Genomic DNA, 1,077,035 nt, shown 5'->3' with positions numbered 1-1,077,035 from the left:
GAAATGTTTTGCCTAACAATGAAAAGATATGTGTCAAAAGAACAAACAAACAAATGCATGGTAAGTGGTGAGTAAGAACTTTGCATAGTCAGGGAACATTAACAAATTGATGATGTCACAGCCAAAAGTTCACATAATTCCGTACAAAATGACAAAATTGAAAGAATGATGAATGGGCGGTGTGCGACAGTGGGCGAAGTGGATGTATGTGCAAGAATGGTTTACAGGAAGGACACTTGGAGATAAAACCGGTAGAGGTGCCAGAGGAAGAGCAGCAGGAGGAAAACAACCAAGAACTTGGCCAAAGGTGATTGCCAAGGCCGAAAGATGGGATGGAAAACAACAGCCCCCACACACACCGAATCGCCCATAATCAGCACCCACCCCCACAGAACCAGCTCTCACTGAACCAGCACCCACTCCCATGGAATCAAACTCTCCTGTGAACTTGCCACACCCCCTGACTCATCACCCATCAAACTTGGCCCACACTTACGTGTGCAACTGAATATAAGCTGACCAAAGAACCTTGAACGTTGGCTTTTCTGAATGGAGACTTTCTGCTCTTGAGCATGGTCGCACGAAAGGCCCAGCGCTGTATTGTACTTTCCTGAAAACAGAACTTTCTTAACAAGAATTGTGATTGAACTCCACCAACCTGTGTAAGTCTAAATTTTGTTTCGGTGTCTTAGCCTTTTCCCAAAACTGAAGAAATAAAACAAGCACGCAATGACTAAATTGGATAACAGGCTATGGCTTTTACCGTGAGGCACGGATAGCGCGCTTCCCAAATTGTGGACCAAATCCAACAATACTGTTGGGTTTATTAATATAATATAATATATGTAGTTGAGACAAATGTGCAGATTAATGTCATTTCATGATGATATATTTGTCTTATTTATCCTAGTTGCGAGCACAGATGTTTTTCTATTGTAGCTTTTTTCCAACATTAAATGGTAAATGTATTCATTCAGTGGTATTAAAATGGCCACTTTTTGGCAGTATTGTGAGATCTAAAGAGTTTTTGTCAAGTCTTTCTCTTCATAATAATCTTTCTTGTAAATGTCATAATACTTTTTCAATGTATTCATGTAGCTTCACCTATTTTCTGATAATACTGTGATTATAAATATCTTGTTCACTCAAATGCCGTTATTGTTGTCTGAATTAAAGTGCAGAGCATTTTCTGCTACCGTATGTCCTGACATAGTGTGTTGTGCTGACAGCAAAGAAGCTGGACTGTCTGATGAGCCTCCACGCCACCGCTTCCACGTCAGCTAAAGCTGAAGGTGACTGTCGTGCAGGCACGTGCACTCATAGGAGGCAGGTGAGGCAGTGCCTCACCTTGCCACCAGGGGCGGTAAAGGGCTCAACATGGTTTCGTCAGCTGTCACCATAAGTTGTTAAAAAATGAATAATATAATAAAATATAATATCTGTCCTGTGGTCTACGCTTTTAATGCAACTGTGGTGTGTTTCCTATACATTTGGATCATTTTCATAGTCAAAATGGCTGTATTTCTTGTTCAAATAACGGGAGACTAGAATCATGGAGGCTGAGGCAGTGACAGGTAGTGCCTCTCAGGGCGTGCGTGTGAGCGTGTGCACCACTCACACACTAATGAGCGCGTGCAAACGGCGCGTGCTTACAGTCAGCGGGAAAATACCGGCCTTGAGGCAGCCAGTACCTTTGCCTCAAAGATGGGGCGATAGTGAGCCTGCCTCACCAACCCCAACCCTCACCGCACGTCACTGCTTTCGTGGCTGGGGTAAGTCAAGCGAGGACTGTCTGACTCCAAAGAAAAGTGCATTTCAGCAATCTCGCGTGGATACTGTTTGTACATTTACATGATGTGAGATTCGAACATAGAACTTTGGAACTGAGGCGGATGAGCTAACCCGTCGTGTGCCTTAATTCCTTAAAATGCCACCAATACGTGCAGTAAATGTACTATGTCTCCACAAGAGGACACTGTTGAATAAGTGAAGCATCGGGTCGGTTGACCTCGGGATTTTCAAAACTGAAACTTAATTTGAAATGATGAAATGTGTCAATATATATTTAGTGGTATTTCTATTTAGTTTTTGTGTGTTAACGTTAGTAATTATATGTCATGGTAAATGGAGTAAACTTAAAGTATAGTAAAATGGTTAAAAATTCACCATGAAATTCTATCATTTTCCTTTATCTCCTATAATCACTAAAAACAGTTCTGTGCTCTTGAGTCAAGCTACCGCAGAGACTGAAAGGTCAGGCGTATGCTTTAATTCTCATATATAGGCTGTGTTCATACATGAGTAATGTATTGGAAGCAAAGGTGGGGGGGCGGAGGCGTGATCATGTTAGGACAGCAGCGGCTTATAAGAAGGGACAAAGACATGATGGGATGGCCGTGTCAAAATGACAGAATGATGTGATGTATGTGGTATATTTACAGTGCAGTCATACATGATATGGCCGCATAACAGACAGACTGGCAGGGGACATTTTACACGTGCTATCACACCCACGTCTGCGCCCTAAGTGCCCCGCGTGGAGTGCAACATATAAGCTTGAGCTTGTTGTTGTTTTGCATGTTTCGATTTGCACCGAAGTCTTACACCAAACTGCGTTCAACAAAATTCATTGTTTCAATCCGTATTTCTCCAAATTTTAGCCAAGAGGCCTTCATGTTGTGTTCCGGGACCTCCTCTCTCTACACATTGCAGAAAATCCACAGTATTGAGTATCCCAACGTCCTGCAAATAGTCCTGTCTCGCATCTTTAGCCGCCTGCGTACTGCATATAGCTTTATTATGTGGGATTATTTATTACTTTAATCGTGCTCCATTATGCACTCTCAAAGACGGGCATAATGCTTTCAACTGCTTTAGATCTGTCATCGCCGCAGCATTTTGAAACGTGTGTCTATGTCAAGGGTGTGTGTGTTTCACGCCTGCAGTAGCCAGGGATGACCTCACTAGGCGAACGGCATCGGCGCCTATCAAGTGACGCGCCTCGCTAAACCGCCCAGTACCGAACCATTTATAACGGCGATGCATCAACGCGATGATGACATCTCAAATCTTAAAGACGATATTCTGGGTGTCGCGCGCGCAGATTGGACGATGATGACAGCAAAGTATGGGAGTTCAGTTAAAAAAAAACAAATAGAGGCAGACGTCCTTTGAAGCCAAGAACTCTGCAGATGTGAGTTAAGGGGCTTCATTTAGACAAATCAATCATTTCAGACGTTATGTTCATTCACAATACATTGTCAATTAAGAAAAATAAATAGCAGATAGTTTTCATGTGTTATGGAAATAAATTCATGAGAAGCCCGATCTGTTTAGTAGCATCGGTACATAGTGTAACTGGGCCTTGGTAAGGGCCTCTGACTTGTTGGGAGCGGGCCGCTGCGCTAAGCGACACTCACCGGGGTGTCTTGGCGGCGTCATATTTTGATGCATCCCATCAATCTGTCAAACTGAGTATTTACAGACACTGGATTTAGAACAACGCGGCGCTGATATCATCTTGGTTACGATCCCTGCCGGGTTCCGCTGCCTCATGTTTGCGTTCTCCAATACATTATTCTTATTAAGCTTCAGTGTAGGTAATGTGAATATAATTAGCTACATATGTCATGGGACTGAAAGAAGCCATGTTGCATGAAGCCATGACACCATCTTGACTTGAGACAAAAACATGAAGTGTTAAACCGTCGTGTTAATGTCATGCCCGATTGCGATTGGTACGATGGTAGATATCACGCGTTTACGAAAGAGACCCGGCTGCCGTGCCAGACGCTATTCTTCGGTGTGCTCGATTCCCCCGAGCTAAATGTGTGAGGAGTCATACGTCGTCACACTCGCTACCCACAATCCAAATTCGAAACGGTCATTCGTCACATGACAAGTAGCCCGAGCTTCCTCTGCCGGGCAACACCGGCTAATCCGACAAGATCAACCCCCATCGTGCACTCGGGACGCTGTTGTTTTGAAAGACGAGATGTAGCCGCTCGTCTTTCAAAGGGGGGGAAATGTTTTCTATTTTAACAGAGAGGCCACGGAGTCTCAAGACCCCCAGTAGAATTTCACTCGTGCCACGAGGAGTGGGCTACTAGTTTTATGCTGAGGTTTTGCCTCGCTAGTAACGGTCAGGGGGCAGAGGGCACACGGAAAGCGCGAGATCGACACGAGGGACCTCGGACCGGTGAGGAAACACTATGTCAGCCGTCTGGACCTCACACTCAACAGATGTCGTGGCCGTTATCACGGTGGCGCTGAAGATATGATAGCCACTTGAATGGAGGCTGTGGAGTCTGCCTGGCACCAGCCTGGCATTCAGTTGCTCACTTTGAGCGCTCGCAGCTATATAAACTTTAGTGCAGTGTGCATTGTTTATGAGGTGGCATGCCAATACCGCGTAAGGGCACTGTCTTTCCATGCCTTTTTGGACTATAATGACAAAAATAACTACCTCAAGGTATATGTTTAAGTCACAATACTCAAAAATCATCTTTTCCTATTGAAACGAATAGAACTGGCATTGTGTACCAACATATATTTCAATGTGTTTCAACATATTCACCAGTCAAACATGTTTACTCCACATTGGCAGTTCCATGCTTCGGTAAAATTGTGCTTTTTAATGGTCCTGAGAAGGTTTAAGGGAAAAAGTAGTCCTGGGGTGTGTAGTGGACTTAAACAAGGCACAGGTGGCATCTTGATGAAGAAAACCCCAAGAATAACTTGAATTATAAAAAGAAAAAAAAATCTCTTGCGTCCACCTCCTCGAGCATCTGTAAACCGAAGCAGAAGTCAGATGTCGACGTGACAGCAGCAAATAAACTACACGCTGTCAACTTTCCAAGAAGGAAGCGAGGGTCAGATGAGGGGCGAGAAGGGCCAATGGGACCCCTCGTTAAAATACCCCCGTGCTGCCTTAGGAGGTGCCAGCCTGCAATATGGACGCTTGAGGGAGGCGGGAATTTAGAAGATTCCATCTGGCGCAGCACATGACTGAACTTTGTGATAAATTCCCTCACTTTGACATTATTGTTACCGCACGCATTCTGTATTGATTTAACGAGAGCTGAGCGACCAATGAGCGAGCAAAGTCCCCCTCACACCCTTGCGCTCTTTATTTATACCGCCCTCCCAAGCAAGTGGGCTAAGATTTCTGGCACCAAAACACGCGTCACGCTCGCTATTTCTGTCCCCGTGTTGCCACACAGCGCCAGCAGGGTGAGTGATGCAACAAAAGAGGAATGCATTAATTGGTATGTATTAATCACCATCATGGACTTTGATGTCTCATAAAATTATTATAAGATTATTTATACAATTGCAAGAAAATAAATAATATGATAGTTATTTTTACAAGCAGTCTAATCCTTATTATTACATTTTTAACTTTTTTTTTTTTTTTTACTTCATGTCTGTGAGAGATCGGACAGTACAGCCAAATGCAAGTGAAGCAGTCTTTATTGCAGAGGGAGAGGGGAACGCTGGGGAGCTGAAGCGGCGATCGGGCGAGGCTGCGCTCGTCGGAGGGTGGCTAGCCGGATGGCAAGCCATGTGAAGGAGCTGTCGGCTGGGCTTCGCACTGGTGAGGACTGGACGTGGCCGACGGGTGATCTCTAAGTAGAGCAGCTTTGGAAGGGACCGGTGTGCGCGCCGACATCACGAGACAAGCTGACATGAATTGTTGCGCTGGCCGCGCTAATATAGCGCTCCCAATCAGCCCGTGACAGGTGACAGCGATCGCGGTGACAAGGGGGCGTGGCTGGACGACACCGGTGCGTGACAATGTCAAGTTTTACAGTAAGGCCCCAATACTCAGATTTATGTAATGTTTCAATAATAAATAAAAAAAAAAATACTTGTCAAATCACTACATTTATTACCAAGACAAAAAAAAAATACATGAAGGCATATCATAGTCATCACATGAGTAGTTTGGACATAATAAATATTGTATATGTATACTTTGACAACATAAAACTGGAAGTTACACTGTTATGTTAACAGCACATTGCCGCCCATGAAATTTGGGCTGCATGCAATATCCTTAAGTACATAAATGGAAATGAATGAAATGCCATAAAAAAAACAACAACAACAAAAGGACCGAAACGTGGATTAAAGGGGGCAGCAGCTAAACAAAAATTTGACATGTTGACCAAGTGAAAAAAAACACAAGAGATGATGAAGAATGTTAGCTGGCACTCAAATATGGAAAGTCGTTTAACCGTTTGTTTGGTATCTTTGATATCCAGTTTAAGGTTCGTGTACGTGCACGTAGCCCTCAAGGTAAATATTAAGGATATGGATTGAATAAATTCTCAAAGGAATTTCCGTACTCTGAATGAACTTCTTAGCCCTCGTATCGCCGTCCATAGTATTAACACAGAATGTGGCATGGATAGAAAGTCCGGGAAATGTAACGCGATCACATGATGATGGTCTCGGCGGGGCGCGAGTAGCAAACGGCCGGTCGGAACTTGAGGGCTGGGCTGGGGGTTCTGATCTTGGGGGTAGGGGGCCGGACGAGAGGGCTCGGAGGCCGGACAAGCGGGCTCGGGGGCCGGTAGTTAGGGCCCATGGGGGCCGCGATCGAGGTGCTCGGCGTTCTGCTCGCCCATCTGGAAGGAGGACGCTGGTTGGCCGGCCGGGCGGGCCGGGAGAAACTCGTCTTGGGCTCCGAGGACCACTGGGGTGGGTTTACCTGGATGAAGAGGAAAGAAGACCGGTCAGTTTTCTTGTGAGGAAAAAATGACAAAAGACACAAGGCCACTTTTGTAAGAAGCTCAAGACACCGGAGAACATACCTGCTGTGGATTGGTCTTGTAGGCCCTGGAAGTGTATTTGTGTTGGATCGCCAGCATGTCCAGCAACTCAATGAGTCCTTCATCTCTTCTGGAACCAGGAAACTCTGACTGAACCCCCAACCTGCCCCTGTGGATCCTGTAGTCCATGTTGGGCTCCCCCTGATGGCTTCTCGATCTGTCCCTGTCTGCCGCACTGTTGGACCTGGGCCTGTTCCTCGGGCTCCCGGGAACCTGCCCTCTGGTCTGGGATCCTCCTCGCAGGTCCTTGTGGTGATGTCTTGTGGGTTCTGATCCCCAGTGTTCCACTTCAGAATTGCACTTTTGGGGGGGGATCTTGACAGGCCCTGTTGCAGCCCCCCTGCGCTGGCCTCCGGGACTGAGGCATTTTACCTCTGAAGTCACCACGCCCGCATCTGTGAGCGTTTTGCCCTCATTCTCGTGGAGCATAGCCCCAAACTTTCTAAGAATGGACGGGCTGCCCAACTTCTTGTCACCCAGCACACCGGGGCCGTAGGACTTTCTTTCTGTGGTCGGCGATTCCGCTGTCATAGGCTGAACGGTGGAGCGAGGCGGGGATGCCTCCTTCTGTCCCAGAGGGGGTTTGGTGACCGAGTTTTCTTTGTTGGGGCAACTCTTTGCATAAGGTGCTCTGTTCTTTCGGTTTTCTAGCTCCTCTAAAGTTCCCAAAAACTGCTCATGTCCCACTCTGGATTGAGAAAGACCATAGAGGAAATCAGAACGGGATACAGTCAGTGTGTACAAAAATAATATGTGGGATATCTGGAAGAAAGTAATCTTCTGTACCTTTGACTAGCTGTTCTTCTTCCACTCTCGTATTGGTACACGGGCAAATCCTGACTCACTTTGATGGTGTTGCTGAAGTGCTGAAAGAGAAGCAAGCATGCCTTTCAAAATAGTCTACCTGCATCTGTCAGTCAAGGCTTTAAATAAGTGTGCCACTTTGGGACCAGCGACCACATTCCCTTTCATCGTCGTCATCTTTGTATGACTATTACTATATTTCAGAGTCTTTTCAAATTTGTCTTAGTGCTTACCACGTGGCGAGCGCCATTGTTCTTCTGATTCACGTGCGTGCTGTGGCCGAGGTAGTCCTGCAGAAAGTCTCCGATGTCTGAAACGCCGTTCCGGTGGCCTGCAGGGTGGCCGTTGCCAAGGTGACGGTCGCATTGATGGGCATGTGTAAAAATGCCGTCACCGTGGTTTACGGGGCCAACGTCGATGTTATTGTGGTTGTCTGGGGCAGCGCCGTTTCCTCCCCGACGTGCTTGGACCTCACTGTACAGCTGAAACGTGAAAAAGGAACATAGATTATTGCCCGTTGTAATTTGCCGCTCGGCTTGTCGCAATCCCCGCATGATATTCTACATGGCAACCGACGTACTTGCGTCAGGATCGGCTTTCAAAGTATGCGCGTGCGAGTCTGACAGCGTTTAGCGAGTCTGTCAGCGCCCGTTTTAATTATCCTGTGAACATTTGTCGATATCGTTGCCGCAACACTGGTGCCGGCACGCTAATCGGACACACACACCAGCAGCGCATTATACATACGCATATTATTTTAGAAGTTCATTTATTTTATACTATTAGTTAACTATTTATTTTAACTTAGTCTTGAGCTTCTGATACTTCCCGACAGTGAAGAACCCGGCCTTTGAATATTGTGTGTTCACTATGATTGTTTGGACTGCTAAAAGTTAATTTGATATCCGGTTGACAAACACGTGATGGTCAATCAGTACACATCCTGGCCACAGAAGAGCGAGTGAAGTGCATATTCAAGTTGAGTCGTCACCTCCTCGATTTTCCTCTGAATGTCCTGCAGCTGGTCCTCCCACTCTTGCATTTCAGAGTCAAAGTTGTCCATCATGTCAGGCCTCGCTTTCCCCCAGCCTCGCCCGCCGTGTTCTAGCCTGTGCTCCAGATCAATAGCCGCCATGGCGCGGGTCACGCAACACCCTGAGGGCCCCCCTTTTTTTTTTTTATTATGGCGATTGCGTTTCACTTTCCCTGTCTGTTAGTGATGGCAGGGATGCCGCAGTGCACCACAGTGATAGATGGCTGACTCGGGGAAACACTAGAAAGACAAAAACATTGGCTTTTGAAATAAAACAGAAGTCACCAATATGTTCCAATTTTTTTTTGATGAATTAGTTTAAAACACAGCAATTGTGCACACCACCACCGGACGTGTGCACACCACCGCCGGACGTGCGCACACCACCGCCGGACGTGTGCACACCACCGCCGGACGCGTGCACACCACCGCCGGACGTGTGCACACCGCCGGAAGCACTATAGTACGTGACACCGTTTTAGCCACCCCTTCCCTCACACTTCGCCACATAGCAAGAAAACCTCGCCAGGCATGCGTCCCAGCAGCCATTTCCCATGAGCGCACACATGTGGCCTGAAGCATGACACCAGGCTTTCCTACTGCTCATGCCATTGCTATTTCGCATGTGACCACTGCTGCTTTTTTAAGGAGTCATAATTTCAGATGAGAAAATTCTCAGATTGACAGCAATTATAATGATTTTTGGGAGAATTGCATAACAATCGGATTGCAGTGGAATGTAGCTTATAAAAATAAACATGGCGGTAACAAAAAATGCATTCCATGTGTAGGCCAAAACTGTGATGAAAAAACATTGAATCTGCTCATAATATTTAGATATCTATGTACAATGTATATTATTTCTACATTTATTTACTATGGCCAAAAGTGGTCTTGAAATAACACCCATGTTCCCAAATGATGCATGATAGGGTCACTGAACTTCTCGTCGATATGCATGAACACGGGTGTGAATTGTTTAATGGTCTATATGCACTTAGTGATTGACCAACGACCAGTTCTCTCGCCCCAAATACCAATTAGAAATTTGCCAACAATCAAAATGACTACCAACCTTGTTCTAGGTGAAAACTTAAAGATTAGTTGTCCTTTCAGTCCAGTAAATCCCCCCAATCGGGTCTAGTCCCTGGTTCTGAGTCACCCCCGCTTGCCTTGAATCCTTCAAGTGTCTGTCTGCACTACCAGTCCCCTTGTTTTTCCTCTCTAGTATTACGTAAAGCAGGGTGGGTTCATTTTAAAGAGCCCCCTCCCGCCCGCTCCTACCTCACCCTAAAGTCAGATCCCCACATTGAGGTCAAGTCATTGAACAAAAGAGTAAACAACCTCCTCCTCCTTTATCTGTGAAGGCGGAGCTTGCGAGGGGCTCCAATATCATAATGTCAAATTTATTCCAGCATCTGAAGACTCCAATAGGACAACTGTCGTCACCAGCATCCTGGCTAAAATTATTCATAAGTGGGGTGGGAGCGAGAGTAAGTGTTTACTTAGCTATTTAAGCCCGCCGACGTCTCCGAGCCAATCGGCTTCTCTGTTACTACTCCGCTCGCAGGCGTCCGGGCAGATTTTGTCCTGTGACCCTAAGCGTTTTTTCCAATAGACGCCAAGTGAGTGGCTAATTATATTTAATTCAATACAGTCAGACCCCCGTTTATCACCGGGGTAACATTCCACACCCACCCACACGAGGTGGAAATCCACAATATACTGCACCCGCCTTGAGAGACTAGCTTTGTTTGTTCCACGACCATACTCGTAACTCAAAACACTTGTACTGTACCTCAAATCAGCTTTCCCCATTGAATAGCATTTGTCATTAATCCGTTGTAACCTCATCCCCAATTATTACGTTAAGTGAGCAATATTCCGGGAATGACTCCTAACGTCCAGGATGTTTAAATGCGACAAACGCCAAATGTCAGGGGCATCCTGCTGTAAGTCGAACCCGTGCCTGACAGTTGCTACTGTCTGCCTTATCCGCCCCACCGCTCATTTGCTAATTCCCGTCCTCTAATCGCCGGGGGCCCTGCTGTTGGAAAACATCGGAGGCGTCGGAATTTGCTCGTTCACAAGCTTCCACCTGTTGCCGTTGCCTAATAAATGAGAACACGGGCCCTGAAGGAGTTAAAGGCAGGGGTAAAAACAAACAGTCCCCCGCTTTGGGCGATGACAGCAGGGGTGGGGGTTGGGTATGTAACATGTTTTGAACAGCAAAGAGCTGACGGCTGTTCTAAGCTATTCTGAAGCCAAAATATATTTACAAGCAAGGTTAAATCTGGACACAAAGGTCGCTGAGGTTTACTATCCCTACCGTATAGCCAACATCAACAATCATAAATCATTTACGGCTGAACAATTTTGAAAAATAATCGAACTTTTTTTTTTCAGCTGAAATAAGCGCAACAAATCACAGGCTCACCTTTTACCGGGACTTATCCCGTGGGGCGTTAAGGGTCACGGGAATGGGGCAGGCAAGTGAAGCGTTTTCCCCTGTGCTTTTTGGTAACCTTGGCAACAAACAATGCGGTGAGGGGCAAAGGAACAAAAAATATCAAATCAACAGAGAAGAACTAAGGGGATGGATGTAGATAAAAGAAAGGAGCGGTGGGGCGAGGAAGGCGTAGTACAATCACAGAACAAAGAATAGGGTGAAGAGAAAGACCAGTTTGAAGATGGTGGCGTACGAGAGGGACGAGAACAACACAAGTATGAGGATGAGCAAAACGATGGGCTGGAACATCTGGAAAGTGGAACATGGGGTTGCAAGTGAGGAAGAAAAGAAGAATTACAATCAGAAGGAACCATTCAGTTAGTCAGTCAGTCAGTCCCTCCAGGAATTAGTGGTCGCCATGGTTACACTTAATGCAAATTCAACCAAGTTTGACCAATTGTTGCATTCCCTGGAGGGACTGCGAGGTGTCCGTTTCTCACCGACAACGGCTCCTCGGCCTCCCTGTCCTCCAGTCTAGGCACTTCAAGTCTGTCGATGAAGGCCTGTAGTTCCTTCCTGAAGGCTTTCATTTGGGCGTTGATGCGATACAGCAGCTCATGCTCCCTGATGCGGCTCCCGTCGTCCTCGTCACCGCCTTGCAGCGGCTCGCCGTTGGACACGTAGACCCTCGCCTCCGAGATGATAGCCGCCGTGTCGGCGATCAGCCGGTCGATGGTCCGCACGAGCCTCTCGGCTTCCACGCGGATGTCGATCATCTGCTGCCTGTCACGCAGGCCGCAGCGCCCGCCGGGCAGGAAGCGAGCCAGCGGGGTGGAGGCGGCCCCCTCGGGCCCGGACGGTGTGAGGAGACCCCTGGTGGGCGTGGCGCAACGACTGCCGCTGATGTTGTTTCTGACTTCGTCCGGGTCACTCTCCCCGCCGATGGGACCCTCCCGTTTGCGGTGAGGGGGGAGCAGGCGGGACGAGGTGGAATCCTCGTCGCTTTCACGACGACCGCTCATCCCGCCGCCGCTATCGCTCTCTGCGTCGCTGTCCCTCGGGCTGGGCCGCAGGGACAGGTGGGACGCCAGGTCGTAGCGCTGCATGTTGGACAACAGAACGCGGTTCTCGTATTGAAGCTGCATCACCTGAAAATACGAGAGTGTACGATTCCGTTCTTAGACAAATCAAATCTGGAAGGATGTTAAGTGAACAAACTTGTCATACCTTGCCACTTAGGTCATTGATCTGAAGCCTGGCCGCCTTCAGTTCCTCCTGCAGGGCTTCTGTCTTCGCTCCGTCCATCCCCCCTACCCCCGAGACTGCCCCGTGCCGGGCCCCGCCCTCGTGGGTGCCGGCTTTGAATCGCATTTTATTCAGCTCATTGGTCACCCTCTGGTTCTGATCCTCTGCATCGGCGAGATTCCTCCTCAAAAGCTCGGCTTCATCCTCCACCAGCTGCAGCTGCTGTCTGAGCTCCGTCAAGTCGTCCCCGAGCCCTCGACCCGAGCCTGGGCCGCCCGGTGAGCACACACCGGAGCCACCCTCCCCTTCGCCCTCACCGCGGAGGTCGTCCAGCTCGGCTCTAAGGCCTCGGTTCTCCACCTGGAGACAACAAGACATAGTTTGCCATTTTGTCACAAATCCGCGAGTAACTGATGCTGTTGGCCAGGCTCACCTCCAACTCGACGATTTTCCTCCCAAGGATGTTAGCCTCCTCCTCCACTAGGCGGAGGCGAAGCTTCAGCTCGGACTCACGGGTGGAGGGCGGGCCCCCGGCCTCGCCCTTGGGATGGGTGCTGTCCAATTCGCCGTAGAAGGAGCGATACTTCTGTAGCTCTTGCTCCAGACGGTCTTTTTCTTTGTCGATGGTCGCCGTCTTCCTCCTCATGAGGATGGCCTCTTCTTTGACCAAGGCCAACTGGCACTTAAGGTCCTCGTTGTCCTCCTGGACAGAGAGCGAAAGTCATTTTTCAGGAATTCAAGACAAAGTGTGTGTCATCAGATTTTAAGGGATTAGAGCAAAGAGAAGATTTTGTGTCTGTGTCAAAACCTTTTAAAATGTCAGCCCAAGATCAAGTGAGGAAGTTTTTCGAGACCCAAAAAAAGCAGCTCGGGATTTCAGTCAAGAAAACCAAACATTTTCCTTCCTTCTCCGAGGAAGTTTCTCCGGGTAAAAGTTGTTATAAGCTTCGGTTCACTTGCATGCCTAATTGAGGACAAGTAAATGGACGCTTTAAAATGGCCACCCTGGAATGGAACTGACGACTCACCTCAGTGGGAGTCTGCGCCACTTTCTTGTCGGTCCTTTGAATGTCTTTACCTCCTCGTTTCTTCTGAGAAGTCAACGATACAAACTTTTAGTGGGAAAGCCGATGACAGTCAACGCATTTATTGTAAGAAATGCCTCCCAGAGGCTTCAAGATAGCTAGATAGCTAACTGCACGTAGCTACTCAAGTTCTTATATAGTGGATCACTCATGCTCGAGCTGAAACTAAAAAAAAAAATACCGTATTGGCCCGAATATACGATGACCCCGATTATAAGACGACCCCCTCTTTTTCGAGACTCAAGTTTGAAAAACGACTTTTTGAACACCAAATTTAATTTGTATACAGAAAATAATTACATCTGAAACAAATGATTATAACAATATAGTCGAGAGAAAAAGCATGTTATTTTGCCTTATTCAAATCATACAAAAACTGTCTATCACATCTTAATATCTGAACATTTAAATATGTAAACTAAACTGCAATCACATTTGTAAATGAATGGCTTCTGGTTTTTGAAATGTAAATAAACCAATCTACTGTGATAAAACAACAAAATTGCAATAACTGCATTAACCATCAAAGTGAAGTCTAACTGTAGTCATGAAACAAATCTGAATGAGGAAAAACATTGCAATAAAATAATGCAAACTGCTACCGCTATTGTTGGGGAGCTTGAGGACTGTATAGGGGGTTGGCTCGGATGGTTATGCTCTTTTCGCCCCCGGGTGTCGGTCAGAACACAGGAGGGAAGACGTGGTTCAGTTTTGATTGCTTTACTGAATTATTGGCAATAAATAAATAAATAAATAAATAAATAACCATAAATGAAATACTCTCTGCAACACACCAAACATAAGTCATCGATCGAGACAACAAAATACATTTGCTGGCGACCGTTAGTCGCCGTGCCGCTGCGTAACGGCTACTCGTACGATGCGAGGCAAACTTAAAGGAGCGCGCCGGAGCTGTCAATCAAACGGCGCGCACACGAAGCAAACCGCGATCGGACAAAAGGCACAACAGTAGTAACAATGAAATGTATATGCTCACTTTGTGTCAAAGACGCACACCATCACAGCAACATACTCAGTCGATACCAGCAACCTTTAATTTACCGCTGCGCACAAGTGAAAATCGGTAGACCCCGAATATAAGACGACCCCCACTTTTTCAGTCTTATTTCAATGCAAAAAACATCGTCTTATATTCGGGCCAAAACGGTAAATGAAAATTGAAATGTTGAAAAACTCTTTACCTCTTTAGTTTTGTCTAATTCGTTTTGCAGGGCTTGTTTGGTCACCTCCACCTCGATGAGGTTTTGTCTCAGTTTCTCATTCTCATCTTCGGTCTTGGCGCGGGTCTCCTCCACCTTCTCCAGCTCGTGGTGCAGTCTCACCGACACGTCTTTGGCCACCTGGCCAAGCCCCCGACATGTTGATTTTGACTCCCGTGACCAAAGCGCACCGGCCATACCTTGAGGTCCTGTTCCAGGCTCCTAAGCAGCTCCTCGTCGATCTCCCCTGTGTGGGCGTAGCGCAGCCGCTTCCTCTCGGCCTTGCGCAGGCGGTACTGCAGGATCCGACAGTTTTTGTTTGCCCGCTCCAGGTCACGCTTAATGTCCTGCAGCTGACATGTGTCTTCTTCGTAGAATGTGTCGCGCATTTCGTCCATCTCAGCCCTCATCTCCTCAATCTCGCACTGGACAACAAATTAAGACATTGAGACCATTTTACTAATGCTGGGTCATCAAAACCTAAACACTATTTAAATAATTATACATGGTAATGAGCAGCCTCATCTGTTGTACAAAATCTCATTGATCTTAGAAATCAATATGAGTCAGATCAATAGACAATTAGTCAACCATCTGCTTGGATTCAAGTGACGTCAAAATGGTAAAGGATGGTCACTCGTACTATGCCCAGAATTTTGCATTCAAGAATATTAGTCAAGTCCGCCTCACATTTTTGATGTTCTAGACTCGAATCTCAGCTAAGGCCTTTTCTTCATGTATGTATTTTTAATATATTTATTATTGCTGTGGTAGTTTAGTTTATTAATAAATTAGTAAATTAAAGATGCACTGCGCCACGCTGAAAGCTATCTCTAATATTTTGGTGTATCCAAATGTTAGAAACAGCCCCTAACGTAATGCATGCAATAGCAAGACGCATGTTACAAATTCATGCATATATCATGTGAAATTAAGCATTGTCTTTTTAACCCAACAGCATCAGTGTAAGCTGATAAATGTGAAAGTAAATGTCAAATATAAATAAAAAGAGAACAGCATTTATCAGTCATAGAATTACCAATATATCAAATTCATTTATTATTGTCTTTTGAAGATTTGATCTCGTTTGACTATCATACGTTTCCAACCTTCAGGTAGTCGTTTTCCTCCAACAGTCTCTCCATCTCTTCTTCTAGCAGGGCCTCGTCCTGCTGTGTCATGGATTCGTCCTCGGGGGCCTGCGCAGCCGGCAGAGAAGCTCCGAGAGCAGCCTCCTCCATTTTGTTTCGCTTTTCCTAGTAGTTTTCTTCTGCGTGCTTCAAGTCATCTGCCCAGCATCCTCCACTCGCTCCAAGGCCCGGCGTCCGCGCAGGCTTGACTCCCCCACACGCTCCCTGCGCAGTTCTCCCGGTTCAGTCACCGAGGGATGCAAAAGGCTCAGTTGCAAGATTCACACCAAAAAATCCGGAAGGGTGAGCAAACTGACCGAGTGGAAAGCATAAGCATCCGCCCTTTTCAGTTTTCCCGTGAGCAGCTTCAGCACCATCCGGATGAGCCGCACCGATGCTCTTGGGCTCCCTCTCCCTGCCGTCCGCGCCCCTCAGCAGGCGTGCATCGTCTGATTCCGGTCCCCACTTTCAACAATGGGTCCAACTACCTCCCGCAAAAGAGGAGATCTGGTGCCGGTTGAATATCCGGGAGCTCGCCCCGGTACTTGGCACTACTTCCTGGCTGGCAGCAACATGGTCCTTTATTCAGATGCAGACGTTTATGGAGGGATCTGCAGCAGCGCCACCATGTGGCACCTCCAAGCTCTACAGCCACATCTGATTGAAAGTTAGTACAGTAATGTATTTCATTACGTTATTTAAAATAAATTTGCAAATATACACAAATGCAGTAAATATAACAATGTACTTCAGAGGTGTTTTATAGCCTTGGATAAACTTTCAAACATAATCATAAAAATGACCAGTAGTGTCATTTAGTACTGATTCACAGCAGGATGTTGAATTGCGCTGCATTTGCTGAATATTATTGTTCGATGTTGTTTTGCAAGTTGGACAAGTGTATTTAATAAAGTGTCCGGTGTTTTTCCCCCATAACACTTTAGGAAAACAATCAAACTGCCTCCTTCAGGTATGCATCTCGTAGTTGGTTTTTTTTGCGCGGGAGTGAAATCGCATTCATACAAACACGGTTTATTGACTTTGCTGTTGCAACTATCCTAAAACTCAAAGCAAGAAATGTCGTTTATGACACGTTATTTGTTTTTTCTTTTAGTTTGTTGCGGTATAGCGGTTCCGTGTTTTTCCAGCAGAGAGCGCAGTGTACACACAAAGCAGACTCTCACTCAACATATGGAAGAGGCGGAGGTGAGTAAAACGCTGACTGTTTCCACTGTGCCTGGAAAGAATGAGCACCTTTGCTAATGAGATGAGCTAGTGGCGGGTCAAGTGTGCCAGGCTTAACCCCATCCAGGCGACCCTTTAACCTCTACCGACGCAACTGCTGCTGTAATCATGAAAAGTTCATTTTTGCGACAAACGTCCACTTCCTGTAAATGGCGTCAATTATCTGACAATGCACCTCCCCGCCGGGTTACTGTGACTGATTTGAAAAACGTCGGCCCGGCTGCAATCTCTTTTAAATCCTCGGGTTTACGTGTCCCCTGAGGAGGACGATTGCAATCCACTTATTTTGTCCGCTCCGCCATTCAACCTTGGCATCCTTCCGCAAAGGAGGATTGGGGGAAACCACCTTATGCACCCTTGCCAAAAGTCATGGGAAGGTGCACTGGGATGGCGGAGTGTGAGGCGTTCCGTGAGAATGAATAGAGGTTTATTATGTGAATTTAAAAAAAAAAAAAAAAATACATTTAAGGTTGATGCTTAAAGTGTGTGTGTGTGTGTGTGTGTGTGTGTGCGTGCGTGTGTGCGCGTGTGTGTGTGTGTGCGTGCGAGCGAGCGAGCGAGTGAGGGGTCGCAAAAAGTACACTATGAGAAACAACCATATTTTTTGCACAAGACATCTTGGAGACCTAATGGCAGATTAGCCATGGCTTCTTCTCCAGTGACCTGCTTTCCCGGGCAGCCCATGAAGTGACGTGAAAGTAAGCTCTTTTGCATCTAAAGCCAATTTGCCCCCAAAGATTAGGGCAGATCTGTCTGGTCAATTTATGGCAGCCTGGAGTTCTGCTGCTGCCACAAAAAAAATAAGCAGACACAATCTATAGGGGTGGCCGTTACTGTCCTTTATTTTTCTTTTTTTCTTTCTATTTTGGTGGTTATGTGCAGTGACAAAGAGTTTGAAACATTTCAGACGAAAGCGGTTCCCTTGGATTCTACATTGTGGCAGTGAGAAGACAACACCTCAATCTCTTTTCTTCTCAGCTACATTGCACAGCAAAAAAAGAAGGTGAGGATCCACAAAAAGTGTTGCCCCAAAATGCATAAACACTAGAAATAATAAAAATAAACTAGTTTTCCTTGCACCTTTCCCAACAAGTGTTTTCAGTTATAAAAACAAACACTGAGGATGCTATGAATGCAGCACAGTGACAAGTTGGATGCACGTTGTAGTCATTGTTTTTGAAATTTGTTAAATTTTGTCGCTGTTCAATGAGAAGCATCATTTAAAATTAGAACCCGAAAAAAAAACAGAAAAGCAAAAATAAATAAATACATTTGAATATAACACATTCCAACAATTTGGAGACGCATGCTTTTCATTGTACAGTGACAATTTGTAAACATGTGCCTTTACACACACATACCCCTTTGGGATTTCCCGAGGAATGTTGTAGAAGTGCTCATTTGAAAAATAATTGAAACCGTTGTCTTCACAAAGACGAATAGGACTCAGTTAAGAAAATTTGGTCCTTTAAAATGATCATAACTACACGCAGAATTCAACTATTGAAGCTTTCAAAAAAACAAGACCGGGTTTCTCTGTAAGAAAAGTTGTACAATATGTGAACTTTTTGGATGGTAAGTTGGCGCATGTTTTCTAAAACATTCCAGGTGTGTCACGGTCCAAAAGTGTTTGGACAGAACATGGAAGCCTACATGTTGGGCATTTTTTGCCTTGCTCGCTTTTAAAAAGAAATGTGTGACGAAAGACGACGGGCCACAGCGCCATCGTTACGCGCGGCCGTCACCGCTTCCCCATCTCCCTCTCGCAATCTTCCATCCCTCCCCTTAAAGATGTCCTCCCGCTCATCGCCCGGCAAGCCGTCCCTTCACTCCCGCTTGGCCCGTCCCCTCTTTTGCCTTTTGCCATTATCCGGCGCCGCCTCATCTGCTTTGCTGTGGCCATTGGTGGCCTTGGAGACACCGTTGGCGATGGGCTTCGCTTGGCCCTTGTGCGGCGGGGACGGCTTCCGTCGGTACGCGTGGTAGTAGAAGTTGGCGAAAAGAATGATGAAGGTGACGGCGTAGCCGATCAGGGCCCACTGCATCCAGTTGGGGAAGGGGCATCCCGTGTAGAGGGAGTGGCCGGCGTGGCCGATGGTCACGTGAAACTGGATCTGATGGGACACGCAAACGTGGATAAATGACAAACGCAACAAGTTTGTTAGTCAGCAGGATATTTAGGTCATGCCCACCATCTGCATAATGGTGAGGTATTTTTTCCACCAGAGGTATTTCTGCATCTGTGGTCCCAATGCAGCCAGACCGTAGTAACCATACATGACCACATGGATACCTGAGTTGATTGTTGCGCCAAAGAAAGCTGTGGAGACAAAAGAAACATTGTAGAAGCTAAATTCGAAAAATAAAAATAAAGTAAGCAGGCCCTCTGCTGCTTGCTCCACAGTAATATCTCACCTTGTCCACCAGGGACCCACTTGATGCCGATCCACCACAGGATGAACATGGTGCAGTGATGGTAGACGTGGAGGAAGCTGACCTGGTTGAACTTCTTCCTGAGAATGAAGAAGACGGTGTCCAGGAACTCCACCCCTTTGGAGATGTAGTACCACCAAAGAGCAGATGCTATCTGAAGACGCGGAAAGGAAGAAGGTGAGTAAATTATAGCTGCGGTTACACGTTCTCAATTTTAAATAAGGACGTTCAATAACACTTTTGTTCAAACCGGTACGAGTATGCAAATCTTACTGTCGCCGATACAGAGCGTCAATAACACTTGTAGTTTTACATACAAAATTTTCCTACATTTTACATGTCATTTTCAATGACAGATAATTCCAAACAAATACCTGCTATATTCTCTGTAACTCTTTTCCTTAAAATTGTAAGAAATTAATGGCAATTTTCTATTCTTCTCATTTCTAATGTATAGCATTTTGCTCTTGAAAAAAAATGTCATACTTTTTTTAATGTCAGTAATAGAAAATAATAAGCCATATCACAGTATTTGATCATTTGGTGGTAGGAGATAGGACAATATTGACTCGACTCATTCGGTTATTTTGTTGTTGAGGTTGAATCTATTTTCAATTGTGAATTATATCAAAGGCCCAAAATCTGTCTGTTTGTATGCATGTGCGCGTGTTTAATAAGGCCTCACCCTGACTTCATTGACGTCGTCTGAGTAGTTGACAGGTTGACAGAGGTAGCTGTAGCCAGCCGCTCTTGAGGCAAGCAGGAGCTGTTTGAAAGTTCAATTTAGTCCACACATCACTTATTTTATTTATAGTTCCCCGACTATTCTATTTAAAAAGGCAGTGAGCACAGTTGAACTTGTCAGTATGATCCGTCCTTTGAATATAGCAAAACAATTCTAAGAAAGAAGTGAGACGACGTGGCGCTGACCTCTTTGGCGATGTAGAAGTTGAGGACCACCATGCTGAAGTTGTAGATGATCAGGGTCTTCCTGAGCGTGTAGGGCTCGCGATTCTGCATGTATCTTGGCCCCGCCCACAGAAAGAGCAGGTACAGGCAGCTGATGGCCAGCGTGGGGCAGGGCGACGACATCAGCGGCCATGTTTCCACCCGCTTGTCTGGAAAAATGGTCAAATCAGTCACCTTCGATGCTTCCCGTTAACTTGCGACTCTTTTAAAAGTGCTCACTCACCTGCTATAGTAAGGCTCCATTTGTAAAACTCTACCGTGTCGTTCACCAAATGCGTCACAGCCTCCATGGCGTTGCCCTTGCACTCGTATACTGTGATACGAAAGGTGATGAACCGTGTTGTGTGAAATTATAATCATAAAGTTCAATAAGGAACTCTCCCAGACAGGTTGTTATGGTCCGATCAAACATAGTACCGGCTAGTCCAGTGGCGTCTTGGTGCCAAGGAACTAAATTGAAGTGAGCGGAGGAGCTTCATTTAGCCACATGTACTGCAAAACTAGTGCTTCCTGTGGTGTATTGGGAATTTGAGTGACAAAGTATGTCAAGTGTTGCATAATTGTCTGTGAGATGGGAGCAGATGTCTGTTTATTAATCTATTATTAATCTCGTGCACTAGACCAGATACCGTTTTAAATAATTCAATGGCTATCCAAGAAACGTTGTCCAGAAGTTACTATAATTAGCCAGAGTGTTTATTTACATGGAGAATATTACTGAAAACTGTTTTATTTTTATTTTGGTTTGGGTGTACGTGCAAAAACTTGCGTTAAAGAGGGTTGGGGCAATCACAAAAACGGCGCATGCGTCAGCAGGTTCTTGTGTCGGGGCGCTCAAGAGGCTTAAATTCAATTGATCAACGAGCTTAGAGGCGCTTGCAGGGCCTAAGTACAAATGCCCGCTGCATGATTCACGCTCCACGCACAAAAATAGGAAGAAAAAAAAAAGTACTATACACTGCTGAAGATTTTGGCTATTCCCAGCTTCCGCACTCGCTATATTCTTACCAGTGACTCCAATTTGATACCAAAACCTTCTCGCTGACTCATACCTGTTAAATAAATTTGAATTCTAATCGGATGAATTGAACTTTTCCTCTGTTGTATCCTAACCATTACGCTTACTATATATAATAAACCCGAATAAGACTAAAAACGACTCCCTTGCAATAAAATGCGTTTGGCGAAACAACACGGCGAAAACAGCAAATAAATAATTTAGGAAACGTTATGTAGCAACGGTACTTACCTCCTTATTTAAGAGGCGTGTAATGACATCCGGTGCAATTGATATTTCAGCGTCACACCTCGTTCGTTTCCACAGGGCCCCAGCTACCCCTCGACATTAAATTAGTTGATTAATTTGTTATGTACACGGGCAAGAAACTACTCAAACAAACTAAAAAAAATGTTTCTCAGGTAGGCAGGCTAATTTACCGTCTAGGTGCGAGCCGGCCTTAGCCTCCTCATCTTCTCGCAGCCCTACTCGAAAGGAGCCGGCCGTCACTGCGCATGCGTCTTATCGCTCGCTTGACGCCCTTCTGTCCGTTTTCCACGACCCCCCACCCCCCGCGCCGCTGCTATTGAATGTACTTATTCATCATACAGTTTAAGCAAAAATATTTTTCATTGAAAATAATAATTTCATTTAAAAATATATATTATATTGTAGTCGAGTTACCGCGTACGCATAACGTAGATGTGGGCGAACGGTTTGCGGTTTGAACACTAGATAGCGACGTCGAGCTGATGCCAAGCCAAACTTAAGAGCTCACAAGTAGCGCTACTTTATGTACTGTATACATACTTTTTATTTATACTTTAAAAAGTACCTAAAAGACATAAATATTTCATATACAGAAACAGAGTTAATTTGAAATCACACATATTAAAGGAATGACAGAATAACGTCGCACATAGCTCTTTTCACCTCAAATTGCATCTAATTGCGGAGTGTCACTGTCCTTGAGCGTGCGTGCGTGTGCGCGTGTAATCCGAATCCCATGTGTTGCATAACAGTCTTTTCATATGTTTTTTATTGGAAAGGCAAATACATCAATCTGCCGTTTGACTGTTTCCATTCAGTAGCCGATTGCTCCTTCTCTGTATGTCTGCGGCGTTTCAACATATGGGGCCTTAAAGCTGTTTCTTTTACTGCCACTTATAAAAGTTTAAACTTTGTACATGCCATGCGTACGTTCCCATTGCATGTGTTTTGCTGAAAGGAAGTTGCATTTTCCGGCCAGGGGTGCTCAGGGCCTTAACACGGCCCAGATGATGGAGCTCTACTTTTTTTGTACTATTGCTCCACTCTTTTGCTTTTTTGACGTACTTGTTTATGGCATCCTGTAACCAACTAACCATTTTACAGTAAAATTACCTTAGAGATGAATTTGGGCTGAATTTCTTTACATACCCAAGTTTCTTTGTTCAGTCAAATCAGTCAATGCAGTATTGATTGTACCATTATAAACTACAGTACATATTTTTTAAATAGTTTTTGTATTCACGGCTGTGCAGTTTCCCGTCAGTCACAGAGGAGAGCAAAGAAGGTGGAATAGGTCCTGTGGTCCTTTGTATTGTGGTGGTGGTCTTGAGTGAGTGCACTCCCTTCTCCTCTGATACGATTTTTGGCTCCAGGCTGCCGATTTAATAACGAATGACATTCTTTGTCTCTACTTCAGACACAGCCTACCTATGAACCTTAGAAGAAGAAGAAAAAAATAGGTTCATGCAAAACGTCTTGCACAACCACAATTATAACTTATCGATGTGCCGTTACAACATGAACATTCCATGTTTAAAGAGTCTGCTAATATTTTTTTAGGGTAAATATTTTCCTCCCCAGACTTAAGTTTAGCTGGAGGCAATTGCGCTTAGTTCACTGACTTGGCAGGCCCACAGGAAATCTGAGCACCATGCAGGATCTGTCCTCAGTTGGCACCCGGTGTGGGCCACTCACGACTTTGGCCACAGCGACGTTGAATTAGTCAGAGGACACAACGTGGTAGATGTTCCACAAATTCACCCAAAAACAAGCGCGGCTACAAAATAATCATTGTTTTTCAGATCATTTTTAGCTTTTTTCCCGACATCAGCAGAAAGGATCCGCAAAGTGGGGCCTGGCTGGCAGATGTCAACACAAGGTCCTTCCAGCACAGTGCGGTCACTAATTACAGCTGTTTCTAGCCCAGTTCTTCCCAAAACTCCTTAGCCTCGATATTTTCGATCCAGTAAGCCGTCCAAAACGATCAGTTATCCAAATATAAACTAATCAACGCTTAGATCTTATTCTAATATCGCCTTGAAGTGAATGCAAAGTAGTGACTTTTCTCTCTGAATTTATGACACCTGTCATCACATGTATTCACATTTTACTGAATGCAAATGTGAAACTAACTTGGCCTCGATTCAACGATAAACAGAGACTTGAGATATATCTCTAAAATGCGTACAATTAAGTGTTCATTTATATTAGCATATTCAAGAACATGTTCTAAGTACTCGTTGCAGGTATTGCGGTCGGCCGCTTTAATCCACTAGCCCGGGCAGAGCTCAAAGCCTCTCAGCGCTGTCATGTTCAGTTAATGTTAATCTCGAGGGGATGCCTCCTTCCCAAAGGACTGACCCACTGCCCGCGACCCTGCCGCGGCTGAGTTCAGTGCCTGACTGTGCAGCCAACATGAACAGCGCTTGTGACCTCTGCCGGTGAGACGCAAAACCCAAATTTATATTAAAGTCGAAACGTGCCGTAGTTTATTAGTAACCCACCGGCGGAGCTAGGGTGTTTCTTTTTTTGGGGGGGGGCTGTGCCCCTGCGGTCACAACTCTACCTCCACCTCTGATGGTGATGTTTTCTTGGGCTGCATAGCTACCTAGCTCATTGCACTCCTTTGCTAAACTCCAAATTTTGTTTGAATATGGTACACTGGCACCTACAGAATCGCCTTGCAGAACAAACTCGGCAGAAAGAATTTAGCACTGTTTTCTCAGTCTTAGCGGAGGTCTGCATGCTGAAAAATGTACTGAATCATTTATGCCATGGGAATCAGTTCAAGTGCTTTTCACAAATAAAAAGAATCTGGCTAAAAAGTGAAGCCTGATTTTCATTTTCCCGTTGAGACGTTGTTGTCCGCATGACATCCAAGGAACTGGATAGCCACAGCAGAGATTGAGTCATTCAAATAAGACTCGAGTGTTTTGCAAAAAAGGCCATATGCTGGCCGCCATAGCCTGTAATTGAAAAGACGTTTCTCAAATCGGCAACCTAAAACATCGCAAAGACATTGTGTAAATTGGAAACTAGTGTGTGGAAAATGCACACGCAATTGATGTCATTCTCGCTCAGACCTTCCTTCCAAATAGTCAGTCAGGGCTGTCATAACATTTGCCAGTATCATTGCCGACGGTTATTGATCTGGTGCGACTCCTCGGGAAGACACAGATGTTGGCCATCAATGGGTAGCTTTGGCCCGATGTTGAGAAAGCAAGCTTGCGACGAGGGGTTGTCTTAAAACGTTAAAAGAATTTAGGGAAAAAATAAAAGTGACCAAGGAAAAGATAGCGTGTTCGATATTTCGAATATTTCCTCCGATAAGTGGAATTCTACAAATATGACAGAAGCAGAAGGCCATAACTTGATATTGCAAGGTCGGGAGATGTCTCGTCAAGACAAGGATCGCATGGCCGCACGTGCGAGCCTTCAAGCCAAATCTTGGAGCGTGAACGGTTAATTCCAATCAGCACTCTCGTTTGTTTGTTCTCTTCGCCCTGTTTTGGTAGGCGATGAGTCATCACGCTCGTTCCCATCATTTCCTCCGTGGTTGCTGACTCAGTAAATAAAAAAAATTAAAAAAATTCTATCCACTGTAAGTTTGACTAAATCCGTTTTTCTACATCACTGTGCAAATATGCATCCAGACGTTATCTTGCGCTAAAATAAGAGAATGCATTGCAGACATCTGTCATTACCGCCATTCCTTTTATTTTCCCCGATAATGAAACTGAACTGTGGCGGTATCTAAAGTTCTAACTTTTACGCAGACAACTGGTAAAAAAAAAAGAGGTATGAGAAAAAAAAAAAAAAGCTAAACTTTCGGACTTTTTTTATCTGCTTGCTTTATCAACTGAAATATGCCCCCACTCCCACCTCCCCCACGATGCACTTATGATTGTGACTCGAGATAGGACTGTTATTTGTATGATTAGCTGTTGGAGCACGCAGCCAGTTTGGTTATGAATGCGTGGGAAGGTTTGTAGTACCGTACTGTGACCCGCATAACTTGCAATTAGATGACAGACAAGCACTTGACCTCCAAGCTGAACCTCGTGATTCTTTGGTATATTAGTGAAGAATCGACCCGATTTTTATTAGTGACTTAGCTTAATGCTAACATACAATGAAAGCCATTGAGGGACAATATCAGACCGTTTTATTTATTTATTTATTTATTTATTTATTTATTTATTTATTTATTTATTTATTTGCGGGCGCTCGAAATGCAACCATCACTATTATTTGCCCCGCAATAGAAATGAGTTCGACATTCCTTGCTCAGTAGCAAATTTGTACTCGTCGTGTTTTTGATAAAGACTTCCAAAGCGCCACCTGCGTTACTTCTACCACCAAACTCATCAAAGCGAGGAATTAAGGCGCTTTTCTCCCCCCAGGGGGCCGTGATTAATGACGGCCGCATTTGACTGGGCGTTGAAGGATGTCGAAGGCTGTAATTTGTGAGGGGAAGGGAAGCGCTCTTACAGTTTTTATGGTGCTTTACACCAGCTATCAGCACGTGATTTACGATCGGTTGAGGCTACGCGGGAGGAGCCGGCTTGTTTTTCCTCTGTGATGTACTATGGGGAGACCAATTCTGGAAGCGGCAACGGTGGTCTACGTAGCGATCTGGAAGCAAAAGACGAACATGGCTTGAATGAGGCACCGGCAGCTCGGCTGATGATTTGATCACGGAGGCTTCAAAACAGCGTTCGGGCTAAACGACTGCGGGGGCAGTTGTCAGTAAACGTACACTAGGCGTGTAGGAACCACGCTTGTAAACAAACTAATTAGAGTGATGTATGTGGGAACGCAGTTGTTGGATCATAAACAATCCTCTAGTTCGTCTTCCAGTTTGCTGTCAAGCCGTACAGTATGGCTCCAGGTGTTACGTATGTATGTGATATATACAAATCGGGAACGTTAGCATGTAAATCCCGCTTCTTGCTAGCCGTGTCCTACCCTAAGGGTGAGAAATATGCCTTGCGTGATGTCGCAAAGCATTCCCGCCATGCGTTCCCTATTACCGTATTTGCCGAGGCTGAGTTCGTACGCCAAGAAAAATGTCCAACAATAATTTCGGCATGTTGGGATGATGATGATGAGGAGCCAAGCTTGTTATTGAACAGATCTGTTGGCCTTGGCATGCACAATGATGCAAATCCATTTGTTTTGGGGGGTTTCCTCCTGTAAATATGAAAAAAAAAAATGTCTGCTGTTCAAGGCCTGGATTTTCTTCATTTTCTCAACACGTTTTGGTTATTTGACCTCGTTGACCGCCGTCTTAAGCAACTTGCGAGCAAGCCACCAAAATATCCGATTTTGTTGCGTCACATTTTGAAAGCACCCAGTTATGTTTTCTTCGCCGTCACCCCGTCTTTGCCATTGTCCCTTTTTTCTCTCCCCAGATGTCTGCTCACCAGCTGCGCTCAAATTGCTTATTTAGCCCGCACAAACCCAATTGCGAGGAGTCCAGTATTTTTATCCCCCACTTATCTTTTTTGGTGCTGACGTCAATATGGAACAGATAGCTCGGGCTCTCGAGTGAGCACAGACAAACACCACTTGTGGTCAGCGGAGGTCAAGTATTTGACTTTGTCTTTTTCACCGCTAATCAGATTAGTTTCGCGACTAATATAAAAGTGATTAGACCGCAGCGAGGAGGTGGAATTATTTGTTCTTTTTTTTGTTTTGTTTTTAGTTCAACTTGCCAGCCAAGCATCAATTCAAATCAAATATATTTAGCAATAAAAAGTGTTTTTCCTCCACCGTTGATGTAAAGCCGTCAAACACAAAGACGAGTCAGACTTGAGTCTTGACTTTTTTTTTTTCACCTTCACAATGGCGCTCTGTGCAATGTAGTGTTTCCATGGTGACGGGGGAGGATGTTTTGATGCCAGCCTGTCTAAAGCGAGTTCAACGCAGACGTTATGCAGAGACGGTTAATTTGAGTTACGATGGTGACATCATCAAGCATTACATTGAATTGTGATGTTGACACACTCTTTTTTTTTTTTTTTTTTTGAATTTGCTGGCTAACTCTTTGCATCCTGCCCTCCTCTCGGCAGCGTCTGCCTTTGATCTGTCCTCACCTCTGACCGCCCTTTTGCTGGGGTCATTTTCAAACCTACATTGCAAGAGCATAAATATGTCATTACTAAAACAAGCGTGTCAGTGTGTTGAGCTCCAGCGAGCTTCCGTTATTTTGTGCTCGTGAAGAAACAAAAGCGGAGGTTCACCGGGATAAGAAGGTTTCTTTATAGAGTCACTGAATTAGCAAAAAAACATGACCTTACGTCAACCCTAGCGAGAGACATCCCCAAAAAAAATCTGCCTGGCCAAGTAATTAACCATGTAATTAATTCCTGCTTTAAAGTCCTGAAAACATCTGTTTCCATTAATAACAATGTCTATTCACCCACTCCTCCCCCTCCCTCTCCCTAAGAAAAATCAAAGCCAACAGAACACATTGGCAAACTTACAGTGTATTGTTATTATAAGATTTAACTTTGCATTTGAATTATGAATGTGACCTTCATCGGCGACCTAAAGGGATAACTATGTTTGCTGTGCAAACATGGCGGCGAACAGACACATGCAGTACTAGCACGCATGCAGCTGCTCGCTAGTCAATCACGCATGTTGCACGCTTTCCCTGACTGCTGCTGCTGCTTGCGTCGGTCAATATGTGCGGTGTGAAGGTAAGCTGAAGCAAAAGCTTTTCAGCTGCCACGGGTCCAGTTCTAAGATACCACAGCTGGGTCACTTTGGGTCGTGAGGAGTTACCCGATTCGGACCCCGCCCCCTCCCTCCTGTCAAGTACGCGCATGCATGTCGAGTTACATTAACATGGAGGTGGTTTACGTTTACGGCTCTCGCTTGTAAACTGCGTGTGACGTGATAATTGACGCAGACTAAACAGCGCATTTTGCATGAACTAAATCGGCGCTTTTTCTGCTTCACGTTCCGGGATCGCAAATCATGGCCGTTACCCGATATTGACCATGTAAACAGCATCCTCTAGCCCGCGTGCACGCCGTCTTTCTCGAGGCCGCTTAATGACGTCATGCCGGGTGCACTTGAGCAGATGCAGGTGTGTTTCTGGCACGAGTGGAAATCGCTCAGGTGTATTTGCTGTTAGAATGTGATAATGACTGTCGTCAAGGTTAAGAAAAGGTGTGCGGATGGGTGTGTTGCCACCATGAAAATGCACATCTGGCAGTTTTCCACCCGACAGCGGGATGGTGAGAGGCAGCAAAGATATTGATGGAATATTAATTTCTCATCAAAGTTGAAAAGTTATGTCACGTTTGTTAGGAGATTAGCAACATTATCAATACTGTCCCATCTCTGGTAAAACTCCTTAAAGGGGTGCCCATGTGTATTTGGAACTTTTCTGCTTAGTCAGCACACAAAGCTCCAAGTGCTCATAGATAACCCGGCTGTCTATATGACGGCACGCAATCGTGATAGCCCACCCTCCTTGTTTCCTGGGCCTCCTCCTCCTCCTCCTCGTTCTCCTCGTCCGGTCAACAGCTCGAAAGGATCACCCGAGACCCAGCTGCACCTGAGAGGAGGCGGAGGACAGGGCTTGCTTTCATGAGCAATGTGGAAGTGAGAAAGCTCCTGGGGTGGGACCACATGCCGGAATGTTGGGGAGAGGGCTAACGGATTGAATGCATCTTCATATACATTTAGACATATTTTGCAGTCTTAGCTACACAGGGACATGCATGAACAAATAAGTGATTTGTTACATTTATTTTTGGAACAATTACCTCCGTCACCTAATTAAAAGTGGACCAAATGTGGCTAATTAGCGTCTTGCCGCAAATAAAGCTCGTTTTGGTCATGAGAACCATCTTCGTCTGGAAACGGAAAGTTCCCAAATGGGGTTTTGCCTCCTTCCCAGCTGTCTGAATGTATAATAATAAAAGTTAGGTTTGCAGAAGACCCCCCCCCCCCTCCCCTTTTTTTCCAGTATTTGACTTAACCGTCTGGCAGCGTTGCCGCTCAATCCGCACATGCCTCAACATTACTTATGGACGCCCGAGTGAAGATTTGACAGCGATTTTTTTACGAAGGACTTTGTTGCACAATGAGCACGTGGATACCGACTGTTGGCGAGCTCAAACTTGCACATAATAGTCTTCCCGAACGCGTCTGCTTTTAAAGAAACAAAAAAGAAGAACAGCTTCTATAAAGAGCGCCAAGGTGTGTCTTTGTTTGCGACAGAAGAAACCAAAGAAGCCGTCGCATTGTGTTCTTGAGAGTTGACGCTCATTTCTTTTGTATTCAGAAGAACATGTTGCAGACAATAATCTCTATAATTGATATGTACCTAAACATCTTCTGCTGCGACGCGCTCGCTTCGCAGCTCTGATTTAAGAGGTCACATGACTAGAAGACTCCTAAATGACACTTTTGGCCCACTTTGAGTACAAGTCATTGGCGCTTTTAAAAACAAAACCTCTCACTTGCGACCTCAAAGTCGAGCAGTCATTTTCTGACACAACTTTTCCCAATCCGGGCAGGGAGACAACTATATTTGGCATACTGGCTTTTTCATCATTGTTGTTGTTTTAGACTTTCAATAACCGGCAGGGATTACATTGTAGCATGTGCATAAGACAATAAATTTTACGACTCCCGATCTTCCAGCGCAAACAAGCCAATCACTTCCAGCTCCGCGTGTCGGGTTACACATCATCGGCCGTGTTGGCGGAGGCCGGCCGCTCTCTGCCCCGAAACAAGCTAATCTCTGTTCCAGCGTTGGCCTGCGTCCAGCTGGCCGGCGTTTACACAAGCCGGCATAAACACTTAAGATTGTAGATGAGTCTGATTTATTGCCCGAGCCCAGACGGCTGTTTGGCATCCGGTGTCACGGAAAACTCTCATGGTCATTGGTGTAGCCAGCAAGTATGACTTATTAGTAGCGTTTTTAGTGTTGGGCCTTCTTATCAAACCGGTGGGGTTTTGCTTGCCGATGTTTTATGTACTCATGGCATTGAAAAGTCTTGATCTAAAAAAAAATCAAACCACTTTAGGATCATTTGGAGAGTGTCTGTGGGAAATATTGCGGGTGCATGTGTTAATTTATCTTCCTTGCATTATGGCTCTCCAGTTGGAGACAAAAGGTATCCATGACAGGTCCAAGATGAGAATAATTTAAGATTTTGGCTGAGGGCGGCCTTGACTCTAATCTCCGTTCCAGTTCCATCATCCAAGCATGACTTTATTCAACTGGCAAAAGAAAAGGGTCCCCACCAAATTGTCCCCACAAAGTTATCTCGAATGTGAATAAGAAGAATTAGTTTTTAGAGATACGAGCCGTCGTTCGGCTATAACTCAACTCGACTCATTTTGAAAAAAAATATTTCAATGCCATTCAAAGTTGACGTGCTTTTTAATGCTAGCGCATGATGGGAAACGCCATAGACGGGCTAACGAAAAGCAACCGTTTAGCAGCGCTCTATGTTTGAACCGATTAATGGCACTCCCATTCATTTTGATAGGCAAGGATGACTTGAATTAAGAAGCCGCTATATGTCGCGCTTCCTCCATCCAAAAACTGATCATTGAATACACGTACACACACAGTTGCCTCATTCTCGTCAGTCCACTCTCATACACTTGAACACACACACACTTGTTGTTTCTCACAGTCTGGCTGTTGTTTGATTTACTCACTGACCTCTGATCTGGGAGGAGATGTACTCTTTGGCCCTGCTGCCGTTCCAACTGGTCCATCTCCAACATAACTGGAGTTTGTACGTGTGAGAGTGTGTTTGTGATGATGACCGCATCAAGTTTAACATTTCCTGTCTCAAACAAACACTCAGACGCACACACAGAAATGCACAAGTAATTCAATATGTGCTGCACTTTTTATGATAATTTCCTTTTTTAACGATGCAGACAATCAACTAAAGATGCACATCACATTGCAAAGGAATCTTTTTGTATGTGTGCGTGCGTCTTTGATTCCTCATGAAGTTTCCGATGCCATGTGTGTTGCCTTTATTGGCTTTTGTGGTGCTTTCTCCGGTCGCAAAGCGGACACGTAGCAAAACTTAACCGAGCAAAAGCGGATCTGTGAGAGGGAGGGCTGCGCCGCTGTGGATGTGGTCACATATTACTTCACAATGCCCACTTTGATTCTCAATTCGTGTGAAACTGTTCCGTTTGGCAATGCCTCTTAATTGATTAGTTCTGTCCTAAGGGGATTTTTTTGTTTGAAACGTCAACAAATCATTAGTACAAAGGTTGAATTCCTTAAGAAAAATGAGCGAGAGGCAGATTTCCTCTGCCCGGCTCTCCCTTTGAAACTCTATATGTAGACTAAAATTTTTGCTGCTGCATCTCCCTGCTCTGGTGTCCTCGTTTGCTCCCTCATTGTACAAAAACACCTCAATCCCTCGTTCTCACTTCCCGTTGAACCCTTGATAAGGAAGTGGACTGCATTTTTTGGTTGCTATTCTTTCCAGTCCCAGCGAGCTTCGGCGGGCGGATTGTAAATCTTTTTGCGGTGACACAGTACGTAGCGAGGAATGATAATCAGCTTTCTGTAACTGGCCTAATGTCTTTACAGTGGCTGAGGGCAGGGCGGCGCCCCTCTATATTTAGAAGTGGATGACATTGACGCTCTCGTTAGCATATTTACTTTGATTTGTATCTACGACTCGTAATTCGTGCTAAGAATATTCAAGTAAAAGCCATTTGAAATTGGCCACTTTTTTTGTTTACTACTCAGCTCATTATTAGAAAACAAGTTGTGGAAAAATAATGAAACACTGAAGATGTGCTTTTCAGAGTGTCGTTTTACCTGTAATGCCCCACCTCGGACATCTCGGCATGTTGCGCGATTAAATCGCCCGTGCCAAGGCAAGCTAATGGAGGTTGGCAAGCGGCGCAATGACGGCCGCCGGCTTGTCGGTGACGTCTCGCCCGGGGGAAATCCCTCAGCTTCAGCTGTCACCGGCTGTCAGAGGCCCAGCGCGGGCACCTTCGAGCATTGACCCTTCGGCGACTTTTACTTTCACCTGCGAACGGATGCTGAAACGTGAAGGAAGTGACTCACTCGCAGTCTTTCTTTTTTTACTTTAATCATTAAATTCCAGCACACACACACCATCGGAATTGTCATTTCTGTGTGAAAAAAAAAATACACCAGGGACAATCTCTCAAAAGTGGTGAATGTGCTGAATGACGCAGTGATCACAATTAACACCGCCGAGTCATCGCATCAATCATTGGCCCGCTGTATATCACAAAAACAAGACAAACCTGTACATGAAAAATCTGATTGATAGAAAAACTGTAACGCCACTCCAAAATATTTCCTGATAGAAAGCTTCTTGTGCAACAGTTCATAGTAGGGAAAGGAGTTGTTCAATCTGAATTGAATCCCGTCTTGAATCAACCAAGGCAAAATGGAGTGCATTAATCAATACATCCACCTCTACTCACTACCACCATGACATGGAATGGTCACACACAAAAAAAAAGCAAAAAAGAATTTTGGGACGTGTATTTGATTGTTTTTTTTAATTAGTCTGTATAATTAAAATTAGCTTTAATTTTTTTTTGTCCACTTCAGCATTTTTATGATGCCTTAACCCAGATGATAAGAAATCAAACTGTCTGTAATGGGCTTGTTGTTTTTCCCCCTTCTATTTTATTAGCGCAAGCATTTTTATGTCAAAGCAGTCTACCGCTTCTCTTCACTTCTTTGCGTCACCGTGCAGTTAGTTAAGTGTCATTACTTCCTCTTTGGTAATCGGCTGAGTTTCAGGCGAGAGCCACAACTACTACATGAACAAATAAAAACACGCTTGGGGCCTCAGTGTAAAAAAAAAAATATATATATATATATATATATATATATATATATATATATATATATATATATATACATATATATACACACACACTGACTCTGCATATTTAGCAATACATTCATTCTTAGCTTGGAAATACGTACACCACTGAGCACACTTTGCACCCCTCACCCTCGAGGAATTGCAAAAATTCCATTTTTTCTTCTTCTTTTTTTAGGCACTTAGTTGCTGTGAAGAATTAAAATGTACGTGCATTGCATTGCTGTTTCTCCTGTTCTCTTGAGTCACTTCTGTGTTTTTGCATGATTAAAGGTGTCACATGGTAACTGACAGAAAGTCCCCGCTATATTTGATCATGACTCATCATCTTGAGAACATCACTCTCATTGACAGTTCTAGATGCATAAATTATTCTACTACCACTCCGAGTGACCCAGTAAGATTCTGTATCAGGCTCTTTTCTAAAGAGGATTAAGTATTCATGCCCGAGAATTCTTATGTCGATTCGTGTTGCTCCACCGTTGATGTTCAAATATCTATCGATTCCTAAGTTGCGACTCAATGCTAACCGTTAGCATGTCAAAGGCATCTTGCATTGCTTGTTAGCATTAAGCTAAGCCAACTATGTCACTTTAATGACACAATGGTTTGGTCCCTTACTGCTTACAACAAAGATACTGTTTGAACAATCGATCGTCCTTTGTTGTTGAACGTTACAGCATCGAGGAAACAATGCACGTTTGGGAGAAATTCATCAAGGGCGCAGCCGTAGTGCAGGGTCTAGTTACAGGGCAGCCAGGTATCATGCATGGGATGCTGCAAGGGAGGAATGTAGTGGCGGGGTGGCGAGGGCGGGCAGGTGAAGAGGGGCTGGACCTGGGCCACATAGTAGTTGCTAAAGTTGCAGTTGGAGACGTATGGGGCGGGCTGGTAAAAGCAGGTGACGTTGGCGGCATTGGGGATGGCATTGTGCTCGGCCAGCGCGCGCCATGCCAGCGAGGAGATGAGCCCTAGCGTCTGCCGCAGCTCGTAGCCCATCAGGCACACGGTGCTCTCCTTCACCACTTGGTGCAGCACAGCCAGGTAGTCGTACTTCCTATCCTCCATGTCCACAAAGTGGTTCTGGAGGAAGGACTCCAGCTTGCGCCTCTGATCGCTCACGTCGGGAAAGTCGATGAAGAAGCGTGAGCACATGTAGCGCTGTAAAAGTTTCATCTCCGTGTCGGAAGCCGCGCGGAAACCCCGCACCAGCAGGTGGCAGTACTTGAGCAGGCCGCCGCCGCGGATCTCCTCGGGGCTCCTGGTGCAAATTAGGCGCTTGCGCAGGTGGTCCAGGGCGGCGGGGAAGTTGCCGTAGACGCTCTCGCCAAAGACAGTGGGGTGGAAGGAGGCGGCCATGGGGTTCTCGGAGCACTCGTAGAAGAGCAACAGCGAGTCCAGGCGGATCTGGAAGGAGTCCACGCTGAACTCAAACTGCCGCCGCAGGGAGTCCACAAACTTGAGCTCCACGTTCTTGCCCCGGTTGTTGTACAGCGAGATGAGGCTCCAGCGGTCCGAGTCATTACACACCTTCACCATCTTTTGCACGTAGGCCTCCTGCAAGAACATCAAAGAAGACCAAATTAGGAGAATTTTAAATTTAATTACGGTTCATTTGCTTCACGCCCGTTATTTTAATGCAAATTTGGTGAACGGTGTAATTGGATACAAAGCGTTGAATTTATCACAGCACATATAAACGGTCCCCAAATTGACTTTGTATCCAAAGTTGAAGCCATCGCAATACCACAAAACAGTCTCATTAAGCCACACCTCAAAAAGTTCTATAAATCATTCTTAACTTGGACGTCGTCACGTTTCCACCCTTTTACCCTTAGGTCATGGGACTAGATGGGTAACATGCTAGCATCACAATGCTAGGGATGTCATTGGGTTCTTGCCCGGTATTTGTTCATGTAAGATACTAAAACTGTTAACCTCTTAATTTCCTATAGGGTCAAATAAATGATTACACAGGAGACTGTTAATATTGGTTGTAATCGACATGTACAAGGTGTAAAAATGTTCCATTAAAAAATAAGCAGAACCAGTCCCAGTGATAGACCACAAAGTTTTGAACAAACCGCCCAGCTTCTTGTTGCATGTGTTTCCTAACTTAGCTTCCTGTGTCACAAGTCAGGACGAAGTATGCAATAGATTTTGTTTTGCTTTTATTTATGATGTTGATGTCATCTGGCGCCAGGGAGCCATTTATTTATGTGGATCCAAATCCAGTTGGAGTAGATGGAATCCTAATTTTTCATGTTACCTGTCCCTGACATTTTGCTAGTCACATCCTTAAGCACACAATATAGTCCAAAGTTAGCTTTCCACAGCATCTCACTGTTCAACACTATAAGTGAGGAAAAGGGTCGAAAATAATTTCCAAGGTATTAAATATACCACGGAATGAAGTGTTGCGACAGAAAAACTGGCCATCAAGTGGCCTACAGCAACAATGAAGGTGCTGCAGGAATTTCTGGCAAGTGCATTAGTGCATGTGACAACAATCTTCCATCTTCTTATGTCTGAACTATGGAGTAGAGTAGCAAGACGGACTGGTCTTCAAATGGCCGGAAAAAAAACCTACCAGAACAGTTGAACTCTTTGTGAGTGTGCAGAAAACTAGTATTTTGAAACATAAGAATGCGACCCTCATCCAATGACTGACCCCAACCCCCCCCCCAACAGTTATGTGCACTGACACCATTCTTGAATTTACCTTTAGCGTCAAGGGGGTGATCCTCTCCTTATTGACTTCCTCGGGCAATAGGTCCAGCAGGCAGTCAAGCACTAAATCTTTCACGATCTGGAAGTCTTTCTCCCCCCTGAGCTCGGCGCAGAAGATGAGGTCCAGGTCATTCCATCCAAGGCCGCTGTCCTCGTGCAGCACGTAGCTGGCCGCCGAGCCGTTGAGCCGCACCTCCCGGACGCGGATGTGCGTTTGCTCCATGCGGCTGCGGACCGCCTTGACTATGTCGCGCGGCTTTACCTCCAGCGTAGGGAAGTTCCACCGACCGTGGATTGGGATGGAGCCGGCCAGGATGGCATCCAAACGCTGCACTTGCTCCCAATCGAGCACGCTCAAGCTGACGCTCTCCCCGCCGTCCTTGTCGTCACCCATCGTCCTTGTTAAAACTTTTTTCCCCCCCAAAGTCCCGCAAGAGTTGCCGGGGCAACTTTGGCGCACTGGAATCAGTCTCTCGTGTGCAAATCGAACGTGGTTGTCCTACCTAACTAAATTCAGCAGACGCCTCAACCTGAGTCTTATTGGTTACCGCGCACCGCTTCGCAAACAGGGTCCGCAGAAACAGTTTTTTTCAGGCCTCCGACTTGTCCATCACGTTCCGTTAACGCTTCAAAGTTTTGGCGGCCTTAAACGCACACGTCGTAAAGTGCCAAAAAACGTCTTATGTTTGCAGAATTGCACTTTTGCTCCCAGTCTTAATCCACTGACCCATCCATGTTGTCCCAAAGAAGCAGCCCGCTTTCCGCGCAGTTAGACACACGCTACCCAAAGTACGTGAAAACGATTTTGCAGCCTTCTCTCTTCTCCGCACCTTCGATCAAGCGCCGTATGTCGTCTTCGCACTCACATTTTGCTCCGTTTCTCCGTCGCCAACAGCGCGTGATGTCATCGAGTTTGAAGTTGCACAGCTGCAAGGGGGCGAGCCTGTGGCCAGCTTCCCGTCTGACTGTCAGGGGGGTGGGGCTCGCGTTGATTGACAAGCGGCACTTCCAGGCTGGGGAAGCGGAGGCGGGACTGGAGAAACCCAGAAGACTCGAGAAGGGTTACTTTACCTTTACTGAGTCATATTTTATATCGGCAAAAAAAAGTCTCTCCACAAGTCTCGCTACTACGCGGAAGTGCATTTAAATTAAATTAAAATTGAGATAATGGGGTTGCACAAGTTTTTACACCCTCTTTTTGTGAACGTTGTGTTCATAATTAACCAATTGCTTTCAAACTCGGGTTAAATGGGAGTGACAAACACAAATCAAATTCAGAAGTTTTCATTACATTTTTATACTCAATGTATTTTCTGCGGTGCAGAAAAAAAACCCATATACGTATTGTAAATTGAACCTCATAACCAGATGGGTCATAGTTGCAGGATGATAGTTGATAATGGGGTTGCACAAGTTTTTACACCCTCTTTTTGTGAACGTTGTGTTCATAATTAACCAATTGCTTTCAAACTCGGGTTAAATGGGAGTGACAAACACAAATCAAATTCAGAAGTTTTCATTACATTTTTATACTCAATGTATTTTCTGTGGTGCAGAAAAAAAAACCATATACGTATTGTAAATTGAACCTCATAACCAGATGGGTCATAGTTGCAGGATGATAGTTGACCACTTTGAGCGGTGTGCGGGCGGGCCTTGAGAACGTCTCGCTGCCCTCTCAGGGAATGTTCTTTACACCCTTTCAGACTTGAGATTTACATCCTTTGTATGCAACTAAATGGTCGTCACTTCTGTAACTCCAGAAATGTTTACTCTTACTTGAAAAATGTTATTGGCAAACTGTGGTCCACTGCGTCCCTATTTATCAGGAATTCGACCGTGCAGGCTCGCGGGCCGTTGTGCCTTTCATTGTCAGGGAGAATCTGTCAGCCAACATACTTGCGTCATGGCAGACAAGCCCATAAACCAGCTTACTGCAGATTACCAGGTGTGTGTGCGGTCACACACATTCAGACTCTCATGTGCAGACAAAAGCATGTGTGTGTACCTGCACCTTCTCCTTTCATAATTGCAATTACTTAATTACACTGAATAACAGCATTTTTTTTTCGTCAAAGATTTTTTTGTCTGTCCCGCACCATATTTTGTTATACTACACAAAGAAAAACCCAAATTCTGACTTTGGATGGATAATGCAAAAACCTTTCAAAATCGATTGCATCAAGAACAGTGATAAAGCGGGGGGAATACTCTAATTCAAGTTCAGCCCATTATTGTTAGTTGCATTTCAGTGTGCTTAAGCTTGAACGTTAATAAAGAAAATGTTTCAGGGTGACTTTGCAGAGGCGAGACGGCCCGGCCACACTCTCCCACTTTCCCCCATTCATCAGCAGGCTCAATGTCAGACTTACCGCAAAACGGTGACTTACCTGCCCTCTGACCCATCAAGTGGATGACACTGGCTTGCTCTACGTTGTCTGACGACATCAGCGGATTGATGTGGGGATTTCTGACAGGGCCTGTCGGCGGCCTGCCAAAAGGCCGGGAGCGGGGCCCGCCGTTCACGTTTTGTGATTGACTGACTGCTTGCGTCATTTTAGTAAGACGCTTTAGTCATCGGCGGTTTGTAAAACCGAATATTTTTGGGGGGAATTGTAAACTAAACAGTCATACAGAATTCACTTTTAATGATCACAGCATCCAAAGCCACCTTTCCCATTCTCCAGCCATATCCTTATGTATGCGCAATTCCATGTGGAAGTTAATTAAGAGATTACAGTGAGCCCGTTAGCAGAATGTGCCTTCAACCCTCTTCTGCGTTCCCTCCTATTTTTACTCTTTTGTCATTAGTCGAGAGCAAAAGTATCCCACTAAAACCTTTCAACACAAAGACAAAAATTAAAGTGACCATATATGTCCTATAAATGTTAAGCTGTGTTCTGAATCATAAACACAATTGAATGAGTGTCTACATGTGTTGCTGTGCCGTTTGTGTTCTACTGCCCAATGCTTGTGGGGTTCTAACACCATGAGTATTTATGCTATACATTAGCCTGTTAATGGCACATATATATAGCATTATGCTAGCTGGACATTCGTAAATCAAAATTGATTGGTTCCTTTAGTGGCTCAAAGTTGTTGCATTCTTAAGTCAAGATATCACTAGAGGATTGTTTCTATGCGCGTCTTTTTGTTTCCAGTCTGCACCTGCCATTCTGTAATCTTGTCATCTGTGACGTAAAGCCTCCACATACTCGTGCAGACGTGCAAAGCCCCCATCCATTCGAACCCCGAGGCTTGCATGGAGACCTCTGCCGACCAAAGTCCACCTTGAAGAGCGCGTTTATAAACCCCCACTAAACTCTTGCAAGGCCACTAATGAGATTCACTGATGCGCCCGCTCAATTCTAAAAAGACGCCGTCCTCTAAGATGGCTCCTTTTCACACCTTTGAGTTCAAAAGTGGAACAGGGAGAACATGGCAATGTCAGCAGGAAGTCAACTGGCTGCGTTTCCCCTCACTCCACACTGAAACGTTTTGACTCCAAACATTTGTGTATCTTTGTCAAACGAGAAGACGGTCCCTGAGCAAAACAGGAAATCTTAGCAAATCTTTCTGCACCGGGATCGATTACCGACTTAATAAACCGTGCACGTACGCAGGAGACTACTCTCGCGCACACAGTTTTCCCTGCATGCCAAAATAAAGGTTTTAATAATCCCCTAAAAGTGTCACAAACATACTTACCATTCAGTCCTTGCTCCAAGAATAATTGCGTCTGTCTGGGCACAAGGCCTCAATCCAACCGCCTGAAAGAGTTGCAGCGCCATCTGCCGGAAGTCCACGCGTGTCTGTTCGAATCTCTCAAGGTGACGCTGTTTCACTATCACATTTCTTGCCACTCTTGAGTCCTTTTTCCACATTAGAGTACTTTCTTGTACAGCTGAGCTGTGTCAGCAAAAGTACTTATAAAATAAAGTAAAAGAATAAAAAATAGATGTAAAATAAAAGGGTTTATTCGACTCCTGAATTTAAAATTAGAATCCCATGCTTAATGCTAATCTGTTAACAAATACAAATAAATAAGAGGACCTTGAAGAAAAATCACATTAAATCATATTGAGGGGACGAAAAATTGCCATTACATTATGTTCAAAATAATTCAGCACTGCTTTTATGATATTGTCAAGTGGCATGGTGGTACAAGATGGTGTAAAATTAGGTATTGAATTTGGCCCAGGCACATTGGCTATCCCAAAATATGTAGTAGTTCCAAAATTTCACCAGGAGATGGTGTTAAAGCTTGACATGGAGTGACCTGATGGAAATTAACAAATCTAATAAATTAAATTGTTAGCAATTGGGAGGACACGACCTGTTCAAACACGTAGCAACGCACCATTTTGGAATATGAGTTTGCTATGCCATAATTTTAAGATGTAACAGCTTGAGCAATATAATATTTTTGTTTAAGTTGGAGAAACCCATTATTATGTTAAGTACTATTATGGGTTGAGATTGATCTTTATTAGACAAGATATATGTGAATGTTGCAATGTTTTGTCCAACCTGTATTTAACATTGGTGTTCCATCCATACCTGAATATATTAAGTTGAGAGGAGACATTAAGGGCTAGTAGGGAAAGAACGAGCAAAACAGGAAACACCTGCATCCGGTAGCCGGTGGCTGCCGGGCGCAGTGGTTGCTGCTTGAAGCAGGTTTGCCAAGACAACCAGAGGTCCAGGGATTCTGACTTTTTATCTACATATTCCAATGAGGTAATGCCGGAAGCCTATAAATATGATGCCCGAATGCAAAGCGGCGCTTCTTCCTAGTCAAGGCGTTAGCCGTGACGCTGCCCGGAGTAAAAGAACGAAGATGGATTTTTCATTCTTTTTGAGATTGAACTAAATTCTACTAAGATGAATTTCCAGAGTCTTCAAATTGGACTTGGTCAAATCTTAAGCTTCGAGGAAGGGCAGAGGAGACAGCCGCTCCGGGCAGAAAGGGGAAGTCGCTAGTTTTACTTTTTAGGCTACGCTCCTCACGGCCGGAACCTTTCCTATTTTTTAAACATAATTCGCATTTTGGAACAAAGGAGAGCTGATCACTCGACTTGTTCAACCAAATAGGTTTTTAGACCTTTAGTCTCCTCTTCTGTTTTGAGTGGGTGAGTCTTGTTTTCTTTGTTTTTTCGACTTGTAATACTTTTGCTTGCTTATTCATTAAATCTCTTCTTAAGCCTTAATTCGGTTATCGATTATTTCGTAGTAACTATGTTGAGCATGGTTTTATATGCAGTAATTACAACTTTAAAATGTTTTTATTCCCCTATCGTAGTCATTCTTTAAAGCCGTTCAATTCTTTTTAAAGTGAAGACAGCTTTAATCTTTAACATCAGGAATTGTCATATCTGGTTCGAAGTAGTTATCTTGATCTCATCGAGGGCGAGGGCGCTCTAGTAAATTAACGAATCCTTGAGGTCTTAACAAAGACATCTAAAAATATCTGTAACATAACAACAGCTTCAAACAGAAAAAAGGGGAGCCATCAATACGATGCGGTCACTTCGAAGTATTGCCTCGAATTGAGTTACTCGGCTCGAGCTTCGGGTGACTTGAGAGGGATTGGCGTCGTAAAGAAATTAGATTGATTCTGGTAGAGTCAATTTAACTCGGGTGGTTAGATTACGGACGAATCCCCTAATCCCGGCTAAAACAAATCCGTTACCGGGAAGCCGGTGCCACCTTAATAAAAGAGGTGCGTTTGACAATATGAAAACGTCATCTCATAGATTTCCTAACATTGTAAACATGAGGCTAACAAAACCTTCAGTCATTTCACCCCCCAACAGCTATTTGCCTTTAACCTCCTTTCGAGTGTGTTATTTTAGTTTTGTGTTTTATAGACGCATCGATTTTTGTTTTGACGCCCGCGATGATTACTGTCCACAAACAACGCAAAGTCGGAAAACAAAGCAACGCCCGCTTCGGTTTCAGAAGTTGTTCTTGAAGATTATTGTCATTGGCTCACGCCGCAACAACTTGGACTCAAGCGAGTGCAGTCGAGCATTGTGCCATTGCGTCCTCGCGCATTATTTATCAGGCCACGTTCTTCGCTCTTGTGTCATTAATAATTGTGACGTGTTTATAATCCTGTTCTTTTCCTGTTTAGAGAAAATTCTAGTTTGGTGTTTGTGCTTTGAAATAGCCGTTGTCTGTTCTACGTTTGCATTAAGCTAGCAAGGCCTTCCATCAGGCATCTGTTAGGGAAATACCCAGAATGTAATCACAAGTTCATACAGATGGAAGCACAGTGCTTTGTTCAAAATGTTGATAACTTCTCCGTTCAATTCCCAACCATACTTCTTCCTGACTCATATCAGGCTTGGATGTCTTTCAAAAGAAATATTAAGACTTACGCCAGACAGAGGAAAATTTAGCCATAAAGTGGACAGCTTTGAATTGGCGGTTGGAGGTCAGGCCCCTGAGCTCTCCCAAAAAAACGGCTGTGACAACACAGCTGCTTTCCCTTGGACAGACTTCCATACTGGTCAGTCCACGTATCGTGTGTTGAAGTGTCACACGCGCGATGGTCTGCCCCAATGTTGTGCGCCGTAAGTCCAAAGTGAATGCACGACCGTCTGTAAGCAGAACTAATGGACCACACACGTGCGCACACTAAACAGACCTACAGCAGGCAAAGAATTACAAACATCCATCATTTGGCCTGTTTATTCTTTCAGTAGTATTTTTGTTTTCAGTTTAGTCATTTTCTATTCTTTTGTTTTGTTTTTGTTTTTTAACTAAGCTACAGAAGCTCTTATCTTTGCTTATAAAGTATGTTGGGATAATGTCCCGTACGTGTGTTTCTTATGGTGCTGCATTTGAGTAGAAGAGAAGATGAGCTATGTCCAGAGCGTGAGGGGAGCAGCTGGGAATAAATTGAAGGCTGAGTCACCAACACTAAAGTCCACATGCTCTCTCTTTCTGCTGCAGCTGTTTTGACCCCATCTTGCTGCATTTACTTTTTTTGTAGTTGTTAGTTTTTAATTAACAAAACTGCTGTCTAGACTGTGGAATGCAACATCCAATGTACAGTGGAGCCTCGGTTTTCGACCACAATCCGTTCCAGAAGGCTGTTCGAGAAGTGAATCGTTCGAATTCCGAGTCATGTTTTACTATTACAAATAATGGAAGAAAATTAAATCCGTTCCAAGCCAAAAAACGCTTTTTTAAAGCATTTTTTCATTATTTTCCACCATAAACTGCATAAATAAGGAATAAATAAATAAATGGAGGAATTAATGATTATAGTGCATTTTTGGTTCTTCCATTTTGTAGGTCATGTAAGTGTAGATGTTGGGTCGATATTTAAAGGTACTGACATAGGACCTTTTTTTTTTGTAAATGACTAATTATACAATCCACCAGTCAATCGCAGGGCACGCATACTGTAGACCAGTGGTTCTCAAACCTTTTTCAGTGATGTACCCCCTTTGAAATATTTTTTCAGCCAAGTACCCCCTGACCAGCGCAACACATTTCTGGTCGAAAAGAAAGAGATACAGGATTGTCCCATCAGTGTTTGATTTATTAAAGTTAAACAACTTGTAGCAATGTACCTGACAGACACATTTATGTTTCAAACATTGCATATAGAAACAAAAACGATAAACAGTAAACTGACCACCAAGAAGGCATAAACCCTTTCAAAACTCAAATACTGTATGCAGAACACTGCTAATTTATATTAATCTTTCTTGTAATAATCTCTTGCAAGGAAATAAAAATATACATAGTAACTAAAAATGTGTTCACAAAAATAAATTAACTTAATTATAAATAAATAATATCTTGTTTACAAAATAAATTGATGACTTAATAATAAATAAAGATTTGCTCATAAAAAATAATCCACTTTACCTCTTTTGGGATAAAAAAAAGAGAAACTTTTTTTCCTCTTAAAATTCAATTGTTGCATTGATCATTTGATTTTGATTTGACAAGCATTGAACAAGCATTGAACAGTGCTGAAGCTTGAATGAGTCTTTTGCATTCATACTACATTTTAGTGAGAAACATGGAGCTATGGTGAACGTTTTTTTGGCTTTAGCTACGAGCAAAGAAACCGCATAAGAAGCCTTCAGGGCTTTGGCTGATGTAGTGGAGGCTTTTCGCGTTGTGTCTTGGGATGACTTGAAGTCAGAAAGTTTCCTCCTGAAGAACTCCGGTGGCTTACCAACATGGCATCCGTGTGGTGGGAAGAGGTACAGGAGCCTGCGCTCCCGGACCGCCAGACTCACCAACAGCTTCATTCTCCAGGCTGTTAGGATCCTGAACTCTCTTCCCCCTTCTGCGTAGCGTCCTGTACTTTTTGGGCTATATTCTGACTGTCTGCTGTATGCACACTTGCTCCATTTTTGCTCCTCTTATTTATTGTGTTATTTGTTTATTTATTATTTATTCATTGTTTGTGCCTTCTTGTTTTATTTTTCTTGTGTTGTTTACTTGTATGTACATTGTGAACTATGTCTTGTCACCGTGGGATAGTGGGAACGTAATTTCGATCTCTTTGTGCAGAAATTGACAATAAAGCAAATTTTGACTTTGAGATGTGCCGGCTTCATGCTAGCGTTGGCTAATTTCTCCCCGTAAAAAAAGCACAGCGCTTTGGGTGTGTTACAACTTGTGGACGTAAATCCCATCAAACAATAGTCTTCCATGTACTGTCGGTACTTCGTCGGCTCTGGTTTTACCTTCATTTTTACTTGTTTCTCCGTCTTTTCAACAGCAGCATCGCTGCTACGCTTTAGCCACATCTCCATATTACAGTGCGTCATCAAGGCAACTGCAGGTGACTGCTATTGGTTTGTGGAGAGTCCGTTTATTAAGAATTAAAATTGAATACTGAATATAAAACATACATTTGTATTTCATCAAACTTTTTATAACTAATTCTCAAGACAATCAGGCTTACTGGTTTTTTTTTGTTTTTTTTTTATTACTGGTATATATTTTTGTAAAATCTCACGTACCCCCTGGAGTACCTCCACGTACCCCACTGCTGTAGACAACCGCCGGACAATGTAAACTGTTCATATGACCTAACAAGCATCTTTTTCCCCCAAACAAGCATTTCTCATTTTTTCCGCTGGACGCCCTCCAACCTAAACATTTATTCAGTGTCTTCATTAATTTGGTTTCCTGTGAGTGAAACTCTCCCAGCGAGACAACAATCAATCCCAAGATATGATAACAAAACACAAGTTAGAATGAGATATGAATCAAGCTCAAACATATTATTAAAATCCAAGTGTGCAAGAAATTATTTTAGAATTTATTTTAATTGTTTATTCATAAGTTGAACTTTTCTCCAGCCAACCTGGCTTATTATATGCAGGTGTAAGTATGAATGGGAATTTTTGAGATTGAAAAGTTATTAAAGATTCAAAGTACCTGATGAATGAATTCAAATGAATGGTTGGCCATAAAATCAAATCCACACATGCAACTAAATGCATCCAAATAAGCATAACTACGCCCCCCACCCCCTCTCAAAAAAAAAAAAAAAAAATCATCATTTGTCTGCTTGTGATGTCCTACCCCCCTCCGCCTCCGCAGTGGGATGGAGAGTAGAGTAGAAATCTGTGAGGCTCCCCATACAAAAGATTTGAAGGCTCTGGAAAAGATGGGACATCTGGACCGGGCGGCTTTGTAGTCCGAAGAAGAATTTTACTGGAAATGTTTTGGGCATTTTTGACATATTTCAGGTGAGTTTTAATTTTGTCTTCTTTGCTTTTATCATTGTTGTTTTATTTTAGAATCCTGCATGATAATTCCTGGATGAGTAATTTTAGTTATGTTATTTGCTAATGGAACCTTTTGTAATGTAATCGATGAATTGATCAGATGCTGTTACAAAATGTTCTTTTTGGCGCCATCTGCTGCTGTTGCTCATTTGACATCAACGTTAAATTAATAATCTTGATATTACTTGACAACTTCATCTTCTGTTTTGAAGAGCCATGGGCCTCCTGGAGCTTCTTTGTCTGCTGCTCTACATGGCTGACGCTAGCAGCGATGCGCACAAGTGGATCGAGCAGAAGCTCCCGGTGCTGACAGAGAGGAAAACTGAACTTCAAGAGAAACCTATCTTCAGAGGACTAAAAGGGGATGCGAAGGGAGGCAAAGCTCAGAGACTCTGCGGTATCGAGTGTCAAAGTGGCCTCCCGCCCTTAAACCCGAGCGAGCAAGAGAGGATTCTGGGATACGAGACGATGCGCGACAACGGAACGTGCACGCGCACCGACGTCACCTTACAGGGTTTGAATGCCACAGGAGCGGCCCCATGCGTTTCGTCGCCGACCCGCGGGAAACGGCAGGTTTACGGTGCCGACAGTCGCTTCGTCATCTCCGACTGGCATTACGCCACCAACTACCCTTTCGCCGCGGCCGTGCGCCTCTCCGTGGGCTGCTCCGGGGTGCTGGTTTCCCCCAGGCACGTGCTGACGGCGGCAAACTGCATCCATGATGGCAGTTACTATCTGGAGAGCGTGAAAAGTCTGAAAGTAGGAGTGCTGCAACTTAAAAACAAAATGAGGAGGTGGAGGCCGAGGGCCGCAAGAAGAAACAGACAAAAAGAAGAGATGACGCATGGAGAGATGAATAGAATTGATGCAGGAAGAGACGACAGGAGGACTTGGCTGGCGGGTATCGGTCGCATCGGAAGGCAGCCCGTATTCCGCTGGATACGAGTCAAACAAACTCACATCCCTCAAGGATGGATCCGCTCGAAGAACTCCACCAACTCCGTGGCCCCGGACTACGACTACGCCCTCCTGGAACTGAAACGAGCTGTCAAGCAGAAGAAGTTCATGGAGATCGGCGTGGCGCTCCGCACCTCCCCCCCGACCCGGATCCACTTCTCGGGCTACGACGAAGACGAAAGCCCGCTGGCCGCCCGCGGGGGAGAGAAGGTGGTCTACCGCTTTTGCTCGGTGGTGAAGGAGTCCGACGATTTGATGTACCAGCGCAGCGACTCTCGGCCAGGCGCCGACGGGGCGGGGGTTTACATCCGTCTGAGACAAGGGGGCGGGAAAGGGAAATGGCGGAGGAGAGTGATCGGCGTGTTCTCGGGTCACCGGTGGGTGGAAGTTGACGACGGTGAGCAGAGGGACTTCAACGTGGCGGTGAGGATCACCCCCGCCAAATATGCACAAATCTGCCACTGGATCCACGGAGATCCCAGCCACTGCAAGACTTTGAAATTCAAATGTTGCTAAAAAGTCCAACCATTTACGACCGCGAAATTCTGACAGATAATGTGACACGCCGTGAGGGTCGTTTGGGTGATTTGTATTTTATTGCATCTCATCGCACGACTTGCATGCAGGTTAAAGAAGAGTAGGGGGGGGGGGGGGGGAGGGTTTAAATATTAGGGCAGAACATCATCAATTCAAAGTCCCTCTCCCCAGCCTCCAAGAAAAACAATCTTCATAATACTGAACATAATCTATCCGCATTGTCTATGTGAATGTCATTCTTGATTTTATTTTTTTTTCTTTCAACATGTAATTGTCACAATGGATTAAGTTACAGTCACTTTTGCAAATAAACAACACATAACATCTAGCGTATACATGAGTGCTTTACACGCCGCTTCCCAATCAGCAAATGTACCCGATGCCAACCAATTGCATGCACAAATGCTAGTAACTTCAATATTATTTCGTCCCCAGGCACTCGACACCAGCAGAGGGCGTCACGTCAAACAGCCAGCAATTATTTTAAATGAATACTGCCTCTACAAAACTGACAGGTATGTTTTTTGTTGTTTGTTTACATCTACATGCTTCCCCCCCCCCCCCCCCCCCCCATAAATGTAACTAAAATATATGGTATTTTGTCTTCAAAATAAAGAAAATAAGTCATCTGTCATTAAAATGCATATGTTAATTTGTGCACAGATCTCAGCACGTTTCCATAGAATCCCAAAGTAATAATAAAATCATGGATGACGTTGCATGTTTTTCACGACCAATAGGGAGCGTGAGGGGCGAAGCTTGACATACCTGAAGGTACAACCATCACACTCACACGTAGCTTAGCTGGGACGACAGGGAGTTAGCTCAGTATTAGTTGGGACGATGAAGGAGGCGGGTTGGCCAGTCAAGATACACACACCAAAACACAGTCCACATTGAACAACACGCTCCTCGTCTGCCAGATGCGCAGGGAAACCACCAGACCATTGCATTCAAGTCCAGAATAATTTTCCATATGCATTCTTTTTTTGTTGTTCTTTTTCTTTGCCCCTCCCCCCTCGCTGTAATATATTAGGTAGAGTTTAACACTGACTTACACCCACACACACGTAAAACTATGTGTTCTGTATCTAGGGTTCACATTTACAGTTGTGCTACAACAGTACATCATGGGGGTGGAGGTATGGGAGGGTCTTCGAGGGGTTGCGGCCTCTAGATGGTGGGGGTGGGGGAGTGCAGACATCCGGAGCACCAAACACCTATAACGACAAGTTCAAACACAGTTCAGAAATAATATTTGACTCTTGATAGTCTCTAAAAAAATTAGCCGGATTTCACATCTGGGTGTGTGTAGACGACAGTATACCTTTACCTATGTGTCTGCCTACATGAAGTCCTTGATGTTAAGGTCATCCAGAGCATTCCTGGGCGGGGGAGGCTTTCTGGGGCTCTGGGTCATTCCAGGAGACATCTGCATACACATACGCCCCGCTCACAATCAGCAATGGCGTCAAGCGGACTTTATCTGGACGGATCTAGGAGCTGGGTTACCGGGGCGTTGGCGGCGGGGAAGCCCGGTCTAACCAAATGCATCATGGGAGCTCCGGCACCCGGTGCCCCGGGCTTTTCAACGAGACACACACACGACAGGCGACGCTAAGACACCGGCGCCGCATTTAAACTGGGGCGAAGTCATTCATGGCTAGCCTATACTCAAGAACATATTCGAACAACAATACAAAATGGCAGACAACAAATATAGTAGCTACTGATTCGAACAGAGGCTGACTGTGTGTGTGACACCTAAAAAGGGGGTTGGGGGAAATCAGCGTCCAACAGCATTACTGGACTGGACTTGTGCTCTTACCATGCTGTAGCCTGGGTGACTCCCCATAAATGGAGGACCACCCATGGGTGCTGGCTAGAGGTGTAGAGGGGAGGGAGAGGAGGCGGAGTTGGGGTCACTACATGTAAGACAAAACAATGACAGACGCACAGCAACGAAAAGTGACACACAACACAAACTTAAAACTGTAATATGTGTCAGTATTTTTAATCTTTACTAGCATTAGCTTGTTAGCATGCAAGTGCCATGCCTTTTTGCTTTATTTTTACTTTTATTTTTTTTACCAGCTGTCCATCATTTGCCATTTCATCACTCAAGCACATAAATCATCCTCAAAATGATTTGCGAAGTCATGCGGTGTTTTTTTTTCTGTTTGCTTCTCTTCAGTGGGTGACGGTGAGCCAGATGAAGGCAACGCGGCTCGGTCTCGCCATGCGGCTCCACGCCATGCTCACACGTAAGACACAGACAACATTTACCATGGGGGCACCCCAGCTGGGGGGAGCTACCTGAGGAGCCGCTGGAGATCCCATCGTCAAATCTGACTCAGCAAGAAAGAGCAAAAGACACAATGAGGTAATGCAAAAAGATTTTTTGTCGTCTTTAACGCACCACACACAACCTTGAGATACGACAATGCTATGACTCAAAAAGGACTACTTACTACTCGCCATGTTAGCCATGGAGGTGTCAACATCACCCGCCTGGGGGGTCAGGGTGGGCTTCATTACATCTCCTAAGCCACCAAAAGCTACAGGAAGGAGAGGGGGGATGATTGCAGGGGGGAGGGATGGGAGATAGAGATATTAGCCAGTCTTGCAACACACTACAGTACGATTCGGGTCGTCGCCATGACAACCCATTACTGTTGTCAGGACGACAGAGGGAGGAGAGCTTTTAAGGGGAATTGAAGTGACACACTAAGATGTGTGGATGCCTACAGCAAACAAAACAAACATTACAGACTATACAAATTGTTGTAATGTTTTCAGGATTTATACATTCACACTGGCTGCATCCGTCTGTCTGTGTACATTATGTGTCTAATTGTCTCCGTCTGCGAAGTTTGTATGCGCATGTGTGTTCCTTAATTTTATAATTGTTTCCTAATTATGTTTTTTTGTGTATGCCTGTGTGTTTACAGGGGGGAAGCTAACAAGGCTCTCCAGCACCGCAATGCAGCACTAGCACGGCCGCGCGTCAAGAGAAGCGAGGGCAAGAAACTCACCAAGTCATACGGCAGGAAGCAAGCAATGAGCCAGCCCGAGAGTCACAGGCGGGAGAGACAAGAGAAGCAGGGGAGAGAACAAAATGAGAGCCGGCGAGGGAGAGCCAAAAGTAAGAAAAACTGGAGGTGATGAAGTGAGACAAAAAAGGCCTCGAAGCTGCACACTTGTTTGTGTTCTGGTTACCATGGTGACCAGGTGCTTAATTGGCAAGGAATTCCCAATGATGCAGCTTTCCATCCCCAATGTGTCATATATCCATGAAATGAGATGCACCGGTTCTTTTACCTGAGATGAGTTCTGCTCCAGGGGTGGCAACAGCGGCTGCTGGTGCATCTCCTCCTCCTCCAGTGGACTCTGTCGGTTCAACCGAACAGAGCCACACAAAACGTCATATCCATCGCAGCATTGAGGAAGAGGAAATGTCAGCCTGCGTGACTCACACTATGTATTTCCAACAAATGAGTGTTAGACAGGGCCGATGGTGATAGACACTCAAAATTATTCTTCGAATGAGTAAGCCAGCTTCAAAATCTATTTTGCCATTAATAGGCAACACATACAATGTATCAGGGGGGAAGAAGAAACCCGTTGAGCCTCACTCTTAAGTTTGACATCTCCATCGTGTGAAGCTACCCACCACAAAACAGGCTCAGGATGTCTCTGCTGTCAATTTTGGGTGGGGGCGCAGAGGAACAGATGGGTGAGATGGATGAGGAGTCGAATAAATCCGCTAGGGGGGGTGAGGGAGGGAGTTGTGGAATGACATTCACATTATACAATCATCCCGATACACACGGTATTTATGTAGTTTGTAGAACATGCTCAAGAGCAAAGTGCTATCATTAAAAATAATTCATTCATCTTTTCAAGGCCACCATGTAACACAGCAAAGCAGGAAGTGAGAGCACACCAGAGGAGAGGGCACGTGCGTAAAGGAGGGGTACCTGCCGAAAACAAGTCAACTGCAGGCGTGGCATCTGCCTGGGTGTCTGCCGTCGGTGCAAAGAAGGCTACAAACACAGCCAAAATGCTCAAACGTAACAGCAGGCAAGCCGAGTTCTTCCTTGAGCCCTTGCATTCATTCATCATTCAGCCAGTTGCAGTGGTGGACGGTGCATTTGCTAATCGGGCCTTCCAAACCTGACTCTTAGTATTAAATACAATATAATATATAGCATCACAAGTGTAGAAACTATCAATAACTAACACCACAAATAACCATGCTGAGGCACAATGTTGAATTGATTGGAGAAGCTTCATTTTATCGAACCACCACAAGTGCATTGGCGCCATCTTTTGGCGAATTTATGAACAATTCCATGGCGCAAATCTGAATCTGAATTTAGCTTGTCAACTTAAGTGAGTGTTTGCACCGCCCGCCACCGAATTCAGGCAACAACTTGCATTACAAGAGCCGAGTAACACACACGCACGCGTCCGACATTTTACCGCTGAAAAGATCGGTGGTAGCTATTGGCGCCGAAACGGTCGCCGTGGTGATGGTGGTGCTGGAAGTGGAGGTGAAGATCGACGATGGGGAAGGGGAGGGCACCACCGAGCTAAAACACGAGTTTACCACATCGAAAAGGTCGAGACCCAAAGATGCTGCGGCCGTAGTGCTCCCGTCCGAGGGTGCAAAGGGGTCTTGTAAGAAGTGATGGGGTGGAAATGCGGATGTGATTTTAGTGATGTCAGATGTAAAAAAAAAAAAAAAAAACACACAAAATGGAGGTCATAAAATCTGAGATGAAGCAAAACCAATGGCAACACCCCACTTGACGAAACTGCAAACGTAGATCCGACTTGCCACCTGCCTGTATCCTTTTGTTACACGGACGTGTGAAGATGAGAGTGGGAAGTGCCTTGTCTTCCGTCTCCGTGGCAACAAGGGAAGCACAGACTGCAGCATTGTTAAATTAACCCTCAACGCTTTCGGGACAATTGCTTGGAAACACTTTGTGGGCTCTTGCTAGCGTGCAAGCCATAACATATTGAAGGCTTCCTACCCCAATCAGCCAATCAATTATCTATCATCCTAAACATAACATTGAGTCACCCACCGACTCCAGCTGCAGCTCCGGCGACAGGGGCGGTGGGTGTCGCTGCGGCTCCGCCCTCAGCTGCCGCGGCGGAGGCCTCGGTGGCGGCCGCGGCTGGTGTGGCGAAGGCATCTGAGGTTATCCCCCCACACGAAAAGAGAAAACAGAAGACCAAATGAGATGCAGAAGAGAGGAAGGAAAGACAAAAGCAAAGTCTGGCCTTGGACACAAAGGTGGACAGACAATTGGGAGCACAGACGAGGAGGCAATCTCACATTACGAGACAAACAGTAGTGGCTCCGCACGCGGTGATGCCACGGGGCAATTTTGATAGACGGACGGGCAGCGAAAAGCAGGTCTATCATTTTACGTGTCTATGAAAAGCGTTTGAAAAGTGATTTTTAGATTACAGCCTGTGAATTTGAGCTACTTACAAGAAAGCTTGGACAAATACGGGCTGTAATTGAAATATGTCTGCGCATGCATCTAAGCGTGGCATCACATCACTAGACGGGTTCTTGTGCGGGGGGGGGGGGGATGAGCTTCCCTGAGAGGATGTCGAGGAGGCAACCCTGCTCGGTGGAAGCCCACTAACCTCCTAACAGATCCATATTGGTGGCGCCAGGGGAGGTGGCGGCCGCCGTGCTACTGTGAGCAGCTAGAGGGACTCCAGCTTCTGGCGCGGTGGGGGCAGGCGTGGAGTCGGCGGCGGCAGGGGAGGGGGCGGCGGCCTCCGCAGCCAGAGCGGGCTCGGCTAGCAAGGAATCGCCCATTTCTGAGGAAAGGGGTGAAGGGGTTGTGCGAGGGGGGTGGGGGTTGCAGACCCCAAATAAAGTAAAGCCACCCCATGTTGAGCGGGTAGAAAATTCAAATAAAGTCCAATTAAGCAAAGCAAAATTCCAGTCAACAATTTTCCAAAGGAGTTGACCCCGTTGTTGTAAACCAAATTCAGACAATGGAGGATGTGTAGGGAGAAGGAAGAAAGAGACACAAGAACAAGACCACTGAGACTAAAAGCGATCGTTAGAGGAGACAAACAAGGAAGTCAGCGAGACACATTGAGAGTCGAACGGGACCCGGAACACACTAAAAAACATTGGCAGAACATTTGAACATCGGTGGGCCGTGCTTTTGGTACCTGGGACTTACTCGATTAAATCAATATCGCCACGATCATGAGATGAATAGAGTAAACTACTGCGAATAAATAACGTTGCTTCTGATTGTGTTTCAGCCAGGAAAGCCCCGACTTGAAAAACAGAAGCACCATGTGCAAAATAAGGATGAAAACACTCACCTGATCCGAGAAGGTCTGTGGAAAGAACAACACAAGTCGTCAGCTATTTTTTTAAACTACTTTTAACTACTACTTAATGATCTGCCATTCCTTAAATTCAGTCTTTTAGTTTTGTCAAGTGGCATGGTGGTACAAGATGGTGTAAAATTAGGTATTGAATTTGGCCCAGGCATATTGGCTATCCCAAAACATGTAGTAGTTCCAAAATTTCACCAGGAGATGGTGTTAAAGCTTGACATGGGGTGACCTGATGGAAATTAACAAATCTAATAAATTAAATTGTTAGCAATTGGGAGGACACGACCTGTTCAAACACGTAGCAACGCACAATTTTGGAATATGAGTTTGCCATGCCATAATTTTAAGATGTAACAGCTTGAGCAATATAATATTTCTGTTTAAGTTGGAGGAACCCATTATTATGTTAAGTACTATTATGGGTTGAGATTGATCTTTATTAGACAAGATATATGTGAATGTTGCAATGTTTTGTCCAACCTGTATTTAACATTGGTGTTCCATCCATACCTGAATATATTAAGTTGAGAGGAGACATTAAGGGCTAGTAGGGAAAGAACGAGCAAAACAGGAAACACCTGCATCCGGTAGCCGGTGGCTGCCGGGCGCAGTGGTTGCTGCTTGAAGCAGGTTTGCCAAGACAATCAGAGGTGCAGGGATTCTGACTTTTTATCTACATATTCCAATGAGGTAATGCCGGAAGCCTATAAATATGATACCCGAATGCAAAGCGGCGCTTCTTCCTAGTCAGGGCGTTAGCCGTGACGCTGCCCGGAGTAAAAGAACGAAGATGGATTTTTCATTCTTTTTGAGATTGAACTAAAATCTACTAAAATGAATTTCCAGAGTCTTCAAATTGGACTTGGTCAAATCTTAAGCTTCGAGGAAGGGCAGAGGAGACAGCCGCTCCGGGCAGAAAGGGGAAGTCGCCAATTTTACTTTTTAGGCTACGCTCCTCACGGCCGGAACCTTTCCTATTTTTTAAACATAATTCGGATTTTGGAACAAAGGAGAGCTGATCACTCGACTTGTTCAACCAAATAGGTTTTTAGACCTTTAGTCTCCTCTTCTGTTTTGAGTGGGTGAGTCTTGTTTTCTTTGTTTTTTCGACTTGTAATTCTTTTGCTTGCTTATTCATTAAATCTCTTCTTAAGCCTTAATTCGGTTATCGATTATTTCGTAGTAACTATGTTGAGCATGGTTTTATATGCAGTAATTACAACTTTAAAATGTTTTTATTCCCCTACCGTAGTCATTCTTTAAAGCCGTTCAATTCTTTTTAAAGTGAAGACAGGTTTAATCCTTAACATCAGGAATTGTCATATCTGGTTCGAAGTAGTTATCTTGAGCTCAGCTAGGGCGAGGGCGCTCTAGTAAATTAACGAATCCTTGAGGTCTTAACAAAGACATCTAAAAATATCCGTAACATAACAACAGCTTCAAACAGAAAAAAGGGGAGCCATCAATACGATGCGGTCACTTCGAAGTCTTGCCTCGAATTGAGTTACTCGGCTCGAGCTTCGGGTGACTTGAGAGGGATTGGCGTCGTAAAGAAATTAGATTGATTCTGGTAGAGTTAGTTTAACTCGGGTGGTTAGATTACGGACGAATCCCCTAATCCCGGGCTAAGACAAACCCGTTATCGGGAAGCCGGTGCCACCTTCATAAAAGAGGTGCGTTTTCAGAGTGGACATGTTGGGATCTTACCTCCCCAGGATGTGGGGCCTGCGGATGCTGCTGGTGGGCCAGAAGAGGACAGAGGATCCAGGTCCAACAAGGAACTGTATTAAAGGTAGAAATGTTTTTGTATGTGGCTGTGAGCGTTGTTTGTAAGTGTTGCTGCACCATGTGTGTTAAACTAGAAGTCGTAGGAAGGTGTAGAATCACTGTAACGTGTATGCTAATTTCTGCTAGCCCATGTATGGCATTTTGCCTTACATGTTAGCATTAAGCTCAAGGAATGAAGCTGCTACGTACTCTTCCGCTGGCTCAGGTGCAGCCGTAGCGGCAGCAGCCGTGCTCTCCCCAGGTGGAGGCTGCAGTGCTGGGACGGCGTTTGACGATTTGGCCGGAGTCGAAGTCGGAGACACGTTGTTTGTGGGAGAACCCTGCGACGTACGCAATCACGCTTGTGGTCAGACACAAGGATGAAGCAAAAGTAGAAATCAGTAGAAATGTGCGGCTTACCTTAGTCGGAGACCTAATAGAATCAAATGAAAAAAGGGAAAGCACTTAGTGTGAAAAACGTACTTCAGTAAGAAAATTATAAATGGAATGAATGCTACAATTCAAAACTTGATCATGTGACCATATGAAGGGTTCATCCCAATGTCAATAATTTGGTTTTGTGCTCAAATGAATAAACTTCTTCATATTTTGCAGGCTGGTCTGGAAGAATTTAGTCAGATTTTATATGCTGTATATTATTTAGAATACAAAAACATGCAAAATAATTCACATACATTTTAATTGAATTTTGAATAATTCAACCCATTGGGATCATTATTTTTTTTTTAAATATTTGTATAAATGTAGTGCAATATTTGTATAAATATAGTGCATTGAATGGAAAACAGGTTAAATCTTTTGACTAAATTCTTGCGAGACCACATTGCATTATGATTCATATGGCACTCTCTTATCGCATGTGTGTCTTGTAGACTTCACACATGCGGTCAAAACAACACCAACAGTCCTGTCAGGTGGGCTACTAATTTCATATCTATTCCCACGGGATCACCTCCTTGGTTCCCATGTGAATATAAAAACAAATAGAGTAACAATCAAAGAGGTCGAGGTTGCTGAACCCCAAAGCCAATATTTATGCTCACCCTTCACTGGTGATCCCAAATGAACGAAAAGGGGGATAAAAGATAGCAAGGATTAAAGGAAAATTAAAGACAGCCATCAAGCCTCATTGATTCTTTCATAGATGGACACTTCCTGGCTCAAAAACATTTTTGCAAGCTTTTTTGGGACATTTTCATGAACGGACATGAAAGCGCAACTTACCCCTTCTTGCCACCCTTGATGTCCTCCAGGCCATTCATGTGCGTTTCCAGAGACTCCAGGATACTGCTGGGGGCCTATCGCATGGAAACGACACATAAAAAATAAATGAAATAACTGATTGTGAAGGCTGTGGGGAGATTAGATTGCCATAGCAACACGTCTGATTGGACAAAAAAAGAATTTTACATCCACACACAGCAGTCAAAACACAAAATATTAAAAATTAGCTTTTAATGTCCCGCCACTGAAAACAACATCCAACTACCGTGACATGTTTTTTTGAAGACTACAAACACACAAAGTGTGTGTCTGGCTCGTGTGTCAAACGCGATTAGGCCCAGCATGCTGACACGCCATCCTGCGAGCAGGCACTCGGCCATCGCTACGGTTACCGGCTCCTCCTCTGGAGGTTTAAACGGACAGTCGTCGTCATCCAAGTCTGCCAGGTCCACCACCACGTTGGGGTGGAAACACTGGGAGAGGAGGGAGGGTAGGGGGGGATCAAGGTGGCGGGTGAGAAGTGGCAAGTGTCTACATACATGCGCTTCAGAGTAACTTACATAGTTAATGTCGGGGATGTCATTTTTGTCAACTCCAACGGTCTGAAGAAAGAAAAAAAGTTTTGTTATATCGTCAGTGTAGCCGTGTTGCCGTGTTTGTGTTCAAATAGTTCACCCGTGGCATGTTAGCAAATACCTCCGCCAGCTTCATGAACTCCCCGATTTTAGTCACCCGAGTAAGGAACCTCTTGTAGATCTCTAACGCTTCCTTACAGTCGCTCTTTTTCATCTTGAAATATTTCTCTGTATCAAAACAAAATAGTCACAATCGTGGAATTTGCACACACTTGAGTTGTTTTTATCTTGTTTCCAAACTGACCCAACATGTTGATGATGCCATCGTTGTAGGATGCAAAGAGCTTGACCAAGTCCTTGAAGAGCAGCAAGAAAGCGGCGTTGATGATGCCGTTGTTCAGCTCCTTAGGATGAACCTGACACCGAACGGGTAAGACAAAAATAATTACTAAAAGCCGCCAAAGACGTGAAATCATAGCAACTCACGTCAAACTCCAGAAGCGTGTCGATCTGAGTCTGCAAGACGGGCATGCCCTTCAAGAGCTTCTCCGTGGTCATGGTCCTCATCACCCCCTCGGCTCTGCTCGGCAAACACACTTGAAATCAAGTCGGCGCATTGAAAGAGGGCGCGGTCGCCGACGCCGTCGTACCCTTTCTTAACTCGAGTGAAGTCGAAAGCCATCTGGCGGTAGGCGAAGGCTTTTTCATTCAGGTAGCGGCCGTACCGTCTGATGAACGTGGACATGTCGTAGCCTTTGAAAGAGAGGCGAGAATTTCAATGACTTGTTTCTAAAGAAAACAGTTTTTCACCATTTTCCTATTCCTGACTTTTGGGTGCGTGGCTAAAACACCTTTGGCTACTTTAGCGTCAGCGCATAATGCATAGAACAAATCTGGATAAACGGTGTTTCACTGTTGCCCAAACATGTTCTTTTTACCATTCGAGCCAGTTTTGTCGATGAAGTTGCTGAGGTTAAAGAGCGAAGTCCTGGAGGCCAAGTACTGGATGAACCTCTGCAAAGGAAAGGAGAGCATTTCAAAAGCAGCACAGAGTTTTGCGTAAAGGACGCGGACAAAGGTGTACCTACCTCATTGCCGTGCACACACATGTGGTGGGTGGTGACCAGGGCCTTGAAGACCACCACCCAGCTGGCGTTGGTGGCCCGCTCGAAAAGCGTGTCGGCCATCTGCGGGATGTTCACGTTGGTGGTGTTGGTGGCCGACACCAGGTCTGCAAAGGTGAAAAGATTTTCATTTGATGCCTCGATAGTGCTCCCTACAAAGTCAGCAAAATTACAAATGATGTGACTTTTGAAGTGTACCTAATGTTGTGTCCGGCAAGTACATATGTACAGTTATGAGGATCTCGAAGGCGGTGACATTGACGTCAGCAAAAAGGCGAGCATCAAGTATTGGCTTTGTTATGGAAGTGGCCGAAGGCCGTTCGACAGAGCGGACCTTGGCCTCTCCAAAAATAGATCAGCTAGATCAGCCCACTCAAGTGCAGACCGGCAACACAGTTTGGAGACAGAGTGGCCACTAAAATTGTCATTAGTTTTTTTTTAGGGCACCCGCACGTCACTGCTCGCATATTTCCATGTCGTTGCTGTTGACATGCTGCACATGCAACATGGCTGACACCCGCCGTCCAGCGCAAGCAATGGCCGTTTATGTAATCTCATAAGTGTTCTTTCAACACTCGCTCATACGCCACCAGTCACCTTAAACGTTTTACCAAATTGTCACTTGTAGTAAACAAACACGGATAATAAACTTGCTAATGAAGATTGACTTGAGCTATAGAAAGACTCTTACGATAATCCGCCGCTTCTAAGAATGATCTGCGAGCTCCCCTGTTAGGCAGGCCGCTTCAATGGGTAGACCGGGACGCTCCATTGAAAAGCCAATCGTACAAGAGATGAGTCCCCAAAATAAGACTTGGGAGTGACTCAAGCGCGTCACCACGGCGCTGTTCTAGCCACAGCCCAAAAAAAAAAAACATAACGGTGAAAAAGAGATTAACACTACTGCTCCACAATTCCGTTCGACATTGTTCTGTCTTTGCACGTGTTCCTCCATTATCTTTAAATATAGAGACTGTATTAAGGAACACGTCTCTGTATTGGGTCTCCGGGTTCTCTTAATAATGTACATCTGAATGCGTGTGTCGTCATGGCAACAAGTGATCCTACAGAGTTCTTATTAGCAAGATAGCATCACGCCGGTCAGTGCAAGACAAACGGAAATTGTGTAGTGATGGTGATGGTGCTGAGCCTGGCGATTTTTAGGTTCAGTTTGAAGATGTGGCAAGAAAAGCAATCCTACATTGTCGCCTTTTGCAGTGTAAATAATGCAGGGCAGCATTGGCCGATGAGTGAATTATTCACAAGGGGAGCAGATCACAATGGAAGACACGAGAGCACAAGTGGCAGTAAAGATCAGAGCAAAAAACTCGACGCACACGCATCATGTCTGTCCTGCCAGGCCAAAATTCATCAATTCCATGACAATAGTGGATATAAATAGTCGACACGGCCGTGTTTTCATGCAAAGGTTTTGCCGATGTAAAGAAGAAAAAAAAAATTAGACCATGATAAATTAGGTCAAAACTTTTACCACCACTGGTGTGATCCATAACAACCTGACTAAAAAAAAAAAAAAAAATCTTAAGGGTTAGGGTAAGAAAGAACAAGTCTAAAAAAATTCAAACTGACATTAAAAGTACCCTTAACAAACTTGAGATGTTCTCGTGGGCTTTCCCTGACAAAGCAATTTTTTTGTGAAAATTACTATTATTATTATGGAAATAGTTTGCTTACTTACATACAGCACAACAGTACGCAAAGAAAATACACGTAATAAATACAGATTGGTTATTTACAGTCTTAAATTGAGCTGCAATCTTGCCCTCGCATCAAATTAAACCCGTAAATCAGTCAACTAGTGCAGATGCTACAAGCTAATTGCTAACACGCCCGCCTGCATGCAATGCTGACTTTTTATTTGTCTCCATGACGACAAGGACATGATGTGTGTTTATGTAGTTGTGTTGCTCTGAGCCTTGGCCATTGTGCCTGCTAAATCATCCTTACTGGTTCTTCGCCACATTTGCGTGCGCACGCCCGCATGCAGCAAAAGGGCCTGCCTGCCTGCCTGCCTGCCTGCCTGCCTGCCTGCCTGCCTGCCTGCCTGCCTGCCTGCCTGCCTGCCTGCCTGCCTGCCTGCCTGCCTGCCTGCCTGCCTGCCTGCCTGCCTGCCTGCCTGCCTGCCTGCCTGCCTGCCTGCCTGCCTGTCGGTCTGCCGGCCGGCCTGCCTGCCTGCCTGCCTGCCTGCCTGCCTGCCTGACTGACTGATTGACTAAACGGGGCACGCAATACTCACACTCCAGGTGCTTCTTCTTGGGCGCCATCACTTCGTGCGTTGTAGCCTTACACACGGCCCTGGCCATGTCCGAACCCGTCAGCTGGTACTGGGCCGCAGCGATGCGGTCCGTGAGCGTCTGACCCGACATTTAGACCCCCTTATCTGGAATGCTTAATAAAAAAAATAATTTAAAAAAAAATTAAAAAACTCGATCTAGCTGTACAGCAAACGAGCCTGTGACCTTCTCCCTGTATAGATGGAAAAACAGCCCCAAGATGATTGATGGGTCATCGAATAGAGCTTTTTAAGGGATAAAAAGAGCTTTTGCCGGCTTGAATATACGCGATGTACGCTTTTCAGCACGGTGGACAGCTCAGACGTCTCTTGGTTACGTAACAAGCCGCTCTTCCCTAGCCTTACAATCGTTCCAAACAACACGCGCAATTTTTCCTTTTTGGATTGAAATCAACGCTCCATAGGTGCGTTATCCGCTCCGGATTATTCCTTCCAAACGTCCAAAATGTGCGGCGCTTTTCTGCGGCATCGAATGCGCAAAAAAAAAAAAATGGACGTGGAGGAGGAGCAAAGAAGCCACGACGGAAATCCCTATGCACCTTCCCTTACGCTCATTTATTTATTCTCCATCAGTATAGCCCACCCGCCAGAGGGTACTTGGACATGGGTGGTTGACACACGAACCAGCCTGTCTCTTAAAGGGGAGGACACACGAGTCACAAGCCAACAGGCTTATCCATCCGGCCATTTATTATCTGCAGCAATTTTTCCTCACAAAGGATCAATAAATCACCATCACGTGGGTTCAGCACGACTGAATCGAACCTAACATCAGAGATTTTGTCAACATACTGGTCCGAAAATGAAGTTGCTAGCACATAGGTTTGCACGATGCACGAGAAGTATCCACAAATACGACTGGTTCATTGATTTTTTTTTTCGTTTTAAAATAGACACCATAATTAAAATACATCTCGATTATATCGTTTGTTGTCTTGAACGAGTAAGGAAAAGTCTAACAGTATGGTTATCATTTTTTATTTCTACAATTGACCAGCAGATAGCGCTATTGAGCATTGAATTTATGAAAATTTATGGCACGCCCAGCGTCCTGACGTACACGGAAGTTGAGCCACGTAGGCGAAGGATTCACATATCCGGTGTTGTGCTCGATTTGGTTCCCCCTGCCGCGGGAGCGCGCACCCCTTGTTTGGAAAGCGAAAAACCGATACCGTACGGCGTCGTACGGCGTCAGCACTATGTTGTTTTCAATAAAAACATGAAGAATTCACGTTTGCGTCAGTCAATTTTAATTTTTATAAAGGATTATTCTCATTGGATGTCTTTAAATTCATCCGCGTTCTGCCATTGAAGCGGGGTGCATTCAAAGACCAGTCGTACAGACGGAACACTCACTTACTTCACCAAAAAGCAACGATATAATTACGTGAGCTCTTTGCATAAACCTCGATGCAAAGAAACTCCTCCTTTTAGGTACCGTTACATGCTACAAGGAGTATATATTACAAAGGAGACTTTATACTTAATTGTGATCATCATTCATCCATCCATTTTATTACTCAGGTATTTTCAAAGCAAATTAATATTGTTGCATTTATTAATTTGCTTTAAAATGACAGCGCAATATAATTAAAAGGTGACACTATAGCAATGTCAAACGTGTTCATTTAAGAAAAAGCCACACACGTTTTGTGATCAAATCTTTCATAACGAGAATGATTTGAGTGAATTGATTTGAATGAATAATTGAGAAGAAATTTCAGTTCTGAAGGCTCCTTTTGTCCCAAGCAAAGTGAAAGGTGGTGGGATACAAATTGTAACAGGAACGCTGTAAAAAAATGTCAAGCCGTGAATATTTTTGCCCCCCTCCCATTTTGAGAACGGTGAGTCCTGGACATCGACTGGCTTTTTTTCTGTCTTCCTGGGGGTCTGCTCAGGTAGTGTGGCAAATTTGAACAGGTTCCCTCATTCCTAGCCCAAGTTACAGGGGGGGAACATATCCTCACGGGTGCCCCCCTGTAATTTGGCCTAGGAATGAGGGAACCTGTTCAAATTCGCCACACTACCTGAGAAGACCCTCAGAAAGACAGGAAAAAAAACAGTTGGAGTCTAGGACTCACCGTTCTCAAAATAAGGGGGGGGGGGGGAACATATCCTCACGGGGCCGCCGTGAGAATATGTTCCCCCCCTGTAATTTGGCCTAGGAATGAGGGAACCTGTTCAAATTTGCCACACTACCTGAACAGACCCCCAGGAAGACAGAAAAAAAGCCAGTCGATGTCCAGGACTCACCGTTCTCAAAATAAGGGGGGGGGGGGGGGAACCTGTCCTCACGGGGCCGCCGTGAGGATATGTTCCCCCCCTGTAATTTGGCCTAGGAATGAGGGAACCTGTTCAAATTTGCCACACTACCTGAACAGACCCCCAGGAAGACGGAAAAAAAGCCAGTCGATGTCCAGGACTCACCGTTCTCAAAATGGGAGGGGGGCACAAATATTCATGGCTTGACATTTTTTATAGCGTTCCTGTTACAATTTTTATCCAACCACCTTTCACTTTGCTTGGGACAAAAGGAGCCTTCAGAACTGAAATTTCTTCTCAATTATTCATTCAAATCAATTCACCCAAATCATTCTCGTTATGAAAGATTTGATCACAAAACGTGTGTGGCTTTTTCTTAAATGAACACGTTTGACATTGCTATAGTGTCAGCTTTTAACTATATCATTCAATACCTGAGTAATAAAATGGATGGATGAATGATGATCACAATTAAGAATAAAGTCTCCTTTGTAATATATACTCCTTGTAGCATGTAACGGTTCCCAAAAGGAGGAGTTTCTTTGCATCGAGGTTTATGCAAAGAGCTCACGTAATTATATCGTTGCTTTTTGGTGAAGTAAGTGAGTGTTCCGTCTATATGACTGGTCTTTGAATGCACCCCGCTTCAATGGCAGAACGCGGATGAATTTAAAGACATCAAATGAGAATAATCCTTTATAAAAATTAAAATTGACTGACGCAAACGTGAATTCTTCATGTTTTTATTGAAAACAGCATAGTGCTGACGCCGTACGGCATCGGTTTTTCGCTTTCCAAACAAGGCGTGCGCGCTCCCGCGGCAGGGGGAACAAAATCTCACGGGGGAACCAAATCGAGCACAACAGGGGGAACCAAATCGAGCACAACACCTGTCCTCGTTGCAAATAATATTGCAAACAACAAACAGTAAGTCTTATCCAATTCAGTGCAGCGAATTTGCATGTTTGCAGACTCTCGACAGTTTTGTTAGCATCAATTTGGTGTTGTGGTTGTCTGAATGAATTATGGTCGAGAATATCAGTTGGGCGTATTCATGGAATTTGAACTTTGCCTTTCCTGTATTGTTTTTTTTTTAGTTCTGTCAGTGTCGACATTAAAGTATATTTTAACCCTAACGCTGTTATACTTTTATTAATACAAACGGTCTTCAGAGTTTTTAAACTAATCTACAAATGACTCATTTATCATTTGCCATTCCAGAAGTACTTTAGTTATGCTTCCAATCATTGTCAAATTAATCTCACATCTGGCTGACTGATGTCTTTGTGATGTTTGTTTCAGCGATGGCCCACTTGGAGGAAGTGTCCAAACTGTCTGAGGTGCACCCCAAACCCCCAGGCTTGATCTTGCAGTATGGCACTGCTGGCTTCAGGACCAAGGCTGGCCGTCTTGATCACGTGATGTTCCGCATGGGTCTGCTGGCCACGCTGCGATCCAAACAGACCAAAGCCGCTATCGGGGTCATGGTCACTGCCTCCCACAACCCCGAGGTGCTCCTCACCGTAGTTTAAACGTGACACCTTCCTCTGTCCTAACTTCCTATTAGTCCCGCAGGAAGACAATGGAGTGAAGCTGATTGACCCCATGGGCGAGATGGTGACGACTGGTTGGGAGGACTACGCCACCCGGCTGGCCAACGCGGAGCAGCAGCAGTTGCTTGCGGTGCTTGAGGATATTGTGGAAAAGGAAGACATCGATAAGAGCCAGAAAGCCTTGGTGTTTGTGGGCAAAGACACCAGGTGCAGTGGAATGCCTGATAACACGGGTCAATTTGGTAGATTAGACATGTTTTAACAGAGGACTTAGTATATTTGCCTATGAATATTTATATTGATTTGTAGTATATTTGCCTATGAATATTTATATTGATTTGCTTCAGTGTTTGTTGATTTATATGTTGGTTAACAAAGAAACAAATTCACAGGAGCAGCAGTCATAGCCTGTCTCGAGCGGTCCTGGATGGCGTGTCCTCATTGGGAGGGTGCAGCAAAGGTTAGCATCACAAAGCCGTATAGGAGTTTATATCTTGGCTGTGAAATCTTAAACTGCTTACATCCGTCTGTCCAATAAGACTACGGCTTGGTAACCACGCCACAGCTCCACTACATGGTTTGCTGTCACAACACGCAGGGGCGCTACGGCGAAGCCACGGTGGAAGGATACTACATTAAACTCTGCCGGGCATTTATCGAGCTCACCAAAAATGTAAGTTACTTGCTTTGTAGTCTGTGAGCAGGTAGCTGTTTAAATAAAAAATAATTGGAATAGCAATTACAAATAGGCAGGTAGATAAAGTAAAAGGTCATCAGCAGTGTCTTTTGCGTAGACACCCAACCGCACGGATGACCAGAAGCACCTGACGGTGGACGGCGCCAATGGCATCGGCGCACTGAAGCTGCGCGAGATGGAGCATCACCTCAAGAGAGAGCTGCAGATTTCCCTCTTCAACGAAGGGCACGGAAAGCTCAACCATCAGTGCGGGGCCGACTTTGTCAAAGTGCAGCAAAAGCTGCCCACAGGTGGGATGCGCCGACTGTTGAATTTGGTGCAATTGTGATTGGCAAGGAATGTGTCAAAGACATTATTATCTGTGTATTCATTTGAATACGGTGTTTTTATGTAATGTTTTATAATGTTTATTAGAAGTTTTCTTCTCTGTTTCCGTGGTAGGCATCAAGGTCCAGCGTGGCGAGCGCTGCTGTTCATTTGACGGAGACGCCGACCGCATCGTTTACTACTACACCGACTCCGACGACCGCTTCCACTTGCTGGACGGAGACAAGATAGCGACGCTCATTAGCACATTCCTCAATGAACTGCTCATGCAGGTATGAAAGGCATCCTGTGTTTGATTTTCTTTTTTTTTTTTTTTTGCAGCTAGTAGACCACTGCTGATAAAAATGTATGTTTCACATAGACCGGCCTAAATTTGAAGATAGTGGTGGTGCAAACGGCGTATGCTAACAGCAGCTCTACGCTCTACTTGGAGGACACCATGAACGTGAGCACGCACATTGTTACGTTCACGCAAAGGAAACGCTAACAAATGTTTTTGCTTTGGTTCAGGTGATTGTGAAGTGCACAAAGACGGGAGTGAAGCACCTTCATCATGCAGCGCAAAAATTTGACATCAGCGTTTACTTTGAAGCTAACGGCCACGGGACGGTAAGTGTTAAATTCTAGCGTGATCTCCCCCCGCCCGCTTGCTAACCAAAACAGTAGCATTTAATGAGATATGAAAACAGTCTCCCAGATCAATGTAAAAGTGGAGTCTCACTGCCACGTTATAAACAAGTTGCCTCTGTCCAGGTGTTGTTCAGCCGTGCAGCCGAGGAGAAGATCAAGCAATTGGCTGAGGACGTCAACACAAATGACACAAGGAAGAGAGCGGCCATTCTTTTGCAGCACACCATCAACGTCACTAACCAGGTACTAAGTCCACCGTAATCATCTTGAGTCATGACTGCTGTGTGCTGTTCCTCCCACAGACAGTAGGCGACGCCATTTCTGACATGCTGCTGATCGAGGCCATATTGGCCTTGAAGGGAATGACTGTGCAGCAGTGGGACGCCATCTACACCGACCTGCCCAACAGGCAGCTTAAAGTCAAGGCAAGGCAAACATGCACGCTTGGTGCTTTTTCCTCCATCTGCTTGTCATTGCGAACCTGTGTGTGCGCGCGTGTGGCAGGTAGCGGACCGGCGGGTGATCGACACAACAGACGCCGAAAGACGTGCAGTGAGCCCAGCGGGCCTGCAGGACGCCATCGACGCCTCCGTGGCAAAGTATCGACAAGCTCGCGCTTTCGTGAGGCCGTCCGGCACCGAGGACGTGGTCAGGGTTTACGCTGAGGCGGGCACTCAGGTGAGGACAACTTAACTTCTGAGCCTTAGATGCTGCTGCTTACACCCTTTGTGTGTGTTTGCTTTTTTTAGGAGAGCGCTGACTCGTTGGTACATGAAGTGAGCCTTGCAGTGTTTCGTCTCGCTGGCGGGGTGGGAGATGAACCAAAACCTTTGCACTAGAACAACAACTCTTAGGATCTTTGCCATTGTTAGCTAACACTTGAACTTGTGTTGTCTCGATGCCAGCCTGTTTACCCTGATACTGAGACTGCTGACGAAAACTTAAAAATGCAGTTATAAAACACATTGACACCTATTCAATGATCGTATTATTTTGTAAAATCCTTTAATCGTTGACATACTTATTGTTCAAATAAATTAAAACATGATTTTTTTTAAAAATGATTCATCAACAAAATAACCAGCAGATAAATCAATTACAATAATCGTTGGCAGTGTTTGCAATGTTATCAATGAATCTGTAGCACCGAGTTGCAGTGCAATCAAGTATTGTACCAGCTTTTTCTTTTCTTGACCTATGAGCTCATGAAAATGTATGACTCTACTGTTGTTTACAATCAAATCATGAACCATGAAGTGATATTTTTTTTAATACTATGACCATACTATACTATACTATACTATCGGCTTTTTGGGTTAACAAATCGTGTTTACAGCTGGCAGTTAAAACAATTAGACTTTGTGGTTGGACTTTGCTGCACAAACAAATATGGAATTAATGTGACTGAATCTAAACAGATTAAACTTTCTGATTACTTGCTGTCTATTGTTGATAAAAAAAAAATTGCAAAATTGCAATCGAAATATGACTTCATCAGGTTGGGTGTCGTTGGTCCAGCTTTGGTCCGAGGCATTTGGTTGGTACATCATACATACATACATAATACACACACACACACAAACACACACACACACACATACATGCATACATACACGGGTGATAAATCTATCATAGATCTAGCTGATTGATCATATAGTCTATGATAGATTGATGGATGGATCGATGGATAGATGGATGGATATAGCTCTATCTCATAGCTCTATAGATTCATCTGTCAGATCTATCCATACATAGATCTATCACTATCCATACATAGATCTATCATAGATAGCTCAATCATAGATCTATCACGGATAGCTCAATCATAGCTCTATCACGAATAGCTCAATCATAAATCTATCACGCATAGCTCAATCATAAATCTATCACAGATAGCTCAATCATAGATCTATCACGGATAACAATCATGTCAATCATCATGATTGAGCTAGCCATCATGTCGATGGATGGATGGATGGATGGATGGATGGATGGATGGACGGACGGACGGACGGACGGACGGATGGATAGATGGAGAAAGATACTTTATTGATCCCGGGGGAAATTTAGGAAATCATTAAACATTAGACAAATGGTTCCTAGTGGATTCAAGGCGACACATTTCCCTTCAAAAGTTATTGACCTGATTTGTTAAGACCTTTAAGATAACCGCTCACCACTCGGGGTGAGGCTTGCAGGCGGGTGTTGGTTCTCCTGACCCGTGAAAGATGCGCTGCACACCTGGAGCTGGTAGGGCCCCATCAATTTGACGGCGGTAGGAAGACATCCTGTCAGGACTGGAGCTCACAATGCTGATTCTTCTGCAGGTCTCTCACACCTTTGACTGGCCCCAGTATCTTCAGCCCTTCCCTGGAATTCTGCAGAAATGCCCAGCCAATGCGTGACATTGCCTGCAAAGCATTTGCACAGCATTCAACAAACAACAATTAATCAAACAAAGCACCCATCTACCGTAATTTCCAGACTATAAGCCGTGACTTTTTTCCAAAATTTTGGACCCTGCGGCTTATAGTCAGGTGCGGCTTAAAGAAGATTTTTTTCGTGATTTTTGTGATGACTTGATCACTTTTACTCTTAACACTATTATATACAGTAAAAGCTACAAAACAAACTGACAAATAACTCGTTTTCAAATCAGACCAGTAAAAACTGGTCAAATATTTAAAAAAAAAGATATTAAAAGTGAAGACAATTTGCAATTCTAGTAATGACACACAATTTGATGCACAATTTGTCTTCGCGGGCCACATAGAATGATGTGGCGGGCCGTATCTGCCCCCCGGGCCTTGAGTTTGACACCTGTGCTCTAAACCCTTTCTCTTACTCTGCCATGTCACTCAGAGATTACACAAAGCAGTGGCGCTGTTTGGACCATCTGCATTGTATTAAAACCCAATCAATCAGCATTTAAATTCAATTCTTCTGACATTTTGCTATCCAAAAACAAGTTGTAATGAATGTGAACTTTTAATGCATTTTATTCAGAAGGTTACTTTGAACCTTAAACGGCGGCGCGGTGTACTTATGGATTTTTACGGCCTCCGGCCTCCAGGGGGCGCTCTAGCAGGAAGCAAGAGCGAGACAGGCGAAGAAGAGATAATGCGCCGAAGAAGACGTGCTAGTTTGTGTTTTGATCGTCTCGCGCATCACGCAGAACGCGATCAATACGGACATTACTGAAAGGAAGCCTTTATACACAAACCGTCATCATGGGGGACAAAAGAAATGCATATGATGCCGCTTTTAAGCCAAAGGCAGTCGATGTTGATGACATTATCTTGTGTCTACTCTGGAGCGTACTTATGGATTTTTACGGCCTCCGGTCTCCAGGGGGCGCTCTAGCAGGAAGCAAGAGCGAGACAGACGAAGAAGAGATAATGCGCCGAAGAAGACGTGCTAGTTTGTGTTTTGATCGTCTCGCGCATCACGCACACATCCGCACTCACACAAAGACAGGAAGCTTTTATACACAAACCGTCATTATGGGGGACAAAAGAAATGCATATGATGCCGCTTTTAAGCTATACGTGTCGCTCGCTAGTTTAATGTAATTTAGCGCTTCGTGCATGAATAAGATTAGCATGAACAGACCCTCTTCACACTCGAAGAAATGCATAAAAGCGACGACGAAAGAGAGACTGAGAAAATGTGAGGCGAAGGATATCTAACGCTATTCCAATCGGACACTAAGGAGGAAGACTTCGATGGTTTCAGTGCACAGGAGGAAGATGAAGACGGCTCTTTTTTTACTTTTACTGGTATGTTTTTTTTAACCAGCCCTGTTAGTGCTGTGCTACCGTGTTGCTGCTGTGTTGCTGCTGTGTTACCGCCGCGTCTCAGTGACTTTGCTGTGTTACTTCCGTGTTGCTGCGGTATTACTGCTGTGTCACAGGCAGTGTTTGGAAAGAAATGTTAAGGTATGTTATTAAAGCTTTAAAAAACTTTCTGTGTCCAGTCTTTCTTTGCTAATAACTCGCGTGCACACTTCTGCGTTGCTGCGGTACTACTGCTGCGTCACAGGCAATGTTTAGAAAGACATGTTCAAGTATGTTATTAAAACGTTAAAAAGGCTTTCTATGTACTGTCTTTTTTTGTAAAAAACTCGTGTGCACGTGCGGTTTATAGTCCGGTGCGGCTTATGTAAGAAAGAAACTGAAATATTCCTGAATTTTAGCTGGTGCAGTTTATAATCCGGTGTGGTTTATAGTCCGGCAATTACGGTAAACTAAAATTCCAAGCACAAAGCCTTCAAAGTGTTTGATGACGTCGCGAATTTTGCAAAGAAAAACAGTTCTGGAAATTTAATTTATGGTGTATGGTCTGGGATTGTTTATTTATTAGACCTAGTTAGATTATTATTTATGTTTTAAAAAAGTACATCGTTATTGTGACATTTTTAATCAGGCAATCTCCTACCATCCACTCAAAACGTCTAACATACAACCCACGCCGCAATCAAAAATTGACACTGCCAACTGTGGTTGCAACTTTTACATTTTTCTTTTAAAAAGTTGAAAGCATCAATAAATCAAATAATCACCGATCGTACATTGTTATTAGACGTTTTCTTCGCAAAACACGCCCGTACCCCATTTCCGCAAAACAGACCAATCACAATCTTAAACGTCAACGTACTGTCTTTCCAGCCAATCATATACCGTGACGTCATCACAATAGTAGGATGTAGTAGGACCCCGGACGGTCTGAACACCCGATTTACGCCGGCGTCCACTTCTTTGCAGTAAACAAACATAAATTTAAAGTATTGTCTTCTACCTCGTCTCGTCTGCAATGGCTGGAAACTTTTGGCAAAGTTCTCATTAGTAAGTTTGAAACAATAAGATGAGCACGATACGTTTTTATCGCCATAGCTAGCGTCTTTTTATCTGGGCCTAGCATTCGCCGCGCAAAAGCTAACCACCAGTTGTGCCCAGTATCAACTGGAGGAAAACAAGGCTCCTGGTTGATTCTGAACACAGTCATATACCTAGTTATATAAGTGTTATATATTATCTCAGGTGTTTATTTTTACGTCCCCTCTCGATTAAAAACCATGGTTTAATTTCAATTGGCTGATAAGTGAACGATATACTATCTTTGTGATGTGAAAATCCAACTCCGGTGATTATGGAGTAGGAAGGAATGAGTGAAAGAATTTTGTCTTGGCAAAGTCTGCAGTGGGTGCTGGACAAGCAGGACCTCATGAAGGAACGACAGAAGGACCTCAAGTTCCTCTCTGAAGAAGAATACTGGAAGCTGCAGATCTTCTTTGCCAACGGTGTTTACCTTCCGTCATACTTCACAAACGCAACAGTGCATAAACAATCCAATCAATTTCACATCCAAAAGCAAACTAAATTCGTAATATTTTAAAGCTTATTTGCCATTTTGGCCAAATTAGTTTCTGTTATGTTTTAAAGTTTGGAGTTAAATTATTACTACTTATTAAATTATTTTATCATTTGAAATTCAATATTTCAGAATTTTAATATTTTCTTTTTTGGGACACAGCTCTACCATTGATTTTAAGTTTTATACTACAAACAATGTTGATTACAAATTTAAAAAATATTTATGGAGTTATCCAAATTAATTTCAAATCTTGAGTAGTTGTTCTCTTGTTAGTCATTCAGGCTTTGGGAGAACACTTGAAGCTGAGGCAACAGGTTATCGCCACTGCTACTGTCTACTTCAAACGTTTCTATGCAAGGTATGCCCCGAAATAATCATGCTCGAAGAACCAAACCTGATGACCTATTGTCACCATGACTCGGAATTTGTGTAAATTTGTAGTTCTTTCCCCCTCCAACAGATATTCCCTAAAAAGTATCGACCCAGTTCTCATGGCTCCTACCTGTGTTTTCTTAGCTTCCAAGGTGGAGGTACGGACACTTTCAGCATCATAATATCAAGTCCTCACTGAAAAGAATAAAAGACATAATGAATGAATAAAATCACAGTGGTACAAAAAATGTTTGTATATTGTAAAATGTAAACCAGATCAGTTTTTTTATTAGACTTTAGTCTATTGCATTATGCTATTTTTTGTTACATAACATTTTGCTTATGATGGCTAATGGCTTTTTCTTCCATTATGACTTATTAAGGAATTCGGAGTGGTTTCCAACACGAGGCTGATCTCCGCAGCCACGTCTGTGTGTAAGTCAACACGCTCAGTTAGTCGTCTCACAGTTGTCATGTAATATATACCGTTGTTATCTTCCCTCCTCAAACTAGTGAAAACAAGATTCTCCTACGCCTTTCCAAAGGAGTTCCCTTACAGGATGAATCATGTGAGTCATGGACACGTCTGCTCAGGAGAATGAATGTTGGGCCAAAATGAATTGCTGCTGTTCAATTCGTATTTGACGTAGCCCGCTCGTGGTTGAAATTGTGTCACCTTTTGCAGATCTTGGAGTGCGAGTTCTACTTGTTGGAGTTGATGGTGAGTTGCATGATTTTGTGAATGAATATCAGAACTAATTTCAAGAGTGGTTCAAAACATAACACATTGACTCACTGATGTGTTTGCCGTTTCAGGACTGCTGCCTGATCGTTTACCACCCATACAGACCACTTCTGCAGTACGTGCAGGACATGGGCCAGGAGGACATGCTGCTGCCACTGGCCTGGTCTGTCTGCCCCCCCCCCCCCCCCTTTTTTTTTTCCTTGCCTATTGTCCCATTTTCGCTGCAATGTGTAACTTCTCTGCTGCGTTCATCACCAGGCGCATCGTGAATGACACCTACAGGACGGACCTGTGTCTGCTTTACCCTCCCTTCATGATCGCCCTGGGTGCGTGCCACATACCCCCCCCCCCTTCCGCCAGCTGTACTTACATTTCTTGTTGTTTTCCTCCATCAAAGCGTGTCTGCATGTGGCATGCGTAGTGCAGCAGAAGGATGCCAGGCAGTGGTTTGCAGAGCTGTCGGTGGACATGGACAAGGTTAGAGTCACACCAATGACTGATCACATATTAGAAATTATGCATGAACCATTCAGCAAGGCGGCAGAACTTGACGGAATGCCACGTGACTCCCACCCACTATTGTGCGTTCAGATTCTCGAGATCATCCGTGTCATCCTCAAACTGTACGACCAGTGGAAGAACTTTGATGACCGCAAGGAGATAGCCGCCGTGCTCAATAAGATGCCCAAACCCAAACCGCCTCCCAACAGGTACACTCAATCGCCACAAACTGGCTGACGGGATGCTACACAAAAGTGACCCTTTTCATTTGGTTGTTGTTTCTTCCCAGCGAGAACGATCAGAGCTCCAATGGCAACCAAAGCAACTCGTACAACCAGTCGTAGCGCAAGCACATCAAAATGAGTGAATTTGACCTTGACCCCCTTTTCCCCCTCCTCTGAGCTGCTATGGCAGTCAAAAGGGAGGAGGGATGATGACGATCAACACCATCAGCATCCTGATGTCCTTGAACGTCCCACTGGAGGACACAAAACTTGATCACAACTCTGTGTTGGAAGGGGCCTGTGAGTAACATGTGTGCGAGTAACATGTTTCATGTGTAGCGTGTGTCTGAGTGTGCGCGTTTATTGCTCAGGGTGCAGTAGTGATGTCCACTAGGAATAATGTGACTTTTTTTGTTTTCACAATACAATTTACTTTTAACCACCTTCATTTTGATAATATGCTCACATTCATTTAGTTATGATTGCAATGATTTTCACTTCCATCTTAGATTTGATGCCCGCCCTCCCCAACTGAAATAGAAGCTCTTTTGTTAACTTTTTCCTTTTAATTTTGCATTTATTTAATTATGAAATCGATGACCTGTGCACAAATGTGTGAATGTGTAGTTTTGTGGTTTCTGTGTGTACCAATGACAAGGTACTTTCAAAGCCTTACAAAATTAAAGCTGCTGACGTTGCGATCCATTTTGGGATGTAAACTATGAAAAGTATTTTTTGCTTTCCCTCGGAGGATTTTGCCACACATTCCTGAAGCATGTTTGTTTTCTCCCTGAGTGACTTTCATCACAGACACACGCACACTTGTTACTGTTGATGCACATTAAATATAAGCAACATTTTGGCTAATGTATGCGCTGATGTCAGCGAGAAATGCAGCATTGCTAGGGAGGGGTCATGGGGCACTTAACTGAATACATGACTGTTGACTTGAGTCTCAATTTTCTGTTTTTTAGATAAAGGGCTTGATTTCACCTGACTGGAATATTCCGCTACCTGAAACCGTTTTGTCTACTTGAATATAATGCTAATAAAATGTTTGGTGCAACAAGCTTGTGTCATTTTGTGTCATTTAAATGTGAACATTACAAAAGCCTCAGAGGGGACAAACACTATTTAGCAAAAACATACACATCCATGTACTTATTATCTACACATATTGAGAGATTTATAGATGCATAGAACGATATATATACACACATTTTCCTGGCATTAATTTTTTATACGGGCCAGGACTTTACTTTTACTGTGAAGGTCCCAACCGGAAACACCACGACTAACGCATCCACCCTGACTGACCCTGAGAAAAGAGGGGGAAGAATAGGAGCCAGGCGGAGAAGTCCGCATCGGGGACGAGCCACGACCGGGGTGGTCGTCGTGTCCGCCGGTCTGCCGCCGTCGACCCCGCGGCACCCATGAGGCCGAAAGTGAGGCGGAAAGGGGCCGTGGACGGCCACGAGCATGTGCCGCTGCTGGCAAGTGGCCTTGGCCTGGACGCGGTCGTGCGTGGTTGACCTCGGCCCGAGCCAGGACGTCTCGGCCAGTGGGAAGCAGTCGTTTTATGGGGCCATCGTCGCCCTTCCCCTGGGTGGCGACCGCGGCACTATCATGTCGGCTTTGGGCTCGGACTCGTGGTGGCGGAAGACGCTCTATCTGACCGGAGGAGCTCTCCTAGCCGCCGCTGCCTATTTGATGCACGAATTGTTGGCCATCAGGTAACAACATATGATGCGGGGGAAGGGGGGCGTGTTGTTATTACTTAATGTTGCCGGGTTGGGCGGTGTGAGAGCGAAGTCTGCGTTGTGACGTAACGGAACACCCCCTCCGCCATGTAGCCCCCATCACCAAAAAATGCCTTTCACATTCTGCATAACTAACGCGTGCAATACATTTAATCAGTGCGCTGCGAGAGATAAGCCGAGTTCACTTATGGTATTGTAGCTAATTGTATCGCAAATAGTAATTACATAATCAAATAGAATGTTTTCATTATGTCATTGAAGTCAAGTCAAGACAAGACGACTTTCACAACTACTGCAAATCAGTAAATATGAATCATTTTCACCGGTCCAGAAAAGAAGAAGAGTTGGACTCTACAGACGCCATCATTCTGCATCAATTCTCCCGGCCCAAAAGCGGAGCCCCATCCCTGTCCCCCTTCTGCCTTAAGACGGAGACCTACCTCCGCATGGTGGACCTGCCCTACCAGGTAGTTTATGTTCTCACCCCGATTAGGCGTTACATGTATTAGCATAAGCTAGATGAAGTAGAACCCTCCCACGTCCCACCTCCTTGCAGAACTACTTTGACGGGAAGCTGTCACCACTGGGCAAGATGCCGTGGATCGAATACAACCACGAGCACGCGTGCGGCTCCGACTTTATCATTGACTTCCTGGAGGAGCGACTAGGCGTGAGCCTCAACAAGAGCCTGACGCCGCAAGAGAAGGCCGTTTCCCGCGCCGTCTCCAAAATGGTAGAGGAGCATTTCTACTGGTGAGTGTTGCCACAATTGAGGCTGTCACGTAAATAAATGACGCACAGCAAATAGAGGTCACGTGATCTCCTTTCCACGCCCACAGGACCATCACATACTGCCAGTGGGTGGACAACCTCGAGGAGACGCAAAAGATGTTGTCCGTGAGCGGGCCCCTGAGCGAGCTGCTCAAGTGGATCCTGAGTCACGTGACCGGCGGCATCGTCAAGCGGGAGATGTACGGCCACGGGATGGGACGCTTCTCCAAGGACCAAGTCTACGCCATGATGGAGAAGGACATGCGCACACTGGCCATCCTGCTAGGTGAACGAGTTTGAAAATAATCTAATTGCGATTTTTTTCTTTTGTCAATATTGCAATTGCAATTTAACACCTAAAAAAACGATTTTTGACTTACTGTTTAGGGTGTGGGAACAATGTGACAGCACATATTGATTTATTGTTTAATATGTTAATTAGACTGCACAATACTGCCCCCCAGTGGTGAAAACGAGCACTAAAGCCAGGTGGTCCATGTTGCTGATACGTGCTTCCTGTGTCATAGGCAATAAGAAATACCTGATGGGCTCCAAGATCTCAACTGTAGATGCCACGGTGTTTGGCCACTTGGCCCCTGCCATGTGGACTCTACCTGGAACACGACCAGAGCAGCTCATCAAAGGTGACATCATCCTGTGATATCAAATTACGTATGAATAGTCGGTCAGCGTGCAGTCATGTTAGGCATTTGATGCATGTTGTACTCCAGGCGAGCTGATCAACCTGGCCATGTACTGCGAGCGAATTCGCCGCCGTTTCTGGCCCGAGTGGTTCGTGGACTTGGAGGACTTTCGCTACGACGACGTGTCCAAGAGCAGCATGTCGGCCTCCGAGTTCCCTGACCTGGGCCTCTACTCTCACACGGACACCTTCCTGGATGACACGTGCTCGCACTCCGCCCCCGGCACGCGCACGCCGCCCATGTCGCCTGGCAGCGACCCGACGGGCTTCTCGCTGTACGACTCGGACATGGACACGGAGTGCTCCGAACTGGAGCCGCTCAAGTGTTGACCAAAGTTGAAAAATAGCTCAAATATGAGGATTAACGTCACCGCCTGGTCGTGCAATGCAGCTTCTTATGTGAGTGTGAAACATTACTATTACCATGGCAACCATCACAACGTCCCTTATGAGCTAATAGCGCCACCTAGCCTTGTGCAGGCAGGACTTTAAACTACACAAGTCATATGGACAACGCTCATAAGTGTAAATACATGCAAAATAGACATAAATGTATATATTAGGGCTGCAACTCTAAATTATATTCATAATCAATTAATCTGTCAATTATTTTGTATATGAATCTGATAAAAAAAGAAATGTTAAATTCAATCCCAATATGATTATTTTTTATTTCAATTTGACAAAGCAAAAACTAATTAAAATTCCATTAGTGAATCATAATCAGATCAATTTATGTTCATATAAATTTACTGCACTGTCAATTTTAAATATTTTTTTGAATAAAGGTTAACAACATTAACAATATTTTTCATGGATTGACAAATTAATTCATATTAAAATAATGATTAGTTGCTGTCCTAATGTGAAGTATAGCTAGCCTGCAAATATTGAATATTTGACCTACTCAGAATGATGTAAATACTTTTCCCTTTAACTAATTCAGAGTCAGACATTCTAGCCACTTTCTGTCACACTTTTGTTAAAGTTCACTTTTTTTTCAGTTCAGTTTTTCTTCTCTCCCTTTCCTGTTATGGTAATATTCTTTCATCCTAGGGATATTTTGCAATTTGATTCAAATTGGGATTGTCTGGCCTTGGTGGAGGACTTTGCCACACAGGAGTGATGTCTTTTATTTTTAAGTTACACAAGTAGATAAAAAAAACAAATTACTCAAACTGTCATGTCGACGACTCGTGACTCGCAAAGCTACAAAAATCTGTCCGGCCGCGTCGTTACGTGCATTTGTCATTCAGCAGATGTACATGGAGAGAGTTGTGAGAATATGGCGATAATGTGTAAAAAAAATTTTTTTTTTCCAACCTGAATTGATTGCCACAATTGATGGCAACATAGTTCTCAGTCTTTGCACGTGCTTTCCGAGATCATCGCGTTCAATCATTAATACAAATATTTAAATTCACATTACAGGGTTTGTAAAACAAACCGTTAGTGTGGGTATATTTAAGTTGACTTAATTTTTATATTCTCGGCTTTCGTCATCTTTATTCACATTTAGCCTTGTGTGGAGATTATTTATTTATTTATATTATATTTTTGTATTTATGTATGCATTGTAAATGAAAATAAATGTTGCTGTATTTTATATTTAATATATTGTTATTCAGGGCGGCTCGGTGGCGCACTGGGTAGCACGTCCGCCTCACAGTTAGGAGGGTGCGGGTTCGATTCCACCTCCGGCCCTCCCTGTGCGGAGTTTGCATGTTCTCCCCGAGCCCGCGTGGGTTTTCTCCGGGCACTCTGGTTTCCTCCCACATCCCAAAAACATGCTTGGTAGGCCAATTGGAGACTCCAAATTGTCCCTAGGTGTGAGTGCGAGTGCCAATGGTTGTTTGTCTCTGTGTGCCCTGCGATTGGCTGGCAACCGGTTCAGGGTGTCCCCCGCCTACTGCCCGATGACGGCCGGCATAGGCTCCAGCACGCCCGCGACCCCCATGGGGACTAAGCGATTCAGAAAATGGATGGATGGATATTGTTATTCAGTTATTTTATTTGGTTAACTTGGTTACCGTGGTTTTCAAAATTTATTTATTTATGTTGGTCTTCTTTAAGCAGACACTCTTAAAACTGCTGGATTATGAATTGGACTGACCCAGGAAAGTGGGTCAATTTGCTGCAACTTTGGGTTGTTTTTGCAGAAAACAAAAAAAAAAACATGAAGTTTGGTCAATTTCGTGGGTCGTCCAATTTTTTATCCTAAATTGATTTGGTTTTGACCCAACAGTTTTAAGAGTGTAGAGTGTTCCCACCAGTTGTCAATAAGTTCAATCACAAACTTCAAGTTGGACAAAGTCAACTTTTCTGAGATGGGGGTGGGGGCAGCACATCTTACAGGGACCCATTTGTGCTTGTAGACTATAGAAGCCATATGACATTGTCTTGTTCTGTTGTGTGTGCATTGTGTCATCTCATGGATTGTAAATACACACTAAGGAAAGGCGTTTGAGAATTTATTCCATAACTTTGATATCCAGCTCAAGGTCCATTTTTGTCCTCACTAGTAAGAGCGCACTGACATTTCTTTTCACTGGTAGTGCCACTTTTGGCCAACCAGTACACTAAGCTGGACACCAAGAAAATTGAATAAATGCTCAAAGCATATGTGTGGTGTGAACATTGTATCATGATGTAACCTTTATGAATGTATGTAGAGACAATGGATTAAATATGTGCTATTTTATCCTTGTGTCTTCAAATCACCTTGTTTTAAAATGATCCCAATATATGGAAATAGCGGTGCAATAAAAAAACATGTTTTTTGGAAAAAGGTCTCATCGCCAAGAAAACGAGTGTACCGCAATCCACCGCTGAGTGTCGCTCGTCGCCCGCTCATTTTAAATCTATGACGTAATCTTCTAGCAACAAAGTGAGTCAAACCACAGCGGAAATGCGTCACAGTCACAAATTCCTTCCAAAATCCCGCATATTCGTTAAAAAAATCCTTCAATTAAGCAATTATGCAGATTATTTTGTCGTATGTGAATTGTGTTATTACCTTGATGAAAACATATCTTTGCTAGACAAATTAATTCTATTAATTTACGTCATGAAACCGGCAAACTAAACCTCGTCTCAATAGCACATTTTTGTAAGATTTTTAGATTTTTTAGACTGATCCCATTTGCTGTTACAAATGGTATTGAGCCAGCTGAAGCCTGCAAGGGCACACAATCGCGACATAAAATATATATATATATATATATATGACAACAGATTCCCACAAGTTAATAAGCACCCGCAGACTAAAAGTGTAATAGAAAACAAAAAGGATTTAATGACAAAAAAGCATGTAGAAATTGTGCAATTGTCTATTTTTTTTCCCATATCACAGATTTCAGGTCGATGTTTTGTTTTGGTTTTGTATTAATTACCCTCGCAAAACAGAAACTCAAATTCAGCACTGAGGCCACACGCGAGCAGAGCACCTACTCCCGGCCTGCATGTTGGGGGGAAAATCCCCACCTATGATTACGCTTGATATCGCAAATATTATAAAAGATTGCTGGGAAATTTCTGTTCATACATTCAGAGAGCTTCGTTGTACGTCACACAGGTTGTAAAGACAAAAGTGTGTCCTCAAGCTGCGTCTGAGTTTCCACATTTGAAGAAGGAAAATTCATACCTGCACGCCCACCCCCGTATAACCTTGTCCTCAATCAGATAAGCTTATGGAAATCACAGTAGCACGAGAACAGGTGTGGAGGTGTGTGTTTGTTGGCACAGACTGACAAATATATAAAACGAACCCTGTACAAAAACAAAGAAACAAAAACAAACAAACAAACAAACAAACAAGAATAAATAAATAAATGCATGAGCTACATCCCACAAAGAGTCTGGGTGAGTGCATGAGTCATACCGCTGGTATATGTTTTTAAATTATTACTATTGTATATATAGACACGTTTTTGAATTAATAACCTCCATCTTCATAGGAGAGGAAGGCATTAAACGGTGGGGTGAATTGCTTTTGGAGTCTCACATAATTGTTTTTCTCGCTCGTGTTTTTTTTCCCCTCGAAAAAAACAAATACAGGAAATAAACATCAAAGACACACTACGCACGCACGCGCGTGCGCACGCACGACCCCCCCCCCCCCCCACACACACACAAATAGAAAAAGCTCTTTCCAGTATTATATTATTACTATTATTATTATTATTTACCTTAAGTATGACGTTGATTACTGAATTGATACGCAACGATTATGGTAACTTATACTATGGTATGAATGTCCTTGTGATTAGAGAGCTTTAAAGTAAAAACTGTTTTGTACGTTCAAGCAAATCTTGAACTCAAATGAATATAAAACGAGAACAATAAAAATAGGACCGTCAAGTAATAATAATAATAATAATAATAATAATAATAATAATAATAATAATAATAATGATAATAATAATAGTAGTAGAATGATGCTGTTGATGGCTTCTGAATTTGATCAATACTAAATTTGCACATTTAACCATCGAACTAAAATAAGCCTTTAAATAAGAAATTCAAAATGCAATGAGGTCGTAAAATAAACATTTTTGTAGTAATAATAATAATAATAATAATAATAATAATAATAATAATAATACTCCTGTTGCTGGCTTGTAATTGTGAGCCAAAGAGCAGGCGGGTGTCTGCAGCTGTCGGAACCCCTGTTGCTTTTGTTCCACGCAAAGATGGCGTTTATTTACCCACTTTTACTCACTGCGGTTCATCCAGCCCACGCGAGAACATTCCCCCTCCTGCCCAACCCCCGTGGACAAGTCCACAAACGGAGCCTTCCTTTGTGTGTGCGTGTGTGTGCGTGTGTGTGTGTGCGTGCGTGTCCACAATTGGGCACAGTGACGCACAAAAGGCGTTTGCTGGGCTCACACGGCAGCATGAAGCACGTCCCGTAATAATGAATACGAAGAATACATCCCATAATAGTCGCTGCGAGTTCCGCAGCGCGAAGGAGCATCCGTCCACATGCCTGCTGCTTTTGGCACCTGCACTGTAAATCCTACTCGCGTCCTCGCAACATTTATCTTAGAAAAAGGGAAACGAAAGGGTCCAAGCGCGCAGGGGGTGCTGTCACTGCACAGGGGTCTGTCCTCCGTGGTGCGGAGGGCTGTCCCCGTACATATCCTCCCCACCCGGCAGAGGTCCCCCGGCGGGCGTCATCCGCTTCTCCTTTTGCCTCCTGTTACAGAACCAGACCCGGACCACCTCCTTCTCTAGCTGCAGGCTGTCCGCCAGCGAGTTGATCTCGGCCGCCCCGGGCTTGGGGCACTTGAGGAAGTGACTCTCCAGGGCTCCCTTGACGCCCACCTCGATGGAGGTCCTCTTTTTTCGCTTGCGGCCCTGCGCTGCGATCTTGTCCAGGCTGGTGGGGCTCCCCGAGGTGGAGTCGGCCTCCTCCAGCCACTTGTTCAGCAGCGGCTTTAGCTTGCACATGTTCTTGAAGCTCAGCTGCAGGGCCTCGAACCTGCAGATGGTAGTCTGCGAGAAGACATTGCCGTACAGGGTCCCCAGGGCCAGACCCACGTCGGCCTGGGTGAAGCCCAATTTAATGCGCCGCTGCTTGAACTGTTTGGCGAACTGCTCAAGCTCGTCTGAGGTCGGCGTATCCTCATCCGAATGGTCCTGGTGCTGGGGCGGCTGCGGCCCGCCTCCGTGGTCGCTCAGGTGCGGGCTGTGGCTGTGCTGTTCGTCGTCCCGACCAAGCGGCTGGTGGTGCACATGCGGGTGCGCATGGTGGTGCATGCCGCCTTGCTGCTCCCCGCCGGCCATCAAGCCGAAGCCAGATTGGGAGTAGAGCAGACCCTGGCCCTCAGATGTCGCCATAGCGGGAATATGCGCGGAGGCGGTGCTGCCGGCGCGCCATGCTCTGGCGTCGTGATGCGCGGGTTGGTGCGCGGGGTGAGGGTGTCGCTGTTGCGCGTCACCGCCACCGGAGTCGCGCATCTCCTCGCGGTCGCCGTCGTGCAACACGGGCTTCACGTCCTGCTCCCCGAGCGGGCTGGACGGCCACGGGGCGCCGGCGTCCCCGTGGTGAGACAGCGCCGCGATCCACTGGTGCGCGTGGCTGAGCGGGTGCGCACCGTAGTCGCTTTGGAGCAGGGCGTGCGCGTCCCTGTACTGCTGCTGCTGTTGCTGCTGCATGGTCGCGGACTCCGACTGCTGCTGCGGCGGCGGTGGAGGGCTGCCGGGGCTGCTTAGGACGCTGAAGTGGTTGGACGTGGCGGTCGCCATCACCGCCCGAGTGGGGTGTAGGAGGGGGAAGTCAGGAAGAGGCTACCTTCGACGGGAAAGCGGTGCGCGCCACGGGACAGCCAGGCGTCTCTCTCCAGCATCTCCGGGGCGCTGTGCCAAGGGGACGCAGGCAGAGGCGCGCACCTGTGGTCCGCCTCGCTCCTCTCTTTATTGGCCGAGAGTGGCTGACACATGTGGTTACCCCTGACAGCACCCCGCTCATTGGTCACGGGAGATTGTGCACAAACCCCCCTCATCCCATCCCCTCGGCCCCACAATACTACGAGCGGTCCTGCAGCGTGCTGGAGCTCACTACGGCGGAGGCAAAGTGTAAACACACGCGCGCGCGCGCACGCACATACAAGGCTCGCTCTCATTCATGCATCCCAGTTGGGATTGATCACCTGTCAATCAGGGACAAGCGTTCACAAACGTTTTCATTTAGTCTTCTAAAATTGCTGCAACCCTCCATTCAGTGGCTGGACTTTCAAATACTGTATATAATTCACCAAAAAGCCCACCTACAGTGATTAGGAAGTAGGAAACGAGAGGATGATTGGAAACACAGCCAGAATCCTTCCCATCATTTCCTACTCCTAAATCAGGTATTTTTATTTAATGAACAATGTCATTTAGTCAGCAGTCAAATAAAAAAAATAGTTCTGGAGCGCTGTTAATGATGTCATTACTGTCTCATAATTACCTTGTAAATGAATGGCAAACCACAATAGGCACTCCAGAAAGTGATTTTGAGGACAGCCTTTTCTGTATATGTATTTATGTAAATACAGAAGACACAACAACACTTTGAGCATCTCATTCAAACTGCCATGCAAATACGAAAACAAAACCTGAGAAGAAAAAAAGCCCCAGAAATTGCTAACCCAGTACTAAGAGCAAAATGGACAGAGCCAATGCTGGGTAATTAATACCCGATGTATTGACTCGATTGAAGTAACAAGTGCTAAGTGATCTAACAATGATGAGACAAGTTGAACATTGCAGCATTGTCTTTAGAGGAATATTTGGGATATTTAGCAAGCATTGGAGCTGGAGAGAGACTTCCAGCTGGCTACGCTGTCCAGCCAGCCAAGCTGCATGCTTCCAAAGGCCTTTTGCCCCGTTGCCATGGCGAGGGCGCTGAATGGAACAACAACGCCCACGTCACAGCTGCAATCGCTCTTCTTCTTCTTTTTGCCGCCTTCCAAAATGGGCCCATTGGGGGCTGCGCGCTCAGGACAAATAATGGCAAGGAGAAGAAGGAGGGAAGGAGGGAGTGAGGGTGTTTGGTGAGGGCAGTGAGGGGCTAAACAGAATAGAGACCCTCAGCCCACAGTACCCTCCTCCACCTGCTTGTTGGCTAAACTTTGCGATGGAGGCATGCTGTTGTCTCACTAAGCCCATCAAGGGGGGGGGGGGTGGCTACACTGCTACACTACACTACAAGAATGACGGTGAAATCCTTTTCATCAGAGGTCAGAGGTCACAGTGGGGGGAAAAAAGTGAAAATAAAATATATAATTATATGAACACATTTTTGTTATTTGGTATTGTTGAGTGATTGCTTATCAAAATAGCTGGCGATTAATTTGATGAGCAATTAGTTGATAAATAATAATTCATTTTGACACCTCTACTTCAAACTATACTCAAACACCCTGAAAAAAAATTTGTCTTAAACTTGGGCCCCAGAAGCAAAGATAACACGCAGAGGTTAAATGAACCCAAAGGACAAAATAATAAATATCAAAGTCAACCTTCAAATGTTCATATCAAGTCGGATACACGCGTCAACAGCAATAAAACTTTGCCTTGCAGATGCAAAATGAGGACTTACACAGGAAGGGGTAATTAATAAACGTGTTAAATCAAATCGAGGCGAGGACGCGCGTCCGGAACGGAATTGTGGGGGATCAAAAGAACACTGCTGTACGATTAGAGCGTAATTCCCAGAATCACCAAATGTGTCGCCGGGGGCTCTGGCGAGGGCCGTGCAGCTGAGAGGAGCAAAACATATTAGCCTAATAGTCTAATATGCAAACTACTGGCTGCCCAATTAGGGGACTTAATAACGCATAAACGATGCGAATCCCGCTTTTTACACGCCGAAGAGGTCGCCGTTAATTTGAGTCAAAAGACTGGCTGTGCTATCAAAACAACACACACACAGTCTCCGCCTGTTGTTGTGGGTCCAAGTCTTGCTTAATGATGGAGAATCTGAGCGTTAAATTAATACTAATTAAACAGCCTCAATTGCAGAGAAGATTCAATTTCTGCACAGGACTAATGGGCCTAAGTGTCCCCGAACTGTTTGTCGGACATCTATGATTAAATGCACACAGAATAGAACAAAAACAACTTTGACTAAAAAGCCACGTGGGGCTTCTTTCCCAGGAGAATTTCACAAAGGGGAGGAGGGGAGGTGAATATTCATCTGGATCTCCTACACTAAGAAAGCAACATTTTGGGGAGCATTTTTTGTGTGTGACCGGCTCGTGTCCCCCCCCACCTTTGGGAACCCAAATGCTGGACTAACTGGACAAGGGCTGTATGTGTGTTTGTGTGTTGGGCTACAGAGGAGGGTCAGGTGGGGGAGGGGGGCGGGAGTTCTTTTATGCTGCCGGACACATGGAGATAATGGCCATTCCTCCACAGCTGGCCCACACAATCAAAGCCAGAGTGCAGATTGGAGGATTCCAGCTTTAACCAGGCCTTTGTGGCTGCTAATTACATCTGAATGCAAAACCCAGAGACCTCGCTATCCCCCCCAACTCAATCTCTCCAAAAGGGAAAACCTGCACATAATAGCCCAAACAACCCTTCAGGGAAGAGGCCGAATGCACTCTCACACACACACGCCTCCGTCACTCTTAAATGTGCAGCTGCACACACACGTACATACACCAGCAGGGGTCTCATCAAAGAGTCACATCTCACACACACACACACACACACACACACACACACACACACACACACACACACACACACACACACACACTCTCTCATGTGGCACTCGGCATTAGCTCACATCTCAGTGTGCCTCACTCAGAGGAGACGAGGAGGTCTTAAAGGACTTAAGGTTGAATGGAAAACACACTGAAGAGTTTTTGGTCGTGAGCGCGCCCCTGCCCCTGTAATCCCAATCTATACACACTCGTTGCCAGCGTTTGCCTCCATCTGCCTCACACATTTGTTTTAATCACAGGTGGGTCTTCTACATCCTACGCTAAAAAATCAGGTATTTCTATTGAGGGGGGGTCATGATGGGAACAATTTGAAATGTAGTGGAATGGACAGGGGTGGGAGGACAAGGTGCTCGGTTCGCCTTGAGGTTAGTTTAGTTCTCTTTAGCATTGATTTACTCTTTCTCCTATTTATTTCCTCCTTCGCCTGGATCTGCCTCTCTGGGAGGACAAATGGAGGAGAAACATCAAAGCACACACACACTTGTCCTCCATCCTCTGTGCCGCACCAATCAAGGGTGACCAGCGTTTGGGTGCATCTATAAATCCGCTCCTGCAGACGTCCCATGTTGTCTCACCAAAGCGTCTTCAGAGGAGCCATAAAGACATAAAGGGAGGCTCCGAAGCTCACGGATGAGCGCCCGTAATTCACCGGCAGATGTTTTTAGCCTGACACTGGTGCGGCGTGTCATCGCCGGCTTTATAATGTCATACACAAGGCGAGGAAAATAAAAGTCGACGCATGCCAGTCATATTTTACAAGCGGCCTCCTCGAATGCTCCAAAGCGCCATGCGGCCTTCACTCTTGCGGGCTTGCTAACGGAAAAACTCTCGAGCAGAGGAGGGAGGAGGAGGCACAGGTAAGTCGTTAAACCTACTTGAAAGCGCAGTGCCCCCGATCGATAGTCCCGAGCTGAGCGGGGATTAAAATCAGGCTAAGTCTGTTGCAATCAATACTGATGGCTAACCCCAAGGTTAAAACGCAAGTAAATCTCCATACATGTCCACGCAGCGCGGCCTCTGCGGCAGATAAGTCTGCATGTGGCCATGCAAATGGACACGCATGGATTCGATATGTGCTTCAGCGCCGAATCGGTTCCCCCGTCAAGACGTGCAACGTACCCACGCGACTGCCGAGATGCGCGTCTTGATCAATTCATAAATCAATCAAGGGTTGGCCTGGATATTTTGGACAACTGTGATGTCCAATTTTGTAGGAACAGTTGGATAGTCAGCAAAACAAATTAATAGTTGCGTTTCCACCCGCTTGCTCCTTTGGACACCAAAAGCGATAAAAGCGACGGACGTGATCGACTGTTTCACACTCTAACGGAAGATTGACATGAGTGCTCGTAAGCATGGATTTCGCAAGAACGGGTCCGCATATCAATTCCCGATAACCGATCAATGTGGCGGTGCGGCGAGGGAAAGCGGCAAGGCAGACACGTAATTTTTATCTTATTTTTTTTAAGTCTATCAAGCGACCTCACACTGAAGACTTTGAACCAAAAGTTTCAGCACTTGGTTGACTTAGCTCAACGCTAAGTCTTGCATAAATCTCATTCAGTTATTACAACTCATTTCATGCGAAGCTAAGACAATCTAATAGCAGAAAACCAAAGGAAGACTTTTACATGACAAGTCGTAGCGCTTCCTATTTGTGCCAACACGCCTTTTTCCATGCATCTCAAATGCGTTTCAATCAATCAATCAATCAATCAATCAATCAATCAATAGATATTTTATTGGCCAAGTTTGAGCATGCCAAACAAGGAATTTGACTCCGGTAGATCTCGGCCTCTGTACAACATTTAGTTGGCTAACAACATTCAGGACGACATTTGCAAAAATTGACAATTATTTTCAAGCATTCCCTGATCTTGAACTCCCAGGAGGGCAAGGAAAAACTCAAAACTCCTACTAGGGGAAATGAGAAATCTTGAGAAGAGACCACAGATGGGAGGATCCCTCTTCCAGGATGACCAGGCTGCAATGGATGCAGAGAGGACACATAGTACACATAATAAGGACAATCATAAGATAAAGCATTGAGGGCAGGATGTTATTGCATAGCAATGTCTCTGAGACTCTGAGGGGTGTGAGTTCATCAGAGCGACATCCTGGGGGAAGAAGCTGTGTTTGCGTCTGCTGGTTTTGGTTTACAGTGCTCTGTAACGCCGTCCAGAGGGGAGTAGTTCAAACAGACTGTGACCTGGGTGAGAAGGGTCTGTAGAGATGTTACTTGCACGATTCCTGGTCCTGGACAGGTACAAGTCTTGGATAGATGGGAGTTCAGCATCATTTTGGCTAGGAGGATGGGGGAGTGGGTTTTTTTGGGGGGGTGGGGGGTGACCCACGCACGCACACACTCGTAGGCGAACCTAGCCAATTAATTTGCAGCTCAGATCTCAAAGTCTCACTGGAGAGGTGCTAGGCTACATGTACTGCCAGGCTAATTTGTGCGGCAGGTTGGCGTTAAATATATGCATGAGGCTAATTCGGCGAGCGGCATAGCCCGCTAGAACGCGGCACTAACTCCTATTAGCGCTGCTTCTGCCTCCGGTGGAAATCAACACAAGTCCTTGCGGATTCTTTTTTTTTTCCCTCTCTCTCGCTCACGCATAAAGCAAACAAAATTAAATTTGCTTGGCTAAATCAGAGAGTAGTGCCAAATGTGTGAGTCCCCTCCCTCCCCCACCTTTGCTAGCCGTGTCTGTCTCCTCGCCTCTCTTAAGGATAAATTACTCCAGCATCATAAAAGAGCAGAAAATTAGAGAAATGGGGGGGTGAGGGGGGGGGGGATTTCACTCAAGTGGGATTCCCTTTCCTAAACAATCCCAGCATGCTTTGGCTTGTGTGTCTCCAGTTCTTTGATTTTCTGCCTGTCTGTGCATGAGTCTACCCCCCCCTATCCCCCCCCCCACACACACACACCTCCATCCCTGTTTGGCGCTGCAGGACGCGTGTAGTATTTTGTTGTTTTCATCATTTTGATTTAACTTGTTTGTGGGGAAAATAAGTGTTTTGATGTGCATGCGCAAGAGCTGAAAGTGATTTGTCAATTTCCCAATTGTCTATATTGTGTGTCTATGTGTGTGTGTGTGTGTGTGTGTGTGTGTGTGCGTGTGTGTGTGTGCGTGCATGTGTGCGTGTGTGTGCGCGCGTGTCCATGTGTGTGGGGGGGATGAAAAGGGGAGGTAATATAGGGAGGAGGGGGGGGGGAAGGCTGTTCCTATTGAACTTGACCCGCAGGCCAGATCAATGCATGTGTGTGTGCTAATGTGTGTGAGAAGACAGCGGCGGCGTATGTGTGTGTGCGCGTGTGTGGAGGCATGCGCCGGCTGACGGGTGAGTGCGTGCTGCCAGATCAATGTGCGCCGTGGAATGAGGGAGCACGCTGATTACCCGAGAGGGCGGGGGGGTGGAGGGATGAGGATGATACAGCGGCGATGAGATTGAGGAGAGGACAGAGCTGCGAGCCGCAGGATCAGCAGGGAGAGAGAAAGTGAGCGAGAGGGGGAGCTCAGCTCATTTCATTTTCATTTCCCCCTTCCGCAGCGTGTCGACACATTCCGCCAACATTCATATCCACAGGCAGATGGCTGGGATCAGCTAGGATGCAATGTGGGGAAAAAAATGGGAGGGAGGGGGGCTAATGTGATTCTGTCCTTCCTTTTTGCATCTCTTTTTCCTGAAACACAGGTGTTTTGATATAAATATGGCTGTGCTGCAGAAAACTACTATTCTTCCTGAAGCGGCGAACTATTAATCAAATTCAAATCGTAGAATGCAATTTTCAAATGGTAAAGGCTGCAATTTGGGCAATGTTTTTTTTTTTTTTTTATATATTCATATCAATAGTTTCTAAATAAGTTCAATAGTTTTGCCATATGACAGTCCGATTAGCTTAATGCAAAGGTTCCTTAGACGAGCTAACAACTTTGCTGACAACTTATTGCAACTATGAGGTACATTGTGAATAGAGAGGGTCCACTGTAGGTCATTGGACAAGTATTTGTCAGAAAATACTTTTTTAGAATAATGAAATCTAAGCAGGACCGTGATGCTACCTCACATCAATCTAATCTCTACTGAATGGAAGTAACACCTCTATAGCTATCCCGCTATTTGCTATTTCACCATGTGACTGCAAGACTGCTGTGAAGAGAATCTATCCAAACAATAAAGCCACTATTGTAAATATGTCAAGGTATATCCAGGTATATATGTGTTTAAGACAATGAAGGTTCAATCCCCTGCACTGCAGGGGGTCCCCATCTCAGTCCCAGCCAGGTTCCCATCACCAGAACTTCCTCATCCACGACTGTATTTCATCTACGATGTTTTTGTGCTAAGCCTGGGAGAATTGCACGCCGCAGATCATGGGGGGAGGGGGTGTGGGCACACTTCCCTCCAACTCCCTTCACCCACCACTAAAAAGCTTCCAATGCATTACAAATGAAGATAAAACGGTAAACGCTCTGTATTTATGCGGCAATTTGCTCGTCACTCAAGGCGCTTTACGACACTTTTACCCGCTCGCGCCGACGTGCCGGAGCGCCTGCCGGCTCATCAATAACACTCGAGCGAGGCAACCGTTTGGAAGGGGCAAATCACTAATGGATTTGTGAATGGTAATACGGGCTAAAAATATTTATGTAGACAAAAAAAGCGCAGAACTGTGAACTGTCAATTATGCCAGAGCCATCACAAGCTGTCGCGGGCGGACAACAAACAAAATTGGACACCACCAAACGGAATGTCCTATATATTTTTTTTAAAGTACCTGCTCATGTTGGCCACTGAAATTTTGCCCATTCGGACAGTAAAGGTGATCCAAATGTAGCGTTCAGTGACCGTGTCATGTTTTTCATGTTTTTGTAGTCTGTGATCAGTGTTAAGATAGAGTAGGTCACGTGACTAGAATCAGGAAGTAAGCGCAGGTTTCAGCACAGTGTTTAAAGAGAACGCTACTTTTCTATTCTCTCCTGTAGTTCGGCAAAACTACTACCTACATTTTGTGTTATACAAGGCATCGTTGGTATGTATCTTTGTTTAAGTTATTATGGATCGAAATAGATCTTTTGAGTTCTGAAATGATAATTTTCTGTGATGTTAGACGATAGGATAGAAGCATGATTGAGATTTCATATTGATTTAATTCATTTAGTTCGTATGACTGATTATACAATGTGGTTTGTATTCTCCCAGTTTCACCCTTTGCCTTGTTATTAAACCTGGAGTCAACCTTTAACCTGGCCTTCAGAGTCTTGATGAGTGAAAGTGGTTGAGCTTACAGTCTTCGGATATTCAACATATTTGGAGGCCAGGGTAGTGAAACAACGTCTTCATCGCAGAAGGTAACAAAGTTAAACGCCAAAGTCAGACTATGGATGGACAAAAAGGACAGTCACTGAAGTCTAAATCTTACAAATCATGTTCTACAAAAACGTCCTCTGGCAATGCTGCTGCCATGGCCAGTGCCGAAGCCGAGGCAGCGAAAGTACTCCTTTCCTTCGCAGATAAAGAAATGATTCTGAAAATGGAAAAGGCACCATTAGAGGCACGCATGATGAAGCTATCACTAGAGAAAATTGTGGCTGCGATTGAGGCCAAAGCAGAGGCTCTAGAAGCAGCAGCTAGCGTCAACGGTAGTGAGCGAGGTAGCAGGAAGATTCAACTTGATGAGAATCCCTTTAACCCACTGGAACGGACCAGAGAATATATCGCTCAGCAGTCCAAGGACCATTAAAGTCCCAGAGACATATTTTTTTCTTCAATTACAACGGAATTTGATAGAATATATATAGAGAACACATTTGCCGCATTGGAAATTAAAAATGGACACCGATTACTAAGAATAAAGCTAAAATGAAATGCCAGTTTATCGATCGAGTTCCGCACGCAGCCACACTGGTGGCGCCATTACTGTGACGTCACAAATTGTGCATCCGGATCTCAACAAACCCAAACAACATGGCGGATGATAGGGACAGCTCCGTTTCTATTTCTAGCGGCAATATTAGCATCATTTTATCCGATTCAGAAACCTCTTTTGACGCAGAATACGATGAATTTAGCAGTTCAACTGACAGCGATGCCCCAGAAAACAACAGGGGTATTGAACCATACAGGTTTGAACCGTACGAGGAGGAAGAAATTCTGGCACAGGAGTCCTCGTCAGGCGAGGAAGATGGAAATGCCGATGGCAATGCAAACGGAGGTGCCGTAGCCAATATCCCTCAAGACATAGGCCGTCTACAAACATTAGAAATTCCATACCTGGCTTAGCGTTTGGGGAGATTCCACAGCTATGACAGGACTATCCTGGTCCTCCTGAGACACCATGTCAGCCTCCTGAGACAGCATGTCAGCCTCCATGGCAGCAATAATCTTAAACAGAATGCAACATATTTCAATTACATGTGCTTCATTGATTTTATACATTTATTCTTGTTGGAATGAGCCTTTACAAGACAGTTATTTTTTTATAATATTTTGGGCTGGAGAAGGTATTTTTCCAAGGGTAAAATTCCCCATTTGCAATAAGTGATTTATTTTACCCTTGTAGTACAAAATGTTGTACTTATGTGGGTATTATTAGGTACCTAGGTCTCATAAATGGTTTTATAGCAGCCCGGCTGGGGGTGGGATGGAGGTAGGCAGGTGGGTTGTGCAGACATGTCAAACCGCTACCGCTATCCATTAAAAATTAAAACAAACCAAAATCGCAAAAAATTCAACAAAGGCAAAGCTCTCAAATCATATCTTTAACACTGCGCCTTTGAAAGATTTCACTGATAAAGGTGCATTATAAATACTGTATTATTATTATAATTATCATTATTATAAGGGGGGGATTAGAAAATTTGAAGCAATTTCTGGGAATTTCTGTCTATTAAAATCCTGTCTCCAAGGACCATATCCAGTCTAAATTCCCAACTCTGGGAACTGAGAAGGATGTTTAAAAAATTCATAATATTCATTTATTAATTATTTACTCATCAGAGTGATGTCTGCAAAATATTTATTTATTTACTAGTATTATTCTTGGTACAGTGGCCTGACTTAAATTAAAATTAAACTTACCCTTTTCCTCTCTCGTTTGACAAAAGCACCTCTAGGCTTCCCAAATGGAGTCCGCTCTTGGTCTGTGACTGGCGTTGTAGCCCTGGTTGGGGTGGAACTATGGCCACTAGTCTGGCTAGGGCTACCAGCAGAAGCATTGTCAACATGGATAGGCAAGGTCACGGTCATTGGTCTTGAAAAAATTGCTGGGACAGAATCCTTTTTGAGCATTAGCTTGCACCGTGTACTTATGCCAAGTCTGATCCTCATAAGGGGTCCAGGTTCAAAGCAGGTTTCCTGGAAATGTGCACTGCACAGAACACTATAATCTGTAGGACCAGACCAGTCTTTCCGCGTCCTTTGTACCTGTTTGGTCCATTGTTTCCTCAAACCCTCGTCTTTTGGAAACAAAAATAGCGATACACCTGCTTCGTTGGTGTTACTGCATCCCATAGCGATACACCTTTTGCCTCCACGCTTCGACATACTTTTGTTTACATTCACTGAAGCTAAATGCAAACAACTTGAAACGTCACTTCTGGCTTCTTCCCCAGTCTAGAAGGAGGCGGCTCGGTGCAGTCAAACTCGTCTGCGCAGCAAATTTAAGTTAAATTTTTCAGAGCAACTGCTTCCTTTTCGTTGTTTCGATCGTCAATTTATATTTATAAACCCGTAAGCTAACTAAAACCGATTTATACATATACTGGTGTCTCTGGGACTTTGAACCACTGCGCTGGAAGAATACGCTCTTACAGAAACTGACCCGCTAAACGTATTATCCAACCCGCCTCCGCACCTTCTCACTAAGGATGACACTAACCAGCTATGCATAGAGCCCCCAGCGCCGCCACATGTACTCTCCCAGGATGAGCCTGTTCAGCTACGTACTCGGCTAACCTTGGCATCACAACCATTTTCTCAAGACGAGCCTGGACAGAGCCAACAATAGCACCACATCTACACTCTCATGACGAGGCAAGATGGCTACACGTAGAGTCTGCATCAGCACCTTATCTTCCTCCGCAAGGTGTTGATTCATATCTACGTGCAAATACCGTGCCAGGTAACTCTATTACAGCTCCACGGCCCATATCAGAGAATGGTCCGGCCGATGCCAACCTCACCTATACACCAGCAAACAGACTACCAGCTCATTGGCCACAACAATATTCCCCTATCACATCTCTCATTCCAAGAGATACACAAGGCCATCAGGGCACATATACAGCTACACCCAGATACCGGGGTCAATCACGTCCTACCGTGTCCGACTACACACCCCAAAGCAACCAGCACGACCAGTCAGGTATCAACGACGTTGTCAGATATTTCGCTCGTCGCGAGGTGGTCACTACAAGTATGACTCAATTCAACGACAAGCCTGCAATCTTGGCAACTGTCCTTTCAAAACGCAGTGAGAGGACTCAATCCCACTCCCAGTGAGGAGATGGATCTACTGGTCAGGTGGCTCGGGAAAGAGTCGGGAGAGCATGCAAAGCGTATCAGGGATGTCAGTGCCAATCACCCCCAACAAGGACTCCAGATGACATGGGACAGACTGGACGCATGCTACGGAGCCCCTGAAATAGTCGAAGAAGCTCTCTTCCAACGCATCAACAATTTCCCAAAAATCACCAACAAAGACTGTGCAAAGCTCCATGAGCTCAGTGACCTCTTGATGGAATTAAGAGCAGCCAAGGCAGACGGAACCCTTCCAGGCCTTCAGTACCTAGACACAGCCAGAAGAATAAGTCCCTTGGTTCAAAGGCAGCCCTTTAGCCTGCAAGAGAAGTGGCGGACTAACGGATTCACTTACAAACAACGTTATGGAGTTTCATTCCCCCCCTTCGGAATTTTCGTGGACTTCATCTTCCATCAGGCTAAAATCATGAATGACCCCAGCTTCAAGGCCATTAGCCAAACTGACATTCCTGAACCAAGCAAGAACAAGAAAATGCACAGACAAAGGGAGATCTCAGTCCACAAGACGGATGTTGGTGCTGCGGAGCGCAGCGCTGGAGCCGAGAGCTCCGATTGCCAGTGCCCTATTCACAAAAAGCCCCACCTGTTAAGGAAATGTCAGACTTTCCGGGAGAAATCCATAGAGGAGAGAAGAGCGTTCCTGAAAGAGCACAGAATCTGCTTTAAATGTTGCACATGTACTAAACACATGGCTCTGGACTGCAAGTATACAGCCACATGTATTGAATGCGGGAGTGGGAAACATAACTCTGTACTTCACCCTGGACCAGTATCGCAGACCAAGGAGCCAACCCCCACTACAGAGCATGGCGGGGAGCTACCCCCGACAGCTCCTTCGGAGGTCACAAGCAATTGCACCGATGTCTGCGGTGGCGATCAGAGCAACAGATCATGCTCTAAAATCTGCCTTGTCAGGACCTACCCTGTCAATCATCGTGAGAAAGCGACAAAGGTCTACGCAATCATCGATGAACACAGCAACAGATCCTTGGCTCGTTCCGAGTTCTTCGACACCTTCAATGTTCAAGGGCCCCCTTCTCCATACTCTCCCCGCACATGCTCTGGAGTGACAGAAACCATGGGGAGAAGAGCTCCGAGCTACCAAATCGAATCCATGGACGGCGAAGTTAGGCTTCTCCTACCAAGTCTTGTAGAATGCAACGACATCCCAAACAACAGATCTGAGATACCAACTCCGAATACTGCATCCAACCACCCTCACCTGAAAGCAATCGCTCATCTCATCCCAGAACTTGAACAGAGCGCCCCCATAATGCTTCTCCTTGGGCGTGACATCATCATGGCCCATAAAGTCCGCAATCAGGTGAATGGTCCAAGAGATGCTCCATTCCCCCAGAAACTCAACCTTGGATGGTTGATCGTCGGAAATGTGTGTTTGGGAGGGGTTCACAAGCCTGACACCATAAACGCCCTGTATACCAGGACTACAGAGCAGAAACGCCCCTCCATCTTCAAACCCTGCCCGAACGTCCTTCAGGTGACAGAGAGGTACAGTCAATTCCAAGGCACCGATCATCCTAAGCTACAGTCGACAGAGAAACTTACCTGCAATGGAGAAACCAACCAGCTGGGTTCTACAGTGTTTCAACAAACAAAGGATGATAATAAGGTGGCTCCCTCCATTGACGACCTCTCGTTCCTGAACGTCATGGAAAGCAAACCAGCGATGAAACAGCATTTCCTCACCTTCATGGAGTAGGTCTTTCGGAACAAACATGCAGAAGTGGCCCCTCCTCTGAAGGAGGACGAAGAGCAGTGGCAGCATGTGTCTGTAGAACTGAATCCTGCAGACATCGCCACGAGGTCTGTTACTGCTGCACGTCTCTCAGACTCCAGCTGGCTGTCTGGACCTGCGTTCCTGAAGCAGCCCCTTAAGGTCCAGCCTGAAGAAGACTCCTTCGAGCTGGTGAATCCTTCATCAGATCCAGACATCCGTCCCCTAGTGTCGACTATGAGCACAACCATGTCGAGCAAACAACTCAGGTCTCAGCGCTTCTCCAAGTTTTCAAGTTGGACATCGTTGACCCACACCATAGCTCGCCTAACCCATGTTGCTCGTTGTTTCCAGAAGAATTCTACAACCGAAGCCAGTGGCTGCAAAGGTTGGCATCACTGCCACGCAACAATCTCAATCGACGAACTCTCTCAGTCTAAAAGAACCATCATCCGGGCAGTTCAAGAGGAGATCTACCCGCACGAGTACGCCTGTCTGCGAAAGAAGGAGAAACTTTCTAAAGACAGCCCTCTCAAAACCTTAGATTCCTTCATCGACGCTGATGGTCTGCTGAGGGTCGGACGTCGTGTCAGAGAAGCGCAACTCCAGCAAGAGGAGAAAACCCCTCTCATCATACCTGGCAAACATCACACAGCAACGCTCTTGGTTCGACACCACCTTAAGAAGTCCAAACATCGGGACGACTGTTCACTGAGGGCGCTGTGCGGGCCGCCGGTTTCTGGATAAATGGCGGCAAAAGGCGTGTGAGCACTGTTGCGTTTTGTTCAAGATGTCCGTCGTTGAGCAAAGAAAACAAAGATGTGGAGTAATAGTTGGTTCTTTATTTGCAAGATCTTGGGTTGCTTCACGGTAGTCAGTACAAGTGCACTTCAGCAGATGAGAACAACGTCAGAGACTCCAGATCAGAAGGTTTTATACTGTCCGCAAGCAGGAATACGGAAGGGGAGGGGAAAAGAAGGAAAAACATATCCTCATAAGAATGTCTTTTTATCTACTGAATGTTTTGTATCAATGTGTCATGACGTTCATGAGCTCTGCCTTATGTGTAATGGAAAAGTTACCAAGCTGTGTGTGCCGTGTCTGTGCTCTGATGGAGCAACTATGTTTGTATAAATTAATATAAAATTAATATAAAACATTTAGACATTGCTGTTGCTCCCATTTTAGCAGCCTGATCCACGGGTGTGTCACATGTCGCAAACTGCGTGGCACCCCCCAAACACAGGAGATAGCCGACCTTCCGGCAGACCGCCTCTCTACCGAACCTCCATTCACGAACGTGGGCATCGAAGTGTTCGGACCATGGACCGTATCATCACGCCGTACAAGAGGTGGCCTCGCTCACAGTAAGCGGTGGGCAGTGTTATTTATGTGCATGAGTGTACGAGCTGTCCACATCGAAGTTATTGAGTCCTTAGACACCTCCAGCTTCATAAACGCCCTCCGGCGTTTCCTTGCCGTCAGGTGCCCTGTGAAGCTCATCCGTTCCGATCGAGGAACCAACTTTGTCGGCGCTTGTAAGGAGTTGAAGATCCCCTCGAACGTCGACAACGCTTCGGTCGAGAAGTTCCTCCTGGACCAAGGATGTGCATGGAAGTTCAACGTTCCACACGCCTCTCACATGGGCGGTTCGTGGGAGAGGATGATTGGAGTAGCACGAAAGATCCTGGACTCAATGTTCCTCCAGCTTGGAATTCCGAGACTCAGCCACGAAGCACTCTCCACACTGAGGGCGGAGGTGGCTGTGATCATCAACGCCAGACCTCTGATTCCAGTGTCTACTGACCCGGACGATCCTTTCATTCTTACTCCAGCAACCCTCCTCACCCAGAAGGTGAGTGTACCTTCAGCCCCAGTCGGTGACTAGATCAAAGACCTCCACAAGTCCCAGTGGCGCCAAGTCCAACATCTGGCCCAAACGTTCTGGGATAGATGGAAGAAGCAATCACTTCAAGCAGCGACAGAAGTGGCAGGCTCCCACCCCAGACATCCAGCCTGGGAGCATTGTCCTTCTCAAAGACAATCAGCTCGTGAGAAACGAGTGGCCTCTGGTACTGATAACTCAGGTCTACCCAGCAACGATGGCATGGTACGTAAAGTCGAGGTCAAGGTCTCCAAGACGGGCAGGGCAAAACTGTACCAGCGTCCCATCTCCGAGACGGTCTTCCTTCTTGCCCCTGATAAGAAACAGTAAGAACTGTATAATGGACCTTTAAGGTTGTGGCAAAATGCCAGACGGGGAGTGTCATGTCTTTGTAGTCTGTGATCAGTGTTAAGCGAGGGTAGGTCACATGACTAGAATCAGGAAGTAAGCGCAGGTTTCAGCACAGTGTTTAAAGAGAACGCTGCTTGTTCCATTCTCTCCTGCGGTTCGGCAAAACTACTACCTACAGTTTGTGTTATACAAGGCATCGTTGGTATGTATCTTTGTTTAAGTTATTATGGATCGAAATAGATCTTTTGAGTTCTGAAATGATAGTTTTCTGTGATGTTAGACGATAGGATAGAAGCGTGATTGAGATTTCATATTGATTTAATTCATTTAGTTCGTATGACTGATTATACAATGTGGTTTGTATTCTCCCAGTTTCACCTTTTCCCTTGTTATTAAACCTGGAGTCAACCTTCAACCTGGCCTTCAAAGTCTTGATGAGTGAAAGTGGTTGAGCTTACTGTCTTCAGATATTTAACATATTTGGAGGGCAGGATAGACTATAAATTCAAGGTTAGGCTGTAACAGATGGCCAGAGAGCAGCTGCGCCGGGACGTGACCCCAGGACATACAGCGTGACATACTGTACATCACGCGCGCACGCAAACACGCAGACCTGCCGAACCCCTGGCCGTGCGGCTCCATCCCGAGAGGAAATTGAATTGGAGCGTTGACCCCGACTGACACAAGGCAAGCACCATTGATTTTTATTAAAACACAAACCATCAATACTGAGATTGCTTTTGCGCTACGCGACGTCCGTTTGGCCGGCGAAAGGCACAAAGTCACCGTGGCCCCCCCTCGCTCTTAAAATACTTCAGACGTGACAGGGGAGAAGGTATTTCCAAAACATCGGCTGATAGTGATACGAAAACATTGAAAATAAAATTCCGTTTTGGGCTCCACCACATCATTTATACTCTGATAAAGCAGAAACTGACATTAATTGTAGAGCCGCATTCGGTGTACTTGAGGTAAATGCTTTTTCAAATCGTTAGCCAGCATTACTTGCATTAGGATTCCAATCACATGTTTTCGTGACATCATTGCCGCATTAAACTGTTTTGACCGATAGTAGGAGGAATGACACACTTTGGGTTTAATAAGGTGAGAACAAGTACAAAATAGTACATGTTATATATGTCAGGTCACTCTCACATGCGCATAAATTCCGCTGTATTGACACTATGGCGATGCAATTCATTTTGCGGCTACATCTTGAAAGTATAAAGTTTCTGGACAATATTACCAATAAAAATGAAGCACTTGGGAATATGATTAGAAGAATGTAATTATAGCACATTGTATTATTTCTTTGTGGTCTAAACATAACACTGGATGTGACGTTATCCATGCTAATTGTTAGCAAGTCTGTGTTAGCATTTTTTGCATTAAGACGTGAAAAAACGATACTTTTATGTTTCACCCCTTGAATGCGGGTCAAAACCGAATTGTACACTTGGAGTTCACCTTGGATCCAGTGTGTGAAGACTGAATCAATACATTTGGCTTTGACTTCACAACAAGGCCATCAAACTTAACACAGCCACCGTTTCTCCTCTGCTTCCACGCTCATATTTCCTGCGATAACAAGCGTGAAAATGGGCATCATAAATCCAAAGATTTTTTTTTTTTTCCAATTCATTATAACAGAATCAGGACCACATCAACGTGTGGTATGTAAATAAAACAACACGCCATCAGCAAGGCTTGGCCAATTGCCACTACTACATCGTAATGACTCCACGGGGGACTTTTTAGGGGACTGCGTTAACGCTCGGATTAGGTGTGTTGCTGAGATGTGTGTGTGTGTGTGTGTGTGTGTGTGTGTGTGTGTGCGCGCGTGTGTGTGTGTGTCTCCCCCTTCCCCCATGCTGACACGCCTTCACTTCATAATGTGATATTTCATCTGATGCAGAGCCAATGCACCACTATGACATCACGCAACTCAAGTGTTTATCAAAGGTGAGGGCGCTCGGAAAGAGGCTAAAATGGAGCCTCGTGCGCAGCGGCGCACCACATCTGCACTTTGATACACAAACACGATGCCCGTATTTGGTCGTTCACACGCGGCGAACGTCTCGACCCGTGATGGATTGGGTGCACTCCCGCCTTGACAGACGAGCGATGGATGTGCTGGAGCTGAGGAGATGAAGGAGGGTGCGAGGGGGGGATGGCTGCGGTACTCTTGATGCCAGGGAGGATTTTAAATGGGGGCCAAGCAGATCATTTTCTCGTCAGCAACATGTGTCATTTGCAAACGGGCCTTCAAAAGATGTGTGCGTCTCATGACATACCCTAAAATACCAAAATGTATGCTCAAAAATGGACAAAATTGGGAAAGAACTCACTATGACAGCTACAAGACAAGACAGCCCCAAAGACACTGCGTACAAGCGGCCCTCGCGGTACCTGTCGTTCCAGCCGCTAAACGGTCGTGTTAGCGCCGCGTCAAACATGATTTGTGTTTTCCAACTGCGAGCGTGTCGTGCGTGCAAACCGCCAATTACGTTGGCCCCCTAATTACGCACTTGAAGACGTAATTAGGCCCGCAAAGAGATATTGCTCGCCGCAGCCAGGCGGGAGAAGGTTCACACATACGCATGCATCTTAATTAGCCTTTATATTTGAATTGTGTACACATAACATAGATGGGAGAGGTGGGTGGTTGGGGGGCTAACAGCTTGTATTCTCGTCAAGATAACAGAAAGCCAATCGGCAGAAATAGACAAGAGCCTGTTATGACAATTAGGTAGCATGTTAAAAAAAAATCCCCTTTTTAGTTTTTTTTTTTTTTTTTTTTAGAAGACACCATTTTGTTTCAACTGTGGTCGTCTCTTTAAAAAAAAAAAAAAGTCAATTCTCAAGGTGTGATATTTTCGGCGATTCGTTAACGGCCGCCTTCTGCGTATGCAATCAACACAAACACGGTAGGAATGAAGACAAGCAGTCACTAGAGAAGAGGGCACGAGAGTTCCTCACGTTGTCAAAGTTATTTCCTCCATTCCTACTACAAATACGCCAATTCAATCAAACTTAAAGGACCTGCACACACTGGGCCGACTGCGCCTCAGCATCGAATTCTGGTATTAGTGCTTCCCTCTGTGTCATACACACACAGGCGTGCACGTACTCCACCTAAAAGGTCAATAAATGTGATCAAAGCAGTGATGTGACGCCCTGGGAAATCACACGCACGCGCGTACACACAGTAAGAAGGCGTGCAAACAAGCCCGACGAGCGCTACCTGGACGGGCCTCGGAGGCACGACGCTACAAGAGTGAGACACCAGCCTTCATCTGAACCTTGAGATATGAGTGTGTGTGTCAGTGAGTGTGTGTGTCAGTGTGTGTGTGTGTGTGTGTGTGTGTGTGTGTGTGTGTGTAGCGGCCCTCTCACTCTGCTTAAGAATCCAGTCACATCTCTTGCTAGCAGGCAGGCAGTAAGGCGCTTTCACGCAGGCAGGTTTGCTTTGCTTTGCTCTAAGTCGCCTTTCTGTCTCTGCGTGAGCCTGAGTGTGTGCTGTGTCCGTGTCTTCCGGTGTGTGCATGAAACCTGCCGCTTTTTGTTGTTGTTGTTTCTTTAATTTCTGTTTTTGTGCGTCATTTGTTTGTTTTCTCTCAGCAGCACTGATAAACCCACTTAGGCTCTTCCTCCTGATCTGTTGGCTCTGGGCTGGTGGCCTCCCTGCACGAGCTAGCGAGCACACGCGCACACACACACAGAGCGCCTTAGCTGCTAGCTGATGTGTGACGGCCTGCCACTCAAAGCCAGTTCCGTTGAGACGTGGCACAAAGGAGTAGGACAGATGACTGGATGAGGGAGGATGAGGTGCAGAGGAGAAGGGCTGGGGGTGTGATGGGGGGTGAAGGGTATCAGTGTCTTTCTGCTGGCTGGCTGCTAGCTGTCGCTCTTTGGCTGTCTCCTTATATCTTTACTCCTCACTCTCCCCCAAGTGGCTGCTTTTTGCAGCTGAACGCCATCCCTAACCCACCACTCAATTGCCAACCATCTTTTCCACAGAGCCCACTGCATCCACTGCGTTGCCCCCCCCCACACACACACACCCCGAGATGGGTTTTCTTGTATCTGACCAAGTGTTACTTCCTTTTAGACTTTTCATACACATGACATGCCAAATCAAGAAAAAAAATAATAGAAAAGGCAAGAGACTGATGACAGTTTTTACTCATGCTCTCTTAAAAAGCTCTGATACCATGACACCGATACTAGCTTGTATCGGTTGTACATATGTTGTACAACTTGTAATATAGTTTTCTGTCCTGCTCAGTTTCAAATTGACGACTATGGAAATACATAAAATAGTGGATGTCCTCAACTGTTGCCTTGTCTTTCTATATGTACAGTATGATGTCACTCTGTTAATGTAATTGAGGCTATCTACACACTATAAACAAAAGCAATATCAGGATTGCCCAATTTGAACAATAGAGTCGAGCGAATCGTAAATCGAACCGTATTGCCATGACGCCAACGTGATCAAAACTAGGACTGCAAGCTACAGTGCGACTATCCAAGTTCCATTCATCAAGTAATAAGACAAAATGACTTCCAGGGAAAGCTAACCTAAATCATGTCTGTGATGATTCACTGTCAAGTTATCATGAGTCTATGAATCAATCATGTCCAAAGAGCATCAGCCTAGTGGTGCTGCCATCAAGTGGCTGAAGACGGTAACGCGGGGAAGACAGAGCAACAAGGCAAGAACAAGTGAGTTTGAGATGGAGGAGGAGAAGGAGCTTGTTCAGCAATATGGATCCAAAGCTGGAGGTTATTGAAGACAAAGAATTCTCCATCAGCATCGAGGCGGCTGCCGATAGCGCTGATTCATCACTAGCCCCAGACACTATAAAGATGTCTGACTCTTTATCATCATCACCTTCTCTGACACTCATCATGGTTGTCCTTAAGACAACAGAAAAGCGATCGGTCAAGAGCAAAAGACATTGTGTCCACAACTCGCCATTGAAAATGATCGGAAAGAATCCAAAAGGTCTCGATTGATTAATTGATTAAGACGTGTGTCTAAATACTTTTGGATTGAACGCTCCTCCTTCCAAATGAATAAACTGAGGGTGAATGCTGCCTCTCAGAAGCCAATTCGGAAAAGCTCGAAGCTATCAGGCTTCTCTCCAAGGCGCTGACTGCACATCTGCCCCTTGGCACGACCGGAATTAACTCTATGCAAAAAAAAATATATATATATATATTTTTTTACTCTCCTTTCCTTGTTTCCACTGTCTCTTTTTTTTTTACTCTCCTTTCCTTGTTTCCACCGTCTCTCTTTCGGCTTTTAATTAAAGTGAAGCAGGGGGGCTGCTAAAAACCTGCCACTAATTACACAGCCACTGCCCCTCGCACTCGCTCCCCTGCTCGTGTGTGCTTGTTTGCGCTCTCTCCTCTGGCAATTTCCCTCCGCGGGGGCAGCGCGCTAGAGCTCAGCCAGCAGCCACCAGCACCGCCACAGGCATTATTAACATCTGCAGACACATGGATGGGCAAAATGGCAAGAATGTGCAACACTAACACACAAAAGTTGTGTTGGCGCTCTATGACACGCTAGTCGACAGATACCTTGCGCCACTTTTCGACTCGCCTAATAGGTGCGAACTGTAATTGGATTTCACTCTGATACAATCAAACAAACTGATACGATGCTGCCAACTTGTCATCGTGTTCCGCAAATCTCCACCAGTTGGGGCTCATCTATTGGGCTTCACATCTTATCTATTTCAGGTGGTCCCGGAACTCATCCCCATGGTAAACAAGGGTTCAGAATACAGCCTGTAGTCGACCTGAGGTGTGACCACAGAGAGGGATGCAGATAAAGTTGCTGGACAACAGGCATGGACGGACTTTGAAGCGCTACCGCCATCAAGCTTTTGTCACCATCTGGGCGCCATTTGAAAAGCATCAGCTCTGGCTCCCTCTTGTAAACAAGGGATGCGACCCCAAACAGGCCACTCTCACTATATGGGCTCTTTCTGGCAGCTGCGGACCCCCACGACCCAGCCCAAAATGGCGAGGACTGCAGCCAAAAGGGATTAAAATGCACACGGCATGCACAATGCATGTTAAGTCACCGTTTAACTGGATGACACCAGTGAATGCTTCAAGGATCTAAGGATGAAATAAACTATTGCGCTACAATTAAGTAAAAAAAGTTTTATGACGCACTGACATTCAACAGCACAGCCACAGTAGCGGGTTACAAATGAAAACAGTTGATACAAAGTGCATAGAGAGAATGGACCCACGTGCATTCGTGTACTACAACTGTATGGTGCTACTGGGATAATGACATGGAAATTATATGATAATGCTATGCTAATCTGGCAGCATTATTCTGCCCACCGGGTACCAGGAGGCAGAGCAATCTGACTCAAATACACACATTCACACACGTGCACAACGCCACCCCCCCTAAAACACACACACACACACACGCACACACACCCGCACACAGACGCGCGCACACACACACACACACACATGCACACGCACACACCACAGGAGAGTTGCCTAAGTTTGTCAAAATATTGATAAAGGAAATATATAGGACATGGTAGTTGTGCAAACTTAAAAAAAAAAAAGTAAATTAAAACATAATTTTAAGATTAATTTTTAACTGTTGATCACGTAGCCTGTATAACATATAAAGGGACTATAAAAGGGTTTTCTAGAGGTTAATTCTGAAAAAGCAGCTAAAAAAATCAAAATGATTGACTACGGAAATGACATTGAATGAAACAGCGCCTCTTCCTGGATAAACATGCAACTGCATCATTTACTGTACATGGTACACCTTTTAAATTTCAAAGCAAAAATATGTTTTGTCTAAAATACAATCTTGGTTAAAACACAGTACATACAAACTGGATTCGGTTGAAGTTGGGAAATTGTGTAAAATGTAAATAAAAACGAAATACAATGATTTGAAAATCCTTTTCAACCTATATTCAATTGAATACACTACAAAGACAACATATTTAATGGTCAAACTCTTAAAGTTTATTTAATTTTTCAAATAATAATTAACTTAGAATTTCATGGCTGCAACACGTGCAGTAGAAGTTGGGAAAGGGCATGTTAACCACTTCGTTACATCACCTTTCCTTTTAATAACACTCAATTAACGTTTTGGAAGAGAGGAGACTAATTTTCTTAGCTTCTCATGTGGAATTCTTTCCCATTCTTGCTTGATGAACCGCTTCAGTTGTTCAACAGTCCGGGGTCTTCCCTGTCGTATTTTACGCTTCATAATGCGCCACACATTTTCAATGGGAGACAGGTCTGGACTGAAAGCGGGCCAGGGGAGAACCTGGACTCTTTTACTTCGAAGCCACGCTGTTGTAACACGTGCAGAATGTGGCTTGGCATTATCTTGCTGAAATAAGCAGCGGCGTCCATGAAAAAGACGTTGCTTGGATGGCAGCAAATGTTGCTCCAAAATCTGTATGTACTTTTCAGCATTTATGTTGCCTTGACAGAAATGTAAGTCACCCATGCCATGGGAACTAATGCACCCCCATACCATCACAGATGCTGGCTTTTGAACTTTGCATTGATATCAGTCTGGATGGTCCGCTTCCTCTTTGGTCCGGAGGACACGACGTCCAGTGTTTCCAAAAACAATTTGAAAAATGGACTCATTAGACCATGAAACACTTTTCCATTGTGCATCAGTCCATTTTACATGAACTCGGGCCCAGAGAACCCAGCGGCGTTTCTGGATGTTGTTCATAAACGGCTTTTGCTTTGCATGGTAGAGTTTTAACCCGCACTTACTGATGTAGTGACAAACTGTATTTACTGACAGTGGTTTTCTGAAGTTTTCCTGAGCCCATTTGGTGATATCCTTTACACACTCATGTAGGTTTTTAAGGCAGTGCCGTCTGAGGGATCGAAGGTCACAGTCATTCAGTCTTGGTTTCCGGCCGTGGCGCTTAAGTGGAGTGATTTCACCAGATACCCTTTTGATGATATTATGGACCATAGATGTTGAAATCCCTAAATTCCTTGCAATTTTGCTTTGAGAAATGTTGTTCTTAAACTGTTCAACTATTTTCTCACGCAGTCGTGGACAAAGTGGTGAACCTTACCCCATCCTTCCTTGTAAATGACTGAGCATGTTTGAGGAGGCTCCTTTTATACCCAATCATGGTACCCACCTGTTCCCAATTAGCCTGATCACATGTGGGATGTTCCAAATAGGTGTTTGATGAGCTTTTCTCAGGTTTCTCAGTATTTTTTGCCACCTTTCCCAACTTCTACAGGACGTATTGCAGCCATGAAATTCCAAGTTAATTATTATTTGGCAAAAAACAATTAAGTTGATCAGTTTGAACATTAAATATGTTGTCTTTGTAGTGTATTCAACTGAATATGGGTTGAGAAGGATTTTTAAATCGCTATATTTTGATTTTATTTACATTTTACACAATTACCCAACTTCAACCGAATCTGGTTTGTACATTCAATTTTTTGTGACACACAGCACACCACCTGTGAGAGGCAGTGTGGTGCCACAGAGCAAACTAAGAAAAAGTCGAGTAGAAGAAGAAAGCGAAGAAGCTAGGCTAAATATTAGCTCATCTGGTAACTGCAGTTTCAGTCGCAAATTCCTCTCCTTGTTATGGAGTGAATGCTCGGGAGACATATTGTGCAAACACAAAACAACTAGTTGCTTCTCTATTTATTCCAACAGCTTCAGCGAACTTCCTAATATGCTAGCACATATCATTTCACAATCACAAGAGAGCTTGGGCTCATCTTATTTCTGTAATCACACACACACACACACACACACACACACACACACACACACACACACACACACACACACACACACACACACACACAAACTGAAGGGTTGCTATAAAAATATTGAACAGTTTTAAAGCGAAGTAATTACTGTAAAATAATATGGTATGCAAATGAAGCAGTGTATTAAGTTAATAAAGACTAGATCCATTCAGCAGGAAAACGCTCTTCCTTCCTTCCTGACTGTCACAGTTTTTCTTGCCTCCCCCTCTCCCCCTAAGTGGCCGTGATTGACAGGTGGTCTATATCCACGCAATATCGCCCAGCACACGTTCCTATTCCCTCCCGGAGGCTTCATCCGCTGGTCAAATTAACCTTCCGTGCCTAGGGGAGGGGAGCGACGCCGACGTGAGGCCCTGCGTGGGCCAATCAGCAGGTGATTAGGCCGGGGGCGGGCGGGGTGAGGGGTCACCGCAATGGGGCCATCGCAAGCCTGATTGGTTTCAATCAGCGGCCGGTCGGGAGGACAGCTGGGAGCTGAGCCGCGCCGTGCGCTAATCAACGTGTCCCACAGTGAGGCATGAACACTCTCACTTGTGAGCGCACCACACAGCCACAACATGAACATCGGTGTGAGTACACATTGACATGGGACGAGAAAGACACAAACACACAGCAGGCAAAATTGAACAGTGTGGGTGGAAGTCTATAAACATCACATAATCGGAAGCTGGAGGGGGGAAGGCTGCACAACCGACAATGTTACAGTAAATTGAATGACTAATTGCATTGGCTTCATTAATTTGACCATGTGATCTGCGCCCGTGACATTGCTTAGTGATGCTTCGTCCCACACAAATCTCTACACATCTCCCAAATGGCTCAAATGCGGAACCAGCCGCATTCTGCCCGCCGTGTCGGATATGCCATGCTAATCCTTGCTTAAATCTTGGTCAAACCTGCTTCCAAAAGACTAATCGTGAAGTCGCAAACATTTCATTTTGGCTTTTTGCGGCTTTCTTGGTACTTTCTTGGCCCAATGTTCTGGTCACATGAGATTGATCGTGTTCTTAAAGTAGAAAACATCACGTCACGCTTTGGGTTTTTCCAGCTTTTCATGGATTTTTCCTCCCCCAGCTCCCCTGATATCTATTTATTGTTTATTTGAAAACTCATTTGGGCTCGGATAAATTAAAAAAAATCCAAAACAAATTTGAAAAATTGATCAGTTGCCCATACCTGATTTATCTATTTTCATTATGTTTACATTGATTGGCTCCAAATGTCTTTAACTCGACATATGCGTACTAGTTTACTCATACCTTTAATTTTATGATAAACGATTACTTTCGATTGCGCTTCCCGATTTCACGTGACATTTGTACTCTTGGCAGCTGTCGACAGTCTGCGCATGCGCGGAACCTGAAGTGGGACGGGCTGCACACAGCCCTCTTTCTCCACGGCTTTAAGTTTACTTTGCGGCTCAGCTATACAGGCGCAAACAGTACAAGGCAGGGTGGGTTGCGGTTCTCTCGGCCACGTAAGCAAGCCAAACACGCCGTGTGTCTCCTTTTCTAACTAGCAGGTCAAGTTTGGATGGCGGATGGGGGTGACTTGTCAGTAAGGTAAGAAAAGTTCTGCGATCATCTATCTCCGGTTCCGCTTTAGTATTTCGTTGGCTTTCGAAACTTTTTTTCCCAAATACCACCACGAGTTTCTTGGTGTGTGTTTGTTTGTTTGTTTGTTTGTTTGTTTGTTTGTTTGTTTGTTTGTTTGTTTGTTTGTTTGGGGGGGAGGGGGAGTCACGAGAATACGTCACGCAAAAATGGCATAAGCGCCTGTTGTTTTGAATTCTTGAATATCACTCTTCCACTATAAGACGACCTCTCGAGCGAGCCGCGTAAATGCAGAACTCGTGACTTGCGGCGCGAGGGTTCAGTTGAGGCGTGGAGCGAAGAAGTTACACGAGCAAAACGCATCAACGTGCGTAACCAAACTCCCGTGGTCCGAGTTAGAGAGGAAAACTTTGCAAGTGTAGCAAATGTACTCACACTCCAAATGGACTTGAGCATAAACTAGAAATGATTTTGTTTTCATTTAGAGAGTAGCCGAATATTGTGCTCTCAGAACTAACTGTCAGTTCCCCGGCCTGCGGTGATGTCATCGAGGTGGTGGGAGCAGTGGACCCTAGTGGGCTCAAACAGCACCACTGGGTCTAGCGGCCCCAACGACAAGACCTGCTTCAACAGCACGCAGAATACCGTCCTGAATGGAGGCAACTTTGGGGGCGTGCCTGTGGTGCTGCTTCTCAACTTTAGCTTCTTTTTGGTACGAGCTCCCGTTTGTAGCAGTTAAGTTATGGTTCTGTAAAATGGATGGACTTTTGTCTTTTGGTCCTACAGGTGTTGCTGGTCCTGTTCTCAATTATACGGAGGAAGTTCTGGGACTACGGACGCCTGGCATTGGTTGCGGACAGTGAAGGGTTGGTTTTAAATTAGACGATCAATTTCTTGGTTTGGTCAAAGTGTGTTCAAAGAATTGCATTAACACTCAATTTTTATGTTTTAGGGTCAACGGGTCGGGACGCCATCAGTACAAACACACCTCGTCCTGTGTGTCCAATACGGATGACCTCGAGTATGAAATGGTTCGTAGATTCAAATCATTTATAACAATAGTCCAAAGTAATATGTCGCACAATCTGAACATCTATTTTGTGTGTCATTCTTAAGGGTTTCTGTTCTTGGCTGCCTTTCATCCTCAGAATGGAGTGAGTTTCCTTTGTCATCTGATTGGCGGTCAAGTCCCGATCCCTTCTAAATAACGTTTGTCTTTGTCAGTGACGAAAAAATAAAAGCCAGATGCGGCCAGGACGCCGTTCACTACCTGTCCTTCCAGCGTCATCTGGTCATCCTTTTGCTGGTCATTACGGTCACCTCCCTCTCAATCATATTGCCCGTCAACTTGACGGGTGACCTGCTAGGTGAGGTTTGGTGCCTCAGAATTTTACTTCACTTCAAGGTTACACAGTCACCAGGGATAAAAACGACACTACTAGATTGGCTTCCCCTACACTGCATTGTATTGAGTCCTTTGAAAGTGGAAGAAAAAGTCCCTTTAACGCTGCTTCTCCTTTTGAGAAGACTGATGCCAGTTAATTATGTAAACACACCTTACAACAGCGTAACAGCTCATATTCTAATGGAAAACAACTGAATAAGGTACAACAAAGTAAAAAGAAGACTCACAGCACACTTTTTCTATCCTGATTATGTCTTTCAGGCAACAATCCAAGGAGTTTTGGAAGAACGACTATTGGGAATCTCCAAAAGGGGTACGCAGCACAAAGTACAATATAATCTAAGATAGGATGTAAAAATTTGTGGGCTGCCACTTGCTTTCTTGTTTTTTCATGACGCTTATTAACAGTAAACCAGTAAAAAGTGGTGTCCCACAAGGCTCTGTACTAGGTTCGCACATATTTACATAATACAGTGTAGCCTCGGTTTTCGAACATAATCCGTTCCAGAAGGTTGTTCGAGAAGTGAATCGATCGAATTCCTAATCATATTTTCCCAAATAATGGGAAAAAAATTAATCCATTCCAAGCCCCCCCCCCAAAAAAAAAACCCTGCATTTTTTAAGCATTTTTTCATTTGCGCATTTTTGTCCAATCGCGCAACTGCAGCGCGCTGGTCGCATTATTGTGACAGAACCGTCGCTGAAATTTAGAAAATATTTTTAAAGTCCCGATGCACTTTCCAAAATTTAAGTGGACATCAGTGCGCAGGGAGCTTAATCTTGTCCGATTGCGCAACTGCAGCGCACCGCTGAACGCGCAACTGTTGCGCGCCGCCGACCGCGCAACTGCACCGCGCTGGTCGCATTATTGTGACAGAGCGGTCGCTAAAATTTAGAAAATATTTTTAAAGTCCTAATGTACTTTTCAAAATTTAAGTGGACCTCAGTGCGCAGGGAGCTTAATTTAGTCCGATCGTGCAACTGCAGCGCGCCGGGTGCTCAGTGTCGCATTGCTTTAGGATGGCTTTACTGCTCCCACTTGCTTCCTTTGGAGGCATGAGTTGATGCAATCCTCAGAGTAACGAGAACGTAATAACGAACGGAGTCAGTTGGCATGCGGGTCTCACGAGGTTCGACAACCGAATTTCGTCCGACATCCGAAGCAAAAAAATCTCGAATTTTTTGTTCGAATACCGGTTTGTTCGAGAACCGGGACGTTCGAAAACCGAGGCTCCACTGTATCTCAATTGCTTGCCATTGCAGGAGTCAACAGATCAACAAGCCTTGCTACTCAGTCCAGATATCAAAGTGTTCTTCATGCAAATATTTACTGTAATTATGACTTAACTACTGGTTAGCAATAGACTATGACACAGTCAGATTCACATACGGGTTGCCACTATAGGAACAGAAGCGCGATGTGAAACAAGAACCTCCTGTTTGGAGGTACTAAAGAAAGATACGCATGAAATGGTGCTTAAGAATTTTATAATAACTTAAGTGCACAAAACATTCGGTAGTGTATTGACTGTGGTTTCTCTCTTCAGAAACGACTGGTTGTGGCTTCACACAGTTTTTGCCGTCCTATATCTTGGCCTCACTGTTGTTTTGCTGCGACACCACACATCGCAAATGAAAGGCATGGGTCAAGACATAGTGAGTCTCAGCCGAACATAAAAACATAAAATCAGAATTTGATGCTTAAGATTAATTTAGGCTGGATAGTAATCCGCCATGTTCATATGTAGGCACGAAACACCTTGTTTGTGACCTTGGTTCCGAAAACAGCGACAGAGGACGACGTAAAGACACATTTCACGTGAGTTTGCGTGACACTCGCAAGCTAGCAAGAGTACTGCGTTGTTCCTTATTGTTTTCTGTACTTTTGTACAGAGAGGCGTACCCCACCTGCCGAGTGTGTGCGGTCAACATTGCCTATGATGTGGCCAAGCTCATGCACCTTGATAAGGAAAGGTAAGAACACAAGGGTGTCATAACAACTACATCGGCAAATTAGTTCAGGCATCTAAACAAAAACACCGACACGATTCAATGAAAGCTGTGACAAACATGCAGAGTTTTGTTTTTTTTTCACCTCAAGGGTTCGAGCTGGAAAAAACCTGCGTTATTACGAGCGTGTTCTGGAGAAGACGGGACAGCGGGAAACAATACATCCCAGACTCTGCGGTTATCTCTGTTGCTGCGTCAACTGTGACAAGGTATATGACTAGAATTAAAAATAAGCTTCAAGATGATTGCCAGCAACTGTAATCACTTGTGGTGCTCACATGCATCTTCCCTCAGGTGGATGCTATACAATACTACAGCACCAAAGAAAAAGACCTGTTGGAGGAGGTCAGGCAGCAGGTGGAAATGGTGCCACAGCGCTCCCTGGGGCTTGCCTTTGTCACCCTTCAGACTGAAGCCATGGCTAAGTAGTGAGTAATCATTTAACACACCGTCACATTGGTGTCAGCTGGGAATCCATATTAGAACCCAGTCCAACACTGTCAGCACTGCTAAGCGGCATTAGCCGTCACAGACCCAGTCTGATGTGTTTGGGCCCAGGGCCAAAATTGACTCAACTCTTTTCTGGCATAACGGGAAAGCTGGCCGCTTGCCATTGCTGAAAAGTTCATCATTCCTGTCACTAACGCCTGTCCTCCATGCTCATTAGTGTTTTGAAAGACTTCAATGCGCTGGAATGCGGTGGCACGAGTTGCTGTTGCGGCCGACAGCCTCAGCCATCCAGCAAGAGTGCGAGTATCAAAGTGAGGAGGTGGAGGGTCAGCTTCGCGCCCCATCCCAAAAACCTCTATTGGTAAGGCTGCTGCATCGTGAATAGAATGGAGCCTGGCAACTCACATCAATGTCCACTTTCTGTCCAGGGACCATCTGTCAGTGCAGGGTTTCTCCTGGTTCTTGCGCTACATGATGCTCAACTTCCTGCTTTTCTTCCTGCTCACCTTCCTCACCACCCCCACCATCATCATCAACACCATGGACAAGTTCAACGTCACCATGCCCATCTATTATCTGAACGTACGCTCTCGAGATCGCCACGGCCTGTCAGGCTTCAAATCTGACCTCTCTCCCGCTCCCCCACAGAACCCAATCATCAGTCAGTTCTTCCCGACCTTCCTACTGTGGTGCTTCTCAGCACTGCTGCCCACCATCGTCTACTACTCCACACTGGGGGAAGCCCACTGGAGCAGGTGTGATGCTTCATTGGTGGGCTAAGTGATGTGGCACTTTGGACTGAATCATCCCCGTGTGTTCTTTCAGGTCCAGCGAGCAGCTGAGTATGATGCACAAGCTTTATTTCTTCCTGCTCTTCATGGTGCTCATCCTTCCCTCGCTCGGACTCACCAGGTAATTGCAAAGGGCTTCACGCTCCACAAATAACTGTTGCGGTTGTTTGCATTGTGAATTTGTTTCAAAGACAAATTCTTTGAAAGTTTTCAAAAAAATGTACATATTTGTCAATACATTATTTGGTTCGTTTATTGGAAACGCAGTTTGTATATCAGTTTTATTTAAAACATATGTACCAAACTATGATATATTTTTTTGGGTTGAGGCATACAAGTAATTTTCTCTCTCTCGCTCTCTCCCTCGCTCCCCCCCCCCCCCCCCCCTCCCTCCATGTAGTCTTGCCTTGTTTTTCCGCTGGCTGTTTGACAAAGAATTTCTAACGGATGGGAAGCTGAGGTTTGAGTAAGTTCCTCTCACGGTTGCACAAATGTCCTTTTTACTGACACCTCTTGGTAACTGCTCTGCATAATATGATCACATTCTGCTCTATCCATAATGTTGACATGTTATTTTACTCTAAACAACTCTCTTCCCGACTAGATGCGTTTTCTTACCTGACCAAGGTGCCTTTTTCGTCAACTACGTGATCGCGGCGGCCCTGGTGGGCTCGGCCATGGATCTGATGCGATTGCCCGGTCTGCTTCTGTACATCATCCGCCTAGCATTTGCCCGCTCAGCCGCTGAAAGGAAATACGTCAAACAGGTCTGTGAGCGGCCACACCGAGACTATACACACAGTCTAAATGTTTTGCTCAAAAGGCCAAATAAACGATATTCAAGGAATATTGCAGCCGCTTTTATTTTTCTGTTTTATTACATGACATTCTTTTATTTCTATTGCCAGAACCAAGCCTATGAGTTTGAGTATGGTGCCATGTATGGCTGGATCCTGTGTGTGTTTACAGTCATCATGGCATACAGTGTCATTTGTCCCATTATTGTGCCTTTCGGTGAGTATGACAGCTGACATATGCACATAGAGAATATTCGGTATTCTTGAGGTCCGAGGCTCATTTACTTCGTAAACACAATAGCTAGATGAATTAAAAATGAGCCGTAGTCTTATCACAAACATCCACCTCAAATGCAGTAGGTTACAAGTAAGGTAATTCTTCGTATGGGAAACAAAGATGTGTACTTCGTAGCGAGCCTTGTGGAACGCCACCAGTTTTAGTCTACTGGAACAGCAGCTTGCTCGCGAATTCTTGCATCTTTACTTAAGCCCCAAATGTGGTATGCTAGGACCAATGTAAACTGAGGATGCCCTTTTAAAGGTTTTTATTGCCTGCATGTCCCAACGAGGTCTCCTATACATGACGTTGAAGCACCTGGTAGACAAGCACAACTTGTACTTCGCCTACTTGCCGACACGTCTCGACCGCCAAGTCCACCTGAAGGCTGTGAATCAAGCTCTGGCCGCGCCCATCATCTGCCTAATATGGCTTTATTTCTTTTCGGTCCTTAGAACAGGTTAGTGACATGCAGTGGCCGAAAACAATGGCATCTTCCAAACAATTATTAGCTAGTAGCAAATATTAAAAACCTCTGACATTGCAGGTTTCTGGGCACCCACTTCTCTGTTTACCTTGGTTGTGCTTGTCGTCACCATCCTCATCTGCATCAGCTACACCTGTTTTGGCCATTTCCAGTATCTCAGTCCGCACAATTACAGGGTGAGCGAGATATTGTGTCACATTTCTTCATCTGGTGACACCTTTTGTGGTCTCTCTTAACATAGGTGAAGGAGGAAGATGAGGACACACCTGAGGGAGAGGAGGAAAACACCATGGTAAATGTCATAAATACAACCTCAGTAAACATTCATCAAGTTAGATTTTTTAAGCATCTTTACGTATTGTTTTCATAGGTTTACCTACCCAGAGTGCTGAATCCCAAATCGTCAGCGGAGACTCCAAAGGCGACTCAGGCCTGGCATTCGTACGGTTCCACAGAGGGCAGCCTGCAGCATAGCCCCTCTCCTGAAGAGGACGACATCACCGAACAATCTTAGTTTGACATCTTGCATTAACCCGGCCATCAAAGGACATAGGGGTGTGATGACATTGTGTCAAATATTAACGCAGGGTAAAGGATGCCATTTGTTTGATATCAGAGGGATGTGTTTACAAGAAAGCAAACTTCTGGGCCTTTGTGATTTGTTGCCAAAAAAATAAGCACATCCTTGTTTGAGGAAAAAGAAAAGTGGAATGAATGTCTTGAGAAATGATGAATGAAAAATAACAAATAAGCGTTACTGATACCAAAGATGTAAGTGAGCGATTTATGATTCAAATGGACCTCTGCCAAGGGGGAAGCACTTTGTGTTATAATAATGCACTTTATGTCACACATCTGTTATTTATGTACACGCTGAGTTGGGATTACAAATCAAACAGACAGACTTTTTTTTACAAATTTTTCTTTTGGACCGTTTAAAACAAATAACACAAAAACTTTATTTTGAGATTTTCTTTTGTTACCCTCCCAATTTTTTTTTTTAATTTTGTAACAAATTAAACTTTTTTTTCCACAATTTAAAAAGCATTTTATGTGCTTCATTATTATTTTGGGTAAAAAAGCAAACCTTTGAAATAATGAGCATACTGTGCCATAGGAGGGCGCACCAGCGAAACCTTTAACTCTTTCAATGCACAGACAGACAGACTTGACTGAAATTTTAAAACCTTGGTATGTGGCCCATTACTGGACAATAGTGCCTGTAGCTCCGCCCCCTCACCTGATCTCTCACCACTGTCAAGCCCCTCTTGTACTTCTGCCATTTCCCCCCTTTTTTTACCCTCTCTTTCTCATCACACGCTTCCCACCAGGGCTGACTGAGGCCTCCACTAGTCTGTTGTCATGTAAAGACTTTGGGCCACGCTTGATTATCACACTTGTTATGCTTGGGCAGTGGAGTGCTGCCCTAACAACGAACATATGTAGGTTAGTAGGTGACATGAAAAGACTGACCCCCACCCCAAGGCTACTTGGCACTGATCAGTGAGCTTGAATGGGACATTGACAGATGTAAACAACATAGATTGCACAGAGTATAATCCATAAGAAATTTGGCTTGCGCTGGAAGGACTGCTGGAGTCGGTCTAATTTCAAACATTTGTTAAGCATTCTGGTTCAACTCAAAACACAACAGGTCAACTCTCTTGAGTTGTGCGTAGGTGTGCAACCCAGTGCGTCCAGTTTCTCTCTCAATGCATTCTTGCCATTGTTGTTTCTGTGCTTTTGTGCCACACAGACACCATTATTTTGTTGCCTGCTTTGCCTCTCTTTCAGCATTAACTTCATCCTGGACTCCCAGGCCATTGAGAGCCGCAATGTTTTTTCATATAAAGTGCATCAAATAGGAATTAAACAGAGTTTAGTGCACAGGTTTCGCCCACGTGTCAGCGCCGAGATCGATGGCCATGACCCCTGAGCCAACAAGTGTGTCTGGCAGCGACATGCTAAGTGACGCGGTCTCGCCTTTTGTGTGGCGGGATTAGTGTCGTGGCAACGCCGGTCGCCCGGGGCGGTGGGTTTCCTAGAACGGGCGGGACCGCCACCGCTTCCAAGTTCTCTTCCTATCCTGTACCAAGTGGGATTGGACCAAGGTCTGCTGTGAAGTGGACACTAGGAGTATATACATATACACATGCATACACATATAGTGGGAAACGTAATTTCAATCTATTTGTGTGTCTTGACATGTGAAGAAATTGACAATAAAGCAGACTTTGACTTTGACATACGTAAAGATATATACACAAAAAATATATAACCATTCAGTGGTATTTAGATAAGCACTGTGTATCTATTGAATTACATCATACCATAATATATCATTTTAATTTAGTAAGATTGAGAAGACACTAGAAATACTGCTCTTTCTCTTGGGCGGTGCCGACATATTTAAATATTTTGACGTTCCGCCACGTCATCATTGCTGCTGGGCGAGCACCAACCAATGGTTTGTGTAAGCGTTGCCATGGTGACCCGGAAGCAACGCTCCGGCTCGCAGGACGAAAAATTGACGCTAAAACCATTACTAGTCCATAGAAAACTTTCGAGAACGAAGCATTAGCTAATAATTTAGGACGAGTGAGTTTACTGACACTATAACGACTAAACTCCATGCACGGAAGCGTTGTCCGGTGGTGGCTAGCGAGGTAATAACGGCCCAGACAGCCATTATAACGCACGAACAACAATAACAATGGACGCTAATTCGTTATCTTACTCGTTGGAGCTGGTTGCGGGCAGCGGGTGCATTTTAAACACCGAGCAAAGGGCAGCTCTACAAACGTCACTGATTATTTTGAAGAAAAACTACAAGTTCAATCGAGTGTTGTTTTGGGGCAAGATACTCGGTTTAAAGGAGCACTATTTCATCGCTCAGGGGAGAAGGGCTGACGAGCTTAAGGACACGCAGCATTTCTACAGGTGACACGCATATTGAATTTAGTATTGAATTCTTTTCAAACCGCACGTTTGTCTTAATGATTCATTCTGGCCTGGGCTTCTAGCTTCAATTGTATCGACTGGTTCCTGATTCCCACGACCACGGCCGAAATGATCACGGACGTGTCCAAAACAGCAAAGGGTCGATTCGAAGGCGACCCATCATTTGTGTACGAGTCCCGACAACAAGCAGAAAGACACGATCCTTCGGTGGAGGAATCGACAGTGAGTAATTAGCACAGTTTCAGGTCGGTTTTTGCATACAAGTAAATTGAAAGTATTTGAAGACTGTGACAAAATAAACCACATTAAGGCACATTTGGCAATGAATGGAGAAAATCAGATGGACACTAAATAGAATACATGTGAACGGAATAAATCTAGTTTGGATTTGCACTCGTGTTCAGACCAAAGTGACGGAGGAGACGAGGCTGGCTGTGACAGTTCACCACATCAACGAGGAAGCCTCCGTGGTGCCGCGGGGCGCCTTCATCAACAGCACGCACGGCATCGTCCAGATTAATCGCAGCTTTGGCGGTGAACGTGGCGTCAATCACTTTCACGTGCGGACACAGAGATGCTCGGCGGGAAAAACTGAACGCAATGTCTGTCTCAGGTCTCTCCTACACCCAGGCGGGGAAACTTGAAAATTTTCTTCATTTCTCCCAGCCCAAGAACTTAAAAAAGAAATCCCTGTGGGAAATGGCCGATTTGAACCCTGCTTTGGACTTCCTGGATCCGCTGAGTGAGGACATTCCAAAAGGTGACAGTGAGATGTGAGGTTCACCGTAGGTAATATTGTAATTCATTGTTTCAATATTTCTGCCTGTCTAGGATCGTGGAGTCTTCAGTTTGAGAGTGCCAACAAGGTATGCGTGATTCGCAGCTTGTTGTGGTTGGGCCTAACCTTCTATCACGTGCCCATGACGCCACTGCACGGGTTCATCTACATCGGCTACGGGACCAAAAATTTGGACCTACCGTTCATGCTTTAAAAGAAAGGTGTAGAGTTCTGTATGACTAAATGTATTTGTCTTATTGTTTCATTCAATTTGAATCATTATAAAAACAATGAAAACAAAATCAACATTACATCCCAGATTTTATTTACCTGACGATATTACTTAACCACTTTGAGGGCTTTTTTTTAGAAGATCAATAAAGTAGATGGAAGATGTCATGCTCATAAAAATAAGAATGTAATATAAACAGTTGTTGCATCTATTTGCCTGGAGCAAACAGACAGCAATCAAAATGACTACGTTTTTTCCCCTACATTTCAGTCCTCACAAATCATGCTAACTTTAGATGCAACTCTGAGTTTGTTTTTTGTTTTGAAAATTACATGCAAGGCTGGATTAAATGGTCTAGACGAGTCCTCACCCTGATTTAAATCTGTAGTTCCAGCAGCTGCGATACAGGCATCCTTCAGTGTTTAGTGTAAATGGGCCTGGGGCCATAGCGCACGTTATCCTTGAGCAGGGGGCTTCCGACAGCCATGCGTTTCTTGCACCATTTTAGCCCGCGTTTGTAGATGGGCTTGACTGATTTGATGGACCAGCGGGTCAGGTATCTGGAAGAAGATGAGACAGACTGAGGATTTAGTTTAAAACATAATATTCTGTGTGTGACAAAATGTTGGCATCACCTGTTGAGTTGTGGTTTGGGCTTTGGAATGTGGCCCTCTGGAAGTTTGGGTCTGTGGTCGGGAAGCAAACCTTGGGCCCAAAATCAAAATAAGATCTATTGTTTACGCGCAGCTGATAGCGTCATAGGCTAATGCAGGAGTAATGTCATACTGTGATAATAGTAATTTATGAAAAATACTTGTATGGCAGTAACTGAGCGCACTGTAAACATTTGTGCATATGGTATTCTATGTGAAACACCACCAGCATCTATCCACAGGAGTTCCTGCAAAGGTATTTGGCCACGAATATAAAGTATCACGGGAGTGAAGGAGGCATCAGTACGCACCTGCCCTGTGAGCCATTTGCACACACACGGCAACTTTGCGATGCTCCTCAGGACAAAGACCTGTGACTCTTTTGGGTAGCATCCCTCCATCTGACCTGATGAACTGACTAAGTAGCAACACATCCTGTCAAGGTAGAGGAGGAAAAAATATTTTAAAGGTGACTCGGTTTATTTATATCAATCACAGAATAGATATTTACCATGTAGTTGTATTTATGCTGCAGGTTCCATCTATAAATTGGACACTTGGCACTGGGGTTTGGAGGGTCAGGTGCGGCTGCAGTTTCCAATATTTTTCCTTCAATCTGGCAGACATTTGTATAAATTAATTGGGCACATTAGAAATGAATTATACACACACACAATAATCATAATGCACTGGATATTATGATTGTTTACATGATACTTACAGTCACCGTTCTGTCCTCATGCTTTTCCACGACTGTAGAAATAAACAGAGGAAACATGTTACTTGTAGTGCTTCAATATTCCAATCGTTGAACAATTAGAGGGAAGCATCTGGATGAAATTGATGTACCAGCGCGCGCGCACACTATTCTAAAAGTGGCATTAAAACATCTCACCTTGCCGGATTCCTCTCCTTAGACAGACTGAATGCAACAGTTGCGGTGTCTTTTGCAGCGCAGCTAAATGTCCACTTATACCGCCGTTAAAGGTCGTAAACGAGCTCCAGACGGACCGCAGCAGACCGCAGGCCGCCATCTTGGATTTTTGACCTTGCCCGCTTCCGTTGACGAGATTAAAAACAGCGACATGAAAGGTCAGGATGTGTAACTGCAGCCACTGGGTGAGGTAAAAAGAGCGCGTCATCCGAAACTGACAGCCAAAACAAAACATTTTACTTTTTTTATAGTTAGGTCTCTCTCTCTAGAGTGACATTCGAGCATGGGAAATGTGAAAATACACAAATAAAATTCAATTTTGTTATGTGCCTATTTCTATAAAAGGATGGATGGATGTGTGGCTCTGTTAAGCCTTTAGGCAATGGATAATTGAACACAAATGAAACAGCAACACATGTACACACACAATAGTACTTTAGTACTGTAATGTACAGTAGTCTTTTCCTCTGGCTATATGAATAACACCGATTTTTCTGCACTATACTGAATAAATAAAATGGACTTGACATGACTTCAATTACCACCCAACTTTACAAACACAATCCACGTGATTTTCTCGAATCCTTTCTTGGCTTTCAAGCAACAGTTTACACAGCCAAGCGGAAATTCCTTTTCAATCTCAAGATTTATTGACACCTATAGGGACCTTTATCAGAAACATGTCCCGCGGTAGGCTGTGCAAGTTGGGTCAAGAAGTAAATCAGGCTGATCTACGATCACAGCTTTGAAGCAGAATAATGGCTCAAAATTAAACACATGGGAGAATAATACGATACGTAATCTGAGGGAAAGTCCTCGCCATAAACGGTTAAGTGTGAATATCAACAATGTAAGAACAACTTCAAGCACATGTCTTCAATGACTTAATAATGCGCAAGGGGAATAAATTCTAAAATTTATGGCATCCTTTTTGTGTCTGTGTTGTATACAATCTAAAAACAAAGATGAAGTCAGCCTGTTTTGCTCATGATGGACAGGGGGTGAACAATATGGTCAACAGCGATTGTGAAACAAGATGAGGCTCTGTTTTGCAAACCAAAAAATGCTGGTTCGGTCTTTAAAAAGAAAAGACTCGGGGGAAGGGGGGGTGATAGAGTTTTTCTTGCTCTTGAGAACACAGCGCTTTTAACTATGTTTTTGTTTGCCGATATCGCCTTGTCGGATCTGCTTGCATCGTGCCAGCAGGCATTTTAGCTCGACTTTTAATGTCTCAAATGTAAAATCTAAACAAAAGATAATAGCACCGCAGGACACTGGACGCATCACTGGGAACCAGAAAAGTTTGCTAACAAAAATAATGGATGAACAATGAACAGGGGTCTTGTGTATTTAACTCTCAATGTAAACATGAGAGTAAGATAATGCTATCGGGAGTCTTTGTTTTGGTTATTTCTAGCCTCGTATTCTCAAATGCTACGATGACAATTGCGATTGAGGGCAACAAGAGAACAAATGAATAGCCTTGCTCATGTAAAATGGCTAGCAAAAATTGCTACGTTAGCTAACAACAACTGGGAAAAAAAATACACTTACCGGTATGTGATTTTTTTTCCGGATTATATGCAGAATCTGGGTGTCCAATATTAGTCCAATATTATCGTCCAACCTTAAAGACAAAGAAAGAAACATTCTTATGTTTATTCAGTGCTAGATAAATTCTTGTTGACACGATGGATAAGGTGCGTGTGTCACCACTATTTCATGTACGCACCAAGTAAGCACTTTTGTTTTCATATAATTTGGTTTACACAGACGTACAGAAAACAGAGAACTAAATAAAAGCCAACTGAGAGGACAACAAGGTAAATCTGGACAGGGCACGAGTAGCTGAACAGGAGCCTCCATTGTGACTCGGCATGCTAAATACAAACACGACACCAGAAGGGACATGTTGACCACCGCGGTTCCTCGGGGTTAATGGACAAATAATGGAACAGATCCCTCATACGGCGTTTGAAGCGTGGAGAGAGGCGCACTGAGATGCAAATGGGATCATCTCATTTGCGTCGAAGAGAGGCCTGATAGATTAGCATTGGGCCGCCGTCACAGAAGCGCCACTGTGTCACATGCTCTTCACATTGAAGCCGTCGCATTCCTGGAGGGAAGTCCAAAATATTGCGTCTAAAGTGTCTGGCCACCTCCTCGCCCGCCTTTGATATTCAAATGAAACATGGCCCCGTACAAACAGGCGCCGCAGCCAAAGTAAATCAGATAGGATTCCCCCTCAGATGAAAAGAGCTCGGCTGACATTCTCACAGTGAGAGGCGAGAAACAACCCAAGCGATGTTGCTTCGATGTCATGGTGGGAAGTTATTGCTTTGTGGAAAAGGTTAGTGTTTTCACCTCACTTCCCAGGGCTCAGCGTGGAGCGAGCAGATGAACTGAGAATCTCGGCGCGCACACACAAAAATGAATCCGCCCCACCCGGTGGCCGCCTGCATTCCCCATTTATTGTCATGCTGCTCGCTTTGTTTGACCATGAACGTTTTCGGTGCGCAGAAAAGGCCCTGATGGCTCGGGCATCTGCTGAGGGGCCCCGAGACGCCAAAAGAGCGGAGCTGGCATAGGCAAGACTGCTGGGCATCGCACGGTTGGAAGAAACACCCCACTGCCATCTCCATGTAAACAATAACAAATCGGGTTGCCACATGTTCTAACCGCTAACCCACTGCGCTGCCCTAAACGTTCTTGCGTTTGGACCCCCCCCCAAAATTTGGCATAGATGGAAAGTGACATTTTTGGAAGGATGTGGGCAAGATTTGCCTCATCCCAAAAGCCGCGCCATTGACTCATTCCCATGCGGATGGAATGCAAAGATTTGCTGGCGACCAGATTGATGGTATGCAATTAAGGGCCCGACTGTCACTAAGAGGCTTTGCTGCGTGATTAACTCGCAAGGTCCGTTGCATCCAAAGAGGTCAACTGAACACAATTAGCCTATTTCAAGGGGATGACTCGGGTGGAAGGCGCCCGCTGCTCAGAGGAGGAGGGAAAAAAAAGCGGACAAGTGGAAACAGGTTCGGACCAAGATCAAGGCTTCCAGCTCATGTGTCACCGTGTCGTCCCAGTAAAGGTTCCGTGAAGGTGACAGGAATCTTTAAGCACCATCCCCGCCCCCCTTTTTTTGTCTTCTCAGCCACTAGTCTTCCCACACTAATCAGGACGCGGGCTTCTTCAGTCGATGTGTTGCTTTGAAGAGGCTCTTATCCTTATTTCCCCCCACCGGCCCCGTTGGCCCGGCTCTCTCTTCCAAGCTCCCCCTGCCTCGCTAGCTCTCGCATGAACACATTCCCTGCGTCAGGAAGGCCTCCGAATCCAATTTTCATGCAGGTTGCATTGCCAGTGATACAATGGCTCCCATAGCCCCAAAAGAGGGCCTCTTTCAATGTTTTGAAACACTTTTTCAATCTTCTCCCCCCCATGACGAGGATTTTGAGGGGCGCTCAGACCACGTCCACATGGGACGGCTGAGTAAGTGAGCGTACGGAAAATGCCGACCAGAGTGACGACGGAATATTGGCAGTGTTTTTGATATCTGAGCGATTACAAACTTCAGGACCATTGTAAGCCAATAAATTACAAATCATTTTGGTTTTCAGACATGAACATTGATGGTTTCTGTTTCTGGTTAAAAACCGTGTTGCGTAAAGCGACCAGCAGTCTGCTAGACCACCTGCGGTTAGCGTCTTCCTCTGCTTGAGTTGTGTTTGTGCGACCTTTCAAAGGGTCACCTCCCCTTGGCCCTCAACGGTGTCTCAGAAAAAGTAAATCAACAAGAAAGCAGAAGGGGTGATGCAGGGGGGGATTGACGCTCAGGTTTTAGCTCCTCTCTAGCCAGTAAACTCCCAGCAGGGGGCAGTGGTGATTCTCAGGTGGAGCTAACAAATGAAGAGCCAACCACCAGATGAGAATATGAGAGGTCATTATGACAGCTACAAAATTAGGATTGTACCTCTCAGTCTCTGGCAGTGTCAATCAAAAATGAAGCATTCAGTCTACGTATGTACCTACAGAATGTAGTGTATGATACGGTTGGTAAGCTACAGCGGTCAAGTCAAGAGCTTTGCTGCCTGGCTGCTTAATGAAGAGACGTTTGGACTCGGACAAAAAAAAGAAAAGCAAGATGTGATGGAACAAAAGCAGTGAAAGGAAACCAACCTCGTGTCCTTCCACGTCCCATTCACTGGCTTTTCTAAGGACCAAATCTTCAGTAGACTTCCACTGTGGGCAAACACAGGAAGAGGAAATGCATTGGTGGAACTGCTTTGTCATGGGGGAGTGCATAAGAAGTCTTCGAGAATCTCACCAAGAATCAAGTGAACAGATTAAAAAAAAAAAAAATTCAATTCAAATACATAAAATTTGTTATTTTGCAGATATTGTGCTTTAAAAACAATCCAGATCTTATTTGTTTCCCACCATGGCTGACGTTACGACGAGCACCAAGGGACTTTCTATCTTGTGTTGCTCACCGCAAGAATTGTGTGAGCCAGATGAACTGCAAACATCACCGGGTAACTTCAAGTGGAGAATACAATTACGGAGAGGATACTGTAAAAATCAGTGGACTGTGTATTGAGCCTTGTGGAACACTCTCAAGGAAATACTACCTATTTATTTGGCATAAGCCAACTGTTGAGGGATAAGTCTGAGGTGACTTGATGCAATTTTCTTGAAAATGATGGTCAAAATCTGAATTTGAAGGCATTCCTCGAGACTCTTTTACTGATGTCGTCTTCAGAAGTCCAGCAGATGGTTCAAATTACTTCTGTGAACGTTGTATACATTTGTTGTCAAAGTTGAATTGTTCACCGGGCTCTTCTACAGGCCATGCATGGTCCTGAAGACCAAATCGTCCTTGAGAGCTCGACAGGTTGCCTCCTTGAAGTTGTCCTCTGTGCCAGCGATATCAAATAAAAACGGCAACATCTGATCACTGAGCCTTAGATGACTTTGAGCACAAGACGTTGTAATCCGTTCAAACAATGTGATAATTGGATTTACTCCGAGGAAGAAAAAAAAAAGAAAAATGAAAACCAAACATCTGGCCCATGTAGATTGAATTCCCTACAAAGCAAAAAAAAAAATGGTGCACAAACCATACGCTCCAAGAAACAAAGTTGGCCGCGAAGCAGGAACAGTGTGATGATTTATAAATCCCCAACATCTCATATCATCACAGGAAGAACAATAAAAGGAAATCTTCACAATCTCACCAGGGCGCCCCAGGCTCGTATCAGGGATCTTAGAGGATGATGTCAACCGTGCAAAAATTAGACGTGATCACAGGATTTTTGTTTAGTTTTTTTCTTTTTTTGCCGCCCATCCGCCGCAACAGAACAAACGGCGTCCTCCCTGCTGCTCTGCGCTTGTTTAAAGAACAGCTCGGACAAATGTGGGCTGTTTTCTCTTTGCGGCGGTCGGTGCAATGATCCCAAACACAAGGGACCTTTATGGCGGCTGAGAGGGATTCAAAGCAGCAAAGTGAAGCAAAAGAATACAGAGTTCTCTCGGCTGACTTGATCCATTTTGTGGCTAGTAAACACCCTGTTGTCACCCCTCCCCCCAAAATAAAAACCACAAAAGCATCAAAGAAGGTGACTGCTCACGACTGCCACCTAGATCACCTGAAGGGAACAAATACTTGATGCGGCGTGTTTTGTGTTGATGCTCATAAGTGCTCCACCTGTTCTATGTTAAAAAATCTTTTTTAAAATAAAAGCGCCATATGTTTTGATCATTACCGCATCTCATCGAATTACTTATTTCACCGGCAATCTGATGATATTTGATCTGAGGCTTTTTTGCTTGGATGCCTGGTACATTTCCTAAAATATGCTGATGATGGCGCCGCGGATGGCCGCCACGGTGAGTCGCTCTCTGTTTCTTTGTCTTATTTTGTGTGTTTTCTGTGTCCTCTGCTGTCCATCCCGGATCACTTTTACCAGAGAAGCGCTGTTAAACATCGGACAGTCTTCATTTTTCACATGTCCTGAGTGTTGTTAGTCACCTAAATGTTGAACAAAGGCTGTGATATACCAAAGTCAAATTCCTTGTTTGGCACGTCTAAACATGGCGAATAAAAATTCTTGAATCTTGAATCTAAAACTTCTTTTTATTATAACTTACGGGAATGTCCAACGCATATTGTTTGAGTCTCATGGCTGGCCTCAGCAGCACAGAAAGACCGTCCTACTTCAGGTTACCATACAACCTGCCCGCAGCACAAATGTGGCTCTCATTACTGCAGTTGTAAGAGCAAACCTCGGGAGGCGGCGGGTAATGCGAAACAGATATTCTGTATCTTTATTACAACACTTCCAAGGAGGACGTGCCTACTGAAGGTGAGCCTTCTCCCTCAAGTGCTATCCACCAGGCCAAATGGCTGGCAAACTTAAATGATGGAGGACGCCGCAATTGCGGAACAACAAAGCAACATAAGTTCAAGAACTCACGTTTGACTGTTGATGAACGCTCAGCTCCTCAGAGTCAACAAAGTTATCATCGTTGTCTCTCCCTTCATAATGTGATGAACCTCCCGACCCACCCCACCCCAACCCACCCCCCCGCCTCATGTGTTTAATTAATTTGACTCCAGATGCAAACCATCTGCCCTCGGCCACACTTAACGATACGTGACAAGATGAAATCTGCAAAAAAGCTTTCGGTTTAAAAGGTAACAATTTGTAACCCGATCAAACTCAAAATGTTTGAAACAGGTCGTCCGCCGCGCCCTAGGATTTGTCTGGGCCCTTTGCCAGATCGCAATCACGCTGACAACCAATTAAAGTATAGACCCTGGCGTGTGTCCTCAGAGAGGGTGATAGTCTGCCATATCTAATTAAATGACACTGTCATCACGTCTGTTGCAATCATTCACGTACATTTTAAAACAGCTCACAGTTGCAACCAAGTAGTGGCAGAATACAAGATCTGGTAAGTTAACAGTTAGCCTAGCTTGTTCCAGTTCCTCTATTTTTTTTTTTTTGGGTGGGGGGGGTAATTTACACGGGTGGGGTCTCTCACCTTTTAAAAATCGCTAACAAATGTGCATTTTTATACCTTGCTTCACGCTTGGTTTTGGCCCTTTAGCGCTACATGCTAACAAAAAGTAAAATGTCTTTTCCCAGATGTTACTCCCGCTTTAAAGCGCACAGCTGCGAGCCCTCCCGCCGACGTCTTTAAATCATAACTCTTGCCCCCAAAGCGCATTCATCGTGAGCTTAAATATGTACATTCTATCTTCAATTGCACTGTCAAGACTGATTTGTTCATTATGGACGCCCGGGCCGCGTTTACATGCTAATGGCGTCTTCCTGGGGACGGAAGGGCTTGGCTTGCATTCTTTCACTGCTAACTGAAGTATGGCAGCGGACGCTTGATGGATCGTCGGGTTGCTTCAAACGGACAGTCGCCGTCTCGTGAGGATGACTCCTGCCGATCCCGTTCTTCTAAGTTCCCATCAACTCCTCTGCTATGCTGACGTCACGTTCAATCGAAATAAAATAATGCGGGAGAAAAAAAAAATCAAATCACGTTTCTGCTCTCCTGACACTCTCTCGTGAGAATTTCACAGGAAATCACACAAGAAGTATTACGTTCGTATTGGGCTATGTCGAGCCTTGGAGCTTTGCACGCCAAAAAAACGCCGTATTTCAAAAAGATTTCTTGTCTCTTCGGTTCAGTTATTAGTCACATTAATGGTGGAAAACGTTTTTAAATTATTTATTTTAGTCTCATTGTTATTGAACGGGGTCAGTCTCAAGACTACTGAACAGATAAAAATGTCAATACAGAAATAAGTGAATAATTCCCAAAAATTTTAATTGACCGACGTTAGGCTATCATTAACAGGCAGCAGGATACATTCATATCGTCTCCTCTTTTTTGGGCACTGATTTATCATTTCCTCTCTCAGTGAGGTGAAATTTAGCCTTTCGTGTTGTTCTTCAGGGGTGTCGCGGGGCGTCCCCTTCCAATGACAACCCACCGCCGCGATACAAACGAGAGATTCTTCAAAGACGACACTCGGCTTTCCCTCTTGGTGCGGCCCCATGCCATTCATTCCTTCCTTCCTTCTCAAATATCTCCCGGGCGAACAACGGGAGACGATGGAATCCGCTTGTCTTTTCCTGATCCATCAGCACGTCTCAAAACATAAGCAGACATAACAAGACGCGGTCAAACTGCGACGCTCGCAAACACGTTTTACAAATCCCTAAAATTAGTTTTGTAAAATGGCGTCACTGAACATTTCCTCGAAGGCCCTCCGGAGGTTATACGTATATGAAAGCTTTCTTAACCTAAATACTACACTTGGTTGACCTTCAACGAGCTGAGCTGCCTTTGGGCGCGCTGTCTTCATTTCCTGCCTGGTCGTCCCCTGTGGTCTCCCCACCCAGATAGCGGACCCCCAACTCACAGCTCCCCCCCACCCTAGAGGCAAGGACACTTTCCCATCTAGCTTTGCTAGCATTTTCCGACTTGCTCCACTTTCATCTTAAATATAAATGCTACCCTCAGTGACACAATGATGGCACGATAAAAAAAAAAAAGAACAACACGAAGCACAACTGAATAAGTTGGGCAAGTCCCTAGTGAGGGCCAAGTTATCAAATGCATCGGCCTACCACTGGTAATTAAGGGGAGCGTGTGGGACCAGCTTCATCTTTGGGACCCGACCGGGGGTGGCGAAACCTGCGAAAGCCATTACGGCGACGGGGAAACTTAAATCATGAGAGTGAGGCAGCTGCGAGAGTGCTAACCTGCCAGAAAAGTCCCGTTAACGCACACTGACACTCGACCGGCAACTTTACAGGGTGACAGATGGATTGCTAGCTGTAAAACACCATAGGGGAGTGTGTGCGTAAAACTATAGCATGATATCACGAGGTGTCAAAGTTGGTTTAACTCGAAAGGTGCGTTTCAATTTGAATGAACGCTTCATCTCCAAGTAACAGCCGAGATCTACTTAGACTAAGCATACGTCGTTCATCCTTTGGGATAGAAAAGTTGTGGGAGGAGGGCCTCATTAGGGGCCTCGACATTGGGATCCGCCCCTAAGGGAGGGCGGGTGGGGGTCTTTGGCATTTTAAGGATGGGGTGTTGACAGTAGCACGTTGTTTGTGTACCAAAGTGAAAAGGCCCGGAACACGTCGGCATCGACATTTGTCACCGCGCGAGAAAAAAATGACTCAATGTTTTCGTCTATGTTAGCGCTCGTGTGGGCGGTTTGTAACATATTTCGGATTTTCTCACACCTCCTTCAAAATTAAACGTTGTCCTTGAGGGGTTATAATCAGTAGAATAAATCAAATGTGTTATGTTTTGCTAAAAAGGTCATTAAACATAAAAAAACGATCAATTTAAATGGGAAAAAAAAATTCTGATTAGTTAGTTTTTGGTCTCTTAACGCTTAAAACAATAAATCCAGAATATGAAGAAGAAACAGAACATTTGATTGTTTTACAATACCTTTCCCTCGAGTTTTTGTTTAACTTAAAGAAATGTGGGAATTTTTATTTTTATACTTTGGGGGATGGGGGTTTATGTTTGAATGTCATTAACTTGTATCTTAAATGTCGATGGTGGCGCACCTCAATGCTATCCGGATGCTAAGTATAACAACGCAACAAAAGGACACAACAAAAGGTAGCAACCGTTGTGTTTACAATGTTTGACAAACCATGTGACGCATTTTGGACATGCCCCCCCCCACCTCGCCCCCAGTCCAGTAAACGCCACCCACGTGGGAAATGTGCCTGATGCGCAATTATGCTTTCTGTTGATTTGCACACACGACCACGACGATTATATTGTCAGCCTCTTAATGGAGCCTAATGGCCTGCATAGTAAACATTGTGTGCGTGTGGTTGTTTTGGCAGCTGCGGCAAACACGCTGGCAGAAGTGGAGGTGACTCATCTTAAATGATTATTGACAACAAATAGCGCATTTTTGTTCGTCTTTCAATGGCGGCGACGTTCAGTGACAAGCTGAAAAATGGAAGACTGGCAATGCGCAAGATTTGGGGCAAGGTTGTGTGTGCTGTCCGGTCAAATGTCACAATGCTTCTATTCCTGTAAGCAGCATCCAGCCGCCATTCCGCACCCTCGTGCCTCTCACGCATCCGCAGAGATCGCGCATAGTGACAGTGTGTGTTGGTGTGGGCGTTGATGGCAAAGTCACCTGTGCGGCCAGAGTGCTGCCAGGTCGGGCAAACAGCTGATGGCTTCTTATTTCAGTTTGATATTAAAACAGGGTCGTGGAAAGAGAGGATAGAAGTAGCAGACATTGCCTTGCGAGGAGACAGCAAGAGCTTCTTTACGATTAATCCCACCAAAGAGAAAAAGGGGACTTTCTTACTAACAACTAGCTTTGATCTTGAGCAAAAAAAAGAACCCTGACATAAGCTACTTAGATGGATCCGTCTTTCTTTAACTTCTTTCATCGTCTCTCGGCTCATCTCTCACCTAAACACGTCACGTCGGACGCCGAGGTCAGCGAGGTCACCCGGGGTGGCGGCCTTGCAAGTTATTAGGAGGATCGGATTTCCCATCGGTGTAAAAAAATCGGCTTCCGGGTCTTGATATAAACAGTGTTTTGCAGACTAAACAGGCAAATTATCAAGTGCCTCCGCTAACAAACAAGTTACATTTTTCTGTCATTCAATAATAAGAATGACGCACGCTCGACAAACAGCAAAAGCATGCGAGTGGGCATCACTGTTCCAATATTTTTGCAGCGGAGCATACCTGGACCTCACACGTCGGTTTCTTGCATGTTTGCGTGAGATTTGTGCGCGTCGACAGCGCAACACCAAATTGGGGAGCAAAGTGCTGTTTGTTGTGTTGAAGCGAGCATCAACAGACGCATCTGCGACTTAGGCCGATTGCGTGAAACAAGAGCCCAAACACACACATGGCTACGCCATGATGATTGTTGATGATCCCAGTTGATGATTGTGTGTGTGTTGACGTGTTTGTTGACACGGGGAACCTTTGCGGCGCAGCGACCCTTGAATTTGTAACATATACGGAAATATGCACATTCTAAACACTCCATTCAAGCTCCAGGTGTTCAACACACAAACACAGACAGACACGGAGCTCATCTCAGGCAGTATTTTTACCAGAGACAGCAAAAGTACTCTACGATAAATTGATGGTTACCGTTGTACATTTGGCAATTGTGAAATTTCAATCTTTTTACGAGTACTGTATTTCCCGTCAGATAGCGATTGCGAGGAATCTCGCACTTGGCCCAGGCGGAAAAAGAAAAAAAAATCTCTCAGTGATATCCAAACCGCTTTAAAATAAGATAAGAGCATTTGGAACACTTTAAAAGTACTCCAAAGATATTTGGAAGTTTTTTTGGACTATCTCATGGTTTTAGTCTGGCTGAAGATCTGAGCGCCGATCACATGATACTTTTCCCGCTTCAGCGGTTCACTAGGGGGCGACGAGGGGAAAAAAAGCCGTTTATAAACAGCAGTGGGAGGCGAGGAACACAAATGCAGAACACCTCCAGGATGGGATATACACACTAGTAAATATTTAGCAGATAATCTGTCTCCTTGCTCGTGCTCTCCTGCTGCTCCGTGCATCTCGGACTTCCATGCGGGAGGAGATTTTTTAAAATTTATTTGCACAAAAGTGCCCCTGCCTGGACAAAAATGATTTATATGTGTCAATTCTACAAAAAAAAAAAAAAAAAAGGGACTGGCTGATGTTGCCATCAGTGGCAGGCGTTGCTAATGACATGAATAATGGCCGCCAGTGTTCATGGAAATGGCTGCAGTGTTATGGTGACCTGGCTCGTGCTGCAACATGGATGGAATTTGACCACCGTGAACATTATTGTTTGCACCTGTGCTTCTTCGGCTTTGACATTTTTTTTTCAACGGATACCAGCCAGCTATATATTTTATCATGTCCTCTTTTTCCTGTGTCAATTTTTAGCTAGGTGTACTGATTTGTATATCATTCAATGTAACCTATTTGTTGGGGGGAAGGGGGGGGGCAGCTCAGTCAGCACCGTTTTTTGTTGTTGTTAAACCTTACATAAGTGTTGTTGTTGTTGTTTGTTGTTGTTGTTGTTGTTGTTGTTGTTGTTGTTTTTTAACCTTACATAAGTGTTTGAAGACGTTTTCTGCTAGATGTGGACATAACAGTCTGTGTAAAAGCAAGGTGGGAAGAAAAGACGATGGAATGTATGACAGCGGTTTTCCTTGTTGGTAGCACACATGGAATCGCTAGCTCGTTCTAATCGATGCGTTTTTGGAAGCCGCTCACACGTTCAGGTCGGGCGGCCGCTTTCACGTTGCTCCCATGCGCGCCTGAGACGGGACGTCCAAGACAAGCGCACGCTTTTTGCTGCCGTTCTACAAATGAGCGTAAATGGAGCGAGAGGACGCGCTAGGGGCGCTTCCTGTTTAAAGCCTATGAAGACATGAAGCGTGCTATTAGCTAAAGAACAAAGTGGACAAATATGACGGATTTATTTTCTAGCGGCAGGGTGTCCAAACTCAGCTGTTTTGTAGCATTTCTGTCTAAAACAGAAACGATTTTTCATCGGGGCAAAACACACTGGCTAAACTGTTCAAGGCCTAAAAAATTTAAATGAAAGAAGATCTAGTTTGACCTTTTCTCGCCAAGACTAAAATTATTCCAGGTGTCTCTTTGGTAACGTTGGAGGGATACATTTGTAGACACTCCCTTGTGTAATTTGTAATTGTGAAAACAGTCGACTCAAAGTTCCTTTCAGGCCATGAAAGTAAACTCAGTAGCGGAGACGTATGATGTAACCAAGCCCGAGTTCTAAACGTTTTTGGACCTATTTTGGACACATTATATTTGGTGTACTATTTGCGCTCTCTTTGTCTTCCAACTGTTTGATTCCTGATTTTCCTGCCTGTTATTTTTTCCCAGGGACTTGATGTATTTGACATTCTACACGACGAGCTCAGCATGTGCTGTATTGCTACCTACCTTTTAAACACATCACTGTTCCTAGTAGGTAATAATCTTTTTGTCTTAAATGAAAATTGATCTCAGTTGCTTAATACGCTTTGAGTTGACAAGATCGATTCCCAATTGCAAGTCATCCATCAATTTAACGGGTATTTGCAAACAACACTATCAAGCGCAAGAATGAGTCATCTTTTAGGTTTACTCGCATGTCTCTCTGTTTATCTGTTGAAACCTCATTTATTGTGGAGGATACGTTCCAGACCCACACAAAAATTTAAGATATGTCAAATTCTTTAAAAAAAAAAAAAAAAAAGACCATCACAACTTTCTATCCCTAAAGCCTGTTTAGCAGGTGGGCAAATAACACTATATTCTTTATCCTCAGCATAGAACGACAAAGATTACTGATGTACTGAGGAGCAAGACATGACAAATGTTTTTTTTTGCTTTATAAAATACTTTTAGATTATACTTTTAAAATTATTAGAATAATTGTATCCAATTTTGAGTTCACTTATACACACATCTATATATTTCAGAAGGTAGAGAAGTTACCGATATTGTATATATATATTTTTTTACAGGCGGTTCAGATGCTGTCATGTCAAACTATTTCAACACCCACATTGTTTCTGTTTTCAAAATTTACGCATGTTTATAAAAAATAAATCATGAAACATGTTCAGACGATTATTTCGTTGGATCTTGTTGGCTAACGGGAGCAACAGGTTTCATCCGGATCAGGGACTCTATCTTCACCCAAAATATACGAAATGTCAACACCAAAGTTTTTCACTCATTGATTTGACAGGTGGTAAATGTTTAAGCTCTTGGCTGAGGTCTGCGCTCTCAACGTGCTCTTGTCCTTCAAATTAGTTTTACAGACTGTTTATATATTACAAACATTTTGATTTGTTTATGTTCTGACACTACCGCAGCTTGCCGTGCTTCCTTTTATCGTTGATTATCGTCATCGGCAGTGTGGACTGGAAACAGCGAGGACAGATGGCGTTCTAAGCCGCTGTTTCCAAACTTTTCATCCCCTTGAGACGGACGACCAACCAGAACCTTGCACTTCACAACCACTCTTATCAGCGCGCTAACATCAGAGCCAAAGGGTGCCTTGTTGCCTGTCAGATTGGATCTAGCGCGAGGTGGGCGACGTGTTTTAAGCAGGTGTGGTCAATTGTATTAAAAGGACGGCGGCCGGATACGTAGCGGTAATAGGAAACCACGCATTTCTCGTTTTGTCACTACTGGGTGAGAATAATCTTTGTCCAGCACGGTGTTGCTAAAATATTATTCTGCAAAATATTAAAATTTCACATGCGATGATGCCGTGGAATAATTGCTCAATGTCACAGGGGGTGGAAATTTAATGTGTGGTGTGTTAAAGCTCATGGGAAACATAGTGGCAGCGCACCAGGAGACTTTCCTCACATTGAGGGGAGGGGGGGTGGCGCGGGAGGCACTTGGGGGCAAGGTTCACCGTTTCCCAAACTCCTGCAGAGCTTCAGTAGCCCTGACTGCCACCCCGAATCTCCCCTCCTCTCAGCTTTTTGCTTTTTGTCCCACTCAGAGTCTCACCTTCTCCCTCCCTCAACGTCATCGCAATTCAATTAATCATGTCGGCCACTCCCAAACGACAATGGATTATACAGTACGCAGTAAATCACGTTAGATCTGAGGACTCATCTCCCCCCTACCCGCCCCAACCCCCCACTGCAGGTCAATATTGACTTTTGACTGAACCCGCGAGGCAGGAGAGCAACGGCGGAGCGGGACGTTAAGCGTTGCTTTTAAAGGGGCTTTCTTGCTCGGCTTTTTGTTTGGTTGCCACTCAGCTTCACTTGTGCTGCTACAAAGTCAACAGAGTCAGGAATTTTCCGCTTGGCGTGACAGGATTTTGCCACCATTTGCCCAGTCAGCATTGCACCCCTCCAGAGATGTCATTCAATACTACAAATTCTTTGCCAATCAATCAATACGTCGACACTTCCCGGGAACAAACATTTGCTCATGCTCTTAAGATTAAAGTACACATTATTATACCTTTAAGGCAGACCCGGGCAAAATACGGCCCGCGGGCCATATCCGGCCCTTTGTGCGTCTCTGTCCGGCCCGCAATCATAAATTACATTTGATTACAACTTAATAAATTAAAAAAATCAGTATCGTACATGCAATACAACTGTGCTACTTTTATTTTGAAAGGCGTCGCACATTCGTGTAGCGTGCATGCATGTGAGCTGTGTGTGTAGGTGAACAGCGCGAAGTAATGCTGCCCTCAAAATGTGTGCTGACGCGAAGAAAAGAAAAGTTGACAAGGAGTGCCATGTTTTCAACAAGACCAAGTATTTCTTTACAGAACTGAAAGGTAAAGCCGTGTACCTGGTTTGTGGCACACAGGTTGCTGTGTTTAAAGAATATCATTTGAGTCGCCACCACACGACCAAGCATGAGGAAAATACAGAAATCTGTCTAATAAAGAGCACGCAACAGAGGCTGATGCATTGCTAGCAAAACTGCAAGCCCAACAAGGACTTTTTATCAAACTTCACACCCACAGAGATGCAGCGGTCAGGACAAGTTTTGTCATTTCCCGCAAAATTGCCAGAAAAAGTAAGCCGTTTACTGACGGAGAATTTATTAAGGAGTGCTTATTGGATTCTGTTGCACTGATATGCCTGGAGAAAAAGAGCGCATTTGAGAATGTGTCACTCTCCCGACGTACCGTAACAAGGCGGGTTGAGGACACATTGATATGTATCTATAAAAGTGTTGTAATTCACAGTTTGAGGAAAAGTTGATGTTAAGAATAAATTGTACTGATTAATGATTTTTTTATTTGACCTATACACCACAATTTCACATAGCCTAATATATATATATATATATAAACAGAATAATTGTATTCTTCTAATTACCAGTACCAGCCATTTAAAATAAATAATTTAGTGCATATTACAATGGAATAAAGTTGAGCAGGTTTAAGTTATCGTTGGTGTGGCCCTCTGACATAACTCAGGTTTTTCATGTGGCCCCTTGTAAAAATTAATTGCCCACCCCTGCTTTAAGGGGTATATTGTCACTGAGGTTTTCCAACTTGCGAGCATAGTCTACAATTTGCCTCAATTTTGCTTTGAACCAGGATGTGGACTGAAGTCCCAGTGGAAAATCCTGGAATACCAAATCAATAATTTTGTTCTTGAAGGAATGCAAATGAGACATGAGAAGGGATGGTGTTCCACAAGGCTCTTTACACAATCCACACAGTTTAACAGAACACTTTCCATGAATATCACAAATACTTGGCATTCCAATAGAAAATCTAGTGCAGATACACGCAGGAAGCAGTTTCTAGATTCTTATAGCAAGGACATAACATAAGTAAATCGGAACATACTGTTCAGAATCTGTCCATCCCTTTCCCTTTATTTATTTTGCAGTGTACTTCTTAAGTACAGAGTGTGAGTACCTTTGCCACCTCAGGACTCAACCAAACAAGGTGCAAACATAAGGGTTAACATGTATTCAATGTCGAGGTGTCAAAGTGACCTGTGTTAATTGTACATGCCAGTTGATTTGTTTTCACTAAAGCTGCAGGAGGAAGAAGAGAGCCTGAGAAAGGAAGCTAATCAAAGGGACAAATCACTCTCCGGAGGCCCACCACACCTCTTGACCGTACAAAGCTCCCACACACAATCAAGCCAGCCGCCTGCTAACCAGATCCGGTCTTCGGTTACCGTATCACTCCCTGGACTCGCATCTCTCCGCTGGCGACCAATCATCCTTTTAGTTACAGTTCAAGCTCTACACTCAGTTGCACGTCCAAACTGGACTCCTGCCTTTTGTGTGTCCCAGGCTGTAGCTACATATCAAAAGGAAGGGCTGAGCCTTCGCTGTTCTGGCCCCTGGACCTTTGGGACAGTTCATCCAGATCGATTCAATCTGCCGAATCCCCAGATTGCTTTAAAAGACACACCAATAAAAGAAAAAAAATCTACCTCCATAGTCAAGCCTTCTTCTGAAACCGTTTGCATGAGCTATTTTATAATTTCATTGTAGAAGGGGAAATTATGGATTCATAGCCCGTCAAACACCCAATGTTAAATTTACAACCCTTACCAATCAATGATAAAGCCAATAACAAAAATAATACTTTCTTCTTTCGCCAAATGATTGCACGGTTGTACAAAATTGCATGGGAATGGGCTGGAGGAGGTGAATGAGTAGCTCATCATTCAAAAGCAATTTGCTGGATACGTAAACATCACCCGGCCTATAAAGGCCCCGTATGGGCGTCCGGCGTGTTCTTAATCAGAACCATTTGTTTGCAGAGGTGCGCCCTGCAGACAGACTGCTGGGGATTATTAGACTGTAAAATTTTGTGCTGTTTTAAGCGGGGATCTAAATGTGCTGGCCACGAAAGGGCGGAATTATTTACGACTTGGCAAATACCTCCGCTTCATTGCCACTTTTATTGCTGAAACGTCAGATTACGCGTTTGTAAATTGTCAGTCCGTTAGAATGAGAATGAGTGGAATGTGTCCTACTTGCGTAGCATGCATACATATCTGTAACAATGAATATGAATAAAAAATGCATCAGTGGCAAATTTCCCTAAATCAGCAATGGCCAGACTTTAGCGAAAAGGCAAACTGCCTAAATGAAAACGGAATAACAGGCGCATGATTACATAATCCGCAAGTGGAGATCTTGCAGTTCCCAATCAAGTTTGCTGTGTTCACTCCCACAACGGCGCAAACACCCATTTCCAACTATCATCCGCATAGACTGCTCGAAAATAGGGCCCTTCATGTTCACCATGCGAATCCTTTTCCCTCAGCCGGGTCATGAGCGGGTCAGCGCCGGGCGGGGTCGCGACCTCCCGCTGCGTCCTTAGCCATGTGGGGAATGTGGGTCATCTTCAAAGACGCCCTGCGATCAAGCTACTTCCACGGATGCGAAACTACAAATTGTCCTGCTACAACAATTAGACTACTCGGAGGGCCTCGGGGTCAGTCATTCCTACAAAAGTGACATGATTATTCTTAAACCCTAATAAACATACTGAAAGATTTTCTGGATCCTGATTAAAAAAAAAAAAATCTAAGTATGTTATCTTTTTAACTATCTGCAACACAAAACAGGATAAGTGCTATGAAAAATTTATAAAGTTGCAAGTAAAGGTTCTCATCCATTTGTTGGTGTGCCTTCATAAAAATGAAATTGAAGTTTTGTGAGGATCAGAAATCAAGCGAGCCCGAAAGCTTAATGCGACCCCCTTTGGCGTTAATAACTTCCCGCATGCGACTTGGTCGTTCATTGATTTACATCCACGGTATTAAACAAACGTAATTTCTCCACGTAAATTTTACGCGGCCGGGGCGCTTTGGGTGCGTTCAGTGTCGGGTTTAGCGGACACCCTGGAGTGCGGCCCACCTTGAGCAAAACCACATCTCATAAAGATGTCCAACTTTTCCTCCTCTTCCCCAGTGTTGGGTTTCCCTAGCTGTCTGTGGACTCAATGTATCTGGGAAACTGGCAACACTAACAAAACGCAATTTAGCCACATAACACACAAGCATGCGCACACGCAAGTGTTGTGATTATTTAAATGTGCGTTGAATGACTGTATTTGAACTCCACAATGCTTGTTGTGAATCATCTCTGTGAAAAATGCGGTATAAATAAATGTTCCATATGAGGCATTATGCTTTTAAGTCATTTTCTTTAAATATGAGAAATATGGTAGATTGTTGTACTTGCCAGAAATTCCTAATTTGTCTTTTGTCAAATGTCAAAATGCATGTATTGTTTTTACTTTGATTCGCATTGAAGTAAGGAAGGTATTTTTGGATTTTTTTTTTTGCCATTTTCCATTAAACATCGCGCTATAAGTATCTAACTTTTTTTGATTTTTAAACTTCTGGTTATTGTTTGATAATTTCAATTCAAAATGAGCATCGTAGATACGTTTCAGACCATCTGATTAAAACCCAAGAGTATTACTCGCCCCGCTTGCTTTAAACCAGGGCTGTGGACTCGGACTCGGGGACTCGGACTTGGTCGGACACTGTCATTTTTGCCAGACTCGGACTCGGTGCTGATTTTGACCGAGTCCACCGAGTCCGACAATAAAAAATATACGTTCAATTTTATTTTCATCATGCTGCTGAGAATGCGCGTAGGAATACTGTCCACAGCCCTGCTTACGATCAATGCGGCCACATTGAGTTGCACTTAGGCTAATGTTTACATTATGTACCAATGTCAAGGACGATTATGTCACCCACCTTATAACATTATTTAGATTTTGATCTAAATTAGCCTTGAATAAAGACTAAGCAGTCACATGAATTAACAGAAAAAATGGACAGCCGGACTCGAACTCGGTGGTCAAGAGGCCGGACTCGGACTCGGTGCAAAAATCCGACCGAGTCCACAGCCCTGCTTTAAACACTTTCAAACTTATTCAAACACACTTTGTAAACACCTGCTCCTACTTTTTTAGCTGTTACGAAATGGGAAACTAACACACAAGAAAAATAAAAGCTGACTTACTCACACAGTTCTCTTAAAAAAAAAAAAAGTCAGTGTGTTTATTTCACACTCCCAGTTGAAGTTTACTGTAAAACTGACACATGATTTAGCATTTTTTTTTAGCAAGGTTTGTTCTATTATACTTGTTGAGGTCCAATTCCTTCCAGCAGATGCGATTAAACATGGCAGGTGTTTCTAATGTTGTGACTACTAACTGGGTTTTTTTTCTTCCTGCAACTCTGTGATCCCTGCAGTGACCCTGACAGGCAAACAAAAACAGAACAATAATTCTGCCTGTGAGAAGCGTTCGTATTTCTGTGGCAGACTCGCCTGGAGCCACGCATTCCATCTCCCACTGTACTTGCTGCGCAATATTGACTTACATGAAAGATAGTTATCTGCTCTTCACATGTTCTTCCAAATGTAGGTCACAATTTATTTGGCTTCCTAAAAAACACATTTATCCATAACCGACTCGACAATGGTGACGACTAAAATTCCGATAAGACAGATTCTTACTTTTGAAGCATTTAATTGCATTTCTGGCGTTCCAAGGAAAGATGTAATAATTTCACTTTCTCCAGCAATTAGTCAGAACATTATCTTTATTAGTCAGGCTGCTCGGGGGAAATCAGACTTGAAGTGCGCAAAATGGTCGTTTAATTGGATTTTACAGACCACAGTCCGGCTTCAGGCACTTAGGGGACACGGCTGTCTCTTTATTGTTTAACATATTGATTAGAAATGTATTTTACACCGTAGCATAATTTAAGGTTTATAGCGGGGGGTGGAAATGAACTACGGTGACGTCGAGGGAAATGCTGCCCGCTTTGCAAACAAAAATTTGCGGCCGAAGCAGTGAAGCTAACCTGCGTTAAAAAGACGAGACGATCCATTCACCCGAGTGGATCAATGCTTGCACGCACACACAATGGCGAACACAATGGCTCAATTGTCGGAAAAAGCGGTTCAAAGCTAGGTGTGAGGCGTGGCATATGACAGCCCGGTGATGCAATTGCGCCTTTGCATTGTGTTTGATGGGAAATGGAGCACGTCAATAGATTGATCAATGAGCTCAGCGGCGTCGATTCGTTGGCGAGACGGTTGCGCAAGTTTACGACTTTCATTAAATTCCGATGAGGTTGCTTTCAACGGATAATAGAATAATTGTACTATTTTTTGACAGTTCTTTAAAAGGATGATTTATGATCAACTGGTGGGCAATTAAAAAATGGAGCGGGCTGCGTGCTAGCCCACACTTGGACTAAACCAGGTTAAGGAGACAAAGAAATTCCTTTCAAGTATCAAAGCTATCTAATTAAACGGAGGATGTAAAGTCCGTTTGTTCAGGTGAAAGCGTCAACAGGACCACAATGGCCGCTCAGACAATGCATGCGTTTGGAAATTGCCTGTAGTCACTCTGCTAACACAAACACACCTGGAAGATTCACTAACACCAGATAAAAAGCTCTCAAGGGAAACCACGGCAAACAAGGAATCTGACTTATTTTAAAGAGTGGGGCTGGTTGTGTTTATTGAGACTATCTCTCAGATGCTATTTGAGAACAAGTACAACAAAGGGATTAGTCTTGCTTAACTGCGCAAACAAACCGCAGTTTGCATCTTGCCAGCGCCGTGACTCATGGCAGAAAACTTTCCCAAACCTCAAAGGCTCCTGAGGGTGAAAATCACTTTGTGTGGAGTTCAATCGAATGACGACAAATGTCTGATAAACCAGGTCTGACTTGCGCCGCCGGGCCCGAGACTGAATTTGCGTGTACGTAATGCAATGTGTAAGCCTCCATACCAGCAGGTGGCAGTAGTTGGAACAGTGCTAACTTGACTTGCAAGTGTCACAACTGTTATGTTTTTGTTGTTAGAGCAGTTCGAGCCCCGCTCGTTCGCTGTAAACACTAAACTGGCGCTAACCAGGCTAAAGCTCATCTTTGAGGCGACCTGTTTGCTTTTCTGTCGTGTGACTACCACGACAAAATGACTAAGCTGTAACATAGTCATAAAAATAAGTACGACAGTAAACACAGACACCCGAAACGTGTAACTATAGAAACTGAGTTTACCGTCTCTCACTTGGCTGACTAAATTATTTGAAAAAGTGTTTTAACTGCTCAAGAGGGAGTACACAGATCGCTTGCTGGAAGCGACCGAGGAGAGGGAGGAGAGAGACGAGGGTTCAGCGAACTGGACGAGCCACTCGGGGAAATGACGGGAAGCCATTTTTCCCCCCTGTTTGCTTTTTAACGCACTTGAACTTTAGCTTTGGCTTTATCTAAAAGCCCTGACTTATCGCCTCTTCCCAATATAAGAGCAGGACAGGTGGGGGGGCTTGAGGCCTCTGCCTCTGTGCGCCACTCCACTGACAGCTGGGCCGGGTCAACCAGTTGCAAGGCTGATAGGTTGATGATTTATTCCGAGGCTATCGGACATGAGCAAAGTCATCTGTGCAGCCGTAAATCGCCGCCAAATTCTCGCTCTCCCTCCGGCTTTGGGTGATCAAGAGAAAGAGAGAGCGAGAGTGGCGCTTTGGCGAACGTTCGCAAAAATGGAACAAGGTGCTTTGTGTTCCAAAGACTACAAACACGGCTTTTTACTCGGGCGCTGTCTTCGGCAGACAGTAAACAGACTCAACAGACCGTTTTACATCTGCACCTCATCCAGCAAGCAGACAACTTTGACTCCCGAGCCATCCCAAGACACAATCAGTAGAAAGTTGCAAACCCACCAGAATCGGACAATTCTGCAGAACCTCCGCGGTAGGATTTGGCAAAGATTGGGTGTGGGGTGGGGGATGGGTGTAGCCGTAGCGGGAAAAAAGCAGGAATGTGGATTTGGCTCAAGATGGTTTGTTGGTCGGCCATTTTGTTCGTCTGGTGGCGCCTCTGATGCAATTTACAGTAGAGACACAACAACAAACATGCTCCCACATGCGCAAAAATATCAACGTTTGCAAGCCGACCAAATCAAGACTATAAATTTGTGGGTTGTATTCATCTGGAAATAACTCAATGATTGTTTCTCCGGGCTCACTGCTGAAAGATAAGCATTTAATGCTTGTTATGTAAAGTTTTGATTTTTCATACTATTTCTCGATCTGTCTAGTGTGTACGCTACCTCCAGAAAAAAGGCCGCAAATGCTTTGCAGGAAATCTCGGAAAAGCAGAATCACAGCGTCAAAGCTCAACTTAATCTCAAGATTGTTTGATGAGTTTCGTTCGGATTCTAGTCATTTGAATACCCGAAGCCAGACAGCCGTGGTGTGTCATCATCACACACTCAAGTCTGTCACTGCTCTATTGGCCTCATGATAAGAACTGCAGTGACCAGTTTGGCCAGCAGAGGGCTGCATGGAGACACCTTGGAAGCATTCAGGCCTCTCCATTCAGTTGTATTTATTTATATTCTCTTCATTTCAAAGTAGTTTTCTTGGCAGCACTGCTTTCAGTACGTGCATGAGAACATTTAGGGGTTTTTTTTTTTTTTTTTGGTCGAGTTACATTTTAGCCTCTCCGTGCTGCTGTGTGAGGAAATCTACCTGCCATATCAGTAGTGCTGTTTGGTTTTAATAAACTATATTTGCAATGGGACATTTGATCATTAGAGTCTTGATGCTATGTAACCAGGGAATTTTGAAAAAAGTATTTATAGGATCAAATCTCAAGCGTGTCAATGCGCACGTCAGCCCTTAACTACGATTAACACTTAAATGCAGCTCATCATCTGTCATCACTTTGGAACTCCTCTTACGGTTCCTCCTACAGCTGTTGCCAGAAAAGAAAAAAAAGAAGACAGGTGGCTCATTCTGAGCGGGCCATCGTTGAGAAGCCCCATTCAACAAAAAAAGGGGAAGTCGCAGCGAGACTCATCATGTGGGTGTCGGACATTGTGCCTAGACTACGTGCCGATACGCGCACACGCACAGGCGAGCAATGAACAAAGTTACTGTCAGTGCTGCTCAAAAGGGCATTATTAGCTTAATTGTTATAACAATGTTATAATCAAGACTTATAATTAGAATGGCACTCGGGGACCTCAGTCCCCTGCCAAGATCGAGCTGTCCTGAATGTCTCCTGGCCTTTATTGATAAAACAATAAGATTATTTTCAACTTAGTGTAAAATCTAGTTGTAGTTCTACGGATGGGAAGCAACCCCTGCGTGTAAAATTGAAATGCTCAAGTAGTGAGCCTCGAGGGATGCCATCATTTTTTTAATTCTGTAAGGGCTGGAATGTAATGGATGATAAGCTTGCACGGAGCAAATCAAACAAGTCAAGGTACCAAAGGATAGCTCAATAGTATTGATCACGTCACTAAAAACACAATCACAAGGGTCGACCCTCAATGAGGGACTCAACGCAAGATTTGCACAAGCCACGCCCCACTGTGCGTGCACCAATCATGGCCGGCCCGCTTCGCACTCACACACACGCACCCACGCAGACGCACGCACAGGCACTGTGGAGTGCTGGAGCTAAAGAGCTGGACGCGTCCCGGTTTCCTGGATGATCATCTGACTCCGCTTTGGTGCGCGCAAAAGGAAACGTCAGATCGGAGCGGACACTGCCTGCCTTCCTCACGTCACTTGGGTTCGACTCGAAGGAGGCACGGGAGCGCGGTGCGAACGGCGGGCTGACTCCCACTGGCGCAACAAGCATGGGATTATTATTCAGTGCGTAATGTTGCCACTCGGTCACTGCGGGAAAGCGCACTGCCGCTGGACCATGTGAGACGTCCCTGATCGAGCCTCTCTGTGTTTGTGTGTAATGTGTGGATAGTAACCTCCACCCCCCCACCCCCCCCACCCCACTCTACCGTGGCCCCCGACCCCCCTCCTCCCGCCCCTGAGGATCGCTCGACAGAAGAGTTTGGGGCGCAAAGAGGAATTTTTAATTTATTTATTTTTATTTGTGCGCCGCCACCGACATGGACGCGGCACCCACGGACCGACCAGGGCCCCCGTTTTAACAGCCTTGCTTGTAAATGCTAACTTGATGGACGTGAAGCCTTCCTCCCTCCACCGACCGCACCACCAGCACCGCCGCGGATTCTAACACCTCGCCCGGATTTGGATTTGACAACACCATGAACTTTATTGACAGTTTGACACTATTATTTCTGACGCTGTCGGCTGTCAAGGTGAGTACACTGTGGGTCAAAAAATGGGAAAAAGAAAAAAGGAAAGGCGTCACTTGGCCTCACAGGGTCATTGTTGGCCCTTTAACAAATTGCCAACATATGAAGCTTTGCTTCTGAATCATTTAGGGACTTTTAATATATTATCATTTATGTTTAGGGATATAATTTTTATTAAATTAAACAAAAATATACAATAAATGTAATAAAAGTAGCAACCAATGCTGCCCTCTCATTTCGTTTTTGACATAGTGATATTTATTTTTATTTGTCACATGTCCCTTTTTCCCACCTAATATAATTCAGGAGTTGTCAATTAAATCGTTTTTCTATGTATGTATGTATGTATTATTATAATGTAAAATAAATCTTTTATATCAAGCCTCGTTTAATAGTCACTGAAATTTGAGATATATATTTTTTTAAATTAAATAATTAATAAGTTTTAACATTTTTGAAAATTACTTTGGGAAGAAAAAAAATGTCTGAACTCAATGAACTTTGCCAGCTGTACTGGCTGGTCATAGGTCAGAAGTGTGAGACATTCAATCAAAGACAGAAAATGGGGAAAAAAAATTCTATACGATAAGACCACTTCTTTTAAAATAAAAATGACCATGTGATATAATTAAGGCCCTTTAACCACATCCGCACCCCAAAATTGCAAAGGGGCATCCTGCCCTTGCCTAGCTTGACACTCTTCCCAATGTTTTGAGTGAGTGGGTTGGTGGGTGGTTATTTGAGGGGGGGCTCTCCCAACCAGACCCCTACTCTCTCCCTGTCTCACGCCACCCAGAAGGGGCGGGCTCTACATCCCCTCAACAGGAATGACTTTTTTTTTTCATTAAGTCCAATTGGGGTTGAATGGTGCCGTCTCACGCAACATGAGCGAGGTATTGCAAACTCATGGAAACTTGCCAGTAATCCTTTTGTGTGGTGCCACTGCACAGACACACGCGCATGCACATGCACACACATGCAGCAAAGCAGTGAAAGGGGGTGATGGTGAGGTGGCTGGTTGACATTCTTACCAGCTTTTAATGGGAACAAATGCAGCCAGAAGTCCATAAAGGTTACGAAATCAACGCAACTGTCGCGCACACTGTGTTGTAAAACATTTGCCACGTTCAGTGCCAAGATGAGGTCACATTGCCCCTATGTTGCTGTGTCAATCATTACTGTCCAAAGATTAGATTTACTACTGTAATACATCAATTTTTTTTTTTTTGCTCTTTAAGGGGTTCAACCACCAAATGTGAATAGATGTTACGCAATAAGGCCTTGCACAACTCACTTTTGCTCCCATTTATTTTATTTTTATTTTTTTTTCAGAGTGCCCAATTACCGAGGGAAACACAAAGAGGTCCACATGACGGTAGGTGTCCTATAGGACAGGCTGGGAAATGTCAATGCGTGTTTTGGGGGAATGTGTGAGACTGTGAATGAGAGATAGCGAGACTGAGAGTTTGTGAAAGTGTGTGATAGTGCACGCGAGTGATTGTGCCAGTGTATCAAGTGAGCGAATGTGAGTGTGTGCGTGTGTGAGAGTTCATGTGTTTGTATGAGAGGATGCGTGTGTTTGTGTGTGTGTGTGCGTGTGTGTGAGAGAGAGAGAGGCCTATATGTGATGTCTCACCTTGACACAGTACAGGCACACTCTCGCCCCCCGGTGGCCACCTTTTCCCCCTTGACTCAAAGGCCTATAATAGAGACATTTGAACGTTTTTTTCTCCCCCACATTTTTTCATGTCTGAGGTTAGGCGGAGGGAAATCTTACAGTCACCAGACTCACTTTTATAGAAAGGAATGTAATGTCATCCCCCCCCCCCCCTTTCACAATCCCAGCATTGCTCAATCCGATTTTGGAAGAGTCACTTGGGGGGGGGGGGGCTTCTAGTTATCCGTCAGGCATCGGCGTCGTGTTTGTATTGGCGGTCTCGAAGCTTGTTTTCCGCTCACTTGTTCTCAAATTGATAGCTTGGAAGCTGCAAGTCCAAAATGTGTTTCTCGGCACGAGCTGAGCGTTTGGTCTGCCGTTGAGAGATTTACATATGGACAAAAGTGTTGATGTGAACCTCTTACTCAAGTCATTCATTAATTGGCGTGACTGCAATGGCCACTGATTACACCCGTAAGCTGCCTATCTTTTTTTTTGTCTAGTTGGATGAGTTTCCGCACTTCAGACAAGCAGAGCCAGTAGGCCGTCTTTCAGGTTGAACATGAAATTCTGAATCGTTCCCACAACACGCAGTCCAAAATCCCCATCAAGCCTTCCCACAAGAGTGGAAGCTGTTATAACCATCCGGGAAGTCCACAGTTTTGCTTTCCGAAAGTTTACCTACCTGTCTCAATAATTTTGTCTGTATGTAAATACTGAGACGCGGCAACCTGGTAATAACCAGTCTTGTGCCAGGTGATTATCCAAAACGCAGGGGGCAATTATGTAATAATTATTCTTCATTTTTATGGCGGTCATAACCAGTTGTAACTGCGATTTGGCATTTATTAAAACGAGAAGTTCAACAGCCCTGATAAAAGCTTGATAGCGTTTGTTATTGATGCTTTTGTTTGAAGTCACTCGGTGTTTCCTAACTTCTATTAAGCTAAGGCACAAAGTTTTTGTACACAAAATCTCAGCACACCACTAAACCAAAATGTCTCAAAACAGTCTGTCCACTATATTTATATACTGAAAACATAAGAATTGATCGTAATTATATCGCATGAACGGCAACAGGTGTACATACCTAGTTAGCTAGCTAGGTTTTCAAAAGTACTGAATTTGCCAATTTCCCTTCCACAGTGATCCCCTTAATGGAGGTGTACAACAAGAGCTTGTGTAAGCCTCGGGAGCTGCTGGTGGAGATCCTGCAGGAGTACCCCGAGGAGGTGGAGCACATCTTCATCCCATCGTGCGTGGTGTTGACGCGCTGTGCTGGCTGCTGCAACGACGAGACGCTGCAGTGCATGCCCACGTCCAGCTATAACGTGACCATGGAGGTCGGACAACTCACTCACTGGTTATCCTTTGGGGAGCCATTTTGTTTTTGGGAGTGGGAGGGGGAGCGGACTCTGGTAGTTTTGTAGATCACTGTGCTTGAATCATCATTTTAGTCTTGGCACGAGGAGCCGCTTTGCGTGTGGTTTTTCAACAAGGCAATTATCGTCTCGACAATTTGTTGACAACAGTCCATAAAGTATCTCCAGCGTGTTTCTGGATCTGTTTTGGATTCTTTTGGATTAAACAACAAATGACCATAAGTAGGTTTTGCAACTTTTCTCCGCTGACTAACTAACCCTTGTGTATTTTTCTTCACAGATCAAAAGAATAAAAACCCAAAGACAACAAAATGATATCTTCATGAGTTTTACGGAACACAGCGCGTGCGAGTGTAGGTAAGAAACAATCCACACACACACAAATAATGTGAATGTCTTTGGGGGGTGAACATCCAAATGAAATGTCAAATCCTCTTTCGCCTGCTTCAGACAATTTTGACAGGTCTGCTAGATTTCTATCTTCTTATCGTCTGTTTCCTCCTCTTGGCTGGCGATAAAAAAGCTGGCTGCAGGTTGAAGCATATCCCGGTAGACATGTGCGCCGGCTTATCGTCATTCCATTGCACGCAGACGCATTAGTGCAGCTGCTGGCCAAATTCTCAGCGTTTCCTTCTGCTTCTTCACGTTTGGTGTTAAGTATGGTTTTGCTGTCTCGTTATCTTCCAAGGCGAAGAAACAATTCATTCGGAAGTCTCCTTTCCAACCATTGAAGTGTTTTCCAGAGTTTTCAAGCAGCTGTGAGATACGTTTTCACCTCCTCCAGAGAGGCTTGTCCTCTGAGTCGGTCAAATTATCCAATTTCCCTCCAATGCTTTGAAACTTATGTACTACAAATGATGGATCTCTCTATCTGTGCTAGCGATGTATCATGAAATAATTCAAAGCTTTTCCACTAGATGGCAAAAAGAACATAATTAAGCTGTGCTAGGTTTTTGCGGCATTTTTGTTTGGTGGGGTGACATGAGATTATTTTTTATTTAAAATCGATGTGCCTTAGTTCAGTAAAGGTAGCAAAACAGCGCTCTCCGCTACAATTACAAAAGTATTGGGACATGTTGCCATCGCTATTTATTTCTACTTTTACCCTTGAGCGCCACCATACTTATCGCCTGGCAATAAGGAAGTTAGCCAAACACGTAGACCTCGTAGTTGGCTTGACCAACAACTTGAACAACATTCATGAAAACCTGGTGATGAAATGCAATTTCTGCCCCCGAAAAAAGTTTCAAAATGTCTGCGCAGTACGTGACCCCGCAGAATGAAACGGCACCTTTCCTCATACTTTTGCCCAGCGAGAGATTGCACCACAAAGCATTATCAGCAAGAGGCGCTCAGAGCTGCTATTGTGTGCGTACGCATCCGTGAAACAACACTCAAGCACCCCGGTGCCCCGTCACTTGTGAAGTCGGGGTCATTTAAAAGTGAAAGCGAGTTGGGCAAAGTTTAGGGAGGTTGACCATGCGCAGATGTATCTAATAACACATTTTGTTGTGTGCCTGCTTTCAGGTTAAAGAAAGAAGTGAAAGAGCTGCGAGAAAAGTGAGTACTACAGAGCATCTTGTGAAGCTTAATGCTTGAGTTGAACAATAGCCAACAGAGATCCGATCTCGTTGCGGCAAACAAAAGTCGGCCTCTCTCTCTTGGGGGCAGCCATTTTGACTCGTTGTCCCTCCAGCCTACAAAGTGGAACACGAGCCGTACAGTAATTTTGTCAATGCTGGTTGACTTCCAGGCTTGTCAAACCTTAAAAAAACTGTACAGTAAGGGAATTTTAAACTGAAATATAACTAACTGTAATTATTAATAATTTTATTTTCAAATGGATGGGAGAAGCTCTAAATGTTCTGGACTCCTGTTTTAAATGCCATTGGGGTATTGAGCAGAATTATTGCAGTTCTCTCTCAGCAGCACCTCTGAAGGTGCTACAAGGTACTGCATTCCCTTTCGCCTCAAAAGCTTCAAGACACAATTAATCGATTCTCGGTGCGTTATCCATCTTGTTGTTACCATTAACAAAAGCCTACATTGATGAGCCGTGCAGGTGGCTTACGTCACCTCCGGTAAATAAGTGACTCTTAACGAGTTTGTTGCCCTCACCACGCCTGACCTTGATGCCTTTGCTCCGCCTGGCTGTATCTCCTATTTACATTCTTGCCCTCCTTTACATCCATTTAACTCCCGCTACTCAGATGTCTACTCGCTATGATATAGATAGCGGCGTCTTTTTGAAGAGCTGCCTCGCTTTATGACGTTTGCTCAAGTCGCTCCGCTGGCACCAGAAGCCGCTAAAACCCGTTAAAACGACTCCCTGAGCGCTTGTTAAAAATCGGTGGCGGTTGCATTTGTTTGCGCTTTAGACAAGGCCAGTTATCGTATAGTGCCGAGGGGCCTCCTCTTTAACCTCCTCTTGATTGTTTACGAGTTGTCCCGCGGTGGCCTGCGGTCGACAAAGACGACGCACTGGCGGTCATTCAACTTTTCGTTTTGTTTTTTAGTAGTGTGACTCAAATCATCAATGTGAGAGGTCGGGAGGAGCGGCTAAGCACTGGGTGCCAAAATGTACCGGATTTCGTAATTAGTCAAAACAAGACCATCGGCTTTGTTATATCATAACAAATTTTTCCGCCAAGGAAGAAAAACGTTCATGTAAACACACGGCAAAGGACAGATTTAGGAGCAGAATGATAAATCTATCACGGTATGTTGTACAATTTAATCTTTTAGACTTTAAAGGCAGCCTTCCAAGAAATGTATTGACGGATATTTATCATCGTGGAATGATGGTAGCGAGTTGTAAGCTAAATATTTTCTATTAGCATTACATTAAAATCAACATAGTTCAGTTTGTCACATTTGGTGCAGCAAAAATCAAGGATTGTTTTGTTGCTGGATTCTGTGTACAAATAGCTGTGGTCTGATATGCAAATGATGCTAGTTTGTTGCATTTTTGTCTTTTCTCCTGATTGTGGGCTATTCCCAGAGGCAGAAATCTTGCATGTTAAAATCAAATTCCTCAGAAGTTTCATTAAAGGGTCTTTACATGCTTGGGAGTAAAATGCCCAGTCAGCAAAAGGCGCACATGTAAAGCCCCAGGTGCATCCTTTGTAAGCCTCTAATCCTTTATGAGCTTGTTCCCATTGTGTTGAGCTTTGAATCAATAACAATGTTAAGACTTGAGTTGACTGATGTGGTCCGGACAAAATTTATTATTTTTCATTCATGTGGGGAGTTTTATGTATTTATTTACTGTTTTATAAAACAAAACAGTAAATGGCTCGCACGCTCATCTTTGCACGGAACATTTTAGGTCCACGGCGTTCTATTATTGATGTGGGAAACAGCCGACGGGAGCTTGCATTCTTTGCGCGCGTTTCAGAGTCTTTACCAGTGACATCGTTTATTCGAATTCCCACAAAACAAAATAGCTTTACTGGGGAAAATGACGTCTGTACTTTTTCAGTGCTTTTCAAACATTCAGTTCAACCGTAACCTATAAATAAATATCGCCGCTTTGACGCTTTTTTTTTTTTAAGTAAAGCGGCGCTCCACTCTCAGACTCTCTCTCTCTCTCTGCGTTGTTGTGCTCTCTCTTGCAGACAATCCCGGCGAGGCCCAGCTAAATGCCAAAAACGAAAACGAAAGAAAAACCGAGACATAACAATTGGCGATTCGTATGTCAGCTCCGCCTTCTCCGCCTACCTGCACCTGAGTGTCGTGCTTCTCGTAATTAAGATGGCTTGGGAAGAGCTCCTTTGCTCTTTTTAATGTACTACACCCGCACCCCGTCCATTAGCATGTCGCTAACGCGCCCGTCACGCTAGCACCCCGTCATCTCACGCCTCTCCGTGTTTTGCTAACATTGTCAGACGCTGCTAACCGCTAACTTAATCCATCTCACCCATCAAGACTAATCAATCGTCGTAAAGGCTCAAACGTACTACCAACTGCTACAATCATGAAGGAAAAGTAAAAGGTACATTTTCCTCGGAAGGTCTCAACTTCAGATGGGCGATAACGGACGAGCAGGAATAAACGCATAGACTGTTGGCTGTTGTCGTTGCCGCGCCACTATCAGCGGGATCGTAATCAGCGTGTTTAGTCTGTGTCTCTTTGCTGTCTCGTCTCTTGTCTCCGTTGCCCTTAATGTGCGTTTCATCTTTTTTTTTAGGTGCCCCCTCGCACAATGCTGGTACTTTTGTTATGTCACGAGATATGAGTGATGGCTATCTGTTGCTTTCTTTCCACTCTGCTAGGGGCAATTTGTAGTCGAAAGCGATTGTGTATCATACACTGCTTTTGAGTCGCCGAGCAAGCACTTGTCTCGCAACAATTCCGCCGCCATTTTGTGTCTCATGTGCAATTGTTGGTTTGTCGTTGCTATGTGAAGCAATGGAGTAGCTGAGTCCTTCCATCTTTTTGACAATAAAATAAAATGTCCTAACGCTGCAAAAAGCAGATTCTCGACTCTTCACATTAGGTTTTATTTATTATTTATATTTTTCATCATTAATAACATAAAACAGGCGGCTCGGTGGTGCACTGGGTAGCACGTCCGCCTCACAGTTCGGAGGGTGCAGGTTCGATTCCACCTCCGGCCCTCCCTGTGTGGAGTTTGCATGTTCTCCCCGGGCCCGCGTGGGTTTCGTCCGGGCACTCCGGTTTCCTCCCACATCCCAAAGACATGCTTGGTAGGCCGATTGAGCACTCCAAATTGTCCCCAGGAGTGAGTGCGAGTGCGGATGGTTGTTTGTCTCTGTGTGCCTTGCGATTAGCTGGCAACCAGTTCAGGGTGTCCCCCGCCTACTGCCCGTTGACAGCTGAGATAGGCTACAGCATGCCCGCGACCCCCGTGGGGACTAAGCGGTTCAGAAAATGGATGGATGGAAGGATAACATAAAACACTGGAACGGCTATCTGGCAATTTAACTAATTTCCGTGGGGGAAAACTGCTTTGCTATGCAAGTGAATTGAGTTACAAGCTCGGTCACTGAATGTCGCACTAACGTATGACATGTGAAAGATGAATGTTTCAAGGGGGCGTGAAGGCGGCCCACGTGCGTTTTTTGCCAGTGTGCAATACAAGCCAGACTGTCACATGCCACACAAACACTTGGAAGGGCAAACTGGGCCGTATGACCTGAGGGACGGTGACCGTTTTCTCGCTGCGGTAATTCAGCACTCTTGATAATCCTCATCTGTCTCTTGTTCCTTTCCCCGGATCTGTCTGTCTGTCTGTCTGTCTGTCTGTCTCTAGTATTTGCAAGCCCTGCTCTGAAAGGAGGAAGCATTTATTCGTGCAGGATCCGCAAACCTGCCGCTGCTCCTGCAAACACACGGACGAGTTTTGTAAAGAACGCCAACTAGAGCTCAACGAGAGGACCTGCAGGTGAGAGCAACTTGAAGCCAAGTTTTCGATACATTTTTTTGCTAAGCTAAAGATTTGTAAAAAAAATCTGATTCCTACCTTTTGTCCAGATGTGACAAGCCTAGAAGATGAGCGAGGAGAAGCGCCGCGCACATTAAAGATGAAGGACTACTCCGTTCTATGATTAGAACGTAATGCAACGGATATTTTGCAGCACAGCACTTTGACATTGTTTTCTGTGGAAAGCATTCTGCTCTGGACTGACAGAGAAGGACGGACAGTTGGCTCCCACGGTATATCTACAGTATGTGTATGCGTTGCGTGTGCGTGTGTGAGTATGTAGACCAGCATACTACACAACTGTTTGCTGCTACAAAAAAAAAAAAAAAAAATCATAATCAACTAAACAAACGCATCATGTGACGGAAGCGCTTTCTAACTGACTTCACTGGATGCGAGTCTACTGTGCCGGTACGCAACTCGCTCGGAGATTTAAGACGACGACAAGGATGAGGAGGAAGAGGAGCGTTCTGGCACGGATTCACACGTGGATGTCTGCTTTTACTGCTTCTTCCAGAAGATGGCTGCTTTTTCCTCCGAGGACATTTTCAGCACACGATTACGAGTGCCTTTAAAGGGATACTGCAAGCCGACGTGCTATTATGGCTGGCGTGAAAGAAAACCACTGAATGAAAACTCTACTGTAGTTTGATTCCATCGGGAAAACCAGTGCCTCGCTTCAAAAAAAACAAAAAGACTGAGAAAAGTGCTTTATAAATTATTCGTTCCTTTTTTCCAGGAAAAGGGGAATTTAACGCAGTAGTGCTTTGATTACACGTCCTCTCTGAACTTGTATATAGCTAATATTATCCCGTCATAGTCCATTCTAGATAATTTATAATGTCAGAGTATTTTTCAGTATTCATTTTATTGCCCATATTTAATGCGCTCTATTTATATATGCAGTGTTGTGTCCCACCTCTCCCTACCACTGTCCAATTTTTGGCATGGATTCTCTGTGCTTTAATTTTATTATATTTTTACATATATAACTAAAATGAAATTACACCAACCAAAAAAAAGGATCAGATATTTACTAACATTCCCTAAATGCTTCCTTTGTAGCGAGGAGGACACCTGAATTATTAGGCGGACGTACGCAAAGCGCATGTTGGTCTTTTAACATTTGTATAGATGTGTATGTACGGACATGTGTGTTTTGTTTGTCGTGCGACACACAATTACAGAAAAAAATACTGCTACCAACACCACTAGACTACCAACAACGACACAAAAATATATACAAAAAAATACAGCAACCTCTACCAACAGTCTCAGAAACCCGATTTATTAGCTCCTCCTCCTTTTTTGTTGTTGTTGCTGTTCCATCACTAATAACCTGTTTTTATGTGTCCATGTAAAACAGTAAAGCATATTTATTTTCAAATTATATTGTTTTTATATAAAATACTGAAACGGTTCTTGTGTTGTGTTCTCATTTTCTTCCAATGCCTAAGACTTAAATATGTGACAACGCCATCGACTCATTAACTGAAGTCAAGCTATCATGATTTAAAAAAAAATAATAAATAAAAAAGACGGAATGGCTAGCAGTCTTAAGAAGAGATTTGGGAGTGTCTATTGAAGACACTTTGGTACTCTTCTCCCCCTGGTGATTACCAAGTGCCAAGCCAAGGCGGGAATAAGGGATTGTCCATGCCAGGAGCGACGTTGCAGCGAGAGCAGCTGTCGCTCATGACGCGCCAATAGCATCTGGTCTCTTGTGTCGAACGTCTTGCGCAAGAACATCGGATGAGCGCGTCATGTGAAAAGTGTGAGTCATTAATGCAATTTAGAATCATTACTCTTTAACTAGCCTCCCTTGGGCGGTTCACAAGGTTCTAAGGCTTAAATATAGCATTGATAATAAGGGTGTTTTCACACTTGGTCCCTTTCAGCCCTCTAAACGAACTCAGATCGATGACTCAGCATTTTTTTGTGCATATGTGAACACACCAACCGTACTCAGACCCCTTTAAAACGAACCGTACTGAGACCACTACGGTTCGCTAAAAAGTCAACGGTACGGTTCACCTAATCTGTGCATTGTGAACACAAAGCGCACTGGGTTCACTTCGCCTTTTTGCACTGTATTGTAACCTCCTTGGCTTGCCGTAGATTGGTCACGTGACTGCAGGCGCAAAAACAAAAGAAGAACTCGGTCCTCTTTGAAATACACTCACAATGTGAACACAAAAAGAACTGAGTTTGTTTCCTCTTGGTCCACTTTTTGGTCCACTTTGGGTGTTTTCACACCTGGGCCCTATTAAAAGAAACAAAGTCAGGCCTCTTTAGGTGGACCAAAAAGTGGACCAAGAGGAAACAAACCCAGTTCTTTTTGTGTTCACATTGTGAGTGTATTTCAAAGAGGACTGAGGTCTCTTTCTGGTTTTGCGCCTGCAGTCACGTGACCAATCTACGGCAAGCCAAGACGGTTACAATACAGTGCAAAAAGGCGAAGTGAACCCAGTGGGCATTGTGTTCACAATGCACAGATTAGGTGAACCGTACCGTTGACTTTTTAGCGAACCGGACCTCAGGAGGTGGTCTCAGTACAGTTCGTTTTAAAGGGGTCTGAGTACGGTTGGCGTGTTCACATATGCACAAAAAATGCTGAGTCATTGATCTGAGTTCGTTTAGAGCAGGGGTGTCCAAGTCCAGTCCTTGAGGGCTGCATTCCTCCATGTTTTCCAAGTTTCCCTCGTTAAACACACCTGATTCAATGATCAGGCCCCTGCACAGGTGTGTTTAACGAGGGAAACTTAGAAAACATGTAGGAATGCGGCCCTCGAGGACTGGACTTGGACACCCCTGGTTTAGAGGGCTGAAAGGGACCAAGTGTGAAAACACCCGTTAAGAAGCCTGACTTTGGTTCTTTTAAAAGGGTCCAGGTGTGAAAATACCCTTAAAAGTGTCCAGGTGTGAAAACACCCTAAAATGACAAATTGACGTCGACATCAAAAACTTTTTTTTTTAAATAAATTGCTCACACAAAACCATAATGGCGGGTTAACAAATGTGCGACAAACCGGCAGGCTTTTTAGTCAACTGGCTGCTAGATGAAACGTATATCCCAAAAAGAAAAAGCAATGATCACATTAAGACTAAAAAAAAAAAAAGGAAGGTATTCAGACTGTGGTGTTGCTTGCCCTTTTTCTTTTTCTTTTTTTTTTTTTAAGTAGTAGTTATCCCTGCAGGATTAGCAACTTGCTCAGTAACACTTTAGCAGTAGCTGATCTGCGGGCCCCATGGCACCAATCTAAGCCCCCTGAAAGTGCTTTAAGTGGACCTTTAGCGATCTTTGGCCATGTTTGTTTTAAAAGCGGTTCCCTCCGAGCCCTGTTGCCTCGCTGCTTCCTGGTCGCATTAGCTGCCCTCGCTTTACGTGCATACTTCCATATATAAAGCGCGCCATATAATCCCGGTAAATTCTGGGGGCCCTCTTGGTCTCAGAGTACAACTCCCAAAAGAATGCGGTAAACATTTAATCGGTGATTTAACGGGAGCTTGGGGCGCAGTGTGCAAGCTAGCTCCTGTTTTAGCTAAATTGTGCTTGTTTCGTGTCAGTCTGGCAGATTTAAAATGTTAACCTAAGAGGGTTTGTTATTAAGGGAGCTGCCAAATGCGATTCCAATACAAAATACTAATAATTTAGCCAATACAGAAAGAGAGCTCAGATTTATTTGTTGTCTTATTGAGACCCGTCAATATTATCAAGCATGACCTTTTGACCTTTTAGCTCTTAACACTAGAAACCATAGCGACTGGTGAGACTATTAGTCAAGACTGGAGGCGGTAAACGTGCTTCATGGCAGGTAAATGAGCGCACTCTGTGGATATAAAAGGACTCTAATCACGACTTGGCACCGTGCTCGGCCCACAGGCGTGTCCGCGGCGTGGTCAGGTATAATATGTGTTGGCTCACACGTAGTGTGCCTTTAATCTATATTTACCCGCGCTTGTGACCGACAGTGACACGGGAAAAGGCCCCCGTTGGGTCATGAGGTGGAGGAGGGCGACGGGGAATGATCCAAATCAGTTTACAAAAGGATCAGTGTGAGCAGGTGGGAAAAGAGACTAGTTGAGATTAAGCAGGGAAAGGAGAAGGGAAGAAAGTTTGCTTTGTGTTTGCGACTGAGCCCCCACACACAGAATTGTTAAGCACTTTCTGTTCCACAATTTTAATATAAAAACACATCCTACTGGATATTTCCGGGTCTTCGACTGAGTAGGTGAAAGGTGGGGTACGTATTGGATTCCTTCTCCATTTCCAAACAAATGGCTCCTCCTCCTTTGCTACAAATTGGAATATTCCATGAATCACATCATGACGAATGAATTGATTTCTTGGAATACAAATGTGACAAAAATAAAAAACACACATGTGGCCGGCATTGGGTCCAGAAATGTGAAATAAAAGTTACAATTGAGCAAGAATCAGGTGTCCAAATTGTCTTTCAAGCTTTTGGAAAGCAGAGCATTAATTTATTCATCTCCCCTCTTGGTAGCCACCGTCTCCGTTTATTAGCCACAAGCTCGGCATTGTTCAAATTATATAAATAAATAACTACAAGAGCTCGGGGGGGAAACATCTTTGGCGGCGATATCAAATTCCTGATGCGCCACAAGTCGCTTTGTTCTCAAAACGGAGTTGATGAATGTGCGGCGGAAGTTTCAATACAATGATCACTGTTCGTTCCCTCGTTAAACAATGAGTTGTTTTTTTTTTTTACATCATCATCACTGTTCGTTCCTTCATTGGACACTGTGTTAAATTTGTTTTTTGTATATGGTGTAAATCATTACGCTCGCTCCTCTTCTTTCCTACATGCACATTTGGACTAAAAAAAACCTTCTCATGTTTGCCTGCTTTGCTCTTTTCTATGCATTTGACAATAAATAACACATTGCTTGACTTCCATTTGAACGCACCACCTGGTTCCATACGACAGAACCCTTCTCAGCGTAAACACAGCTAAATCTTAACTTCTTCCCAGGCTGCTTTATGGAGGCATTAAATTGATCCATGGCATCATATGTCGGTTAACCTCCACATTTCCAGGTGACACTGACCAGATTTGTTTTGTTTAATTTGATGGTGTTTTGTCTGGTGTTACGGTCACATCAGACGAGTTCTACGCTTTTTAAATCAAAGTTGATTTTGTCCTCGCTGCTATCTCCCGTGCGATTAGATTCCCACAAGCGGTTTGGTTTCCCTTACAAATGAACACAATTAACTTTGACCAACATTCCGCTGACAATAAACACAACTATGCTCACTTGACCTTTTTGCTTTCTTTCTCTAGTAACTCCAAAAATGTCACGAAGTTTCCATCTTGTGTTCTCTAGGGCATCACGCATGACCTGGTCGCATGAAATGTCATGTTGTGATCACACAGTATATTGCCTGTACATTAGGACGATAATCTCAAACTATACTAAGTAGATTAAATTTAATCTCTTTCCAGTGCTACAGTGGAGGATTTTCATTTATATGGATGGCAAACTGCAGACAAATCCCAAGAGGAAACTGAGACCCCCCGAGCCGACCCGACCCCTCCACACCCTCGAAACGACGCAAACCATGGCAAAGGTACAAGGGCAGTGTCACAAAGTCAAGTGTCGCGTCACACACTGAAGAACCATGCGCAACTGTTTGCTCACACTGTGTGCAAAGTGTGTGGCAATATCGGGAAAACGCTTACATCACGAAGTGTACTTCATGCTAACCTGGCGCGGTCAAGAGCGCGTTCCCCTTTTGTAAAAAGTCGTTATGCCGGGGGGGGGGGGCGCAGAATGCTATTCAGGGCAAAGACATTTTCCACGACTACCACTCTTACAACTGCAAAATGAGGCTCACAAATCTGATTTGGAGAAAGCCTGACTCGTCCCATTTGTCTGCCAAACTGAAGTTCAAGGACAAACAGATAAGACACACGCACACACATTAGCTACGCATACAGGTTTCCAAGACTAAATCATTCATCAAATTTATGGAAGGTGTCAGGAAGGAATTAGCTTGTGAATCATGTACTATGTCCACCTTTTGGGAAAAAATGTAATAACAAAAAATAACAATAATGATGTGTCCCCCGCCTACTGCCCGTTGACGGCTGGGATAGGCTCCAGCACACCCAAACTCCCATGGGGACTAAGCGGTTCAGAAAATGGATGGATGGATAACAATAAAAACAATAGCAACAACAACAATAATAATAATAATAGATTTAATTGGTTGTGTAATTTCACGTCTGATGTGAAGCTTAGATCTAAATGAATGTCTGGATGTGTGCTCCCTATCAACAATCATGAGGAACCTAATGGGATTTCTCTCCTTGCATGTATATAAACACTTTGGAATCAAGAGGAGATAAAAGGCCAATGAGCTGCACTTAACTCTTTCCACACCAAGGCACATAAAAGGGGCTTCAGTCGCAAGGGACTCAAACTCATTGACATGTCCGATGTCCCCCACCCACCACCACCACCGTCCGTCAAACCTCCCACGAGGCATCTCGATCTCCTTTTAGCCTCGCCTATCAGCTGGCCGAGTGCCGCTGTCACCAGATCCCCTCGAGCCCCTCGAGGTTCCACGGGAATGGCATGTGAACCCAATTGGCAGCTTAACGGACGCAGAGCACTACAAACGAGAGGCTCTCTGGGGTCATTTCGCCGACAATCTCCCCAAAGAGCGTCCTCCTGCCTCGGAATGTTTGGTGTGGGTCGGACAGCTCAGGCTCCCCGCGAGGTAGCTAAATTTCAGAGTGCTTTGATCACATTTATGATTTTATTCACAAAGTACAAGAATTGATCAATTTCATCCCATAAAAATTAAACTGATTGAAATTTTATGTCAGCTGGTATAAAAAAAATTGCCAGCTAAACACAAATGACTATATTGGGTTAATGTAGTCATGTTACACAGATTTGGATTACTGGTTGACGTTAAATATCCAGTCAATTTTATTATATTACATTACAATAGTCTTGCGACAGCATTATTAGGTGTTTGTAGCATTTTAAGACCGTTGGCAGACTTAAGGCAAGCGTCTCGATTCTCCGGTTTTCCTTCAAGACCCCGGCGTCTTCCCCCAGCAATAAACGCGTCTTGCCAGAGATAATGTCAACGGCGACGATCCGGTTTCAGAAGAAAGTGGCACAGCCCAAGTTTCTTGGAAGCGATAATGACCTCTGCTAACTCGGCAAGATACGCTAGGTGGCATATGCGCCGAGCAAGTTGTCGGTCATTGTCACATTTACGACGGTCCTCGGTTTACGACGGTCCCGACGTGACGTTTTGAGGTTGCCAAGCGCCTGCAATTTACTAGCTTGGCAGAAGACGGCACACTCAGTTACTGCCGTGTATACTGGCTTTTATATGATTGCTTTATATTTATGAGCTAGAGATGATTTTCATGTAAATATTTACTGCAATTATGACATTTCAACCGTGTTAGCAGAATTTAAATAATGAATCCATTGTCGGAAATGGCCCACTGAAGATAGTGGCGGTATTCAAGTCAATTCAAGTCAAGTTTATTTGTATAGCCCTAAATCACAAACAGTCTCAAAGGGCTTCATATAGACAAAAATTGACGATTATTCTCAAAGCACCCCCTGATCTTAAGCTCCCAAAAGGGCAAGGAAAAACTCAAAAAAACCCTGCCAGGGGAAAATGAGAAACCTTGAGAAGGGAACACAGATGGAAGGATCCCCCTTTCAGGATCACCAGGTTGTAATGGATGCAGAGAGGGCACAAGTAATACATAATATGAAAATCAATGAAAAAATGGATGTCGGAGGTGCCCTCGATTGTCCTAGCAGTGTCTTCAAGGAGGTTGAGCTGCAGTTTCCTCATCTTGAATTGGTCCCCAAGAATCCAGCTAGCCCAGGGGTGGGCAAACTTTTTGACTGGCGGGCCGAATTTGGTTCTAAATTTTGATCGGGGGGCCGAACCGGGAGCAGATGGATGTAGTGTTTGTGTGAAGTAATAGAAATGACATGTAAAGGTCATTGCATAAAAGGTTTGTACTTTTAGTAGGTAGTAAAGCATGGATATTCAAAAAAAGCTTTTTGAAAACAAATGCATTTATCAACAATAGCATTAAAAAAAACTTCACCAAAAAACTCAGTGATTCTCATTAAATACAACACTGTTATTATGAATAATAGTTTACATCACTTCAGCGCCTGCAGGTCAGATTTATGAAATATGTTTGTCTAATGAGGCGAAATCTCATCAAACGGCAAACATTCTGACCAAATACATCATCTTGAAGAATCAGTGAAAGAATACTTCTAAATAAAGTAATAAAGAAATCAATAGTATTGTTGGTCTCCCTTTTTTGCTAGTGCATCATGGTCTGGAGTAAAATTTGTTGTGGTAATTCTTAGGATAGAGCCGAGGTGTCGGTCCGTAAACCTAGATCTGTGACAGGCTTTGTTGACATCCATGTGGCTGAACGTCTGCTCACACACGTAGGTCGAGCCAAATTGTCCTCTTTTTTTTAAACACTCGGCACTCAGTGTCCACCTTTCTTTTCCTCGGGCCACTCATTTTAATGGAAGGATTCCAGGGGAAGGTTTGTGGGTGGCATTAGCGTAAAACTGTATCTGAAAGCTCAGCGCGCGAATTACGAGAATGCAGACGTCACAGCCCACACTCGAAATTCGGCACTGATGGAAATAGAGCGCGGAGTGCGCCGGGTCCGTACGACTTCGTACGTACACGCACTTGTGAGTGTGCACCGAGCTTTCTGACATGGCTTCCGGGAGTAAATGGGCGGGCGGGCGCTTCCCCATCTATTGGGGAAACATACTAATTGCAGGGAAAATGATCCCCAAAAAAGTTAAATAATACAATTTATACAGGTTTAGCGGGCCGGATTAAACGGCCCCGTGGGCCGGATGTGGCCCGCGGGCCGTAGTTTGCCCATGTCTGAGCTAGCCGCTATCAGCTTTTGCGCCACCTAACCCCCTCCCCAGCCAGGGAGGGGGTGGGCAGAGAGAACAAAACAAACTCCGGCCGAATCGGCCACTACAAGTTAGTTAAAGGCCATCTCATAGAAATGTTTCCACAAAACTCTTAAATAGAGCCACATATTTTTACATTTTAACACACTGACTTGCCGTTACAAGTAGAAAACTCGTCAACGTACGAATAGTTCACATCGATCCTGTTACATGGCGTGGGCTGACAGAATTAGCCGTCTCTGAACCGGATATCTTGGCACGTATGCAAACGCGTGTTAATGGACGTTATGATTGTTATGCTCAAGGTGAGACGATCTAAACATGCTTGATAAATCAACATCAACATCAACACGGCAGCCGCAGTATATGATCCAATTTCGATTCTTCAATTACTCCCTATGATCAAGCATGTTGCAGTACATGAGTGGGCAGACATTGACGCCCACGTTTGATGTTTATTTTCCCTAAACAATCAAATCACTACATTCACCTAAATGTTGGAGATGAATGCTCGAGAACATCTTTTTACTTGACAAGGCCAAGTTGGTTTAGCTTCTTGTTAGCGGACATGATTAACTGCAGCTGCTAGTTTTTCTTTGCCAACATAAAAACTAATGTTTTCACAGCGCTCATTGGATTGACCAATACTCTAAACAATGGAAAAGTCCAAAGAACACTGTAAAGATCTAAGAGGAGATTTAAACAAGCATAGCAGTTGTGGAAGTTTTTTGAAGAGACATTTTAACAACTCCAGATTTCCATAATTATCATTTGAAACTACTGTACATAAATTCAAGTTAGTGGGACTTGTCACCACTTGGATCAAAGGAAATTGCTGGGGACATTTCGGAACATAACAACACCATTTTTTATTAATCAATGAACATTATGTAATCAATCTAACCTGGAAAAAAAATTGTTCAAATAAAAAGTCCCAAGTTATGATAAAAATCAGGTCTATGATATGTTCCATATCCTAACCTCTCCCATAAGCTCTCACCTATCGGCATATTTCATTCATCGCGAGCGAGTTGGGGGATTCCTCGGCAACCGTCATCTTTTTCCTGCGAGCGTGGCCAAGCACATAGCGACCGCATATACGTACATTGCGGTTTGCCGGTAATTGCGACCTAGCATTGTAAAGTGATGGAGCACAGTTGCCAGGGAAGGCTCTCTGGCTTTGGAGCCGTGACTAAATGGTATGTGTTTATTTACATTCTGCTGTGTCGTCGAAAATACCCACCAGTTGGCTCGGGCAGTAAAGTTTAGTGGTAGTCGTCATCATTGCGAGGTGGTCTTTCATCGTGCGACCACTTCAGATTGGCTCCGGCTTGTGGAGGGATTTTAGTATTTAACCTGGAAAGAAACAAACGGCGCTCAGTGACGTAACAGCGGTAGGGTTGAATTCTTGCATCATCTACTGAGGGATGATGCAAGATGATAAAATGCTATGGAGAAACTCAGATTGTAGCGTCAACATTTGACTGGTCAACATTTGAGACTTGTGGTTCATTCGGCCGGCACTACTCAGTGACCTACTCCGAGATAGCAGGAGATCTTATTTTTCCATTTTGATACTTCACTCAATATTGTTCATCAAGCTATATTTCAGTGCTTGGAAATATTTTGATGACGTGGCTATGGTTGGAAGCCAAGCAACTGTCCTTTTAAGTCTCAAATTTGTGTGTATGTGTGCGTGTGCGTGAGACAGGTGGCTATAATGACCAAGTAAATATTTGACACTGGGTAACAGCAAGCCCTGCAATGTTAGTCATATTTTCCACAGGCAGGTATCGGAACAAAACCCCGGAGGCTCATTTATGCTTTGGTACACTGCTCGGAGTCGAAAGAGAAAAAAGCTTTTCAGGCTCACAAACATCTCAGCATGTCTATGAAGATTCTTGTTGCAATGCTATCCACCTTTCAGTAATTTATGTGCTTTTAATACCCCCACATTTCAGGAATGACTACATCTTTTATTAGTTTTTTTTTTTCCCCTCTACGGTAGTCACAGGAATTATTTTATGACGTTGGACAAGATTGCCAAGACATGAAAAAAAAAAAATCCCCTTTGTTAGCCACAAGTTGCATCGTCTTTTTTTCCCCACGTCCCATTCATGTCCTCATGTCATGAGACCTTGCGAAGTCTGCTGACTGACAGAGGGAAACTTGCCAGCCGGCGGTCCAGGAAACATTTTGTCTATCTTTTGAACTACCGCTGCTTTTATTCTTCACTGGAGAGAGAGAAAGAAAGAAAAAAAAAGAGAAAGAAAAAAAAGAGAGAGAGAGAGAGAGAGAGAGAGAGAGAGAGAGAGAGAGAGAGAGAGAGAGAGAGAGAGAGAGGCGTGGGGGTCTTCTAAAACTAGCATCCGCCCAAATTCTATTCCGAGATGGTTTACACATACGCATCACTGTATTGATTTTGACTATGATCACGTCCGAGGGGAAGTATCGGTGCACAGTCATGATTAAAATCTTGTCCAATGGGATTGAATTCTGGACCGCTCAAGGACATTCCCAGAATTGTCCTGCGGCCAATTATTTGATAGCCGTCTGTGCACGGGACCGAGAGTCGTTCTGTCTCAGCCCTCTGGAGCAGGATGTCTCAGTACAATGATTCCAAAACTCTTGGCTGGTTGTAGGAAGCGTCTTGGTGGTTCCAAACTTCTTCCGCTACTCCAGATCTTGCTACTTAGAACCAATCATGTCTCAGAGGTCTTCAGACATTTGCTTTGACTTCATGCTTGGTTTGTCTTGACATGCACTGTCAATCAGGGCCTCCATGGCATCTCCAAAAGGCGCTTCAGGTCAAGATTTGTGTTTGGGAGTATGTCCAGACATGCAACACCTTACTGTCCCCTGGTGGTCACTAACCAGATTAAAATGACCTTGTGGCACTGAAAGAGGATTACAGACCGTGAAACGACTTGGTGTTATTTTCATTGACAAAATCGGATGTGGTTCTAATGTGATCTTATCCAACACACACGAGTACCACAGTACAATATCCTTGATATGAAATGATCCGTTGTACTTTGACTTATCCGGCGAAAGTAAAAGCGGTCGACTTAGCAAACGTCTGACTCACTGAAGGAGTACGTGGCCACAGTCACACACACCCCAGCGTCACAGCACAGCGTCGCCTTTGCGTCAGCGCTTTCCCTTCGCCACACACAAAGCCTAAACTGTGCTCGCCCAGGAATGAAACAGCAGCTGATCACACGTCGGCTCCAAGACTCTGAGACGGATGGGGTGAATGAGCAAAAAAAAAAAAAAAGTGTGTTTGCAGGTGCCATTGGACACAAATGGACTTTATGAGCCATGTGCCATCATGCTAAGGCCTTAACGCAAGTCACACACACAAACTCACTCAGAGCTGCTCAATTAGACTAAACTGAGCCAAGTCCCCAGAGTTAATGTTTAGACTCGGCCTACCAAGATATACGCCGACTGGGCTGAAGGTCGCTCTGGATGACCTCTTTGATCTGTGTGTGTTTGCGTACTTGATTCCTGAAGTTGTATGAACCTGAAGAAAAATCAGTTTCCTCCAAATACAAATGAATAATAATTTTGGTTTTTAATCCTGATCAATAAAGGCATACAGTAAAGAAGGTTAGAAGTGCACATAGACACAAAGACGTTGAAATGTAATTGGACCAAAAAAAAAAAAAAAGAACATCTACTGACAGTAAATGGAAGCTATGTAGCCAAAAGAAATTCTACGAAATGAATTGACTGTTGGGAATAATTATTGAAACAGTTCCATGGAACAACTATTTTTTAGGTTGTAAATGTAGGTCAGTGCTTCTGCTCATGCTAAGGCCAGCAAAGAACGTCCAACACTGTGAGAATTGTATCGCAGTTGTTTCCAGGGAGTGTACACATTGTATTGACTCAAGTGAGGTCATCTGCTTGGCTGACGATTTTTGTCATTGTCTTGTATTGCATCGTGTTACACGGCTGACTTTTTAGAAATTCTAACGCCACCTAGGGGGGTCAACGTGAGTGAGGGGAGACGAGTGAGGGACAGATTGACAGGCAAATGGCCGGGCAGTCTAACGTACCAACAAAGTGACGGAGACGCAAGAAAATCCAGCTGTGTCCAAAAGAGGCTGTCCAAATGCTGACAGGGTAAAAAATAGCACAACAAATCCCGCACGCAGATATTCGCAAGACCACATGAGAGGTTGTGAGAGGCATTGTTGACCGATCAAGTCTCTCTATTTTTATTGGCCGCCACAGTCACATGACGGCTTTTTGCCAACTCGGCACAGGATCAGGCCTTCATTTCATTCCTTGGCTTAACCCAAAACATTCATGTATTGAAAGTCCAACACGATATTGTGTTGTGTGACAATACAGTATAAAAACGGTTTCTGAACAAAAAGCAGAGAAAACAGGATTTTGATGAAAAGAAAATTTAGTGGCCTGCTGTGGGATTACAACCACAACAAATGGGAGGCAGAACAAAATAATTGTAAGTTGTATTTAAATGGGCGAAAGTGATTTCATAAAACAGTAAACTGAGTCATGCGCTTGGTAATGGAACAAATGACACCAGTTAGTGAAGGTATCACACTCGATACCAAAGATGTCCACCTGCTTCCCCCGAAAGCTTCCAAGCATTCCCCATGGGGTTGATTCAGGCCAAATCCCGCTGCCGAGTTGGCCGTGTGCAAGGCTCCGGCCGGTGGAATGGTTTTTGTGCCTCTGCCCAGAAAGGCTCCTGCTACCGACATGGAAAACCTCTGCGCAACAATGACCACACACATGGGAGAACAGTTGTACAGAAAGTTGCTAATGTGTTGCTCCAGACTATGGATGCCATGGAGAAACCACCAAAGCTTGGCAAATATTAGTCACGTTTCCACTGAGCACTACGTTTTTAGTTTAGTTTTAGCTCATTACTTACTGTCGCTTAGTCATGCTGTCCGAGCTCCCACAAAGCATAGCTGATCATCCAAAAACTGAATTCCCATGATAAGACATCACAAAAATCCCATTTTAGTAGATTTTATTTTGGGTTTTGGACTATGGTTGGTGTTTCAAATGAGGGTTCCTGCACACATTTCCTCACTGGCACCAACCTATGGTGGCATTACACAAAAAAAAAAAGGCAAAGTCTCTTTGATGACACTGAGATGGTTCATGTTGCTTGTTATCGTAACAGAGTTACAAATCAGTGAGATCATGACTCTCTCTCTCTCTCTCTCTCTCTCTCTCTCTCTCTCTCTCTCTCTCTCTCTCTCTCTCTCTCTCTCTCTCTCTCTCTCTCTCTCTCTCTCTCTCTCTCTCTCTCTCTCTCTCTCTCTCTCTCTCTCTCTCTCTCTCTCTCTCTCTCTCTCTCTCTCTCTCTCTCTCTCTCTCTCTCTCTCTCTCTCTCTCTCTCTCTCTCTCTCTCTCTCTCTCTCTCTCTCTCTCTCTCTCTCTCTCTCTCTCTCTCTCTCTCTCTCAGAAGAGACAGTGTCTTGACTGTGACCCTCGCCGGCTGCCAGTTGGCAAGCAACATCCTGGCCAGGTGCCACGCGAACCCGACGCCTCAGGCAACGTGCAGCTTGCCTCGTTCGCTGCAGCAGAGCACCAGAATGGAAAGCAAACGAGGCTCCTCCTACACGCCCATGTGCTCTACAACAGCGCCCGCTAGCGGCTGAATGGAAGCATTGATTCATTCAGAAAAAAGCTAAACGGGCCCAAACACAAATACTGCCTGTTCGCCATTTTGTAGCGTTATTTAAAGTTAAAGTTTATACGTCTAAGGATTAAATAATCACTAGGTCTGGGACTTTTTACCCTAAGTACCACCTTAAAAAAATATTTCGTTTTCCAGTAAATATTAACTGTCAACAATTCTAAGTCTCATATCAAAATAATAATTCAATTTACTGAATGCTTTCATTGATCAAACTATATGAAACTAACTGAGAAAAATCTGTCCAGTCACTAATTATTTTTGCTGCCTTATAGTTAAACGAATCACTCTTTGTCATGTACCCTCTTATAAATTAGACCAAACACGGCAAAATTAGGCTTGAACTCTGGTGAGGTCATGTTAATATTGTAAGCAAAAGCCTGTCTGGGGCTTCATCAAAGTCAGATTGGCGGTGACCCGGCAAGGGGAAATCAGGGGAGGTGGGGTGCTACTTAATCGAATCAGACCACATGAGTGGCGCACAACCATTGGAGAGTGCCTTCCACCGCAGCTGTGGGCCTACGTGAGCTTCTGCAGGAGCGCCACCCAAAAAAATCCCTCCCTTGTACCCTTCCGTCAGTTTTCTCCCCTTGTGTGCACCCACGAAAAGATTCTTGACTGTGCCCGCTCTTTTCAGTGAAATCTGTCCTCGCAGCTTTCCCACGTTGCAATCCACATTCGGTCACATTCAGACGCGTCAGCAGAACACAATATGTGAGACGTCAGCTGTGACTTGACATTTTCATTTGCATACTGCCCAGTGATGGAAAGAAACTAAAGTGGGGTGTGTCTCGATTACAAAGAGTAATCTAATTAATTAAAGGCTTTGTAATCAATAAGTAGTGATTGATCATATCCTTATCACATAAGTTATGTTAGAATTAATTTTAGTTAACGACTTATTCGACACAGACACGTCAAATTTTTCACATTTCAATACAAAGAAGCAAAAATGTTCCTAGCTAGAATTGAACTGACCAAAAATTCAAGTACCCTTTAAACATTTTTTTTCTCATCACAGCTTTAAATGGCAGTTAAATGGCTATTATCACAGAACATTTGGTGATAAAAAAAAAAAAGAGACATACCATTGTAAGGCTGGAAGTTACTTGGTTTAGGCCTCCTGGCATCCACACAAATGAGGGTCACGGACACATTGTCTCTGTAGCTTTGATGATATCTTGTCTGAGTTGTTGGCAGTCAGTCATTGAATAAAGTCAAAGTCAAAGTCAAAGTCAGCTTTATTGTCAATTTCTCCACATGCCAAAGACACACAAAGAAACCGAAATTTCGTTCCCCCCTATCCCACGGTGACAAGACATGGCTCACAACAGACAAACAGTAAACAAGTATAACAAAAGCGTGCTGAATAAATAATGAATAAATAACACAACAATAAATAAATAAATAATTAATTAAGAGGAGCGTAAAAACGCGTACAGCAGACATTCCCGAAAATAGCGCAACAGTGCCGCACGCTACGCAGAAGGGGGTAGCGAGTTCAGGGCCCTAACAGCCTGGAGAAAGAAGCTGTTGGCGAGTCTGGTGGTGCGGGAGCGCAGGCTCCTGTACCTCTTCCCAGAGGGCAGAAGGTCAAACAAGGAGTGAGCCGGGTGACTCACATCTCTGGCAATCGAGGTTGCCTTGCGGGCGAGATGGGAGGTGTAAATGTCCTTCAGGGAGGGAAGCGAAGCACCAATAATCTTACCAGCCGTATTCACTATGCGCTGCAGGGCCTTCAAGTTCTGTTCAGTGCAGTTACCACCCCAGACAGCGATGCAACTGGTGAGGACGCTCTCAATGGTGCCACGGTAGAATGTAGACAGGACTGCCTGAGGAGCACATGCACGCCTGAGCTTCCGCAGGAAATACAGGCGGCGCTGAGCTTTCTTTGCCAGTGACGAGGTGTTCGCGGACCAGGAGAGGTCCTCACTGATGTGCACCCCCAGGAACTTGGTGCAGCTCACCCTCTCCACCACAGCACCGTCGATGATCAGCGGCAGGTGTGTTGTGTGACCCTTCCGGAAGTCCACAATGATTTCCTTGGTCTTACTGACGTTCAGCAGGAGGTTGTTGTCCCTGCACCACGTGGTCAGAAGGTCAACTTCCGACCTGTACCGAGTCTCGTCGCCCTTCGTGATGAGACCCACCAGAGTCGTGTCGTCAGCAAACTTCACTATGCGGTTGTCGCTGTAGGTCGCAGTGCAGTCATGCGTCAGCAGGGTGAAGAGCAATGGACTGAGCACGCAGCCCTGGGGGGCCCCCGTGCTCAGCGTGATGCTGGCGGAGATTTTGTCGCCAACACGCACCACCTGAGGCCTCTGACAGAGGAAGTCCAGTATCCAGTTGCAGAGGGAGGTACTGAGGCCCAGCTCGTCGAGTTTGGAGATGAGTCGCTGCGGCACAATGGTGTTGAAGGCAGAGCTGAAGTCCACAAACAGCAACCTCACATATGAGTCCTTTCTCTCCAGGTGGGTGAGGGCCGAGTGGAGGGCAGAGCAGATGGCATCCTCAGAGGACCGCTTGGCACGGTACGCAAACTGGAAAGGGTCAATGGTGGGGGGGAGAACGGACTTGATGTGCTCCAAGACCAGCCGCTCAAAGCACTTCATGATGATGGGCGTCAGTGCCACAGGGCGGTAGTCATTGAAGCAGGACGGTGCAGGTTTCTTCGGCACAGGAACGATGGTGGCAGCCTTGAAACACGAGGGGACGATGGCCTGCTGCAGGGAAACGTTAAAGATGTCTGTGAAGACACCCGACAGCTCCCCAGCGCAGTCCTTCAGCGCTCGACCCGGGATGTTGTCAGGGCCCGCCGCCTTACGGGTGTCAATAGCGGCAAGCGCCCTCCTCACACCGTCGGCAGAGAGGCGCAGGGGCTGCTCGTGTGGGGGGGGAGTGGTCTTCAGCGGGCAAGTGCTGTTCTGGGCGTCGAAGCGAGCAAAGAAGCGGTTCAGATCGTTCAGCAGGCGGACGTCGCCCTCACAGCTCCTCGGCGCGGGCTTGTAGTCCGTGATGGTCTGAATGCCCCGCCAAAGGCTACGTGCGTCCTTGCTGTCCTTGAAATGGGTGGAGACCTTGCACGAGAACGCCTTCTTCGCTTCTTTGATGCCTCGGGACAGGTCGGCCCTCGCTGTCCTCAAGCCAGCCTCATCCCCCGCTCTGAAAGCCTTGTCCCTGGCCCTCAACAGTCTGAGGACAGCCCCCGTCAGCCACGGCTTCCAGTTTGTGCCACAACATCCGTTAGTATGCTTCATTGGACTCCTTTCTGCACAGTTTTTACAAAGCCAAGTTTCTAAACAAGCCTTCCAGTTAAAAGGCTATTAATTACATAACATTTTACAAAGATTTTTAAAAAGAGAGACAAAATTTGCTCTTACCAAATTTGCCACTCGAAGTGACTTGGTTGTGACCGTATGTCATAATGTGCTGGCCTCCTTAATTTAGTTTTGGCATCCACATGAATGAATTGCGAACACGTCTTCGAATTCTTTCGGTTGGTGCGCTTCGTCAGTATTCACAAAACTATGCTTTCAACAAGCCTTCCATTAGAAACCGACCTCCTAAGTCGAGTCGAAGATAAGCTGTCGAATATTATATTTCTATTTCTTTCCATTTCTTCTATCAATTTGTATTCCCTGACATGTCTGTCAGTTTCATAGTTGTTCCGGAAACAGGTGCATTGATTATTCCGTATGGTTTGGAACAATGGTTCCGCATTGTTTGGTGCGCAAACTCCAATTAGGATGCTGTCAACAACGGAAAAGCGGCAATTACGCTTCCCAGCCAGAAGATGGCAGTGTCGCCCAGTTTTGCACCAGTAAAGACGACGAACAGTACATATGCGAAACAAAGTTGTCTTTGATATACATTTACTTAAGTTAAAACAACAAATAGTTCAAAATGCGTCAACCACTGATGTTCAAGTGCAACCTTATTTCCAAATTGTGACATACAACAAAATCTATTATTGCGCGGCAGTGTTTTTTTATATGCTTTATAGATTGTCACTTTGAAAGGGAACATAAGGTGTGTGGATTTCAAAGTGGTTCACATAGAAATTTCTCTTTATTAAAAAGAAAAATTATTAAAAAAGAAAATAAATAAATACTCTGGCCCTGAGTCAACTTTAGTCTTCCAAATACACCTCCAGTTCGATCTGGTCAGTAAAATCTTCGGGGAACAGGAAGCTCACAGAAAAACGGGCGGGATGGCATTGGAGAGGTCACCCCGGACGAGTCCTCCGAGTCGGTCATCTCCAAAGAACTGGCGTGAGGGGGGTTTCGGTTTGGTGGGGGCCGAGACGTACCACATGACCACACCCGTGGGGTTCACAGACACCACGAAGCTACTTGAATCTTTGAGCATCGCAGTTCTACCACAGAAGACGTCATACACCTAAAAACGGTGAGATAAAAAAAGACATGATGCGGCTCAGCTTCAATAATGTGTTTCATTTAGAACAGTGGTTAACATTGTTGGAGGTACCGAACCCCACTAGTTTCATATGTGCCTTCACCAAACCCCTCGTTAGTGAAATTTTTTTATTTTTAAATTCAAGACATAGATGTTTTTTTACTAATGCACAAAATGAGCTGTGCATGAACATCACCTTGTTCAAAGAACAAAACCAACACAATGCACGAACTCGCAACAAATTACATACTGGCAAATCAGAAGCTACACGATAAAACAGGTTTGTTCGGACCTCCTCAGTGGGGGCTCTGTCGAACCCCTGAGACCGACTCACCGAATCTCTAGGGTTCGATCGAACCCAGGTTAAGAACCACTGATTTAGAAGGATACAGACCTTGTAGATGCCCGCAGTGTAGTTCAACTTGCCGAGGGATGTTTGGTAGCGGTACGGCATGTCATTACGTCGACTGAAGAACACCAGGGCACTGGCATCGTTTGACAGCGGCCGCCAAAACACCTCAATCCCGCTCTTCTCCTGATGGGATAAACATTCTCAACGATATGCAGCAAAGGTGGATGAAAAATTAGCACCACACCTTCAGGATGCGTCGACCTTGAAGGCCCAGCGGGTCTTGGTTGATTCTGATGGCCATTTTGTTCTGCAGGATGCTGCGGGCGCCACTACTGATGGTGCGAAGATCGTTGGACATGAAGATAGGAGCGGCCATGATGGCCCAGAGAGCCATCTGTGACCGAGACTGCTCCATGCTGAGGCCAAAGTCACCAATGATCAACTGTCAGGACAGAGGAGTTTGCAAGTACTGTACATGACAAATTCATATTGCATCGATTTCCATTTGCATCAGATCCTCGGAACAAACCATATCGGGGTCATTCCACCTTCCAGGCCCGGCTGCAGCAATCAGCACATCCTGGTTGTCAAAGAACCAATCCACAATGTTCAGCACGCTATCCCACGAGTCCTGGATGTCGTCGTAGTTACGCCACACGTTGCAGATCTTGGCCAAAAGACCGTAATTCACCTAAAAATTTCAGAGTTTTAACACAAGTGCAAAGACGGTGACTGATATATAAGATGATTATGATACCTTAGGTGGCAGACCACCTTGGTAGGCAGGCCAGCTGCAGGAGTAGCCAATAGGACGGCCCGTGGCGTTTAGAGCCTTGGACATGCGAGGATAGCCTTATCCAGGGGAAGAACGGAATCAAAAGGGATCTACAAGCAAGCCACTGTTGATTTGCATCTATTGTAGGTGCGTTACCTTGCTCCTGCTCCTTGGCGTTTGAATAGCAACCGTCAAACTTCAACATATCAACCTCCCACTCAGCGAAGGTCTGAGCATCCACCTCGATCTTGTCCAGAGGCGTGCCTGGGTAGCCCCCGCAGGTGTGTGTGCCCATATCACCATAGATACCTAACTTGAGACCCCGGTCGTGCATGTAGCGGGACAGTCGGCGGATGCCTCCTGGGAACCTGAAGTGTAGCACAGGAGCTGACATTATAAACCTGCTGACTCTTGTTTTTTTATTAGGTGTCATATGACTGGCACACCATTGGTAAAACATTTATTGACCTAGAAGATTACTGTGTGGTTCAAGTTTACGTATGTGCGTACCTCTTCGGGTCCGCCTGGAGCCGCCCCCGCTCGTCTCTTTGCATGGACGACCAGCAGTCGTCGATGTTGACGTAGACATAGCCCAGCTCCCTCCAGCCATCTTCTGCCAGCCTGTCGGCCATGTCAGTGAACAGATTCTCACTGGACGGAAACACACACGTTAGGAATCCTTTAGAATTAATTGGGTGAACAATTCCAAATGGCATCAACTTGCCTGATGCAGTTCTTGGGGTCATTTTCACAGTCTATGTCACAGCGGAAGCGTTCCCAAGCCAACCAGCCCATAGGAGGGGTCTGCATAAGGCCGTTGTCCAAGGCGACAGTGGCCACAAGGAGTCTTGATGCCAACACAAGCGCTGTCCAATGCATCACTATGAAATAAAGTGTTTGGTTACCAGTTGCTCACATTTTAATTTGATTTATAGAATATGTAAATATATGCTACAAAGCATAACAGTGGTTTTAAATTTTCTAACATGTGGACAAATCGCTACTCTTGCAACCTTTAAATTATTGTTAACAATTCCAATTTTTTTACAAAGACAAACGTATTCATTTCTTGCACCATAAACTGTTTATAATATTGTATTTCAGATCAGTACCACCATTTAATGGCAACAAGTTATAAGCATATTAGTATTCTGCAGTAACTGTAGGAAGCAAAATATGAATATGACGTAAAGGAACTCACCGATTCGGAGGTATCGCGAAAATAATCGAAGAAAAAGTCGAGCGATGTCTCCAATGTCTTATATGTGCTTTCTGATCTGACCTCGCCCCGTTCAAAAGGAATACTTGCACGAGTAGTGTCCACGGTCCATGTTTTAAATACGGAAGTGGAGGTCACGTGACGCGGAACTTGTGTCAGCTGACCACCAAGATGGCCGCGTCCCATTACTATTGCCAGGCTTTCTTTTATCCTCCGAAAAATCAAGGCTGAAAACTTGATGTCGGCTCAGGATACCTTCAAATGCATCTGCGCCACAGAGATTTCATGAATTAATCTAAAAAAAACATTTTCTAGAAGCAAAAGAATAAAAAACTAAAAATAAAATCACAATTTAAATGGGCAAATATATTTCACACAAGAATGAGGTGTTCAGACATCAAGTATTTGTGAGATTAAAAAGTTTAACAAGATAAATCATTTCAAACGTTTTTTCATTTATTTAAAGTAAAAATAAACAGCTTTCATAATTGACTTTTTTTTCAACCCAGGCTGCTATTGCTGTAAACACAAACATGTACATGAGCAGTGATAAAAACAACAAGCATGTGTCGTAAGATTTGATTGGTGGACTGCTGATAGGTGCCCTAATGTAAATGTTTGAGGACGAGGACGTTGGTCCCTTTGGCGCTGAACATTAACTACGCCAATCGATCAGTGTCGGGATGAAGATGGCAGGATGGTGGCGTTCAAACTCTGCTGTCCTCCAACAAGATGAATCTTTTCTTCTAATTTTAATTCACACAAGACTTAGTGCTCCCTAGGCTGTCTTATTTGTCTGTTCTGTGATGAAGTCACTCAGGTCAAGCAAATTGATTAACTGGGTGATAAAACACACAATCAAAGACGGGAGTCAAAGTTCACAAACATTCTCTGCCCTCCTCGGAGATTCTTCTCCATAATGTCATTTTTTTACTTTAGTGATGGGATGCAAAACCCCACCCAAAATTTTAAATTATTCAAAGGAACTATTTTACAGTACAAGGCCCTTTTCGTATGAAGCACAAAAGGTCACCCAGCGACCCCAGCTATAGATCCACACAGTGCTGCTGAGAGGTTTTTGACCCAGGGCGCGTCCTTGTCAGTGGGCCAATGATTGACTAGCGTCCCATTTGACCGCTGCAGTTCTTTAAGCAGCGCTCAGTGAATGAGAAAAGAAGCTGAGAGCGCATCTTGCCGTTGGCTTGCTGGCATCAGGACCTCACTCACCACATGGAGACATCCAAAGCAGCCTTCCTGCTGGCAGTGCTTGTCTACACTGCTGGTAAGAACTCATGCAAAATAGACAAAATTAATAATCTATTTCAGTTATGTTTTTAAAGCTTCTTTGATTATTAAAATTGAATTTGTTTTTACCCCAAATCTTGAGGGTTTTTTTTTCTTTAATTTTTCTTTCCTGTTTTAAGCTTAATTTAACTGCTTTTTAAAATAAATATTTTTAACATGAAACTTTTCCTTTAAAAATGGGATTTAGTTTTACACTTTTCTTTAAATTATACCACTTCTTAAAACAATAAAACGTGTTTTTAAAATATATTATTTCCCTATCCTTTTTTGGGGGGTTGGGGGTTCTTCATTGAATGCTGCATGTTTTGTTTGCAGTAAGCGGGAGCGATGTCGTTGGGGGCTACGCCAAAACCGGGGGTGCCTGGCTAATCTCTATCAACAAGCGACTGTATACCGCCAACACGGCTGACGAGTGCGCTGCTAAATGTGATGCTGAGACCAGTTTCACTTGCAGGTGACACAAATTCACAATCACACACATCCCAAAAACAAAAAAAACAAACAAAAAAAAGGAACATTCTCAAAAAATTCTGGGATTTTTTTCATTCAAATTTGAGGAATTTTAGAGAATGTCCTCATACACATTCCAGGAATGTTGTCACGCAATGTTGGGAATGTGTTCAAATTTCTTACATCTTCACGCAGGTCCTTCATGTATGTTGACAAGGATCAAGAGTGTTGGACAGCAGGGGCAAACTCCAAAACAGAGACAGTCCTGCGCAGAACCAGTGCAGCCTTATATGAAAAACAAGGCGAGTTTGCTTTTCAATACATCCATCCACCCACACATTACTAGCTTAATGCTAATGTACACCATCGACGAGGTCAAGTCAAGTTTATTTATATAGACATACCGTATTGGCCCGAATATAAGATGAGGTTTTTTTGCATTGAAATCAGACTGAAAAGGTGGGGGTCGTCTTATATTCGGGGTCTAGACATTATATCCATTTTCACTTGTGCGCAGCTGACTGCGTATGACTGAGTATGTTGCTGTGATCGTATTGTCCGATCGCGGTTTGCTTCGTGTGCGCGCCGTTTGATTGACAGCTCCGGCTTGCTCATAATCGACTGAGTATGTTGTTGTGATCGTGTGCGTCTTTGACACAAAGTGAGTATATACATTTCATTGTTACGACTGTCCACTGTTGTGCCGTCAGTCCGATCGCGGTTTGCTTCGTGTGCGCGCCGTTTGATTGACAGCTGCTCCTTTGAGTTTGCCTCACATCGTACGAGTGGCCGTTACGCAGCGGGACGGCGACTAATGGTCGCCAGCAAATGTATTTTGTTGTCTCAATCGATGACTTATGTTTGGTGTGTTGCAGAGTATATTTCATTTATGGTTATTTATTTTTATTTTTTGCCAATAATTCAGTAAAGCAATCAAAACTGAACCACGTCTGCCCTCCTGTGTTCTGACCGACACCCGGGGGCGAAAACAGCATAACTATCCGAGCCAACCCCCTATACCAGGGGTGTCAAACTCATTTTTTTCACGGGCCGCATTGTAGTCATAGCTTCTTTCGGAGGGCCATAATGACTGTCAACCCAAATAAATGTATGAGCATCTCATATTATATACAGTAAAAGCTACAAAACAAACTGACAAATAACTCGTTTTCAAATCAGATGAGTAAAAACTGGTCAAATATTTTTAAAAAAAGATATTATTAAAAGTGAAGACAATTTGCAATTCTAGTCATGACACACAAGTTTGATGCACAATTTGTCTTCGCAGGCCACATAAAATGATGTGGCGGGCCGTATCTGGCCCCCGGGCCCTGAGTTTGACATCTGCGCCCTATACAGTCCTCAGGCTCCCCAACAATAGCAGTAGCGGTTTGCATTATTTTATTGCAATGTTTTTCCTTATTCAGATTTGTTTCAAGACTACAGTTACAGTTAGACTTCACTTTAATGGTTAATGCAGTTATTGAAATGTTGTTGTTTTATCACAGTAGATTGGTTTATTTACATTTCAAAAACCAGAAGCCATTCATTTACAAATGTGATTGCACTTTAGTTTTAATATTTAAATGTTCAGATATTAAGATGTGTTAGACAGTTTATGCATGATTTGAATGAGGCAAAATAACATGCTTTTTGTCTCGAATATATTTTTATAATCATTTGTTTCAGATGTAATTATTTTCTGTATAAAAAATTAAATTTGGTGTTCAAAAAGTCTTTTTTCAAACTTGAGTCTTGAAAAAGAGGGGGTCGTCTTATAATCGGGGCCATCTTATATTCGGGCCAATACGGTAATACAGGCATATATTCTTTATCCTCTGCAAAAAAGTGTCACCTCAGACATTTTGCAGGGTAAACTTCTAAGAACCGCTGAATGTGGTCTTGCAGATTACCTACTGGAGTGTGTGAACGGAATCGGAAAGGACTACAGAGGAACAAAGTCCAGAACAAAGTCTGGAAAGACATGTCAACGATGGGACGCTAAATTCCCGCACAGGCCCAAGTAGGTGGCGAGGTGACGTGATCACAAGACTAATCGTTTGCTCATTTGTAATCTATAGAACATTGCTTCACCAGTTTTTATATAATGAATAGTTACAATATTATCCATACATAACAATCCGTGATGCTGCAGTTTGACGCCTGAGACCAATCCCAAAGCAGATCTGGAGTCCAACTTCTGCAGAAACCCAGACGGAGACGCAGGGGGTCCCTGGTGTTACACCACTGACCCCGAAACCCGCTGGGAGCACTGCAACGTTGCAAGCTGTACAGGTAAGACCTCACCAAGTGTGAGCGTCATTGTGGGTTTTTTTCTAGAATTGGTTAATTGGAATGTAATTCATTTTATTCATAACGGGGTTAATTATGGGGTTATTTATGATGAGATATTTAATAATTGGTGAATTCATTTTAATGAATTACAAATAAAACAATTCAAAGTAAAGATTATTTAAATAAATGAATTTCAATGTGGTTAAATTTATTAAAATAAACCTATATCTACATTTGGTTTATTATGATTAACCAAGGATTTCACCAATTATAAATAATAGTTCACTCCTTTCAGACAAATCCACTATTTATCTTTTTTTTTTTTTAAATATAACTCATGACTGCTCCCTTGTGTCTCAACAGAGGACTGCATCCACTGCAATGGTGAGAACTACCGAGGTAAGGTCTCCATCACAGAGAGCGGTGTAGCCTGCCAGCGGTGGGACTCGCAGGAGCCTCACAATCACGGATACAACCCTAATGCGTGAGAAGCCCTCACCCGCAGCCTCTTCCAAAATCAACAAGTTCCTATGTCCATTTAACACCATTGCCGTGCCACCTCCAGGCTCCCGCAGAAGTATCTGGAAGAGAACTACTGCAGGAACCCAGACGGAGACCCCAAGCCATGGTGCTTCACGACCAACCCAAACAAGAGATGGGAATTCTGCTCCATCCCTCGCTGCAGTAAGTCATATGGGCGGGGGGTCACCTTCAAGAATTTGAAGACCTCTTGTATCTTCGCCAGCATCGGAAGCCCCCACCATAGCCTCAGAGACCACCTGCGCTACGGGTGAGGGCAGTGCTTACCGGGGAACCATTGCAGTGACCGAGTCCGGCAAAACATGTCAAAGCTGGTCCAGCCAGACACCTCACAAGCACAACCGCTCACCTGAAAACTACCCCTGCAAGTGAGGCCTTTATTGAACACGCCTGCTGTAGTACAGTTTCAATCCAAAAACTTCTTTTGGGATTTGGACTTTGATATTCTTTGCTTACCCCACAGAGGTCTGGACAACAATTTCTGCCGGAACCCCGATAACGAGAGGAAGCCGTGGTGCTACACCACCGACTCTGACACCCGCTGGGAGTACTGCAGGGTGCCCACTTGTGGGGATGGACCTGGACCAGGTTCTTGATGACAGATTGACTCTCGTGGGAAGGGGCTGTCTTCAATCATGCTCACATGTTAACTTCCTGTTGCAGATGAGCCAGTCATTCCCACAGAGGATGATGACTGCTACGAGGACGATGGATCTAGTTATCGTGGAGTGACCTCAGAGACTATCAGTGGGAAAAAATGTCAGTCTTGGTCCTCTATGAGTCCACACAGGCATACCAAGACTCCGCAGCAGTACCCTACAGCGTAAGATGCGCTCTCTCAAGTCTTACATCCAAAAACTTGCTATCGTGATCATTTCACAAGTCCTTGTTCCGACATTGTTGTCTAACAGGGACCTCAGGAGAAACCTGTGCAGGAACCCAGACGGAGACCAAGCTCCCTGGTGCTACACCACCGATCCCAGCGTACGCTGGGAATACTGCAACTTGCAGAAATGTTCCAGCAGTCCCGTTGAAGAAAGCACGCCCGCCATCGAACCCAGCACACCTGAAAAACCCTCCACCGAGGATACGAGCTCGAAAGGTAAAATCCTTCTTTGGGGTTGTTAACACATTCCGTTGTCATATCGACTTTTTTTTCTTCTGCAGACTGCAAGGTTGGGAATGGCGCCACCTATCGGGGCACAACTTCTATCACCATCATGGGTGTGACTTGCCAAGCTTGGAATGCTCAGACGCCACACCTACACAATAGTTTTACACCGGAAACTCACCCTGACAAGGGCCTGGATGGCAACGTGAGTTGAGCCTAATCTGGGTTCTCAAGCAAATGCGAGTCCTGTCATTGTGTTACACAATGTGGACAAAAGTATTGAGACGCTGGTGTTTTTAGAGCTGCAGAAACCCAGACAATGACGCAAACGGACCCTGGTGCTACACAACAGACCGCAACAAGAAATGGGATTACTGTCAGATTGCTGACTGCGGTACGTGAACACTCGTAGACACGAGTCGCCGGCATGCTGGGAATTTTCATTCTTTAACAGTACCACCTTCCTTTGTAGCGGGTGTAACGTGCGGCACACCCGCCACCAAACCCAAGCGCTGCTACGGTCGCATCGTGGGTGGCTGCGTGGCTAAAGCGCATTCGTGGCCCTGGCAGATTAGCCTTCGTACCAAGTAAATCCTGGCAGATACTAGACGGCCATGCTTGGTCGGAAGTTGGCCATCTTAATTGCTCATTGGAATTTTCCAACTTATTTCAGTTCAGGGATCCACTTCTGCGGGGGAACTCTGATCCACCCTCAGTGGGTGCTAACGGCCGCTCACTGCCTGGAGAGGTCTGACATACTCGCAGTAGACATGTCACAAATCGCTAACTAGCTGGCTAACTGTGGCGTCTTCCTCTTGCAGGTCCAAGCGACCGTCGGCCTACATGGTTGTTCTGGGCTCACACAGGGAGCAAAACCTGGAGGCCTCTGCCCAGCAGAGGGGCCTGGAGAAGTTGGTGCTGGGACCCAACAATGCTGACATCGCACTGCTCAAACTAGAAAGGTGACCAGTCATGAGCCAGTCTTGCTGTAGTTCCTTTTGGAAATTTGTGATGAAAGTATTTGTGATGTTTATTGACGTTTTATTTCAGGCCTGCAGTCATTAATGACAAAGTGTTACCCGCTTGTTTGCCAGACAAGGATTACATTGTTCCTAGTGGAACCGAATGCTACGTCACCGGATGGGGAGAAACTCAAGGTACGCGCTTCAGATCACACAGTTGGTCAACCAGTTTTCTTGATTTTGATTGGGGTATTTTCTTGAATACATATTTTTGTATAGCTATATTCAAGACGTTTTTTGTTTTCGTGACTACCTAGGTACGGGCGGCGAGGGCATCCTAAAAGAAACGGGCTTCCCGGTCATCGAGAACAAGATCTGCAATCGTCCATCGTACCTCAACGGCCGAGTGAAAGATCACGAGATGTGCGCCGGGAACATCGACGGCGGCACCGACAGTTGCCAGGTAACCTTGAATCGCTTCGCCGTTCAAGTTCCTTTGAAAGTCAACACTTGCATTGTATCACATCCTCTTCCAAATTTCGACACTGGCAGGGCGACAGCGGGGGTCCTCTGGTGTGTAATGCACAAAACAAGTTCATCCTGCAGGGTGTCACTTCTTGGGGTTTGGGCTGTGCCAACGCCATGAAGCCCGGCGTTTACGCACGGGTTTCCAAATTTGTGGACTGGATCGATCGAACCATCAAAGCCAACTGAAGTGGACTGGGAAATAAAAGATTAAATCGTAAAGGGACGCAAAGTATGACTGGAATAAACACTGGGGATACACCAAGAGTTGTCTTTCTGATTTATTGCATGAAGCGGCTGTGGTCAAGCTAACTAAGAGGACCCTCATGATCGCAAACATTCACTTGTTTAGATACCACACACAGTATGCAGCAAGAGTTTTGTGATCAAAAATGAACAAAAGTAGTTTGGAGTATAAATAAATAAGGGAATCGGAAAAAGATTTCAGACACTTGCGGGTTCTTGGTTGGTGGAAATGTTGCTGTTGGTGTTGTGGAGTAGCTTGCTGGACAACTGCTGCTCCGCCGCTTTGTACTTCATCCTAAAAAGAGCAAATGACACATCAAGTTCACGACACAGTTCGCATGAGCAAGCTAGCATGAACTAGAAGTTTTGCCTGGGAACAAGTAACTTTAGTCAGTTAATTGAACTAGGAATTTCAGCCAGCAAACTTTAGCCAGAAACTCCAGTCCTGCGACTCACTTTTCTGGGTGTTCGACATCGTCAATGGTGTCGGGCAGCGGGACCCCGCGGGTTTCCGGAAGCATCAAGACCAAACCGCCAGCCAGGAAAGCTAAGAAGCCTAAAATAAACATTCTGAAGGTTAGCCACTCCAACGAGCTACGACTACCCAGCTCAAATCATCGTGATAGCGTGGTGAGCCAACCAAAGATGATGAGTGGCAGCTCCAGCCAGATGACGGCCAGCCGGTAGAGCAAGAACGGGGCCACGATCCCACCCACGTCGCACAGCGTGGAACACACAGACACACCCAGATTCCTGAAGTCAGGGGATGCCGTTAGGACCTATTCAGACTTGACCTGGCGACAAGAGAGTTTATTTACCTGACAAAAGTCGGGTAGAGTTCCGTGTTGACAAAAACGACCATCTCGAACGTCATGGTGATGCCCAGTCGGCCCACGCACGTGACCGCCGTCTTCAACCAACCTGCCGGCACGGAATCAAGCGTTAAGCCAACCTCCCTGGTGTAACGGAAGATGGCGTTACTCACCGTCCTGAAGGAAGACGGCGATGAAGCAGGCGGCTCCAGCCACAGCGTTGGCGGCGGCGAAGGGGAGGCGGCGGCCCACACGCTCGATAGTGAAGAGGATGAGGAAGGCAGCAGGGAATTCCATCAGGGCGGAGATCAGGAAGCTGATGTAGACGTTTCCTCCCATGATGCCCAGACGCATGATCAGACCCTGGTAGACCACAGCACTGGTGAACCTGCGACAACATAACACAAAATTTGATGTGGGAGCCTTTTGTGAAATCCAAATGTATCTTAATCCTGGTAGGAACTGACCAGTTGTAGCTGAGAATGAAGGTGTGCTTCCTCATGTTGGGCGTTCGGACCAGGTCCATCAGGGAGGCGGTGGACGACGTGGCGGCGTTGTCGTCGGCCAGCGTCTACGGCGCCGACAAAGCAGAAGGAGATCAAAGCTGGTTTTGGACTTCGGGAGGAGGTCACTGAAGGCAGACCTCAATGTTTTTGCTCAGTGTCCTTTTGTTCTCCTTGGCCATTGCCTCAGTGACTGTCACGGCTTGGGAGTTCTTGTTTTGTGATAGAAGCCATCTTGGAGACTCCGGGATGAACCTGACAGTACACACAATGATCTGCGTTAAGATCCTACCTTCTGAGTAACATTTTTTGCACCTTACCAGTAGTAGAAGATGTAGAGGAAGTAAGGAATGGTGATGACGACCTGCAGCCAGCGCCAGTCGGAGATGTAGTAGGCCAGTAGGGGGAGCACCACCAGGCCCACACTGAAGAACATCTGGTACAAAATGCCCACTGTGCGCCGCGACTCCACGCCCACAATCTCTGTGACTGATAGGAAATAGCGCTGGATTGCGATCCTATCGATATTGACGTGCCAAACTATACATACGATCTTGGTCTACCCACTCAGCACGTAACCTGCCATCCATCCACCCTTCACGCCAAACCCAAAGAGCATCCTGAAGATCAGCATGGACACGTAGTTGGGCGCCAAGGCCACCAGAATGCCCGCCATGCCGTTAAACACGTTGGAAATCACAAAGCTCAATTTCCTACCGAACCTGCGAGGAGAAAATAAGCAATGGTGAGTCACCGGGAAGCCAAGCAGGTGGGCAGGGGTTAACATCAGACGCTGGCTCACCTGTCGGCCAGGTAACCGATGGCGATGCTTCCCAGCAAGAAGCCGATGTTGAGCATGGCCTGGAACATGTCCATCAGCCAGGCGTCGGAACACACCAGGTCAAACTGCAGACAGATATTTTTTTTCAGAATGTCAATGAGTAAAGTACCGTATTGGGCCGAATATAAGAGTGTTTTTTGCATTGAAATAAGACTGGAAAAAAATAAAAATAGCGGTAGCACGAAGAAGAAAAACAAAAAATAGCGGTAAGAAAGAAAAGTGAAGTAAATAAGAGAAAACAGAAAATGGAAAAGCCAGATGCCATTCAGTTACCAATGTGATTGCACTTTCGTATTTAAATGTTCAGATATTAAGATGTGATAGTTTTTGCATGATTTGAATGAGGGGAAAATAACGTGCTTTTTCGCTCAAATATATTGTTATAATCATTTGTTTCAGATGTACAGTAATTATTTTCTGTATAACAATTAAATTTGGTGTTCAAAAAGTATTTTTTCAAACTTGAGTTTTTAAAAAGATGGGGGTCATCTTATATAATCAGGGTCGACTTATATTCGGGCCAACACGGTATTTGCATTTTTCCTCCAGAGCGGGTCTACCTCGGTGACGAAGGACCGCCTCCCCTCGTAGTCGTATTCCCACCCGCTGGAGCAGAGCTTGGTGGGCATCCCACTCAGGTCAACTTGGGTGGTCTCGCAGGTGAGCGTGGCGTTCCAGTCCACATCGTACTGCTCACAGCTGCTGTACTGCGGCTCGCCCGACGCGTTGACTAGAGGCGCCGTCATTCGCCGACCCTCAGCCGGGCTGCGGCCGCACGACTGCCTCCACTGCTCCACTGCACCGTCCCGGCACCAGTGGTTGGGTGTGAAACCCTGGAAGACGATGCCCACGTAGACGCCAGCCCAAGGAACGGACACTAGACAAAGCAGGGCGAAGATGCGCTTCTGGCAGCGGCCAAACTTGCCGACTTCCTCCAAGATGTCGTCGAATGAAGTCATTGTGGCGCAAAGTGACGAGCGGTCCGGTCCGCTGGGTTTTTAAGTGGACAGGTCTGAGCAAAGTTCAGCCGGCTGAGCGGCGAAGCGTTAAAGCATGTTTACAGACACACGCTTTGGGGTGTCACATGAGGTCAATAGTTTATGTTACTTATGTACACAGATACCGGTTGGGAAAAAGATGGCCATTTATATGAGGTGAGGCGTTTAGTAATTTTGTAATTTCTTTTGTCAAATGAGACATGATCACCTGTTTTTTTTTTCCTGGAATAAAAGGGTCTTTAGAGTTTAGTAGAGTTCACTAAAACAAATGTACTAAAACATCATTCTACAGGTATTTATTCAAATAAAGAGACATGAGTACATGGAGGTTCTTTTAAAGAGCAAAAAACAAGCACAAAGGTAAGACAACAAAAGCAGGATGACAATGATAATCGCACCTCATTTCTTGTGCTTTTCTCCAGTGCAAGATTTTTTGCCCTCTTTTGAAAATCGCAGAAAAAGTAGCGCACGTGCAAATCCGGGGGGGGGGCTTTACCAGTACCAAACATTTACGTACCGAGCCAAACTTCCTCACAGCTTTGACGATAATGCAGAATTGTTACAGCCTGAATAAATACTGCTTGACAAAAGGGCTGTTTATGTATTTTCAAGGGACAGGTTTATTTTTCCTGCAGCAATTTTCAGAAAAGGCCGTCTGAAAGCGGCTTTCATCTTAACAATGGATGATTCAAGTCAACCCTCAAAAATTTGATTATTATGCTGGCAGTTTCAATATGTGGCAAATACATATTTGAATTGCCTACCAAACGACGACTTGGCTAGGCAATAAACAAAACAAAACCAAGCAACGAGAACAGGCATTGAAATATGGCTTGGACGAGACATTACACTCACATGGCCACTTTCAAAACTTTCGTTTACAGAATCACACTTAAATAATGATAAAATCTCAAACAAACAAAGGAACCTCTCCGTAGAGTATGAAAATGTGAGGACAATCAGTGAAAATGTGAGAAAATTCATCTTTAAAAAAAAAAAAAAAAAAAAAAAAAAGGCCTTACGCTCTCTTTTCAGGGGGCTGTTTACCGTGAGTGCAAACAATGCAACACCCGAGCATTTCTATTCCCTTTAAAACCGCACGAGAACTGACCTTCACCGCCTATGTCCACTCGGCCAGAGTTCGTTCCTCGTTTCGATGGCTGGCCGATCGATTAGCTTAGCTGCTTTTGCAGCCACGTGGACCTTCGTCTTAAACAATCTGCAAAGAAACACTCGCTTTAAGATAAAGTGCTACAGAAATGGCACGGCGACAATCACAAAGAACATTTTGGACAAAACGTGGCACCCGGTGACACGAGGGACCAACTCGCCTTGATTGCTTCCAGAGCAACGGTGAGAAACACTTTAAATAAAGGAGCGATCAATAAATAACAAAATGGCGGCAAAGGGGGCTGGAGGAAGTGTCAGTAATGCTGAGATGCGTAGCTATGGCGACATTCACTGAGAGAGAGCTTGAGTGAGAGAGAGAGCGAGCAGTTCCGGAGGGCGAGTTACACCCGCAGGAGGTCCTCATCGCTGTCGTCATCCTCCCGCTTGGCTTTCGGTGCCGCGTTGTGATTGCGGCGGCCGACCGCTGAGCGAGCCTTGTCGCTCTTCCGCTTTCGCTCGGGCTCGTCCAGGAGGCCCACCAGGTCCTCGTCACTCTCCTCCTGATCCAGTGCCGCAAAAAACAAGAACAATCGCGTGAGGGTTTATCTTGACAAAAGTGCAAGCAAAGGTGAGGAAGTCCTGCTTTGTTTTTTTCTACAAGCGAAGGCAAGACGTGTTGCCTCATCTGTTTGCTTGCTCTCTGGCCGACGTGCATATGAAAGGAGTCGAGATATGTTGCCGTCTTGCCAAAGTGAGAGCCAAGGCATGTTGACATCCCGATAAAGAGCAAACGAAGGCGAGGTGTCTTGGTTTTGTAAAAAAAAAAAATGCGAGCATCAGCAAGAAATGTTGCTAGCATGCCTCTTGCCAAAGCACAAGGAAAGATTTTTTTTTATTGTGCAAGGTTTGAGTGAAGGCAAGATGTTATGTGATGCCGCTCACCTGCAGGAAGACACTGCGATGGGCGGACGACGACTTGACCACCCGCACTCCAGGGACACTAAGGACCTCGTCTTCGCTGTCGTCCTCCTGCTCATCCAACGAGAAGGAGCGCAAGCCGTCCGTGTTGACTGGCTTGGTCTTGATGTGCCCGTTGCTGTGGTTACCGCGACCCAGCTGCGAGGAGGAGAACGACGAAGACAAGGATGTCGTGGTGGGAGTCTCCAGTTCCTCCATCAGCCACTCCATCTCGTCTTCGCCCGCATCTTCATCCATGTTCACCTGAAAAGCCATGCAGGCAATAAGATGGATGAACAAGTCAACCAAAATAAAAAAATAATAAGTCACAATATGTTGGAATCTTTTTTTTCTTGTTTTCCAAAAACATTACCGTATTTGCCGGTGTACAGGTCGACTCGGTGTATAAGTCGACCTCCTAAAATTTGACAGAAATTTACGATTTTATGATATATCCTTTGTATAAGTCGAGCTCAATTGTTGCATTATATTAAACTTCAAAATTCAATATGCGAAATTTATTGACGAAATGTGTTCAAATTCCGGGAGGCCGTGCGCATGCGGCTGTTTATAAGCACCGCGGAGGAGATCGCGGCCGGCGAGCTCGCGCACGCCGCCCGGCACCAACGGGAGGCCGGAAATAGCTCCAAGCCGAGCGGATCGGCACTTTATAAGCACCGCGGAGGAGATCGCGGCGCCTCATTGGACTTCCAGCGGCCGGCGAGCTCGCGCACCCGCCCGGCACATCCGGGAGGCCGTGCGCACGAGCCAAGTGGCCGAAAATAGCCCCCGCCGAGCGGATCGGCTGTTTATAAGCACCGCGGAGGTGCTCGCGGCGCCTCATTCGACTTCCAGCGGCCGGCGAGCTCGCGCACCCGCCCGGCACATCCGGGAGGCCGTGCGCACGAGCCAAGTGGCCGAAAATAGCCCCCGCCGAGCGGATCGGCTGTTTATAAGCACCGCGGAGGTGCTCGCGGCGCCTCATTCGACTTCCAGCGGCCGGCGAGCTCGCGCACCCGCCCGGCACATCCGGGAGGCCGTGCGCACGAGCCAAGTGGCCGAAAATAGCCCCCGCCGAGCGGATCGGCTGTTTATAAGCACCGCGGAGGTGCTCGCGGCGCCTCATTCGACTTCCAGCGGCCGGCGAGCTCGCGCACCCTCCCGGCATGTCCGGGAGGCCGTGCGCACGAGCCAAGTGGCCGAAAATAGCCCCCGCCGAGCGGATCGGCTGTTTATAAGCACCGCGGAGGTGGCCGCGGCGCCTCATTCGACTTCCAGCGGGCCGCGCACTCGCGCACGCCGCCCGGTTCAAATTTTCTAAGTGCAACGCACAATGAGATGCATGAGAAACGGCCTTGGTTACCATCACATTTGAAGCGATGAATACGAAGTTAAATTTTATGACTCGGTGTATAAGTCGAGGTCGATTTTTTTCGGTCGGTTTTGGATCGAAAAAGGTCGACCAATACACCGGCAAATACGGTAATTAACAATCAAAACAAACAACAATGACCTTTGAATATTTATAGGAGACTTGGTTGCCTCTCCTGCAGCATCCAGCTACCTTCTGAATGACCATGTCTCTGCAAGTCGACAAAAGAAAAAAATAAATTAAAAGGGACATTAGCAAAACGTTTTGACCAATTGAGAGACCACAATTCAGCTAATTTACATAACAACCACACCACACTAAATTCAGATGATAATGACTTCACAGACAAGAAAGTTTGTCTTCGTACCTTCTCTCTCGCTTACGCAGCAACAGTGCAAGTAGACAAACGCTCAAGCCCGCCATCAGGAGGCTCAGCAGAACAGCCGCCACCTGACTCCGCTTGGAAAGAGCCGGAAGGGCGTCGCTGTCATCGTCTTGCGTCCGCGTGTCCACAGTCCTGCAGAACACATTGACAAACGTCATGGGTGGTCTAAAACGCAAGTTCAATTCAAATACCAAATTTGATTTTACACTCACGTGAGACCACACACGGCGTCCGTGTGCCACACAAACATGTACTGGCACTCGTCCGTCTCCAGCATGAATTTGGGGATGCCCACGCCGGCCGTCGGGTTGCACTGGAACATGATGGTGGACGACGCCTTTTTGGTTCTTTCCCGCCCGCACGCCGACTCCGAGGTCACCGTTACATCCAGGTTGCCACCTGTAGGGTGAATCAAGTTTAACACTCTTCAGACCTCTGAATGGTCAATGAAAGTATTGCCCCTCACATTCAAGGATAATTTTGGCTTTTTGAATATAAGCGCATGTTGTATCAGTGGGTTCCTTCAGTATCCTCACAAATTACATCATAAAAGTCAATAATTCCCTGCGCCAGACTCTGTTTCAGGCCTTATGACGAAGTTGATGCATGAAAGGTTGATTTATTAACCTTCAACGAGCCAAACTGTTAAATGTCTAAATATTCAACGCAGCAGTGTATAGCAGATGTGGCCCAACCTTTTGTGCTCAAGGGGCCATACTTGACTTTTAAAACAAACAATGCCACAAAAAAATACATTCAATCAATTTTGAGTGAACATGTCAAATACCTTTGATACAATATTTGGCCGTGCTGGAGGAGCCAATCCGCCGCCAGTAGGGTTCGTTGAGTTTGACCTGGCAGATGTTGGCACCCACGCACGTTGGCAGGGAACTGTTGGTGAGCCCGGACAACTGGATGTGGTAAATGTAGTGGTCCCCGTTATCCCGGATGTCTCCGGAGGCTTGATGGGGACTGAAGACACACAAACACATGTCTAAGAGTGAGTGACATGCAGGGTAAAAGAAGGAGCAACTTTAATTTCGCTACCTGAAGTAAAGCGCTCCAAGACTGAGGCGGGTGCCCGTGTTTGGGTTCTGAATGGTGCCATTGACCATCTCCACCTCATGTTGCTTGACGGCACACGCCAAGCGGGTCTCCCAGCCAATCACAAAGAGGCAGGACGTCTTGTCGATGCTGAGAGATTTCACACAAACTATTGTAAGTTTTGATAGAAACTGCACCCAAAAATATAGCTACGTTTTGGATAATTTGGTGGAATTAAAAAATACTTTTTAGATGAGTTATACTATTGACTTTTATAATGGCGTCTTAAGAAGCTAAAGTTTAACCTGAATGACGAACACTCTTCTGTTATTAACTGGCTGCTCAACTGGAAAAGTAAATGAATGCCACTGTCCCAAGTCACAGTGCCTTTATGGTCATTTTGTCTCGCGTCAAGCTGCGTTCATACTTGATGATGGTCGGGTGACCGACAGTGCTGCCGCAGCTCAGCCGGATCTCCGTCTTTGCCGCCACGCCGTTACCGCAGGAAGAATCACTGGCCGAATAGTTGACGGAAATCTTGCCACCTATGGGAGGGGAAAGAGATGACTGCTTTTCTCCACGCCTAACTAAGAAAATGCGCAAATTCTAATCAGCCGTAATTTCTCACCCTTGTAGCTCATTTTCTGAGTGTAGACGCGACCCAGCGTCTGCGTGCTGCCGTCCGTCGAGTGCCGGCACACAGTGGCGTCCTCGTTACAACCCGGAGGTCCTTTATGAATCCCCTGACACAGGTTGAATAAATATCTGCAGATATGAAAATGGGGAACGTCACATGCGCATCAATGAGAAAACATTTCATTCGCAATTTTGACTCACGTGTCGCCGTTGTGGTTGAACTTCCAGGGCTTGGTGAGGGAAGAGAGGGCTCGCAGATCAAAAGTTTTATGCTGACTGACCAGCTTGCACTCCATCTTCCGTGAGGCGCACACGGCACTCGTTGGCCACTGGAAGGTAGCCGAGCATCCCGCCGTTTCCGACAGCAGTTGCGGGGAGCCGTGGCCCGCGGACGGGTCGCAAGTAAACAGGATGGACGACTGGCGCTTGGCAGACGCTAATAAAAAAAAAAAAAGAATAATTAAAGCGCTAAAATAATTAAAGCTGTTTTCCTGGATTCTTACACTCGAGATGACAAAAAATCTTGTTTGTGACAGACATGGGTACCCGATTCCAGGATGCTGAGAGAAATTTGCTGCCTCACCTGGTTCGCAGAAGCCCCAGTTTTTGTCCTTGTCATAATCAGCGGTCGTGGCGCACCACTTCCTGCCATCGGTCCTGCCATCTGTGGTGCATCCTGTATACGAGCGCTTCATGAACGTGAAGGGGAACACGCAGGCCTCGCCTTCATGCGTTCCTACAACACACATCATTTGCATGTAGGCGTTTGTTATGATCAGATAAAGATGTGAGGGTAAGGGCTTACTGGGCGGGCATGGATCCCCGCCACCATACTGCATGAGCACAGCCTGCTCCTCGTGTTTGAAATCCATGGTCATGGCCTTGTTGATGCCGAATGACGCCGCCGATTTGCTTGGGCCCGAAACCCGGCAAACGGTAGCGCCCTTGCAAGCAGGCTCGGCCACCGAGCTGCACACGTTGATAAGGTAATTGTCAGAGGAGCCAAGCGGGACCTATCGCACAAACGAAGACATTTCACGTATTAGGAAGATGTTTTAAATTCTGCACAAAAAAAAAAAATACACGGTGCCTAAGCATCTTCTAATTCACCAGCACTTGTCCTGTCAACGTCGACAAGTCAAAGGTGTACTGCAGCTGAGTGTCGATCAGTTTGCATCCGCTGGTGTGGGTGGCGTCCGAACACACGACAGGGGTTGCCCACTCAAAAACGTACACGCAGCCCTGCAGCCTCAGCATGCGCGGGGAACCCTGAAGAGACGTAGACCAGTTTATTTTTCAAAGTAGGACAAAAGTTTGGAGGAAAAAAAAATAGCAAATGAAGTAAATGGCGGACTGACCAAGTCTACGCCTCTCTGGCAGGTGAAGATGATGGTGGAGGTGTAGTTTTGCGCCACATCTGACGCACACTGGGTGGAGCTGGAGTAAGTGATGGAAACGTCGCCCATGGCGCTTAACTGAGGCCCGTTTGTCGTGCGCCCAATGTCCTTGCATAGAGGCAAAGGGAAATAAATGTCAACCTCTGGATTTGGACATTAACTTCTTGTAACTCACAATTGGAGGTCCATTGTCTGGGTCCATGCAGACTGAGGCGCCAGGTGGGCAAGTGACCCTGGGGATGGGGTTCAGAGGTTGACAAACGTTGATGTAAAAGTCCGGAGAGTCATCGCTTTCGTCCACCGCGTCATCTGAACACCACAAAGAAAAAAGGGACATCAATGTGGATGAAGTGATGCTGTTTGATAAAGTCATGTCCGCGCGCAAGCCAACCTGTGGCGGTGTAGTATCCGGTGAAGTGAATCAGAGGAGTCAGATCAATCGTGGTGGAGCCGTTCTGGACGGAACATGTGACCTGGAAGAAAGACAAAGACACTTGTTTTGGCTGTCATCTTATCTGGGGACTATAAACTATAAATTCCACAAATTGTTCAACTTAACTATCTACCGTACACACACTAACATACTCACAGGCTGCTCGCACACCAGGTGAGTATGGAAGGCAAACAAGTGCGTGCATGTCTCTGCACTGGAGTCAATGAGGACGGGTTCCGAAAGGGTTGAGATCATACTGGCCGGTCTATGAAACGCACAAGATAACTTTAATGTTGGCGCTCCAGCTCCGATCAGATGGCATTGAAGGGGCCGGACACCATACCGGCAGATAAAGTGGATGATGGTGCTGTGCTTGAGGGCGGGGTCGGCGGCGCATGGACTTCCTCCCTGGTACATCAGCTCCACCACACGATCCTTGTACGAGAGCTTCCCGCTGGTCTGGCCGCCGCTCAGCCCAGTGTTGACGTCTTTAATGCACACCGCTGGGACAACGCAACACTTGAATGCAACCTCCCCAGGACAGAATTTTAAGTCAAGAAATTCGTGACATACCGGTTCCTGGGCTACAGCCGGCGTTGGTCATGTCTGCGCAGATGTTGACACGGAACATCCTGCTGGGCAAGTTGTGGTCGTACACTGTGTAACCACCGTCCCGTCTGAGGCTGTTCAGGTCGAACAAATGACCTGCAGGAGGGAAAGGTTGAATAAAAAATAAATAAATCAATCAATATCGGGGGTGGGTCAAATTAAGTATTTTTTACAATGCATGGCAACACGTGGGTGTACTGTAAAAATAAATTAAAAATATTAGACCTGTAGCTGGGTTGGCGACTCTGCAGCCGTCATGCTGGCTGCTGTTTAGTGGGCACGCAGCAGCCGTGAACCACATGAAAGTGTACAAACAGTCCTCGATGGCGGAAATGAGGTTTGGACGAGAGTCCTGAGAGGGGACAAAAATGTTTAAAAACTGTGCGACGTGGGTTAAAAAAAATAAATAAATAAATAAATAAAAGATGACCGTGACATCGGTAACTTACGACTTGGTCTTTATCACACTTGAAGCGTATGATGGTGGTCCTGTTGCGGACACTGTCGGGACAGGCCTGGCCGCCACTGTACTGCAACTTCAGCACGTTGGTATCCCACGTGAGGCCGCTCGTCACTTGACCCAAACTCACGTATTCCTCACCGGCCTTCATGCAGGCTGCACTGCCGGAGGGACACTTCCAAGAACCTGCCGGAAAACCATAAGAGCGTCTTTTAATTTAAAAGTTGGGAAATACTGTGATAGACAAGCAGGACGCCATTGCTGTCAACAGACGCACCTCCCTGTGGCACCAGCGACCTGCAGATGTTGATGTAAAATCGCTTGCTGGTGTCGTCCGTCGAAGCCGCCGCCTCCCAGTTTTGAGCCTCCATGGCCAGAGGTGAGAGGTCATATGAGTGGCCCGCACCATCACTAGTCACAAGAACAGCAAATGTAATTACCCAATGCATAAAATTCACTCTCACTTTGGGGATACTCTCAGATGAGTCACAACACACAACATGCTTACTGGTATGAGCAGCCGGTTGTTTTAACAGGAAGGCATGCCAGTGACGTGCGCCAATTGAACAAATAGGTGCACTCAGGAGTCTCCTTGATGAATTCTGGCACACCCTTGTGGGACAAGAGAGAAGTGCAGTCAACAACTTGGGAGATTTTTGCCCTCTGTCAAGGTTAGTTCATAAAATGTAAAAAGTGCATAGAAAAGTGGCAATCTAAGTGTTAAGCTTACAGGGTGCATGTCGGGGTGGCAGGAGAAGTAGATCTCTGTGGATCGCTGGTAGATTTTGTGACACGTCTCTCCGCTGGTGTAGTTCAAGATCAGCTGATCCCCCACGAAGCTCAGAAGCTGGTTCGCCATTCCTGTAATGCACACAAGCACATACCAACAAAGAATCCAAGGCAGAGCACAAACTGGGGATGTTTTTTTTGCAGTTTACCACCTGCTATCCTGTGTTTGTTTCCGTCCACCTGGCACGAGGAGACGGCGTCGCTGCCTGTTTCTTTATTGGTGCAGACGCCCCTCTGCAGCCCGCCGCATACGGACAAGTGGTAGATGTACTTGTCACTCCTCACCGGGTAATCTTTGCCTTTCAGGGATCTCAGGTCGAACTCGAATCCGCTTCTCGGGTCGCTGACGCGGCACTCGTTACCTGAGGGGACCGGCGGGCAAACAGCCATGTAAAACCACTTCTAGCAGTCAGGTGCATCCCTCAGTGTGGCTAGCAGTCAGGTGCATCCCTCAGTGTGGCGACTCTACCTTGGGACTTCCTGATGGGACAAGCTTCGGATGTACGCCAGATGAAGACGTATTCGCAACCGTCCTGCCGGTCAAACATGGGGGAGCCCTGGAAATACAAACACACATACACTGAGCATCTCTCATCCAGCCGCAGAGCCCTGCCAAGTAAGAATGTTACAGATTACTCACAGGGCTGTCGTCACAGAGTAAGATGATGCGTGTGGAGTAGCGAGACGTGGCGCCGCACAGGTCCCCGTTGTGGTACAAGATGCTGATGGAGCCGTCATCCGCCACTTGCGGGCTAGCCTGGACCAGACCCAGGCTGTAACCGGCTCCATCAATGACGGCGCAAGCACCCAACGGACCCACTGGAGGGGGACATAGAGAAATGCATCTAACGCCGTACAAGTACTGATGGGGCTGAATTAAGTGAGAGGCATGGCTCACTGACCACGACAGTCATTCAGAGAGGGGAGAGGTCTGCAGACATTGATGTAAAAGCTGCGTGACTTCACCGCGTCGGTGTCTATAGCAACCCAGGGACTGTCCTCTCCGCCTCGAACCAGATGACTCAGGTCGTACTCGTTACCACGGGAATCTGTAACCCACAAAAACGCGCGTTACACCTAAGGAGGCGGCCGAATCTTGCAACGTCCTGCCAATACCAATGACGCGACAGTCCATCGGCGCCGGGATGCAGGCCAGCGCGGTGGAAAACTCAAAGAGGACGTCGTGAACCACGTGGCTGGGCAGGGTGTTCAAGTCCTCGCGGAGCAGCTTCAATGAACCAGGGTGCGCGTTTGGATCACACACAAAGTTAATGGTGAAGGTGTCCCGCGTTGCTGGAAAGAAAACAGAGTTTCAAACCAAAAACAGGTTCAAGAAAAGGAGGGGTCAGTTCATTCTCCAAACCTGTAGAATCGTCACGGGGTCCCTTGTATGTCAGTTTGAGGAGGCCATCGGTGGAGTACTGCAGGGTTTTCTCCACCCCCACCGGGCTGATGGGATGCCCATCTTCCAGCTCACAGCCCGCCATTCCCGCGCCGCACTGTGCCAGGTCTGAGCAGATGTTCACCTGCGAGGCAAGACAAACCAGATGTTGACCTTCTCATGGTGAGAATGGATTGAATTATTTTACACACAAAGCTTAGTCTGCTTATTTTGTGCTCTGAATGCAATCTTAATCCTTGCTGCTGATCCCAACATCCATCTTACTAAGAAGTCTTTTCCATTGGCGTTGGTCTTGTATCCAGTCTTGGAAGCGAGCGGCTGCAGATTGAACTCCAAGCCGGTGTCGGGATCTATCACGGCACAGCTCTGAGATGGAAGCACATTTGGAGCACAGATGAAGCTGAGCGATTTACGCATTCAAATAAAACCTCGATAAAATGACTTACGTTGTTCTTGGTCGTGGTGATGGCACATGCTGCCCTGGTCTCCCAGATGAAGTTGGCAGTGCAGTTCTGGTACATGAGGAATCGCGGACCCATTGACTGTGTGAAGATGAAGGCCAACAGCAATGATAAGAAAGTGACGTGGAGAAGGTTGAGCTAGGCCTCGCCCACCCAAAGTGTTTCCACCGACCAGCATTCCCCTGGTGCACACCAGGTGGATTCGGGTGGTGTACGTCAGTTTCAAGCCGTCTGACTCGCAGGGGTCGCCGTCCGTGAAATCCAGCAGCAGCCGGTCGCGGCTTTCGATGACGGGGCCGCGCTTGGAGATGCCCATGTTACTCACGGACACCACTTCTTGTGGGAAGCCCTGAATGATGGGTGGGAGGGATAAGACACAATTGCCTTTTTTGATACGTAGCTTATGCAAAAAGTGGTAGCGAGAATTACGAACCTGCGTGGTTGTGTACTTCATCTGGCAGACAGACGCGTGGCGGCCGCAGCCCATGACGGCGTTGATGGGCCGACAGATGTTGATGTAGTACTTGCGCAGGTTGCCGGTGTCGGACAGGTCCATGGCCTGCCAGTTGCTGCCGGATGTGGGGTAAGACAAGCTGCAGACAGGACGAAGATGTCGGACTAGGACAGTGCTTCTCAAATAGTGGGGCGCGCGGTGCGATACCAAGGGGGGGGGAACACCAGGGAACATGCTTTTCTTTTGGCTGTACTAGATTAAAGGGTAATTAGACATCCACTGCAGTAGGTGGGGGTGGCGAGTGTGCGCAAGGAGTAGACGCTCTACAGTGTAGAGCACACGGAACATACGCACACACAGCACAGAGCAGGCGATAAAAAGTGCACCATGGAAAAATATTGAACAGGGTTGAAAAGAACGGCGGAGAGAGACGGAGATAAGAGAATTGAGAGTCACACGAAAGCTAAGACAAGGAAATATGACAAAGAGTACGTAGCGCTCGGCTTCAGTGCGACTACGATGGGAGACGAGGAAAGACCGGTGTGTTTACTGTGCCTTACAATGTTGGGAGCGGACACTATGAAGCCAAATAAATTAAGGCGACACTTATAAAGTCATTGCACCCCAATCACGCTGATAAGACGCTTGAGGGTTTTCAGCGAAAACGAGCTGAATATTGCCGACAATCATCCCACTTTGTGAATGCTACTTCAGTCAATCAGCAAGCACTGTAAGCATATACAGGACTCTCTCAGAAAATTAGAATATTGTGATAAAGTTCTTTATTTTCTGTAATGCACTTAAAAAACCAAAAATGTCATACATTCTGGATTCATTACAAATCAACTGAAATATTGCAAGCCTTTTATTATTTTAATCTTGCTGATTATGGCATACAGCTTAAGAAAACTCAAATATCCTATCTCAAAATATTAGAATATCTTGAAAAAGTATACTAATAGGGTATTCAACTAATCACTTGAATCGTTTAATTAACTTGAAACACCTGCAAGGGTTTCCTGAGCCTTGAAAAACACGCAGCTTGGTTCAGTAAACTAAATCAAAATATGGGGAAGACTGCTGATCTGACTGCTGTCCAGAGGACCATCATTGACACCCTCCATCAGGAGGGTAAGACACAAAAAGAAATTTCTCAAAGAGCAAGCTGTTCACGGAGTGCAGTTTCAAAGCACATCCACATAAAGTCTGTTGGAAGGTGGATATGTGGCAGGAAACGCTGCACAACCAAGAGAGATGACTGCAGCCTTTAATAGCATTGTGAAGAAGAGTCGCTTCCAGAATTTGGGGGAGCTTCAAAGACAGTGGGCTAAAGCTGGAGTCCAGGTATCAAAAGCCACTGTTCAGACGTGTCCGGGAAATGGGCTACAATAGCCTTATTCCCATGGTCAAGCCACTTCTCAACTCAAGACAACGGACGAAGCGTCTGACTTGGGCTATGGAAAAGAAACACTGGACAGTTCCAGAGTGGTCCAAAGTCCTCTTTTCAGACAAAAGCAAGTTTTGAACGTATTTCATTTGGAAGTCAAGTCGCCAGAGTCTGGAGAAAGGCTGGAGAGGAGCAAAATCCAAGTTGCTTGAAATCCAGTGTGAAGTTCCCACAGTCAGCGATGGTTTGGGGAGCCATGTCAGCTGCTGGTGTTGGTCCACTGTGTTTCATCAAGTCCAGAGTAAATGCAGATTTTAGAGCACTACATTTCATTTTCCAGCATGATCTGGCACCTGCCCACAGTGCCAAAACCACCAGTAAAGGGCGTACTGACCATGGCATTACTGTCCTCGATTGGCCTGCCAATTCCCCTGACCTGAACCCCATAGAGAATTTGTGGGGTATTGTGAAGAAGAAGCTGAAAGACACCAGACCCAACAATGCAAATGAGCTAAAGGCCGCTATTGAAGCATCCTGGGCATCCACATCACCTCAGCAATGCCACAGGCTGATTGCCTCCATACCACGCCGCATTGGTTGCAGTAATTCATGCAAAAGGATTCCCAACCAAGTACTGAGTGCATTAATGGACATTTTCAAATGTTTGATTTTGTTTTGCTGTTATAAATCTTTTTTTCACTTGGTCTGAGGAAATATTCTAATATTTTGAGATAGGATATTTGAGTTTTCTTAAACTGTATGTCATATTCAGCAATATTAAAATAATAAAAGGCTTGCAATATTTCAATTGATTTGTAATGAATCCAGAATGTATGACATTTTTGTTTTTTTTAATTGCATTACAGAAAATAAAGAACTTTATCACAATCTTCTAATTTTCTGAGACAGTCCTGTAAAGAAAGCAGCGTACCAAATTGCTCAGTGCAAGAAAAAAAAACACCATTGCAGAAGAGCTGATACTACCTGTAGCCGTGGATATGGTCTCCGTCATGCTGTCTCATTTTGAGCACAAATTGTTTTATTCATTTTTGTTTTGTAGGTCAAAATGTTTGACACGCCTCTACAACATTGCTTGGACATCGGGGACAGTGCCTCTGGATTGGCAGACTGGGGTGGTGGTTCCCCTCTTTAAGAAGGGGGACCGGAGGGTGTGTTCCAATTACAGGGGAATCACACTCCTCAGCCTCCCCAGTAAGGTCTATTCAGGGGTGCTGGAGAAGAGGGTCCGTCGGGAGGTCGAACCTCGGATTCAGGAGGAGCAGTGTGGCTTTCGTCCTGGCCGTGGAACAGTGGACCAGCTCTACACCCTCGGCAGGATCCTCGAGGGTGCATGGGAGTTCGCCCAACCAGTCCACATGTGTTTTGTGGACTTGGAGAAGGCGTTCGACCGTGTCCCTCGGGAGGTTCTGTGGAGGGTGCTTCGGGAGTACGGGGTGCCGAGCCAACTGATAAGGGCGTTTCGGTCCCTGCATCACCGATGCCAGAGTCTGGTCCGCATTTTCGGCAGTAAGTTGGATTCGTTCCCAGTGAGGGTTGGACTCCGCCAAGGCTGCCCTTGGTCACCGATTCTGTTCATACTTTTTATGGACAGAATTTCTAGGCGCAGCCGAGGCGTTGAGGGGGTCCGGTTTGGGGACCTCAGCATCGCGTCTCTGCTTTTTGCAGATGACGTGGTGCTGTTGGCTTCTTCAGGCCGTGATCTCCAGCTCTCGCTGGAACGTTTCGCAGCCGAGTGTGAAGCGGTCGGGATGAGGGTCAGCACCTCCAAATCCGAGTCCATGGTTCTCGATCGGAAAAGGGTGGAATGCCCTCTCCGGATCGGGGATGAGATCCTGCCCCAAGTGGAGGAGTTCAAGTATCTTGGAGTCTTGTTCACGAGTGAGGGGAGGATGGAGCGCGAGATCGACAGGCGGATCGGTGCAGCGTCGGCAGTAATGCGGACCCTGTACCGGTCCGTTGTGGTGAAGAGAGAGCTGAGCCAAAAGGCAAAGCTCTCAATTTACCGGTCGATTTACGCTCCTACCCTCACCGAAAGAACGAGATCCCGGATACAAGCGGCCGAAATGAGTTTTCTCCGCAGCATGTCCGGGCTCTCCCTTAGAGATAGGGTAAGAAGCTCGGTCATCTGGGAGAGACTCGGAGTAGAGTCGCTACTCCTCCACGTTGAGAGGAGCCAGATGAGGTGGCTCGGGCATCTTATCAGGATGCCTCCTGGACGCCTCCCTGGGGAGGTGTTACGGGCATGTCCCACCGGTAGGGGACCCCGGGGACGACCCAGGACGCGCTGGAGAGACTATGTCTCTCAGTTGGCCTGGGAACGCCTTGGGATCCCCCGGGATGAGCTGGATGAAGTGGCTGGGGAGAGGGAAGTCTGGGAGACCCTCCTAAAGCTGCTGCCCCCGCGACCCGACCCCGGAGAGGCGGAAGAAGATGGATGGATGGATGGATGGAAAATGTTTTATATATTGTGCTCCTGAGTTAATGTTGCGGATTACTTTGAATTGAATATTATTTATTGCTGATATTTAATTTAATATTATGTATGTTTATTATTATTTTATTGTATTTTGTCCAGCATAAAATGGCAGTTGGTCAAGAATGTTTATAGTTTAAATAATTATAATTTATTTTTAATTTCAGGCAAAGTGATGCACGTGCCAGGGACGCTACCAGGCTGAACAAGCTGGTGAAGAAGGCCAGATCTGTGGTGGGGACCGCGTTGGACAGCCTGGAGGTGGTGGTTGAACAGAGGATGAGGAAAAAACTGGCGGCCATGTTGGCCAATCCCTGCCATCCACTGCACATCGAGCTGACAGGGATGAGGAGCAAATTAAGCGACAGATTTATCCTCCCCCGTCAGAGCACAGAGAGATTTGGACAGTCGTTTATTCCAGCTGCACTCCGACTCTACAACCAGGCCCGCAGACATGGAGAGACCTGGCGCAAGAGACTTGGGACGTTTTATCTGCACATGATGCACTTTAGGAAACTACCAGCTTGCAGTGCATATTTATTGGACCAGCAATGTGTTTGTATTTATTGCATTGTGAACTCTTTTTCTGTTTGTCTTCCTCTTTTTAAACGTCATGAGCTGTTTTGACAACAGATTTTCCCCAGAGGGAACAATAAAGGTTTCAATCAATCAATCAATCAATCAATTTAATCTGTTCTGTTACAGACTAAAAAACAATGTTATTAATAGTTATTCTTTATTGTAAGTTGATCTTTCTTTTTTATTTATATTTTGTTTTCTTTAATGTTAATAACATGGGGGGGGGCACGAAATGTTTTCTTCTCCCTAGGGGTGGCATCACAGAGAACTATTGAGAAGCACTGGACTAGGGTATGCATCAACGCCATACAGTGAGCAAAATAAAATATTTACTGAGTGTCCTACCTGGACAGGTCATACTGGTCCAAAGTTTTGGGGTCAGTCACCAGACACTCGTGAGGTCTTTCGGGACACGCGTACGATGTGTACCAGTGAAAGTTATACGTGTACTTGTCTTCCACCTGTGCCCAGTGAAGAGCATTAGAGGAGCTAAAAGTCAAAACATTTGTACAGAACCAAAAAGCACCAGGAGGTCCACCTGGAATTCTGGTTTTCCGGCACCGGCTTCAGGGTCACATAGAAAGGAGATGAGAGTTGATCGGAGCGTGTGTTGCTGGTTGTTATACTGCGAGCCGTTACTGTAGGACAACTGGATCAGGCCGTCGTAGTAGGACAGCCGCGAGTTGGCCTGGCCCAGACTCCAACTACTACAATGACAGGAAAAAAAACATCCATAGTCACATAGAGAGCCGAGGAAAACGAAAACATAACTTGATCATTTGTAAATGTTGACAAACAGTGGTTTGCTGTACCTTTTTTCTACCTGGCACGCGCCGGCCTTTTCGGGACAGGTGGCGACTGTGACCGGGCCGCACACGTTGATGTAGTAGTCGTAGTTGTCGTTGGTCAAGTTGTAATAGCCGCCATTAGCCTTGGTGAGCGGCGACAAGTCGAAGGAGAAGCCTGGGGAGTAGAACCGCTCGCTTACGTTCCTCAGACCAAAACAGAGTTCTTGACGGTATCGCAAGCGACATACCGGCCTGCAGGTCCTCCACCTTGCAGTTGTCCCCTTGGGTCTTGGAGAGGACGCACGCGGCCGCAGTGTACCACTCCAGCTCGTACATGCAGCGATCTGATGAGACGCTGCGGAGGACGGGCGCGGTCTCCAGATCTCCTGCGAGGGATCCAAAACTTGCTAACAATAATTCCGACACCATTTTGCTTTACAGATTAGATTAAAATTGCATAAAATGATCACCTGGTTTGCACTTGAGCGTCAGGATGGTTTGAATCCTCGTGGTTTTGCTGCAAAAGTCTCCATCGGTGTACACCAGTCGGATGTCGTTTCCCTTCTCAGTCTTGCGGGGGGGCGAGAGGAAGCTTCCCAGGCTGATCAAATTCTGCTCTTTGTCTGAAACGCAAAGTCGCAACCTTAAAATGAATGCCACTGGACATGTGGCAATTCAAAGTGACCTCGCCTTATCTCTTCTTACCCTCTGCACAAATGGCGGCACTCTCCGGGCAGCCGGTAGCTCCTCCCGCCTGGACCACTTTGTGGCAAACGTTGAGGTAGAAGCGCTTTAAGTCTGACTCGGAGGATTCTGGATCCACCACCTCCCAGTTCCCGTTCGACTCTGACCCTGAAACAAAAGTTAAATAGACACTGATATGTTCTACAAGGGGGGGAACATGAATTGGATCTTCCACACTCACCAGGCAAGCGAGTGAGGGGCGAAAGATCATAATGCTTGCTGCCATCATCAACCCGACACAGAAGATCCTCTTTCTCCTTGACGCAGGCGTACGCGGTCTGCCAGTTGAAGTAGTACGTGCAGTCTGTCTCTCCGACAAACACTGGGGTCCCCACACCACCATTGGCTAAGCAAAAAAGAGCAAACACTAAATCAGACTTGGCCACCTTGCTGCGGCTGACGTCGGGCTGACGCCTCTTACTTGCGTTCTTGTTGCACTCAAAGTTGATGATGGTCATCCTCTGGAAGCCGGTGGAGCACTTGGCACCGTCAGGGTAGATAAGTGTCAGATCGCCATCTGAGTAACTGAAAGATGTGGCAGGCATATTCATTAATTTAAATTTTTCTTTAACAGATTGCAATTTCTGCGCTAATGAAAGAAATTACCGCAGTGTCTGGTTCTGGTATCTGCCGGCCACTTTTTTGCCATCGCCTGTCTTCTTCACTTGGCAGGAGGAAACATATTCCCCCAGGCTGCTGCATTCGTCCGATGGCACTTTCCCGCACACGTTCAGGTAATAAATATAGCTTTCAGTCCCATCGCTGTTTGAGGAATGGGCATAGTAGGGATGGTCCGCAGCTAGACGCAAACACGGGTTAAGTCTTCTTTGCAGGGCATTTAATCGATATGATTAATTATTTTGAGTAGCTAACTTACAGGTCAAGGTGAGCGGGGTCAAGTCGACCGAGATGTCATGCTGCTGGCTGCTGAGTTTGCACGTGTCACTTTCCAAATAATCCCTGTGGCAGGCGTACTCGGTCTCCCATTCCACCTCGTAGCGGCAGTTGGCCTCCGCTGTCATTTTAGGGGTGCTGCCCTGTGAGCAGAAGGGCATTCGGAACCAGAGTCATTCGCAGCTCACGCCCAATGGGAACACAAGTGTGACCTACCGAACGTCGGCTTGATGGACAGATGAAGGTGATGGTTACGGCGGGAGAGTGTCCGTTACAGAAGACCGGAGGAGTCGTGGTAGCACTCAGGTTGTACTGCAGGCTCAGTCTTAAGAGTGTTGGAGATTTTTTTTTTTTCAGTAGTTTTTTTTTGCTTTAAATAAGATTTTGCAATCTCACGTGGACCTCGAGGCTACCTGTCGTTTGAGAGGAGCTCTAAGGGCTTGGCGGGGGAGCCCATGTTGTAGGCCACGTTCTTGGTAACCAGGCAGGCGGCAGAACCTTCCGGACAATGTGTTTCTCCGCCACCTGACAAAGCGAAGGAACATGTCACTTCAGATGAGAGAACCTCAAGGTAGATACAGTTGTGTTCGGAATAACAGCAGTGCAATGTATGCTTTTGAGACCTAAACCAATAAATAGAGATGAAGTCGGTGGACAAAGATGTGACCCAGTTACCAGAAAGTTGTTCGCACTGCTTTAGTTCTGAACGAAACTCTATTCCAACATTGCGGGCTACTAACTGAGGCTGCGGCAGATGTTGACGTAGAAGTCGACGCTGTCGTCGCCGTCGTCGACCAGGTAGCCGCCGCCGCTCACTTTGATGAGCGGGTTGAGGTCGTGCTTCTTGCTGTCGGAGTCGAAGGCAAAGCACGGCACCTGCGCACTCGTGCACATTTCGGTTACCGACAACATTTGATCATTTATAGATCTTTTGGTTCATCAAAAGTGTTTGCACCTCTTTGTGTGGTTTGAATTTGTCGCTGCTGCAGGCCACGTAGGTCCTCCACTCAAAGTAATGCATACACTGAGAAATGGCCACAAATTCCGGAGTACCCTGTGGGCCACAACAATTAACACAAGTGCAAATTGGCTAATATGCAAACATGTGGTGACTGACCAAAAATGAACCCAGCCTAATGTAAAACCTATTATTAAAAAAAAAAAAAAAAAAAAAAAAAAAAATCACATTTTTCTCAGCAGTACAAGACTTTCTTTCTATATTTTTCCTTCCTAGTCAGCTGCTTCTTGTTAGTGTTTTTAATCGCATTTGTCAGTCTTATGCTGTTGCAAAGCACCGTGACAGACCATCTACTTCTGCAAGCGTGACAAGAGAGGGTGACGTAGGTTTGTTTGGCAGGAGGTGACAGGAAGTGAGGGACTCCGTTGAGCCGCAGACTCTCACAAAAGCGAGCGTCAAAAGTGTGGTTGCCGCTGTTGCAATTGTTGACTCTCATTGCAGCCAGGCTTCAGAACAATTTAAGCCAGATGTAGCCTCTCTGTAAACGTTATATTATAATATTCGTTTTGTGTCAAGACGTTGGAGTGTCAGTGGGAATGTTTGTCTATTTGAAAGGTCATTAAAATTGGAGATCCTGTGGGCACCGCCACTACGCAGCTCCTGTCTGAGCATATCGAATTCTGTGTCAGCCGATGCTTGTCTGAGCTCACCATGGTTTTGCCACACTGGAAGCCGATGGTGGTTTGGATGAAGTTGTCATTTCCTGCACATTTAACCTTACTGTTGTAATCAAGGATGGTTCCGGACAGATTCCGCAGGGTCAGCTCACCTGCACGACGAGGGAAAAAAAAGATGCGTGTGATTCTGCGTGGGTCTAGAAAAACACTGCATGCTTTGAAAAATAAATATTCACCCCAGCTGAGCCTCTGCCCTTTGAGAAAATCATTTGTCACAGTTGCAATGTTTGACGTCGATATAAATAAACAGCAGTGGGAAAGGTTCTGCTACGGTAACACCACCACTCACTTGTGACTTGGCAGCTACCGAAAGAAAGCCGATCCTCAGTGACAACTTCGTCTTCATTTATGTTACACTGAAATTATTAATGAACTATTTCAAGGCATCGGGACGATTGAAATGTCAACAAATTAAACTTCACTGTTAGATAGACGTATATTCCCTTCAAGAGCAAGATAACTGTGCTTGCTTTTGGCTGACACGGCCACACAGGTTATTCTTTAACGTTGGTTATTGTTGCTCAACTAAAATAGCTGTAAAACATCTTGTAACCGGTCATGGCGGTCATGGAACAGCTTGCATAAAGCAATCAACACAGTAACTTTGTTCAATGAGGCAGACTTAGGAGAAACACACAGGACGGGACAGAAGTACACAAGTCACTCACCGACAGATTGGTAAATATCGCTGGTCAGGTCGCGGGCGCAGACAGCGGTGCCATCACCACAGGGGGTGGACGGGGATGAGTCGCACAGCTTGAGCGTGTAGCTTATTTTGTTGTCCAGGTCAATCGCCTCCCATTTGTAGCTATGAGACAAAGGCAGAAAAATCGGACCTCAGTACCAGCCCTTTCACCCAACAGGCCTACAGTTAGGGGTGGGGTGATGTGTTTGTCCCTTTGTAATGTCAACATATATTTGTGACTGTTATCTAGCCACAGTTATTGGCAGACAGTCATGGAATTAAGACGTGTTCCTTCCTTCTGCCACATATCAATCTTGAGAGTCAATGCTTTTCTATTTATCATAGCATGCCACAGAGATTTGTGGAACGTTAATTAAATTGGGGGAAGTAGAATGCAATTATATACTTGTCTCCAAAGTTAAACGTCATCAAAAAGTCTTCGTTTAACGATACGACGGAACGTTAGTTTGCTGCCGTGTCAATATTTGCTCACTTTGCAACACGTTGGCAGCTACTCGATGCTAGTGGGAGGAGAAATTGTACAGTACAGTGCATGTTGTTGACCGGTTAGCTGCTAGCACGCTCTTTTAGCTAACCCACAACCATCGAGCGCGATCACGTGAGCCAACTGACACGCTGGTGTGTGTGATTAGGCGATTTCAAATTGATTTTATTTTTCACGGGCTAAAATGAAAGCCTCCGTTGTGTTGTTTGTTTGGTCTCGAGGTGTGTTTACCTGCAGAGGTCCTGGTACCAAAGGCTTGCCTCCTTCTCCTTCCCATCCGCCGCGGCAGTCGTCGTCGCTCCGGAGAAGACCAGGAAACATCCCACACTCGCCACCAAGCAAAGCAAGCCCCCGTGGGGTAGGCGACGCCGGGCGTGGTTCGGTAAAAACATGCTCGAGCGGTGGGTGGGTGTTCAGCAGGACGACATGATAAGCGCGTCTGGAAAAGAATCGCTAGGTAGGAAGTGACTGCGCCACATGATTCAACGTCACATGACTGTCATGTTGCTCAGCCGTGCGGCCTTCGCGGAACGTGGGACATTCAGGAACGCGCATGACAACTTTGGAAAGTTAACGCCTCTGCGTTAGGAAAGAATTCATTTCCTTATGTCTCCTGTTCTACGAAATAAACAAAGTAACCCGACGTTACTTGAAGAAACTGTAATAAAAATAAAAAATAAATCGTGACACCGCTTGATACCAAAAAAATATGCATCGTCACAAAAATACACACGCACTCTCTACTCATGCCTACGCTAACCTTTGAAAATATAAAAATGATTGCCTCACTATTTTAGATTTTAGACATGAAGTGTTTTTGTCATTGAGGGACATTAACATGTAGTGAGCATCTATGTATGTCCATAAAAAACAAAATACTGAAGCAAGATCAGGCCATGATATACTGTACATGACCACACGAGGACAGCATTGCTCTCTTCATGTTGATTGACTCTTGTCGCCACTCAGGCGTAGGAGTTTGTTTGCACAGTTTTGTCTTTATTTGCGCTGAAGAAAAATGTGTCTGCACTTGCCGTCATACATTTATGTATATTTGTGGATGGTTATAACCAAACTAATTAGTTTGAGACGTGCCTTCACTCATGCATGGCGAGATCAGATCACGCAGGCAACGACTCGTCTGCTGCAGGGACCGGGGGGAGGGGGGGGGGGGGGGGGGGGGGTCAAATAGTTTTGTGTAGTGTTTGTATGCACGTTGAATGATGGCCTCATAAAGTCAATTTAAACATAGTACTGTATTTGTCATCTATAATATTAATGACATATCCAAACATCTTGATTGCAAAGGTGCACAAACACGTTTTAAAATTTCTTGGAAGCCTCAAAGTCAAAGTCAGTCTGCTTTATTGTCAATTTCTTCACATGTCAAGACATACAAAGAGATCGAAATTGCGTTTCCTACTATCCCACAGTGGAGACAAGACATATTACACCCAATTGGTCCACAGACAAACAAAACATTCAAGTAAACAATACAAAAAGTAAAAATAAGAAGGCACATACAATAAATAAATAAGAGCAACTTGGTTGAAATGGTGCAATTATGCATACACAATTGATGTTATGCACATGTGTATGTACAAAAGAAATCATTGTTTTGATTGTTAGATTTCTAAGTGGTTTACATTTTGGATGAAATGCTGTAAAAAAGTGATACGTAATGTCTATAAAAATGGGTGACAACAGTTGAGAACCACTGCTGTCAAAAAACATTCAACAGCTCAGTGAACCACAGAGATTAACTCTCAATTTAATGCATTCAGAAATTATTTTCACATCTGTGAATAATGGGGGTACATTGTTTCCGTGAAAGATATATGTCAATGCAGAGGAGGAAAAAATAAAGGCAAAATATAAAGAAAATGTCATTTGCTTTTTTATAGGTGAAGTGGCAGAGTAGAAAATAGACTGAAATTCTAAAACAGATTAGTGTGGGGGAAAAAAATTGAGATTTGACTGTAAAGCCAGTGGACGCCCGCAAATGTTTTGACTTTCTGCGAAATGGCCTCTATTGCATGACTTTCAAGTGCTCTGTGGTCTTTGTTATCAGCCAAATTGTATACACGCACTGATCCAGTGATAACAGGTACATTCATTTAGGCTAAAGCTAAGCTAAAGATGCAAGTGACATTGAAAGTGATGTTGCACTTCCTAACATTTATGTGAGATTATTTTATACTTTAGGTGCGAAAGTAGTTTAAACTCCAGGGCTCCCCTGACAGGTGTGGGGTGCCACTACACCAGTGATCATAAGCGGTTAAGAGAATGGATGGAGATAGTCTACTAATCTAATCTCGTTATCTTCTCTGTCCTTTTCTTTCACTTCCTGATATCAGTGTGCCATGGTGTCAGTCGTTTGCGCTTTCCTTCCGTCCCACTGCCCTAAAAGAAAATGAAATCAACATCCTGAGTTCTCTTCGGACGTTTTGCCGACCTTTTCGTACGCGGTCAAAGTTGTGGTCCACATCACCACATCAAGGTCAGAATATGAGACATTTGACGTGTGATTTGCAAGTTAAATGCCTGACAGAATTTGTGCATAATGTCTGAGATGCGTTTGAGTTGGCCTTATTCTTAGCATGTCAATCAAACTTGTCTTAAGGCAAAACAGGAGGGTGAGGCAAAGGAATGAAAGATTTAAGAGAGCACTAACAACTGTGAGACAAAACCAGTTTTGCATGGATTACAAAAGCACTAAATCTTTCCTCAGTCCCAACTTTTTACAGGCAATTAAAAAAGTAAACAATTTGATGACTTTAAACCAACAGAACCTTGTCAGCATTTGTCACCAGTTGAGCTGAATCACAATGTGTCCGAATGATGACCTTAACGCTGACTCAGTTGAGTCATAACAACGAATGACGTTTGCTATTCATATTTGGACAAGAAAAAGTTCCTAATCTTGCAATATTTTTCAACTGAAAATTTGTAATCCTTCATAACTGGTTGCATCCAGGAAATCACTTCTCGAGAAATTCACAATGTAAAAAAAAAAGTGAAATATAATCGCTTTACTTTGGCTACCACAACATCACGATGCACATCAATAAACAAGTCAGCACTATCTTTATAGTCCATAAAAGTGCCTCATAGTCGTTTGTCAGTTGAGCAAGTCGTTGAGTTTTACAGCAATCCTGGCGCGTCTTGATCCTCTAACCAAGAGACGTGGTGGACAAATAAAGTATTGTCAGAAGGAGAAGGGGTTCAAAAGTCAGCTCCAAAGTAAACAGAAAAATATGTACAGGAAAAAAAAGCATAATGGACATGATTGTGTTAATATAGTGGAGACGGGAAACAAGTCGGGCTGGACGAGTCAAGCACTTAAGGACAGGAATTTAATTTTGTTTGAAGGTCTTTTTCGTCCAAGCCTGGAATTGAGCGTCCGGCTCAAGCCTGCAGCGTCTTTTCCTTGTCTGACTGGAGAAAGTTTGCCATGCAACAAGCTGTCTGGACTTGTCGAGCGAATCGGGAGGCATGCGGGAACCCTTCCACTACCTCCTCCGCCTCTTCCCTGAGGAACACCACATTCCTCGCATCTTCTCCTTCCACATTGGCAATGACATAAATTACCAGTTCCACCGTGGATTCCCAGGCATCTGAAGGGAATCCCACTGTGGCTGCTAGAGCACAGTAAGTGACGCCAAGGGGGTACACGGGGAGGCCACACCGGAAAATAACATGCAGTAGTATGTCTGTGAAACTTGGGACGAAAACTCCAAATGGTCTTTCGTTTCGACAAAGCTGGGAAAAATATCTCAGCTACATGCTAGCTTGCGGGATTGAACAAAGCAGGGCCCTCGGAATAGCTCTGCAGATAATTCTCACACTTGATGCCAAGGGATTGCAGGATGTCTGTGAGCGCCTGTCAAGCATGTCCATGTTGACGCCAAGCTGTACGTTGGGGCCGGCTGGCTGGGCACTGGGTGACTCACCTCCTGGGGCTATAAGGAGGAGCCTTGACAAGAGCGCAGAAACCAGTTGCGCCACTCTCCCGCTGTGAATCACTGTCAGAGCTGGAGCTCTCTGGCGTGAACAGAAGCACAACAAGCAGGATAGCCAGGACCCTGCACCCAGCAAGAACCTCGCACCCATCTGGGACCCCTTGAGCTAAAACCTAACTTGGGACTTTGGCGTGCATTCCACTGAAGGAACCAGTTGGACAGGATTCTGGGGTTTGACAACACGGATTTGCTTTTTGACTTCATGCCTATGAAAATTAGCTATCGTCGGTACGGCACTACGCACTCTTGAGGACTTGCAAGTTACGAGAAAATAATAGGGGCATGCTTTATCCAGCACTTTTCCACAGGTAGGTGCCATGCAATAATTCACAGCAAGATATCATAACTGCTTGTTTCTCTGCGCTATTAAGGGAAGCTGGAATTATTTGGTCCCTGACCAGCAGGCATAGAATCTTCTGAATCATTGTATTACATTTTTCATATCATCCCACCGGGCGGTAGAGCTAAGGAGGGGCACATTAAAGATCAGGAGTGGGGGTGCCGTCTTCAAGTTCCCTCTTCAAGGCGTACAAGTCAGCTGTAACCACTCCCACAACAGCGCAGCACTTGGAGTCAATGTTTGCATTTCAACAGACTTGACCAATAAAGATTATTCTGATTCTGATTCCAGAGAAGATTCCTCCCCGGCTCCTGACATGGCAAACAGCACCATATACCAGCTGATCGAAGCTTGCGAGGTCACCCACGAGGGGCTCTACAAGTTCTACGCCGCCATCATGATTATAATCGTCATCCTGGCCTTGCCTCTCAACATGTCTGTCCTGCACCTCTTCATCTTCAAGTTGAAGTTCTGGAAGTCCAACAGCAACAACGTCTTCCTGTTCAACCTGGTGCTGGCCGACATGCTGCTCCTCTTCAGCCTCCCCATCAAGGCATACAACTTCATCCAGGGGGAGCGGCGGAACAGCAACGACGCCGTGTGCAAAGCCATGCTCTTCATGCTCTTCCTCAACCGGGGAGCCAGCATTGCCTTCCTCACTGTCACGTCCATCGACCGCTACTTCAACGTAGTCCACCCAGGCCGCAAGAATCTGCTTAAAGCTCTCAAGAAATCGCCGCACATCTCCATCTTCATCTGGCTGCTGCTTCTGCCCCTCACCATTCCGACCATGCTGAAGAACTTTGAATGCTGCAACAGCCACAAGAGTGACAGCGATGACACTCTGATCAAGGTACGGTGAGCCTTGGAGGGAATTTACGATATTGAGATTTTTTAGTTTAACATTCAGTGGGGTCACTTGTATCTTCAGAAAGCAGGTACATGAAAGATAAGGAAAGCTCGATGAAGCTGGAGAAGGCTGCGCTATGTCACTGGCCCCAGGCTCGACGTGTCATGCCAGTCTATTAATAAAACATCTTGCTTCGTGGTTAGTAATGTGGCCTCATGGGAAGAAAGTTTACATGGGATCTCGGCTGCTACTCCGGCTTCCTGCCGCTTTCCAAAAACATGCGCTGATGATCGCTCCAAATTACTTTGTGTTTACAAACTAAATGTACGTTGGCTTGAACTCAGCAGGTAAAATAATCTTTTATATTTACAGTGATGACTCTAAATTGTTCTTGATGTTTATATAAAAGTACATTAGGAAGATTGAAATTGTTTTCAGTGTTTACAAAAGACGTCTGTTAGTCCAAAAGTTATTTGAAGACTTAATAGTGGAGATCCTCACCTCTGTGAATCAGACCATGCGTGATAAAGGTCAGCTTGAGGAGAGAAACAAAAAAAACTGTCTGTGGTGCTAGCTTAGCATTCCTGCTGACACATACTCGCGCTATGCAAGGGTCACTAACAAAATACAAACGGGTGAACAATTAACATGAGATGTTCTTCTAGGAGTTATTAAACATAAAACACAACATGAGCTCTAGACTTTTTTTCTGTTGTAGTTGCTTGGCATTTAATAAAAATGACTGAAAAGTGGCAGATATCAGTCAATTAAATTGCCAGTCCGTTTGAAGTTGCATTGTTGCTATGCGGGGCTTTCACGTTCATCTTTGTGTGCCTCAGGATGTGGTGGACAGTTTAAGAGAAGCGGTCTTCTTCACGCAAATCCTCATCCCCTTCATCATCCTGGTCTACTGCACCGTGCACATCGTCAACCGCTTGCGCAAGAAGACGGTGGGCGACAAGACCAAACTGAAGAGAGCCGTTTTCCTCGTCACCTCAGTCATGGTGGTCTTCTCGCTCTGCTTCCTGCCGTGCACCATCGCGCGGATGGTGCTGCTGGTGGCCCGTGTGCATGAGTGGGGGGCGTCAGCCCAGGACAAGGCGACGGTGGCTTTCGACGGCCTCATGGTTCTGTCCTTCTTGGATTGTCTGCTGGACCCGCTGGTCTACTGCTTCTGCAGCACCAAGTTCAAGGCGCTCTACTTGTCCAATTATTTCCCCTTTTTGCTGAAGGAAGATTCTTTGCCGATGGACAGCTCCACGGGGAACACGTCAAACCCGAAACGCAGCAACGTCATCTGAGAGGCGAGCCGCCACAACGTGGACTTCATTGGTAAACTGGGACCATACCTGATTCTGTTATTTTACGGCGGAGGAGAGGTCTGACGTTCTGGATTTAAAGCGGACACATTTGTCTTGGTTTTCAAACCCAATTACTGACTGAATGAAAATATCTTCTTTGGTAACAAGTTAACAAGATTATCTTGAATATGATATTGAAAATGAGATTTTGTTTATCAAAAGGTCTTAGTACTTGCATGTAATTTGTCGAGGTCATTATTTGTAAATAAATAAAGATGACATATTTTTAATATGAAGCCTTTTTTTTCTACATGTCAATGGATGGTGTACCTAATGAAGCGTCCATCCGAAATGTGACAAGCGTGACGAAATAATCAACAATCCTATATGACTTCACACTGTGCGTTGCGCAACAACTGAAGGTCATAATGGGAGGATGACTATTATTCATGTTACTTTTCCCAATCCTGATTTCCTTTAAGGCTAAATGGAGGTCAGGTTTCATTCCAAAAGGAATGTCCAATCATAAGCTGTTAGTGTCCTACAAAAGTTCCAGTGTGAAAGTGCATTTTAAATACATTTATAAATATATATGTATATATATTTTTTTAATTGCATACCTACCTAAACAACATTAAACGACGAGACAATCAAAATTATACATTGGTATATTGCCTACCATGGAAGGTATCAGAAGAAATCATGACCTGGTCACCTCGATGATGTCGTCACGTGCCACGGCCTGTAATGTCATCCAGAGGGCAAGTGGGCACATGTGTCTGTGCGTCCAAAAATAGAGGTCAGGCAGTGGGCGCACTTCGATTAACTTTGATTCATGTGTGTCATTGCTTTTTCTAACTTTACATTATGTTGTCATAACATTATGTGTTTGTGTGGATGGACGTGTCGGGACACAACTACAGTTTTGGTCTGATGGAAAAGAAGCTGGCGATGATGCGGTGGGATGTGTCGCGGCGCGCAAACTGAAAGTTGATAACTGATGAGCAACATGATGAGCAGGAAAGATGAACAAGGTTTTTCCCCAAACGGAGTCATCAGTTTTAGACTCATCGAAACCCCGAATGCTGCTTTTTGATTGCGGTATAAAGTTGTAGCGAATCTGGCTGAGTGACAAAGTAGCAGCTAGCTCATGTCGGAGCCGATGGAATAGCTAACCGATCTTGAAGAGGGGCATTCGAGAAGGTAGAGATTGCGAAATAAGATGTGCGGTTGGTAAGAGGCACGTACGTGGGAGGAAGCTACGAGACAAACAACTTCCTCCTCCCGTGAACTTGACTATCTGCGCCATCTTCAAACTGTTTTTTGTTATCGCCATGGCAACGTCACGGATTGCCTGAGAAGCCAAGCGATTAACCAGCAAATAAATGATTGCCATGTGAGGTTTCGAGGCATCTTTGTCAGGAAAGGTAATGATTTGAAGAGCTTCACTCCAAACAAGCTTCTAATACATCCGCTTTAGCAAATAAATGCCTCGCCTCCAATAAACACTATCTTTTATCGTGGGCCTCAACCACTACAAGTACTAGTTTTCAAATATTTTTCCCCCAAGTGTGTAATCCACTCCAACTGATAGATGCGTCATCCCAAGTCAGACAGATAAACACCTACATTTTAATCAATGCATCATCAAACAAAGATCCAGACGGCCCTGGCCATGTTGGGGGGGGCTTCCGCAATGCGGGACATGAGCAGACATGAGTGACTGCCTGTCACGACCACCTGAGGAATTTCACAAGATTTTCCAGCAAAGAGCTCGGGAAACACCGTCGACTTGTGATGTAATCATTCAGTTTGGATGTGTGGAAAAAATGGGAGCCCAAGCGCGAAGATGCGGGGAGGCCTGACTTGAAACCACACCTCCAAGTATGAAGCCCCTTCGCTCACTTGGTCTGTTTGCGTGTGTGTGTGTGTGGAGGGGGCTGGCTCTTATGCCGCCACTCATCTGTCTAGCAGCAGCCAGCACCTTTGAGCCCGGCGTTCACTAACCGAGTGCTTCCTCGTAATGTGACTCAAACTCGACGCCACTCTCCTGGACGAAGAGAAGCAGAGACAGAGCAGGAGGATGGGAACCAACTCATCGGCCGTGGATAACAAGTTGGACCACTGCAACGTGACGAACGCCGCGACGTACAACGTCCTCTCCGGGATCATCGTGGGACAGTTTGCACTCGGTCTGCCTCTCAACCTCTCCGTCCTCTACATCTTCCTCTTCAGGTATATCCACCTCTCATATTTGGTCGACATACGATTCCTGTTTTCCCATGAAAAGTAGAAAATGCCTTAAACAGATTTTTGAACTGCCTTACCTCACATAAACATATTATTCTGTTGTTTCATTTATCACAATGAACAAATAACATGCCTTGAAACATCATTCCTTCTGATTCATGGAGGTTCAAGTTCTGGAAGAACAAGAGCGTGTTTCTGTTCAACATCGTGGTGGCCGACTTTCTGCTGGTGGCCTGCCTTCCCGGCGAGTCCTACAGCTTCCAGCTGGGTCAGAGGCGAAGTACCAATCACGGGCTGTGCAAGACCATGCTCTTCATGCTCTTCCTCAATCGCGGGGCCAGCATCGCCTTCTTAGTCACCCTGACCCTGGACCGTTACTTCAACGTGGTGCACCTCGGACGGAGGAACTTCGTCAAGGTAATCCTCAGACTGTGTTGGAAATCGCTCCCTGAGCAACTTTAATAATAGCAGAAAATCTTTCATTTTTCTGGGGATTTCTCAAGGTCCTGAAGAAGTCTCCGGAAATCTCGGTGGTGATCTGGCTGCTTCTGTTGCCGTTCACCATCCCGATCATGGTCCAGAGCTTCGAGTGCTGCAACAGCCACGGACGAGTCGTGGAGACCATCTACCATGACATCACAGACACCTCCAGAGAGGTACTGAGCCCATCACATTCTTTAAAAAACACAATTGTACACGCAAAAGCGGGCATATTTTCTCACGGTGGTTCTCGGCCATAGGTGGTGTTCTTCTCGCAAATTCTCATCCCTTTCATCATCTTGCTCTACTGCACGGTGCGCACTGTCCATCGGCTCAGGAGGAAGACAGTGGGAGAAAAGGCCAAATTGAGGCGGGCCATGTGTGTGGTTATGTCGGTGATGGTCATCTTCTCCGTTTGCTTCCTGCCGTGCGCCATCGCCCGAGCGGCATTGCTATTCGTGCGTCTGAAAGGATGGCAGGAGACCGAGGGTGTGATGGTTCAGGTGAACGACTCGCTCATGGTGCTGTCCTACACCGACTGCCTGCTGGACCCGCTGGTCTACTGCTTCTGCCACTCGGGCTTTAAGGACGCCTACCTGAACACCTTCTGTCCGGCTTTCCTGCACAAGAGACTGTGTAAGGCCAAAACCACAACAATGACTACTACGACGACCTCTGCAGGCAGGAGCCTCTCTTTGCCTATGGTTGAGAACTTTCAAGTATGAATGATATTTGGATGTGTTATTTTTTTGTCTGAAGTCAGAGTCCATCATTAAGGAGGCCCAGATGTTAAATGGCATTTTATGTGGTCATATTGCAAATACTGTCTTAAAAAAAAAAAAACAAGAACAAAGGTTATGAAATGAGGAACTTAACCTTGAAATACTATTGACACAAATTAGGTCATTCCTCTGTGAAAACTGTAACACTGTATTTGGTTTATACGACCTACACAAATCGTATTATTGTATTTCATTTATGCTAAACAGTGTTGACAACATTTTAAGAGGAATAAAAATTGAGGCCGCAATTTAGGTGTCAGGTGGGCACAAAATGCAAATTTGTGGCCACGATTAAAGAAGGCTGTGAAATTGTTAATACTTGTGCTTCTTTAGATTTTTTGTAATAAACTTCCTCAAATTAAAAACAATACTATTTTTTTAAGGACGTCATGTACCGTTAACATATCGTGACAAATAAACATATCCGACGCAACACACATCAATGTCACAACGCCAATGGGCTTGTTTCTTTCGGAACCGTTTTAGTGCGACACCCGATGGGAAACAGCGCGTTACCAAGGCGACGACGGCAACATAAACCCGTCTAACGCGTTCCATTTACAATTTTTTTTTTTTTTTTTTTACCGCATATAAATCTAATCATTTAATCGTTTGTATTTTACGTTACAGCTTGTAGCGGTGATTTATGTTTTCGGCGATTGTTCTTGTCGTGCACGTACATTATTGGAATGGTAATGTCCATGCAGTTTTTCAGCAGCAACACGATAACTCATGACATGCACTGATCATCGTTACCTTGATGACAGATGTTGAAATCACAATCACCGTCAAAAACGTGTTTAATCTTTTATGAGGGAAGTGAAGCAACACTGCACTGGAGATGAATTAAGACGCTTCTCTCTTGCCCTCTGCCGGCAGTAAGTGGTGATACTGAGCTTCTCCACCAATAACTTTGAGCTCGGCCATAGTTCCAAGACAGTGACTGAAGTAACTCCAGCAAAACTAACAGTACAACATATTCAAAAGTAATTTCCATAAAATGCCAAATAAAAACCTGATTTAATGTTTTGGGATTGTGATGATCCATGGCCACAATTAGCCGTTAGACTTTTGCCTTGATTCCTATTGGACAGGAGACTCCAGTCCCGCCCAACCCGCAGTAGCCGCCTGGGTTCTTGCTAAGGTATTGCTGGTGGTAATCCTCGGCATAGTAAAATGGCTTTCCTTCCGCAATCTCTGTTGTGATGCTTCCGAAACCTTCTTCCGTCAGAACCTGCATGAGCAAACCCAGTGATAATTGCAAACTGTCCAATCACCTCAGCTGTCATTATTAGCAAAAGGAATCATTCTTAATTTCGGTCCAATTAGACGACATCAAGGTAAAACCGAAAACTGTAGAATGTCACACACACACAAGCAAAATGACACTTCAAATAAATAAATGAAATTAAAGATTTTAGGAACATTGTGTGTGTGTGTGTGTGTGTGTGTGTGTGTGTGTGTGTGTGTGCTTCTGTTAGTTTTGCAACTCAAGCGACTTTAGCGGGGGACAGATTTAGGACCCAGATGGTTTGGCAAATGTGTGTGTGTGTGTACGTGTTTTTGCTTTGGGCCAACTGCTTACACACACGCACACACAGATGGGAGCGGGAGGGGGGGAGATTGAGGTGGGGTGGGGGCCATGTACAATCTGCTGAGAAAACAGAAGAAAGCAAATAGATACGCTCACCACATAATTCCTATCAAGTTGACATCAAGTCATGACCAAACGGAGTGGTGACACAATTGCATCACGTTGACAAAAACACAAAAACTCACACTGATGTGACCACTGCGCTCATCAGTAACCACGGATGATGTCGTGCCTACCTTCTGATATTGATCTCGGGACGTGAGTGCCTCCTCTAGCTGCTGCTGGGAGCAAGTATAGATTGCCGATCGGTACGGCGTACCCACATCGTTGCCCTGACGCATACCTTACCAAAAAAAAAAAAGAATTTCACTGTACTGTTTCACATGACATCCACCAATAACCGAGCAAAATTTAGACAGTTAACGTAGCACTTTTTAAAATATTCTGAGAAAAAATATGCAACATTGAGCATCCATACTGACCTTGCGTTGGGTTATGGCTTTCCCAGAAGATCTTGAGCAGATTGGAAAAGGGAATCTGGTTTGGATAAAAGACCACTCGGACCACCTCGGTGTGGCCTGTCATGCCTTAACACCAGATTATGTTACATTTATTGTTATGTAATATTGAAAAATAAATGTGTTTGTGTGTACCTGAGCACACTTCGTTGTAGGTGGGGTTAGGCGTGTATCCCCCGGCATAGCCCACCTGAGTGGAATAAACGCCTTTCTGACGCCAAAACTTCCTCTCTGCGCCCCAGAAGCAGCCCATCCCTGCGAGATACCACAGGAATGAAGGAATAAAAAACCTACAGTATAAAAATACACAATTCAGAAAAAACACATACTTCTGGTCTGAAGATCGTTGGACCACCTACTCACCAAAAACAACCATCTGCGTGTCTTCTGGGAACGGTGGCGTGGTTCTGTTGCTGTTCACATCATGTTTGGCTGAGGAAGAACATGGAACAAATATGTATTTTGGAGTCGACTAATGTCAAAGTCGATTTACCAAAGACCTCACTGATATTTTTATAAGTAAAATACCAATCACATAAAATGGTGACAAATGTTAATGTGTGCATTACTATTCTCATGATCATTATTATCAGCATCATTATTAATTTACAATGAGCGAGCGTGTGTGTTTGTATGTGCGTCCATCAGCACCATAATAACCTTATCAAAACAACAATGGTAGATGCTTTATGACACGCACGCACGCACGCACATTTTTATACACACGGTACATATTAGTGCTGCTCTATTTCTGTTTGACCCCCACCGAACCACCTCCCCTTTCCCTGGATGGCAATGATCTAATCTGATGGCAGGATGCTGTGTTGCTGTGTGAAAGCACATCCAAATGGAGCACCATCCTGCCGTGGATGGGTTCTGTGTGAAAGGCAAAGGCAGATAACTGGATGCTCTTCTGTTCCGGCAGCTATGCCAGTGAACGGCTATTCATGGGGCGCCAACACTCAGCAGCCCCACTCGTACTGAAGAGGGGGAGAGCGTGGTGCCAACAGGAACGGCTGCCAGATAAAAGCTGACAGCAGTCTTGTTTCCGACACACACACACACACACACACACACACACACACACACACACACTGCCATCTTAAATACTAAAAATAAAGAGTACATATCCTGTGTAAGCAGATGGACGAATGTTAGGACGGTCCGAAACGTGTCCTGATTGTCACGTGACGTTATCACAACAATGCAATGCATGTCTATAATTGCCTACCCCTATGAAGTAGACTCATTTTTGCAGTTTATTTTGTCTACAAATCAAGCCTACATATCAAGTATGCAACGAGTCAATCATCATGCTCATTCGGATTTTAGCCGGTTTTACTGCCGCTTCTCCTCATTCCTTTCCTACTTATTGTTTATGCGGAAGTGTATGCATGCGCACAACTGTTGAAATGGAAACAAACATTAACTCATTTTCACACAATTAAAAGTTGATTCCGACCATCATTGAGCCATTAATGTGTCCGCCAATCATATCCACATGAACAAATTATTGTAATCTAGTGTAGTCGCGATAAAATCGTGTCGTCCTCCCTAAGATAGCATGCTAAAGCTAAACCAATGGAGACTTACCCACTACTTTGATGGCTTCAGTCCGGCCGGGTAGCGCTTTATCCGGGCTTGGCATGTGACTCTTGGAGGTCATGTCTCCCATCCGACGGTTGACAAAATGTCGCCAAAAAAGACTTAGTCTGGAGGCGTTGGAGGAGGAGATCATCGAACAAGACAAGGCCGGTTTAACACGATCTCGGTTAGCTTATTCACGTAACATCCACCTGCTTACCCAAGTCATGTTTGCGTAACTGCACACGTTACTTAACTTTGTCAACCAACACTCATGACAAGCACAGGAAGTCGTACTCGTATTAGACTAATAAATATTAAATGCATTCTCAGAGACAATTATTGACCTCCGTGCTGTTTTTGCTTTTGCCGCATCAAAATTACATCATACACACATCATTGCACTGGTTACCTTAGTTTTACACATACCTATTATTTAAATAATTTATCGACCGAAATATTCACGCTGCACCATGCCACCATAAAAAAATGTGTTTATGTCAGTTTGAGGTGTCTCTTAATGATAATATTTATGGAGTGTGTAGCTGTAGTGGCGCATTCCAGTCCTCATCAGTCAGTCTGCAAGCTTGAGTGGGGGAGGAATGGACAGCAGATGCAAAACGACCATGTGGACCACTGTCTGTCCTTTTAAATTCACATTAGAATGACCAAAACGACGGTGGGGAGGAGAAATGTGCTGCGCAATGAAGCCAAATTGGAATGAAGGCCTCCATTTAACGACAAATGACAAAAACAATACACGGCATCTTTTCAATAGCCTTGAAAGCCCAGAGAACATTTACTTTGTTATATTTTGCGATGTGTGTTTCAATGTCTATTTAGCTCATATGTGATTTGTTCGTGATAGATTAAAAAGCATAAAATAGATTGGCCTTTCATTGAGCTGGTACACAGAAGAGGATGCAAGAGGGTGGGCGGGGGGTGCAGAGCTGGAGGCTGAGGATGTAACAGAGGACCACCCCTCCCCATCCTCTCTCCATCTGACTGCGCCCAGCTCCTCATCGTCATCCTTCATCCTCATCCTCATCCTGCTGCAGCCTCATGCGCTCCCAAAACATTTTCGGATCCACTATTCTCGTTGGAATGCCTCGGGAGTTGACCTGGACTCAGTTGGGGATGCAAGAACAACGACGACAACAAAAGGATGTAGGTCCGACGTCCGCATCCCTGCTCCTTATGCGGTCTCCGCAGAATACCCCCCCCCCCCTCCCGCTCCCCTCTGTGCGGACCTCCGGCGTAGGGCTCCGACCGGGTGAAGCACGCTCGGTAAGCCGCTCTAAAGCGCTCGATCGATAGGACACGTGCAGACTCGTCCGCATCGGCCTTCTTCCATCGCTTCCATGCGGTAAAAAAAAAAAAAAAAAATCGAGGGGAGGGTGAAACTGCGCCATTTGCCCTGGCAGGTATTGTTTGAACTGTACTTAATGATTTGATTTCGTTTGATCGTCCATGTATAAATTTGGCCCTTTTAAACCTAAATTTCAGTGCTGCGCCGAAGCCGCACAAAAAAAAGACGCAACGTGCAGTTGTGCTGTGCATGCGCAAGTTGTACGAGACTGCGCATACGCCCGCGTCAAAAATAAATGCTTCCAATTGAATCACATTTAACACACTGTAAATGTCATCTAACATCATTTAAATGCACACAATTTGTGATTCCGTTGCAATTTCTCTGAGCGTCAGGTTTACGCACAACCCCCACAAAAGGCAAGCGAGCCCCCACCCACCTCCCACCCTCCCTTGCTGATCGCTATCTAGGTCATTAGCATGTGATACTGCAGTTCCATTTTCACACAAAAATGCTGCAGGACGTCCGTTTTTTGTTTGATTTTTTGGGTGTGTGTGTGTGTGGGGGGGGGTTCTGATATGGGTGATGATGTCAAGTCCCGGCATCAGCATCATCGTTTCCACCAACCCTCCTCCCTCCCATCACCAACCCTGCAGCTGAGCCATTAATGCAGCACTCTATAAGAAGGTGCATTATGGCTACTAGATAATGGAGGCTTGAGGTTTTAATGGGTCCGAGTGCTGCCTAAAGGGCCATTCCGCTGCTTTTACCTGCCGCCTGTGCGCAAAAACCTGCACCATTTGAGTTCCACGGTGAATTAACTGTGAAACCCCGGTGTCTAAAATTTTTTATTTACACCCTCGGGCCTCTTGCGACTCGCTTGCCATTGGCGTCTAAAGAAAAGATTTTGAGACTGAAATGAAAATGCATAAACATGATCTTAGTGTAATTCTTCAACGACTGACTTGTGTGTTTGTGCTTTGTGCAAACACTCACTTGGTGTGGCAGCCACAAGGTCACAAGTGAAGGTGATGGAGGTGCATGCAAGGATGACACTGGAGGGATTGCGCTGGAATTGAACAGAGGGATCCATGTTGGGGGGGCATGAAAGGGGAGGGGGGCTGCAAGAAAAGTAGGCCAGCTGATGCGGTCGGCGATCATGTGAAAAGCGGGTTGTCTCTCGTCGTGTTCACAGCGGACCTTGATTTAAATGTCCATACAATTAAGGCACGCGGTGAATGCCAAGAGAGAAGCCTCATGACAACAACAGCACATTAGAAACAATTCAAACACAAGAATAAAAAAAAAAAGAAGACATGTGACATCAGTGAATATATGGAACATGTAATGAATTTTTATGGCATGGCCACAAAGAAATCAATTACAATTACTCAATGAGATAAAAGAATTCAAAATTAAGCAAAATTATGGCAAAAAATATCACGTGAATGTGCCGATTGCCTTTCAAAAATGTCCCCAAAAAGTTTAAACCTAATTTTGGGGGGTTTTAATTGTTAAAATGTCACAAGTGCTCTTCTTTGTGTTCTATTTTCATGCTTACGGTAACGCTGATGTCTGTGCGGTTTTAAAGGTTTGTAATATTCTGCATCATAAAGCTAATTGTGTGATGCAGTAGAGTTGCACAAGCAAACATCCTTAAATCCCTCTGGAACATGAGGATCTTTTTATGCTCACGATTTATTGTATCTGTTTGACCAAATAAAAGACAATTGGTGTACAAATTCCTAGTGACTATTTTTTTTCTTTGCATCACACAGAGGAAAGACATCAAATCATGTTGACTTTTCTTTACTTCGAAAAAATTTGATGATAATGCCATCCCAAGCAAGATGGGGGGATGTGTTTCCTTGGCGACCAGATGGGGTGACTCAGAAAGATGTAAAACTAAGTTTGATTTGAGTCGACATCGTACATCCAAAACACACACACAGCGCTTCAAGTTTTCTACATTTTATGCTTTATTCTAAAAATTCGCTTCACTTCAATTCTAATATTACGTATACAAAGTGGAAATGAAGCAGATAACACAAATAAACAAATCTCTTACGAGATCTGTCGAAGCAACCACGTCAAAATTGTCACGAGCGGGGACTTTTGATGACTTATTGCTGTTTAAACTACCCGTGAGGATTCAACATTCAGCGGTCGTCACTATTACAAAATCCTCAATCGTCAATATGGAAGTTTCACTGACAGACCAACCACTAAGTTCAGTTGTGAAGTGTACATTATAAAATAAGATTGTGATAGTTTACATGAGAAAATTCCACAACAAAAACAATCACGAGTAATAACAATGATAATAAATAACTTTGTTTCAGAGCTGAAGTCCTATTTTAGAATTAGCGGGATTGAAATGAGGTCGCTGCTATTTCAGGTAAACAATCCTGAAAAAAAAAAAAAGCCACTCAGACCAAAAGAAAATCACTGATAAATAATAAATAAGTAGAATTCTTATGAACCTTTTGAGCGCATCAGTGGAAGGAGTAACCAGCCGCTGGGAGGCCGCCGCACCATTGGCTGATGAACTTGAGGACGTCTTGACATTCTGGACTGTGACTGGTCTAAAAAAAAAAAAAAAAGCATAAATTAAAAGGAATGACGACGTGTTACCCCGATGTCGCCGTTTGAAAGTCTCAACATATTTCATCTGCCCTCCCTTGCTCACCTTGGTGGTCATAAGGAATTTATTCCAGTCTTCTTTGTTGGCAGCTTTTCCAGCTGATGAGAACTCCATTTTGTTTCTTAGAACGGGATAGCCTGGAGGTGGGAAAACATTTAGCCGTCAAACAAGACTCATTGATTCAAGATTGTGTGTGTGTGTTTACCGGTAAGAACACAAGGCAGCGAGCGAAGCCCGCTGTTAGCGTCCACCAGCGACGCCTCGTATGAGTTCCTCTCGTCTCGCGGCAGGACCTGCTCCAGGCGACCATACACGGCCACTGTCAGGACCCAGTTGCGGATCTCCTCCCGCTGGGTATCCTGCAAATGCATGCACATTAAGGATGGGGGGGGGGGGGGGGGGGGGGGGGGGGGGGGGGGGGGGGCGTGTAGGGTGGCGTGATCCTTACAGAAACACAAGGTTTGGTAGGAAGCGGAACTTCGAACGGGATGTCCGTGTCGGCGAAATCCGAGTGATCCAAAGAGTCCAGCGATCCATCGGCGATGGCCTGAGACAAAGAAGTTCACATAACGAGAGTTTTATATTCAACACCACAGTGTTCCGTAACATTCAGAGAACGAGCCTCACATCGCACACGTCCAAGAAGTGGTTGAGAAAGATGAAGGCCATGTTCTCCCAGCCGGCCGCCTGTGGAGGACACGAGGAAGTAAAAGTGACGTAGAAGAAACATCAGAGGAAAAATAGTCACAATTTAGGAAAAACTGACCCTGCAGGCCAGGCCCGACTCGTAGAAGGCTCGATCCGCAGGGACCAGGTCGGTGTGACGCAGCAGAGACACGGACAGCTTGGCTGAGATGTTCGTCTGCAAAAAAAAAAAAAAAAAAGACGACTTTGACTTCATGTTGTCCCAAATGTGTTCGTTCTGTTCCAGAACTGTTGCAGGTACCAGCTCTTCCAACCCAGCGACGGCGGCTCTGGTGGCGTAGTAGTGCGAGATCAGCAGCATCTGCTCAAAGTCCTCATGGGCCGGAGAGTTCTCACCTGCTGACTTGGACAAGTTCTCACACTTGAGGGAAAGATAAGACAAGTAGTTTTGTGAAAACGATGACATCATCGCCAGGCGGCGACGGGTTAGGCCGGTACCAGCTGCAGCAGAACGTTGCGAAGGTCGGCCCATGTGCGGTACGAGTCGGGAGCCTCGGGAAGGTGGAGCATGTCGAGGAACAGCCGCTTGTAGATGTTAAAGTTCTGAGAAGACAATTTTACAAGTGATGTGCTGGTCAACCAATCAAGAGATGGATGTCTTCTTCTTCGACCTGTGGGTTAGGTGGCGCCCCGTGCTGCACGTAGAGCTGCAGCGCCTTGAGAGCGAAGCCGTCCTTGATGAGATGCGTGGCGTACAAGGCCACGTATTTGTGGAGGATCTTAAAGTTCTGAAAAGACGTGAAGGTAGAAAATAGTAACCCACACGCAACTTTCTGAGTTTCTTTTCTTCACCTGCTTGGACGCCGTATCTAAACATTTGTCCCACTGTCCCCTCTCGGCGTACATGTCCAGAGCAGCCATAACGTCCACGCCCACCAGCTGAAGGAAAAAAAGTAGTTAGCAAAAGGTGGGATATGTAGCAGAGGGCACACGGTGCACTTACAGAGTCGACTTTGCCTTGGTTCTTCAGGTGTTCCTTGTATTTTTGGTCCACGTAGCTCTCATACCTGTGCGAGATGGTAAAAAAAAAATGTAAGTGTGTATGTGTGTGACTGTGTGCATGTGTGTGTGATACCTGGGCTCCAGCTCCTTGGCCACCCTCTTGGCTTTGTTCCACTCCTCGCCCTCCATCAGGACATCGATGGCGTCCTTGCTCAGGCCCACGTGTAAGTATTGCTCGGCGGCCTGCATTATGACGTGCGAAAATATAAAAAAAAAATAAAAATCAAACTGTGGGTGCGCGTGTGTGTGTGTGCGTGCGTGCGTGCGGACCCACAGTGTTGTACTTCCTGAGCTCGGCCAGGCGAGGTCCCACCACCTGAACCACCTTCACGGCTCGCTCCTCACCCAGGAACTTGATTGACAGCTCGGCGGCCTGTAAGCACACGCAAGAGAATGCTCCAATTCAAGCCCAAGTAGGCCTTCGGACACCTAAAAAAGGAGGAAAAGTAGAGGAGAGGTTCACCTTGATCCAGCACTTCTCCATCAGGGCGCCGTTGGGGTCGTCCTTCACTTTCAGGTAACACTCCACCGCCCGGGAATACTCGCCCGATTGCTCCCACTCCCGAGCCTGTTCCAGCAGACCCTGAACGCCTCTGGACAGATGCGAAAACAAAATTTGAAAGAAAAAAATTAAATGAATTTCCAAAAACCCTTTTTCATCCTTCATTCCTTTTAAGAAGGAGTTGAATAATTCAGTGTTGTCTTGCTTGAAACGGCCTTCTTCCTCCACAGTTTCCACGGGTAACGTTTGATGTTTTCGCCCACCAATCGTCAAAGGGGGTGGCGAGTTGCCAAGTTATTCCTGGTTAGGCCAAGCTGCGGCTCTGCGGCTTGATACTGATGTTGGTCCTTCAAGTCAGCCCCGGAAACTCAATTTCTTTTCAAGCCGACATCTCTCGGCACTGAGATGAATACTGAGCTAATAAGAGATGTTTTTGCTCCATGGCAACAGGGCAACTTGAGTATGACTGCCTGCGTAATGCTCCTCACCTCATTCCCTTCTTGGTGGCCTCCTTCTCATATTCCTCCTGAAGAAAAGAGAGCTTGTTGGGCAGGTATTCCTTACAGATGCGCATGGCCTCGCTCCACATGTCGGCTTCCTGAGCAAACAATCAGACAGAAACGCTGCTTAGATTTGCAATCCGGGTCACGGCACCTAAAATCCCATCACCTTGTAGAACTTGATAGCCAGGTCGGATCTCTCTGCCCGGAGCAGGAGGGCTTCAGCCTTCTGGTAGTCTTTCTGTTCAAAACAGAACTTGGCGTGTCCCACCAGAACTTCCGGGATGCTCTCCGGGTCGTGGCTCTCGGCTACTCGCTGTGCGTCGGCCCAGTCTTTGTTGTGCGCGTACCTAAAGAGGATGAGCAAGCGTGTTCCAGAAGGTGTCTCACTTTCACGTCGTATCACGCTAAACGCGCGTCCTCACATGTGCACAGCTTCTTTGGGTTTTCCCGCTTTAATGAACTCCACCTCGGCCTCTGCAAACTTGCGCTGGAAGCAAAAGACGGCAAGTTAGGAGCTGGCCGGAGATTTGCTGCGGTAGCTACGTTTGTACCTCATCTTCCAGGTACATGGCGTGCTTCAGGTGGATCTCGGGTAGCTTATCCTTGCTGGAAAGACGAGCTAATTCGAAGGCAAAGTCGAATAAACTACGAGAAAAAAAAGCAGAACGGGATTGTTATTTTCGAAAGGAGGTTCTGGTCATGCGTGTGTACACGGCGCTCACAAGCTGTTTGATGCCGACTCTATGCCGTACTCTAGCAGGCCAAATTTGGTGAGCAGCTTGACCGCAGCTTCCCCGCCCAGACTCCTGGCCCACAGGTAGCCCACTTGCTTCTGAGCATTCAGGCCACCGTGGCTCTTGGCAATCTGACACACAAAACACAGTCGTATGTGTGTGCATTCATGTGTGAGTGTGTGTGCGTGTGTGCGCATATGTACCCTATACGCATCCTCCCACATGTCATGAAGTCGGTACATGTTGACGGCAGACTTCCAGTCTTTGGCCTCCATCAGGTGATGTTCCGCCTCCGGGAACTTGGCCTCAGCTTCCAGCTCCTGCAGCCCAGAAAAAAATTTTTTTTTTTCATTTTTTTGGTCCACCAGCATTACCGATCATCTTTTATATCGAGCTGACCTTAGCCAGGTGGAGGTGTGTCTCGGTCAGCAGGTCAGGGTGATATTTGGCCACCAGGCGGACCACGTCGTCAAACATCTGCTTCTTCTTGTACATGGTGATGGCCAAGTCCGTCTGGTCGACTGTGGAAAACAACCTGAAGGAATGTGATTGGTTCACCAATATTGCAGTTCATTTTGTCTTTTTTTGACGAGTCAGCAAAAAGCCAGTCACTTCTTACCTCTCGGCCTCCTTTAACTTGCTGTCGCGCTCCATCTCCTGAGCTCTCTTCACGTAAAGCTCGGTGACCTCCTCCTTGCTCATGCACTTCAGTGCCAACTGCGTCACACCACACAAACAACATCTTTACGCCCGTCGTTGACGTTTGATGTCGAAGCCTTTCCAAAGGCAAATGAGACCTTGTGAGCTTTCTCCCAGCTCCCTGCAGCCGTGTACATGTCAATGGCGTCCTTAATGTGGCCTGCTTTGATGAACAGCTGCTCCGCCACCTACGGAACACAAACAAAGATGTTCAATGACACTAATGAGTCAAATTAAAATAAAAATAAAAACCATTTTCCTTTCACTGTCTTATTGTTCCCGCATGGCTGTGAATGTGTCATGAACGCGCATAGTTGGTGATGGAAAGATATGCGAAGTCAAAGCGGCAAACGCGCATTTTGCAGATGTGCCAATTAAAAAGTGTCACGTTATTGTTTCTCGCAGGTGTGCGTGCGCCTTTGGCCTTTATTGTCATAGTTTGCCGAGAAGCACACTTTCCTGCAGGCGGCAGCGAGCTTGTTATCTTAATGACTTTGCCAGAATGCGCCCACGGAGCAAATGGACGCAAATAGCAAACTATTTTCAGCTATGCAGAGGCGGCTCACCGAAGCTGAGCTGAGCTCATCGCAACCGGCGTCCCGCGTCGCTTTTATTCCTCTCTTTGCATTTGATGTCTCATCTCGTTGCACTCTCTCTGTCAGCAAATTATTCGCACCGTCGTGACAAACTTGCAAAGCGCACAACTCGCACCGCGTTGAGCCTGAAGGCCGTCGACATGTTTGAATTACTGCGATGTCAGCCACTTTAGTTATTAGTTACAAAGTAATGTGAAATAAATGATGAGCTATATTTGTGTCAAATTTACTTAATTTAAATTATTAGAGCGATCTCAAATCTTAAGACTTTCCATCTCTTGTGTGTTCTAACAGAGCTGAGAGATGCAGGCTAATAATGGCTCAATATCGCCCCCTAGTGGTATTGCAAGAGTTGGGGAAAGCACACTTTTGTCTAACATAAATATGGCAACACTAATCGCCTTCTCACTGTCGTTGCCAGTGTGCTCACCTCCATCTCTTGCATGGAGGCGTAATGCTGAGCTATCTTGAGGCAGTAGACGGCGGCCGCCGGGTCCTCGTTGAGCTCCAGGATGTGGACGGCTTTCTTCCACTGGCGAGCGGCGATGGCCGCTTCCACTGCCTTGATGGAGCAGCTGACAATAGGAAAAGAAAAAAAAAAAGTAACAGCTTTCTCTCCTGATCTCCTCTCTTCCCTTTACCCAGCCTCGATGAAGTGCGTGATGGCGGCGTCCATCTGTTTCTGTTGGATTAGGTAGTCGCCCCAGGCCTCTTCTAGTTTCACTACCTGGGCGGGAAAGGAGTGGCGAGCCAGCTCCACCGCTGCATCACACAAAAACATTTTGAAATATAAAATGCTCTGTGAGCCTGATCGTGTATGTGTTTTTTTATGTACCATAATTTTCGGACTATAAATTGCGTTTTTTTTCATAGTTTGGGTGGGGGGGCGACTTATACTGAGGAGCGACTTATATGTGAATTTTTTCACAAATTTTCAAAATTAAAAAAAAGTTAAAATGTGATAAACAAACCGCGATGTAGCAAAGGATTACTGTAATTTCAAGTGACGTCAGTGGCGCGGCGGTTGTTTACATAAAGGACAAAGATTCGATCACGGGATGACGAAGGGCCCCACGTACTACCGGCATCATTAGCGGCTTTGTTTGTAAGTGACACAGAGGACGAAGAGTTTGAAGGATTTAATGATTTGGAGTGACACAGAAGGTTTGAAAAACTATTATGGCTTTTACGCACGCCCGGTCCTACTCTACGGAGCTTTCTTTCACCTCCGTAGATTGAAGTCGGGGGCCGGCGCTCGGCCGGGTGGCTGTCCAGGGACGGTGGATGGGGCTCAGACATGGCTTTTACGCACGCCCGGTCCTACTCTACGGAGCTCTCTTTCACCTTCGTGGATGGAAGTCGTGGACCAGCGCTCGGCCGGATGGCTGTCCGGGGACGGTGGATGGGGCTAGGACATGGCTTTTACGCACGCCCGGTCCTATTCTATGGGGCTCTCTTCCACCTCCGTGGCTGGAACTGCCACCTCCGGGGGTGGAAGTCCACGCCGCCACACACCTGGAAGTCGACGCCGGAGCTTGGGGCCGTGTGGTGGTGAACTATTTATGTTATAGTTATTTGATATATTTTATTTTGTATAGCAACTTGTATATGTTTTTATCGTTACAGTTCAGTACTTGTTGACTCGATGAACTCTTGTTTTGTTAAATAAAGAGACGTTTACCAAACCCACGTCTTTCCTTGTACTTTGTGAACGCTATAATATAGTTATATACTAGATCTGTGGAATAACGGCGAGGCTGACGTCAGGGCGCACGTGCGGCGTTGTTGACAAAGGACGAGGAATTTGATTGATGGATTTAATGATTTGGAGTGACACAGATGGTTTGATAATATCGTTGTTTATGTGATAGTTATTTGATATATACTTTATATATCGTTATATGGGTCTGTGGAATATTTAGACGTCAGCGGCGCGGCACATACGCATCGCTTCCATAAAGGACGATCGATGGATTTAATGAATTGGAGTGACACAGATGGTTTTATAAACGTGTTATTGATGTAATAGTTATTTGAATAACTCTGAATGTTACGTCAGGCCCGTTCTCAGCTCTTCGTTTGTGTTTATGTCACGTTAGCATACCTATCGTTTAGCCTGTTGTTGCTTGTCTGATCTTGGTGTTGGATTTTGTCGAATAAATTTCCCCAAAATGCGACTTGTACTCCGGAGCAACTTATATATGTTTTTTTTCACGTTATTGTGCATTTTATGGCTAATGCGACCTATATTCCGGAGCGACTTTTAGTCCGAAAATGAAGGTATTTTTTTGCATACCTTTACTGAAAGCGGCTCCTTTGCAATAGCACTCCAAAGCTCTCTGGTGGTTGAGCGTCTTCTCATAAAGGTCACCAGCCTAAAAATAAATAGATAAATAAAATAGCCAGAGTGACAGAACACCATCGTAAAGGACGGATGCTCCACCCACTTGCTCGTAGTACTCGGCCTTGACGAGGCTGGCGGTGATGCGGCTGACGGTGTCGCTGTTGTTGGTGATGTTGGGCCGGCTCATGGCCAGGCGGGCTGCTTTCGCCGGGAGCCCCGCCTTCAGGTACAAGTTGATGGCGCCCTGGTAGTCTCCCTCACCCTCCTTCACCTCGCCAGCTTTCTCGTGCTGGGCCGTGTCGGTCAGCCACTGGAAGTAGTTCCCACGCAGAGTGTCCAGCTCCGGGTGGCCCTGGGTTTGGTCACCGAAGCACGGTCAGGTCAGTCCACGGGTCCATCGGGCCGGAGGGCGGAACCTACCTTGGCCTCGGCCACCGCGATGCATTTGTCCCACATGTGGAGCTCCTGGTACATCTCTATGGCTTCATCGATGGCGTTCTATAACAACACGGGGGCAGTCTGCATCACACGTTGGACTGAGGAATTATTCTTAAATCTCAGCCGCCTGGCAGACCTGCTCCACGTAGTGCATCTCGGCCAACTCGATGTTCTTGTCCAGCATGGCCATGCGCACCTGCACTTGATAGAACATCATTCCATCGCCGCCCTGGACATGCAAAGACATAATGAACGACAAACGGATTTTCTATGCTTATGGGGAATGTATGCCGAAACCCACCATTTCCTTTGAAACCTTCTCAGCTATCTGGTTTGTTTGGTGTAGGTAGCGAAGAGTGGAGACGTCGCCCAAGGCAGCAAAACACCTGCAGCACAAATTGAAATTAGGGCATATTTTCCAGGATTCAATTTTTACATTTTTGCCACCACCACGACACCGGTGCGGTGTGTGTGTGCTTTTCAAACCTTTCTGCAATGTGCACTTGACGGGCTTCGAGAGCCAGATTACGGAGCGTTTTCCACATGGCCTCGGTCTCTGGTGACATCTCCAGAGTTTCCAGGAAGGCGGTGACACTGTGGACGTACACAAGTAGAACGCACGCATCTTAAAGCTTGAATATAATACCCCAAATCATTTTGTGAGGAGGGTCGCGGCAAGCGTACGCTCCGTAGTCGCCGTCGTTGACCGCCGTCCCAAATTCGATGAGGCTCTCGTCTAGCGTGTACGTGACCGTGTTGACACCTTCAGTCACCAGCACGTCCGTCTTGCCGTCTGCTCTTTCCAGATCTTTGATGTCGCCCTGCAAGAGTGGAAAACAAAAAGTCCTTCCGCTACCTGGGAGTCCACATCGAGGAGGACTTCACCTGGAGCGTGAACACTTTTGAGCTGCTAAAAAAGGCCCAGCAGAGACTCTACTTCTTAAGGGTGCTCAGGAGGTACAGCATTACATAAAGACTGCTGGTGTCCTTCTATCGCTGCTCCATAGAGAGCACTCTAACATACTGTATATGTGTTTGGTACACCAGCTGCACTGCAGCTCAGAGGAAAAAGCTCCAAGGGGTCATCAACACAGCACAGAAGATCGTTGGCTGCCCTCTCCCCACACTGGAAGACCTACACAGAACCCGCTGTCTCAAAAAAAACCAGAACATTCTGAAGGACACTTCCCACCCTGGACACTCCCTTTTCGAACTGTTGCCATCAGGCAGACGCTACAGATCAATTAGATCAAGGACTAGCAGATTCGCCAACAATTTTTTACCCTAAATTAAATGCCGCTAAAAAAAATTATCATGTTTGTATGTTCTTCTGTGTGGTTTTTAGTTTGTATTTTTTATCTTTTTATTCTATTTATTTTATTTTTTTGCATTGATTGGTTGGAACTTTTTAAATTTCGTTGTACAAGTGTGACAACGACAATAAAGATCTATTCTATTCTATAAAAAAAAAAAAAAAAAAAAAAAAAAGAGTTAAAGTATTATGCTGAATGCACTGTGGCACCTTCGCCACTAGGGGACAGTATAACACAGTCATACAGAAGAAAGAAGTATTTTGCAGCAGAGAGACAAACACGTTCAAGCCTTGGATGCAGCCAACGTGTCACCTTGATGGGGAACATGGTGATGCTCTCGGGACTGTCGATGCTGTACCAGATGCAAAGATTTCCGCGGTTCTGGGCCACCACCACGTCACTGCTGGGCACCCACTGGACGTACGAGCAGAAGCTGAGCAGCGTGCTTTTGACGCCGTTGTCGATGTTGTACAGATGAAGCTGTAAAGGAAACGTCATTCGACATTTACCGCTCGGATGTTCACTGGACTTCCCATGCGAAGGCTTCATCGCCCTTACCCGCAGCTTCTTGTCGCGGAAGAGCAGCTTGCAGCCCGTCTCGTTCAGCTCCAGCCAGTCCACCTTGAAGTCGTGGTTGATGGTTCCCAGGGTGGAGCCGGACACCAGATCCACTTATGAGACAAGAGTTGGTTTGTGATGGTGATCATTTTGCATTCAAGCTGAGTGTGGGCCGCTGGACTTACTGACAGCGATCGTCTTTAGGTCGACCAAGTACGCGAGCTTTTTGTTGTCTTGGACCCCTTTGTGCTTCCTCTCGTTGATGCGCACACTGAACCCAACAAAAATCACACATGAATCTTACGCACTTGAGATGATGTCGCACTGGTGGGCAGTACCTGATGAGGTGAGGGTTCATAAATTCAGTTCTGACGGAGCCCAGCACCTGGTTGTCACTGTACTCCACCAGGCTCAGCTCCCCGGCATTGAAAATCATGCACACCTGCGACAAAATAAAAAAAATCTCAATTTACTGATGTTTGGTGCGTCCGTCTGTAAAAGTTTAAAGCGGACACTTACTGACTCATTTTCCAAAAAGAACTTCTCGTTTCCACCGCCGCCAGGCCATGGCACCTGAGAACAAAGGAAGAATAATCACAAAAGACACGAAAAAAAAAAATTGTCCCTGCCTTGTGTTGAAATTCAAGCGTGTCACCTCGCTGAGCTTGTTGGCCAGCATGTCGCCCAAGAGGAGGGTGTCGGATGTGTGGGCCACCAGGTAGCGGTCCTTACCCATAATCTTCACCTCCTCTATCTCGTAGCCATAGTATGACTTGAGGACCACCTGCGAGCTCGTCGAGAGGTTCCTCACGATCACCTGAGGAGAAATCCAAACGCAATATTTGTGGTTTTGAAATTAAATCCACTAAAATAAAGTCGTATCCGCTACCTGGCTCAGCCCCACATAGGTGACTTCAAACTTGTTCTTGTAGATGCTCCTCCTCAGGCAGCAGTCAAAGATCTCCACACCCCCACACAGTGTACCCTGTCAAAACAAAATGGAAATTCTACTGATTGCTTTCCACGTGGAGTGAGCTCACGAGGCGGGTATTTACAGCGCAAAGCCGAGATCCATCCCGCTTCCAGGCCAAGCTGGTGATGGTGTAGAGGTTGAGGATCTCTTTGGGCTTGGCCTCGTCCCACACGCCTCTCCGAGGTGCCCAGTTGAAAACCCGCAGCCTGGACAGATGGAGCCACAAGTAGGCAAGAAATGTTCCCGCAATTTATCTAAATTAGACGAGGGATGCGAAAAACGCCAACCTGTCAAAGCTGCCCAGTACCACCGACTGGCCGCTGGGGCTGCTGGCAGCGACCGTGAACTCCCTCTCGCTGCGGTCGCGGCTGTAGTCGAAGGTCTGCAGGATGTGGCCCTCGCGGTTGTAGGCCACCACCTTCTTGTCGCAGCCGCCCACCACCACACTGTTGGCGCCCCAGGCCAGAGCGTACGGCGGGCACGTGTGCATCAAAAGCTTCCCCTGAGAATTTACGGAGATATTTGCACATTTTCCATCTGAATTATTTTGTATGGTATAATTTTTGTAATGTTTGGAGAATTACAAGATTGTGCAAGTGGTACCTTGTCCTTCTCCTATTAGCAAAAACGTTTGCGCTAACCTGAGATTCACCCGAGCCTTCGTCATCGAAGAAATAGCGAACAACGTTCCCGTTCGCGTGGCCGCACAAGATGCCCTTCCCAGTAACGCTGTAGAAAATAAAAACAACAAAACATATAAGCACATATTGACTTCTTAAAGAATTTCTTGGGGTAATAAATGATAAATAGAATATTTACTTGGATGCCAATGAGACAACACAGGACTCTGTGCCGTAGATGGGCGACGACTTATTTGTCTGAACATTGGCTAGACGAACCTGTTAAGAAATAAAAATATTAAGCAATGGTGACTAACTTCAGAATGAGTTGATTCACTGCAATGTTGCTTTTACCTTTCCATCCATTAGACCATAAACGATAGCATGCTCTGCAGGCCAAAGCAGACAGGTCACAGAACTCTGAAAAACATTTATAATGATTAATGTCTCTACCCTGACCTGTTCATCATCTCATAAGAAAAAGCAACAAGTGACACAAAAACTAAATGGTCCTTACTGTCTGAATAAATTTGTTGCAAATGGTTTTCTTGTCCCCCCTGCAAAGGAGAGAAGAATTTGTCATGTGCAAGACCAGAAAGTGAGACACATAAAAGTGATTTATGTTACCAGTCCTCTCCGATCCGATACACGTAAATTATGTTGTCTGACTGGCCAATGGCGATTCTAGTGGAGTCGGGTGAGAACGCCATGTCGTTGACCACGTAGCTCTGCTTGCCATACTGACAAGACAACACCATATAACATCTGTTTAGTTAATTAGCCAGCGTGTGTAAACCACACCTCACTGGTAAAAGAGGCGCCAAGATGGTGACAACTGGTGACAAAGTATACCTTGGAGTCGATGGGCTTAGTAGAGAATTTATCCCTCCTCTCGCCCTGCTCGTCATACAGCAGCACCACTCGGTCCACGGTGCAAACAGCTAATTTGCTGTTATTAGGGGCCCAGGCCATGCAAGTCACTTTGGCCGAAGCCTCCTGGAGAGGAACACCAACAACAAAAACATTTAATAGTATGTGTGAGTCAATGTTTTAAATACAATGCAATGCAACAGTTATTAATTTTGACAGGATATCTGCCACAGTTGAAATTTACTGAAACCATAAAAGCACCAAAAGAGACGTTGAAAGATGCTAACAACCAAACCAGATCCTAATCTTAATTAAGAGCACACGTCCATGAATTTTGAGAGGAAAAAAAATGTTCGCCATTTTCGAGATCGAACAGTCAAGTCACAGTTTAGGATCGCCAAAATTAGCTTACCTGGGGTGTTAAAAGCGTCTTTAGATGCTTCAACTGCATGTTTGGACTTAACGAGGTGAGAGCGCAAACCTTAAGCAGCGTTGATATTTTTTTCTCTAATTAGTTGCTTTAGGGGACGAGCTTCGGGCTATCATTTTGCAAAGACTACAACTTGGGGAGCAAAGAGAAAGACGATGCGTCCCTTAATGGAGCGGAATAGCTGTTGCTTGACTTCATGGCTGACTGGCTTCGAGTACTGGACGTCCGCGGTATTTTGCCATGGAAACAGTCGCCATCTTTACGACGTCATGGCGACGGTATTGAAGAAGGGGCGTGATTAATACGTCATTGCGTTAGTTGAAGGACGCTAAAACCAGTGAAAAAGATAATTTATTACTTTTGGGGATACACTTACTGTCTTAAAAAATAGCTAAGGAAAACAATTTTAACAATTGTTTTCTTGCTTAGAAGCTAAAACAATAAACATCCGGGTTCTGTAAGCGTGTAGTCTGTCGCTGTATGGTGACGTTAAAAGTAGGCCATAAACAAAATAAACAAAACTCTCCTTCGTTACCGCTTGGACAGGGACTTGTGGTAAGTTTCAAAGGTATGGAAATCAATTTCGGATGACTCTATGATTAAAATATACGTTGACATGTATTCTGAAGGAACGTGTTTAACAACATGATAAAAAAAAACACGTCAATGTGCTTCAGAATGTGTGAATTCTAAATGCGGCTTGCTTCAAACATATTTCTGCTTAGAGTTGTGACAACGAATAGTATTACGATTTAGACAGGAGCGCGAACAAGATTTCATAAAAGCATAATCGCTGAGGCAAAAGCGTGGAGATGCCGGGGATCGAACCCGGGGCCTCATACATGCAAAGCATGCGCTCTACCACTGAGCTACATCCCCGTATGATATACTGTTGCAAAATTCTGCTTTAATTCTAAAGCAAGTCTATGTAGGCCCACGAGTTGATGCAGAAGCCATGACGTCCATCTGTGCTGTCACAAAGGTGCAAGAAAGATGCATGACTTCAGGAGTCAGGCAAAGCTTTGTGATGTCATGCATGTTCACAGGATGGCTTAGTGGGTGTGCATCAACGTTCCATCGTTATAGTGTGCTGTGGACGGTTGTTTCCACCCATGTGCAAGCGATCACGCTATTCATAGAGGTATAATTTCGGACAAATAAGGATGCCTCCCAAAAAAGGCAAAGGAAAAAAGGAGAAAAAGGAGAAAAAGAGGCCCAAAGCACCACAAGAGCCCGAGCCTCCGCCCGAATTGTCAGACGAGGTGAAGGCCCTCATAAGCCAAATTGAACAGCTGCAAATAGATGTGGAAACAGAAATGAAGGAGAGGAACAAGTTCCAGCTGGAAGTGGACATGCTCTGCACCTTCTGGGAGGTGACAGGCCAACAACTGGAGGAGACCAACGCTGAGTATGTCAACCTGTACAACGAAATTGAGACGGACGAGCTCAACCACCGACAAGACATCAAAGAGTACTTGGGAGGAATCAAGCTCTACAAGGAGGATCTCAAGAAGCACCAGGAAGACTTTGAAAAGCATGTGCGTAAGGTTGAGGAGTTGGAGGTAAAGCCTTACGAGAAGGAGCGTGCTGAGATGATACTGGACGAACAGCTGGACATCGAGGACACTGTCAACACGCTGAAGGCCAAGCACAACGAAGACATGGCTAGAAGAGAACAGGAGATGAATGAGCAGCTCCTGCAGACGGAGCAAAAGTACAAGAAGAAGCTGGAGCTGCTCCAACACGACCTGACCAACAAGGAGAAGACCAAACTGAGCGAGAGAGAGTACTACTGGAGTAACCTCATCCACAATCTGCAGCAAGACCACGACCAACGCTACAGCAAGTTTGACGCCTTCGTCAATGAGTGCAAGACGAAGGACCTGCACCATAAGGACAAGCTAAGGAAACAGATCCAAGTCTTTGTCGCCACGGAGGAGAATAAAAACCAGCGTGTGGATGGATCGATGGATATCAAGATGCTGAAACAAGAGCAAAAGGCTGTCCAGGAGCAAATTACCAAACTCCAAAAATTCTTGAGGAATCCCATCATAAAGACGCACCCCAATGAGAGGGTCAAACATCTGGAACTGAGCAAGTTAAATCAAGACTACGAGTCGCGGGATCAGAAGTTCAAGCAACTCGAGCGGGACATGGAAAAGATGCACCACACGTACCGTGAAAACCTCCTTGACATCCAGTGGAAGGCTGATCAGGAACATGCGGAAATGGAAGCCCAACTGGCCGCACTGAAGGAAAAAATCCAAAAGCTCCAGCCTCTGGTTTGCATGCGGCTCTTCGGCATCGAGATCCCAGTCACGGGGGCTCTTGTGAAACAAGCGGCGGACAACCAGGCGGACGAAGCGGGACGTAGCCCGGGACACTGGAGCCACAAGACCAGACTCAACCAGACGGTCACCTGGCAGCTGCATAATGTCAAGGAGCTTCTTCAAAGAGACGTGGAGACTGCCGTCAAAGAGAGGTCGGCTCTGACCAAACTCATCAACGAGAAGGTCGATGAGGTGTTCCAGGCCAAGAAAGCCCTCCAAAAAGTCATATGGCAGCTCGAAGTGGCGAAAAAGTTTAAATCAGGCAAAGTCCCACAGGAATTCTGTCCAGAACCCTTGGAGACACCGCTCCACCTCCAGGACGACAAGCAACCCATGGGCGGCCTGATGGAAGAAGTCATCAGGATCGCGTGCAAGGATCCCCCGACAGACTCTCAAAACAGGTTAAGCTCCTTGATGTGCGATCAAGTGCTGGACAGGCAGTTGAGGAACAGCAAGGAGCTCCTGCAGAGTCACGCTGAGGTGGCCACCAAGAGGAGGACGCAACTCATCCTAATATTGAATGACAAGACGCACGAGCTGCACGGCCTTCAACGCAAAATCAAAGACACCATCAAGGAGCTAGAGAAGCAGAAATTAGCCGCCGACCAGAATCTGAGCGTACGCGGAGCTTTGCTACAACTCAAGTAAATGTGGTCCATTTTACCTTATTGTGACTTGAAAAAAAACTAAAAATGTCTTCTTGAGCTTCAGCTATTTTGTTGGAAGCTAAATCTTGTGCGTTTAGTATGCTAGCACAAAAAAATGAACCAAAAACCGAGGAATATACTACAACAAATTACAAAGAACAAAAATAGGTTATGAACTGGAGAAAATGTAAAAATATCTTTTCTGTTTTATTTGGTCAAATTGCAGAGCACACACATAAATGGTCAGTTTGAATCAGCTTGGCTTATTGTGTTAAAGATTTTTTTTTAGCTAAACAGGTTGTCCAACTTTTATTACGAAGGGACTCGAGCAATAGCTGCGGGCTAACCATAGATAGGCTAACAGGTTAGCAAAGTGCCGCTTGGCAAATTGTCTTTTTCACATAACTTAGAAAAAAAAAGTATTTACACTTGAAACACGTGAATAAAAACATGTCAAAAAATCTGCGGATCTATGACTTATTTACAACAACAAAAATAAAAGTGACATCTTTGAAGTGTTTTGCTGATTGAATGACAAATTTTGGTTGTGTGAGGTAAATGGCATTTTTTTTTCTTCAATATTGTTTGAAATTAGCAACATTTATACAGCTTCAACGTCTAATCGTGTCAAGTTTTAGCAGCGGGCTTCAAAATGTGCTCTTCAACACTGTTGACACAAAATGACTAACAAAAAAAAACATTTCACCTGACTCTCACTAATATTCTCAAATATTGGAATTGTTTCTGTGCCTTCTGTTTATTCCAACATGACAATGGCTCATTTTAAAACGCTGGTTTGATGAAAAATGGATGATCATTTTTGCTGACCCCATCATTTTTAGAATTCACCACTGAAAATGGGGTGTCTCATCCCTGCTTGCAGCTTTCAGTGATTACTTTGTGTGAAATGACAGACTTGCTGCTATGGCAACAGAGGAAAACCTGCCGGCATGACTGTCAGCGTACTAAATCGAGCTCCTGGGAGGAAACGTGCCATTGACTTGTTTCCATTTGCTGGTTGATTCTTTTGTTTGTAGCGAGGGGCACAAAACAAAAAGGGAGCAGATTCTGCATAACTATGGAGCCGGAGCGCATGCAGTCCGATATAAAAAAAAAAAATTGCATGCACATTGAATTCCCATCAGTGACTCGACTCGCAAAAGAGGTGAAGAGGAAAGTGGTTCGTTGCTCCCCAAACAGTGTTGCGTCATTTCCTGCTCATTCCCGGGATAAAACACCGTGTGGAGATGACGTGGAGGAAGAAAGACGCGGGAGGTCCACAGAAGAACAAGAAGAAGCAACTTTCTTTGCAGGAGGTCCGGCACGTGGGGAATAAGGGCGGTGGTCCGGCGCTCGAGGCATGGGGACGAGGGGGGCTTCCTAGTAAGGAAAAAAGACAAGTCATTTATAGCTACCTAATTTAATAATAATAGTAATACAATTCTAATAATGACAATAATAATAGTGCACCTCTTTGCTGCTGTTGATGTTCATGATGTCCAGTTTCATCGTCCTGGGGAAGCAAAGCACTTTGAGTGCATTCTTAATCAAATGCTTCAGCGAACGTGTATTGTGAGTTGTTCACATGCAAATAAGCTTCATCACATAAAGCCGTTATTGAAGCAGTTCGTCAAACACAACAAATGTCAACAGGAACAAGCTCGGTTATGGACGACGATGACGAGCAGGCAACGTGCGAGGCAAAGTAAACGACGGCTCTTACGAGTCATTTTGACTCAGGTAAGCTCTCGCGGGGCTTCTCCTCCTCTTCCTGCAACCCGGGCTCCGACTCGGGTGCAGGCGGGGGCGGCATGGGCAGCGGGGTGGACGGACCTTTGCCGTCCGGGGTCTGGGCGCCACCCCCGCTGGCCGAGGGCTGGCCTATGATTACTGTGTTGCCTGTTTTTGAAAATCATCGTCAAGAAAAATGTCCAGCGCCCCCATGTGGCCGACTTCACATATGACTGTCGCAGCTCGGTCTCACCGCACACAACTTGACATCTACTTCTGCGATTATCAAACACACAAAATCCTCTACAAGGCTCACCGTTGTCCTGCTCCGCTTTGATCTGCGCCTCCAGATCCTCGGGGTCCACGTACTGGTAGCTGTCGTCCTCGTCCGGGGGCTTACACCTGCCGCAGCAGAAGCAGCAGCAGCAGCAACAACAGCAGCAGCTGAACAGCGTGCAGCACAGCATCAGAGCCTACGCATAAGGCATCGTAAAAAATGAGGAAATCGACATAGCGGGCTGAGGAATTTGATGAGGCATTCAAAGAGGAATGTATGCATCTATGTCGACGGTGACTCGAACCCACCTTGAACCACCACTTGGACATGAGAAAGTAATACTTGACGCTCTCCTCCCCAAACTGCTCGGACACGTACAGTCCCATGGAGCCGTACTGGTCGTAGATCTTCCTCTTAGTTTCATCGTTGAGGATGGTGTTAGCATTGTTGATCTCCTTGAACTTCTCCGCCGCCTCCGGATTGTCTGGGTTCTTGTCCGGGTGGTACTTCAGCGCCAACTTCCTGCCAGGAGACGAAGGGTAAGGTTTTGAGTTCGAGAGTTACTTTGGGAGTGTGTGTGAATTGACACGAGCGCTCGCCTGTAGGCTTTCTTGATGTCCTCGGCCGAGGCACCTTTCTCCAATCCCAACACCTTGTAGACGCTCTCCCCCACCGTGGACATCTTCCTCTGGGCCCGTGACGCATGGGGGTTGGCATGGGGGTTGGCATGGGGGTTGGCGTTAGCCATGGCTCACCGCCGCTCTACGTGACAACACAAACAAATAAAAATTCTTTATCTATGATGAACAACTACCGTAATTGCCAGACTATAAACCGCACCGGATTATAAACCGCACCAGCTAAAATTCAGGGATATTTCAGTTTCTTTCTTACATAAACCGCACCGGACTATAAACCGCACGTGCACACGAGTTTTTTACAAAGAAAGACAGTACATAGAAAGCCTTTTTAACGTTTTCATAACATACTTGAACATGTCTTTCTAAACATTGCCTGTGACGCAGCAGTAGTACCGCACTAACGCGGAAGTGTGCACACGAGTTATTAGCAAAGAAAGACTGGACACAGAAAGTTTTTTTAAAGCTTTAATAACATACCTTAACATTTCTTTCCAAACACTGCCTGTGACGCGGCAGTAATACCGCAGCAACACGGAAGTAACACAGCAAAGTCACTGAGACGCGGCGGTAACACAGCAGCAACACAGCAGCAACACGGTAGCACAGCACTAACAGGGCTGGTTAAAAAAAACATACCAGTAAAAGTAAAAAAAGAGCCGTCTTCATCTTCCTCCTGTGCACTGAAACCATCGAAGTCTTCCTCCTTAGTGTCCGATTGGAATAGCGTTAGATATCCTTCGCCTCACACTTTCTCAGTCTCTTTCGTCGTCGCTTTTATGCATTTCTTCGAGTGTGAAGAGGGTCTGTTCATGCTAATCTTATTCATGCACGAAGCGATAAATTACATTAAACTAGCGAGCGACACGTATAGCTTAAAAGCGGCATCATATGCATTTCTTTTGTACCCCATAATGACGGTTTGTGTATAAAAGCTTCCTGTCTTTGTGTGAGTGCAGATGTGTGCGTGATGTGCGAGACGATCAAAACACAAACCAGCACGTCTTCTTCGGCGCATTATCTCTTCTTCGTCTGTCTCGCTCTTGCTTCCTGCTAGAGCGCCCCCTGGAGACCGGAGGCCGTAAAAATCCATAAGTACGCTCCAGAGTAGACACAAGATAATGTCATCAACATCGACTGCCTTTGGCTTAAAAGCGGCATCATATGCATTTCTTTTGTCCCCCATGATGACGGTTTGTGTATAAAGGCTTCCTTTCAGTAATGTCCGTATTGATCGCGTTCTGCGTGATGCGCGAAATGTAAACACAAACTAGCACGTCGTCTTCGGCGCATTATCTCTTCTTCGCCTGTCTCGCTCTTGCTTCCTGCTAGAGCGCCCCCTGGAGGCCGGAGGCCGTAAAAATCCATAAGTACGCCGCCCCGCCGTTAAGGTTCAAAGTAACCTTCTGAATAAAATGCATTAAAAGTTCACGTTCATTACAACTTGTTTTTGGTGAGCAAAATGTCAGAAGAATTGAATTTAAATGCTGATTGATTGGGTTTTAATACAATGCAGATGGTCCAAACAGCGGCACTGCTTTGTGTAATCTCTGAGTGACATGGCAGAGTAAGAGAAAGGGTTTAGAGCACAGTCAAGGCCCGGGGGCCAGATACGGCCCGCCACATCATTCTATGTGGCCCGCGAAGACAAATTGTGCATCAAATTCGTGTGTCATTACTAGAATTGCAAATTGTCTTCACTTTTAATATCTTTTTTTTTAAACATTTGACCAGTTTTTACTCATCTGATTTGAAAACGAGATATTTGTCAGTTTGTTTTGTAGCTTTTACTGTATATAATAGTGTTAAGAGTAAAAGTGATCAAGTCATCACAAAAATCCCGAAAAAAATATTATATAAGCCGCACCTGACTATAAGCCGCAGGGTCCGAAATTTTGGAAAAAAGTCGCGGTTTATAGTCCGGAAATTACGGTAATACTACCGCTGTCCTGAGGAGCTGAAACTATATGCCTGTATTATACTGCCCCCAAGTGGCCAAGGCACACACTATAGAAGGAGCAGAATAAGATGCAATTAATTGAATCAAAAATCTATTTAATCATGAAAAAAAAAGCATTCAAGTAAAAATAATTACAAACAAATTTTCAAGCCCAAGGAAGTAGTAAGTGTAATACACACATACACAAACGGGTCGTTCAGCTAAGAAGATTACATTTTGCCGACCTTTCACTTAATGAGCAGGCCTGGGCAGCTTTGGGTCAACTGACTGCCCTCGGAAAGCGTATCAAAGTCATTAAAAGACAACTCAACAGAGAGGCGACAGCTCAAGAAGGCCGTTGTTTTAATCAACCCTGCCATGCACATACTCATGCACAGACGATGACGCTCACGGGCACCCACGATAAATGTACAGTTACTGACGATGAATGCACTACTACAGGCAATATAACGATGCACCAATTATTCAAACAGATGAAAGAGAGCAGTGTTTTTCTCTGTGGTTTGAGCCTTTTGAACACCCTTGCATCTAAATTTAGCTCATCTTAAAAAGCGCCAAAACAGTTATCAATAGAAACATTTTGGGAAATAAAACTCACAAACCTCCATTCTCAACAAAACAACAAGTCGTTCTTTCAGCAATGCAGACATCATGCCTCACCTGTACAACTACTCAAATCTCTACAAAATCATACGAATTACAACTTGTAATTTGAAAATCTCCTGAATCCGGGTGACTTGTATCTCAAGGCACCACTGTACCTAATATTTTAGCTCTCTTGTGCAACCAAACAATGTGATTAGTGACTACTTGAGTAGCTTTTATGATTATGTGCTGCTGATGCTGATGATTAGCGAGGGCTGTGCAACCTGCGAGGTTACGTTCAGGGCACAGCACTCAGGGGCCATTGTTAAAATTCAATATGGGATTTAAAAAAATAAATGTGCATTTCAATCTGTCTCGCCAATGTGTTTCAGAAACTGTGGCAGACAGCAGTGACGCTGCGTGTTTGTCGCCCTTGTCCTTGCCTGGCTAGACCTAATCCTCTGGCTAATGTTAATCTCCCGGCACGTTGACAATTAACTACTTTCTATTATTCTACTTGACAAACAATCACTGTCAGTTATTAATTTACTGACATGAATATACAGTATGATATTAATAATAAAACAAATATTTGCATTTTTTATAGGCCTCTCCTCACCCTGTTAGCATCTTGCTAACTAGCGTGTGTGTGCGCGCGCGCGTGTGTGTGTGTGGTACCTGATGCTAACTGAAAGCGGTGTCTCGCCGGGATGCTGACTGGATCATCTGGTTTAGCGTTCGGACCCCCAATCATGGATTCGGTAGCACGCGGGGAAGGTCAGCCGGGGTCGAGTATTCAAATGGCGGGGCCGTTAAGCGAACCGAGCCAAGCCGAACAGCGCCGGTGTAGTGTCAGCCCGCTGTCAGGATCTTTCCAGGGAATGACGTCGAGATGCGTTCAATGTCACGACGGAAAAATTAGTCATTTGGCGAGACGTCGCGACGTTCGTCGCATTTGCTGCAGTTGAAAAATGACCGAAGAAAAATTTAAAAAATAAAACCGCAAACTAAGGGATTCAAATGAACTCGAATAGCCATATACAGCAGTGTATGTCAAATCAAAATGTATCATGAAAAAAACTAATTATCTGGCGATCGGGTATTGATGCCATCTCACCCATTACACTAATGACAAGTACACTACAAAATAAACCATAATGAAACATAATAGACAATACTTGAACCAGTTACTGTGACTTTAGGGGGCGTGGCCTAAGGTGTTAAGGATTTAAATGACTGTCCATTGCAATATCCACTCATCAACATAATAATTTGCAAGGGGATTACCATCATTTTATTTTTGCATGATACAAAAAAAGTCTCCAACACTGCAGTGACATATATCCTTGATAGTAACCTTTGCCTGTGATCTGTAACAATGAAGCATATAATTGACGGTAAAACCCCTACTTTACGTAAAAATGACACTTATAGATTGTTGGGTAATGTCGCACATTTAAACAACATGAGGTATATCAGAGCAGGGGGAAAAACCCTTTTAGTTAATAAGTTGTCTGAATCCAAAGCACCATTCTTTCCTCTTTTAAAGACAAAAATTGGTCCCAAAATAATTGACAGCAAGAGAAACTGTAAAGAAGAGAGCAATGTAATGTAAAAAAACAAAACCTCATCAAATAAACAAGAATGACTCGACCACTTACCGTGTCTACAAGGTGCCTCCGGTTCATCGTCCGAGTACGGTGGCCAGCAGGGCCATTCGGATGTACATGCCATTCTCCGCCTGGCGGAAGTAGGCTGCCCTTGGGTCAGTGTCCACTTCGGCGCTAAAATGACAACAAAAGATGAACTTGTTTCTTGTTGCAAGATGACATAATGGATGAAACTGGAATTATTCAAGAGCTGACTTGACTGTCAAAATCGAACCTGATTTCATTAACTCGGGGCAGTGGATGCATGACCACCATCTTCTTCTTGGCAGCGGTCATGATGTGAGGGCTGAGGATGAACTGACCGAAACACTGCACACAAAAAAAATACAGACAATAAATTAAAATCGAGAGAGTAGAAATGGAAAAAGTGTCTTCTTACAGCTTTGTAGTCCTCTTCGGATGCAAACCTCTCCTTCTGAATCCTGGTCATGTAGAGGACGTCAGTCTCAGGCAGAGCTTCCTCGATGTTCTCGAACTCCTCCTGCCAACGACATCATTGTTCTGTTGAGTTGTCCATTCCTGCAATATTCCAGATGCAAACATACCTGTTTGATTCCCTTGGAGGCCACGTAGTCGATGATCTCGGCCGGCATGTGGAGGTTCTTGGGGGCCACGTAGCGTAGTGTGATGCGGTACTGAGTCAACAGTTTGGCCAGCGAGTGGACGGTGCGACCATGTTTCAGATCGCCGACCATGGTGACCTGGTTCCAAAATCAAACACAAACCTTTAAGAGCCACGTCCTCGCAATCCAGAAGGGCGACGGGCCTCACTGTCATGCCGTTGACCGTGCCCAGCTCCTCCCGGATGGTGAAGACGTCCAGAAGAGCCTGAGTGGGGTGCTCGCCCACCCCGTCACCTGCGTTGATCACTGGCTTGCGACAGTGGCGTGATGCGCTCTGGATGACATCACAGCAAGAACACATTAAAAGGAAACACTTTGAAGTTGAGTAAAAGGAATTTTAAAATATTGCCGTACCTCCACGGCTCCAGGAGTGGGGTGTCTAAGCACCAGAACATCAGCGTAGCAGCTCATGGTCTGCACTGAGTCCGCCAGTGACTCGCCCTTCTGCGTGGACGATGTGGACTCACTGAAGTGGACCACTGAGCCGCCCAGACGCTGCATGGCTGCCGCAAAGGAGCTGCTGGTGCGGGTGCTCACCTCGTAGAACATGGACGCCATCACTTTGCCCTGCGGCAGTCGTCGGGCAATTTTATGTAAAACAAAAACCAAAAAATAGGTGTCGGAGGGAGGGAATATTGCACCTACCTTGAGTATGTCGAGGCTACGTTCCTTCTGAACCAGCAAGCGTAACGTGTGTGCAACGTTGAACAGGTGAGACATCTGAAATAGACAACAAACGTCTAATCATGTTACTGTCATGTTGAATGCATCTGTGTGTGAGTTTTGTCCCAGGTCTGACCTGGTCTTTGCTGAACTGTCTGACGGACAGGACGTGCTGGCCAACCAGGGGGTGCAGCAGAGGAGACATGTGGGCGTGGGGCAGCTGGCCGACGGCCGTCTGCCCAGGCCCAGGCTGGGGGGACAGAAGCCTGGACAGCGGAGGCGGGTGGCCGTAGCTTTCGGCCACACCCGAGGGCGGCAGCATGACCATCTCTGCACAGTTATGCACTTTAGAACTACAAACATAACTATCAATTTATTTATTTTTTTGGTCAATTTTAAAGCAAGTGTCCATCCTACCTGGTGGCATTCCAGGGTCGGAAGAGCGGTGGATGCGGGCGGGCTGCAGGTAGCGACTGTCTCCAGCCGAACGTCGAGGGCTGGCTGCTCGAGTTCGCACCGGGCCGTCGCGGGGAGGGGTCGGGCGAGGACGCTCGGGGGTCTAAAAGCAAAGAAGCAAGACTTGAACGTTTTAGGCATGCTCTGAACAGGATTTCTACTCCTTACCATTGGGCTTTCGGGGGAAAGGACGGAAGCCACTGGCCAGCTCTTCACGTCTTCGCCGTAACCTGGTGCCACCAACACCTAACAAAAAATGAAATACATAAAAACAAAACAAGCGAGGAAATTATTTCAATACACTTATATTTTTCATGATATAAAAATGTAATCAAATATTTTATAGAGATTTTGTGGACTCTTGTGGTTCGGTAACATCTGTGTGAGAACCCAAAACAGTCCATAGAGGTTTACCTGCCCGTCGATGTAGGCCACCTCTCCTCGCAGGACCACACGACGAACTTTGCCCTTCACCTTCATGCCTTGGAACGGCGTCCACTTGGACTTGGTGAAAAGCATGGCCTGTGGAATCACCCACTCATGCTCCAAGTCCACCTGGTCCGCAGAAGAACAACACCAGTTTTTTTTTTTTTATCCCAACTCTATTTCTAGCAACCACAGAGTCATACAAAAACTTAACATTTAAACTTTACAACAATATTTTTCAACCGATTTAAAACCAATGGTTCTAATCCGATCTCAAATATTAGATATATGTACTATATTTTAAGTATTCCAAGGGTTGTCAGTAAGCGTGATTAAGTAATGACGTCGTGACTGGGTACCTCCACATAGGTGTTTTCCTGCATGGGCAGGTTAAAGATGCGGCGCGGGTTGTCGTGAAGACGACGGATGATGTCGTCCAAAGTCAGACGCCCCTCGCTGACGGCGGTGAGCAGCAGTGGCAGCATGGTCTCTAGGCCAGGGTAGCCTGGAGGAGGATGGTCACTGTTTTTCTCTTCCACCGAGTGAGGAGCTGGAAAAAAAAGAGAGAAATTGGATCTTGATGCGATGTTGCAGCTCGGGTTGGCTCATATGGTCTTACAATATCATCTCATCGCAATTTGATCAATTTTTCCTGACCGTGATCTGTGGCGAAGCAGTCGATAATGTCCAGGTTCTCCCACAGCGCCTCCATGTCCTCGCGGGAGCCCAGCATGGGTCGCACCTCCGCTCGCCCATTGCCGATCTCCACCACGTTGTCGTCGCAAAGGAACAGGTGATGAGGCGCCACCTCACATGTCACATGGATGCCCTTCTGCTTGGCGGCCCGGATGATCATGATCTGAGAGTGAACGGGAAAAAAACAGCAGCGAGTCAATTCTAGCCATTATTTTAAGTTTTTTACTCAAGATTTTTTTTAATTACTTGTATCCTCTTATACTTTAGTTCTTCTGGTTCTTTGCCTGTGAGAGGAGAGCATCTTACCTCATCCTTTTTCGCCACATGGCAGATGTGCACCGGCCGCTGGTAGAGCTGAGCCACCATCAAGATGGCGGCCACCGTCTGCTTCTCAGCGTGTGCCACGATGGGAAGATGCTTGGGCCACTTCTCAAAGTGCTTCAAAGAGAACAAAATTGTCAAATCATGACAACTGATGGTGGTGCGGTGTGGAGGGGAGCGGAGCGTACCTCCATCCACAGTGAGACATTGTCCATCTTAAGGGTGGAGTAGGTGTCGTTTAGGTACATCTTCAGGCCGACAGCCTGACTGGAAATGGACGGCAGGACAGCCGCGTTGTCTGAGGTGGCGCCCAAATAAAGTGCGTAGTCGCAGCGGCAGTTGGCTTTAGCGAGCTGTGACATCACAACAGACGCCAGAAGCAAGTCACATAAGTGTGAGTCCGAGCAAGTCTTAAATTTCAAGTTATAAGCAGATCCTGAGTGACGTCCTGTTCATCCAGTCTCTTTTTGACAACATCTATCGTACCTTCTGAGCGAGGGCCAGGGTGGTGCCGTCGGTGATGGCGGGGGAGGTATTGGGCATGGCGCACACCATGGTCACGCCGCCAGCCAGGGCAGCTGCCGTGCCCGAGGAGAAGTCCTCTTTGTGGGTGGCGCCGGGTTCCCGCAAGTGGACGTGGACGTCAATGAGGCCTGGCAGAAAAAGGAAGCTATCATAACATGCAAAAACCACTGACACAAAAATGTAATGCCCTTGTTCACAAACTGTATTATCATCATTAGACTTGGAAAGTTCTAAAATCAAATTCTATGCTTATATTTGCAGAGGAACCAGGAACTTACCAGGCAGGCGGACTAATGTCTGTGAGGTCATGCTGTCGATGTGAGTCTTCACCGGCGGACTTTGGCCAATCTGACGGAGAGCCTGCAAACGAGCATTTCGATATTTCAACAGCTGGAATTGTTTCTGTCAGCATGTCTGTTTATCCTTCGTGTATTTCTTAATTAATTAAATTATGAGGTTTTTTTTTTGACAGAACAATAGAAGTAAAACAGATGCAAAGTTGCTGTTGTCTATCAGTATCCACAATGAAGGGCCTACCTGCACAAAGAGTTTGGTGCATTTGATGTCGATAATGAGTGGCACTGAGTAGTCGATGGCCATGCGGCGGGTGCGGTAACCCTTGGTGACAAAGGAGGAGAGGCGGCGCCCCCCGCTGTTCCTCATCGAGAGGTTGACCACCAGGTCAAAGTGGTTCTCCTCCAGGTAGTTCATGATGCTTCGTTGCTTCTCCTTGGTGGGACAATCGCTTTCGTCCTCCTCGAACGGCCAGTCCACGGCTGTCACCTAGCAAACATTGGACACGGGGACAAGAAATGCCAAAAATAGCACAAAAGGATTGTTGCATTTTCTGGGGGGGGAGGGGGGTCAACTTGCCTTGATGCCGTGTTCCGTGTAGAAATCAGCAGTGCCCAGACTGGCGTAAAGGTCGTAACCCAACGTCTCCAGAGTCTGGACTGTGGGCAGTAGCTCGCTCTTGTTCTACAAACAACAAAATAACACAAAGTATTAGACGGTGCATTCAGGTTTGGTGGGAAATTGCAAATGATGTAATATAAAAGTGCTGAGGAGAAGGATAAAATAGCTTCACCTTGTAGCTGCCGATGGAGAGCAGAATGTTCTTTTTGGGAATTTTGAAGCCGGTGGAGAGCATAGCTTTGAGGTAAGCCTCGTAGCGGTTTTCACCAAAACACGCCACCTCTCCAGTGCTGGTCATCTCCACGCCCAGCACCACGTCTGCACCCGCCAGCCGTGAGAAGGAAAACTGAGGTACCTGAGAGGAACACGTGCGTATACTTGACATCAACAGAGGAAATACAAAAAGATGGAAGGAGAGCTTACCTTGACGCCCACAATGCCCTTTCCTCTCATCAGGCCCACCGGTTCCACCTCCTCGCCCATGATGATCTGCGTTGCGAGGGCGACGAGGTCCACGCCCAGCGTCTTGGATACAAAGGGGAAGGAGCGCGAGACGCGAACGTTGCATTCAATCACCTTCAGCTGGTCGTCCTGGCAACACAGAGACACAAGGGAAATTATGTCATAATAACACAACTAAAAGACTACAATAATCAAAGCACGTAAAAAAAAAAAAAAACAGTTAATAAAAAATCATCACCTTCGCAATGAGTTGCAGATTCAAGGGTCCCGTGACCTGCAATTCTTGCCCAATGGCGTGGACGATGATCTTGATCCTCTCGATGGTCTTCTGGTTGAGGTCCTGAGGGGGCGTCACCAGCGTGGCGTCGCCAGAGTGCACGCCGGCGTTCTCCACATGCTCCGACACGGCAAAGGCCAAGACCACGCCGTCGCTCGCCACCGCATCCACGTCTATTTCCTACAGGATCCGATTAGTTTACAAACAACTGGGACGTAAACCCGATGTCGTTTATGGGATTGGTCAGTGGGCCTCCCTTGGTCTCACCTTGGCCTCCTGTATGAACTTAGAAATGACGACAGGATGCTCCTTGGACACGGCCACGGCGTTACTCAGGTATTTCTCCAGGTCATTGTCGCTGTAGGCAACGTTCATGGCAGCACCGCTCAGCACGTAGGACGGCCGAACCAAGCATGGGTAGCCCACCGTCTCACAAAAACTTATAGCAGACTGCCGAGACACAAGTTGGCATCGCTTTTCTATTTCGGGCAAGGTGTCTGGGTGACAAATGTTTAAGGCTTAAGCTGCAGCTAGAAAGTCAAAGGTGGCAATGTTACCTCGGTATCGGAGAGTTCTTTCCACTGTGGCTGGCTGATGCCAATGGTGTCCAACATTCTGGAGAACTTGAACCTGTTCTCTGCCGAGTCGATGAACTCGGGCGAGGTTCCCAGGATGCGGCACTGCTGGCGGTGCAGCGACATGGCAATGTTGTTGGGCAGCTGGCCGCCCATGGAGAGGATCACGCCCTCCAGGTTTTCCAGCTCATAGATATCCATCACCACCTGAAAGCAACACACACAACATCAAATCTCAAGTGAGTGCCTTTTCAATAAAAAAAATATTTAAAAACGTTTCTGAAGGTTTTCAAGGTGAATGAGCTACAAAGGCACCTCAAAGGAGATTTCATCAAAGTAGAGGCGGTCACACATGTCGTAGTCCGTGCTGACTGTCTCAGGGTTGTAGTTCACCATTATGGTCTTGTAGCCCATCTGCAGGACGAGAGGAGATGAATGGATCAGACCGAAGGTGGCAATGGACTAAGAGCGGGGGCGGGCGTTTGAGGGCCGCACCTTCCGGAGCTCGGTGATGCAGCCAACCGCGCACCAGTCGAATTCGACGCTGCTGCCGATGCGGTAGACGCCCGATCCGATCACCATGACGTGCAGGTCGCTGAAGCTCAGGTCGTGCTGGGCGGCGTTGTAGGTCAGGTACAGGTAGTTGGTGAAGGCCGGCCACTCCGCTGCCACTGTGTCGATCTGCTTGACCACAGGAAGGATGGACCAATCGTGGCGCAGCTTCCTCACAGCCAGTTCGGTGCTGGGGTCGGGAGGGGCGGCGATGCCACAGGTTAAAACAACAATGACCAATCAAATCTACTCTTCAAGCTCTTCCCACCTCTGGACAGCCAACGCAATCTGCTTGTCCGAGAAGCCCAACTGCTTGGCCTTGCGCATCACCTCGGGCGGCATAAGACTCTCGTCCTGCGCAATTGATTCCACACAAGTAAATAACAACCTGGTCTCCGCTTCAGTGCGTTGGTGAACATCGGCCTGGTCCCACCTGGTTGTACTTCTCCAGCAGTCGCTCGTGGTCGGCGATGTTCTTCATCTTGTGCAAGAACCAGCGGTCGATCTTGGTCAGCTCATACAGTTGGTCCACCGTGTAGCCAGCACGGAGGGCGGCGGCCAGAACAAAGATCCGCTTGTCAGTGGGCATCTGGAGCTCCTGGCAGCAGTGATGGGAAGGAACAGAAAAATATTTTGTTACGGAAGTACATTTTTCAGTTTTCTGAAGACGAGCAGGCGTTCACAACACCTTCGTCACTCACCTGTTGAGACACCGGCTTGATAGTGTGATCAAACCCGACGCAGTTCTCGTCCACCATCCTCAGAGCCTTCTGGAAGGCCTCTTCAAAGCTGCGGCCGATGGCCATCACCTCACCTGGACAATAAAGTTGTGCAGTGAAACCCCCAACGTGGTGCAGCAATAACACGGTCTCTTACCGACACTCTTCATGGAGCTTCCAATCTTGGTGGAGACCCTCAAAAACTTGCTCAGATCCCAACGAGGCACCTTCACTACACAGTAGTCTAAACTGGGCTCAAAGTTAGCCGTGGTTGAGTTGGTGACAGAATTCCTGGGGGGGGGGAAACACCCATCCAGGTGAAACAGGCTTCTGTGTAAAATAAGCCTCGCTTGAGATCATCTATGTCGTCATACTTGAGTTGCGGCAACGGAATCCCCAGGCCGAGTTTTGCTGCTACGTATGCCAGAGGGTAACCCGTCGCTTTGCTGGCCAGAGCAGAGCTGCGTGACAGGCGGGCGTTGACCTCGATGATGTAGTACTGAAAGAGAAGAACTCTAAGTAAGCTAGGTCATATTTGTAAACACCTTGTGTAGTAAGTTGCATTATATCTTGTATTAGACACATTTGTTTTAGTGCACAGTACATCATCTATTTTTACCTGGTCAGATTCGGGATTAAGCGCATACTGGATGTTGCACTCTCCCACAATGCCAAGATGGCGGATGACCTTGATGGCGGTGTTCCGAAGCATATTGTACTCGTGGTCGTTGAGCGTTTGACTGGGCGCCACAACGATAGACTCTCCAGTGTGGATGCCCAGAGGGTCAATGTTCTCCATGTTACACACCTAAACGGGACATTAATGCTTCTTTTTCTATTTTTGATTAAAGCCAAAGGTGGAACAGGCAACAGACATCAAGTTTTGACTCACAGTGACGCAGTTGTCGAAGGCGTCGCGCACCACCTCGTACTCGATCTCCTTCCAGCCTTTCAGCGACTTGTCCACCAGCACCTGCGAGGTGTGTGCGAAGGCCGACGTGACCAGGGAGGTCAGCTCCTCGCGGCTGTTGGCGAAGCCCGAGCCCAGGCCGCCCAGGGCGAAGGCCGAGCGCACCAGCACGGGGTAGCCCAGGCGCTCTGCAGCGGCCACCGCCTGACAAGATTACAAAGAGTCAGGAGTCAACTGGGTCCGAAAGCGTCAGCGCCAATCCCGCTCACCTGCTCTACGGAGAGGGCAGCCTCGCTGGGCGCCACATGCTCGTTGATCTCCTCCATTTTCTCCACAAAGATCTTCCTGTCCTCGGTCATCTCGATGGAGGCCACAGGCGTGCCCAGAACCCTCACGTTGTACTTCTCCAGCACGCCCAGTTTGGTCAGCTCCACGCCACAATTCAGCGCCGTCTGCCCGCCGAACGTCAGCAGGACGCCGTCTGGGCGCTCGTTTTTTATCACCTTGGAGTGAACACATCGGTCAGCGTCGGTGATTTTGTTAATAAAGACGTGATGTCTACAGAGACACACCTGAGTGACGTATTCTGCTGTAATGGGCAGGAAGTAAACCTTGTCCGCCAGACCCTTGGAGGTCTGCACTGTGGCGATATTGGGATTAATCAGCACTGTCTGGATGTTCTCCTCCTTCAGAGCCTTAATAGCCTGAAAAGAAAAGAGGCATTAAATATGATGGCATGCTGGAGGTCAGATGGTTTGTACAAGTAACTCCAGGTACATTATGAACTTTGGAAAATCATAACACACCGACCTGAGAACCTGAGTAGTCAAACTCTCCGGCCTGGCCGATGGAAAGGCCCCCAGAGCCCAAGATGAGGACCTTCCTCGGTCGGGAAAGCTCTTCAGGCTTGGGGGAATTTGTATAGGTGAGATGCTCCATCAGACGCCGCTTCACTGCGGAAAGAAAATGGAGAATTGTGTCTCAAGGATGCTCGCTAAGACTGGGTCCTATGGCCTTAAAATATATATATATTTTTTTTACCAAGAACAGAAAAAAAATACCTGGTTTGCTAGCATTGCCCTCCTTGTGGTCTCTGACGGTGTCGAGGAACACGTCAAACAAGCCGACCAGATCCGTCGGGCCGGCCATATGCTCGGGATGGAACTGGACACTGGAAACAAATATTGAAAGTTATCATTCGGGAAGGACTGAGGAAAGTAACTTCCCTGTTGGCCGTCCGCACCTGAAAAGCGGCTGCGTGTTGTGCACGATGCCCTCGTTGGTGTGATCGTTGGCGTTTGTGAAGAGAACGTCCCAGTCGCTCGGCAGGGTGTCAGGGTCCACAGCGAAGCCGTGGTTCTGACTGGTGATGAAGCAGCGGTCGGTGCCCTTGTGGAGGCAAGGCTGGTTGTGGCCACGGTTGCCGTACCTGCCACATTGATGAGACACAGATGAGTACATAAAAAATATATCTATACATTTTAACAAATAATTGAAAAATATTTTTTGGGGAAGAAAAAAAAAAATACGCCCGATAATGTGTAATAATAATAATGGTTCATTCCTGGTCTATTGTCATAATCCCACAAGGACATGCTGCCAGTTGTCATTCCGTGAACATTTGTTGGCTGTGGTAACCTTGGACGCCACCGATAAAACAGCCAGCGCTTTCATAAGCGCTTGATTGCACTTTGTTTGTTCTGCCTTAATCTAAAACACAAACGCTCAGCTGCTGAGAGCGAGGGGAAGACACATTTCACATCAGTACTGAGGTCACTGAGGACAACCGTCTAATTCAACAACTACAAATGCCTAACTAAAGAAAGAACACTTCACTATGAAGTGAATGACTAACTTCATCTTGTAGGTCTTTGCTCCGATGACCAAGGAGAGCAGCTGGTGTCCCAGGCAGATGCCGAAAACTGGCTTGGGCTGATCCACGCACACCACCTTGCGTACATTGTCGATGGTGGCCTGGCAGAGAAGCGGATCGCCTGGACCATTGCTGATGAACAAACCATCAAATTCTGGAGAGGACAAAAAAAGGCACCGACAATCAACCCGGGTGACTTCAAGAGCCTCGAGCATGTGTGATGTTGACCTGAGCTGTCCAACGGGTGGTCCCAGGGTACAACGGTGACGCGGGCACCTCGCTCGGCCAGGCAGCGGATTTGGTTGTATTTGATACCGCAGTCCACCACGGTGATCCGCAGAATACCACTGGGGTTGAACAATTGCGGCTCCTGGACAAACAATGAGTAAAGTTGCTGGCGAAACATAATTCTAAAGCCTGGTATGATAACCTTACCCTCATGGACACCTCCTGGACCAGGTTCCTTTTGTCAGGATTGTCAAAGGGAACAGTGTCCTCGGGGGTCCCCTCCAAAACCAGCTTTCCCAACATGGTCCCCTTCTCGCGGATCTTTTTGGTCAGGCAGCGGGTATCAATACCTATGTCAGGACACAACAGGCTCAAAGTTAATATGCTTAGGATATTCTGCCTATTCAACAACTTTCTTTCTTATATCTGTGACTTTCCCACCTTGTAGTCCAGGAACCCCTTGCTCCTGGAGCCACCGGTCCAAGGACTTGACTGAACTCCAATGACTCGGACACTCCGACAACTCCCCAATGATGAGAGCGGCGGCGTGGATCTTTGATGACTCAAACCACTGCGAGAAGACATCACACTGTGACCATCATACCTTTCAAATATCTGTCAAACATATCTCACGGCACCTTGCTCAAGCCGAACGCGCCCTCAACGTTCGCTGGCACGCCATAATTGCCCACCAGCGGGTAGGTGAGCGTTAGCAGTTGGCAACGGTACGATGGGTCAGTCAGGGCCTCTGGGTAGCCCACCATGCCGGTCTGGAACACTACGGGGCAACAATAATAAAGCATTGGTGAGGATAGTTAAACCTCTTGACAATATTCATTTTCTTTCAAGACTTTTACGGATTTGCATGAACACTGGCTATACCACTACTAGCCAACGGATCGAAATAAATACATAAATCTCCTTCCACATGGACAACCAAAGTATTAGCTTAAGCTTTTCGTGGGTCTGTAAACCACTCTGACTGACTGTCAAAAGTGACACATAATTTGATCTTTGACAAATGTCTGACATTACGTTTTGAGAATATGTCGCAATGCCCTTATTGCAGTCACTTTCAAACTGTAGCGGTTGCCCTGGCACAGAAGAGTTGAAATTTGGGAACATTATGAGACGTGTTCCAGCAAGTCAACGGACAGGTTCGTCAAGACGACTTCACGGAATTTGGCTTAACAACATGGCGAAAAAAAATACTAATTTATTTGACGAACAATCAGGGCTCGGTGTTACGTACCAACTTCGCCAGAGACGGACACTTTAGCACCGAAAAGACTGCCCGTAAACCGCGTCCCGTCCTCCAGGATGAGGCTGGCAATGGTCTTCTCGGACATCTTGCTTCCACGTCCCGATCGTGTTTAGTAGCTGGTTACGCCAGGCGGCCACGACCACGATCCGGTGGTTTTCCACGTGAAACAACCAACGAGAAGAAAAGGGCTAAAAGTGGGAGAAAATCGACCGCCGGGAGTCGTCTTGGCTTAATGTTAGAAAGAAAATGGTGGATGTTCAAAGCGATCCAAGAGAGGTCAAATGATCGACGCGGCGTATGGTTTGAGTTTTCCCGGTTTGCGAAGGGGACCAGAGGATGCCAAGGATCTCCCACGTGTGCGGCGGACACCGATGAGCTTGGCCCGGGGTTCAGATGGTTCGATCGCTCAATTTCGACGTAGTATTTCCGGTTTGTCTTTTCAAACTAAAAACAATATTCTCCCTACTTTTACTCACTGAACATCTGGTTTAAGCGAGCCACAATTTATTTTTGCTTGACTCACCAAATGCTCTTTTAGTATATTATCAACTTTTACACAACAAACAATAAGGTGCGTGTTTTTTTTAAACGCGTGGCGAGAATATACTACTTCCGGTACAATTGTCACTTGATTGTGCGTTTCTTGTCTATGACGTCAAAACAATACTTCTGTGGCGGGAACAACAAGCGAATGGTAACAATTAACTGCAGGATGGATTGTCTTTTTTTCAAAACTCTTTTCTCATGTAAGTGACAATAAGAAGAAAATCAATATTCTGAATGAATTCATTATCTTAACAGAACCAGAATGTTCAATTAAGGGTCTCAAATGTTTACCCAGTAAGATTTGTTATGTGTTTGATTAATGGATACAAATATCTCCCTTAATAACAGGGCTGTCGTTGTATACACAATGTGGTGGCGTCGTTGTTGCTATTGTTGTTCGAAGAGTCATTCCGCTTTCTGCGAGTTGTCAAACGCGCTTGGTTCCATTTGAATTGAGCTTTCTCAGTTACCGTACACAAGCTAGTTCACTGTGCAGCTCTACCGGTGACTACGAGCTGTGTTTTGAGTGAAAGTACAACATGTTTCTAGCAGAGGGCGCTCATCCTCTATAGTTGGGGATTCTATTACTGTTTCAGTTCTTTGATAGTTTGTCATATTCGATTTTAAAGTGTTAAAAATAAGAGAGTGTATCATTATTGCAATTGCGAGAGATGTGAGTCACCCGGCTCACTCTTTGTTTGACCTTCTGCCCTCTGGGAAGAGGTACAGGAGCCTGCGCTCCCGCAACACCAGACTCGCCAACAGCTTCTTTCTCCAGGCTGTTAGGACCCTGAACTCGCTACCCCCTTCTGCGTAGCGTGCGGCACTGTTGCGCTATTTTCTGGAATGTCTCCTGTACGCGCACTTGCTCCTTTTTTTGCTCCTCTTATTAATTTATTTATTTATTGTGTTATTTATCCATTATTTATTCAGCACGCTGTTGTTATACTTGTTTACTTGTTTGTCTGTTGTGGGCCATGTCTTGTCACCGTGGGATAGGGGGGAACGAAATTTCGGTTTCTTTGTGTGTCTATGGCATGTGGAGAAATTGACAATAAAGCTGACTTTGACTTTGACTTTGACTTTGACTTTATAGTAGCTGTCAAGGAAATAGTTAAATTAAAAAAATAAAAAAAAACACACCAAAATGGCTCGCAGGAGCAAGATGGTTTCACTTTTTACTTTTAATTAACCTGAAACACTTCTGCATTAAAACCAGAGAAACTAACTGCACTAGAAGCATTTACTTCAAAACAAAATGTGGTATTCGGATTTGAAATGGTATTTTCACAAGGCATGGTATTAGAGGAGCAGTTTGTTGACTTTTACTGTAGTTTGACCAATTTTGAACTACTCAGTATTTTGGCACATAAATGGAGTCTTTTCAGTCTGATGACTTTGAAACCTCGGTTGAGGTGCTCATTGCATGTTGGGCATAGAGCTGATTGCTCACACAAATGCATTACGTGTGTTGGCACATTTGGGAATTTACACATTAAAAGGGCAACTATACCACTCTGTTTTCCTAAGAGAATGAATTGATATGAATGAATAAAATGAATTGAAAAACCTTTTGTGTCAATTAGTGCGACGCACGACTTTATTTTTTATTTTTTGCTTATTTGACAGGATAATGGAGATTTGGGCCTCAGAAGTGCAGCCGACAGCCTTGTGGGACATGCGCAGCGGAAGGGACGGCAACCTGCAATTGGAACGTAATGAGTACGCAGTGTTGTGCTTGAGGAGCTGATGTTGCGATGTCACGTTGCACCACAGGCCACTTCTCCTGTCACTTCTAATGGCACACAAGTGCCACCAGGCGGAACGTGAGCACATCCAATCAGCTAACATCTCTGACTGGGCCAAAAACTAAGTGCCAGGTACTGCACAACTTAATCATCAAACACCTCTAGACGTGTTTTTAATGACATTGATGCAAGCCAGGTTAGTCAGAAATGTATATTTGATTAATATTTAACCAACTTGGTTTGCATCAGTGTCATTGAAAAACACATCCAAAAGTGTGTGATGCAGATGTTATGCAATACGAGAGATGTGATGTCTGACTGGGCGAAAACCTAAGTGCCACACCTCTAGATATGTTTTTAATGACAATGATACAAACCAAGTTAGACAGAAATATATAATACATTTGATGAATATTTAACTCACTTGGTTTGCGTCAGTGTCATGGAAAAACTTGTCCAAAAGTGTGGTGATGGTACTGTGCAGTCCCTGGCACTTGGGTTTTGTCCCAGTGAGAGATGTCAGCTGTTTGCATGTGCTCACCTTCCCCCTGGTGGCGCTTGTGTCATTAAGTGACATCTCACCTGAGCTCATCAAACACTTAAGCTGCTTCCATGCAAGGCCTGTCATCAATGTTTGTGAGCAACTAAATTCGTCCCCCACAAACATTAACTGCTCAAATGTTTTAAACAGCTTTTCTGTCCAATAGATTAATCAACTGGAATGCAAGTCTTTATGTTTTTAAGAGCAAATTTGCTTCACTCATTTGAAGTTGCTCATGGTGGTTGCTGCAATGGCAGTTGTCAGTCTGGAGGTGAGCGTTGCCCTGCTGTCACTGCCATGGACACAAGTCTTTGACTGTTACCTCTATCTCACATGACTTCAAGTGACTTCAGGACTGCAATTTCATTGCAGTCACTTGAAGTCATGTGAGATGGAGGGTAACAGTCAAAGACAACGCTCACCTCAAGACTGAAAACTGCCTTCCAAAACCTAAGTGCCACTTACCCCGCCTCCTAACTCTGCCCAAATTAAGTCTGACCAATCACAGCGCAGTGTAAATTTGTATAACCACGCCCACATTTCCAACAGCCAATCAGATTGAAGCATTTGTACATCTGCCCAATCAGATTGCTGCAAATTGTCAGACGCCCCATTTTATCAATTACCAATCACAGGGCACCTTATTTGCATAGCAACGCCCCTTCAACCAATCACAGATTTCTCTTCTCATTGCCCCACCTACTTTCTGAGTTTTCAGCGAATCATGAAGCAGTATTCCAATTTTGGCCTGCCTCATTTCACAAAAATTTTCAGAAAAAAAAATCCAGGAAAAAAAAATCCCCCAAAAATTTCTGGAAAAAAAAATCTGGAGGAAAAAAATCTGAAAAAAAAAAGTTTGGATGGCAGTCTGCTCGTGGACGAGCGGTGAAACGGTCGGCCATTGGGACAAGCGGTGAGGACTCCGTGCTTGGACCCAAGACAAAAAGATTTGTAAGTCAAAAGTCAAGTCAATATTTTGTGCAGAAATTTTTTTGGCATGAAACTTACCAGTGCGAAAGAATTGTTCATGGCACCAAGTGTTGAGAGTTGGACGCTGATCTTACTCCTTGCTGCCTGTCAAAATAGAAAAAAAAAATATTGGAACAAAGTTTTAATGGGGATTGTGCAATGATTAGCATTTAAAGAGCATACCACCCAAGTGCAAATGTTGCCCACTTCTCAGGTTGCCTTGGAGACGACGAAGCAACACGAAAAAGTGTGCTGCTAGCATGCGACTGCGTGCTCTGGTCCTCTGCAGGTATCCATGGTGCACCACACTGAAGAGAAAACAAACATGATGTTAAATAAAGTGTTAAAAAAATAGGCGGGTGCATTATTATAGCTGCCAAGGAAATACATAGTGAAAAGGGAGCAACAGCAATGTCTAAATGTTCTATATTGATTCTATATTAATTTTTACAAACATAGTTGCTCCATCAGAGCACAGACACTCACACAGCTTGGTAACTTTTCCATTACACTTAAGGCAGAGCTCATTAACGTCATGACACATTGATACAAAACATTCAATAGATAAGACATTCTTATGAGGATATGTTTTTCCTTCTTTCCCCCTCCCTTTTCTTCCCCTCCGCATTCCTGCTTGCGGAGAGTATAAAACCTTCTGATCTGGAGTCTGACGTGGTTGTTCTCATCTGCTGAAGTGCAATTGTACTGACTGCTGTGAAGCAACCCAAGATTGTGCAAATAAAGAACCAATTATTACTCCACATCTTTGTTTTCTTGAACAAAACTCAACAATTGGTGACCCCGACGCTTTGTCCAGTTGAGCGATTTTAAGACTTCCGTGGGGGAGAGCTTCTTCTGCGGTCTAGATTAAATACTTTAAATTAAATTAAAGTCCCAATGATCGTCACACACACATCTGGGTGTGGTGAAATTTGTCCTCAGCATTTAACCCATCCCCGTGTGAGTTTGATCCAGCGGTGCCGCGCTCTGGAATCATTTGGTGATCTAATCCCCCAATTCCAACCCTTTATGCTGAGTGCTAAGCAGGGAAGAAATGGGTCCCATTTTTATAGTCTTTGGTATGACCCAGCCGGGGTTTGAACCCACAACCTTCCAATCTCAGGCAGACACTCTACCACTAGGCCACTGCGCTTTAGAAGATAAGAAGGCTTTTTCCTTCATAAACTGTGGCCTCCGCACCGTGGAGGAGCTGTCTTTCCCGACCCCAAATTTGATACTTTAATGATTTATGTGGAGGTGGTTGTTTCTGTATGGTTTTCTTTCTTATGTTAAAACTTCCGAGGGGGAATCCGGATGTTAGGGTTGATAGATTAGTTTGATGCTATGATTATGTTGGAATGTAACCTGTAATAATTAACCTAGCTGTCTTAACAAAAGTAGTAGAACAAAGTGCTAAGATCTTTTGAACTGATTGACCAGCTGCAGAGGAAGCAATCAAAGTTGTTCTGTTTACACAACGTCGTAAAAGACCGTGTTGGATTTTGGTCCACAATTTGGGAAGCGCGCTATCCGCGCCTCACGGCAAAAGCCATAGCCAATCACCTGTTATCCAATTTACTCACCGCATGCTCGTTTTATTTCTTCAGTTTTAGGAAAAGGCTAAGACACCGAAACAAAATTTAGACTTACACAGGTTGGTTGAGTTCAATCACAATTCTTGTTAAGAAAGCTGTTTTCAGGAAAGTACAATACAGCGCTGGGCCTTTCGTGCGACCATGCTCAAGAGCAGAAAGTCTCCATTCAGAAAAGGCAACACACAATTGAATAATGTATAAAACCTTGATGTCTATTGTATGTAAATGAGGTAGGGGTCATAACATTTTATGGCCTTTTATGGCACCATAAATCAACACCCTTTTGGATTGGCAGGGGGGGCATGTGCGCCAGTCTGGCGGGCACCAAGATTTTTTATATCTATTTCCAGTTAAGCGTCGTGACACAGGACGAGGGGTTCAAAGATGAAGGAGGAGGAGGAGGGGGTCATTCTTCTACATCACGAACCACTCAGCCACCAGGCGGCCTAAGCCGGCACGCGAGAGTCATCACCACACGAAGAGAAGACATCCTGTAAAGTGCAGTGGTAATTGTATCTACAAATGTCGGTTACAAGAACCTTTTAGGATAATACGTATCCTGACAGATTTGGCCGAATCAAGACAGGTCTGTTTTTTTTTACTACTCTGTGTTGTTTCTGTTGTGTCTTGTAAAAAAGGAAATATAATGGATCATTCAAACCTCACATCGGCAGTGTCATATTTCTTAACAAACATTGATGAAATAGATTTGCAACCATTTAGCGAAACAAACCAAAGAAGTGACACACCTGAGCTAGATTTGTCAAGCGTTAACAATGATTTGCTATCAAACAATATGTCTACGAGCCAAATAGCAGATTTGCTCAACAATGTGAACACTGCTTTGTTGGAGGGAGAAAGCCCCGTCAGTCTTGCTATTCTTACCCATTTACAAGTTGTCATAAATGAACTGAACAATCAAAGTCTGAATGAAGGTAGACAGAGTCCTACACAAATCCCGTCACAATTGCTAAACATGATAGCAGAATTGAACAACCAAGCTAATAATAGCAGCGTGTGTATCAGTCCTGATATTCCTGTTCAATTGCTAAACATGATCCAAAATCTAAATACGCAGCCTCTGGTTGACCCGTTGACCGTTAAGCCTGTTGATTCAACGCCGGCTGCTACTGATGATATTCCACCGGCATTTCAGCCTAACAACTGCTCTGTTATAATTGATCACGAAATAGATGTTACTGATGACAGCACACCAGCATTTCAACACATGCCCCACCAATCTAACGGCGGTTCTGTAATAATAACTGATCAGCGCGGCGGTTCTATTGTAGTCAATAGACCGCATTTCAATAATGTCGAGGTAAGGCGACAGTTAAATATACCATCGCAAGCGAACATCAATGATTTTGCAACCTTTTAACTCCAGATTGAAAAGAAAATAGATGATGTTTTGCAAGAGGTGGTTAGCTGAGCACAACCAGGTGATGTGATTCAAGCTGAGTTAGTGAGTGGTAATGAAAGAGCTCACATCTACCAGCAAACAAGGGACATAAATTCTATCAGAGATAGTGTATCAGACATGCTTGAGCGTTTAGCCCAATCAAATGCAGAGCTTCTGGCTGATGAGAGCTTAGAGCTTATTGTACAAATAGTCACTCCATTGCGCGGTGGAATGCGTCGTAGGTTGCTGAACAGTACCAACAGAGAAATTTTGAGGTTTAAAAAATGACACTTACACATACCTCGTAATAAAGACAACAATCTATGCTTTGCTCTCTCACTAACCTATCTGCTAAATGACACACTAACAACAAAACAGGCCACAAGACAGGCACGGCTTTTACATGAGAGTGTGGGGTTGAATTGTCAAACACCTGTGAGTCTGGGGGATGTTCATAAATTTGAGAAAGTTCTCAGACGGAAAATAACTGTAATGTACCGAAAAGAGGACTGTCGCCCCATGACTTTTTTCAACACACATTATCCCAAAACAGACAACGACACTTTATTTGTCTTACACCTCTAGGGTCATTACTACGGCGTGAAAGCGACAGAGACATTCGTTGGTCACGCGTTCTTTTGCAGACCGACATTGCTACAAGGGGCACGAGAATTAGCAACAGCACCAGTGTGAAGTACACTGTACCGTTTGTCTCGATCCGTGTTGTAAACAACGGCGGATTAAACGTGTTATCTGCCCTGATTGTAACAAAACTTGTCGTAATGAGGAATGCTTTGCCAAACATAAAGAGTTTCGAGCGACGAATCATGTGAGCAACTGCACTTCATACAAAAAATGCTTGCAGTGTGGTCTCCAGTATTATGTGAAAGCTGATGGTACCGGTGCTAAACATCGCTGCCCTGTTAAAAAATGCACAGTGTGTGATGAGATCTTAAATCAAGATGATGCATTGCTGAACCCCTACATGTGCTACATTCAGCCCATCAAGCCTCAACCACCTTGCAAAAATGTAGTCTACTACGATTTCTTAACCTATGTAGATACAGATGGTTTACACAAATGTTTTCTCATCTGTTGTAAACAAATAGACTGGTGAAACAGTGGTTTGGCACAGATTGTGTTGACGAATTTCTCAGATTTTTTCGAAGACCACGGTTTAAACAAACTACATTTATTGCACATAATGCGAGAGGTTTTGATTCATAAATCTTGATAAGGAGAATGCTTGAATTAGGTCTCAAACTTGACATTCTGATGCAGGTTCTGTCTTTTGTCTTTTGTCGATTTAGACACAAAATCTCGATTCATAGACTTGCTTTCATTCCTAACAATACCTCTAAGTGCGATGCCTAAGGCCCTGGGGTTTGAAGACAAATCAAAGGGTTATTTCCCACACAAATTCAGCTCTTTAGAGCATCTAAACTACGTGGGGTGTCACCCTGACCCTACGTACTACGATATCGAGCGAATGTCACCCCCTCAACGAGCCAAGTTTAATGAATGGTATGCCAAAGAAGCTAGCAATGTGTTTGATTTTGCTATACAGGCGATAGCCTACTGCAAGAATGACGTTGACCTGTTAATGCAGGGGTGTGAGAAATTCAGGAGTGAGTTTTTTGAGGCCACCAGAACATACCCATTCAATGCTGTGACAACAGCCTCTGCGTGCATGAAAGTTTTTCACACTAATTTTCTAACCCTCAAACACTAGCCATTACACCTTCAGACAACTATATGCGTCAGTACAAAGCTTTTTCGCATGACTCTATTCAGTACATGCAATGGATCATGCATAGCCAAAATATTCACATTAGGCATGCATTGAACAGGGGCGAGGTTAAGATAGGTAACTACACGGTAGACGGATATTCTGAAATTGGGGGCGTAAAAATTGTGTTTGAGTATTTTGGTTGTTATCACCACGGCTGCGCAGAATGCTACGACCTCTCTAAAATATGTCCAACAACAAAACGCCCTTTTCAGGAGAGGTTTGATAACACCCAAAAGAAAATTCAGGAACTACAGCTTAAACAGGATGTGCACCTTGTAATTATGTGGGAGCACGAATGGTTGCAAATGAAAAAGTTGAACATAGAGGTGAAGGAATTCCTGAAAAAAGCCAAATTTCCGACACCGCTCAAGCCGAGGCAGGCCCTTTTTGGGGGTCGGACAAACGCATTCGTTTTAAGATACACGGCAGAACCTAACGAGCGTGTGTTGTATGTTGATGTGACGTCATTATACCCTTTCATCAATAGTACAGGAACCTAACCCATCAGTCATCCAACGATTATCCACGGTGATTTTAAAGACCCCAGGTCGTATTTCGGTTTCATCAGCACCACAGCCAACCCACCCCGTGGTTTGTATTTTCCTGTTTTACCCTTCAAAACAGCTAAAGGTAAACTCGTCTTCACACTGTCGTACATGCGCTGAGCGTAACAACCAGCAGACGGCGTGTACACATAATGATGAGCAAAGATCGTTAACAGGTGTTTGGACAAACCCTGAATTTGTTAAGGCACTTGATCTCGGCTACACGGTTGCAGATATTACCGAAGTATGGCATTACACAAGGGCGAGTGACACAATTTTCCATGATTACATGCAAACATTTCTAAAAGGTAAACAGGAATCTTCAGGTTATCCGGCTCACGTGGTCAATCAGGCTGATAAAGAAAGATACATAGAAGGGTACGCAATTCATCAGGGTATCCAACTAGACCCTTCCAAAATTGCTGTAAACCAGGGAAAAAGACAGGTTTCAAAACTCTGTCTTAACAATCTATGGGGGAAACCCGCGCAGCATGAGAACATGACAAACAAAAATTGTGACAAAATCTGAGGAATTTTTTGAACTTCTGTTTTCAGGTCTGTACGATGTGAAATTCTTCCACTTTATCAGCAAAAAGCTTTCGATTGTACAGTATTGTTTCAACATAAACAATGAGATACCCGCGTCAAAAACATCAAACGTGGCTGCAGCATGTTTCACAACAGCCTATCCACGTCTAAAAATGTACAGCTATTTAGAAATTTTACAGAGGTCCTTTACACCTATACAGACAGCCTTGTGTACACGGTGAAACCGGGCGAAAGTGTTCTCCCTCTAGGGGATTATCTGGGTGATTTGACAGATGAGCTTTCGAATGACAGCATTTTAGAATTTGTCTCAGCAGGGCCAAAAACATACGCTTACAGGACGCGGGAGACAGGTCGCACAGTCATGAAGGTGAAGGGAATCACGCAGACTCACGAAAGCGGTCAGAGCATCAATCTCGATAGCATGCTCAACTTGGTTCAAGGGTACATCGACACATCAGGTGCAACCACAGATGTGCTATACGCCCCTCAACATAACATTGTTCGCGATAAGAGAGGGTTTCATCTCAGAAACACGTCATTTTCCAAGCGGCTTCTTGTGGTATATGACAAAAGAAGGCTGTTGGGATGAGGCACCACTGAACCGTTTGGCTATTGACATTTCTCTATCCCTGCGTGCGTGTGTGGAAATGGCTTTTAACCAAAATGAATTTGACCCTGGATTAGAACTTCCTTTTTCATCTTTAGTAGCAGGTTGTGGCAAGACTTTCTTTGTAAAAAAAATATTGGAAAATCCTGAACATGTTATGAGAAAAAAAACTGATAAGATTGTCTGGGTTTATACTTCATATCAACCAATGTACGATGAACTCAAAAACCTGAATAAAGACATCATTTTTATCAAGGGACTGCCTGAATCTTTTGATGACGAGAAGTTGTTCCCGCCACAGCAGCAGCATCTATTGATTCTGGATGACATCATCTTCCAAGCTTCGGAATCCGGAAGTGGTTCGAATATTCACCCAATATAGACATCATAAAAATTTAAGCATTATAATGCTAACACAGAATGTATTCCATCAGGGCATATTCAGCCGTACTATTAGTTTAAACAGTAATTATTTCATTTTGTTCAAAAACCCCCGCGATAAATTGCAAGTGAATGTTTTGACGAATCAAATTTCTCCCAACAACCGGAAGTTTTTCCTGGAGTGTTTTGAGGATGCTACAAGGGAGCCGCACGGGTATTTAGTGATAGATTTGACACCTACGTGCCCAGAACAATATAGACTACGTACAGGTGTACTGCATAACCAGTGGCCTGTAGTTTATATCCCCAAACAATAAAACGATGATGAAGCTTTTAAAAACAAATGCTCCGTTACTCAAGTCTTTGTTTACATCCAAACCGGCCAAACGTAAGTATTTACTCCTCAGAGGTCCTACTAGTTTAGTGAAAGCATTGTGTGAGATTGCTCTAAATCTTCTTAAAGGACATGTCCCTCTAAAATCAAAACTCGACAAGAAACTTAAAAAGCAAAAGAAAAATATCCGCTTTTTGGCTGATAAGAAAAATACTTTGAAGAAGAAAAGAGCTGTGTTAGTTCAGAAAGGTGGTTTTATATTGCCTTTACTAGCCGCATTCGCACCTGTTCTGGGGAGCGTCGTTAGTGATTTTATGAACAAATCATAAAATGAGTTTGAAAATGGCGCAGAAAATGTACCTGATCTCCCCTTATCAGCTCGAGAGACTAAATCGACCTGCCCTGACCATTCGCGTTACAGCCGAGTATTCTTTGGATGAGGAGATGAAGCAGATTTTGGATAATAAAAATTCAAATCAATATGAAAAGATCAAAATTTATCAAGCCCTGATGCAACGTTACATAGGGTTGGCCAAACAAAAAGACTCTGAGCAAATTCCTATTGCGATTCGCAACGAAGCCAATGAGCGGGTGAAAGAAACACGACAGATGAGGTGGCAGGTCAACAGTGGGGCGATATTTTGGACGCCATAGGTCCACGTTTCCGTCGCAACGCCACCTATGTGTTGAAAAGATTATCGGCAGAAGATGTAAGCTGGACGCCGTTAAGTGAATTTATTTTTAGAGGACAAACTGTCAAAGGCTCACATATGAGCGATTTGTTGAGACATCTACTATGTGTGAGTAGGACTAAACTAACCGGCCAACCGGTAGGTTGGACCGAATTTCTCCGTACACTAGCACAGCTCAACCTACCGGAAACAAGCATCTCCAACCCCTTTGCTCGTGCAGATTTTAAACGTTTAAAATACACTAGGGATGAAGATGCAAAAGATGTAAGCGTGATAAATAAAAGAAAAAGAAAGAAGACATCGCCGGTAGTAAAATGGGTTAGTTATTAGACATTAGATACTCTATTGTTGTTACTGGAAAAAAAACGCATGACTCTGTAACTCTCTTTAACAATGTTTATTGAATAAAAGAGATTAGTATAAAACATTAACACGGTTTCAGACAATGACATTTTTTAAATTTATGCAATGAACATGATGTTTATCCGCCGCACATCCGGTCTGGCCTTCAACATTTTTTGACAAACTCGCTAACCATGGCGTCGTTATTCAGAGGATCAAGATTGTAATGCCTCATCACTTCATGATAGGTGAGCCCCCATCTCCGTTGCCCAGAGACACCGGTATATGTATAAATCGGTTTTATTTAGCTTATGGGCTTATAAATATAAATTGACGATCGAAACAATGAAAAGGAAGCTGTTGCTCTGAAAAATATAATTTAAATTTGCCGCGCAGACGAGTTTGACTGCAGCGAGCCGCCTCCTTCAAGACTGGGGAAGAAGCCGGAAGTGACGTTTCAAGTTGTTCGCGTTTAGCTTCAGTGAATGTAAACAAAAAGAGAAGAGGGGCCAGCGCGGAGACGTCGGGCCAGGCTTGCGGCCAACCCAGCTCGCCCAGGCGTGCCTTCCATTCTCCTGGCGTACGTTCGTTCGCGGGACGACAAGATGGGTTGCGTTCGCCTGATAGGATCCACGAACCGGACAGTGCGTGCCTGCTGTGTGCTCGTGTTCACAGTGGCCTGGTTGGCTGTCATCTTTCCGGACTCTGCTGGGCATCGGGAGCGGCTAGCGTGCTATCACTCTTATTGTTCATTGATGTTGACTTCTTGTTTTATTTTTCCTGTGTTGTTTACTTGTATGTGCGTTGTGAACTCTGTCTTGTCACCCTGGGATAGTGAGAAACGTAATTTCGATCTCTTTGTGTGTCTTGACATGCGGAGGAATTGACAATAAAGGAGACTTTGACTTTGAAAAGTATGTCGAAGCGTGACGGGAGGGGCACAAGGCACAATTCAGAAAACGTGCTCAGCTCGTCGAAATATGCGATTTAAGCAATAAAATTAAAAATGCGCCTAAAACCTAAACCAAACGCTGCAGATGTTCATTTATTCATGCGCAGCGGTCAACTCGGCACTCGAAAGCCCCCTGAGAACTATGCCAACCTAACCACAGTGACGGGAGAGGCACAGTTCAGAAAACGTGCTCAGCTCGTCGAGAAAATGCAATTTAAGCAATAAAATTAAAAAAGCGCAAAAAACCTAAACCAAACGTTGCGGGTGGTCATTTCTTCATGTGTCGTGGTCAACTCGGCACTCTAAAGCCCCCAAGAGCACTTTTTTCTATGCCAACCTAACCAGCGTGACGGGAGTGGCACAAATCAGAAAACGTGCTCAGCTCGTCGAGAAAATGTGATTTAAACCTAAACCAAACGCTGCAGATGGTCATTTCTTCATGCGCCGTGGTCAACTCGGCACTCTAAAGCCCCCTAGAGAACCTTTTACTATGCCAACCTAACCACAGGCACATCTCAGAAAATGTGCTCAGCTCGTCGAGAAAATGCGACTTAAGCAATAAAATTAAAAATGCTTATAAAACCTAAACCAAACGTTGCAGGTGGTCATTTCTTCATGTGCCGAGATCACTCTAAAGCCCCCAAGAGCACTTTTTACCATGCCAACCTAACCAGAGTGACGGGAGGGGCACAATTCAGAAAACGTGCTCAGCTCAGCCCAAGTGAACTGCTAGATTCATCATATTCTGCGTCAAAATATTATTCTGACCAAATATGATTCTGGTCAAAATTTCTGACCATCTCACCGCATACAGACAATTGGTGAAGGCATCCAGGCCGGTTCGGAGGCGGGTTTGGGTGTGGCCTGAAGGTGCCTCCGATGCACTTTGTGTCTGCTTTGACACCACTGACTGAGACTTGTTTAAGCAGGCAGCCACCTACAACGATCGGACGGACATAGAGGAGTATACTGACTCTGTTACCTCTTACATCACGAAGTGCATCGATGATGTGACTTGCTCGAAATACGTCGTCACTCGAGCGAACTGGAAGCCGTGGCTGACAGGGGCTGTCCTCAGACTGCTGAGGGCCAGGGACAAGGCTTTCAGAGCGGGGGATGAGGCTGGCTTGAGGACAGCGAGGGCCGACCTGTCCCAAGGCATCAAAGAAGCGAAGAAGGCGTTCTCGTGCAAGGTCTCCACCCACTTCAAGGACAGCAAAGACGCACGTAGCCTTTGGCGGGGCATTCAGACCATCACGGACTACAAGCCCGCGCCGAGGAGCTGTGAGGGCGACGTCCGTCTGCTGAACGATCTGAACCGCTTCTTTGCTCGCTTCGATGCCCAGAACAGCACTTGCCCGCTGAAGAACACTCCCCCCCCACACGAGCAGCCCCTGCGCCTCTCTGCCGACGGTGTGAGGAGGGCGCTTGCCGCTATTGTCACCCGTAAGGCGGCGGGCCCTGACAACATCCCGGGTCGAGCGCTGAAGGACTGCACTGGGGAGCTGTCGGGTGTCTTCACGGACATCTTTAACGTTTCCCTGCAGCAGGCCATCGTCCCCTCGTGTTTCAAGGCTGCCACCATCGTTCCTGTGCCGAAGAAACCTGCACCGTCCTGCTTCAATGACTACCGCCCCGTGGCACTGACGCCCATCATCATGATGTGCTTTGAGCGGCTTGTCATGGAGCACATCAAATCCGTTCTCCCCCCCGCCATTGACCCTTTCCAGTTCGCGTACCGTGCCAAGCGGTCCTCTGAGGATGCCATCTGCTCTGCCCTCCACTCGGCCCTCACACACTTGGAGAGAAAGGACTCTTATGTGAGTTTGCTGTTTGTGGACTTCAGCTCTGCCTTCAACACCATTGTGCCGCAGCGACTCATCTGCAAACTCGACGAGCTGGGCCTCAGTACCTCCCTCTGCAACTGGCTACTGGACTTCCTCTGTCAGAGGCCTCAGGTGGTGCGTGTTGGCGACAAAATCTCCGCCAGCATCACGCTGAGCACGGGGGCCCCCCAGGGCTGCGTGCTCAGTCCATTGCTCTTCACCCTGCTGACGCATGATTGCACTGCGACCTACAGCAACAACCGCATAGTGAAGTTTGCTGACGACACGACTCTGGTGGGTCTCATCACGAAGGGCGACGAGACTCGGTACAGGTCGGAAGTTGACCTTCTGACCACGTGGTGCAGGGACAACAACCTCCTGCTGAACGTCAACAAGACCAAGGAAATCGTTGTTGACTTCCGGAAGGGTCACACAAAACACCTGCCGCTGATCATCGATGGTGCTGTGGTGGAGAGGGTGAGCTGCACCAAGTTCCTGGGGGTGCACATCAGTGAGGACCTCTCCTGGTCCGCAAACATCTCGTCACTGGCAAAGAAAGCTCAGCGCCGCCTGTACTTCCTGCGGAAGCTCGGGCGTGCATGTGCTCCTCAGGCAGTCCTGTCTACATTCTACCGTGGCACCGTTGAGAGCGTCCTCACCAGTTGCATCGCTGTCTGGGGTGGTAACTGCACTGAACAGAACTTGAAGGCCCTGCAGCGCATAGTGAATACGGCTGGTAAGATTATTGGTGCTTCGCTCCCCTCCCTGAAGGACATTTACACTTCCCATCTCGCCCGCAAGGCAACCTCGATTGCGAGAGATGTGAGTCACCCGGCTCACTCTTTGTTTGACCTTCTGCCCTCTGGGAAGAGGTACAGGAGCCTGCGGTCCCGCACCACCAGACTCGCCAACAGCTTCTTTCACCAGGCTGTTAGGACCCTGAACTCGCTACCCCCTTCTGCGTAGCGTGCGGCACTGTTGCGCTATTTTCTGGAATGTCTGCTGTACGCGCACTTGCTCCTTTTTTGCTCCTCTTATTTATTTATTTATTTATTTATTTATTTATTTATTTATTTATTTATTTATTTATTTATTTATTGTGTTATTTATTCATTATTTATTCAGCACGCTGTTGTTATACTTGTTTACTTGTTTGTCTGTTGTGGGCCATGTCTTGTCACCGTGGGATAGGGGGGAACGAAATTTCGGTTTCTTTGTGTGTCTTTGGCATGTGGAGAAATTGACAATAAAGCTGACTTTGACTTTGACTTTGAAAAGAGGTTTCTGAATCGGATAAAATGATGCTAATATTGCCGCTAGAAACGGAGCTGTCGCTATCATCTGCCATGTTGTTTGGGTTTGTTGAGATCCGGATGCACCACTTGTGACGTCACAGTAATGGCGCCACCAGTGTGGCTGCGTGCGGAACCCGATCGATAAACTGGCATTTAATTTTAGCTTTATTCTTAGTAATCGGTGTTCATTTTTAATTTCCAATGCGGCAAATGTATTCTCGTTATACATTCTATCAAATTCTGTTCTAATTGAAATAAAAAAAAGGGATGTCTCTGGGCCTTTAAATAATACACGCAGTGTTGACCGCAGGTGTCTGTCAGCTCGTGTTGCATTTGGCTGTTCTGGTATTCTACCCGATTAGAATGCTTCTTCAGAAATCTGTATATACTTGTGCCAGAGTTGTCAGGGCTGGACCAGAGTGTGATCGTACAGCGCGGTACGGTTTGCACACCTCTGGACAGCTTTTCTCCCGGCCCGTTCTCCACAGATGCAAAACTTAGTAAAAGTCGTCTGTATAAAAGTCAGACCTCATTCGATCATCGCTGTATGCACAGCAACAAATGACTCTCCACTTGCAAGTGTTTAAAAGGGTATACTGTCTCCCGTGTGGTTCTTACAAAATAAGTTAGAGTGAGCACCACTCTAACACCGGAGTTTTCTTTTTATTGTGTTAAAACTTCCTAGGTGGAATCCGGAGTTTTCTTTCTATCGTGTTAAAACTTCCGAGGTGGAATCCAGAGTTTTCTTTCGATTGTGTTAAAACTTCCCAGGGGGAATCCGGAGTTTTGTTTCTATTGTTGTCAGGTCTAAGTACGATCAGACATTAAATCACATGCTGGAACGAAGAGGAGAAGACAACCAGAACAGGTTTACTCGTGAGGAGAACGATAGAGAAAGGAACCTCAGTTACAATCTCCATCAATTCTGAGTCCTTACTCCACGTGCCCCTCTTTTTAAGGTTTTGGTTGCCCTGGTTACAGAGGTGTCGCTACACTAAAGGGAGGGGAGATTGTGGCTGTAGCAATGCTGATTAGTTAAGGAATGTAGTGTGGTGTCAATTAGCACTTCATTGTCGGCCCGTGACCCCCGCAGAGTCTGTCCTCTTTCCTCAACTAGCTGTCTTCCCCTGGCTGGCTGACTCGTCCTCGACTGTGATCAGATAACTTGAATCACGTTGATTGCCGCTTTCCTGTGGAACAATGCAACTAAACCTTTGCTAACTTTATCTACTTGGTAAATTAACACACAATAATAATAAGTAACTTGTCCTAAACACTTCAACACACATTTAGTAAATGTGTGAGGTAACTGGTATGCAGTTCCTTAAACAAACATTGAGTAAATATGGGATAACTTATATGCAACTACTTCAAACACTTAACAAAGAAAAACAGTTCTGAGCAACAACAATTTATGAACCAAACCTACAGTTAACTAAAAGGAATGAAGTTCCTTTGAACCAAACAAAGAACATTTCGCCTATGCAAATAAGCTCTGCTCATTGTTAGAGAAGGGCTCTTACAGGAACAAAACACACAGACAACATAAGGACAGAAAGGATACATATGGCTGACAGGGATCAAAAGACATCCCTGTCACTAAAGAGGAAGAACCTAGATAAAAGGAAAGTCATAAACCCGTAAAGACGAGGCCTCCAGGTCTGGCAGGCCAAGACTTCACCTGAATTATTCCAACAATTGTGTTAAAACGTCTGAGGTGGAATCCGGAGTTTTCTTTCTAATGTGTTAAAACTTCCAAGGTGGAATCGGGAGTTTTCTTTTTATTGTGTTAAAACTTCCGAGGGGGAATCCGGAGTTTTCTTTCTTTTGTGTTAAAACTTCCGAGGTGGAATCCGGAGTTTTCTTTCTATTGTGTTAAAACTTCCGAGGGGAAATCCGGAATTTTCTTTTTATTGTGTTAAAACCTCCGAGGGGGAATCCGGGGTTTTCTTTTATGTTGTGTCATTTGTGAGTGTTTTTGTGCTGTTGTGCTCATGTATTGTCTTTATTGTGGAGGGCCGGTTATAGGATGTTGGCTCTGTTGCTATAAAGCAGAGCAGACATATTTAGGGCGTTAGCCCTTGACTGTCTGGTTGTGATATTGTTGAAGTTGTCTATACATAATTGTTACAGTTGTTGTTATTACTGTTACATATTATTAATAGTGCTAATTTGGATTAATTATGAAAATGGAAGGTGAATTTGATCGCGGAAAAAGATTGGTTAGATTTGAAAGCATTCCCATTGGCAGATAAGAGTGTGCGAGTTCAACTGAGTGCTGCTGTTGCAATTCAAGTGGAAAACTTTCCGCCAAAAGCGCACGATGAAAAACAAAAATAAATGACTGATTGGATAAAGAACTTTCAAAGATCTGGACACTTCCCTACTGATGATCACAAAACTGATGTGTGGCATTGTTACAAAAAACTGAAGCTAAATTGGTTATCAGATTGGAAGAATTGACTGCTGTTATGTGTTTGTGCGTGATGTCTGTGAAATATGAATGTCAGTCTGTTGTCGTCCTACTATGTGTTTGTGCGCGCGTGTGAAGAAGTTGGGGATCCCCATGTGTGTCTTTATTTGAATGAGTGATTGGTACAGCATGGCTCCAGTGGAGGGAAGTTGGTCTATGGTTTGAGCGGGGGAGGCTGATGAGTGTGCATATGCTCCTCCCGGGACGTGTGGCCTGGTCTCTGCGCGTGGTCATATGCTGTGCGCGTGCGGGCCGGCGGCATGATCGTCTGTGACGTATCGATGTTGCAATGCCGGGCCCTCTCTAGTTCGGGCTAGTTCGTCTCAGGGTGTGCCCGCTCTGGGGGCCGTGTGTGATGGCGAGTGAGACTAAGACAGGATGATGGGAGAATGAATGATGACAGGCAAATAATTGATACATGACATTGACTTTTGAAACCGCCGCCCAGAGCGATGAACGTTTAACTGCTTGCCAACAGGTGTGAAAGAAGCATGCTTGGACTAATCATTGCAATACTATGTGTAACTGTGGGCCTAACAATGTCACAACTCGCCCCCGGTCAGTCCATTATGTGTAGGTTGTCATTAATTCTGTCAGTGTCTGTGTGATCGCCCCTCCCTTCCTGTGTCTACTCTCAATCTATGTATTAATCACAGTCACCTGCCTCTCGCTACCTGTCGCGTATATAAGTCCTGTCTGCGTGTCCCACCCCTGTCGGATTGTTCTTGTCTCTTGTCTCTCATCTCCGTGTCTTTCTGTTCCGTTATTCATGTCCCTAGTCGAGTATCTATAGTTTGCCTCTTGAGTTTACTCAATAAACCCTGGTCCAAGCTGCATTTGGTCGCCCTGCTCCATTCTGCTTCATGACAAATGAACGCCCACATTATATATTTTTATTTATAATGCGATACAATAATAATTTCCGAAAGAAGGTTGGATAGGCTTTTGAAACAATAATATAGGAGAGGAAGGGAGGAATCGGATAAGGGCTCCGGCTGGGAGTTCAAGGAATTTTCTGGAGCTAGACAATGAGCTGAGTTGGAGCAAGGGGGGTCTGCTTGTGAATTGCAGCACGAATCCAATTGATCTATTTATCATATTGATATCTGGAAATATTAGGCAGTCAAGAGTTGAAAAGAACAAATTAAGACTACATTTGGAACACAGACACAAGATGAGTTAATTGACAATATAACCGTCAGCTAAAATATAGCTTAAACAGAATGAGTTTGCAGGACTTACAGTATGCAAAAGAGATCAATGTCACTAGGAGAATTTGATAAACAAAAGTTACTTGGGAATGAATGGCAACTAAATTTGTAGACAATCTTATGAGGTTGGTGTCCCAGTCTGTCTCTCCCAGTGCCCTGGAACTCGATCCCAAGACTCCACCTGCAGCCTTGACCAACAAGATAACGGTCCCTGGCTTTGAGCATTGCAAGGACAAAGAAAGACTGTTTTTGTGCTTCGGGGGAGGCAAGCACTGTTTCCCGGAGGAAAAACTTCATCCTCAGAGATGAGCACAGCTATTGAGAGGTGGAGGAACTCAAAAGATGAAAATGGACATTTTGGGAAATTGACTCAATCAAGAGTGTTGGACAGGTTGGCTCTAAGATGACTAAAGCAGAACTTGAGACAATGAGGTGCTGCGAAAGACACGTGAAACATCAAGTGTCGAACAACCGAACTGGACTCCTTGCTGAAGCGTTACCAAACTTGGTGGGGCTTAGGTCAAAGTGGATGGAAGCTTGCTTGGCACTGAGTTTGACATAACTGAGGAGTTTTGATAATATGGGAATAATGTGTGGAATACATTTGGATAATACAGATAGTATATTAAAACGGTACGAAACAAGCAGTGGGATCAGATATTTGGGCTCGTCAAACTTAAAAGGAGTTGAAATTTAGCCAAGTAAAATTTTTAAATTGGGAATAAGACATTTGGACCCAATTGAATTCAGTCAAAAGGAAGCTAGGTTGCTCAATGTACCTAATCAATACAATAGTTATTAGTTAATTACACCTCAGTGGAAATTATGTTGTCAGAGAGTTGTGTCCATTAAAAGGAGAGTTAAAAGGGCTGTAAGAACTTTTGACCTTTAAATTAATTATGCATGAAAAGCGACAGTTAACAACATGACAAAGTAAAACATCAAAAAAAGTAAAGAGCCAGAGGAATTAGTCAGATTATTCTTTCTTAGCTTTTTGAGAATAATTGATTAGGATAATTTTTTGGGGAGCCATCTGTTGCTGCCCCTAACACAGACCCATACATAGCCTCTCGAGTAGAAATATTTATTGATAATTTTATTGAAACTTGGATTGATGTATTTACGAAAGAGCTAATTGGCGAGACTGTCCAAACAGGTAGAATTATTTTTAGGATTCAATGTTTGCTTGCTCACTTACATCTAAATTTGCTTGTTGTAGGATGAGAGTTGAGCTGTAAGGGTGAATGAATGGACGCCCGTGTGTCTGTGAGTGTGGGGGTGTGTGCGTGCGCAATATGATTGGCCAAGATAGTTTGGAGTTGGGGTGTTGTGATCACGATAGAGGATAAAATTCCTCTCACCTGAAAGTATAGTACAGATTGGAATACCTAGGATTTGATGACAAAATGGTTCAATGTGGAAGGCCCGTTTCAGTCCTATGACTGGACACGATTGGATCAGCTAGTCCAGCTACAATCAGTATGATACTGTGCCGGCACGCTTTGTTGGTCCCTTTTGATCCCTGATGGCACAATTTAACACATTGTATGAATGTGTCAAAGGGGGGAGGGTGAGTGTAAATGAGTAAGTAGAATCAATTTGTAAATTATGAGATTCAATGTTTTTTCAAATGTATTTGACATACAGTGATGTAAGGAGCAGAAGAAGGATCTCGACAGGAAGGGAGTGAATGAGAGGCAACAACATGGAATGGATACATTGCGTAGTAACAATTTAGGGATGATAAGGTTTAACTTTTTTTTTAAGACAAACTGCGAACGGTGATCAATAATACAGCTACAAGATAAGCAACAAATATTTAGAAGGTAATTTAATGTAGGAGATAAATAAACCAATTACAAGGAATAGGGAATATGTTTGAAAAAGAATAATAATAACTAGAAAAAACGATTTCTGGAGAAATTGCGTCTGAAGGCGAAGAAACTGAATAATGTCTGGGGGAATGCTGCAGAATTATGTTAGAATGAGTTGAATTACTTGAAAAATGTAGAAATTAGAGGTGAAAACCGAAATTTTGTGAAGTTTTGTGAAAACGTGAAATTTTTTAATTTGGCAATTTTGAGAATGTCGAGAATCTTTCCGAATGTGATTTGAATGTGCTGAATGATGTGACTTTCAAACTGGAATGACGTAAATGTGAAATGTTGAATGTGCAATTAAGAATGAATTGGGAAAAATTTGTTGTAAATCTGCGAATTTTGCGTAAACGGAAAATTTTCGGAACGAGAAAAACGGAAGCCCTCATCTCGTGAATATTTGGAATACGTCAAAAGTGGAATAGAGTGAATCGGTTGAATTATGTGGAAGTAGTTGAAGGACAGAAAAGTGAGGAGAATAAAATAGAAGAGGAAGAAGAAGAAGAAAGTGAATGGTGTAAAATTACATAAGTGTGAAGGCCTGTTATTAAATATAAATATTTAGAAATTTAGCAGTTGTCCCATTTTGGGAAAATGATGAATGATTTGAACATGAATTGAACATGAGACATAGATAACTGAAAGATACACTGAATTTGAATTGGGTTCAAGCACTCCCTCTTGCATTGATGTGTGTGCATATGTCTGTTAATGCCCGAACTGGGCACACCCCTTTTGAGTTGCAGAAAGGTCGCTACTTTCCTGGACCAATTTCGGCCCTTCCAGTTGCTGATCCAGATGGTGGTTTGCTGAGCACGCTGCAGCGGACCCAAATGGGGCCACCGAGATCCAAATCACCCCAACTATCTGGCTGAAAGTCCTGAAGAGAAAGTGGACAGAGTCTCGGTGGACTGGACCCTTTGCAGTGGTGGAGCACACATCGCAGGGGCAAAGGAGACACGTGGTAACATCTATCCCAGTGTGCCCCTGTGAAGGATTCTTGCAAAGATGCAGATCCGCCATCGACAGCGTCCCCACTCCCAATTGAAAAAGAGGCAGAATAATCCTCTTCCCTTTGGTGGCCAGGTAGTCTACCCTGAGCCACTGAAGACAAAGACTGTACAGCAGACGTTTTCAGGTTCCTTCCGGACGGAGCAGAGCTGCAAAGGGGGTAAGACCTGTGCTTACCCTCCACCAGTGGGCGTGCCAAGCCCCCAACGGCTGAACTACTACGAGCAAGTGTTATCTCGGACTGATGTTATTGATAACATTTTGGTCACCTAAGGCAAAGGGACCGTGTGAGCCTTTTCCTGCATTATAGTATGCCGCAGGTTTTTCACTCACACACTCAAGTTGAACAGGAGAATTGAGGCGAGACCTCCTCCTCACGGCGGTTTCTTGCTGACATTGAAGTTTTTGATCATGTATCACTTTTTGCAACCCCCACCTCGTCCTCCCTCATTTACTCTCTTAATGCTAGGTATTTATGCTCTTGCTCTCTTTATCGTTTCTCCACTGATATGGATCAAATTACGAACTCCCATCCAATTGGTACAAATTTCTGCCGCACATTCTAATGACACCTGCACGGACATTGATACTCTCATACCTACAGCCACCACTCTTCCCCCAACCCCGACATAAGCACGTGTATCATCTGTGTTCGTTTTACATGGTTTATGGATGTTGTGTTTTTTGATTCCGCTCTTTGTGTAACGGACTGATTACTCCTGTAATTGAGAGCCACAAGTTAGAGTGACCGGCCGTTTATCATGTTCCAATATTCCCGTGTTCATGCCACACTTTGTTAGTTTGTCTTTGTGTGTGTATATATATATATATATATATATATATATATATATATATATATATATATATATATATATATATATATATATATATATATATATATATATATATATATATACAAACTCTCCGTTGTGGTTGACATAGCCATCCCAAATGATGGTAACATTAGAAAGAAGGAACATGAGAAACTTGAGAAATATCAAGGGCTCAGAGAAGAGCTGGAGAAGACCTGGAGAGTTAAGACTTCAGTGGTACCTGTGGTCATTGGAGCACTAGGGGCAGTAACCCCCAAACTGGAGGAGTGGCTGAAACAGATCCCAGGAAAAACATCTGACATCTCAGTCCAGAAAAGTGCAGTACTAGGAACAGCAAAGATACTGCGTAGAACCCTCAAGCTCCCAGGCCTCTGGTAGAGGACCCGAGCTTGAAGGGAAAAAGAGACCACCCATGGGGGGTGAGGAAAAGTTTTTTTTATATATATATATATATATATATAATGTATATTAATATATTCTATATTAATTCTATATTAATTTATACAAACAGAGTTGCTCCATCAGAGCACAGACATGGCACAAACAGCTTGGTAACTTTTCCATTACACATAAGGCAGAGCTCATTAACGCATTAACATATTGATACAAAACATTCAGTAGATAGCAAGATATTATGAGGATATGTTTTTTCTTCTTTTCCCCTCCCTTTTCTTCCCTTCCATATTCCTGCTTGCGAAGAGTATAAAACCTTCTGATCTGGAGTCTGACGTGGTTGTTCTCATCTGCTGAAGTGCACTTGTACTGACTGCCGTGAAGCAACCCAAAATCTTGCAAATAAAGAACAACTATTACTCCACATCTTTATTTTCTTTGCTCAACGACGGACATCTTGAACAAAACTCAACAATAGTTTAACAAAAAAGAACAAATTTATTTTAAAAAAAACATCAAATTGACACACCAGTCTCTGGAACATTTCTGACATTGCCTTTAAGTAATTTTTGGGGGGGACATGTCCTCAGTGTATCTGTCAAGTATACATTGCATTTTCAGAGTTTTCTGGGACTTATATTGATGACAAAAAAATCTGTAGTTTCATGATGTCAGAGGAAATAGCTTTAATTATTTTAACCTGAAAAAACATTGGTTTTTAACATAAAAGACATTAAAAACAAACAAAAAAATGCTGAAACAAAATACCATATCAAAACAAAAAGTAAGCATTAAACTAAATGACACAAAGAGCAGTTAGCACCATGCTCTGGACTGGAAATTAAATTTGTCACTTTTTAAAAAGATGCTTTTTTATTTTTTTTTATTTGCTCATTCAACTATGTTTTCGCAAACGTTGCAAGTATTCTTCCTGTTTTAGAATACAAAGAACCCATCTCTAAGATCATCAAATCTAAGAACTAGCTCTCAGTAAATTGCAGCTCGGCACAACAGTGCTGCAAAAAACTCTCTTTTCAAATGACTACATTCCTTGTAAAGGCAGATTTACGTGTCGTGTTCAGTCAGACTTCCTGTGGCGTTGTCTCCTCCGTGTTGTAGGGGAAATAGTAGAGGTCTTTTTTGACAGCCATCAGCAGGCCAGGGACCCCCGTGCGGCCACCAAGGCTGGAGGAGAAGACCACGCTGGGGATGGCGTCGCTGGCGGCCGGGTGGGGCGATGGGATGGTCCTTAGAAGGTGGCCGTCCCGCAGGCTCCAGAACCTTGTGTAGCAGTCCTGACCCACTTGTGGGCAAAAAGAAGAATCTCATTGCAACGTAGTGATAGGAAGTACAAGTATCTTGACATTCTCAGTTAGCGCGTGAGTGCTTTTGTGACATACCAGTCAAAAGAAGGCCCTCGGGCTCACTAACATGGATGGGGAGGGCGGCGTGCTCGTTGTAGTGGCCCCGGTACTCCTGTACTGGCTTCCTAGCCCGTATGTCCCACAGCTTGATCTGGAACAGAGATCACACGCAGCTTGTGATGTTGCTGCGGTGAAGGTGTGACAAAAGCACCATTCCTGACCTGGCCTGACATGTCTGCAGCAAGCAGGTAGTTCTCGTCCCGCAATACGCGTAGCGACGTGATGGCCGATTCTTGTTTCAAGCTTGTCGCCTTACTGCCTCTCATATTCCGCGTGTCGAGACTGAAAATCTCCCCCGACCGGCAGCCGTTGAACAGCAAGGGGACCTGCGTGGATTACTCGTCATGTCAAAGCTGGCTCCACACAAATGGACAATCTGGACAAATTGGACTGGCTCACATTTTCACAATCAGTTGAGATGTCAGTATGCGTGTGCATCCTGTCTGACACGGCGTACAAGAATAAAGCTTAAAATAAAATAAAAAAAAAATAAAAAAAACAGGCAAACTCACTCCAACACAAAACTGCTGAGCCAAGATGTCGCTGTCGACGCTGATTGTTTGTCTTTTGCCTGAGACGGCTTGTTGCAGGACTACCTGATAGGACAAACCTGCCAACAAATGCAATCGCGCCTTTAGATTATGTGCACATATTGCTACAAAAATGACATGAATAAAAGTATGAAATATTTTGTGACCCTGACCTGCACTGAACCACTTCTCAAACTGCGGATGTAGACACCAAGCGCAGCACCAGGCCATGGGGATCTTAAAATTGCAGCACATCCCTGTCTGATCTGTGGATGAAAGGAGACACTCCATTAGGTACACCTGCACATCCAGTCTATGCAGAAAATGTTTTCTGAGCTCACTTTGGTTGAGAGCTATTTCCTAACACTTTTAACTCTTACACAAACTATTAGGTACAGCTCTTGCAACTTCTAATCTGATATAAACCACAATAAAAGGCAAGTTCGATGCCAGAATTATAAAAAATAATAATGGAAAAAAAACAAAAAAGATGTAACTTGAGTCAGAGTTGCTGAAGAGTGCCGTTGGGAGCAAAGTGATGGAGCCAAGCCTGTTTGCGACCCCCACCAAGCATAGTCTGGACAATTGAGGCTTCAGTTAAGGAGCGCTGTATATGGGCTGACGCAAAACACAAGTAAAACATACAAAATATATTTAACGATCCAGAGGATACAACACATGAGAGTCGAGATGGTTGACTGACGCCCAGCAGAGGGAATTCACCTGAAACATATGGAACCCAGATGTGTGTGACGATCATTGGGGCTTTAACTTTAAGAGGGATACTCACTGATTACATTATCAGGTACCAACTGAGGTTTTTATGTTCTAATTATCACATCCGACTGAAAAGTCATTTGACATCAACAATCCTCTTTAATATTCTCACCTTGTAATTGGTGAAGTAGGGGTTGTCACACATTTTGACAGTCAGCGGTCCACCGCTTCTGCTTCTGCTGAAGCCCAAGCAGCTGTACTTGCAGCCACCATAAGACATGTCGCTAACGGTGAACACTTGCTCGCACGTGGAGTCGGCCTACAGGAGAAAAAAAAAAGAAGCTGAAATCCACTTGGCAAATTTTGGTTCCCCCGCTGCAGGTTCATAGGAGGATCTTGCTTTGGTGCGTTCACTGACCATAATAGTCCTGAAGTTGTCTGCGCTCTGATGGTCCAGCTTGCGGCATCTCATGGTGCTGATCCTACACTCGTGGACCTGCCTGAAAGCTCATTGTTTAACCCCTTAAACTGCTCCAAAATAAAAATCTTAATTTATTAATCATTGTGGTGACACAAATGTTCTAACAAATTTCAATGTTGACAAAAGACACCAACAATACAGTACCTGTAGTAGGACATCTCAGCTAGCAGCCCGAGACGTCTATTCTGTAGAAGCAAGGAAGCGTTGAGCCCTGCCCTCGGTGCTTTCTAGAAGAAAGAAAACATTTTAACACTCATTGGATTTGCTCAATATGAATATAATGTACGTTGTCATACTTTTGTGGCCTTGCCATCCTCCTCGAGCATCCTGGCTCTTTCTTTCTCTTGTTCCTTTTTCTTCAGCTGCTCCCGGGTTAGAGGGTTGCAGTTGTTGTTACCCGGCAACAAGCGGAAGTATCTGTTCTTCTCCGAGTCAAAGTAGAAACCTGGTAGTTCTGATGGTGAAAAAGGCTCATGTTTTTTGCATGTTGTGTATATTCAAGATCAAGTCAGGGATTACTCTTTGTAAGAGTAATTTTGGGGATGTCTGGTACCAACCTGGCGCCACGCTGTTGTCTGAGGAAGAAGAGCTGATTTCGTTGTCAGATGTTCTGGAAGAAGGCCCTGCAGCGTCATAGCCGTCCCTGAGGATTCAGAATTTGCACGACATTTTGCATTTTCTGGAAAATAGATATTTCCTAGCCCCAAAACGCATCACCTGTCTTCCCATGATGATCGCCACCGTCGTCTTCCCCGGTAGCGTCCACGTCCAGGGTGACGAGTGTAACCTTGCTGTCCTCGTTGGACTCGTCTGTCCTCTTTCCAGTTCCACTTCTTCATCCCTGCACTTTTGGTCCAAACCGAATGGACGCCACGTTGTCGTTTTTGTTTATGTTTTCACTCCATTGCAGCACAACGTCGCGTGTTCCAGCGTGGAGCTAGCCTTCTTTACCCGAAGTTTAAGAGTTTGTGTGATTCTTCGGCTAACTTAGCGGCAGCAAATAAACCACAAGTGGTAAATTTTATTTACCTATTGGTAAGATACATACAGTGTCAAAGATTTGGACGATTTTGTAGTTTCAAGTTATTTCGAAGAGAGGAAAACTAGCTTTCCGGTCAGTGAGCTTCCGTCATTTGGTCCCACCTTGAAGTGATCGTCATTGGTTAATCATTAACAACTGCGTGACGTAGATGATTTTCATTGGTTGTTGTTTTTCACATTTTATTGAATCTAAGATGTGGATTTTGTTTATTCTGTTAAATATTGGGGAAAAAATTCAATGTGACAACTTATTCATGTAATAAAAAAATATTGTCCCCAAAATAATTTCAAGTGGCACGTTATTACGTATGTAATGCATTTGTTTACATTTTTACGTCCGGTGTAGTATGAGTTTTCACAATAGGTTATTCACAACGTGACTAAAATGCAATCCTAGTTATTTTGTGCTGTGCCCTGAAACGTAAAAACAAATTTAATATATATATATTTTACTGTTGTTTATTTTGACAGCAATTCTGGTTCCTGGTACATAGCATGTCAGGATTTGAGTTGACAGACTCTTGCAGGAGCATGCGAAGTTCTGCGTTCTGCTGTTCCAGGCTCTTAATTTCAGGGATAAGATCGGAGATCTTGGTGAGAACAGCGCTGGAAGACAGAGGAAGGCAACCCTTTAAGATTTGGTTGTGCAAATGGATTTGTATGTATGCCACTTATTTACTCACATGCGCTTTTTCAGAGTGATCTCCGTCACTTCCCACACTTTGAGTTTATCCTCTGTGATGATGTTGGCCAAACTCTCCCAGTAGGCTTCGTCCGCTGAGGAGTCCCACATGTCTGCGCTCCAGTAGCGGGGATGCCCAGTGGCATGGCTCTTTCTTCACACAACAAAAATAAATGTTAGCTCCAGCTGCAAATCCTACAACACCAATAATAAACATGCTGATAAATACATGAGCAATGAAGTTTACTACTTGAGGCTGTTCTTAGCTAACCTGAATCGGCCCTGATGCTTCAAGAAGTCCTTAAAAGCAGACAAGATGTGATTTGGATTACACGCCGAGCCACTGGCGCCTCCTTCTGAGTCAGCAGAACAACCCTACAAGAAGTACGTTTGTTGAAAAGGCCAATTGCTTTCATAGTTCAGAAAACTCCTCACCTCAATTTTCTCCCTCTGCTGGTACTTGAGAATGAAGTTAGCCAACCTGGGTAAATCCTCCTCTTCCATGCCAAAAATCTGGTTGGGGGCAAGAAAAAAGACTTCTGTGATGTCTGGGCAGTAAAAAGGTTGACAAGAACTTACCTCGAGAAGAGTTTCTAGCTTCACAAATTTCTGTTCCTTCTTGTCCAATGTTGCCAAGAACTGGAGTCTGTCCTTCGTCAGGAAGCCCTGAGACAGAGCACACAGAAAAAAGATACACTGAAAAAATGCTGAGTGTGACATTGGATTAGTGTAAAGTAAATTTATCCATGCCCACGAGATCTGAGCTTTTGGTAGAACTTATTGAACAAGATGTGGAAGATGCCTAAAAAAAATCAACTCTTTGTATATTACGTAAAAGTGACTTATTGTAACAGCAGGATGAAAATATTTCAGATAGACATTTTCAGCTTTGGGGAAAAAAAAATCTGTGTTGTGTGGGGCTCACCAATTCATCACACAGCAACTCCATGATTTCCTTCATGGTCTCCAAGGGCACCATGTCCTCCTCCTCCAATGACGTAGCAGCTGCGTCTGTTCCAGCAGAGCTTTCAGGCAGCAGCCCGGTCTGTTCCACACTGGCTTGTTTCCACATTTGGTCTGGACCACACAGACCCAAGGAGGAGGCCGCTCGCGGTCTCGGCCATGCCAGACCGAGGAGCTGCTTGTAAATCATGGAGTCGATGACTAAAGCCTTCTCAGCTTGTTGCCTCACTTCCTTGTCAAGCATCTTCCATGTGTCCTTAAATTGTTTGGAATCAGTGACAGCAAAGTGTCTGAAGGATGAATGAAGATAACAATTAAGAAAAGGAATGCATCTTTCAGAGGGCTAAATGATCAAATGGGCATTGTAATTTAGTAGATTGCAATTTCTCAAAAATTGTAAAAAGGATCTTGGAAAAAAAGATAATTATGTTTAATTGCCATCATAATATTGAAAGGAAATAAAACGCATTTCTTTTTTCCCCCGAAATGGTTCAATCCTAATTTCTAATCTCTCACTTGATTCTCTGCTGCATGCACTTGTATTTCTCGATGCTGCGTTTGTAGTCATCAGTCAAATGGGCGCTCTGCTTCTCTGATTGTATCTTGCTGCTCGCATAAGTGCGCCTCAGGTTTTTCAGCTCTGTCTGCAGCCTGGAACACAACGTGTACAATCTTTGTTTTGTCGTTATTATTCATTTAAAAAAAAAAAAAAAGAACAATGAAAGTTTGATTACGAGCGATGACTAGCGTTGGCTGTGTGCCTTTAAGGGGCGTGGCCTCACTGTAGAGTGACATGAGCATTTAACTTACTTGAGGATTCTCTTCTTCATGTGGCTTAAGTTGTACATCTCTCGGTCGTCCTTATCTTTGATGTAGTTAATACTGCTGAGCAGGCTGTTGGCCAGCATTTGGTCATGTTCCCTCTCGAGAGCCTTAAAAAAATAGAAGTGTTCAACTCTACTCGTTAAAATCAATCACATTGGTACATATAAATTAATTCTCACACAATTTATCTCCTTACCTGACACTTAGCGAAGTGTTCGGCCCTCCACGCATCATATTTGTATTCGGGATCCATCGACAGGTTGTAAATTTTGGCTTCGTACTCCTCCACTGTCCTCTTCCTCTCTGCTAGCCTCTTTTGCTGCAAACACACCATCGCTCATTTACACGTGCACCCCATGCGTTAGAAAATGTAAAAGTCTCTTAACCTGCTGGTCCCACAGCTCCTTGAGGCACTGCTCCCATTCGCTCTGGTCTTTTGTGAGCAAGACCTCATGTTCCCGCTGGTACACGCTCTGGAAAAAGGTAAGTGTCAATAACAAAGAGCACATATTCCAGCTAGCAAGAAGGTGAGGTGCCATCACGACTGCTCATGTAATTAAAATGTTTTCTTGACCATAGTTTTAGTTATTTCATTTTTTTACATGACCAATGATAATAACAAAAAACCGGGAGCGACTCGGAGTAGAGTCGCTGCTCCTCCATGTTGAGAGGAGCCAGATGAGGTGGCTCGAGCATCTCATCAGGATGCCTCCTGGACGCCTCCCTGGGGAGGTGTTCCGGGCATGTCCCACCGGTAGGAGACCCCGTAGACGACCCAGGACGCGCTGGAGGGACTATGTCTCTCAGCTGGCCTGGGAACATCTTGGGATCCCCCGGAATGAGATGGATGAAGTGGCTGGGGAGAGGGAAGTCTGGGAGTCCCTCCTAAAGCTGCTGCCCACGCGACCCGACCCCGGATAAGCGGAAGAAGATGGATGGATGATAATAACATTGATGCCAATTCCATAAAAGTGAACATGACATGACTGCACCTCAATCTCATCCAGCTCCTCCCTGTAGGCCTGAGTCAGAGTCGTGATGAGCTCTTCAGAGCATTGCATCATCTGATCAATCTCCTCCGCCTGCCTCCTCAAGTCCTTCACGTAGAAATCGTCTCCACTCTTCAACTCCTGCTCAATGACATCGCTGTCGTCAATGGAGCCCTGGCACCAGTGGGCTGACGTAGTTTATGTCGTTCTCTTACCTGCTGGAGGTCTTTGATGACTTTCCTTTTGTCCTCGATGAGTTCTGCACACAGGAGCTGCTGCCACTTGAGCGTTTCCTGCAGCTCATGAGGGATGTCGGTCTGCTCAGCCAACGACCACCTGCTGGTTATCTCCTCAAACTTCTCCTGGCTGGACTTGAATTCCTTTTCCAGCATCTCTGTGCTGAGTCGAGAAGGCCACAATGAGGAAGGACACACGGGTGTCAATCTTATTCTTTGGCAAAATGAAAACTGACCGTTTCCTGCGAGCTTCCTCCAACTCTTCCCGTCGCATGGATTCTTTGGCGTCAGCTGCAACTTGGATGTCGGTCACTAATGCCAGCAAATCTCTCTCCAGCTTGGACATTTTCCCGGAGATGCACGGCTGGAAAAAATAAAACATTTTATAGAGCTATCTACTACATAGGTTGATTCATAAATTATATTATGTATGTCCATTATATAAGTACGACATTACACAAATGCATATAACATATAACTCCAAATAGGTATTATGCTAGCCTTTATTATTAATTGATTTATTAATTTGTACTACTACTAAGAGTAGTTCCCAATTTACCAACCTTTGCATGTTGCTCTTCTGCTGGAGGTGGCTTCTCCTGCGTGGACACTCTCCATGTGCACAAAGTGACAGAAGGCCATTTGATTCCGCATTTACGTGTTAGCGCAGTAATATACACTTGGCTTTGCAAAATAAATTCTAAATAAAGTGCTAGAACAAAACGACCCAATTTACCTGTTTTCCGAGTCTTTAATTTCAGAAACATCCAAGTTTTCACACGTCTTCCCAGCAGCCTTTACTTTTTCCATAATTATGTTTTGACAATTAAAAAATATTCACGGTATGACGAATTAGGAAGCGTGCAGATTCCTGCAGAATATCGCGGGGCTGCGTTTTGCGACCTGTTGCTATGGCAACCGAGCGCTGCCTTCACCCTTTCCTTTTGAGCAAAATCTGCAATACCAACACTTGTCTGTAGATAGCGGTATTGTCTCAAAATAAACCACATATCAACAGTGTACCTGATCAAAAACAGAAGCCCACTTGCCCAAATGCTCACTGTCTTGACAAGATGATGGTACACAAGGGGGTCAGACGCTCGTGCCCTTCAGCCGCTGCTTTATCCTCAAGTGGTCCCCCGGGTAGCAAAGGTTTCTGACATATGATCCAACATCTGCGATGTCACCAACAGCTGACTTGACATAATACCTTTGTGCAAGCGAGGGACCACGAGGGAGCAGGACGTCTCTTTTTCTTACAAGCGTGAACACCTTTTTTTGTATGGAGCTGAGATTACAAACTCAATGACTGCCATAAGAGAGTGATTCTATAATCTAGCCTAATACCATAATCTTGGGATTGACAGACTTTGACCCCCGCTCGCAGGTGCATGACGAATGCGCGCACGCGTGTGTGTGCTAAATCCAAGCCGCGGGGGCATTTGTTTACTTCTTAGTCGACAAAGAATCATATTCATGGCTCAGGCGTTGAGAGGTGTGCGGCCTAAAGGTCACCTACAGCCAGTTAACTGACATCTTAGGGGGGGACGCTGCGGCTGATGGTAGGCTTCCAGGTCTTATGCCACAACCTAAACACCAACTAACACTTTCTTGATATTGGCATGACAAAGCAATGAGATACAGTGGATAGAAAAGTCTACACACCCTGTAAAAATAACTGAAAGAATGTGGTTGCAAAAGTATGTGCACCCTCAAGATTGGGCTATGGCTGTTGAGAATGAATACATTGAAACTCAAGTTAAACATGAATACACCTGCCACCATTTGAAGTGCATCTGATTAAGCCCAAATAAATTTGAACTGTTTTCATAATCTTACCTGAGATACAGAACTATTCATAATTTTTTCCACCTTATCTAAGGCCCCAACACCAGGTGAGAAAAAAAAAATACAGTGCCAAATCATGATGCTGCCACCACTATGCTTCACTTCAGGTATGGTGCTCTTCTGGTGATGAGCAGTATTGTTTCTAAATCAAACATGACACATTTTCTGGCGTGTTTGGGAGAATGTTAGAATAAGACTACTCATCACCAAAAGAACACAAAACCTACCTACCATTTTTCTTTAGCTGAAACTAGCGCCTTAGTCAGGTTGAAGGGAATTATGAACAGTTCCAGATACCAGTCACGCTTGTACTAGAAAGCAAGAAAAAAAAAAACAATGTCAACAAAAGCTTTCAAAAACAATAGGAGTGAATGAAGAGGCCATTTGAGATTTACAAATGATTTTCCAAGTGTTTATTGTTCACACTAAAACCTGAACATAAATCTCAGCACTTTTATAATCCAGCAACAGAAGCAGAACAAGAATGATGTGGTGGTCACATTGCAATATCAAAACTGTTAGTGGATTAGGTGGTCAATTATTATATGAAGAATTATATGAGGAATTAGGCCGATTACTCCTGGATTTTATTTTTTATTGCAAAACAGCAATAAATCTGGCAAAAGTCACTCACTGTTTCAACTAAGGCAGTCTTTGTTGCAATGACATTTCAAATATGTGTTTTTTTTGTATACACAAATTCATAAACATAAAATAAAAACAACAAAATGGCAGCATAACTATAATAGTCAAATACTATGTTATGTAGTTTATACAGAACATTTTCGAATGTGGAAGTTTTATTTGTTATCGCCGGTATAACTGTATATTATATTTAATGGACAACATTGAATTATTTCAGCTTTTACATATTAAATAATTTTTATTCAATCGATTTAAACTAAATAACACATTTACGTCACTGTTTGTTATCAACTAATACAATTGTGTTTATTTAAAGGCTTATCATCTCACTTGACGAATCAAACGGCAGAGTTTAGTGGGAATCTTAAACTGTCACCACCAAGCCGGCCAGCACACGGCATTTTCACGCAACACGCCGCCCTGAAGGGGCTCATATGACTCGGTGTGCGCGTAATGCTCTTAGCGGCGAGCTGATGGGCCCCAGTGGCTACGCTCCATCAGACCAAGAAGCCAAGAAAAGTGTTTTAACGAGGGTGTGTGTGGCGGAGGAGATTATTGGGTGAAGTATCTTTATCCTGCTGTTAGATTAGCCGCTAATGATGGAGGAAAAGCCCACCCCCATGCGAGAGTTTGGAACAAGGGCTGCCGCTGTGTGAAAGGCGAGCCGCTTTAGGAACTCTGCACCTCGGACTCACTCGGGCTGACGCAGTGCAGCGGAAGCTGCGTGTTTTTTTTGTTTTTTAATCGAGAAACCAACACTCTATAATGTATATATGAGAAAAAAAAAAAGAGTATTAATATAATTAAAAAAAAGTGGAGGGGTGGGGAAAATGTTTTTCATTACAGCTTCTTCTGGTATGCGCAACGTTTGACCACTAGACTGCAGTATAATATAGTAAGGCAAACAGTTTTACTCAATTACTGAAAGTGGCTCAATAAGTCGCATTTTGCAAGGATAAAGAATATATGCTTGTGAGTACTGCTATATTTAGTTATTTATGTTAGAACACCACCACATGGATGCTATTTGTTAAACTCGTATATATTCTGCTTTTAACGATCTGTCCAGGGACTACCGGCTTATTAATAGCGTGACTAAACAATGACATAAATGTGCTTAATGTTCATCAATCCAGCACTCCAAACATAGCCGTAAAGAAATACCAGGAAATGAACCCAACGACAAGCTCAACAAAGAAAAAAACAACTTTCAAAGGTTGATGTATCCACAATAGACTGATTTTGGCAGCATGATTCAGAGTGCTCTCATGACTTATGTCCGTGCGGTTGTATTTAGCCAAAATGTCCGCGTCACCGCTAATGGACATGGAGTACTTCTCTTATTTTTGTAGCGGGCTCTCTCTCAGGTTGCATTAAAGACATAAAACCCATTTCTCAATCCATAACTAGAGCGCTGACTCACATGTGACAATGTGCGCACACACATTTGCACAAAAACACGAGGATGTTTGTGCAGCTGTGTGTGCAACTATGTAATTAATATTAGGATTTAAAAGCATGGATCCGTTCCTATTTAATCAATTTTGAATTACAGCAGCATAAAGTATAGCAGGGTAAAAACCACTTCAGTGGTTTTGACGTTTCACATTTTACTCAAAAAGAAGGCTCAATAAAAGCCGAGCTAACTAATTTCTTTCACATTTAATCACGATTGATATATTGTAAGGATTGTGGAGATTAATAAAAATAAATAGTTGCACACCAGGATGCAAACATTCAAACTGTTGAGGCGGTACGTAAATGGCTATTCCTAAAAATGCTTCACTGACAGCGGTAAAGTCAAAACATCCTAATTTAATGACATATACAACTGCATTAAAAAGTCAAATGAAAAGTTTGGACAATGTGAACATTGCAACCTTCAGTGTGTTTAACATTCAATTTGTCCGGGTCCTCGAAATACTGAGCAGGTGAAATCATCCTAGAGTAACAGCCGCTCTTACCACAAACCTCCCAAACGTGCAAAACTTGGAACACCTCAGTGGCGTCCGCCATCAGCTCTGCTTGTCCTGAATGTTCATCAGACTGGCGGCGTACGACTTTGCTCTCTTGGCTGCAACAAAGTGGGAGGAGGGGTTGTCATTTGTTCGTGTTGGCTGAATTCATGATGATTTTGTCAGGTTCGCCCTTCACTGATAACCTCGGTCCCGTCGCAGGGCCAAAACTTTACTGTCACAGTCCAAGTACACAACCCCGCACTCATTTTAGCAGCCCACAAAGAGCCTTCAAAACCCCTGTCAAAATATGTGCGCGCAACAATGGGGGAATTAAGCGGGTTACTCACGGTGTATGAGCTTGCGTTTCTTTTGTTCCGAGTGAAGGAAGCTACTCAAGTAGAAGATGATGGGCAGAAAGAGCATGAAGCCGGACACGGCGATGACAGGCACCGTCTCCTCGCGGGGGAGGGAACATTTGAAGTTTTTACTCCACAGCCTGCGGGTCACGTTCATCTGAGAACGAGGCAGAGTGCCAAAATAAGCGGCGGAGACTATGACACATTGTTGCTAATCAGTCCGCCTATCTTGGTGGTCGTCTTTTTGGAAATGCCAGCGTATGCGAATGACGTGGTGACACTTCAAAATCACAATATTGGAATTAAAAGTGAGACAGTAATGCTGCGGTGCGGTCAGCTTGCGCACCGCCACAATGTGCAACAAACAGCAAAAAAAGAGCTAAGACTTTGGGAAATGTTAATCACATTCAAATCCCAAGGCAAAAAAAAAAATCTTTGAGCAGTTTGATTGTTTGGCCACTTTAGCCACGTACGTACCCCATCCTCAATGTCAATACACATGGTGTCATTCTTCTCCATGCGGCTGTAAAGCTCGTTGAGGACCTTATATGCACTCTTACAGTTTTTACACAGCTCTGTGTGGTTCCCCTGTGGAGACATGCCAAAAGGGGTGAGACATTGCATCTCTGTGTGTGAATCTGGGAATGTGTGAATAAGCAAGTGAGTACCTGTTGATACATATCAAAGCAGGTGAGAGTTTGGTTGAGAGTGGACATGAAGTACAGAGTGTCATTGGTGAGACTCTGGAATCCATCATTGATGCAGTCTACATCGAGGAAAAAAAAAGCAAGAGCTTTGTCATTCACCATCAAGTGTGCATGTGTGCCCAAAACAATGTGAATTCATTTCAACATAATCTTACCAAAAATAAAGCGCCAGATAGCCCAATAGACGGGAAACATGCAAACAATGAGCCATCATTGCACAGAGCAGAAGTAAGAAAAGTCACATGCTTTGTCTCTAATAGTCATGTGATCCTCACTATAGGAGAAGTGAGTCTTGCATTTACAGTCGCGTTTGTGTGCACGTACTGTCACAGGCAGATTTGGTCCACATGTCCTTTAGGTTGTTAAACAGCAGATAGACCAGCATGAGACGGTCACTGCGCAGAAGGCTGTCCCTGCAGCTCTCATTGCCAGGACCCAACTGAATACATTCAGCACCAAAAACAACAAACCAAGCAGAGTTATTAATGTTGCCCCCTTAGGGAAGAAATGTCACAAGACCACAGTAACTCATGAGACGCACAGTTCCAAGGACATTGTTGTTGCGGTACCTGTTCCGAGGAGATGTTCATGTAGGTGTTCACCAACATGCCGTAGGCGCCGAAGCAGTTCTGGCAAACTTTAACCGGCCGGGCAGACGTAACCAGGCAGTTGACATAGGTCTCATAGCGCTGGCCAAATAGGCTCAGCAGCTCGCTGCAGTAGTCGCTCACCTCCAAGTCGTCCGGGAAAGCGGACATCAAGTTGAAGGGGGCGGGAGAGTCGTCCTCCGTCGCCGGCAGAAAAACGGGCGGCTCCGCCGCAACTGAAACGGAAAGTGTGGCGTTAGCTCCTTCGCTAGGCGCAACGGAGCAAATATATAACGACCACGCGGTTAAAAAGAAATTTGGGTAATTAAGAAACATGTTCGATATCTTAAATGCGTCGAAGTACATTCGTCTGCCTCAGGGAACCCACAACTTCCGTGTTTGGGATTAGCGGGATCATGTGACTGGGAGAAGTCTCGCGAGATCTCAGGGTAAAAGCCAAAACCAGTACGCAGTTTGCATACCAAAATGTAATATCATTGTATTTATATTATTTAATCTTTATTTTCATTTTTTTACAGAGTGAGTTGAGTTCAGAATACTGTATAATGCTTGTTTTTTTAGGAACCTGAATATGATTGTCAGATGCTATTAATGTCCTGCTAATTTCTATGTAATTTCATCCATCCATCCATCCATCCATCCATCCATCCATCCATCCATCCATCCATCCATCCATCCATCCATCCATCCATCCATCCATCCATCCATCCATCCATCCATCCATCCATCCATCCATCCATCCATCCATTATCTGTATTGCTTGTCTCCACGGGGGTCGCGGGCGTGCTGGAACCTATCCCAGCAGTCATCGGGCAGTAGGCGGGGGACACCCTGAAGTGGTTGCCAGCCAATCGCAGGGACTATGTAATTTCAAGGTTAACAAAAATGTTTTCTTAAAATACAATAGCAAACTTCTATCCGTCCGTCCGTCCGTCCGTCCGTCCGTCCATCCGTCCATCTCTATCTATCTATCTATCTATCTATCTATCTATCTATCTATCTATCTATCTATCTATCTATCTATCTATCTATCTATCTATCTATCTATCTATCTATCTATCTATCTATCTATCTATCTATCTATCTATCTATCTATCTATCTATCTATCTATCTATCTATCTATCTATCTATCTATCTATCTATCTATCTATCCGTCTATCCATCTGTCTATCTATCTATTTTTCACCACCACACCATTGCATCAAATAATCAGTCATCTTAAATGCTTCAGGCCCCTGCGCTGATTGTGATAATTGTCACAAAGCCCTCGAATCAAGCCGCGGCAGTCAATGGCCGCTAATGTGAAATTAGTAGCTTTTGATAAGTCTCAGGCCGCATCAATTCTGCAGTCATCGGGGCCTAATGAAAATAAGGGGGAAGAGGACCCGCGTGGCATCGTCCGCCTATTCTAATGGCCGTGCGCCACTTGAGTGGTAAATATAAGGGTATATCCCCCGAAATGCTGCACACGACAACGAGAGCAGCTCATTAACTCTTCTATCCGCCGACTAATTGCTCAGACGTGGCCTCGTTCCTTTATCTTTGCCCAAAGTGAGGCCTACCTCTTAGTTGGAAAGAGCATGCAACCATTCTCATTATTGTAGACACTATCATTATTTAAAGGAGTAACTTGGACATTAGTATGACAGCTAAGGCAGTGGTGGACTTCGTCATGATTACAGCGTTATTTGGCTCTCTTCCTCTGCGGCTCTAATCAGGAGCACACCATGTAGGAAAAAAAAAATCCGCATATCATTACTGGAGATGACCGTTATTGTCGGATGCCGGCATTCATTAGCATGTGCTAGACAGAGGAACCAAGAGGACAAAAATCATCAATTAGACTGATCAAATACATGATGATGATGAGAGCTCTTGAGGAACTATACATAGCTGTTGAACTTTCTCTTGATTTTATAAGTAAAAGTGCAGCAAATTATACCCAAAAAAATTACCTGTACTTACAATCCGAGGTATTCTGTGTAAAATATAGGCTGTATACTTTAATGTCCGTTATTGTGCAGAAAATCACCCGCAAGAATGGACGGCTCGCGCTCATGCCCGCTAAGCTGATCAACACGTTCTTAAGGGAATTTAGTAGGAAACTGCACAAAAGTTAAGCACAGTATTACGTTCCTCTGTGTAAAACCTCATCGGGATGAACTCCGCAAACATGGCTGTCGCGACACAGTCGACAAACACAGTCGACAGGCACAGGAAAAAAGTACATTGCCGAGTCAGCTCTTTCTAAGAATTCACACCGCGCGGTACTTAGAAAACAGACTTTTTATTAAGATTTGTTTCCCTTCCCCCTCTGCTTTCACACTTTGCCACCCATTTCTCTTCATTATATCCATATTTTTTTATGATGTGAACGCAGGTTAACTCCCAGCAGCCTTCAACTTGGCTCTTTGGCGCGGTGGAGAGAAAAGTAGCTGTAAAGTTATGCAGAAGTTATTCTTCATCCCTCGGGCCGTCCCTAATCCGCCCAAAACCTCATTCTTTCATCAGAGAACTGTGCCTCCTTTCTTGCGCCCCCCTCTCTATACAACATAAAGTCAGACTGCATTTAATGGTTATGTCGCGATGGGAGAGGGGCTTTCTTCTTGGCCCTTTCTCCCCGATATCGGCCTTTTTCGTCGTGTGAGTCTCCCAACCCGCGGGGACCCCCATATTCTTCCATCGGCGTCTGACTCGAATCGCAAACTAACCCTGATTTTCACCACTTTGCTGGGAATCGCGGGGAGTGATAATAGAGATTTCGCTTTCATTTTATACGCTTGACTTGGTTATTGTTACTCTGCTCCTCTCCTGTGAGTCTCCTCTTTTCTAGGGATTAAGCCCTGACTTCGTCCCCGCTATACTGGCTGCCGAAGTGGCCCCGGGCCCCGGGATGACAATTGACGCAGATCAAGGCGGGTCCATTCCATTCTTTCAAAAGCTCACTCCAGTTGAAATGAACCGCTTGGACCGGACACGAGAGATGCTCTTCGCTTTGATTCCCACAAATGAAGGAAGACAGTGAAGGTTGCGGTATGCTTAAAAAGCCGTTTGAGAATTGGTTGGATATGGTTCATATCCATTTTAAGATCCATACACAGACAATTCAGCATGTGAATATCAATTTTCATTTGTTGACGTATGAAAATGTCTGAGGCGGCTTTGGTGGCGCACTGGGTAGCACGTCCGCCTCACAGTTATGGAGGGTGCGGTTTCGATTCCACCTCCGGCCCTCCCTGTGTGGAGTTTGCATGTTCTCCCTGAGCCCACGTGGGTTTTCTCCGGGCACTCCGGTTTCCTCCCACATCCCAAAAACATGCTTGGTAGGCCAATTGAGCACTCCAAATTGTCCCTAGGTGTGAGTGCGAGTGCGAATGGTTGTTTGTCTCTGTGTGCCCTGCGATTGGCTGGCAACCGGTTCAGGGTGTCCCCCGCCTACTGCCCGATGACGGCTGGGATAGGCTCCAAGCACACCCGCGACCCCCGTGGGGACTAAGCGGTACAGAAAATGGATGGATGGATGGATGAAAATGTCTGTGCACTGTCATCACCGCGACAGGCTTAAGCACTAACTGTATCACCTCCAATCAGGCAACTGACGACATGTTGCACCCTCTTCCATGGGTCACTTGGGTCGGCCGGTGCTCGTACAGCGAGAAGGGGAGGCGGTGGGCGGTGGGATAATTACCAAACACGAAGCCGACTCCAGACACACAAAAGCCGCTTTTACTTCCTCGCTGCCGGTCGCCCCGGAGAGGACTGTCTCCGCTCGCCCCCCCAAGACCAGAACACCTCTCGTGGCTCTCGAGAAGCCCGGACGTCTTGTTCCATAACAAGATGCGAAAGTGACTTCTTTCAGCCCCACTGAACTGAACATAAACCCCCAGCGACAACCTCCAGTGCCCAAACAGAACAAGGGAGGACGGGTGAGCCGTTCAATTAAGTTGTTATTCGCCGTGTCTAAAGTCCGGCCATATGGCTGTTTGCGGACTTTGTGGACTACTTCTCAGCCTGTATGACACCCACATAGGTGCAACTACTATGACTGTACTACTAATAATTTTATAGATATAAATAATAATAAATGGAGCATTATATAGATAGAGCTTATCTGGATATGCAAAATAAGTAACACCCCACCTCCCTTCTACTGGCGGTGACACGGCAATATGTTTACAGCAAGACGTGCTGGGCTACAAACCACGTCAGCCCTCCAAACAAATTAGTCCCCCAGGAGGGGAATGGGAAGGCGAGGAGGAGGGTGGGGGTGGGGTGGGGGGGCATTTCACATCCAAGCAGAGGCATGAATATGCTGGCATGCCTGCACATAATAGCTCAAACATGCATCATCTGGATGCCATTGTTTTGTTATTTTCGTTTTAAAATAAAAATGATTTAAAATCAAAAAGCTAATTCTGCATCGACCCTTTAGCGAAACTGTCAAAGAATAATTAAAAAAAAAAAATAATAATAATAATAGGGGTCCCAGAATTGACCCGTCCGGACCTCCACAGGTCATAGACATTTGGCCTAAGAAATAGTAACCAATTTAGTAAACCATAACAATCACATCCAGTAATAAAAAACAACAGGTGTACGTTCCCTATCTTGAAGTGGCGAGGTTGAATGTTAGCTGCTGTGTTAGCATTAGCATTAGCCATGATTTGTCAATGAGGTGGTTGGTGGGGGAGTCAGGAAAAAGCCTCTGTTTTCTAGTGGCGGATTTAGCCCAGATGCAGGCAGCATTTTTAACTTTAAGTGGTCCCCCCTCCCTCCTACTTCCCAAGCCCCCAGGTTCCCTTTGCATGACATCATCCCCAAACTATGCCCCCACCCACCCCCATGTGAATTTGAGCTGTCACAATCGACAGCCGGCCCATCATTAAACTGTACGCTAGCCCCATACGTTTCACCACCTCCTCCTCCTCCCCACTCCTCCTTCTTCTTCTTTCCGAACCCCCAGAAAGGCATTGTTTGAGTAAGGCCCTGATCAAAAAACTGTTGCCCGCCAACCACGGGGCTTTCTGTAAATTCAATGAGGCCACCTTAAAGATTTTCCTAATTAATGGATGACATCTTTGGCTGGAGGAGAGGCGAGGCATTCTGCTGCGGCTCGCTCTTTGTTCGCCTCCTAATTAACTTTCCCAGGTCACTCAGGTCCCCGCAACCTGCGAGTGAAGAGCTCCCATTGAGGAGGCAGTTGTAAACTTACTTTTTTCTTGCCTCTGCACTTAAAAGGGGAAAGCAACTATAGGGAACAGAAAATATCCTATTTAAGTCCTTTGTGCTTGAACTGCTTGCACATGTTCCAATAAAGGAAGTCTTCTAAATAAGCTGCCGTGTTGCTCTCCGCTACCCCCCTGCGTCCTTGTCCCATCTCTTTTCTCTCTCAGGTTATGAATGATAGCTGTGGGCTAAGGGGCTGGGGGGGGGGGGGGGGGGGGGGGGGCATGGTTGCACAGGGCCAAAGGACAGCATTTGGGCACTGTGGAATTGAGAGCATCTCTAAGTTGGAGGGAATTTAAGGATGGGAAAATTGGATAAGGATTGAGAAAATGGCCCTAAATTCGCTGGCCCGTTTCTATTCTGGAAATGTTTTTTGTTACAATTAAAACAGATGATGAATTTGGATAACAGATTTCAATTGCGGTATCTCCACTAGTTCTTATTGGGAGAAAGTCTAAGACGGCTCACTGAGAATTAACGCTGACTGGAAAGCGTGACCCTTGAACCTGACTTGGCAGCAGGCAAACGTCAGGTAAAGTGGGTCAGAAAGCGAGACTGACAGAGGAGAGGAACCAGTCCTGGCTCCGGTGCTGGGAGCAATTCCGAGTGATTTGGGTGAGTCCCGCTGACAGCTCGTTGCCTTTTAACAAAGACAAAATGATGGTCTGGTTAGTAAATGGTCACTTTTTTGACATTATGGCTGGCATGTGTGAATGCCAGCAGATTTTTCTTGTATTGGATTTCAATGGTCATCCTTAAAATGTGAGCTGAGCGAACGATTGCACCTGTTCCTGAGTCAAAGCTGTCTCGGCGTTCACGTGTTTGTCTTTGCAGTGTCAACACACTAAGCCCCTCTACTCAGCTGTCATAATTTGTTAATGAGTCTTTTCACAGAGAAAAGGCTAGATGGGTTGGGGAGAAGAAGCAAGAAAAAAGAAAAGACGGCTCTTCACTACCTACTGAAAGCAGAGGTCCATGCCGAGAGGGGAACCCAGGGGCGACATCAGAGCGATTTCAGAGCAGCCAGTGATGGCATCTCTGTATATTTTAATATTAATGACCCCCACCCGAGTACAGAGCAGCGCCTGCCTCTAAGCCTCCAACAGGTGCTTCCCCACTGCACTCGAGATCACCAAGCGAGCGACGATGGAGCAAGAAAGAAAGAGAGGCTGGGGCGGACGGCGAGTGGAGTTTTTGAGTCACTTTCCCCGTCCGAAACACGGGTCGATACTCGGCCCCCTCGCGCCACCACCAGCACCCCTTGAGAAAGAGATTGACTTTTGTTTGGAGTTTGTGAGAAGTGGGAATCAGAAGCCTGACAATGGGACTCCCCACGGTGAGAGGCTGAGAGGAGCCATCTCAAATCAGTCAGCCAGGGGACTGACTAATCCGTCCATTGTCCCACCCCAGCCACCGGCCGCACATCAACACATTCGCCCCCCATTGTCCCCCACCCTCGTGCAGCGGGATTTGCTCTCCCCAACAGCCAGTTTTGTCCAAGGCAGTTCGAGCGGAAGTTTCTCACTGACAATTTGCCCCAAATAGATTTGTCAGAGCGTCCAAACTGCGACGCGCCGGCTCGTTTTCTACGTTTTGGGTTCTGGACTCCTGGACTCTTGTCTAGGGAGAGCACATGTGTGCAGATTTGTCTTATGCACACAACTACACAATGTTGCACAGCGGCGGCGACCAATAGGCCTGTAAGAGGAAAAGTGTCTTGCATGGAAACTGGCCCAGGGGTTGACTTTTTAGAGTGGGCAAGTGGTCAGGGCGTCTGCCTCACTTTGGGATTCAAATATGAGCTTGTGCCTTACTCTACATTCTACAGCACTTGTATAACTGATGGGTTAAAAAAAAAAAAAAAAAAAGGTCAAAAATTGTGTCAGTAGTGATGGGGCAATTTTTTTTAGCCCCAAATCCTCAATTTTGGGGTCAACTGCCAAAAGATTTTCATTTTGTAGCAGGACAGGTAACCTGCCACACTACTTGGAACTATCCATGGTGCTGAAACATATCACTCTTTCATGTTCCAGGTGTACAGTGGATCTGTCTCACAGTCTACAGTTCTGGGTTCAAATCTGGGCCTGGGGGGGCTTGAATTCACGTGAATAAAAAAATAACTGTGATGTAAAGCAGCAGTGGTTGATTTCTTCGGGGTCACTTTTAAAGGGGGCACAGCTGCTCAATGGCTTTTACCAGCCTTGAAATCTCCCCATTATTTGCTCCCTGGTGCTTAGTGACTTCTTGCTAAACCAATTGCATTCCGCCTGATTGCTTATAGGGACCTGTGCAGTCCTTGTCTGTGGTGTTTTCAGCATCGTATTTTCAGCAACCACGCTCATGCAAGCGCGCAGTTTAAAAAATCTGGTTTTCTATTGTTCTGCAGTTACTTCCCCCATGTTTGTTTATCTTGAAGTACGCCAAATATCTCCATAGGGAAGAAGAGCTCCCCTGATACACAAAAATAAATAAAGACAGAAAAACAGACACACCATCGACTGCTTCCTTTTGTTGCTGACATTTCATTAAGTGTCTGCAGAAGATTGTCACTCGCGGAGAGCGCGCGAAAAGAAAGTGAAAGAAAGCAACCCGGGCAACCATGATGTTGGTTATATTTGTGTAAAGGCTATCCGTGAATGACGAGGATTAGGACGCGTTAAGGAGATTATGTCAAACATTCGCCATTCAACCGCCGGCAGCCACCCACGCACACGCGCGCACACGGGACACATCCGCACTCACGCGCAAACAAGTGAGATGGCGGCAGTCGAAAACTTTTGTCGAAAGTCATTCACTGGAACAACGCGGTCCACTTCACAAAAGCATATCATCATTAGTCGTCATAAAATTTCAAAATACCTTGACCCTATTTTTTTTTTTTTTTTGTATTCGATCCGAATATATGAAGACTACGAATAGTTCCAAACTTAAATATGGAGTTTTGTTATAATCATAAAGTTGTTCAGTCCTAAAATGAATATTTTTACAAATGTGACATTTCATCACATCGAGGGCTGCGCCTGATACGATTTTTTGCATTGCACTCATTAGTCAGCGCAGGTGTACCTAATATTGTGTCTACTTTGTCATCGCCAAGGCCTACAAAAAACTTCATCCCGCGCGTAAAAGCTGCAGGTTGCGAGACACCAAAGACACAATGGTTAATTGCAATTAAATACGCCTCCCCGCCTCACCCCATGTCCGCTTAAATCGACACTTTGTGCGGCCATATGGCCTCCGGCGTACCGTGGGAAGAAGGACAATTAAAACCAGAATATGGATTTCTGGAGTTACCCAGAGAGAGCGCAGCAAGCTGTCAAGGTCAGGGTGTCAGAAAGAGAAGAACCCGGCGTGGATGGGAGGGTAGCGTGCGTGGGGCAACCGGGTGGGGGCGTCATGCGGGAAGAGAAATGACTTAAAGTAGCCTACTGGTAGCCACTGGAAAAAAAATCACAAGGCCAACATGCTTTGCAATGGACAGCAATGATCACTTTTTTTGTCTTTGACTTTGTTGGAATCGTCTAACTTATTATTATCGAGAAAATCAAAGAAAAATATTTTTTAATGTGGTTAAAGCACATTATCTATTAAGTACCATTTGGATGCAGTTTACGTTGTTTTTCCATGTCTTTGCAGTTTAGCAAATGCAAATAAAACAACATTTCAAAGTTCCCAAGTAAAAATGTGTATTTTATTTGATTAAATACCATTTAATAACTAAATGAAAAGTGAGTGAATTTTTTTATTGACATGATGTCATTATAAAGTGCCTTTTTGACAGTTTACTGTATCTAAATTGTTATGCTTTTTTATTGTTAGTTATTTTATTTATGTCATTTTGGGTGTTACCTGGATTTAAAAAACTACCTACCAGGTTAGTTTTTTGTAACGTTTACTAAATTGTAATAAAAGGGGGCAGAACACTAGAGTGGCTAGTGGGCAGTGCCTTGGGATCAATGAATGAGAGCGAGCGAGAGCGCTAGAGAGCGAAACTAAGAGAGAGAGAGACCGAGAGCGAGCGAGAGAGCGTGACGTCACGGCGGAGTTTGGCGTGGAAAGCCAAGTGGATGAAGGAAGTGGAGATCTCCACCCTCCAGCCTCCCTCCTGACACTTGTGCTAAATATTAGCAGGCTTGATTTATTCGGGCCAAGTCGCAGCACAAAGTCACACCTGCGGCCACGACTCAACACACAAATCTCAGTTTGGTGCCTCGACTGCAAAAACAAAAAAGAAAAGGGAAAAAAAAGAAACGCAAAAACATTTGGGGGTTGTTTGCTTTTTGCCCTCTTTATCCGGCCTCCTTCAGCTCCAACTTGACGCCTGTTGCGCATCGACCACAGCCGCCGACAGGTCACCATCGCCGGGCTGCCAAAGGCTGCAAGTCGGTCCGGTTCGCCGGTTGACCAAAAGGGACGATGCGTCGCCGCGCGAGCTGAGCGTGGACTCGTTAGGTTTGGCGGGGCAACGGAAAGAAACGAAAGCGAGATCAATATTTATCTTTTTTTTTTAGACTATTTTTTTAAGGGACGGTTTTTCCTGCTTGAACCTTCAGCATTTTTCCATGATGAGCAAACCTGCCGGCTCAACAAGTGGCTGTTTGGATATTCTCAATGTCAAGTCAAGTAAGTGGCATTTTAACTTGAGAAAAAGATGCAAAATCAAGCGCATGGAAATTATTAGTGCATGTTTAAAAGAAAGCGACTATCAGTTTGTTATAAAACATTCGGGAAACGTGTGCGTCACATTGCTGTTTTAACTTTTATGTAGGCCTAATCGTTTCAAAACCAAATCAATTTAAATTGTTTTTAAAATTCAAAATTGTGTGTACCGATTTTCTTTGCGTTGCCGAAAAACAAGCAAACTAAATTAGAGCTATTCTAACGTGTTCTTGATTCCTCGTCTTCTCTTAATTTTAAACTTTTCGAACTGTGTGTGTCTTTTAGGCCAAAATGTTGGACTTTTTTTTTTTGTGCATAACACCCCATAAAAATCATACACGTGCACAGACTCAAATTTAAATTATTTTCTCAGTTAATTCATTGTAGCTAATTGAAAATCTCAATCATATCACTTATCTCATCGAAATATATACATTATTAATGGAACCCCCTTAACATTGGTTAAATAGACATATATCAGGTTTTGGCCCTTGTTGGACTACGCCATAAAAGTGTCGAATTCGGATAAAGTGACAATATTGTGTCCCTTACGCGCACAAAATAATTAGGAAAAAAATGTTTTCAAAATTATCAACTTGACTTGTACTGTTTTCATTTCATTATTTCCCTCCTAAAGTGTCAAATCAACCCCGCGGGTGCGTAGACATGCGCTTTTAATCCATTCAAGTCAAGTTAGTCATCAACTAGTTTTTAATTCTAATAATAAAAAAAGGCTTTCTAATTGATGACAATAACGGCCTCCCTGGAGTTATTTTTCTTTGCTGCTACTTATTCCCATGCTACCCTTTGGGACGGGTCACTGGTGAATCAGTGAGCAGGTGGCAAAACGTCAGTGTAATTACATAGACGCCCCCCAACTCACCCCACCCCTACACACTTTTTCTTGTAGATTTGAATACCAAAAAAAAAAAAAAAAAACTTCACTTTCCCCACCAAACACCGGAGTCCATTTCCATGCACTTGATTGGAGTTTGGTGAAACGGGTTTATTGTGGTGGCGCGGTGTCACTGCCTAATCCTAGGGCCAAAAGACCTGCCGGATAAAGCAGCTGTCGAGTCCCATTATGAGGCCGACTTGGCAGCTTGTCGAGATGCGGCCAGTCAGACGAGCTTCAATGGGACGAAATCATTAAGTTAACACTTTCCCTCCCTAATGTCTCCATTGTCACCCCCCCCCCAAAACCCACTGGCCATTGTTTTACAGTGACCGGTTATGACGCTCGCTCACTTTTACAGACTGGAAAATGCTCGCGCTGAATTCCCATGGTTGAAGAGCGACTGTCCAGTGTGAGAGAGGGAGAGAGAGTACGAGAGCAAGCGAGATAGAGAATCAATTAATTTAATAAAAATGTTAATGAAAATGGGGATTTCTTTCTTCTTCTAGGAGGAAAAAAAGTAAGGCAAAAAGTCCGCAGTATATTCTGTAGATGTGAGTAATCTGAGGATTAGGATTAAAATGAGAATTAAACGATCGAAATGTAAAGTGATGAATGAGCGAGATAATAGATAAAAAGGTGGTTGATGATGTAAACTTAAATTGATTTTTAAATTGACTCTCCCATCAGAAATTAATAGTATATATGACTAGTTTAGATGGATTTGGATTAAACATTTAGACAGACTGACAGATAGATATACTGAATAGAGAAAAAGAGAAAATGTACTTTTCTTACACTAAGATACTTTTTCTTGACTATATGTAACTTATTCAATGTGTGTTTGTTTCAAGTCAAACGTTTTACTTTAAACGATAAAGTATAACAAGAATGGTTACTCAAGTACTGAATAATTTTTTACGCATTACAATGCAGATACTAATGCTATACATTAAAATAGCAAGATCGAATTTTGCTAAAAATTACGAATAATGATTGATTCAAACATTCAAAATAAAGAAAGAACGAAACAAACAAAAAACTGTTGAAAATGAATAGCGGGATGGATGGAAGGAGGAATTTATTCTTCCTGATGGCAAAACGGTATTAATGCCATAAAAACGTAATTTTAAGAATACGAGTTCCATTTTTATAAGGATGAGACATTGAAGTATTAAAGCACTGTTGAAAAAAAGAAAACATATAATAATTATAAAATAATTTAATACAACGAAGGAAAGTACTTCATACAGCTAAGATTTTTTTATACACAGATTAGAAATTTGTAAAACTAGCTAAAATAATAACGTGTTGATGAACGAACTGGCTCATCCAATAGAAAATGGTAAATTCAAAAGCAAAACAAAGTGAGGGGAAAGCGAATATTTTTTTATCATTATGTGTTGCTTTTTCCTATCCTTGATTACGATACGGAAAGAAAACAGCTTTAAAATGTTTCTTGAATTCGTTGTTGCCAAAATAACGTCTTAATTTCCAAATTTCCTTTGCAGGTCGCATTTTGGACATCCCGTGCAAAGTGTGCGGAGACCGCAGTTCGGGCAAGCACTACGGCGTCTACGCTTGCGACGGCTGCTCGGGCTTCTTCAAAAGGAGCATTCGCCGAAATAGAACTTACGTGTGCAAGTCTGGCTCTCAGGTACCACCCCCCCACCCCCCCTGCACACCCCGATTAAATGGGTTCCTCCCCCCCCCCACCCCCCCCCCCCCACCGTATGCGCTTCTGCAAGACACTTTCAACTAGTTGACGCCGTTTCCGAGCTGTGCCTGAACGCATCACGCTGGCAGCTTTTAAATAGCGAAACGCGTCGGTGCGTTGTAATTTATCAGGTGTAATCCCATCTAATGTGATGAAAGCGAGGATTCAAGGGGCAGGGGGCGGGATACTATTTAGCACCCCCCTCTCTTAGATCTTACCCCGCCCCCCCATGAGACTGCATCGAGGGGGGTCGTGCGTGATAATGATAGCACCTGGAAATTGGTCTCCTAGGAAGATAATAGTAAGGATAGTAGCGTTGCAGCTATTATATGATAACACTGTTTCCGTGCGTGTGTGTAGGGTGGGTGTCCTGTAGACAAAACTCACAGAAACCAATGCCGAGCATGCCGCTTGAAAAAGTGCCTGGAAGTCAACATGAATAAAGACGGTAAATATCCACGCAACCATCCATCAATTTTCTCAACCACTTTATCCTAACGCTATATGGATATTTCATTTTATAACACAAACGGTGCAGCAACACACATAGACAATAGTCACAATGCAGTCCTCACAGGTATATATTCCTTATCCTCTCTGAAAATGACTCACTTAGACCAATTGTGAAACCTATTTGTGTCTACATGACTGCATTATTATTATATGCCCTCTGGTGGTCAAATCACATCAATTCATCAAGTAATTTTCATGGACTTCAAATGACCAAAAGTGACCAAGAAAAGGTAAAAACAAAACATAAAACAACTTCTACTTTGGTGTTTCCAGCCGTCCAACATGAGAGGGGACCCCGAACGTCCACCATCCGAAAACAGGTGGCCCTGTATTTCCGAGGTCATAAAGAGGTCAATGGGTCATCTACGCATTTCCCAGGCTCTTCCCTGCCGGGGCCCCCCTTCTTCACCACAGTCACACAACTGGAGCCTCACACTTTGGATATGAGTACTGTGGCTAGCACACCAGAGAGGCAGGCCATCGTGGGCCTGGCACAGCCAACCCCAAAGGTAACATACTGATTTTGATTTTTTAACATATACAAGCTTCAATTATAATTAATTATATTTAAATTAAATTTAATTCTAATTAAAACTTGCATTCTATTACATTCATTGTCATGTCCACTTAGATTCAGTAAATAGTTTAAAGCCTAATTTCAAATCAATTCAATACTATTTTATACAGACCCATGTAAACAAATAATTCGACCAAAGTGACAAAGAAAAACAACAGAACACTCACCTCAAACAAAATCAAGTGTCACTGCAGGGCGTCCATCTGCCTCCAGCATTTGGGTTGGGCAACAAAGTGATAGACAGAAAATGAGAATGGGATGGGAGTTTGTATTGAAGAATAAAAACGCTCTATGAAATGATACTTTTTGAAAACAAAGTAAAAATGAAATACATTGTAAATAATTAAGGCATGTATCATGACTTGGCGACAAGGCTGCAGTATCGTAAAGTCATCAAGACAAAGACAAGATTCACTACTACTGTAATTGACTCCATAATCCGTAGTTAAAAAAAAAAATTCACATAGGGTAAAGAATATGTGCCATAATTAACACTTAACTGAATTTACAAACAATTTCTATTGCTACACCACAACAAAAGGTTAGATGTTGAGTGGAAATTTGCTTGATGATGATTTTATTCCCCCAGTAGGGTTAGAAGTTGAAATTCTTGCCCTGATTTAGCCCTTAAGAGGCACAAATCGGCCAATTAGATTTCTCACTGCAAATCCGCCGCAAGAAACACTAATCGTCGCTAAAAAGCAGGTGCCGTGGCTTGGAATTTGACCTTTGCCGCGTACAATGAGCATGACTGTTTTCGAGGTGCTGATGGTTTTTCTCTCCCTTGCTTCAGTACCCCCACGAAGTCAGTGCCACCCCTATGTACCTGTACGAGGTGGCCACGGAGTCGGTCTGCGAGTCGGCCGCCCGCCTCCTTTTCATGAGCATCAAGTGGGCCAAAAGTGTCCCGGCCTTTTCCACGCTGCCCTTATCTGACCAGGTACGTTCAAGCACACGTGACTGATTATTGGAAGCATGCATGGAGTTGGGGGATTAAGGCGCGCGTTAAATTTAAGAGGCGGGCCAGTGGGGGGGGTTCAAACATGGTTGACATAAATTGGCCAATGTGGTTTAAGCATTACAGAAGTCTATTCTGAACACAAGATTTACAAATCTTTGCAGTTGATTCTGTTGGAAGACGCATGGAGGGAATTATTTGTCCTGGGCATCGCGCAGTGGGCTATCCCTGTGGACTCTACGACCTTACTTGCCGTTTCTGGTATGTGACTGAGACACGCAACAAGGCCTTTTGGCTCAGGCCACCTTCCTGAGTCGTAATTTTGTGTCATCAGCAGGAATGAACGGCGAAAACACGGAATCCCAGCGGATGAACAAGATCATGTCCGAGATCCAAGCGCTTCAAGAGGTGGTCACCAGGTTCCGACAGATGCGGCTGGACGCAACAGAGTTCGCCTGTTTGAAATGTATCGTGACGTTCAAAGCCGGTGAGGGCCCGGCCACGGTGCAGACGGACATTGGCTTTTGGTTTGCGTTGTAACGAACCCACTCTTGCTCTAACAGTCCCGACACAGGGGGGTGGAGAGTTGAGGAATTTCCGCAACGCCAGTGCCATCGCTGCGCTACAGGATGAGGCACAGCTTACGCTCAACAGCTACATACACACCAGGTAAAAAAATATTCACTCACTTCCCATTTTCAAAATTTCAAACTAGTGCGCTGACATCTAGTGGCTAAGAGTGGAATTACATAACAAAATGTGTCCCCACCCTCCGTAATTCGTTGCAGGTACCCAACTCAACCGTGTCGTTTCGGCAAGCTACTGCTGCTCCTGCCTTCCCTGCGCTCCGTCAGCCCGTCCACCATCGAGGAGGTTTTCTTCAAGAAGACCATCGGCAACGTGCCCATTACCAGGCTTCTGTCCGACATGTACAAATCCAGCGACATATGACACTCACCGGTCAACCCGCCTGCTTGGAAGAAAAAAAAGAAAAAAAAAAAAAGACGAACACGAGTGGAGGGGGGGGGGCAACCCCCACTCCCACTCAAGACTCACCCAGCAGGCTGCAGAGTTAGCAGAAGCAACATCTGTATGAAAGAAAACACGGCCAGAAAACCAGTTCATCAAGTAGCCTGTTAACAGTGGCTCTAGTTAAAGGATTAGTGTAACCGCCATGATAGATTTACCTTTAAAGAAGCAGTGGACTGGACAGAGGAAAGCTATTCATGTATAAATACAGATGACTGAAAACTCTGGAGAGCAGCTGCCAAGTGACATAACAAAGACATGTTCTATATGAAAATAACTGCAAGTGTCTGTGAGACCAATGAGCTTGACGACCAATTTAATATTTTATTGCTGTGTTCAATCCTACCGGAAGACTCCCCCCCCCCCTCCCGAAAAAAAAAAGACCCACGGGCGATGTCATTTATATTAAACACCCCCCCTTCTCATCTAGTGTTGAAATCAAACCCACACGGCAATACTGAGGAAATTACTATTGTGGGAAAGGGGGGGGGGTCCCCTCAATGGACATGCAACTGAGTTTGTATTTAAGTGTTTGTATCCAGGTGCAACATTGAAATGTTTAGGTCAACAAAAATGTTAGACACTAACGGATTTAAAAAAACAATATTCAGCACTTGGGGAGCCGTTTGGTGGAATAATATGGTGGTTTTATTCTATTGTAAAAACGTGGGAGTTATAACTACTTGGAAGAGGTGAAACCATTTGAATAAAGGACAGTGAATTTAATTTTTCCTAAATGGTATTAATTTAAAAAGTAATCTAGTGTGCTGCCACTTTTTTTTTCAACAAAATAATGTGCAAAAGGGTAATGGAAACTTGTCATCATTTACAATAGTAAAATTCTAAATATACGGATTAGTTTATAAAATCAGAATTAAGTTATTTATAAAATTAAATTACATTATAAAATTATGAGTTAATTCTCGTAAAATTACAATCTGTGTAAACTTGCATCATTTATCTACAAAAAGTCATTTACTCTAAAATGATTCCTATAAGTTCCTTCATAGAATAATTTTCTTTTTGAGTTCTTGCACTTCATACGCATGAATTTGAAAGTTGGCAAACAAAAAATATTTATGCATATATGCAGTTGATATTTCACCTATTTTATTGGAAAATCCTCAAAATTAACAAAACAAACAATGGCACAGCATTATATAAATCTCAAAATGCGTATTATAGCCAGTAGAAATACTGCAGTTACCTCTGTGTAAATTGACTTCCTAGAAAAGCGATGGTGGTAACAGGACAAGTGCTGGTTGCTGGACACGCGGCGCGCGTACGCACGCACACGCGCGCGCACACACACGCACACGCGCGCACACACACACACACAAACACACACACAAACTTTTTTTTTTTTGGTGGAGTGGGTTGATGCAGCGGTGTCAAGGTGGAGGTCAAACACGTTCTTTAAATTTCAAGGCCCACTAATGTGCGACATGCCAATAATGACTCTACAATGGACTCAGCTGTGGGTCGTAGTTACAACATAAATGAATATATTCATGACGGCGCAAACGATAAATAGAATTATACAGCCATGTTAACGGCATTTGCAGACACCATGTGATGCTGCAAACATTTGCTGCTATTAAAAGGGGAACATAAAAAGTGGAGAGGGGGGCTGGAAAGGACAGTGAGCTATTTATATAGATATTTATGTACGTGTGTCTATTTGGGGAAGGGTATCTGATTTTTTTTCAATTGTCTGAGAAAAAGCAAAAGCAGTGAAGAGGGAGAGGGAGCACTGTGGGTTGGGTGGTCCGAGCTCGGCTGAGCAGGAGGGCCAAGTCCGATGAGGGCTTGCAGGCAAGTAGATTGGCTGCGCCATCTTCTTTTTTTTTTTAAGCTTGTCTGACTTTGGACGGCGTGTAGTGCTTGTCCACAGACTCATCCTGTAGAAACATGTGCAGGCATTTTTCGTTCTGGGCCAGAGGGTGACCGGCCACTCTGAAAACACACATACATGGACCACAGGCAAGCAGTCAGAGGAAGTCAAACTTCAGAAACAAACTTCAACGTACACAACGACAGAAAAGTAGAAGCCACTGTGCGAGTTATTTTGAATGTGTGGTGGTGCTTAGAGTAATTTACGTTTAATTGGCACATACCTTGATTTGTGGCCTTTCTTGTCATAGCGGAAAACATGAAAATGACTCCACTCATGGTGTGTTGTTTCTTAGCAGGAATTTAACACGCTTGTCCTTTTTTTTGTTTTTGCGGTGAGAAAATGGTCGTGCGTCAAGGAAGGAGAGCTGTACCCTTCCGGAAGGCATTCGATAACCAGCTGAATGGCCAAAGCAACGTCCAGTAACAATAGTTAAAAATGACGAGGTAAATCCATTTGTCATTATGCCTATTCCATTAAAAATTTGGAGGACCGTGTTCTTTCTCAAAGCCACTCTGACATGAGGCAGATGACGCACGAGGGCTTACGCAACAAATTTTCTTAGGCACCTGAGACCCAGGAGGGTGACGATGTCATACAAACCGGATTCGATTGAAATTGGGAAATTGTGTAAAATGTAAATAAAAACAAAATTCAATGATTTGAAAATCCTTTTCAACCTATATTCAATTGAATACACGACAAAGACAACATATTTAATGCTCAAACTTTAATTTTTCAAATAATAATTAACTTAGAATTTCATGGCTGTAATACGTGCAGTAGAAGTTTGGAAAGGGCTTGTTTACCACTTCGTTATATCACCTTTCCTTTTAATAACACTCAATAAACGTTTCGGAAGAGAGGAGACTAATTCTCTTTGCTTCTCATGTAGAATTCTTTCCCATTCTTGCTTGATGAACTGCTTGAGTTGTTCAACAGTCCGGGGTCTTCCCAGTCATATTTTACGCTTCATAATGCGCCACATATTTTCAATAGGAGACCGGTCTGGACTGCAAGTGGGCCAGGGGAGAACCTGGACTCTTTTACTTCGAAGCCACGCTATTGTAACACGCGCAGAATGTGGTTTGGCATTATCTTGCTGAAATAAGCAGCAGTGTCCATGAAAAAGACGTTGCTTGGGTGGCAGCATATGTTGCTCCAAAATCTGTATGTACTTTTCAGCATTTACGTTGCCTTGACAGAAATGTAAGTCAAACATGCCATGGGAACTAATGCACCCCCATACCATCACAAATGCTGGCTTTTGAACTTTGCGTTGATAACAATCTGGATGGTCCGCTTCCTCTTTGGTCCGGAGGACATGACGTCCAGTGTTTCCAAAAACAATTTGAAAAGTGAACTCATCAGACCACAAAACACTTTTCCATTGTGCATCAGTCCATTTTACATGAGCTCGGGCCCAGAGAACTTGGCGGCGTTTCTGGATGTTGTTCATAAACAGCTTTTGCTTTGCATGGTAGAGTTTTAACCCGCACTTACTGATGTAGTGACGGACTGTATTTACTGACAGTGGTTTTCTGAAGTTTTCCTGAGCCCATTTGGGGATATCCTTTACACACATGTCGGTTTTGAAGGCAGTGCCGTCTAAGGCACAGGTGTCAAAGTCAAGGCCCGGGGGCCAGATACGGCCCGCCACATCATTCTATGTGGCCCGCAAAGACAAATTGTGCATCAAATTCGTGTGTCATTACTAAAATTGCAAATTGTCTTCACTTTTAATAGTATCTTTTTTAAAAAATATTTGACCAGTTTTTACTCATCTGATTTGAAAACGAGTTATTTGTCAGTTTGTTTTGTAACTTTTACTGGATATAAAATGAGGTGCTCATACATTTATTTGGGTTGACAGTCATAATGGCCCTCCGAAAGAAGCTATGACTACAATGCGGCCCGCGAAAGAAATGAGTTTGACACCCCTGGTCTAAGGGATCGAAGGTCACGGTCATTCAGTCTTGGTTTCCGGCTGTGGCGCTTACGTGCAGTGATTTCACCAAATTCTCTGAACCATTTGATGATATTATGGACTGTAGATGTTGAAATCCCTAAATTATTTGCAATTTTGCTTTGAGAAATGTTATTCTTAAACTGTTCAACTATTTTCTCACGCAGCTGTGGACAAAGTGGTGAACCTCGCCCCATCCTTGCTTGTAAATGACTAAGCATGTTTGGGGAGGCTCCTTTTATACCCAATCATGGTACCCAATTAGTCTGATCACATGTGGGATGTTCCAAATAGGTGTTTGATGAGCTTTTCTCAGCTTTCTCAGTATTTTTTGCCATGTTGCAGCCATGAAATTCTAAGTTAATTATTTGGCAAAAAACAATTAAATTTATCAGTTTGAACATTAAATATGTTGTCTTTGTAGTGTATTCAATTGAATATGGGTTGAGAAGGCTTTTCAAATCGTTGTAGTTTGTTTTTATTTACATTTTACACAATTTCCCAACTTCAACCGAATCCAGTTTGTACATTTACATCTTAACCTCTCATGGGAAATAGGAACAATTACAAGACAGGGTCAAGAGAAGTTTGGCGGAGGGGAAAAAAAAAAGTGGGGGTCAACGTTTGATTAGTGTTGCTCCAATTAAGCTGTGCATTCCAAAAGATAAGCTCTTCACAATGCTCTCGTCATTTGATAAAGCTGGTTTCTAACAATGATATCATTAACAGCAACGTCTTATTTCCTGGAATGCACGAGACAGCGTCCTAATAACCCACACATTGCCGTCATATTTTGAAAAAAATATTTATGGTTTCAAATTTTCTTGGCACACTTGACGTCAAATCCTTAGAATTGATACATTTGCACATGAAACAAAGATAACGACCACGTCTGCAATCAAAGCAAATAATTACAATGGCACTGTAATGAAAAAAAAAAAACACAAAAAAACCCCCGATGTAGCACATGGTGTAATTTGCGTCGCAATTATCATAAATTAAACACCACAAACGAATCAAACGTGTGGAGAAAAATCTGCTTTGTTAGGTAATTAGAAACAACAGTTAAAGAGGACGAATTAAAAAAAAAAGTCTAATGTTGAGAACGACTTTCAGGAGAAAAAAAAAAAAGTGTGACTGCCGTTGTGGCAGTGAGCTCTGCTTACTTGACAAGCAGCACTTTGGCTGAGAATTTACATTTTGTGCCCCGCCCCCTAAAAAGCTATTTGAACACAAACGGGGCAACAACACATGTTGTCAGGTGATGAATATACCAATAATCATAAGCACATACTCTTTATACTCTGTGAAAAAAATTGAACTGAACTTGGATTCGAATGCACCACATGGAGTCATGTTTGTCGAGCCGTCATGGAAAAATATAGTTGTTGGCACTGGCTATCTTTTGACACTTGTTTGACAAAGTGTTACTTGCAACACTACAAGTCGAAATGATGCGGCAAATGTCTGCGGTGACATCTGAGCTGATGGCTTACTTGTTTAGGAACTGCTCCAGACCTTGTCGTCTCTCCTCAATGAAAGAATCATCAAATATCCCATCGTCCCCTCGGAAGGGCAACTGCCGGATCAGGGCTTTACCCGGGAGGGGCGGCACAACGACCTGGGAGGAAATTAGAAGCAGCACTAAATTTCGTACAAAGATTGATAAATTGATTTTGCGTGGACAAATTTGCATTCATTGGCTGGGCTGTTTAAAAACAAAAAAAAAAAAAAAACAAACCTTGCTCTCCCTTTCCAGCTCCGCCCTGAGCCACTCAAAGTCACTGTAGCGCCGCCGTACACTCGACTCCTTCAGCTTGAAGATGGGAAGGTTCGTCTGATGGGGTTAAAAGGAGACGCTCTTTAGGAGTTTCACAATATTTCTCCGAATGCATAAAGACACAAAAACTTTCATGGATTATGGACTATATATATATTGACAACTTTACCTGTGAAGAACCTGAAGGGAGACTATCTATATATATATCTATATCTATATCTATATATATAGATATATATATCTATATATATATATATATGAGAGCATGTTTGGTTGATCTAAACTTGTAAACTTTCTTGTAGATTTTTTTTGAGGAACCTTCAGGTAGGGGCGAATATTAGAGCATAAAGTTCAGAAGGAGCCTTTATTTTTGTGTTCCACTGAAAGGACTCGACGGAGAACGGCCAATCGGAGACGAGTATTCCACCGCATAAAAACACGAGCCAGTTGACATTGTCAAGTGGGTGAACAAAAGTGATTTTATGTTTGTGTCTTTCAAGTTTGGGGGGGGGGGGGGGGGAGCAAACAAAGACGTTCAAATCATACTCAAACTGGCCTCCAGGAGACAGAAATCACTTGTGTTTTGCTCACCAAGGTCTGCCACACTCAGACACTTTTGCCATTTTTTTATTTTTCCCATGTTTGCAAGCACGGAGGAGATGCTCGCCTAATCCCTCGTCGCTGTTGATGAGCACTTGAGAGCGGCGTTTTCGTTCGAAAGAGGGGACAATGTTTCGACATTGACAGAGAACACTGGCTCAAATAGCAAATCACAGCACAATGCCAAAGCTATTCACTCTTCCTGACAGCACATGGCCATCCTATGACAATGCACCGACGAGGAGGGGCTCAAAGAGGGTTTTCAATAGCGGGCTGCATTTGCGGAAGGTCAGAATTTACAGAAGAAAGCGCCACAATGGCAAAAGCAATTGAGCAAGTAGCCGCAGCAGAAAAATTCACATATGAACAGCAGATTTGTCTTTACAAGTTCTCCCTTTGCATCTCCCTTCAGGTTCTTCACAGGTGAAGTTGTCAATACACTCGACCCCCACCCCTCCTCTTTCTCAGGTCACACGAGAAGTGGATTAGTTTTAGCTTTATTGCCCCACTACTCTAGCATTAACTCCACTTGCCAGTCCCCGCTGCGTAATGTTACCTCACAGCGAGGAGCGCGGCAAAGTTAATCCCCAGCACAACAGATCACAGTTACAGGTAATCTGCCACCGCCGTGACTCTAATCCCATCATGTGCACACTGAACCCCCCCCCCCCAAAAAAAATGCGCATTTACACCGACTATCAAGTACAGTTTTGTGTAAAGGTTCGACCAATCATATTCGATAATGTGTTTTGGACAGGCCGATGTGAAAAGTTGAATCCGATCAATTTGGTCCAGAGACAATAAAACCGGGAAGCGAGAAAGTCACCTGACCTTGAAATCCTCTTGCCCCCCCCCTCAAAGCCTGTGATTAAGAGATTGCTCCTGCCGGACAGGGGGGTGGAACGCAAACGACAAAAGTGAGCGGTCTGGTTCCGCCAAAAAGAGGCGGTGCGCGAGAGCCCTCGGAGTCAAAGCTCAGGTTTCCTCTGCCTCTGTTCTCTCGGCAGCCTCGGCTCACCGGCCCCTTGTGCCGACTTTCACCTGGCGAGGTGTCCGCGTTTGTGTAATTCTCTGAAAGGCACTCTCGGTTGCTAAAAAGTTGACTGAATAAAAGCTTAGAGCAAAAATGGAGGGGGGGGCCTGTCTTTTTTCCCCTATAGGCGTCATTTCTGGGAAATCTTACGCTGCTAATTAATATGCACGTTGGGCCGAACAAAAGGCAAAGTGAAAGAGAGGGGTACTTGAAAGCAGGCCGCCGAGCTTCACCTTCCATTATGAGCCTACCAGGCAATCTCGTATGCTCCATAGGAAGCAAGGCAGGCGTACTGTGTGAGACACACTATCTTGGCTTCATTGAAAACGGCGCTCGCCTTTAAAAACCAGCCTGGGACAAAGATCACTCATCTCCTGTGAGAAGAGTTCAAGACCATCACGCATTAGCTTTTAGCAGGATGGATCAAGTCAAGTTGGAGAGTGTGAATCCTAAAGCTCGCCCCCCTCCTGCCCCCCACCCCCCTTCTCCACCACAACCCCTTTTCACAATAATGGCATTAAAAATGGCAACATAATAGCATCTCATTGCATCATACTCCGAAATGTTGAAAGAAGAAGAGGATGGGAACAAAAGCTTTGGGGTGATGGGTCTTTTGCTCTCGCTTTGCCGCGTACTCACTCTCGCTCGCCGGCCCCGGCGCTCTGACAGTCTCTCTGCACTCTCTTGCTGGCAAAAAGCTGCTTTGTTACCATAGCATCAACTCCCACTTTTGATACTGTCATCTCAAGTAGGATATGGTAGCCTTGATACAATATGTTCCCTATTTCCATTAAAATAGTTGTCCAAGAGGATGCTGTAGACTTTGGATTACACTTGACTGTGCCTGACAAGCACGCCCACCCCACCCCTCCTTCTCATACCCACTCGCCCAAACTCGACTCAATTTTATTAATGGCCAAAGTCACACACACACATCCAAATTAAGCCAGAAAGAAAGTGAGGGAGAAACTAAGAGAATATAAAAGATGACGTGAAGTCTAAGAAGCCTTGCTCTTATTTATATACAAAGATTCTCAAGTTCAGTTCTGATTATATGGTTTAAATCTACTATGTCTGTTTTAAGGCAATTTAGACATTTTTGACTTTTTTCCTTTTTCCTTTTACCCAAGACTATGCAGACTGTTTCCACCAAAATGGATCCAAACATGCTTTGTCGTTTATATATATTAAAAAAGCTTTCTGTGAGTCTCTTGGGCATTTCAGATTTCAATTACAAGCTAAAACAAATGGATGTGAATGAGAACAAAAGTCGACTTCTTCACAGAGACCCATCAACATTACAAGTCCGCTCAAGAAAAATGAGACATCCGTCTCCTTTCAGCATCTAGTTAGCTTTCATCTCCGGGAGTGAAAGAGGGCGGATTGATCCCATTGATTTGAATACGAACTTAAAGCCTGCCTGTCAACAAGTGACTACGCTGGCTAACCCGGAGAGAGGTACTGCAAAAAAAAAAACAAAACAAACAAAAAAAAACCCTTGTGATTCACCAGCATCTCAGCCTTTTCTGAATGAAAAACACTTCACACTCGCTTTGGACTTTATCATTTCATAGTGTAAATAAGCTCTTGATCCGATGTTGACATTATGCAGTCATCGGTCTATTATAGACAACTGTCGAATCTCACCGCAAAGCAGGCGAGTGACTGCATGGAGAGTGAAATGGGATAAGTGGAAGCGGGATCAAGGCTGCTGAAGGGGGTGGCTTTATCATCGGGAGGGTGTATAGCCGGGCAGTTACCGTTCCAGCCCCCCCAGCCCCCCCAAGCCTGGCCTATTTCATTCTTCCCCCTCTCAATGAGGGGATTAAGAAGACTCTCTCAGAGCGACCACAAGGGCTCTCTTCGATTTTGGGTGGAACGTGGGACAGCAGTGGGAACTTGAGGCGCGGCAAATGAGCCGTGAGCAATAAATAAATAAATAAATAAATAAATAAATCTTTGGGTTTTTCTGAGCAACGGTGTGGCCAAAAAGCAATAGTTGACCATGCTGAAGATGAAGTCCTTCAAACGGATGCGAAGCAAAGTTGACGCGGCATTCGCTTCATCTGAAAGCAAGGTCACACGGGGCTACGATGTGCATAATAATGCTGATTACATGCATATGCTAATTGCACCACGGTAATCAAGTACAGTAGCCCCGTGTTCAACTCTGATGCCTCAAGACTGCTTTGCTTCCCCTGTCTTGTCTTTTTGAGGAGCAGCAAGCCAGAAATTGCTGAATTATTTTTGTCATCACTATAATAGTACAAAGAAATGCCCATTTTGCTGTGCCGAGCATTGAAGAGAAAACTGATAAAAAAAGAAAAAAAAAAACAATTATGGTCTTATAAAGCACAATTGCAGGAAGCCCAGTGTGATATAGCTCCAAACTTCAGATTTACAATAGAGTGGTACTAAAAAGCCATCTGTAACATTTCGATCCTTACAAATGATTAAAAGTAATGCCTTCAACCAAAGCCCAATGTGACTCGGGTTTTGCAACAGGTGGAAGTGTTTGACCGCAACAACTCTCATTGGTGTTACACAATGCTGTCTGTCACGTATGGCCTCGTATGAGCCAATTGCTGCACAAGCCGACACCATCAGCTTGTTTAGCAAAGGATTGTGGGAGTTTTTCTCCAAACAGAGGCCCTTCTTCTAACTCCGCTGCAATGTCCTCAGCAGGGGGAGGAAGGAAATGCCTTGCAGGGAGGTGAGCCAGAGGATCAGCTCACATCCTGTCTGCCTGAGCTGACTGTGTGCCCCCCCACCTTGACCACATATTACGCCATAATGCAGGGATCTCAAACTCCAATCCTCGAGGGCCGCATTCCTACATGTTTTCCAAGTTTCCCTCGTTAAACACACCTGATTCAATTATCAGGCTCCTGCAGAACGTGAGGATGAACTGATCATTTGAAACAGGTGTGTTTAACGAGGGAAACTTGGAAAACATGTAGGAATGCGGCCCCCCGAGGACTGGTTTGAGACCCCTGCCATAATGCAAGAAAATGGCTGCAAGACAAGTTAGTCAAGAGAAGATCCATTAAATCAAGAGAGCACACAAACCAAAGCTCGCATCAATACGGCTAAAGTTTGGAGGATTATTTGACTGTACTAACAACCATCTGTTGGTCATGATTGTCATTTCCAGATTATGGGGTGTGGCTATATTTCGCAAAGAAAATTACTGTATTAGGGCTTCACATTAGCTAGTGACTGGTCCGTTTCTTGCAATTTTACAATCGAAAATTATTACAACAACTTTGCTGCTTTTGCAGGTGCCCCCAATAAACGCTTTGCTCACCTGATAGGGGAAAACACTGTCAAAGAAGAGAAGCAACAAAACTACCGGCAAAACTTGGCGTCACACTATCAAAGACATCATCCTATGCTAAGAAGCTAAACGTTGGTAGCTTCGTCTCACGGATGATGCTAACCTAACAGCTAAAGGTTTTCATTCATACTGATTAATTCTGTATTGAACGTGAGAAACACCCTCACTAACGCTACATATAAACGCTGTGCGCGTAATTGTGTCACAATGTCACCCGCTAATAACCTGCATTTGTGGGCTAAGCTCAGGTAAATAACCCAGAGGCTAACGGTACTAGCAACTAATGATGAAAGCTCACCTTCAGTCTGACTTCGTACGTCGTGTGTCTGCCTCTTCCTACCCCGATCGTCTCGGGGTTGCTCACGTCAATCTCCAGAAAGTTACTCGGTGGTCCATAAGCGTCGTTTAGGTTCTGGGGCTTGCTAAAGAGCCTTCTTGTATCAGCTATGGTTTCAGCCATTTCTAACCCTGCGCTTTAGCGAAACTAGCTGTTCCGTCAAGCGCCGCTGAAAATTATTATGTGCGTTCCGGTACTGGCCTTCACAATAAAAACAGTTTTAGGTGTGCTTAAGATAAATGTTTGAAAAACCAAAAGGTAAAAACAAAGGACTTCCATAACATCTGAATATTTAAAAGTCTAAAATGCGTCAAAGTCTACCTGGAATAACACAATTCGACGTTTCCCTCCCTACCCTCGTTTCCGGAGCTGACTTATCTATTACTTTGACAGCTTGAATTTTACAAACACACACTGACTCCTATCAGCTGAGCTTCAGCTGACTGCTGCCCGACTGTAGCCTGTTTTGTTTACATCCCGCTAATTAATTGCCATACAACAAACGTAAATACACTCCACCATAAATCGTGTTAGTCATTATGTAGTACAGATACCAAGAACGCAATGACAACAATTTGTCAATTTAAAAAAATATATGACATCCAGAAACCATATTCACCTGTCAAGGGATGTGTCAATAGCAGAAATTAATAAGTAAATATTGGTCATACTTAAATATTGGTAGGATAAGTAAGACAAATTGCGCTGATAGACCCTGTTTTTGTCCATGTGTCGATAAAGGTTCAACACTTTGAACCATCATGGCAGCCTACTTGTTTCCCATTGCTGTAAGATGCTTGGTGACTTTGGTACCTTTTCGCTACGTTCCGGCTTTGAGAATCACCTGTTGTCAGGTCGTCAGTAAGACAATTCAAGGTATTTCGATCGACGTATCTTTACGATACGTTCCGACATCTATTGCCTGTTTAACCTTAGTGCCTGTTGTTGTACGCGTTGGGAAATAGTCACCGAGTGCACATTCGTTTCCTCCGACCGTTCGGTAACTAAGTGCATTGCAGTCGTTCGGTTAAATCAGATTGCACCAAAACCGGAGTTCTTGTGCATGCAGCAGGCGCTCCGGACTGGGGACACGGAGCGCCAGCTCAGTGCTGGCTGTGTTAGGAAATTAATTGAAAGTGGGGCGTACTCTGCCCCTCCGAACACACCCAATCAGAGTACTACACGGGCGTAAGAGTAAATTTTTCCGAACGCGCCCTGTGCTCCTATCAGTATTCTAAACCTTACGCGCTCTGATCTTTGGAGTTTACTCATAATCCTGACGAATAAACTAATAATTATTATTTTATCTAGTCAATCTTGTATGTTTCTGTTCTTTCCCAAGGTTACACAAGCTCGAGGAAGTGCTGTTCTTCCACGTCAATCTCCTCAGAATCTCCCACTATTGATTCTGGTGACACTGTCACCGAGTACGACCGCTTGGTCCAGTGTGGCTCTTTGAGAGAAGATGCTTTGCAAAGGAGTGTTCTCCAGCGGCTGGCTAGCCTACAACAGACCCTGCAAAATTACAGTAACACTTCCTACTTGAACCCACCTCCCCTGACATTAAACTCCAACTGCAATAGACTTCCGAAAAGGACCGAGCCCTGCATTATAACAAGTGGAGCATCTGCTGGAAAAGTAAATGAGATGAGCTCTTATGATAGATGATCATTTACGATGCATTGGTTAAGTTACACATTATATCCAGTAAATTATAATATCAACTACAGAGCCCCACTTACATGTGACATATGGACTTTGCATTCAAACATACTGTAGTCCAGCTCGATCAGCAATTGCGGCGGTGGGGCGTAGGTCAAAGGGAGGGTAGGGGGGGTCTGGGAAGCGTTTTAGAGTGGCGTAATGTCACCGATTGTTGTTGTTTTTAGGTCAGGGGAGATGACTGTCTACTGTTGGGCGCTGGGATTTTTAGCTGGCACAGACACGTGAGGTTAGTGCTGAGATTTGGGAAGGGACCTCCCGCTGGGCTCGTCCCGGCACCCCTCTCACTCTCTCACCATCACCATGCAGTAATGAGAGAGGAGGGGGGATCCCCATTATCTGGGCCATTCTTGTCCTTTTTCCTTTTGATTTGGGACTCTGACAAATACTTTTTGCGCCCCTCCCATGCACCTTGTTTTTTTACCTCTTATTGTCGTTCACTCTCACACGCGCTGACTGGACAATTATTTCTGTTTGAATCAGGCCATAAACACCGTCCGCGTTTTGGTGTCTTTTCTGTTTGCTGCCATTGTTCTCACTAACTGACCAAGTCTGTGAGGAGAGTACACTTGACTTCATATTGACCCAATGTGCCATGTATTTGCGGATGGTCGACTAACAATGGGCTATTGTCTCGGGAGAGCCAACCACAAGTCAGACCTGTATCGTTTAACGACGTAGCTACTGGATCACTTTTGACAGTTCTTAGGATGATTCACAAAGGTGCAAAGTGGCAATGAAAACCATATGAAAACCTTTCCCACATGTGGGAGGTGAGACGAGGCCATGGCGTGCCGCCAGACAGCCCATCTGAGGGTCGGCCTTGTCTGTCTCCACTCTGCCATGATGGAATGGCTTCCAGCCACAACTCACTAGTAGTCTACCATGCCAGTGGGCACGTTGGGAAGTCACGGAGAAGTCACCGACACTGTTGTGAGCGAATGAGTGACTAGGAAAAGGATAGGTAACAAGTTTGTTTTTCATTTCGTTTTTTGATCAACCATTGTCTACATTTAATAGAGTCAAGTGCTTCTTGTGCGCTGGACAACCCAGTGCTGTCGCCATGAAATAGTCACTAAATTAAAACTCAAGAGCTCAGAGCTCACTCATGCCCAAGCAATGTAATGTTGCCTGGTTACCGACAGTAACACAGCAGAGCCTCCGAAAAAGTCGAATTGCGTCTAAATGGAACTTCTGTGTTCGCATCTGTGTCTTGGCTACTTAAATTCTCGGTCAACAGATTTTTAGAATATGGAAATTATTATATGTATAAGATTATTAAATTAGAATATGGAATAAATTGACTAAACAAACATCGGTCAACTTTTATCATATCCTATTTGTTTACACACAGTAAGAATTAACGTCCCGCACTTGCATTTAAATAGCTCCCGGCCTTCTTTTCGACATATTTGGCTTTACTCAGTATGCGCAGCTTGGTCTCATAGAAGCCGTTCTTTTTTTTTTTTTTTCCTCTTTTTTTTTTGAAGCAGGGCCCTTTTGATGATAGGAGGCAGGCAGCACAATGACTTCCAGCGGCACCTCAATGCAACAGTACCGTATCACAATTAGCAGCGCTAAACAGGCTGCACACAGACAAGTCCAGTCCATCTCGTATGGAGCCTCATTCAGTCCTCTCCGTTTTGTCTGACAAATCCGCCCATTGTTCCTGTGATGATGCTTTTCTTTCGTGGGAACCCCGGCTTGTCTTGTTGATTAGATCCCCTTTGTCTTCCTCCCCTGCAGTGGGCTAGTCTGGAGAATGTGAAACCTCAAACTGTAGTGGTGGCTTAATGCCTCACAATACTTTGTTTATTAAATGGGCGCTGCGGGGTTATACAGCGGCAGGGAGAGCAAAGTTTACATGCGGGTTGGAAGCTACATCCCCCCTTGCCATTTTATTAATGAGTTCATGCATGCACAGCTTTAGGGTATGAATATTCTTAAGTATGTATCATGTAATCTTAATCTTTCACTGGTTTCCCAACATATAGAAAGAAGATGCTCCACCTCCTCCACCTAAAGGTTTCTACATTTATGGAGATGTTGGTGAGAACATTACAGAATTGGTGTAATATCGATAGCAGTTATGAAATTAGCTTTTGCAATGCAAATAGTCTGTTCTGTCATGTCCCCCCCCCCCAAAAAAAATAGGCACAGGGAAGACCATGTTGATGGATTTGTTTTTCTGCGGGGTGCAAAACAGCCGCAAGAGGCGAGTCCACTTCAACGGCTTCATGCTGGAAATCCACCAAAGTTAGTGCCCCCCCACCCACTGCTTCATTACAACAACCCAAGCTTTGACTTCCTGAAGATGTCCCAACCTTTCAAACACTCTATGCTATACTTATCTCCGTGTTTGTCTCAATGCTCCGCCGCTAAGTGTCCACCATTATGCGCGCGCAGGTGAAATTACTGCTTTGCGCAGTCACTGGCGCAGGTGTGTTTTTAAAGACTGTTTGTGTGTGCTGTTTAAAAAAAAAACAGGGATCCACCGGGAAAAACAAAGCCTGCCGAGTCGAACGCTAGGCAACATGTTCACCTATGACCCCATATCGCCGGTTGCTACGGAGATCGCCCATGAAACCTGCCTCCTGTGTTTTGATGAGTTTCAGGTGAGTGACTGTTACTGATGGAGTAAGAATAATCTTTTTTTTTTTAAATATAAAAAATATATACTATATAATCATTTCATTTTGTTATTGACAAAAAGTTAAAAAGTTGTTTTTCCACTCCTCTCTAAAACTGTAACTTCAACTGTAGGGGCTGTAAAAGACAAACCGGCAGCAAAAGCAGGACTGGGGACACCTAGTGGTACAATCGTAGAATTTCAAGCAGTGCTACTTCACGACTTTATGATTGTACACATTACCTGAATAAGTAGACTTGTCCTCTCTGCGTTTTTATTAAAACTTTGTCTCATTGCGAGCCATACCGCAATTCTGGTTTATGAGTTTGTTTCCAGACTCGAGCCCAAGGCAGCTACATGTCTTCTCCTGTATCTGACGTAATAATTGTCCCTGTATTTGGTTATTGACATTTTATGGCTAGTTTTGAACATAGGTCGAGGGGAAAAAAAAAGAGGCAAGCTTTTGTGGGCCTTGCGTTTGACACCTGTGCCTTACAGGATGAGTGCGCCTGTGTCTTTACAAAGCCAGCTGTTAGCGGCACAAAGCGCATCTTTTCTCTGATATCATTACCGCTAAAGGCCGCAGGTCAGAGGTGACAGTAGGTGTGCTTGCGCTTTCTAATCACTGCCGGTGTGCACGTGCGCTGATCAAGAGCTTAGGTTGCCTTTCATGCTCTCGTCCCGTCTTTTCAAACCGCGCCGCTGTTTTTGCGCCCGCTGCTCATTGATTTTTTTCTTCTTTTTTTTTCACCCGTCGCCATGCAGCTTGAATGAACATGCGCGCATTGTTTTTGCGATGCATGAAAGAAGAGGTTTCAAGGTTGGAGAGCGTCGGAGGTGGCGTAGACGGAGAGAAGTGAAGCTGAAGGGGGGGTGTATACCAATCAGCATCCTCTTCCACTCAGCCATGCAAATGGGCTGCATTGGGTATCAGTCGCACTCTGCAGCTTCTTTAAGTGAGTGGAGCTAGAAAGCGACTGGCGGCAGCAGCGGCGGGTCAGATGGATCTTATCCTCTTAAATGCTAATGACATTTCTCCATTCTCTTCATTAGGGCCGTGCCATTATCAGTAATTTGTAGCCCACCCCCACCCCAACCTCCCTCCGCTCCCGCCTTTCCGCAGCTCCCCCTAATGAATACTGGCCATTGAGACGTCCGAGATGGGAAAGAGAAGAGGAGTGTGAAGAAAATGATTGTGCATCATTGTCTCCCCCTTTAGAAATTGCTCGTAGGTTGTGTACATAAAGAGGTGTAACATCAAAAGAGTTTTAATGGGGCACCCGTGTGCCTCGCTGTAAACGCGCCAGCCCGCTTGAGTAATTGGATGCTCATTTCAATATTTGCTATCGGTCCATCGGGAGATTGCGCCATTATTTATTTTTTTGTCTTCCACAAGTGCAACATCAGGCACTTTCACTTTTATCATTATCTGGGTATCACCCCCCCAATCCCCCGAGACATTCAGTAATCAATACCCCCCCCCCCCCATGTACTAAGCCCGCGCTGAGCACACATGAATAAACAAATCGCGGTTGTATAAAAGGTCATTTTTAAATGAGTCTTTTCAAATGAAAATAAAATCCTGCGGTCGGAGGAAACGGGTGGAGGGGCGTCTTTTAGAGAGACACGCTGCGCCGGGCCTTGGCTTTCTGTTGATTCTCATTATGAGCGCACACAATCACATACGCTAATTTGATGGCCCCGGGCACCTCTCCTTAGCCAAATCAAGGCTTTAACATGCATGCTAATCAAGTATTGGCAAGGGCAGTGGGGCTAATACACAAAAAGCAGAAGACTCTCCAGGTTATGAAAGGGGACATATGTTGCGGGTGAGCCCACTACAAGTGCCCGTCAAAGGGAGGAAAGTGGAGAGGGCGGGACTTTTATTCACCATGCACAGACATTAGACTGATTCCAAAACTTGACTTCAAACTGCAAACTTTTGTCTGTGGAGCTACAACGTTTAAACTGCAAAAGGATCAGAGCGTTCATTTCTCCGTCGAATTATTTCACGCGCTGACCTCCTCAATCAGACGGGTTATATCGACGCCACTTTGATTATCACGCATGACGGCCGTAAAGAGGTTTCTCTACACACGTGGGTTCCGAATAGAGACGAGAGGGTTAAGAACAAAAGTGAGAGCCCTGCATTGTTGATTGAAAGATCAGAACCCTTCATATAATAGCCGGCAACTCACTGACGGCCTTCTTTTGCCGTTGTCATCGACCTTTGTTTACGCTTGCGATGACGTGTAAGGAAAAATGGCAGCGGGTAATTGAATGGTGACGTCACGTAACGTCTGTGACACACAACTTGATACACGCTTCTATTCTGCTGCCTTCTCTCGATTGATTACTTTGTGGCTGACGCCTTGTCCTCATCATTGCAGTCATTACAAGTGCATGTGTAAGCAGAATTGCGTTGACCGTGGCCGGACCAAAAAAAAAATAAAGCTCTGTATGAGCACACCTGAATGACACCAATCAACGTGGAGTGCGGCTGACTCGCTTTGACCCAAATATCAATCAATATGTGATCTTTCCTACTTTTTACGGTGTTAGGTGACGGACATCGCTGATGCTGTGATCCTGAGGCAGATTTTCCAGGCGTTGTTCAAGACCGGGGTGGTGGTGGTGGCGACCTCCAATAGAGCGCCTGGTGGTACGAATCTTTTTTTTTTTTTTTTTTTTCAAAGTCAAAGTCAGCTTTATTGTCAATTTCTCCACATGCCAAAGACACACAAAGAAACCGAAATTTCGTTCCCCCCTATCCCACGGTGACAAGACATGGCTCACAACAGACAAACAAGTAAACAAGTACAACAAAAGCGTGCTGAATAAATAATGAATAAATAACACAACAATAGATAAATAAATAAGAGGAGCAGAAAAAAAAGGAGCAAGTGCGCGTACAGCAGACATTCCCGAAAATAGCGCAACAGTGCCGCACGCTACGCAGAAGGGGGTAGCGAGTTCAGGGCCCTAACAGCCTGGAGAAAGAATCTCTGTACATAAAAAAAAAAAGTCACAAGTCTGCTGGAGTGTTTATAAATTTGATCTATTTTTTTTAATCATTTCCACATTTTTATTATTTATTTATATTTATTTATTACTTTATTCATTATTTTTTTTTGTATAAAAATCTGGGGCGTTAAAATGAAAAAAAAAAAAATTCATATTCAAGTTCTCACTTCCAGAATACTTAGGAATACTTGTCACGCCGAGCCGGCTACATTTATCATTAAGCTTGTTGTCAAGGCACTCAATAATATCAAAACCCTTCCCCATGAGGACGTTTTGAATGGAACAAGACGTCATGGACGCCACATCTCTGATTTTTACACGCTATTAAGAACAAAGCGAGCAAACGGCGGAAACTTAATAGAGCGCCTACTTGGTATTAATTGCGCCGTTAATGGGATACATGACGGCAGACAGAGAAAACCGGACATGAAAGGCATACATTTGACGTCTTTATTGATGTGGAGATGGTGCTATCAAAAGCCCCCTCCGTGCATTTGGTGATAGCTTCGAGTGAGACTGCATAAAAGAAGATTTGTTTGTGTGTGTGTGTTTTCTTTTTTTAAATATACACTAATGGAAACTCATAAAAGCAGTGGCAGCATAAATTGCGTCTTTGGTGTGGAAACCCATCAGAACGCTGCCCCTCGTTTGCGCTTTGAATTAAAATTCTAAAGTTGCTATTAAGGATAAAGTGTTTCGAAAAAAATAAGGGGCGACTCAACCCAAGAGGTGAATTGAAATATAATACCATCATTCCTCATTCAAGATTTGTAGTTGCATCACGCATTTGACTTGTACTTTATGAGCTTCTACTTTGCGACAGCAACATTCTAGAAAGTAAACAAGCGTTCGCTAATGAGGCTTTTTAATGATGCAGACGCAGTCCATCACAGTACACAAGTTGCTCCGAGCCCGCTCCTTTTGTACGGCGTTAACGCCCAAACATCAACAACGACCAGTTGCATTGCGTTGGCAGCTGGAGGGCTTAAGCCTCGTCTGTTTGTGTGCCGGCGCTCGCACATATTCGCCGCCGTCGCCTTTGTCCCGGATTTGTGTGTCAATCCCGACCTGTTTTATCTGTCTATCAGGGATGCTACTTCAGATGTAATTTGTTTCAGCCGAGCTAATTGAAACCCCTATTCAGCGAGCCGCTGTGGATATTGTCCGCCCTGAAAAGGCGACAGTCCTTTCTCTCGCCACCATTGTTTGGGAATGTAATGAATTTTATGTTGCCGCCGCTCTGCCGGTAGAGAAATCCATTTTTCTCTCTCCCCCACCCCGGTCTGGGCTCTTTTGTTGTACCTCCCCAACCTCATCCTTCAGTTCATCAATAGCCACTTTATGTGCCAATCTGTGGCAGGGGAATGACATTATTAGGAGGCTAAACAGCACCTCTAATACAGGCCCTCCCCTCCTCTTTCAGATCTGTACAAAAACGGACTTCAGAGGGACACCTTTCTACCTTTCATCGACGTGCTGAAGGTAGAGACAAAGTCACATCCTGCTCTTGTGTTGTTAATATATTCATAACACGCATGCACACACATGTGCTGCCTGCGAGTTGCTCTTTCACGGTTTGATGCTTTTCCCGACGTCTCTCGCACTGTCACAAAGCTGTCTTTGATCAGAAAGGGGCTGAAAGATTCGCCCAGAAATTGTGAGAGTTGGGGGGGGCAGGTAATACGAGGACAAGCTGAGTGACTAGCAGAGATGCTAAAGATGCGGCCATTTTGCTGGGGCCATTATCTCACCCTTCGCTAGCTCTGTCGCTGACTTTGACTCAAGGTGAGAAAGCCAACCTGATTAGGGCTGGCGGTTCTGAAGCGTAACCATGGCGACGCCAACTGACTGCACCAAATCCACATGCTCCTCAGGCAAAGTGTCACCCTTGCCCCCTTTAATCCTCCCTCCTCATGGTCCTGAATGGCTGTTGTCGCACTACCTCCCGTCTTTCAGACTTCCATGTTTCCTTTTGTGAGGCCATCTGGTTTTCGGGGTCGGGGCCTTTTTCGCCAGGTTCACGTCTTCCTCCATGGCGGTCTGCGGTGGGGAGTTAAAGCGTGTTTTTTTTTTTTTTTTGCTGGGTCACCCCGCTAACTAGTTGACCCTCAATGGATTGAATTAAAACTCGTCCGTGGCCCCTCCTCCTCGATGCGACTCGCTCTTGTATGATTGTGTTTCAATAGGCGGCGAGAGGGTGAATGATGGTGTTTAAAGTTTTTTTTTTTTTTTTTTTTTTTTTTTTTAGAAATAGCCAGTGACATTTCCACCCTGTCACCTGGGCTGAAGTAAAAGAGGTTAATCCAGAACTTCTGTCCGCTTGGGTTGACGTCTTTATTTAACTATTGACTCCTGATTAGATGGAACCCCCTTTTCTTCCACTACTTGTTTCCTCTCCTCTTTTGAAATCTCGAAAGTTGAACACAATCCTTAAGGATTTGCTATTTGTTGTCAAATTTCAAAATAAATGAGCCCATGGTGCAAAGTGAATTAATTGGTACCAAGCTCATGCTAAAATATTTATTTACTCTGTTGATGATTTTTCTGATTTATCCAGAAAAATCATCAGCTCATAACACATTCGACAAATTAGTAGTAGTTTTTAAGTTTTGGCAATAGAAAACAAATCATGCAATAATTACAGGATAAATTATTTTATACTTTAAATTATTCACAGTACAATTATTTTTTTAATTATTTACTTTTTCCCCCACCACACAAACACACTTTTGTACCTTTTAGAATTTTTTTTATAACTAACTATAACAACCTTGGTGCAAACACAACACTTCTAATCACCAAAAGAAGACCATACCTGCAGTGAAGGTTGATGGCTTGGTTTCATGCTTTGGTACTTTTTTTTTTCTGGAACTGGGGCCTTCTCAAAGGCAGAAAAAAATGTGCAGGGCTTCCTCCTGCAAGACAGCAAAAACAAATGTCAGGGAAAGCCTACTCAAACATCCAAACTTCATTTGGGGTTAATCAAAGACGCTTTAAATCAGTGGTCTCCAACAGCCAGGCCGCGGACCGGTACCGGTCTGTGGGTCATTTGGTACTGGGCCGCCAAGCTGCACAGAAAAAAAAATATATATATATATATTTTTATCGACGATCAATTCATTCAGGTCAAGACGCTCGTCCCGGTCACGTGACATGTTTCCCCAGTCGAGCCCGCAAAGCTAGCAAAAATGAGTAAGAATTTATTTTAAAAAATACAAAAAATTTGGCGATTCTCTCCCAATTACATCCGTCGGTGCATCTGTGTCTCTTGACACAGGTTAATTCAGGTCAAAAGGCTCGTCTTGGTCACGTGACATGTCACCCCAGTCGAGCCCGCGAGGCAAGCAAAAATGAGCAAGAAACAGAGATGTTTGGAAAGCTTCTTCGGAAAGGGAAAAAAGCCCAATGAGGAGACTGAAGAAGAGGCTACGACTTCTTAAAAAAGGAAAGCTGCATTTAAAAGAACACTTCTGGAGTCCTACTTAAAATATGGATTTATCACCACAGGTGACTCTGACACGCCAAGTGCACTCTGCATATGTGGTGACAGGCTAGCTAACGAGGCAATGAAGCCTTCAAAACTGCTTCAGCACGTGGAGCGCAAGCATCCTGCATTAAAAGACAAATCTTAACCACTTTGGGTGTCATTGTCTCCGATTGCACCTCGATGGGACCGGCTCGTTTCTGAGAAACAAGCTCAATGCTCCCACTAATTCAACGTAATGGTGAGTTTTATTTTTATGTGGTTTATATTTGTTTTTATGCCAGTCGTATAATTTTATTTCATTGTATTTATATATTTATTATAAATTTATTATTTATTTATATAAATTTATTATTTATTCATATAAAGACCAGTCCGCGGAAATATTTCTGACACGTAACCGGTCCGTGGCGCAGAAAAGGTTGGGGACCACTGCTTTAAATGATTAGGAATTCTGAAGACTCCTGGTTGGGAGGGTGTGCACAGTTGTTCAACCTATTAACTGAGTTGTTTTTTTGGGGGGGAAATCATTTCTCAAACATTTAAGTTGAGTTGCAAAGCTTAAAGAACAAATTTAATGGTGTAAGATTTGGTGTCATTGCTGGCTGCGCACTTGGTTGAACTCCAAATTGTTTGACTTCGAGCTACTGTGTATTTTTCAGTTGTGCAATCATTTCTACATTATGTTTCTCATCCTCATCTCATCTCATTCGGTTGTTTGGTCCTCTCGTCCTTTGTAGCCTAGGGAAAGCTCAGAGTTGGAGGGTTTAAGGGCTTTTTATTAATGGACCCTGCCAGTAATGTAACTAAGACGGACAGACCCGCTCCCAAACTGTCCTTCCTCTCCACTCCACTTTTCATTGCCCATCCTCGCGCTAACCTTTTATCCCGCTCTTTATTCTGTCACTATCCTGTTCTGCTCGCTGCTGTTACTCCCTCAAGGTCAGGCCTCGGTATTTTCGAGCACACGATGCTTTGTATGTGTGTGTCTGTTTTGGGGTTGTGATGTGGTGGTTTGTGTGTGTGTGTGTGTGGGGGGGATGACAACCCTGAAGCTACTTTTAAGTATCTCTGTGCTTCCCGTTGTTTTTAACCTCTTCTATTTTTATATAGAAAATCCTTTTACCTCTATTTTTGTTATGATTTCATTGTTAATGCCCGGCTGTGTACTGTGCAATCTGCAAATAGAGAAATAATCTCAAAAGGAAGAAAAGCAGAGGGTTACGGTCCTCCAGCCGAAAACCTTGGATCGAGAGACCGCCTGTGACGAGGCAGCCGCCCGCCGGTTCAAATCAAATAATCGTCGATAGTTTTGGATGACTGACATTGGTTGGTTGAATGGCGGGGCAGTGGCACTCGGCGTACTTCTGCCAGGCTTTCTTATCAGGGTCGAAAATGAGTGGTAAAGAATGGATGGCGATGAATCAATCGTCCTCCTCTTGGAGTGTGAGGACAGTAATCGACTTGTTCTTAATTGATTTGGTTACCTTGCTTGCCATCTTTTTCCCTCTCTCTATTCTATGAGAATTATTGTATGAAGAAATTAAAGCACTCCATGAAAAAAAAAACATCCGCATATCAAGTGTGCCCCTACTGGCCAGGTGCAGGCGTTACATGTAGCCTTTTATTTACCGTTTTTTTTGTGGTTTGCTTTTGGGCCTTGCTGCTATGCGAAAGCCGTTTGAGGGTGGGGGTCTGATTCCTAAAGGTGGGGCCTGTAGGCCTCCAAAGATGTTTCCCCAAGAGGGGCAGCCAGAGGCAGGAGGAGGTTGTGAGAACGACCCCGTGGAACAAACCGCCGCTGGCCCAAGGCGGTCACTTTTTAAGGGAATAGATCATTAGGTGTAATTAGGGTGTTCACATTGTCACAAAGCCCCCCCTCATCCCCCCCGACCACGTAAGAATGAATAAAATCACTAGATACCACCCCCCCTCCGCCCTCCTACTCACTCTCACACACTGCAGTAGTTAGTGAAAACACTTTGATGTCACAAGAGTCGTCCAGAACTTGCCAGCATAAAGGCAGTGTTTTAAGCTTTCTCTCTCTCGACCTCTCTATCCCTGCCTTCCCTCTTTTCTTTCCATGCCTGCACACAAGGCTGTAAGACACACATGCTTGAATGAGCGACAGCCTCGCCCCCTCCCTTCCCCTCCCGAGCCCCCACCACCTCAGCCTCTCGCACTCCCTCGTCTCTTTTTCAGCCTTCCCACCCCACATTTCTTTGAGGCCTGGTCAATTCGAAGGAAAAAAAAAAAAAGAGAAGCATCAAATGTTTTCTGCTGCTGGGTAATGAGGGAGTGGACCTCATCAGGGCCCAATAGTCAGCTATCCTTGGCTTTTGTTACCGCTCAATGGCACAGCACTCTTTCAAAGACTCAAAAGCAACTTTTGGAGGAGTAAAAGATGGAGAAAAGATACGGCGGATATAGAAGGAGCAAGCACAGAGGGGAGGAGATGTAGTCACCCAAAATAAAAAGCCACTCAAAAAAAAAATTGTAAACGTCTGTGGTGGACAGTCAGGACAATGACTGTGTGAGGCGGTACATGTGTTTGGATGACTTTCTTTCAGTCTGTCAATTCTCATAATTTGGCTTTGGGCCTTCAGAATCTGTTGAAGGGACCAAAAAAAACAACAACAAAAAACATAATAATTTGTTGAATTAGCAATTTGGTACCAAGAAATGTTAGGGAGACGCTTTGAAAAAAAAAAAATAGAATTACAAGCACAGAAGTTAACAAAAATATAATTCAAAATATTCTCTCGAGAACTTGCTGAAAGTTACTCGTCGCTATTGTTTATCGTCAAATGCAAGTAAGATGACGCGGCGGTGTTTGGCCGCGGCAAGGAGACGTGTGGGCGGATGAAATCTTGGAGGATGTGACAAAGCCCTCGAGATGGCTAATCAAGTAATGACCCGCTCGGCCTCCGCCTCATCAGATTATAAATAACCTATGGAATCATCACCGCTGATTGTGTTACCGGCCCCTCGTTCTTCCCTCGCCGTTATTTTCGCGTCTCCGAGACGGAAGACAAAAGCACTCATTTGAATATTGCGATTGTGACGGTGGTCCTACCTTTCCCCCCGCCGCTGTTTTGCCACCGGCAGGGTCACGGCAGGTTGATGAAATGACATGTCCCTTTTGTGCGAGGGGGAGGGCCACTCTGTCAGGTTGTTATTATGCCCGATTCCGTCAAACTGGCTCCGAGCGGACGCGCCGATCCAAAAGTTGACAGCGGAGAAGAATGGAGTATTTCCGTCCTCTTGCTTTATGATGATTGCTAATTATCTGCCGGCTTAAGGAGGGCAGTGGCAGAAATCCGCTGATTTCATCTTTGAATGCTCGGCCGGTCCGCCTCGATGGCATTGATGGGACCGATGCGTAATTCTCATCTTTTCTCAGCAAAAGAATAGCTGAAATGATGATTACGGTTTGCGCTGTCCTCTCTAACATAATCCCGTGTTGACATTGTGCAACCGCATGGGGAAGTTTGAACTGCGTAACTGCAGGTCCAGCACTCTGAATAGCAGCGGGCGTATTCTGATCGATTGTTGAATTCATTCTATGCTTGTTGTGTTGAGGATGACAACAATTATATTTTGGGGTTGTTGGGGGGATTCCGCCACTCCTGACAAAAAAAGACAAAAAAACCCAAAAAGAAACATTTTGGGATCTGGTTTGAAAATTAATAAGTAAATAAATAAAATAAAATTCATTTTTTAAATAATTACATACCATTTTTTTCATGTGTGCAGGAGCACTGCCACACTATCTGCCTCGACTCTGGTTTGGACTACAGGAGGCTGCGCAGGACTGGAACAGGGAAACTCTACTTCCTGTAAGATCCAAATGCTCATTGTTATTATTATTTCTATGCATTTTTTTTCTTGCCCTTTACGATAAGTCATTGTACAGTGGATATAAAAAGTCGGCACACCTCTGTTCAAATATTAGGGTTTCATGATGTACGAAAATGAAACCAAAATCAATTATTTCTCAGACAAACCCAAAACAAAACAAAAAAACACCCAACCGAATTAATTCAATTAAATCCCTAAATGCGTGACTGTTAAAATCTGAACACAGCCACACCCTCAGTTATAGGGTGTGCACACTTGTGCAATGTTTTTTTTTCTATTGCGGTGTACATGCTATTTACATATTAAAATGATTGCTCTAGTTCTCATTCGAACAAGTGTGTGTGGACTTTTTATATGCAAAGCATCGAGAGCAGCAAGTGACAGCAAATGAGGAAGAATTGAGGTTGATGAAGTCTCCATCATCCCGAGAGCCAAAGTGGAGTCAATAGAATGTGACAAAATGGCTGAGCATTAAAAGCTAATTTTCTCTGTTATGAACACACACGCTCTCAAGCGCTCTCCTCTTTTCACTATATGTAAATAGAGTGCATCACTCACCATTTAATAATGCGCGCGCGCACACACACACATGCACGCACACCTCATTTTGATGTGCATTCACTGGCTACTGCTTGTTTAGTGTTGAACATTCTTTTTTTTCTACTCACAGACTAAAAAGCTAAGTAGCCTCCTGTGCCACTGTGCTCTTCGCTGCTTATGTTTGATGTTGCCACTTCAGTATTATTAATTTCATATTCCATTAGCTCTTTATTGCCCCGTGTGTGCATGTGTGTGTGTGAGTAGGACAAGAGAACCTGGCGCGGACGCTACATTGAATGCCATGTTTGACGAGCTGGCTTTGACACAAACTAGCTGTAAGGAGGATATAATTTTGGTTTTCCTAAATTAAAGTGCATTATGAGTGTACTTTTGAACAGCAGCTTCGATTGCCGTAACATAAAACAGTTCTTTTCAATTAAAAGAGTGAAATGTAAAACTTTTTTTTTTTTGATATGGGTATCAAAAATGATCGTATTAATGAAACGGCTGACATGGTGAGGTGTGTTTCCATAGTTACTGGTCCAAAGGTGCTCACCGTGCTGGGCAGGGAAGTGACGCTGGAGAAGACCTGCGGCTCCGTTGCAGACTGCACTTTCCATGAGCTGTGCGGCAGAGTAAGTAATGTTATTGACCTCATATCCATATATAGTGTACCCAGATTAAAATTGTAAAGAATATAACATCCAACATAATAATTTACATATTTTTTTTCAATGCAATTGAAATATCCACAGATTTTCACCCTATCTTATGTGAATAGCGGGGGTGGACTGTACTTTATTACTTGTCTACATGTGCCGCTGCACCATTTGTGTTCAAGGCAATGTAGTAGATTGAGATTTCATTCTATGTATTTTTTTTAAGTATACAAAGTGTAATTTTATGCTGGCTTTTATTCAAACGGAGGCAATGGGATTTCTAGACTCGGGCTTTTACGGAATAGTCACTTTGAGAGAACAAACGAAAAGTAAGAGGCAAATTTCCCTTTTTACCTGGCGGGCAACACACAGCGAGGTCCCCTCTTATTGATAAAATCCACTCACAACCCATGACAACTGCTCACATAAAGCATACCTCCTTAACACCGCATGTGCTTTCTTTCATACGTATTGTGCCAGACTTTTCTCTCCGTCGCCGGCCAATTTTCCGCTCAATGTCAAAAAGCAAGTCTATTGATGTGCCGCTGAATAGTTGGACGCCGTTTTGTCTGCGTTGTGTGTTTGTCATTCACTCTTGATAGAAGTCTGGCGTCCTTTTTTTTTTCCCCAATGGCAAAGTAGATTGAAAAGATATAAGAATAAAGTGTCTTTTTCAATTGAACGTAGTATGTTGCGTAATGGGTCATTTTTAAATGCATTGGATTGATTGTGAACTTTTTTAGTTTTGAAAAATGATTTAGCCACAAATGCTTACACAACACACGTTCCCCCCCCCCAGTCTCTTGGTGCAAGCGACTACTTGGAGATGGCGCGGCTCTTTGACACGGTGTTCATCCGTCGCATTCCTGTGCTAACGCTGCGCATCAAGGACCAAGTTAGACGTTTCACCACCCTTGTCGACAACTTCTACGACCATAAGTTATTCTGGCCATGTCACTTTTCATGCTGCATTTTTCATGATTGCAGGGAAAGAAAAAAATAATCGGACTGTATCTGACTCCCACAGGTGAGAGTCGTGATTCAAGCTGCGGCTCCGTTAGATGAGCTGTTTGTTCAAACCGGAGGAGATGATGAGCGGGACCAACAGCTTCTGGATGACTTGGGCCTGAAGGAGGTACGGTTGCCATCACCCCCTTGGACACGTCCGGTAGAAGCGCTCTTATTGTTGGTCCTGACCATAGCTGTACATCTTGTCTATGTTCAGAAGGTGGCAGAGCGACTGAGTCTTTTCACAGCTGAGGAGGAAACGTTTGCCTTTCAAAGAACTGTTTCCAGGCTCACGGAGATGCAGACCGACACGTACTGGATGGAGGGAGATCGCAGACAAACGAAGAAACACCTCAACACATAATTTTCACTCGTGGCTACCTGATGTGTATATTTCATATGGAAAAAGCAGAATACAAAATAGGAATTACGGGATAGAAATTATGCATTGTTGTTGAAAATATTGAAAGGCTAAGAGTTAACTGAAAATGAAAGTATGGATGGATGCAATAAAGTGTTTCATGATTCTACATGGGTTCATTTGTTTAAGACATTACGTTTTAAATTCAGGTTGGAACTTTGTTTTTTATTCAAGGGGGTAAATAACTTATATCATAATTTACTGAGCCGGGAACGTACAAGTACTGTAAACGTCGCAATGGAACGTGCATAGTAGTTAGCGGCTGCCCTCTTGCGGACAAAATAGGAACATGCTCCGGTGTTTGTAGTCATTTCTCTTGTCCATTTTCATCGATCTCATAACGGTGACCCCTTAGAGCTCAACTAACCATTTTGGTGCCTTCTTGGAGGCGTTTTCAGCAAGTGTAGCAAATCTGAACATTCCTTATTTCCCAAGCAATGATACAGAGGGCGGGTGTTCAAAATGTATTTGTTTGTGAACGTCCCTTTTTTCGCCAGTAGATGGTAGCAGAAGGCCACCAGTTGCTACAAGGGATGAGCTTCTCCCTCTTCAAAGATGAGGTCATCTTCATGCACCATTCCAGCCTGGACCAGCCTTCTGCTACCTTGGCCAACGCACAACAAAGAGAAATCTGCTCCCGTTAAATGCGTTGTCCTGGATAAATGACTAGTGAACAGTATCACGCCTTACCAACTTTAAATGGATTTTGACCATGCAGTAGTAGAGTATGCAAAGCCCCTGCGCACCCACGCATACAAAAACATATTTAAAAAAATGTATATGCACATTGTAATACAATGTGTTAGTTGACAAGCCAGACACAAACAACGACTGGCACAGATAAACCCGCTTCACCTTAGTGACAGGGTCACCCACTTTCACCTTGGGGTCATGTTATATGTCAAGTTGCATAATGACAAGCCAGTAAGCTTATGTTCTTACAATCTTGTCTTCATCATTATAGTCTTAACGGTGGTGGTGGTGGTGGGGGTCAGAATCTAAAACATGATATAATGTTTAGTGCCATTCAGGTAATTATGGGTGGGGCATGATTTTATTTGACCACTAATTTAAATCTAAATTCACTCCACTGCATGTAAAAAACAAGGCATTTTAAAGTCATTTACTATGACAATGATTCTGCAATGCCATCTCGCTAAATCTCATTTCGGCTGCCAAGGTAGGCACCTTATCGTGGTCTCTCCCTCGTGAGCGCGCATTCCTACACGAGTGGACGTGCACCGTGCAAGACGGGCAGACAAAGAGGACCGCTTGTATTGGTCACGTCAAGAGTGAGAAGGACAAGAGGAGGAGGAGCGACAACTCATTTGCTCGGTCTCTCTCTCGCTGGCTACTCAAGGAGATGACGTCATCCTTGGGCCAGGTGGACCAAGCTGGAAGGGAGGTGGGCAGGGAAGGGGCTGAGTTTCAGTGCTGCCCTGACAGAGTGATTGACAGGTGGTTAAAGGTACACTTGGAGTGAAATAGAGTGATATTATTTGTTCAAGTAGCGATAGCAATAGACTTACGACAAACAGTATTGATTTCGTATAGTTCACAGATACACTGTTGATTTAGATATCGCAACTCCTCTCAGCTCATCAGTATGGCACTAATGTCAGCTATTCTTTGTAGAGGATAAAGAATATGACTGAGCACTATTTATGCTCAGAGTTTGGGCGCTGCGGTTAACATATAAACGAGCATTAAGATAGCAGACTTAAAGGCTAAGATATGTGGTTATTTTAAAGTGCTGATTTGTTAAAAATCACTTTATTAAAATGATTTGTGTGCACATGTGTTAATGCACTATACAGTAAAATGTTATAATGCAAATTAATTTTATTCTAGCAAATAAAAAATTCATATTGGTTTTATTTCAAATTTATATTCCAACTAAAAATGTATTTGTATGAACTCAATTTGCTGAAACTTTTTTGAAGCCCAATTCTCAAAGCCTAAGCACCAAATGAAAAACCACTAGTCAATGCCGAGGTAAACAACTGTTCCTGGTAGTTCCATTACTTTTAATCCCAATTTGGATGCAAACTTTGACTCGATGATTGCAGTCTGTCTGCACTGACATGTTCAGACGTGTCCTGCTACTGCAGTGTCTCTTTAAAAGGCGCAACCATGCAGGAACAGGATCTACAAGGGGGGCTGGACCTTGATCGCCTCGCACGCTGTCTGCGTAATATGCGCGCGCGTGTGTGTGCGTTGCACGCGTGTCGAAGAGAGCACATCGAGATACAGTAGAGTAGTAAGCCGGAGTGAGGTGGCAGGCAGTCTTGGGAGGAAGGAGAAGGCGATGGCATGCGCGCGACTTTCCAGGATGTTTTAAAGTCTTGCTTTCTCGAGATACTCGAGGTAATTCTTTCGGTTCTGGTTTGAAACTTGAGTGTTTTTTGGCGTGCGATTCACGATTATCGTTCAATTGTGTTCCTTCCACAGACGTTGAAAAAAGACAACCAGTGCGCGCGAGCCTACAGTGGAATAGTAACAAAGAACGGGAGCGCGCATTGATGGGACGCGACTTTGACAGCTCTCGGTATCGTCGCTCGTAAAGTCGAAAAGTAAAGGCGGACATAATGGCCGAGCCCGCGCTCCCCGACGCCGTGGCCATCGACCCGGACTTCGAGCCCCAGCAGCGGCCGCGCTCATGCACCTGGCCTCTGCCCCGGCCGGACTCGAGCACCACCAAGCCGGACGCGCACGATATCATCCCGGAGGAGGAGGACGACGACGAGGAGGGCGCGCATCACCAGCATGGGACCATCGTCGGCAGCGGCTCCGGCGCGGTGACGGACGACCAGAGCAGCGGCAGCCCACTAGCTGACGGCGCGGTGTCTTCGCCCGGCCAGGACAGCGGCGGCTCGCCGCTCTCGGCGCACTCTCCGCCCACCGCCTCCGGAGCGCTCACCCCGGGCGGTCTGGCCGTCCAACAAACCCCCAGGAAGGCTTCATCTCGCCGCAACGCCTGGGGGAACCTGTCGTACGCCGACCTCATCACCAAAGCTATCGAGAGTGCGCCGGACAAGAGGCTGACATTGTCCCAGATCTACGATTGGATGGTCAGATCCATCCCTTACTTTAAGGACAAAGGAGACAGCAACAGCTCGGCTGGATGGAAGGTAAGAAGATTCTCCAACGCGCACACGCACAACTCGGTCAGCCCGGTCCCCCTCCTTCCTCCATCAAAACAAAAACAAAAAAGCATGTGGCTTGTCAACACGCACCCGAGACCCCTGCACACTTTTTTTAGGAGGGGGGCGGCGGAATGTATTTAGAACACTAGTTGTTTTCAACTGTCAAATTCAAGATCAAAAATGCATTTCATTCATCTTTTTTTACTTGCGGTAAATTACACAAGCATGCACATGCACACGTTTATATACTATATATAATCCCACTGAATGAAATGGTTCAATTTAAAATCATTAGGTCTTTGAATCAAATGTATTAATTCAATAAACAATGTGGGAAGATCGTTATCAATTTAATCTATTCATGTGGTTGGAAGTGTAGCAGAAGTAATGTTTACTACCAGAATATTCGACACGCCACTCACTCGGGCGCATAACATAAAAAGCGTTCAGTCGAAATGACACGGAGTAGCTGTGCCTAATGATACGGCCGTTGGTGACGTTAATGCAGCGCTCCATTGTTTCTCCCGTTGCGAGCCATGTGCATGACAGTCGTCCTCGGAAAGACAGACACAGAGAGCCGTTGTAACCGGTTGATCTGGAAACACACTAGCCTAGTTTGTGTACCTCCCAACAGCCATTGTCGTTAATCCATTAGTTATGGTAAAGATAGAATGTAAACGTGTCAGACTAGAGATGAAATGAAGTCCTTTGCTTTGACAGTCGAACCAGATGCCACAACAAAATATGATTAAAGCAACACATGCTTGTTAGCTATTTGTTATGTCAACTCCTGGCAAGGAACCGCCAGTGTGTTGGGTCAGGTAAGCAAGGTTGCCGCAGCCACGAGGGGGAATGATTACATAACAAGTACGCTGTTGGGATTTGAGGTGGACCTTTTGAGGGGAGTGCTTTGAAAGGCAATGATCAGGAAAGGATGGGGGAGGGGCCGAGCTAAGATGTGGGCTGTGCCAAGAAGGTGCAGCAGGCCAGGGGAGGAGCTACTGACAATTCTGACAGCAAATGAATAACGATACAATGCTAGCTTGACTTACAGGTTTTCAGTTATATAGCTCGTAAGCCCCCGTGTACATTTCCAGGGGTCTGTTGACCCCCAAAACACTGATCCACAAAATTCAGTATGACCTAAATTTAAAAATCTGAACTGATACCTGAAATAAGTTCCACACCCGTGACCATTCCGATAAAGGCTTCTCAAGTTTTTCTATGCTATCTGGCAAAAAGTTTGTTTGTGCGTGGATATCAAGGCCGGGTTAGCTTTCACCATGCAGGGGGGCAGTTACTCCTGGAATTTCGGGCATGAGGGCCCGAATGGGAGGGTGGAGTGGTCTCACGCCTGATCTGTCCATAAATCTTGGCAGTCTTTTTTTAGTCCTCTAAACAGAACCCCCCACTGCTACCAAAACATTAACACATCATCTAAAGCGGGATACACACACAGCAGCCATTTTTACCACCTAAAATCCATTTGGAAAATGCAATCATGTGTGTACCTCACTTACTAATCAAAGTTGGCACTCACCCCCCGGCCATCTCACTCTTAAAAGTTTTGCCGGGTACAGTCAGGTCGAAGAACTCGCAGTTTCACGCGGGCAGGGCACCTTTTGTTGAGAAGATTTGTTGAGCAAATCCCAGTAATCCCTCTGGGTTTCTCTCCCAGGTTCCCACTTACGTCACTTTATATCTCTTGTCAGTGAAGCATTAAGCTCGGCAGAACTAGGTCAAGATGCGTGGAAGTCAGTCAAGGAAATATCTGATCACTTGGAACAGTCAGCCTGTCCTCCTCGCCACTAGTTGGCGCTACACTCTGGCGCTTTGACACATCGGTGAATCTTCAGGTGTGTCATTGTACAAATACTATTGGTATTGGTACTTAGTATCGCTGAGTGAATACTCGTCTGTGTTTTTCACCCCCCACACCCCAAAGTGGATTTCAAGCCAAGAGGGGCAGCCAGAACTCTGGAGCTGCTGAAATGTGTGCTCAGAGATGTGTCAGGCATTAACGGAGGTGGCACTGCCCCCCAAAATAGTACTTGTACTTGTAAATGCGCTTGTATGTGTGTGTGTGTGTGTGTGTCTTAAATCAGAAGATTAGGTGAATCCATGTGTATTTTTATGTAAGCATGTGTGTGTGAGGAAAAGTATTCCTGGCTGCAGTGAACTTTGTGCTCTGGTGTTACTTAACCCCCGCTGTAACTGGCCGCCTCTTCCCAGCAGCTGCAAAGTTATGTCACAGCGACACTCCGCGCGCAAACACGTACACACGCACGTCTTTACTTTTCACTAATTTAACTTTACGAGGCTCTGACGGCCCCTACGCACCTGCATTAAGAGGGACGAGTCGCGCTGCTCCATCGCCGATAACAGCTGAGCCTGCTCGGCGTGTTTTTAACCTTTGCATACCGCGCCCCCGCATGGGCAGACATGCACAGACGTATGCGGCGCTTGTCCGCTCATGTTCGGGCTCAGAAGGGGCTTCTGGTTGTTGCACACCGAGCGTCAAGTTGCGAGGTGAGGAAATAATAAAGTGGCCCACAATAGCGTAAAAATTCAAAAAGCAATTCCACTTAACAAACGGGAGTGAATGTAAAGCATTTTTTTAAAGGCCAACAAGATCTTACCGTATTTGTGAATTATTCATTCATTTTCTGCGGCGGCGCTAAATCATCTGACAGATGACCTCGTATTTATTTGTTTATTTCGACTTGATCACGACAACAAAATATTTAGGCAGGGAATGAAAGGAAGGAAGCCACCCGATGTAAGAATGCAAAGGGGAGGGGCCGGGCGGGGAGGGGCCGAGTCAAGGGAAATTAACAAGCTTTGCTCCCAAAATGGTGTAATACAAGTGCCCTCTGGCTGTGATTCCCAATGGAGTGCTTGGTGGGTGGGTGGGTGTGTGAGGGGGGGTTAGGGAACCCGCCAGCTCCAGGCACCCCTCGCAACGTCTGAAAAGTGTCAGCCAGCCCAGCCGGCCTCGAGGCTCTGTTCTGGTTCCGTTTCCAATCAATGGGCACGGTTGGTTCGGTGAAAGAAGCTCGCCCTTGTATTAGGAATTTCATCATGCATTCATATGCGGTTATCATGAATTTCCTTGTTTTTGGCCCGTGGCAATGACTTTACACGACAAGGCAAAGCAGAAATGGGACAAAATATCGATATTGCTGCTGTCAGCCGTTCATTTGGTCAACAAAGCAAAACGATCAATATTGTAGTGAAGCAACACTTCACGCACGTGGCTGAGTAACCGACAAACGCTAACACAAGAATTAGCGTCGACAAAGGCCGACCAGCCGGTGCTTTCATTTCAAATTCCTTTTGAACTTTCCTTTGCGCTGTCGAGTCTTCTGGCTCAAGTTCAGCCAGAGAATGTTGAAAAATGATCACGGGCTTCTTTTAATTGGAACGAAACGGTAAAAGGAAAGAAAGCGACTCGGCCGTAGATGGCGCCGCCCCCGCCCTGCCGGCACGACCCGTTCTCTGTTCAAAGGCGCCTCTCAATTATTCAACGCGCTCAGGAGGAATTTAGAATGCCGTATTAATTTTTAAGAGCTGTTCTTGGCTAAAGGCGAGTGTTATTTTCTTTTTTGCTGCATCTGTCTCGCTTTGGACCTCCGTCCCTCATTATTTTCCAGCTAGCGTCCTCGTTTGTCTGAATAAAAAAATGTGGCGTCGGCAAAACAAACAAGTAGCTAAGCTTGCTTGCTGCCCTTCAAACCCATTTGGAGTTCTAATGCAAGGAAATTAAGATTTGATTCGCACAGGTGTGCCCTCCAAATTGTATTGGCTGCTTAGTTTTGTGTAAATTAAAGGCGAAAAGCATCTCAAGGCCTGTTGAGTCGTGAGTTTTTTAGCGGAACTTGCTGTCAAAGCAGACCTCTCCCGCTCCAAACGAGCAGCTCAGCAGTTTGGATTTCTATTCCACTGTTGATGCGAGAACGTAATGTTTCGTTCTGGTAATTGCAGAGCTGAACTTGCAAGATAAAAAAGTACGACGCAGACAAGCAACTTGTTGCAAAACACTTCTGGACTTGCTATCGACTCTTGTTCGGCGGTACTGCACGGTTCTATTTCGAGTATTAGTGGTCAGCCCGGGTTCCATGCGTGCCGAACCAATTCCATACGAGTGATGTAAACCGCTGGTGCGTGGCAGAGTAAGCTCACATTACAGCGGGTTCGAAGTTTTATGTCGGTTATGACATTTGCGGTTTTAAGGATAGAACAGCGTGCAATGAACTATAGTGACTTTTAAGACTTTATCACATTATTTTTTTAGGGATATACGTTTGTCTATTGTTTATACTTTCTGTCCACATGTGTTGCTTTACCATTAGTGTTCAAATATTTGGCACTTCAAGGGTTTTAACACTGACTAATGATGCTAACTGTTAGCGTCACAATGATGTTTTCCCATTAAACATTTGCATTAAGCTAGCAGGCTGTTCCTACACTTGTATTGTTTGAAATACACAATGTTTAAGTCTCTTTGTTTTATGTTCAGTTTTACAGTAAATGCAAACTTCCTATAAGCTTCCTGTCGAAGAGAACTGACTGGAAATGAAGCTTTTTTATCCCCAACCCTCCTTTAAAATCATCAAAAGAGACAAAACATGACTGCCAAATACCGGCCCAACTGGAAATTCACGTTATGCCGACGACGCTCTCTGTATGTCGTTGTACAAAACAAATACAAGTTGTAGAAAAGCAGCAATTACACAGATGACACCCATAAATCGTCTGTAATTCTGTCAACACAAAACGCCCCTGTAAATGCTTTCATGCAAACCTTAACTTGGCTCAAGGTTTTATCCTGGCAGGATCACTTGTACCAATTTTGTACTTACAAAATTATTGAATAATGTCTTTTTTTTTCTTATTTTAAGACAAAGTTATCCATATGCATTCATAAAATCTTAATAACAAATCATAAAACTTGAGTATTGGAAAAAAATACTCTTTGCCTGGTAAGAAGAAATATGATGGCAGACAAAGAAAAGAACCTATTTTGCCTTGATTTGAGATATTAAGTTTCAGAATTTTTGTTTGCAGTTTAGATGGACAATGTAAAAGTGCCAGCTTGGCTTTAAAACTTTAATTTGTTTTTCTTCGGAGCCCGTCTCGTTCAATTACTCAGCCGAGGCAACGTGGCATCACTGAGTCGGTAAAGACGCTCGTCCTGATTAACAATTAATCGACTACGACCAAGCTTTCCGTGTCAGGATGGGGGTGGGAGGGGAAACGATGGAGGGGGGGCTTCAATCTAGGTGTGCATTCCTTCTCTGTTATGCTTCTAGTCCAGATTGATGGCAACAAATTAAACCAGGATGAAGTGATTTGGTGGCCTGCTAAATTGAGCTAATCCAGCTGTGTGTGGGTGTGTGTGTTTGTCTTCATACAGCCCCACTCTGCATATTTTAGCTACATGGTCCACATATTAACATCTACTTGAGGAGAGGCGCTTAATTATTTTTTTTTTCCAAGTAGATGACAAGAACAAAAAATGGTACATTTGGATTGTGGATTTTTACCTATTTCGGCTAGGTCAACATGTCCGCACAATGCATGCCACCGTTATTATGAACTACAACAGCTCTCGCTGTAGACACGATTGCTTCAAATGTTCCGCATCCTCCACGCGTCATTAAAACAGGGGAATGGTGTTTGTTGTTTCTTTTGGGTGTAGGATAATTAGTTGCCATCATGGTAGAATGCAAAACTTGTTGCAACAGGGTTGCTCAAAGTGTTGCACATTTAAAATATTTCAACATTAGAGATAGTTAAAACTAATACCGGCCTTCCATTTCATTTTCCCTCTCATCTTAATAGTTATGGTTTATGATGCCTATGCAAACCTTTGTTTGCACACCTGGCTTTTATGGAAGAGTGTGTGTGTGTGTGTGTGTGTGTGTGTGTGTGTGTGTGTGTGTGTGTGTGTGTGTGTGTGTGTGTGTGTGTGTGTGTATGTGTGTGTGTCTGTGTGTGTGTGTGTGTTAGGGTAGAGGGGCGGCAGTGGGGGTTGATAAGAAAGAGGAGACAATATGCAAGGCAGTCGATATAGGTCAATCTAATAAGTATGACCTCGCCTGGTTGCTGACAGTGCGATAAGTGACGAGACCTTTCGCTGACGATCTGAACGCTTTGTTTGACTGCTAAAAGACGTCCGACTGAATCTTCTCGCAAACCAGTGCAGACTGCCGGGTGGGTGAAATCTGATCCCGAGGCGCGCCTTACTCGACGAAATGGAAAGGTCACGCTTCGACTGGTGTCCCGGTGACCCCAAGAGAAACGGCGGAGAAGATCAGTCGCCCGCAAACCTTCTCAGTTGAATTCAACAGGAGAGTGATGCATTTGCTGCAAAGACTTAAAGCATAGACGCTACAGCCGTGGGCCATAACCGAGGTTACGGGTCGGATCCTTAAACCGGACGGATGTATTTGACAGCCATTTGTGGGAAGAATTTAAGGTGTCAATCATTTCTCTTGTGGGTCCTAAGAGCCTACCTAAGTCTTTTTTTTTTAATTCTGATGCAAACTCATGAATAACAAAAAAAGGGATTGTCTGACAGGTAATCAAAGTGTGCCAAGCAGTGGCGAGCTGTGCATTTGGTACCTGGGACTTCATTGGGGATTTAACCAACTTAATCTACCTCTTAATCCTACCACTATCACGTGGCGATTATGGAAACCGTCAGGACTATTCTATAAGACTGCACTACAAACAAAGACATTGCTTGGTGCTGTGACCAAGAACAAAAAAAAAAGCTGCTTATCTAGTAAGAGTGCTTTAGAGCCTATTTGGCAGACAGAACTTTCTGCGTTAGCCTTGGTTGAGTCAGAGTCCCACTCTGCACCATTATTCCTATGGTGTTCCGCAAGGTTCTATCTTGGGACCCCTGTTGTTTTCATTGTATTTGCTGCTCCTGGGTTCTTTCCTAAGCAAAATTGCACACTTTCTCATTGAGTCCATTCATGTTACTATGGTCCATTAACTTAAGTACTGTTACTAACTTTAGCTGCTTTCATTTGAGGGAGGTATTTATTTTTCCACCTGAAATTTCAAACATACAGTATATTAAGATTTAGGCATATGGACGCTCAAATGATTCACTTGTTTTGTGTTCTGGTTGCTATAGCTTTTCCAGGCTTCTTATTAGTCAAATTGAACTGGACTACTTGGCATGGATTAAATGCTTTACTTAGTCTGTGTTTTAGGAGACTAGGTAATTTAAAGACTAGTTTGATTCATGCCCCCCCCCCAAAAAAAAAAACGCAGAACATATTAAGGAAACGTGTGCATGAATGACTCTCACACATTATTACTGAAGCCACGTGGTCAGACTGCTGGATATGCATTTTGATGGTGCTCACTAAGGAGCTTTGTGAGTAGTTTGAGAGCACTCTGCATTAGTGAAGCTGCATTTCTCTCCCCTTTTCGCTCATCTTACTGTCCTTCCTCCTCCTCCCATCCCTCAACTTGCCTTTGCTGGTCTCGTGTGGCTTGCCGGGGCATGGAGAATGGCCAGTGGTGTGTTACTATGTGTTGCTTATGAGAGCATGAAATCCCTCCAAAGCCTCCAGGCACATTCAGCCAGACACAGCTCGATTCTACACACAGAATGGAGGCTATATTAATAGCGTGTGTGTATGTGTGTGTTTGAGGCCATTGTAGGTGCATGCATGTGTGATTCCTCTCAGTGTGCGGCTCATCCCTGCGTTCCCACGGCGACCTTCCTCACCATCTGCCAATCAATCGGGAAGCCATACTTGCAGAGATTGACATCGCAAGACTTTTTTGGTGTGGGGGAATTAGAGTGCTAGTAGGAAATACACATTACATGGGAGGGGAGGGGCGGGGGAACGCACCCAGTCAGCCAATGTTCATGCATAGAGGAATAGTCTCAAACACACATCTCTTATGTCAGTGGCTCAAGGCTTTTGTGTGTGAAGGGGCCCTTCTACAGTGGAGGCTTTGTGTTTGCTATGAATACGTAGGCGAATTTGTGTGTGTGTGTGTGGGGGGGGGGGGGGGGGGGGGGTTAGAAAGTATCGGGAGGGGCTAATGCAGGGGAAAGCCCTTGGCTTCAGCTGTTGTTATACATTTTCTGACTTTAACCCCCCCATTTCTTCTACTCTCCTACAATCTAGTTTCTTTGCTGGTCACTTGAATACAAAAAGGCAAGGGGGTAAAACTATCCATTTTTTTAATGGTAGGTTGGTTGTGGAATGCATCCACGTGATAAACTGGGGTTCACCGTACTGTGAGAGGGGGTTGTACATCGTTCATGTGACCTGGCCATCGGGTCAAGTATGCACACATTCCCCACCCTGCAGTCTTGTTACTTTAGATTTAGCCGACGCTAATTAAAAGGAGCTATGCCTTATGTCTTTGACTTCATTGAGTCTCAGCATGAAAAGTACATTGGAGCAGATGCAGCTCCTTGTGCGCTGAGCAAAGGTCATCGCAAAACTGTGCTTATTACTGTTACAGTTGATAGCGGACAGCCTGTTGCAAAAGGTTGAGATTGGACACACATTTTGCTGACTTGAGGGAGAAAAAAAAAGGCATTCTTGGAAGAAATAATAACTTCAAGCAAAATAGATAAGAAGTACTAGGAAGAAAGTGGTTACATTGACAAAAGTGGTTCTGCTGACTGCTGCTGACCAAACATTATTCCAAGAAACACGTAATGCATTGATATTGCTTTATCTTTTCTTTTCTTCATCTTTTCAGCTTTTTTTTGGTCAGGCACATCACCGCGTCTAAAAGCGCTCAAACGTTTGTCTTTTTCTCTTTCCTTCTGTCCTTTCGTTATTTTGAAAGGCAGTTTGATGGGTCAATATTGTGCAGGAATCCATTTTCATACGAGCACTTTAGTCAGTGTGTGTTCATTATTCATGTAGCTCCATCACCTCCCATAGCCTAAGCTGCTTGCTTGAAAACGCTTGTGTGTGTGTGTGTGTGTGTGTGTGTGTGTGTGTGTGTGTGTGTGTGCGTGTGTGCGTGCGTGCGTGCGTGTGCGTGCATGCGTGCGTGTGTGTGTGTGTGTGTGAGACACAGATGTGTGAGCCAGACCTTTGTGGACTGCCAGATTCCCTGAGGATGCGCTTGTCCTCAGTTATCGCTTTGCAATGACATCACTGTGAAAGGCTTTTAGTCTGATTAATGTACAGTGTATCTGCATTTGTGTAAGCGTGTGTGTGTATGTTGTGTGTGTGTGCGTGTGTGTGTGTGCGTGTGTGTGCGTGTGGGTGTGTGCGTGCGTGCGTAGGTGTGTGTGTGTGCGTGTGTGTGTGTGTGTGTGTGTGTGTGTGTGTGTGTGTGTGTGTGTGTGTGTGTGTGTGTGAACTAGATCCACCTAATCCTGGCGTGTGCATTAACATGCAGTATAGGCCCAACGAAATTACCTAAATCCTGTCTTCATGGACCTCAACGTTTATATTAAGACAAGGCTCATGTTTTATTAATGGCATATTCCGTAGTACGTTCATTAACGAATTTCCGATTTACGAGTTTTCAACCCAACGCCAGCTTCCGACGTCACTCGCCAGACCACGCCTGTTTATTTGGAATTACGAAATTTTGGGAATATTATTAACCCCCCCCCCCCCCACACACACACACACACACACACTTTTAGTATTCAGCCTTCCTCTCCGTAATCCATCATTTCCCCGAGCCTCCGCACAGTTGCGGGCTCCGCATAAGCCTCCATCTCTGTAAATATGGGTTAGTGTGCCTCATGCAGCCTGTTTGCACACCCCCCCCCCAAACTCTCCTTTCTCTCTCTCCCTCCATGCTGCTTTTCTTGGCATTTTTATTGTTATGCACTTCCTCTCCTTTCTTGCCACCGCAGCAAAAACAAAACGGCGCAGGGTAAATAAAAGGCCGAGTGGGATAAGATGCAATTTATGTGTAAACACATTTGTTTTGGACACTAGTGTACATTGAGTTGTTATGTAAGGGCTTGCTCCGGGTGCCAAGAGTCAGTTGGCTGCAGATTGAATTTTCCATGACGCCTGCTGCCAAAAACTGTGTATAAGTGTCTTGTGTGAGGACTACTGCTTTATCTCTATCATTGGATTGTGTCAAAATGATTCTCAGATGCAGTAACTTCCATCATATATGCAAAACACAATTCAAAAAATCCATTTTGGACAATTCCATGCATCCAACTTTGTGGGAACAATTTGGATGGTAACATATACACACTAAACAAGAGGGGTCCAAGAAATGACCCTTGAGGGACCCCACATGTCACGGCCATGAGGTCAGATTCAAAACTGTCGACAAATACAGCCCCAAATAACTCTGCAGAAGAGTAAATAAACAGGCCACTTGCATGATGTACTTATGCTTGCTTGGCATGGGCCTAAGAAAAGAGCAATGTCAAATATGGGTCACCAATCCTGTCTCTAGGATGAGGGTTCGTCTGTCAACACTTGTTACACCATAAGATGAGGAGGCCAAAGGAACATGTGTCTATATTTGTCGGTCTGAGCCTCACTCAGCCGCTCATTCTTGTTCACTGCGACTCCCCTCAGCGAGGCTCTTCTTCGTCTTTTCACCGGCCCGTATAATTACCCAAAAACTGTACGGAGACAGTGCCGCGGCTCTGCAGCCATCTGCCGCCGTCATTGGCTGCTCGGCGCTCCGACTCAGCTCGCAATTGGCCGTGGGCCTCAATGCGGGATTCAATCAGCTGGGTGGAAGTGTATGTAGGTCAGTGTGTAGCGATGCCCCCACCCCCTTTCCCTTCTCGTCTCCTCCAGCATCTCAGCGCTCTTGTGTTAATTGGCCGCCTTCCAAGTTTGAAACCCGAGAGAGACTCGAGGCGAGAGCGGAGAGACGGGAGATGAAGCGGGGAGGTTAAAAGAGGAAAGGAGGTTGACGAGGGGACGCAGGGGGGGGAGGATTTGACATGGTGAGGCCTGTTGCACTCGGCGGTGCAATAGTACAGTATGTACACACATGGAAACAGATGGAAAAATAAAAAACACTAATTTTCAACAGCACGTGTACGCAATAGAGACAAATTTCCCTTTATGCATGTGAGATCGCCAACTACTGGCCTGTCATGCGTATTGCACCATTTTCAAGGTCAGTGTACGTATTAGTGGTAAGAGCGATTAGATACAAGTTCGAGAGGTAACATGACATAAATGACAGGAGCCACAGCAGCTTGATGGTTTATCTAATCTGTTGGAATCGGGATTGTGACTGTGCACGCACATACACACACAGGCCATTGTGTCACGGCGAAACACTGTCGCGCCGACAGCCCCTTGTCCTCTTGCAGCTTTTTAACGAGGCGGACGCTGCTTGTTGCTGAATAATTCACACTAACCTAAATTCTTCCACTGCCTTTTACACCCAACACACACACACATGAATCCTGAAACACCCCTCCACCCTCTAAGCGGTGGTCCCTAGGCGTCGCCCGTAGTAGACCAAGCCAGACAATTGTCAGACAGAACAAGTAAATATACTTTATTTAGGCGGACTATCTGCAGTCGCGTCTCTGTGCATCCTTCACGTTAAAAGTACGGCCCCCAGCAGTTTGCCTGCCCAGCAACCAACCCTCGCTGGCCTTCTATGCCCTTTTTTTGGGGGATTTCGGCGAGATGATGATGTAGCACCGCCCACTCGCACTAAAGTACACAGAGGCACGTCTGGCTTGTTTCTATTTTTTTTGCTCTCCCTCTGCCCTGGCTTTGAACTCATTAGGATGGCGACTCTTCCCGAACTACCCATGCGCACGCACATTTGCACACACTGAGTGACTTTAGCTTAACTCGACCCACCGACTGGGCCAGCCACTGACCCACTTAGCGAGGAATAGAGCACCAGACAGACAGCAGACTTTCTACTGCAGGGCATTCTGGGAAATAAAACGAAGAGACAACAACAAACAATGCATGCGCCCCGACACACATTTGTTTTTTATCAGGTACTTGGATATTTATTTTTCTGATGATTTTCTGTATTACATTTGGATAGACTACAATGTGGTATTTTGTTTAGCAACAATCAACAACGTACACACAAACGTCCAGACATGAGCTGCGGTGAACTTGCAACTCGACGACTCAATTGTTGCGTGACCAGACAGAGGAGCAACGTGTCGGCCTACCTAACGTAGCGCCGCCACTTCCCCTTTTTCCGGCATTATTTCTGTTATTTTTAGCAGACGCTGTGAGGCCACTGACTGCTGACTGCACATGTGAGCGCATCGTAGCCGTCTAGATCGAGAAGGGTTACGCACTGTATTGCACTCAAAACAACTTTTGCAACTTCATTTCAAAACAGGTTTGCACAAAAGTAAATAAATCCATCTGCTAACCAAAACAGCAGTACCGACAGAGGCACATCCGTTTGTTTTCTGTCGCTAACCAAAACAACAGCTGATACATGACTTAGCAAGAGCTGACTGTGTTAAGTATGCCACATATTTGTTTAGTCCACTTGGGAACATAAATCAAAATATTTTTTAAACTATATTTTGACTTCACACAAATTAGCCCAAATAAAGGCCGCACCCCAAACATTGATTGTGTAGTTGAATAAATAAACACTATTTGTGCAAAAAAATGTCTTTCGCAAGATTTTAGTGTGTGCAAGGAGATCAACAACACTCTACTGTAGCTTCAAGAGGAAGTTGAGGTACTATCAGCAAGAGGCCCTCCCGACTAAAAAGTGCTTTCTTTCCACTCCTGTCCCCTGAACCCCCCCCCCCCCCCCCCCAACTCTACAAAGATTGCCACACAAGCGCCAAAAGGATTACCAGAAACTTCTCCTTTCAGAGGCACCGAACTCTTCAAGTTCCACAGTCACCTGTGCGTGAGAGTGGTGGAGCTCTCAAGCGCCTCGCAGAAAGAAAGTGGGCGAAAAGCAAAAAAAAAAAAAAAAAAGAAAAAGAGAGGAGGTGGTTAGGAATGAGCGATTGGTGCCCGCAACAAGTAGGACGGACACACACACAAAAAAAAAACCCAGCAAGCAGTTCTGGCCTGCTGCCAACGGATGCTACCGTGCAACTTTTGTGTGGTTAGTTGACTCAGAATGAAGAATGCCCATACATGTAAAATAAATACCCGATAACAATATACAGTCTGCTTGGGCTTTTAATGAAATTCCATGTTAGTTGCCATGCCGCTCAAGTTCAAACGGCGAGGGCCCAAAGGAGGCGCCTTGCGCATATTTAACTAGTTTGGATTTGGGAAAATAAATCATCTCCTTTTACCATGGGCACATCACCTTTTAATGGTAATAATGAGTTTAGCAGAAGCGTGATGGAGTCACGCACATGCAGCAGTTTGTACACTATTCATACCGGACACTCGTGCACCCACACAGACCTGGCTTAACTGGATTTTAAAGGGAGTGATTTAATTATATGCTATCACAGAAAACAAAGCTTTTGGTTCACAATGACTAAGTAGAGCCAAGCAATGAGCTGTGTCACCACCTTTGTGCTTGAATTTGTGCCGACTCTGCAAACAAATTTAGAATCTCCTTAAACTAATCACTAATCATAAAAAAACGTCAATTTGTTTTCATATCAACGTCATTTGCTAGTCAGGGGAAACAACATTAAGGGAGAGAAGGCTTCCTTCATTTCTTCAAGCAGGAAGTCATGTGCCTCCTCCAAAAGGCGGGTGGGCGGAGCCAGTAGAAAGTAAGGCAGGGGCCACCCTGTTGCTGGGAGAAAAGATTCTGACTCGGGCCTTTTGATGTGTGTGTTTGAACAGTGTGCGCGTGTGTATTTGTTGGAGTGTACTAAATATACACACTTTAGACACGGACCCACTGTCCGAGTATGTACAGTATGTTGAATGGGGTGGGAGGGGGAAAAACTTGACTTTCACTCCACTGCTCAGCTGGAGTGCAGTGGGAAGAGAGTTGGCAGGCCTGGAAGTGCTGACATCAGCACACACACACACCTTCCTGCGGGTTCAAATGCGCAGGGGGTGAGTGGGTCAGGCAAGTTTAAACAATCTGGACTCAGTGAGAACACTAGAGTAGGTCAAATATACAACGAAAGAAAACAGTCAAAGTAACATGAAGCCGTTTATTGACTCGGCCTTGGTCTCTGGAGGCTTTTGAAAGCTTATTAAAAGCTATACGTTGCCCCTTAATTGTAGGCGTCGTCTCAGTGCGCCTTCTATTTTGAATTGACATCTTCAAATTTGGCTGCGACATCCAAACTCTCCCCCTATCGCCCGTGGTTACGAGCTTTCGGGGGTCAGCGAGCCGCGATAGGGGAGGGGCTCGAGATAGGAGGTTAGGTTCAGCTGTTAGGAAATCTCGCAAAGAGGCCGCTCCCATCTCTCGGTGCTGGGCCACAAGAGGCTGAGGGGAGGGATTGTGGAGCCCATCTGGCATGGGAATGCCTTTGGGGGTGCCCGAGAGGAGCTGGGGTGCTTTGCTGGGGACAAGGTCATCAGGTTACCTCACCACCTGCTTCCACATAACAATGAATGTGGGGACCAGCATTAGGCAGGCTTGAGTGACGGTAAAAGCTTGGAAATTGGAATCATTGTGGAACATATGGGAAGAGTTGTGTATGTGTGTGTGTGTGTACTGTATCTGTTTTTAGCATCATTAGAACAAGCCCTAAATGCCAGTAGGGCCTCAGCGGTAATACGGACCAGATGCAAACTTCTCTGCGGCACCAATCACACGCACGCGTACGTACACGCAGATAAACACACGCATGCAAACAGGAAACAGCCCGTCCCAAATTTAAACAAATAAAGCAAGAAGATTTTGCAACTCTTGAGTTTGTTGGTGTTGCGCTATGATAGTCGATAATACTGCGAAGATCTTCAAAAGTTGGTGATAAGGAAGAGATTGCACCCCCCCACACAGAAACAGTCCAAAACTTTGTGACATGTGCGTGACTCACGATGCAGCCACAAGGCCTGTGTTGTGGAAACATGGGATCAGAAGGAGGGAGCAGGCCTAAGCGCCGCCATATACACGCATACACTGTAGAAGTCAGATAAGTATACTCTGGAAAATCAATTTGTGATTTCTAATTGCTTAAGAAATTCCTAAAATCTAGAGAAAAGCTACATGTTGGCTTTTTACCTGAAAGCGGGTTCCCATGAACCGCTGGCCTGAGGTTACCTAATCGTTGGCTGAACAAGGAAAGCCAGTTCTGAACGGATACACAAGCATGCGCTCACTGTGCTGCATGCTATTAAGTGTCACGGTCATAAACCTCAGGCAACCCCCATGTGTTAAAACAACCAGAGCTTTACTTCCTCTGTGACTTATTTGTTCTTGTAAAAGAAATTTAAAAAATTAAAGCAAAAAATACTTGGGTTGTCATAAAAATATTAGACGTCATTTTCCTTAGCATGTGATTTTTATGGCTAGCATAAAATGCTAATTCAAAACAATGTGCCATTTTGATTGACTGACTGACTGACTGACTGACTGACTGACTGACTGACTGACTGACTGACTGACTGACTGACTGACTGACTGACTGACTGACTGACTGACTGACTGACTGACTGACTGACTGACTGACTGACTGACTGACTGACTGACTGACTGACTGACTGACTGACTGACTGACTGACTGGTTGGTTGGTTGGTTGATTGATTGATTGATTGATTGATTGATTGATTGATTGATTGATTGATTGATTGATTGATTGATTGATTGATTGATTGATTGATTGATTGATTGATTGATTGATTGAACATTTATTGATCCCAGGGTGGTTGGCATTTTGAGTCATGGCTCTTATTTGAATAAGGTTCTGTCAAAGTGCTCGCTGGAATGACACAGAGTTGTGGATGATAGCAGTTTTATCATCTGCTGGTTAAGATAGCATCTAAAAATATCAATCAATGGGTTGTCGAACACAGAAAACTCCTGGTCAACTTTTGGTCCGATCTTCTAGTGTTGTGGAAATGTTGACAAGAATACATTAGTCATGAATACAAAGATGTCATCGAAACGAAAATGCTATCAGTACACAGTTGGCGTCTTTGACCAAGCTAGCATTTGCCTCACGCAAAATCTGAACAATATCAGTCAAATCAAATCAAACCAAATCAATCTTTATTTGCCAAGTTTGAGCATGCCAAACAAGGAATTTGACTCCGGTACATCTTGGCCTCTATACGACATTTAGATAGCTAACAACATTCAGGACAACATGTGCAAAAATTGACAATTATGCTAACTAATTAAGCAAAACCATTATCAATCAATACCTACTGGTGTAACTTTAGCTGATTTTTCTCCCCGTCACATTATTTACATTTAAACGTCAAATTGATGATTCACTTGGGTGAGGCTCTTAGCTTCCAGTCAGTTCTGCTTGACTAAGATAACAAATAGGCCGAGGACTGCGTGGTAGCGATTTTCTTATCTAACCGCGGGCACTAACGTAACGCCGTGCTCCGGTCATAAAATGTCCCTTCAACCTGGATATTTCTACTCTGACACACTGCCGCCCAGAGCGCCCGGCCATTCTCTCTATGTTGACATCATCGGTAATAAAATCCTCCCTGTTGGCTACGCTGTTGCCTTTGTTGGGATGTGCGGATGGCGATCTCATTTACCACACATATTCCTCACCTCTCAAATGGTAACTCCCCGCAGGAATAGCAACATACTTGATAACTATGAGTCATTAGGTCACCCCCACGCGACCAGCATCACTCCATCGTTTCACACATCAATGTCGCGAGAGATATCATTAATCACGGAGGCAAGTTCCGACACGCCTTTTCAACAAACGTCCTCATTTCGTAATAGTATTGTTGCTTACAAATGCAAAATCGGTTTGTACTTGATTAATCGATCAGGATGATCGGCAGAATACTTGATTCTACAAATAATCAGGAGAATGTTACTTTTGCGACTTTTTAGTGTGAGATTATAATTTTATTCCGCTACAATAAACAAGTAATTATTGTGTAACGTGGCATCGATTTTCACCTCTCTTATATTTACAACATGTTTACTACCGATGGTCCTAACGTGCCAGAGCAACTGCTCCTCGTGTTTCCCATTCGTCTTGTCCCAGCTCGCTCCATCTTTGTTTGGGAGTTTCTGGTATCAGTGTGTGTGTATGTGTGTGAGTGTGAGTGTGTTTGTGTGTTCTTGGCAAGTGCAGAGAGTCTGAATGCTTTAGGACACAGTGTCCCGAAACGCCTCGTAGGGATGTCCTGTGTTGTCCTAAAGCAGAGTACACACACTTTATGGATCCGTAATAAACTGCGCCATTACGAAAGTACACACCATTCAAAACATAATACGGTATCGTTATGGATTTTACCGAAAGACTTTCCACGTGTCAGTGTGAGTCTAATCTTACACCCAAGTCACATTCTTCCAAGAAACTCCCATCCTAAGCACACTGACCTAAAGACGCGTGACAAGCTAGGCCGGTTCTGATTGGCTGCCGGGGTGGGCTGGGTCGGGCAACTCCCCCACCTCGGGCACACTCACTGGAGAAAGCCGAAGCGTAAACACATGCACTTCTCCGAGCATGTGCTTCTTACACAATGAGCACATGGAGGAGGAGGCTGACGTCTTTGCACACGCTATGTCAATCAAATAGGAACGCATTTGAGGAGTGACAATAAATTGTCTTTGTCGCACAGTATATTAAAATGAAGTGTACGGTTCTTAAGATACGTCAAATTTTGAAAATAGTAAAATTTTGAAATAAAAAAAATTACACCAAATTTTCTTGCATTTGCATGTGTGGTAATTTTGGCAATGTCACACAACTTTTGTCTCCAAAGAAATGTGACTTGAGCCTCTTAACATTCCATCTTTCTGTAATTTTGCATATCAATTTGCTGACATATCACGATTTAACAGGTACTCTCATATCAACGTGAAATATTTGTTCCTATTACGTATTCAACTTTTATTTTCCAGCTATTCTCATATTTTATAGGAAATATTCGCCGTTTTGACATTAAATCATGTTTGGATTCAAGAGTGTCTAATTGGAGGAGATTAGGGAGTGGAAGGGACTAATATAAAGAGAATGAGGTATAGCAGAATTCCGTCTGCCAAGCTCAAGATCCCTCTTCAGCTTATGCGTCAACACAGACACACACAGACACACACAGACACACACAGACACACACACACGTTAATAGCCACAATCTGAGACACACATTTGATTTTGGAGAATGGAATGTTCTGTCTGCAGTCCAGAGCTCAGGGCAGCAGAAACCTGGACACGATGTGTGTGTTGGAGAATAAAAATGTGCGTGTGTGTGAGGTTGGGGTGAGCAGTGGGGGTCAGTGTGACCAGAGTATAAATAACCACACTTTTTCTGCAGTGTCAACTGAGGCAAAGCTATGTGTTTACTTGTCAAGTGTAGCATACATGTCACATATGTGCGTAATGGAACCGTGCATGGCCTTGTCCACCAATGATGGATTGGAGGACCTTTTAAAACAGGCCTGGGGAAAAAAAATGTTTCCATTTAGGGCTGTCCTCAGATGGCTTACTAAAGTGTATCAAAAAAGTGGATCAGTATTATGATTTATGAACATTTGTGTGTTCCACATTTTATTCTTGTCATGTTAATCGTGTGCGAGCAAGCAAGTTTGTGTGTGTGCGTGTGTGTTTGTGTGCGTGTGTGTGCGCGCGCGTCGCAGCTGCCTTGTCAAAAGAGAGCACCACAGACGACTTTTTGTCCATCAGCAACATGTGGGAACAATCAAAGGCTGTCACGCCAAAAACGTTCCCCGTCACTGTCTTTTTTTTTTTTTTTTTTTTAAAGCACTCTGACGTTTGACTGGCGACACATTTGTGTCAATTTCCACATGGTGCGCTTTTTAGCAGCGGGATGACATCAGCCGCCACCGTGCTGGATGTTGTAAATGCGTGATAACGAGCGAGAGGCAGAGCGCTCCCATTGGCCCAGGTGGCTCCCTACGCTCGCTCGTAATTGGATGTAGCCGTGCGAGCGGCGGCTCAAGCAATTGGCAGAGGGGAATCGGATTGAGGATTCGTCGGGAGGGGTACTGGGAAGGTGTTGCAGCGTGTTTCATCAGCCAGCAACAGCACATTTGCAGACGAAGACCATTTTAGTGTGTCACGACTTAAGAGGTTAAAGTGCAACTAGGCACTCTAATCTTTTCTTTTTATTCTTTTATTCTTATTATCTTCATTTAAACAAACTTTGGCAAACTGGAACCAGGGTGTGACTCGAAATAACATTTTTATGCTACTTTTAGTGTCTAGACTTGACATTTAAAGCCACGGTATCAATTTCACCGAGGTGACCTGAGCCTCTGCCGCACTTGACGCAAAGCATGCTATCATGCGTTATGTAAACGTGTGAGACTAATCTTGAGGCTAATGTCAACACACATCGCACCACATGCTCATTGGCACAAACGCAACATTGTGTAACAAGTCAGATTTGTCTTTCCTAAAGTTGCTAAATGACGCTTAAGGCATACTTGGGCCCTGTAATTTTAATTGTTTTTATTTTGATGTATCTCAGGCATATATTGTGTGTTTTGGTTACCTAAAAACGAAGTCCCCCCCCCCCCCGGCATGAACTTTTAGTTATGTCACGAGCCCATGAATGCTTACAGTACACATTTGTGTGTGTGTTAGCATTGCATGCTATTGTAGTCATGAATCAGAGCTGCTGTCTCAGTGAGCGCTTTTTATTAATGGCCTTTTGGAAGTAGCCCAAAGGAGCTATTAGCCCCCCTCCCCACATACACAAACTATATAACTGTTTACTGAACAACATATTTTTTTATGTTTGTACTGTTAAAATATCATAAGAGGGAAAGTCAACTTGTTGGTAATATTTTGTTTGCTGGGGTCTCGTGTTTTGGGTTTTAGCGTGCGTCATCGACGTCAGTGAACCCAGTGGAATATTTCTTCGAACCGGTGTCTGTGGGCGTTTTTTGTTTTGTTTTTTTCCCATCACTAACGCACACCATGTGCGCTCTCAACACCTCTTCCGCACACTTTCACATTTCACCACGTGTCAGTCACAGATGTTTCCTCCGAGACTTTGTTTTTTATTCCTCACAGGATTCTGCTTCTCTGACACGAAAGGGTGTTTATCAAAGCTGAATATATTTATCACTGGTATAAAACATTGAATTAAAACAAAAATTAAGTAAAAGCGCTCACTCTCTGGAAATAGAAAGCACTTTTGTCACGTTTACTCAAAAAGTGTGCCGATCTCAAATCTGAAGCGAAACAGCGCTGCCATCTACTGGCATCTATTTGTCATTACAGTTACGTAGACTTGAATTATACAGCTAAGCTGGGTGGAAAAACACATTTGACCAACATATATTGTATGCCGGTGGCGGTAACAGTTGAGCAATATAAACAGGCACTTCAAGTTACTCCCCCTCAGCCCCACCCTCATGTGACTATAAGAAGGATGTATACATAATTTCATAGTTAGTGTATCTTGTGTGTGTTTGCGTGTCTGTTCAACTGTTGTATAATTACACAACATTATGTCATGCCTCAAGAGATACTGCCAGGGGATAAACACAAGTCTCACTGCTATCCAATCTTACCTCATTGCATTGACTATACACAATACGCACACACGCCTCATAAACGAGGATTCAAGTTCAGCATTCCTCATCAACTGCAATTCTTTTATGGATTTGCGTCAGACAAAGCACATGCTACTCCAGCAAAAACTTACATTTATAGTCTTCAAAAGCATTGCGGACATTACTTTCCACTTGACCACCTTAAGCAAACAAACATGTGTGTGTTTATACACAATGTTTAAACCCACAAACCCACAGAGACCAGGGGAAAAAAATGTTAAGACTCTACCCACAGACTACATTAGAAAAAAAAAGAGGAGAATTTAAACCCAGTCTTGTTCCTTTTTTGAGTGTACTGCCAATCCAAACTAAATCCAGGAAAGACAAGAAAGCTTTGTGGGAAACAATGTTGCGATTTGGCCTTTTTTGAACCCGAGAATGCGGTCATCGTAATGACGTTAAACTATACGTCGGCATAGGAAAACATGCGACCCCGTTTTGGGAGGCTTGTTTTAAATGGGAAGAATTAACATTGCTTAAAGTCCCTCAGGTCCCGTAAGAGTTCTGCGCTTGTGAGGGCGGGAGGAGGGATGACAGAAAAGGCATCCAAAAAATAAAAAATAATAATTTCCCAAAGCTCTTCAGTAGCTTGTAGCAAAGGAAGACAAGAAAGAAGCCGTGTTGCACATTCCAGGAGAGTTGCCAAAAAATGCACTTGGCTTTTCTCCTGCAAGACTTCTTCAAATACTAAGTACTTCAAAATAGTTCTTCAAATCCTATTACTTAAGACTAAAGTTGTAGTGGTACTAGGATTTTACTCTGAATATTACAAGAATAGACTCAGAGGGTGAAATGATATTCCGAGAATAAAGTTGCGTTTTTCCATAATTTAGCAGAAAATAACAAGCAAAAAAAAACCTTATAAAAAGTCAAACAGGATTTCTTTTCCAGGAAAAACATCAGAATGAGAATGAAACCACAATGACAAGAATATTGCGCAAAACAATATAATGTAAGAATATAATGAGAATGAATATAATATATAATATAATATAATACAATATAATATAATATATTATATTATAATATATAATATAATATAATATAATATAATATAATATAATATAATATAATATAATATAATATAATATAATATAATATAATGAGAATGAAATCGTAATATTTGAGGTGCCGTCGCCGAGCTAATGTTATATAAATAAAGTCATGGTGGGCAACATGGACCGGTCATGTGCGTCCAATCTCCCAATAAACTACCGGGATGAGAAAGAAGCTGAACGTTTATCGATAGGCGGTGGCACGCTCAAGCCCACATGATCTGTTACTGAACACAGCTCTTACGCAACAAAGGGGTTCTTTGTTGATAATTTAGCAGAAGCTTGATTACAGATCACCGTCCCTCTCGTGGCATTCTCGACACAAACATGGCATAGCTCATATTGCCGCCCACTACTGAACACAGCTGATCAATATTGGCAATAGCCATTGGTGAAATAATGACCAATTGCCCCTTTGGTGTTGCAGAACTCCATCCGGCACAACCTTTCACTGCACAGTCGCTTCATCCGTGTCCAGAACGAAGGCACGGGCAAGAGTTCCTGGTGGATGATCAATCCAGATGGAGGAAAGGGCGGCAAAGCTCCTCGCCGCCGTGCCGTCTCCATGGATAACAGCAACAAGTACACCAAGTCCGCCCGTGGCCGCGCCGCCAAGAAAAAGGCTGCTCTGCAAGCTGTGGCGGCGGCGGCGGGCGACGGCAACGGCGAAAGTCCCTCGGGACTATCTAAGTGGCCCGGGAGTCCGACGTCACGCAGCAGCGAGGAGCTGGACGCCTGGACAGACTTCCGCTCCCGCACTAATTCCAATGCCAGCACGCTGAGCGGCCGTCTTTCGCCCATCCTGGCCAACCCGGAGCCGGACGAGGGCCCCGACGACGAGCCGCCTCTCTCGCCGATGCTATACTCCAGTCCCGGCAGGGCTTTGTCTCCCGGCAACGGGGCCAACGGGAAGGCCGCGCCAGCCGAGCTACCTCGTCTGGCGGACCTGGCCGGTACGATGAACCTGAACGACGGACTGACAGATGAGCTGATGGACGATCTGGATAACATCAACTTGGTGCCAAACGCTTCAGGGCAAGTCCCTTCAAACGGGACCTCAGGGTTTGCTTTTGTCCCCAAATCCAACGGGCTGGTCTCACCTTCCCCCAACGCCTCGGCTTCATCTAACTCTTCTATCGGAGGGAACTTCAGCAACTCCATATTCGGCTCCCACCCGCCGGGCTCGTCCCTGCGTCCGTCCCCCATGCAAACCATCCAGGAGAACAAGCAGACGTCCTTCTCCGCCACTTCGCGCTTCGGTAGCGTGACGCTACAGGACCTGCTCAACTCCGACAGCCACAGCGACGTCATGATGACCCAGTCGGACCCGCTCATGTCACAAGCCAGCGCCGCCGCCATCATGTCCCAAAACTCCCGCCGCGGCCTCATGCTCCGCAACGATCCCATCATGACCTTCGGGTCCACGGGGGTAGTCCAGGGCGGCCAGGGGGAGATGCTCCAAAGCAACAACCACAATCAGAGCTCAGCGAGGTCCATCAGAGGGCTGAAATTTGCCAACGAGGTGAACGCGATGACCAACGCCAAGCAGCAGCTCCTGCTTTCACCTTTGGGGGGAAATGGGTCCTCCTCCATGCAGATCGACACCTCCATCTTCCTGAACGGGGCGGTGAGCAACAGCGGGGGCGTCTGCCAGGACCGCTTCCCCACAGATCTGGACCTAGACATGTTTAACGGCAGCCTGGAGTGCGACGTGGACTCGATCATCAGGAATGAGCTGATGGACGCCGACGGACTGGACTTCAACTTTGACTCTCTGATCAACATGAACGGAGTGAGCAATTTTGCCAGCACCAAGCAGGCTTCTCAGAGCTGGGTACCCGGTTGAAGACGATGCATGAGGTATGTCCACTCCTGCCTTTTTTTTTTTTTTTTTTGGGGGGGGAACCCTCATCATCTATCTTCTTCTCTCTTCCACAGGTGAGCAAATCCGACACACGCCCCCTCCTGTTGCCAACACCAGCCATCAGCACAACATTCAATTGCGTTTACACGACAAATACTTGTCACGGGGAGAAAAGATCCGCCGGACTTTCAAGCGATCCGCCCGCCTTGGAAGAGCCTCTTGTCAAACTATGACAAGTCACAAAAACTCTGGAGTTATGCAAGTTTCCTTGTACGCAAGACACTGCTCAGCAGGTGGGACTACAGAGACAAATAAATGGATGCATGGCATGCTTGTTCCTCTTCAGAGAAAAAGAAACTCTCACAGAGGAGCCGTGTTAATCTGATTCAGAGCGGGGTTTTTTGTTTTTTTTCTTCTTCTCGGGGGATGTTGTATTTACCTCTGTTCCCCGGCTCCTGTCATTTTTTTTTTTTCTAAATGTACAGTATTTGTTATTGGCATTTTCCGTTACGTGAAACAGAGCGCCTCGCGTGTCCACTTCACCACTATCGCCACGCACTTCCTACAAATGGCTTGAACGGACAAGTTTCCATAAAAACACGTTGAATCTTGTTTTTTTGTTTGTTTTTTTAAAGCACAGAAAAAAAAAGGATAAAGGAAGAAAATTTCACTTGTGGGTATTTGTACAGTTTGAGTTTATCACAGCATATAATGTAGCGGGAAATAATAAAAAAAAAAAGTGACAATTTCCACAGCATTACAGGTGCTACGTAAAACAGTGTTGAATCTTGTCCTCGGAGCACCTCACGCGTTTGATTTTGTTTGCTTTTGAATTTTGTGCAGTTTTGACCCTTGACCTGCAAAAATAAAAAACGACTCGAGGGCGTGAACATTTCTTCAGAAGCCGTTCCTATCCTCCAGTGAAACAATAAGCTGTCTCTTCTGTACGTTGCCAAATTACTTGAATCAAAGCAGTAGGATATGCTGGCAGCCAAAATCACAGCATTCATATGCACATCATGTCTAACAAACACACACACACACACACACAACACAAGGATGCAGCTTGTGGGGGATTTTTTTTAATACATCTAAACACTCAGGAGGCGGGAAACGGGGAGGGTGGGGGCAAGGTATTTTCATTCAAAGAAACATTTCCTGGATTAAATGTAACAGTGATGCTTTGTGAACCTTTGAACTTTTGGGGGATGTTGGCCACGCTGACATAAAATATGAACGTGACGCCATGACAGACAATAAAGTTTGAATCTTGCGAGAAAAAGTGGCTACTGCACAAATGTTTGCGTTGGTTCCCGAGAAGCACAGTGGCTCTTGCTTTCACGTTTGCTTGGGAATTTTGAGATTCGCACCTCAAAAATTGGATGATTTAGCTAATGCTAGGTTTTTTTTTCAAAAAAATATGGTTTAAAAAATTATGACTTTCTCCTTAAAAGTTTTAAGATTAGATTTTTTTTTCCATGCTGGATAACTATTTTATTCTTGAGAAAAAATACAAAAAAAATCCACCATGAAGTTACAACTTCATTTTTTATTTCCCCAAGAATGTGCTATTTTGTTAATGTGGGATGACAAATTCTCTCCAAAACGTGACTTTTTCCTCATATTGCTACTTTTTCTCGACATAATCCGACTTTATTATTCTAAAATGTTCATCATGGCCCTAAATGTCATATTGTCCATTTATTTGCCATCTCTATTTTTCGGGGGGTTGCATATCTGCTGCTACTGCAAGCATCTCCCCATGTCGGCGAGTTGTTTTTTTTTTGGCGTCACCTCCGCCCTTCTCCTCCCCTTGTACACATTTGATGTATTTTGACGTTGTGAGCGCCGTGCATGTGAAACGCATTTACTCACCGAACCTCCTCGTCGTGTTGTCCCTCGTAGTACTTGACCCTTCGTTACCTCGCCAAGGTAGAGTTGAAGAAACGTTTTGACGTGCCAGGTAGAAGGGATCGCCATCAAATTGCGCAACTGTTGTTGTAGCATCTGATCTGGTGGCCCTGGGGAGACATGAAGGCTTTGACTCGGCTGTGTATAATAATGTACAGATGTGTATATATACATTTCTATATTAAAATATATATCACCAAGACAGAGGAGTGTGAGTGCGCAGTTTTTAAGGATTAACCACTCAACTCGTCGCAACGGTGCCGTCCCTCGACAGCAATTCGAATACAAAGATGACAACAGTGTTTATATTTTGCTCAATCAGCAGCACTTGAACCATCCTCTGACTTCATTGCGCTCATTATTGTGTATCGTAAGACAAAAAAAAAAAAATCCTATTTGTGTTCAGTGTCCATTTTTTTGGGGGGGGGGGGCAAATTAAAGAATTGGGATTTGAAGAAAACTGACTGTACAAAAAGTAAGGAACATGTTTGTCTAAGTTGCCGGAGCGTTGACGTTTTGACTGCTTCGTTCGTTTTCCTTCCACACACAGCCACAGTGCACATTTAATGAAAGAAAAAATACAAGACCACTAAAAATACTCAACAACTTGTTTGTACTTTTGTAAAAATGCTCCCTTCCATACGCTCTTTGTCCAACTTTGTCCTGTATTATTAATCTTCTGGATGTTGATGTTAGTGGGTATTTCTTCCTGTGTTCATTTTTTTCCTGCAACTGTAATCTAGTTTGTATCCAAAATGGTGCACATGTAAATAAAGCTTGGTGAGGCTACACATGCTTGTGTTTTGGTCGTTTCTGTCTGCGCTCCGTTTGACGCTCCAAAAATGGCAATTATAAATGGGTAAATTCGAGTTAAAGCTGTTGGTTACACCCAAACCATAGGAAAATATTTCCCGCACCCCAAAAATTGAACTCTTAACTTGAATCATTAGGAATAATTGATCATTTTTAACTAATCAGTTTATAGATTAAAGTTAAATTGGACATGAGTGTTGAAAAGTCACACAAAGGACTCAGCAGCAGCTAAAAAGGGCAAACATATCTCGTGCGGATCATGATTCACACGAGCCGACTGTTTTCTTTTTTTTTTGGCACACCTCCTATTCATTCGAGAAGATAAATCACTTTGGTGTGTGTGTTGGGGGTGGGGGAGTCTACACCAGGAGAGTGACTTTGCGTTCCTCTCACGTTCCTAGAAATCCTCTTACACAATTTGTTTCTGGAAGGCTGCTCTCAACAAGGGCAGACATCCAGAAGCACTTTTTTTTTTTTAAGTGATACTGCGGTTTTGTCCAACGTCTTTTGAGGTTGAGATCAATCGTGAATCCTTAAACTACATATTTACTGTGCCTGCTCAAGTGTAGACAGCACCCGACATTTGTTTGAAGGCGACCTATATAATGGGCCAAATGCTAAAAAAGTGTCACTTTGGGAAAGTGGAACCGCCTCACGTTAACTGTTTAGATTTGAGTCTCCTTTCGCTCTTGCTTCCTCATCAATAATGCAATGCAGCTGGAGGCGGAGCTAATCGTTCCCGACTTGAGTTTCCACACCATGACACGGGAATAAGACACATGTGCCTAAACAGAATGTCCCAAGCAGACAAGTTATGCCACTTCAAGTTTGCACTTGCACAGAAGTCTCTAAAGACTTTTTCTTTGAGTTTTTACCTGAGATTTCACTACTCCTCTCAGTTCATCGGTACGACATTAGTATTAGTTGTTTTACAAAGAAGATAAGGATGATCTGACTGACGTGTATTGTGATATTGTCTGTCTACATGAGTTGCTGCACTGTAAACTGTCCATCTGTCTCTCCATTTCTCTCTACAGTATCTATCAGTTAATCTATCTATTGATCTGTCCATCCAAGCGCTTATCTATCTGAAGCCTGACAACCGAGTCAGTGGCGTCTTTGTGCTGTGAGTGGCGCGCACGCGCATGCTCGATTGCTGCAGTGGGATGATGTCATCAGTATATCGGCTGACTATAGCAGAGCATGGTGGAGGGTGCTGACGGCATGGTACGCGTGCAGCACAACGCTCACGCTCGCGCCAGACAAAGTGACACCATTTGCGCCACACAAGCATGTTTTGGTGTGAAAAGTGGCAGAGGTGAGGTGTGACGAAATGACAGAAACACAGCCTGTGGAGAGGAGGTGCGAAACGCTGGGATGAGCCAGGAAGCGGCGTGTCAGAAGGTGCCGGAGTGACATTTTTTAAAAATAACCATGAGATGCGCCGCCGGTGTGTTAACATTTTCATAACGGCATCTTATCGGAAATTTGGCGTGAGGACGTCTAACAATTTGTGCGTTACGATAGCGACTTGAGTCATTGTGCAGTATTGAAGAATACTTACTGTTATAGATACCATCTCAACTTGATGTCAAGTGTGTCTACTTCAACAAGTAAGCACCTCTCCCCAGATAGATGCCTTCATTTGTCTTCCCCCCAAAAAAATTAAAATAAACAAAACATGTAAGTGTAATTACATTTCAGAATATTACAGTCTTTAATGTTGTCAGTTCCCATCCCCCAGCTGCTGGTGACAGTGACAATTGAGCCTGTAAGCACGCAGGGTCATGGTCACAGTGTACCACATGTCAATATAACTTCTAAGGACACACACAAAGAGGGATTTCAGTCCAGTGCTGTAGGCGGCCTGTGTGCAATCACCGATGGCGTGCAAGCGTGGAATGAATTACAGCCCAAGCTCGCCATTAAAACCAGCAAGCCAGAGCGCATACACATTTTCATTACTCCCATTCTTCACCTTTACTGCATTCCTATCGTCTCTGACTGTTCAGTCAAATAGTGTAGATGACGTGTTTGCAAACCAGGGAGACAAAGAACGGGCTAATGTCACAAAGAATGAGCCTAAAGGAACGGAGAGGTGTCGGCTAACTATTAGCTACTAATGCTAATGTCAAAATTCAAATGGCCATCCCTTGAATTTCACGTGAGCAGTTATTGCTCACATAGTATCCCAAGACAACGAATGTTAGCATTAGTGGTTAGCATGAGACTGAAAATGGCCACCAGATTGTTAGCATTAGCTGATAATGCTAAACAGAGGTTCTCAAAATCCCATCTGTGTTGCATATGTCTTTGTTTTTTGTTTTTTTTAGCAGGTGTACATCTGTGTGTTTAGGCTCACGGCCACTAAAACAAGTTCAGCCAAAATGCTTTGAAAGTTACTGGAAGTGAACGAGTTGATAATGTGAAATTAACGCAATTGACAAAATCCAGTTTAAATTTGTTTCGAACAAAAATAATAAACATGTTTTCTGAGTGGTACTGAATGATGGGTCGACAAGGAGACGCGTCACCTTCTCTCGTGATGTTAGCAGCCGACAGTGACGTGGGTCGTGCCTCATCTCAAGTACCACTTTTGTTATCCCTCATGATTGACAGGTCTGTCTGGTGACGAAGGCATGAAGTATCTCCCGCCCCCTTCCAATTAGCTGCTCGACTGCACAGTGACACCCTGTGATTGGGCGAGCAGGATGCAGTAGGCATCTCCTACTATTTATTTCATGCATTTTAAACACATTTGACTTCAATATAAAACAGGAGGTTTTGGAATAAATTGCTCCTAGTAGTTTTGAAAAAAACAACAACACTATGTTAAGAATGGATGGAACGTAGAACCCAAGAGAAAAACACATACATATATATATATATATATATATATATATATATATATATATATATATATATATATATATATATATATATATATATATATAAGCTAGGTAATCAGAAGCAGCTCAGTAAAACGCATTAGCTAGAAAAAATCATTACATTCAATAAATACCTACTAGAAATAATATAAGGGCAGACATTTACAACTTTTTTTTCTACAGTTGACAAGAAAAAAGTCCAATGTGTATTATAATTTGAAATATCTCACTACCTGTTCTCTGCCTTAAAAACACAGTCGTGGTCGCGTGTGATGACGTCATCGCTAAGGTCGACCGATGATGACGGCACGGCAATTGAAGCAGAGTGCAGTTCATAGCATATTTTCAACAGCCATTGGACAATTTGTCTAATAAATTGTCTAAGACTACATCACATGTATATAAAAATACAACTTATTAACGGAACTTTGAAAACGTTATATTTTTGCAGTCATGCAGTTATTTTGGTTCGTGTTAGACGATTTTTTTAAGCAGTAGTTCAGTACATCCTGCAATTTCCCCGACATGTACAGTAAGTATTTAATATTCTTCTTCCACTGTATTGATATTCTGTCATAAAACCACACAGTGGGCCGTCTCTCCCCGTTTGTTGTGCTCGCTACCACAGCAACATATGGTCGCCATGGAGACGCAGCACTACGGGACTCCTCGTTCGCTCGGTGTCGTCCGACCGTTCCACCATAAAACAAACCATTCTCCCTTAGGCAAACCATGCTAGACACGTAAATATAACAGGAAAGTTTAATCATGAAGACAAAACGGAGTTAATGCATAAGCTGAGCCGAGGGCAGGGCGGCCAAATGGGCTCCACGGAGAGGAAATACGAGCTCTGTGGGCCTTTTCTGCCGAGGAGGCACCCCTTATTGAAGACGAGTGCAGAGATAGTGGGTGAAGCAAGAAAGATTCTCCGAGCTCAGTCCACCCAGAGACCTTACACTCCAAGAGATGCACACAGGCAGTTGTTTGCAAGAAGCTCTGTCCGTGCAGACCACAGCAGCAGACCTTCCTCAAGCTTCAGGTATGTCTTATTTCTGTCACCAAATCTGGCTTATGAGGTATGTTTACACCATGGTTTTTAAACTTAATTTTAAACTTAACAGTCTTCACGCACATCATTTTGATGTCGGAGACTCTCGGCCAAGTTCAGGGACTCGCCTATCTCCACTGGAGCATGTGAGTAACCGCTGACCTCATCATTGGGTTGAATAATGCAACAGGTATGGAGAAGTGTCATGACAATCCCACTATCTCAAGCACCTGCCATTTGATATGATCAAAAATCAATAGGGTTCTGTTCTCGCTTTGACTTTGAGCCATCTTCCAAATTGAATACCATTAACTAGAACTAATACCCTGAAACGTATCATGCAAAACCTTCAATCTGGAATAAAAATAAATCATGACATTACCACTTGCAATATTGAATGTACATTGTTTCCATGTCAGAAGACAAGGATTGCATTTCCCGGCAATGGCGACTTTTCAAAGTCATCTCCCAAACCTCCCACTGACCCACTGGACCCAAAGAGGACGCCAGCTCGAACACGAGGGCGTCTCCTCAAGGCGGCATCTCTCTCCACGTTACCTCCTTTAGCGGCGCACACAGATGGTGAGGAACAACTTTGACCTCAATTTACATTCTGTGCTCTACTTTGTTGCTCATGACAGACGGCTTTTTCTCTGTGTAGCCTCACAAGAAAGATTACATCAAAACCCAGAGAAAAAACTGCCACCGGACCAGGCTTTTGTCTCCGGAGACCACAAAGAAGTCTTCGGCGTGCCTCACTTAACTTCACCCCGTAGAAGTCAGAGTGAAAGGTATTTGCTCCCTCTCGCTTCTCCGCTTCCATCAATGTGACATCCCATAATGAACACAAGATTTACTGGCAGCTATTACTAGAGGGCTAGAAATTTCCGCCACAAATCTCATCAGTTGTGTCAGGGCCAGGGAACGTAACTCTCTCGTTCGGATCCATCCGCATATCGATTGCGAGCCAGGTGGGAGTCGTAACAATAAAACACATTTTATATGAAAGCTCAGAACATTGCCTGCAGCACAAAAAGGATGCAGCAAGCTTTCAGAAATCGGCCCGACTCAATTCAGAATGAAACCTTCTTGCGGTGAGGAAAATCTGCCAACCACTCAGACTACTGAGCTGCCCTAAAGAGGATTTGGAATTTAAATCATTTGAATCTACGCATCCGTTTTCTGTAGAGCTTGTCCCTCATTAGAGTCGAGGGTGAGCTGGAGCTTATCCCAGCTGACTTCTGGCACCCTGGATTGGACGCCATCCAATCACAGGGCGCGTTAGTTTGTGAGGAATCATACAGCCTGGGGTCCAGAATGACCGAATCTGCTTCCTTGCACTATCAAGTTTTGAAAGTTTTCTTATCGGCGCAGAGCGCTAATGTCTGCTAATAGACGTAGACAGAAAGCATCCAATAAGACGTCATTTTATGGCTCCAAATGGCTTCTCATATTAGATTTGGATGCCCATTTGGGCAAGCCTGGCAGCTCTATGCATTGTTGCTGCAGCCCGCTGTTGCCAGACCTAAGACAGGGATGAGGTCATGTCTCTTGAGAATGTCCGTATCGCACAAAGAGGCCCGGCTGATGGGACCTGTAATCCTATCGCAGACTGTTCACTCTTAACAGGCGCTGTATATGCTAAACATGTGCACAAACATTACAATAATTATTATTATTATTTCTATGGATGTACTTAATTAAGGGGGAGAAAAGGACTACTCTTTTGTGTCATGTTCATTAAGTTACTTCCTGCAAAAATTGCCCATAGAGATGACAAAGAACAAACAGCCTCCAGCAGACAGCCCACAGAGTTCAGGTCTTACTTCCTGTCTGTTGGAGATTGAGGTCTGAGACCGCGTCGACATAACACACGCACACACAAACACAAGCTCAGGCTGAGAAACTGCCAACAACCTCGAGAAGCCTTTAGTGTTGCAGTTGTGGTGCAACAACGACACCAAGTGGCAGCATTTGAAATCGACTCATCAAGTTAAATTTTTGTGTTTTTTTTAAGTATCCCGTTGCCGTAACACATTTGTTTGTGTGTTTTCCTGGTGCAAGCAGCAGACTATCGCAGTCCAGTGTTGATGCCGGAGTCGGAAGTGACGAGGTCAGAGCAGGACAAAGAACAGGTCTTTTATTTGTATTTTAGGACACTGACCTTGTGAACCAAGCAGACGTGTGCCATTTTCACCAATGGGCCCTTTCTCGCTCTCTCTCATCAGATTCGGGCGGGAGTGGAAACAACAACACAAGCACAGGTGCAGACTCACGCTGGGATACGATATCGTCTCTTCTCCAGCAGCTAAAGGCAGCGGCGGCTGCGGGGGGTAAGAACAACACAAAAAGGAAAGGCAATAAATAGTCAATCGGATGACATGCGTTGGGTTTGACCAGAAAGTTATTATGTTTGAGTCATGGAAAACTCATTCCATATTCAATATTTATTTTGCCTTGGGAGTTCCTGCGTACAAAATTGCAGCAAGGTGTTCAGGGTGCGCCAAGCCCTGGTTTCGATGCTGGGAACATTTATTATTTGACTCGGAAAACAAGGAACAGACTCCACCCTTTCTCTTTCCTCTGCATCCAGATTGGAGCTGTGCGATTGTGCTGTGCCGCTTAGCCTCGGAAGTTTCCTCGCAAAGGGAGGATGTTATTTTACCACTAATGTTTCATTGATGGGGCACATACGTGTACGTGGACTCGGGCCCGGTGGCAGCACAGAACTGGGCCCAGACATTTAGGACGAACATCTGGTCATTGTATAAGCAGTCTCTCAAAGGCTCGGTGGGAAACAGATCAGATTTGTGAGCGCCGATCCGTCTGTAAAGTGTGCTGGGGATTCGTTACAATCTTTTTTTTTTTTTTTACATTTCTCCAGGTGGCCACGAGGCCTCACCGGAGCATCTGTGTGATTTGTGCGCCGCTCTCCATGATGCCCTGGCAGCGGCGGGCATGCTGGGCCCTCAGCGCTGTAAGAGGCGCTCGTCGATACTACGAATGCTCTTCCAACTCATCGACCTCAATTCCCCACGCCTCCACATGCACGTCGCCGAGTTGTGTCTTGCTGTGAGTGTTAACCGCGGGCGTGTCCCTTACAATTATTGTTAAAATTAAATGACTTTTTATTTTTTCCAGTTACATGTCAGTGGGAACAACCTACTCAACATCTGCAAGCTTATCTTCCAAATCAGTCGCAGTGAAGCCAACGACGTCCTATTCCAGAATAACTCAGTCCTAGGTGAACACATTTCGTTCTCACGATCACCAAATTTCCAAAAGCCGTACCTCGAAGGTCTTGAGTGTGGTGGCTTTTCTTCCGTCTAGACTCACTGGTCGGGTTGCTGCTGCGTGAAGATGCGACATCATGTAGCGAAGCGCTGTTTTACGGCGCCGGTACACTCAAATTTCTCTCGGGAAACGTCGTCGTGGTCCACCTCCTGTTGGAAAAGAATTTCATGAGCGCAACTCGCGATTTTATCCAAAAGCTCTGCAGGGTGGATGACGCCCACCTCACCATTGCCGGACACATCCTTGTACAGGTACGTACGATGGCGGAATTTTTTTCTTCATGATCAAATCGCTAACATTCTTATTGCTAACCTTTCCTCTTCTGGCTGACTGACCCTTGACGTCCTCAGCTAACCGCCACCTTGCGAAACCTGGCCGACCACGCCGAGGCCCGGCCCCTCTTTGTCTCCCACTCCCTAATGTCGCAGCTCTGTTCGGTTCTGCAGCGCTATCGTCAGGACCAAGATGTGTGCACCAACGTTTCTCGAATCTATAGGTAAGCTGCTTAAAAAAAAGACGCTCGTCCATGAACCGGGCCTAAGTTTGAGTCTCCGCCCCCTTAGTAAACTCTCCTCGTATGCCGAGTGCCGCCTCGCTCTGGAGCAGACCCCCGACTGCTACCATCTATTTTTAGAACTCCTGAGCAAACACCACCAAAAACAGGTGAGTCAGTGGGTGTCCTGGGTAGGTTTAGCATCAACAGATTAGCTTCCTGTTTACTTTCACATCAGCTTGTTTACACGCGAGTCCCAATTAAGCGCATTTGCAGGCCGTTACATCTGTGTGTGTATGTGTGTATGTTGTGCCCTTTTGCCGCTTTGTAATGTGTGTGTCGACATGTAGTAATTCCCAGATCAGATACGATGACTCAGCCAAAAAACACTGAGTGGAAAACCGAACCAGACAAAGGTGAGCTACAGTTGAGACCAGTCGAGACATGATCCAGAAGGGAGTAGGAATAAGAATAGAACAAATGAGCGCCACTTTTGTGTAAGCACTCAGACGTGACTGATGGGGTGTTAACGTTTACACACACACGCACCCACACACACACGCACACCCTTTTTAAAGGACAGTCCGTCCTGTCCTCATACCTGTGTCGCTGCACGACAGCATTAGACGGCGTTCAAGTGCACCTGCTCGTGATGTAACCGACCAAGCGGCGCCGAGGCACTAGCGGGAGCTGCGGGCCGTTATCGGCCACCTCCTTCGAGAGGTGTGAGAAAATTCTTGACACCTGCTGACACCTGAGCGCAGGAAAGGAGGGCGACAAAAGTGCTTCTTGACTCACTTCCTCACTATTGTCTATTTGTATTTTCATTTGTCCTCATAAGGGTCACAGGAAAAAAAAGAAAGCTAACTGAAAGTACGACTTGAATTTTTAAGAACGTTCCAAAACATCACACTCCATTACCTCGCTCCCACAGGATCTGGTCGTGCGTCTGCTCTTCACGCTGGGCAATCTGACGGCCAAGAGTGACGAGGCACGCCAGCGGCTCTTCCGCTGCGAGGCGTCGCTGGACACCCTCCTGCGGCTGTACGATGACTACCAGCTAAGGGAGGAGGAGGAGTCGCCGCCTCCGGCCAGCCGGCGGGAGGCCGAGGACGTGCTGGTGAAGCTGGTCCGGGTGCTAGCCAACATGTGCATCCATGAGGACGTGGGCGCCGCGCTGGCCAGCAGCACCACCTGCGTCCAGCTGCTGATGGAGACACTGGGTGAGAAAACAGAGGTAGTGTCAAGAGCTAAAATTTAAAATTAGGATGTTCTTTGGCACCTCAAACTGTTATTGTGTGTGTGTCACAGAGCTGAGGTCGGTGGCGGAGAGCGAGGAGCTGACGGTGAACGTGGCAGCCGCTATCAACAATTTGACGTTCTACCGCAAAGAAAGCGCTGTGCTCAGACGCAGCCAGCTGGCCATCGCCCAGCGTAAGAAGAACAGCTCAAAAGAATGAAGACAAGTGCAAAAATAATCATTCTTTGCCACCTTGTCGTAATTCAAGTGATGCTCAAGTTGGTGCTCAGCTCCAACATGACTGCCGTGCTCGAGGCCACGCGCGTCTACGGGAACGTGTCCCAGTCCAAAGATGTGCGGGACTTTATCATGCAGAACAAAGGTTCATGTTCCACACACTAATCAATACAGTGGTACCTTGACTTACAAGAAGGCCAGTCACTCAGGCAGCACTCTGGTCCAAGATGGCCACGTCAAGGTACCACTGTAACACAAAAAAAGTGCTACAAACACACAATTTCGTCTTATTTGCACTGTAAACATGGCTACTGACCTCACCTTCTCAGTCCACAGGTTTATGGTCACGCTGCTGGACTCCAAGAACCCGGACGTGTGCTTCTCGGCTTGCGGGGTCCTCACCAATCTGGCGCTTGACCCTCCCAACAGAACCAGTCTCTCCCTCGAGGGGACCGCAGTCAAGTTAGCATTTAAGTAGACCGCCATTTTGTGTGGTCTAATCGGAGCCAACGTTTGTGCCCAAAGTTTTACATTTTCAATGATTATTGATTTTAAAAAGGCACTATCAATTTCAATAGTATGCAAAAACTTTATATTACGTCAACGTACATGTTATATATAATCCTATGTGCTATATAATATTTAATTACTTGGGTCGCGTATATTAAATATAATATTTAATTACCTGGGATGCTAACATGTTTCGCCGCCATTGGTCTACTACGGATCTCCGAAGGGAACAAACACAGGAAATAGCAGATTTGCTGGATAATACTACAGCGTGTGTCAAAAAATGTAATGTACTCTGTCGTTTATGGTAATTTTAGAAATAGTTGGTGATTACATTTCATTACATTGTGGTCATCTGTTCTCTGTGTGGCACTTGAGTGCGCGTGTTTTAAAAAGCACGCGATTTGAATATAGGTCATTGCACTTTATTAGTTTACCACTAGATGTCACTCAATATAATACAGATAATACATTTAACTTCAACTCATTTATTTTCATTATGCACGTGTAAATTTGTCAAATTCTTCATCTTAAAATATATGCAACGTTCTTCTCCCCCCCCCCCTTTTTTTTTTTTAAAGCAATAAATCTGACAATTTGTGTTTTTGTACCAGACTGACAGACTGCCTGAGAGACCTGGGAGCAGGTGACTGGCAGCTGTCGGCTCAGCTGTGTCAGGCCTTGTGGAACATGAGCGGTGGAAGCGGTCCTGAGAAGCTGCTGGAGGCGCAAGACAGCGAGTCGTTGCTGGAAATCCTCACGTCCTATTTGGGTCGGTTGGGGGTTGCAATGTATCTTGGAAAGATGGGAAAATGTTTCTTTGACTCCCATAATACACTGCAGCTGCATCTTGCCACTATTTTATCGTACAACCACACTCTTTTTTTCGTCTTCCCCTCCACTCAGATGAAAACGAGATCTTCAAGTGGACAGAAGATGAGGACTACCACAGGGCATTGTGGGAATTGGAGTTTAGACCCGTTGGCCAAAAACTCTATCATTCCTGGTCAATGAAATGTAAATAATATATATCGTATTATATGTACTGTACATACACAACAATTGTGAATGTTTTTGTTGTGATACTGACTTTTGAATCCCACCATCACGTGACTGTTTTAAAGCACTTTAAAGTCCAGCCTCACATATCTTTACAACACTTTTGCACATTTATACACGGTATGTATAACTTTGTTTTTGTGAGCATGTATGCGTGCGTTTGATGAGTCGCCTCAGTCTCTATTGGTAAGCAAACATTTTATGAAATGTGTAAACAAATAAAAAGCACAGACTAAGCAAGAAATGTTGTCGCCTCTCAAAGCCTTTATTATTATCATCATCAGTATTCATGTTACACAGACACGGGGCCAGGCAGTGCTTACAAGTCGCCAAAAAGTACAGCATTTTCAAAGTCACATGGTTGTTACATCAACACAAATCAGGAACAGCACTTCATGATTAAAGAAAAGAACAACCTTGACATCTCATTAAAACGTTACTCGTAATATAAAGTATTAGCTGGCTGATTATTTTTTAAGACCTAAATTAGAAGTGAAGGCATTTTAGGGTGATGGTTGTGCTGGTGATGATGTCATAATGCTCAATAGGGGAGGCCTTCAAATAGAATTTAGTAGATTAGACAATCTTTTTTTTTTATTTCCCAGTGAGTTGTAACAAAGAGGCAAGCTGATGAGCTCCTCTAGTTCAAAAGATATACTGGGCTGTTGCTAAGTGAACCACTACACTACCAACGGCAGTGGAGGGCACCCAATCAGTGTTAGCGTGCTGTCCTGCTGAGACGTTTGACTCAAGGTAACCAAATAATTTTAGAATAAGAGAACGCTACAAATGATACACAACAATTCAATATCATAGTTTATTTTTTTGTCCATGATTTTTAATTGATTTTTTTTTTTTTTTATAAAAAGTGTCAGTAACTGACGTCAGTCAGAAGTTTTTGGGGAAAAAAAATCTCTCATTTTCTTCCGACTCACTTCCAATGGTACCATTCTTTTTGTCGAAAAACTCCCAGCCATCACGGTCTTAATCTGCACTCACAATTAGAATGCGGTACTTGACTGCTTTTTACTCAACATAAATGTTTCATTAAAACAAAAGCTTTTTTTTTTTTTTTTTTGCACTAAGTAGGCTTGAATAAGCACAGCTACAACCGTTTGCGAGCGCAAATCAGCCTGATGGTGGGCCGGTGTCATCCCCTTAGCAAATGGGGACGTACGTGGCGGCCCAGGGAGGAGGGGAAAAAAAAAAAAGACTGCTCACTAAAGAGCATCTTTTCAACAGTTGCTCTCTGACAAAAAACACGCATGTCACCAAAATGATTTGGCGATACTGTGGTACCTTAACTTCTGAGAGCAACACCTTATGTGTTGGCAGAAAGCTAACTCGCAATTTAAGTAGCAATAGAGTTTGTAACAAATGACACTCTGAAGCAAGGGTACCACTGTACATGCTTTTTTTTCTGCACAGAGAGAAAACATTTTATGGAGATAAGAGAAGAGGTATTTATTATACTGGTAAAATTCACAGCCTTCCAAATAGGGGCGACCAGGCAGCCGGGATAATGCGGAAGACAGCTTAGCAGTGTGTGTGTGTGTGTGTGTGTGTGTGTGTGTGTGTGTGTGTGTGTGTATCAATATGTTTTTGTGTGAGTGCTTATGTGTGTGTGTTAGCTATTCCTCCCAGACCAAGCCCATAGCAGAGCCCCTGATGAAGCCCCCACGAGACGCTCATTCTTTCAGTCTTTCTAAATAAACAGCTATAACAAAAAATGATGATTTCATCGCTGACATGTTAAACAAGGTACATCAAAATAACAGAGCTACAGCAGAAGCAAGAAGTCGCCTTCATAGTGCCTCGCCTTTGTTTTTTTTGACACGTGAAATTTTAAAAAACTATAAACAGCCACGCACGCACACGCACACAAACTCAAATAGGGCTCAGTGTTCTATGAGTTTGCAAACACACTCCTTGAATTAGCTTACACGGACATTTGGGGATATTGCAGTGGATGGAGAACTTTTTTTCTACTTTTGGGGGGGGGGGGGGGAGTCAATAAGACCCCCTTGTCCCTGCTGAATATAACACTGGGAGCAGCAGCAGCATCATTATCGTCGTTATTGATACGCAAACGCTGGGGAGTTCAGGCACACATGTAGGGGGCCCAAAAAAGGTGATTGAAATTAAAACGAGGGGGAAAAAAAACAGTGATTACGAAAATTAAGAAATTGAATTAAGGGGATGTTGCTAGAATACTGAAGAAAATCCTGAACAAACTGCTTTTTTTTTAAGCCCAATGCTGCCTACCGCTGGTCATTTTTGGCACTGCAGGCTATTAAAAAAAAAAAAAAAAAAAAAAAAAAAAAACTTGCTTCTTTGTTCTGATCTTCCACTCAGCCCCCCGGAAATGTTCTCTTGAAATGTCCCAACAATAACGCGTGATAAAAAAAACAAAAAAAAAAACAGAATATAACAAAAAAAAGAAGAAGCACTTCATGTCATGTAGCGAGTGATGGCTCTCAGAGCGTATAAAAGTTCAGCTTGCATTCGCGCTTCCATAAGAAGCAGATTAACATGGACCTGCAGGTGAGAATAAAGAAACCTTTAGTGACATTTATATAAAAAAAAACAAAAAAAACACACACACACACACAAATTTCGCTGCATGAGAAAAAGGGGACCGACCTTCTCAGAGTGCTGGAACTGCCTCCAGAAGCTCTCGTACATTCGTTTGGTAGTCTTCTCGGGATTGCACACCATAGTTTTGATGTAGATCTTAAAGCTGCGGTCCAGCAGCTGGTTGATCTCGCCGTAGTCATAATCGTCATACCTGACACAGCCGATGGTGTGGTGAGTATTCAGTTTTTTTTTTTTATCCCTTTCTTCAAGATGTTAGCAGCCTACCTGATGCCGAACATGCAGTGTATGTAGTTCCAGATGGCCCTGCGCAGCATGCTGGTGTCCACATCCTTGTGTGTGGCCATGGTGTTGTACGTTAAGTTGTACGCCATCTGGAACTTCTCATCCAGCATCTGACCCACGTCTGGATAGAGACGGTTCACCAGAGAGTAGCCGTGGTCCTCCCAACTGTAATCCTGCCCAAAAAAAAAAAACGACGGGAGGGGGGGGCGTTATTATCATTAAAACGGGCTCGCTCATTGTTTTATGTGTTGCGAGTGTACCTGCACTCTGAAAGTGGGCACGTGCTCGCCCCTCCTGGAGAAGTCCTTATAACCGTAGCTGGGGTCTTCAAAGTGTCGTGAGATGTCACGGGACGGCACCCACTCCTCGTCTTCGGCCGTCACCACCAGCATGCTCTCCGTCTTCTCCCGCTCGAAACGTGTGGCCATCTCCTCCTGGCTGGCCTCTTCATCATCGCGGCACTCTTGCAAATGCTTCATGCGCTCCATCAACACCTCCACCTCGCCACCGCACACCTCCTGGACAACAACAGGAATTTTCACTTGTAGGCTTGTGATAACATAGTGGCAGTCATTCTTCTACTGCCAGGGACACAACAAACGATTCTACTGTGCCGCATCCAATTTGAAGGAAGTTTACATAAGCAAATATGGCTCATGACGAAAAGATAACAAACAGCCAAGGATTTGTCTCACCTGGCTGCCAAACGGACTGTCGTGGTGGTTGTTGCCGTTGGCGATGTCACACACGCAGTAGTGGCCGAGCGACGGCGGCCGGAAGGTGTGGCCGCCGTCACAGTGAATCTCGGGCATGATCCCGCAGCCGAAGGTGAAGGAGGCCAGCGAGTGATAGTGCGTGAGCAGGACCACGGCGTGGATAAGCTCGGCCAGCGACCAGCTGTGCTCCTCGGCCTTCAGGAGACCCTTGAAAAAAAGGCCAAGCGGAGTCGGTCAGTTCACTCGACCTCAGCTGTTGCGCAACCCTCTTAACACCTCCCTCTGCGGTTTCTCACCTCGATGTGCTCCTTGGTGAGCAGCCATGGCCGGTGGGCCAGGATTTTGTTGAGTTCACCCAGCTGCTGAAGCTTTCGCGGGGCGCCGTTCAGTCCGTTAAGCCACTTGGGGTCGCCGCCCACCTGGAGGAAGTCGTTGACGTGCAGGTTGACCAGATAGGAGCACTGGTGGCGAGCCGCCGCCTGGACGCAAGATCACGAGACAATGGTGAGATACGTTTAAAAAGGTGAGGCAAAAAAAAGTCCAGCTCAGGTGCTACCATGATGCCGATGTAGTGGCGATAGTGCAGCGACAGCGGCCCGTCCATCTGCAGCAGGTAGTGCTGCGTGCGCAGGAAGCTCTCCAGGTACTGCGGGTGGAAGCCCATCACCAGCGAGATGTTGTCCAAGCGACCGAGGGCGGCGAACGCATCCTCAAATATCGACTGTGTCCTGGTGTCCACTTTACTGACTTGAAGAATCTAAAATGGAAAATCGTGACATCTTAAATGGGCCTAGGAAAGTTGGTGCTTTTTAGGACATTACTGGCAGGATTTAAAGGCATTTCCGTACCTCTTTTTCAGGGATAAATCTACTCGGCCCGTTCCCCAGGGGTCTTGGGATTCGCACTCCCAGATCCTTAAAGACAAAAAGGGAAATCATCTTTTAGAAGCATAACATTTAGACAAGTATAGTCAGGTATGGACTGCACAATATCTGAATGTGAAACATTTAACAGTGACAGAAGCTTAAACTTTACAACAAACTCATTTTGATTTGTTGACTTTTTTTGACAAAATTGAGGCATTTGTAAGACCAAGTGTCCGTTTGGGGCATAATTAAGGCCTTCACGGTGAAAAGTCAGTTTTGAGAATCAGCAACCGTGACACAGCGGCGCATTGCATAGTTGTCAAATGTGACATTTTAATGGATAATTATGGTTTTAGTGATGAAATATTAGTTTTTGAGGACAGTGTCAGTAAACATGACGCATTTTATGGCAATATAATGAACATACCAGACACAGCAGTCGTTAAGTGACATTTTAAGGGTAATTAAAGTGGTGATGCAATATCGTTTTTTGTTTTTTTTTTGTGGACAGCACCGATAAATATGGCTTGGTTTGATAATCTTACAGCAAGTTAAAAGGGATGTCAATAGGGATGTAAATTAACCTAAAAAGAAAAGAACGGGGTTTTTTTCCTTCATGCTCTGGACATGACCATCAATAAGCTGTGATGAATGAGTTGAGCAACAAATGGCTTAATTCTGTCGGGAATTAAATGTGGTCAAACTAAATCATTCAACATCATCGATAAAAAAGTGACAGTAAAAATGTGTGTTGGGGTGTCTTTAAAAACATCCAAAGCCGCCCCCCCCCCCCCCCCCCCCCAAACTTGACAGAAAAACAAGTCCGGACAAAAGACTGCACTGCAGTTCATTCAGTCGAAGGAAAGAACAGTCGCCCGAGAGCAAATATCAACTGACATTCGTTTATCACAAAAACAAATACTCGAATGTGGTATTTTCTCGAAGCTGCACCGATATAGAAATGAACTTATATATTTTTTTTTACCTTTTTCCCGAGCCGTTCACAATGGGCACATATCTTAAACAAGTGTGTCACGGCGAACGAACAATTCTCCACGTTCTCCGATGGTGACACAGCGTGCCTCATCTCTCGTCCTCCCCGCACTTGGCTGCTTTTGGATCGGGTTCGAAAGCTACGCAAACCGTCCCCCCGTTCTTTGTTCCCCGGGAGGCTGCTGTGCTCCGCTCTCGTCAGCTGTTGCGAGCCCGACAAGCAGCCAAGTCACTCCGGCTGCTCCATTTAGTTGCCCCCTCCCCTCGCTCATACTTTCGGTAAATAAGCCGAGAGCGCTTGAGCGACGAGTGAGTGGGCCAATCGCGAAGCGTAAACACACTGCATCCAGCCAATGGTAACGATCAAGAGGCGGAGAAGGCGGAGCTAAGCGTGAGGAAAGAGGAAGGAGGGGGGCAAAACGTGAGCGGAAAAGCCATTCCCCTTTTGCTTTAAGAAAACATCGCCACATCTTTCTCTGTTTCTTTTGTTCACTTGTGATTAAATTGTCAATCCTTTCTGTATGCTAAATTACCGTGGCTATTCATTCAAAGTGATACGATGCACATCTAAATCAAGGTAAACCAATCAGTTGATCATTTGTTCTTTCTCTTTTTAAAGGCAATCAAAACATGCAGCCTTCAAGAGGGTTCAGAAGGTTTTGAACATCTAAAAAATAACTACATAGGCCACTCTGATAAGATTTCTCTCCTCCCAGTGCAGAGGGCTCTCGTGCATGGAAAAGATGCCATTCAAGGATGGCACAAAACTGCAGAACAGAAAAACCATCAAAGTGCAAGAACTCATTTTATGCATCCCCCCCCCCCACACACACACACACACAAAAATCAACATGCCGTTCCAAAATGCACATTATTAGTTTTAAGCATGTTGTAGAATAGAGGGAAAGTGCGACTAAGGCATGTCCGCCATCTAGTAGTGAATGGTGATATGACAGCTATTCACAGGGATGTTTATGTCATTTACTTTTCATTATTCTTGGCTGGATTAAAAAACAAATTGTTTTGCTAATGTCATGTGGTTACTTTAAAAAGAAACTGGTCAGTATGTGACCCACCACATGCACACGCTTGGGTTGAATTAAGATCATAATCTCATCTGAAAGGATGACGAGGTCTGCGGGTCCTTGAACAGTGGCTTTTATCGGTGCAGCCTCTCAGACCACAGATAATAATGTGATCCCTCCACTAATCAAGGCGTCTGAAGGACTCCCTTCAGAAGCAAAGGACAGGATAGGAGAGGGGAGGGGAGGGGGGGGTAAAGATAAGGAGGACAGCTCTTATGGCTTTGTTTATCCCAGCCTGACAATAACACGTTCACTTGCGTGCCACATTACGGTCACTTCTTGCTTCCCATATGTTAAGCAGTGGCAATTGTAGTAACTATCAATACTAATCTGACCATCTGTTTGGCTCTTCTTTGCAAGAAAAACTACTAGCAAGCTGAATTTGGTATAGTGACTGAGCCAAAAAGCCACCCCCTTGCCCCCCTTCTGTGGACTTTGATCAAGAGCCTGTCCAGCCAGTTTGGCAGCCAACTGCACGGCCCGGCTCCATCGCGCAGTATTCAGCAGGTTCATTGTGTGCGTCCAGCCAGCCTCCCTCGCCCACCCTTCTCCCACCTCGGGACCCCACTCCTGTTGCCGCCGGCAGGGTGGGGTGCGGGACAGAGAGGTAAACATGTTCCCAGGGGCTGGAGTCAGCACTCCCGCGGCTCAGCAAAAGCTGCAGAAGCGAGGCCGGTCAGCGTTGCGACACACCGGACCCCCCTTTCACATAAAAGCGCTTATAGACTAGAAGTGTGGGGGGGGGGGTGTTGGGGGTCTGGCTTGGCCGGTGCTATTGTCACTGTGCACGCACTGATGATCCCGCAGGATGAGACTGTTGTTTCAGTGCTTTTCGGCCTCCTATGTTTCTTCCCACTGAGGACGAGACGAAACCTCCAACATATAGCGGAAGAAAAGACGTCAAACAGAGTATGGTGAAGTGCGAGTTCGCTTTAGAGTGCCTCGTTGTCACAACGTGGGATATATTCCAGCCACCAAAGGCTTTAAGATGACATTTTTACAGCCCAAATGTACTTATACTGTTGTCCTGGCAGGTCTGCTCATAAGACAGAAAATTAAAGCGAGTGATTGCGGGTCACCATCGCAACAGCCAGAACACAACACTATATAGCTTGATAGCATACCTCTGCACTGTAATGCTTTTGAAGCCTTTACAATTCTTACACAGTGTAGATTTAAATGTTGACTTTCGAGCGTCACATGAACGTGCGAGTGACATTTTAAGGCCATCACATTCGTGCCTCGGTCAACAATGCACAATGAAATAGCTAAGTGGCCAATAAAAATGATGTACTAGGCATAGCACGAGGGCCGGCACACACGCACGCAAATGACAGGATGCAGCTTGTTGATGCAGAGGATGAACTGGAAAATGTCATTTGTCACGAGCTACGCCATTCCGCAATTAAAATATAGCACAGAAAAATTTTCTTACCGTCTTGATGCCCCCAAAAAATAAAGCATGCTTACTTTTTGCCCTCAAGTTCTGAATATCAAAACGGCGCAGCATTACAATTGTGCTACAAAGTTTTAACTTGCACATTTTTGCTGCATAGCATCACTCTAACAAGGTGCGAAAAGCTACTTTTTATTGCCGGCAGACGTATTTGCAATTGTAACACAACGGTTAGTAAACGCCTTGAACCAACAGGGAGGATGACTCGCCCAATAATGAGAAAAACAAAAGACGACACGGTGCCAAACTCTGCACGTGTCTCGCCTTTTATTTTCTCCAGCAGTGAGAATCATGTATGGGGTTTTTTCCTTTCGCTGGGATGTTCAACAAGTAGCAGAAGTCCACCAGACCAGTTCAAACCTGACCTATGGGCGGACAGAGAGCGGAGGAAGCAAAAAAAAAAAAAAAAAAAAACTCTCGAAACCCGATACAAGCCTAGCAACAGTCATCTACCAATGGCAGGACAGGACAACAACGAGAGTAGCCAATCTTCTCCTCGCACCCTCACTCTCTCTCTTTAACGGCGTTTGTTTCTCTAAAAGAAAAAAAAGTTCCACGGAGGTATGACGTTCCCTGCGCAGCCTAATCGGGTTTGTGTTTCATAGAAAGTCATCGCCGCAACAGTTTAGCGGCGGATTTGTCTAATGAATACAAGAAAGTTCACACGGCCGACTGCTCGGCTCAGTTCTGTTCATTTTTTTGGGGGAGACTTGTTTTTCTGTGCAAGCACTTGGACAGCTGCCATAAAAAAAATTTGTGAGCTCCGCACGTGCATGTAAATTTCTGACAAAGAGCGAAAAGTGCATAATCTCCTGGCGACACTAAAGCTAGCTCTTCCACCCACATGGAGGTTTTAACCCTTAAGTGTCACCACTGGCAGGCCTCAACATGCATTTGCGACCACTTCAAGATGACCTAGAGTAACCTGCACCATATTAGTTGTTGCAATACTTTTGAACCAGTCGTGAAGCTACGTTTGAGCTAAGGGTTCAACTTGACTAATGAATGAACAATTCATCAATTTCCTTGATAACAGAAACACACACAGCACTACAATCGAGGGTGGAAAAGGCGTTGGCGAGCAAACTCCGTGCGCACGTGAGGAAAAGTGAGTTCCCGGGGATGTTATTCTAACAAAGGGTGGGCAGCTGTCACAATACAACAAGCTGCAAGAGGGGGAAAACAAATTCAATAGACAGAGTGAATCAAGCACCCATTGCTAATTTTAGAAAAGACTACAGGTGAGATAAGGGGGAGTAATTTTTGCAACTGTGACACAAAATGTATGCTGGACTTATCTCTTACTACGTCCAAAAAACACGAGGCTGACAAAGCTGACCTTATATCAGGGGTCTCGCTCGCACTGCGACAATTTGACGCTCCTGGAATGAGCAGCTGTTTTTTTTTTTTTTTTGCTCTCTCTGCTGACTAATCAAAAAATGAGTCATCTCACTGTTGTTGATCAGCCTGCAGAAGTTGCAAAAGTACTCACACCATGTACTTAGGTAAAAGTATATTTTTGCGCTTAGCTACTTCCCGCTACAGGCCGCCTGTTTGTTCTCCATGTACATTAATTGTTATTGTCTGTCAACAGCATGCTTCTACCAAACTCGTCATCAAAAATGTGAAAGAGAAAAAAAATCCCAGCAGGCTGTGTTTTCATCATATGCAGTCAGTCTTTATGTAACAAAAGAGGTTACAGTCCCTGGAGTGCTGATCCAGAATGAAGTTCACCGGCTTAGACCGCAGACCACAACAGACACTGATAAAGTCTGATATAACATGTCAGGAAAGATTAGAGGCCGTCATGTTTATGACTCCGCTATTCTCTTTTTTTTTTTCCCTTTATATTGCCTTGAGCTGTTCATACTGTAAAAGCGCCCAAGTTCTAATTGGAACTACTTGCTTTTAGATTTGAGGCAGACTTCGAGTGAATCTGTTGGGCTAGAAAATCTCATCAGAAGTTTTGACAGAATGATCTCATTACCAAACTAAGTGTCTGATTAAATTTGGAGAAGGGGAGGGGGTGAGGTGGGGAGGGGGAGAGGGGGGGAGAGGGGGGGAGAGGGGGGGAGAGGGGGGGAGAGGGGGGGATCCCTCCCACTATTCTTTTTTTTTGTTGAAACCTTTAATGGCGGTGGTGAAAAGGCAAGAGGAAGCGATATGTCCTAATCATTGTTCTCAGTGTCTGATTCCTTCATTAAAAGCTAATGAGCTCCAGTGCTAAATAAAGAGCGGGACAAACGTTGGGACAGGACCTCAATGAAGAGTGACGTCAAGCGCTCGCCGGCCCGTTAATGTTTAATCGTTTATGAAATGCCATTAGGGGGAAACTCGATCACCTCAACCTCTGTCCTCTTCGCCTGATTGCGGATGAGCCATCAATCCCATTTGTGATATTCTCAAAACTAACTTGTCACCTTTTTTCCTGAATGAAGCAGAGTTTGTTGTCATGGCCCTGATGTTGATGTCTGTAGGCAATAGTGGCTCCGCTCAGGATGTTACTGATGATTGTTACGGGTGATTCCGAAAAATACGGGACACTGGTCCATGCTGGTAGTGTCTGTTTCATTTAGCAACGCCTGGGGTAGGTTTGTCCGACAACCACGAGTCTGAGTCTTCTCAACAAAGCCATATTGAATTAGGTACAATTCAAGGGTTGACGGCTAGCATGCTAGCTTCGTCGTAACACGCTAGCTTCGATGTAGCACACCGTGTATTCAGGTTCATAAATATCAGGACACAATTTGACAGTGACTGGCGGCACGTTCCTCTTTGGTGACAAGCTTAGGAGCAGTCAAGACAGCGAAGACTGGATGTGTGCAAACACAACAAGGCACGCCGAGTCCAAACATACACCGAGGGGATGCAGACGACAGCGTCTGACGACTTCCTCAAAAATGAAAAAACACCAGCTGATGACTTGAAATCACATGAGTGTGGATAAATGTAGAAAACGCTGAGTCGCGACATCCGCGGGGATCCGAAATTATGTGAGTCACTCACATGGCTCACGTGTATTTTAAAAAAAAAAAAAAGAAAAGAAAAAAAAGACAATTCTTGCTAAATACGGCGGAGCACGGTTGAAAATTTGACAAATACGATCCGTTGTATTGGGTTCAGTCAGTGTAGTAGAGTTTATTTATAAACGGAGTCTTGACCTTTAAAAACTCTCAGTGGACCTCATAACCCAGGCAGCAGTGTGTGTGTGCGTGTGTGTGTCCTCTGTTAATGCCACAGGTAGTGTCAGACATATTTGCACTGTGGTTAATCTGTTACAAACCAGCAGGACCAAGAAAAGACAAAGCGACAGCTGAGCATTTTTTTTTTTTTTTTGCATCTCACTCCCAGAGGATTCTTTTTTTTTTTTTTTTTTAGACAAACACTGAGTTGTAATGTAGTAGGGGGTGAGAATTTCAATGTTAAAACTGAATAGAACAAACGCGGGCACGGAATGTTCTTAAAGATGGTCACAGAGATAGCGCCGATGTCGCGCTTGTGTTACGGCACAACGTTACAGCGCCTGATGCAGAGTAAATAAGAAGAGTGATGAGGTAATCCTTTCACCTTTACATTGGTCACTTTGTTTAGTAGAATTTCAAACAAAGAGGCAAAATAGAGAGTACGGTAATAATGTATTGAGTTTTTCAATGGCGTCAAAGCACACTTTACAGCCGTTGCGTGACAATTTTGAGACAACCGGTGTTGACGACAATCTCGCGTGACTCATGCGTATTGACACGATGAGGAAGTCCGCTGGTGCTTGTTGTCATAGCTGGATAAAATGACGATGAGAGGATTTGATAAAGGATTTTTGTAATCTCAGCAAAATTGCCATTTAGTCAGTATTCTTCGGAAGTAAGTGTGCACATTTGTTTTGAAATGAGGAAGAGTTAAGGTTGTTAAAAAAATAAGTACTGTCATTTCAATTTGTAATATTCAAATTTGTAATTTTATTTGATTTATTTAATTTGATTTTTTGAGTTGGTGCTACTAGAGTAGCACCTATTTTGACCTTGTTTAAAATTAAGTTACTTTGTTTTATTATAGTCAAAAAAGTTACTTCAAATATTTCTGATACAGTTACTAAAGTCTTAATAATGTTTTTACAGTTTGAGCGTGAAAGGGATACATTTATTGCACCTTTGGTAAAAATAACAATGGCTGCGAATGTAAAGGCGGCATCCCCTCGGCCGCTGATTATGTCACAGCGAACGGGCGCCGGGGTTACGCAGGGCACGGCTTGCCAATGAAAAGGCAAGCGGGTGGAAAGAGTAATGAGAGAAGAGTGATAAAAGGCGGGAGGACGGCGAGCAAAGACTATTTGAGCACGGGGAGGGCTGCCGCCTTATCATGGATAAGTAAACAGCCAGCGCTACCTCTGGTGACATCATTGTCCCACAGAATCAATAACCAGCCATTTCCTGCTCAGCGGGAAAAATCAATGACTCTATACACTAGATTACCTTTTTGGGCACACTCACCTGAGAGGATACACACACACATATATACACAGTGCACACAAGCAATACAAAGCACATTGGTGAAGAGAAACAAAGCCACAGTGAAGTATTGGAGCGGCGTCAGCTCATTATGGGATTAGTGGGGCCCGCTCGTTTAAGTGGGAAAGGCGATAATGCTGCTTTACTAAATCAGATTCCCACAAAAGCGGTAAACAAGGGAATGAAATTGAAAATTCAATCGTAGCATGTGTTCTTCACTTGCAGAGAACCAGACAAGAACTACGGTGGCCCAAAAGGGTCAAAACTAGATTTATGTTGAGCCCTGTATTATCAATACATTTTATGCAATGGCTTTAAAAAGTGTGTTTTAGTGTCCGGAGAACAAAACCAAACACGTCTTCGCACCAAAAGCAGGTCTTTGGCCTTTAGTTTAACTAACACGCCGATCCCGTGCGAGGGGCGCCGTCTCTACGAGACTCCCACAGGAAGACTTCAGACAATACTCACTTCTGCTGGATGTACATTGGACTTTGCCGACACGCATAAACAGAGAGCGCTTACTTCAATGTGCACAGGAAGAAAAGCAAGTGCACAATTTCTCATGCACTTTGAAAAATGGAACAATGAAGACCTCAAACACACTCACACACACCCACACACACTCACACACACACACACACACATAGCCAGTCTCGGGCAGACAATGGGCGGTGGAAGTGTGCCATAAAGGAAGGCTGTTGTCCAGTCACTGGGCAACTGGGGCAGCAGATGGTCATTTTCCCTTCCACATCAGCTGGAAGGGAGGGGAGTTGTCTCCATCTCCTTCGAGGATACCTTCTTCCAAACACGTGCAAGTGACTCAGCCATAACCCATAAAACGAGCGAGCAAGCCGGTGGCCGAATGGAACGCGGACGAGACGCCAGCAGCGGCTCCAAAACCAAAAGGCCACCATGCCAAACGCAGCCGAGTCGGGTAAACACAGTGCAGGCAGCTTTCGGGTTGAAGGGAAAGAAGAAAAATGGAGGAAAGGTCACTTTCATATCCTGTTGACCGGCTGATGCCTCTCAGTGTGAATGTTTTGAAGAAAGAACATTGAACAGCAACCGGGGGCGCTAGAGGAGAAGCCTGCTGATAGGAAATTAAATAAATCTTAAATAAGAGCACAAAGCAAGTTTGCTGTCCGGGGTCCAAATCTCAGATCGGGATTTCCTGTGTTGAATTGCATGCTCTCCTCGTGGTCTTTACCAGGCCAGAGCAGATACTTGGACCTATAGTGTGAAGAATTCTAAATCAGATTAAAAAACATTATCACAGAAGCAATTGGCCGCAGGAGAGAGGGGACGAAGAAATGAGCTGTTATGCAAAAACAAGAAAAAAAGAGTGCAGAAAACAACTTTGCATGAATGGCTCCACTGTGCGCCAGGGTTACATCAGCAGAGGTGTGCCGTGTTCACATTGATTCGTTCTTTATGTAAGCCTCATTTTGGTTCTCCAGTCAATGTTCAGCCAGCGGCCTCCTCTATCAATTTGTTTACATCTTTTCTATAAATCCATACTTCCACCCTTTCAGCTCACCGTTGATTTGTTTTCCTTTCCGTCGTCGCCTCCGAGCGAAGCTATCGTTAATTTTGTCAACGGGCAAGCAGGATTGACAGCTGGGCTCAGCTGACGTATGAGGCAGCTCAGATTCTGCACACGTGTGCAAAATTGTTTAAAAAGGTGACAAATAGCATTAACTCGCTGTTGTGTAAGCTTGACAGCAATACAATAAGGTGTACGAGAATTAGCCGCACAAATACGACTACAAAGCCAACAGCAAACATACAAAGCCCATTTTCTTTTCCGGCAGAATTTCTAAGAACGTGCGGCTGGATTCCTAAAAAGTTGGAGGCTGCGCCCGCCTCTCTGCGCTCAACTATTTCAGCAGACATGAAAAACAGTATCGAGTGCCAAAATCTTACAACACACACACACACACACACACAAACTTGCTGTAGTCTATAGAAAGTCTTCAGGCCACATCCCATCTTTAGTCTCCCTTCCCACTTTCGCCCCCCCAAGCACAAACATGGCTCTGAACAACATGTCTTAAGATGGAGGGAGGGTGCAGGGAAGAGGGGGTAACCTATATAGTTGGCCATGTTTTTCTCCCTATGAGCTCCCAGCAGCTTGATAAATAACAGGCCCCCTCAAAGCAACAGATGCTACAACTCAAACTGCAGTCAGCTGGGTGGGGGGGGCAAAACAATTTCCATACTGACAGTGTAGATAAAGCCCCCCGCGCGCATGCCTTATTGTATATGGCCCCCTCCACAGCTACTAGCTCTTGTTTATGAAGCCCAATGGAGAAGTGTTGACATGTTATGTATGTTTACATGTGCGTTTCATGTTATTTTACAGTCTTTAGTCATTTTTTGTTTTGGGCCGTGTCGTAGGCCGTTATTACCCAACCGAAATGAATGTATGAACACCTAATATATGATAACAGTATAAGCTAGAAGACAAACTGATGCATAACTAGTTTTCAATCCAATTTGCAATTTTAGTATTGACACATTTGTCCTCACGGGCCACATAAAATGATGTGGCGGGCCGTATCTGGCCCCCGAGCCTCGAGTTTGACACCTGTGCTTTAGATGTAATATAAACCAGGTGCCCTTGTGGTTAGCATGTCTGCCTCACAGTTTGAGGTTTGAGATATGAACCCTGATTGTGGTCACTCGCCCCTTCCAGTGCTTGCTACGGAAATGATGTAAACACATTCAAAAACAGCATGTTGGACTTTTCTCTCACCCTAAGACATGATTGATATCTCATCAAGGTTTGAGAAGCATCGCTATCAAGCGCTGACGGTCCGGTGACCTCTTGGCAGGTAGCGCTGACAAAGTGAGCTGCAGGAAGGGAGCACAGATAGCGAAAAACCAAAGTGCACTTTTTCCTCAAGCGCTGACCTCGCCGTCTGGGGAAAATAACAGCGTCTTTCGTTATCGCCTGGCATCTTCGGAGCATCGCATCAAATTCGTCCACTGCACTTTAGCCGGAGGCGTTCGTCACCAGCGCTTACAAATGGACAAAGAAAAGATTTCACCGAGCTGGAAGAAGCGAAGGAAGCTTGCGCGTGGTCAGGAAGTAAACGGAACACACCCCTGGATGTGAACAGGGAGCAGACAGGAAAAGTGGACCCACACACACAATCGTAACTTTGTGGGTCTTGGATGAGTGCCTGTGACATTCGGCATACTAATGATGCAATCAAATCAATTACGCTTCATTTTGCAAATGTGATAATTTGATTGTGTCGAAATTGCAAAACTATATCTTACAAAATAATGCTGGTTCTTTGCAGAGGATACAAATGTGAGTCGCTATTTATTTATATTTTTCTCGCACCAGATTATATTAAGATATTAGATTATATAATTATTATATATATTATGTAATTATATTATATAAATATTATTTTGAAAAGAAACCTTAGTAGTAACTGAGCCAAGGCTTGTTTGTACTATGTGCGCATGCCTGACACGTTTTCTGCAAACAGTCGCGACAACGTGTTGACAGAGGCCAAATTTAACTTTGAGTCAACATTACGTAAAAGCTAGCGCCGTACATCTGCGAGATGAGCGAGAGAATGATATGATTGACAGATTTATATAGTTGAGGACGACAACGTATAGATGCTGCACGTCAAACTTGTCTTGGGACTGAGGCAATAAGCATGTTGCCATAACTACTTACAGGACAGTTTGCTTTGTGTGTTCTACCTCGCCATCGCCTGGTTACGTACGCATATAATAATCAGGATGCGATATGCTCACTTACTGATACATACTTTATTCATCCCGAGGGAAATTATTGCTTACATTCCAAAATGAGACACTGAGATTTGTATTCATCACAGCGCTTGAAAGAGTTGCGCCGAGGACCTTGTCTACAAGCAGCTGCGAGGGCCATGTGCCAAAAAAAACAAGCACTCCGCGCAAACGGCTATCGCCCGGTGTTTCATCGCGTCCTATCGGGCCGATTTTTTTTCTTCTTCATTCCGAGCGTTACCTTGAATCTGTCATGTCAGCAACACCCCATAAAACTTGTATCGTATTTCAACTTGCCTCGTGTCTGAGGATTGCTAAGCATGTGAGGCAGACGGACTTTTTCTGCCTTTTGCTTTCAAGGACAGAAATATAACAAAACGGGATGATTGTTTTTCCAATGTGTGTGGACCCACCCTATGAAGACTTCCTTATCAGTCTGCTTTTCCTTTTTTTCCAAGCCAGTCAGCTGTTCCCACTGCTGTGTGTTTTCCTTGTCATTGTTTGAGATGTACTCAAGCTTTGTGCATTGCGATGGACCAAAAAGGACGAGGAGTTCGTCCGTGCGAAATGTCTCACACGGGTGTCAAGAGAACAGAAATAAACCCGGAGGGTTGCATAACAATGAGATCCTCAATGCTGTATATCAGATTTAGTTTTTTTTTCAGTATCAGGCTGGTATCGGCAGCCTCTCTTCTGTTTATTTCACTCTGCCGCCTCAGCATTTGGGCTGATCGGACAGGAAAGCCAGCTGCCGGCAACTACCTGACGAGCGGGGCGGCGGGTGTTGCTTTGGTACCGCCGTTTGTGCACGTTGAGTTTCCTGTCAAAGCCACTTAGGACTTTCCCCTCATAATTTTCTCCGCATCGATCGTTTCTTTTATTGATATCTCCCATATCACCTGGGAGTATGTCTTCCCTATTTGTCCTCTGTGATTATGTCGTCTTTGTGAGACAAGCCCGCCCGCAGCCGCATAGCCCGCAAAAACAGACAAACTAGTTAGAACCAGTGGGCTGCAGCTCAACGACCCCCTCTCCACACACACACACACACACACACACACACACACACACACAAACACACACACACACACATACATTCAAGTGACTCCTCACACATGGCGCTACGATTTCAACAGGCTTTTTTTTTGGCCCCATTGCAGTTTGTTGTGCATTCTCACACACATATGGGAGCCATTAGGAAAAGAAACGGATCATTTTGCACCAGTTGACGTCGTGCAGTTAATCTTCTACAATTGTACGACTCTTGTTAGTGTATATTCTCATGCACCTGCGACTTATACAGCACGTATCCATTAATAGAGGGCAAACACGTGACATAAGGATGCAATAAAGTATTTATCAAGCTAGCTATTTAACCCGTCTTACGATGCATACGCTATCTTTGTAGATTTTTGATGTCAACAACTGTAAAGGCTTTCTGCATCTCTTTTAAACGATGGGCTTCACCTTTGGCTTCCTGCCTTGACAATGTTTTCTGTTTGCAGACAAAAAAAAATACTGCCGCTTCCTCCTAGGTGTCTGCGATGAGGCACTCTGCCTACTGTACGCATCTGATAGCGGAGGCACGCCATGCGGTACGGGTCACATGAGACAAATGACTCCTGGGTACTTTGTTTGTGGTACTTCGTTTGTGAGTGTGTGTGTGTGTGTGTGCGCGTGTTGGTGTGTGCGTGCGTGTGTGTGTGTGTGTGTCAACTATGAGAAGCATGTTGTTGATGATGAAGCAACGCAAGCGAAGACAGGCCTCGGCTGCAGAAACATGATAAACCGTGTTGTTTTTTTTCCTTTCCCAATGCAACTTATCCTTGCTGTTGACTAAATTAGCATCGCTCACACACACACACACACACGCGCGCACACACACACACATACACACACACACATACACACACACACACAACAAATAAACAACTTCGATTTCCTAGAAGTTTATGGACAGGCTCCAATGAATGTTTTCCAGAGATTTTTTTTTGCCCCGCCTCTTCTCCCCACTTCCTTAAATGGCCCCACCTTTGTTTTTTAGGCCACGCGTAAACAGATCGAGAGGTGTGTCGCTCTCCGCCAATGGCGGCTCGGCCCGGCTGCTGGGGACAACCAATCAGAGTAGCCGACGCGCCCTCAGTTAACGGCAGTTGTTGTTTTGCTGTCTCCTGTTTTCTGAGTCTTCACAGTGATGCATGGAAGGGGGAGGGGGGGAGCATTAATAGGCTCTAAGTGCTTGCCCACAATTAGGTGGGGGCTAATCTCAATTTCAGGAGTGTGTGTGCGTGTTTCCACTGCACGCACACAATTCTACAATACACAAAATATTCACATGCTTTTTATCGCTATCTACTTCGCTTTCTACCCCTTCACTCCTGCTCCCCCCCCCCCAAAAAAAAGACAGAGCACACTTTGTTTCTTGCACATAAACATCATTCACATCCTCCCTCGCACAGACACACACGCACGCACACACAAAGACGCGTGCACGCTGATTAATGCTGGTCACAGGGTGTGGAAGCTTGGCAAGTGCGGTAACAACTGTGTCCCAGTGCAAACAGGACACCTAGCAGTAAACAACACGAGGGCTGCAGCACGCAGAATCCTGCCCATTCCCGCCATGAGGATGACTTTTTCTTAACCTCGTTCTTTGTTCGGTTCTGTGAAGTTTCGAAGCGTCCCGGGGAAAAAAAAAGTTAAAAAACAAAACAAAACACACTATCTGGTTCTGCCGCAACAGTCTGAGCAAAGAAAACATCCATGGCTTGTTTTTCCTCATTGGTTGCCAGATCGAGTTTCACAATGACAAATGTGTTTGTTTTGGGGTTTTTTTGCAACAGAAGTCTGAAATCTGTCAAACTCCACAAAGATGATACGGCCAATTTCACTGGATCAGCCGAGAGTGTTTTTGATTACTTTTTACTGGCCAGTACTTTGCACCTACTTTGCTCAAGATGACTTGTAAAACTCTCCCGAAGAAACAAATTGAACTTTAGGATAAAAACAAAAGCGCGTGCTGTAACAAAATCAAATATTAATTTTCGGCCATCTATTGGTTCCTTGCGGGGGTAGTGAAAACATCCAAGATGGAGAGCGATGACTGAATGTTTGCACACAACGTCTCGGCGAGATGTTCACCTTTGCACACCTGTGTTCCGAAACGCACGGTTAGGTGCGGTATTTCGCAGCGGTTCCCTTGATTCAACAAAACCTACTTTGCTGACCCAGATTTCCAAAGAAGACACAAAAAGTAACAGTTGCCATAAAAGAACTGGTTGTGCTTTGCAACCGCTGAATCAGCAACAAATGGTTTAAACATCCAATTTATGCTAATCAACTCATTTTCATCTGGAGCTAGTCAGAGCCGCATTTACATATTTCAGCGTCCAGATTCCTCACTGCTCATTTGAAAACAAATATTAACTTTGGGCTATAAATACAATGTCTCTTGGTGCATATAGAGCGCGAGTCCCTGTATAGCTCACAATATTTAAAAAAAAAAGGGCAAACAAAACAAAGGCGTCTTGAAAGTCTGCAATGGGAACATAAACAAAGCCTCCGTAAAGATAAGCAAACACCAGATGGCCAGTAAGAACTCGGAGACAGAAAGAGAACAGTTGGAGTGTTTCAACACACACGCATGATGATTTGCAAGAAATTGACCTATTTCTTCTGCTTAACGGGCAAGGATGATAAATCATAGGGGCTTCTTTCACGACAGGTTACAAAACCTCCACTTGTTCCCCGGACGTGGAGGAGACACGTTACATAAGTTATCCACTATGTTTGCTTTCCCTCGACGCGGCGTCAAGTATATGACAAGAGGTCCATATGGAGTTCCTTCCTTCCTTCCTTCTAGTTTGACGTCAAGTGATGAGAAGCGAATCAGTGGAGCCTTTGACGCTTGCCTGAATCGGGTCCAATGAACATGGCACAGCACGGCACTGACGAAAATTCCGAAAAAACACACTTTGCGCTGTTTCTAAACTTTTGCTCAGATCTCTGTCTAAGCTATTTGGTGCCATGAGATTACAAACGGGATTTGAAACGTGACGCTCATAGTGGTTAATCGCTTTTGCTGGAAGTTTACGCTAAGCTAGCTAGCTAAGTTGGCATAGTCGTGACCATTTTGTAGAAAAAAAAAAGTTGAAAGTTGAGAATGTGAGCTGCATTGTGATGAAAGATAAAGCTTTTGTCTCTGCAAATTCCAACTGCATGAAACATTTTTTGCATTCTGAAGCCAGCAGGTCTGGGATATGGATTAAGCTTCCTTGTTACCAGTGAGAACGGAATGACAAGAAAATACCAAAGCACAATATTTCAAGAGAATTTGGATATTAACGGAACGGAATCCTAATGACATTGTTATCATCTATGAACCAAGAAGAAGTCCGCCAACTAACTCATAAAACAAACAAAATGAAAAAGTAGGCCAAACAAACACAATGACGGCCATTCTAGTTATAAAATGGTCATTACAGCTTAGCTCAGTACTCCAAATAAGGAACTAATTGGTCCGTCCGTGAGCTTGTTTTTATCTCATAAAGAACTTTAAGAGCTGCCAAATATGTGGAATAACAAAACTTTTTTTTCTTTTAAATTCCATACCAAAATAATTGGCAACAATCCATGAGATTATCTTAGACAAGCCTATATGTCAAGTCAATAAAAAGATACCCGAAAAGTGTGATGGAAAAAAATAACGGTGTGGCTCATACAATTAAAAGCTGCTGAGAGATGAAGTCAAAGGTTAGGTGTGCTCGGGAGGTTTGAATACGTTGAACTGTCAAGTGAGGAAAAAAAAAAAAAGGAAGCGAGCCAGCGTTTCCCTTTTCACGCACACGTCCTCTGGCACGTTACACACATGCGGTCGCTGAGAACAACATAAAAAGTGACAACAGAAGCTTATCGAGTGAGATGATCATACATTGATATCAGGTTTTATTTGCGATTGGATTTTGAGTTAGTCGTCGATTCATATTTATGATTTATCGCATAATATCGGTAAGGCGGAGCTGATTATATTTAACAGGAATTGTGGTCAACACACACACGTTGAGTCAAGGTCAGAGGTGAACGACTGAGAGAACGGGGTGGTCTTCGTAGCGCAGCTTCTGACGAAGGGCCTGCAACATAAAAAAGCGCTCATATACACGGCAACAACGCAGCCCGTGAAAAGCTCACAATAGCTATTCGGACGCAACGGCGCGGCGATTGGAACAATACAGCACGTGCTAAAACAACACGGCAGCTCGGGACTGAGCTTGTGCAAAAAAATAAAATAAATGACAGTGTTGTTCCAATACTTTTGGAGGGGACTGTATCTGGGGTTACCTCTGTATACTGTTAAAAAAAAAAAAAATCCCCTAAAACAGCACTGTAAACATTGCTAAGAAAAACATACATTGGGGATTCGTGTAATTTTGTTTGTGTATTTTTGGCAGTTTGACCAAAGTGTTGAGCAGAGTGCGGTTTGTATCCTAATAGGGGTCTACCTCAGACTTAAGTCAGGCCCGCAGCCAGCTGACTAGCTTTGGTTACCAGATGAATTGAAATCCTTCACGCTCCCTGCTATAAATCTCCCGAGACATGTAAACACACATACACACACACACACACACACACACACACACACACACACACACACACACACACACACACACACACACACACACACACACACACACACACACACACACACACACACACACACACACACGCACGGCAAGGCAGACGGATCAGCAGATATTCAGCGCACGCGCACACATACACACAGGCCTGACCACATAGACATGCACGCAAACAAATACACACCAGTTGGATGACAGCCCGGTGACCAGGGCAAAAGGAAAATATCAAAATCATGCGGAGCATTGCAAACATTCATGCCCAGTGCATGGAAAATTCCCACCCCCGGCAAGACCGCAAAGGCAGCGCGTGGACTCACAGTGCCCTCATGTGGCCGTAATGAAAATTGCAGCAGGCAGTAAAAGGTCCGTCGTGAGCCATCAAAGAAAAGGCAGAGCGAAAGAGGGTGAAGAAGGTAAAAAGGTGTACTGATTTCATTGTCTTTATACGTGACTTCACTCAAATTAATTCTGACCAATTGGCCATTTTAGTGTATGCGTGTCAAAAGAAGCCAGCTCGAGATACGACGTGTGTATGTTGTTGTGTGTATTTAGTACAAGACAAGGGCACATTGAAGCATCAACAAGTCCAAATTTTAATAGGTCCGTAAATACGTAATTGTCGCATGGTCAAATGCCAAACCACATAAAGTTATGTGTGATTCACACAAAACGAACGATTCGGTGAACAATTCTTTTGAATGATTCTTTTGAGTGAACTGATTCTAAAGATTCAGTTGGAATAATTTGTCGCATTAAACACGTTGTGCTGCAAATAAGCGGGCAGATCTGATTTATGATTGTGCCAGCTTGGGTTTTCACTGGCAGCGTTAAAACCAACAGAAAAGAGGATTTAACACATTCTTGGGGGGGGACGCCTTCACCAAGGAAGCATTAGAGGGCCGTAATAAATCATTTTCGAGGAATGTAATTTCATCTGGGATTGCTGTATAAATATCGGCGAGGCTTGTGAGTCTTGTTTATTCAGCGGAATGGCTTGACGGCGCGCTGCACTCGCTATTTTTTTTTTTCAAAATACGTTTGTATGAAGTCGAGAAACATTAGCATTAAACGGGATAGAAATCCAAACACGCTAGCAGTCAGACCTCACACTTGAGCATTTTTTGTGGGTCTTGAAAGATCCATCAAATTTTTCTTGCACCTGCTACCTCACTTTGCCTCCAATTCCGTTCTCCACTTCCAAGTGAACCTAAGCCTTCCAATTCCACTCCTCTGGCTCTCTATCAACTGAATAGCACGGCTAGAAATACTCAGTCCTCGAGTAACACAGTGCCCACCAACCAACCAAACAACCAACCCCCTCGCCATTGCACTTCATGTCACCAGCACCATGACGACTGCTAACACTCTGCAAAATCCCAAACCCGACATGAACCCATCCCTCCCACCATGCAGATTTTGGTGGTTTGGGGACCCGTGGTTTGGTATGGTAACCACTATAAAAGCCTGCTCGTTTTTTTTATCATTTATTCAGGCTTACCGGATTGCCGATGACCTACTTGCACAATACCAACATGCCCCCCCACTTCCTTGAATCCAGTCTTTCACTGTAGGCCAAAGCATCCTGCACTGGTTTTGAAAGTGGGGGGTCTGTCTGTGTATCCCCCTCAAAAATGAAAAATAAAAATACACGCCATTAGTTAAATTGATTCACGTAACCCACCCATGGGAAGCACAGCTGGCAATATACGCAGCGTCAAGTCTCGTTCCCATCTTCCATACCAACACAGAATTTGCCTGTGTAGTCACTGTGCCAAAGGTCAGCGCCTGCTGCTCGCTGAGCTTACTCTCCCCCTCTTCGTACAATTTGTATGACCTGCTCTACAGAGAGTTCTTCTAATCCAAGCAGATCTGCGCAGACCACAGGGCTATGTACCCCCCCCCCCCCCCCTCGATTGACTCAGTAAATCAGCAAGGCTCTAAAGAGGATGGACAGCATGCCCATGCACATAAAAGCACACTGAGGCAACACATTCAAGCATATAGAAAGGGAGCAAAATGGAACATTCCGGAAATGATCACAGATTGCCTGCCACGACAGTCCGAACGGACACGACGACGTCATGCCGCATCTGTCCAAAAATCTGCACATGATGTTTATTCAGCCTTGACTCGAGCGATGCGATAGTGAGAACATGTCGTCACACATCCCGTTCTCACCACTATTTACCAAGAATTCACGCAAAAAGTCAGGTGGTCTACTTTTTCTGGTAGAGGTGGGAGTCACTTTGGAGAGGAAAAAAAAATCGGCACGAGTGTTTATTACGACAGTTGCCAGGTTGTGCTAAACGGCCGTGATTAACTACGTGGGGCGTTAAAAAACTAATCACGAGAATAAATAAAGCACATGGTATGATTCTGACAGACCAGTTACCGCTCCATTTAATAGACGTGACCGTACAATCGTTTGTATACGTGTGAGGCACAAATTGAGGTTTGGATTTGAATAATGCATGAAAGAAACCATTAAGCGTTCGATGTAATGTAATCAAGTGTCAATGTCGACTTGCTATGATCTATCCATTTGCAACCCTCCCGCATGCTTGATGCAAAGTGAATGAAACCATTTGAGAGGCAGAACACAATGGTGCAATTACATCATACAATGAGGCCACTCTGTGAGCCTTTCAAACGACTGGACTGGACTGGACTCCTTTCATGCGACCGAGGGAATATGGTGACCGGGTGATGGAGTCTGCCCACCTCGTCAATCCCAACAATTGTCTCTGTTGATTTTGCGTGTGTAGGTGTGTGTGTGTGTGTGTGTTTGTGTACAGCATGTCAATCCATCTATGGGTATAGACATTTAGTTTATATTGCAAGTGATCGAAATACTATTGTGGGAAAGACTGATACAAAAAAATAGTTTGACCTTTGACCGATTTGCATCCAATAAATGACCTCTTGGATGACCTTCTGTTTTTTGTTGACAAACTGAACAGAAACGCATGTACACATGGACGAGGATAGCTCATGGGAACGGGTGCACACACACACACACACACACACACACTCACAAACACAGATCCCTATTTTCAGCCTTGACCCAATAACCCTTCACCCGTGGGGCTCACTCTTAATACGTGGGGCAACATAACACCGCAAAGGCATCAATGCTGGGGGATAAATAAAGTTTTCTAAAACCAAATCTGATTTTGCTCCAAAAGCTATCACAGCTTGTGAGGACATTTCCAGAAATTTCCTTCGGAGGATCTGACAGCATTAAAGATCCGTCTGAGCTGCCCCCCCTCCCCAAAGAGCCATTGTTCTTTGGGTCAGGCTGCAATTGTTAATAAGAACTTGTTCTTAATAGTTTGCCTGGGTAATTAAAGGTTAAATAAAAAAATAAAATAAAAAAAGGACCCTCGTTAAAGTCGCCCACCACCCCTTTCCATTTCTAACAAGAGCAAAAAAAGGTGTGGTGCGGATGAGAGGAGGGGGAGGTCAAGGATTTGGGGTCTTCAAATATAAGAGCTCATCCTCAACGATGGGCTCATAAAAAGCAGCCTTTGGCAAGCCGTGGGGCAAATGCAGCTTAGCATAATTCAAAAATACCAGACGGCGTGTACTACAGTGCGAGGCTAAAACCTCCAAAGCAGCTTTCTCCCTCTTTCATCCCTCGGCCTCTATCCTCCACCATCCCAAAACACTCCAGCGAGAACAGCAAAGGATGCCAAGCCCCTCAAATTGTTTCTAGCGACTGGTAATAGAGAGCTCGGCTCTGACACGTTAATCCTAAAAATATCCATCTCACTATCCCACTGTGTACGGTAGGGAAACTGATTTCAGCTGATGCAGTTAAGACCAGATGACAAAAGCGAGTTAAACATACACTAGATCACGTTGTAAGTGTTGGATGACAAAGATTGTTATGAGATACTTCCAATAAACATGTCAGCTCAAATTGCGTTGTCAGGATGAGACATTCTAACAAGCAACAAAAAGAACGAGGGAGTAATTCCTCTTAAACGGTAGATGGCGGTGATTTTGTTCAGTATTAGAGCATCTTTGTTATAACTTTTATTTCATTTTATTTTAAACATAAGATGTAGTTACAGTATTGTATTGTTGAATTTGTATTGTTATTGTGTTTCACTGATGACAATGCATTTTTTTACGATTGCAGCTATTTTGTTTTGTTAACTACAATAACATTGGTGCATATGATATTTTAACAGAAGAGTGCTGTCTAAGGGCGTCATTGATGCTAATCCAATTGACAAAGCAGAAATTGGTTTTGAGAAGGGTTGGTACTTCCGAGTAGGTGGCAGATGGCAGCTGATCAATGAAGGGGTTTCGTAAACAACAGGAATACTAAAGCCTTCCTACCTGGACCGCCTGTAAAAGCCGGAGGCATCGCTCCCTCACGTCTTCAAAAGGACACCGCTTGGTGAGCATGAGGAGATGAGCCAAGATGTCGTTCAGGTCGCTGTTGGGAGGTGACCCGGATGCCAGTGAGGGAGAGGACGCAGGCACAGGCTCGATAGCCTCCACTTTTCTCAGGACCTCTTGGCGAAGGTGCTCCATGGTGGCCATCCTGGAGCTGGCATCCCGGCTGGCAAGCCCATCCCACCTGCCCAGAGTCTCCTGGTCCTGCATGTCCATCCTCTGATATGGAGACTTGATGTGTGTTGTTGAAGTACAGTAAAGCTAAGGCAAATATTAGCAAATGAGATCACTCAAAATGTACACATATGGGATGATACACATGTATCAAATACCGATATGTATACAAACCACATAATTGGCAAAAACGGAGTGATGCAGCAAAGTGGAGATTGTGGCATACAAGACTGCAGAGCTGCGTATTTAAAAGACTACCAAATGTGCACATACAATGACAATATGATAACTGTTTATTGACGTCAGATACCAACATCTGCATTGCCTTCTAAAAGGCATCCAGCAGGGGATTTAAACCAACCTCATACCAAGACATTGTTCCTCATACTTGATCTTCCACCACAAAAGAAGCCTCATAAAAAGGAATAACAATCTCCTGCAGCTTACTTACTTACTCGCCTGTAAATGACAACCTTGAACGCCAAAACGTCATTAAAAATGAGTAAATACCGAAGCCTGCCTGTTAGTCACCGAGCTCCATTCAATCTGCTCCTATACCAATACAGTGCAAGTAAAAGGGCGATGTCGTTTGTCGAACAAGGGTTAACAGTCAAAATGTGACAAAAACAGAAGGGTGTCGTGAATAAATTACTTACTTTAGTCACATTCTTCGGTGCAGGTCTTGCAACGGGACACCTTTACAGAGAAGTGACCAGCCTCGTTCGCCCTGCAGCAATATTACAAGGGGGCAGAACGACGGGGTAAATATTTGATTGATAGCCAAATAAGCCAATGGCAAGAGGTAGTCTGCTCTTAGAGGCGGGACAGAAGAAGATCTGACAGCTGATTGGTTATCAATCCGTTGGCAAGGGAAGGCTTTCGGGAGTTGAGTTCTCATCGAAGCTTCCTGACAATTTTGTCTAACCAAAGGTAGTTTTGTATAAACTACAACTCCCAGCATGCAACACGCTATAACGGTCTCTCCCCCCCCCACATACCTCCTCAACTTGTTTATCACAAACTACGTGCAGTGCGGAAAAAAACACCGAACAGAAAAAGGGGGGAGTACTCTTCAACCCCCCTGCACTCTTGGGTTGTTGTTTAAATGACGTCATCCCTATTTGTGCAACGAGTGAGAAAAAGGTTAGAATGTTATTGGATGACCATTCCTTGGAAAATGTGTTGTAATGTATGTCACAGTAAAATTTGTAGACTTAGTGAGAAAGTAACATGAAGGTAACAAACGATAAAAGATTAATAAATGTAATGGCCATGGCCCCTGCATGCTATAAAAAATAACTTGGCAACGTTTTAGAATGCTTACTGTTGTTTGTCCTATGTGCTAAAGGCCACCCAGCGTATTAAACACCGTACAAAGAATGCAAGTGATAAAAAATCCCTAATGTGCAGAACGAATAATATTAGTGCAACTAGAATCAATTGCCAATGTGTTGGAAAATATCTTTTGTCAGTCGTGCAAAACTTTGACTTTGACTCATTGTCATTGAAACCATCAATTATTATTCCAATTCAACAACTCGTGTCTATGAGGACACACTTACGAGACAGTGACGTCTTTAAATCGCGTAATCTTCAACAAAGTGTGCAAGTAGATGGCGTGGACAGGGTGGAACTTGTGTGCAGGCGGAACAAGAATCAAGAGGTCGAGAAAAAGAGGGAAATTTAAACCGTCGGAACCGTCTGTCAAAACGGCTGCATTAGCGCGCAACGGCTAACACAAATAGCTGTAAATCAAGAGTAATGAATACAGATGCATGCTTTCTGTTGTGAACGAGATTTCTCGTAATGTTACAGAATGGAGTTGAGCCACGACAAGGTAAACGTTTCGAATGTGGATCGTCGTGCACGTAGTGCTAACTCTTAGCCTATCTTAAATTTAATCTTTTAGGCTGCTGCAAAAAAATACGCAGTGTGTAATAGATATATAATAACACCGTGGTCGTTATATTTGCTAATTAAACATGATTTGTATTGAATTGTAGATTCACTACTCTGTAATAGTACAATTTCATTTCTGTGTAATTGAGCAATGGTGTTGAGTGTCCTCTCAGTGTGTTTATGGAGTTAAGTTGCCTGCCACCTCAAATGATGCATGACAAGTTGAATTCACTTTCTTTCTTCTAGAATGTAGATTGTAAAGAACTTTTGCATTGTTATGTGTAGCTTTTAGACTCCCCCTCCAAAAACAGCTACATAGGGAGCTACTACCAACCTCCGGACAAGATACTGGCAAGTCCAAAAGGAGCAGGGCGGAACCCCAAAAGCGCAGATCCCCGTATGGACGGTCCTGAGCTCCAACTGACTATACAGAACAGCCAGGGTATGTAAGGAGTTTAGGGGGGGGGGGGTTGGTCAATGTCACTAAAATATATAATGACACAAAAAGTCATCTTGCCCATTGTAGGTGTCGCGGACGCACTGAAGACACTTCAGGAAAAAATTAAACGGCTGGAGCAGGAGCGGCAGCAAGCGGAAAAGAGTTCGGATGCGAGGAAGCATGAGCCTGCCGCCATGTCAACGAGCCTGCCGGTGACCGAAAGCAAGAACAGGAGCGGTAACTACATACACAGACAAAAATGGTAAAATATCAAGTGATGGCTCGTAAGTGAGATGCGGCCTTGGTGACAGAGCTGGACTCCAAGCTGCAGTCTGCTGAGTCTCGCTGTAAGATGCTTGAGAAGCAGCTCGACTACATGAGGAAGATGGTGGACGGGGCAAGGAAGCACAAGGGCACTCCGATGGACAATCAGGTATGACGACAATGCACTCGACCACACACCTATAAGCAGTGTTATTATCTGTCGTTTGAACTAAACCTATAGAAGCAACAAGAGAAGGAGCCAAGCAACGCAAACAACCAAATTCAGCGCGAGAAGCTGCAGAAACTTGAATCGGAGTGTCTCAAACTGAGCAGAACGCAAAACTTGTCCGAGGTAAGATTGCTATGTCATTACCTGAAATTGTCTTTTATTTTTTTGTAGCTCTTTAATTTTGCCTCTGCTATTGACAGATGAAGCTTGCTGTTCTGGAGGAGAGGCTTCTGAAGGAAGAGCATGAGCGTAAACTTGTGCAAGAGAAAGCAGGCCAGGTAAGTCCAAATCCATTCCATATACAGCAGCAGCCTCCATGTTAAGATTAATTTAGTCCATTTCACCAGTTACAATTTAAAAAAAAAAAACTTTACGTCCACAGCTGCAGCGAGAGTTGGACCTCAACCTCCGACTATCTTCTCCACCGGCCGTCCACCAGACGAAGCCAAAGAAGACTCCCCAAAAGCCCATTCTGGTATTATTTAAAAATCTGGGGCTGCTTTATGCGCCAACTGATGCCTGCTATGCTCCAATTCAGAAATCCCCCATATCGAATGGGATACAGAGGCACAAAAGGATTCCATTTGTGGCAGGAACGGTAAGTCCTAGCAGAATAAAAGCACTCCACACTTGCCCTATGTAACATTTGGATGGTTCTACTCTCAGTCGACCAGCCCGAGCCACTCGGTGCACGCCAACATGCAGAGCATACTACACATGTTCAAGCACCACCATCCTCAGCTGTGCGAGCGATTGAGCGCCCTGCACTGCTCGGGCGGCGCCGGTGCCAGGAAGAGCCTGCGCATGGACGTCCAGCTGGTGGCCCAGGAGCCCGAACCTGACGCCCAGTCGCTGGGCTCGCTGTCCGACCTCCTGCTGGCCCTTCAGGACGAGCTGGGACAGATGGGCTTGTGCGTACAGCCGACACGAACATTATACACGCATTTAGTAACATTTATCTGTGCGTTTCAGTGAACATCAAGAGCTAATGCGTCAGATTGACGCCACTCAGCAAATGGAGCAACGGAATAAACTGCAGAGAGAACTGGAAAGTATAGTGGCCAGGATGGACAAAAAAGGAGCGCAGATCATTAAACTGAGAAAACACCAGCAAACGGTAAAATCCACGTGGGAGTAAAAAAAAAAAAACACTTCACCTATCAGATGTTTCAAAATCTCCATTGCGCGTCAAGCCTGACATATATTATCATTCTTTCAGGTCCACAAGTTGAGCCAGCAACCGCGGGCCACCAACAAGGCCACCGAGCCGAACACTGTGCAGCCATCGTCGTCTTTTCCTGCACCGAAAAATTATAATCGTCATCAGGACAGGCCGAGCAGCGCAGGTCAGCAGAGCCTACGCATTCTCAGGGAGACACAGAAGTTGCGCAACAGCCTCAAAGAAGAAGACATCAGATGGGAACCTTGAATCTGATGAGCCACGTGTTTTTAAATCTTAATTTCAACTGTTTATATCTACTTTTTTTTTTAATAAAATATTTGATACACTTTGTTTTACCAGTTAATGTAATATTTAGCCACAAGATGGCAGTGTTGAGCCAGAATGGGAAACGAGACTTCAATGGGGATAGGTCAAGAGATCTACAGTTGAGTGAATGTTGTTGCATGACTCAAAAGAACTAACCACATTTCCGGTATGCTCAAGTCAAAAGTAGCTCATTTCTCTGAACGCAACCAAAACCAATAGAAAGGCAGCACTTTAGAAATAACATAATTGCTGATTTAAGACATCAAGCAAGATGGGAAATAAAAACAAAATGATAGGTTGATTAGAAGAACTTTGAGGTTTTGTTTCCATTTGCTGCTTGCTGTATTAGATGACAAAGCACAACTAGAAATGTAACCAGATTATCTGAGTTCCCATGGACTCAAAATAGACATTCATCCATCCATTTTCTTCCGCTTATACAGAAGATAGACATTCATCATGGATATTATTTCCAAGGCAACGGTGTTGATTATTTTGAACAAACTTTATTGGGTCAACAGGCTGCAACTTAAAGTCACAAAAACAATGCAAACATGGCGACAGAGAGAGGAGAGGAAAAAAAAGGGCACACTTTTTGTACATAGCCATTGGAACCGTACCAAGATAAATTGACGTCTCAAGAAGGCAACAAACAAAGAATGGCACTCGGATGTGCGCATGCCAAGCTATTGGGCCATGCGGGGAATGCTGTCGCTTTTTTTTTTCACCGAGAAATAAACAGGAGTGAAATGTTTTTTGTTTTTTTATAACCTACTGGCCAGCTTGGAAAGAAGGCTTTAAATCAGGACGAGCAAAAATATCTAAATGGGTCTGAAAGTGCTGATAAGTATTTCTATTAACAAGCATGAAGTTTTTTTTTGCAGAACTGAATAAGGCACTTTTCCTGAAGATGTGCAGGGGAGTGAGTAAGAAGCAGGCGATACAATGAACGCACATTGCAACAATGTGAGCATGTGACGCTCGTCTTTTAGGAATTTGGGCCCGATGATGCAGCGGCGCTGGTGGACACTTAACTCAAGTATTTTGGGGAAACAGGGGCAAAAATAGGGCGAGGCTAAGGCAAAAACTGAATGTGCATCTTTGGCGAAAGTACGACCAAGGCGAGTTTAGATTTGATAATGCGAGGCCGAATAACACACAAGCGTTCGATTCGGTTTCAGAACCGGACAAACGAAGCTCGTCAGTGCAACGCTGAAGCTAGATTGCCAAAATAAATTGGCGAACATGGCTCACGTGTTTTCAAGGCATTTTCTTCACGACTTATCAAGTGGTTTTTCAGGACGGGAAAAAAAAAAAAGGTCAACATTTTGAAATCACTCCTATCCCTGACAACTTATAAGTGACTCAAATTGTTATTTCCAGTCAAAATAAATACCCACACCGAGCAAATAAAACTTTGGCCAGGGTGGGAATCATTTTGGCATTAATTGTAACATCAAGAGTAAATAAGCATCCAGCATGCAAAAAAAAAAAAATAATAATTCTGTGACAAAAGCATAAAACAAGCAGATGGACATTCCTTCATTAAGACTTCCCTGAACTTGACAAAAACCTAATCAAGGACAAGATGACTAAATGCCAGCAAGCAAAAAAAAAAAAAAAAAAAAAAAAAAAAAAAAAAATCACAGATAGCAGCACACGGCTGACCAGACATTTCCATCCAAAAACTTATCTACTTTGAGTGTTGGTGTGTGTGTGTGTGTGTGTGTGGGGGGGGGGGGGGTTAAATCTGACTACTTCTGTTTTCTTCTAAGGCTCTTCAGTCCTGCACATCACTACACTCAAGCAGCCGGAAATACAATCGTCCTTCCCTCAAATTTCCTGCTCAGACCACACCGGACATTTAAAGGCACTTGACACCTACTGTGTTAGCGTCCAAAAACGAGGAAAAGTGCTCGCCGCCTTTTTTCCCAACTCCTTATGAAACTAATTCTCTACATTCCTAAAAATACTGTACAATCTTTCAATTTTGAAGACCACCAGCGCAAGCGCCGCACAGCTGGTGGCATCCGAAGGGGACGATGGACGGGAGATGGACTTGATGTTTTATTGCATGCGACCGCACATGAAGGCAGCTGTCATCTTTAAGACTCATTTTGGGTGATCTTTGCCCAAATCGGGGCCACCGGGCCTAACAAATAGCTTTGTTAACCGCGGGGGTCGAATCATAACCTCATATATAAACGATGAGCAACATATACAAGATAAAACGGCATTTGGGAGAAGGGACAGACAAACGATTGAACAGGCTAAAAAGCTAAACCGGACCTTCGCGGTCGTCACATTAAACGACTCCAACGGTGTTTCCTTGATTCTACGAGGAGGCTTCATGTTACATTTGCGATTTGAGGGAATTACTGATTTCAAAGGCGCTCGGAAACACTGTTGGAGTCAGAGGGAGGCGGACGGGAGTGTTTTGGTGCGTGGGGATCATTCTGAGAGATGTGGACCTGATCGCGCGCCGTGCGGCCTCAAAGGGTGTGGTAGTTGCGTTCCTTGGACTTGCAGAACTTATAGAGGAAGAAGATGACTGCCTGCAGGCCCAGCACCAGCACAATGCCGCCGATGAAGCTGGCCGCGTCGAAGGTGGAGTTCCTGTGAGGGGCCGTGGAGGACGTGGGCGGGGCCGGGGCGACTGTTGTGGTGGACCCGCCTGAAGCAAATAGGCAGTTGGTTACAATTACAAAAAATTACAACGCAGGTTGGACGGTGAGTGACACTTACTTGAATTTGTGGACGCAGTGGTGGTGGTGGTGGCAACCGTGGTGACGTTGAGGGCGGGTGTCGGCGCAATGGATGTGGTGGTGTTGGTTGAATTGCCTGCTGTTGGGGCGCAGTCAAAGTTAAGCCTTGTGCCAGTTCATATTTTCAATCATCGATAACCAGAAATGTATGGCGCAAGGTAACATTTTTTTAAACAATACTGTCATAAAAGTTAAAAAAATAAATAGAAATCCCGTATAAAAATTCATAGAATCTTGTTTTTGTCCAACTTTCAAGGCATAATTTTCTCCCCTCACAGAATATCAAGTAAACAAAAGTTGATGTAGCATTGGACAAAACAGGAAGTGCCGTTGTTAGACCCTCAACTAGGCAAGGCTGCAGTAAAAAATATTTAGAAGCATGGTTAGGCGCACAAGCTGGAGGAGAGGTAGGAGGAGGAAGGCTAGCAAGAGTTACCTGTGCTGCTGCTGCTAAAGGTAGTGACAACAGAGGTGGAGGGATTTGTAGTCATGGGAGGGGCAACAGTTGTGGCAATCTGGGTGGTTGAGCTCGGACCAGCTGGACAGGGAACCGTCACCCGGACAAGGTTTTGAAAACGGACAAAAGCCAGAGACACCACGGAAACCACGTTATTTATGGAAGGGGTTTAAAAAAACAAGGAAACCCGAAAAAAAAAAAACACTCTTGCATGTCAGTACGACAAACACTGTTAGCGACAGACAAAGCAAAGATCCCACATTTAAAGCAAAACATGTGACTTTTGTAGCACAATTAAATGCAAAGGAGGCTGTCAAATCTGATTTCAACTTTCGGATCTAGGTCAAGTTTGATAGCGGCTATCATTTGACCTAAACACACAATGGTCACCTGGCAATTTTTCTTTTTTTTTTTTGAAGGTGCACTTTACTTCCTGTATGATTATGTAATCCAATAATTCATTGTTGTAATGACCTACCAGAGCAGCTGGTGTTGCTACAGGTATTGTTTGCCTCCAGGAGTGTCACGTTGTAGCAACTGGCAACAATGGAGGCTGAAATACACAAGACAAATTCATGACTTGAATTTCTATTTTTTATTTTTATTTTTTTAACCAAGGACAAATGCTACTTGGCTAATTCATCTAAGGAAGTACAACTTGACCTGATTTCCCCCCCCCCCCCAATTACTAATTAACCATGATGCGGGACTTTGCCCCACCATGACAGTTTCCTGTAACACATTTCACTGGTCCGAATCTTGTGATTGGTTGACGAGTCATGACTGACAGCATCTTGTGACTGAATTCTTTCCAGAGCGTTAAGAAAATGATGAAGACAATTAAATTGGACTGTTTTCTGTCTTTTTTTGAAAGCATTTGACTGACCTACACTAATTCTTTTCTCCAAACATAGCTACATTAAATAACCCAGGATTTTATTTAATTTTTTTAAATCCATTAAATTCAAATGTAGTTGCGTACTATTGTGTTCCTCACACTAACAAGCCAATCTAATTTCTCCCACCAGATGGCTGCTCATAAATTACAGCTCCATCAAGATTACGAGAGCGGATGAGACCACTCTCGCAGGGTGCAGCCCTTTTTTTTTTTCTTGGTGTGCCACATCTACATTTATTCAAAGATTTCCCCGCCATTTTATGGACCCAAATAAATCCTGATTTTTAAAAATAAAAAGCTGAACTGATGCTGTTACTGATCTTAATTCAGTAATTCATCGTGATGACATGTATCAGAAACCTAAAAACAAAGATGCTTTTTCGACCCTCGCAGTGGGTTAGTTATGCAATTTTTTTCTAAAGAATTTTGTCACACGTCGGTTGAAGTATTTTTTAACACCTTTTGGGGGGGGTCATAAGTAAAATTGCAGGGTGGAGTTTGGCGGGGCTGCTATCTAACAAGCAGCTGTGAAAGGGTAGGGCCAGCTCGTGGACATTTGTGAGTGGCAGTAGTATTACATTTCGTATTTACACTTCCTCTTTGGTCTTCCACCCAGCTGCAAACCTAAGAGAAATGTAGGCAAGGTTTTTAGCATGAAGAAAAAACAAAACTGTTTAAGATCACAGCATTTGGAAAACAATACTAGGTGGTCAGACCAGTTTTCAAATGAAATCTTTATATTGAGTTGAGTGGTCCAACCGGTCGACTCCTGTAGGACATCTCCGCCCGTCCACGTGGAGGGTCATGTGATTGTGGTGCAATCTGACTTTAGGTCGGTCAGAGTGAGAGCCACTCATTAGCAGACACGCTTTCCTGTAGCTAATGTCTTTTTGGTTTCCTTACAGACTGCTCCGCAATGTGAAGATAAGGCGGATTTCCTGCCACATATCGCTTCCTCTCCTGCATGTGCTGTGTTGGACTTACTAGCATCAGGTGTAAGTGCACGTTCTGCTTCCACAACTTCTTTAGTGCCGAATCACACGAGCATGAGTGTGTGTTGGTGGGGGGAAAAAAAAGGAAAAAAAAAAATCTGCTCTTCTAACCCAAATCAACACAACATGGGTATTTTTTTTGGGGTTGGTGGTGATTGCAAAATGAAAACCAGCTTAGTCCAACTAAGCAGATTTGCACGGGTATTAAAAAAAAGGGGGGGGGGGGGGGGAAAGCGGGAAACCCCGGAGTAGATGATCATGGCGTGTTCCTACATGTGCCAATTCTGCTTAATGTGTGACCGCAATACAATAGCGGCAAAACCGGCCTGTTACATTCACATTGTTGCTGCTGCTGTTGTTTTTGTTCCAGCAAAGCTTGACCATGCAACATGACGTCAACGCCGCTACCATACATTCTCTCCATTCCCATTAATCAGGAGCCCTAGCGGGCAATTCAGGCCTCACAAAGACTGACCTGTGGCCACACATTCACGGATGGACATATACTCACATGTGCAGTTGAGCCACTGGCAGTCATTTGCAGCATCACAAGCAGCACACTGGAGGTCGAGGCACCCATCTGCAAACATACCAGTTTGATTTTGCATATTATATTTCTACATGGTGTGGATAGCACAAGCTTCCACAGCGCTCAATTTCCCAGGAAAGAATTAAAGTGATTAAATATATCTTGAAAAGTCTCTAAAGTCTTAAATTGCTCAATAAACAACTTGAGATGTGGAAGTGCTAAGTTCATTTGGAAAAAACGGTCTTGGTAAGCAAAATGAATAGTAAAAAAAAAAAAAAAAAAAAGTTTTATTTTATTAGTGTGTGTGATAAAAACGGGAACATGTGGAAAATATAAATGGAAACACGGTTGTACACGTATAAATATTTGCAACATGTTTTTTTCAAAGATTCAGTCAGGCCCTCGAACGGCTACATAAACCTTTAAAAGAGGGGGAAGTTATTTGTTCAAATACTGCGATTTAGTTCGCTTTGGGCATGGTAAAGCTTGGTCATTTCCTTCACCGACGATCGTGAGAACGAAACTGGCTCGTCGCCAATTGGATAATTTGTAATGCGTATTAGCCGGGAGCGTACACGTGACATCACCTTGCATTTCAATCAATTTATTAATATCCTTGCCTTTTTGCGTTAAACTGACATTTTCTCAAATAATGCTAATGAGCTTGAAGCGCTGGCGGAGATGCGTCGAATGCCTCGAGGCTAGTCGGCTAGCCGTTAGCATTGGCACGAGCGAGAGCGTGTGGTGAACTTACCTGCGTCTGACGCGACACACGCGCCAATGAAAGCCAGAGCTGCAGCGACGACCAAATACACCTTCGTGTTCATGGCTGCGGTGGACGAATACAAACGAGCGGCAAGATACGTGTCGAGAATGAGTCGGCGGTGATATTTCTCGGGATCGTCGTCTCGAGGGTTGGTGCTCGAGGCTGCTGAGTCTTCGCTGGCTCAACGAGACACTTCCTACTTGACAGGTCATGTGACACCTTTCTACTTTGGGGGCGGAAGGGACCGATGGGGGGAGGAGGCCGAATAGTGCTACGTCAACGACTGCAGCTGTACTGTTTTCCAACATGTTTTGAGTACAGGCACGTTTATTTTACAGTAGAAAACAAATGTCATGCCATCAAACCAAACAAAATTGTCACAAAAGATATATTTGCAATTCTGAAATATTCATTTTCAACCAACTAAAGGGAGAGGTTGCAGCAACCACACCACATTAAAAAAAAAAAAAAAAAAAACGCAACCTATCAGAGACAGAAGGTGTGACCGCAAAAGTCTGGCTTGGGACATTTTTGTCACCCAGCTTGACAGTTCGACCTTGGAGGAGCACAGTTTGACACCTGTGGTTAGCAAGTCTGCCTCACTTCTGAAGATCTGGGTTGGACTTAAACCAGGACATCCTGGTTCCTCACAGATATGCCTAAATTGCATTATAAGAACAATACTGATTTATAATGTATAGAAATAACAATGCATTATAATGAGACACACGGTTAACATTGTAAGATATCAACAGTGATGTAAAATGCTATGTTACACAATCATTTTCGAGTTTAAATACACCACAATTTACAACCGAACATTCCGTCTTGGGCCTTTGGTTGGTGGTCGGGGCTTCTTCTATCTTCTTGAGGACATCGACACCCTCCACCACTTGACTGTGACAAGCATGATTAATTCAATCAGAATACGCAAGGGTTTAAGAATGAATCACTGAATGCTTGGTGGTGACTACTAACCCAAATGCAACATACGTCAAGTCCATCCACCGCGTTTGTTGCAAGGTGATGTAGAACTGAGAGCCATTGCTGTGGGGACCCTTGTTGGCCATCCCTAGCGTGCCTCGCTTGGTGTGAGAAAGAGCAAAGCTCTCGTCTGAACGGAGATATAAAGTTAAGTAAACCTGCCGGCGTCATTGGGCCGCTCGCCGCTGTACCGTCAAATGTTGGTCCATAGATGGACTCGCCTCCATTTCCTCTCCTTTCTGGAGTAATATCTGCAAAGATAGCATAAAAATGCAACACTATCATTATGAATTAATTATTTGACTTTAAGTGGATTTTTCAAATAACAGCGGCGCACCTCCGCCTTGCACCCAGCCGTTGGGCACCACCCGATGAAACAGGGAGCCCTTGTAGCAGAGCGGATAGCCGCCGCTCGACTGGCTGAGTGACTCCCCTGTGCACAGAGCTTCAAAGTTCCACGACGTCTTTGGACACACGTCGGAGAAGAGCTGCGCGACAGAGATGACGTCCATTCATCCATTTTCAATCGCAACTGGTTCGGCCTTAATTTACCTCAAACAACAATCTCCCCACTGGCTCTCCTCCAATCTCGATGTCCATGTAAACAAACCTGTGCTGAATCGGAAACATGAGTTTATTTTTAACCACATCCCCAAAACAAAGCCTACCCAGCTATGTCTGACTTGCCTTAGTTGCGGAGAGATGTTTCAGGTAGTATTTGTCCACGCACGAAGGTTCCGGTCGGTCGCACGTAAAGGCCCACTGGTCCTTGGCCCAAGCAACGAGAGCCTCATCGTCCCCGATGAACTGGCCGTCCAAAAAGCACATGACGCCGCTGGAGTATTGCCACATTTCGCCACGCATTTCCTTTAGTCACACAAGTGAAAATGCTTACATTTTTCTGTTAAAGGCAAAAAGTTGACTTGGATTCATCACGGCAATGAGCTACACAATTAAGAATCAAGACAGGAGCAATTTTGTTGTACAGGTTGTTAAGGATATGTTAAATTACATTACCATCCCTTATCTTATAAATGTACCTTCTTCTGGTTGTCCAGAAATGCATGCCAGTCCAATTCAAGTAATGGAATAATTTCTGGTTCCACAAATTCACGAGGAAACTTCTGTTTTAGTCCCTGTTTGATCAAAAGGAGAAAAAGCCCAAATTCAGGCAACAATATTCATCCATCCAAACATTTTTTTCCTGATTTTGGGCAAGAAGTGGAGTACACCGTGGAACAGTCCGAACCTCTGCACCCTGCTACTCACCTCAGTGACGGCCTTAGCAATGTGAAAATGTAGCTCTTTAATCAAGCCCACTATTTTGATGTGCAACTTTGGTTCCGAGTCTGAAAAATAAAACGGATTCTACTTATATTTTATCTATGTTTATGTCATGTGTTTCATTGAAATAATGCATAATATTAATTGCATACATGCAAAAGTGAAGTTGGTGTGCTCCGAGTGATTGGAATACACTGAAAAGTCAGCAAAAGCTAGAAAATAACAAAGTAAAAATAACACTCGTGACAGGTTTTACTCACCGGTCGTAAGTAAAGCAGACATTTTAGATGAGAGTCAAGACGTCTGAATTATGGAGTTCATGGAGTACTTAAATCCAATTTATCCACCGAAAACATGGCATTGGTCTGTAAACAACACCCGGGTTTCCATGACAACAAACTCTTGAGGGCGCACAATATGACGTCATATTAATGCGACAATGGCCACGTTCAACTTCGTGCAAGCGATTTCTAGTTATCAAATTCACAACACAGTAATCTTGAATGAATGAATGAATCTTTATTTCGAAAATGATTTAAAAAATAAAACCAATAAAAAACAAACAACAACAAAACAGACAATATCTATCACTGTTCGAAAAGGAGTAGCCTAGGCTTATCATCTCCTACCACTATCCATCCTATCCTATCTTTATCTTACCGTTAGATTGAACCATTACATATGTTTTAACATCTGAAGTGACACACAAATATATATGACTGTATTTAGTAATTAAAAATATTTTTCGAAAAATTGTCAGGCTAGCTGCCAACAAGGAACGTGTCATGTTCGGGTTGTCACGAATTGGACCGGAGCCTTAGAGGCGCCCAGTTTGAAAAACAACGACCGCGTTATTGTTGTCTTATGTATCACATCGCTGCAAATTTCCCACTCATTCACCACATATAAAGTACATATTTATGTGGCAATGGGTGTACATGACTTGTGGTCTATTGTCGAGCCCGTGAGAGAGTCGGTACCGCTGTACAGTTTGTCCGGTAAGAGGCTGGCGGTGGACCTCAGTTTGTGGGTTTGCGAGGCCCAGCACGTCCAAGCAATGATGGGCAGAGTTGCGAAGCCCCATTTAAGGTAATACTGTCGATGAGTATAGTTGTTTTTCTAATATTCATGAGTTTAAATGTGATTGCTTAATTTTGCACACAGCGTGCGTGCACACTTGTTCGTACATTGTCTCAAGTTGTTTATTACTCTATATGCAGATAACTAAATTTACCACGATAATACACAGGAATTTATTTTTCCGGGTGTCGTCCCTCATTCTTATGGGGGTGAAGCTGGTGTTCGTCATGGAAGGGCAGGCCCCTAAACTGAAAGCAGTGACCATGAGCCAGAGGACTGCAAATCGATATGGAGGGAACCAAAAAGGGTCTAAATCCTCAACTTCCACCAGCAGAGGGCGCTTTAATGCAGTCCTTAGAGAGGTTTGTTTGCTTACATTATTATTGAACTTTATTGTCATTGTGTATGCATAATGTGCTTTGCAGTGTGCAGAGATGCTTGACTACCTGGGAATGCCATGGGTGGTTGCCGCAGGGGAGGCGGAAGCCATGTGTGCATACCTGGACTCATGTGGTCTTGTGGATGGTTGCATCACCAATGATGGAGATGTGTTCTTGTACGGAGCACGAACCGTCTACAGAAACTTCAATATGAACTCCAAGGTATGTTTGTCTATGAGATCTCTTGAGAGTAATGACTGAGATAAAAAAAAAAAAGAAAAGAAAATTCCCTTCTAGGACCCCCAGGTGGACTGCTACAAGACTTCCCGTGTCCATGCAGAGCTATGCCTGTCGAGGGAGAATCTTGTCGGTCTGGCAATCCTCCTTGGATGTGATTACATTCCCAAGGTATGTATCACCCTTCCTCAACAAACCACACGCACCTTCTTTTCTTCTGTTAACGCACGTCTTTTGACGCGCCCATAGGGAGTCCAAGGTGTCGGTAAAGAACAAGCTCTCAAGCTGATCCAGACCATCAAAGGCCAAACGCTTCTGCAGAGGTGGAATTTTAAAAAAAAACAAGCGCCACTATGAAGGCAACAGAGTGGTGCGATGATGTCCCATGTGCTGATTCGCTCAGGTTCATGCGGTGGAAGGACGATGCGGGGTGCCTGTCTCAGGCAGTCGTGAAGAAGCTTCCCCACTGCCACATATGTCGACATCCAGGTGAGTGAGCTTGCACCTCCGATTGCAGACCAGATAAGAGTCTCTGGACGTCCCTAATATGTGTATTCAAAGTAAAAAAAAAAAAAAAAAAAAGTTAAATACAAGTCTCTCCTGGAGGCTTCCCAAGCTAAAGAAAATCACATCATGAATAATTGTCAAGTAATTCATTGTTGACCATGTATTCATCTTTGTGTGTGTGTTTTTTTTAGGCTCAACCAAAGGTCACGAACGCAGCGGCTGTGTGCTTTGCGACAGTCAGCAATTCTGTCAACCTCAAGATTTTGACTACCAGTGTCCATGTGATTGGCATCGCTTAGAACGGGCCCGCCAGGCCAAGTCCCTTGAGGCAAATATCAAAAAGTATGTAGCGGTTGCAATAACGACAGGTTGGACAGCAATTTCAGGGACATATAATGTTCACTATCATCATGGGGGCAATAAAATAAAATAATACATATATGAATAATTTAAAATAAAATATTGGGGACACTCTGAGGCACTTTGTTCTTTCAGTATTAATATTGTTCCCTTGCATTTGTCGTTTCAGGAAAACACTGGCGAGTCCACAGTTCCCGTTTACAGAGGTCCAACTGTTGCTTTTGATTTTATTTCCAAACAGTTGAATTGGTGTGTTAGAACGCCTCTTGAATTTTAATTTCCACCCTAGATTATCAACGAGTTTCTGCTAACCAAGGACAAGCCTGTTGAAAACTTCAAAAGGAGGCAGCCGAATATGCTCTCAATGCAGGTGATTCATTATGTCTCCATTTTTTATTCATTTGTGATTTAAATCTTTTGGGGATTTTTTTTTTTGTTTTCATCATTTGGTTCTTGTTCTCATGAAAGTGTGTTTATTTTCATCTTCCCATAGAAATTTGCTCTTGACAAGATGGAGTGGCCAAAGCACTACACGAGTGAGAAGGTTTTAGTTCTGATGACCTATACAGAGCTGATGAACAGAAAGTGTGGCTGGATGATGTCATCGCAAATCAAACCCATCAGGTCCTAATTTTTTTAAGAATATTTCAATGCTTTTTTGTTATGTGGATTTTAAATTTTCCAATCCTTCCCCACCCCCACCCCCCATGTCCTATAAAAAGGATCTTTAAACAACGCGTGAGGAATTCAGTTTCCTGCTTCGAAGTCATCTGGAGCACACCAGGCAAGTTTAAACACACGCAAAAGATCCACTCGGCCTGAGTGGAGCAGAGGTGAGGTTGGGGTGTGTGTGTGTGGGGGGGGGGGGGGGGGGGGGCTGTTAGTGACTGACTGTGAGGTGCGCTTCAGAGGTGGCAGATCGCTCGCAATGGCCGCTAAGTGCTAAAGTGGCTTCCTCCCCGTGCTGGGCAATCTGTCAAATGCAAGTCTAGCTCACTAACAAGCTCGACTCTTATTATTTCAACTTGAGAATGTGAGCAAAATAAGATCATGTCATTTTTACAATCTATTATTTTTTTATGAATATAATTATTAATATTAATAAGTAATATGAATAAAAAGACTTGCAAAAAACACTTCTTTGAAAAGGCATTGAAAGAAATTGTTCTTTCCTGGTGCCCACACTCCAGATCATTACGTGTTTCCTGTGGATCGGCCCACCGAGGATCAGCGTGAGGTGAGGTCGGTGGAGGAGGAGAACCTCTTCCGTGCAGCCTTCCCGGAGGTGGTGGAGAACTACCTGAGAGACAAAGCATTGGCTGAAGAGAACAAGACCAAAAGTAAGACAACACTGCAAGCTTCCTGATATTGCTTGAAATCCCGCCATGGATTTCATATGGCCCCCGAGCCCCACCCACCTCCTCCGTACCCAGACGTGCCAAGTTCTTCCCATGCCGATCAAAGGCACACGGAGCCTTGGCTTGTTTTTGCAAGCGAGGCCGTTACGGCTGCTCCGACACCCGAACATGTTAGTTTGACAGCTTGGCCGGCGCACATCAAAGACTCAGATAGAGCCGTGAGGTGTTGCCGGGTCTATCGGGGTTGTGCTTCACCTTGCGCCGTAACACAAACAAGTAAAAAAAAAATTAAAAAAAAGGCTATTTATTTGCCTAGCAGGTGGGAATGGACATAATACATGTTTACAAAATTTGTTGGTGTGTCTTTCAGAGCGGAAACCAAAGAGTAAAAAGGAGAAGATGGCCGAAAATCCCGATGGTGTTTCGGAGCTCCTAGCACAGATGACCCTTCAGAACGCCCCTCCAGAAAAGGCCCTTCCAACCTCGCCGCAAACGTTGCTTTCGGAAACGCCCGTGAGCCATAAACAGCATCAACAACTCACTGAGAACAGCTCTCAGGCAGATTCCTCAGCAGCCGCCATCGACGCGCTCCATCTTAGCGACATTGACTGGGACGCGTTGTCCTTCACGGCCACCCCGCCGCCTCAAGCGGCTCCAGAGTGCCCAAATAGATTCTCCAATCAACTAAGCCTCCTTGTACCAATTTTAAAATCCCCTCATAAAGACGGCAGTGGTATCAAAAAAACATGTGAAGTCATTCCAAAGGTGGACAAAAAACCTCCTCGCCCGTACAAATTTGTCAGATCAGCATCCACAAAAGTGCAGAGGTGCCACTCGCAGCCATGTCCGGTGAACAAAATCAAGAAGAGCGTGTGCGTGAGTGTTTGTTCATCCAGCGAGGATAGCGATGAGGAGAACCGGCTGCCTCGCAGAACCATCAAGAGCGAGCAAAGTCTGCAAAGTGGAGATTATGTCACAAGAGCACCAAGCAAAATCCAGGCCGATATCAATGACGTGTTCCCTCCCGCCCCGGCGTCCCCCATCATTGTGTTAGATAGTGACGATTCGGTCGTTTGCGGGGACAGCCCTTTGCCGCTGGCAGAGAGACTCAGGCTCAAGTTCCTTAAGTAAGAAGCTGGACATTTTTTAATAAATGCAGTAAGAATTCATCATGTCCGACCTCGCAGTCGTCAGCTTTCTGGCTTCAAACCTTGACTTCAAATAAAGCGCAATTGGAAAAATAAACACTCAGTGTGTATGTGTAAAAAGTGCCATTTAAACACACACGCTCCTTTAGAAAACTACGAGCTGTTGGTTTTACAGCCTTCTGCTGTTGGTCCCCTTCATCAGGATTCATGAGTGAGGCCTTACACACCTTTTCAGACATGAAAAGGTCTGGCATGAGCTTGGTGACAGCTGCATCCTCATGCCCAAATAAACTTCTCCTCAGCTGCTTGTGTCCACCCGTCCCCTTATTTGTATGTATCCTTTGTCCTAATAAAAGCTTAAAACACCTTAAGTGCTTGGAAGAAATGGATCGTGGACAGAAATAAACACTTGAAGGCCTGCTGTCGTTTGAATTGATTAGCATGTGTGTAAATACGTTCAATACCATCATTTTAGATTATTTGACGAAATATCACATTTTTAATTGAACTGTTGCTGTTTAAATGCTTAATGAAAACGTTTCAAATTATTTAAGTACAATTGAAAATTTGAATGATACTTTTACTGGATTTTTTTTCTTTTTTTGCATTATGCTTAATTAATTCATTGTCTATCATTTTAATTCGAGCACAAGCACAGCTTGGACCTGCAAGACTTTGGTCTACAAGCGTTCTAGGGGTCCAGCGTGGGCCCGCCCCTTCATTAGGGAGATCACATCAAACTGATAATTGTCGTCGTGCAGACTTTAAAGGCTCATTTCCCACAAAGGGAATCTAATTATTTGTCTTTCTGTCGCATTATCCGCCTATTTAGCCTTATTCGCATCTCGGTGAGAACGAACGACGTCCTCTGCAAAGGTCGCATTTTGCCACTTGTGCTTCGCTTTGAACTCGTTTTTTCCGCCTCAGCTGTGAACCCATAAACCTCCGGAGATGCGCCCGCGTATAAAAACGTCATCTCCTCAGAGAAGCTCGTTTGCTGTCATCATCTCTGAATGCTGATTTTCCTCAACATGGACCTCAGTGCTGCAACGTCCCAAATCCTACAGGACTGGAACATCGGCGAACAGCTCCACTCCTCGGGCTCCTCTCCAGAGTCCAATTCCTTCTCCTCTGTGGACTCCGTGTGCTCCTCGCCGGAGATGTTCTACTATGGAGGCCACCGGGAGCTCGTCTCCGGGTCTCCACGGCGAGGTCCCTGCACCGGCTCTAAGGCGCATGGCAAGGCTAAGCTGTCCACCAAGAGGCGCGTAAAAGCGAGCGAGAGGGAGAAGATGAGGATGAGGAGTCTGGCCGAGGCTCTGCACCAGCTCCGGGAGTACCTGCCGCCGGATTACACCAAGAGGGGCCAGCCTCTGACCAAAATACAAACCCTCAAGTACACTATCGAGTACATCAACAAGCTCTCGGACATTCTGAGCCATGCGTAAAAGTCACCATTTTACGCAACCACGCGTAGACGTCATGCTTATTTTTGGACTTTTTTTTTTTTTAATATAAACATGTCAACAAGCGTGTTTGAATTCATCTCGTGCCTTTGCCCTTTTCTGGATGTAAATATTGTTTTGAGGGCACTTATGTTTTGTATACGAGTTTACAATTGTAAACTCAACAATTAATTGTTGACACATTAGAGAAATGTAGGTTGAGGACAATAGTCATGCATTTGTCTTGCTGAAAAATAAACACCATTCGTGTCTTATTTTTTTATTATTTATTCATTTCGTTTAATAATGTTCTCCGGCGAACGCGCATGTTAAATTGGTGAACTTGAACGCTTGTTTGGAGAGATACAATTGGTTCAACCATCAAACAGACCATCTACTCATATTGTCCGACCACCCGAAACAGGAAGCGCAGCGTCCCATCACATTAAAGGTGGGCGCGTCTGTTTAGTCACCGCTGCCAGCCAATTTCAAAATTCAGAATGGCCAACGACGAGGCAGAGTGGCAGGGGCAACTTCCCCCATTAAAAATGTACATATGTGCACTGTAAATGCATGTGCATATGTATTAAATAGTAAATTAATATTTTAATAAATGTTGCAAAGCACTGTATGCTGGTCTCACATTTTTAGTGGTGTCTTTGCAGAATAAATAATCCCATATATTGAGTTTTAATAAAAAGCAACTTGATGAATTGAGATGTAATTTGCAGAACCCTTTTACTTTATTATAAAATAAGACAGACACACACACAATGGTTCAGGTGTACAATTATTGACTGAGCTTCTGGCCTCCCTCTGTGAGCTCGTCCTTCCACATGGGCTCCTGGATGTGTTCTGGAATTTTCTCTATTGCAGTCTGGTAACAAAAAGCATCATTATGAGGCTTGTGAACACATCAATGATCCAAGCATAAAGCAAGAGCCCAACTCACCTTGGTCACCTGCATGGCTACACTTTCCGGAAGGTTCCTCTGGATGTATTCTAGATACACCCGAGCTGTGGAGCCTGTTAAATGAGACAACTACAAACAAAGTCCAAGTTATAAAGTGTTAAATACCATCCCACATCCAGTAATCACACTCTCACCTCAATGCAGCGGTAATGTGTCCTCATCTCATACTGAACCCTGTGTTTCTTGAAGATGTGGACAGACTTGAGCAGTGTCAACCTCTCCATGTCTTTAGGAGGTTCAAAACTGTGAAAGAGGAAGGGAAGAAAACAGAATTAGACCTTGGACAGCATGGCAGTGTTGTTTTTATTTGTATTATATTTGCAGAATGCCATTTTTGCTACAACAACTTTGTGAAGTCTGCATAGATATTGCCATGACTCACACTTTCCCAATGGTGACGCCAAGCTCTTTGGCCGCCATAGTGGCAAAATACTCATAGCTGTCCAAAACTGCCCTGTCGTGGCCTTTCACCAGCACAGTAACTTTCTTGAAAAGTGTGTCGGGCTCTTCTGTCACGGTGATCTGAAAGGTGAAGCGTTAGAATGACTTCCTGGGTAAATGAATTAGATGTTTCAAAGGTTGGTGGGTTGTGATACAACTCACGGGGGAGGCTGTTGATGAAAATAATCTGGTTGTGTGGAAGGATTGGCTCAGATGGAGGGGACACCTGCAAAGATTTGAATGCAAAAAAATGTAAAAGGTGTGTGGCAAACCAAATGGATCCTCACATGTACCACAATGCTTATTCATAGTAAATGCATTAATGGAAAATAAGTTGTGTACATCGCAGAGCATTTCACTGATCTGCATGTCACTCACTAAACATAGCTGGCATGAATAGAGCCACAAAAAACTGACTAATAGTCGATTAAGTTATTTTTTTAGAACAATGCTACATACCGAATCGTGGGCCATTTCTGGTGTCCTGCACAATGACCCTGAATTTGCGGTGCCTGAAAAGCATGCGCATATTAACAGACGCTAGGTTTTAAACGATCACCAAATTACACCATTACACCAAATGTGTAAAAAAAAAAAAAAAGATTACCGAATGTGATATTCCGCCTAGTATCCTTGCCAAGGAGCAAAATTCTCCTCGGAAAGCCACGGAAGCGGCCATGTTTTCAGAGTCGTGTGGGAAATCGGAAGCAAAACGTATTGCACTGCTGCCCTCGCGTGATCTGGAAGGTACATTACACCAACAGAAGCAATTACCCAATACCGTACGCGTAAAACCTCATTCTGACACCTATGGGAGAAACACTCAAATATTTGCAAATCAAAAGTATTTACATGACCACATGAACGACATTTTGAAAGTGCTTTGTTATTCGTGCTTTGACGACGTCGTTGATTCAAACGAGGCTTGAACGTGACAAGCGAGCGTCATGTGACCGTCACGTGACCCAGTTGTCGGGGCCCTGTTGCCAGTTCCTACAGAGCTCCGGTTCGGCTCACACAGACCAAGCAGGGAGCAGCGACAACAGCCGAGGTATGCTTCACACTTTATTGCTGGGTACCCTTTGACTCACAATATACCCTACAGTTTGCAAGAAATTATACTCGCGCAATTATGCAAATCAGCTAGGCGGCTCGGTCTTAAAAAAATACAGAATAACGCTAGTCGACTTGTCACGCTAACAGATAGCGAGCAGTGCCAGCGGCGGATGGACAGCCCCTGATCGCCGCCTTGGCTGCTTCTGGATCAGCTAAGGTTAGCGGGATGGTTAGCCGCCTCTTTCCCCCCCATTTTTTTCAATGATGACAATAAAAGGTTAACAAGCATGTGTATCTGTCGCGCCAGCACTATTTAAAGAAAATCAGAAAGGAAAAACGTGGATGAGGGCTTTTGTCTAATGGCGACATGTTTTGATGCACAGATCTGACAAGGAGTTACCTCAACCTAGCATCATTTTAACGACATTGTATTGTTCCGCACCGTGATATTATTCTACGACGCTATGGTCTGGGCCGCTCGGCTCTCATATGATTATTATTGAATAGAAAGGATGCTTTTTTTTTTTTTTTTTTTTTTTTTTTACCAATGCAAATGATTTACCATTTTATTTACCACGCAATTATTATTCACACTTTGTTTATCTCATGTGCTTTTAGCTGCAAAGGGGGCGCCTCGGTCCATCAGCGTGTGCTAATTAAAGCGGAGCCCAAAATGATACACGAGTCTTTTCAATTATTCATTAAGTCGTTATAAATCCTTCCCCCGCGCAGAATAGTCATGGAACTAGAACGTGCCATAAGTAATAAAAGGATAATGAGGGTGCCATTCAGGCCAGTTTATTAATATTTATTTGCAGCGCTACCCGGATGGAGCGTGACTTTAATTATTAATTCTTATATTAAATTTATTCAATAACTAATGTATAGGGGTCATTTGTTTACGACTCCATTTAAAAATAAGTAAACCTGCCTATTGGATGGAGCTGTAGTCTATCAAGAATCCTCTGCAACACAGTAGTAAAGTCCAAATTGCAGTAAAAACATTTATGAAAAACACTTGAGATGGTGCTGAAGTAGAAACGAGGGCTACTTTAGGACACCTTATCAATATTTGACATAAGCAGTCGAGTGGTTACGCGGCAAACGTCAGTGTTTATTTATGAGCTTTGCTAAATGGAGCTGCGTTTTTTTTTTGTCTGTTTTTCCTTTGGCTCGCCACAGTGGGATGCCCGAGGTTTGCCGGCGTTATGACGTTACCGGGAGGGGCGGAGCTCTTGCGGGCTTACAGCTGATGGAGAGGAGTCCCTGCTCCTCCTCCTCCTCCTCTCACATGCGCCGCCAGGATCGGATGATGAGGATGCAGCACGTCGGCGGCGACACACAAGTAGCGCTGGGATCAAGGGCGAGCCGCAGGACATGCTGAGTGGACTCATTAGCGGTTTACATGCATTTCTTCCTGGATGTTCAGTCATGACAAGTGCCTTCCCAACGCGGATTTTCCGACTTTTCTGATATTATTTGGACCCTCGCAGAGGTTTTCACAGATGTCCGGGGACTCTATGCAACAACACTGTCTCATATTCATCGAACCTCTAACCTCAGCACAGGACTCTTGAAAGGAGGACCCTCCTCCCCGCACGAGCCTCCACGGGTAGCTTGGCCTGGTACGACCGCAGGGATGTTCGCCTCAGTGGAGCACGGCTCGGTACTCTGCAGCGACTCCAACATCCTGTGCCTGTCCTGGAAAGGCCGCGTGCCCAAGAGCGAGAAAGAGAAGCCGGTGTGCCGGAAACGCTACTACGAGGAGGGCTGGCTGGCCACTGGGAACGGCCGAGGCGTCGTCGGCGTCACTTTTACATCCAGTCACTGCAGGCGGGACCGGCCGACCCCTCAGAGGGTCAACTTCAACCTCAGAGGGCACAACAGTGAGGTAAAATGGAACATGTTTTTTTATTTTGATCATTTTTTTAGTGACAATATAGTAGTTTAATTACTCAATATTTTATGCATCAGTATCAGTAAGTGTCGGTTGCTGGCATCGGCAGCTTCTGCGAGAACCCGATAATCGTCCCTATATGAGCTGTTTGACTTAATTTTTTTTTCCAGGTCGAGCTTTGCTCAAGGCAATCGTCGATGAGTAAGGCTACCATGACTTGGAGTGCCCCCCTTCTTTCTCCTATGTCTCGAGTCCGCTTCAGTCAGGGTCAGAGATAATTAAAAGGGGACGCCGTTCAAAAGGAGCGCTGCTGAAATTGGACCTAGTTTCCGACCAGGCTGACAGTCAACAGAGAGAAAAGTTGCCCATTTTCACTCCGTCAACTTTAATGAGCGACTGCTAACTTATACTGCCGCCTCCTGACCTCCTGTCAGTTGTGCCGCGCTTGAAAAACACAAGATGGGAATTATTTTTATCCGCCTTTTATGAACACTACGTAAGAATCCCTCTGGGATGGGATTCAAAATAGATCAACACCTCGTTTGACAAGCCTCCTTGCAGCGTCTATTCATTCTAAATGAGCGCGGAATATATGAGGAGTAGTTTGACAACGCCATTGTGGAGCTTTATGCTGCCTTGTCTGGCAGTACGCTCGCTTCCTTTCAAGCAAAAATAGGAACTGCGCCGACACATTTGGTTTTTCGTATTCATGGCTTACAGTACGGCTATTCGTGATTGATGACAAGATAATTGGACAGGAGTTTAGCTTTGACACATTTTGGCATGCAAGTCAAGAACCCTCAAGCGATATTTGCATCAAACCATGCCGTTCGTTTTTAGTCGGGATTAGTAAACCCGGAATAGGTTTGCGTTTATACCGTAGGCTTTGTAGGCGGGATGTCGGAAAGCTTCATCAGCATGTGACTCGCCGATTCATCCGACAAACACGATCATAAAACAACGCTGCGTGGCCGGCAGCCTTTTGATTCGGAAGTTCCTCGATCACGCCCGAGGAGCGCTGACTCGTAATCATGAAAATTGATCAACCCATCGTGCCTGTCACGCCTGATGGATTACTTTGCGGCTTTATCTGGGAATGAGTCACTGAAAGGGGGCAGTGAGAGTTAAAGAAAAAAGAAAAAAAAAAGTACAGAAATGATAATAAGCATTCTGTCACTTTGATGAGGAGTTAAATATAATCAATTAGGCTTTCATGCCTTTTTTCCCGCACCTTAAATCATTCTTGTGCTCTCTACCTGTCTGACCACTTGACCCGTGCGCCGCGCTTAATACGAACAGCTTTACTGCCGCTAATCCAGCCACGGAGAGGACATGTTGCATAACGAGCTCCACGGCCGTGTCAGGTCTTCTCGCATATTTTTTTTTCCAGATTTTCCGTCGCATGGAGGCTCTTTTGGATTTCCATTTGACATAAAAAAAAAAAAGCCTGTACCAGTTGCCCTTCCTCCAACTCCACTCTCCCGTTTTTTTGGTTTTTTTTTCTTTCTAACAGCACAGCAGTTCTCTTCTATTGAGTCAAGCATCTGATTTAATATCTTGTCCAAATCAGCGGCCTCTGACTCTCTCTCCCAGTTTGCTCTTGAGCCAGGTGCTCTTCACTTTTCCAGTAATGAAGAATCGGCTCGGCTCACAATCGGGTTTTATTGGAAATATCCAAATTAATCCCCTTTTATCCAAGCGGGCACTTGTGTTGTAAAACTGGCAAAATAATTTTGGTATTGATTTTCTTTTTTTTTTTTTTTTTTTTTTTAATGCCCAGTTTCTGTCCACCAGCCAAGACTATGAATTTCTTTTGGCTGACACAAAGGGCTCCCTGCCAGCGTTCATTGTTGCCATGGACCTTCGTGCTCCTGCAACTGTGATGCTGAACCTTCACAATGTCCTTTCACTTTTGCTGACTGCAAACTGACCCCTTGATTTCATTTGCCCTCTTCCTTTAACTTGCTGGGGTCAGCTTAGCAGCCCGCCTGGATCTCTCCACGCCCCGCCCCTCTCCTTATCCCGTCTGTCTCCATGTGACGTCCGATCTCTCCTGGCGAGGTGCTCAGCTGTCTCCCCCGTGGGATGCCTGACCAGCTCGCACTAATCTCCACACCCTGCTAAATTTACACTCACATGCGCAGATTATTCTCACCCTGACGCAGACGATGGTGCGGGACACGACATGTGGCGCACGTGGTGCCATATTTTTTGGTCCCTTTTGATTTACATCTTGTCCTTTTGTTGGAAGTTAAGAAGCTAATGTTAAGCCCATAGACTGTATCTTTAATGAGACATAATAATGGCGCAATATTAATATAATGCCCCGTCATCAATTTTATGTATTCAAACTCACTTGTTAGTGACACATCATCCCTTTTGCATCAGTCTAGTGTAATCCTTCAAACCCCCCGAAGACTTAATCAGTGTCGTACACTCTCGATCTTTATCCTCATTAAACAATACCTAGGTGGTGGATTGACACCAGAGCAACTCAAAAGGTCTCCACTGAAACGTTAGCGGTTGTCGGAGTCACACTCGGAAAGTGTAAGCCCCGGCTAAAACGTGCCCTGTGTTGTGCCTCGGAGCATGTACAGCCCACGTGCTTGGTTGAGTGAGTGAGAGCAGAGCTGCTGCCCGCTTGGGATTATTCCTCTGGGAAAAGGCTGAGTCACGCTACAGAAGAACAGGCAGATAAACACATGCAGAAAATGGAGGGAAGCGCTTGGGGATGGCGATGTGTTCTATGAGGTGACATTTAGTGTCCTTACCGCTCAGCGTCTTGTTCCTCTGTTGAGCTCCATTTATTTTTGTCACAAAACCTCAATTGTGTGTCATGCGTCTGACAATTACAGCTCCTCTGAGGATTTTTCAAAATGAGGTTAGCTCACGTAAGGATAGACTGGATGGAGTTCAATGCTAAACTTACTTTGCGCTAATGTAACCACTGGTGGTTTCGCCACGTGTCGAGCATTTTGAAGCAGTCTGTCTGACTCATTCATTCATTGTCTCTCTCCAAGGTGGTCCTGGTGCGATGGAACGAGCCCTTCCAGAAACTGGCCACCTGCGACACAGACGGCGGCATCTTTGTTTGGATCCAATACGAGGGCCGCTGGTCGGTAGAGCTGGTCAACGACCGCGGAGCTCAGGTAAGAGGTCACCGAGTACAAATGCTAGAATTGCGATATAGAGGTGCGTTGTCAGCATTTGAACTCCAAACCCGTGTGGCTCGACAGGTGAGCGATTTCACGTGGTCGCACGACGGCACTCAGGCGCTCATCTCCTATCGCGACGGCTTTGTCCTGGTGGGGTCCGTCAGCGGGCAGAGACACTGGTCATCTGAGATCAACCTGGAGAGTCAGATCACGTGCGGGATTTGGACGCCTGACGACCAGCAGGTAGGAACGCATGCTTCTAATTTCCCAGGACACTCGTGTTCTAATGCTTTTGCCATTACCGCGCAGGTTTTGTTTGGCACCGCCGATGGCCAGGTGATCGTGATGGACTGCCACGGGCGCATGCTAGCCCACATCCTGCTGCACGAGTCGGACGGCATCGTCAGCATGTCGTGGAACTACCCGAATTTCCTGGTGGAGGACAGCAGCGAGAGCGACACAGATTCCGACGACTACCCGCCGCAGCAAGGTTGCTTCGCTCACTCAATGTCGTGCTGACTTGCCGTTATCCGGGTGTTTTATTTACGTGCTGCAGGGAAGCAGATGTGCCACCATCTGTGAGCTTCTCATCCCGACTCATGCAAATATTTTTTTCTTTCTTCTTTCTTTCTTCACGTTGCAGTGCGCAGCCACAAACCTCTGCTCACAGTTAGCTTCACATCTGGAGACATTAGCCTGATGAACAACTACGATGACCTCTCGCCCACCCTCATCCGCACCGGCCTGAAAGGTACTCACCCCCCTAACCCTAACCCCCCCCTTCTGAAAGTTCATCTCTTGACCCGACTCTCTCCCCCTGCAGATGTGGTCGTCCAGTGGTGCTCGCAGGGGAACCTTCTGTCGGTGGCCGGCATGGAGAAGACTCTCCTCTCTCACGACCCCTCTTGTACTTCTCCTACGAGGAACGCCATGGTCAAGTTCTATAATGTCCGGGGTGAACACATCTACACACTGGAAACGCCAGCACAGGTGATCAACAGCGACAAATTGGAGAGCAACAAATATTTGTGTGAAACGTGCTGAGCTCAACTCCTCCTTCTGCCCCGGCAGCGCCCCATCACCACGCTTTGCTGGGGTCACCGGGACAGCCGCCTCTTCCTGGCTTGCGGGCCGGCGCTCTACGTGGTGCGAGTGGAGCACCGCGTTGCCAACCTGCAGCTGCTCTGCCAGCAGGTCATCGCCACGGCCGTGAAGGAGGAGAAAGACGTGGCTAAGCTCACCATGCCGTCACGTCTCTGCTCCTACGTCACTTCCGCTTTCATCCCCACCATCAGGGTAAGATCGGATGACGTGATACTGACAACAAAACCTGACCCCGCCTCTTTCCCCCCCCAGCAGCCCATTCCGGACCCCAACAAAATGCTTGACTTTGTGAGCTACCCAACAGCTGGCAATGAGCGTCTGCATTGTACAATGAAGCGCACGGAGGACAACCCAGAAGTGGGCGGTCCCTGCTATACTTTGTACTTGGAGTACTTAGGCGGTCTGGTGCCCATCCTAAAAGGTCGACGCATCAGTAAATTGCGGCCGGAGTTTGTCATTATGGATCCCAAGACGGATGGAAAAACAGGTAAGGGGAGGGTCTTATTAACATGACAATTTAGTTAGTCTTCCATCTATTTCTTTTTTAATTCTATCTCTCTTGCCAGATGAAATATATGGCAACAGCCTGATATCAGCGATGATTGACAGCTGCAACTGCTCCGACTCCAGCGACATTGAGCTCAGCGACGACTGGGTCGGCAAGAAGTCTCCAAAGATATCCCGGGGCAGTAAGTCCCCCAAGCTTCCCAGGTGCGCAATTATGATTATTTTTGTGTATCGTGTTTCGCTTGACGTCATTAGTTGTAACGGAATGTGCTTTACTGCATGCTTAAATCATCTTTTCCCCCTTTTCCCATTTGCTACCTTCTCTGTAGAGACTTAGTTTGTCCCTTTACCAACAGAATCAACATCGATCCCAGGAAATCGCCTAAACTCTCTCGCGCCACCCAGGAAGTTTCCAGGTCACCACGTCTACCCATACGCAAACCCTCCATTGGCTCGCCCAGTCTAACGCGGAGAGAATTCCCTTTAGATGACATCACTCAGGTACTCCGTCACCTTTGTATTCAACAAGCGCTTTGAAAGGATGACCCATTTCTGACTTGTGTGTCTTAATGCAACTCTTTCAGCAAAACTACCTTGCTCAGGTCACATCAAATATTTGGGGAACAAAATTCAAGATTGTGGGCCTCGCTGCATTTCTACCAACAAACCTCGGTGCAGGTAATCGATCCATGCCATTGTGTGAAGACGTTCTCGGATGATGTCGTGACAATGTTCCTCTGATTTTTTTCCCCCCTCGTCTCCCCTCAGTCATCTACAAAACCAGCCTCCTCCACCTGCAGCCCAGACAGATGACAATTTACCTGCCGGAGGTGCGCAAGATCTCCATGGAGTACATCAACCTGCCCGTCTTCAGCCCCAACGTCTTCAGTGAGGACGAAGACGACTTGCCCGTGTCGGGCCCCGCTGGGGGCACAGACGACAACCCGCCCTGCACGGTCAACATTCCCATTGCCCCTATCCACAGTCCCGCCCAGGCCATGTCCCCCGCCCAGAGTATCGGCCTGGTCCAGTCCCTGCTTGCCAATCAAAATGTTCAGCTGGATGTTCTAAGCAACCCCACGGCCACTTCTCCTGGAGCTGCTGCTTCTGCTTCTGCTACTTCCGACCAAAGCCAAGACGCCGCGCTTACAGCCCACTACACGGTCCCAACCAGATACTCCAGTCCTGGTCAAGTCATCTTTGGAGGGCTTGACATGAGTCGCCTCACTGTCGGAGCCTCGCAGTCTCATCAGCAGCAGCAGCAGTTACATCAGCTCCAACAACAGCAGCACCAACAACAGCTCCAGCAGCAACAGCAGCAACAGATGCTGCAGCAACAGCAGCAACATCAACAACTACTTCAGCAACAACAGCAGCAGCTTCAGCAGCAGCTCCAACAGATGCAACAGCAGCAGCAGCAACAAAAACTACAGCAGCAACAAATGCTTCAGATGCAGCAGCAGCAGCAGCAGCAGCAGCAGCAGCAGCTTCACATTCAAATCCCTGTTTCCTCCATGTCATCAGCACAGACCTCAGTGCTTCCGACGGGGGCGCTGCAGATCCAGATCCCTCACCCCCCACCTGATCTCGTTGAAAGAGGAGCTGCGGGTGAACATGAGACCCTGCTGAAAATAAAGACCACGCGTTCGGGTCCGCAGCTGGCCGAAGCCGACACGGTGGTGTTCAGCGCGCCGCTGGAGCTAAGTAAAATGAATCCCCCTCCTCCTTATCCTGGAACTACGCCCTCTTCCATGTCGGCCTCCGGCGTGCCCTCAAACGCCTTATCGGGAACAATTGGGAACTCCTCTGGAACGCCACCGCCTGGTGATCTGAGTGCAAAGAAAGCAGATATCCAACTTTATCCCCCAAGTCAGCACCAAGGCCAGTACCCCACACCGCTAGGCTACGAGCGAATCACCACCTTTGACAGCAGCGGTAATGTGGAAGAAGTTTGTCGTCCTCGAACCCGTCTCGTCTGCAATCAAAATGTCTACAGCTTGCAAGGGCCGGGAAGCTCCGCCACCCTCAGAGTCACCTCCTCTTCATCCTCCTCGGCAGAAGGCAAGAAGATCCAGCTGCCCTACAGCTCCGCCACACTCAACAGACTTACTGCACCTCGCTATTCCATACCGAGCGGAGACCCTCCCCCGTATCCGGACCCGGCCAATCAGAGTGGCGGCAGGAATCCTGGACAAAAGCTGGATAGCAGTCTCATCCACGCCACTCTCAGGAGGAACAGCCGAGAGGCCACCCTCAAAGTGTCCCAAATGATGGAGCCGCCCAGACCGCTGCCGCCAAAAGCTAAAAATAACAGTGCACTGGCGGCCTCCTACCAGCAGAGGGTGCAAACTGCCTTATACACCTGCAGTCAGTGTAGCAGCGGGTCCAGCGTTGGAGTCACGGCTCCGGGCAGCGCCAATGGGATAGCGGGGGGCACCATCATCAGGCAAGATTTTCCTCCCGGGAACGGTGCGCCGCACAGCACAGTCATCGTACACTCCAACAGCGGCACCCCTCTGGGCTCGCAGTCCTCTTACAGCCTGCTCAGCTCACTGGAAGGACCCGGACCCACAGCGCTGGGAGCGAGCAGTGGCCGAGAGCGCGTCGATTATGTTAATTCAGCGTTTACCGAGGACGAAACGCTCAATCAGTCCCTCAGGCATTTGGCTTTGGGAGGAAATGATGCGTCAGGCTTGCTGTTTAAACGCCCGCCTCCCTATCAGTGGGACCCCGCCGCCACGGAGGAGGTGTGGGTCCCTCAGGAACGGGGTGCCATGCTCAACTCCGCCAGCCATCCGCTACCACACAAGCCGCCGCCGCTTATTCTCAGCCCAGCTCAGCACTTGGACGTGTCCAGGCTGCCTTACATGTTGTCTCCCAGGTCGCCCACCACCCCCGGCGCCGGGTCCTTTCAAGCCGGCTACCAGATTTCTCTCCAGTATCCCCAAGTTGCTGCCTACCCCGCAGTGCTCACGTCACCTAGACCCTGTTCCTCCTCAAAAGAGGTGGACGCCCCCGTGTCTCTCTCACAGCAGGATGCCACCATTGTCCTACCTGCCGGTTACCCCGCCAATCTAACCAACCTGGCCTGTTGCCCTCTACCACCTATGTACCCTGGTTCCGGGCTCGCCATTCCCCCCATCGCCCTCCACACACCTTGGGGTACGTACAACTCGTGTCCCCCTTCTACCAGTCCTGCTGTGCCCCTACCGCCCAAAGCTTCCCATATGACGGTAGACAAAAATGCTCTCTCACCACCACCGCTGCCTCCGCCTCCTCCGCCTCCTCCAACACCACCCTCGCCACCATCACACACGGAACTGCAGAACCATGCGGGGCTACAAGACGGCATGGCAGAAACCGGGGACGGTTTCCAGGAAGTGCTGTCTTTAGCCGAGAGCCCCGTGCCACCTCGCTCGGACAAGTTCAGCAAGAAGAACCGCAAGAGGGCGGATGGGAGGGCGGAGGAGGCCAACGTGCCGCAACTGGCTGAAGGGAGCAAGTCCAAAAAGGAGGGCAGGGCACTGGGGGACTTCAACGCCCTCATCTCCAGCCCACGGCTGGGAGGGAGGGACAAGAAGAAGGTGAAAGGACCAAAGGAGCAGCTAAAGGCCAAGAAGCTGAGCAAGGCCACCGCCAACAGCGAGTTCCAGGACAGCTCGGATAGCGAGCCAGAACTTTTCATCAGCGGGGATGAGCTCCTCAACCAGTGCCAGAGCGGGAAAAAAGGCTGGAAGACCAAGAGGAACCTCAGGGCGGCCAGCGAACTGGAGGAGATGAGGTGTCGCAAGGCCAATGAGAAGGAGGACCGAGGGCTGGGCAGCCAGGGCTTCGTGTACGTCATGGCCAACAAACAGCCTCTGTGGAATGAAGCCACGCAGGTCTACCAGTTGGACTTTGGCGGTCGCGTCACGCAGGAGTCCGCCAAGAATTTTCAGATTGAACTCGAGGGCAGGCAGGTGAGAAACCTCACTGCGTTGTAATAGGAGATGCTCGAGGCACGCTCACATATTTGCCCTCTGCTGTCTTTTGCAGGTGATGCAATTCGGCCGCATCGACGGCAATGCCTACATCCTGGACTTTCAGTATCCCTTCTCCGCCGTGCAGGCCTTCGCGGTGGCTTTGGCCAACGTTACGCAACGCCTCAAATGAGACGGCGCCCCAGTCTCGAGCTCCACAGAGAAGACGTCAGGGGAGAGGTCCGATCCCGCTGCACTACACGATGCTGCCACTTGAGTCGCGGTTGCTGGGCCGGCTGCCCTTTCGGCAACCGTCATGCAAATAAACGCTGCTTCAATTAGTCGACTAGAGGCTTTTAGACAACCAAGAGAGGAAACTGTAAAGTTTTTTATTTTTTATTTTATTTAAAAACAAATGGAGCAGTAGTAATACTTGAAAACCACACTCTGGTGATTGTTGTTATTTTTTTTCCCCCCAGAGCACACCTAGGTACTACTGGCCACTCAAATCCATTGCTGTACAACACTCACCACTAGATGACACTGCTTTTGCTTTTAGGAGGTGCTTGTGATGCAAAATGGCGGACTTTTGTTTTCGCTCTGTCATTCCTTTTTTTTTTGTTTTCTTTTTTTTTTTTTGCTCCTGTAACTTCACACATTTTATACCTGTGGCTGCTGGCGTTGGAATAGGAGAATTTTTTTTTTTTTTTTTGCAATACACATACCATTGAAGGATGAAGAAACATGGATTAAGTTATGCGTACTGTACATTGTAAATCGTCGCAATTGCTTATTTTTTTTTTTTTGCTTTTTTTTAATTTTCCTAATAACCCATCCTGTCAACATGCGGCTTTCATTCGGGAGACTAAGTTGTGATGTCGCTGTGATGTCGGCCACGGCACCTGTTGTCACTTCTGTGAAGTGCGTGTTCAGCGAGGGGCCTGATCTGCCCCCTCACCCTCTCACCTACCCTCAAATCTTAAATACCACACTTAAACGAGGTGCAGGGAATATTTTTCTACGTTACTCTCACAATCTCCTCAGACATATCAGTCTTACTCAAATGATTTTTGTGTGTAAAGAGACTTGGGTGACTTCTGCCACTGTGTTTCAATGCTGTAATACTGTTCAACGCAAAAACTGAAATCATGTTTTTATTCACTCTTTTTTGTCTTCAAAGTCATAACACCAATGAAGGATGGAGCCAGTGGGTCGAATCCCCAAATATGGTTTGTTGTGTTTTCCCAGTAATGCAACTTTTTGTCGTTGTATTGCAACTTTGGTCAAGTACAATTCAATCTTAATTCATGCAAGAATATTTTTTCTCATAATACAACTTTGTCAAAATTTTTGTGCCAAAATACACTCTTGCGAAGAAATGAAAAGAGCCTAAAATGAATAATGCTTAGTCGTGCAATATTTTCTCTGGACAAAAAAAATATTTGGTTGATGGCCCATATTAATACTTTTCTTTTACATTCAGCATCTCAAGTTGCTGGTTTGTACTTTTTATTTTAATTTATGAGATCATACTGTACATTGTGGAGTTTACGCAACTTTTTTGTTATTTGTTTTGTTTTGCATATGCTCTAGTGTTGCCACAATTGTGAGGTTTTGGGGCAAGTTTGTGACTTTTGAAAGGGGGGGGGGGGGCATGTAGAGTAGACTGTCATGTTGTGTGTGCCTGTGTGTTTATTCACGCTTCGACCCGTTGCATCTGTTGAGTCCATTCTCCCGGCCTCTGACATGTTCACATCAATGTCACACCAGTCATGAAGTGCAAGCTTCTGGATTCGCAAAGGCCAATGTGGACTTCTAAGCGTTTTTTTGACGAAATGTAGATACTGCAGGATTTGGCTTTTCATTTGAAAAGGTATGTGCTTGGTATTTGTAGGTGTTAGACTATTTGGTGACTGAACGTTTTTAGTGAATGGATTAGTAAGGCATGTCATGTAAATTATTTTATAATTGTATATGTTAAGCATCTTTTGAATAAAGCATCTTTGTTGCCAAAAAGGGTCTTTGAATCTGAAGAATAATTTTGAAAAAGATACATAGATTTTCGAACACAATCCGTTCCAGAAGACTGTTCGAGATGTGAATCGTTCGAATCATATTTTCCCATTACAAATAATGAAAGAAAATTTAATCCGTTCCAAGCCCCAAATAAACCCGCCTTTTTTAAGCATTTTTTCATTTGCACATTTTTGTCCAGTCACGCACAGCCGAACGCGCAACTGCACCGCGCTGGTCGCATTATTGTGACAGACCCGTCGCTGAAATTTAGAAAATATTTTTAAAGTCCTGCTCTACTTTCCAAAATTTAAGTGGACATCAGCGCGCAGGGAGCTTAATTTTGTCCGATCGCGCAACTGTAACGCACCACCGAACGCGCAACCGTTGCGCGCCGCCAACCGCGCAACTGCACCGCGCTGGTCGCATTATTGTGACAGAGCGGTCGCTAAAATTTTGAAAATATTTTTAAAGTCCTAATGGACTTTCCAAAATTTAAGTGGACTTCAGTGCGCAGGGAGCTTAATTTGGTCCGATCGAGCAACACCAGCGCGCCGGGCGCTCACTGTCGCATTGCTTTAGGATCGTCTTTGTGTTTTAGGATGGCTTTACTGCTCCCACTTGCTTCCTTTGGAGGCATGATTAGAGTTGATGCAATCCTCAGAGTAACAAGAACGTAATAACGAACGGAGTCAGATGGCATGCGGGCCCTCTCGGCTCATCTCGCGAGGTTCGACAACCGAATTTCGTCCGACATCCGAAGCAAAAAAATCTCAAATTTTTTGTTCAAATACCGATTTGTTCGAGAACCAGGACGTTCGAAAACCGAGGCTCCACTGTGCATCAACAATCAATGCGCCTGCGTTTATAATGGACGTCACGGATTTGGGGTGTAACGTCATCAGCCGCTTCGCTGTCCGCGGTGCTGATCTCTAGTCATGTGACCCGTTGCGTTTACTCCACATCCGCCTCCGATCTGTTGAATCCTTTCTCCTCTCTCTTTTCTCCCTTTCGCCATTGAGCCCTCACAAAGGAAACCGCTTTGCTTGTACACTCAATTCAACCGGCAGGCGAGCTATTTTGCCGCAGCTTTTAACCTCTCTTCTCTCAGCATCCCTTTGCATCGCCATTTTTCCACCTCCACCTATCCATCCAAGCATCCACACGACACTGGCCGTAATGGACAGCGACTACTTGGAGAACCCCCTTTACAGCGAGCTCAAGCACTTTTGCAGAAAAGTCCAGGAGGTCTACAACGAGCTGAAAGAGGAACTGACACCCCACCGGGATGAGCGCTTTTACAGGTGCCCCACTTGCGTACGACGGCAAGGCGGTTTTTTTTTAGGATAGTGATGTTATCTATCTATCTATCTATCTATCTATCTATCTATCTATCTATCTATCTATCTATCTATCTATCTATCTATCTATCTATCTATCTATCTATCTATCTATCTATCTATCTATCTATCTATCTATCTATCTATCTATCTATCTATCTATCTATCTATCTATCTATCTATCTATCTATCTATCTATCTATCTATCTATCTATCTATCTATCTATCTATCTATCTATCTATCTATCTATCTATCTATCTATCTATCTATCTATCTATCTATCTAACATTTGATGTTTGCGGCGGGCAAGAACAACAAGAAAACAAAAATCTACATATAATTTACGGCCATTGAAAATGCGTTTTTAAAATGTCAAAATTTAATAGAAAAAACGCAGATAATTATTTTATACAATAATTATATTTAAAATAGCACATAAAACGAAAAGGAATAATGTATCGAATATGTGTATGCGAATCAAAAATCTCAAGCAAAACGCTTACGTTGCAAGCGTTCCTTTCTAGCTCCGCCCTTTTTACATGACGTCACACTACTGTTTTCGCTCAGTTGGCTTCTTCAACACGGATGTAGTCTCACAATCAAAGCGTCTTTTCTTTGGAAAACCGTACAAATGGAGCCGTAAGTGATACGTTGAGTCTTACTAGAAACGTGCCAATTCATAACTATATAGTTAAACTTATGTTTATAAATGACAAGTGCTATAAACTAGTAGTCTTGATGCGCCATATGCTACCGGTAGCACTGTTAATGTCGGGAAGCTAGCTGTGTTGACATAATCGAGTCGTGGATTTTTACAGTCTATTGGCCAATATTAGAGGTCAAATGGCATCTTTTGTGTTTTTGTTTTGTCTCCCTATAGATTGGCGCCTATGCGTCTCTACACTCTGTCCAAAAGACATTTCGTGTTGGTCTTCATGGTGTTTCTCGCTTGTTTCGCCCTCACAGTTTTAATTGGAATTGCAGGTTAAAGCTGTCTGTTATACTCAAAATAATAAATTAATGTGAACTGCTACATATTTAATGGCTTTTTTTTCAATAGGTCCAAAAATTCTTTCGGAGCAGGTGTACAATGGGGATCCGTTTCTTGCAAAAAATGTCTCAGTTAAGGTAAGGTGACAAAGTTTCTAATTAAGTACTGAAGTTTTCTACAGCAGTTCTGCGTGTGGTCAAAGGAACAATAAGAGAAAAAAAACCCAGCAGAGTATTTTATTGTGTTGGTACAGTATATCATCTTTATTTATTTCTAAATTGCAAATTAATGAATTTCTCACTTCTGTATTTTCAGACTGGGCCCTTCAATCTAAAGTCCCCACCTCTGACCACATATCACCAGCAGTTGTGGCTCACCTGCGTGATTCAGGCTCAGCACACTAATGGTAAGAAGATGCAACATTTTGTGACAATTGCTCGCTATTTGGTGTTAAAACACGGCAGCTCCGCTTAACGCATTGTCTTCTGCGGCAGTGGGCGACTTTCAGCAACCTTTTGAAATCATCGTGGAGCTCAAGGGTTCGATGCAGGACGCCAGCATGACACACATCAGCAGCGCACGCAGCAAGTCGCGAACGCTGCACTGCGGCGCCGTGAGTATCAACCGTTCCTTAACCCTCCCACGCCAAAATTAATTTGTCATCACCAGTGTGAACTTGTTCCAGAAATGCGATGAGATCATCGTACTGCATCTGAGCTACCTCGACTACAACCAGTATCAGGTCACGGTCAGCTTCAGAGGCCTTGAAAACATCACGTACGATCTAAAGGTCAACTTTGTGGTAAGATGTGCGCACATTTTTGGAATAACAATATTGTCGACCGTTTGATTAACAAGCAATGCGTGTGTTTTAGTGGAAAACCTACAACCCGACATTTTCCCAAGTGGAGATTTGGTTCCGCTTTGTCTTTGTGGTGTTGACCTTCATGGTGACGGTAAGGGTGTTTTATTTATTTTTTGACAAATGAGGACTATTGTGAGCCAGCAGACATTTCAAGCGTGCCTTTACTTCTTTTTACTTTCAGTGTCTCTTTGCTCACTCGCTGAGAAAATTTTCAATGCGGGACTGGGGCATCGAGCAGAAATGGATGGCCATCCTGTTGCCTCTGCTGCTGCTTTACAATGGTAATTCCTTTTCTAAAATGTGTTAATAACCGATAGGCTGCTTTGAAAATGTCAGCATTTATTTCACTAATGCAACCACAGTACTACTTTGACAAACGTGTGTTGCATTCCAGACCCCTTTTTTCCGCTGTCCTTTCTGGTGAATAGCTGGTTCCCCGGTATGTTGGACACCTTCTTCCAGGCGTTGTTCCTCTGCTCTCTGCTGCTCTTCTGGCTCTGCGTCTTCCACGGCATACGTATTCAGGTGAGTCCCGTGTCATCGCCACACTTGACGGCTTTGCATAGTTGAATAAAATGTGATGCCGCAGGGCGAGCGGAGATGCCTGACCTTCTACCTTCTGAAGTTGATCATCGTGGGCCTTCTGTGGCTCTCGGCTGTCACGCTGGGCATATGGCAGACGTAGGTTTTTATCTGTTTATCTGTCCTAACCCTAACCTTTCATAGTAAAAGAAAAATACCCAACTGATGCTAATTTGAATCTCTGGATGAACAAAAAAAATTAAATAAAATCAGATAACCAATTAATTGTCAGATGATTTAAAAATAGATATCCTTTTTTTTTTTGTCCCTTATCATTTACAACAACAAATGTATGAATTACAGAAAGTATTTCTTTTCTCAATAGGGTCAATGAAGTCCAAGACCCCACCTATCAGTACAAAGTGGACATTCAGAACTTTGAGGTGAGTTCTGTCATAGTCATGATGACACAGTTGAAAGAGTTTTCTGTTTCATCCAAAATGTCATCCTCCCAGGCTATGAAGTTGTTATTCCTGATTATCGTTGTCCTTTACATCCTCTACCTGATCTTCCTGATTGTCAGAGCCTGCTCGGAACTCAAGAACATGCCTTACTCAGGTTTCACACCTCTGGCAAAAAACAAACATAAAACGGTTAACCGATGTTCCATTGTATTCATTTTGGGTTTGACTTGTTTGTAGATCTGCGGCTCAAGTTCTTGACAGCGCTGACGTCTGTGGTGCTCGCTATCAGGTACAAGCGCTCATCAGTCTTTGGATCGGTTCCAAGTCGGTCACACCTCGCTGTGTCTTTTCTGTCCGCAGCTTGGTCATTCTTTACTTAAGGTTCGGTGCCAAAGCGCTCCAGGACAATTTTGTGGCCGAGCTGTCCACTCACTACCAAAACTATATCCTTGCAACTTGAGCGTGATGTGCAAACATTCTTTCCATCCATTTTTGTGTTGATAAGACTTTTTAAATGTTAATGTCACTGTCCTTAACGTTGAGCAATACCGGCCGAGTTTTTGTCCTTCTACGGCCTGCTTAACTTTTACTTGTACACGTTAGCATTTGTGTACTCGCCCTCCAAAAATGCCCTTTATGGTAGGTTATAGATGAAAAAAAAAAATTTCTCATCGGATTGATAATAGGTCGATTGATTGATTTTGGTTTGATTTGTCAAGACTCACAGTTCAAGGATAATCCCGCTTTCTCCATGCTGAATGACTCAGATGATGACGTCATATACGGGTACGTCTGCTCACCTTCCTGGTTTTGGCCAGAAATGTCCAATGTTGATATGAGTTGATTTCCCTTTTGTCTTTTCCAAAGGAGTGAATATGAGGAAATGCCTTTACAAAACGGACGTGCAATTAAAGCTACCGCCAACTTCCAAGATGAGAGCGACAGCGACTGATGTGGTAGATGCAAACTAAACTAAACAAACAAAAAAGCATCATGTTTATGTGTAAATAAGAAATTTTCACAAGTATATTTTTAAAAAAATGACCACTTCTCCAGAAATGTACTATACTGTAAGTCTACTGAAAATGGAAGCATGTTTTTTTTTTGGGGGGGGGTCAAATTGCGAGATTTATTTATCCTTTATGATGAGCACATATTCACTAGAAAGGAGTAATAGGGTCACTCTGAAAAGAAGTGTACAGAAACTAAAATGAGTATATATGGGAAATTATGAAGGAATTGCAAATTTTAGGGATTTTGTTTAGTAAAGACAATCTACATTTTGTACGCATTCTGTTTAACTACTGACACCTGTACTACCGCTGTGGTTGTCGGCGCAAGCTACTGTGTGACATAATAATGACATCACAAGTTAAAAGCAACGACGCTCGTGAACGCTTCATCCGTGTTAGTGCCAAAGCTGCGTTTCCAGGCCACATTTGTTAGAAATCACAGAGGCAGTACCATATTTCTTAGTTTCTGAAAAAAAAGTTTTGTAAATGCACTTTTTTTTTATTTATTTGTTGACATTTTTTACTTTGTTGTACTTATATCTACTGCTGTTCAAGCTTTCCAACATACTGCTGTCTGATCATTTTTGCCTTCATGTGGGTGTGTTAAATACAATACAAATGTTCTTTTCTTCGCCATACAATGCACCGGTATGCCAAACATTTGCCGCCGTTTCCTTTATCCACGTTTACAGGGAGCGCACACGAATATTATCACATGTATTCTAAATGACTCGGTGCCTTTTCCTCACGTCAAAGAGATTAGTGAGCCCCCGTCTTTCAATGTGAATGTAATGTCAGTTTCAAGTGCTGTAACGAGACGGTGGGTCCTGACGTGTTTCAAATAAAAAGAGGGAAAAAAATATCTTTGAAAACAACAATGCACAAATGGCTCATTTTATTCAATGACATACAGACATGCAGTCGACATGACCTAAAACGTTAATCTTCAGATGGCCAAGCCAAAAACGCTGACGATGCAACATATGGACTTGTTCTCCCACTTTACTGCACAGCTTCCTGTTTGAGACAACAAAAGATAAGAACTGCTTAAGATACTAATAAAGTAAAACTATTTACCGTTTGAAAGCTTTTTGGTGGCAAATTTAATTTCTCTGGTCATGTTTAGTATACGTATTGTGCTGTAGTTATTTTCACACGTTTCCTCTTTGTTTCACTCAAACTGCATAATATATATATATATATATATATATATATATATATATATATATATATATATTTTTTTTTTTTTTACCGTCAGTAGCATTGTCCCAGAAGCATGAGCTGGCAGTCTGCAGTCCCGCCCCGTTGTTCTGCATGATGATACAGGTGACTTGAAAGAAGAAAGTCATACAACTGTTATTATGAATTCACGGGACATTAGGAGATGAATACTAACACCAACCGATATATTTAAAAGGCTTTCCGAGCTTGCACAGTTGACTGAGGCACTGCTCCACAATGGAAGTGCTCCACTGGTTTACCCGGATGTGTTGATAGGAGCTCGTGCCGATGGTTGTTTCTATAGACTGCGGTAAAAAAAACACCCAATACTGTACTGTACATCAAGGTGTGATAAGAATTTCCTTTGTTTCATCAGGTAAGGCAATTGAAAACTGTATGATGGTATTATAATTGTTTACCATTTTTTATTAAATACACTCACATTGAATATTGATTAGAATTGTTTTCAAACCATTATAGTACAATATTATGAAAAACATTTCTTTAATATGGCAAAAAATAAATTACACTACGTATGCGTGGCAACCGTAGCCATAGCAACCAAATGTTGCTAAGCAGGCTATCGTTAGCTTGCTAGCTAGTAACAGGATAAGATCATTTATCTATACATGGATATAAATATATTTCAACTTACGTCTTTTACTAGCTTGGTGACATCCTCAACGACAAACGTAGTCTGTAGGCGTGATACATGAGAAAAGTGCTTCAGTCGTAGTCATCGTGCTAGCATTAAATTCAGTGTTGTTTTTAATCGTTTTTTTTTTTTTGCGACTTAATAGCGTCTCAGCCTAAAATGTTCTTTGCACCTACTTACAATTAAGATGGGCATATTAATTACTTACCTCTTCTTCACCTTCCTCCATTTTGGTGCGAACAGCCAAGTGTCTCGGCTATGTCCACATTTTCCGGTTACGTTATTTACACAAAGGTCCCGTCAGAATAAGAGTGTTTCCATGACAACGCACAAACGACCAATCACACCAATCGATGTCGAATTTTGCTGACGCCTTTACCCTTAAGGATGTTGTATACAACTTTTTTAATTCATCCACATTGATAGTAGTTTTTGAAAACAATCTGCTTTTGTATGTATACGTAATTTATATACAGCTGACATGCGTGCACCTGAAACAACGCAAAACACTCCCTAAAACGTCATAAAATCAGCACTAACAGTGCTAAACAATTTGTCATTGCTTGTTCTGTTCCAAAAAAAGTAACACGAGAATATATGTAGTCAATATGGTTTATTATACCAAACATCGTTTTAGTGAGCCAAAAGAGACATACAAAATCAAACTAAAACTGAATATCTGCACCCAATATCAATGATGTCTCATTTCTGCGTGATGGTGAAGGAATTCTGGTCTATGAGCTTTCCAACTCTCTCTTGTAGAGTCTGGACCACTTCAACCAGTATGAAGACATGCGTGTCATCCAGGTCCTTCAGAATGAACTTCTTCCCGAGGGCATTGGTCTCATCCAGGTACAAGAGGAACTGCTTCATGGCCGGGTCGCTTGAAATAAAGGTATAAGACACGTTTAAATGGCTCCAAGAAATAAAACTAATCGACAAGTGAACAGTGGTGTTTGTTTTTTTTTACCATTCGACAAGGACGCCTTTGTGCACGTTGACCATTTTGACAGGTAGATTCGAGACCAGCTGTAGGAAAATAAAATCAGAATCCAGGTAACTGTGAAGTGCCTGATAATTATTTCATGGCCACAATGCTATTGTTAGCCACAACGTGCTATCGTCTAAACTCCCGTTTTCAAAGCGACGTCGATCGTGATATTCCCACGTTCAGTTTAAGGCAACAAATGCGTTTGCATCGACATTAAGTCTATTTATTTTTATTTATAGGATGAAATTTACCAGCCTATAATCTGTTGTTGGTCGACGCTATCTTTGGCTCATGGTGATGACGACATACGGCGAGTGGATAGGGACATGTTCAAACAAATTAATTCTATTGCGCATGCGTTAAGTAAAAATTTCGCGGTTGTGGTATCGTGGGCTTTTGTCCAGCGGCCGTAACCAGGTGTGTCGATGAATTTGTATTATTTTGTACGTCGTCAATGGCGTTTACAATGACTGTTTTTAGACAAATTCGTGGTAGTTTACTATTTATGTTAATATCTGAAATAACAGGTTGAAATTCTCTTTTTTATTAAGTTGTAGATGAGAGTTGACAATGTTCTTTAGCACAGTTAGCGTATGAGCTATTCAGTAGCCTAAAGAAGTGATACGAATAAAACGAGTCGTGATTTAATTTAATTCTAAACACATTTTATTCTCACCAAGAAGAATGAAAATGAAAAACACATTTGAACAGTGCTAGTTGAAGTCATACATCAAAATAGGTCCATCACTAACCAGTCACATGGGAGTATGTGTAAAAAGCGAATGAAATGTTAAATTGTCACGTTGTTTTGAATGCTTAAAGGTTCAGTGTCATGGTTAAAAAATACATAAAAATTGCGTGTTAAATAAGCTACAGGCCTCTGTTGAGAAAATAAAATAAAAGCAGGTGCATATTTTTGAGGGTTATAACGGTCACTTGTGAAATAGGCTTTGAAATCCACTCAGCATTAGTGAGAGACAAGCATCCAGTTTTCTACTTCCACTACTGGCAACTCCTCACTGTTTTCTCATTATAATGTGATTCCAATATTCATGGCGAGGAAAGTCAGGTCGGGTGAAGAGTCGTTCAAGTTTGCTTGGAGTGTGCTGGTGTTAAAAGCAGTTGTCAGCGGCTGATAGAACTGTGCAATGTTTCCTGGATGAACCGGAGGCTGCGCTTGTATAAGAATGAGTCCTTCCTCTCTGGCTTGCAGATGTTGAGATGATCCACGTCCACCTTGATCAAATCTCCAATTCCGATGTCTGGAACCACAAGGTAAAGAGGGGTCAAGTTATGAAATTTGTGTGTATTAGAAAGGTCTGTGGAGTTCTTGCCGACCCATCACTGAGCGGGTTGGAATTTTTTTTAAATTTGTTTAATGAATTTCAAAATTGTATTCAAACTTACTTGCAGACTGTGCTGGCACCACCAGTATCTTGATCATAGGACCAATGTTTGTGGGCAGCGTCTCTGCAAAGCTTAGCACCTTGATATCTTTTTCTTTGGCCATGTTCAAGAAGTTCTCATTCAAGTCGCGTAGTGCCGGAGAGTCTAAAAACATTGTCTTGTGTTATGTGTCAAAAAAACAACAACTGTTTTACCTTTAGGATGACTTTACTCACTGACCTCTGCAAAGCTCTCTGACCTCGATTGACGGGAAAAGCAGATATCGGACATTGACCGAGTATTCCGCCATGAAGGTGCCGTGATGGGGAACGCTATAGAACAAAATGCCCTTGGTGTTCTTGAACAAATCCTTCATATCTGGGTCCTGCGAGGCGTCGATCAGCATTTTTTTCACAAGCAAGCCTGACAGAGAAATGAATTACTGGAGAAGTCCTGTATTATCATTTGAAACATGATTCTACTTCTCCATCATACCTCCCATACTGTGAGCTACCCAGACCACCGGCCGGTCTCCGACGCCCGCCATCTTAAGCTTTTTGAGCAGCTCTCGACTCCTGAAGGCCAGGGACTTTCTGTGGAGAGACAAGTAGATGGTAAAAGAAGATGTCTCTTTGACGAGCCTGGCGGACTTCTGACCTCTGATTCTCGGCAGGACACTTGGCCATCCAGTCGCTCAGATGGCTGTCATATTCCACTGATAGCACTCTCAGATTTGGACAATCAGCAGCTAACCACGTCTGTTGATTAGAGAAGATCAATTTTCCATGTACGTGAAAAGACCTGCCACACGTGAGCAACAGGACACAAGCGATTTGATGTTCTGACTTTTGGCCAGCACTCTGTGTAATCGTCTTTGTCATTCTCATCATGCAAGTCACTTCGGTCCCTCTGGCGCCACGTCTTAAAAGCTGCCCCCAGGATGCCGTGGATGAACAGCACGTCCGCTTTGATTGGCTGGCTGCAATCGTAAGACAAAATAGAGCTGCTTTGGAAAACGCTGGCACAGTTAGAAAGAAGAAGCTCCGAAGTGCTTTCCTACTTGGCACGCGTTTGCGGGTGGAGGACGTAGACGCCGTCTTGGTACTTCTCCTTCACCGTCTCCCTGTCCAAGTTGGCCAGGACGCGAGCCGCGTGGGAGGCTTCTATGACGTGAGGAGACTGCACCATCTCAGCCAGCACCGACAGCCACCCTGGATGTGATTTGGAGGAAACAAATTGTCAGGCAGTCCATAAATGAAGATGTACGAGCCAACGTTTGGTCTACCTGACTGCACGATAGCCTGGTGAACTCTATCATTCAGCGCCAGGTTCCCAATGATTCGCACAATGTTCCTCTGAATATTCTTGGAGTCTCTACGGAGCTGATAAACCCTCTGAAGGAGTGGCAAGCCTCCGTTGGACACAATATGGTCACAATGGCTCCTGACCTGCGGCAAGAAGCATGCTCAGGAGGTTGCAACGTCTTGAAGTGAAGGCTCTCCAGCAGTACCTTGGAGTGCTGCACCAGGGCCTGCAGGCAGAAGGACTCCACCTTTTCCGAGGGAACGGACGTGAGGCTCTGGGCGTAAGGCAGGCCGTTGCCACCGAAACACCATAGTCCACGCTGCAGCAGAACATTGGAAGAAGAGGAACCGGATTGGGACGCAAGGCTCAGCACAGAGGCGCCTTTACCCGTTGCGCCGCTAATGCTTGCGTGCTTTCCCTGAGGGCCAGCGAGGTGAAGTACTGAACGCATTTGTCCACTTCGGACTGCGGCAGGGAGGCGAGCAGCTGCCTCAGGCCATCCTCTGCTGAGAAATCCTGTCAAGCAAATTTGGCCTTTTTCATGTTTAGTCACAAGACTCAGAAAAAACATTGATTCTTACATCATCAAGGTCAGGGAGCGCAGGCGGACGCAGGAAAAATCTCAGATCTGCTTGAGGAGTCCGAGCTAGGCCCACTGCGGTCCTCTGGTCTATCACCTGGGCCGCTGTCTGATACTGGTAGTCTGGATCGATATCAACACCGATCATGTTATTGGATGAGGTCCACGTCATTGAACGCAACACAATGCCAATTTACCGTGCCAGTGGCAATTGTCGGCCAGTTCCCGCACAGCTTTGATTCGAAGCGCACGATTGTCAGACTGCGTCCTTTTCAGAAGGACCCATAAGGCCACCTCATGTGGGTCTGCATCCAAGTTACTGAGCCGTTCTTGGAAAAAAAAAAAGAGATATCAAATAAGTAATGTGGAAAAAAAATTAAAATGACACTACATCTGCCTAGTGACGTTACAGTCTACCAAGACTACATCTAGCCAATTGCAAACCTTGTAAACTTTGCATCGTCCACGGGGCAGCTGTTTTTTTTTTAAAAAAGATACAAAATTTTAATATTTTGACTGAAAACGCGTTAATCTATATTAAATACAAACTGTTGTGGTTGGAGTTTATATATGGTTCATATATTGAGCTCCAACTACCGTATTTATTCAAATTATCGCCCAGGGCAATAATTAGAGAAGGTTTATGTCCAACAGGGGGGGGCGGGCGATTAATAGTGAACACTTTTTGTCCGATCGCCAAGGGGCATTAAAATGGGCGATAATATGTATATTTTCCTTATGTAGTATGCAATACCTGCATCTCACTGTTGTTCTTAACACTAGAACAGCGGCTGTTTTGATCCACCTCTAACAACGGGGTGCGTCATTGATGCTCCATCGATGCGACACGTTACCGTCGCACATCACATGTTGCGCACGTCATGTTATCGCAATCGTCTTGTTCGAGCGCACGTCCTGATAACGTAATTGTGTGAGGATATTGTAGCGGAGTGACGAGTGTAATTGTATCATAATTTATGGAGAAAACCAATTTAAAAGGGACATTCGACGTACTGTCAAATCAGTCATATTTAAACTTGCGCAATGACGTCGGCATGCGGTCGCGGAGGAAAACGTAAGTTTTGGGGGGAATTTTTAGCAGCATGGGTGATAATTAGAGGTATCAATGTTTTTTTATTTTTGTCATCACTAAGACACACTGGGCGATTATTAGAATATGGGCGATAATTAGAATAAATATGGTATTTGTAATCAATGAACCAGTTTCTTACCATCTAATGTTCGCAGCAGAAGCCGCGAAAATATTTCTAAAAAGCGTCTTGCTGCTTTGTGAAGTTCCCTTCTTGTCTTGTGTGTGAGCCCTGGAAAACATACATGAACAAAGGGGAAGCTACTTTAATAGTTTAAATAAAAGCGTTTATTTATGACTGCCAGCTGCTAAGTGGTGAGAGAAGGTAGGCTCGCTTCCTCTGACATACCTTGACCAGAGGAAGTGAGAGAACAGAAAGGAAATAGCGATGAGCTAAGATGTCACTGAGCACCTGGACAAACTAACAACTTTGTGCCCCCCAAAAAGAGCCTGTCAGCATTTTTGCCAGATGTAATTCCTTTACTCAGCAGACAAAGATCTCTCAGTTTAGGAAATTTCATTCTTTAAAAATGATCAATTGTTCTACCTGCATTGAGGTTCTCCTTTTCATCAGAGGGATTAGGTCGCAGGTAGATGTAAGACTTGTACTTCTCCTGAAGAATCGCATTGGTATCAATAGTCACTGCCTTGTCCAGGGCCATCACCTCGTACGTGATGAAAAGGCAACCTCTGCAAAATGGAACCATTAGACACAATCCTCCAGAAATCAGGCAACTTTTAAAGACCTACCCAAACACCACAGCTCCTGTTACCTTGGCAACCTTCCCTTGAGGGGGGAAAATATTATTCAATGTTTGCTACACATACATCGGTCAATATAAATATTTTTCAATGGCAACTCACTTAAATCTCTCCATCGCAGCGCTTTGGTCACGCCTGGCAAACTGGCCGTGCTGAGTCTCCTGCATCGGATCAAGCGCAGTGCTGTCGCAGACATCCTCCAGGAACTTGGAGGTGACAAAACAAACAAACACGCCCATTGCACTGTATTAACGACCCGGGCAACAAAAACTATTAATTGTGTCCCGACCTAAATCAACTGCCTGACACACGTACACGAAGCGAAGTTAAACCAAATCGGCTGACAGCGACGACCTTTAAACAGTCAACGCGTCTGACGTAATTAAGTTTAGTCGCGAGGCGAAGTCTGTCTGTTTCCACTCGTTGTGTTAAAAAGCGAAATTGACGAATTTACCGGCAGATTGGTGCTCGAAATAGTCACCGAGTTTTCCCAGCTGATGCGGTGCCCCTGTTGTTGCAAAATATGTCGCACAAATAATACGTCACAACAGGAAACGCCTCCTCCATGAACAGGATTGTAGTTTTCTTTTTGTTCAGTCTTTTCTCTCTGAGTTCAAATATTTAAGCATGTGTCTTTATCATTATATATTGATATTTTAGATTGCATTTGTTAAATAATAATATTTGAAAAACAACAGGACTTTAGATGAAACTAAAAATACTGTAGCTTACATTATATTGTGGCTAAACATTTATAAATACATATATATGTTTATAAAATAAAATGTTACATAGAAACCGCTCTACTGGTCAACACCTCAAACATGTTCAGATGTTCAAAATTGGCAAAACTGTTTATTAAATACCAAGACCATAAACTTATGGTGCACGACATGTTTGTATACATTTTATATGAGCTCGTTAGTGACTTTGCTATGACCAGCATTTTTACACATGAACAGCATTTTCCACATTTTGAAGGTCAAATGCACATATATATATATCTTTTGTAAAGCAATAAACTTAGTTAAAAAGTTAAAAACAGTTTCACTTCAATGGTCCCTTCCACCGTTTGTGGTCATACAAATCGTTTCCAGAGCGTCACAAAGCTGTCAGGTTTTCTCTTTCTAGGTATGCGTCTCCTGAAAGGCCCTAATAACGCTTTCATAAGCAGGAGGAGGGGTTTGCGTAGCCTGGAAACCCCTTATGCTGTCCCCCCAAAACGATTGGGGCCTGGGCATGGTGGCAGTCGCGTGGGCTGACCCGGTGGTGGTCGTCAACATGGGCGTGCGGGGCAGCGACCCCTGGCTCCCTTCCTCCGCTTCCCTGGCTATCTGGCTACAGTGGAGGAGTGGGTGGAAAGTGGACGCGCTGAAACTTGACTTGTGACCCAACGGGTCGAGGGGATCCGGGGTGGAGGTCTGACGGTGGAAAGTGAAAGCGGCGCTGATCAGGCTGTTGTTGCTCCGCCGGTCGTGGTTGTTGCTGCTGCCGCTGCGACAGAAGTTCGGGTGGTTTCGAGGGGAGGTGCGAGATTGGCGAGGTGGGGGGCTGCTGGTGATGCGGGCAGAGCCTGCTCTGCGCCGGGACAACCAGGTCAGGAATACGTACACCAGGGCCCCCAAAACCAGGCCCACTGCTACGGAAACGCTGAACGCTATGATCAGGGGGACTGGAAAAGAAAACGTCATTTAGGTCATTGGCTCTTTTCACACCAATTGCCACCTCAAAAAACACACACACCAGCATAATGGCCAAGATTAAAACATCCTTGCATGATTCACAGGTTAAACAAATCAACGTTAGGTGAACTCAAACTTTCAAGGCAACACAGAGCTGCGGACCCCAAACCTCAGAAATGTGAAGCATGATTCTACCCTGCTGCAGTTAAAAATCTTTTTTTTTTTTGCGCCTCCTCTTAAGCCTTCTAGTGCTCTCTGTCCAACAATCACAAACACTCCTTTCCAAAGTCTGATTTATTAGTACTTTACTCTTCAGGACCATTTTGAAAGGGAGTTTATCACATTAGTTTATCCAGTAAACCCCAAACTCTAATCTAATCCTAAACTACACAGTGTTTATATATTTTGTATTTTCATAGGCTGATGCCAACAAACTTTTTCCCCATTGCGACTTCGCTTCACAATTCTCCCGGAGATGGGAGAAAGAACGCCGTGGTTAAATCCATGCTGGATGTCTGCCATGAACAACACATCAGTTTCCTCCATTCACTTCACTTCTGGAAGTTACATTTTGTCAGGTTGCGTACAAAATAATGCATTTGTTTGGATGACTATATTCCATTTGGAATTCCGAAGAGAAAAAGCGGGTCAGTTAGCAGGCGATAAGATAAGACAAAGTTGGAGGAAACTCACCAGCATCAACAGACTGAACAATTTCCATGAAGTAGTTTGTATTGTTTACAGCCATGACTTTGCCTGCCATGTCATGAGAGGAGCAAAAATAAAGACCACTCTTCTACCACCCCCCCACCCCAGTTCGGCTGTCTCTTTTTACGCACGCTAATGAATTTTCCTGTCTGTCTGCAGACCTTCTTTCCTGTTCTTCTCTCCTCCCCTCTCTGCTCACGTCAGCCTCCCTCGGCCCAGAGCCGCTGGTAGACAGGGGGCTGAACTTTTATAGAAGCGTGGGGGGTGGGGGGGGGGACGATGTCACATTTCCTGCTTTTCCCCATGAAACGAGCTTCAGGAGAGGCTTATCTTTGCTGCACAGAAATCCTGGCGTGAGGGAGAGGGAGTGTTGCTTTTCCTCACTTCCTCAACCATCACATCATTTCCTTCAGTTTGATAAGTGTCACTGTGAATAAGTAAGCCAGTGGACAATCTGTATTGCTCGGTAATTCGATTTTTTTTTTTAACTCATACATACTCTCATACAGGGGACACAAGATGGAGCCAGAAGAGCGGGTTTTTATTCCAAAACAAGCGTGGTTATCTTTGATTATGCATGTCAAAGATGTACTCAGTGGCCACAACATTAGGTACACCCAGTGGAATCCATTTAGTTCCAATATGTTCTGAGGCCAACATCTGTCTCCTTGGCACAGAGTCAATTTCATCACACAACTTTCTAATAAGCTTCATCAAATTGCTGAGCATGCAGTGGTGGGGATTAACGTAGCGGCCGTTTCGCTTTTAGCTCCGCATAAGCATTTCTTAGATAAGCAAACAGCGCCGTGATGTTAGCGTGTCACAGGAGGATAACTCGTTGCGTTGACCCCTGTTTTGATTTGACCTGTGCTGCAGTGGCAACTCGGTTCTCCTTGGCTGCATCTGCCTGCTCCTGAGGGGCCCGCAACGCTAGAGGTCACCCTGAGCCACGCTGCATCGGAATGAGCTCCACTGCAGAGGTATGTACCCTCCAGCCAAATACATCAATATGACAACCAAGCGACACAATGTCATTTATCATCATTTTATTCATGTACAAATTGTACACTCTGTGCAGTTTTACTTATTCCCCTGAAAATCAAAATTTATTGTATTTTTAAATACAATACATTTGAGTCTATTTTGTCCAATGTATAAAAGTCATCCATTTATGTTAAAAATGTTCAAACAAGGCCTCTGATTGGTCCTCATGACGGAACAAGCAACATCCTCTTTGGTTGGACAGTAGATGGCAGCGTATGCCAACGAGTGCTATGCTTACATCATCGGCAGCATCAGCAGCAGCAGCAGGAGGAGGAGGAGCTCCTTCGAGTCTGAGTTTCTGCAACAGACATGAACTGAGGAGGAACCAACAACCTGACACGAAACTAAAAAATATTTCTGCGGGTCGCTTAGGTTGATGATGCCTGGTTGAGAGCCAGCGGCGGGTACCCGCAGGAGGAGCAGCATGGCATCGCCGCGCCACTACAGAGACGCTCCTCATGACATTGCCAATGTGATGCAGAGACTGCAAGGTAGGCGTTAATTGCTAACTCCACAGCGCTCTGTCTCTCCACTTGCGGCAGGTTTGGAGGTGACCTGCTACATTGGCATGACGCAGCAGAGCGGCAAAAATGCTGACTGCAAATTCACCTCCTTCCTTTTTTTCTCTTGCACCAAATATGTTGCTGTTATTCGCGCCACCAATACGAGTTTTATTTTTACTGTGAAGCATTCAAAAATTTGAATCTTTTGACGCAGAGTGAGTTGCTATCTTTAGTTTTGGTATTGGCAACACCGATAAAACAGGAAGCTGCTTAAGAATTTGAACTTGAGCGTGTGACAGGTTGTACGTGAGTTTTGCTCACAATAACTCCACTGTTACATCTGTAAAATCCTGTGAATAATCTTTTTTTTTTTGGCGGGGTGATAAAAATAAAAAATACTTTGAAAGACCTTGATCATAGGTATGGAAAAATAGCACAGTTTTTTAACCTTGATTTAAAAGCATTTCATTTGAATCTTTATTTGTCCATATTATTCACTCGGAAAATAAGAAATATCAGTAAATTGTATGTCCAAGTACAGAGAAAAAAAAATGCTTTTTAAGAATGACTGGGAGCCATGTTATGCACGGGTGCATATTATTCAAAGGATTTTACAATATATGTTTTTTATGAAGTAGAATGGAGAGCGTTTGGGTTAGACTGGAAAGAATTAATGGCATTTCCATTCATTTCAGTGAGGAAAGATGATTGGTTTTTAGTTATAAGCGTGTTCATGGAACAACTGAATCTCAAATGTCCAAGCGCCACTGGATTTGAGAGGCTCCAGGTGACACTGGAACTGAGGTCCAACATGGCGGCTCCCCACCGGGCCTGCGAGGTGGTGGTTGTGCCAGAGCCACTAACACCAATGTCCGTTTGGTAGTGTGAGGGTGCACACTTTGCATCTCTCGAATTGCTTTCTTCTCATTTTAGAGGCTTTCCGCTTTCCGTGCTCTTCAAAGACAAGTGAGATACTTTGATTAAGACGCTAAGTGAAAATGAAACAGCCTCATGCGCAGCCCAGCCCAGCCCAGCTCAGCGGTGGTGCGAAACTGTTGCATTATTTATGTGGACATGTGTAACCGCCCATCCTCTCTTCACCAAAATGCGCTCTAATTTATCAAGTCCTGTTTACAGTACACTACAGGCGCCTCGTTTAACGTCTTTAAGGCATTAAATTATATACGTTGTAAATAATTCAGCAGAGTGCGTGTGGCTTGTTAAAGAAAAATGTCTTTCATAATAGGTCGATTAGCTCAGGCACGCATGGGGAAGTCTTATGGCTTTTTAATTACTGTCTGTCATTCCTCAGGTGATGTAATGACCGCCTGTTTTTGTCTCGCCACACATGAAAATAATGTTAGAAAATAATAGCTCGCTGTTGTAAAAGTTCAGCCACCTGCTTATGATTTAAAAGCGGAATCGTCAAGATAGCAAATAAACAATTCCTAGGGATTAAGTCACTGGAAACCGATTTTCAAACCAACTGGATTTTAATTTCTATCCAGCTATGCTGTGTTGGAAAAAAAATAACGTGACATCATTAGTGTTACTATTTGAGGTTTGCATTCACTGCAAAATAGAGTCAACGTAGTCTTTGTCAGGGTTTGCCTTTGTTCTTAAATGAGGTCATATTTTATTGACATCCCCCTTGAATCAAATGTCACCTGAGAGTTCTCCAATGCCCTTTAACGCTGACTCGCTAGATGACAAACTTTGCTCCTGTTTTCTATTGTGCCAATGTTCCACATAGGAACAGCAGATAGCATGAAATAAGCCATATTCGCCCCTCGGGGTCCTTTTTGGAAGCTTCCGACAATCATGCTATGCGACATGAAAACAATCCAAGGTTTTGGCCTATTTTCCTTCCTTCTCCCTTCAACCGTCTCTTTTGCTGTACCTCTCTGCACTGAAACACAGCAATTAGTGACACCATATGGCAGAGAAGGATGAGGCCACTTTGAACACCTCCCAGGCTGAACTCCTCCATATGCTGAGGAATTTGTCTGTTTCTGTGTCTTTTGTTCAGGGGGTGAGAAAAAAACAATAATCTCTCCTAATTTCAATTTTTCACCCATTTTCTCTCCCCGTGGGTGGCGGAGGCGTTTAATTTCCGCCGCTAGCTCTAAGCGACGTCTGCCCGCCTGCCCGTCAGGCAGATAAAGTTTACCCCAGTCCAATTTAGTCGTCTGCAAAGGATGTCTCCCGATCTATTCAGGCCGTGGCGGCTTGTTGCGCAAAGCAGATTGACAACGTTTGAGCAAATTCTGCAGCGTCGAGAGCCGCTTGCTGTGCTGGCAGAAAGGTCGAAGAGGAGGAGGAGGAAGAGGAGGAGGAGGAAGGCAAGGGCATGAGCACAATGCGAGGTATTTTAAGAAAAATCAAATCGACAAGGTTTGGAGGAGAACTCTGCCCAGGGCTGACAATACTAATTTTTACTAGACCCAAATTGTACACCTTCACAGCTCACCGTTTGGCAAATTATTCGGAGTAGAATTGATGAGCAATAAAATTTCTTGCCAGGTTTGCAAAAGGAAAGCTTCACCTGGCTCGACAGCTAAATATCGGTCTTTGTTCATGGCCACCCCACTGTAAGGTTTTATGAAGTAGTACTTTGTTCATAATCCTCCGAACAAACACAACAATGAAAACCTCCTGGGCAGAATAACAATATTACAGAATAGGAAAAAACCTACCCTGCCAAATTCTTCAGTCTCTGATTGCCGACGGAACTGGCGCAGACCACCTCGACTGGCACGGGGCCAGGGTGCCATCCGGTTGCCAGGGGCGACATGACGCTTTTCGGCCGTAGCCATCGAAGGCCCGAGCAGACGGTCACCTTGAGCCGTGCCAGCCCGGCCCGGTTGTTTTCGGGACATTGGCTATTTATCACCACGCGGCTTCACACGCAGGCGGCAACACACCAAAAAAAAAAAAAAAAGGCTTTGATGCATCTTTTAGGCCTTGATTATTCCGCTGGGAGTGAAGCATTTAGCCGAGCGATTGGACGTGTACGCAGCATGAGCAGGCTTGAAGGTCACCATCGCATTCAAACCAAGCCATCGAGCCTTGGACTTGCACTTATGTGTTATGACCCATGTTGCTGATCATCACTTTGCAGCTTTCTCTTATTTGTTTCTTTTCAACTCCGAGACCACTGGTTGACATCCAGTTGTACTAATTCCAAAACTAGTTTTCTGCTAGTCATTTACTTCCCATGCTGTACTGTTACCTTGTAGCATTTTTTAGCGCTCCGCAAGATTCTATTTGTCAATCTTTCTTTGTATCATACTTAACATGAATGATACATTTTCCTCCCGCAACAGCTGAAAAAAACTAGTGGTATTCCACAAGGCACGATGCAAGGTCCACATTCTTTTTTGGCATGTGCGATCCCCATTGTGTGGAATCCAATGGAGTCTCTCAGTGACATTTCATGATGCTTATCAGATTGGAATCTCTTTGAGCCTGACAGCCATTCAAGGCTGGAGACACAAGAACGCATCACTCGGGTCGTCAGGTAATAGACTGAATCGACTTTTGAGATTCTCCGGTAGGAATCTCAATGATAGGTTGTCACGTATTGTATTAACAGGTACAATTAATTTCATTTATATTAATATCAAATTTTGGTCACTGTGCAATTCCAAAAGTTGCCTTCGATCAAGTAAAATGACATCTCCGGGCTACGCCGATGCAGTGATACAGTTCCCCTGAATTTCTTTTTATCTGCGATGTTGCGTGTCAAGATGGGGGTGGCAGATGGTTTTGATGAACGTACAATGCACAATGTGCTGGCAAGATAGCATCCGGACACCCAATCTGGTTTCCCTCTCTCCCTAATACTTTGACTCACATGCTCACTCTTATCTTTCCCGCCCAGGCACCTCCTTCCCCCTTTTTATTTTTGGACTGTCACCGAGTGATTGGATGGTTGGAAATTTGGCCACTGGCGCTTTATTGAGCAAGTTTTTGAAATAGAGGTGGCGCCCTGACCTCTGAGCTGGTCAGATATTGTCTCAATTCCAGCATGTATGACTTTGTGGGTAGGAAAGTCATTCTTGGTCTTTCAGGCGCACTTTTAAATCCTTCATTTTATTATTTGACCAGCTCAGTGGCCTAGTAGTAGAGTGTCCGCCCTGAGACTGGAAGGTTGTGGGTTCAAACCCCGGCCGGGTCATACCAAAGACTATAAAAATGGGACCCATTGCCTCCTTGCTTGGCACTCAGCATTGAGGGTTGGAATTGGGGGGTTAGATCACCAAATGATTCCCGAGCGCGGCACCGCTGCTGCTCACTGCTCCCCTCTCCCCCAGGGGATGGATCAAAATCACATGGGGATGGGTTAAATGCAGAGGACAAATTTCACCACACCCAGATGTGTGTGTGACGATGATCATTGGGACTTTGGGGACTTTGACTTGACAGTACTCTGCAAAGCTCCTAGAATAGTATTCAGTAATTAATAAATGTATTTATTCAAAAAACATATTTGTTTTAGGGTATTAAAAAAAAAATGATGATTGCTAAGACAAAAGATGTATCCAGTGTCAGATATGACTGGATTTAGCTGGATTTAATTATGACTTCTTAAAAAAAAAAAAATCTCTTTCACGGTAACTGAATTTACCGCAGCAGCCGCGGTGATTCTGTTAGTGCTGCTGATGCCTGCGCTTTCGCTTACTTAGTGGTCCCTCTAATATGTGCTGGGCCGGTTGCTGAACCTGGATAAAGAGCTTAGACTGTCTGACCCAGTCACACACACACATACGCACAAACACACACTCCATTACATTTATAGAGTATATATATCTAATGTTTTTATACATGTATTTCAACAAAATTGCATCCTTAAAAGTGCTTACTGCTAGATGATTCCTGTGAATTTGATGTTATATTTATATTATATTTATATTTGATATGTGTGTGCTGCAGGTGGCATTTTTTTTTAATGGCACTATTGTTAGCCAGGCTTTCATGTTTTTTTTTTTTATTTGGACATAATTTGTTAGTGACTCCTCAGCACATCTGTTGGTGAAAAGGGAATGCCGGTGCTTGTTTTGATAATCACTTTGACTTGTGTGCTATACCCCCCCCCCCATTTCTTCTCACCCTCTTTAACATGTGCGTGATGATTTCTGAAATGTAATTAGCCATGCTAATGGGCCGCCATTTAGATTTCCGCCTCTTGTACTTGGGCGTTGGGGGCACAAATGAAGTGGGATTGCGAATGTTGAGGCTGAATGGGTTGAGTGGAAGTGGTGAGGGTCTTTTTTTTTGTCACACTTTGCCATTTAAGAGCTCTGGCAGGAAGTGGAGAGAAGAGGTTTTTTTTTTATTTTTAACGAGCCATTGTGGGGTTGAAAGAGAAGAACCGGAATGTTGAGGCAAGCATAAAAGACTGTAATCATTTTGTACAGTGGATAACAAACGTGCCCATTTAGCACATGATAGCTGTAACGGGCATGCTCCATTAATGTTCCGCTGGAGAGGAAGATGCATTAGCACCGCACTGAGACCCTTGTGGGCCTTTGTTTGGTTCTAGTGACACTCGGTCATTATGACCACCGCCATTCACACCTGCATCATCTGTGAGTCACTTCACACCAGCGCCATTTGTAGCTCGATCGGTGTCTACTGCCCTCTGTTGAGCACATATTAGCACATTAGTCGCATGGCACAACACACAGCAACTAGTTCTTCGAATATTCTTCTTTCTGAAAACACTTGCTTCCAAACAAACCTTTCGATGTCCTCAAGGAGGCACTGTGCCCCTGATGAGATTGAATAAGAGGCTTTTGCTGCTAAGGATTCCAATCCAAACACCCTCTGGGTGGAATGAAAACAACAAAAGAAGAAGCTACCCCCCCACCTGTGTTTTTTTTTAATAGTCGAAAAGCGTCTGTTCCTCACGTAGCCTCGCTGCCCTGCAGACGTTAACCGCGCTGACCCACATTGAACCCCCCCACCACTATCTGCCAGGCTGTCCATTAGGAATCCAGAACCAGCAACCAGCTGAGCTTCTCATCGAGCTCAACACTCCTTCTCACTTTTCTGCCGTTAAAACAACAGCACAACACTCCAGAGGGCTGCAGCCTAAAGGGCCTCTGTTGGTTTATTCTGATGTAGGACACTAGAAAAGGGGAAGCGATTGTCTGTTTGTGTGTGTGTGTGTGTGTGTGTGTGTGTGTGTGTGTGTGTGTGTGTGTGTGTGTGTGTGTGTGTGTGTGTGTGTGTACACGCCCGCTCATATTTCTCGCTCTGCTGCCACGGCGACGCCGCCTTCTTGTTGCGATTTTATCCCGAGGTTGTTTTTCTTATCAGTTAGCTTCTTCGGGGAGGCTGTCTGTTAGATTCTTGGAGCGATTGTCTGACAAAATATGATTCTCTTGTTTCTAGTTGTGTCTTTTTAAATCATTAGCAGACCATTAATGAAGCGCTGTTGGTTTCAGCACCACGGACAGCGCATTGTGTAGCCCTGTTTTATTATTTAAATGCCACAAAAAATATGTCATAGTGGGAACGGGGAAAAGAGTGGCTGTGTGAACCGGCGAGAATCCGATAATCAGCAGACAGATAGCAGATGACAGGTGCCATTGGTTATTGATGACTTTCATAATTAAAATGCCTTGCGTGTGTAAGGGCACTGGGGCGGGGTCACCCAAAAGAACAAAAGGAGGGGGAAAAAAATCACACTTGTGATAAATGGTCTTTCATCTTTAAGGCAGATTAAAGACCAAGTGCGATCTGCGTGCATATTGCTTTTGTAGACTTTGAATGGGAGAATTCAAGGAGGAGCTTTTGTTCTATGATATTGCATCACACTGCTAATGTGTGAGGGCCAAAAAAAGCCCAGGAAGGTTATTGAAAAGAATGATGACAATAGTTGAAAGTAGTGACTATTTTTCCCAGTGGAACCTCAGAGAGCTAATGTAAGTCTCAATGTTTGTCTGGGATAAACTCCAGTTAAAAAGATTACTTTTAAATTCTTTGTGAATATAGACAAATTAGCCAGTTAGGGATCAAGCATCAAAATCCATCCGTTTTTAGGGAGCAGCCATTTTGTCACTCACTATAAATGACAACTGTTGCTCAGGTCTCAGGTAACGACCAATCACGGCTTTGCTTGCTAAGGTCATATGACTAAACCTAAAAAAACAGGTGACTGTTTAACTGCCTGTATTTATTCTTCTCACATATGTTACACACCTTGTCGAGCCAAAAAGACAACTTTATAGGCATATTCTGCCTATAAATCTTGAATTAGGCTCATTCAGTATCCTTTTGTTGTTTAAGTGGCTGTTTCGTTTCTGCTTAGCCCGGTCTCTCCAGTAAAAACACTTCATGTGAGGAACGGATGAAAGCCGACAGTCTCTGAACAGACTTGAGCGGAAGATCAGACGGCAGAAGCGTCCCGGTGCTCGCGTGCTCCCCTGCAGGCTGTGTGCACAAGAAAGCTGCCAGCCTGCCGGGAGCTGTGCTCGCCGTCTGCTTAGATGAAGACGGCGGCGTGTTGCGGGGGAATTCCTGCACTTTTGCTCCCATTGTGAGCGACATGTGAGTGTATGTGTGTGTGTGCGCATCCCAACCAGCTCAGCGGTGCCCTTAAATGCAGCCGTGACATCACGCCTTGTGATTGGCCGTGCAGTGGAGGGAAGGGCGCGCTTGGTACCACCAGTGTGAAGTGAGGAGGGAGGGGCTGAGGTGTTAAGAGAGTGAAAGATTGATGCTGAGGCAAGCCGGTACTGCACTGCACAAATACACACACTTTTCCGACTCTCTTGAGCTGCTCGGCAGGAAGGAAATAGCACGACAAGAGGACATTAAAAATCAGTCTCAAAGAAACACTTTCTAAGGAGCTCCTGGAAGAGTTAGCAGCAAGGGCAAATTGTAGTCCCCCCCTTGATTTTGGGGGGAGGATGTCCTCCCGACTATGCCATGAGCGGCGCAGTCCACGGTACGACATGGCAAGACGAGGGGAGGACGATACCTCCTCCAAAAACAAGTTACCCTTCAATCTCGTGACTGGCTTCTACCTCTACCTCCGTGGTGAGTGTGTAAGCCGCTCTCAGCATGCGCGCGTGTGTGTGTGTGTGTGTGTGTGCCACTGCAGTGTACCGCATACTCGTTACAGAATATTCCTCCATAATAATGCTGGATTTTAATTTGTGGGAAGTCTAGTCACAATTTCTTTATGAAGTGTTGGTGGCAAAATAAAAACATCCCCAGAAATCACTACTGTCCAAATACTTTTGGAACTCTCTGAGTGTTTGTGGGTTCATGTGAGTCTTAAGTCTTCCCCCGTGGGGAAGATATTTGTTCAGCTGTGGGGTGGCTTCACATATATTTAAAGGGGATGTACAGCAGGAGCTCCATCTGTAAAGTCTTAAGAGATGGCAGGTTGGAGAGCCACTGTGAGCGACTCAGATGTTAATTAGGAGGAGCCATTGGAGGGATGCCAGTCTGCAGTGTTGGTGGTGCCCTTAAGCAAGGCATCGCACACCTAAACGTGCACTATTTAACATGCAAAACTCATAATTCTCATAATGGACCTATGGGGGAAAAAAAGCTGGTCCAGGCTGTTTTAAGTAACAGTTTGAATGTTGCACAAGTGATACAATTATGTCATAGTACAGTGGTGCTGTCGGTCCATGACCAGGTTCATATCACAAATCAACTTTTCACATTGAAATGAATGGAAATGCAACAAATCGGTTCCCTCACCCACCCAATTTAAAAAACAACAACACGTCATTTATCTTTTAACCTAATAGTAGTCTATTTGGGAAAAGTGTTGCATTTAAAGGAGAGACTAAAAAAAGCCAAAATAAATAAGCCTGAATGCGGTCACGGTATTTCAACTCATTAAAAAAAAAGCCTCTAATATGTATCGATTTGTTTGTGTACATTGTACAACGTGAGTTTGTACCTTCACTTCCTCCAATTTGTGGCTTTGTTACCACAGCAACCGCAGCCGCCAGGACAACAAAGCACAGACCTCAATGATATTTCATTAAGATAAGAGCCAGGCCGCCGTTGATTGGACTAACGATACAGAGCCATGCAGCCCAAGAAGCTAATCAAGTGTGTTGAAATGCCGCTTGCGGGCTCGTTTGCTGAGCTTGCCTTTTATACATATTGAACGGATGCCAGCGGGAGCTCAAAGTCACCTCGTCCCCACTGACTGCGCCACACACGCGGGTGCCAATTTTCCTTCCGTCACGCGTGTTCTTTCTTTAAGGTGGCTGACATTATTCTCATTTCCCCTCCCGATATTACCGCGTATCAATATTTGATCAGGTCAAGAGAGAAATTCATCCAGGAGGGAGCTGCTCACTGGCTCGTTGAAACGTGCCCATCTGCATTATCATTTATGAATGAAAAGCTACACGCACACACACACCTGAATGCCCGCCATACTCAGTGACCCACTAACCAACTTGAGTTTAATCAAATTGTCAGCATATTCATTAAAGTGGAGGAACTCCCGGTCCTCTTTCGCTGATGAGATCTCAAGGATATTGCGTCGCCACACGTGCCGGCAAGTCAAACTTTATTCTCCTCTTTGTTTCTAATCGACTATTTTGCCTCTGATTTACAGACGAGCAGGAGTCTGTGCAGAAGAGGACATTCACCAAATGGATCAATTCCCACTTGGCAAAGGTAAGATTGGGTTTGATTGCCACTGCAAGCTGCACAACCTGCATTGTTGCCCCCCCCCCCCCCCCCCCCCCCCCCCCCACACACACACACAAACAAACACACCCGCGTCCTCCTTTTCAATCCAACTTGCCATTCTTTTCAGTGCTTTGCCTGCGTTGACATTTGCTCCATTTTCAAAACACATTGCTGAGCCGGTCATGGGACCAGGCAGCTCAGCCAACACACGCACACACACACACACACACACACACACACACACACACACACACAACCGAGAGACACGCACACACAGTTGTGTGTGGTGCCTCTTATTGTTTTCTTTCTCTCACTCTCAATTGGCTGCAAGGAAAGCTTTCCACTGTAATTACCACTTTCACATTACAGCAATTAACACAATCGACTTCTTTGTTCCTGCAAGCTAACATTTGTCATTTAAGAATTGATAACCTACTGACACTCCTTACCAATTTCAATGCTTCCGGATAAGATTTTTTTTTTAGCTTAATAAGCTCAGACAAATACTTGAACACAATGAAGTATTCCTTCCTATTGGACTCAGACAGCTGTGGAGACCTTGAGCCGTGGCGGCGTGATGCAGAAAATTCATTTGAAAAGCGCCCTGCGGGGAATAAACCTTGACGTAATATGAAATCTCACGCTTCGGGATCACGCCGGCGGAAAATTATCCACAGCCAAATAGTATATAGGAAGTGCTTGAATTTTTAATGACACATAAGGTAAACACATGGTTTATTTATTTTGCCAAGTTTTAGGAATTCTTGAGTAGATTGGAAGCAAAACGCTGAGTGTACCTAATATTGTGGCTGCCATCAATTCAAGTTCCATCGGGTTGATTGCACTGGCGGTACCGTGGCTATACTAAGTAGTCAGGTGAAATGTCATAGAAAAAAAAAAAAACACCCTGATGAGCAGCAAGAGAAGGTGAATGAAGGTCTTCTAATGGGGAGACAAAAAAAACTCAGAAAGTTCCTGGAGACGCCATTAAGTTGTTAGAGGATTTGAGATAGACAGAGGAGCTTTAACAGTTGGTTGAACTCGGCTCTCCGAGGGATAGATCACGCCCTTGGCTATGCAGATGATTAGGCCACTACCAGTTATCACCGTCTTTTAATTCACCGCCTAAAGCTGTGTGATTAATCGTGAGTTGAGTTGAGACATGGCTTTGAGGGGGGTGCCGAGGCTACTGGGATTTTCGGGGGGCTTTTTACCAACTACCCCCCCTCACTTTTTTTTTTCCCTCAAACTCCACAGGTATAACAAAAGATATCTCAGCGTGTGAGAACGGCAAATTCACAAAGATGATTAATGAGTCTTATTATACTTAGCAGTTCACCAGATTAAGTTAAGTCACATTATTAAGTACACGTGCACACTCGTATGAGAGCAAAGTATGAAATCTGGAGTGAATAATGCTACAATATATATATATATAATATATATTATATATAATATGTATGTTAATCATTTCTATTAACTGAGTAATATCATTTGTGTTTTTAGTTGAGTGTGGTCCTGGAACAAATGAAACTTGTATCTCTAGGCACCATTTTAATAATATTCAGACAAGTGTAGTTTCAGGAAGCCCCCCCGCATGGCGCTGGCGTGATGGTGGTGGGGGGTTGCAATCCATCGAACGTGCTCCCAACTTTGCGTTCTGACAAATCCCCTCCGAGACGGTTAAAGCTTAATTAGCGAGTGGCCGATGTCAGCAGCAGAGGTTGCGTCGTCGCTGAGGCGTTTCTTCGCTAAACAGCTTCAGTCACACTGAGTCTTCTCTCAGGTTACACAGCCAAGTGATTGGGAAAGTTTTTTCATTAACCTCCCAAACATGGACATATGAGCTCTATTAAGTACAGTTGTGCTATTTGTGCTATTTTTTGTCTGTGTTTGGGTGATGCTGGAAATTCCCTTTTGTGAAGCAAAATTATGCAAAAAAAAAAAAAAAAAAATCAAAAACAACTACCTGGTCCAAGAAGCTATTAAAATTGGCCTTGGCAGAAATGTGCATCCCCACAGGGTGGCCCTCAGATTTAGGCCCAAATCATCATAATGATGCATACATGCAGCCAATTCTTTAAGACCTGCAGTCATCTCATCTCAGTGGAGAAAAAAAAAAAAAAGATCCATATTCACATGCCAAATATGTTATGAAAGGGACAATGGGACGTTAGATGACTTTGGAAAAGCTTTTTCTTGTTTCCTCCACACTGTTGATTCTTGAGAATCGTCTCGAGTGGAGCGTTTCAGGGGACTCAAACAAGAAGCCGCCGTCCCCGAGTCCCTCCGCACACAATCAATTACGGCACCAGACACTCATGTGTAATTAGCTCATTAAGACCCTTGATTTATTTTTTTGGGGTGGTCTTGGTCATGTAGCTCAGCAGAGGAAATGGATATTACTTTCTTATTTTTGTAATTATCCCCAAATACCCTCATTAGCCTCGGGATCATCAAGCCCCAAAAGGTAAATTTAACTTCAATTACCCCACGGGTTGATTTCACCCTTTCTTCTTGTGTGGTGTCTTTTTTTAAAAGGAGGCACCCATGCGGGTTTTTTTCTGTGTATTTTAATAAGCAAAGGCGTGAAATGACATTAGAAGAAAAGCCTTAACTGTGTTGAACTAATTAATTTTTTGTGAGGCTTGGGGGTGTGGATTTTTTTTGTTTCACTCCATCCTCTCTCATCTGTCTCGCTGCCACTCTTTTTCTGTGCAATTATGCCTCTCTTGCACATCCACTTGATGGGTACACACACACACACACACACACACACACACACTGCTAATCTCCCTGTGAATGGTGAGCTATTCTGCCCCCCCCATGTGACTGCACTCTAAGAGAAATCCTTGATGTGGCGTCGGCAAAAAACTAGAGATATGTGGATTTTTTTTCCACGCCTCTCTAGTCTGAAAGGTTAGCGAGAGAGTCAATGAGAAGGGGGATCCGGTTTGACATCATCAGCATATTTTAGGATTTGAAGACCCCACTCAGAGCCCCGCTGAGCCCCTCACTGACTCCACTTATCACACACATACGCTACATTGGGGGGGAGAAAAAAAAACGCTTTTGGGGCTCCAAGTACATCCGTAGGAGGATTTCCTATTGAAATTAATGTCGTCTAATGTGGCAGTTGGACTTTTTACCACTCAGCCAGGATATTAGCCCCCCAAAAATGCTTTTATTCAGAGTTTGATGGACTTTATAAAAAGACTTTAGGAACTGAAGTCTATCCAGTTTTTTCCCTTGACTTTGGCTTACATACGCCCGACTATAAAAAACAGCAACATTTTTTATCCTCAAAAATGTTGATAACTGGATCGTATAAAAACAAGGGTATTTGAAATCTAAATTTATGTTCTGTTCTTTTTGACAGCGTATTCCGCCTCTAGTCGTGACGGATCTGTTTGAGGATATCAAGGACGGCGTGAAGCTGCTCGCCTTGCTGGAGGTGCTCTCTGGCCAAAAATTGGTGAGGCCTTGGAATGCATCGAGTTGTGCGAGTGCGTGTTAATCTAATCTAATGAAGCGCATGTGAACGTGAAGCATTCTTCGCTTCCACGTGGAAATGAGCATTGATTTGCTCTTACTAGGATGTTTGAGTGAATGGAAAACGGCAGATTTACAAGGACACAGAAGAGTTTGGTCAAAACACACACACACCAAATAGCTTTTGGTGCTTACTTGTGTCAATATTGCCTCAGGTGGAAGTGATGTGTGTTCTATTGATCAGTGTGCAGTTTGGATTGGACTGGAACCGAATGAATGCTTTTACTACAATGTTTTGCTACAATGCTAAAGAATGTCTTCTTTGTTTTTTGCATTTGCCTCAATATGTGTTGTGTCTTTGAACCCCACCCCTTGTTGTCCCCTGTAGCCATGTGAGCAGGGCAGGAAGCTAAAGCGAATCCACTGGGTTGCAAACATCGGCACCGCTCTCAACTTCCTCCAGGGTAGGAAGGTAGGAGATGGGCTCTTCTTTTTATCTTAGCTGTTCCTCTTGTTGTTGTTCTTTTTTTTACTAACAGCCTCGTGGGTGCAAACGTGGAAAGCAAGCTTGACCTTTAACTTCTTACCTCGCCGCTTTCTCTGTAGCTGCACCTGCTGAAATCGATACAGTCAGACGTGTTCATGTTGACTCTGCTACCAAAAAAAATAAACAAATAAATAAATAAATAAATGAACAAATGAATAAATAAAATAAATATATTTTAAAAAACACTATGTGGTGAATTGTGAGACAGAGGTTCTAGACCCACCTGCTTCTAGACGTTTCTCCCTCTCGCCCAACACGGCAATCAGCTTGCCGGCGTCATGCGCCCAATTACATAAACTAATTACAAACCGCTTCAGTAAACTGCGTCTTCAGTGAGATCAGTCACACAAATTCAAGGCTTCCCCCCGCCTCCCCTGCTGTCTCGTCCGTCCTCGGCTATCTAAATAAAGCCATGCAAGCTTCTGCAAAGACATTGATTTCCCCTCTTCCTCGAGTGTGACAGGGTTAAACCATAAATCCTACACCAGTAATCTGCAAACTTGGAGATCAGACGTCAGCAGTCTCCGTGCGTGTGTCTGTTTGTGTGTTTGTGTGTGTGTGTATAAATCCAATGTTTCAAATTAAATGTAAACACACACTGCGTGGAAATCCAATGTATGTCTAGACTGTATTTATGTTCAGCCTAAATAATATAATCTCATGCCTGTTCTCACAAGATTTTTGTTTTAATATTTATGTGAAAATATGATTAGTTAGACCTATTTATAGATAAATCTTATGAAGGTATATATTTTTACAACTAAATCCCAATGCCGGCCAAATAACCTGCTGTGGTTTCCATTATGAACTTGTGCTTTTCTTATCAGGATCACCACACTGACCCCCTTCTAGCACCCGAGATTACCCTCACTTGACCCGACCCTCCGTGTTCCCCCACTTGAAGTGTCGCTTATTACCTGTTGTGTTGCCGCGCCTCTGTAATGCTCTGTGTGAGGATATAGAAAATGTATCATCACACGCTCTACAAGGTGTCCGTCTTTCATCAAACACATCTTGAGAGCCGTTTTTTACGTTTCATTTTCTGCCTTCTAGTCTGCCTACAGGGGATCACCGGTCAGTACCGTCTTTGTTTATATGTGCTTTCTTAGCTAGCTAAGTTTATCAACCCAACATTTCCCTCCTATTCCATCTCACAGTGTTTATAAATGTGTCCATGCTGTGAGATTTTGCCAAGTAATCAGAATGCAGTCTGAATGCATATTACAATATAGTGTGTTTTTTTTTTTTTTATGCAGATCAAACTGGTGAACATCAACTCGACAGATATTGTAGACGGTCGACCGTCGATCGTCTTGGGTTTGGTGTGGACTATCATCCTCTATTTCCAGGTATTCAATCCATTTTGCAAATGAAGGAAACACAAAATGAAATCGACCTGATATTTTTTTTTTCTCCTCACCCACTGCAGATCGAGGAGCTAACCTGCAGTCTCCCACTAATCCAAGCTTCGTCGGGCAGCTCCTCCTCACTGAACGGCTCGGCTAGCGGAAGCGAGAACGCCAGCCCGCCCATCAAGAAGAAGCCTCTGCCACCTGTACACGGCGGCGTTAGAAAGGCCCTCCTCAGATGGGTCCAACAGACAGCCACCAAGTGCGTAGTCTGCAAAAAAAGTATTGTTAAAACCCCAATCTAATAAATTCTCATTCCTAGGCGTCTGGGAATCGAAGTGAAAGACTTTGGTCCCAGTTGGCGAAGTGGCTTAGCCTTCCTTGCCATCATCCACGCCCTTCGGCCCAATCTAGTAGACATGGAGCACTCAAGAAGACACTCCAACCGAGAAAATCTGCGAGAAGCTTTTCTGTTAGCCGAAACGCAGTTAGGCATCGCACAACTTCTTGACCCTGAGGGTACGTCACATTTCCTTCGATATTTTCTTGATCCCTCAAAATACGATTTAACAGATTCTTCCGACTTGATCGCTGAAATCGCTGCGTCTCCAAGCCCTTATTAAATTAGAATTAAATTGTTAACCTGTCACCTTTTTATTTTTCCTCCCCGCATGAGTGAGTCAATGCAAAACCAATTGTTAAGTAAACTAAAGAGTCAAATGATGTGTGTCAGCTTGAACATCACATTAGCGTTCATGCTGCCTAACCATCTGTGCCCCCTCATGCCAGATTTCCAGAATAAACGCTGACAAATCAAGCCTGACATCAGCGTAATTAAGGTCCGCGGCATTCACCACAGCGGAAAATAGTCCAAAGACGATTTGGCTCCGTAGCGCTGAAGGTTGATTTCATATCTGCTTGATGTCTGATTACGTTCCGCGGACGTCATTTTGTCAGATGTGGACGTAGACAAGCCGGACGAGAAATCCATCATGACGTACGTGGCCCAGTTCCTGAAGCGCCATCCTGACGGAGAGCGCGGTGCCTCAGAGGGACCAGCGGCAGATGAAGATGAGGAGGTAAACAGCTGTCACAGTGATGTCATTTTCTCTTCACACGCCTTGTCTTTCCCGCCAAATGTCAGCGTAACACATCGGTGGTGACGTTTGCCATTTCAAGGCTAAATATAGAACAACCATTTGCTCCCTGCTTGGTGTCTGGCTGGCATGGTGACAGCTGTCCTTGTCTCGTTGCTTGTCACGCAGGCGTCTATCCCGCAGCATGGCCTCGTCGCTCCTCGCGATATCGAGGAAATGCTGGAGGTAGGAGGACGTTGATGTCATCATTTATCCCTCCCACTCCCAGACGCTTTCTTATCTGATGTCAGGCCTGCGGGTTTTCCCCAGCTCTGATTCCAGAATGACAAGATGTCATATTAGCTTTTGTGTTCGTGTTCCCACTTGGTTCCATTAGCATGGCAATGGAAGCCTCTGGCATTGGCATGATATGCATTTAAGGTTTTTTTTTTTTTTTTTTTGGAGGGGAGGCTTTGTTTCTATAGGAGCAATCACAAAGTAAAGTGTTGGACAAAATAAAGATGTTAGAATTAATTTAGGATTAAGATGTCATTAAGTTCGACACTGGCTTCCCACAGGAAAAAATGATAAAGCTGAATCGACCGTATTATCGTCATGGCGACTTGAAATCCCGGTAGGGGATCTGAGACAAAGTAGCCTGTTTTGACATTTTGTCCAACAGAGAACCACACAGGATTAGTAACGCACTTTTAACGCCAACACTTTCATCCTTTCCCGCCTCCGTCCTCTCATCAATCTATCCCCCCCTCGCCTATCTCCTCGGTTGTCTTTGTCTGCTTTTCATTTCTCCCATTTTGCGGCAATTTCCATATCCATATTCTCCTTAATCTTTCACCCCCCCGTGTCAACCTCCTGTAGAGAGAGCAACGAAAGAGCCTGAGGGAGTTTAAAATGTGGCTGGAGCAGCTGGAGAAAGACGCGCTACACGCCCAGGAGACCGAGGCCAATCTCGCTCTGCGGTATCAGGTCAGAGTGTACACTCTGTGTGTGTGTGTGTGTGTGTGTGTGGTTTGGAGTGGGCGCACTGGCCACAGTCACTCCCATTATTAGCTTAATCTGCTTTGGCATTACAGTGAGGGGATCAGACGACAGCCCCGTCATTTTTTCAGTCTGTCTGGCTTATTCCGCCAAGCCGAGGCATAAGTTTCGTTTTCACCACACCCTTCACTGTGCATTATAATTTGCTGATCGAGCAAAGTAAAATGAAACAGTAAAAAAAAACAATAAAGTCAAGTAAAATACATGCAAACAAACATCCATATTTATTTTGTGTAGTTATTCAAGAGTCTTCGCGTGCAGCTGGAGATGCGGAGGAAGCATATGGAAGATTCCTTAAAGTCCACGCAGAAGGACGGAATGTTGACAGTAGATCAGGCTCTGGTCAAACAAGCTTGGGAAAGGATCTCCAACAGGGTGAGGAAAGACACATGAAAATCATGCACAATTAATCACATGCTATTTGCATTTTAGCTCCTGGACTGGCATCTGGTGCTGGACACGTCCCTTCCCGCTCCTTTGGACGCGCTCGGAGCCTGGCTGCACCACACCGAAGGAGCCCTGCGACAAAATGTCGAAATCAGCGACGGGGCAGCCGTCAGCAAAGCCTTGGAACGACGCGAGGTTGACCAACACAACACGCAAATGACTCACGGTAGTTGTTTTAATTGTGTTGATTGACTTCACAGGAGGTGTTGAAGAGCCTTGAGGGTCATCAGCAGGTCTTCCAAAGGATCCATAAGGACAGAAGTATCGATGGCGTCTCTGTGCCACCTGAGCAGCTGCAAGACATGGCCGAGAGGTTCGGATGAAAAGGTTACCTAAATATTGTATGTAAGCAATTTCAATTTACCATTTTTTTTTCTCCTAGGTTGGATTTCATCTCCACATCTTGCAACATCCAGCTGGCTCAGATGGAATTCCTGAAGCACAAACACCGCATGGAGGCTTTTCTCACGCAGGCAGAATCAAAGCTCAAATCCTGGATCGTCAAATACGGCCGACAAGAATCTGTGGAACAGATGCTACGCGATTATGTCGTAAGCCCCAACGAGATCATTTCATCCATCCCGTTTTGCTAGAAAATGTACAAACTATTATTGTTTCTGTCTCCACTAGGTTTTTGTGGAGAAGCAGTATTTCTTTGAAAGTTACAAGACGTTATACCAGTCATTGAAAAGAGCTGCGGAGGTTTACATCAGCGCTGACAGCTCAGGTGAACAAAGCAAATCGTTTGTAGTGCATTTGTGTGTTTTCATTTTTGGTTTTAATTATGATGGAACGAAATGAAAACGTACAATATCACAGCCGCCCCCCCTCGTCGTCAGCATGGCTACAAGAATCTCAGCTATCTGCTTCCACGTCTGCAGGCAAAACCTCTAAATGAGCTTCCACCACCTGCTCAGTGGGGAATACTACCCTCATTTGCTAGTTTGGGGAGGCTGCTCCATTTCTGCACATCTCCGGGCGCCAAAAAACTGAGCGAGCGTGTTAGTTTCGTGATTACGTTTTAAGGGTTTGTGTCTAGCTGGAGGCCATGCGAGAGCTGAACAAGTCAGCTCAAGAGAGAAAGGCTTCAGTGTGTTGTCTCCAGCCAAGGCCTTGTCACAATTAGTCAATTTGGTTTATAATAATATTGACTTCAACTTTAAACTCGCCCGCCTCTAGCTGATGAAGGAGAGACGGGGGTCTGCCGGCATGTGCGGGATGTGGCGGCCCAGTGGAGGAGCCTGTCCATGGAAGTGCGCAGCGTGAGGAGCATGCTCGAGGAGGTGCTGTCCAACTGGGATCGCTACGTTTCCACGGTGGCCTCTTTCCAAGCTTGGCTGGAGGACGCCGAGGGAGCCCTAAGACAGCCGGAAAACACTAAGCAGGTACGACGAGTCTCCTTTGTCCAATTTCGGAGCAGCAGGTATGAAATGAAATCATTGACGCGCTGAGGATATTTAATTTATCGCTTTGGCTTGACAATGCGGATGACACATTTTGGATTAGTCAGCTAATTACTATTATTGATTCTTCAATTAAATCCAAGACTTTGTCTCATTTTTTGATGAGCTGTCATCTTTCCACTCGTCTGCCGTCTTTGTTTCCTCTTAATTTGCATGTCTACTTCTTTTGCTAAGCCGTAAGCTTTTCTTTTTTTTTTTTAACCAGCTCTCTTTGTTTCTCTAATCGCCTCTGCTTGTCTCTTCATCTCTCCCCCGCTTTCCCTTGCAGGAGTTCTTCAGGAATCACAGCCACTGGATGGATCAGCACGCCGCCATGAACGACGCGGGGAATTTTCTTATCGAGACGTGTGACGAGACTGTGTCGTTTGAGCTCAAGCAGCAGCTCCTCCTCCTGAATGGACGATGGAGGGAGCTTTTCCTTAAAGTCAAGCAGGTAACTAAAAAAAAAAAACTGGAAGCTGAAATTATTGACAATTCAAGTCTGATGGGCAACTGAGTAGAAGCGTGTAAAAAATGCTGTACAAGTTCTAATTTTATGTCTTGTCTTTTTTTTTTTATAGCACGACCAAGTTGACGGATTGGAAAAATGGCGAAAAGACCATTTAAAGGCAATGTCGACTTTGACAGAACTTTTGGATACAGCAGAAGCCAGGCTCAGCGCTCCAGTACAAGTGTCTTTCCTCGGTGTCCGAGCCTTTTTGCAAGACGTGGAGGTGAGAATTTTGCATTCTGATAAATTATATCGACAAACATTATTATTATATCTCTACCATGGTGAATGTCAACCCCTCTCATTTCAGAATACCAAGCAAAAGCTTGTCGCCATGGAGACGCATTACAAGCTGGCCGGCCGCAGCGCTCAGCTCCTCGCCAAAGACGCACTGCACGACGAGGCCGCCGGGGTCATCGCTACCATGACGACCGCTAAGAGTCGCTTGAGTCTGGTAGGTGTATGGAAAATTGATTTTAGTAGTTGCAATAATTCAGTTGAGCAGTTTTTAATAGATTAAAGCTTTGTTTCAAGGTGAGAGAGCGCTGCCCCGCCTTAGTGAAGGAATGCCACGCCCTTCTGCCTTTGCTGGAGGAGATGGAGAAACAAATGTCTGTCTTCTATCAAGCCCTGGAGCGCGCCCGTCGCATTAGTGCCGCGGACCCACACACGCCCAGCCCGACACTGCTCGGCCACAAGTGGCAGGTTCGTGTGATGATAAAGTTCAACACCAAAGATGCGCGAGGAATCGTAACACGTTGTCGAACGAAATGTCCTCAGGACTTTTTGAACCAGCAGCAGAGTTGCAAACGCTGTCTGGCGGTGATCGAGAGGAACCACAACACGGTGCAGAGGGCGCTCTCCAACAGCAAGGTGCTTCAAAACTTAGAGACCGGTTTGCTGCAGAAGAAATTGGCTGAAGTCCAAGGCTCGGCGCAGGTTTGAATTTGAAATGAGTGTACACGTTTTAATACACCTGAGAGTGCATACAAGACAGGACATTAATTTAAAAAAAAATTCTCTCTCTCTCTGCTGAAGGAGATCGCAGAGTGGAGGAGGCGGGAAGAAGCCAACAACTGTCTGAGGAGGAGGTTTGAGGAATCCAGACAGGATCTGGAGGCAGTGCTGAAGAGAGCTCAGGACTGCTTGGGAGAGTCGGGGGACGCCGAGGAATTACTGAAGAAGCACACGGTGAGATCACATCCAAAAATGTCATTGTATGAAATCTGTCCCCAGCCTAGCAGTGACATCAGAGCGATCCGATTGGACGCTTGGGAAATACTTTGAGACGATGCCTTGACATCACCGTTACATCGTCGTCAACTTTGCCTTTTTCCCTTTTGTCATGTAGGATGTTTTCAGTCAACTGGACCAGCACGTGCTGAGCGTCTTCCTGAAGGCGTGTGATGAACTCACTGACATCCTACCAGAAGAGGAGCAACGGGGGCTGCAAGAAACAGTCCGCAGACTACACAAACACTGGAAGGTCATTATTAAGAAGTGCATTGTCAATTAGAGCAACATTTTGTTGTCTACAAATGCTTTTATGGTCTGTTGCAGGACATCCAGGGCGAGGTACCGTCACACCTGCTGCGTCTGAAGGTAGAGGTGGAGCAGTATCCAATCGATGTCGTCCTCCAAGAGTGCCGAGCAGAGCTGGACAGAGAACTCCACATCTTGTCTGGCTCCTCTAGCAGCGATCATGTGATCCAAGAGCACAGGGTGAGCCTTCGGTAGTTATGAAAGCACCGGGAAAACAATTCCTCTCTTCAGCAAGGCTTCCCTTTGCAGATGTTCTTCAGGGAACGCAAACCTCTGGCTGTGTGCGAGAAGCGGATTAGGAACATGGAGGATCTGTGTCAAAAACTGCCAGACAACGACGCGGCTTATCGAAGGCTGGATGCCACCAGGAGGGCTGTGGAGGACGTCGCCGAGCGCATCAGGAGCACCGGCGTCACACTGGAGCAGCATCCTGATAAGTGGAAGGAATGGAATGATAGGTGGGCAGTGATTTGTTTTTTAAAATCCCATTACGCTCTCTGCATTAATGCTCTAAGTAAAAGCTGACCTTTTTTTTTTTCTTCACATAGATTTTGTGAACTTTCCGACTGGCTTTCATCTCAGAGGAGACACCTGAAGGAGACGGCAAGAACTTCCAGCCATCAGGAGGAAGTTGACGCTGCTGCTCGAGTGAGCAAGCATGCTGAATATTGCTTCAATTGATTAACCACATTTAAAAAAAAATCCACCTGTCATGTCTGAGGCTTCATAATTGATTATCCATTTTTTTCCCAATTCATTTTAGGCATTGAGAGAAGCAGGAGACGCTCGAGAAGAGAGCCTCTTATGGCTTAAGAGCCGTCTTTTGAGCCTGTCTGATGTGAGCTCTGAAGTGGAGACACAAAGACAGCAAAGTGCCCTGAACAAACTCTCAGCCGACTTTAAGGAATTGTTGTCCACACTTTGCCAGGTATTCACCGATTTGTCCGACCTTTTGTACTTTGTTCCAGCCTCCTAGCATCCCTTCCCTCACAGGAATGCGGCGAAGGCTCCGGCGCATTCCCGTTGGAGGAGCTCAGGGAAGAAGTGCGCGGTGCTCTGGAAGAGGTCCTGAGAGCTGGGAAGGAAACCGGAGAGCAGATCAACCGGATTCTGGATGCTGAGGATCTAAGAGAAGCCCAGGAACTCTTTCTTATTCATCAGGTGTGCTTGCAGAAATGTTCTCTTTATTATAATGTCGAATTTTATTGACATGTTGTCATGTATTTATTACAGCAACACTCAAAACAACTGCAGGCTCTCAGGAGGGAGGCAGATCTTTTGGTGTCCCACTCCAAGCAGATCCATTTGGGAGAGGCGCTTAGTCGCTCGGTACACGAGCTGGAGGAACGTGTACGAGAAGCGGACCGCCAATTCAGCGCTAGGGAGCGCAGCCTACAGGTAAGCGTGATCATCAACATCCACTATTTTGTTTTTTTGCTGTTGACATATTTGATCTCCAGGCCACCTTGAGCTCCTGGCGCAACTTTGAACGTGAGTGGGAAACACTTCAAGTGTCCATTAGCGACATCACCATTGATCTACACAAAGAGTTTATATTCAACAACCTGGACAGCCTGAGGAGCGAACTGGACCACACCAAGGTGTCTTTTTATGACTACATTGACTCTTTGCTTAGTATCCCTCCTCTAATATTCTGCTTATTTGATTGAAGGAGCTTTTCATCAAGCTTGAGGACTGTTCCCTGAGAGCAGACGTCCTCCTGGAGGAGGCGGTTGATCTTCAGCTCGGGCCGAAGAATCAAATTGCGGTTCTACATCAAGCCCAGTCCAGCAGGGAAGCAGTCGAGCAGATTGAAGACCACCTCAAGAAGAAGTTAGTTTCCGAGCACACTTTTGACATTTCTATCTTTACAACCACAGATCGGAAGAGGCATCGTTACTTTCACGTCATGTATTTCCTTCCAGTGTTGTCCATCTGGAGAGAACGTGCTCGTCGTGGGAGCGCTTTAACGAGCAATCCGTGACATTTTCCACGTGGATCAATGAAAAGCAGAGAGCGCTGGATGCAATCGGGCTCAACTCACCCTCCGATTACTTGGACGAACACATCGGCATTGTTGAGGTCTGTGGTCAATCCTGACTGGATGTAAATTGATTGATTAGCAAAGGAAGATGTGTTTTGAAAAACTCACATCCCTCTAGGTTGTGGCGGAAGGTTTAGAGGCGAGAAGATCATTGCTACTCCACATGGAGAAGGACTACGAGGCACTTTCCAGGTTTGTCTCCCCCGGAGAGTCCGGATGTCTTCGGGCACGGGTCACCCAGATGAAGCGTTCCTGGCAAGAACTCATGGAGAAAACACAGCAACGCACGGGGCAGCTCAACCAGAGCGCCTCCTATAGGCGGAAGTGCAGCGACAACCTGGAGCAGGTCATCTTTTGTCATACGCTGAAATATCTGCCTGCTTCTTTTTTTATTTTGACTTAACTGGATTATGTGTTATATGTCTTTAGGTTGAGAAAACTATGAATGATCTCAAAGAGAAGCTTGATACTCCTGTTACATTTTGCTCATCATCATCACAAGCTTTCAAGAACCTAGAAAGTCACATGGTAAGAAAAGTGAAAAAAAAAAAACGAATGTGCTGGGCTGTAGATTACTTTTTTGTCTTCCTCGTAGGAGGTGTGCCGGTCAGTGGAACAACTGAAGCCCGGACTGATGGCTTTGTGTACAGCTATGGAGGGCACCAAGTTGGAGCATGAGGTACTCCAACTCCAGCAGCTCCGAGGAGAGTTACTGGGAAAGGCCAGTGAGAAACAATCAGCATTAGAGAGCTTTCTAACGCTGTGGCAAAGGTCAGAAACAATTTTGACTCGACAGTCGAGGCTTGTTATTATCTTGCGTTTCCTCGCAACATATCTAATTACAATTGTATGGTCGCTGCTATTTCCTTTTCCCTTCAATCTCTCTCTCCCTCTTGACTGCCTGTTTGTCTGACCATCCGTAGCGCAGGCAGCCGTCCTTATTTCTATTTTAATAACGCAATTTTTTTATCACGAGAGCCTTCTTCGATATTTTTTGTTTTATTCAGAGGAAACAATAATGGCCCTGTCAAATGCTGTACGTATTTGTGTTGCTTGACATTTAATATTTTAGCGGCCTTCCTCTTTCTTTCTTATCCTCTATCTCATCTTATGACACAATGTATATTTATTTTTAATCCACACAGATTTGAAAAGGAATATTTATCCATGAAAAACTGGCTAGATGCTTGCGAGTGTGCTTGCTGTCCTGCCGACGAGCTGCTCTGTGTAGACAAGGTGAAGCTCACGATGGAGCTGCAACACATCCAGGTATTTTTATTTTTTTTTGTTATCCATCATGGGTCTCGCTGTTTGCTTGAGCTTCTGCATTTTGCTTGAACAGGAGATGCAGACCGAAACCCCTTCCAATGACGCCCTACTTGAGGGTCTGTTAAATATTGTGTCGTGTCTCTACCCGTCTGCCCCCGAAGCTCGGGTCGGAGAGCTGAATGACGAGCTCACCCAACTTCAGGAGCGATACGTCTCACTGAAGAGCAAAATGTCACGCAGGTAATCTACTTTTAATCCATTATAGAATTTACACGGGGCAGCTCGCTAGGCTAGTAGCTAGCATGGCAAAGATGAATTCATTCTCATTATTCTTTTAGACATGAGCAGCTGGAGCGGCAGTTGTTTCAGCTGGAGCTTTTCAATGACGCTCTTTTGACACTCAGCCAAAAGAGCCAACATCTCCCATCTGTCTTGAGAAGCTCTCTTCAGGTTGACGTTACTGATCTCGAAGGTGCCTTCACAGAGCTCAAGGTGAGATGTTAGTTTATTTACCTGTCTTGTTCTAGACCAGGGGTGGGCAAACTTTTTGACTGGCGGGCCGAATTTGGTTCTAAATTTTGATCGGGGGGCCGAACCAGGAGCAGATGGATGTAGTGTTTGCGTGAAGTAATAGAAATGACATGGAAAGGTCATTGCGTAAAAGGTTTGTACTTTTAGTAGGTAGTAAAGCATGGATATTCATAAAAAGCTTTTTGAAAACGTGCATTTATTAACAGCATTAAAAAAATATTTCACCAAAAAACTACTATCAGTGATTCTCATTAAATACGACACTGTTATTATGAATAATAGTTTCCATCACTTCAGCGCTTGCAGGTCAGATTTATGGAATATGTTTATCTAATGAGGCGAAATCACATCAAACGGCAAACATTCTGACTAAATACATCATCTTGAAGAATCAGTAAAAGAATACTTCTAAATAAAGTAATAAAGAAATCAATAGTATTGTTGGTCTCCCTTTTTTGCTAGTGCATCATGGTCTGGAGTAAAATTTATTGTGGTAATCCTTAGGATAGAGCCGAGGTGTCGGTCCGTTAACCTAGAGCTGTGACGGGTTTTGTTGACGTTCATGTGGCGGAACGTCTGCTCACACATGTAGGTCGAGCCAAATTGTCCTCTCTTTTTTTTTTAAACACTTGGCACTCAGTGTCCACCTTTCTTTTCCTCGGGCCACTCATTTTAGTGGAAGGATTCCAGGGGAAGGTTTGTGGGTGGCATTAGCGTAAAGCTGTATTTGAAAGCTCAGCGCGCGAATTACGAGAATGCTGACGTCACAGCCCACACTCGAAATTCAGCACTGATGGAAATCGAGCGCGGAGTGCGCCGGGTCCGTACTACATAGTACGTACACGCACTTGTGAGTGTGCACCGAGCTTTCTGACACGGCTTCCGGGAGTAAATGCGCGGGTGGGCGCTTCCCCATCTATTGAGGAAACATACTATTTGCAGCGAAAATTACCCAAAAAAATGTTCAATAATACAATTTATTCATGTTTGGCGGGCCGGACTAAACGGCGCCGTGGGCCGGATGTGGCCCGCGGGCCGTAGTTTGCCTATGTCTGTTCTAGACCAAATAAACGGATCAGAGAGCCTTCCAGGATAGACCACTTCATGTACCTTCTTGTCCTGCTTACCTAATAGGTTTGTTTAACTCTCCAATTCCAGGAGCAAGACTCTCAGTTAAAAGCTTACTCATCACTAAGAGAGGCTCTCCAACAAAGAGAATCAGCCCTGCTTCCATGCTCCAGCCCAGAAGCTCAGCAGAAGCTCCAAGCCTGGAGAGAAGATTGCCTACAACCCTTCACTGAAAGTGAACATCTACAGCTTCTCCGCAAAAAGTGCCTGAACGAGTTAAAAACCTACCTGGAGAAGCGTGAAGCAGCGGTTGGGGGTGTCGGCCGTCTTCGCGAGGCCCTGGTGAGGAAAGGGAGCTGGGATCCATCCGAAACAGATGAGCTCCACCGAGAGGTCACGAGGGACGTGGCCCGCCTTGAGGCTGAGGCCGTAGCCTTGGACGGGCAGCTGAGCAAAGCCCACCTTCACCTAGGCGGGAAAACCTCCTGCAGGGCTCAGGCTGCGGCCCTCATTGAGTGCCTGGAGGAGGTGCGGAGCAGTCTGGGATGGAGGCAGAGTGAAGCGGAAGCCCTTGGAGCTATGTGGAGGTCCTTCAGGGGGAAGAAGGCGGAGGTAATGAAGACTTTGGAGACGTTGCAGTGTAAAGCAAGACAGGAGGTGGTCAAAGAATGCTCTGTGCAAGCATTTCAAAACAGGTACACTTGATATTTGACATAAAACATTGTGGATTTTTCCAACTATTGCTTGTTTCTGTCCCAACAGGCTGCGTTACTTGAGCCAGCTGGAGGAGGAACTTCAGTCCCTCCATAAGTCCCAGCAGTGGTTAGAGGAGAAAGGAAGCCAGCTGGCCCAGAAGGACACGGAGCGGACAGGGGAGGCCCTCAGAGACCTTGATGTGGTCAAGGCTGCCTTGGACTATGTCAAGACTCTCATCACCAAAAGGTCAGTTTGAAATACTTCAGCATTCTCATGCAGCTTCTTCAGTGTCAGTTGTTACAATTTTTTTTTATTCTTGTTGCTCTTTATTAGTCAGGAGCAGAGTCAACGGGCACTCGATCTCCTGCGCCGATACAACCACTTAAGGTTGATCCTCGATGCTTCGGTGGAGAAAGCCCGTGCGCTTGCTCACAACCTGCCCGATCACAACCACAACGCTCAGGAAGCCACGAGGTCTTTTTCACTGGTGAGAACGAACAGCCATTGCAGTTTTACCCGTATTTTATATTTGCTACCAGTCTTATGTGGTCATTTGTGAATTTTGAAACTTTGTTGTTGTCGTAGCACGAGAAGCTGCTGGGTGAGCTCCGAGAAAAGCAAGAGGACATGGACCAGCTCATCACCGCGGTGGAGGATCTGCATCGAGAACTGGCTCGCTTTCCCGACTGTGACGCAAGCATGGTTCACAGGGACGTGGAGGCGTTAAGGGCCCAGTGGTTAGAGGCGAGTAACAAGAAATGCCCTAAATAATTTCAAACAGGATTTAAATTGAAGTATTGAAGGTTAGCACCTCATATGAAATTTAGTGCTCAGCTGTTCCTAGTAATGAGTAAACAAGTCCTGACATGCTGGCTTGTGTCGCTGTCAGGCGTCGGAGAGAATTCAAAGCAACACGGAACGATTATGCTACTGCGTCACCCTCTGGGATGATCTCAAGCTGATGGAGCAGGACATGAATCAGTGGACCATCTGCAGTTCCATCGCTGAACTCAGCACAAGTGTTGCTAACACCAGCGACAAGGACATGGAGGCTTGTCTTGCCAACTTTCAGGTTGATTTGGATCATAAACGTCATGTTGTGACTTTAAGATTCATTCACTTTTATGTCCAGGCTGAAGTGGAGAAGAGGAAAGGGTTGTTAGATGCTCTGCTAGAGAGAGTCGGGGAGCTCAAGGAGCACGCTAAACTGGAGGAAACGCCCCTACAAATGCAGGTAAAGACATTGTGTCTGCAAAAACGATGACTGATGGGAGCCATATCCAGATTCTGACTATGTTCTCTTGATTTAGGTGCTGGAGTCCGATCTGAGGAAGAAGTTAGTCCATGTTCAGGAGGTGTTGGACCAGACCAAACACACTCTGAGCCACTTCAGATTCCAGAAGCAGCGTCTGGAGAATCTCATGTCCCAGATGAACAAGAGGCTTGAAAAAGTTGAGGATTCCTTGTCGAGTCTTAAGGAGGCCACCTCCCCTGAAACCATTGATGCTATTAAGGTAAGCGATATGTTGTTCTCCACCTTTTTGAGGGAACATAAAATGGTATGACTATGTCCTCATGCTCTCACAGGATCTTCAGGGTGTTGCCGAGCAACAAAGGCCAGACCTGGACTCAGCCCGAGAGTCTCTGAGTATCTTAAGCAGGTCCCATTCCTCTCCGGAACTCTCTCGCCTCGCCGCCGACCTGACGGCCGTCGCCCAGCGCACCGAGGAGGCCGTCCAGCGTTGCGCCAAGGCCAGGAGCAACCTGCAGGACGCGCTACACCTCCATTTGAACCGTGAGCCTTTGAATCAACTAATTAATCTTACCTCATCCGTATTGTCAGTTCAGGATAAAGATTAGCATCGGATTTAGTGCTAATCTTCCCCTAGAGAGCGCTTAAGTGGCGCACATTCCATTGACAATCACTGGTGCACAAGTGCACTCTCTCTCTGCTCCAGCACACACCTGTGCCTCCTCTAGCGATGCTGCTCTTGTCACATGAGCTCCCGAGGGAGTCCTTTAGGCCCGGTTGCCGGGGGCAACCGTGTGGACACGCCTAGCCCTCCCATACGCTTTAGCAGCACGCTTCCCTTCTAGTTCCTTCACTTTTCCAGTACAGGGGTGTGGAGTTCTTACAGCTTTGCCTTCTGTGTGTTTGTTATTTTGTTTTGCGGCGGAAGCAGAGCTTTTCCAAGAATTCCATTCCTGGCTCTCGGGTTTGAAGTCGGAGTTGAAAGAATGTGCCAATCAGTCGGGAGACGTTTGCATCCTCACAGCAAAGTTGCAAAGATTGAAGGTATGACTTGCAAATTGTGGTGCTATTCTTCCGTTCTGTTGGGAAAAGTGCAGCCCACATTTTGTAATATTTACATACGCAGTCGCCAAGGCAGTGGAATTCAGAGGGCAAGGAGCGTCTCCGTCGCATTTGTGAGGAGGCAGAAAGGCTCCACCTCCACCTGCCAAAAGCTGCAGCAACACAACTGCAGGAGCATCTCTCCTCCTGCCAGAGAGAGTGGGCGAGCTTCCTGGATGAATCTTCTCACAGCCAACGAGCCCTGGAGGAGAGCATTCAACTCCTCAAAAGGTAAGGGATCACTTTTGCGTGACACAGTTGCCAAATAAATACATGAATTCTCTCCTCCCTAGTTTTGATGATGCTGTAGAAGGTCTCAGAGATTGGCTGAAGCAAATGGGGCTCAGCCTCAACAGGGAGTCTCTTGTTGGGGCAGACAGCCAACAAGGCGCCCCTGACACCAAAGAGGAACTGGATAGGGTGGAAAACCTCCATAAAGAGCTTTTAACGAGACGGTACAAACCTTTTTTTCATAAGCTATCAGCTGTTAAGTAGTCACTTATTACTGTTCTCCTTTAGAGACTCTATCGAGCGTGTCATCCAGGACGCCCAGTCCTTGTCTGAAGCAGGACGCGGGTCTGGCGAAGAGGTCCGTGTGGCGGGCCGGCTCCAGATGGAACACCGGGCTCTGCTCAAAGCCGCAAGGGGGAGGCTGCGAGGCTGCCAAGAGAACCAGGCCTTTGGGGAGACCCTGCAGGGTCTGTGGGCCTGGTTAGAGGAGATCCAGGAGAAGCTGGGCACGGTTGATAGCACCATGGGCAGCAAGGAGCAGTTGCAGCAGAGGCTCGAGACTGTGCAGGTGAGGGCCGATGAGCGGTTTTGCTGCATTTGAACCTTTTCAACACTAGAGAGTGCTGTTATTTAACTTGACCTACATTTGGATGCAGTTCTTTGATCCCAACTGTTTGCACAGGATATCCTACTTTTGAAAGGCGAGGGCGAGGTCAAGCTAACTATGGCAATGGGTAAAGGCGAGATGGCCCTGCGCAGCTCCGGCGCCGGTGGACAGGAAGCTGTACGCTCACAGCTCCAGGAGGTGGAGGATGCCTGGGCCACGCTGCTTGTCACGGCCATGAGTTGCCACAGGTGGGAAGGCCTGTACAAACAAATAAAGAATCAGTTTTAATGCTCTGTTTTACTTTCTGTCAGTCGTCTCGAGTGGACGGTATCTCAGTGGACCGGATACTTGGAAAACGCAGCCCAGCTCCGGCGCTGGATGGAGGCCGTGGAGCGGGAGGTCCGTGCCTCCCTCGCCCCACAGCCAGCGCCCAGGGAGAAGGCCTCGCAGCTTGAGAGACTGCGAGCCCTCCTGACCGACATGGAAGACCACCAGCTGTCCTTATCCAGTCTGGAAGAAAAAGCCAGAGAACTCTTCAAGAAGACCGGCGACGCCGGTTTTAACCACTGCGCTCGGACCCAGCTGCAAGTGCACTTTGACGAGCTGGCAGCTTTGGTGGAGGTACGAAGGACGTTGCCTCATCACTACTTCATGTCACCAAAACCGTCATGTTTACAACGGTTGTGGCTTTTCTTTAGGAGAAAGTTCGCCTGGCACAGAGCGTGGTCCTGGAACACCAGGAATACTTGGAGGCTGTCCGGGAGCTTACCGATTGGCTGATGACCGCGGGGGAGGAGCTACAGCAGTGGTCGGACACATCTGGAGACTCTACCTCTATCCAGAAGAAACTACATGAAGTGAGGGTGAGACGTCCTTCTAGTCAGAAACCGGGATTGACATAATGAGTCCTTCAGAAAACAAAATTGTCGATCCAGTTATAATCTGTTGCTATGGTAACTGATTGTTTAATGCCATTTTCTTAATAGGCAATTAAGGAAGACAGCATTTGCAGGAAATTTAATTGGATTCAGAATAGATTCAAATTCCTTTGTCATAGAGTTAAAAAAAAAAATCCTCCCGAGGCACGGTTCACTTCTAACTGGTTTATTAGCCTGCGACTAAAGATAAAAGAGAGTAGTATGTGAAATGACCAAAAAGGACAATTGATTTACATTTGAATTTCCACGCTCAGATCCTAATTATCACATAATAAATTAGTGTTTGAGGATCCCTAGTGTGAAGAACGCAAACAGACACGCAGTCAGTCAAAGTGTTGAATTTCACACACACTCAACCCGAAGAGAATACTTTATAAATAGCGTCGACTGCTCATCCTCAGGTCGCAGTTTCTATAGCCAACGGTTTCCTTGGCAACTTTGCCTCCTCTCAATCCTCAGGAGCGCGTGGAGTGTCGACTCTTAGAAGGCCGTGAGCGCCTCGGCATCGTGCGACGCACCGCTGCGTCAGCGGCGGAGCACACGGCGGCGGGGGGCTGCGAGGCCATGGACCGGCAGCTGGGGGCGCTGTCCCAGGCGCTGGAGCAATGGGAGGGCGGCGCTTTGAGGGCCAGAGACGGCCTAGAGGGGGCACTCGCCTCCGCCGCCGCCTCCGAAGAGGAGTACGAGCGCCTGACGTCTCGGCTGGAGAACGATTCGAAAGAGCTGGACGTGCGACTCAGGGGGTGGAACCAGGAGGTGATTCGAGCCGAGGGACTTTGCAATGGCGAGGAAGCGGTGACGGGGTGGCAGCTGGCTAAGGTACTCGCTGTTAACATGGCCGCCACTAAGACATCATAATGACAGAAACCCTCATTACAAAAATGAAAAAGACAATCAACGGGTGTAAATAAAAAACTATTTAAAAAACCCCGAGTTTAGGTTGAAAAAATAGCCGGCTCGACTGGGATTCATCATCGTCGGTAATTGCGTATTGTTAGTATGTTTACGTTGCAGTAATGAAAAATTGCGATTTGGGTTGAACAAGCAGTATTCATTTTAGAAAAATGATTAGCCATGTTGTTAAATGGAATGCACACAAAGCGCATGCACACTAAGCACTTTGCTTTCCATGTGCAATTATTCTTTCCTTTTGTCAATCAGAAAAAAACACATTAGTCCGTAAATCAGCTTTACGGAAACAATCAGGCTGTGACAGCTACAATCCAATCACTTGCCCTCATTTTCTACCCATCAGCCATTCCCCACATGTGGACATTTTTGATTGTTTGTTATTGCAGGATTAGGCGGAAACTTTATGGCAGGTCGGTGCCAATTCAGGATTATTTGGGCATTTCTTTTTTTTTTTATAATTGACTTTTACTGTTTGTATGATTTGGAAGACACTTAATCTGGATTCCTCAGTTTGCATTTCGTGTTTTGTTTTGGTTGGATTTGGATGCTCAGTTTTGTATCCAAATTACTTTTTAGAACCGACATAAGTAGTGATGACTTCCTCACCACTTTCTCTTCCCTCTCTGCCTCGTTGCGGATGTTTACAATTTTTACTTCTCGCTTTTCCAGCGCAGCCTTAACACCAGCCCTCACGCCCCCCACCCCCCTTGAGCGTCCTCGGCCATGCTGTCCAAAGCGCGGCCGCAGAGAGGAGGAGTCAGCCACTCTGACGTTTTCTCCTCCTCCTCCTGCAGCCTCCCTCCGTTTCCTGTGTGCCTCTTTTTGAAGCAGTGCTTCATCTGCGCCGCTGACAGCCGAATCCCACCGGGAGAGAACGTGAGAGAGAAACGGCGGGAGGAGGAGGGAAATGTTTGAGAGGGAAACAGCGGCAGGGTAGGAGAAGGCGGAGAGAGGCAGAAAGCAAGGGAGGGAGGGGATGTTTATTGGTCATACGTCAGCGGAGGAGGGAGGCAGGACATATTTCACAGGACGGGATTTTATAATCGGCCGATTGCGGCGTGCGAACCGCGCCGAGGAGTGCGGGAAGACGTTGCGCTCGTCTCCTTCCTGCCTCTTCCTCGCGCCTTTAAGAACAAACATGCCTTTGTACAAACTGCACTGTGAGTGTGTGTGTGTGGAATGTGAAGGCACTTATTGACCGGTGTCATGCGCACACACACGCTGAGCCAGCTGGACTACATTTTGTGTTGTTCAGGACATAGTGGAGGGCCTGCAAAGCGTCGAGCCGATGGCAGAGAAGTTGAAGGGGCAACTGAACGAGCTGGTGCAGTACTCCAGGGACTTGGCCTCCCAGTCGGAGCGCGTCACGGCTGTCATCAAGCAACACAACAGGTGAGGTGACGGCAGTTTTTCAACATGCTGTCTATCAGAATGAGATTGGGTTTTATTCTACAGTGCATGCGCTTTAAGCATAAAGCAAGGAAGTGAACACATGTGGAAACGAAAGATAACATCACCACATAGGAATTTTCAGCAGACGACCAAATCATGACGAAATAGTGAATGTCAGTAAAAGCAATTTCTTGATAGCGCCACCAAAAGTTCTCTGGTGCCAACTTACAGTCGTTGTTTATTATTTTATTTATTTTGTTTATTATTTATTTTATTTATTATGTATTTATTGTTTATTATTATTGTTTATGCAATGTGCATGCACCTGAGGCACAGTCTGCATCGCATCTTTTGTTGAGAGGCGCACACGTCCCATCACCAAAACAGATGTGCGTGCGTCCCACGCAAGTTCACTGACATGCACGTGAATACATAATGAGTCGTTTTTGAACAAACCTCCCACTCCTGCCTTGACCTTCCCCAATCATGCATATTCATGAGCGGCAAGCGTGTTCTTCTCCAGCCTGCATTGTACACGGGATGTCAAACTATTACCTTTTGTTTATTTTCTGAACTAGTCTTGTGTGCCACCTGTTTGGCCTTGCCAATGGCTATAAATAAAACATGTGCCTAATAATGTGGCAAGTGTGCGGGTAAGATGAAAGGAAGCACGGTTTTTGTCCTCGTTGAAGGAACCCATACCAGCCTCTACCATATAATCATCCTGTTAACTATCCCTGTCATGTTGTCTTTAGGTCACCTTTTCCTCGTAGCACCAAGCTGTCATCCCTCATATTATCACCCTGGTGAACTCTTGCCCCGCTCATATGTCTCCTCTCAACCCACGCTGAGGTCCCCATCCCCCGCTCTGTCTCTTTAACCCATTGCTTCCACTTCACCCACTTTTGCCATCCCTCCACCTGCGTGCTTCCCATCACCCAGCCATAACGCCAAAAGACAGAACAGTATGTCTCGTCATCTTCATTGACTCAAGTGCCCTTGTTGTCTTTTTCCTCTTTTGTGCCCACAGTCTTAGTCTCCGTGCATCCAGGGAGTGCCAAAATAAGGAGCGCCTGTTGGAGCAGCGCTTCCGTGCCGCCCTTCGAGACTTCCAGCAGTGGTTGGTCAACGCCAAGATCTGCACCGCCAAATGTTTCGACGTGCCACAGAGTGTGGCAGAGGCCTCCGCCGCCCTGCAAAGAATACAAGTAAGACATTTCGTTTAATGGCTATTTTGGCTATTCAAGCAATTCAAACCAGTGGGATATCCTATTTTTGTCCATATTGTCACCAAGGCTTTAAAGAAGAGCCTTAGCATGCATCCTCCTTCAGAAGTTGTTTTTGTCAGGATGAGAAGGAAATGTCACCGAGTGTATGGCGGCGAGGAAAGAAAAGCCATGTTTTATTTATTATTGACCTGGTGAGGAATGTGGAACAATGTTTCCACATGACTGACCTCCAGGAGAACCCGCATGGGAGGGGTGAGCACAACTAGGAGTGGGAGAGGGGCTGCATCACCCTTAATTGGTGGTGTACACTTACTCTAGCAGGGGTGGAGGGAGATATGAAAGCGAGAAGTTTGAAGACAAAAACAAGCCAGTGTGTGTGTACAGTAAGTGTGTGTGCGTGATGCACAGATGGTGGAGTGGTCCCCGCTGCGCTGCTGTCATCGTCTCAGCTCCGAGGGAGGGGTGTTTTGTGGACGGCTGGGCATGGAAGAGCCACATTATGTTTAAAAAAAAAAAAAAAAAGTAGACTTATTTGCCTCCACCGGTCATGTTCCATCGTTTGTGGCGAACTATGTTGAAGTGAAGAGCTTAACTCGCTCACTGCTGGATGTTTATATTTGTCAACAGCAATCCAATTGTTTACTGTTTAAAATCTGCAACCCAAAAAAAATCAAATATGATTCCCTCCTCCTTTTTCTGTGTGTTCAACAGCTTCTTTTGTCTGTTGCGTGTGCCCCTCAGGAGTTCTTGAGTGACAGGGAGCACGGCCAGGCCAGACTGAGTTCAGTGGGTGCCAGCGGGGAGCTGCTCATGGCCGTGGTGTCCAAAGAGCGGGTTGAGGCCATCAAGGCCAAAGCAGCAAACGCCAGAGAGGACTGGAAGAGCCTGATGAATAACCTTCATCTTAGGGAGGATGTGCTCAAGGTGGGTTTCTAGGTAGATGTACACTTGAATTAATTTCAGTTTCCTGATTCTGGAATTGATTGAGATGAGTCTGTAAAAGAAATAGAGTACAGAAACCTCTTCCCTCATCAATGAATTCCATCCATCAATCAATCAAGCTTTATTTATAGTAGAGCACTTTTCACACATAAGTGCTTTCCTCAATAAAAGCCAAGGTTAATAGACACACAGATAAACACACACACACACACACGCACACACACACACACACACACACACACACACACACACACACACATACACACACACAATGACTGGCCTTTACAGCTCATGTCTTAAATTAAATGACAAGAGAAAGCCTGTCAGAAGATTAAAAATCCACCGAGAAGCGCCATTGATGGAGCACCTTTCTCTCGCTTTTTAAAATTTATGGAACATACCATTTCTCACGTTTGATCGACTGCATGCGTCCAGAACTTACGGAGCCAGATGACAGAGTTCGAGGCCAGCGCCGAGCCCTTGCAGGAGTGGCTGCACAGCACCGAGGTCAGAGTTCAGGAGAGCAGCGCTCGGCTACACGACCTCTCGGCCAAGAAACAAGAGCTCGGCAAATTGCAGGTAATTTATTCAGACTTCTCTCTAAATGGATGTGGTGGTTAGTATGTATTTGTGATCTGATTTTTCAAGGGCACCAAATATGTGATAACCCTCTCCAAAGTGTAATCTGAAATCAGCTGGGGGAAAGAAGACCTAATTACATTTGTTGAGCACCACTGGCTCAAAATAGAGCAGCGGCTTGACATAATAGTCAGAGGCAAAGTCGGGGAATCTAATTAAATCCACTTCTGTCAAAAGCCCCCCCCCCCTTGCATGCGATAACAGGATCTGTCATGTCTGCCGGAGACACACACACAAAAAAGCAGGGGGGGGGGGGCGGCAAGGAGCGTTAAAAACTGACAAAGGAGCCAAAGCTCTGCCTTATCACTGTTGATCTTTTGTGATATTTACGTTTTTTTTGGATCTCGGCAAACCAATTGCATGTTTCCCCCCAGCACCTCAAATACAAAATAATACATGCCATCTACCCAAATGAGGACAAATGAAAAAAAAAAAAGTGATTTGGATGGGTATGTGTTTATCTGACATGTTGTCTCTGTGCTTGGAACTGGACACCAGAGTGTCCTCAAAGAGATGTCCGGTCGCGATGCAGAACTGGGCCGTCTCAGGGAGCGAGCTCACTGTCTTTGGGAGGGTCAGGCCGCCGGCAAAGGCTTCCTCCATCGAGTGTCCCAGTTGTCTGCTCAGTACTTGGCTCTCGGCAACTTGACCAAGGTAAAAAGTTCTGTCACTTCTTGTCATTTTTTTTTTTTTTGCTTCTCCTATGTACTTGATTCGGCCCTCATGACTGCGCTGTCATCTGCACAAGAAAGGGCAAAGGATGTGTTAGCCTTATCCTAGAATGTCAGACATGTGAAATATGGCAATGCAGCAGCAGCTGACCTTTTTTCGAGGCCTTATTAAATGTGTCGATTGTATCATGTGATGAATTGGATTGTGAGCAAAACAGCGTAACGGCTCCCAGTCTACCTCTGGACAAGCAGGAGCATTTTAAGAAGATTTATTGACATTGACCCGCTGTGATCCTTTTTCCTTGTCTTATTTGCATTTCTGTGCGTGCAACTCCCGACAGGACAAGGCCTCCAGAATAGAACGTGTGGTAGGGGAGCATCGCCTCTTCTCTCAGGGTCTTAAAGAGCTCCAGGAATGGGTTTGCGAGGCCCAGAGTGTCCTCGCCACCTGTACTTCCACCACCTCTGATAAAACTGTGCTGGAGGACAGGATGTTACAATTGGAGGTAAGAAATTGCTTGACAAGCTTGTCAATACATTTTGATTGATTGTTCGGTTCCTCCGTGCGTGCAGGCTTTGCTCGCTGCCCGCCAAGAGCGGGAGATCCAACTCAAAATGCTGCTCACCAGAGGAGAAGCCGTTCAGAGAAACACGTCGGCTGAGGGCGTCCCGGTGATCCGCAAACAGATCCAGGACCTTAAGGACTCGTGGGACTCCTTGTTGTCTGCCTCTATCAAATGCAAAAGGTTGCGAGCGAGTTTCTCATTCAGTTCTCCCACGCTATCAACTTTGTATTGTGGGAATCTGAGTTGATAGAAATCACTTTCACAATAAACTTATTGTGATATTTTCGGTGTTAACAGCCAGCTGGAGGGCGCCTTGTCACAGTGGACCAGCTATCAGGAGGACGTGGGTCACTTCATCCTCTGGATGGACCGCGTTGAAGAAACACTGAGTTGCTCGGACAGACAGTATTCAGAGATGAGAGACAAAACAGCAAATCTGGGCAAGACTAAGGTACATTCCAGAAACAGGCCTTAGAGTAGGTATTGAAACGCAAACGTGGCATGTGTTACCTCATCCATTATTCAGGGGGCTCCCCGTGAGGGTCACTGACCCGGCAATGAATGTATGTGCTTGTGTGTTCATTCCAGCTTCTGTATGAAGAAGTGCTGAGTCACAGTTGTCCTCTGGAGACTATAGCCTCAAAGGGGGCCAACATGGCGGAACACGGCAGCACCCAACAAGAAGTGAAGCAGCTCCAGAGCAGATACAGCAACCTGCAAGAAAAGGCCAAGGTATGGAAAGGTCTTGTCTTGTTTTTTTTTTTTTTTGAATGACCATATCCTATTTTTTTCTCTTTTTTTTTTTTTTTTGACAGAGTGCAGTCAATAAGGCCAAGGGGCTGGTTCTGATCCACCAGGAGTATCAGCGAGGACTTCATGTGTTTGAAGATTGGCTGGAGAAGGAGCAATCCACTCTGGCCTCATTGTCTCATCCCGAGCGGACTGTGGATACACTTGAGGAAACACTGAAGCAGCTTCAGGTAATCAGACTTCATTAACCTTCCATGTAGCGGGGGGGGCGTAATTAATTTATTTCTTGCTTTATTTACTTTTGTCCTCAGATTCTACAGGAGCGCTGCTCGGACGGCCAATCTCTGCTGTCCTCGGTGCTAACCAGCAGGGAGCGTGTCATCCCGTGGGGTATACCCCAGATCGAGGACAGAGCCCTTGACACGGCGCAGCAGGAGTGGGGGGCCTACCAGAACCACCTGGCCGAGACCCAGACACAGCTGAACTCCTCCCTGACAAGACTGAAAGTGATGGGCCACAAGTTTCTTACTTTGGCTCACTGGCTTGAGGAGATGGATAAAGGCGCCGACTTGAGGCTGCACAGGAGGTCAGACAGAAGCACCAAGGAGACTCAGCTGAAGAAACTCAAGGTTTGAATATAATGTCAATTTACTCATTGAGATGATGGCGCCGAAGCTCCGTTACAAAATGTTTTTCTTTGTGCTGAACAGCTGTGCCTTGAAACGGTGCTCGCTCGACAAAACGAAGTGGACGGCCTCTCCTCTCTGGCCCAGCAGGCTTTGGAAGAAACGGACATCAGTGGTCGCGTTAGCATCACGGCAACCCACATCACTGCACGCTACCACTCGCTGATGCTCAGCATACAGGTACACTTGCCATCTGGATGAAGATCTAACACATTATAGATTCAATTCAAATAATAACCACTGAAGTCGTCCTTTGATCCAGCCTCCCCCCGTTTGTTGTCTACCCCCATTTCTGTGGGAAAGAAAAATCAATTCTGGGCCCAATGAGACGGTCTCACACCCAGCACCAGGAGTGGAAAAGCTACCTCATTGATTTTTACACCTTCAGTGACAACACTTTCCAAAAAGTTTGCACAGTTTAAATTGGCTTCACGCACACGCACGCACACACACACACACACACACACACACACACACACACACACATGACATCTGTGTGATGTCACGCTCTTTGTAATTATGCCATGTGAAGTGGGAGGAGGTGAGGGGCTGAGTCTTTTCCCTTCGCCTCACAGGAAAGGTGTGCACTCAGCAATATCAGCTAATTGGAGCTCCTCACCACAGGATTTTGGACATGGAGTGAATAATGTGTCAAAGCTGCAAAGAAACCCTCTCCATCCTCGTGGTGTTATTGACTCCAAATCTCAGTCAAGTGGATAATGCACCCCCCCCCCCTCCCTCCATCCTAACTCCCTCCTTTGTGCAGATGAAACAAGGGGGGCTGGGGAAAAGAGTATTTTCTGTTTTGATGGCTGTTCACAGAGCTTTTGGTCCTCGGTGGTTACAGCCCGCTGGGGTGCAACTTTAAAAGAGGAGCTTCTAAACACTATCGGAAAAAAACCTGAAGGCTGCTTTTGTTTACAGTCACATGAAAAAAATAAGTAGCATGAACAGATCCAAATAATTACAGAAAATAAAAGCTGCCTTGAGATGATAATGGATTCGTGCATAAAAATACATTTTTGAAATTTATTTAAATCAGATTTTCCACTGACAGGAAACCATCAAGCAATTGGAAGAGGAGCTCAAGAGTATACAGGAGGCGGAAAACCTTTGCGTGTCCTTCTCCGAGTGGCTCGGCACTACGAAGAAAAGCTTCACAGAAGTGAGCGATACTTCGGAACCTCTCGACCGAAACGCGCTGGAGAAAAAGCTGAAGAAATTAGAGGTATTGCATTAATACGTTTGCATGAGGGTGGCTGGATCATAACAAACAATTTTACATTTTGCACATTTATGAGTGTGAGGTATGGTTCACCTCCAATTTGTCCAAGATTTTTTTTTCCTTCATTATATCTTGCTTGTGAATATCTGCAGGTTTTCAAGCTGTCACGTTCAACATTTTGCTTACTTTAGTATTTAAAGTCCTTAGTGGGAAGATTTTTTTGAACACAAGGCAACACAGAATATTTGCTTGGGTAATACATTTTTTGGCAGCTTCAGCATGCTTGGCCAAGAAAAATGTGTGCTATTTGGGCTTTTTTTTTTTTTTACACATTTTTTTTTTGCCTGTCCAGCCAAATGGCAATTTTTGACAAGTAGCTCAAAAAAAATAGCTTGGTATTGCAAGATGTGAAGTAGTTTCTATGATAACAAAAGGTGTGTATCGATCCATAGTTGTTATGAAGACAAAGCGGGCGCTGTTTTGGAAGGAGGGTGTTAGCAGGGTGCGACGCCCTGCTGTGATGACGAGGATGAAGAAGAAGCACCCGGGTGTCAGCAGCGTGCTGGCTCAGACTCAGATAATTGATGCAGCGCTTCACCGCATCGCTTGCGTGTCCAGAGTCGTAATGAAAGCGCTTCGACAAGCTACGTTTTGCACATTTTCTTAACTATTTACGCCACGTGGCGCCTGATGTGAGCTCTGTAGTTATCTTCGTTGGAGATCGATGGAGAGCTTCTGACACGTGTCCTTCCACCAACTTTATCGAGCTCACCAGGGTGTCTCGTTGAACTGCAATGATTACGCATTGACACAAAAGAGTAGCGGTCAATAGCCATGCCAAGGGAGAGGCGGACTTAAAACTGTCATGAATGAGCAAACCTCAGACCCAAATTAGAGTCAACCTTTATTTACAAAAATATATATATATTTTGGTATTTTTAGACCCAAAAAAAATAATTAATACATATTTTCACATTCTTCTCATTTTTTTTTCAAGATCAAAAAGGATTGTTGGAATTCTAATTAAAAAAAATATGTATATTTTTTATTTTTGGCACAATTATAGACTAAAAAAAAAGATCTAATTTTCGATACATATTTTCAATTTTTTTTCAAGATTATGGATTCTAATTAAAATAAAATCTTACCCATAAAAAAACATGTTCATAAATGTACACTATTTTGATGTTGCCTGACATATTGCAATAATTAATGTAATAATTATGCAAGTAGTAGATCTGAGCGACTGCAGACAAATGTTGACAGAATGCGTGTCACACAAACGAGGAGTACACTTTGAATAATTAATATTAGCATGATGGAAGAGCGTTTAACAGCCTAAAGGGGATCTCGTGTGCAGGCCCTCATAAATAATGTTCAGCAGACTGTAATGTCTGCTACTTTGTCAGCCGTTAATGAATCAGCATGGTTTTTAAACGCACCATATGGACTCAGAAATGTACGAGCCAGGGGGTTTGAGGGAAATGTGGAGTCACAAATAGCAATTTCTACTCTTGTGCCTTGTTTGGGTTCAGGCCTCGTTAAAGCAAACCATGTTGTGGTCGGTTGCCTTATTAAGAGTGTATCGCAGGAACACAGGTGGGTCACTGGAAAGACTTGGAGGTCAAACATGGACGTGTCCAGGCAAGCACATCACATGGTTAAAATAGCTGGAGGTAGAGCTCCACTTCACCAGTAATGGAGCCATGATGAAAGCGAGATGGCGCCCCATCAAGCTTGTTTTGCCGTTACCTGGGAACCCCCCGCAGTTCCTCCTTCTTGTTAAGGGGCTCTTATAATTGGGTCCTCCTTTCCTATTATTCAATCCTCTGGGATTTGATCTGAGAGGAAGAATGGTGCTCGGAAGAGGTCAGACAATTCTAATTTGGATCCAAACCAAAGACTTACAACTTTGTTTTCAAAATATTATCATACAAAAGTCAGTTCTTGACAAATGAGCATTTCGATACGCCGCTTCCTCACAGAGTCTACAAGCAGATCTCCATCACGGCCACAGCTTCCTGAAGTCTCTGAGGGAACGTGCCGAGCAGGCTGCCAACTTCCTGCACGAGGCCGGAGCGGAGCGCCTCGGAGTGGAGGTGGAGGCGCGTCTTTCCCAGCTGGAGGAGCTGGCGGGCTGGCTGAGGACCGAGCACAGCTTCCTGGAGCGAGCTTCGCTGCTGGCTAAGGAGTTTCAGGAGCGCTATAAGGCTCAGGCCCAGTGGCTGGTGGAGACCAAGGCTTTGCTTTGCTCGCCGCCGGAACCCAAAGCTGAGCTTTACCAACGGAGGGCGCAGCTCGCTAAGTACGAGGTGAAGATCCGGGGGGGGGGGGGGGAAAGAAACATCTTTTTTTTTTTTTTTTTATACACTGTCTGTTTGCCCTCCAGGCTCTGCTGCAGATGATTCAGTCCCACGACGGCTCCGTCAGGTCAGTGGTGGAGAAAGGCGACGCTCTGCTGGCCTCCGTCCATTACCCCTCAATCCGAGACAAAATGAACAAGCTGCAAAAGGACTACACCGACCTCTGTAACATGGCAACGGTGTGTATGTTGCATATTCACTGTGTCACTTTTCTGACAACCTGGCTCACTATTGCCGTCTTTCCAATTAGGCTCAAGTGTTGCAATTGGAGTGCCAGGTGAAGGAACAGGAAACGTATCACAATGAGCTTCAGGAGGCGGAACGCTGGTTGCTACACATGTCTAGCAGGATGGTGACGCCCGAGCCCAGCGTGAGCCGCAGCCTGGAAGCGGCCACTCAACAACTAGCTAGGCACAAGGTGACCATCAGGACTTTTTTTTCATGTGGAATCTATCCCCAGTAAATAGAATCACAATTTTGGTCATATTTAAGTCAAAGCTTCAAGCAAACCACCTCCCGCATCATTGAACACCCTGACGTTGTCTCCTTTTGTCCTTCACAGGCCATCATGGAGGAGATAGCCAGCTTTGAGGATCGCTTGGCAGGCTTGAAGCAGCGCGGGGAGCACCTGGTGCGCGGCTGCGACGAGCGCGTGCAGAGTCGTCTGAGACAGCAGGTCCATGCACACCAGCAAGGAACCAAAGACAGCTACTCGGCCATCTGCAGCACGGCGCAGAGGGTGAGTAAGACGAGAGTGGAGCTTGGTATTTGAAGAAGCGCGTTGACTTTTTGTTGTCCTCTGCACGTGCCAAATAAGGCAAAGCATGCACAGTCACACTCTGTCAACATCAGTGTCATTGAGTGACGCCGCCAAGACAAGGACTTAATCCTAACCCAATGCGACACCTTAATTGTCTCTGGATGACGCCAGCACGGAGGCCTTGGCAGTGCCTGACAGCAACCGCACTGAGATGAGCCCATCTAGCCAAAGTCGCTAACTCAATCTGGCCATATTAATCTCCGCATATCCCCCTGTCAACTCCACACTTTCCACGTCTGCACCAAAAGGCGGCCGCTGTTTGACGCCGCTTTAATCCAGCGCCACTCTGCCGTTTTTGGCAACTTCCACTCTGTCATCATTACTGACCTCCCCAGACAGCGTTGCCAATCTGGCATTGTGTGATCCAGCCACACTGCTGGCTTCTCGTCAATTTGTAAACCTTCCCCCCCCAACCATTCTTATCTGCCAACTGCGTTCCCGACGTAAGCTCTAATATCCTGCCTGCCACTTGCCACCATGCCAGCTTTGGAGCCTTTGCCAAATAAACTTCAGGCAATATGCCAATGCATCCTCTCCCCCTTCCCTGTTTCTTTCTCTTTGAGACTCCCGTGTTAAGATTGTCAATCAGCCGCGCCTGTTTGGACGCCTCCACATTCAACACCTGTCAAATATGATGCTGCACAACGTCCCTTTTTGAAAGAGTTAGCTTCACTTGTCCCCTGTCGAAATGGTTTCTAGGTATATCAGAGTCTGGACCATGAGCTACAGAGACACATAAGCGTCCAAGACACCTTGCAGCAGTGCAAGACTTGGCTGATGTCCGCCTCCCAGGAGCCAGAACCTCCTGCACGGACCCCTCTTGGCCTGGAGGAGGCACTACAACAGGTCAGGGTCACACATTTCATAATTGAATGAAGTCTCTCTGGTAGGTTGCGTCACCGTTGTGAAACTTTTTTCTTTTAGGTGAAGCAGGAGCGGGCTCTCCAGGAGCAGGCCAGTACTTACCTCCAACTCGTGTGCTCCACCTGCGACCTCTCACTTCTTCGAGTGCAGGAGGTCGCGACGGACATCCAGCAGGTCAAACTCCAGGTTAGTGGCTATTGATGAAAAAAATAGCATGTCACAGACATTTTATTAGGACATCTGATAGCTGATTCAAATTGTCTCTTCCTCTTATGTTTGTTTTGTTCGTAGATTGAGGAGCGCATGATGGCCTGCGAGGAGGTTGTAGAGAACTGGAGGGGCGTCGAGGAGCACAAGACTGATTTGGAGGTGCGGCTTAGGGAGACTGAGCAGCAACTTGAGAATCTCATCAGGTGTCCTGCAGAGCTTGAGCCCAGAATTGCACAGAACCAGTTGGACAAAGCTCAGGTGTGCATTTTTTTTAACTATTTGTGGAGGAATGTGAAATTTTTGACACGTTCAAAACATTCACCATCCAACTTCCCAGGAGTTCCTCCAGCAGGTGAGGGAAAGGCAGTCGGAGGTGAGCCGCTTGATGGAGGCCATCGAGCGGCTAACGGATGGACAGATTTGCACCACCATGAAGGACACGAAGAAGCTACGCAGCATCTGGATTGAGATGGGCCAGCGCGCCGAGGAGTTGGAGTCGGAGCGGGGAGAGGACATGCAGCGAAGCGGCGAGTACCAGGAGAGCGTGGCTGCTGTCGAGGAGCTTTTCCATCAAGTGTCCAGGGAGTGGGACTATCTTGCCAGGTACCGACCACATCATTGTTGTGTAACGTCGTAAACATTTATTTCAGTGTGAGAACTTTTTTAACTAAACACTCCTTCTGTGTGTGCAAAGGGCCGACACTGAAAGTACAAAGGAGCACCTGGAAGCTCTGAGGAAGTTGTCCGGCGATCTTGTGGAGCAACGTGTGACACTAGAAGATCTCCGCGAGCAGAAACAAGCCATCCTGCCTCGAATAAGTTTGCTGGACAAGGAACTGGTCAAACAACAGGTAAGATTGCTCCAATGAGATCTCATTTAAGAAAAATGTCTGTCTTTTTAAACTGAGTTTTCCGTCTTTAGGTGGGTCATCTAGAGCAGCGCTGGGCCCAGCTGGAGTCTCTTATCCAGCAGAAGATCCAGGAGTCCTCACAAACTCTGGAGGATCTGACGCGGGTGGAAACCCAGCTGAAAGACGCCCGCGAGTGGGTGGAAGAGCAACGGCCCTCGCTCACCTCAGCGCTGAAGACCAGCCCACCGCCTGACCTGGCTCAGAGTTTCTTATTCGACCACCTGAGCGTGTGCGTGGAGCTGGAGGCTCGACAGGAGCTGCTGGCTCGGGCGGTGAGCGAGGCGCAGGCCGTGGCGTCCAGGCTGGGGCTCAGCGAGAGGAAATGCCTGCAGGAGCTTGTCGAGCGAGCCCAGACTGAAGTGGAGGCACTGGAGGCTCGGGTCACCCAAAGGAGGAAGTACCTCAGCAAGGTACGCTCCTTCTTCCTCAAATCATTTCTCCTTTGACTCATCTCAAATTCTTTTCTCTAGGCCTTCACGGAAAGGACGCAGTTCCTTCAGGGTCTTTGCCGAGCACTCTCGTGGGTAGAACGACAGGAGAGCAAGGCCCTGATAGATGACCACATTGCGCTCCTCCCGGAAGATCTGGCAAAAGAGGCGGCAGCGTGTCGGAACATCCAAAGTGGCCTTCGGGCCTTCCAGAGGGAGCTGGCGTCTCTCTGGGTTCAAGGTCGGGAACTGGAGAGGGACGCCACGGACAAAGAGCGAGGGGAAACTATGACGAGGCTCCAGGAGCTGCAGGCGGCCTTTGAAACGGCCCTCCAGAGAACCGGCCAGCGTGTCACAATCTTGGAAAAGGCCTTGATATCCAGGAAGTACTTCCAGGTTGACCTGAACAAAACCTGCCAGTGGCTCAGGCGAGCAGAAGCCGTCACCTTCCCCGAAATCAACCTCGGCGACATTGAGGACAGCTCGGAACTGCAAGAGCATTTGTCCGCCTTTCAAAAAGTCCTGGAAGGGGCGTCTGAGAACGAGAACCTCCTTTTGATCGTGCAGAGGATAGGTCAGGAGATCCTTCCCACTCTCAACGAGATCGACCATTGCTACTTGGATGAGCGGCTCAACGCCCTCCCTCAACAGTACAATGGCATCCTGGCCCTGGCCAAAGAGAAAAAAGACAGGCTCCAGCAACTCATCCTTGACAGGAAGGAATTCGGCACTTTTTTGGAGGTGACTCGAAGCACAGTGGAGAGACTTCAGGAGCAGTTTGACAATCTGGAGAAGAAGACTATCAGTCCGAAAGAGGAGGAGCTTGTTTGCTTGATGGATGACTATCGCAAAATCGGGCAAAGTTTAGCGCACGTTGGCAGCGCCGTGAGAGAAGTTCGTGGTAAAAATGAGGGTTTTCTCTGTTTGGGCCACACGTACGGAGCTGAAGAAACACGTCAGCTGGTCCAGCTACACACCAGGTTGACAAGCGGAACTGAGAAGGCTCTTCAACATTTGGATGAGGCCTTGAAAGCATTAGCGGAACATAACAAACTACTGAGAAGTTTTGACCAGCAACTTACGTCCGCCAAAGACAATCTGATTGCGCTCAAGTCGGACAAAAAAATGAATGTCATTGATAAAATTGCATCTCTTTATGCCTTACTCGAATGTCTGGACGGTTTTTCCTCCCAGGCCAAAGAATGGAGCCAACAAATCGAAGTTCTCGGCTTGAGGTTTGACTCTGCCTCCTTGCGGGAAATGACAGCCTGGCGTGAATCGCTACACTCTTTACGCACAGATGTGAAACACTGCGTGGAAGAAAGCCAAAAAGACGTCACACAATCCGAAGCCTTTGACAAGGAATTGGAAAAGATGTCCAAATGGTTGCACGCTGTTAGAGATGCTCTGAGGGAACCGTTGAGCGAAACCAAAGTTGTGGAGGTGCTGGAGAAAGTGCGGAAAGTGAGAATCATGGAAGAAGAAGCGACTAGTAAACTGAGAATAATGGAGGCCTTGTTTAATCAAGAGGAACAAAGGATTGGCGGTAGAAAGGAAAATATTCCAGTCCATGTAAAGGAAAAATTTGAGGAGCTGAGGACACTAGGAGCTGAAGTGCAAAAAGAAATTGTCAACAAACAGGTAAGACCAGTCTGAATTGTTTTTAGGTTTTTCCAATTGGTTCCCTTAAAGAAGAAATTCATTCTTCGTAGGCAACACTGGATCAAGCTCTCAGTTTACTCCGGCGGCATCACTCATCACTGCAGTCGGTGCAGAAATGTCTAGATCGCGTAGACGATTTCCTCCAGCATGTGAGTGGGGGTGTGGAACTGGAGCACCACGCCAACTGGACACTCAACCTGGACCAAATCGACAACCAGGATAAGAACTTGGCGGCTATCTTAGAGGAGATGATGACTTGGGAGCCGCTTGCAGGCACTCGACTGATGAAGGAACTCGTACGAGAAGTTGAAGCCGCTCGATTTAGGAGCACCCGAGTCAGACAGCAGATGGAGGCCTGCAGAGAAGTTCATGAAAGGTGCTCGTTTATTCATCAGTCCCTTTTTATTCCATTTACATGTCTGTCAATCCAAATTTCGCATGATCAAATTGTTTTTTAGATGTGCGTTTCTCTGGGCCTCATTCCGACACGAGAGAGAGAGGCTTGTCGAACAGATGAACGACTCCGAGAACACGGCGGCCGCCTTTGCCACGGCGAAAGCTGACAGTCTCCAGCAGGCGGAAGACAAGTGTGGTAAATACAAGGTGGGAGAGACACAGATATTAAGTGTTAGCTGCTTTTTATTATTATTATTATGATTATTATTTTTAAATATATCTTTTCCCGCCACAGTCTCTGGTAACTCAGGTCGACGTGCAAGAGTTAGCCCTCAACGCTCTGAAGGAGAAGGCGACCGAGTTAGAGCGGCTCCTCGCCAAGTCCGACGCAACTGTTATCACGCGAGTGCTCTCGTCGCTATGGCAACGCTGGAGTAGGCTTCGCGATGTGGCGAGGACCCAAGAGAGGGCGCTGGAGGACACTGCGCGGGAATGGAGAAACTTCACAGAGAAGGTAAGGAAGATAATGGACGCTTAAAAATTTATTGTGGCGGCTGCGCCACAGCAGTGAGAGCATATTGCGCAATCTCTACATCTTTCTAAATTTGTTCGCCTTGTTACTGATTCAGGTCAGACAACAAATCTGTTTTATCTGGTCCTCAGATGGATAAAGTAGGATCGGTCTCGACGGACCTTCACGGTCGCATCCCAGACAGCACTGTGGAGAAGGCGGCCACCAGGGCGGCGCTCCAGACCCTGCTGGAGTACCATGACTCCTTCGTACTGGAGGTGGAGAGGGAGCAGTCTATCCTGGCTCTGCTGAGGCGGCATATCCACAGCCTCAGAGGAGATGAGGAGGAGGAAGAAGAGTTGCAGAGCAAGATGGAGAATGGCCAGCAGGAAACGCAATGCTTGCAAGAGATCAAGCGCATGCGTGAAGAATATGACAGGTAGGTGATGCTTTGAAATGTTGGATTTTACATTTCCATATATGAAAATGTTCCCTTCGTTTGCCTTTTCAAGCCTTGTTTCTCAGGTTCGGGCCAGCAGGGTGCAAGTGCAACAGGAGTTGCGAGAAAGAGAGGAGGTGGAGAGAGAGCTAGGCTTGGTCAAAGGTTGGATTCAAGACACCCGCGGCTTGCTCCTGAGTCCCACCGCCGACCTCGACACGCTGTTGCAAGAGCTGGAGGTGCTCGCAAAAGACAAGGCGTGCACGTAAGATCTGCGTCTGACGTCTGTCCCTTGTCGCAGAGCGCTCACGGCGGGGTCATCAGCAGACGTCAGAGCGTGGAGCGCATGACTGAGATGCAGCAGTCCAAGTACCACGATCTGCAGGCGGCTTTGCCGTCGGAGCTCAGCATGCAGCTTGCTGAGGTGACCCTGGCTCTGGGCTCAGCCGAAGACCAGGTGAGCACCAAAACACTCTTAACACTTGGTTAGAATGACTTCCGTTAATCCCCGGTGTCTTTCTGCCGTGTACTCCAGGTCCAAGCCAGAGAACGCGAGGTGCACCAGACGCGGGACGTGAAGGAGGACTTCAGCTGCAGACTGAAGGACATCGAGAGCAAACTGAAGAGCATCACGTTGAGATTTGAAATCAAGGGGGGCAGTCTGGAGGAGGCCAAAGAGGAGAACAGGGTAATCAACCTGACTGATTGAATAATTAGCAAGCAATTAACCCCCACTTAAATTAGCTATCCATTGAGCAGATGTTTAGGTTAATGAGTGTCCAAAGGTTGAATTCCCCTCCATTTTGTCGGAGTGCGATAATCGCCCTTGTATTTGTGGCCATTCCGAGCTGCAAAAAAAAAGTCACAATCGTCCTTGTATTTGTGGCCATTCCGAGCTGCAAAAAAAAAAAAGTCACAAGATGCCACCGTTTCCTCCCCAGATACTGCGAGAGGAGTGTGAGTGCTGCGCTCACACCCTTGCCGAGCTGGCGGCGGCCGTGCAGGAATTTGGCGAGCAGAACCCCCTGCTGTGTAAGCAGCTAGGCGACGTTGTGGCCCAAATGGCCAAAGCGCAGCGCCGCACCACGCAGCAGGTCCAGGACAGGAGCAATAGACTTAAAAAGGTCAGACACTCCCAGCTTCTTGGCAGCATTCTAAAATAATATTTTTGAAAATTGTGCCATTATTAATGTAGTCTGTAGCTCTGACACTCAGCATCGTTTACACTATTTTTGTTTACTACCAGCAGGTGGCGCCAAATGAAATTCCCTATGTGTTTGAAGATGATTCTGATGTCTTAACTTGAATTAACGCTCAGTTCTCTTCTGTATTATATAACCCTGAGCAGGCAGAGAAGCAAATGGCAGAATACCAAAGCGTGAAGGAATTTATTTTGAGCTGGGCCGAAAAAGCGGAGACTCTGGTCTGCGGTAACATCGTCTGGAGTCCACTATCACAACTACAAGAGCAAATTCGAGCATATCAGGTGAGTCTTTTTTGTCAGTTGACCTTATTAATATTTGACCTATTTTTGTTGTATTTACATTTTTCAAATTGCTATCTTTGTTTCTAAGAAATACTATTTGTGAATATACCTTATACTGACAGTGCAATAAATCCATTCTGATTACGATTCTAACTGAAACCACTTATCTCTTTTCCAAAACAAAGACTTCATCCTGTCTGAATATAACAACACAAATGTGCCGCTAATTGGAGTCTCTTCCTTTAATTTTGAGCTGAATGTCGGCCCCAACTGAGTATTCAGCACCCTTAATTAGTACCATTTGACAGCCCGACAAGTCTCCTCCCTTTCGCTCGTGTAAATTACGCTTTGGCGTTGATAGCTGTTGCTGAGAGAATGTCGAGGTCTCCATGGCGACCTGGAGGCCCTGGCGGAGTGGGAGGTGCAGTTGGGGGATGTGCTGTCGACCAAAGGGTGGAGTCAGCAGGTGAAGCACCTCAGCAGACGCACGGAAGAGCTGCAGCTGGTGGTTAAGACTCGCCTGCAGAGTCTGCAGGATGGTGTTAAGGTAAATGAATAGCCGCACCGTGTCAACAGTGCCGCCGTGTGGCGATTGTTGGTACTGCATCCCTCATGATTGACTACAGTATGGTGCATGCGGCAGGCAAGGCGGTCATGTTCCATAAATCTGTCATCGGTACAAGTCACTGTTTACATTTGCTTGTAGCACGAGGCTGCAAACATGCGCACAAGCCACATTTGACTCACAATAAGTTACACATTGCTCTGGAATGAGCTGTAATGTTTTACTTCTCTGTGTCCGTCAATCTGGAACAAGGTCAATACGGACTCATCAGACCATATGACCCCTTTTCCATTTTTTCCTTTTTTTATCCTTAGAAAACAAAAGTGTTGCTCTGCCAACAATGAAATGAAAAGCTTTAATTGGTGGTTATACAAACACTTAACGCAACCAGTTGGTCCTCTTTAGTGTCTTCTCATTTTCTAATTAGCTATCACTTTCTATTCTGCAATCATAATCATATTTGGTATTTCTCAGGACATATCGCATTTGGAGGCTGAGGTGAAGAGTCTCCACGCCGCAGTGGACCAAGTCCAAGTCACCCTGGCCTCCCCCGATCTCAACAGGCTCAGTCTGAGAGAGCAACTCACACAGAGACAAGTAAAGTTAATGCACGACAACACATGTAGGTGATTTTTTTGAATACGCATTGGACCCTCTCCCCATGTCAGCGTTTGCTGGCCGAGATGGATGGCTTCAAGCGGCAGGTGGCGGCCGTGCAGAGGTGTCAGAGTGCCCTCCGGCTTCCGGAGGAGGTGGTGGCAGGTCTGGCTCTTTGCCGCACAGCGCAAAGCTTGCAGCAGGAAACCAGCCAACTGCAGCACACCACCATCCAGCAGTGTAACATCCTGCAGGTAAATTCCACTCAGTAGTCATGCATAAAAAACATATATTATAATTATTTCCTTAGTATTTTTTTTGCCATGTTCTAGCAACAGTCTGTGTCAGGAGTATCTGGGTTTTCTTTTGAGCCCTTTCAGACTGCTATTATCCGCCAATCCTCTGGTTCTGGGCTGATTTACCTTTAAGCTCCTTGTAATGAAGCTTAGTCATTAGAGGATGGGTCCTGGGAGACCAGAGAGAATAAACAACTCCAGCATCACAATTTAGTTATTACCTCTCCTCAATGACGGTTGTGAAAATTATATTTGAAAAAAATGTCTGTCATGTCTTGTCCAGGAGGCCGTGGTGCAGTATGAGCAGTATGAGCTGGAGGTGAAGAAGCTGCAGAGGTTAATAGAAGAAGCCCACCGTATCGTTCAAGACCGGCCTGTCTGCACCAGCAACATTCAGGAACTTCAGGCACAGATCCACCACCATGAGGTCAGTCGAGAGGAAATATGGTCGTGATGTATCTCAATCAGGGCAACCTCAAAAAGTAGACAAACAGGAAGTGGATTTCCTGCTCTATTCTGTTAGTATATATACTATATATACAGGAAATTGTAAACATTTGCCGTTTCTTGCCTAAGCTAGTCTTTACAAATATGTTCATTTTGATTAGCAAGATTGGATGCCTGTCCCGCAGATATTTCGACTTTATCTGATGCAGCTGACTCATGTTCGCTGCTTCAAGCCAAGTGTACTGCTATTCGAGCCTAACTTTGTGCACTTGGGAAATGACGCGGCAGTTTGTTCCCCCGCTGCGGAGATTCAAAACAAGAGGCGGGGAAGCTCTCGTTCCTGGGAGCCAGTTTCTTTTTGATGTTATTTTCAGCCTATTTGCCTGCCTGGGCTTTCTTACCACTGAAATCTCTCCATCACGGCGGCGATGGTGGCGGTTGGCCTCTTAAGCCGAGCGCCTCGCTTCTACCGCTGGCCTAGTTAGTCACGTGACCTGATTATATGTGCGTTGACCATCTGCGGCGCTCGGGGTCGAGGAGTAAGGGGAGGGGGGTATGGCCCCACCATTCGCGCTCATACCACAGCTGAAACCTGACACCATCTTTGTCAGTCCTCCAAACAGGGAGTGTTTCCTCGCCTGCTCGCTTTTGTCAGAAGGAATCTGCCGTGAGGATTGGTAGAGGAGTTTCAAAAAAAGGGGGGGTGACATCACTTCCTGTTTTCCCTGCCCTTTTTTTTTGGTTGTAAGGAATTTCGAATTCAACATCTTTCTCTCGCCTTCTCTCTCAACCAAACATCCTTCCTGTTAGCCCGAGCGCCGCTCTGAGTCATATGCCCGTTCTCGCCTCCGATTGGCTTAGAGATACAGAGGAGAGAGAGGGAGAGCGAGCCGGAGCTGTCGTCTTTCTATGCAAGCGTTCTGAAAAGCAGAGGCTGGCTGGGAAAGGGAGGAGAATGCTCCGTACACACCGGCGTCTGATTCAGCATGTGGCCAACTGGGCGAGCTTTTCAGTGTTAACCGTCAAGTAGCGCCGCACCCTCGTCTGACCCCCTGTGGGCGGGCGGCTTCTGTGTTGCCGTGGGTATGTTGTGACAGGAGTTGGCCCAGAAGATCCGAGGCTACCAGGAGCAGATCGCCTCGCTCCATTCCAAGTGCAAGATGCTGACGGTGAAGGCCAAGCACGCCACCATGCTGCTGACAGTCAGCGAGGCTGACGGCCTCTCGGACGAGCTGAGCGACGACGACATGCACGGCGCCGGAGTAGCCGGCGACAAGCAGCTACCTGCGCACCCCTCGGTCGTCATGGTGAGTGAACGAGGTCTCGCATGCATCTTGTGTGTGTGCGTGAGTATGTGCGTGTTTGTGTGTGTCATGGAATCTTCTACATAAGAACTTAATTGTTCATTCAAACCATTCACTGTTTTGCTAAGTCACTGAAAAAGTGCATCAAAATGACAAATAGTGTGTTGTGGGGACTTTCTTCAAACTCCTACCTTTAGAAAAATCTATCTACAACTTCTATGTTTTATTGACATAACTTTTAAAAGAGGTCTGTGCATGTTTTTGGTTTTGATTTTTACATTTATTTCCAGCACATTCAAGAAATATATTTTAAGGTATTTTATTATTATATATAGGAGTTTAATTTTTCCTCATACATCATTAGTCATCCAAATTTAACTTGTCTTCTATGGGCCTGAAATAAATTATGTATTTTAAATTGTGTGATTCAGTCTGATATAAAATGATATTTTTTTACATATTTAGAATTTTTCTACTATAATTATGTTACTATATATATTTATTTAGCTCAACCACATCCAATGTAGTACAAATACATACATAGTACAAGTACATACTTGATTTTCTTCCTTCCTGTGTGCATGTCTGTGTGTGTGTGCACTTTTTATATCTCATTCATCAGCCTGCTGTGCTTGGGAATCTCATACTACCGTATACGTCTCACATTCCACATCCTTGTCACTGCTGTCTGCGCTGTGTTGTGCCCGGATACAGGATATGACAGCATGTTTTTGTGTGTGTGTGTGTGTGTGTGTGTGTGTGTGTGTGTGTGTGTGTGTGTGTGTGTGTGTGTGTGTGTGTGTGTGCGTGTGTGTGTGCGTGCGTGCGTGCGTGCGTGCGTGCGTGCAAGCACACCAGCATGATAGTCTTCAAGATAAACATATTTGTTGACTTGCAGTTAAGCGCAAACTTTGCATGCCGATGTCCTCCGTTGCACCGCATTGCATCATAAAGCCCGGGAATGCGTCCCGCGTATTTTAACAAAGCCCTGAGTGAGTTTAGCCACGTTGTGAACAGCCAAAAAGGCAGTAGCACAGTTAGGCCTTGGCTCACATTTCCACTTCTGTCTCGCTACTCATGCAGACAACTGGGCCACTTCTAGGACAGCAAATGAGGAGTAGTAGAAACGTATTGTTGACTACAGATTGTCAAGTGAGGGGGATTACGCTGCCTGCTATCACATGAGATCCATTACAAGAGCCGCTATGACGTTTGCGTCTCGGCCGCTGTTGGGCGGCGACACAGCAGAATGATTTGTGATTGTTCCTCGTGCAATTATGTGCCAGCTGCAACCTGCTCAACCAGCACTCCCACTTTTGATTTGAAAGCCTATTCTCGTTCTTGCTTTCTTTTTTTCTGTTCTCTTACTTTTTTCATTGGGCCTTCTCCTGTCCTATGTTTCCCGTTTTACCCCCCTCCCCCTCCCTCCCTCCTGCTTCTTTTGGTGTGGTCAGATGACGGCAGGCCGCTGCCACACGCTCCTCTCCCCCGTGACCGAGGAGTCGGGGGAGGAGGGCACCAACAGCGAGGTCTCCTCTCCCCCTGCCTGCCGCTCCCCCTCCCCTGGGGCTTACGCTGATGCTCCCCTTAACCAGGTACTGCCCAACTGCACCCCCCCCCCCTCCTCCCGCTGAACCCTGCCTGGCCTGCCAGCTCTTCACATGATCACCCTTCACTCTATTCTTTTCAACTCGGACCAATTTGCTCTTGAAATATCAAGCTATTCCAGGTCATAAAGCCTCATTCACATCATAAAGCTGATTGAGGAAATACCAAGATTTGGGCAAAAGGTGGTGTCTTTGAAGAATTTGAATTCTAAAACGTTCAGTTTTCTTTATCCAAATAATTGCATCAATATTTATACATCATGTTGATGACCTTAAGTATTTTTAAATCATGAAAACCACTTTGTAAGTGTTTATCTGAATTCAACAGTTTTCCACTCCCCACTCACTTATCATGCACTCACACAGCAGGGTCGAGGTGGTCTGAGTCGAGCCGCCCTCCAGGAGCTCTACGACCCGTCCGTAGAGACCAGCACAGCCAACCTGGACGACCTGCAGAGATCTTGGGAAACGCTCAAGAACGTGGTACGGTTACCTCGACCCGCATTGAAGCCAAACCGTTTTCATTCTCTTTGTCGTGCCCTAGATAAGCGAGAAGCAAAAGACTCTGTATGAAGCTTTGGAGCGACAGCAGCACTACCAAGAGTCTCTGCAGTCCATTTCCACCAAGATGGAGTCCATTGAGGCGTCGCTGGGTGAAGACTTGGAGCCAAGCAAGAGCCCTGAGAGCCAGATGGCAACACATCAGGTGAGAGACTGCACAATATCTCTGTAAAGTCGACAAATATGTCATACTTGATAAATTGTATTTCTTTTAACCAACCATCCTCACTCAGGCTCTGATGGACGAGATCATGATGCTGCAAGACGAGATCGGCGAGCTGCAGACGTGCTTCTCGGAGGAGCTGTCGGACGGCGATGGTGAGCCCGCCGACCAGCTGGCCTTGCAATCCACCCTCACCGTGCTGGGAGAGAGGATGGCCACCATCAGGATGAAGGCTTCCGGGAAACGCCAACTGCTGGAGGTGAGCTGCTTCACAATCAATCCACATAAATGTGAATATCTGAGGCAACAAACAAAAAATTGAAGCACAATTCCAGCATCATATTCCAGATGACAATGTGGACGGTTTATTCCTCGCAGGAGAAGCTCAGTGAGCAGCTCGAGGAGCAGCGTCAGGAGCAGGCGCTTCAGCGCTACCACAGCGAGGCCGAGGAGCTGGACCACTGGCTGCTCAGCACCCGCGCCACCCTCAGCACGGCGCTTCACCTCCAAAACGAAGACCTCGACATGGAGGAGCAGCTCATTGACTGCCAGGTGATGTGCTCAACTACTTCGTGAATTTAATTACAGCGGAAATCAGGTACGCGTCGTTGCACCTCTATTTATGGTCGCGCAGCTACATGACATTCTTATACGGCTCGTGATTTGACTGTTTCTATGGTAACGTATCACAGCAGGAGCTAATATTAGACCAGCTAATAGGTTGTCAACATTGGCCCTATCGTACACTGTAATTGTTCTTTCTGCGTCCATCTGCCTCGATCAGGGGGGAGGTTAAATAAGCTGATTATTGGTCTCATATGCCCCCCCCGTGTGGAATCTTGGGTAAAACCGTACACATACTAGCAGACTAGAAGATTAGCTATACTTTAATGAGGTAACAAGAAAAAAATAAATCCACATTTGAAATTTCATGATAGTGTTTAATTCTGATTCAACACTAAACATGATTTTTAAGCAAAGCATATTTTTTTTCTTTTTAGAACATGCTGTTGGAAATCGAGCAGAAAGTGTCGTTTCTGTCCGAGCTGTCGGTGCACAGCGAGAGCTTGCTACTGGAGGGCCGGGCCGAGACCAAGAGCGAGGCGGAGCAGCTCACCTTCAAACTGCACTCATTGAAAGACAGCCTGATGGAGCTGCAGCAGATGTTGCAGGACAAGCAGATGGACATACAGGTGAGGGAGGGGCCTGTGTGTGACACATCAAAAAATGTTTTGCCATTCCGAGCTACTACATTTTCTATGCCACTGAATAGAGCAGTAGCATCGATGGTGAAATACAATGGAAATAATTCTGTTCCCCTGCCCCACCCACAGGGTTCATTGCAGGAACCGGATGACAGCGAGCCGGACTCGTCGCTCTCGCAGAGCCCCAGCGTGCAGGATTGGCTCTCCCAGGCTCGCTCATCGCGCACTCAGCAGCATCACGACAACCTTCTCAGACAAAGGGTGAGGGCAGACTGCTTTTTATGTTTGCATTGGCTAGCCCCTAGTTTGCCCTGTTTCAACCATAATTGTATCTTTCCGACTTTGTTTTAGGAGCTGAAGGAGCATGTTGAAGAGCAGAGGAGGTTGCTGAAGTCAGTAGTCAGTGTTGGGGAAGATTTACTCAGTCAACAGATCACAACAAATGGGGACAGGTCAGTTCTGACACTTATTATTATTTCCATTCTATGGATTTAATTTGATTTTAATGTCATTTTTCTTCCTTTCTAGCAGTGAGGTGTCATCTCTTCCTGTGGGAGTTCTGCTGGAGACCGAGAGCTTGTCTCAAGGGGACCACTTGAGACGTTGGGAGAACCTGAATAAAGATCAGAGCACTAAGCTGCAGCTCTCGCTCAACACACTGGAACAGGATCAGTTCAGCCCGGTACGCACGTACGTGAACATGTATGTCATCTTCATGAGTCATCTGTCATGTCGTCCGTGTGCGCAGATCATCCACCGTTCCCGTCTGACCAGTCCCGGCATGGTCTTCCGAGGCGAGTCCGGAAGCCAGGACGCTGGCTCGCCGACAGCTTTATTCGAGACCTGTAGCCAAGCTCTGGAAAGAATCACTGAAGAGGTAAAGCAATTGCTTTTGCTTCTAAGTGTCACCATGTAAATCATCTTTGCTCCTCCCGCAGGCGGAAAGCGGTGACAAGACGACATCGCTCTCCTCAGGTGTGACGGCGCTCCAACAGAATCTGTATGCAGCAGTGTCGGCCGCCTCCACCTGGTTGGACGCCGCTGAGAGCGAGATGCTCTCGGGCCCCGTGCTGCTATCTGAAGACACGGAGATGCAGCTAACACATTTCGAGGTAAGAAAGAGGAGCAAGGACTCACAGTGAGCAGATTCAGTAAGTATCTCGCTGGGTCAACCTTGCAGAGCACCAATAAAGATCTGAAGGAGATGAGCAGAGAGGTGAACCAGTGTAGAGATCTTCTGGGTGGAGGTGCAGGAAGGCTGTGTGGAGGTGAGGAGCAAGCCTTGATGGAGGACACCCTGGAAGGTCTCCAAGAGAGGATGGGCCTGCTGGAGTCCACCCTTGAACAGAAATGCGACACCATGAGGGACAGGCTCCAAGAGCACGTCAACTTCCAGGTAACAGCGTAATCTCCCGCAAGAATGTATGTTTGACTTTGAACACCACTTGCTCTTCTTTGCACCAGAACGAACTCCGAATGCTGTTCACAGCTTTGAGCGAGAGTAAACACCTGCTGTTACAGAAAATGGCCGCCACAGTGGATAGGCCCGCAGCCAAGCAGATCGAGGTTCGATGCCAACACGCATAAAATCTGTCAGTTGTATGTCGACCGCTGGTCATGCTTTGCCCGCTTTGATTTTTTCTATGAATGACATGGTCACTTTATGCAGACATTCTCAGAGGTGGAGGACAGCCTAAGGGAGTTTGAGCAAAGAGTGACCGAGCTGAAGACCAAAGCCGAAGGGGTCCAATCTGACCGACTCGCCCACCAGGAGCTCCTCAAACTACACGTAAAGCAAAATAACACAAGACTAAAAGACGAGCTTCCGTTCTCCAACGGCATTGGTGTCACAGTAGTCATTTTTCACGCAGGACGCGTACGAAGAGCTTCTGCTGCTGGTGGGCTCCAGAGGCAGCGGCCTGAAGCGAGCCCTTGCCCTCAAGGCTCAGTACGAGGCGGCGCTCCGAGACCTCACGGACCTGGTGGACACGGCCCAGGACAAGATGGCCGCCGACCAGAAAATGACAGTTGCCTCGGTCACTGAGGTCCAAATGCTATTGGACAAACACAAAGTAAGATGTCATTCTTTGGTAGGTTAGTTTAACCTCTGTATGGTTAACATTTCATTTGTTTCACCCCTTCAGGAGTTCTTCCAGAGCCTTGAATGCCACATGATCCTCACTCAGACCTTCTACAGCAAAGTGTCTGGATTGGTGGCACCGCGGGAAAGCCAGGCCCTAGAGGAGACCATGTCTTTAGCTCACGGTGTCCTCAAACAGGCCCACAGACGGGGAGTGGAGCTGGAGGGCATTCTGGAGGTGAGGGTGACTTTCCAAATTTCATTTCAGAGATGAACATAAGCAAGTGCTGATGACCTTGTCTCTGCCAGTCATGGAGCAGGTTTGTAGAAGACTACCAGGCTCTGTGTCGACAGCTGGAGGTTGTCGAGTGCAGCATCCCCACGGTGGGTCTGGTGGAGGAGACCGAGGAGAGACTTTTGGAAAGGATCACTCTCTACCAGGTAAGGCTCTTTTGGGATAAACAAAAACAAAATGGGACATTAGATTTAAGCCCTCAGTCTCATCTCATCTTCTGTTCGGTTTCAGCGTCTGAAGGCCAGTCTTGCCGAGCATCAGCCCCAACTGTATCAGGTCCTGGAGGAGGGCAAGAGGCTTCTTCTGTCTGTTAGCTGTTCAGACTTGGAGAACCAGTTGACTCAGCTGGGAGAACACTGGCTCTCATCAACCACCAAAGTCAACAAAGAGCTGCACCGTTTCGACTCCACCCTCAAGCACTGGAGCAGGTCTAGTTTTGTTTGGTCTAACCGTTTAGTCCAGTCAATCACCTATCCTACATTTAGGTGTGATTTCATCTAAGACAGCATTTCTTATTTTGGTGGTTTAATCTTGTCGTTTACTTGCTAGGTACAAAAGAAAGTCTGGAGAGTTGAGCCACTGGTTGCAGTTGGCTCTAGACAGACTTGAGTTTTGGACAACGCAGTCTGTCACCGTGCCTCAGGAGCTGGAGACAGTCAGGGATCACCTCTGTGCCTTCCTGGTAGGTTGTCATGTGAACTCTTGAGTGATGTTCATACCTGGCGTTCACTGAGAGTCACTTGGACTTCACGCAGGAGTTTTCCAAAGAGGTGGATGCCAAGTCATCTTTGCGTTCCTCCGTCCTGAGCACCGGCAACCAGCTCCTGAGATTGAAGCGGGTGGACACGGCAAGTCTGAGGACAGCCCTGGGCCACGTCGACACGCGGTGGGCTGAGCTTCTCACTCGCATTCCCGTCGTCCAAGAGAAGCTCCATCAGGTCTGCAAGAGAAGATAACGCTCCCGTTTCTTTTTCTGTTGCCGTCGTAACTCTTTGTCATCTTTTGGCCTTCAGCTGCAGATGGAGAAGCTGGCGTCTCGACACGCCATTGCCGAGCTCATCAGCTGGATCACGCTTATGGAGAACATCATTAACGAAGACCAGGGTCAAATCGCTGGAGCTGTGGGCTCAGAGGTGGTCCAGATCTTCTTGCAAAAGTACAAGGTAAAAAAAAAGCACATTTACAAACCGAGCTACCCCACTGGCTAAAACCCTTTTTTTTGTATTTTCCAGAATCATGTCTTAAAATATCAAATATAAAAAGTGAAATCCCCCCTCTTCTTTTCACAGGGGTTCCGCATCGACCTGACCTGCAAACAGCTGACGGTGGACTTTGTCAATCAGTCGGTGCTGCAGATCAGCAGTCAGGATGTGGAGGGAAAGCGCTACGAGAAAACCGACTTTGCCGAGCGCCTCGGTGCTATGAACAGACGATGGCAGGTCCTCCAAGGGCTCATCACCGAAAAGGTAAGTCACCTTTTGGCCTCGTCTTTCAACAGACACTGACTTATTTGTTTTGTTTTTTTATTATTTCTTTTTTAGATTCAGCATTTAGAAGGACTTTTGGAAAGTTGGCTAGAGCATGAGAATGGAGTACAGGCCTTAAAAACATGGCTGACACTCCAAGAGGAGAAACTGAAAAAGCGACACAGGATAGAAGATGTGGCATCTGTGCAGAACGCACTGAAAGATTGTCAGGTAAGAAGTTGATTGCTGTTACTACAATTTCCCGAAATAGTGGCTTGGGACAATTAATAACAACCACAGTTGTCACTCTTCCAGGAGTTAGAGGAACTTGTGAAGGAGAAAGAGAAGGATCTAGAGAAGGCTGAGGAACGTGGCAAAGCTCTCATTCGGGATAAGAAAGAAGAAGCCTGCGCTGGTGTCACAGAGACCCTCAAAGGACTCAACCAATCCTGGGCTCATTTAAAGCACATGGTAAGTCAACTCCTCCATAAATCAACCACCGACTTGTTTTTTTTTCGGACTATAATTAAGTGTTGCTCTCACAGATAAGTCAGATGAAGGTGAGCCTGCGCTCAGTGCTGGAAGAATGGACCTTATACAGGCGTGTTGCAGAGGAGATCGATGGGCACCTGATGGAGGGCAGGTACTGTGTGTCCCGGCTGCCCCTCATAAGTGGCTCCCTGGAGGCTGTGCAGCAGCAGGTGGAGAGTCTGGAGGTGAGTGCTGCACACACTTAAAAAGTAAGGTGGCGCCATCTGGTGGATAAAGGATCTCTTGAGATTTGTTTTGATGTGTCGCCTAGAACCTGCAAGAGGAGATGGACAAGCAGGAGAGCAGTCTACTCAAGTTTGGATCTGTAACCCAGCAGCTCCTCACCGAATGCCACCCGTGTGTGGCGGAAACACTCAACAGAGCAATGCGGGATGTCAACAGGAGGTAAAAAAAAGAAAAAAAAAGAAAAAAGAATCCTAATTGGAGGTGAAATCCCAAATGACGACATCATTTTTGTTAGGTGGAACGATCTATTAGAGCAGATCTCGGAGCAGCTGAGGAGCAGTAAGGCTTTGCTGGGGCTGTGGCAGAAATACACGGAATTATTCGCCATGTGTACGAAAGCGGTGGAGAGGCAGGAGGAGCGTGCCGACCGCTTGCTCAAGAGCGCCACCGACAGGGACATCACAGATGAGGAGAGCAGCGCCTGGATCAAGGACTGCGACGTGAGTACAAGGAGGGTGCATCAGCGGGAATCCAGACAAAAAGCGAGACGTGCCTCACTTGACTGATTTATTACAAGCCCCCTCGGCAGAGTGCTAAAATACATTCTTCCTCCTCAGTGTGCTCGAATGAAGAGTCACAGTCCAGTCCGACAAAAGCCTTTAAAGAGTGGCGAGACAAGCCCTTGATTTACACAACAGGGGATCATTCAGTGTCCTGCTGGGAGTGTGTGGTTCCTTGCTTGGGATATTTTTCTCTTGCCTTAATACTCTTTCTAGACTCCTTAATTGATTAATTAAAAGAGGAAAGAAAATATGGAATTCCTAACAGGGCTCTTTTTGGCAGCCATAGCTACTAATATAAGGACTTGTGATTTTAGTTCTCAAGTAAATCATCGGAAATGGGAAAAAAAAATTGGGAACTAGTCTGGGGGCTCAACTTTTGTTTCAGTGTGCATTTTTTTAATGAAATTTGGTTGATGTCACTGGTATTACAGGAATGTCTTGGTGAGCAGGAATCGGTGAAACATTCCCTGCAGCAGCTGCAAACATTGGGAGAGCAGCTGAAGAGCCGAGTGGACGCCTACTCGTTTGCGGCTCTACATTCCGACCACATGTCCCTGACTTATCGCTTGTTGGCGCTGCCGCACTCGCTACGCAGGCAGCAGGAGGCGCTGCAGGTACGTAGCGAGGAACTCAAATCCTTTTTGGTACCTCTCTTCTCACGGTTGTTTGTTAATTGTCATTGACTAGTGTGGAAGTCGAGCTTGCGAGGGCTTCAGGGACCAATTGGATGGGCTCGTTCAAACGGACGCCGAAGCTGCGCAAGTGTTGAAGGAGTCGGAGCAGCTCGGATCGCCGGCGCTGAGTGACGTTCAAACACGGATGGACAAACTGCGGGTCAGACATCTATCCATCCATTTTTTTAATTCCGTCTGTCCTCATTCGGGATGGGAGTGAGCGAACGTTGTTGTTGTTCTCAGGCTCCCTTGTCCAAGCTGAGCAGTCTGTCTCCAGACCTGGAGCGTGTCAATATGCTCATGTACAGACTTCCGGTTAGCGATGGAGACTTGAAGCGTGTACAGAGGCTGAACCGAGCGTGGGCGTCTCACTCCGCTCTTCTCAGCGAGAGGTTCAGGTACACCTCTATGCCCACGCACGTTTCCCGTCTGGTCTGCTCAACGCTGGTATTAAAGAAAAAAAAAAACTTTATGACTCCAGTAAACTGCAGGCGGCGCTGCTCCTGCACCAGACATTCCTACAGAAGTGCGAAGCCTGGATGGACTTCCTGTCTCAGGCGGAGCACAAACTGGCCGCCGAAGTATCGGGCAACTACCAAAGTCTGCTGGAGCAGCAGCAAGAGCATGAGGTCAGAATTTCTCTCTATGAAAAGGAGGAAGGGAGACAGGAAGGAAGAATGTCAGTTTCCCATCTACAAGGTGTGTCTTTGTTTACAGTTGTTCCAGGCTGAGATGTTCAGCCGGCAGCAGATTCTTTACTCCATTATCAGCGATGGGCATAATATGCTGGACCAAGGACAAGTGGCTGATGGGTAAATAGAGCAATGAAAATCTACTCATAGGTTACAATTAGACTTTTGTAAAATGAATCCTAATAACGGACTTTAAATCCTCCAACAGAGATGACTTCAGTGTGAATCTGGCCTTGCTGGCCAATCAGTGGCAGGGCGTGGTGAGGCGCGCCCAGCAGCGCAGGGGCATCATCGACAGTTTGCTCCATCAGTGGCACAGCTACCAGGAGATGTTGGAAAAGCTGCTGCGATGGCTTCAGGATGTGTCGCGCGAGCTGGACGCACGTCACCCCGGAGGGGAAACCATCGCTCTGCAGCAGGCCAGGAACCTGCTGGATCAGATACAGGTATGATATAAACTAGCCCTGTCATATTCCACACTATTGACATTCATACAGGGATGAGAATTTTCTGCGGATCCGCGGATTTCCGTGTTTTTTTCCGTCGAAAGCATCATTTTCGTGAATCATGTAAATCCGTTGAGAAAATGTTGTTTATATATGGGGGGGGGGTGTAGGGAAGCGGGGGGGTGTAGGGAAGCGGCAACGTTAGCCTCGGCGACTCGCAAGCATTCGCCCGCCCACCACGACGGCATCTTACGGAAATCGGCTTGCCTCTGTAAACCTAACTAACTGGCAGCAGTGATGCGACAACACCCGCCTTATTTTCGGCAGCATTTTGGCGCTACTTTCATCACACCATTTCCACTTGTTAACTTAATTTACGCGGAGAACTACGTGTTTTTACACCACCACTTGCATTCTCATCCCTGTTTATAGGAAGTAAGCCAGTGTCTAATCAAACCCGCACCCCATTTCAAACCAACCGTAGACTCCCTTAGTTAACCTCTACCCCCTCGGTCCACTCTCCCTGTCCCTGCTCCTGCAGCTGCGCGAGCGCGTACTCAAGAGACAGCAGGGTGGCTACATTTTGACGGTGGAGGCCGGCAGGAGTTTACTGCTGTCGGCCGACGGGCAGGCCGAGTCCACGCTGCAGACGGAGCTGATGGAGGTACAGGACAGGTGGAGGCACGCACACCAACGCTTGGAGCAGCAGAGGAAGGAGCTGCACACTCTGCTCAAGGTTCGGAAGTAGTGGAAGAGCAAACTGGTCATTTTAATTGGGAAATACATTTAAAAAGTGTCTGCTGACTGACTTCTACTTGGCTGCGGCATTCCTTGCCCAAACATAATCCCGTTTCATCCTCAGATAAACCCCCGCTTTCTATCCAGGTGCTAAAAATAGCCCGGGCCCATTGGAGCGCGGTGTTCCTTGTCCGCTCTTCTGCGCTCATTTTTTTTTTTTTTTTTTGCATTTATGTGCTGTTTGCCGTGTAGAATTGGGAGCGATGCGAGGAAGGCATCGACGCCTCGCTGGAGAAGCTGAGGGCCTTCAAGAAGAAGCTGTCGGCGCCGCTGCCAGACCATCACGACGAGTTGCACGCCGAGCAGATGAGATGCAAGGTGAAGATGCTGCACATTATTATTCATAATCATGCGGCAAAATTATATATTTTTTCTTAGTAAATAACAGGGAGGTTTTTTTTTGCTGGTTTTGTTGTAGCAGACACTTCGCAGTTATTACCGGTTCCTGGACCTGTGCTCATGTTTGATGCATAACACGTCCTCAAATTGTCTGGGGGGAGGAGCAGAGAGATAAAAGAGAGAAAGAGGGGGCAGGGTGAAAGACAAGGAGGAAGGGAGAGCATGCGCAGAGAGCCAGTGGGGGTGTGGATGCATACATTGATGCAAGGCAAAAAAAAAAGTGGGCTTTTCTCGTCGTCATATTGTCTTCTGCACACAGGAGCTGGAGAACAGGGTGGAGGGTTGGAATGATGACCTGACTTCCCTGTCCCTCCTGAGAGACGCCTTGGTGGGCGTGGTCAGCAGTGATGACATCACGCTACTCCAGGAGCGTCTCCAGCTTCTCCAGGGCCAGTGGGAGGAAGTGTGCCACCAGGTAAAGTGTCTCGTATGCTTTTTAGCAAGCTTTCAATTTTTCTTATTGGATTTAGTTTGAAAATCAAATAAGGATCATGATGTTATGTTTGTATTGTCAGGTTTCCCTGCGCAGGCAGCAAGTAAGCGAGAAGCTGAACGAGTGGGCTGTGTTCAATGAGAAGAACAAGGAGCTGTGCGAGTGGCTCACGCAGATGGAGAGCAAAGTCTCTCAAAACGGAGACATCAGCATCGAGGAGATGATCGAAAAGCTGCGCAAGGTGATCCCGCCGCATGAGCGACACACACACACACACACACACACACACACACACACACACAAGCGCTGACCTCCTCCTCCAAGTCCTCATGTTTCAACTTACTGTTGATGCCCCACCAGGACTACCAGGAAGAAATTTGCGTGGCCCACGAGAACAAGCAGCAGCTGCAGCTCACGGGAGAACGCTTGGCCCGGGCCAGCCAGGACAGCAAGGCAGCCGACATACAACACAAGCTCAATAAAGTCAACGAGCGCTGGACGCACCTCCTCGACCTCATTGCAGCCAGGTGGGTGAAACCCAACGTTATGTTGAAAAAATAATCATAGGATTATCAATCGTTATAAGTATTATTGTCATAAAATATATATTTGAAATAATCCAATGTTGTAATTCGATTTAAAATGAAGCAATATTACTACAATATGAAATTATTTAAACAAGAAACAATAATAGTAGTTCATCAACTATTTTTTTCTTGTGGTGTTGCCGTCCCACTTTAGACAGACTACAGCTGCATAGAATGAATGGACTGTGAACTGTCAATTACTGGCAACTTTCAAACATGTACAATTTAGATCCAGACGTTTGTGAAATGCAATTCTGGAGTCCCGCCACCACTTTTCCAGTGCCGCCATCCGGCTGTCGTCCTCTGGAGAGAATTGGGGGAGGACACGCTGACCTCACACAGACAGCTGCGCTCTCGTTGTCGTCTACTTCACTCTAGTGACGCGTCGCGGGGATATTAACTTTAAAGCTATTACTGCAATTTCTCTCCAGCGCCATTTGCTAGTGCAACGCTTTTGCGCATACCAATTTTACGCACTTTGCACTGGTGTCATGATGCACGGCTTCTTCTTTGCTTGTGTTGCTTTGCTGTGTATGTTTCTGCCCGCCTCTTTAGCACATGCCGCTGACTGTAAGTCCACATTTAGAAACGGCAGGACTTGTCACTCTATCCCCACGACACACACTTCTTTTTTTTTAACCTTGGAGCACAACAGTCGATAAGTCACACGTGTGCCACACAACACAACAGCAGCTGCCCCCACCCCGCCCCTCCCCTTTCCACTCAACCCAACCTCCTTACTGTGTACATTCCGGAGGAGAAAGTCCCCACACACACAGACGAAAGAGAAGACGGTTTGCACTCCGTCCTTGCTAAAACCGTTTTTTTGGGGGGAATCTCACACTCCCATGCTTTTGGACTTGGGGACCGAGAAGATGGCAGACAGCCCGGACAAGGATCTACCATACTGTGACTGCGATGTGAACAGGCAGGACAACCTCCCGCAAGCTTTTCTGCAGTGTTGTAGCTTTGTGTTTTTATGGTGACTAAATGACAAGTCATCTTTTATGTTTGAGCAAAGGATCAGGGATAAGAGTTGTGCGGCTGTTGCCTTTTTTTATTTTTTATGGCTGCTTGCAAAAAGTATTCAGTGTAATTTTGCCGAGAATGTATTGCAGACTTTTAGTTTCGGGATCAAAACAAGCATGGATAACTTGGATTGACATAGAAATTTTGTCAGCTGACTGAATTAGATTAAATACAATAATGTCACTAAGGTAATTTATTAATTGCATACAGTTTTAAGTTGAGAACACAAATGCACAAAGTGGCTAGTGAAGGCCATGTGTGACATTTTTAATGTCACCGTCACCTTCTAGTTGTGTTGGAGATGTGCCGCCATGTGGCGTGTGAGTGTTTTGGGTGTGAGCTGGGGCGACCTGCAGCTTGTGCACATTGTTTTTGGTTTGGTTGACCTATCGCAAATGTGAAAGCATTCATTTCAATTACTGTATTGATTGCAACGTAACATTATGCAGACCTTGTCATTCAAATGTAATCAATTAAGATGAGTTCTTATTTGTATTCCCTGGCTTCCTGCCTTCAGGTTGAAGAAGTTGCGGGAGACCCTAGTGGCCGTGCAGCATTTGGAGAAAAACATGAGCAGCCTGCGCGCTTGGCTGGCTCACATCGAGTCCGAGCTTTCCAGGCCCATTGTCTACGACACGTGTGATGAGCAGGAGATTCACAGGAAGCTCAACCAGCAGCAGGCAAGACTGTGCACCCAGTGGTTCTACATATGTCACAATTTCTTTAAAATGTGCACCTTTTTTCCTCCAGGAGCTGCAGAAGGACATCGAGAAGCACAGCACGGGCGTGGCGTCCGTGTTGAACCTGTGCGAGGTACTGCTTCATGACTGTGACGCCTGCTCCACTGAGACCGAGTGCGATTCCATCCAGCAAGCCACCAGGGGCTTGGACCGACGCTGGAGGAACATCTGCGCCATGTCCATGGAGAGGAGGCTCAAGTCGGTGTCGTGAATAAGCGAGCGCGGGAATCCAATCGGCTGTTAGATTAATCCTGGGCTGTTTCTGTGCAGGATTGAGGAGACTTGGAGGTTGTGGCATAAGTTTTTGGATGACTACTCCCGCTTTGAGGAGTGGTTGAAGACTTCGGAGAGAACATCAGCTACGCCCAATTCTTCTGGAGTCCTCTATACTGTTGCCAAAGAGGAACTCAAGAAGTTTGAGGTGGGTTTATGTCTATGATAGTGTTAAATGTGCAAATCGGGCGGGCAGGGATTTAGGTTAGTGTTACAAGTCAAGTCAGGCTTTCTTTGCACGTTATTGAAACTCCATGATAGAGGAAACATTAAAGGGTCATGTTACACAAACTCGTCTGAGCCGGTCTGCTCAGCTGCGGCAGTCCGTCACACTGGTGCTGTCCGACCTGGCCCGCTGCCATCCGTCATGTTTGTGGCTGAGCTTGGGCTCTAAAGCATAAAACTTGCTTTTTTTTTTCCAATGTTCAAGTGTGGAAATTTAATTCTAAAAAATAATAAAATACGCCTATTTGTGTGGGCAGGCTTTCCAACGGCAAGTGCAGGAGTGCTTGACCCAGCTGGAGCTGATCAACAAGCAGTACCGCCGCCTGGCCCGTGAGAACCGAACCGACATGTCCTGCCGTCTCAGGGAGATGATGCATGATGGGAACAAGAGGTGGGACAACCTGCAAAAGAGGGTGGCCGCCATCCTACGCCGTCTCAAGGTAATGACTGCACACTAAAAGCCGATATATTTAGTCTAGGTTTAGCTAGCTCCGCTTAGCAAAATGTTCCCGTAGCACTTCATCAACCAACGTGAGGAGTTTGAGACGGCTCGAGACAGTATCCTGGTGTGGTTGACCGAGATGGACCTACAGCTCACCAACATTGAGCACTTCTCCGAGTGCGACGTACAAGCCAAGATTAAACAACTCAAGGTAGCCGTAAAGCGTCTGTGGCTTCTCCCGGGATGTCGATGGCCCAACCCGTGTTTGTGTTTGCTTCAGGCATTCCAGCAGGAGATCCATTTGAACACGGGCAAGATCGAGTTGGTGTTCAAGCAGGGCGACGCTTTAATCAAGAAGAGCGAACCTCTGGATGCCGCTGTGATCGAAGAAGAGCTAGAGGAGCTGCAGAGGTACTACCAGGAAGTCTTTGGACGCGTCAACAGATACTACAAGAAGCTTACACGTTTGCCCGTGAGTGCACTCAACACATAACAATTACAAATGTACACCGCAGTGGAAACCTGCTTTCACAGTTTTTTCCATTCATTTCCCAGCTGGTGGACGACGAGCTGGATGGTTCCGACACGGAGGACGGCGCCGACCTATGTGAGCTGCAGTGGTGCGACTCCACGCCTCCTCGCACCTCCAGTCGCCAGGCCTCAGCGCCGGCCACCCTCATTCGGGCGGAGCGCTCGGGCCGGGACACTCCGGCCAGCGTGGACTCAATCCCGTTGGAGTGGGACCACGATTACGACCTGAGCCGGGGTCTGGAGAGCCCGGGGGGTCGCAACCAAAGTGGAATGAGCCGAGGGCACGAGGACGAGGAGTATCTGAGGACGGATACTACAGTACTGTCTGGTTAGTGTTTTTAGTGAGTTCTGTTATTACAGCGTGCAACAACAGAGGGCGCTCAAGCACATGAAGGGAAGTTTGTTTCATTGTCAATACATGTTCTTTTTACATTGAAATGATAATGAATGAATATTACTAGGGCCAAGACCATGCACTACACCAACAAAAGTTTTGGGCCACCTGCCCACACCTCCACAGCTGGAAGAGCTTCTGCTACCCACAAACTGAATGCTTTGTTTTTCCTCTTCAGACGTAGTTATTCCCGAGAGTCCCGAGGCCTATATAAAACTGACTGAGAACACATTGAAATCATCTTCCGGTAGGAACCGCAGAACTGAGCAGGATTGTCGCAGCATGTGTCAGGAGCGAGCACGCCACCAGCTCCATACTAAATCGTGCTTCTCTAACAGCGGCCCTTCAGGGGCCAGCACGGCAGCTGCACGTCTTATCCATCCATCCATCCATCCATCCATCCATCCATCCATCCATCCATCCATCCATCCATCCATCCATCCATCCATCCATCCATCCATCCATCCATCCATCCATCCATCCATCCATCCATCCATCCATCCATCCATCCATCCATCCATCCTTCCATCCATCCTTCCATCCATCCACCCATCCACCCACCCACCCATCAGTCATGTCAATCAGCATGTTGAGAAGAATCCTTTGCATATTTTGCATGTTGGATCCACATCTAGTCACCATGTTTAACCGGCCATTTCCGACTAATGCATGCATCCTGTTTGTCTCCAACATGCCCGACAACAACATTCTTGCCCAGTTAGGGATTTTTCACCCCCTTGCGTTTTGTGCGCAGGCGACCCGGGACAACTGGAGGCCAGCCTCAGACAGCTGGACCAGGCTCTGGATGCATCACGCTACCAGCTGCAGGCCAGAGAGGACGCCGCCAGCCGCTCAAGCCCCGATGCTGACTCCACTTACATGGGTTATGTGAGTCGTTGCTATTGATTCATTGCAGTAAAAAAAACAAAAAAATTTATGTTTTCTATGTTTAAATTCATTATCGCTGATGCAGATGCGCCTAATGGGAGAGTGTCACGGCAGCATAGACGCGGTGAAGAGAGCCGAGGGAGAGCTCACTGAGGATGAAGATGAAATGCCGGGACTCACCAACCTGACCAGCACTGACAGTCAGAATGCAGGTTCGTCCCTCTTACGTAACACAGCACATCATTTGTTCTACAAGCAAGTCCGGAGCTGTGTTATTTTCCACGCAGGCGTGATTGAGCGCTGGGAGCTGCTTGAGGCTCAGACTTTGAGTGACAAGCACAAGCAGAACCTCCAGCAGTGGCAGCAGCTCATCTCAGACCTGCAGACCATGCGGGCGTGGCTGGGTCGCTGTGAGGCCGAACTGGGCCAGCTGCGAGGCCTGGAGCTTGGCACGGATATCCATGCCATTCAGCAGAGGATCAAGAAGCTCAGGGTTAGTGGTTACAAATACAAGCATCTCTCAGAAAGGCTTCTTTCTGAAGATTCCGTTTTTTTTTTTTTTCCTGTATGGTGCTCAGGAGCTTCAGAAGGGGATGGACAGCCACAAGTCGGAGGTCCTATCTGTCAACTTGAGCAGCGCCGGCTTCCTTCAGTCGGAACCCGACTCTGAGGAGGCTTGGGAGCTGCGGGACGCTCTGAAGGAGATGAATGCGCACTGGGATCGCCTCGGCACGTCACTGGAGGAGTGGAGGGAGGAGCTGCAGAGAGCGCTCATGCAGTGTCAGGTGCTGGAGCAACACAATGTTGACCATACAGAGAGGGAAAGTTTAAGAGCGAAGAGGAAAAATTACACACTTTAGAAGAATGCTTCCGCACATGAACAAAATGTTTCCCTTCAGGAGTTCCACGAGATGAGTCACGGTTTGCTACTGTGGTTGGAGAACATCGACCGCAGGAGAAACGAGGTGGTGCCCATACCTCCCAACCAAGACTGGCAAACGCTCCGAGCTCATCACAGGACACTCACGGTACTTTGACGACATCTTTCTTCCATTGTTCCAACACTTTTTGACACAATTTCATCCTCATGTAGCAAATCAAGCGTGAGCTGCTGGACTCGCAGCAGAAGGTGTCGTCCCTCCAGGAGCTGTCGGCTCAGCTGCTGGTCAGCACGGCGGCCGCCGCAGCGCCGCTCCACCGCTCTTCGGGCGGAGAGTGTCTGGAGGCGCAGGAGAAGGTGCACGTGATCTGGAACAGGCTGCGTCTGCTCCTGCGTCAGGTGGATTCAGACCTGGATGGGCTGCAGAAGCAAATGGAGCGTCAGAGTCCGCAACAGGTGGGGCACGACGACAACGCTTCAAATGGAGACGTTGCACTCGCTACTCTCTTATAATGTTTGCAATTTTTCTTTTATATTCAGGAATTCTCTCCACTGTCTGTCGGCAAATCAGGCATCGCCGCTGTCTCTCTGGCAGCCCCGGTTCTTTCACCTGTGGTAATGTTCTTTTTCATTTTCGGACATCAACTAGGAGTATGAAGGCCATGCTGGAAAGTCAAATTTACAAGGAAAGCACGCCTAATGTTGCGAAATAAAGCAAAAAGGCTACGCTTTTATTTTGCCGATTAAAATGTGTTTTTTAAAATTATGAAAAACTAATTCACTAAAATAAATGTGGTTTTTGTTTAGATTAATTTATGGTTGTTTTCATATGGTTGTTTTAGTATTTAGTAGGATTTCGTTTTCTCCAAGTTACTTTAAATAATGAGTTTTTTGTAGAATTTTTTTTATAAAATGTAAAATTTTGACTTTATTGTGGTAAACATTTTATTGTTTTAGTGTGGCCTTAATAGTCCTCGTTCATGCAATACAGCAATTTTGTTTTCCTTGCATTTTGGTCAAATTGGAAGTCCCATTATTTTGTCAGAAAAAAAAGGCTTGTAATATTTTCTGGTCCAGCGCCCTGCTTGTGTTTAATTTTTTTTAGGTACAGTTTTTATTATTTTAGATGCTGCTCTCAGTATATTGATCTTGCAAACAAATGCACAAGAAAAGCTGGCTTTTCTTTTTTAAATATGTCTTTTGTTTTTTACAGAGAAGCCAGATTTCTTGCCAATCAATCAATCATTCACATCATTGATTATTACATTGCTGCTTTGTTGATGATTGTTTCTCTGCAGAAAAGTTTTTTGGCTTTACTCTCCTGAGTTATTTTTTGTCCTCATTTGCCTCTTGACTGAAACATTTCTTTTTTCTTTTCTTTTTTGACGCCTCCCTCCCTGCTCATTACGCCCTTCAGCCTCGAGGCAAAAGTAGTCAGGCCCAACCCGGACCCCCCAAGAGCAGCCCGCGCCACAGGTACCTCGAGCACCGCTCCTTGAGCTCTACAAAGACGGGACCTTGGTGGAACTCTAAATGCAAATGAGATCAAAATAGAAACATGGCATTCCATGGTGTCCCGCTTTTTCTAGAGGTCATGTGACCAGCTCACAAGCGATCGGGAGCAGCCTCCTGTCGGGCTCTTCCCTTTTCGCCTTTGAATGTTTTCTTTCACTGCTTCACTTTGCTGCTTGTACTCATACCCTCCCCCCCACTCACTGGCCCACTGGATGCCAACATCTATTTTCACTTCTTTTGTTTCCCCTTAAGGTTTCCTCTCATTCTTAACGGGATGTGATGCAATAAGCCTTCTAGCTTCCCCTCCAACTCCCACGTTCATACCTCTTTCCTTTTTCCTTACTCCCTTTTGGTTTCATTCCCCAAATCTTTTCCACATATAGCATCATTTGTGTCTACAAATAACATTTAAGGTGTTATACTTAATCATAAAAAGTCAGCAGGCCTGCAATATGAGCCCGCATATCAAAACCTTTTGGCTCAATAATTTGAAGATAGTGTAATGCTGCAGACATCCGATGTTGTGCTATCAGAGGCATGTGTCAGAGCGCGTGTCTGTGAGTGGGTGGGTGGGGGTGGGGGGCTTGAGTTTATGGTCGCGGTAAGAACACATCGTTCCTCCTCTTGATTCATAGCACTAACAAGAGGAAGTATCCAGACAGACATTTGTAACATTATCATTGCTTACGTCTGTAAAATAAGAGCACAGAACGCTCAACACAACTTGCTCCCACTGGCTGCTCTTCTTCCATGTGTGACGCTTGTGCTTGAATTGTTTGTGATTTGTGTCAACTGATCACGTGCTTGTGTGTGTGTGTGTGTGTGTGTGTGTGTGTGTGTGTGTGTGTGTGTGTGTGTCGTTTGTGCACAACTTTGGATTTTTCAAAAGGACAGTGCTCATGCTAAATGTTGTGTATTTGTATAAGGTTAGCTGAAATTCAATTTAATGCCGTGCAGAGATCTAGATTTTAATAATAAACATTAACTAAAATGATTAGACTGTTTAAAACAGTTCTAGGTGGTCATTAACCATCATGCACTGTCCAAACTATTTAAGAGATAAGAGAAAAATGTTATTTTGGTGCAGAAATCGGTCCATTGAAACAAGTTTAATGGCCACAGCAATGCTTTGCAAACACTCGAGTGCTTGACTCCTTTTTCTGCATATCCTCCCTCTCAGCCGCAGGAGGTCACCCACCGGCGCCGCTGGCTGCGTTTCCTCCCGTTCTGACATTTCGAACAGTGTCTCATCGGCGTCCTCCCCCTCCTCCAAGGAGCCGTCCTTCATGCAGAGGGTCCTGCGGGCAGCTTTGCCCGTGCATCTGCTGCTCCTGCTCCTCATCGCCCTGGCCTGCATGGTGCCCATGAGCCAGGAGGACTACAGTTGTCACCACGCCAACAACTTTGCCCGTTCCTTTCACCCTATGCTTCGCTATACTAATGGACCTCCGCCCATATAAGCTGCCTTTTCTTCTCTCATCGCTTTGCCAAGGACTCCTGCAAATGTGCCCTTTCACCCTGTGCCCTACACCATCATTATTACGACCAGGACATGAGACCAATATGTCACTGGCCCTTTAAGAAGTAGTAATGAACCTTCATGAAGTATTTATTTTGTTAAATGTATGTGTACATATAGATGAAGGTTTTTTTTTTTTTTTTTCCAAATGAAGAACAAAGCACTATTTATATACACTCAATGGGAGCCAAAGTCGTCTACTATTCCCAGTGCTGCTATTATTTATGGTCAATCAGCTATGAATATTATTAGTAAAGTGTGTTGACATGTTAGACCTTTAATAACAGCACAGAAAAAAAGCCACATGTAAATCAAATGAACAAAAACTTGACACTTAGTAAGTTTATTGACGTTCACAGAGTAAAATAAAACGTAAATAAAAAACACAATTGTGATACTTCTGGAGTGAAAATACCCAGAAGCGATTAGCTTCCGGGGATAAACACCCCGGATGTCATGACAGCTGTCATAATAGCTAGCCCGGGACATTTGAAGCAACGTCGTCCAGTTAGCTAATAACGTGTAAATCGTTCTTGAGTGCTAAATTTGTCATTTAATTCGTTTTGCAACATTTTATTGTCGTTCTAATTACATTTTGGGCGCCCGCGCACTGGCTGTTTGAAAGGTACTGCACTGACGAATTGAAACACATTTTTGAGCCGAAACGGCTAACTTGTCCCTGCCAAATTCCGAGGTGTATTTTATTATATTCAGCGTTTCACTAATAGGAGCTAATGTGTTAAAGTACACGAATTTGGAAAATAATTTGTCTAAAGTAATTCTCACGTTGTTGTTGTTGTTTTTTTTTAAATCTGTTTACGCTTGTTCTTGAAAGTCCCCGAAGCCAAACAATCACTGGTTGTGAAGCTAATAATAATGATAATGTGCTTTTAATCTTGTCATGATGATATTATTCCTGAGTAATCAGGACAAAACAGCAATGTTAAATGTATATATTTATGAATAATGTTATTTATGTTTGTACAGTTTGCTAATACTGAATACTCTTTGCAAATAAAAACTGAAATATTAAGCGCTGTGTAGATGTATAAGAAGTAGCTTTCCAAAGTACGGAGTCATACGATCGTTATGTGGTACGGTCGGATGATAAAATTTTGTAATTTGAGTTTATGACAATTTCTTTTGTGTTAGGGTCATTTTATTGATTTGTGGCTTCCATAATTCCACGTTAGCGAGGATGCTCTGGTGAGAGACATGCAATAAGCAAGCCATTCAGTTTGATGGTGATTGTTGTTGAACGTAAAACACAAAATAACATAAAATAACTATGGAATACATTGTATGCTTGTTTGCAAGTTAAGTATGAAAGTATTTGAATGAGAAATTAGATTTATGTGGGGGGAAAATCGAAATGTTATTTTAAATCCATACAAATAATGAATACTTTGAGACGTAGCCATGGCTCAATTTTTTTGTCAAGTAAATGTTTACATACAATACATTTGAATTCCCAAAGACAGATTTTTTTTAGTCAATCAATGAATGCTTTTCAGCACATAATTGTGATAAAATGACAAATAGACCAGAATATTCAACAATTAATACAAAACAAGTGCAAGAGAACAAATCTACAAAGTTACCCAATGACAGTTTGGCTCGGATTTAAAGTTGCGTAACTTGCAAATGCTTTTTTTTCCCAACAACACAGCGGACAGAAACACAAACACTGATGTTATCAATATGTGGTCAATATGTGGTTTACAAATATGACCAAACTGGTGCTTGTGTAGCGAACGTTAGACATGAGACACGCTGTTACTCAGCTGACAGGTAAATAACCGACACGTAATTAATCACAGCTTATTATGCAAACAAATGAAAATAATGCCCAATAGCACCTTCAAGCTTAAAGGAAGTGCACTTTGGTTGAATGGTAATCAAACTATTAAAAAGAAAAACATGAATTTCAAATAGTGCTGTTGGCAAGAAGGAGAAGCCATGTGAGCAACAGTGGAAAAGTCAGAGCGATGTCAAAGTGATGTCAGAAATGTATAAATAATCATCAAATGACCCCCAGTACAACATTGATCTTTTGTTTTTGCCTCACAGAATTTCTGTACAGTCGGGGCGGGAGCCTCCAAACTGCAGCACGCCTGGACACGGCGGCCCTCTGCTCAGACTCTCATGTGCGCCGCGACCTCCTGAACTGGAGGCGGCACTGTTACTGCCGCTAGGAGGCATTCTCTCAGGCTGGGACCAGATCTGCGTGGCTCTGACGGGACGGTGCAGGCGGTGAGCATCCAACATCTCTAGCAGCAGGTCGTAGAGTGGCACCTTGTTCTTACACTTCATGCTGTACAGGTGCTCCATGCCTTTGTTACTGCAGGCGTACATCAAAGTTTAGGATGATGATAGTGAAACCCTGATTTTAAATGTCATTTGAAATGTATTTTTATAAAAATCATTCAAGCTAAATTTAAAAAAACAAAACTCAAATTAAATGAAAAACTAACTATCATACAAATTACCCAAAAAAGAATTGAGGATCAATATGCCCATCCCCTTTGACGAGTTTAAAAAAACCCTCTTTGACCTCATGTGTCTGATGTGAGAGAGGAGGAGCAGCAGCTGGGCCTGGCGCCTCGCCTGCTGCTGCACCGAGCATCCTGACTGGCTGATGTGATGAATGAGGGCGTCCGTGATGGTGTCCAGCATGTCCTGCACCGCCGCACCGTTGTGGAGCGGCTCCATGGTGCCCGTGCAGAACGCAAAGGCACCTGAACAGTGACAGAAGTGCATGACCAGTGAGTGCTTGGCCTTCTTGTTCCGTTCTTTGAATAAAAGCCACCCATTTTTAATACCACTTATCCCGTGCTGATCAAAGGGCTCAGTTGTTACCATGTCTCTTTTAATAGATCATGCACCCAGCGACGACTAATTGGGTCACGCTGTCTAGTTGAAGGAGTACAACTATTTGAGGAAATAGTGCAGGAAAGTTTGTATCAAAGGTCGAGAGTGGAGGTTTGGATGCCCACGCGGCAATCTCATGTCCATCGGGCTCATGCAGCTGAGGCGCCACCGTCATCGCTTTGGTATTTTCGCTTTCCCGCTCCTGCCGAATAGCTTCATCTTTTCAGTGAGCCCGGTTTTTATGCGCCCGCTGCTACGTGTTGCCTCGGCAACGCTCGTCAGCCTCACCGGCACTGACGGCCCTTTCCGGGACACCGTGTTCGCGCTCGCCGCTACAGGTGTGGGCGTTGTTGGGACGCATCCACTCTCAAGAGTGCAAACAATGAATAGGGAACAGAAATTTTGATGAGGCGCATTCGTCGCCAGCTTTGGGATGGATACAAATGAAAGCTTTCAGCTCACCAGAGTTGAGCAAGATGATTGCTTTGAGGCAGACAAACTCCTCGGGCTTGAGTCTTAGCATACGGAAGCGAGAGGCGGTGGCCAGCAGCATGTCGAAGATCTCTGCCATGCCTTCCACGCAGTCGCCTTCATTCCTGCGCAGCGTGAACAAACATTCCGCCAACCATGTATCTTTGAAGTCATCAATAAATGGAGTAAGAACACAAATCCCTCTTGTGTGGCATTTCACTGATTAAAAATCAGTTGAGATGTTACAAATTGGGATCTGACCACCCTGCCTCTTACCCAAAGCGAGCTGGGAGAAGTTTCAGCTCACTTGCAAGCATACTGAGGACAAGCGCTGCAGAAAATGCCTGGATGTTTTTCAAGGCCAAATAACATGTCCAGATGAGGACCTAATGGAGCCAATGGCCTCCCTGCTCGACTTTTGGGCGTGATAGACAAGCGCTGGGAGGTCGGATGCTATCACAGCGAAGGTGGTGCCGGAGCTAAGGGAATGCGTCGACCCCGACCCTCTGCGTTTTAGTCATCACGTCCAATCTGGCAGGACACTTACGCCAGGGGCCAGCTTTTTAGAGATAATACGCTAATACATTTCCCCCGATCAAATGGGAGCCATCAGGACAGCAAGCTAAAAGCTTTGGCTGTCTGCCTCTGCTTCATCTGTCATTCTGTCGTTTTTTTTTTTTTGTTTTTTTTTTATAGAAGAAGTGATGATTGGTCAGGTTGTTTACTCTGACAACGGGGTGCTGAAGCGGGGGGGAGGGGGGCATCCCTTCCTCCATCTATTTCCTCACCCTCTCAACTCTCCCTCTCTCCGTTGCTATTCATTTTCTATCATTCTGTGCATTGACGCTTTGATTACATCTGTCCCGGTTGTCAGCGAGGCTCTATAATGATGCCGGCGAGGGTGGGGGGGGTGTCCTCTCTTCACCGCGGGGAACACATAATTAGTCTTTCACTGTACGACACTGTATGACAAGACGTGTTGGGATGGCACAATGGCCGCAAAGGTGCGAAATGGAAAATCTACAATGCTGATGTGTCACTCTTGAGGTGTGTGTAAGAGTGTGATGGAGACACGTCCCAGAAGTAGGCCAGTGCTCCTTTCCTCTATTACCTGTCCAGAATGAGGTCCTGAGCGAAGATGAGCTTGCCCGGACAGTGGACAGACCTCCAGACAAGGCCGATCATCAGCACCTCCAGCCACGAGCTCTCCAGCAGCTGCACCTGGTCGTGCAGGGACAGCTGGAGGAAGCCTGAGCACAAAGTCACGTGACACTCGTACAGCGCGCTTGACACTAGCCGCGTGTCCGTGAGTCACGCTGAGCAGCCAGACCAAACACAGATAGCTTCATCGGATGATCCGTCACGGCTATTTACAGCGTTTAGCAGCTTCTGCCTACCCACCCACAAAATATGCACGCTTGCCGCCGCTGTTGTTGTCGTCATCTGCAACCGTGTGCAGTCGCCATGTTGTCACAACAAGGTGTGTAATTACCAATATTGCCTCCCGATTTGCAATTAAAACTGCAGTCAAACCTGCCTCAGTTTTGCCTGAAGTGGCGCTTCTGAGCGAGCTTGTTCTTGGGCTTTACCTGGCAGCTTCTTGGCCCAGGCGATCATGTGGACTAGCTCCTTGTCAGCCATGCTGGTGAGCAACGTCATCATGGTGACCTCTGTGTAGGGTCGGTTCAGCTTCTGTCGGGAACATAATATGGGGGGTTCGGCCCCCTGCAGCAGGAGAAGCACCTGACGAGGGCGGAAAAGAAACACATTCTTCAAACTGAATGATATCTTCATCCTTTTGAGGATTCTTTCTGGAAGCTTCCATCTCCCAGTGATTCAGAACCTGGTCAGGAGGGATGTCCGTAACTGACGACCTTCCCCCACTGACACTTCCGCCGCCGCTCTGTTTCCTCCCGTCCTGAAGGGGCGCTTTTCTATGCTCGGCCTCCTTGGTCGACTTCTCCATGCTGCCGGTCCGCCGCTTGTCACGGCGTGTTATGCGACCGCGGTCTTTGCGCACCCCTTGTGGAAACAGCAGAATAGCGAGCATTAAATGAGGAAATATGCCATGTATGATATTATATTTGTAAAACTAAAGAATCCCACTTGCTGATGCCTCACAGCTAATAAATGGTTATGGTCTTGAAATAGAAGTCAGCAAGCTAGCAGCACATAGTTTAAGAGATTCAAGTATGAAAACAAAAGTGTGGGTGTGCACTAATAAGAGCTCGTACTCCTTAAGAGGAAATCACTTCAAGGTTAAAGTTAAACTTAGCCACAAGAATCCCAGTGGATGCACATATTTGTGGCTTTTGCAGCACGGGCCTCCGCTACAAGACTTCCATCAAGTTAATATAGAAAAGTAAGAAGAATTTTTTGGGGTGTTCCTGCCCACCTCCTTTCATCATGCCCACTTCATAACACTTCCTAAGTCGGCACGCTTGGCAGCTCTTCCTGCGATTCCTGTCAATAGTACACTGATTGGTTGCCGGGCACACGTAGTCATTGTGACCTGAAAATGGGGGGGAAAAAATGTATTACAGACTGGAAGGGGCCCTGCTCCCGTGTTCAGTTCACATTGAGGTTATTTAGTGTCCAGGAACACTCCATTCCCATTTTAAATGGATCTGTGATGGAGGAAATTAAAAGGTGGCATCCTAGGCTTTGTCATCGCCATGGAGACTATTGGTTTCTACGACCGTTCTTTGCATCAATATGGCGTCACAAACATGACTAAGCCACACAGAGCAGATGGAGCATTCGGTCTGTGGAAGCACAACCTGAGAGGGGGATTAGACACTCAAAGTAAGGCGGACACATATTTTTGCTTCTTTTTGTCATGTGGCAACAATTTGGTTCTTTGTATTTGTTGAAATGCTGGCATTGTCGATGCGCTTTCAACAGTCACGAGTGTTTCTAATACTCCTGCTATAGTGGATCAGAATACAATTTCCTACAAAATTACACCTTACACATCTTAAGTAATCATTTGTAGAAAGTTGTGTCTACCTTGAATGCTCCTCTTAAAGAAGGCCTTGCATCCCTCACAGGACCACACCCCGTAGTGGTAGCCCGAGGCGTAGTCGCTGCACACGGCACAGAAGCGCGTCTCCTTGGCCATCTCGAAGACCCCGATGGCCGCGGCGGCCTCCGAGCCCCCCAAGACGTACGCCTCGTCACTAGTGCTGCACTGCTCGTCCCTGGACGCCTGCTGCTGACTGATCGTCTCACTAGACCTGCCACAGGTATGAGGATTTTTCACATTGGCATTCAGTTCAAAGATAATCGCTACATTGACGCAAAAAAACTCACTATTTAATTGTACACGTATGAAAACATTGCGGCGGTGCTCTTACGTGTTGTTCCCGGCTCAAGGTTTTCGGAACGGTGCTTAATCTCTGGAATTGAAATGCAGCTCAAGCACGTCCGCAGTGATAGCGGCCATGTTTTGAATCAAGTCAAAGATTAAACTAACAATACTGTCGCTTACAGTAATTAGTGTTTGAGCACATCTGCCGGGGTCACGGGCTTTTTACACTATGTTCTTTTTACACAAGCTGTCCTTCAGTTAACAAGATAAAAACACTTGATTTTCAAAAAGGAGTGTAAACTGTTGTTTTGGTTGTTTTGCATTGCATAGTCAGAAAACCACAGTCAGAGTTGCCTAGATTCACCTCCCACCCAAAAAAAAAAAAAAAAACAACGGCCAAGGAGGGTTGGGTCTCACCTGTAGATGGGTGTTGAAGTGGTTTCCAGATAGTGCTGGCCGGGGGGGTGCATGAATGGGCTGAGTCGGGGGCTGGTGGGCACAAACACGAGGGGGCTGGTAGGCCCGCTGCCCAGTGATTGGAGGCTGCCCTCCGAGGGCGAACCGTGGGTCTCCAGGGGCGCAGAGTAATAGCCCGGCACAGGGTGGCTGTAAAGCGGCGTCTGGGCCGGAGAGGCGTAGTCGTACGTCCCCTCCAAGAAGTCCACCGTGGCCACCCCACCGGACCCCCGGCTCTCTTCGGGGTACATGCCGTTGAGAGGGGCGCGAGACGGGGGCGACGGGCGCGGCGGGGACAGGTTCTCCAGCTCTGGGGCGGCCGGGCGGATGCTGGGTCCCGGCAGTGGTCTGCAAGGCTTCCTGCTCTTTGCCGGGCTCTGCCTGAGCAACATCACAGCACGACGGTACTGATAAGCAACATGATTTAGACTTGCTCTCCCCTTGGCGGGGAGAGAGGGTGGGGGGGGGCAGGAACGAGTGGCGCTCTCTCTCCTGTTCCACTGTCTCTCGCACACATACAGATGTGATACTTTTCTCGTCCCTTTTCCTCAGGGATGGGCATCTTAAACGATGGAAGGGGCGGCCCATTTCACAGCAGCGTTGCTCGGGGGGGCCACATCGGGATTCCCTTTAAAATGCTTTGAGAAAAGTTCCCCAAAAAATTCTAAAGAATTCAGGTAAACCCACAATATGGGTTTCATATGAAAATGGGGGCTGCCCCCCCCCTCCCACTCAAAAAACATTATTCTTGGGGCCACTCCAAGTGTGGGCATGGGCCACATGTGGCCCACGGGCTGCCAGTTGCACGTCACCGCCTTTCCTTCTTCTCCTTAAGCTCTCCCCCACCCGGGCCCCCCTGAAAACAACTCCCACCCGCCTTTCCCGCCCTTCTGTCCTCGAATGTGTAGGAGGCATAACCATTAGGGATGGGAAGAAAAATACACCAAGCTGAACAAAATGCAAACAGTGCTTCCTGTACAACTTGGCTGTCCCGTCACACGCCACCACATCATCTTCTCCTCTTCTTTCGCCACCTTTGTTTTACATGAGTGGATGAATATTTTGAATATTCATTTGTTGATTAAGCCGATATTTGTCATTGACGTACAAGCGGACGCATTACTGAGCACACCTGAGACGCCGGTAAATCAAATCACAGCACAGACGTGAACGGCGGCGTTTAAACCAAACGGCAAAGTCGGCGCTCACCTCTTTAAACGACAAGCGTCCTCTGCACCGCCAGGCTCTTTTCCTTCATCCCTTCGACTCACGCTCATTCAGCTGGACTCGCTGGGCAAAATGGAATCAGTGGGGAGGGAAAAAAAAGAGGATAAACAAATTAAAAGATGCAGTCAAATCGATGGAGGCGGTGCGTTTGAGCGCCAGGTCACCATAACACTGCAAACAACGCAGTAGGTCAAATCTCATTTCAGCAGCCAGTAATTACGCAATCTACTCCCAATGATGGAATCAAAGAGATACAGACTATTTTATTTTCATCATCATTTCATGACATTAATAGAGCTTTGTTTGGCCAATAGCAAGACACCATGACGCCAACTCGTGGTTCTTGTACAAGAGAGCAAACAAAGGTAGGATTAACGCAAATCAAAAGACTTCAGCCTAGTCAGGAGTCCTTGCATGTTTCGGGACCACATGTCAAGGTAAAGCAAAAGCCTTGCACCGCCCAAAACTGGTAACAAGCTGTAATAAGGCTGCGGCATCAACCCTGCTCGAGATTACAAATCCAAAACAATGAGGCGCTTGAATTAAAATGTGTTTATTTGCTTGCTTACCTGTCAGCCACGTCCTTCTAATGCGAGTGTCGAAAGCAACTGCAGACCTCCAGCGAGGGAGGAAGAGCTCGACATTTGGCAGAGGCTTCATTTTCCCATCTCTTTCTTGAGTAAACAGCCCCATTTTCAGAACATGTCAGGTCAAGTGGAAAACAAGTAGCCCAGATGATGATATATATATTTCATTGCATTTCCCCAGAGGGGGGACAAAATGAAGTCGTATTAGATTGCAAGAAAATACAGGGAGCCAATTTAATCACCTAATTGGCTAATTTAGAAGCACTTAAAGCTCCTTTAGCATTGTCATGCACGTTTTGCATTTCCCGCTGTTTTGCGGGCTACGGAGCAGAGTCTAACCTGACCTAGAATAACTAGGAGGTCAACATGTCAACTTTAACACGGGAGTAAAAACACTGCCAGTGAATATTAATGGGGCATTTGTACAGCTGTGTCACTTTTAGCTTCACTACTTGGCGCCCACATAACAGGCATCATTTTTGTCTTGTTGACATCAAAAAGTGCTACTTTTGTAAGAGCTGGTTTGTATGTAAATGAGGTCAATATTAGAGGCCATATTTCATGTGCGTAAATGGCAACAGGGAATCTCGTCACTGCAGCTCTTCATTTGATGAAAAGGCATTCATTAGAAGGATAAGATCTTGCCAGGAATCCACGGTGACAATAACGGCTGGAGTGCGCAGACATGCATTTTTGATCAGTCACAGTTGATGGTTTCAACTTGATTCATTTAGTTGTCCATTAAAAGACATGCACGGTAGACGGTAAAATAATTAAAATGTCTTTAAAGAAAAAAAAATCCATTAACTTCATGTTAGGTCCTTAACACTGCCCCCCCCTCCCTCATATGTTTTGGTGACTGCATGACGAGGACAGACAGTAAAAGTTCAGAATGTCTTCTGCAGGTACCAACATGGATCAGCTTGTTTTTTTCATGAGAATTTAGAAATGCACACACACAAAAAACACACAAAATGACTCATTTAAAGATTTACTTGAAATCAGTGTTTACTTTTTGTACAAAATCAGAGTAAGAACTCATGAAAACAGGTCCAGTGCAGCTTAATGACTGAAGCTAACTTTAAGGACAGCTCGCGTCAAAAGAACATCACCCGAAAACATTAAGACATAGCACAATGTACTGGCACCTTACCATTACTTATTAATTATTTCACAGCATTATTAACTTTGAACTATAAAAACTTGGATGTGAAGAAATCAAAGAAAAACATTAGATTGAGAAGCAGTTGTTACAAAATGATATCAATGATGTTAAGTGATTTCTCTATGAGCGAGTGAAAAAGTGACAATGACCCCATTGCATTATGGCTTGAAGACAAGAGTTGATCAATGATCGCGAGGTCAGTCTTGCTGATCCGAGTTTGGGCTGTGGAACTGAATGATGGCGTACTTTCCGCATGTCATCCAGTCTGGGTCCTGAGAGCTCAGCTTGCTCCCCTGACCTGGCTGCAGACCCACTTGAATGTTGGCCTTAAGAGTCCTCAAACTGCACAGCGGTGCTGGTCCAAATCCCCTCAGCGCACGCTCAAAGGCCACTGTGTGGTCCCAGTCGCGATCTCCCGCCAGCTTCCTGTAGTTGAGATCGCCTTTAAACAGCACCAAGTCTGCTGACTGTAAAGTCGCGTACAGGTCCGGCGCGTCGGCTGCCATGTCGCAGAACTCGTTGGGCTGTGTCCAGAAGGGATGGTCGTGATAGGACCACATTCTCTCTTTCACATATTGCTGCCATTGCACTCCTCTTTCAGACGTCCACCTGTGATTGGCCGCCATGCTTTGCCGGATGGTCCAATGAAAGTCCTCGGCCGTCACATCAGAGACGAACCACGCAAAGGATTTGCCATGGAAGCGGACCTCCTGGGCCAGACCGGAGGACACCAGGAAATCGGCCAAGACCAAGTCAGTGACCAACTCAAAGCCAGCGTTGTCCAGAACAAAGTCCACTCGAACTGAGCTCCTTTTCCCAGAGTGTCTTTGTTGGCGTGCAGAAATGAGCTTCGACCACATCACGTCTGAGTCATCCACTAAGATGAACTTCTGCAGGGTAGCTAGAGAGTCAATGGGACTTGTCTTCTGAGAATTGTCCATCCCAGCAGAGATTGACAGATCACATTTGTTCCCCCAAAGACAAATCTTTAAAGCATCAAATAAGCACGGTCAGTAATTTAGCAATAAATGTATTTAATGTTTGCAAACCTCAAAGGCTCTTCAGACAACGATCTGACCTGTAGCAGTTTGTTGAAATACTCCTGAAGCTGATTTTCGGGGATGTCTCCCAAGTTCTTTATGAAGCCCTCAAAGAATGTGCACAAAGCCACGATAGCCTGCTGAGACTCAAAGAAGCTCTGAGTCTTCCCCTCCTTGAAGACATCGTAGCCACTGATGGGAGGGCTGTAAATGGCAACATCATCTATTACCATTTGCTACCAGCGTTTTGCAAACAATATCATCCCTATCACAATACAAAGGAATAAATGTACTGCGAGAAAGTGTCCATGCTTCTCACTTGAGCCAGAGGGCCTCCCGTATCCTCCGGTACATGTAGCACTCCACATACAGCCATGGGGACTTAAACCAGCTAACCAGTTCCTGATTGCCATGCTGCCACTGTTGTCTCTGCAGGTACCGGTTCCAAGGGTCCGCATCCTCCAGGCCGTCCGTCAGGGCGAGTATAGGTTTGTCTGTCTGCAACTCGTTCCTCAACTTGGACAGCAGAGAAATGGCTTGCTTCTCTGCTTGAATTCCCTCCTATGAGGTCACAAAGCAGGTCAGATTTACACATTCAAAATAATGTCACACGAAAACACCAAATTAGTTGATTCACAGTACTGCAACGTTTAACAGTTGCATTCAAGTTTATAGAGATTAATGTTAGGTTAACCTGGCGTTCTCTTACAATTTTTACACGAATTTAATATATTGTCTTACCTCCCCATATTCTTCAAAAAAAATGTTTCTGTTGCGATGGAGTGTGTCTATCACTTTAGTGAGGATGGTGGGCAATCTGTCTCTCACTGTCAAGTAAGCAAACGACCTACAGAGAAGAAAATACAACATAACACAGCATTCCATTTAAATGGGAGCTAGGGGCACCGATCCAATCCGGCTAAATTCCTACTAAGCAATAATCGCAACTAAATTTGCGCGATCATTTTGCCAACATGTTTGTACAGTTCCTAACATCGGTATTTGGACTTGTCTCACTCACAGCCAGTCGTGTGGCGCAAGGCTGGCGGCTAAATGCTAAGGCTACTTGTCGTTCGACTACGTTCGCCTCCATTAATTACATAAACAAGAGCTAATAACCACGTTTAGAATCACGACGACGTATTTCAAGAAGCTGTCAACACACCCAACTACTTGAGCTGAGAGAGAAGGAGGAACTACGTCGCCGGTCTGGTCGGACGCCATGATTGTAGGATCTTATTCAATGGACAACTTTATTTAAAAGTGCTCAAAACGGAAGCGTTCTCTGTTTTATCTTAAAGTGAGTAATTCGGAAATTATTGCTAATATTTTGTTTGCCTTGAATAAGCTAGTTCCTTAGGACACATAGAAAATGACCGTTGTTTACCTTTTATGTTATTAGCTGGCATTTCGTTTTGACTTGTTTGTTTTATGGTATTTTGCTGCCACCAAGCGGCCACCAATATAACTGACTTGTTTACCTTTTGTATTACTGCATTAAGTTTTGACCTGTTTCTTTTATGTGTTTTGCTGCCACCAAGCGGCCACCAACATAACCATATTCCGTATAAAAAACGCGTTGGAACACGTTGCTTTCTTTCTTACTTTCTTTTTAATTTATAAATAACGTGATTACATAAAGTGTAGTTACTTACGAAAAGTGCCGCACTTCACATACGTTTGTGACCCACCCCCTGGGGCATCCCGGGTTCTCCATGGCAACGGTTGCCAGGGAAACGAGGGTTGGTCCTATCAGGAAATTGCAGATTTTGAAGCCTCAGGGCTTTTTTGGCGGGAAAGGACGGAAGGTGGGGTAGTGCTAATGTTTTGGTGAGGGTAAGAAATGTATGTAGTGAAATCCACAAGATGTGTTGTGCACCTTATTTGCACATAGGTATGCAGTTTAACTTCCAAATAGAGCCGGCCAAATCATCCGGTGAAAAACAGGGCTATTCATGTGGGACTGGGACGTGCCTCGTCGCTCCCGAGTGTCTCTGCGTGACCAAGCGATTGGCCTCAGGCTACCCTGCGTGCTTGTCTCGAAAATATAGGCATATCAATTGATTCTGGCGCCGTCACTATGGGAACACGGCGGCCCATTGTCAGGATGTTAGGGGGGCCTCGAGTGTGGGAGTCCAGCTGCGTCCACCTCCGGTGTTCAGCCACCACCGGGCCGGGCCTCCCTTCCCCCCACCGGGCTGCAGCCCAGCCGGATCTGTTTGTTTTTTTTCCACCGAGAGGGGAGTGACTCACCACTCCGGTTTCCAAAGGACGCGGAGTGGGGGTAGGGTGGCGGTTTAACGTGAAAGGTCCTGTTTAAACAGGTGTTCCGGCACATGCATGTGCCGTTGACCCGGGTGCATCCGCGGCAAAGGAGGTGCCGTCACACAGTTGAGTGCTGACGTCAGGCTAATTTCACCCTGCTGTATGCTGATTTCTCGCAGTCTATGCTGTTGGTTTTATGGCAGGATCCAAAATCAATTTAGTAGTGGGACGGTCATGTGTGACGCTTTTCTTCAGTTGGAGAATGACTCCAAGGAGGTTTCAACAAATGAGTGAGCGGGTGTTAGCGCTTCAGATACCTGCTGGGAGCCAGCCAGCATCAGTAAACAAGCTTTTTTGTCCTTGTTTCCATTAACATGTATAGCACTGCTCCACCGATGCATTTGTAAGTGAAAGATTTTGTGCCCCACACCCCCGCCGCAGCCCTCCTCCCGTGCTGGCTCCCAGTCACGGACACGATCAGATGTTGTTTGTTGATAGGACAAACAACAGGGCCTCGCTTTGCAGGACAGTCCCTCCCGCCCATGTCTCCTTTTACACACACCACGGCTTTTCCTGGCCATCAAGCGGCCACAGCCCAGCGTCCTGTGGACTCCCTGTCCTCAGGCTGAATGGCTCACTGTCTTACAAAAGAATAACGCCAATCGATGGCAGCCGTTAATGACAACACATGACTTCATTAAGTCATTCTTGTGTCAATGTAAAGTCTTCTAAGGGCCATACTAAATTCAGGAGCAAATATGCATTGATGGTAAAAACGTCTTGTAGAATTTGTAGGGACATTTATTTGTTTTAATTGCAGTTCCTTTAAGGTTGTCTTTTATCGTAAAATTGCATGGTGGGCCGTATCAAAAGCTCTCGCCCGTAAGTCCTACTTTTATTAGGTCACCAATAGTGAACTTCTGTAAGATATTTTATTGATCATCAAGCAGGTACAAAATGGCTTGACAAACAAACAGCGCTTTGATTCATTTGTTGAACAAATAATAGGTGGTATTATATAAGGTACAGTCAGGCTTCGCTATTTGCTGGGGATAGGAAGTTGGGATGCCCCCCCCTCCCAATTTTTTGATCACCTATAATAATTTCAACTCTAAATATAATAATAATAAATTGTATTTGTAAATAACAAGTCGCTTGTAGATGTCTTTCTATTTGGGTTTGATAGATTAAAGCCCTAGATTTTAATTGTGCTTGCAATATATAGATGATGATTGTTTCATGGTGCAGTAGCCCTTTAAGACACTGCACATGATATTTGTTTGAGCATTAAAAATAAACAGTGGCACGTTGTCGTTCAATCAATGAGTCAGCTAGCATGTAGCCGCCCGGCTCGTCTCCGCGGGGCTTTTTTTTCGGGGGGGGGGGGGGGGGGGGCGCTTCAACGGCGGTTTAAAACAAAAAAAAGGGACAGCGCTTGGGGCTGGTGGCGTGTGTGTAAGTGGAAGGCGGGGGGGAATTAACGTTACCGCGACCGCCCCCTTGGCCAACGGATACTTGCAACGGTCGCGTTTGGCTCAGCTCCTTCGACAGTCATGTGATTGTAACGTAAAACCCCCTAACCGGAAAACAACCGACGACCCTCTCCGCCGCCGAACAAGCAGCTCGCAAAGCTGCTGGGAGCCCGGAGAGGACGGACGTGTCCCCGCCCGGTGACAAACAACCACAAAAACAAGCAGCGGTGGCGTCACGGCAACGATAATTTAGACAGACGAGCAGCGGATAAGGTAAAAGGCTGGCGACACACACCCACGATCATGCATGCTGATTTAGAACCGCATTTTTATTTTTTATTTGAGTGCGTGTTCGCCGTATGCAGAAGTTCGCGATCGCTCGCAACCCCATCCCCCTCGCGTCCGTGCGTGCGCGCGGCTGCCTCTTTGCGTGGTTGTCTGCGTGCTAGCTGCGCGTGCACGCACGTCCGTTTCTGGCGCTAGCTCGAAGCAAAGCGAGAGGCGGTGGCAGGCACGATGCGCTCCGGTCTGCGTCGCGCCCCATTATTCAGCATGTCCAATCTGCACTTAGTGTTCTTATTCCTGTACCCCTCCTTCAACCTAAAACACGTTTACATCCGTCACCTGCTGCCTCACACTCCATGAATGTTTTCTGTGAAGATAAGTTTAAAGTCGGACTACGGAAGTGAGTTCTCCACGTGTCTTCCTTCCAGCAGGGGCGGCGCTATGTCGCCTGCAAACAATTGCCTTACCATTAAACCCAACTAGAGTCTGTTCTAAACTGACCATGTAAAGATTCTTATGAATTCTAATTGAACCTGTCTGGCAGGTGCAAAACAATATTCCCCTTGAGGGATGAAATTATTGGCAGCATAGTGGCCCAGCAGTTATTGTCTGCCTCACAGTAGAACGGTCCCAGGTTCGAATCTGGTTCCAGCTTCCTGTTTTTTTTTTTTTCATGTTTGCATTTTGCTTTTGATTGTTTCTCTACTCTGCCCCCCCCCCCATTTCAAAACTATAACTGATAGATTTATTGCAGACTAAATAAACCAATGGTGAGAGAATGTGAATCAAATGCAACTCAAAATACTTGTGCTGCATCTCAAATCATCACTGTAATAAAATGCCATGGCATTAATCAAAATTTAAATGAGTGTAGCTTTACAGCAGCATGTTTATTTGTACTGAGACACTTTAGACAACTGTTAGCATGATCTATCACTGTATTTAAATGACATCAAGGTGACATTAATGCGGTCTATCATTGGCAGATATCAGGAACATATTGGATATTTGTACACATTTGGTATAGGCCTGATTCTGATCTTAAGATCACCAATTTGTACCCCATCTACACGCACGCAGACCTTGAAATGTTAACTGTCAACTAAATTTCAACTCTGTTATTACCCAAAACAGGCTCTTAAACCTGTAAACACAGTCTGGCTTGATTATGCCTTTTTCACTGTTACACAGCATCAATTAAAATCTTATTAATTTTATTCCCCAAAAAATGTGTTTGAATAAAGTCTACACCCACCCGTAGCCACCCCCTTTGTAGTTGAGTCACTTGATGCCACTGGCGACTGAAACCGGTGAATGTCATCATTGTTTTTATCAACCAAAACAGATTAGGTATTCTATCAAAGCATTGCATTATCATGAAAAAACAGAATAAGAATTGACTCTAGGCGGCAAAACAAACAACAAAGTCAGTGAAAGCTTTCGAGCCAAAAAACAGGATTGTTAGTCAACCTTTTTTTGGTGAAATGTGGCTAAAGTTTAACAGGGAGGAGAGAGACCTGAGGGTAGCGGCGCGGCACTCCGGGTGTGCGACCATCTGTTGGAGGCAGATGGCGGGATGGGCTGTTGTGTACAATAAGTCGGCGGTTTATAAGCTACGATTAACTAATGCCGTCTAATTCAACGCGACAGTAAATAATCAATGGTGATCAATGAGTTGGAGGCCGTCTGCCAAAAATAACTGTAGTATGCATGCCTCGCCAGTGGGTGGCAGTAAGTAAGGAAACTGTTTGAATGCCCTTTGGAAAGCTACATTATACTACCAAAGTTTACTGAAGCGTATTTTTATATCGAAGGTTATCGTCCATCTTGCTCTGTCTTCCTGTGCGGAGAAAGTGCCGGATCGTCATCCATGGTGGGGGGGGGGGGGGGGGGGTGGGGGGGGCTTTAGAACCAGTTACTGCCTCAGGAATGTGGGCCGACGCCCACTGCCCTGATCATGTGGTGGCCCCAAGCCGTCCCAGTCCTCAAATGACCTCCGGGGGTCGACGGCAACTCGTCTCGATTGGTCAACGGCATTCATTGCGTTCTTACATGTCCGCTGAGATTTGCCTTCACACGACCCGCGACCTTAATTGCAAAAACAGAGTCGTACATGTGCAAAAACCTCTTTGGACCGAGGCTTGCTGAGTTGGTTCCCTCTAAAGTCTTCTTCCAGGCCATGGCCAAGTGGTGACTTCTCAATTTTAGATTTTCATTGAGTTGGCCTTTCGCATTGTTCCTGAGTATGACATGTTTTTAATGCAAAAATGTTTTTCACTTGCATTCCTGAACAGACAGACATGTCTAATAAAAGTCTTTTTTTGTTTTTCTCCCAAGGCAGTGAATTGTGCTTTTTAACTTTTACTTGTAACCCTCAAGAAGAGCAAAATGTTGCTGAGTCAGTTTGACCCAGGGCATGTTCATTATGCAATTGTCAGGAACAAATGTTGTTTCCGAAGGTTTACTTTTCGCTTTTTATGTTTTAGTTATTTCTTTAACTTGACTCAGATTGACCGACAACAAAACAGGAGGGTTCTGTCTGAAGCGTCCTGGTGTGACAAGCGCTCGACCACACTGATCATATGAGAGCGCTGCTCAGGAATCAAAATGTTCATAATCAGCTCACTGTCTTGGCACGGCCCTTTTTTTTTAAGACTACTCATAGATGGCATTTGTTTAGCCGCCACTCTGTTGTTAAGCTTTCAAAGTCATCGTCTCTGTGCGGTCACTGTCGCCTCCGGTCTCGTCGCAGACAGGAAACTGACTCGTACGTGTGTGCGTGCAGGTTGAAGAATGGAGTTGGCCAACCACGGTCTTATCCTGCTACAGCAGCTCAATGCTCAGCGAGAGTTCGGCTTCCTGTGTGACTGCACGGTGGCTATCGGGGATGTGTTCTTTAAGGCCCACAAGGCCGTGCTAGCCGCTTTCTCCAACTACTTTAGGATGCTCTTCATCCACCAGGACAGGTACAGGACACAGTGCAGCTAGTATAAGTCAGTGCGGCTGCTAATGTCCCATGTTGTTTCAGTGACTGCGTGCGCCTGAAGGCGACGGACATCCAGCCTGATATCTTCAGCTACCTGCTCAACCTGATGTACACTGGCAAACTGGCCCCCCAGCTCATAGACCCCACGCGTCTGGAGCAGGGCGTTCGCTTCCTGCACGCCTACCCTCTCTTGCAGGAGGCCAGCCAGACGGTATACGTGCACCCCGAGCAGAGCATCAACCTCTCCACCTCCCTCTACGGCATCCAGATCGCCGACCAGAAGGCGGCGCTGTCGGCGCACTTGCCGCTCTCCTCACCTGTCGACATGGAAACGCTGGGCTCCGAGGCCCAGTACCCATCGGTGGCGGCGTCAAAGCCGGCCGCTTCCCCTCCGGAAGCGGAGGCGTCCACCAGCGGCGTCCAACCCAACGCTGAGGAGGCGGAGTCGCCGAGCGCAGACGGGGGCGCCAACGCCAATGCCATCCTGCATGTGAAGCCGAGCATCATGAAGAGGAGCTCGTCCTTCCGGAAGCACTACTCCTGTCACATGTGTCGGAGTCGCTTCAATCAGAGGAGCCTGTTGAGGGAGCACCTCCTTCAGCACGCCCAGGTGGTGGAGAATGCCCTCTCTCCGGTAACGGTCGCCGAGCAGAGCGTGCCGGAGGCCGAGGGCTACCTGAAGGCAAGCCGAGTCACCGCCTCAGAAATCATCAGCGACAGCGAGCAGATGCCTGCCTCTGGCAACAACTCGGACTCGCCCCGCGCCGAGGTATCCGCCTGTGGGTGGAGCGCGGGCGGCCTCAACTCCCAAGCGGACACGCCGCCCCCCTCGGACATCGCTGACATCGACAACCTAGAGAACGGTGACCTGGACCGTGAGCTGAAGCGGCGGAAATACGAGTGCTGCACGTGCGGCCGCAAGTTCATCCAGAAGAGCCACTGGCGCGAGCACATGTACATCCACACGGGCAAGCCTTTCAAGTGCAGCGCCTGCGGCAAGAGCTTCTGCCGCGCCAACCAAGCGGCCCGCCACGTGTGCCTCAACCAGAGCGCTGACGCCTACACGCTGGTGGACCGCCAGAGCATGGAGCTGTGCGCGGCCGGCGACGACAGCAGCCAAATGGAGGCCATGTTTTTGGCCACGTCCAAGCCATACAAGTGTAACATTTGCGCCACCACCTTCTCCAGCCCCAATGAGGTCATCAAGCACCTTTGCTTCACGCAGGGCAGCCTGGCGGGGCTTCCGGGCGCCGCCGCCGCCCTGATGCTCCCGCACGACGAGCTCTCCAAAGACGACGGCTCGGATCTGTCCAACTCGGGCACGCCGCTCGAGGCCATCAAGGCCGAGGACGTCCTGGTGGAGTAGCCACCAAAACTCCCAATTTGCATTTTTTTTCCCCTTCGCTAAATTATAACTCATGACTAAGCTAAAAGACGTCAGTCAGGGTTTTGTTTTTTTGTGGGAGATCTGTTTTTGTGTATGTTCCATTCACATCGACTTGAACAGAACAAGAGGAAAATGACCACCAACATACAGTATCAGAATCATTTAAGCATTTTTATTCAATATCCCACTTGTGCGTTGAATCGTTCATGTCCTAGCATGCTTTTTGTTCTACTTGAACAACAATGACTTGAGTGCACCAGTAGAGCGACTGCATCTCCACTTAGCACACAGTTTTCCCTCTTTCGTAACATGTAATTGTTCTACTAAATGTGCCATAGACGTCACTCGTTCGACATTGTCATTCTGCTAGTACATGGAATTGTCTTACAAGCTAGAACAATTCCGCACACCAGTTAGGACATTGAATAAATGCTTAAATGTCCCACCTCGCTCGAGCTGCGGTGAGACCGTTAACCTTCAAACAGGAAGCGAGGGGCCCAACCTGCAGGTTAGGCCTTTAGTTGTGAGGCCGATGCCGATCACGCTCGCAAACATGTACGCCCGAGACAATCTGTGATCTTGACGTCTTCCACTTTTTTGTTCAGCAAAATTGAGAGAAAACAATGCACCTTTTTCATCGCAGCGTTCACCCACCGGGAAGCACGCTTATTTTCCTCAACATTGAACAAAGAGCAAGTAAAAGCATCAATGAAAACTTGAATATACCCCTTTCAAACAAATATTTCTAATTTTGTACACAGTGGTGTGATTTACAAAAGAGTCTATTGTGATGAAAATGTAGCCTTCAGAGTAGAAATGCTTTCGATTTAGCAGATCCGCGTGGATGGGCGAGACAAAAAGTTTGAACTGTAGCCTTAAATAAATGAACTTGTTAGTCTAGTTGTTACTGCCTGATCAGATAGGTGTCCATGGGTTCCAACCCTAGAAAAAGCAGGAAAATGATGCATTTCATTCAAAAGCATGTATCTCGAGTGTTTTGTTTAAATCACCAAAAGGTCTTTTGATCTGAATATAACTGAATCAATAGAAATGCGAAAAACAAGTTTTTATTTTTAAAAAAAAGGGGGTTTTATAGTTTTGGTCCGCTTTGTATTGCAAAATGTGCCTGTGTCAATTTGTTTTATCCAAACTATGTTTTATTTTTAAACACGCAAATTTTGAGATACACGCTTTTCTTTGGATATGCTTTCCTCTATAGTTATTGTTACACTAGATGAACCCATGTTCTCTTCATCTAGAGTTAGTTGGTTGGAATTTTCTTCAAAGATGCAAAGATAATTTGGTTGCGTATTTGCAGTTACTCCAGTTTTTTGGCTAGATGGCGCTGTATAACCGTGCTGCAGTTGCACCGACACGCATACGTTCGTGCTGCTCACAGGAACATTTCGAATATTTTCTTTAAACCATTCACTGCTCAGTAAGTGTGTGTGTGTGTATGCGTGCGCAACCTGCCGTCTCAGGAAGATAATGTTTGACACCGTCCTGCATACTTGCGTGTCCCATGTTGTGGCGACATCAGGACGAGTCCATCCCATAATACTTGAGTAACAAATGCTGATGTTCCCTTTCAAAGCTCGTCTGACATCTACTGTGATCAATATGTGCTCTCAGGAATGTGACTATTTTTTTCCTTTCGATTGTTAACAGCTCTGTTGTTGTTTTTTAAGTGAAAAGGAGACAATAAAATGTGTTTTTGATAAGGCTGACTTTTTCTCATTATCACATGCTGCGAATGTGTTTTTAAATGATTCTCGGTAGTGGTGAATGTCATCGACATGAACGCTGACTTTGATATAAGGTCAGTAGTCTGCGTTTGAACCGTTTCTCCCATTTTTAGGAGGGCGGGCATTCACTACATTACTTTGACAGTTCATCAAGAAGTTTCATATTTGATCCTAATGTGACGTCTACTATACGAATTTCACATTTGATAACAGATATCCCATTGCGTCCTCAAATTGTTTTTTGAACTTTCCAATTCAATTCAAAGCGATTGCGTGGCCTGCAGGTTATGTGGGCGGGAGATGTCTCGTCACATAATAATGATGATGATTATGATAAGAATTATTTACATACATTACAAGCATATGCAAATATACAACGTATGATGACATATTGTGCTCAAACCTTTTGACCTGCTTATTAGACATTACTAAAAATATTTTTAGGGTAATGCGTATTTTTTTCAAATAAGTAAAGAAACCTCTCGACCTCAATTAAACAATTATTCACGTATGTACGGTTATTTTTGTGTTTTATTGAGATTAAACATGTTTGTGTTGAAAGTGCTCAGGACGTACACTGGTCGTTTGTCCGAGTCTACTTTCTGAGCATGCGCACAGGCCGCTTCGTTATTTCCGGTTTAAAAAAGAAAGATGGTGGATGAACCACGCCGCGCTGTCGTAGTATAGATAAAAAGACAGAGAACGCACCCTCAAATTCGATAAAAGAGTACATGGAAGCTCCCGGTAAGGTTCCAAATCGTGTTTTCATTGACTTAGTTGCCTGGTGTATCACTAAAGACCTTAACCTGTCGTGCTAGCCAGTGCGGGGTTAGCTAATGTGGAGAAGCCGCGGGTACGGCTATTTCCTGGAATAAGAGGCGGTAAATCGTAGTCATATAAAGGTCAACGATGATTTTAGTGGATCGATAGATTTATTGGATTGTATTACACCACCCGATGTGCAGCGTGTTTGTTTTGACGATAAACGTCAAGACAAAGTCAACTAGGCCTCACGTTGTCTGCGGTAATGCGTCCAAGATTTAGACGCAAACGGAGGCCCAAGTTAAGGTTGAACTTTGCATGTTTACCGGCGGCCTTGTTTGCACGACAAAGTTGTCGACGTTAAGCGCTTATCGCGGTCGTTGAAATATTGTATGCATGGTAAATTGGGTTAATGCGTACAATTATTAGTTAGTTAGCCCTACCCTACCCCCCCCCCCCCCCTTCTGATTTATATCATGTCCTAATCTCCGGCACGTTGGCTAGCATGTTCAACGTTGTATTCATATAGTACAACCAATCAACAGATAGTTTATACGCGCTGAACTGGATGTGCTAGTGCAAGTGACACGTTTATGCTTGCTTGATTCAGCACTTGACAACGTTTTGTGTACAGTAATGTAAGAATATCTGGCAGGTTATCGTGATGGCCCGAATATAAGACGACCCTGATTACAAGACGACCCCCTCTTTTTCAGGACTTAAGTTTGAAAAATGACTTTTTGAACACCAAATTTAATTTTTGTACAGAAAATGATTACATCTGAAACAAATGATTATAACAATATATTCGAGAAAAAAGCATGTTATTTTGCCTTATTCAAGTCATGCAAAAACTGTCTACCACATCTTAATATCTGAACATTTAAATATGTAAACTAAAGTGCAATCACATTTGTAAATGAATGGCTTCTGGTTTTTGAAATGTGAATAAACCAATCTACTGTGATAAAACAACAAAATTGCAACAACTGCATTAACCATCAAAGTGAAGTCAGTCTAACTGTAGTCTTGAAACAAATCTAAATAAAGAAAAGCATTGCAATAAAATAATGCAAACTGCTACCGCTATTGTTGGGGAGCCTGAGGACTGTATAGGGGGTTGGCTCGGATGGTTATGCTCTTTGTGCCCCTGGGTGTCGGTATATAACAATGAAAAGATTTGTTACTTGGTAATCAGCTCATGTGCGACACACTATGCAAGGCAGCATTTTTTATATTCTCAATGTATCTGCGTGTGTTTATGTAATTAAAAATTTGATATTTTAAATAATTAAAATTTAAGGCATTCCAAAAAGAAATTAAAAGTAGCCTACTAAAATTACAAAAAAAAAATAACAGTGCAATACCAGTCCCAGATATAAGCTGCATAAAAAACAATCTAATTAATAGTTAAACTGGACTAATTGATTCCAGCAGGCCTTCAACACCAAGAAGAGCCCATCACTGGAATGCTGGAATCAGAGACTCATGCCATGCCGAGTAATGGAGAAGCATACCCTCCTGCTCTAAACCAAACCGCCGACTGGACCATGGAGCAAGCCGCTCCAGAGCCTAGCATAGATTCTGTTTCTGGGGCAGGAGACCACGCCAACCCGCCATTGCCGCCGCCGCCGCCTCCTCCTCCAGAGCTGGGCCTTGTGGAGAAAGGTGTGGACCAGATTCAGGTCGCCAATGCGCCATTGTATCCAGATGAGCAACCACCCCCGCCGCCGCTTCCCCCGCAGCCCCCGGAACAGCCGCCGGAATCCCTGGAGGCTCAGCCGCACACCCAAGAAGTGACCAATCAAGGTAAAATGAAAGATGTTTATTCAAAGACAAAAAAACAATATGTGAGACTAGTGGTACATTATGCAGTGTTTTCTAACCTTGGAATCAAGGCGCACATTTAAATTAGAATAATTTGACGGATGGGCCAATGCACACTATGATCAGGAATTACTGCATTATTGCCTCCTTCCTTACAATAGATGGCACTGAGGCGTCACAAGCTGCCGATGATGGAATGGAGCTTGAGGATGCCACCAAAGATGTTGCTCAAGAAGCCTCCGCCGCCCAGGAAACAGCTGCCCAAGACGCTGCCCAGGAAGCTGCCGCCCAGGAAGCTGCCTATCATAGGGAGCCAGAGCTCCCCAGCGAGTTTGAAAAACTTCTGAAAGGATGTGAAGATAACCCAGAGGACTTCAATGGCTGGGTCTACCTGCTGCAGTATGTCGAGCAAGAGGTAAAGTAAATACCGATGCCTCATCTGTAGCAACGGGAGCATCTACCAAATGACGCAATGTAACACTCTTCTTCCTTTCAGAATATCCTCCAAGCGGTGAGAAAAGCATTTGACGTTTTCCTCCTGCGCTATCCATACTGCTACGGGTACTGGAAGAAGTACGCCGACATAGAGAAAAAGCATGGCCACATACACGTGGCAGAGGAGGTGTACCGGCGAGGCTTGCAGGCCATCCCGCTCAGTGTGGACCTTTGGCTGCACTACATGACCTACATCAAGGAGAACTCTGACACGAGAGACCCAGAGACAGAGGGACGCATTCGAGCGTGAGTAGAAACCCCATCAAGTCCACTTTAAAGAGGGTCCTTGGTTCATCCCGGTCCCAGTGTGAGGTTCCAAATGGCACGTAATAAGTTTGCGCAACAATGTGAAAATGTGCATGCGTTTTCTTGCCAAATTTTCATTTCTGGAGTGACAGTGAGTAGTTTGAAGACTGCAATTTGGTCGGTGATACAAATACTACTGTACTACTGTTTTTGTCCAACCCTTTTAGGTGGAGAAGAAAGTTAATTTTGTGTTTTGTTTACTCACCAGGGCTTACGAACATGCCGTGCTGGCGGCCGGTACAGACTTCCGCTCTGATCGCCTTTGGGAATCCTTCATCATCTGGGAGACGGAACAGGGAAAGCTTTCAAACGTCACTGCCATCTACGATCGCGTCCTGGGCATTCCCACGCAGCTCTACTCTCAGCACTTACAAAAGTAAGGGAACGGTCCAAATTACCAGTTAACTTTCCAACCCGAATTGGATTTTTTTTCTTAGAGACTATATGATGGCCTTAACGTGACACACAGGTTTAAAGAGCACGTGCAGAACAACAACCCCAAACATTTCCTGTCCGAGGAGGAGTTTGTCAAGTTCAGACTAGAGCTATCCAAAGCCAATCTGACCTCCATGGCGCGTGAAGACGGCGATACGACCGCACCCCAGGAGCAGCTGCCGCCCGGCACAGAGGATCTCCCTGATCCCGCCAAGGTAAGACTCTTGGTAGCATCAAGGGAAGAATTTTAGCGCTCAAAAAAATAAAAAAATCTTGAGTTAGATGGCGGTTGCCTGTTGTCCACCATGACCATGATGTGGATTAAGAGAAGAGTTTGAAGAGTTGTCTTTATGTCGGCAGCCAAGCCAAAGACAGCCAAGGGGGGCTTCACGCTGGCATCCTGTCAGGGACACTCGCCCTTAAACTAAAAGGAACAACCGAGGCCCATTGACCCGCAGCACCTCCACCTAGAGGTTGATATGCAGGGTGCATATATACGCCCCCCCCTGCAGGCCTCTTGTCTCTGGTGATGTAAATCTATGGCTGCGGGACCGCCACCGGCAGCTATTACATCAAGTGGAGCAGGTGATTGTTGTCAAACCGTCCAACAGTGTGTGCTCTGTCTGTGTTTTCATGTAGAGAGTCACTGAGATCGAGAACATGCGCCACAAAGCCATCGAGGCCCGGCAGGAAGTGTTCAACCTCAACGAGCATGAAGTCAGCAAGCGCTGGGCCTTTGAGGAAGGGGTACGGCATCTTGCCTTCAACACTTGCGTTTTCATCAATTCCACAGCAGTTGACTCTGAATTTCTGCCCTGCCTTTATGAGTCTCTGTTTCTTACATGGAACACTACATTTACTTTTTTCAGATCAAGAGGCCGTACTTCCACGTGAAAGCCCTGGAGAAGACGCAGCTGAACAATTGGCGCGAGTACCTGGACTTTGAGATGGAGAACGGCACCCCGGAGCGCGTGGTGGTTCTATTTGAACGCTGCCTCATCGCTTGTGCTCTCTATGAAGAGTTCTGGATCAAGGTATCAAGGCGTTTCTTTGTTTATTTTTTTTATTTATTTATTTTTCTCCTCACCGCTTCTACTCTCGCCGCTTCCCTGCACTTCCCACCCTACCATCGATGACAATCACATGGCGTGAAACGAAAAAAAGCAAACCGAGAAAAACAAGACAAAAACGTCCGGCGCTCTCTTTGCGTGTAACGTTGATATGTGACTGTATCTGTTGTATTAGGGGATGGCCTGCTTGCCACACAAGATTTGACTGCAGCATTTGCCAACTGCATCTTCTTCGTCTCCCACTACCTTACAGAATCTTATCTAATTGGTTCCATGAAGGTGCTGATGGGTTTACACAGAAAAATTCTAAGAACGATCTTGTCAATGACGACATTCACTGGGGGTCCGAGAAGCGGGAAATGTAAACGTCTGGTCTTGTCTTTGTCTTCCTTCCTTTCCTTCTTTCTGCGCTCCTCTACTTGCTCTTCTTCCCACTGTCTCTTCTTTTCACGCCTTAAAAGTACGCCAAGTACCTGGAGGCCTTCAGCACAGATGGAGTCCGGCACGTCTACAGGAAGGCCTGCACGGTCCATCTGCCCAGGAAGCCCGCCATCCACCTGCTGTGGGCTGGCTTCGAGGAGCAGCAGGGTGAGTCGCACAATTTGAAATCAAGCGCCAGTGTTGCCACAATATTTACCTGGTTAGAATCATCAATTGTCATATTTGCATTGTAATTCCACATTTCACATACCATTGACCCCACTCTGATATGCAGCACTACTTAAAAGTTCAAGTCACAGTTATTTCCTACTTTTCCTGCAGGCAACGTCGAAGGCGCCAGTAACATCCTTAAAAATCTGGAGATGGTGGTGCCCACCTTGGCCATGGTGCGGCTGCGGCGAGTCAGCCTGGAGCGCCGGCGTGGCAAACTCGATGAGGCGGAGGCTCTGCTGAAAGAAGCGGTAGAGACATCTAAGACCGCCTCTGAGACATCCTTCTATGCTGTGAAGTTGGCGCGGCAGTTCCTCAAGGTGCAGAAGAGCCTGAGCAAGGCCAGGAAAGTGCTGCTGGACGCTATTGAGAGAGACCAGGTAACTTACGACGCGTGAAAGCCACCCCTGTGGTAGTGGTGAATCTTTACTGCCTCCAACATTGTCCACGTACTCCTGACTGCTTATTTTCTTTCCCAGGCGTGTCCGAGGCTGTATCTCAACCTGCTGGAGCTAGAGTACAGCGGAGACGTGACACAGAACCAGGCTGAGATCTTGGATTGCTTCGACCGGGCCCTCAAGAGCCCCATGGAGATAGAGTCGCGCCTCCTCTTCGCTCAGCGAAAAGTGGAATTCCTGGAGGACTTTGGCAACGACATCCATGCGTGAGTCTGGAGCGGAATTTCCTCAAGAAACACATTTTTATTTTATTTGCAAGTGACACAAATGTGATGTGCATCGTAGTAGTTTAACAAGAAAAAGAGACGAAGTTTGATATCGTAACATGAGTCTTTGAAATGTGGCTCAAAATCTGATATGTGATCGTCTGAATGCAGCGCAACGTTTTTGAATCTAGAATTGTATTTGTTAAATGGTATTTGGGCCCTTGGACCAACAGCGTGAATGTTTGTTTCAGACTGGTGGCTGCTTACGAGGAACACCAGAACCTGCAGAAGGAAGTCGACTTATCAAAGAGGAGTCCGGAGAATGGCTACGACAGCTCTCAGGAACCCGATGCTAAGAGGCAGCGCATGGACGATGCCTCTATGGCTGCCGTCGGAACAGACATGCAAGCCAACAGTGCGTACAATTACAACAACTGGTACCAGGTGGGTTTTACACTGGTTATTTTTTTAAATTTTAAATTACAAGTACAAAATGTGTTCCTTGGCTCAAATACTGATCTTGTGTTTTAACTTTTTCCACTCTTCTCCCTTCAGCAACAGTATGGTGCCTGGGGCCAAAACTCTTGGGGCCAGTACAACCAATATGCCCAGTATAACCAGTACTACCCTCCTCCTTCGACATGATGGCCGCCACCGTGATCTTGGTCTCTCATTGGAGAATGTGTCTAGCTTTTCAAATTAAGACAACCAGCACCGCATTCCCAAAAGATTTATTTTCTCATTCTTGAGCTCATTATTTCAAATACAGTACAAGGTGTAGCTCCTGTTTGGGGATATAAAAGTATACACATGATGCATGTTGTTTGTAAAGACAGCCGCCACTATTACCATACTGCCCACCCTGTGCTCTAGACACAAAGGTAAAGTTTTTCATTCTCCTTGTGGGTCTCTTTAAATTCGAAGTATTTTTAACGTATTTGAATGAACCCGAAATCAAGAGTTCCTGTTTACCTTGTTTTTCTCAACTTGATTTCTTAATAAACAGATATCCTGTTTTGTCTTTGTTTTGTTTTAATCTTTGTAAATTGTGTGCACCAGATTACATGAAGTTTTTTTTTCCGTAGTAAAGCAGGTTTGTATGCCCTAAATGGTAAAATAATCAAATTACGCACGCAGGGGCCTCGGTATGGAGGTAGATTAGGGTCACATTTTTGTACTTGAAAAACTCGTAGCTGGAAAAAATGAAATTTGAAACTGATAAGTGTTGAGCTCGAATCTTGAAAAATAAAACTATTCAAAATAAAGTCTTATGAGTTAAAGTTCTGCTTCACTTTTGTAACTACTTTAAATAGATCACACACACATTAGAGGGTCAAAATGTACGTCCATATACCTCCATAGTATTTGTACGGAAAAAAACAAAACTCATACTTGATCAAATAAAACTTGATACTAAAATTAAACGTTGAGCATGGGTGTAGATTTATATAATGGTAAAATTATTGGTCTAATCTTAACCAAAATTGGAAAAACGACCACCTCATCTAGCGTACCAGCTCAGTGGGCTAGTAGTGGAGTGTCCGCCCTGAGACTGGAAGGTTGTGGGTTCAAACCCCGGCCGGGTCATACCAAAGACTATAAAAATGGGACCCATTGCCTCCCTGCTTGGCACTCAGCATTATGGGCTGGAATTGGGGGTTAGATCACCAAATGATTCCTGAGTGCGGCACCGCTGCTGCTCACTGCTCCCCTCTCCCCCAGGGGATGGATCAAAATCACATGGGGATGGGTTAAATGCAGAGGACAAATTTCACCACACCCAGATGTGTGTGTGACGATGATCATTGGGACTTTTGACTTTAAGTGTCCATAAGTGACGTCACAAAGGGAGCAGCCAATCAGGAAGTGGGGCTGAGGGCACGTTTCACTTTCTGTTAAGTTTTGACTTGACCAGGATTTTTCCCTAATGAAGTGGCCAAAGTGTGACGTCTCTTTTGGACACTTCATTAGGTACACCACCATTTTCAGATGTACCTAATAACAGGCCACTTTATTAGGGAAAAATCCTGGTCAAAACTTAACTGAAAGTGAAAAGTGCCACACCCACCCTCACCCCCACCTCCTGATTGGCTGGTTTCTTTGTGACGAACACAGCCTTTTTTAGGTGTACCTAATAACAGGCCACTTCATTAAGGAAAAATCCTGGTCAAAACTTAACTGAAAGTGAAAAGTGCCACATCCGCCCTCACCCCCACCCCCTGATTGGCTGGATCTTTGTGACGTCACATATGGACACTTCATTAGGTACACCGCCATTTCTAGGTGTACCTCATAACAGGCCACTTCATTATGAAAAACGTCACTCACGGAAACTTCATTCTTATTTATTTTAATTTTCATTTATTTTACCTACCTCCGTGAGGTTAAAATAAATAATTAGTACAAGTCTCAAATGATGCCTTCAACAATCTGTTAACATATATAGTATAAATAGTGGCAACCGAACCAAAGCGTACAATGTATTAATTAAATGCTGCAAAGGAAAGTTACGTTTTTTGTAACTGTAGTTGATAACTCCCCTTGTTGTTTGGATTATTTTTTAATAATAAATCTAATACATCAATGTATTTGTATAATAGTGTACTTGATAACTCCTTGTTTGGATTTTTTAAAAATAATAAATATAACGCATCAATGTATTTGTATAATAGTGTGATCTAATATTTAGTCGGTTTTCGTTTTTTTTTTTCCATTATCTTTAAATTTCATTGAATACTGAAGTTGCTAGCTCAAAATGGCGGACGAGCCAGCGCGAGAGTGGAGCGACGAGCAGCTGAAAAGTGACGATTTGCCCAAAAAAGACCTGATCAACTTTATTCAGGACAATGCGGCACACTCGGTACGTTTGTCGGTTGAGCATTCAAAAGCCTCGGTTGTCAATTAAAAAATGCATTCTAAAAGGAATATGCTTTGTTCGTGTGCTGCAGCCCAATGTGCGTAGCCGCACAGAGACGGAAATCAATGTTTGCAAGCTTCTTTACGTCACGTATACCTCTTGTTACAAAGAATTAACCTCTCATTCTATGTTCAGTTTCTCATCGAGCACAAACTGCTGGGAAATATAAAAAACGTGGCCAAAACTGCAAACAAGGATCAGCTCATCGCCGCCTACATCGAGTTATTTGCTAATAAAGTGAGTGACGTCATCATGACGTATTTTCGCCTTAGACTTAAGAAATTTATTATCGACGCGAATTAAATGTACACAGTGCATGCATGAAGGAACAAAAATGTTTTGTAGAGGTTTAAAGGCACAGAGCCGGTGGAAGAAGTGACGAAACAGGTCAAAGCTGTCAAAATAGATGAGAAGCCCAAAGAGGTCAAGGCAGAAGTTGCAGATGAGGTAAAGATCCAAGCACTGCTAAGGTACTTTTCTGTAGAATCATCCAAATAATTGGCAATGATGCTTCCTTTCAGGGTCCACCCAAGTTTACTAAATCAACGCTAAAGAAAGGCGACAAGATTAACTTTCCTAAAAAAGGCAACACTGTGAGCTGCTGGTACACGGGCACGCTGGAGGATGGGACAGTCTTTGACACCAACATCCCATCAGGTGCTTAGCATCAAAAGGTCATGCTCTTATGTACACAATGCAGTCCGACTAAGTCCTAACTTTGTAATCTTTGCAGTGGCAAGAAAGAAAAAGCAAACCAAGCCGCTGAGCTTCAAAGTGGGCCTGGGCAAAGTCATCCGAGGGGTACGTGCGTTATTCCTGTTCTTGTCCGCCTTTTGTGTTTAACGCAGTTGTCTTGCCGCAGTGGGACGAGGGCCTGTTGACCATGAGCAGGGGTGAGACAGCCCGTCTGGAGATCGAACCTGAGTGGGCGTACGGAAAGAAGGGCCGCCCTGACTCCAAGTATCTTTTTGGGCTGTAGATGGAACTAAATTAGAAATTGTGTGTCTAACAAAAATGACAAAAAAGTAGATGCGAATGTATGAACACCATTCGTTATCTTTGATTTTACTGTCCATCTCCTTAACTTTTTTTCAGAATTCCACCAAATGCCAAGCTGATCTTTGAGGTCGAGCTGGTGGCTGTGGATTAAAGCAAGAAAACTGGAAAGCTGTCTGAATTTTCTGTGCTCACACATTGGTGACTGGGGATTCCAACTACATAACCGTTTTGTTGCTTTGATGTCAATGCAATTCCTCATGTTTGGGGAAATTAGTTGATTTTTTTATGTTCTTCGTTAGCATTAAAATATAACTTTCACAGACAAGGCTGAAGTTTTTGTACAATTATTTTACGCAAACCCAGCATGTCTGTATTATCCCACTTAATGTCAGCAGCTGATAAGTACATCTACAATTTTCATGTAACTGCATTTTCTAGTGACAATTAGACAATTGCATGCTCTCACGATAGGCGAGTTAAACGTTTTATTCACATTGGAAAAACATTTGAACTCTGACAAAACAGCTGAGTATGGTCAAGATGCACACTTAGGAGTTGGCGTTGGGTCCCTTCTTCTTGCCGAATGTGGGCACCACGTTGACGAAGCGACGGTTGTACTGGATGCGACGCTTAGCACGGCCAGTCTTTTTCTTCTTTTTCTCCTGCTTGTCCACCTGCCAAACAAATGACATGTTCAAAACATCACAGTTCAAAAAATCTTAGCATGTTGAGATTTTTTTTTTTTTTATGTAAAGTGCACTATAAATATAATTTATTATTATTATCCATCACAAAGGCCTTATAATATCAATTTTTAGAATTCTGTCATTTATAAAGCGGGAAATTAAAACAACTGATTTTCTAGCCCTCAATTCTATTTCAATATCAAATGGACATTAAAAGTACATTCACATTCCTCACCTTGGGAGTCTGGCCCCTCACTTTTCCAGCGCGGGCCAGAGAGCCGTGGACCTTACCTAGACACAAAGGGAAAAGTCTACTTACATACGATGGCAACAGGCAACACAAAGGCAGTGAGTAAATTACAACAGGTGTGTAAACATGTAAATAGGGATGCAGGATTATTATCAGATCAGTAATGCATCAGTCGATATTAGAGCAATGATTTGGTTTGATGTCAGTACCGCAAAGTAGTGTTTTTAAAATGACTGGATTAGTATTGTGGCATAATATACTGAAAAATATTGAAATCACCTTTATCGAATCAAACGGCATCATTAAAATCATTTTTAACATTTCAACAACTGACCTCCCAGAAGCCTGGCCGCTACCTCCAAGGTGCAGTGCTCGGAAATGCCACATGATGCCAGGGAGGCATCGTCTTCCAGCGGGCAACCTGCAAGTAGCACTACCTGATTCTCCACCAAAAGACCCTCCAGAGTCTGGACATGAGCCTATGGATGGAAAAAAAATATTGCTGCCGAGTATCAAATAATATGAAACCTAGTGATCTAACAGTCCCACTTGCATTTATTATTGTTATATTACCTTAATCTGGCCCACAGTCTCCTGTCCTGTCACCTCAAGGGTGTGAGTGTTCTGGGCACGCAGGAAGAGCTGCATGTTTATGCTGAAAAAGGAAGTGACATCTCGTATCGTCTTATGTATTAAGAGAAGACCGTAATGTACAACATTTTGAAAATGCGGTGAAAGATTGATTTGAAAGCCAAGCAAGTATTAAGCTTTTTTTTTTTTTAAACACCCGTCTCTATTTTAGAAATTCTTCCTTGGAGAAACCATAGCGCTAATAACACACTACGATATCGTGCGTTTGGACGTAACTTTGGATCGTTAACTACGTAAATTGACACGAAACTCAACTAGACTTCGTTAAGCAAAAGCTGAACCAGCAAATTTTGACGCTGGTAAAAAAGGAACGAAACCGAGGGGAAAAGTACACTTTTGTAAGTTGTCGCTGTTAAGCTAATGCTAAGCTAACGCAGCTAGCCACATGCTACCCACGGCATTCGTTGGAAATGTAGGATACTAAACACAAAATGTTCACCAGTTCGTTTAATGTGGCGTTTCATTAATATGCTAACGGGTGTTTTGTGTGAATTTTAACACACAAAAACAGCCGGCAACGGGTTTAAATTTACTTCATCAACTCGGCACAAATAGGCCTTACCTCGTTTGGATGCTTGTCGTTAAACGTGCAGCATAGGAAAGGCTGTTCGAAGGGACACGACTGCGCATGTGCAAATTGACAGAACTGCGTCGTGACATAGCCACGCCTGTACGTTGTCGCCATAGTGGATGTGGCAAACTGGCGCTACGTGTATAATACACTGAATCATCGCTAATGAGCATGTTCATTCGCCATAATGGATGTGGCAAAGTGGGACTATGCACACATCCATCCATCTATTTTCTGTACAGCTTTGTCCCCACCGGGGTCGCGGGCGAGCTGGAGCCTATCCCAGCGGTCATCGGGGCAGTAGGCTGGGGACACCCTGAACCGGTTGCCAGCCAATCGCAGGGCACACAGAGACGAACAACCATCCGCACCCGCACTCACACCTAGGGGCAATTTAGAGTGCTCAATCGGCCCGTCAAGCATGTTTTTGGGATGTGGGAGGAAACCGGAGTGCCCGGAGGAAACCCACACGGATTCGGGGAGAACATGCAAACTCCACACAGGGAGAGTCGGAGGTGGAATCGAACCGGCACCCTCCAACTAGTGCAGCACCGAGCCGCCCTATGTGCACATATTCACTGAATATATCAGAAGAGTTTAAACATTTTTAATTATGTTCAGACTGCAAATACTATGGGAACATACATTTAGACTAAGAGCTTATTCAACACGGTGGCGATGCTGACATTTCACACACAAGCGGGCAACTGTCTCAATAAACCAACATGTTTCTGTTGCCCCCTTACTGGTTTGCAATTTTGACATTCAATAGTTGGCCATTTTTTAACATTTTTTTTTATCTCCAACTTGCATCTTTAAAAATATATATGTCTATTCTATTCTGTTCTATTCTACGATGCGAGTACCCAGTGTTGTATGTTGAGGAGCTGATGTGCGATATCACATTACACCACAAGATGGCGTGAGTGCGCCGACCTCTCTCACCGAACTTCCAACTTGTGCTTCATGTACTGCACAACACTGCATGTACTGCACAACACTGAGAACCAAAGGCAACACGAATGTCGTCACACACTTTTGAGTGTTTTTTTAACGGCATTAATGTAGTCCAAATTAGTCAAAACTAATTAAAACATACGTTTTATACTAACCTGGTTTGCATCAGTGTCATTGAAAAACATGTCCACAAGTGTGTGATGAAGATGTCAAAGGTCAGGGATTAGGGGTCAGAGTCAAAGGTAATTTTTCAAAATTATTTTTTGCACACAAAAAAAAGCCTTAATATACATGGTTATTAACTTAATTTAGTCATCACTAAAGTCATTTACCTTTGCATCTTCCATGGCCCGGTGGTGGTGGTCTTTTATTGACAAAAATATAAGCACACAGATTCCCATCCTCTCAGCCAGCAGAGACCTGCGATTTCAAGCCACCCCTTGTCCATACGTTTTAACAATCAAACGTTTGTCCATTTGGAGAAGACAGAAGCACAAGAGGCGCCACCTATGAAAAGAAAAACTTTTATTATCAAACCTAATGATGATGCTGTCCTCCCCTTGCCACATCGCACACACACGCCAAAGTCCACAACAGGAATGTGACATTCGTTCATCCGTCCTCATCCTGCCTGTCTTTTTATTATTCTATGCACCAAGAGGAGAGATTATTTTTTTGAGGAGAAAGGAAGGAAAAAAAGCCACGTGGAGGTGTTTCATAAATACTAAGCAGAATAAACATGTTTTCTTATCAGCAAGCCGCTTGGCTGATATATTTTACACGTCCTGCTGATGGAAGCCAGGGGATGAAGATGGAATTCCAAAGCAATTTTCAATTACACAAAAGCCCTCTCTTTGTGTGTATGTCAGTGTGAGCGTGCATGTGTGTTAGCTCTCTTTAAAAGCCAGCGCTCACGATTGGAATCCAATCTTAAGAGCGAACGCTGTATTCCAACTTTTGACAAGACTCTCCATCACATGTTGGATGGGAAGGACTGAATCGCATTTGACAACTTTATCAGCTCGCATATGAAGCCGAGCTGTTGTGATATTTACTATATTACGCCATGTTTTGTTGCTTTTGATTACACTCACCGAGCAAATAGTTTGGCACACCCGTCGGTCCGTCAACGATCATAGATGATTGGGATCGAAGCTGAGAAAGATTTGGTGAGCAACTTTGCCACCTTTCCCAAACTCCTATTTCAGGCCGATTTGACGGCATGCAGCCAGGAGATTAGACGTGTCAGGGCAGGCGTGGGCTCACATTGACATGACAGATCGGAGGCTCAAACCCTCTAAAGCCACTGCGGCTTACTGGGGGAAAGAAGACACCACCAACTCTCAGGGATTTTTCACCTGCTGCACCCAACAAAGCTTAATCCTCCCCTTTGACAAAAAAAAAGACCGCTTCAAACAAGATGCGTTCCTCGCGTTTCTTTTCATTCGTTCGAAATGGCACCGATGCCTTCACGAGGGGTCAGAGTTCAGCATGAGTGGGATGTTAACCTCAGTCACCCGTGCCCAATTGTGCACTGCCCTTAATGCACTTTAGCTTCGTCATTTTTTTTTTTTTACACACAAGTAGTACACACACACAAAAAAAGGAATCTTTTCTAAAGATCTTGCGGCTTCAAGAAAGACGCGAGCTTTAGCATTAGCCCTTAGCGAGGTTGGCGGCGTTCATCGATATTCTGCGCCTTGCCTCAGGGTGCCGCGAGTCCTTCGGCGGGCGGGAAAGTGTAAGGTTAAAATTGAGATTAGACTTTTTTTCTCTAATGAAGCTTATCTCCCCTCTGCTGACACCATCTCTTCACTCCCAAATGCACCCGCACACTTCTGCGCAGCCAAGAGAACCAAAGTCAGTGAGTTAAGCACTGCGTCATTGAAGTCGGAGGGGACTGAAATGAGCCACCGGCTTCACCACTTGATGAAAGTTGGGCTGACATGCCGACACGCTTCAAACTGCCGGGCCAGGCAAAAGTAACTCGAACTGGGTGAACGAGCCAAGCCAGCACTTTGAATCGGCCATTTTAGTTGGAGTCCAGTTCTATTTGTTTAGATTGGGCCTGAAAAGTCCATTGAAGTTGCCGTTTGTGCAAGCTGACGGGTGAGCATTTGTTGTTCCTCAGCTGAAGCCGACGCGATTGCATGCAGCTTCTGGCCCGTAACCTCCTGCTCCTTGTTATTGTATGGGCCCATTCGCCACTTTCTCAAAGCAGATAACTTGAGTTACGCTTTGGCGCCGTACTCGGGAAAAAAAAAATAAAGCGAATGAAGCATTTGGTGTGTGCGCTGGTGATAAAAAGCAATCATTTCTCTGCCTGAATGCTCCCTTTTTGAGGGGGGAAAAAAAATCTTCAAAAGCCAAAACAACTCATCTCTGCATCTCAGCTACGCCCCCTTCGAAGACTCGTTTGGCGAGTCATAACGGGTGCAGATCTGTGACGGGACGGCTGCTGAGCTCCCGCAGAGATAGAAGAGAGACGCCATTCGTGGCTGTCGACCTGGAAAAGTGGCGAGCACTTGATCGGCCAAAGGAAGCCCAGCTCAGGCCTTCAAGCTAGAAGCGTCCAGGCCAGAGTAGTCGATTACCGGCATGCGCTAACTCCCCTGCGTGGTCTGTAATGAGAATCATTTTTTAAGGAAACTCCCGGGGACCCAGGCGTCAAAGACGACATTGCGGTCCACCGTCAAGAAATGATTTATTCAGGACGGCGTCATTTAGGAGCACTCGGTTAATGCGTAACGATGAGCCTCCATTAAACTTTCACGAGCCGCCCCGTGTGTGACGCTCCAGTCAGCCGGGACCACCGCCTTCTCTCCCGGTAGAGAGACGGCCGCTGTCCCACATCGCACAAATGGAGCTCCTGTCGTTGAATATTTCAACCAATTGCAGGCCATTAGCATCTTTCTTTTGTTTAATATTGATGCTATGCTAATTCATCATTAATTGCCGGGTGAGAGTCCCCCGATGTCAGCGCAGTGCAGCTAAGTTCCTATGGCCAAAATCAAAATGGGCCTGAGGTGGGAATTCAAATGAGTTGAAACCTGAACCCTGGCTGTCGAACGCTAAGTTTGAAAACGTAAGCCCCTTGTTGGAAACACTAAAATTCTAAGGTAAAATAGAAAAATGTGGGGATGGACGTACGGTGCACACAACTTCATTCATGTGTCCGTTTTGATGAGTGTGTGTTTGTGCGTGTGCTTGCCCGAGTGTGACGTGTGGGTTGGCGGTAGAAGTGCGCCATGCATTATTAATCCACCCGCAGTGAAATTGCTGCTGCCGCGAAGCAGCCGCAAACCCAATCGCGCCTCTTACGTAAACTGCGGGCTAACGTGAGCTCTGGCTCGGCGGTGCCCGGAGGATGTTTCGGAAACAACGCCAATTCATGCGTTCTGTTGCTGAAACAAAAGTGAACATGGGATTGAAGCTCCATTTGAAGATTGTATTTTCTAATGAATATAGAGCAGTGCTTGAATAGCACCATTAACCCGCGTGAGTGAACGTTTTTTTGAACCATTTCCCTTCCACTGTCCCTTCGCGCTGTTGCCATGGTGAATATCAGTCGTGCGCCAGAATAAATATGTCTGCCGGCAGATTACAAAGACGGCTCTATTGCTTTGCACCGTTCTCACTGTACTTTATTCTTTCGACTCAACTTCCGATTTGTTTGCCACCTGCCTGCCAACGGGGGGAGAAATATATCACCGGCATCTGATAGCGAGGTGGCGAGTGCGCTCTCTCGTTTTAAGGTATGCGTGACTATTTTGTCTTTTTGCATTGTCGCTTGTCGCCGTCGTGCAGAGCAAGCTCCAAATAGGCTCGCCCGGCAGAGCGAAGGCCGGCATGGTTGGAAACAGATGATGCTGTCACGCCGCAAACAATCTGCATTCATCATGTCTTATCGGGACCAGCCTATGCCAACAGTAGTCGGGATGCTGGGGCGGAAGGACTCGGCGTTCTTGGAGGGGTCAAGGTCATGTCTTCTTCCTTTTTTTGATCGTCAAAGTAAGGCTGAACAATTAAGTCAATTCAAACGGATATTGCAATTTGTACAACGTAATTTCAAATCGGAAAGGCTAACCTCTAGCTAAGAGCAAATCTATTTATTGCTTGTGTTTGTTAAAAACAATTGCATGGGCAGAAGATCTTGAAAAAAATAATCGCACTTTAAATTGCAATCGTTGTATTGACGGGGGGGAAAATGCAATTAGATTATTTTTCAAATTTGTTTTTAAAAGAAGAGTTAGACTTTTAAATTGAGGTTTCAAGACGCTGATGTTCATAGTCCGGCTTCACCGCAAACTCCAGCGAGAGACAAAAAAGATGGGCAGAAGCGTTGTGGGAAATCAGACATTGAAAAGAAATCATCTCTGTGGCGCTTCCTTCAAATCAATTTTTCATTTCCCATCTCCCGCTTGTGCTGGAATTATAAATCCTACTGCATGTGGGCAAGTACGAGCCAGTCGAGGTTAATGCAAACGCAGCGCCGGCGTGAACAAAATGGCTGTGGCGCCTTGACTTGACCCGCAACATGCCTTTTGATTTGTCTGTACGGCGCTCGATCCCGCTGACCATACCGAGAATCCCCAGTCCACGCCCACTACTAATCTCTCGATCGTCCTCAGACGAGCTTCCATAGTAGAAGCCATACATTGCGCATTAATAATGACTGTGGGGCGCAGCATCCCCAATCCAACCCTTAATGCTGAGTGTCAAGCAGGGAGGCATCGGGTTCCATTTTATAGTCTTTTGGTATGACTCGGCCGGGGATCGAACCCACGACCTCCCAGTCTCAGGGCGGACACTCATACGATAAGGCCACTGAGTCGTCAAAATCCAAGTCGTCACAATCCAGATTCGCAGATCTATCGAAAAGATCCACACCATCGTTGCTGACTGATAGGCATGCCGCGCCGCTAATGCATATATAATCGTGACGACCATTACGAAATTTCCAATTACACACACCACACTCTCCCTCGGCGGGCGCGCTGTGCACTTTAATTTGATTCTGCTTAATTACTGTAAAAATTAGTTTAATTGTAGGCCGAGCGCTGGCCTTTCCTCGCTGCGAGGTGTTCCTATAGTAATTTGCACTGAAAACATGGCTGTGTCTGGATAAATTAAGAAAATGGCGTCAATGGAGATAACGTTGTCTGACGACAATTAAGAAGGCTATTAGCGCAGCGGAAAGCTCATCATAGACAACTTTTGCAAAAAATGTCCATCAACAGTAAAGCGGAATATGTTACAGCAATGAGTTCAAATCTGCAATACATAGTGACTGCATTAATATAAAGTTTTCAAAAATAATTTTGCACTCCAGATTTGCTGCCCTCTGTCATAGCACATTATTTTTCAGATAACGCATAGCTTGGAGGGATTCAAACAACTATGCGGATTATATACCATACACGCGCAAAAGTCGCTATCGTCTTCCTTTTTTCAATTTTCTTTCACGTATCATTCAGATAGACGCGGGGGCTATAGGCTTAACGTTTTTGCAAGTAGTACGTATATCCTGCCCTTGCCCATGGCTTGCCAACTGAAATGAGCAAGGGCTCACACAAAGCCAGGGCAAATCTACCCAAAGGGCTGCGCCGGAACTGACACCAACAAAAACTCGATTCAACCGATACTTTGCAGAGTGATAAAGCTTCACAGGCGCCGACTTCGAGTTGTTCAAAAGCTTCAAGCAAAAGATGATGATGTTCAACAAGCTGAAGTCGGCACGGGTAAAGCTTTATCGCTGCCCTCGTCGGAGCAGTCTTACGGCCATAAAGCTTCTCAAACTGGTGCTGAACAGCAGTCGGGGACAGAAAAACATCTTGCCGGGCGGCAATTTTGCAACGTGGCTTCAATATATTTGTTACGTCAGGTTTTAGAAGAATTGCTACAATCATTTGAGCGTGTGATTGTCTGATTGTATTTGGCATGACGTTAACGCCATGCTTGTAAAGTCAAGGCGCCGAGGCAAACCCCGGGGGCCCGCAGGAGCAACTTGAACTTGCACCTCGCAATATTTGCCAAATGAGATTAGAGGCATTTAATTAGACAGAAAGCCGCCCTAATAAAGCTATTAAATTAGTCACTGGTGCAGGGCGATGGCGGCTGCGTCGAGGAATCCCAGTAATTAACCCCCGCGTTACGGCACAACTTGTCATTTTAGCAGCGAGGCCCCGTGCTACGTGGACGTCGTGACCTTGTCCAAAGTGCTTAAAATCTCATTTTAGGAGCGAAGTGACTCACTTGCAAAGTCTTTTTTTCCTTTTCCTCCACTGTAAACAGCAGCACGGCGTTACGAGGTGTCATGCGGGAAGGAGCACCTTTGTGGAGCAGAAGGATTTGGAGTTCCATAATTTTGTATCAGACAGCCTCCCACACCTCCTGCAGCATCCCCGAGGAGTGCAAAGCCGACTTTGACGGGCTTGGCTCGTTCCTATTCATCCTGACAATGGTGGGCTGCAAGTCAGACAAAATCAATCAGTATGAGAATCTGATGGGGCATCACTACTTGTGTCACTTTGGATGACAAATGTAAACGCTTTGAGAGCCAGCATTTAAATCTATTTTACTTTCTTATGAATAAATCATATTTTTAATGCAATTATTCGAGCGGTCGTAATCTGTTTTAAATGGATGTCTGGATGGCGATTGAGTTATAATAAGCTTATTGTTTTGCTTCCTGAAATCGTTTGGTAGCGTTTTGTCATTGGCTGTTTCAAAGTTACAGTTAAAGGCCGATCGGTGGACACTTGACCCTCGACAGGCCTCGGTGAAAACGTTTTGAACATTGCGCCTTTGTTCCCGGGAATTGGATTTTAATCTTTGACCCACGCAGGCAGTGCAAAGCGGCAGACGAAAATTTGACTCAAACGAAAGTCGAAAAGAGACAGTTGAATAACATCTCCAGGCCGATTCAAATTTTTTATTTCAAAGTCAGGTTTTATTTGATGTATTTTTTTTCACTTCGATATTATTTGACCTCATGTAGCAACGATTAAGTTCTATGTAAATATTCTTTTTTTTTTTTTTTTTTAGGATGACAGCCGACAAGTTGCATATGAACACATCACGCATCACACGCATGCACTTAAAAGCCATAAAAGTTTTGCCTTTTTCCCATTTCTTAAAAAATGACAGCAACTTGACAATTGGCCCTGCTGTTTCATCTCGAAGGGCGTCTGCATTCAAAGCGCTGCACTCGCGAGCGACGTCGCAGCGAGGACGGCGCAGACATGAGACACCAGAGTCTTCAAGATTCAACATGAAGGTGCTGAGCGGGCGCTTGATGCCACGCGTTTGCTCTTTGACACCGCAGCCGGGTGGCTTCGGCTGTTGGAAAGTGACTGTGGCTCCCGCGGGAACGCTGCCGCCGACGCTACCTGAACGATCAGAGGCTAGCAAAGTTGTCTTTGGTGCGCGTCCTGCTTGCTGTTTGTTAAACGAGCCATATTAAAGAATTTTCCTGAGCGACTATAGCGAGACTGCATTTGAACACGCACAAAGTGTTTTGCTAGGAGAGCACGGCGGCGATTAAGACGTGGCGAGCGCACCTCATTAAGGTTGCCTCCATGCCATCCAACCTGCAACCCTCATAGCAATCATCCCTTCTCGTGACCCGCTTGGTGACCCGTCGCTTCGCCCGTAGCATGGCTGCCTCCTCATTAGCTGCAAACTGGCCAAATCTATCCGTAACACTTCTTTTCCTGCTCCACAGAACTGTAAAAGTCGCATTTTTCTCCTGCTTAAAACTGCTCATGGTTACTGCTTGTTTGTTTCAAATTTGCAAGCTTCAATCCCTCGGAAAGGCCTGGAGAGAGCGCACGTCTACGCTGCCTACCCACGCCGTGAGAAAAGCCTCGTTTGGTACAGAAATGAAAAAAAAAACGTCTGTCGAAAGATCTCTTGGGCTGATAGTGTCTAAATTGGCTGGTCCTGAACTCGCAGGAGGAGGACGGCCCGAGGTACAGTGAAATATATGGGTAGCAAACGCTCGTTAAGGCGGCGGGCTGGAGGAGGCAATCAGCACTACATATGTCTCATGTGAATATTTACGGTGGAAAAAACAGCTTGCACACTGTCGTAAATAATTACAAATGCAGCAGAAGTGCGTTCATTACATGTCCCTCACTCTCATATATATTTATGTTTGATAGATCTAGCTAGTTCTACACCAACTGTTCCTTTCCCCTTACTGCATGTATTTTTTTTTGTTCTAAAAGACTAAACAGAGATGCAAGCAGCGGCAAAACAGATGGCGTCGTCATACAGTTAATCTATTGGTGACCTGCGTTGGCTCAAAGTTTTCTGCCAGGCCGCAGACTAAATGACGCCAACTAGCTGGCTGTGATAACGTCGCCTCCGTTCAGTAATGAGCTCTTTTCTCTGCTGTAATTGTTCAAATTGATCCAAAATGTGTCTGGATGTTTGTTATTGGTAAAAAGGGCAATCAAGTCAACAGCAGTTCCATCACTCTGTCAGCCTTGGGGAGGCGCACTTTGACCTCACTTTGTCATCGGCACTGCCTAGTTGCCATTTCTGACTCTCAAGAGGTTAAAAAGGCTCGTCCTTTTATTGGATCTGGCCCTTGATCGGGCTCGTAACGACTTCAGGGAGCTTGTTAACGTGAGGAGACAGGAAGCGACTGACGGGAGACAAGGGGGTGAATGGAAAAATGTCGCTGCACCAATCATCAATCATGTACACCAGTGGTTCTTAACCTTGTTGGAGGTACCGAACCCCACTAGTTTCATATGCGCCTTCACCGAACTCCTCGTTAGTGAAAAATTATTTTTTTTAAATTCAAGACATAGATGTTTTTTACTCATGCACAAAATGAGCTGTGCATGAACATCACCTTGTTCAAAGAACAAAACCAACACAATGCATGAACTCGCAACAAATTACATACTGGCAAATCAGAAGCTACACGATAAAACAGGTTTGTTCGGACCTCCTCAGTGGGGGCTCTGTCGAACCCGTGAGACCGACTCACCGAACCCCTAGGGTTCGATCGAACCCAGGTTAAGAACCACTGATTTCCAACTGGTCAATCTAGTCACCTTTAATTTTGCTGTGTCTCCTCATAAAAAAGCTTCGGTCTGCGTAAAAAACAAAACAAAAACGTCTGTCCGCTGATGGAGTTTTATTTATTTTTTTTTTTTAATTTGTTGAAGTTCAATTGTGTCATGTGCAATGTTTACAAAGGCTGCCGGGGGCGAGGGCGTCCCAGCATTTCATGTCATACGAGATTTGCGGGAATAGCGATTTGCGATGAATGTGCAACTTGTGTACAGCGCTACACTTAGCACACAAGTGGCGGAGGAGGTCCCTTCTGATAATGTCACCAGTCGGGCTAAACCGTTCTGACAGGCTAACACGTTCACGCCGACACGTCGCGGCATATTTAATTTCTGCCTCCTCGCAATTTTTTTCCTCCCGTCCTCGGCAGCTTTTGTCACACGTGTGCAGGAAATTTAGGAGGAAGCCGGAGACATCATTTCCTTTTCTTTGTATGGCAGTCAACACTGCTGTAATTATAGCTGTGCGGTGTCGAGCCTTGTTGCTAGCGTGAAGAGAAAGTGCTTGTCAAGTGCAGAATGCATGCAAATTTAGGGCCTCACTTTTGCACAATACTCGGCCGGGGTAATATAGCGGAGGGAAGCTATGGTGCACGAGGAAAAATGGACCGGACTTTAATTATACTCCAAGATCTTCCCTGTCAGGCCTAGATCCAAGCGACCCGCTCTCTGGGGACCCCTCGCAACTCAGTGCAGAGGTCCACAGCTGGGCCAAGTCGTCGGCGAGCCTCCCTTAGGTCGACCCAGCTGCGGTTCTTCCCACACACCGCCGACCTCTCCAGAGATATGACGATAAACAAACGACCATCAGGAAGCGGCATATGGCTCGGGTCTACTGGGACGTACGATACAGAAACACAAGGCCCCCGCTGGAGCAGCGTGTCACTCTACAACTCTGAGAGTCTTTTTAGGAGATGCAACTAATTCCCGAGTTTGTGAATGTCGTTCAGCGAGTGCAAGCGTCACCTTGAAGAAACGACACAAGTCGGGAAAGACGAAAAGATAAAATGAAACGATGTCCTGGCAAACAAAACACTCGGTATTATAGGAGAATATTAAACAGTGATAAACATCATTCAAAATTTCAGAGGCAGTAAATTAAATGCAGTTATCGCATTCCAATTTTTTAGGAGAATGAGTCCAATGTGAGACCAGGTAGAATTATTGCAATCACTTTTACGCTGTCACCTTGACTCCATTTTTGGATGTTTAAAATGGTAGCTGGTTCCTCTCTCGAGCTGCCATCTGTTCTTGCATCAATCAATGAGTCTGAATGCGTTTACTTGACTCTCAGTGCCAGAGACCCCCGCCCGCTGCCGTCAGAGCGAACAAAGAGAATGCTTTATGCAACGGGCGAGGTGCAGAGGAGGACAGCGTACCGAGAACAAACAAAACCAGGCAACGTTGTGTCCGCGCTCTCTTCACGTTCAAAGAAGCACCGCTGCGCTACTGTACAGAGCCAAGCAAACCGAATTTCATCCGCTGTGAAAAATTTAGCGCCGCTGCGGCGTTATATCACCATCGGGGTTAATATCAAAGCTCCTCTGATGATTCTCTTTCTAGCTCTGACACCCTATGACGCAACCTCGCACGTTCTGTACCGTACTCCGCGGGTGCCTCGCGGGCGCGGAGGAAAGATGGCACAAGTTTCTGCGAGGATCCCTCCCCTCAGCCCCTCTTGTTATAAAAACAAGGTCTCTTTATCTGACTTTTGAGGCCATCGGTGTCAAAGTCATTTTTGTGCTGAGCCACATTGCAGTTTTGGTTGGAGTGCTGTCACTTGTATGAAATAGTCAGCGCTTGCTAGAAAATGACTGCAGCTCCTTCAATTATTTGGCAGGCTACCTGGCCAGTTTTTGTTTCATTTTGGAGGGACGCTCAGTCCTGGTGTGCTATATTTTCTTCACTATAACTGTCTCCGCTGTGTTCCAAGGTTTATTGATATGCCTGGAAATTGTTTTGTACCCTTGTCCTGACTGATCCATTTGAACAAGGCCCCTGCTCTTACTGACTCACACACACATTCATATTCCAGCAGTCAGTTAGTTGCCTGCTTTGCATAAACCAATAATGTAATGGAGAGAAAGCGCTTCCCTGATGAACAGCTTCATGAATAATTGAAAATAATACCTCATCGCAAACTTTTTACTCACTCCAATTACGTGTCTCGGAATAAAAGGACACACAAAATCATTGTAGCGTCCAAATTTAACCGAGTTGAATTAAATGAATCAATGCAAAATCCGCCTGTTTTTATCCATCCTGAGCCGTGATTGGTTGTGACCTGGCAACTGCGTGTGGCAAAATGGCCGCCCTCGTGAGATGGATAAAAACAAGTGAATTTTGCTTTTTAAAATCCATATTCCACAAACCCAATATTAATCAGAATGCCGTTTTTGACATGTAGGGGCGCCTACAACATATTATTGTACAAAAAAAAAAAAATTGGGTTCTCCTTTAATCTTCGATCTTGCAAATGAGTGCCAGTTCTCCATCCACATCTTTGCATAGCATCATTCATTTGTGGCCAAGCGCCTTTGCGAGCGTGCTGCGGGACGGTCTGCCGGGACCTAATGGAGGTCATTCCACAGAAGGGGACAGTACATCAGCCGGACATTAATCGGCTGGCTCACCTTCACCATTGTCCCCTGTGGGATGCGCCGGAAAGGATCGGAGGACGGGGGGTGGAAAAAGGCGGAGGGGAAAATCAGACGGTGAGCGATTAGGTTAATGAAAGAAGAGAAGGGAGCGAGGGGATGGGAGGAAGGTGGCGCCTAAAGGCAAATAAGTTTAGAGGAGAGACGTGGGATGGAGGCACTGATTGGCAGAGGAGAAATAAGAGTCCAGGAACGCTGTCACAATGTCTGAGAGGATGACTTAAAACCTTCCACTTTAACCAGCCTGCCTGCTTCCTGACGCTTCTATCAAGCGCGGGAAGGTCAATGAAAGCCAGACGCTATGGCACAAAAAGTCCATTTTACAGCTGTCTGGCTTTAGCGACTGTGATTTAAATGAAAAGCTCCTTTAAAGTGTCTTTTAAAAAGCGCCACAGAAATCTTGGACTTTGGCGCAAGGAGGCGGCGGCGGCGCAGCGAAAAAGTAGGACAAAAGGTGTTCATCGTGATTCACGCTAAGAACGATTGCACGTGTGAGCAAAGAACATTTAATAGAGCAAAAGCAACCATTTATAGATTTTTATCAAAACTAGAGGCGCAAACATTAATCGACAACTAAAAGGCTATCAACTGATTTGATCACAGTGAGAAATGAGTAATCGTATGCTTGATTTTTAATTTTCCAAAACCTCGGAATTTCTGCACATAACGAGAGCTGACATTTTGTATGTTTTAAGCTGACGGTTGACGCACGAGTTGGCTGAATATGGTTTGATAAATTGAGCTACTGATGCGTCATTTCACACACTCTTGACAATATGCTAGGCTGGGCTGAGAAAGGACACGTCAGATGCTTTTAATCGTTTTTGTTGGCATGCCAACCTGCTGGCGTGTGTGTTCTGCTGGAGATATTCATCGCCGCAGTGAGGCGTGGATGCGGTAGCGGGGCTCACGTCACGCCTGCCGACATTGTTTTTGGCTGTGAAAAAGTGCTGCATCTCCATGCAACACTTTCAATTAGTTTCGGAGCCTGTGTCAGTTTTTTTTCCCAGAGCAATAAAACTTTTCAGCAGTCAAGGCTACGCTGCACAGTTTACCCTTCTGACACTAAACAATGTTGTGTTAGGTATTAGCAGAGGGAAATTTCTCACAGGTGATTTCAACTTACTGCAAAAAACTAGGACATCATCCACTAAAAATGGTATCTACAAATTATCTTTGGGAACCGGGTAAGAGAAAAAAATATATACTGAAAATATATTACCGTGTTGGCCGGAATATAAAACGATGTTTTTTGCATTGAAATAAGAAAAAAGTGGGGGTCGTCTTATATTCAGGGTCTCGACATTATACCGATTTTCACTTGTGCGCAGCGGTAAGTTAAAGGTTGCTGGTATCGACTGAGTATGTTGCTGTGATCGTGTGCGTCATTGACACAAAGTGAGTATATACATTTCATTGTAACTACTGCCCACTGCAGTGCCGTTTGTCCGATCGCGGTTTGCTTCGTGTGCGCGCCATTTGATTGACAGCCAGGCGCACTCCTTTAAGTTTGCCTCGCATCGTACGAGTGGCGTTCACGCATGACTACAGCCGTTACGCAGCAGCACGGCGACTAACGATTGCCAGCAAATATATTTTGTTGTCTGGATGACTTACGTTTGGTGTGTTGCCGAGAGTATTTCATTTATGGTTATTTAGTATAGCGGAACCGTTACACGCAGTTAGTTATGTAATGTGTGCCGTCTACTAGTGTTGTGTGACGTCAGACGTTGAGCGTTGACTTACGTGCTGTATTTCTGTCTGTTGCAGAACCACACATGCACACACACACACACACACACACACACACACACACACACACACACACACACACACACACACACACACACACACACACACACACACACACACCATACGCTTCATACAATAATCACACACGCAAGAATCACATTCACACGCCCTAAGACTCACCCATGTACACTACACACACCTGCTCTCACTTCCTTACGACCAAACGTGTGGCTATATCCTTTTGCCAGTTGACCTGTACGCCCATATGAGCCACAGTGCCTGTTACTTTTTTGCCAATAATTCAGTAAAGCAATCAAAACTGAACCACGTCTTCCCTCCTGTGTTTTGACTGACACCCGAGGGCGAAAAGAGCATAACCATCCGAGCCAACCCCCTATACAGTCCTCAGGCTCCCCAACAATAGCAGTTTGCATTATTTTATTGCAATGTTTTTCTTTATTCAGATTTGTTTCAAGACTACAGTTACAGTTAGACTTCACTTTGATGGTTAATGCAGTTATTGCAATTTTGTTGTTTTATCACAATAGATTGGTTTATTTATATTTCAAAAAGGTGAGGGGGTCAGACAAAGCACGGCTCACCCAAGCCCCTTATGACGAAAAACACAAATGGACTTTGTTTTCCCTCGCTCGGACGCGGGTCACCGGGGCCTCCCTCTGGAGCCAGGCCTGGAGGCGGGGCTCGAAGGCGAGCGTCTGGTGGCCGGGCCTTCGCCCATGGGGCCCGGCCGGGCAGAGCCCGAAATGGAAACGTGGGTCCCCCTTCCCATGGGCTCACCACCAGTGGGAGGGGCTGAAGGGGTCGGGTGCAATGTGAGCTTGGCGGCAACCAAAGGCAGGGACCTTGGCGGTCTGATCCCCGGCTGCAGAAGCTGGCTCTTGGGACATGGAATGTCACCTCTCTGGCTGGAAAGGAGCCCGAGCTAGTGTGCGAGGCAGAAAAATTCCGACTAGATATAGTCGGACTAGCCTCCACGCACAGTTTGGGTTCCGGTACAAGCCCTCTCGAGAGGGGCTGGACTCTCTTCCACTCTGGAGTTGCCCACGGTGTGAGGCGTCGAGCAGGTGTGGGTATACTTATTGCCCCCCGGCTGGGCGCCTGCACATTGGGGTTCACCCCGGTGAACGAGAGGGTAGCCTCCCTCCGCCTTCGGGTGGGGGGACGGGTCCTGACTGTTGTTTGTGTCTATGCACCAAACGGCAGCTCAGAGTACCCACCCTTCTTGGGGTCCCTGGAGGAAGTGCTGGAGAGCGCTCCTTCTGGGGACTCCATCGTTCTACTGGGTGACTTCAATGCTCACATGGGCAATGACAGTGAGACCTGGAAGGGCGTGATTGGGAGGAACGGCCCCCCCGATCTGAACCCGAGCGGTGTTCTATTGTTGGACTTCTGTGCTCGTCACGGATTTTCAATAATGAACACCATGTTCAAGCATAAGGGTGTCCATGTGTGCACTTGGCACCAGGACACCCTAGGCCGCAGTTCGATGATCGACTTTGTAGTCGTGTCGTCGGATTTGCGGCCGCATGTTTTGGACACTCGGGTGAAGAGAGGGGCGGAGCTGTCAACTGATCACCACCTGGTGGTGGGTTGGCTCCGATGGTGGGGGAAGATGCCGGTGCGACCTGGCAGACCCAAACGCTCTGTGAGGGTCTGCTGGGAACGTCTGGCAGAATCTCCTGTCAGGAAGAGCTTCAACTCCCACCTCCGGCAGAGCTTTTCCCACGTCCCGGGGGAGGCGGGGGACATTGAGTCTGAGTGGACCATGTTCCGCGCCTCCATTGTTGAGGCGGCCGACCGGAGCTGTGGCCGTAAGGTCGTTGGTGCCTGTCGTGGCGGCAATCCCCGAACCCGCTGGTGGACACCGGCGGTAAGGGATGCCGTCAAGCTGAAGAAGGAGTCCTATCGGGCCGTTTTGGCCTGCGGGACTCCGGAGGCAGCTGACAGGTACCGGATGGCCAAGCGGAACGCGGCTTCGGCGGTTGCTGAGGCAAAAACCCGGGCGTGGGAGGAGTTTGGTGAGGCCATGGAGAATGACTTTCGGACGGCTTCGAGGAAATTCTGGTCCACCATCCGGCGTCTCAGGAGGGGGAAGCAGTGCAACGTCAACATTGTTTACAGTGGTGATGGCGTGCTGCTGACCTCGACTCGGGACGTCGTGAGTCGGTGGAGAGAATACTTCGAAGACCTCCTCAATTCCACCTACACGCCTTCCATTGAGGAAGCAGGGCCTGGAGACTCTGAGGCGGATTCTCCAATCTCTGGGGTCGAAGTCACAGAGGCAAGGCCCCGGGGGGTGGATGAGATCCGCCCGGAGTTCTTAAAGGCTCTGGATGTTGTGGGGCTGTCATGGCTGACACGCCTCTACAACGTTGCGTGGACATCGGGGACAGTGCCTCTGGATTGGCAGACTGGGGTGGTGGTTCCCCTCTTTAAGAAGGGGGACCGGAGGGTGTGTTCCAATTACAGGGGAATCACACTCCTCAGCCTCCCTGGTAAGGTCTATTCAGGGGTGCTGGAGAGGAGGGTCCGTCGGGAGGTCGAACCTCGGATTCAGGAGGAGCAGTGTGGCTTTCGTCCTCGCCGTGGAACACTGGACAAGCTCTACACCCTCGGCAGGATCCTCGAGGGTGCATGGGAGTTCGCCCAACCAGTCCACGTGTGTTTTGTGGACTTGGAGAAGGCGTTCGACCGTGTCCCTCGGGAGGTTCTGTGGAGGGTGCTTCGGGAGTACGGGGTGCCGAGCTAACTGATAAGGGCGGTTCGGTCCCTGTATCACCGATGCCAGAGTCTGGTCCGCATTTCCGGCAGTAAGTCGGATTCGGTCCCAGTGAGGGTTGGACTCCGCCAAGGCTGCGCTTTGTCACCGATTCTGTTCATAATTTTTATGGACAGAATTTCTAGGCGCAGCCGAGGCGTTTAGGGGGTCCGGTTTGGGGACCTCAGCATCGCGTCTCTGCTTTTTGCAGATGGCGTGGTGCTGTTGGCTTCTTCAGGCCGTGATCTCCAGCTCTCGCTGGAACGGTTCGCAGCCGAGTGTGAAGCGGTCGGGATGAGGGTCAGCACCTCCAAATCCGAGTCCATGGTCCTTGATCGGAAAAGGGTGGAATGCCCTCTCCGGATCGGGGATGAGATCCTGCCCCAAGTGGAGGAGTTCAAGTATCTTGGAGTCTTGTTCACGAGTGAGGGGAGGATGGAGCGTGAGATCGACAGGCGGATCGGTGCAGCGTCGGCAGTAATGCGGACCCTGTATCAGTCCGTTGTGGTGAAGAGAGAGCTGAGCCAAAAGGCAAAGCTCTCAATTTACCGGTCGATTTACGCTCCTACCCTCACCTATGGTCACGAGCTATGGGTCGTGACCGAAAGAACGAGATCTCGGATACAAGCGGCCGAAATGAGTTTTCTCCGCAGGATGTCCGGGCTCTCCCTTAGAGATAGGGTGAGAAGCTCGGTCATCCGGGAGAGACTCGGAGTAGAGTCGCTACTCCTCCACGTTGAGAGGAGCCAGATGAGGCGGCTCGGGCATCTTATCAGGATGCCTCCTGGACGCCTCCCTGGGGAGGTGTTCCGGGCATGTCCCACCGGTAGGAGACCCCGGGGACGACCCAGGACGCGCTAGAGAGACTATGTCTCTCAGCTGGCCTGGGAACGCCTTGGGATCCCCCGGGATGAGCTGGACGAAGTGGCTGGGGAGAGGGAAGTCTGGGAGTCCCTCCTAAAGCTGCTGCCCCCGCGACCCGACCCCGGATAAGCGGAAGAAGATGGATGGATATATTTCAAAAACCAGAAGCCATTCATTTATAAATGTGATTGCACTTTAGTTTACATATTTAAATGTTCAGATATTAAGATGTGATAGACAATTTTTGCATGATTTGAATGAGGCAAAATAACATGCTTTTTCTCTCAAATATATTGTTATAATCATTTGTTTCAGATGGAATCATTTTCTGTATAAAAACTCAATTTGGTGTTCAAAAAGTATTTTTTCAAACTTGAGTCTTGAAAAAGAGGGGGTCGTCTTATAATCAGGGTCGTCTTATATTCGGGCGAATACGGTACAGTCATTAAGTAAACCGGACTGTTAGCATGCCAAATGGATAAACCCAATTTTCATAAACACCCCACCGTTTTTAAAAACCAAAACTAACAAACGGGGCAGATTTTTTTTAGCCCTCTATGTTTTGCCACGTTGCATGAAGTCTATTTAATCTATACAGGCATCCCTGGTGCCACAAATTACAATTTCCACGCGGGTGGATTCAATAAAGATGAAATAATGATGAGGTTTAGGGCAGCGCTGTTTTATTGAAGTGCGATATTTTTTTTTCTACGTGAGGCCAATCATTTGGCGAGTGAGCGTAGATGTCTTTCAATGAGAGTTCAGCCTGCAGAAGTGAGGGAGATTATGATCGGAACGGCAAACAAAACTGGCCAATGTTACCTTTCCTGCTCAACAGTGAATCTAAAAAAGTATTATTAAAAAAAATAAAAATGATTTTACAGGACTTTAAAAGAGTTTAAAAAAGAGAGTAAAAACACATGTCTTACTCTTAAAGTTCAGAATTTGTGTTTCTGAACTGTGTCCCACTACGTATTTTTGAAAAAGGTCAATATTTTGTGCTCTAATACTCGTGGCCTGGATTGTGATTTTTGTTGACCTGTGCTGTCAACACAATAGAGCAATTTCTGGTGCTGCAGGTGTCCAATTATTCATCGAATCTGCTTGGTAGGTGCGCTGACCTACCCCACGGTCATGGATTGCAAAGATAACAAAAAAAAATCCTTTTGATCATTTCTTTACTGGTGTCACTCACATCGTGATTGGCTTGTCCACATCAGACATGCTGTTGATGTGAATTGAACACGGCTGATATGAAGTGGCCTTCTCGTCGCAGCTTCGAGCGCCACCTCCACGCACTTTATTTTCTGTTTTCTGACAACTGCTGAGACATTAGCCGTTTCCTTGACAACGTGGTTTTTGAATGCTATGATGTGTCTGCCATCCTCTGGGTGGGAGGGGTCAGGTCAGGCCAGGATGGCAACGTGATGCGAATTTATAAGTGGCCATTGTAAAGTATAGAGCAGCAATTTTACATGAAAAAAATGAACATCTACAGCAAAACCACTTATTTCGAGCCTTGGATGACAATGATTTTACCTCTGTGTTTAGGTCAGGTTTGAGCCTGAAGATATTTATTTTTGAAATATGAGACTATGGCGTGCACATACGGAGGACTCTTAACATAATAATGGCTGCCCAAGGGTCTGAAATAATTGATTTTACCCATGCAAGCGACAAGAACACCAGACTCCTTTAAGAAAAAAAAGTCCTTCTCGTGCCAATTACTCGCATCGACCGGACAGCGCACAATGATGAGAGAAAGATGCTTCTTTGGGGACTTTGAAGCCAGGCGAGTCTACTTTGGTATGAATGAAGGAGACGGGAGAGCGAGCGGAGGGTCAACAAACATACAGACGCCCCCCCCGCTGAGAGGAACCACGCTGGGAGAGCTGCTCCCCCCGCCCCCTGACAACACTGCATTGTTTGACGAGGAAGAGACAGGAGCTTATCATTATTGCCCTTGAAGACCTAGTTGCAAGGATCAATCTTTTACGTGGCAGGCCGTGTTCATATTTCACCCGGATGACAATAAAAGGTAATTAGCGTCAGGCCATACCCATTGGTCTCGCTTGTCTTCTAAATGATACAATCTATTCCGTCTGGCGTTGGAAGCTGCAATGTTATTTTAAGAGCAAAGGAGAAGCCGACCTCCAAAAGTGAACGGAGAACTGCGCTAGTATCGATCCGCCCAGCTGTATCCGAGATGCTAGTATGAAAAAAAAATTACATTGGGAGGAGAAAGTATTGAGTGTGATGTTAGGGTTATAATAAAAAAATAAAATAATATATAATAAAAAATAAATTTCCACATCGCCTTTGAGCAAATGACCTTGACATTATTTAAGTTTTGCTTTTCATTTCTCCCTTCAGGGATTTACTTTATTTCTCTTGATTTCTCATTATAAGTCATCAGCAATAGAAGATGGATAGGCTACACTAAAAACACCAGTTTCCGATCCAAAAGCGGAGAAAGCAGGGCCGTGACTAACAAATATTTTTTGTGCTTTTGTGAGCTCTCAAATGATAAAATAATATGCAGGGAATGCTAATCAATCAATATCAGTACATCGCCCCTCAAAAAATTTAAATTGGACCTGCAGTGTAAATCTAGTCTCATCCGACCCGGCATACGAGCTGTTGGACGCCTCAAGATGGAGGGCACTGTAGCCATCCCCGACCCTCTCACTGGGCGTGATGACACGTGACCTTTGGATCTTGTCATCATCGCCCAGGCCTTTTCGCGTAGAAAAAAAAAATCCCTTGCATCAACACGTACGACCTTTTTCATCATCCCCCTCATCTCGCCGTCCACGATAAGCCCGGAATGACAATTAGAGAGCGTAAGGGCGACCCAAAATGAGTGGAAATCAATGGGGCTGTCGAGCATCGTAATTATTTTTGCTAGTACGTTTTTAGGGTGATCAAATTGATGTACATGAATTCGATATGCATTTTTTTATTTACTGTGTTTACATCGTTAAATGAAGTTAACAGCTCAAAGTGTAATAAAAGTAGTTTGTATTTACCAGAAATGTGATTAGTCCATTTATCCTGCACACACACTGGCACATATCAAAATTTTCTCTCAAAATTTCTCCAAAGTTTGATTCCAATCAGTGTGTGATTCAATTTGTGATTCTTTTTTTTGACGCTCCATGTTGTGTCTGTTGAGAGCAAAATGAAAATTAGAAGACGTACAGCAAGTTGTTTTACTTTCAATACGCGTCCCTATCAGCAGGAGAAGAGAACATTATTGTCATAGTAAACAAATCACTTTATCTGAATTAGCTCTGCGAACAATGATCGAGCTGCGGGTGGGGGGGAAAAAGAAAAAACAATTCAGAGGTGACGAACGTGCCGCGGATGCACAATGGATCCCATTGTCTTCATTCAGGAGCTTTGCAAATTAATTTCCAGCACACTTTTGTGACGGGACCGTTTCATTAGAAGAAATGACAAAGGTGAGTGTGTACAGTGATGACCTGAGGTCGAAAGGGAATGACATCAGATTATTTTCTTTTCGGTACAAACAACCTCCAAAGTACAACGTGCCTGAAATGATCTGGTGGAAAAAAGCCCTCAAGGGTAAAACGATTGTCCTCACGCAAGAGGTCGGCAAATCTCAAGAGACTTAGTGTGCGACAAATTGTCAAAATTCAGGCCCCGTAGCCAGTAAGACTTAGCATCAAGAAATTTAGTCGGCATATCAATGACTATCCTTCATTAGTTTATTTCAGCTTACGCGGGTGTAGCAGACCTAATCAAGTGGCATTACGACAAAAATACCTCATTTAAAAGTGTTTGACACTTAAAGGTGTTTCATAACTTATGTTCTTGCCTTGAGATGAAAAATTTTAAAAGTGCTGACTAAATCAAACAGTATGAAGCTGAAATAATAAAACAAAACAAGTGCATTAATTGTCTCCATTATTGTGTGCTTTCATCGGGAAAAAACATCCCCTGATTAATTATTTCCGCGGCCCTCAACATATTTTTTATGCCTTTGTAATTTTATATAGCCTTCAAAAAGTAACCTGGCATTAACTCAACTTTATAGGACACCGTCTAACAATATAATCAGCGCTGTGGAATCAGACAGAAATTAGCCGTGATTTACAAACTGCAGATTGATGGCCTGCAGCAGCACTGAGGCACAAAGTGCAGAGAAGAGTCCAGTCTGGCTCTCGTGAGTATGCGAAGCCTCCCAGTGGCCACAACTCAAGCGGCTCTTTCTTGTCCTTATCACATGACGCACATGTCTCAGCTGTGCACCAGCGGGCTCAGGACCTGCGATGGGGAGCGCTCGCGATGCGTGGCGGCACCCGCTTACGAGCGCCTGCTTCCGGAGGGCGCGCGCATAAATTATGTCGGCGCAGCTCAGATGGCGCTGGAGATTCATTGGCACTGCGACCGTCAGAGGGCATGTGTCAAAACCGTGACAGGACATATAAAAGATGCTCGGGTTTGATTTGCACTGTCACAGAGGTCTGGATTGACAATTATTGCGGTTATGCTGACATGACAATTAAAAGTAAAAAAGGGGATTTTTTTGTTTTTTAAAAGTTGCCTGTACTGCTCTACAAAAAAATTACTCCAAACCAGTAGGTGGCAATGTCATTTGTAATTAAGTTAGCTAATCTGGCCATTATACCCAATTCTCATGTGGAAAATTCCCTCAAAGGAGTTGATTAAAAACCAAGCTAAGGAATTCCAAAATCCCCCAAATGGTTGCTACTTCCTGTTAAGTTTCACAACAAAGCCCAGGCTAATCTTACCTCCACCCCACCATACAACAATGTTGACCAAAGGATTTTGCATTTTCCCCGGTGATGTTATTCAATCACATTAGCCAAACAGTCCCATTAACCGCACCCTGCAGGTGTTGATAGCTCCCAGACAGGCCCTATTTATTTCATTCCATTGATCAAGCGTCGAGCGGCGCTAATGCAACATGTCACGTTTTGGCTGAATGACTTTGACAAAGCTGGCAGAACTGAAGTGATGCCATTTGACGGACGCCGACAAGCCCCCCCCCCCCACTATCCGCCGCCACGGCCCCTCATTGCAGAAGCATTAGCAGCCCATTAGCATTCTGTGACATTTCCCCATCCATCCGGAGGGGGAAAAAAAAAGCACCGGTGGCCCCCTGTAAACACAGCGCTGCGGCAAAGCGAAAAGAGAATAAGAGCGTAATGTAAAATGGCATTGTTCAGCTGGTCAGACACCAGGTGTGCATTCTAATGCAGAGCCTGAGGTCAAGCTCGCCACGGCTGAAACAGAGGACGAGGGGCTTTGGAGAAGGGGACGATAAGAGGGCGGACAAATGGGGCCGGGAGCCGGGTGATTCAGAGCGCTGGGGACTTTTAAAAGGCCACAAGCTACTAAAGGTTATCAGACGCGGCAACAATCTGAATTTTTTATGGGGGTGAGTTGGGATGGTGGTGAGTGGGGGAACCTTATTATCCACACATAAAGGAGGTGGGTCACGCGTGATAAAACGAGCACGTACAAAAGGCCACACTAGCAAAGTTTACGGGAGCACTGTGAAATCTCTTTAAGCGGCAACAATGTTTGCATTTTGCACGCAGCGCCTTTTTTCTCTCCACTTTGATAAATGCGCTCCACTTTACTTGGAGCTATTGCTATATAATGGAACAAATGCAGTAATGTGGCATTTACACGAACAAAAGATCAACACAAGAGGATTACATCCTTTGTGAAGGGCAAAATGTATGTATTAATTCCCAGCATGCACCCCGCAGACAGAAAAATAGGACCGCCAAGCATTCTTTACTTACTGTATTTGTGAACCTCAATCGTTACTCAAGTTAATTTTTTTGCAACTACACTATTTTACAAAACGGATTCGGTTGAAGTTGGGAAATTGTGTAAAATGTAAATAAAGTCAAAGTCAAAGTCTGCTTGATTGTCAATTTCTTCACATGCCAAGACACACAAAGAGATCGATATTACGTTCCCACTATCCCACGTTGACAAGACATAGTACACAATATACAAACAAGTAAACAACACAAAAAATAAAAACAAGAAGGCACAAACAATGGATAAATAAGAGTGATGAATAAATAATAAACAAATAATATAATAAATAAGAGGAGCAAAACTGGAGCAAGTGTGCATACAGCAGACAGTCAGAATATAGCGCAAAAGTACGGGACGCTACGCAGAAGGGGGGATCCTAACAGCCTGGAGTATGAAGCTGTTGGAGAGTCTGGTGGTGCGGGAGCGCAGGCTCCTGTACCTCTTCCCAGAGGGCAGAAGATCAAACAAAGAGTGAGCGGGGTGACTCACATCACTCACAATCGTGGTCGCCTTGCGGGTGAGATGGGAGGTGTAAATGTCCTTCAATGATTTAAAAATCCTTTTCAACCTGTATTCAATTGAATAGTACACTACAAAGACAACATATTTAAAGCTCACTCATAAACTTTATTTTATTTTTCAAATAATAATTAACATAGAATTTCATGGCTGCAACACGTGCAGTAGAAGTTGGGAAAGGGCATGTTTACCACTTCGTTACATCACCTTTCCTTTTAATAACACTCAATAAATGTTTTGGAAGAGAGGAGACTAATTCTCTTAGCTTCTCATGTGGAATTCTTTCCCATTGTTGCTTGATGAACCACTTCAGTTGTTCAACAGTCCAGGGTCTTCCCTGTCGTATTTAACGCTTCATAATGCGCCACACATTTTAAATGGGGTCAGGTCTGGACTGCAAGCGGGCCAGGGGAGAACCTGGACTCTTTTACTTCGAAGCCACGCTGTTATAACATGTGTAGAATGTGGCTTGGCATTATCTTGCTGAAATAAGCAGCGGCGTCCATGAAAAAGATGTCGCTTGGATGGCAGCATATGTTGCTCCAATATCTGTATATACTTTTCAGCATTTATGTTGCCTTCACAGAAATGTAAGTCACCCATGCCATGGGAACTAATGCACCCCCATACCATCACAGATGCTGGCTTTTGAACTTTGCGATGATAACAGTCCGGATGGTCCGCTTCCTCTTTGGTCTGGAGGACACGACGTCCAGTATTTCCAAAAACAATTTGAAAAGTGGACTCATCAGACCACAAAACACTTTTCCATTGTGCATCAGTCCATTTTACATGAGCTCGGGCCCAGAGAACCCGGCGGCGTTTCTGGATTTTGTCCATAAAGGGCTTTTGCTTTGGATGGTAGAGTTTTAACCCGCACTTACTGATGTAGTGACGAACTGTATTTACTGACAGTGGTTTTCTGAAGTTTTCCTGAGCCCATTTAGTGATATCCTTCACACACTCATGTCGGTTTTTAAGGCAGTGCTGTTTGAGGGATCGAAGGTCACGGTCATTCAGTCTTGGTTTCCGGCCGTGGCGCTTATGTGCAGTGATTTCACCAGATTCTCTGAACCTTTTGATGATATCATGGACCGTAGATGTTGAAATCCCTAAATTCCTTGCAATTTTGCTTTGAGAAACGCTGTTCCAGTGGCCAAGAAGCCCGCCATCACAGGTCCGAATGACTATAGACCTGTTGCACTGACATCTGTGGTCATGAAATCTTTCGAGTGGTTAGTGCTGAACCACCTGAAGGATGTCACGGGCCCCCTGCTGGACCCCCTCCAGTTTGCCTACCGGGCAAACAGGTCGGTGGATGATGCGGTCAACATGGGACTGCACTACATCCTGCAACACCTGAACATCCCAAGAACGTACGCCAGGATCCTGTTTGTGGACTTCAGCTCGGCGTGCTCGCGGTGCCTGCCTCCACCTGTCAGTGGATCACCAGCTTCCTGACCAACAGAAGACAGCGTGTGAGTCTGGGGAGCATCACATCTGACACCCGGACCACCAATACTGGAGCCCCTCAGGGGTGCGTCCTCTCCCCACTGCTTTTCTCCCTCTACACCAATGATTTCTCTGCAGGTGACTCTTCTGTGAAGCTCCTGAAGTATGCAGACGACACCACTCTCATCGGACTGATCCAGAACGGTGATGAGACTGCGTACAGACAGGAGGTGGAGCGGCTGGTCCACTGGTGCAGCCAAAACCACCTGGAGCTGAACCTGCTCAAGACCGTGGAGATGACAGTGGACCAGGCGAGGCCCTTCACCACTTTCACCCCTCACTATCCGCAGTAATACTCTTCTCTCAACAGACACCTTCAAGTTCCAGGGAACCACAATCTCTCGGGACCTGAAATGGACCGGCCACATGGACTCTGTCCGGAAGAAGGCCTAGCAGAGGCTGTACTTCCTGAGACAGCTCAAGAAGTTCAACCTGCCGCGGGAGCTGCTGAAGACCTTCTACACTGCCATCATCCAGTCTGTCCTCTGCACCTCCATCACTGTCTGGTTTGGATCGGCCTCCAAACAAGACAAGCACAGACTGCAACGGACAATAAGGACTGCAGAAAAGATAATTGGAATCAACCTCCCATCTATCTAAGACTTGTACCTGTCCAGGACCAGGAAACGTGCACGTAACATCTCAACAGACCCTTCTCACCCAGGTTGCAGCCTGTTTGAACTACTCCCCTCCGGACGGCGTTATAGAGCTCTGTACACTAAAACCAGCAGACACAGAGACAGCTTCTTCCCCCAGGCTGTCGCTCTGATGAACTCACACCACTCTTAGAGTCTCAGAGTCATTACTGTGCAATAACATCCTGCTCTCCACACCTTTTTTGTCTACACTGTTTGTACTATGTGTCCTCTCTGCATCCATTGCAGCCTGGTCATCCTAGAAGAGGGACCCTCCCCTCTGTGGTCTCTTCTCAAGGTTTCTCATTTCCCCTAGCTGGAGTTTTGAGTTTTTCCTTGCCCTCTTGGGAGTTTAAGATCAGGGGATGCTGGAGTTTTGAGTTTTTCCTTGCCCTCTTGGGAGTTTAAGATCAGGGGATGTTTGAGAATATCTTCCATTTTTCACATGTCCTGAGTGTTGTTGTTAGTCACCTAAATGTTGAACAGAGGCTGTGATTTACCGAAGTCAAATTCCTTGTTTGGCACGCTCAAACATGGCGAATAAAACTCTTGAAATAGGTGTTTGATGAGCTTTTCTCAGCTTTCTCAGTATTTTTTGCCACCTTTCCCAACTTCTACTGGACGTGTTGCAGCCATGAAGTTCTAAGTTAATTATTATTTGGAAAAAAACAATTAAGTTTATCAGTTTGAACACTAAATATGTTGTCTTTGTAGTGTATTCAATTGAACATGGGTTGAGAAGGATTTTCAAATCATTGTATTTTGTTTTTATTTACATTTTACACAATTTCCCAACTTCAACCAAATCCGTTTTGTACAATGATACTAGTTGGAGAGGTCAATACATAGTTCTGGGACTCTGCGTAAAGGGTTGAGAACCATTGGATAAATTCTAGAGTAGGTTTGTGGATGGTGAGGAGATATTCAATTTTGGCTCGCAATATTAACACTGTAAATTTGAATTAATATGCAACAGCAGCTTTGTACGGACGTGAGCACATTAAGTGACGTGAGTGACTGGAAACGGGCACCAGCGCACACTCCAAGTCACCTCAAGAGTTGCCTGAGGCTAACTGGATCAATGTTGACAAATGCAGCATCTCACAAAACAATAACTAGCATGAGTTGTTTCCTCAGGGCCAGGGGACTGGAATAAAAATTGAAGCGCTACACATTCCTCAATGACAAAAAAAGGTAACAACGCACCTTGTGGAAGTTCTGGTAGGAAGAGGCCTCGGGAATGAAGACACCTTGGGGTTGAGAAAAGGGCCCATTAGGTCTGCAGCAAGGTCCCAGAAATTTTCATTTGTGCTTGTCATATTTTTAATAAATATTTTGTTTTCTGTTGGCCACGGTAAGCCAAAGCCATGGCAGTGAACCATAGGAGGTGAGTTATTCAAGGTAGGCCGCCGCTGGGTTGTTGATGCAAATGTAGAATAAATTCTCGATATTTGATATTTATGTATAAGCATGAGCAGTTATGATATAATGCATGCGTAATTAGTGAGCATGAGAAGTGAGCGTAAACAAGCACTCGTTCAAGCCTGTGAGAAACGCAACTGGCGCCCCCCCCGAGAGCCAGATGCTGCTACGATTGATATCACCTTCGTGTCTACTGCAAGATTCGATTATCACGCTGGGATGGGGCTTGTTAATATTTACGAGGGCGGCGGAAGCGGTGCGAGTAAACCGGGTTCGGGTTGAGGTTATGACAGACGTCATCATCCATCATCACCAATGAGTGCCACCTCCATCCTTCTCCACATCATCATCATCGGTTGAAAGTCCGTTTTCCAGGCGCCGCTGGGTTGGACTACAACCCATGCTAAAATAATCCAGCACCCGCAGTGCAAAAAAAAAAAAAAAAAAACTCATCTTAGCATAATGTTAAAATACTTGCTGACGGCTTGAGTTGGACTTAAAGGGGGAGTTTGCCGCGCTAACTGTTAGCAAGTGTTGAAGGTAGCCTCAGTTCACTATTTCCTCCCCCACTTGAGTCTTTGACCCAAAAAACGGCCCTCATTCGCAAACATGGCAATTGATAATAAAATGTGATTGTGAAAGTGCGTAACCATTATAAAAAGTCACAGGGAACGAAGTCAACTGAATCTTCTCACCTTCCTTGGGCCCCTTTTTGTTTTCTGTTTTGAGCAATTGATTGCAATGCACCTTTGTCAGCTGCGCCTTCTTGCTCTGATTTTTTTTCCCACAGGCGCAGTTCCTATAATTCAAATTAGAAGAAACACTGGAAATCATTATTTTTCAGTTATCATTTCATTTTTGTACTATATGTACTATATTATATGGTATTTTTTATAAAATGTAACAGTGTCAAGTGTTTTTTTTTTTGAAAACCCATGAAAATGTAATCTGTGTTTTGCTTATCATTGTGAAAGGACAAACAACTTTTCCATCTCCAACAAATGCATCCCACATAGCATATCAAACATTTGTTTTCTTTATTTTCTTTCATTAGTTGCAGGTATGGCACTAAAAAGGGTGATGAGTTCAAAGGAACGCGGTGGAAAATAAGCCCTATCGTATAAATACTGAGCAAAAAACAGAGAAAAATGATAATTGGATATTACAGTGTGTCGGCACTGAAACAAGATGAATACGAAGAAGCACAACTGAGACACACCAAATTTATTTGATATATCCCGCATGGCCAAGAGCATCCTTGCGTTGAAGACTTTTCTGCAAAAAAAAAAAAAAACCAACCACCAAGAAACAAATAAATAAATCACAGTGATGGCTAATTTTGTCGAATGCAACACTCGAGCGTGGGTGATAATTGTTGGATACCAGATGCAATTATAGCACACGAGTGGATAGTTACACTGAGAGGCTGGGCGGGAAAAAAAAGTAGCATAATCAATGGCACAGCGTGGCTCAGCCCTTTTTGAGGTTGATAAGGAAACGAGGGAAATGTTGGCACTGTTCCCTTTTCGAGTCCCTTGCTCAGAATGAAATGCTAAGAATCGGGCTAACATCTCTTTTTTCCTCCTCAAAGCGGATTAGGCTATTCAATATAAAGATTTGACCCATTTATGATGTTAAATGGCGGCCATCTTGACACAAGCTTCACGGACTTTCCGTCTAATTAGCATTTGTATTATTTAAATATACTTAGATTTACTCCTACTTTTTATCGACACCATCTCCTCTCTAAAAACAGTCAGGTCAAAAATAACCAAATCTGGGTTAAAAAGGGACTGCCCCAACTTTTTTATTTATTTAAACCAAACCCAACCCTTTTTTCAGCCAATATTGAGTTATTTTTGACGCAACAGTTTTTAGTGTGTACTGCGAGTGGAGGAATGTCGTCAAACTTTGATGACTTTTAGGCCTCGCCATCAATCAAGCTCCCTGGAAAGTTAGAAAGAACAAAAATAGCCCTTGGCAAATTTCACCAATCGACCGGAAATTCGATGGACGTCTGTCAAGACAGGATGCGCAAAAAAGTCCAGGACCACATTGGAAGGGAAGCAGCCATCTTGGCCCAATTCCAGAGCTCATATTTTAACAATGTCGCTCTCAGAAGCAGGAATGATGCTAAATTCAGACATTTTTGAAGTGCGGCCCTTTCTAGGGGGAGCTTTAATTTGACTTTTGGCTTTAGTTTGCCTCCAAAACATGATATCATAATGATATATATGATAATGAAGCACCAAGTAGCTCTCCTAACAAAATTATGATTATTAATTCATCAAAGCCAAAACTCTGAGAGAATGTTAAATGGCACGGCGTCCTTATTCGTTCCCTTCACCGTCAATAGCCCTAATATTTAATTAACTCGTCCAAATTATCTCGCGCTGAGGAAACGAGCAAAGCGTGCCGAACGAAGCGCCTTCGCGAGGAAAGCACTATTCCTGTCTGCAGGAGCGCATCCCTCCGCCCACCAACCAGATGGCAACCGTGCAACACAAAATCAATTTTCTGCAGGGCTACAAGAAGAAAAAAAAGAAAAAAAGCAATTTCCACTTTATATCGCGACCGGTGCACGCACCTGACCCCAAGAGCTCATCGACAACGTTCAGCGTTGGTGTGGATTCTAAAGATGCATTATGAAGCGTCTTGTTTTTTTTTTGCTGTCATCCGGTCGTTGTTTTGTAAGCCGAGCAGCACGTAGTGGATGAAATGCCGCGGGCTCAGGCAAAACACTGTACCGCGCTCCCTGGTTGAGGAGGAAAAAAAAAAGTGAGCATTTGACATAAATGGCAAAACCCAAGTGATGTTGAAACTACCACTTGAGTCGATGAGCATTTCACAAACATGGACTTGTATTCCTACAACAAGCTTATGGCAGTACGTCTAAAAGATTTCAAATTATGAACATGAATACCATCACTGTGACTAAATAAAAACAGAAGGATGCCCATCATTCTGCTCTGTTTTGCTCAGGATATTTATCATCATATCAGGTTCTTGCTGTGCAATGACTCAGCAAATTCGAGCTTCTGAAGGGTTACATTTGCTCAACACACATACAATCGGCCACCTCGAATGCTATTCAGTGAGAATTTACTGGACACAATTTGGAGTTGCAGATCGCCATGACAAACCTGGAAAAAAAAAGATGGCGTCAGGAAACGAAGTACAGGGAGGGGTCCTCGGTTTACAATGATCTGGCGCACTTTTTGAGATTACAAAAGGGGCACAAATTTGACCTAGTTACCTTTATACTTACTATTTTTTTAATTGTTGGACATTTGGCACCTAAAAGTGTTTTTAATAAAAATATTAAGCATGGGTAACTAGCACTTGTTGGTGAAAAATTTAAGATAGGGAGCCGCCATTGTCAACCGAGGACCCGCGATGCCAAATAAAACTTGCTTAGGCCTAGGCTGAATGAACAATTTTCTAAACTTAAAAAAAACTTGTAGCATGAACTCCTAATAAATGCAGGTTTGTGCGGAGAAATATTAAAAAAAAAAAAAAAAAAGAATGTTGTGCTTCCCTGATCCCAACATAAAACACTGTTCATAAACCTCTACCATAGAGATTCTTTAACATTTACAAGTTATACAACGTACAGGATCGGCATCATTTGTAACGCTTCCATCCACTTGGAAATGCAAGAGACGCAAAAGAGAAGGGGGGGAAAAAAACAAGACAAGTCCTCAAAGCATTTGTCATAAACAACGATGAACAGAAAATTTGTCATTTTCTTTGTTGGTTTTTTTTTTGTTTAGATTTTTTGTTGTTTTTACAATACATTTCTCAAACACCCCCCCCGCTGGTTAAGGTTATGGTCTCAGGTAGATCGTCCACAGTCAAATTTTCACAGTTTCTGTAAAAGCGGAGAAACATTCTCGCTTGAGTAATAAAATATCATGACTATTATCAACATTATTATCATTATTATTCAGATTTTTTTCGTGTTCTGGTAGCCTTGTCGTAGAAATGGCGGCGGAGAGGAGCAGTTCGCTCAAAGTCCCTCTGATTTTGGATTATTTATTTTTTTAAAAAAGGCTACCTCAGTTGGGTAGTCAATCCAAGGACTGTCTTTATCCATCGAAAAAATATCCAGGGCCTCCATTTTCTTGTTTAGTTCCCAAGCCTGCGGTCTATCAAATGGTTCTTAGCCTACAAGACCTGATACCCCGTCAGCACTTGTGTGGGGATGGGAGAAGGGGAGGGAGGGACGGAGGGGGGGCAAAAAAGAGACGCGTGTAGAAAATAGCCCATCAGACGAAGAGTGGACATGTGTGTTCGATGTTGCGCGACAGCCGGGCTCGAGATTCCGCGTTGTAATCTTGAAGGCACTTTGTTTCATGGCAGAAAGAAAAGTGGCTTCTTCTTTGTCTCCGGCGGACCAACTTGACTGGCCTCGCTCATCGGACCGTCGTCCCGTAATCAATCATGTCCTGGACTTTTCGACCTTTTTTTTTTTGTCTTCACCCGCCGCCCTGTAGTCTAGCTGTCTATTTGCCGATTTTCCTTTTTGTTCTGCCATTGTACCATCGGTTGGCCACTTGGACATATGGGCACAGTGTAAAAAGTACATAGGCAGCCATTGGGGGAATCTTAAAGTGGACAGAACAAAACGTTGCCAGAGGTCTTGATTTTCTTCAGAAGAGCACCAAGCAGCTAAAAGAACGCAAAGGAGGCCGGTGGGGAAAGAAAAAAAAATCAAGCGATTGGCATCTGGTGCGAGGAAAATGAAGATAAAGATACACAGAGAAAGGTCTGATTCAATTTCCCCCCTTCAAAATGTCAGCAGCATTTATATTCTGCCACCTTGCAAAGATATATATATATATATATATTTTTTTTTTTCCGTATAACTTCATAAAATTGTTTTTGTGCTTTACAAACCGCCCCTCCTTCGATGCACCGCCAAAGTTGACCCTTTGTGCTCGTCAAGAGAGTCCTGCACCGAGGAGCGCTGCACTGTCAATTTTTTTTTGTCTTCAAAAAATTAGCACATCTCTATTATTACTTTTCTTCAGATTTTTTTTCTTAATTCACAGTTTGATGTCTTCATTTCTGTCCCTATGCGGTCCACCTGGTTGGATGGGGAGGGGGGGACCGTCGCCGCTTTCGTGATGCGTGAATCTTTGGTGACGGGATGCCGAGGGTACAGCTCACAGACGGCGGGTCAGAAGGTCGACTTCTGAGACGACGGCCAGAGGGGTCACCTCTGGGCTCCCAAGAGGGTCATCGCCACGGTGACGCACAGCAGCCATATATGCAGGGATGTAGACTGAGCAACGGCACTGAGGTCTGTAAGGGTGAAAACAATTCTGTCATGGTTTATCAACAGATGAATTTGGAACTTTACATGTTCCAAGAAAATCCAAAAAGCCGTTTTTTTGGGTTGACAACCTGCAAGCAAAATCAAACCCCTTGAATGGACTTTTGCATTTGGCGCACAGGTGGCATTGATCTTGCGACGATCCCCTTCAGGCAAGATGAACCCCCCGCCCCGCCAGGTCGCCCCGACCTATTCTCCATTAACAGCATCAGCCGCAAGTCACGTTCCGTCAGAGCGCATTAGCCATTCCGCTAACGTTCTTCTCCTTTACCTCACGTCGAGTCATGTAAGATTCATCATGCCAGATTGAATTTTATAATTCATGGTGTCGTCGCCCCGCGTCCCGAGGGCTGACGACCGCTCACCGCGGCCCCGGAGTGAATTTATAAAAAAATACCTTTAATAATGATAGATCATAAAATAAATACGCCGCGTCGACTCGAAATTGCAAACTGATTTCTCCCACAATGATGAAACGAGACGAGTAGCCTCATTTTTCCATGAATTGTTAAACGGGCCATGTGAGGGGTTGAGATGTTTCTGGAGAGAAAGCTCCTCGGAGCAGAAGGAAGCAAGATTCAATCAAACCAACGGCATCACTTCTGCCTGCCCCAGATTACCTCTTCAATTTCAGACCATTTTCTGTGCCCTACTTCTTTTTTTTTTTTTTTTTCTAGTCCATTTGTTCATATTGTCCCCCCACTCTGCCTTCGCGGCCGTCCTTTATATGATTACAACACTGTTGCTACAGCAACCGGCTAATTTTTCTCCCAACTTTGATGCCAGATGAAGGCTGACAAATGTTTGAGACACTTGGAGATGTTTTGGTATATTTACGGAGGGTCGGTTGGCGCAACTCACTGGGCGGGGGGTCTCGACACTCCCCTTCCTCCAACGTGACATCATCGATGGCGATGTCGCCCTCGATGCCTGGTCCTCGGATTCCCTCGAGTACCACCTGGAAAAATTCAAGTGTGGAACTGAAATGTAACGCGCTGAGTGTCGACAAACCTCTTGAGTCAGTCATACAGGGAGGAGCTAAGTGTAGCCTGGGTAGTTAGCGCAAGTGTGATTGTCTTTAATCATTTGTTCTGTCACTTATTTTTTAAATCAACTGAGGTGTGTAAAAGGTATTTAATAAAATGGCAGAAAAAGTTCTTACTTGAAATGATGCTGTCGGATGGACGCTGACTTTGGCCTGCTTCCAGCGCTCCCCTTGGTTACCACTTAGCGACCACACTGGCCCATCTGAGCTGGTCAGGCCTTTTTGCTTCAATAAGGCGTTTAGCGTCCCTGGTGGGGGTGGGGGGAGGAAGTGTTCTTATAAGTCATGAACAATGTGACAATTTATTGTTTTATATCACAACAGTTAACCATCTTGTTTGAATTCGAGTCACGGCAAGCGTTTTGAACAGATGTCTACCACACAAACAACAACAACAATCAGAGCTGTTAAATCCTGACTAGAGTATGATATGGCTTCGAGGCTCATTAATGACACTAACATTCTTCAGCAGCGCCTACCGGCCTTTCAGACCTTTTACGCATTTTCATTTTGCTCAGATAGTCACCTTTGTCACGCAGGCATTTTCAATTCATACCGACATTCAAAGCCCAGTCGAGAAGGTCAAACTCGAGATCTGCCTAGTGATACATTTTTAAGTCGGGGCTCTCAGTGCTCACATAAATTATTCCCCACCTCATGAAATTATCACAATGTTAAAAGTTTTTAAAAAGAACCTGAAATTAACTTCTTGCACAACTAGTGACACAAGGCCAGTATGCCACTGTCTCTGGCTTTCAGACAAACTTCTTAGATAAATTAATACAAAGCTTAAACGTTGACTCATGATACATTTGACACAGTGCAACACTTGTCACGATACGGCATCACCGGCTTTCCGTGAAATGTCAGACAGTCAGGCGTGCTCTGACACAAGCCGGCATGTTTAGACTTTGCTAAGCTCGCCTGATTGTCAGTCTCTCAAGTCTGTCTCTGAGTTCGGGATGTGTATTATTGGAGCAGATTCCTGTGAGTCAGAAAGGATGACAAAAAAAAATCGCACTAGGATATTGTCTGGCTAAGACGCCGGCTGAACACGCCGTCCCTTCAGCGAGACCTCTTGTCTGGCGCTGGGCTTTGATCGGCAATGACGACACTGAGTGCAACCGCATTAGCCCGCACTGAAAGCGCTCTGATTGCGCGAGTTCACTTTTGTCTCTGACAAGTCGGAGAGAGAGCGCGGCATGACGGCAGAACCTGGCAACGTTCTACTATACGTTCCTGGGTCTTGATCACAGAGGTACCACCCTCCTTGCTTCCGTCCTGGCTGGTGGTTGAGGTCAGACCTCTCCTCTGCGCTTCGCCACAGGCTTAATCCCATCAAGCTACGCGGGCACGGGCACCACGGCCCACGGGCCAACTTTGATGTGCGCCGAGCTAAACGAAGCATGACCCTAATCTCAGGTAAGCCGCCCCGCCAGCTAACGATAGAGGAGTTTCTTTCCGAGCTTTCCTGACTTGCCTTTCATCAGCAGTGTTGCGACCTGGAGCGCTGCCAAGCCACAAATTGAGTCAACCGCACGACCCCCAAATAGCATCTAAAAATTTCATAGCGACACAGCTACAGAGTAGACTAGGACTCGGTTTATGACAGTCTGGACATGAGCAGTTTGGAGGTTATGAATGGCACGCTACTTTCTGCGGCAGCATAAAAATACGTGTTCAGTCATGTCATCATCTGATCGGTTGAAATCGTTTTTGTGTTCATGCACACCCAAATCCAGTTGTACTGCAGTGCGCATTTTGCTCTTCAACTTTGTAATGTTATGTTTATTTTTTTCAAAGCTACTAGGACGTTATGGATAGGCCAGCGTGTTCCATCTTGTTGCTGTAAATAATGCTTTATTTTGGTTTCATCTGTCTGGGGAACCATTTCCCAGATGGTCTGGCCCAGTCTTTGTTCTCTTTGGCAAAGACCAGTCATGAAGTGGCGGTCTTGCACAGATGCCAATAATTGAAGCCACAACTCTGCAGTTGTACAAAGCTTTTTCACATCTAAGTCTGCAGGATGGGGGTTATCTCACACCTATCATGCCAAGAACCTCTTTCCCGACCTGAGAAGCGAGTACGAAATGGAGCGTAGCCACAGAAGATCTGAGCCGGGTTTCACGTCCTTGACATTTAGCCCATTCATCATAACACGGCGCAGTCCGGGCACGGGCTTTGCCACAGACGAGCAAAGCGGGCAGGCAGGCGAGCGAGAATCTGGCTGGTGATCAATTTGAGCAAATTGGAAATGTCACGGCCTACTCATCCTCGGCAGGGGGCCCGGAGGAGCTGCCTTCTCTCTTTCCAAGCCCTTCCTTACAACTTTCCAGATGTTCACTCCGGACCTTTGACCTCCATATTTGCACCTTTCCTTACGCCTAAGGTCAGCCGGACAAAGGAAGTAACCTGAGATTTCGGAACGCCGTTTTGTACTATTGATGGCCGTGGAACTCCTGGGTGAGGAGTCATTTGTACGTGGAACAGAAGGTGGGGGGAAGTGAAACAGGTGCAGGGTGGTGATGGCAGTGATGCCGTTTGCGTCTCTCCAGACTACGGAGCAAAACGCTGCCAAATGCTTGCTGCCAGCGTCTTATCGAGGGAGAGGAGCGCAGACGTCAGCCCAGCAGTTCACAACAAAGCTCCCTCGCTGTATCCTGTGCCGTTGTTACAGGTGCTGTGTTTTTTTCATTTTTCATATTAATTTTACAAAAGCACACCTGATAAGCTCAAGTTCATTTCCTGCACAAGTCGTAATGCAAGTTAACCTTTTAAGAGTTGACCGCCGTTCCCAGTCCGGCAATTTCCCCCATGGACCGGTTTTCCACATGAAACTGACTTGAAAATGAACTGACAAGACTTCATTTTCTGGTTTGTTAAGCCTAGAAATGTCAGAGGTGATGGTCTGTAACTTGGCAACACCAACAGCATCGGTGCAAAAAGCCGTCCCGTGGGTTGATAAAAACACCTGGTGGCTTTGGCACTGGTGAACAAAGGCCAAGCCAACAGTGGCGCAGGAGACACTGAACTGGGAAAAGGTTTTCTACTCCCCCCCCCTTCCTGACTGAACCATCACAAGACACATAATGCATGATTACACCTGTAATCTGCGCAAAGCTGCGAGCGGTTATGAGAGGTGCTCACTGGCTTAAACTGGCTGCGGTAATAATGTCAATCCTTTCCCCGCCATTGTACTTGCATCCCGGCTAGTCCGCGCCTTAAGCTCTGGGGAGGTTTTACATTTTTATTGCTTGGTGTAAAATACACCGTAAAGCTACTGCATCTCGGGAGGAAGCTCGCGTAGAACCTGGGGGGGGGGCACCCAAACGTTACAACCCGAGTACTGTTAAGTGAAATCCTTAAATGAATCACTGCATATATATATATATATATATATATATATATATATATATATATATATATATATATATATATATATATATATATATATATATATATATATGTTGGATTTTGCTGCATTGGGACATACCAGATAATTTTTCAGCATTGTATTTGATTATTGAAATTCTGTCCTATGTATGATCTAGTCTCACTCGCACACACAAAAACACACACACATGCATCCAAACACCACAGTGTTTGTGGTGGGCTGATTGGGGCCCTGGCGGACCAAGTTCGAGTGGCTGACAAAAAGAATGCTCCCTCGACAACTTTGCCACCTTCAAATTGTTCGTACAAGGTTGTTATCTGCATTGGGGGGGTGCTATCGGGTTGAGCGCCCACTTTTGAAAGGTTGTGCAAACCAGAGATATTCAGTAAAGTATCTTGAGCCGGCACACAAAAATCCTCTTAACAGCTGCCTTGAGTGGATGGCAAAGCGATGAGAAAAACGCCATTGCCCGCAAGAAGGCAACACCCCCCCCCCCACCGAGTCTTTCATCAAACAAACAATCGCTCCATCACAACAGAGCGCATACGGGCGCACGCTATTGTGCGAGATGCGCAGGTGGCGGATCGCTTCAGGTTCAAGTGCATTCATCCGTCAATTCACCCCTCAAGGCCGCCGTGACGGCTCACACATGGTGAATAACGTTCGCTGTGCTGTTTCCTCATTAATTGTGTTTATACACACCGGAATGATAATTAAGGTGCGAGGAGCCGTGAAGCTGGCTACCACATACGTTAGGCCGGTCAGGGACACTTTGGAATATTCGTATGGGAGGCGTGTTCTCTTACCTATGTGTTTCCCATACATGTGGTAGAAGAAGCCGAAGCAGTAGGCCGGCGGGTTACTGATGCCGTAGGGGTTCTTGGGGGCAATGTTGAAATACGGACTGACCAGGCGCGCCTGATCCCCTTCCTTCCTCGGCCTGGACGTTTCGATGTACATGTAGAAACCTTCGAAGAGCAACAGAGCAAACTCAGAATTAAGACAAATACTTCTCTCATCTTTCCTGTAACGAGAGCCTCTGTCAGAAATGTTTGCGAGTTTGCTGCCATTATCGATCACAGGCAGCCATGACAACAGCCAATTGAGGCTAGCCAGCAGCTCCCACCCCCTGACAGCCAAAAATGGAATATCTCTCTGGGCTGAATCTCAGATAATTATTCTCAAAGAGGAACAGGGACCAGTAATGAAAAGCTGGACACTTTGAGACCATTAGGTGATTAGAGCCAATGCATTATTTCTGCTTCGGCTGCTGCTGGAGTTGAGCAGAATTTCAAAGTCCTGTCATGGATACATTACCACATATCCTCCATTTTGTGACTCCACTGTTGAATACCTGATGCTGAACACGCCGCATGCTAAAGCGGAATATTTATATTGTGAATATTTTAGAAATCCAAACAAAATGGCAGCAAAGCTAGTTTGGGTGGCAGAGGTTATGCTCACCCTGCTTGGAGCCGGCGCGGTCGCCGCTGGGCCCCGTGTTGGGTGTGTACTTGGTGTCGCGGGTGGCGGCGCTGTGCCGCGTCCAATCAAAGTCATCGTTCTTGTCCTGGGTGAACATGCAGATGGGCTCCTCCTCGAAGCTGCAGTGGAACTCTCCTGACGAGAGTTACAAACATACAGTCAGTGTGTGTGTAGTGTATATTCATGAGACCTGCGGCCAGTATGTGTGTGTCTCAGGGGGATCTACAACAGCAAAGCCCTAATTATGCCACCCGATGTAATGAACAGATTTTTAAATTAAGACGTGAACTTGGGCTGACTGCGACGTTGGCAAGCTCACGTGGGTGGCTTTCCTTGAGAACGAAGCGCTCACAATGGAGGGATTTGCCGCTGCGGCTTGGTTTGCCGCACCACAAAGACGCCACATGACTTGGACTGCATTCATATGTGCGTGTGTGTGTGTGTGTGTGTGTGTGTGTGTACAACTGCACAGAAATCATGATGGATTGTACTCAGTCACAAGCACACAGGTTCCAATTATGTAAGTGCAGTTCTTGTTCAAATTGATTTCAAATACTAGGGAGCTTTAGAGTGCCTCATTGTTGGCCACAAGTTTGTGCACATTACTCAAAGAGAGGGAGGGGAAAAATACAGAATCACATAAAATAGAAAGTTAATTTAAGAATCAATGAAGTCAAATAATGTTAATGGAAATGTGATGTTAAAGCTGGTCAAGTATACCCAAAATAGGACTTTTCTATTGGCAACTCTGTAAATCTGCATAGGTTGAATTTAGTAGCTGTGGATAACGGTAACAACGGTAAACGGCCAAGCGGAGGACACACCGTTGCCCGGCGGTACCCTCAAAAGAAGCAGCATTTAACATTCAGCGGCTGGTTCTGCTAAATATTCATTGATGTATTACAAACATAGCTGCCAACCATTTGCTTAGTTCCGACCTTGAGCCAAGCGGCGTGGGCAGACGCTAGTCAGGTGAGTTGCGTGGGCGAAAGGAAGAGCGAGCCGAAAGTGGTCGAGCGCCAGGTCAGAAGGATGCCGGAACCTCTCACCTGCTCGAGGGTGGGTGCGCTGTTTTTTAAAATAAAGCTCTGGCCCCAGGAGGGTTCTTGTTTGGATTAGATGATAACGGATGCTCCTCCATCCATTTTCCGAACATCATTTGTACGTAAAGCTAGAAACGCCACCTCAAAGCCAGGATGATTTAGATTGAGATTTGAAAGAAGAAAAATGAAACAGGAAGTAGTTCATTTTTTTTCACGTAGACTGCGAGATGTTAAATTTGTTAGTTTGGTAAAAAGCAGAATGTGTTTAGTGAAAACACATAACCAGACAGCCGTTCACATTCTGAGTGGGACTTGAACTGACGGAGATGACTTCGGGGAATTCTATAGTGATTAAACGTGTTTGTCATTTCTTGTCTGGAAAAATAAAAGAGCCCATATAAATATGAATAAATATTCCCAGCAGTGCGGTGCAGCTCCACTCTCTCAATCACTTTAAGTGTGCGTTTTTGTAAAGTTGAGAGCAACAATGAGGAACGCCATTAAGTGGGAGTAAACACTCACACATACAAATCACCTGGCAGCATTCCCGTCAATATATATGGCTGGCAGGAAATGTTTTGGGTGCGTGATTGCTATGTGCGGGTGATAATGGGTGAGACTTCATACTTACTTAGGTGAGGGTTGATGGGAGCTGCAGAAGACAGAAGCAAAAGAGGCATTAGGAAAGCGTCAATGTGATGACTTCATGGACTGTAGTAGGCGTGTTACATATGTGTAAGGTCTTCCACATTTTGTAACATCCGCCGGGGGACATGCAAGGGCATTACAGTGACGTAATTGCTTTTATGTTTTTTGACTTTACACAATAAGTTGGGGCATTTCTAAGTTATTGTGTTTCCAATGAGGGAAAAATGTCTGTCTGCCACTTTGGACAACTTTAATAGGATTTTTCTTTCTGAGAAATGCTTTTAGCTCAAGGTGACTCCCATTTGGAGCACTAAGCCCATTTCATACATCTGCTAGAACATCAAAATGATTCGACATTGTGTTCGCTAAACACATTCAATTCCTCGCTCGTTCTTTCTGACCCCACGGTAAATAACATTGGCGGCCATTTTAAGGGTGCCGTTTGAAAGGTGGAGACTTCTGCAACCAGTTGTTTTTTCTGCACTTAAAAAAAACAAAAAAAACAAACAAAAAAAAAAAAAAACGTGTTTTCCAAGCAGGGTAAACAGCGTTTAACCTGCCAGGAAGATTCATGAGCATTTTCCAATGATCGATGGCTGACTGGCCAAATAGATGTGATGCAGCAGCTCGAGCGCAAAACTACGTAGCCGCATGATTTATGGACGCTCCCCTGCCGCGAAAGAAAAAGAGGGAGGGCTGGGGATTGATTAGAATCCAAACAATTAAAGCCGGTAATAACAAATCACCCCCACAAAGGAAAAGTTGTCCTTACGCCCATTGAGACACGGAGTGGATGCTGAGCTACTGTACCTAATGAAGTGTCCGGTGAGTGCCGCAACTGTGGGTGTGCGCTTGCCTTCTAAATGCTTTAATAAACTTTTATGCTGCCAATCCAAACCACAGCGGACTGTGTAGAAAGAATAGCACTGCAGCATAACAAGAGTGTGCAAAGGCGCCGCAAAACAAATATATTAAATGACCACTAAGAGCCTCGGGCCTTCTTTCCCGGTGAAACCTTCCTCCCTTCTCCCCTCTGTGCCGCTGCTCACAGATAATATGTTTTGTTGTCACGTATTATTATTTATTCTCTTGTTGTTGTCGCTACCTGCGGCTCTCTGGCTATTTGGTATGGTCCGCGCGAATGTGTCTGCTCAAGCAATGCGTCTTCTCCCACCGAAGAAATCAAGCCGAGAGAGCCCAGCGGCAACTTGGCGGCAACTTTGCGTACACCCACAAATGGGATTTAACTTGCAATTTGATGCAGGGAAAGTGAAAACAAACGGGACTGTTGATGCAACTATTTCACACCATGCGTTGTTTAAAATGGAGGACTAAGAGCCTCACGCGATGACTGATGATGAAATGGAGACGCTCGCCAACGCAAATGTTTCGCGGCGCTTTTCGCACGCTGCGGCAAGACGATCCGAAAAAAAACAGTGATACCCAAAAACTCGTCGCTTGACTTGTTGACTGGTGCCGAAAGTAAATAATAAATCAGTGCTGCCTTGGTATATGTAACTCAAAACATATTTATAATTATCTTTTCGATTGTATTTATTTACTTATTGTTAAGACTCCACCCTAATCGTTGCCGGCCTTTTAGAATTACTCTCGGGTCTTACTTTGGCCGAGATAAATGAGCTCAGAACTACAATTGTGACAGTAGTTCTTGCAGTCCAAGCACACAATGATCCTCCAGTGCACTATTAGTGAATCAAATGAGGTTCTTTGGCTGGTAAAGAGCTAACGCTACATGCAAAAGCTTGCCAGAAAGCATTTTTAACAATCCTCTTTCATTACGACGTCATTAAACGGTGACTGCGCATACTTTTCGATAATAAACACGTCTGCTCATAATGACATCACACAAACGGCGCCCAAGGTGTGTGTGTGTGTGTGTGTGTGTGTGTGTGTGTGTGTGTGTGTGTATGTTTAATTTACTGCTGTGTGCACTCAAGTGTTTGCTCTCTGAAAATATATCAGAGCGGTGACCTTAAGAAAAAAAAAAAAAATTCTGATGATTGGTCTGCGAGAGCATGTCATTAATTTGTCTTTACCGGTATTTTATGATGGCAGAAATGTTGACGCGACAGGGAATAATCATTTCAGGCTTCGGAATAGATAAAGGCTTGATGTCCTTCGCTGACACTATGACCTTTTTTAGCTGTACCGGTCTTTTTTTTTTTAAATTAAGAATTTGAAATGTTTTAGTCATAGAATGGAGTAAGGAAAAAAAAATGAACCACTTTTAATATATATTAAAAAAATAATTATAGTATAGTAATAATAGTAATAAATAGTAATTTGATTGTTATTCGTCATTTTCCAAATACAACCATCCATTTTCTTAACCGCTTAGTCCCCACGGGGGTCGCGGGTGTGCTGGAGCCTATCCCAGCCGTCATCGGGCAGTAGGCGGGGGACACCCTGAACCGGTTGCCAGCCAATCGCAGGGCACACAGAGACAAACAACCATTTGCACTCGCACTCACACCTAGGGACAATTTGGAGTCTTCAATCGGCCTACCAAGCATGTTTTTGGGATGTGGGAGGAAACCGGAGTGCCCGGAGAAAACCCACGCGGGCCCGGGGAGAACATGCAAACTCCACACAGGGAGGGTTGGAGGTGGAATTGAACCCGCACCCTCCTTACTGTGAGGCGGGCGTGCTACCCAGTGCTCCACCGAGCCAAATACAGTCAATACAAAATAAGTTACTTCATTGACTAAAAACGGCATAAAAACTCACCAGGCTATAGATGACTATTTTTTTTTTGGTGACATATGAGGCTCGGCTTGCTGTGTTTCATATCTTGAGTATGTGGGCATTATGCTGAGCTGCCGTCGCCTCGTGCTGCAGCCTTCCCAGTGTAAACAAACGGCTTAAATATGTACTCCTTCTTCCAGGATGCCGTCTGAGCAGGTGCTGAGTTAGTCATTGTGCGACGGTGACACAGCCATCCATCAACGCTCCAGCTGGGGACGCCGTAACTACTTTTCTTTTCTAGCCAACTCCCCGCCGAAAAAAAAAAGCCTTTAACGAGCTTGTTGAAGTCTAAAATCCACGGTGCTAAAACTTCACTATGGCGCTAACTCAGAGAATCTACACAACCCGACAGAATCTTGTATGGCTTGCGGTTGTGGTCCAGTCTACCAAATGTAAATACTGCTTCCATATTTGCAAAGTGAATTCTGAATTAAAAAAAAGTAACCAATGTATATTTAATGGCGCGCTTCGAAGACTCCATATATGTAGAGTGATCACATTCCAACAGAATACAAACACCATCTCGGGTTTTGCTGAAGAATGTGAGGAAAAATAATAAAAACACGGAAAATAATATGTAGAAGAGCTTTCTCCGTGTCAGTCGGCACGCACGTCTTGCGGGACGAGTTGAGCGAGAAGAGTGCATTCATCTCAGACCTACATTAGCCGTGACGCCACGCCGTGCGTGGGAGAACAGAAGTAGCCCTAGAGTGATAATTAGTCCAGTCTCTCGTCGGGCAGGCCATTCGCACAGAAGGAGAAGGCTCTCTTCTTCTTCTTCTTCCTCCTTTTCACTTGATAAATAAAAGAAGAAGAAATCTTTGTTTCCTCCTTTCTGGGCTCCCGCTCCTTCTGCTCTGTGCTAATTAGCCTCAATTCTCTTCATTCTTCTTTGATTGCGTTCAATCTCCTTGAGTTCAGCCAGTGACGACAATTTGGGAAGCGGGGCGCACACAGAAACCTCACTCACTTATGCGTTGTACTTGAGATAACCATCTCAGCAGGACTGTTCTCATAACTGGTGACGGTTTCTTTTAATGCAAAATCCTACAAAACTCAGGCTCCAATTTGCGACAAAACCTTCTCAAAATGTCATTTCAATTTGAATGACGGGGAACTTTAGTCACTTGCTGATCTCTTTGCTCCTTTGACCCAAACTAAACATTTGACTCACACGATGTATTGAAGTGCTTCCGAGCTCTCGTGCAAAGAAAGCCGGCGATAAAGGTCACGACGGAAGGAAGTGATGAGTCGCTTGATCAACATTCATTTGGCTCAAACGGGGAAAAGGAGCCAAGCAAGCTGATTTCCAGCTGTCTCCTGATGACTGACGATGTTGGATGCAATTCAAATTATTTTAATGAGTTCACTTTTTCCCGCCCGGCCCACTCTCTTGCATATCATACATACAAATGCGTACAAATGATATGTGACGCCAATAAATTGAAAACTCACCGCTGTAGGTGACGATCCTCACGGTGGAGTCGCCCTCTCCGAAACGGGTGATGGGGGTAAGGCGCACCTCGTAAGACTCGGGTTTGATGAGCTCGGTCAAGTTATGGGTGATGAGCTCTCCCTTGTTGATCGTCCAGTTCACGGGAATCTCCTGCTCCCACCATCGCTGCTGTCCCATCTGTGACGATGACAAGCAAAAAGTCATAAAAAAAAAAAAAGCGGAGTCCCACTGGGAAGTGTACCAAGCCAACTGTATTTTCTTTATTAGTGGAGAAAAATCTCACAGCACAAATTTGTTTGGCACCAGCTACCAACCAACAGATTTAGAGTACTATGAAAACTAAAGCTTGTTCAGCTCTCCAAATTACGTTTTTAATATCCCATTTTTCACAATTTAGAATATAAAGTGAGCTTAACTCCATTGAGTTTAGCTGCAGTGGATGAATATCACAAAGGACATTTTTTTTTCCCTGGCGCTGTATTTACATTCAAGCCGAGCAAATATGCATCTCTTTCAAAATCGTCGGCAGGATGTTCTCTCTCATCTACCAATTAACCTCGTCTCTACCCATTTGTCGGGACGTGCCAAGTTCCAACATTAAATGCTACACAACTAAAACAATTTTCTGTTGACAGCTCACTGCTCATTAAGCACATTTACTTTCCAAGTAGCTCGCAAGCCTTTGAATTCACTTCAGAGCTCATCAGCAAGGAAGTAGTCACGTCTGCCTGATTGCAATCCAGGTAAGGCTGCAGTCACTGCTTCTAAGGACAGCTAGTGTAACTGATGGAATTCCGTATATCACATGGCTAAGCTCTGGCTTCTCCTCTGAGGTTCGCAGAGGCACAAACAATGATTTGCCGCAGTAGCGGCCGCGGGGGTTACGCGAGTAAGCGAGCTTCGTTTTATCCTTGAGAATAGCTTTAACGAGGCGGGCAGCACTGCACAAAGACCAGAGACGACTCCCGCATCCGAAACAGAGGCGATGCATGCGTGCCCTTCTCAGTCCCGCCCGGTCGGAAATCCAATGGAATAGCGGTGCAAATGCTCTGAATGAAGTAATTACTTGGAGTCTGGAGGATATTCCGCTATTAGACGCTTTTCATTAGAGATAATTTTGTGAGTAAATCGACAATGGGAATCTCACAACTCGCATGTTGCCTAACAAGATAAAACTCAGTCATGTTTAGTATCATCGTGTTCCTCCATGTTGATTTCATTGGCAAATTACAGCAGCTACAAAGCGGGAAGAGCGAGCCAAACTGCTGGACATCCCGAGGCCATTTATGGCGGGATAATGGTTCAGCGGCAGACACGAGTGAGGTAACCCAAGCGTCCCTTTCGCTCTGCATTCCAGCTACTCCCAAGGGAAGCTGAGGCCAGATGAGCTCTGTTGTTGTTTAGCTTTTATCAGATGCCTCAACCAACCTCAGCAGACTCCTCTTGATGAGAAGTAGCAGCGGCTCCCCGGGGATGTTCTCCCGCCTCACGTAGTCCCCGAGGAGTGCCGCCGATTTTCTTGCGAAGACGGCTCGGATTCATGATCCCATTCCGATTGGCTTGTTGATAGAACTGAATTAGCTAACATATCTCTAAACGGTGTGGCAGATGTGAAAACTACTTCAAGTCAAACTATACAAATATTACTGGCTATTGACCACTGAACACATCCTTGGGTTATTTCCTTTGTAGTGTGACTCGCTGGAATAATTTTGAAAATGTATCATCTACGGTTCTTTGTTCAGCATGGCTTTAGCACTTGCCAGTTCATTAAAGGAACACAGCTGGATTCCTTCAACGGCACCCATGATGAAGGCAGGCAATGTATCCAACAGCTACTTGAGGCTTTTATTTTATTTCATTCATGGCTTTTTTATTGCTATTTTTTCATTGTTCTTCCAATATGCAAATACTGCTGTTGCCTTCCAGAACATTGGATGAAAATATTAAACACCCATCGAATCTAAGAGTTGTCATACCTTGTGCAATTGAGAAAAAACAAGAAACAGCAAAACCTTTTTTTTGTTGTTGCATTTTTATATGTTTTGATACATTAATGATCACTGAATCCATAGCACCCGCACTCAATTAAGGTTTTTGTTCACACTCCATTACCGCTCATTCTGGACAAACTATTGATTTAGTGTCATCTGATTGTGGATGGACTGTGCGAGAATTTTTTTTTATGGTGGAAACCACCAGAATTGATGGCTGTAATATGCAAGCGGTGGGAAAAAGCAAGCATTGTAATGTGACAGCGGCTGCCGGTTTGCTGTTGATTGCCGACACGTAATTAGTGTAGCTGGTATTGATCGACGTGCACAAACAGGGCTGACAGATCAATTTGGGACACATGATGCGACCTGCTCCTGCCAGATTTGTTTGTGGGAACAAATTCCAGCTCGCGGGAATACTTTCAAATAGACCGGGCGTTACCTATTTGACAGGTGTCTCGCTACAGTATGTGTTTGTGATTTATTCCAGAGCTTGCCTTTTCAGACTTGCATTTCCGCCTTGAGCGAAACTGTCTCTCAGCAGCTCTCTTCTGAGGCCACGGGAGACATCACAAAACAATTCAATACAAAAGGGAGGGAGAAAAAAAAAGGCCAAGAAAATGATGAGAGCCGTTATGCGAAATGTAACTCCTTTGCCTGTTTTGTTTGGCAATTGTCTCAACAACAGTGTCTCTAAGCAAGTAAGAACAATTATTAGTTTAAAAGCAACACCAAGATTAAATCCTTGCCCGTATAAAAAAACGGCTTTTGTTTTGCTAAATTGCTGCCTAAAAAGTTTGCCCACAGCAAATAATCTCCTTTCTCAAGAAAGAGAAGGAGAACGATTTGCCTGGCAGGAAACAAATAATGGCCACACCGTCGACTCTCCTGACATGCAAAGAGAATAAGGTGGAAATGAATTCATTCGCTCCAAACACCAATTTTGGGCTGAACTAAATGGACTGGGGATGTTCTCTTTGAATGCAAAACAAAACCAAAAAAAAATTGAAATGTTAATGAGATTTTCTGAATTAACGCACGTGCTAGCACAAGGCGGAGAGCAGCTGTGAGCGGAACCGGCTTAAGGAAGCGTCGAGCCTGGCGACTTCTCAGACAAAACCAGTGGTGAGTGGCTTTGAGAAAGCGTGAAATCATTTTCTTAGCAATTTTCAAGAGAGAGCTGACGGTGAACAAAAAGCGTGACGACACAAACACGGACTTGGAATGTTTGCCGCAAACGCGCAACACAGCGTCCCCCTTTTTTTTTTTTTAGCGTGGAAACCTTTTTATCTGAACTGGCGCTTGGATGTCGGCTCACATTGGCGCTAACCTGTAAATCCGTCGTATTAATGCGGCCGGCAGGCGTAAGGCTTTATCCGAAGCTGGCGTGTCGCCTGCCGGGTTGGCTAGAAAGAAAAAGCACGAGCACGACAAAGACACCCGTGAAAAGTTGCCAAATTGCGGGAAAATCAAGCGAGCCTTCCTCCACCAACACCATTCAACACCAAGAAAGCAGCTTGGGAAAGCTATGGCTCATGTTTATGTTTGCCCGTGGATGATTTAATGCAAGACCCCCCCAAAAACTGCAACTCTAAGCGAGTCATCCATCAGAGAGCAGTTTGCAGTCTTCTCTCTTTCCTCTTCCTGCTTTGAGTACGCTTCAAACGATTTTGGAAACAATTCCTTAAAAAAACAAAAAATGCCACAGGACTCATACTTGACTGCATCTGACAGCTTCTTAGTGATTCGCTGTCGCCCGCAGAGACTCACTCCCATCCTCAAATACGGTGGCGAGAGGCTGAATTGAGGTGTAAAAATTCGTTCGTCTGCGTCAAGGCAAATATGACGAGCCAGCTCAGGCGTGCAAACTTTGGGGAGAAAACCAGGCCCACCCACCCCCTATGACAAAAAACAAAACTAAAAAAAAAACCCCTCATACTTCTGCACAGAACTGAGAAAAGACAGACCAATAACCAGCATCGGAGATTATCGGATTATTCCCGGTTTGGAACGCTCCGGAAATAATAAACCCCCGACCTAATTGAATGAAGTGAGAAAAAAATCTCCTACCTGTCTGAAACCGAGTCTGTAGGCCACGATGCGGTCCACGGCGTTGGGATTCATCTGCGTCCACTGCAGCTTGAAGTCGTAGATCCTGGGCCGATTCTGCCAAAGCGGGCTGTACGTGTCGTAGTAGAACTCAGGAGCGTAGGCCTTGCCTATCCGTGATCAACACAAAGAAAGAAATGTTGACAGTGAATAATTTGGACAAGATGTGATAAAAGTTGAACCACGCAAAATTTTGCGTAGTGACATCGTTAATGCGCGATGTGCTGCGTGAATGTTTCATTTGTAAACACGACCCAAATTCTTTCAAGTGCAGCGCTGGAATTAGCATGACAAAGATGTACAGTGGCTCTTATCTCCGCCATGTTATGTTTGTTCTATTTCTATCGCGGCTATATCATATCTCTTTTGCTACTGTGGTGACCCAAATTCCCCCCCCCCCCCCCCCACACACACACACACAAGGATCATTAAAGATTTATCTTTACAGCGTGTATCTTCTGACACACTTTGCTTTCATGGCACGCAATCAAAGCGCATATCACATAGCGGAACATCGACTCCAGCAACATCCAAAAGTGTCCAAATCCCCCGTTTTTTTCTTTTTTTTAAACAAACCTCAACTCCTTCCTTTGCTTTGTCGGAATTGAGGATTTACCAATGGTGAGCGGTCACATTCTGCCAGCTTAAGCGCTCGGGGTGACCTTGTAAAGTTCGTCCACCTCCATTTTGGAGACTGTTTATACGCTGACTTTTATGCTAATCATTTTTACTGTGTATTGGTATGGTTTTTTTTTTTTAATAGAATGTTTTTGCTACCAATCAAACCAACTGCCTATTTTGATAGCATAAATATAGTGACGCTAAATAGCCTCACCTCTGTGATTACGGCGTACGAGCTAACCGTCTTAGCCCGCCTTGAAACACAACCCTGGGTGGGAGACATCAAAGATAAAAGTACATGCGGCTTAACTGATCTCTTCCCCAATCCTGTTTAGAACAGCAGATGACTCAGAAGAGGGGCTCAGTGGAACCCTTCGGGCGCCACGTTGACCTTGTTTGCAGACTATCTTGTGCTTTTGGTTTCATGAACCTCCCCTCGTCTACCTAGAGGTGCTGTGATGAGTGTTTTTTTGGTGGTGAGTGCCACTTGCCAGCATCGAAAAGAAAAGTTGCCGCACTAATTGCTCAACGGAATCCAATTTGAGTCAAGCTGAATCACTTCTCCTCAACTCTTTCCCGACTCCTCGAGTGAACCTAAAGTGAGGATGCTTCCAAATTGCTGATCATGCGTATTGATTTAATGCGGCTACAGATGGTTGCCCGCTAGACTGGTGTAAAAGCCAATCTGCTCTCGGGCTTCTCCTCCTGTAAAAACTTCACTGAAAGATAACAGAAGGAAAGTAATGACTGCGCGAGTTCTTAATACCGTCGATGAAATAGCAGCCACATTGGAAAACTAAACGACTGTTGCATGCTTTAATTTCAAAACCCGGCGATATTAGTATAAGTCTGTGACGTCACAAAAAGTGAAGGGGTTGACAGAACATCAGTTAGCAGTTTCTCTGCAACTATAGATGAGAAGCCTCGGCGGAAGCAAAAGACAAAATCTTTTTGCGTCTGCTATTTTAAGGCACATATTAAAGCTGCTGATCCCTATTGCATCTTTAAAAGCAACTCGAATTCATAAGGGGGGAGGGGGGTACTGAGAAGCGTCTCTGGAGTTCCGCTAAGAGTTTTACTGCTTTTTGAAGAAGCAAAAAAAAAAAAATGACAGAATGGGGGTATATGATAATGCCGAGTAACTTCTAACCGACATCGTGCATCTAAGATACATGAAGAATTGCAGCGAAACGACAAAAACGATGACTTGTATGTTAGAAGCTTCGATGTGAAGAGACATATTCCACCTTTGATGTGGAGATCAGGTTTTGCCGTCAAAACAGATGGAATTAAAACAAAGTACCTGTGAGTTTGACTTAAGAGACGATACGGCTGTGTTTTAAAGACAAATCCTGAATCACTTTTTTTTCCCCTAATGACAACAATAAAAACCCGCGAGCATACAAGCGCATTATTATGAAGGATTAATTTCACGAGGTGACTCGTAAAACGCACCGGAGAACAAAACCCGGGCGTTATCCTCCGGCTTTTTTTTCCATCTAATTCCTTGTATTTGTTCAGTCGGCAATAAAAAAAGAAGTAAATGTTGCTCAGTGGATGCAGAAGCGATGCGCCGAAACGATTTCGATCACAAGAAGCTGGAATGTATGAAATGAAGTTTGACATTTATAAAGTCGGAATGTTTATGAGAAAATACTAGTTCAAAATTATGTGAGTAAAGTAGCACAATTGGAAAATGAAAAACAAGTTTTGAATGAAAATTTAATAAGAAAATAACATTAGAAAAAAATGTCTGTTTTGTTATAAGGGTGCAACATTGGACAAAAAATATCCAAAACAATACACAAAAATATAATCCTTATTTTTTTTTAAAAGGCGAGACAAATATTTCATGAACAGCCTCCTCATCTCACGCTCGTATGTCAGCCACAAGAACAATTTTGATCCCACACTGCCACATCTGCGATATAAATCTTCCAAGGAAAAAGAGTTAAGGGAACGTGTCACGGCACATTTCACGGATGACATCGGGGGACACTCTGAGCTGGATTTTTTTTTTTTCCCCCCGACTGAGAGTGCCTTCCCATTGGCCCTTCCCTACCTTTGGCAAGCGGTGAGTCCAGATGGCGGGAATGTGGAACGCTGGGCGGGAGAGCGAGGGAGGGATGCGGGATGAAAGCGAAGGAGGGTGAGCGACAGAAGGCGGAAAACACAATTGGCTGCGGGGGACAGGACGCCTCGGATGTACCTGCCTCACCGACGTTTCTGTCACACGCGAAGGGGAGGCTTTGCAATTAGAAACGCCGCTAAACGGGTATGGAAGAAAGTCATTGGAAGCACCAGACCGACCCGGTAAATTAACCCCTCTAGAGGTAGACGCAAGTCTTTCATACAGCGTGTAAAAGTCGATATTTTTCCACCATTTCGTGTCTCTCGTAGTGACAAAAATTTTAAATCGAGGAGATATCCATATCCTGGAGAATAGTATTGAACGTGTCCACGGTTTCATTCATGACACTAATAGAAGACTTGTGTGATTGAAAGCCTTCTCTAAATCAATTTGATGGCGTCAGCTGTAGCCAAGAAGATGGACACTTACAGTTCTCCAAGCAACTAAAAAAAAAAAAAAAAAAGATGTGCAACAGACAGCGGTCGCTGCGACGTGAGCGACACCTCCTATTCGGATGGACTTTTCCTTTCCCTTTCCTTGGCGCCTCTTTTAATTGAATTGTCAATCTTCGGGCCAGACGGTGGCGGCGGATGAGCGTTTTGTGCGAGACTAGACAATTTGGGCTGTCTATAAAAAATTTGCAGCTGCCGCGATAATTACAAGCACAGACGGGGAGCGTGTTGAAGAGATGGATGTATACACTCGCAAAATGTTGTTGACGGATTTAACACAAACTCTCCAATTGATTTGCTTTTGTGGAATTTGTTGTCTCACCTTAGTAAATGGCAGAAGCGGACGGCTCACCTGTGACATGGAAGGTGCACTTCCCGGCACCGGCCTCGTTGATGACTTTGCAGGTGTATTCGCCCCAACCGTCGCGGTTCAGGTTGCGGATGGTGTACTCCGTGTCGTCCCGCTGCGTGTCAAAGGGGCCGGCGTGCAGAAGCCGGTTGGACAGCAGCCACTCGAAGCGCAACACACGCGACGGGTGCGCCCGCAACACCCGGCACGTCATGACCACGGGCCGGCCCAGGCCCTGCCGCAGCTCCGTATGGACCGGCTCCACCGTTGGTGGGTCTGTTGGACAAAAAGATCGCCGTGTAACCGCAAGTCATCTCCACAAACCAAAAACAGACATTTTAATACTATGAACTGAAAATGTCATTACATTAATTACATGCATAAGCTTCATTCACAGGCTTCTAAATTATTTCCTGTCTCATGACAAAAGCTATGATCGGGCTTGGAAAAAACGGAAGTTTCCGCCGCCTCGTAATTGCCTGCAATTTGCATATTTCCCGTCGCAGGGATGTCAGGTTCAAAATAAGACGGCACACATGGCTGATTACCTGATTGAAATTGTGAGGAATAAGCTTTATTAGTATTACCATGTAATTACCGTGCCTTCATCACTGGACGTGTATATTAACAACATTTTAATTCATATTTAAAGCAAATCTCCCTGAATACATTTTATATTAAAACATTATAGTGCAAATTTATTGTCAGGGCGGAGTCAAACATTTGTCAGTGGTATACAACCCAACACAATCGTCATCGTCGTCATTGTTCTGGAGGTTTTGGTGGTGAGTCATAGCTCCAAAGCTGAGTGACACCGAAGCAAATCGTGCTAAGTGCGTTTTGCTTTGCCACAGAAGGGCGCGCGATGACGACAAGGTCCGAGGCTGCTATTCTTACGTAAACGCGACAGACTGCACAAAAGGGCTCTTATCATTTTGAGCTTCTATCAGTTCAACTAGAATGCTAATTGTTGCTAAAGATGCCATCTGCGGGTCAAGTGGAATGCTAATCATGGTTGGACGTCGCCTCCAGGGGATTGGAGAACATATTTGATATTAGGAACTCACGTAACACATGCTACACCCCTCCCCTCCCAGTTCATATTCATCTACTCGAAGGAGGTATATGTCTGATATCCACTCAAGTGATTCCACATTAACTTGAGGAGGGAATGGCTCTCATTTGCCTCTCAGGTGAGTGCATCAAAAGCCAAGTCGGCACAGTGCTTCTCTGGCCTGCTGCACACCAAGTGATACGGCCAAACCTGACTACACAGCGGGCCGGGTTCGGCAACGAGTTTTCATGAGCGACCGACCAACAGCCACGAGTTTTTCTGCGATTCAAAATTTGAATTCCATCGCTGTGAACAGTGTTGAACAGAATGGGAATGAGTCTAAGCTGACTCGTTTAGCTTGGTTGTATGAGGACTTTTCCTAAGCGGAGATAATCGTCTTAATAGGCGAGTGCGGTGTTAGTCCGATGCTAATATGCTAAAGGCTAATTGCTCCCATAGGAATCAATTAGAGTGGGTCTGGCCGGACTGTAGCTGGGTAATTATAAAGGCAACGCAAAATGCGCAGTTAATTACGTTATGCTCTGACACCACGTCAGTCGATCGTCTCCAACACTGTGAAGCAAACTCGCTTTTTTAAGACCCCAAGTATGGTTTTACTCCAAAGATAACGCTCAGGTAGTGTTTGTTTATTGTTGAGAAGACTTTTTTGCCACAGACGGCGAGGCCGCTCACTCCCGCTGCGACGGGAAACAGATGGAAGGCCGGGATAAAGAGAATTCTCGTGCATCTGGGCAAGGCAGGGAAGTGGAGCGCCGGTATTTAGGACAGGAGAACACTCGATAGCTCGGGCTTTCTCCTCTTCTTCCCGTGGACCGTGCCAAGCCGGTTTGCCTAAGAACATTAGGGGCGTCACAGCTCGGGATTTTCGCAATTCTATTAGCTAACGGCGAACATCTTTCTCCCTCTCCCTCTCCTTTTTTTTTTCCTTCTTAAGGCCGCTTGTCGTCCACGTAAGATGGAAGCAGCTTTAAAATTATATATATATTTTTTTAATATATCAAAGCTGTTGACTAGCTAGCGTCGCGAATGCTCTTTTAGGGACTGTACCGGCGTCTTGATTAACTTGCGCTTGGAAAACCGAGGCGAGGGAAAGAATTGGCATGCGCAGAAGAAAATGAAGAAGTGGGGCTCAGTATATGGAGAGGAGAGTACAGAAGCGAGGCTGGATTGATGAGATAAAGCAAATTTCCTCGTCTTGGTTTCACGCTCAAAGTGAGCTGCGCGTCAGCTCCGGCTCTGGCTTTGATGGCGGCCATTAAGGCTGCCTGGGCTGCAGATGGCGGGATGATTGATTAATGACGCCGTTGATTAGGTGCGGCGCTTTGAAGAAGGTCAGCGGATCAAAGCGGCGTGCTTGCATCAAGAAGCACCGCACTTTATTTCAATGCAAAGTAATCATTTTGAAGCGTGTGGAGCTCCTGTGAATGAGCATCTTTTTTTTTTACTTTAGACTCATTGATATGGTTACATTTTAGACACACTTTTATTTTGTGTACTCGTTGACATTACCTTAGTCGTATTTTCATTTGTGAGTGCTCTGTAGCTGTGTGACGGCAATAACGCTGAGAGAAAACAACATCATAAAAGCCCAGGAAGTGTTGTGCAAAAAGCTCACAGGCTCCGAGTTTTTATTTAGCCGTTTCCTTCGCTCTAATTACGGCGCCGTCAGACAAATGCTATGCATGCTGTAATTCTCCTCAGCTTCCCGCTGCTCTGCAAATCACCACGCTAAATTTCGCATATTTTTTCTTACGACTCTGCTGCTTAACATTTTACATGATGGGCTCGGGTAGCGCAAACTCATTTGACACTTTAGATGAGGAATTCATGACTTTATCCATCACTCTTAGGAGCACAAATCTATTTTGTTGTACTTTGTGCTGGATGCTGACCTTTAACATTTTCTGGCACAATGGCGTGATTAAAAAAAAAAAAAAAAATAGCATCCACACAGACTATGAATATTAATACCGCAAGGTGACGAGGTAGAAAAAGATTGGCGCTGTGTTAATGGTATACACTTATTATTCTATTTTAAATGCTAACGCTAACCTTTCATTTACTCCCCATCGTCATCTCCCGTTCTCATTTTTATTTTCCCAGCCGCTGCTTTGAATCCCCGGACGTTCATCTTCGGAAAATATTTAATCCAAATCTCCATACATGAATAGCAAATGAAAACTGTTGGGGAATAAATTCAAAGTTTCCAAATCGTTGGATGTCGCCTCTTGAAAAGTTTGCATACCCTATCACGCAAATTTGGTGCGTTTTATACATGTACGTTCACAAAGTGTAGTGTATACATAGCGGAATATCGCACTCACATTGGACGATGAGCTCCACCACAGCCTCACGGGGTTTAACATTGAAACCGTTGTACTGGCTGGTCTGACATCGGTACGATCCGGTCATCTCCCGCGTCACGTTGACGATGCGCAGCGCCCCGTCGTAGCTTTCCATTTGCATGCTGCCGTCCGGCATGGGCGCCTCCTTGTCGGCCCGCGACCACAGGATGATGGGCTTGGGCTTCCCTGAAACAAGGCACTCCAGCTCCACCGTGTCGCCCTCACGGGCCACCAGGGGGGACTTGCCCCGGGGGACTGTCAAGTTGGGGGGAACTAAGAAAGAAAAAAACAGAGGAGGGACTGATATGGGGCTCTAGAAAGTCAGCGGGCGTGGTACAGGTTGACGGTCGAATGAGGGGAAGGGGGTTAGTGACTCGCAGGCAGCGAGTGAGGACGGAAGCAAATCAAAACAATGCGATGAAGAGCTGATAAACCAATGAGAACCACAAACCACTAAAGTGCTAGAAGAACTAAAGCCACGCTCACTTAAATTCCCAAAGTTAGCTTTGCATTCAACAACACAAACAGCAAAGCTCAGTTACCACTCAATGCACAAACCCACAGAAATCGAAGTACCAAAAGCACATTTGCATAATGACCTTTCTTGCAAGTAATAAACTGAAACATCTCTTGCTGTTGAATAATAATTCATAACATGTTCGCGTGTGTGTGTGTGTCTGTGTGTCTAAAAAGGAAGGCTGCAGGTTGAATTTGGGTCTGCTTCCTCATCATACATGCCTGGCCAAATTAATTTGTTTAATTAGCAAACCTGGCAAATAGCATTGGCTCCTGGAGTGCTGTGTGTGTGCATGCGTGTATACATGTGTGTTCATATGTGTGGATGTGTGTTTTTCCCTACTTCAAACCATCAAGCAGACTCCAAGCCTATTTTACAAGTGAGCCTCCCAAAATAGCTTACCGCCAGCTAGCCAGCCAGAGAAGGAGTGAAAATGTCCTCGATGCTGATGAAACAGTGTCACACGTCGTTCCCGATGATTCTCGGATGGCTGCCATCACTGCCCAAAGAGCGCGAGTGGCTGGATGGCGGTTGAGCTGGCGTTGAACGCTGCGATGTGATGAAATGGACAGCAATCCGTTTTTTGGGGGTGTAAACTCGAGTCTTGTCTGTGGTTGTAATCTTGGAGAGATGCCCAATCCATTACTCCATTTTTGTCCTCATTAGGGTCAGGGCTAAGCTTCAGCCTATCTGAGCTGACTTTGGGCAAGAGAATCAAGGTACATCACATTTGCTTCCAAACAAACGGTGAGCCAGACATGCTAATCACTAGTCCACTGTGCTGCCGGCTGTCCAATCCTGCAATTAAAACACCAACAGCCGCTGCAGCACTGATGGTAATTTTAATCTTCATTTTGAGCGACGCGCCTGAGGGTGACTGGCGAGGGAATGACGAATACCAGTGACATTTTGAAGATGCTGGGAAAAGGCAAATATGCTGTATGTGAGCGGTCGCCACGGCAACAAGGGGGTCAAGCAATGATTATAAGTGAGCCACTGTCGGTAATAAAAATCTGAAAATTCAAATCCAGCCGCCGGAGGGAACTCATTTCAGCCACTTTATGTCGACACTTTGCTGCGAGCACCGCAGGGACAAGTGAAAAAAGAAAAAAAAAAAAAAAGTCATACGCCAATACCCCGCAGCGAGTCGGATTAGTACTAGCATTCATTTGGCGCGTGGCGTCCGGCCACCTGCGGACTGCTCTGGAAAGCTGAGCGATCTGTGGCGTCCAAGCACAGAATGACAAAAATCTGGCTGGCTGCCTTGTGGTGTTGGTCGGTGTGCTGACACTCGCTCCGTCAACATTGGACCTGAGCCAAGCGTGTTGGGAAAACAATGGAGTGATGCACTAAAACTCTCAGTAACGTCAGCAGCTGGAAAATCCATCCATCCATCCATCCATCCATCCATCCATCCATCCATCCATCCATCCATCCATCCATCCATCCATCCATCCATCCATCCATCCATCCATCCATCCATCCATCCATCCATCCATCCATCCATCCATCCATCCATCCATCCATCCATCCATCCATCCATCCATCCATCCATCCATCCATCCATCCAAATACAGAACGGCTAACTCTATAGATGAAGCCCTGCTGCTGGCAAAGCCATTTTAATCTGACACACGTTAGAACATGTTGTCCACTTTTCCCAGCAGCCATTGGGTGAACAGTTAGACTCCTGCACCCGTTGTAGCTATTAGTGGCAAGAGACCAGACAGGTGGCCATCATTACACCAGGCCTCTGAGCACAGATTAGCCGGCAAATTATGGCAAACTCAGGCAGCACGTTTCCTCCGAGTCTGCATTATGTAGCCTGGAAACAATACGCAACACACAACGTGTCTGCACAAAGTGATCAGAGCCATTTCGAGCTCGACACGTATCCCGTCATCCTGTCGCTCCATTTATTTGGTCTGTGACATCACTCCTTGTCTCCATGGCAACAGTGCACTCCAGCTCTATGCTCGGCACACCGCATGTGATGAGAAGGCATACAGGTTCATTTCACATGTTTACAGCATGCACTAGAGGCGGCAGTGCCGTTGCTTCTCGAGAAGAAGCCCGACATTATCGTGCTCACAAGGTACCATTATTGTTGTAGTTACACGCATGTATAAAGGCGCTGACTTCTGTTTATTTTATGTGCAACATCAGCCCGATGAGGCGGCAAGCTAGCTGCTGCCTTTATTGTTGAGAGACAAGCAACATTGTCAGCTCGCTGTTCACAAGGTACCAAAGTGACAGCGATACAGACGTACAGATGTCACAGTTTTTGTTCATTTCACATCTTACAGCAGCCCATCTAAGCAGCCAAGTCGTCGCCTTCTAATTCCTATAGAGAATTACACTTAACTTCTACTACAGCAGCGCGTTTTGATGGCTAACTAGTTAATACATTTATTCCTGTAAAAGAATAACGGGACATTTTTAAGTTATAAGAATGCAGCCGTCAAGCTTGAATGCGACGTCTGACTTCCTTTGTTTTTGTTTTTCCGCGTCTTATCTGGAAGGCGAGCCGCATTGCTGAGGGGCTATCGACAGCGGTTAACGAGGGAAGGAAGCCTGTTTCTTATTCATGTTTTCCTGTCAGCTTTCCCCCAGCAGGAGATGCGGGTGATTTCCCAGAAGAGGCTGCGTGCAGCCGCCTCCGCCTTCGCGACGTACAACTGCAGGTGGTTGCGGCGCAAAAACGACTCTCTGGATGAGGAACAACGCTGTCTGGTTGTCACACGTGTGTTCGACATAAGACATCACATCACATGGTAAAATTTCCTGGGACAGTGTGTGTGTGTGTGTGTGTGTGGGGGGGGGGGGGCACAGATGCTCGGCACCTTCGACGAAACCTCGGGAGTTTGCGCGGCCTCAAAGTCGCAACTACAATATGCAAGTTTCAACAGCCACATTAATTTTATATTTCCAACACATTTACCAAGCATTTAATGAATTGAATAGATTAAGAAAATACATATTTCTTGAATAAAACAGCTGCAGCACCTTTGATATCACTAATTGCTGGGCCGGACTAAAGAAAGGAGTGGACCAAATTTAGCTCGCATGCCATACTTTACCCACATGAAACAGCAGGAAAGGTTATTTTTAGCTGATGAGACGACAGCAGCAAAGACATCACCAGGTGCCAATCTTGTCCACAAACAATAACAGGAATAGAAGGCAATGAAAATTGGAGCAGGGATGATTGCAAAAGCACTCTTCCGCTTTTGATTGGTATTAATTTCCTGCTATCATGCGACTGGTGGTGTGATGGGCATCAAATCTGAATTGCTAAATCAAAAACTGACTACTGTAGCTAATATTGTGGAGTGACCGCAGTTCAGAGTTCACTCAAGTATGTCAGCAAGTATGGTTTATCAAGAATGCTAATCGTCATTAATTACCGTCTTGGCCCGAATATAAGCCGACCCTGATTATAAGATGACTCCTTCTTTTTCAAGATTCAAGTTTGAAAAAAGACTTTGTGAACACCAAATTTAATTTTTATACCGAAAATAATTACAGTACATCTGAAACAAATGACGATAATAATATATTTGAGAGAAAAACCATGTTATTTTGCCTCATTCAAATCATGCAAAAACTGTCTATCACATCTTAATATGTTCTACCGCTATTTTCATTTTTATTCTTCGTGACGGGTTCACTTTGGCCTGGGGAGTTAAGTTCAGCATTCGCTTTAATGATATCTGGCGCCGTCTAGCATTGTGAATGGGTATAATGTCTAGACCCCGAATGTAAGACTATCCCCACTTCTTCTTATTTCAATGCAAAAAACACCGTCTTATATTCGGGCCAATATGATACTGTGACGCCATCTTTAATAATGTCATAAAATACAGTTTGAGCCCCGTCTTCTGCCGCCAAATATTGGTTAGCTGGAATGCTAACCTTTAGCTACTCTCATGATTTACAGCCAGAGTGAATGATGCCAGCGTTAAGGTGCACGGAGGATGCTAATGGGGCGATTTTTTCGGCAGAGGTGACTTTAGAATCCTCTTACGTACTTTGCGATCATCCGTCAGACTTGCAACGGCTACAGATCTACTATGCTAATTTGAATGAACAGATTCGGCTAATCACCATTGCAGCATTTTTCCTGTCGAGACTGTTATGAATGGAAATATGGTTTTCCAGCCCTGTTGGAATCCGGAGTTCTGATTGCGTGTTAATATGTCAAGAATCCGCCGTTAACAACTTGACACGCCATTAAAAGGGTTTTATCCCTGAGCTATGTCCTGCTCAGAGACAAACAATATTTCACAAAATGGAGAGTAATTGAACAATAATCCATACACGAGAGCTAATGAGAGGATTAATTAGCTGCTTCCAGTGAAAACTTTACGGGATCGTTTTTTTTTTTTTTTTTAACAGTGGAACTTGTAAATCCTTTTCAGCTGTCCCTCTAATCCTGACAGCATCCAGCGGGGAGGTCCATGTCCTCGTTCCTGCTTATAAATAAGCATTAGCTGGCGGTCGGAGAGGGGGAAGAGCTCTTTTAATGAGTGTGTCACACTTGCAAATATTAGCGCAAGAAAGTCATGAAAGCAATCTGCGTGCATCAAAAAACTTGATAAGAAACATTTCCAGCTTTTGGATTGTGTAAACCAGAGCTGCAAAACAGCCCCCCACTCCCAAATCCCAGACAGACCTACAGCGTAATCTTCTTTAATTGCTTTTATTAAGAAGCCTAATTGCGTTTTGGGCTTTCTCACTGCGGGAGAAAAGGCGTTTTGGGTACACAAAATTAGGCACCTTCCAGGCAGTCAGCAGGGAAATGGCATTTATTCCATTTTGACTTTCACATTTTGAATTCCATACTTGATGTTGGAGTGTTTTTTTTTTTTTTGTCTGTATTCATTTTAGAATTAGTTCCTATTTTTCAAATATGTCGTGATGAGTGTAAGAAGGTCACATTATACATCACGTGATAAGATTAACTGAACTTCCTTCTTCTGCGCAGTAATGATAGAATCAATACGTTTCAAATGAACCCGAAAAGTTTACGTATGTTAATCAACAAAGATAAAAACGAAGAACATTTATGCTATAATTGTAGTTAGTTTTATAAATTAAAAAATGTAGATAGATCCAATTAGTTTTTTTTCAAAGCATTCTCATATTTATTTTATTTTATTAATTCACGTTTGTTTGCAGTTTGTGATGTTATTAATTTTCACTAACTATAATAACCTTGATGCCATCAAAAGGTTCAGGAAGCACCCCGCAAAAAAAAAAAAAAAAAAAAAAGACTAAACAAATACTGTAGGTGGAGTCGGTTCCTTTGGAATGGCGCGCATCCCGGTGCTAAACCTTCGCACAAAATAAGCTTTTCATTCTGCTTGACGACAACACTCTCAGTCATTATTTGCAGCCCGCAGACTGCACTACTTAAAAGATAATGAGCAAACTTCTTCTTCTTCTTGGCAGGTACAATTGATCTCGCTGTTTTGGAGCGCAGGGATTATCAAAGGATTATCTAAGAATAATTATACTGCCAAGGTCGACGTGCCGCTTTCATGTCGGCGGTGAGGTGCGCCCGAGAAGTGGCATTGTGTTTGTTCAGCGTAAAAAAAAAAAAAAAAGGCATACGGCAATGCCACATGAATGCAAAAAGCAGACCTTCGTCAAGGCGGAACGATCCTTATTAGCACTGCAAAGGCCTAATTTTTATTATTTGAGGCTTGACTTTCAAACAATATGATGACACTATAATTTTTCTACGTAGCTTCAAGACCACAAAGACTTTTTAGCGCTTTTCTCCATTTCTGCAGCAAAGACACTCAAACTGAATTAATGTTTTCTTTTCAGTATTCGCTGCAAATATGAAGGGGGAAAACTCAAGCAGATGTCTTCCATGTCATACAAATGCGAACGCTAACTCTACAAAGTTTTGTAGCATGAAGTTATTGACTAAATGTGCAACAACTTGGTAAAGAAGACGACAAACAATCAAGTTCAAGGCTCGATCCCGCTCCTTTCTTTAGGTAGCACAAAGCCGTCAGATTTGATTCCTTCCGCAATCTGTTTAGTCGTCTAAGCAGCTCAAAATGAATAACATTACGCAAATGCTCCAGTCCCCTTTACAAATGCTAATGCTAATGATGCTATTTCCAACAACAGCAACGCAAAGCCTGCAGGAGGTGAGCGGCGAATCATCGTCTTTTGTTCCACGCAATTCCCTTTGAGAAGTGATTGACTGATGCTAAAAACTAACACAAAAGACGACAAAAACAGTTGACAGCTGATTATTTGTTTTCTCACAGCCTGCCATCTTTGTGCGGAATAAAGTCGTTATGAAGAAAAGAAATGGCGTCGGGATGTTGTGATACAAAGTGGATCAATGCGTTGCCATTGACACGAGTACAAAGTTAGTCAGGCAAGGCGGGAGTGTCGGACCCAGCGGGTGAAAGCATCCAATCAGATGCGAGGACAATGGAGGTTCAGTGAGCGAGAACACCGTGCAGATGGAATAACTTGAAAGTATTGATTGTTTTTTGACAAAAAATGAGAACATTATGACTCTCACTTCTCCATGAGATGGAATATGGGAGGGAAACTAAACCTCCGGACAAGAATAATGGCCAAGCCCTGCCGTGAAAAGTGAGGAATTGATGCCCACTTAAAATTATTTTTCAAATGCAATTTTTAATAGTTTGGACTGAAACTATACCACAGACCATTTATCAGTTAACAGAATGAAACGACAATAAATGATTATTTCTTTATGTAATAGTTATCCATTATCAAACATTGCTTGGATGAGTCGCATCACGCTGTCACGTCATTTAGTGGGCACTCCATGAATAAAAGTTGTATGAAATAGCCTAGAAATGCAAAATAAAGCCAATTCACACGACCACTTAGCCGCATTAGCATGTTCTCCGAGCATCTGCTCCTCTTTGTACACTGTAATGTGCATGATCACTTATGAACTGGCTCTTTTCCAATCAAATCAAATTATATCAGATTAGAGGTCTGTATGTATTATACTGCCCCCTGGTGGCTAAGGTACACACAGCAGAAGGAGCAGCACAATGGGTGTCGATTGCTCGCTAGTCACTCTAGGGCTGAGTATTGCAAGTGTATTTCTGGAGTGAGAGGTGGGGGAGGTGGCGGGGCTTTTTACGGCGGTGTCTGAGGCTCACCAGTAGTGGAGGAGATGTTGACGTCGATGCTGATCTCGGGAATGCCGCCGCCCTTCAGCGCCGCCACGCACGTGTAGGTGCCAAAGTCGGTGAACTTGAGGTCGATGATGTCAAGGTTGGTGGTGCCGGGCGAGATGTCCGTGTCCGTCTGCGTGATGACCATGCGCTCCGAGCTACGGAGGGCACGGCCGTTCTTCAGCCAGCTGAACGTGAGCTCCTCCGGGGGCGTCGCCTCCACCTGCGATAACACACTTTGGACTTTCAATAACCATTTTTCTCTTGACCACTTATGTCTGTTATTATCTCACCTGACAAGAGATCTTGACTTCCCGACCAATTTGGATGTTGTCGTCATTGTGGTACGGGTCGGGAGTGATCCAGAAGCGACCCTTTTTCAACGCTAGGAGAAAAAAAAAAAATGTGATAACCAATTTGTGGCAAAAAAGTCGCATGAATCTTTAATGAAGACTCTGGTGGAAAACAGAACTTTCCCATTTGCTGCAGAGATGAACGGCGACTACGACGATTGTAGTACAATTTCCCAAAACGTCTTTTTCCTCAATGCACACACATTGGACAAACTCAACTAAGCTAATCTAAAGCTAAACTGAGACTTTAAACCACAACGATTAAACACAAAGCTAGTTTGAGCTATTCCGTTTTTGGACAGAAAGTAATTCATCCATAGTTCCGCATTCTATTTTTGCCCATTTTAGCTCCAACGATTCCAATATTATCAATGAACAGAATATGACGTCCATTTTGACATCCCACTTCACCAAAAAAGCATGTGTGCCTCATTATGAGTTGAGGACATGACAAGGAGAACACACACAGGACACCACATGTGATAATCTACCTAATTAATCGGCACTAAAGACAGTTACTTCATGACGACGCGCAGTGGATCTCATCTCTGTCGCCAAGCATGCTTCCGTGCAACATAAGGAGCTTAAGAACGCACAAGGCGCCACATCATTGGGCAACCTTGTGTCAGGTTCTACAGGAACACTAATTGTGCCGGTGAGTCATAGTGGGTCTATTTTGAGATCCCGCTTCTGTCGCCAATAGTCCCCACAGTGAGCTTGTGTGTTTTTCCCATGTCTGCTTGTGGGAGTAATGGGGAGTGTCAAATGATCACACAGGAAGAGGGGGGAAACGGCAGCACATGTCACACGGCTGAAACACAACAGCACCGCGGGGGAATGTCTTGTGACAGCGCACACACACAGCTACACAATAGCACGGCTGATGTGTACACATGCAAATGCGGGAGGACGTTGCAATGTGTTTTTCCCTCCACTGGCTCTAATGAATTCGTCCGGCTTTTGTGCAAACAGGATGAATCATTTTTCCCTCCGACTCATTTTCTCACTCTTTGTCGTCAGTCCGTCTTCACAACCCCGTAGCTCTTCTAAAGGGGGCGGGGAAGGTATCAGCATGCCAGACTGGACCGGTCTCTTCACAGGCCAGATGGAAGTTCCTCTCACCTCCTTTCTCAAGGTTAAACCCCAAACTGGGTCGACAGGCATCGGCCAGGTGCGCCCGCCCGCCTTTCATCTCACTATTATCGTCCTCCTCACGCACACTGACGCTTCGCAAAGCCAAGGCCACTAACGGAGGGATGAAAGTCGCAATCGTGGCTTTCGAGTTTCAGGCCGACCTGTTTGTGTCAACGTGAACACCAAAGCCTTTTAAAGCCACACGCATTCAAACTCGCAAATACTACAGTGCAGAATGTGAGCATGGCGAACTCGTGTGGACAGAAAAATCTTGCCACCCCCCCCCCCAAACAAAAACAAATGTCGTGCCAAGCAGCTCAAACCTTTTGCATTCCATCGGCTACAGCTTGTTTGCAAACAACATAGTAGAGCGCAAGTGTGTGTGCGTTTGAATGTGTCAAAAAGCATCATGGAGCTCTGTCACATTTTTTTGAATACTTTGCATACAGAGGGTCGCCCCGAAGCCTCTCAACGTGTTACGCCCGATCCCCCTCGTCCTTGAGAAGCCCTCGACACGCGCGTGCACACACACACACACACACACACACATGAGCAGATGGTAGCCATACTGTCCCACCAGCCACGCAGCCTTCCAGGGCTTCAGCCTTCCCAGCAGGCTGCTGGCGTCAGATCCCGCTTGCTGACTGCGTACGTTTTGCAATTTCTATCACAAAGTGTGTCGATATGCTTCACTTGAGACATACTGTGATTTCTTTTTTTTCCCCATTACTAGTTTAGCAATCGGTAAGATGCTTTTATGAAAACATCCTTAGGACCAGGAATTATATTCGATTGTATGATTTGGTTACCGTGGCAACTGGTTGATTTGAGCAGGAAAGCAGGTATCTTCTAAAGACATACATTTTCACACTACACCGTGTGCATGTGGTGCATGGACACATCACAAAGAACATATTAACCCCCTTCACCAACGTTGCCACCATGTCATCATCTTCACAGAGCAACCAATTAAATTGTGCTTATCGGAATGTAACGCTAATCTGCTATAATCTGCTATCCTTACGGTTTGGCTTTGATGTGGTGTTTCAACACTCCACACTCTGAAAATGAATGGCGCTCGCATGAAACCGCATCTAGAAACCGTATCCATTTGTATATAAACAATAAAAAGTCAGTCCGGAGAAATTTTTTGATACTCGCTAAACTGAGGTCGAGCGATTTATCACTGAAGGTTTGTTCCTGTCAGAATGTAATTTAGAGCTCGTGTTTCTTTTCAAGGCAATTTCACTTGAGAACTTCCGTTTCCAAGATACCACAGTGTGTTTGTGTGTATTTGTGTGTACGCACACGCGTGGGGCTATTTGTCATTGTGCACGTGTCGTATTTGCATGGAAACTAAATATATAATGAAGCAAATACGGAGTGTTTCACCCTCGAATGCACCACGCGAATGAAGTAAAATATGTCCAGTAGTCGGAAAGGTTAAATAGCTATTAAGATGCACAAGGAAATTGCGTTTCTTGTTTTTCAATAAAGCCTCGCATACACACAGATTTGTGTGGTTCAAATTACAAGGCATGAAATGTGAAACATATTAACCCGTGTTATTTTTCTTCTTTTAAAATACGTGGCTCAACACGTTCTTTGTTCTCTATAGATTGCGCAGAGTGTACAAAATTTAGTGACAAGCCAAGTGGCTAAATTTAAGAAGGAGAAAACGTGAATACGATATGCGAGTTCAACGGTGTGCAGCAGCACATCGATAAGACTGGAATGAATATTTACCGCAGCGATTGCCCGCAGTGACGCCTGACATCTTGTGTCTAATACAAATAAGCCGGCGGCCTCTAAAGTCGTCAGTGATATGGCGAGCAGCACAATACAGTGGAGGTGTTATCTGTCGGGGGTGTGGGGTGTGTGTGTGTGTGGGGGGGGGGGGGGGGCACTATCAGACGTGATTGGTGTATGATATGATTCTCATGCCAGAGACTTTACGGCTGCATAAATAAAACGCCTTCCGCGCGCGGGCTTAGTTTAGCACCGAGGCGACCCCACCAAGTAATCTCGCAGATGAAAGCGGCGTTCTCGGCAGGGAAAAGCACAAGTTCAGGAACATGAAAGTCAGCCAATCTGCTCAACTAGGATTTGGAAAAGCAGCAACGCAAAGAGACTTTTCTCAGAGAGTTGTTGTTTTTCTGGGGATTTCAATAATTAAAACTCAGCTTGATGGACCTCGGGGAGTCTTTTAAGTTGCTGGTCCAATATAAGAACATGACGCACAATCATCTTACAGATCTTGTTGATGGGTAGAGATCCAATTCGTTTAGTCCCAATTTTGAAAACGATTGGATGTTCTTCGCTTACCTCGTACCACTATGGTGGTGGACTTCTTAGCCGGGTTGCCCACATTGTTGCTGGCCAGGCAACTGTAAACGCCCGCCTCGTCTGAGGTGATGGCGGGCAGCGTGAGCGTATCGCCCTTCACCAAGCTCCTCTGCGGCAGGCTATCGTTGGCGCTGAGCCACGTGAGCAGCGGCGGAGGCTCCCCGCCGGTGGTGATGCACACTAGCGACACCGTGTCCCCAGGGTTCACCACGATAGGGTCCTCCACCAGCAGCTTGATGGACGGCGAGGCTGTTGAGCATGGGGGAGCGAGGCGGTTTGAACGTGCTGGCGCTTCATGATTAAATTGTTGACGTCATTTCCACCGCGGCAGGCAGTACCTGTCTTGTTGGTGAGGCGGAAGATGACACTGCGGTCGGCAATGCCGCACACGTTCCTGACGGAGGCCACGCAGCTGTAGTTGGCGTAGTCTTGTGGCCGTAGGTTCTTCAGCTTCAAGATCTTCGTTTCCCCCTGCAGCTCAGACGACAAACACCACAGCGGTATGCAAATGTGTGCCGAGGACATGTGTGCAAACAACAAAGATCACATGGATGAATATTTATGTAGTATGTTCAAGCGGGGAAGGATATTCTGAGTAGGCTGCGGCAAATGTATGCGTCACGCGGCACCATACAGACGTCGAGATGACTCTTGAGTCAATAATGGGCCCTGCCGCTATTTTCCAGCAATGCTGATGGACTCTGCAGGGGTTCCTCTCCACTGAAACTAGTCAGCCATGATCGCTCCTGGCCCGCAAATTTCCAATGAGGATGTGAACCTTTGATCCAACTGACTCCGATGCTTTAGGAGCGAGTCGCCATAATTTTCATTTGTGCCATTTCAAAAATGTTCTCCCTGTCGCCTCTCATTTTATTCCTGCTCAGCAGTTGCAGCTTGTATCTTCCATTCATCTCGGGTTTGATAAATCATATTGTGCGTGCTTAATTTATTGTAACCTATTTACATTTTGCAAAAGGCACATTTAAAAAAAACATTTAAAAAAAACATCTTACAAATATTTGACGACAAAGACTTTTCTGCAGCGTGCCGCGTCTGTCTTACCTGCGTGAAAAAGGGCTCGTAAATCTCCACGCCTTTGTCCGAGCCCTGCGTCAGCACTTCCCGGCCGCGGTGCCAGCTGTAGCGAACGGGTGGGTTGGAGTTGGCCACACAGCGTAGAAAAACCGTCCGCTCATAGTAGAACTGCTCCTTCGCCTCCCCGATGCTCTGATGCACCGTCACTACCGGGTCATCGAGGTCTGGAAACAAAAAATTGACATTTTTGTAAACATCCCGATTGCCAAATTACCCAAGATTCTTTTCTGAGCGAACAATACGAAACATCTTGACTTGAGGGCTCAGAGTCCACTTGTGAATTTACGGGCATTTCCACGGTTTGATGTTGACACGGAATGGTCAGCCATTTCAGAAAGGCACTCTCGGTTGATGGATTGAAAAGGTAATCACCTCACTGGGCGGTAGAATCAAGTCCTTTAGCATGCTAATCTGCGCCTTTTCAAAGAAACCCATCTCGCTTCCCTTTTCAACTCCACTTTTCTTTTTCCATGCGCAGGGGGGAAGCAACACAAGGGAGAGGATGAACATATGCCTCCGTCAAAGAATGCTGATTTCTGCGTTTCATTAAAGACGTGTTCTGCGCCTGTAGCTCCTTAATCAAAATCTAGCAGTGGGTCAATACTTCATCCGGGATCCATTAGGGCATCTCAGGTAAGAACAATTACCTTGGGGGAGGTGTGTGTGTGTGTGTGTGTGGGGGGGGGGGGGGGGGTACTAAGGGTGGGGTGCAATGGCATGGGGGCTTTTAAAGTAAATACAACCATTCATTACAGAGATCCTGGCCTGCCCACTTGCCCGTCTGTTTCCTGTAGTCCATTTGCAACAAACACACACTTTTGTAATTAACTTGACTAATAATGTAGGCAGAGCATGGCTTCAAATTGAATGTAATTTTTTTTAGCCACCCCAGAATAGGTCAACAACTCAACTTTGTGTCCCGACCTACCGATTAAGAATTGTTGCAGAAGATATTATTCCTTATTTTCATGTGTATGATTATCAGTTGGCCCGCAGCAAAGTAAGCAGGGCTAAAGATGAAGTGGATGCTTGCAGAGAGTGAGAGCGAGCGAGGGAGAGATAAATATTGAAATATGGAAATGTTTGCGGTGGATTAAAAAGTTGATGAGTTTCATACAAAATTCCACCCCCATGAACCGCCATGGAAGGATGCTGCTGCCTGAACGCAATTAGCTATGAAAGTCACGCCTGGACTGCCTGATATTCTGGAGAACAAGACAAGGTGTCCGTGTCGCTTTTAATGGTACTCACGTACCTATGCAGAAAAAAAATTTCATTTCGGGATAGCACGTTTTTTTCCTTAACGGGCCTACAAAGACATTTGTTGGACAAATAGACAGACAGGTTGGGATGAAGGACTCAGGAAAGGCGCTTCATTATCACATCAAAAATCCCTTTCAAGTACGGTGTACACTGGCACATAAAGCACCACGCCAACAGGAAACCTTTTTCTACTTCTTCCTTTGGAACCTCTTGGGTGTTCCTCTCATACAATATTCCCCCCCCCCCCTTTTTCCTCAGCTTTGATATCCTTGTGTCTCTCGTCTTATCCGCTTAGATGGATTGGAATAAAGAACACAAATCGGACGCTGTCAATCGTAAGCATTCCGCTACAGATGGGTCAATATCATAATACGGCGATGATCGACAAAATATGGCGGTATGCAGTCAAGTATGTCGCTGACTATCATAAATAAGTTTCAATTCACAGTCGGACTGATCCAATAAACGGTGACGGACTTGAACCTCTGGCACCAGTGCAAGCAAAACACTTTTGCAGATACTGTAAATAGAAAGCTAACGCAAGAGTGCCCTCTGCTCAACGGTCCATTCGGCTACTCTTTAATGAATACGTCTAGACGACGTGCTCAGGCGCACCGCAGACCGACTAAAGATGACAAAAGATGGCATCGGACAGACTGGTGCTTAGAGAATCATATGGCTGTAATCAGAAATGTGATACAGCGGCCACCTGTGTGTGTGCGTGTGTGTGCGTGTGTGTTTGTGTGTGTGCGTGTGTGTGTGCGTGTGTGCGCGGGGGGTCTCGAATGCATTACGACCATGCTGGTCAAAAGGCTAATGAGCACTATTAGTGATCTATAACTTCCCCTGGCATGCTGATGGAAGACATGAATCCAAGCAGGTAATTTTCCATCTCGCCAACGCTGACCTCTATTTGGGCAATCACCGACTCCTCCCGCTTGCGGATGGATGTGTTTTGTAACAGTCCGCATGAACGACGGGGCTCTCCGAGGAGTAATGGGTGGGATCTCAAAATATGGCGGTAAGTACCTAACCAATAAAAATGAACGCCTCCTTCACATACAGTAAATTCCTGCCTCAATTGAGTACATTTACAATTACAAGTGCAAATGCAGCATTTTACAAACAAAGCAGTATTTGCTCCACTTTAAGCACCATTCCGCACATCAGCAGTCAGCCTCGCGACCATCCACTAAATGTGCTTCTATTCCATTAGCGTGCATAATCAAATAGATTATGTTGACCAACAAAAGGCGGCAAGGTTTTTATGCGCTTTTAATTGGTCCGGACTTTATGGCTCGGAACGACACGGATGAGTATTATTGCTTCACTTGCAATGAAGTTACGATGCAGTATAGTGAGCATGACTAGCTTGTAATTATTTATCAAGCAAATGCTGTTGAAGCCTTATCCCGACTGATTTTTTTTTGTTGGGGGGTACATATTTACTATTCATGAAGAAATACTGTGGGAGCGTAGGTTTATATGTGTGTGTGAACAGACTTCGTCAACCTCTGTTCCTCCCATTGACGGAGATGAGGGAATAATTAGGCCCTCACCTGCTACACAAATGCATGTGTGCGTGTGTGTTTGTGTGTGTATGTGTGTGCGTGTGCATGTGTGTGTGTGTTGGGCGTAATGAATCTTGTGTTCATCCACTCGGTTTGCGTCTGTCTCCCCTGATCTCCTCTCTAATGCATCCACGCAAGAAAACACAATGGCAGCAACACAAAGCATATGTGACACAATGCAAGTAAACAAACCCAGAGATACAGCTAAGGTCTCATGTCCATATTTTAGTAGCTTTCGATTGAAAATGCTGGCAAATCCAGTGCATGCTGTAGCAACAACCAGAAAGTATTTTGGAGTCATTTCAGGCCACACAAAATGCGAATAGAACAAACGAAGGGCAAAAACCCAAAGGAAAAAAAAAATTCAAATGAGGGAGTTAATCTCATTAGCATATCGGACACAAACACAGTCAATTATAAAAGAGGAGGTGAGGTCGAGACAATCCTCTGATAAGTCTTCGAGAGACTAATGGGCAGTTGTGAAGCGCCGTTACCTCCATTAAGCAAACATTTCCATAATGTACGTGCAATGCAGCGATCCATTGCGCAATCGCATCCCGATGAGGCTCCGATCACTCCTGGATGCCGTCGCATTTATCACGCTGCCCTCATTTACATCCGAAAGCACTTAAGAGACGCTTTGCAAGCATCGTTGTCTGCATAAATCAGGAGACTCGGAAGGTGCGGCTTGCCAGGATGTCAAAAATTTTGATTCCTGCAACAGGTTTGAAAATTTGAACGGGATAGTGTCTGCAAAAACAATAAAAAATCCGTACGGTCCAGCTGAACGTGCTAAGTGAAACTGAGTTTGGGGGTGGAATTTTAAAACTTGAATTATAATCAAAGTTTGAATATTTGATGGCAAGTCACTGTCATATTCCGCCTACATGCTCAAACTCTCGAATGCAGTACACACACGTGTAGTAAACGGCGGACAAGCTTTAGAGGAAGTTGTAGCGTTGAAAGTGGATAAAGCGACGCCTGAATAAACATCTTTGGTGAGCTCCTCCGTGAACTCCACTAATGGAAGGCAAACACACGCCAGTGGACACACTCCTTTTATTTGGCCTGGTGTGTGCGTGTGTGTGAGTCTTTTTGAAGACAGGCAGCCGATATTTTGGTTTCTTCGAGTCTGTGAGTACAAATGAAAAACAATACTAATAAAATGGATTTGGTCTTGTGAGAAGTTTAACAGGTGATAATTTTTGTTTTGGTACTTTTATTGTGCCACAACATGTAAAATAAATTCACCTGAGGATAAGATGAATGCTGCTGTCACCCAAAAAGATAATAATGATCTTGACTTGGTGGTTCATAGATAAAAAGCAGACCACTATTTGTTTTGGTTCTTTTTTTGGCGTGATGACAAAAGTCAACAGTTTCAAAAGACGACGTTGATGGATCGTCAACTTTTTGTCCTTCACATTCACCTCACCAAAAACAAAATATGAAATGAATCACTTGACATGTTGTTAAAAAATAAACTATGCTTGCTATTGTTAAAATTTCATTCACTGTGAATCTGTTTGTGTCATTCACTTTAAAATGGCCTTGGAATCAACCCTCACATCACACACTCGTATAAACTCACAAATTATAAAAAATGTAAACTGTGCGTTAAGCCAAGAAAACTTCACCAGACTAAACCATCAGTTTAAGAACCCCTGAGTACTAAGCGTGTGTGCACTGAGCATATTCATTCCTCATTTGGATTAGTTCTGTTTGACTAAACAAAGCGCTTTGCCTTTACATTGTTTTCCACTAAGACGTCGGAATTGTGCGGCATTGCGCTAAATATGACAGCCGCGACTTAGCCGCCGTGCGCTAACCTCTCCGAGCCCTCGCTGCCAATAAAACAGATCAAGTGGATTAAACACACTGACAAAAGTAACTTCCAGAACCATCCCTCTGTCCTTTAGTGTTTGATTTTTGACCGAATCCCCGTCGGGGAGTCACGTAGGCCGCCACAAATCTCTTTTAGCTATAGTGGTCAATGAGCTCTCTGAGCCTGAAATGAGCTCGCTGGGTCTGCACAACTCTTAAGCCCTCTTCAATCAGCAAAACATTAGCCGCTGCGGCAAAATGCACGCCAGACAAAATTAAAGGAAAACGGGCGAAACAAGCCCCTGGTAGGAAAAGGAAGGAAAAAAAAAAACAAAGTGCCATAAGCTCTGGATCGATTTGTTTTAAGAGTTGGGGCCCGTTTGTTTTATTAACTTTGCTCAGGACCATCCCCCACGGAGCGCCAACAACAGAAGTGTCAGCAGGTAGAAAATGCGCTGTTGGACTAAATGTGTTAGCGCGGAGTTGGCGGCGGAGCAATCATGGGCTCCCGTGGGCCGCCGGCTCGGGTTATCAACGTAAATGATGGCTTCCCGTGTCATCGCGCCTCTATTTGCCATCCATCTCGCCGTCCAAATGTCCTTTGATTCTATTGATGGGGAGTCACGCCTTTATGAAGCTGCCTTTGATCTAATAATAGCCGCATATATGAATAAAATTTCGGAGCGATTATGCCAAAACCAAAAGCGAGGATTCTAAGGTGGGGCGGGGCGGCAAACTCTTCAAATATTTGAAAAGATCACTCTGGGATTCAACTTAAAATGAACATGTCATAAAATGTCTCCACTACATTATTTTCGGGGAAGCAAAAATGGTCGTGCAGTAGTTTGGAACATTAATCCGAGTTTCGGGTTTTAATGTCGAGTCGTCAAATTTTGTTCACATACCATAAAAAAATTGTACCATGTGATGCTGGTGTATCAAATTGTTGTTGGGAGGTCTACTTACAAAACTGCAGTTTTAGCGTTAATTAAAAAAAATAAAATAAACAAACGTACACGCAATGAGGCTAAAAATAGCACGTGCTGCCGAGGCCCATCAATTAGAGTCATCCCCTGGGGGAGCAAAAGAGAATGTTGCTCGGGAGAAGCGGTTGTACTTCTGAGTGGATGAAGTACACGCGTGTACAGGGGCCACATATTGAATTGACCTCATAAACTATAAATGTATTTTCAGATGACAACAAAAACTGTCAGCGCACATTTGACTTGACTTGACACCGTGCATTTCCATTCCCTACTGTATGTCTTTCATTTATTCATGCTGCGTTTTGCACGTCGAGTAAATTCCCTTTCCAACATGCCGACTGATTCCATTATGGTGTATGTTGCATTAATCTGCCAGTGCTCCGTCGGGAGTGCAATTAAGGCTTTTCTGCTTTGTATCTACTCGTCTCTAGAGCGACCTCAAACTGCCAGCGAGCTGAAAGGGGGATGGAAGTGAAAGGCCTTCTCGAACCCCCCCCTCCCGGGTCTTCTCTATTCCCAAAACAGACCTGCGTAACAAAAGTTGACTTTTAAGACCATCGAATCCAAACCGCTACCGCACCTGTTGACATCTTTTACTCGCTTACTAGCTGGGAATTGGCAAAAAAAAACAAAAAAAAAAAACAATCCCATAACTACTTGAAGCTGAGGAAATCGATGGAAAAAAACGATGGCTTTTAGCAGAGCATTCCGCAGAACAACGGCAGCCCACACTTTTTTGCGAGGTTATAGTAAAACGTTACAAGATTATAAAACATGGCTGCCAGCTGCGATGCTGAGTAATTTTCAAAGGCCACAAACAGTTTTTTTTTTTCAGGGCGCCAAGGTCTTACTCACAGTAGACGTCCACCCGGATAGATTTGATGGCGGGTGAGCCGAGGCCGTTCTCCGCCTTGCAGTAGTAGCGGCCACCCTGCGTCCTCAAGATCTTGCCAATGTGCAGCGTCTCATTGAAGACGCTGGAATCCTGGAAGCGGTCCGAGACGCTGCCGGCGGTCTTGGTCCATCGGATCTGCAAACACAAAACAATTTAGGAAATTAGAACGTTTCAAGCAGAATTATTCAGATTTGGTGTTATGGAATATAATTGACCTAACTTGAAGTTTTGAACCTGGCCGTAGCTCTCTCGGCATTTCACCCCATTAGCCCGTAGCATGGCTGTGTAATGAAAGGTGAAATAGCAATATCCCCCCCCGCTCCCACCTAACACTGGCTTGTAATAGACTCTCCATCAAGGGCCTCCCTTGTCCTCATTAAAGCATGCAGCGTGAACAGGTTAGTGTGACAACGACGGCCCGAGGGGCAGGCGCGCTGGGTCGGAGACGGCCGGCATCAATGCCTCATCCTAAGTAGGCTGCAGATGGATTAGCTTTGCTCGGAGAGCTTCACATCTGACATCTTCGGCCTGTCTGGCTGTCTGCAAATTAGAATCCAATCCTTCTTCATTGCATCATCTCCACACACTGATAGCATCCACGCAGATAGCATCAGATGGATATCGCTGCATGCAGGGATTTGCTGCTACCTGGGGAAATTGCAGCTGCTGCTGTTTTGGATCTTGACAGCACCACCCTGAGGTAGACATAGACTGGAAGCCACTCTGTTTGGTGGCCACAAACTTGATAATGTAGTCGACCAGATTCTAGCTATGTAGCTCGAGGCGACATGATAATGGCAGGCTGTGAAGTTTATCGAAGGTTAACGCTGATATCGAGTCTAGCATACGGATGAAAAGTCCGACTTCCCTGTGCACACCACAATATCATTTTCTGAAAACTGCTGTTCTCGCCACACTTTACGTGTCCCACAGCAACGTTTAAGCGGATCTGCGACCATTAAAAATAAAAAGGTTCTAAATGAGCACCCTGAAGAGAGAATACTTCTCTTGGCCTGATTCAAATTGATGAAAAAGAAAAGCAGTCCACACAGTTGAGGAAGAAAAAAAAAGCACAAACTCAGCAAATGATCGATGCTAAGTGTTCGAAACATCATGAGTTCAGCAAAAGTTGAACTTGCCAGCATAAATTGCAAGTTTTTAGGAATTTTCATGCCACTTTCGCGCAAGCAGGAATGATCTTTAATACGGAAGGAAGTCGGCTTGTGTTGATCTCAGCAGAATTCTCCCAATTGTGAAGTTCTCTTGGCCTAAAGCTATTTTGATTCTTTTTTTTTTCTTTTGGTCATGGGAGCACCTACAACTATGTGGAAGGGGAGACTCGAAGGATGCCTGCTGAGAACAGTTTGACCCTCTCACAAACACTTTTGATCTGAGAGTCGCTGGTGGATTCAAAGCAGAGAATCGCTTTATTATTTCTTTTTGCTATTTTTGCACGCCCACATTTGACATATTTTTGTGTGCTTTTAAAACAAACTTTTAGAGTCCATTTCAACAAGCTATTCATGATATATTTAATAGAAAGCCAAGTCTCCAGACCACAGACAACCACGGCTTGAAAAAATATCTATATTAATAATAACGTCGGGATGACTTAATTCAGACATTGCAAAAGGAGGATCAACATTTGCTTACGAGGAAAGCGCAAGCCCGTTCAGATTAGTTTTAGCAGTAGCTTAGGCTGCGCATGCTGCCATGCCGCGGCGAGAGCTAATTGAAATGCGGCCGGTGTCTGCTCTTATGCCAGCGTGGCATGCTGCGGCACGCGTCGGCGGATCACCCATAATTCCTGCCGCAACACTTCCCTTCTCCCATCCACGCCACGTTTTCCTAATTGCTCGCCGTGTTTCCTTTTAGGCGCCCACGGTGGTCCGTGCCACTCACCGCACCGTGGCCGAGCATCACAATCAAGCGATCAGGTGGGAGGGAGGGAGGCTGCAAATTACAGAGCCTGAGCGCAGGGACGACAGGTCTATATTAACGGCTGACCCTTTGCGGCAACGAGATGTTGATATCACAACATACCCTACTTGTTGGGAGGAAAATGAAACACATGATGGCTGAAGTGCGGAAAATGTGGAGTGAGTGGTGCAACCTGTTACAAAGAACCAAAGAGAACATTCGTTGAATCAAACAAGGCACACTGAATAAAAATATTTCCAAGAATTGCGGATGAAAATGACCAAGAGTACTAAAAAGAATCATTGAATTGAGTCGAGTACAGAAATATAGGTAAAAGCAGAGCGCTGAAAAGAAACGCCCGAAATAAAACAGACTGGGAGAAGAGTAACAAAAATAAATATCTTTGGCCGAGGTCAGGTACAGAGTTGAATCAACTGCGGATGAAACGGACCGGGTTGAGTGCCGACGAGCAACATCCATACACAAAACAGACTGCGTTTGAACAGAGAGAGAAAGGGAGACCGGGTTGAGCGCCAAAAAGAAACATCTATTGAGGGAAGGTTACAGAGGCTGAATGCCAGCCGTAGTTATCTTCCATGTTTGAATGCCGAGGCGTTTAATTGCGGGTTGAACTGAAGGTTGAGGGTAAAGTGTGGCTCCTTTGAGAATGCTTACAAGGCAAAGCGTGCAAATAAGAACGATTCAACCGTCTTCAAATAAAGGAGCATCTGTTGACACCGGCGCCGAAGGCCGATCATCTCCGGGACTTCGTGAAACGGATCACATACGCCGACAAGTCTGGCTCAAATGAAATTTTTAGAGGCCAGAGGTCGGTCTATTTGTACTTGCTGACCCGTGGCACCATGAGTTGAATCTGGCCGGAGAATAATTGAAACAGAAGCGGGAAGGGAGGGGGAGGGAACGTGTTTGCACTGTGTGGTGGCAGGCTGTACGAGGCTGGTAGTCAAACAGAGCCCTGTAGACATAATGGATGGAGGCCGGGCCAGAGGAGACGAGGGCAGATGGCTTCATCATCGCCGACTCTTTCAACGATCGTGGCGGCCAAAGAGCAAAAGTCATCCGGTGTGAACAGTCCGAATCATAGATGACTGATGAAGATGTTTACCCTTTTGCTTGACTACGGTAGAGTGATTGCGCAAGAGGCAACGAGCAATTGCATTGCCTTTTCATGAAGTCTTTCTTCAGTGCTCAAATCATCGAAATGACCGTAAGTCATTGTTTATCAGACCAACAGTCAAGAAAGAAAATCCACACTCGTACCAATCTGGCCAACCAGCAATTACAAAGAAGCCGAACCTTTTTTTCCTAACAGAATCTTAACAATCAATATTCCCTATGCTGGGGAATGGATGCCGGCTATCGATCAAACGGGTGGTGGTGGGTGTGTGTGTGTGGGGGGGTGTTTATGTAAATGAATGCAAATATGGTTGCCGCTGTGCAGATTTACAGCACGGTTCGTGCGTGAGCCGGGGCGTGCCGGCGAGCAAATTGGAAGCAACGTCGGACGAGTGCTTAAAAGGTTATCGTGTGTACGCCCTGCCAACATTTGTAAACGTAATGACGGCTGACATTTGTCCCTAAATGGACAAAGTTAGCTGGCATTTAAGTCGCAAAGAGCTGATTGGCTGCCACTGCTACTACCCTACTGAAAAAAAAACAAGACGCAGTGATACTTCACGCTCAAGGGTGTGTGATATATGCAACATACGAATGAGCTGAGCTTGTTGCTGTGGCGGCTCACCTGCGGTCGAGGATGTCCCGTCACCAAGCAGGTGAGCTCCAAAGTCTCGCCCTCACGGATGGTGTAGACGCGTTCCGTGTGACGCTCCTCTTCAACGTTGCAGGCGTGCCCTGAGTGGATGATGCGGACAGTAGGGGGCGCTGTGGAGACAAGGAGAAGATTAGCTCCTGACCTCAGAGTTGCCAAGTTGTATATAAGCCAGTCCTGGGGTCAAATATTTCATTTGCTGACCTTTTGTGTTCATATTTAGCTCAAGGAAAGCTTATTAAAAATAGAAAACAGCACACCTTCCAATCAGGAAATGCAAATTCCTAATTAAAAAATGTTTAATTAAACGTTTCCAGTCGTTTTCTACAGCAGGAAAGCAACCACACTGTTACACCCCCTCAGAGCTTGTTGACATATGAATGTAATATGAATGCACTTTAATGACATGCATAAATAAAGAGGAATGTTGATTCAAGATGGGGGGAGGCCTTTGTCAAATCATTCTTCATTTCCGGGTGATGTTTTATATATGAGTCTCTTTAGCTTTGTTACAATACACTTCTTGGTACTTTGAAATAGTTTTACATTCCACAGGCTACGAACCGAACATAATCCATATGTTTAAGGTGAGTGGACAATGCAGCCGGCATTCACTTTCACCATCGAATTCAGAATGAAACAGAGGCAAGGTTTAAGTCGCTACTCACGTGCAACATCAAGGTGAGACTCTTATTTAAGTGAACAATGCACCTGGTGATAAATTGGAACGCGGCGTCTATTTGAGGACGCAGTCGTCTTTGACTCCACTCAATGGGCTTTTCACACAACAACATGATCCTGTGCCCTTCTCTACCAAGTTCTCTGCCTTGTGATACCCGAGTGCTGGGTCCCAACGGGGGGTAGGGTGGCTTGGGGGTTGTCGGTATCTAGCGGGCGTGATAAGGACTTGCGGTGAGGGAGCTTCATGCGAGGCTGCCACTTAATACAAAAGGAGGCTTGGTAACAAGACCCCAGGGCTGCAGTCCAGCAAAGTACTAATGCCATTTAGTCCAATGAGCTTGCATCTGCGCTGCACGCTATATGGGTCCTGCAGGAGAAGGAAGGGGAAACACCCATAATTAATGATCCTAAACTGCGCACACAAACACACACACATGCATCATATTCTTTACGCACAAACAAGCTTACAGCGGCTCGCTTAAGCTCACATAATGGCTGCAATAATGCGCTCGCAGTCGCAGATATGCTTGCACAGCGGAGAGAGGCTCTTCTTGCACCCAAGGTCTTAGCAGTGAAACAAATCGCCGTCATTAAGCGTTGTTTCCAAGCGTGTTCGCACAGAAAACGCGCTTGAGCAACGTGCAACAATAGACAAGAGCCTGGATTCAAACTGCCAACCTCAGAACTGTAAGGCAGGCTAAAGCGCCGCCTTGAACACAGTAAGACGTAAAAGAGTGGCTTGTTATTTTGCCATTAAGTGTCTGCCATTTAATAGCATTGTTACAAATGGCAGCTAACATGCGGGTTTGACTCTGTGTATGTGGACTCATTTACATAATCGTGTCTATTTTGGGTTGTAGCGTCACTCCCACTCACTTCCTTTAACACCAAAAAGCCTTTAGCGGCACACACAAACGCAAAGTGCACACAACAGAAAAACAGATTCACATGAGGTCACTTGCATAAATTGAGATAAAGAGGCGACACTGGCTTGTTAGAAAGAAAACAAAATCACTGTTATTGCATGTGTTTTAGCCATGGATATCATTTTGCTGGACCAATTAGGACACCTCCCCCCGTTGTGCTAGCTGTGCTAATTTTACTGATCAAATAAACATGAACCAAAGTCCTAATCCAAACCACCAAAGAGCAAAAAAAAAAAAAAAAAAAGTGAAGAGAACACTGCATGTCTATTTTTTTAGCAATTTCATTTTAAATGAAATACTTTTCAAAGTCACAAGAGTCATAGCAGAAGGTTGAACGAGCTAGATGTGGCTCTGGAGCCACAGGTTGAAGACCCCTCACCAAAAGCCACTGCATGTCTATTTTTTTAGCTATTTCAATTTAAATTAAATACTTTTCAAAGTCACAAGAGTCAAAGCAGAAGGATGAACGAGCTAGATGTGGCTCTGGAGCCGCATGTTGAAGACCCCTCACCAAAAGCCATAATCTGACCACTGGATTTTCATATTTGCATCTAACCATCCTGGGACCATTATATGAGGAAGTAGGCCCTTCGTAATTTTGTGCTCTCGGTGTCTGACTTGAGCGTGACTTCAAATGAATGGTTTGTCTCCGAGTTGTCACCACGTGAGCACTTCTCCCTAATGGAGAGTGGCCCCGTGCATGCGTTAAAACGTCTTGCCGGCAGCACATGCATATTATTACATCAGGCCTTGTCAGGCGCTATTGATCACGCACTGTAATGCACTCGCCTGCACTCCTCTGCCTCGGCTCTGTTATTGTAAATGAGACTCGGTATGGATCCGAGCCGGGCGCTATCAGCTCGGCTCATCCATCACGGCAAAAACAGAGACGTTTATAAGGCGCGTGGGACGGCGAGCCCATGACGTCGCTTTTGGACGCTTCGGCACAAAAACGAGGCTTCCAGATTTCTCCTGGATTTATCCTCGTTCCTTGATAGGCAACCACAGCCTCTTGGGTAATTTTCCATCACAGTTGTCAACCCAATTGGATGTTAGTTCCACCATAGCGTCCCCACATGCCCAGTTCTCCCATCCGTGCTGCCACACGGCAGTGCTCCGTACTCCCTTACGCTACACTAATCAGACATCTGCGGGGGACGGATAAAGTCCAAACGTGGATGGCATCCAAAGCGGCAGTTGTCAGTTGATAGGGCCGAACTAGTGGCTGCTCACTGAAGGGACAATATCTGGCAAGCTCATGAAGATTTCGATTGGACGGCGGTGACTCCCCTGTGAGCTGATTGTCCTATCAATGGCCACAGCGGTGCATGGCTGACGGGGACGCCTTGGCTTGGAGATACACTATGTGATTTTGTGTGTGTGCGTGTGTGTGTGGGGGGCTGCAGCTCACAACACTGTTATTCCTCACTGAACATAAAGCGTAGTTGCCCGTAAATCCAACTTTTTTATGCATTTAAAGGAAATAAACATACAAACTGGTTGGTAATTATCATAAACCATCAAAATAAACAAAAAAAATCTCAAGACACTGTCAAAAAAATTTGGATTATGAAGCAAATCTTAATAAACTCAAACGGCAACACAACGCCTTTATTTTTATGTTACATTTAATCCCTTTAAGCACTTCGCAAAGACAGTCGCGCTGGCGTGGCTCTGGCGTTGCACAACGTGACACATCAGGCGGCATTGTGACAACGACCATTAGCATGCGAGGCAAACAAAGAGATGAGCAACATAAACATGAACAATGTTACTTGGCCTCGAATGTCATTGAGGCCAGCTCGCTTGCTTGCAGTAATATTCTCTTTATTACTATGTATATAAAACTCGAAGATTGACGGGGGCAGACACAGACTTGTAATTATTTACGGTTACTCAGTGAAGGCAGTGCAAATACTGTACATTGTTTTTAATTAATTAATGAGCCACATAATTTTTAACCAAATAGGAGCTGGCACATGAGCACAAACATCCTATTGTTAACACTTAATATTGCGTTGGATAATGAGCCACATACTGCTTCACCAAAGATGTATTATAAAGAGCAGGCAAAAATAGACATTTTTTTACCGCAAAAGAATAAAATTGCAGAATATACAAGCATATGTTATTACACAGTGATGATTTACTGTTACAGTAATATTTAAGTGTTTTAATTTGAAAGTTTGCGAGCGAGATAATGTCAATCACTCGAGGGGTTTACATTGGTGGTTTTTAGCCCTGGAAATAAGATTTTGCGATCTCTGTTTTTAAATGTGAAGAGTGGGCTGTGGATGCGGATGAGTCACGGCGGTTCAATAAAAGGGCTGATGTACAGCTGATGCATCAGCAGCGCCTCGCTGGCAACCAATAATCGCCCGCATCCCGGCGCACGCCGCTACGGCCATCCATAAAATACACTGAGCCCCAGAGGAGTAAAAGGAGATGATAATTAAACCTGTTCTTCGTCACGCCCTCTCGCTGTACTTTACCTCGTCATCACCGTCACGCTGTTGACACCTCGTCCATCAATGTAATCGCTGTGCAGGTGCAAGACCGAGTTTCTGATCGCTATTAGCGAAGCGGCTGTGGTGAGCCTTCGGGGCCAGCAAGGTCTTCTCTGCTGGGCTCAACACGATCACAAACACAGATCTATGTTTACAACATACAGGAAATTTGCTCCATAAAATTGTACTGATTTATACTATGTTCTATGGTCGCTGCTTCGGACCGACGGACAGACAGATCCAAAAATATAGAATAGGATTGGATCGTATATGTATTGTGAACTCCACAATATACTGCACAGACATTCTTTTCCAGTAGTTGCCATGGCAACATCAGGTATTAAAAAAAAAAAAAAAGCAACACCACCACCACAACAACAACAAAGCGGAGCGGCAACATCTTTGGGCTGCTGACCAAGGAGATCCCGTAATTATGGTGGCAGCAAAGAGACATCACAAAGATGATGCTCGGATTGGACGGCAAGAAGCATTTGCGCTGGCAGAGGACCCCGACATATGATAGCCAACAATTACTTGCCATGTGGAACTAAATTGCCGTGTGTGAGGAACCCCGGCTGCTTCTTCGATATGCACAAACACTTGACAAACTCCATGCAAGCTCGTTCCTTGCAAGAACATACAGTTGTTTGTGTACTTAGCATATAAGAATACAGAAATTGTATGGAGCAGTGCTCAAGGTCTTCTGACTCACAAGGCAGTTGCTATAGAGTCCACTGGTGGTGACTGGTGGTACAATTTGTTTAAGGATACATTTTCATTAGAGAAAACAATGGAAATGACAGCGGAGCGTAAATGAGACAGTTGGTAGAGCAACACAAACGCACACACAAATCCAGGCATGTGCAAAAGTACTGATAAAATAATGTCAGAGAGGAGTTGTTAAGCTCTTGTCTGCAGTCCATCTGGGCCTCAATGAGCAATGGGTGGGCGCACACACACACACACACACACACACACACACACACACACACACACACACACACACACACACACACACACACACACACACACAAATTCCTGAATCCCCATGATCATAAACATTATTATGATGTAAGACATCTCATAAAAAGCCGCCTCGATGGTATCCGAGTCAGGAAGCTTCCGACCTTGATGTGTGAAATCGGATCCTAAAAAGAGTTTACAGTCGACCGGACTCTCCCTGCGGTAAAAACTGCAGAGGTAGACATGCTGCCTAAGAAGCCTGCGGGACAATAAAGACCAACAGGCGTCTCACTAAACAAGTTTTGTCCACAATTTGGGAATGTATTTCCTTGATGGGCTGTGAGAAGTATCAAGAATGAATGAACAACTCAACCTGCCACTTTAGATCAACTGTAGTCGTCTTTAATAATCCTGCAGCACCCAACTTGCTCTGAATGGCGCCAAGAAAGGCATACAAAAGCCATAATTGTAAAAGTGTCTGCTGCTAATGGAGCGATCAGATATGCAGCATCCCTGCAACGCTTTCCATTAGGACAAAAGGACTCAGGGCTGCAAATGCCAACATTTCTCTCAAATGCTATTTATTTTCTTGATTAAATTTATGATTGCTATTCATCAGCATACAGAAGTGATCTGGCTTGCCAGTCACATTACAGGAAACTCTCAAGCTATCGGTGGCATTAAAACAGGCAGAAAGGAAAAGACGGTTCGTTTGAGCCGCCATGTTCGTCACATTGGAAGTCAACGGGTTCTCGCCACATCTGAAAGGTGACCCTAAGCCGCCCGGAAACAATTAAGAAGCTTGTCCCAGTGTGTCAATGTTTGACCGAGGCATGCGGGAAACTTCCGATTGTTTAGGACTTCAGAATACTGGACACACCTTGAATGCCTGCATATAAACCTGCTCCTGACCCATCATCAGCATCAACTTCTGCCAGAAGGATAACGAGTCTCACGCACTCCTGATCGTGGATCTTAGCAGCATCACGTTCCTTCTTTTGCTGCAGCTTGTCGCACTCTGCCAAGCATGACCGGAATGGGTGAGTACCAGTACTGTTAAATTACTTTTTAGCAAGTGGAACAGAGTGTGAGGTTCATGACCTCATGACCTTGGTCAGTACTTTGACTCAGGATTGAAAGGCAGATTGTCTAAAAATCTTGTACCGGTTGCCAGTCAATGGTTTCGAAACAACAAAATACTCAAGGAGAACCTTGCGCTACATTTCCATCCCATCTAAATTTTTCCACTCTCTTTGCAGAACCAGGCTGTCGATAACGGTATGTGACCAGCATCCGAGACCCGTCTGCGTGTCTTAACGATTGAAATCAATAGGTATCAAAATGTGCGCGCATGTCACTGCCGCTGAATGTGATCTGCTTTCTCATTAGAGGACTCGAAGGACCCGGCGGATGATAGCATCTCAGGAACAATCCTGAGGATGAACAATGGTGAGATTTGATGGAAAAATTGAAGATTCTACATGGTTTATGAATTCAAATTGAGATTTCTGCTCCTTTCTTTCTTTTAGGATCTACTGCATACCTGATGGAGGGGGACATGGTATTCCCGAGAACACGGACTGCCATGAAGTGCACGGCTAAGGAATACAGCTGCCTGTGGCCAAAGTCCAGCAATGGCAAAGTGGAGATCCCCTACATCATCATAGACAAATTAAGTATTTTTTTTGTTGTTCTTGGTTTGCATTCATTCTAGATTGTTGTCGCCATTAATGACGGGGGATTTCATTTGCAACGGATACAGAGAGGCAAACCAGTGAAATGGCCCTGAGAGAGATTGAGGCCAGAACCTGCATCCGTTTCATCCCGCAAAGAAACCAGAGGGCTTACCTCAGTTTTGAGCCCAAATATGGGTCAGCCCAAACGATCCTTCGAGAACTCTCACTGGCTTTACCTCATGACAAGCTCAACATGTGTGCACTCTTCCAGGTGTTTTTCAATGCTGGGCCGTATGGGAGAGAAGCAGTTGGAGGCACTGCAGCGTTTCGGCTGCGTCCAGCATGGCATCATCCAGCACGAGGTGTTGCACGCCTTGGGCTTCTACCACGAGCACACGCGCAGTGACCGTGACGACTACATCCGCATCCACTGGGAGAACATCCAGGATTGTTAAGTGGCTTTCTCTGACATCACATCAATGCTTATATGGGTGAGTAGCACCTTTACTTGAGCTTTCATTTTCAGATCATAAGAACAACTTTGAAAAGCAGGACACCAATAATCTCGGCATCCCTTATGACTATGATTCCATAATGCACTATGGAAGGTAAGAGCAAAATAGCAACGATGACTTCATCCAGATTGCCCAACGCCGGATGCAACAAGCATGTTACAAATAACTGTCAACAATTATACGATACGTCTGTGATCAGCGTGTGTCTCTCTAAATCCGCAGAACCGCCTTTGGAGTGCGTCAGGCCGTAACCATGACACCCTTCCCTGATCCTTCGCGTGAAATCGGCCAGCGGAAGGGTCTCTCCGAACGGGATGTTCTCCAGGTCAATCGCCTCTACAGGTGCTTCTATTAGAAAACGTCGGATGCAATGTGACATGCAATGCGACACTTTCAATAAAATAATATGAGGTTGATTTCTTTTGGATGTTTTGGTTGAGGACTACAGTGAGAGAAAATCCGTCTTAGCAGAAATGAAACAATCATCTTAACAAAGTTACAGTTAACAAAAACAATAAAGTTTTTGGGGAATGTTTTCAAACGGTGACAAAGAATTGAATTCGATGTTAAAAAAAAATGAAAAAAGGACTGGAGGGCAGATATGTACCAATGTCTTGCGAAACGAGTTCATTTCCATGGCTCAGCCTTGTTGTAATTAAGTTGGGAATTTGTAGAGTCACAGAAAAAATGAGGGGGCGCGTCTCTTGCGCAGAGCTGCTGCTAACGACGTGTCAGGACAAAAAAGCTTAAACCTGGCGCTAACCCTGTCGAGAATTTAGCTGTGTTTGTCATCCGGCTACATCCCACACTGTGTTCTTGTTTTTCTTCCACTCTTTGAAATTTTCCACCGTCGTGAGAGATGGCGGGTGTGCAAGGATCGTGCGGAGACTCAGGCACAGATTCCGACAAAGTTAATTTGTCTATCGTGTGATCTATGATTGCACAAGCGGCTGCGACAGCGTGGCGTTGGGGACCGGTGGAGGATTAAATGCAAACTTTAAAGCCCGCAGACTCTTGACGGACGCCTTCAACATTTCAGAGCAGAGTTTGGCTCCATATTCAATTTTGCGGGCGGGAAATATTTACACGCTTCTTGCTTTTTTGAAATATTTAACACCCTCGCCATGCATGCGCCGAGAAGCTCTGATTTAAGTCAAATTACAAAATGACCTGCTCCAGGATCCCAGATCTTTTGACAGGAGTGCAAACATGGCCGCCACTGCTACAAAACGTCAAGGCTAAAAAGTTGACCGAGTTGACAAACGTAACTGATATACCGAATGTGACTTTTGTTATCTAAACCGCTCATAAAACGCACAAAGCAGAATTTTACGTTCCTCGCCACTGGCTTTCGTACAATACGAGGCTTCGACAATCGCAATTGAGTTGTCCGTTCCCCAATGTTTCAGTCATTTAGTGCCTTTTGTTGCAGGTCCCTGCAATGCCACTCGACGACAAGACGCCGTCGTTAGCCACTGTTTTTGTTCCTTTTAAAAAGATGAAAATGACTCGGTTGGATGTTCTAATTGCAGCCACTAAAGCCTTTTGTTATCTTCACTTAAACCTGTGAATAGGATTTGACTCCCCCCCATGTGGCGTTTGTATTAAAAAGTGTACCGAGAAGGGATTTAGCACAAGAAGCGGTGTCCAATAACTCTTTATAAGCAATTACGTTTTTCTCTCTGCAGCCTTAAAAACGACAACTAGCTTGAGCATGTGTCCTATTTCATGAAGTAATTATGGACTATTTAACTGCCAAATGTACTTTTTCGGTTATTTTCTACTGTGTAAGCAACAAGGTCGATTTTAAATGAAAGAGAATATGCTTGATTATTTGTGTTGGTTAGAAAGAATTTTCTATTGAAGTGTGACTCATTTTCAACAACAAGTTGTTGTAATTTAATAAAGAAAATTATTCTTGTTTTATCTGCAGTAACTATTTGTGCAATTATTTTTTCTTGAAGAAATGGGGGAAAGTTTATTTTCTTGTACTTTTTAATAAAAAAAACAGCTAAAAATTAGGTGAAGTTATATCTATTATCGTGTGATTTAATTTATTTGAATGATTATCTATTTTTGTTTTTTTAAGGAAGGAGATATAAAGATTATAAAAGGTCATTAAATTCAAAAATGTGTTTAACCATTTTTTGTACATTTACTTGGGTATACGTGCATATATACATGTACTTTACTAATTAAAAAAAATACATTTAAGATGAATACGAAAATCGTAATTAGAGCTATGAAAAAAATAAAAAAATGAAACGATTTTGCACTTTTTAAGAGATCAAGAGATAGTTATAGCTTGACTTTTTTTTCTTACAGAACTTGATGTTTCCTGGTGTTGTCCAAGGACACAAATGTTTCTCTATAGTGAGGTCAAAGTGATAAGTACCAGATTACAAGCTTCCCCATGCTCGCTCAGCGTCACACCGCACCCAGTACAAAACGTGGCGTTCTGTTCTAGACATGATTAAACGGCCTCTGAATAAAACAACAACATGGAGGGCTAGTTTTGGTATTTGTGATTTAAAGTGGTGTCGCCACTAAGTCATCTGTGACGACCACTAAACGCACCCTCACGACGACAGCAAAATCTTCACAGAGAAAGCGTGCGGGGCTTTTTGCAGCACGAGACAATTAAGAGGCTGCCGGAAGACGCCGGCCAAACTCCCGACACGGTGCCGACGCTTTCATGAAGGACCCCGAGGAGCCGCATGTGAACTTGTTGGATTACTGAGTCGAGAACAGCGGCTTACAAGCTGCTGCGTTGTCGCCGGGTTCTCACAGCGCATACATATTTCATGGCTTCTTCCTGGCTTGCCGACACCACGATTGGGGATGGAGTTGCTTTAATATTAAAAAAAAAACGAATTCTGGGTAAATCCTGCGAAGCAATATGAGAACACTCTCTTCTAGCACAGCTGGTGTGTAGGAGAAAAATAACACTGATAAAAAGGCTCTTGATGAAAAAAATCAGACTGAAGCCCGGGCGAGTCGAGTTCACTGCGTCGGTTAGTCAGCATTGAGGAATCGCAGCTGGTCGACACCTTTCCAATAATGAAGGCCATTTTTTAACTGAGGAAAAAACACAAAGGTCACAAGTATGTTTTGGTCGTGGGAGGGGGGGACTCGAAACTTGACCGAAAGAAACGACCATACTGAAGATGTTTGAGAAGACTGTCAGGGTCCCAGTGGGACTTGCTCATCCGTCATCATTATGTCATTGTCTCTTCCCGCACCGCCGCTCTTTGCATTTTAGTCGCTTAATTCCCGAGACAAATATGAGCGCGGCCGACTGGGTCGTCGAGAAGCACAAGCTGCTGCTCAACGCTACATTAATCCACCGCGCTGGGCGGCGGCCTGATGGATTTCTTTATTAAGCATCGGGGCCGCCGCGTGAAGGTCAAGCGAGACCGCTGCGTATTTGTGAGACAACTTTTAAAGGTTGGTTAGCTTTAAAGCTCCCGCCCACGAAAACCAAAAAGCCATTCCAGCCACTCCATTTGAAATCATCCCACATGCAAATATGAGGGGCCAATCGGCGCTCACTCGAGGCTCGATGCCTTGTTTTTACGGTAGGGTGGAAGAAATCAATCATATTCATTATATGTCAAGCCTCTTGATCCGGATTCTAAATCACACATTGATGATATTGACACAGACAAACAGACTAGTAGTGAGCATGTTGAACTTGCATTTCCGAGAAGAGCTTCCTTGGCCTTGGTCTTACTGTGTAGCGTTTGCATGTTCTCCATCTGTTTCCGGCCAAGTAATTATGTTTGTCTCTGTTGTCTCGACACGATTAATCAATCCAACAACAACAAATCAATCACTTGGCTAATCGGTTACTCTGCCCTTTAGATGTACAAGCTATGATCATTTATAGTACGTCTCTGTTATTGGCCAGCAGGGGGCCCTGATTTCCAGTCGCCGCTAATTAAAACCGCACCGGGACGCGCTTCCAGGCGTTCACGTCCGTAGAATTGTCATCTCCCGACAGCTGTTCCCGATTTTCATTTATTACACACGCTCGCTATTTTTAATTACTTTGTGCGCGATTGCCCCCAAATCACTTTCAAACCAATAAATTGGATGACGATTCGCAGTCAAGATGTCGTTTAATCAGTGCCCGTTGTAACGTGAGCGCAGATGAACATGTAATGAAATGAATGCATCATGACATTTTTTTAGTTTGTTTTTATTTATAAAAAAAAAAGCAACGTGAATGTTTTATAATCCCAGTTCTATAACGTCCCCAAAGATGTTGACGTTTCAAATAACAGTGCCTTCAGATATAAACAATGAAAAGTAATTGAGTCCCCGCCCCCCATTTGTTTACAACCTAATGTTCCTAGGAGAACTTATTGTCCCTGCAGAGTTTTTTTTTTTTTGTCAACTCATATATGCACACATGTAGGCCAATTAAAGGATGGAATTAATTACGCATGCTTCCGGGAAACTATTAAGACAACAAACTGGATAAAGCAGCATAAGCGTCTTGTGCACTTAAAGTATTGGAGTAGTGAAGCAACTGACTGTATTTTTGCTAGAAATGGAAAACATTTTGATCTTACACTAAACGCTGAATTTGAAGGTACTCCAAAGTGTCAAACACAAGAAGTTGAAGAGGCCGCGATGCACAAAGATAAACGATTTTACCGTTACCACACGGCCTCACTGTCCAAATGGGATTACAATTCCAGCAGGGTGGGTTCACATTTCGGCTGTGCTACTGATGGTTGTTTTGCTACAGAAGCTAAATGAAATAAACTTTTCTTCCCCCCTCATAACTGCCCGGACACGGTGCGCTCTAGTGTGATACCTGGTGAGGCGAAAGGCCCAGCAGACCATGAAATTGAGCAATGTAACCTCGTCTTGTGCAAAGGAACAAGACTGAGTGAGAGAGTGAGAGATATGTGTGTGTGTGTGTGTGTGGGGGGGGGACTGTTAAATGACAGTGTGTGTGCGTGTATATGTGTATATATATAAACGTATATATATAAACGTATATATATAAACGTATATATATATATATATATATACATACACACACACACGCACGTGCACACACACACACACACACACACATGGTGCACTGTCATATATATATGGCCCACAGGTCCAAAGAACTTTGAGGACTGTGGCGAAAAGAACTGCAAATTTTATTGCTCCACACTGAGTGTTAAATGGGTCCGTGGGGGGGTGGGCCGACTAGGATGGCAGTGGAAGAGGAGGAAAGGGGCAATTGAGTCAGGAAAGTGAAACTAAAGGAAGTCCATGCATCACAGCGCCAGCTTTTGTCCCGAGCGCACTCTATATGATGGATGGCCACGTGTCCGAGCCTTAATTCAAAGTCGATGGCGTCTATAGATAGCTGTCACTACACGCCACACGCGCTGCTTCTTGCGGGGCCCCGGAGCTCACACAAAAACTCGCACCCTCGTGAAATCTTTAATTTGAATATTTAATTGGTTGAATTCCAATTTGTTCAAATGAAAATGTATTGTGTATTCTTATTTAGTCATGAAATAAGTCATATTCTCAACCAAAGCAGGAAGAGCATCAGCATACAGGTGGTCATAACATGAAATGAAAGCTTTCGGCTTGTAGCAAAGATACATCAAAACGGTATTCCGGCCTAATCAGAACACGCTAAATTCCAAGCTGCATCATGTCATTATGTCACGTTAAAGCCCACCCCCTCAGGGCGCCCCCCGGCCAAACTTGTCATGTGTGACCTCCACTCCGGCGTACGTGATGCGGCCAAACCTTTCCTCCCCGAGACCGCAGGCCGAGCGCCCGGGGGGAGGCAGGCCATCGCCGCAGGCAACCAGCCGCGCCTATGCTCGACATCACCTTCAGGGTGCACGTGTCCACGTAGACGTATTCATTGCTTAAGCATTATAGCGCTTACACACAGAGGCTACTCATTAGCCCGTTCGTGGCATCTGCAATAAATTAGCATTATGCTATCAAACTTAAAGGCTTGAAATTACAAATGCATACATATATATATATAAAATATATACACATTACTCTTTTTGTTTTAAGTTTAGTTTGACAGTAAACTAACTGGGAGCGGCACTAAACCAACACCAGATTCACAGATTGACACGAAACTCAATTGCCGCAATGAAATATATTATGGCGCATTTGTGGATTTCCACCTCCTGCTAGGCTTCATTTCCTCAAGCATTTCCTGTCTCTTCTTTCCCACATCCTCCTAAAGCTGCAGAGGAGTAAGCCACGCCTCTTCTCTATTTGAATGCAAAGTTTTAGCAGGGGGAGGGGGGAGCAAAGCCGAGATGAAATTATCTAAGGCGGAGGTGGCGCTTTTTTGGTGAGACAGAGGCCGTTATTAAGGCACAGTGACTAGCGCCTCGCAAAACCCGGACGCTGCGTCACGCATCATAAAAGTCCCCAAGGTGCCTTTTGCTCATCACGTACTGAGCGACGCCACATCTGCCATCAATCACGACGCTTCTGCCAGTATGTAGAAAGTGCAAAGAGGGGGAATGTCTTGTGTTTTATTGGATTGCACAGACAAAATCATATTAGTTTGGAGCTCTCAGACGGCCTTCCTGTCCGCAGGTGACGGCGAATAGATTGCCTGTTTTGCGTAGCATACGAAAAAAGGAAATGGCGGGCACTGGAGTGACTTTGAAGCCACTGGCTACAATCTAAGATGACATGACAATTCAGATCACAGCGTTTTCTAGTCAACAAACTCTTCTTAATACCAATCATACTTTGTGTACATAGTTCTGTTAGCCTGTCTATGGCGTTTTTCATTTTACGTTAGCATTAAGCTAGCAGTCTTCAACCCAAAGTCAATGTGGACCGTTTTTTTTGAAGAATTGTTCACTTTTTGCAGCTTGTTTCCAAGTTGGCTTATCCTCAAAACGATCGTCAAATGTTGCTCCGCCCACATTAGACAGCATAGTCATAAAGCTTCCCAATTTAGTGTCGACCATCTGTCTCGTCTACCTGATTGTGATTGGGGCTCATTTGGGTTAATTCCCTAGTAGGAAGCCAGAACTTCCAATGGTACCTGTCACTCCAAGGAGGGATAGTCATTAACTGAGAAATATGACATATGGATCACTTTAGGGCCTCGACTCCCTCATACATAGAAAGTTTGACCAAGATATGACCTTGCGATGAGAAAAGCGTCACAATTTAGCACCGCCCATCTGTCGTTTCGATTGAGGCTTGTGAAGGGGAAAAGTTGATTTTTTTTTCTCTCTAAAATTAACTAACTAAAACTAAAAAGTAGATTTTTTTTCTCTCTAAAATTAACTTTCTACCCCCCTAAAATAAAATCTCAGTTTACTTCTTCCTCCAATTTCTTACTAAACTGCCGTGCGATGAGCATCCACTAAATCACAAGTCCGCAAGGGTCCTGGACCTTCCTCTGAATCACACACACCGTTGTGACAGGAGGAAGAAGATGAAGAGGAGGAAGATGAGAGTCTTGCTGTCTCTTTTCACCTCCTGTTTGTCTTTGCTGATCCTTCCCTGGGTATTTTCCTGACCTTGTTTTTTTTTTCTTCTTTTTCTTTCTCCAAGGTTGCATAATTTGCCGCTGGAGGTAGCGACGGAGGCGAAGAAAGTGTGTGTGTGTGTGTGTGTGTGTGTGTGTGTGTGTGTGCGTGTGTGTATGTGTGTGTATACTACTGATCTAAACTGTCATGACAGCTGAGGCTTTCTCACTCTCACCTCCCGCATGCACTCAAAGGGAGGTGAGAGTGCGGCGACAGAGGCGAAACTTAAAGACAGCTAGGAATTCTTGCTTATTGTCTCTCTCTGTCTCACACACAAACAAATGAATACACTCAAAAACACACACTATGTGAGCGTGTGACTGGCCAGTGAGTAAAAAAGTGCTCCCTGAACCGTGCGGTACACTCGCACGTGGAATGGATGAGATGACACTTGCATGGCTGTGCCTTTGCCTCCCGTGTGTGTGTGTTTGCTCCCTCAACAACCCCATTTCAAGACACACACACACACACACACACACACATACACACAAATGTGAGAAAGCCTCTGACTCGTTGACAACACGGCTCCTTGTAAACAGTACAAGGCTGTTTACATGAAGAAATGGGAAAAGTTGGGTTTGTTGATTAGGGAGGGAGGGAGGGGAGGGGGTGATGACATAAAATGCTTGCTAAAACTCATTAAATCATGACCCATGTAAGTAAATTGATTAAAAAAAGGTAAAAGAATTAAAATAACAAAATATATATCTTTTTAAAAACAGCAGCAGCGAAAAATGTCTACAAAAATGACAAAATATGAATTTTGTTATTAATAAATTAATACATACGGAACCAAGAAAAAGAAAATAATAATAAAAATAGTAATAATGAATAAAAAAAACAAAGCACCAACCAAATGAAAAAAAAAATAACAATCAGGTATCATTCAAACCACCTTGCAATCTGATTTGCATTTATTAGCATCTTTATGCTAGTTTGTTTTCCCTCCTTTAGATGAACGCACCCGCTAACGATTTTGCTAGTAGCTTTATTAGCACTCTGCATCGTCAGCCATCATTATCGTATTGTCAGCAGCAATATGGCGATATATGTTTCACTGCCGTGTGGGGAGCGCGTCAGAATCCATTTCCATAATGGAAGACCTGTAACGGCGGCCGCATTGGTTGCGAGCCGGCTCCCAGAGGACGGAGGTTTAAAGGCTCGCTGCCTCTAATTCGTTATGCTTCAGGTTATTGTATGCTGTAGATATGCAAGTCAATTTCCCATTTTTTATTCCGTGAGGCTAATTTACCGGTGCGGCTACAACATGCTCTGTCGCCCGTCTCTAACAAGTCGATCACCGGTTTGCCCAAGATGACATGTGGTTTCTATGTTACATCCACAAGCAAATGGTGGACACTGAAATAGCTCAACAACATCATTTATTTTACGGAAATGTTTTGATATCACAAAATTGTTTTGCATTTTTTGAATAAAATCCGTCCAAAAAATAAATTGGGTAGCCAGGTTTAAGACAGCACAGCGCCATTTACAGTTCCCAAACAAGACATCCTCTTGAGTAAGAAACCTTATGATGACCCCAACTCAGCGGCATGTATTATTAATGAGCCCGCTACTTAAAAAAAAACAACAACACCGTGAATTAAACAGAGTTGCACAAAAGAAGGTCACTTAGACGCATAAACAGAAGACAATTACTTTTGTGGCGTCAGTCAATATGTGACAATAGGGTAGCCAATTAATGGCAATTATAAAGACTTGTTCACTCGTCGCGTCACTTGAGTCGAATGTGTTGAATCTCTCCGTTTGACATCGCCGCTGACTGATTAGTCCTCATGCAATTAAGTTGATTGCGCTATTATTGGATCAACTTACCAATTAGCAGGGACAATTTGAATAATCGACTCATTTGAGTTGCTTATCAGAAAAGACAATTTGCATTGTTGCTGACTCGAGCAATAGGAGAATATGATACTGTACGGTAGCAACCACCCAAAAACTATTTTGTGATTTTCATCATGGTGGCAATTAATTAACTAGGTGTGCCTAGGACATCCTTTTTGATGAGAATTATAAGTCTCTCCTATTTTTTTTCCCTTTTAGCGGAGTTGAACAGAGTCATCTAATTGAATACAAAACGGACCGACAGCCCAACGATTAAAAGAAATTGTAGCTACACAAAGGCTGCAAAGAATCCATCTGCAATCTCATTAGTCAACCAATAAGTGAAATGCTTTTTCAAGCCATGTCAGCTGGTGGCCATTATTCTCGCCAACAGTGAAAAAGAAAAAGTTTGCTCCTTCTTTCTTTCAGGCATGTTCAAATTACAAATGAAAAAATAACGTGGCTAACATTGTCGCTACGTACTCGACATTAGAGTGGCTGCTAACATGAGTGCAGCATTTAAAGGCGGGGCTAGTCACTCGAGTGATGTCATTTCCTGCCAATACTATTAATACACAAAACCATAAATAGACCAAAAACAGCATTTAATATAATTTATTTAAAGCCTTACACAACCTTCGATTTGACTTTTGACTTGCTTAATCCGAATAATGACTTGGTTCAACTTTCTTGAAATTTTGAGCGGACTCGATTTGATTTTTGCCATAGTACACGGCGTGACTTTGGACTTACGTGAAACTTAAAAGGTTAAGACCTGAGGCTTACTTATGATTCGCACTTACTCGTAACCCCGGCATTAACGCATCGATCAGGCTGACGTCCCGACGGCGACGGCCAACGCACGTCTTGGTGTCACGACGCGCTAACGGGCTTTGCCGCCACCGGGGAGCGTTTGATGTTTGTCGGTTGAAAGAATAAGCCTTCCTCTGGGTTGTGCTTTTGCGCAGAGGCATGCTGGGATTGAAAGAGCGCTTGCCCGGGGGCTAAAGGAGATTTTTCGTGGGCGTCACACATCCAATTACCTCGGTAGCATCCCAGAAACCCATGGGGGGAAAAAACACAAACACACGCGCAAACACACACATGGCAGCGGCGCCCACTGCAGGAGGCCTCTCACCGCTGAAAGGCCACTGCCAAAATTTCACAACTGTTGGCTGAATTCATGAATATTTTCAGCGAGCGTGTGACGGAATGTGGCTTAGGATACAAATATAGTAACATTCCCCCCATGTTTCACCTCTTTGGAGGGCATCATTAATGCATCGGAAGATGCCGCTGCGACGCCTTGTTCGAAAGACGTCGGTTCTGTCGACAAAGTGTGGATTTAGGTGTTTAATATCCACATTGTGAAAATTTTATAACGCCGCCGAGCAAACGATCACAAAGCCACTCGTGTTTAGTGTCGGGTGAGTGCGAGCGCTAGAAAAAAAACGGAATACCACCACTGATGTTTCGCTGTTAATCATAACAGCATTGAAAATATTTCCACAAAGGGTCGCAAAAAGGAGGGATCCAAAAATCTGCAATATAATTTAGTTGTGAAGGAATGGTCAGATATCAAGCGAGAGAAGATTTAATTCATGTCATTGAGCAGATTTTCACATCGAAGTTGCTAATAAACAACAGCGATGGCAGCACTTGGAGAGCAAAAGTGTGTGTTCTTCCTATAAACCCCCATGAAGCACTAACCATACAATCAGCCACAGATTGACTATTGACCTGCAATTTCACACAATCAAGCCGCCATTTAGGTTAAAGAGAAAGTAGCGCCTCAACAAAGCCTCTCTGACGATCGTCCTTGATTACGGACTGAGAACACAAGAAACCTAAACTCCTTCCTCGCATGAATTATAAGTTCGCCGGGAGTCCGATAATTTAACCTAATTGCGTCGATTGTAGCCCTATTTTGAGCGTTTAACGGCAAGCTACTCACCATTGAGAATCTATACGATACGAGGAAATGTCAAACGGGTCTTTTTGCAATGAGGCATATTATCTTGTGACAATTTCTACCGGTGATTTAAGCATCTCTTTTGACTCTGTCCAAATGTGCATGTGAGGCTTTTAAGACCTCCATCATTTTCAGTTGTCACTTCTAAGCAGCACAGAAGAGGAATAACGACTCTCTATGGGCTTTGTCTTTCCCTGTTTTGGCCCATTCTGCCGAAATGTTACCTCTCTTTTGTGGGTGTTTAAAAGGCCTTGCAGGAAGTATAAACCATTTATCTTTTTTTTTTTTTTCTTCTAAGAGGAGCGCTTTATCAGGCTCACGGCCACATTCGGCAGGTGTTCAAAAAAGACACTACAGTACAAAACAGTAGAATCATGTGACTTCTCCAAATCAATTTGGCCGAGCTGTCTGACACTGAAATCGTAAGACTTGTGAAAGTAACTTGACTATGTCAGGACAGAGGTAATACCTTCCCCTCGGGGTTATAGCAAAGTGCTCTAGGGCTGTTTTTCTTCAGCTGGAACTAAGGCTCTCTGAAAAGTTTGGGACACATTTTAAACAATTCAATATAGGACTCAGTATTGGCACAAAACCTTCAGAACTTCTTTTTCTCTAGATACCAATAAAACGTTAAAACAATGTCCAGTTGAAATGTATGTCCGTGTACAAAATGTACACTTGTACACACAGGAATGTAGCAACAAGCCATAAAGAATCATGAAATGGAAGAGACCGGAATGCTCAGCCTCTGTAAAGCTATAAAAATGTATGACTGCTTGATATTAAAAGATCAAAGCGAAATTGATTTATGGCCCCTGGAAAAAACATTACACAATGTCCAGTTTAAATTTATAACCACCATAAAAATGCACATTGTAAGGAATAAAGGGAGGTTCCGTGGAGAATATTGAAATTTAATCAATTCGAATCAATCTACGGTCTTAGAACACCAACAAAATGCACATTGACATTGTCTTGACAAAACGACTGTCGAGACGACTCAGGATGCGGTTGCTATGGCTACCGCAAGATGAAAAACCGTGCACACTACACAGGCCACCCAGATAAGAAGACAGCTTATTACTGTTGCCTCGCAGCGGCGCCATCATTTTTGGCGGAGACATCGAGCCCCGCCGCCACCTCACCCCTTTGCCCTCTTTTTAATCTGCTCTCACGCACGGCCGCTCTTACTCCTGCAATCACTTTGCGTTTAGGGCGACAGCTTCTCCGGCACGTGAAGCCCAGCAGATGAAGAGGAGAAGGCACGGAGAGTCGGAAATGTTTTTTGGTGATGGTGGGTTTGCGTACTGTCGCTATGACAACAGACATCACTCGACAGAAGAAGCACTTAGTAGACCCCGTGTGGGCTGAAGTGACATGGTTGAAGGCTGGCATTAGTCTCTTGCGGGTGCCATAACACATAAAATCATCTCACGCCACTTCTTCAAGTGCTGAGAACTTCACTAATTAAACACGGATCTCGATCCAGATGCGTGAGGTGGCGAGAGGGTTCGATGCTAGCGTTCACATCAAAAAGGAATTTTACAACTGATTTGTGACCTCTGATGTCATTTGGAGTTGACAACTACCACAAAACTATAGCATATTTAATCTGAATTGTATTGACAGATCAAAACATAGACTTATGAATAATAAAAAACACTGTCATGTTGGAATTTGCAAAGCCAGCGAAACAATTGAAATTTAAGAAGAGATCATTGATGTACATTTGTTTTTTATAACCTGCTGATGTCATCAGGCAGAATGCTTAATGGCCCTAATAAAGCCGCAAAGAATGTCAGGCTGGAATTTATAACCCCTATAAAAAAAAAAAAAATTACACCGGTAAAGTGCAAAATTAATCTGGATTTTATAACCTGCCGATGTCAAACGATCAACGGGTAGAATGTTTAATAACCCTCGTCATGCCATAAAGAATGGATAACTGTTTTTTAGAACACCGTGAAAGTACACCTTACCGGTACAATAGGTACAATGAAATCAGTCTAGATATAACTATTTACTGGCAGAATGATTAATTAAAGGAAAATTAGTTATGACCTCCCCCCCTCAAAAAATAGGATGTCTAGTCTACCCCCATAAAAATAGACTGCTGTCTACTGTACGAGCACTTTACGAAAAGCGGCTGACTGCGTTATCGTCTGCCACTGTCAATGAGTCTCCTGCCAGTTTGGCTTAACAAAGACAATCGCATTGAGTGACGGCAAAAGCATAACAGAAGACGGGAGCAGCCATTCATATTCAATAAGGCCCTCTCATCACGCCTGTGTCTTTGATGGCTGCTAGCATGTATAATTCCCTGTGATTGGAAGCGCTGCCACTCACCAAGATGATAACTTGGGATAAGGATGGGGGGGCGGGTGGGGGATAAAACCTGGTGTTCATTAGGCAGAAGCTATTTCGACGCAATGCGAACACATTACATAAACCTCGCACTTCTGGCAGGTTGAGGAAAAAGGCATCGGTTTAGCCGCGGGGGAGCAGTAATTTAATTAACAGGTCGGCAGATTAGCAGCAAAGACGCAGAACCGAAACAGCAAAACTCCACAAAAGTGCAACTGACAATAAGTAAATCTAATTATTACCACTTTAAATTTGTTGTGATGTATTGTGGACACTTAAGTGGTGATTATCACAAGCATTCCAGCACAATCTAAGGTAACATTTACCTCTGAATCAATCATGGCCAAAAAAAGAGGCATAATATAACAAGGCTCTCTCTGGTCAATCAAAAGTTTAACTTTTGCGCCTTTTACTGTGTAATGAAATCTTAAAGCTCACATCCAACCGGAACCAATCATTTTCCTTTCATATTGTGAGAGTGTAACCAGCAGTTAATTCATCATCCGCATCCTTAAAAAAATATATTTTACATGTCAAAACTGAGGCTTTGATGTGCGGCAATTTCTTTGCTTTTTACAGGTTTCATTTCTTGTTGTTGACATGCAAGATTCAAGAGCCGAGAAGGAAGTTTGAAGTGAAAGAAGATGCAATTATTCATCAGAAGCAGCCTTAAAACATTTGGAATTCTGCTTGGCACTCATCCGGGAAGCCATTGTCGCCATACGCACTGCTAGCGTTTGACGATCTTGCTGATACTTTTCGGCAAGGAATGAATATATGAAATAAAATAATTCTAAACTAAGGTTGAAGGTCTACCAGTTTCCAAGACTGGATTGTGTTGGATCTGAGAGGTCTTGGAATTTTTCTAAGTCTAGCATAGACTTTTCTATGAAGCCGGCAAACGACAAGGATGTGATGAAACGAAGTCCTGTATTTGGCTCCGTGCAGGCAATGTCAAATCCAAATGTCTCTGAACTCTTGATGAGGGTATTAAAGATTCCACTTGTCTTTTGAACTATGTCTCAAGGCTTCACCACACTGCTCAAAAGGTGGATCCACCCTGATCAAGCTAATTCGGAGTAGTAAATGGACAGAGCGTGACAAATTCAGACCCTCGGCTACAACACGGTCCCACGCTGCGCATATCCAGCCGGCAAATCTCTGCCCCCGGGACTAGGTCCAGAGAGAACTGACATTTGGTTTGATTAGGCTGCCGCTGTCTGAAGAGCCACCCACGAGGTAGCTGTCTATTCCCAACGTGCCCGATGCACACTTTAACCACAGTGGTGGGGGTGGTGGTGCGGATAACTCTTAGCAGCAGAGCCCGGCAGTATTCCCTCATTTGCCGCTGATTGAAGCGTTCACATCCTGAGATGTCCAACTTCTGCGAGGAATGTGGCAAGAGACAAGCCCGGACATAAGGACGGCGAGAGGGAGATAAAGTTATCCTCGCTCTCATTGCGGTGGGAAATGTGAGGGTCCTGATCCAAGGAAATGATGAAGGACCCTGTGGAAGAGGCCTCTGAGTACCAACAAAGACGGCTTTAGTTTCACTGGCAGAATGCATTTGCATAGCTTAGAAGCCAGCGCGTCTGAACCGGTCTCATGAAAAGACACAAGCGGCAATGGCTTGGACTTCAATGCCAGTGGGAATCAGAGAGGGAGGGAAAGCGGGATAGAGGGGGGGAAGAGCACAGTCGGAACTTTTGCCTCCGCCATGCGACGAAATGTGATCAGGAGGAGGTTGTCGCCGACTGACTTTGATGCCCAGATGGATCATGACGGCAGCGAATGACTCTGGATGAAGCGGCGGAGTGGACAAAACATTTGATGCCGTCTTACGCTAGTCATGTTTCATGTTCTGACTTTGAGAAAAGAGTCGTTAAACATATTGAGAGCTAGTTAACTCATTGCTACTCCTAACAATACACAAGCCATCTCAGGATTTAGCATTTACCAACAATAGCTTCAGTATTTGCAAGTAGCATCTGAAATATTAGCATTCTCTCCTGAGTGTGGACTGGATTGCGTAAAATGTGAACACAACAAAAACAAGCAGCCGAGCAGATGTTCTTCTGTGGCCTGCAGCCATAATGTTTTGGGGGTGACTGGCTCACATCAGGCCCCTCTAATGACTCTAGCGGCACTGCTTAACTCGCTGGTGTTTGACTTCCCCTTAACAACGACGCCGTTTAGTTGGGGGGGGGTGCAGCGTTGGTAAAATTCCACTTTTGCCTCCACTTAGAAATCCGTGGCGACGAGCAAAATGTTCAATAGAAAACATCAAATCAAGAAATTGCTGCAGATAAATAAGCATAATGACACTTAATTTAATCGTTCATCTCGGCTTGTTTGGGACTCAATTCACAACGCTAATTAACCGAGCATTTAATCACAATCACAACTGCAGTGTTTTCCAATGGAGTGTGTTATTATTTAGGCAGCCATTGCGATACACTATCATATTGACCGCTTGGACTGTGCTACTTTGTTTATAGGCCACAAATTCCGCCAAGATGCCATTTTGATTCAGCTCGGTAACCTTCGATCAATGAGAGATTTGTTTAACGTGCTGATTTATATTCATATCATGCATTCCAAAAGCTCTTATCTTTGAAACAACAAAGAAAAGCTGTCCATTATTCATTTGTCAAGCATTATTCCATCCAGCCGACCATTTGGTTGGCTGGAATCGGAGTCGTGCTTACATAACAATCAATGACTTGCATCAGTCGTGGTTTATTGAGCTCGTAATCAAATGGATTGATCATGATCGATGAATGATGACGGCCCCATTATTTACGAGATGGGGTCGATCTTTGGGTCTGCTAGTACCGCGCTGGACCTTGATGAAAATCGGCTGACGCAAGAGCACAGACGTTATTGCAGCTTGTTGCGTTTGACTGCACTTTGTGCTTTGGTTTGGCCTTGAAATTATGAATATACATAGTTAAGCAGAACACAAAGGTGTATTCACAAACCCGCCAACACATGGTCTTGAACAGACTATTAGAATGATATACAACAGATGTTAGCTTTGTGTTGAACCAAAAGGGTTAGCAACTATGATGTATGCGTCTTCTTGGTCTCATAATATCAAAATATGCTCAGTAACCAGCATAAACATGTTACCTGAAGTCATCAATGAAGTGAAAGTATGCAGTGGTTACATTTTGCAGTTGTTAGCCACTTCTTTTATTTACAATAGAACAAACAGTACTTACTGGAATGCACGTGAGAAAAGGGGAGCCGCACTCGAAGCACTTGTGAACCGTTCATTGAATGCCGCAAGAACAGTCAAACAAACAGTGAGGGCGACTAAAGCGGAAGCTGCTGTCGGCCACAGCTCCCACCCAGACACTCACACTCAAGCGCTCACAAACGTTTGACACTACACTAGGCCCCGCCTCTTAAGGCCATGTACACAAAAATGAAAAATAGGTCTAATATTTCCAACCCAATGTGGTTGGGGTTTTTTTTTGTCCCGCTTGTATAGGTGCATACAGAACAGATGCGGCACTTAGAGCAGAATAGCAATGAGGACGAGGGGGAATGACCATTTTGAGAATGCATGGCACAGCGGCACACAAGCGCAGGGGAGTTTAAAAAAAAAAAAAAAAAAACACACAGCTCCATCTGTTCCATCACCAACTCCTCTACGGCAAACTGTGATGGGACACCGTTATGCTTGATGCACATCAGTACGTAAGGCGTCTACGACTGTGATTTCTCGCAACGTCAATATTGGACGAGGGCCCAGTGGAGCTTTTTGAAGGAACACTCCACCTACGTGCAGAGTGCAGTGATAGTTTTTTTTTTTTTTTTTGCAGATGAGGCCCGACACAGCTTCCACAGTACAGACTCGCATCATTCCTGCACACATGACAGCACGACTCCGTGTAACGATGCAAGGCAACAACCACCCAATCGGCACACATGACTTCACATTCAGCTCAGCTGGAAGTAGAGCGCACGTGAGCTTCCATCCTGAATCATGATGGCGACTCGCTGCTCGTACCACCGGTTGCACAAAAAGAGATGACGACTATCACATAATAAATAATAGGGTGACACCGATCGTGTTGACGATGCGAGTGGACATTCAGCATTCGTAAATTACGACGGAATCAGAGTTGCATGTGTGCATAATTACTCGTGCAGTGCGTTAAGAGTGACGGTGACCATATGATATATTATTTTTGCAAGGTCATGGACATGCATGTCACTCACTCACCGTACACTCCTTGGCAACGGATGCCCTCCACGAGCAGCGCCAGTAGCCCCACGACGCAGATAACCGGATCCATCCTTTATTTTCTCTCTCTTTCACCGTGGTAATAATCTCTGCATGATCCAAAGGAGAAGCAATCAATCTGCGCGTCGTGTAAGGCTTTAAATTCCGCACCACCACCAAAAAAAAAAAAGGCAAAAGAAAAGGGGTTCTAGAAGTGTCGGATGTGGACCTTTTTTTTGTCTTTATTCTTCTTCAGCAAGCTTGCATCGGCTCCTCCGTGCAGGTAGCGACGGAGCCCGAGGGACTGTGCCGAGGAGGACTGCAGGCGGGCAGTAGCGTGCTAGAGTCGGGCATATCTCCTCCTGGATGTGCATATGTGCTCACAGTTGCAGAATCCACACGGAGGTAGCGATGTAGATGTAAGAGCGTCGGGGCGGCGGTAGCAGCGGTGGCGGCGACGCGCGCATCCCAGCCTCTCGACGGATCGGCTCTAAAGGTCCGCTTTTGAGTGCAGAGGAGCCGGCGAGAGTGCAAGGCTGCTGGAAGGAGTGAGCAAAGGAGGCGGGGGGCTGCGCTTCCACGGCTCGCTCAGTCAGTGTTGTTGCGCAAGCCGGGGTGAGGGAAAGGAGGCGACGTCAAGAGGAGGTGCGCGACTCCTCACACTCATCAGTATGGGAGAGTCGGCATCAGGGAAGGCTGGAGAGACGCAGCTGTTTGGGGCTGGGAGGAGGAGGAGGAAGAGGAGGAGGAGGAAGATGTGATGGGTGGATGAGAGAGTGAGAGAGGCAGAGCGAGAGACATTTAACAAATATTTAACATGTATTTTTAAAATTTTAAAACCAAAACGTGATGTCAATTATTTAATGTGTTGTGTTCTTGTGGCATCTGTCGTAAAGCGAGGTGCTCCTGGGTTTTGGAATTTTCAATAAAACATTTTCAGAATATTTTTGTCCACCAATGCACCCATTTGACTTCAATAGAAAATATTTGTCTTGGATTTTACTTACGGTAATTAAAGTAGATAAAAGGGGCGTGGCGGCCATTGGGAATTTCGGGACATTTTCGACCGGCCAGTCCATTTTAGGGCATTGACATTCCGTTGCTGAGGATGTTCAGTTTCCAGAGTTGTGACCCATTTAATCATAAGGATTGTTGTCCTCGATTGTGTAGTTTTTCTGAGACATTTGAAAAATATGTTAGACTTACAAAATGTGAAATTAACTTGCGTAGTAGGTCCTTTGAGAATCCTTTTTTACACCCCATACATTCACATTTTAATAAATCAACTACAAGCAATTAAATCAGAATAGCGTGCTCATGGCTGAATGCTTAAGAGCATAAAAGAGTCATTAAATTGCAAATTCTACTGGGTTTGTTCATCATATAAAAATGAAGTAGTCGATGGTAATTGAAGCATTATTTTGAAATGTATATAATGATGATATAATATGGGGGATTGATACATAGTCATTCCATCGCTGACATTGATGAAAGGACACTGCACTGCGCTAAACTGCTTTTACGATGACTCAGAATTGGTGATAACAAGTGGTAGTGAATTTCCAGTCATGGCTAAAGTTCTTTAAAAGGGTACATTTTGGCAGATTTGGTGACCATGAACTAAATAAATAAATAAATAAATGAAGTAGTGTTTGGCTTTTTATTGCTCTACTGATAACAGTAAAGTGTGTGCACTATAAGTGGCCAGACCTTACAGTAGCTGTTTCCTAGCAACATGTTTTATAAGAAAACCTCTTAATCATTCAATGTTTCATACGTGACCCTCAACTACAAGAAGTGTGCACACAGCACCCAATGGAGAAGATCCCAAATAATTGCTCTTTCTGTTGCCATTCAGTGTCATTACCTTGATGGCAACTTTGCATGATTACCTGGCTCAGGAGTTTAAAAAAAAAAAAAAAAAAAATCTGTGCAGTCGACATTTAAAACAGGCCATTAGAAATTTTCCATTAATGTCTAATGTACTAATCTTGTCCCGCGGTCCGTTTTACGCCGGACGTCGGTGATCTCGAACGGCGTCAGGATTTTATTTTCAGCTCGTACCTCGCTTTTGTTTTATTTGTGGGTGTCAAGAGTATGGCGCTGATTAATTTTATGGTCGCAAGCTAAAGTGATTTTACTATGCGTGTTTTGAGGCTGCGAATAGTACCAATGCGGTGGTCTATTAAGTTAAATATAGCCTGTTTTTCACTTGCCGTTTCATTGTTGCTAGGCTAACGAGAATTAGCATGACCTACAGCTAGCTCACCTAACTGCAGAGGAACAATATCACTCTCATTACCCGAAATCTCCTACAAATCCTTCTGGACTTTACATTATTATGTAAGGGTCTTCTTCCTATCCTTGCAGGAATTCAAACCTCACGCATCGCAGACTTATTGCGTGAACTGGGCCGCCTTCATTAAAATGTCACAATTAAGAGGCCGGCGGCATGAGCGCAGTGTCACGGAGTAGCTTCAACAAGAGGCTTTATGAACATAATACCAAGGGTGACATTTCGCTCCGTTTTTACGCGGGCTGATGAGGTGCTCGGTATGACGTGAAACACGAGAATGTGGCATTTAAGAGCAAATCTCTGGGGGATCACGCGGGTCATGTCGTAGTGCGGGGTTAGAAAATAGGTATGATGGAGTCTTGTCCCAAATCTCTAATCTGATTAAAATTTGCAATGAATTCATCCAGGTGCCTATACTGTAATCAGGCATTAACCATTTGCGCCGCCATCGATTAACCCGCACGGCGGTCCATCTATTCTTACAGTGTTGGAACCTTCTATCGGCCTTATCGATCACCGCCGCTCCCCCGCTGATTCCACCCAACTCATCCAATTGATTCTGTCACGGCCGTTTTGGTGAGACAGCACAGAGCTCAGCGCGCTAATTAAGCTGTGCTCCGCCATTTGGACGGCCTTGGAAACCTACTCGCTCAGAGAATCCTTCTCGCCGCCATTCAGTAATATTTTGCATTAAAAGTAATTCTATCGAGTCATTCATTTTTACATACTATAATGCTGCTGCCCGCATTTACTTCTGTTGCTGGTGTAGATTTATTCTCAACTACTGATACATATATATTGGGGTCACATCTGTTAGGTGTTATGCGCGTGTATATATATTGTTTAACACATACAGTACTGCTGACAATTATTGCTGCTGCCCACATGGACTTTTATACGTATCTATAGACTCTGGTATATATTTATTAATTTACAGGTTGTCACATTATTCATGTTGACTATACTCATTCTTGGTCTCTTGTGTACACAGATATTTCCAAGCGCTTGATATCGTTATCCTCGTGCGCCGCCCGGTACTGTCCATTTAGTCTTATTCTATTCCATTCGATTAATCCAGCAAAGATTAGCTACGCCTCCTTAAAAGGAGAAAAGGGCTACTTTAATATCATAGACCGAGCAAGCACATTCCCTGTGTACTGCTCTGTGCCTGAGAATGTAATTATCTTTCTAGAAAAGATTACAAAAACCAGCCTAGTGTCAGCCCATGCGTGCTCCTACAAACCGATAGTGGCACTGCCACCATTTCGAGAGGGAACGCTCGTGCGCAAGTTAACTTTTCACTGGATTCAGACAGGCGCCAAATTACACACGAGGCGCTCTCCAAAAGGCCAAAGGTAATCAGTGTTTGTACCTGAGCGAGGGTACTAGCAGATGCTGCTAATTGGTTGTTTGGGAAAGGCACTTACTTACAGTTCATATGTACATATGTGCCATTTAATTTCTGTATTTGAATTGAAATTGAGGTACTCCATGTGTGCATAAAGGTTGGAGAAAAACCACACAACACCACAAACCAACTGACATGTACTGTTCCATGCAGCACATGGAAGGATATCCAAAGAGCACTCCGCATGTAATCACTGGCCAAATGAAATAGGGCCGCAATCACTTTAAGCCGACTTGTGAGAAAACAAATGAATTATTGATGCACAATGAATATTGCATATCATGCTACAAAAATTGTTGCCGTCTCTCTCGCCATCATAAGGCGGCGGATTTGATTTACACGGCTGCTTTTCCACAGGGCCGGCGGAGCGGAATTGTAATCACCTTGCAACACATGAAAAGAAAGCATCATGACTGTTATTACCGTGTCATTTTTTCCCCCTGACGTGCGACACAAACATGCTTATCATTCTTGTCTCTCGTTTCATATCAACATGAAGTCAGCCAGTTCTAGATTGCATTAATAAAAATGAAAAATAAATCGTCTCTACGGTGTTCATGAGCAACATATGATTGAACTTACCTTTTTTTCCCCTGCATGGTGAGATGGAAGCCTCAAAAGAAGCAGCTCCTCTTACGTCGCAAATGGGTGATGATGCTAAGTGGAATTTGATTCTACACTTTTCCAACGGGAATTGGCCGCCATCTTGAAGAAGAAATATGATAGAAAGTGACGTCAGTTAGACAGGAAGTACCGTATTTGCCGGTGTATAGGTCGACTCGGTGTATAAGTCGACCCCCTAAAATTCGACGGAAATTTACGATTTTATGATATATCCTTTGTATAAGTCGAGCTCAATTGTTGCATTATATTAAACTTCAAAATTCAATCAGAAATATGCGAAATTTATTGACGAAATGTGTTCAAATTCCGGGAGGCCGTGCGCATGCGCAGTGGCCGGAAATAACTCCAGCCGAGCGGATCGGCTGTTTATAAGCACCGCGGAGGAGATCACGGAGCCTCATTCGACTTCCAGCGGCCGGCGAGCTCGCGCACGCCGCCCGGCACATCCGGGAGGCCGGAAATAGCTCCAAGCCGAGCGGATCGGCACTTTATAAGCACCGCGGAGGAGATCGCGGAGCCTCATTCAACTTCCAGCGGCCAGCGCACTCGCGCACGCCGCCCGGCACATCCGGGAGGCCGTGCGCACGCGCCAAGTGGCCGAAAATAGCCCCCGCCGAGCGGATCGGCTGTTTATAAGCACCGCGGAGGAGATCGCGGAGCCTCATTCGACTTCCAGCGGCCGGCGAGCTCGCGCACCCGCCCGGCACATCCGGGAGGCCGTGCGCACGCGCCAAGTGGCCGAAAATAGCCCCCGCCGAGCGGATCGGCTGTTTATAAGCACCGCGGAGGAGATCGCGGAGCCTCATTCGACTTCCAGCGGGCCGCGCACTCGCGCACGCCGCCCGGTTCAAATTTTCAAAGTGCAACGCACAATGAGATGCATGAGAAACGGCCTTGGTTACTATCACATTTGAAGCGATGAATACGAAGTTAAATTTTATGACTCGGTGTATAAGTCGAGGTCGATTTTTTTTGGTCGATTTTGGATCGAAAAAGGTCGACCAATACACCGGCAAATACGGTAACATACTTTTTTGTATCTTTTTCTGAGCATGTTAGCTTGTTTAAGCCGCCGGGGGGCTGTTGAGTGTGGAAAGGATGATGGGTGTGTCTCTTGAGAGCATAGGCAAGCAGAACGGCGTATGTGCTGCATGTGTGTGTCATGTGTGCGTTCTAACATTCGCTGTTCTCAGCACTGCCGAAGAGATGTTCGGGTGCCAAAGAACTTTGCCAAAGAGCAGCAGCGCGGCTTAATGAATAGATGCTCACGTCGTGGGCTGATTAAAGACTTCATTAAAAAGCACACAAGCCTTTCTGTACGGCTTAAGTAGTTCTCACACCGAGTCTTGCGTTGTTGGCGGAAATGTGAGTGTATGGGATCACATTTTGCATGCCGGTGGGCTAAACCAAATATTTGGCTCAGGAGAATCCACCGTTTTGGAAAGATCAGCCCCCCTAAGTCGTTTTGACTTAATGATATGAAATTGACCAAGTATGACTTAGGTAGGGGAAGCAGAAACAAAATGTCCATTTTATATCAGAAGGATCAAAAAAACAACTGAGGAAATCATCTCCACTCACACTGCAGTCAGTTTTAATGAGCTCCACTTGCAGGTGGATGACAGTGCACTCTGAATGGTTACTGACAAGAAGTCTGATGCGCCACAGATCTCGACGTTTGCACTGAGTGATGGGACAGGATATCGGACGCATCAGATTGAAAGACACAAAAAAAAACCTGCTGCGTCCTGCTCACCGGGTTCGTCGGGGGAAGACCGATAGTATTAGTCACATATCGATCTTGTGCCTTCCGTCAAGCTGCCGCGACATATTCCTTGCGGCAGCTCATTGCCTCAAAAAAGCAGGTAGCTATGACGGGGGGGAGGGTTGTTGAACTCCTCGTGAGCTTTGACATGGAGAGAGGACGGTAATTTGTCTGACATACTGTAAAGAGCACTCGGTGAAGAACAAATCCTCCATCAAAGTCAAGCTATAATACCAGCTAGCAGAAGCCGGTACAGGTAGCTAGATGAAGGCGCAGTGGCTCTTTCATGCACAAAACATAAAACGGGAGTGAGACTATCTAAACGCTGTGTCTTTGATGACTCCTTGCGTGCTGTTTACAAAAATGTGCACTATTTTTTCACTGGGGAAAAAAAATGCTTTAATGTTTACATCAGCGCAGGTCCCGCCTCTCGCATTTATTTAGCTGCGAAAAGTTCCTGCTCCCAGTGTGAGCTGCGATGGGAAATGCAACGGATGATGAGATGCCAAAATAACGTGTCTGAACCACTTTGCTTGAGAATGGGATGTATTCCCACTCAAGTATACGCATAATTCATTGGAATGAGAGACAGATGAAGACATGAAAGACTGAACTCTCTGTAAGTGACCTGATGCATAATTCCTGCCTCATAAAACTTGACGTGTTCTTATCTGTGTCTGTTTGGATTTTTTTCACGAAGAGGTCACAACATTGGCAAATGAATGTCCTTCATTGTTGAATATTTTCCCTCCATGTTGCTGCAATTCTAATTCGACATCAGCATTCATTTATAAAAGAACGAAGTTGGCGAGGCGTTAGCGGCAAAGCGTTGCCTTCAAGGACGCTCCGTTGTCAAGAAATGTCCTTTCAGTGCGCGCACGTACAATATAAGTAAAAATGGTGTCATGAAGAACATCGGGCTAACAGCAAAGAGAATATGTTGGCAACCTTTTTCAATTTCTTGAGTAGACCGTTGTTGCATTGTTTCACGCTTAGGCTAAATTCACGCCACCATGTGCGTGTTTCATGTGCTCTGTCTGAAATTTCATTTCATTTCTTGGTCATGTAAGCCCATGTTGACGATGTGAAATTTCGTTTGGAACTACAGGTTTTGATCTCAGACAATAAAATGCAGCATTATTTTGAAGGCAGAAATTGCCGTAATGGGATGACTGTACAGAATTCTGACAAAAAGGGCCTTGAGAGCAAGTCCACAAATCCAGGGAGAAATCTGCTAAATGGTCCTTGAGTGTCGAATTCACATCTAACCTTCATATTATCATACATTATACAAATGTATTCATGCTTGTGTGTGTGAGTGAATTAATAAAGTTTGTGCCAATGCCAGAAGCTCACAATACAATGAAGGCTCCTTTTTTTTAACTACTGGCATATTTGGCTGTGATACAGTTACATACGCTTTTTTGCAAGGTCAACTGTTGATGCACGTGGACCTGACATTCAGCTTGGCCCAGCACATCCATGACTGGTCCTAACCTGTCATCGCTCATCCTTGCCGTCTCCATGATTAATTCAATGAGCCGTGTCTCCATCTCGACTGGATACGCTGAGCACATCCATTATGAACCTGTGAGAGCGATGCAAGCCTCGGTTAGACGGGAACATCACATGTTCAAATTTCAGCTAATATTCTTGAGTTGGTTGGCTAGTGACTTTCAACTGAACACTGAATTCACAGATGGTTTAGATTTTTTTTTTCCTATTACCAGGCCTTGACCTTGAAATTATAAATATCGTTGAGGTTGTATCGCAAATAAACACACACGTCAGGGTGTTGTTTCTTTTTTTTTTTTTGGAGGAGGGCGGGTGAAAAGCTTTAGTGACCGCTACTTTTAATGCAGTGACAGCAGCAGCGAGATAATGAGTCCTGAAGACTGCTGATTCCTCTTTATGTCGCCCTCACAGGAAATCACCAAAACTCCAGCTGCTCATTATCCGTGTGGCTGCGTATGAAAACCTCTCCAGCACGCTGACTTCAAGGTGAGCCGCACACGCATTCCACAGTGCGCTCCCACATCCCACCTTAGCCGCCCACGTGGCAATTCCTCAGCTTTCCGCTTGCCCCTGCAGGGCCGTTGTCCGAAACTTGCAAAGTGCGAGAGAGGACGCCGCAATGGATGCACGGGGTCTAATTAAAAGTGCCGCGGCGTGGGTGTCGAGGCTGCTTTGGACGGAGAGTGCGGATAGGCCAAAATGAGTCTTTGGGGTATTGACCCTCATTTTTCCACACAGCACCTTTGTTTGCTTTTATGTACATCGTCCTCCTCCACACTTTCTCCATGTTGATCGTATGCCACTGCTGTGTTACTCCCGGGAGCAGCAAATTGCAATCCGTGCTCTGTCATGTGAATAGATTACCATTCCCAAGGAGAAACTAATAAATGTTTTGATTCCAAGAAAATATCTATCACGAAGACAACATGGTCACGTTTTTATGAATTACATCTTTTTGATTTGATATGTGAACAATACGATAGTTGTGCGCTCATTTGCTTCCGTAAAGTGGCACAAAGAAGCCAAGGATGTGGGTAATTAAAGAGCACATCAGCTACGCCTCTTTCATTATCATGCGAACAGAGAGCCGAAAAAATACCATTTTGAAATATTAATTTTCCGCTTGATTAGATTGTAAGACTGACGGGAGGAACTTAAAGTGCAATTAGCCATCGATAAGGCCAGATTCTTACTGCGAGGGATTGCAGTTCCACATCACTTAAGGACATTCATTGAATGACGCCTCGCCCGCTGTCGTACTTGTTGTCGCTTTTGTTGCCATGCCAACGGTTGGGCTTTGTCAGGCAGCTAATCATTCATAGCCGTGCTCCATTTCTTCAGACAAGTCAGTCTTAAATTAAGTTGAGTGCTTGATAAAAATGCCTGGCAGATAAGCAAGCTAATAACGATGACATTGTTCCGAACGATCTAGTGTTTTGGCAAATTGGTAACTGACGATTGTTACAATACTGCGACAATACTACGACATGCTGATTTCTGTATTTGCTTTTTACTATTGCTGCGCCACATGAAAAAAAAAAAAATTGCTCTCGGTGCCCCTTTGCGCTGACTTGGATATTTGTAGTCCCACCACATGCAGGCGCTAACACTTTTCTGGTTAATCATTTCCTTGCATCTCCCTTTTAAGCATCATAAATCGAGCTTGTAGGTGTTTCTATCGTGTGGTAAAACGCCTGTAAAAGTGAGCGCACTTTTGATTACTTTTTAATTCCCCAGGATTTGACAGCAGCCGAGAATCTAAGAGGGGATTATATTTTACCGACTGTTGTACCGGTAAATCCAACAACTAAACGGGTGCATGTTGTTTACCTTTTAGGATGGGTATATCCCAGCCACTTCGGCCTGGCCTGTAAATTGGATGACGCTTGCTACGTGATGAATACGGTCCTGAGAGATTACTTTAGTATCTGACAGGCGTGATTACCCAAACGAATAAAGGGCTCTAATTATATGTTCCACCGCAGCGTCGGCTAGTCGTATCTACATCCCGATGTGTCGCTCCCTGTAATATACGGTGAATTCCAACCAATCGGCAATTATAATTTAACCAAGTCCCCAACTGCCCCATGAATAGTGAGAGTTCAGTGTAAAAGCAACTTGACAATAGCACTACATTATCTTTAGTGCTTTGAGACAAATTTTCATTGACCCACATGGCGACGTGACATAGAGCTTCTGCTTAGACGCTAACACGGATTGGAATGCAAGGCAAGTACTGCTAGCTTGTAATTAAAACGTCTCATCGGGGAACTGTGGGTCTAATGAGCCTCTTGCATTTCAGCCACACTGGAGCACAACTGTGAGCTTGGGCGACAAGTCCCCGCTGCTACTGCAGACGGTTTTGCAGTTTGCTTGCAAATAACCCAATCGCTTTGTATATGTTTACACAGCCCAATCAATCATTGAATGGATCCGAGGTTGGATGAGAGCTCTGAATCGTAACCCTTTTTTTTTCATTCTTAGCTTTAAAACCAGTTTAGAAATATTCATCAAAACACTATGACCAGGCTCTACATATATTTGAAAGACCTGAATGACCTATTTCTTATTCACTTCGGGCGCAAGCATTATTCACAAGGAACAGGTGTTTCTTTTGACACCCCCTTTAGTGAGCAAGCAACCAACTGAGCAATGGTGCTGTGGCGAGACTTACGCTTGACATTCTCCTCCTTCACGGCACTGAATTTACAACTATGGTGTCACAGGTAAGTCAAAGACATGGTGCCTCGAAGGAGCGATGGTAAAAGGTAGAAGTGAGCATAAGGGCCAACAAAGAAGCTCTCATCTGCCATTCCAATATGGTGGTTTCAAGGATCCAGGTTTCTTGACAACTAAAAGGTATTTAGTCCTAAATACAAAAGGTATCGTTCAAACACGTTTACCTGTCCAGGCTTTTAGTTGCTATCAGCGATATTATCATCACATTATATTGCTTGTAGCCAACAAATCAATTAGGAGCGCGCCATCATAACGAGAGGTCAAGAAAGGGCATCATACCGCCACAGTAACCTATTATAGAATTAACGCATCAATGAATAACTGTCAATTTTTGCATCACTTATAGAGAATGTTTACCACGGCTGGCTAAAGTAAGGCTCACCTGTCAGTAGACGCGTCCTCTAAATTCCCCCATTATCCTATCAGATTAAAAGCTCATTTGTAGTCTTATCGAGTAAGAACTGCTCTCGCTCTCCCCCCACGCTCCCCCGGTGGGAGTCAATTATTAACAAGAATATTCCTTACAAACCAAATTAGCCTCTCAGCACACGCTCGCACGCCAACACTAGGTAGCCCTACAAGCGTGGCTATGTCGGAGGCAAAGGTGATGCCAGCGTTCGGTCGGGCGATCAAGCAAGACGCCTCTGCAGAAACACACAATGGGATGCGTCCAACAACAAAGAGGAGATACTACAACCTTCACCGAGGAGGACTTGGCTTTGATGGTCTCGGAGGAGCGCTGGAAAAAACCATCGATCAAAACAATAAAATGCTTGTTAATCTATCCACTCCCCGCCCACTCTTTCAGTAAGTTTTTAACATGTTAACATTCATACACATTTGTGGTTGGTCCTCATCAGATACATTTCAAAGTTGAGGATCTGATGCTTGTTTTAAAGATCATAATTTCACAGTTGTTTGTATCCACTTTGACAAAGATACATAGAGGAGCGGTGACTCCCTTCTTAATGTTTTCCTACATGCCTCGACCAAATAATTTGGCACCTGAAAATCTGTATGAATCGCTTCATGTGCTTCTGTTTGTCTTTTCAGCCTGGCCGCTCAGTTCTTTGCATTGAACCCATTTGAGCCTTGGACAACCCCAGATAAAGTAGAAAGGGTAAGAAAGAAAACTTTTTGGGGAGTTCAGAGTAAAAGTTGCAGCTTACTGCAGTTCATCAGAGTTTAGTGTGATGAAAACGTTTTTTTCCCAGTTTCACACAACTGAGTACCCAGGACTCCCTGGTCTAGAGGATCTTGGTATCCGTCCTTCCACCGTCGAGCAAAAGGCGATTGAGATTCTGAGGCTCCATCGCCGATTCCGTTTCCTGGAAGCTGATGTAGATGCAACCAAGCCAGCAAAAAACATCAACTATTAAAGTACTAAATTAGTGGCTTATTGTCACTTCAGAATGCTTTAGCTATTCTGTATGTAAATAAAAAAATAATTGTATCCTTAAAAGTGTTTTATGTTTGTCTCTTGGTAGATATAGTATCCAGTGTTGGCCATATAGCTGCACTTCATTCATGATGCACTGAAATCACAAACATTGTTCCAGAAACATTACAGTTATGGTACTAATGCACTGTACTGTGTGCGTGCGTGCGTGCGTATCATTTGTATAATAAAATTAGTTCTAGACCGTAAGAATTGATTCAGGATTTTGTAATTTGTGCCACCACATTTTGAATCAGCCCAAGTAGAGGAGACAGGCAAATATTCATCTATCTAACCATTTTCTGTAGTGCGTGTCTTCATTCATGTCATGGGAGTGTCTAAGCACAGACCCATATAGATAAGCATCTAAACTTCACACATGAAGGTTAAGAGGGTTTTTTGCAGATCGTGTATCTCATTCGTGTCAAACTCAAGGCCAGGAAGCCAGATATGGCCCACCACATCATTTTATGTGGCCTGCGAAGACAAATTTTGTATCGACTTGGTCATTACTTTAATTACAAATTGTCTTCACTTTAAATAAAAATTGAAATATTGCTTGCAATTTTTATTAACATTCGTCTTTTTAAAATATTTGAACAGTTTTTACTAGTCTCTGACTTCAAAACTAATTATTCATCAGTTTGTTTTGTAGCCTATACTGTGTATAGAAGACAATGACAATCATAATGAGCCTCCGAGTGAAACTATGCCTACGATGCGGCCCGCGACAAAAATGAGTTTGACACCCCTGGACTGTAGCTCAACGCTGGCATTGGGCCAAGCAGATAGATGAAGCGCGTCAATAAAATGGAAATACTTTTTTGCATGATATTAATACCATGCTTTCAACAAGGCAAGTAAAGAAAAGAGCAATAGTAGATTACGTAATAGAAAATAATAGGCTGGGTTAAATAGGTTAGTGGCTGTGTTTGCACCAAAAGTGGGCGGTGGAGGAGGGCATGCCTCTTCACGGCACGGGATTGTGCAAGAGTGGGCAAATGACACAAGCAGCAACACGTTACCCCGAGACCAAGAGAGAAAAGAAATGGAGCCTACTGAGACGCCCGACGACTATTATTACTACATGGAGACTGAGAACGACACCATGTGCGACTACCCCATGAGGACGGTGTCCCGGCCGCTGATTTCAGTGCTCCTCATGCTCATCTTCATTTTGAGCCTGTTTGGCAACAGCGTGGTCATTTCCACCGTGTGGAGGGTGGAAAGGAAGCGGCGAGCGGCCCTCCTCTATATCGGCAACCTGGCCCTGGCCGACCTGGCCTTGACTGTCTCACTGCCCCTGTGGGTGCTGTACACGGCCATGGACAACCACTGGCCCTTCGGGATGGCCCTGTGCAAGATCATCAGCTATGTGGATCTCCTCAGCATGTACGCCAGCGTCTTCCTTCTCACCTGCATGAGCTTCGACCGCTACCTGGCCATTGTGCACTCACTGTCCTTGCTGTGCACCGGCAGCCACAACCACGCTTCCATTGCTGCCGTCTGGATGCTGTCGGGACTCCTGTCTACGCCTGCCCTCGTCTTCCGCACCACCTTGGACGAGCCGAGCGGCAACCGCACTTTCTGCACGTTAGACTTCAGCTTTGTCACGACCAGTGCGCATCAAATGAGTTTGCTGTATGCCGGATTGAGCTTGTCATTATCCACCCTGGGGTTCCTGCTCCCCTTACTGGCCATGGTGGTGTGCTATGGGTTGATCGGCTGTACGGTGATTCGCCACTTCAACACTTGCCGCAAAGGAGACCAACGCAAGTGGCAACTCTTGAAGGTCATCACCACATTGGTTGTGGTTTTTGCCGTCTGCTGGATCCCCTACCATGTGGTGAGAACCGTGGGCGTCCTCTCTGATTTTAACCTGTTTCCAGTCACCTGTGATTTCTGGAGCTCTCTGCGGCTGGCCTACCCATACACCGCCTGCCTGGCCTATGTCAACAGCTGCCTCAACCCCTTCCTCTACGCCTTCTTGGACCTGCGTTTCAGGTCACGTTGCCTGCACTTGCTTCAGCTCAAGAAGTACTGCCAGAAACCCACCAGGGCTTCCAGTGGGCCTGGAGGACTCAATCAACACTAGATGTTTACTTCCAGGTTCGTGACTCTGTGGCTTCCTGACAAAGAAAGCTCAAGGGATAAAACGTGAATCGTCTTTGTGTAATGCAGGCCTGCATGACAAGTAAAAATAAAACCAAAATACAAATATTTATCTGATATTTTTCCCTACTCTCATTCTGTGTTCTCTCCTTTATAGAAACTGTTTTTTTAAGCCAATAATTTTTGTGAACCAGCAATAAAACTGTTGAATTTGCATATTTCCTGTTCAAATACTTGTGTGAGACAGGTTGTGTGAAAACGAGCAACCAGCCTCACCTCAAATTGCGCAGTTGGGCACAGAAGTCAGAAATAGCCCTGTTATTGGTTAGATAGTATTTATGGATGCTTATGATTCAGGGGGCAGAAAGGTCTAATAAGTAAAACTATATTTTATTCTTATATACAGCTTTGTGTTGTATTTCTTTGTAATGTTTACGTATTTTCCATCTAATATGTGTATTTATCTCAATTTCTTTTGAGCTAACATTTTTGAATTTCTCCCTCCTCGATTTTGATTATAATAATTCAAGCATTTTTTTTGTGTTGGCTCTCTTTAAATTGTACAAGTTTACTACATCCAGTTTCACCTTGTTTGCGTGTGTCCAGTTACAACGAGAAAACATGTTGCGTACGTTCTATTCTATGTCACAGGTCCCCAACTGGCATCTTCATTAAATAGTACCCGCAAAACACCAGTGTTAACATCTACAGTGAAGAGGCGGCTGCGGGATTCTGGGCTTCAGGGCAGAGTGGCAAAGAAAAAGCCATATCTGAGACTGGCCAACAAAAGAAAATGATTAAGATGGGCAAAAAAACACAGACATTGGACAGAGGAAGACTGGAAAAAAGTGTTGTGGACGGATGAATCCAAGTTTGAGGTGTTTGGATTACAAAGAAGAACGTTTGTGAGACGCAGAACAAATGAAAAGATACTGGAAGAATGCCTGACGCCATCTGTTAAGCATGGAGGAGGTAATGTGATGGTCTGGGGTTGCTTTGGTGCTGGTAAGGTGGGAGATTTGTACAGGGTAAAAGGGATTCTGAATAAGGAAGGCTATCACTCCATTTTGCAACGCCATGCCATACCCAGTGGACAGCGTTTGATTGGAGCCAATTTCATCCTTCAACAGGACAATGACCCCAAACACACCTCCAAATTGTGCGAGAACTATTTAGAGCAGAAGCAGGCAGCTGGTATTCTATCGGTAATGGAGTGGCCAGCGCAGTCACCAGATCTGAACCCCATTGAGCTGTTGTGGGAGCAGCTTGACCGTATGGTACGCAAGAAGTGCCCATCCAACCGATCCAACTTGTGGGAGCTGCTTCTGGAAGCGTGGGGTGCAATTTCTCCAGATTACCTCAACAAATTAACAGCTAGAATGCCAAAGGTCTGCAATGCCGTAATTGCTGCAAATGGAGGATTCTTTGACGAAAGCAAAGTTTGATGTAAAAAAAATCTTATTTCAAATACAAATCATTATTTCTAACCTTGTCAATGTCTTGACTCTATTTTCTATTCATTTCACAACGTTTGGTGGTGAATAAGTGTCACTTTTCATGGAAAACACAAAATTGTTTGGGTGACCCCAAACTTTTGAACGGTAGTGTATAGATGCATCTCGTATTTCCAGTGATGTATACGCTTGGTTACAATTTAATCATAACATTGGCCGGCAAATACATTTAAAACCAAAAACATCACTAACCAATCCAATGGTGCATTGTAAAATTACGTTTAGTACCTTTGCTGCTACTCTAAATTGTAAGAACGTGAGAATATTGCTTTAGTTTCCTGAGTTGCGCAAAACAACTTGAAATTGCCCTGTGCTGATGAAGCAAATCCAGATGTGTGACACATAATCAGGACCCAGATCATCATATCAAATGCGAGTGGTTTGCTAAAGTTCCCTTGCATTGACACTATGATGACAAAATGTTTTTATGTGTAATAGAAGGAAGGTTGCAGAGGGACTATGTTTCAAAACACAAAATCACTGAAGACCACAAGATTACAGTGTAAATCATTAAAGTGGTACCTTGGCAACGTGTACCCGAGTCTGCTTACATGGGATGACCTGCTGGGTGGCTGGGTGGCCTTCACGTCTATTGAAGTCCCCATCCAACTTCCAGTAACTGCAGGCACCTTTCATGAAAACATCAAGAATTATACAATTACTACATTGTACAGTACACATTTCTGGGCCACATATTTATTAGTGGAGAATTTTGAGTAGCCATGTTTGAAAATACTGCAAGGTCTCATGAAAACATCAAATACATTTTTAATACCAGCATTGCTAGTACAATTGTAACAGGGGAATCACTGTTGGTGAGAAACCTATTTTTAAAAAAAACATACAGCGAGATGACATTGTGCAGCTGTCTCGGAGACATCGCGGAAATAGACGATTTGTTCCGAAGAACCAGGAAGCGTTGCCTTAGCAACCCGTGTGTTTCGTACAACGCCCACTGGACAAAAGGGCTCCTAACGTTTCCACGGTGAACATCTTCGACTCGCCAGTGTCTGACGATGATGATGATGAGCAACACTGAATTGTTATTGGAAGGCCTGTCAAATGTCAAAGTGCAGAGACGTCGAGACATTGAGGCTCGAAGAAGAGCGAGATTGTTTGATGACAAGTTGAGGTGCATCGGAGTCAGTTTTTTGTGTTGAACATTTTCTTTTGCATTTAAAATTATTTTTAACCCCGTACTCCCCCGCACAAGAAAATAAATAAACATAAAATAGGTTGATAAGGAATTTCTTGACAAACAAGTGGCTGAGAAGATTGCGAGGAAAAAGGCAGAAAAAGAAGAACAAGCTGCCTATGGTAAGCAGATAAAAAAAAATTGCCATGTAGTAAAATTGTTCTCAATGTTTTTCATATTTACCTATTTTCCAAGTTAATTTATTTCTGTGGTTTAATTAAAAAGGTAAAACTGATTCATCTAAACACATGCATGGAAAATACTTTTCAATAGGTCAGTTCCTGTAATTACTGGAGTAAAATCAATTCTGATTACTTCTTATGTACAATAAAAAATATTCTTTTGACATGTTGAATCGGAATCATGAAAATTGTTAAATGAAACTTATGACATTTTAAGTGGAAGACTGAAATAAATTATTTTCCATGGTGCTCATGCATCGCACAGAATAACAAATAGAGATGTTAGAGGGGGAACTTTTTAAGTCTACAGCATTTAGGTCCATAATCAGATGGACCTGAATGCTTTCAGGATCAGTTTTGCATTAAAAAAGGAAAATATGTACAACTGTCCTCCAAGGGACATACTGTACTTAATAACCTTTGCAAATACAATATATGATGGAACTATTTAACATCATTCAGTATTCTATATCACTCTGACCTTTGCGGGTTAAATATTTTAGGCCTATCAGTACAGTTCACCTGGCTGAATCTAATCTTAACAATAGCAACAAGGTGGGGTAGTGGTTAGCACATCTCCTCAAGTTCTGGGGTCAAATCCTTCATCCAATGTGGAGTCGTCCCAAGCCTTAGCGTGGTATTGTCTCAAATAGACAGGAGAGACGAGGCACCCTTGGGGTTATACTCAAAGGTCTCTGAGCATTCTATTCTATAGCAGAGGTTCTTGGTTTATGACAACTGCAGTACCGCACATTGTGAGAAGAACAGTCTTAATGAAATTTTTGTTAGTGAGTTAAGTCAGTCAGTTTGATTTTTAGTTACTTGGATAGCAATTGTCTCATTAATTGTGGCGTTAGTTTCCAGGGTTTCACAATCAACAAAACAAAAAGAACTATAAAAAGTTACCTTTGTTTTATATAACTACCGAGCTGATGTTTTAGTTTTGTAGCTAGCAGCAGTCTCAGTTACATAGTCAGTTACCAGGATTACACAGCAATTGGCTCCTTGGCTAGTTAGTTAGTTAGTTAGTTAGTTAGTTAGTTAGTTAGTTAGTTAGTTAGTTAGTTAGTTAGTTAGTTAGTTAGTTAGTTAGTTAGTTAGCAATTACAGGTTATGTTTTTATCTAGTAATAAGCTGCTTCAAAAGCAAGTAGCTCCTTAGTTAATTAGTCGACCAGTCAGTTATACAGCCCCTCGTAAGAAATAATATTGCTCGCCTTTTCGAATGTTGACCCCAAGGGACAAGCTGTTATTACAGGCAGCCTGAACTCTTTGGACCTTCGACAGGGAGGAAAAAACAAACAAATGAGTATAAAAAGCGGAACAAATAGCTCTTGGTGGGTTTGCGAGAGGAAATTGCTCTGTCCAAAATGTATTAATGCATCATCTTAGCCAAAGCGGCATGATGAATATCTTTCCAATACACGCAAGGACTTCTATTAGCGAGCAGTTGAGATAACGTAGTAGTAAAGGTGAGTAAACGTGGAGTTGTCCAGCTTTCCCACTCTGATGTTCTACACTAGGCCTTCATTAGTAAACTACACACTCGCCTTGGATCAATGAATCATCCTGACTAATTATGAAGTGTATGTGTCAATATGGCCAACATGTTTGTAGTTTTCAATCAAAATGACGACAAGGCTTTTGTCTCACCGCGTCTTTCTTTTACCTACTCTCACTAGCACTCTGAAATGTTTTAATGGCTTCATAAAAACCATGAATAAAAGCCCATTTTGTGTTTTTATGCACTTTTCCACTCAGACAATGTGTCGCAGCGACGCAGTGAGGCCCATGTTTACCACGTCTGCAAATTAATTAAAACGAGATGGCCCGATGGACCGATTACAGCGAGGGCTGATGAATGTGACAAAAATGATGGAAGATTACCGGACCGAGGAGGTGAGAGGATCATACAAATATGATAATTCATGCACATCTGATAAACTATACTGCAAAAAAAACAAACTGATTATGAATGACCTTTAAACTTGTATTGGATCAATCGTCAGTCAAATGTCAGTCAGTAGAACAATGAAAAGAGACAAGAGCCGGTTTGACATTTTATCTCCACTACTGGAGCCATCTTAAATCTGATTTTATTTTAAAAAAAGACAAATGTTTTCCTTGACGAAGATTAATCCTTCCTGAAAGGTTGGATTGTGACTGCTGAAAAGGAACATGTACTGGTTTGAATCAAAATTGATATGCATTTTTCAACTTGGTAATTCATATGTAGGACATCGTACAATGTCAATAGATTTCAAACACAAAATACTTCAAATCGGGACCTCTGTGTATCGCTGACACTAAAATCACTTGTCCAAGTTTGGCAATTTGATATGTGCTACTGGCACCAATACCAACCTATACTGGAAAATCAGTACAAAATTGTGTCCAAATTCTGCAGAGATGGGAAGTTACTTTTTGAGCTTGGTTCCAGTGGATGTCTGATACAGTACAGAATCAATAGGATATGCTAATAACTAAGGCTTTACATTCCAAAGGGCTCATCTCGTTTATGTACAAACTGCGTCAAACATACGAGTCAACACATCGATCGGAGGCGAACGAGAGTTGAAGTCTGTCCATTCGTCCACCCATGCCACCAAAGAAATGAGCTTTAACGGGCAAAGGAGTCCTGAAATGTTCCCTGAAAAGATATTTGTTCCACCCCCAGAGGTCGGTGGCTGGAACGGCAAGGGAGGTGTGATATTGAGAAGCGAGAAAAGAAAGCTGTGGGCAAAAGGTTTAAAGTGGCTGTCCTTTGGAAAGGCGGAGAGCGGCTGACAGATAGCGAGCAGAGGCCTCGAGAAGACGGGATTGAAAAAAAAAATAGAACAGAGAGAGGTAAAGAAGTGGTGGGAAATGGTAGAGTGGTAAAGAAGTGACGGGTGAGGAGGGGGGGGATTAGCTAGTCGGGTATGTTGGAGCTTTGGTCCCCTTGGCTGCGATAGGAACGTTGAATTATTCATGCAGCAACAAGGACAAAATCATTTTTTATATTGTGACCAGTGCTATGCAGTGTCTTACATCTTTGAATCAAAATGAGTCCAAAACAATGGGATTCTTGCCATATTAGCTTGATCAGAAATGGCAGCGAGCAAGGTCTTCTGAGCCGCCAAACCTTCAGTAGTAGTACCTCGACTAACTTTAATGCCTTATAACTTTAATGAAGCTCATATCAAGGCATCACTGTACTCTAAATCGTGTGTTTGCCAATAAACTGCGTTCTGCTCAGTATTAGAAAAGGGCAAAGAAGGTGGAGGGTGTTGGCTAGTCGGATATGAGGGCGACTATTGGACCCCCGCACCTACTGTTAAAGTCACAGCGTGAAGCTGCTGCTCGGGCAGATATGAGCATTGCTGTTGTTGAATAATTCATCAGCAGCAGCAGCACCAGCAGCAGCAGCAGCAAGGACACGAGGCCGTGTTGATACAGCGACGTGTGGACGGGGGATTTGCGGAGGCCTTAAGAGAGGAAGGCGAGAGGGAAATAGCAGAAGTTAATCCACATAACTGCAAGATCTGACCTCAGGAGCCTGCAGGATCCAAACTACTCCCTGGCCGAGAGATCATTTATCCTCGTCAGAGACCCGCCGTCCATTCAAGGCTTCAACACGGTGCAAAAAGGCAGCGGACGGTTAATTTGAAGTGGAAGAATAATAGATCTGGCACTCAAAAAACAGTAGGCAGGCTAATACGTAAGACCCCCATCTAAGATAGGAAACTCTGGACCGGTTCAGACTTACTCCGGCCCTGTAGGTGGCGGCAATGCTTGCTACCAAGTCGAAGTGAGCCGCACACATTTGAGCACCTGATATCTACCACAACTTTATTATTTTTTTATTGAACCACAAAAACATGGTGCGATTGTCAAGACAGAAGTGGATTGCCTGCCGCAAAGATGTTCAGCCAACAGATAAAAAAATGCCAACGCCACTCGGCAGTCCAATTGGTTCTGGCCACATCCCTTGATGAGCGACGGACATTAGTGGTTTTCATTGAGCGCCTCATGTATGACATTTTGACACGTTTGTTCATATGCTATTTGTAAGGTACGCAACAGGTCATATATTGAGCAGCCTCCAGATGGAAACTCATGTAAATGTGTGACATTTTAAACCGGAGGCTAAGCGGTCACCACGAGCTGCGTTATTATCTGCGCCTCCTTTTCACCCCTACGCCTTGTACAGCAAGAAGGCCTCATTAGACGCTAGAGAATGTACATGAGGTTCTATAAGACTAGGCCTGTGTGGTTATGTGGGTGTGTAGACGGAACCTTTCATAAATCCGCCCTGGAAAGAGTTAACGTGGCCACGTATGATACGGCGGCGCTAATGGGAAGCGGGCCGCTGGCTGCGAGAAAGCAGGCCGACGAGGGATTACACTGGGAAGTGATCACAGGGAAGTCTTGATCAGAGACGCCGAGGCACCAGGCAGCTCATTACGGGCTGCAGTGAGCTCAGTGGCGTGCAGCAGCAAACAGGAAGTGGAGTACACTCACTCGCTGCTCTTGCGGCATAATTAAAAAGTATTGTTTGTATGCAAACAGGCCATTTGTCCTTTTTGTTAAAAAATGCGCAACTTGATATTCAACCGTCATTTGACGATTCTCAGACTCGACTGCTTTGTGTTCACGCATAGGAGTGAAAAAAAAAAAAGTATGATGCTATGCCTGTGTTTTAGTGGTAAGTCGCCCACTTCAAACACACAATATTTTTATATTTCATACTCAGAGCCCAGGATGTATTTGCTTCTATCGGCCAAATGCGCATTGCAGCATTTAATAAATTAAAGAAATGGAGGGGGGGGGGGGGGGGGGGAAATGGCATCATAACACATTTTCAATTAGGATAGAAATTCTGGAATTATTAACAAGAAAAACCTTTTTTTTTTTAATTGTACTTTAACCTTGCACTCATTTTTTTGTCTTTTTTTCATATTTACCAGTTATTTTCACAAATATTTTACCTTGTTTTGTACATTAATTATTTTCCATATTTTTTACACAGTTTTATCTACATGTTGCCCGAATGTAATATTTTTCCACAAATTAACATTTTACCAATGTAAAATAATTTTGGAGGTATGCAAATTGCTGAAAATGCAGAAATGCTTTTTCAAATTGACCCCAAAATTTAGTGGAAATCATATATAATTTATCTATACAGCGATTGTGTATGGTATAGAGTGCGTCGTTGATATGCACAAAAGCTGCTAGTGTCTTTGTTGTGCCAAAGTGTGTGATTTAATCAAGTTAGCCACCGCCACTGCTGATCTGTCACGTGCAGCAGTACCTTTGATGGGATTCCGTGTGATTCAAATTAGCGCAGTGGCGGCGGATGAAACGCATAATATTACCTTCACATGTAAAAAGCTTAGAAGTCTGCATATGAGATCCTGATGGGAAGTGACTCAAAGCAGCCATCCTGGAATAATTGCTATAATTTCTATAAAAGATGTATTTTTGTGATGAATGCAATGGGAAAATGAAAGTGACGAGCAAAACTGTACTGAAATAGGCTTGTTTGGGGATAAAATATACTTTACTCATAAGCTGAAGTCGTAGTAACTAAGTTCCAAGTCATCTTCAAATTACTGCAGTAAAACTCAATCTTATCATCACAAAACTGAATCAGCAAGTCAAGTCAAAGTCAAGTTGAATCTTTGAGGAGTTTTAGCCAAGCAAGTCCAAAGTTTTAAAATTGGTCATTTGAGTCCAACTCGAGTCTCCCCAGTTGCTAACAGACGGCTTCAAGCCAACAGTTGACAGTCAAGCAATACGTGATTAGCTATAAACAAAGCGCTCCTTCATTTTAGTTACACAAATTATGATCAATGATCGTTAGCTTGTGTCAATATTAATTCATAGGCCCCTAATGAGGGAGAAACTACCTGTGACAAAGTTTTTCGCAAACTCAAAGGAAAAAAAAAATTGAATATTCCATCTAAATTCTAGACACTCCAAGGAATTATTTTTCTCCTTCAGCGAATTACCTTTCCATTAAATTTTCAGCGGCGGCTCCGCAATCATGTTTAAATAACGACAGGGGAGAAATTTAAGAGGCCAACCACGACGACAATGATGGTAATTGTACTTTAAGATCAGGACGATATCAGAAAATGTGATTTAATTGGCAATTATTTTGCCCAATGATGCCTTAATGATACGAGTGAACATTATTTCACCTCTGAAATGAAGTCATGCTGCTTACTGGCTTTGTGATCTCAAAGACTTCCTGGTCAGTTCTGTTTTGAATAGAACAAATACAAAGTCTCAGACAAGGTCCTCGACAAGCGACAGAATGGCTTAGAAATTGGCAAAAATGTAAAAGTCGGCAAACAAATTCAGTCAATCATAAATATCATGAAATTGCTTTCCATTTCAATGCATTAAATTTATTTTGACACCTCGTTTCTCAAGGAAATAAAAGGTAGCCAAACACCAATAATGATATTCATAAGGACTGCGGTCGGTGATGCACTGCTTTATTGGCAGGACTGCTTCAGTTTTAATATCTTTTTTGGGGTTGACATTTGAGCAGTTTTATTACCGTCACCAAGATCTGTGTATCTTGCTTTTTCTTGGTTTTTTTTGTATCATCAAAAAAAGTTTGCACAAAACTTTTGTTTGGGTGTTTCATGGAGAAACTAACCCATAAATTATGATCCATGATAAATCGTCTTATATTATTGACACAATACTTATTTCTTGACTTGAGCATGAGGGACCTTCCCCACCTGCACATCGTCAAAACCGAGCAGCGGATGACTTGTTTTTCGTCTATGTCAGCTTTGAGAAATTCCCACGTTGGTCATAAACGTCGGCAGCCCGTTTAAAACACTCCGCACGCGCCCATTAAAAAAAAACAAAAAAAGAAGATAAAATCTTATCAAAGGATGCAGCAATGACCCCGGACCACTCAAAGACAGGGTGTTCATTAAACATCGGGATGAAAGTAAATAATTCTGCTAGAACAACAGGCGGAGATGGTGTCGGCATTCGCAGCTGTTCAAACACATCTTTTGGCGGTGGCGTCTCGTGTAATTATGCTCATGTCACAATGTAATCGACACTCATTGCGGCTTAATCGCGGATAAATGACGCGAGAGCCTTCCTTCCCTTCATATTGCTGCATATACAGCAGAATAAATCTTTTTTTTGCATAATATTTTGAACAAACCAAGTGCTAACTAGTTGATTAGTTAACAAACTAGCTAAATAGCCCACTGATAGCTAATGTTAGCTACCCTACGAGCTAATAAAGTACTAAATAATGATCGTTCTTGACATTCGAGCAGTCACACTTTTGTCAAGGGCCATCTTTATGTCATTTACGTTGCTGAAGGCATGATGACGCCTTTGCTGTTTTAGCAGTGGAGGAGTTCGACGCCAGCGGCCACGCAGGATCAGATGCTCGCAATTGGAATTAGTGGCAGTTTTCTCGGCGGAGGCTAGGATTAAACGTTGGTGAGCTTCTAAGGCCTCATACCTCGGAGGCATGTGAGAAGTTAATCAAATGTGTTGGGGGGAGTTTATTTATATGCTCCCGGTGTCGTGGACACGCTAAAATGGCAATAGCAGCCCTCTAAATATAAAGGCAAGAATCCTCGTAAATTTGCCAACTTACTAGGGAGCTAGCAAACTAACCATTTAACTTGCATTATTCCCTCAAAACATTTTGTACATTTTAATCACGTATATCCGTGCTCAGTAGAAAAAAGCAGTCGGGATAAAGTCTTGTCGATGGTCATCCACAGAGAGCAAGTTTTTTTTTTTTCTTGTGTATTCCTGAATCATCTGATACTTAAGCCGAGTACATAAAATGTCAACACCCATCCAGGAGACTATTTAAACTGTCAAAGTTGCTTTACAGTAAACCCGCAGTGGGCAAGTACGCTTCGATTCGCTTATTACGGCGGTAATGTTCCTTCGGGCTGTTAAAATGAAGAGTAATGTACTGTAAAAGCTGCAGAGGTCAAATATGTACTATACACAGTAATAAAGTGGCATGTTGAAAGAGCCCCCCGCACACGCCGACATGCAGGAGTGACAGAACATGGGACTGCTCAGTACACAATATCCATAATAATTATTATCGTATACTGGAGTAAGATAATCGCAGAATTCCATTTTCTTTTAGCACAAATGCACTTTTCAAACGCAATATTTTTTAGCTTTTAGTTTTTTTTATTTGTTTGTTCTGTTTTGCTGTGTGCCCAACTTGAGCGAAAAACTAAAAAAAGAGGGAAAATATGAAATATGGATGAGTCGCTGATGCGCCGCCGGGTGTCACCTCCATGACGAGCACATGCACTCGGGTTGCGTCGACACGAGTTTTGCTGGCAGCGTTTGAATGGCCAAGTGTTTCCTTTGCAGCCGAGTGCTCTCCTCAGCTGTTCGGAAAATGTTACTTTGTATGGAGGATGGCGATGATGGGCTTTTTCCATGCGTTCAATGTACCGGTGTTTCCCGCTTTTTTTAAAATCACAAATTTAGTTAGCTATAATTAAGTACAGATTAGTTCTTTCCTTGACGATGCTTGTTAGGCCAATCACATCTTCCAAAAAATATTTCCCCATTAAAATGAATGGAAATGGCATTAATCCGTTCCATTCTTCCCAAAAATAACACAAATCTGTAATTTCTTTATAATAAATGAGAAAACTGGCACCTTACAGTATAAAATTATACTTCATAAAAACATAGTAACTACATAATTAAACACAATTTAAAAGAATTCAACCATTTTTGTGACACTTTGCAACAAGTGAATGGCTTTCCAGTTAACGTTGACTGAGTGGCATTAAACAGCTCCTTTTTGAAGAATTGTTGCAGCCTGGTGCTTTCTGTACTTGGATATAAGGGAACTGGATGAAAGCATTACTGTGAAGCACTAAAAGAATATTGCTTTCAATTAAAAAATGTTGAATTTGCATCAAACATCAAAGGCACATCTGCCTTGTCTGCGCTCATGTCCATTTCAGTTCTTCTCTTTTTGTTCTGTTTACTTCCAAAATGAGGCCAAAACTTAGCTAAAACACCCCCGCCCACACACACACACACACGCACACAAAAAGCATCTTTATATGAATACTGAGCTCCATGTTGGGATTTAGCGCTGCCCAATGAGCCCCTGACTGATGTTGGAAGGAGGGAAATCATTTCCCAGAAATAAAAACAAGCCTCTGCGATACGCTGCCTTCACAGTCATGTTTGACCTGAGCCGCAAAATGTCATTTCACTTGCGAAAATAGCAGGCTCTCCTCTGTTTATTTTGTTTATTTTATTTTCTCTATGCGGCACAAAGGCGAGCAAACAGAATCGACCGCCTCGTATTGATTTCCTGTTTGTGTCCGTGTCTTTAACGCTGCCGCAACGTATGCCACGGAAGAAGTATACAATGCGCAATTAAAAAAACAACTTTTTGTTGCACTCAGCAATAAAGAGGAATGTACTTAAACAACTATAGCATCAGATATAGTTCCATCCAGATTTTGTGGCAACAAACTTGAAAGTCGAAACCCTACTTTGAAAACCTAACCCGTTTGAAGCCCTATCACTGTTTACCGCATGCAGTAAACGTGGACGTTACGAGGCACGTGCAGACACGAGTCACCACAGTAGCAGGCGCGCGCTGTCATTGGCACGTACACAGGCCAAGCGACGAACCGCACTTTGTCTCTTTCATATGTAAAACAGACAGCAAATCACCACCTGAGATGAGCGCGGTGGCTGATTGCGGCCCCGCCGACTTTTAGGATGTACCCGATAAACTGATTTTGACATTTTATTAATGGGGGGAGCTGTCAGCACGGTCAGGCGCAAATCTTTATTTAATCACAATGACATTATTATTCTGATTGTGCACAAAGAAAAAGGAATCAACTGACACAATAATCTGTTTTTTATGGCATGGTCTTATTCATGTGCACGCGAGGAGGAGGAGGCTCCCCATTGTGCTGCCCGTGTACTCAATAAGCCAGTTTGAATGTGTGTTTTTCTTTGACATCTTTTTATCGTACACAACAGCGATGAATACTCGCATCGAGTGTACAGAGTAGGACACTCAATGGATAGCAATAGGTACACTTGCATAATCCAATCATGGCAGGACAAGAGCGCCAGTGAAGCTTCACATATTTGTGGGTTAGTATTTGCTAAGTATTGTTCATATATCATAATTACAGTTACATGAAAATGGTTTGATGCCTTGCTTTTCTAATTTAGGTGTGTGGAAAAAGAATGCAATTACTCAAAGTACTTGTTGCTGTTGACACTTCACAGTGAATTTGTGCAAGAAATTAAAGCAAACACAGAAGGTGTGAGATGTGAGTGCGTATAAAGCGGCAGCAGGTCTCTTTCACACTAAAACTAAAAAAAATTGTTGCTATTTTGATGTTTGCTGCGGTGCGACGTGAACCCTGAGGAAAGTTTACGCTCCAGATGTTGTTTGCTGAATTTTTTCACTACAAGACATTTTTTGAGCAATGCAGCTCCAAAACTTGTTTTAAGCTTCCTCGGCACAAAACTTTGCCCCATTGAAGATTCCACAAATTCAGCTTGGAGGGAAACCAAAAAAAAAAAAAAAAATCAGATTTACACTACAGACCTCTTGCCAAGGCCAAACGATATAGAACCAAGTCATGACGTGCAGCTCTACACCACTCCTATAGGTGGCAGACATTACATTACAAAATGTACTTTAACCCTAGTTTGAAAACCTCTGATTTTTGTGATTAGGAAAAAACATCTACAACCTTACAATGATTTGAATTGACTAAGTTTAGATTTAGAGAACATACTTAAACACAGCAAAGAAGCTCCTCAACGGAGGTTAATAAAAAAGAAAGCATTCGAGGACACCAGAGAACAGAACGTGCTCCGGATGGCCGTCATCTGTTTAAGTGTCCAACACGACCCTCGACGCCACCTCCGCCCGCCACTTAATCACAGCGAGGCCGCACCGGGTTAAGTGGCAGCGTGACCTCCTCGGGGTCAACAAGCGCACCCCCGCCCCTGTGAGATGACGCGGCTGCGCGCTCCGTCAGGGGGCGTGTCGGCCAAGCCGGCCGCCGCAGGGTGAAGTGATGCGGAATAAACTCTGCTCTTCATCCACAAGTCATGTGTGAGAAGAAGTGCTAATGAGATCTAAAGCACCCACTGTAATCAGAAGCTGTCAAGGAGGACAATTAAGTGGCGCTTTCCGCAGCCCCCCTTGAAGCACCCCTGTCTCCCCCCGCCTCCCATCCGAAAGATTGATGACGCCTCATCCTTTGCAAATGAATCTCCTTATAAGCATCAAGGCTAGTGTTTTGAAACCCCAAACTAGATTATAAACCACATGAAACCAACAAATCTAGTCGCACCCCTTTGTCTTGATGACTATAAAAATAACAGCGAAAGAGAGATAAAATATGTTTCAATCTGGAATGAGAAGCATCCGTGAATGAAGCGCATCCCGAAGGAAATCGAAAGCTACCCCGTCAAGCCTCTTCCCGGGGTCTCGCACTTCTTCATGTGGGGATGAAGGCTTTGGGGGGCAGTAAGCTGATAGCTCTACGCTCTAATGCGGTTGAGAAGCAGTGCGGTGAAAAGGCTGCCGGGACCGACGCCAGATAAGGTCAGGGAGAAAAGGGGATTTGCCATCTTTTTTCCCGGGGGATTTGATAAGTAGGCCGTCGGTGTCCCCCCCGCTAACACCTCGGGCTTAGCGGTAACTATAGCACGTGTTCACCGGAGCGCTGTAGATTTTTTTTTTTGGGGGGGACCGGGCAATTATGATACAACAGAGGACAATACAACACACGCTTTGCTACAAAAATCACAGAAAAATACTATTTTGAAGTCATAGTTATTTAAATTAAAACATAGAAACAATTGTGAATATCTGTCATTAAAAACTAGTTTTCAAATAAAACAGGTAACAAGACATCATTAAAGGTCCCTCCTTTGACAAGAGGCCGCTTTTCATTCGTTGTAATAACATTCTTTGTGGCAGCTGCTGCTCAAGTCGTTGTCCGACCTCAGACGTTAATTAGAGCCTCGGCGCAACATCGAGGAGATTTATTCCAATTAGTCGTGTCATTATCCACCACGATGGCGCCGCTAAATTTTACTTATCGATGTCTGCCAGCTGACATCACGTCTCGCTCTGTCACGCAGACCGAAGCATGAGGGAAGATTGAGAGAAAGTTAGCTGATTCCCAATGAGTCTGAATTTTCAACTTTGTGGCGCTCACTTGATTTATTATGCAGTTTTGTTTTGTTTTTACCACCAAGTGTCATACTCATGAACTTACCATGAACTTACCTTTTTTTGGAACTTCTATCATTCATTGAAAAACTTTGTGATCTTTCTAAAACATCATCAGATGTCATAAAGTGCTAAACAGTTAATATAAAGGTATAATACATACAATATAACCATACTCACAGGCATGTATTCTTCATCCTCTGACAAAAATAACTTATTTATTTCAACTTACCCGGTGATACCTGTCTGTATGTTTGTATCTTAGTGCCTGGTGGGAACATGTTTGTTTTCTCTGCTTTGTTGTTAGCTGTTGTGTTTGTCAATGCTTGTAGGTGTTTTCTCTTTACTTATATTATATGGACTTGCCTTGTGTATGAAATGCGCTATATAAATAAAGCTGTCTTGTCTTACCTTGCTAATGGAAAGCATAACAGTGTTGAGTGTTATCAAGACTCACTAATGCTTATGTGCTCCGGCGGCGCGTCACTTACGTCAACACAAACGTGTTCGTCCTTCTGGCAGGCTGTCGACACGGGAGGTGCCATTATCATCGCATTATGCCTCATCTGGGCTCGGCTCTTCTTGACATTTCCCGTTTTGGGGCTCGGGGGAGGGAAATGTTGCACTCGGCCGCCTGTCGTGGCAGAACGAGAGCGAGGGGCGATTAAGATGCGTTTTAGATTTTTCCTGGAACCATTCGACGGACAGTTTGTCTCCATCTGGTACTTACCATATTCCCACACAGAATTCCCATACCTGAGCAGAAAACGGCATGTTTATTTGTTTTTGTTGTTCTCTTTTAATCGAAACTAACCCAAAATGATGCTTGAGCTCCTTCATTCTCAAGCCGCCATTACCTCCGAATCACTCAATTAAGTGGCGCTGTCATTACCCGCCGACTATACTGTTGTCTCTCTGTGTATATACATGTATAGCGAGTGGAGCCTCGGTTTTCGACCTCAATCCGTTATAGAAGGCTGTTCGAGAAGTGAATCGTTCGGATTCCGAATCATGTTTTCCCATTACAAATAATGGAAGAAAATTTAATCCGTTCCAAGCAAAAAAAAACAAAAAACACGCCTTTTTTAAGCATATTTTCATTTGCGTATTTTTGTCCGATCGCGCAACTGCAGCGCACCGCCGAACGCGCAACCTTAGCGCGTCGCCGACCGCGCAACTGCACCGCGCTGGTCGCATTATTGTGACAGAGTGGTCGCTGAAATTTAGAAAATATTTTTAAAGTCCTAATTGACTTTCCAAAATTTAAGTGGACCTCAGTGTGCAGAGATCTTAATTTGGACCGATCGCGCAACCGCAGCGCGCCGGGCGCTCACTGTCGCATTGCTTTAGGAGCGTCTTTGTGTTTTAGGATCGTTTTACTGCTCCCACTTGCTTCCTTTGGAGGCATGATTAGAGTTGATGCAATCCTCAGGGTAACGAGAATGTAATAATGAATGGTGTCAGTTGGCATGCGGGTCCTCTCGGGTCATCTCGCGAGGTTCGACAACCGAATTTCGTGCGACATCCGAAGCAAAAAAAATCTCGAATTTTTTGTTCGAATACCGATTTGTTCGAGAACCGGGACGTTGGAAAACCGAGGCTCCACTGCATATATATATATATATATATATATATATATACAGGGCTGTGGACTCGGACTCGGGGACTCGGACTCGGTCGGACTCGGTCATTTTTGCCGGACTCGGTGCTGATTTTGACCGAGTCCACCGAGTCCGACAATAAAAAAAAAAATATGTTCAATTTTATTTTCATCATGCTGCTGAGAATGCGCGTAGGAATACTGTCCACAGCCCTGCTTACGATCAATGCGGCCACGTTGAGTTGCACTTAGGCTAATGTTTACATTATGTACCAATGTCAAGGATGATTATGTCACCCAGCTTATATCATTATTTTGATTTTGATCTAAATTAGCCTTGAATAAAGACTAAGCAGTCACATGAATTAACAGAAAAAATGGACAGCCGGACTCGGACTCGGTGGTCAAGAGGCCGGACTCGACTCGGTGCAAAAATCCGACTGAGTCCACAGCCCTGATATATATATATATATATATATATATATATATATATATATATATATATATATATATATATATATATATATATATATATAAAACTATTTTAACACCTCTCTCTTAGCAAATGGAGCGAGGCCGATTTCTTCTTCGTTGGTGTTTTAGGAGTGACTTTCTTCTTCGGGTGTATCACACTACGCCCCAAGAGGCCAAGACGTGCACAGCAGGAATAGAAGAGTAAACAAAAGACTACATAAACAATTGGGCAGTACATATAGCAAATAAAGGGTAGTACGACTCGTGTAAGTGATACTTTACGACACAGTGTTCTCAATTACGAATGACAGCATGTTTGGACCCATTTCATCTCAAATAATAAACACAGAACTCATTCAGAAAATGTATATGAAAACATGCAAAATCAAAAAATATAACCCCCCAACTCCTTTTGAAAAATGTCCATGAAGAGACAGTTGTGACTACAAAGGGAGTCCATTTAACAATTGGATGGTGAGAGACTGCAAGCCTCTATCACCTTTAATTATTCATCTCCTGTGAGGAACATGAACTAAAAAGCAGTGAGCAGACTGCAATGACCTAACTGGACAATAAAATTACACCAAATCCACTAAGTATGGAGGAGCCTGGGCATTGAGGGCCCTGTAAGTAACATTTTGTACCAAATCATAAAATGAACAGGGAGCCGCTGCAAAGACGACAGATCGGGTGCCAAGTGGCAGATTTCTTATCTGGCTGGAGACCGTCTAATAAAGTTTTGTTGAAACGGCTAAAGAGGGAATTGCAATAGTTGAGGCATGAGAAGACAAGGACGTGAATGATCTTTTCGAGTTCAAAATGATATAACATGGACACACCCCCAACACACACACACACACACGCATACGCGCACGCACGCACACACACACACACACACACACACAGTTCATATCTGGTTCATGAACTGGTGAAGTTTAAATTGTGACTTCACTGCATCCAAACAGTATCAACATGGTTTGTGGAGTATATATGTGTGTGTGTGTGTGTGTGTGTGTGTGTGTGTGTGTGTGTGTGTGTGTGCGTGTGTGTGTGTGTGTGTAACCTCTATGAGAAAGGTCATGGAGGTAAGGAGTGGCAGAGGGGACTGATGGAATTAACGGCCCCAAGATGTGCGCCCAGGATTTATTGCATCTTGGCCGATCCCACGGAGGAAGCACAAATATGCTTTACACGGCACACACAAACAACACGTGGGTCTATGTGTGTTATGGTGAGCCAGACAAATAATGTACGCTAGCAAAGTGAGATCACACGCTTCTTTGGACGCTCGACCTTCTCCAGAAAGCACATTTCTCTCCTTTTGACGTTTTTAGCGACCCTACCATTAATCTCCAGTGGAATTGAAGCGGAGGGGATGTGAGAAGAAAAAAAACGGGGCTCTCGTGTTCAGGGAATGTCAGAGCCATCGATTGACGGGGAGACTCTGTAAACAATGCGGCCAGAAGATCCAATGATTTATCCTTTGGAGATAAAAAGGCCGTTGGGTAGTTCTGCTTCGGTAGCCATTGGGGGGGGGGGCAAAGCCAGGTAATGGAAATTTACCTGAGTGAGCAGCTAGGTGTGATGAGATAATAATGTCTTTTACACTTGCTGATGTGACTCATCCAAGGTTATTTTTACTGTAGTACTCTCCCTCTTTCTGTTAACGCCGCATCATTACAGAGAAATGAAGTTTGAAGTCCCAATTAAAAGCCCTCGTTGGAAACCTAAACCCAAGATAGTAGACACCATAGCTTGAAACCCTAATTCTAAATTGACAGCTTCTTTTGAAACCATACCTTGCTTTTAATCCACTCTCAAAACTATGTGTCCTTTGCATGCATTTAGGAGAATGAAAGTTATTGGCATCAACATTTTGTTTTGAAACGGCTAAATTCTCATGTTTACATGTGCCTTTTGCCAGAATTTCCACATGCCTGTTTGCACGCAAACACAGAATTTGTTTGTCTTCTTGGAACGTTCGCGTGTGACAATTTGTTCTCATTTGTTTTATGCACAGACACACTCACACACACACAAATCAAATCAAAAAGCAAGAGGTGGGGGGCGAGGGTGCGGGCGAGCACCGGCACCAAATGTTACACAGCTTGCCCGTAAATCCATGCAATATTAATTGGACAGATTATTCTCCTCTCGTCACAGAGCCCAAAAGACTAAAAGACGCTTCTGTTTTTGCTTCTATTTGTAGTTGTTGAGAATTTGTAAAACGGAGGATGCTGTTATTGAAAGTCCCCCAGCAGATTGCTTGAAAGTACAGACTGTCGACCACACATGCTGTTCAAGCGTCTAATTGCAGCTTCTACATCAGCGAGAATGTTTGCACGCAACCGCCCGTGTCGATGTTGTTTTGAGGTCACCGTGTTTCGAAAAAGAAAAAAAAAATGTTCATACGCAGCAGAGTCTTGTCAGTACTCAGCTGCCGAGCGCTCGGGTTAGCATCGCTAGCGCTCCTGTTTCCAAGGTGAGACTCCCCGCAGCAGATGGCAGCGTTGCAGATGCAGAGGTGACTAATAGCCCGATAGGCCCGGCCCAAATTGCAACCTGCTTCCCACGCCACCTGAGCAGATTGGAACGTGGCCTGATCTCATGATCAGCTCGGACGCTTGAAGCAACATGGAAGGGACAGATTTATACAACGTCCATTTTGTCCCCACAATGTGCCAATGTTGAAAAGTGTTAAAAATGTCATCATGAGTTCAAAGTCCTCTACGGTTGCACACCTGCGAGGAGAAAATTGCTCCAATGCCGCCGCAGGGTGTTTTTGTGACTTTTTTTTTTTAAATGGACCCTGAACAAAGTGAGTCCTTTAAATGTCACCGCCTGCTCCCCAGCCTGAGATGACCACCGCCATGTCATTTCAGGCTCAGCTGAGGACAAATGCAGTCATGACACGCGTGACTCACTTTATAACACACACACACGGTATATTGTTTTATTTCAAGGGAAATCAGAATGAAGCTAAAAAGGACCATTGGTCACTTTATTAAGTGCACCTGAAATCTAGTTGTGCAGTTAAAAAGTGACAGATATCCATAAAATACAATTAAAAAATATGAAAATAAAGCGGTAATTAAGATGCTAAGATGGCCAAATAAGAAACATGCTCAATATAAAACCAACCAACTGACCAAGCGACAAATCAACCAACTAATGAATCAAAAGCAAAACCTGAAAAACTGTCACTACGCTATTTGCCTCTCCGCTAGCACACCTGCTGCGTTGTTTACGTCAACAAGCGCAGTCTCCTCGCGTCTGGCAAATATATATCACGTTGTCAGCGCATACGACTTATGAAGAGGCGTTTAGGGAGAGACGAAAAGCAATTTCCCGAGACAAAGCAAGACTATACGAGAAGGCGTGTACGCGTCAAGCACAGCGTGGGCGATGCAGTTGGGTACATTTTCATCATTGAGGTACAAACCCATAAGGGAGCTTCAAAGAAAAGTCTGTCTCCTGAATATCGACTGGATTGTCAGCGAAAGAATGGAAAGAAAGTACAACACTTGAAATTCCGATATTTCACCAACAACTCTAGCTCTGCCCACTCATCCAACTGTCTTCAACCTATTAAATGGAAAACTATTTCCAAATTTGCCATTGTGTGACATCCCTTGCCTCGAACCTTCCACAGGTTCAACTCTACGCCTTTGATGACCAAGGGCGAACAATTCCAGATAATTGCAGCGAGAAGCTGGCGCGTTCATAAGAACATAAGATTCTCTGGCACGCAGGCAGAATATTGGATCCCCCCGCCTAAACGTCAATAAAAGGCCGGGCCATTAAAGCGAATACATATGCTTTATTTGAAGAGCAGCACTACTGTGGCTCTTTTATTATTGACACTATTGCGCTGACACACACACTCCGCTGCTCAATGCAATGAGTCTTGTGTTGAAGTTGACACTAATAGAGACACAGCTCAGTTCAAACGGATTAAAAAAAAAAAAATGAATGTACACCACTTCTCTTTAGGCTTTTGCGCTACATTGGCTTCTGGTATGATATCTAAATCCCAGAGGCTTTTTTCTTTTTGCCTACAAGTGAAGGCAGCGTTTTTTTGCTGAACGAGCAAAAAAGCAAATCAAGAGTGAGTAGAGTGTTGCTGCAGATTGAACAAACTATATCACAGTTTTTTTTTTATTACTATTACAGCTGCTGCTTTGATGACGCGAGACTCGTGGCAATAAAAGCACAACCAATTATCATCAACTACGTGCGGGAATATTTTAGAATTCTGTGCTACGGAGCACCAAGCATTTTAGAAACTGCAATGTCGAAGCTGGCATGGTTGTGCTGATTTGTATTCACGTGGAAGACTAATCGGAAGGTAACATGTGTAAACATTCCATTTCTTCATCTACTAATGTATATATGCACAAGGCCAGGTGTGCAGCTCCATGAGATTATTCACATTTGCTCTCTGGAGGTGGTTAATGAGTTTATTTCTGAGGCAAATGAAGAGCTGGCATTGTTGTTCCTGGCGGCAGAGCGGCGAGGTGGAGCGATGTGCGTCCACTGAACGCCTCCCGCGGATTAATGACTTCCCTAGAAAGGCGGGACAGGTTCAACTACTCTTGATTACAAATAAAAGTTTCCCTGAAAGCCAACAATCAGCCACCGGTGAACTCTGTAGACAGCATCATTTGTATGTCGCCGAGCGGCAAAGCAGTGATGCGTGAATTTGCCGCCGCCCGGGAACGGTTTGTTTACCTTTGACAAATGACCAATAAATAAAGTCATCGTGCTAAGAAGATGAGTTGTGGTAAAAGAGGAGACGAGATGAGGAAGTGCATCAGTGTATTTCTTGTCGCTGTGATAAATTGCAGTAAAAAATTTGAGGATGGTAATGTCTTCGTATGCGTTGCTCACAATAGCTAACAATCAATAAAATTACTTTTTTAAGGCAACTATGTTAACACCGTGATATGAAAAACGAGATTAATTGTTGACCTATAACCTATACAGCCCGATTGAAACAAACTATTTTAGAAAGGGATGAAAAATACAGAGTTGCAAAAGTGTGCACACCCTCTAACAACTGGGAATATTGATGTAATTCAAATTTAAAGGATGTCTGGTGTGTGTTGACTTTGAATGTGACTGGTTAAGTGGCTCTGAAAAAACAAAAATAAAGTTCAAAGTCCTTTTAAATATCCCCAAATAAAGTCCAGTATCACAATAATTGAGAAATCCATTATAGGTATCCAAACCAGATATATGGAAACTTATGGGTCACCACTTAAGTCGTATTAAGCGCAAGCGGGCTATTTTCACAGTTTCTGCAGATATGTCTTCATGTGGAGCAGCCAGTCAGCACTCTTACTTGCAAACGCTGTAAGCTGTAAATTGGTCCATACTGTACACGAACGTCTTAAGGGACTTGCATTCATCAGGGGGTGGATGAGGAGTCCAGCTGAAGTTTTCCCTATTGACGCGCTCCTTACTGTCTCCTTGACAAATTCTCCAAATTAGGACACATGAAACAAGAAAATAGATTTTTTTTCCCCATTACTGCACCATGCCGGCCTGCACAAGTACATACGAGTAACTGCAGTGCATATGTAAATCAAGGCTCACCATGCTCTCGAAGTTGCGCTCCATGGAGTGGAAGCTTATCTTTTCTGCTTGTCCTCGCTATAATAATGACCCCAATTAAGCATTCCGCTCAGCTCTGTGATTGAGCTGCTGTTATCGCCGCCGCCCAAAAAAACAAAACACTTTCTCTTCTTCTCATCTGTCAGCTTCATTAGCAAACACGGGCGCCGATCCGGGCAGACTCAAAGACGGCCGGGTGGATCTATCTGACCAATGCCGCGACACATTACATTTTTTAAGTGATCATTTTATGGGTTTTGAAAGTATTATAAAGCCCTTGCATATGGGAAATCGGACACAAACGGCTCAAGCTAGCGTAGCGTTTTAAGCCAGGCTGGAGAACATGAGGAAAAAGTCTACTTTTTATTCTGTAATAAGTCATCCAGCCAGCATGTTATTATACTAAGCGTTTTTTTTTAAATGTCCTTTCGACTCGCTTCGAGGCAGCCGGAACGCCGGCTTTCGAAAGGGAAGCACACAGCGGGCGGCAGTTTAACATGCTGCGTAAATGTACGTTAATCTTCTGCTATTTGGTGAAAATTACAGAGAATGAATATTACCCGCTTCAGCTTCAGGTAGCTTGGGCTCAATTTATTGGATGGCATTTGGCCAGCAGGTGGAACGAGACCCTTGCCTTTTTTTGCTCAGCGGCAGCTGAGTTCATGCGGATTGGTGCCCAAACAGCCGCAAGGTCAGAATTCACAGTTGTTTAACATTTGACCTTTTGTGGTTGTTTATTTTTTTGCATCCAGAACCTTTTGATGCATACGTACATGCATAGGCTACTCTAATTTTGTTCAAGTCATGTCATACATTTGATTTTTCATGCGTCCGCCCCCCAAAAAAAGTCCAATGAAGACTGACATAATTGAGAGTGAAAGGAACCAATTAAGGATTGATGGTGTGTGTGCGTGTGTCCATCCGTGTGTGCTAGTGTAAAATAAAGCAATAGAGGTCAGTGCAAAACAAGAAGAGACTTGACAAGCCAAATGAAGACGTGTGATATCATCACATTAACCTCATTTTAAGTGAAGAATAAAACTACGTACTAAGAGTGGAATCTAAACATTGCTAAACATACAAACATTCCTTTCTCTCATGTACCTTATTGATTGGGAACAATTCCCCGGAATCCCCTCGGTGTTGTCGTGGAGTCCTATTGATTTTGAACGACGTCCGACCCAAGGCCCTTGGGGAAATCGCTGATGGCTTCCTGTCGACCTATCAATCAAAAGGTTAAGTGAATGAATCTTTTTGAGTGGTTACATGATGAGGTAGCAGAGCTGTACAGTAAAAAAAAAAAAACATTTTCTTCATCAAAAAAACATTTAAAAATTTCAAAAAATTACAAAAACTTTACCATTTTGGGTTTTTTTTTCAATTTTTAAAATAAATTGGAATCGTGACCTAAAATTGTGCAAATTTATGAATAGAGGTAATAAAAAGCAACATCTACTTAAAATTATAAAAGAAAAAATTCTACATTTTTTCATTAAGTAATAAAACATCAACTAGGAATCTTGAACTAAAAGCTACTTTGCTCATAAATCTTTTTTTAATAACCTGCAGAATGTCCATCTAATGAAATCAAGTGTTTTATGTAAGTGTAAGTGCACTTTCCCAGTGTGTGTGTGTGTGTGTGTGTGTGTGTGTGTGTGTGTGTGTGTGTGTGTGTGTGTGTGTGTGTGTGTGTGTGTGTGTGTGTGTGTGTGTGTGTGTGTGTGTGTGTGTGTGTGTGTGTGTGTGTGTGTGTGTGTGCGTGCGTGCGTATGTGTGTTAGGGGTTAATCAAGTCTACGTTCTTTGGCCCCATGCACACACATCGCCACGGGCGCACACACACACACACACACACACGCACACGCACACGCACGCACACACACAAGCCCAGCATGTGTGTGCGCGTCGCTTTAAATGAACGTTGCGGGGGGGCTCTGGCTGTCAGGACAAATCACGGTAAAACTCTCCGGAAGCTTCTGCCTGACCCTGCTGGAGGAAAAGGGGGAGGAGGAAGAAAAGGAGGATTGCAAACCCACCAACAGTGATGGAGGACGAATGTGGCTCTTTTTGTGTGTTTTGTAAGAAAATATGCAGATCATAAATATATCAGGCCATTTGCTTAGCAGGCCTCATCTGGAGACGGCGTCGTCACGGTGGCGCAAATGTCAATAAATCGAGAGCGGAATGGGTGTTCTCCGGCGTGTTTGACACACAAACGCTCCCTGGGCTGCGCTACAAATAGACGCGCTGACATTCTGTTGTGGTTTTATTAATTCATAAATGTCAGCCGGGATCACTGCAGAAGGCTTATTTACAAGGGACATTTGCAGGCCGGCATCCCCTCGTCCACTACCGTTTCCGCCGACCGGCGCATCCGTTTGTCCTACTTGGGCCCACCTCCATCTGTTTACGCCAGCATCGGTATCGGTACCATACCAAACTTACTTAAAAGTATCGGATTCTCTACACGATATGCAAACAAAAACCCAGTATTAGATAAAATAATCAAAAATATTCTATTATTCGTCCCACATGGGATAATTACAGTATTACCATGACAACATGGTATGGCTCTCTTCAGAAAGTAACAAAAGTGAAAGAAAGCATGCTGACCTAAATGTGGGACAGATTTTCCCTTTTCAATATCCCACGAGAGGAAAATTTTCCTCAGGAGCACCCAGTATGTCATATTTAATGGTGGACATTTCGTAATGTGCCGGTCAGCCTGTGCAGACGCCGCCTGGGATGATAATAATGGCAGTGATGGTACGAACCGTACAATGAATACGGATAGTGACACTATTGTCTATACAGTTAGTGTTGTTGAGACAGAAAATTGCACTTAAGATTGTGCAATCCAACCTGAAATCTTTTGCGTAAAATACACCACTAAAGGATGGGGAGAAAAGACGGAAGCACGATTTTTAAGAGATAATTTACTTTTATGGTGATGTGCTAAAATACTAATATCACATTCAAAAAAAGACATAAAAAGGTATGATTATTGTGTTTTGGCAACAAAATTATGCAAGACTCTAGTTATTGCGACAAAAATTGCACTAATTTGTAAATTATCTAACTGTTCAAATTCAAACAGCCTTAGGTGGTTAATTAAGCAAACCTATGGGATTGTCGTCCCCTTGCGGAAACAGGCATCACATCACAGTGACCGGGGTCAGGTTCAAGGAGTTGGGATTCGACGGCTCTAAAGATCACGGCGACATTTAATAAGATTGTCCTCACACTCCTTGGGCTAAAAGGAGAGGGTGCTTTGTTCTCTTGGAATTTTAATGCAAGGTCACTCTCGTGGATACATACTTATTCTCACGGGTTGACTTAGTCTAATATGGCTGCTGTTAGAATTAGTACTGTAACTTTGATGTCTGTTTTTTAATGCAAGATATACACTGCTCAAAAAAATTAAAGGAACACTTTGAAAACACATCAGATTTCAATGGTGAATTTTTTGGGGGGAATATCTATACTGATATGGACAGTTTAATGTCTCAGGAACAAAAGGATGCCACATCTTTTGATGAAAATAAAAGTTTTCAGCCTACAGAGGGCTCAGTATACAGACACCCCAAAAATCAAAGTGAAAAGAATTATATGGCAGGCTCGTCCTTTTTGCCAAAATTCAATTTCTGCAACTCAAAATTCTTTTCAAAATCTTGTGTGGGCCCCACGAGCTTGTATGCATGCTTGACAACATCGCGGCATGCTCCTAATGAGACGACGGATGGTGTCTTGTGAGATGTCCTCCCCGACCTGTCTAAGGGCATCAGTGAGCGCCTGTAAAGTCTGAGGAACAACCTGGCGGCGTATGATGGACCGAAATATTATGTCCCAGAGGTGTTCTATCGGGTTTAGATCAGGTGATCGTAAGGGCCATTCAATTGTGTCAATTCCTTCATCCTCCAGATACTGTCTGCATATTCTTGCCACAGTAGGCTGGGCATTGTTGTGGATCAAGAGGAACCCCGGACCTACTGCACCAGCGTAGGGTCTGACCATGGGTGCAAGGATTTCATCCCGATACCTAATGGCAGTCAGACTGCCGTTCTCTAGCTTGTAGAGGTCTGTTCGTTCTTCCATGGAAATGCCTCCCCGGACCATCACTGACCCACCACCAAACCGGTCATGCTGAATGATGTTGCAGGCAGCATAGCGCTCTCCTTGGCTTCTCCAGACCCTTTCACGTCTATCACAGGTGCTCAGGGTAAACCTGCTCTCATCTGTGAAAAGCACAGGGCGCCAGTGGCGGACTTGCCAATTCTGGTGTTCTATAGCAAATGCCAATCGAGTTCCATGGTGCTGAGCAATGAGCACAGGAAACACTACAGGATGTCGTGCCCTGAGGCCACCCTCGTGAAGTCTGTTTCTGACTGTTTGGGCAGAGACATTCACACCAGTAGCCTGCTGGAGGTCATTCTATAGGGCTCGGCAGTGCTCAACCTGTTCCTCCTTGCACAAAGCAGCAGATATCGGTCCTGCTGATGGAATGAGGATCGTCTACAGCCCTGTCCAGCCCTCCTAGAGTAACTGCCTGTCTCCCGGAATCTCCTCCATGCTCTGGAGATTGTACTGGGAGACACATCAAGTCTTCTTGCATCAGCACGCATGGATGCGCCATCCTGAAGGAGTTGGACAATCTGCGCAACTTCAGGAGGGTTAAGAAATCGCCTCATGCTCCCGGTCGTGATAATGATTCTAGCTAAAGCCAACACTTGTGGAAAAACAGTTAATAAAGATCAAGAGGGAGGAACTTGAAATGGCCTCCACCTGCAAAATCAGTCCTGTTTTGGGGACCATCTCGTTGTTGCCCCTCTAGTGCACCTGTTAATTCCATCAACACCAATGCAGCTGAAACTGATTTAAAAAAAAAACTCTGCCACGTACCTGACTAAAACCTTATCAGAAAAGTCTAATTGAATTCATGCCATACCCTGATAAAAAACTGTTCCTTTAATTAATTTTGAGCAGTGTGTATATATATATATTATATACATATTATATATTTATACAATTTATATATATGTCTGTACATATATAGAAATAGATACACATATATATTTGTTGAAATATATATTTTTATATATATACATTTAGTTATATTTAAATAGAAATATAAACAATAGAAATATACATACTTTATATTGGTTTAAGCATGTGCTTCAGACAAGCCCGCGAGAGGGCGACAGAGCAATACAATACATCCACCCACCATCAATTAAACAGTTACGCAGGTGCGTTACGTGTATATTTGCTAAGAACAACGTGAAGAACAAGCGTACTAGTTTACGGTACTCAATTGGCTATGTTTATATGGGAGATTATAGTCATGCTAAAAATTGAAGCTAAAATCATTGTTGCTCAAAAAGAGCTTGAACAAAAAGATACCTTAAAATAGGGGAGTCAGACGTAGTGTTGATAGTACTCGCTTGCGTACGATCACATGGTGTTGCTGCCATCTAGCGGTTCAAACGGAGATCAACAAAATAGTACTGTGTAAGCTCCTGATAGCTTTCAACTACAGTCCTTCAAGTTAACTGCAAGTTAGCGAACCTTCAACCTGCTGCAGCTGTCAGTTCCATGCAATTTGATTCTATTTGTCTTTTCTTTCACTAACTGAAGCAACACTTAGTAGTTTTCGGCCAACCGATATAGTTGAAGTAATACCATCCCTGCCTCAATTTGAGCCACCTGCCTCTAAAGTTATTAGAATTCAGCAGAATTTCTGACACTTTTACCAATTTGTCATGACCAGTTTAATTTGAAAACATGTCATTTTCATAATTGAAAACAACAAAGCATTCCAATAAGGGAAAAACAACATTTATTTGCAGTGTCTCAGGAATCATCCATTCATCCAGCCATTCAGGTAACAATTGGCGGACGTTTCTGCACAACGTGACATTTAATCCAGCTGTGGAAGAAGAAAAAGGAGAAGTAAGCAAGCAAGATTGGCAACAGGCGATCACACAAATATTTTCTGGGTGTGGTCAGGTGAGGCAGCAACAACAATGAACATTTACAGACAGTAAATAAGCGAGGATGCTACTTGCCTTAACAAAGCCAATATCCTTGGCATACTGCCGAAAGCACTGGCGGCACATGTTGAGTCCGTATTTACGGATCAGACCGTGTCTGTTCGAGCAAACCCGGCTGCAAGTGAGAAGTGAATGAGTGAATGACTGGCAGAGGCGATAACACAACACCAGGTTTAACACAATACGATTATGCATTTACGTAGCTTAGTATCGATAGGAAGCAAAGTTTATTTTCGTTGGCATTTGTACTTGAGTATGCCTTTAGTGTTTAGTGAGTTTCAAGACATTCTAGACAATACACTGGAAGAAAACATTTAAACTCGAATCCATTACAGAAAATACTGTTTCACCGTTTTCATTGTGCCAAGTTATCAAAATGGGCGTTATATTAAATTGACAGTAAATACAATTTACTATTTTGCCCTCAAGAACATCCCTAAGTCTCAAGACCTAAAAGACGATACATTACTTTACCCGGTATTTTTCTTAAAAACAATCAATTGCAGTTCTACATTATTAGCATTTGTATTTTGTGTAACTTTGACGTAATGAATGTAATTTTGAGATGCTAATAGAGGATAGCAGTTAGCATTAGGCATCAATCCGCCGCCATGTTTATTGCGGAGCAGTCTCCATGCGGTACGCGTTTGTTGGCAATTTTTGACATACGAGGGATGTAGAAATCGCAACAAACAAGCGCCAGACGAGACTTAAGTAAACCCTAGACAAAACGGAACAAAACACTTACCAGGATCGGGATCCCTGTCCAAATTTTCTGGGGTGACTCCAATAGAGCTGCTGGTGGCCCATCTTGTCTCTTTTCGCTCGAGCGTCGGAAAGGAAGGCCGATGTCCGCGCATGCGCAAATGAAGTTTTCCGGTTTCCGGTGAGCGGTTGGGTCGGAGCGCCTTCTAGTGGCCGGAGGACGGTACAGTACAGACAGAACAGCGCTCCCTGTTGAGCGAATGGGCGCATTGAAATGATCCCGTTTACCCATCATTAGCAGTTAGCGGGCTGTTTTTCCATGCAACTCCTCGCGTGAGAAGGAGCGAAAATGGGGCACGGCCGAACTGACGTTTTAATCCTGAAGTAAACGCTGGGCGGCTTTGACTTCAGGTAACCTGCACGCCGAACCCGGACATGGTATCTATTTTTCAGACAGTGCTGTTTTGCAGACTGAGTTGATAGCTGATGCTAATTTAGTGCTAGCATGCGCTTTGGTGTCTATTACGACGATAATGAGACCGTTAAAGGACGCTTCGGGTTATATGAATGCGAATATATACATTTACTTGTGCGGACCAGAAGGGTAAAGGTGGGCATCAAGTGGAGTGGGATCACGATTAAGAAAAAAAAAAAAAAAAAACATGCACAGGATGCTTGGAGGAAGTGGCATGTCCAATGCATTATTATATATTAAACCATGGTTATATATTTCTAATAAGCAATGATGTATTCATAAAAAGATTTTGTGCCTTTTTCTCCCTCTCTCCACCAGGCTTGAAGTGTCAGTGCTTAGGCCCAACATGAATTTTAGGCCATATTGCTCAGCCCTAACTTGATGCTTTGATTTGTGTTTCATTCAGGCAATTCATGCTCACTCCAACCTTGGTGCTTCCCAGCAACTGTCATGCTTTATTTATTATTCACCCCTCGCCAGTGGGAGTGAAGCAGGATCCATGTTTCCAGCAATTAGCTCCTCTTCACCTCTTCCACCATCACACTCGTCTGCCAACGATCTTTTTTCTTTTCCCTCCTCCCTCCAAGAGCCCGATCCCCTACAATGAGATTCCGGATCTACAAGAAAAAGGTGGTGATACTGACTGTGGTGGTTGTCATCTGCGGACTGGCGTTGTGGACCAGCGGACGGCAGAAGAAGATTGAGCCATTCCCGAAGGCAAAGAATAGTGGCGGCATTACCACCAGAAACAGCCTTGACGGCCATAGTCCTTTGCTAGTAATTCCGGCCGTGAGCCGGGCTCCTGTTGCGCCTCTGAACCAGACGCACCTGGAAAAAATTAAAGAAAAAGAAATCAAGGGCAAGGTCGCTGTGGATAACACCACTCTAGTCTACCGCGCCATCGTTTTCCAACTCAACTTTGACCAGACGATAAGAAACGAGGAGAGGTTTAAGGCGGCGCGGCAGAAGGACGACCTGGTCGTGGTGGTCCAGGTCCACAACCGACCGGAATACTTGAAGCTGCTGGTGGACAGCTTGCGCAAGGCCCGCGGCGTGGAAAGCATACTGCTGATATTCAGCCACGACTACTGGTCCCCCGAGATTAACAATGTGGTCAACTCGGTGGACTTCTGCCAGGTCCTGCAGATTTTCTTCCCATTCAGCATGCAGTTGTACCCGCAGGAGTTTCCCAGCAACGACCCGAGGGACTGTCCGAGGGACATTCCCAAAAAGGAGGCCTTAAAGTTGGGGTGCCTCAATGCGGAGTACCCAGACTCGTTCGGGCACTACCGCGAGGCCAAGTTCTCCCAGACCAAGCACCACTGGTGGTGGAAGTTACACTTTACATGGGACCGAGTGCACGTCCTCCGGGACCACGGTGGTCTAGTGCTGCTGATCGAGGAGGACCACTTCCTGTCTCCGGACTTTATCCACCTACTGAAAATGATGTCGGCGCTGAAAGAGGAGCAGTGTGGCGACTGCGACATCCTGTCGCTGGGGAGCTACAGCCACATCGGCTACTCCAGCAAAGCCAACAAGGTGGAGGTGAAAGCCTGGAAGTCCACAGAGCACAACATGGGCATGGCCATGAGTCGGGACACTTACCGGAATCTGCTCGGCTGCACGGACGCGTTCTGCACCTACGACGACTACAACTGGGACTGGTCCCTGCAGCACCTCACCTCCTCTTGCCTGCCGTCCTACTGGAAGGTGATGGTGAGCGAGGCGCCGCGCATCTTTCACGCCGGCGACTGCGGCATGCACCACAAGAAGGCCGCCTGCATGCCGGCGAGCCAGAAGACCAAGTTCGAGAACATCTTGCAGAGCAGCGGCAGCCAGCTGTTCCCCGAGAAGCTCTTGATCACCAAGAGACTGCCGAACGGAGCCGGAAGGGCGGCCCCGCGTGTCAAGAACGGGGGCTGGGGGGACATCAGGGATCACGAACTCTGCAAGAGCTACGTGCGATTACAGTGACATTTATTGCTACTATATTCTGTTTTCTTGTGTCTCTTTTGCATCCTATCAAGAAGAAAGTCTTTTCAAATTAAAGTCTTTATGGACTATTCTTCATATTGCCTGTTTCACTGGACTGTTAAAGAAAATAAAGATGAATGTTGGGATTTTCGGCTCATGAAAAATCAAGTTTTAAAAAACAAGGGGAAAACAATATGTACCAAACTTGTGAGAGTATGTGTATTTTATATTTTTTTTCTTCAAAGAATAGAGTCAGACAGAGTCATGGTTATAGTCTGTCACACTGTTTAATAGGCGTCAAATGTGAGGAAAAAGGCTTCTGCTGTTCTAACCCTCAGGCTTTCTCCTTGTTGGAGGAAAAATATCCTCAAGCACTCTAGCAGGAATCAACAAAGTGTTTTAAAAAAATAGTCATCGTCATCATATCCACGCTGCTCAGACATGTTAGGGTGGGAGTCGATTCACACTATAGGCCAGTGCGCGTTCTTGCGGTTTTACCTGAGCTCCGAATGATGGCTGAACAATTGCGTTCACACCGCTTAGCTGTTAGATAAAAGCGTTTCCTATACCAAATGTTGCGTTAAGAAAAAATACACCTGAATTCTCTTTAGGTACAATGAAAAAAAGAAAAAAAAATCTGCATATTCAAGATTCATTTTAATATTAGATTTTCTGTATTAGAAATAGTTCTATTTTTTTTCTAAAAAAAAAAAAAAAAAAGAAAGGCTCTTTAAACTATTAATAATCTCCATAAATCATTGCATTACAATATTTACATATAATACATAGCCCGTGTCGTGGAAAACCATATTAAAACAATAAGTACAAAGGCTTTTAATTCTATTGAACACTCCAAAAAAAGTACATCCGCCCTCTTCGAAACAACAAACTGTTAAGTGCAAACATTGTTTTCCTAAATAATAAAAATATGATTGCAGCATCAGACATGGGAGACAAAGGGTGCCGACAAGCCAAGTGCTTCCAAAACCTGCTCATGTTAATATTAAAAATAAAAAATGTCACACCAGGGAGCAGGGGCTGCCAAATTTGTGCAAATACACTTTTGAGTAATTTAAGGAAGTACGACCTCCATTCGCAGAGGATATGCAGCCACTTGAAAAATATTTTTCCCTTTCCGAGGCCTGATACATCATGTAAAGAAATGGGTAGAACACTCAGAGAAGAATACAGGCAAGACAGCAGCCACCCTCACATGAACAGTGAACCAGTCAGCCCTTCCTATGAAAAAAAAACCCAAAACAAACCTTAAAGCTCCTTTGTCAAACAGCACTGCCACTGTGGTTGGCTGTAGGGGACGCTATACAACAGTTCCGCTGGGGGAGCTGGCAGGGTTGTTTTGAGATGAGAGCAGTCCCTGTGGAAAGTCACACCGCAGACAAAACGGAGGCCGTGAGAAAACGCAAACATGAGAATAATCAAATCTAAGAATGCGTTCTACATTATGCGTTAGCATTAAGCTAGCAAACTTTTTTTTGCAGTAGACTGGCTAAAAGTGCATTACATGACGTCACGTGGCTGTTACTCACCACTTTGCCGGGCCTGGCCCACGTGCAAACGAAGCCCTCCTGACAGGCTGTGACCAGACAGTCCTCCAGGAAGATCAACACCGTCAGTCTCTCGTGGGCAATCTTCTTGCACACCAGCGGCTCCAGCAGCGGCACCTCCTCCATGCGCGGACACAGCATCGTGCCCAGCGTCTTGGCCGTGTCGCCTATGGTCCCCGGCGGCCGTGAGGTGCCAAGCTGGCTGAGCTTGTCGCCGCTCTTGCTGCCAATGTGGCCGGCGCTGTGCATGCGCTTGTGCTCCTTTTCCGGCCGTTCCTTGCGTGCCTCGTGCAGCGATAGCGTGGCGAACTTGCCCACACCGGCGGCAATCAGGGCGCTGTCGATGATACTGCCGCTGCCCTTGGCGGGTACTGCAGCGGTGCTACTACTGCTGCTGCTGCTGCCCGTGTGACTGTTGGGTGTGCTGCCGCCTCCGCCGGCTGGGTTGGAGGATTGCGGTAAGCTGTTGGACCGAGGCAGCGTCCCCGGGAGGGAGTTTGGCGTGTTACCGCCGGTGCTGCTATTGCTAGCACTGTCTTTGCCGTTGGTGCCAGAAGTGAAAATAGTGTTTGCTGCGCTGCCCAAGGGGCTTGAGGCATTCATGACGTTAGTGTGAGTCCTGGTGCGAGACAAAGGGAGGTGAGGGAAGAGTATGTCCTCAGTGAGGTCCCACAGACACAGCTGGGTGTCCTGGCCGACGGACCCAAATCGGTACGTCACGCTTACGGGCCGACTGTCGGTAGAGTTCCTCTTGGAAAGTCGGGAGTGGGCGCTGTTGGCCCGATCTCTTCCAGCGCTAAAGTGAATATGCTCATAAAAGTCCTCATCGCTGCCGCTAAACTCGGCGGGGGGGTCGCTGCCGATGCCGTCCTCCACGCTGGTGGTGCAGTGGTCGAAAGCCACCACGCTCACCCACGACTTGTGTCCGTGTCCCCGCGCGATCACCCTGCAGTCCGAGAACGACCACACCGTCACCAGGTCGTCCTCCCCACCCGCCACGATGTAGCGCCCGTCTGGGCTCCAGCACACGCAAAGCAAGCCGCCAAAGTAGCTCTTCATGGTCCCGTGTAGTTCGGCAGCGTCGAAGCCGAACACCCGCAGGTAGCCGTCCTGGCTGGCGCACGCCAGGAACTTACCGTCCGGGGAGAAGGCGAACTCATTGAGCGCCCCGTCGCCCACCGTCCACCGCAGTAACGGGTTGCGCCCCGACTTGCTCTTGCAGGTGTGCACAGCGTAGTTGTCACCCTGCTTGAGGAGCTGGTAGTGGGGCGCCGCCGTGCCACACGTGTTCTCCACATTGTAGAGGTACATGGCGCCACTCGAATGGGCCACCAAGAAGAGGCTCTCAGAACCCGGGACCCATCGCACGCAGGTCACGCGCGACTTGTCGATTAGCCTCTGGGAAGGGAAAAGAGCATGGATGATTAACACGACGGCAAAATATTTTTTCATCTTTGAGCGTGGTGAGGCTGTACAAGGATTTCATTGGACGATTACGCACCTCTTCATTGAAGAGCTTGCTAGTCTCCTTTTTGATTGGGTCAATAAGCTGCACTTGGCCCGCCGAGAAGCCCACCAGCAGTGAGACGCTCTCAGCGGTGGCCGTGAGCGGGTTGAAGTCATGGCATGTGGGCTGCGTGCCTTTGTATATCCGCTTGTCTACAGGCTTGCTCAGATCGGCAGCCTGAAAACAAGAAATTGGATTTCTTTAGAGTACAAAGTTTGAGCCCTGCTGAGCAGTAGAATAGGCAAAAGGTTTTATCATTAGGTCCAGTACAAACAAACTTTGTCACATGCAACTGAGGTGTCACGAATACAGCGTGACGTCACTACAGCAATCACTCTCACCTTTGACCTCAAAAGTTGATACACCTGACTTTAAGCATTTACATCATGTTGTCGTCTCATTCCTTCAAGCACGTCAAAGGTAAACAACCCATTTGCGGCATGGCGGGCACTCAGAAATTGTATCAAAGTCCCACAGAGAGACGAGTTCACCTGAAGTGCTAAACAACTGTGGCGATTATATTAGCTGGCGAAGCTAATTAGCGTCAAACACATTTGGACGCTTCATGGCCTCGTTCGGACAATCTGCGACACGAGCCCGGTCGGTCGACACTAGGGGTGGACAGACACGCCGATCAGGTGCGGCTTCTACCGGACACACGCGTACCCGACGACGACTGTCAACGTTGTTTACCTTTCTCACACCTTTGTAGATATAAAAGTAGAGCTCCCGGCCCACATTGAAGCAGATCCTGTCGCCGTTGCCCGACTGATCGTTGACGTTGACGAAAGAGACCCTGACGGGGTTGGAACCCTGCGAATTGAAGGGCACCCGGTTCGGGCGGCTGTACTCGGAGTGCGTTAGGAGTTTGTAAACGCCTTCCCGGGTTGTGAATTGCGTTTTAATCTCGTTCGTCTCCTTCCCTCCTCCCTCCGCCGCCATCTTGAAAGTCGCCGTTCATTCTTATCAAAGGTCCCGGATGTTGTGTACGACGCATGTGCAAATCAGACATTCGGTCATGCGCACTGGTGTTCACTATAAGTCACGTGAGACGAAAGAGGACATATAAACAGTGAGCAGCAGGTGACGTAAGAGAAACGGGATAAATGATTGGCTGTCGTAAATATTGAAGCGATGAGTACAATTTTCATAAAATACAGTCCGAATTATTGTAATTTTAACCATGAATTTGAGATTTAACATAGAGGATAAATTACGTAACGTAACATATGTTAACTACAAGTTCATATGTACTTGATAGTTGAACAGCATTCTTGCGACTAATAGGCAATCCATTTAGTACAAGTCTCAAAGTGATGCCTTTGACAATCCGTTTTAGAGCAAATATTTCCCTTAATAATACAATGTGGTGGTGTCGTTGTTGCTGTTGTCCGAAGAGTGATTTTAATTTTCTGCGGGTTGTCAAACGCACTTGGTTCCTTTTGAATTGAGCTTTCTCGGTTACCGTAAGCACGTCAGTTCACAGTGCAGCTCTACCGGTGACTACTAGCTGTGTTTTGAGTGAGTATTGCAAACATTTTCAAGCTCTTTATTTGCCGTTTGCATCTTAATATGCAGGAGCATCATTACGACACGAGCTCCTCAGGTTTGTATGTTGCTCGCAAGCTATCGTATAACAATATCAACAAAGTTGGCTTGCCAATGAGCACGCCCACAACCAGCACTCGGCTGTCGAGCAAACCTTAATCAATGAAAGCGTTTGACTTGCATATTGTTTTGTGTGTTTTCCACGCAAAAGTTGATGTCCAAACTGCAAGTGGAGGCCCCACATCGGCTGCTGGTGGTCTACCTGCACATCACGACGCCAACATATTTTCGAAAGGTACTGCATGTTGCGTTTCCTTTTTCTTTTTTTTAAATACTATGTAGTATTATGCATTCGGTGACTAGAGAAGGTAAAAAAACCGGTACAGTCTAATGAGACCTAACATTATTTTGTAAAGATAATGTAATTCGTGCTCTGAGTTATTCGACTGTTGCCAGGTGACTTGGGTATTGGGTAACAGCAGATCGGCCATTAGTTTCAGAAGTTGTGGTCAAAAGACAGAAATAAGTGGGGTGGAGCAGTACAACGTGTTTCCAACAGAGGGCGCTCATCATCTATAGTTGAGGATTCTATTACTGTTTCGGTCTTGATAGTGTAAAATTCGATGTTAAATAAAGTGTTAAAAATAGGAGAGTGTATCATTATAGCTGCCAAGGAAATAGTTTACCGAAAAAGAACAAATTAATTAAAAAAACACCAAAATGGCTCGCAGGAGCTAGTTAGTTTGTTTACATCGTTCAGCATTAAATCGCTTTTAATGAACTAGAAACCCTTCGTCATTAAAACCCGAGCAACTGACTGCACTGGAAGCATTTATTTCAAAACAAAACGCAGTATTCGTACTTGAAATTGTATTTTCACAAAGGCATGATATTAGAGGAGCAGTTTATTGCCTTTTACAGTTTGACCAGTTTTGAACGACTCAGTATTTTGGAACATCAGTGTCTTTTCAGTCTGAGGACTTTGAAACCTTGGTCGAGGTGCTCATTGCATGTCGGGTGAGTAGCTGATTGCTCATACACATGCATTAGTGCACATTTTAGAATTCACGCGTTAAAAGGGCAACTATACCACTCTGTTTTCCTAATAGAATAAATTGATATGAATGAATATAATGACTTGAAAAGCCTTTTGTGTCAATTAGTGCGACTCATGACTTTTTTTGCTTACTTGACAGGTAGTGGAGGTTTGGGCCCCAGAGGTGCAGCCGACAGCCTTGTGGGACATGCGCAGCGGAAGGGACGGCAATCATAATGTGAGTATGCAGTGTTGTGCTTGAGGAGCTGATGTCACATTGCGCCATAAGGTAGCGAGTGCAGCCACCTCTCCTGTCACTTCTAATGGCACACAAGTGCCACCAGGCGGAAGGTGAGCACATCCAACCAGCTGACATCTCTGACTGGGCCAAAAACTAAGTGCCAGGTACTGCACAACTTAATCATCAGACACCTCTAGACATGTTTTTAATGACATTGATCTAAACCAAGTTAGTCAGAAATATATATTTGATTAATATTTAACCAACTTGGTTTGCATCAGTGTAATTGAAAAACACCCCCAAAAGTGTGTGATGAAGATGTTGTGCAATACCTGGCACTTAGGTTTTGTCCCAGTGAGAGATGTGATGTCTGACTGGGCCAAAACCTAAGTGTCAGGTCCTGCACAACTTCATCATCAGACACCTCTCGACGTGTTTTTAATGACATTGATGCAAACCAGGTTAGTCAGAAATATACATTTGATTAATATTTAACTCACTTGGTTTGCGTCAGTGTCAAAAGTGTGTGGTATTGATGGTATTGTGCAGTACCTGGCACTTAGTTTTTGTCCCAGATGTCAGCTGTTTGCATGTGCTCACCTTCCTCCTGGTGGCGCTTCTGTCATCATTAGAAGTTAGTGACATCTCACCTGAGCTCATCAAACAATTAAGCTGCTTCCATGCAAGGCCTGTCATCAATGTTTGTGAGCAACTAAATTCGTCCCACACAAACATTGACTGCTCAAATGTTTTAAACTGCTTTTCTGTCCAATAAATTAATGCATTGGTTCTCAAATGGGGGTACGCGTACCCCTGGGGGTACGTGAGATTTAAAAAAAATATATATATATATATATACCGGTATTAAAAAAAAAAAAACAGCAAGCCTGTTTGTCTTGAGAATTAGTTATAAAAAGTTTGATGAAATACAAATGTACATATGTTTTATATTCAGTATTCAATTTTAATCTATAACAAACGGACTCTCCACAAACCAATAGCAGTCACCTGCGGTTTCCTTGACGACGCACCGTATCAAGGAGATGTGGCTAAAGCGTAGCAGCGATGCTGCTGTTGAAAACACAGAGAAACAAGTAAAAAAGAAGGCAAAACCAGAGCCGACAAAGTACCGACAGTACATGGAAGACTATTGTTTGATGGGATTTACGTCCACAAATTGTAACCCACCCAAAGCGCTGTGCTTTTTTTGTGGGCAAAAATTAGCCGACACTAGCATGAAGCCGGCACATCTCCAGCGGCATCTCACCACAAAACAGGGATGCCATGTTGGTAAGCCACCGCAGTTCTTCAGGAGGAAACTTTCTGACTTCAAGTCATCCCAAGACACAATGCGAAAAGCCTCCACTACATCAGCCAAAGCCCTGGAGGCTTCTTATGCGGTTTCTTTGCTCGTAGCGAAAGCCAAAAAAACGTTCACCATAGCTGAAGAGCTGCTGCTCCCTGCCGCTGTTGTATTGGCCGAAACTATGCTAGACAAAAAAAATCTACGGAAACATTAAAAACTGTGCCTTTGTCTAATGACACTGTTTGCCGCAGAATAGACAAAATGGGTGGGAACAATTTGTGGGAAAACTTGGAGACTCTTTTTCACTCCAGCTGGATGAATCCACAGATGTCAGTGGCAATGCACAGATTGTTGCTTTTGTGAGACACATTGAGACTGACGAAATTTGTGAACACATACTTTTCTGCAAAGGTCTGGAGGGGAGAACAACCGGAGAGGACATTTTTAATGTCGTTAACGTATTTTTCTCTGAAAATGGTATCAGCTGGAAATCCTGCAGCAGCGTGTGTACAGATGTGGCTGCATCAATGACGGACAGTGCGAAAGGGCTCATTGCGCGGATTAAAAAGGAAAATCCCAACATTAAGTGGACTCACTGTGTGATTCACAGGGAAGCGTTAGCGTCCAAGAAAATGAGCCCCGTGTTGCATGATGTTTTGAACGACAGCATCAACGTGATCAACTTCATCAAGTCAAGGCCACTTAATGCACGTTTCTTCTGCCATCTCTGTGAAAACATGGGAGCTGAACACACGCAACTCCTCCTGCATACAGAAGTGCGCTGGCTCTCTTGAGGGAAGATACTCAACAGGCTGTTGGAGTTACGAGCTGAAATGCACACCTTTCTGACAGAGCACGGATCTCTCCATGCCACCTTGTTCGAGAGCACGGACTGGCTTGCAAAGCTTTGCTATCTGGCAGATATATTCAGCAAACTGAACGAACTGAATGTGTCTCTGCAGGGTAAAGACACCAGCATCCTGAACCTGTATGACAAGGTGGGTGGAAGAAAGCAGAGCTGTGGAAAAGGGCATGTGGTCAGGAGAATTTCACCTGCTTTCAGGTGGATGCTTTTCTCTCTCTAATGAAGATGTGAAGACAGCTCCAGTGAAGTTAGTCGTAGTGGGACATTTGTCTAACTTGGTAAAGGGTTTTCGTTGCTACTTTGCTGACATGTAGGAGAAATCTGCACAGCTGAATTGGGTGAGAAATCCATTTCTCTTGTCTGAAGCAAAGAAGCAAGCTTCCTGTCACTCACCAGGAATAACTGATGGAAGTGGCATCCGACCAGATGAAGTTTGGCACATCCGCTCTCACACAGTTTTGTGTGTGTGTGAGGCAGGAGCACCCTGAGCTGGGACAGAAAGCTTTGAAGCAGTTGCTGCCCTTTGCCTCCACATATATATGAGACCTCCTTCTCTGCAATGACTGTGATCAAAATAAAGCAAAGAAACAGACTGAGACTGGAGAAGAACTTGATCACGGCAGTTGCCTCCCTGCCACCAAGGATGACAAAGATCCTCAGTGAGGTACAAGCCCATGTTTCTCACTAAAATGTAGTATGAGTGCAAAAGACTCATTCAAGCTTCAAGACTGTTCAATGCTTGTTCAATGCTTGTCAAATCAAAATCAAATGTTCAATGCAACAATTCACTTTTAAGAGAAAAAAAATGTTTCATTTTTTTTGTATCCCAAAAGAGGTAAAGTTTATTATTTGTTATGAGCAAATCTTTATTTATTAAGTTATCAATTTATTTTGTAAACAAGATATTATTGTATTTACAATTAAGTTAATTTATTTTTGTGAACACATTTTTAGTTGTGTATATTTTTATTTCCTTGCAAGAAATTATTACAAGAAAGATTAATATAAATTAGCAGTGTTCTGCATACAGTATTTGAGTTTTGAAAGGGTTTATGCCTTCTTGGTGGTCACTGTTTACTGTTTATCTTTTTTGTTTCTATATGCATTGTTTGAAACATAAATGTGTCTGTCAGGTACATTGCTACAAGTTGTTCAACTTTAATAAATCAAACACTGATGGCACAATCCTGTACCTCTTTCTTTTCGACCAGAAATGTGTTGCACTGGTCAGGGGGTACATCACTGAAAAAAGTTTGAGAACCAGTGAATTAATCAACTGGAATACCAGTCTTTGTGTTTTTAAGAGCAAATTTGCTTCACTCATTTAAAGTTCCTCATGCTTGGTGGTTGGTGCAATGGCACTTAGGTGTTGGAAGGCAGTTTTCAGTCTCGATGTGAGCGTTGGCCTGCTGTCACTGCCATGGGCACAAGTCTTTGACTGTTACTCTCCATCTCACATACTCAAAGTGTCAGCAGTTCCATTGCAGTCACTTTAATCATGACCGCAATTTCATTGCAGTCACTTGAAGTCATGTGAGATGGAGGGTAACAGTCAAAGACTTGTGTCAATGGCAGTGACAGGAGAGATGTGAGATGGAGGGTAACAGTCAAAGACTTGTGTCCATGGCAGTGACAACAGGGCAACGCTCACCTCAGGACTCATAACTGCCTTCCAAAACCTAAATGCCATTGCACCAACCACCAAGCATGAGCAAGTGCCACTTACCCCGCCTCCTAACTCTGCCCAAATTCAGTCTGACCAATTGTAGTGCAGTGTAAATTTACATAGTGACGTCCACTTTCCCCAACAGCCAATGGGATTGCAGCATTTGCACATTTGACCAATCAGATTGTTGCAAATTGTCAGAACCACGTCTTTTTTTATCCCGCCAATCACAGAGTACCTTGTTTGCATAGCGCCTCCTTTAACCAATCACAGATTTCTATTCTCATTGCCCCACCCATTTCTTGAGTTTTCAGCGAATCATGAAGCAGTATTCCAGTTTTGGCCCGCCTCATTTACAAAAATTATGAAAAAAAAATCCAGGAAAAAAAAAAAATCCCCCAAAAAATTCAGAAAAAAAAAATCCGGGGAAAAAAAATCTGGAGGAAAAAAAATGATAAAAAAATAAATTAAAATTAAAAAGAAAAAAATCAGAAAAATTTGAAAAAAAAGGTTGTTTTTTTTTTTAGTATAGGATTTTTAAAGTTTGATTTTCGTGATGTGTTTTGAAATTGTAGTGAGAGTTTGTGTTCTTTGTAATCAAACTTTATTTTGCAGAGTAAACATTCAATCGCAAAAAAGTTACAAGTTGGATAGCAGTCTGCTCGTAGACGAGTGGTGAAGTGGTCGGCCTGCGGGACGAGTGGTCGGCCTGCGGGACGAGTGGTCGGCCAGCGGGACGAGTGGTCGGCCAGCGGGACGAGTGGTCGGCCAGCGGGACGAGTGGTCGGCCAGCGGGACGAGTGGTCGGCCAGCGGGACGAGTGGTCGGCCAGTGGGACGAGTGGTGAAGTGGTGTGCCAGTGGGACGAGTGGTGAAGTGGTGTGCCAGTGGGACGAGTGGTGAAGTGGTCGGCCAGTGGGACGACTGGTGAAGTGGTCGGCCAGTGGGACGAGTGGTGAGGACTCCTTGCTTGGACCTAAGACAAAAAGATTTGTAAGTCAAACGTCAAGTCAATATTTTGTGCAGAAAATCTTTTGGCATGAAACTTACCAGTGTGAAAGAATTGTTCATGGCACCAAGTGTTGAGAGTTGCATGACCAGGAAGCTGAGCTTATTCCTTGCTGCCTGTCAAAATAGAAAAAACATTTTTGGAACAAAGTTGTCATTGTGATTGTGCAATGATTAGCATTTAAAGAGCATACCACCCAAGTGCAAATGTTGCCCACTTCTCAGGTTGCCTTGGAGACGAGGAAGCAACACGAAAAAGCATGTTGCTAGCATGTGACTGCGCTCTGGTCCTCAGCCTCCGCTGCAAGCAGGTACTCCATGGTGCACCACACTGGACAGAAAACAGTCATTGAACCTTTGGAACATGGTGGCTGGAATGAAATGTACTTTCCTTCTCTTACCAGCAGAGGGCTTTTCAGGTGCGGACCCAAAAGACTTGTAGATCTGCCAAAACGTCAACTTGAAGCTTTTGACAAGCAGCATACCAGGAATGTCTCATTTCACTTTGTAGGTCCACCTGTAACAACCACAAGCGGCAAATCCAAGTCCAGAAAGTGAAGAGCCTGCCACAGTTTGGCTTGAGCCACAGGTGCTTTGACTCCACCGGCAGGTGAACGAGCTCAAAGTAGAAGCATCTGTTGCTGAAGACAAACTGTGGCAGGCTTTTCGCTTTCTGGGCCAGGATTTTCCACCTCTGCCGGTAAAGAAAAGGAACATTGACACAACGACTCAATTTAAGTTTACTGTTTTTATTATTAACTGTAGACTGGAATCTTCCACTGAAAACTTTGGGTCGTCTGTGCACTTGAATCCTAGACGAGTAACAGGAGGACGAACTCCTGAACTGTTGCAAAGACTCTCCTGGACGGCCACACCTGCACACAAACAAGGGAACAGTCAAGCAAGTTGATTTGCACGTCTCAACACTTAAAATGGAGATAAGCTTGAGGACCTTCGGCACAGTTTTGGAGAATTTCTTGGCCCAGCAGGTGGAAGGTCTTTCTCCTACTGAAAGCTGCACTGCACTAAGAGCAAAGAAAAAGCAGGTTAGTCTTCTTAACGTGCCAATTTTTTCCCACGTTTTGTCACCCGTCAGCATTTTGAACAGGAAGTTCATCATGAGGCCTAGTTTCCTGACTGTCTGCAACCGCACCACCTGAAACAAAAAACCGGGTCAAGCGCTTTGATTTGTTGAGTTTGTCATTGCAACAGGTTCAAACTGGCGCTTTTATTTCGGTCAATCACAGATATCAGGTCCTTTGGCACCACCTGGTGGACAAAACGGGAAGAAAATGCACATGCTGAATAAATTGGTCAAATTGTTCATGTATGAAAGTGTGCATGCATGTTTCACCAATGAAGAATGCATGGGCAGCTCTGGATTTCGCTCCAACCACAGTTTGTTGGCCTGAAAGAAACGGTACGTTACAACCTGTCTAATGTTACATTTTCTGTCACACAAGATGGTTTGACAGACATTTTCAGAAAGAGTAGATTTGCAAACTTCTCATGAAGCAAGTGCTCACAGGCCAGCAAGTCGGCCATTTTGAAACCTGCAGACAAAAGAAAAAAAATGTCAGTTTAATAACGTCCAAATAAAAACGGGATTTTTGCCTTGTTGCAGTCAATCTGGTTCTCCTGTTGCAGATGCAGGCCTGTGGACAGAAATGAGACCATTAGATGCTGTTAATTAAAAGAGTTCACGTGTGAATCCACTTTCATCAAACAGAAAGTCCGTCATTTAAGAATCATTTGAAAGAGCCGCACCTGCAGACAAATATTAGACAATTAACACGAATGCAGCAAACTATTTGATTCGTTCTGTTATGAATTTATGCAAACGTTTTGTCTTACCTTTGGCGTTTGATGCCATTTAAAAAGTCATAGAAGACGTTAACTGCCAACGCTAGAGCAACCTTTCTGGCTTGCATGTTAGCAAGGTGTAAAAGCACGTCCAACCTGCAACTTGACGCTAAAAGAGAGCAAAAGCAGTTAGTTCTAAATGACTTAGAAATAGTGAACACTCACCTTGTCAAAGTTTTAAACGCTGCATGTTGTGGAAAAGCGTGCGGAACAGCAGGTGGACCAGCACGACGTGACGTCAGAGGTGAGCAAGAGAATGATTGTCTCGTTTGTGACGTCTTATATGGGAGTTTTGTGATGGCGTCATTAACAGGCAAAAGAAAAAAAAATAAGCCAGCACTTAATGAGAAGAAATTGGCAGTGTCCTTTGGGGGAAGGAATCAGGGTTCCGCTATTCAGCGGCAATGGCGTTAACCACTCGACCATAGCCTGTTGTGAATTGAACGGAAGTAGAGCATTCTGAACATCTTCGAGGCCCAAGTGTACACGGTGACACTGAAGTACAAAGAAGCGAGTGGTGTCGAACATATCTGCAACGGCCGAATGGTTTAAAGGTTTTGCGTTGAATTCAGGAGACCCTAGGTTCGATCTTTTGCCATCACTTGTTTAATTTGTAAATGATTTACAGAGCGGGTCTCGAACAAGAGGTGTCCCAACACAAGGGCAGAATCATAGCGTTCGGCCACATTGCCATGAAATTTTCGCGATTCCTCTGTAGTCTATCTTCAAAGTGATGGACGTACGGATGACCGGATTGTTACGATTGTCAAATGGTCTTGTGGTTACAGCTTTCATCTTGAGTTCAAATGGTCTTGTGGTTACAGCTTTCATCTTGAGTCCAGGAGAACCGAGTCACACACGACTCTGTGTAATATGTAAATGTTGCACAGAGCAGGACTCGAACCCGGGTCTCTTGATCATCAAAACAAATTTTATACCATTTGCCCACCGTGCTGCGGCAAATCTGATTTTTTTGGGGGTATTCCCTCTTACCACCAGAAAAGTATATTGCATTTCGATGCAGCCCTTCAAGCAATAACATGAAGAAATGAACAAATGCAATTGGGGAAGTGGGTTGGCATCCCTTACGGAGACCGCTCATGTCCCTCCTGGACCTTGTGACGACCATGACCATGTTTAATTAGGCTTTTTTTCACAAAAATGACCATGTATAGTAGGGTAAAACAAAACGTAAACAAAATATCCTATGACCAAAAGAAACACGCACCTAGGTGCTTCTGTTGCATGCATGAGTGCTTTCAATCTGTCCTTACAGGGCAAACCGAGTGCATACCAACACACCTGCACAGAGTACACACTATCTCATAGCAGGATGAATAATTGAGTAGTGTGCTTGAATGGCTAATAACAGACATGTCATGACCGCACGCATGAATTTGAACCTGGAAAGCGACCACAGGAAACTCAAAGAGGAGTGCAAGATTATTAGTGTTGGAGTAGAAAACAAATACTAAAAATTGAACACGAGACACTCATACAAAAAAAGCAATATTTGAAACAGTTTTTATTTTTTTTTTATTTAATTTTTGGAATAATGTCACTGCTTGTGTTAAGCCTTTGACATGTCAGCAGTCCACACTGCGCAGTTTCCTGTCTGACTTGCATTGCAGTGCAGCAGGAAGCAGCGGAAAATTGAGTTCTGTCATCCGTCGGCGTGGAGTCGGGCGGAACTTGGCTATGGAGGTCCTCTTAGTTCCTGTCGTCTTCCCACCCTTCAAAGTGTTTTTCTGTGGGGGGCAAGTCTGAGTTTTGGATGCACTCACTTGCAATCCAGGGGTCTGGGGTAGACTCAGCGGGACCCATGAAACCTTTCCGCCTCTTTCGTCTTTCGACCCAAGGTTGTGTATGCGTGGCAGCGTAGTGGGCGGAGCTCTCTGCAGGGTTTCCAGTTGCATTCCGGGAGAAGCGACGCTTTTCTGTGGTGCACTGAACCTCAGGACGTCCTCCATTGGACCCCCGCCGCCATCCGACAACGTGGTCCCAATGAGCTGTCTCACCAGTTGGACGGGCCCCGATGCGCTGTCTCTTGGATTGGCAGGCGAGGGGGCATGGCAAGGGGCGGAGTCACACAGGTGCAATGTGGTCGTTTTGGGAGGAGAAAGATGGACCACTTGGTCTTTGGAGCCCAATACTAATTTTGGGGAAAAGCATATAAAACATTACTCAGATGTTTATCCTAATATATATTTTTTTCCGATGATGTACCGTGAGGAAGAAGCAGAGTCTCTGTCTTATTCAAGATGGCGGCGGCATCCTGATCAGTGACCTCTGGTGATGTTGAGGGTCTCAGAGGGGCGAGAGGGGATGACACTGCTCCATTGTCATCAACGTGATGATCGTGTCGTCGTGGCGGCTGCTGGCGTCTGGTCCTGCCGTGCCTCCGCTCTGCCCTTTGTCTGTTTTCCTTGGGATGTCTGCTTGCTGCCTTTTTCTCCTTAATGAAAGTTACGAAATTTTCAAAAGGCCAACCCAACTGAAAAAGTAACTGTAAAGTGACATTCTGACCTTGACACATGGCGGGTTCCTCTTGATCTTGGCGAGCAGCAAGTGGTAAGCGGCCATGACTGGAGAGGGCCGGTTATCGGTGAGTGTGCGCGTGACCTCGGAGGCTGAGTAGCCCAGCGTGTCCGTCATGTACGCTAGCACTGACGCGTCTACATCCTCGGCGCACAGCCTGTGGGCAGAAGAAAGACGTACATGTAATATTGCTACGCTCACGAACCGATGACTCCTAGCAGCCTTTAGGGGGCGTGTTTGCATCGTGCCTCGGCCAGTGCGGCCACTTAGCCGTGATGACATTTCCACACGCTCCATAAAAGCCTTCAAGTTACACTTTAATACACACAAGCTGTCAAGCTGACGACCACAACAATTTTCATTTGCCTTCATTTCCTTCTGCTCAATGCTCTCGGATTACAAAACTCACACCAACAATGCAATAAATGGGGGAATTTTCTCTGAGGGAACCAAAAGGAAAAATACTGAAAGCTGTGTTTTATCCTCCCGCTGTCGTTGTGTACTGTGTGACTGGACTTAACCTCTTACTACCTGTACCTGTTACTGTGCAAGAGCGTGAGAAGCGGGCTCTTGGCGTAGCCTTCGTTGATCCAGGCGCACTCCATAGCGGCTCGGATGCTGGGCCTTTTGTCAGGGTCGGCTTCCAGCAGAGACAGTACGAACGTCACAGCGCCTGTCAGACGGATGACTCAAATGTCATTCAGTGGCGAGTCGACCTCCCCCAAGGCCGAGGAATCCAAAATGTGTCCATCCTGTTACTGAATTCTGGCACCAATTGACTTTGTTGTTCAGCTAAAACATACTGAACAGTTGTGCGTTCAGAAATTTCCAGAGAGTCAAATCAAGATCACGTGTACAATTTAGGTCCAACATGAAATTTGACCCAAAGCAAAAAAATAGTAGTGTGTTGTTGTTGCTGCTGCAGACCTTTGCTGATGTCACTAGGTATGTGTCCGATGTCGCCGTGCAGCATCTTGTGGTGCAGATTTTTGATGTTGAAGGGCTCCACGGTGAAGGGCAGCGTGCCAGTCAGCATGGCGAACACGCTCACGCCTCTGACAACACACACATCAACTCACAAAACTAATTTTCAAACATGATGTGATGATGACCTGACTTACACGGACCACACGTCCACTTTGGGTCCATACTTCCTGTGGGCGAGGAGCTCAGGGGCAGCGTAGGCGGGGCTTCCGCACTGAGTGCTGAGCAGTTCCAGAGGCAAAGATTCTGACTTCACCGTGTTGCTCAGGCCGAAGTCTGCGAGCGGAAAAGAAAGAAGTTGCCAGTGTCACGCGTTTCGACTAAACACGTCATTGTAGTGCTTTGAGGACGTACCCACAATCTTGATGTTGTTGTGCTGGTCTAGCAGGAAGTTCTCAATCTTCAAATCTCTGACACATGAGACAGATATTTTCATATTTTAATGATATTTGCATGGAGTCAGTTATTAAGCGAATTGATAATCGATTCCAGTCCCCAAAATGGTGCCAAGTTGGGTGTTGACACCACGAGATGCACCCAAAGAGGCTCTGCAGCCAGCAGGGTAAATGAACATCTGCGCTCGCCATCCGGCTTGGGAATCATGAATGTTCCTTTCAAGTTCATTCATCTCAACAGCAGATGCTGAGAAACGGTGACAAAAGGAGACAAAGCCAGACGGACGACAAAGAACTAAAGAAAGAGCAGACATCGCCACAGAGGAGGGAAAAAAAGGTTTGTGGTAAACCTCCTGAACGTGGGGGAGCAGGAAGTGGGTTCAAGTGCAAATTTTCCATTTATTTCCATTTTAATCACATCTCAGTGTGTGCGTGTGAGAGTGTGTGTTTGGCTGTCGTTGAGGGACTTCATTAGAGAGGAAGTTAGTGATGTCGTGATGATGTGTGAATCATGGCGCCAGCGCAACATGATGAGGTCATTGCCTGGTAATCACATTCCCACCTTTGAGTGAGCCAAGCCTCTTAAAAGCATACCCTGCTGCACAGTGTGTGTGTGTGTGTGTGTGTGTGTGTGTGTGTGTGTGTGTGTGCACGTGCGTGCGTGCGTGCGTGTGTGTGTGTGTGTGTATGTGTGTGTGTAAAATTGCTGCAGTATAGCGCCAACTACTGCCAAGGAGGACTTATGCCAAATTTGCTTTACCTTAAGTATCGGTGGCTGGTATCGATAATTTTTTTTTTTTTTTTTTTACTGTCAACTTAACACTCACAACAGGTCGTGAGCGTGTGTGTGTCACCTGTGCACGACGCCATGCTGGTGGAGGTGTGCCACCGCCGCCAGGATCTGCCGTGTGTATCGCCGCACCTCCTTCTCCGGCAGACGCTTCTTGTCACAGATGCGCTCCATCAGGTCGCCGCCGCCACACAACTCCAGCACCATGTAGTAGCTGTTCTCCGTCTCCATGGTCTACACATGCACACACACACACGTCGTCACAATAGAAAATTAAATATTGCCTATAATTTGGTTACCTCCAGCAGGACGACGACGTTCGGGTGCCGTATCAGCTGGTGGATGCGAGGTTCTCTCTTCATGTTCTTTTGCACATAAGAGTCTTGATATGCTTTCTTCTTGTTGATCACCTTGATGGCCACCTCAACACACAAACGTAATTCTGTAAGTCAGTCAGTATCGAAATAGTTGGGCAAGTAAATGCAGGTAAAAAGCAAATTTTCAATTGGCAGGTTTGTGTGAAACAAAACTATTTTTGTTATGTTTTAATTATGTAATATTTATGAATGAAGAAAAACGTTTTTCATCCAGGGCTATAGGACAGGTGCTTGAGCACCACTTAGTGGCTATGTGTGCACATGCACCATATTATGAAAGGCCTTGGTCGTAATTGTTATAAAATGGTAACTTGAGCTTGGAATAGCTTATTCGTTCCACCGCATTGTTTTTTTACCCACTGTGTTTTTACTATACAAACTCAAAAGTGTACAAAAAAAATTCGACTTCCAAGTGCTCTAATTTATGATGAAATTAAGTCATCAGCTTGATCAGGGAATGTAAACGAAGTCAAGATGGTGCTGGACAGTGTTCTTAATAAAGTGAGTGTGTGAATATTGTACCTTCTCTCCGGTGGTGATGTGGAGGCCCTCCATCACCTTGGCGAAGGAGCCCTTGTTGATCATCTTGCCTACCAGGTAGGAGCCCACCCGCTTGGTGTGGGGGAAGCTTCTCAGCAGGTCCTTGCATGGGGTCGCCAACAAGGCCGGGCCTGCGCCCCCTCTGCTGCCGCCGCCTTCTTTCTTGTTTATTGCAGCGCCTGGCATCGGTAAGCGAACCCCATACTGGGACCCCCCGGTTGGTTGCTGTGGAGAGACGAGAGAAAGCGTTGGTGCTGCTTCCTGCTGAGCCGCTAGTGCATCATTAACTCTTCTTTTCCGTTGGTGACATGCGACACCCTAATTACGCCCCCCTCAGAACCCCCCCACGTATACAAACACAAACTCCCTTCTGCAACACTTGGCCACAGTTACATAGTAACCACTCAAACGCTCTTACCTGCTCTTTTACCTGTGGTGAGCCATCAAGGCCACGAGGCCAAAACACTGACCTACATTAGAAGCTTAAAAGGGGGGGGCGTGTCTAAAACGGTGCTGGAGCCTCATTGACTTATGATGCCGTGAGTTGGGTCTGATTCCAACCTAGATGAAGAGGAGATCACATGTTATGACCAATTTATGCAGGAATCCCATATATATCCCATAGTTCACATTTTTCCTTGCAGACGTATGGAAGTTTTAATTTCAATATCAATATTGTGCATAAAGCGTCTAAAGGGCTAAGAGGGTGCAATAGTGATCAGTGGAAAACAGAGATGCGGTTTAACACTGGGCGCCTGCCATTGAACTCTATCACCACGTGTGTGTGTGGGGGGGGGAGCTCAGATTGCAGTGTTGTACTCACTCACTAGATGCTCCAATATGCATTGTAACATGACACACATGCACACACAAAGTCTGGTCTGATTGGTTGCGCATACCCACAATACATAGTAATCCCACACACATGCAAACGCACTCGCACTCTTCTACCCAAACAGCCACATAAAGTACATATATTGACTGTATTAGGTTATTTATATTTAATACTAATACAAAATTGTATTAGCAATTTAAGTAAAAGCTGCTAAATTGCAATTTAAATAAAAGCTGCTAAATTGCATTTGATATTTAATACAGAGCAGGGATACAACGGTAGCATTAATTTATAAATATATGTCAATATTTTTACGACGCCGTCGTTTTTTGGGAAGGGGGTGGCCTAATCTGTTAGTTATTACATTAATACATCATTATTATCATTATCATCTGTATTGCATTATTATTTGCTGTGTTGAGTCAAATCAGATGAGCTGTCACTGCTGCCCTCCAGCGGTCAAAGCACCACAGTGCCGCTCACAAGCTAAGTGTTTGGAATGCCAATTTAGCACTTTTGCTGCTATGCAATGTTCTTCCGTGCAATTAGCATGAGTTGACGACATGTGACGTCACTTCTTCTCTCAGCACCTCCCCTTTTAGTGTGTGTTGCAAAAATAAGGAACAAAAGGGGGGGGCTGGGATGAGGATGAGTAGGGATGAGGTGGGAGTATGTCTTGTCTAGGAGGAAGCAGCGACTATTGTGGTCAGCTGTGCAATACAGTGCATACATGTATGTGTACATATGTGAGTGAGTGTGTGTTTGTGTGTGTGTGTGCACGCACGCGTGTGTGTGTGATGAGTGGTGACGGGAGCCTCAGCCCACTGTGCTTTCTTCAACCTTCTGCAGAGTTTCCCGACTAAAAAGCCCAATTAAAGTAAAAAACAAACTCGCACTGGTAAGCATTGAACACACACGCTCCGCTTAAATGTCCATCTTATTAAAGCAGAATGTGTTGCAGATTCGTGTGTGTGTGTGTGTGTGTGTGTGTGTGTGTGTGTGTGTGTGTGTGTGTGTGTGTGTGTGTGTGTGTGTGTGTGTGTGTGTGTGAGACACATCTGGGTCGGGCCGCCAGGAAATGACTGGTTCGCTTCACTCTTGTCATCACCTTCCAACACGTTTCTTTCACATTTCAATTTGGGGAGCAGCGCAGCGGGTAGCACACATCCACACGCAAGCATGCTTGCACACACACACACACACACACACACACACGCACGCATACACACACATTGTACATATGTGTGCACACACGGTCCATATTAGCAGCGATGCAGGTTTTGCCCTCACAAACTTGCAGTGCGTTGACACTCGAAAATATTGACAGTATTCACTATAGTGTTCAGTCATTAGAATGTGCAGGCAGGTGTACCTAATAAAATGGCTTGTGTGAGAAAAATTTGAATACATATACACAGTGGGGCGCAAAATAGGTATGCAGTAGTATCACATTGGGGAACATACATAATGAATGTATTTTTTTACAGTTTTATTTATAATTTATTTTTAGTAAGTATTGTATATAAAGTGATTGTAATTTGTTTGTCTTCTGGTAAAATGAATGGAAATGCCTTTAATTGTAAACGGAATATTCAAAGCGTGTGTGTTTCTGCTGCATAATGTCACAAGTGCTCAATGCCAATGAAGTGCTAAGTGTTGCTTTTTATGGGGAGGAAACATACTGAAACAGTGTGCGTGTGCACGTGCGTGGCAAACACACATGCACATGCACATGCACACACACACACACACACACACACACACGCACACGCAGAGGCTGAATATGTTCTGAGTTACAACCTGTTCACTGATGAGACAACCCCCTTTAAGTTTTTTCCTCACTAGCTCATTAGCCCTCATGTGTGTTGCATTGTGGGAGTACTACAGCATGCATCTATGCGTGTGTGTGTATGTTTAGGTGTGTGAGTGTGTTAATGTGTGTCAGAATCTGTTCCCAATTGGTAACTTTTAATCAGCCCGTGAAAGCGAGGCCCAGTCCACTAAAAGCCATGACAGCCACCACTAACATTTGAAGCAACAACACAATTGATGGATGTGTCATGCAAAACACATATCTCAACATTTTCATCACAATGTTGCACAAGAAATCTGGGACAAAATCAAACCTCATTATTGCCGTCAACGAAAGGTGCGTCTCTCTAGGGTGATCAGCACAACTGGAACTTTGACATCTGAAAGAAAAAAAACATCATCAAGAGTCGCATACATATATGCACACACAACACACACATGCGCATCCATGCGCACAAACACACACAGGAAATGGAATTAGAGGGGATTATTGACAGAAGCTCCCGGCACACCTCTCTCACCGCGACACCTTTGTTGTGACTTGCATCGTAAAGATGTGTTTCTGTGTGAACGCCACACTGTAAAAAGTGTATCCTCCCTTATTAGTGCGCCCGTGTGTGTATGTGTTCATTAAGCACGTGTTATGTTGTTAATAGCACACCTCGTTGGCTGGCAAACATCAGGCCATTAAAAACGTTACACAACTGTGCTTGTGTGCTTCACAAAGACCAGCTTGTGTGTGTGTTTGTGTATAAGCACAACACACGACATGTCTAGTTGTATAGATGTATTAAAAAAAAATTGCAGGCTGCCATGGGCAAACCAAAGCATCACGTGGCGCCACCAAAGTTTCAACAGTTAGCCAATAGGAAGGCAGAAGAAAGAAATTTCAGGAAAATACACAATGGCACCATATAATGCTACAATGCATTTTAACTCTCAAGTTACTAGCTTGGTCAGGGAACAAATTCAACTTGAAGTTGGAGTGGCTGGAATTAGCATGTGGAGCCAGCCTCTTCCTCGCATTCTGTGGGCTTTCATGTGCAAGCTCGGATGCATTTTATTGTCGCATGTGCAACTTTTATGTGAGGTCAAGAAACACGGCGTGTGATGTCCGCGCCAACTTACAAACGTCACCATCGCGGGAAGCTTGAGCGCCGCAGAGTCAAATCTTCAAAAGACTTCCTGGCACAAAAGTATTGGGACACGCCCCAACCAAGCAAATTTTGATGAGCGCTTTTGTATTGATAGTTTGATGAAAATACTTTTGTCTCCAACAAGATGCAGATTTCCATGAGCCAAACAAGATCAGGATGAAATTAGAAATCCAAAAAACCAAAAGCGTATTCCTTGTAAATTCCAAATCTTTGATATCATTTACAAGAGACGTTTGCACGCCACGCGCCTTCTGCGAAAACCACTCGGCATCATCGAAACTTTATTTGAAGATGAAATAGTCGTGAATGGATGAATGCATGGGCTGTAAAAACATTACAATGCATCTGGACGAGGGGCTCGCTGCCAAGTCGCCAGCAGCCCTTTCAGACACCAACGTGGCATTGGGTGGTGGTGGGAAAAGTTGCAATTCAAGAGTAAAAAAAAAAGTCTGAATTTATATAAAAAATAAAAAAAAGATGTGTGTGCGCGTGTGTGTGTGTGTGTATGTATAAATTACCTCCTCTGTGATTGGCTGGTGGCTAATCCAGTTTGTAGCCCACCTTTTGTCCAAGGTCAGCTGGGGTGGGCTCCATCATACTGGCGACCCCTAAAGAAGATAAATGGTCAATATTCTTAAATCATCATTTTATGAAAAAGAAAAAAAATCATCAACAATATCTCAGCCAGCATCTTTTCCAGTTCATTTGCAGCGCTACTTTTAGCAAGCGGGCGCACCACAGGCATCAAAAGATGGCGGATGGGAATATTTTCTCACTGTCATCACTTGTTGCACTTCGCCCCCCCCAAGGCCCGTTCACAGTGTGGCCCCGGTCACCCCCCCAACCCCCCTATACCCGTCTTTCATCCCGTAAAGACGGAATCCAAACACTCCAACTTCCCCTGCACTCATCTTTTATTAATCACATCTCAGCGCCGTGTCGCCTGCTCACACACACACATGCAGATGCGAAAAAACGCCTCAAGTGTTTCATACTCGGAGCACCCCAGGGCTCGTTTAAGGCCTAAAGAGGTGTTGAAGAAGGATTAGCGCGCACACACACATGCACACTAAACACGTGCACGGCGAGCGGATATTCCGGGCGTTGTTGTTCCAGGTGTGGAGTCATCGGGGGTCTCCATGCTGTGACCCCCGTTATCCCGGGAAGAGGGAGGAAGAGACGCTGGATGAAAAACACATTTCTCGCCCGAGGCCGTATCACCGAGGACAAAACCAGCAGAAAAAAAAGTTGAGGGATTCAAGTGAAAGCAGATTTTTCAAAGAAACACTGAGACCCCACATCATTGTGGTATGACACCAGCGGATTCACCTCGTCGCAGATTTTTTTTTTGTTGCAATTTTTTGGGGGTGGGGTATTCCCCTTTTGTGAAAGCCTGCTTTAAATGAAAGTGCATGTTGTAATGTATTGGAGTGCTTCCACTAAGACAAAACAACAAAACTGTCCAGTTTTTTTTTTTTCCTTGAGTGGGAGCCACCCAAACACGTCGAGTGCATCCTGGCTCATATGTTGTTCATGTTTGAGAATGTCCAGTGGGTCCATAAAAAGTCAAATGTTCACTGTGCAACGATGATAATGATGACGAAGGGGAATAAGCCAATAAAATGAATTTTTTAAAAAGGAGGAAGAAAGTCAAAATGATGAGTGTTGTGCTCAAGGACAACCAGCTTGCAGCCATTTTGTTCCAAAGATAAAGCAACGTCATTACATGACGTCATTAAATGATTTCATGACGACTGCAGGAAAATAGGATATTCTCAAAGCAACAAGTCTTAACACTGAACTCGGGTGGTCATAATATATATATATATATATATATATATATATATATATATATATATATATATATATATATATATATATATATATATATATATATATATATATATATATATATATATATATATATATATATATATATATATTTATACATCTTAAAAATATAAAATATGAGAAAGTGGGACCCATTCATAAATATACGACAAGGGAACACATGTAACTTGTCTGTAAGGCTTTCATGTTGCCGTTTGCCGTTAAAACGGAGTCATTACCGCCAATTAGAAAAAGGTAAAAATAGGAACTGGCGAGGGAAACACTAGAACACTTTCTTTACTCTTTTTTTTGCAACGTCGCTATAAAAACCAGTACGTGTTTGTGCACATTTTTACGCCCTAAACACTCCAATAAATTGACATTCCTTCAATGTGCGCTAAATGCTAGTTGGATGGGAGAGGAAAGGCGGCATTAGCGGCCAATTCGGAATTTCTCTTTTTATGACTTTGTTCTTTGATTAAGAAAACGCTTAAACGCTTCCAGTTGGGTGGGAGAAAGAAATCGGATGAAAATAAGCGTTGTTGTGCGCTTTTTAAGACGCACGTGTGCCCGCCGCTCCCCGAAAGCTCGCTTACGAGCTGCAGATGTTTGCGTTTTAAGATTGTGATTTTCACATCATCGTGAGCGTTAGCGGCCTAACGGGCGCACGCCTCCTTCAAAAGAGCAAAAGTTATCATTAAAGAAAAAGAATAGAATATACACTTTGAATTATTGAAATTACATACGGCATCTTTTTTGGTGTCCGAAAACTATGACTGACTGCATGAAACTATATTTTTTTCCTCCCTGAAAAACGAACAAGCATAGTTTCCTCAAAACTTTATGATTTGTCTCAATTTAGATATTTTAATTTTATTTTTTCCATACAGACCATATTTTCTAATCATGTGCGTTTATATTGAGAAAAAAACAATTGGAGAATGCTCTGAGTGTTACAATGTGAATTTCAATGACAATGCATGTCTAGGTAGCTCAGTATATGAAAAGCTAGTGGACTGTTTTTTTTTGGTTGTCTTGGAAGACGTTTGGCCTCCCTTCAGAGCAGCCTCTGGTTCGTGCCGTTGCATGAACTGATGAAGCCCGCTCAGAAGAGAGGCCAAATGTCTTCTCAGGTAACCACAAGAGTCCACTTGCCAGACATTTGGTGCCCTGAAATGAAATGACCTGCATGCATAAGAGGTAGTTATCATCCCTGGATGACGTCCTCGCTCTGTTTAAAGCGCAAGCAAGCAGGTGTTGTTTCCATGGAGGTGAAAATTTCCAACCTTGCCTCCATTAAGTCATAAAAAACAAAACCAACGTCTCAATTTAGTCACCAGCAGAGAAGCTTTCATTGCTCCCATTTTCGCTGCCATGGTGTGTATGTGTGTGTGTAATCGTCTCCATAATATCCTGAATGCGGCCACGTAATGAACTGCTAAAGGTGCACACATTCAAACTGCGCTTTATCAAAGGACTAAATTCATTGCATGCTAAAACTGATAGTTTGTCCTCCCATAAACACACATGCGCACGGCACACACGCGTACACAAACAAAGAAACATCTGCAGCTCATCCCATACGAACATGTGCGCCTGGATACACATTCGCATAAATATAGAAAAATTCGTGTTCTATTTTGAGGAAAAAATATTTTTAAAAATCCCGTATAGCAATAATTACTGCTGTGGTTTAGTAGTTTATTATTGCTGATTGGTGCTACGATGCATCGTACTGAGAAGTGTTTGTAATATTTGAGTCTCTGACGTCATTAGCAACAATGCAAAAATGTTTTACTTCGTGTTAAAACGCTTTTTAGTTCTTTGGTTTGTATGAATTATAATAAAAAAAGATTAAATGAAAGCACGAAGATTGGGCCTGCAAGCTGGCACGCGCCGTCAAGGCTCATTAGAGAAGCGCACACGGGCAAGCGCCTGCAACGCATGCACGCGCCTTGAAGCTGTCACGTTTTTCGCTCATTTTCCGACTCTGGGTGAGCAAACCGCGGTCAAAAGATTCCGTTAATCTGGTCCTTTTTGTCTGTATTTAATCACAATAGTAATGATACTAACGCAAAAAAAATAAAAATAGAAACATGATATTTAACCACCTTATTATCTTTAGTGTGATATAAACTCGCCGTAATTTTAAATTATAGTGCTCCATTTTATGATTGGCAAATATGAACAACCGATGTGTGAGTAATATTTATTGCAACAATAATAATGGAGGAACAGTGGTTGTCAATAATATAAATAATATTTATATTTATATTAAACAACATTAACTTTATTTGACTTGTTTTGGAGTCAGTATATGCTTGGATCGCAGTTATATTGTTTGAAAGTATACGGATTTATTTAAAAGTAATGTCAACACTTTTATATAGACATTTTTTTCCAAATTAAATTACAGGCCAGAAACACACGACTTAAATATTTTTTACGGCAGCCTACATATATATCCCTAATTAAAGTAAAGTTATCCTTAACTAGAAGTCAGAACAGTACTTGTCAATACAGCATGTACAATTAAAAAAAAAAAAGCAAAGCCACTGGGGAAAAAAATAGCTGCCATTTATAGAATGCTAAAAAAAATCCGAATCGATTGTAATTTAAAAGCAACATTGTAAAACACTGTGTCTACTTTTTATGACATAAGGTTTTGACAACTGCAAACTATCATATAGTATATTTTTTAAATTCTAAATTATGTTTTAAGCTAATTCATTCCTCACCTGATTTACTTGCTTGCTCGTCGTGGAGGTCAAAATGTCTCTTCGGGGACCCTTCTCACCATCACTGAAACAGAACATGTCAATAAATCGTTCAATTCATGATTATTCAAGTCAACCGTTACAGCAGAGTTCTTTGTAAATATCCATCGTTATTTAGTGAATAATCGATGGAACGTCGAATAAATAACACTATGTTCGATTCAATACTATTAAATACTTTTTTAAAATCTCAATTATGTCTTTAGTGAGGACCATAGTTAAACCTATTGAAATGCATGCCAATGAAATTACATGAAATGAAATGCGAAATAATGTAGCATACATAACAAATCTTATTGAATTGCTTCGCGTATTCTTGAGGACCAAGGACACTTTATTGAGCAATAGCTCATAGCAGATTATTTTTTCACAAAATTTGGGTATAACTAAAACATTCAGCAGAATGATAATTTCACAGTATTATCAACACTTTACATTTTGGGTGTATTGTACTAAATTACCATTAATAACAACACCTTTGCACTGACTGTAAAACTATGAAGAATATGCATCTTTATTCCTTGCTTCAAAATTCATGCGTTCTTTGTGTCTGTTCGTTGTACGATTTTTTCAACATCCAACAGAAGGAGTAATGTCTATAACTTAAAAATAATGTTCAGTTGTATGTGCACATTTTCCTATTTGATGTTGAATAAATTACTGAGATTTAATTTATCGCTTGTGTTAAAGCGTCGAGTAAATAATGTAAATAATGCAATAAATTCTAACTGAAGGGTTTGATGTGGTGTTGCTTCACTCGTTGACCACATATGGGCTTCACCAGTGGGCGCGGCCACGGAGGGTAACCACTTCCGGAGTGGGTACTGGGAAGACTCCTGATTGGCCCAGGCCATTTGTGATTGACAGGTTCCCCACAGCCCCTCCTTGGTTCTCCCCCTATGTTGACACCTCCCTCCAAAAAAAGTGGTGGACAACCGAGACCTCAGACGCGAGGAAACTTGCACCACAGAACACTTCTTCACCTTTTCGGGGACTCTTCTGCGTTGTCGTCGTCTTCGTACCCAAGACACGGTTGACACGCCTTGACCACTGTCGCTTCCCGGGACTTGGGATCGGAGCTATGGCCGAGAAGCGACGTTCACCGTGCGCGCTCAGCGTTAAGGCGCACGCCTTCTCGGTGGAGGCGCTCATCGGGGCCGAGAAGAGGCGCAGGACGGCTGGAGAAGGCGCGACGTCGCCCGGCTACGACGTCCCGAGAACGGCCGTCAGTCCGGAGCCTCCGCCGGCGGGCAGAGTGCACGGCAGCGAGGCGGAATATGCGAGCGACGGATCCCGTAAGTAAAAGCTTGTAGTGCTGCCACAAACTGGAATACAAGATGGAATAATATGTACAAAATTTGCAGACATCCACAACATTTAACAACGCTATTGGCTGCCACATCATACACACGTCTACATTCCACACACATCTATGTTAGTATAATATAATATATAATAGTGATCAGATACTTACAATATCGTCGTCATTATTAATCTTGATTATTGTCATCCTAGAAGCCACTCATGCAAACAAGACATGTTGGGCTTGTGGCCGGCGTGCAAAGTGTGTGACAATTATGACTGTGAGTCGATGCTTTATTTTATGGGCTTTTGGCTGCAGTCGTAAACGCGCCAATTAGCAGCAGTAGAAACGGACCCAAAAGCACCAGGATGCACTGGAAACTTGGAAACCGAATACGCGCGTCTACGGTGTCACTTCTAATGCAATAAGCCTCAGGGTCTGCATTCAAATGCACCCTCTGCACACACACACACAACAGAAAACACGCTCATAAATATGCTTAGTTATCAGATTGATCAATAAATTCAACTGTATTTCAACTCCCCAAAATTGTATAATAGCCACTTAAATGAATTACATTTTTAATACAAAAAATTCTCAATTGTAATTTTAAAAAAATGGAGTGGAGACGCAGTAAACGTGTGGAACTTGGTAACAGGTAATTTTTGTGCGCGCGTGTGCAACAGAGAGCGAAGACGCGCTCCTGGAGAGTCCGCAACTCGCAGCCGTTTGCGGGACCGGGAGCGAGGACCCACGCGTGGACCTACAGGGCTCGGACCTGTGGAAACGCTTCCACGAGATCGGTACGGAGATGATCATCACGAAAGCTGGAAGGTATAGGCATTTGCTAAGTCATGTTTTGCCCGTTTGTGTTCATGCAAATTCAATTTAAATTAAAAGGCCAATAAAATAGTGTGCTTTAAAAAAAACAACAATTTGCGTTTTGGTTAAACGTAATTAATAGTGGGGACATTATAGTCAAAGATAAATATTCAAGGAATTAAGAAATCATTGCAAAGTGAGCATCACTATTTTTTTTTGCAAAGTGAATTGAAAGCCCCCATTTCTGCAAGGTATTTGTAAATAGATGTGTTTGGTTTTCAGGCGGATGTTCCCTGCCATGCGTGTGAAAATGTCCGGTTTGGACCCACATCAGCAATATTACATCGCCATGGATATCATCCCCGTGGACAACAAACGATACAGGTAAGCTAGAAATGAGAAATATGACACGTTGAAGTCGTAATTCTTCTTTGTGTTACACACAAAGGGCGCTGGGCACAGTTGTTTGGTTGTTCCTTTTGGACTTTTAACCTCGGTCTGCTGGAAGGTCAGCGCAGCAAATGTGCCAATCTGCAGAGGGGGGGAAAAAGCACAACAAAGGTTCCCAAGAGCCTTTGGTGCGTATTTACGCACGCCAGAAAGATTCAACAGTCTTGTTTGGAACGACATTTACATAACTTCAGTTATTGTGGGATTGCTGGAGATTATTTTTCTTACCGTCCCTACTTTTTTCACACACTTCTGCTTTCACATTTCTCAACCAACTTGAATCAATCAAGTTTAAAAAAACAACAACTAACAGAACCAGATTTTGGCATTCCAAAAATTCCTTATTTAAATTTTGATATTCTTTTTTCGACACAAACTGCAAGTGGATGGTTTTGCTGTGTACTTACAGGTACGTGTACCACAGCTCCAAATGGATGGTGGCGGGCAACGCCGACTCTCCGGTGCCACCCCGGGTCTACATCCACCCGGACTCGCCCGCCTCAGGGGAGACGTGGATGAGGCAGGTGGTCAGCTTCGACAAGCTCAAGCTTACCAACAACGAGCTGGACGACCAGGGACATGTAAATTCACTTATCAGTATTATTATTATTATTGACCACATTATCCAACTATTCATTCATGGTATCGCTTAACCTTATTAGTATTAACTGTTATGATTTTATTTACACTTATACTATATTTCGCTGTGTGTATTTAAAAGTTAAATTAGAAAATTTCAAAGAAAATGTGTGTGTATTTAAAATTTAAATTAGAACATTTCAAAGAAAATGACTTAAATTTTGAACACTACAAAATCCCTTAAAAAGCAAAAAAAAAAGTATATATATCCACTGGCCTGATTTTTCTAATGGTTTGGTCTTGGAGGAGGTCTTCCAGTGGATGAAGCATTTTGAAGGACCCAGGCAACAAAATGCTCTTTGCTAAAATTAAAATTCACATAATCTCCTGCCAAATTAAAAAGATAATTTTTTGAAACACATTAAGAGCCCATTTTGCTTCCTCCCAATGCAGATAATCCTGCACTCCATGCACAAGTACCAGCCGCGGGTGCACGTGATTCGGAAGGAGTGCGGCGAGGAGTTGTCCCCGGTGAAGGCTGTTCCCGCTGGGGAGGGCACGTGCACCTTCTCTTTCCCCGAGACCGTCTTCACCACTGTCACGGCGTACCAGAACCAGCAGGTTCGTACCTACTCATCATCTTCAAGTCACCCTCCCCAACAATATGAAAACAGAAGCGTACACCTCCCACCCCGTTGGTTACTTTATGCCTTCCACGGAGCGAGAATTTCAAATGCTTTGAATTCAATGAGAAAAGTCATTGATGTCTAATGAAAACCACGTAGGCGGTTTTTATCCCAGAACGGTTTGAAATTTAGATAAGACTCTTCACTTAAAAGTAAAAATGTGTCCACAAAGAAAAACATGACTGAGTTCACTTTTTTTTTCCGGTTAATCCTGTCAACTGACAAAGTAGCTGCCTGTAAAAATAACGCAATGGTGTACATTATCCAAATTGAGCGTAAGACTGAACATCTGACATTGGATTCAGCTCACACGGTCGAACAATTTTTTCTCTCAACTAGCATGTGTCACATGTGCGTCCCCGCAAACACACTGCCTCAGTTTCCTAAATGTCAAGAGACACGCTGGCATGCTTTATGTGTTGTCATAAGATTTGGGGGAATTTTTCCTGTGTTTTCCAGATAACCAGGCTGAAAATTGACAGAAACCCTTTTGCCAAAGGCTTCAGAGACTCTGGAAGGAATCGGTGAGTCGAGACCTTCATATTACCCGCCGCAACTGGGTCATGTTTGAGATTCTTGCTGGCCTGCGGGTTTTCTGTCTTTTTGTTTTTTGTCACGGCTATTTCAGTCTGATATTACGGGAAAGGGGGGAAAAAAGCACGGCCTGCATTTATTTATCCTTCCCTCGTGGGAAGTGTGCGACGGGCCGCTACGAACGTGAAAAATCCACCCGGAGTGGAACTAATCAAGTCTTACCGCAGCAGCGTTCAGGAGATTTCATGGTGGAGTATTCATCACTTTGTCGTGGAAGATCGGAACACAGTTTCTGAAACAAAAGCTAAATCAATCAAATGCAATCGGTACAAAATAAAAAAGCAGTAAGCCAACAATTAAGGCAAGCATGCGAAATGTGAACATGCATACTTTTCACGGGGGCAGCTTGTCTAAATTATCAGCGCGGCTTCAACCCTGCGGGTGTGCACATATGTTGGTTGGCGGTGGGGCGGGGTGACTTTCATCCTCACACTAACAAGGTCCAACAGAGGAGTTGCGTTAGGCGGCCACACCAGCCTACCTTGGAGGAGGACGGGTGAGGTAGGGCGGAGGCGAGAGGGTGGGTGATCCCACCTCATAAATCCTCACTGCGGCTTCCGGCCTCCTTGCTCCTGATTGGCCCATAAAAGCCGTGTGAAAGCAATTACCTCGGAGCGCCCGGCTGGCAGCGGCCAATGGCGACGTGGCGTTTATGCCCCTCATTACCTGCACAGACAAAGAGACAGACCAAGATGGCGGCCAGGTGGTCACTTTACGACAGGGGTCACCAACCTTTCTTAAACCGAGAGCTACTTCCTGGGTACTGATTAAGGCAAAGGGCTACCAGTTTGACACACACTTCTGAAATAGCCAATTTGCTCAATTTAGCTATCACTTTGTTTTATCATTGTTATTTCCAGTTCTCATGTAAGTGTGATTTTAACAAGAATAGCAAAAATACAGTCAAATCTCGGTTTTCGACCACAATCTGTTCCAGAAGACGGTTCGAGAAGCAAATCGGTCGAATTCCGAATCTATTTTTCCCATTACAAGCAATAGAAAAAAATTTAGTCCGTTCCAAGACTAAAAGAAACCCCCCCTTTCTTTTTTTTTTTTTAACATTTTTTTCATTTGCGCATTTTTGCCCGATCGCGCAACTGCAGCGCACCGCCGAACGCGCAACCGTAGCGCGTCGCCGACCGCGCAACTGCACCGCGCTGGTCGCATTATTGTGACAGAGCCGTCGCTGAAATTTAGAAAATATTCTTAAAGTCCTGATGTACTTTCCAAAATTTAGGTGGACCTCAGTGCACGGGGAGCTTTATTTGGTCTGATCGCGCAACCGCAGCGCGCCGGCGCTCAGTGTCGCATTGCTTTAAGAGCGTCTTTGTGTTTTAGGATGGCTTTACTGCTCCCACTTGCTTTCTTTGGAGGCATGATTAGGGGTTAATACAATCCTCAAAGCAACGAAAATACCATAACCACAGATTCAGTCGGCATCCGGGCCGCGCGGTCGGGTTTTCTCGGGTCCTCCCGGCTCATCTAGTGAGGTTCGACCTCTGAATTTTGTTCAACAACCGAAGCAAAAAAATCTCGAATTTTTTATTTAAATTCCGACTTGTTCGAGAACCGGGACGTTCAGAAACCGAGGTTTGACTGTAAAATAAATAGATGCAGCTCACTGACAAGTGCCGCTATTTGAGCTAATTTTAGAACAGTCCTGCGGGCGACTCATGCGGTCCTCACGGGCTACCTGGTGCCCGCGGGCACCGTGTTGGTGACCCCTGCTTTACGAGGTGGCGTGGCTAACGTGATTTGTGTTTGCAGGATGGGCCTGGAAGCCCTGGTGGAGTCATATGCCTTCTGGCGGCCGTCTTTGCGGACGCTAACCTTCGAGGACATCCCTGGCATGACCAAACAAGGTACATGATCTTGATGGCCCCCCCCCCCCCTCCAAAAAAAAAAAAAAAATTACATCTGACATTATTTTTGCTCAGGTGACAACTAATGACATCTCAATGAACCGTGTTCCCACAGGAGTCCAAGGAGGCCATGGAGGTGTCGGTCCATCACCTCATTTGCTATCACCCTCGCCCTGCTCGTCGCCCTTCCAGGTGTGTCCCCTCAGCCCGGGCGACTTCACCTGCAGTCGCCCGGCCCTCCCGCTCCACCGCTACGCCACCCCCCCGGAGCCCTTCCCGCCGCCCCGGGGCCCGGCGTCCTACGAGGGCGACGCCTTCTGCACCCTGCCGCTCTCCACGTCGCAACTGGGCTACCTGTCCGGCCCCGCCCCGCAGGGCTATGCCGGCCTCCGCCTTCACACGCCTCACTATGGCCTATATGGCTACACCTTCCCGTCGTCCCCCCGCCTGGCCGCCAGTCCGGACAAAATGAGTGCCGCTGCCGCCGCCAACCAACAGATCACCCCACTTGGCTCGTGCCCTAATGGGACGCTAACGGACAGCCTGGGGGTGCTCGCCGCCGGACAGCAGGGCTTCTTATTCGACTCTCGGACTTTGGGGCTAGCAGGCAGCCCGTCGGGGAGTGGGGGCTCGCAAGTCGCCACCCACCTGGGCTGAAATTGTTTACCGTGCATCCGCCATACGACACTCAGGAAGGCCTCAAAACGCTTATCCATATTAGGATGAGCGCAAACCTATCCCAGCTGACTTTTGAATGGTTACACCCTGGACATGTCGCCAGCTAATCAAAGTGATAACACAACGACGGGGGTGAAAACTGGAAGTGATTATGGAAGAAGGAAGTCCGGTGAGTTGAAGTGAGCACTTTGTTTCCATGCTTCCTCACAGCCACGCACTGAGTGTGTATCGTGGCTGGAAGGCGAGAACATAACAGGAGGGGGGGGGGGGACCCGTGGCACTTATGCACCTGCTCTTTGACCTTGAACTTGTTTGTTAGAGACTCTTCTTACACATACGCTCTTGGCCCAATTATATATATATACACACATGCACACATCTATTCATGCCAACAGCTTTTGTACGCAACTAATTTAACTGACAGCACAGCCAATTGTTGACTTGTCATACCACCTTTTGTTTCATCTTAATCAATTACAATGTTTACAATATGAACATTTACTTGTGGGCTGCCTTTTAATGTGGGTTTAAGATGAAATGTTGATACCGCTCAGGTTTTCACGTTGGTACACTTCTAAGTGTACAAAATTTGAAATGAGAGTGTAGACATGCAACACTACTCCTTGTTCATTTAAGACAACACAGCATTTTTTGTCTACCGCATTTATGAAAGGAGAAATGAACATTTTTATACTTGGAGTCATAACTCTACAGCGTAATGACTGCCGAGAGAGCATATGAATGATTTATGGCGAATACTTTGCACATACACGCGCAAACACACACTTCGCAGTGACGCGTCGCTTACATTTTCCATGGCCCCCAACACCATCCTTGACATCTCCGGTCAACTGGCCCAAACCCTGATCTAATTCCAACCGAAGCCATAAACAGCCAGTGCAGATCGAAGTGTTGCATAACGGCATAAATGGACAATGTGCGTGCCCACCCCCCAACTGAGCGCTGGCTCACAAGAGAGCAAGGGCGTACGCCAAGGAGGGTGTGAAGGTGCGAATGTGTGTGGCAACAGGTGGTTGAGACGTCTCAAAAGGTCACGCTGATCCCAGAAAATGCAAAAGGAGCCCCGCCGCCCCCTCGAGGCATACTCCATGAGAGCATTAGCCAAGTTATTCTAAACACATGTACTGTAACTTAAATGTTAAACATGAGTTTAATGTAGATTAATTACCAGCATGTTAGTTTTGCATCTCAAGCATTTTTGAAATACTATATGGTATTTATAAGGTTTATTTGGTGTCAACTTTGATGTGTTCTCCCATTTATTGTACCAAAAATAGACTACTTCTAATTACTTCAACGCGGCCTTAAATTTGATATTTGGGGCTTGGTAAGTCACCTTTTTGTTGCGAAATAGAAAAGTATTTTTATAAATCATGTGGCAAAATATTTCGGTCACAGAAGAATTAACCACAAAAGCATGCTCGTGGCAGGACCACTGCCGAAATAATAAAAAAAGAGGAATGATTACATAACACAAGTTATAAAGCAATGAAAGAATTATTAAGAACAAGTCATCCACTTCCTCCTGAGCTCGGGCGCGGCCTCTCGTGTTGCCTGGTGTCAACGTGAGGGGTCGCTGACAAGACGAGCACATGTGTGGAGGAGGTGGAGGGGGTCTTATTTTAGAACGCAAGGAATGGTAGCCTTGTTGTTCCTGAGTGACGGGGGGGATTAGGGGGGGACCCCGTGTGTCTCAGACACACAAAATAACTAACCCAAATAACTAATTTGAAATGAACTTGTAAACAGTAAACCAGAAAGTAGGTACTGCTCAATCTCCCTACGCTGACCTCGTCTTTCAACACAGTATTTAGCATTTGCATAAAAGCCAGTTGTGTGGCTTTAGCCTCGCTTGGAATGGAAGCATTAGCATTACGGGCCTCAGACGATGCAGGCTCAGTTTGGCGGCCGCGGGGTCCGTGACTGAGCATTAAATGCCCAAAGGTGAGGTCATAGTGGGCAGCGGCAGAAGGTTCCAGAGGAGGAGGGGAATCAAGAAACGTGCCAGAGAAAAGTAGAATTACTAACGTGGTTTAATGCCGTTCTATTTATATGGTGCCAAGACTAAACTGATTTCAAGGCAGTTTAAATATGAATGAGGTTTAGGACCACATTCACGAGGACCACAAATTCAATAAAAAAAGAAACAATGTGTAAAAATGATTTTTTAAATGTCTATTGTTTAGTATACAAATAGTTTTGTCTCCGGAGCGCAAAATGTATTTGGTCAGAATTTTGTCACGGTATCACTCTATGATGTCAACAAGCTCAGCAAAAGGCTCCAAGTGCACCTGTGCTTTTTTTTTGGGGGGGGGGTGTTAGGCTTCAGTTGGGGGGGGCGACATGGAGATCACTGAGGATCATTTCACCGCGTGAACCGTTAACGACTCGACGGCTATTTGATGACAGTCGCAAGAACCCGAGCTTTGTTGCTGTTCTTTACAGCTGTTAAATCTTTGTCAAGTCAAGCAATGATTTGCGGCGTATGTTCAGAAGTCAAAAGTTATGGCTATATGTTTGTAACGGCAGATATGTGATCATATCGGATGATTTGCCAATATCAATAAAGTCGCTCCATTAGCAATCTATACACGTGCGTTTTAAATCTTCGTATAATGGGATAGCGAACAAACGTTACCAGAGAACTCAAGTTCTCTGCTGACTTGACTCGAGTAGGAACAGAGCCGGAACATTCCTGGGACTGTCCAGCTCGCATGCTTGGACTATTTTTAGACGGCAGATATGACGGATAAGGCGGAAACCGCACATTGGATAGACAAAGTAGAAGCCAGACAGGAAGTGACTGGGAAATAAAATGGGTCTTTCATCATGAATAGAAGCTTATCTTCTAGTCAAGTGTTTTAGTGAATAATTTAGATGAATTAATTTAATCAAACCTCCATTCCTATAGGTGGCGCTCTTTAGTATTTACAACAACAAAAAATGTGTTATTAGGTGGGTTTGTTTGGATGCCTCACTTTTTTGTAACCAAAACAAAGCCTTATCGTGACCCCAACACCCACATTTATGTGCGTCTGTGCATATAGTGTGTCAGTCATTTGTAGCCGAGCAGCTCATCAATCTCAATAGTGCCGAGCGATGCAAAGAGCTGATGAAACGACAGACATGATCACTATTCGGTGGATGGGTGAAAATGGGAGGAGGGAGAAAGAGGTGAAGGAGCAGAGTGGGAGTAAAAGTTGGGAAAGGTGGCAGGGGAAAAGAAGGATGGGGTGAGGAAAAATAAAGTTTATGCAAGTCGGCCACCATCATGGCTGACTAAGTGACAATAGGCCACCACGCTGTGAACTGTACAGAGAACAGTAGCAAAACTTTTACATGCTCCTCTGACACAACCTTGGAATTTATTATGGCACACTGGAGACGCAGTGGACGGCGGGTCACATGCTACGGCGATGGATCACATTCTGTCAAATGTGCATTTGTGTGAGAGGGCAGGGGGTCGCTCGGGCGAGGGGAATATTTGTCAATGAGCTGTGAAGCCACGCTGACACGGGGGCAATGAGTCTTTGTACAACAACAACACGTCAGACGTTCCCGTGTACCCAGCAAATATTTACATGGAAAAAAAAATTAAATGATGACTTTTTTTTTTTTTATGTCACAACAGACACTGGCCGCTGTCATTGAGTGATTTTGAGACGTCGGTAACAAATCGCCCGTGATAAAAGGCCATTAGAAAGAATTCAGGTAGACACGATTTTATACAGTCTGTAGTGTGGATGACAACGCCCAACATCTTTTTTTCCAAGGCGGGACAAAGTAGGCGAACATCAAAGCTGGTCGAAATGTTTAAATGTGCAGCGGCGTGGTGTATATTTTGCCTGCTGCTCGTGGAGGCGGGTGGTAGCGACAGCAGCTGCAAGGAGACGTCACATGTGCCATTCCTCACATTTCAACAGCCAACGAGAGAGCGATTTATGGACGCGGGGAGAAGGACACATAAACAGAAGCGGCGGCGCTGAAATAAACAATGATGGGAGGAGCTGACGGGAGATAACACCGACAACGGAAAGAGAAAGTGAGAGGAAAGACAAATACACAAAAGAGGGGGAGGTAGAAGTGACATTTTGCCATTAAACATTAAAAATGGGATGTGAAATGGAATACAATGAAAATTCCAGAGTTAAAACGCACTGACTCAAATAAATAAAGAAGTGAATTTGAACAATGTGCCAGGAAAATTTTGGCCTACAATTTTTTAAAGTTTCAGCCACATGCTATTTTAGGTTAGGATTACATTTCACCACCATTTGTTTGTTTCTTTTCAATAAAGCAGCTGATAAGTGTGTGAGTGTGTGTGTGCACGTGTCCGTTAGCTCCAACGGGCGCTCTCCCATGACGTTCACGTCAACGACCCGAAGACAATAGCAGTCAACGGGAGACGCGCACACCCACCCAGCAATATGTGCATGTGTGTTGGGATGGATCCCGGGGGGCGTTCGCTGAGCCACTCGTCAGGCTGCCGTGTTTGTTGCCGTAGTGACGGAGCTGTCACTGCTCGCTACCACCCAGGAAGAACTGTCAATCACGGCTCGCCGCATAGACAACTTAGCTGAATGATATAATAATATTATCAGATGCCAATGTTGCAAATGCTAATCTATGCCATGGTTCTTTAGCTGAGGTTTTTTGTTTTTCTCGGGCACATTTACAGATAGCTAACTCAATTTACTTGGTTGCTAAATTTCACACTTAATGGGTGGGCCGGCAAACTACAACAACTATTTGTTTACAAGCATTAAAAAGTCATTTTCCCTCTACCTTTTTGACCCATAAATGTCTGAGCTTTTATTGAGATTTTTTTTTTTTTTATATATTGCTTTTAAATTAAATTAATTAATTTAATTTTTAAATTTCTCCAGTAGCCATGGCATAGGTGTGAAGACCAACAAGTTCATCTCTAGAATTCAAAGCAGATGCTGCTTCATCGTACATTGGAAAAACTAGCCGTATGGAATTTTTTTATGATGAGCACCATCCTAAATCATCTTTACCTCTTTGCTGACACACTTATGTATGACATCAACTTGTCCCCCACACACACAAGACACAAACTGAGGGGTGCAAGCAATTAGCGCACGCCTTTCAAGGCTGACTTCATGCTTTTGACGCCTCACTGGATACTTGTTAGTGTGTCAGCATGCACATATATCAGTAAAAAAGGGGCAGGCAAAAATAGATGTAGTTAATACTATGTATCAAAACTAAAAGAAATCTAATCTTATTCATTAATTACTGGTACTCATTGAAGTGCAAAAAATTTTAGACTTATCAAATGTAACAGAATAAGTGTCAACAAGTGTCTGTAATGATTTACCTTTAGTAAATGACTTCTTTTGCTATTATTCCTATTTTGGCGATGAGCGCAGGCATCCTTAATGAAGTGAGTGAGTCACGGGTTGTGTGCAGCCTAGGGGCTGGAAGGGATCGTCGAGCTAATTAGGCGAATTGGGCCCTAATCCGTCTCCGGGGTCATCTGTTGGGGTCAGGCCTAAAAGAGAGAAAGGTCACAGAAACATCCGGCACACTGCATTAATGTCACCTTCATAGCCCGCGTGCGTGTGTACGCGTAGATAAGAAGAAGGGGGCGGGGCCTTTTTAATGGAGCATCTGTAAATGTCGTGTGATGTAAACATGTAACAGATGGAAGTGTTTGTGTGTGCATGTGCGCGGGTGTGTGATTGATCGCTTTCTATTGATTAGTGATTACAGTGCATGGTCAGGATTTACTGTATAGGGCTAAGCACATGCTCAAACACACTGTAGCAGCTACTGTAGCCCATAAGGGCCAAATGTGCACAAGTGTGCCTAGCCGACAAGGACGGGGATTATCGGGTTTGTCCAACATTTGCTGAAATCACTTCCGGAAGGTTCTCCATAAATTTCCATTAAAGCCACCCACCTTGCTCACCAAATGATACCAGGCCCTGGTAAAATGTCCGCCAAGCCTAAACAAGTGTATTTTGACTGCACTCCATGGAGGTGGAGGAGGAAGCATAGATTGGATTTCCACAGGGGCTTTAAAAGCAGACAAAAACACGGGCCTGCCTGTTAAACACAACACACACACACACACACTCACATCACGATGGCGGCCAATCAGCTGTCACAGTGTGCTGGAGGCTGATAGAACATAAATCATAAATGTGTTTCTCAAAGAAAGATGAAATGACGCGTGAAAGAAAACTAGCTCCTGTAGTGCTAATGATTTGATGACATCAAACAACCACAGTGAGCTGAAACAGATGCCCAGCCATGTTTGAGTTATTCATTTCATAACTTGCGCGTGACACACACACACACACACACACACACACAGATTACAAGATGACGAGCATCCTGGCTGAACTGAAACTTTATTTTGGAGGTTGCCAAGCAACGTCTCCTTTGTGCTTTTATTTTGAATGGGCCTCTAGCTTTTTTTTTCCCCATGATTGGAGTGACTTGTAATCTCTTACAGAATGTTCGCAGCTCCTCAAAATCGAGCATTTGGGTCAATAATTTTATTATGTATAAGATATTGATTGAAAGGCATCACTATTCTTACATAATGCTGCAGAATAACAAAGAAGTAGAGATGAAACTTGAACACCTAACCACTAGCCTCCCGCCCACTCCTAAATATCAATATCCTACTTTTCTGTCAGCACCCTCAGCATTCGGGTGACACACTGTCATCTCCGGAGGCGCAGACGGGCGCCAAAGAACGTGGATAATCTGTGTCCATGAGCTGGAGCATGCATGCCGGCGGTGAGGCGAGACTATCTGGACCGCTCATCGCATCAGATGTGGTCGGCCGGGAGGAAGACGAAGAGGAGGAAGAGGAGGAGGAGGAAGCACAAGTAACAACTTGGCAACCTGAAGGCGCCTGCTTTGCTTTCTGGCTCTCCTATCACCAATTCTCTGATTTTGGATATCATGTGGCATCTTCATTAAAATGAGGGGAGGAGCTTTATTTAGATGGGCCCTGTCTAATATAGAGTTTGTATTCTTCCTAGTCTTATAGCCAATTTCTACTATATGCCGAGATGACTTCCTGTCTGCCTCCATTTCCCACGACCGCTCTCGCAACAGGGAACGACACGGCCTTGGGATGCTAATGTAGCATGAGCCAGAACCACCACAGTTCTGACCATGGTGTGTGCGTGTGATATCATTTCCCAGTGCTGCTGCTGCCCACACCTTTCTATCACGCTTTACACCCATGACCAAATAAACATGCTTCACACTCCATCTGAATCCACACATGCACACGGTAATTGAAATAAAACAACGTCATGGCCTCTTTTATGATTTTTGGGTCTCCGACATTCCCACCGACTTCCACATGTCCATCACACTTCGGTGACTCACGGGCAATGTGCAATGCATTATGGGTTCGATATGAACAAAAATATGGGACTTTACACATCAACATCTGGAAGCCCAAAGGAATCTAGTAGAAGTTGAAAATGAAACTAGTTATAGGAATGAATCTCAAACACCTCAGCTACACTCATAAAAATTTCAGATACAAAAAATACATGATATTTGTGAAAAAAGTTAGAAATGGTTTGTTTGAGATGTCCCAAAAGGTCGGAAAGTTTAATTGTGAGCCATGACAATTGACAATCTCCTCCAGATGGGCCGACAAGACGTTCCCATGTCGCCTCTTCGCCTTGCGCCTCGTTTGTTTTCTCTCTGCGCGGAAATCCAAATTCCTCATGAATGTCTTCCGTCACACGCCCGACCGTCCGTGAAAACACCCTCCCAACACCCTTCCAGTGCCCTCCTGAACACAAAACGTTTCATCACTCCAGCACAAAGTCATTTAATGCACACACTGCAGTGAGTAACTGGCCTTGACCTCTCAACCCATGGGTTGTAATTTCACTCCTTAAGTATCATATGTAGCAGGTTAGAAGCGACTCAAGCTAGGGCCCAAGTATATATATGCCTGGGCCATATTCTAGCATTTTTTTTAGGAAATAAATCTACGCTGTGAGTAATTACTGAAAGAAGCCTTGCTATAAAAGCTTAAAACAGCATTCTCCCATATGTGCTAACCTGTCAAAAAAACGGAGCGACCAAACGTCAAGCGCGCATCTGTGGCCCCGTGCGAGTGCGGCGTCGTAAACACTAAACATAGCGAGGCCCGGGCCTGCGCGCGCTTGTGATTAGCACCGTGATCAGAGAGCGGAGGGCGGCGCGAGCGGAAACCGGAGAATGTCTTTTTTTTTTTATATATATTTTTTTAACAAGGGCGTCCATTTTAGGAGTTCTTCCTGCAGCCGGGCTAATTTCAGACGACAGCGTGTAAACACTAAACATAGTGTCACCAAACATCCCATTCAAGGTCAAGGCGGTATAAAAGGCATATTAGCAGATGCTGCGTGGCCGCGGAGAACACAAACACAAACAAGATGGAGGGCCCACATGCTGGTTGCCATTCGGGTTGAGGCAAGCCTTAAAAATCTAAAGGCGTCTCATTATCAAGTAGTGAACGTCCACGTTGTCCCTGCGTGCAGAGGTGCTAAGTGAGGTGGTGTGGAACATCAAACGGGGGCCCATTAAAAGCCATAAACAACCACACACATGCACAGAACAATCCTGAACTAAAATTTCGAACTGGTGGCACTTTTTTCTATTTAAAAAAAAACAAAAAAAAAACCCACACCCCAAAAAACGTGATGAGTGATTTGCCACGCAGAAATGTGCTCTGTAGTAAATCAAATCCATTTCTAATTGAACTTTAGGCTCTGCGCGCGTCCATCTATGCCACGTTGTTTTCCAATGGTCCATTTCAGTCCCGCGGCACATTCCACATATTGTTTTAGCATTTACTCTCAGCTTTACGACACACTCCAACTTAACACAGGATTCATATGTAATTGAATTAAAAGCTTACTTGGATTGTGTAGAAAGGGGGAACCTCGAGGGGGGGTACGTGATGTCATCTTTATGGTCCAAAGTGACGCTTGGTGGACCGGGAAACAGGGAATGGAGCAGAACTTCCTCTGCATTCGGACCTGAAAAATCTCACGTTTAGCTCGGTCACTAGCACATCGCAAGCTATTATGTGTGGAGGACATTTCATAATGTTTGTGAAACAATAGGAGCCAAAGTACAGCACTGTGTGGATGAACGTGAGTGACGAGCGCTGACCTGAACATTATTTACTAGCTGTCCACAAACTACTCGTTGAGAGTCACAGATTTAAACAGACGCTTTTGTTGAGTCTAAAGAATGTAACTGAAGAGGGGTGCGAATGAGTCCCCCCTCCTCTCGGCATACTCCCAGCAGCCTTATCACACCGCTGCTCCTCCCCGGGCCCACCAGAGGCCGGCGTATCGCCGCAAGCGTCATTCAAACGAGAGATAAGCGCTCGCCGCCGATGTGCGTGCGTTTCGCACTGCGTAATTAACGGGCCTGCGGGGGTGAGGACATTCTGTCAGATGTCTCTCTCCGGGCTCGCAATCAGCTGGATTACCTGAGAGACGAGGCGGCGGTGGCGAAGAAAAGCAGAGCCAGTCTCCAGTCTAGCGTTTCGCCTGTTGCTGACCCTGCAATGAGTGCAGAGATTGAAACGTCCAAAAATGGATGCCAGGTTCTAAAAAAAATATTTAATTTGGTACTTCAATCTATATCCCCTCATTAATTTTATAAAAAGAAAAATTATGACATTATTTGATTTTTGTTACGAAATTATCTGGGATATATTTAAATGTCTGACTGTGACAAGCTTTCATTAAAATACACAAAATAACTGCAATTTTAATAAATGTAACAATACACTATTTTTTACTTTAAACTGCCTTTACTAAATGTACTTTTGACACTTGAAACACATTGAGTGAGTTACCTGCCTGCCTTGCAAAGTGAAAATTCGTTCATGCACTTAGTAACACTTAGAGAAACACAAGTATCTCCCGCTAATGCACTGTTAGCATCATTAACTAGCCTTGACGAAGCTGATGGTTGGTGTCAAAGCTGACAGAGCGCTGGTGGTATCTGCTGACTACGAGTTCTTATCGGGCCTCTAAGCGCTAGAGAGGGTGAGAAAAATCAAGCCACGGTCTCTGTCCAGCGTCTCTGTCACATCCTCGGACGTCAGCGTCTGGCCTGATAGTGATTGTCACGTACTTGAAGTCTAAGCGTCGCTTGATTTATGACCCGTCACAGCGAAACGCTCGTCAGGTTGCTAATTCTGAAGTGGGTACAAGGAGCTATTAGAAGTACGTTTGTGTCAAGCTATAATCGATTACGGAGATGACTAAAGAAATTTCACCCGTCATTCCAAGTCAAAACGCTTCTTGCAGTCTAGAAGTGAACTTTTCCCCCACTTCCTGATCTGAGCAAGCAGCGCTCTGATCCACTTCCTGCGCTCTCTGATGGCCAGGATGAGGCACCACGGAGAAGGAAACCCACCGGGGAAGTGTCGTTTGAAGTGCGGCGTATCAGTTGTCATAAGAAAACACTCGGAGCCCACGGTGTGTGTGTTTTAATAAAGAATCCATCAATAAGGTCTTTTATGGCGGGGGTCCTTCATCCCCTCATCTTGACTTCTTTCATTGCTTGTCTCATAGCGGCAGAATGATGAGCCTCGCCGACTCCAGTGCTCATAAATTTGATAAGACGTCTCCTCATTAATACGATAACGGAGTCGCCCCCTCCCATGCCTTACCGCTTTTATCTGGAGTACGTACAAGCTGGGCCAGTAGGCCATCAAATGCAACCTATTTTTCTTATATTGCATCTCATTAGCTAATGCTCATCATCTTACATTTTCCAGAAAATCTAGCACAGGGTTTTACTGACCTCGAGGTGTCTTTAAGTAATTTTACAGAATCGGAAGGAGACAGAGGAGGGGAGTCCGCGTCGGCCATGTCTGACGAGCTGACACTTCCCGATAAAAGACCAAAGCTGGTTATTCTCAGCCACGCCGGGAGGATGCGTGAAGCTCAGTGAGGGAAGCCCACTCTGATTCTCTTCAAGAATTAAGAAAGTCGGTGACATGAAGGGGTTGGAAAATGGCCATAAAGGAAATTTTAAAGTGGCAAGGAGGTACCCACAGTTATTTTGCATTTCTTTACTTCTCAGCTACAAGAACGTAAAGTCTAAAACGCGGCGGTCAGCGTGTGCGAATCCCATCCGGCTTGCTCGCTTCACTTTATGTGAACTTGCGGTCTGGAGGTTTTGGGTTATTTCTGAACGCGAACGGCGAGGAACAATCTGAAACATTTTAACGGGGCATCCTTCAAAGGGACGTCAGCTCTCTGGTGAAGCTCATTAACAGACACCATCCAGATTGGACCCAAAGGCTTTGGCGTTTTACAGGCCTTTCCCCAAATGGGCTAAATCTTTATAAACATGGATGAGATATTTTGGGCCTGCAGGCATTCACACTCGACATCAATTGAAAGACGCACATCTGACAAGTCCACATCACAGAATTTTGGTCCAGCTTTATGTTGATACATAGGGGAAGAATATAAAGGAAAGAAGCGATGAAAGAAAAAAAGTTGAGAGAGAAAATGTAAATGCAAAAACAAGAAGGAAAGAGTAAAAATAGAATGGAAGGGAAAACAGGTGAGGAATGGAAATGTTCATTTTTTTTACACTGCAAAACTTAACACACGATGGATCACAATTAAAGAAACCAGCGTGCTTTGCTCCTTTTAAGTGTACCATCTGAAATTGTCATTAAAACGTTTTGGACTCTAAAGTTCGCATGGTCATCATTTATGCTTTTTGCCGCCCTCTTCTGCGTCTTACCTTTCACAATCTCTCACACATCATTGGCTATTTGTAGAAAGTCTTTTTTCATCTGGCCTGTTTTGCGGTAATGCACGTAAAGCTCGTTAGCACGCCGAGTGCCGCATGCCATGCAGCAAAGCATGCTTTGGAAATTTGAGAATTCGTGTTGTGCTGAGCTCTACTTTAGTTCTAGCAATAATGTGCATCACAAAGAACAATAATAATAATAATAATCCATCCTGATTAAGTCATTTCAAGAGTAAACACAAAAGGCCATTTGAGGCCCCTCCCCCTATGATGTAATTTGCATGCAACTAGCATAAGAAGCCCCTCAGGTGCAAGAACCGCCCACTTGCCCCTTGTTGCACTTTTCAGCCGATTCAATTTCCTTCTTTCACTCGACACATGTGGTGACACGTACACATTCACCTCGTGCTGCTTTAAAGCGTCGCCTATCCAAACAGGAAGTTGGCCTCTGCCCCGGTTACAGTTGAGGCTTCATGGGTGGAGATTTCATTAGTCGCGGCTAACAGGCTAATTATCCGCCTCGGCGCACCTGTAAAATTTTACTGAGTGTCAATCTTATGCTGCCGTGGACCTAGATGTGTGTGTGTGTGTGTGTGTGTGTGTGTGTGTGTGTGTGTGTGTGTGTGTGTGTGTGTGTGTGTGTGTGTGTGTGTGTGTGTGTGTGTGTGTGTTGTCTGTTTGCAGTAAGTGGAAAATATTAAGCAACGCTGGCCGTTTGCATGATAAGTGAATCATGTTCATAAAGCATCAAAGACCACAAGCTTTGGAAAAAAAAAAAAAATCCAAAAACGTACACAATCTGTGGGTGCCAAAAAAAACTGCCACCCCCACACACTCACCGGCGCCCCCTGCCTAGCGGCCTCTGTAGCCGTGTTGTGACTGTATCAGATGTGGGGGAAGTAAAGCGGTGAACGGGTTGGGGGCGAGGAGGGCCAATGTGTGAATTTGTAATGTGCTTATGCTGGAAATGCGGTCACGGGAGATGCGGGCGCCAAAACGCTGAGCAATACGCCCACGTACTCGCCAAGGGGGGAGGGGGGGTTGGGGACAGAGCACCCTGCACACCTTTCAGCCTCGTGAAGGTGGAAGTCAATGTGAGGTTCTCTGGAGTTGAAGCATTTAGCCTGGGTTGGTAGTGGAGAGTATTTATCGCATGTGCTGACGACCTGTACATTTTCCCCCCCAAAAGGGTTTGCTGTAAACAGGTCTCGACCCCCATGTGTGAGTGGTGGGTCCAGGTCCTGGAAGGTCATGTAGCAGCAGAGGAGCAAATGGTGTCGCTTCCCTCAACGCTAGGGCAAAGTTCAGAGGTTCAGCACTTGGTACCTACAGCACGGACACATAAAAGGCTGCTTGCTTTTACGGCCACAAATGGCCAGTTTTGGATGCTGCCCCCCAAAAAACACAAGGCTAATGATATAACTTACAAATTGCAAAGGAATCAATTAATTCACTGGTTCGTGACCGATTGACCACTTAACTGGGATGCAGAGTTGAATAATGACAACTCTTGTGGGAGAAAGAAAAAAAAGATTTTACAAGACAAGATGGAGTAAGGCTAGCTTTCGTAAAAACGATTGGATCGTTTCAAAACTGTCGGATTTCAGTTCAGCCAGCAGATTGTCGACTGCAAGGTCCCGAGGCTTCAATAATTCTGCCTTGAAGCGAGTTCACTGCAAACTGCCGTCACCTTCACTCGGGTCCAACTCAGCTGAAAGTTCGCGAGGTTAAGAAAATAAAAAAGACGTTTCATTGTTGCTTCGGTCGCAAAGGATTTTCTTTTCCCCGGGCCCCGCTCTCGAAGCCGCTCCCTCGCGCAGACGTGCTGACTGCGGTGATTTTGTGGGCGCAGTGGACCGTGGTGCACCCTTCACCACTCGGCAGGCGGGGTGTGCCGCTCAAGCGGAGACGCTGCGAAAGCCATCTTGCTGCACCCCGCTCGGCCGAGGCCTGACGACTAGTTAAGCTGTGGCCGGCCAGGTGGCGTGTCAAGTAAAATCTCATATTGCTGCACGCATTTGTCATGATCTTCAATAAAAGTTCTTAAACGTGCCTGTGCGAATACTTTACCTTGCTAAACGTTAATTTATCAGATAATCAAACAACAATAAGGAATCTGCACTACAACTCTACACAATAATCCCACAGAATTAGCACTTGACAACCGTGACGGAAATCCGTCTATTCGACACCAACGATGATAAAATCAATTTCCATCTGGAACAAATGACTTTTATGAACGCAATCTCGATTGCACAGGATGTCCCCGACGCTTCACAGTATGAAGGTGCCGGTGTTGGCCGGTGGGGAGTGTTTACACACTTGCGCTACCTCCGCCGCCACACGTACATACCGTCATACGTGCACACACACACACACACACATGCGTATACACACACTGCTGGTGCACCTCCTGTCTCCCTCTGCTTCCACATCTAATATATCAAAGCATCCCAGTGTGGCTGCGGATCTCAGCGAGGGCTGCCTTCACTTCCTAGGCAGGAATATTCTTGATCTTGCACGCTCCAACACACACAACGCAAGGTGATGAAGGATGCCACCCCCAGCTGACTCACACACACTTTCCCTTACCAAACACCTGCAATAACACCGCAAACACACACACGCGCAAAATGGCACAAGTGACGGCTTATGTTGAACCTGCCTGCGGTACACTTTGGTTAGGTAAGTTTCATTTTCATCAAACTTCAACCACCTAACAGAGCATTAGAGTTAACTAACATTTCTATACATCTAGAGGGTAGCGTCATTTTGTTTGAAGACCAACAGGGTGTCACGCCGTACATCATACAACAAAATACAATTTTGTACAAGCAGTTTTCCGCAAAGTCCTTTCCAAATAGCTGCAAAAAAAATTGCAATACGCTAATTGGACTTGATTATAAATGTGAAGCAATAGAGGTCCAAATAGAAGCGTCCCCTGTTGTACTATTATGTGTAATATGTCATGAGTAATTGCACTGGCCTATCTTTGCTGATAAAGCCTATCTGGTTCCACTTCCTAGTGAGCGGCAGGAGGAGGAAGAGGAGGAGAAGGAGGAATAAAAAGATTAGAGGGGAAAACAGTGGAGCCATTCATTGAAAGGCTTCCTCTGGGAATGTTGGTGCTTTGTACCGACAAGAACTGTGTGAAGACGTGCGAGTCTGCGTGGGAGTCCGAGAAAACCCATCAGGGTCAAGCAGAAATCATCAGAATAGGTGGCGGAATCCAATAGAGCGGAACATGGTGTATGTATTTGATCCATATGTAGATACATGTATAGAACTCACAACTCAGTGCGTGTGGTCTCATCCTCCCATCCTGTTTGGGGATGGTGGGGAGGGGCGGGGGGGCTGCTTCCTTTGGCTCGGAACCCTCTGTTGTGACTACATTATAAGGCCCGACTTAGACAACACTGCCTCACCTAGGACAGCCTCGAAAGATGCTGCAAGCATCTCTCAGGTTTAAATTAGAGTTTGAATTATACAAGGCTGGGCAGCGAAAAGGTTCCATCAAAGTTAGCGTTGGTAAACTGACATTTCTGGCGCTCAATCCCAATACTAGGTACCAAATTAACGGTCAGCCATTGGTGTTGAGTGATAATAATTTTGCAGGCTATATAAAAATGATGTGGCCCCGGGCCTTTGGTTTGACACCTGTGATCTAGTCGATTAGTTCTACTTTAAGGAAAAATACTTGCACGGCAACGCACCCTGACAAAGTACACACGCACACACACAAACACAAGCCAGTGAGGCAGAGAGTCACAGGGGGGAAACCTGGAATGAATTTCTCTGTGTTTACCCAAAATATACAGAACCCAGGCTGCCTCCGTCCCAGCCGAGCGCCGACAAATCCGCCAACCGCTTATCAAATTAAACCGCCATTAGCAGCGTAAACACACGAGCTGGCGCGTACGCTCACAAACACGACCGAGCGTCTCAACCATGTTCACGCCAAATCCCTCCTTCCTTCCTGCTTGTAATTCCAGAGTCTTTCGCAACTCGCTTTGGTTGTCCGTCAGCGCCATGTCTGGAAGTGTGCGGCGGATTATAGAGGTGAGAAAAACGACTCATACTTTGTATGTGCGCGGAATAGTATCTCATTTTATTAATATTTTGTTCATGCTGAAAACAAAAGAGAAAAATGCTACATGTCGGATGATTGCGTTTAAGAGCTAGTTTTGGCTCAACTTTTATGCTATCAAAACAACATCTCATAGCTTTGCTAACGTTTTGCAACTGACTACTAAAAATAATGCTACCTTATCCAATGATAACTGAAAATAAGAGTGTTGCGGGGTTTTTTTTTTTTTAGGTTAGACTATTTTTGAATGCCAGGATCTGGTGGTTTTTAGGCTTGCTCAAGACAACGCATTATCTTTTCACACGGTCATCATCCGGTTGAAAAAAAGTAACGAGCCTGTTCAACAAAGAGTAAAAAACTGTCTCAAATGTTAATTTGAATATAAGGTACAGTAGGATTTTTTTTAACTTTATTACTTCCCACCAATGGTAGATTGGCTCCCTTAATGTCACACCTGACGACACAAGCCCCCTCCCCTCTCTCTCCTCGCCACCCCCCAGCAAGCATGGCATCCGGGCTAATTCCTTCCATGCGCGCTTGTTAATGCGCAGGATTCTGCCATAAAGCGGCAAGCGCAGGTAACAGTCTCATAAAAGTCAGGCAGCTGTCAGGGGGATTTATCTCGTAACGGAGGCTAAGGTAAACTGCCACAGTGAGAGACGGCTGTTAAAAAAAAAAAAAAAAAAGGACGATTCTTCCTTCCTTTTTCCTGTACGGCCCTGAGGGAGCGCCTGACTGGAGTGAATGGAATAGAGCATCAGCATAAAGCAGTCATCATGCAACCAGAACGACATGGCTGAACAAATCGCCTTTATGGCCCATGTCCCACGTACGGAAAGTGGTTCAGGACGCTAAACTAATTAATTATAACTGGGGGAAAAAAAAGTGGCCACACAGGAGGGACAATCCCAATATGGGCTAGCAAATGGAGCTTTAAGAAAATAAAAAATGCTCCGGGCATGAGACCTCTGCCATGGCCAAAAATAATTTCGAGCACAAAATTTAAAAAATAATGGCATTTTTGTGACGCCATTCCACTCGTGTCCTGTAGGTGGCAGCAAGGAGGTTGCTAAAATTTTGTACAGGGATATTCTTTGTTTGCTTGAATTTCTAAATCGGCTTGTCGATGATGATCACTCACTTATGCTAACAGAGGAGTTAAATCATAGTAAATATTTGTATGAATAAAAATAATCACGTTTGAGCGTCTAACTACACGCGGTCCCTCTCTGGAATTCCAGTCTAGGTCTCCTCTATTTTCTAATAAACCCAAGTGGGGGCCTTTTCCAGTTTTTACAGGAACAACGAGTCATGAAATGGTTGATTTCAGATGGCAGTGCGTGAACGTTTTCAGTTAACTTTATTGATCCGTGGCCTGCGCAAGAAACCTCGGCACGGGAGGATTCACACCTCCCAACATTTGGGAGAAACACCTTGAACGCCAGATGGCCGGGAGCCCGCGCTCCCCTGCGGCGATACCGACCTCTGCCATGGCCAAAAATAAGACAGTTCTGTAAAGGTTCATATTTAATGTGTATTCAATTGAGTGAGAGCAATATAATGTGTGATTTCATATAGCGTATATAAATACAACAAATCCGTTTTTTTTCCACTTAATGTAAAGGAGTTAGAAGGTCATGATTTTATTTTGCCACTAGGTGACTGGTAGAGAATGGAATGTGGCACATTTTTGTGTCTGGAAGCACATCCCAGTGTTCCTCATTATTTTGTTTAGATTTGCAACACTCAACTCCCCCTCAGGGATGAAAAAGCAACGAGGTCCTTCTCTTCCCACAACTGCCCCGGCGACCGTTTGGCTGTCAATCACTTCCACAACATAAGATGCCTGATGGCATCACACAGGTGCGTGGTTGTGAAGTTTGTTTTTTTTTTTCATATTTTTTCAGCCTCTCAAAACATTTTTGGGGTTCCATACACATGCATGCAAAACTTGTCAATTGATATCATGTGTTTCTTTCCGCACACGCATGCACAAATTAGAGTTTGCAACCACCATAGCGCGCGCCATCATTACACCAATAATAGTTCACATTAATCTCTACACTGACGACTATTAGCGCTGCACCACAGAGGCTCCCGGGGCAGAAAAAGCAGCCGTTCGATGCCGGACGGCACCTTTGCGAGGGACGCTTAAAGAGTGTCGCTGTACAAACTGCCTGATGGCCTGCACATGCCCGCACGCACACAACCAGACTATGTTTAGCCAAGACTTATTAAAGTGTGTTTTTTCTGCTCATACATCAACTGATTTGGACCATAACGACCCGCTAGACAGTTTCGCTGCTAATTAAATGTAACATAAGATTGTTTGAGTAAAGCCAATTGGAGCGTTGGCATTATAAATCTTTGCTATTTTCCTTTTACGCTGACGAGCACAAAAATGTCAACTATGATTTGATTGTTCATTTGATCGCTAGTGTCATTATGCCAAAAAAACTATTATCATACCACTTAGCAGAATTTATTTTTACTTTGCCATTGGAGTCGGTTGTCGCAAAATTTCCGACTTATGGCAGACAATGACGCGGCCTTGTGGAACCAGTTTAGCTCTAGTTCTAGTTTTGACCAAACTTTGTGTATAGGGAGAGCGAATATGGGGGGGGGGGGGGGGGGTTGGGGCTTGCCGAGCCCTTGCGCGCCTGGACAGGAAATGGGCCGCTTTAAACTTTGACCCCAGTCCACTAGGCATCTTTTTTTGTGTGTGTCTTGGAACAGGTTCTTATGGGCTTGATGGACAGACAGATGGTCGTCATAGCGAGCAGTGCAGGTGCTCTTCCCCCAGGTGGAGACGGCGGGTGAAGTCACCCAGGGGGGGATGCCAAGTTTGGAACAGGGGCTACAAACAGAGGGAAAAGGCCGTCAGGTAACAGACTTTCTGAGGAGTGTCCACTTTGATGGGCTGGGATCGGTTCTTGGCGAGACAAAGCCATGAGTGTTGTTTGCTTCGCCGCTGGGCCGCAATAAAAGAAAATTGCCTCAGCGACCTTCCCGGAACACGAATATTGTTCCCTTGAAAACGGTTTATTCTCCTTTCAACATTTTCGGACCGGACCGCAAACGCCGAGCAGAGGGAGGAGGAGTGTGAGGGGAGCGGGAATGCGGCGTGTGTGTATGGGGCGCTCCAGCGGAGGGGGCCAGGGGTCAACGCTGGGGACTCTCCCCTGAAGGCAAGTCGACTGCGAGCGGGTAATAATAAACGCTCTGCGTTTTGGATTTCTGGGCCGGCGAGTCTACCTTCAGGAAGTTATTGCCGAAAGCTAAACAGCAATAGTTCAATTAAAACAATGAGACCTATTTGTTTTTAGTGCATTGTTTTTGTTTAAGCATGGAAAGTCGAAACAGCTAAAAACATCATCGCATCTAAAAATGTACAGTACACGATGATGCATTTAAGCGTACCAGACAAGGGACTAGAGATAATTTGAAATAAATCTAATTTGAAGACAATATAGATACAAAAATATTTATCCTAAAATGACCACTAAAAAATGATTGTTGCATGCCTGCTTTAAACTAAAATCGATAACTTTGTTTGAGTACAGAAAATCCTATAAGATGGCAAATTATGTGAAGACTAATGATGACAAACAAATGAAGCAAGGCCTCTCGTAACACACAAACGCGTGCACACACACACGCATAAACACGCGCAGCTAGAGTTTGGCCCAGCCTAAATACGTCCATTCCAGACGTTTAATCCCAGGCTTCGCCGTGTTTGTTTTCGTGTTTACGGAAGAATGTCAGCCGTCCGAGGACACAGCACGGAGAAAGGTCAAACCACGAGACCCCCGGAAAGACTGGGCAAACATGATTAAATTCTAATTTGTTATAGAAGGGATGCCATTTGCGATTGCGCTGGTGATGCAGGCTTCCCTTGAGGCTTGAATCTATTGCGAGCGCTCAAGACACACGTCACGGTATGATGAAACGTGTGCTAGTGACGCTAAAACAGGGGTGGCCACACACATTCTTTAATTCGGCCCAATTAGAATTTACGTTATCATGAGGCCTGTAATATATATATTTTTTTAAATCCACCATTCATGATGACTATAACCTATACCCAAAGGAATTTTCTAAATATCTTTTTAAGAGGGAATTAAAACTAAAGGACTGAAATAATGCAGTTGCGCAAGTGGGCATACTTTGAGGCTTTGTTTTGAAAAGTGGGTTAACGCGGTATAATTGGCACACATCTCCACCCACAAGGATGTAAACATGGGAGGCCGAGATCTTCATCGGTGAGGATGGAGACAACAAAGCCCGGCGCTGAAAGGTTGTTAATCTGTGATGGATCTTTGGCTCTCCGACACGGCGGTGATGGTGTCGGTCGGGAATGTTGCCGCCTGCATGAGGGGAACATGTGTTGCTGTGTGCGCTATGCGGTTCGTGCGCTCATTAGTGCGAGCTGCAGTGCAGACTAGCTCCAGTTACAGTAGTAAACACCACCTTTGAAGTTTTAGTGGAGGCCCGAAAAGCCGAGCAGGCCCAAGGATGAAAAAAAAAGAGTGACGAAAGACGGGGGAATTATCGGGGAAGAAGCAAGAGGACAATGGGGTCATGTGACCAAGAGGTTGTTAAAGCAAATGATGCACAACATCTGCACCTGACACCCACCCACCCCCAAAAAATTATTACATTCAGGTGCGGGCCTATTAGTATAGATGATGTTGAGATTATATATGAGAACAATTATATTAAAATGCTAAAAGGCAGTCCTATGATAATTCTTATCTTGTCTTTAGAGTGTCATTTGTGTAATTTTTCAATATTCACAGAAACAATCATCGGAAAATACAGAGCTCATTTGCATGATGTCAACGACAGCACAGGTAACATTTTGAGATTCTTTATGTCAATCAATATTACACACAAAAATGCATACTTACAATTGCATTTCTCAGAAAACTGAAGTCCTTTCATGAAAAGCGGAAGAATTTCTGGAAAAGACGGAATAACAGTGTATGAGTGACTGCATTGAAGTGGGCCTACTCCTAAATATCACATTTGAATTGAAAAGCTACCAAAATAAAATACATTTAAAACAATTCACTATGACCTCAGTTGAGATGTTTACGATGCATTGTCATTTTAGACGTAGCTTAGCGCTAACACCTGCATGCGCGTGTACATAAGTGCAAGTGTATATGTATGTGCCATTAAAAAAATGCAGCCCTTTAAATGGGTGCATGTGGGTCAGTGGGTGGGTGTCCACGTTGGCGAATCGGCAACGGGCGTTGCAATAAACAGATGTGGAGTCTTTATGAGGTTTTTACAACAGGTTCAGCTGTGCCCAGATGTTTATGCTCGCTCATGTATGGGTGTCTCAGAGAGAGAGAGAGAGAGAGCGAGAGAGAGCGAGAGAGAGAGAGAGAGAGAGAGAGAGAGCGAGAGAGAGAGAGAGAGAGAGAGAGATGCACAACATGGAAACCTCATATTAGTGAAACATGGGCAAAAAAGGTGTGTCTATGTGTGTGGCTAGGGCAATTATTAATGTCTCAAATAGTACCTTCATAGCATTCTTTTTCACTTCAGTACAGTTTAAAACCAAAAAAGATACGCAAGGCATTTTATGGCGCAAATCACAACAAAATTAAAGTTGACTTTTCTTCCCCCTTCGCCATAACGTCCAGCGTAGAATGACTTGCGGACACGCTGACGCCGCGCGGGTTTTTAGCACCTTCGCTCGTAAATTTGTGGAAAAACAAAAGAACCTGAGTCAAACTAAAGGATTTACGGTGTGGGAGGGGGGGCCTGGAGATTTTAGACAATATGAAAATAAAAAGACGCAATAAAGCTGCGCTGGGCTTGATTGTGGTCGTCACAGGGATGTGGCGGCGCTCCAACATGGCCGACTTTATTGCTACATCTGAAAAAGCAAGCAGGCGAGAGAGCGCGGCGGGGACGGACGTCAACAGATTCAGAGACCATTAGAGGCAAATCTTTTTCCCGACGTGGCCACGATCTCCAGCGGGTGGCGGTGGCTGGGGGGGACCGCGGCCCCTTCTCAGGCCAACTTCCAAGCAAGGCTCAGTTTACCAAGCTTTTTATCGACACCTTCTTTCTTCTTCTTTGGCTTTACATAAATCCTTACGTCACACGGCAGACCTGACTATTAAAGTGACTTTTATAAATATCAAGAGGAAAGTAGGAATTTGTGCTTTTAAAGGGTAAAACAGAGTCAAACACATAAATAGAATAGCGCCATTTGCATTCACCGCAACGCTCTTGCGCCACTATAAGCTACTAGCGACATTTCCGTCTGGTAGCAGAATCATTTTGCAAGACATCCGCATTTACAGTGCACCCGGAAAGTATTCAAGGTGTAAATGACATTTCCTTTAAGCAATCGTCTCACTATCTCAAAGTTTTATGAGCAAACCTCAATGACCAACAAATCCCCAATGTCAAGACAATTTCATCAAGACCAGCCAAAGCTAGACTACGAAGAAACAGATCTTAAGTCTTGAATCAGATTGCTTCCATAGCAAATGAAATGAGGTCATTTTCTCTGCACTCATAAAAAGAAAGTTGTATGCTTCACTATATTTTGTCCTGATCATAAAACGGATCCCTTTAGTTTGATGACTGTCTAATGGTATCAAACTGGAAATAAAAGTGAAGCGCCCATCACAAAATTTCTCACCATTTAATTGATAAAATGTTTTTAAATTCAAACGAAATTTGGCATACGGATAATTTCAGAGATTCTACTGTGTTAGAAAATCCGGCAGTTTATGTCCCACTGTACTCCTAGTTTGTGAAAAACAGTTTTGCGGGTATCTTGGCCCTTTTTGGACGGTACCGCGCACCAGAGGTTTGGGTTTCACGGATCATGGCAGGGGAGCGTTGAAACTAGAGACTATGACAACAAACACAGCCTCTGTATTTTTAGGTTGCCAGTAGAAAATCCACTTTTCACAGTTTGATGCACGGGTGTAGCCAAACAAACTGCGGCCTTCAAAAAACAGAACTGGCGTCCGCAACTGGGATGGGATTACAGATACAGTTATGCATGCATACACACGAAGGCGAGTTCCTCTATGTTTACATTTACACTTGTATACAAATGAATGCTTTTCCTTACAAAATTGATCAAAACTGCACTCAATCTGAATATTTTATGTGCAAGAACGGAGCCTAAAAAGTAAGCAATTAAGACAATGAAGACAAGCTAGATAGGCACTGCAATCATAAATTAGACATACAAAAGAATATTATTTTCAGGCCACAAATTATAATTGCAATTTAAGACGAGCAACATGAATTGTTTAGTACACCATTTATGTTGCGTTGTCGCCACCTATCGATTAAAAGAGGACCCTGCATAAGCAAGCTACAAACTAATTGAAATTTTGGATACAACACATTTATTTACTACAGCACTTATTGTTTAGAGTGCTGTACCTATAAAACGTGGATACTCTTTCACCTTCCGTAGCTGTGGTTGGCGTTTCCAAACTACAGGTACTATTTCAACAGGACAGTATAGCGTTTGCTTACTTTTAGAGGGGAAAAAAATGCTCGAGCATATGACACAACAAAGTTAGTCAACCACATAATTTACCTTCGTAAAAGACATTTGCAAGCGCACTAAACGGAGCCAAGTTAACTGTGAGCGTTGTCGTTTACCTGATGACGCTTGACGTCCATCTTGGAACTACGTCATCAACTGAGTGAAAAACCACGACTGAAGCATACCAGTGATGCTACCCAATAAAAATATGATAATAAAAGAGGAAATGGAACTTACTGCAATATTGGAATGTGGTACTCTCGGCTGGCTGCTCAATACAATTCAGCTACAAGAAAAACAATAAGGATAGGTACATTGCCAACATTGTCATTATTAAGCAACTCACCTGCACATGCAGTCATCCTTGGGAGCAGCACTTGTTGATTAATTTTACTCCTGTAAAATATGTTTTAATTGTCTGCAGCAGAAGTAATGGTTTTATGAAGGTCAAATTTTGAACCAAAATGAGATTATTTCCCATGAAGCTTGGCAGTTTGATTAATTCAAAGGGGACAGGCGATTGTTTTTCTAAATCGCCCAGGCAGCCTTACTTTCTGGGGAAAAAAACAAAAGGTAATTTGGAGGTTCCCTTGTATGCCTCACTTTGGACCAAATCAAATCAAAATACACACAGTCAATCAAAGCACCCGAGCACACGTCAGCGTGTCCAGAACATTGATAATCTGTCAAAATTGGGAAATTATGTATGAAGTTATATTATAGAGCAAAGGAAGAAAAGAAACTGACATTTTGTTTGGTGAAAATCCAGTCTGGCCTCTTCCTGAAAGCAAAATTAAGGCCCTGACAGGATTCATCAAGGCACACCAGCACAACCATTAATATGACACTTGCCAATTTGACCCAATTTGCTTAAGAAATATGTTTATACATGTATGTGTGTGCGTGTGTGGTCACAACACTTAAAAATACAGTAAAAAGCACATTGCAAAGAAGCTGTGCGGGGTAAGTGCATGTGGATATAGCGTTGCTTATGTGATATGAGTCACATGATCTAATAAATACACAACTTTTGTCTCTCACACACACCCACACACCTACACACGCATCAGACATAAAGGCACATTGCTAATGCAAGAGGACGTACACATGAGCTCCTTTGTCCACGTTGACACACAAACATAATATAACCCTTCGGACCAACAGTACCAGTAAAAAGGTACAACATTTGGTTTTTCAGCACACACATCCATGTTGTCCTTGTCTAATGGAAAGCTTTTGTAATCTTTTCCTAGAGAAGGAAAAAACAAAACAAAAAAAAAATTTGGTGATTCTTTTTAACTAATAAAATATTTAGTTTTAAACAATTTTCTTCAAAATCCAAGCGTTTTTGTGACTAATGTTTTCTCATTGGACAGGGATGCATACATTGTCTACTGAAAAGCATATACAGTATCTCCCAAAAATTTCCTGTTTTATGAAAAACAATTACTTTTTCTAAAATTGCAAATTTAAAACCAATCAAAATTACTTTTGTAAAGGTACAGGATTCTTATCGGACAACACTCAGCCAGACACTAGAAACTGTATGCATTGCCACATTCTTTTTTCCTTTTTGTTTTCCCTTGGTGAAAAAAAGAAAACACAAAAATCCTGATTAAAATAATGCAGTTGAATAAAAATTTAAGTCACCAAATTTGTAAATAGGTCATTTTCATTGGACAGCACACGTTGTATTTCACTGAGAAATTATTCACATGCTATTTCCAGATTGTTGTTGTCCACTGTAAAGCATTGCATCACCAAAACGTTTTATTAGTATCATTTAAAAAAAAAACAATTTTGGCAAAAAAGCTGAAGGAAAAAAAAAAAAAAAAACAATGGGTAGTGTAAAATTTTTGGGCACAAATACAATATATGGAGGTTCATGCTTTTCATTGGACAGCAACACATAAGACTTCCAGCAGAGGGCGAAACATCATACAAATGTTAGAAAAAGAAAAAGGAGGACAGGGGGTGTATAAAAAAACATCTGGGGACAGGGGGGAAACGTTCTGGGCTCAAGTGCGCATTTTTCACCGCGCTCGAGGTTCAGTTCCATAAAGCAAGCTCCTCCTGCGGCTTTTCTTTCAAGCACTAAACAAGGGAGGGGGGGGTCCAACATGGACCAATACTTAAGGGAAGGGGGCACAGCTTGGATTAGCAGTAGCTGGGCCAAGCGTGTGCATGTGCAGCCCCTTGCACACAGCGTTTCTCAACTTTCTGTGATGAATTTTTGCCTGAAAATGTTTTTCTTCCAATTATTTTTTTCATTTTCCTTTTTATCAAAACATAATTTAAATCCCCTGAATTATTTTATCCTGTGGTTTTTCAGATTCTATATCAAACTTTTTTTCCTTTTTACCACAACTGCTCAATATTTGGTAAATAATAATTAATTCTGACAATCTTATATTAGACATCAGAAAAATTACATCCAAGGGTTCAATTATTTTGTAACTAAAAAAGAACTAGATTGAATTTTGGGGAGAAAAGAAAAAATCCTAAATCTTCTCTTTTTTTTTTTTTTAACCAGAGCTTCTTCAATTTCCGAGGAAACCGGCTTTGATGGGCAGTGTGAAAGGGGCTTGTGTGTGCCTGTGAGTGTGTGTGTGTGTGTGTCTGGCTACCAGCCAATCAGGTTGGCCTTGGCCTTCTCTGTCAGCTTGCGCACACGTCCTTTGGAGGAGGTTCCGAAGGTGATGGAGGAATCCTCAAAGAGTAGCTGCCTCTGCTCCTCCTCTGAGTCATCCTCCACATACCAGGCCGAGCGTCGCCCCTGGTTACGGGTGCGCATGGAGCCCCCCGCCCCGTCCTCACCCTCTTCCTCCTCATGGTCCGCCGCTTCATCCCTTCGGACCCCTCTTTGCGTCCGTAGTGCAGATGTGATGTCCTCATGCGCTCGTCGGCTGCTCCTCCTCAGCGGTGAAGGTTCAGGGGTCTCAGAGTGGGTAGGAAGAGGAGGAGAAAGAGGCGGTGATGTTACCTCCTCAGTTCTGATGGACCGCGGCCGGCCCCTCCTTCTCGGCGTGGCAGAGTCCGACAGGACTGCCGCCGATGAGCCGCCCTCGTCGCCAGTAGACTGGTCGAGCTCGTCGTCAAGGGCAGGGCTGACACGGTCTGTTTTGCCCTTACTGCCTCTTTTCTTGCCCGGTGGGCGACCGCGTCTCCTGGAGGGGCTGGCCGGAGTCACGGGGTCTGCAGGAGGGCTCGCAGGCGGTTCCGCTCGGGATCTACGACCCCTCCTTCCGGCTCCGGCGGTCATGTGAGCGCTGTGGCCGTTCAGGTAGGCGGTGCTCTGGGAGGGGGGGCTTTCAGGAGACCCTGGAGGGGGAGGTGACACACGGAAAGCGTATTTAAAATCATCACATCGAACACGAGACGCACACATCTACATGACCAAATGAGTCAAGGTATTCAAAACGCATTTCTGGATATTAAGTACAATCAATGTTTCAATATCATTACAGTCAAACCTCGGTTTTCGACCACAATCCGTTCCAGAAGGCGGTTTGAGAAGTGAATCGGTCGAATTCCGAATCTGTTTTTCTCTTTACAAAAAATGGAAAAAAATTTAATCCGTTCCAAGACTAAAAAAAAAACAAAAAAACAAAAAAACGCCTTTTTTAAGCATTTTTTTATGTGCGCATTTTTGTTTGATCACGTAACTGCAGCGCACCGCCAACACGCAAACGTAGCGCGCCGCCGACCGCGCAACTGCACCGCGCTGGTCGCTTTATTGTGACAGAGCCGTCGCTGAAATTCAGAAAATATTTTTAAAGTCCTGATGTACTTTCCAAAATTTAAATGGACCTCAGAGCGCTGGGAGCTTAATTTCGTCAGATCGCACAACGGCAGCGCGCCGGGCGCTCACTGTCGCATTGCTTAAAGAGCGTCTTTGTGTTTTAGGATGGCTTTACGGCTCCCACTTGGTTTTTTTGGAGGCATGATTAGGGGTTAATACAGTCCTCAAAGTAACGAAAATACAATAACGAACGGAGTCAGTCGGTATCCGGGCTGCACGGTCGGGTTTTCTCGGGTCCTTTCGGCTCATCTCGCGAGGTTCGACCTCAGAATTTTGTTCAACAACCGAAGCAAAAAAAATCTTGAATTTTTCGTTCGAATTCCGATTTGTTCGAGAACCAGGACATTCGAAAACCGACGTTTGACTGTACCTGATCTTCGTCTCAAAGGCATCCTCAGTTTCCGCCGAATGCTTCCGGTCACGCCACCTTCCATGGCAGGAGAAGGCGTCGTTCTCTCAGCTGCTGCAGGTGGCATGGAGGTGGACACAGAGTTGTGCGTTCTCAGCGAGCGTGTCGACTCTAAAAGGGAGACAAATTATAATCACGACACGTAAATTCCTTTTTAAATGTCTATTTTACATATTTCTTTTCCCCACAATCATTTGCTGAAAATAAATTTTGTGTTGAGTGTTGTGATATTTTCTCTAAATAAAACATGTTTCTTAAATACTATTTAATATAATATTTTTTTAAATAACAGCCGCAAAACGTAAATTAATTAATAAATAATGATCTGACCTGAAGATCCGGAATTCGGCGCAGACGTTGACGAGGGTGGCGTGTGCGCTAAGTGTCTGGCGGCGCTACGCGTGCGTCCCACTGCTGGCGTGTCAGTCTTCCCGTTGAGTAGCGTTGGCGTGGGCTTCGGGGGAAGGTTCTGTCTCAGCGAGGGTGGCCGTGAAGGAGGCGGTGAAGGCTCCCGCCTGCTGGTCACTCGGGACGACACGCGCCTCTTCCTCTCTGGGCTAATAACAGTGGGCGGGTCATACGACTGCTGTTCAAACTGAATTCGGAACCTGGTTTTGGAGTCGTACCTGGACGCCGCGCTGCTGGGGGGAGACTCACTGCGGCGTCGCCTCTTGAGGTGCCGTGTGGGTCGCTGGTCAGGGGTGGTGTGTCGGACGTGGCGCTCGGCGGCCCGTCGGGTGAGCTTGTCCGTCAAGCCATGGATGGCCTGGTGGTCAGCCAGGATGGAGCTCATGTGCTCCTCGAAGAGCGCAGACAACCTCAGACTCATGCTGTAGATCTAAAAACACACACACCATGTCAATAACATACAAAGAAACCTCAGTTACTGACTAAAAAAAATTTGGGTTCATGTGCTTCTCTCACCCTTGATTTCTTACTGGGGGTGTACGCTTTGGAGTTACTGAAGATGAGGCGTACATCCTTGCAGAGCTGGATGGGAGTCTGATACTTGCCTGCAGTCAGCGTGTTGAGGACAGTGCCAAAGTCCATTGGAGAGTCTACAATCTGGAGGTAATCCTGGCACAGTAACAGCAGAAAAGAATTAACAGCTTTTGCACACATACACAAAAAAAAAAAAAATTGACAGGCTGTCATGTCCATGCTTGTCCAACAGGGGGTGCTAGAATACCTAATGTTAAATTTAATACACATTTACTTTAATAGCATTGCCACGGCACTATGTCTAGTCTCCATCATGTTGCGCGTACCGGATACTCTTGCAGGTCCACAGGTTCTCTGAAGGGCTCAGAGTCCTCGCATTGGAAGATGAGGTCCAGCAGCTCCTTGCAGCGTCCTCGCCACGCTTGAGGGTCGTACGAGGGAGGTCGCGTGCGTAGATGGCGTCGTGTCAAACGTCGCTCCTGTGCAGGACATTGTCATCACAATGAGAAAAAGGATATTAGGCCATTCGGAATTGACGTGAATTCTGTTTTTTTTTTTTTAATATGCTTGATTGCATTTCACATTGTAACTGCATTTCATTTGACCTTGTTTTGCGTTGAGGTTCCTGGCGTACTCGTGTCCTCGTCATCGTCCTCTTCCTCCTTCAAGCAGAGCAAATGCATTAATATAATAAATGTGTCTTTATTCAATGATTTATAGATACGCACCTCGTCTTCAGTGTCCGAGAGGGTGGCCTTCTTCAGAGTTTTGTAGAGTGGCATTAGATCTGTTACACTTTGGTCCCTGAGAATGACAAAACAAAGAATAATGAAATAAAAAAATAACTGAAAATTCTTTTAAATGAATAAAATGTCATTGGTTAGTAAAAGAATTTAAAAAATAAACAAAAAAAGTTGCAAAAGCAGCTGGTGGGCACTCTACTCACTTAATGAACTGCAGCATGAGGTCGGAGACAAACTTGGCAGTGGTGACAATGAAGGAGCCCGGCTCGTTAAACGTTTGCGCGTTGTGCTCGATGTAACGGACTTCCCACATCAGAGACGACAATCGTCTGAAGCCAAAGTGCGCACACGCATTAATCCGCTGCTCTTCCTCCTATCACACACGCAAAGTAACATTCCGATACCTGTAAAAGCGGTTGACCAGCCTTTGGCGTATGGTGCTGAGGTCCGTAACGTAAGCAACCACCGTGCAATAGGTGGGGTATGCTTGAAGGTCCACTGGGAAACTAAACGGCGCCGCAATGTCTGAAAACAAACAAAAATAATTTGTAGACAATCAATCCATTTTGTGCCTGCGACACACCTTAAGGCTAGTCTGACACCAGTGTTACCTCGACCACTCAGGATTTAAGCTAAAGGTGGCTAAGAGATTGCACTGAGTCACTTTCCCTTTTTTCATTTTCTTTTCTTTTCTTTACATTTCGCCAGCAAATAAACGAGGCTTCACTGGACAATCACATGGTGCGTTAAAACAATACAGCAGCCAGTCTATCATGCTGATGACCTCAACATGCTGACTCGTGTTACAAGAAGCGGCTTTATTTTGCATGACTCAGCTGGAATGAAGCAAGGCGGGATGATGACGATGTCCTACCCAGGGTACAGAGCTGGTCGATGGCTTTGATGATGCGCTCGCACTCATCGGCGCGCGTGCGGCATCCCCATTCGCCGTCCAGCGGCACGTACAAGAGCTCACGATGCTCCTCTTCCGTGAGCGGGACACTCGTGCCCAATTCGTCTGGGAATGACGCTGAGCAAAAAAAAAAAAAAAAAGTTAAGAGTCACATGATAAGAAGCTTGTTGTGTTAGAAGCACTTACCCTCATCAGGAATTAGCTCCATATCCCATGGACTCATCTTCTCCGTGTCGCCATTGTCCCAACTGGAACAACAGTAACTAAATTTTACATTGCTCGTTTTAAAATTTGTTGTAAAAATTGTCTGTATGTAAACATTTAAAAAATGTTTACCAAACGTTGTAGCATAGAAACAGGCTGTCTGGGTACTGTGTCTGGTACGGCTCGTGACTCTCGATGGTGCCGAACCACCAGGCGTCGTCGATCACAGAGCGAAACCTGTCACCTGCACACCCAAGAAATCACGCCTGAAGTGGATCCGCTTCACTAGAACAAACAACGCAGGTTGATACCTTACCAATAGTCCATTGTCGCTTCCTGGCGTTTTCAAACTGTTGCCGCAGCACCAGGAAGTCAATGACGTCTGGCATGTCGTGGTATCTGTGACAAAAAAAATATCATATCATAAATATACATTCTTTAAAAAGTAGAAGTAGAGGGGCAGCTTGGAATCTTTACTTCATGGAGAAGGATCCTCCAGTCAGTTTTCCAGTGTCCGGGTCCAGGAAGGCCAACTTGAGGCAGCATAATGTGGGCAGACCCACCTCATACTTTATTCCAACGATTTTCATCAGTTCCTGTTCCTGAACCGCAAAAAAACAAAAACATACCGATTATAAAAACACCTTGTTTAATTATTTGATGAGTAAAATGTACACACGGGGTGACTTCAAATATATTTTCCATCATGTACCGAACATTGTTAGGTCAAAGGTGAAGATTGAGATGGTTTTACGAAAGGGTCATGGCAAACATTTTTGCGTGTGTTCTACTTTACCCGCAGCTCCATCTTGTGCCAGGGTTGCTTCTTAGGGTTGATGCTGTAAATTTTCTTTTGTTTGGCCATCTCCACATATGCCTCGTGGCCCTGACGGAAGTAGTACAACTGCACACACAAACACAAATGCAGCATACACATGATTACAAAACAAATTTTTAGACACACCTCCATTTTCCCCATCACAAGAAAAAGATTTGTAACTGTAGCCTAGCTGTCACCCCATGGCTAGGAAATGCTTGTGAAATATTTATTTTCCATTTGGGGATCATTAAAGGATTATGTAATCTTAACATACTTCGTCTCCCATCTGCGGAATATAAGGACATCTCCTGGGGAGCAGGTCCGTGATCCAGGAAGAGGGAAGCCACTCCTCCAAAGTCAGTCCTTGCTCTTCAAACTCTGCCCTCTGTCACATAGCATACTCCATTTTTCTAACAAAACATTTTTTTCATGATGCTTAAGATTTTTTTTCTTGAAATGACAAACCTTCTTCTCATTTGGCTTCTTTTTCTTTGGTAATGCTCCATCCTTGTCGGCTTTGTCCTTCTTGCGTTCTTTCTTGGGGTCGCGCTTCTTGTCGCTGTCCTCTTCTGAGCTGCTGCTCTTCTTCTTCACCTTAACGCTTTTCTTGGGCGGCTCCAAGTTGATGCCTGCGTCAGCCGTCCAGTCTGAGTAGTCGCTGGAGTAGTCGCTGTAGGAACGATGTAACCATGTCAGGATTGAGCTTGTGTTGTGAGCTTGTGTGTCATTTGCATATATTACATTGCTACATACCTTGAACTGCTGTGATCGTCAGGCCAGGGCTCTTTTTGCTCCTCATCTTTTTCCTCTTCTGACGAGTGTCCGTTGATCTGCCGCACCTCTGCCTCACCCTGACGACGCACACAAGTTGAGAGGGTTTGACACAATATGGATTTTATTTGTATAAAGTGGCTTAAGTGACTAATTGCGATACGGCATGTTGCATTGGTGCGCTCTACCTCTGAGATGCTGTCGTCATCGTCGGCAATCTCGGCACTCTGCCGGCTTGTCTCCTCCACGGCTGCTCGGGTTTGATAACCGTGGTTACCCTGACTACGCCTCCCCTCATCAACTACACTCTCTGAAGTTGGATGAACCTGCGAGTCAAGAATTAGCAAGTGACGCCATCGTGCCTCAGTCCATTAAAAAAAAAAATAAAAGCTTTCAATATTCAACATAATTTACAATACAGGATCATATTCTTTCCTCATATATTCAATTTTTTTTACCTGTAAATTAATATGATTGTCTGCAAATTAGTGAGCATTCAAATTGACATAGTTGGGCCTATACTTGACAGGATGCCATTGCAATATTTGTCTACTCCACTGAATTTAAAAAAAAAAAAAAGACATCTTGACTGAAAAGTCTTACCCTGCTCTCCTTGGGCAGAGAGTGGATAGTGCGTCTTCGGCGTTCCGACTGGTAAATGTTGATCTCCTCCTCCCCTTTGGCCTCTCGCCAGTTCACCTGTTTCCTAAATGACCAAAACAGACACACACAAACACAGTCAGCATACAAGGAACATCAAAGTGTAGAGTAAACTACATCGCTGTCACTTTGTTGCGCTGCTGTTGTCTGTTACCTGACAGAAGCATCCTCCAGCTCAGGCACCAGCACCCGGCGGCTCCACGCCACCAAGTCTCCTTCTGTGGCCATCTGGCTGCGTGGGGCGTTGCTGTGCATCTGCCGCACACCCTCGATCTGCCCGCTACGACGGAGCCCCACGTTGGGCGGTGAGTGCACCTCTGTCGGAGAACCCACAGACCCTGACGAATAAAACGGTAGAAGAACCATCATATTCTAGCTCCTTGCGTACCGGAGCTGAATGCTTCCTATTGCCATAAATAAAAGTTAATAATACAGCTAACTGATTAATTCTCAAACCACAAATACCTCTGCTGACGAGGGAGCCCGGGGGTACAGCAGCGGAAGCAGCAGGCGCAGTAGCAGAAGGTGTCTCATTGGAGCCCAGCCTCTGGTCCTGTTCCTGTTGTAATCTCTGGATCATGGTATCGAGGGGACTGGGGCCATCCACCGCTTGCTCGCTGACCACTTGGTTTAAGCCTGGTAAACAAACAAACAAAAATAAGTACTTGAGAATGAATATATAGAATCTAACAGTGGAGTTTGTTCCATTAGCACTTTACCTTTTTATGTGTTCTTAATTATGTGCAGTCAGTAAGTAGCATCAAGTGGCTTGTTAACTGACATTAGAGTGTAGTTGTTCCCCTAAAAGCATCTCGTTAAGTATATAAAAAGAAGAAGAATGTTCTCGTCTTGGCTGATGATAGCGATAATAGCTGTCTTACTGGAAAAGCGCACGTTCATAACTATGACCTAGTCCTATTCATTGCATTAATTTAGAAAAATATTTACAATTGAATGAATTATAATTATTCAACTTATTTCACCAAATTAAAATAAAACTTAACTTTTACTCATATTTTCATACTTAACATTGTTGACACGACAACAAACAAAACTTGTGTTGACATTAAAAACATCACACTCATACCCGAGGAGGTGACGCCCATCTGAGGGATGAGCTGCTCGTCCCGGCAGCCCTCCCGGCCAGGTACCAGTCGCTGGTATCGAGGCGGATGTGGGTTGCCGTCCACGTCCACCAGGAAGGGGGGCGGCATAAGATGAGGCGCCTGCTGGGTCTGCTCGTCCAGCACGTAGTTGTTGGCGTCACGGATTAGTGGCCGGTAGTCGGTGTGGAAGAACATCTGGTCGGCAATCTTAAATTTTGCAGATCAATGATGTCAGGTAACAACATTGTGTGAGTGTGTGTGAATGTGTTCAAAAGCATACCTTGTCATATCTCCCGCTAGAGCCAAAGCCGAAGATGAGTAGGTGACCGTGGGAGTCGGTGGCAGCAAAATGTTGCCCGTCCGGACTACACTTGCAGTCAAACAACGCCCCGTGCCCCTGACCCTCGATCTAAAAACATGTTGGCACTCGTATAAAAGTGTTTTGAGATTTTTAGGCACTTACTAATCTTTACAATTTCCATTCAAAATGTGGAAATAGCTAGGAATACTTTCTGGAGCAATGCTTTGGTAGACGCCAGTGCGCATACCGTCGCTAAGTGTATTCATTTATTCATGCAAAGCAGACACCAGAATTTAAGGAAAACATCTGCATAACATGTGAGGCGGACAAAGAAAAAGAAATGCAGATCTTTTTTCCAGCGCTAGCTCACCATGTTGAAGTAGGATCGGATCTTGACGCCCCTGGCCAGGTCCCACACAATACAATTGCCGTCATGCCCCGCCGAGAAAAGGATGCGAGGGTCGAAGGGGTGCGGCTCCAGGACAAAAACCTCGTCCTCGTGACCCTGTCGAGAAAAAAAAGGCCGAATCAAAGTTAAATGATCCTCCGTCACGCAGTATCCTTAAACGCGTCATTGGACCTGAAGCAATTTTACTAACGATTGAAATTTGACAGCACTTTATGTATGTAAATGGACTAGTTTGACTGTGTAAAGACAAGTGCTAAGTCCATGGGCAGGAGTAGAAGGGAGATGTTTTTGAAAATTCAGCCTCCAAACCCAGTTTGACTAGATGAAATATGATATGCGTAATGATTTGGTGGCTATGAAATTTGATAACAAAACTAAGCTGAGTTGCACTAACTTTGAAGCCATGTATGCATATTTTCTTTGTCCTTAAAATAGCCATACGTACCATCAGGACGTGAACCAGGTTTCCGCTGATGGAATTCCAGACCTTCAACGTCAGGTTGTTGGCTGCCGTTATCACCGTGCCGTCGTGGCGGTCCCACGCCACCATGGTGACCTTTAGCTTGGTCACCTTGTCTTCTAGTGGTGGTGGGTTGTACTTCCTACAGGAAGGCAGTTTTACAGGTGCTTGGGAAAAACACAGTGGTTTGTTCACTGACAGCTAAACATACCCTGGTAATTTAGTCTGCATGTCTAGCAGGATGCTCCTCCAGCCTTGAGGCTGCAGCTGCCAGATGCGTGCCGTGCCGTCCCTGCTGCCGCTCACAAACCTAAGAAACAAAGAAACACACATTATTGCTGCCGCTGAACGAACACAAAAGCGAGAAGTACACACAACAGCTCCTTGCATCTAACAATGCGTATTCGTTCATGTAGTCATTGAATCAGAGTGGTGGCAGCATTTCTGCTGTGCTAACAAAAGTCGGTTAATTGCAACACTTCGAGCTTCCATCACAACAAATTGCAGTATGTGCACCGCAAAAAACAAAAACACAAGCAGACACACAAACTTACCGGTCGCTGCAGTGAGAGAACTGGATGCTGTCAACTTTGTCCTAGTAAACAAAAAAAAAAAAAATGAAGCCAGTGTGAAGAGGATAGATTTCCAAATCATGGTATTTCTTCACATAATGGCCTCTGCCCTTCTCAGGAATTTATTTGCTACACATTTTATTCTAGTTCTTCTATTAATTACTAATTTTCTGACTATAAGTCGCGTTTTTTTTCATAGTTTGGGTGGGGGGGGCGACTTATACTGAGGAGCGACTTATATGTAAAATTTTTCAAAATTAAAAAAAAAAAAAAGTTAAACTGTGATAAACGAACCACGATGTAGCAAGGGATTACTGTAATTTGAATTTCAAGTGACGTCAGTGGCGCGGCGCAGCGGTTGTTTACATAAAGGACAAAGATTCGATCACGGGATGACGAAGGGCCCCACGTACTACCGGCATCATTAGCGGCTTTGTTTGTAAGTGACACGGAGGACGAAGAGTTTGAAGGATTTAATGATTTGGAGTGACACAGAAGGTTTGAAAAACTATTATGGCTTTTACGCACGCCCGGTCCTACTCTACGGAGCTTTCTTTCACCTCCGTGGATTGAAGTCGGGGGCCGGCGCTTGGCCGGATGGCTGTCCAGGGACGGTGGATGGGGCTCGGACACGGCTTTTACGCACGCCCGGTCCTACTCTACGGAGCTCTCTTTCACCTCCGTGGATGGAAGTCGTGGGCCGGCGCTCGGCCGGGTGGCTGTTCAGGGACGGTGGATGGGGCTCGGACATGGCTTTTACGCACGCCCGGTCCTATTCTATGGCGCTCTCTTCCACCTCCGGGCATGGAAGTCCTTGCCGCCACACACCTGGAAGTCGACGCCGGTGCTTGGGGCCGTGTGGTGGTGAACTATTTATATTATAGTTATTTGATATATTTTATTTCGTATAGCAACTTGTATATGTTTTTATCGTTACAGTTCAGTCAGTACTTGTTGGCTTGTTGAACTCGTTTTGTTAAATAAAGAGACATTTACCAAACCCATGTCTTTCCTTGTACTTTGTTAACGCTATAATATAGTTATATATTAGATCTGTGGAATAACAATGAGGCTGACGTCAGGGCGCACGCGCGGCGTTGTTGACAAAGGACGAGGAATTTGATCGATGGATTTAATGATTTGGAGTGACACAGATGGTTTGATTATATTGTTGTTTATGTGATAGTTATTTGATATATACTTTATATATCGTTATATGGGTCTGTGGAATATTTAGCCGTCAGCGGCGCGGCGCATACGCGGCATCGTTTCCATAAAGGACGATCGATGGATTTAATGAATTGGAGTGACACAGGTGGTTTTATAAACGTGTTATTTATGTAATAGTTATTTGAATAACTCTGAATTTTACATCAGGCCCGTTCTCAGCTCTTCGTTTGTATTTATGTCATGTTAGCATACCTATCGTTTAGCCTGTTGTTGCTCGTTCATGTCTGTTCTTGGTGTTGGATTTTGTCGAATAAATTTTCCCCAAAATGCGACTTGTATTCCGGAGCGACTTATATATGTTTCTTTTCACGTTATTGTGCATTTTATGGCTAATGCGACCTATATTCCGGAGCGACTTTTAGTCCGAAAATTACGGTATGTGTCTATTCAATGGCTTTACTGACTGAATGGGACTCCAGTTCTGAGATCTTCTCTGGTTGTCCTGAGCCAAAGTAGTACACTCTGATGATATGATCCGTGCTTCCTGTCGCCAGGAACATCCCACCTGTATACAAACAAAGCCTATTAAATTTCATATTTTGAAGGTGTACACTGTCCAGACGGTGACATTTGTAAAGAATACTTTGAGAATAAATAGTTGTGGTCACCTGCGCTGAAGGAGGAGCACATCATCTGGACGCCGGGTCTGGAACGCTCAGTGAACTTACTAGGCCTTTGACTGAATCTAAGGAAAATGATGATGTCAGCAAAAAATGCTACCAGTGACGGTAAATCAGGAAAAAGGTGTCATGACCACGTAACAAGAGCATTTTAATAAATACTGGCCCTGAAGCGGATGAATTCATTTTATTCACATTATTTCCTAGGGGAAACATTTTAAATTGTTTTCAGCTTTGGAGACTCCACTTCACCTGTTCACGATATTATTATTTATGTATAATAAAGAAAATCTAAGTGCACTCATTATAGTGGCGGCTGTGTCTCACCCAAACTTGAGTGTGCGTGCATCCCACTGCCAGAAACAGATGGTGCCGTCAGCGCCCGTGGAGGACAGGTAGCGCTTGGAGCCGCTACACAGAGGAGAAAACTGCAAACACAAGCAATTCATCGATTGTTACTTTGTATTCTTTAGCACACGTTCTCAGTCTTCCGCTCGTTCTCACACAGCTCTCAAAATACGAAACGATGTGTGTAACCTAATTTAAGAACAGCATCCTCTCATAGAATCGAAAGGGACTCATCACCTGGAGAGAAGTGATGGACGCCGCGTGGCCCTCCAGCACGGCTAGCGGGGCGCACGTCTGCAAGCACCACACTCGGATGGTCTTGTCGCACGAGCCGGCGGCAATCATGGTGTTCTCGTAGCTGACCGTCATGTCGGAGATTTCGGCAGCGTGCCCACGCAACGTCGCCAGCAGACGACCGTTATCCGTGCTCCAGATTTTCACCAGGCAGTCGTCAGAACCCTGAAGTCGAAGGCGCAGAAAGGAGAAGGTACTACATCAGCATGACTTCCGTCCTAGTAATGATCTGTTCTTTTGGTGTTCAAACATCTCATATCTCAAGGACTCATCAAAAGAAATGAATCGTCAAGGAAAAATAATCAACATGTCCGCTACAATGTAAATATATAAGAGACTGCAAACTGGAGGGGGTGGAGGAGGGAGGGAAAAGTGAAAAAGAATGAATGTTAATTCTGGCACTTATCCAGCAAGCGCCGCGGAGGAAACACTCCTACTCTTCAGTTGTGAGGAAGAAAAGCGGGAAAAGAGAAGAGGGGCAGCGGTTGGGAAGGGAACAAAGGAGGGGTCGCATGGGAGGAAGAATAAAAAGGCGGCGAATGCGAGCGAGCCCAGGAAATGTAAGCGCGTAAAGAGCGATAACAGAGGAGTCAATCTCGTAGTCGCCCCTGCAACCCCCCTCCCACCAGCTCCGCAGACATTTTAGGACATTGAAAGCTGCAACTGGAAGTAGACAGCATTAAATAAACCTTAAATAGTCAAGACAATCACAAGACAATGAAAACAATTTGTAAGTTGGGCCACAAATGCTGTGTATCTGCGTAAGAATGTGCCATGCCTCATTTCCAAATGTATTTTAACATCAAACTAATTTTACAATGAAACTATCAAGGTTGACAAAAGTGTGTTATTTTGTTATGCTTCAAAAGTACAGACGTGTGCAGACTTACGGTGAAAATGCGTCTTCCCGTCCTGTCGAAGGTGACGCAGTAGACGGAGGAAAGGTGTCCCAGGATCCTCTTATGCATCTTCATGTGCTGATACACAGCGGTGGGCACCAGCTGACGCAAGCGGTAAGAACCGTTTAGCCGCCGGCCGTGGCTGGTCTCCACTGGGACAACGGGGAGAGAGAGAGAGAAACGCATGATGTGAGGATGCAAGACTCCATCACTCATAATTAAACATTTATCATGTGTTGTTTACCGATGTTGGCCGGGCTACCGTAGATGATGGGAGGCTCTGGAGGTCGCCCGCAGTGAAGCGCCGCCAGTGCCGAACCCTTCCATACAACATGCTTACAACCTAGGCAACGCAACAACAACAACAAAAAAAACAAGCTAAAAAATGTTCAAGTGCTCTTCCATACACGTTTAGTCTAAGGGTCGCATTGGCTCACTCTTGCTGGTGCGGAGGAGATTCTGTCGGCCCGCCCCCAGCAAGCTGGTGAGTCCGGGCACGCTGGCTGGGACATCCCGTTCCAGTAAAGGACACACCCTGGAGCATACGTGCAGCAGGTGCCCGGGACTGATGTGACGGTACAGCTTCACCTGCATCATAACATGTGCAGTGCACACAGTTAGATGAGCAGCTAAATCAAAACACTCCACAACATTTGGATTTTGCAGCGCTGTCCTTGGAGAGTCTAACGACATTTGTGTGTAATGAATAAATGAACATGTATAAATGTACACATACGCAACATCCATTATACAATATTTTGTTTGACTGTCATACAGTGTTTCCATTGCTTTTACACTTGAGTGGCATTGTGTGTTTAGAAAGGATTCGGTACATTTTATTTTTTAAATATGACGATAAAAATAAATTTTGTTTTGGTTTCGGGTTTCTCATTGAACACACGTGACTGTGCACACGTTTACATACTGACATGCAACACATTTTGTTCTTTTTCTTCTCAGTGCATTAACAAAGTAACACACACGCACAAGCACGATTAATGGCCGCCCATAATTACATCCAACATCATTGCCGGTATGAGAAACGTGATTAGCATATCACAACGCTCGAGCTCACGCACACACGCACTATTTTCTCTGCACATAATGGCTCCCTGCAGATAATTGCAAAAGAAACCATCTTCATAAGTGTCATTTTCCATGCAGCACAGCACTGGAAAATCAAACGCTGTCAAGATGCTTCATTGACTAAAAATATTTTCAGAAACAAGCACAACAGTACATCCCCTTCATGTAACAATGCAAAATGCGCATTTCATTTAATTAATGCATCTTAACTAATTACCCCTAATTAATAATGATAATTAATTCTCATCTCCATCCTCCCAACCTAAATGCACAATACACTTGGAAGGTACATCACCAACTTAATAATTACAATAAAGAAATTAATAATACAAATATGATATCATAAATATTTTTCTTTCAAATGCAAAGCATTTGCACTATTTTTCAAGAGCGTAATCCGAGGCAAGCTTTGATTGACAGGTTGTGGGATGGGCATGCAGAGAGAGAGAAAGAAAGAGAAAACGAGAGCATGTGTACTCAGGAATTTCTTTTCTCATAATTCCATAAATATTACACTTTCAAATACTCTAATCCTCCATGTATATATTTGTAACATTCACAAATGCAAAGCAAATATTTATGTGAGGAAAAAAAAAAATCGCCCAAAATGTATTTAAATAGTTCAGAATAATCAATAAAATTCCATTTAATATCAAAATATGTGCATTACACATGTATAGCTCTTCGGTAAAAATAGTCAACCACTTGGGGATGCATTTTATCAATGTTGTAAAATGCCATAAATCTTGCTTAAATGTGCTTTTAATTAGCATAATATGAACAATAATTAATTGCAATATTTGTATAAATGCAAAAAGATTGTACGAGCTCATCTGTAAGGATTGGTGGTTGGGAAGCTGACGGTCGCAGTCCTAGTGTTCACATGTAAACAAATGAAAAATGACTATTTTATGAAGAGCTTCTGAACAACTGTTGAGGTACCCTTGAGCAAGGCACCAGCACCACCAATTGGTAATGTCAATGTGAAAGGTAGTGGTTTCAAACAGGCATCTCTTACTGCACGCCTGCATGCATGTGTGATATGGTTCTCGTTGCGGTGTGCAACAGCAGAGTGCGAGTCTTCTTTCCCCTTTGAGAGATTCTAATGAATAAATAACACAAAAAAATAACAACAAGAGTGGTACGTTACCTATTATCTCCACGTCCAAAGTAAAACCTCCAAGGGAAATTAAAAAAATGTACTTCCCAAAACACGCTTCGGTATTTCATCCTTCCTTCTGCGTGGCAGCTGCTAATCCGGATTCAATCCAAATATGAATTTACTTTAAAAAATGAGTGAAATAATCCAGTTTGAAGATGATGAGGAGCGTTGTGTGTATGGAGCAGGCTGGAAGTGAGCGAGAGTGAGAGACTTGTGCTCCAGTCCAGTCGAGCCTGCCTGCCTTGCCTGCACCCACAACACTCGTGACGTAGCAACAATTCCACGCGCTTTAAAACTCCACTTTCCCCTTTAAGGACTAACGTGGGACACCACTTGGGTGAAGATGCCAGGTCCCGACCCCCCTAAGAATCTTCGTCTAAGACCCTTGATTTTAATTTTAAAAAAAATGTAGATATTTTAAAATGTTTTGCTGCTTGCATGGGGAAAAAATGCGGGAAATTCAATTCGTAAAGTTGCCGTGTGAAACTTTCTCCCTGCAAAAGAGAGAAGCTCCCTTACCAAATTGTCATACGTCCCGGGGTGTTCCTGTCCGGTCCAGTCCAACCTCTTGGGCAGCAGCTAAACACAAAGGAACACATGAAACATTTTTAAGTGTTATCGTCATAAGAAGTGTTGTTTTTAAGACGTGTCCACGAAAAGTCAAGCTAAAAGGGGCGATAATGCAGCGCCCGCGCATCTACTCCACTTACCTCCTTATCCTCTACCTCCCTTATCAGCGTCTGAAAATGGATTAAAAAAAGACAACATGACGCCTCATGGCCGCCTTGATGTGCTCCAAAATGAGCCCCGAAACTGTCAAATACCAACCTCGGCTGCTTCTTGGCACGGTCCGGCTTCGAGAAAGCGGGCGATTAGGAAGTAGAGCTCTGGTGTAGGTCGGAGTGGAGAGAGAAGAGGAACGGGGAAGCTGCGTTACAAGAGGGCTACCGATCGCGGGGAGGGAGAAGGGGGGACATAAACGACAACCTCGGCCCGCTCCCCGAGCTCCGCTACTCACCAGAAGTCAACTGCGCGAGCTGCGGCCTGTCTGAAGCCATGTTTTCGGCGTGCTTCCGTGAGGGCAGCGCCAGAGCCGGAGCCGGGCCGCTGGGTGTCGGTGGCTGCCCTGTAGCTGTCACTGTTTATCCACCAGGAAGAGGCTGCCTCCATTCAGGCGCTCGAAAACAGGCCCGGCTCGCCTCCGCTCACGGTGCTCCTCCGCGTGGCGGCAAGTCTAGTGCCCCCCCCCGGCTGGGTTTGGCTGCCAAACACCGCCGCACATGACGGGGACGCAAAATCTGCGCGCACACAATTTTTAATGAGGAGAAAATGTTGACTTTAGTCGTCGGTTTTTAATCTTATGTAGGTCTTTTTATCCTGATCCCCCTCCCCCTCCAAATGGTAAAACGCTAGCTCTCGGCGGAGGGATATCAACGGTGTGTTTCGGCCACTGTAGAGAGGAGCTTGTAATGGCACCCTACACGATGAAGAGAGAAATTTGTTACATCAACGTGGTCGATACTTAATTCATTTAGACGACGTTTGACGAGTTCATAAGTAATACCTGACCAAATAATAATTAAGATTACTAGACGTAAAAAAAAGTAGTTGCCGAGGCTTGCTACTCCTTAAAAACCAACTTGAAGTCGACGTTTGTTTTCCAAAGTGGTTCGTTTAGGTGTTACTTAAATCTTGCTAATAACATTCGCTCTCTCAGAGAACTGCACGGCGCGGAAAAAGTCCATCTCCTTAACGCTGCCTGACACTAAAATGGGGGAAGGGTTGTTGTTATCGTGCAGAGGGGGTGTGTGAGGGGGGCAACAACGTAAAATCTCGTGAGTTTAGTGGAACAGAATGGAAACATTGGAGTAACATTATGGCAATTATCACGGATCTGTCATCCACAGTAAATGTGTCCGTTGGTTGAGTCTCACAGAGCTCCAATGTGTAATTTGTAACCCTGAGCCCAATTTATTTACATATTTTTGGAATTTGCAAATACAATTGAAAATATCAGTATAATAAAAAAATGCATGTTGTATTTTGATATAGCCTACAGTTGTATTACAATCAACTTCATGAAAAATCACACAAGAATTCACTATTTTATTCCAGTAAGCAATTATGTCTTTCTTAAAGTCCCCGTAATACTCATATCTTGGTCCATGTCTGTTTTAGAAATCAAATGTGACCCTGAAGCACAAGTTTGGCCACCCCTGTTGAGGCATGAACCGACTGGGAAACTTGTGGTATGGCTTGCCATCAGTGGTGACCCCTGTAGCCACAAGGCGGCACTCTCCTCTTGCGCTTAATGTTTGGTGTTGACATGGTTATGACATCTCTCTCATATCTTGACCACGATTTAGATGACATAAGTTAATATAACAATGCTCAAATTCCACAAATATTTTGCTGTTGAAAGTATAGCTACCTGCTTTCAATGTAGGGTGCAAAGGTAAAAATACTCAAGTAAATAACAGAATAATTACATAACAATTGTGCCTTGTCAAATCTTTTGTAACTTAATTTCACCTCGTATTAAAAAAAAAAAGCCAACCAATGGCCTTACATATCATGTCCATGAATGACGACAGAGGAGCCACATTGGCGCGCCCGATTGCTGACCTTTCACTTCCTGATGCAGCACTTTTTTGTATTTGTCCGTGCCACGTGGGCTCCCACAAAAAGATGTCCAACTCCACACACACACAGAGCTGAGCAGGGCCCCCCAGCAGGAAAATGCCATCAAAAGCCACTCTAGAAGGCCTATGACGGAATAGTGGCATCTCCCAACACGCATTTGTTTGCGTGTTGGGCATCATCACAAATAGGGCCTCATGCCCTACAGTGTGAATGTTGCCTAATAAATGGAGTCTTGCAAAACAAAAACAAAGTGTCCAACCTTTTATTTGAAAATACTCTCCCAACAGGATAAAGCCAATTGAGGCGCCTCTAGAACACAAGCACCGCTGCTTATTGCTATGTCACATTGCTGCAATATTACCAGAATTAGGATGGGTATGGGGGGTCGGGTATAGGAGAGCAAAAAAAGGTTGGGAAGTCAAGACGAGACCCACCATCATGTCCAGTCCAGCACACACATATACAAAAAAGGAGCCATGGGCCATTCTGAAAAAGAAGAGATGTAAAAATGCTGCAGGTGTTCTCCATGGCGACCGCCGTGTTCTCTAAAAATAGGACAACTACTACTGAAATATGACGACTGTGGAAATCGGGAGGAAGAACATGAGCAGTCGTCTAATCATAAAAAATAATAATAAAAAAAAAAAAGTTTTGAAGGTAATGTCAGGAGTGCTGAATTTTAGGGAATGCTGGTTGGTCATCTCTAGCATCTATTACAAGTCTACAAAAATTCAGCATCTTACAAAAAGTTGTAGATAAGGAAAAGGGAGGGGGGGGTGGCGTCTGTCGTTTTTATGCCTTCTCCTCGGTGGCGTCCTCAGCAGCCTCAGTCACCTGGAGGAAAGAAAAATGGCAAGAATTACACTTTTAGAAAAAAAAAAAAAAAAACGCACTGTAACACACTGCAAACAATCACAAGATAGGAAATACAGTCCAATCTCTTAAATTGTAGGATTTGACATGTCACCCAAATTGTGTAAAAATAAATAACGCAACGTAAGCCGCTGCCTCAGTTCATTAGCTTCATCTGGATGCACCAATTTTAGGATCCAACTCTGTCAACATTTCCTGCTGTTGTCTCCCGCTGCTATCACGCTGCCACCTGGCTCTCCTATTGGATGCACAAAAATGTCACCCCAGGTTGACGGGCCACCAACCACCACAGCACCACGCTCCGCCATTGTACTACAAACATACAAACGGGCACTATGCTGTACTAAGTGCAGGGTGAAAAGGCTTTTCTGCTGAAGATGAAGCTATACGTTAGTAGGGCACACGCAAAGTTGGGTTAGCGTGACACTCTTGCATACCCTTCACTCTGACCGTCTCGCTCTGCCCTCGCACTGACATGGCGGAGAGGGCAGAGTTTCTGATGGAAGACACACTGACAGATGGACGACACACAAAGATCTGCGTGTGTACGCAAATGCGGTTGTGTGGAAAGACAAATGGACAATTGTTATTAAATGCTTTTTTTCCCTGCACATTTTTATTTATTTTTTTGGTCTGTCTCAAACCTCGTTATTCTTCGCGTCTCCGTTCTGGGCGGGGCCATCTTCCTTCTTCCCTTTGGTGGTGCCTTTCCGTGCCTTTGCACCCTTTTCGTCGGCCACCTTCTGCAGAGGAATTCAAAACTCAATATTAGTTATCCATTCATTGATCATTAGGATGAATAAAACGTGTGTGTTTAAGATTGCACAGATGTTTTTAAGACAATGTGCGTATGAGTTTTATTTACCTTGACGATGACCTTCTTGGCTTTGGCCTCTAGCTTTGGTGGCGCAGGCTTCTGAGGGACCAACGAAATGTGATTAGACTGAGCATTTACCGTGGCATCTACAGGCATTCATAAACCTTTTTGGCTGTGCATCAATTACTTAGATTTCATCCTAAATGGGCACCTTGAACTGAAATGGCAGACATCCTTTTCAGGCAGGGCTACTTGAGACATTGAACATACATACATACACCATGCATAAGTTCTACAGTATTCGCTGGCGTCATGTCTAAAGCTCAAAATTTATATAAAAAGTGATGACGCCAGCGATACAAACAGAAAAAAAACAGGCTGTGTGATGAAGCAGTGTTCAGGAAATAGGTGATACAAAATTTTGTTTTAGCTCATTTGTACCGTTTTTGCACACCAAATTCATCCACCCGTGATGTAGATGGACCACCATAGTTGTAATTTTACTGATGATTTATTATCAATGAATTACTACTGCACCACACTGGACAGAAGACAAACATCGAAAAGACATAAAACAAACACGTGCATAACGTTGACATTGAAGAAGTATAGTGGTGAAGACAGCGAAGAGGAGGTGAGAACCAAACTTACCGCTGACAACCTCTCGGACTTCCTGGTGGGCTAAAATAATCATTAAAAGAGTGAGAGACAGAGACAGAAAGAGAGAGAGAGGAAGAGAAAGACATCAGTTGTACTTCTGCAATTTGTCTTTACCTGCTCTGCTCTTCTAGTGAGTGCTTTTCACAATAAGAAAAAATCAAATAAAAACTGCACACACACGCACACACAAGTTGTACTTTTGATTTACCTCTTGTTTGGTGACCTTGGAGCTGTCCTTGCCCTCGTGGCCCTCAGGAGACTGCTGGGGAGAGCACAGTGAGCACATCAGGTCAAAACACTACTTTAGGTTGACTTTTTCAAGTTATGAGCTGTCACTTTGTAGATTTTTTGTGTGTGCTTTGGGTTGTCAGGCAAAATTTTAGTTACTATCAAACTTCAGAGCCACTGCAGTTAAGTGGAAAAAAATAGAGCAAGCGTCGCCAATGGTTTTTTGGCAGTTTACTAGATGGTAGCCTACACAACACAAATGCAAAATGAAAACAAAAGCTGCTCACACTGAGCCTATTGCGTGGTTAAGTTTTTTTCCCCCCTCATGGAGACATATATCCATTTCTGTGATAATTAACATCCTATGGAATCATCCTGTTTACATGGCCAGAGATGAGCTGCGAAAGTCACCGATTTACAAAGGCGGGCTGCTCTATGCGCATGCGCAACATCGCATACAACCAACAAGACAGAGGAGGTGAGGAAGGTCCACACAGTGTTAGTTTAGGATGGGCCCAAATACCCTGACCCCCCCTCTCTCTCACACACACACATGCACACAATGGTGGCATCCAGGCGGTACACGAATATGGACAAAGATGGCCAAAAGAGCCTAGAACGTTCGCAATACATTTCCCTCGTGTTATTTTGAATTTTTCGTTCCATGACATCCTTCTGCGTGGACGCCTCCGTTATGACATTTTAGCCATTTATCTACTCGGCGTGTCTTCGTGACATTGTACATCCAGCACTAAAATTAAGGTTGGGGGGAAAAGAGGAACTAGCGGAGAAAAAACGCAACCACGTTTTCTAACTTGCAAATCACTTGAACGGATGCGCGCTGTTTTTAACAGCAAAAATTTCGAAGCGGACGTGGAGACAAATAGCAGTGGCGACACTCACCTTCCTCTTCGGCATGTTGCTTGTCAATGGAAAAATACCAAAAACGACGCTAAACTATGAGGTCAAGCCTTTCAAAAGTCCACACGGTGGGTAATTCCAACTAGCGGATCGATATCTAAAAAGCACCTTGTCTAATATGTTGATTATTATGCACTCCCCTAAAACTCTGTGCCTCGCTACACCATTGGCCAGGGCGCGCCAAATCTTCTCCCATGCCGACTCCCCATTGGTCATTCCTGTCTCCATGTAAATAAGTACGTCACGGATGTTTGGACGGACAGCGGCCACTGACTGTTTCTGATTGGCTGAGCGAACTGACTCGACCCTGCCTTCTGCTCAGTACCAAAGGCGAGCGATGACAACCAAGCCTGCATGGCTCTAGGCGGATCTCGCACGTGTCGGAGCGCATTGTTGTAAAATAAATGAACAAATAAACAAAAACTCCGACAAAAAAGGGCAGGAAAATTATCGCAATGCTACACACGTACCACATCTATAACAGCGGCCATTGTGTGTTGGGGATTTTTTTTTTTTAATCAAATCTGTGGCATAAAAACACAAATAAGTATGCTTCATTTTGGTAAGGGGAAATTTATTTCTATAGCGCCATTCGTATACAAATTATTGCTATGTACGGTGTAATCTTGTTAATAATAATGAAAATTAAGATTCACATGTATATTTGTAGTGTACATAGTGCATGTGTAAATCTATCCTAACATCCAGAACTTTTTAACCTAAATGCATGACCTTTGTGTGTAATGTCAAACGAGCAGAAGTGTATAGTGAGTGCCACACAAATGACAAAAGAGCTTTTTTTCAACAAACAAAACAATATCCCCTGAAAATCTTTGTCATGAAACACGCACGTGATGAAAAACGCACAGTCAGCTGAGTGAAACAATGAAGAGCACACGTGTAATACGTCAAGCTTGTATAGAAATGTGTAGACTCCGCACGTATAGAACACTTCATCTCATGTCTGCCTTTTGTTTAGAATATGTTTGTGGAACGTTTAGGACTTGACATGGGCATTAAAGCATTAAAGTATATATATACATATGGACGGGCGAGTAACATTACCGGGTATCAGGGCCAATATCAGCCTTATTTAGTTTTTTATATATTTTAAGGTTACAAAATGTGAAAACGTTCAACGGGTATGAACATTTGAAGGCATTGCGTACGAGGACAGACACCCTTAGACGGGCTTTGACTGCCCTCTTGTGGGTATTTATGGTAGTGTAGGTTGTGGTTTTGCATTCTGCTATAAAACCCACTAGGGGACAAATTCCCCTAGTGTTAAGTAAACACTGTTTCTAAAATCAAGACACTGTGCCACAGTGTCTGTTTAAAGCACAAATGACTAATAAAAATAAAGTACAGCATCTACAGTGAGTGTGCATGTTTTGTTCTGGACATTTAAAGAGTAAATGCCTGTTTGAAGGGGACTTGCTTAAGAGAACAATATTTTTTGCTGTTTTATGAGTAAATATGTCAAAATACTATAGTTGCCTTTTCTGTTCTCATATGGTCTTGTTAAATTTCCGAACATGCACACCAGCCTCAATTGTCTGTTTCACCCGAAAAATAAAATTAAACATCTATGTTATACTATTAGAAACTCCTCCGCCCCGCCTCCCCCCGTCACTGAGCCTATATGACGTCATAGAAGCGCCGCACTCGTCCGTCACGGTGCGCTGAGAAGGCAACGCTGCATTCATTTACATCCGTCTATGATCGATCAATTCATGCATGCACGGAAATTACACATTCAATTGAAGAATCGATTTGTTGTCACCATGAGAGCTACGTGCGAATGTAAATCTACTAAATAAATACACTTACGTGAACGCTGCCAAATAGGCGGGACTTCCTTCCGGCTGTCAGTAGAGTTTGGGTGTTTATCTCAGTGCGCACACATCAACCGTGCAACGATCAGATAGGTAAGCCTATGGTGACACTGCTTTTTATGTCATTAATATTATGTGCTTGTCTCTCGGTTTAATCGACGATATGCAGTGTAATTGTAGCGTGCAAACGGTGCATTAAAGGTCCAAAATGTCTGTTAACCCGGCTGCGGCTAATCTCGTGTTGTCCTTTTTGCTTTGATGCACTACAATGTTCGTCACCTATTTACTGACCGCTTATATCCGCACACCCGACTCCCTCTTTAATAACACATCTGCACAATTTGTCATTTAGAATTACATCCACAGTTTACTAATACCAGTAAACCCCCGTTTATCACGGAGATACGTTCTACGCGAGAACATAATTGACTTGATAGGTTTAGCCATCACAGACGTTTTAAGGTAAAAATCTTAAAATTCCTACTTGCAAAGTTCTCTAAATAAATAGCAAAGCGAGTTTGCTTTAATCAGTCTTTGAAACTTTGAAGTTTACTGTAAAGCCGAGACAAACTAAAATAAACGTTTTATATTTTTAACACCAAAATATTCAACCAAACTATTTAAATCTACCAAAAGTCTGCTAGCTTGATGCTAACCTATAATTGGAACAACATAGTAGACATTAGCAACGATGCTATGGTAATTACTGTACTAACATTTACAGCACTTACAGTTCCGTGGAACTTCTTTGCTTCTTCTTCTTGCTCTCACATCTCTTCCAGTAGACCTTAGTGCTAGCCGGCATGTTGCATCACAAATGTGTTCGTCTTGGATCCAACTGTGGTGGGAAAAAGCCAAGTGTATTAACAACATTGAGTATTACCAATGTTATTACTAGTATATAGCGGTCATGGAAAGAAGTCCACTGAAGTTGTCTTATATGTTGACAGGTTTCTACACATAATGCTGGGTCATCTGATGTGTGGAGGTCCGGGCCTTCTGGCCCTCTTGTGGACCTTCATACCGCCTTTAGTTTGTCCCCAAGACATAACAGAGCGCCCCAAGCTGCTCCTGGTGTCCTTCGACGGTTTTCGCTGGGACTACGTGAACCGCGTCCCCACGCCAAACTTCCACGTCCTTATGCAGGAAGGCGTGACCGTGGAGCAAGTGAAGAACGTGTACATCACAAAGACCTTACCCAACCACTACAGCTTGGTGACGGGCCTCTATGCCGAGACGCACGGCATCGTCGCTAATGACATGTTTGACCCGGTCCTCAACCGCTCCTTCTCCATGGAGAAAGAGAGCCTCTACGATTCCCAGTGGTGGGAGCAGGCGGTGCCCCTGTGGGTTACCATCCAGAAATCTGGCGGGCGAAGCGGCGCCGCTATGTGGCCCGGTTCCGACGTGAAGATCCACGGAATGTTCCCTACTCGCTACCTCCCATACAACGCCTCAGTTGCCTTTGAGACTCGGGTGGAACACCTGATTAAATGGTTCTCTGCACCTGACCAGGAGGCTGTGAATTTCGGGATCCTGTACTGGGAAGAACCGGATGATAGTGGACACGATTTTGGGCCAGAAAGCTCCCAGATGGACGGCGTCATCGCGGACGTGGATGAGAAACTTGGCTTTCTGCTCAACGAGCTGAAGAAGGCGGGCCTGTATGAGAAGGTCAACCTGGTAGTGACCAGCGACCACGGCATGACTCAGCTCTTCCCCAATAAGATCATCGAACTGGACGAGTACGTGAGCAGAGACCTTTACACCTTGGTGGACAAGAGTCCCGTGGTGGCGATACTGCCCAAAGAAGGTAACATCACATTTCCGCCATGTCAACTTGGTATATTTTTTCTGACAATGCTCTATTTTAGGGAAGCTGGATGAGGTGTACAACAAGTTGTCCGATGCCAACCCCTATATGACGGTCTACCGGAAGGACGCCATCCCCGAGCGACTGCACTACCGCCACAACGTCAGGATCATGCCCATCCTGTTGGAGGCTCGTGAGGGATGGACCATCGTCCAGAACAGGAGCACACCGCTCATGTGTACGTCAATACACCTCATATAATTTATTTTATTGTGCGCTGCACTCTCCCTCTGTTCTATTATTAGCTCTCCTAGAGGTATTTATTTTTTCTTAAACATAGAACTGAATCCCATTTGATGTAATTAACAAGGAAAGAACAATGGTGGGTGTGTAGGCGTAAGCTTCCTCATGCTTCAAAAAAGCAGGTATTTTTCATCAGGTTTGTTGTCAGACAGAATTTCTCTCGTCTCGGATACTTACTAAAAATAGCACATCATAGTAGCTGCAAATAGAAAATAGTTCACTTTGAAATAGTGAAATTTTGAGGGCATTAGTTGGACTAAGATACCGATGAAGGAGAAAGAGGCTCAAAATGGGGCCACTACAGCCAACTGGGAACTGTGGAGTCAAGATCTGACGTTTATTTCCAATTTGTGGTCTCTCCTCAGTGGGAAATCACGGCTATGACAACACTCTGCGCAGCATGCAGCCCATCTTCTTAGCCCGCGGTCCGGCCTTCCGCCAGAACTACGTGAAGCCCACCATGCGCTCTGTGGACCTGTACCCCCTCATGTGCCACATCCTGGCCATCCCACCTCTGCCCAACAACGGCTCCCTCTCGGACGTTCGGGACCTGCTGCACCCGGAGCCCACGGCGTCCCCGCCTGGTGTCCCCACCCCTGCGGGTACGGCGCGGCCCACCTCCTTCCCCGTATTGGTGGGGTCCCTCCTGGGGGTGCTGCTGGTTGCGGGCTTCCTGATTGTGTTTGTGCAGCAACTGACACTCATGCAGCTGCCCTTGCTCAAGCAAGGCAGCAGGGAGATGTCGCAGCCTTTACTGCAAGAGGAGTTGCACCTGTAGCCGGAAGCAAGCGGAAATGCTGGACTCATACCCCGTCCTGGAGGAGGTCCAATCAGGAGCAGGTGGGGACTCTGGTCCAGTGTGGATGCTTTTGGTGGTAGAACTTCAGAACCTTAGTGGGAAGATTTTTAGTGGCTTTCTTTGATTGTGACTCGGGCTTCAAATGGGTGGAAAAGTATTTCAATTGGAACTTGGTACTTTAAAAGGGTAAAGGTGTCAAAGAATTTGAGACAATCTCTCACAAAAGCGAGGTATGGTGACATGCCCTGGAAAGATGGTACCCTCCTATAGAAAGCCGTTTTGAGTTATTTTCTTTGGCGATCATCTCAGTCGCTGTTCTCAAGTCTATACGTGTGGTCTGTTCTTTTTAATCTTTCCATGTTGGTGGAATGTGAAGTGCAGTTTTGCCATTGTGAGTATTTCCTCTCTTTGGAATTTTTTTTTCCTCGTTGCTTCGGGCCAGAACTGTTACTGCGATTTGCACTAAATGACCGACAGGGGGCAGTAGACAGTAGGTTATGTATACGTTACATGTTGTAGTTGGGGGGGGGGTTAGGGTTAGGTGCCTCTCGCCAAAAAGCTTTTAAAACAGCTTAGTCACTAAAGTGTTAGAAAGTTATTGAGTATTTCTCTGTCTTTATGGCTTTTAGATTATTAGAGCATTTACCCGAGTCCCCCAAAAATGACACTGTGATGTATTGTTTTTCATTTTCTATGATAAAATTTTCAAACTGAAAGAGGGAAAAGTGTCTTGCTGACAGATGAATGACACACACGCACGCACGCACGCGCGCGCGCGCACACACACACACACACACACACACACACACACACACACACACACACACACACACACACACACACACACACACACACACACTATATTTGAGTGATTTGTTCAATAAATGATTGCCAGATGATTTGCATTTGTACAATGTAACATGAATCGGATCAAGAAATGTACTTCCTGTATTTGCTATGTTGACAAAATTAAAACGCCTTGACTTAAAAATAATTTGAAATCAAGTTGTCATTTGTTGTTAATAATTGTGAATAAGATCTATTTATTAAAATTATATACAGTGGAGCCTCGGTTTTCGAACGTCCCGGTTCTCGAACAAATCGGTATTCGAACAAAAAATTCGAGATTTTTTTGCTTCGGATGTCGGACGAAATTCGGTTGTCGAATGACGCGAGATGAGACGAGAGGACCCGCATGCCAACTGACTCCGTTCGTTATTATGTTCTCGTTACTCTGAGGATTGCATTAACTCTATTCATGCCTCCAAAGGAAGCAAGTGGGAGCAGTAAAGCCATCCTTAAACAGAAAGACGCTCCTAAAGCAATGCGACACTGAGCGCCCGGCGCGCTGCGGTTGCGCGATCGGACCAAATTAAGCTCCCTGCGCACTGATGTCCACTTGAATTTTGGAAAGTAGAACAGGACTTTAAAAATATTTTCTAAATTTCAGCGACCGCTCTGTCACAATAATGCGACCAGCACGGTGCAGTTGCGCGTTCGGTGACGCGCTACGGTTGCGCGTTCGGCAGTGCGCTACAGTTGCGCGAATGGACAAAAATGCGCAAATGAGATTAATGCTTAAAAAAAGGCGTTGTTTTTTTGGAGGGGCTTGGAACGGATTCATTATTTTTCTATTATTTGTAATGGGAAAATAAGATTCGGAATTCGAACGATTCACTTCTCGAACAGCCTTCTGGAACGGATTGTGTTCGAAAACCGAGGCTCCACTGTACAAAGATATATTTAGAAATAAAACAATCAATACAAGCAAAAATTTAGTTTGCACAAGAAGCTTAAGTGACGCCTGCAGGCTCTAGCGAGAAAGCGCACTTTGTAAATTATCGGTGAGCTGGCAGGTTCAAAGGTCCTGTGCAGGGAGTCGCCGCTGGAATTTGCCCCATTGGGCATTGTTTGAGGATCAGTCTTCCGGGAGGAAGCCGTTGCCACTGCTGCTTCTCCTCTGCACTCCTTTTGAGCCCAGAAGATCCAACAACCAGAATGGAAGTGACTGTGGATGACGTTATGGTGCACGTCTCGGCCCAGGAGGAGCACGCCTCTCCCGACTACATGGACACCAGGGACAAAGACAAACGCAGCCGCTCCTCATCCTCCTCCTCCTCGTCTTCCTCATCCAGCTATAAAGACGAAGAAAAAGCCCAGGAGAAGATGGAAACAAAAGTGATGGAGATGAAAACTGTCATCCAGGAGACCAAAGCAGAGGAGGTGAACGGCGGATCCCGACGCTCATCATCATCATCTTCCCTGGAGGCAGACAACATCGAGGATGGAATGATGATGGCCTACAAGCACCAAGAGGTTGACTCCAAAATGGCCAAGGGGGAAGACCAGGTGGACTACGGCATCAAGACCCTGGAGAACCTCACCCAGGACAAGAACGCCCTTGCTCCGGTCGAGCCCGAGCATCCTACGATCTCGCTCTATGTCAAGGTAGGCTGATGTCTGCAGCTCCAGTTAACCATATTCATTATTTTGCTTATTTACCACCGATATGAGCCACGGTGTGTTAGCAGTGATTTTTTTTTTTTACGTTGCTGCTACAGGTGGTGTCCTCACATTTACGACATGGTCTTATCTATATCTGACATTCCAGATAAGCAGCGGGCAGAGATCAGCTGCGCAAAGCACCGCGCCCCGGCTTTTGCACATTCCTTCACACTTTCATAAATGCAACTATCTTAAAAATACATGGACAACTTTCAAAGTGTCGCCATTGGGAAACCTTCAATGACTACACAGGCAATGATTTAAGCAATATTTTAACAGCCTCGATAGTCAGACGATAAAAAATAAATAATAATAATAATATTAAAGGTAACCATTGAATTTTTATGAATAAAGAAAGTGTGTTTCAAATAACTAATTATGTTAAACAATATTTTACTTTTATTTTTTTGCTTAGTTGATCAATGTTGGTATTATGCATTTCCCAGGAAGGGATTTTCTTCCTGTTTCAAAGTGTTCAAGTTGCCTTATTTTTTTTTTTTACATCCGTTACTGTTTGACAGGCCTGTGAATGATTAGCCTGACAAGTCACTAATTTCAACCATCAACTTTAAAAGCTTCATATAATAGCTAAACCTTCAGAATAGTTACTTACTATTTTATGACTTTTCACATTGAAATGTTTAACTAATCATGAGCCTGTTGTAATCTCTAATTACAAAAAAAACAAAATCAACCCAAAAAATTTTGGGGGAATTTTGAGGCAACAATTTTCATTTGGGAACAATTTTAATTATTAAAGGCTATATAGATAGATATTTTCCCATGGTTCCGTGTTCACTTTCTCCATCTGCCGTAAATGTGAACACAGGTTATTAAAAATGCAGCACGGCTCCGCCCCTTTGCCCCCCCTCCCCCAGCAAAGCCTGACACCTGTTTGCACTCCGTGTCATTGAACGCTTTGCTTGCTTTCATTCCAGCTTTACTAGACAAATCTGACCCTAATCTGCATCCTCAACACATCAGCTGACTTTAGGACCACTTTAGGACCACTTTATTGCATAACTGGACTTTGACACTAGGACTATGTGTGTGGAGTTTGAAGATAGGATGTAGTGGCGTGACATATTGTAGGCTTTGCTATTGAAGAGGAAGCATGTCAGGTCCTGAGAGGGAGCCTGAGATTGAACTTTTTGTCAAGGTAAGACTAAAAAAAAGTAGATTTTGGTCTGTGTGTGCATGTGTGCGTGAGTAACACAATAGCAGAGGTTAAGTTACCTGGGATGCTCAGTGATGTACGGCCTTAGTTGTACTCTGCGGTGTTTGTTGTGCTGCTTGGCGCCCCTCTGGGACTTGACGTGCACCTGTAGCAGGTGGCATAAAATTAGAAGACAAAAAAAAATCATCCTCGCAGGAATTCTGGTTAAATAAAAACAAAATGACAAGACAGCTTAAGAAAGAGTTCCAAAATTTAAATGATTATTGCCTTCTGTTATATTTATTACTGCTAAATACTTTAGTCTGAGCCTTTCTGTGTGCGTGCGTGTTGTCCGCGTTGACTGGCTGTCATTATTTTACACTGAATTGGTGCGGTAACAATGACACATGCTTGCGCTGCATTCAAGCTGACTTGGCGACTTTTTAGACAGACGTCGACTGTGTTCTGGTGTTTGCTTCTTTATGTATGTGTGTGTGTGTGTGTGTGCGTGTGTATGCGCGTGTGTGCGTGAGTAACATTCATAATTTAGATGGTGGGTTAGGTGTATGCTCTTCAATGTGCGCTGAAACATGAGCTCATTCAAAATCAATTGAGTCCTTGCTGCATAGGTATTTTCTTCACGCAAAGGTTTAAATTGCATCTGGCTAAAGTTGCTAACAATCAACTACAGTGTTCCCCCACTTTGTCATAACTTTTTAAAATTGATTTTAAAGTATAGATGACAAAAATAATGACTAGGATTCTTCCTAATAATAATTCTGGAATGACTTTGTTCCTAGGCGGGCAGCGATGGCGAGAGTATTGGCAACTGTCCTTTCTCTCAGCGTCTCTTCATGATTTTATGGCTAAAAGGCGTCGTCTTCAATGTCACCACCGTAGATCTCAAGAGGTGAGCGATGACGTGATTATTAACATTTTTATTTAATTTACTTATTTATTTGGGCACTATTAGGAATGTGTACTAGCTGACCTTGACATAACGTTGACGTGCCTGACAAGTCCAAAAGTAGTTTTACGATATAATAGTAAATGAGTGAATGATTTTGAACGCAGTGAAGCTTCATCCACTCATTACACATTGACTGCAATGTACCTAACATAGATAATTACTCTAATTAGTGTAACAAGGTTGATAATTGTTGTTGAAATGAATGTCTTTGAAACCATGAAATCCATTATACAGAATTAAAAAAAATGTGCATCTTGTTCGGATATTGGCCTCCCTCAGGAAGCCGGCCGACCTTAATAACCTGGCGCCCGGCACGCACCCACCGTTCCTCACCTACAACGGAGAAGTCAAAACGGACATCAATAAGATCGAAGAGTTCCTCGAGGAAATGCTGGCGCCACCCAAGTAACACAAACACACATTCACACACACAAAGTATGTATTGTATGTAGGTCAAAAGCAGGTAACCAGTGTTTTGGATTAAAATATATTCATAATAATAATAATATCATAATAATGATGGTAAAGACGTGATTATTTTTGTTCTTCTGATTGTAATCGAGGTATCCCAAACTGGCAGCCAAACATAGAGAGTCAAATACGGCGGGCAACGACATCTTCGCCAAGTTCTCAGCATTCATCAAGAATACCAAAATGGATGCCAACAATGGTGAGGAAGCTTACTGTGTTTTTATTTTCTGTGTGAAATATTTTTAAAATGTATTTTTATTTATTTTAAATTATTTTTTAAATTATAATGCCATTGTTGTACTCAAAAATAAAAATGTTTGGGAAACTGTTAAATGATTGAGTTTATAATTTAATGAAAATAATTCATTAAAATGTTTGGGAAATAATGATAATGTTAATAAAAAAATAAGTCAAGATAGGGTGAAATGATGACATTTATCAGTAGAGGGCAGCAGACTCCACTGTTTGCGTCTTACGGAATACTTTGCTACCACCTAGTGGACATTATGAGAACAGTACTTTGTATGCTTTTAGCGCTAGGGCAAGGTCTGACAAGGGCCCTACAGAAACTGGACGACTATCTGAACAGTCCCCTGCCTGACGAGATCGATGCTAACAGTAGAGAGGAGGAAAAGGAGTCCAGAAGAAACTTCCTGGATGGAAATGAGCTGACATTGGCTGACTGCAACCTGATGCCCAAACTGCACATTGTCAAGGTAGATAAAAATAATAATAATAATAATAATAATCAGCTCCTGATGCTGGTTTCACCAAGCATCATGACATTTCATGGGCATGCCAATTATCAGAAGGCCCACAAAAAGTCTCAAGAAACCATGCTTAAAATCTACCACTTTGATATGCAAAACATCCCCAATTTGTGTCTTGCAGGTGGTGGCCAAGAAGTACCGCAATTACGACATCCCCTCGGACATGACGGGGATCTGGCGCTACCTGAAGAACGCTGCTGCCCGCGACGAGTTCAACAACACGTGCGCCGCCGATGCCGAGATCGAGATTGCCTACAAGGACGTGGCCAAGAGGCTCGCCAAGTAGCCTCTTAACTACCAAAACCTTCCTTTTTTCTCTCAGCCCTGCAGAGATTTATTAGTTTAAGGATGCTCAAATGCACTCAGATGTGACGGATGGTCCCGCTCCTGCTGTCTGTGAGCTATTTATTCCTCATGACACAAAGCTCCCTTTCACATGTGCTGCAAAGCTTTGACTCACAGGCGTCGAGGCGGTTAGATTTATTTATCCCCACGCCTGTGGACGTCTCGCTCGACTCTCATGTTTATTATTGAGCTCCCGCTGCGCCTCGTCTTCCCACGGGATGGCGCGCCTACGAGCCGTCAACGTCAAAGTTCCTCTTGGTTGTCATTAAACTTCACTTGTTTTGTCTCCTCACGCTTAGTTTTTGCTTTAACAAACTGCAAAGAGTTTTTATTCGCTCGAGCCTATAAAGTCGAAGATGTGCCGTGCCTCGAAGGAGTTTCTAGCACGCGCTGCGGTTTGGAACATTTAAGGTGAAGGTACTGCACTTTAACGGTGACTCTGCAAATAAAATCCCATCCTTTGGCTGACGCACGACGGCTACAAATGGAAGAGGCTTCCGTGCCAGAGCTCCAACGCCATCCCGTCTCGGAAAAGCCGAGGAGCGCCGCCACGCGAGTCGTCTCCAGTTTTCCTCGCTTGAAGAAAAAGCGCTCTGACTTGATGCCAGAGAAAATAAACGCGGGCCGCCCGTCTGCCTGGCGTTTCTTTGCGGCTTGCTAATTAGCTGCGGTGGGACGAAACAAATACCAATACTAAGTACAAAAAAGACACAAATGGCAATTTTGTAAAGTTGACTATCTTTTATGCTTCTTTTTGCTACACTCATTAACAGCGTCTTTAAAAAAATAATAATAATAAATCAGAAAGTGTGCGTGTGTGTATAGGGGGGGGGGGGGTGCCTTTGGCCTGTTACGCATAAAGTTCTGGCACGCGGCTTCAGTCTGCCTCGCACTGCGTACCCGCCTGGGTCTGACAGTCGGGATGATGTCTAATTCCAAACAGTAACGTGGGCGTGGGGGCCGCTGACAAAGGAGCCCTTTGTTTGCACACCTGGTCGCTGTCCATGGTCCTGGCACTTTGAAAATGGGACGCCGTTGCTTTCATGTTTGGGCGACAGATCTGATCTGACAGATGTTATGACATATATGAAGAATTTGAGTTAATAAGCACGATTTGCTTTGTTTTCATAGACCCCAATAAGCAGTACCAGGATTGGAATTTCAGTTCAGCTTGAGCTTTTCAGCATTCACATGCAAGTTCTAGAGAAATTGTCTGTTGTGTCGCTGGTATTTCAGGAAATAAAAGAAAACAGAGACTTGCTTGCGGACCCCAAAAAGCGGTTCCAAAAGGGGGCTGAAAGGGGGGGGGGGGGGCACTTTCATGCCTTGAAGAATGACTTCTGGCTTTCTGCAAGGTTCTGGCCGGCTGCCTGGATGCACTTTCCCCGCCAGTTCATCATTTTCTCATATTGGGTCAGCAAAGACAAGTCACTTTTATAAGTTGGGTTAGGTTTGGGGGCCCACTTGGGGGGGCGGTATGGGAGACGTTGGTGTGCTGGGCGGGACCAGCAATTGGGGACGGGCTGGGATCTGGCATTCATTTAGCATGCAGAGGCAAAAATGTGTTGGAGCGGCACTAACTTAATAAGGACAAGCTAGACTGCCTTTGGCTCCGGGGAGGGCCGCATGGGTGGGCGGCCCCCCTCATCCAAGTCACACTTTTCAATGTTCGTTAGGGGGCGCCAAAGTACACACTTGCTCTTGACTCAGTTTAAATTAAGATGACTCTTTGGTAAGGCTCTTATCGGAGATACCAGAGTGGCTTTCAGCTATAAAACTGTTCTTCACCAGGACGTTTTCTGCTTTTTGAATGACGTATGCGCGCAAATTGACAATTGATTGACAGCGGAGCGTGGTTGCAGCACCCACAACTTTTGAGAGCAAGAAGAATGGCCGATCTATCACAACTATGAAGCTTCGTTTGATTTACTCGGTAAAGTTTTTTTTTTTAATCATTCAAATTTGGCAGGGTTGTTAGCAACACTTCTCTCTGTGGTGTGTCAAATTTACATGACAGATTTATTTTCACAATATAGGGACTTATGTAATGTCATGATCACACGCCTTTCTGAGAGCCCCTTGTGTACCTTTCACATAGTCAACTGATGCAAATGTCTTTGGGCGTCTGGCTTGTTTTAACTTCATCATTGTAATTGCACAACGCCGGGAATGTCAAAGTACAACCAGTGTGATTCCCCCCCCCCCCCCCCCCCCCCTTCTCTTTTTTTCCCCTTTCACAATAATTTAAATTCATGGAAATCCCAAGAATGTTCTTGACATGCACCTTCTAAAAAACACACACATAGACACACACACACTAACACGGATGGTGAAGCTTAAAAACCTCAAAGCCCCCCACCCCCTTTTTTCCAACTCATGTGAACACACTTAGATTGGCTCTATTATGTCTGGGAATAATGTAAAACAGCTTCCCGGCGTGTCCGTGTCTCTGCTCCCGTCTCTGGAACGCCACTGACGGCGGCAAGAGTCTGGATGAGCGCCGCCCATCTAAACCGCCCCCACCACCCAGACCCCAAATTGTCGCCACCACCATCATCCAAAGACAACTCGCGCTCAGACACAGTGACGATCCCAAAGAATAACTACTGTACGATGACAGACAGATGAGGAAAAGTGGAAATATTCCTCGTTTAGTCAAACAGAACCTTACAGATATCAATTGAGTCAATACAGATGCGACCTGAGCACAAAACAAATTTGTGGTTGCAAAATACTAATTATGGATCCCATAAGTGCAAAACACTTATTTGTAGCCATAAAATACAAAATTGTAGCTTTGAAAAAATACTCATTTGCGGACAAGAACATACACACAAAATAGTAAGTGGTAAAAACGTATTTGTTATGACATGCACATCAAATGCAAGCACACACGTACACGCACACACACACACACACACACACACACGCACAAACACACGCTATTGTACAACGACTCATGCCAAAAAGTTTACAATGTCTTACCTTGACCAGGAACTCGCTGTGCATTGTGGCCAAGGGTATATAATCCGACGTGCCGTGCAAAATAACCGCAGTATTTAAACCGCAGTCGTGCACAGGTGAGGAACACACTACCGGGTTGAAAGTTTGACGAACCCGCTTGCTACCACACGACGCATGCGCACTCCCAGCATAGCTATAGTTAAAGATACAGCACACGCAGCACCGTTGCAAGAGTTCGTGCATTTTCTCACCCAATCGAATTCACATGCAAATACTGACCAATAGTATTCCTCGGCATTCGACAAAAAATACGGTACTAGTTCCCTAATCAGTCAGGGCTCTGAGTCAGGAATCACTTGATGACCTTATTTGTCAAATATGCCCTGTAAATGTCCTGACAAATAAAAGCCATCCAATTAATTCCAGGATTGAATTCTTCTAAGTCCTAAAATGTCACACATCAACAAGCAACACACATGGGATAAAAACACACGCACACGCACACACGCACATGCACGCGCACACAAAAAGTTGGAAAAGATCAGTCCAGATGTTGGTAGTTATCTGGGAGACAGTGCAAAAAAAATCATGTCATTAAAATCCATCAAATCATCTAAAAGCTTTTTATTTGCTTTCTCCAGTTACAACATAAATACTTTGACTTTTCAGGCTGAAGCAGTGGGAATGTCATGCGTGTATGTGTGTGGAATATTTGATTTGCTCTGCATGCAACCCTTCAAAAATAAAATCCACCTGAATGACTTTATTATATTAGCGCCCACTAAATAAAAGATCTGATGACAACCAAATGCCCAACATTGACGTCTGCATCTCATTTTGTGCCAAATTTACAGGACAGAAAGAAAGTTTGTGGTAGTGCTGATAGTGCAAAACATTGTCCATGATGATTGATGAACTAAAATCAGATGTCTTCTTTTTTAAAATATTAAAAATCTTTAAAAAAATTAAAACCGGTTAATTTTTCTTTTCATTTCTCAATTTAGTAGGTAATCCTACAAAAAAAAGCTCAAGTGGATTGATTTGCCAAATTTAAAAAAAGTAAAAAATAAATAAATTAAATTAAAATAAACTTTTAAAACTATATTTTAAGTACATCTAAAAAATAAATTCTAGAAGAATAAAAAATGGTAATTTAAATAAAATAAAATGTAAGAAAATTTAGAATACCAAAAAAGTTATAGTGTATATGTATGAATGTGTCTGTGTAAATATATGTGTATTGTATATTATATACACATACATGTAGACATACACTTATCTACATAAATAAACTAATTCCAAATGTCAAAATAAGCAATAGAAAAATAAAACTTATTTTTTTTATATTTAATACAAAGGAAAAGCTGTACAACTAAAGACAGCGGACATAGCGCTCAGAAAACTTCATCTGCAATTTTTGTGCACCACATCATAATTTCCCAATTGTATTTTGTTGAAACTATTTAAACCATCAGTTTTGTACAAAATCCTAGAAAGTGAATGTGAGAAAAGGCCTCTTAGAAAAGTGTGATTTGGACTAAATTGCACTATTTTTGGTATTGTACAAAAGTTTACAAAAATGTACCTTTGGAATTGATAGAGAATAGAATTCAAATGTTAAAAATGAATCCTCTCACAATGCTGAAAATAAATGTATGCAAATAATTGCTGACTACTAACAGCCAATCAGGCAACAGGATGACATCATACAACTTTTGTAACCATTAAGTGCTTTTACTTAAGTCAAGATGGCGTCAACATGACAAAGACAAGAATTATTAAAAGAACCAACGCGAGTGTCAAACACCCTGACCAACTTTCTTAAAGTGGTCACGTATCAAACAACAAAATCTTTGGATCCTGAGCTCTTTAATTGGAATTTCACTGATTGTCTGAATCTTGGTTGTCGTACAAAATTGTATTTTTCTTTTTGTTGTCGCCGTGTTGAAAAATTGAGTCATAAAGATGCAGCAAAAGTACTGGGATGAGTCAAGTTTCAAAAATACAATAATACATAAGTTATGGCTTCATAAGTTAAACAGGAAGCAGAACGCCCTGTAATATACACGTTTAAATAAGTCTCGCTGCTCAGTGCGTCTCTGTATTGTCGTATAGAAAAAAAAACAAAAAACATGCCTAATGCAAAACAAAGCATTAAAGGAACAATCAGGATGAAAGACGTAAAAGCAAAGATAAACAATTACGCTACCACATCAACGCCGGAATCTTACAAGAACAAAACTGGAGATTTGAGGAAAAGTTAAAATATTTCAAAATGTTCAAGATTTTTTTTAAGGGAAAAATGTTGCTGATAAAGTTTCCCCTTCAAAATATACAAATTTATGCTGGTTAAATTCAGACTTCAATGTGGTAGTGTAAACATTATTATTTTGTTCTTTTTTGTTTGTGCCTCCTGTCCATTGGTATTTAAGAGATACAAAAAAAAGTCTGTTAGGAAGGATGTGCTTCTTCTTGCTGCTTTGAGCGCTTTGGTCCAAACATTCCAGGAAGACAAGTCCACACAAGTTAGGATGAGCTGCTTTAAACAAAAGAAATCCCTTTTCAGTCAGGTGTTCAGTAGGGCCTCCACACAGCCTCATCCATGCGCCCGCCCGTGTTCAGGACGGTGGGCGAATTGCTGTGGCTCCCGTCTCCCGCGTCCACGCCGCCATCCGCTTGGCTGGGCAGGTTGGGGTTGACCAGCGAAGTCCCTGTGGAGGCACTGGTGCAGGGCGGGGGGGCCACGCGCGAGGGCGAGCGCTCGCCGCCGCCCGCGCCCCCGCCCGACACCATGGAGATCTGGTAGGACCCGGACGAGGCGCCGTAGTACAGGTAAGGGGTGCTGCTGGTCTGGAAGGGTCCGCTCTGGTTCTGCGTGGAGCCCGGGTATGGTGGCGGAAGGTAGGTATGGTAGTGGGCGCTCCCCAACGACATGGCGGAGGTGACGGGCGGCGTGTAGGTGAAGGTGGCCGGGTAGTGCATGCGAGGACCGCTGAAGCGACTCTCCGTCAGGGAGGATAAGCCCGGGAATTGGCGCTCAAACTGCCCCGGGAACGGGCTCAGGTCCGAAGAACCTGAAAAAAAGACCATGTTTACAACATAAGACAAAGATAATGATGTTAAAAAATCCCCCATTTCTTTTTACATAAATAAGGCCATTAAAAGAACAAATACGCTTCAACGAGTGCAAGAAATTCATTATATTCCCCCTTTTCTATTGGCGTGTTTTCCTTTGGGTGGAATAAATCTGACTAAAAATGCCTGTATTGTTTTATTCATCATCTTCTGTCTCGCCGGCCGGCGCTGACAAAGCGTTTGCATGTTTACGCAAATTTACGTGTGTGTGTGTGGGTGTGTGTGTGTGTGTGGGGGGGGGGGGGGAGCACATGTGGAAACACTTTGTGCAAGAAACAGTTTCCATGAGATTCATAATGAGGCGGACCCCGGCTCTGATGTGGCTCCGACGCTCGCCTCCCGTCGGCTCCAGAGAGTGTGTGTGTGTGTGTGTGTGTGTGTGTGTGTGTGTGTGTGTGTGTGTGTGTGTGTGTGTGTGTGTGTGTGCGCACGCTACATCCCCCAAAATAAAAAGTACCCCCGAAACCACTAACTGGCTGTGGCGAGCACGGCGCTGGGTGCAGAGTTTATGGAGAATGGGAGGTCTTCTCCGTACCCCCGTACCATACACCCCCGCTCGGTCCCCATTTGTCTCCCGCAGTGGTTTAGTCCAGCCAAGGCGCGCTTATCATAAATCACGAGGCGTCTTCCCTGTCACCACGTCTGCTGCGAAAGGAAGATGAGGGGGCGGAAGCCTCGTGGAGGGACAGGGAGGGGCTCAGCGTGTTTACATGAAAGTTAGTGTCACGTAGCATATGATGCTAATTAGAAAGCAACCCCCAATTTATTCTTATTAAATTCAAGTAGGAATGTGAGGTGAGGTAGCATATTTTTCACATTCCTCTTCATTTGGCATATTTACATAATTCTGTCTTTATGCCTCTAATATATACATATATTTATCATGAATGATATGAATAATCAATGAATGATTATTTACCAGTAAGTGTCCGTATCATATTTGTGGACTCAGCTTGCATTACGTCCAAGTGTCAACATGTTAGCTGGTGAGTGTGACAAGATTTTGGTGTGTTATGTGTTTTTTTTTTTTTTTGACATTGAGAGGTAACTTAATTTGGTTGAACCTGGCACCTCATGCGAACGACAACAAAGTAACAAAATGAAAGCCGACTAGGGGAAAGTCCAAAGTATCAAGGCCGCTGACTGCCTTTGAAACATGGCAGTGAGTCAACAGGTGTACAGAGAGAAAACTTGTCTGGCGGGCGGCAAGTTGGGACTCCAAACGGAGTGCTTTAGTTTATTTGGGAGCGTACAAACTGTGAGCCAGACACAATCAGGCCAGCAATTTTGCACAATGCGATTTGAGTGAGTGCAGAAGAGACACTTTGTTGATGTGCCCCAGTCTAATAAATGTGGCATAAATTGTTGAATTCTTTACATTCTAATAATTACGGTATGTTTATTTTTGTATTATTGGGTATTCTATTCTTATCTGAAGACATAACTAAGTGGTGCTGAGTTGATGCGTGATCCTAACCTGGCAAGCGTCTGGGCACATCGTTGATGGAAGGCAGGCCCGTGCCTCTGCTGGAGGAGAGCGGGGCGGTGGAGTGCACAGAGGGGGACGCCATGGGACTCAGGTAGGACGGATACGTCTGATCGTACGACCACGGCGGCGACGACTGAGACTGACGCGGGTCTGATCGGGTGCGGAGGAAGAAACAACAGCGACAAAACAATTGCATTATTGGTGTATGTGGAGGACCCGGTTTGAATCCTTTGGAGTGTTCACCTTCCAGGAGAACAACTTCCTGTTTGCTTTATAAAAAAAAAAAAAATAGCAGCATGTAAACGAAGTGAGGCGAGAAAACTTTTGTGCTCAATCGTTTGGTGTTTTAAAAGTCCCCTCGATATAGTGATTGCGATTTAGTATGTAGTTATATTTTCAAGGTCCTTGTGATTTGAAAATTATATTCTACGACACATTTTAATGTATGATGAATTGAATTAACCAAATTTAATAAAAATGTGCATATTTGGAATGTTACCGGTGATTTGCGTCTGTCCCTGCGCCGTGAACGAGTTGGGCGCGGCGTTGAGCGCCGGTCGCTGGGCCTGGGCGGGCACCGCCACACGGACCCTCATCCTCTCCAGCTCGCTCAGGCGGTCCGAAAACAGGCCTGACTTTGGAGGGTCCTCCAGCTTCTGACGATGCCCTGAGGACGCAACGCAGTGTTTGTGAATCGTGACTTAAATGGAGCTAATTGTGAATCAAGAGGACCAACGTGGTTGACTTCTTTTTCACACTCGAAGGCTAGTTCAAATGTTAGCTAAACTTAGTCTTTACGTTTTTATGACAAATGATGAACTGACCCAGAAAGGTATTCTGAAAATCCAGTTAAAGCGCGAGAGACTCCAAGTCCTCCCGACTGCGAGAGGAAGCCGTACACTCGTTAAGCCCAGGCCTGTTCGTCAGGTAAACAGAGTTTCTCACGCCATGCCGCCATTATCTCTACAGGAGTCGCGTGTCCTGCCAAAAATATTCTCGCCTCGCTCTCTTCCTGCATTCCTCTAGCAAAATTCTAACACCCCTTTGTCACACTTCTCAGAGGCGTGACTTTTTAGTTCTACAACACTCTCTTATAATGGGCCTCAAAAGTCTGGGTCTTATTTTAAGATAATCTCTCAGGTGTGGACACACTGGCAAGGACATTGATTTTTTTTTTTGTTTTCTTTTGAAGCTGCGCAGTTATGTACCAGACGACGGCGGCATTCCCACCGCGCTTTGGCAACGCTCCAGCTGGCCCGCTAACAATCGGCAGCGTCACTGACAATCCAGATGAACCTGCTTACGGAGAGGACGACACCTAACCAGGTCGAGCGACGCAGAGCGATAATTAAATCAATCAATTAAAAAATGCCACAGCCCAAGTAGCCCATTTACAAATCAAATCTGTACTTTCTGAGTCAATCCACGATGTTTACTGCATTGTGTTTATGTAAGCGTTACAGATAATTAAAGCCTTTCATTTGAAAAGAAAGTCCCGGAAGTTAAGTCACAAGAAATTGCATAATCCAAACATCCTCCGACCACTTCTCGTCACACTGCCCCCATCACATGTCTCACATTGTGGCCGTGGGGGCTTCTTCATGAATGCTAGCAAGTTATCTTTTTTGAATAACAACATTGACGCCATGTGACTAACAATTAATGGATCTCAGTGGTTTTTTTGTTTTTTTTTTTACCTTTACAGAATTTGGATCTGTTCTTTATTCATCCTTTCTTGTTGGGTGGACTTCCACCCCCTGAAACATTTGATTGAGCGCAATTACACACTTTTCATGGCTTCACAGAAAGTGTTTTTTTTTTTTTCCATCTACTGCGGGGATTGATTAGGCCTTGTACACTGCCAGAGCCAAGCTCGTGTCTCGGCTGTTTTATCGGAACTCTGGTAAGGCTGCTGAGCAATGAGCCCGGGGTGTTTCAAAAGAAGCAGGAAAAGGGGCTGGATGATTTCACCCACCGTTGGGGAAAGTCCCTGACATTCCCGTCATCATCATCATCAGCAGGGATGTTAAAAGTAGCCACACTCTGTACAAGGCTAAAAATGTAAGGTAAAAAATGAATAGAAAGTGAACCCCAACTTGTGGTCTCTCGGGGCCAAGTACATTTGCGCATAGTGGAAATGGTTAAATGTACTGCAATTTCCTGTAACTGCCAGAAGATGGCAGCAAAGGATGCCTTCGCTCGAAACGAAGTTCCTCAACTCACGTCAACATAACTCCATATGGTAACAAAGCAATATTGTGGGAAGTAAAAGCAAAAAGTCATTTGAAAAATAAATCCGACTTAAAATCTACTTGTGTACGGACACAAAGTGCTTGTGCTTGGTAACTTCCCACCGCTGCAGAGCGGCAGTACAGATTAGCGATAGCGCCCTCGCTGCCACTTCCTTCCCTGCCCCAGCCGGCGGCCGGAAGCTAGGACACATTCGCACCAGATGTGCGACCGCTCCGTGGCCGCACATGCAAACGCTCACTAGCAAGTAGTCGGAAGAACAGGGATCCAAGAGGACTTATTATTCTTCTTCCAAGTGAGGCTATGTGGCGTGCTGGGCTAATCTGATCAAAAGAAAAGCAGGCAGGGAGAATAAAGAAGCTGTGTGATGATAATTAATGGAGGTGGTTTCCCTTTCATAGACAAGGCAACCATTCGTGTCGGGAATTTGCGGTGACAGCCCGTTATGCTCTGCTGCCGGCACCAACTTAGCTTTGCTCAGCTTTGAGACTAAAAAAAATCATCACAACTTTGTCCAGAATTGAGCAAAATAATGTCAAACCGAGAATTTTGGCATTTCTCTTAATATGATAAGCTAGGCTAAGATTGGCTCACCCTGTTTTTATGGTTTAAACCTTTTTTTATCTTAGCTGATCACAGCCTTGAGAGTTGGAAAAACAAGGCTGGCTTTGTCCAGAATCAAGGAAAATAAATGTGAAGTGGATGTAGTTGCGGTTTTGTCTTGATTTATGCTAAGCTAGGCTAACGGCGCCTTTGAGAAACAAGACTTCAAAAAGTACCTGAGCAGTGCTTAGATACATTATTCAAACCAGTTGGAAAAACAAGCCTGGATTTGTGTAGAATCAGGCAAAATAAATTTTAAACAGAGACTTGTGGGTTTGACCTTGATTTATGCTAAGCTAGGCTAACGTTGTTGCAACCTCACTACTGATTTATGATTTATTTTTAAGACGGAAATCCTTTAGCTTCACACATGACTCCATGCTGCCGAATTCACGTGAAAACTATGAGAGAGACAAACACTGGTGTGATGTCTTTAACCAGAGTTCTTTTATGCATGTAGACAGCTGGTCTAGTTTTACACGCTGCTTGGAGGCATTTGAGAACACAAGATGCCGAAGCTATCTTAGCTTAGCACAGCTCAGACATGGGAGCCGCAAAAACAAGCCTGGCTTTGTCCAGAATTGAGCAAAATAATGTCAAGCGGTAAGACTTGCGGCTTTTCCACTTGATTTATGGGGTCTAACGTCGCCTTACAGGAACACAGAATGGCAAATTTTATTTTAGCTTAGCATTGCTTAGCCTTGAGAGTTGGGGAAAAAAGCCAGGCTTTGTCTAGGTTGAATTAAAAATATTTTTTAACCAGTCAGGCTCAAAATGTACCGGTTGAAACATGACTCACTGATGTGACTAATGATTAAAAAAAGAAGCAAAGACTAGTTCCAGTCATTTCAGTTCTATGGTTATTATCACATTTTTCAGTATTGCCTTTTTCTGTACCTTTTTGCATCAGATGAAAGCGTGTTTTGTGGAAGACTACTGCCTCACTCCATGCGTGTTTGGATGTTAATCATCCATGAATTGACTTTTACTTTAATTTCGGCAGCCTCACAATGACCATTTTTATTTTCTTGACGTCATGAATTATTCCAGTGGATGACTACCAGAGGGGAAAAAAGTGGGGAGTTAGGCTGGCTCGGAGGCCGGGTGACAGCCAGGCGCCCGTCCGCCGTGGGGGTCTGGTATCAAGGGAAGAGGGATTGGAAGAAATGAGGGCAGATGATAAAACCAGAGATGGAGGGAGGAGAAGTGGGAAAGAGAGGAGGAGGGGGGAAAAAAGAGGAAAAGGAAAAAGCGAGTGAAAAGGAGCCGTGCTGACTGGTGGAACGCTGCCAGACGTCTGTGTGGTCCAGCCAGGGAAGGGAAAACGCACGCACACACACACACTCTATACACTTATGTATATAGACGTCCAGCACAGCTCCCCAAGGCGATACTATGATTTCACGCACCAACACATTAGAGATGATTCAGAACGGGAGAGCAGCGATTTATTTTCCTCACGTTTTTTGCCGCCCGCTGAATGACTCACTCACTCACTCACTCACTCACTCACTCACTCACTCACTCACTCACTCACTCACTCACTCAGTCACTCACTCACTCACTCACTCACTCACTCACTCACTCACTCACTCACTCACTCACTCACTCACTCACTCACTCTGATTCAGTCGCTTGGCACATCTTCAAGGAACTTCACACAACTGACTGGTTGCCTCTGGAAAAGTCTGAAGGTTCCTTTTTGTATTTCTTATTTGCCTCCTTTCTTCTCAACCTACTCCCTTCTTTTATTACTCTTGGTTTTTAGTTGACTGGTGACTCCCATTATATAATAATAATAATAATAATAATAATAAAATAATAATAATAATAATGATGTCAAATTTTGGGGTCACCATTTGAGGAAATACAGCAGTTATTGTCATAAAATTGTCAAGTCATTATGTCACATTATAGACAGTAGATAAGTGGATTTGAATGCCTCGCTGTGTGTGTGTGTGTGTGTGGGCACGTGTGTCTGTGTAGGGTTAGTAAGTAACCGCTAATATGGTCTGCAGAACCACTGCCTGCTCACCAGACTTGTTAACACTCTGACCTCCACAAAACACACAGGCACGCTTAGCCACAAAGCTAACTTTGTGTGACACCACAATGTTGTGTGTCACCTCTCGTGTGAGCGTACCATCAATTTGATTGACCAACTGAAGATTTGCCAAGAGGAAATGTGCGCATTTTGCTACCATTTTCGGAGGCAAACACACACACATTAGCGCACTTGAGCCAGCGCATGGCCACTCCCCGCCACTTATTAGCTGCAAATGACATTTAATGAGGCCTATTAGTTGCACTGTGCCTGTACTCTGCTAATGACACCATTAACATACAATCACACACTCCTACAACATGTGTCCTGAGCTAAACACACACACACACATGCACGGACGCCCGCACGAAAAGCTAAAATTAATAAGAAAATGCTTTGAAGTAATGTGCATTGTATCTATATGGACATTTTATTGCCAATGGATGCCTTGTTTTTCGATTCATGGATTCAAAGCCTTTTAAGACTTTCAGGATCTCTGCGACTCTGCAACCTGAATTGAACTCAACCCGTGCTGTCTTGTGGAAATACATATGGGCTGCCTTATTTTGGTACCTTTCATCACTATTTTACCAAGCTTTGTTGACATAAATTAGTTATAGTGGAGTCTGATCTGTTGGCCACCAAACAGCGGCCTAAAAAAAGTCATGTGACGCGCAGCAGCAGATGCACAGGAAATGCTTTTGATCAAACACAGCGAGCAAAGGGTGCGTGTGTGTGCGAGTGAGTGTGTTCTTGGCAGCCGCTAGCAGCTTTCCTAGCGGCAAGAACGACATCGTTTGCTAACACGAGCGTCTGCCGGCTCCGCTATGTCCCGGTGCCACATGTGAGACTTGTTTGTCACATCAGTAATGATTTTTTTTCTTCATTTTCTTGGTGAATTTCCCAAGGCGGAGTCTAACAGCTGTGTGCCAGACCAGCTGGCACTGACGGCTCAACTATAGTAAAGTTTCACCCCCCCCAACTTCTTCCTCAGTTGTTTTTATTCAGCCTATTAAAAGGAGCTGATGCTAGCGTTCTTGCTAGCCGGTATGGCCTTTTAGAAATATGCCGCCTCACTGTCTTGGCCGTGAGTGAGCTAGTGTGGGAAAAGCGCTACAAAGTATTCCCCCGCTATATTGCGGTTCATTTCGTTTGGGTCAGGGTCAAGTCAACTTTTAGCCTTTTTGCAATGTATTTTTAGTATAATAGCACGGATGCTTATTGTTAGCCTGTCTATGGCATTTGTATGTGGAGGTACGTGTACTCACGCCTGGGCTCTCGTGGTCCGTCCACTGTAACCTTGATGGCTCGGTGGTAAGTGGCGACTTGCGGCGGGTTGGTGAACACGGTGATGGTCAGCGTGAAGCTTTTGCCTGCGGCGACATCAAAACGACATCATGGTCATCATCAGCAAAGTTGACACGCCATGCGCTGCAGGGACAACGCGCCGCATTCAATACAAACTGGGCGTGAGGAGCTTAGGCGGAGGAGTCATGGTGGACAACGCCTGCTTGTGTGAGGGCCTCTCGACTAGAGGACACACTACGGCCTTATGTGGCCTCTTTCCAAGAGTGAGTGGGCTCTTTTAATTGGCACTTCCTCTCTTTCACCAGTGAACACGCGCTGTCGCATTTTGATATTTGTGAGCCTTTCAGTCATTATTTAGATTTTCACAAGGAGCAGTTGTTTAAGGAGCAGCAATTTTTAAATTATGTTAGCATTTAGCTAGCAGTCTTTTGGTGGGGGCGTAAAACTATTTTGCGTTCCAACTTGCGTGGAAGTGTGTGTCAGCACCAGGAATGCTGTGAATCACACACAGGCACCAGGTCAGCAGCGCCATGAAGACTTGAAAAGGTATGCATCATGTAACCGTGGAGACGACGATGGCCGGGTGGGGGTTACAGGAAGCGGGGGCGAGCCGAGAGGTTAAATGCGGCGACTCATCGCAGCAGCTGTCCATGCGTGGGCGTCTGCAACGACGACTGTAAACATGAATCCGCATGCGACAGGTGTGCGTCGTGATCAAGTGGTCACGTCCGCTGGATCAACTTCCGACTGCTTCCTTTGCATGTTAGTGAGAGTTTTATCTATAAACATAGTGAATCTTCCTTGAATTTTTGTCTCAGTGCTTGCATCGGTTTTCGGCAGGTTCCTTAGTTTCTGAACAAGGTTAAAGCGATATCCCGAAACTAACGCATCTCTCTTTTGAGGTTAGACTGCCACTCGATCAAGTCTAATGATGCTATCAACAGTATCCACTTACGCTAGGCTACCTGCGCTATCAATCGTGGCCGCCGCGGCCCCGATGTGTCATCAACATCGATGTCCTGCCTCGTCACCGTCGGCCGGGTATTCATTTCAGACACCTCGTAGTCTGATCTCTCGCCTCCGGGCTCCTATGTCACTTCCTGTCGCCAGATTCTGTGACATGGGTTTCCGCGGCAACAGGCCAAACACTTTGATAACTGGGCCGCCTCGAACCAAAGGGGCAATGACACAGGTGGTGGAGGCTTCTCTTGTTGGAATTATTTTTAAAAGAAAATTTACGACAGGTGTTTTATGTGTGTCTTTACCTCGGCCACTGCGGCCTACGAAGCGCAGGTCGTTGAAGCGCGCCACCTGGTTCTTCATCACGCCCGAAGCGTTGCGGAGCTCGGCCGAATAGTTCTCGTCGTTGCCCGCCATCACCGTCACCACAGTGCCGTCCGTTATGTCCCCTAGCGCCACCACCTGGCGGCAAAGCCACAAGCTGACTCAAAATCATATATACAGTATGAAAATACAAGATGAATAGGTGACGAAAGTCCCCAACTCTGGTCTAATAATATTTAAATTAAAGTATTCTAACTATTTTAACTTACTCTTAAAGCATTTAAATATTTTTTTAAACAATTGTATACTAGATATGAAACAAGCCTAAGTATAAATAATTTTCTAATGTTTTTCTTCAAAGTAAAGACATTTAAATAATTTAAAAATAACTTCAATCTAAAAAAAACACTTCTATTTTTAAAACTATTAAGAGGTCAACTATTTAGGTTCTTTTTCTTTCATTATTCAGGCGTAAACACACCCCTTTCAGTATGCTAACAGTTGCCACACCCTCAATTAAATAAACAATCAAAACCATAAACTTCTGGTTTTGAGGAACTGGTATGAAAATATTTCACTTACAAGTGCTCATGCAATTAACTTGAGTGCAAATCTCAAAGTCAAACAACAATAAATATTATTTGCTGACAAATGAAATCAAAAGAAATACCAAAACTGAAACTTTTCTTTTAATCTGCATCGATTGCCACGTGCTTTCAAAACACAAAATATGGCAACATGCCAACTCTCTGACAAGAATAATTATACAGCAAGCATATCTTTTGAGACACATCAAAATCCCTTCAAAGTGTGTTTTAATTTCATAACAGCAAAAAAGCTTCACAAAGATTCTCGTTAAGATTCCTGGAAGGAGATAACAAAAAAGGCCCCAGCAGCTGCTAAAACTACCAGACAGCAATAAAAGTGCTTGTTCAAAAAAAGAGCAGCCAAGAAACACATTTGAACACACTGACAGTGTTTGATCCGTCTTATATCTTTGAGAAGACCCTTTCATATATGTATAAAAAAAAACACCAGCAATAAGTTTTAAATGAGTTTATAACTTAAAAAACAACTTGACAGTTTTATTTTTTATTTAATGTAAAGTAATGCTTGAAATGACATTCTTGGCATTCTCTCCCCATTTTATACTTTTGTGCCAAAATGACGAATACAATTACTTTTATTATTAAGAAATCAATAATATTTCTTATTAGTGACATTTTAATAAGCAAAACTGTTTTCCGTGCTTAAATGACAAAATATTAAGCAGTACGTGTCCTCGGGTCCTTTAAAATGTGTATGATAACTCAAGACACAAAAAAGTTCTCTCCTTTTATAATTGTTTTAATATAATTTTTTTTAAAAGTAAAATCATGTTAATTTGGACTCACCTTGAAAGCGACGGGCAGAGTCTTGTTACATCGCCAGTGCGACGGAAGCACGGAGCACAAAAAGTTCGGGCTGTCGGTGCGCACCAGCTCGGCCGGATGGTCGGCGATGATCTCGGCCATGCTGCGGTTCTCGTGGGCGCGCAACCGGGGCACCACCGCGGCCGCATCAGCCTGCCCGCCGCCGCCTCCTCCTCCTCCGCCACCTCCGCCGGCAACCGGGGAGCCTACGTCCGTCATTTTGCCCGCAAGCGGCTGCAGGCTGCTGGACGGTGGGCTGAACCTCCGGCTGGCGCTCGGGTCTACGGGGATGCGCATTACAAACAACGGCGCTGGATTAAAACTCTATTAAATGGAATAAAAAAAAGAAAAGAAACGTGGATGGGGGGGAAAAAAGGAAAGTCGCGATCCTTCCTCGGTAGCACCGCGAGTGAGAAAGCCTCCTTTCTCCCGGGCAGGAGGAGGAAAACCACGCGTGGGGAGTGTGAGAAAAAGGAGGAGGAGGAGGGTGGTCGTGGTGGTGAGGGTGGTGGTCTCTGTGGCTTCTTGAAAAGTCCGCGAGCCACCACTCATGTGGGGCTATAAATAACTTCAAATGGACTTCCACGCGTGGGGGGCTTAAAAAAACGTCTCGGCGGCTTCCAGGTGCGTCACAGACAAACTTTTATGTACAGGTGTGCTCTATGCCTTGGAAAAAAAACGACAACACCTCAATATGAAATTAGTCATTGCAAACTATCGCAAAACAAGAAAAATCTTTTTCCGTATCTCCTTTACACGCGTGCGAGGGAGGCGGAGAGGCTTCTTCGCGGAGCGCGTTACCGTCCGTGTTTTTTTAAATAGCTAGTATAAACTGAGGGGGCGTTACGCCTCCCACACACGCGTGTACGTACCCGCATGAGCCACGGTGACGACCACAACAAAGTCATAAGAGCGCCCAAGAGCACCGTCCTCGGAGCGCGTGTGTTGCATTCACGGAGCGACGGCAGTGTGTGTTGCGTTCAGAAAGCGTTTCGAACGTGCGCGTGTGTGCATGCGCGCGTGTGTCGCGTTGACTGAGGAGCGATTCGATCCTGTTGCGTGCAGGAGCGTCCTCAGTCAGCGCGTGTTCCCGGAAGAGTCTCGAGTCGCGCGTGTGTAGCGTTCACGGGACAACACAAGTGCGCGTGCTGCGTTCAAGGTGTGTGTGTTTCTATGTACTAAAAAATGTCCTGAATTTATTAGACTGCTGGATATGTCTTTATGTGGATAAAAAAAGAGAAATGCAAACTAACAAAAAACTCAGTTAGTAGCGGCTATTAATAATTTGTAAAGGTAAATTAGCGAGGAATTTTCAGCATCTTAACTAGGATGAGGAGGAAAACAATAAAAATTAAAAAGAAATCATCAAAGCATATGTTTACTACAAGTACTAGTCATAGTAGTATGACTAATATTTGTACTAGTTCTACTGTACTTTACACAAGAAAACACACTCATATTACATACATTTTGCTCCCATCTAGTGGGCAAAAGCATACAATAAATACATTAAATTGAAAATATATTCAAAAAAGGTTATTAGAGAACTAAAATATTTCAAACGCTTTAGATGGGCAAAAAAGCCACACTGGAAAAAAATATTCCTAATTTTCTTTCCCAAATTCAATCCCAAAATAAATACACTTTTTTTCTTTTAATAAAAACTATAAAGTACAACGTTGTCAGTTCTTAAACGTAAAATACAGACAGTATAAACTGAGTAATACTTTGTATGTGTGTGTCTACTGTAGAGGGCATCATTGGCCCTCTGAGAGGCTCTCATTCATTCTCACTCATTTGCCCAACCCCCTGATTAGACATCAGTCTCCAGTCAGTCTCCTGGCTGCCACATCACACACACACAAACACACCACACACACAAACCTATGTGTGTGTTTGTGTCTGTGTGTGTAATGCCACTGCTGCTTTTCCACTAAACTCCACCAAGTTTTATTGCAAGCTAGCGCTTTGATGCTTCTAAAATAAGAGCCGAACATCAGGCATTTTGAAGGTGGAATAAGATTAGAAAACATTTTATTGCTCCTTATGGAAAACACATACTCTGTGGGTGTGTGCGTAAGGGACAGCCACCCATTCAAATAGGTGACACTCCACAATATGAGACCATAACAAATTATTTTAAAAATAGTTTCACCACTCCCACAATCTTTAAACAAATTTAAACATTTTTTAAAGTATTGCTTAGCACCTGTTCTCACTAGCTCTTACTGTCATTTTCAGGAAACAGTTCTGCTCAGCATGTTGATGCACAACGTGGTCCGAGAATAAAAGCGCTAGAAAGACTCTAAATGGGGATTTCTTTCTGTAACCCACCACCCCTGTAAATTAGCAGGAATCCTACATAGTGATATAGCGGGGGGAATACTGAAAGCACTGACACGCATCTGGCACGTGGTCAAGCCAACGATTAGGTTACATTTCCCCCTCCACGAGCCCGAGGCGGCGGGAATATGCTTCATTTTGTCCCGACGTTCCAAAATGTCAGCTCACGCTTTGCCGACGGATGCACGCGAGTCGTCGGAATTATTTCTGGAATAGAGATAAACTCCAGGCCCAGAGCAGGAAGCACACAAAAATTTTGTTGGAAAATGAGCTGCAAAGACTCAGTAAAAATATTATATTAGCATCAAAACCAGTATTAAAGTATTCATATTTTCACATGTCACGACACAAATGCTAAGTACACGACAGCACAACAGAGGCCAGGCTTGTTTTTAACCATCGTCATCATCGAGGAGGGGAAAAGACGAGAGGATTAAGGCTCCATTTCACAGCGGTGCATTTTTCAAGACCCTTAATTACAGCTTCTTGGAGAAGGCCACCGCCGAGGCTTTCGGCGAACAGAGATGTTTCCACGTTTGAGAAGACGCCTGCCGGCCCCGCCAGGTCCGGGCTGCGGCCAAAAGGAGCCAATCAGCCGGATAAAAGCGGGATGGGGGAAGGCCGCTCCGGGAGTGAGGCTGGCAATGGAGATGGCTGACCTGCCCGAGGACAACAAATGACGGTGGCCGGTAACCTTACTCTGGATGACCTCATGGCGGTACAGATCACAGCTAAGCCTGTATTTATTGTTTGTCAACGGCCCGTGACATCATCTAAGGGTCTCTAATATTCCACTCAACCTCTTCAGAGAGTACAGAGCACTACTTTTGTCTAAATGAAGGTTCTAAACTCATTTCAACATTTTTTTTTTTATCCAAGATGTCAAATCATTTCATTTCATCAAAGGAAACTCCGGCAGTTTAATGCTAATATAAATGCGAAAGCCATAGACAGGCTAACGGAAATGAACACAGATGTTAGGCTAATCAGAAACCTTCAAGCAAAGTTTTTTCTCTTCTGCTCTGTGCGATTGACGACTATTAATGTTGGGACAATTAACGTTGGCAACAGGGTAAAACGAATGATGAAAATGCGGAGTGGGCTGGTAGTAGCAAGCGAGCGAATAAAAGGCGGCAAGGCACGAGGGAGTCAAGGAGGCGGGTGGGGGTACGAGGACAATTTCCTCTGGGCTCTTACTGCTCTGACTGTCTGCCGCCTCGCGCCTTCACGGAGGTCCCTAATTGACATCACTTGTAAGGCACCAGAGAGGAACTTCTGTGGGCTGGCAGAGAAAATAAAGCAGCGAGACTTGAGACGGTTAAAAGACTCCCAAGGACACATGCGAGGAGGGAGGGGGGGGCGGCATGTTAGTAGTACGGTTTGGATTGGTTAATCCTGGTCCGGCTTGCGTATATAAATGGGGTGGGTGATTGCCAATCGAAACCACTTTGACGGAGAATCTTGGAAAAATGGGTTTGTTTTAGAAAAATCAAATGCAGCCCTTGTGATCAAAGGTCTACCAACTCGTGGGCTAAAATGAACCGTGACAAAAGCGTTCTGAAACATGGGACAGGACACTTCTGATCTTTGGGCCTGTTCACCATGGAAACAGCCACTAACGTGTTCTGGGTATGGTTTGTGGATGGGGTGACAGTGCCTGGGTCGGCGGCCAGAAACATGCCTCTCCCCTCCATTAAAAGACGGGATTTCAACTTTTCCGCTTTTGCATGCAACCGAATATCTTCACAGGCTTGAGGCGTTTTGGCCCGTGCCGCTCTCTATGCAGCCTTTGTGTCACCCGCTATACTATTATTAGCCCTTCACTTCACTTCAGCCACACCAGTCATCAAAATCTACCCGGAGCCGCCACACTGTTGGCCCAGAGTGTCTTGTGTGCTTTTCCCTTCCATCACTCAATCACATTCAGTTCCAAACCAGCATTTATCACAGCACATTTTGTTTTGCTCTTAAATACGTTGAGTGTCCAGTTGGACTCAGAGCTGCCCGGCACTTGAAAACCGTAACGCTACTGTACTACGCAGACTTGCCTGTAGACTCATCTGCAATACAGCGAGGGGCACAAACAATGGACCATGACAAGGCTCAATGGACAACATAAATCAGACAAGGAGCCCACCCTCCTCCTCCTCGAGGATTAGCTTGAGGGGAAATGCGGCATATCGAGGAGCGCAACGGGGAACCCTGGTACAAGAAGCGTTGTTCTTGGACGCCGAGCCTCCAAAGGTGCTAAAGACAATACAGACGTTCGTTCCGGGCCAACATTCCGCTTGACACGTTTCTCCCCTTTTCCGCTCCTCTGTGCGCTTTGAGCGGCCCCGCTTCCTCTCCACGCACGAGTATCCAAATATTATGAGTACATCGGCAAAGACACCCTGCCCTCGTGTTATTTGAACTAGCGTTTCTTCGGGCGAGGTAAAACTAACAGCAGATTAATCGGCCGCTGTTTCTCTCGTGTTGATCTCGGCGCCGTTCTGTCACGAGCGGGGATGATTGATGCGACGGCGAGAGATTAACGAGGCTCGGGCGAGGGGGATACGGCGACCGTGGGGACTCCGAGCGCCTCTCGCCGGGGAGCTATCGGTTAGCACGTCCAGTTTGAGGGCACGTAGCGAAGGTCAGGCTACTACTATTATTTTTAATAGTGGTAAAATATTAGCAGTAGAGTTGTTGATTCAAGAGTTCTCGCGTGATTTTAAGGAGTCAATAAAAGCTGGAAGACATTTCCATTGAGAACTGACGCTAATGCTGTTCTAGAGGGTTGACTGGGGTCCAATATTCTAAAATAACATTAAGAAATTTCGTGAGAATATTTTTTTTCATATACCACACACAGTCCCGACAGTAGAACATATTAGAAAAAGGCAGCCTAAACCGGATCCATATGAAATGTGCCTTGGGAAAACTTCAGGGGAAAGAAATGATAAATGGGAAAGTGAAGAAGGCCTGTGAAAAAGCGTCACAATCAAAATCTGACAAACAGGAAATAATAATAGTAATAATGATGATAGATTTTTGAGGGTTTGGATCTCACAAATGACATTCGGGCCGAGAGCCACGCCGCAACGCTGAACTCCGCAACCCAGAGCGCCGGTTTTCACGCTATCGCTCGAGTACACGAGGGATTTTGGTCTGGACCAAGTGTGAAAATGGCCGACAGCAACGTTTTCCACCAAGTGGTCGATTTCAGTTTGCCGGGGTTCACGCGGGTAGATCCTGACCTGATCCTGATTCTGGATTACCTTTGAGCTGAGAGATGGCGAATATCAGCATTAGCATTAGCATTAGCTCCTAACACAGCATGACAACAGTGCAGCGAGATTCACCAATATATGTAACAAAGAAGTTGCGTGAATTTTTTGGAACACAGCCGGCAGTCAACGAGTTAATCAGATCGGGCGGTGAAAAAGTAGCGCTACGGCGCTGGTGTCTTTTCTCATAACATTCCCGTCGGCTGTGCTCCGACGCCAGCGAGTCCCAGCGGGAACATCATTGTCAAACTTTGCGCCTCTCAAACATTTCACGCTGTTGTATGATGGCAGCGGCTTTGGCGGGATGCGGTCGCGAGCTGACACTAAAATTGCGCGCGTGAAATACGACCGGCCTTAAATCTCCCGAGTTAGATTTTTTTATAGCCTCGTAGATCACGCGTAAAATCTCAGGAGAACGGGGAGGGGAAAAAAAAAAAAGAGTTCCCGTGAACGGTCGTCGCTCACCGACGGACAATTGAAGGATTCATCTTGTCTTTCAGACAATGCCAGTCAAATGCTTGACTTGCAGCCGAACAGACTTTTAGGCGACAAGCAGACAAAAGAAAATGAGCAGATTGGAATTTTGAAAGATTTCATATTATTTTCACATAATAGTATTTACTATAACAGTATTGTGATTATTGATGTTTTTGTTATTAAAACATGACGTAACGCGCACATGTTTGATGAACCACAACCACAGACGATCGCACATTTGACATGAATATTTTGACGGCCATTTTGTAGTGGAAATGCGGTTAGAAGGAAGAAGGTATCCATCATTCTTTGCGCCAGAGGATGTTCTTTTCTCCCCAAAAAAAAATAATCACGGAAAATTACAGTTTATCACTGCCAGGAGCTGCAAAAAACAAAAAAAAACAACAAAAAAAAAATCTAAACCGCAGTTGGCTTTTTCCTCACGCTACGCACTCACGGGACACAACATTAGGTACACTGGCTGTGTCAGAACATCTTTATGAAGATAGTAATTGTCAATTATTAATTAATTTTGATAACAATAACGTAATATAAACGTTTAAAAATAATCTTGTTTATGCTTGATTTAGAAAAAACATTTTATTCTAATTTTGGGAGGTGGTGATGGCGATGAGTCACAATAATGAAAGACATTTTGTAATCAGGGCTCTTTGATATAATTAAGACCTCTCGTGCAGCAAACATCACTACTGAGAGCAGGCCACCTTTCACGTATCGCTTGTGTTGCACTTAAAAAATGTCAGCATTAACATAAGCCCCCTGTGTTCATCTCATGTAAAAGGTCATAAATAAGCAAAAATCTCTATTTGCATCAGTCGTGTCAGCAAAAACGATTTTTTGTTTTGTGTGTGCCGAGACAGAGCGCTCCAAACAACAAATGTGACAGAAAAACAAGATGGGGGGCAGGAGAGGAACATCAGCGGCGGCGCTAGACATGGCATCTTAAAGTTCCATCAAAAGCGTCTGTCACTCTGATCAAATATGCCCGCCTTCTCCACCTTTTGCTCGTTCAGCAGCAGGAGAGGTAAAAAGCGAAGGCAGACCTAGTTCCCGTCGGGAGCGGCGCAACAGTTGAAGGAGCAAATAAAAAGAGCAGACAAACAAAGCCGACTTCACACGACAAACAGCGACCATGTCGCAAAAAGCGAAAGATAAGGCGGAATTATGACAAAGGGGGAAGAAAGTATCTCTGATGTTTGGTAAGTTGCACGGCAAGCAGAAAACGCGCAAAACTTCAAGATTTTATTGACGCAAACTTTGAAAACATTTAATGCATGACTTATTATTTTTTAAGGCTGCTTTATTAAAAATTTAAGACCTCACTAAGTGGGACCAATAGCTATTGGAGATATTATTAAAATCAATAATATATCAGCTTTGGTTTTAAGAAATGTACTGATAATTCTGAGATGTTAAATATGAATTTTTTTTTTTTTTTTTACAGGGAATCCAGAAGTAGATAACAAGACGAGGGCATTTGTTAAACTGCCGCATCTCCTACCAGTCAACATGAGCCGCAAGCTCGGTTTTCACTTCAAAGACTTCACATCCATCCACCTGCATGTGCACACGCGTGCGCACATGCACTCCTTTTGAATCTGTGGTCCACATTCAAGTTAATGATGTGTGTGAACGTGTGCCACAGGTGGTACCCCGCCCCGATACGTTTGTCATCAGCCTTTTTCCTGACAGCGTGGGTGAGGAGGGAGGAAAGGGGAAGAGAGGCTAAATACTCGCCCCCACGTCGCCAGATGGGAGGTGTTTAAAAAAAAAAAAAAAAAAGTCCGCCTGCGGTTGTTCTCGCTCGCCAACGCAAAACTGTGTCGCGCGGAAATTGGAAATAATCCATAGCGGGCGCCAACCGTTGCGGTCGTAAATGTTTTATAAACCGCATAGGCCACATTTTAAGTGTAAAAATAAGTTAAGCAAGGCTCAGACGTAAAACCATTGTCATGAGAAATGTTTTCACATGGACCCACCTTTTCAATAAAATATAAAAATATATGTAAATAAAAGTCAAAACAACAAAAAGTGACAATACGTTTAGCTATTTTGAATCTGAGTCTGTTGACATTCTTATCAGTCAAAAATAATTATTTTGAATTTGTAACCAAAAGGTGAGTCGCGCCATGGACAGTCCCGGAAGTTAACTGACAATAACTCTGATTTTTAAAACAATTAAATCATCCATCTGCTGACTCTGCAGTTTTACTCCCGCCAACCAAACTAAGACTTTCAAACAAGTTGCCAAGACATTACTTTTAAAACAGCAAAAGACTCATTCCGAAAAACTGAAAAAGGATCAAACCAAAGCTTTGACAATAAGTAACAATGCAGATGTTTGACTACAAGCGGAAGGGGCACGGTGACCACCCAGCCGTAAAAGGAAAAAGAGTAGGCGTCGCCGTGAGGGATGCGTTTGATCCGTTAGCGTGCGTCGGAGGCCGGCTGGGTAATTTGAGCAAAATGTGTTATTAAAGACACCTGACACCCTCGGCTGCACGACTACTATTGTTCACACGCACCTTTCTTTTCTTACACCCCTTTCCATCCCAGCCGGTGGCATCTGCTCCACACTATTCGGCCCTCATGGTATGCACATGCACAGAGACGGGGGCGGTACCAAAAAAAAAAAAAAAAAGGAGAGGAGCGTGTTGGATTATTTCCAGGTGGCAGTTTGAGTGAGGGCATTAATCAAGCGGACAGATCTTCCTGTCAGAGACACATTAAGTGCACGTGCATGTTTACTACTGCTACACCTGCACACTGACTGACACGGAGGAAAGTTACTTGCTTACTTGAGGAGCAAGCAAAAACGTTCATTTGAAGACAAGCCGAGACGAAAGCCATCCCAAGTCATTACTTTGTTTGAATCGACCTTGATTTGGATCCACACTTGGTCTCCGACACCTCCTGTGTTTCCTCAGCTAAAGAGTGGAAATTACCTCCAAACATGCTTAACATCCCACCTATGTCGCTGCTTTCATGACCCACCGCTAAGTAAGTTTACATCGGCGGGGATGCCGCATTCCTGCCAGACTAAATCAACAGGGCGGACGACTGACCTTTTCCCTCCCCTCGTGGCGTAAAACAGGTAAGGCCTTGTGCGTCACCGCGCTCGCTCACATCATTACGGGCCGAAAACAAACATCCACGAGGCTGCGCACGCTTTTATACGCCCTCGTTGCGGGGGGAAAGGGAGTTTTGGAATTTTATGTAAAAGTGTAAGCGGGGTTTCAAACAATTCAGTGTTGGACTCCTGTTGCTTAAATCCATGTTTGATAAACAATTTTGGACATGTTACGTCTCCTGTGCATACATTTTAAAATGTCCAGCATTTGTTTCCAAGTGAATTCCGATTTATTATGAGTGGACGCAATCATTTTGACTCTTCGCTCCGAGTGGTTCAAATCTAGTGCCAAGCAGTTAATTGTTTACTGTTCATAATCCTTCAAGCATAGTTACTTAAACTAAACTTGCAATGACATTAGCACAGCAGGTGCTAAATGCGGTTAGCTGAGACTGTAGGAAACCGCCCAATGCTTTAACTTATGAACTTGATTAGAAAGGAGGTGTGAACTGCTCCCGCCTTTGTTGGCTTTGTTGACGCTTTGAAAGAACAGTAATCAGTAAGTCTGGATTAGCATTAGCAGAGCTAGCAACGCTTTGAAAGAACAGTAATCATTAAGGCTGAATTAGCATTAGCAGAGCTAGCAACGCGTTAACAGCATGTCGGACAGATTAACGCTTATCGCCTCAAAAAGTTTTCTGAAATTATATTAGAAGAAATAAGTAATTAATTTGATAACAAATATCTGACGCCTTTTTTAATGACCACCTTTTATTATGTAGCAAGATCTGGAACGCAACCTTGGAGTTTGAATCCTTTTAGCGAAATAGAAAAAAGGTTATTTTAAATGACTTTTAAATGTTAACTCATCATTAAAAGCAGCTGACAAAAGATCAAAAAACTGTTGTGCCTGTCTTACTGGAATCACGATACCTTGTCACTCTGCTGGCGACACTACAAGACACAAAGCTATTAATTGTCCGCAGAGCCAAAATGGCATCACGCAGACATGCTTCAATTAGCCTGCGGGAATGACACTGATGATTAGAATATGTGCGGCTAACAGGCACCAATAGCTCGTGCAGATCATAAACACACGTGTACACTTTTGGCAACGGAATAATACACCGGTGGACCAAAAGAGCATTTATCTTGCCTCCCCCTTAAAAAAAAAAAATATCAGGAAAACCAAAATGGCAAAAAAAAACACTTTTTAATGCAAATTCTAAGTTCTACCAGCGCACTAAATTGTCGGAATTTAAGATGAGTATCATGGATATGCTCTAACAGCTTTTCACACATTACATCAAAGGTGGCATTCAAGCAACAGAAGCCATCTTGTGTAAATTACCGCCTTCAGATATTTAGCTCTCTTTTCTCTTTTGATCCCATTGATTGAGAACCGTCCATGCTAGGATAATTGCCCCCGTGACTTAATTATCTATGTGTAATGAAGTTTGTAATAGGGCCATTATGTGTTCTGCAGACAGGGACTGGCACTTGAGTGGCTGCCACATGAGTCGCGGACTTTTCTGACGGCTCCGCCAAGCCAAAAAATGTATTTTGGGCAATTAAATACGGAGGTGACGCCAAGACAAATGTTCACGGTGATGGGGAATATTTTGCCAGCGTCGTCTTTCTGCGGGAATGCACCAGCGGCTCAAATTAAAAGTTTCCGTGACGGCAGCAATGTGGCGCTATGGCAAACAAAATAAAGATTTTTGTGACTTGCGTTCTGGGCAAAAAAAAAAAAAAAAAAGCTGACGCCACATACACATAAAAAAACTCTCTACTCCCCCAAAAAAATGGCTCCAGCAGGAACTAGTTGAGAAAACACCGAGGACGTCTCGGATCTCACACACGGGATTTAAGTTGACTGATGATGGAAAAGATGATTAATCCTTAGTGCTCTCAAAATATACATAGCAATTTACATGTCCAATGTAAGCTAAGTTGGTGCTTCTCAAACTGTGGTCCGTGGGCAAGACATTGGGGGTCTGCAAAATAAATTGCAGGAGATCGTTGGGGGCCAATTAAACAAACCAATCTTGACAAACTATGAGCCAATTAAAAGCTCTAAAATGATTGTGACAAATCATAAATCAGGTTAAAATATGCTTTTCTCCACTTGTTAAATATCATAATACTGCGGTTATTCTCGAAAAAATACAACTTTAACTTCTTCCCACTAAAATATTAATTTGTTTTTGGAACAGTATGATTTTTCTGAAAAATAGTCCAATGGTGTTAGGATTCTGGATAAGCATTATTTTGTCTTTTTTTTTTTCCAGTTGTTTGGAACATCAATTGTGTGTTTTTTCCCCCATGATACATAATACTTGTTTTTATTTGAAAATTACAAACACAGGCCGATACTCCGGTGGTCCCGGCGACATTCTGTGGCGGCGCTGACAGACTTACGAGCCAGATGATCGTAAAACGGCGCCGAAGGCGACATCAATCAGCGAGACGCCGTGAGAATCGATAGGCGATCAACCGGCCGGACTGAATAGCACCTTGGCCGCCGCCTCCATCCTTCCCCCTTCGCACCTGAGCATCATCCTGCTTTCAATTTCCTGCCACGCTCGCTCCCCGCGGGTGAGAGGTTAACGCGGTAATAGGCCTCAGTGATTGGTGGAAGACGCTGGGGCGCATTAAGAAGCCCCGGCGCTGCTTCTGTGGAGAGGCCCGCAGCAGATGTGTGCGGGGAGCTTCGAGACTTCTGACAAACATCTTGCAGATATTTGATTTGGACTCAGCCGCTCAGGATACGGAGCGAATAGAGACATTGGCTTGTAAATGTTTGTTTAAAACTCGATCGCTCATGCACTACTTATTTGTCCGACTGAACGGGTTATCTCAAGACGCTCAAGTCCATAAAAATAATAACAAAAAGTGAAATGAAAATTTCAATACTTCTGTTAAAAAACAGTTGATTCAAACCTTTCCAAATTAATTCTGAAATTAGAAGACGATATATCCATCTGTACATTATAAAAGCTTCTGCATCCATGCAAAAAATGCCATATCAGCAAAACAAGCAACCATAAGTTACAGTGCACAAGTCTGAAAATCATTAGGCTACTGTTTAAAGCTCATCCTAATCTTCCAAAAAGAATCCGGGGACTTTCCATGAATTTCCACAGCATTCACGTTTCACATTGAGCTAGTCGTGTCAAGACGCCACCATTGTGCAAAAAAGACCACAACAAAAAGGGAGACCATGAATTACAGCGCACGGACGACTGAAAATCATAAAGCTACTAACTGTTAAGAGAAGATAGCAAGCTTTCAAAAAGAAGGTCACGTAGTTCCACAACATTTTCCCTTTGTGTAACAAGACCAAAGCAAAAACAACTTCAGCAACATTGAGCATTTTTTTTGTATCTCTTAATATGTGTGCCTTAGTATTTTACTTTATTTACAACATAACTAACTCAGTTTTAAGTATCGATTGCCATTTGATCCCGAATTAGTGTTGCATCTGCGAGAATTACCACCAAAATTTAATCTGCGTCAATATTTATGATCAGTTGTGTTAAGTTAGATTTTGGGTTCTGTATCATGGGCATTCTTTAAAAAATGTGGTTTTGTACTGAAAATGGAAACTAAATTGAACTGAAGTGAACAATGCATGCTGCCAAAATTTGGTTCCTGAAACTCCAAGTACGTCCAAGTCTTAAAACAAAACAAACAAAAACATGAAATGTGTGTTTAATGAAGTAGCCAAAGGTTGACCCAAATTTAATCCATTCACCGCATTTGGTGGTCAAACTTTGGGGGTGAAAAAAAATCCAGTAGGAATCAGTTTTTAATCCACCATAGTCTCTTACTGTTGCCAAAATTTGGCAGCTGGAACTTGAGCTTAGTTGCCCCAAAATTTAGATCCTACTTAATATGAAGAAGCTTTGCATTGGAATAAAGGCAAATTATTATTGTTTTTATCATATCTGAAAGTCACTGTTTGGCAAAGTGTAAAAATCCATCTTGCTGTGTTAAATTAGATATGCAGGATGAATAGAGTACAAAGCAAATGAAAGTCATTTAGATAGGACTCAATATTTTGTCTTTTGTATTATGCGCCAAAATGTGCTTCCTGAAACTCAATCTTTGTCACCTAAATAGGATTCCGACGATGATGGAAATATAGACTCCAAGAGGAAGATCAAAAACGCAGGCTGACTACAGATAGTGCAAATTAAAGGCACTTCAACGAGAACATGGCAATTATTTGATGGTTTTGCGGTTTCATGGTGTGCCAAAATCATTATTAAACTTAGTGCAGTTGTCGCGATTGCCAAAATTTGGTACCTGAAATTTGAGCTTTTGTTGCACAATTTATCGGAAGATTCTCATTGCGCTGTAGAAGCTTTTGAGGTGTGCGGTGTCAGATAGGTTAAGTGTGGTTGCCCAAGGTTCTAATTGATGACCATCCAGGATGCTTGACTCCCTCGCATCCAAACACCTGACCCCGAGAAAAAGACCCCGGTAGCACGTAAGGAATCAAAGCGGTACTCACCCCAGTAGAAGTTCTGCTGGCATGGTGTGACGGTACTGAAGAGGCTGTTTGACGCCATGCCGGAACCAGCTCTCGCTCCTCGGCGGTTTCCGTGAACCTTGACACGTCCTAAACCATGTCACAGGGGGGAGGAGAACAGGGGGTGAAAAAATAAATTCGGGAAGCCGCGAGACATGCCTTTACGTATCAACTATTCGGATGACCACAAGGAAGAAGCCGGCGTTGGTTTTTATGGAGGAGGGAAAAAAAAAAAAAAAAATTCGGATGGTGCGGCGTTCTTACCCGCTTAGCGCCGTCCTTGTGACTGGTGCTGCTGGCCCGCGACCATTAACCATTGACGCTCCGGCCACGCCAAGCCCCGAGCCGCGCGTCTGTGGTTCTGTGGTTGTTTTGGAGGAGCACCTCGCGCAAAAACCCCAAAACGGCACCAGCGGCTTTAAAAACTGCTTTTCCTACCCTCCACGCGCCGTCACTGGAGAGCCTCGCTCACGTGCTCCCGCGACGTCACCACGGCGGTGGGCCGGACCCTCATTGTGGTTTTCCTCTCTCCTCCCTTCCCTCCTCCCTCTCGCGTGGTTCAGCTGCGCTTCCAGGCTCGAAGGCACCCATCTACCCCATGTGTCACTCCCGCTTTCTCCCTTCCAAAGCTGCTTTCTGAGATCCGAGGAGGTCGTGAGGAGCGACTTCCCAGCGGTGAAGTTGTCAGAATGTCTTTGCAGGAAAAAAGGGCTGTGCAATCTTCTGTCACCATGTGCCTTTGAGACGTCACGTCAGGTGCGAGCAGAAGCCACAAGGGGAATGTGAAGAATGAAGGCGAGAAAGTCAACTGGAGTCGCCAACTTGCTGGTGACTCAGCAGAAAAAACCAAAAGGGAGGATTTGATGCCAGAGCGCAATAAACACTTTAGGGGTTTTCCAAAATAATTTGTTATACACAATACTTTTGCTCAGATGAAGTATCATCCATTATTTGACGGTTAAGCCAAACCTTTCTATTCAAATAAATTCAATTCCAATCCTTTTGGTGGGCTCATGTACACATTGATTATGTATTTTGACAGATCTCCTACAGGTATCAGGTTTTATGATGAGGTTTGTACCATTATCAAGTATTTAAATCCCCCACTTAAATCAATAAAGTCCATATTTATGAGCTATGAAATCTTATATGGTTGTTTGTATGATTGATGTCGGTGAGGCCCAATTAGTCGTGATTAAACACGTTTTAATAGCTTCCATGTGTGTGTGCTTTAGGACAATAAAGAATAATGATGTTAAATCCGAGCCGCTGGGCAGTTCCTCACGTCTTTGCCACTTACCGTATTTCTGCGCGGTGAAGAATTTACCTTGGCGCTGGGCGCTCAGTAAATATTTGCCATCTAAAACAAGAACATGCCTCCCGGGTCACAGCGGCGGCTCGGGATTGGCCGTCGCCGCGCGGCTGTTGGCGGCAGGCAAACACGCCCCGGGCATCGACGAGACGCACGCCGGCTATTTCCACTCTGAGATTTAATGCGTGGTGTCAGCCGTGGCGTTTACCTTTCCCGCTAAAAATATCCTCGCTGTATTTTCTGGATATTTGGAAACGTTAGCCTTTCGAATAACAACTTTTAGCGCCGCGCGCCAACACGATCGGATGCCCCACTGTCAGAAGCGTTAAAGGTGCGGGACGGACGAGCGCGGCAAATTACTGACAATATGGCAGGAGTGTAATTTGGGCGTCACGACCCTGCCTGCCTAAAAGATGGAATGAAAAATAAATCAGAAAAGCGACTGTGTTTGGAATGGCTTTAAAGTGTAATGGCACAACTACAAAGCTAATTTTAGTGATCAGTAAAAATCTGTGAAATACAGTACGTATAAAAAAATATGTATATATATTTTGCCAAAGTCTTTTTACACTCACTTCCATCCTGCCAAACCTCAACCATGGAGGTTGAGCTCCACCGATCCAAGATCTGATCCAGGGGGCGGGTCCATGCCAAATCAGGCTTCTGCTTTTGTTTTTCGGGCTGCGGAGGCAAAATAACAAAAGCGAACGTCCTTGATTGGAGGGGATTTGAGACTATTACGCCGTAAGAGGAGCTGAGCGAGTCACGCAAGAGCGCATTTGCGACGACGTCTGGAAAACCCGGTGTTTTGGCGGATTGAACGTTTTTCTAAATTGTTGCTGGATGTAAACAGGGCATGCTATTGGGGTGGTGGGGGGGGCGGGAGGATGGGAGTCCTGCTGTGTCGAGACAATTCTTGACAGCTGTGTTCATGTGAAAGGCCGGAATACGATACCGAATCTCGTATTTAATTCATAAGATTTTCTCCTCCGGTGGCCGAATACGCCAACGACTCAAATTGAAGATGAAGAGCTTGGCCGCGCCGTGAGTTCTGGTCTGGGTTCTGGAAGGCCCACCCGGCCGCTCTACCACTCGAGACCACACATGCAAGCACCTTCAATGTTGTTATCACAAGCCCTCGCAGAAACATAATCGAGGTTTCACATGTTGCTGAAAATGACACGCGCTTGCTATGGTTTCCTTCCTTGCTTCAGCTTGTTTTTATTTCTGGAAAAGTGTGAGTGGATAATGACGGTCAATGTGGAAGTGAGGGCAGGGAAACAAAATCTGCAATTTTTTTTTTATGAAGATCTGATTTGCTGGTCCGCTTTAAGCGTCTGAAGTGCAAAGTCAGCATACATAATAACCCGCCGCCGCCGTGATGATGCAAGCCCCAACACAAGTCACATGACGCCGAGTGTCATAAACAGAAATTGTGTCACCGGGAAAGTGTGGGGACGACGCACGAGGCCCGTGACTCAGTCAGCGCGGGGCACGCCGGGCAACCTCAGTGATCTTACACATAAGTGGTCCATTATGCCGCAGTCTGTTTATTTGCCGGCGAGAACAAAGCCAGCCTGATGGCAGCGAGCGGCTCCCGTTGGAGAAGCGAGCCAATGTGAGGGTGGCCCGTGTGGCAGCGACAATGGCGCAAACAAAAGCCTCTGCTGTCTTCTTTTTGTGACGGATAATTGCTCGCCTCACATGATTTCACAATGCCGTGACTCCGAGCCCGGGCCTTCTCAAGCTGAATTTAAGACATTGTGGACAAGAGGCTGCTTTTCTTCTTCAATGTGGAATTAAAAAAAAAAGGGGGAGGAAGATCCAAGCATTGATGGATGACAGAATACAGGCGGGAAAAGAGGATAGCTTCCCAGTGACTAAATTATGGGCTATATTGTCTTTTGATTATCATTTTAAAAAAAGAAAAAAGAAAAAAGAAAAGGTTGCCTTCTATTTTTTTAACGTGTTAAAAATGCAATGGCTTGTGCTTAACAGCAAATGTACTTTTTGTATAATTTTAAGAGAAGAAATTACTGGAATAAGCTATTGGTGAGAATTTATACCATTTGTGTTTTAAACAACTTTTACAAATATATTTTACATATTGCTCCAATGACAACATCACAACTTCCTCTAAAGTAAAAAAAAAAAAAAAACACTGGGTCACTTACGTTGCCATCTCATGAGTGGACAGTCTTCTGTCTTTAATTCCTGAAATGAAAAAGAAATCAAGCATTATGCTTTGCTCTCGTATTCCCGTTAAGTATTCCGGTCCCACGCTGGAGTACGATGAAGCACAGTAGCAGCAGCCTATAAATGCAATTAAGTGGCGTTAATTCAATTATAAGCGACAAACTGCGTCGTCCCCACTGGTATCCTAATTGAATTATAGCCGTAAAGCTCCAAAAGCCATTCGTCAAAATGCTTTAGGACTTTTTGCTGTCCGCAAATGCTAATTGATGAGCGTTGATCCATTCAGACTGATCCTAAATGTGGAAAGTGTGAGTCACCGCAGAGAAATAAAACGAGGATGTTTGCTGCTTGTGGTGGCAACGCATTCAAAACAAAAATCATTCATCCATCAAACCTTGGGTTGCCAGATGCAGTCAAAGCAATCCTCGTTTGACGCTAAGACCGATTAGCCACACAGGAGGAAAACAATGACACACAGGCTTTTTGTCAACACCAGGCGAGCATCCGAGCCATTTCAACAAGACATCGGAAGCCCACTCCTCTGTTGCGAAGCGCCCAGAAAACCTTTGGGGGGGACTAAAGGCCCTAAATGCCTCTCATACCTCGGCTGCCGCGCCATTATCATACAACTCGCGGATGCGCATTTTATGAACTGCTTTCCGCACATTCCAGCCCAGATGAAATGCCGGAATGCTCGGCACGATGCTAATTTGAAGACGGAATAAATCTATAAATCTGACTTGTGTTTCTTTGCCCCGCGGACACGCAGCCACGATAATTACGGGTTGACTTTACAGACGTTCAGACGTCTCTCATCAGCGCCGCTAATAGCATAAGCAGCAGGCGGCTACGTGCTTACTCACCGTCTCGCGGTTACGGGGTGAGCGGAGGTAAACGGTAACGTTGATATCATTAGAAGTGCCCGTGGCTCCGATTGCATCTTGTTATGACACAGACTCGCCGTGCGGTTGAAAAGTCACTCTCTGTTTATCTGTTTGTGTGTTGCACAGAGGCAAAAGGTAAGCAGAGCTGCATTGAAATCTCTGTTACATAACGCTCTACGCCTTGATGTCCAAATGGGAGCAAAGAAAGCTGGCTTTCATTAGTAGCCGGCACCGTACTGAGCCTGGCTTCTGAAAACATGGTAGCGCCTTGCACACAAGCAATGTGCGCACACACCCGCACAGCAACACACACAAACACAGTGCAGTGTGAGAGCGGGGCGCCGCTGCCTGATTGCTGAAAGGGAGCGTGGCTCTTCTCCAAGCAAGACCACTTCGGGGAGTCCACACACACAATCGTACTCTCTCGGTCACACTCGCATTCAATCATATTCTCTCAGCCTCCCGCACGTACGTGTACACAATCACGCACGCAAGCCGGCTTTCCAGTTGTCGGCGTGACGGGGTTACCTCTGGGGCCCGGGGCTGCATAAACACACCCGTGACCCAAGACAAACTTTCACAATTCCGCCAGGTGTGCAAACAGCGGGCTGCGAAAATACCCGGGAAAAAGGTCTGACCGTGCAAAAACAATACAAGTGGCTCTGATGAACTCCGGCGAATGCAAAGTGACAGTGTGAGAGGCGGCGGGTATGATGGAGAGCGGAAGGAAGCGTGTGATATTGGCGGATTCAATTTTTTTTTGTCTCAAAAATCTTTCTATTATTCAAATACGATCCCACTCTCGATCCAAAACCAGATAAAAAGTTGCCATGAAAGTGATTGAATTAAACTGAGTTTGTGGCCATTTTCTGTACGCACAAACAAAAAGGCTTTTGGATATCGATGACGGACATGGACAACCCGCCGCCTGTTCTTGATTACTCAGACATGCCGATGAGTCTCCGCTTTCAAGGCCCTCACGTCGCTTTCATCTGCCAGCGCAGTCATCGCGAAGCCCTCTTAAGTGATAGCACGTTGTTCCTGGTGGGGCGTCGCCCGCCCTTGGCAGCGCACCAGCCTTCAAAGAGGCGGGCGACCATCGTGACCAGATCGGGATTAGCGATAGTTTACGTCCCAGCTGTTGTGACGGTAAACCGTTCTGAGAAACTGTGTCGTTTGGCACAAAGTCGTGAGTCACGATTGCAAAGCGCCAGCATCTGTGATCATCCGTCTTTCTCTTCCCTCCGGCCCGAGAGGAAACATCTTGTGAATTTTCCCGGGAGCTGTTTGCCTTTTGTCAAATTGTTGCTATTAACGCCACGCTGTAAAGTCAAACCTGTCAGAGCGTCTGACAGTAATTAGCATCGACTTTACAGACTGAGGGGGAGTGAAGCTTCTCCGAGAAAGTCGGTGGCAGGCTTCTGATGTTTGGTAGATTTTGAAAACCGAATGGTTACATTCAGCAATGTATGGAAATTATTCAATAGGATTATTTGGAGAAAACCATCATTTGCTTCCTGGCGTAACTTAAGACGAGCCCTCTGGAAACATGTGCAGTATCCAAAAGGACAACGCTAGTCCAGAACATTTCATCAAAGCTTTCGACTCAGAGGAAAATAAACCAAGACAAATATTATTTCTCGGTCTGTGATTCTTGACGTTAACGGTGATGTATGAAGTGCGATGTATATGCTTTGTAAATGTCTCTCAAAATACGGCAGAGAATCCTAGGAAGTTAACTAATTCCTTCTGTATATTCCCACAAACGTAAAAATAAAATCCTGTATATTGCATCTTTCCTACTCCCTCTCTTTAAGTAAGGTAAAAAGTAATAAATCTATACTAGGCAGGACCGTTGCAAATCCAACACGCGTTTGAAATTATGTGCTAATTGCCCTCCGGAAGCTTCCGCCATCTTAACACTTTCATGTCCCCGGAGTGAATAGCGGCATCTGGTCGTCTCCACAACGTCCCGTCGGCCGGTCTTGATCTCCGGCAAGAAGACCACCAAGCTTTTGGCTCCTGAGCCCACTCTCTCGCTCCCTCTTCCTCTCGTGTCCATTAAATCATCTCGCCCCGCTCCCATCTCAATATAGCCGTGTATTTTCAAACTAAGCCAAATATTTGATTTATGCATACTGTAGGTGCAGCGCGGCTGGGCTGTAGCCAAAAACACCATTATCAAAACGCCCCGTGAAAGGGGAACATTCATGGTTTGAGGGACGCACATGCGGCATTTATTTGGTAGCTTCTGATAAGCTACAACTAAAGTCTCAAAACAAGTACGACAGCTGCAAATCATAAGTCCAGTATGTAATTTCATTATTTGGACAATGTGAACCTTTTGGAATTACAGTAAACAGCATACCAACTATATGCTGAAATATGCACCTAGCCACATTTTTTTTTTAGTCTTTCTGAGCTTGGACTTATTCCAAATTCTATGACACTTAAAGAGACCCAAGACGTCAGAACTAGCAGCAGTTAGCGCATGCATGGCACGCTGTACAGTATGTCGCCTTGAAATCAAATCCTCTCTGGCAATCTCATAACCGTTAAATGTTACACATTTCTGTTGGGCCTCACATTAAAAAGTCTCAGATGACCCGACCACCCTCGGCCTTGGTCTCTCCTTTACGGATTGATATATTACGTTGTTCCACCGCTTACTTGTACGGGCTTTAATAAAATCTCCAGTTTGTAGCATCGAGCATCCAGTGTGGCTCGTATAAAAAGTCGATAGAGCTTATGTAGTTCTTTCCCGCCTGTTTTGTACCCCTCCACCTCATCTCTTCCTGTTTGGTGTTCTCTCCAGTATGAGGATTAATGCACCTAACATATGGTCACCATCCGCTGGTGGATTTCCTCATAATGGAGGCGGGACAGTGTAGGCGAATTACCATCTTTGATCCGAGGCATAAACCCTCACATGGGTTTATTATTCCGCATCCTCGGCGAAATGTGGAGGAACTTCAATTCTGGAAGTCATTTTGGGCTTAAGCCTGGGTGTAAGCCCATTGTCTTTGCGGACGCTGGGAAGGATTGCAGGCTTCTGTGCTGGCAGCGGGTTGCGTTTCTTTTGCCACTTGGGCCTTGTTAACACTGCCAGCCCTAAATCCAATTTCCAATGTCTGTGGATTGAATCCGGCTTGATTTTATGAAGTATAAACAGTAATGATTCCGATCTGAGCATGAGCAAATAACTGTAGAGCTTCAACTTCAGAGTTGATTGATACTTGATCCTTGCGGTTGCCCGACTACTTTTAGTACGTTGATTTTACGTATTCCAGATATCTGCACGAAATAGGAATTGAGCTCTATGACCCGGCGTGTAAATCTATCGTTTGGCCTGTTGGGTGACATCCCAAAATGGCCTCCAGATTTGCAACTTTCATCCCCCCCATTCGAATATTACTCAGCCTCAATTACGATGACAGTTGACGAGGCGACGACCCACGCACATCGACAACGCCGAGGCGTCTGCCGATTGACTGATGTTGCACTTTTTGAGCGGCCTGTGAACTTGGCGCTGGCAAACGACAGCCGCCCCGCCCCTGGCTTGGGAGTGTCACCATGGACATCGCAAGACACCTCAGCAGTAATAAGGAGTATCCGTCAGGTTCCCGCTCCAGTGACTTGTGAAGGCGCCACATAGCCACCAGTGTACATCGCACACCTCAACGCCGCCTACAAACACGTGGAAGCAGTCAGCGGACACCGAGCTGAGCCGGGTCTTAAGTCGGGACGCGGAGGGGCTTTGAATGGATGATCTGTTTACTGAGCAGAAGAAAGGCAGGCTATCGGGTTGCCAGATCTGGAACGCATTGATGTCGGCGACGCTAGTTTGTCAGATGAAAGTGCCAACGTTTTGATACGCAGCAGATGACTTGCGGGAGCCATACAAGCTCTTTGACAACTGAGAAGCAGATCTGTGAGAAATCTTCAAGATTTAAAGTGTATCATCATGCAAAACTTTGTATTTTATCAGATTGATTACAACCTATCATATATTTTTTCTAATTGTCCAAAAGCCTAATTGAAGAAACCTATAAATTATTTTTCGGTGGGAAATTGGGTGATTGTTTTGAGCTCAACAAAAACAACGAAATGAGCAATTTTAATTTAATTTACTTCTCCATCCTGCCGTTTCCTTATAAATTGGGGACATTCCTGTCTTTTACAACACGAGGGCGGGTAAACAGCTGCGAGAACAGCCTCTAAAAAAAACATCTACAGTAAGTCAGCAAAGTCTCCCAAGAAATGGGCGGCAGCTGCCTTACGACTATTTTGTCCTTTTTTATTAAACAATTTTTTGTAATCAAACAGAAGTTAGGTTTTATTTTTAAAGTGTGTTTGTGTGCACTCAATGAGAAGTGCAGACCATATCCTGTTTTTGAAGGCCCGGCTGGTGTCTTTATGGCACGCCGGGCATGTTTCGTCATACATTAAGGCAGAAGGACTCTTAAATGCTACCTGATGTTAGCGCCACTGGGATTTTTTTTTCTCACTCTCTCTCTCTCAAGGCGTGCCTCAGAGAGCATGCACAACAATTTTGCCATTTACTGCGGTCACAAGATGGTGCGCTGCCGCTGTTATATTGGTTTGGAATGTACCATTCTATTTCAGACCAAGACCACTCGGTGGGTTGCGGGCCACGATGGTCACTGGCCCGCTCAACAACAGAGGCTGACGACTGGCTCGGAAGCGATGCCTCGAACGCGGGAGGGACATTTTTGAGGCCAATGTGTCAACATTTCGACAAAGCAAAGAAATAATTATGAGTAACTGCTCACTCCACCATTGTGTTTTCTTTAAAAAAAAAATCCGTCAGCACAATGTTCTGTCGTAAATTCCATGTTTCCTTGTTTAAAAAAAGACAGAAAAAAAATATACATTTTGTTGAATTTTTTTGTACGTATCATCCTCTTTTCTTCAAAGAGTCCTTGTTCTGTCGTTCATCGCTGGTAATTACAGAGTCCGACGCCGTCGTTGAAATTGCGCCACAAACTGTCAGAAGCGCCACTCTTGAGAGTGAAGCAAAAATAAGCAACGTTTTGGCGCATAAATGTAACGACTGCCCGGCCGCAGCGGCACCGCGTTTATTTTCTCAGACGGGGAATCTCAGAATTAACTGACAGACTTGAAAATATTTACGGAAAGGCCAACGTAGCAAAGTGAACATCAGAGAGTGGGCTGAACCGAAACGCACCGCTCGTCGACGATTGTTGGCGTTTCAGAATGCTGAACAGCTGTCCGCCTACATTAAATAAAGACTCCCTGGTCTTGACAGATTCTTGCTTGCTGCTGGAGTTTTACCGCTAATATGCTACAAAGATCTGCCGCCTGCCTAGCACCAGTTCCGATTGCTGATATTCTGTTTAATAATATCTCTCTACTTACCCCCATAAAGTTTTTCATACGTGAGCTGCTTTTGATTTGACGCAAATAATGCGTTGCAGGCAAGTCAGCGAAGACCCCCCCCTGAGGGGTTGTGCGGTCTCAGGGTCCGCAGCTAAAGTTGAGCTTGAGGCTAACGGGCTTGAGTTTTACCAAACACGATACTATTCACGATAAGAGGTGTGGGATCGAGTCATAGCAGCAGTCTTGAATTTATAAGTTAAAGGCATTTCCAGGCAGTCTGACATGAATCAACTTCCTCCATCATTCGATCATGTAATGGCAAAACAATTAATCGCGATTAAAGAATTAACATGCAGCACAGCAATTCGCAAAAGATGACGCGAGCGCTGTTGCAATAAAATCAGAACGTCAACTACGGCTGATTTATTGCAAGTGGAAGGCTTTAATATGAGACACATGGTTTCAATAGATAGCGATTTGCAAGCGATGTAAAAGTGACTTATACAGGAGCTTGTCAAGGGAAGGAAAATGATAGAAGACATGAAGCAAGCATGTTTTGCATCTTATTTGGAGAATTGTTTGCTATTTGCCACATTGGGCCACAACCATGTTGGGAGCTTGCTAGCCATTTCTAACATCATGCGAAACGCCTTATAAAATGGCGAATTAAAAAGGCATAAAATGATGTGTAGCAGTAACAATTTCTCATGGCGTTATTTTTAGCACCATTGCGTAGAAATGAGTTTCTTGTGGATTGCATTAGCTTTGCTCGCTGGCCTGCTACGAGAAATCAAAAGGAAGGTTAAGTGGCAAAGTGGGAGGCTGGAGACACCGTTTTCTCTTGAGCGTGAAGGACCGTGGAGGGCGAGCTTTGGGCGAGACTATGGGCCGAATGTTTTCCCTTGTTTTTTTGTGCCACAGAGTGTCCGACTGATCGACGGCCAGTCGGCTGGCTTTGGAAGACAGTTGTCTCTGTCGCTTCCTGAGCTGGACCCAAAACCTTTTGTGACTAAACAAATGGAATGAATTACACAACTGGAGTAAATTACCTCCTCCTTTTTTGGTATTACTTATGCCTTTATGTTAGGAACAGAGACTGAACGAGGAAGTTGTAAAAGTTCACTCCCGGACTTGTTTTTAACAGACTCGAAGGTTCAGGCATTTGGGCTTCTTTTAATAATTTCTCCCGGCGATACTATCAAGAATGACGGTGTCAAACGAGCTGCAGGCTGCCTTTGAGCTGGACTCTTACATCTGCTCTACTATATTCATTCCAGGCCCCGCTCACACAGGAGGTGAAATATCATTGTTCGGCTGAACATATAATTATCATACGGGCCGAAAAGATGAAAATAGTCAAAAAGAAAAACACAGCCCAGAATCAAAACAAGCACACACACATTTACAGGAAGAGTGACAAAGCATTGCAGCAGCAGAAGAAAAAAAAAACAAGTGGGTAAAACCACCTTGGAGGGTGAGGGGGAATAAAACGGCCTCAGTTATTATCAAGGGTGGAGCTCGGCCACAAGCGCATTACTCATCCGATAGTCACTTTATTCCAAGTGTCCCAATATACTTATATTTAGATCAATAATAAACATTGGGCGGCACCCACAGAAACTAACAGGATGAAATAGTTGATGGTCTCCCGTTAAAGCCTGGTAAAAATTTCAGATGGTTATTTTGAACCGGCATTAGCCTCGACTGCTCCATTGGTAGCACGGAATACTCGTTTCGGGATGCTGGTGGATAATTAAAACAAGTTTTGGCCAAAGAGAAAAAGCTTGACAAGGAAGTGAGTGTATAAAGGAGCAGTGACAAAAAAAAGCAGGGAAGAAAAAGTGACTTAAGACTACTGAGCGGTTGGGGTTAGAGGTCACGAACCCGACACGTGTAGCTACTTGACCCCGAAAGTGAAGAAGAAGGCGGGTCATGGAAGGCAGCGCTTTATTGTTGTGGTTTACGAGCTGCTCAAGCCAGAGCCGTTAGAAGCTCCTAAATCACACGCAGAGCTCACTTTTCCCAGCTGAGATCTTAAATCTCTAACGCCTCATCAATAATCATTGAAGAGAAAAAAAACAACAGCAGCATGTTCATTTGAAAGCAATTAGAGCTTGCACTGAATCAATAACTGACAAGTGACAGACAATTTAGTAGTAGCAGTCATGTTATTGATTATTTTGATGTTATATAGCTCCACAAAATTTTGTTTGTCCCATTGAGGCAAACAAGCACGACGCATTAAAATTCACTTTGGCATCTCAATCGGCTAGCATATCACTAGCCGTGAACGCCGCTATCCAGAAATTGAGCAGCACTGTTTTTGTTGACCGAACGTCTACTTTGCGGCCAAAATGATTTCAGCTTTTAATATCAAGCCGAGATGAGTAAATTGGCACCCCCCGTGCCTATTAAAAAATTATCAATCCAGAGAGGATGATGATGATGATAACCTCAAATGAATCCTGCGCTCTCCAGCACAGTTTATTAGTTTAGGCCAGGGGCCACTTGTAGGCTCGCCGAGTGGATCTTAATTGTACGCGCGCTCCTTAAGCACCGACCGCAGCAATAATAGACGGAATTATGCCATAAATTCCCTCCAGATGTGCACTCACACCGGGCCCCGCTTCTCCAATTTGACGCTTCGCACACCCGCCATCTGCACACACACACACACACACACACACACACACACACACACACACACACACACACACACACACACACACACACACACACGCACACACACAGTTCCATGCGCACACATTGTGGCTTTTGTGAAGTGTTTGCATTGTCAGATTGTTTCCATACTGGGTGTTAGCATGCTGTGTTTCCTCACCGCCGCTGCAATTACAAGCGGTATTAGCTGATGAGTGTTTTGTTAACCTCCTAATAAGATGTCCTCCCGCCTATGCCGAGCTCACAGAGACGCCATTCAATAATAAGCAAGCCGCCTTTGAGTAGATCACAAAGAAAACGCCACCGGACGACCGTTGACAGCATTTCAAGATCCTCTTTCAGCCCGTAAAATCGGCACAAAATGTTCAACTTTGTTTTAAAAGATATTTTGTTATGTGTAGTTTTTCCTTTTTGGCAAAGGGGGGGGGGGGCTAATGGGGATATTAATGACAGCGCTTGAAGAGTGATGAGCGCGACCTTGGATAAAAAGGCAGAGGCAGCCAGCGGGGGGAATATAAGCGTCTATTTCTGGAGGATGAGGAAGAGCAAAGAGGAAAAGTGCGGTCAGACTTAATTATTATGTAGGCTGCAGCAGATACGTCACTCGGGACTTTTTCTGCTGCTTGCTCACAAAATGTTTCTAACGCCCGGTTGCCATGTACAATAAACACGTGTGCAAAACTACAATAAGTAATAAACACGAGTTACCTATCCTTTTATGCTACCACCATATTTGTATTTATACACAAGCAATTAAAGTCACGATATGTCCCATTTGAAGGAAGAATGGTAGTCGCCCTTGACAAGCTGAAGTTTAGCACCTCGTAACTGAGGCAGGCGCTCCCGCTTGTTGTGGTGGTGTCACGCGGCGATATTGAGTTTGCCAGGTGAGAAGCTGGCTCCACTAATCAGTAGCGGCAGAGTAATTTGCCCGCAGACATGTTCCAGAGCCTGACTTCACTAAAGTTTCTCTCAACCTGCTGCTGCTGCCCCAGGTGGCTCAGACGCTTGAATGCCCCTCTTTACCTGCTCGCAACGACGAGAGATGGGGGTCAGAAAACAGGAAGAGAAAAGTGGACTGGGTTGAGTCCAGGTGCATGTGTTTGGCTAAAAAAGGGGACAGGGGGTTAACTTCTGGTAGTCTTTTCATCACCCGGCGTCTTTATCAAACCCCTGGGTCTTGTTTGTTCTGTTCTTGCTGTCGAAGCAAGGGGGGGTTGCCGTGCTAAATTATCTCGAGCGGTTGATGTGGAGAGGCTTCCTGTCATAGGGCCTGTTCCCTGGCGACAATAAAGTGGGGTTAAGTCCAAATGGACAAACGCGCGATTGGATAAGCCACAGTCTGAGTCGTTCAAGGACTTTTTAAAAAATCATAACTCCGAGGTCTAATTCAATCATCCGGCGCCCTCATCATCCTCTCCAAGCTATACACTACTCGGATATTTACCGCCTAAGCTTCAGAGGGGAGCAAATTAATTCAAAGCCATGGCGACTGGCGTAAAACATGATGACATTTCAAGGAAGGAATTACTTTCCGCCACATGGCGTGAAAAAGATTCAAATCAGATTTTCCATTGACGATTTTATTGAGGCTATCAGCACTGACAAGATATTCCCAATTAATGGCTGTTTGTAGATCCCTGGCAAGGCAGTCTTGTTTTTGTTGACTCTACGGGAGGCTGCTAAATTTGGGAGGCCTCTGCGGCCTCCCGGGTGGTCGCGGCAAGTGCCAAAGATGCCGCTCTATGTTTAATCTCCGACATTTATTTGTTTGCTTTCTGAATGAAGACGCAAGGCAGAAAGCGGGATCGGTTCCAGTGTCTCGTCATTACAGGGTGAGTGTTCATCCAGCTAGACTGTGGTAACCCGATGTCCAGACGCCACTGGGGCAAACTCACCTTTGGCCCGTCGCGTCTGGCTTGCCAACGCGGCCAGACGGCTTTTAAAGCCGCAGTGACATCACATCGGCTAACGGCGCCTCGCATCAGTCCGGCTTTGTATCAACAGTTCTTAAAAAATAGTAACCCTAAAACGACTTGTTCTATTTGCACAGTTGTCTCCATGAACAGTTCCTGTATTTGTTCGCACATGTGAGCGCTCATTCTTCGTCTTCGGAGCATCGGCGAGGCCTCGGCGTGCCGGCCTGGCCTCATCTGGCAGTCATTACCTGCACACATGCTCCCGTCTGAAGGTTGATCCCCGGGGTTAAACAAATCCAGGCGACGAAGTGCAGTCCGCCAGGAATCAGGCCCTGCCGTGTAAGAGCCGCGCTACGACCCGGCGTTAGGCTACCAAATATGCTAAAGAACGCCAATCTGGGTTTGTTTCAGGCAATGGAATAACTGGCCATTGGAAAGATGCGACACGAGTCATTTGTTCTGCAGTGACATTTCAAATTTAATGGTACCAGGCACCTCATCGCCAATTACGTGGTATGAAGGCCTTTTATGGCAAGATTCTGACAAACCGTCCCAAGGATTTCATTTTGATCCCGATCAAACAAGCCAGGATTCTGCTTATATTTATGATATTTCCTGTTTCTTACATCATCATGCGCCAATTGAATCTGACAGGGTAATTATTATTTCATCCCAATCCATAACGGGGGAGGCTCCAAACACAGACACAAGAGTGGTGGGGAAAAAGAATTTGGAAGCATTTGGCGACGGTTCAGTCATCTGAAAGACGCATCGAGAGAAGCGAAGGAAGGGGAGACGCTCGCAGATTGCGTTGCGGGTGTTCCCTTGATGTCCCCTGACAGGAACCAGATTGGGAGTTGCAAGCCGTCGACGAGTTGTGCTTTTTTTTTTTTTAATCCGTCTGGCTCCGTCGGGTTTTTCCTGGCCCGCGTGGACCCCGGGTTCCGAGACGCGGCGGCGGCCCCTGCTTGTGGAGCCAGCCTGCCCTGTTTGAGTGAGAATAACAAACGCTTGAAAAATAAAAGAAAAAGAGAGGAGCAGCAGCAGCACAATCCTGCTATTGTTCGTGCGAGCGCAACCACGGCCTCTCGACGTTTTACTGGCGGCTATAAAAGAGCGAGTCGGCTGCCAGACTGACAGATATGCTCGAACAAAAAGTGCTGGACGGTTCCGTATCGTCAATTTCAACTTGTGTTACTTGGCACCGGCCGGGTCATTCATCGCGCCGAATGTACTGTAGCAAGTTCAGGGTTGCTTATGATGGCATAGCCCGACACACGGTCAACGAGCTGGCAGGCGGATGCGCGCCGGACGTGAGACTTTGAACGCCCCCCCCCAGGCCACCACGTATGCAAAGGCAACGCTACATGAGGCGTTCACGGACAAAACAATATTTAGACTTGTCAGTGAGAAATAAAGTTGCCAGTTATATTCGGGCGACAGCCTAAATATACTCTGAAAGGTTTTATTTATGATGTGCAGTGTGGAGCTGAGCAGCGGGGTGGGGGGGGGGGGGTTGCGACGCGCCTCGACGGAGAGACTAAACCCAATGGATTCAGAAATGATGACTTGAGACTACACTTGATTCCGTTGCATTTTTCTTCAATTCCAATCAGCTCAGAGGCCGAGTGAAACACAGTTGGCTCTGTGCTTAATCAGTTGTGTTCTCTCGCTGGCTTTTCCAGCGCGGCGAAAGGAAAACGTCTGGTCGTGGGTGGCTTCGCTGGGTCACTGAGCCTACAGAGTGGAGCGTTTCATAAGAAAGGGCCCACTTAATTCTGAGCCATACATGGCATTAGCTGATTTACATGCGGACAGCTATCATTCTGTGCGCGGCGCTGACAGTGATAAATGAGGTGTTTTACCTAATAGGTAATAAAAACAAATTACAGAGCCTTAAGAGAAAGGATGTTCTTCATTTGGCTCTGTTTTCTGTCTCTCCGAGGGGGCACGAGGCAGATTGTTTCCATATGATCGCGGGGGCTCATTTGTTAAAACTGCAGACGTAGATTAATGAGGCTCACGATCCATCCAGGATGAAGGGCGGATTTAGCTAAAAGACAAATGATAGGAACGAGTCAAAATGGAGACGCAACTGTTGCTGTTTTGGAGCGCTTTGGTGGCTTTGCGTTATCTGCGGGTTGAAGGAAGTTGGATCTTATACTTTGATCAAGTGTAGCATGTTAAGAAACTATACTTCCCAAAAAATTAACAGTGATTTATTTTCTTATCAGTTAATGTCTAGCGCGAGTGAATAAAAAATATTAAATCAAGAGATTATATTAATAAAAGGAAAATAACATAAGAACATACCAACTAGTTCGAACACTGAATTGGGGCAAAAGAAACAGGTCGGCCTCATGATTAGGATTATGCGCTTTTTGATCCATGAAATGCCCCAAAATCGAATTACTTTTAAGAAACTAAGAACCAAAAGAGTACTTAGCATATGAGCGTTTGTTATTCTTAACCGGTCGGGACCCTCGCGGTCCCACAGTGGTCGTATACAAGCACGCTGGGGTTTCTTCAGCCAGGCGTGAAAAGGCTTCCCCTTCTGGCGCAACGCAAGCTTGACAGAAGACAAGCCCGCCTCTATTCACCCTCGCAGCTTCGTTCATGAGGATGAGGCGGTCGCATCCACCGAGGCATTTTTCTTTTACTCCAAAACGTAAAAGGGCCTTACTTCCTGCCTGATGTCATGCAGGTGTGAATAGATTAGCACATCTGGGGAGTTTGACACCTCTCAAAGTTGAGGAAAATCTCAATTAGGACCTTCAAACATCTGGCTCCCAATTTATGCCTGATTAATTTATGAGTAACCGAAGCATCCCAATTTATGCCTGATTAATTTATGAGTAACCGAAGCATCCCAGAATGGACCGAAAAGTTAAATTTGCCATATCTGCAGGATTCTAAAACTTCCCAATGTGCGTAATGAGTTCAGCCAATAGAATAATATTTTAGGTGTCACTTTTGATGATGACTAGGTAGTTAACACAGGGTCATTTGAAGTGTCTAATCTGCAGAAAAAGCATCAAGTGCGGTCTTTGGCCTGAGACACGAGGTGACAATCAACCGCTGAAACTTGGGAAAAGTCTTGGAAGGGGAGTAAGAAAAAAAAAAAGTGAGGCTGAGGAAAGCGTGTAAAGGGGGCGGTGGGGGGTGTTGGAACACGGCATGTGCGCTGAGTGACGGGAGAACGGCTTCAGCAGTGTTTAGAAACACCAGTCGGGCAGTCTATTGCTCCGGAGCCGGGGTGTCTGCTCAGCCGACCCCCCTTTCCCCTTCCCTACTCCACCAACCTCCCGCCCACCCAAACACTGTAAGCAGGATGGTACATGCAGCCTCACTACGCAGCCCCCTCTCCCTGGAAACACATGGAATTCTAAACAGCATCAACTTTTCTTGACTTGATTATATTGAGCCTTTCCAAGCTCTGACATTAAAAAGAAAAGAGAGACGGCGCAGGGGGAAAAAAATAGAGGGGGAACCTTAGAAGCTAATTGCTGCGGGTCTGGCGCGCACATTGGGCATTGTGTTGATTCAAGACGCTGCAGTAGTGCCGGAGCCGAGGGAGGGGGGGGGGTGACATCTCCCGTGCATTTGCGGTGGGCTCACAGCTCGACACGGGCTGCATGCGAAGCCGCTAATTAAAAGCAAGCGATCCGTAACTGTCTGGCTCACCAGGCCGTACTCATCCATGTGGCCCCCATCGGCTGGGCTCGCCCACCCTCGACCCGCTGCAGACTGTTGGCGTCTGCGTGATTTCAAGACCCCCCTAAAAAAAAAAAAAAGTATAATTCCCTGAGGCTGCACTGGCAGTTTTGCAGCGCATTTATTAGATTACATTAAAATGTTGAAATGTTTCAATGGTCTGTTCTGGGTTTTCCAAAGCTTTTGAATTTTTTTTTTTTTGTTTAAATTTTAGGGTAACCTAAATATTCTAAACAATTCTCCTGTAACATTAAGAGCCAAAGTTGACGTTTACTGTAAATGGTGCCTAAGGGCTCAGCTTGTTCCAATCACATGACCAAATTCAGACAACAGGTGAGCCGTGACGGTTGTTACCTGAGCCCTTCAGCACTGTGATGTCATTTTCAGTCAACTGCAAATGGCAAAATGGCCGCCCCCGTGAGATATTTAAAAACGGGTGGATGGGACATTTTTATTACCAAGGAAAAAAATGTGTTTAAAATCTGAACAAAATCTTGAATTGAGAGTGAGGTAGAGCGGCATTTACGACTCTACAATAATTTTAAAACAGGACGTTTTCCAAGTCGTCAGTACGGGATTCGTCAAAAGATCATCCATCACACAATAATTACATTCCTTTCACGCAGAGCTTTCTCCTATTTCCAGCCTCTCATCGAGTGTACGCCAGGCCAAAGAGGATGGGCAATTTGGTGCGTTTTTGCGGCTTTTCCGAGACCCCTCATCAAACTCCCAAACAAATATTCTCATGATGTAATGGCCCGGAGAAACGCGGGCAAACAGCACTGCTCCGCCAGCATTACGCCAGGGCAATTACCGACGGTTTACAGCCGGGGCAAACACTTTAAATATTTACCGACCTTAGCAAAACAGAAAGGGATTATCCTGCGTTGTCAAAGACGCTCATACTTTCCATATTTTACATAAAGTCCGGCGAAGGAGTTAAGGGCTCTGATCCAAATCTCTTTGTACATAAACTAGCCATGGACTCTGTGTCTTCCTGTCGGAAGGGGCAATTAGTGCAGCGAGACAAAGATCTCAGACATGCTAAACATCTTGAAAATAAATAAATGCGGCTGTTGCTGTTGGATTGGAGGTCCTGTTTCAATTCAGGGAGAGGCGGTGGTCGGTGTCTCTGGCAAAGTCTCTGCTTCTGCGGATTTAATTGCTGAAATGTACTCTTCATCTTTGCAGCCCAATTAAAATCGTTTTAGCCTTCTCAAACATTTGATTGTTACCGTAAAATTAAAGCACTTCAATAGGAAGAACCTTTGACCAAATCCGACCCAGATATTCATCAATGTTCGGTCTTACATAACCAACAGAATTGCATTACACGTAGTCCGTAAGATTTCAAACTCAGAATCCATTCGCCATTTTAGCTATCAAACAGCACGGCTTATGCCGACATCTCGACGAACATTTTGTGTCAGCATAACTCCGGCTCGCTTTCGCTCCCGTCTATCCTCGGGCAACCCATCAATCATTCCCACTTATGATCCCTGATTTCTTTCTGACATCTGCATTGCACCGAGAACGCTTGAAAGTCCCCGTTGGTTTTCGCATCCTCCTCAGATGAGGTAATACCTTGAGCTATTTTCCACAATACCTTGTTCTTTCTGTCTTGTTATTTTCTCTCGACAGAAGCAATAAGCAGGGCGGGCCACCGACAACAGAGAGCGCTTCTACCTTTCAGCCTTACCGCTTTGGCAGATGGTTCCAGTTTACGCTTCGCCACCCGCCACTAATATAAAAGGGGCTTTGAATTCATCTCGCATCTTAAAAAAGGAGAATGACAGCACCACAGACAGGCACTTTGAAAACTGAGGAAGGATTCTTCTCTGCGTATTTATTTGAAAAGCTTTTCTGAGAATCTGCCTAAGTGATATTTATTGGCTCGGTGGCCATTTTGTGGGTCCGAAAGCAGGTTTTTTGAAAACCGGTGCCAGAATGAAGAAGAATAAATCTCTTGAGCGCATCTTTACGAGGAAACCCACCAGTGGTGATGAAAACCAAATTTGTACGCAAGTCAAATCATTGCAATCATGCTCCAAGAATCTACCGCAAAGTGCATCGAGAAGGTTAGCCACGCTATCGAAATCTGCTAAAAGCTAAATGTAATTACATAACGTGGGAAAAACACCGCAGCAGAAATACATAAACTCGATTATGGCTACACCCAAAACGCATTATTTGATCGAATTTCAACAAGTACAGCTTAGTCAGCATTTAGTTTTTTTAGGCTGAATTTACATTGCGGGTCCATGTGTCCAAATCTGCATATCCCAATTTACAACACACACCCACAAAAATTTATATTCTGTCGAATCATGCAGGCTTCATGACCTTACTATCTTGACCTAAAAAAATGGGCCAGAGCCTAATCCCAAGAGTCCTACACAATCCAAATACACACTGGGGAATTTTGTTGTTGTTAAAAGTTTATTTTAAACCAACGTTTGGCAATCATGGATCACAGCACTGGACTTCTAAAACATCCGGGCTGGTTAGTAATGAGGTGGTTCCTCATCATCACCACCGCCACTACCCTAAAGAACATCTGCACATCTTGTCGTGACCCAAAGGCGCAGGAACACATCAACATAACTGTGGTCATCTTGTTTTCTTAAGTTCTATGTTAGGCCTCCGCACTTGTGCCCTATCATGTTCCCCTGGAGTGGCCTACACACTTAAGAGAAACACAAACTCATTTCGTTGACCTCAAGTGGTGTGCTTACACCTCATCGGTTGGCAGGTCAAGCGGCAAGGAGGGGTGGGGGAGTTGAAAAGACGACGTGAACAAAACACGGCGGTCATGGCGTTGGCGCAGCCGTCAGGGTCCGAGAATAGACGTGGAGGGCTGAGTCAGCCTCATAGCAACAAGCCACAACGGCAGAAAGAGCAGCAGAATTGCGTACTTGCAAGGTGGCCAGATACAAAGCGAAGAAAGAGAGAGGGAAAACAAGCAAAAAAACACTTCCCGTCAAGTCGGGGATTGTAAAAAGATCCCCGCTGTGACTCGTTTGGCCGCTCGCTGTTTGACTCGGTGACTCTGCTGTTGACCTCGTTGCGCAGAAACGCAACGAGATGGTTAATCGCCTTGTTTACTGGAAACTGAGTGAGATGGGTACAGATGATGCCTGCGAGGCTCGTCCCAACCTTTACACTTGCGGGTGGCGACACATAAAATACAAATCGCTTGCAAACTGTATCGACGACCGTGATAAACGCCGACGGATATTACGCCCACTTCTACCAATTACGACAAAATTCACCAGGTTTTTTTCCTGGCTCTTACCGCTGAGTTTCGTGACAGTTGAGCGTTTCCGTGTCACCTCTTGCTGTTGACTGGAGTGTGCCGGCAGGCAGGCACGCACCATGGGCCTCCATTTGGAAGTCATCTCCCGTTGCCACACACCAAACGTGCGCGGCGTGGAAGCTCAAAGCTCTCGGCCACATCAAGAGAAAGCATCCGTCCTCGTAGCCACAAAGCCCCCCCCCCCCATCCCTCTCTCGCCCCCTTTCTCAGGGCGTAATAACAGAGCCATCAAATAGCCGTATTTATAATCTCCGACCGGGCCAATTTTAAAGTGGTCAGCTCCAGAGGTAAAGGAATTGTTGGGAGCAATTTGTGGTTTTCATTCTTAAAGAGGCACCATCTCAGTGGCAAATGAAATAAAGTCAGTTTCCTTACCCCCCTCCCCCCTCCTTCATTTGTCAATACTAAAGCTGGCTTTAGTTACCCCTTTGGCTCTCTTCTGATATCACTCCGGTATGATTTATTTAAATTGGGCCAGGCAAAGATTACATTATTATAATTCTGCTCCATGTTTGTGGCGCCAAAATTGGGGCATTTATCAATTTCCCCGGCGGAGTGATTTAATAGCACACTGGTGCAACGCGATCATGTGAAAGCAATTATTAATCATCGCAAACGCGGGCTAGCTCGTCTCCACTTCAAGGTAAATTTCACAAAAAGCTCTTCGGGAGCAACAAACAAACTTAAGAAGCGCTCAGTGAGAAGAACAAGCAGACATCGGGATGTTTTGTCTGGCGATTTGCGTGGCGGCTAAAGAAAAGTGGCGCCCATTCTCGAACTTTCCAGCCGACTGTCAGTCGGCCATCGCCTGACACCACGCTCACGACATCCTGCTTTCGCTATACGTTGCGATCGGATGACTCTCGAGGGTGCTTGGGGTATGATGAATGTAGTAGCGTGTGAGGAGTAGGTCTTTTTTTGGTGTCAATCTTGGCCTGGATGCAGCAGCTATGGAAAGCCACATAAAACTGAATCGGTGGGTTCGTCCGACATAACCTATGCTAGCAACTCGTAAATTAAGAATCGCAAATATTTGTATAAAAAACACTTCTAAGCCAAACACAGTCAAACAAAAATGGTGTACAGGTGGCACATCCGAAATAATCACAGATAAAAATTAAAATCCATGAATATTGTGTTTTATAGTGGTGGACTCATGTAAGAAATATACATTAAATTGAGAGGATGCATACTGGAGCTAAAATATTCTGACATCTGGAGTATCCCAACTGCACCCAAACACAAAGCAGCTGCATTTAACCTGAAGGCCAAGTATTCAATTATATGTGTTTTTTCTCTCTCTCTCTTTTTACTGTAAATGGAAAAAAAAAAGCGAAATATTTCAAGGGGCGACGTTGTTGTTTATTGATGCCGCGCCGCCTATGACCGATTTTATGCCCCGCTTTCATCTCGCTGTTCTTTCTTTTGCCTCGGCGGCCCTCAAGGTCGTGCTTGCGCATGCTGCTGTGCTAATCAGCCATCTTGATATGCAAACGAGACTTTTTCGGCACATGTGCAGTTGCTGGGCTGAATACATCAGGGGACATCTGTTGAGATGGAGGCTAAGCTTTTGAGACTTGAGGATTGTTCACAATTTGGCCTAACAGAGGGGGCTGGAGAGCCGCTGGCCCGAGTCCAGCCCCGTCTGGGTAGGAAGGAAACCGGGCTTTATAAACTTCTCAACAACTTCCTGTTAGACATCTGCGAATCACAAAAGGATCACCGAGCGTGTGTGTATTTGGAAGCCGACCATGGTGTGTGCGTGTTTGAACCAGAAGTGCCGAGGATGTTATCAACATGGCGGCGATGAGTGACGAATGGTGTCCCGCAGGGGCCCGGCTAGAGCCCCCTTGCATATGTGCATAGTGCAAAACAAGAATGGGGCAATCACAATCTCAATATACACAAACTCAGATAAAAATGCGAAAATCACATTTCTATCACTTTTAACTAACCTAAGAGTCAATTTGGTGCCTTCTTTTTGTTGAAATATTTATAGGTGAATGTCATTAATAAAATGCATGAGAACAAATTTAAAAAAAAGAAAACTGGAGGGCGCTCAAACGGGTCCTGGAATGTTTGGAGAAGAGATTTTGGGTTTGATGTGTTTTCACAGCACCACCGTCAAATTCATCACTTTCACTTTTGTTACCGTAAGCGCGCCGCCTCGTTTAATCGCGCAGGACGTTTTTACTCCCGGGATTTTTCATGAGCGGTCAGACTCGAAACAGTTAAGCCTCTTTCCAAGGAGAAGTACGCCGTTCACTTTCTCCTACAGAGTGATGACATGGATGTCTTTTTCCACCGCTGACTGCTCGAAACTCAGAGTCTAGTTTTTCCTCCCGGCGCAAAGGGGATCTGTATCACTATGACAGCCAGGTACAAGAAGTTAATGCCTCTCCATTAGTAACTCTCAGCCATGCAATGCCACATCTCTTGACGTCATAAATCTCATTTTCTACACGGCTTGCTCAGATCTGAACTAAGCTGATTTATGGTTACAACTTCTTGCAGACTTTTCATTCTTTATCCTGCTTTATTGCACCACCACCCCCCTCCCCTTCCGGGATTTGCTCACGTTTTACGCTTCGCTCACTGGGTGCCTGGACTCCGAATTAGCGTGAACGCTAGCCAAGCAACACAAGGGCTCGCACAGGAATATGATCTCCTTCTACGGGAGTTTAAATTGCTTGTGGCATCCTTAGTGACACCGGTGGCTAACTCGAGGCCCGAGGGCCACATCTGGCCCAACTATGCAAATATAAAAGAATTGAAAGGCAAATATCACAACAGTTAATACATTTATAAATTTAAAAATTATGCTCAAGCTTTAGCGCTTTGAGATTCGCTACATGGTTTTTCTTTTGTTATTGTTTTTCCACAATATTTACGTTGAGTACGAAGTTTTACGCCCCGGCTTAAGGAGACTGATGATTTTGGCAGAACTGCCCCGGCAAAACAACGTAAGGAGGCCTGCAGAGGCAAAGTGCAGTGTGGAGACTTGGCCCATCACTCCATCATGCATTTTGATCAGATCGACCCCGACCTCGCCTGAGGAAGTGAGCATGCAGATTTACTGTGGTGGACTGCGATCCAATGCTTTTGATGGCGCTGTAACTGCGCGAGCACTTGATGCACTTTCCAGATTATTTCGAGCGGCTCGCTGGAACGGAGGAAGTGCGTTGCACGCTGCTCACGATTTAGGAGGTTGTAATCTCTAAATGAGCACAAGCCGCTGAAAGCGTGAACTCCGCCGATGCCTATAAAAGACGACATTGCGCTGCCATCGTTTTCTTACGTTACCTCAGGTGAATAGTGTGTTTTTGCTCTATGTGCGTTCTTGTTGCGGGCTGAAGCGCTATCAGTGATTTAGAAGCGCAATCCAATTGGTCAATATATTTGATTAGGTTAGATTTTGTAAAATTGACATTCTTACTCTGCAACTTCACATCCTGTCAACGAAAAATAAATTAAAAAATATCACGGCAGCTTGCTTTTCCCACACTTAAAAGAAAAAAAAAAAATCAAGACACAAAGCCAATGTTCCAAACTTTCGCCTTATTGCAAAAAGCTAACAGGAAAGATGGCTGGATTTAAACGTTGCACGTGAAGCCAAGTTGCTACTGCGGCCGAGTTGATGGATGAGCGATGGTATGGTTTCGATTTCGACGCATAAAAACAACAGTGCTTAAAATGCGTCGCCTACAGCCGGGTGTTGAAAAGCCATTACACATTTCTCAGCGGTATATGACGTTGCCTCCTTTCCATGATAGATGTTGCTAGTTGTGTGTCCAACAATAATCTACAACACTCGCATATAAGCCGTTTATTTCTGAAGAGGGAACACAGAGGTAGCCTGTATAAAACAGATTTATACTGACCATTGTGTTAATACATTATCCTTTATGAGTGTACGTCTCAATTTGTATCCCCCCTTTGATATTGGGTGACCTATTTGTGGGTCCCAGTAGGGAAACACTATCATGGATCACGTAAATTCTTGTCAGAGGTTCTTGACTGAATGACTATAAAAAATTAAGTTACAGTTTACTGTGATTCCTTAAACACCGGCCTGGCCGTCACTCTAATAAGAGGTTTGTTGATGTTTAACATAAATATGTATTTTGGGTTTGGGGAAAGACTGTAAATAGACTTAGATGTTTATGAAAATATGTGCGTAAAGTCGTTGAAAACAAAACCAGCTTTGATAATAAATTCCGTCTGTAAAGTTCCTCAAAAAGTAAATCGTCTTGTAAATATTGAGGAAATACGCTCTATAACATTGTAATAAGCCGACGAGCGGATATACTATATATCATGCAAAATATGTCAAAAGATGAATAAATATTAGGAATTATACAAGGAAATGCTCTTTCATTGCGGAGAGTTGGACAGAAAATGGCTGAATGATCCTCTCAGCTGAATACGAGCGAGCCAAGAGTGACACATCGTACATCTGCTGGCTAATATTATTGGTTGATTTTGGCCCACCGGTGTGGAGTTTTTTGATACGACAATCGTGGCGCATAAAAAGCAGACTTGAGACGTGATGTTATCGTATCCTCCGACTCCACTGTTGACACTCCCAGCGCCGTCTACGCCGCGGCGTCGCGAATGGGAGACATAGTGGAAAGTTAATAAACAACGACTTTCCCGTTTTCAGACCAGCGCCACGCCTGTCCTTGGCGGCAATCGCCTTACTCGCGTGCTTATCTTAATATTGCGCAATCCGACTCGAAAGTATCACCCGGTATTATCGGGGAATCAGGAGAATATTTCCCCTTGCAAAAGTAGTTGAAGGTATCAAAATTCTCATATGGGTCAAGATATGGGTTTCAGTCACCCACAGAGCTGAATTGAGCGACGGATTCCAGTAGGTCCAATATGACATCCACACTCCCTGATGGTGGTCAAACGGTCAGCATGAAAAGAAGAACCTTTTAATTTTGCGCTCACATCAGACTGTCAGTTTGGCGGTCGAGCTTTACCGCAAATGAGCGACTTAGACGAGCTTATTACCAGACGAGGGAATCTCTTCATGACTAACTTACTCATTCAGCCTGAGCCCTTTAATGCTTCAAGCAGAAGTGTCAGATGTCAAACCATCTGACAACTACTGCATCTGCATGACATCATATGCTGACCTATGGGGCTCATTTCACTACAAAACAAAAAAAACATACACACGCTGCAGTTAGTCTTCATTCAGACTCTGAGCACCATCAACAACTCCCCCGCTCGTCACACTCGCCACCCCGACGGGGGTCTTCACACCCTCAGCTGCCAAGAGATCAGAAATACGAGGCGTTGGGAAGGATAAACGTGTTCGAATAGAGATGAGGCGGCGGCTACATTGTGCCATTTGTGTATGTATTTTTTTTTCTTAAATCAGAGACAGCATTTGTGTGGACACAAGGCCTTGGAGCCATGTGTCGTTGTACAAAAGCTTTAATATGACTTTTATTACATCAAATGAGATCCATCAATTCATACTGTGGCTCATTTGGACACGATGGATGTTTAAAGTATTACTCAAGCTTTGTTGATTTGGGCTGGCGATTGGGGGAAAAAGAGCTGTGTCATGGCTAAGGTAACAGAGCTACGGTGACTAGGGGCTATAAAGTGGGAACATGGCTCCTTCCCAGGCTGCACTTTGAGTGCTTTTAACGCCTCTGCCTTCTTTTCCTGGTCCACAAAAAAAGTGCAGAATGGAGGAAAAGTCCAGAGAGATAGCGGGAGCAAAAGGGAAGCTCGAGTCAGACTTCCTTGGAGGAGCTGCCAGCCTCACATAAACACTGAGAACCTGTGGAAAGTTTCACTGCCCTCGGGAGGATCCCTTTCTCTCCAGGCTCGTTTTATTTACGTCTATCTGGCCCGTGACTTTCTTGTCTTACTTTTGGGGGGGGAAAAAAAAATCGCCCGGCGGTGACGGCATGCGCCGCGGCAACACTAAAGTCATCAATGTGGCGAAATTCCATTTCATTCTTGTTTAAAGCCAAAAAAACACATTAAGTGGCCAGAATATGCTAATTGGACAAATTATGCGGAAAGTCCTGAAACACCTTTAGGTGTCCACACGTGTGAAATATTGAGCGATAAGAGTTATTAGCAAGAATGAGAAAGAGCTCTCACTAGTGAATGTGAGCCTGACGTAATTGAAACACATCGATTTAAGCCTCACTCGTGTCATGCGTGTTGTTTCAGATGATCAATAACTCAGTGTAAATCCAGCCTTTGATGTCAGCTGAGCCAATGGAAATGGGAGAAGGAGCCAGAAACGTGGTCAATGGCCACCAAGGCCTGACACAGTGCAGCTCTAGCACCAGCTCTAATAAGAGCAACAGCGCCATCTGCAGGGCATCACCATAACTCCACATTCAAGAGTTCAAGTGGAAGTCATCACCTCAGGTGAAGGTCTGACCGATTGCTCCTGCAATTTCCCCGTGACTGGACGAGTGTCGCTACTTTATTTCACCCCTGGCTGATTGGCTGATGTCACAGGAAGCAGCCAAGTGGTCAGGTTACCTCGCAGAAAATTTGAGGTTTACAAAAAAAAGGGGTCGGGGGGGGGGTTCTAGCCATTGTGGAGCAACTATTGTCCATTTTGAATCATCTTCCTTATCAAAAGTGAGCATGTCAAATCAGTTTTATTTACTATCTCAATGCACTTTGCACATTAAGGTTAGGGATCATTTAAGTGATGTCATAAGGGCAATTTTTTATTAATTTAATTTTACTTGGCCAGAACTTTTTATTTCTATTTCTTTTAAGGATATTATTTTCTTGAATCAGACAGTGTTTGCAACTTTGCTAAGTATAGACAGCACAGTTTGTTCACACTGGTGCTCAAAAAAAAAAAAAAAAAAACCTTTCATTTCACATTCCTTGCTTATTCAGTGACATCCAAACTAAACATGGCCCCCTGTGGCTCTCACCGTTACGCCAGACAAACTGTCCGGTCCCTACTTGTCAGGACGGGGGGAGGGGGGGGGGAAACGGGGGTTTGGATTCATAAATTCACAGTGAGGCGCCAATGCTATTCTGCAAGTTGTTTTCATAATGTGGAGCTCCACGGTGTCAAGCATCTTCAAACGTCATCAAGGCGGAAAATTGTAAGTGACTTGATATTTTAAAAAAGTTTGGAGCAAAATGCAGTCTTAAAATGTCTGCGTCATCAAGGCAAAATTGGAGCCCTCGACAACGTAAGCTACACTCGTGAGCATAAAATGGCCACAGTACACATTTCTTCCCATTAAAATAAAATTGACCAAGTACAAAGCTGGTGTCCCTTGGCAGCCTTTTTCCAAACTTAGCTCTTAAACGACAGACCCAAAAACTATTTTTCACACAAAAACATCAAAGATATTTTTGTTCCACTACAAATCAAGCAACGCTCAATTCCGCCAAAGTCCCTCCATAAAAATAAAAATAATGCAATGAGCATAATAGCTCCCTTCTATGTTTCTCCAGAAAAATATGGCGCTGGAGCAATGTTTGTATTATTTAAGAGGATCCAGACGTGTAGCCAAATGTGACTCCGATTCCCGAGAAACAGTCCCTACAAGCTGGTGCCATGCCCAACGCTGAAATCATGGACTGTGTACGGCAGTATTTCACGGCAATAATACTGCAATTACACGCCGAGGGGGAGAATATGCATTACGGAACGTGCCTCAGGAAACGGTCTAAGCTTCTCTAACCACTAGAAAGAAACACACTCGGGCTGCCGAAACACCGTCACGGACTCTGTTGCTATAAGGCTCATTTGTTAGCATCGCATATCTAAATAGCATCTGAAAACTGTGGCTAGCGCTGATTACGCGGGAGCTGCCAAAATGTTTTTGTGCCCAATTGAGCTTTTCGGGCCTGGATGAGGTATCATGTCCGTTAGGCTGAATTTACACTACACGGGTCATGTGACCCAATTATGAGCAGCGCTATTTGGATATTTGGTTTCAACACGACAGAGTATGGCGTCGCTCCTTCTGCACAATATCGGAACAATGAAATTTAACTAGTGTCTGGCCAGCGCAGTTTATCTGTTTTAGTCATCAGGTTTGAACACAACAGGCGAAATTTGACAGAGATGTCGAAAGAGTTTCAAACATGTAAGACGATATGAGATCTCATTTGGTGCGCCAGACTTGATGATGCTCGCCAAGGTTCTGCTAGTTCAGATCTTTGTGCTAACGCAGGGCAATGGGATAAGGCACCTGGCTTGTGCTCCAGACAGACTTCACGAGTCCATGTTCTCCAGGGAGTCCTCAGCCCCTTTCACACTGCATGTCAAAGTCGAAGGAAAAGGTTCCTACACGTGTGAACGGTACCGCTTGGGGTTACATTTCCTGTGTGTTTTTGGGCAAGGGGTTTTGAGACGTTTTTAAGGAGGGTCTTGACTGCATGTGAACGGTACCGCTTGGGGTTACATTTCCTGTGTGTTTTTGGGCAAGGGGTTTTGAGACGTTTTTAAGGAGGGTCTTGACTGCATTAGATAAAAATAATTGTAAGAATCTGAAAGGCAAGAGCTCCATTGTTACCTGTGAAGAACCAGTTTTGCGGAAACTGTGCGAAAAGGTCTTTTGCTAGCATACTGTAACCTCATGAGTACCTCGGGAGCACTCAGTCACAGTTGTGGTGGCACACATTGTGTGTAACTACGGCGGTGTTAGCTGACCCCTGCTTGGGCCCACCAGAAGAGCACAGTGTAAAGCCGGCGTTGGGCCAAGCCAAACATTTTAACTTTCATAGACAAAAACAAAACGGTTTCGCCTTTCCTCTCCCTCATTTCGCCCGGTTCCTAAATATTTTTTCACCCGAAATCAAGCGTCACGACGACGACCAAATGTTTTTTGGGGAGGGCTCACGCTGTTTTGTGCTGACCTTGCGAAAATTCGACAAAAATCCCCTCCCATACGCCCCCCTCTGTCTTTCTGCTCGAGTGCTGATTATTTAACTTTTTGCCTTTTCTTTCCTCCTAAATGTGTTATTCATCCTGTTCAGCCAGTCTTCAGGCACACTTCAGAGCTCAAAATAAAATAAACAGTGGTGTTTTCGCCCCCCCGTCACTGCGGGCCTTGACTGCATCTACCTGGAACAATAAACAGCTGTGTTTCAGAGCTTGTTTATACTCATCTCTAGACATTGGCTGAGAAAAGCACAACAGGAAGTAGAGTATACGCGGGTATGAAATACGCAAGGCCTACGCAGCGGCGTCGCAGTGTTGGTGGACGCAAGCAGACCGTGATCGCACGGAGGCTGCTGGCAGCCAGTGAGGACTCCACGTCTGGCACCCAGGGAGGTTTATCTTGGAAGGGCACCAACCATCTGCAGGCTATAAGGACTCGATCGACGGGGTGACGTTGAACGAGCTAGACAAAAGCGGTCCACATACGCCGCCGTGTGTTTGCCTGACTTTGTGTACGTACGTGTGAAGCTGTTCAAGGTATGTCGAAACATAAAAGCGGGACTGACAGTTAAGGCAATTCTGTGATTCAGTAAAAGAACTAAGAAGCAATTAAAATGATGGGCCCATTGGAAGAAGAAAATTTAAGATTTTTCAAATTTAAGAACATTTCACAGCAGGCCACAATATGAGAGGCTGCTTGCAGGGGTGAGTAACTGAGCCACTTCTTTGAAGTTAATTGGGGCCAGTCGTTTACTCTTTCTCTGGAGCAGTGAGGGGAGGGGTGAGCAGTTAGGAGAAGGACAAGACCAAAGATGCACTGCGACGACAGATGCCTTTTTGCTCTGTCGATAAATGAGCATTGTCCTATAAATATTAATACCTAAAAATAAAAATAAATGGTGCCAGCGGGTACTAATTAGCCCCAATGACAATATGAGTAGTCCATGGATGTATCCTAAAAAAAAAAAAAGCGGTCATTGAAGGTCTACACAAATGGCCACTTCAAATGAAAAATGATGACTATATCTTTTCAGGGTACAAATGAGATCCGACTGTTCAATGTTCTTTTGATTTTGATTTTCATCAACGAAGCTAAAGCCCGAGCCCTTCATTCTGGTAAATTAGCATTGATATTTTACAAGAGCATTTGTTCCTTGAACTGTGCACGGCGGGCATTTAAAGTAAAGACAGCCTGTTTGGAGCTTATAATAAATAGAACATTAAACCTGTTTTGTACATCTCCTTGTGTAGTCATTTTAAATTGACCACAGCAGGACTTTTTTTTGGGAGGAGGGGGGGCATCCCCTTTCAACTTTGTAATTTCGACTAGTCGCTCGCGTGCGCCCTACACACCCTGTTGTACTTTGTTCTTGCTAATTAACGTCAAGATGACATGAGTCATCGTTTTAAGTGATCCAATGGGAAACAAAGCAGACCTTGCTCAAAGAAATATATCTTGCATATAACAATTACAGAGTTTTTGTGAGATAAGCTACAAAAATCTGCAGGTAAGGGACTTCAACCTTAATTTGAGTAAAATGGCACACAGGGACACAAAACGACATCAACCAGTATGAAACTGCCGTCGGGGCTGTCACGTCTGTGGCTGTTTCCGATTTTGCGAAAGAGGTTTCAAGGGTCGGGGGCCACACACAAGCACATGATGGTTTAGTCAGCTTTTACATCTTCACCAATAATATTCCCAGAGACGCAGGAAAGCCGGACAGACGCTTGTAATTCAGCTGACAAGAAAATGAAAAGCTTTCATTGCCCTCACGTCACATTGGGGGAAGCAAACTAACAACCGGGACAATTTTAGTTTGAACGCCATTTGGCCCAGACCTAATCCCCCCCCCAGCACCACCACGATCATCAAGCTTCTGAGCTTGATTACTTTTCCAGAAGGATGTGGTACTTGCTGGCGAAGCAGCCGCTTTAAATAAAGTGACAATTTTTAATGGGGTTTCAAACCTCAACGTCATTGCGTGTTGCCAACTCCTCTGCGATGACATGCATCCGATGTGCACGTTTTTCAATCCACGCAGACGCGAAGGAAGCCAGCGAGCTTGAAATATAGTAACTTCGTACATGGTTTTTTTTGAAACAATCTTTCCAGATTCCAATGTATGAGCAGAGACAGCTGACGTGTAAAGACGATATTAACGCAATTACAGTCTTATGTGCGCCATTGCTCAATGGGGGAACGGCCAATTTGGCAGCAATTTTGGCTGTTTGGCGGCTTTTAAGTGATGATAATGAGAGCTGTAATTTTCACACAGCTCAGCGCACCTCTGCGGTTTTATCTCGTGACAGTTTGATCATCCCCCTTTTCCCCCTCCAAATTGTCATTCCAACACTTTTAGGGTGATCATTTACATGAGCTGCTATTATACTGCCAGTGGGGACAAGAATAGGTGGAGCTATTGGACAGTACCGCTTGCATTCTTTTAAATATAAATTAAATTGTAAAACAAATTCATTCTTTTTTTTCCCCCCTCCTGAAATCCCAAGTAAGTTCACAAAGGTCAAAGTCTCTTTCAATCGAGTACAGGAGCAGCGACATGCATTGACAATGACAGAACACTAAACATAGCCAGCAAGGGTGAATGTGTGTGCATAGACTGATTACATAAACAGAGCCTTTGTGCTTGGCCGCCTTGATGACATGAAGGCGAGAAGGAGAGGTATGAAAGTTGTTTTTGACCTCACACATGGAAAATAAATACAGCCCCCCTCACTCCTGAGTGATTATTTATGTGAAAAATAAATAGTGAAACCTTATCTGTGCGAACGGTCACACAATGTTGACTCGAATACAATTCACCATGGAGGTTTACATTTCATGAAACCAGAAAGATTTTTTGGGGGGAAAAAAAAGATTTAATTTACTCAATACTTTCTTTGATGTAGATGGAATTTAATATTAATATCTGTGTGGAAATAAGATTTTGGTTTTAATTAGACTTCTTTCATCGCAAAAGACTCAAATATTTGCCTTACTGCTTTAATACTAACTGCATATTTTTCTGGCTGGATTAATAACAATAACAGTAACAATGAGGTAACTGGTTTGATGGCAAGTATAGAAACAAGAGACAAGCAACACTGCCCCCTGACGGTGACGGTTTTTTTCTCCACGTTTTTGTCCTAAATTTTTCTCTGGTTAGAAATTAAATAGATATTGAAGGGAAAAGTATTGTAAAACAGTCAAATATTATATCTTAAATTCATATATTTTCTGGAAGTGACAAAAATATGAATATATTCTGTATGTATTCTTAGAATGAATTAGCCGATTAATCGGTATTAGTTTTCTTTCAAATATCGGCAAATTGTATTGGACAGAGCCTAAATTCAAAACATCTCCATTCACATAGTACTTTCACAACAGCTGTTTCCGTAACAACACTTTTTGAAAATACAAGACAAAATAACAACACTTACCTTTACGTGAAGCCGCTTTAAATGCAGCCATTATTCAACCACCTATACACAACCACAAACTCCTCGCTATTTATTCACTACTCTTTTTAAAGCCAAAGTGTGAAACATATGTGAATATAATTTTCACTCTTACCTTTGTCGGTGCAGTCCAGTACACTGTGATGTCAGCCATATTGTAGTGACTCAGTCGAGGAAGGTGAAGCCATTTCGATTATTTGCTTTAAGAGAACAAAACAGACAATTATTATGCTTGCATTATTAAAAACACAGCACCAAAGAAAATCCCCAGCAAAACATGCTTATTATCGTTCAAATCGAAATCCTTGCGCAACATTTTTGTTTTGTGTGACTTTAGAATTGATTGATTTTGAACAATAAATCTTTGTGTTATATGTGATCTCGTTCCACTGCTGTCATCTTTCCAAACAATACAGATTGCACTCAGGCACTTAACTGGCATCATCCAGCTACTTGTTAATTACCATACAGAGGGGCTAATTTGAGCACCCCTAACCCTCCCCATGCACCGCTAACAAGCATCACTTCCACTCCAAAGAAGGCCAGTGCCCCTTGAGTGTCTTTACAGATGTACAAACTGTCTTCATCTCTCGCCGAGTCTTCCGCATGTTCAAGTGTTGAAACGCAAAGCATCCTAGTTGGCTGCGTCATAGAGTGGCTGCATAACAGTGCTTCTCAAGATACAGGGGGATGACAAATTGCTATTATTTTCCCCTTTGCAAATTGCCCAAGAAAGCAATTATAATGAGACATGTTGATATTATTGACTGCTTTCAGGAGAAAACATATATTGGTCAACAATTAGAGCAATTTGGTGGCGCTTATAAATAAACTTCAGACAGTGAGAGGAAAATTTGTTTTGTCTTTTCACTTCTCCATCCAAATAACCTTGATATATCGGAAATGAAACGTAGGCACACAATGCGTAAAGTCAGAAAAACTGTGGAAATGATTTGATAATTAACATTCTTCTCGACTCCTGTAGTTGGCGGATATTACATGGGGCAACTTGTTTCCAAGGGAAACGGAACCAGGAGCTGTAATTGACATTTTAACGAATATGTTCACGAAGGCGGGGGGGGGTATGGTGAGAATTCAGACATAGTTAAAGGTGAAGGTATTTTTTTTCTGGTAAGGTGAATGGTAGCTTTTATTGAACAAAATCTAATGTGCCCTCATATGCATTTTTTCCGATGTCCTCGTACAAAGATGAAAGAATTTCTTTCTCGGAAATTCTCTTAAGCTGAAATGGCGAGTGTTTTCCACTGCATTACGACTACATTGTGAAGACAAGGACGAGCTGTTGTTTACGCTTGCAGTTTGCAGTTAACTCATTGCAAGCGTGGAGGCTGTTGAGCTTAGATGGATGACTTGTTATAACGCCCGAAAAGTTATAACAAGAATAATATATTATTATTACTTTTGCTTTTATAGTTTTCTTTACTTTTGGCTTAGTCTCTGTGGGGGTTTTTGCCACCTATTTTATCAATGCATTCTTTATTATTGTAGATAGCTAGAAGGACATCAGTTGAACATCAGTTTTTTTCATCAGTTGAAAAGTGATTTTAAAAGGTCGACATCTTTGGAAAAGGTTGTCAGAGCATCAAAAGAGCTTCAGAATAAGATTGAGCCATATGTCATATCTGCCTTTGTTGCTTATGACCCCATTACCTCTAATACCTCTACCCCTATTGAAAAGGGGAGAGAAATGTTAGTTCCTATGGTGACAGTAGCTGATAAAATTTATAAAAAAAAGAAAAAAAAAAAAGGAAAACACCAGTCTTGTGTCTGGGTACATGTGATGTTCAAACCCAGAAGTTTTGTTTGTAATATATTACAAATATATTTTTTTAATTATTATATTAATATTAATTCTTGCATAGCGGCGTGTCTGCACTATCCTCAGCGGTAATTCTCCACGCTATTGATTTATCATTAATGAACGAGGACACCAAGTAGGGGAGTGAAGCGGGATGTGATGAGCATCTCCACAAGAGCCATTTGTACAAAAACACTGACTCAAGAGTAGAATGAGCTCAATGTCCATCTGTTAGATCCCGTGGTCACGTTTCCTGCTTTGCAATTTTTTTTTTACAAGATCGCCATAATCTTCAAAGTTAGAATTACATAAAAAATACTGCTGTAGATTTAAATGAAATGCTCATTATTGTCGAATTAAAGGCCAGTTGTGCTTTGCTAAAAATTCCATCACTCGAGATTTGTCTGTGAAAGGAGAATGAAACAGCGCTTGTGTTTGCTCTGCCATATATGACAACTTCATTTCCATCACTTTCCTTTCATCCTGCAAATGGTTACACCTCCGATCACTTAGCGAGGAAGGTGCGACGTATTAACGTGTTTTACGCTATTATTGTAAACCTCATGTTCACTAAAAGCTTCAAATGCCTCCAGGGGCTAAAAAAAAAAAGTCAAGTTTGAGAGGTGTGAATCTTAAGCTTTCATACGTCTAGACACGGCAATCATCCCTCCCATTTTCTGAACCTGAGGTGACCCAAAAGATAATACAAAAATACTGTGATTTTTTTTCTTTTTAATTTTCAGCGTTTCTTTTTTTTTTTTTTTTTTTTTTTAAACTGGTCCATCCTGCTCGAGCAATATTGGCTATATTAAGTGTAACACAAGAACAAATGCTCTTTTTGTATTTTTATTGAGTACTGGTTAATCCTTGGATCCCACGTTATTATTTTCTATTCTATTACTTTCTATATCACTGCGTGCGTGAAAGTCACAGCCACGGAATGAGACTGAGGATTAACGTGCGTGATTTCTTTCGGGGTAGGATCATGGGCAGGCGGGTCAACGGCTGTGTGCAAAAGGGAGGCTGAGAGGTTTAGCACTCGCTTCTCCCACCCTGAGCAATTGTCGCTCCTTTCGCATGGGATTTGTGCAAAAATAACTCTGATTTAATGGGTTTTGTGTGTGAAAGCTATGCTAAGCATTGGCGTCTTTGTCAAAGGTACCTGTGAAGCAAGCAGACTATTGCCTCTGAAGGTCATCTATGGAATTCATTTCTGAAAATTGTGTTGCCGTCGACGCGCTACAAATAACAACAAATAACATTATTACATGGAGAGAGTGAGTGCATGTGTCACAAAAAGGTGAAGAAAGATGTTGCTGTTTAGATTCCATCGAGAAAAAAATGGCCCTCAAACTACTCTTAAGTAATATAATCAGGAAAGAAAGGTTTCTGGATTGAGTGGAGTGGCTGCTGGAGCTTCAAGTCCCTCTGCAGATTATTAACCATAATGATGCGGGGTCACAGCCTAGCCTAACTTACAAGTGGAAGAATTCCCACGTCAGACTTGAGATGTAGCCTGAGTTCAGGGTGGGGGCAGTTATCGCAACACCGTTTTTGACCTCTCTGACCTCAATTTTCATGACTGGTGAAAGTCCGTCTTTCAAATCGGCATTTTATTCCTATTACATAACTCGCAAGAAAAATAAAATGATAAATAAAATGTATTCATCATAAATGCCGTTCGACTATTTTGACAATTTTCATGAACATTTTTAAGTACATATTTATACCTCATTTTGTTTGAAACTTCCTATTTTCCATGTGCGTGGCCACTTAACTGACATCATCAGTTTGCGGTCTCCATGGCAATGCGCGCTGCGTTCAGGCTTCTGTGAGGAAGGAGGACAGAGTGAGCACAGATGAATGTGACAGAAACACAAGGCAGTATCACATCAATCTTCTCCTTAATCTTCTTCTACGACTAAAATGGATTCTTCTCCAACGCCGCCCATGTATGACCACTACCGCTCCACGTTATCGCCCAGCATGGACATTGGCGTCGGCATCTACCTGTTGTTTATAAGTAAGTTCATTTTAATCCAAATTATATTTCTATTTTTTGTGGATGGTCTTGTGAACACATTTTTGTGACTTGTATACGATATTAATTTTACGCTGACTCAATTAAGCAATCAACTGTTGCATTTTTCTTGAGTTATGCGGGAAATGTCTTGCACGCCTTGCAGAATGGATTTATGTAAGTAAGTATCAGCCAAAGACTCATAGAGGGATCAATTTGAATATTGATGAAGTGTATTAAAATTCCCAGAGGGGGCAATAATGGAAGGAGAGTAGAGGTGCAAAAATGTAAATGCCACCTTTGAATTTCCTCCATGAGATTGGCTAATGGCTGTGGAGCAGGCAATGGTTTAAAAGGGAATAAAGGGCAAGGCTCCGGTGGGCATTAGAGAATGCGATTTGAGGCTTCTGCTGAAACATTATCCATATAGAATGGACTATAATATAATATACTATAATTTGACATGAGTCTGGGTGTACTCACAACTGCATCTGTCAAACAAGGAATCTTTCCACGCAGTTCATTTTGAAATGTTCCCTATTTCACTGCTAAAAATAAAGAGCAGAATCACCAAGAGGTGTATTTCACTTGTTTTATGTTCATACTGTTATTTGTGTTTAGTTGGACTCATCTGAGGGAGTACTTAGTAGGTTCCATCAAACGCAAGGTGCTGCTGTTTTGGCTATCAACAGAGTATCCATTTAGTGTACGCTTTGCTTTATTTGATGCAACTATTGGTTTGATGTACAGTATTATTAAAGGATTTAAACCCATTAAAATCTGACAAACCAACCAAATATGAATTGTTTTCATTATAGTAAGATTGTGGATTTGGTTTAATCGATGCTTATGCAGTGAATCTTATCGGGGTTGGGATATGTCATTGTTATGAGCTGGTGCAGAGACTAGATCAAAGTATTGCTCTCACAAACAATTGCTGTTGCGAGCGTACATACGTAAATACATACATACATACATACATACATACATACATACATACATACATACATACATACATACATGTCGGATTGAACAGAAATATAGATGCGGAAGTATGTGGAATTGGCAAGGGAGTTGGGACTTGAAAAATGCAGGGAAGAGAACAGAGACACTATTCGGGGGTAGCTGTATGTGTAATAATTTATTGTTTGGTCTAATTATGTTCCATTATTGTTTGCTTATTGTTTCGTTTGACGATGACTCCAAGGAACAAGCTTTCCCTGAATGTTGTGCACCTTTTATATTCTTTGCACTCTCATCCGGGCAATCGTTTTTTTTCAACCTTAAAACAAGTGATTGGCAGAGCGCGAGTTGTCCTTGATGATGTTTGTTACTCTGCTGAAGTAGCGAGAGCAGCTAATGACAAAGTACTGGGAATACCCAGTGATCTTCTGGGATGTGTTTGAATTAAAAAAAAAAAAAAGATATTGAATGTTACTGCAGTAGGTAAAATCCCTCTTTATTTATATAGCGATTTCACAACAGCTTTTGGCGTAATGCATTATTTATACGCACAACAATAATTGTATATAATTACAATATATGTTACATGATTGATTTGATGCGCCTTCCTGCTTCATGGCCTTCACCCACCGACCATCACGTGCATACATTTCCCTGTCTCTGTAAATGCTTGGGAAGGGGGGATGGGGGGGGGGGGTGTTACCATCACAACGATGTGCGAGTTTCCTGGTCTTGGGACTAGGCAAGGTATCAGGATTTTTAAATAATATGCATGGCCTTCACTAAACCTGTCACAGTGGAAGCTTGAGAGCTATATTCACACCCACAACATTGATTCTGCAAAAATGCCCAAATTATACAAATAGTCTTACCTTGACATTATGTGTGCATCCCAGCCATGTTCTCCATCACGGGCAACCTGCTGGTTCTGGTGATGGCCTTCAATCGTTCTTCTCGCATGAAGCCTCCCGAGCTGCTGAGCATCAACCTGGCGATGACAGACCTCGGGGCTGCAGTCACCATGTACCCTCTGGCCATAGCTTCGGCCTGGAGTCACCGCTTCCTTGGGGGTGATGCCGCTTGTCTCTACTACGGTCTGTCTGGCTTCTTCTTCGGAGTGGCCAGCATTATGAACCTCACGCTCTTGGCCGTGGTGCGCTTTGTGGTCTCGTTGGACCTGCAGTCACCCAGTAAGTAGCAGCATCGATATAAATTGCCTTTCTATATTTATCTACATGTTTTGAGGCAATAGGAAGGTGTATGATGGATGTCATGTTATCCAGGGGACAAGGTGAGCTGGCGTCAGATGAAGCTTCTGTGTTTGTGGTCTTGGCTGTACGCCCTTTTCTGGGCTCTACTGCCCGTCCTGGGCTGGGGCCGATACGGTCCCGAACCATTCGGCCTGTCCTGCTCGCTGGCCTGGGGTCAACTGAGGCATGAGGACTCCTCCTTCGTAGTGGCCATGTTCTCCTTCAACTTGGCTCTGCCGGCCGCCATCATCATGTGCTGCTACTTCGGCATTGCCATCAAACTCTACATCACCTACAAGAAGTCGCTCAGACACGGGCGACGTGTAGCCAATGTACTCAAAATGCATCGCAGGCTGCTCATGGTCAGTGTTGTCCAGATTGTTTAGTTGTCATACATTTTGGTGAGGGGGGGCTTATGTCAGATGGGCACATTTAACTGTTTTAGCTAATTTACCTTTTCTAACAATGATAGTAATTTAAAACAAAGAGAGAGTTGCAGACCTCAACAGACTCAGTGTACACTTTACTAAAGATTCAGCAAAACATGGTGGCCACTAACATCTTTGCCCTGTGCTGCAGATGGCAGTGGTGATCAGCGTGAGCTTCATCGTGTGCTGGTCTCCGTACAGCATGGTGAGCTTGTGGTCGGCCGTGGGGCCCGGCGGCCCCATCCCACCCCAACTCAGCCTGCTGCCTTGCATGTTTGCCAAGAGCTCCACAGCTTGCAACCCCGTCATCTATTACATTTTCAGCCAGAGCTTCAAGCGTGAGGTGAAGCGACTGGTGCGCTGCCAGCCTGGATGTTGTGCTGGCAAGGATGGCAAGGGTGCCAGAGGAGGAGGAAGAGGAAGAGGAAGAGGAGGAGAGTGCTCACAGGCTTCCATGGGGGAGGCAGCTACCACACTCGTTTGAAGGAAAACTGAGAATTGGACCAAGGAGGGGGACAAACAGAGACCCACTGGCTGTTTTCTGACTTTTGGGCCAGGGCTTTTTGTTCTTTTTGGTCAAGGCTTTAAGACTGAACGCGACAGGACTGGGCGATGGTGAACAAATTCCTGTCAGCGATGGACCTTGTTGACTCTTGGTAACGGAAAAACTGTGACCCCTGGTGTTTTGATCTGGAAACAACATTTCGAAGCATCGTATATTAAATGTCGCACAACCAATTAATTTTTATGGATTTCACTCTAATGTGACAGAAGCTGAGTCACAGTTGATTATTCAATGAAGGTATTGTTTATTTTCTGTACAGTACAGATGTCACCAAATATGTTTGCACAATAGACTGGTTTGACATGAAGACGTACCAGCATAGAAACAAATAAAATCAAATGGTGAAGAATATGACTCACCTTTTTGCTGAATATAGTTGTTGTAATTAGTGGGATCTTGCACATTTCTCTTTAACAGGCCAGTCTTGTTGTGTTCCACAACACAGTGATTCCCAACCAGGGTGCCAAGGCACACTGGCATCCTGTGAGGTGCCACAGGAAATTACCTTAAAAAAAAAAAAAGTTAATTGCAGCACCTATATCTGTCTTCATCTATCTATGCCAGCGATGTATAGAATAATTAAATGCTCTTCTGCAAGTTGGCAGAAGGTTAATATCATGTAGTATTAATAGAACAAATCATGGCTTTCTATAGCTATATTAGCATGGCATACAATTAAACAGATTTCCCGCTGATTAAGGTGTGACTAAATTATTCTAAGTATTCATATTTATGCAATTTTATTTGGTGGGGTGCCGTGACATTTTTATTATGTATGATAATCATAAATGAGTGCCCTGGTTCATTAAAGGTTGGGAAACACTGCCATAGTATTTAAGCGGCACTATATAATGGGATGATAGCTGGGCAAAAGTAATACAAAATAAGCTCTTGACTGTTTCAATTTAACTTGTACTGTTCTTGTATTTGATTATAGAGACAATCTAAATAAAGAAGCTCGAGGTCATAGGTGTCAAACACAAGGCCCGGGGACCAGATACGGCCTGCTACATCATTTTATGTGGCCCGCGAGACAAATTTTGCACCGACTTAGTGTAATTACTAAAATTAGCAATTGTCTTCACCTCTAAAAAAATAGATATATTGCTTGCTATTTTTAATACCATTAGTCTTTTCAAAATATTCAAACAGGCCCGCCGAGGGAAACTTTGACTACGATGCGGCCCACGACAAAAATGAGTTTGACACCCCTGCTCTAGGTCCTCTAATCTCTAAAAACAGCGACCAGTCCTCACCGAAATTCATGTGCACTACTCATGGCCATTTTAACCTTATGAAATATTTAAAACGATCTTCATTGTCGTCAAGCAAGCTTTAAGCGACGGAAGTATCGTGATATGTTGCTACTTGGCGTATCATACATCATCCATGATAAATAAAATGGTTATTAGCACACAGTTGTCGGCGCATTATTGGACAGAAAATGGCCACAAAGATGGAGTTTGTTGATGTTCAAGCTGCTAGCAAGATTTAAATGTAGCAGCACTTCAATCCTTCCTCTGAACGACGTTCATGACGCTAGCAAGGGCATCGAACATGTTTAGCCTTAATTTGTCTCAAGGGCTGTCCTAATGCTTTCTTTTTTTTTTACCTTCTCCAGCGAAGAAAACGATTAGCAAGATGGGGTTGTGTGGCAGCAGCCGGCAAACTGTAAAAAGTAAAGAATATGGCTGGCATGCGCTCACCTGAACTGATTGGCAGACGCGCCTTCTAATTGGCTGGTTCTGCAATGACGTCAGGGACAGGATACTTTTTCCAAAACAAAATTTTAGTAATAACTTAGTAATATAGTATTATTACTATAATAATGTTAGCGGTAATAATAAAGAAATAATCAGTTTATACAATTCTACCCTTGTTTTAAAAAATCCAATGATTATTGGGCTGTACTTTTAAATTGTTTAATTATATATATTTAATTCAGTTATCTCAGTTGAAGTAAAATCCTTTATGCTTAGGAAAGGATATGTTCATGTAAACCACTACAGTATGTTATGTAATACTGGATTTAATCGTATTATTTAATTTAATTATACACATGCACGCACACACATTTGCTGCTCACTAAGCCGAAGGGGTTCAGCTCAAGCTTGTGTCGCATTTAATTCCAAAAATATACACAGTACTGTATACAAATATTAATGATACAGAGTGACAACCAAGATGTTTGGTAAGGCAAATAGCAAACAAAACATGATACTTCTAGTCATTATTATTATTGTCATCATTTGATAATGGATAACATTCCTCTTGAAAATCTTGAAAGTGGCAAGTAGGCTACAATTATTTTCTAAATGGCCTGTCGGATGTTCTCCAGGCTCTTGTGGATGCTGTCCACCACATCCACGGCAGCCTGCGGGATCCTGGTGCCTGGCCCGAAGATGGCGCTCACGCCACTCTGATACAGGAATTCGTAGTCCTGTGTTTAAAACAGGGCGCAGGTTTTATCAATTTTACAATGAAAAGCAAAACTTTCCGACATGGCTCCAGTTACTTTTCCAAGCCGATCATTACCTGTGGCGGGATGACACCCCCGCAGATGACCAGGATGTCAGGACGCCCCATCTTGCGGAGCTCCTTGATAAGCTCGGGCACTAAAGTCTTGTGGCCGGCAGCCAGCGTGCTGACCCCCACGCAGTGGACGTCGGCGTCCACCGCCTGCTGGGCCACCTCCATGGGCGTCTGGTAGAGAGCAGAAAATAACGATCACAAAAAAAAGCAACAAGTACAGTAGTTGGTCATGTTTTTTGAAGAGCCTGACCAATTAATTGGCCAATATTAACGTTGTTGTACAGGTCCTGCATTTGTAATTATTATCATTTTTTTAATCGACTGAACCTGAAAGAGTGGCCCGATGTCCACGTCAAAGCCGAGGTCCGCGAACCCAGTGGCGATCACCTTGGCGCCTCGGTCGTGACCATCTTGACCCATCTTGGCCACCAGGAGGCGAGGGTTCCTCCCTTCCTGGTTCCGAAATTCAGCCACTCTGTGACAAGGTTATTTTGGGGATTAACATCTTTTGAATAAATATGCGGCAAGTAATTTCATATGCTCTGTTGGCCACTGCAACATTTATGCTCATTTCAGTGGGCAACCAAAATTGTTTCTGCTCATTTGCATGCTATACCTGCTGAGAGCCATGGCGATTTCTTCATGCTCGCCGTATTCGCTGCGGTATGCGCCGCTCACCATGCGGCTGCTGGCCTTGTGCTCGCCAAACACTTTCTTCATGGCGTCCGTGATCTCGCCAACAGAACATCTGCATTTAACAAAATTTAAAAGAAGAAGAAAAAAAAACTTTTTTTTTTTTTTTAACTTAATTCCAAACCTGGCGCGCGCCGCCTCCACAGCCAAAGCCAGCAGGTTTCCCTGCCGGGTGCGGGCGCACTCCTCGATGGCGGCCAGGCACTTGTTGGCGATGTTCGTGTCGCGACTCTCCCGCACCTGCCATGTAAATGAGACTCATCCACACTGTGCGTTTCTTTGTGCTCTTGAAATGCCTCTCAATACCAAAATTTTATTTTTACATAGATAACAAGTGTGAAACTTTGTTGAAAAACTAAAAATATGCACCTCTATGCTTCTTGAAATGCTCTAAACTTATTATTCATTGAAAAGAAAGTGTGTTTGGAATTGTCTTACCTTCTTCAACTTTTCGATCTGTTTCTGTCGTACCAGGGTGTTGTCGATGGCCAGCACTTCCACCGTCTCCTCCTTCTCCAGGCGGTATTTGTTCACTCCGACGATTACCTCCGACCCTGGAGAAAGAAGGGGACGGGGAGGCATTTCCAAATGCCACCTCTTCACAAGATGGAGGCTTGAGTGTAGAAATGTATGAAAACAACTATTATGCAAGCGTACGTGAATCGATGCGGGCCTGTCTGCGCGCCGCACATTCCTCGATGCGGAGCTTGGGGATGCCCTCGGCCACCGCACGAGCCATGCCGCCCATCTCCTCGATCTCCTGGATGAACTGCAGGCAATAGGAAGATTTCCGGCAAAATTTGGTGAGTCTTTGAAGATATTAAAAAGAACCCCAACGTGAAAATGAGCTACAAAAAAAAGACATTATTTCATTTACAGTACCAGTATGTTATCTGCACAGAGATGGGATATTAATTCAAGTATGATTAAAAAAAAAAAATTAAACTGTTTTGAGTTTTTTTTTTAGCTAATTACAGAATCTATGTACGGACTCGTTTCCCACGCACCTTCAAAGCTGTGTTGTAGAGGTCGTCGGTGAGGGACTCCATCATGTGCGAGCCCCCCCACGGGTCGGCCACCTTGGGGATGCCCGACTCCTCCTGGATGATGATCTGCGTGTTGCGTGCAATGCGGGCGCTTTTGACCGTGGGCAGACCGAGAGCCTCATCGAATGAGTTGGTGTGGAGCGACTGCGTGCCTCCGAACACGGCCGCCATGGCCTCGATGACCGTGCGGATCACATTGTTGTACGGGTCCTGGGGACGATCCTTTGGTTAGCTTTGCAACCCTGATGGTGAAGGATCGTGAGAGACTTACTTGCTCCGTGAGGGACCATCCGGATGTTTGGCAGTGGGTGCGTAGGAGAAGGGACTTGGCATTTTGCGGCTGGAACTTTTCCCGGAGTAACGTGGACCACAGCTTCCGAGCCGCCCGCAGCTTGGCGATCTCCATGTAGAAGTTCATGCCGATGCCCCAGAAGAACGACAATCTGCATATTGCACATGCAGTAAATATATACAGAAATCTATATGCACATGTATCCAAGTCTTAATTAGAAAAGTTCAAAATAAATTACAATTCATCTTTGAAAACACTCATTGTAGAATAAATTTAAATTCAAAACTGAAAAAAATGCATTGTGTGTCCTTTAAGGACACTGCTTCAAATATTAAAACACACACGCACACAGCAAGTGAAGTCCTTTGAGGACAAGTTTTCTATTGTGAGACACCGCAAATGGCACAGCTCGCTCAGGTCGGCTGTTAAAATGAGATAATAGCTTTGGTGAGAAAGCCATATGATTGGACGTGACATCTGTGAATAGATTGCATCCGCCACAACCCTGGGAGCGCTTACCCCTCAATTTGATGTACCATTACTGTAGCTATTGAATGGTGGCACCAAACGGCACAAGAGAACTTTAGAATGGAAGCAATTTCAAGTGGAAGAATTGGAATTTGTGAAAGGAGTATGACTTCTGCACTGGCACGTACCATTGCAGCTGTGGGGCGAGGTGCCAACTACCGTGACTTTAGAATGAATTCCAAATGCCCAAAAAACTGGGCCATCATTTTTACCTGGGTGCAAACTCGTCGATGGTTAAGCCAGCTTTGAGTCCGGTGCGACAATACTCCAGTCCGTTGGCGATGGTGTAGGCCACTTCCAAGATGGCGTCGGCCCCCGCCTCCTGAAGATGGTACCCACTAATGGAGATGGAGTTGAACTTGGGCATGTGCTGGGAAACATTTGTATAAACAGCAGTCAGGCACTTTGAGAACCACTGCATTACACGCATTCACTGTAATGCACAAAGGTTGACTTTACTTACTTGGGAGGTGTACGAGAAGATGTCAGCGATGGCGTGCATGGAAGGTTCCGGCGGGAAAATGTAGGTATTCCGCACCATGAACTCTTTCAAAATGTCATTCTGGATGGTTCCGGTAAGTTTGGCCTTGGGGACGCCTTGTTCCTCGCCCGTCACGATGAACATCGCAAGCACAGGAATGACGGCCCCATTCATGGTCATGGACACGGACATCTTCTCCAAGGGGATGCTGTCAAAGAGCATCTTCATGTCCTCCACCGTATCAATGGCCACACCCGCCATTCCCACGTCGCCATGCACCCGAGGGTTGTCAGAGTCGTAGCCACGATGCGTGGGGAGATCGAAGGCCACTGACAGGCCCTGCTGCCCCGCTGAGATTCATAAAGAAAAACATAACAATTTACATATGACAGCACGTTTGACCTCGGTGGAGGGCTACCCTACCTTTGATGTTGTCCTTGTAAAACTTGTTGCTCTCCTCTACGGTGCTAAATCCTGCATACTGCCTGATGGTCCAGGGTCTGCTGGTATACATGGTCGGATAGGGCCCCCGAGTGTAGGGAAACACCCCTGGCAATTCGTCTGCACTGGCGTCCGAGTCGGCCTTCGTGTACACCGGCTTGATGTCGATGCCCTCGGGCGTGTGCCATATCAGGTCCTCGGGGTTCTTCCCCTTCAGTTGCTTCTTAGCCAGGGCAGTCCACTGAGGGTGAAGCTCCACCTGGTCCCGACGCGTGGCCGAAGTGTGGATCCCATAGGTGTGGAGGGGCGATCGGGCCAAAACCCGGGCAGCGGCGCATGCTCTGTGTGCTGTCAGCATGCTTCCCCTGGGCTCACACGCATAGAGGACCTGGGGGACCTGTGAAGATGTTTTTTTTTATATGGTCTATTTTGAAACATTTTGGTTATAGCTCTTGATTTCTATAAGCAGTAGGACAATGTAGTTTTCAAGATGACAACAGTGGGGAACTACTCCATTTATCAATACAATAGACAAACAACCTATATTAGCATTGTGAGCTAACCGCTAGTCGAAATCGTCACATTGAATCATCGAATAAATAAAGCTAGACAAAAATTAACATGTTATCCGGGATATGAACATAATCATACCCGTTCATGACAAATTGGAACAATGTTAAGTTTATGTCAGTGGGGGGAAAGTAGTTTAACTATAGAAGCTAGGTCGATGCTTTCGTATGTAGCCCCTCGTAGCTAACAGCGGCGAACTGATATTTTTAACCAATTGCGTCGAGGAAATTTAGATCACTTATTCGTGGCATTAATTTGATGGCACAACCAGTTGATATGCTTAAAATCTGACCTTGTTTCCTCTTCTTGTGGTCTTTAAAGGTTGACAAAAGGCGTGCGTAGGTCTATCCAATGGACTCTCAAAACATTCGCCGTCAGCCAATTGGAAGAGACGGCAAGTTCATGAACTCTGAACTACAAAACGCGGAAGTAAATAGTAAGCGTCTTCCTCATGGCCATATTGGTCAGGTATAAGCGTTCGTGAGTATATTACTAAGAAAGCAAAGTCAGAAACGTCGATGAATAATTTCAGACCGACTTTGCCAATAGTGTTGATCTTAATGTTATAAAAAAAATATACAGATAAAATTTGAAATAAATGTTACATGTCAATTGTGCATATGATTACCTTTATTCAATATTGTTCTAAAAAAACATTGAACACAGGACACATTATAGTTAACATGCCACTTTTATTCCAGAATTGGTCAATAAAATGGTAAGCAGCAACAGTTCTGTACGCCATCGGACCAGGTCAACGAAAGAAACCACACGTGCAGTAAATGCTTTTTGGGCGGGAGGGAGTTACAAATTCATAGATAACATGGCAACATTTTCAGGAGCATTCAGCGGAACAAACCCTGATTAAAGTGGCAATGCAATCAGGTCAGTGTTTTTTGTAAGCATTGTTTATATAGAAAATACCTAGTCAAGATGCAGGGATTTTAGTAATGTGCTTATCCTCTGTTGCTAATACTGTAAGGCAGTGAGTGTTTTGATTGCAGTGTAGTATGACTTAAGATGCATTTAAATAGTACAAGGAACAAGAGAGGGATGCCGGTAGGAGGGGAGACAGCACATCAACCGGGTCCCTGCACAAATGTTTTTACTCCAGTTTGAGAAGCTCCACATCAAAAACCAGCGTGGCATTGGGAGGGATGACGCCGGGGTGGCCCGTGAGGCCGTAAGCGACGTCCGGTGTGCAGGTGAGCTTCACTCGCTGGCCCAGGCTCATCTGGGGGACAACGCTTTGTTAGCAAAATAAACACATTCACTTTTATATGTTAATCATAACAAGCAAAACGATTGTTTTTGTTAAAACCTGCCTTCTTCTTACTGTACAGCAGAGAGCGCTGCCACACTAGCTAAGACAAAAGTCAGCTCATATCAAATTAATTTTATATTCTCCCTACTGTTAATTATTGAAGAACACAACACTTTTTCCTTAACTATACTCCCAAAATAGTAAGTAAACAACTGCAGGGATTGTTTTGATTGACAAGAGGCCATCACCCTTATAGAGTGACAACCAGTTTACGCTTACGTACATCGAGACAGGCCGGTATGGAGCATGTTTACATAGAATGTTGTGGTTTTTCTGACCTGAGCCACGCCTTCTTCCCAGCCTTTGATCACCTCGTTGCGTCCGATCTTAAATTTGAAGGGTTTGTTTCTGTCTCGGGACGAGTCAAACTTTTTGCCGTTCTGCAGCATACCTGTGAAAAAGATCAAGTCATCATTTTTGGGTGAGATTTGCAAATGAGGCTTTTTTTAGGGTTTAGTTGGAAAATCTGAAGTGTTACATCAAGTGGGGGGAGGGTTTTATCACAATCTTGGGTCTGTTTAAATTTTCCCAAATGCACAAAGGCAGACTATGAATCAGGAAGCGGTGGCCTGGTTTATCGGATTATTTTTAAAGTTAACAACTAGGCCATCGCTCATCTGTGTGTCGAGGGAGAATGAACAAAAAACAGCAACTTTGAAACCCAGACGAATAAAAATTGCAGATTCAGAGCTTTATGAATATTATTATTGACTCATGTACGATTGCGTGCCAAGACTTTTGGCAAGCTCTACTTCCGAAGAGAGCGAGATCAAGTTTAGTAGGCCTTGGAGCTAACATGACATTGCATTGCTAAGAGTAATGAGGATAAAGAATATATGCCTGTGAGTTGTTGTTGTTGTTATTATTATTATTATTATTATCATATATATACATATGTACTTTGTGTTCAAATATTTGTTGATTAATCAGATGTTTAATCAGTTAGCAAAATGTTATGTCAAATTCTAGAATCCAACTGTGATTGAAACTAGTTCCAAGCATGGTGGAGGTAAAAGGAATCGGTTTGCAGCAGATGTCGTAAATCCCATGACGGATGCAGCACGTTGGTGTCTGGCGCTTGTTTTTTTTAGACTTGAGGGTTGCTTCTAACATTAGGCGGTGCTAAATAAATCTCCTGAATGATCTTGTAGTTGAAGTTATAAAACAAGGATATGATTTAATCCACTTGCTAGCACCACCTCGTGGAAAAAGAGCCGCGTAAAACCTAAAAGGTGTGCTAATATTTTGTTTAACTTTATGGGTGCTGCACACAGAGTATCATTACTACGACTAAATTATTCTTTATTTTTGACGCAGTCATTCTGCCATCAGGATGCATGGGTGGGGTGGTCGTTGACATCCCTTCCTGATCCTGAAGCCGCCAGTTACGACTCCAAGCTCTTTGCCTTGCGTCGGCACAAAAAGTCCTAGAAAAAGGCTTAAGCGCTAACAGAGGCGGGGTTATTTTTACCCTGGCATATCCTGTCTCGACCCCCCCACCCATCCACCTCCCCCACAGTCTCGAGGAGCTGCCAGCCTGACACCCCCTTCACTCCCCCCCCAAGCCGCATTAAAAGGGGTGGATAAGAAAAGCCGCATGTCGGGCTTTATGTCTGAGTCTGCATGTCTGGGAACTTTACATAGAAATTTACCGGAAGCAATCTAGACACTTAGAGTAAATTTTCCACCCATTTGAATCCTTAGGTGTACCTAATGCAGGGGCCAATGAGTGTATCATGGGAATAATAAGATCTTAGTTTCCACACTTTAACTCAAAGCTCAATGTGCAAGCCCGAGCAGCTTTCCTGAGAAATATCAGCCTTGTGATCACTCGCCGGCCATATTTGGGAATCTCTGCCTCCTGCCCGAGTCACGGGAGGGTCAGCTGCAGCATGCCATGTGAGCGTCTGCGTGGTTTGAATCCCAAAGTGCATCCCAGTGCCCCTCCCATTGAGGTCGGGATGAAGTGAGGAGATCGAAATGTGACGATTGCTTCCGGTGAAAGAAAGCAACAACAAAATATGTAAAATATGTAGCCTCTTTATCTTTGTTTTTGTTCATCCAGCAGGAAGTCTTGGAGGGCCTAGCCTCCCAAATCTATTGCTAACTGCTATCACCAGACTTCCTCCTCATGATATCTTAATGAAATCTTTGCTCTTATGAAACAAAACAAAAAATGGAATAGGCTTTGACCCGGAGCGTTTTTGTGCAAGACATGAAACCGTTTCTCCCGCACAAAATTATGATGACAAATATTTATACCGAGTCAAACTCGTTGCTCGGTCAAAGTGGCTTTGGGGGTTAAGTTTTCAAACACCAGCCATTTCCCTTTTGCGGAGTCAATAACACATTTATCGCTCTGTGAGATTCGTCTGGCTGAATTGGAGCCAGGAGCGTGATGATTTAATGAGTGATAATGGGGGATGACGTGCGGAGTGAGAGAATGTGGAGGATGTCAGTGACGCATGCCAATGGAGACATCCAGTGAGGAGGGAAGCAGGTGGATTGAACGCAAGTGTGTATTAAAGTTTAAGTTTGAAGTCCTTAGAAAACGTGCCTAAAGAGAATTTTTTTTTTTTTTTTTTTAATTTCAAACCAAACTTGACCACGGATGCCTCTGCAACAGACGTTACAGTTCAGCGTGCATCTCAGTGCAGCCACGTGTGTTTATCACAAAGCCCTCAGCGCAGAATTTGAGGCGGTGTTTTTATAGCAGCATCATAAACCTTGTGATCCGCAGACGGGGCTGATAGCAAACGAGCTTTTTGTTTGTTTACTTTCTGTCTGACCTACTTGTCTGCGCCAAACAAGTGCCCAAGGCACGCGCTAACCCAAATGTGTTTCCCCGTGTCGCAGCAGTGCAGCTCACAAAAATTGGCCAGTCTGAAAAATAAAAGACCCTATCGCACGAGGCATAGACACACTGGAAGGCCGAATGAGGCCAGCATGGAACAGAATTTTTTTTTCTCAAAAGTTCAACTTTAAGTAATAATAATATGTAGCTTTGTGGGATAAATGTAAAGACCGCAGGATAAAAGGTGGCAGCAGGACACAAAATGGGAAAAAAGAGATGTGGGAAAAAAGGTGTGGGACACTCTAAGACTCTGTATAGAAAGTATGACTCACTCACCTATGTAATGGACCACGCACGTCTGACCCTTCTTTGGAAATGTGCTTCCTGTGGGACACAAATACAGATGAGTTCATATTACGAGTCCCTCCACTAAATCACAGTTTAACCTAAGACTCACATGAGCCCCCCCCCCATTTCAATGCCTCTGTATGCACACCAGAAGGAGCAGCACAATGAATTTAATTGAAGCAAAAAAATTATGCACAAAATGATGACTGTAATTCTTTACATCCTATTTATGTACATCATTATTCAGTTTTTAAAAAGTCCAAAATTGTAACGTGCTATTTTCCTTAATTAAAAAAAAAAACTATATTTGGTTGGATTTTTGGGGAGATCTGAACCTATCCAGCACAAATAAAGCCACTAATAATATATAAATAATTAAGTAATAATATTAGTTTCGGGTCAGGGGTGTGGGGGGACTGTCAAGCCCCCTCGGGGACGCAACTCACCATCACCGGGAGATATTGTCTCGACTTCCACGCCCATGGTTCTGCAATACGTTGTCGACTGTCAGCCGTGGAGCATAAGTCCTTCCAATGCAATCGTTTCCCCGTATGGCCGCTACAGTTACAGCTCGGTGTTCGCTGAAGGACAGCATGCAGTCTTCACCCGACTGCAGCCGAGAGCCTCCCAGCCGAGATACGAGAGAAGCGAGCTAGCAGGTTTCTGGACTTCTACTGTCTGATAGTCTGTCACAAGATGGCGGCGCCACACTGTGGCGATGCAGAGTACTGACTGGACAACGCGGTGGTTGCTTATTGTGGATTTGGAGTTGTTGTTTGAGATAAAATGTCAACTGCTGCATGTACAACTGATCAATTGAAATGCTTTCAGTTGGAATTCGCGAGCAAACGCTACTTTTGAACGAAGAAATACAGTAAAAACGAGTCTGAAATGCAACCAAACTACGTTTCCCATGATGCACTTCTCCGGAGGGTTCCTTGGAATCTATTCCGGTTTAAAGGCTAGTAAACATTGACGTCGCGGCGTTAGTTACCCGGCAAAATGTAAAGTTATCCATGAAAATATCAAAATATTAAGTGCTCCACGAAGCTTTACTCAACAAAGTAGGTGTTTTTTCTAGTCTGTTTCAGTCTATGCTATCTAAACATGAAGTTAAAGCACACAGATCTACGAGGGATGCGTGGGTACTATCATTTTTTTTAGATATAAGAGGGATGCGCGAGTACTATCACTTTTTTTAGACCGAGTACGATTACATATATTTAATTGCAAGCCGATACCTATTACCGTAACTTAATACGTACTTGCAATTGTGATAAAAACTTTTTATTTTGAATCAAATATGCTTTAAAACCAAATCATTTTTGAAACACACATTTTGTATCGGAAACCCAAATCATCACTCAACTATCACAACCCGATACCACTAGATCAGCAACGCATTAACAAGAAAAACACAATGGATCCAAATTGTCTCAATTTTTTCAACCCTTGTTTCTCTAAGCAATTCCATTGGGGCCCTGAGTAAGAGAGACTGTCTCATCCCCCACATCTGATTAAGTGAGCGACGTCAGCGGCCTTGGGTCCTGAAAGGTCCCGAGTGTCGTGTCGAGGTCGCTGCGCTTTAATCGGCTATTAGGAGAGCAGATTAAGGTGCCTACTTGGAAGGAAATCCCAAGAGAGAGTCTTTGCCACTTCTAATCTGCAGGGTGAGGAGCTCCCGGCCGCTCGGATTGTTTTGCCGCTTTGTTGCTGGGATGTCCCTGGGCAAGGCCAAGCTGCTACGGACCGGCATCAACACGCTGCACCAGGCAATCCACCCTGTGCACGGCGTGGCGTGGACCGATGGCAAGCAGGTGTGCCTGACAACGCTCTACTTCCAACGCGGCGAGCCCAAGTTCGGCGACACCAATGTCATCGGGCAGTTTGAGCATGTCCTGGGGCTCTTCTGGGGCCCACTGTGCTGCCCTGATTCTCCCGCCCTGCTGGCCGTGCAGCATAAGAAACACGTCAGCGTTTGGCAGTTGCAGCTGAGCGCGTTGGAACATAACAAGCTGCTGTGCACGCAGACCTGCGAGATGAGCGAGCCCTTCCCGTTGCTCGCGCAGGGCTGCGTCTGGCACCCCAAACTGGACATTCTGGCCCTCCTAACCAAGCGGGACGCCTCAGTGCTATTCGCCGTACGGGTGGACAACAGGAGGACCAAGGCGAATATTAAGGGTAGCGGTCTGATCCACTGCGCATGTTGGACTAAAGACGGAACCCGGTTAGTGGTGGCAATCGGCACCTCGCTCCACTCCTACATCTGGAACGACATCCACAAAAGCCTGGTGGCCTGCTCCTTCTGCCCCATTTTTGACGTGGGGGGCTACATCTGTGCCACAGAGGCAACGGGAGACTCGCAGGTTGCCGTGGCGACAGAGCTGCCCTTGGAGAAGCTATGCGGGTTGAATGCCGGCATGGCCTTCGAGGTGGAGCCCTCGCGAGTCCAGACGCCGGAAAACGACCTCTGTCACGATTCCAGACGGCTGTCGTTTGACCTTTCTGACAGGTCTCATACACCCACCTCTGGGCCTCTGGACCTGACGCACCTCCTGGCCAGGCACCGACGCTCAGACCCCTGTCCGCTTATCCACCTGAAGCGCAAGGATGGGGTGACGGGTTCTGGTCAGGACTCCTCACACCTGGTACTGATTACGTACGACCGCAAAGTGGTCACTACCCGTAAAGTCAGCATACCGGGAATCCTGGTGCCGGATTTGGTGGCTTTTGACCCGCGCGCATCCACTGTGGCTGTAGCATCTAACACCTGCAACATGGTGCTGGTGTACCATATCACGGCGTCGGCCATGCCCAATATCCATCAGATCTCACTGCAAGCCACTGACAGGCTCAAGGGGGTTTGTTTCCTTAGCGACAAGGTGCTGCTGATGATGGTGGGCCAGCAGAAGTCCATTGACCCTGCCTTCCTCCCGTCCTCCAACACGGAAAAGTACATCCTGCGCTTGGTAACCAAAAAGTTGGATGGGGAGGGTGCCCCCCCCACTCTCAACGCAGAGCCTACTTCTAATTTGTCACGGATTAGAAGTCAGTCCGAGCACCTGCCCAAGGAAGACAGGGAGCCGCTGGGGATAAAGGACTTGGTTCTGCCCGGGGCCGGAATTGTCCCCCGCTCACCCAGGAACAGACGCAGGCTGGTAGAGGAGGTGAGGAGCCCAGAGCCCAGCCCTGTGGCCAGCTCCGTGGACTTCTCCTCCTCCTCTGAAAGAACCTCCTCCATCACGGTGGAAAACTTGGACGTCAGCCGCATGGCTGGCCTGGCATTGGCGGGCCAGACCAGCAGGGACTCCAGCCGAGCTGGATCACCTCGACCGGAGGTGGTACCGGAGCCAATGGTGGCCCCGCCAGGCGGCTCCTCAAGGGAGAGAGCCTTGGAGCATTTGGTCTCCAACATGGAGCGGCTGTTCACTCGCTTTGCAGACGTACAGCAGTGCCTGGGCGAGATCCGAGAGTACACCCAAAATGGCAAGAAGGTTCCAAGCTCTTACCCAGCCGCCGCCGAGCCCCCATACCTCAACGTTACATGCCAGGTACGTTCAGTATTGTCTCGTAGACACTGTGGTAGTCAGGGTTGGAAGCAGCACTTGACTTGTGTACTTTTTGGGTCCTGCAGAAGCAGCTGTCTGAAAATGTGTTTATTGACGAACGGCGTCCGATGCTGCTTTGTGATGGTAAGCTGTGTCTACGTGCCCTCCAGGAGCTTTTCAACCTCACAGTTGTGGAGATGCTGCACGGTATGTCAATCGATTTGAGTGACTTTTAAACCAACCCTCGTGTTTGTTCCCTCCCAGCTAGCTTGTTAGCTCACTAAACATTTACATTATCAAGAGTCCTGCACTAAAATAAGCAATTTTACATTAAAAAAGACATTCAATAAATCTTTATTTCTTAAATAGTGTAACCAGTTAATTTATTGTACTTTAATTGTACACAATTTACTGCCACACAGCTGGCTCATTTGTCTCTTTTCAAAATTCGCCCATTCAAATACATCATCGGTCGTGACGCGTTCGAGCTATAATTGGATGTGTTTAGAGGCCCAGGACAGATTAGAAGCTTTTAAACAGAAGCAGCTTACTTTATTGGCATGTAAAAGGGCTAAACTGCACCGTGCTATCTAATGTCTCGCTCGATATTTTTGCAGGCCCCCTTTGGATCGTCCTGGTAGCCGACTCCGAAGGCTTTGTGCCCCTGACTTTCAAGCCCAAAGATGAACTCACTGTACGAAACGGCAAGCGTAAATCCACCCTGCGCACCCCCGGGAGCCCCGAGACCTCCTGCCCGTCCAGTCCGGCCCCCTGCCACAACCCTGACACCACCACCACAGATGCCACCACATAGTTTATGGACTTCACTTTGTAAATAAAGCAGTTCCAACAATTCACCTGCTGTTTCACGTTTTGTTTTGGGGATAAAAACAAAAAGCTACAATTTACTCATGGCTAAGAGAAATATAAAGCAATCTTTTTTTCACTATGTATTTTCTACTAACAACCTCTCTCACAAATAGATATTTACATGCAAATAAAGTATTATAACACTCGCTTAAATATGTGTATTCATATATGCTGTGATAGTCCACAGATGACGTTAGATGGGAGCAAATGACGTGTAATTAAAGCTAATCAACTCGCATTAGCACCAAGATACCACCAGAGGACGCTAAAGCACTCCATGTGCTCATGTAGATTACTGTTACTGTACTGTTGATATATGAAAGTATAATTTGCAGATTCACAGTGATTAACCTTATTCATTTCTTGAATATGTATGTGCATGAATACGAACAAGGTGCTCTAACTTTGTGTCCTGTATCGGTTTGTGTCGTTTCATGACGTTCAGTCCGTAGGTTTACATTCGCAAGATTAAACACATCCAAGATGGCGTCTTGGTTGACGTTACGTTTTGCCGGGTGATTTTTTTTTCCATCGTTAAAATCTGACGTGGCTCTCCGCCACACTGGGCGTCATGCATTATCCCCGTGGGCCGCCGCGATTGGCTAATAGTTCAAACGTGTTTTGCGTGTATGTCCCCGCCTACTCTCGGCATGTCAACAGACAGGTGGCCGTAGTCGTGGAAGGACTCGTGTAAACTTCAGAAAGAAAATAAAAGGTTTTAAAGTCAAGTCGAGGTGAGGATTCAAATTCACAAGCCTTTCATGCAGTGGTGGTTTTGACCAGTGGTAGTGGTGGGGGGTCAGGGTCAGCAAGGGCTAAAACAGAGACGCGCAAACTTTTGTGCTCAAGAGCCACATTGGGTTTCGAACCAGTTAAAAAAAACGTTTTTTTTCAAAAACGTTTTACTACAATTATAATTACATTCATTTTTTAATAATTTAATTTGTTATAATTAATTGACTGCTTTAATACAATTTACGACAATTATATTCATTTTTATCAATTTATTATAATTAACTTTTTTAATTCATTTTTAAAATATTTAATGTGTGTATGTCATTGATAGTTTTATTTTTATTCAAGTCAATAAATTAGGGAATCTTTAATGAGTGGCATGAATAACTAATATGTGTACACAGAATTTTTTTTGTCCAATCAGACTTTTGCCTCTGTATGTTGCCATGGCAATCTAACCTGCACAGAGCCTTCAGTAGTGCTGGACCATAAAACTTCAACATTAAGAGAAACCAAATACAGGTCTGTAGGTGAATCTAGACCAATTTACAAATAATACATTTAAGTACAATGACAAAAACACCACCTCCATAGTGCAAGGAGCCAGCTAGCAATGGATACACAGGAATTTTCACTCCACAGCTTGTGTCTTTGTATCGTATGGACGCTTTCTAAGATTAAACCGTGATAGTGGCAGTATTTAAGAAGTGGGCCTTATCTCTTATCCAGTTGGTGATGCCTCAGCTGACCTTGTCTGCGGCTGTGCAACTGGTGCTCTTGCTGTCGGCCTTCCCGGCTCAGTACCTCATCCACAAATGGAGCGGCAACACAGCAGAGCAGCGTCTCCTTGCGTCAGCAAAGTATGCGACACACTCTTTCATATGCCGGTTATGTTTCTGGTATTTGTTGTACTACTGAGGTATCAAGTTTTATAAAGTAAGTGGTTAGACCTTTTATTATGTTTGTATTTTTAGACTTTAATTTTACGGCAGTGTTGTCGTTAATAGATTTGGATGGAACAATATAGATACACTACTGGTACAATTATATCAGTACTTCCTGATTCCGAGTCTTATTTTCACAAGCTGCCTGTACCGGTTTCCTGAACACATCAGTACACCCAAGACTATTGTGCTGCCTTGTGCTCCACGTTTAATTATTTTCATGAGAAATTTTTTAAATGTGCAGTAGCTGAGAAAAAGATTAGATTTCACTTGGGGAATGTAATGAAAGTTGCCAGAAATATAAAGAAAGTAAGAAAAAAATCTGGCTTTACTTAGTCATGCTCCTAAACATATTTGTTACTAAGTGACGTGATGATGCGTTCAAGGTTGATTCGAATGTGGAAAGAATGGAGCAGTTCTTATCTGAGCATTTCATTTTGGAGCGAGTGGAGCCAGCAGCAATATGCCAAAATCTTGTGAGTACTTTGCAGAACGTTTCTCAACTCTCAAAAACATTAAACGTGCAAGTTTCCCTCCGTGCCTAAACTCACCTCAATATTTTGTCATGAAGGTCTGCGCTCGGTGTGGACAAGGAGGGGGAAGCCGATTCGGCTACCGTGGAAACCATGATGCTTGACAACGACCAAGGATATTTTGGAGGTTTGACACAGGTTTACAAACCCAAATTTGTTTTAATGTTAATAGGAAAACAATATTTACATGCTATTTTTATGTTTGTGTGTGTCTCATCACAGCATCCAAGGAGGTGCGCAGTCCACGGCCGCCTTACGTTTTCCTCCGAGTGGGCGAGGTCGTGGTGGATCGCAAGACCCACCGGCTCGGCGTGGTGGTGAGCTGGGACAGTGAGATGAGGGCCCCCGCTGAGTGGGTGTTCAGGATGTACAAAGGAACGCAGGTCAGTCTGTGTGATCACTGAGAAGACAAAAAATAAATTAAAATCACAGCCAAAGTAGCAACATTTGAACAATTTGACGACACATGTGGCCTAACCCATAATATGTTTGGATAACCATGAAGAGTGTTGCAGCCAAGAAGACTCCTCATTACAAAGTTCTGTTCAATGGGCCAGGACCTAACCATGTAATAGTGGCCTACCTGCCTCAAACTCACCTCAAGCGTGTCACTGGCAAAAAAGTAGGAATACAAACGTCACCACACACACGCGCACACACATAGTTTGTGTTTTATTGATTGTGATGTGTTTACAGCCCAACATTGCCAGCTTGGACCAATACTTCAGTGGTTTTGACGGCGAACGCTTCGTGCCCCAAACGTGGCTGAAAGAGATTTTCCCAGAGGACGACATTGATGATGTCTGAGCGCCAAGCTCGTGAGATGACGGCGATATTGATCGAGACGATTCCATCAAGAGCAGCAGCAGCTCATTTGAATGTATTGTGTGGCAGAGTAGCGTGTACAAGTCTTAGCCACCATTTGCAATTATATCAAACAGCAGCCATTTTGTCATAATGCATTCATTTTTTTTTAACATTTATCTTAAGAGATTTTTTACGATACATTCGAGCCATCAATTCGAGCTGCATAATGTTTAAGTTTTAAAGGTAGCTTTACCCTCCTCAGAAGCTGCTTATAATAGCATCATCTCCAAATGATGCCGCTTGACTTTTGCACAGTGCTGTACATGCACAACTTTGAATGTATAGTTATGAATGTGTGACTTTGAATAAATGACAATAGAAACTCCCAAGTTCAGACTCACCTGCTGTCAAAATTTGGCATTTAGTATATCTTCCTATTTCCATCACGCATTCGGAAGTAGACGGACACCCGCGAGGAGGCGGTGACGTCAGGTATGCAGGGAAGAGGGGCGGCCTGGGTGGAGGCAACCTCTTGGCCCTGCCTTTGACCTCCACCATCATCATCATCCTCGTCATGACTCCTCCACTCTCTCGTTTCCTCTTCTCGCACCAGGGTGGGCGCCCCCAGACTTTGTCCCAATAGCTGGCTTACTCTGATGGCCTTCTGCTGAGCGTTCTCCACCGCCGAAACGCACGCACTCTGCCTACATGTGCACACAATTTCAAACAGAATACAGTACTTGGTTATTGTAATAATGTTGATTTTATAGTACTAGAGTATTATCCACCTATCTGAAAAAGTACACATTCATAATATCATTAGCTGACTCAGCATCTTACAATTGTTAGGCTAATATAACTTTTTATCTTTGGAGTTGGAAAGAAAAGTAAAAAGCATATTTACCTGACACGGTTCAAGCATTCGACGCTGTGGAAAAATCGAGGCTGTCCCACTGAGACGCTCCTGTCCAATTTCTCTAGCAGGATGCTGCAAGCCTGCTCCATTTTGTCAAAGTCGGAGAAGGTGACAGTCACCTAGAAAAAGAAAAGCCATTAATCAGACAGCACTAGGTACGCCAGCACAATCACATGACAGCCGTCCAACATAGAATTGAATTGTGAAAATTTCGCTTAATCCTAATTTAACAATGCAAATTGCCATAGACAAGCTAATGAATAGCATCAGTGTCACAATCCAATCTTTGTTGCTAGACATGGTAAACAAAATGCAATTATAATAACCATATTGAGGGTCTGTAATGGCAATCTTACCTCTGCATTCATGTGATACACTTCTTCATCCCGGTGGAGGAACTTTCTCACAGAGATGTCGTCTTCGCTGACTCCATGTTGCCTAGTCATCAAGAAACATTATGTCATAATAGTTTATCAAAACCACCGATGTGGGGAAAAAATATACAACTATCCATCCAATTTTCACACTTGAAGCATTTTAACAAGCATTTTAGTCAACTTATCTTATTATTTTTACATCACTACAGTGGTTAAATGAGCACATCTACTTTTACACAAGTATATGTAGTTCTGGACTAGTGGAATAAGTTGACACTGTTTATTCTACCAAATATCTGACTATAAGAATAGCTGATTTTGGAGCTGTCCATTATTTTAGCAGAAAATGAAAACCGGAATTGTTGGTAAAAAAATGTGTTATTTTTTAAATGTGCATTTAATCGTACCTGACAGCTTGCAAAATGTATTCCAGCCGGCGTGACACGCTGCTGGTGACCTCGTTGACGCTCGCTTTGCTGTTGCCCACCCTGAGTTGTACAGATGCTCTGTCAGCCAAGCAGCTAACCTCCGCCGTCCCGGTCACCTGGAGCTCCCTCGCCTGGCTCCCGGCGGGGATCTGTTTATTCCCGGCCCGCAGCTCGATGATCCCTTGCTCAACATCTGTGACTGCGAACGGGCTGACTGAAGAAGTAGGCTGCGCGCCACCGGGGAGTATTCGAATCCTGCTGTCCATTGCTGTTGCTAATCGCCCGGTTGGCTTCCTGGTACCATGGCAATAGGTGAACTGCATGATGGGATATGTAGTTTACTTTTGGCATCACGAAGAGACTACTTCCAAAACTGTATTCATACTTGCCACGACAGTTCATTATTCTCTTACCTGCACTACCTCTCATCTTCCATTACGTGTAGGTGTTCGATTTTTGTTTTGATTTGTCCAAGTCAATCAGTATTTACGTTCAATTACGTCATCTTTCCAATTATCTGATTAATATCCATGACATCTCAGGCGAATAATGCACCATTTAAATGTTTTATGTTTTTGTCATGTTATGACACAAATGAGCAATCCGACCTTCACCAGTGTTGTTAATTAGACACGTCATTGCAGTTACATGATTACAACATACATAAGCTCATTACACTTTGAATGGCCCTACAAAATGGCCATGTCACAATATAAGACACTAACACTGCTATAAGAGACTCCAAACACAGTCTCATTACACTAACACTCAAGAATGACAAACAATACAGATCATCATGAAAGGGGGGTTTTATTGCAGGGCCCTTGGCATTAGATTACTAATCAGATTGGCATGTCGTCAGTATTAATCAATACTGAGACAGGTACACCACACTGATTGTCTCAGCATCATATATGCTGTTCATATTGATCTAAATCCACGCTGATTGTCCGTCAACTAACGGAAATTAAATATAGAGGGGACTTCTGGCACAAAATTCCCCCCTTTGAGAATGTTTAATATCACATCCCACCTTTAGGGAGCGCAACACACATGGAAGTAGTTTAAGAATGCTACACATCACAACTATCTTTAAAAAAATAGATTTTTTTTCATAGCATGTTGGCTTTTCTTTACTCTCCTCATCTCCTCTCCTCAGCAAAGTAGTACAACATCAAACCCTAATGTGTCATCATTGTCACATAATTCATAAATAATAAATAACAGCGTTGCAGAGCAACTAGACACAGCAAAGAAAGGGGGAAGAAACCCTGATATACATTCATTTGTATAAATAATCTTATATCATGGCTATACAGTACATGTTGAAACAAAAAATGTTCACTGTATAAACAAATCAAGTCCCAGTGTAATATACACCAATGCCACCAATTTTCCAGCATGCATCACTGGAATTCGTGTCCGACGTCCGGAATATTTTTCCATGTCACATCACACCCAAGCCATCTGAACTTCTGGAAACACTGGTTTGTTTCCTGTGTTTTATTTAGAAAATATATATATAAATATTGAAAATATACCCTGTGTAATGTGTATATCAAAACAAATTTGAATAATGATATTTTCTACTATGCTCAGACCTGCTCATATTTCATGTTGCTGTGACTCACCGTAGTTCATCCAGGTGTAGTTTATTGCGCAATCGCACTTCTTCCGTGATGGGGTACAGGAGCAGGATCATGAGGCCTGTGATGATGAAAGCCACCGGGGCGGCGCCGATGAGCAGCTTGAGGGTGTACACCACAGCCACTGGCTGCTTGCAGGCGCCGTTTTCGTACCCTGCGAACCTAGGTACGTAGAAAAATGGAGTTGAAGGAAAACCAAAATGGCAGACTTCATGTGTGGTTTTGGCTATGGGAGTTTGAGAATTTTTTGTAGGTCTACTCATGATAAATATGCCTAAAATCATACATGTTGGCAACTAGACGTTAGTGATGGCAACTTACTGCAGGCACAGAGTGGACACGCCCAGTGAAACGGCGGCGGCGAACTTGGTGAAGAAGACGTAGAAGGAATAGAAGATCGCCTCATGACCTTTGCAGTTTGGATTGGCCAGCCGGAAGTCGTCCACCACGTCGGGAAGCATGGACCTGCCGTCATATTAGCGGTCAGCCTTGGCGCAGGTACTATACCATCATAATGGAGTCTCACCAGGGCAGAAGGAGCGAGGCGGCCACACTGAGTCCAGAAGATACGGCCACCACGTACGCCACCACCACGTTGGGGATGAACACCAGCATCATTGTGAAGGGCATGATCCACTGGAGAGACAAGATGGACCTCAAATAAAGATTTGTTTACACTACATGCAGGAAATCGTTTCAAAATGGCACCCGGAACATCCAAACAGCAGAGTTGTATTAAGAATCATAATATTGATAATAAAAGTAGACTCACCGTAATGCCGCAAAAAGCTGCCGTCTTCTTTCCAAACTTTTGCAGGAACCAATGCCATAGAGGGATGCTTATTACTGCAGACACCTGAGAGCACATTGAAAAACTATAACACACACAAGTAAGAACAGTAACACATAAGTTACAGGATACACAAATGACACCAAAGTGACAAGTAAAAAAAAATGTGCGGTGAAGATTGACAAGATCTAAATCTCTTATGTAAATATATTGAAAATTTAAACGCAAGCATTATGTCCCTACTTTCACTTTATTGTGTTGTATTTGGCTGAATTTTCAGAGTTTAATTCAAAGTGAGGAGGAAGTCAAATTTCTGCCCAGGTTCATTTATGGAAGAATAAACAAGATTTAATATAGACGCTTTCCGTCGCAAGATCCAAATTGAAAACGTCAACACGCTCAGTGTCAACTATTGGCTCTCCATCGTGTATTCCAGGCTGGTTAATAACTCTATTTTGGTCTAACTGCATTAGAATTCATGCAAAAATGTTAGCGTCAACTCACCAGGATGGTCAGCACGATATTCTGGAAGTGTTCCCTCAGGTCGGCCGCGTACGTGCAGAAAAGGACGAAATTGTTCTGTACCAGCTGTGCACAACAAGCAACGAGGAGTAACATGAGATGGCGGCTGACCGCACGACTTGCTCTCCATTGATCCGCCGACCGAACCGGGACCCATTAGCATTGATCGGGCTTGCTGTGTGTTTACCTGAATGGCCACCAGGATGAAGAGGAAGGCCGCGGTAAGGATGAGGTACGGCCCGTGACGCATCACCATGATGAAGCCGCGGTGGAACGGAATCTGCTTCTCAGTCCTTGGTGCGTACGGATCTAGACAACAATCAGAACACCAAATTATGGTTTTCTTTTTTCTTTTTTTAAATATATTTAATTAGTGATAAAATGCCACTTTTGCGTTAAATAAGCTGATTCAATAAAGCCAACGTATATGACAAACTAGTTTAAGCAAAATGCGCGCCTTCGAGTCCAAATGTGAAGTTTTTGTGGCTTAATGTACGATTTTGCTCGACAAATAAAGTGCTTTTCATCTTCTGAGTTCTACAGAAAGCACCTGAGGAGTTTCAAGGAGAAATATTTGCTTTCATTTGATGCTGACAAAACCACCAGGATGCACCGCGGACCACCTACCGCTAAGCTTGTTCCCTAAATATACAACATATATACCTTTTGATTATGACCACAACCTTTTTTTTTTCTTCATACAGTCATACTTTGTACATGTCTGCACGACATCTCTGTTGGTGAAGAACTCACTCACCATCTTTCTCTTTGACTCCCAAGAACATGACCACAGTGCAGACCAGGAAGATTCCCCCGATGACACCAGCAGCGATCATGTAAACTTCCTTCTGTAACCAGAAAAACAAAGCTGCAGTCATTTCGTCCATTTTAATCAATTTTACTGTCCTAAAAAAAAATCTGAATCCATCCCACTGCCTTAGTTGAGAAGTTGTGGTTTGTTACTTTCCCCTTGCAGTAGTGAGCAAAGATGGACAGCAAGTCAGACGCCAAGAATAGCACCTCTGCAGTTTAGTGCGTTTGTTTGCTCCCCTTTCCCCGCTGTCATCATTTGACTTTGCTCAAACCACCGAGGAGACTTTGCCCAAAATGTGTCGGAAAGAACAAGCTGGGCCCAAATAGCTGCGGCCAAAAGCCCAAATCCCAACACGCGACGTATCAAGTTGCTTTTCCAGCCACACAAACGCTAATATTACAGACACAAGCCGCTTTCTAGCTGTCGAGTGAAAAACAAATGCTGAGGATATTCAGTTTGGGGAAATTTTGGATGTCAAATGAACCTAACAGGGATGCCTCCTGCTTCATCTTCAAGTCTCACATTTCAACAACCCTGTCGCATTTCAGCACAGGTTCGGCTCTTCAACATTCACAAGACACTAATTGCTTTCTTTTGTTCTGGAATGTTGTTTTTGCTTACCGCATGTGACAGGTACTCCTCAGAGCGCACCAAACTCCGGACCACCTCCGCCCCCCCACTGTTGTTCAATGCATTAGTAGTGTTGTTGTGTCCTTGGCAGTGTTTCAATCTGTGGGCACTGGCCACAATCTGGCCCTGGATGGCAGCACCGGCCAATGTGCCCAACACTTCCAGAGTCATCCCTGATGAGGAGAAAAGAGAAAAAAAAAAAAATTATTCTCAAATGATCAATAAATGATTGACAGGTCGGTGCTTACGATAGGCGGTGGCTGAATCGCGCTCCCGCTGGTCTGTGCTCAAGAACATGGTGAGAGCTGAATAAGGCACGTGATAGCACTAGTGGAGAAAGAACAGAAGCATCTTAAAACACTTGATAACCCATACGAGCCAGAAATCGCGTTCTGATGGGCCGCAAATGGGTCTAAGCAGCATTTATCCCACAAGTGTATACTTATAGAGCGTATTACAGGCCAAAGAGAGATGAATGGAACATGATGACAAAAGGCGCCAGGAATAGCTGCACTTTCCCTTTGAGGGGTGCGGCGGCCAAAAAGCCCCCGGGGCTCTAACGTCTGATGTCTTCCTGAAGTGGGAGGGTAATTCCCCAATGTGATTACCCCTTCGTGTCAACTTTTAACCAATAAAAATTGACATTTGGAAAGTTGAGTCAGAGAAGATAAAATGCGAAGTTGTGATTTTAAGGCAAAGGCTCTTTTAAAGGAACTTTTAAAGAGGGGCCAATAAGTACTCACCGTGATGAGGGTCTGGTAGAGGCAGTAGAAGCCGAGGTACCACACGAACCTCCCGTTAACGAAGGGGGGCACGTACCAGAGGTAGAAGTAGGACACTACCAGGAACGGCGTAGAGCCCAGCATCCTGTAGGAAGACGGTGGACGCCATATTAGCCACAGCTGTCAATCAAACGTCTGCTTTAATCTGTTATGTAACATCGGAATGAGGTCACTCCACTGCGATAAGTTAAACTAAGCCGTCTGCTTAAACTTTGTTGTATAATGCACACATTTGGAGAGTTAACTCGGTAGCTGGTAAAAACCTACCCTTGGAAAAAAAAAAAAAAAACCCATCACCATATGCCCACAAAAAAACAACAACAAGCAACCTCTGACCCCATGACGCAGGAAAAGGAATAATGAAGAGCGGGAGCCCGAGTGGTTTCTGGTAGCATCCGGCTGTGTTGCTCCACTCTCCTCCCGATTGTTTGCGATAACAAAAGACGACGCACAACGCTGGTGCTGCACTATTAGGGAAGGGGGGGGCAGAGAGAGGAGTGTCACGGGTAGAGCACCGGTGGGCCATGAAAGGGTTTGGGAATGAGAATTTGCTGCAAGGTGGCCCATTAATGACTCACTCCCTACACAGCATCCAGCTGATAAGAAGACAATTGAGTTAATTGGAAGAAGCGCAAAGGAACAGAAGGGATTTAAAGGTAGCACAAGGGCTACTTGAAGCCACACCAAAAGTTGTTGGAGCTTTTATTCCATTGGCTGTCAAATGGTGCCGCATGGACCGCAGCAGACTCCGGAAACAAACTCGCCCACATTCTCTCTCAAATCAGGCAAGGTGGTTAAAAAATAGGGGCCTCACTTTCAGTCTGCTATTGTTGCTTGGATCTCTTCCAAGCCTGATGTGTTTATGCAGTGTGTGTGATCTAAGGCCTATAATGCACAAGCATTAAAGTGCGTCCGTGTAATTACAGCAGCTGCTTTCCACAAAGCAGCTCCATTCTTAAGTCCATCACGGCAATAAAAGCCTGCCGCGAGTAAATCCAGGATGCTAAAAAGGAGAAAAAAAAAAGGGGCCCTGGTGGTCGTGGATGTTGCCCAAAGTTGAAATGAAGCGTTACATAAACGCAGCAGCTCAGTATAGGGCGTGTCGGGAAGAGCGTAATTAAAATGCCATTAGATACAGGCGGTGGTTTTAGGTTTTATGAAACAAAACCAAAAAAAACCAAGATTTTTTTTTTTTTTAAAGTTTGCCTGTATTAATCTATGGCTCCATTTGTGATTCATTTATTGGTTGGTAAGGTACTTCTAATAATGCCCTTAAATTTATGCCTATTAAGTAAAATTTAAGGGTGAATTTGCCATTTTACTGGAGCTCACCAAGGCATGAGTCTACCGATCCTGGTCCACTTGGTCTTGTTGATGAAGAAGCCGACCACAGGATCCACCACAGCTCCCCAGGCCTTTCCGATAAACAGCACCATGGAGGCCTGGAAGGCGCTGATCTGCGTGGGACATATTTTTGTACTGTTTAAACGTGAATCTTGAAGTTGTCACGCTGGCGTTCTGGCTCACCTGAGCAACATCCAGCAGGTAAATCTGCAGGAAGAAGGCGGTGGCGCTGGCTGCAACCTCTTTGGGGACGCCACCAATGGCAAAACACAGCTTGTTGCACACCGATAGCTTCTGACTCAAGTCGGTCTAAATTATGACAAAATTACGTAATTAGAACATTTTATGACAATGTGGTAGATTTACAATTGCAAATCAATCTATTTTATTTTCACGTTTTAAAATACATTGGCAGATGTCTGACAAATTTAGTGTCAGGGCATATTTGCGGTTTGCAACAGGAGCGTACAATTAGCATTTTCTATTTGTGAGCAATAAAAGCGCCAAGTAGACTCGCGGGAGGGAGGCGAGACAAAATGTGCCCGAGATTTGGTTTCGCCAGTAAAGTGCCCAACATCCGTATTTAAAGGTTTAAAAGATGCTCGGGTCGGGCTGAGGTTGCGGATGTGAAAATGATGATGATGTGGAAAGACACCATGTAAATAACAAGGCGGTGAAGTGTCTATTGATTTATCCTGTTTGCTGTGTTTATTTTTATTTTTATTTTAAGAAGCCATTCGGAGAACAGTAAACACGCCACTTTGCTCTCTATGATTAGTACATACTGCGTTTAAGTCCAACACTACGATTTAGATGAGTTGACATTTACTACAGTAGTTATAATGTCCCAAAATTTTTGAACGGTACTTTATTAGGAGCAAAAGTCATTAGTCATTCATTTATCTGTTTACAAGTCACGTTTGACGTAATTTCCTGCCGGCTGGTTTTCTATTTTCAACTAAACTTCCGCCATGCGTCACTAACGAATACGAAAATATATATATATATATTTTTTTTTACACTCTCAACTTTGAGTTCCCAGAGAAATGTTGATGAAATGATGAGTAACAAACCCAAAGACGCCTCTGCGTGGTTACAAGAAGCAGAATTGTACATCCGATCTATTTTGGTAATCAACAGTTCAATTCATGATGAGTAATTATTTTGTCATATTGTCAAAATGGTCGAAAAGACTGACACAATAATTGTGTAAAGTCGAAAGCGATGTGTTGAAATGTTTTTTGCGGAAGGATTAAATGTCAATTCATTTTTTGCATTGTTGCACCATTAACTTGTTACGCTAAGAATGAATTGTTTGGAGTCGCGCATTAAAGTTGAGGCCAATTTAATAATAGGCACTATGTGAGCCAAAGGTCCAACACTAGCAAAGCGGCCACATCTCAGCGAAACGCTCTCATTACCGCCTCCCTGTCAAAACATGAAGGGCCCATGGAGCGACAATTACCAGGAGGGTGGCGTGTAATTATTCCATCTCAAGACGAGTGGGGTCAGAGGTAAGTAAAGGCTGAGGCTTTGGCTGCAATTACGGCTAATTGGAGAGGAAATCAAAGTGTTTTTGCCGCCTCCACGCCACTGATGATGTGCAAAAATATGCTGTGAATTTTCTCTGTAGCCTTCCTTATTCTTTCCTTCATGACTCTCCCGCTATCATCAAAGAAGATAAACAGGATGTCCCGTCTGATGTTATGCACGAGAAAAAAACCAAACAGAATCAGGCAGTACCACACACACAAAAAAAAACCTAGTGCAAAAAAGCAACTCGGCACTATTAAGGTTAGTGGATGGGGTCATGTCAAAGGTTGCTTTCAATGACAACTCAAAACGGAAGGCGCAGGAACAGGAACAGCCTGAATCCAGCAGCCACACACACAAAAATGGAAACGACAACAAGACTTAACACAAACTGTACATCCTTATTACCCCTCCACTTGCTTTCTCTGTGAGATGCGCACACTCACAGCAGACAATGAGGCCCTCCAAAACGCCCACGTTAGCTCAAAACTCCAGAATGTATCATTTTAGCCAGCAATTAGCTTCAACATTTTTAAATGCATTCCATCAAATAGTCATCCTCATCCAAACACTACCTGAGGACATTTCATGAGCTGGGGTGGTCTTACCTGCTGAGGGACTTTGGCATCTAAGAGTGCCTCAGTAGGCTTGAGCATCTTCCCCGCTGCAGCCAGGCCCCCCTGGGCGCCGTTCTCACCGCGGGCCATGGCGGACAGGCTGTGGGTGAGGCGGCAGGTGCGCTTCTTCTGCGAGGGCGCACCAAATTGTGTGTGGCTGAGACTCCGGGTGTGTGCAAGAAGACGGGGTGGGAATTGGACGTGGCTTTGACTGCGTGCAGGGAGCGTTGACTGCACCGCCTCCTCCTGTTCCTCCTCCTGGACAACTCGGACCCTTTCCGCCGCCATTCACGTGCTGCGGTGCTTTGGAACGAGGAGGCCAGACCAGGGGATGACACATACACACACACAAAAAAATAGACATACACTCAATAACAAGTATGCACAACACACATTCAGGAATGCTGACACATGTGTACAGAATTCCATCATGGAAAGATACAATACTCACTAGTACACACCTAAACCCAAAGTACTCACTTCATATGCTAATCTGACTGGTAATTTGGAATATTTTGCATTAATAATTTATTACAAGTCTGTTTCTAATATTTTGACCCTCTCCATATGGCCAAAAATAATAAACAAGGCTGATCATAATATACATTCTAAAGCTCTATCTTTTTAAAAGGTTGAATTTCCTCACCAGTTTATGAATTAGGTGTACCTAATGTATTGTCCGCTGAGTGTAAACGGGATGCATTGCGAGTCCCGTGTCAAATAAAAAAAAAATGTTACTATTCCTGGCAGTACAGATCAATTATGTATATTTACGAAAATACACGTACAAAAAAATAAGATGAGAATAAACAGAAATGTGTCGTTTTACCTTCTGTTGTTGGAAAAGAGGAGAGCTCCGTACAGTGGCAGGTTGCTGGGTGTGTGTACGACCGGAGCAGCGAGTCGGCGGCCGGGCGGGATGAGGAGACTGCGGAGAATGAACAACCACACGCACGGCTAGACACGGGGGTAAAAGACGTGCTCTTTGGGGCGACCCCTTGCGACCAAACTATATACTGCAACATTCATCCATAACGCGCACACAAACAAATATTTGTCTTTTTTTCCCCCACCCATCCCTCAAGCAATAATGATTCCAATTGGTCTACATTAGCCTTTTTAGAATTGTGCATGTGATATAAGAAACCTTGAATTTATTTGAATTGGAGTGGCATCTGATTTGGACACATTTTGTTGATATGGAAAGTTTCGAATAAGAAAAACAATGAGTTTTCAATGTAATTTCAGTTTAATAGAGGTAGGACTTATGCCAAATTAAGTCTTCAGGACTAAATTTGGGGAGTATCTAATATTGTGTCCTGTGAATGTATCACCATGTAACCTCCCTCTGATTAATGGTGAAGGATCAGTAGAACCAGTTCCAACCAGCAACAATCCCTGATGGCTCATCACATGACAATCACATTTACATGGAGCTTGTTGCACAAGACAGCAGCTCAGAAGTCCAAAAAGTCCCTTCCAAAAAAAGAGCTGTCATTTTAACACCAGACATGCATTACAGAATACATTCCCGCCCTACCTGTGTTTGACAATCCAACATCGGTGACTCCCCAGACGGCGACATTCCGGCTCACGCCAGTGTTACACGGAACCTGTAATTACCAAGCAGCAGGTGGAATGCTAACAATGAGGTTTGGTTTCATGTCACAAACTGCCTTCGAGGTGTGTGTGTTTTGTTCCCACAGTGCACCATTAGTCAATTCTAGAGAAGTGCTACATATAAATCAAGCAGTCTGATAATGAAGGAAAGGATCGGTGTTATCTCCAGAACCCCCCTTTTCCTTCTCCTCAACCCACCTTGTGCTTCTTAGCCCAGGAGCTTCACAAAAATGTACAATTGTGCAAAACGCATTAGTGTGAAAGGCAGTAGAATTGGGATGTTCACCACACTGTCTCTGTTCTGACCTTGAAAAACCACATCCGCTAATCCCGTTTTGTGCGCATGCTCCTCTGACAGCTTTTAAATATTGACGACGGATAATGGCGCTTGGCTTGGGAGAAAGAAAAAAAAAAGGGGTGAGGGGAAGGAGACGCTTACTTGTTTTTTGGTTTAATTGCTCTGAACTGAATCCTGACATGTAAAATTGGGGTACAGGCCTTGAGATAGTACCTGAATGTTAAGATATGGCTCTCAGTATCTGAAGTGCGACCCAAAAATATTCAGTTATTTGCTTTGCTTGGAAGAGTATTAAAAAAAAACAAAAAGCTTGGGAGTTTTTTTTTTAAAGACATGTATTTGATGGAAACGGTGCAGGCACATATGATACATTCAAAAATGAGTAGATGTCTAAAAACCAAGGCAAACATTTAATGTAAACCTAAATATGCTTGTAGTGTCTGGCTTTGAAAAAGTGCATAAAAATGGTGCTCACAGTTTGCAAAGACTTTTTTGGGGTGCTGCCTTATGTATGTCATTTACGCATTTAAGGTGAGCGGTGGATTATGGTGCAAATGGGGGGTGCGGGTTGAGGGGTCGCTGGACAATGACGGCGTTGGCCAAGTCCGCCGCTTCGATGCTCAGGTCTTTGTCGTGGAGCTCTCGCACGGGAAGCGACGTAGTCAAGATGAAGGGCGGGCAGCTCCTATGGCAGCGCGACACAAAGTCGTGGACATCTACAATCCTGAGGCGGGAGCACAAGGGACACTTGGTCATGTGTAGTTTGGAAACAAAGCAATTTTAGCAATACAAAACTTTTCCAGTATAAAGTGACAGCTCGCCCCGTGCTCACTCCCTGTTCAAGCGAGCATGGGTCTCCATTATTCATGAGCACCAGTGGTCCCCTGCTCTCACGGGAGGCTAGCCAAGGTCGGAGGCAGACTCTCTGCATCCTTGAGCTCCTCGCCCCCATTACATAAACGCTGCATTGGGGGTTACGCAACCCATCTCCAGGCTGGGATTTGATAGACACACTGCATTTCAGATTATGTTTTGCACGCCAGACTATCATTACGTAATCCAAACTAGCAGCAATCTTTTTTGTGATCTGGAGATTAAGACAAATTTATAGATTAACATGTTTTTGTTTGTTTGGCGGGGATGTGGATACACACCGATGCGATAGGTTGAAACGCTGCACCAGCCTGCGGCCGTCGGCCAACCACAGCTGCAGAGACGTGACTGGCAGGGCGTGGTCCAGGGTTACCATGGGGATGGGGAGGGATTCGCCGTCTTCGTGCACCGACGGCGAGCGGGCCACCACTCGGGGCGCCACGCTGCAAACAGAACGGAGATTAAAGAACACGTCAGATTAAATCTTTAGTTTTAATACCAATGTTTATGATGCAGGGAGGAGGAGAAAATTGAATCAGCGCTCTTTTGCAGCACATCAGGATGACGCCATGACCCGCTTTGCTTGCTTGGGTTGAGACTGACACCTTGTGGCGAGTAGTGGCATAGGCAGTAAATATTCAAACAGTTTATCCTTGGTGAAATGTAATGTTACACAAATGAATACTTTTTATAAATATTTTATAAAAATTTTTTATATAGCATTCGTTTGATGGTAGTATTTTTACACCACTACGATAAAATATTTTAAGGATTATTATTTCCTGGAATCTGACTTTTTTTTATTTTTTTTTTTATAAAGACCCTCTCACCTGCCGAGCCGGTACCCTCTCCCACTGAAAGGGTGGAAAACCTTCTTCCTGGGAACGTACTCTTCGTCTGTCAGAACCTCCACATTGACCTCCAACTCCTCCTCCTCTGCTCGGCTCTCCCACTCCGCTGGAAGTTCCCTGTATTGAATAACACAATGCTTATGTGGACATTTACTTCAGGTTATCTTAAGATGTTGTGCTGAAAATAAAACTCACCCCCTTTTGATGGCATCCAAGAATTCCTGGTTTGCAGGGATTGAATAGCTGCGGAACTCCTGGTCATTAACGGTGAAGCCGTCCTTCCAGAGGCGCACCACCATCTCCACCTGGTGGAAAAAAAAGCAGGGAAGGATAAGAGAATTATTCTTTATTTTTGAGTGGCCCTTAAACTCTGTATGAATATGTAGCAATGACAATTGTATAAATTCATTTCTGACCTTGGATGTTGCTGAAGCATCATAACAAATTTTCTCCACTTCATCCAGGAGGTCTTCTACAGAGAAGCTACACCTCATCGGAGCCGCCTCTTCGTTGTCATCGCTGGCAACCCTGTTCAACACCATATATATACATATATATACACGTATTTTTAATCAATATGTTGGACACGTGTTCATTTGATGTAGTTTCATAACAGCAAGCATTTTCCTTACCAAATATCATCATCCTCAGTGTCATTCTGTATCATGTCGTCTTGTCCATCTGAAAAGGAAAACAATACAAGACAATTTACAAAACATTTAATTCACTTTGTCATTCATCTTCTCTCGTGTGTTTTAACGATTTAACATTCCTCAACAATGAACTTTATATATTCATATTTACAATTCACGAAGGCTATCATTAATAACGAACGTGGGCGCGAGTTACGTAACAAAATGAACCTAGCACCAATTTGACGAACATTAAATAAACAACAATTAAACATGAGGTAATTTGGTTAAAAGAATAATTTACCAGTTTGTAAGTCTGTTGCAACGGTTGATCCGCGACTAAAACATCTGCACAATTCTGCAGCGAACCAGTGGACCGGTTTACGGCAGCACCTCTCTGACGTCTTCCACCGTAAATTGCCGAGTTGCGTCGTAACGTTGTCCATTGTCAGAAATCAACATTCAGTGTTGCAATTGTTATAATTAAAAAAGAGGGGTTTAGGAGGATTAACAGGAATGTTCTCAGAAATTCCATTTAATCTTAACTGTTTCTACTATCACTGCATTGCTGTTAATACAAGATGTATGGAAAATGATGGATGGATGGAGAACCATGAAAAAAAAATCAATTGCATGTAATAGTAATTAATTACAACAGTGAGTTTAAATCACATGCAACCAATGCATATTCATCATAAATTCGGGCCATAAAAGTGATACTTTAATGGTTGAGTGTGTGTGTGGGGGGGTTAGTGGATTCTATAAGGGGGTGCCCACAGCGATTTTAATTATTTTTATGTTTTGAGAAATTTACGAGACATTTATTTCCACTTTACATGGACAGTAATTACAAAACTTCCCGACCAACCACTTAGAAACATACTGTACAGAGACAGAAAGTGGGGTGAGACAGACACAAACACACGGGATTGGAGGGAGGGGGGAGTTGAGTGAGTGAGCGAGGGAGGGAGCGAGAGAGGAATGGCGCCTCGGTGCTGTGCTCTATGAGCCAGTGTTTGGAGCCGGTTTGGGAGCCTTTTGAGTGAGACTAAACATGGTGAACACACGGAAAAGCTCGCGGCCGAGCAGCGACCACTTCATCTCCTCGAGGACCCGTTCGTCGTCGAGGAGCGAGCGCAACGCTGACGAACATGTAAGCCGGTTTCCTCTTTCCCCCCTGGTGAGCTAACACAGCTGCCGCTAAATGTAGCTATAGCCTTGGCCTGGGAAGGAGCTGCACCCGCGTTGGGTTGCATCGTTTCCCGAAGAAATGCCACCGCTGACGGGCTTGACACCCACCGGGACACGTTTGCGAACAACCCAGCACCTTATGGCCGCGGTCCGTACGCCTGTCATTTATGACTAGCATAAATAAAAGCCGTTCAAAGCGGAAGCTAGCCGCGTTAGCTGATAGCTTCAAGTTGAGTTCCCTTTGTGTTTGGTAGTTGGACCAGGGCGACTCGCCTCGCGTTCGTCCGCTTGTTTTAGCCCCAGTACGTGAAGCCCACCACGGGGTGTAACAAGGGTATTACCGCTACTGTGTGTCTCCTTTGTGTAAGTATTTAACACGTTTCTGGTTGGGTTTAAGCGCGAGTGGGGCTGGAGCTAGCCCGACGGATAGCTTTGTTGTGGGGGAAGGGATCACAACAGTTGGCTGGCTCATCTTCCGTGTAAGACAAGCCTGAACTTGGTGAACTTTGCGCCCTCAATACTATATCTTACTTTGAGTAGACAATGAATGGTTAAATGGTCAATAATGGTGCAATTTATCACATGAATGCGGTCGGGCTGTAGTTCCTTTGTGAGTCATTAAAGCTGACTGACAGCCTTTTTGTGTCAATGTGAAGAGCAAAGAATTAAAAAATGTTTAGTGCAATAATTTGAAAATACAGGCGTTTCCACTTGACCGTAAAGAGAGAATCTGCAGAAAGACATTGGACCATCCTTGTTGAACTATCTTCTGCTGAGGACTTTAGTTTTCATATCCCAGTTATGTGAGATGCTTATAAGAGGAATACAGTTTCAATCCACCCAGAAATAACAGTAGTAAAAATGAAATGCATACTCTAAAATACATTACGGCACAAACATGCAATGGATAAAACAGAGAGAAAAGGACCAAAAGAATTACAGCCGTCAGCAATACTCACCATGCTGTGATGTCAGTAAAGAAGCGCCATTTCTTCTCTCCTTGACCCGATGATACATTCCACAGATGTTCAAGAAAGTTGGTACAAAGGTAAGTGCGTAAGGCAACTCTTGTCCTATAGTGCCGGTTTCCTGCCGATCCTACCAGTTTTAGAGGTTTCCCCGCCTCCAATATACCTGATTCAGGTGAGCTCATCATCAAGCAACCCTGAACACTTCTAATCATTTCAATCAGTGTTGTAGGAGGGAACCTTCTAAATCAGGCAGGGCATTGGCTCTCTAGGACTGGACTTGCCTGCCTGGGTTAGGAAGTTTGACTTTACAATAAGGCCAATAGAAATCCACACACATGGCTGAGAGGGATAGAGAATGTTTCATAGTAAACAAGTTGAAAGCATCCAGAGTTCTTTGTGACCAATAAATGTTAAACAGCACCCACACACATATACTGTTTTACGGTCATTGTTTTTTTGCTGGACCAGAAGGAGATGAGCAGTGATGCCAGTAGTCCGCGGCTCAGCCCGCCCGCCAAGCGGCCCCACAGGCAGATGACCCCGGAGCCCAGCTCTAGCGACACGTCCCCCTCGCCCCAGACCAAAGGCCAGAGGGTTAGCTGGGACATTCCCACCTACCGCACCAGGTCAGCTTGCTAATTGTCATCTTGGGGGATCTCTGAGTGAAATTTTGGAATGAGCCCAATATTGCTAACGTTTAGTAGTCTACTATCGGTATAACAAGCCTAAAATCAAATCTTGTCTTTTTTTCTCTTTTAGGTTGTCATCTCGCATCATGCAAAACGGCCACGGTAATATTACACAGTGCATTAAACTTAAAAATATTACTGCAAATGAATCCCTTATTTAATATCTTTTTTTTATTTGTTTTTTGCGATAGGCCACATGGGCCACCGGAAGGAGGAGTTGGGCCAGGGTGACCACTCACGCATGAACGGCCACGTGGAGCTGAAGAGGAGCTGCCGTGTCAGGAAGAGCCAGTTTGCACACCTTAACCAGAGCCTTCTGTTTGACCAGCTGGTCAACAGGTGAGCAGCCGGGCGCTATTGGCACCTCAAAGAATGTCCCTCATACTAGCCTTCGGTTCATCACTGTTGTTTGATCATTGCACAGCACCGCTGAGGCCGTCCTCCAGGAGATGGACAACATCAGCAGCATCAGGCAGAACCGCGAGGTGGAGCGACTCCGAATGTGGACCAGAGACACCGAGGAGGTCTGGGGGAAAAACAGCCTTTCTTCTGAAGTTCCACAACAAACACTTGGTCTTTTTTTTTCAGGAAAACATGGACATGTACTCTCGGGTGAAGCGAAGGAAGTCCATGCGCCGCAATACGTTCAGCCTGCCCGCGCACCACAAAGCCATGAGTAAAACCCAGGAAGAAGGCACGGAAGGTGAGTTCCCGACTGACGCGGGCAGCTCTTTATGAATAAGCTGAATCATGGCGGGTAAATGCTTGAAAACGCGCAGAATCTCACGGGGAGGAAGAGGAGGAGGACGCCGAGGACGAGGACGACGAAGGGGATGAAGCGGAGGAAGCGGGCGAGGGAAACAACAGACCGTACAATCTGAGACAGCGCAAGACCGTGCAGAGATACGAGGCGCCCCCGATCGGTACCCAAAACGCTTTTCGTTGTTTTCTTCGGCAAAGACGAGCGGCCACCACACATATTGTTTCATGTCCTTCAGAACCGGTCAACAGGAAGCAAAGCAACCCTACGCTCTTTGACACCCACAGATCGCCAGCAAGAAGAAGCCATATACGGTCAGTAGTGCTAAATGCGACGCTCGCAAACACAACCTAACTTTTTTTTTTTTTTTTTAGGGTAAAAAAACACGCAATTCACAGCAGCGACACAACCTCGTCCTCTGATGAGGAGCGCTTTGAGAGAAGGAAAAGCAAGAGCATGGCTCGAGCCAGGAACAGGTATTCAAATATGTCATGATGGTGACTCTCCTAATGTTCAGTATTCATTCCCGTCAATATTGGAGGTCTTATTTTTGGTGGATGGTCCACTGTCAATTTGATTGACACTGCACTGTCTATCTTGCAGATGTTTGCCCATGAACTTGACAGCGGAGGACCTGGCAAGCGGCGTCCTCCGCGATCGCACAAAAGTGGGGGCCAGCCTGGCCGACGTGGACCCCATGAACCTCGACACCTCGGTGAGTCGGGTCGTCTACCGCACGAGACTGCTTTGATATCTTGTCATTGTCCTGAAAATCGCATCCTCTCCATCAGGTGAGATTCGATCAAGTTGGCGGCCTCGGGAATCACATCCAGTCCTTGAAGGAGATGGTGGTGTTCCCACTTCTTTACCCGGAGGTCTTTGAAAAGTTCAAGATCCAACCTCCGAGGTCAGCTGACATGTGGTTGTAAATTGCTGTGTGCTTTAGCGGAACATACTGATTGATGTCTTGTGTCTGCAGGGGGTGCTTATTTTACGGCCCGCCGGGTACAGGAAAAACGCTGGTGGCCCGGGCCCTGGCCAACGAGTGCGGCCAGGGCGAGCGCAAGGTTTCCTTCTTCATGCGCAAAGGCGCCGACTGCCTCAGCAAGTGGGTTGGCGAATCTGAGCGCCAGTTACGCCTCCTCTTTGACCAGGCGAGTCACGTTTGTTAAATAATCTTTAAAGTGAGAATTGGTGATTCTAAAAGTTGATGATTTTTCCTGATAAGGCTTACATGATGAGGCCGTCCATTATCTTCTTTGATGAGATCGATGGATTGGCTCCGGTTCGGTCCAGTCGACAAGACCAGATACACAGGTTAAACAACATTATGGTGTTTCCTTACAGAAACAAAGAGAACTCGTGGCTGGTTTTACACTACGCCAAGTGACAATTGATTTTTTGTTTCTTTTGCTCAAGCAGTCACAAATGTCATAATGTTTTGTTTTTCACACACCTCTAGTCAGAGAGGTATATAAGCAAACCATGAATGTACATATTAAATATATATAAAAAATTGGACTAGACACTAGAAACTGCGGCGTAAATCCAGCCCTGCCATGAATTTTTTTTTCTCATTGTTTTTTTTTCGCTCTCTTATTACTGAGTAATAAAACCCCTTTTTTTTTTTTTTTTTTAAATAAAGTTCCATAGTGTCCACTCTTTTGGCGTTGATGGACGGCCTGGACAGCCGCGGTGAGATAGTGGTCATCGGTGCTACCAACAGACTTGACTCTATCGACCCGGCGCTACGGAGGCCTGGCCGTTTTGACCGGGAGTTTCTATTCAACCTCCCTGACAAGACGGTGAGAGAGAAATGTCTTCTTTATGTTAAATGGGTGGGAATTCAAACATATGAGATGCGTCAAAAGGTTTCATCGCCTCATTGGATTTAAGAATATCTTATGAAATTTCAGCCAACCTATGAGATTTCAACAGTTAGCACTTTGCATTAGTCTATACCAGGGGTGCTCAAACCTTTTCAGTTTACGAGCTACTTTTAAAATGACCAAGTCACAAAGATCTACCCATTACAATAAATAAATAAATAAATAAATAATATAGTGCGTGTATTTTTGTAATGCACTTAGAAAATGACATTGTGAGAAAAAAGTCCCAACTCCCATTCCGTATGAAATTGATACGTTTTTAACTTGTTTAAAAGAAAACAGCAAGTGCGTACTTTGATTAGCTTATAAACTTTGGCGGTTTGTGTGTGCGCGACCGTTCAACATGCTGCGGTGAGGGGTTGTAGTCACTGTCTATTGCGCATGTGCCGTTCACTGTGATTGCCTCCCGACAGGCCTACCTGTATGCCAATCAAGCGATGGGCTGGATTCTAGCATACAGCATTTTTTATTATTATTTTTTTAACGTCATGCAATCTACCAGTAGTAGCTTGGCGATCAACTGGTCTATCGCGATCGACTTACTGAGCACCCCTGGTCTATACCCAAGAAGTATCTCTCAATTTTCCCGATTTAAACATTGCAGACGGTTGCACCACTGAGCGTGTAACCATTTTAAAAACATGGTTCTCGCGCAAATAAAGAGCCCCGTGGACACATTCAAAATCAGTTCGACCGTCGGAATCACACAATATTACAAAACCTAGGCCAAGTTAGACTCTCCAAACCGCAAAGTCTGATGAAAGACTATGAAAAGCCTTATGCTCACAATAGCGAGCACTCCGCTTCTTGACGTCTGCCCATCAAAGCCGAACCGTCCGCGGGTGATGCAACAGGCTCACTTTGGCGGCGGCGAGACTCACCTCCGATCCTTTTGCTGCTCTCGGTTTGGAAATAAGAGCTGGAGCTATCCTCCGCGTGTTCCCCTTGTGATGAAACTCTTCAGTTTTGCCATTCATTCATTTATCCCGGTGTATTATTCAACATGCCAGCAAACTCACTCGTGGCTCCTGAAATTAAACATCACACCTGGCATGGAAATGTTAACTTGAAGTAATCTACTTAATTTTTCTATAGGCCAGAAAGCACATCGTGCAGATCCACACACGGGACTGGAACCCCAAATTGTCTGAGCCATTTGTAGATGAACTTGCAGAAAAATGTGTTGGTAAGAAAAAGTCAATTATGTAACGTTATTTTTCTGCACTATAGAAATAATTGTTATTGTTTACTGAACAGTCTGGACAGAGCTTTCCTTTATTGCTGTGTCCAAAGTGACATTTACCTGATTATTGTATGAACGTTTTTGAATAGTTATTGTCACTATTAGAACAATTATTAACAATCAGTGCGTTCCCGTTCCAGGCTACTGCGGCGCCGACATCAAAGCACTTTGCACAGAGGCGGTGCTGGTTGCCCTTCGCCGCCGCTACCCGCAGATTTACGGCAGCAGCGTCAAGCTAAAGCTGGATGTTGCCTCCGTTGTGCTAGGGCCCGCCGACTTCTGTCGGGCCATGAGGGCTATCGTGCCGGCCTCCCAGAGGGCCCTGGCTCCTCCGGGGCGAGCACTGTCGCCCATCCTCAGGCCCCTGCTGGCAGGCGCTTTTTCTTTGGTGCTCAAAGCTCTCCATAGAGTCTTCCCTCACTCTCAGTGTGCCGACAGGGACACGCAGGGTAGGGAGATTTTTGACAATAAATCATTTCATAATGAAAAAATAAAGCTATAATTGTGTCAAAAATTCAAATGTTCTGATTTTAACTTCAATTCCGTATCTGCGCGTTTAGTGGGCCGTGACAATCAACTCCTCGAAGAGGATGTATACAGCGGCGACGACAACGAAGACAGCGCCACTTCTATTTACGAAGTCCAGCCTGCCTTGTGCCCCATCAGTCCCTCGGCATCATCTCACTCCGCCATGCGCAGACCCTTTATTCATTGCTCTTTGTGAGTACCACAACAGCGCCACCTGCCCAATCTCAACTATCTTCTCATTGACAGCCCTGATTAATGGAAAAAGGGTCTTTTCCTTCTGGCAGTTCCCCCCACCAGCAACCCACAGCGTACCGGCCCCGTCTGCTGCTGGCCGGCTCCCCGGGTTCGGGGCAGAGTTCCCACTTGGCCCCTGCCTTGCTGCACTACCTGGACAAGCTGCCAGTGCACCGCCTGGACTTGCCCACCCTCTACTCCACAAGCGCCAAGACGCCGGAGGAGTCCTGTGCTCAGGTAACACCAACACACACAAAGACTTTTGAATCCTTAATCATCTTTAAACCATAATTTCAGGTTTTCCGCGAGGCTTGCCGTAGCGTCCCCAGCGTGGTATTTGTCCCGCACATCTCGGAGTGGTGGGAGACGGTGAGCGACACGCTAAAGAGCACCTTCCTGTCCCTGCTGCTGGATGTGCCCTCCTTCTGCCCCGTCCTCATCCTTGGCACCGCCGAGACAACCCACACGCGGCTTTCTGAAGAGGTGAGAAAATGGCGAGATATGCCCGGCGACAACAAATGCCGCCCAATGTCTCTGAGAAGCACGTCGCTACATTTTTTTGTTAATGCTCCATTTTGGACTCCTCCACCATTTTGAAACTACAGTAGCACAGCATTACTCATGATGACATTCAGAAGCTTAAGCTCCGTATTAATCAAGATATCATTGAAGTCACGCCAGTAGAACAGATGTTAAATTACACACCGTCATGCATTATTCACCTCCTCCATGTGTCCGCACGCTCTAGACTTTTATCACTATGAGCACTAGCCAGCGTCATCACTCACTTTCCTCCGGCTGCTACATCATTCCCCTCAAATTTACCCCCATTTTGCCTTCGTATTTAAAATGATTACCCACTCCAGTCCGGGGACAGATTCCAAAAAGACTGAGAGGCGATTCAAACACGTCAAGAGATAAGAGAAAGGATTAATGTGAAACAGAGAGAAGAGGAAGAAGAAGCTCTGTCAGCACAATCGCTTCCCGGAGGGTGCGGCCTTCAACTCACAAGCACAGAAGCAGCCAATTGAAATGCAACTGTTGGGATTGTGTTGTCTTTAAAAATGATGAATATAATTTTTTTTTTTTTTTTTTGTAGGTGAAGAGTATGTTCCAGACAGCCTATGGGGAGGTGGTCACGCTGCAGCCTCCGGGCGAAAGAGACCGGAGGAGCTTCTTTTCTGACCTGCTCCTGGTCCAAGCGGCCAGAGCCCCGCCACGCCTCAGGAATAAAGGTGCATGCCACGGACAGAAATATTGAGACACCCAATTGTTTGAATTAGGAATCATTCCCATAGGAAATCAGCATAGGTAAGTAAATATTGACAAAATAGTTTGAGCCCTGCCTCCTGCCACCCACAGGAAATTAATTAAGACGTTATGGACATTGGCTCTAGAGGGCAGTGTTGGTCTGCATGTGTGTTTTTCCTCCCTCCTCAAACCTAAATTATGTAGCTTCAGCTCCAAGCAAAGAAGCGACACATTGAGCCAAATATCTGCTGTAGGCCTCATTCATATTCTGTTTGCATATGTGAGAGCTAAATATTTGGCCCACGGTGTATTACGTGGCTGGTAGATATGCACGGATGAGAATGTTTCCTGGGTTAAAATTGCCTTCTCGCCGCGCCGCTGTGCCCCCACCCCCCACCCCCATCACATCATCATCATCCCCAGCGTTAATCTGTCCTCTGCCACTGCCCTGCTCCTTCATTCAAGTCTAATACGGTTGTTGATACAAGGCAGGGGTCCTCTGCCCCAGTCTTCGGGGGTCCGACTTCTAGCAGGAAAAAAAATCGGCGGGAAGCCAACCGGCTTGCGAGTGCTGGAGCTATTATCCCTAATTAGAATCAGGGAACGCTCGTGATGGAGGAGAGGTGAGGAGCCGCAGGGGCTTCCTAAGCATGTCTCATCTGCCTACAGATGGAGCCTGAGCGGCGGACATTGGCTTTTCCATACTTGGCTTCATCATTCTAAGCTTCAACATCATTTATTCAGGGCAGGGGTGTATGAACTATTTTTGCTAAGAGTTTTCAAATGGATGGATGGATTTGATCATTCGTAGATGAGGTGGAAATTGATCCCTTAGTGAGCATGACTTCTAATTATTATTTCTTATTGAGGAATATTTTTAATTCATTTTAAAAATACATAAAATCACTATTCACATTTTTAACTCACTGGGCTGGATGTTCACTTCATCAAGCCTAGCTTTACTCTAAAAAGATGTTTAGCATTTTTGCCTTTTGCCCGTGGTAGAGCGGTGCGAGGAGGTGCTGCCGGTGGCCGAGGACCCGGGCCCCAGTGTGCTGTCCGCCAAGGAGCAGCGTCGCCTGGCTGAGCAAGAGGAAAACACGCTACGGGAGCTCCGGCTTTTTCTCAGGGATGTGACCAACCGGTTGGCCACCGACAAACGCTTCAATATCTTCAGCAAGCCTGTCGACATCGAGGAGGTGAGGACAAAACCAAAACCAAAGGATTCTTATTCTCAATTTTTTTTCCCACAATCTGACTATATCATGCATCCGTAAGGTGTCAGACTACCTGGAGGTGATCGGACAGCCCATGGACCTGTCCACTGTCATGACCAAGATTGACAAGCATCAGTACTTGACGGCCAAGGACTTTCTGGTGGACATCGACCTTATCTGCAGCAATGCGCTGGAGTATAATCCTGACAAGGATCCCGGAGGTGAGACAAACTACGAAGGCACGTATAAAGATACACACACCCGTAATCTGTTCACTCTGATGGTTTCTTTCTGGAGTTATTTTGCGCTCCATTAGTGATTGAGCGAATAAAAATGAAAAAAAAGGGGGGTTTAAAAAAAAAATCTAATGACTTATTAAGTGGGCCTACAGGCGCGGTAATTACAAAAGCTCCTAGCGCCTTTTTGCACATGTCGGAAATTCAGATGAAGAAAGTCACTTCCCCGCTTCCCCGTTTGCCGTGTAGAAAATGTGGAAGGCTTGCATATGCATGAAAATTTAATCGCGTCTCTTGTCTCACAGCTAGAATTGACCCCCCCCCACCCCACCCCTTTTCTTTTGGTCTTGAGCGCCCAGAACATCACAGAGGACAAATGTATGCACAAACATTGAAAGAGGCCCGTTGTTGGCTAACACATTCATCCGTATTTTGTGTAAGCTGGTGAAATATGTCCATGCAGGCTTAAAGGGAACATTAGTGACAGAATGATATGAATTGAAAGCAGCGTACAGCACAAGTAACTATTTTTAATTCTCGCTTTGCCCGCAATGCTTAATGGAAAGCGGTTTTCTGCCGGGCTGAATGAATAAATTAGGCTATAGTGTGCTGTCAATTGTCCGCATGTGCGGGTATCTAACGAAGCTACACTAAAAGGGATAAAATGCAATTAGACGGTTTAAAAAAGACGACAAACCAAGACCTTATGTGCACTCCAGCTATGTTTGTTTCAAAACAAAAATAATGTTTCAAAGCAAAAATAACACAACACCTCTGAGCATGAACGAGAGAGGAGAGTTGGCTGTTTTTTGGTTTCCGGATAGCAGCTGGCTGTTAACCGGCTGCTGTTAGTCGGTCTGCTTGTTGAGTGCCCCTAAGCGTCACTTCTAGCCATTGAATTAGTTTATGAATGTGCTTGTTCCGTGTTCATTTTGCTTCCGTTCGTTCATTAAAGCGATTGGCTGCGCACTGGCGGCTGTCTAAGCTTCACCACTTGTTGAGGGATTAACAATTTGTTCTAACTAGCGGTGATAGGTGGAATTAAATTAGCAAGATATGGTTACTTTGTAAACATGCAGTTCTGTGCATAAGTTCTGTTTTTAATGTGATTTTACAGTAAACTATGTAGCATTGGAATATAGTCGCCCCCAAAAATCGACATTTTAATATAAGTTGTCCAATTGAAGGTGAATGTGTCACTCATGCATCAACATAAAGAAGCTTTTTTTTTTACCATCAAGCAAATTAGAAGTGCTGGTAAATAGTAATAGAAAGAGACTTGACGCAGATGAGCTCCCAGCAGGGCAGCTGTCATTAGAAGCCTCTGAAAGGCTTTTTTTGTAATATTCTTATGTGTACACACACACACACACACCCGTACACACACTGCCTCCATCACCATTACCCAGCCGTCGTCCAATTAGACAAACGCTGGCAGATTGCGAGCCCTCCACCGCCTCTCCCTACCTCTGCCTGGCTGTAATGAGAGGCAGCCTGTTTACAGTGGATACGCTTTTAGCCTCACTCTTCAGCCCGTCCTTTCAGTCACACAAAATGGGGGATTAATGATGCCCGGGGACATCAGAGACATGGTGTGCTGGAGAACACATTACTACTTTTTTAGCCCAAACACAGGATGTCAAATAATAAATTGTTGTTTTTCCAGCTGCAGTAAATAAAGTTTAGTAGTTTGAACATGAAGTTACTTGTCTTTGTAGTACATTCAATGAAATACTGGTTGAGCATGATTTGGTTTATTTTAAATTACTTTTTTTGAGGAGCTGGATGTATGGCGTTTCCCTCCCATTTCACGGCACTGCTCCGTCGATCAGATTAGTGTACAAAACGTGGAGATGCATGTTTTTACTTTGTTTTGCAGACAAGGTGATCAGGCACCGAGCATGCAGCCTCAAGGACACGGCACACGCTATCTTCTCCTCGGAGCTCGACCCAGAATTTGATCGCATGTGCGAGGACATCAAGGAGGCGCGCAGGAAGAATGGTGAGAACCTTGACGTGTTCTCTGTGCTTCTTATGCCAGTTAATTCAAAGACACACTTGCTAGTAAATTTAGACTCTCTGCGGTTTTGACTTAGTGCATCTGGAAAATACTCCCAGTGCTTTCCCCCTCCAAATTGCCGAAAGATAGGTGTGCCATAATCAAAAAATTTTCCGGAACACATAACTTCAAGGCCTCCACTGTTTATGCTTCGGCAGCAGATTTGGTTACGATTAGGCGCGATTAAGCAGATGTTAAATGATACATCCGAGGAGTTTTTTTTAATTTTTTTATGTATCCCGTCAAATATTAAAGCGGTGAGGTGTGTAATCGTATGCAAATATTCCAGTTGACGATTGCCCCTGTAGGAATTGGCTAATTAGTATGCCCGCTTAAAGTAAGTGCAATAGAACATGGAGTCTCCCGCTTAACAATGTTTATATCTGCTAGTCACAAAGTGAACATATTTAAACTTTTAAATCATGAATATTGTTCGAGCCGATGGTCAGCAAAAGAATCGTAGGGCTTTTAAATATTTCATCCTTTAGTCAAGGTCTTTTTTTAACGCTATCAATTAGCCGAGTCGTTTGCATGACACCCAGGTTGTAGCGAACTCCTGGCAGCACGCCTGGGACTTGAGAAGGTGGTAAAATAAATGTGAGAAATGAAAATGTTGTTATTCGGAGGGCTTCAATGGACCGGCTCCACCTCAGTTTTTAGTGTGCTGTAACACTCAAGCTGACAATGACGATTGTTAAAAAAAAAAAAAAAAAAAGAGACTAAGCTGATGTTTAAAATATTACCACCAAAGAACTGGTTCCACTGGTTAAAATAACATTGTTAATGTCACAAAAGCTATGCGGGGTAAATAGTAATGTAGAAAACAGGATTCGATAGACTTGTTTGTCATTGATGGGACCACAAAAAAGCCTAATAAACACGTGGTTGAAAATCCACAGGAAGTTCGCCATTTTGGTTTGAAGCTACTATTTCGAGCTTAATTTGCCCAGAATGAGTCTCCTCTTCCCATTTCTCTCTGCTGATTGATACTAATGTAATGCCACTCCTCTGCATAAAGACCAATATGGGCGTATAGTGTACTTCCTAACCTAATCTTCCGTTGTGATGTGCAGACCAGCAGACGCCAACTCAGCCTGCAGCAACAACAGCAACAGCAGCAGCAGCGGCTGAAGCATCACCACCAGCAACAGCATCACCATCAAAAGCAGCAGCAACTACTCCGAGCGCTCCCGGAAACAGGAGGAGTCACGGTGCAGCGGAACAACAGAGCAAGGCCAGCACTCAGGGCGAGGCCACCGACAATAAAACATGTTGTGAGTACCGCAAGAAAGACACACACACAGAAATAGTTTGGATTCTCTGCCATACGATAGATGGCAAGTGTAAAGAAATGGTTATTGTTGGAACGTTACACAAAGGTAAGTCACATTTTTTAAAACCATTTTACTTGCCGTCCATTTGTATAAACAAGATATCTGCTGTTAAACTAGAAACACACTGGAGCCCTTGAATATTCTTCTCTTGACTGCCCTAATTGAGTGTTCTAGTTCATTTGGAGTAATTGTCTTTAAAAAAGTAAACAAAACAATCTCTTTCATTGTTTTAAATTTAATCCATGCTATGCGATTAGTAACGCCGACCCGGCAACAGACAGCAGAGTAAAACAAAGGGAATACAAATACATAAACAAACTGCACAAATACACAGGCAAGAAATGAAACCCCCAAAAAATCCTTGAACCTCTTAACAGCAGTCAGACGTGTCACATGATTACAGCCCACCAGATGTATACGACACACACTGTGGGGAGTCGACGCTAGTGAGCAGCCTCATTAGCGGGGTCCTCCCCTCTCTTAACCACTCGGAACATGACCACACCGCGGGGCCATTACATGACCAGCTGTGGCAAATGGCAGGTGTGAGGCAAACTAATGGGGATGTCACCCCAACCGCTCACATGTTAAGTCACAAAATGCCCGCCAGGCTTCTTACAGTTCGCGCTCAAGTTTCCGCTGTAGTCCTCGTACCCAACACAGGGTGGTGCTTGTTTTCCATGAGCAGCACCCCTAGTGAGCGTTATTTCTCTTCTGCTATAAATCAAGCCAGGTCCAAATCCTTCACATGTACATTTTTATTAATGACGGGATGGAAGTAGTACGCGATGTTGAGTGTTACGTGGACGGTAAGTTTCGTATGAAGGAGTTTATTCAGTAGCATGTCGTGCAGAGTCATTACTAAAACCCTCTGTTGAAAGCGTCAATTAATTAGGCTAAGTCGGGTGATTAATTTGTGACATCGACATCCTGTTCTCACCTGGAACTTCTCAGTGGGGCAGCTATTAGTCTAATTGATCAGTGATTGTGCATAATGACATGACAGGCTAAAAAGTGCAGCCGGTAAAATTCGGCACTGCTCGGCAAATGAAGTCGCGCACCGGTCTGCTTTTTCATGCTTTGTTTTTCGCAGCGCTGTTGAATGGTGTTTAAATTCAACTGACAAAGCCATGACAGAAAAGACGACGAGGTGTCTCTTATTTCTGACCACACTAGCTAATTTTAGGGTCATTTTGACCATTTCCTGGCAGCCCATTGATTTTTTTTTGGAGCCATTTTAAAGGTGCGGGTTTCTCGCGAATCTTAGCCTGCAGTTATCTTGGCACTTGACACGATATATTCATTTATTTACTTTTGTTTTCGATGCACTGCTCCCTCTTCTCGTCAAGTGCCGTGACTGGCCCGCGCCATTCCAATATAACAAGCAGCGCGATGAGGGCCACTCAATATTTACACAAACACTTTTTTGAAGGCTTAATATATTTGCAAAGTGGGTGTGAAAAGCACTCGCGTTGGCTGGACAAACCTGGTTGCCATGGATAGATGCGTGGGAAGACCTTGAATGGACGGAATATGTTTGCCGTGCTCCTGCTTCTGCTCTCCACTCGCTCGCTACCACCAAAGGTGGGAGCACCCCCCCGCCCCCATCCTTCCTCCCCCACAGGACCATTAGCGAGGCCCCAGCTCGGGGTTCACGTATGGTGCATCACCACAAGGATCAAGTTCATTGCAAGTGCCATCCTTTCATTTATAATTAAATCTCCTTCACTTTCCTTATTCGGATGGCACTTGCTTGTTCACCCCACCACCTCGTGTCCCTTTCGCTATTGATTGCCACTTTCAATATTCACATCTGATGATTTTTTTATGTCCCTTTGTTCTTTTACCATCACGATGCATCCCTTTCACACAAGTATCGTCAGTGTTTGCAAAAGAGAAGAATAATGATGCTCTGCATAATGCGTCCTCTGCATCAGTCAATAGCCTGCCTGCCCAAGGCAACAGCCACCAAGGCTTCTCTTGTGGCTGGAACACCGCTGCGACTAACCCCCACCGCGCATCTTACATTAAACGGGCGTCTCTCCTCCCCGTTGCCAATGTCAATCCATCGCCAGACCTTGATGGGATATTTAAAGTCATAATAAACACCCCATGCTTCCTTTTATATTAGGCTGGAGTAGTTACTGCATGAAAGGATGGCCTGGATTTGATTTCTTTTCAGAACATAAAGGGCAGACAGTAGGCATCCAGGAAATGGGGTGGTAAGAGGACACTTATCTTTTTATAGAATACAAAGGTAATTCCACCAATTTGATATTTTGTTCAAATCATTTATTTAATAACCCCAGTCTTAGTATTTTCCATTCACCATAGCAGGGATTTCAATTTTGTAGTGTTTGTTTTAACTTAACTGTACCCCAATAACTTTAAATGGGTTAATCATTTTAAACGATGGCCTCAATCATTTATGACGTTTTTTTTTTTTTAATTGTCACCAAAGTTGCGCTCGGTGTCTTCACAGCCATCCCACTAACTCCCCTGGGGAGTTAGCCGCTTGTCGCTTTAGGCTAACTAAGGTCGTGTATATGCAGGAAACTCATTTTGGCAGCTTGTTTCCATTATTAACGTGGCCTGCTACCGACATCAGGTGACAAATGGGACCTTTTTTTCCTTCCTTAGGGGGCTAAAATTAGAACACGAACAGCAGGCTACAAAGAACCCATCTCCAGTTTGAGATTGCAGCGTTAGTGTCCGATATTAGAATACGCTTTTCTCGCTGGAAAAAAAAAATACTTTTCAAAGGCAATCTGGCGCGCCGGGGGAGCGACGCCAAGCTTAGCTGCCATTTGGTGGGCACAAATGCCTCTTGGATGGTTGCAGCGCCAAGCCAAATGAATCTCAATCCTCATTATTTTGATCGTATTAGGTTGCACGTCACATTACTGTCTACCGCTGTGTCTGCGGGCCTTTTTCCCCAAATCTCTTTAATTATGACCGTACATATCAAAATTGTATTCTGATAGTGTAAAAAGCTAGTCTGCCCTTGGATTGGCTGACTGGTGCTACACAGTCAACCAATCTGAACAACTTTCCTTAGGTGGTTCAATATTTCAACTCATTTTGACTTTCAACATTAGCCGATTTGACATATTTTGATTAGTGCTTTTGAGTAAAATTCAGCTCCTGCGATGCCGCCAGCAGTGTAATGGGAGCCCGGTTCTGTTGCGTTTGACAGGAACACTTGCACAAACATAATGCTGTAACTCATGATTAGTGTTCTTTGAACAGCAACATGGAAACAGAAGGTTTTTGCTTGCAAATTACAGCACTCGTGAATGCTACTCATGATTTTCTACTTTTTGTGGCAGATTTTGGCATCTCATACCGTAGCTGCTACCCAACGATGGAATAAAAACTGACTTTTGCAAAAAATAGTGTACGGTACTGTTATGTAAACAAAGTTTTAGCCTCCTTTTCTTCAGCGATTCACATCTTTTTACAGCTCTCCAATTATGCAAATATGTGTGGCTATGAACATTTTATTTCTATTATGGCTGCGGTCCCGTGGTTGTTGAGTCGGTTTAAAGCTGAAATTAATTCACACTGCACATTTTCTCACCCATAACAATAGGATAGGCAATAAAATCAGCCACATATTAGTTATTTGACCATGCTAGCTGCCATAATAAGACGCTGCATGACTTGGATTAATCCCCCACACCGGTCCGTAAGAATTTAAAATGCGCACCGATTGTTTTTAATTACTTCAAATTACTGGGAGAACCTCACTTATTCACACTAATCGTGGGCATAGCCATTAAATGTCTCGTCAAAGTGCATTTCCCTCGCATATAGCTGCCCCGGTTTGTAGCTAACGACGTGTCATTATAGTCAAGGGCAGCTCGGCTAGTAATGATCTTTTTCCAGTGGCTCTCTCGTGTGGTTCGTTGTCATGCATCAAATCGTCGTTTCTACGATGGTACACCGGTTACTAATGGCTACATCAACGCGAACAATTCATGTTAAAACTGTTTCACACGCCCGCTAATCCTTTTATGTGTTGTAGCCTTAATACGCAAACTCGCTTTTTATTATATCTCGAGTTTCTCCTTGAAGTAAATGTTTTCTTTTTGAAGGACATGTTGTTTGCTGGAGGAATCTTTTCAATCACATTTAAGGTTCTGTGATAAACCATATGCCCTGTAAGAAAAGACCTGAATCCTTGGCAGATGTTTACTGATGCTAACAAGTAATTGCTCAAACTTCGGCTTTCTTTTATGATAATGCAGCATCGGAACTCTGTTGAATACCGAGATTTAGTCTGCTTTTATATCTTATTTTTTTTCCGGACTCCTTGGATGTACTTCATGTAGCGGCTAAGCACCCATTGTTAACCGAATAGAAGAAATGGCAGAAGGCTAGGTCGATGTTCCTGAGGCAGACGTAGACTCCGCCAAGTTGTTTTAACTCCTGTCTCGGTATTCTTATGCAAGAGATTGAAAAATGTTGCCTTGTGAGCCAATGAAATTGCACAGCCGGCTGCGGCCTCGTCGCCAGTATTGATGCTATCGTGCGGGACGCCATTAGCCGAGAGACGTAGCGAAAGTAAAAGCAAACAAACCGTCGGTTGGCGGCAGTGGGGGGAACAATTGAGGGACTTGACTGATCGCCTTCATTTCCACAAGCCGGGGATGGTATCATTTATTGATCGGGACGTTTCATTAAGTGTCGGCGCAACGTGTCACCTCGCTTGACAAATGGCCATCTTTACATTTTATGACCCTGCAGTCCATGAGTCACTCTCACAGCCTTGCTAGCTTTCTTTTCCGACAACTCTACTCACAATGGTATGATTCTTCTCATTTCTCTGGTTTTTGCTTGTGTTCATTCCTGGCATAGTTGCGACTACGTAGGCTGTTCTTTTCTTTAATTAGGTGTAGTCATCCATCAATAGTGCAAAGCTAGCTCTTAGCAATTTACAATGGCATTCGCAGATAGTCTGATACTCCATGCTTAGCTTTTTGACAGTTTTTAAAATACTCAAGTGAATTTTCCTGTTCCTCAAAATGCCTAAAATCTTTCCATCAGACTTCTAAGCTCTCTTTCCATAAATTCTTTCTTTACTTTATGAAATAAATATCATGTCTCATAACCGCATTTTTGTGGCATAAATCCCAGCCAACACTAGCCCACATTTTCTTGCTATTGGGAATCTTATATCAAATATGCACCAGTGCCCCATATGATAATTAAATTACACTAGTCAAACGCCCCCAAAAAACAGCTCCAAGCATATTTTTTTCCCTCGACCCCAAAATGCTACAGTATAATTTATTCCCTCGCCATGAATGCACGCCGGTGTTCGCCCCCCGTGTCCTAAATGTGAATTCACGGAGAATTACAGAGTGGAGTCCTCTCGGGACCGAAGGGAAAATGTTGTTGATTGCCATGGAAACACACACTTGTGTTGAAAAGTACGCCATGCGCCAGGCAAACAAGAGAGCATCTGTTCAAGTTTGGAGAGGTGTGTCGGAGTGAATCGAGAATGGTGCGAGCAGATTGGATGATTTCCCAAGTTGGGATATTGCCAGTGGTTGTGCAGAATTTTGAAATAACGAATACTACAGTATGTGTATAATATGTAAACTATCTTCTCAGCGTTTTTTCGGTGGTCTTTCTGAAGTGAGAACCAAAAGACATTTTGGACCTCCGCTGCCCTAATTGTCAAGTGGAGAGTCTATGGTCTTTAGCGCGCTGAGAATTAGACATGATCTGTTGACCCATTTGTGTCAGTGACTATTTATAGTAACCTCATCATAAATTTGAAGAGCTGCCGCGTCATATTAAAAGCGAAGGTTTTGTGATCTCCGTTAATTAAGACGCATGTTCCAAAGTTACGCGGAATCAGCAAGTCTACGAGACAGCAAAATACGATGACTTGCAATTAAATGTCCGACTTTAAACCGGCGGTGGGCTACACCTTGTACTCATTGCCACTCACATTTAAAATTTAAATTTTCGCCACTGAACAATAGCAGAGGTTTTTGGCTCGAAATTGAAAATTCCAAGACCAAACGTCTGGCAATTTCCCCTGCAGGCAGAAGCGTTTAATATAACAACTTCCACTCCTCTTGGTTCCCTTCAGTCCCTTCACCTTTTAACGCTCCAGATCACTGATGCAATAATTCGATGAAATAAATAGTAAAGAAATCAGTCAGTCATTCAGAGACACCCAATTCATAATTGCACCCAAAGGCTTTCCCGAGCTGTGTTCATGTTGGCGGCACTGCAATGATTTATCGACTTAATAATTGCCGGCACCGCACTTTGGATGCCGGCATGAAATTTCATCTTCCCCCGCTCAGCGTTCTCTTTAACTGGCGCACACAAACGTAACATTTGGCACAGCCCAGCAAATGTAACGAGGGCTTTAATTACTACTACAAAAGAGCTTTGGAACTAAGACTGACTTCTCTGCCTTCGCCCTCCCCCCTCTGCGCTCCACTGTTCATGCTCTGACAATTTTCATGCATCATTTACGAGCTTCCTATGACGAGTCACTTGCTGCTACTCCGTCTCACCTTTTCCCTCCCCCGGGTGCTTACTACACATCTTTGATGGTGATAGCTAAGCCCTCGCAAGCCAACCTCCCGTGGGGTGTTTTTTTTTTTTCTTCTTTGTGTAAATAAGACATCTGGGTAGCATGGAAGGTAAAATGCAAGGTTCTGTTAACAATGGCGAATTTAATTTCTGTCTACAATCTCCGCCTGGGTTAGACATGACCTAGCCCTAATGACGAATATAAAAAAAAATCTATTTTAAATGGGTCGTAATCCAATCCAAAGCAGGGAGCGTGCTGCACTGTTTAACTGAGGCTAATGCATACCTGAGCGTTTAGTGTCCATTGAGAATCACAATGGGGCATATATTATTAATTATACCAAGGATCTTTTGTCTGATTTATGCTAGTCCACTGGCCCTTGACAGAATTATAATGGCTTTGACTTGATTGAATGAGTCCACCGTGGTCCATTTAGCATATCAGTGCAAAAAAAAAAAAAATCTTAAGACCCAAGAAAATAGTGAGACTTGTGATGCGTTCAAAACAAACTGAATTGTCTTGCAGTTTGGCAACTTGGCATATAACATAAAACTCAAATAAAAAGGTAGTTTAGGATAATTTTGTCCACTTCAATGGAAACATTACAGTACAAAAATTGCACTTAAGATTTTGCCATAAATTTTAAAACTGTACAATAGAAGGGCAAGTTTGAATAGATTGGTATGTCAGAAATTTCAAACAAAACGAGCTAGAAGGACACTTTTAAAGCCTTGGCAGTGCGCTCAGATATTGATTCCAGTGAAATTTGTGAAATACTGACTTTTAACAAATGTCGTTTGCTGCTACAAGTAATTTTTCTGAGTTTTTGTGGCCAGTCAGTCTCGTTATTGATCGTTGCTGGAGTACAGTTTGTGTTAGCTAGCTTTTGTTGGCCGCCAACTGAGACGTGTCATTCAATGGCCATTTTTTTTTTTGTCATTTTGCCTCACAGATCATGTCAAGAGGAAGCTCCGCCGACGGCAGTCTTGGGTGCGGGGCATCATCCGCAAGCATAAACACCACAAAAAGGGAGTAGAAGTACAAAAAGTGGAGGCTGAAATAGAAGCGGCAGGGCCCAGCGACTCATGTCTGACGCTGGATGAGGAGTCTTCCTGCGACACCCCGGGACCCCAGACCAACGGTCACCTCCCCCACGTCTCCTCCACGGAGGAGGAAAGCTCCAACGAGCCCCCGGCTGGCTCTACTGACACTGGAAAAGAGTTGGAAAAACAAACAAACGATTTCCAATCCCATGCAGACAAGGAGAGGCAAACTGACGCAAAACCTCCAAATGAAAAATTGCATTCTTCTGAGGCTCTCCATGTCGCGCAAGTGAATGGGAACGACTCCATGGATAGTCTGGACTCTCAGTGCCTGGAGAAAAACAGCAAGGCCGGCGAGAAAAGGACTCCTCAGAACACGAGGGATGAAATAGCGTCAAAAGGGGAGCACAAGAGCATTAATGACGAGGGTGAATCGAATCAGGAGCACAAAGGTCTGGAAGATGATCCGGACAAAGAAGGTGCGTAGTTGGAGAGAGAATAGGCATGTTGACCCGTTAAATCTGCATTTGATACTGTTGTTGAGGTGGCGCAATTTTTTAGGGGTTTACCGTGCAGACATAAAATGGGAATTAGATTTGCAGCCTTAAGACCATGCCGACAGTCAAACAGAGACGAAACGGGATCACATGGTGGTGCTGTTGGCCTCCTTTGAAGTGTACGCATCCCTTCATCCAAAACCCATTTGGTCTTATTTGAGAAAATGGTCCCTGTTTCTAAATGGTCTACCATCTTCCGCTATAGTAAAAGCTCTCTTTCAACTGCAAAGTTTTGTGGGGTTTTTTTTGTGGGCGAGTGCGAGTATCGCTCGCTCGGTTGCCATCATGAAAGCTTTGATGTCATTTACAGGTGACGGCAAGGTGAAGAAATGCAAGACGAGCCCGTCGGAGCAGCTGAAAGCAGCGGCCGCGAGGATGGAAGACGACCCCAACGCCGCACCCCCGCCTCCTCCGCTCGTGGTTGATCACCAGCAACTTTTGGTAATGCACTCGTGACGATTATTTTTAAAAATTTAAAATGAGGGTGGAGCTCAAGTAGGCTATGCTTCTTGAATTGACTGGAGGAAAAGGAAGAGAATATATGACTACAAAATAAAATACTGGGAGGGTCTTAATCGGGGCTACACTGATTTCTGACAGGGCCATAATTGTTGCAATTAGTTGATTGAACACGCTCGGGCACATCGTAAATTGACGGGAGACATGACGCCGACTTTGCCGTACGAAGGTTAGCTCATAAAAAGTAACTTTACCTCGGCCTTTTGCCGATCACTCTTTGTATTTGTCATTGAGCCCCCTTTACAAAGCCTACTCAAAGTTTCTGAACAAAGCAGACATTTTTTTTTATAGAATGGGATTTACATTATACGGGATGGTAAAGCCCCTTTACGGACGACTGCGCCCCTTCGACATCTATAGGTCTGCTTTCAAGCTGATGGTTTGTCAGCTGTCCTTCTCAGATGAATAACTTTTCTCGGGCTTATCCCAACTCTGCTCATCCTTTTTTGGGGTGGCAGTTCTTCTCTGGGTGCCAATTACGTCTCTCTCAATCAACAGATGCAGCAAGGAAACAAGGTCATGACTAAAACATTAGCCGCCATTCATCCAAACAGAACATGTGAGCGAACCCCCGGTGCTTGCTACTTTGGTCCCCCCCAAGTGGACTGGAAATTGGTACCTTTTTGGCTCAGTGGCGCATCGCAGCAGCAGTGGCTGGGTGGCCGCGGGGTGTAATTGGCATAAAAGAAGTGCTCCTTTGACACGCACTCACTTTTCCACCCCCTTCCCAAGTGACATAGAGCCATCAAGCCATTATCGAGTGGCTTTTTAGCAGAGTCCCACGCCGAGGACAGCGTCAACGCCATCACTCAAAGTGATTGGCAGGCCTTTTAGTTGGCCTGATCTTTTGGACTCCGACGGGCCGCGGCGGCGGCGAACAGCAACGCGCGGCACTAATCTGCAGGCTTGTGGCTAAAGCGTGTCGTGGGGCGGGGGCGGTTGGGTTATCTTTAAGAAACAGATCGTGAAAATAGGGAGACTGTGAATAATTGCTTTTTTATCCCCCGGCTTACGGAACAAATTGAATTTCCTATTGGCGCCGGGAACGAGCGCCGCCGTTTAAGCGGCGTTATGCTCGCTGGTGTTTATTAGGACTCGTGGTGGATGTCAGCCTTCCCTCGGTTATTTTCATTGATTATAGGGTGCTCATTATTCGCGACTGTCAGCATGATGGAAGAGGCTCTGAAACTCTTCTCTGTATTAAATACCATCAGTGGTTTGGTCACAGGCTTGAGGACATCAGTACGAGTTTGGGTCTTTCAGAGCCACGATGTTGATCATATTTTTAGCGCCTGAGGCTCTGCTATTTTTCCCTTTCCCAACAATCGGCCTATTGTGGAAAAAAAACGAACACAGATGATTGCTGATGAGATTTTTCCGGAGTAAGTATCCAATCTGGAGCTTCATCGCGCACTTATTGCTGACAATTCTGTTTTCTTTTAACAGTTGGCCAAAATGAGTTCTTTTCCCACACCGCTGGCACAGCATGGGGGCACGTCGTGGCGCTATTGTGACATTTCACCATTTCATATGCCACGTCCCAATTTTTATTTTGTCATCTTGGCGCTTGCTTTTAGTCGTCACAGCGGGGGTAGCCCCATTCACCCCCGAGGCACGTTTGCGTCCCTAAAGAGAAGCGAGTTCATCATCTGCCAATAAAAATAGATGGCATTTACACTTGTTTTGTTTTTTTTCTTCTTCATTCCGGGACTGTGGTGGTGCATTGCCACCAAGCCTCAGGTCCAGTTTGTCATGTTTTCATTCAGATTGCAGATCTTCCTTCCACAACCATACCAAAGTGTACCACTCTGGTGATCGAGTTAAGAAAAACGTTACAGTTCAGAAATTCTGATTATTTTCTGAACCTTGGTAACGGAAATATAATCAAATTCTTGAACTGAGTTGTACTCTGGGTTGTTGAATTTGACACCCCACGCTTTCCTCTATCCACTTCCACACAGCCGCTATCCCGCTTAAGAAGCTGAGAAAATCCACAGCTCAACTTTGACCACTCAACAATGATCGGAAAAGGACAGCTTTGATGCGCGGTGTGAAAAAGGAGTTTGTGTTAGCTTAATTTGACAGAGGCTAGCTATGAATACAACTTGCGAAATGTTGCTAAGGTTAATCTCTAATGAATAAAGTTGGAAAGTACATCTTGTGTCCATTCCGATATTATTTTTTGGACGTCAAGGTGTTTCATTTCCTTTGATGAAAAAGCCTTTACGAGTGCCAGAAGTCCTTCGAAATAATCGCGAATGACCCCCCCCCCCTACCCCCCCCCCCCCCATTTAACGGAGTATTTTGACATTGATCTCGCACAAAGACCTTTAAAGCACATCATTTTTTGTTCTTTTACAACCAAGTGCGCATAATTCACAAGCTATCAAATGTCGTGGGGATTTTTCCAGCGATTCCACGTTGGAAGCCAAGCCGGTCCGGGCCCCGCTGCATATTTTACGATGAGTTGACAACCCCGGCAGGGATCTCTCTTCGCCGTTCCTCCCCTTAAGGGACGAGCTCCTCATTTTAATGTTCCGAGACGACGGTCGTAATATGATTTGTCGTGATTGTCCCCGACCCTTCTAACACCATCTATATTGCATTACCTGTGTTAACACCCCCCCCAATAAGCCACATGGACCAGAATATTATTTTTAAAATCAGTGTCCGCCATCCCTTTGCCCTCGCTGAAGCGAAAAGAAACCGATGTTCATTTATCATTTATTGTTTTTGCTCGGAAAGGATTTGAATTGGCATCTCGGAGCGAGATAGCGGTGCCTTAATAGTGTCCCTGCTGACGGTACACGTGGCTAGCTAGCTTCTCCAATGATCTCCTCCACTGCGGGCTTTAATTAGACATACTTCTTCTACCTTCCCTCTCAATACTTGTAACCTCTCGTAAAAAAAGAATGTGGCTACATTAGACCCATGACAAGGCAGGTAACACGGGTCAAAATAGGCAGCGGCGAACAGAGCCAGGCCTTAACGGGTTGGGTCTTCGGGGTTAAATGGCCCGTGTCAACGGCACTCCTTACCGCATGGGATTACTGCCCCTTTGTGTTGCGCCGTGTTCACTCAATCAACAAGCGCGTTGTAAGACACACCGCCGCCATTTACCCCACGCTGCTGCCCGGCCCCTGACCAAGCTGACAAAAGGCAAGGGGAGCGCAATCAGACCGTTCGCAGCCAGTGGGGAGAAAGAATCTCACGGACGGGAATGAATGGAGCGGAAACGAGGCAAACAGGGAGACAGGGTGAGGTGGGAGTAGAATGGGAAGAAAAAAAAAACCCATAAAATTCGCTTCGGGGGGAGGAAGCTCTATAAAACATTGAAATGGGGAAAAGGTGAGAAGATGCTACATAAAATAGGAGCGGCGGTGCGCCGTAAAGTAGCAAAGTGCACCCAAAACGTAAGGGGAAGGTGACAAACTCGGTGGCTCGACTGTCGAAATGGACTGTAATTACGCCAATTAAAGCTTTTATGCAGATTTTTGACACGTCGCCATGCTCCATTTTCGTTCGCTCCCCTTTGGCGCGCTTACCGTATGAAAATAGGCCAATAAAATGTGCCGAGTACGGCTCGCCGGACTGCGGCTCTAATGATGACTATTATTTTTGCGGGGGGGTGGGGGTGGACTTTATAAGAGTCCTCGGTGCTGGCTTTTTACTTAACAAGGGACTTGCACTTATTAGAGGCCAAGGGGGAGTTTTTGTCACATCTTAGCGAGGGCATTGTCTTGCACTGCCAGAATGTCTAATGGAAAGTGACAATACTGTCAAAGTTATTATGCGCTTAATCTGCTGTTGCAGTGGAGGAGAACGTCTCGCGGGAATAACAATGGGCTAACTTTGATTCACTGGGAAAAGCAGAAATGCTCTTTGCAGTGTTTTAATAACAGTGAAATAAATAAAGTTCAAGCCCTATTTTTGATCATGTGATCAGGACATCCCTAATTATTTTTTATTACTATCATAATTACTTTTTGTTATATTAAAGCAATTGCTTGACCGTATCATTGAGGAAACACAAGTTTGTTTGTTGCTTTCGTCTTTCCCTTCAATGTAATCAACATCCATTGTAATCAAACTGGATTAAGCCTGTGTGTGTGTAATTAAATCCCATACGTCGGCTGAGTTCATCTTGACACGTCATTGTGTGGTTTTAACGCACGGTCACCGCCTTTCACCCTAGAACCCCCCCTCCTCTCCTTTTTTTTTTCTCGCCGCCATTGATAGTAACTTTAATTAATGTGCCTCGGTCGAATTGAGTGGGCGCATTGTGATGAGCTATGCATTTTGAACACACACACACACACACACACACACACACACACACACACACACACACACACACACACACACACACACACACACACACACACACACACACACCGGGGTCAATTAAAAGGGCCTTTCACTGTCCACAACGTTTTAATTAAAGTCGTCGTGAAATGCAAACTTGCTTCTTATTATGATTAGCTTTAATTAACTGTCACTGGGATCCGCGTCTCTTTTGTATGCCTTTGACCTCCAAATGCTGTCACACCTGTTTTTGAACCGCCGCCATTTCTGGCGCACACGTAGGCCAGCTTATCATAAATGTATTTTTCCACTTGCAGGTGCTACTCAACATGGTGGTGAGGAAGAGTGAGGGCTTCAGCGTGGAGCAGATGGAAAGACTCTACTCGGTGCTCAGCCAGTGCATCTTTGCCCACCGCAGAGAATATGACAAGACGCGACTACTGGAGGTAACCAAGCTAGTCATTGCTATATTATTATAGCGTATGCTAACTGACAAGCGAGTGTAGCATCCACACAATAAAAGAATTATTCGCGGTGGAAAAATCGGTGGTGAAATATGCCAAAAACTTGATCACATAATTAACTTGCTTTAAAAAGCAGCAGTGTTTGTTTACCATGAGTTAGCCGCGAGCTCCGTTGGCAACGGAGGAAGGACAAGAGGAACATACGAAACACGTCGCTTGGTTCTCTCAAAATTTCACTCCGTTATTTATTTACATATTGTCGAGTATTTATGCAGATTTTTTCCTCTCTCACTCCTCCTCAGGGAAACAATATTTACATAAAGCATTTCAAACTGTTTCCAATTTGGGGGGGGGGGGGGGTTAAGAAACTGCCACAACATGTCAACGTTGAAAGATGATATTAGGTGAGAATCACAGCGAGCGACATGGCGATCATTATTGTGCGTGGCCAAACGATTGAGTCAAGTTGGGAAATTACTTCTGTACAAAGTTAGTCTTTTTGAATTGACATTTAGGTCACTCAGTGGGGCATTGAGAAAGAGTAAGTGGCAGTAATTGTCACAGCTGGATGTTTGACAGACACACGACATTTTGGGCATTTATGTCTTGAATTTACAAGTCGGAATGTGCGTGGAAAAAAAAAAAGATAGCGTAGCCGTTGAAATGTCATCATGGTGCCAAAATTGCACTCTGACAAGAATACCTCTGCCTCAATTGTGACTTTTATCTGTGTGGATTGCTTTGCTAACAAGCACAATGCACCAGATTGTTGCCTCTCAACACTTTCCCTATTTCTTCCTTCCACGCCAAAAAAAAAAAAAAAAAGCCGACAGTTCTCGGGGGGCGGACGCAAAGATGATGAAGGGAGCTGGCGTGCACTCGGCGAGGAAATTAACTTTGGATTTTGTCCAATAGCATGTGAACATAAAGACAAAAGGGATCATTATGAAGATAAAAGCCCAATTTACAACACTTATGGGCAAAAAGAGAATAAACTCAGAATTTTACAAGACACAAAATCGATGCGTTGAAAATAAGTAATTATAAGATCCAAAATGCGGGTGATTGTTTCTCAAATAATATCAAGTTGCAAGACTAAAAAAAGTAGATTCAAAACTCCTTATTGTTTTGTCAATCAGCTAAAAAGCATTTTTGTCGAAGCGTGCAGAACACGTCTAGTGAAACGAGCCCGTCCCTCTTGCGTCACCTTTTCACTCAAATCCATAACAAGCCACCTCGTTGTTGTCACTTTGTGTGCCGCAGGAGATGGAGAACAGGATCCAGCATTTTGACACATTCCTGTGCCACTCAGACCACAAAACCTCCTCAGGAAGACCCTGAGCAACTGCCCCCAACCGCCTCCTCCCATGGGACCACAAACTTGGAGCGAAGTCAAGAGACATTCAATGGTGCTATCGTTCGTCTCAGGAAAATCTGCTTCTACACAACCAAACTCCGCCCCCCCTTTGAGGTGTGTCACACGCACGCGCACACACACACACACACACACACACACACACACACACACACACACACACACGTGTGCGCGCGCCAAGGTGATGGGCGACCCCGGTGCTACATGGGTGCTAACTATAATCCACGCTGCTTTTCCAACTTGGGACAGCGAGTCCAAACGACCCCTTTTCACACACTCGCACGTCGATCCTCACCAGCACAAATGCGTGACCGCCATTTGAAGACAAGGGCAGAATAATATCCACAATCCGCAAACTATAGACCGCGGAACTGATCTCGCCCCAGAGTGGAACCGCCACCACCACTATGCGCCGCCATTGTTTTTTCTCTCTTCATGACTCATTTTCAACCACCTCCCCCCCTCTGTGACGTAATGATTTGAAACGGTCAAATTTGTAGACTCCATTTCGGAACCTTTCACAAATAACAATGCTGTATAAAACACAGCGCTTAAAAATCGCTACAAAAATAAAAATGTGACCAGCTTGACTTCGGTAAAAGTATCAGCCCAGCCCATTAGCCACTGTACGGAAACGTGCCAATCGTTGATTCTGTTCTTTAAATGCATGCGTTAAGCTCGTAGTAGCGTCAGCAACGTCGCTAAGGCAGCATTTGATTTCATTTCCGCTTTCAGACCCTTCCAGCACCCGTCCATCCACCCCGGGGGCAGACTGTTTCACGAATATGCGGTGGGTTAATTATGCAAAAAAAAAAAAAAAAAAAACTGCCGCAAGCTACCTCAGCGTAACGTATTGTTAACTGTTTACTCGGTACACACAAGCGGTATTTTTTGTTTTTTTGTACAGTCACATCACTCCTTGCTATTGGTCTGTCGGCGTGAAACCCAGCCCGCCCCTAAAATCTCAACCCATCACCCACCGGGGTACCATTTTGTAACATTATTCAGCCTTTTCTGCTAATATTTGGGCAGGTTTAGTTAAATGTTTATTTATTGTAAATTTACACATTTTTGTTTAAAAATTTCACAAACCTGTAGCATTTGTGTAGCAGGTTTTGGGGGAACTTGTGTGTTTGCGTACGAGGGTTTTTACACGTCTCTCAGGTTCTACACATGCCTGTTGTTTTTGTGTGTATTTATTTCCTGGTGTTTTCTTTTGAATTGATGCGTACTGGAAATTGTGCAGGACCAGACTTGTTTTTTCGTTTTTAATATGTTGCCAAAAGGAGTATGACATTGGAGCCACATTTGGGAATGAAAGACACAGGTTAGTTTAAATGTCATACATTGTGATATTGCTTTATCGTAGCCAGTTTGGACTAAACCAATTTTTGTCTGGTAGTTGAAACGACTTTTTCTAGTCCAGTATGCCGAGCGAGAGAACGAGCCGCTTTGTTCATGTTCTTCCTTCCGCCACATGCCCTGACATTTTTAGCCAGAACCTTTGATGGCAATGTCGGCATTCCTGTTAGGTGCTTTTGACCTTTTAAACACCACGCAAGCACGCTCTCGTTACCTTTCTAGTGTAAGTTATATTTGGAATGGAAACACTTACTGTATTTCTCAAATTACTGCTGTGATATACTTGAATAAAAAGGTGCAAAACTGTACAGTGTGAAAAAGAGTGAGAGAAGAGACAAAGGCGTTCATATTTCTTTTGGTATATGTATTGGCTTTTCATAATAACAAGTGTTCATTTCTGGATACAGATTTACAGACGTACAACTTCTCCTTTGAATTCAACCTATCAATTTTGGATTTTTTTTTTCCTAAAAACATTTATACACAATTGCCTTGTGGTTGTAAAATATACATATTTATCCTGCCTGTTATTTACAGAAGTCCACCTCCTACACCAAATGGGTAGCTTTAAAATGAGATGCCAGGTATAGAAGAAAGAAAAAGAGAAATATGATAACACTTTTGGGTGATTATTGTGCTTCTTTTCCTCAGCAGGGGGTTGGGATGAAATATTTCTGATAACGGGATGAGGCTGAACCACTGTAGTCCTCGTGGATCTGCTCTTTGGAAGTCCTTCCTCTCTCGTCCTGTAGATAACACTCGTGTCAAATAAATAAAGATGAGTGGAGTTTAACTAAAAGGGCCCCTGCGCCTGTGGATGAGATGACAGACAATGGGCATGGTTGAACTGTCGCACATGAAGGACATTTTACACAGGAAAGGGAACGAGTGGCCGGTTCCAAGGAGGAGAGTCCCAGCTGGTGGTTTTTGGCACTGCACGACGGTCAGATGGGGTTCCGCCTGGACTCATCCGCTCTGGATGTACTTCTTGATGACCACGCAGCCGTGTCTGAAGAGCGGGCAGGGGAGCGACTGCAACAGCGTCCACGTGTTGGCGCAGGGTTCAAATGTTTCCATGTTGCCCAGTGCAGGACCTTCGCTGCTCACGATGCCCCCTGTTGCGTAGATCTTTCCGTCCAGGATCACGGCACTTTAGTGGGGAAGAGATTGTTAACACACATATATATAGCTATAACTATACAGACATATCTATACATATAGTATAGCTATATCTAGACAGATCTATATTGATATATCTATATTGATATATATATCTATACAGATCTATATTTCTATATTTTGATATATCTCTATAGCTCAGTGGTTCTTAACCTGGGTTCGATCGAATCCTAGGGGTTCGGTGAGTCGGTCTCAGGGGTTCGACAGAGCCTCCACTGAGGAGGTCTGAAGGAGGTGAGGAGGTTACATTTATTGTGTAAATTCTGATTTACCAGTATATAATTTGTTGTGAGTTCATGCATTGTGTTGGTTTTGTTCTTTGAACAAGGTGATGTTCATGCATGGCTCATTTTGTGCACCAGTAAAAAATGGCTAGAATTTAACAAAAAAAAAAAAAAAATCACTAACGAGGGGTTCAGTGAATGCGCATATGAAACTGGTGGGGTTCGGTACCTCCAACAAGGTTAAGAACCACTGCTATAGCTATATCTATACAGATGTATATATCTATATATATATATCTATAATGATGTTTATATAGCTATATATCTATGCAGATAAAACATCTATATAGATGTATATCTATACAGATCTATATATATATATATATATATATATATATATATAGCTATATAACTTTGTAGATAAAACATCTATATAGATATATATCTATACAGATCTATATATATATATATATATAGCTATATAACTTTGCAGATAAAACATCTATATAGATTAGTATGTAGCTATATCTACAGATCATATATCTATATTTCTATATATCTATATAGCTATATCTATACAGATCTATATTTATATATCTATAAAGATATAACATCTATCTAGATATATCTGTATATGTATATCAATACAGATATATCTATACATCCATACAGATATATCTATATAGAAGATTTATACATATATACATATGTATAAATCTCTGTATATCTATATAGATATAGCTATATCTATATATATCCATACAGATATATCTATATAGAAGATTTATACATATATATACATATGTATAAATCTCTGTATATCTATATAGATATAGCTATATCTATATATATATCCATACAGATATCTAGTATATGTTAATATAGATAAAGCTATAGATATATCTTTATCCATATAAATGTATAGTGCTATATAGATATATATCTATAGAGATACTATGTAGATATATCTCTAGTATCTCTATATAGATATATCTATAATTACATACAAAATACTAAATATATATCTATAAAACACATGCACATATCGTGATCACTCGCTCATATATAGATAAGAGCAAGAGAAATATACATCGTCCATGAATACATTTTTCTCCATAGAGCGATATTCATACATCAGATCAGATGTATTTCTACAGATTTAAATATTTAATATTTCACTTTTTCTCACATAGCAATAATAAAACTTTCTAAAAACTATAATGAATAACCAACAACCTCATGTTATTTGATATGGGAAACAGAAACAGAAGTTTGTGTGCAGGGAGGATTAAAACTTGGTCTTTAAGCAGATTACGGCTTTTGTGTCCGATTGGGGCCTACACACCAAGTCATAAACGCGGCTGGAAGTGGAAAAGACTATTACATAAAGCTTAAATCTGTTGGGTTTGACCACGAGTGAAGAGCATGCAGCAAAAACCACGAGCAGCCGCTGCTGTGCCTGATAAACCCGAAAGGATGAGGTGTATGCGTCCTTTGCTCAGATGGATCATTTCTCTTCTTCCTCTCCTGTACGATTACCTGCCTGACTTCATCTGCTGCACTGAAGCACGCAATACCAATAGTGCAGTGTCCCTCCGCTATTCACGGGGGATCGCGACAGAGCCAGACGGCAAATTACTGACACTCCACTAAAAGGGATTATCATCATGTATACAGTATTGGTAGTTTTAACCACAAACTATAAATACTACAACTTCTATTTTGTTTTATTTTTTTGGCTGCTATCCACTGCCTGTTTAGCCTGATTGTTTAGATGAGCGCTGCCTTGAGGATTCTTGAGGGAGAACTTTTAAATGGGACTGCGTCTACACGCATGATCGCTCGCGTACGTATGGGCTTGTTACCTGCAGAATTGTCTGGAGTGATTCATGTTGGGTCCCGCTTTGATGTTGCCTTTGTCTGGGTCATAAATGGTGGTGGCTCGCGCGTATGCTCCTCCCAGGATGTACACCAGGCCACCCAGACTCACCGCCGGAGCGTACTTGTTGTCTACACACACACATAGATAAAAGGTTTACCCACGTCAAGTAAAAAAAAAAAAAAAAAAATCCTGTCAAAAAAGCAGAGCAGGGCTCCAGTATCTTGAATCAATCATCACTCACCGATCATAGGCGACTCGATGAAGCTCCAGGCGTCGCTCTGCGGCACGTAGGACTGCAGCACGCCGGCCGAGCGCCCCGCCTCGTTGACGCCACCGAAAACGTATACTTTGCCGCCGCACACAGTGGCCGCCGCCGAGTGCACCGGCTTGGGCAGCGGAGACACCGTCTCCCACTGGTTGGTGATGGTGTCGTACCTGCGGGCAACAACGGCAGCCAGGTGAGGCTTCCTGTGACATTTCCATGCACGCCAAAGCACTACATTTATATTGGACTACGCTTTGTCCTGAACACAAAATGGCAAATAGAGCAGAGTTCAGTGTTAATCATAAATCTGCAAATAGGTGACTTAAGGTCATTCTTGATCCTTGCCGTGTTTCGACAAAAACATGTTATTAAAAAGACACCTGAGAACAAATGCATGTTTCCTTTAGCACTGAATCTTTTTGCTTCTAAATGGAATATGACCTAGTTAAACTTGGCACTAATGTATCACACACACACACACACACACACACACACACACATACTCGAGTACAGTAGACTTGCCGACTTTTGGCTGCAGGGCTGACAGGCATAATTAGGCGAAGGCGCGCACCACCAGGGAGGATGAAAAAGAGCGAGCATTGCGCACAATGACGGCAATTAAAGCAATTACAGAAAGCAAACATATGTCTAGCGACACACGCCATTAAGCCCTTGCGCCGGTCACCATCTTGGAGCAAAAAATACAGCACTACACTCAATGGTGCCCCGGGGCAAATTTCAGCTTCAGTGTCTTAACTGTGTGGGTTGTATTTTACTTAATTTCATTCGTTTATAAATTGGGGGTTAACTTTGATTGCAAGCCGCTTGTTTTTAGTTTATCTGCTATCAAAGTTCATCTTTTGTCATTAAATCAATATAAATGAATGGAAACATGGAATTTATAAATTGGTCATAAAATACATTTTGTACTTTCAACAAGAGCAGCAAAACAAACTTGTGAGCACATAAGCGACGCGCAACTAGCCACTGATGTTCAAGTGTGTGTTTACGGGTGATGGTCCACGTTGTATCTGACAAGCAGCACTTTGTAAAAATAGCATGATGAACGAGCATGTGAAATTCATTAGCGGCCCAGAGTTTGACAGCAGGCCCCTGAGCATTGGGGGTAAAATTCCCAGTAATGCCACCCATTGAGTAGCCAGTAGTCTTTGTTTACCGAGCAGGCAGACTCTTTAAAGGAAAAAGCTAGGAAAACTAAAATCTAACATCACCTATTTGCTTTTTTTGTGCATTTTGGGAGGGCGTCAATTACATGCGACTTTATGCTAACGGCGGGGCCCGTTCCCTATTATTTAAATGCGAGATTGCTTATTGGATGCTGTGCTATGACTGGCCAATGTGAATTTTGGGGGTGTGAATTAGATGAAAAGGCCATCCAGTTTAGAAAATGTTACATGAGGTGAATGGCATTAAGGTGATTGACATCAAACTACCGCTACCATTGGAAAGCGGCAGACGGACGACCACGAGCGCTCGATGCTGCCTTGGTGGCGGTTGGCCGGCCACTTAGCGTGGGAGGGATGTACATTCTAAAAGGTCACTTGTCACTTCTTTATGATGAGGAGGCAAGTGAACTGCTTGCTGTCACATGCTAACGGCTGCTAATTAGCGGTGGCATGGTGAGTGCGAGGAGATGCTGTCATGGGAGGCCAAGATGGAAACACGGGAGGCTGGTATGCCAATGGTCATCCAATAAAGGAGGGGGGAAAACCTGTCCAGCCATTTTCTATCTAACTCGCATTACACTAAAACTGTACACTGATGACTTTACGATGTAGCAAAGCTACAAAAATGTTCTTGCCTTTTTTTTTTTTAAAGATGCTGTATAAGCCTTTGCCAAAGTAGGAGTGTAGCCTGGTAGATTGCAAAATATGACAAATCGAACCTATCATGGGGGTTTAGTCACATTTATCTCCGTTTACATTCCGTGTAACCAATAAGATGAGAGTGATGTTACATCTTTTTTTTTTTTTTTTTTAAAGCGACAACTTGTAATAGTCATTGCTACTGCACGTCTGCAGCCATACGCCTTCATTTTTCTGCCAGTTTGGAAGTCGACTGAGTCCCAAAATGGTGCGATCCATCACAATGAACATCACGTCTGCGCACATTCCTCACTGTTATATCACCCAGCGTGTTAAATAAAGTCTGCCGCCAATGAGGCTCCCCATCTGTGTTTGATTTATTAGCGGGGTGAAGTTGCCGTCGATTTCTTTTCATCAACTCTCCTGACTGGAATACTGTTGAAAAATGCGAAAATAATTAGTGAGAAAATTATCTTGTGTGCCAGCAGAAGTTGAACCGTCTTAATTTTGAGGAATATAAGTTGGGCCACATCCACCAGAGACAACATGCGGTGGTGAGGACCAGGAGGCTGGTTGGCGGGTCGGGGGGGGGGCGTCAACCTTGACAGCACAGCAGGTGCCACCGCCGCTGGTTTTGCTAATCCAGAGGAGCAAGGGATTAGCTCAGTAGGGGGGAAGCTGCCTCGGCAGGGAGGCTTTGGGAACCTCTTGTCCCTGACTACTGCGGGGTCGCCCCCCCGTGGTGCGCCCCCTGGCACCGCCCACTAATAACCATAACAGCTGGAGGCGCTTACCTGAGCTCAAATGCCGAAACACTTGCAGGCGAGCGAGGTGGCGGCACTTCATTAGCAGTGTGGAGAAACAAGAGGTAACCCTTGAAGGAGTTTACCCATGATCCCCTTTGTTTCCTGCGATCCTCGCTGGGTCCCTGGGAATTGCCACCTCTCTACACTCTCAGCCTGACACACCTACTGCTGAATTTAGAGCATCATAAGACCCCCCCTAAAAAGAAAATCTGAACCTGATAACCATGATTGGTATCATGCAAACTGAAATGGAAAGAGTCTGGGACTTTAAAGCACTCCACGATGGTAAGATATGGTAAGCTATATTCATATCTATGCCTGTATTACCATGGCAAGCTTAAAATAACACGATGCAGCTCCGGCTTTAAAAGATAATCACAGATTCTTAACGTGGATTGAAAAGCACGTGGCTGACTTCACCCCTGTTGGCAACATATTTTATTTGCATGCAGCAGAACGGGACGAAACGCTAAGTGAAACCTTGCGAGGCATAACCACGCTAATCAGCGGAGTCTGATTAGTTTTAAAAAAAAAAAAATACACAAAACACAGAGGATGCCATCTTTTTGTTAGCGCAACATCCCCACTGAGCGAGCGCGTTGCTAACAGGTTCTCATGAAATATTAAGCGCCAATGGCGCTTGAAGGACGCGCAAACCTGCGCGTAGCGCGCAATAAATAAAACAAAAGCGCCACTGCGTGATTGACACATCATTAGACAGGCATGAATTATTCAATATTCCACAATCATATTGCTTCGTCTAAGGATCAACATGGCAGGCGAGAGCGCGGGCCTAGGGCACCTGATTGCGACTTAAAAAGCCTCCCCCGCAACTCGGCGACTCACTTCCCTTTTAAAAACAAAACGTGTCAGTCATTAGCAACGAGAACAGTTGGGTTCGATCGTCACGAGTGTTGATTTGCGCCGAAGCAAAGGCCGCATCCTGGCGCCATCCGGCCCGCATTGAGATGCCTCTGATTGAAGACATAATTGCGAGCGCCGGCTCGAATTTCACGGTGAGAAGCGTGAAAGCTATCGTCAAGAGGGAAGGGCGGTCGGCGGAGGCGGCGCACAAGACTGCAAATGAGGTGGGCGAGATGGAGGCTTTGCACATACCTACTGTACACACACAATACAAAAATACACAAAGTCCAATCTGCAACACCATGCACTTTTTGCAAGATGCAAACTTCTGGATGCTGATCGTGGAATATACATTATCATTTGCAACAATGACTACTTTTTGAGACGTTAAATACAATAGCCAGCTGCCCTTCATTAAAAACATCATTATGGAAATCATTCTTTATGTTCTTGTAGTGGCTTATGCTAATGTTTTAAACGCAGTCGTCGCACTTGTCGATGCTAGACGACCCCGTCGCGTTTTTTAACGACAGCTGGTCTAATAAATGCGCTCACCGACTCGACATGTACATACCTACACTCACTTCGGTAACAACGGGAGCGCACAAACGATTGGTGGCGTCCCGGCGCATCCATCAGGCGATGAGCAACGCAGCAAATCAATTTGCAGCTGTCGTGGCGTCCCCGAGCTGCCATCCGCATATCAAACATCGGCAGCCGTCGCTATCCGCTGAGTAATGATTCTGGAATGTTATTAGCGCCACAGTCGCAAGCCAGACACCTGCCAGGACTTTCTCTCTACCGTCGCTGAGGGTCGCCGCAGTCAAATGTTCTGCTGGCAGAGTCTGGCCGCCTAAATGTGGCCAAAAATGGCCACTTAACTCATTCCCCGCATGACATTTTCAAAGCAGCTCGCCATATTTTCAGTCGTTCCACAGCATTTTGGCCAATCTTTCACGACCCACTGAATATTGTGTCATGTGACAAGATACTGTAAGCTTTCCAACTTTTTCTATAGTTTGGTTTATTATAAAGAAATAAAATAATCATTATTTCATTTACGGAACTAGATTTTTGTTCATTTTAATAAACTCGGTGTGATCATTCTGAGCCCAAATTTTCACTGTAAAATTGTTCAAACTGCAGCGTCTCGGAATACCTCCGGTGGGCTTGAAAGGGATTTGCCTTGTATTTACGAGCGCTATGAAATAAATAGCTTGCTGATAATCTGTCAGGAACGTCGGCGAGCAGTCGGTTCGACGTGTAATTTACGACACCTGTTCCCCGAGTGTGCGTCGGCGACCAGCTGCTGGCTGTCGCGGCCCGTCTCGTAGCAAATCTTTCCTGCCTCTGCTCTGCCCTTCCCAAACTGCCCAAGCGTGCTTACGTGTTTAGCTGTTATTAAGATACTCTGTCAAAGTTAATTGGAATCTTGCTTTAATCCGAAAATAAATAAAAAAATCGAAAGAGAAGTGGCAAATTTCACACTTCCGTCAAAATCAAAGCTACGACATTGAGATTTAATCATCTTTACGCTGTCAGTCAAAATCCATACGGATGTTGTTCTGCTTCAAAAGGAATAGCTAAAAACGCCATGGCTTGTGTGTCATCCATAAGTGGTGTTGCCAAACAAAACAAGCATGCGGGTACAAATCAAATCTCCATAAAACTTTGATAGTAAATTATGCATGAAGCGGCTTACATTAGTCTCGCCTCACAGACTCCTCACATAGCAACAACAACAATAACGGCAACTCATCTTACTCTTCTTTTGCCTCCTTGTCGCAATGACACATTGCTAGCTGCACGCCGCGCACATTAGCCGGCTCATTCAACCACAAATCGGGAGGCGAGCGCGGGAGGGGACACACACATCAGAGGAAGAAATCTGTGCATTTTTCCAGAAAATCAATCTTGGTCGTGTACATAGAAGCTTTGAATTTCATGGTCTTAAAAATGAACTGTATGCCGCCATTTGAGACTCACCTCTCCACGTGGTCCAGGTTGCCCGAGACGCCCAGGCCTCCGATGGCGTAGAGTTTGCCGTCGTAGACCAGGCTGTTGTGTCTGCAGCGGGCCACCGTCATGCGGGACACCAAGTTCCAGTTATCCAGCAGGGACATGTAGCACCACACGTCAGACAGCATAACCCCTGACTCGGTGCCACCTGCAAAAACAAATACACAAAAAAAAATCATAAATGACGGGCTGCATTCGGACAAAAGTAATGATTTGCCGCTCCAGTTATTATTAATTTTCACTCAAAGCTTTTGGCTCACGACCAAAACCGAAAAAAAAAATTGTCCAGGTGCTGTTGGGGCACTTTGAAGTCATCAAAATGTTAATGCCAATGATGTCATTTAAGTAGGGAAGCTCGGCTAGGAAGTGCTAGCAGGAGCTGATTGGCTAACCTAGTCTAAAAACTCTGATTTCCCCACCGGCTTGTCGGGCTCCCGACGGACACAACGATGGCGCTTGTTCCCGCCGCCAAACACACATTTCCATTTATATGAAAAGAGAGCGTGAGAGCGAGCAGCCAGTAAGACCGATCCTGTCGCGGTGTCAAGGTGAGTGCGCGGCCGCTGCGCTGAAAAGGAGGCGCAAATGGAGCGTGGCGGGAGAAAAATGCCGTCCCGAAGGAAGAGAAGAAAAAGCGACGTACGGGATGAGCGAGTCACGTCGCCCTTTTTGCGCTCTTTAAATAGTTCTTAAAAGTCACCGGTAATGCTTCGTTTTGACCTTGACCGTTCTTTGTGATTTACTATTTTGCCACCAATCTGGCAAGCCACAACGGGTCATGTCATGCCGCTTGTTACTATTACCAACGTGGGGGGAAAAAAAAAAAAGTAGCTCGGCTCAGGATGATTCAAATTCACACTCGTATTGACTCACCCGACAGGTAAATGTTGTCACCGGCCGAGATGACGCTGAAGAACTCTCGGTCGTAGAAGGGCAAGCTAGCCAGCGGGTACCACTTGCTGTTCTGCGGGTTGAAGCAGGTTACCGCCGTCAGGGAGCGCTGGTTCATCCCGATGGCTTGGCGTCCGCCGACCAGGACGATGACCTCCGCCACACCTGTGGAAAGAAAGAGGAGGGTGATGAAGGTGGACGGACGTCTGGGAGAAGCTGACGCCACCACAGGGCTCAATCTGCTGCTAATGCGGAGCTAACTGGCATCCATCCGGAAACAGTCGTCTCGCTACCGAGGGCGCTATAAAGGCAGCGGTGATCCAGAACACACAAACAGGCTGGCAGGCTGCCAATAAACGACTCTCCGTCGGGCGACAAGGCCGCCACCAGACACTAGTGAGCAGTGTGTTTGAGAGCAACAGGAAAGGGGGGGGGCACGAGGAAGCCTGAATGAGTGGTGCCAAAGGGGAACGGGATTGTCGGGACAGCCAGGATTGAAGAAAAAGGTGAGGGATGGAGGACTGATCTTCATCTTTTTGTGCCCGATCAATATTGCCGCTCGGTGGAGTCTTTTCGACCCGCCGCTTCCTTTGCTTGCAAAACAACAAACAAAGCGCAATCCCCATTTTCGCCATCGTTTTCTCGTCAAAGCCGCGGGAACAAAAAAGGCGAGGAGGAAGACAGCCAACAATAAGGCCGACGCTGAGCTTAGCCGACAGCCTGTGGCTGAGTGGACGTTTTTCCGGGGTGAGGCTTTAAGAGGCTCCCTGATGGATGAGACGGGCGAAGGAGGTTGAAGGTGTTTTTTTTCTCGCTTCAAGATGAAGCTAGACGCCAGTTCAGAACAAAACAAATAACGTTGGGGTGGGGCAGAGCGCTCGCAGTCTTTTCGGGCTTAAGTCGTGCAGAGCCACGACAAGCGTGTTCTGACAGCGCTCTCTGTTTGTGAATTGACAGAAATGAGCGCTGAGCACCCGCCGCGCACGTGAGCGCACACGGCGGCTCGAGGCCATTTCCGCTCGGTTGCCCGTGTCGGCGATGGTCTGCCCGTCTGGACGATCCTTGAAGCCTTCGACGCGTCGGCGGACTAGCGAAACTCAACGCGGGCCTGTCAGAACATGGAAGCGGTCACAAGGGAAGGGGCGGCGGCGGATTGGGTTCAGGCTCGGCGAGGGGGCGGCCGCCACTCAACCGGAGGTAGGAAGAAAGAGGAGGCGGCTGGGGATGAAAAAGACTTGACAAGCTGATGTTTTCCTTCTGACAAGAGTTTAAAAGCAACACACGGGAAACGATTGGCCCTGACCTTATTTTTTTTCTCCATCAGCAAGGAGACAAAGGTCCCTGAGAGTCAGCCAGAAAATAATGACTCATGCATCAGATTGATCCATCACTCACATGGCAATCTGTACGTATGTTAGTTTATTTGATTGTATGTTTTAATTGTTCTGTAAAATTGCAGTTGTTTTTTTTGAAGCTATTTTTTATTTTTCATTCTATTTTTATTTTCTATAAATGTTATAATTTGATTTTTTTTTTTCCTACACTATTAAACACACACATCCAAAGTCTATGCCTAGCTGTGGGAGCCGTTTCTATCTGGCTGCAGGTCCATAAGCGTAATGTCTTATCATGCTCCCTTTTTACTCCATTTGCTCTCATTTGCTAATACTGTGATTTGTCTCCCGGGGTGCTAATTTGCTATGACGATGTTGAGGGGGGAGGCCAGGGGCACCCCCATGATGGTGCTACCAAGTGCCTGTAAGTGTGTGGGAGCATATTAGGATGTTTGCCTTTCATACTCAACCACTGGTTGACTTGACTCACTCAAGGGCCCTAAATATGGTCTAAGTGAAGAATTTTCTATGGCCATTATAATTCTGCCGAGCAACAACCGGCTATGGAAATCCTAACACTCCCGTGGACGGATGTTCCTTGCCTGTAATGAATGCTGGAAGAGGCAGCAGCGGCTTTGCAGTGGGTCCGACGGGTCAGCGTTCCGCATGCGCTCCACCTAAGCTGGATTTAGTTTATCTGTGTCAAATTTATGAGTCTGCACAGGAGGAGATTTTACCGATAATCCGCGAGAACATCACCGGCTCACACCGCCAACGTATGACTGACGTATGTCACGCTTCTCAATTACATTGAATTCATCTCAGCTGAAAACGAAAAATGTAGGCATCAATGAAGTTCCAGGTTTTGGAAGAGACAACTTAGCGGTGAGGATAAATGTTTTTGTCGCGTGCGAGTAAGGCAACCCGAAGAGAATCCACAGTGGCACAAGCAATCTCACGCTGCATTTACTCCCAGAGACAAACGGCGAGGCTCGGTAATGACTGTGAGCCGGACAAGTATCAACAAAGTCGGGGTTAAAACGCCTTTAATTGTCTTTGCCAGCCTCTGACAGCTTCACCTTGCCGCCTGCTTAAATGCAGACGCCACACTTTTAATTAAAGCTTGAAAGAAAGGCGCCGGCATCGACAAGGAGGGACAAGAAAGTCAGGATCGACGCGTGCCCATTGGGACACTGCCAAAATATTTTGACGCTCAAAGTCATGTTATCAGATGCTGGCGAGACTTTTCTTTCTCACTTTATAGCGACCGCCAGTGACAACGTCGATGTTAGCCTTAAACTCTGCCGTACAGTTAACGTTGTGTTTTGAAAGCTATTCATTAGCACATTACACATGTGTATACACACACATGCGTACACACACGCACACACACATACACACACTGAGTCCACAAATTGACTTGCTCAGCAAGAAGTGCTTCACGGATGGCAGTTTTCTTTTCTTTTTACGCTTGACAGTCTTATCAACAGAGCTCAGGTGGCGCTCCATCTGCTTACGCGCCTTTTTAAGCACACACACACACACTAAGACCACACACTCTTCTATCAAACAAACACACACACAAGCAAAAATATTCAAGGACAAAACCATCTGCCCTTTTCACCAATTTTCACTTTGGAGCATTCCAATTTTGTTTTGCTTTCGCTAACTCTAACCAAGCGCTGCACATGTTCAGCAACATTATCAATGCTAAATACAATACTACCGTGTAAAATGGCCGCCATGTTTCGTTTCAAAGCAGTAGAATGATAACATTTCAGCCAAGTGCTTAGGTCTTGTTAGAACAGCTTCAATTTGGACTCTTACAAGATTTCATACATTTTTTAAAATTTTTTTACAATTTAAATACACAAAGAATTTACCAATCGAATCCTAATAGCACAAATAAGGTTGACAATAAAGCTGAGCGGCGGTATTACATTCCCTCTCCCCGTTATAAGTCCTTCTAAGTACTCAGCATCTGTTGACCTTCAGTATAGTGGATTGCTTTGAAGCATGTTTTGCTCAACGCAAGGTTAAGTGGCCCTGCCTCTTTTTTTCTTCTTCTGTGTACACGGCCTGCGGTGGAAAAGCTCAGGATGTCCCAGATGGACGTCAATTACACTAAGTATCCTTCATTAGGTTTTGCAAAATGACATCAGAGCGGGCGCTCTTGCTTCCACTTCCAAAGATGCTTTACGCTCATAACTGACTTAATGCAACACACACACGCTACACAAAATGACCCATTACCTTACCGGTGGGCCAAAATCAATACAAGGCGACGTCTCCTCATGGCGACATGACCTCTGTGTCACCTTGATGCCGTGCAAGATGAAAAGTGCGCGCGATGCTGTGTCGTGTTGTTGCTCGCTCGCTCGCTCGCTCGTGTTATGGTGCGGGTGGGGACGTAGGTGTGCGTTACCTGCAGAGAGCCTCGGTCTGGTGCGCGGCGTCTGCATCTCCTGGCGCGCATGCGGCAGCATGTGGTAGCGCTTGGCCTCGTTGACCAGGTCACGGCACGCCTCCGAAGACTTGATCAGCTCCTCGTTGTCCACCACGTTGAGCAGGTAGGACGGGTGGATGAAGGGAAGTCGCACTGACGCCAGCAGATCGGACAGGTGCTGGAAGGGAAGGACAATATATAAATCACCTTTTTTTTTTTTTTACATACATACACATTTGAACTTAAATGAAATAGGTAGTGGTGCAGTTGCTAAGGCAACCTCCTCTATAGCTGCAGAATGTGTGTTTAAGTGCGGCCGCACGGATCCCCGTGGGAGGCTCGGCCAGCACGACAGCAAAAGCTGTAAACAAGCCGCCGCCGAGTGTCACAGCGGCAGGCCCAGAATGAGCGGGATGACCTCGGCCAGCTCGGCGCTACGTGGCCCAGCTGGACAGGGGGCGAAAAACAAGAGACTCCCTGACAGACGAAAGAAGTCGATAATAAGCCGAGTATCTCGCCTCACACCTGAGTTGAACTTTGCACTCTAACAAGTCGAGTTGGAAAATTCTTTTTGATTTTGAAGCAAACATTTTAAGGTACCAGTTTTGATGACTCCACTCTAAGATGCTAACTCGAGCATGAAAATTTCACGCTCTAAGGCGACAAGAACGGAGCATTTTTTAATGGGAAGGTTCTGTCGTTAAAAATAATTTGTCAGCCAATGACAGAGCAGCAACATGCTGTCACCACAAAATTTGGACGCACCCTCATTTTATGTTTACGCTCATCTGCCGCGATACGGCAACACATAAACAAAGCTCGACTAGCAGAGTGTTTAGAGTAGAGAGGCTGGAGGGAGGCGGACATCTGCTGATGACATTTCCTCTCAGCGAGCCCCGCAGATGGAACTGTCGGCTAGCGTCACCCACGGGGGAGCGCGCCGTCTGCCAAAACAGTTTATCAAACAAGCCGCGCGGGTAAACACGGGCGGGACCTGGCAGGTTTAAGACGCGCTACTTCCTGCGCTCGGCGGCCTGACCTTCAATTAAAGCTTTTTGGGTTCGGCCTGCCGCTGCCTTACAAATGGAGGAAACACCTGGGCCAATTTGGGTTTTGCCTGTGAGGACATTTTCAGTTAAGAGATGCAACAGACAGCCAAGAGGGAAAAGTACATTACATAAGTTAGCGACGGAGAGCTGTCAAAAAAAAAAAAAGCAATTGGCCTCAGTGAAGCTCAAAGTGCGACTTTTCACCGTGAGACTACGACCTTGAGGATAAAAAAAATAATAAAAATACTGTATGAACTCAAGCTGCTCGGCGGGTGCTGGAGAGAATGATTTCGCCAGACAATCGCCCCTCTCAGTCGAGAGAAAAGAGCAAAGGCCTCGGAGGCTTCACAGCTCTCGAACAGCAAAGTCTTTGTGTTGGCACTTGGACAAACCCGAGAGGTCAACAATTTACCATCTGAGCTTACTTCAATAATAAAAAAATCAATCACTTTGGAGGGAGCCAAGTATGGCAATTTTATTTTCTGTTTTTATCTTGGGCTGGAACTCCAATGAAAGGTTTGGCATTTCTTTGCCCTATTTTTATTTTTTTTAGCAACTTGAAAAATTGCTGTAATCCTAGAACAAATTTGAACCGTCACAATGTGACCCGCAAACAGGACGACTCCATCAACTGATGCAAAGAGGAGGTTACCACGGCAACCACTGCTGGGATTTCCAAAAAGCAACTGTCAGTGGCAAGCTCTCAATACAGTGCTCAACTTGACTTGCTTTTTTTCCCCCTTCCTTCTTCACTCAACTGAACTTTCTGGGGAACAGTAGCAAAAAAATGGCCATGTGATGAAAAAATTAGATTTTTACAAGAATAAAACCACTTTGCAACTATTACGATTTGTAAATGGTGACGCAGCAGGGCTTCATGATTAATAAAGTCCATTTAACAATGCATGGTGAAACACGTGCACTTTCCTCTTCCTGAGCTCAGTAGCAAACTCTCTCTCTCTTTCTCTCTCGCCACCACCACTCCACACTTGTCCTCCTACGCTCACAATGGAACCGAGATGCGCGCTTGCAGCAGATTCTCAAGGTGTCAGTTTCCATGTTTAAAAAAAAGACGCCACAAATACAGAAAATATTGCAAAGTAGTTGAGTGAATTTTCCTCCCTACAAACAGCAAGGGGCAGCATAGGGCTGCGACTACGTTGCGATAAATAGCATAAGCAATTTGCAGTATGGAAAATTATTTGCTATATTGCCTCCATTGTGTAATGTCAGACAACCGCACCTGGCAGAAGTCGTTAGACATCGATTTGGCGGTTCCCCGCTGGGGGTTCTGAAATTCGTCATTTTACTCAAAAGCGGCACAAGCAGAGTCGAGTACAAATGATAGGTTAGAGCTCAGTGTGCTGAGTACACATAACGACCTCTGCGTTCTCAAAGGGGCGAGGGGGACATCTCCGAGGGACATCACTCATGACATTCCCATCGGTGAATCATGTTTGACAATTGAGAGTGAGCGCGGGGAGCGACAGACTCCATTTCTCTCCATCCTTGCCGGGCTTGGCGGCCATATCGCTTTCTCTCTCTCGCTCGCAAGTAAATGCGAGCGTCATCCTGACAGACGAATTGCGAGAGATTTCACCTTCGTCTTCCCTGACCTGACACAAGGCTTTAGAAAATGACGACTTTAGGGAAAAAAAGGCTATTTTTAGGCCGACTCAATACTGTCAACAAAGAATCGCTCTAATTGTTACCATTTATGGCATATCGGTGAGAATTAGCAAAGTCTTCACAACAAAGAAGGGGACATTTTTCCAATTTTATCAACAAAGGTAGGCTGCAGTTTTAACAGTTTCTGTTGGTCATGCTCATTTATTATGACAAGCGGCGTGCGAGCGCTAACATGGCTGACATATGGAAGCTCTCTGTGGGAGGTCCGAGCTCATGTGCGGCAGCTATTTTTAGTTTTTTTTCTTCAATTCAAGGATGAGAAGACCATATGTGTGAACAACGTGACTCGCAACATGCAAGCCTCCCTCGCTAATGGGCTCACATAAGCACTCAAGACACAAAAACAATCCAGAGAGATGCCTGGTAGAATTATTCGTTTTCACCCAAGTGAGCACAAAACAACAAAAATGACGACATTCTTCTACATGTTGGCAGTGAGAGCCATATGCTGCTTCACCCAGTCTAAAGCAAAATACATGACAGCAGCCTGCTTCAGTCAGAATTTCCAATAAAGCCAAACGACTCAAGCAAATGACACACACAGGGTCATGTCATCTGGTTGAGTTTGAAAAATAGACCCCCCCCCTACACACATGAATAATAACTCGCGTGTAAAAGAGAGCGCAGCCTCACAAACAAACGCATTCAACTGCAATGACAGAGCGCCGGCACGCGTTACGCGGGAGCAAAATACGCTCGCGCTTGGCCGCAAATGGTGTTTTTCGCCGTCTGCGTGACTATGAGTGTGAGTGCGTGTCAGTTGGGGAGGATGTGAACGAGAAGCCGAATGAGGGGGTTGGTTGATGGTGAGTGGAAGAACAGACCGGGGAGGGAGGTAGGGAGCATGTCGCCCTGAGCCACGACTGACAGGTGCAACGCGTTTCAGCATGGCTTCATCGGGAGAAAAGGAACACGTTCAGCTGCAAGAGTTTTTTGTTGCACACGGAAAGACAAGTCTCTGTTTGCCCAAAATATTAGGTACACCAGAAGATAATGCTCGGATTGTAGTAGCATAGTATTATTAGCTTCCTGGCAAATATGCACAGTAGGAGGTTGAAACCAGCGCAAGCGAGCGCGGCTTTGACCTGTAAAGTTGCCACGGTCCAGCGGGCGCGTCCATCTGGCTGCACACATCAGGACTGAGCACGCTCTGGGACCACACAGATGTCCGTGGAGGTCCACAGTTCACTGGCCTGCATCCAATCCCCTGACCCATCCTCCCCCACCCCTGATTTGAAAACATCGGGCAACACGAATATTTTGAATGAGACAATGGCGGCTTTTACACGACATGCTCTCACTGACCCAATTCTGTTTGATTACATTTTGTATTGTATCCCAAACTCACACCGTTGATAGATTTAGAAGATTGAAAAAAAATCTGGGTCGCCAATGGACGTTCAATTGTCTCAAGGACACGTGCATAAAGTTGATCATATTGGTTTGACACAGCCATTTAAAAAAAAAAAAATAATAATAATAAAAAAATAAATAAAAATAACCACTAATGCCAGTTTCACTCAATTTGGTATCTATTATGAGTGAACCCACAAAAAAAGTCTCAGGACGCCATACCTTAACGCTACTATTATCAAGACGGACAAAACTGAGGCCGTTAAATGCTTGATGATCAAAACAGCGTAATATTTGATTTGGATCAACATATGCTCGGGACTTGAAAGTTTCCCACAACGCTTTTCCACCAGCGGTGAAAGCAGGAACCTCGTCCTCACTTCCACTCGGCAGTCCTTTGTATCGCCGCCCCGCTCGTTCAATTACCGAAGGCCAGTCTCTGCCAAAAGGCTGAATGGGACCTCCATTAGGCATCACGTCGACATTTCATTTCATAGCAGAGCCTATCTGGCCAGGTGACAAAAGAGGCTGATTAATTGTCTCTTTGGAAAGTGGCCAGTGACTGTAACGTGGCTAAAAAAGACACTTAATAGCGTGCTTTGGCTGATTTAAAAAAAAAAAATAATAAAAAAAAAAAAAGCCGGCCCAGCCATCAGCGGGAATAACAACAGCCCGGCACGACATTTGCCATTCTCGGGCCCAATGAACACAGTTAAAGGTATTACTTCATGTCCTTATGTGGGACTCCCATAATAAGCTAATGTCATTTCCTTAGTCTTTTTTTTTCCCCTCACGTTTTTTGTCATGTCAGAACAAATGATGGCAAAATGAATATCAGAGGACAAAAGTGCTTTGAGGTGATGCGAGCCCGCGCGTGCATATTTAAACTGCTTTGCCGTCGTCTAAAACGACAAATATGACCCCATTTTACCTGCAACGTCAATTTTAATTTAGCCATTGTCTTTTGAGTTCCAAAGCACAAAAGACTCACCCACGCACCATTAAGTGGGGTTAATTGTATTTTTTTTTTTTTTTTTCATGCGGCGAGTAACTTTCGTCCTTCAGAGAATGAGAGCCAAACTGCGAATTAGTGGAGACCTCTGTATTTAAAAGATAGTTTTACACTTTACATACAAATTTTGGTAAGGTCGTGTGAGGACCCCGCTAAAATCCGTCCAATTTCCCCAGACTACACACTCTAATGTTCTCTTCAGTCTCCGAGCAATGTCCATGCCTCGTTTCCTGCCGCAAGCTGACAGGCTAGCGGAAAGAGAAGATTGCATATTATTTACCCACCGCGTTCAATATGCCACTTTTCCCCAATATAGCCCGCGGCTTAACACGCAAAAAAACGGGGGCGTGCTGAGATGAATGCAAAGCCGCACGCGCGCACATAATGACGAGCTGACAGCTTAAAAGTTGCGCGGCGACATTGTGCCCTGACATGTCATAAAAAGTTGTCACAGGTTCCACAGGAGTGATTTTCCCCCTCGGGATGAAGCGTCGGTGGATGTGGGCCATGAATGCGGCGCGACGGGAGAAGAATGCACAGGAGGCGTTTTTCGGTTCCCGCCCGAGGAGGTCAGGGCACAAGATTCGAAGTTGCCCCTTGCTACGCTTGGATTGTTCCTCCCCATCTTTCCAATCTTCTGTACCTTCTTCTTTTTGGCTCAAACGCAAGGTGACCCGGGGTCTCGCGTCTCAGGAATATGTGAATGGCTTGTTCAGACAAGCGGAAAAATGCTCCCCCCCCGCCCCCGCAAGTCCACTTCTGCGGAACAGCTCTGCTCTCCATTAGAGGGCAAGATTGCTGGACCGAACGGCGTGGAGTTTTTGGACATGCAGCGGACATCACTCGGTCAATGTTACAGCACCCTCAACAACAGTCTTTCCGTGATGTTGAAATTAGAAAGTCCATGAAAGTCATTTTCACTTATTTAGAGTTCAGTTGAACTAGTTACTTAGGTGACGGCATCGTATTTCCATAAAACGTCTAGACGCCTCGCATCAGAGCATCGCAAGCGCTTTGCCAGTACGCCAAGTACGCTTGACGAAGACGCGATAGGAACGTAGATCGAAGGCACGACGCTAAACGCAGAATGAGGAATAATGATGTAAGCGCCGACAGGGGCGCATTGATTTTGGACGTCTGATCCAGAGGAAGCGGGCCGGCGCTCGCCGAGAATGGATGACTCTTCCAATGACGGATGGGCGGCAATTCATCTGCTAATCTCGCTTCCATTTTCAAACAGCCCATAAAAATCAGCGGCTTTGCGTTTGCGGTCTTTGCCGTCGGAATCAATCAAATTCTCATGACCCGAGGTTTCAACGGTGCGCAGATATCCTTGGATGCTTCGTTTGCTTTCGGATGATGACACCGCGACCTTGAGGCTTTATCGATCGGGCGCATCGTGCCAATTTTGCTGCCGATATCAATCTTGAGGATGTAACTTGTGATTGTGATGAACTGAATCGCCTGACAGCTCGCTGACAAACAAACAAAAAACGGCAGCGGCTGTGTTTGTCTACCCTTTGCTTGTCTCATGAGGAACCAAGACAACATTGAAAGGGCAAAACATTTCTAGAATTGGGACGGTTATATTTATCTTCCCATACCTGAACTCTGGAGCCCGAGTCCCGTTTGATCCACTTGATGACCGTCTCGTATACCAACTCCTCCGCTTTGGTGTTGAGGCTGTCGTTGGACAGGTAGGCCACCAGGTCCTCCTTGGACACACTCAGGATCTCCTCCTGTCCCGCCACCTGATCATCAAACACATCCAATAAGTGGACATTTTCCGAATCTGCAAGCTGACTTTTTGATTTGCTACTTATTGCATCCCTTCCTCACAAGCTTTCCAGTCAACATAAAATGATACACCACCACACCGATGGAACATTTTCGGAGTCATATAGCATTTTTTTTTTTTATACTGCTCGTTCTGACTGGCTGCATTTTTCAATAAATATCCATCACATTATAAATAACCGAAGGAGTATATCAAGCTTCCCTCTTCCACAGGAAAACTGATGTTCAGGCATAAAGAGAGCCTCCATTTTACATGACCAAGCAGACAAATGGGGAGAGAAAAAAATAAATCAACAGCCAATTTTAAATCACCGACTTACATAAATGGCTGCAAGTAGCGTGGCTCAAAATGTCTGCACATGGCGCACAACATTAGTTGTGGGCCGTGTCGAGGATGTCGAGTTCGTCCTTGCATCAAATACAGAAGAAAATTCTATGTCTGTTGCTCAATTTACCTCAGGGAAGTTCTGCAGTGCAAAGGCTTTGGCCATGTTGTGTAGCTCTGTGCAAGCCATAGCCTCGGCCATGGCCAGGACTCCCAAGCAGTTTGCCGCCGTCAGCTGTTTCTCTGCGAAAAGAAAAGAAGATTTGGAATTTCAAAGTGCATTTGCTTAAAGCATTGGAGTTGAAAACCACAAATGTTACTATTTCACGCTTATGACTCCAAACAAAACAAAGCCCGACAGAAAAAAAAACCAGGTCATTGACTAAATGGTGAAGCCCAAGCGGAAGACCGAGAAGAAGAAGAAGGTCAGGTCAGAAGACCCATGAGGGGAGAACACAGACAGATTGATTCGGTCGATAGAGAGATGGTGGACGTCGAAGATGATGTCGAGGGATTGTGTCACAGCTTATCAGCTTTCTAGCTACCTCGACACGTCTAATAACTCCAAACGCCTCCCGGGACAAACAAACAGGGCAAGAATCGATCATGGGGAGTAGGATTAGGGATTAGCCGGCGGCACGTTAGAGGTAGATCTTGAAATGACCAGCAGGGGGAGATCTGACGAACCCCTCAGATCTTTGACTAGAGCTTGCTTTTGACCGGAGCAATCACAATATAAAGAGCAGAACTTTAGCAATCAACATGCAATCAGATGGACTGATGAACTGGCTCTATAAAAGCGGCTGATTAAATAATTGCCCTGGAGAGGGACCCATGCCAGGACTTTTTTTGATTATTATTTGAGCCCCAAAACAAATAGCGGTCAACAGAGGCAAAGCCAAAACACACCAGGGGTGAGTGTGTGTGTGATAGTGGACCATCAACTGTTTCTCTGCAAGTATCTGAGTCCTTTGAATTGACGTCAAAGAAAGTAGGTCGACGTGACTCTCCTAACATTTGACATGCTCATTCTCCTCTCTCAAGGACAAACATTCGTACGCGAACACGGCGCCCCTCCCTCCCCGAGCTGTTCTAATGTGCTAAAATGTCATGAATCTTGTCGAGGCTGAATGAATTGACGTCTCAGAGGAAATGAAGTCTACAAATGGCTTCCATGTTTGCTTTTTCTTTTTTTCTGTGTTGTGTGGCCCAAATCGAGAAAAACAACTCAATAGGCGCTGTTTCTGCTGTTTTCTTTTCTCCGCTCGCCCGCCTCTGACCTTTTTGCCGACATGCGCTTCTCTTGCGTTCGCTATACCCCAAACAACTCACGAGATGGAATGCAAATACTGACATTTCAGGCTCTGTTTTTTTTTTTTTTAATGACTGTCCCCCCCAAACAAATACTTTGCCAAACTTTTTGGGTGACCTTAGAGACAAAAGTATTGGGATGAGCCGTGACCCACCTAGGAAGGAGACGCAAACTTTGCAGAAAGTGTTGAACTGGAACTTGTTGGCGGCTTCCAACAGCGTCTTGGCGTTGGCCGAATCGATGACCAGAGAGCCGGTGTAGACAAACTCCAGCAGCTGCTCCAGAACGTCGGCGCCGATGTTGCTCATGCTCAGCTTCAGCATCTCACCGTTACGCGTCTCCCCTGACGACCTGGTCCGAGCAATGGCGGCACAGAGAAAAAGAGAGAAGTCGGCTTTGAGAGGGCTTGCTGCTGTGGGGCGAAGGAAGATTGTGAGACAAAAGGAGAGAATTTGGGGAGTTGTATTTATCTGAATTTACAAAAGATGACCTACGTATAAAACGATTTGATGATACCTCCCCCAAGGCTGTGAGGCATAAGAAGCAGAGTAAGTGCTACTCGGGCCGGGCTCGAATGACGGCAATTTGTCCGCGGGGGAGGTATTAGGGCGCTAAGTAACACCTCACCACCCATGTTTAATGTCCCTTGTGAAACAATAATCCACTCAAGGGCAAAATAAATAGAACGCCCCTTCCGACCCGCAACCACTTTAACTCCCATCCCCGCGGCCATGGACATATGAAAAGTGGACGGTATTAAGATGGATGGAGGCCCTTTCCGCGCGTCAATCAAGATTTGGCTTCTTTTTTTTTTCCTTGCTGCTGGAGCCACTTTGCTGAATTAGAAAACGTACACAATGGACGTCGCGTTCTGGAAATCTGGCAAATTGCCGAGCATTAACGAGGAGGCAGTTGGATACGCCGCCTCCCAATGACTTCGATTTGATTTCATTTCATAACACACAAACAAACTGGAAAAATACTGAGATGCATGAATTGAAAGTGCACAATCAGTATTACGGGGGGCGGGGGGGAACAATTTTATTATTTTAATTAATTTATTTGGCTCACGGGTCGCTTCGTTGCCCACTCACTGCTAAATTTCAACGGGACACCAAACAAACAGGACGAGACAACAGAATGGTGGGACGAGGGAGGGATGGTTAAAAGAAAAAAGAAAGAGGGAGAAAGGGGTCAGGCAGAAGGGAGACGGTTCTTCCACAGGGAGCCAGCAGCCATCCTTAACAGGGAGGGTTTTGTGTTGTTCCATGACTTTTCAATAAGAGATGAGCCCAACCAAGCATCCCGCCCCCTCGAACAAAAAAAGCCCACCACCATCACACCTGCAATTATATCCTGTAGTGTATGAACTCAAAGACATTAGTCATCATTTGAAACGCAGTCAGGGAGGGAGGGAGGTGGAGGTGAGGACATCCAAAAATAAATTAAAAAATGATGACATTTAATTGTCTCCGCATGGCTGCAAAAACCCAAAGTTTTTTTTTTTTTATGTTTCTTTTTGGTCTTTTTTTTTTTTTTTAATATGTTTTGTCCTCCTGCAAAGCAAAAAGCCACATAGCGTTATTGACCTTTATCCCGCTCAAAGGCCTGCCTGCAGGGGGGGAGCGGAGGGGGGTGGGCAGGTGAGAAGAAAGAAAGGGGAGGGTCAAAATAATGGAAGGAGGATGGATTTAAGAGCTATAAATACAAAAAAAAATAGCATCAGCCCAGTCAATTAGTGCAGCAGGAAGTGGCTCGAGTGCTCGCGGAAAAACGTTAGGGAGCGTCTGAAAAAAGGAGGCTAGCATCTGATTGCACTCGTGTGAAAAATGGAAGCGGGAAGACGGTGAGTGTGGAAATGTCGAGATGAGCTACATTGGGATGGTAGAATCTGTTTGTGAGGGAAAACAAAAATGCTACACTTTTCTGAGAGGGGGTGGAAAATGAAGGCCAAACACAGAAAACACACATTGGGCGCACGCAACTTCACCAAAATTCTGGCCGCTTCTGTTTGGTATTCTTGATTGGAATTTGGTAGCAATCATACAAAATTATCTTTAATACGAAACTGCAATCCACATAAAAAAGTAAAGACATGTCTCACTATTGGGATCAACTAGGACAAAGACTACACATAAATGTGAGAGGAATTGGACAAAGTCCCGTCCTTCCCGCGGGGTGAGTCGAGCGGCGGGTTTCGCACGGCTAGAGAGGACGAACGTGTCAGACCGGCTCAGAGGTGTTGGCGCCGCGTGGTTGTGGCGATGCAGAAACTGCGGACGGATGCCATAAATTAAATGCCAAGTGAGCACGCTTATTGGAAAATGCTGATGGGTGAAATGGAATTGCAGGTTACGATCAGTCAGGCTGTTTGGGAAGGGGGGGGGGGGGGGGGGGGGGGGCGTGAATGCTCGGGTGGTATTCTTTGCATAAATGTAAAAATAATAAAATAAACAAAAAGTGAAATATTACAAACAAATCTGAAAATGTTTCAATTTTGCCATGTAGAGGGTCTTTGGTAAAAAAAAAAAAAATTAACAAAAAGAATTGTGAACTCCGAGTTAGAAAGCAACAAAAGTGGAAGCTGTTCCATGAACTTTATTAGGCATAACAAATACTTGAACAAATGTGGTTTTCTCAGTGCGATGGCAAAATGAGCCAAATGTCTCTTTTAAGCCAACTAGCATGAAAAGTGACGAGTTATGAAAGCACCCCTACAATCAATTAAGCGATTCAGGAGCTTTTGAGCTTATTAAACTGTCAAGCTCAGGTGTCTTTCGAGGGTTTCGCATCTTCCCGCATTCCAGGTAAGCGGGAGACACCGAGTGATTGACACGAGTACGGTCAGGGACCCTCGCAAGGGCTACCTGCTCTCGCCAAGGTCAAAGGCAGACTCTTGAATTGGCGTGTCAGTGCCGCATGCTTCTCGTCTGCTTCTCCATCGCCTGTCTGAATTTGAAATGAACAGCGCAACCTCCAAGCTTAGCTATGACGAGAGATGCTGGGCTCCTAAAAGCTAGAAAAAAACGCAATTAATTTGAACCAAATATTTTATTCTTTACCATGAATTAATCTAATTTTTAACCAGAAATTCCACATTCAATTTGAAAAATGTGTCTAAGAAAATCTATGATCATAAATTGAAAATCAAAATAAAATCCATAGAAAATATATATATAAATAAATATATAAAATATATAAATAAAATAAACATTTAGTTCATAAGTTCCGGTGTCCCTAATTAAGCTAGCATAGGCAATGTGGCAATGTCGTCAACGGCAGGCGGCTAATAAGCAGCGCGTTTACGAGCTCAGCGTGGCCGCGGGGCGAACGAGGTTAACCCCACCCCCCTAAGGCGCTCTCTCTTTTAGCCTCCATCTTGGCATTTACACAAACAGGCCACGTAAAGACGGTGAGCAGCGGAACCACTTGGGCTCCCGAGGAAGTGTTAGTCAAGCTGAAAACACCTGCAAGGATTTCAAGCTAGGACATTATGAAATTTCTAATGAGCGACATGATCCGAGTTAGCTGACTGTTGCACACACGGAAGCCAAACCAAAATGAAGCAATCACGTTAAAAATGGTGTGGTGAGGGAGGGGGGGAGGGGGGGGGGTTGTAAGAGATGACCAGTTGTTGACCTTTAGCTCCAGATTCAGATACATTCATTTGAGTGTGGGAGTGAGGGGGGAGAGAAGGAAGGAATGGCTGCTGGCCCTGCGCTAGAACCAAAAAAAAAATGTCTTCACGCACCTGCAAGAAAGATGGAAAGAGAGAACAGAAAGAGAAAGAAGGGCGAGGGGGGTGGAGCTAAGTGGGGTTAGGAAAGAGACACAAATGTGCCCTACAAAAGAGAACAGGTGGGATCAAGGAGAAGTAGGAGTGCTGTCAGGAAAAGGCAAACCTTTTGACCAGGTCCTTGAAATACAAGCTGCAGGAAGCTAGAACATTTTGGTGGACTTCAAACTCTTTGCCTTCAACAATTATTTTCAGGTCTGTAAACTCTTTCACTCGCCGCTGCTGGTTGAGCTCCTTCAACATCTCTGCGGAGGAAGAAAAAAAGAAGAAGGGGGAAAAAAATAGGAGAAGAAAAACAGACAGTGACATTTTAGGTTGAGAAGTTGCTTTGTTTGATTTTCAGGACAGACATGAAGCATCAACAGCATGACACAGAGAAGAAACATTGAACAAAATCAAGTCATATTGTCGTTCGTTATCTCCCCTGTTTAGAACGCTATACTGGGAAACACCACAAAAATGAAGATTTCTCAAAAAAAAAAAAAAAACTAGAGGTGTCATTCCTCATAAAAAAATAGAAATAAATAAATGTAACCAAAACCTGCACATAATTAGCTCACCTGTTTATGATGCTAAAAAAGTTAAAAAAAAAAAAAAAAAACATGAATTGTATGAAAAATGGAATATTTTTCATATTAACCCCCAAATATGTGTGACTAATTACAATGTGCGACTTTTCTTCGGAATCTAAAAGACGATCTTTTCCATTCATGTGACAGGCTGTAAATAGATTGTCCTACTTAGTGCAAAGTTGCCTTTCCACCGCCGCTATCTGCTTATCCCCAAACATAATCATCTCGACGACAACCGGATTGGGAAAGAGTCACGCTCGCAGCCGACTGATGCAAATTTGGTACGGTAGCGCCTCGTCGGACCAACTGCGGCGCCGGGTCGGAGGCGCTTGTTTTTCTGGTGTCTTAATGAGGCGCCGTGAGGGGATGCTGAGAGGGAAAGTCAGCGGGAGGTGGGGGTGAAGTGGGGGGGAGAGACATCATGCTTTGGAATCCAGAAGGCCACTGAGAACATTCACAAGCCATAACATGGGATGCGATGATTATGGACACTTTTCCTGTGCCGTTAAAGCTTTTGATTGCCGGTGCCGGCTGTGCGGGACGCTACGTTCCACAATAGGAACATTTGGTAAACGGTGGAATTTGAAATGCATGGAGGGCCATCCTACCAACCTACAGTACCCTGAAAACAGCAGAGGGGGGCAAAAGTATTCCCTTCAACAGAAGGACTGATATGTGTTTTCAAAATAAAATAACTGATTTAACACTGGTATAAGTAGACCCTATGATCTCAATCAGCCAAAATCAGTACCGGACCAAATGTTTCATACAAATACATGGACCGTTCCGGAAATCTCCCGACCGCATCTCCCCACCCCGAAACACAAAAGCATTCCACCCCAGCTCATCCTGTCAGCGGGCCAAGTCTTCCCGACAGTGAATAGTTTGGACTCTCCTGCAAAAGCGATATGGCTCTCGCCTCCAATCAGCCATGCCGCATAGCACCCCTTCATACCGTGAATAGGCCCCCGTGATGGGGCGGAGCGGGGGTCCGGGGAGCAGACAAAAGGCCGACTGCCTCGGAGTTATGAGGACACACCTGAATGCCTGATAGAGGAGCTGATGGTGGGAGGATTTGCCCCAGAACAACCCGTGAAACTACAAATGGCGTACCCCATTCTTCGGTGCGGGGGGACGCCAAAGCTACGTCTCAATACGAGGGGGATGCCCAGAGGGACGTCAAGTGGAGTAACAAAGACCTACGCTAGCTCTCGCTGTTGGGTCGTCGGGCGGACGGGTTCACAACAGGAGCGGGCCTTTCCAGATTGGCTGCTTCTCGGCCTAGTAACGCCGTTATGCCCAATCGGGGTACTCGGGGACGCCAACCAATCGGTGGGTACCAACGCTTCGCCAATACCAAATAAATGACGTGCCAAGACATGATAGGTTGCCCAGGGAGCCTACGCCATTGGTTGCCGATCTTGAAGCCATTTTGGTGTTCCATTTCGGTTTGACAAGAGCGAGGGTGTTTCCGCCATTTTGTCGGCAAGGCAAAGATTTCGGTGGGCTTTGTCATCACATTGTGGCGTTAATATTACTTTAGGATTAGTAACTTGCCGACAGAAGACTCAAATGTTCATTATTTACATGCACTGTATATTTTGGCATTAATGTCCAATACATTACAAAAAAAATTTTGGTATTCTTTAATAATTTAATCAGACATTTTTTTGCTAGAATATTTGCAACATGTCTATAAAAACAATTTTCATATTTTTAGTTTGAATGTGTTTTATCCTATATATCAAAAACAGTTAATTTTTGTTTGGCATTGATTTTTCCCATATTATGCAACATTTTTATTTTGTTTAGTTTGAATATACTTGTTTAGTATAATGAATGTCCAATTAATTACAAAAATTCAATTTTTAATGATTTATCAATTAAGGGATTTTTACAAAATGCTTTTTGGATATTAAAAAAAGAACAAATGTGCTTATACTGACCCTTTCGTTCTCTTTTAAAGATTTAATAGTAAAACGCTGCTCGCTTAATTGCCCGGAAAACAAACCAGCACTACAAGATGGTCAATAATTCAATAATTCAAAACTCAACTATAATGTTTTCATTCAGAGCGTAAAGAGACAGGAGCATATTTTATGACGTACATTAAAATTTAAATGAAATCAATGTATTAAAGTATTTATGCTGCATCTTGTTTTTGAAGCCAGAAACATCAAGACTATTGAGAAGATTTTTCATAAGAAAACTGCATTTTAATTCATGAATTAAATCAATTTGACTTTAAAAATTTAATTGTTAAAAGAAAAACACATATGAGTCATAGTACATTTAGAAAATAATTACAATTTACAATCTATTCACTCATTTTATCCGTTCAAATGTAATTGCAAATACATGTATTTCTTGTAATTTAGAATATATATTTTTTTGTCAATTTAAATATTTTTAGTTTTTACAAAAATACAAGGTTTGGTTTTCGAATGCTAAATTGCAACTAATTTGAGGGTCATTGTGAACAACGAAACCAAAAGCCTTTTGGTTCCTCAAAATAACAATAAAAAAAAAGAAAATTTCTCATTTGGCCTGCTATTTATAGAATTATTCTTATTGTACAGTTACATATCCCATGTGAGCGCTTGAGATTTTTTACAGCGATATGTCATTTTTCTACATTTATTAAATATTTTTATATACATTTTTTTTTCCATTAAATAAAAATATGGATTTTACTCTATAATTTTACATGTAATCAAATACGGGTGCTTGTCAGTCGATCCAATTTTGACCTAATTTTTTCCTACTGATCAAACAAAACGCGATCAATTAAATTAGACATGTTTTTAGCTGTAATACTAAAGAATTATAAGGAATATTTTTCACAGGCCATTTTCATGTCTTCTTAGACTTAAAATCACAAATAATCAAAGGCTTGCAAATGTTTTTGGGAGGATCAAAGCTGGCGTCTTTGTGCCATCGTGAGGCCACGTGATAAAAGTCAGATGGCGTCCAATGGCGTCAAAACATTCCAATCAACCGGCATTCATTCCACAGGAAATCCGCTCGCATCGTCAACACCTCTTCAGTCTCGCCGCCTGGGAGAATAGTCCATGATAACGCAGCTCGCTTCAAGTCTTTTTACATCCTCCTTCCTGCTTAAGAGTGCCGAGTTAAGAAGCCGCTCGCCAAGGACCGACCATTAGGGGGGAAGGAAGGTTTCAAGGACGCCATAGGGGATCGTTGAAGGGAACCTGGACTTGGACCCTGAAGGTCCAGAGGTCAGGCTGCACTCTGAGAATCTGAGGACAAGCTCAAGGGGAACGAAAGTGTGTCAAGGACCCCAAGGCGGCGGGGGTGTGGCTTCACTGTCAGGGCGAGGGGGGGTTTTGGAGGTGACATTATCATAAAAAGAAAAAGTCCACTAATTAGAAAGTTGGAGGTTACAGTTTGAGTCATTTTAGGTCATTTTAAAACTTTATAATAATAAATAAATAAATGCAAAGACATCCTAGTTAGACTTTGATTTTCAGGGTGGTTTTGGCATGGTACCTCATAAGAAAAAAAAAAATCAGTTTTTCTCCATTGTGTCTCTCGAAATGTGACTTTTACCAGCATGAGAAAACATCGCTAGAATATTCTAATAAAGCGTCAGCCAATTATGTTTGACAAGTTGAAAATTGAGTCCCTTCGCAATCAAATACAGAGCGACAGACAGACAACACAACAATACGAGCGCCACAGGAATAACTCTAGTCGGCAAAAACTGGGACATCAGTGTCGATACCCCCACCCCTGAATAATTCAAGCTGAGAGAAATAGGGGTGACTACAACAAAGCAACAAACCTGTATATTATACACAACAAAAGTCCTTTTTCATTAGGTACACTTACTGTATATAGATTTATAACGGTTGCTGTACTTTGGTGTTCCTAATAATAAGAACAAAAAAAATTAACTATCAAAAGTCCTGTCTCTTTTCCACTCTAAATACCCCAATCAGGTCTTTATGAGTGACAATATATTTATATATCTATATTTAGTTTAATTCCATCTAAGGAGAGTTGAATAAAAATATATCCAATGTAATTACTTGATAAATTTAAAACAGTAGTTTTTCTTTTCTTTTTTCTGGCTGTGCATCACAGGAGCAACACTGAACATTAGGACAATGTCAACACGGCCGCATGAATATTTAAAAGCGAGCAGAGACCTGCAACTAAAGTCGCAATGTTCATTTTCTGCTCCAATTCAGTATTTATGAATAACACTTAGTAGCGATTTTTTGTGACAACGAAAGAGATCCAAGAACAAAATTCTCAATCGAGATCCAACATCAAAGTATTGATGGAATACATTTTTGATTGTGCTTACAGTTTGTGCACCACATCATACAAATAATTTCGTTACCTTAAACCTCATTTGATGATACCTAAAGGGGCATAAAACTGTATTTCCTTGGTTGTTCTGGCATCAACTATTTTAAAAATGCTGTAACACCTTTGCACAGCCCCCACACGCCAAGCTTTTGCAGCACGGAAATAAATACTTCCACAAGGGAATATGCGGAATAATGACATCCACTCCGTGTGCACTTCTACCCAACGGCACCTCATCAGAAATGTGCAAAGATTTATTTTCTAGCACTGCTCAAGCAATGTGTGACGTTCCTAGACATTAACACGTCACCTTCACACTCTTTAAAAATAAATAAATAAACATACTATGGAAAGACTCTTGACAGCTTCATTTCACCTAAACGATATCTCTCCTTATTTTTTCCACCATTCTGCCCAAAAACTAAAAACAAAAAACACTTGCGCTTTCCACCATATTTTTTAAAGCTCCGAAATTGAAAAAATAAGAGTGTTCTAATAATGGCAAAGTATCCAGAGTTGATTAGATTTTTTTTTCCACTTTAGTAAAAAATGTTAACTGAAAAGCAAACTCGTTGGGATGTTAAGGAGTACATTTTGTTTACAATTTTGTTTGTGCCTGGTCAGCGGTCAACTTGAAGAAACAACATTGACGTCGCTGATTGATTTGGCTCTTGTGAGCTTTACTTTTTTTTTTTTGCAGCCGGCTTTATAAAAACGTCACCACTTTGAACTCTGTCACTGAAATAGTAACTTAATGTAATTGAATTAAAAGTGGTGGGAAGCGGACAAGCGCAGCACTTTGTTTTAATGAAAGTGCCTGACACTCAGGCAATTACAACATTAGCTATCAAAGTATTACCTACTACCCACAAAAACAATCACCACAATGATTATACTCATAATAATCAACGAGTCAATTATTAACTAAGCTTTATTAGGTAAAATTATGAGCAACTGGTTAATTAATTTCTCATGAATTACTTTTTTCTTTTTCTTTTTTATTTATTACCGCCCCCGACACCCTGTTAAAAAAAAAAAAAAAAAAAAAAAAGTGCAAGCGTGGCGCAAAGGTCTGGCGTAACCTTCAGCATCTTTTACCATTCACACTTGCATTACGTTTACGACTCGCCGCGTTTCTCATCACCTCCTCGGCATGTAGACAAAGATAATAACATTTTCATGTCAGCTGAGCCCTTTAAGAATAAATGTCACCGTGTCCGTGCCGCATGTTTACTGGACAACGTCCTAAAAGTCAAAGCGGCTCAAGCGGGAGAAGGTTAGCGGTGGGGGCTATGGACCGCTTGCCTTTGATCCTATTAGAACTTGTTAAAAAAAAAAAAAAAATCTTTCATTTTTTTCTGACCATGTTTAAGCATGGCAGCTGTGACCTTCTAATTTTTTTTTTTTTTAGTTTTTGCTCAGGAGCCCTGAAGACAGACAACATTTAAATGCCAATAACACACTGAACTGCTCACGGAATGCCTCATTGCCCCCCCCCCCAAAAAAAACATGTGCAACAAAAATCAATAAACTAGCATCACTTATCCATACCATAAATAACTGTACCGTATCATTTTTTTTTACATTTTTACTACATTAGCAACAAATCTTGCCATTGTGATATATTGCTATCATCTGTGACGATACACTACCGACAAATATCATCATTGTGATGAATCATTTCGTCATGTACATTATCCATACGGCGGCGTGAAATATCGACACAATGTCGACGGTAACATATCGTCATCTGGTTCTCGGAGAACGGCCACGACAAATCGTCAATAGTGCCGTGATTCGGCGTCATTCGATAGCATCGTGCTAGCTTCGCCGCCTCACACGGGATTTCCGTCAGGCGAGCGCAAGATGTCTCGATTGCAGACAGGAACGGCGATCATCCGTCTAGGTCGCAGACAAACTATCAATCTTCCCCGCGCTCGACCTTGTTGCTAACTCCCAGGAATAATAAGACGGGAAGGGGGATTGTCTGCTCTCGTCATTAGTATTTATTAGATGTCCCGCATGCGTTATCAAAGCTGTTTAAAAGTTTTCTTGGTAGAAGTTTGACACAAACATGGCCGACACTGTTGAAATGTTTGTGCGCCCCACCTCCCCGCTGCTCGTAGGCCTTCTCATTAGAGCGGAACAGCCGTTGCACCGAAGACGGACGGCGGCTTTCTGGCAGCATCTGCCGTGTTTGCCAGTCACAACTCCAGTCTTGCTTACGAGTTCATTTGTGCCGGTTCTATTTTAAACAATTATTCAAAAGCTGAATGGCGAAAGCTAGTATGTTTGTTTTCGGCTATCTGGTAAAACAAATCCAAGGCGGTGAAAATATGAGGTTGTATCAAGTTTTATAGCCACATGACTTGAATCACATTTCTTGTAAATGTCTCCTTGTATCTGTTTGTGCGGCGGAAATCAACTTTATTTGATGGGCTTTCATGGCGCCCATAAAGTTTTTCCATTAAGTTTTCCAGGGGACCAATAAGCGCCGGCGCTCCCCGGGGGCAAATGGACTCCAGCTGTTTCTACATCTTTCTTGTTGCTTGTTTTACAGTTTCCGCTCGCAGTTTGCTAACTAAATATATTGCAGGCTATTAATGGCGCACTTGAGAAAATGGAGACATTTCTTCCCATCACCTTTTTGGGGTGCTCAACATTCCCGAAAGCTCATCAAACTTGGCAAAGATAAAAAGACTAAATTCAAGTGCAACCAAGCACTAAGCTTTGTTCTTTTTTTTTTGGAAGAACAAAAGAGGATGCGATTCCACGTCGCGAACAAAAGGAGTGACTTGCCGCAAAGAGCGCAGGTGAGATGTAGGCAAGGGACGCTCCCGATTATGCATGTAGAACATGATCTGTCTGGGCCTCAGGTTCGGCCGGTGACGTTCACGAGCTTTATCTGCGAGATCCGGGTGATTAATGAAGCTGTCGTTGAATTGTGCATGGGAAGAAGTGGGGAAGGGATGATCAATCTTAATGAGCTATCCAGCGTCCGTGCATTAACCGCGGGCAGATATAATGCACCGAGGCTCCTGGCGGGGGCTCCTCGCCTTTAAAATACGATAACGAGGGAGAGCGAGTGCGGGCAGAAGGCGGCTTTTCAACTGCCGCCATATTCCCAATAGCCCCTGCCCCCCTCTCCTGTGCGGCTTCAAGATGTAAAGGAAACTCTTGGACGGAAGCCATGCTGATCCCAGCGAAAAACCACAGACCACTGCTGACTAGGGAGGGGCATAAAAACCAGTTAAGTTCACTCCTGGCAATTAGAAGAGAAATTAAAGCGGCCGTGTGTCGTATAGTAGGTTTTTAAACACAATTCTACTAAACATTGAGCTATATAAAGTCATGAAAGGTAAATTGTTTACATTTACATGGATCGTTATTTGTTACAGAGTAAATTGTAATTACAGGGAGTTAAAGAACTGACTTGACAAGGCAATGATGCTTCAGAATTGGAAGGCCGGCCACGGCTGTCTCCAAAATGGGTTGGAGGCGGCAATCTTAAATAATAAACATGGTCAATATTTACACTGGCTCTGCCAAGCTGTGCGCTCGTTAAGCATTGCTCCGCTATGCTAAACTTTTTCTTGTTTTGCGATAATGACCAACTTCAAGATAACTGCAAAGGTACCAAAACAATTTGTTACCTCGTCACCATGCCAGCGAATCTTGCGTCTACTTTTTTTTTTGTTTTTTTTTCCCCCTCGGGCGCTGCCAAACGGGAAACAAAGCGAGGAGAAAAGGGGGGCCGGGTTTAATGAAGGCCGCTGTGATTAATGGGCTTGGCGTGGCTTATTGCAAAACTGTTTGCGAGGATTCACTGGAAGTGAAGCTCCTGCTGTCCTCATTGCCATCTAAAATTTAAATAAGTGATGCGGCGCGAATAACAGCTGAGGCTGGTTTATTTTTATTTGTCTAATTTTAGATTTATCGCCCACCATTTTGAAATGCACTTGAACGATATCTCCTTTCTCTAAGATATTATATTTCTATGATGTCATACATAACATACAGTATTATGTCACCAGTAAATCCAGCTGACTTTTTGCTCTACGTTAAAGATCCACATTTTCACGGCAAAGCACTGCCTTGATCTTAACTCGGCGGGGCATCTTAATTGCGTTCACGACGGCCGCTCGTCGCTTCCCCCGATAAGGTCTGATGTGAGCTGACTGGAAGATGAACTCCCTGGGCAGGCGAGGAGGCTGCGTGTCACGCCGTGTCATCGCGTGGGCCCGGTGGCTCCTCGAGTGCATTTATGCATGTGATCGTCGCCGCCGTTTGTGTGGGCGCAAAGGGCCAGTAAAGACTGCCGAGGTGGAAGCGAGCGTCAAGTGTCAGATAAAAGGCTGGCTTTTCAAACGAAATGCATGTCAAAACAAAATAAAGACAGGCTGGCAACCAATGACAACACGTATTAATGCTCAATAACTGATATGTTTTCTGTCTCTTAAATGTAAATGTAGCGCAAATATAACCGTAACGCTAACGCAACAAAGGCTAATGTACCCCGCCCCGCCCCTTCGCTTAGATGCATTCAAATCAATCCCATTACCGAGCTCGTCCGTGCTGAGCTCGACACTCGCATCCCATGGCTGATATTCATCAGGACACGAGCATCGATCTAAACGAGCTGTTCAATATACTCGAGTTGCCTCTCCCGGCCTGCGGGGGCCCTGCACTCTTTACAAGGCCTTTAATCAACAATGTCAGTCACCTCCGCTGACGGCAGAGTTTGTCCGAGTCAGCCGCACCGGTTATTTGAGTAGCGATAAAAAACAAAATGTAAACGTTAAAGAGGAAGGGAGGGGCGCACGGTGTCGACAGGCGGTTATTACCGGGAGTGCCTGCTGTGGGCGGCCAAATAAGGTGGGCAAAATTATAGAGCAGCGACAAACATTTCAGCAGGAGAGCAAGTTAAAAGTGCACACAAAGCAGACGATACGCTGCACTTTCCTTTTCACGGACAATATTCCATCAAGCGGATCTAATACTCGCCCTTCTAAATAGCTATTCAAATCATTTTGTATTTGTCAATGGCATTTCAGACATGTATTTTATGAACCTGTATGGTCAATGACAACCCAAGACTGAATTGTTGAGAGCAGTATCGGCAAGCGTGTATCGGCACACGTGTGCACAAAGTAGAAAATGTGCTCGTCGAAGCGGAGCGAAGACAAATTGCTGCCTTTGAAGCAAAAGCCGCATTCAAAAGACGAGGCGCAATTTCTGCCGCTGTCCTGTTTGCAGGCTGTCATCTGATAAAATATCGGACCGACGCACACTTCGCTGTGTGGATTAAGACCGCCGGCGTCAGCATCTCCAAGATCAAGCCCCCTTTTGCCATCTTGTCTCTTTACAACATTGACTTATTGGTGGCCTGCCGGCGTTGGCATGTTTACATTTCAGCATATGGCTTAATTGATTGAAAATGTGATCAATTGCAATAACCGACGCCGACGATCCCTCGGGCTGGAATCACAATGTCGTTCTGCGCCGCCGCAAACGCTAACATTCGGCGCCTCTTCGTGGGAGGTCAACGCAGGTGCGCACGTATAGACTTAATGGATCATGACAGCCGATTCAATACGCCGGAGGTAGCAAAAATTCTCATTTTATCGAGACCGGGGCGAGCTGACAATCCTGTCTAATTATCCGTTTGCAATTCTACCTACAGTCTCATTTCAATGTGGCGCGGGCAGGCCACAAAATAATTGCTTTTCTGCAATCTACGAGTTCATTTGCCTTTGTTTTATTGATCGCAATGAGTCGGAGATGTGGCGAGGGGGGGTTGGGAGTGCGTGTGGGGGTGAAAACAATCTAAACCTAAATGAAAAGCTTCATTAAATGTGAAAATTGTACCGGGAATTGCGAACATCTGTTTCTGACGTGTCCCTGCGTCGTAAACTCCAAGGTTAAAACCAGACGGCAAATTCTGCTCGAGGGCTGTGAATCAACTTTGCAAACGACACCTGCGAGGCAGGCACTGGTCCGATTCGGACAAAACATTTTTTTGCTCTATCAGTAAAGGCGCTTTAGTTGAGTCTGAGGTTAATAACCATCTCGCGAGCTCCAATGGTGAAGCTAACTAACACGCGGAAGCTAACCCACTTTCCCTCACCCAAAGCTACCCTGTAAACCAAACACTTGCTTTGTTAGCATGGTTGCCATTCCAACTCAAAAGTCTAATGGTGGCTTTAGGCTCTGAGTTTTGTCTGGGCAGATGCGAGCAGAACAAACAAAAATTGTTCATTGAAGTGAAATCGAAAGCCCCAATGAAAAGACGTGAGCGCGATCCCCCTGCCCGCCCCTCCTTGCTTACCTTTGGGATGTCCCGGATCGCTGAACTCGTACTTCCCCATCCCGACCGTCCGCAGCATTTGCAACCCGTTGGGACCCTCCTGATTGTCGGCGGCGGCCGGTGTGGCGTTAGCGGCGGCCGGGGCGTGGCTGGGAGCCCCCTGTCCATTAGTGAGCTGAATGAGGCCTGGGTGGTGGGCGCTCAAGTGGCCGTTGGCTATCATGCCGTGAGGGCCGGGGTGCACCACGTGGTTGGACGGAGCTGTGGCGTAAGGAGGCTGGCCGGGCATGCTCAGCACCATAGCGGGCGGCTGCGGGGTGGACTGCGGCGTCAGCTGAAAGTGGGCCGTCATGAGGGAGTGCTGATGATGGGGTGGCGGCACAGACGTCACCCCGATGATGGGCGACTGCGCCGTCACGCTGTGGTTGTAGGAGGGCGGGTGGGGGAGGGCGTACGTGTGGGGCAAGAGGCTGGGCTGGCTGACCGGAGCCACCCAGGAGGGACCTGCGAGACAAAAACAACCACCAGTCCAGTACACATTTGATAAAGATTCCCCATGTAAAAACTTCGTGGCAAATATTAACATTTCTTTTCCAGTAATATCACCGACGAGCTCCGCCATGGTTTTTTTCCCAGTATATTGCTCACATTTGCAACATAGTGTGTTATTACTCGGCTACTTTGAATCTAATTCTGTTTAGTGATTATTTTTTCTCCCGATTTTCTAATGCATTCTCGTCCAATTGTCCGGCTGCTGCACTACTGAGGCTGCATATGAAGATTTTTTTTTTTTCCTTATAACGCAAACCTCCCTTATGTTTAATTAACCCGAGTGTAAGATCAACATCATCACAAGAGTTTAGCAAAGAGCAAACGCATGGCTTGCGCTTTTTATGCCACTGTGGACTGTGTGTTTATCCGCACACTCTGAGCCAATCATATCCTACCCCGAGGCGCTCTGTGAGCAGGGTGTGCCGGGAAGACGCAACCATATTGGACCTAAATGATGCCTCCTCGCCACCTTCTAAAAATAACAGAGGGCTGAGTCAAAGGGCCAAAATCTAAATGATGCTTGAAAAGAAAAAAAAGTCACCTGCATTATTTATGACGCTGGAGGTTCTGATAGAGAAGTCACAAGTCAGTCAGTCAGCTAACCGGTGCTGCCTTGTGACCCAGTTCCTCCCAATGGAGTGTTGCCAATTATTTCTTCATTTTGCATCTCATTCTCAATGTCTGCACTATTTTTGTATATACAATAACATTATAGAGCCTATTTTATAACATTATAGCACCTATTTTCAGTCTATTATGAACCTTTTGTACAATGATGAAATAATGTATTAAGATGATGTGTGTAACTGCATCACATTGTACGATTTGTTGGTATTGCTCAATCGGTTCTCAATTGCCTTACCCGCATAAAAAAAAAAAAGTTGACATAACTACCGAAAATGTCTCATAATCAATCAGTCAACAGTTGCTGCAATTGAGTCCTCGGTTGTCTCTCTTTATTAGCGTAACGCCGCTGTCTGCTGGTGTTCTTGTTGAAAAGAGACATTTTTGGGTGAGTCGCGGCAGGTCAGCGAAGAAAATTAACCGCTCTGGGGCAAAGCCATTCTGGGTGGCTTCATTACAAATAAGTCTTCAGGGAAGGGGAGGCGGAAAAGGGGAGACAATGGCATGAATGTCAGACGGCTGCGCATTATCCCGTCGACAGTGCTTTTGACGTGGGCCGTTAAGACCACTAAGGGGGTTTTCTTTGCATGTACGATTTTGACATTCAAAAAAGAAGAAAAAAAGAAGCTGTTTGTACATTATGCATTTTCACTCACAGTCACACTCAAAATGCCTTAAAGTGGCTCACTCACAATAAGTGGGTGAATTTCATGCGTTACCTGTAGCCTCGCCATCTCGATGCTGCTTGCTAGGTGGCTCGTCCGTGTCCCAGGGCGTGAGTTGGTTGATGGGCGTCTGTCCCCACCTTACGCCTGGGGCGAGTAGCAAGCCAGAGCTTTGGTTGTCCCCAGGAGACACCTGGAACCAAAATCACAACAACTCAGTATTGATCATCACTCAAGTAGTAGTTTTCAAAATGGAGCCTGATTGCATTTTATAATATCCATTTTACGTCTGTAAGTGGTCCTTGGACCTCAAAACATCGAGAACTTCGCTGTATAATAGTCTGGTTGGTTGTGCAAGAAACACAATTCCGTACAGTAAAGATGTGCTTTGTCTATTAAAACAAAGTATTTTTATTTTCACACCTGCTATGTGAAAAATAGCATTTTTGTGACGAAGAAACGTTATCATGCGAGTGCAGGCTGATGTAACGCTGGCTCAATCACAGCCAGTCCCCCCCCGTGGGACATCTTTTCCCCCCATTTCACCCGCCGCTTCGGAATCTGGGCTCAACGGACTGCTACGGGTTTTCAAGGGTTCGGCGCTGAAGCCGGATTCCCCTCCGCTTGGCCTTGAAGTTAATAGAAAAGACCCGGATCCCCTCCGAGCGGCGCTCTGGCCCTTCATTCCATTATCCTGCCTGACCCCGCAGCGACGCAGCTTGGCTTCAGAATTCACAAGCAGCTTTATCATACAGAACCCAACCAGTACTAGTAACAGTATTACTGTAGTACTTGTAATAACGTAGTAGGCCCAAGGGTTCAAAAACAAGGCTGTGGTTGGATTTCAAAAATGTGAGTATAACCAAAAGTAGTAAGAGTAGAAGAAGTTCCAAAAGTGGGGTAAAAGCTTGTATAAACTGTTGCAAAACAGACCTCGACATGAGATCAGATGAGGGTTTTAGATTTGGTGAAGCAGCATGTGGCTCATTGCCCAAGGCTGCTTCGGTACACTTCAAACAATTGTATGTTTGTGATCACGAGGCAGCTTGTGTTTGTGTGACAGCAGCTGTAAAATAAATTGTCAATAGAAGTAAACCCGAAACAGAACCCTGGGGAACACCCTTTGCAACAATGCTGTGTTTTGGGGTGAAAACTCAGTTTCACACGGGCAGACAAGTTGAATGCGTGTCCACTCGGAGATAAATCCCAACTGGAGCTTCTCTGACAGCCGTGTGTGTGTGTACGCTTTTGCGTGTGTACGGTAGAAGCCAAAGACCACCCCCCACCCTAAAAAAAAAAGCAGAGACAAAGGAGTGATGGAGCGAGGGAATGAAGCCCGGGAAGATGAGCTGTCAGCTTCTTTTGTCCACTACAAGCTGTCAACTCAGACGCTTTACTCACAGAACTGCTCCATTCCGGAGACTCGAGGGGAGGGTGGGGGGCAAGATTCCCGAGCATATCCAAGGTGAGGAGATGCTCTTTCCAGCCCTGCTATTTGTTTTAATGAGCAAGCTTCCTCCTCATCCTCTGCGGTGGAGGAAAACTCATCATTAACGCTCAGAATGTGACCCTCTGACTTCGCCCGCATCCACAAACATGGCCTCATTAAGAGTAATAAGAGTACCCAAAAACAAACACCTGATTTGTTGCAACTTCATACTTTGGTTAGCTTCATCTCCATTTGCGGCATCACCGTTCAGTCGTGTGTGTGTGGAGCGGGAACTACAGTACCTTCCACAGCACCATCTACTGGTTGTAGCGGGTCACTGTCCCACAAAAACAAACAAACCTAACTAAGCAACAAACTAAACACTAACATACAAATAATAAGCTCTTACACATCTAGTTTTGCTCACTAACAAAATCTTTAAAATAATTCCTTCACCAACTAGCACGCTTGACGGAGACAATGAGCTGGTAAATAAAGTGGAAAAAAAATGTGAGCCGTGCATGTGGACTGACTGCAAACACACACCAGAAAATGATGATGCACCGGAAGGAATACAAAAAAGACTTGGCCATGACTACACACTGTAAATATTGCTGTGTGTCTGTGCATGCCTACTCCCAGTACACACACACACACAGGGGCCTGGATTTATTTATTAAGACGGTGGACATGCTGCGAGGAGACAAGTATGAAGGAAGCGGAGGTTGCGTGACGGCAGCTGACATTTTCTCTCCATTTTATTTTGTGCTACATGGTTCCAGTTGCATCAATTGAAGGTAGCCTATTATCATCGGCCAGCGGATGCTTTCTGCCGACTGGACAGAAAGCATCTGCTGGGTGAGCGGGGGGCGAGGAGCCATATAAATAATTTTCGAGCCTGCGCCAAAGCCATTTGGGGCTCTGGCCGGGGGTCGAACGGCAACACCCGAGTACATGCTGTACTGCGATTATGTCACGAGTAGCCAGACACTTCATTAGATAAACCAGCAATGTTCCTTATAAAAGGAAAATGATCATCTTCAGTTATTCAGACTGGAAATATTGGAAAAAGGCTCCCAGCGGGATGAAGCCATACAGAAATATTGCTACAATCAAATTATTGGAACCTATATAATAATACTAATAAAAAAAAATCCCTGTGTTTATTCCTAAATGCATACATAATGAGGTGTTGCAGAGGAGGTATACAAAGCACAAAGTAATATAATGCAATAAAAAGATATTGCAACAGTAAATATTTATATTTATAATAACTTGCTCAATAAAACACAGCACGGGGGGAAGAGTGTACATAAATGCAGATGATGCATTTATATTAGCAAATCAGTTTTGATGATGGACGCTTTGTATTTAAAAAAATAAACTAACTGCATTGCCTGTTTCACACATGCCTACAAACAAACAGGAAGTCGGCCATTTTGGATCACGTGGGGGGATATGGGCCTAGCATGGCGTCAAAACCCAATGCTCAGTTTGCCGCTTGGCAACAAGACACTAGACAACATTGGGATGTCACACGCCCACACACCCCCAAGCGACATCCTCATCTCGATGGTGATTGTGTCAGGTGACATCTGTCGCCATCTTGGTCTCGAGCCGAGCAGAACCTCATGTCTGCAGCCCGCCACCATCTGCCTAAGCACGCGGTGAATTTCTGACTGCGTTGAGTCATTGGTAACGTTTAAACGAAGGAAAGAGAATTGCTCAAACGTTTTGTTTTTTGCGTTTGCATTTAGCCCCGCAAACAAATATTACGCATCGTCACACCAGATGCACAGATTGGCCAATCACAGAGCAGCACAGAACCAGTTTGCATTTTTTGCAATGGTCTCTTCCAATACAACTGGACATGTGCGGTGTTGCGGACATTAAAATGCACTACCACCTCCACAAATATGCTCACTATCTCACGGGAGACGCGTGCAAACAAATTTAATCAAGACTCGATATTGCTCCCTACATAGAAATAACACTGGTTTGTAATTGCATGCAAGGAAGGAAGACCAGGATCGTGCGAGTGTAAATTCATGAAGTCCATCTGCTTGCTAACACTACTCAAAAATATTGCTCAGAAATAACAGCAAAAAAAAAGTATTCAGGGAGAATACAAAAATATGATATAAAATGAGAAATATTCTGGGCCGCCTTCTCCTCTTGATCGCTTAATCCACTGACAAAGTTAGCTTGTAACAACACACAAGGAAGAAGGAGGAGGAAGAGTACGCGAGGAAATGAAATTCATGAAATCCATCTGCTTGCAAGAGGGCAGGTTTTTTTTTCTCCTCCTTTCCCTTCGGCCAAGCACGGACAGACACGCCGGACTTGGCTGAAATGTGGAAGCTGATGGGAATAATGGCTCTTCTCCCAGAAACATCCATCACGCAGACTCACCGCGTCGCCCCATGAGCGATCACTCTCACTGCAGTTTTTTTTAATATATATACACATATACGCATATATGTATACATACACATACATATATATACGTGTATATATATATATATATATATATATATATGAAACTAAGACCTGAAAGTGAGCAAGAATTAATGAGTCACGTTCACGTCCCGTTACAGGGGAGAGTTCATCTCCATGGTGATGCGACATCACCTGAATGTGAAACCGATTAGTCCCGGGCGTCCCCGCATGCCACCGTGTCCAATCTATTGGACCGTAATGCTGCAGCACATCACGCGCAACTGTGTAAACAAAGATGGAGAGGAAGAAAAAAAAAAAAAAAAACTCCATTTTTGTCTGTTAACTCAAGCATTACATGCAGGTGGCAGTACAAAATCGGCTGCGATCATCGGCGACATCAGTTTTCTTTTTATACCTTTTTTTTTTTTTTTTTAATTGCTACTTGTCTCGACTGCCAAGCCCCATGTTTCCAAGCATCGTAACCTACGCATCTGACATCCTTCTCACACTTAACGCTGACCCCGGGGCGGCTGCAGTAGACCGGCATCATGAAAATAACACTATCGTCTGCCGGGCTTATATCGCATTGATGCTCCGTGGAGCGGCTACGGATACGCTCGGTGATTTCCAGCCCAGGAGGGAGGGCCGCTGCCGCCGCCGCCGAAGGCTTGGACGCTGAAATTGCGAGATTGCCGACATGCTCGAGTGAGAAAGCGGAGCTAATATCGTCCGAGTGCTCAGACCTCGCAGCACTTGCAACCTTCCTTTTGTGTTCTTGTTTGTGCGAGACAGGCGTCAAAGAGGCCCCGTCCCAAGGCATCGAGCAGTTGACCGCATTCAGCTTCTTCGTGTCACGCTTTAAGTTTATCGGGGGCTCCCTGCTGCGACTGACCGAGTGACACGCGGGGCTCCGGCGGGCCGTGACTGCTGAGCATTTGGGGAGGGAACAATCCAGTAGTCTGTCAGTACCTCATAGATGAACACCCGCGAGGGGAGTCGATGTACATTGGCCAGATTGAGTTAGCCTCAGATAAAGGCAGCTTGGCAGGAACAAATGAGAAAAAAAATCTGGTCGACACAAACAATTAATAAAAAATACAAAAATATTAGGAGGGGGGGAAAGAAAGTATAAACTGACCAAAAATACAAATAAAAAAAACTCTGGCAATTCGTCCAGTCAACCAATAGCCAGCCCTCCATACAGCCCCCCTGCTGCTTTGACAAAAAGCTTGAAAAAGGCGCTCTGAAGTGCCTTCAAAGCACATCGAATCAAGCACGGCTGCTTTTTGTTTACCCGACATGAGCGGGATTAAGCCCAAGCGGTTGAAGCAAACAACACAGACGTCCAATCGGGCTGGAAAACCGGAGGCGCCGCCCATGGTGACTCTTTTGCCACAAATGCGCCTAATTAGCGACATAATGCTGCAAAATGCAACGAGTGCATTCTTCAAGGCCAGGATTGGAAGCCAATGAAACAGCTGGCTAGCCGCAGTTTAGTGATAACGATAGCATATTACGCGACAACGCTCTCATAATTTCCGTACTCTAGTCCCTTTTTTATGATGGTTTAGCTGGGAATATTGCCCAATAGTAAGAAATTTGAAGTGGACGTAAGAATTGTGACAGTTAAATAAATTCACATTGGTGGGATGTAAATAAAAGAAGCAAGCTGTCGGACTTTCTTTTGAAAACAATCCAGCACACCGGTCCTCAATCGTTTTTAGAAGCTGCTAGTTTAAGGTTAAACTGTTACGCACCTTTGTTTGAAAATATTGTCTGGGCGGCTTCATTCCTACCTTTGAGCTTCCCCTCCTGAGGGGGGCTAAGACAACGCCGGGCCCCCCACTAGCTCCGCTCAAAGGCGGCTTTTTATCCAACAAGATGAAGCGGTCAGCGAGAACCCCGGGGGGGCTCCCAGCATGCCCGCCGTAGTCGGGGGTCTGACACGGCACAAGCGAGGTGGGGGGTTTTTAGAGTGCAGCAGGTGGGGAGAAAACAAAACAGACTCTGCTTTGAGTGTTTTGTGGGCTTGGAACCACCTCCAGGCGGTATGCCAACAATGTGAGCTCTTCAAATGCTAATGCTAGTCTATACACATGGCAGAAGATATTTCAAGGTAAGCATCATGCGAGTCCGAAAAGCGATAGGCGGCTAATTTAATTAGCAGCGAAACATTTGATGGTCTTCACGTGGGTCAAATCGTAACGGACTGGGCTAAACATTGAGGTCAGACGAGTCAAATGTAAGCAAATCTCATTTTCTATCAGTTTTCATCCTTTTCTCTCAAAAGTATTACGCCGGACGTCAAGTTGTAAGCAACGTAAACTGAGTAGAACTTGAAAACGCACAGCAGGCAAAAGCAATTATGATTCAGCTTTCTGAAAGTTTCAGGCAAGAGTCATTTGCATCCATGCTGGGCGAAACACAAGCACTGCGACATTAGCCGAGTGAGCACGGAAGGATTTTATTGGGTTTAAACACGGGCCAAAGCCGAAGTCTTTTATCTGCTGAAGCATAATATTCCTCCTCAAAGTGTCTTTGCGCCAAGAGCCCACTGAAACATGGATTTCATACATGGTTTAATCCTTTAATTTGATCGTTCAAATCCGCCCCTTCTCTGCATGCTTATTCGCACCGGGGAGATTGCCGCTCCTCGGCGCTCTGTGGAGTAAATCTCACATAAGTTTAAATGTTTCGGTAGTGGTCGCAGTTAGAAGATTGTACTTCTATGGCGGTTGATTGAATTTTAGTCTCAACGACACACAAGTTGATTTTACAATATGGTGGCTTTCCTGGAGTTGACTTTGGGATTTTACCAACTAGCAGAGTTCGATTTGTTTTGCAGCCACAACACAGCGGCATAAATTCAGCGTGGGCAGCTGAGCAGAGAGGCGTAGTAAACAATGAAGATGGCCGTGCTTGATACTCTGCCGCTATACATCCCGCGCTTTGATGGGCTCTGATAGAGCGTCTGTGTAATACCGGCTGCTGGCGTTCCATTAAGACGCCGCAAGGCCGCGTGGAGCTTTCTATTCCAACGAGCACTGCCATTTGCCTTTTTTTTTTTTTTTTCCACACTGCCCCTTTTTATTATTAAAGGATGCCATCAACCAGCGCTGGATTTCAGCACCCTGCAAAGATTCTGCTAGATTGATGGATCACTCCATCATCGGTCCGAAGCCACGCACCGTTCTTTTTCCCTCAAAAGCCAATTTGTATTTGATTGAAAAGCAGGAGGGCGAAAAAAAAAAAAGTTTTCCTCTTCACACAATTAAGTGTCACTTGCGAAGCATCGACAGCGGCGATCAATGAGGTGCGTCGTAGAAATACCTCATCTGGCATTGCGTCTGGTTGGCCCATTGATCCGGTACACAGACCTCATACCGCGGCCGTCGCAACAGGGAAGCGACGAGAGCTACCTTAATCAACAGGGGAAAAAAAAAACTTTTCTTTTAAACTTCACGGGCAAGGTTGGCTTGATAATAAAATTCTGCGACGGTTTGGAGTACCGTATTTGCCGGTGTATTGGTCGACCTTTTTTGATCCAAAATGGACCGAAAAAAATCGACCTCGACTTATACACCGAGTCATAAAATTTAACTTCGTATTCATCGCTTCAAATGTGATGGTAACCAAGGCCGTTTCTCATGCATCTCATTGTGCGTTGCACTTAGAAAATTTGAACCGGGCGGCGTGCGCGAGTGCGCGGCCCGCTGGAAGTCGAATTAGGCTCCGCGATCTCCTCCGCGGTGCTTATAAACAGCCGATCCGCTCGGCGGGAGCTATTTTCGGCCACTTGGCGCGTGCGCACAGCCTCCCGGATGTGCCGGGCGGCGTGCGCGAGCTCGCCGGCCACTGGAAGTCGAATGAGGCTCCGCGATTTCATCCGCGGCGCTTATAAAGTGCCGATCCGCTCGGCGGGAGCTATTTTCGGCCACTTGGCGCGTGCGCACGGCCTCCCGGATGTGCCGGGCGGCGTGCGCGAGCTTGCCAGCCGCTGGAAGTCGAATGAGGCTCCGCGATCTCCTCCCGGTGCTTATAAAGAGCCGATCCGCTCGGCGGGAGCTATTTCCGGCCACTTGGCGCGTGCGCACGGCCTCCCGGTGGTGCCAGGCGGCGTGCGCGAGTGCGCTGGCCGCTGGAAGTCGAATGAGGCTCCGCGATCTCCTCTGCGGTGCTTATAAAGTGCCGAGCCGCTCGGCTTGAAGCTATTTCCGGCCTCCCGGTGGTGCCGGGCGGCGTGCGCGAGCTCGCCGGCCGCTGGAAGTCGAATGAGGCTCCGCGATCTCCTCCGCGGTGCTTATAAACAGCCGATCCGCTCGGCTGCAGCTATTTCCGGCCACTGCGCATGCGCACGGCCTCACGGAATTTGAACACATTTCGTCAATAAATTTCGCATATTTCTGATTAAATTTTGAAGTTTAATATAATGCAACAATTGAGCTCGACTTATACAAAGGATATATCATAAAATCGTAAATTTCCGTCGAATTTTAGGGGGTCGACTTATACACCGAGTCGACTTATACATCGGCAAATACGGTAGTTTTACAAATAGGAGTTTGGGGTTCAGGGTTTAAGGAAAAGGTTTATGGTTGGGGGTTGGTGTGTCCCAAGACTTTTGCTTCTCCAAAGTTTCAAAGAATGGAATTTGTATTCTTGTTATTCGCCAATTCCGCCGTTCTCGCGTATACATGAGAACGCAAACAGACAACCGGATTGTCCTTCATAAATCCTCAAAGCAGAGGCAGCCTTCCCGACTTACTTTTTTACTCCCCCCCCCTTGGAGGATCCCAAAAGTAAACCACCTTCACACTCTGCTGCCTGGATTTGATTTATTAGCTTCTCGCCACCAGTCTCATCCCGTCCCGAACTCGCCGATTGCTATTTGCATTGAATGGTGAAAATGTCAGCAAATCCTCTTCCTGAGAAAATGATCCGTCACAAAATGACCACGAGGGAGAAATCTCTCCTTTGGTGGTGCGCCCTTGGTTTTGGGAGAATTTGTCACGCTACACCGGAAGGTGAACAGGGTCGAGCAACTCTTTTAGTCTTTGTGTGGTAATATTGTCATTGGGGCTTAAGGTTAGGGGTCAACGATATTCAGTTTGAGGTTTCAGAATAAATTTTAGGTTCGGACAGGACAATTCTGAATATGCAGAAGCAGAGGTGTCTTCCCTGAAAGTTCTTCAGGGATGTGCATATTAGTTGTGGTCAAAAATGTAAATTTTCTGGAAGACAGCTTTGAGAAGCCACGCAGGGGAACTATTAGCCTACTCATAAAAAGTGCCACTTCCTGTTTTGCTTTTTGGATTTGATTTTTACTTCCTGGGGAAAAAAAAACAACATAAAATGGGCCACATGATTTAGTTGGCAGCCTGCGAACACGTCTGTTGTTGCTCAAGGCAACGTCCATAAGCTGTCTCATCTGCGCCGATGACTGCACCTGATTTTATTTGGCTCCCAATGAGCGTCGCCATCATCGCTTTCCATTCAGGAATGCGAACGTCACCGTGTTTGTAGACAAACAAATCTGCTTTCAAGCAGACGGCCGCAAGAGAGGGGGCCAGGAAAAGGATTAAGCAGCGGTTTTCCTTTAAGGAGGCCTCGTGGAAAGTTGAATTGTGATTGTTAATCAAGGAGATGCTGAGTCAGTTGTCTGCTCGCCGACCAATCCCAGCACGCCGGCGGGCCTGGATTAGGACAAAATGTCCGCAGTCTGCTCTCAATCATGTACTGCATGATCATCGTGTCTCATTATAAAAGCAATTTACAAAGAGTTATTTTGCATTGCTTTCATTTAATTTCATTCATCGAACTATTCAAAATGGCTCATTGTGAATCTTCTGCAATGAAGGAACAATTCAAATTTAATTTAATTAGATATTTTAACTGTCACTATCTTCAATAATCTATACATTTATTTAGCATTTTTTTATAAAGTAAATGTAAACAAATGATCATTGGACTATAGGGAATTGATTGTCTCTCGGAACAGCTTACGACGACATCGTCTGAGCGACCTCATCGGCATTGCCAGACGTCGTAGTCAGTGCGCGATGCGATCGATAAAAAAATAGGAGTCAATGCGAAGCTTATCATGAATCCGCCATCAAGGCACATATCAAGCGTTATTGACTGCAAAGAAGAAGATAGAAAAAAATGAAAGTGCCGACAAAAGCGGGCGCTTGGACAATGGCGACTAGATGAACCTTATCTGTGTGGCGTTTGTCAATCTCGGGATGTCACTGAGGTTTACGTACAATCGCCGCCATGTCCCAGCTGACCTTTGGCATCGCCGCTTTTATCCCTTCGAATAAAGCCAACCGAGAGACTTTCCAAAGCGGCGATCCAACATGGGCTTTGTTATTTGGCCAAACGGGCAGGGAATGGAAACAAACCAGCTCACTCATGAGCGTGGCTCCGAGCTGACGGGGCTCCGATGGTTCAATCTAATAAGCAGTCACTGGATATCACGCTGGGATGAAAGACAAGAAGCGGCCCCGCCATGTCTATTTATGTCACGGTGACTTTGTCAACGCTAGCGATAATAGGCTTCGCAGGTCGAAAAGCACATCACAGCCAACGCAGGGGTTGAAACACCACTGATGCTAACAAACGAAGACAACACAAGAGAACAAGGGTCTCCTGTATCTACTTCTTGAAGAAGCCAATTTGGAGTTGGAAGGAGACTGAGGGAATTAAATAAAAATGAAACTAGCTTGGCTCGACTCAACATACGAAACGTTGACAGTCCGCTGCGTCCTGTTAAGTGCAGTGCGAAAAGGCTGAATTGACTTTCCATTCATGGAACTCATGGATGGAACACTTCCGTTACCTGGGAGTCCACATCGAGGAGGATTTCACCTGGAACTGCTAAAAACGGCCCAGCGAAGACTCTACTGGTGCTTAGGAGGTACAACATTCCGCAAAGACTGCTGGTGTCTTTCTATCACTGTTCCATAGAAAGCACTTTAACGTATTGTATATGTGTTTGGTACTCTAGCTGCACTGCAGCTCAGAGGAAAACCTCCAAGGGGTCATCAACACAGCACAGAAGATCGTTGGCTGCCCTCTCCCCACACTGGAAGACCTACACAGAGCCCGCTGTCTCAAAAAAACACAGAACATTCTGAAGGACATTTCCCACCCTGGCCACTCCCTTTTCGAACTGTTGCCATCAGGCAGACGCTACAGATCGATTAGGTCAAGGACTAGCAGATTTGCAAACAGTTTTTACCCCACAGCGGTAGTCACGTTAAATGCCGCTAAAAAAAAAGATTGTCGGTGTATGTTCTTCTGTAGGTCTTTTAGATTGTACTTTTTTAATCTTTTTATTCTATTTATTTATTTTATTTTATGCACTGATCAGCTGGCAATTAAATTTCGTTGTACAAGTGAGACAATGACAATAAAGATCTATTCTATTCTATTCTATCTATTCAATCGTCGTTCGAGTGTCTTTTGGAGACTTTTCGGTGGTCAGTCTTCTCGAGTCCTCCTCGGGATTGTCAACGAAGGACAGCAACGAGCTTGTCAGACAGGGTGAGCGTGTCGAGAGGCTCATCGCCGTCCATCCGCCGACAGCTCCAAGTGGCTGTCGTCTTAGATTTGTTACCGTCATTCGTCAATGGCGCCGTCTCGCCCCACCACTCAAGCGTGCGTGAGAGGCTTTTCGTCAAAGGTGAAAATTATACTTTGCCCGATTTTTTTTTCTTCTCCCTTCCGTCGTTCATAATTGGCTCGTTCTCCGGAGGCTAGTGAGCGACTACGAAGAGTTTGCAAAGTGCTAATGAAAAGAATTAGCAAAGACAGCTGTTGTCAGCTCCGAGGCTTGCCGCCTTGAAAGTAGGAGGAACCGGAACGATGGAGCAATTAAGTTTCTGTGAAAAAAAAAAAAAATCCTGTAGGTTAGCGCGTTTGTCTTCACAATGTAAATTTGGTATTATCGTGGGGGATAGTAAATTCCACAGTCATTTGCAGTGGGTGAAAATCAATGTTTCCAAACAGAAAGTTTTGTTGAGATCACCTTGACTCATTTCTACAACTCAACATGCCCCCAAAAAAATGTAAGAGAACTAGTAGCAGACTTCATTATATAAGTTAATTATGCATGTAATTTTTAAAGGTGCGCTTTTGGGTGAACAAACCGGTTGCTCGGAATAAATTCTGGCCATTTTTCTCCCACTGGCCGCGCGCACATTAGTCTAATTTTATTCTGTTCATTTTATATTCTCTCCAGTTTTAAACACAGAGAGGAAACCGCACTGTATTTATTATTCTAATTTTTAATCATACCACGGCAAAATATTCACCAAGGCCACCAAGCCATTTTTCATGATTATTATTATTCTTCCATTGATTCCGTTGTGGTGTCGTTGCTTTGGGGTTTCCCAGCCAGCCATTTTTGTATTCAACATTATAAATAATTGATCGCCTTTTAAATGCAGATTCTAATAGGGTGAGACTTAATCAGCCTTTTGTGGTCTGACCTCAACTCTGGCCCAACAAATGACTGAAACTCACTTTTTTTTTTTTTTTTAATCTCATTAAGAGTTTTGTGCCTGCTCCACTCTCACTAACCGGGACAAGCAGACGACAAGAGGCTTCTTGCTATCGGATTAAGTCTTGATGGAAAAACGTTGTTCTTCCCGTTCCTGTGTTGATGAATCAGTTCAGCGTGACGCACAGCAGAATTAAACACTTTGTTGTTTTTGGACAGAAATGCGAATTTATTCCCCCCTCAGCCACCTTGCTCTTGTTTTTCCTCATTTGGGGTGAAAATATGTGTAAAAAAAAAAAGTCAAAAGAGGAGCTTGTTCACAGGCGTAAGATGAGAGCAATGAATTATTAATTATCTGTGCGCTTCCGAGCTGGCAAATTTAAAAGGCCCATGTTGTCTTGTAGGTTTTAACTTTTTTTGGGAGAATACAAAAAAAAGGAAAATGATTGTGTGGTTTTTACGAAGATGATCAGATTTAAAAGATAAAAATCTCTGCAGCACTTTTGTACAAATTCCTTTTTTTTTTAAACCAAACTTAAGTTGAATACAATTTAATAGATTTTTTGTCTATTTTTTCATTTTAATCTTCTCATTTTGATGTAGTATGGCTTTGTAAATATCTAATAGTTTTAGGTTATTTTTCCAATTTTTTTTAATGTATTTTCTTGCATTTTTCTTGTTCCAAATTCAGTATGAATTGAGTTAAAAAAATGTCCTCATTCCTCTTCGCCTAACCATTAACTCAATTTATTCTTCTAGTTTGCTCGGTAACAAAGTTAAAAGTCCAAGCGAGTTTAAAAGCATAACTTCGAACAAAAAAAAAAGGCAAAAAATGAATTAGAGGTTAACGCGGTTAGATTTTCTTCCACACACACCAAATCAATATATAAGATTAAATCTATTCGATTAAACGCTACACAATACCTGCGGAAGCATTTCTGAACCCTCATCATCTAAATGCTAATTACTTGTGCAATTACTTTTGCAAAGTGTTGCTTCTCAACTCGCCAAACTATTAGCTTCAATTTGCCGGCTAATTGCGAGGCGGCGCGTTGCTCCACTCCTCCAACGCGTCGACTGTTATTTCCCAGTAGGCCGTAATCGGATGACTGCGAGGTGCAGCCGAGGGAGGTTACAATCACATTGTCTAGTGCGTTCGCGTGTGTGTGGTCTTTGTCGCCGCCTTAAATCTAAGGCCGAGGAGACATTTATAAGTTATAAAAGGGAATTTATAAGGCAAATTTGCACACTCCACTCCAGCACCGTGACCATTGCGACATCGATTTTTCCCACCCCCAGATTTCCATGGCTTTAAAGTTGTACGAGTCTTCTTTCCGACAGCGGCCTCACATCGGTGTTGCATGACGATGACCAATTTAAAGCAATGCAATTCGCTGCACAGCATCATTGACGTCTGATTTTCATCCATACTTGATATTTGTTGTATAATCACAACGAATCCCTCAACTTCTCATTACGGCAGTAATATTGATCATTCTTTGCAGAGGATAAAAAATAAATAAGCCAAGGAGGATTATTATATTGTCTGTCTCCGTGTGTTGCTGCATCGTTTGTGTTCCGATGTTGTTTATGACACAAAAATATTTCTCATCTGCCAAGAAGTGAGTTGGCCAACATACAGTGCACAAATTAAAAATATATCAAATTCGGCAGGTCGATGGCTCGTATTTCAAGACACCTCTGTACAAACGACTTCTATTTTTGTTGTTAGTTTTACAGGTCTGAAACCTACAGGGGCTTATTTGCACTTTGTCACATGTCAGCTCCACCAGCCCCAGACTATATCGAGAAGCCCTTAATGAGGTGGTACTCGTTGGTACTCTACGTTTGAGTAGCGTCCGCATGCGAGTGTGTGTGTGTGTGTGTGTAGTGTGGGGGTGGGCGGTCGTTACTTGTTATTTAAAGCTGGGCGAGAGCTAATTAAAGCATCCTAATAGCCACTATTGTCAAGTTGTTCATAGAGCGCTATCAGGATGCTACAGTGGTTATTGCACTTAATGCTAGCACGAAGGCATACTTGGCAGCGATGCAGACGTCCCCCCAGGAACACACACACAAAGGCACACGCGCACACACTCGCCTTCCGAGTGCTGTTTTTTTGTACCCACTCCCAAATATATAGGGCCTCATTTCATCGGCTTAACGACCTCGTTTAAATGAGCTTAATGAAACGCGCTCAAGTACAGGCACGGCCACGCGGTGTCACGCACACGCACACTACGTCTTCATTATGAGGCCTGTCCGGTCCCCCGTGCAAACAGCACAACTTATTTATTGTCTCCTCTCGTTTCTTTCTGAGGTATATTAATGATGTTGGCCTAACAGGTTGCGTCCATAAACTCGCAATTGCTTTTTTAAAATGAACTACATGCAACACGGATGTAAAGCGGTTGTCGGAAAAAAATAATTACGAGTTCAGTACGGGAAAACAAAGGACATAAACATTTGTAGAATATCATCAAACGAGACACGTAGTCAAAATTGAGTACGTTGCTGAAGTTTGGGGTAAAAGAGTGGAAGATTCCAACCGGATTTGGACATGTGACGGGAAATCGATATTCTGCGGCCGGGACTACAACCTGACAGCTCAATAAGCTTTGGGAAAAAGGCGGCTGTTCTTTCTTACGCCACCATAACTCCTTGAACATCTCGCTTTCCCTTCGGGGACTTAGCAGCTCAAGGCACCTCGGGTGTTTCACACGACGACAAAGCGGACGGGGATCGCCGGTTTGCCGCCCGGAACTCGCTTTGACAAGATGACGACCGGTCCGTCTGTCCGTCTGGCCTCCAGCGGCATCATTACCTCGTTCGGATACAATAAAAGAACTGATATCTCTCTGCAAAGTCCCCAGAAAGCTCTTCGTAGTGAGCAGTAAAGACCTGTTATTGGAGGCGACCGGTGGTAGCAGGTAATGCAGTGCATATAATTCATTTTTGTACGTTAGAACGATGTCAAATTTATTCCTAAACACATATAGGGCCGAAGCTAATTGCTGAACAAATGTTTTTTTTCTTTTTCAGGGAAAAGCGACTCATTTCCTTAAGTGATTAACCGTCTTATGAATATTAAGGCTCTCCATCAAAGTGCGACCGCCACGTTTTCGTTTTCATCTCTTCAATTATCGCATGAAAAACAACAGCCCGGCTTTTGTGCGCACCGAATGAAACGTTTCTTCATCGCCGAAAAGGCAACCTCACCCTCGTTTAATTAAATCCGTCAACAACTAGTATTATTTCGTGATTAGCTTGATGCGTTGACGCGCGTGGCCTCTGTAAGAGGACTCTGATTTTTTTGATTTTTTTTATGGATGCAATGACAACATGGAGAACTGTTGGCAAATAATTAACAGAGGGACTTCAGACGAGGGGGTGTGGAACAAGCATCACTGCAAATTAACTACAGTCTGCCGTTCCGTGCGGTTAACTTTACATCGGTAACGGACAATAACGCCAGATGGTGCGCTTGTCACAAACGCACGCACACGCGCAGGTGAAAATACAAGCCGACGTGTCCCATGTCGCGCCAATCCACACTGTGATTGGTTGTGAAGATTATAGAGCATCGCTTTTACACGTGTCGGAAGTTCCCGATGGGTATTCCCGACCCACCGGTCGCTTTTATCCGATTTGACCGAATAGCAGAGGGGGGGGAACCGAGATGGAAAGCCCGGCACCGGAGGTGTTGGCTGACTCCCGAGACGCCCGTGTTGTAATTAAAGCCGAGGCAAGCGCTTTGGCTTTTAGACACGGTTGCTCTCCGTTGCCCATTTAGCAAAGAGCTGTTCAAAAGCTGTACGCGAGGAAGACGCGGTGGGAGAAAGTTCCGGTAAAAAACAAATAAAGCGGCATCCTGGGACGAGTGCTGCGGGAACTTGATCACACATCATGATCTGGAATTAACAATTGTTTCTAGTTTAGGGACCCATGCCCAGAGAGGATCGAAATCAGCCCAGATTTGGAGTTGGGAAGTAGAAAGTGGAATTAAGTCTGGTCACATGCCAAACTTTTTGACCCCTATGGGTCACTGTAGTTCGTGCTTGTTTGATTTCACAGGAAAGTCAGACTGTCACTGAGTGAGGATCATTTGCATAGCCAAAGTGAGGGGGGGTAGCTCTGAGGACAAGCCTCGCTCTTGGCAGACTGAGAAAATGTGAGATGAGGATGGGAGGGGAAAATGGTTTGGCAAGAAGCGAGGCGTTGACGGGAGCGGTTCGGATGGCAGGCTCCGGGAGACAGACGGAGGCCAACCATGACGATGGGCGAGCAGAGAAACATTTCCACGGGAAAGTAAGACAGAAACAAAACTGCGGGTAGAAACTTGATAGAAGTGATGGAAGTCTTACCTTGGTCGACGCCGAGGCCACCGAGCCGGCTGCCGCGATGCCTCGCTTGACCGCCACCTCGCCGGCCGATGTCGTCACCACGACGGCTGTCGGGGTCGGGAGCAATGACGGGATGACGGGGAGGGGGAGGAGCCCCGGGCGGTTGTTGCCGTTGATGACGGCAGAGGCACAGCTATGATTGGCCCCCCCATTGTGGAGGCGGCGCTCCCAGGGTGCTCGGTAGTCGCGTTCAAAGCGGTGGTGGTGGCGTGACATCACTTCCTCGTCCTTTCAGAGGGAATAGCAAGGGCAGGCCTGCCAGACAAGCACAGCCAAAGGTCACATTTGTGTCTTTTGTTTTCAGTATTTGTATATTTAGCGCATCTGTTGAGCAATTCACCTCCAATCATTCTTGGAGAAACTGTTATAATACTGAGCATGACAATCTCCTACCCCAAAAATGAAAAGTGCTGTTAAGCAGTTGGCAGAACTGCAAAAAAAAAAAAAATGTTGAGATGTCACTCTCGAATGCTTTTTTTCCCCCTCCCTTCACACCGTCCGCCTGCCTGCCCGCCTCCCCCTCCCCCCTCCTTTAATAACCTTGAATTTTCTGAGCGGCTACAGTTGTATTACCTCTAAAAATATGCGAGGCGTAGAGAGGAACACGGTGCTCGTCCGGCGGAACAATGACGGCGGTTTGTGCCAGCTAATATTCTCCCTTATCTCCGCAGCTCCACACTTCAGCCAGGAGAGAAGAGGGCAACCGGGTACATCTTCCGCAACATTGGTAGAAAATAAATACGCTTGGGGTTTATAGATATATAAATATATGTGGGGAGTCGATTTGAATAAATACATACACACGTAAACACAAAGTCACACTATCCCATGCAAGTGGCAGCTGCACGACGGGTGTCACCCAAACAAAAATCACGCTACGCTTGCGATTGTTGAGGCGAGCAGATGGATCTGAGCTTCCTAATTAGCGAGTCTTAAATTCTCTGCATAACTATGAGTCGGCTTTTAAAAGGTCTGCGTGAGTGTGTGCGTAGGCGGGTGTACGTTGGCTGGTGGCTCAGATATGGACCGAGCGAGGAAGAGGAGGAGGAGGAAGAAGATGAGGAGGGGAACCAGACACCCGGCACACCTGTGCGTTCTGCCAGAATGGATCAAAACTTAAATTCATCACAAGCGCCCTAGGGATGCGCTGCCAATCGCTATTCGGCCATTTTGTGTCATATCCAATCAACCGCAATGGGAGGAAAATCTGAAACAAGGGATGACAACCTAACGCGTATTAAAAATGTCTTGTGCAGGTGCTGATGTATCAAATTGCTAACTCGCGTAGCCTTAAAATGAGCTGTGAGAGCATAGATGTATTAAAGAACTTTACTTTAGCAAGCTCACAACATTCTCAGCAATTAAAATTTGTTTATGAAGACATAAATCTTCTTACTGAATTTTTTTTTTTTTTTGGCATTTATTTCCAGTCAGACGACAAAGTCGCCGGCGCATGCAAGTGTGCAAACACTGACGGTAGGTGATTAGCAGATTTTCTTTTTTTTTTCAATTTTATAAATAACTCCTTCTTGTTAAAGATGGCATCTGCCCAGCGACACGTCGGGCGTGTGCCACACCGAAATCACGCGGGAGTACGCTTGAAGACGGAAGGAACGCGACAGATGGATGTTACCAGACAGTAAACGGCATTCAGCAGCAAAAAAAGTGTGTGTGTCAATGTGTGTGTGTGTGTGAGCTAGAAAGGACGCCAACATATGTGTGCGTGCAAAATTTGCTATGTTTGCTTTTTTGCCGCCACATTCCTAATCTGCCTGCTACCGATACTCCCAAAGAGGACAGACTCCATTTCCAATCTGTGATCGGGTTTCTATTGACCCGGTGGCAGCGCCGCTTCACACACACACACGCATGTACACACTCGCCGCACTAATGATCAATTCATCCATCAGGCGTACGCACGTGCTACAAATGAGCCTCGTCGAAAGTGGATCTGCTGTAAGTTCTGCAGGAACAAGATATTGCTGTAAATGAGCAGCTCCCATGAGACGCACGCACGCGCAAACAAAGCAGTGAATCTGCTGACAGATCCTCCAGGACAACACAATGTTCATCCTGACATTTAAATCGAGCAGCGGTGCAGGAGTAGAAACGTCAAAAGCTTCACGCGCACACGAGCAAACAAAGGGCAAACATGCCTTGCAATAGGAACCTTTTCTCCTTTTCTAATTGGCTTTGTTGACTGAGAAAGGCAGGACTTTCTTAAAAAGCAAACTAATATTCACGGAGAAAGGTCCAGCTTGACCAGGAACAGGAACAAGTGCAAATGTCTAAAAATAAAAAAATAAAAATTTACAATGATAGTTTAAGTCGTGCTGAAATCGTAATTTCAGCTCAAAACATATTTTCCAATACTGTCTCCACGTTGTTTACTAAAACGTGAACCCCGTTTACCTGCCACAACGTTCCTGGGATTGATTCTTCGTATTAGTCACCACAATTAATCCTGGCGCTTTGAGGAGAATTAGTACTTCTACTACGATTGCTACAGCTCATTAGTGCGCTGGAAAAAAACAGGCAGTCAGTAGTGGGCCCTGTAATAAATATAGGACATCTCGGGAAAAAAAAAAAAAAAAGCCTGCAGGCCAAGCTGCTGTTTTGCAGCCCAAATAGCTTCTGCTTGGGTGATTAATGCCGACACGGAGGATGGCTCGGCTTAAATAGTTCCAGTTTAACGGGACAACTGGAAGGCGTTTGACTCACAAACATGTGAACTGCCAGGTAATCGGTGGGAAGGGTGGCTAATGCTACGCTAAAGCCCATGCAACAAAACATACACAGTAGCTAGCACCTGCCGCTATGATTGTCCAATTGATTCTAAAAGTAATCAACACATGTCATTTTTGCCATGTTTTCTGATTGCAAGTGCTAATTTGCTTCGCTAGCGCAACAAATCCTGAAAAAGAGTGATTCGTTAAAAAGTTCGCGTGAGACCAGGCAGACGTGGACGTTCTTAACAAAGACATCCCCTTCATGACCCTTTAGTTGAATTTAATCGAGGTCAAACGAAGCAAAGTCTGCGTTCAAAAGCAATCATAGGGAGACTGACGATTAAACACCGAGTGCCGATTAAACAGTTCACAATGTAAATTTGGTTCAGGAAAGATAAAGGGGAGTGTCAACATTATGTCACATTTTAAAATATCTCTCTCTGCAACCAGGAATCCCCTAGTGTGACACAACACTGCATTCATCTGCTCCTTTTGTAAAGTCCAAACAAGGAGTTGCTGTAGTGGAGGCAACATTCTCTCAATCAGTGAAAATTCTGTCACTTTGCCTTCAAAGATGCCAAGATCCCAGGAGTGGTTCTCGCTTTCACCACTTATCTCGCATCCCGGGGCTTAGCTTGCCCTAAAAGGCCTTCTTTGTCTACGTTTTACATCGGTATGAACACACGACCTTTCAGATACGCACGGCGAGCGCCTGGAGTGGGATTCTGGAGATTAATGGCCCAGCACATGGTTGGGCCGAAGGAGGGGGGAGGAGGGGGAGGCTCAAATGACCAAAAAGGAGTATTGATCAGGAAATGCTGGTCATAAAAGTACTACAAGTTGCCATTCCCTTTATTTACGAGTGTTGAGGAACCCAGGCCCAAATTGTTTTTCAATGCAGGGAATAAAAGTCAAGGTGTCTGAAGTGTAAATATTCAATTAACATGGGGCTCTACTTCCGCCACTGTAGTAAAAAAAAAAAAAAAAAAGAAAAAAAACACAGGCCTTTTGCGCCAAGCAGCTGTGCTACCCAGAGCGCGAGAGCTCATTTCCGACAATTGTCTGACATTTTAACGAGGGAATGATTGATCCCTTCATCACAAAATGACCAGCGGATTAGCCGATAATTAAAATCTGTCATTAGCGGCGGCCTCCGACGCTAATTTGTCATTGCTTACAAATGATTTAGCAGCCCGACGCTTGGCAAAAGGACGTGAGCTAAACCTAAAAAACCCAACTCCTGAAGTCTACGGAGCAGATTAGCCGAAAACATGATCTTCGTGCTCGAGCAAGGTACAGAGTGATTGTCGTTAAACCCACCCAGTGGTCCGATTGTTGGCGTGAACAATGCTGAGCCACGGTTGACGGGATTAATTAACAGGGATTAACTTTCTCGACATTCTTTCTTTCACACTCTTGTTTAACTTTCTCCTGCCGTCCAATAATCTGCCAATTGCCTCTGCGGGCTCTGGATTAAGACAGTATGTGTCCGTCTGCATAGTCTGTCAAAAATCTAAAAGAATTTATGCATTACCTATTACTTCTAAAATAATGATACGAGTCCAGCCTATAGCGTCACCTTGAACAAACCTAACCCCGACGCAAACCCAAATCATAATCCCCAAAAAAAAAAACTTGCGCTCTTGTTCTTCGTCTCCCCTCCACTAACAAAGAGAATCATCCACGCGAAGATGAAGAAAGGGAGCGGCGAACACTGCCGGACGACATCAGAGAGCCGATGTGAGATAAAGTAGGAGAAGAAGATGAGGAAGAGGAGGCCAAATGAGAAACGAGCGCAGAGAGATGGAGGAGTGGTTGGGGGAGAGAAAAAAATCCCCACACATGTTCTTTCATCAACACAAGACCGCGCTAAATCACTTTCCTGGCAAGAACAGAGCGGCTGCTATCTCGCCTTTTTAATATGTTGCCAGAGTGACGGTCCGTGATACAAGATGTGGACCAGGAGGTGGGGAAGCTGGAGGGAGGGGGGTGTCTTCTGGGGGGGGCTATTTCAGCATCGTTTTTTCCCAGTCATTTATACTTAATTTTATTTTTAATTTTACAACACGTTTTCCATAAGTATTTGTTTAACTTTACAACAGAGAGAAAAAACTAATTACTTTTTGCTTTTTTTGAGGGAATGTTTGAATGTAGTGATCTCTGTCTTAAGTATATTCCATTCATATATTGCAAAATGATCAGAAAATGCCTGCTTCAAACCAAAACGGCTTTTTGAGATTTTTTATGTGGGTCTAATAAATTTCTTTTCTTTTTCATTTTAGTTTCATTTTTTATTAGTATCAGTTTTTTATATAGTGAATATTTGTCAAGTTCAAGATTAAAAAAAGTCACAATAAGTATTGCGCAAAAAAGCAAACTACAGGAATCATCGTGATACACTGTCATTGCTTGTGCGCACACACACACGCACACACACACACATACATACACTGGCTTGGCTGCCTTATCTCGTGTCCTTTCTCATAGACTCTTAATGCATCACAACCAGCTCCTCTCTGGTCGCCGAGTGTCTGCTTTGATATGGGGGGAAAAAAATAAAATAAAAAGAAAAACATAGTATTACAGTACATCGGTACAAACTGGGTGCTGTGCTCCTGCGCAGGTCACATTGATTTAGAGGATATTGAAGCACTTTCGGGGGGGGGGGGGGGGGGGGGCGCCTTTCCCCTCTCGAATGTGCACCACCGCCATCATCCAAGCGAGCAGATTATGCCCCGACCCGGCAGCTTGACCTTCACTTAACTACGCGCCCATCACGCCGCGCCTCGTGTTTTATTGACTTGATTCCATCTCGGCGTCTTCAAAACTGGACAGCAAATGTTGTTACCCAGAGCTTCTCCTCCGTGCGCACACACACAGTGTTTGGCCCCCCGTTTAAAGTGGCGCTAAATAAGTAATGGGCCGTCTCATCGGCTTTGGCTAGCCACTAACCGGATGGCTTACAGTAAAGGGAGATTAATGGATGCAGGGATGGAGATAAACGGACGAGTGGCCTGTGACGACGGCTAAGTGACTTATAGTATGCGCCGCGCGCCACTTGGCCGACCGCACAGCATCCATTTGTGTGTCCCCAGAGCAGAAACGTGCGTAAAAAATGACACAGAGGGAAATCAAAGCTTGTTGTCACGGAGAAGCTGACCTCCATCCAAGCTAGAGAGGTTGCCAACCCCTTGGGCCAGTTCAGAGCCAGGTCACGCTGGCAGAATATTTCTTATTAAAATCATTTGTAACTTACAGTGTTGGTAATTTTCCCGTTTTGATTGCGTTGGCAAAAAATGGTCTGTGGCGACTTCACAATAACAAGCTAAGAGCTTTAATCCTCCACCACCGAACTTTACAAGTGGACACAAAGCAGTCAAGAGAACCCATTTGGCAGAGTGCTTTAATGGTGTGGCTGCGGTTCTTAAACACTTCCATTTATTGCTACAACACTACTTGGAGTTGATCTCGGAATGTTTACGACGGAAGAAATGTCACGCTCAAAACCGGGGAGCCTTTTCGGACATCCTAGTTTTCTCCCACGCATGGTGACTGCTTGGGCACTCAATTTCAGTCCAGAATGTCAAGTGGCTCGGAACATAAGAGAAGCTAGCTTTCTGACACTTTTAGTGTGACAGCTGCATATAATTAATGTAAACGCAGCATTGTCTTATCCCACGTTTCGCTCCGCCAGTTCCACATCCCCGCCAGCAGCGCGGTTGGCGGACCGAAGGATGCCGGTGACCTCGCGCTGATCAATTTGCTCAATTTAAGCTTAATTAGCTGCCCACGAACGGCACGACCAATCCATCTGCCTCGCTCCGGCTCTAATCATCCTGACGCCATGCCGCCATTCTGGCGCCCTCGGAATGACAGCAAGGTTATCTTGTGACGCAAAAAGTGTCCAGCGCCGCTTCCTCCTAAGCCGGCTTTTTAACAAGCGCTCATTTACGAGAAGCCGGCACCGCGGGCGCAATCAACAATGCCCCCCCGGGTCGTGCGTAAAGACGCGGTAAAAAAATCCGACTGGGTCCACTATGGAAAAGCAGTTTGGGAATTGGTTATAAAAAGACGCTCCCGCGGTTGCTACAAGGGAGCTTTGCAAGCACGCAAGATAATGAACGTCTCGGCGGGAAACGTGTTCATAAATAAAACAAGCCGCGGTACAGCCGCATGGCATTTACTGTGCTTTTTCTTGCAGAATGGGAAATCAATGCTAATGGCGCGCACACACACACACACATGCACTGAGTAAATAGGCATCGCCCGGTGGCACTTTGACCTATGGTCAGTGAAGGCATGACTGTGCATGAAGTGAAGCAAATCCCGAAGAAGCGCTGTTAAAATCTCGACAAAATGCAGTATTTGGTATTCCGTACGAGGAGACAACCTGGAGCCCCTTTCCGACTGATCTGATTATTAAGCCAGTCTACATTTAATCGTGCAGTGAAAGGGCCCTAGCCGTCCCTCTTTTATGGCGAATCCTTCAAATTGGGAGGATTCCCTTGTCAGATTTGTCAAAAGTACCCGTTAGGACAATTTTGTATTAAATTGGTATCAGGGACTAATTTTCATTTGTGGAATAAATTTAAGGATTGGTGAGATTTCTGACAAGACAGGTAGGTGTGAGAGAAGAGCGCTTTCACACCACCTGGTATCTATTGAAGTGGAAAAAAAGAGTGACAGAGACAATGGTGTCGGGAATGAAGACTCCTGGCTTGGGATTTACGCATCATATATGGATGTGACTTCTCTAGCGGGGAACAAATGCCCGGCATGTGTTGGGCCAAAGTAGGAGAAGAAACGTCGCTGTCCAAAACTGTCATCGGGGATGAGCGTCATATCATTGGTCAACATAGAAAATTGCCAGAGGGACATCAGCTAAGACTTCTTGTGACCTTTTAAGACTTCTAAAGATGACATTTTGCGCTTGTATCCGTTCAAATCAGACTCGCGGCTTGACAGGGGACTCGCTTTTAAAAAGATTTAAGAATGGCCATATCTCAAAGGGAAATGCTGGGAGCGAAATGTCCCTATCGATCCAATTTCTGACCTTGGCTACCAGCGCCAGATTAGAACTAGCAACCTACCCGATAATTCTCTTGAACTGACCTTAGGATAACAAGGTCAGGGTTTCACCCCAAAAAGTTTGAGAACCCAACACTAACATCAGCGAGACCGAAAAGCGCTATTAAGGAAAAAAGGAAACCAACTTAACAGTGTCTCAGACGGCGGACGCCTGGTCTCTTCATTAATGCATGGAAGCGAAAAGTAGGGGGAAGAAGGTCATGCTGTCCCCCTTCTCTCGGGCTGGTGTGCCAACGAAGAGAAAAAAATAAAAAATAAAAAATCACATCGACATCGGAGTTAAGAGCTCGTCAAGTACGAGGTAATGAGGCTACTTGGAGACGGCGTCAGACTTCAAGGTTAATGGAACACCTGCCAGTGCAGAGAAGAAAAAGATAACCCAGGAAGGTTTTGTGTCTCATTTTTTTCTCCTCTTTGACGCATAGCCTCCAGACGTCACCCAACAAAGTGACGGGGGAGTCAGCGGGAGGCGATGAAAGTCTCTTCAACGACATGAGTCACAACCCGAAGGTGAGGTGCAATCAAAGGGGCTCGTGGTAAAATTCGGATTGACTGGAGGAACGATCAGGGTGGCGGAATGCTTTTTTCCCCCCCATTAATCAAGCCCTTTTACCCAATAGACAAATATTGAGACGAGGATCAAACAAGCCGCCGGCGGCTTCCTGCTTCCTCTCGCTGGCTGGCTGATGGAAAACGGCCCACTGAAAATTATGCAAATGCACGTCAGGCTAACCAACGAGAAGGATGGCAAATTAGCGGGCTGTTTAGTCTCGCAAATGGCGCTAAAGCAGATGAAGGGCCGCCGCCGCCTGATTTCATTATCTGGATGGAAAATGGCAAGTGGCAAAAGATCTACATTTAAGAAAATTAAGAAAAAAAGGAATTGCTGCAACATTAGCAATTTTTTTTTTTTTTTTTTAAATACTATCAACCAAAGACAACAAAAACATTTATACACAATTACCATGATAACCAAAGACGAAGAAGAGATATCGGGTCGCGAGAGGGTGGCCGTGTGGTGGGGCCAACAAGTCGGAATATCAAATTAGTGAAATGAATGCGACAAGACAAAGAGGTGAACGGCAAATGAAAGTAAAGAATGGGCGAGCATTCCAATAATCAATAGAGCGTGACGTGAAAAGAGAAAGCGGAAGAGAGAGAGAGAGAGAGAGAGAGAGAGAGAGAGAGAGAGAGAGAGAGAGAGCATATCACTGCTCATTAGTCATAGCCAAGCACGAGCTCAAGCCCGAGCAGAAAGATTGTCAGCGGCTCGTAATCAGATGAGCGGCGCCACTCATGAATTCCGACAGAAGCACACCGTCTATTGTCCTCCTCCTCCTCTGTAGGAGCTTATCACATTCTCATCCTCTTTGTGCTACAGCTACAAAACTCACAGAACTCACAGAAGGGGCTCCTCATAAAAAAAAATTTACGTTCAACAGATATTATTCAGGACCAATGGAGATAAACATTGAAAACATTACAAAACACTCCCATCCGTACTAGCTATGTAGATTCATTAAGCTCATGGTAAAATTCGCTTTTTTTTTTTTTCTCTCATAGTGGCATAAAACAAGATCAGCTACGTTTTGAGGAGCAGTCATTGAATCCGAACTACGCAACCGCCATCTGAATGCTACGAGAGCAACATACAAGACCGGCCCAAAAAAAAAAAAAAAAAAAAAAAAAAATCAATTCTTCCTTTTCAAGCTGCCCATTAAAAGGCGCCGAGGAGACGTGGAGCATTTGTTGAAGACGCACCATTACAGCATATTATGTATTCTGTTGCGAGGGCGCCCGGCATGCTCCATTACACTAAACCGCCAAACATGAAGCAGAGTCCATTCTATGCCGACAACAACGAGAAATTAAAGCCCACTAAGAAATTCCGGATGAAATATTCAAACAGTGAATCAAAAGAAATTGAGGCCCATAAGATGATTGCTATAAAAAGTTGCAAAAGCCCATCCGAGACGTTTTCTTTGGGGTTGGAAGCGGTGCTGCTGCTATGGTTACTCGTCTCTTGGCATTGACAAAATTCTCACTGTTCTTTAAAGCTGCATCTGTAAACAGGCCCATACAGTATCATAAACACGGAGTACAGCATACCCCTTTAAAAAGTCGCCCTCAGCGGGTCTGATTCTGTCAGAATCACGGCACAGAACTCTCAGTCAGGCCGGACCGGCTGGGGAGATGAGAGTATTTGCACCAACGAGCTGTAGTACGTCCATTCCATTTTCAACAAGCCCACACAGTGTGAAGAAGCCTCCCAGCCAAACGATACAACAAACTGGTGTCATGTTTTCATCCGAACAAGTTCAGCCAATGAACTTTGTATAAAAAAAGTTGAAAAGTGTTTTAAATCATATCAGAAGAATTCTACATCAGTAATACAGATTTTACTGGTTGTCTAGAAAAATTATTCTTTAATTACTACTGTAAAAATATTACATTACTCTCACTGCATGTACACCCCCTTCCCAGTGTGTTCCTAATACAAGTTGGCTTTTTCTCTTTTTGTAGTGGATGCATTTTGCATGAAGTGGATCAAAAGAGCCGCCTCCTCATCTGATACGCCTTTAAAGCCTTTGCAGAGTTCAAAGTCCGTTGCCCACCCTTGGACTCGGTTCCCATTCCTGCCAGCCTCCTAAAGTCAATGAACATTGGCATAGAATCTCTCTATATAAAACTGTCAACATTTGAGGTGCCAAAGGAGAAAAGAAAAAAAAAATCTTGAGGGTGCCAAGAGAAAAGAGCAAAACAAATAAAAGCCAAAACTACTCCAAGAGCATTCTTTCTCCTTCCTGCTGCCGCTTGCTGAGCTTTCCACTTTCAACTTTTAAAGCCCTCGCCGTAACTGCTGAGGTGTGCATCCTTTTGTTTCTGCACAATCGATAAACACAAATGGAAAAAAAAAGACGGCTAAAGAAGCGAATAAGAGGAACATAAGGCAGAAAGGTGATTCTTGTGTGGGCCAGCGAGAATGTCGAGGGCTCGATTGAAGTACACTTTCATGGGAGCTCATTTTAGCATGCTTCTAGCGTAGAACAGCCAGAAACATCCCTAATATTCACAACAGATTTTTGATATATATGACCATTTCCAAAAGACTAAAAGACAAAGACAGAAGACAAGAAGGCACACTCACTCATACGCACACTGTATTTTATGTATCAAGTGTTTCTTTATCCATGTGCAAACATGCTTTCCTGCTTACTTGTGTTTGCATATGGCCTTGTTTGTTTACGTTGCTGTTGTGTGTACATGTGCTGCACAGTCCGTGTGTGTCTGTATGTGAATGGGTGTGTGCGTGTGAGACTGAGGTTAGTTGAAGTGCAGAGAGAGAGAAGTGTGTCATCACTTCTCTGGTCCCTCATGACTGCTGTTTGCAGCCAACTGAAACACCATCACTGCCATGACCGACAAACACACACACACACACACACTACCACAACCCCCCCTAAAAAGAATACACACACACGGGCTTTTGATGGCGCTATTTCACTTGCCAGAGTATAAAGATACACTAAAGGATCGACTTGTGCAGTTCCCTTGGGTTTAGTCGACACACGCATCATATTATTGTCTTACACACACAAAAAAAACCAACAAAAAAACAACATCCAAGTCAATCTTGGTGATGACAGGCTGACAAATAACATTAGCGCTCATGAGGCTAACGCTATTTGATGGGGATGAGTGTTTTAGAGGGCTAACAAATGCTATAAATAATAACCAAAATGGATTTAACGCTGAAAAAGATGCAGAATGTGCCACATAAGGTATATCAAATAACCCTAGTTTATCATTTGTATTACGCGCCGATATTGTGATTTCTAAATGTTCATAAAGACAGTCAACGTGCAAAACTTGCCACCGGGGAGCTAGTGAGCATGCTAACAAGCCCCAAAAAACATCTCAAACTGTGATAGTTGTTATAAACAACCATTTCTATTTGTACTTAAAGCTGCAAAGTTAGGTCAAATAAATGAATAAAAAGCTAACAAATAACACTAGCGCCATGATGATAAAAGGAAAATGGGCTAAATGTGCCACAGGAGGTCGTGAGCATTCTAACGGGCCTCGGAAAAAGAGATAAGACCACAACGCGTCTCGTTAATAACCATTGTATGCTAACCGGTCCCTAGAAGACATCTAAGAAGCACGATAACCATGACACTTCTAAAAGCTGAAATGTTTGTAAACTAAAAGTTAGCGCCATGAAGATGAGTTGGCTAACGTTGCCAACAGCACTAATCACGGTTGTTAAAAAAACAAAAACAAGTGTTGGCATTACTACACAGTTGTACAATGCTTACAAAGAGCATCACAACATGGATGGACTGAAAAAAAAAAGTAAAATGTGCCAGGGGAGTTAGTTAGCCCACTTACGAGCATGCTAACACGAAGCAGGTGAGCGGATTAAGCATATTTATCGACTTTTTGCAGACACCCAACATTTATTCATGAGGGCTAATCATTCAGAGTGACATTTTACAAACACTGGATGACACTTTCTAACACTCTTTAACCTGCCGCCAGGATAAACATTGCAATTAGCCTCCGGTCCTTGCATCAAACATAATTGAGCTCGTTGACTAGTGCGTGTAGAATGAGAAGAGGGAACAATCCAAATCATACAACCACACAAAATTATCTGCTGGCCAAATCCATCTGCATTACAGATCCACAGATTATGCTTGATTTCCAAAATGTTCATTTATCAATGCGGGAAGGGCAAACAAATGACAAAAATCAGGGAAGAGATCGAATCTGCATTTTTGCTCAAGAGTGAAATGCAATTATAAAGCGAGCTACGACACAGCAAATAAATTACAGCTCCTTGTCGGTTTGTGCTTGTTTCTCACTGAAGTCTTCCAGAGAGTCAGATTGCATTTTTCTTATCTTTCTCTGTTATTTACGGTTGCCATCATGTGCTATGACAAAGTCAGTGCGACGGCAGCATATTGAGCAAATCTAATCAACATGACTGTTAGTCATCTAGAAAGACAGAGCAACCATTTAGAGGCACTGCTGTTGTTCATTACCAACTATCGAGTTAAATTGCAGCCAGGCTTGTGCAGGATCACATTCAATAGCCCAAGTTGATTGCCAAATCTTATTCTGATAACAAAATGAGCTTGAAATGGAAGTCCGTAACCCTAAGACAAGCTTGAAACCCGAATAATTTTCCCGTAGCAATCCGAACCTTGACACAATGTCTCCCTCTCTGTTCTTGCGCGAGCGCTCCTCTCGTCTCCTTTGTGTGAGGCTGTGAATGGGCGCTTTGACCGCTGACACATGAGCAACTTGAGTCCATCGTCGGCGGCCAGATGAAAAACACACGCAGACATGTTTTACTCTTCCCGCAATGGCAGTCAACAGCAGATTAGATCATCTTTAGTGTGGAAAACTCCCTATAAAACGTTAGTTAGCGGACCTTACTGGACTTAATCAAGCGTAGTACAGAGGTAGCGCTTAAATGCCGACATAAATGGCGAAGTCCAACACAGGAATATGAAAACGCTTCTGAAGCGTGAGGAGCATGTCATTAGGTAGATTAGGAGAGGACGGAAGCCCGGGCTCCTTAAAGGTTGAGCTTCCCTGTCTTGAAACCCTAATCTGAAACCACAACTGCGCCTCAAACTCTCATTTGAAATGCCCTGGCTTGAAACCCTAACGTGAAACCTGAACTCATGCTTGAAATCGATGTGAAGGAGCTCATCGTGTCCATTTTTCATCCTTCTCTGAGTCACTGGCGAAATGACAGTACAAAAAGAAAGTTGCAACCCCGTGGAGGAGGACGAGGCCTAAACAGCGAGTGGCGGCAGCACCAGATTCAATTTGCAAGCCCAAGCGCCTTTCGCCGTCTCCACGCATTTGCCGTCTAAGTTGCGTCGGCGCTGTGAAAACCAAAGCATATATGACACGGCGGAGATTGCTCTGTCCAAAACGCAATCATCCAGAGGCGGTACCGCGGCGCTGATGAATTACCACGGCTTAGGAAAAGACAATGACTTGTCAAGCCGGCCGCCGATGGGCTGTCCGGAGGCCCGAGGGCGCCGTTGTTGCTGCGGACTCGCAACACTAGGAAAGTAAGCGGCGGGGGAAGCTGAAATACAGCTTCCACAGCAATGATGTAGCTTAGCGCTAGCTTAGCACATTATAAATGACATTAAGTAGAAAAGAAAAAACTCCTTCGTAAAATCAGACTCGTCTCGGGATGGAAAGTCATGTCGCGTTTAATTCTGGCTCGAGTTTGTCACTTGGGAAAAAAAGAGTGACATCGTGTGGCGTTTCTCCTTGCTCAAAACAGAGCAAGCACTTAAAAATAGATATGGCAAGAGGTTCGGCGCAGGGTCACTGGGAGTTGGCGGCACAGCAGTCATCTTGATAACAACAGGCAAGGTGGCGTAAGAGGAGCGACATGCCCGCCGGGCGACCCCCTCCAGCGGAGCCGCGCTAAAGTGCTGACTCGTTGCGGGCCGGTGGAAATACGCGGTGGTACGAGCCCCTTCCCGCTCATCAAATAGTAATGGGCCCTGTGCTGCGGTCAGGTTGCCGCGGTGGGGGCGGAGGGGGATGCGGCGAGGTCACCTCACGGTCACTAAACACAACGAGCGAGTACAACGGGCACAGTTTCGGAGACAACGACATTTGACTAAATGTTCTAAACGTGTGTTTTCTTTTCGTCATGATTGTTTTATAGTGTCAGTTCGCTCGTGTCCCGGTTCCAGTTGCCGTCATTGACACACGTACAGTTTCCTCTACTTCACTACAAACATAATTAATTATTAACATATTAATCGCCTTGTCAAATGCAAGCAGTCAGGAGCAAGATTGCTTATCACAAAATAATTCACGCTAAAATCTTCGAAAAGTGTCGCATGCTAACCTGTGGCTTTTTGAATTCCGGATGCCAGTCAGCGACGTGGCCTCCTGACAGTTTTTGTACATGCCTTGCAAACACACTTTTCCATGTGTAGCGGCGAAACGGACAAATTAATTCTCGATGACACCGCATGCGTCTGAACGGTCCACGGGAGGACGAGAGTTTTTAGACAATTCCGGTCTCTATTGCTCCGTCTTGCACGCGTGCCGAAAAAAAGTAGCAGCCACTTTAAACACGTAGTCAAAAAGCGAAAGATTATTTTTATGCGGCGTGTCATGGGAAGAGACCTTCGCCCTCGCGGTAAAATCGTGCCAATTATGAGAAAGGCAAAAATCAGATGAGCTACGAGTTCGATTCTTAGTTGTAGTTATTGGTTGGACACCGAGGATAGATTTGAGTTCTACAGCTAATTCAAGTTTTGTGCTTGGAGTTCTCCAAGATGACAGCCCTGACATCCCAGCTGGTGTGCGCTTACGCTCCTCCAAACAAAAGCAGCAGGGTGCTCTGTCAACATCCACGAGGAATCCCTGTGTCTATAAAACCGGTTCTCCAGTTATTGGTGTTCGTTTTTCTTTTAATGTTTTTTTGACATCGAGTCAACTGAGACGCTAACATTGAGGCTCGTTTTGGTGCGGAGGGGCAGAAAATGAGCTCGGGGCTCACGGCTTGAGGCAGAGGGGGCTCGAGGCCATCCATCTCTGCTTTCAGGAGTGTTGACAAGGTCACAGTCCCCCGGGTGCGAGCCCTTGGGCCGTAACCACGGACACGCAGACAAACTAAGAGCTGTCACTCAAGCAAAGGCGGTCACACTAGATGGCAACGGGGGATAGCCAGACACCTGCTGTGTGTGTGTGCGTGTGTGTGTGCGTGTGCGTCCGCACCTTGGGAGATATCAGCAGACATTCAGAGGACACACCAAACACTGACTGCTGACAGTGAGGAAATGTCTTCATTGCAAAAAGGCTGAAAAATAAGAATCGGGCACATGCATGAGCCAAGTACGTCAGAGAGACTTTTTGGATTGAAAAAATGGTCAGGTTCTGGTTCTAGATTTTGTTTTTTTTAAGTGGATTCAAAGTAGGAGACGTTTTGTTGAAGAAACATTGCAGTAGTTTCCCATCGAAGGGGGGAGCAGAGTTGTGTGCTGATCTTTGACCAATCAAATTCCCCACAGAGGCGATTGCGGGGAAGCGTAATGCTTTTAAAACTTTTAAAACAGACAGAAAACAGGTCAAAGTTGAGGCCAAATATCACAATTGGAAGTTTTAACCATGTCTTTTTCTTTGTCTGGAGACGAGTGCGTTATTATCAAAAGGCAATTATGGATTTTTAAGCACAGCAGAGCATTTGTTGGAGATTTTCTCTCTTTTTTCTTTCCCGCAAAACAAAACACAAGTGCGAAGTTGGTCTGCAATAAAGACTCTACACTGATAAATAGTCTGCAATGGGGCAAAACCAAATAAATTATTCAAACGTATACCTTGCTAAAAACAACAACAAAATGAAAACAGAGGGTTTTGTGCTTCTCTTCGGCTCCCACGTTGCCATTGATCCGCTCCCTGCGGCTCCTCGCTCGCTCGAAAAGAGCGTTAGTCACCCGCAGGCCGGCGCGCTGTGTCGTGTTTTTAAGATTCTATTTCACAGCGCTCGGCAACGCTGGGCTAATCAACTTAAAATCATAAAGCGTCGTTTGGTGGTGCAAGTGAGAAAAATGTCGCCTTTAGCTGTGTTGTTGATCGTCTGGGCCGTTTGCGACGTAGCTTCATTATTAATTTATGTGTATACCGTAACGATGAACATACAGGATTCTCATCGCAGTGTGACATTGTTCTCATCCTTGGCCCAGCAGGGCTCCCGTGTAGCCAAACAAGTCTGGGCGCAACATTTCCTGTGTATAAAAAATGGGGTTGTAAGATCAATAACCCCCTCGGGCTGAGGGAGCCAATCTACATACGAAGGGGAGCTGACTCAGCGTTCAGCCTGGGGGCTTGAAAGAATGATTGCTCTACAAGCGATAAAAATGCACAGCTTTGTTGAGAACCCTCCAACGGAAAAGGACCAAGAGTGCAGTGTGTAAATAGGCACTCGCCTCATCACACATGCGAGTCGCCCGTGCGAACAAGCTCTGAGGTGACAGCCATCTTTGGAATCCTTGCGATTATTTTCACTCATGGTGTTGACTTCTAAACTGGGAGTTTTTTAGCTTCACCGTAGCTACCTAATGCTAGCATTGCAAACAGGAGCCTTGTTATTCTCAATTTTGTAGAATAATGTTACATTTTGGTTATTTAAACAAAACGCCAACCTGGTCTCATTAGCTTAGCTTGGAAGGCAACATATGGATTTTCAGTTAATCTAACTAAAAGCCCTGTCAGAAATCTGCTTAGCCGTACTTAAGCCCCTTGGGCATTTTATTCGATTGTGCTAAAATGTACTAAAATTAAAATTATTTTCTCAAGCCTCGTTTTAGTTCTAGAAGAGACATGTAGTTGTAGCAATGCTACATATGGCATCAATTTGATATGACGGGAAATCATCTGTGTCGAGGTGTCCATCATTTGAATGAAATGTCACAGCACGGTCGAAATGTAATTGCTGGCCGGCCAGGGTTAGCGCAGGTCTACAGAAAGTGAAGAAAATGGTGTGAAAACACGGTGCAATAAAGATTTTTTTTTTGCTTTCGCCCCGTAGCAGGATAACATCAAGTGTGCGAGAAAACGCCGCCGCCACCGCCGCTGACTTTTTGAGCAGCTGTCTGGATTTGAACGAGGCGGCAGATGTATTTTTTGCTCAAATGCCACGAGCCACATTGGATTGGCGGCAGTGAACATTGTTGACAATATTACATCTTGAATAAATATCAGTACGGTATGGTTTTAATTTTAATGCTACACCGAATCTCGCACTCTAAGTTTCAAGATGTAGGTATGACGTGCACTTTGTAAACACGTTTGGGCTCTTTTCCTATTTTTTTTTTTCTAAATAGAGCAATAATCCCTCATATTTTAAAGATTTGTTGCTTGGGATCATTTCTGCTGCAGCACTTTTAGGCGCTACAGAAGAAAAATCCATTCTGGTACCGAATTGTCTGTGATTGACATAATCCTTCATAAATCAGTAATGGATAATTTATTAATCATGGCCATCCTATGCAGGGTACATCTAGACAAGCAGATGAATTTAAAAAAAAAAAAAAAAAAAGGCCTGCAGCTCATTGTCTGGGGAACGTTACTGCTCGCCAGCCTTTTCCACATTCTCCGATACCAACGCCAAGGTCGTTCTCCTCCAGCAACCTGTAGCTCTTAATCAGCCGCATCTCTCTCATGGGCTCCGAGCAAGCTAGCGGAGGACGCTAACGAAACCCTGCATGCTCCACTGGGGACAAATTTGGCTTTGGTTGTCTTGGAGCAGGATAGCAAATTGCGGTACAGTAGTAATGTTGTTTTAGTACAAAGTCACAAAAAACATTAGGAAAGACTGGGGTACCTAAATTGGTACAATAAGGATCTCTCTTTTTTTTTTTTTTGCTAGCAAATTACCCTTGTGCTCCAAAAAGAGGGTGCCAAAAGTAGTATCGAAGAAATCGGTCGCATTGGAACATTTCGCAGCTTTTAATGAAAGAAATATATCACAACTATGTTTGATCCCCCAACACTAGAGTAGCAATAGTGATCTAGTCTAGCTTGGCTGTTTTGGTCAAGAGTCTAATCTAAGTCGTGATTGATTGGTTGATTATGAGCTGCGTCCCAATACTTGTGTCCACGCCGCCTACATAAACACCTGATCTCTCTCTTTTTTCGCTGCCAGTGTTTGTGCTCAATAGCCAAGGCAGACATCTTATATTGATTGCTTTGTTTCCAGTGCAGCGATACATAATTCATCAAGCCTCACTGCATGTGTGTGTGTATGTGCAGGTGTGAGTGTACAAATAGCAAAAGGGGTAAACAATCAATCAAAGTCAACACCTCCCCTTCACACAATTACCAGAAGTGTTGCGGTAAAACAAGAATGTTGCACTGTTTTGGTCCGGCCCATGCAAGATTATTAGACACATGTCATGCCCTCGCATGTGGGCAAGGAGAGTCACAGTCACTCATGCACTCTCCGATGAAAAATATACATGGCATTTTAATTGATTTAACAGGGAAAAAATGTATTTGGTGAACTGAGTTACAACCTTAGTTGTGAAAGAAATTATTCTTATAAGTCAAGGCACCACTGTCAATTAAAGTATAGGTCCATTAAAAGAACACAAAGAGTTCAAGAGTCTTGAAGTTGAAATTGGTTCGGGGCCTCGCCGGTCCCTGAAGGCCAACCATCGCAGTTCCCAACCCAAACTTGAACGCAGTTACGAATCGGCCGGTTGGCGGATCGTTTCGGATATGAGCTCCGGCGAGTGCAAACGGCGCGTCGCCCGCCATTCGTAGACATTGATTAATCTCATCAGGGACCGAGCTGGACACAGCAGTAATAAACTGCAAATTGTCTAGCGGAGCTCACATCAAATCAGCGCCACGGGCGAGCCGGGCTGCCGTTGCCGCCAAGAACAGGCATGTCTATTCTGAGCTTTAATGCGATGGAGGTAATTAAGTACGTGCTAAACAAACTCGTTTGAGCGGAATCGCTAATAAGTAATAAACAAGCGAGACTTTCTGTTCCCGCTCTTTGTCCCCTGATAGGCATATTTCAAATAAAACACGCCCACGCTCGGCGAGAGATCTTCAGTGGAGGCCAAGAATTTTGTTTTTTTTTTTTTAGATTTTCGTTGAAAGATTGCATTTACAAAAATGAACGAACACTTTTACGCCGAAAGCTTTGCTTCAAACCGGAGTGGCTGACTTCCTAGTCATGCCAGGATGTCATATTGCTTAACTTAAGCTAATGTGTGGCGCTAGTTTTAAGAACATCCAAAATGTCACTAATGGACACGAGTGCGCCCATGAAATATTAAACAGGCGGAGAGAATCTAATCCCAGACTCAATTGAATAAATGAGAAAATATATTAGATTCATTTATTCAGTGACTCATTTGTGCGCCGGTGGCGAATACCAGACTCCTACGGTCCACAGCTAGCACAAATACAATATAATTAGTTCATATTTAATTACAAGTAAAAAAAAAAATTCGTCTTAGAAATAAAAAAATGAACAAAGGACTAATTCGGGCACTATTATGCTTTGAGTATCCTCAAACCAGTCACTATCTTTTCAGAGTGCCTTATCTCAAATGAATTGTCAGAAAAAATTTTCAAAAACCGATTAATGGGATGATTAAGCCCAGAAATATATATTGTGTTGATCATCTCCTTGGTGGAGGTAATGAAGCCATCCAATAGGCAACAGAAGGACCATCCTCATGTTTTTGGCATTGGCATGTGGACGAGGTCGGCAAGGCGAGCAGCGGAGCGGCAGATGGTTCGAGAAACACTGCCACCGGCTCCGTCCAGCCCAGCTGGGTGAGTGTACTTGGCCGTACACACACATGCACGCACACACACACTGGAGCCATCGAACAATGTGTTTCAAGCACCTGTGCTCTTCCGACCATCTAAAGCGAGACACCATGACGGGAGGAGTTCCAAGCGTCGACATGACAAACATCTGACGGTCCAAATTGGAGCCCTTCACCGAAAATCAAGTCAAGGTCAAAAACCCCTGGCTCATTATTTGAAACACCTGCTTGGAAAAGAGACACGGGAAAGACGCTACATTAACAGCAATCCAATTATATTTATTTGAAGGGGAACGATCAGGGACACATAGAACATATTGCAAAGATTTGTTTTGCCTGTTCACCGAGTCCTACGCATCTACTTTTGGGGTGAACCCAAACTGACTCGTTCAGGTTTTCACATGGCGGAGTATCGAGTAGGAAGAAGACGAAGGACCGCCCGTAGGCCCGCTGACCTACATCCAGACTGAACGGGGACGATATTAGCGCGGCAATTAAAAGAGATGACAGCCGTCAGGCGGGGCGAGGTATGGCACGTAGTCTTCTCCCGAGTGTAATAGCTATTGATTTTTGGCACGGGCAAAACAACATAGCCTCGAGACAGAAAGGCGAACCAAAGAAAGGGAGCAAACAGGTGTGTTGTAAGGGGAGGCGCTCCCCGAGGCTCTGCTCCCAATTCGCTCCATAGATCAGAGGACCAACTGAACAAAATTGTTTGAAAAGTAAAGAAACAAGAGTTTTTTTGAGTGTATCCAATAATATGGCTACAACTCAATTATCTCCATCACATGTCCATTATCAGAACAGCACCACTGACAAAATGTCTTGTCATAATACATCCAACCACAAATGCTGATTCTGCGATTAAATGGGAGAAGGAAAGAACAAGGTCACACAAATGATTATCGGCTAAGATGACATCACCTGCGACAGTGAAAGTCCAAGGGCCTGAAAATGAAAACCCGCTCAAGACTCTCAACAACCTCTGGGGATGAAGACACCCTGTATGAAAATCAATAGCGAGTCGAAAGGCTTAAATAAGACTGCTGCCGACGTGCCGGACGTGCGAGATGAGAAAATCATTTTTGGAGGACTGAGTGCTCGACGTTGACACAGACAACAATGGATGAATACAACTTAGTGTCAGAATATTTCTCCCACTTTGAGGGGAACCTTTGACGTAAAAAAAAACAAAGAGGCATTTCATATTTGCGGCAGCGGCTTTCAAGCCCAAACAAACCGCCACAAAGGGGTAAAAAAAAACAAAAAGATTTGCTGGTGTTCAGTGAAAGACCAGCTGGCTCTTTTCTTCTAGTAAAGTCGTTATGAATGCGAGAGCCATTATGTTGCCTTGTTGATTTAAGCCGTGTGTCTCAAATTCAGCTCAAAGCCACACAATTTATATAATGAAAGAAACATTAAAAAAAAAACAGTCTTAGCGGGGAAATCTCAGACAAAGCAGTGTTTTACATCGTTCTCACGCTACACTACAAACAAAAAATTTTGCTTACTTTAGTCAATAAGCTACTTAGCACTTAGCCAATCCCACATAGCCTTCAGCATGGTGAGGGGCGATTGCCATTCCAGGAATGACATGTACGTACATTTCCATTCAAAACCACAGCAACAATTGCTCAAGTTGGTAACAATCGGCTTTCTGAAAATAGTCCGCCTCTTAAAACAGAGCAGAGCCCAGGACAGGGAGGCAAAAGCTAACGTCACTTTTTCCTTCTAGATTTTCCTCAAAACACCCAGCCAGCGGTTGTGGTCCACGGTAGCTGAATAAAATCACTTGTCTCAGACATAGTAAGAAAGACGCTCCTTGTAATACATGCCAGATGCATTGCAGTCACTTGCCGCCGCTCTTGCGAGGCAAACTACAGGCTGGAATTCCTTCAAGCAGCGTCGTAAATCATCCGTGATGCCTCGCACGCTGCAAAAAGTGGCCATTTGCGCGCATTATTAGCCTCAGCGGCCTGGATATGTTGCTCGGACCCCCCGCTGTGCACCGGTATGTGTCCGCCTCTTACGATTCCACGCTTAAACACGCAACTCCCCAGACTTCCACGCTCTCCGCATTGCACATTTGAATTTCAACAAGGGCCGGTTAACTGATGAGGGGAGCTCTTATGAGGGAAAAACTTGAGCTTCCACACACCTCATGTTGTTAGCCTACCTTGCAGCAAGTTCAAGGGTCACCTCATTACCACCACCCTAACCCCCCCTGCATTGGCTATATCTACAATTATGCTTTGTCAGCAGCTTAGAAAGGGAATTTTTTTTTCTTGCCGGGTAATGCAATAAGTGCCCCCCCCCTCGCATTGTCTAATGTGATCCAAAGACACTCATACAAAAAAAAACTTTAGACACAGCTTTCTATATAATGCTACGCACTAAAAACATAATCATGCATTAAGCCGCATATCATGAACGCATTGTTACACAATAACATTAAATTCAGCCAATTAAACCAATTATTCATTGGTTAATTGTTTCTCTCATTGAATAATTTGTTATAGGTATAATAGAATAATTAGGTTAAAATAAATGTAAAGCTGGCCCAAATATCTGTTAACCTCAAGCACAAATTTTACCAAGCGGCTTCCCAACTGTGAGTTTAAGGCAAGACTGAGGTAGGCCACGTTTTCCAAAGTGCCCTGCAGTTGTTCAACCATGGCGGGTCCGCGGCGTGCCTTTGTGTGGCGGATTTCTGTTCTGTGTGCGACCGGCAGAGCCACTTTTCCTCACGGCGGCGTCTTGTCATCTGTCATTACGTGAGGTAAGCAGCGAGAATGATGAGGCCTGACAGCTTCGCGTCGTCGTCTGGGGTCTCAGAGTAAACAGCGGGCGCCGCGGTGATCATGACCGTTACTTTCCAAGGTGTATTATAAAAGAAACGGATTGTGTCTGTCAACGCCAGGCCTGCCGCTGAGTCGTTTTTAACCTTTTGGGGTTTGGACATCCTGTTTATATCTCAATTTTAGCGGCGAGGACAAGACAATTCGAGAAACCATGATGCCGGTTGTAAGGGCTCGCGTGTCAACTTGTACCAAAATTAATTCAAGTTTTAAGACAATACTGAGAACTTGCTTGACCATAAACCTCATACATTAAAAAAAAAAAAAAAAAAACATTTTTGTTTTTTTCAAAGAATCCACAAAATGGCCGCAAAATATCGCTTTAGCATCATTAGCATGTTCCGCTTTATCGCGTCTTACCTTTGGTCTCTTGTGGATGACAGCGATGCTCATCACAGACAAATTACATCCGGCGCGTATTCTCGTCACACACCTGCGGACACAACAAAACTTTATGACGTGACATCGTTAACGGTTACAAATCCAAACCCCGCTGCCGCTATACTGGCGGCCTATAAATGATGACAACGAGGCACCTCTTTTGCTGAAATGGACAATCTGCATCGGGAGATATATTAGCGCAATCGTGGCTATCTGGAGACCAGATAAACGACTCTGCCGGGACCGGCGGAAGCTATCAATAAAGCTGGCGTGAATGTCCTGAACATTAGCGCGCCACGTCGGCTAATTCGATGGCGGGAAAAGGTCAAGCAGGAGGCGTACAGCTGTAGAAGTCGGAAAAGCTCTCAGGAATTGGACACCAAAGTAAAAAATGAGTGCAAGACATTAAGATGGATGGAAAAAGTAGAGACACCACTACAAAGGGACTGTAAAAAAAAATGGTAATCATATAGTAAAAACATGACATCATGGTGATAAAAATGACACCACCCCAACTGTAAAACACAACATAGCGGCATAAAAACGACATTTCGGTGTAAGGACATGACAGTGCGGTGCAGCATCACAGTGGAAAAACATGACAAAATGGTGCAAAATGACAACATCGCGGTGTCGAAACACGTCACGGTGGTGTCAAAAGCGCCATTTTGGTGCAAAAACAAGACATGGCGGTGCAAACGTGACACTTGGTCTGTGCCAGAGTGGAAGTGGGAGCGCCTTCCGCTCGTCGCCAGGCTTGCCAGGATCGTGAACAAATTCCACATGCAGCTCTGAGGAAAAGCCTGAAGAAAGCCTCACTGACGGCACACATGTCTTACTCCTTGCTTAAGACTGACAATCCACACTTTTTCCCCTCCAACACATTTCTACACCTACGCGCGAATAAAACACAGATTCAAGTGTTCTCTCTCGGGGGGTTTCTGGGAAAAAATCGGCTACAATGCAAATAAGAAGCATTCGACAGCTCAAGTTTGACAGTGTGGAAAAAAAAAAATGAGGGTGGATTGTTTTTTTTTGGGGGGGCTTGGAACGCCAGGATCTGCACATACCCGAATATTGGCAATGACAGTTTCCCGGCAAAACTTCTCCAAGTGTTAAAAGTGGAAGACTTAATAATAAGAGTGTGGAGGACGGATGGCAGCTTTTGGGATGAAGTCGTATTTCTCTCGACTGGGATGTGATGATTGTGCAGGGGGGAAAAAAAAAAAGGACAAAGTGCCTCCTGGCAAAATCCAACCCGAGGGGATCATTGCAGGCTGGAAGAATACGGCTTCATTCCAAAAAGTAAAAAGAAGTCAGGGGAGGAAAGGAACTTGTTGCAAAAAGGACCTGAGAAATTCTGAATTATTAAATGGGATGATACAGAACACTCAAGATCAGTTTCCATGATTTTCCAGCAACTATGAATTTGGACACATATACTTTATATCATAATAAATAGTCATAAAAGATGTTTTTATGCAACATTGCTTTTGTAGAAAGGAGAGAGTGAAGAAATCAAATGGCAATAATAACGACACCTGCGAGCGGCTATAAAGGAGCCCCAGCCACCTTGGGGTTGCGGTAACATTCTGAAAGTTTTGTGGAGTTTTGTGCATGTTTAAGCCACTGGAATTGTGCATCATTCTGTGTAACAATATTTTTTATTCTTTTAAAAACTAAAATCCTTGAATCACAATCGGCACCTTGCAGCGGTAATTGCTCATCCCCTAATAATACTCATGAAGAATATATATATATTTTTTTTTAATTTTCATTTACACAGTGTTCTACCTCCATTGGAATTGTGGTTTTAAATGTGTAATATTTACACAAGACACCAACGGGAAACATCACTAGTAATCAGAAAAAAACTTATCGAGCGGCAGAATTAAGAAGCCTGAGGGGGAGGGGGGGGGGGAGAAAAAAAAAAAAAAAGTGTAGCCACCATGAAATGAGAGATGCTTCCATTAAGTGCGGGCATCATTAACAACCTCATTGACTTCTCCCTATAGAAGTATATTTTGCCTCCTCTATGCACGATAAACAAAACCTCCAGTAACAAAGTCAGTTAAGTAACTTTAGCGGCTTGGACGGCCTTGCAGGGGGGCCATAAATCATCCGCGTAATGTTGCATCGACGCGCGCTGCCGCTCGACTGTGAAATATGCTAGGGAAAAAAAAGGCGGCTTTTAATCAGTGGAGGGCAATTAAGGCCTCGGAGAAGCCATTCGGGTTCGGCGCCAATGCGGACGCGCCCCTTTTAAATGTTGCTCCACCCGTCAGGCGCCGGCATCCGATATCCCGCGTACGCCCCGGACATGTCGTAAAGTGAGTGACCGCATCTGACCCTTCATGACTTTCTTTATCGACATTAAACCGTGAGTGGCTGAGTAATGAACAATAAAACCGGGAGCCGGGATGAAGTAACCGTTGCGTTTTTGTAATTTAGCGTCATCCAGCTATCTCGGAAAGCGTTTCCCAAAGAACTCATTTTACGTACAAAAACGGCAGCCATTTTACTATTTTACCATTTCATAATTTCACTTATTTTCAATTTACTTCCTTCTACATTTGCATTTATTTTAACTTTAAAAGGTACACTCAAGTTGCACGTTTTAATGCAATTCTTTGGTGCTCTATAATTTTTTTGCTATTTTTTATTATTACCTGGTCTACCAATCTAGCTCCCCCTGGTGTTCGTTGTAGCTGACTAATAAAACATAAAAAGCACCCCAGCCTCAATATGAGTTTGCATAGATAAATGTTATTAATCCCATAAGGTAAAAATAAGATTAAATCACTGTTATAAACAAGTTACGAGCGAGGTTTTCATTTCGGGTTATCATCCCATTTGGCGGTCGTTAATCATTTGTCTGCGGCGAAGGAATAAACACGTAAAAGCTTTTCCAAGCAACACGTCTCATTTGCATTTGTGGCTCTCGACTTAAGAGGATACATAAATCATTTTTGCGCCAAGGTGTGCGTGCGCATTTCTAATCGAGTCTTATTTACAACCCGTTTGCCTTCGTCATGAAATATTGGCCAAGGCCCAGCCTGGCCGGCGCACGCTCGCTCGCTCGGCTGTTGATGAATTAATGCTGGCGGTGGATTTTTGCCTGCGTAAATACCTGCGGCACAAAAGTATTGGGGGTCATTAATTGTCCTTAGTGATTACTTCAAGTAGCTGCTAATGACAAATCCAAACATGCTCTTCCTGAACCATCGCCTTCATTAGGACAAGCGAAACAGTGCTAGCTTAAGCGCTAGCTTTTCATCACGAGTGACAAGCATATGGCGGCAAAGCAGTCGACGGCTAGCACAAGAAGCTTACGCGACATTCCGTTACGGTGGACTTCTATTTAGGGTTTCCCCTCAATTAATCAAATTTGTGATGAATTATTACAATGAGACATCCGTGCCGCTCCGCCGGCACGCTGCATTTTTTAAAAACATCCAGTAGGGCTTAAATAGTACATGACATACTGCGCAAAGTTGAAATAATAGCGCGCGGACATCGGTTTGCATCCCGACATTGGCGGCGAAGCGCTGAGCGGATAGACGTCTTTTCCCAAGCCGCCCGCCTGCATGCGCGGCCATCCCGCTGTGTCATCATATGAGGCTAACAGGCTTAAGTGGCCCCCCCGTCGAGACTCTCAAGACCCGGCCGGCCCCTCACCATCCGCCCTCTCTGATGGCGCCTGACAAGCTCGGGCCTCAAAGCGGGCCCTCGCCCCTGAGTGTTTCCGAAGCAAAGCGTGCAAAGCTTGAGTGGGCATTGAGGAAACGATTACGGCTTTAAACAGGCACTGGAGGAGAAATGATGCAAAGTGCGGCATTTAAAAAAAAAAAAAAAAAGTCAAACGTTAATATTCAATTGATACGAGTGTATTCCAAGGACACTTTACAGTAGCTTATTGTATCACTTCCAAAATCAACTGATTCAATGCTGTGGACGTTTAAAGAAGTAAATTGTTGGCTCCTGAATACATGAAATAAATGCGAATTGAACTAAAACCCGGTAGGAATGTGAAGACTTCAGACTTTAGTCGATTAATCAAGGCCAGGTTTCAATGCAAACATGGTGAAGAGGCATCTAGCGGTAATGCTGCACAAAAGATAGCAACAGAGACAAAGTCGCCTCGGTCCGACTGATGCCATCAACGTTGTGCCACTTTTAAAAGGCTTTCATCAAGTTATTAGCAGGCGTGTCACGTCACAGCCAACCCGAGCCACTTCTATCGGACACGCTAATCAACACGGGTCAGCATCGGGGCAATGCGTTGTGATCAATGATCGCCGCTAAAGCGATCACTGCATGGAGCAATTAGGCTAAGTGCAGGCGAGCGCTAAGTTGGTGGCTAAAAAGGCGCTCACGTCGTTTTTTTTTTTTTTTCCCGCCCAGACGTTTCACTCAAGCCATCGACACTTCAGCAGCATTCTGTAAAGAAAGGGTTGGAGGAAAAACAATATTGCTAATGCTAATGAAGTACTTAATCTTTCTTTTACTTTGTTGAATTGCTTTCTTGGACACTTGATTATGCAAAATCAATTGTTTCAATCATGATCCAATCACAAAAGGACTAATATTGAAGGATCGCACTTAACGTTTTGCACGTGCTGAAGTGCAGTAAGATAAGATGCCCTTCACGACTCAAGAGGCGCCCAGTGACGGAAATCACACGCATAATTTGGCTTCATTAGACAGAAGAACACAACAATATTTTTTTTTCCTTTCATTTGTTTCAGCCATATGCAGAAACATTTATTTCATCAAATGGTTTGACTTGGAAAAACATTTATAGATCAGTCCACATGGCAACGGGTTAATATTTGCTGCTATGTCACAGAAGCAAACATGAGCACGGTGAACACACACAAAACCATCTTGTGTCGCCTCCATGTTTTACGAGGTACGCTGGCATCGCTTCACTTCTTTTATTTTTTTCAAACGGCGCACACATAACCTGAGGCCAAACCAGCGGCAACAATGCAAGAACACGCATGACGTATTAGTCCTGATCATTTTTTTTTTCCTTAACCACTGCACGATGCCCAGAAACATGGCACTCAAAACAACCCTTCATCCAATCAACAGAGTGCACTCTGATTATAACGAAGATGCAAAATGTCAATAAATTGTCATTACCTTGTTAAGACAAATATCTGTCTCGGGAATCAAAAACAACACAAACCGCAAGCACATCAATGGATGCTACCATTTTGTCTTGAGGCAGGTGGACAATTCCATTGCGACTCCAACAGCACAAACATCTACTTCTTAAGTTTCACGTAAATCCAACCTCGTCGTACTTTCGTGCTTGGTGGCGGTAATAACGACGACACAAATGCCCTGGGGCAACGGTATTGTAATTTGCTGAGCAAAGTGACACCGGGGGGCATCACCGAATAGGATAAATGTCTCCGGTTAGACCTCGAAATGAATTCCTCCGGCCAAGGCGAGTCCTTCGGCCGGCGTAATTCACATAAGACGAGGACAGATTACTCTCAGTGACAGTGGAAAGTACTGTAATACTGTACATACAGTAAAACTACTCACATGCTGAGTAGTACTACCGATCCTTGAGTACAAAAGTAAAAATAAATTTGGATATGGATTAGAAAAATGATAACTTGTCACAAGAGGAAATAAAATAAAGCAACACCTAATTTTCAAAAAAATACAGGGAGTTAAATACATAAAGAAAAATTGACTTCAGTACAGTGCACGTTGGTGATGATGCTTCACCCAGCTCGTAAAAGCATCAGCACCAAGTAAGAGGGGTGGTGGGGGTTGATAAATCATGCTAAATATGGAGGCCAGATTATGATAATACCATCACTGGAATCAACATGACGCCTGGCGCTGACTTGGCCAAGTCGAGCGGTGACTAAATATAGACGCTGTCAGGAAGTTGCTCCAAAAACAAAACATGCATACTATCTATGTGTGCTTATTCGAGGGGTGAGAGGTCAAATTCCTAATATTGTGAACCCATAGTGTTAATATTATGCAAAGTCGGCTAAAGGTGGTACAATGCGTGCAAGATAAAGTGTCGGTCATTGTTTACATCACCATTGCTAAAACAATGCAAAATGAACACTGTGCTTCGGAAATAACAATAAATCACTATTATGACTAGTCGTTACTTCATGCAGATTTATGCAAAACGCAATAAAACGTGGATTGATTCCAACTTCCATAATAAGTAACAAATGCACGCATGTAAAAAATCATTATAATATTGATAACAATAATAATAATATACAAGTTGATTAGCATCAGCGCCTGCGCACAACGTTTAAATCCATCGATTGATGCCGACATACGAGCACTCAAAGGCGGCCGCAGGGTGTCTTACCTCGCGGAGCCGCTCGCTGCTCCGCTGGTCCTCGCTTCCTCGCCACGGCCGACAAGCACCAGTAGCTGCTGCTTGGGTTCGTTCCTCAGTTTTACCGTCAGTCCGTCGTCCCTTGCGACGCGGTTGTTTATCCGGCAAAGAAGACGGGCCGCTGGTGCATTGTTGTCCAAGTCGGTGCAGCGGAGGGTCGCGAAAAGGTGAGCGCGTTCGTCCGCGTTGCGGGTCACCGAAGGCGGCCGACAGCTTGTCGCAGGTGCGCTGATGAAGACTGGAGGAAGACAGCGTGTAAAAGACACTTTACTCCGGTTCATGCCCCTCCCCTTTATGTGCAAGCGTGCTCGGGCCAAACATTGGCACAACAGCGCCTCTCGCAGTACACTTGGTAGAAGTGCAGGAGTGATGTTGGCCAACGAGGCTTCGTTTTAGATCCAATTAGATCCAAGTACTTTTTTTTTTTTTTTAACAATTTTATTGAGTTTTTTTTTTTTTTTTTTTTTTTTATTCTGACAAAAGCTCCGTGGATCTCAACTGACAATTGTTTGCAGTACAGCTTCTCTTCCAGTAGCATTGAGAAAACATTATCTTCCCAAAAGAATTATTGCTTGTCCTTGCTTTCATTCCGACTCAGATTCGGATGGGTGCCGGTGTTTAGAATTCAGGTGGCGCTGGAATCCAGACGGGACAGACAGTGTTTAAAAAGGCTCGGTCCTATCTGCGAGAGACTATAAATATCACGCTTGACTGCATGCAAATGAAGGCAGAGACACTCCAAAAAGGTTACTTCACTAAAACGCTCCACACGTCTCATCCTGGAGGAAAACGTTACAGTCCGGCAGATAGTCGGCCTTTTTAGCAACGTTCTATTTTCTTCTCAATTCTCTGCAGCCATGTGCTTAATTGACTGGCTGAGGACACCATTATTCCCCTTAGCAATTAGTATTAGCAAAGAGTATTGTCTCTCATATTGCACAGGAGTGTGCAGAACAAACTTTTAGGGGTGAACTTGTTATTTATTCTTCCATTGCTAAAGCAGTCATCATAAAATTTTGGAGCCCTTCAAACTTTGATGAAATTTTATCCCGAAGACAGCTGACGAAGGTCTACTTTCACTCAAAGTACTTCCTGCTTATGACTTCTTATGTAGTACTAAGTAAGATCAAGTAAGTGGGAGGTCTTGGAAGCGGAATTACACTAAAAAAACATTTATGCTGTCAGACAGTATGTCTGTGTTGATCCATTATCTCTGTCTGGGAATGAAACGGCATTGATTCACTCTGAACCCACCGCCACTGAGCTTTTCTTTCTTCTTTTTTTGAAGGTTAATTGCTTGCCATAATGCTTAGATTCTTCCTCTGAGGAAAGTAAGACTATTCCTGCATAACAACACGGCTGTGGACTTCCAGTGAAATAATGAAATGTCATAGTTGAGACGCATCCACGTTTTTAAGAGAGTCTGAGTGCTCGGTCTTGGCCTATTTTAAATCGTAATCACATTCATGCCGCTATCAAAGTAGCCGTTGCTCAACTTTTGATTCACACAGACTTTGATTTAAGGCGGTTGCCCTTGTAAAATTGGCACATTTTTAGGATTTTGCACTGAGATTTAAGTTTATTTAGTTACGCGTATCCAAAAAATGATAGAATCCTTTTTAATTGTGCAGAATTCTTCTGGCGATTTTTCTTTTTAATATTATTTTTTGCTGATTTATTTTGGGGCAGTGTCACATTGTTTTAGGAGTTATGCAGTAATAATAATTTTCTTTTTTTTTTTTTTTACACATTGTGACCTATAGTGTTACAGAATGCCCATTACATAAGATAATATAATTCAACATAACCTAACGTGACACACATGAGTTGACACACATACGTATGTATAAGGCCCTGGGGAGTTTGCATTACGCAATTAGGCGTGCGGTAATCCCATAGAACAATGTCACGTGTCGCCTGCGGTCACATAAACATATACTGTAGAACATAAAAGTTGATGTCCACACAAGAGCGGCCGGTAGCAGGACAACGCCAATGAAACACTTTATGGCCACGTTAAGTCCTTGACAAATGAGCAGCATAAAAAAAGGTGCTCGTGGAGCAGCACAAAATCTGCTGTACAATAAAGCTCTCCGATAAGAAAAGTGCGATCAGTTTAGAGCAGACTTTGAAGAGCAGCTTGCTTAAAAAGCTGCTTTTTAAATATCGATTTTGGTTTTATTTATTTGGTCACATTTTTCTTTGAGTAACATGTAGCGGGGAGATTTTTAGATGACATGTTTTTGGGTGATTATTTGGTAAAACTCGTTAAAGGGACAGTTTTGATAATGATAATTGATTATAAAAATACACTATTAATTTCAATATTGTGCATAAAATATGATCACCGCACAGGACGCTGGCACATGTCGCCTCCATCTTGCTGCGACGGATACCTGAAGGAGACAATCACCTGATTAAAAATTTGCTAGAACAATGACGGCAGCATGTGTAACAAATGCAATGTACTTGAGGGAATATATTGTTTGTGATGACATTTTGCTTGGACCTCTGCTGAAGACTTGCGAAGTATGTTCTCTCCAAGCCACCATGGCGCAAGGGTGATGATGGGTGTTGATGGAGGGAGCCACAATTTTTCCTCAGCGCTACAGGGGGGGAGATAAGGACCACACACTTTTTAACCAAATGTATGAAAAATAATTCAAATTTAAGACAAAATATGTGCATATGTCTGTTTTTATTAAGCTTATGTTCATTATTGTGTCTTCACATTTTACATTTCAAATGTACATGGACAATATGACCTCCCATCTGCCACCCGATCAAAGATATCTCTTCATAAAACTTAACTTACTGAAAAATGTTAATATTATACAACGATATAATTTCCCAAATGACATTTAAATCCCAATTAAATAGGCTGACCCACTTACCTGGCAGAGGGCACCCACTTATGATAACGATTCATAGTCCATAGCAATGGCTACCTGTTGAACCACAATACGCGTTTGAAACACTATTAAGCGTGACTATAACCATGTTTTCAGATGAAACAAATTCATAAAATACTCATGCCTTTTAAACAAACTGTTTAAACAAACTGTTAACGCTATGTTAAAAGAAAAAAAAGAAGAAATAAAGAATTACTTATTACTGCTGTTTGAATACTTCAACGATCGATGTTGTGGCGGCAATGACACGTTCGTCTTCTTCGGGTTTAAAGGCACTTCTCGGTTACGCCTGCCGTCCTGTGGTTAACACGGGTATTACATCTTTTAATTGGTCAGCTCAAGTACGCTTTTATTTTCTGAAATTAATCGCGCGTGAGTGTGGGCGAGCGCCGCCAGTTTTCCATCCCTGATTTACATAATGTCATACTGAATACATTACATAATATACTTTCTAGAGCCCCAATTAGGCAATATGGTACGTGCAGAATAAGTGCTTATTCAGCGTAATGCTTGGCGGAGGTCCATTATAGAGCTACGACAGAAACAACAGTGGCCATCTGTTGCATTTCCCGGACCAAGAGTTCCCGTGAGTTTATATTTGCTCAGATGAGCTGAATGTTCCACGTAGAAGGACTCCTTGCCTTGTCTGAGGTCCTCTATACGTCTCATGTTGCAGCTCTGGTTTATTTAGGATGTGTGCGGAAATGATTTTATGATTTGACTTTTGACTACATAAAATTGTCAATGTGTCCAAACTGAATAAATAAATATTTCAGATCACACAAATTTAAGACTGAATTACTTTTAATAGAATAATTCATTTAATGTAGTTATTAAGTGTACTTATTTGTGAATTTCTAAGGTAAAATTGAACAGTTCACTCTTTGTCCACACGATGGCGTTAAAGTATTTTATTATTAATGGCTGTTGACTAGAAAAAACGTGCACGGTACCTACAGTCACTTTTTTTATTATTTTAGTTTTATGACTATTATGAGAAATTCGTTTGTTGTGCAGTTGTGATTTAAAAATAGAAAATTGACTTGAAACAAAAATAAAGACGTATATACTATGAGTCAATTACTATGAGCTTAATATTTACAGCAGCTGGACTGGGACTAAAAATAAACGGAGCAAAAACCAAAGTAATGCGAGTAAACAACAAAATCACAGACCCCATTAACCTCAGGGGCTGCCCACTGGAAGAGGTAGACAAATTCACATACGTAGGAAGTGTAATTGCAGTTGACGGTGGAACGGAGGAAGATGTGAAATCAAGAATAGGGAAAGCAAGAACAGCATTCAACATATTAGAAAAGATCTGGAAAACCAGAACCATTTCACTCAATACTAAACTCAAAATCTTCAACTCCAACGTCAAAACAGTGCTGCTATATGGATCAGAAACATGGAGGACCACCAAACACATCCCCGCTAAACTGCAAACCTTCACAAACCACTGCCTAAGACGCATCCTCAGGATCTTCTGGCCCAACCGCATCAGCAACACCAGCCTATTGGACCGCACCAAACAAGAAACAATAGAGATACAGGTTTTGAGGAGGAAGTGGAGCTGGATAGGACATACCCTGAGAAAAAACAACATGGCTATAACCAAGCAGGCGTTAACATGGAACCCACAAAGCAAAAGAAGCAGAGGGAGACCCAAAACAATTGGAGAAGGAGCACACTGGATGTCAAGAAGATGGGACTGTCGTGGAAACAGCTGGAGAAAGTGGCACAAGACAGACGAGGGTGGAAACTCTTCATCGATGGCCTATGTTCCGAAAGGAATGGAAAGGCCTAAAGAAGAATATTTACATGAAAAAACATGCACATGTATACATATACACATAAGTACATATACATGCATAATGTATGTATATGTATACACACACATGTACTTGAATTTTATGAAAATATATTGAGTCAGCCTTAACTATGCATTCCAATTTTATGTTCATATGAAATACCTGCTTGGGAAGAAAAGAATAACATGACACCATTCGCTGTTCACAATTTTATTTACGGAATAATAAATTTGGACAAAACACCAGAATCTTTTTTTCTTCTTTTTCTTTTTTAAACGATACAATCAGAACATCCTAGGCAGGTGTCCCACCATGCACCACAAAAAAACGCAAAACCCACTTCTCTGCCACCCCTTTCTTCAGGACTAAATATTAGCACCAAATCAGCACCATCTTAACTCAAAAAGGAAGCTCCATCTACATAAATCAAATCAATCATCTTATTTACTTGAGGGGAGTCGATTTTTTGTTGAACTTTTCTTAAGCCAATACAGCACAACCAAACCAGACCGGAACACCCCCTTGCTACTAAGCAAGCTCATAACATTTATGGGGTGCATGCCAAGAATTAATTTAAAAAAAAAAAAAAATACAAATTCAAGTAACATCGAGAATACTGTCACCGAGTGAAGGAGGAGGGTGGCAGGGGAAAATACTGGCACGCAAGATGGCTTCCAAACGTTAGACAGAGTGTCCTGTGTCAAAAGAAAAACAAAACCCTGCAATGTAGTACTTTTTAAATATATAGATTTATACTTCTTTTTATATTTATTTATTTGTATAGATATATATATAGAGCTGTTTGATTTAAATAAACGCTGCACTCTCATCTTTCTAAAGACTTTAAATAGAAAATTTTAATGGTGGCCACAAGTTAAGTGCACAATGCCGCAAAATGGCGGCAGAATTTCTCGTAACAGCTAGTTGTTTCTTAAGTTGCAAACTTGAAGAAATGTTCAAAGTTACATTGGTGAGAATTCATGGGATACTCACAATTGATTCTCAAAGATCATTCCCATGAATTCGCAAGGAAAGCTAGCAACTTTGAAAATTCCTAGAATTTTACCACCCAAAAGTTCCAAATTGAAAATGGCGGGAAACGCATCAGGTGGACACGACAGAATAATGTAGAAAAACATTCCAGAAGAAAAAGCTTAGGAGAAATAATGAAACCCTTTTTTTTTTTTTTTTTTTAAATCCGAGTAATGATGAGGAATCCAGTCATTGGTATGTCCCTTCATGCTTGCCGTAGTGTCAAAAAAAGATGTCTACTTGTTACAAACACCACATCAAACCAAATATAATATTAAAAAAAAAAAAAAAAGTTTCTTTATAAGCACATGTGGCTACATTATTATTTGTGGGTCAGCTCCCGATGTTCATCATGCCAGGTTTAGAGTTTTTCTTTCTTTCTATGAAAATGTTGTGGGGGAGGGAGGGGGAGGGCAACAACATGGCTAAACTACAGCTGTGGTCTGTTTGTGCTTGGGCGTGTGCTCAGCTGAACAAGTGCTCCTCTTCCATGTTCACATCAGGTACCATCTGCTCCGGCTCCCCTCGCCCGCCCGGGGAAGCGACGGGAGCAACCGAGGCAGAGAACCAGGGGTGTTGGAGGATCTCACGCGAGGTGAGACGCTCCGCAGGCTCTCGGCGCAAAATGGCGCGGATCAGGCACTTGGCCTTGGGCGTGAGCGTGTCGGGCACGTTGAAGTGGCCGCGGCGGATCTTGCTGAAGAGCGAGCCAGGCTCCACGTCGTGGAAGGGGTAGCGGCCCACCAGGATGGTGTAGAGCATGACGCCCAGGCTCCAAACGTCGGCCGCCTTGCCCGAGTAGCTGCCGCCCGCGTTGAGGATCTCGGGGCTGACGTAAGCCGGGCAGCCGTGTTTGTCGGACAGCGAGTCATCGCCGTCCGCCAGCATGTACGTATCCTCCAGGCTCTCCAGCTTCAGAGAGCTTCTTTACAATGCACAACAAGGACAAGTGAGGACAATGCTCAGAAAATAATCATGATACTATTTCATTTATTTTTAGTATGCATGAAATCTACATTGATATTTAACACAGTAACAAACGCCAAAATTTGTACCGCTAACGTGACCTGTGTAAAAGGGGCCCATAATTAAGGAAGCACAAGCGGGGTAATCAGACTTGACGGGAAGTTCTTTTGAAGACGGGACCAAGCGAGGCGAGTAATTCCTCAGGATTAACGCTGACATTTGCTCTCGCTTGGATAAGAAGACAAACGTGGCGGTGCAATGAGCGGATTTTATTTTGTTCAAAGTAGGCCCAGATAAAAGGAGCTGATTGTCTGCTTCTCAACCTTAAAAAAAAAAAAAAAAAAAACACAGAACAGCTTGTGTTTGCTCTGTAAAGCTCACCGGAAGGAGCCGCTAGGATACCCTAGAGTGCTGTTAAGTAACAAGAGCTTTTAAGCCAGATGAGGATGCGTGAGGTCTGGCTCAAACATCGTGTGCAAAAAACCAAAAAAACAAAGGGACGATTTTCTCTCACCTGTCCTCGTTCTTGAAAACAAACTTCCTCAGTTTGAGGTCTCGCAGCACCAGGCCTCCGTCGTGGCAGTGCGCAACGGCCGAGACAATCTGGTGGAAGAGGCGGGCGGCCTCGTCCTCCCGCAGCTTCTTGCAGGTGCGCACAAATGAGTGCATGTCGCCATGGCTGCGCTCGAAGAATGCGTAGGCCCGCGTCTCGCCCAGGAGGACTTCCAGAACCTGGTTGATGTGCTGGTGGTGGCCCAGGGCAAAGTAGGCCGCCAGAGAGTCCTGGTAGCGGCCCACGTCAAACACCTGAGGTGGGCGGGGAAACAAAATGGCCGACACAAGGAAACCATTTCAGTCAAAGCTCCAAAGTTTGGGATGAAAAGACATTTTTATAGCTTGTTATTTTTGTGTAATCAATGCTGCCACATTATTATTAGCAAATTTGTCGCTGGGCTTGTCACCGAAAATGAGACTCTGAATATTGATGACGGATAAAATGGTATCATATAGGCAATGCAGCACAGCCCCGGGTTTAGTTGCCATGGCAAAGCACTCCCCCACCTTCCTCTTCCTCAGATTGACTCCAGGTAAGAGTGCTTCTACCGCTAGGAGAGCTTACTATGATGTAACTTAAGGCCATGAACTGTGGCCCTTAATGTACAGAATGGCATTTATACAAAATACGGAAAATATATATTAAAGATAGACACATGGTGAACACCTTAAAAAGTAAACCAAAATCAACTGTCTTAAAAAAGATAATGCTCTTTCTGACCATCTGAGGGCACTACAGACTACAAATAACTACAGAAGAAAAATAAATACCGCTTGCTTGATATATGATCAAATTTTCTTACACGCATCGTTATCAATAGATTAATGTTTTTTTGAATGACAGCAACAGTGAGGTAGGAAGTCTATGTAAATGTTGGAATGTTTTCATTGAAATGTGCCTGTCAAAATGTTCGCAACAGCCACCTGGTATGATGCAATGCACCATTTCAAAGCACTTCCACGATCCAGTAAGTGAAGCGATTGCATCAGAAATAGGCATCTCTCAGATGCAACTCGTTCGATGGTATCCAATGTGTGCGCGTGTATGTGCTTCCTGCCCCATTCTGAACGTTACGTCATGCTGCCCCATTCACTTTTTCCATTAGGCTATTTGCAATGCGAGCCAAGAAGTGCAGAGCTGGCTGCAGGCAAGGCTAGCGCCTTTGTGCGTCAATGCATATGAAATATGAATATACGTGCACCTGGGCAAGCGTGCGTGTGCGTGCGTGCTCACCTTGCAAACGAGCTCTTCGCCGCTGTGCAGGTGAGCGGCCCTGAAGACGTGGTCCCCCTCCAGGGGCTCCAGCAGCAGGTAGTCCCCGATGCGGGAGATACAGTGCGACGCGTCCGGGGTCTCAGGTGGGCTGGGAGAGCCGAGGTTGGGGCTAAAGCTCTGGTGCAACTCGGCACTCCTCAGGCAAGATAAATCGTCGAAGTCGTGCGATTTGTGCCGCGATCTGCCATGACGTGAAATGTTAATAGGACGTGACCTTTGTATGTTCATGGGGGAATGTTGGTGTAATAGCTCCACCGGGATCTTCTTTAGTCCCCTTTAGGATCCTCCTCGGTCAAGATGCAGCTACTCAGCGGGGCTAATAAATTAAATTTAAAGCAACTTGCAGTACAACAGGCAAAATATATCTGGCTCCACTCGCCTTTTGTTTTCCCATTCAACGCAAAATCGTCCCAAATAAGAGTTCCAAATCCGCGGAGAACGTCTTCCAACCCACTTGATTATTATTATTATAATATTGTGTTAAATCGTTCAAAAATGCACTAAGCTGTCAAAAAGGTCCGTTTTAATGCATTGAACGCGAACTATAAAGCAGCTGCTCGTGTGTTAGCTTATTTTACCGGTGTACAAATATAATAAAAAACTGAATGGCACGTTTCGTAAAATAGAAACAATAAATCAGAATGAATGCTCGTTTGAGCAGTAAAAAAATAGGCAAAGTAAACTTGTTCCCAGTTGATATCGACAAATGGTGGTTAGCAGGTGTAGCTAACTAGTTAGCCTCGGTGCTAACTAGAACCAGGTCGGCCCTTGTTCCATAGAATCCACGTTCGTCACGGAGAAACCCCCGTGCACGCGAGAGGGGGAAGAAAACGACGAGGTGGTGGGTATTTTGTGGGGAGAAGCAGAAGTCGTCCTCGCTATCTCTGGCTTCCAGGTGGAAGGATGGTGTCCCTTGTCGTGTGGGAAAAAAGACAGAAGAGAGGGACGGGGCCGGCTTACTTTCCCGGGCCTATCCCTTGATTCAGCAGTGCATCCTTTCCCGTGACGCCGAGGTGCCTCTTCCGTGACTCGAAGGGGAAGATCGAGGGGGGATCCTGCCTGGTTCCTTCAGTGCAGAATGGAGCTGCACAGTGCACGGTCTGCACACTGCCTCGAACGTCACGTAATGCGTCTGCAAGCGAGAAGCCTCCTGCCCCGCCTCCATGACGTCTCCGCCACTCCGGTTTCCTATTGGCTCACACCGCCCTCACTTCTTTCCTGGATATGCAAATACAGGACGTGGAATTTGAATGCATCGCGTGCTGGCAAATTAGATTGGGGAGAGGATGGAGGAGGAAAGGGGAGACGCTACTGTATGTGCAGCATTCCAAAATGTGTTTCCTCTTGGAGCGGTGAGAGTGGGGGTTGGGAATGGTGTTTTCCCTCTCTCAGGCAAGAGGAATACAGTACAAGCAGGATTTGCCCACAATTTCTTTTGGCTCTGAATCCATCCATCCATATGTGTCCTAGAAGACTGGCAGAGTTCAATCGACGGAGCATGGCTTAGCTTCCTCACATTGTCACAACAGCGTTACTCACCCGAAACGGGCCACTGTCGGGCCTCCAGGGGCCACAGCACAATGTCCAGGAAGTCATCATAGCTCTGCAATCAAACATTAGAATGCAGCATGAGGCACTCAGCATTCCTAGAAACTCAATGCTTTTCATCTTTTTATTTTGGTTCTTGTTTTCTCACAGTCTTCTCTCATCTTCTCGTGTGTACACACACGTGTGTGTGTGTGTGTGTGTGTGTGTATCCCTCCAGGTAATGTCTCCCTAAATGGTACATGTAGGCCTAATGCCGCCATCTGCACTGTGCTCTGACGCTGACACGTCCTTCCTCACAGCAGGAACCTCTCAGTAGCTCTTGAAACATGAAATCCGAGGGTATGATTATGTCGCTATTATGTCTCCGCACAATGCGGGAAGGTCAAAAAAAAAATGTCAGCAGCTTGCAAGATAAACGACGGTTAAATGACAAACGCCCTGTCCTCAGTTGGCCTCTCATAAAAAAAAGCTCTTGCACACACATTCATTCACGCGGCTGCCATGGCAACCCTTCGCCATCCTCCAGGAAATATTATACAGCAGTACACCATAAACACACGCGCACAGCTCTTATCAAGAGTTACCTGTCACGCGTACTTGCAAAGGAAAATAACGGCGGCGTCAGTCAGTCAACGTGATTCATTTTCGAGCGTGCCCACGCATCACCAGGTGTTTGCTTACACTTCGGAAATACATCAGCGATTCCTTTTGTGTTGCTAGATGGAAATCTTGGGAGTGAAACAAAAAGATGGCATCAATTTGTGTACATGTATACACATCATCTGATCGGCAAATATTATGTGAAAAGCCCTCAAAAATGCACGACCATAATGACTTTTTACTTTTAAGAACAAATCCAGAGAGACGGCTTTAAAAGTTGATCACACGAGAATCTAGGCCACGTCGGATTGAGGACAAAGGCAGATAAGAGCGGCGGTCGTCTAATAGGGAAAAAAAAAAACATTCCGAATAGTTGCATGATAGAAGCACAGAGGGAGGACGATTCCAAAGCTGAGTGGATGTTTAAGATAATAATTTAACTGTCGTCTCTAAAGACCTCTCGGGCCAAATAGCTTGAAGCCTGAAAGGAAGAAAAAAAAAACAGAAGCGGGCGGTCTGTGATTACTGTCAACATTTGCCGTATTAGCGCTGACGCTAATGATGCCTTTACAACATATTTGGCCATCGCAAGCTGGCACCCATCGGTGTGTTTCGCATACTTGAGGATGCCCGTGCCATTGAGACATAATTTGCTGAAGCGTGCATATTCTTCCAAAAATGTGCACATGACAAAACGCCCTTTGGCAGAGACGCATCATGGCAGCCAAAGTGAGGAGCGAGTCTTGCGGCGGGGCTCGTCGCTTCTGAGTCAGACATCCAGAGGTGTGAATGTCTGTCTGTGTGTTTGCTGCACTCTCGCATGGCCCGCCGCCAGAGCTCTAATTTAAGCTGCTCGGCTGAAGGGAAGGAGATGTGCCGGTCGGGGGTTGAGTCACAAGGGAGCCGAGCCCAGGCAGAACCCCGGAGCGGAGTGGAGTGGAACGGATGGCTGTTAAACTCATCAATGGACGGATGAGTCATCGCCAGTGCAGTCTCTCATGTTTTCAGTGTTTGGACTGTCACCTGAGCCTGGGAAGCGTACTAAGTGTGAGCGTGTACACTATGTGCACATGTAGGCTCCGAAAACCTGCTAAGCAACAATTTCCACATCCGCCTTATTCTCAAAGGTCAGAAGCTTTCAGACTGCTGGCTGCGCCTTGTATCCGATTTCCATTTGGGCCACTTTCACTTTCAAACCTCCCACCTTCCTGTCTTGCACGCCCTCCACTTCGATACTTAGAGGAGGAGGATGGGCTTGGGTTAGTTCAACTCGTAGACGGGAAACAAATTGTTGTTGGATGTCCCGTGGTGATTTAAGTGAATTACTGCCAACGAGAGGACTGGATTGGAGCTCGGTAGGAACCACTGCTGGACTAGTTTGTCCCAGAAAAAAAAAAGAAAAACGCACATTCCTCAAAACCTTCCAAGTCGCCAAGAAGTGGCGGCGGCCATTGCTATCTTTAAATCCTGTGGTAATTGTGTTGCCGTGACGCCCGTCTGGAACAGATTCACAGCTCGAATCTTATCTGCTTCATTTTCACCGCTTATCACCCAGTGCCGCTCGGGTCAGTCCGCCCTCTGTGCTTCCCCTTCGACCCTGACAGCTATCTTTGTCGCAATTGGACATTTGGATGAAATCTGTCCGGGAATAACATTTAAGAACCTTGTAACCGTCCTCCAAGTGAAGGATCCTTCAAAATCAACACGTACTCACGATGCAGATAACCAACACGCGGCGTATATGGCCACCCTCAAGCACGCATTGCTTGCATTATCATTGCAAATAAGCCAAGCCACGTGTCAGAAAATACACGCACAACACACACACACACACACACAAAGGAAGGCCTGTAGTGACTCAACGCTGCAATGATTTCGGATCACAGTACCAAAGGAGAGCACAGGGTGACTCACACTTTCCATTGTGGCCTGCGCTCTGTGCTTTTACGTGTGTGTGCAACTGTGTGTGTGTGTGCAGGTGTGTGCTGGGTGAAGCGCTTCAGGCAGGCATGCAGGGAAGGGAAGGGAGGGTGGGGATCATGGAGCGAGAGTGGGGCAAGAGCCACCCCATCTTGCTTCCAGTTGACCTGGTGTTGCGCAAGCTGTTGTTTATGCTACATTAGAGGGCACACACACACACACACACACACACACACACACACATACACACAAAGAAAAAGCGATGAAAGGCAATTACAGTGCGCATGATTCTGTTCAAGCAGTCAGCATGTATTACTCGTCTTACCGTGTGACTATGGTTTTTTTTAAGTCCCTTAGGCCGACCTGGCTTTGCAGTGGCAACACTGGACAGATTTTAGCAGCATCACTGATTGGCGAATGGTAGTCTTTATTTTTTATTTTTTGGGAGGGGGGGGTCGCTCTTGCCAGTTGTCGTAGCACTGCTGTCAGTGTCAGCCTAGGCGGATGCAGTAAGAACGCAAAACCATTTTAGATGTTGACTTAAGTTCTTATCAAATACAGTCAACAAGTCATTTCTTTCTAACCGCTGATGCATGACGAGCGAATTTAAAGCGCAATGACAACGATCTTCGCCGGCGTGATACCTGCAAGAAACATCCCCCCCCCCCCGTCAAGAACCAGTTTGGACCGGCTGCCGTGTCCGCTCCCGCCCCATGTGACAGCTTAGCATGTGACACAGACGCTTCATGTGATCTTCTCGTGATCGCTAACCGTCGCCTGCAGGTTATTTTTTATTTTCATAAAGCCTGATTTCTTACAAATGAATCTTATTTTTTGTTTCTGGTTTTCATAATTAATTACAATTGTTTTGGTTTAGCTATTTAATTACAGCATTTATAAAATATATTTAAATATTTTAAATGATACACATCATCATAATATTACTGTTCCATTGCTTTTTATTCTTAGGTCTTTTTTTTTGTCATCCAAAGCACAGAAATCTTATTTTTCAGCTTTGCTGCACCCTTCTAGTAAAGTTTAAAAATATGGGTGCAAATTTTACAGTCGTTAGGAAAATGACAGCTTTGCACACAAAGTTGGGGACGGAAAGAGCTGATGGAAGGAATTCTGAAAGCCACTTAATTGAGATTGAACAAAATAACAAGCCTATTTTAACTTGCGAATAAAACCAAACAAAAACATTTAAGTTAAGTACAGATACCTAAAAAATATAATCTTAGTATTTGTACTTGAGTACTTCCCAACCCTGGAGGACAGGGTGCGCCAAGATCATTTGATGATCAATACCCACGCATCTACTTTGCCTTTCAGCATTATTGGACACACCCCACTGGAAAAAAAAAAAGTTCTGATGCAAAGTTTGGCAGCATTTGCCTCAGGCCCGGCGTCCTGCCGCCTCTGCGTGTTGCGTCTCTTGTTGTGGCTCTGATCGGAACATGACGCAACACAGGGCGGCGAGCGAGAAACAGGCATGTGGCGGAGTAGCGGGAGAGAGCCGGCTCACCTTGGAGGACGAATGACGGAACTGACATCAAGGAAATCTCGTGACGCCCAGGGGTTTGTGCGTGCAACCTTCGGCAACAGTGGTGAGGATCTGCAAAAATGGAAGCCATTTTCAACATCAAGCTTTATTATTTAGCTTTTGGACTAAAATGGAGTACATTCTGTAACTTGCAATAACATAACTTGACTTTTGTGGTAAATAATCCAGTAGAATTTTTTGAAAACTGTACTTTCAGGGTCAACTTTGAAGTTGGCGAATGAAATGCGAATGGAGGCGGCGTGTCGGAGGAGTTATTAATTTGTTGTGTGAATGGGAAACTTATTAAAAAAAACGCTTTTGATCTGCTTTGCATATCGGCGTCTAATTAGCGACGCGCGCGAGCAAAAAAAAATCCACGCAGTCAGTCGGTCTAATGAGGTTGTTGTCATCGCGGCCTAAAAACAAGCCGCTCTGTGCGAACCCGCCGATTAATCGTGTTTAAATCAGGACGCTTCTGTGAAATAAAGCGTGAAGACTTTAGTATTTAAAAACCCCCCCTAAAAAAAAAAGCTTTGATTCCTCCGGTTGCTTAGGCGATCTGCTGCATTGCGGTAAAAAGACGACCAATAGCCAGCAAGAGACAGTCTTAAAAAGTTTGTGCGGAGGTGAAACATCATGGCCGAGCCCCTATTAAATCCCCCCGCACTGTGTTTTGCATACGGGCCACATTATTGTCACCCTGCTGAATTGCATTAACAAAAAGGCCCGAGGAGACAAAAATCCTCCCGAGAATTCACTTTGTGCTTTTGGAATGGTCCAAAAATGCTTGCTCCAAAAAGCCTCATCCGAGATCCTGATAAAAACCTGCCCATGATGTTCCAAGAGAGAAGCTTCCTCTTCCTGTAACAAACATTACCGACAGTGCTATCTCTCTGCGGTTTAAGAGCGTCGGGAGTGGCGGAAGGCATCGTAAATTACACAAATGCGACAGGCGTCCGGGAGAGAGAGAGCGAGAGGGCCGGCCACGTAATGCTGAAACTAAGCAGCCATCCTGGTTTGTAATCTCTTCGCTCGACAGCCGCTCTACCTACATAGGAAGTCCGAAACCTTTCCAAAGTAAACTGTCCCAATCATATTTATCCGCTACGGGGCATAATGGATATTAACATTGTGGCTTTTCTTTCATCCCGTGACATGAATTGAAGCGACCTCAAATGAGTTGACTTAAAGAGCAATGTGTCAAGCAGACTGTAGCTAGCCTTATTAGATTAAGCTAGCAACAATCTCTCATGTTAGTATTTCAAATAACTGCCACAAAATAATGTGAAATGAAAATAGTTTCAGTTTTGAGCCCCATTGTGATTGGATGGTTTGGGTTTTTAGGGGTGTGGCTTAGGGAAAATTAAATTCTTTCCAAAAGTTTTAGCCCTAGCCTTTTCTGTTCTAAAATAAAGTACACACAAATCACACACAAAAGACTGAACATTTCCAGTGAGCCATTTTCAGTCATTTTGTGCAACACGTTCTCAGTGAGGTTCTTTTGAGGCTTAACGGTGAAAAAAAAAATCATTTTTAACCCATAAACGAGCCTGGGAGAGAGCCACGCCGGCGTTGATGGAAAAGCCAGTGAGTTTTCATCTTTTTGTCTTGCTAGCGGCGACGTAGGCATGGCAACGGCGGCAGGGCGAGTGAAGGAGAGCGAGAGCGGGAGGGAAACGCCGGTCTGCTGGCAAATGGGTCACGCGGAGAGGAAACCCGCGAAGCCAGAAAATGGCACTATTAAGAGTTACGCCCTTGACCTATTTGGATGAGAAGGACAAACAAACAAAATCAATCCTAAAACATGAGGTGAGCAAATCACTAAAATGTGGCAATGATTTCCCAATATCTAACTTTGTAAAAACTTAGGCCAGGCGGCATGCCGCAACAAAATCTGCCAAAGTGCGACCCGGCGGGGCCGACTTATCTCTGCCCGCCGACTTTCGCAATTGCTCGTAAATCGTGTCACAGGTGATGTAAGGCGATAAAAGCAAGCGCACACACATTTGCACACGGGTAGCCTATATTTCGGCACGTCTGAGCGGCTGGCTCGCCTGGCGTCGGGTTACATCACCCTTCAGAGAACGGATGCTCCGATTACAGGAAAGGCAAACACAGGCCTCTGGGGTCTGCGCGACTGTATGTGTGTGTGTGCTCCCTTTGCGCGCTTATGTAACCAATCAGAATGCCCAACTCGTTTCTTTCGACGGACGCCGCCGGCTTTGGGTTCGAGTTTCATCACTCGATTGGGCACACAGTTTTTGGGGCTTGTTAGGAAAGCGGAGATGATGCACTCATCTCCTCGAGCTGCGTGTGCAACCTGCTGACATGTTACGTTTGGATGCACACGTCAATGTTGTGTGGATGTGTCTATTGGGAGTGAAATGAAAACCCATTTGAATCAAGAAAGTTTAACCCAACAAAATCATTACGTAATAAATGCATCGTCCTTAAAAAATTGTATCGGGTGCTATGTATCGAGGTACGTATCGAATCATGTTGTTTCTTTGAATCTAAATAACTTGATTACTTTGGTCTTTCGAGAGCATTTCATGTTGTTGCATATTAATGATCATGTTGCGTTCAATCTCAGTCAATTTAGACCCGAGCGTGTTTTTACAAAGCGGGGAACCCCATCGGATTAATGGTGTGTACGATTCCCGCCGTGCCGCATGCGTATAATGTCTACTCCCCACCGGGATAAACAAAACACCCCGACACGTGCTCTGCTTGCAATCTCGGCACTGACTATCCTGACATTTCCTCGATTTGAATCTCTTTCTCTGGGTCTTCCGTGACTCATCGCTCATCACGTCGGGAAAATCCTCACGCTGCCGTTCACACCAGAGCGGCACAAAAAGAGCTTTTTCTATGCTTCTTAATAAGCCGACGGGAAGGGAGGGGGGCTGCTTCACCAACAGACACACACACACCTCAGGCTGAACGCTCGATCACATGACCTTGCCAGATGAGTCATATGCCAGGTTGCAGGCAGAAACTGCAGTCAGACTGTTGGCAGTTGGCGGCCTTTGGTGACTTTTCTGCTTAACTGATGTTTGAATTGATGCTGGGATGCCCCCCCGCCTCCTCAATTGGTGGGCGGGGCTTGGCTTGTACCGTTTCATACCTCATTAGGTTGCTAAATGCCAAAACCGAAAGGAGGAGACGCATGCTTGTCTCGCATTACAACCGTGCAACTAAACTGATCAACCTACCAAGATCAAAAAACGCATGCGAGTGCTAAAATATGTACAAGATGTTAGCGGCCGGTGAATTCAAAATTGACGCCGGTGAGTCATCGGCGGGCGGTGTGCAACATCACTGATGCGAGGGTCCCTGATGAGACAGACAGACAAAGATCCCTGCGGAAAGTCTGCCACGGCGATGCTGAGTTACCATGGCAACCCGGCCCGACTAGAACATGATGTTTTTTTTTATTATTTTTTTCCCTCCACTCTCTTAAATGAGGCGCCGTTTGAGGTCCAAGCAGTGGTCTTTGTTTACGCAAAGCCAAGGGTGAGCCGACAGGTCGTGACTCGCAACTACTGAGGGAAGATGGCGTTGCCGACACGAAGTCGGCGGACAAACTGATTGGGCCTCTCCGACCTCGCCGCTTTGCAATATCTAAGTGACCGAGTCAAGGTGACCTCCAAAACTACATTCCATACTTATCTACTGATTGATCTAAAGTATGAACCAAATGTACCACAGATGAAATTCCTGACAACTTCCTCTCATGTCGTTTAATCATCAGCTAATTTCCATCCACAGAGGCCTAACAGCTCAAATGCGTTCTAGCATCTCACGAGCTTAGCTGTCTCGCTCCTCTGTGCAAACGTGTCAGTCATGTGTCTCGCCACCCCACCTCCCACAACCGCGAGCTCCTACTCACTCTCCCCCGCACCATTTTTGGTCATATTCAGACGGATGTCGACCGACTAGAGAAGTTCTCAACATTGGAAGCTCCAGTTGAAGGTTTTTGCAAGGCTAGAAGTGTGTCTTTTACATTGAAATGTTTTATTTTGAAAGGTAAGGATTTTCAACAATGAAATGTCCATTCATAATTCTTTTCTACTTTTATCATTTCCACACGCGTGTGGTCTCCTCCAAGGTAAATGGACCCAAAGCAAACGTGTGGGAGTCCATTTGACACTGTATATCGAGACGGCGTATATTTGACTTGATGAAAAGCGATTCGCCTTGAGCCGTTGAGTCAACAAGCGTTCCTTCTCGGCGAAACCGAGAGCATCGTTTATTTTACTGGGACTCGCTTCCCTCGACCGCTTTAAAAAGCGCGTCGGTAATCTCTCGGAAATCTCTCCTCCCTGCGGGACGTTTGCTCATCTTGGGGGTTCGCTACTTAGAATTCTATGCGCAGGTTTTGCTATTAAAGCCCTTCGGAAAAGATGGAGAGTAAAAACAAGACAGCCGAGGCTGGATTTTCAAATTAGCTGTGGAATCTGCGGTTTGTTTTAACATTGGGTGAGGAATTATTGACGACCAACCAGACGGAGAAACGTCCATGGGCCTACCACTTCTACCAATCGACCATCCAACCTATTAACAGTACATATGGTACATAAAATTTAAAAAAATTAAAAACAGATACCCGCACACACAACCACACTCCCACAACTTCCCGTCCCGGCATCCATTTTCCTACAGCGAAAACCTCCCTGTTATTATTACACAAGACTGGAGTTGGAGCTCTGCCACATTTCACAAGAGTCGGTGCATCGGAGGGTTAACAATGCGGCTGCGGTCGTCCGCCCCGCAGGAAGGAAGATATTTGCTTTGGTTGTCACGAAAAGAAAGAGAAAAAAAATGAGTGGACGACAAACTCAACTTTTTGGATGCTAGCTTTCCAATAGCCTGCTGGGGACGGGAACTAAGGATATCAAATTATCTTTATCCATTTTCATTTCTAACTACTAGTTGCGTTCACGTGGCTCTATGAGTGTTGAAGCTGGAAAAATGTGACGGGAAAGCTGGGAAAGCCTCCAGAATCAGGCACACGGACCAAGAGTATCATTCCACACAAAGCCACATAACTGGTGCATGTGCGTGCACGCCATATGTGATTAGAAGGTCCGAACGGCAGGGGAGACAAGTGATGCAATTCCGCAGGAGCGAAGCCAGAGAGGACACGAGGAGGGTGGCGGCGGACAGGAAGTAAGAAAGGAGGGAGGATAGGAGGGTGATTGCTCCTGGGGGTCTGACATTTGTCATTTTTTTTGTTTTTCTATTATCTAATTTTTTTCTAATGTTTTTCGTTATTTTTGCCCAGTATTTTTTATTGTTATTATATATATTATTTATATACCACACATTTTTTTTCCCAATATTTCTTATTTTCCCAGCAGATATTTTTGTACTTCTTTGCATTTGGTCCAGTATTTGAAGAGGGCTGGTGTCCAAGAAACCCAGAAGGAGAGCGATGGAAGAGCTCTGCTGAGGGAACATGTTGCATTGTGGGAAAACACCTGCCTGACTAAGCGTGCCACAAATGTTACCAAAAGAGCGTGCGAGTCACTTATTAAGGTTGGGATCTATTTTAGCTGCAGTAGGTAAGCCCTCTATTTCTGAACACGGCGGCTGTGGCAGTGGGCGGCCGGCCGTCCTTGAGGCTCTCAAGTGCGGGATTCGGTTACAGCGGAGGGAACACTGGCAAGGACGAATGAAGGAGGAGGAGGAGGAAGGAGATGGGGGGAAGGAGGGAGGGAGAAGAGGGAGGGAGGGTTCCACTGGGAACACAGGCGGTGAGTCAGAGGCCAAAGTAACTCCATCTCGGAATTCCGACTATCTATTCATCAGTGGATGGATGGAGAAGCAAAGCTGTTCAATGAAATGCCAGGGAGCTTCTTTTCAACGCTTTTCATTCAGTGAAAATGAGTCTGCGGATATGGGATGAAACCGTCTTTGTTTAAGCACGTTCCCACACTATGATTTGCTCATTTGCTCCCCATGTATTAAATCATTCTTTGGCTTTGGCAAGACAAGTTCTTTCCGATAAAGTCCTCAGAGGGACACATTTTGGGAAACAACAGGATTCATAATAGCGACGTTGCCCAATGGATATTTCAAGACAAATGGTGGAGCAACACATGGAGACAGACAGATCACAATAGTCAGGAATATATGAGTCTGCAAAAAAATGACATGAGTGGTGCTTAGAGTATTTGTAATATAATGGATATATGCTTTTTATTTAATATGTGTATTTTAATCTGGGTCTAGCTACTCTGTACTTCTTTCATAACATATTTTGTTTAGCTCAATTTTTTTATATATTTTAGTTGAATATTTTGTTATCTGTTATTACCTGTTTGGCTGGGATCAATCACATGCTTCTTACTGCCACTCCTTGTCCTTGACCTTTCTGGTTTACTGTTTTCCAAATTCTGAAGGGAGAAAAAAAAAAAAAGTGAGTATCGTTCTTAGATTAACATGACACAAAATGTCCAGTCATGCACTGGTTAAGCAGGAAGCCACAAAAGCCTGTTGATGGAAGGAAACATTTGGTTTTGTTTTGCTGCAAAAAGCATCAAGCCTCATCAGGCCAACAAAAGTGGACCACAATTATGAAGTTCTGCTTTCAACTGTCTTCATCCTGTTCTTGAGGTCTCGGCTCAACTCGCCAAGTCTAGACTCTCGTGGTGTGGCATACAGCCATTCTGCCTTTCGATAGTCTGGTGTCTTTCAGCAATAAGATTGAGAATAAAAGACACAATTGAGTATTTTTTTGTTTGCTGAACTGATTTCCAAAGATTACAACTGATAAACGTGGACCAAAAACATTAACGGAATGATTGATGTTTATTGTCGAATGAGCCTGAGGGGAACGGAAGGCCAAACCACCGCAGAACAAGGAGTTGGACCCGTTGAAAGTTGGTCTGGCTCGAACCCGTTGAGCTCAAATGGTACAAAGGGAAGACTGCGGTTCTTCTTGGAGTGCATACACCACCATGGCGTCACCGCTGCTTTGCGTTCTTCTCAGTTAAGTTCTGCATTTTGGCACTTCTCATCTTTGGTGAGAAGCTGCAGGACTTGCTGCATCCAGTTTAATTTTGTAAAACAAAATGAAAATAAGTCAATCACCTTGAACTAACTTCAATTCAGGGTTTGGTTATCCTTGACTACTGTGGGAAGAATCAAATAAAATGAGTGCAAAACTCTGGTGCTCTGTGCAGTATGAGTCACCGAAGCGAGGAAACACTGCAGGCTCGCAGGATTCATTATGATAAATGGGAGCTGTATGGATTTCTTTGTGGAGACAAGAAACCTTGGCAACAGCAGAACGCCCCTCTCACCCATTCATGTAGTGGTGTATGGATGCTTACAATGTGCTTTGCATCTCTGAGGATGATTTATGTCATTGTGAGTATGAAAAGATTACCTACGCTCCTCCTTGGAGGCGGCTTGTTTATCAAGTGTCTCCCACTAAACTCCAAGCTTTAGACTGTATCAGCATAAATTGACTACTTAAGCACCTCGTTTGACGTGCAATGTGCACTTGCTAGGTGCATTTTAGGTTGAAAAACATTAAAAACCTAAAAGATTATGACGAAAGATGCACCCATATGTACTATACATCTTTTTTTTTTTTAACGCTTTTCTTACGTTGACTAGCTACGCAATGGCGTCATCTCGTGGACAAAGTGTTAACACAAAAACACAAACTTTTGCTGATCCCCATGGGTGAATTGTGAGAACTAAACATAAAATACAAACATATCAACACAGACATTAACTGCTTACACAAATATGTCAAGAAAGAGGGTCATGTGTTTTTAGTGTGTATAAGGTGAGGGCTACTTGCGCATGCGTACATCGTCTAGGAGAACTACGGAAATCTATTGGAGATAAACACGGCTGACGCTATTGCAAAAGGTAGCGCTAAGAATAAAATACCAAAACTACGTTCATTTTAATTCCCCATGAACAATATTTTCCGCAAGCTTACATGTATTTCTAAGTAATATTGCACGTTATTACTCCTGTTTAACATTTGTGTCCCTTCATGTTGTTTGTCTAATTGGTGTTGCCGTCCATTTTTTCCCTGCGGATTGAGTTCCGTAGCGTTTGAATAACCACAGCGATCAGCGTTCGCTACTGTTCATGGGGCTGCCATTTTAGCGACCTTACGGTAAGAAAGACGCTCTCTCTCCAATGTTTTTCGCCGCACACACTCGTTTGCGCGATTCCAAAATTAGCAGTTAAAGCCCAGATCCCGTGTTTTTCTATGCAATTTAACGGTAGCTTTCGGTCTCGTTCAAATCGTATTGCCAATTGTGCAAACATCAGAACCCCGACCAACTGTTTTGTACGTGACAATAACACGGTTGCAGTCGTTACATTGTTATAACACAAGTGCCATTATGGTTAAATGCAACATTGCCTGTGATCTATGCACGTTTGTTTCTGAATGTGTTTACACATATAAAAGTCATGCAAGGACAATGTTAGATGGTACGTGGCCCCCTCCTTTCAGCCTTCGATATATCTATATATCCCTTCTTATCTTCCATCCATATAAATAAAATTTTATATTATGCATTACAATAAGACTATTATCCCAACAATGGCTTGTATCCCGAAAAATGCAATGGGTCACTTGTAACTCAAAGCACATCTTTTTGGCACCGACTAAACCCTGCAGTTCAACTCAATTTCTTTCCAGACTCACTACAAGATGGGCACAGAGGTGATACAGCTCAGCTCCCAAACACACCACCAGAATATCCTGAATGCCCTCCACCACCTGAGGCTGCAGGGACACCTGAGTGACATCACGGTCCAGGTTGACTACCAGGGCCACGTGCAGACATTTCAGGCTCATCGGGTGGTTCTCGCAGCTTCTAGCGATTACTTCAGGAACATCTTCCTATCACCGGACACTACCCATGACCAGATCTCGCTCTCCAATATGCATCCATGTGACTTTTCTGACTTTTTGGAGTTTGTGTATACAGGTAAGGCGGAAGTGGCTCAGAGCAGGATGGGGGACATGCAAGTGGCCGCCAATATTTTGGAATGCGAGGAGCTGGCCATAGTTTGCAGCATAAATCATACTTCAAAGTCAGACGTGGTAGAGGAGTCATCACCAACGACCGAGACTGGCATAAAGAAGCCGCTAAATCGTCAACTGCCTCCGGAGAGCTCTGAGTACCTTTCAAAAAGATCCAAAAGGAAGAACACCAAACGCAAACGGTCCATCCCAACTACAGATGAGGCATTTAATGCTGAAGAGGACAATGACACCACATATGCATCCTCACCTCACTTTGATAAGGACACGCAGAGTCTAAACGACACCGAGGAAATATTGCTGGTGTCCGCAAGCGAGGACGATGAAGAGAGTGGTAGCGTGTCCAAGAGAGCCTCCAAAGGGAAGTTCGTGTGCAGTGACTGTCAGCGGAGCTTCCACTACGAGCGGAGCTACTTGAAACACGTGAGGTTGGTGCTAGGTTGGGACAGCTTATTTTTACTTACTGGCCTATTTTTTGCCTCAATGTGGCAGTGTGGAAAATGTCCAGTCATCAACCAGTGCCTCAAGTTGTTCTCCTCCCGCTTTGCAACAGCACCTGCCACGGAGTGAAAGCCGAGCTGATCTATCGCTGCGAGACCTGCATGAAGACCTTCTCCAACCGCAGCAACTTGAGGATCCACGAGAAGCACGTTCACAGCAGCGAACGGCTCTTCACCTGCGAAGTCTGCACCAAGACCTTCAAGCGCAAGAAGGACGTGGTCCGCCACCAAAAACAGGTCAGGAATTTTGAAATGCTCGGACCAGTCCCTTTGAGTAGTCCATTCACTTCACCGCACTTCCTAACTCGTCCTTTGCTTTTTAGGTGCATGATCCACATATGCACCAGTGCTCTGAATGTGGCAAGAGGTTGAGCTCCAAAGCATCGCTCATGTTGCACAAGCGGACCCATAGCGGCATCAAGGCCTTTATCTGCACTGAGTGCGGTTCCCGCTTCACCCAGAAGTCGGCTCTCAACATGCACCACAGGTACGAGCTTGGTCTTAAAAAGTTCTGTTTTGGATCTTCGGTGGATCAAAGCGTACAGATCACTTAATGTCAAAAGGCACTTTGCTATTATATAGTCCCATCTTTTTTATCTTGCCAGCCAATGCATTCCAAATGGGAGCTCTTTTGTCTGTTGCCATTGTGAAATATGACATCAGAGTATGGTTGTGTTCAGGATCCACACGGGTGAGAAGCCTTTCGCCTGCGACGAGTGTGACGCCCGCTTCACCCAGAAAAGCATGCTGGCCTATCACAAGCGCTCCCACACGGGTAAGACCCAGTTAGGATCTTGTCTTTTATAGCACTGTGGTCAACTTCTGTTGTTCAAGGTGAGAAGCCCTTCATGTGCGAGGCCTGCGGGAAGAGCTTTGCATCCAAGGAGTACCTGCGCTACCACTCCAACATCCACACCGGCTCCAAGCCGTTCAAGTGCGAGCACTGCGGCCGCGGCTTCGCTCAGAGGAACTCGCTACGGCAGCATTTGACAGTGCACACAGGTGAGCATCCGATTCGGATTATCTGTAGCACGCAAGTACTTAAAGCTGACAGTCGTTTGATATCCTGCCCCGTCCCAGGTGAACGTCCTTACGCCTGCAATGACTGCGACAAGCATTTTACGCAACTCAACGCACTTCAGCGGCACCAGCGAATCCACACCGGCGAAAAGCCCTACATGTGTGGGTTGTGCAACCGCACTTTCACTGACAAGTCTACTCTTCGCCGTCACACCACGGTGAGTATCTCATAACATGATGAACCAACAAACAAAAGTACGACCAACTTAAGTAATACAAACCAACTATACGTCAAACAAAAAAATAACGAGCTAACTATACATTTCATAGTAAACTAAGAAATAAGTTATCTTGTGGCCTTTTCCTCCACCATTTCCCAACTTTAGACTCATGATGCCAATGCGCCGTGGAAGAACTACCTGGTCGTCTTGGAGGGTAATGTGGAGAAGAAATCCAAAGCTCAAGACAAGGGGACAGCGCAGGAGAAAAAAAGCAATGCCAAAAAGGCATCCAAAAGCAAAGTTCCCTCTCCCACCACCACTGTCCTGCCGCCCGAGAAGGCCAGGCCGGGAGCAGTCGCCCTGGAGACTCACGACCACACCGAGATGCCGCCCGAGGCTCAGGTGGTAACGTTAGATAGCAGCGGCGGTGACGTCATCACTTTAGACAGACCTTTTGTCATGCCAGTGGAGGAAAACACCTCCGAGACTGCCCACTCGCTCTGTGCGGAGAACCCCGGCATGTCATCCTTGCTGGAAGAGGCCGCCTCGCAAACCATTCTGGCTCCACAAGAGGAGGCAGCGCAACCGGACATTCTGACCGTGGTCGTGTCTAACAAGATTTGTAAAGAAGTATAAATGTGGCAAAGGACACTGGAGAGTAAAGCAAATGACAACCAAGCAAATCCCTCTAAAATCTAAATGAAATGTAAAATAAATATCCCATTTAATCATAGCTGTGATAATAACAATTTGTGGTTATTTTAGCTTTTGTACAGAAATTGTGGCTAACAGCCAGCATAAAAACAAGTTGCAGAAACTACTCAATGACTTTGTCATGAATACTATGAACATTTCTTTTACAGTCATCCAGAAAGTACTGATTTAATGTTTTGTTTCTCATTTTTTTAGTGGTGTATCACAAGTAGCCAAGAGGTGGCGCAAATTCCCCGTAAACTCTGTACAAGGTGGAACGTTGAAGCGTTTCAGAGGATTTGCGCCACTTTGTGGCTACCTAACCGGGCACGTCTCGCGAACAAAGTCTTGCTGATCCCCATGTGTGAATTGTGAGAACTAAACAGATCAACAGAGCAAATATAATGCTTACATAAATAAGTAAAGAAAGAGGGTCATGTGTTTTTTGTGTAGATTGTGTATGCCGAGGAGGCTACATTGCGCATGCGTACATCAAATCGGCGCTCTACGGAAAGCTATTGGTGACAAACTCGTTTTAACTTTATTGCGAAAGGGAGTTCTAAGAACAAAAGACTAATATTTTATTTTAATTTTCTCCCCCATGAACAATATTTTCTGCAACCTTGCATATATTTTTAAGATATATTTCACGTTATTATTCCTGTTTAACATTAGTTTGCCTTCATGTTGTTTGTCTAAGTGGTGTTGCCGTCCATTTTTTTCCCTGCGGATTAAACTCCGTATGTGTTTTGAGTACTCACAGGGATCAGCGTTCGCTACTGTTCGTGGGGCTGCCATTTTAGCAACCTTACGGTAAGAAAGACGCTCTCTCTCTCTCTCTTCAACAATTTTCGCCGCACACACACTCATCCGCGCGATGCTATAATTAGCAGTAACGGATCCCGTGTTTTTCTATGCAATTTAACGGTAGGTTGGTCAAATCGTATTGCCAATTGTGCAAATATCAGAACCCTGACCAACTGTTTTGTACGTGAAAACCACATGGTTGAGGTCGTTACATTGTTATAACACAAGTGCCATTACGGTTACGGCCTGTGATCTATGCACGTTTGTTGCTGCATGTGTTAAACACATTTAATAGTTACGCAAGGATTCGAATTACGGTTTCAAAGACAATGTTCGGTGGCACGTGGCCCCCCTTCTTTTAGCCTTCTATACATCTTATGTTGCCATTACCCTTCTTACCTCCCATCCATATAAATAAAGTTTATTTTATATTATGCATTACAATAAGATTAATAATTGTCCCCAAAAAGTTAAAGTCTCAATGATCGTCACACACACATCTGTGTGTGGTGAAATTTGTCCTCTGCATTTAACCCATCCCCATGTGATTTTGATCAATCCCCTGGAGGAGAGGGGGGCAGTGAGCCGCGCTTGGGAATCATTTTGTGATCTAACCCCCCAATTACAACCCTTAATGCAGATTGCCAAGCAGGGAGGCAATGGGTCCCATTTTCATAGTCTTTGGTATGACCCGGGGTTTAAACCCACAACCATCCAGTCACAGGGCGGACACTCTACCACTAGGCCACTGAGCTGGACTCACTAAACCACTGAGCTGGGCAACAACAGTTTGTATCTCAAAAAATGCAATGGGTCACTTGTAACTCAAAGCACCAGTGTACATCTTTTTGGCACCGACTAAACTCAATTTCTATCCAGATTCAATACATGATGGCCATGAAGGTGATCCAGCTCAGCTCCAAAACACACCACCAGAATATCCTGAATGCCCTCCACCACCTGAGGCTGCAGGGTCACCTGAATGACATCACGGTCCAGGTTGACTACCAGGGCCATGCGCAGACATTTCAGGCTCATCGGGTGGTTCTCGCAGCTTCTAGCGATTACTTCAGGAACATCTTTCTATCACTGGACGCCACCCCTGACCAGATCACGCTCTCCAACATGCATCCATGTGACTTTTCTGACTTTTTGGAGTTTGTGTACACGGGTAAGGCGGAGGTGGCTCAGAGCAGGATGGAGGACATGCAAGCGGCCGCCAAGATTTTGAAATGTGAGGAGCTGGCCAGAGTTTGCGACATAAATCATACTTCGCAGTCAGACCTGTTAGAGGAGTCATCACCAGCGACCGAGACTGGCATAAAGAAGCAGCAAAATCATCAACTGCCTCCGGAGAGCTCTGAGTGCCTTTCAAAAATTTCCAAAAGGAAGAGCACCAAACTCAGATGGTGTATCCCAACTGAAGATGAGGCATTTAATGCTGAAGAGGACAATGACACCACATATGCATCCTCATCTCACTTTGATAAGGACACGCAGAGTCTAAACGACGCAGAGGAAACAGTGCTGGTGTCCGCAGGCGAGGACGATGATGAGAGTGGCATGGTGTCCAAGAGAACCTCCAAGAGGAAGTTCGTGTGCAATGACTGTCAGCGGAGTTTCCACTACGAGCGGAGCTACCGGAAGCACGTGAGGTTGGTGCTAGGTTGGGACACCTTATTTTTATTTACTAGCCTATTTTTGAAGCCTCAATGTGGCAGTGTTGGAAAAGTCCAGTCATCAACCAGTGCCTCAAGTTGTTCTCCTCCTGCTTTGCAACAGCACCTGCCAGGCACCCAAAGGTAAGCTGGTCCATCAGTGCAAGACCTGCATGAAGACTTTCTCCAACCGCAGCAGCTTGAGGCTCCACGAGAAGCACGTTCACAGCAGCGAACGGCTCTTCACCTGCGATGTCTGCGCCAAGACCTTCAAGCGTAAGAAGGATGTGGCCCGCCACCAAAAACTGGTCAGGAATTTTCAAATGCTCCAACCAGTCCCCTTCAGTAGTCCATTCACTTCACCACACTTCCTGACTCGTCATTTGCTTTTAAGGTGCATGAGGGTCCACATATGTGTTCTGAATGTGGCAAGTGGTTGAGGTCCAAAGCATCGCTCATGTTGCACACGCGGATGCATCGCGGGATCAAGAACTATGTTTGCATTAAGTGCGGTTCCCGCTTCGTCCAGAAGTCGGCTCTCAACATGCACGAAAGGTAGGAGCTTGATGTTGAAAAGTCCTGTTTTGGATCTTCGGTGGCTCAAAGCGTACAGATCACTTAATGTCAAAAGGCACTTTGCTATTATTGTCCCACAGGGATGACAACATAGTCCCATCTTTTTTATCTTGCCAGCCAATGCATTCCAATTGGGAGCTCTTTTGTCTGTTGCCATTGTGAAATATGACATCAGAGTATGGTTGTGTTCAGGAGCCACACGGATGAGAAGCCCTTCGCCTGCGACATGTGTGACGCCCGCTTCAAACAGAGAAACTCACTGGCCTATCACAAACGCTCCCACATGGGTAAGACAACCCAATCAGGATCTTGTCTTTCATAGCGCTATGGTCAACTTCTGTTGTTCTAGGTGAGAAGCCTTTTAAGTGCGAGATCTGCGGGAAGGGCTTCGCAGCCAAGGAGTACCTGCGCAACCACGCCAACGTCCACACCGGCGCCAAGCCGTTCAAGTGCAAGTACTGCGGCCGCAGCTTCGGTCAGAGGAACTCGCTACGGCAGCATTTGACGGTGCACACAGGTGAGCATCCGATTCGGATCATCTGTAGCATGCGAATTTGTAAAAAGCTGACATTCATTTGACATCCCACCCCATCCCAGGTGAACGTCCTTACGCCTGTAATGACTGCGGCAAGCATTTTACGCAGCTCAACGCCCTTAAGCGGCACCAGCGTATCCACACCGGCGAAAAGCCCTACATGTGCGTCTTGTGCAGCCGCACTTTCACCGACACGTCTACTCTTCGCCGTCACACCAAGGTGAGTATCACTCGTTACATGATGAACCAACAAACAAAAGTACAACCAACTTAACTAACACGACGGTCAATTTAAAAAAAAGAAATAGCTATCTAACTACTCATTTCATAGTAAATTAAGAAATCGTTTATCTTGTGGCTTTTTCCTCCACCGTTTCTCAACTTTAGATTCATGATGCCAATGCTCCGTGGAAGAACTACCTGGTCGTCTTAGAGGGTAATGTGGAGAAGGAATCCAAAGCTCAAGACAAGCTCGAGGCTCAGGTGGTAACGTCAGATGGCAACGACTTCATCACTTTGGACAGACCTTTTTACATGCCCGTGGAGGAAATCTCCTCCGATACCCCCAGCATGTCATCCCTGATGGAAGAGGTCACCTCGCAAACCATTCTGGCTCCCCAAGAGGAGGCGGCGCAACCGGATATTCTGTCAGTGGTCGTGTCTGAAGAGATGTGAAAAAAGTTTCAATGTGGCAAATGACAACCAAGCGAATCCCTCTGAAATCTGAATGAAAATAAATACCCCTTTTAGTCATGGCGGTAATAATTACAATTTGTGGTTATTTTAGCTTTTGTACATAAATTGTGGCTAACACCCAGCATAAAAACAAGAAACTATTTAAAGACTTTGTTATGAATACTACGAACATTTCTGTTACAGTTACCCAGAAAGTAGTTTTAATGTCTAGGTTCTCGTTTTTTTTTTCTAGCGGTACATCACAATTAGCCACAAGGTGGCGCAAATTCCCCACAAACTATACAGGCTGGAAAGTTGAAGCGTTTCAGAGGATTTGCGTCACCTTGTGTCATGTGATAAACTGTTACAAAACTGAGTTCCTGGATATTTGAACCGTGGCCAACATTTTATAAGACTTTTATAACTGCGGGCTGAGTGAGCACTTAAATCAGATGCTCAAACACATAAAACAGGAATGGTAAGAGTATAAATATACTGGCTGGAAAAACCTAAGCGTGGCCATTTAAAGCAAGACTTTTGACTAGGGATAAGCGAGTGAAGTATTGGGTACTCGTGGAGACTGCCAATACCACCAATACTTAAGGTTAAAAAAAAAAAATCTCACATCAATTAAGTCCTCTTCAGCAGTAGTTGGTGCTATACTGCAGCAGTTTGACACAATGGCAAATATCTGCGTCAGAAAGAGAAAGTCTTTGTTCAGAATCTTTTGTTATTGAGTTGTTACATAGCAAAAGTACTAGAATGACCATGCAGAAAACACCTTAATACCATTAATAGGGATAGAATATAACTTTATTGTCCATTTGCACAAGCACAAAGGTCTTTCTATTTTTAGTTTTTTTTTTTGTTTTCCCTCAAGATCCAGAAGAAGCTGGATACAGTGGTGAGTGATGGGTAGGGGAGGGGCATGCTTAGCGAGGAGTGGAAATGACACAAAATGACATGGCTCCCAACATGGCAGCCTAGCTGTCAGTAAGTATTGAAACCGAGCAAAAATCAGTCATAAAAATAAAACAATCCTGAGGTATTATAACCACGTGGAGGGGAATAATCAAGTGACTTATGTCATGCCTAACAGTCTCAACGCGTTTCTGAAATTTCTGAACCCGCAACTACATTTTCAACGTATTCATAAATAAAATATAGTGCATACTTTTAATGGTTGATGAACTTGACTAACATAGTAACAATAAAAAGGTACGCGGCAGTCCTACACCCAAGAGGAGAGCATGTGGGGATGCTTAACATTCCGATTGGATTTGGAAGAAAGCGTTACTGTAAAGCAGTGCCTTATCACGTGTGTGGAAGGAAAGGGAAGGGGGAGAGGAACCATGCGTGCGACTTGTTTGTCCAGTCTATCTGTGCGGGTGTCCGCTTGATCTCATTTGAGGTCTCCCTCATCGCCCTGGATGCTCTTTTTGATGCGCAGCAGCAGTGTGGTGTGCCACTGGTCCAGACGCGAGATGGAGTCGAACTCCTTGACCTGGACCACAAACGCATGGTGCGATTGTCAAGGAAGAAGCAGATTGCGGAGAAAAGAGGGGAAACGGGTGATAAAGGAAGAAGGGTGGATGTGATGTGATCGTTCGTCCCATTCACTGACTACACATTTGGGCAACGGCGACTGTTTGTGCTTAAGCTCTGCACATTAGAGAGGAGCAAATTTTAGCCTGGGTCGTCAAAGGAGGTGTTAAACGCGGAATTAAACTTATAATTAAAGGGCCTTGAGACTCCTAAACAGACTTACCGCCTCTGTGAAAGCCTCGCTGTTCTGTTCCTCATGTGCCTCTAGCAGTTTCTTGGGGGGAAATAAAACAAAAACAAAATGTAGGTTATCAAAAACAAAAATGAGAAGAAGCGAAAATTAAAAAATGGCTACCTTCAACAGTTTGCACTCTCTGGAATCAGAGAAAGCCGGGAACATCTCCTCATATTTCTCCACAGCGATCTGGGGAGGACACACTGAGATGGGACAACATCCTACAAGCAGTGTAATGGAAACTCTAAAGAGGCACACTTGCCTTCGCGTTGAGCTCGTCCACAATGAAATGGCACAGAGACGCTTTGAAGAAATACTCCTTGGCGCTGTACTTAAGCAGCGGGTTGTCCATCGTGTTGGCACCGACCTGCGAATATTTATGTTAATAAACATCATTAATCCTCAGTACGCATAAAGATTGCACCATTTGATGACATCATTAATTGCACAGACAATGCAAATTTTCAGCAGTAATCGGTGTCCCACAAGGATCAATGCTATGCCCCATTTAGACCAGACTGTGTGGCTCAGCTTTTACCTGCTCATAGATCTCAATGGCCTTCTGGTACTGCTCCAACTGAGCACAGTAGGACCCCACTTTCAGCAAACACTTGTTGGCCGAACTAAGAAGAAAAGAAGTCGTAAGGTTTATGATGTCATCAGACACGGAGGTGGAACCTAAACTTACAAATACTGTAAATCTATTGATTAAATATTTATAATCACAAATAAACATTACTGTATTTGTTCAAAGTCATATCACCATTCTTATAGAAATGTCTTGAACATATCAACAATGTGGAATACCTGTTTGATTCCTCTCCCTTGTAGTAGTCTGCCGCTTGCTCATAATGTGCAATTGCCTTTGCAAAAGAAAAAGAAATAATGTAAACATATTCTCACACAACAGTGCAATGCAATTCCACAATAAATGATTATTATACTTTTTCGATGTCCACCAGGTCAGCCTCGTAGATTTCGGCAATGCTGATATGATGTTTGGCGGCGATGGTGAATCTTCCCTGGAAGGCATTTATTATTTAGTAATTAATTGTACACTGCGAGAGTCAGTCAAATCTTTGCACAATTATCTTTCGAGACAGCTTTTATATTGATTATCTTTATCCTGTTTGCTTAAAGTTGTGTCTAGTTAGTACATGATCTGCTTTCTTACCATGTCTGTGTAAATATCGATGGCGGCATTTAAACACTTGATTGCCTCTTTTGGCAGCAAAAAGAAGAAAAAGAAGAATAGGAAAAGGAGGAGGGAAATGTTAAGACATGAAGTGTTAGTTTATATGATAGGACAGAAGTTAAAAAGCACACCACTAAGATGCACAAAATGGCTGCTGGAGACAATAAATTGTGTACAGTGGAAAGTTGGAAATTGACATCTCAGTAGACTTGTACCACGGTTAAGAATGTTAGAATGTGACTTGAAACATCCCCTGTATAATTTTCAAAGGCTTTATGACCTCAGTCCAGAGACTCACCATTGGGATCAGACTTCTTGTATGCATTGCCGGCATCGATGAAACTGGTAGCGCAGTCGTGTTTGTTCTGCAGTTGCATGTGGAGGTGCGCGGCCTTACAAAACGCTCCACCAGCAGCTAAAAAAAAAAAAATAAAATTTAAGTTATTTAACATTCAGTACTGTGAGTCAGCATTAACTTGGCAGCACTATCACAAAGTGCTGCACTGTGCAAAAAAAAGGCATCCTTGCAGGTGCTTTTTGTTGTTTGTTATTCACGTTCTTATCTCACCACTCCAGTTCTTGGCCATCTTGAACATGTTGGCCGCTCTGCAGTACATCTCACAGGCCTCCTCCACTTTGTGATGTCCTCTATATGAAAAATACAGAGGGTAAAAGGTATATAACAATTAAAAAATACTGCATAATGTCACTAATTCATTGCCATACATCCTCTGGGGAGTTAATCTTGGTAATAATGATAATAACGAGGTAGCCACTGAATCATTTTAAGGGAAATGACATCAATGCAAGGTCAGCCATGGTTACTAAATATTATCTTTTTAAATGTTTAAATATTTTGCATAACAAATTCAATCAACCATTAAAATGCTGAATAATCCCAACGCTGTACCCTTAGTAATTTTTGTTCTAATAATTATGTGTTGCCAAATTCGCTTATTAAATTATTAGGTAGCTGCCGAAAAGTAGACAAAAATGTCGTGAATGAGTAAAAAATATATAATATTAAGCTAGCTGATTAAAGTAGAGGGAGGCTAACCTGTGAGTTAGCATAAATAACAAGTGTCAACGCCACTGTGGCTTAATGCCTACATTTGTGATTTACTTATGGTATTTAATACATTAACAAGTAGGTTCAAGGCGTAAAGAAAGGGGCTGCGTGCCAATAACGGCAGGTAATATATCACGTAAAACTGCGTCCCTTACCCGCCAAACATCCCTCCCAAAAAAGAGCCCGACGACTTGACTTTCTTGTCGGCGTCGGCCATGAGTTGTATTGCCTCCTTTTCTTTTCCGCTGTTGTCCATGATTTTAGGTTATAAATTTTGTGTTTAAAGGCAGAAAAGAACCCCTGAGGATTGAGTTGTCAGAGCAGGGATTACAGGGGGCGGTTTTACACAGCAGTGTGGCTGTTCGAGGCTTTAGTGGTGCATCATGGGAGTTGCTGTGTTCTTCTAGCACCTGCGCATGACATTTAAATCGAACAGAACTACAACTCCCATCTCAACGTAAATACGTACGTTTTAACTCGCGTAGAAATGTCAATAAACATTGATATTGTTTTAATTTTTTGGGTCTTGTATTAGCTTATACCGTTTCTTACGCAATATTTTACTAAATAACACAAATTAAATGAAAAAATAAAACTGACAAACTAAATAAATAAAACTGACAATTCTAGACAGCAGATGGCGCCAGAGGATTACAACTCACAAGTGACCTAGAAATCAACATAATGTAAAACACATTTATTATCAACAAATATAAAACACACCTTTATTAACATAAGAAATTGCGGTAGGAGGGTTACTGTTCGTTGCCTAGAGGCATCAAATGGCCTTATACATGTGATCCAAAATTTCTGCAATCAATTGCACTCTGTTGAGCTAATTTCTTAGTGTTAGACAATGAAAGCAGGTTCATTTTGATCCTTTATTTACCTCAAGGATTACCACGCTTGCTTTACATTCTGTTGCAACAACTCGGTTTTGTGTGATGCAAACGTCTTTGTTGCGTGAGATACACCACATATCATGCAATCAAATATTTGCGTTATGAAGTACTGTTCTGTGGGAAATGCACAACAATGTAACAGAAGGCAAACCTCCCTCCCCATCCATAAGGCTTCCCATTTATCACTAAGAGTGATTGTAGACATGACCCAATTTAAACAAAAAGAAAACAAAAAGGAGTGGAACCAATGAGCACCACAAAATCAACGAGCATCAAGTTTAAAAGGTGACGTATTGCATATTTACACTTCAAGTGCCACATAATGATCACTTCCATTACTGTGATTCATGAAAAGGCCATCTACACAATCTGCTCATTTGACACCCCCACCCAAATCTCAATAAATGTAAAATAATGGCACATACAGTCGCATTGTATTATATCCATGCTTGAACTCCGGATGAAGATGCTAGTTATCGCTACAATCAAAATGTGCAGTGGCCATTTTGTGCACATAAAGTGGAGGTGCTAGAAGAGTTCAAGCTCAAAACACAAAATCCTTTTTGTGAGAACTGGACGGGACTATGAAGAGCTGAGGCCCGAGTCAGACTCGGCGCTGCCGCTGCAGGACTGTTCCTTGCTGACGGAGCATGGCGCCGTAGAGCACGGTATGGAGAAGCAGGAGCAGGCGGGACTCTTCATTGTTTCCTCAGTGATGACCTCCCTTAGGGAGTGTTGCTCCTCCACCTGGAAGAAGTTGGGCTGCTCCGCTTGGTCCTCGCAGATTCTGTGAGATGACACCCCCACCAAACAAAACGGTTATTCAAGTACAGGAAACAAGTGAGCAACAATTAAGCTAGTCAGCATTTTGCAAGCTACAAATATGGGATATGAATAAACTTGTTCATGCACCCATTTTTGTTGACATTAGCACAATGCATACAAACCTGCTTTCATTTTTGTCTCCATGGTTGATTGCATTAATTGCTCTTACGTCACTTACTAATACTTCTAAATGGGCCTCGAAATACAACTGCAGGCTTGGGGGGGGGTCCAAAGCGAAAGGCATTTCATATTCTATGAATTGCAATCAGATTGTAAGATGCCATGCCACGGTGCAAAAGCACACAATAGCCCATCTGTTAAGAGTTCCACTTTGAGCCGGAAAGTGCATATTGATAAAGAGGTCAGCTGGATATGTAAGAGGTTCACCATACTTATGTTTTTTGTCTACAGTTTAGGATTTTTTTTCCAGTAACGTGTGTGTGTGTGTGTGTGTGTGTGTGTGTGTGTGTGTAAGACAGCTAAGTAGCCCAAATGTTGAGCCAGAAGGCTGGTGAGCTTTTAAGCTTTTCAAGTAAAGCGATACGTAAATCCCTTTAAGGACTATCACGTTTAATCCCCGGAGCATCACATGCTGCAGAGATCAAAACGGAGTGTTTGCTCTATAATGTTTACACTACTAAAATCCTTGATGTTAAATATCCATATCCGCAAATTAACAGTTGTTAGCCGCGTAAAGGAGGAATGTTTGACGAGGCTCGTTAGGACTGCCTGTTTGTTCAAACCTTGGCCCGGGGGCTGTTTTGTGGCCCGTAGCTGTTGTGGTGAAAACACGCCAAGTGCCTCATGCAAAAGCTGTTCATTCATGTTTGAAGCAACTCAGCCGCAAGAGGGGGGGGGGCATGCCAGGGTCCATGAGGCCAAAAAGAATGATAAGTCAAGGCAGTTGACCAACCGCCGGGGTTCAGTCCCAGTGTGTAGGACGAGTCAACTGTCTTGCATTACCATTGAGGGCCATTGGTAACGTAAAAAATGAGCATCCAAGCACTAAAATGCCAGAGAGACTTTACAGTAATCTGAGGAACTCGAGTCAGAATTTGGCAGTGAGGATTCTGTAATTCTGGGGGTGGAAAAAAACAAAACAAGAGTTAACACAAGGGCCTCTGGAACATGTGGCAATGGTAGATGAAGTGGAATGTGGAGGGGCAGAGCAGCACAGCTGCTTAGTATCTTGTCTGACGGAACAAGCATGAGCATGAAGACTTGGAAAGTATTTGTGAAAAACTTGTGCGGGCAGAAGTGGAAAAAATCCCACACAACCTGCTTTCGAATGCAGCTTTTCCCCTCAAACTCACTGACGTGCTCCAGAATGAATACACAATCGAATATTTTGGTCATGACATGCAGGTTGCGCCATTTGCTGTGCTTTGTCTTGCCTGTCATAGATGAGTCCATCGATGCCCTGCTCCCTCAGCTTCCTCCTGTTCTCGTGCTCGTTGTTATCGTCGCCCCAGCTGAACACCACCAGGCCTTTGACCTGCGCCTCCCTGATGAGGTTCACGTTGATCAGCAGCTCCTCGGTGTGAGCGCTGATACCCTGAATGAGACATTTGTTGATATTCATCAGCATGATGCGCTAGTGTATCACGTAAAAACGAGACGGGGGGTTCGTACTAGGATGTCCTCGCTTTGAGCGAAGCTCATGGCGATCTCGGTGCTCTGGCAGCGGATGTCCATCAGCTCAGGATACTTTTCAGAGACGCCCTGCGTCAAGAAAAGGATGGGGTACTTGTTCTGCTTGCGGCGCACCCTGAGGGACAAACAAAAGAAAACATGTTGATCTGATTTAGTAAGATTACACTGCACAAGTTTTTTTTTTGTACACAGTTTGTCCAAGTAAGTAAAAGTTCATTGGAGGTAAAGGTTAGTGCAATCTTGATAAAGTCAGCTGAATTTGTATTTTTCTTCGTTGGTCTGTCTGATGCATGAAAGCTTACATGGAGCAGATATCGGGGTCGAAGCAAGAGAAGACGATACGTCGCTCGCCTCCTTCCCGCAGAATGCAGGACAAAATGATGTCTAAGAACTTGTTCATGTTGAAGTAGGTGGACATGTTGCCTTCCCATGACCCGTCCTGTTGAGAAAACGTTGAAAACTTTGCCGTGCATTTGGCTGCCATGTTCTGTTTTAAGCCGTGTTCACCTTCATCTGAGAGATCCATTTGAGTTCGATGTTAAAGCCCACGTTTTCTGGGACAGCCTGGAAGAGCTGAGGAAGAGGGGGGGATTTAATTCAATCAAGATGTCGAAAGAAGCGCTTGATGCTTGTCAAGTCTTACCTGCGAAAGTGACGGGAAGGGCTGATGCTCGTCAATTTCCTCGTCATCCTCCATCAAGTCTGAAACAAAACACACATCTGTCAGCTGTGTTCTGTTTATTTAGTGTCATATCTGACTCAGCTTTTTTTGTGTGTGTGTGGGGGGGGGAAACAGACCTTTGAGGTCGCTTCCCTTCATGGCGGTGACGTGAGCCAGCTGAGTAAACAATACAAACACACACGATTAACAAATTGAGAACTGCACGGCAAATCAGGAGTGTTACCTTCAGAAGTTGCAGCTGATCAAAAGTCAGATCTTTCACAGGGACTTCGATTAGCTCTACAGTCTGGTCATTTTTCTGGAAAAAAGCAGATACAAAAGACACAAACAGCCAGTTCAAGGAAATGTTATGACGTCCCGTTTGTACTTTGCAATCTCAATCCAAGGTTGTTACCTTCTTTTTGGTGGCGATGCAGCACGTGAGGTCGTGGTACACGATGGGCACCGTGTCCTTGGAGAGGTGGACGTCAAACTCCACGTAGGCAGCCCCCTGCGTGTTCAAACACGGTGTGTGCGTTGGAAACGGCGTGCTGTAGTGAAAATAAAAGTCTTCGTCTGCATCCCGAGAGACATACGTGATTGGCGGCGCTCCGAAATGAAGCGATGGTGTTCTCTCGCACTCTGTGATGCCTGGAAACATAACAGTTCATTTTGGAGTACTTCCTTGACACCAATTCCTACTTATGAGCCAGCGCTCTGGCAACACCTTCAGGTGGATGAGAGTTGAGCGGACTTACTTGGCGGCGTGCGTGCTGCCGGCTCCCCGATGGCCCACGTTCAAGGACTTTCCTTTCTTCCAGTACTTGGTGAAGGTGGCTCTCATATCGCATTGCAGCCCCGAGATGGGCCTGATCACCAGGTAGTCCACTGTGGAAACACAACACATGTGTAAGGCGGGCTTCTTTCTCACTGTCGTCTCACCCTCCATCTTGAGCGCGACTCTACCTCGCACTTTGCCAATGGTCTGCCTGGAGTTGCGCCCCATGATGGGCAGCGTGACCAGGCCGTGGTCCCGGCCGCTCTCCAGGAAGGTGGAGGAGAGGAGGCAGGCGGTGCCCACGTGCCCCGGTTGAGGGTCGCCCTGGACCACACGCTCGCTCAGATCCTCCTGCAAGTCCCTCGATTAGATGAAGTCCCTCAAAGGCAGCCTCACCACTCTCCAGGTGACTCTTCTTGCCTCAAAGAACTCAAAAGTGAGCTCCAGGTTGTCAGGGTCCATGCTGTGGATGCTGTACTCGGTCCACTGCGAAGGCTCCAGCGCGTAGCCGCACTCGGGCTGGGAGTGGCGCGACTTGTAGCATTTGGAGCTGATCATGCTGATCTCCAGGGTGGTGGGCACCTTGTGCGGGGACGAAGGACTGCTTTCCCCTTCCTCCTCATCGTCCTCCTCCTCAACGCCCTCCAGCGTCAGTTTGATTCTGAAACAGACGAGCAGTACAAAGCCAAAGTCAGTGAAAATAATCCACGTCACAGCTGCACTAAAGAAAAAAAGGGCTCAAAATATTCTACGAAGAGGGTGTGGGCCTACCTGAAGCGCGACTTCTTGAATTTCTTCTTAGTGATTGACACTGGCGACATCTTAGAATAGTGCAGACGTAAACGGATCTCCGTCTGGCATGTGAGCCAGCCGATGTCGGTGGACTTGAAACCATCTAAAGGCGTGGGAAGACACAGGAAAAAGAAATGTGTCAATGTGGTTGCTGACAGCGAGCGATTGTCAGACGTTTTGGTGTTTTGTTTTGTTTTTTTAAATGAGGAAGGACAACTTTTCTGCTTAGTTGCACTTCTGCATTAAGAGCCTCATCTTAGGTTAAGGTCAACTAAACAGGATTTTTTTTTCTTCATTTTATGGTGTTTGAAAAAAAAAAAAATTAATTATCAATTTGAATTCTGTTATTTTGTATATTTGACTTACTGTGAATTCCAAACTGTCCGTTGTTGACACTCAGGTGGGATGCTGTAATGAAGGAAAACAGCATTAGAGGTAGCAAAGAGGAAAAAAAAAAGACAAACCTCTCAATCCAGAGTAGTTCCCATTAACAATCACTTTACATTACAATATTTTGTCAAAATTCAAATTGCAACTATTAAAAGATCCCAACGTGATGCCTTGCCTGAAAAACCGCTCCCACCGAAAAGTATTTGCCACCAAGATTGCCGTGTAAGACTAATTACGGGTAGTGTGACAAAAAGCTTTATCTAGAACCAGCTTGGCCTGCAAGCGCAAACATCGCAGCGTCACCCCAAGCAACGACCGCAGCGTTTACTGGTTGACAAAGCTCGTTCCAGAAACTATCCGAGCTCATCGCTTTCGCAAGCCAACATGTGTTGAATGTTCTACTGGGGGGGTTGCTTTCTAGTGACATTTTTTTTCTGGAAATTTATTAACAAGCTTTGCCCAAGCCAAGCACATTGTGCACCTGTTGTAATACCTGTGGTGCTCATGGTGCGGGGCTGAAGATGGCTCTCCCACACATTGACTATCACCTGACAAGGCTCGCCCGCATTCTGCAAGTACAATGTTTGTTTTTTGTTTTTGTTTTCCACAGTTTTAATGCACACAGCATGCGTATAAAAAGGTTTCGGTCTGCTCCTCAAGTCATCTCTGGACCAGACAATCAGTCAGCTTGGGCATATCTGAAAAGGGGGGATTTGTTAGAGAAGGAAACAGAAATGCGAGCCTCCGCTAACCCCCGAGTTGGAATCGCCATGTTGAATATATAGAATTGTCGCACCACTTTAAAGAGAGCTTGGCACCATACTTTGAAGACAAAGCTAAAAGAAAATGGCTTGAAAAATATTATTTTGATAAATACAATTTAGTCCACGTGTGCATAGGAGGAAATATAGCTTATCATTTCAGTTATGGCAGTAAAGATTTTAATCACCTTTTAGTCTAGTCTGCAATAATAACTAGATTAGATAATTAGTCACAATCATTCACAGGGAGGTCAAGGTCAATATTTTAAAATATATCCACAGTCACAAGAAGAAGAAAAAAAAAAAACACGTGTTGTTGGGTGTGTCAGAAGACATTCAGCTACATCGCCCTTGGCCATGTCACAAGCTAGAAAACATGCCATGTCGGCACGAAATCTTCTTCACCTTTGCATTTTTCAATAGTAACTAAAAAAAAAAATTGGAAATAAAAACTCTTCTCTTTCTGATAAGACGCTATGGAGGACAAAGTAAATAAGGCGGCTCACTTTAATGCTTTTCTTTTTTTTTAACTCTCCTACAAAAAATAAAGCATGAAAAAAATAAAGCATGGTGAAATAGTCAAAAATCCAACAAACAAAAAAGCTTCTCAGCCTTTGATGACAAAACTGCAAGCCTTAAGCCTTCATGTGCCTAGGAGGAGAATTTGACACAAAACATAGTCGCCGTTTCACCCATTTCCACTTCTACTTCTTCTTGTTTTTGTGTGCCACACCCAAAATCCTGAGACATTTGACTGACGGGATCAGTGAGTTACTAATAAACAACTCACTTTTGGGTCCAGAAAGAAGCCCTTGAAGAAGCGGTACTTGACCTCGACTCCTCTGGGAATGGTGACCGTAGTCGTCCATATATTCCTGGTGAAACGAGCACAAAACAATCAGGATGAAAAAAAATGAACTTCTAAGCCTTTGTGGAATTACAAAACCCGTTCAACCAACCCCTCTCCGCTCAGGGTGTTCAAGACCACCGCTTTTTGGTAGCTCCAGTTGCCAAGGGATTCACAACTCCCGACCACGGCAATCACTTCCCCTGAGTAATATTCACAAGTGGAAATTTTAAACATGAAATAAAGGCCCAGTAGCACACACTAGCTAAACAATTCTAAACACATGTCAACCCTTGCTATCTGCTGTGTTATGAGCAAGAACTGCTGAAAAGAGTAAATCGGTGAAGTGTATTGTTATTTTTTTGTTTGTGGTGGATCAGTCGGGTTGAACAAACCTGGACACGTTTCTCCGCCGACAGTCAGAGTCACCTGGGAGACCTCCATTGTTGACACACTGATGGCTGGCACACGTCAACAACACAAGTATTACGTTATCGATGATTATTGATTATTTCAAATATTGAGACACAGGCAAACACTTTACAGTAGTTCCTCTATCAGTGACAGGTTATAAAATCATTGAATGTAAATGCCATTGAAAGCACACATTTATATTTATGGTTACCATTTTGAAGAAATTCTTTTTATAACTTTATTGGGAAAAAAAACAGGATTATTTGTACCAAAAGGATAATCAATTTGACAATCAACAAATACCGAAAAGAAGAAATATGACAAAGTGATAAAAATATAAGACGTGATAGTCCTTCCGATTTGATGAGTAAAAAAATCCTACCTCTCAACAACAGATATTAGGAAGAGTAGACTATCCTTCAGTAAGTGGATGAATAATTACTTAGATCGGGTAAAGCTAGTCCGACAGGTTTCAAAGTAGTTAATTACCTTTTTATGCAGCGATGGAAATCACCATGATGGAGGCGAGGCCTGAGGGTTAGGTTACAAAGGCATCTTTATGAGCGGTCACGAAGCTCCCAACGACGCTGCCACGAGCCATTGCCGCCCGACACCGAAATATGCTACCGATGATAAGTTTAATTTCCAAAGAATGTGAACGTAAACGCCTTAACGCCCGTGAGAAGGTGCAAACTCGCAGAAATGATCAAACAAAAGATGTGTCTGAGACTAAAGCGTAGCAGAGGAGCGGTTAGCGGTAACGGAGAAGATGCAATTTCAAAATAAAACAACTAATGCGCTGGAATGTAACTTTTCTAAAATGTGTTGTTAATATTTTTGCATGACTGCGATTTAAATACGAAATTAAACACATTTTTGTAGTGCTATATTGCCTTTTAATAGTTTCCATAAGCAAAAAGTATACCTGTGCGTTTATTTTGAAAGCGTTTATTCTTCTGTTTGGCCCTTCCCTCACACATAAACAAGCTGAAACCGGCCCATGTTGGATAACTGTTAATCATACGTTTCACTATGCATAGTTGTCGTGCTCACGTGTTAAGGGGTCGAAGTCTCGTGTTTTATCTATTTTTTTATTTTATTTCTCTAAACAAGGGTCAAACGAGTCACAGTGACGCGTGAGGCGTTTACATAAATCCGCAGTGGTCGTAAACCACACTTTCACTACGTCCCAATCAACACACTTTGAACTTTGTTGACAAAATAACGCTTAGCTGGCTTTGAACTCGATGGCAGTAATCATTGCAATCGTTATCAAGTCTAAAACTGCACAGTTCCGCTAAGCCATTTAAAAAATATATACATTAAAAAAACCATCTTATCTTCTTTTTAATCTCTGCCAACACCTCACGCACATAAACAAAAACAACTCTTTTCCACCATCTAGTGTTGAAAACTAATACTGCAACGTCCTTGCCGATCGTTACTCCTGCATGCCTGCAAGCCCCATTCATTCAGATTGGGAATGGAAGCTCATTAAAACTATTGCCGGTATATTATTTTGGCGGGGACAGTTCCTTAAAGTCTGCAGAGTAAGTTTGTTAACGACCACTGACTGGAGAAGCCGTAGAAAGAGAAGTCAAAAAGGGGAGTGAGAAGCCTGCAGCATGCATATGAATATTTTATTTAAGTTCTCACACCGGGGAGTCCTCCTGCACTTTCCCGTGTGGAGTTTTGGGCAAACATTCATTAGAGTAGACAAATAAAAAAGCAATTAAAAATATTTGAAGTCTGGCTATTATGTGTTTTATGTGTTAAGCTTTGTGGTGTGATTAAATAGCAACAGAAATTACAATCTTCTTTCTAAGCCTATTTCTTTTTTTATTTGCCTTATTTAGGTTTTGAAGTTTTCCTAGTTTGCACACAAAGTTATTCTATAACAAAGGGGGAGGCAGACTTTAGAATAAACAACTAGAGTCTCGCTACTGTTTGACTTTAATGAACTTATGCAGCTTCATTGAACAAGCTGGTCTGCTTCTGTAATGCCCGCCTCGTATAATTCATTTTATGATAATCATCATGGTGTGCACTCATATTGTCCGACGTTATCGCCGTGAGATGGAGCAGCAGACTTTCCAGCTGCATAATCGTATGGCTTTGAAAAAAAGACACATTCACTGGACTTTGTGAGGATCAGCAAGGTTCAACCTGGGTCGTGTATGCAACTCTCCTCATAGCTGACAAGATTCTGACTTATTTCCTTTCAGGCTGTTATCTCTCATGGAATCGTCGCAAAGCAATATCATAAAAACCGACCGAGTGCAGTGATAAAAACATAATTGCTAGCCACATATTTTGTTGCCTGCTACACTGTCAGAAAAATAGATAGATAAGTACTGATATCAAGGGTACAAAAACAGAACCTTTGCGGGTACTGTCACCGAGCCCCGAGCCTTCTCCACGGGCAGAACGGGATGTAGCGGACCCAAGGCCGTGACGACAGCCGCTTTGTGATGCCGAATGGGAGGTTGTAAATGTCGGCCGTTTCCAAGATTCTGGAAGCATCTAGGTGTGTTTCATCCGGGACCAATAGTCCGCGCTCACTCTTGGTGCCTGTATCATGAGAAAATCTCTGAGCAACATGGATGGCTGAGGTTAGTTTAGCCGTAAGGTTACCAGGAATGGTGTTGTCCAAGAAGAAGCCCAGGAAGCCTCCGACGAACATTTGAGTTGTAAAAAGAATCCGCAGCACCGCGTCCACCTCGCTCACACCTATGGAAAAACACATGGAGATATTTTTATGGGGTGCTGAATGTGAACTTGGACTATGAAGGAAATGCAGCAGACCTGTGGCAAAGATGTTCGGATTCTTGGTGACCCAATTAGGAATAACCAGCCCGGAAAACAAGGAGAACCCAAACACAAAGATGTTCCTGGAGGAATTCATATCTGTTGACTAAAAAACAACACGTAAGGTTATGATGACTCCTGGATAAAATAAAAAAAGACTCACCTGCAGGTTGGAGATCCCCGTCGCAGCGATGACCCCGAACATGATCAAGAACATCCCTCCGATCACGGGGTTGGGGATGGTGGAGAAGATGGCTCCGATTTTACCCAAGACCCCCATCAGTATCATGACGACTCCGGTGAGCAGAATCACCACTCGACTTCCTACCTGTGCCCCGGACACAGCGCCATAAATTCAGGAAGTTGGAGACCCGCGTACGAAAGGGTACCAACCTTGGTGATGCCCAGGGCGGCCACGTTCTCGCTGAAGGAGGTGGTGCCGTTACCGGTGCCAAAGGCCCCCGCCAGCAAGCTGCCGATCCCTTCGACGCCGATTCCTCGGTTGATGGCGTGCTTGGGCGGAGGCGGCGCCCCGGACAGCTTGGCGCACGCGTAGTAGTCGCCCACCGACTCGGCCATGGAGCACACGATTCCCGCCATCATTCCGTAACTCCTGCCAGGCTCACCGCCGGGATGCCCCACTGGCCTGGAGACAAAAAGCAGTTTTTGATCAGGGATCGGCCCAAAAAGATTGTGGATCCATGGAAAAGCTCACCTGGATAAGGCAGGACGAACCAGGAAGCCTGACCAACCATGTCCCCCTTCACGTCAGTCCGGGCCTGGTGTCCGTATCGGTCCGGATCGGACGGCAGCACGTCGTAGATGGTGAGCAGGTGGCACACTAACCAGGACACGGCAATTCCCAGCAGAATCTAATCGACATCAATTGTTAGCATAGTACGATAACCATAGTTTAGCATTTTGAGGACCTACGGGCATGGTTTGGAAGATGTAGAACTTTTTTGTGTGCAAGTTCCTGGCCTTGCTGTAGGCGGGAAGAGGAAGCCCGACGAAGCGCAAGTACTGAGAGAACAGGATGATCAACGCCGCAGTCCTGAGGAAGCAAATTATGTAGCCGAGCCTCCGGTTAGAATTTGTGGACCTTTTGACCGCTCACAGGCTCAACACACAAGTGGAATTGACGCACGTGACTGAGATTCCCCAGTGGCTGCCGGCCCGGACTCCGGCCGCATCAAACATGGCCAAACCGATGAGCGAGATGGTGGGCGCGATGGTGAGGGGGCCGACAAAACGCATGAGGAATCCCACCAGTCCAGAGAATCCCACCAGGATCTGCAGGAGTGACGCCACCATGATGGAGCCCTGAAGCTTGGTAGAGGCAAAATGGAACCCGATCTTTAATCAGATCAAATTTGACAACGGTTGTGATGGCTTACTGTTTTCAATCGCGTCTGCCACACTTCGATGAAGACAGGCGAGGACGTGTCCACCAAGCTGGCATTTTGGGTCCAAGACGGACACTGGAATTCAGGTATGGACAACGTGGCCAACGCTGGAGTGAGTAATGTGAAGGTGCCTCCCTGCAGGATGGGAAGTCTCCCAAGAAAAGGAACCAATGTGATCATTCTCAAATTGTGCATCAGTAAATAATCTAAATATGAATTAGCATTAGCTTAATTCAATTCATGTTACCGAGGGGTCCAAATGTTTTGCATGTTGGCACCTGATGCCGAAGGTGACTTGCAGAATGGTGCATAGACCCGAAACAAAGAAGATGGTGTTGATGAGGTGACTCTGGGTCAAGCCGTCGTGCTGCAAGCACAATCCGTCTGCTAAGATGAGCGGGATGGCGATGATGCTGCCAAATGCCGTCAGGTAATGCTGTGGAGTGGAAGAGACCAACGTGGTTAATTGGATGGGGGGGCGTGGCGAAAATAGACTTTTTTTTTTTTTGGGAATCACCTGAAAGGCCAAAAAAGCGCACAGGTACCAGGGAGGGGTCTCCGTCACACTGTACACGGTCACTCTGTTGTTACGCTCCACTTTGTCACCGCTTCCATCCATGAAAGACTTTAGAGGATCTCCCCCGACCTCCATTTTGTCCTCCTCCATCTAAATGTGTGCACAAACACAAGCAAAAACATCCAGCTCCTTTCTTGTTCCCAATCTTGTTCTAAACAACAAGATTATCCATTCAAATAAAGGTCAACGTCCTCTTTTATTTAAGCATCACAATTTGATTGACACTTGTCACCTGAGGTTGGATTCATTTGTAAATAATTAGATTTTTACTCGCTGACCTTTCACCTTAATCGCCAGTGTCTCAACTAAAAGGCCACAAAAGGGAAGAAGCACCAACAGTCACATAAACAGACTTTTAATTGACACAGAGATCAATTGCATAAAATGTCGTGTTTTGATTTGATTCCCCCTCGAGCAAAATGAGATGTAATATCCACAAAATGCTAATCCGCAAAGATTTGGGCTCAATAGTATTTTACCTCCCCAAAGAGCTCATTAAGATTCTTCTTTTCCGCTTATTGCTCATACTATAAATATTTGTAAGAATAAATAACACAAGTTTGAAGGCAAAACCTTTTTGCACCGATTATTCCTACTGAGCCACTCAAATATATTTTGATTAAACTTAAACTTTACCTACACAAATCAACTCCTGGCAGTGACTGGCCGACTTCCCTTGTCCAAACGTTTCTGCGGCAGAAGAAGAAGGAGACGCTTGAGTATAGCGGCTAATCATGATCGTAGCTCTCGACCACTGTTGTTGCGTTAGCAGAAGGGAGCTAGCCAAGTTAACCATAGTTTGTCATTGCTTGCTGCTAATGATTGAAAGGACCATCAAATGTTTGCTCTGCCAAGTCCAAGCTTCAGTCTTCACATCTGCGTCATGTTAGGTTACGGATTCTAGTTATTGATCTGACTCCAAATTGCGATCAACACTTAACACATAAATTGCTATGTCCTAATCCACACACTGGCGCACCTAACAATTTTGCGAGTTCGTTCTGTCAAAGAGAAGATTATCAATTAGACCAAATTTACCAATTATTTATTCCTGACAAAGCGCACTAATACAGGCCTGGGTCCCGGGTCCCTCACACTAAAACTCGTGCGTTTTTGTGACCACCAAAAGACGACACATTCTTCCGGGTTGCCCAGTTTTAAAGAAACACAATATGAATATTAAAGCATGCAAAATATTGTGAGATGATTGGTCGATGGCCATCTCCTCCCCGTCCAGGTGTCGCTGAGGTCAGGCGGTTGGGTTTTCCCCTCGAAGCCCGGTCTCATAGACGTGCTGTTGTTCTCGTTCCTCACCGACCTTGAGGTGGTCTCCTCCGGTACTCCCTATCCGGGCCTATTCCACAACACTTAGAAGAAAACAAGTTCATGCAGTTTGCCTGCACATTCTTCGGCCCCCACCAATCCACACGAGCACTCCAATACTAGATATTAATATGATTATAAGTTTAACACAACCTTAAAAAATATGTTTGCAAACTCCCGAAAGCACATTTCCCTTTAGTCACATGAACATAGCTGCATTCCTGGGTGTGCACACTTGTGCAAACACATTACTAACATGTATACGTTATACAACACATTAATGGTGTGAAGAAAATTTAAATGATTTTTTTTTTTTATTTGACAATAACGTGGGATGGGAATTGGGGTGTGTAGACTTTTTATAACCAGTCACTAACACACTTCAATTTTTTTTTTTTGATCAAACAGCTAAAATAAAACTTCAGTGTGCTTCTTACAAGAAAATAAAAAATTGCATAGAACGCAATATCAAAGGTCTGCGGCTGTTAG

At 44.8% G+C, this 1,077,035-nt stretch overlaps 83 protein-coding genes, 17 long non-coding RNA genes, 1 other non-coding gene and 1 pseudogene across 266 annotated transcripts; 49 read left to right on the top strand and 53 right to left on the bottom strand.

Moving 5' to 3' along the window:
* Window positions 1-8,764: 8,764 nt before the first annotated feature.
* LOC148381995 (microtubule cross-linking factor 3-like) lies at window positions 8,765-16,385 on the bottom strand. Of its 4 annotated transcripts, none has more exons than XM_088362312.1 (10): window positions 16,120-16,385; window positions 15,782-16,037; window positions 14,873-15,097; window positions 14,655-14,813; window positions 13,396-13,458; window positions 12,801-13,070; window positions 12,350-12,727; window positions 11,623-12,270; window positions 11,111-11,431; window positions 8,818-8,913 (listed from the first exon to the last, which is right to left on the bottom strand). In XM_088362312.1, the coding sequence occupies exons 2-9, from the start codon at window positions 15,911-15,913 to the stop codon at window positions 11,321-11,323; spliced, it is 1,986 nt and encodes a 661-aa protein (XP_088218438.1). In that variant the 5' UTR covers window positions 15,914-16,037; window positions 16,120-16,385; the 3' UTR covers window positions 8,818-8,913; window positions 11,111-11,320. The 4 variants fall into 4 exon arrangements, with proteins under 4 accessions (XP_088218442.1, XP_088218441.1, XP_088218438.1 ...); XM_088362314.1 differs by having other exon boundaries at window positions 15,782-16,027; XM_088362316.1 differs by having other exon boundaries at window positions 8,765-8,913; window positions 11,111-11,198; window positions 15,782-16,385.
* Window positions 16,386-17,865: 1,480 nt separating this feature from the next.
* Window positions 17,866-21,985, bottom strand: LOC148381994 (very long chain fatty acid elongase 4-like). 3 transcript variants are annotated; one of them, XM_088362162.1, is made up of 8 exons: window positions 21,887-21,985; window positions 21,699-21,781; window positions 20,673-20,762; window positions 20,411-20,598; window positions 20,166-20,246; window positions 19,463-19,634; window positions 19,240-19,367; window positions 17,866-19,161 (listed from the first exon to the last, which is right to left on the bottom strand). In XM_088362162.1, exons 3-8 carry the CDS (start codon window positions 20,737-20,739, stop codon window positions 18,874-18,876), a joined length of 924 nt encoding a protein of 307 aa, XP_088218288.1. In that variant the 5' UTR covers window positions 20,740-20,762; window positions 21,699-21,781; window positions 21,887-21,985; the 3' UTR covers window positions 17,866-18,873. The 3 variants fall into 3 exon arrangements, with proteins under 3 accessions (XP_088218288.1, XP_088218289.1, XP_088218287.1); XM_088362163.1 differs by having other exon boundaries at window positions 21,699-21,787; window positions 21,887-21,958; XM_088362161.1 differs by having other exon boundaries at window positions 21,699-21,956.
* A 10,822-nt stretch (window positions 21,986-32,807) lies between these two features.
* Window positions 32,808-37,486, bottom strand: LOC148381993 (terminal nucleotidyltransferase 5A-like). Its single transcript, XM_088362160.1, has 2 exons — window positions 36,324-37,486; window positions 32,808-35,158 (listed from the first exon to the last, which is right to left on the bottom strand). The coding sequence occupies exons 1-2, from the start codon at window positions 36,723-36,725 to the stop codon at window positions 34,343-34,345; spliced, it is 1,218 nt and encodes a 405-aa protein (XP_088218286.1). The 5' UTR covers window positions 36,726-37,486; the 3' UTR covers window positions 32,808-34,342.
* Window positions 37,487-41,134: 3,648 nt separating this feature from the next.
* Window positions 41,135-67,922, top strand: pgm3 (phosphoglucomutase 3). 6 transcript variants are annotated; one of them, XM_088362154.1, is made up of 20 exons: window positions 41,135-41,463; window positions 48,034-48,113; window positions 49,793-49,981; window positions 50,550-50,743; window positions 51,505-51,681; window positions 53,908-53,983; window positions 55,704-55,780; window positions 57,909-58,005; window positions 64,578-64,786; window positions 64,851-65,035; window positions 65,221-65,288; window positions 65,368-65,501; window positions 65,623-65,815; window positions 65,967-66,124; window positions 66,214-66,297; window positions 66,363-66,461; window positions 66,606-66,725; window positions 66,785-66,907; window positions 66,987-67,160; window positions 67,232-67,922. In XM_088362154.1, the coding sequence occupies exons 9-20, from the start codon at window positions 64,580-64,582 to the stop codon at window positions 67,319-67,321; spliced, it is 1,635 nt and encodes a 544-aa protein (XP_088218280.1). In that variant the 5' UTR covers window positions 41,135-41,463; window positions 48,034-48,113; window positions 49,793-49,981; window positions 50,550-50,743; window positions 51,505-51,681; window positions 53,908-53,983; window positions 55,704-55,780; window positions 57,909-58,005; window positions 64,578-64,579; the 3' UTR covers window positions 67,322-67,922. The 6 variants fall into 6 exon arrangements, with proteins under 6 accessions (XP_088218280.1, XP_088218278.1, XP_088218279.1 ...); XM_088362152.1 differs by having other exon boundaries at window positions 53,908-55,070; XM_088362153.1 differs by lacking the exon at window positions 41,135-41,463 and having other exon boundaries at window positions 48,025-48,113; window positions 53,908-55,070.
* On the top strand, window positions 41,474-47,716 carry LOC148381992 (inactive serine protease 35-like). Its single transcript, XM_088362158.1, has 2 exons — window positions 41,474-46,065; window positions 46,317-47,716. The coding sequence occupies exons 1-2, from the start codon at window positions 46,037-46,039 to the stop codon at window positions 47,575-47,577; spliced, it is 1,290 nt and encodes a 429-aa protein (XP_088218284.1). The 5' UTR covers window positions 41,474-46,036; the 3' UTR covers window positions 47,578-47,716.
* On the bottom strand, window positions 48,173-61,640 carry LOC148381991 (clathrin coat assembly protein AP180-like). 13 transcript variants are annotated; one of them, XM_088362150.1, is made up of 23 exons: window positions 60,957-61,640; window positions 58,664-58,806; window positions 58,514-58,589; window positions 58,226-58,328; window positions 58,062-58,155; window positions 57,880-57,991; window positions 57,697-57,803; window positions 57,561-57,602; window positions 57,001-57,074; window positions 56,176-56,188; window positions 55,966-56,096; window positions 55,696-55,769; window positions 53,971-53,985; window positions 53,269-53,448; window positions 52,695-52,805; window positions 52,084-52,278; window positions 50,920-50,988; window positions 50,070-50,156; window positions 49,885-49,946; window positions 49,427-49,480; window positions 49,111-49,182; window positions 48,932-49,030; window positions 48,173-48,818 (listed from the first exon to the last, which is right to left on the bottom strand). In XM_088362150.1, the coding sequence occupies exons 1-22, from the start codon at window positions 61,084-61,086 to the stop codon at window positions 48,944-48,946; spliced, it is 2,031 nt and encodes a 676-aa protein (XP_088218276.1). In that variant the 5' UTR covers window positions 61,087-61,640; the 3' UTR covers window positions 48,173-48,818; window positions 48,932-48,943. The 13 variants fall into 13 exon arrangements, with proteins under 13 accessions (XP_088218276.1, XP_088218262.1, XP_088218264.1 ...); XM_088362136.1 differs by lacking the exon at window positions 52,084-52,278 and having other exon boundaries at window positions 60,957-61,638; XM_088362138.1 differs by lacking the exon at window positions 52,084-52,278 and having other exon boundaries at window positions 49,915-49,946; window positions 60,957-61,638.
* On the bottom strand, window positions 67,471-69,680 carry LOC148381989 (uncharacterized). The gene is made up of 2 exons (XR_015854409.1): window positions 69,504-69,680; window positions 67,471-68,893 (listed from the first exon to the last, which is right to left on the bottom strand). It is a non-coding gene; the product is annotated as an uncharacterized LOC148381989 (long non-coding RNA).
* A 1,483-nt stretch (window positions 69,681-71,163) lies between these two features.
* Window positions 71,164-74,766, top strand: ccnc (cyclin C). Of its 2 annotated transcripts, XR_015854408.1 has the most exons (13): window positions 71,164-71,326; window positions 71,675-71,781; window positions 72,129-72,213; window positions 72,316-72,385; window positions 72,611-72,662; window positions 72,741-72,796; window positions 72,913-72,948; window positions 73,044-73,135; window positions 73,231-73,298; window positions 73,370-73,449; window positions 73,564-73,682; window positions 73,763-73,997; window positions 74,672-74,766. XR_015854408.1 is itself a non-coding variant. In XM_088362164.1 (12 exons), exons 1-12 carry the CDS (start codon window positions 71,295-71,297, stop codon window positions 73,815-73,817), a joined length of 852 nt encoding a protein of 283 aa, XP_088218290.1. In that variant the 5' UTR covers window positions 71,164-71,294; the 3' UTR covers window positions 73,818-74,766. The 2 variants fall into 2 exon arrangements, 1 of the variants encoding a protein (XP_088218290.1); XM_088362164.1 differs by having other exon boundaries at window positions 73,763-74,766.
* A 231-nt stretch (window positions 74,767-74,997) lies between these two features.
* Window positions 74,998-79,632, top strand: faxca (failed axon connections homolog, metaxin like GST domain containing a). The gene is made up of 6 exons (XM_088362159.1): window positions 74,998-75,430; window positions 75,789-75,924; window positions 76,014-76,210; window positions 76,297-76,514; window positions 76,756-76,872; window positions 76,960-79,632. Exons 1-6 carry the CDS (start codon window positions 75,177-75,179, stop codon window positions 77,259-77,261), a joined length of 1,224 nt encoding a protein of 407 aa, XP_088218285.1. The 5' UTR covers window positions 74,998-75,176; the 3' UTR covers window positions 77,262-79,632.
* Window positions 79,633-81,052: 1,420 nt separating this feature from the next.
* Window positions 81,053-83,426, bottom strand: pou3f2a (POU class 3 homeobox 2a). Its single transcript, XM_088362603.1, has one exon. It carries the CDS (start codon window positions 83,178-83,180, stop codon window positions 82,020-82,022), a length of 1,161 nt encoding a protein of 386 aa, XP_088218729.1. The 5' UTR covers window positions 83,181-83,426; the 3' UTR covers window positions 81,053-82,019.
* Window positions 83,427-91,070: 7,644 nt separating this feature from the next.
* Window positions 91,071-99,736, top strand: LOC148381985 (uncharacterized). 3 transcript variants are annotated; one of them, XM_088361776.1, is made up of 4 exons: window positions 91,071-91,187; window positions 91,358-97,195; window positions 97,620-97,805; window positions 97,917-99,736. In XM_088361776.1, the coding sequence occupies exons 2-4, from the start codon at window positions 97,179-97,181 to the stop codon at window positions 98,317-98,319; spliced, it is 606 nt and encodes a 201-aa protein (XP_088217902.1). In that variant the 5' UTR covers window positions 91,071-91,187; window positions 91,358-97,178; the 3' UTR covers window positions 98,320-99,736. The 3 variants fall into 3 exon arrangements, 1 of the variants encoding a protein (XP_088217902.1); XR_015854371.1 differs by having other exon boundaries at window positions 97,620-99,736; XR_015854370.1 differs by lacking the exons at window positions 97,620-97,805; window positions 97,917-99,736 and having other exon boundaries at window positions 91,358-96,700; window positions 96,786-97,590.
* An 8,207-nt stretch (window positions 99,737-107,943) lies between these two features.
* Window positions 107,944-116,325, top strand: tmem63a (transmembrane protein 63A). 12 transcript variants are annotated; one of them, XM_088362172.1, is made up of 24 exons: window positions 107,983-108,080; window positions 109,031-109,073; window positions 109,550-109,776; window positions 109,851-109,930; window positions 110,017-110,095; window positions 110,181-110,218; window positions 110,289-110,431; window positions 110,731-110,782; window positions 112,017-112,125; window positions 112,218-112,288; window positions 112,363-112,443; window positions 112,571-112,688; window positions 112,774-112,907; window positions 113,147-113,290; window positions 113,358-113,511; window positions 113,578-113,684; window positions 113,755-113,841; window positions 114,121-114,186; window positions 114,325-114,487; window positions 114,629-114,734; window positions 115,087-115,254; window positions 115,342-115,457; window positions 115,523-115,573; window positions 115,652-116,325. In XM_088362172.1, the coding sequence occupies exons 3-24, from the start codon at window positions 109,606-109,608 to the stop codon at window positions 115,793-115,795; spliced, it is 2,382 nt and encodes a 793-aa protein (XP_088218298.1). In that variant the 5' UTR covers window positions 107,983-108,080; window positions 109,031-109,073; window positions 109,550-109,605; the 3' UTR covers window positions 115,796-116,325. The 12 variants fall into 12 exon arrangements, 11 of the variants coding, with proteins under 11 accessions (XP_088218300.1, XP_088218298.1, XP_088218299.1 ...); XM_088362173.1 differs by having other exon boundaries at window positions 107,984-108,080; window positions 109,034-109,073; XM_088362166.1 differs by having other exon boundaries at window positions 108,014-108,080; window positions 109,034-109,073; window positions 109,617-109,776.
* Window positions 116,326-117,744: 1,419 nt separating this feature from the next.
* Window positions 117,745-119,614, top strand: rsph9 (radial spoke head component 9). 2 transcript variants are annotated; one of them, XM_088362350.1, is made up of 5 exons: window positions 117,745-118,221; window positions 118,305-118,464; window positions 118,647-118,773; window positions 118,856-119,002; window positions 119,074-119,614. In XM_088362350.1, the coding sequence occupies exons 1-5, from the start codon at window positions 117,995-117,997 to the stop codon at window positions 119,232-119,234; spliced, it is 822 nt and encodes a 273-aa protein (XP_088218476.1). In that variant the 5' UTR covers window positions 117,745-117,994; the 3' UTR covers window positions 119,235-119,614. The 2 variants fall into 2 exon arrangements, with proteins under 2 accessions (XP_088218476.1, XP_088218475.1); XM_088362349.1 differs by having other exon boundaries at window positions 117,746-118,221; window positions 118,647-118,776.
* On the bottom strand, window positions 119,323-126,406 carry mrps18a (mitochondrial ribosomal protein S18A). Of its 4 annotated transcripts, none has more exons than XM_088362355.1 (9): window positions 126,077-126,406; window positions 125,019-125,081; window positions 122,394-122,466; window positions 120,801-120,961; window positions 120,627-120,658; window positions 120,417-120,521; window positions 120,217-120,340; window positions 119,888-119,957; window positions 119,323-119,812 (listed from the first exon to the last, which is right to left on the bottom strand). In XM_088362355.1, exons 4-9 carry the CDS (start codon window positions 120,937-120,939, stop codon window positions 119,668-119,670), a joined length of 615 nt encoding a protein of 204 aa, XP_088218481.1. In that variant the 5' UTR covers window positions 120,940-120,961; window positions 122,394-122,466; window positions 125,019-125,081; window positions 126,077-126,406; the 3' UTR covers window positions 119,323-119,667. The 4 variants fall into 4 exon arrangements, with proteins under 4 accessions (XP_088218481.1, XP_088218479.1, XP_088218480.1 ...); XM_088362353.1 differs by lacking the exon at window positions 126,077-126,406 and adding an exon at window positions 125,280-125,593; XM_088362354.1 differs by lacking the exon at window positions 126,077-126,406 and adding an exon at window positions 125,333-125,593.
* An 18,411-nt stretch (window positions 126,407-144,817) lies between these two features.
* Window positions 144,818-155,428, top strand: vegfab (vascular endothelial growth factor Ab). Of its 3 annotated transcripts, XM_088362351.1 has the most exons (8): window positions 144,820-145,526; window positions 146,856-146,898; window positions 148,327-148,523; window positions 148,843-148,919; window positions 150,090-150,122; window positions 152,180-152,254; window positions 153,838-153,969; window positions 154,059-155,428. In XM_088362351.1, exons 1-8 carry the CDS (start codon window positions 145,473-145,475, stop codon window positions 154,078-154,080), a joined length of 633 nt encoding a protein of 210 aa, XP_088218477.1. In that variant the 5' UTR covers window positions 144,820-145,472; the 3' UTR covers window positions 154,081-155,428. The 3 variants fall into 3 exon arrangements, 2 of the variants coding, with proteins under 2 accessions (XP_088218477.1, XP_088218478.1); XR_015854442.1 differs by lacking the exon at window positions 154,059-155,428 and having other exon boundaries at window positions 144,818-145,526; window positions 152,180-152,556; window positions 153,838-153,975; XM_088362352.1 differs by lacking the exon at window positions 152,180-152,254 and having other exon boundaries at window positions 144,823-145,526.
* A 125-nt stretch (window positions 155,429-155,553) lies between these two features.
* LOC148381980 (uncharacterized) lies at window positions 155,554-169,887 on the top strand. The gene is made up of 3 exons (XR_015854443.1): window positions 155,554-155,782; window positions 159,477-159,601; window positions 168,437-169,887. It is a non-coding gene; the product is annotated as an uncharacterized LOC148381980 (long non-coding RNA).
* Window positions 169,888-172,719: 2,832 nt separating this feature from the next.
* Window positions 172,720-175,603, bottom strand: naga (N-acetylgalactosaminidase, alpha). The gene is made up of 9 exons (XM_088362347.1): window positions 175,415-175,603; window positions 174,934-175,094; window positions 174,724-174,860; window positions 174,370-174,581; window positions 174,196-174,290; window positions 173,968-174,129; window positions 173,683-173,880; window positions 173,481-173,621; window positions 172,720-173,068 (listed from the first exon to the last, which is right to left on the bottom strand). Exons 2-9 carry the CDS (start codon window positions 175,090-175,092, stop codon window positions 172,862-172,864), a joined length of 1,311 nt encoding a protein of 436 aa, XP_088218473.1. The 5' UTR covers window positions 175,093-175,094; window positions 175,415-175,603; the 3' UTR covers window positions 172,720-172,861.
* A 946-nt stretch (window positions 175,604-176,549) lies between these two features.
* plg (plasminogen) lies at window positions 176,550-182,885 on the top strand. The gene is made up of 19 exons (XM_088362345.1): window positions 176,550-176,714; window positions 177,053-177,191; window positions 177,383-177,489; window positions 179,096-179,210; window positions 179,343-179,482; window positions 179,846-179,966; window positions 180,048-180,166; window positions 180,228-180,390; window positions 180,486-180,610; window positions 180,686-180,845; window positions 180,934-181,124; window positions 181,190-181,338; window positions 181,434-181,527; window positions 181,606-181,720; window positions 181,807-181,881; window positions 181,955-182,095; window positions 182,184-182,290; window positions 182,413-182,558; window positions 182,648-182,885. The coding sequence occupies exons 1-19, from the start codon at window positions 176,663-176,665 to the stop codon at window positions 182,807-182,809; spliced, it is 2,421 nt and encodes an 806-aa protein (XP_088218471.1). The 5' UTR covers window positions 176,550-176,662; the 3' UTR covers window positions 182,810-182,885.
* A 3-nt stretch (window positions 182,886-182,888) lies between these two features.
* On the bottom strand, window positions 182,889-186,245 carry slc22a2 (solute carrier family 22 member 2). Its single transcript, XM_088362346.1, has 11 exons — window positions 185,583-186,245; window positions 184,984-185,087; window positions 184,749-184,903; window positions 184,502-184,670; window positions 184,322-184,436; window positions 184,146-184,249; window positions 183,852-184,066; window positions 183,685-183,787; window positions 183,507-183,619; window positions 183,323-183,422; window positions 182,889-183,161 (listed from the first exon to the last, which is right to left on the bottom strand). Exons 1-11 carry the CDS (start codon window positions 185,979-185,981, stop codon window positions 183,065-183,067), a joined length of 1,674 nt encoding a protein of 557 aa, XP_088218472.1. The 5' UTR covers window positions 185,982-186,245; the 3' UTR covers window positions 182,889-183,064.
* Window positions 186,246-186,301: 56 nt separating this feature from the next.
* Window positions 186,302-207,802, bottom strand: igf2r (insulin-like growth factor 2 receptor). Its single transcript, XM_088362344.1, has 51 exons — window positions 207,532-207,802; window positions 206,779-206,918; window positions 206,084-206,202; window positions 205,371-205,469; window positions 205,156-205,291; window positions 204,829-204,940; window positions 204,632-204,740; window positions 204,399-204,558; window positions 204,128-204,320; window positions 203,943-204,046; window positions 203,703-203,867; window positions 203,483-203,629; window positions 203,248-203,400; window positions 203,026-203,163; window positions 202,802-202,952; window positions 202,528-202,696; window positions 202,335-202,450; window positions 197,509-197,668; window positions 197,248-197,424; window positions 197,061-197,156; window positions 196,879-196,980; window positions 196,576-196,738; window positions 196,329-196,505; window positions 196,115-196,261; window positions 195,853-196,031; window positions 195,682-195,769; window positions 195,365-195,574; window positions 195,154-195,284; window positions 194,932-195,035; window positions 194,701-194,834; window positions 194,413-194,609; window positions 194,189-194,315; window positions 193,928-194,059; window positions 193,698-193,857; window positions 193,511-193,619; window positions 193,313-193,394; window positions 193,097-193,230; window positions 192,883-193,029; window positions 192,635-192,793; window positions 192,330-192,537; window positions 192,108-192,260; window positions 191,726-191,960; window positions 191,517-191,653; window positions 191,316-191,433; window positions 190,892-191,038; window positions 190,632-190,816; window positions 190,057-190,243; window positions 189,827-189,976; window positions 189,601-189,670; window positions 188,073-188,351; window positions 186,302-187,690 (listed from the first exon to the last, which is right to left on the bottom strand). The coding sequence occupies exons 1-51, from the start codon at window positions 207,690-207,692 to the stop codon at window positions 187,532-187,534; spliced, it is 7,515 nt and encodes a 2,504-aa protein (XP_088218470.1). The 5' UTR covers window positions 207,693-207,802; the 3' UTR covers window positions 186,302-187,531.
* Window positions 207,803-210,836: 3,034 nt separating this feature from the next.
* On the top strand, window positions 210,837-214,103 carry LOC148381975 (12-(S)-hydroxy-5,8,10,14-eicosatetraenoic acid receptor-like). Its single transcript, XM_088362552.1, has 3 exons — window positions 210,837-211,630; window positions 211,954-212,515; window positions 213,352-214,103. The coding sequence occupies exons 1-3, from the start codon at window positions 211,605-211,607 to the stop codon at window positions 213,811-213,813; spliced, it is 1,050 nt and encodes a 349-aa protein (XP_088218678.1). The 5' UTR covers window positions 210,837-211,604; the 3' UTR covers window positions 213,814-214,103.
* Window positions 214,104-215,735: 1,632 nt separating this feature from the next.
* LOC148381974 (12-(S)-hydroxy-5,8,10,14-eicosatetraenoic acid receptor-like) lies at window positions 215,736-217,641 on the top strand. Its single transcript, XM_088362553.1, has 4 exons — window positions 215,736-216,048; window positions 216,228-216,480; window positions 216,567-216,719; window positions 216,804-217,641. Exons 1-4 carry the CDS (start codon window positions 215,897-215,899, stop codon window positions 217,266-217,268), a joined length of 1,023 nt encoding a protein of 340 aa, XP_088218679.1. The 5' UTR covers window positions 215,736-215,896; the 3' UTR covers window positions 217,269-217,641.
* A 466-nt stretch (window positions 217,642-218,107) lies between these two features.
* Window positions 218,108-221,297, bottom strand: msraa (methionine sulfoxide reductase Aa). Its single transcript, XM_088362554.1, has 6 exons — window positions 221,031-221,297; window positions 219,801-219,869; window positions 219,573-219,692; window positions 219,402-219,506; window positions 219,156-219,262; window positions 218,108-218,559 (listed from the first exon to the last, which is right to left on the bottom strand). The coding sequence occupies exons 1-6, from the start codon at window positions 221,173-221,175 to the stop codon at window positions 218,389-218,391; spliced, it is 717 nt and encodes a 238-aa protein (XP_088218680.1). The 5' UTR covers window positions 221,176-221,297; the 3' UTR covers window positions 218,108-218,388.
* Window positions 221,298-224,285: 2,988 nt separating this feature from the next.
* Window positions 224,286-237,535, bottom strand: ift172 (intraflagellar transport 172). Its single transcript, XM_088362550.1, has 49 exons — window positions 237,244-237,535; window positions 236,814-236,957; window positions 236,589-236,701; window positions 236,479-236,518; window positions 236,316-236,381; window positions 236,161-236,240; window positions 235,983-236,070; window positions 235,629-235,843; window positions 235,424-235,547; window positions 235,258-235,353; window positions 235,024-235,185; window positions 234,888-234,941; window positions 234,707-234,810; window positions 234,554-234,639; window positions 234,369-234,481; window positions 234,123-234,290; window positions 233,182-233,318; window positions 232,984-233,091; window positions 232,799-232,883; window positions 232,634-232,726; window positions 232,480-232,557; window positions 232,163-232,411; window positions 232,012-232,090; window positions 230,357-230,477; window positions 230,146-230,290; window positions 229,218-229,307; window positions 229,040-229,137; window positions 228,820-228,955; window positions 228,624-228,740; window positions 228,409-228,551; window positions 228,238-228,331; window positions 228,109-228,173; window positions 227,853-228,033; window positions 227,672-227,781; window positions 227,145-227,274; window positions 226,956-227,054; window positions 226,755-226,864; window positions 226,623-226,686; window positions 226,472-226,558; window positions 226,291-226,407; window positions 226,118-226,222; window positions 225,921-226,040; window positions 225,741-225,836; window positions 225,602-225,661; window positions 225,423-225,521; window positions 225,180-225,333; window positions 225,020-225,111; window positions 224,814-224,915; window positions 224,286-224,738 (listed from the first exon to the last, which is right to left on the bottom strand). The coding sequence occupies exons 1-48, from the start codon at window positions 237,280-237,282 to the stop codon at window positions 224,826-224,828; spliced, it is 5,244 nt and encodes a 1,747-aa protein (XP_088218676.1). The 5' UTR covers window positions 237,283-237,535; the 3' UTR covers window positions 224,286-224,738; window positions 224,814-224,825.
* A 43-nt stretch (window positions 237,536-237,578) lies between these two features.
* LOC148381970 (dynein regulatory complex subunit 4-like) lies at window positions 237,579-240,749 on the top strand. Its single transcript, XM_088362551.1, has one exon. It carries the CDS (start codon window positions 238,425-238,427, stop codon window positions 240,237-240,239), a length of 1,815 nt encoding a protein of 604 aa, XP_088218677.1. The 5' UTR covers window positions 237,579-238,424; the 3' UTR covers window positions 240,240-240,749.
* On the bottom strand, window positions 238,069-238,140 carry trnaa-ugc (transfer RNA alanine (anticodon UGC)). The gene has a single exon. It is a non-coding gene; the product is annotated as a tRNA-Ala (tRNA).
* dnajc5ga (DnaJ (Hsp40) homolog, subfamily C, member 5 gamma a) lies at window positions 240,427-247,211 on the bottom strand. 4 transcript variants are annotated; one of them, XM_088362558.1, is made up of 7 exons: window positions 247,091-247,211; window positions 242,846-243,008; window positions 242,555-242,768; window positions 242,286-242,442; window positions 241,962-242,137; window positions 241,709-241,751; window positions 240,427-241,618 (listed from the first exon to the last, which is right to left on the bottom strand). In XM_088362558.1, the coding sequence occupies exons 2-5, from the start codon at window positions 242,992-242,994 to the stop codon at window positions 241,965-241,967; spliced, it is 693 nt and encodes a 230-aa protein (XP_088218684.1). In that variant the 5' UTR covers window positions 242,995-243,008; window positions 247,091-247,211; the 3' UTR covers window positions 240,427-241,618; window positions 241,709-241,751; window positions 241,962-241,964. The 4 variants fall into 4 exon arrangements, with proteins under 4 accessions (XP_088218684.1, XP_088218681.1, XP_088218682.1 ...); XM_088362555.1 differs by lacking the exon at window positions 247,091-247,211 and adding an exon at window positions 246,108-246,347; XM_088362556.1 differs by lacking the exon at window positions 247,091-247,211 and adding an exon at window positions 243,881-243,970.
* cad (carbamoyl-phosphate synthetase 2, aspartate transcarbamylase, and dihydroorotase) lies at window positions 246,701-258,995 on the bottom strand. The gene is made up of 45 exons (XM_088362549.1): window positions 258,573-258,995; window positions 257,959-258,098; window positions 257,762-257,891; window positions 257,528-257,670; window positions 257,321-257,462; window positions 257,075-257,246; window positions 256,463-256,648; window positions 256,281-256,390; window positions 256,030-256,172; window positions 255,792-255,923; window positions 255,489-255,722; window positions 255,202-255,423; window positions 254,929-255,117; window positions 254,684-254,808; window positions 254,467-254,600; window positions 254,292-254,404; window positions 254,024-254,188; window positions 253,859-253,944; window positions 253,534-253,780; window positions 253,354-253,452; window positions 253,021-253,245; window positions 252,731-252,913; window positions 252,425-252,643; window positions 252,148-252,315; window positions 251,897-252,079; window positions 251,683-251,787; window positions 251,347-251,592; window positions 251,088-251,169; window positions 250,771-250,937; window positions 250,473-250,637; window positions 250,270-250,401; window positions 249,925-250,126; window positions 249,627-249,817; window positions 249,256-249,396; window positions 249,010-249,087; window positions 248,803-248,944; window positions 248,522-248,715; window positions 248,368-248,442; window positions 248,077-248,289; window positions 247,871-247,996; window positions 247,645-247,800; window positions 247,479-247,580; window positions 247,314-247,408; window positions 247,091-247,213; window positions 246,701-247,016 (listed from the first exon to the last, which is right to left on the bottom strand). Exons 1-44 carry the CDS (start codon window positions 258,667-258,669, stop codon window positions 247,114-247,116), a joined length of 6,699 nt encoding a protein of 2,232 aa, XP_088218675.1. The 5' UTR covers window positions 258,670-258,995; the 3' UTR covers window positions 246,701-247,016; window positions 247,091-247,113.
* LOC148381966 (uncharacterized) lies at window positions 258,896-264,933 on the top strand. Of its 2 annotated transcripts, none has more exons than XR_015854470.1 (4): window positions 258,896-259,330; window positions 260,760-262,370; window positions 262,603-262,677; window positions 264,334-264,933. It is a non-coding gene; the product is annotated as an uncharacterized LOC148381966 (long non-coding RNA). The 2 variants fall into 2 exon arrangements; XR_015854471.1 differs by lacking the exon at window positions 264,334-264,933 and adding an exon at window positions 263,031-263,149.
* LOC148381967 (uncharacterized) lies at window positions 260,702-262,878 on the bottom strand. The gene is made up of 4 exons (XR_015854472.1): window positions 262,572-262,878; window positions 262,428-262,493; window positions 262,123-262,346; window positions 260,702-260,832 (listed from the first exon to the last, which is right to left on the bottom strand). It is a non-coding gene; the product is annotated as an uncharacterized LOC148381967 (long non-coding RNA).
* A 5,858-nt stretch (window positions 264,934-270,791) lies between the features above and the next one.
* Window positions 270,792-271,541, top strand: LOC148381965 (uncharacterized). Its single transcript, XR_015854410.1, has 2 exons — window positions 270,792-270,875; window positions 271,024-271,541. It is a non-coding gene; the product is annotated as an uncharacterized LOC148381965 (long non-coding RNA).
* An 11,371-nt stretch (window positions 271,542-282,912) lies between these two features.
* wdr21 (WD repeat domain 21) lies at window positions 282,913-286,785 on the bottom strand. Its single transcript, XM_088362029.1, has 13 exons — window positions 286,368-286,785; window positions 286,208-286,293; window positions 285,947-286,104; window positions 285,795-285,877; window positions 285,588-285,669; window positions 285,342-285,488; window positions 285,126-285,175; window positions 284,950-285,029; window positions 284,626-284,718; window positions 284,435-284,532; window positions 284,084-284,248; window positions 283,899-284,013; window positions 282,913-283,801 (listed from the first exon to the last, which is right to left on the bottom strand). The coding sequence occupies exons 1-13, from the start codon at window positions 286,487-286,489 to the stop codon at window positions 283,581-283,583; spliced, it is 1,500 nt and encodes a 499-aa protein (XP_088218155.1). The 5' UTR covers window positions 286,490-286,785; the 3' UTR covers window positions 282,913-283,580.
* On the top strand, window positions 286,372-287,606 carry LOC148381963 (uncharacterized). Its single transcript, XR_015854387.1, has 2 exons — window positions 286,372-287,285; window positions 287,389-287,606. It is a non-coding gene; the product is annotated as an uncharacterized LOC148381963 (long non-coding RNA).
* On the bottom strand, window positions 286,941-292,600 carry LOC148381962 (dynein regulatory complex protein 1-like). 2 transcript variants are annotated; one of them, XM_088362028.1, is made up of 15 exons: window positions 291,123-292,600; window positions 290,950-290,998; window positions 290,623-290,750; window positions 290,366-290,544; window positions 290,154-290,291; window positions 289,548-289,634; window positions 289,358-289,480; window positions 289,147-289,268; window positions 288,853-288,987; window positions 288,299-288,626; window positions 287,953-288,039; window positions 287,809-287,886; window positions 287,645-287,748; window positions 287,375-287,527; window positions 286,941-287,297 (listed from the first exon to the last, which is right to left on the bottom strand). In XM_088362028.1, exons 4-15 carry the CDS (start codon window positions 290,540-290,542, stop codon window positions 287,141-287,143), a joined length of 1,689 nt encoding a protein of 562 aa, XP_088218154.1. In that variant the 5' UTR covers window positions 290,543-290,544; window positions 290,623-290,750; window positions 290,950-290,998; window positions 291,123-292,600; the 3' UTR covers window positions 286,941-287,140. The 2 variants fall into 2 exon arrangements, with proteins under 2 accessions (XP_088218154.1, XP_088218153.1); XM_088362027.1 differs by having other exon boundaries at window positions 290,366-290,549; window positions 290,950-292,600.
* Window positions 292,601-292,632: 32 nt separating this feature from the next.
* Window positions 292,633-296,900, bottom strand: ostm1 (osteoclastogenesis associated transmembrane protein 1). The gene is made up of 6 exons (XM_088362025.1): window positions 296,470-296,900; window positions 296,225-296,339; window positions 295,862-295,959; window positions 295,671-295,781; window positions 295,185-295,350; window positions 292,633-294,953 (listed from the first exon to the last, which is right to left on the bottom strand). Exons 1-6 carry the CDS (start codon window positions 296,851-296,853, stop codon window positions 294,895-294,897), a joined length of 933 nt encoding a protein of 310 aa, XP_088218151.1. The 5' UTR covers window positions 296,854-296,900; the 3' UTR covers window positions 292,633-294,894.
* Window positions 296,901-305,819: 8,919 nt separating this feature from the next.
* Window positions 305,820-312,908, top strand: nr2e1 (nuclear receptor subfamily 2, group E, member 1). Of its 3 annotated transcripts, none has more exons than XM_088361627.1 (9): window positions 305,820-306,358; window positions 308,801-308,946; window positions 309,367-309,454; window positions 309,793-310,028; window positions 310,890-311,036; window positions 311,219-311,315; window positions 311,389-311,520; window positions 311,618-311,723; window positions 311,843-312,908. In XM_088361627.1, exons 1-9 carry the CDS (start codon window positions 306,298-306,300, stop codon window positions 312,003-312,005), a joined length of 1,176 nt encoding a protein of 391 aa, XP_088217753.1. In that variant the 5' UTR covers window positions 305,820-306,297; the 3' UTR covers window positions 312,006-312,908. The 3 variants fall into 3 exon arrangements, with proteins under 3 accessions (XP_088217753.1, XP_088217751.1, XP_088217752.1); XM_088361625.1 differs by having other exon boundaries at window positions 311,389-311,541; window positions 311,843-312,905; XM_088361626.1 differs by having other exon boundaries at window positions 311,392-311,541; window positions 311,843-312,903.
* Window positions 312,909-313,171: 263 nt separating this feature from the next.
* Window positions 313,172-323,217, bottom strand: snx3 (sorting nexin 3). Its single transcript, XM_088361633.1, has 4 exons — window positions 322,992-323,217; window positions 317,685-317,780; window positions 317,440-317,564; window positions 313,172-314,039 (listed from the first exon to the last, which is right to left on the bottom strand). The coding sequence occupies exons 1-4, from the start codon at window positions 323,151-323,153 to the stop codon at window positions 313,934-313,936; spliced, it is 489 nt and encodes a 162-aa protein (XP_088217759.1). The 5' UTR covers window positions 323,154-323,217; the 3' UTR covers window positions 313,172-313,933.
* A 303-nt stretch (window positions 323,218-323,520) lies between these two features.
* afg1lb (AFG1 like ATPase b) lies at window positions 323,521-340,487 on the top strand. 3 transcript variants are annotated; one of them, XM_088361622.1, is made up of 14 exons: window positions 323,521-323,684; window positions 323,772-323,906; window positions 324,373-324,668; window positions 326,747-326,801; window positions 326,907-327,008; window positions 327,240-327,367; window positions 329,944-330,043; window positions 331,829-331,887; window positions 337,646-337,728; window positions 338,555-338,625; window positions 338,825-338,925; window positions 339,749-339,889; window positions 339,977-340,084; window positions 340,178-340,487. In XM_088361622.1, the coding sequence occupies exons 2-14, from the start codon at window positions 323,792-323,794 to the stop codon at window positions 340,319-340,321; spliced, it is 1,503 nt and encodes a 500-aa protein (XP_088217748.1). In that variant the 5' UTR covers window positions 323,521-323,684; window positions 323,772-323,791; the 3' UTR covers window positions 340,322-340,487. The 3 variants fall into 3 exon arrangements, with proteins under 3 accessions (XP_088217748.1, XP_088217749.1, XP_088217747.1); XM_088361623.1 differs by having other exon boundaries at window positions 323,525-323,684; window positions 339,749-339,844; window positions 340,175-340,487; XM_088361621.1 differs by having other exon boundaries at window positions 323,527-323,684; window positions 340,175-340,487.
* Window positions 330,053-346,277, bottom strand: LOC148381957 (uncharacterized). 2 transcript variants are annotated; one of them, XR_015854337.1, is made up of 7 exons: window positions 346,164-346,270; window positions 345,865-346,020; window positions 338,847-338,913; window positions 337,626-337,726; window positions 336,966-337,518; window positions 333,221-333,473; window positions 330,053-332,445 (listed from the first exon to the last, which is right to left on the bottom strand). It is a non-coding gene; the product is annotated as an uncharacterized LOC148381957 (long non-coding RNA). The 2 variants fall into 2 exon arrangements; XR_015854338.1 differs by lacking the exon at window positions 345,865-346,020 and having other exon boundaries at window positions 346,164-346,277.
* foxo3b (forkhead box O3b) lies at window positions 342,530-369,756 on the top strand. The gene is made up of 4 exons (XM_088361617.1): window positions 342,530-342,745; window positions 342,830-343,509; window positions 365,618-367,050; window positions 367,129-369,756. Exons 2-3 carry the CDS (start codon window positions 342,967-342,969, stop codon window positions 367,034-367,036), a joined length of 1,962 nt encoding a protein of 653 aa, XP_088217743.1. The 5' UTR covers window positions 342,530-342,745; window positions 342,830-342,966; the 3' UTR covers window positions 367,037-367,050; window positions 367,129-369,756.
* Window positions 369,757-372,942: 3,186 nt separating this feature from the next.
* armc2 (armadillo repeat containing 2) lies at window positions 372,943-380,791 on the top strand. Of its 7 annotated transcripts, none has more exons than XM_088361613.1 (18): window positions 372,944-373,198; window positions 373,295-373,705; window positions 373,788-373,860; window positions 374,137-374,296; window positions 374,376-374,505; window positions 375,782-375,849; window positions 375,943-376,047; window positions 376,599-376,786; window positions 376,856-376,958; window positions 377,045-377,259; window positions 377,359-377,504; window positions 377,572-377,671; window positions 378,436-378,724; window positions 378,813-378,935; window positions 379,010-379,123; window positions 379,308-379,452; window positions 380,103-380,260; window positions 380,395-380,791. In XM_088361613.1, exons 2-18 carry the CDS (start codon window positions 373,455-373,457, stop codon window positions 380,511-380,513), a joined length of 2,487 nt encoding a protein of 828 aa, XP_088217739.1. In that variant the 5' UTR covers window positions 372,944-373,198; window positions 373,295-373,454; the 3' UTR covers window positions 380,514-380,791. The 7 variants fall into 7 exon arrangements, 6 of the variants coding, with proteins under 6 accessions (XP_088217741.1, XP_088217742.1, XP_088217739.1 ...); XM_088361614.1 differs by having other exon boundaries at window positions 374,134-374,296; window positions 379,308-379,440; XM_088361611.1 differs by having other exon boundaries at window positions 374,134-374,296.
* On the bottom strand, window positions 380,792-408,737 carry sesn1 (sestrin 1). 2 transcript variants are annotated; one of them, XM_088361618.1, is made up of 11 exons: window positions 408,596-408,737; window positions 407,690-407,760; window positions 406,800-407,120; window positions 384,992-385,057; window positions 384,700-384,900; window positions 384,440-384,622; window positions 384,123-384,350; window positions 383,688-383,945; window positions 383,410-383,600; window positions 383,191-383,335; window positions 380,792-383,085 (listed from the first exon to the last, which is right to left on the bottom strand). In XM_088361618.1, the coding sequence occupies exons 3-11, from the start codon at window positions 407,073-407,075 to the stop codon at window positions 382,999-383,001; spliced, it is 1,635 nt and encodes a 544-aa protein (XP_088217744.1). In that variant the 5' UTR covers window positions 407,076-407,120; window positions 407,690-407,760; window positions 408,596-408,737; the 3' UTR covers window positions 380,792-382,998. The 2 variants fall into 2 exon arrangements, with proteins under 2 accessions (XP_088217744.1, XP_088217746.1); XM_088361620.1 differs by lacking the exons at window positions 406,800-407,120; window positions 407,690-407,760; window positions 408,596-408,737 and adding an exon at window positions 385,995-386,273.
* LOC148381954 (uncharacterized) lies at window positions 391,594-399,267 on the top strand. Its single transcript, XR_015854340.1, has 3 exons — window positions 391,594-392,097; window positions 398,325-398,414; window positions 398,864-399,267. It is a non-coding gene; the product is annotated as an uncharacterized LOC148381954 (long non-coding RNA).
* On the top strand, window positions 408,662-411,382 carry cep57l1 (centrosomal protein 57, like 1). The gene is made up of 11 exons (XM_088361624.1): window positions 408,662-408,870; window positions 409,218-409,374; window positions 409,459-409,608; window positions 409,683-409,804; window positions 409,877-409,987; window positions 410,065-410,142; window positions 410,247-410,339; window positions 410,403-410,462; window positions 410,531-410,775; window positions 410,837-410,981; window positions 411,084-411,382. Exons 1-11 carry the CDS (start codon window positions 408,850-408,852, stop codon window positions 411,291-411,293), a joined length of 1,392 nt encoding a protein of 463 aa, XP_088217750.1. The 5' UTR covers window positions 408,662-408,849; the 3' UTR covers window positions 411,294-411,382.
* Window positions 411,383-411,839: 457 nt separating this feature from the next.
* Window positions 411,840-417,983, bottom strand: cd164 (CD164 molecule, sialomucin). 3 transcript variants are annotated; one of them, XM_088361631.1, is made up of 6 exons: window positions 417,749-417,983; window positions 416,977-417,045; window positions 415,054-415,128; window positions 414,555-414,656; window positions 414,099-414,194; window positions 411,840-414,027 (listed from the first exon to the last, which is right to left on the bottom strand). In XM_088361631.1, the coding sequence occupies exons 1-6, from the start codon at window positions 417,819-417,821 to the stop codon at window positions 413,846-413,848; spliced, it is 597 nt and encodes a 198-aa protein (XP_088217757.1). In that variant the 5' UTR covers window positions 417,822-417,983; the 3' UTR covers window positions 411,840-413,845. The 3 variants fall into 3 exon arrangements, with proteins under 3 accessions (XP_088217757.1, XP_088217756.1, XP_088217758.1); XM_088361630.1 differs by having other exon boundaries at window positions 414,099-414,197; window positions 417,749-417,981; XM_088361632.1 differs by lacking the exon at window positions 414,555-414,656 and having other exon boundaries at window positions 414,099-414,197; window positions 417,749-417,982.
* Window positions 416,108-417,227, top strand: LOC148381951 (uncharacterized). The gene is made up of 3 exons (XR_015854339.1): window positions 416,108-416,305; window positions 416,379-416,468; window positions 416,836-417,227. It is a non-coding gene; the product is annotated as an uncharacterized LOC148381951 (long non-coding RNA).
* An 84-nt stretch (window positions 417,984-418,067) lies between the features above and the next one.
* On the bottom strand, window positions 418,068-420,428 carry ppil6 (peptidylprolyl isomerase (cyclophilin)-like 6). The gene is made up of 9 exons (XM_088361629.1): window positions 420,289-420,428; window positions 420,014-420,093; window positions 419,785-419,880; window positions 419,432-419,611; window positions 419,297-419,359; window positions 419,082-419,232; window positions 418,936-418,995; window positions 418,739-418,874; window positions 418,068-418,657 (listed from the first exon to the last, which is right to left on the bottom strand). The coding sequence occupies exons 1-9, from the start codon at window positions 420,308-420,310 to the stop codon at window positions 418,528-418,530; spliced, it is 918 nt and encodes a 305-aa protein (XP_088217755.1). The 5' UTR covers window positions 420,311-420,428; the 3' UTR covers window positions 418,068-418,527.
* A 386-nt stretch (window positions 420,429-420,814) lies between these two features.
* Window positions 420,815-425,195, top strand: gen1 (GEN1 structure-specific endonuclease). The gene is made up of 13 exons (XM_088361639.1): window positions 420,815-421,117; window positions 421,278-421,470; window positions 421,534-421,710; window positions 421,786-421,896; window positions 421,975-422,048; window positions 422,129-422,214; window positions 422,424-422,574; window positions 422,762-422,798; window positions 422,882-422,962; window positions 423,086-423,216; window positions 423,315-423,376; window positions 423,783-423,932; window positions 424,321-425,195. The coding sequence occupies exons 1-13, from the start codon at window positions 420,957-420,959 to the stop codon at window positions 425,079-425,081; spliced, it is 2,175 nt and encodes a 724-aa protein (XP_088217765.1). The 5' UTR covers window positions 420,815-420,956; the 3' UTR covers window positions 425,082-425,195.
* A 679-nt stretch (window positions 425,196-425,874) lies between these two features.
* msgn1 (mesogenin 1) lies at window positions 425,875-427,164 on the top strand. The gene has a single exon (XM_088362034.1). It carries the CDS (start codon window positions 426,112-426,114, stop codon window positions 426,544-426,546), a length of 435 nt encoding a protein of 144 aa, XP_088218160.1. The 5' UTR covers window positions 425,875-426,111; the 3' UTR covers window positions 426,547-427,164.
* A 100-nt stretch (window positions 427,165-427,264) lies between these two features.
* On the bottom strand, window positions 427,265-429,230 carry mrps10 (mitochondrial ribosomal protein S10). The gene is made up of 7 exons (XM_088362033.1): window positions 428,565-429,230; window positions 428,417-428,469; window positions 428,120-428,183; window positions 427,899-428,038; window positions 427,651-427,759; window positions 427,496-427,585; window positions 427,265-427,420 (listed from the first exon to the last, which is right to left on the bottom strand). Exons 1-7 carry the CDS (start codon window positions 428,634-428,636, stop codon window positions 427,334-427,336), a joined length of 615 nt encoding a protein of 204 aa, XP_088218159.1. The 5' UTR covers window positions 428,637-429,230; the 3' UTR covers window positions 427,265-427,333.
* On the top strand, window positions 428,871-440,343 carry tulp4a (TUB like protein 4a). 3 transcript variants are annotated; one of them, XM_088362031.1, is made up of 14 exons: window positions 428,871-429,008; window positions 430,196-430,904; window positions 433,931-434,059; window positions 434,147-434,308; window positions 434,375-434,555; window positions 434,709-434,816; window positions 434,889-435,055; window positions 435,137-435,361; window positions 435,425-435,656; window positions 435,736-435,880; window positions 436,006-436,177; window positions 436,261-436,354; window positions 436,445-439,635; window positions 439,712-440,343. In XM_088362031.1, the coding sequence occupies exons 2-14, from the start codon at window positions 430,653-430,655 to the stop codon at window positions 439,826-439,828; spliced, it is 5,175 nt and encodes a 1,724-aa protein (XP_088218157.1). In that variant the 5' UTR covers window positions 428,871-429,008; window positions 430,196-430,652; the 3' UTR covers window positions 439,829-440,343. The 3 variants fall into 3 exon arrangements, with proteins under 3 accessions (XP_088218157.1, XP_088218158.1, XP_088218156.1); XM_088362032.1 differs by having other exon boundaries at window positions 435,422-435,656; window positions 436,033-436,177; XM_088362030.1 differs by having other exon boundaries at window positions 435,422-435,656.
* A 2,341-nt stretch (window positions 440,344-442,684) lies between these two features.
* tmem181 (transmembrane protein 181) lies at window positions 442,685-447,722 on the top strand. 2 transcript variants are annotated; one of them, XM_088361330.1, is made up of 17 exons: window positions 442,685-442,952; window positions 443,870-443,973; window positions 444,050-444,117; window positions 444,296-444,386; window positions 444,475-444,593; window positions 444,666-444,782; window positions 444,856-444,936; window positions 445,027-445,126; window positions 445,240-445,370; window positions 445,435-445,526; window positions 445,753-445,810; window positions 445,883-445,985; window positions 446,069-446,120; window positions 446,192-446,274; window positions 446,381-446,470; window positions 446,551-446,617; window positions 446,699-447,722. In XM_088361330.1, exons 1-17 carry the CDS (start codon window positions 442,828-442,830, stop codon window positions 446,781-446,783), a joined length of 1,566 nt encoding a protein of 521 aa, XP_088217456.1. In that variant the 5' UTR covers window positions 442,685-442,827; the 3' UTR covers window positions 446,784-447,722. The 2 variants fall into 2 exon arrangements, with proteins under 2 accessions (XP_088217456.1, XP_088217455.1); XM_088361329.1 differs by lacking the exon at window positions 442,685-442,952 and adding an exon at window positions 443,495-443,628.
* dynlt1b (dynein light chain Tctex-type 1b) lies at window positions 447,707-449,085 on the bottom strand. Its single transcript, XM_088361333.1, has 5 exons — window positions 448,929-449,085; window positions 448,721-448,762; window positions 448,247-448,370; window positions 448,097-448,174; window positions 447,707-447,861 (listed from the first exon to the last, which is right to left on the bottom strand). The coding sequence occupies exons 1-5, from the start codon at window positions 448,947-448,949 to the stop codon at window positions 447,791-447,793; spliced, it is 336 nt and encodes a 111-aa protein (XP_088217459.1). The 5' UTR covers window positions 448,950-449,085; the 3' UTR covers window positions 447,707-447,790.
* Window positions 449,086-449,318: 233 nt separating this feature from the next.
* Window positions 449,319-450,063, bottom strand: gtf2h5 (general transcription factor IIH, polypeptide 5). The gene is made up of 3 exons (XM_088361334.1): window positions 449,963-450,063; window positions 449,691-449,749; window positions 449,319-449,603 (listed from the first exon to the last, which is right to left on the bottom strand). The coding sequence occupies exons 2-3, from the start codon at window positions 449,723-449,725 to the stop codon at window positions 449,423-449,425; spliced, it is 216 nt and encodes a 71-aa protein (XP_088217460.1). The 5' UTR covers window positions 449,726-449,749; window positions 449,963-450,063; the 3' UTR covers window positions 449,319-449,422.
* A 5-nt stretch (window positions 450,064-450,068) lies between these two features.
* On the top strand, window positions 450,069-457,307 carry LOC148381940 (uncharacterized). The gene is made up of 4 exons (XR_015854280.1): window positions 450,069-450,128; window positions 450,925-450,986; window positions 454,956-455,047; window positions 456,936-457,307. It is a non-coding gene; the product is annotated as an uncharacterized LOC148381940 (long non-coding RNA).
* On the bottom strand, window positions 450,355-455,378 carry serac1 (serine active site containing 1). Of its 3 annotated transcripts, XM_088361320.1 has the most exons (18): window positions 455,289-455,378; window positions 454,937-455,040; window positions 454,823-454,859; window positions 454,620-454,762; window positions 454,215-454,304; window positions 453,427-453,456; window positions 453,180-453,311; window positions 452,984-453,105; window positions 452,790-452,918; window positions 452,608-452,721; window positions 452,383-452,545; window positions 452,158-452,308; window positions 451,944-452,076; window positions 451,755-451,855; window positions 451,593-451,690; window positions 451,338-451,520; window positions 451,119-451,262; window positions 450,355-450,973 (listed from the first exon to the last, which is right to left on the bottom strand). In XM_088361320.1, the coding sequence occupies exons 2-18, from the start codon at window positions 455,028-455,030 to the stop codon at window positions 450,837-450,839; spliced, it is 2,001 nt and encodes a 666-aa protein (XP_088217446.1). In that variant the 5' UTR covers window positions 455,031-455,040; window positions 455,289-455,378; the 3' UTR covers window positions 450,355-450,836. The 3 variants fall into 3 exon arrangements, with proteins under 3 accessions (XP_088217446.1, XP_088217447.1, XP_088217448.1); XM_088361321.1 differs by lacking the exon at window positions 453,427-453,456; XM_088361322.1 differs by lacking the exon at window positions 455,289-455,378 and having other exon boundaries at window positions 454,823-454,854.
* On the bottom strand, window positions 455,670-457,458 carry myct1a (myc target 1a). Its single transcript, XM_088361332.1, has 2 exons — window positions 457,210-457,458; window positions 455,670-456,506 (listed from the first exon to the last, which is right to left on the bottom strand). Exons 1-2 carry the CDS (start codon window positions 457,277-457,279, stop codon window positions 455,962-455,964), a joined length of 615 nt encoding a protein of 204 aa, XP_088217458.1. The 5' UTR covers window positions 457,280-457,458; the 3' UTR covers window positions 455,670-455,961.
* Window positions 457,459-458,188: 730 nt separating this feature from the next.
* syne1a (spectrin repeat containing, nuclear envelope 1a) lies at window positions 458,189-534,117 on the top strand. Of its 11 annotated transcripts, XM_088361313.1 has the most exons (149): window positions 458,189-458,204; window positions 458,641-458,759; window positions 468,373-468,434; window positions 471,829-471,924; window positions 472,330-472,413; window positions 473,542-473,562; window positions 473,745-473,837; window positions 473,918-474,099; window positions 474,160-474,356; window positions 474,795-474,916; window positions 475,103-475,159; window positions 475,793-475,900; window positions 476,210-476,347; window positions 476,405-476,554; window positions 476,620-476,732; window positions 476,802-476,970; window positions 477,050-477,146; window positions 477,599-477,804; window positions 478,151-478,315; window positions 478,443-478,595; window positions 478,683-478,826; window positions 478,907-479,077; window positions 479,153-479,311; window positions 479,411-479,563; window positions 479,724-479,858; window positions 479,933-480,094; window positions 480,164-480,372; window positions 480,463-480,562; window positions 480,678-480,842; window positions 480,908-481,075; window positions 481,148-481,312; window positions 481,375-481,515; window positions 481,587-481,747; window positions 481,840-481,996; window positions 482,077-482,304; window positions 482,388-482,486; window positions 482,554-482,729; window positions 483,104-483,227; window positions 483,301-483,467; window positions 483,566-483,719; window positions 484,917-485,521; window positions 485,589-485,768; window positions 485,856-486,009; window positions 486,108-486,266; window positions 486,412-486,594; window positions 486,655-486,756; window positions 486,833-487,036; window positions 487,110-487,317; window positions 487,706-487,818; window positions 487,901-488,106; window positions 488,169-488,330; window positions 488,395-488,674; window positions 488,789-488,961; window positions 489,025-489,334; window positions 489,412-489,576; window positions 490,111-490,470; window positions 491,819-491,955; window positions 492,986-493,163; window positions 493,926-494,108; window positions 494,562-494,705; window positions 495,264-495,419; window positions 495,778-495,942; window positions 496,010-496,182; window positions 496,300-496,453; window positions 496,591-496,734; window positions 496,818-496,982; window positions 497,064-497,381; window positions 497,463-497,618; window positions 498,496-498,666; window positions 500,649-500,975; window positions 501,053-501,205; window positions 501,277-501,444; window positions 501,589-501,765; window positions 502,546-502,692; window positions 502,771-502,896; window positions 503,002-503,178; window positions 503,258-503,523; window positions 503,615-503,771; window positions 503,843-504,241; window positions 504,302-505,900; window positions 505,972-506,297; window positions 506,380-506,524; window positions 506,613-506,831; window positions 506,981-507,267; window positions 507,341-507,506; window positions 507,569-507,724; window positions 507,803-507,955; window positions 508,209-508,391; window positions 508,616-508,753; window positions 509,115-509,300; window positions 509,793-509,915; window positions 509,987-510,169; window positions 510,495-510,638; window positions 511,756-511,965; window positions 513,417-513,557; window positions 513,936-514,052; window positions 514,114-514,275; window positions 514,364-514,552; window positions 514,672-514,845; window positions 515,295-515,486; window positions 515,628-515,759; window positions 515,850-515,950; window positions 516,027-516,180; window positions 516,247-516,375; window positions 516,437-516,610; window positions 516,679-516,894; window positions 516,963-517,064; window positions 517,168-517,287; window positions 517,370-517,570; window positions 517,643-517,816; window positions 517,888-518,019; window positions 518,105-518,301; window positions 518,423-518,555; window positions 518,629-518,811; window positions 518,887-519,036; window positions 519,163-519,339; window positions 519,415-519,570; window positions 519,655-519,810; window positions 519,885-520,055; window positions 520,142-520,275; window positions 520,352-520,556; window positions 521,051-521,233; window positions 521,307-521,453; window positions 521,537-521,691; window positions 521,775-521,922; window positions 522,011-522,105; window positions 522,194-522,431; window positions 522,973-523,167; window positions 523,422-523,547; window positions 523,888-524,043; window positions 524,144-524,302; window positions 524,422-524,588; window positions 526,195-526,357; window positions 526,428-526,615; window positions 526,688-526,838; window positions 527,173-527,355; window positions 527,431-527,568; window positions 527,638-527,829; window positions 527,913-528,216; window positions 528,461-528,529; window positions 529,037-529,170; window positions 529,256-529,382; window positions 529,458-529,663; window positions 529,749-529,955; window positions 530,070-530,198; window positions 530,264-530,506; window positions 530,591-530,665; window positions 531,468-531,526; window positions 532,746-534,117. In XM_088361313.1, exons 2-149 carry the CDS (start codon window positions 458,693-458,695, stop codon window positions 533,023-533,025), a joined length of 26,430 nt encoding a protein of 8,809 aa, XP_088217439.1. In that variant the 5' UTR covers window positions 458,189-458,204; window positions 458,641-458,692; the 3' UTR covers window positions 533,026-534,117. The 11 variants fall into 11 exon arrangements, with proteins under 11 accessions (XP_088217439.1, XP_088217435.1, XP_088217434.1 ...); XM_088361309.1 differs by lacking the exons at window positions 458,189-458,204; window positions 458,641-458,759 and adding an exon at window positions 466,535-466,820 and having other exon boundaries at window positions 516,030-516,180; XM_088361308.1 differs by lacking the exons at window positions 458,189-458,204; window positions 458,641-458,759 and adding an exon at window positions 466,535-466,820.
* LOC148381938 (uncharacterized) lies at window positions 509,655-511,445 on the bottom strand. The gene is made up of 3 exons (XR_015854279.1): window positions 511,060-511,445; window positions 510,567-510,685; window positions 509,655-510,163 (listed from the first exon to the last, which is right to left on the bottom strand). It is a non-coding gene; the product is annotated as an uncharacterized LOC148381938 (long non-coding RNA).
* A 385-nt stretch (window positions 534,118-534,502) lies between the features above and the next one.
* Window positions 534,503-542,008, bottom strand: esr1 (estrogen receptor 1). Of its 3 annotated transcripts, none has more exons than XM_088361323.1 (11): window positions 541,989-542,007; window positions 541,402-541,482; window positions 540,154-540,573; window positions 539,436-539,662; window positions 538,822-538,938; window positions 538,270-538,448; window positions 538,016-538,169; window positions 537,538-537,676; window positions 536,418-536,551; window positions 535,639-535,822; window positions 534,503-535,425 (listed from the first exon to the last, which is right to left on the bottom strand). In XM_088361323.1, the coding sequence occupies exons 2-11, from the start codon at window positions 541,467-541,469 to the stop codon at window positions 535,149-535,151; spliced, it is 1,899 nt and encodes a 632-aa protein (XP_088217449.1). In that variant the 5' UTR covers window positions 541,470-541,482; window positions 541,989-542,007; the 3' UTR covers window positions 534,503-535,148. The 3 variants fall into 3 exon arrangements, with proteins under 3 accessions (XP_088217449.1, XP_088217452.1, XP_088217450.1); XM_088361324.1 differs by having other exon boundaries at window positions 535,242-535,425; window positions 535,574-535,822; window positions 541,989-542,008; XM_088361326.1 differs by lacking the exons at window positions 541,402-541,482; window positions 541,989-542,007 and having other exon boundaries at window positions 538,016-538,214; window positions 540,154-540,689.
* A 975-nt stretch (window positions 542,009-542,983) lies between these two features.
* Window positions 542,984-545,534, bottom strand: dcph1 (damage control phosphatase 1). Its single transcript, XM_088361331.1, has 5 exons — window positions 545,377-545,534; window positions 544,953-545,058; window positions 544,531-544,772; window positions 544,250-544,415; window positions 542,984-544,157 (listed from the first exon to the last, which is right to left on the bottom strand). The coding sequence occupies exons 1-5, from the start codon at window positions 545,433-545,435 to the stop codon at window positions 543,369-543,371; spliced, it is 1,362 nt and encodes a 453-aa protein (XP_088217457.1). The 5' UTR covers window positions 545,436-545,534; the 3' UTR covers window positions 542,984-543,368.
* zbtb2b (zinc finger and BTB domain containing 2b) lies at window positions 544,593-554,327 on the top strand. 2 transcript variants are annotated; one of them, XM_088361327.1, is made up of 3 exons: window positions 544,593-544,791; window positions 551,019-551,199; window positions 551,262-554,327. In XM_088361327.1, exons 2-3 carry the CDS (start codon window positions 551,027-551,029, stop codon window positions 552,583-552,585), a joined length of 1,497 nt encoding a protein of 498 aa, XP_088217453.1. In that variant the 5' UTR covers window positions 544,593-544,791; window positions 551,019-551,026; the 3' UTR covers window positions 552,586-554,327. The 2 variants fall into 2 exon arrangements, with proteins under 2 accessions (XP_088217453.1, XP_088217454.1); XM_088361328.1 differs by lacking the exon at window positions 544,593-544,791 and adding an exon at window positions 547,888-548,221.
* A 604-nt stretch (window positions 554,328-554,931) lies between these two features.
* prpf39 (PRP39 pre-mRNA processing factor 39 homolog (yeast)) lies at window positions 554,932-561,582 on the top strand. 3 transcript variants are annotated; one of them, XM_088362318.1, is made up of 13 exons: window positions 554,932-555,095; window positions 556,548-556,922; window positions 557,102-557,355; window positions 557,437-557,681; window positions 557,950-558,117; window positions 558,211-558,391; window positions 558,816-558,923; window positions 559,046-559,210; window positions 559,708-559,834; window positions 560,009-560,277; window positions 560,377-560,561; window positions 560,813-561,005; window positions 561,117-561,582. In XM_088362318.1, exons 1-13 carry the CDS (start codon window positions 555,083-555,085, stop codon window positions 561,204-561,206), a joined length of 2,373 nt encoding a protein of 790 aa, XP_088218444.1. In that variant the 5' UTR covers window positions 554,932-555,082; the 3' UTR covers window positions 561,207-561,582. The 3 variants fall into 3 exon arrangements, with proteins under 3 accessions (XP_088218444.1, XP_088218445.1, XP_088218446.1); XM_088362319.1 differs by having other exon boundaries at window positions 554,940-555,095; window positions 556,551-556,922; XM_088362320.1 differs by having other exon boundaries at window positions 554,951-555,095; window positions 556,713-556,922.
* Window positions 561,583-563,265: 1,683 nt separating this feature from the next.
* Window positions 563,266-564,802, top strand: fkbp3 (FKBP prolyl isomerase 3). Its single transcript, XM_088362342.1, has 7 exons — window positions 563,266-563,421; window positions 563,614-563,715; window positions 563,824-563,925; window positions 564,000-564,135; window positions 564,212-564,279; window positions 564,341-564,438; window positions 564,574-564,802. The coding sequence occupies exons 1-7, from the start codon at window positions 563,317-563,319 to the stop codon at window positions 564,626-564,628; spliced, it is 666 nt and encodes a 221-aa protein (XP_088218468.1). The 5' UTR covers window positions 563,266-563,316; the 3' UTR covers window positions 564,629-564,802.
* A 145-nt stretch (window positions 564,803-564,947) lies between these two features.
* On the bottom strand, window positions 564,948-566,766 carry faua (FAU ubiquitin like and ribosomal protein S30 fusion a). The gene is made up of 5 exons (XM_088362343.1): window positions 566,627-566,766; window positions 565,987-566,068; window positions 565,748-565,892; window positions 565,399-565,454; window positions 564,948-565,151 (listed from the first exon to the last, which is right to left on the bottom strand). The coding sequence occupies exons 1-5, from the start codon at window positions 566,722-566,724 to the stop codon at window positions 565,026-565,028; spliced, it is 507 nt and encodes a 168-aa protein (XP_088218469.1). The 5' UTR covers window positions 566,725-566,766; the 3' UTR covers window positions 564,948-565,025.
* A 721-nt stretch (window positions 566,767-567,487) lies between these two features.
* Window positions 567,488-595,481, bottom strand: LOC148381930 (uncharacterized). Its single transcript, XR_015854497.1, has 4 exons — window positions 595,343-595,481; window positions 594,432-594,475; window positions 573,848-574,060; window positions 567,488-568,099 (listed from the first exon to the last, which is right to left on the bottom strand). It is a non-coding gene; the product is annotated as an uncharacterized LOC148381930 (long non-coding RNA).
* Window positions 595,482-595,665: 184 nt separating this feature from the next.
* Window positions 595,666-687,045, bottom strand: LOC148381925 (MAM domain-containing glycosylphosphatidylinositol anchor protein 2). 6 transcript variants are annotated; one of them, XM_088361355.1, is made up of 23 exons: window positions 686,942-687,045; window positions 678,599-678,689; window positions 675,295-675,417; window positions 672,016-672,183; window positions 671,238-671,728; window positions 671,009-671,118; window positions 645,752-645,891; window positions 642,030-642,204; window positions 635,498-635,694; window positions 634,774-634,906; window positions 634,415-634,684; window positions 630,896-630,987; window positions 630,588-630,825; window positions 622,878-623,198; window positions 619,482-619,754; window positions 615,887-616,035; window positions 611,822-611,999; window positions 607,584-607,604; window positions 605,889-606,044; window positions 605,231-605,392; window positions 601,148-601,278; window positions 600,847-600,943; window positions 595,666-599,954 (listed from the first exon to the last, which is right to left on the bottom strand). In XM_088361355.1, the coding sequence occupies exons 6-23, from the start codon at window positions 671,079-671,081 to the stop codon at window positions 599,866-599,868; spliced, it is 2,895 nt and encodes a 964-aa protein (XP_088217481.1). In that variant the 5' UTR covers window positions 671,082-671,118; window positions 671,238-671,728; window positions 672,016-672,183; window positions 675,295-675,417; window positions 678,599-678,689; window positions 686,942-687,045; the 3' UTR covers window positions 595,666-599,865. The 6 variants fall into 6 exon arrangements, with proteins under 6 accessions (XP_088217481.1, XP_088217477.1, XP_088217482.1 ...); XM_088361351.1 differs by having other exon boundaries at window positions 671,009-671,728; XM_088361356.1 differs by having other exon boundaries at window positions 622,878-623,171; window positions 671,009-671,728.
* On the top strand, window positions 612,727-613,898 carry LOC148381929 (uncharacterized). Its single transcript, XR_015854287.1, has 3 exons — window positions 612,727-612,941; window positions 613,056-613,145; window positions 613,227-613,898. It is a non-coding gene; the product is annotated as an uncharacterized LOC148381929 (long non-coding RNA).
* LOC148381928 (low choriolytic enzyme-like) lies at window positions 651,578-653,401 on the top strand. The gene is given in 9 exon segments (XM_088362665.1): window positions 651,578-651,603; window positions 651,778-651,895; window positions 652,115-652,133; window positions 652,245-652,304; window positions 652,385-652,534; window positions 652,612-652,726; window positions 652,803-652,981; window positions 653,058-653,139; window positions 653,269-653,401. Coding segments are annotated over 9 exon segments (882 nt in total).
* Window positions 676,959-682,817, top strand: LOC148381927 (NADH dehydrogenase [ubiquinone] 1 alpha subcomplex subunit 9, mitochondrial-like). Of its 12 annotated transcripts, none has more exons than XM_088361362.1 (6): window positions 677,249-677,720; window positions 678,533-678,766; window positions 679,028-679,102; window positions 681,247-681,342; window positions 682,409-682,475; window positions 682,570-682,817. In XM_088361362.1, the coding sequence occupies exons 4-6, from the start codon at window positions 681,269-681,271 to the stop codon at window positions 682,732-682,734; spliced, it is 306 nt and encodes a 101-aa protein (XP_088217488.1). In that variant the 5' UTR covers window positions 677,249-677,720; window positions 678,533-678,766; window positions 679,028-679,102; window positions 681,247-681,268; the 3' UTR covers window positions 682,735-682,817. The 12 variants fall into 12 exon arrangements, 6 of the variants coding, with proteins under 6 accessions (XP_088217489.1, XP_088217486.1, XP_088217488.1 ...); XM_088361358.1 differs by having other exon boundaries at window positions 681,247-682,162; XM_088361363.1 differs by lacking the exons at window positions 677,249-677,720; window positions 678,533-678,766 and adding an exon at window positions 676,959-677,201.
* Window positions 683,772-686,396, top strand: LOC148381926 (apelin receptor B-like). Of its 2 annotated transcripts, none has more exons than XM_088362563.1 (2): window positions 683,772-684,185; window positions 684,273-686,396. In XM_088362563.1, the coding sequence occupies exons 1-2, from the start codon at window positions 683,842-683,844 to the stop codon at window positions 684,886-684,888; spliced, it is 960 nt and encodes a 319-aa protein (XP_088218689.1). In that variant the 5' UTR covers window positions 683,772-683,841; the 3' UTR covers window positions 684,889-686,396. The 2 variants fall into 2 exon arrangements, with proteins under 2 accessions (XP_088218689.1, XP_088218687.1); XM_088362561.1 differs by having other exon boundaries at window positions 683,773-684,902; window positions 685,557-686,396.
* Window positions 687,046-713,555: 26,510 nt separating the features above from the next.
* Window positions 713,556-717,090, top strand: mgat2 (alpha-1,6-mannosyl-glycoprotein 2-beta-N-acetylglucosaminyltransferase). 4 transcript variants are annotated; one of them, XM_088361525.1, is made up of 2 exons: window positions 713,556-713,689; window positions 715,377-717,090. In XM_088361525.1, the coding sequence occupies exon 2, from the start codon at window positions 715,574-715,576 to the stop codon at window positions 716,942-716,944; it is 1,371 nt and encodes a 456-aa protein (XP_088217651.1). In that variant the 5' UTR covers window positions 713,556-713,689; window positions 715,377-715,573; the 3' UTR covers window positions 716,945-717,090. The 4 variants fall into 4 exon arrangements, with proteins under 4 accessions (XP_088217651.1, XP_088217649.1, XP_088217650.1 ...); XM_088361523.1 differs by having other exon boundaries at window positions 713,601-713,746; XM_088361524.1 differs by lacking the exon at window positions 713,556-713,689 and adding an exon at window positions 714,721-714,933.
* rps29 (ribosomal protein S29) lies at window positions 713,560-714,696 on the bottom strand. Its single transcript, XM_088361530.1, has 3 exons — window positions 714,539-714,696; window positions 713,806-713,905; window positions 713,560-713,666 (listed from the first exon to the last, which is right to left on the bottom strand). The coding sequence occupies exons 1-3, from the start codon at window positions 714,598-714,600 to the stop codon at window positions 713,658-713,660; spliced, it is 171 nt and encodes a 56-aa protein (XP_088217656.1). The 5' UTR covers window positions 714,601-714,696; the 3' UTR covers window positions 713,560-713,657.
* A 122-nt stretch (window positions 717,091-717,212) lies between the features above and the next one.
* On the bottom strand, window positions 717,213-721,040 carry wdr20b (WD repeat domain 20b). 2 transcript variants are annotated; one of them, XM_088361519.1, is made up of 4 exons: window positions 720,710-721,040; window positions 720,011-720,193; window positions 718,492-719,907; window positions 717,213-718,319 (listed from the first exon to the last, which is right to left on the bottom strand). In XM_088361519.1, the coding sequence occupies exons 1-4, from the start codon at window positions 720,956-720,958 to the stop codon at window positions 718,263-718,265; spliced, it is 1,905 nt and encodes a 634-aa protein (XP_088217645.1). In that variant the 5' UTR covers window positions 720,959-721,040; the 3' UTR covers window positions 717,213-718,262. The 2 variants fall into 2 exon arrangements, with proteins under 2 accessions (XP_088217645.1, XP_088217646.1); XM_088361520.1 differs by having other exon boundaries at window positions 720,721-720,907.
* LOC148381921 (uncharacterized) lies at window positions 720,446-729,484 on the top strand. Of its 22 annotated transcripts, XR_015854311.1 has the most exons (9): window positions 720,446-720,654; window positions 721,776-721,859; window positions 722,526-722,581; window positions 722,761-722,838; window positions 727,336-727,671; window positions 727,912-727,997; window positions 728,091-728,193; window positions 728,452-728,732; window positions 728,934-729,484. XR_015854311.1 is itself a non-coding variant. In XM_088361527.1 (6 exons), the coding sequence occupies exons 1-6, from the start codon at window positions 720,582-720,584 to the stop codon at window positions 725,241-725,243; spliced, it is 360 nt and encodes a 119-aa protein (XP_088217653.1). In that variant the 5' UTR covers window positions 720,446-720,581; the 3' UTR covers window positions 725,244-726,391. The 22 variants fall into 22 exon arrangements, 3 of the variants coding, with proteins under 3 accessions (XP_088217653.1, XP_088217652.1, XP_088217654.1); XR_015854310.1 differs by having other exon boundaries at window positions 728,094-728,193; window positions 728,452-729,484; XR_015854308.1 differs by having other exon boundaries at window positions 728,503-729,484.
* Window positions 727,309-730,308, bottom strand: LOC148381920 (uncharacterized). 4 transcript variants are annotated; one of them, XR_015854328.1, is made up of 9 exons: window positions 729,715-730,308; window positions 729,164-729,658; window positions 729,041-729,094; window positions 728,639-728,955; window positions 728,088-728,561; window positions 727,881-728,017; window positions 727,729-727,803; window positions 727,468-727,654; window positions 727,309-727,387 (listed from the first exon to the last, which is right to left on the bottom strand). It is a non-coding gene; the product is annotated as an uncharacterized LOC148381920 (long non-coding RNA). The 4 variants fall into 4 exon arrangements; XR_015854327.1 differs by having other exon boundaries at window positions 728,088-728,203; window positions 728,291-728,561; window positions 728,639-729,658; window positions 729,715-730,306; XR_015854329.1 differs by lacking the exon at window positions 729,041-729,094 and having other exon boundaries at window positions 728,639-728,711; window positions 729,541-729,658; window positions 729,715-730,303.
* Window positions 730,309-731,077: 769 nt separating this feature from the next.
* LOC148381916 (hormonally up-regulated neu tumor-associated kinase homolog A) lies at window positions 731,078-774,700 on the bottom strand. Of its 4 annotated transcripts, XM_088362728.1 has the most exons (23): window positions 774,042-774,700; window positions 771,364-771,414; window positions 760,073-760,145; window positions 759,491-759,611; window positions 756,506-756,651; window positions 755,921-756,094; window positions 748,500-748,684; window positions 746,567-748,250; window positions 744,568-746,240; window positions 743,546-743,609; window positions 739,496-739,585; window positions 738,135-738,200; window positions 735,592-735,734; window positions 735,156-735,398; window positions 734,556-734,678; window positions 734,321-734,490; window positions 733,426-733,481; window positions 733,209-733,347; window positions 733,015-733,142; window positions 732,625-732,760; window positions 732,076-732,244; window positions 731,776-732,004; window positions 731,078-731,701 (listed from the first exon to the last, which is right to left on the bottom strand). In XM_088362728.1, exons 14-23 carry the CDS (start codon window positions 735,357-735,359, stop codon window positions 731,136-731,138), a joined length of 1,920 nt encoding a protein of 639 aa, XP_088218854.1. In that variant the 5' UTR covers window positions 735,360-735,398; window positions 735,592-735,734; window positions 738,135-738,200; window positions 739,496-739,585; window positions 743,546-743,609; window positions 744,568-746,240; window positions 746,567-748,250; window positions 748,500-748,684; window positions 755,921-756,094; window positions 756,506-756,651; window positions 759,491-759,611; window positions 760,073-760,145; window positions 771,364-771,414; window positions 774,042-774,700; the 3' UTR covers window positions 731,078-731,135. The 4 variants fall into 4 exon arrangements, with proteins under 4 accessions (XP_088218854.1, XP_088218855.1, XP_088218856.1 ...); XM_088362729.1 differs by lacking the exon at window positions 774,042-774,700 and adding an exon at window positions 771,984-772,822 and having other exon boundaries at window positions 735,156-735,734; XM_088362730.1 differs by lacking the exon at window positions 774,042-774,700 and adding an exon at window positions 772,403-772,822 and having other exon boundaries at window positions 735,156-735,734.
* On the top strand, window positions 733,607-735,047 carry LOC148381919 (uncharacterized). The gene is made up of 3 exons (XR_015854506.1): window positions 733,607-733,803; window positions 734,299-734,488; window positions 734,565-735,047. It is a non-coding gene; the product is annotated as an uncharacterized LOC148381919 (long non-coding RNA).
* Window positions 744,637-751,212, top strand: tbx18 (T-box transcription factor 18). The gene is made up of 8 exons (XM_088362735.1): window positions 744,637-744,879; window positions 745,574-745,721; window positions 745,992-746,093; window positions 746,569-746,740; window positions 747,192-747,359; window positions 747,884-747,948; window positions 749,786-749,880; window positions 749,996-751,212. The coding sequence occupies exons 1-8, from the start codon at window positions 744,666-744,668 to the stop codon at window positions 750,535-750,537; spliced, it is 1,506 nt and encodes a 501-aa protein (XP_088218861.1). The 5' UTR covers window positions 744,637-744,665; the 3' UTR covers window positions 750,538-751,212.
* Window positions 766,153-771,514, top strand: LOC148381917 (uncharacterized). 3 transcript variants are annotated; one of them, XR_015854504.1, is made up of 5 exons: window positions 766,153-766,425; window positions 768,215-768,316; window positions 769,190-769,337; window positions 771,253-771,306; window positions 771,379-771,514. It is a non-coding gene; the product is annotated as an uncharacterized LOC148381917 (long non-coding RNA). The 3 variants fall into 3 exon arrangements; XR_015854502.1 differs by having other exon boundaries at window positions 768,189-768,316; XR_015854503.1 differs by having other exon boundaries at window positions 768,189-768,316; window positions 769,190-769,660.
* Window positions 774,701-774,855: 155 nt separating the features above from the next.
* Window positions 774,856-792,958, bottom strand: phip (PHIP subunit of CUL4-Ring ligase complex). Of its 2 annotated transcripts, none has more exons than XM_088362727.1 (40): window positions 792,760-792,958; window positions 792,570-792,628; window positions 792,452-792,481; window positions 792,261-792,320; window positions 789,931-790,081; window positions 789,738-789,836; window positions 789,485-789,645; window positions 788,538-788,759; window positions 788,280-788,380; window positions 787,941-788,011; window positions 787,737-787,837; window positions 786,085-786,125; window positions 785,742-785,840; window positions 785,516-785,672; window positions 785,032-785,166; window positions 784,641-784,769; window positions 784,342-784,567; window positions 783,720-783,890; window positions 783,409-783,592; window positions 783,198-783,300; window positions 782,783-782,920; window positions 782,577-782,674; window positions 782,289-782,493; window positions 782,098-782,208; window positions 781,800-781,907; window positions 781,481-781,605; window positions 781,320-781,402; window positions 781,136-781,247; window positions 780,986-781,047; window positions 780,761-780,916; window positions 780,291-780,411; window positions 780,090-780,215; window positions 779,872-779,947; window positions 779,749-779,805; window positions 779,470-779,622; window positions 779,126-779,278; window positions 778,828-779,039; window positions 778,532-778,758; window positions 778,163-778,312; window positions 774,856-777,311 (listed from the first exon to the last, which is right to left on the bottom strand). In XM_088362727.1, the coding sequence occupies exons 1-40, from the start codon at window positions 792,797-792,799 to the stop codon at window positions 776,614-776,616; spliced, it is 5,511 nt and encodes a 1,836-aa protein (XP_088218853.1). In that variant the 5' UTR covers window positions 792,800-792,958; the 3' UTR covers window positions 774,856-776,613. The 2 variants fall into 2 exon arrangements, with proteins under 2 accessions (XP_088218853.1, XP_088218852.1); XM_088362726.1 differs by having other exon boundaries at window positions 787,941-788,017; window positions 792,760-792,957.
* Window positions 792,959-794,632: 1,674 nt separating this feature from the next.
* Window positions 794,633-798,171, bottom strand: hmgn3 (high mobility group nucleosomal binding domain 3). 8 transcript variants are annotated; one of them, XM_088362743.1, is made up of 7 exons: window positions 797,866-798,079; window positions 796,943-796,996; window positions 796,726-796,755; window positions 796,123-796,173; window positions 795,902-796,000; window positions 795,695-795,794; window positions 794,633-795,218 (listed from the first exon to the last, which is right to left on the bottom strand). In XM_088362743.1, the coding sequence occupies exons 1-7, from the start codon at window positions 797,878-797,880 to the stop codon at window positions 795,211-795,213; spliced, it is 357 nt and encodes a 118-aa protein (XP_088218869.1). In that variant the 5' UTR covers window positions 797,881-798,079; the 3' UTR covers window positions 794,633-795,210. The 8 variants fall into 8 exon arrangements, with proteins under 8 accessions (XP_088218869.1, XP_088218870.1, XP_088218866.1 ...); XM_088362740.1 differs by lacking the exon at window positions 794,633-795,218 and adding an exon at window positions 795,227-795,495 and having other exon boundaries at window positions 796,123-796,170; window positions 796,943-796,993; window positions 797,866-798,171; XM_088362739.1 differs by lacking the exon at window positions 794,633-795,218 and adding an exon at window positions 795,227-795,495 and having other exon boundaries at window positions 796,123-796,170; window positions 797,866-798,161.
* Window positions 798,172-799,538: 1,367 nt separating this feature from the next.
* Window positions 799,539-803,627, top strand: enpp5 (ectonucleotide pyrophosphatase/phosphodiesterase 5). Its single transcript, XM_088362732.1, has 4 exons — window positions 799,539-799,811; window positions 800,669-801,531; window positions 801,593-801,769; window positions 802,200-803,627. The coding sequence occupies exons 2-4, from the start codon at window positions 800,682-800,684 to the stop codon at window positions 802,610-802,612; spliced, it is 1,440 nt and encodes a 479-aa protein (XP_088218858.1). The 5' UTR covers window positions 799,539-799,811; window positions 800,669-800,681; the 3' UTR covers window positions 802,613-803,627.
* An 895-nt stretch (window positions 803,628-804,522) lies between these two features.
* clic5b (CLIC family member 5b) lies at window positions 804,523-809,142 on the top strand. 2 transcript variants are annotated; one of them, XM_088362733.1, is made up of 6 exons: window positions 804,523-805,081; window positions 807,095-807,204; window positions 807,544-807,669; window positions 807,828-807,934; window positions 808,270-808,451; window positions 808,627-809,142. In XM_088362733.1, exons 1-6 carry the CDS (start codon window positions 804,632-804,634, stop codon window positions 808,789-808,791), a joined length of 1,140 nt encoding a protein of 379 aa, XP_088218859.1. In that variant the 5' UTR covers window positions 804,523-804,631; the 3' UTR covers window positions 808,792-809,142. The 2 variants fall into 2 exon arrangements, with proteins under 2 accessions (XP_088218859.1, XP_088218860.1); XM_088362734.1 differs by lacking the exon at window positions 804,523-805,081 and adding an exon at window positions 806,077-806,297.
* On the bottom strand, window positions 805,657-812,012 carry LOC148381911 (uncharacterized). Its single transcript, XR_015854505.1, has 3 exons — window positions 811,836-812,012; window positions 806,375-806,460; window positions 805,657-805,946 (listed from the first exon to the last, which is right to left on the bottom strand). It is a non-coding gene; the product is annotated as an uncharacterized LOC148381911 (long non-coding RNA).
* A 411-nt stretch (window positions 812,013-812,423) lies between these two features.
* Window positions 812,424-881,582, bottom strand: runx2b (RUNX family transcription factor 2b). 9 transcript variants are annotated; one of them, XM_088361648.1, is made up of 15 exons: window positions 881,462-881,582; window positions 880,209-880,354; window positions 878,479-879,974; window positions 876,354-876,452; window positions 872,920-873,004; window positions 842,543-842,582; window positions 839,495-841,049; window positions 839,321-839,417; window positions 839,039-839,146; window positions 825,322-825,620; window positions 823,909-824,065; window positions 822,604-822,708; window positions 816,938-817,105; window positions 816,427-816,588; window positions 812,424-814,888 (listed from the first exon to the last, which is right to left on the bottom strand). In XM_088361648.1, exons 9-15 carry the CDS (start codon window positions 839,094-839,096, stop codon window positions 814,389-814,391), a joined length of 1,449 nt encoding a protein of 482 aa, XP_088217774.1. In that variant the 5' UTR covers window positions 839,097-839,146; window positions 839,321-839,417; window positions 839,495-841,049; window positions 842,543-842,582; window positions 872,920-873,004; window positions 876,354-876,452; window positions 878,479-879,974; window positions 880,209-880,354; window positions 881,462-881,582; the 3' UTR covers window positions 812,424-814,388. The 9 variants fall into 9 exon arrangements, with proteins under 9 accessions (XP_088217774.1, XP_088217767.1, XP_088217773.1 ...); XM_088361641.1 differs by lacking the exons at window positions 839,321-839,417; window positions 839,495-841,049 and adding an exon at window positions 875,786-875,862; XM_088361647.1 differs by having other exon boundaries at window positions 839,039-839,793; window positions 840,944-841,049.
* On the top strand, window positions 869,599-879,768 carry opn8b (opsin 8, group member b). The gene is made up of 5 exons (XM_088361649.1): window positions 869,599-869,879; window positions 876,414-876,646; window positions 878,503-878,796; window positions 878,890-879,218; window positions 879,436-879,768. Exons 2-5 carry the CDS (start codon window positions 876,550-876,552, stop codon window positions 879,766-879,768), a joined length of 1,053 nt encoding a protein of 350 aa, XP_088217775.1. The 5' UTR covers window positions 869,599-869,879; window positions 876,414-876,549.
* Window positions 881,583-881,948: 366 nt separating the features above from the next.
* On the bottom strand, window positions 881,949-886,863 carry mmut (methylmalonyl CoA mutase). 2 transcript variants are annotated; one of them, XM_088361454.1, is made up of 13 exons: window positions 886,725-886,863; window positions 885,845-886,259; window positions 885,404-885,771; window positions 885,153-885,310; window positions 884,392-884,563; window positions 884,082-884,330; window positions 883,732-883,843; window positions 883,513-883,628; window positions 883,199-883,314; window positions 882,998-883,129; window positions 882,709-882,856; window positions 882,385-882,552; window positions 881,949-882,289 (listed from the first exon to the last, which is right to left on the bottom strand). In XM_088361454.1, exons 2-13 carry the CDS (start codon window positions 886,218-886,220, stop codon window positions 882,161-882,163), a joined length of 2,244 nt encoding a protein of 747 aa, XP_088217580.1. In that variant the 5' UTR covers window positions 886,221-886,259; window positions 886,725-886,863; the 3' UTR covers window positions 881,949-882,160. The 2 variants fall into 2 exon arrangements, with proteins under 2 accessions (XP_088217580.1, XP_088217581.1); XM_088361455.1 differs by lacking the exon at window positions 886,725-886,863 and adding an exon at window positions 886,514-886,713.
* Window positions 886,864-887,104: 241 nt separating this feature from the next.
* fkbp1b (FKBP prolyl isomerase 1B) lies at window positions 887,105-891,596 on the bottom strand. Its single transcript, XM_088361464.1, has 4 exons — window positions 891,345-891,596; window positions 890,887-890,934; window positions 888,035-888,147; window positions 887,105-887,666 (listed from the first exon to the last, which is right to left on the bottom strand). The coding sequence occupies exons 1-4, from the start codon at window positions 891,379-891,381 to the stop codon at window positions 887,538-887,540; spliced, it is 327 nt and encodes a 108-aa protein (XP_088217590.1). The 5' UTR covers window positions 891,382-891,596; the 3' UTR covers window positions 887,105-887,537.
* A 242-nt stretch (window positions 891,597-891,838) lies between these two features.
* On the top strand, window positions 891,839-895,303 carry wdcp (WD repeat and coiled coil containing). 3 transcript variants are annotated; one of them, XM_088361459.1, is made up of 4 exons: window positions 891,839-891,962; window positions 892,568-894,449; window positions 894,533-894,653; window positions 895,064-895,303. In XM_088361459.1, the coding sequence occupies exons 2-4, from the start codon at window positions 892,617-892,619 to the stop codon at window positions 895,258-895,260; spliced, it is 2,151 nt and encodes a 716-aa protein (XP_088217585.1). In that variant the 5' UTR covers window positions 891,839-891,962; window positions 892,568-892,616; the 3' UTR covers window positions 895,261-895,303. The 3 variants fall into 3 exon arrangements, with proteins under 3 accessions (XP_088217585.1, XP_088217584.1, XP_088217582.1); XM_088361458.1 differs by having other exon boundaries at window positions 891,847-891,962; window positions 892,364-894,449; XM_088361456.1 differs by having other exon boundaries at window positions 891,863-894,449.
* A 586-nt stretch (window positions 895,304-895,889) lies between these two features.
* LOC148381905 (uncharacterized) lies at window positions 895,890-898,724 on the top strand. 2 transcript variants are annotated; one of them, XM_088361463.1, is made up of 8 exons: window positions 895,908-896,050; window positions 896,476-896,573; window positions 896,781-896,911; window positions 897,382-897,471; window positions 897,567-897,655; window positions 897,751-897,911; window positions 898,034-898,150; window positions 898,225-898,724. In XM_088361463.1, exons 3-8 carry the CDS (start codon window positions 896,787-896,789, stop codon window positions 898,333-898,335), a joined length of 693 nt encoding a protein of 230 aa, XP_088217589.1. In that variant the 5' UTR covers window positions 895,908-896,050; window positions 896,476-896,573; window positions 896,781-896,786; the 3' UTR covers window positions 898,336-898,724. The 2 variants fall into 2 exon arrangements, with proteins under 2 accessions (XP_088217588.1, XP_088217589.1); XM_088361462.1 differs by lacking the exon at window positions 896,476-896,573 and having other exon boundaries at window positions 895,890-896,050.
* Window positions 897,646-901,838, bottom strand: irak1bp1 (interleukin-1 receptor-associated kinase 1 binding protein 1). The gene is made up of 6 exons (XM_088361461.1): window positions 901,688-901,838; window positions 900,036-900,373; window positions 899,608-899,689; window positions 899,240-899,370; window positions 898,737-899,039; window positions 897,646-897,928 (listed from the first exon to the last, which is right to left on the bottom strand). Exons 2-5 carry the CDS (start codon window positions 900,320-900,322, stop codon window positions 898,757-898,759), a joined length of 783 nt encoding a protein of 260 aa, XP_088217587.1. The 5' UTR covers window positions 900,323-900,373; window positions 901,688-901,838; the 3' UTR covers window positions 897,646-897,928; window positions 898,737-898,756.
* On the bottom strand, window positions 900,851-910,352 carry mfsd2b (MFSD2 lysolipid transporter B, sphingolipid). 2 transcript variants are annotated; one of them, XM_088361460.1, is made up of 16 exons: window positions 910,275-910,348; window positions 909,564-909,662; window positions 908,726-909,037; window positions 906,768-906,893; window positions 906,573-906,697; window positions 905,202-905,325; window positions 904,707-904,785; window positions 904,450-904,631; window positions 903,772-903,862; window positions 903,202-903,323; window positions 902,997-903,080; window positions 902,475-902,558; window positions 902,229-902,338; window positions 902,024-902,167; window positions 901,688-901,864; window positions 900,851-901,552 (listed from the first exon to the last, which is right to left on the bottom strand). In XM_088361460.1, exons 3-16 carry the CDS (start codon window positions 909,020-909,022, stop codon window positions 901,504-901,506), a joined length of 1,794 nt encoding a protein of 597 aa, XP_088217586.1. In that variant the 5' UTR covers window positions 909,023-909,037; window positions 909,564-909,662; window positions 910,275-910,348; the 3' UTR covers window positions 900,851-901,503. The 2 variants fall into 2 exon arrangements, 1 of the variants encoding a protein (XP_088217586.1); XR_015854299.1 differs by lacking the exon at window positions 900,851-901,552 and having other exon boundaries at window positions 901,687-901,864; window positions 902,475-902,577; window positions 910,275-910,352.
* Window positions 910,353-910,976: 624 nt separating this feature from the next.
* Window positions 910,977-915,317, bottom strand: ubxn2a (UBX domain protein 2A). 2 transcript variants are annotated; one of them, XM_088361174.1, is made up of 7 exons: window positions 915,159-915,317; window positions 913,009-913,057; window positions 912,793-912,904; window positions 912,572-912,681; window positions 912,356-912,493; window positions 911,807-911,968; window positions 910,977-911,376 (listed from the first exon to the last, which is right to left on the bottom strand). In XM_088361174.1, the coding sequence occupies exons 1-7, from the start codon at window positions 915,214-915,216 to the stop codon at window positions 911,196-911,198; spliced, it is 810 nt and encodes a 269-aa protein (XP_088217300.1). In that variant the 5' UTR covers window positions 915,217-915,317; the 3' UTR covers window positions 910,977-911,195. The 2 variants fall into 2 exon arrangements, with proteins under 2 accessions (XP_088217300.1, XP_088217297.1); XM_088361171.1 differs by lacking the exon at window positions 915,159-915,317 and adding an exon at window positions 913,313-913,412.
* On the top strand, window positions 913,947-943,105 carry atad2b (ATPase family AAA domain containing 2B). 3 transcript variants are annotated; one of them, XM_088361167.1, is made up of 28 exons: window positions 913,947-914,161; window positions 915,642-915,796; window positions 915,930-915,961; window positions 916,051-916,198; window positions 916,284-916,383; window positions 916,448-916,562; window positions 916,639-916,782; window positions 916,858-916,933; window positions 916,994-917,095; window positions 917,223-917,334; window positions 917,411-917,526; window positions 917,599-917,773; window positions 917,848-917,936; window positions 918,265-918,424; window positions 919,604-919,694; window positions 919,892-920,200; window positions 920,312-920,471; window positions 920,564-920,750; window positions 920,811-920,996; window positions 921,613-921,748; window positions 922,770-922,963; window positions 923,043-923,202; window positions 925,097-925,219; window positions 926,350-926,550; window positions 934,125-934,694; window positions 935,083-935,213; window positions 939,914-940,042; window positions 941,324-943,105. In XM_088361167.1, exons 1-28 carry the CDS (start codon window positions 914,063-914,065, stop codon window positions 941,399-941,401), a joined length of 4,278 nt encoding a protein of 1,425 aa, XP_088217293.1. In that variant the 5' UTR covers window positions 913,947-914,062; the 3' UTR covers window positions 941,402-943,105. The 3 variants fall into 3 exon arrangements, with proteins under 3 accessions (XP_088217293.1, XP_088217292.1, XP_088217294.1); XM_088361166.1 differs by having other exon boundaries at window positions 915,639-915,796; XM_088361168.1 differs by lacking the exon at window positions 913,947-914,161 and adding an exon at window positions 914,212-914,562 and having other exon boundaries at window positions 915,639-915,796.
* Window positions 943,106-943,140: 35 nt separating this feature from the next.
* klhl29 (kelch-like family member 29) lies at window positions 943,141-1,031,672 on the bottom strand. 2 transcript variants are annotated; one of them, XM_088361170.1, is made up of 20 exons: window positions 1,031,598-1,031,672; window positions 1,031,384-1,031,437; window positions 1,030,999-1,031,095; window positions 1,030,838-1,030,885; window positions 1,028,460-1,028,727; window positions 1,022,078-1,022,150; window positions 1,014,289-1,014,370; window positions 998,660-998,953; window positions 981,979-982,117; window positions 980,105-980,587; window positions 968,973-969,111; window positions 965,225-965,421; window positions 963,889-964,001; window positions 963,241-963,387; window positions 956,513-956,711; window positions 952,736-952,918; window positions 951,830-952,010; window positions 946,324-946,517; window positions 946,066-946,210; window positions 943,141-943,947 (listed from the first exon to the last, which is right to left on the bottom strand). In XM_088361170.1, the coding sequence occupies exons 8-20, from the start codon at window positions 998,912-998,914 to the stop codon at window positions 943,764-943,766; spliced, it is 2,559 nt and encodes an 852-aa protein (XP_088217296.1). In that variant the 5' UTR covers window positions 998,915-998,953; window positions 1,014,289-1,014,370; window positions 1,022,078-1,022,150; window positions 1,028,460-1,028,727; window positions 1,030,838-1,030,885; window positions 1,030,999-1,031,095; window positions 1,031,384-1,031,437; window positions 1,031,598-1,031,672; the 3' UTR covers window positions 943,141-943,763. The 2 variants fall into 2 exon arrangements, with proteins under 2 accessions (XP_088217296.1, XP_088217295.1); XM_088361169.1 differs by lacking the exon at window positions 1,014,289-1,014,370.
* A 1,734-nt stretch (window positions 1,031,673-1,033,406) lies between these two features.
* trib2 (tribbles pseudokinase 2) lies at window positions 1,033,407-1,038,171 on the bottom strand. 2 transcript variants are annotated; one of them, XM_088361492.1, is made up of 3 exons: window positions 1,037,000-1,038,171; window positions 1,035,725-1,036,017; window positions 1,033,407-1,035,166 (listed from the first exon to the last, which is right to left on the bottom strand). In XM_088361492.1, the coding sequence occupies exons 1-3, from the start codon at window positions 1,037,267-1,037,269 to the stop codon at window positions 1,034,710-1,034,712; spliced, it is 1,020 nt and encodes a 339-aa protein (XP_088217618.1). In that variant the 5' UTR covers window positions 1,037,270-1,038,171; the 3' UTR covers window positions 1,033,407-1,034,709. The 2 variants fall into 2 exon arrangements, with proteins under 2 accessions (XP_088217618.1, XP_088217616.1); XM_088361490.1 differs by having other exon boundaries at window positions 1,033,407-1,035,169; window positions 1,037,000-1,038,168.
* Window positions 1,038,172-1,038,343: 172 nt separating this feature from the next.
* napbb (N-ethylmaleimide-sensitive factor attachment protein, beta b) lies at window positions 1,038,344-1,062,790 on the bottom strand. Of its 5 annotated transcripts, none has more exons than XM_088361487.1 (15): window positions 1,062,565-1,062,790; window positions 1,061,909-1,061,988; window positions 1,061,639-1,061,755; window positions 1,061,320-1,061,366; window positions 1,061,090-1,061,167; window positions 1,060,953-1,061,008; window positions 1,060,684-1,060,768; window positions 1,060,408-1,060,512; window positions 1,060,266-1,060,334; window positions 1,060,134-1,060,184; window positions 1,058,991-1,059,056; window positions 1,048,975-1,049,053; window positions 1,042,635-1,042,724; window positions 1,039,271-1,039,317; window positions 1,038,344-1,038,644 (listed from the first exon to the last, which is right to left on the bottom strand). In XM_088361487.1, exons 1-15 carry the CDS (start codon window positions 1,062,663-1,062,665, stop codon window positions 1,038,573-1,038,575), a joined length of 1,143 nt encoding a protein of 380 aa, XP_088217613.1. In that variant the 5' UTR covers window positions 1,062,666-1,062,790; the 3' UTR covers window positions 1,038,344-1,038,572. The 5 variants fall into 5 exon arrangements, 4 of the variants coding, with proteins under 4 accessions (XP_088217613.1, XP_088217614.1, XP_088217612.1 ...); XR_015854305.1 differs by lacking the exon at window positions 1,039,271-1,039,317 and having other exon boundaries at window positions 1,038,376-1,038,507; window positions 1,038,581-1,038,644; XM_088361488.1 differs by lacking the exon at window positions 1,039,271-1,039,317 and having other exon boundaries at window positions 1,038,508-1,038,644.
* On the top strand, window positions 1,050,807-1,054,241 carry LOC148381898 (uncharacterized). The gene is made up of 8 exons (XM_088361483.1): window positions 1,050,807-1,050,975; window positions 1,051,333-1,052,108; window positions 1,052,234-1,052,417; window positions 1,052,504-1,052,667; window positions 1,052,861-1,052,955; window positions 1,053,015-1,053,182; window positions 1,053,261-1,053,418; window positions 1,053,587-1,054,241. Exons 1-8 carry the CDS (start codon window positions 1,050,895-1,050,897, stop codon window positions 1,054,055-1,054,057), a joined length of 2,097 nt encoding a protein of 698 aa, XP_088217609.1. The 5' UTR covers window positions 1,050,807-1,050,894; the 3' UTR covers window positions 1,054,058-1,054,241.
* LOC148381897 (GDNF-inducible zinc finger protein 1-like) lies at window positions 1,054,701-1,058,445 on the top strand. Of its 2 annotated transcripts, none has more exons than XM_088361484.1 (8): window positions 1,054,701-1,054,927; window positions 1,055,801-1,056,576; window positions 1,056,704-1,056,887; window positions 1,056,974-1,057,134; window positions 1,057,348-1,057,442; window positions 1,057,505-1,057,672; window positions 1,057,753-1,057,910; window positions 1,058,078-1,058,445. In XM_088361484.1, the coding sequence occupies exons 2-8, from the start codon at window positions 1,055,810-1,055,812 to the stop codon at window positions 1,058,363-1,058,365; spliced, it is 1,821 nt and encodes a 606-aa protein (XP_088217610.1). In that variant the 5' UTR covers window positions 1,054,701-1,054,927; window positions 1,055,801-1,055,809; the 3' UTR covers window positions 1,058,366-1,058,445. The 2 variants fall into 2 exon arrangements, with proteins under 2 accessions (XP_088217610.1, XP_088217611.1); XM_088361485.1 differs by having other exon boundaries at window positions 1,054,918-1,055,041.
* Window positions 1,062,791-1,063,276: 486 nt separating the features above from the next.
* gpcpd1 (glycerophosphocholine phosphodiesterase 1) lies at window positions 1,063,277-1,071,145 on the bottom strand. 2 transcript variants are annotated; one of them, XM_088362023.1, is made up of 20 exons: window positions 1,070,922-1,071,145; window positions 1,070,414-1,070,479; window positions 1,070,131-1,070,221; window positions 1,069,962-1,070,046; window positions 1,068,904-1,068,979; window positions 1,068,387-1,068,428; window positions 1,068,000-1,068,123; window positions 1,067,649-1,067,889; window positions 1,067,417-1,067,579; window positions 1,067,209-1,067,338; window positions 1,067,047-1,067,101; window positions 1,066,866-1,066,961; window positions 1,066,695-1,066,769; window positions 1,066,588-1,066,627; window positions 1,066,433-1,066,491; window positions 1,066,297-1,066,362; window positions 1,066,092-1,066,228; window positions 1,065,769-1,065,904; window positions 1,065,531-1,065,691; window positions 1,063,277-1,064,098 (listed from the first exon to the last, which is right to left on the bottom strand). In XM_088362023.1, exons 2-20 carry the CDS (start codon window positions 1,070,460-1,070,462, stop codon window positions 1,063,894-1,063,896), a joined length of 2,031 nt encoding a protein of 676 aa, XP_088218149.1. In that variant the 5' UTR covers window positions 1,070,463-1,070,479; window positions 1,070,922-1,071,145; the 3' UTR covers window positions 1,063,277-1,063,893. The 2 variants fall into 2 exon arrangements, with proteins under 2 accessions (XP_088218149.1, XP_088218150.1); XM_088362024.1 differs by lacking the exons at window positions 1,068,904-1,068,979; window positions 1,070,922-1,071,145 and having other exon boundaries at window positions 1,070,414-1,070,471.
* Window positions 1,070,975-1,076,035, bottom strand: LOC148381894 (solute carrier family 23 member 1-like; annotated as a pseudogene). Its single transcript, XR_015854386.1, has 12 exons — window positions 1,075,864-1,076,035; window positions 1,075,164-1,075,313; window positions 1,074,925-1,075,082; window positions 1,074,638-1,074,797; window positions 1,074,388-1,074,569; window positions 1,074,174-1,074,294; window positions 1,073,956-1,074,112; window positions 1,073,634-1,073,886; window positions 1,073,404-1,073,568; window positions 1,073,238-1,073,346; window positions 1,073,067-1,073,162; window positions 1,070,975-1,073,003 (listed from the first exon to the last, which is right to left on the bottom strand). The product of XR_015854386.1 is annotated as a solute carrier family 23 member 1-like (transcript).
* Window positions 1,076,036-1,077,035: the final 1,000 nt, after the last annotated feature.

This window comes from Syngnathus floridae, chromosome 19 (assembly GCF_059516105.1).
Source record: "Syngnathus floridae isolate MCC-2025c chromosome 19, RoL_Sflo_1.0, whole genome shotgun sequence".
Taxonomy (NCBI): domain Eukaryota; kingdom Metazoa; phylum Chordata; class Actinopteri; order Syngnathiformes; family Syngnathidae; genus Syngnathus; species Syngnathus floridae.
This window is presented reverse-complemented; position numbering and strand designations above follow the sequence as displayed.

Coding starts and splice junctions, on each gene's coding strand:
- klhl29 (XM_088361170.1), bottom strand. CDS start 998,914: ATGTCACGCCACCACCACCGCTTTGAACGCGACTACCGAGCACCCTGG. Junction 963,388..963,888: donor CACTGCAGAACTTCCCTGAG/GTAAATTGAGCA, acceptor TTTGATGATCAG/GTGGCGGGACAGGAGGAGAT. Junction 946,518..951,829: donor AACCTGGACCACGTGGAGAG/GTGAGTCTCAAA, acceptor TGTTGCCCGCAG/GTACGACACCATCACCAACC.
- cep57l1 (XM_088361624.1), top strand. CDS start 408,850: ATGGAGTTGAGCCACGACAAG. Junction 409,375..409,458: donor GACTATACAGAACAGCCAGG/GTATGTAAGGAG, acceptor TGCCCATTGTAG/GTGTCGCGGACGCACTGAAG. Junction 410,463..410,530: donor TTCCATTTGTGGCAGGAACG/GTAAGTCCTAGC, acceptor TTCTACTCTCAG/TCGACCAGCCCGAGCCACTC.
- LOC148381897 (XM_088361484.1), top strand. CDS start 1,055,810: ATGATGGCCATGAAGGTGATCCAGCTCAGCTCCAAAACACACCACCAG. Junction 1,056,577..1,056,703: donor AGCTACCGGAAGCACGTGAG/GTTGGTGCTAGG, acceptor GCTTTGCAACAG/CACCTGCCAGGCACCCAAAG. Junction 1,057,911..1,058,077: donor CTCTTCGCCGTCACACCAAG/GTGAGTATCACT, acceptor TCTCAACTTTAG/ATTCATGATGCCAATGCTCC.
- phip (XM_088362726.1), bottom strand. CDS start 792,799: ATGGCTTCAGACAGGCCGCAGCTCGCGCAGTTGACTTCTG. Junction 789,646..789,737: donor CGGTAGCCCGGCCAACATCG/GTAAACAACACA, acceptor CCGTTGTCCCAG/TGGAGACCAGCCACGGCCGG. Junction 782,675..782,782: donor ATGACGACAGCATCTCAGAG/GTAGAGCGCACC, acceptor GTGCGTCGTCAG/GGTGAGGCAGAGGTGCGGCA.
- ppil6 (XM_088361629.1), bottom strand. CDS start 420,310: ATGTCTGCTTTACTTACGACCG. Junction 420,094..420,288: donor GTCTGCTTTACTTACGACCG/GTGAGTAAAACC, acceptor TTTATTTTTCAG/ACTCGGAACCAAAGTTGCAC. Junction 418,658..418,738: donor TTGACGTATGTTGCATTTGG/GTTAGTAGTCAC, acceptor TGCTTGTCACAG/TCAAGTGGTGGAGGGTGTCG.
- dynlt1b (XM_088361333.1), bottom strand. CDS start 448,949: ATGGAGGAAGGTGAAGAAGAG. Junction 448,371..448,720: donor TCACCAAGCTAGTAAAAGAC/GTAAGTTGAAAT, acceptor TTTTTACCGCAG/TCTATAGAAACAACCATCGG. Junction 448,175..448,246: donor AAAGCCTTTTAAATATATCG/GTTGGTGTTAGT, acceptor TCTTCTTTCAAG/TCACCTGTATCATCATGCAG.
- msgn1 (XM_088362034.1), top strand. CDS start 426,112: ATGCTGATTTTCCTCAACATGGACCTCAGTGCTGCAACGTCCCAAATC.
- LOC148381970 (XM_088362551.1), top strand. CDS start 238,425: ATGCCTCCCAAAAAAGGCAAAGGAAAAAAGGAGAAAAAGGAGAAAAAG.
- fkbp3 (XM_088362342.1), top strand. CDS start 563,317: ATGGCGGACGAGCCAGCGCGAGAGTGGAGCGACGAGCAGCTGAAAAGT. Junction 563,422..563,613: donor AGGACAATGCGGCACACTCG/GTACGTTTGTCG, acceptor TTCTATGTTCAG/TTTCTCATCGAGCACAAACT. Junction 564,439..564,573: donor AAGGGCCGCCCTGACTCCAA/GTATCTTTTTGG, acceptor ACTTTTTTTCAG/AATTCCACCAAATGCCAAGC.
- LOC148381994 (XM_088362162.1), bottom strand. CDS start 20,739: ATGGAGGCTGTGACGCATTTGGTGAACGACACGGTAGAGTTTTACAAA. Junction 20,247..20,410: donor ACTTCTACATCGCCAAAGAG/GTCAGCGCCACG, acceptor ACTTTCAAACAG/CTCCTGCTTGCCTCAAGAGC. Junction 19,635..20,165: donor ACGACGTCAATGAAGTCAGG/GTGAGGCCTTAT, acceptor CCGCGTCTTCAG/ATAGCATCTGCTCTTTGGTG.
- tmem63a (XM_088362165.1), top strand. CDS start 108,029: ATGAACACTCTCACTTGTGAGCGCACCACACAGCCACAACATGAACAT. Junction 113,291..113,357: donor CATCCCAAAAACCTCTATTG/GTAAGGCTGCTG, acceptor CTTTCTGTCCAG/GGACCATCTGTCAGTGCAGG. Junction 113,512..113,577: donor TGCCCATCTATTATCTGAAC/GTACGCTCTCGA, acceptor GCTCCCCCACAG/AACCCAATCATCAGTCAGTT.
- syne1a (XM_088361308.1), top strand. CDS start 466,691: ATGTCCTCCCGACTATGCCATGAGCGGCGCAGTCCACGGTACGACATG. Junction 496,983..497,063: donor AAACACTGAAGCAGCTTCAG/GTAATCAGACTT, acceptor TTTTGTCCTCAG/ATTCTACAGGAGCGCTGCTC. Junction 517,817..517,887: donor AGCTGGAGGGCATTCTGGAG/GTGAGGGTGACT, acceptor TGTCTCTGCCAG/TCATGGAGCAGGTTTGTAGA.
- LOC148381927 (XM_088361360.1), top strand. CDS start 681,945: ATGTCGGAGGCAAAGGTGATGCCAGCGTTCGGTCGGGCGATCAAGCAA. Junction 682,163..682,408: donor ACTCCCCGCCCACTCTTTCA/GTAAGTTTTTAA, acceptor TTGTCTTTTCAG/CCTGGCCGCTCAGTTCTTTG. Junction 682,476..682,569: donor CCCCAGATAAAGTAGAAAGG/GTAAGAAAGAAA, acceptor TTTTTTTCCCAG/TTTCACACAACTGAGTACCC.
- tulp4a (XM_088362030.1), top strand. CDS start 430,653: ATGTTCGCCTCAGTGGAGCACGGCTCGGTACTCTGCAGCGACTCCAAC. Junction 434,309..434,374: donor GGACGCCTGACGACCAGCAG/GTAGGAACGCAT, acceptor ATTACCGCGCAG/GTTTTGTTTGGCACCGCCGA. Junction 435,657..435,735: donor CAAGACGGATGGAAAAACAG/GTAAGGGGAGGG, acceptor CTCTCTTGCCAG/ATGAAATATATGGCAACAGC.
- LOC148381985 (XM_088361776.1), top strand. Junction 97,806..97,916: donor GGCCTCGCTCACAGTAAGCG/GTGGGCAGTGTT, acceptor CCTTGCCGTCAG/GTGCCCTGTGAAGCTCATCC.
- serac1 (XM_088361320.1), bottom strand. CDS start 455,030: ATGTCTGCGACAGCACTGCGCTTGATCCGATGCAGGAGACTCAGCACG. Junction 453,312..453,426: donor GACGATGCAAAGTTTACAAG/GTTTGCAATTGG, acceptor TTTTTTTCCAAG/AACGGCTCAGTAACTTGGAT. Junction 453,106..453,179: donor CGACAATTGCCACTGGCACG/GTAAATTGGCAT, acceptor ATATCGATCCAG/ACTACCAGTATCAGACAGCG.
- mgat2 (XM_088361525.1), top strand. CDS start 715,574: ATGAGATTCCGGATCTACAAGAAAAAGGTGGTGATACTGACTGTGGTG.
- ift172 (XM_088362550.1), bottom strand. CDS start 237,282: ATGCAGTTGAAGCATCTAAAGACGCTTTTAACACCCCAG. Junction 235,548..235,628: donor GTACTGGGCAGCTTTGACAG/GTTGGCGTTTTT, acceptor CCATCTGTCCAG/GCTGCGGGTTTTCAACTGGG. Junction 228,552..228,623: donor TGTGGGAGGATGCGTATAGG/GTACATATGCGC, acceptor TTTGTGTGTCAG/ATTGCCAAGAGCCACGGTGG.
- LOC148381898 (XM_088361483.1), top strand. CDS start 1,050,895: ATGCAATTTAACGGTAGCTTTCGGTCTCGTTCAAATCGTATTGCCAAT. Junction 1,052,668..1,052,860: donor GCTCTCAACATGCACCACAG/GTACGAGCTTGG, acceptor GGTTGTGTTCAG/GATCCACACGGGTGAGAAGC. Junction 1,053,419..1,053,586: donor CTCTTCGCCGTCACACCACG/GTGAGTATCTCA, acceptor TCCCAACTTTAG/ACTCATGATGCCAATGCGCC.
- clic5b (XM_088362733.1), top strand. CDS start 804,632: ATGGAAGTGACTGTGGATGACGTTATGGTGCACGTCTCGGCCCAGGAG. Junction 805,082..807,094: donor CGATCTCGCTCTATGTCAAG/GTAGGCTGATGT, acceptor CTTTGTTCCTAG/GCGGGCAGCGATGGCGAGAG. Junction 808,452..808,626: donor CCAAACTGCACATTGTCAAG/GTAGATAAAAAT, acceptor TGTGTCTTGCAG/GTGGTGGCCAAGAAGTACCG.
- atad2b (XM_088361166.1), top strand. CDS start 914,063: ATGGTGAACACACGGAAAAGCTCGCGGCCGAGCAGCGACCACTTCATC. Junction 920,201..920,311: donor TGCCGACAGGGACACGCAGG/GTAGGGAGATTT, acceptor CTGCGCGTTTAG/TGGGCCGTGACAATCAACTC. Junction 921,749..922,769: donor GCCACGCCTCAGGAATAAAG/GTGCATGCCACG, acceptor TGCCCGTGGTAG/AGCGGTGCGAGGAGGTGCTG.
- pou3f2a (XM_088362603.1), bottom strand. CDS start 83,180: ATGGCGACCGCCACGTCCAACCACTTCAGCGTCCTAAGCAGCCCCGGC.
- LOC148381995 (XM_088362312.1), bottom strand. CDS start 15,913: ATGGAGGAGGCTGCTCTCGGAGCTTCTCTGCCGGCTGCGCAGGCCCCC. Junction 13,459..14,654: donor AATTAGACAAAACTAAAGAG/GTAAAGAGTTTT, acceptor TTGACTTCTCAG/AAGAAACGAGGAGGTAAAGA. Junction 13,071..13,395: donor TGGCGCAGACTCCCACTGAG/GTGAGTCGTCAG, acceptor CTCTCTGTCCAG/GAGGACAACGAGGACCTTAA.
- foxo3b (XM_088361617.1), top strand. CDS start 342,967: ATGGCCGAGCCCGCGCTCCCCGACGCCGTGGCCATCGACCCGGACTTC. Junction 343,510..365,617: donor ACAGCTCGGCTGGATGGAAG/GTAAGAAGATTC, acceptor TTGGTGTTGCAG/AACTCCATCCGGCACAACCT.
- wdr20b (XM_088361519.1), bottom strand. CDS start 720,958: ATGGCGGCGGAGGGAGGAGGGAAGGAGACGAACGAGATTAAAACGCAA. Junction 719,908..720,010: donor GCAAGCTCTTCAATGAAGAG/GTGCGTAATCGT, acceptor TTCCCTTCCCAG/AGGCTAATCGACAAGTCGCG. Junction 718,320..718,491: donor GGGCCAGGCCCGGCAAAGTG/GTGAGTAACAGC, acceptor GACTTTCCACAG/GGACTGCTCTCATCTCAAAA.
- plg (XM_088362345.1), top strand. CDS start 176,663: ATGGAGACATCCAAAGCAGCCTTCCTGCTGGCAGTGCTTGTCTACACT. Junction 177,490..179,095: donor AGCCTTATATGAAAAACAAG/GCGAGTTTGCTT, acceptor GTGGTCTTGCAG/ATTACCTACTGGAGTGTGTG. Junction 179,211..179,342: donor AAATTCCCGCACAGGCCCAA/GTAGGTGGCGAG, acceptor GTGATGCTGCAG/TTTGACGCCTGAGACCAATC.
- igf2r (XM_088362344.1), bottom strand. CDS start 207,692: ATGTTTTTACCGAACCACGCCCGGCGTCGCCTACCCCACGGGGGCTTG. Junction 205,470..206,083: donor TCCAGTGTGGCAAAACCATG/GTGAGCTCAGAC, acceptor TGTGGCCCACAG/GGTACTCCGGAATTTGTGGC. Junction 190,817..190,891: donor CTTGGAGCGCTTTACTTCAG/GTAGCGAAATTA, acceptor GTGTGTCTTCAG/TCCCCATCAAGCCTCCGGAG.
- napbb (XM_088361486.1), bottom strand. CDS start 1,062,665: ATGGACAACAGCGGAAAAGAAAAGGAGGCAATACAACTCATGGCCGAC. Junction 1,060,335..1,060,407: donor TGGACGAGCTCAACGCGAAG/GCAAGTGTGCCT, acceptor TGTCCTCCCCAG/ATCGCTGTGGAGAAATATGA. Junction 1,042,725..1,048,974: donor GATTGATCCCAGCCAAACAG/GTAATAACAGAT, acceptor CCATTTTTGCAG/ATCCTCACCACTGTTGCCGA.
- mmut (XM_088361454.1), bottom strand. CDS start 886,220: ATGCTGACAGCACACAGAGCATGCGCCGCTGCCCGGGTTTTGGCCCGA. Junction 883,844..884,081: donor TCTACAACACAGCTTTGAAG/GTGCGTGGGAAA, acceptor TATTGCCTGCAG/TTCATCCAGGAGATCGAGGA. Junction 883,315..883,512: donor AGATCGAAAAGTTGAAGAAG/GTAAGACAATTC, acceptor TTTACATGGCAG/GTGCGGGAGAGTCGCGACAC.
- prpf39 (XM_088362318.1), top strand. Junction 558,118..558,210: donor TACTCTCAGCACTTACAAAA/GTAAGGGAACGG, acceptor CGTGACACACAG/GTTTAAAGAGCACGTGCAGA. Junction 558,924..559,045: donor GCTGGGCCTTTGAGGAAGGG/GTACGGCATCTT, acceptor TACTTTTTTCAG/ATCAAGAGGCCGTACTTCCA.
- opn8b (XM_088361649.1), top strand. CDS start 876,550: ATGGATTCTTCTCCAACGCCGCCCATGTATGACCACTACCGCTCCACG. Junction 876,647..878,502: donor CATCTACCTGTTGTTTATAA/GTAAGTTCATTT, acceptor TGTGCATCCCAG/CCATGTTCTCCATCACGGGC. Junction 878,797..878,889: donor GTTGGACCTGCAGTCACCCA/GTAAGTAGCAGC, acceptor CATGTTATCCAG/GGGACAAGGTGAGCTGGCGT.
- mrps10 (XM_088362033.1), bottom strand. CDS start 428,636: ATGGCCGCTTCCGTGGCTTTCCGAGGAGAATTTTGCTCCTTGGCAAGG. Junction 428,184..428,416: donor CAGAAATGGCCCACGATTCG/GTATGTAGCATT, acceptor AAATCTTTGCAG/GTGTCCCCTCCATCTGAGCC. Junction 428,039..428,119: donor TTTCATCAACAGCCTCCCCC/GTGAGTTGTATC, acceptor TTCACCTTTCAG/ATCACCGTGACAGAAGAGCC.
- faxca (XM_088362159.1), top strand. CDS start 75,177: ATGTGCCGCTGCTGGCAAGTGGCCTTGGCCTGGACGCGGTCGTGCGTG. Junction 75,925..76,013: donor TGGTGGACCTGCCCTACCAG/GTAGTTTATGTT, acceptor ACCTCCTTGCAG/AACTACTTTGACGGGAAGCT. Junction 76,515..76,755: donor CACACTGGCCATCCTGCTAG/GTGAACGAGTTT, acceptor CCTGTGTCATAG/GCAATAAGAAATACCTGATG.
- LOC148381905 (XM_088361462.1), top strand. CDS start 896,787: ATGCCTCAGCTGACCTTGTCTGCGGCTGTGCAACTGGTGCTCTTGCTG. Junction 896,912..897,381: donor CGTCTCCTTGCGTCAGCAAA/GTATGCGACACA, acceptor GATGCGTTCAAG/GTTGATTCGAATGTGGAAAG. Junction 897,912..898,033: donor GGATGTACAAAGGAACGCAG/GTCAGTCTGTGT, acceptor ATAACCATGAAG/AGTGTTGCAGCCAAGAAGAC.
- slc22a2 (XM_088362346.1), bottom strand. CDS start 185,981: ATGACTTCATTCGACGACATCTTGGAGGAAGTCGGCAAGTTTGGCCGC. Junction 184,904..184,983: donor ATCGGTTACCTGGCCGACAG/GTGAGCCAGCGT, acceptor TTCTCCTCGCAG/GTTCGGTAGGAAATTGAGCT. Junction 183,162..183,322: donor GATGTCGAACACCCAGAAAA/GTGAGTCGCAGG, acceptor TGCTCTTTTTAG/GATGAAGTACAAAGCGGCGG.
- runx2b (XM_088361641.1), bottom strand. CDS start 872,958: ATGGCTGACATCACAGTGTACTGGACTGCACCGACAAAG. Junction 842,583..872,919: donor ACTGGACTGCACCGACAAAG/GTAAGAGTGAAA, acceptor TTTTCATTTCAG/GAATTAAAGACAGAAGACTG. Junction 817,106..822,603: donor CGGACCACGAGAGCCCAGGC/GTGAGTACACGT, acceptor TTGCGTCCTCAG/GGCATCGTCAGAAGCTGGAG.
- esr1 (XM_088361323.1), bottom strand. CDS start 541,469: ATGAGCGTGAGTCGAAGGGATGAAGGAAAAGAGCCTGGCGGTGCAGAG. Junction 538,170..538,269: donor CGGACATCCCTCCTGACCAG/GTTCTGAATCAC, acceptor CGCCCTCGTCAG/GTGCTTCTCCTGCTGCAGGG. Junction 536,552..537,537: donor CAGGACCTCATTCTGGACAG/GTAATAGAGGAA, acceptor CACGCTGCGCAG/GAATGAAGGCGACTGCGTGG.
- fkbp1b (XM_088361464.1), bottom strand. CDS start 891,381: ATGGGCGTGGAAGTCGAGACAATATCTCCCGGTGATG. Junction 890,935..891,344: donor GACAATATCTCCCGGTGATG/GTGAGTTGCGTC, acceptor TGTGTCCCACAG/GAAGCACATTTCCAAAGAAG. Junction 888,148..890,886: donor GTGCGTGGTCCATTACATAG/GTGAGTGAGTCA, acceptor TCTTTTTCACAG/GTATGCTGCAGAACGGCAAA.
- rps29 (XM_088361530.1), bottom strand. CDS start 714,600: ATGGGCCACCAGCAGCTCTATTGGAGTCACCCCAGAAAATTTGGACAG. Junction 713,906..714,538: donor GGACAGGGATCCCGATCCTG/GTAAGTGTTTTG, acceptor TCTCACTTGCAG/CCGGGTTTGCTCGAACAGAC.
- LOC148381962 (XM_088362027.1), bottom strand. CDS start 291,153: ATGTTTCTGAAATTAAAGACTCGGAAAACAGGTAAATTGGGTCGTTTT. Junction 290,550..290,622: donor GAGGAAGCTCGCAGGAAACG/GTCAGTTTTCAT, acceptor TTCTCGACTCAG/CACAGAGATGCTGGAAAAGG. Junction 287,887..287,952: donor AGCTAGAAACTCTTCTCGAG/GTAAGTTCTTGT, acceptor GCCCCCAACCAG/ATTTTTGGCATGGAAGAGGA.
- dcph1 (XM_088361331.1), bottom strand. CDS start 545,435: ATGGCGTCCGACCAGACCGGCGACGTAGTTCCTCCTTCTCTCTCAGCT. Junction 544,773..544,952: donor TTTTTGAAGAATATGGGGAG/GTAAGACAATAT, acceptor GTGACCTCATAG/GAGGGAATTCAAGCAGAGAA. Junction 544,158..544,249: donor ATTTCAACAAACTGCTACAG/GTCAGATCGTTG, acceptor GATGCTTTAAAG/ATTTGTCTTTGGGGGAACAA.
- nr2e1 (XM_088361625.1), top strand. CDS start 306,298: ATGATGAGCAAACCTGCCGGCTCAACAAGTGGCTGTTTGGATATTCTC. Junction 306,359..308,800: donor TATTCTCAATGTCAAGTCAA/GTAAGTGGCATT, acceptor TTTCCTTTGCAG/GTCGCATTTTGGACATCCCG. Junction 309,455..309,792: donor AGTCAACATGAATAAAGACG/GTAAATATCCAC, acceptor TGGTGTTTCCAG/CCGTCCAACATGAGAGGGGA.
- tbx18 (XM_088362735.1), top strand. CDS start 744,666: ATGGCCGAGAAGCGACGTTCACCGTGCGCGCTCAGCGTTAAGGCGCAC. Junction 744,880..745,573: donor ATATGCGAGCGACGGATCCC/GTAAGTAAAAGC, acceptor CGTGTGCAACAG/AGAGCGAAGACGCGCTCCTG. Junction 749,881..749,995: donor CCCTGGCATGACCAAACAAG/GTACATGATCTT, acceptor GTGTTCCCACAG/GAGTCCAAGGAGGCCATGGA.
- ubxn2a (XM_088361174.1), bottom strand. CDS start 915,216: ATGTATCATCGGGTCAAGGAGAGAAGAAATGGCGCTTCTTTACTGACA. Junction 912,494..912,571: donor TTGGATGCCATCAAAAGGGG/GTGAGTTTTATT, acceptor TATTCAATACAG/GGAACTTCCAGCGGAGTGGG. Junction 911,969..912,355: donor AGAGGGTACCGGCTCGGCAG/GTGAGAGGGTCT, acceptor TTCTGTTTGCAG/CGTGGCGCCCCGAGTGGTGG.
- cd164 (XM_088361630.1), bottom strand. CDS start 417,821: ATGAACACGAAGGTGTATTTGGTCGTCGCTGCAGCTCTGGCTTTCATT. Junction 414,657..415,053: donor TAGCAACACCAGCTGCTCTG/GTAGGTCATTAC, acceptor TTCCCTGTCCAG/CTGGTCCGAGCTCAACCACC. Junction 414,198..414,554: donor CTTTAGCAGCAGCAGCACAG/GTAACTCTTGCT, acceptor GCGCCCCAACAG/CAGGCAATTCAACCAACACC.
- pgm3 (XM_088362154.1), top strand. CDS start 64,580: ATGGCCCACTTGGAGGAAGTGTCCAAACTGTCTGAGGTGCACCCCAAA. Junction 64,787..64,850: donor CTGCCTCCCACAACCCCGAG/GTGCTCCTCACC, acceptor TTAGTCCCGCAG/GAAGACAATGGAGTGAAGCT. Junction 67,161..67,231: donor ACGCTGAGGCGGGCACTCAG/GTGAGGACAACT, acceptor TGCTTTTTTTAG/GAGAGCGCTGACTCGTTGGT.
- vegfab (XM_088362351.1), top strand. CDS start 145,473: ATGAACTTTATTGACAGTTTGACACTATTATTTCTGACGCTGTCGGCT. Junction 148,524..148,842: donor GCTATAACGTGACCATGGAG/GTCGGACAACTC, acceptor TTTTCTTCACAG/ATCAAAAGAATAAAAACCCA. Junction 150,123..152,179: donor GTGAAAGAGCTGCGAGAAAA/GTGAGTACTACA, acceptor TCTCTCTTGCAG/ACAATCCCGGCGAGGCCCAG.
- sesn1 (XM_088361618.1), bottom strand. CDS start 407,075: ATGGACATGCAGGACCAGGAGACTCTGGGCAGGTGGGATGGGCTTGCC. Junction 383,601..383,687: donor TGCCCACTTTCAGAGTGCAG/GTACACTCGCAA, acceptor TTTTTTGGGCAG/GATTACAGTTGGGAGGACCA. Junction 383,086..383,190: donor AGTTCCAGCACTCTGAGAAG/GTCGGTCCCCTT, acceptor TCTCACCTGCAG/GTCCATGTTAATCTGCTTCT.
- enpp5 (XM_088362732.1), top strand. CDS start 800,682: ATGCTGGGTCATCTGATGTGTGGAGGTCCGGGCCTTCTGGCCCTCTTG. Junction 801,532..801,592: donor GGCGATACTGCCCAAAGAAG/GTAACATCACAT, acceptor GCTCTATTTTAG/GGAAGCTGGATGAGGTGTAC. Junction 801,770..802,199: donor CAGGAGCACACCGCTCATGT/GTACGTCAATAC, acceptor GTCTCTCCTCAG/TGGGAAATCACGGCTATGAC.
- LOC148381975 (XM_088362552.1), top strand. CDS start 211,605: ATGCTTTATCCAGCACTTTTCCACAG. Junction 211,631..211,953: donor TATCCAGCACTTTTCCACAG/GTAGGTGCCATG, acceptor TTCTGATTCCAG/AGAAGATTCCTCCCCGGCTC. Junction 212,516..213,351: donor GCGATGACACTCTGATCAAG/GTACGGTGAGCC, acceptor TGTGTGCCTCAG/GATGTGGTGGACAGTTTAAG.
- LOC148381926 (XM_088362561.1), top strand. CDS start 683,842: ATGGAGCCTACTGAGACGCCCGACGACTATTATTACTACATGGAGACT.
- ccnc (XM_088362164.1), top strand. CDS start 71,295: ATGGCTGGAAACTTTTGGCAAAGTTCTCATTA. Junction 71,782..72,128: donor GCAGATCTTCTTTGCCAACG/GTGTTTACCTTC, acceptor TTCTCTTGTTAG/TCATTCAGGCTTTGGGAGAA. Junction 73,299..73,369: donor TCCCTTCATGATCGCCCTGG/GTGCGTGCCACA, acceptor CCTCCATCAAAG/CGTGTCTGCATGTGGCATGC.
- faua (XM_088362343.1), bottom strand. CDS start 566,724: ATGTCACGACGCAGTTCTGTCAATTTGCACATGCGCAGTCGTGTCCCT. Junction 565,455..565,747: donor AGCGGCCAGGCTTCTGGGAG/GTCAGTTGTTGA, acceptor CTTTGTGTCTAG/GTAAGGTCCACGGCTCTCTG. Junction 565,152..565,398: donor TGAGGGGCCAGACTCCCAAG/GTGAGGAATGTG, acceptor TTTGTTTGGCAG/GTGGACAAGCAGGAGAAAAA.
- gpcpd1 (XM_088362023.1), bottom strand. CDS start 1,070,462: ATGGAGGTCTCCCAGGTGACTCTGACTGTCGGCGGAGAAACGTGTCCA. Junction 1,066,492..1,066,587: donor GAAGGGAAGCGACCTCAAAG/GTCTGTTTCCCC, acceptor GTTTTGTTTCAG/ACTTGATGGAGGATGACGAG. Junction 1,065,905..1,066,091: donor GACCCCGATATCTGCTCCAT/GTAAGCTTTCAT, acceptor TTTGTCCCTCAG/GGTGCGCCGCAAGCAGAACA.
- dnajc5ga (XM_088362558.1), bottom strand. CDS start 242,994: ATGGCTAACGCCAACCCCCATGCCAACCCCCATGCCAACCCCCATGCG. Junction 242,443..242,554: donor TGTCCAAGTGGTGGTTCAAG/GTGGGTTCGAGT, acceptor CCTTATGCGTAG/GCTCTGATGCTGTGCTGCAC. Junction 242,138..242,285: donor CAAAGCGGAGCAGGACAACG/GTGAGCCTTGTA, acceptor TTTCAAAAACAG/GCAACACAGTAATCATAGGC.
- gen1 (XM_088361639.1), top strand. CDS start 420,957: ATGGGTGTACATGACTTGTGGTCTATTGTCGAGCCCGTGAGAGAGTCG. Junction 421,711..421,785: donor ACTTCAATATGAACTCCAAG/GTATGTTTGTCT, acceptor ATTCCCTTCTAG/GACCCCCAGGTGGACTGCTA. Junction 422,215..422,423: donor CCACATATGTCGACATCCAG/GTGAGTGAGCTT, acceptor TGTTTTTTTTAG/GCTCAACCAAAGGTCACGAA.
- afg1lb (XM_088361621.1), top strand. CDS start 323,792: ATGGCAGCCTACTTGTTTCCCATTGCTGTAAGATGCTTGGTGACTTTG. Junction 323,907..324,372: donor CGTCAGTAAGACAATTCAAG/GTATTTCGATCG, acceptor TTCTTTCCCAAG/GTTACACAAGCTCGAGGAAG. Junction 337,729..338,554: donor ACAGGGAAACTCTACTTCCT/GTAAGATCCAAA, acceptor GTGTGTGAGTAG/GACAAGAGAACCTGGCGCGG.
- msraa (XM_088362554.1), bottom strand. CDS start 221,175: ATGATCTCCTCCTCCAACGCCTCCAGACTAAGTCTTTTTTGGCGACAT. Junction 219,693..219,800: donor CACGCAGATGGTTGTTTTTG/GTGAGTAGGTGG, acceptor GGTATCTCGCAG/GGATGGGCTGCTTCTGGGGC. Junction 219,507..219,572: donor CTACAACGAAGTGTGCTCAG/GTACACACAAAC, acceptor TCTGGTGTTAAG/GCATGACAGGCCACACCGAG.
- mrps18a (XM_088362355.1), bottom strand. CDS start 120,939: ATGGCGGCCTGCGGTCTGCTGCGGTCCGTCTGGAGCTCGTTTACGACC. Junction 120,522..120,626: donor ATGAGGACAGAACGGTGACT/GTAAGTATCATG, acceptor AATGTCTGCCAG/ATTGAAGGAAAAATATTGGA. Junction 119,813..119,887: donor CCCAAACCACAACTCAACAG/GTGATGCCAACA, acceptor ATCTTCTTCCAG/ATACCTGACCCGCTGGTCCA.
- trib2 (XM_088361490.1), bottom strand. CDS start 1,037,269: ATGAACATACAAAGGTCACGTCCTATTAACATTTCACGTCATGGCAGA. Junction 1,036,018..1,036,999: donor GCGAAGAGCTCGTTTGCAAG/GTGAGCACGCAC, acceptor CGCCCACCTCAG/GTGTTTGACGTGGGCCGCTA. Junction 1,035,170..1,035,724: donor GTTTTCAAGAACGAGGACAG/GTGAGAGAAAAT, acceptor TGCATTGTAAAG/AAGCTCTCTGAAGCTGGAGA.
- irak1bp1 (XM_088361461.1), bottom strand. CDS start 900,322: ATGGACAGCAGGATTCGAATACTCCCCGGTGGCGCGCAGCCTACTTCT. Junction 899,690..900,035: donor TACATTTTGCAAGCTGTCAG/GTACGATTAAAT, acceptor CTTGATGACTAG/GCAACATGGAGTCAGCGAAG. Junction 899,040..899,239: donor GAATGCTTGAACCGTGTCAG/GTAAATATGCTT, acceptor GTGCACATGTAG/GCAGAGTGCGTGCGTTTCGG.
- hmgn3 (XM_088362737.1), bottom strand. Junction 796,174..796,725: donor AGTCCGAGAGGTTGTCAGCG/GTAAGTTTGGTT, acceptor TTGGTCCCTCAG/AAGCCTGCGCCACCAAAGCT. Junction 795,496..795,694: donor CGAGACGGTCAGAGTGAAGG/GTATGCAAGAGT, acceptor TGCATCCAATAG/GAGAGCCAGGTGGCAGCGTG.
- LOC148381925 (XM_088361351.1), bottom strand. CDS start 671,081: ATGGATCCGGTTATCTGCGTCGTGGGGCTACTGGCGCTGCTCGTGGAG. Junction 630,826..630,895: donor AAGTCAAGATCTCTTGTCAG/GTGAGATAATAA, acceptor GTGTTATCGCAG/GTGGAGGCGACGCCCCCGGA. Junction 606,045..607,583: donor TCCCATCAACCCTCACCTAA/GTAAGTATGAAG, acceptor AACTCTCGTCAG/GAGAGTTCCACTGCAGCTTC.
- tmem181 (XM_088361330.1), top strand. CDS start 442,828: ATGGACAGCGACTACTTGGAGAACCCCCTTTACAGCGAGCTCAAGCAC. Junction 445,371..445,434: donor TCCACGGCATACGTATTCAG/GTGAGTCCCGTG, acceptor GTGATGCCGCAG/GGCGAGCGGAGATGCCTGAC. Junction 446,471..446,550: donor CTCCAAAAATGCCCTTTATG/GTAGGTTATAGA, acceptor TGATTTGTCAAG/ACTCACAGTTCAAGGATAAT.
- LOC148381991 (XM_088362150.1), bottom strand. CDS start 61,086: ATGTCGGGTCAGACGCTCACGGACCGCATCGCTGCGGCCCAGTACCAG. Junction 58,807..60,956: donor CAAGAAGAAGCACCTGGAGT/GTGAGTATTGCG, acceptor TCACCTTTGCAG/ACCTGGTGTCGGCCACCAAC. Junction 49,031..49,110: donor TCCCCGCCGCCAACGCCCCG/GTAACCCAGCTC, acceptor ATGTGTATGCAG/ATGTCTCCTGGAATGACCCA.
- LOC148381993 (XM_088362160.1), bottom strand. CDS start 36,725: ATGGGTGACGACAAGGACGGCGGGGAGAGCGTCAGCTTGAGCGTGCTC. Junction 35,159..36,323: donor TCACCCCCTTGACGCTAAAG/GTAAATTCAAGA, acceptor ATGTTCTTGCAG/GAGGCCTACGTGCAAAAGAT.
- wdcp (XM_088361459.1), top strand. CDS start 892,617: ATGTCCCTGGGCAAGGCCAAGCTGCTACGGACCGGCATCAACACGCTG. Junction 894,450..894,532: donor ACCTCAACGTTACATGCCAG/GTACGTTCAGTA, acceptor TGGGTCCTGCAG/AAGCAGCTGTCTGAAAATGT. Junction 894,654..895,063: donor AGTTGTGGAGATGCTGCACG/GTATGTCAATCG, acceptor ATATTTTTGCAG/GCCCCCTTTGGATCGTCCTG.
- ostm1 (XM_088362025.1), bottom strand. CDS start 296,853: ATGTACTTCGACGCATTTAAGATATCGAACATGTTTCTTAATTACCCA. Junction 295,351..295,670: donor GTATTGACATTGAGGATGGG/GTACGTACGTGG, acceptor CCTCGTTCTCAG/ATGAACGTGACCCGCAGGCT. Junction 294,954..295,184: donor GAAACGCAAGCTCATACACC/GTGAGTAACCCG, acceptor ACTTTGTTGCAG/CCAAGAGAGCAAAGTCGTAC.
- LOC148381974 (XM_088362553.1), top strand. CDS start 215,897: ATGGGAACCAACTCATCGGCCGTGGATAACAAGTTGGACCACTGCAAC. Junction 216,049..216,227: donor CTCTACATCTTCCTCTTCAG/GTATATCCACCT, acceptor TGATTCATGGAG/GTTCAAGTTCTGGAAGAACA. Junction 216,720..216,803: donor TCACAGACACCTCCAGAGAG/GTACTGAGCCCA, acceptor TCTCGGCCATAG/GTGGTGTTCTTCTCGCAAAT.
- mfsd2b (XM_088361460.1), bottom strand. CDS start 909,022: ATGGCGGCGGAAAGGGTCCGAGTTGTCCAGGAGGAGGAACAGGAGGAG. Junction 905,326..906,572: donor ATCGGTAGACTCATGCCTTG/GTGAGCTCCAGT, acceptor GTCTTCCTACAG/GATGCTGGGCTCTACGCCGT. Junction 902,339..902,474: donor CAGCTTTTTGCGGCATTACG/GTGAGTCTACTT, acceptor TTGTCTCTCCAG/TGGATCATGCCCTTCACAAT.
- wdr21 (XM_088362029.1), bottom strand. CDS start 286,489: ATGAAGAAGTGGAACTGGAAAGAGGACAGACGAGTCCAACGAGGACAG. Junction 286,105..286,207: donor AGACAACAGCGTGGCGCCAG/GTTGGTACCAGA, acceptor TTTCACCATCAG/AACTACCAGGTTTCTACTTT. Junction 285,176..285,341: donor CCTACTTCACCAATTACAAG/GTGAGAATATTA, acceptor CATATGTTTCAG/GTGAATTCCCTCTGCTGGGC.
- LOC148381921 (XM_088361526.1), top strand. CDS start 720,582: ATGGCCTCGTTCGGACAATCTGCGACACGAGCCCGGTCGGTCGACACT. Junction 721,860..722,525: donor CGCCAACATATTTTCGAAAG/GTACTGCATGTT, acceptor TTGGAACATCAG/TGTCTTTTCAGTCTGAGGAC. Junction 722,582..722,760: donor AGGTGCTCATTGCATGTCGG/GTGAGTAGCTGA, acceptor CTTACTTGACAG/GTAGTGGAGGTTTGGGCCCC.
- cad (XM_088362549.1), bottom strand. CDS start 258,669: ATGTCCGAGAAGACCATTGCCAGCCTCATCCTGGAGGACGGGACGCGG. Junction 257,671..257,761: donor AGGGGTTCCTGGACTACAAG/GTGGGAAAGTCA, acceptor GTCCTGACATAG/GTATTGATACCCGCTGCCTG. Junction 248,716..248,802: donor CGACCCTGGAATGCCACCAG/GTAGGATGGACA, acceptor ATAACTGTGCAG/AGATGGTCATGCTGCCGCCC.
- armc2 (XM_088361611.1), top strand. CDS start 373,455: ATGCATAAGCTGAGCCGAGGGCAGGGCGGCCAAATGGGCTCCACGGAG. Junction 377,672..378,435: donor GCAAACACCACCAAAAACAG/GTGAGTCAGTGG, acceptor TCGCTCCCACAG/GATCTGGTCGTGCGTCTGCT. Junction 378,725..378,812: donor GCTGCTGATGGAGACACTGG/GTGAGAAAACAG, acceptor TGTGTGTCACAG/AGCTGAGGTCGGTGGCGGAG.
- LOC148381916 (XM_088362728.1), bottom strand. CDS start 735,359: ATGCCAGGCGCTGCAATAAACAAGAAAGAAGGCGGCGGCAGCAGAGGG. Junction 733,348..733,425: donor CAACAACATCAAGATTGTGG/GTACGTCCTCAA, acceptor TTCCGCTCGCAG/ACTTCGGCCTGAGCAACACG. Junction 732,005..732,075: donor GGAACCCGCCATGTGTCAAG/GTCAGAATGTCA, acceptor ACTTTCATTAAG/GAGAAAAAGGCAGCAAGCAG.
- LOC148381992 (XM_088362158.1), top strand. CDS start 46,037: ATGTTTTGGGCATTTTTGACATATTTCAG. Junction 46,066..46,316: donor GCATTTTTGACATATTTCAG/GTGAGTTTTAAT, acceptor TCTGTTTTGAAG/AGCCATGGGCCTCCTGGAGC.
- naga (XM_088362347.1), bottom strand. CDS start 175,092: ATGCATTGGACAGCGCTTGTGTTGGCATCAAGACTCCTTGTGGCCACT. Junction 174,582..174,723: donor CTCCAGGCGGACCCGAAGAG/GTACGCACATAC, acceptor GCTACACTTCAG/GTTCCCAGGAGGCATCCGCC. Junction 174,291..174,369: donor CGCCAAGGAGCAGGAGCAAG/GTAACGCACCTA, acceptor CCCCTGGATAAG/GCTATCCTCGCATGTCCAAG.
- rsph9 (XM_088362349.1), top strand. CDS start 117,995: ATGGACGCTAATTCGTTATCTTACTCGTTGGAGCTGGTTGCGGGCAGC. Junction 118,222..118,304: donor GACACGCAGCATTTCTACAG/GTGACACGCATA, acceptor CTGGGCTTCTAG/CTTCAATTGTATCGACTGGT. Junction 118,777..118,855: donor GATTAATCGCAGCTTTGGCG/GTGAACGTGGCG, acceptor TGTCTGTCTCAG/GTCTCTCCTACACCCAGGCG.
- snx3 (XM_088361633.1), bottom strand. CDS start 323,153: ATGGCTGAAACCATAGCTGATACAAGAAGGCTCTTTAGCAAGCCCCAG. Junction 317,781..322,991: donor CGTACGAAGTCAGACTGAAG/GTGAGCTTTCAT, acceptor TAACCCCATCAG/ACGAACCTTCCCATCTTCAA. Junction 317,565..317,684: donor AGCTGGAAAGGGAGAGCAAG/GTTTGTTTTTTT, acceptor ATTTCCTCCCAG/GTCGTTGTGCCGCCCCTCCC.
- zbtb2b (XM_088361327.1), top strand. CDS start 551,027: ATGGAGTTGGCCAACCACGGTCTTATCCTGCTACAGCAGCTCAATGCT. Junction 551,200..551,261: donor CTCTTCATCCACCAGGACAG/GTACAGGACACA, acceptor ATGTTGTTTCAG/TGACTGCGTGCGCCTGAAGG.
- myct1a (XM_088361332.1), bottom strand. CDS start 457,279: ATGGCAGGCAAAGTCATGGCTGTAAACAATACAAACTACTTCATGGAA. Junction 456,507..457,209: donor TGTTCAGTCTGTTGATGCTG/GTGAGTTTCCTC, acceptor TTTCTTTTCCAG/TCCCCCTGATCATAGCGTTC.
- gtf2h5 (XM_088361334.1), bottom strand. CDS start 449,725: ATGGTCAACGTGCACAAAGGCGTCCTTGTCGAATG. Junction 449,604..449,690: donor AAAGGCGTCCTTGTCGAATG/GTAAAAAAAAAC, acceptor CTTTATTTCAAG/CGACCCGGCCATGAAGCAGT.